Genomic DNA, 1,052,505 nt, shown 5'->3' with positions numbered 1-1,052,505 from the left:
CATCACATGATCACACTGACAGAACCACAGGCACATAGACACAGGCAACAGAGCATGCACAATGTCGGCACTAGTACAGTGTATATCCACCTTTCGCAGCAATGCAGGCTGCTATTCTCCCATGGAGACGATCGTAGAGATGCTGGATGTAGTCCTGTGGAACGGCTTGCCACGCCATTTCCACCTGGCGCCTCAGTTGGACCAGCGTTCGTGCTGGACGTGCGGACCGCGTGAGACGACGCTTCATCCAGTCCCAAACATGCTCAATGAGGGACAGATCCGGAGATCTTGCTGGCCAGGGTAGTTGACTTACACCTTCTAGAGCACGTTGAGTGGCACGGGATACATGCGGACGTGCATTGTCCTGTTGGAGCAGCAAGTTCCCTTGCCGGTCTAGGAATGGTAGAACGATGGGTTCGATGACGGTTTGGATGTACCGTGCACTATTCAGTGTCCCCTCGACGATCACCTGTGGTGTACGGCCAGTGTAGGAGATCGCTCCCCACACCATGATGCCGGGTGTTGGCCCTGTGTGCCTCGGTCGTATGCAGTCCTGATTGTGGCGCTCACCTGCACGGCGCCAAACACGCATACGACCATCATTGGCACCAAGGCAGAAGCGACTCTCATCGCTGAAGACGACACGTCTCCATTCGTCCCTCCATTCACGCCTGTCGCGACACCAGTGGAGGCGGGCTGCACGATGTTGGGGCGTGAGCGGAAGACGGCCTAACGGTGTGCGGGACCGTAGCCCAGCTTCATGGAGACGGTTGCGAATGGTCCTCGCCGATACCCCAGGAGCAACAGTGTCCCTAATTTGTTGGGAAGTGGCGGTGCGGTCCCCTACGGCACTGCGTAGGATCCTACGGTCTTGGCGTGCATCCGTGCGTCGCTGCGGTCCGGTCCCAGGTCGACGGGCACGTGCACCTTCCGCCGACCACTGGCGACAACATCGATGTACTGTGGAGACCTCACGCCCCACGTGTTGAGCAATTCGGCGGTACGTCCACCCGGCCTCCCGCATGCCCACTATACGCCCTCGCTCAAAGTCCGTCAACTGCACATACGGTTCACGTCCATGCTGTCGCGGCATGCTACCAGTGTTAAAGACTGCGATGGAGCTCCGTATGCCACGGCAAACTGGCTGACACTGACGGCGGCGGTGCACAAATGCTGCGCAGCTAGCGCCATTCGACGGCCAACACCGCGGTTCCTGGTGTGTCCGCTGTGCCGTGCGTGTGATCATTGCTTGTACAGCCCTCTCGCAGTGTCCGGAGCAAGTATGGTGGGTCTGACACACCGGTGTCAATGTGTTCTTTTTTCCATTTCCAGGAGTGTATTTCCTCAGTAAATCTTGTCCCACATAGATGTCCCTTTCTACGTAGTCTTTTAAGTTTAATCCAACAACGCATCTGTAACCCACAGTATACATGTCAGCCTGCATTATTTCAGCTCCTCACTGGCTACTCCCAACTACAGACCAGACCAGATCATGCATAAGAAAATGCAGCACTGTTGAAAGACACAGGCACCCACTAACGTTGTGTTGAAAGCAACTATGGAGGGAGTAAGATGGAAAAGAGAATACACTACATATAAAATTTATTATAAATGAAATTGTTTGCCCTTATAATATTCATTTATACATAATTTTTATGTACTTATATTCTTGATACATTTTTAACATTCACATTACATTTTCTCAAGTATTTGTATTGTCTAAATTTTTACAATCAAAGCCAATCAGGTATTTAGAATAAATAAAGTCTTCACACTTTCCAGGTATTTACATTATTTATGTTTTTCAGTTTTTACTATAAACACGTATCAAGCATTTACATTACACGCTATCATCATTTTTGAAGCAGTAATGTCCCTAAGCCAACGTATTTCCTAATCTGGAAAGATATGAAGTTCTTCATCCTATGCAGGTGAAGAGAGTTCAGGTTGTTCAATGGTGCTTTGAATGAATGACTATCCGCTCAGTGGTTTTCGTTTCTGAATCCAGGAAGTACTGATTGTAATTATCAATGAGTAGCCTACTTACATAATATGGTTTTACGCCCTTTTCTCTGCACATTATGGGTCCAGATTCAAGAGCATATATATTTGCACACAGGCACACATATTCTGCAATAGGCTCTCCATTCAGTTAATTTTTCATTAGACTCTGTTATCCAGCCGTGGAATGTAGTATATGCTATTCGCTTGAATCTCAGAGTCTTCAACCTTGTATCTACATCATTCCTGATATCTAAGCAGATATTTCGAGTTGAGATGGTGTATAAGACCATTAGTGTCTGTGTAGCAGTTTTGCACAGTTTGGTGGGAATTTTTTCGCTGTCACAGTTCGGTGGGTATTTGGTCAATGTATAGCCACAATGACAGTCGGAAAGGAGAGTTTCCGAAACATGTGAAACCGCCATTTGTTTATCGCGATGTGTTTATCGGAGCATTCTCATAAAAAATAACCTTCTCTGAAAGTTAGGTTTTGCAATTAACGCAGCTACCTTGGATCTGTCCCCCCTTAATGTTGCTAGAAAATTGCCCCATATCAATCGTACATTTTGCATGGTTTTACCAAGTACAGCACTATTTATAAGTTTGAAGAAACTGTTCTCATACTCATTATGTGTACTCACGTCGTTTTGTGCATTAATATCAATGCGTAGCTTCAGTCAGGGATTTTGCCTAAATGATAGAATTCAGTGATTCTTTATTATACCATCTTATTTTGTAGACATAGTTTCAAATTTCTGTAGTGAATGGCATGGTTTTACTTATCAATGAAGATAGAAAACAATTTCTTTACTTTTTTTGTATCTAACAGTGGCGCCATTTTGTATGGATATGGGGGTAAATTTAAAATTAAATCGTGAATACTTTCGGGCTTTTGAGGATCTACTTCCTGTGTGTACCCTGTGCTAGAATCGTGTGGTATGTTCTCCACCAAAAAAGTTTTGATGCGTTCTGAAGGAAGCCATTCAAAATTAGATTTGGGAAGACGTTGCATCCAGTGCTAAGGTAATTTGATGTGCAAGATCCATTTCATATGACTTAAGGTGAAGAAACTTTTCCAAACTACTGACAAGGAACAGCGCATCAATTTTTAAATACAAGTTTGATTACTCTGCTTGTATCTTACTACCGAATACGTTTCATACACTGCAGACTCGTTGGTGCTCAACCACAGTTATTATTTGACCTAATAACAAACTTTTAAACTTATAGATTTCAGGAAATTAATCATGCACAGGACTCAATTACGTATTCACATGGAAAACACGCTTCTGGCAAATTAACTCAAATTCATCATCAGTGGGAAAATATGACCTGACTACTTTGAGAGAATCAGATTTCGGGCAAGATGCACACTTTCAAAGGAACATGTTACTAACTTTAGCGGATCAATGAATTTGAAATCTGTATTGCAGTGCCACTCTTGGTGTATTATTAGAATACTCTTTGCAAATGAATTATACTTTTCATATTTGATGCTTAAATAGGAACTCGTCTTGGAATTACTTTAATTTTTTTGTCGCCACCTGATACATTTTTATCAAATGTTTGTGACCAAGATATGCCAATCGTAATTGTTGAAATTGTGGAATGCGAAGAACTATAAAGCACACTAAAACCATCAAGTGTTGCACCTTGGTATGCACCTCTGAAATGACAGTGATCTCCGTGCTCGGTCTTCCCTGGAATGAAAACAACACAGACAGCGTATCCACACTACAAATGAATGCAGAGGCTTGGTAATGCTGCTTCGACAAGTTTTTTATGTCATGGGAATGACTTATGTCTGCTTCATCAACAGCCTGCAGCATCAGTAGATTAAAATGTATCTCTATACAAAGGACGCAGCAACTTGGGTAGTGGGTGCTTGTGAAGTGCACTTGAAGGTTTCTTAGGCTAGGGGGTAGTTTGAGGTGCTCTGATGAACCTCGTCAGTTGATATGCAGCAAGGGAAGTCAAACGGTGTTCAGAATAAAGACACTTCGACCGTCAAAATTTTATCAGCAAACAGTCTAAATATTCGTAGTAAAGTTCCCGAATTTACTGTCCTGCAGGAAAGTTCCCCCGCTCAAATTATTGTTGGGACAGAGAGCTGGCCGAAACCCGAAGTGGAAAGCCCTGAGACATCTAGCGAATCGTGGAACGTACATCGGTAAGACAGATTAAAGGGAATAGGAGTGGGAGTGTTCATTAGAGTTGATAAAAATATTGTCCTTACTGCGGTCGAAGTTGAGTGTGACAGTGAAGTTATCTGGTCGGGTATAGCATGTTCAGGTGAAACAAGCTGAACTGTTGGATGTTTTTGCCGGTCACCAGATTCCGCTGTGACAGTTCAAGAGTCATTCAAAGAAAGTCTACGGTTAGTAGCGAATAATTACCCAGTTCATGCGATACTAGCTGGAGCTGACTTTAACCCACCTACAATCGACTGGGTTGTATACGGATTCATTGCCGGAGTTACAGAGAAACATCGTGCAAAATACTTTTGAACACGTTTTCTGAAAACTATCATGTACAGCTAGCTTGGAATGCAAATATTTTAGACCCTGTAGCTACAAACAGGCCGAACCTTACCAGTATAGAAACGGGTATTAGCTATCATGATGTCACTATAGAAGCTATGATTACGAAAGTTTCTAAATCAGGCAAGACAGCTAGGAAAGTGTTTCTGATAGATAAAGCTAATAAACTGTTATTAACATCTTTCTTAGATAGTAAGTTGGGTGTGGAGGAATTATGGACAAAGTTTAAGCAGGTTGTAAATCGTGTTCTGGATAGTTATGTGTATAGTAAGTGGATGAAGGGTGGAAGCGATCCACCATGGTTTAATAACGAAGTTCGGAGGATACTGAGGAAGCGGAATCTGTTGCGCTTTCTGTTAAAAAGGAACGCACAAATCACGACAAGCGAAGGTTAGTAGAGATTCGAGCTTCTGTGAAAAGATCTACGCGCGAAGCATACAACAACTACTATCCTCACACTTCAGCAAAAGACCTGGCAGAGAGCCCGAGAAAATTCTGGTCTTACGTAAAATGGCTAAGCGGGTCAGAGGCTTCCATACAGTTCCTCATCAAAGACTCCGGTATGGCAGCTGAAGGCAGCAAAAAGAAAACGTACGTTTTAAATCGCACGTTGAAGAAGTTGTTCACGCAGGAGAATCGTACAAATATACCGACGTTTGACCATCAGAAAGACTCCCGTTTGAATTTTGGAAAAAACGACATTTTGTCTATGGAGTGCTTGGTTGATTATTTTGCAAAAATTTTTTTTGTTTATTTATAAATACAATCACATGTTTATGACACAATCATAACCGGTTTCGGCCATACAATGACTATCTTCAAATGCTAAAGGCGGCATACACTGAACACAGGTTCATGCGTTGTCAAACTCTGTTTTCCCGAATGTACGACACAGTTACAAGCACAACTCATGTAGAGAAAGATATGAAACATTTGAAAGAAAATAAATGACCAGGTCCGGATGGAACCTCAATTCGGTTTTACTGAGAGTACTCTAGGACTTTGGCCCCTTACCTAGCCTGCATTTATCGCAGGTCTCTCGCCCAGAACGAAGTCTCAAACGACTGGAAAAAAGAAAAATGATTCCAGTATATAAGAAAGGTAAAATAACGGATCCGCAGACTTAAAGACCAATATCTCTAACTTCGGTTAACTGCAGCATCCTTGAACATATTCTCAGTTAGAATATAACAAACGTTCTTGATACCGAGAAATTTATGCCCAAGAATGAGGATGGTCTTAGAAAGCATCTTTCATACGAAACTCAGCTTTCACATGAAATGAAGCAAGCAATGGATGAAGGGCAAAAGGCACATTACATATTTCTAGATTTCCAGAAAGTATTTGACATAATGCCCCGTTACAGACTGTTAACGAAGATACTAGTAAAAGGAATAATTTTGCAGACATGTGAGTGGCTCGAAGATTTCTTAAGTAATTGAACCCAGTACGTTCTACTCGACGGGAAGTGTTCGTCAGAGACAAGGGTATCGTCAGGAATGCGCCAGGCAAGTGAGATAGGTTCAAAATGGTTCAAACGGCTCTGATCACTATGGTACTTAACATCTGAGGTCATAAGTCCCCTAGAAGTTAGAACTACTTAAACCCAACTAGCCTAAGGACATCACACACATCCATGCCCGAGGCAGGATTCGAACCTACGACCGTAGCAGTTTCGCAGTACCGGACTGAAGCGCCTAGAACCGCCCGGCCGCAGCAGCCGACAAGTGTGATAGGACCGCTGCTGTTCTCTATGTACAAAAATGACTTGGTGGACAGGGTGGGCAGCAATCTGCGGTTGTTTGCTGATGATGCCGTGGTGTACGGCAAAGCGTCAAACTTCAATGACCGTAGGAAGATACAAGATGACCTAGACAAAATTTTCCCTTGGTGTGACGAATGGCATCTAGCTCTAAACGTGGAAAAATGAGAGCTAATGCGGATGAGTAGGAAGAAAAAAACCCGTAATGTTCGCAGTCAGTTCTACAAGTGTCTAGGTTGACGCAGCAAAGCTGTTTAAATATCTGTGCGCAATGTTGTAAAGCAATATGAAATGGAACGAGCATGTGAGAACTGTGGCAGGGAAGTCGATTGGTCGACTTTCGTTTATTGGGAAAATTTTAGGAAAGAGTGGTTCACCTGTAAAGGAGATAGCATATAGGACGCTGGTGTGACCTGTTATTGAGCACTGCTCGAGTGTTTGGGATCCGTATCAGGTCGGTTTAAAGGAGGACATCGAAGAAATACCGAGGCGGACTCCTTGATTTGTTTCCTGTAGATTGGAGTAACACTTGTTACGGAGCTGCTTCGCAAACTCAAATGGAAATCACTGAAGGGAAGGCGACGTTCTTTTCAAGAAACACTATTGAGAAAATTTAGAGAAGCAACATTTGAAGCAGGCTACCTAACGATTATACTGCCGTCAACGTATATTGCACGTAACTACCGCGAAGATAAGATACGAGAAGTTTGGACTCATACAGAGGCATATAGATAGTCTTTTCTCCCTCGCTCTGTTTGCGAGTGGAAAAGGAAAGGTAATGATTAGTGGTGGTACAGGGTACCCTCCACCACGCGCCACACTATGGCGTGCTGAATATCTATGCAGATGTAAGAGACTGTGTTTTGTAGTCTTCTTTCTGTTTTTAGGAATTACGAAATGACAGAGCTCTGTATGGAACAGTATTTCGAGAAAGTATTCTTTCATTAACACTTCATTGACGTTAAAATTTTTTCATTAACATTTAAGTGCTATGGAATTGTTTCCTTCAATTCCCAGCCGGAAGCGCAGATTTGGAGTTTCCAGTTTTATATTTTTCGTTTTAATTTTCTTTTTACCATCGAATTCGCTCTATGACTCTGGTTAACAAAATTCACTGGCATACTGTGATAGAGGCACATTCTTTGTACTGAGGTACATTAATTTTTGTATGGCCTGACTTAAGAGGATGTTGCAGGCTACCGGAGAATTGTTCGTAATGGTATAGTTAATTCCATACACTTTCAACTGCAAAAAATGAAATCAGCCATTGAAGAAATGTCTAAAATGTCTAACTTCATGAAATCCAAGCCCATTATCTACTATACCATTGGATATTCACCATCCAAGAATTGACCTAGCATCAAACCATTTAAGATCATCTAATATAACGAGTTCTGCTGCTGTGTCATCCAACAGAATAATAATATATAATAATACTAGGGTAGCCGATGAAAACTTGGCCTACCGAGGTGATGGTCTTCTGCAGATTCTCCGTAACCATTTCTGTTGCATCTTCTTCTTGTAGATTTTAAATTAGAGAAAAACATGTTTTCGTAGATATAACCAAATTGTTTGAATGATAGGCTACATAAGAAGAAGAGGAATACCTGCTTATTTCCAGAATGTCTCACTCTCAACTGCTATTTTGTGCAGAAACTCCAATTCTCCCACAAGCAGATCTTTTTCTCTAGCAACTGAACCATAATACCAGAAGCTCAAAAGAAAACGTGTGCTCAGCTCCGACGTTAAGGCAGGAACGACTTGTGTGAGTTAATGCTCTGCTTTCTATACCCTCAATCTCCCTGCAAACTAGTTGGTGGGGACCACCTTGGAAATTTCGTTGTTGAATCAGAACTTGCGTACAGATGTTCCAGAGATTCTACACCACACTGAAGATTCTGTAACAATGAATGAAAAGGAAGCATGTACACACAAGAAAACACAAATAAAAACGGAATACTGAGTAAGCAGACGACGTTTCATGATGAAAAGAGAAGCTGACTTAAATTTTTGCTGTAGAGTTTTTACACTTATCAAAACTTCTGAATAAGCATAAAGAGTTGTCACACTGTGCGATATTTTCGACTCTACTTGGGAGATGTGTATAGGTCAGATAATGAAGCTCAAATGATGTGTGAACTGGATGCCGCCTTTTACATCCTCCGTCTCTCCTTGTCCCCGAAATACTTCTGAGCATTTCCTAAGGCTGCTGAAACAGTGATCTTACCTTTTCTGTACAATCATAAGTTTTGCAAGCATGTTTCCAGAGAAAACATCAATTATTTCTCTTCCTGACAGAATGGTGGCTGGGATTTGTTTTCTGATAAGAAAAAGTGACTTGAGACTCGTTCCCACAGGATTGTTAGGGCTTATTGCACTCTTCTTCTCCTTATCGCACGTCTCTGGAATCAGAGGTGTATTTTACGGTAAAATCTTCTCCTCAAAGTTTTCTACTGCATAACGCACTCAACTTCTCCAGCGTGCTAGTCAATCGAAGCAGAGGAGACACTCTACACTAGAAAACATTAGTGGCACACCAGTTTTAAAACAGAAATATTTATTTATATTATTGCAAGAAATCCCGAGAGAGGGTTCCAATTAATGCTTTCATAATGATTCCGTGGAGCAGATTCTATGTCTTATGAGTGACAGTAAGCTCGCCAGCATCCTTACGAAAAATAAGATCATGTATCTGCCTCGGTCGTTATCTAAAGACTGCCTCGATCGTGAACGACTCAGATAATGATGAAGGGCTCGCACAAATTTTGCGAGACGTACGCAGTTGAGCCATCGTAAACTTATTAGTCAATAACCTAAGCTCTTCTTCAATAGATTTTACTGCAACATTGTAATATATACAAAAAAAAAGAGCTTCATCTGACAAAACGTCTTAGAAGCATAATCAGTTTGGTAAGATTGCAGTGGTGACAGCTGCGTTAATCGCCAAACAGGGTTATCAAAGGAGTGATATTTGTAACTAAAGTCTAGTAGCCATCGAAATGAGTGGACTTAATGTAGTCTTCAATAAGACAATCAGAATGTTATCTCAATTTCGATTATTTCCAAGACGCTTCTTTTTGGCATCCAATCGGTCTACATGTTCCAGACATCACTATCGCAGTAAATCTGCGGAGATGCCGGGAACTGAACCTTTTCGCAATTTGATACAGACTTGAGAGGTAATTTGATACAGTTTTGGAGCAATCTGATACACTTTTAGGGAAAGCTGGTGCACTTTTAAGGTAAGTTAATACAGCTTGAGGAGTATTTCTATAAAATCAGTGTGTGTGTGAGGGAGACACACACACAGAGAGAGAGAGAGAGAGAGAGAGAGAGAGAGGCACACACACACACACACACACACACACACACACACACACACACACACACACACAAAGAGAGAGAGAGAGAGAGAGAGAGAGAGAGAGTGAGAAAGAGAGTGGGAGGAAGACGTGGAGGGAGGGAAAGAGAATAATTACTGTGAGATTGATCACAAGTGTGTGCAGAATTTTTTGACATATTAAGTAAACAGAGAAATGATTACTTTGAATGACAGAAGTGTTTAAGGAGTACAGTATTCTAAACATGAAACACAGGAAGAGATCACGTGATTATAAAGAATAGACACTTAGACGTATGAAATACAGAAGTGACATTTTAAATACTTGATTCATTTCTTTGTCTTTGGAATAATTTTTGATATCACCAGCCAGTATTGAAAACGTAACTGGGCTGAAATAAATGTTTGTTTGCTATATGCACCACGCTGATAACGAAAGCAACAATTAAGAAATCGAATTAGCCCTAGTTTCCAAAATACAGTGGATTGCAGTTAATTATAATTATATGTCATTGGTATTCATTGTCAGCTCCTTCCATAATGGCTTCGAAGCCCTGCTGATGGTATACACAGTGATGAAGCTTCAGGCAAAAATATTTGTGTATTTTGTCACTAGCTTTTAGCCCGGACTCGTAGCAATAATGGGAAAGGAAGGGAAGAGTGGAGCATGTTTCACTTAAACTGTAGTTTCAGTCAATTGCAATATGTGTTCTGTTCGTGTGCTGGAAGAATGTATTATTGAAGTGTAGTTAGCGTGTGGTGTGATCGTAATTCCTGTGAGTCAATATGCCTCGCAAATACGCAAACACTGCTGAAAATGTTTGCTGCACTTGTGGACAGGCTACACTGAAATCTCAAAGGAGGCCAATAATGTCATATGTTAGGAAGGCGTACAGGCTGTACTTTGCCTGTGAAATCGGGGAACAGGACAGGCCCTGAGCTTTCCATGTACGTTTCCTATGTTATGTCTCGAGTCTTCATTAGTGGTTGAATGGTAAAAACAACTCCCATGGGCTTTGCTATGCATAAAATCTGGCGAGAATGTTACCTTTATATGACAGCTCCGTTAACACAAGTTGTTTCCAAGAAGATAAAGTCTTCCTCAACATATCCTAGCATACAGTAGGCAATGCGGCGAGTGCCTCACGGAGAAGGACTGCCAGTTCCTATCCCACCTGACTGTGATAGTGACGAGGGTGGTACTGAAACTAGTGCTGCATCATCACCTTCAAAACCCAGATCTACGAAAGATTCTGATTTTGTGTGTAACGATAAGAGTACAGAATTCAGAAAATAACACAGGATGCACTTAATGACCTACTGCGAGATCTGAAGTTGCCGAAAATAACGCTGAACCATTGGTGTCAAGACTACAACTGTGGAATATGTGTTGATAAGACTGTAAATATGACTGAGTTCCTTAACAGTAATATCCCATTCCTTTCAGTTCTCGAAAGTGAAAATAACTTGGTATATTGTAGTGATCGGAACAGATGGTTCATTGACTCCTCCAAGTAACTCTAAAGCGTGTCATACTAGATATGAACCTTACATTAAAGAAACATACGATAAGATGAAACAATTGTTATTGCGACAGAAGTGTGACAAGTTCAAGTGACGGATTTCCACGGATCTCAAAGTCGTAGGTGTTGTGACTTGGCAAGACAGCCAAGCCACTATGAGGTAGCTGGAAGGCACGCGTTTAAGCTCACGCAGGCTGGCGTGAGGTCTGGAACACTTAAAGGAGTTGAGTGCAGTAAAAAAAGTACGTAGCTTCTGGAATACTTAACTTTAATCCATAATTGGTAAACATCGGTCTGACGGTACATGCATCACAAGATAAATAGCAAATGATAATGTCGCCTTGCTGAGTCGTAGCAAATGACGTAGCTGAAGGCTATGCTAACTATCGTCACGGCAAATGAGAGCGTAATTTGTCAGTGAACCATCGCTAGCAAAGTCGGCTGTACAACTGGTGCGAGTGCTAGGACGTCTCTCTAGACCTGCCGTGGAGCGGCGCTCGGTCTGCAATCACTGATAGTGGCGACACGCGGATCAGACATATACCACAGGACCGCGGCCGATTTAAAGGCTACCACCTAGCAAGTGTGGTGTCTGGCTGTGACACCACAGTAGGCACATTGATTGGACTGCAACAGCGCTAAACCTAATTCTGAAGCTTCCTTAGCCTCTGGGATTGCTGCGCCAAAGTACTTCATTATAAAATGAAAGATTGGGCTGAGCATCCATCATCTGAACCAGGATATCTGTTATGCACGAAGCACTTGTCGAATCCATGAACAATATATGTCAAGGCTTTTCATATAAAATTGGGCCTAATGAAAAACTTCGTTAAGGCGTTAGACAAAACTGGGGAAGCATTTCTCTATTTTCGTGAGAAATTTTCATTTCCTAGTGAAGCGAAAAAAAAAGCGAGGATTTTCGTGGATTCCCAGATACGCAAACTATACAAAGAAGGGCATTTCGACACCATCCTGACAGGTGATGAAAAGTTAGTTTGGGATGCCTTTGGTCAAGTGTCAACAAAATTTCTAGGAAACAAGAGGGTAGTAAACTAGAATGATCTGGTGGCAAATACTCTTCACTACTTCAGTACGCTGGAGTGCACCATGACCTTAAAGCTACATTTGTTAGACTCCCACTTGGACATCTTTCCAGAAAACTGTAGTGCTGTAACCGATAGACACGGAGAACGCTCCCAGCAGTAAATTTCGAATACGGAAATGAGATATCAGGGAAAATGGAGTGCTCCCATGCAATTTATGCTCGACACCAATCATCTGATCAACAGAAAACTACAGACGACAGGCAGAGCGGTTGGGACTTCAGTGGTCTTTCTCCTAGGGTTAACACCAAGTTAAATAAGTGCATAAGCTTATATAGGCAATAACGTAAAATTAACTTCAAAACTAAAGCTAATCCTATACTTTCATTAACGTTTTCGTTATCAGCGCACCTGAAAAATAACGTTCAGTTGTTCTCATGCTATTTTCAGAAAACAAGTAAAATTTTGTTGGCTAGTATACTACCGCAGGGATGTGTTCATGTACAATGTCATCTTTGCCTTTGGGGTGGAGGTAGTGTGGCTTGACACTACGTTAATCATCGTAATTATAACAATATTACGCTAGAGGTATAAAAACATCTTTTGGAAAAAAAGAATGTATTTCAAGGGAACAATTATTGTATTTCAATAAAATAATGTATGTCTTTGACTTTCAAACCGGACTGTGACAGAGGGACTTGAGGAGCAAAATGAGTGCTGCACACATTCGAATTCAGTTTATTAGCTATATAACCGATATTGTGTTTAACAGAAGATTTCTTGAATTGAAACATCCTCAAACAGTATAGACATCGTCTCCCAGACTCTGGTTGAAAAACATTCGCGTGGATGATGGTTTTAAATTTCAACAACTGACGTGGGTTAACAATGAAAACTACAGAAAAGCAGAAGAAGGAAAGTTTGAGGAAGGCAGTTTTTGTGAGCGAAAGATGGGCTATGAAGGGAGTATGCAAGAACAACAAAAAATTTTAAATTAAAAATAAAAGTTCATTCGGAAGTGGACTTCTACTCGAAAAGCGAGGGTGTCATATTCGAGTAACGGCCCAGTTGGCACACAGTTTTAATCTGTCAGAAAGTTTCAGATCATCTCCCACTCCTCTCTAGAGTTAAATTTCATTCTTGATCTTTGCTTTAGCTAAGGACACATTACTCATTGTACTGAGTCCAGATGAACTTGTACACGAACGAAAGAACTTAATAGAGTAAGTTCTGAAATGAGGCAGAAAATGTAATAAATCTAAAATAATGTCTTACCATCTGATCCACAAATGCGGTACAGATCACTACTTGGGGCTACTGAAGTCGAAGACTTAATAGACAATGTAAGGAATCAGAAGTACAAAAAAAAAAGCTTAGAATTTTCAAAACTAAGCTATGAGAAAACTGCGAAACGAAACTCGCAATCGGTGTGTGCCACCTAACTTATGGCAGCGAGACGCTGTGTTTCTGCTAGAATAACTCAGGGTCACCCAACGACCTATGAAGAGATTTCTAGGCACGACAGGAAAACAAGCAAAAGGGCTGAGAAACAGATGAAGTGAAAGATGTAAAACTACAGCTGTTGTGAATTAAAAGTGAATGGATAAATGGTATATGGAATGAGAAAATTCTTTTCTGCATTCCACTAAAGAAGGAAAAACCAAAATAATTACCCCACGTGAGGTGAGTAGATGACGTAATAAAACATACACGGAAAAACTCAGTCAGTAATGTGGAAGACTATGATGCGTGGAGAGATCTTCAGTACGTTTTTATTCAGCCAGCGTATATCATACACTACGGACCATTAAAATTGCTGCACCACGAAGATAACGTGCTATAGACGAGAAATTAAGCCATCACGAAGAAGATGATGTGATATGAAAATGATTAGCTTTTCAGAGGATTCACGCAAGGTTGGCGCCGGTGGCGACACCTACAACGTGCTGACATGAGGAAAGTTTCCAACCGATTTCTCATACACAAAATGCAGTTGACCGGCGTTGCCTGGTGAAACGTTATTGTGATGCCTCGTGTAAGGAGGAGAAATGCGTACCATCACGTTTCCGACTTTAATAAAGGTCGGATTGCAGCCTATCGCGATTGCAAATTGTAGTGTCGCGACATTGCTGCTCGCGTTGGTCAAGATCCAATGACTATTAGCAGAATATGCAATCGGTGGGTTTAGGAGGATAATACGGAACGTCGTGCTGGATTCCAACGGACTCGTATCTCTAGCAGTCGATGTGACAGGCATCTTATCCGCATGGCTGTAACGGATCGTGCAGCCACGTCTCGATCCCTGAGTCAACAGATAGGGACGTTTGCAAGACAACAACCATATGCACGAACAGTTCGACGACGTTTGGAGCGGCATGAACTGTCAGCTCGGAGACCATGGCTGCAGTTACCCTTGACGCTGCATCACAGACAGGAGCGCCTGCGATTGTGTACTCATCGACGAACCTGGGTGCACGAATGGCAAAACGTCATTTTTGCGAATGAATCCAGATTCTGTTTACAGCATCATGATGGTCGCATCCGTGTTTTGTGACATCGCGGTGAACGCACATTGGAAGAGTGTATTCGTCATCGCTGTACTGGCGTATCACCCAGCGTGATGGCATGGAGTGCCACTGGTTACACGCCACGGTCACCTCTTGTTCGGAGTGACGGCACTTTGAACTGTGGACGCTACATTTCAGATGTGTTATGGCCCGTGGCTCTATCCTTCATTTGATCCCTGCGAAACCCTACATTTCAGCAGGATTATGCACGATCGCATGTTGCAGGTCCTGTACGGGCCTTTCTGGATACAGAACATTTTCGACTGCTGCCCTGGCCAGCACACTCTTCAGATCTCTCACCAATTGAAAACATCAGTTCAATGGCGGCAGAGTAACTGGCTCGTCACAATACGCCAGTCACTACTCAATATATGTGTCCAATGAATACCCGTTTATCATCTGCATTTCTTCTAGGTGTAGCAATTTTAATGGCCAGTATTGTATTTCTGCTAATGTTCCTGATGGTGGTGATGATGAAAATACTGTTGAAGATGAGGCATATATATATGTATGTAGTCCGCTGAATTATAGTTGCGAAATAGCAGAGACGACGATCCAATAGACGGTAGATGTAATGAAGTAGGATGATACGCCGTGAGATGATGACCACTTCTATTTGATAATATTTTGATATTTCGTTTCGATTCCTAATATAGCGCAGGTTACAGGACGCGGCAAAATTTCCAGAGATGCGTGTCTCAACCCATTTATGGTACTCCTTGTATGACATCTTGGGCTGACGCGTGGCAGGACGTCAGTAATGTGTAGAGAAGTTCTTTTGGAACGGAAGCCAATCAGGGCTTGGCCAGCGCAAGTTTCAATGGTTGGAATTTGCTCTGATACTCTTATCGATTTCGGAGTTAGGCAGATGCAGATTTAGACGGAACGACTTACTGATTTAATTAGCTAAATCGTTGCATGATTTTACACGTAGGAAAAACATGTTGTTGCAGTTTGTTGAATTCACATCACTCTACCTGCGACATTTCGTTCGTATATCATAAATTCATTCATTCTATAGACGGCTCGCGTGAACTGGTAGTCTGTGTTTTTCGAGTGAGTGTGAGCTTCACACACTCGTGGGCTAGGATACCTATCCAATCTCTGATCATTCGTTACTGTATAAAGCTTACGTACCCTCTCTCAGGTGGAAGCAAGTAAATTAAATATATTAGTAACGTTTTACCAAGCTGTGTTAACGATACTGGATAAATCTCTTTCTTTCTGCATCTAAGGCCCACATTCCCAAACAGTAGGTTCAATTATTTCTATGCCCCATGCTCTAAAGTTTCGCAAGTAACCTTCACTACTTCCTCCTGACAACATCGTGGCTATTGGCCTTTCCCATTTTCTTGAAGGATGTTGGATTTTGTCAATTAGTGACAGTGAATGTGTCAGTTTTGTTTATGAAATATTAACAAATAATTATAGGGACTCAAAACAGGATTTTCCCAGAGACATATTCCTGTTTTCGAGATTTAGCGCCTACTCCCACTTCAAAACCCTACAAGAAGCAGTGCCATGCAGGATACTTTTTAGCGGTGCTTTTCTTGACAGATATCTTGTGCTTGTAGCTGAGAAGCTAAATCTCTGATCACTTGCAGTTTTTTGCCTTACAAAGTAAGTTGATGAGCACCGCGTACAACTATCAAATGCAGTAAATTTCTTTTAGCCACTGTCAAATAATACATCTTGGAATGCTGGAGTAATATGCTTCTAATGTTCTCTCAGTGGAGAATTCTTTTTTGTTTGCTTTTCAGTAATCTCATGTGTGTCTGCACATTAGACAAATTACACCCACACACTCAGTACATGGATGGTTCGTACCGAGGAGAATCCAATACCACTGAAGTTCTTATGTGCATGCTCCACGTTTTGAGGCCGAACCATTTAGGTATGTTGTAGGGAGTCATTTCGTTAACCACCACACGAGCAGGTCATTTAACTTACTTAAGTAAGATGATAATTCAGGGAAATGTGTGGGCTTGGTTTTTAATTAGTCATAGAAGTCACACTGCTGCTGCTACTTCTGATGGTATTGGTGATGATGAAGTAAAGAGAGCTTTATTCAGCAAAGAGAAATAAAATTCGTGCTCAGTTTCTCATGTACAGAGTATTAAAAAAATAAGGTATACACAATAGCAGCATTGCATGCACATCGAATTTTAATACACTGTAATTGTAGTGCCAATACCTTGAAAGCTTTCTTTTGTATTCTGTAACTTTACTTTCGAGTGACAAGTCTGAAAACATTTCTGCTCGGAAACGCTTGTATATCTTACAGGATAATATTGTAAATTTATCAGGCAACAGTTTTCATTGATTAATGGTTTGTTTCACTGAAAAATACTGTTCCTTTCAGAAGTTAGTACTTTAAAAAGTGCGTTCGTTATTAGAACAGATACCACCAACCAATTAAAATTATTCTGTTGAGCCGTAATGAATTCGGAGTACGTCCACGGTTTCCCAGTGGCATCAAGGCATAGTTTAAAAACAGGCTTGCACTAGTTACGAGTGATAATGTGGGAACGACGGGGATTGCGAGAGAACGTGATAAATCGGGTCACTTGTAACGAGGTACGAAGCTCGTTTAGAAGGCAAACTTAGCTCAAAGGCAAGGTTACTCGAGACTAGGCGCTTAAATTCACTGCTTTGCATCGCAGGCAGCAACGTTCTTAAGCGGGGGAGATGAGTTTTTGGATTCGAACGCAGAGGAAACTTTTCTCGGGATTTGGGTTAACCTGCGTGCCCGCAAAGAACGGCAGGGCGAGAAAATTTTCCAGCGCCGGTGTCTCACGTGCCGCTTGGCCTGTATAAGTGAGGCGTGTCGGGGCCGTGAAGGGAATTTTCCTGCCCTCCTACGAGAGCGCAGCGGACGGCTGAATTGGTGATGTGAGGGTGGGGAGAGGGTGCAGGGGGGTTGGTTCCTGGAGACGCTCGCCTTGGCAGTCAGTAGATGCCGCCGAGGGCAGTCCGACGGCGCGGGAGGTAATGGCTTGTCAGCCAGTGGGTTGGCATGGGAGGGGGAGGTGAATCTCGACTCGGGCTCTGCTGATGAAGAAGTAACAGCGTCGAAAGCGGGTCAGAGCTTCCAAAGAGGTGATTCACACCCACCAAAAGACTTTAATTTGTACAATTACTCCAGCAGGAGGGAAAACCTGCCATGGAAATCGGAGAAGTACAGTGTGCTGCTCAGATAAGGAACTCCCTTTCTTTTCGTTAGAGTTTCTCGTCTACATGGGCTCTACTGTACTCACTATTTGGCAAATTTGCTTTATCAATTGGTTAGAATGAAAGTGTGGCTATTCACGAATGTTAAGTGTGAGCATTAAGTATCTATAGGAGCGAAACTTGGTAGATATGGTAAAGAGTTAATACTGAACTTATTTACTCTGGAAAACAGTAACTCCAATTTTGGCCATCATGTGGAAATCTGGAGCTGTACATCCTTTGTATACTAGTATCCAAGAGAATCCTTAACGTTAGTCTATAATATGGGCATCGAGAGGAGAGACCGGGGGCTGTTAGGGAAACTGTTTTATGTGAATGGCATCATCTACAGCGCTGCGTTGAGGGAAGAGTTCTGACTAAAAGGTCTGAGGAGGGGCACGATTTCATTAAGTAGCTTAAGGAAGACAACAATGAAATTGGAAAACACGGTGAGCTTACTACGGCACCTAGAAGAGGAAAGCATCCTGTCCGGGCTGAACTTATGGACGAGGTGCCTGTTGCTCTGCCTCGCCATGCAGCGTATGTCCCGGGTAGTGCTAATGTTTCTAACCTCCACCTTCTTAAACGGCCTACATGACTGCGATATAACTGACTGCGATGGCGTATACGTAAAGAAATTTAACTGTGGGTGTGGTTCTAGTTATCGAAGGAAAATAATACCGGTTAGTAGGAAGGAAGTGTATAACAAGACCTTCTGGAGGAAGAATCTGTCCTAAACCTAATAAAAGTACTGACAATAAATACAAATTGGTGGAATATAGGGCAATCACTCACAAAGCACACAGGTGAAAAAGGGTACCACGTAATACTTAATACAAAAAGTACTCATAATATAAAAAATACTGATTAGCTAAAAAGGGGATAATTAAACGGTCACGAGCCCAACAGGCCAAAGAATCTCCAGAATCTTTATACGAGAAAATAAACGAATCAGAAAGCACTGAGTTTGCAGATACTTAATCAGAAATAATAATTCTGAAACTCAAGTTATATGACTGGCTTAACTTAAACGTCATTACGTAAAAAATGACCTTAGTGTAAAGTAATCCTAAATTTAGAAAAAGGCAAAGAGTAAATTTTTGATTATTGAAAGACTGATTAGAACTTACCTTAAGCAACTGAGCAACTGATTTTACTTTCAATATAACAACATTAAAATAGATACCCAGTCAGCTGAAGTTACTCGCTAAGCTAAATACGGAATAAATGAAAATGTGCACACTAAAAAAAAAAGATGGTTCAAATGGCTCAAAGTACTATGCGACTCAGCATCTAATTTCATCAGTGCCCTAGACTTAGAACTACTTAAACCTAACTAACCTAAGGACATCACACACACCCAAACCCAAGGCAAGATTCGAACCTGCGACCGTAGCAGCCCCGTGGTTCTGGACTGAGGCGCCTAGAACCGCTCGGCCACAACGGCCGGCTGCGCACTTTTAATTTGTGCATCTTTAATTATTATTTTGGCCTGTGAAATTTTATGTTAATTTATGTGAATGAAGTAATTCTCAAAATTGCAAATTAGTTAGGCCTCTGTTATGCAATTAAAGCAATAATAGTTGCTGAGGCAGAAAATTTAGACTGGAACTGGTCATTATCAAACAACCAAAACTGACAGTAAATAGTTAATCAATTTTCATATTCTTACAACATTCAGTGATTGCATGCAGAGGAAAGGGCCCCTGCTTGGTAATAATGTCTGAGGGCAGTCACAACGCAGGTGCCCTACATGCTTTAACTTTTGCGGGTTATTATTCAAGTTAGTCACTCTTTGTGAAGAAATTCCATTGGATAATGGCTCTTCAAGGTTATATAGTTTCACTTAAGAGTCTTGCGATGTTGTAGCTGTGCAGATGACGAAGAATGTAGCCGACGACAACGCTGAGTCGCCACTGTTGCAGCTTCTACTGGTTAAGAACCCCGAATTGTCTCCAGAGCCACGAATAATCATGGGACAGACAATAGTATGAATTGCTGTTTCCTCCTTATGTCCACTGCTACAGTGGTGTCGGTACTCGCGGATTAACTATTAGGCGCGCCTATACTAGCGCGAACATGGCGCTAGCATAGCTGTACTCTAGGCCTGCGGGATCGCCCAACAAACAGTTCGGCACTTTTTCATCACTCAAGCTGCTTTCTTTCCTCTCTGCTCACAGTGCGACGGAGACTCTCCACACGTAAAGATAAACAACGGCACAGCTACTGCTACTTTGTCGTTGCCATCGATACATTAAAATGAATTTCCCTTGGCTATTATCCATCAATTTATAATATTTACATTATAATAACAATCAATTATATACATCCATTACATATTAAGTATAGTTTCGGCACTAAAGCTCATAGGTTCAGAATTAGCAGTACAGTACAAGTTATCAACGGATATTAGACGGCGAAACATTTTGAATGGTGCAGAAATTTTCGGTATCACATTCTCGCGAAGTGCCATGCATATCGTGTGTCCCACGGTCAATCGTATACAGTGTTATGCAGTCTATTTTATACTTGTACCGGTATAAGACACAGATGGTGCAACAACTGAAATCTCGTGAACTGCAGCAACGTCCTGAATTTGCTCTTCGGCTTCTGTCACAGATCGAAACAGATGACATGGCTGCATAATATTCTGTCGAATGACAAGGCACGTTTCACACAACAGGGTGCAGTAATATACATAACTGAGTTACTGTTAAACCGCTTGTTGTGAACACTCAGTCCTTACACTCGCCATATGTGACTGTGTGATGTGGATTCACAAGCACTTTTGTTCTCAGTGCGTTCATCTTTGAAGAGAGTACACCCTGAGGGCTTGTCAGGTGTACCGTGATGGCTGCGTGTTATCCAGATGCAGCACCCCGTTGACCGCTTCAGCTTTGATATTGAACGGACTGTGTAAGCGTTTATTAGTAATAAAATTAACATTTAGCTCTTCTTACTTGTTTGACCTTTTCTGTCCACGTTTCGTTCGTAATCCATAAGATGCGGAAACATTTCTATATGCCTTTCATGCAATCACCGCCCCCAGATTTCCAGCTGGTGGCCACAACAGTAACTATTTTATTCTTTTCGGTAAAGATCGATTCTGCCTTACCGCATTAGATTACCTACAAAATTTCGTTGCCATACAATAATTACAGCCCACACTGGACCTATGTGAGCAGCTGAGTAGCTGCAGAGTTAATTATAACCACCCAGTATTTAACTTTGTGGTCATATGCCCTTCCTTTCGCTGCAACCATGATTTATGTAAGCGAGGGGAGTCGCATGTACCACTAGTCTGTAATGTAAGTAAATTTTGTTCTGTGTGTGATCGTAAATTAACCGTTCGTGTATCGTACTTTATGAAGCGAAAATTGGGGACCAGCCCAGCGTTTACCTACATGAGCGAGAGGAACAGCCTAGAAGCAACACTCAGTCTGGTTGGTGCACCAGCCACGATCCTTAATCCACCGTACACATTAGTTTCGAATTTAGCTCACCTTCCTGCTATGCAAGACAGAGCGCTGCGTGTTAAGTTAATAACCTATACCAGCAAGTTACTTAAATACTGATGCTTGAGTAAAAAACAAATAAGTCCATATACTGACTTCCAACAAAAAATAAAGAAGTTATGTGTTTTCCTTTATCTACTGCAAATAACTTGAGCAGCACGCATGGAAAACTAGTGTTCACATTTTTTTAAAACTAGAGTACACAGTATTAATCTTCCACTGTACTACCTCTCTATTTATCTATATCCGAGTACCGCTCCAGCTACTGCCCAGTCTGGGTGCTGACGGGCCCTCTACGTTTTGCTCATTCCTGCCACCACTTTTCTTCCTCTACCTGCTGCCATGTCACACCTCTCCTTTCCATAGATATTCTCAACCCCGTTTTCCGCCGTGATGGGCGCCCTCTGGTCCTTTTTCCATTCTTCTTTAGTTCTTCCATAATCAGTTTGGTAAGATTACAGTGGTGACAGCTGCGTTAATCGCCAAACAGGTTTATCAAAGGAGTGATATTTATAACTAAACTCTAGTAGCCATCGAAATTAGTGGACTTAATGTATTCTTCAATAAGACAATCAGAATGTAATCTCGATTTCGAATATTTCCAAGACGCTTCTTTTCGTCATCAAATCAGTCTATATGTTCCAGTCATCACTATCGCAGTAAATCTGCGGGGATGCCGGGAACTGAACCTTTTCGCAATTTGATACAGACTTGAGAAGTAATTTGATACAGTTTTGGAGCAATCTGATACACTTTTAGGGAAAGCTGTTAGTGCGTGTGTGAGGAAGACAGAGAGAGAGAGAGAGAGAGAGAGAGGCACACACAGAGAGAGAGAGACACAGAGAGAGAGTGGGAAAGAGAGTGGGAGGAAGACGTGGAGGGAGGGACAGAGAATAATTACTGTGAGATTGATCACAAGTGTGTGCAGAAGTTTTTGACATATTAAGTAAAGAGAGAAATGATTACTTTGACTGACAGAAGTGTTTAAGGAGTACAGCATTCTACACATGAAACACAGGAAGAGATCACGTGATTATAAAGAATAGACACTTAGACGTATGAAATACAGAAGTGACATTTTAAATACTTGATTCATTTCTTTGTCTTTGGAATAATTTTTGATATCACCAGCCTGTACTGAAAATGTAACTGGGCTGAAATAAATGTTTGTTTGCTATATGCACCACGCTGATAACGAAAGCAACAATTAAGAAATCCAATTAGCTCTAGTTTCCAAAATACAGTGGTTCGCGATTATTTATAATTATATGTCATTGGTATTCATTGTCAGCTCCTTCCCATAATGGCTTCGAAGCCCTGCTGATTGTATACACAGTGATGAAGCTTCAGGCAAAAATATTTGTGTATTTTGTCACTAGCTTTTAGCCCGGACTCGTAGCAATAATGGGAAAGGAAGGGAAGAGTGGAGCATGTTTCACTTAAACTGTAGTTTCAGTCAATTGCAATATGTGTTCTGTTCGTGTGCTGGAAGAATGTATTATTGAAGTGTAGTTAGCGTGTGGTGTGATTGTAATTCCTGTGAGTCAATATGCCTCGCAAATACGCAAACACTGCTGAAAATGTTTGCTGCATTTGTGGACAGGCTACAATGAAATCTCAAAGGAGGCCAATAATGTCATACGTTAGGAAGGCGTACAGACTGTACTTTGCCTGTGAAATCGGGGAACAGGACAGGCCCTGAGCTTTCCATGTACGTTTCCTATGTTATGTCTTCATTAGTGGTTGAATGGTAAAAACAACTCCCATGGGCTTTGCTATGCATAAAATCTGGCAAGAATGTTACCTTTATATGACAGCTCCGTTAACACATGTTGTTTCCAAGAAGATAAAGTCTTCCTCAACATACCCTAGCATACAGTAGGCAATGCGGCGAGTGCCTCACGGAGAAGGACTGCCAGTTCCTATCCCACCTGACTGTGATAGTGACGAGGGTGGTACTGAAACTAGTGCTGCATCATCACCTTCAAAACCCAGATCTACGAAAGATTCTGATTTTGTGTGTAACGATAAGAGTACAGAATTCAGAAAATAAACACAGGATGCACTTAATGACCTACTGCGAGATCTGAAGTTGCCGAAAATAACGCTGAACCATTGGTGTCAAGACTACAACTGTGGAATATGTTTTGATAAGCCTGTAAATGTGACTGAGTTCCTTAACAGTAATATCCCATTCCTTTCAGTTCTCGAAAGTGAAAATAACTTAGTATTTTGTAATGATCGGAACAGATTGTTCATTGACTCCCCCAAAGTAAGTCTCAAGCGTGTCATACTAGATAATGGCAACGTGTTGCCGTCGATACCGACTGGGTATGAACCTTACATTAAAGAAACATACGATAAGATGAAACAATTGTTATTACGACAAGAGGGCAGTAAACTAGAATGATCTGGTGGCAAATACTCTTCACTACTTCAGTACGCTGGAGTGCACCATGACCTTTAAGCTACATTTGCTAGATTCCCACTTGGACATATTTCCTGAAAACTGTAGTGCTGTAACCGATAGACACGGAGAACGCTCCCTGCAGTAAATTTCGAATATGGAAATGAGATATCAGGGAAAATGGAGTGCTCCAATGCAATTTATGCTCGACACTAATCATCTGATCACCAACAGAAAACTACAGACGACCGGCAGAGCGGTTCGGTCTTCAGTGATCTTTCTCCTAGGGTTAACACCAAGTTAAATACGTGCATAAGCTTATATAGGCAGTAACGTAAAATTAACTTCAAAACTAAAGCTAATCCTATACCTTCATTAACGTTTTCGTTATCAGCGCACCTGAAAAATAACGTTCAGTTGTTTTCATGCTATTTACAGAAAAAAAGTAAAATTTTGTTGGCTAGTGTAATACCGCAGGGATGTGTTCATGTACAATGTCAACTTTGCCTTTGGGGTGGAGGCAGTGTGGCTTGACACTACGTTAATCATCGTAATTATAATAATATTACGCTAGAGGTATAAAAACATCTTTTGGAAAAAAAGAATGTATTTCAAGGAAACAATTATTGTATTTCAATAAAATAATGTATATCTTTGACTTTGAAACCGGACGGTGACAGAGGGACTTGAGGAGCAAAATGAGTGCTGCGCACATTCGAATTCAGTTTATTAGCTATATAACTGATATTGTGTTAAATAGAAAATTTCTTTAACTGAAACATCCTCAAACGGTATAGACATCGGCTCCCAGACTCTGGTTGAAAAACATTCGCGTGGGTGATGGTTTTAAATTTCAACAACTGACGTGGGTTAACGATGAAAAGTACAGAAAAGCAGAAGAAGGAAAGTTTGAGGAAGGCAGTTTTTGTGAACGAATGAAGGGAGTATGCAAGAACAACAAAAAAATTTAAATTAAAAATAAACATTCATTCGGAACTGGACTTGCACTCGAAAAGCGAGGGTGTCAGATTCGAGAAACGGCCCAGTTGGCACACAGTTTTAATCTGTCAGAAAGTTTCAGATCAGCTCCCACTCCTCTCTAGAGTTAAATTTCATTCTTGATCTTTGCTTTAGCTAAGGACATATTACTCATTGTACTGAGTCCAGAGGAACTTGTACACGAACGAAAGTTCTTAATAGAGTAAGTTCTGAAATGAGGTAGAAAATGTAATAAATCTAAAATAATGTCTTGCTATCTGATCCACAAATGCGGTACAGATCACTACTTGGGGCTACTAAATTCGAAGACTTAATAGACAATGTAAGGAATCAGAAGTACAAAAAAAAAAAGCCTAGAATTTTCAAAACTAAGCTTTGAGGATAATGCGAAACGAAACTCACAATCGGTGTGTACCATATAACTTATGGCAGGGAGACGCTGTTTTTCTGCTAGAATAACTCAGGGTCACGCAACGACCTATGAAGAGATTTCTAGGCACGACAGGAAAACAAGCAAGAGGGCTGAGAAACAGATGAAGTGAAAGATGTAAAACTACAGCTGTTGTGAATGAAAAGTGAATGGATAAATGGCATATGGAATGAGAAAATTCTTTTCTGCAATCCACAAAAGAAGGAAAAACCAAAATAATTACCCTACGTGAGGTGAGTAGATGACGTAATAAAACATACACGGAAAAACTGTCAGTAATGTGGAAGACTATGATGCGTGGAGAGATCTTCAGTACGTTTTTATTCAGCCAGCGTATATCATACACTAGGGAGCATTAAAATTGCTGAACCACGAAGATAACGTGCTATAGACGTGAAATTAAACCCACACGAAGAAGATGATGTCATATGAAAATGATTAGCTTTTCAGAGCATTCACGCAAGGTTGGCGCCAGTGGCGACACCTACAACGTGCTGACATGAGGAAAGTTTCCAACCGATTCCTCATACACAAAATGCAGTTGACCGGCGTTGCCTGGTGAAACGTTATTGTGATGCCTCGTGTAAGGAGGAGAAATGCGTACCATCACGTTTCCGACTTTGATAAAGGTCGGATTGCAGCCTATCGTGATTGCGACTTGTAGTGTCGCGACATTGCTTCTCCCGTTGGTCGAGATCCAATGACTATTAGCAGAATATGCAATCGGTGGGTTCAGGAGGATAATAGGGAACGTCGTGCTGGTTCCAACGGACTCGTATCACTAGCAGTCAATATGACAGGCATCTTATCCGCATAGCTGTAACGGATCGTGCAGCCACGTCTCGAACCCTGAGTCAACAGATAGGGACGTTTGCAAGACAACAACCATATGCACGAACAGTTCGACGACGTTTGGAGCAGCATGGACTATCAGCTCGGAGACCATGGCTGCGGTTACCCTTGACGCTGCATCACAGACAGGAGCGCCAGCGATTGTGTACTCAACGACGAACCTGGGTGCACGAATGGCAAAACGTCATTTTTGCGAATGAATCCAGGTTCTGTTTACAGCATCATGATGGTTGCATCAGTGTTTGGTCACATCGCGGTGAACGCACATTGGAAGAGCGTATTCGTCATCGCTGTACTGGCGTATCACCCAGCGTGATGGTATGGAGTGCCAGTGGTTACACGCCTCGGTCACCTCTTGTTCGGAGTGACGGCACTTTGAACAGTGGACGCTACATGTCAGATGTGTTATGGCCCGTGGCTCTATCCTTCATTTGATCCCTGCGAAACCCTACATTTCAGCAGGATAATGCATGACCGCATGTTGCAGGTCCTGTACGGGCCTTTCTGGATACAGAACATTTTCGACTGCTGCCCTGGCCAGCACATTCTCCAGATCTCTCACCAATTGAAAACATCTGTTCAATGGTGGCAGAGCAACTGGCTCGTCACAATACGCCACTCACTGCTCTTGATCAACTGTGGTATCGTGTTTTAGCTGCATGGGCAGCTGTACCTGTACACGCAATCCAAGCTCTGCCTGACTCAATGCCCAGGCGCATCAAGGCTTTTATGACGGCCAGAGGTGGCTGCTCCGGATACTGATATCTCAGGATCTATGCACCCAAATTGCGTGAAAATGTAATCACACGTCAGTTCTAGTACAATATATGTGTCCTATGAATACCCGTTTATCATCTGCATTTCTTCTAGGTGTAGCAATTTTAATGGCCAGTATTGTATTTCTGCTAATGTTCCTGATGGTGGTGATGATGAAATTACTGTTGGAGTTGAAGATGAGTCATATATATATATATATATATATATATATATATATATATGTAGTTCGCTGAATTAGAGTTGCGAAATAGCAGAGACGACGATCCAATGGTCGGTGGATGTAATGATATAGGATGATATGCCGTGAGGTGATGACCACTTCTTTTTGATAATATTTTGATATTTCGTCTCGATTCCTTACATAGCGTAGGTTACAGGACGCGGCAAAATATCCAGAGATGCGTGCCTCAACCCATTTATGGTACTCCTTGTATGACATCTTGGGCTGACGCGTTGCAGGACGTCAGTAATGTGTAGTGAAGTTCTTTTGGAACGGAAGCCAATCAGGGCTTGGCCAGCGAAAGTTTCAATGGTTGGAATTTGCTCTGATACTCTTGGCGATTTCGGAGTTGGGCAGATGCAGAATTAGACGGAGCGACTTACTGATTTAATTAGCTAAATCGTCGCATGATTTTGCACGTAGGAAAAACATGTTGTTGCAGTTTGTTGAATTCACATCACTCTACCTGCGATATTTCGTTCGTATATCATAAATTCATTCATTCTATTGACGGCTCGCATGAACTGGTAGTCTGTGTTTTTCGAGTGAGTGTGAGCTTCACACACACGTGGGCTAGGATACCTATCCAATCTCTGATCATTCGTTACTGTATAAAGCTTACGTACCCTCTCTCAGGTGGAAGCAAGTAAATTAAATATATTAGTAACGTTTTACCAAGCTGTGTTAACGATACTGGATAAATCTCTTTCTTTCTGCATCTAAGGCCCACATTCACAAACAGTAGGTTCAATTATCTCTATGCCCCATGCTCTAAAGTTTCGTAAGTAACCTTCACTATTTACTCCTGACAACAGCATGGCTATTGGACTTTCCCATTTTCTTGAAGGATGTTGTATTTTGTCAATTAGTGACCCCGTCTTATGTGTCAGTTTTGTTTATGAAATATTAACAAATAATTATAGGGACTCAAAACAGGATGTGTCTACATATGACAGATTTTCACAGAGATATTCCTGTTTTCGAGATTTAGCGCCTACTCCCACTTCAAAACCCTACAAGAAGCAGTGCCATGCGGGATACTATTTAGCGGTACTTTTCTTTACAGATATCTTGTGCTTGTAGCTGAGAAGCTAAATCTCTGATCACTTGCAGTTTTTTGCCTTACAAAGTAAGTTGATGAGCACCGCGTACAACTATCAAATGCAGTAAATTTCTTTTAGTCACTGTCAAATAATACTTCTTGGAATCCTGGAGTAATATGCTTCTAATGTTCTCTCAGTGGAGAATTCTTTTTTGTTTGCTTTTCAGTAAACTCATGTGTGTCTGCACATTAGACAAATTACACCCACACACTCAATACATGGATGGTTCGTACCGAGGAGAATTCAATACCACTGAAGTTCTTACGTGCATGCTCCACGTTTTGAGGCCGAACCATTTAGGTATGTTGTAGAGAGTCATTTCGTTAACCACCACACGAGCGGGTCATTTAACTTACTTAAGTAAGATGATAATTCAAGGAAATGTGTGGGATTGGTTTTTAATTAGTCATAGAAGTCACACTGCTGCTGCTACTTCTGATGGTATTGGTGATGATGAAGTAAAGAGAGCTTCATTCAGCAAAGAAAAATAAAATTCGTGCTCAATTTCTCATGTACAGAGTATTAAAGAAATAAGGAATACACAATAGCAGCATTGCATGTACATCGAATTTTAATACACTGTAATTGTAGTGCCAATACCTTGAAAGTTTTCTTTAGTATTCTGTAACTTTACTTTCGAGTGACAAGTCTGAGAGCATTTCTGCTCTGAAACGCTTGTATATCTTACAGGATAATATTGTAAATTTATCAGGCAACAGTTTTCATTGATTAATGGTTTGTTTCACTGAAAAATACTGTTCCTTTCAGAAGTTAGTACTTTAAAAAGTGCGTTCGTTATTAGAACAGATACCACCAACCATTTAAAATTATTCTGTTGAGCCGTAATGAATTCGGAGTACGTCCACGGTTTCCCAGTGGCATCAAGGCATAGTTTAAAAACAGGCTTGCACTAGGTACGAGTGATAATGTGGGAACGGCGGGGATTGTGAGAGAACGTGATAAATCGGGTCACTTGTAACGAGGTACGAAGCTCGTTTAGAAGGTAAACTTAGCTCAAAGGCACGGTTACTCGAGGCTAGGCGCATTCCTGCCACCACTTCTCTTACTCTACCTGCTGCCATGTCACACCTCTCCTTTCCATAGATATTCTCAACCCCGTTTTCCGCCGTGTTGGGCGCCCTCTGGGACTTTTTCCATCCATCTTTAGTTCTTTCATAATTTTGGGTAGTCTCTTTCCACGCATCCTGTTAACATGCCCGTACCATCTTAATCTCTTTTTTTGGATTTCTTCTCCCATACTTTCTTGTTTAAGGTCCTTTCTGATATTTACATTCCTTACTCTGTCCATTCTTGTTTTTCTCTTAACTGCTCTGAGAAATTTCATTTCTCCTGCTTGCAGTCTGCTCCAGTCCCTTTCTGTCATTGCCCATGTTTCTCCTCCATAGGTGACAATAGGGAAGTAATAACTCGTATACATAAGGGAGTTTTGCTTTTTCTGAAACTTCCTTATACCAAATCAGATGTTTTAACGTTTGGTTGAAATTGCTTCCCTTCTGTAACTTCCTATTAATTTCGTTGGTAATTCTTCCGTCACCAGATATTTCACTCCCCATACTACTTGTTTAATAATTCATTATAAACCCGCTTTCGGCTTCCAAGGCCATCGTCAAATAATTTAATACTAAACAGTTATTCCACACAACTTCAGCGAGAGTTCATAGTTGGGCGAAGAGTTTTTCTTTGAAAAATATGTGCAATTTGTGACTACATCAATACAAAAACACAAGCGCATTGTAACACCTTAACAGACTCTGAAAAAATGACTCTTATATTACAGTATATTCAAAGATGAAACTTACATGAATGTATCACACAAATATGTGGTGCAAGTGAGTGTGGATGTGGATAATTTATTACAAGCATATTATCTATTGGTGACAGAAATATTAACTTACTGCTGACAGTTCAGTAAGGGTGAACAATGGAACTATGTTTCGTCATTAATGATTAGTTCAGGGTACTTTGAATGGTGTTTAATAATGGCCATAATTTCTAGTAATATTAGTTTTTTGTCTTGGTTCATCTATAACGAATATCTTATTTAATATCAAATAAATGTCATTCATTCACAGCATTTTCAGCAATCTTTCTTTTAGAGTCACCAACCCTTTTCAGGCTCAGTCAGTCGTTTAGTCACAGCTATTACTTATTTTAAAGACTATGGGTGCATTGCAAAAGACGTTTCCTATATATTAGATACGATTGGCGTTCGATAAATAACGAAACGGATTTTTTTTCTAAAAGGAGGTGGTATTTATTCAGAATTCCTATACACCATATTATTCCGCAGTTTAATGTCTTCAGAACCCTATTATTCATTACAACAACGTAATCTCTGTTCAGTGTGGCTGCCCTACGCAACCTGACTGGGAGGGCCTTTGTGCCCACATGCTATCACGCTACTGGTCGACGTTGGATCCCATCATCCATACACTGCTTCGTGTGGAAGGCATTCTTCATTGCGCCAAACAGATGGAAGTCGGAAGGTGCAAGATCTGGACTTTAGGGTGAGTGAGAAAGTGCATCACAATGTAGTTTTGTGAGCTCGTCTAGCAAACACAGACTTGTGTGAAGCCATGTGTCGTCATGAATCAGGAGAATTTTGTTTGCATTTTTGTGGCAACGAGAATGCTGAAGTCGTTTCTTCAAATCCTGAAGGTACCTCATACCTTTGAGCGCTCCAACTAGGGGTCGAGTTTATCAGCACTACTTACAGAGACGTCCAGCCGACAAGTGAGGTATTTGATTGTGATCCAAAGATTCCAACATTGCAGAAGTCACAGATTTGTGCTGCAGGCTGGCAAAGAGGTGATTGGACAGGTTTGTGCGACCTTGTTGTGATGATGACAACGGACGCCTCACCCAGTGAGTCACTTTCCTTTTTTTTACTGCCAGCTTACCCACTGACATTCTGCAAACGTGTTTTAATATCTGTGATGCTCTGGTTTGCCGAGAAAGGAAACTCAATGACAGCTCTCTGCTTGGAATGTACCTCCACTACAGATGCCATTTTGGTGACTACGTACAGCGCCGCCACCTATACGAACTTCATAAAACTGTAGAGCTGAAGATGAAATATTCCACGAATTCCCACAACAAATCCTTTTTTTTTTTTTCAACCGAAACTGTTCGAGACAAAAGATGCTCTGCGTTACTTATTGATCACCACTTGTACTCTTACTAGATATTTTTTAAAAGTAAAGTAAAATATTGATGCAAATAATTCACAAGGGAAAGCAAAACGGTAAAGTGGAGGAGTAATACACGGGACGTTAAGTGAGTAAAGAATGAATCTAACATTCCCATTTTAAATAAGGAAGGTGTAACTTCATACGGAATGGGTAATATCTCCAATAAGACTCTGAGAAGCCGTCGTTGCATTCATAAGTGCACCAAGGCCATGACATCATTATGTTACTGCCCTGTGAGCTCTACCCGCACCACATGCCCCTTGCCCGCATCCCCCACCACCCACCATCACGCAAATTCCATGCCCCCAAGCTTCAGTTATCAACGTCATGTTGCTTATGCCAATGGCATGCAAGATCAACCCCTCCTACCCCCCCCCCCCCCCCCCAACGTTCAAGCAATTTTAATTCTTGTATTTCGATCGTGACAGCATTGTCAATTGCTGTGTGTACTGCATCCAGTATAAAGCGACTGCAGCAGAAGCAGTTGGTCACCATTATGTCCTACACCTTTAATTATTATTATTATCATTATCGTTATGCATGCTCCTATTAACGTTAGCATCAGTTGTCGATATGCAGGGAGAGGCAGAGTTAAAATGTGAAGATGCAGTCATTCAAATTTAAATGCCTGTAGGTTGCTTTACTGATTGTGGCAGACAGAGTGATTACTGGTGCCCTTGTATTGGAGCTGCGTACTATGACTTTACTCTTTTTGTGTGGGTAGTGGAAACATAAAGCAATTGGAATAGTGCATAAATGGCCGTGTTCTTCAAACACCAAAATACGCATGTGAAAACACTATAAGGGTAAAATCTGTGAGATTGAATTTCTGGAAAGAATGTCTACATATGTAATTACAGCTATAGGCCCGAGTATAATTCAGGCCAAGAAAATGGGGTCCCTATGCTACTGGATACCTAGTTCTGGCTGCTTTTTAAAGTCACCCAACTACTCGCTTCCTAAATCTGAAATACATGCATATAGATCGTCGTAAATAGGCAACTTCTTAGGATCTATGTTTGACAGGCGAGCGAATGAGACAAGCAAATATTCTCTATAAATACTTCATTGATTCCTACATCTGCATTTACACACAGAAAGCAACCGTTTCTTTACATTCGTCTGTCGTAGTTACAGTAGCATCTGTCTTAATTTTTAACTTACAGTTCCAGTCTGTACTGAAATCTTCAAATTCTTTTCAGCCTAGTAATTTACACACAGGAAGCAACCGTTTCTTTACATTCGTCTGGCGTAGTTACAGTAGCATCCATCTTAATTTTTAACTTACAGTTCCAGTCTATACTGGAATCTTGAAATTCTTTTCAGTCTAGTAACTTCACAAATACAAAGACGGTACATTCTCAAATGCGAACATGTTATAACTATAATAACAGTAATAATGGTAATATTAATAAGAGTAAATAGAGACAGATGGACAAAATGCTTACTGATAGCTGTATTCTTCCCAGATGAATGCTGGCGCAGTTGCTGGACAAAGTACGGGCAGTCAATGGCGACGCCCTCGAAAGCTCGAAGAGGGAGGCCCAAGCTTGCAGGCCACTGGCCGACAGTATAATAACGTTGACGAGCTGGAGGGCAAATGCGGCAGTGCTGGACCATGTGGGTGTTTTGGGGTGGGGTGTAGAGGGTGGGAACTAGGGAGCTGGGGGTGGGAATGGGAGGTGTGAGGTGGTGGTAGCCTTCACAGGATAGTGACATTGTGATGTCAGAATTCCCAGGAGCGTTGACGTCATTGCCACGGTGCAACTGTCTGAATGCGATGATGTCAGAATACTGAGATCATTCACACTGATGCCAGCACATTACTTTCAGAACTCCCTGTGGCCCACTACTACCAGTGTCACTCCTTACATGTTTTTCTAAAGCTTTCGAGAACGTAACGTAATCCACTGTTGTTACCTATCAGTGTAGTCATAAAATACATAGCCATTCATAGTTTGGATGTCAAAAGGGTCATTCTAGTGAGTGAGCTGTTAGTTCATTTACGCAGCATAAAATGAAATCCTTAAATGACAAATTATCTCTGACTGAGATCCTCTGTGCCTTTTTCAAACGTTTTTGATTTTGTCAGTCATCGTAATTTAAGGGCTGTTTGCCACCTGTACAGAAATCAGACGGCAGTTGTAAGTGTTGAAGGGCATGATTGGGAAACAGTGGTTGAGAAGGGAGTGAGACAGGGTTGTAGCCTATCCCAAATGTTATTCATTATGTACACTGAACAAGCAGTAAAAGAAACCAAGGAACCATTTGGAGTAGGAATTAAAGTTCAAGGAGAGGAAATTAAATCTTTGATGTTTGCTGATGACAGCAGACACAGCAAAGTACTTAGATGAGCAAGTGAACAGAATGGACGGTGTCTGGAAATGAAAATAGAAGAAGAACATCAACAAAAGCAAAAAAATGATAATGGAATGTGGACGAATTAAACAGCGGTATGCTGAGGGAATTTATAAACGAGGCACGAGTTTTGATATTTGGGCAGAAAAATAACTGATGATGGCCGAAGTACATCTACATCTACATGGATACTCTGCAAATCAGACTTAAGTGCCTAGGAGATGGTAAGTAAAGAAAGTATGAACTGTAGACTGGCAATGGTAAGAGAAGCATTTCCGAAGGATAGAAATTTGTTAACATCGAATATAGATACATGTTAGGAAGTCTTTTCTAAAGCTATTTGTATTGGGTGTTGTCATGTATGGAAGTGGAACATGGATGATAAACAGTTTAGACAAGAACAGAATAGAACTTTTCGAAATGTGGTGTTGCAGAAAAATATTGATGATTGGTTGGGTTGAGCAGGTAACTAATGAGGTGGTACTGAATAGAACTGGGGAGACAACAAATTTGTGGCAAAACTTGACCAGATGAAGAGATCAGTTGATAGTAAACATTAACGGATCACCAATTTACTATTGGAGGGAATTGTGCGTGTATGTGTGTGTGAGGGGGGAGAGGGGTAGAAATAGTAGAGGAAGACCAAGAGATGGATACAGGTAGCAGATGCAGAAAGAAGTAGGTTGCAATAGTTATTTGGAGACGAAGAGCCTCGTACAGGATAAAGTAGCATGGAGTGCTGCTTAAAACTAGTCTTCGGACTGAAGACCACACTGACAACAACAAGTTTAAATGGAATGGGTAGTATAGCAAATGTCTGATTTACCTCTTATTTAGCAAACATAATGTGATAAGTTAGCGTAGTCTGTTGAAATAATAAATGGAAGGGCGCCACATTATATCCCCAGAGAGAAACTGGAGTGGGGGTTCCAAGGTATTCGATGACTAGCCCAGTACTGTTCTTGTCTGATGTTAATTATCTGCCATTTTATGTTAATCAAAAGGCATAAATAGTCCTGTTTGCAAATGATACAAGCACTGTTATGAAGCTGAGCGAAGAAGCATCAACAGAGAAAGTGGTATATGATGCTTTTGTGAATGTTACTGAATTGTTTTCCGCAAATGGGTTAGCTTTAAACTTTGACAAAACAAGGTTCATCCAGTTTTTTACCGTCAGAAATATGGCACCTGCTACCAAACTCGTTTAGCAAATAGAACTAATACAGAGGATATAGAATTATAAGTTCGTAAACGTGCATCCTGATGAAAACTTTAACTGCAAAATCCGTATAGGAAACGTGCAAAGTCGTGTAGGTTCGGGTACTTTCAACAGAGGAATAAATGGCAAATTTGGAGCTATAGATGTCAGTAAGTTAATATATTTTCTACACGTTCACTCATTGTCGATTTACAGGATAATATGGTCGGGGAACTCCTCATTTAGACTAAAAGTATTGAGAGCACAAAAGAAGGCAAACAGAATTACCTCTTTAAGCAGTTTCAAATATTTACCACAGTGTCACATACATTTATTCACGTATAACATTTGCTATCAGCTATAAGGAAAAGTAACCTGCAAACCCTTTAACGAATCCAGCTTTGTCGCAGAAAGGGGTGTAATATGCTGCTATAAACTTTTTTAATGATCTACCGACGGAAATAAAATGTCTGACAGAGAGAAATGTTTGTTTCCAATGTGGATTCAAGATGTTTCTCTATAACAACTACTTTTGCACCATAGAGGAGCTCTTGAGCTGAGATAGTAATTTTTAAAGAAAAACACTTGTAAATGAACTGCGTGCATCCATAAAAACATTGTTTCTGATTTTGTAGTCGTACATAAGTGTTCTACGTGTGTTCTGTCGTCACGTTTCACGCCATATCGTTTATCGACAATGTGTTTTACGAACACGTAACGAACTCATTAAAAACATTTAGCAGGCGGAAGAGAGTGAGGCTTTGCGACTCGGATTTCCTGGTCACTCTTAAAGCTGCGTCATTATTTACCAAAGTTCCACTTCCAGAGTCTTTTCTCTTGATTTAAAAACATTTTAACGAACAAACTATAACCTTCTTTCAGCATGTGCTCTGTTCAGCTTACTTATTTTAGTAATGAATTTTATAAAAAAAATAGCTGTGTTGGCACAAGACGATTCTTTTCTTCCATGGTGGCCATGTGTCTTACGGAAAGCTTTGAGAAAAAGGTGGTAGACTCTGTAAGGTTTAGGCCTGTTACCTTGTGGAGGTATGGGGACGAAACTTTTGTAGTGTTACGCATTGCCGAGGAGAAACTTTATAAATTCTTAAAGCAGCACAGTTGTATTCATTGTAAAATCGCGTTTACCAAGAAACTGGGAAAAGGTGGATGCCTCCCTTTGTTTGTTTATAGTACAACCGATGGCACCGTCCGACATGATACCTTTACCGATGATTTGATGACAGCTGCGAGCGGACAGCTATCATCATCCAGTACCCTGAATACCTTTGAACACCGGATATATACGATTGCTCACAAGGACCATCTATAGGAGGAACCTGAGCATGATACAAAATTCTTGAACGTAATGGCTGCCACCAATGGGAGATCTGCAACGCTTAGCAATTTAAACCGAAGTTTCGCCTTAATTAATCGTGATTACGGTTTTAACTTTAGCAAAACGCAGAACCTAGAAGTGGGAATAATTAAATCAGACATGCGATGGTTCTGGTACTAAGGCGAGCAGAATACGTGATTCAGTATCATTCTTGGGGAGCCCACGGAAGTATAAATATCTTTCAGACCTGTGGTCTCTCTCTTCCACCACGATTTGTCCTGCCACTCATACGCACTTGGCTCGCCCCAATCGTATACAACGATGAACGGGAGTGATTTACAGTCAATCTGTTTGATTCGCTCCGAAAATAGATAGTCGGTTAGGAGAAACTATTAGCAGGAGACCAAGTATGACAACTAATGAATACACGAGCTTTAATGGATCAGTCAATACCCGGTGAGTAAATGAAGGTTCATAGTTTCGTTCTTTCCCGTATCCATACAATGAAATGTCGTTCGCATATAAACCAGTGTACTGTCGACTTTAAAACCTGCATTGATAGCCCTATGGTGTTGTTGTGACACAGATTTTTTGTCTTTCCTCCATTATGTAGAACTTTCTGTACCTACACCATACTAGAAGAAGTTCACAACTATTTGAAGCATCTGATAACAAGCGTCGTACCAAACTGTCGACCAGTCGTGGAAAGGAAATTTGGTACATATTTACTAGCTGATAGTTATAAAAGTGTATCATCGATTTTTAAAATGCCTATCGAAGTGACTCGAGTTGGTATAACTGTTTTTTGGACAACATGGTTGTGAAGAGAAGCAGCGATTAGTATGATTAATGGATAATTGAAGAACAGTCTTAACCCCATTTATTATTATTATTGTACCGCCAAGCGGTTTCAACCCGACGTAGGGGTCATATTCTGGGCGTTTACACCATTGGTCGTCTGCTGGTGGTGTAACTCCTGTCTACATAACGGCAGGAAACTATCAATGTAGACAGGAGTAACACCACCAGCAGTCGACCAATGGTGTAAACGCCCAGAAGATGACCCCTACGTCGGGTTGAAACCGCTTGGCGGTATAAAAATAATAATAAATGCTATTAAGACTGTTCTTGAATTATCGATATAACTGTGACGAGAAGTAGGTGAGTTCAGATTGATCGGCGAGGTGGTAATCTGATGTTCCAAAATACGGAGAAAACGTTGTCTCTCAGTGTTTGTAGGCTACCAATGTCTTGAACGTGGTTTAAGGTCACGGCCTTGTGAAATACCTATGGATATTTGAGATCTAGTCCTCCTTGCTTATATAGAGTTTCCATTTTTGTAATGAAAAAGTCGAAGACATTGAGGTTTCAGATGCAGAACGATACGGTCGAGGAAACGTGAAGTGCGGCAGTCGTTTTCAAGGAGCGAAAGACATACGAAACCGTGAGAATCACGTGATTCCTGTCAGTGAGAAAAGGACCGGAGGCTGCAGGTTACCTGACGAGCTGTGGCCCATCTGCGCTTCTAATTGTCATTTGGTGAGGGAGCCGTGTGTGGGAGGAGATGTTGTCAGGTGGGTGGAGGCAGGGGAGCGGGTGTTGAGCAAGACGTGGTAGTCAAAGCGACCACTTCAAAGAAACCGGAGGGCCGCTAATTTTGGGGCTGAGAGGCTGCGTTGGGGGCGTGGCGTATGTACGTGGTGGCTGATGGAGGAGGGGAGAGGGGGGGGGCTACCTCCAATCTGTGCTGATTGCGTAGGCACACCACTGGCAAGGCGTCTGTCTCCAGATCCACGAGTGACTGGCCACAGCTACAAGAGCGCTCTATGACATGGCGTTCACAAGTGAATGAAGACCTTGTCCTCTCTATTTGGTGTACTTTCTTGAGTGTTACACCGCACTTAAGACTAGGTTGTTCATGCAGTGTTCAGTAAATGCAGCTAAATATGACATTCTTCCTCTCCTGATACGGATCAATGAAATTTGCAAATAGTATAACTGTATACTCCCGAGGATGCAAAACTGCTCTCTTTCGATGTTTGTCACTTAAGCTTGGAATGGTTCAAATGGCTCTGAGCACTATGGGACTTAACTGCTCAGGTCATCAGTCCCCTACAAATTAGAAGTACTTAAACCTAACTAACCTAAAGACATCACACACATCCATGCCCGAGGCAGGATTGCAGCGCCTAGAACCGCTCGGCCACACCGGCCGGCTAAGCTTGGAATATTCTCCACTGAAAGAATGACTCAAATGTGCTCTCACTAGTGTCGGACTACTTGATGTAGCTCCTTAGTCGGCGATTCTTCTACCTTGATGCTCTAGTGCGATGCTCAGTGACATGGATTTATTTAACATAACTCCAAGTTGGGACATGCTTTGGAAACAACAGGTATTTGTTGTTTTCACTACAAATTAATCATTGTATGTCACATGTTTATCAAAATATGGTGCTGAAGCGATACATTATAAACGATAACAAAGCTACTTACAAGATATCAGAGAGGTTCATCATACATCTGATTGGTCTAATGCTGTCAGCCACGAACTCCTCTCCTCTGCCTATCCCTCCATCTCAGCGTACCAGTCGCTCCCAATGCCCTCGTTTACTTGTTGAATGTCGCAGTTACGATATTTTGAGTTTTCATAAAATATTTAACTTCACATACCATAAACTGATGAAGCTCCGGTGACAGTGAATTAAAAGGGGCTTAATTGTGTTTATTCCGTTACAAAGTGCACCCTCAAAAGAGAAATTTAGATCATACAAGTACTACTATATGAGTTACTAGTATAATTTTCTGGAAACACTTATGTTTCATAATTCTTTAGTCTTCCTTCCCAATAGGTAGGCGAGCCGGCACACAACAGGGCATTTGAGAAGGAGTGCTGCTTCCAGGAACAAACGAAAAGCTTTGTGTGCTTTGTGCTGTATCGTATTGTTAGTGCTGTGGCTTGAGTGTCATTTTCTGATGATGCAGGATGGCATGTCATGGATAAATGAAAGATTATCCACTGTTTGGGCTGAACTATAATCGCTAATTAGCAGCACAAAGTCGAGGATATAAAGTCAGTACATGTTAAAATATTTCTATTATGATAAGTCAACTATATATGTACAGTACTCAACATTCAGTTTCTGAACATGGCTGGTGAATTACATAAGATTATAGTTTCTAAAGAGAATCATATAAGTCTCTAGAAAAATGGCTTCTTGAGACGGATATTTGAAATACTCCTCCACGACACTGACAAGGGGGAGATTGAGTCAATAATTAGATCACTGACGACTATGGATTCATCTGGATACCATGGATCATCAAGCAGGATACTAAAGTACTATACTGCACATGTGAGCCCTGTAGTTGTAGTTTGTCCTTCAGGAATGGTCAGTTTCTTGAACGATTAAAGTACTCAGTAGTAAAGGAGCTTTAGAAAAAGGGAGAAATGGACAATATAGACAATTTTACACCTGTTTCTATACCATCAGTGTTTGCTAAAGTTATCGAAAAGGTTGTGTATGTAACGATAATTGAACATTTCATTTCATATAATTTGCTGTAAAATATAAAATCTGGTTCTAAAAGTGGTTTAACAACTGAAAATTTTATATTCTCTTTTCTCTGTGAGGTGCTGAGTGGAATAACTAAGAGGTTTTGAATACTTGGGGTAATGTTTGATTTAACTAAGGCCTTTGGTAGTGTTGATTACAAAACATTGCTCCAGAAGCTGGAGCATTGTGGAATGAGGACAGTAGCTCACATTAAGTTATCCTCTTGCATTAAGAACAGAAAGAAAATTGTCATTTACTCCAATATTGAGCAGGTTATAATGCAGGGTCCAAATGGGCCACGGTTAAATGAAGGGATCCCTAGGTATCAGTGCTGGGCCGCTCCTCATCCTTAATTATATAAATGATATGCCTTCTAGTATTACAGGTGATTCTGAAATATTTCTGTTCGCTGATGTTACTACCATGGTAGTAAAGGAAGTTGTGTGCGACATTGTCACTATTTCAAATAACGCTGTTCAAGACATAAATTCAAGGCTTGCTGAAAATAAACTAACGCTAAATAAGAGAGAGTCTCGGTTTAACGGTTTCTAACGAACTCTTGAACAAAGCCTGACCCTATAATTACATAGAATGGGATTACGATTAGTGACACTGAACAGTTAAAATTTCCAGGTATTCAGATTGATAGTAAACACTCTCGGGAAACCCACGTTCAGGATCTTGTTCAGTCTTAATGCTGCCATTTTTACCACTAGATCAGTATGTGAGGTAAGTGAGAGTTCGACACCAAAAGCACAATTGCTTATATTCATTGCTTATGACTCATAGTGTCATATTTTGGGGAATCTTCCCATTCTCACAGGGTATTTTGGGTTCGGAAACAGGTGGCTCGGGCAATAACTGAAGTAATTTCGTGAACCTATTGTTAATCTGTTCATTACTCTGGGTACTCTGACATTTCCCCTCAATATTTATATTTTTTAATGTCTTTTATTGTTAACCGTATGACGTTACTCCGTAGAATCAACAGCTTTCTCTCAGTTAATACTAGGCAGAAATCCAACTAGTATTTTGGTCGCAACTCCTTGAATCTTGTGAGGAAAGGCATGCAGTAGTGTGTTGTATCAGTTTCCAGTAATCTAGTACAAGAAGTTAAAAATCTTACCAGTAATCCACGCTCTTCCATATCGAAATTAAGGAGTTTCCTGAGCCACGTGGGATTAGCCGAGCGGTCTAAGGCGCTGCAGTCATGAACTGTGCGGATGGTCCCGGCGGAGGTTCGAGTCCTCCCTCGGGCATGGGTGTTTGTGTTTGTCCTTAGGGTAATTTAGGTTAAGTAGTGTGTAAGCTTAGGGACTGATGACCTTAGCAGTTAAGTCGCATAAGATTTCACACACATTTGAACTTTTTTTTTTTTTTTTTGCGTTTCCTCAGGGGTCGCTCCTTATATGCTGTCGAGGAGTTCCTTGCAAAGCTAAGCTAATTCCTGTGCTGCATTGTTAATTGTGTTTATATCAACCTATAGCTTCTCGTCCCTTTAGGATTCACAAGTATTTCATTTTATCTATTATTACTTTTTGTTATAATTTCATGTACTGACACGTTCCGTGACCAAAGAGATTCGCTCCTCAACTTGGTCGTGTGGAACTATACACAAAAAAGAAGAAAAAAGATGAAAACTCTTCTATGATCAGTTTCAATAAGTTACATGACTGTCTGTAGAGGAATGACAGTCCCTCTTTCTTCAGACAGTGAAATCCAAGAAGGTAGGGATGTTGGACGCTGGCGTCTCGAACGAAGTCAGCGTTCTAACTCATGCGGAAGGTCACCCATTGGGTTCAGGTCGCAACGCTGGGCGCCCTAATCCACCTCAGCAATGTTGCATTGCCTCACCGATGCTGCTTTATGGGACTGGACATTGTAAGGCTGATAGAAATTGTCATCGTCTACTGTACGCAGTGCAGAATGCGGTAAAATGCATTCATTCCCCTCAGCATTTATCGCTTCCTTAATCGCTAGTAGTTCAAAAATGGTTCAAATGCCTCTGAGCACTATGGGACATAACTTCTGAGGTCATCAGTCCCCTAGAACTTAGAACTACTTTAACCTGAGGACATCACATACACCCATTCCCGAGGCAGGATTCGAACCTGCGACCGTAGCGGTCACGCGGTTCCACACTGCAGCGCCTAGAACCGCTCGGCCACCTCTGCCGGCAATCGCTAGTAGTATCACACGCTAAACACGAAAAACGCCCAATATCATAGCACCAGGTACTCCATGCTTCACTTTTGGCGCTACGTATGATGAGAGGTACCATCTCCAACCGTTACGAAAGCTAAACCCTTCCTTCGTATTTCCAAAGTTATAGCGTATTTAATCACTCCAAATCACCTGTTTCCAAACGTCTAGTGTCCACTCTTCACATAACCTCGAGCATCATTTAGCAATGGGTCAAGGAATGGGTGGCTTATGGGGAGTGGCTTGAGACTCCCTACACGCAGCCATTGTGGCAGCTGGAAGCACTTTGGAACTCACGAGCGAGTCCTTCCGTTGGTTTCGTACAATATTTCACAACTACTCTCAGCTACGCTGTCCTGTGCGTCAGTACATGAGTCTGTCCGGTATTCGTTCTGGTTGTTCCTTCACGTTTCCACATCAAAGTCACATCTTCAGCCTTCGATTTGGGCAGCTTCAGAAAGGTTTTAATATATCTCATGGATTTGTTACTCATGTTACATCCAATGACTTGTCTGTGTTTTAAATCACTGAGCTCTCCTCATCGATGAACTTGGTTTTTTCTGCGTCTCTACTCACAAAACAGCACTCCCCGCCTCCAGTTATACTGGCAGGTCCACATATTTAAAGGCTCCGGCAGCTACAGCTCTGTAGCTTCGTCGGATGACGTTTGTGTACATACACTTCTGTGTAAGACTTGATCTACTATGTCCCTTCTACAACCGGTCGAAGTGTGTAAAGTGTATTGTGAAACAGCTTGTATATTCTTCTGTAACACTAATATCATTTATCTTGTCTTTGCCGTCGCCTGTCGTAACGTGAGATGCATAATGTACTCGTAAGGTCTTTCTGCTGTCAGTCACAGACGCCTGTTCTTTAAACTTTATCAATAGTGTTTCGCGAAAAGGACATCTTCTTTCCTCCAGTGCATGGAGGCTTCCGAAGTACTTGTTGATCGTACCTAGCGGTAAAAAACCAGCAGCACACCTCCTATTTTTTCAATTCTTCCTTAAATGCGGGTTTGCATTGATCCTAAACAGTCAAGCGGTACTCTAGAAAGGGTCACGCAAGTACTAAGGTACGTGATCTCCTTCACAGATGAGTTACACTGTACTACAACTCTTCCCATCAACCTAATTCTACGTTTCTCCTCCCCTACAACCGCTGTTACGTGCTAGTTCCTTTTAATATTGTTTTGTAACTTTACACCTAGAAATTTAATGGACATGGTCAAACTGCGCACCTCTAACAGTGTGTTCGAACTTTGCAGGTATTTTCTCCTATTCACCTTTATTAATTTACATTTTTCCATTTTTAGAGCAGACTGATATCTATCACACAAAATATTCTTTCCGAGTCATCCTGTTTCTTCCTAGTGTCACCTGATGATTTCCTACACTACATCGTCATGAACAAACAGTTGCAGGCTGCTGACCCGTCTATCCTTCAGAACGTTTATGTGTGTAGAAACCCGGAACGGTGTCACGCTTCCCTGGGGCACTCTTGACGATACCTGTGATTCAGCTACATACCTGCCACCCACAGTAAACACTGGATTCGATTATTTAAAAAGTCCTGGTAACTTACCTGTTTTCAACTATTTGAGCCGCTTTTCAGTGCCACGGATGGCTATTTCTAAGCGATGGTCTAATGAAAGAGTGCCTGATGATCCTCCTGGAAGTTCAAAACCTCTACTTGTCTTTTGCCGTCTTTTACTGCCCTATCAAACCGGATTTCGGACTTAAGACTGACACACATTGGAGAAAACATTTGTATGTAACTGATGGTGGAGGTGGGAGAAACAATAGGATAGGGACCGAAGTTTTTAATGTCAGCTGCATTGGGACTTTGTATGAATCAATGGCGGCGATTGAAAATGTGTGCCGCACTGGAGTTCGAGCCCAGTATTTCTTGCTTATCAGGCAGATGCGTTAATGACTGCATCATCCAAACACAGTATTTATCGCAAATGCACCGATTATTTCAGCACTTCCCCCGACCGACTGTTCACAGCCTCCATCCACGTCCTCCGTGATCACTTATCTTAGATTTCAGCTGTAGGTCGAATGAAATGTGCATCCGCACCCAATTGGGGGGGGGGGGGGGGGGGGGGAGATTCATTGGCCATCGAAGCGAATCAATTATACGAGTGCGTGTTGTCTGTTCTTCTAGACTTGTCCGAAAGAGCAGACACCCGGTTAGTCGATTCGCTTCATAATGTAGGTAATCCATGTAGTAATTAAATTCAGTTACCAGTGGAATAATGTAGCTAAATTTTGCTTGTATAAATTTTGTCCGTTTTCGGCTTGGTTTTCGGTAGGGCGACTTGATTAAATTATCCACTTCCATTACGACTTCTCCACTGCGCTCTGCAGATTTTTTTGAGCAGAATGTATGGTCACAAGCGAGGTTTGACGGCAACTGCTCGCAGATGGCCTGAGGTTCGAATGCGTTCACAAGAGCAACTGTGTCCCATCATTCTAATGGCATGATCTTTTGCCGACAGAATACCGTAAATATAATGAGTTAAGAGATGAGCTCCCATAAGGAACCATAATGTTAAGAGGATTATTGCTTCGTCAGATGAACGCTAAATGATTTCAAAGCTTCGAGGAGAGAATACCTTGTGTGAACAAATGCCTTTTCTTCGTGGAATTTAGTTTGCTAGTATTTTCAGCTACGTGCATTCCACCACTCCCTTTCACGTTAATTAGTATAGCATTCCTGCTTGACAGATATTCCTTTTTTTTAATGGTCAGCGACATTCGTTCCCTGATCATTCTTCGTGCTGAGTCGCTTAGTCGGATTCCACAGCGCGCTTTAGATGAATCATGGTGTCAAATCTCGTTACATTCTCCTACTGACTTCAGACGACATGAAACATGTGTAATCTGCGAATGAAAATCACTGCCTGCTGTTGATAGGAAGCAGAGTAGCTTCACAAAGTCCATTAGGTATCGCAAAATATGTGTCCTATATATTCAAAGTATTAAGAATGAGAATTAAGCACAATCAGACGTTAGAGAGTATTAATGAATGAGGTTAAACATAAGTAAAGGAAGGGAACAAAGAGCATCTTTTAGTATATAACAGGAGAAGATGGAGAGCACCATCAAACCAATCGAAAGAAAATTGAATCGAAAATAAAATTATGCTTCAGATATCCGCGTTGTTGTGTGAAAATTTAATGAAAACCAAAAACCTGAATTCAGTGACAGCGACGAGATATCTGTATGGGAACAAGAGTGCCAGCTTTAAGACGTGGGAATGCTAATGTGCAGAAATGTGTCACGTTTTCAGAATGAAAGATCTGGTAACATTTAATTGGAAAATCTTTCTTCATGTTCTGTAAGGTACACACGTCAAAAAAAAGTTTTGCAACACCTCGGTTCCCATAACTCCTGAAGATAGACGTTGACTGTGGATATTGTATCACAGACACAGTCCCTTCGACTGTTCAGAGATGTCACTAAACCCGCCCAAAGATGTAAACAACCATGCATGAGCAGCGCCTATTACACGGAGGGGGTCTAACAGCCGTTCACTTCCAGTCGTTCCACCAGGAAGGAGGTACACGGCTTGTGTTGTCTGAAGTTCAACCACGCCTAGATGGTCAGTACTGCGGTTCGATCGCGTCCGCATTCTTACTTTGTGCCAGGAAGGGGTCTCAACAAGGGATAAATTCTGCCGAAATTTTTACAAAGGTACAGACGGTGTTTAGAAAGGATAGATTGCATGCAACCGGTGGTGGAGTGTTCGTCGCTATTAGTAGTAGTTTATCCTGTAGTGAAGTAGAAGTGGATAGTTCCTGTGAATTATTATGGGTGGAGGGCCGGCCGCGGTGGTCTAGCGGTTCTAGGCGCGCAGTCCGGAACCGCGCGACTGCTACGGTCGCAGGTTCGAATCCTGCCTCGGGCATGGATGTGTGTGATGTCCTTAGGTTAGTTAGGTTTAATTAGTTCTAAGTTCTAGGCGACTGATGACCACAGAAGTTTAGTCGCATAGTGCTCAGAGCCATTTTTTTATGGGTGGAGGTTACACTCAACAACCGAGCTAGGTTAATAATTGGCTCCTTTTACCGACCTCCCGACTCAGCAGCATTAGTGGCAGAACAACTGAGAGAAAATTTGGAATACATTTCACATAAATTTTCTCAGCGTGTTATAGTCTTAGGTGGAGATTTCAATTTACCAGATATAGACTGGGACACTCAGATGTTTAGGACGGGTGGTAGGGACAGAGCATCGAGTGACATTATACTGAGTGCACTATCCGAAAATTACCTCGAGCAATTAAACAGAGAACCGACTCGTGGAGATAACATCTAGGACCTACTGATAACAAACAGATCCGATCTTTTCGACTCTTTAAGTGCAGAACAGGGCATCAGTGATCATAAGGCCGTTGCAGCATCCCTGAATATGGAAGTTAATAGGAATATAAAAAAAGGGAGGAAGGTTTATCTGTTTAGCAAGAGCAATAGAAGGCAGATTTCAGACTACCTAACAGATCAAAACGAAAATTTCTGTTCCGACACTGACAATGTTGAGTGTTTATGGAAAAAGTTCAAGGCAATCGTAAAATGCGTTTTAGACAGGTACATGCCGAATAAAACTGTGAGGGACGGGAAAAACCCACCGTGGTACGACAACAAAGTTAGGAAACTACTGCGAAAGCAAAGAGACCTTCACTCCAAGTTTAACGCAGCCAAAACCTCTCAGACAAACAGAAGCTAAACGATGTCAAAGTTAACGTAAGGAGGGCTATGCGAGAAGCGTTCAGTGAATTCGAAAGTAAGATTCTATGTACTGACTTGACAGAAAATCCTAGGAAGTTCTGGTCTTACGTTAAATCAGTAAGTGGCTCGAAACAGCATATCCAGACACTCCGGGATGATGATGGCATTGAAACAGAGGATGACACACGTAAAGGTGAAATACTAAACACCTTTTTCCAAAGCTGTGTCACAGAGGAAGACCGCACTGCAGTTCCTTCTCTAAATCCTCGCACAAACGAAAAAAATGGCTGACATCGAAATAAGTGTCCAAGGAATAGAAAAGCAACTGGAATCACTCAATAGAGGAAAGTCCACTGGACGTGACGGGATACCAATTCGATTCTACACAGAGTACGCGAAAGAACTTGCCCCCCTTCTAACAGCCGTGTACCGCAAGTCTCTAGAGGAACGGAGGGTTCCAAATGATTGGAAAAGAGTACAGGTAGTCCCAGTCTTCAAGAAGGGTCGTCGAGCAGATGCGCAAAACTATAGACCTACATCTCTGACGTCGATCTGTTGTAGAATTTTAGAACATGTTTTTTGCTCGAGTATCATGTTTTTGGAAACCCAGAATCTACTATGTAGGAATCAACATGGATTCCGGAAACAGCGATCGTGTGAGACCCAACTCGCTTTATTTGTTCATGAGACCCAGAAAATATTAGATACAGGCTCCCAGGTAGATGCTATTTTTCTTGACTTCCGGAAGGCGTTCGATACATTTCCGCACTGTCGCCTGATAAACAAAGTAAGAACCAACGGAATATCAGACCAGCTGTGTGGCTGGATTGAAGAGTTTTTAGCAAACAGAACACAGCATGTTGTTATCAATGGAGAGACGTCTACAGACGTTAAAGTAACCTCTGGCGTGCCACAGGGGAGTGTTATGGGACCATTGCTTTTCACAATATATATAAATGACCTAGTAGATAGTGTCGGAAGTTCCATGCGGCTTTTCGCGGATGATGCTGTAGTATACAGAGAAGTTGCAGCATTAGAAAATTGTAGCGAAATGCAGGAAGATCTGCAGCGGATAGGCACTTGGTGCAGGGAGTGGCAACTGTCCCTTAACATAGACAAATGTAATGTATTGCGAATATATAGAAAGAAGGATCCTTTATTGTATGATTATATGATAGCGGAACAAACACTGGTAGCAGTTACTTCTGTAAAATATCTGGGAGTATGCGTGCGGAACGATTTGAAGTGGAATGATCATATAAAATTAATTGTTGGTAAGGCGGGTACCAGGTTGAGATTCATTGGGAGAGTGCTTAGAAAATGTAGTCCATCAACAAAGGAGGTGGCTTACAAAACACTCGTTCGACCTATACTTGAGTATTGCTCATCAGTGTGGGATCCGTACCAGATCGGTTTGACGGAGGAGATACAGAAGATCCAAAGAAGAACGGCGCGTTTCGTCACAGGGTTATTTGGTAACCGTGATAGCATTACGGAGATGTTTAATAAACTCAAGTGGCAGACTCTGCAAGAGAGGCGCTCTGCATCGCGGTGTAGATTGCTCGCCAGGTTTCGAGAGGGTGCGTTTCTGGATGAGGTATCGAATATATTGCTTCCCCCTACTTATACCTCCCGAGGAGATCACGAATGTAAAATTAGAGAGATTAGAGCGCGCACGGAGGATTTCAGACAGTCGTTCTTCCCGCGAACCATACGCGACTGGAACAGGAAAGGGAGGTAATGACAGTGGCACGTAAAGTGCCCTCCGCCACACACCGTTGGGTGGCTTGCGGAGTATAAATGTAGATGTAGATGTAGAAGTGTCCAGGCGTCTCGGAATGTATGAAAACGATGTTGTTCGGACATGGTGGAGATACAGGGGGGCAGGGACTGTCGATGACATGCTTCGCTCAGACCGCTACTACTGCAATGGGTGACCGCTACCTACGGATTATGGCTCGGGGGAACCCTGATAGCAACGCCACCATGTTGAATATTGCTTTTTGTGCAGCCACAGAACGTGGTGTTACGACTCAAAGTGTGCGCAATAGGTTGCACGATGCACAACTTCAGTCCCGACGTCCATGGCAAGGTCCATCTTTGCAACCACGACACCATGCTGCGCGGTACAGATGGGCCCAACAACATGCCGAATGGACCATTCAGGATTGGCAACACGTTCTCTTCACAGATGAGTGCCGCATACTCCTTCAAGCAGACAATAGTCAGATACCTGTTTGGAGGCAACCCGGTCAGGCTGAACGCCTTAGACACAATGTCCAATGAGTGCAGCGAGGTGGAGGCTTCCTGTTGTTTTGGTGTGCCATTAAGTGGGACCCACGTACGCCGCTGGTGGTCATGGAAGGCGCAGTAACGACTGTACGATACATGAATGACATCCTCCAACCGATAGTGCAACCATATTGGCAGCATATTGGCAAGGCATTCGTCTTCGTGGACGACAATTCGCGCCCCCACAGTGCACATCTTGTGAATGATTTCCTGCAGGATAACGACATCGCTCGTCTATAGTGGCCGGCAAGTTCTCCAGACATGAACACTATCGAACATGCGTGGGGTAGATTGTAAAGGGATGTTTATGGACGACGTGACCCACCAACTACTCCGAGGAATCTGCGCCGAATCGCCGTTGAAGAGTGGGACAATTTGGACCAACAGTGCCTTGATGAACTTGTGGATAGTGTGCCACGACGAATACAGGCATGTATCAATGCAAGAGGACGTGCTACTAAGTATCAGAGGTACCGGTGTGTACAGCAATCTGGACCACCACCTCTGAAGGTCTTGCTGTATAATGGTACAACAAGCAATGTGTGATCTTCACGAGGAATAAAAAGTGCGGAATTGATGTTTATGTTGATCTCTATTTAAGTTTTCTGTACAGGATCCGGAACTCTCGGAACCGAGGTGGTGCAATACTTTTTGATATGTGTACAATTTATGTGATAGACATGACTTTCGCTTTCCTAAGAAGTCATCAGGCAAAGAAAATTCGAAACCTAATTCGTGACCAAATATACAATACTTTCCAAAACACCATGCCATGGTTTCTGGTTTAATATTATAGTCACGTTTAGTGAAGCACCGACGGAAAATATCATAAATGAAGTGTTATTTTCTTGTGTCTGGTATCGCGTTTTACCAATACATTATCAGCGATAGTCGCTACTGGCTGCAGCGAAGGTACATTGGTTGTCGGCGGTCTTAGAAAGCTTCCTCAATAGTGCTGCTTCAGCAGCATTGCAGTAGAAGTTACGTGAAACGTTACTTCTCGGGAAGTGCACTTTTGTTCTCTCCAACCGATATCATGGCACCTTGCCAAACGCTGTATGTCATATCTATGGGCCAGCTGATGCCTCTAGTTCTATCAGTTAAATCAGTCAATTAATGGTGCACGCATAAGGTGTCTCATATTGAAACTTCCTGGCAGATTAAAACTGTGTGCCCGACCGAGACTCGAACTCGGGACCTTTGCCTTTCGCGGGCAAGTGCTCTACCATCTGAGCTACCGAAGCACGACTCACGTGCGGTACTCACAGCTTTACTTCTGCCAGTACCTCGTCTCCTACCTTCCAAGTGGTAGAGCACTTGCCCGCGAAAGGCAAAGGTCCCGAGTTCGAGTCTCGGTCGGGCACACAGTTTTAATCTGCCAGGAAGTTTCATATCAGCGCACACTCCGCTGCAGAGTGAAAATCTCATTCTGGTGTCTCATATTATTTCTGTGTCTTTCAGTGATATCCCATTAGGTAAACACAATGAGTTTTCTGCACAAGATGCAAGGTAGTTATCTTTACAGCTGGTTTTGCAAGAAAGAAAGAAAGACTCCACCTTGCCTGCCTCTGTGATTTCCACCAGATGCCATTATGTCACGTAGTCTCAGCTCTTGTCATGTCCGTCCTTTCTGCATGTACCCAACTGCCGGTTATCGACTGTTAGCCCATCATCAAGTACAAACCCAACTAATTATACACGGCTGTGAATTTTTTTGAGACCAGATTTTTAAATTTGGTTCATTCAAAAATTCTCTGAGCAGGCTGTCAAAATTGACAATTATTAATGTTTGATATTAGACTAAAATGAGGCGAATTATTTCAATAAACCTAAATAAAATCCATTTAGCTTGTATAAAATGTATAACACATAGAATTATTTAAGAACTTGAGAAATTAAAACAATTGTTAAGACAGAAAAAATAAATTTAAAAAATTGCAGTAAGGAAAGATAACATTTAAACAATATTGAGAGGATACTGTGTGACAATTCAGTTATAGTAACCACTGCACAGAAAAGGAATACTCATCTCTTAATAAACAAAGGTGAGTATTTAATGTAATGGGTGACTACAATTAAACTTTCCCTATTTAGCATGTTAAAACACAGAAACTATCTACCGTACTAGTAACAAATTGGGTAACATTAATGCCCGACCTATGATTTCCATGCGTCACAGCGCCACCGTCCAGTTCCAACCATGGCGACCAGCTGCCGTGGTCAGTCATCGTGATTCATAGTCACACACACATGACCAGTCCCAGTGCACTTGATGATATGCCAACATTAGCTTGGACAAAAGGAGGAGGGGATTATTGGTGAAGCTCTATTATCAAACCAACAGTAGTGTTGTAGCTGCATTTCGAGATTATCGCAGGCTGAAAGGCTTACGAAAGGTCCTCTTTCTCCACCTGCTGTGCAGAGCATGATGAAAAAGTTCGAATCAACTGGAGAACTGGGCGTCGCTCCAGGAAGAGGCCGACGATCGGTAGCACCACAGGTGGTTGATGAAATCACTGTTGCAATGGCAGACAACGCTGCGCGCAAATCCCGATCGTCAGGCAGTGCGCGTGCTGTGTCAAGACAGTTGAACATCCCGTGGTGCTTCGAAACATTCTCAAGTGGTAACCGTACAAGATCCGTATCGTACAGCGGCTTGCACCATAGGACACACATCGACGTGTTGACTTCGCTTTAAACTTTCACGCAAGGACTGAAGTTGAGGACGGCTGGACCTGGACCATCACATGGACACACGAAGTTCATTTTTCTATGAGGGGTGAGGTGAATACACAGAATTTCTGAGTATGGGGATCTTCATCTCCAGTCACTGGCAATGAAACTCCCTGTATGGTGAACGTGTTACCGTATTGTGTGGCTTCACAGCTACGTCCGTCGTTGGCCCATTCTCTTCTGAACAGACTGGCCCTCAAGGACCAAAGACGTGTAGCTACTGCGTCAGGAGAGAGATTCACTGAACTCAACAGTTTTCATGCAAGATGGAGCCCCACCGTAAATCGCTCTGAAGTTCACCTGATTCTCCGAAACACATTTGGAAACCATCGATCGTTTCCAAACGCTTAGCCGGCACGATAACCTGATCTCACTCCCTGTGATTTCCGGTTGTGGGGCTAACTAAAAGACAGAGGACATTCACACATGTGCTGATGTGAACTCCAGCATACCAACCGACTTTGTCAGCATACCTATCGACATGATTCATTCTGCTGTGCAAAATGCAATATCTTCTGGATACTGGTGGGTGCCGTATTCAGCCCCTTGAGTAGAAGTAATTGTACCGGCATGTAATGGTATGATGTTCCATAGTAGCACTTTAAAAGTGTTTCAATTGGATTGATTATGCATTATTTCTCTTCCACAGGCCCTTTTACATATATGACACCTAGTTTCGCCCTCGTACGGTAATTAGTTTCCGTGATATAACATGTTAAAGAGGGAAAGTTCAATTATAAAAAATTGGTTCAAATGGCTCTGAGCACTATAGGACTTAACTGCTGAGGTCATCAGTCCCCTAGAATTTAGAACTGCTTAAACCTAACTAACCTAAGGACATCACACACATCCATGTCCTAGGCAGAATTCGAAGCTGCGACCGTAACGGTCCCGCGGTTCCAGACTGAAGCGCCTAGAACCGCACGGCCACCCCGGCCGGCATTCAATTATAGCCGCCCGGTATATAATTTCCTAATCTCCTCCAGCTTCCAAAACATGGAAAGAGATGTATGACCATCTTAAAATGATATAATTAGAAGTGTTATTAAATTGTGTAAAGGCATAGTATCTGACCATGATACCTTCTCTCTCACCAACAATAATCCTATGGTTTCCTGACTTTATAAACAGACTAGGCTGCATAAAGATAACATCCAGTCCATAATGTAGTATCTGCATTTCACCCCATTACAATGTAACAGAATGATAAATGAACCAGTCAAAATTAAAACTTAATAAATTTCCTTTAATTTATGTCTATGGTCACAATCTTTTTTGTTTAACAGAGTACCGGTTTCAACAGATCTGTTTCATAAAAACAAAGTCCTAATGTACTGCAGCCATAGTGGCATCGTAAAATCTTAAATGCAGATGCCACTATGGCTGCAGTACATTAGGACTTTGTTTTTATGAAACAGATCTGATGATGGTCATTAAAGACCGAAACCGGTAATCTGTTAAACAAAAAAGATTGTGACCATAGACGTAAATTAAAGAAATCTTATTACATTTACGGGTCACTGTGTTCTTTGGCGACGATGTCACAGCTTGTGAAAAATTTAAACTATTTTTAAACTACTTTCGAGTCAGCGTAAGAAGATCGCTGACAGTTGCAGTGGCTTGTGCCCAGTGGGTTCGTGCGCCTACCTCAACTAATCACTTAAGGAGATACTGCAGATGTCTCTATCGCAAGGCTTCAGTATTATCGCAGCCCTACAGATGGCTATTCTCTCACCTTCGGCCTTTTGCACTTTGCACCTGAAGGCTGGTAACAGCGCTTGAAAGCATCAGGGATTTTCTTACACCGTTTGGACTGTAGTTATGGTATTCTGAATCAGATGGCTTAGTGAACGAGTTAAAGACGTCCAAATTACGCCAGTGTCAAGTCAGACTTTTCTTGACGACAGCAGTTTGTACATTTATGTACCAACTCTAGAGAGCAACAGGCTTAGTTTATAAATCTGTAGCTAACCCAGTTGTAAATAATGGCATAAATTCTGCAACACACATTTGCCTAGAGCATAATTATTAATTTTCCAATGTTAATGTATATAACCAATTATATGGTCTATTTAGGTTTCCCCCGTAATATGATCTTAACAAAAATGTTCCAGGACAGTATTTTAATACATCAGATGAATTCGTAACTGAGAATAAGGACTACCATCAGCTTTAGAATGGAATGAAGACAATGAAAATTTGATCTAGACTGGGACTCGAACCCGGATTTCCCACTTATCGCGAGTGATCGTCTTACCATTTTAGAATTTCGGTCCGGCACAGGTTTACACTGTCGTCATTCCATTCTACAGCTGATGGTAGTCCGTATTCTCAGTTACGAATTCATTTGCTGTGTTTCGTAACGGCTGTGGTAACCGCAGTGGCTTCAATCGTAATCAGAATAACACAGGCACTGTAATATCCCGAGCGGTTCTAGACGCTTCAGCCCGGAACCGCGCTACTCCAACGGCCGCAGGTTCGAACATGCCTCGTGCATGGTTGTGTGTGATGTCCTTAGATTAGTTAGGTTTAAGTAGTTCTAAGGCTAGAAGACTGATGGCCTCAGATGTTATGTTCCATAGTCTATAGAGCCATTTGAACCATTTTTTTGTAATTGAACTTTCCCTCTTTAACATGTTATAACACGCAAACTAATTACCGTACTAGGGCGAAACTAGGTGTAGTTTGGGGGTAGCTTCATAAATTATTTAGACCTAGCTACATACACCAATAATTTTATACATTCTTTTAAGATGACTCATAAATTATTTAGTACAAACGATGGATGTTTAAGACTTTAGTCATACTATTAAGGTTTACCGGAAGTCCACCAACACTGACATTGTAGTATAAGATATTCATCAACACATCCCCTAACGTTCATCCACATGAGTGATGATGAGTGATGACAGGTTCCCTGCAGAATGAAACACAATTAAAGAAATAGCTTTAAGCAGTGGTTTTAGTCTCGGTGGTCTCCATACTGCATAAAAAGTAAAAACATATCTTACCATTCTTTAACTTGTGCTCATGTCATCACATCAACATATCAGTGAATAGTGAACTGTTCCGTTAAAAAAAAAAAAAAAAAAAAAAAACTGTTCAAATGTGTGTGAATTCCTAAGGGTCCAAATTACTGAGGTCACCGGTCCCTAGATTTACACCCTACTTAAACTAACTTAAATTAACTTATGCTAAGAGCAACACACACACCTTTGCCCGAGGAGGACTCGAACCTCCGGTGGGAGGGTCTGTGCAGTCCGTGACATGGCGCCTCTAAGCGCGCGGCACTGTCCGTCCTTTGGAGGCGTTCCTCACAGTCTTATTAGAAGACATCAAAAATGTTCATATTTGTGTGTGAAATCATATGGGACTTAACTGCTAAGGTCATCAGTCCCTAAGCTTACGCACTATTTAACCTAAATTGTCCTAAGGACAAATACAAACACCGATGCCGGAGGGAGGACTCGAACAGCCGCACAGTCCATGAGTGCAGCGCCCAAGACCACTCGGCTAATCCCGCGCGGCAGAAGACTTAAATCTAGATTCTTTAGGACATCATTTTATGTACACCACATCATTGGACATATTTTGGCAACTGGTAAGTACAACTATTGTGTTTAGAAAAGATTGGAATACACACAATGAATTACAATTCTGACAAAATCCACGGAGACCAGTCTGATGGAGCAGTAATTTCCCATCTGAAGGAACACGAGATTTGCAAAAGGAGACCCTACCTTTGCATACCTGCTTAATGAAGGCTGCATTTACAGGTGCAACATGCAGCCCTGCACAGATGTCTGAAAAGGAAGATGATGAACCAACTTGAAATAATGGAAATTAACAAACGTATAGGAGTCTACCCAAAAAGGGTAATGACTGATTAGAAACAGATACCTTACTAACCTCTTCTAACTTCTGGGACTCCAAAGAAACCCATCCAGGCTGGTTTGGAAATTGACCCTCCTATTTATAAGCGTCGTATTTTACTTTATTTAGGTTATTATGGTTTCACTTTCACCATAATTTTATTGTGTATCATTATAGTTGTCGCTGTTTTCATTTTAGTCTTGTTGTATCCTACTAGTAGTCGTTTCCTATGCACACCAGGCATATTGTGGGGGCAGCGGCACCGCCACGAGGGCATGCGTAAACGGCTCTCATAAACAGCGGAGATATTTCCTCGTACGGTCTGGGCTGTTTACGACGGAGTTACACGTCGCCTCCACAACGACAGGGGGCGCCAATCTCGCCGGCTCGCTGCGTACCTGTCAAGACACTATTTCGCTACTCCAGGTCTCGTGCCCTGACAACTCGACGCGAACGTACACCTTCTCTCTACTATTTAGACCACCGCCGGACTGTGCGAAGTCATCTACGTCCGGTGCCACACGTCGGCCAGTACTGGCAGTTCCACCCAGCAGCAACGGCATTTCAGTCCTAGGGCTACAAGTTGCCACTACCTACGGTTTCGTCTCGGCGTTTTATGGCCGGCCGACTCCGGCCCATTTCACCCTGGTCTGCACCAGCAGCATGTCAGCCGCCAGCGCCGGAGGCATCGGACCAGTAACGTTCCAGGTCTTCACGCTGCCGCCTACCACAACTACGGGCTTCTCCTTGTAGCCACATAACAGACAATGTCGTAGGACAGGAATTTCTGTTATATGTAGTTTAATAAGTCACAGCTGCAAAATACTAACGCGAATTCTTTACAGACGAATGTAAAAACTGGTAGAAACCGACCTCGGTCAAGATCAGTTAGGATTCCGTAGAAATATTGGAGCACGTGAGGCAATACTGACCCTACGACTTATCTTAGAAACCAGATTGAGAAAAGAAAAACCTACGTTTCTAGCATTTGTAGACTTAGAGAAAGCTTTTGACAATGTTGGCTGGAATTCTCTCCTTCAAATTCTAAAGTTGGCAGCGGTAAAATATAGGGAGCGAAAGGCTATTTACAATTTGTACAGAAACCAGACGGCAGTTATAAGAGTCGTGGGGCACGAAAGGGAAGCAATGTTTGGGAAGTGAGTGAGACAGGGTTGTAGCCTCTCCCCGATGTTATTCACTCTGTATATTGAGCAAGCAGTAAAGGAAACAAAAGAAAAATTCGGAGTAGGTACTAAAATTCTTGGAGGAGAAATAAAAACTTTGAGGTTCGCCGATGACATTGTAATTCTGTCAGAGACAGCAAAGAAATTGGAAGAGCAGTTGAACGGAATGGGCAGTGTCGTGAAAGGAGCATATAAAATGAACATCAAGAACAGCAAAACGAGGATAATGGAATGTAGTCGAGTTAGCTCGGGTGATGCTGAAGGACTTAGATTAGGAAATGAGACACTTAAAGTAGTAAAGGAGTTTTGCTATTTGGGGAGCAGAATAACTGATGATGGTCGAAGTAGAGAGGATATAAAATGTAGACTGGCAATGGCAAGGAAAGCCTTTCTGAAGAAGAGAAATTTGTTAACATCGCGTATAGATTTAAGAGTCGGGAAGTAGTTTCTGAAAGTATTTGTATGGAGTGTAGCCATGTATGAAAGTGAAACATGGACGATAAGTAGTTTGGAGAAGAAGAGAATAGAAGCTTTCGAAATGTGGTGCTACAGAAAAATGCTGAAGATTAGATGGGTAGATCACATAACTAATGAGGAGGTATTGAATACAATTGGGGAGAAGAGGAGTTAGTGGCACAACTTGACTACAAGAAGGGATCGGTTGGTAGGACGTGTTCTGAGGCATCAAGGGATCACCAATTTTGTATTGGAGGGCAGCGTGGAGGGTAAAAATCGTAGAAGGAGACGAAGAGATGAATACACTAAGAAGATTCAGAAGGATGTAGGTTGCAGTAGTTACTGAGAGATGAGGAAGCTTGCACAGGATAGAGTTGCATGGAGAGCTGCATCAAACCTGTCTCTGGACTGAAGACCACAACAATAACAATATACACTCCTGGAAATTGAAATAAGAACACCGTGAATTCATTGTCCCAGGAAGGGGAAACTTTATTGACACATTCCTGGGGTCAGATACATCACATGATCACACTGACAGAACCACAGGCACATAGACACAGGCAACAGAGCATGCACAATGTCGGCACTAGTACAGTGTATATCCATCTTTCGCAGCAATGCAGGCTGCTATTCTCCCATGGGGACGATCGTAGAGATGCTGGATGTAGTCCTGTGGAACGGCTTGCCATGCCATTTCCACCTGGCGCCTCAGTTGGACCAGCGTTCGTGCTGGACGTGCAGACCGCGTGAGACGACGCTTCATCCAGTCCCAAACATGCTCAATGGGGGACAGATCCGGAGATCTTGCTGGCCAGGGTAGTTGACTTACACCTTCTAGAGCACGTTGGGTGGCACGGGATACATGCGGACGTGCATTGTCCTGTTGGAACAGCAAGTTCCCTTGCCGGTCTAGGAATGGTAGAACGATGGGTTCGATGACGGTTTGGATGTACCGTGCACTATTCAGTGTCCCCTCGACGATCACCAGTGGTGTACGGCCAGTGTAGGAGATCGCTCCCCACACCATGATGCCGGGTGTTGGACCTGTGTGCCTCGGTCGTATGCAGTCCTGATTGTGGCGCTCACCTGCACGGCGCGAAACACGCATACGACCATCATTGGCACCAAGGCAGAAGCGACTCTCATCGCTGAAGACGACACGTCTCCATTCGTCCCTCCATTCACGCCTGTCGCGACACCACTGGAGGCGGGCTGCACGATGTTGTTGTGTGAGCGGAAGACGGCCTAACGGTGTGCGGGACCGTAGCCCGGCTTCATGGAGACGGTTGCGAATGATCCTCGCCGATACCCCAGGAGCAACAGTGTCCCTAATTTGCTGGGAAGTGGCGGTGCGGTCCCCTACGGCACTGCGTAGGATCCTACGGTCTTGGCGTGCATCCGTGCGTCGCTGCGGTCCGGTCCCAGGTCGACGGGCACGTGCACCTTCCGCCGACCACTGGCGACAACATCGATGTACTGTGGAGACCTCACGCCCCACGTGTTGAGCAATTCGGCGGTACGTCCACCCGGCCTCCCACATGCCCACTATACGCCTTCGCTCAAAGTCCGTCAACTGCACATACGGTTCACGTCCACGCTGTCGCGGCATGCTACCAGTGTTAAAGACTGCGATGGAGCTCCGTATGCCACGGCAAACTGGCTGACACTGACGGCGGCGGTGCACAAATGCTGCGCAGCTAGCGCCATTCGACGGCCAACACCGCGGTTCCTGGTGTGTGCGCTGTGCCGTGCGTGTGATCATTGCTTGTACAGCCCTCTCGCAGTGTCCGGAGCAAGTATGGTGGGTCTGACACACCGGTGTCAATGTGTTCTTTTTTCCATTTCCAGGAGTGTAGTTGTACGGATGTTCATTCAAATACATTATATTTGATTTTTGGTTTCGTTGATGAACAGTTGCTCTTTTAACATGTGATCCATCACTCCTCAACACGAGGATTCATCAAGTCCGATTTGTAGCATTATACTTGTTTAAGACAGTGTTATCTAGCTCTCTCAGGACTTTGAAATACGTCGCTGAATTGAACTGCGCTGTTCTTCAATTTAGTTTCTTTCTCAAAACCTCTGTTGTAGTTGTATTACGTATTTCATCGAAACTAAATAGACTTTACTTCACATTTGTATAGCAATGTTCCTTTAACTTTAATTTTATATCGAAGAACAATGATTTTCGTCTTTGACAATCATCTGCGAGAGTCAAGTCTCAAGCCTTTGATATGAGGACATTAAAAGACACAAATCCTTATCTTCTTACCGCGCGATGCCCAAACAACCAACAATCGATTAGTTAAATAGTACATATTGAGGAATGTTACTCAAGAGTAGTATATTTTATGTTCGTAGTGTATAAAGTATTGTATCGAGAACCATTGGAACCACAAATTATAGCGTCTTTTGAATGTAGTAGCTAATAATCATACATTCTGTATTTACATCTGCATGAATGCTTTGCAATCAACACTTACGTCCCTGGCAGAAGGTTCATTGAACCATCTTCGGAATATTTCTCTTCCGTTCACATTTCGAACAGCGCGTGGGAAGAATGAACACTTCAGTCTCCCCGTATGAATTCTGGATTCTATTCTGGATTCTATTCTGGATGATATTACGATGATCATTACTCCCGAATGGCGTTGATAAAATAATTTGCATACAGAAGGGAAAATCATCGCTGCAATGGAAAACGTCTTTGTTTTAATGATTACTACCGCAGCTGGTTTTATCATATCTGTGACACTCTCATCCTTACTTCGTGGTAATGTGGTAATACAAAACGAGCTGTCGTTCTTTGGATTGTTTGACTTGGACTTGCTCTGTCAATCCCATATGGTAAGGATCCCATACCGCCCAGTAATACTCTTGCAAAGAGCAGACAAAGCGCAGCGTTGACCTGTTCGGAAAAAAAAGTCTTTGGCTAACATACCCATTGACATTATTTATGTGTTGCTTACAACTTAAGTTGTTCGTAATTGAAAATACTAGGTATTTAGTTGAACTGACAGTCTTTAGAATTGTGCAATTTGTCGTTTAACCGAAATTTTGTGGATTTCTGTTAGTACCCGTGTGGATTACCTCACTATTTTCCTTGATTGAACTACCACTTCTCCCACAATACAGATATTGTGTTAAAGTTTTTTTTCTTAGTAACTGATGATTGTACTAGACGGTAATTGACAGCCTCATCTGCAAATAATCCATGTTTTTTCTAATTAAATCTGAATTTGATCATCCGTAGACGCATTACATAAACAACATACTGCAATTGACCATATTTCACTTTGTTCGAGACTGTATAAATTGTAATGTTAACATGTTTTGATAAACTGGGAGAGTCCCTCATCGACGCATCCCTTAAGTTAATTACATGTTCCGTAGATCCTTTGAACGATCTTTTATCTAAACGATGTGGTACGAGTCAGTTTAAGTCACCTTTTCAGTACAAATAGCAAATGAAATAGCTGCGGGTGCCGACGAGAAAATATTTTACGTTAGATTTTAACACTTGGTTTGCTACATGTGAAACATATTATGTTACTGGGCCAATGATCAAACATTTTTGTCGCTGCACATTGAATTCCACTCTTATCCACTGACAGCTTTAATCATGCATCATAAATATCCTTTGCCTCTCTAGTGATGAGGTACAGGCTTCACTCTTTTACACAAATTGTGATGGATTGTTTATGATGAATTTCATCTGCGAATATATACACACATATATATATATATATATATATATATATATATATATATATATATATGTGTGTGTGTGTGTGTGTGTGTGTATATAGCAACGGTGCGATGTATAGCTCCTTGAAGAGGACGTTCATGACGTCCATTGGTGAACCCTACGTATTATTCCTTCTGCTCTCTTTTGTGCAATCAATACCTCGTTATAAATGATCATTTACCCAGAAAATTAATCTGTGGTGGTGGTGGTTGTGGTGGTTGTTGGGATGTTTAAGGGGGATAATCTGTAAAATACTAGTGAGTGGAAATATGCAAACTCAGTCAGAAGGTTGATTCGTTTGTTTCCAAGATTAGCAATTATTTGATGAACAAAAGTAGCAGAGCTTAAATGTATGCGCTCAGAAATATATTTCCTACAGGTTAAATATTCATCAGTTTGCACACCCAAAAGTTTGGAGCATTCTACCTAAGATGAAAACGATGATAATTTCTGTCAGATGCCAAAGCCTTGCCGATGGTGATAAGATAATTTCTCTAGATATTTCATGTGCGAACTAAATGATTTACTTAGGAATGCTGTTCAGCCTAGCCCACAGAACTATATCACGTTTTGTTCTACTTGCAAAAGTAACGTGACTCAAGAGTGCGAATACTCAGATTCAATAGAAAATATTGGTCAAAAGAACATTTACTTTCGAACAAATAAGTGTTGCTACATGACATAAGCAGTGTGCATTTTAAAGGACACCTGAACCTAATATTACAATGAGGACGCTCAAGCATCTGAGATGCATTTGTTATATTTTTAATGGTTGGATTTTCTGGTACTGAACATTAAGTTGTCGACGAAATTGTTAATTCTGGGTGAGAACATCAGTACAGTGAAACAGAGCCAAATGCATGATTCATCTCATCTGAGAATGTTTCTTTCATATTTTATGAAAACATGTACTTTGCTTGATTTACAAATGCAGGAATAATTATTATTAGTTGACTTTAATTCCCATCGCCGTGCTAAATGTTATTGCTACTTCTACCTTGCGTCAAAGTAGAGGGTCTTTATGAGCCATTATTTAATGTTGGTGAAAGGTGTGCGCTAGCCTCTTTCATATTTAACTAACTAAAGGTATCATATGTGCGTACTGAGTATGCTATGCTAATTTTGCATTGGGGAGACGGCACTAAATGCTTTCTGGAAGGACGAGACTTGTAAATGTTTTATTTCAGCTAATTTTCTGTATTTAGCCGAGATCACTTTAAAAAAAATGATATTGTAGATAACAGGTTTCGGTAAAAATTAGCTACCATCTTCAGATCTGTAATAAATAACAAGACGTCCTACGAACTGTTATGCAAATAATGCAACATTACCGCATAGAAGAACGAATTGACACCATACATTCATAAAGTTTATTACAAGTATCTTGTGCCATGTACACACAAAGTCTTTGCATTGAATTTCCAGGTACATAAATCATTAAATGAGCGATGCGTAGGTACATCAAAATTAAAATTACTATGTACATTACTATTCGTCAAAACGTCGTTCCCGCAACATAACACGTCATGTCTTCCAGGGTGCCACAAGATTGTCACTAGCCAGAGCATGAGATGAAAGGACCACAAGCACAACAGGTGTCGTAGCAGTACATAGATTCTGTAAGTAAAAGTCAAATATGTTTATCCAGGCCGGCCGGAGTGACCGAGCGGTTCTAGGTGCTACAGTCTGGAACCCCGCGACCGCTACTGTCGCAGGTTCGAATCCTGCCTCAGGCATGGATGTGTGTGATGTCCTTAGGTTAGTTAGGTTTAAGTAGTTCTCAGTTGTAGGGGACTGATGACCTCAGAAGTGAAGTCCCCGTTTCTTTGTTTTTGCAGTTTTGTAATTATGTAACGCAAGTATCGTAAATATGGTACAAGGGATTCCTTAGCAGTATTCAAAAATGTTCTATAAATATTTCAGAAATACTTTTAGTATTTCCATATTTGGAATCATGGTTGTATTTAAATTACATATTTGACTTTTACTTACAAATTCTATGCTCTGTAGTGACACCTGTTTCGCTTGTGGTCAGTTCGTCTCAGACATTGGCTATTGACAGTCTTTTGGCGCACTGGTAGGCATGACGTGTTATGATTTGGGACCTATGTTTTGGTGAATTGTGGTGTACATAAAATTTTGATTCAGACGTGCCAACGCATCGCCCATTTTATGTTTTATGCACCTGGAAATTCGTTGGAGAGTTTTGGTGTGTAAATGACACGAGATGTTTTCAATAACCTTTACGAAGGTATATTGTCATTTGGTTCTTCTATGTGTTAATGTTGCATTATATGTATAACAGAGTGTAGCACATCTTATAATTTTATTACAGTTCTGAAGATGGTGGCCTACTTTTACCGAAACGGGTTATCTAGAATAAAGTTTTGTATAGTGATCCCGGCTAAGAAGTTCTTCTTCTCCTGAATAATCACTACAGATAGCCAACATGAGTAAACTAATTTCCTTTATTCCTCACTCGGTGTGCGGCTGCAGTTGGCTGACTGTATTGGTGGCTATAATTTAACGCATCGTGGTGGCAAAGGACGGAAAGATACAATAAGGGCGAGAACAACGGTTCGGTTTTTCAAAACGTAACAAAAACTTCTCCCACCCCGAAACTTTAAGTTACTTTGCGCGTGGCGAAGACGCGCCTTGCGGGAGGAAGATGGTGGACTTCATTGAAAATCTCTCCACCCCACTTTAGCTACCTTGGATGCGAGAGAGATGCCTTTGAATGAGGGAAACGACAAAACGAGGGATTTACAAAGAGAAAATTACTGGCGTGTCTGCATTCTAACGAAAATTCCTCCCCTCCCCTAAGTAGATAGAGGCATTTCGACACGACACAGAAATACAGGACGGGAAAGAGATATATAAACGTCTGTGTAGGACGGCCATCGATTTGTGTATTTCAAACCTGCCAGTCGTCCCTTCGCCCTCTACCTGAGGCCGAGCATCATTCTGGAAAAGACGAATAAAGCGAAAGGTGATAGAGGAAGAGACCCAGAGCCGTAAGCTTTGTAATGATTGGACGTATCAAAATCTAACGAGGTTTATCCTCTCCCATTGGTTGGCGGACGAGAGATCTGGTTATAGAGTCAGCTGAGGATAGGAAAAATTACTGCTGGCCGGAGTGACCGAGCGGTTAAAGGCGCTACAGTCTGGAACCGCACGACCGCTCCGGTCGCAGGTTCTAATCCTGCCTCGGGCATGGATGTGTGTGATGTCCTTAGGTTAATTAGGTTTAAGTAGTTCTAAGTTCTAGGGGACTTATGACCACAGCAGTTGAGTCCCATAGTGCTCAGAGCCATTTTTTTTTTTAAATTACTTCACGTAAGATAGCTGTAATTGGTCTGTTTCAGATTTAACGAAGTTTGCTTTCCCCCACTCCTCAGTTCTTAAGTAAAGCGCGAGTGATTCTCAGAGAGACGGAGAGTGATCTTTTTGTTGATGCTGCCAAAACTACGGAGCGTTGACACATGGCCAAGACAGTACAATGGCTGATGGCTGTAATGAGTGTATCTTCAGGAGGGAATAAAATCTTCCATGGTTCAGAGGAAGTCGAATTTACGCGACGTTAGATGGTGTTCTGTCGCTTTCGTGTTTTGTTCACTTGTTTTGGTCAAATCTTTGCACGGTTGAGGTTTTCTTGCGTCTTAAATGAGGTGGTTTCTACAAAAACATAACTGGGCGTCCGTTCTCGCGATGTCATATTTTTGCTCACTCTTTCAACAGTGTTGGAAACAGTTGTCGGTAGCTATCAAAGAAACATGACCCTCGGGTGTGTCTGCAAGTTATGTAACAGAACCATCACCATTGCCCCATCCTATACTTAAGGATCTTCTCACTTCTCCCCACTTGTGTGTGGTCCCACACTTTTATAGAATTAATAAGTCAGGGGACCACAATTTGCTGTTGGACGTTTCTCTAATCATTCACTGTCCGTTATTTTATCTTAGTGTTGTTCATGATTTGTCTACAAATCAACCATGTCTTTCGAAATAAAGACCATTTGTTATACAAACGGAACGTAGCATTCTCCTCCAACCAGCATCTACATATACATATTGCCTAAGCCACGGTATGGTGTGTGGTTGATGGGTAGGGGGGGGGGGGGTACCTTACCACTACTAGCCACTTCAAATCCGCCATTTGCTCTCGAGAAGACGTTCCCGTTGCACGAGAATTCAATGATTACTACCTGGGCCGCGATTTAATCGCTCATCCTAATTTATAAAGTGTTAGGGAAGTAATCTTTGACGAAGGTGCGTACAGAAGAAATTTTCCATTTAGTTTGTGTCGTCAGAAGTTATTTTAAATCCAGCAGATAATCGACATAAGTACTTTCAGCTTAGTTTTCCAACTAGGCTGAATATTAAACGTGGAACAGTGGGCTGCCCATGGCAACCTTAATCAACACTTAAAATGTCTAAATTATGAGTAAAAAAACTAGAAATTTCTAATTTTTGCTTGGGAATAGAATCTAAAGCTTTTTGATCTCTACATTGTGCCCACGCAGATACATCGAAATAAACGTCTGCTGGACAGTCTTAACATGGGCGACAATAAATGAGTATCACTGGACGTTATATACATTGAAAAGTTGGTTTGTTTATACTTAGAAGCACTGGGAAATATCACTCACAACTATTACAAAAACGGTCCAGATACATTTGTTAAAATTGTCTAAATGATTGGACGATTAAAGTATAAATGTTTCTGAAACTGTTATTTCAATAGCAAAACAGTTATCATTTACTGATTGATTCGTTTCAAATTTACGGCACCGTTCGAGCAAAGTATCAAAAACGTTCGCAGTATTTGGCACTTTCTCAATGAACGGCACTATGCAGTTGTTCGCAATCACAGAAACAGACATTTTTTCCAGTTTCCTTTGTAGTTTTTTTTCTAATCCTTCCTTTAGCTCCGGTGTTACTGTAATGAGAAGCTAATCCGTGATGATCCACGCCTTTTATACTATTAGTATCGTCTATTCTCTGGTCAATGGAATGTTTCTTTATTTTTTCCAAAACTGTCCGATAGTCTCACCGAGAGTGGTGACTTGCCGCTCCCTCCTCGCAACATCGGTTTCCTGCCGTTATCGTTGGTATTAAAATTAAAAAAAGAATAAATATATTTCATTAATTAAATAAATAAAATAAAATAAAGAAAATAAATGAAAAGTAAAAAACAGAAAACCATTGGTGTGCATTGTACTTCCTCTCTATGTTCCCCACGCTTTGCTTTGTTACTAGGGTGAGGGAAGGGTACATGGTGGCTAGGCTTTAGGTTGTGACCCCTGTTCACTTTGCCCCACACTTCCCTTTTGGTGCCGGGAAACAAAAAAAAAAAAAAAAAAAAAAAAGCGCGAAACGAATAAATGTGGGTTCCACTGCTGGTACGGCACAAATTTTTCAACTTTCCACATTGAGTTAACTCAATGCCCACTAGCAGCTCATGTTATTATTCCTTTGATTACCTGTTACATAAAGGCTGCACGACCAAGTATGATGTCTCTTGTTTTGGACATGTCAGAATGAGCAGACGTCACATATATAAAACAAGGGCGAGGTGACGAGTGATGCTTTCAGTGCAGGTACATAAACAAGCCCGAATTCCTGCGGGAATGGGTGAGCTCTGGGAGTAATAATGGTAATGGACAGGAGCCTATGTGAATAGTGTGTGATGGACGAAGGTGTCAAGTCGACCGTTCCTGACAAAACGAAAAAACCAGGATTCGAGTCCTGGTCTGGAACATAGTTCCTACTTTCCCCATTGATTTTACTCAAGGTCCACTAGCAGCTATAGCCATTATTCCTTTGATGAACTGTCAATGAATGATTCTCTGCAAATGGTAAGAAGACGTTTTCGATGTAAAATTGAAAATAATTCTCTTACATTTTCCCATATTTTGCTATATCTGTTACAAGACTTTAGCAAGTATATAGTCATTATGTTTCACTTTCAGTCCCAATTTATGATGATGTTCCTGAAGATAAAGTTGTGGAAACAGTAATCGACTAATACCTATGACTGGCATTTTGTGACAGGTTCGTCGTAGCATTCACCGACTGCATAAGCGACTCTGTCGTTTCATCTCTCGATATGAAAAAGTGCGTTTACATGAAACCTGAGTGACTGGCTATGTATGTAGCGTTTGGAGGATAAAAAGGTACTTCGTCTTCACGCCAGTTACGAATTTTTCTGTAGTATTAACTATTATTGATGAAATCTGTTTTACATTGTTACTTGAGTTAAACCTTGTAATTTTGCGACTTCCTTTTCGTATAATTTCCTGAAATTGTTTGACCAGGGGATTGGAATTCAATAATACACATTTCACTTGAAATTCAGAGTTTCCAGTCTCAAACGTCGACCTTAGTCACGATGCATCGATTGTCACTAGCAGTTCTCGACCTTTCGAATTGCTTTCCTCTCTCACCATTGCGTGTTTTTTGGTATAGATTTCGTCCTTCGTGTAAATCTTCCATCCATTTATGCAGTTCATGTTCAGATTTTACGCAACGAAACCGGTTATGTCCACTGCTTAAGTTTAAGCGTTTTCACCCTGCTTCGATTAAACAATAAATTTGCAGCCTCTTCTTCGTGTCTAAAAGCTAATGCTGTACGTGTTTTCTTTATGCTTTGAAGGTTCTATAATTTTCTCTCCTTTGATTAGCAGAAGAGTTGTTCGAACCACAATTCACGGAACTGTTTGAGCTATTTCCTGTTCCTTCTACTGTTACCTCAATACCTAAGGAAAGGTCTACATTACTGAAATGAATGTCCAAGAAATTAGCTAGTAAATACCACGTATACAGGCCTTCAGAAGAAGTAGGTTATTTCAGTTGCGTACCACATTATTCATACTTTATATTTATAAGGCTGATAACGTTGACTGTATTTCACATTACTGTGAAACTCTCGAAACTGCCCAAAGACAGACACTATTAGCAAGGATATGCCAAAAAATCGCAAAGAAAATTAATTCAGTTTTAGCTACATTGTTAACACTTAGTGACATCCCAAAACCAAACGCTATTTGACGCGGATATTAAATGAGTTGTAAATTCGAACGATTAGTAAGTGTGACGAATTGTGTCAATGGACCTGTCAACAGAAACGGAAATTCGCTGTACAAATTACGATTACGTTAAGCTGTGTTTTCTGCTAACTGATTTTCCATCAGTCGAGGATATGTGCCCACTGTGTTGCGCATGTGCTGTCTGCTACAGCTACGAGAGAGGTGTGCATATCCCCAGTTCCCTGTCGAGTTAGATATTTGGCAAGTTTCAACAATTTTTTTTAAAATACTTGCTGAATGCCTTAGCAGCTAAGATTTTGTAACAGTTTTCCTCTCGGTGTATTCTTTGTGTACAAGAACATTCAGTGCAGGTTTAGACATGTCAGATGGGACAGTACCTTCGTCAGGTTAATCACTATGTAATGCCAGTAGCTTTGATACGAGGGTTGCAACTTTAAAAGTGGAAACCATTTATTTACAGCTCGTACAAAATAGATATGTGTTTCAAAGTTTTACTGTCCTTCAAAGTAGTCACCATCATTGCATATAACCCGTTTCCAGCGATGGTACCCGTAGGGTACTCCTAGCAGTGCCAGTTGTGTTGACAGTTCGAACGGCGCGGGCTATTACCCGACGAATTTGTAACAGTTCTGAAGCGAATGCCGTGAAATGTTTCCTTCAGTTTAGAAATCGAGTTGAACATACGAGGGACGTAAGTCAGGGGTTTGCAGTAAGTGGTAAAGCATTTAGCAGCTCCGTCAGACAAACAAATTTGTAACTGCTTGCACTGTACGTGCTTGATAATTGTCCTGCAAAATGATGGTCAGGTCCTGCAGAAAGTGTCATCACTTCAGCCTCTATGCTGTTGATTTTTGGAACACAGCCAACGACCAGCTTAGGGACAGAAGTTATGATACTTGCTGCAGGACCTGACCATAATTTGGCAGTACAATGCTCAAGCACATACAGTGCAAGCTGTTACTGATTTGTTTGACTGATGGGGCTTCTAAGTGCTATACCACCTACTGCACTCCCTTACTTATGCCCTCGTAAGTTCAGCTAGATTTCTAAACTGAAGGAAACACTTCACGGCATTCGATTCAGAACTGCTACAAATTCGTCGGGCAATAGACCGCGCCGTTCGAACTGTCAACACAACTAACAATGCTATGAGTATTCTACGACTTCCACATCGCTGGCAACGGGTTATACACAATGCTGGTGACTACTTTGAAGGTCAGTAAAACTTTGAAACACGTATCTATTTTGTATGAGCTGTACAAAAATAGTTGCCACTATGGATGTTCCCACCCTCGTAATGTAGACGAAGGGGTTATCTGACCGATACGCAGAAATAAGGGTGTTAGTTTTTATCATGAGAAGCTGTGTACCCTTTGTCAGAGGACACTGGAGCATTTTGAGGCTTTTGCAGATAACATTAGATCAATTCATGTCGTACAGTAGTTCTGGGATCAGAAAAATGGAGAGACGATGTAATCCTTTGAGAGGCAGTGGTGCAAGCTATCAAGGAGATAGATCCGTGAACTGGCGGAGAAGTAAATTTGTTCCAGCCTCATCTTTCCAAGAGATTGTGGATCTGGCACTGCTTGGAGAAGAAGCTGAGCGTTCTGTCTCGTCTTTGCTAGTCGGGATGATTGCTGTCTTGTATTCGCCATGGAATTAAATTGTAGACATCGTAAGCGCATGGGGCATACAGCCAGTAGGGGTCATGCCCATGCTGTTCCCATTGTAGATAAATCAATCACTTCAGTGCCAATAGTTACTCTCCGTGTGATTAATGAAACAATGTTCGTGGATAACTTCGCGGCTATAGAGGGAACGGAAGATACGGAATAGGAAATCGAGAACGAGACAGTGCAGATGCGGCTGAGCGCTCCTATTAAAATCGTTTAATTCTGTTAGCTTTCAGGATTTAACTGAGTTGGGAAATTTCATTGTAAAGAGCAACATAATGGGAAAATTGGCAAGACTTTCTATTTATGTGTGCGCTCAGGTGGACTTATTACTCTGTAGATAACGAGGTACTAAAACCACCATGTTGCTGCAATAACAGATCGTGTACAGAAATCATTAGTCTGTTCAGCAGCTGTCATGAAAATATAAATATGATACTTGGATGTCCAGGAAGAACGGAACAAAATTACGTTGTTGTTATTGAAAATGATGTCCTTCACCACTTTTGGGGAATGGTCCCACCAGGTGACTCAGGTGCGAGTAACCTGGGGAAAAGGCCTGTTCCCCTAGTTGCCACTGAAATATGTATCGCAATCTTGCAGTCACATACCTCCTAAATCATTAATGGTGGAGTGGGAACAGGTCTCTGAATAGTAACAGAAATCCAAACAGCTTGCAGGAAATATCTTTCTGGTCGGTACACTCACTAGAAACGGGATCCTACATAGCCTGGAAATATATGAAAGAAGAGGCATTTGTTTAGTCGAAAATATTAAAGGAGAAATATATGTCTCCGTGTTTTGGAACAGAAGAAGTAATAATTCAGTGTGGAACAATAACAAACAGAGTAATATAAAAAGAAGCAGTACATGTTGAACTGTTTCAGATGGAAGAAATAGGATCTCGGGAAACTTTAAGGACCTTTTATCTGCTCCCACATGTTGTGACATAATCTTGTTGTCTACTCACGCCTGATGTCTTTTGTTGTTTCTCATTGAAGGATACAACACTTACAATGAATAAAATTTGCGTCAATGCAAAGGTAATAAGTTTTTTCTTCGCCTCGGACCTCTGGTGTATAAGACCAATTCATTTAACACCTTTTTCATTTTACATTTTTCTCTAACACGTATATTTTATTTCTGTTTGCACCTGTTTTTCTTTGGGGTAGGCATCAATTCTTTCGGAACTAGACCATTAATTTCAGTAAAATATAGCATGAGCTTAAGTGTTTAGCCTCTAGCGAATATTCTTTGAATTTTGCTATGTGCAAGGCAAGGTACGTACGCATATCAGTTACAAAACTTCATTACATGTTCAGAGTGTCTGACAATCACAATAATGTCACTAGTTGTTAAAGGTGTATCGTAAACATCCTGCTGAGCGTAACTTTCATATTTTCTTGGAGAAACTATGACATCCTATGTGTTATGTATACTATGATTTTTGTTTATTCAACTGAGCTTCATGGTACGTTTTCGTCTGTTTTAATTCGTGCCTCACTTAGGTCAAGTCACAGTACTTATATTTCCTTTCAATTTGCAAACTCGCTGAAGCAATAATGATTCCTGATCTTCCTTCTAATGGATATCTATCAATATATATATATATATATATATATATATATATATATATATATATTAACACTGTCCACTTTATAGATCAGCAGCACGATCGATATACTTAATTTCGCTTTGAATCTTCACTTATTCACAGAACTATCTTCATATTCACGTGTATTTATATTCAGTAACGTGGTATCACTGTGATTACAGCAATATGAATTTTTCACTGTTTTCTGAAAGAATTTGTTAATTCGCACTTACTACTTGTAATTATTAGAAATCTTATCTTCTGCTCTTCAGAGACCTGTGTTAAAACTCTTAGCGTTTACTGGCATGAGTTACTTATATTCCATAATTTAATTTCAATTAACTTAACGAAAGCTTTAAATAGTGCTTAGTGATATTGTCGATCACATTAGGTTTCTGCTTGTGGGAAACTTATTTGCTTAGTTGTTATTTACTGTTCCAGATCGAACTGCTACGTAATAATCATCATTGAAATGGAATTGTTTCGTGATAATTGTGCTGTCTTGTGTAATCTCATATTAAGTATTGGGTTCTACTGTAATGGGTTCCAGAAATTTATCACAACTGATCACAGATTTCTGTTTTCTGTTAGTGCTTAGAGGATACAGCTTAAGTCAAATATTTTCATGGATTTTGTTGCTGTAATGTTTCTGTTAAGGAAACTACAATACTCAACAGGGTTATATGATGCTCTGTTAGTGTTTTTTTTTTTTTTTTTACTGTGAATTCCTGTTTTTATGCAGAAGTGTTGTGGATTTAATATTGGGCAGGTTATATTTAAAATTCATCCATTTTTTCACACAGTTATAAATTCTGGGTGTATTCATTCTGAATGTATTGATATTACCATGTTGATTCTGTTTTGTGTGGCCTTTAATAATTCGAATTTTGATTAACATTAACTGACTAAATTAAAACTAAGTATTGCTAATGTTTAGCACAGCAATCCCAAGATCATATTAATTTGTAACATTTTCCTGATGCCTCCTCGAATATTAGTCCTACCAGTGTTTTAGATGAGTAATTGTAACTGTTGCTCGGGTTACTCAACTGCTCTGGAAGGTGGCGGCCAATATCATCAGCTCTCGTGTCCAGCTACAGTCACAGCCCCATTCCGCCACTATTCAGCATAGTCGAAAAATACGTCGTTGTAAGAATTGTTTGTAAGCCCAACTAGCAAATTTAATTGATTTCACCTTTGTTACCCCTATTTATCAGCCTCCGAAAGTGTCACGCTACCCACCGCCCTCTATTCCTGGGTCTTACAAAAGAAGAAATATTTGTGCACGTCAGCTAGTTAGCCTAATGGTTTTCAAATATTAGTTTGAATTACAATTTTTCACTTAAATATTCTCATGCGATGTTCAAGTCCAATTTGGTGTATCCTACTCGCAGAGTAGAATGGTCACTTCATCAAAAGCTGGTTCTTCCTGAGGAACTCATATACTGACAACATGCTCACTGTTCATCTCTCCTCGGAAGCTAAGAGAAAGCTCTGGAGAAAGATCACGTGATGGCTGCCTACAAGTACTAGGTCAATCTAGCTTTGGCTTTAAGCCAAAAATAACGTGATCCTTTTCTTTTGAATTAACTTCTTCTGATGACCACCATGACTTGTTGAAAGCACTACAGCCAGACCCGATAGTACCTCGAAGAATGAATGCACTGAACTTTGAATTTGTAACCAACTCTTTCACTGTAGAAATTCCGTTCAGGTGCCCACATCCATCAGCAGCCTGACGAGGCCCCCTTCCGTGCTGGAACGGTACTAAACATCTACTAAAACTATGCGAGGTACCTTCTTACACGGAAAATGTCTACTGACATTCTCAGTCTCAAATGTGATTGACATGTCTTGTTTCTTTCCACATACTATGTAGTAGATTAGATAATGTTGGGATTATTATGGAGACAGCGATTTAACTGTTAAATGTGACTATTGTTGACTACTGAAGGGGCCGGTGGAAGAAAATACCACTTGCAAAAGCATTTGTTGAGGTATTAAGTGATATATCTTTGGTTAAATTCAGTGGCAAGGATATTAACACGGTACGACAGACCATTTGTTAAAGCAGAAAGCACATTACAGCATTTCATATAAAACAAAAGGATACTATCACATATTGTATGCGGAAAATAGAAACTAATGTCATGATTCTTATGTAAAGACACTGTGGGTTAGCAGTCCTCTTTCACCGACGCTTTCAGTAATACATTTCTTCTAGTATGTGCGTGAAACACCATGGAGGTGAATACACCAAGTTTTGTTTATAAGACGCGTGGGAAAGGTTATGAAAAGATCGTTTTCAGCAACAGGAGGGCTCACAGAACTAGTTAATAGCCAACTTGAGAAAAGTTTTCGTTGATCTAACGATCTAGGTCCTTTCCCTTTGCTATCGACCCACTGTGTAATAATTTCCAATAACTTCGATCCTGTTTACTCACCAAAACACACGCTGATTTGCACATAACTAAACTTTTAAACGGTTTTTGGTCATATTAAATGGTGAAAGGCAAGTATATTAGCTATAATTTCACAAATACACGTCTGTTATTATCCAGTTAAGGTTCATGAAGCAGAAAGTAAATCGTTAAATTGTGCCGACGACAATGTAATACTGCAAGCTGCAGCAAATGATTCTGAGCACAATTTGATCCAAACTGAAGACGTGTTTTAAGGAAGTTATAAGAGAGCTATCAACAAAACTAAAAGAACTTTGTTGGCCTGCGGCCAAATCGAGTCTGGTAATTTTGGGGGAACTACAGCAGGTAATGAAACAATAAGAGTGGTAGACGAGGTTTGCAATTTGAAAAGAAAATTTCGTATGGTGGCAGGAGTGAAGACAATGTAAAACGTAGGCTGGTAACAGCGAAAATCGATATATACAGGATGGGGCAAATAAAAGTGGCCCAAACGAGTCGTTACGATGAGACGCGAATTTGTGGCAGTATTGAGGGAGGAGGATAACTCCTACAGTTACTTCTAACAAGATGGAGCAACTGCCCATACAACCGGCCGAACCTTGGAGCACATTTACACAATCTTCACGTCTGGGAGTTCGTAACCGAGGTCATTCTGGTCGCAGTCCTAACCAAGCCACCTGAACTGTCAGAATGCGATTACTTTGTTTGGGGAACCCTTAAGTCTAAAATGTATCGCAACAATCCTCATAGTTTTCCAGAACTGCAGCAGCACAACATTTAGGATGGGACTGCATCACTTTCAGCAGTCTATCTTCGATCCCCCTTCAGAAACTTGCTGACCAGAGCCCGAAAGTGCCTAAAGATGAACTTCTATCCGATTTTTTGTTTGCTCTCTATTCACTTAGTGTCTTCACCCATCCTAAACAAAAAATCCACTAATTTTAATGAAATCTCTGTTCTTTTTGGATGTGTTGTTCAAATATTATTTTAATTAGTCCCGTAACTAACTCTAGTATTTGACGCATAAACCTTCCTTTTGTGAACGGATCTAACTTACCCAGATCATTTACTAAAACTAACCTAAAACGACAATTAATATTTATACTCTAACAGGACCTTACGTAATCCTCAGATATGTAATAATTCGCGTTGTCCTCAATTTTTATTTCAAAATCTAAAGTAATTTCGGAGACACAGATTTGACACACTTGTTGTGAATGGGTCGCTTGGAAACAGTCAGAAGTTGTCATTTGAAGTCTAACATATTTTTTTAATAAATGCAGTAGTAGTCGTATGGTTTAGCATGGTTCAGAGGTATTACTTATTGTTGTAAGAGCAGGTGCAATTATAACAACTACATCATTATGCTGATTTTGTTTGTCAAAAGGGCTAGACGTTTTCTAAGTGATGATTAGTTAGAGAGGCTTTTGAATGACTCGGATGATGACATGGTAGATGTTCCTGCCAATGATCCTGATTTTCTAGATTTTGTTGATGGCTCAGATGGTGATGATAATGTGTCAGCTGGAAGTGAGCAGAGTAATGAAATTGAAGAAGAGGAAGGAAGAGTATCGTTGTCTAAAGAAGTAGTGTAAAGAAGTCCAACCCTAAGTGATTGTTTTGTTGGGGAAGGCGTCGCTGGCACAAGCGTTCTGAGGGTTATCCCTTTACCTGCTCATTGTGATGATTGAATAGAAAGATGAAAACCTCTAGAGTCCATCACTCCTTGGATTTTGTACGCAGTATATCTTTACTTTTCAGCTATTGTCGGGTTTATGCTTTGTTGTATTTCTTTGCAATTTACTTTACTGCATTATATTTCATGCTGATTTAGCTTACTTTTCTCTATTTTAGCGTTTTATTTTAGGCTACAAATACCAACCGTCTTGCTCCAAGACCTACGCGGTTTGCTCTTCAAGGGATTCACGAAAGGGAATTATCCTCATTTCCACTATTCATAACTGAAGAGACGTTGATAGTGATTTTGAATGAAGCCAACAGAGTAATGACACGGCTATCACAAGTCAAAGATGTGACTTTCACTCCTATTACAAATCAGGAAGTGAAAGCTTATTTGGAACTTCTTACATAAGCTAGTATCTATAGATCTGCTGGCTAATCTGTTGAAGAGCTATGGGATGAAATGAATGGTCATCCAGTTTTTCGTGCCACGATGTAACGATGTCACTTTTGTACACTCAGCAGAGTTCTCAGATTTGACAACAAAGAAGATCGACCATCTAGGTGAGATCAAGTAATGTTGTTTTTAGGCATACTGTAACTATTGAGAGAACTGGAAAAATATTACCAATGATAATTTCGTTATGGACTATACCTGGCCAAAGAGCTTTTCAAGAAAAATGTAGCGTTAGTAGGAACTCTCAGAAAGAACAAAGCTAAGATTCCGAACGAACTGCTGCAGCCAAAAGAATAGCAAACCAGTACTTCCAACCATCTGTGGTTCTTGTATTGCACGTACACATCAGTCCTAAATACAGTCACAATAAATTGTACAGAAGGCCGCCATTTCTAAGAAAATTGGATATGAGCTTACAAAAGCAGCGCGAGAGGAAAAAATGACAAAAGCATTTCTAACTAGATCAAAGTTAGCTTGGAGATTATTACAGGAACGAGTTCATGAGCAAAAGAACAGAAGATGTGCCGGTACGGAGCCCGCGAACAGAAGAAAGACCGAAAGACAAACAAATGCGTAATAGATGTCAGCCATTATTCCGCCATGAGTATGCAAACTTCTACTGCTAGAATTGCGTATGTTAATGCGATAAGCGTAGTTATTGCGTTCAATATAGTTGTTCGAAGTCAATTTTTGTAATTCAGTTTAAATTTTGTAATAATCATTGCCTGTAAAAAATGTTGAAATGAATGCTCTAATGTGTGGTTTTCTGAAAAACATATTTTGAAATACCATGTAAGAATAATTAATTTTTCAATTAAAATTTAGTAATAAAATTTTTATTTTGTAATAATAATGTTCAGTAAATGTCGATAAGTTCCAATGTCTGTTTTTCTACGTAAAAAAGGCATCTACAAAACATATTTTGAAGTGTCATCTAAGAGTAAAACATTTATTTTAGTAGTGGGTCTAACTGACCCATTCTCAATATGTGTGTTTCTGTATGAAACACGATAGGAATGTTAAGACCTTCTATTCATTACTGAAGTTTATCTGTACTAGAGCAAAATAATAGAACACCACAGCAAACGACCGTAGTTAAGATACATTATATTATCCTTCTTATTTCCTCTAGTTAGTTATTTATAAATGGGTTCTAGGTCCACTGAGAATAAATTTGGTCGTACGATAGTTCTTTAGTTTGAGTTCCCTATCTGTTCTGAATGCCTTTCTGTCCTCATGAAGAATTAGACTAACATAGGTCGTTGTTAGGTGACCTTTTACAAAATCTGAGTCGAAAGCTTTCCGAAATTATTTGAATACAAGACGAAGGGAAATTTAAACTCATTGCTCGTTTATAAAGTTTCTTTCACGACTTGCAGATGTTTTGCCTCGGATACTGGTGTTCAATTTCATGTCATTAAAATGAAGTATATGTACTGAGTTGCTGATAATTTAGAGAATATTGTAGGTAGATAAGAGGCTGATACACATTTTTTTGTTGGGTCTACTCAGTTGTTGTGGTGGAGAATAAATACAGCGTATGTCTCCTGTTGTGGGTGACTCCAGGGATGTTTCGTAAACAATCTTGTAAGTTACTTCGTACAGATCTTCATTCAGTTCTAGTAGTCTTCTTCAAACACCATCGTGTCTAGACGTCTCATATTTTACCAGATCTCTAAGGGATTTATGCAAGGTGACACACTTTTAGGACTCTTATTATTTCAGCTGTCGTATATGAGTTAATTCGTGCTGCGAGCTAACAGGTTTCTATATGCTTGACATCACTCAAGGATGGGGTCGATCTAGAGTAAAATGAAATACGTTAGTAAGAACTTTAACAGCCAAGATCCCTTACATTCACAATTTTATTTATGTTTATCGGTTTAGACAAATTTAAGTTGCCATTATCGGATGTTATGCAAACACACCTCACTAAACCTGCAGCGTTTGTACTATATATCGCGTCAAACAGAACAACGTCATTTCAGGAACACATAAAGTATCATGTACGTTGCACCGACTCCACAAGCTCATGTTCGCACAACAGATGAAATAAGACACCCAACTGCTGTGTAAAACGATGTATCCTACATACAGTGGAGAATTATCAAGGCATATTTGCATTACATCCGAAGTAGCAGCTTAGATTTGCCGAAACAGTTCGTTGTAAATAAAATTGTAAATTAGCGATCTTGGCTGTTGAAGCTTTTGCTTCTTTATTTAATAAGTTTCTACAGAGAGAAAATGTTTCGTCTAAACTCTACTTACTGTTATTAAATTATTCTGTTGTTTGATGCACATATCAAATCTTAATGTGTGAGGAAGACCATATATCCTTCTGCAGAAAGTATCAGAACAGCCTTATGCGTCATCTGGTTGTAGAAAGACTTCTGGGAGGCATTGTGGCAGTGTACGACTTACAGTTTTTGCCTGATGCAGTCTGTGAATGATGGCGAGACTGATCAATTAATTCCCACAGAAGACATATCTTCCATTCGATCGGTGTATTTTAGGTTTGAAGCGTATCTGCTGAAAATATAGCACATCGCGAAATAAAAAACGTGAAAGAAAGCAATAAAAGCGGCGCATTGCAGTATGAGGAGCGAATAAATCACAAAAATGAAAGAAGAGAAAGAGATTTTTGACAGATGAAACTTCAATGGGTTTTTAGTTTTCACTACAATAATAGGGTTAAATCGCTTTTCGTCGAAGAATTAATGGTTTCAAAATGTTTAAGCTCACTCGCCAATATAATAAAAGTCTCCAGCACTAAATTATTGGAATGTGTGTGTGTGGGGGGGGGGGGGGGGGGGTTGAGGGGGGCGGTGATGGGGGAGGGGGGCACCTCAACAGTTACGATAGAGATCACGATGTGGTCTGAATGGCAGACGCCCTCAAAAAATTTGAAGAAAAAAATGAACCTAAAACCACTTTTTGGGCATTCTCGATGCCCTGGGCCATGTGTTTCTACGGCACTTAAATCTCCTACAGCGTTCAAATTTAAGTGTGGATTAAAACGATTTATGATCAGAGAGAATAAAAGATACACAAAAATACTTCTACGTATTTAAATATTCTATTTGTCTCATTATTAAAACATTTCGAAGAAAATTAAATTAATCCTCCAGAAGAATATAACGCATTTGTTAGTATAAAGTTGAGACTTATGCTTTTAAAACATGGAGAACGCTAGAATTCTATTACCTTACAAGAATACCCTCGAAAAATTCATATTGCACTTTTTTTCGTTTGGAGAATGACGAAGCCGTGAAGGGTACATTGCTAGTTTATTATTGATGCGAACCTCTTTGTGCGGAAGAATTTGGGAAAAATATTACGTACACATCACAAGATGCTATATACTGTAGTTATATCAGTTTCAAAACAGTTGATAAATTCCTATGAACAAGTTGTTCCACTACATTATAGTGGTGAATTGAGTAAACTGGAATGCATTTTGTAATAAATATTTACTTAAGATCATTCCTTTGTCTTTCAATAAAGACAATATTGATAAATTGCTTCGATTTCCCTTCTCAGCAATTCCTCTTGCCATGCGCTAGCGATAACTTTATTATTATAACAACACAGGACTCTAAGTGACTGACGTTTGGCGTTCGATTTTTATCCGTCTGCCTCTTGGTCACCCTTCCTCCAAATTTACAGCAAAACCAAGTAGATACATGTTTATCAACCCGGTACTTACTAGAAGTCGTACCAACACTGTTCATTAAAACTACGAATATAGTGAATAATGTACGTGGATATGGTTAACTGGCATACTAGTAAATCCTGTAGATCACTAATTCATACTGAATAAGAGCTTTTAGTACGTGTGACTGGTTAATCGAGTACGTGCAGGTACTGTAATCATTGGTACCTTCATATGATTGTATTTACTTCAATGTGTTACTTGTTTTTTCTCTGTGTCTAACAGTCTTCCCACAAAACACGTCACATAATTTACAACTTCATGTTTCCTGCACAGTCATGATGACCACTAAGTGGACTACACCAATCTGTATAGGTTTTCCATTTTGCACACTCGTGTCCACGTTTCAACATATGATCTGCTGCCCAGGGGAAATTAAATTTTAATGGCTTCATACTTGGAGGAAATATGCAACCTAAAAACATAGTACTTCAAACAGCTACAATTAGTAGTCAGCAAATAAAGTAAATACCGGTGTGATTCCAGTACACTCTCCTCAGTCACCAATAGAAATGTCAGTACTTATACCATACATATATATATATATATATATATATATATATATATATATATATATATGTGTGTGTGTGTGTGTGTGTGTGTGTGTGTGTGTGTGTGTGTGTGTGTGTGTGTGTGCATGTAAGTGAGAAAAAGAGAGAGAGAGAGAGAGTCGCTTGGCCTGAGTGGGAGACAAATTATGCATTAAGTGTTACATATCGATCCCTCAATGCATATGCTTTATACCTAAGAAATATTTCGCGAGCAGCTGAAAGAAGCGGCTCTTCCGATGGAAATAGGAAGGTTATCCTTCTCTGTGTCATCACGAAGCCCGCATCGCCTGCCACATTGCTGGAGTCGACCTGGATCTTGTAAAGCGGTGTATTGCCTACTGCTTCGTGTGTCGATGAGGTACATGCTCACAGAGCGTAGTAGGAAGACAGCCAGCGAATGACTGTCAGCGAGTGATCACACTTGAAGCCATTTTGGATGACAGAGTAGATCAGTGACGAGAGACTTTAGACAGATGACGAGCACATTCCTTGAGTACGTACTCCCTCTCAGTTGTTCACTCGCCCTTCTGCACCTTCCACAATAGTAGATTCCTCTGTTTTTCTGACAGATCAAAAACATTCACTGATGAAGTTATTATTTCTTCCTAGTTTATTCTTTATTTTCTTCTCGCCTCGTAGTTCGCTATAATTCACCAGGATGCCTGAAAACCAACACTAGGCAGTTTTCATTGATTATTTGGCGTAAAATACCGTCTCATACTTTGAAAATGGTCTGCTGTCAACACTGTTCATATTCGAGTGGGGTTTAGTTTCACTACTTGCACCCAGCAACGACCTGATATTTGCTCACACTGAAATCATTTTTAAGAGGACGGCATATAACATATGATTTAGGAAATTCCTTGCTTCAGAAAGTGAAGGCGATAGATAGGAACTGAATGAATGAGCGATGGTAGACGATGGCTGTACTGCAGTATTGTCCAAAAATGTATGTGGATGGATTTATCCTGCTGAAAGAGGGTGACACAAAATGTGCAGAAATTATAGTGTACTTAAATTTCACCTAACATTATTTTCTCTTGCGGTAGCCAATATTCGCACATTCCCGGTGCTTTTGCAAGCTGTCGTCTTTGTCACAAGAGATTTATTCCAAACAAATTTTTAATGATGGTGGACTAATTAGTTGTCAACTCGTTTCCCTATTTTTTCAGATGTTACGTTTTTTTTCTACCCATGTAGTTACTGTCGTCGTTTTCTAAAGAAGCAGATTCTTGCCTAGGAAATATCTCTGCATAGCTCGCTGTGTTTGACGAGCAAGCGCCGTCGTGAACTGTGCCTATCTCGTTGTGTGACTGGTATATGTGTCTGTTTTTAAGTGCGCATGCTTGTGTGTGTGTGTGTGTGTGTGTGTGTGTGTGCGTGTGTGTGTGTGTGTATGTGTGTGTGTGTGTGTGTGTGTGTGTTCGGGAGAGGGAATTGGTGAGTATGTATTACTTTATTACTAAGTAGTTTATTACTAAGCAGTTTACCCAAAATTCGTATATTTTATCAAACAAACAACTATGAATAATATAGTGTCCTCGGCCGTTACAGAGGTCTTGCTTACGTCAGTAGTACCTCGTAGCCCCAACGATATCTAACTCAATGGAAGCTAGCCTGGGTCGCATCTGGATAGCTGATTTAATAGGGCGAGGTTGCGGATTGAAATCCGGTCATGCTGACAGTTGTAATTTGTGTTACGTTTCAAGCCATTCACTCATTCACCGTATTCAGAAAAATAACATCAAGCAGGAGATGAACTAGAGATTAAAACTAAAGAAATTTCAGAAAGGTATGAAAATGAAAAAAATGGGAGCCTGATAAATTGAAGGAACCAGAGCTTGTTGCGAATTTCAAAAGGAGAATTCACATTGATTTTAATAAGCGAATAAAATATAACAGTAGTTGAGTGGGTAGCGTTGAGAAATCAAATCGAAAAGATAGGATAGGATCAAATAGGCCGGACTGACAAGGACTAATAGAAATCCGTGAATAACTAATGAGGTATTGAACATAATTGAAAAACTGAGAAAATAAATTATGTCAAATTAAGAAGGAAAAAAATTAAATTGAGAAACAGTGTGAAATATCAAAGCAAGAATTACTGGAGGAAAAATGTAAGTATATCTAAGAGCAAATGACTATGGCGAAGATAGATGCCACCAGGATGAAACCTAAAAAGAATCCTTAGGGAAAAGAGAAGTAGCTGCATAAATATGGCAAGATGGGCATGTCATGTTGCTTTTTGTAAGTTACCGATGTGCAGGTTACAGAGAGAACAAGTTAGGTTACTGTTAAAAAATCTTTGGTCATGTTGTGGCACAATCTTAGGATCTACGCAGTCTAGTACATTCTTAGTTGAAGAGTGGTTGGTGTTGGACGTAATAATTAGTGCTATGTTGACTTGTGACGGTTTCTGATAGATGAAAAAAGATTTAATGTAAAGGGCAGCGAAGATCAGCATGATGTATATACCGAAAAGGTGAAGGAATACAAATTTTTAATAACGGTATTTCTTAAGCGAAGAAGTCTGAGGTAAGCCTGCAGCACTGCACAGCTAGTTTGTCAGAACGATTACAATCAGCTAGCTACCTTCGTTCACTTGCTCAGAGCTGAGAGAAAGACCATCCCACTTCCCTGACTATGCATTAACGTACCAACTGATTAAGCCGTTAGGGTTTATAGAAATTGTGTGTTACGTTCACTTGCTAGTGACCCTGCTTCCAAAATTCAAATTTTTTGGCCGTGTTAAATCAATATTTAGAGTTTTGTGAAGATAATGGTAATGAAATGAATCGATTCGGACATCAGGAACATCTTTAAAAAGAAATTTGAATATATGTCGGTATGCGGCAACGACCGTGTTTCCGCTATGATCGGATGTCAAAAGGCGTCATTAATATTCTGTCACTTCGAAAACATACGCTGCATAATCGTTTTTGAGTTGGCAGCACTGTTAGCACACACCATTTCCGATACTCCTTTGTATATCTATGGCTTTCGAGAGTTGTTTGTGTTCAAACTTGTGGACGTAGTTGAGATGTTGGTGCTGTGTCATTCTCGGAAGTAGCTATGCCTCCAAGAAAAGTGTTTTGGGACGGGAAAACGTAAGTTTTATGTAACTGGTTTACTTAGTTGGAAAGTAGAGACTGTGTATTTACATCCACAAGCCAACTGGATGTTATGTCGACTCCGCCAAGTGCTTCAAGACAAAAGCTAAAATATTTGAGTAACCAGAGTGACATTTGTATAAAATATGATCAAAACACTGTAACGAAACGTGTTCCCATAATTGCTGAATTGAGTGCTTTATGTTCGCTTCTAAAGAATGCTGCCGTGTGTGCGATTTGTGGAAAAGATGGTATTAATATTGTCGAAGGTTTTGAAGGCAGGAAAGGTGTGGCTTGTAAGTTACAAGCGTCTTGTGATTTCTGTGGGGTAACTAAAACTGCGAATTCTTCGGGACTGTGTAAATGAAAAGTTTATAAGACAAATATCAGACTTGCATATGGAATGAGATGTATTGAGAAGAGTATAAAGGCTGCTCAAACAGTTTGTGCTGTCATGAATTTGCCCCCACCTACAAGATTTGAGAAGTACACACAGTTACTTCTTGAAAGTCTTGGTCAAGTGAGTGCTGTGTCAACGAAGAAAGCAGTAGAAGAAACTGTGTTTTGCAGTGATGGTAACACCGATATAGCTGCAGCCCTTGATGGGACATGGCATAAGCGTGGCACCTATCACTGAATGATGTTGTTACCGCACCATCCCTAGAAAATGGAAAGTTGATTGACATAGAATGTATGACAAAGTACTGCCATGGTTGCAAAGGAAGTAATCATGATCATGCTTGTGTTCAGAATTTTTCTGGGCACAGTGGTGGAATGGAATCAGTGGGAGTTCTCACAATATTTCAGAGGTCAGAAGAGAATTATGGCGTACAGTATGTGAAGTACCATGAGGACGGAGACTCCCAAGGGTGTGTAAATGTGTTGGAAAGTATGTCTTATGGAAAACCTGTAAAAATTGAAAAGTTAGAGTGTGTTGGTCATGTCCAAAAGAGGATTGTCACACGTTTACATAAGCTAATAAAAGATATGAAGTGGAAAAAGCTTAGTAATGGCCAACCAATTGATGGTCGGGGAAGTCTTACTAAGAAAGAAGTGTAAAAAGTGCAGCTCTGTTATGCTTTAGCCATAAGAAGGAATCGAGACAATATTGAGGCCATTAAGAAAACAGTATGGGCCACCTTTTTCCATAAAGCTTCTATGGATGACCATCCACAGCATGCTCTCTGCAACATTGGTGTAGACACGTGGTGTGGATACAAAAAAGCAATAGCAAATGATGAGACTTATGCACACCATTACTCCCTGCCATTTGAGGTATTGGAAGCTATTAATCTCATATACATGGACCTAAGTATTACTAAACTGTTATTACGGTGCTTACATGGAAAGACACAAAATGTTATTGAATGTTTCAAACATGTGATATGGGAACACCTGTCTAAAACTGTGTTTGTTGACTTCAGTACCATGAGATTAGGTGTATTAGATGCAGTTATTTGGTTTAATGATGGGGCAGTTATCAGATGTGATGTTTTAGAGTTGTTCGGACTAACTCCTTGTTTCAGTATGAGACAAGCACTGATGGCAATTGATTCCTTGAGAGTGGCCGTAGGTGACCAATGGGTTCTTGAGGCAACTAAAGAGACCAGAAAAGGAAAGAGGAGCAAGAAAAGGAAGACAGACGATGAGGAACGCACTAACCAAGAATATTATGCAACTGGAGGGTTTTAAGAACAACAGAGGAGAGTAACAGATGAAATGTACTTTTAAACTGAATTTCCCAAGAATCAAATTTTCTGACATGTTTATTTCACGCAAAAAATCTATTTCAGCTATAGGTCTGAAACTTTTTGTGATATTTCAGGCTACCATTTGGAGAAAAGTAGACTACCGACACCAATTTACTATCACCAGGAAGACAAATATACCCTTATTAATTATAAAAAATTACTTTAATTTGGATTGTTTATTTATGGATTTATAGTATAAAAATTCTGATTGAAATCATTTGATTTTAGTCTACTTCTAGATAACAGTGTCATAAATGTGTGCACAAAGTTTGAAGCACCTAAGACATGTAGTTAATAAGCCTATAGACATCAAATATAGAGAAGCAGAAAAATTTTAAAATACTTACTGACTTAAATGTTTATATAATTAAGTTTATAACAAAGCTATGATGATTATTCTTATACCAAAATCTTCATCCATTGGATCACTTTCATTGTCGTGATATTTCTTCGTATTCAGAGTTCACAGTATGTGGCTAGACCCTCGTAAACTTTACGAAAATTCTTCCTGTTTTTCCAGCCGTTCACTGGCAAGTTATTTAATAAAACACCCGTTTCAAATCATTGTTCACTTTGTTAAGCGTAGTACTGTTGAGATAAATGTTATGTGTGAAGATTACGCTAAGTTTTATTCTTTCTTTTTGAATACTTTCTAAAACCGTTCTCTTGGAATTTCATTTCATAGGAGTAGTTATTCTACTCATCCCATTGTTTAAAAATGTTTATAATTACGCATTTCCACATTGTACCACATGGTATACAACAGTTTGAATAATTTTTGAAATTTAATTTAAGAACAGAAATCTAGCTTAACGGCTGACTGCTTGCCGTTTGCTGTTGCGCTTTCGATAAATCTGCTACACTGCTGTCATGACGCAATCTAAGTGGTAATTTTCATTATTGTCAGTCACGAATTTAATATGAAGACGAGTTGTATTCAGATCAGTTACAGTTCAACTCAAATTAAGTTCTGTGTAATTAAAGGTTAAAATTCGATTTTAAGTTTGATAACAGTTTGCGGGAGCATTGGTTTAGTAATACGTATACTTTTTATCGAGTGGGAGGTAAATTTTGGGCTAAATTCCATACAGAAATATGTATAGGGGAACTTACAAAGTTAACATACAGAAGAAAAAAAAAATGGCTCTGAGCACTATGGGACTTAGCATCTGAGGTCATCACTCCCCTAGAACTTAGAACTACTTAAACCTAACTAACCTAAGGACATCACACACATCCACGCCCAATGCAGGATTCGAACCTGCGACCGTAACGGTCGCGCGATGCCAGACTGAAGCGCCTAGAACTACTCGGCCACAACGGCCGGCCATACATAAGACTTATACCAAGGAAAGAACTTGACCACAACACTATTAGAGGTTAGTGGAAATGAATGAATACGATATAGAAGACACGATACTGGCCAACAAAGAGATTCGAAAAGAAAATTTTTTTGGAAATTTGTGGTAAGGTCTTACGGGACCAAACTGCTGAGATCATCGGTGCCTAACCCTACACACTACTTAACCTAATTAACGCTAAGGATGACACACACACCCATGCCCGAGGGAGGACTCGAACCTCCGACAGGGGGAGCCGCGCGGACCGTGACAAGATGCTTCAGACTGCGCGGCTACCCCACGCGGCTCGAGCACAATAGTGTGCAGAACTGCATCAGGATAATCTTCGTACTGATGATCTTAAAAACATGCTAAGGTGATATTTTGTTGCCTGCCGACGGTCTTGTAGAAGGCACAATGAAAGTATTCACTTAGAAATTACTTTTGACGTGTTTCCAAACATGTTTTTCATGAAATATGTTTTGCTTTGGAATACTGAAATTATGCACAGGGACAGGCATAGTGAGTCTTTTTATTACGAGCGACTAGGCACTGTTGGGAACAGGTTGCACAGTGGGAGCTGTCTGCGCGGAAAATAACCATCGCACCGCCTTGTTCATTGATCTGCATTGGTCTCCGTGTTTGACACACTAGCAGCTGACAGCTTTATTGTACCGCCCACCATTGTCCTTGAGAGCAACAGTCATTACAATAAAAGGTCATCTACACGCAGCCAAGCCGAATGTACGCGGAAGAGCCAAATCATTATCACCACTACCCATTACGAACTTGAATGTCTCTTGATGGGGTTGGATGCGCTTGACACGGCACGGTGAGTGTATAAACAGTGCAGGGACTTATCGGGAAATATTCTAGCGACGATACGGCTGCAGATGTGGAAATCCAGTTATATAAGCGATCACAATGCAGATTGCTATGCATTGGCGCCTGTGAACGAGTATCTCGGAAACGCTGAAGCTATTTGGCTGTCTGTATGCTGCTATCGTGTCAATCGAATGTAGTTACAGAACGGTGAAGCCAGTAGTGGGCGACAAGATGTAGGACATTCACATCTCATCATAGAATGTGGAGATCAGAGGCTTACCTGATCGTTACAATGCGATAGGTTAATCTGTGTGGCGTATCGGACGACTGAGCATAATGTGGCTGCGGGCACAAACGTTTCAAAGCACAGGACCTAACGCTATCGTCACCTACGGTTTCAGTTAACACAGAATCGTCGAAACTGGACCGTAGATAAATTGAAACATGTCGCTTGGTAGGTTGAATCACGTTTCTTGTAACACCTTGTCGATGGCTGAATCGTATACGCACTGATCCAGCTGTACTCGGAATTTACGGAAATTAGGTGACCTATACGTAGACGCCAGATTAATTATACCTCGAAAACCTACAAAGGACTTATCTAATCCATTCCATGTAGAATCGCTGCTATATTGGTTAACCACGTGCACACAATGATTGGTCTCAACAGCCTAAGACGTCTTCCAGAGCTTCTGCACCAAAAATTGTGCTTTGTACCACACGTTGACGAAGAAAATCAGAGGATTGTATCGATGTCCAATACACTTATTATCATCCGACGAAACGTTTTCAGCTGCCACCTACTGTTTGAGAACTTCATTATAACGTTGTGCTTACTCCATTTGTGGGTTATGGTTCAAGCTCATGGGCCCCTATGAAACCTATCCTGGTCGTATGAAGTTACCAAAGAAATATTATTCTTTGTTGTGTTGCGGCACTTAATATTGTTACAACAAACGTAGTACTAGTTATACTAGAGTTACACACATTAGATTAAGTAATTCGCTAACTACCTGCAAACTGTTGCTTCATAAGGGAACTTGATACAGTTAGATACAGACAGGCAGTTAGTCAATCAAAGTTCATTAATAGGATGTCAAAAATACAGTATCACATAAATAGGAGAAACGATTGGAAAGCTCTTAAACAGGTTTCAGGACGTACATGCTTCTTCCTAGAGTCTGAAAGAAATTTAAACTACAATACCTTGCCCCTTTCCCATCAAATTTACGTCGTTGATGTATGGGTAAATCGCTATAGGTTGCGTGTTATTTAATTAATAGTACTGATCTCGCTCATCTACTGCGAGCAACCTTTAATATTCACTAACACTGTGAAAACAAGTTAGAGGTTTAAACCAACATTCAACACCATCCTCAGCACAAATACTTTGCGCTTAATAAAGCGAGACCTCGCCTGCGACGGATTAGCTATACACAGGCCACGTGATACTTGAGTCTCCTATATCCGATGGCAGTTCAGTTGAAGAAAAGTGGCAAACTTTAAAAAGGGTAGTCGCAGAAGTCGGACAGAGAAATATCGACACTGCGAAGAATCCTAGGTAACAGAAGGAGTACTGCAATTGATCGACGAAAGAAGCAAGTAAAAACTTTTGAGAAATAAAACAATCTAAGTCACTTAGGAATTAAATACACAGGACGTGCAATGAAGCCAAGTGATGTGGCAATAGGTAAAATCCGAAGACACGAAAAAAGGAAAGTTCGTCAATAGAAATGATTTAGCATGTAGATTAGTGAAAAGAACCTTCGTCTATTGAAATGATTTAGCATATAGATCAGTGAAAAGAACCTTCAGTGAAATTAAAAGTATATGCGTCATCATTAAGAGTACAAAATAATTTCCTGTCTTAAGGGGGGGGGGGGGGTAGGACGTCAAACGGGCCGTCTAGGAGCAGGAAAGACACCACAGGACATTTTAATTCCCACTGTCTATACTTTTACGAATAAATTCAAAAAACTTTGTCAGCATGACCAGGAAGGATTCAGGATTCACACGCATAGCAGTGGAAGTTCAAAAACATTAAAAAATATTTTTTTTTACATGCGAACTTACATTATTTTATTCACTTACTATTGGCTGCTTTTGTTGCTATGGGCACACGTTTCTTCATAAGTAAAAGAGATTCTTCGATGAATTTTGCACAGCATACAAACCATACTTAGAGGTGTATGAAACTCTCGAAATTACTTAATTTATGAAAAATGAATGTGCTGTTACATTTTAAACTTCGCGTTTGGAAAAAACTCAAATTTTATTGTTAATTATCTCAATTTTACCACAGTTTTCAATAGATTTGGAAAATTGTAGAGTTTCATTCACCTGTAAGTATGGTTGTATGCTGTGCAAATTTCATGGAAGAATCTCCCTTACTTATGAAGAAAAGTGTACCTATAGCAACAAATGCTGCCAATGGTAAGTGAAAAATGTCAACGTTTAAATGTAAAAAAAAAATATTATTTTCTTATATTTTTGACCTTCCACTGCTATGAGTGTAAATCCTGAATCCTTTCTGGCCATTCCGAGAAAGATTTATGAATTTATTCCTAAAAGTATAGACAGTGGAAATTAAAATGTCCTCTGGTACCTCTCCTGCTCCAAGTCGTCCCGTTTAACGTCCCACCCCCCTTACGTGCAGAAGACATCGGATAGGTGGAAAGAGTTCAGAAACGGGCTCCACGGTGGAGAGAGACTGTCTGATTAGGTTATATGTAACTAACAGAAGATTCAGCAACACAGTCAGAATTTAAGAATTTTGAAGTTGTTTATCAAATAGGACAGAAAGCATATCAATGGCGGTAAGAAATAGTCTGAAAAGCTGTTAAGGAAATTGAAGGTTAAATTGTGCTGAGAAATAATTATTAAAAAAGATCCATACGTTGTGCCGTTCCCGAGATAGTTAGCATTGAAGTTAGCCAATGAAGTCACTGTGATCTCAGATTCAATTGGCCCACTCGATGTAATAAGTGTTATCTGTTCTCATACCTTACGTGATACGCACAAGACTGCTTAGTTTTTGTCTAGGATTCGAGCCTTTTTGTCGCCCATGTTCAATTTAAGTATTGCCCTCTTGTTCGGTTTTATAAAATCAAATGATGCACACATTTGGCGACACCATCTCTTGCGGATCACTTGAATTTGTGCTGGCAATGGCGTGATTGGCCAACCTCAATGATAATTAATGCAGAAACGGCCTAAAGTACTGACTTCTTTCCTTTACAGTATTTCTCAGTACATCGTTTCCCGCACCCAGAACAACATTCCTTTGGAATCTGTAAAATCTTTTGGTGAAGTAGCCCCAGATGACTATTCAAGTTGGACTTCAGAATTTATGCACCTGGAGACATACCATCAGACATTCAGTACATTATTATCCACTGAATTCCGAAGATATCAAGGGGAGATAAGTGAGAGAGGTTTCGCAAAATCAGTTTAACAGCACATGCACCCAAGTTGCTAAATAGAAAACTTTGTTTAATAAAATGGAGTATTTACTATAATGTATGTTAAAATCAGGCCAACAGGTAAGAAAATTATTTCTCATTGCTCCATACAGGTATGTAGCTCCATGTGGACCGTTCTCCAAATATATAATTCGATATTTTAATGGCGAGGAAAATACTTGTAAGAGTTATAACGAATTACGTGGGGTGCATGCAGTAGATAACAGTTAGGACGTGAATCATTCACGCATGAATTACATATTGTATGTGCCTTCGTTTCCCGTTACAAATCGCTATTCATTTCCTCCTCCCCCTCTTTATGTCCATCTCCTCCACCCTCTTTCTCTGACCATCTCCTCCTAACTTCTCTGTCCATCCATCTCCTCCTCCCGTCTCTTTGTGGCTGTCAACTCCTTCCCCCTCTTTCTCCCCACCACATTCTACCACTTCTGTCTGTCCTTCCGCCTCTCCCCTCTCTACCTCGTTCACCCTCTGTCTGTATCCATTCCCTCCTCTCCCCTCTCTGTCTGTCCATTTCCTCCTTTCTCTATCTCTTTGTGCATCTCCTCCTCCCACATCTACCTGTCCATCTTATACTCCCACTTGTCTCTGTCCATCTCATCCTCCCCCACCTCACTATCCATTTCTTTCTCTGCTCTCTGTCCTCACATCTGCGCCAGTCCACGTATATACCCCCTGAAACTCAATCCAGTTCCACCTGTATAAAACTTCAGTCATGCAACGCAACCTGGATATCAGATCTTACCAAACTTTCTCATCCCCACCACTACCGGTTCTGAACAGACTGACAAGAATACGAGTTAATGTTGCCTTGTCATCCAGTTGTGAGCCACGTTTAAAACTTCAAATCTCTAAGTCATTTGCAGGTTAGTTTAAAATCAATTTCGAAATTAGTACTGATCAGACATGCAGACAAGGGAGTGACCTAATGAAAACATGTTAAAAATGTAAAAAAGCATCTCGTTGGCGACCATCGCTTTGGCGCTAAGAAAGGTAGAGGCACTGGCAGTTCTCATGGTGCATTTAATAATAGAAGCAAGGCAATGGAAACGAAGATATGTTCATAGGATTCTTGCTTTGGACATTCTATAATTGTACAAGGTGTTCAACATTATTAGTAAAATATGTATAAGTTACAGGAAAAAACGAATCGCATACAACATGTGCTGGAACCACGAGACGAAAATAAGACTGGAATGTGAAGAACGAAGTCCAAGAACAAGGAATGGATATGATTGCGGCGTAAGCTTTCGTCTCTAATGTTCAATCAACTCATCGAAGAAACGATAACAGAAATAAAAGAGTTCAGGAGTGGAGTTACCACTCGGAATGAAACAATATCAGTGATAAGATTCCCTGAAGGCATTGTTATGCTCAGTGAAAGTGAGGAAGGACTGCAATATCTGTTGAATGGTATGGACATTCTAAAGAACATGTTTTTTACTGAGATTAAACAGAAGAAAGACGAAAGTAATCATTAGTAGCAGAAATGTTATTTCTATGACCTTAACTAAAAAACTGGGGGCAACGAAGTACACAAAGTAAAGGGATTTTTTTATCTCCAATAGACGAAGCCAGGAGGACGTAAAAAATAAACCAACACAAGCAAAGTGGTCTTTCCTGGCTAAAATACCTCTGCTAGTATCAAACAATGGCTTTCATGTGATGTCAAAATTTTAGAGAATGTGTGTTCGGAGCACAGCATCGTATGGAAGTGAAAGATGGACTATGGAAAAGTCGGAAAACAGGAGGGCCGGAGCGTTTGACATGTGGTACTAGAGAAGTATCTGTATACTATCAGTACCGATCAAATAAAAGATAAGGAGATTCTCGACAGAATGAGCAAGTAAAAGAACGTGTGAAAAAGATTCTAACGGAAAGGAGATAGGGTGATAACACATGTGCGATGGCACCAAGTAATACTTTCCTCTGTACTCTTGGGATCTGTAGAGGATAAAACTATGTTAGAAGAAAGAGATGGAATATTTTCAAGGAGTCATTTGGCAAAGGAGAGAAATTCATGATTGACCGCAACCAATCACCAAGAAAAATGTGACATAAAAGAAAGAAAATGTACGTAGATTAAGTAGCCTCACCTCATAACATAGCAGAAATTGTACTTATCAAAAGTCAGGTGGCTGATTTTGCAAAGCAAAGAAACTGTTAGGCAGAAGTAGAAAAGTATGATGTCATCCAACGACGGTACTACATAAGCCAGTGGAAAGGGATTGAATTTCAGAATCTTTGACCAGCAGCCTGGTCGACCACGACCAGGAGAACGAACACTTACAATATCGCTAAAGAGACAGTTTATACCACGCTTGTCGATTTTTTCCTAGATAACTGCGTAGCAAATAATTGCTTACCAGATAGAAGGGTAGTAGACACTGCAAAAGCTCAAAAATAGGAGGCTGGTTATTAGTTATCAAGAAATGAGAGAGACAGTGTTATGGACATACGAAGATAAATGAAACAGCACCCATTAAAGCTAAGCCTCTTGACCTGGGAACATTTTTGTGTATCTTTCATATAAGATTTAGTAGTAGTCTGCTGATAAAAACCTTTCACAATTCGGACTAGCTGCACGAAAATTATTTACGCTAGACTTGTTGTCATTATTGTTTCAAAAAGCATCTTCAACGACCTGACGTCGTACTTATTAACTTATCTGTTAGTCATGATTTCACGTTGTTTTTGCATATATTACTTAGTAATTTGAAGCATGAACACTTCAAACTGCTTCAGTAACTTAATCCGTTTGTCTTTCAGGTACGAATGTGCTCGCCTGGCCGGGATATAAGTAGTTTCAGGCCTAAAACGCTGACTGAAATGTATTGTATATTACTTAACCAGAGATAAATGTTGTATGATAACAGAAGTAATGAGGCTTTTGGGGGATGAAAAGTGTAATGCATCAAGCTTAAGTATACATAACGTTTTTCCTAAGGTAAGTAACACTAAAAATTATATAACTAATTAGAATGTTGACCAAGTACTTGCTGTCTTATTGTGATAGGATTTATCCGACAATAGGCATCTCAGTACAATTTACATTGCCTATAAAAATATATGTTTGTGTAATGAAATTAAGCAGCGCTGTGTTTGAGCGGCTGTTTAGTTGTTATTTGTGTCTCTGTGAATGAGTATCATTTATATCTAATAACGAACCGTATGTCAGACAGACAGATGTGCATGAAAACGGAATTAATTGTCATAATATTGTAGGGTGTGTGGAGCAGGGTGTTTGTCATCTATTAAAAGTCTTAAAATTGGGGAACAGAAAACAAAGGTTCATGATGTATGAGTTAATGAAAGGTGAATCATATTTTGTTGTTGTTTCTCTGTTGAGTACTTGAGGATGTCAACTTATTTGACAACATCTGTAACCAGTTTCAGTAAAGTATAGGCTTATAAATAGGATGTTTACCTTAACTTCGTTATAACTTGTCTATCACACAATTCTTTGCGTAAATTAAGAATATCTCAATCATTACTCATTTATATATGTGACAGTGTTATATGTGAAATGGTTTTTGTATTTGTGAGAAACTTGTAACATATATCATATTGTTTATGTGAGAACATCTAGAAATACAAGGAAGGTATGTATCGATATACAGGTTGTTCTCTATGTTTAGTGTAAGAAGTATTCGTATATTTCAGAACATGGAAACTATTATGGTGAGGAAATTCGGTCCTTGCTGCATGTTGAATGCAAAGCTGATTGTTCATTTAGTTTTCTGCATAATATGAAACTTAAGTCAACATTGTGCATAACAGATTTATAGCAACCAACTGTACAGAACAGAAATTGATATTGGTACTTCCTTGTGTTTTGTAGTTGTAAGCTGTGAATCAGTTACACTTGCTTACATCTAAAAGTGCCAGTAAAACAAAATGATGAAGTGAAAAAGAAACTTTATAAAAATCTCTTGTATTTGTGAAACAGAGTGATTTGGCAAATGAAATAACAATGTTGAGTGCATTAATTTACAAAATATATGATGTTACAATACGAATATATAAATCAACATTTCTAGATAATAAATACTCTGTTACTCTTACCTACATCTCAGATATACAAATAGGTACATAGTTATTCCTAGGACTTCCAAAGTATCCTTTCACCTATGCAATTCCTCTTCGAGAAGACTTATTAAAATTTGTGAAAAATGTTTATAATTGTTATTAAAATTGGTCTGCGAAACATTCTGTACAACCAAACATTTCCACAAGTCTTATTCCTTTAACAACATCCTTTATTATGACTCTCCCATCCTTAAGTATTTGAACCCTGCATCACTGCCATCTGCACTACTTTCATTCATAGTGAGTGACATGTAAGCACTAGGCACAGAAAGAGAAATTATTATAAATTAAAATTCTTACACACTCTAAGTGTAACTCAAAAATTTGCCTTGCTTGTCGTTTCCAACACTGAATAAGTATTTTTGAAATTGATACGACACTGATAAAGAGCTGCTGTTGTTAGTTTCTTTGTTATTATTATTATTATTGCTTTAATCCTGCACTGCATGTAACTCCCACCTTAAAATTTCATATCTTTAACAGTCTTCCATCTTCCAGGTGAATCTCTCACTCCGTAATAGATAGGTTTGCAATAGTAGAACGCAACAGATGTGCAAATCAACTGGACAACGATTCTACAGCTAGTGAAACAAAATTTGCTGAAAATATGTACATTGTATATTTATTCATTTAGACAGTACAGTTATTGTATCCTCTCTCTGGGAGACTTTGGCTTTTTTCCGTTTCAGTGAGCTTGCACCTCCTCAGGGTCCGGCAGCCGAGCGATGCTCTCGCGTATGCGCGGCACGCTCTGGGTCTCGCGCATGCGCAGTCAACTCGCGCTCTCGTCGCACACGCGCAGGAAGGCCGCCGTTCAGCTGAGCCGGCGCGCCAGCAGCGCTGTCGCCGTGTACAGCGCCAACGGCAGAGACAGCGACAGCGACAGCGGGAGCTGCAGTGACGTCACCGCACTGCTCTTGTTGCCGTGCTGCATCGCCGCTGGGTGTTCCCCTACAAGCAGAGCCAAGAGACGTCCATAAAACGCAGACAAAAATGAAAAAGCAAAAATAAAAAATAAATATGTTCTGTTCCAATTTCTTTTAGTGCAAACTATATTTGATGAGACGTCAAAAACTATATAGACAATGAAACGAATTATTAACGCTGAAACTTCAGCATATGATACAAAGGATGTTCAAAAAATGATGCCATTTCAAGTAAGAAAACTTCCTTCTAATTGGATTTATTATTTCTGATTCATTGAAGAAAAAATAGGTAACACCTTGCTGCAGAGACTGTTTACTGTCACTCACATCACATCAATTAAGCTGGGACTCAAAACACTTTCAAAGAAAAGCATGGTAGGAATACGTATACAAGTCACTATCAAGCTGCTGTTGAAAAAGTCACAGACAGAAAATTTGACATATACAGCGAAATGTGGTCCACCAAAAGTGATAAAACGAGAAGTCTACATGCAAGCTGGGTATTCCTCCAGTTCTACGGATTTGTGCGATGCCATCTAATAACTTCCATCTATCCACCTGTGGTGCCCATATGCTATATTGCAAGTGCCTGAGTAACATCTTTACAGATGATGTAACGATCGAGACAGGACCTTTACGAGAGCATAAGGTCGTAGCGATGAGTGACACATTTGTGATTCAAGTGGACATAGTAAGCAAAGATAGGTAAACGTAAGGGCATGAGACAAGGCGAGGAGGGGCAAACGTCTTTTGAAGTGCCCATGGCCATACGATATTTCAAGTTGCTAGATTTGTTGTTGTTCAAGGGCGGGATGTACAAGGTGTCTACAAGCAGTCGTGTAACATACGTGACCACAAAACACGACGTCAGAACTATGGTTGGAAAAATATGTTGACAGAGTGACATACCAGAGGCCCGTTTCACGGCTTGGGTATCAAAATCGCTTCCAAACCCGACAAGAATTGCTGTAGGCATTAAATGAATGTCCAACCCCACGTTTCAGCGAGAGAACATTGCGAAGGGAACTGCATTTGGAATTGGTCACCTCGCAGGAGGCCATTGCTGAGACGGGCACATAAAGTTACAAGTCTTCAATGGGCTAGAAATAATCGAACATGGTCAGTAGCTGACTGGCGCAACGTAGTGAGGACTGACTACTCGCATTTTTGCCAGTCTTCAAATGACACACGACGTCGAGTGCACTGAAGGCAAAATGAAGCGTTTCATCCTGTGTGCAAGGTCAGGCTCAAGCCGTACAGGGACCTGTGATGATTTCGGGGTGTTTTTCTTACCTTGAAACCGAGCGAGGTGGTGCAGTGGTAAGCACACTGCACTCGCATTCGGAAGACGACGGCCATTCTGATTTAGGTTTTCCCTGATTTCCCTGAATGGCTTCAGGCAAATGACGCGATGGTTCCTTTGAAAGGCCACGGTCTATTTCATTGCCTACCCAGTGACCTTGTTTCGACGGGACGTTAAATACTAATTCCCTCTTTATATGAAATTTTACCTTCTCACTGGGGTGACTACTAACATGATCCAGCACGTTTATTTAATCATTCTGAATTATCAAGTGTTGCCTCTCAGTCAAAATTTGCATGATCAATAAGCAATGGATTGCCCTATTTTTCAATAAGACGTCCACAGACTTCATCGGGATGGAGGAATACGAACGCTGCCCATTCCTATTGCATCTCGATTGGCAAGCTAATAATGTGACTTGAACGCTATCAAAAATCTGTGGGAGATGTTGTAACAGGAGGGTAAAACACCGACCTCAACTTTCCCACAATTTGGTGGAATTGCGCTGTCAAATCCTCAGCGAGTGGCTTAACCTCGAAGCGACGTAACTGTATAACCTTGGGTACTCAGTTTATAACCGAATCTAGGCGATTATCAAGTCCAGGGGCGCAATTATGTGATATTGGAAGATGCTTGTAGTGCTTTCCCTAGGGGTGAAGAATTTTGTGTCCGATGATCTTATGCATCTGTACAGGATTCGCGCTATTCTTACATTGTCATCTCAAGACACTGAAGATGCATACTCTTATTTTACTAATTCGTGCATTTTTATCGCCTGTCAGAGACCAGCTCGAAGATCTGTCTCTTTCTAACAAGAGGTAGCTCCATCTTCACAGTGATGCGCGTGCACAGAAGTTATAAGTTTGGGATGCAGAAAATCCGCATCAGCTATACAAACACCCTAGAAAAAAATCAGTGTTAATGTTAAAGGATTCAATTCTTTTAGTCGAAATGTCATTACATATTTTCATGGCACGATGAACTGTGAACGCTGCATACGTATAGCGCAACGATTTGTTAACACTTTACCTTAAGACGAGCTACACTACACGTGGCTTTTGCAGGACCAAGCTACGTTCATGCTACGAACAATACCATATCTTTCTGGGCTTAGTGTTTTCTTCGACAAGTGATTTCCATGGGATACGCTTTGTGGCTCTCCATATTCCCGATTTATCCCTATTCTACTTCTTCTTGTCTTGTTATCTTAAAAGATAACGCTTCCTCATGTATTTGCGAATTACAAAATGAAATTGATAGATGCGTTACGATAACTGGTCAACAAGTATGCAAGTTATGTTTAAGAACATGTAAAAATGTGTGGAATTACATGAACTGCGTAAGGGAGGTTACTTTCGACAACTTTGACAACTAAGTCTTTCTGCTTTACATGGAGCACTTTTTGAGCACACTGTGCTGTAAACTATATCTGATAAGACATCGCAGTAATACACCAAATGACTGAAGGAGGCTATCTTCGTCAATACACAGTACACAGGAGCATTATAAAATATAGGGACGAGAGTGTTGTAATGTAGTTCGCTGATAATTATATGGTAATAGTACAGGGTTGGCACAACACTTTAATGCAAACAGACTAAGACAGCGGGGTTGTATGCCAAGAATCAGCTATCTCGCGGCGTTGCTACTCTCGTAACGTGGGCGTGGCCACTAGCTCGCCACACCAAATAACACCAACAATATTCTAACCACGTTTCCCATTAAAGCCCACAATACATTAAAATTACCATAAGGTCATACATGGTGTACTACTCTTCTCGGATTTGCTCCCAGATCATCAAGTCCACACGACAGTTCGACAGTACAACTGGGCACTATCTTCAGGTGAGGCCGCTGAACTGATGCCACGCCGAGCCGGCCGGTGTGGGCGTGCGGTTAAAGGCGCTTCAGTCTGGAACCGCGTGACCGCTACGGTCGCAGGTTCGAATCCTGCCTCGGGCTTGGATGTGTGTGATGTCCTTAGGTTAGTTAGGTTTAATTAGTTCTAAGTTCTAGGCGACTGATGACCTCAGAAGTTAAGTCGCATAGTGCTCAGAGCCATCTGAACCACTTTGCCACGCCGAAGCCGGCGACATTTTATAGCCCAGCTTATAGGACTCAGCGACTATGAAGCCCCGGGTCATATATGGCGATTATATCTATCAACCATTGTTTTAGTCAAAACAGCTCAGATCTCCGCAACCCCCAAGTTTTAGTATGGTACCCTTAAAATTCATACGTCTTCACCTCACCATCCAAACCCATCTTCACTTTCCCACACGCGTCCTATACCCACACCATTTCTCAAAGTCCTCGAATATACAAAAGTTACACATGTCATAGACCTGAGAACCAAACCCCGTTGTCTCTACATATCTCTTTCCCAATATCCTTCCCACACCATTATCCACCATAAATCCTCAATAGTCTGCTCCTCATTCCACGTATCGCTCAAACACAGATCCATCCCCCGCTCTCCTTTGCTAAACTTGTGACGTTTACTGGGATCTAAAGAAGCAGCGTCTTCATCTACACCATAACGCCAGCGACCCCGTCGCCACTTCATGATTATAACAATACAAAATGAAACAGCATTTTATTATTATTTCAGTACCAGTTTATCGGTATTGACCCATTGTCGAGCGCGGATTCCACCGCTAGAAGAACTGGCGCGATGGTTCGAAATGATCACACTGCTTATTCACTTGATTTTGTACTAAATTTATCTGAGTAAGTGTGTTATCAAGGCATGTATCTTTACAGATAGACAATGATGTCATACGAGCATAACAATAGTAATATTAATCAATTCATTGTCTGATCATCACTGTTGGTGTGAAATACCAAACAAGGAATATTGCCACAGTTAAAAGAAACTGTTTCATTGCACATCAAACAGATGGGTTTTTGACGTACTTTGCAAGAATATTTTATTTGCTGTGTCGGTGTTACATCTTTTCCTCTTAACGCCATTTCGATCTTCTTTATTTCTGCTTTCGTCATTTGCTTCTTCCTCACGCGGTGGCCTATAACGTTTGAACACCTACCGAAGATCCATATCAGCTCCTGCGACGTGCAGAATTCTTCAGATGCAACGAAGCAAAACTAACGCTTCGGATACTTCTTTCAGATTTGTTTTACTCCTAATATAATTTTACTTGTTGCCAAAATGAAATACTTGTGCACTGTTTATTGTGAAAAATATATCTAAGGCCAACGGCCTACATTTCTTGAGCACTATAACGGAACAATTTTCGTCATTTATTAGCATGTCCAGAACTCAAAATGCATAATCGTTCCTATCGCTGTATATTTAGCTTCAGGTCAATCCTACTTCTTCTTCTTCTTCGGCATATCTATCATTAGGCATTTGCCTGTTACGATGCCCATCTCTTCCTTGGCCTTAACAAATTTCTTTGGCCCATCAGATTGTAATTCCGGACTTGCTAAGATAGTTTACCACAATTCATTCTGTCGAGATGTTCACTACGTTTTCTTCCGTTGTCTTCAGTTTTGTTTGTTAAGTTAAATATGTTTACTCTTTCTTAAGTAGCTATATCTTAACTGTCTATTCTGGTAGCGCCATTCACAGTCCTAAGATATATCATTTCAGTTGACTGAAACTTACTTCCTTGTCGTTTTTTAACTACCCACGACTCACTTCCATTGATAAATGTGGCAAATCTTCTTTCATGCCTTTTTTCTTTTGTTTCTAAAGTACCTGTTTATTGTTGGATATATATACATCCAAATTTTGCTGATTCCTGGTCTATATCAATATCATACTAATGTGTGATATCACGTGGTAGAGACTTAGAATCACTGTCATGTCCTCTTGCTGTAAAGGTCACCATTATTTTTCTTCATGTGGGATTTCGACCTATAAAAGTCATTGTTTTACTTCTGTTTGTGAATACGGATATAACGTAATCTTCTGCCTTGTATCATAGAAAGCAAATTCGTTTTTGCACGCCATTTTATTTCATCAACACATAAAAGACACTTCAGAGTATTCCAATACATACACGAAAGTTAGATTCCCATCCACGCCGTAAACCGTCTGTATACGTCTCAAACAGCGTGAGAAAAATACTACACCTTCGTTTGAATACCCTGTTAGTGTCGACAGGATCAGTCGAGCTCTCGATTCACATCCAGCATAGATGTTGTACTTTCTTACAGGCTTCCTAAGGTGTCTATCAAATCATGTGTCTATCAAATGCAATGCGTATCCACATTTCTTCATTACGCTCCACAGTTTTTCTCTGCTAACATTGCAAAAGACCTTTTCTATATCAACAAATTCTAAGAGGGTCTCTCGATTAAAAGCGTGTGTTTCAATAATCTGTTTCATTACTAGTACTGCCTATGCTGTCAATTTCCTTCTATGGAAACCAATTTGTTCTTCACTTAAGAAACACCCTGACATTATTTTAATCTACTGTTCAGGACAAGAGCGTAAACCTTATGGGGTGCGTCTAGTAAGCTAATTCCTCCATAATTCTGTGAGTTAACTTCTGCCTCCGTTTTTAAACTTCTGTTCATGCAGCTCACGCCCGTTTCTTCAAGGTCATCGTACCGCCCGTCTCTATGCATAAATCATCCCTCATCATCATCATCATCAACACTGTCCTGCCAAAGGTAGTTCACCAGTCTGTCCGGTCTTCTGTCATGCTCTTCAGGTCTGCATAATTTCCTCTTCCCTTTATGTCTTCTATCATCTTGTATCTCCTTCTTCCTCTCAGTCTTTTCCCGCAAACCAATTGTTTCAAAGCATCTACTAGCAAGCACTCCCTTCTCAATGAATGTTATTCCAAATATTCCATTTCCCTGTATTGTATCAGCCCGTCTGCATGCCAAAGGGATTTGAAATGTTCTACCAGTCAAAGTTATTTATTAAGTTGTTTCTCTGTGTGCTTTGTCAAGTATTTTCACTCTTTTAAGGGTTAGTGTTTGCCTTACAGTGAATTTTTCTTCATTTATACTTAGAAACTGTTCCCATGTTTCATGGTGTGCTTTTTCTACCTCCTCTTAGCTGTGTTTCTCTTCTATTTGTAAAGGTTATGATGTACTTCTCTCGGAATCGTAAGATAATCGAGGTAAGCTTCATGTTGAAACCTTATGCTCGCCTCAAGTCCGGTGTCCCAATTTTGAGGTTTAGTTTTCGTCATATTCATCTTGCCAATTACTTCGTCAGCAGAATCTTAGTATTCTTCTTGTATTGTTCCATTCCTGATCAACATGTTCTACTGCTTTAGTCTGCTACAGACACTTGTTTACTCGTCTTTGACACAGATATCTGACACAGTCGCCGTTAAGCAAATATATTTATGAGCTTCCAAGTTTATTCTTTCTTTGTATTGCTTCCTATTCTTCTTTCCTCTGATTCTGTCGCTAAAAAAGCTGTATTATTAATTTTATTTTCGCAATATAAGTATTGATCTTTCACAGGCTCTCTGATGGAGCTGATTCGCTCTGAGGTAGCGTCAGAGCTTTAAAACATCGTGAAACAACACTGCGATCCCTAACAATTACTTCATCCTTTCATTCATAGCAGTACTGTCTGTTCCAAAGTTTCTCGACAAAATTTTGTAGCACTTTTTCTAATCCTGTGACTTAAAAGGGTATCCACTTTCAGCGTTCTTAAGATTCTTTTTATTACTTTTGCCCCCTATGCGTTCTGTCGAATTGAGAGTGTTGTCCGGGTACTTTCAGGGAGAATATATCTTCTGACTCAGTCACAGGCACCGTTCTGAGTGAGTCGGATTGGTTGGTGGGGGGGGTTGGGGGGTAGGGGGGGGGGAATGGAGGTGTGCTGGCCCCTTTCGGTCTCCAGACCTGCCTGTTTCTGTCATGGTTGACTCCCTTAACCGGACTGCCCCAATATTAAGGTGCCAGGGACTTGCTGTTCTCCGCCGTCCATTTGGCACAACATATTAGGTGCGTGTTGCCTGGGGGTCACGCGGCATCGGCCTTTCTGTATGGAGGCGACAGTTCGATTTTCTGGAAGAGCTGCCAAGAGATAGTATTGGTGTTTCCGGCAATTTTAACACTCTGTCTTCAGCCCCTTCCATGTTACTTCCGGTTTATACTGTGGACCCTTACGCGTACTCTCTGTGATGATAGAGCTTCGTTCCGTTTTGTCTCGTTGTCATTAAATACTTCGAAATCGCCTTCTGTGTCGTATTCCTCTCTTTCTCAATAATCCTCTCGAGATCGGCTTCGTTATGACAATCTGCATCCACTTCACCTACAGATCATTTTCAAAAACCATATTTTTGATTTCTTCTACGTGCTTTCGGTCGAGAAGATTAACGTGTTGCTGAAGACTGTCATGCTAAAGTACATCCCACCTAACACAATGAACGTCCTGTAAAATTATGTAATCAATCGTGGTGCATCAGTGTCACACTTGATATTCAGGGAGACGCAATACACAATTAGGTGATACAAAATAATGCATTTATCATGCTAAAGAAGCTCTGTAGTACTTCAGAACCTGTGTTTATGTCCAAATAAGTGACTGTTGAAACGAATCACAAACAGGGGCAATATGTCAAACTGAGCAATCAGCACATATCATGATAGCAGAACAGTCGCTCCGATAACGGAAACCGTTCGTAAAAGAGAGGCTAGTTTCGAGGAGGCATCATTGGTGTTGACTGTTGACAAATAACTGGCAAAAGATTTCAAAGTGTATCAGTTTGATGAGCCTTTGCAGCCGGTAGATTAACTGCAATAACACAATTTATATTTTTATTACTATTAAATTGAAGGGCAGCAGGATGGCTGCCGCCAGTTCGCTTACGGGGGAAAATAAATGAACAATAAAGCAGGAAAGGCTTCCTTTTAATGCACATAGGAGGCTGAGTTTTGAGAACTTTGTTTGTCGTACTAACACCACTCGATTCCAGCATTGCACGTCTGTTTAATTTCTTTTCTGCCCATCCAGTCGTCTTCAACTTCCCCGAACATAAGTACTAATCAACTTCTTCCAGGACGTTGTTATTAATTTGTCCTAATTGTCTTCGAGGTTTTGGATATGAAATTTTTTGTTTGATATAAATGATTTTATCTCATGTAAGCTTTCTCTAGTAAGTTCTTCTTTTCATTGTGTGAGATTATATACACAATAGATTAATAGAATAGTATCATTTGCAAAATGATATAGTATCGGTTTATCCCAGTAAGAAAGGTTTTCCTAGTAAACCCTCTCTTGTACAGCTGAGGTTCATTTTGCTGGTATGTCACCTCTTTGGCCGTTTATCTTTACATTCTAAATTTGCCTCTGTGCCTATATAGTCTAATGGAAAAGCAGCAGTCATTATAATTCTTCAGCGTACTTAAGTAGTTTGATTTAATGTCTCTTCCCCATAGAATGCCCTTTAGTACTAATGAAAAGTGAAAAAGGAACAACTAACTCTTACTGACGAAATAGCTAAGGTTTTATGTTGACAGGCAGCTGAATTTCCTTCCTGTGTAGTTCGTATTTATTGAGATTCTCTCTTGTTTATAACAATGTTAAAAGGACTCCGGGTAGCCGCGCGGTTTAGGGCGTCTTGTCACGGTCCGCGCGGCTCCCCCCGTCGGAGGTTCGAGTCCTCCCTCGGGCGTGGATGTGTGTGTTGTCCTTAGCGTAATTTAGTTTAAGTTATAATAAGTAATGTGTAAGCTTTGGGATCGATGACCTCAGCAGTTTGCTCCCATGAAACCTTACCACAAATTAACAAAAAAATAAAATAAAAGGCGAATGCGGGTTGATAACTACGACATGACTAAGGCGCTTGGGGCTACTTGATACGAAGCCACATTAAGCTAATTATACGGGTGAAGATTGCAAGTGATGAACGTTAGAGGTATGTTCATTATAGGTACTACATTCATTAAGGTATTATTGTAATGTAAAACAACTTTGTAGCTACTGCTCCTAGAAAAATATTAAATATAAGAAATGCATACAATTCAGTGTCTGTCATTTTCTTTCACCGAAGATTCAGTTCCACCATTTGGCTTCACTAATCACAATTCACGTTACTCTTAGCGTAATCTAAGATACTGCCATCAATTATTCAGGATCATCAACCTGCTCTGTGGCTTCATACTGAGTCAGGAACAAAAAATACCCACAATTCACCACAGATATATAAGGCAGCAAGCCTATGACGTCAGACAGTTTCTTATGCTGTATGAACAATGGACGACGATAATTTGCTGTTCAGGTCGTAATCTATGACGTCAGTGTAGGGCGGCTATGCTTCTTGACATTAATTTCGCGGAGTTGTCTGTGAACAGCGTGCTTCAGGAAAATTGAGTCAAGATTTGAGGCCAAGAATTTGAGCACTGTAGCTTCAGAAAAGTTAGTAGGATGTCCATCCGTTGCTCTGTATTGTTGTGTTAGAAGTTAAATCTCCCTCCTTACACACGAAAAAATGCAATACTTATAAATATCATGAACTTCTGGAACATTGAGAGACACAGAAATTTAGCAGTTATATAGTGGCAAGCCTCAATAACCCCTATAGGAGGCTCCTAGTGATGCCCATTACAAGTGTAATAATAGCTGATCAACTTCCTCTGTTGTTCTTGCAAGATGCCATCTTGCTGTGGCTATTCATGCCAAACCAAAAAATTGAGTACTCTAGCTTGGCGCAATGTGTAACAACAGAGTGTGTACTACTGTACAATTTTTTTGTATCTTCAAATACTATTCCACCAGTGGTTTGCCATCCTCCATGACATACAAAAAATGTACAAATTTAAATTGCTTTATGTGGGCCTTACTATTATCTGCCCCCAAGCACTTCAGTTTAATGTAGTATTTTCAGACATAGGCAAGTGGCACCATTAAATTTTTACCAATAGATATCAGTACGCTACACAATACCACAATACGGCAGACAGAAACAAAAGTAACTTCGGGGCAGCCCAACTAAATGCTCCAGGGTACGTAGTGTTGTGAATATACACTAACAATTTACCAAACAGCAGAAGCAGCGGCTGTATCAGGTCGTTCACTGACGATGCTGTCCTCTACAGGAAAGTTCGTCGCTGGATGATCGTAAGCAAATGTGGGAAACCTAGACAAAATATCCGCTTGGTGTAACGAATGTTAGCTCTTTTTAAATATGGGTAAATGTAACATAACGCCAGTAGCATAGTGGAAAAGTAAACCTTAGCATCCGATTAGGACATTAATGGCCAACAACTGAAGAATGTTGCTTCGTAAAGTGATTTGGGAGCAATACTAATAAGTGACAGAAAAGGGAGTAACATTTAAGTTAAGCAGTTAGAAAAGCATGTAGGTTTACTGGAAGGGTTCTCGGAAAATACAGTGCCTGCAAGAGAAATATCGAGTGCTGCTTCAGCGTTTGGCAAGCGTATCAAATAGGTACGATAACAGACAGTGAATAAATTCAGAGGCGTGCTGCTAGAACTGCAGAAGACAAGTACAGCCATTACGAAAATGGGACAGAAGTACTTGGGGAACACAACTGGGATCCCAGAAGGAAGACGACGTAGTCATACAATACATTCATTTGTGCTATTTGTGCTTATACCTCTTTTTTAGTTATAAGTAAATAAAGGTGGCGATGTTTCTAATCCTTCACTTACAATCTGTTTCATACCAGTTTACAATTACTGTAAGTTTTTTTCGTTATCTAAGATATACGTAGAAAGTTATTATCACCAAAACCACAATGAAACCAATGCGAGGGTCTCCAGTGAAAGCAATACCCTTTATCAGAATCTAACATTAGGAAAGATCTTCCGAAATAAAATTTCTAAAGACCAACTGATCTTGAATTAAGTTTCTCAGCACAAACACGAACGGCTGTCAATATATTTTGTCAACCAGTTGCGCTCTTTAATTATACAAGTTACATTGCCAGCGCCAGAGACTAAGCCACCTTAAGACGAGGCTTCACCCCATAACTTTACTTTTCTTCTACTTTTTCAGTTTCTATCGTACTTTAAAATCATAACTATCTCGTAAATATGTAGCAATAACAAAGCTTCGAAGTCTACAACTTCATTAGTTTCTGAATTTTGAAATTTTATATCATTTACTATAGTGCTGGTTTCAGAATTAGCTTTTCGTAGAAAGGCCACGCTTTTCACATTCCAGATATTTTAGATACTGTTAAACAATACCACGAATTCGTATTACGTGAAATGTTATTAATTTACTTTTGGTATTTTTTTAAAATTTCAGACTTAGATTTTCTTTAATTATCGGTACATAAATGTGATAATAAAAAATGTTGCAAACTACATTTTCAGTAATATAAACGCACAAAAGTATTCAAATACCCAAGACTACTTCTTGCAAAAATTTTATTGGGGTTGATTAATATTTAGGATAAGAAAGTTGGCACTGAACTTAAAAAAACGTTATGGAAAAACTGCTTTTTAAATTTTATCCAAAACGAATGCTAAGACACATATCCCATAAAATTCACCAGTACCTTACGTTTTCCTTTACTGATCATGTAACGCTTTTTGTTGTTGATGTTTCACGAACAGGGTAGCCTTTTTCTTGAACGTTTCCACCTTCAGGCAGCATCTCTTTTAGTTGCTTGATCGCCCGTTGATCCCTAGCTAAGCAGATCTTTTCTGGGCGATTCATAAAAGACAACTACTTTCTTCAGTCTTCAAACATCTCATATTGAACGGAGAAACAGGTTCTGCTAGACCCAAAAGTATGTATTTTTTCTTTTCTTTTTTTTTCTTTGGGACAGTTGGACAAAGTGATACTGTGCAAATTTTGGTCTTGCCGGAAGTGCATCAGACGCTAGTCTGTAATAGACAGGTACTGTCTTGATCACATTGGCAGGCGTCAGTGTGCCTTGGCAACTCGAACAATCCATATTTCAAATATTTCTTAGACATACTTTTAATTCGAACACAGTCGTATCGTTTTGGAATCTAAATGTAAACTCTCCAAAGATATGAAACAGCAATCAAATTTTTTTTGAAGGGTGTAGTGTTCCCTTAATCTTTGTCGCCGCCGCTAGAGTCTGATGATCCTCTAGTGAAACTGAAGAACGAAACCCATCAATAAAGCTTACTGACTACGACTTGTGACTCTCACGAAAAAATTTTAGTAGTCCCTGTTTCCCCTGCAGGCAATACCTGCTCTAGCCAAAATGATCGTCATCTAATATATCCTAAATTGTCTTTTCCATTCTCCTCTATGTTATTCTTGTCAGCAACTTGGATGTATGTGATATTATGTTGACAGTTTCCACACTTATCAGCTTTTGATATTTTCGGGAATATATAGACTATATCTCATCCACAAATGCCTAGGTATGTTTGCATAATACACTACTGGCCATTAAAATTGCTACACCACGACGATGACGTACCACAGACGCGAAATTTAACCGACAGGAAGAATATACTGTGATATGGAAATCAGAGCATTCAGAGCATTCACACAAGGTGGGCGCCGGTGGAGACACCTACAACGTGCTGACATGAGGAAAGTTTCCAACCAATTTCTCATACACAAACAGCAGTTGATCGACGTTGCCTGGTGAAACGTTGTTGTGATGCCTCGTGTAAGCATGAGAAATACGTACCATCACGTTTCTGACTTTGATAAAGGTCGGATTGTAGCCTATCGCGTTTGTGGTTTATCATATTGCGACATTGCTGCTCCCGTTGGTCGAGATACAATGACTCTTAGCAGAATATGGAATCGCCGGGTTCAGGAGGGTAATACGGAACGCCGTGCCGTATCCCAACGGCCTCGTATCACTAGCAGTCGAGATGACAGGCATCTTATCTGCTTGGCTGTAACTGATCGTGCAGCAACGTCTCGATCCCTGAGTCAAGAGATGGGGACGTTTGGAAGACAACAACCATCTGCACGAACAATTCGACGACGTTTGCAGCAGCATGGACTATCAGCTGGGAGACGATGGCTGCGGTTACCCTTGACGCTGCATCGCAGACAGGAGCACCTGCGATGGTGCACTCAGCGACTAACCTGGGTGCACGAATGGCAAAAGTCACTTTTTTCGGATGAATCCAGGTTCTGTTCACACCATCATGATGGTCGAATTCCTTTTTTTTTTTGGTGACATCATGGTGAACGCACATTGGAAGCGTGTATTCGTCATCGCCATACTGGCGTATCAGCCGGCATGATGGTGTGAGGCGACATTCGTTACACGTCTCGCTCACCTCTTGACTCATTGATGGCACTTTGAACAGTGGACTTTACATTTCAGTTGTGTTACGACCCGTGGCTCTACCCTTCATTCGATCCCTGCGAAACCCTACATTTCAGCAGGATAATGCACGACCGCATGTTGCATGTCCTGTACGGGCCTTTCTGGATACAGAAAATGTTCGACTGCAGTCTTGGCCAGCACATTCTCCAGATCTCTCACCAACTGAAAACGTGTGGTCAATGGTGGCCGAGCAACTACCTGGTCACAATACGCCAGTCACTACACTTGAAGAACTGTGGTATCGTGTTGAAGCTGCATGGGCAGCTGTACCTGCACACGCCATCCAAGCTCTGTTTGACTCAATGTCCAGGCGTATCATGGCCTTTATGACGGCCACAGGTCGTTGTTCTGGGTAGTGATTTCTCAGGATCTATGCACCAAAATGGCGCGAAAGTGTAATCACATGTCAGTTCTAGTATAATATATTTGTCCAATGAATACCCCTTAACTGTCTGCATTTTTTCTTGGTGTAGCAATTTTAATGGCCAGTAGTGTAGTAGATTTTGCGCTATATGAGGTTTAAAGTACAGAAAGCATTTAATTAAAAACAAGGAACAAACGGCAGCAATAACTTGTAATCGCAGTAAGGTAATTACTTAGTAATAAGACGGTGCACTGTGCGCATTTGTAATCTGCTTTGAAGGCAAGTCTTTAATGAGCTGTGCAGGTGGAAGGTGCCACGTTTCAGGCCCTCAGCTGAGACGTGGCGACCCTCCAGGAGAGTCTAGGCAGCTGCCGGCGGACAGGTGGAGGCGACGCGCCCGCAGCGCCCGTCGATCGGCGACTTCTGCTCGCAGGCTGCACTGTGGCTATGTCCTGTCCTCCCCCTCCTCCCTCCCACCACTCCGCCGCCGCCGCATCGCTCCGTGCGGCGCTTTTACAGCGCGCGCCCACCTTTTCTCTTTTTCTCCCTCCGTTATCCGTCGGACATTGTGAAAGAGGTTTCGGTGATTTCGCGGGCCATTGAACGCGCCTCGCTTCGTGACAGGGAAGAGCGGTGCGGTCGCGACCGTCTGGAAGCCGGCTCGGGGCGCGGGCCTTCTGGAAACCGCGCATCACGTAAAATGAAAATCATTTCCCTCGGAATTTGCCGAAGCGGTGTGGAGCCGTCTGAGGAGAAACCACCACCCGTCTCACCGTCTTTTGAAGCCTCCAACCACTGTGACAACACAGCCGCCCTCATTTCCTCGCTTCCATATTTCTCTGCACTTGTCGAGCTCTTTATTGCTCGACACATATCGGAATACATTTCGGTATGAAACGAAAAGCGCTGTAGACGGGGACACCTCCGGATGTATGGCGACACCATAGGGTTCGCACAAAGTGACGCCTGAAACAATTTAGTACGCTGTAGATGACATAAGATATTCACAGACCGTATGTTGCAGTCAGTGGATGCAGACGGATCGCTAGAATCAATCTTTCCGGCTGAACCGGTAGATTCCGTCTTCCTTGACTTCCGGAGGAGTTTCGAAACTGTACCAGCCCGAATAGGAAAGGATAGTATTTTGATCTTCAACCGTGTGATATGTTTAGTGCTTCTAAATATGTTTACAGAACTTGAAGTTAGGGGAGACTTTAATCTGCTGCTAGAGGATGGGTTCTACTGGGTTTTAGCACTTGAAAGGGTCTGGCGATTTCAGATCCTTTGCAGAAACGAGGAGCAATTGGACAAGCCTTTTACAGGAGTAGAGAACTGTGTAACGATTTAATCTCAATGTCATTATAGTAATTTCAACCTCTTATGGGCAACTTTTTAAGTGGGTAGTATTTCGGGGTGTCAGTTTGCATGCTTGGATTCGTACAGAATATCTAGAGTGTCAGTAAGATGGACGGGCTAGTTACACATAATGATATGCGGCTTTACGAGGAGAGCAGGACAAGAGATTTGATCAGTTAACTGAAGTACATGGATGGAGACAGGTGGATGGGGAGATCAGCTGCTTAGAGCATGTCTTACTGACAGACACAAGATGCTGGTTAACGACGGCAAAAGATTGACAGTGTCCCATTAAAAGTACTATGAAGTGGATATCTGTGACCGCAAGTCTACATGCTTGCAGCTGTACTTGATTAAAAGCGTTTTCGTAGAGGAACATTGTTCATTCGGTTGTGAAAAAAGGAGGTTATGAAGTCGAGAAACTTACAGTTTTGGAAATACTTTTGACGGAAAGCACTCAGGGTGTAAGGAAGAGGTAGGTACTGCACATGGTTATTATACACTCCTGGAAATTGAAATAAGAACACCGTGAATCCATTGTCCCAGGAAGGGGAAACTTTATTGACACATTCCTGGGGTCACATACATCACATGATCACACTGACAGAACCACAGGCACATAGACACAGGCAACAGAACATGCACAATGTCGGCACTAGTACAGTGTATATCCACCTTTCGCAGCAATGCAGGCTGCTATTCTCCCATGGAGACGATCGTAGAGATGCTGGATGTAGTCCTGTGGAACGGCTTGCCATGCCATTTCCACCTGGCGCCTCAGTTGGACCAGCGTTCGTGCTGGACATGCAGACCGCGTGAGACGACACTTCATCCAGTCCCAAACATGCTCAATGGGGGACAGATCCGGAGATCTTGCTGGCCAGGGTAGTTGACTTACACCTTCTAGAGCACGTTGGGTGGCACGGGATACATGCGGACGTGCATTGTCCTGTTGGAACAGCAAGTTCCCTTGCCGGTCTAGGAATGGTAGAACGATGGGTTCGATGACGGTTTGGATGTACCGTGCACTATTCAGTGTCCCCTCGACGATCACCAGTGGTGTACGGCCAGTGTAGGAGATCGCTCCCCACACCATGATGCCAGGTGTTGGCCCTGTGTGACTCGGTCGTATGCAGTCCTGATTGTGGCGCTCACCTGCACGGCGCCAAACACGCATACGACCATCATTGGCACCAAGGCAGAAGCGACTCTCATCGCTGAAGACGACACGTCTCCATTCGTCCCTCCATTCACGCCTGTTGCGACACCACTGGAGGCGGGCTGCACGATGTTGGGGCGTGAGCGGAAGACGGCCTAACGGTGTGCGGGACCGTAGCCCAGCTTCATGGAGACGGTTGTGAATGGTCCTCACCGATACCCCAGGAGCAACAGTGTCCCTAATTTGCTGGGAAGTGGCGGTGCGGTCCCCTACGGCACTGCGTAGGATCCTACGGTCTTGGCGTGCATCCGTGCGTCGCTGCGGTCCGGTCCCAGGTCGACGGGCACGTCCACCTTCCGCCGACCACTGGCGACAACATCGATGTACTGTGGAGACCTCACGCCCCACGTGTTGAGCAATTCGGCGGTACGTCCACCCGGCCTCCCGCATGCCCACTATACGCCCTCGCTCAAAGTCCGTCAACTGCACATACGGTTCACGTCCACGCTGTCGCGGCATGCTACCAGTGTTAAAGACTGCGATGGAGCTCCGTATGCCACGGCAAACTGGCTGACACTGACGGCGGCGGTGCACAAATGCTGCGCAGCTAGCGCCATTCGACGGCCAACACCGCGGTTCCTGGTGTGTCCGCTGTGCCGTACGTGTGGTCATTGCTTGTACAGCCCTCTCGCAGTGTCCGGAGCAAGTATGGTGGGTCTGACACACCGGTGTCAATGTGTTCTTTTTTCCATTTCCAGGATTGTAGAAGCACTGAGCTGCAACGAATTCAAATACCTTGCAGATGACGGAAATAGGGTATGTTGGGTTTAAGGATTAGTTGATTTCTGAAGACATTCCACGGCTCGGGATAAAAGCATGCCAGTAGAAAAATATTGAAAAGCCTGGCTATAGCTTTTCGAAAGAACAAAGGATTGATCAGAGTGGTGATAGGTAATGCCCTGACAACCAGGTTCTCTGTTGTACTGTTGCTTGAAAGATTCGTAAATGAAACAAAAATTAATGTCGCATTTATTTTTTTATTGATATGTTATTAGCTGTGAGGCAAAAATTTATGTCGCATTAATTATTTTATTGATATGTTATCAGCTGCGAGGCAAAAGATAATGAGTGGACGTTACGCAGCAGAGGAAAATGTGGAGACTCATTTGTGCTGTTGATGCTGTGGATAGCTCTGCAGCATTTTCTTAAGGTAATGCGGTGAGGTGTTGAGTTTTGAACGTGCCTATTCCTCAATACTACTGTTTCTCTGCCTGGGAAGTTTTGTATGGGTTGTTGTAAATGACGGTCTGAGAGTGTCATTGTTATTGCTATGTAGGAAGGAGTGGTTCAGTTGAAGGAATTCTCTCAGGAAGAGAGGAGAATGTGAGGGAGAGTGAGGTGTGAGAGATAAATATGGTGTATATGACTTGAGATAATATATATTGATGAAAGGATGTGATAATGGCTTTGTCATTAGAGATTTGAAGAGTAATTGGAATATTGGCAGACATTGTAACGGATGTGAGAGTTATAGTTTATGAAATTTGTGGTGGGAAGGGGCTGGGTGCTAAAGAGCAAGTTACGTCTGCTGCATGGGTCATGATGTATTGTGATGAGGACAGGGAGGTTACCACTTGTAGATGGATTGAGGACACGCGCAGTGATGCACACAGGTGCGTTAGGTGGGGAAAATATCGTGTGTAGTCGTTATGTGCGTTTGGGATGGGAATATGGTCACACTGTAGCGTGCTGGTATATAAAGAAACGTAGAAACACACTAACAAACGCCTAGGCAGAGTTCTAGCAGCATACTCTTTCTTCCACCTCTGAACCCCTACAGCTGTCAAGTCAACCAGGCAGCAAGTGAGCAAGGTTATGTGCAGTGTTCAACAAGAAAGGTTATATGTAGTGAAAAGCAAAATTATGACGTATTGTCTTTGGATACATGTACAGTTTGCATCTAGTGCCAACAGAATGTCAATGAATACATGAAGCGAACAGAAAAGGAAAGGAAATGATAATTTAAAACCCTGTTGTTATTGTTGTTGTCTTCAGTCCAAAGTCTGGTTTGATTCAGCTCTCCATGTTACTCTATCTCCATCTCCTAATAACAATTTCAATCTATATTCTTCCGAGTCTGCTTACTGTACTCATTTACTGGTGTCCATGTCTCTACGATTTTTACCTCTCCCGCTCACCCGCCTCCCTCCCCCGCAGTACTCTATTTGTGACCCCTTGATGTTTCAGAATGCGTTCTATTTACCGTTACGTTCCTTTATTCAAGCTGAACTACACATTTCTTGTCTCCCCATATCTATTCAGAACTTCCTCATTAGTTACGTGATCTACCAATCTATCCCTCATCAGTCCTCTGTAGTAATTTTTTACAACATTTTTCGTGGAGGATATGTGTTTTTTACTACTTTAAAATGAGCATAAACAGTATCGACTGCAACACAAAAATAAAGGTTCCTTGTGGTCGGGACTGTTTACGCTCATTTTAAAATTCTCTGTAGCACAACACTTCAAAGGCTTCTATTCTCTTTTTGTCTGAACTGCTTATGTTCCATGTTTCACTTCCATTCATGGCTACACTACAGAAAAATGCTTTCAGTAAACACTACACTTAATCCCATATTTAATGTTAACAAATTTCTCTTCTTGAGAAACGCTTTTCTTACCATTGTCAGTCTACATTTAATGTCCTATCTACTTCGGCCTTGCCGCATTAGCCACACCGGTTCCCGTCATATCACCGATGCTATGCGCTGTCGGGTGTGGCTGGCACTTGGATGGGTAACCATCCGTGCCGCCGTGCACTGTTGCCATTTTTCCGGGTGCACTCAGCCTCGTGGTGCTAATTGTGGAGCTAATCGACTGAATAGTAGTGGCTTCCGTCAAAGAAAACCATCACAACGACCGGGAGAACGGTGTGCTGACCACACGCACCTCCAACCCACATCCTCAACTCAGGATGACACGGCGGTCGGTTGGTCCCGATGGCCATTTGTGGACTGAAGACGGAATGCTACTTTGAAAATCATTTGTTACTTCACTGTCCAAATAGCACAATTCATCTACTACCTTTAGTGTCTCATTTCCTAATCGAATTCCGTCAGCGTTAAGTGACTTAATTCGACTATATTCAATAACCCATGCCAGTTTCTTGTTGTTCTTCTTTTTATAATCTCCTTTCAAGACATCCTCCATTCCTTTAAACTGCTCTCTGTAGTCCTTTGCTTTCTGTGACAGAAATACGCTGTCATCGGCTAATCGTGAGAGTTTTTGTTTCTTGCCCATGAACCTTAATGCCTACTCCAACTTTTTTATTTATTTTTATTTTTTATTTTTTCGTTTAGTGGTTGCTCAATGTAGAGAGTGAATAACATCGGGGATAACGTACAAGCCCGTGTCACTCCCTTCTCAACCACTGCTCCCCTTTCAAGCCGCTCGATTCTTACGACTAACGCCTGGACTCTATACAAGTTGTAAATAGCGTTTCGTTCCCTGTATTTTACCCCTACAAAATCCTGTAGATGTAAACATTCATGGTTTGATAATTTGAAAGTGCGGCAAGGACATAACAGAATGTGTATAATTTAATAATTAACTTTAGTACAGGCCGCTGATTATGATGTATGAAGACGTAATACACTACTGGCCATTAAAATTGCTATACCACGAAGATGACGTGCTACAGACGCGAAATTTAACCGACAGGAGGAAGATACTGGGATATGCAAATGATTAGCTTTTCAGAGCATTCACACAAAGTTGGTGCCGGTGATGACACTTTCAACGAGCTGACACGAGGAAAGTTTCCAACCGATTTCTCATACACAAACAGCAATTGACCGACGTTGCCTGGTGAAACGTAGTTGAGAAGTCTCGTGTAAGTAGGAGAAATGCATACCATCAAGTTTCCGGCTTTGATAATGGTTGGATTGTAGCCTATCGCGATTGCGATTTATCGTATCGCGGCACTGTTGCTCCCGTTGGTCGAGATCCAATGACTCTTAGCAGAATATGGAATCGTTGCGTTCAGGAGGGTAATACGGAACGCCGTGCTGGATCCCAACGGCCTCGTATCGCTAGTAGTCGAGAGGACAGGCATCTTATCCGCATGGCTGTAACGGATCGTGCAGCCACGTCCCGATCCCTGAGTCAAAGGATGGGGACGTTTGCAAGACAACAACCATCTGTACGAACAGTTCGTCGACGTTTGCAGCAGCATGGACTATCAGCTCGGAGACCATGGCTGCGGTTACTCTTGACGCTACATCACAGACAGGAGCGCCTGCGATGGCGTACTCAACGACGAACCTGGGTGCACGAATGGCAAAACGGCATTTGTTCGGATGAATCCAGGTTCTGTTTACAGCATCATGATGGTCGCATCCGTGTTTGGCGACATCGCGGTGAACGCACATTGGAAGCGTGTATTCGTCATCGCCATACTGGGGTGTCACCCCGCGTGATGGTATGGGGTGCCATTGGTTACACGTCGCGGTCGCCTCTTGTTCGCATTGACGGCTCTTTGAACAGTGGACGTTACATTTCAGATGTGTTACGACCCGTGGCTCTACCCTCCATTCGATCTCTGCGAAACCGTACATTTCAGCAGGATAATGCACGACCGCATGTTGCAGGTCCTGTACGGGCCTTTCTGGATAGAGGAAATGTTCGACTGCTGCCCTGGCCAGCACATTCTCCAGATCTCTCACCAATTGAAAATGTCTGGTCAATGGTGGCCGAGCAACTGGCCTGTCACAATGCGCCAGTCACTTCTCTTGATGAACTGTGGTATCGTGTTGAAGCTGCATGGGCAGCTGTACCTGTACACGCCATCCAAGCTCTGTTTGACTCAATGCCCAGGCGTATCAAGGCCGTTATTACGGCAAGAGGTGGTAGTTCTGGGTACCGATTTCTCAGGATCTATGCACCCAGATTGCATGAAGATATAATGACATGTCGGTTCTAGCATAACATATTTGTCCAATGAATACCCGCTCATCATCTGCATTTCTTTTGGTGTAGCAATTTTAATGGCCAGTAGTGTAGATATCGGATTCAATAGAGAATGAGCATCCAGTAGCCAAAGATGGTTTTTTTCATAACTACGTGACACACGTCCTTTTACAATTTCAGCAGGGAAACGACTATGGATGTTAAGAGCTGCAGTAAAAATCTTGTTTGGTCAACGCCGGTGTAGAAGTCATAAGGTGCAGGTTTAGGGCGATTGTAGTGGACATAGGGAACTAAACTGGTTATTGTTCGATTTTCGAAGTTTCGCCGACCTTGTGCCAGTATCTATTTGGCAAGCTGATCCGGTTTCATTCGCTTAGAGCATTCCAAGAGAGCTACTCTGGTGTAAAACATCGCTGATGTTCTGTCTGAGCCAGTACGCACCTCAGTAAGAGATACTGCCGACAGCGTATGGAAAATACCGAGAGACAATTTAGTGATCAGTCACATTCTACAGATCGACATCTGCATATCTACATTTATACTCCACAAGCCACCCAACTGTGTGTGGCGGAGGGCACTTTGCGTGCCACTGTCTTTACCTCCCTTTCCTGTTCCAGTCGCGTATGGTTCTCGGAAAGAACGACTGCCGGAAAGCCTCCGTGTGTGCTCGAATCTCTCTAATTTTACATTCGTGATCTCAAAAAAATGGCTCTGACCAGTATGGGACTTAATTCTGAGGTCATCAGTCCCCTACAACATAGAACTATTTAAACCTAACTAACCTAAGGACATCACACACATCCATGCTCGAGGCAGGATTCGAACCTGCGACCGTAGCAGTTGCGCGTTTCCGTACTGAAGCGCCTAGAGCCGCTCGGCCACATCGGCTGGCTTCGTGATCTCCTCGGGAGGTATAAGTAGGGTGAAGCAATATATTCGATACCTCTTTCGAGTAACGCACCGTCTCGAAACCAGGACAGCAAGCTACACCGCGATGCAGAGCGCGTCTCTTGCACAGTCTGCCATTTGAGTTTGCTAAACATCTCCGTAACGCTATCACGCTTTCCAAATACCCCTCTGACGACACGCGCCGCTTTTCTTTGGATCTTCTCTATCTCCTCTGTCAACCCCACCTGTTGAGGATCCCACACTGATGAGCAATACTCAAATAGAGGTCGAACGAGTGTTTGTAAGCCACTTCCTTTGTTGATGGACTACATTTTCTATGGACTCTCCCAATGAATGTCAACCTTGATAATATTCTTCTCGGGTATGCAGCCGGATCATAACGTCTTCATGACACAATATTTCCGCGGTCCATCTGGCCGCCATCTTCAGGTGAGAGTGGTGGTGCACGAACTCGCCGGAACTGACTTCCTAGTGCAAGCTGCGGCCCCTATATAGGCCGCAGAAGACCCACAACGCGTGCGCGAGAAGGTGCCGTAACTGCCCTCTAGCCCAGTAAACATACCGCGCTGCCAGTGGTGGAAATAGGCGAAACAACGGTCTGTGTTTCGATCGTCGGAATAAAAGATTTTTTAATTTTTGACAGCGATATCTCGATTTCGCCTATTTCCACCACTGGCGGCGCGGTATGTTTACTGCGCTAGAGGGCAGTTACGGCACCTTCTCGCGCACGCGTTGTGGGTCTTCTGCGGCCTATATAGGGGCCGCAGCTTGCACTAGGAAGTCTCCTCCCCCGGGCCTCCCCTCCCCTGTCCCACTCCTCCTGCCCCCGCCTCCTCCGCCCTTGGCATCCATTTTCTCCCCTCTCCCCCACCTCACCCCTGCTCGCCTCTTGGCAGGTCCCCGGACTCGAACACGCTAAGTGGACATTCGCGCGCCGGAGATCACCGCCATCAGTGTTTCGTGTGTGCCGTCGTGTTTAGTGTTCAGTGTTCACCGTCACACTCCATCGTTCACCAGTGCCATCGTCGTCTTCAGTGTTTGTGCGTCGTCTCATCAGTTAGCAGTGTGGATTATCGACGAGTGTGAACGGCTCCGTGTTTGTCTCTATGTGTCTCCTGTTTTATTGCCCACCGTTCTGTAACTTATGTGTCTTCTCACTGTTTTTGCTCCTTGTATATTCTCTGGCTGAAGAGCAGCGTAGTGTGCTGCTGACAGCCTGCCTGTTGTACAGGTTTTAAAATAACAATAAAGTAAAAAAAAAAAAAACACTAGGAAGTCAGTTCCGGCGAGTTCGTGCACCAGCACTCTCACCTGAAGATGGCGGCCAGATGGACCGCGGAAATATTGTGTCATGAAGACGTTATGATCCGGCTGCATACCCGAGAAGAATATTATCAATTATTAAGCCTTCGTAGCCATTCTCAACCTTACCAACAATTAATTTTATATGATAATTCCACTTCAAATCGTTCTGTAGGCATACTCCTAGATATTTTACAGAAGTAACTGCTACCAGTGTTTGTCCGCTTCCTTGGGTCTCATAACATTCGGCTCCGTAACTCTAGTGGTCTCAGAGACGGCCAGATGATGGAAATGAAGCACGAGGCCGGTCCCACTCACCGTTGATGACGTGCACGTTGACGCTGGCGGCGCTGGCCAGCGTGGGCACGCACGTGTAGTTGCCCGAGTCTGAGGGCCTGGCGTCGGCGATGTAGAGGCGCGACGTGAGCGCGTCCGTCCAGTCGGTGTCGATGCGCAGGCGCGCGCCGGCCGCGGGCGCCGGCGCCGGCTGCAGGATGGCGGCGCCGCGGTACCAGAACACGGTGCCCAGGTCGTGCGGGCCCTGGCTAATGGAGCACACCACGCTCAGCGCGCTGCCCTTCTTCACGTACAGGTCGCTCGGGCCCGCGATGCGCGCCTTCGCCTCTGCAACAGGTGGCCGGCAGGTGTCAGCGTCAGGGATCATGACAATCAGTTAGGCACCCAAATGAAAAATATGATGTAGTAACACTAACATCTTACAGGGAATGTTCATAACGTAATGCAATTTGTAATGGTTCTTTATTTGCGAAACCAATACCACCCGCCAATCCTATTTTTCGATACCATAAATAAGGGCTTCCGAACGTGTGATCCGCGGACCCCTTACGGGTCCACCGGCTCTTTCTAGGGGGTCCGTGGCCACCCTTCACCAAATCGTGTAAAATTATGAGTAAAATTGTTGAATAAAAATGTGAAAATCAAATTCATCACTATTTCTTTTTTCGTGTGAAAAAAAAGGGGAATTTTACTTCAGGTCGTATTCCCAAGCAGCCTTTGCGGTTCCTAAGTGAGAACGCATACACAGATTAGTGCCAGAGAATGCGGCTTCTCTGATCGACTGTTTCGCAACAATACGGGGGTCGTTTGTGCGCCGGCTCACGGCGGTAGATGCGCTGAAACATTTTACGCATGCGCGGAGCGCGCTTTGTCGACCAGTCACAGCACTGGCTGGCACGTGTGCGGCCCCAGGCATCATTAAATGTCAAACTTTCTTTGTCAGTGCACTACCGATTTCATACGTCGATTTTTTACCTTCAAGTTGTCTTCATTCACCTCTAAACCTAAGGCTATTGATACTTCGGGGGGGGGGGGGGGGGGGAGGGGGGAGGGTGGTCATTGGGAACAGACTAGGGGTCCGCCATGGATTTTCGACTGAAGAAGGGCTCCACCAGCTGAAAATGTTGGGAAGCCCTGCCATAGATTAATGAATATTTTTCTACGTAATGTCTCATATTTTTCACTCTATTGAAAATTGGTTTAATTTTTATATGTATGTATGCCTATACTTTCAGATGTTGATATCTATATATCTAGTGTGAATATCTTTGTACTTATTGTTATCTTTGATGCTGACTTGCCTCTTTTGACGCGGAACTGTACAGAGTAGTCAAGTTTTTATGTTGAATATGAAAAGTGTTGTGTTGGAAATGAAAAGATGAGTCTGAGTTGTGGACAATGAAAAATGCTGTCGGTTTTATTAAGGGCAGTAACGGCTGCGAAATTGTATGATGAAGTAATGTTTAGAACATGCGATGGTATAAAATGATTAATAAATGTGAATGTTTGTGAAAAGTGAGTGTCAAGAATTATTTTCAAGTGACCATTGTTTAAAAAACTATGAAGCACATTGCAATGAAAAACATAAATCAACAAATTAATTCTGAAAGATTGTCTTCGTAAGTTCTTCAAGTCGGCGTAATTAACATCCGATTGTCTTTCACACCAACAGCGACAGTCTTGCTACCTAGACAACATTTTTAATTACGAGCCAAAGCCAGAACGAGATCGTCGTTTGATTGCAAATACAAGATAAGTGAAATTATTGTTAATTTTTTTCCGCCACTGTAATCAATTGATGTAGCAATACCTACCACATTAAAGACTTTTAGTTGCGCAATAAAAAGATCATACTTTGAGTGCGCGACGTGATAATTTTTGAACTACTTAACTATTAGTGGAGGTATTGCTATAAAGTGAAGCGAGTGTACTTCACACCGCGTCCTGGGCTCAATTTTGGGTGGGTTGAGCGGGAAGAAGGGGGGGGGGGGGGGAGTGGTGTAGTGGGTGCATAAGTTCACAATGCGGCCGAGGTGGTGTTGTTGTGAGCAACGGTTGCGCCAATATCGTTCTGTGAAAATTGTCTCAAAGACTGTGACACAACACTCAGTGGTATAAACGATCTAACAGCGCTACGTGATCACGTTCTGCGACAAATTAGGGAAATTTGTAGCAAATCCAATGTTAATCCAGAAAGTCTATGGAGATACGACTTTATCGGCTTTACAAGTATTAAGTTGTTTGAAGATGTTGAAGGAGGATTGGGAAGACGTGACCATTAATTCGCACTGTGGACTGTGGTCACTCAGCAACATCCATGAAAACGAGACTCGTGTGTATTACTTGAGCGCTGGCCGGAGTGGCCGAGCGGTTCTAGGCGCTACAGTCTGGAACCGCGCGACCGCTGCGACCGCCGGTTCGAATCCTGCCTGGGGCATGGATGTGTGTGATGTCCTTAGGTTAGTGAGTTTTAAGTAGTTCTAAGTTCTAGGGGACTGATGACCTCAGAAGTTAAGTCCCATAGTGCTCAGAGCCATTTGAACCATTTTTGTATTACTTGTGAACTGCGTAGAGGCGGCTTGAGTGTTACGATGATTGGACAGACACTGAACCGTCAAAAATAGCCACTGTCAACATCATGTTGACAAACTTACTCATCATGCGAAAGTGTGCATCAAGCTGGTATCCAAAGCGTTGATAGTAGATAAATAGGCCAATCAAGTGGCCATCGCAAATTAACTTCTGGAACGTGTTCAGATTGAAAATGATAATTCAGACAATTTTATTACCGGGGAAGAATCATGGGTATTTAAGTACAACTTGGAACAAAACCACCAGAGTACTGAATGGCATACTTCCGGTTCTCTCCCTAATAAAAAAAAAATCTGTAATAAGCAAGCCAAATGTGAAAGCAATGCTGGTTGCCTTCTTCGAGACTAAGGGCGTGGACCACAAGGAGTTTGTGCCTCCAAAACAGTCAGTCAGTACGGCCCATTACACGGAAATTATCGAAATATTGAAGAAAAAAATTCTTTCGTTTGCGAAAGGAGATGGCTATTCAGATGGCGGTTCAGCTCGACAATCTACTCAGATAATCGGCACTGTACGTCGCTGAGTTCCCTCTGAAGCGCAACAAGGCAACGCTATCTCAGCCCGCTTGCAATTCTGAATTGCTCCGGCAGACTTCATTCTGTTTCTGAGGATTACGTCTACCCTCGAAGGACACCGTTTCGACACCACCGAGGCGGCACAAACCTTCGTGACGACCGCTGCGGGCGAGGTTCCCTATGAGGCCTCATCCGGAACATACTGCTCCTGGAAAATCACTGGAGAAAGTGTGTAAGTGCCCGAGGAGAGTGCTTCAAACGTTTCAGAACATTTGCAACCATATTTTCAATAAATGTTTTTACGACAAAATTTGCATTGCTTTATGAACGTACCCTGTGTCAGTTCGTTTAACGATTTCTGGACGACGGGCTGTTTGCAGATAGGACAAGCAGCTAATAAGTCAGTATACACATACAAATAAAAGCAACATTAATTTACATTTTTGTGGTAATCAGCTCATAACAAAAATTCAAAGGTCCCGAGATCGAGTCGCCCCCCAGCACACAATTTTAATCTCTCATGCAGTTTCAAATGGGCGCACACTCCACTGCTGTGTGAAAATATCATTTAAGATGACAGAAAACTGTAAATTAAACCTCAGAGCATTTATTCTGGGTGCAAGATTACGTAATATTTATCTTAATTATACCATGTTATATCATTACTGTACTTGTTGGTCGCAATGCATCACATAATATATTTGCCTGGGTTGGGACCTCAAGCCAACTCCACAGTATTTGTCGTTTTTAATTATTTGTAGATGACATACTGCTAAAGCTAAACTCTCAAAGAGCAACATTAGAAATTTACAGAAAACTCCTGAAATAAATTCTAGGGACGGATATTTTGAACGATGTTATCTTCCTTCTTCCAGTGATATAAAGTTTTATTTTTCTGTACATAGTCGTAAGTTCGTGGTTTAGACCATTGTTAAGCGCTTCTGCAACATTGAAACCGTACTATCAGGTACTATCAGTACATTTCATTTAAAAAATTCCCATAAAAGTAATATTAGAATGTCACTAGACTGATTGTCACAGTTCTCTGTGGCATAACAAAACTTTTCCATTATTATAATTGTCAAATATGGCACATAAATATGAGAATCAACTCATGTGAGTTTTATTGCATGTTTCGCACTACCGTAAGTGTGTGATTGCACGAAGTCTGGATGCGATGGGGTATAGAAAGATGAGGGACTAGCCAAAGATAGATACAGGGTAGTGAGCTTTATCAAACTGTAACCTGTGGGAAAACCAAGCAAAGAGATTGTCTATAGGATTCAGAAAAGATCAACACAGTCGGGAGAATAGAGCGTCAGGTGGCGACAACCAATAGGGGAGACTCATCTCCGGGCGGTTTGAATAAGGAGACAGTGTCTCCGGATGTCCGCCATGTTTGGGCACTGTGAAATGGTCTGCTGTTTCGGAACTCTTGGTGATGTTGGGAAAAAGTGCATAAATGGGTTATATTGCCGTGGACAGCATTCTTATTGCGTCGTTTCGAATGAGTGTAGTCAGAGAAGTGTCAGAAAATAATTTAATGATAATAATTTTCTTATCGTAAAGTAATTGGTAAATTCTGGTCTTGAACATTAAGTGTGAGTGTTGGTCATCAACAATGCACTCTGCGGAATAATTGTGAGTAAAATCTATACTCTTGTGAGAATATGTCGTGATTTCGCTTAATTACTAATGCTTTGTGTGATCGAAATATTGAGAAGAAGAAGGAGGAAGCAATCAAATCAAAAGTGGTACAATCGAAGGGACTAAAGTGGAGAGATGAAATATTGAACGTAACAGGCGATGAAAGAAATCAATGAAAGACTAACACGGAAAAGGCACAGTGCACTGGGTAATTTGTAACCCTCATCCAGGATTAATTACTTTGTCCGGAGAGGCATGATTTGAGGGAAAAAATAAATGAGCCACGGAATGATGAGGACACCTAAAACAGATTACAGAAGAGGATGGGGATAGCAGCGGCTTCGAGATGAGAATGCTGGCTCAAAGAAGTGTGATTGCGTTAAACCAATTGAAAGGCCCTTGACTTTAGAGAAGCACTTTGTTATGGGTCATACTGGGGAAACCTATTTGATGACTCTGCTGTCATACCAGCTACAGTTAATGGCAAACAATTTCCAGTCTGTAAACCATCAACAAACATATTGGAGACTGACGAATTAAATTTAGTGAGCTAAAAGAGAAACATATAAACAAAATTTTACAGTTCTAAAGAGGCTGGAAATAACACCCATTACATATTAGTCGCTTAGGCTTGGTGAAACGTTTTAGAGCACTGAGCGATAAGTCTAGTACATTATGGCGAGAGGATTGCTGCCTCATGCTGAAAGCAAGTAGCATTTGCCCAGTTGGAGAGCTTAATATTGTGACTCGCTAAGTTACAAATGTGTGAGACAAGCCCTGACCCAACTCAACATCCTGACATAGTGTGTGATCGCTATTTATGCCAGGATTCAGACAGCGAGCAGCTAAAGTTTATCAGGCCAAGGACGAAGATGGATAAAGACGTCTGAGATGATTACCTGACAGTGGATTAGGTTGTTCTGTGACAAGGAAAACTGGATACACTCAGTGTTCTTGTTATTTGCTCAGCCTTGCCTCTGTTGCATTTCTGAAAATACCAGAAATAATTCTATTCTGTGGCATTATTCAAAAGTGATCAGTTGTTTCCGCCAGGGGTCGATGGTGTTAGTGCCGGATAGGGTTCTTACTTTTTGCAAATTTATTGGGGATGCTCTTCCATCCACAAATTTAATTTGATTTCACACATATATCTACAAATGAACGGCCCCAGGTCATGTCTATCTGTTTCAGGCCTTGTATATCTTCCAATGTAAAAAACAGTACATTACTCAGTGATTCTGTAGTCCTAGCCTGTGTCTGAACGCCCTGGTGTGCCGCTGTGTCTACTGCGTGGTGTTTGATTACTGTAGAGTGCCGATTGAACGTACTAGAGTGCCAAGAAATCTGAAAGCAACATGCCTTTCTCGGGGAGGGATACCCAGTAATTTCGTTTTGAACATATCACCAAAAAGGAAGTCCAGTTAGCGCTCGAAAGCTGACAAATGTAGTAAATTAGCTTGATGAGGAAATGATAAGAACCAGTATGTGACCAAATAGCTAGAAACAATAATGCTAACGTAAAATTTAAGCCAATAATTGCTTTGCTGGCACAGTAGTTATGTTACATGCAGGTATGTGCTTGGAATCTGTGGTAGTGTCTAATTTCCTACAAAAAGTGTTGCTTACATGGGATAGCGTATGGTCATCTAGAATAAATGTAGCCTGAAAAGTTTTGACATATCAAACTATACTGTTACGGTTTCTGTTCGCTGTATCGATCAACTGAATTACGCAGCTAACAGAAAAGTTTCCTTATAAAACTAAGCAGTGGAAAGCATAGTATTTTCCGATTGTTTTTCGATTTCAACTTGGAGAAAAAAGATTTTAACATAGCATCTATGAAGAAATGATATTTTATTTTATTACTTTAAACATAGCTGCGCTACAGCAACGGTTCCACGCAATCAGATTAAGAGCAGCCGACCAGTTGCAAAGGATAAAGTAATCTTTACCTAGGTTTCCATAGATATAAATCTATCTTCTTCAGAAGACGGCAGTATTACATTAACATGAAGCGATATGTCCTTATCGTTTTTACAAACATCTGCATAGTTTCATTAGTCAAATAAAATATAGCCCTGAGAACAGGGTTTGTCAGACAAATAAAATAGGTACATGGAAGTTGGAGAGCGCTCTCCAACTTCCATGTACCTATTTTATTTGTCTGACAAACCCTGTTCTCAGGGCAATATTTTATTTGACTAATGAAACTACGCAGATGTTTGTAAAAACGATAAGGTCATATCGCTTCATGTTAATGTAATACTGCCGTCTTCTGAAGAAGATAGATTTATATGTATTGAAACCTAGGTAAAGATTACTTTATCCTATGCAACTGGTCGGCTGCTCTTAATCTGATTTTATTTTATTTTAAAATGAATTTGTAGTGTAACGAAGAAGAAGTAATAGGAGGACGTGGACCATAGGAAAGGAATGTAAGATTATGCCGCGAGGGAGATGTTTGCAGAGACCATAATTTAATCATCTCTAACGCTTGGTTTAAGAATCAAAAAAATAAAACTGCGTACGTGGAAGGGATCTAGAGACCGGAAACGATTCATAGTGATTATTTAATGGTATGATACAGATTTCCGAGGCATATTTTAAGCTGCATAACATTTCCAGTGGCAGACGTTGACACTGCTCACAATTTATTGGTTGTGAACTGCAAGCTGAAACTGAAGAAACTGCAAAAAGATAAGCCATTAGGATGGTGCCTCAATAAATCGGAAGGTGCAGGGGTTGTTGTGAGACTCAGAGGGAGCATTAGACAACAACTGACTGAAACAGGGAAACGAATGTTGTGCAGTATAAGCCCGGAGGGTTGCTTTGAAGGATGAAATAATGAAGGCAGGAGAGGATTAAATAGGTAGAAAGACAAGGCCTAACAGAAACGCTTGGATGTCACAACAGATATTGAATCAATCTGCTGAAAGGAGATAATATAAAAATAGACCAAATGAAGGAGGCAAATGGAAATAGAGATGTCTAAAAATGAGATTAACGAAAAGTCCAAAAGGGGTAAGCACGAATAACTAGAGAACAAATGCAAGGCTATAGATGCATATATAATTAGTGGACAGATAGATACCGCCTATAAGGAAACTGAAGCTGTATAAACATCAAGCCCTCAGATAGAAAACCAGGACTAAGGAAAATGCGCGAAAGATCATAGGTTTTATTTTTGTTTTTTTTTTAAAGCTAGGTGGGGTCGCTTCAGAGATACGAAGGTCAACTTTTTTTTTAAATGGGATACTATAGTTTGATACTTACAGCAGCTATCGAGACGAATCCAGTGATGTGTAATAGTAAGGTCTCTGAAGGTCAACGAAGGGCACAAAGGTGGCATGGACGTCCATTTACAGAAGGTGTTCGAAGTGATGACTGTTGTAACTGAGACCAGGACGGTCGCGGATAGCAAAGACGGAAGGCGCGGTGGGACCCGCGGAGAGGCCCGCGAACAACAACACAACGGGAGAGGAGGGACACGGCCAACATAGGATGGAACGAATACAACAAGACCAAACAACAGAGTCACAAGGAAGCAAACTCGTACACGAAGTAGTCTAGCCCAAAGCGAGGTGTAACCCGACGCAAGCGAGATTAGACTGACTGACTGAACTTTTTTTTTCTTTCCTTTATTGTATTTCGATTCCCCCCTAAGTGGGATGGCTGGCAGCAGCTTATAACACTGCTCTGCTGGCTGAACTTTTTTTTCTCTTTATCGTTATTATAATCACCTTTTACAAAGGTGGGCTGTCAGCAGCATAGTACACTGCTCTTCAGCCGCGAGTGGTACAATAAACATGACATAAAGGTGGTACAGATGATAAAATAAAAATGGCGGGCAAAAACTGTAGACTCGAAAAACAAGGAACATGAAGCCGTTCACGCTGGACGAGAAAAAACGCTAAACCCGTTGACATGGCGCACAAAACACGGACGACTGCGACGGCACAGGTGAACACTGTCGGCGTGAAGGCGAAAGAACACTAAACACTAGACGAAGGCACACACACGAGACACTGATGGCGATGATCTCCGGTGCGCGAATGTCCACTGAGCGTGTACAAATCCGGGGACCTGCCAAGAGAGGAGGAGGTGGGGTCGGAGAGGGAGAGGGGAGAGCAGAGATGCCACAGGCATGGGAGATAGCGGTGAGGGAGGAAGGGAGGAAGGGGGAGGGGAAGCCTGGCGGAAGAGGGGTGAAGGAACAGGGGATGGGGGGAAAAGGAGAGAGAAGGGAGGGAGGATGCCCAAAGGAAAATACACAGGAAGTGGGAGGGGAGGATCAAAGTTGATAGGAGGGGTAGATGGAGGGGAGGCCACCTTGGGAGAGGGTAAGGAGAGTGGAGAGATGGAGGCTGGTTGGGACGTGGGAATACAGGTGCGACAGCGGGAGGGGGTGGGAGAAGATGGGTGAGACAAGCGGGTGAGGAGGATCGAGTTTAAGGGAGGTGTACAGGATTCTTATCCTTTCAAGGGAAAGGAGGAGGTGGGGGAACGGAATGAGGTCATATAGGATACGCGTGGGGGAGGAGAGACGGGTGCGATAGGTGAGGCGGAGAGCATGGCGTTCAAGGATCTGAAGGGATTTATAAAAGGTAGGGGGGCCGAGATCCAGGCCGGATGGGCATAACAATGGATAGGGCGGATAAGGGATTTATAGGTGTGGAGTACGGTGGAGGTGTCCAGACGCCACGTACGGCCGGAAAGGAGATTGAGGAAACGGAGTCGGGAGTGTGCCTTGGCATGGATTGTCCGGAGATGGGGGGTCCAGGAGAGGTGACGGTCGAGGGTGACGCCAAGGAACTTAAGGGTGGGTGTGAGGGCGATAGGACGGCCATATATGGTGAGATAGAAATCGAGGAGGTGGAAGGAAGGGGTGCTTTTGCCTACAATGATCGCCTGGGTTTTGGACGGATTGACCTTGAGCAACCACTGGTTGCACCAAGCGGTCAACCGGTCAAGATGGGATTTGAGAAGGTGTTGGGACTGGCTGAACGCGAGACAGGCGCTTAAGTACGCTACCGGGGGCGCCGCTATTGGCCGCTGGGACCACGTGTTCCACTGTGGCGTCCTCACACTAAGATCGGGCCAGGAGGCGCACGCCGCCACAGCTTAAGGCGCGTTGGTGCAGAGACCTCTATGGGTCTTCGACGTCCATGACGTCTGGTGCGGATTCAAATTCCGAATGACTATTGGTATCAACGCAGTGCTGCAATCTTCGTATCATGGATTGAGTGGTATTCCTTATGACATCGGCACTTATCGAAGCACATGCTCTGACAATTCTGTCTAGCATATATTCAGGTGTAGTAGGAAAGTTTTTATAAACAATGTCCTTTTCGAATCCCCACAAGAAAAAATCCAGAGGTGTCAAGTCTGTCGAATGAGCCGACCACGACTCATCTCATTCGCGTCCGATGCAACTATTTGGGAAATGTCTCTGCATCTCATTTCTAGCCATCAGCGAAAAATGTGCCGGACTTCCATCGTGTCGATACCACATTCGGTTCCTTGTACCTAAAGGTATTTCTTCCATTTACAGACCTGATGTTCCTTGCAAGAATGTGGTGTACTTTATACCATTAAGATTTCCTTCGGTGAAATAGGGGCCTATAATTCTGTCCTCCAGAATCCCACCCTATGCATTCCCCAACCACGGTTTTGGTGTGTAACTTGCCGCATCCAACATGGATTTTCAGTTGCCCAATAATGCATGTTTTGCAAATAAACATTCCAAAATTCGTGAATGTAGCCTTGTCAGTACATAAAATTAAATAATTAAATGTGTCGTCCCTCTGAATCTGAGGTTGAGCCATCGGGTGAATCCAATGCGACGCATACAATCGCTACCAGTTAATTCTTGGTGGAGACTGATATGGTATGGATGATAATTATGGCGATGTAGAAGACGAACAACACTACTCTGGCTCATGCTAGATAACCTTGCGATTCGACGCGATCTATTACAAGGATCTGAAACCAAAGGGCAAGAGTACCAATTTCCGTTTCCCCGTTAGCAAACGTTCCTTTGCCGGATATTTTCCCGGTACGTTAAATATCTATTTGTTCTCAATTTATCGTACACATAGTTAAATTTACGACGAGTAGGGCGAGTGCGTTGAGGATATCTTCCAGTGTATAATTCTTTAGGTATCACTGAATTTCGTTTGCATTCTCCGTAAATGAGAAGCATACCAACTTGTTCTTCGAAGGAATACATCATTCACATTCGCTTGATTCGACGATACCGGTCTTACCGCTCCTATTGGTGTTGTATTGCGAAACCGTCGAATGGTGTTTACATGTCAATGGCACGTTAGATGGATACGCCGTACTAGACGAATACGTACTATTTGCACGACATAGGTGAGAGAATTGTCAGAGCATGTGCTCAGATAAGTGCCGATCTGATAAGAAATACCCTCAACTCATGATAAGAAGATTGCAGCACTGCATTGATACCAATGTTCATTACTTCGAACACTTCTTGTAAATGGACGTTCATACCACCTTTTCGACCTTCGTTGGCCTTCGAAGACCCTACTATTACACGTCATTGGATTTGTCTGGATAGCCGCTATCAGAAAATAAGTACCAAACTATTGAATCCCATAAAAAAAGGTTGACCTTCATACCTCTTACGCAACCCGACGTAGCAACAAAAAACGAACGTGATATTATGGCTCCCGTTGTCCCAAACAACATTTGTCCCATAAACGTTTCAGCTACTATCATGCATTCGGAGTTATTCTAGGTGGCAATAATTAGTATCTCACACTGTATAGGGCCTATACCATTGAGATGACCTTAAAGGCAAATTATAGGGAAGCAAGAGAACGTACATTAATACGAGATGGGGGATACGATACTGCGAGAAGAGTTCAACGCAGCACTGAAACACCTAGATCGAAACAAGGCCCTGAAGATAAGACATTCTCCGAGAATTATTTAGATCCTTGGGAGAACTAGCCGCGACAAAACTATTTCACCTGTTGTGCAGGATGTGTGGAAAAGCCGATCCGTCTTCGGACTTTAAGAAAAATGTAATAATTCCAGTTCAGAAAGGAGTGAATGTTACCAGACTATCAGTTTAATAAGTGAAGGTTGCAAAATACTGATACGATTTACTTACAGAAGAAGAAGAAACTTACAGATGCCGACCTTGGGGAGTTCCGGGGAAATGTATGTAAACTCGAGGCAATATTGACCTCACGACTTCTCTTAGAAGACAGCTTAAGGACAGACTAACCTCCGTTTACAGCAGTTGTAGACTTTAAAAAAATCTTTTGACGTTAACGACTGGAATACGTCCTTTGAAATTCTCAAAGTAGTAGACGAGAACGCCAGAAGCGAGTGGTTATTTACAATGTTTCAAAAAGCAGACGGCAATTATAAGAGTCGAGGGGTATGAAAGTGAACCTTTGGTGTAGAAGGGAGTGAGACAGCGTTGTTACCTATCGTCAATGTTATTCAATCTGCACGTTGAGCAAGCAGTAAAGGAAAGTAAAGCAAAATCTGGAGAAAGAATTGAAGTTCAAGGGGAAGAAATAAGAAACTTGAGGTTTGCCGATGACAGCTGAAGACAGGGTTGAACAGTTGAATGGAATGGACGGTGTCTTGAAAGGAGAATATGAGGTAAACATCAACAAAAGGAAACAGGAGAGATGGAATTTAGTCGAATCAAATCAGGCGATGCTGACGGAGTTAGATTACGAAATGAGACACTGAAGATAGTAAATAAGTTCTTCTATTTGGGCAGTGAAATAACACATGGTGGCTAAAGTACAGAGGAGATTAAATACAGACTGGCAATGCCAGGTAACGCGTTTCTGAAGAAGAGAAATTTATTAATATCAGATGGAGGGTTAAATACTATGAAGTATTTTCTGAAATTATTTGTTTGGTAATCTGCCTCGTATGGATGTGAAACGTGGATGATCAACTGTACTGACCAGAAGAAAATAGATGCCTTAGAAATGTGGTGCTGCAGAAGAATGCTGAAGATTATATGGGTAATTCAGATAACTAATAAGGATATGATGAATGGAATTAGGGAGGAAGTAAATCTGTGGCATATCTTGACTAAAACATGGGATTGGTTGATAGCTGTACATTCTGAGACACCAGGAGAACATTAATTTAGACCTGGAGTCAGGTTTGCGGGGTGAAAACAATAGAGGGAGACAATAAGGTGGAAACAATAAGCACCTTCAAATGGACGTTATTTGCAGCAGCTATTCGGAGGTGAAGAGGCTTGCACAGGTATAGCTGCATCAAATCAGTCTTCGGACTGAAGACCACGACAACCACAGCCAAAATAAGGAATTTAACTTTCATCTGAAAATGTAACATAAAATTAACCCCACGAAGATATTGTAATTTTCTTTTCTAATTTTTTAAAGTACACGGATAATTGATTTAAGAGTTCAAAAAGGGAAGGTACGAAGAATACTTACGGGAGAAACATTTGTAGGCACATGCAACAGAGCAAAGAACCTAGTCAACTGAAACGATAGGATCCCCCCATGTAGATATTAAGGTACATTATAGAAGCTAGGCACTTCGTCTCTGTGTGTTGGTTTTTGTATACTGGGCAGGACAAGGGCTGCAACGGCGCCCTGTGGAGGCAGTTGCACACCAAAGGCGCCGCAGATTCTCTGAAATTATCTCACTGAAATTGCTGAGAACTCACAAATGACGCCATAAGCATAGTGTCGTGTGTGTTTGCATAGAATACTTGAAGTAGGGTGGAACCTATGAAAAATCTCTAGGTTCCTATGTATCTTTATTATCTAAAACGTCTTATGTATCTATCAGGAAGAGATCATGCAGATAAAAGGAAGGGATACAGCAGCACACAGAATGCGTACAGGCTGCCATCCTCTTCGTGCTCCACCTGTCAATGGCACTGGAAGAAACCTCAATATACAATTTACAATAAAAAGTACACACTACGAAATACTTTGCCTTGATACCCTGAAATCTTTCGTAAGTATATCTAAACAAATACTTCACAATTGGTAGAAGTTATCAGTGAACGACGATAATTTGCTTCACGTAGTAATCTTGTAAACAGGAATCGCTTCACTGTGCTACAAGTCGTTGAGTATTGGTAATATGATCCACATTTACCTGTTCTTCTGAATATTTACATCCAACAGAAGAGTTTTAATGTCGAAACCAGACAACTCAATGAGCTGAAGGCTACCACGAAGTTAAATCTAAACACGTTGTTGCCCCCCCCCCCCCCCCAAAGTGGAACAAATGTGGACAGTAACGGGAAATAGTGCCGTATTAGATAGACAGAGTCAGCGTAATACGGAGCAGGACTAATGTAACTTTCTGGAAAAGAAATTCCACGCCAAAATATGCCACATATAATCGAAAGCATCATATACATCTTTGAGTCCCGAAATTACCGAAAACTGTGAGAAGTACGGGTAGTTATATATTGGAAAAACAGAGAGAGAACAAATTACTACGGATACTCGTGGCAAAATAGAAACAAACTCCGTAGTGAAGTGTATCGCTCGCCGGTGCCGCATGTGATTCCATGAAAACAATTACTCTCTACGTTTCACAGTTCTGAGAAGTGAATTTCCTTTGAAATGAACAAAGTGTAATTTAATCTGCTGTCGTAAACCTCGTTACGACGTACGTGCCTGTGAGCGAAATACGTTTTTTGATATCGCTGCTGGTTATTACGTATTTTATGAGGATTTGAAAAATTGCTGCAGTTTTTACAGTTCATAGACGGATGGTATACACTGCATCGTTAGTTTCTGCCCTTAAATCTTAGTGTAACATCAAGGGATGATACATGCGAGAAGCCTAGTGGACAAATTGTCTGTGCAAATTGCTTACCTGAATAATATGTGGGTTACTCACAAGGATGTTGAGGAACTAATAGGTAACGTTCAGTTAGGCTTTGCAAGAGATGGAGTTTTTACGCTGCACTTGGTAATGGGAGAATGACTTAAAAAATTCTAGACTTTTCATGGAATCTGTTGACGTGCAAATATTTTTTCTCAATATAAAATTTCAGAAAATTTTGGAAGTATTCATAAACACTGGTATATTCTACGGAAAAGACGGGTAACACGCAATTTGTGAATGAACCAAACGGGAACACCAGGACTGGAACACAAAGCTACAATTGCTTGGTGTTACAAGGGCACTCATGCTATCTTTCTCACTTTTCAAAATTTGTATCGAAGAGGCAATGAAGCAAATGAAAATAGTTCAGATATATGATGAAATTTCAGCGTGATAGGATATCAATGATACGATACAGTGATCAAACCGCGTTTTGATAATGGGGCTATTACGCGAAAATCCATGTGAATAAAGGAATGGTAATACATTGCACTACAATTTAATCGGTTGATTATGACAGAATTTGATTAGAAAATCACTAAATTCTTTTAATTTGAGCTGTAAAATAATTGCCAATGACCCAAGTAGATATGCTATATAATGCCCTTAGGGGTTGAGTTTCCGAAGATACTGCAACACCAACTGTTTTATTTCCAACCGAGAAACCAAATACCAATTTTCCCAGCTCTAGCTTCAAAATTGCCTTAGTAGCAGCTTATTTTCAAAAAACATTATTCCCCTTATCTAGCTCCATTAGTGGTGGAATTTCGAAAAATCTCTTCTGGAACAATGTCTGCAGTATAATACCAACACTCTCTTCTAATTTCAGGTTACGGCCGTTAGCAGTTTGCACTGGGCGATGAAGTGTCAATCAGTCAGTCAGCCAGGCCATTTACTTCTATATATAGAGTTCTCTTGAAAGTAAGAGCCAAACCGTGCGAAAAAAATTAGGTTAAGATTTTAACGTTGGGATATATGTACTGCTGATGAGAAAAAACCATGCAAATGAGAGATAAGCATGTTGGGAGTTACTAGGACAGATATAAAAATTTGAAGAATTAAGAGGTTGTGATGGAAAAAACAATTATGTCCGTAATGAGGTCGACGGAACATGGAATCAGGTGACTGGATTGTTAGCTGGAGCAAGAACGTTGTTTGCAAGATTTCAAGCAATAAGAAAGGATCAAGAGTACGACAATTCAAGATGGGTACTTGGCATTGCAAAACGGGTATAACTAATTTATATTCTTGAGTCTGAAAATCGTACTGCAAGAGCAAAGGAAGAATTAATTCGACGCTAAATGTCAGATGCTATATGCTACCTCTAATTATGTTCGTCATCGTAACTGTTTGAAACATTGTTTCCTTACGGTATAAGGCGTTTTAATTGTGTACAACAGCATAGTGCCTGTTTTAGAGTTATTGCTGTTCCACCCTCGTGTTGTCACATCTCCATTTTCGCACTGACAGTTACGTATCTGTCGTTTGCACTGTAAGAATTCCCGAGACCTGCGATAAATACTGCAGTTCTTTATGGTAATGAAAATATGTGAAATTATAGAAAGTTATAAAAAGTAACAGTAGACGTCGTATTCCATAATAATGACTAAGGACCAATAAAACAGAGGAACAGTCTGCAGTCGCGCTTGTGAAAACAGTGCCCGGAGGGGGACTATAATAGGACCGCCGATAGAATAACAACATCGACGGTGCTTTTCCACAAACAAACAGAAAAATAAGTCAGAAAGAGAACAGTATGCTGTAGCCAATACGAAAAATTCGTCCAGAACGGAATAAAAGCATACACTGATAGAGAGCTTTCAAGAAACGAGACCGGTTCTGGAAGGGCAGGCACCAGAGATCAAACTCGACCGTAATATGGATCATGAAAAAATCTACAGAATATTAACAAGACTTATTTATGGTTAAGTCATTCAAAAATGTGCGGACTGCTAGGCTTTATGGGAATACCAGAGCACATTATACAGCAAATCAGATACCCATACAAAAACGAAGAAGCAACAGTAAAAATACTGCTAAGGTATACAGTAACTTTCGGGACAGGAAAACAGTCAGACACGGATGTCTATTACTGCCATTCCTTTCCTATTTGTATGGTGTATATCTAATGAGAACTGCAGGACTAACGGCTATAGAAACTGGAATTAAAACTCTGGGAGAACTGCGTATGACCAGCAACTTAGGAAAGGCGGACTACACCAGTTTTTTGGAGGTAGTGACCAAGCCATTCGACGTATGCTGACAAAATATATAGACAATGAAAAAGTTGAGTTACGGTTAAATTTCAAGGTAAAAACGAAAAACAAATATCTGACAACAGAAGCTGAGACCTATGTGAAGACAGACGGAAAAATCATTGAGGAACTCGATAAATACATATTATTAAGCAGACTGTGAACTGAGAAAATGAGAACAAAAGCAAAACTAGGAAAAATCACTGCAATTAAGTTAAGGAATTTGGTGAAGGACGGAAACTGCCACAACAGACAAAAAAAAAAAAATTGCTGAAACTTTTTCCCGTAGTTTTTTACAGACATGACGCATAACCAAGGAAAAAAATGGATGCGAAGAAAATCGATTCTTTTTAAATGCGAATTTGACGGAATAACGTGACAATCTTGTGGATTAAAAAGTAAAAAAAAATTAGATTCCTGAAAAATATAAAGCCAAAAATATCTTTGAAGGCCCAATCCTCTACATCAAATTAAGATATTTTTGGCATAACCTCATAAACGAAGGTTCTCGGACGAACAGGTCACAGCCGTGGAAGAAAATCATCGAGAACGTGGATATAGGATATCCAAGAATGACCCGAAACGCCCCACAAGAACTGAAGACCAAAACAACGACCAGGAGTGCATTGAAGGACAACATTCATCTTGTCACCCTGAGTCAGGTAACTTCAAAGATCATAAGACCCAAACAGCAAAACATATACGCTTTACAGTGGGGAGACGAACAGACGAACTCGTGACAGGGAAGAGGTAATGCCAGTCGGCAGGATGTCGACAATGATGTTCATTTTGTTAGTCGAAGAAGCAGTAAAGTCAGTGAATGATAGTTTCAGAAGGGCAGTACAAGTGTAGATGGTACATAAAGCCAGTGTCATGTTACACTGACTATATAGCTAGACGTAAACAAGACTCAGAAAGCCGTTGACACAAGTGGAAACCATACACTGACAGAACATTAGGAGAAACAAGGCGATGGTGTAGGTGATTGAAAGCGGTAAAAAACAATAATGTGTCGCTTGACAGCAGATGTGGGAACGAAACACTAGTAGAAGACGTTAACAATTATTCTACAAAAAGATAAATATAAATGGCTGGAATAAACAAGATGGACACTGCCAGAGGAAGATATCTTCCAGATAAGAGCTCTACTCGAACCCAATCTTGATATGGAAATGTAAAAGAATTTTCTAGAAACGTACGTCTTGCGGAAAGCATTGTAGTGAAGTAAAAGGTATGCCGTGGGAAACATTGAGGATGTTGGGTATAGAAGCTACGTAGAGATAGAAAGAAAAGAAGGAAAGAAACTAAAACGTCAGACATCTGACAATATAAATCTAGCCACGCCCAACGCCGGAGGTGTACATGAGAGCTCTCGCTACATTAGGATTCAAAGGCAGACGCCCCAATTAATTGAAATTTGGTTTACGTTTCCAGGCAATACCGACACTCTTGTGAGTACTTACTCTCTGGCTTCCTTCGTTTTGCTAATAATAACTGTATTGTATGGGCTGTATAACCTTACTTGCAAATTTCCTTTTTAAGGGAAAAGCCTAGAGAATAGGAACAACCGCAACTAAATTCCTTAGATACCGAACAGCGCTATCTCGGTATCTGATCACTGATACGATCACCACGAGAGAACCTACCAGTCTCTCCGAAATCGGTCAAAAATGTAAATGGCTCCTCCTTCTTCAAAGACGCGCCCTGACACACAAATCGACCTTCCTTGCGTCAATCGGCACCAAGGCAGGAAGATAAATCTTTGCGGAAAGAAAACAAATTTTCGGTATTCTGTGTCCCACTAGCTACAACTTGGTCACTATCCATCTCAGCAGTTGGCTGGAGACATACATTTTGACGTCGGATGCTTACTTAGCAGCGGTGACTCCGGGGACATAAAATTCTGGTATTTTAACCACTCATTATCCTTGTTAGGACAGCGGTTGCTGCTAGATGTTTCACACGGAAGACGCGAACGGCTATGATATTCGTCTCCAGGCACTGGGTACGTAGAGACTTGTTACAGTTTTAGTGTTAATTACTATGCGCAGAGACGAGTAATGACACCCGCTATAACCTGCTGCTCTTCTGAGGGAAAGTGAGCATCTGTTTCAGGAGAAAGCGTTGGGATAGCCTGATGGATGCTGTAAGCCGCCTTCGACCTCATTGTGTGTCCAGAGGACATCGCTATCACCCCACTCTCTATCCTCTTATCGCATCGAATGAACTCTCATTAGTGCACTACTCCCTCAGACTTATATCGAAGTATTTCCCCAACAGAATCTTCAGCGCAGAGGTTGAATTTAGCTTCCAGAGAAATGGTAGTCAACCTTTTTCACCTATTGCCCTCTTTTGTATCTCTGCTGGTAGTAAAATTTTGTAACCGGTCACCGGTTCCACAGCAATGGCGACTGATAAATTATGGAGGTAACTTTACAAAATTTATAAAGCAAACCTACAAAAAATTAAGGCATTTAATGCCAGAATGAGACCTGTTCCTATCACAGCACAAAAAAGGCAATTGTGTCCTGGACAGAGATAAGGATGCTGAAGAAGGGAACTAGCATTTGGGCTTATCTAGTAGCTTGAAAAAATTTATATCAAAAGATATTGACATAATCGTCAATTTTTACTTGATAATACTAGTACCAACGTCATGTAATGTAATTAGTATCAATATCGTGTAACTGTATCAACCAAAATAACATGATACACGATACCATGTCATTAAACATGGCACATGTCATCAAGTCACCATAAAGGTCATTTGGAATGTCATGCAATATTACAGAAATTGTGATAAAAGTTAGTGATCCATGCATCTCCACTCTGGGATAACGCCTATTATAGATGCATCCCCACCATCGAATAATTGCTATCCATCAGCATACACATAAGACAGGGTTGGTTTAGGGAAGAAATGGTCCAACCGGAGAAAAGTCAACACCCCCTCACCATCCATCTAGGAATCAATAAAATGTTTTAGCGTCCCCCAAGTATCATATTCGCCCTTTGAAATTACCCTCCCCCCCCCCCCCCCCCCAGAAAAAAGAAATACCTTATTTAGCCACTAAGTGTATGCTCCTCAGCCGTATGATATTATACACTGAAGAGCCAAAGACACTGGTACTCCTTCCTAATGTCATGTAGGGTCCCAGCGAGCACGCAGAACTGCCGCAACACGACATGGCATAGACTGGACTAATGTCTGAAGTAGTTCTGGAGGAACTGACACCATGAATCCTGCAGGGCTGTCTATATATCGGTAGGATTACGAGGGGATGAAGACCTCTTCTGAACAGCACGTTGCAAGGCATTCCAGATAAGCTCAATAGTGTTCATATCTGGGGAGTGTGGTAGCTAGAGTAAGTGTTTCTGCTTAGAAGAGTGTTCCTGGAGCCAATCTGTAGCAAATCTGGACGTGTCTTGCTGGAATTGCTCAAGTCCAACCGTTGGAATGCACAGCGGACATGAATGAAGGCACGTGATCAGACAAAATGCTTACGCACGTGTCATCTGTCAGAGACGTATCTAGTCCTATCAGGGGTCCTATATCATTCCAACTGCACACGCCCCACACCATTTCAGAGCCTCCACCAACTTCAATATTCCCCTACTGAAATGCAGCGTCCATGGATTCATGAGGCTGTCTCCATACCCGTGCACGTCCATCCGCTCGATACAATTTGAAACGAGATTCGTCCAACCAAGCAACATGTTTCCACCCATGTAGGTGTTGACGCGTCCTGGCGAGGCGTAAAGATTTGTGTCCAGCAGTCATCAAGGGTACACGGGTGGGCCTCCGGCTCCGAACAGCCACATCGAAGATGTTTCGTTGAATGGCTTGCACGCTGACGCTTGTTGATGGACCAGTATTAAAATTTTGCAGCACTTTGCGGAAGAGTTGCACTTCTGCCACTTTGAAAGATTCTCCCCAGTCATAGGTCGTCCCGTTCTTAAAGGATCTTTTTCCGGTTACAACGATGTCGGAGATTTGATGTTTTACGGGATTGCTGATATTCACAGTACACTCGTGAAATGGTCGTACGGGAAAATCCCCACTTCATCGCTACCTCGGCGATGCTGTGCCCCATCACTCGTGCGATTACTATAGCACCACGTTCAAACCCACTTAAATTTGATAACGTGCCATTGTAGCAGCTGTGACTGATCTGACAACTGAGCCATACACTTGTTGCCTTATATAGGTGTTGCCGACCTCAGTTTCTTTTGGAGCTTCAGTGTATAATGTTTAATATGGCTGGCGAATCTTCTGGATTCTGGGCTCAGAATCTGGGACTTAAGGGTATAAATTGCACGATGCAAGCGTGCCATCACATTGTAGCTAAGAGAGCTCATTGCGCTGGGGAAGTAGTCTTAACTCGTAAAAGATGAGAATAAGTCAAGATGTTTTTCCTTAAACGTCTTTGAAGCTGTCAGACAAGTCGGAAAGGTACTTCCCTTCTTTTACATCCCTAACTCTACCGAGGAAATATTCGCCTTTTTTGTTGCTATGACAGGAGCATTTTTCATTCCGGTTCAAAACTTTTAGTCTACTATAATTTTTACATTAGACCACCATAGCTTGGCACCAGATTTTTGCTGACTCGGGCGATATAGGTTTTTTTCATTGTCTTTCGAACCAGGTTGGTTATATTGTGGCAAAGGATAAAGCTATCACGAACTAACACGACTACCATTAATTACTAATACATTTGTCTACCTTCTTACGAAATTTGAGCCGATTCCCAAAAGTTTGAAATATAGAAGCAGTGTGCGTGAAAAGCTCACAAAGAAACACTTTTCTCGCACCAAAAATCCGAATGTAGCTACATCGTTGACTGTGAGTTTCAAATTTATCATACAAATGCCTTTTTTATTGATTTGATTTAATGTAAACCATTTCCGCGCATTCAATTCAGGTAAGAACGAATTTTACATGCTACATTTAGTTCGAATTTAAACCATCTCTCACGACAAGATATAAAGATTATTGAATAAAAAATTTAGTTTTTACGTTATCCATTTGTCTATATTCGTGAAAAGTTTGAACCGATTCGTACAAGTGCAAAGTATATAAGAGGTGCCTTTCATAAACCTCTCAGGAAAAGGCGTTTCCTGCACGTTTTTTGCACGAAAAATGCGAGTGGTGCACATACAAATGGTGGCATTAGCTGAGCGTTGGTTTTAGCGCAATTAAAATCTTTTGCAAAAGAAATTAATCGATTTCCGCAATTTTCTTGGAAGCCAGCTTAATTGTAATATAGCCACTCGTACACCTAGATAGATGGCCTCTAGTCAGGGCTAAACCGTGCTGTATACTTACCAAATACTGTACGTCAAAATTTTGAGGAAGCTTAATTACCACCCACCACGAACCTTGAAGGACTAGTATAGGGCGTTAGAGACCAGTCTTGTTACCAATGTTCTAGATCAATGGTATGATGATCACCACTCTATTACCATTACATATGTAGTAATTGGTTAATAACGTTCATTTCCCTTTAAGTAACCAGCGTTTTGCCTATAGTTGTCTGCATTGAATTCTTGGTTGCAACTGTACTGTTGTAAAGCTGTTCACATGAGGATGTGATAAATCCTGGATGTCATACGTGAATATTTTATTCGTAACTTTTTTCTTTGTGTGTCGTAACACCCCGCTTACATTCTCACTGGCTTAATTAATCAGTTTGCAACCGCTGCAAATTGGGTCGGATTCGATTGCCTTCGCAATACTGAGACCGAAACTCAAAATTAATATCCCCAGGAAAATGGCACAAGGTGGAGATACTCCCCTCCTCTTATTTCAACAGAGTGACTCCCTACCAACGAAGAAGCAAAAAGTGGTTACAGAGGGCATCAAAGGAATTGAATGACTGAGTACATAAAGAAGACAGACATTTTTAAATTTAAAATTGGTAATGTTGCAATCCATCTCCTCATAACTAGATGCTTTTCAAGTTTCACGTCCCTTACTCGAAGGATAATTTCATTAGCGTGCTATTCGGAAGTCCCTGAGATTCTCGTAAATGGTGGCGCTGTGGCCGGTACGGCACGGGATATCGCCTTTAGCCCGTGTGCTTAATTCCCCGGGAGGTAGTTTCTCTGAGTTTAATTGCCCCATTAATGGGAGAGCCAGCTGGCCGTTCCGTTTCTCACACAGTTCCAAGTTTCGAGAGGTGTCTCGAAGATATCCAGACACTTTCCAGAGGTTTCTCGGAAACTAGCTCTTCGTACCGCCGTTAATGTTGGTACAGTTTGAGCAGCTTAGATAAGACATTTTGCTATTCCGGAATCGTTCTCTGAGTAATCCCAACCGTACCCCGAAAAGTACAAAGTCCTTCACATTGCTTACACTTATGTTATTCACGTCGCACTAGATTCAATGAAATAATAGAATAATGACTATTTTTGCTACGCATGTCTTTGCATTTAGCCCGAATTTGCAAGCGTCTTGCATAACCATAATAAGGTACATTAAGAAGTCAGATATTGGGAAAGTGCTGCAAATGCATGAGATAAACTAATTAACCAATAAATAAGTTAATTATCTTAGGAAAAGCACATGTTTTGAGAAAATAAAAGTAGAAGTTTAACTCTCCTATTAACTTTTCTTAAAAAAATTCGCTTTATAAATCAAATACAATCTTTAAACCAACAAAGAAAATAAAAAAAATTTTAAAGATAAAGGTAAAAAACTTTTTCAAGCCAAGTATATAATATGCTGCGATATTAACCTTTAACAACAGTGTGAAGGTTTACCATCCGTCAATAGTTCTGCAACAATGGTTGTACCCTTACAAACACATGTCCCATCGTCATCAACAGGAACAACTAAAATCATACAACATTCACTGCTAGATAAAGGCCCCATATAGGTTTCTCCACTCATTTCCTTCACCAACACGCATTCTTAAACGTTCTACATGTTTACCGATGCTGTCTAACCAGTTCTTGTATAAAGGTCGTTTCGATATTTTGTATTACATTACCTTAGTCGTATCAGGGGGACCTCATGAAGAGGTTTTTCAGGGATGTTCCAAAAGTCCTTGATGTATACTTCATTTGAGTAGAGTTAAATAAATTTCCTGAACATTAAGAAATTTTAATGCATTACTATAAAATAGCAAAATAATTTAATTTAGTATTTCTCTGAACGTGCTCCTCAATGGAGTCTAAGGAATTTCCAGCAGAAGATTTTTTAACGTAGTTTCAAATTCCCCAGTTTCGGAACAAGACATTTAATATACTTTGGCAAATAGTTCACGTATGCACAGCCTCCTAAATGACTCGTTTTTGTTGTAATGATGTCTCCGTGAAGTCATTGTGGGAGTATTATACGGAAAAGCGTTACAAATGTTTTCACTGTTCATGAATAAACATAGAAATATTGCTAGCGGCAAATGTGATTATACAATGAAATGACAAAACTCGTGGGACAACCAGTATCGTGTCGGACCTCGTTTTGCCGGTGTAGCACACCTGATCTACGTGGCATGGACTCAACAAGCCTTTGGAAATCCCTTGCAGAAATACTGAGCTACTCTGACCCTACAGCCATCCATAATTAAAAAAGTGTTGCCAGTGTACGATTTTGTGCAACAACTGACTCCTAGATTATGTTCCATATATGTTCGATGCGTGGCCAAATCATCCGCCCAAAATGTCCAGAATGGTCTTCAAACCAATTGCAAACAATTGTGGCCAGGTGACACGGAGCATTGTCATCCATAAAAATTACATCGTTGTTCGGGAATCATGAGGTTCCTGAATGGCTGAAAATTGTCTCCACGTTCAACTGGGCCAGTGGACCCAACTCATTCCATGTAAACACAGCCAACACCATTATGGAGCCACCACCAGCTGGCGCAAAGCTTTATTGACAACTTGGGTCCATGCTTCGTGGGGTCTATGCCACACAAGAACACTATCAGCTCTTACTAACTGAAATCGGAGGGCGGGGGGGGGGGGGGGGGGGAAGGGGGGGGGTCTCATCTGACATCGGGATTCATCCGACCACGGCGTACGTCCAACATTAATTTCTGTGGTTGGTTAGTAAAGTGTTGCTTGTCTGTTAGCACTGACAACGTAAGCGCAGCTGCTGTCTGTCGTTAAGTGAATGCATTGTTCGTGGTAAGAGGTAATGCCTGAAATTTGGTGGTCCGGTGCACTCTTGACATTGTAGATCTCGGAATATGGAGTTCCCTAGCGATTTCCGAAAAAAAATTTCCGATGCGTCCACCCACACCTAATTTTCCTCCTTCAAAGTCTGTTAATTCGCGTCGTGCGGCCATAATGACGTCGGAAAGCTCTTCACATGAATCGCATGAGTACAAGTGACAGCTCCACAAGTGTCCTGGCATTTCACACCTTGTGTAAGCGATGCTACTGCTATCTTGATATGTATACAGGTTGAGTCACCTAACGTTACCGCTGGATATATTTCGTAAACCACATCAAATACTGAAGAACCGATTCCTCAGACCGAACGTGAGGAGAGGGCCTAGTGTAATTGTTTAATACAAACCACACAAAAATGCACGGAAGTATGTTTTTTAACATAAACCTACGTTTTTTTAAATGGAACCACGTTAGTTTTGTTAGCACATCTGAACATGTAAACAAATACGTCATCAGTGCCGTTTGTTGCACTGTAAAATGTTAATTACATCCGGAGATATTGTAACCTAAAGTTGACGCTTGAGTACCACTCCTCCGCTGTTCGATCGTGAGTATCGGAAAGCACTGCAACATACATCGCGTTTCTACAGAATGATCTGCCAACGTTGCTCGAAAATGTCCCACTAGAAACGCGTCGACGTATGTGGTATCAGAATGATGGTGCACCTGCACATTCCGCAATTAACACTAGGCTGACCATTGACAGGATGTTCGACGGGCGTTTCATAGGACTTGGAGGACGCATAAATTGACCAGCCCGTTCTCCTGATCTTACACCTCTGGACTTCTTTCTGTGGGGTACGTTAAAGGAGAATGTGTACCGTGATTTGCCTACAACCCCAGAGGATATGAAACAACGTATTGTGGCAGCCTGCGGCGACATTCCACCAGATGTACTGCGTCGTGTACGACATTCATTACGCCAGAGATTGCAATTGTGTGCAGCAAATGATGGCCACCACATTGAACATCTATTGGCCTGACATGTCGGGACACACTCTATTCCACTCCGTAATTGAAAACGGAAACCACGTGTGTACGTGTACCTCACCCCTCATGGTAATGTACATGTGCGTCAGTGAAAAAGACCAATAAAAAGGTGTTAGCATGTGGACGTGATGTGTTGTTCCAGTCTCTTCTGTACCTAAGGTCCATCACCGTTCCCTTTGGATCCCTACGTAATTCGGTGCTCTCCGATACACACGATCGAACAGTGGAGGAGTGGTACTCAAGCGTCAACTTTAGGTTACAATATCTCCGGATGTAATAAACATTTTACAGTGAAACAAACGGCACTGATGACGTATTTGTTTATATGTTCAGATGTGCTAACAATACTAACGTAGTTCCATTTAAAAAAAACGTAGGTTTGTGTTAAAAAACATACTTCCGTGTATTTTTGTATGGTTTGTATTAAACCATTACACTAGCCCTTCTCCTCACGTTCGGTCTGTGGAATCGGTTCGTCAGTATTTGATGTGGCTTACGAAATATATCCAGCGGTAACGTTAGGTGACTCACCCTGTATATCGCTATCCCATGACTTTTTTCACTTAGAAAACAATACATACATTGTGAAGCAGTTTTGAAAACAAAGAGCATTTTGAAGAGATCTCGGCACTGTGGTCTGGTGTAAATACCAGATGTCGTAATTACATCACGCTTCTGATTCTATAAATACTATCACACTAAGTTTACTTTTCCCAACAAAACTATCCCCCAAAGCTTTGCAGAATGAAAATATATACAACAAACTACTTTCTTCATTGTTAAGTCAAATATAATCCCGTCGTATAGTCTGTAAACATTGTCGGTTCATTAATTACAGGCAGTATGTTTTCCAAGTAAAGTTGTAGTGCTTGTACAGTCTCGTTAATTGAAATCAAAACTTACTGTGAAGGAATCCACAATGTGATGAACCTATATTTATGAGGAACAAAACGAACTACAGTGTCCTTGAATGCAGCGTAGTACGATCTGCCCCAGTTTGAAGGCTCCGCAATTCAGGTTCAGCAAAAAGAAACACCACTACCGTCGAGGAGAGTCTTTATTGCCTTCATCGTAACTTTTTGCAGCTTTTAATGTCCTTACGAAATGGAAACTTTCCTATCCAATTCGGCGTAGGTAGGGCACAGTTTATGATCACTACGACTAGCGGCAATAAAGAGAACGGTGGGAGAAACAGGTCGAAGACGGTGCCGATCACATAGTGAACGTCCATCCACTCACGAAGTCCAGAGCGCAGCGAAATCATCGTATGCGTGCAAAAACAGTCCAGGGAGCAGTTCCAGTCGCAGACATCAGACAGGCAGGTCAATTACTTGGCAGTTATTTAAGGCTTCGTAGAATAACGAGAACCACCTTAGAATCGAAGGGCCACGGTATTTAAAGCAAGGCCTACGAGAAAGACAGGCCGTGGCGCTTACGTCACAGCACGTAACACTTCAAGTTTTACGAATGTCAGCATGCGTCTCCGGTGGGGAGGGAGTAACTATTTTTGACGAGTTAAATAATTCTTAACTGCGCGTTTAATTGCAGGCGAGCTCTTGATAGCACCTCAACATTCACTTATTGAGTTTCCGTGGACCCTGCACGGAGCTGAGGTTCGCGAATTATGCCTTCCAAGTGATTAGAGTGACGTCACAAATTAGTTGTGGGGTCCGTACTTGTCGTGAGCCTGATTTACAGGCGCTCTTGCAATTGTGGACGGCCCCACGGGAGATGCCAGTGGCTGCGCTCCCTCGTGTGAGCAATTGTAGCTGGTGTACGAAGCCTGAGTAACTTTAACCTGTCCTCCAAATTGATATTCGTACTCGGTGGGGAATCAGAATCACTGTCGGGTGCAAAAGAAACCTAAGGCGTTGTAGTAACTGAGGTGAGCATGAGGAACTTCATCTCCTTACAGTAAAGAATCGTCCCCCCCTGCAATACCTGAAAATGACTGAAAATCTTAGTTAGAATGAGAAAGGCGGTGTTTTAAGAAATTTTTCAAACAAAAGAATCGAAATAAATAACAAGACACGAAAACATTTGGAGACAGTATATGAATAAATAACACATAGAAAATTTATCAACAACTGCGAGGAATTCAAGTACAGAATAGCTCTGTGTCACAAGCAAACATTTCAACTTGAATTCAAATACGTGGCGTTTGTCACGCATTTTCTTTTATTTTTGATGTGCTGGAAGGCTACTGAACACGGAACCTTTAGAGTTTGACATACCTTCTTGTGCACATTTTTAGAAAGAGTTATGCCAGTGCATTCAATAAATATATGTTGCAGTTGATTTTAGAATGAGTCAGTAGCGTCAACAAGAAATATCAAGATGAATTATATGTGAAGGGGAGACAGAGCTAGAACTGCGAGAGACCTGAACAACGGTATACAGGAAGCTTCGCGAAATAACACCGCAGGTCCGTCTGACCGCCCTTTTCTGAGCTAACAGTTCTCTTATTGAATGCACAGACTTGACACAAAACAAAATACTGGACGATATAATAGGGTACCTAGGAGAGCACCTGAATGGTTCGCTTGTCATTAATTCGCCTGTGTGTCTATCCCGTTCAAATGGTTCAAATGGCTCTGATCACTATGGGACTTAACTTCTGAGGTCATCAATCCCCTAGAACTTAGAACTACTTTAACGTAAGTTAGCCCGAGGCATGATTCGTACCTGCGGCCGTAGCGGTCGCGTGGTTCCAGGCTGTAGCGCCTAGAACCGCTCGGCCATTCAGGCCGGCGTCTATCCCGTCAATCTCCATTTTCATTTAATTTGGGTCTTAATTACGCATTCCTCTTCATGTTATTCCTTATCCGTTTTGTATTTAACTGCCTCTTCTAATAACTTATAACGTGTATCTCTTAACTGGTCGTTCGGAAATCCTGTTTTCATTAGTATTCTCTTTGGAGAGGAATTCTGCCTTATGCAAAATACCATTTTTGTAGCTTTGTTTTCACCTAGTCATGTTTATTTATTTCCTCTCTCATATGAAGCTACTGGGTGTTTATGCTCTTAGCTTTGGGTATACCACACATTCTACATCTTGTCGTAATTTTTTATGTTGTGGCGTTTTTCTTCCTTTGTTTGTATCGAAGTATCACGGTTATTATTGCGCTGTTGTCATTACAGTTGCCTTTTCTAAGATCTTAGAAAAAGCAGGGGTAACAACAACAGAGAAAGAAATCAGCGTGTTACCTCGACATAAACACTACAACATAAAAAAGTTTGTCAAGTTTAAATAGTGTAGTTGATCTAAAGGTACCAGTATAAACAATCAATAGCTTCACGAGAGGCAGACAATAAACCAATAAATCCACTGAAGATAGTGGAAAAAGTGCTGAAACATGTCTGGTTGAAAAACAAGACTACAAAATGTTATCTTACGCAAGCTATAATGCCCCTCCAATTTTTACTACCAAGCACAGAAGTAAGAAGAACTGCAACATTCACAAGGTGAGAATTCTCAAGAAAGAAAACTTTGTTCAACTGACATATGAGGTGCGGCTAGAAAAAAACCGGACTGATGCTGGAAAAAACATTTATTTACAATTATTTACAATTTCATGTTATCTCCTTCAATGTACTCTCCTGCTCGGTCTCTACACCGCTCCATACGAATTTTCCACTGTTCATAGCAATGCTGCAGATCTTTTCGGTAAGTCCATACATTACTTCCGTCGCTTTTTCTTTTACTGGTTCAACAGTCTCAAATCTAGTTCCTTTCAAAGCTGACTTGACTTTTGGGAAAAGAAAAAAGTCACAGGGGGCCAAATCAGGTGAGTTGGGTGGATGATCTAAGATGGGAATGTTGTGTTTTGCCAAAAACGTCTTCACTGACAACGCACTGTGAGCTGGGGCATTGTCTTGGTGAAGGATCCATGACTTTTTTCTCCACAAATCGTTCCGTTTTCTCCGTTCTCGCTCACGTAGGGTAGCCAGGACGCTAATGTAGTAATGCTGATTCACTGTTTGTCCCTCTGGTACCCAATCAATGTGCACAATCCCTTTGATGTCAAAAAAAAACAATCATCATTGCCTTGAATTTCGATTTTGACATTCGTGCTTTTTTTTGTCGTGGAGAACCAGGAGTTTTCCATTGCATCGATTGGCGTTTAGTTTCGGGATCGTGAGTAAAAAACCACGCTTCATCGCAAGTAATAACATTTTGTAAGTAGGTGGGATCACTTTCAATGTTTTCCAGGATGTCAGAACAAATCATTCTTCGGCGTTCCTTCTGTTCAATTGTGAGACACTTTGGAACCATTTTTGAACACACTTTGTTCATGTTGAAACTTTCATGAAGAATCTGCCAAACACTTTCCTTGTCAACTCCTGTTAACTCAGACACTGCTCTGATTGTTAAACGGCGATCTTGTCGAACAAGTTTACCGATTTTTTAAATGTTTGCATCAGTTTTTGCTGACAATGGTCTGCCAGTGCGAGTGTCATCACTGGTGTCTTCGCGGCCATCTTTAAATCGTTTAAACCACTCAAACACTTTTGTTCGCGATAATCAATCATCGCCGTACACTTGTTGTAACATTACAAACGTTTCACTTGCAGATTTTCCTAGTTTGAAACAAAATTTGATGTTAACACGCTGTTCTTTCTGTACACTCAACATTTTCCGACGCACAGACAAAACGTCAACTACTTAAAACAGACGCCACGGGCAGACTGAGTGCAGGAGGCAGATGAAACTCGAGCAGTAGGCGGAGCGAGAGTCACGTGACAGGCCACGCGACTTTCAGCCTTATTGCATTCGTTTTATTGTTTCACCAGTACTAGTCCGGTTTTTTTCTAGCCACACCTCGTAAGCCGTAACTGGCAACTCGCATTGGCATTAAATAGTCCTTTTAGACCCTTCAGAAGCTCTGTTATGCTAAAACACAACTTAGTTCATCAAAAGTACTCCATGTAATTTTAATTCTTATGGTGATTTATTACACTGTCTCACAGGTTATTATGTGTTTCTTCCATTCATACGAAACATATATTTGTTCTAGTACTTCATTGTTATTTGAACTTCTTTTCTTTTGGATATTTGTGAGTATAAAACTAAGCTTCGTGCGAACAGGCCTCGGATTGCCTAAAGGTTCCGTCCGCCATTCTTGTCACTTTGAGCCCAAAGGTGTCTTTCGAGCGATATGGAAGGGCGTGGTATCAGCACGCCGCTCTCTCAGAATTCGCTATTTTATTCTTATTTTTCATTGATTTTCTGGTACACATACAAATTTATTCTATTAGATTCATCCATTCTTCGTACTACATCAGCACTAGAAGCAAACAATACAATGTGATCAACAAAAAAGTTGGTCAATAATAAAAATGTCTGTAACTAGAAAACGGTGAATTATTTTGTACAAATACTATATTTGGCGCTACGAGACGCACCATTTGAACAAGCCAAGTTTATATTTTCATATGTTTCAGCATGTATCCTTTATTACTTTTGTAAGTGTGAATCCGCGTGATACATGTTGAATTTTTTATTGTTTGCATTAAGAATTTTGCGTTTGGTTTCTACAGGATGGTCAGAAATAGTCGCACTTGCACGCGCTAAAATGCGGTACTGCACACTAATCTGCATGTCCGTGAGTTAGCACTTGTTGAAATGGTCATTCCCAGTTAAAATGTGAAGTGATAAATTTTTCCTAGTTGAGCAAAAGCTACGATATTTCGCTTCGAGGACACCGCAAGAAGAACACTTTCGCGCACACCGCCTGGAATTTGAGCGCTCGACGTATTAATTGGTTAATTTCGATGCTAAATACCTCGGAAACGGCACAATGTATCGAGCTTTTCTCTGAACAATTACTTCTCAGCGCAACCGTCCCTGCAAAATACTTACAAGCTTTTCAGGCTTTTTCTGAACACCTTCTATAGAACCAGGCGAAAACGATGTTTCATTTATGCCATATGTCTAATTTGTGGTGGTGGCGGTAACTTCCTATGGGACCAAACGTCTAATTAGTGACACTACTGTTAAGCAACTGATGGTTAATTTTCTATATATAGAAATGTTGTGGGTGCTATCCGTGGGGGAAGGCTAGTTCCTTACTGGTGCAGGTGGTGGCGCGTTCGGTATTTCTGATTCGTGGAGTGACTCTTGGTAGCAAGGAAGGATTCACGGGGAAGCTGAGTTGGGGACACTTTTTTGCAGCCAGCAGAAGATTCGGAAGTCATGGTTGGTTTTGGGAGTCTTGAGGTAATACATCTTGAAGTGTTGGTTACAGAGTCGCAAGTGACAGCGCGAATACTTTAATGACCGGTTGTACTTATAAGATTTGCGAGTCAAGTGGGACTTAGTCTACGAGAGCTGACTCGAACTCTAACATTTTGTGAGCATTAGATGACATACAGGATTGAACTGCAACCTACTTAGGTTCCTTCTTTGGACTTCAAACAGGACGAGTAAGAGAATCCTGTCGCGAATTCACATGTGTTAATATGTTGATTGCCATCAGTGAACTTTTAGTATTTATGAGTTGGCCCAAAAGTTTCATTTGGTTTACCGAGTGTAACTCTGTTTTCCACGTATCACTAATTTTTAAACTGCAGTTATGGCTCTGCTGCCACCCTAATTACGCAAAGATGCAAGCTTAACTGCCTTTCAAGACTTTTATTATTTTAATTGATTTTCAGTTATTTCTTGTAGGCGCCACAGGACCTGTCATTTTCTAAGTTCTGACTGGCTGAATAAATCTATTCATTCAGTCAATCCTTTTGGTGTCATTTACATCAATTATCTATTAGTATAACAGCAGATTTTTCATTTAATATTATTATAATTATTATTATTACTATTCTTACTATTCAATTTTCTGTTCTGTTTTTGGGACTTGTTTGACTTACTAATTCGGGTTACAAGCCGATGCTTCGATAATAACATTGCAGGATCGCGCTTACAACTAATTTTGCAGCGACTTTAGCGCTGCGTATGAAAGCAGATCTGTACGGCTCCCGTGCATTTCCCAGGTACCATAAATAAAGGATTATCGTATACAGTTTTCTCGTCCAGGATTTGAATTAGAATTGAATTCTTTAATATGAATGAAGCCTAATATGTCTCATTCTCTCGTGGTGATCACTTCACAATAAGTATGTGACAGGAAGTACGATGTGCTCCTAGGCTTCATGTGACGCACGCCCGCTGAATTTCATCGATACGCGTCTCTGTGATGCCCAACTTCTCTATTGTAACACCTACGACTCGTGATTGGTGAGCATCTCCGTAACGCTCTTACGGGGTATAAACGATCCCGTGACGAAACGAGCGGCTGTCCATTGGATCTTCTCTATCACTTTTGTTGACCCAACCAGTTAAGTATCACGGAATGATGAGGGATACCGTAGTCGGAAAAAAATATTTAGCGAGGTAGTTCTTTCGTAGGTGACTTTCGTTTTCTTAGGATTTCTACAATAAATCCTTACATGGCATCTGCTTTTCATTCAATTTGTTTTGTATGGTCACTTGAGATGGTTACTACCAGGCACTTTAAGGTAGTGTGCAGCAAATTGTCATCGTCCATTCAGAATAATATACTGACTGCTCTGAGGAGTGAGAGACTTGCAGTGTGTAATGGTACTTGAATTACATAACCATTACGGCAGCTCACCTGAACCTCTCGATACCAGTAATATTATTACATTAAGATTTGATTTCATTTGTGATACATCGATATGTTTATATTGCAATTATATTATTCTTATGTGTATTCTTTCTTTTGTCACTATGATCTTTGACGTACTTGTAACTCAGATTTCTGGGCGGGTAAGCGATAGTTAGTTAGTTGTTAAGTTGTTAGACAGTCGGACATTGAGAGGGTCAAGTCTTGGACGTCATGTTGGAAAGACGAATATTGTCGTCAGCTCATAAAATGTGAACTTTAACAGTGACTATCTCCAAGAATGGTTTGAGAAGCGCATCTACATAACTTTTGAATATAACAGAATAAAACCTAGGCCTCTTTGCATCCGAGCTTGGAATCATAACCACCTAGATTTTCAACGATTGAGCCATGATTTTACGACGACACCAGCGTGGGAAACACAAAAAGATGAGTGCCTAGTTTTTTCATTATTACATGAAATGACTATTAACTGTGCTCTAATGACACCTGCCACATAATATGACTGTTGTTACCCGAAAATGCAGTATTTAGCAGTGTGAGCAACACCACAATCGTTATTAAAGTTTGACCTTTGTTGTAGTAGGGTTGTTAGAAATGGCAACACTGAAACAGTGCACAATGTTAAATAACGCATGGAGGAATATGACGTAGTTGCGAAAAGTGACATCCATTACTAAGACTTAAATTTTTGGGTTAAGTTCTACTGAATAATTATAGCAACTGCGGAACGTGATAACAGAGATCATTAAAAATAATAACTATTTTTTGCAAATTTTGAATGGTTCAAATGGCTCTGAGCACTATGGAACCTAACATCTGAGGTCATCAGTCCCCTAGAACTTAGAACTAATTAAACCAAACTAACCTAAGAACATCACACACATCCATGCCCGAGGCAGGATTCGAACTTGCGACCGTAGCAGTCGCGCGGCTCCGGACTGAAGCGCCTAGAACCGCTCGACCACAACGGCTGGCGCAAATTTTGAAGTGCAAGGTACATGACCAGATAACAATAGTTTGAAAAGAATGGCATAAAGTACCCCCTCCCCTCCTTGTTACTGTGGGGGTTAATATAGGCGGCCGCCTACGGCTCAGCACGGCGTGAGTTTAAGCAATTTTGATGTTAAAGTGGACCCGCTGATTGGGGAGTCTATAGGCTCCTTGGGCAGGAGTGACTGGACAGGTGGCTGCTGCCCATCAGCAGTCATTTCAATTGACAATGGCGAAGAGGTACCTAGTCGACATCTCGAGACATTTTAACAACTTAACTCGGCTGGAAGCCCGAGAACATTTTATTCAGCACTACGTGATATCTAATGGGCTAGAACAGTTCAGGAAACTTGATATGATGCTTGTGTATGAAATGAGGAGAAATTGAGAGAGAGGTCGGAATTGTTTTCACTCACTGAGCAGCCGCCTCGTCACGAACTGCGCGTTGCGGCCCAGTAGCTACGAATCACCTGTGCGGACAGCGGCTCTGTGTGTGGGGTTGTCGGCCGCCCCTGTGCCTGTGTGTTTGTGCGGATGTGGCGCGCTTTGTGTGCCTGCGGTGGCGGTGGTAGCGGGGGCGGCGATTGGAGGCGGCTGGGCGCGGGGGTGGGATCGATCTGTTTGCGGTCGGCGGGCGCTCGCGGAAAGCGCGCCCCACCGTGGCGCCGAGCCAGGAACTACTACCTGCCACCTGTCCGCCAGAGCGGACGAGTGGATGACCGAGTCCCCGCGCTCTGTCCGTCACGTGCTGTCCACGGGGGGTGGCATTTGCCGGACAAATAGACCTCTGGTAAAAAGTACACTTACAGTAAGATGATCCACAAACAGTGCTGTGTTAAGCAATTTACTCTGATGAGTCCATAAAAATATTTCCCACGTCACATCTACATATCTATCTTGAAAGCCGACGAGTAATATGAAAGGGGAAGGGAGGGTGTTATCTTCCATAACCATTTGACCCCCTTTTTCTACCCGTATATCTAAAGGATTACTCTGCAGTGCACGACTGAATCACCTGCGGATTGAGGGTTCGAGTCTGATGGATCACAGTAATTACAGATATTTTTGCTAAAGGCGGACCCTATCCAAAAACATACATATTGTTAAAGCAAACATGGAAGAAAAGAGCTTCAACCCCAAGATGATTAGTATCAAAATACCTTTTTGCGTAAAAATACTGATAAGTCTTGAGAAGAATTTGGAGCTGAAAGAGTGTGGATCAATCTTGTGTTTGAGATAAGTAAAATGAATAAGGTTGTTACTGTAACCAAATCATTAGTTCTGATCCCTTAGCACCAGATAACGGTAATTATTTAATGCAGAATGCTTCTCTGTAATTTTAACAGTCGCAGGTTCACTCTAGGAAACTTTCATCTATTTATAAGGAATCGAAATGTCTTATCGAGCCACCTGTAAGATAAGAAGAAACAGCTAGCAGTTTCTGGAGATTAAATTTTGATTTCTTATGATCTATAGACAGGAAAAATAAACCTCAATCATTATTTGGGTGTTTTAATCTAATTTAAATCGTCAGGTTTTCGATTTGTGGGCAGCACGAGAGTACGAGACTGACTGATGTTTTTATAGACATAGCTAAAGGTGAAACAATTGTTAATGGAGTAACTGATTATGATGTACAATCAATGGGAATAAACAACATAGCCCTGAGACAGGTTCAAGTAAATGCTCTGAGGCTTGTTAATGAGAACAGGTTTTAAGAGTGAAGTAAAAGAGGTAGTGTGGTATGACGTATATATAGAAAGAGATTCTAACGTTAAATTCAATTTATTCAATACTAACTTTATTTCAGTATTTCAGATATGCTTTCGTATAAAATTATCCAAAAAATCCATTAAAAAACCAAGTAAGCCATTCATAACTCATAGTAATAAATACTGACGTAAGAGGAAGAGGGAGATTTTTGTAAATCCCAGTCATGATCTGGCATTTCTTGCGTTTTACAAAAGTTATGTAATATTTTGAGGAAACTTACAGTATTATAATATCAAGAAGTATTTATGTCCTCACAGAAATTAATAATGCAGGTAATAAGATTAGAAATAAGAGTACATAGGATACTTTAGAACGACGGACAGAACTGCTAGGCAATGTACAAGATACCATTATCCATTATACTAAATGACAATGTTTTGACTGATAATTCACGAGTTAGAAGTACATGTAACTACCACTATCTAAGTGTTGCAGCAAAAATCGGGATAAATGGTACAACTGAAGAAGGAACAGAATGTGTTAAAATGTAATTTCACAAAACTTTAAGGAGTCAGCATTTGCACCAATGTTCTTCTCTGGAATTAATAGAATATATTACAAAAAGTTTAAAAATTGAAACCTCGTATGATGTTAATGGAATTTCAAACAAAATTCCGAAAAGTTATTCTAACGTAAAGAGTAATGCCATTGGTGATATCTGTAAGGCAGCGACAGAACAGAGAATTATTCCAGACAGATTAAAATATTCAATTGTTAAACCTCTTCATAGAAAGGTAACAAGCAGGACGCAAATAATTACCATCCAGTTTTCTTACTTGTTGCCTTCTCCAAAATGTTTAAAAAACAAACGAACTCAGAGCAGTCTCACATTTAAGTAGAAACAAGTTAATCCATATGTCACAATCCGATTCCAGAAAGGTTGCGCGACCGAAATGCAGTTTTTGCATTCACTCGTAAAATATTACAAGCCTGGTTGTGTAGATCAAGTTCCACTCTCAGAAAATCTCAGCTTTATGGAACTGTTGGCTTTGCACACAAATGTTTTGCAACATCTGTAACGCACAGATAACAAAAGTTGTGCTGGATAATGGAAACTACGTTTGATGGGTAGACAATTTTAGTGACTAGGGACAGATAAAAACAAAGCGCATTACACATGGTTGAGTTTTGAGCCTACTCTAATTCTTTACATATGTGAATCATTGTGCGCTATCGAGCGAGGTGGTGCAGTGTTTAGCACACTGGACTCGCATTCGGTTGGACGACGGTTTTACATGACTTCCCTGAATTGCTTCAGGCGAATGCTGCAATAGTTCTTTGATGGGGCACGGCCGACTTCCTTCCCCAACCTTCCCTAGTACGATGGGACCGATGACGTCGCTGTTCGGTCCTATCCCCCATATCAACCTACCATTTTACACTTAACATTCAGCATTCATAATTCGTATTTTTTCTTTTTGCAGACGACGCTAGTGTTACAGTAAATCCCCATGAGATAAAAAGCCACAGAAGTGGCTGTTATTGATTTTTTTAAAGAATTAAAAAGAAGTTCTCTGAGAAAAGACTGTCCCCAAATCTGAGAGAACACACTGTATACAATTTTGTACAACGAACAGTGATATCGATAACTGATGTAGCACATAAATAGGTATCAGTAATTATGATCGAATGTCTCAAATTTTTGGGTGTGCTTATTGATGAAAACTTGAAATAGAAGAAGCTTATTACTGAGCTTCTCAAACATCGAAGTTCAGCTACTTTTACTCTTCACCGAACGAGATGGCAGTGATTAGCACACTGGACTGTCATTCGGAATGACGACGGTTCAAACCTGCATCCGGCCATCCAGGTTTAGGTTTTCCGTGATTTCCCTAAATCGTTCCGTTGAAAGGACATGACCAATTTTCTTCCACATCCTTGACACCATCCGAGCGTGTGCTCCGCCCCTAATGATCTAGATGTCGACGGGACGTTAAGCCTAATATTCCTTCCTTCTTTTCTACTTTTGCTCTTCGTGTAATGGCTAGTCTCTGGAACAAAAGAATCAAACTCTTGACATGTCTTGCATCTTTTCACTCAGAAATGTCTTATGGAATAATTTTCTGGTGTAACTCACGACTTAGACGGTAGTTAATGCTCTAAAGCGAACACTAAAAAGGCTGTGTGGCGTTCGCCTGCATTTATCTCGTAGGTGGCTGTTCAAGAAGTTACGCATTTTAACTTCACCATCGAAATACGTACACACTACAGAAAACAAAGTATACCTGGAAACACGACTTCGATTATGGTCCGACGACAGCATATGGCATCTGGGGGATAAGAGATGCATTGATAATGGTTTCAGCGTCATCCCCCAACAGATAGCGTGGTGGCATAGCTACCAAAGCGGCATCTTTATGTACCCTTTAATAGGGCATACTTGCAGCCAGGAGGCACAGTGTGGTAAAAGTGTATGAGGTAAGCAGGCAACCATGTCACAGAGACCCACTCGTACTTCCTAGAGCCAACTACCGGTGTCAGTGATCACGTGAACACTCTCACACCCATTGACGAGATTCTGGACGTCCACGCAGCACGGGCGCCTACTAGGATCGTCGTTTTGTAAGATCAGCCTTAACAGATCGTACAGCTACCGCAGCACAGATCAAAGAGATTTTGGTCCCAGACCTGTCTACAAGAACTGTTGCTAACCGGCTATTAGCAGTGCGACTAGCAGAACACACCAATGGCTAGTGTTCCACTCAACCTACAGCAGTGACGTGCACGGCTCGAATGGTGCAGTCAGGGGATCACTTGGAAGCTGGAACAGCGTTCCGTGGTCTCCAGCCATGAAAGCAGATTCTGCCTGCGTGCAAGTGATGGTCGTTTGAGCGTACGAGGTAGACCTTGTGAGTGCCATCCCGCAGAATGCATTCGTCCAAGGCACGCTGGCTCAATCTCGGACCTTGTAGTCTGGGCTGTGATAAGGCACAACTATCGTTTGCCTTTGGTGCTTCCGGAGGTGACACTAGGCAGCGCTCGGTACGTGCAGATTGTTTTTAGACCTGTTCCTTTTTTCATTCTTGCAAGAGGAAGGAGATGCATTATTCCTCTAGGATAATGCTCGTCCACACACTGCCTGTGAAACTCATTGTTCTCTGTAAGACTTGCAACAACTTCCCTGGACCGCACACTCCACGGACTGGTCTCCAATAGAGCAAGCGCGAGATATGATGGAGCGAGAAGTGACTCAGGTGACACGTCAACCAAGAACTCCTACAGAACTGCGTGAACAGGTCTAGCTGGTGTGTCATAAAGTGCCACTGCGCAGTATGCAGCATCTCTAAGGTCGATTGAAAGTCAGAGTTAGCGCCTGCATTGTGGCCCGTTGAGGCTAACCATGTACTTACATGGGTGTTTCAGCAAGATTCGGTGCCTGATACCTCAAAATCGCTTGTGTGATTGATCTGTATATGTAATTATTTCATGTACTCCACATGCACTGTTGCAACAATAAATATGGAGTGAATTGGAAGCAACTGAAAGGTTGTACTAATTTTTACTGGCAATGTATTCACTATTTAAATTCTTCATAAATAGTCCATCGCAGTTTGAGAAGAACAGTGATGTCCATGCCTACAAGACTAGAGGAGAATATGACTTCCATTACCTATTTTTAAAGCGGTCAGTGGCTCAGTAAGGAATTCAATAAGCAGAAGCAAAAGCTTTTAATCATTTTCCCAGTAACATAAAATAAGTATTAAATCTAGACTAAGATCACATCTTCTAGATAGCTCCCACTATATCACTGACTAATTTGTCATAAAAACGGTAACAAGTATAAACTTAAAACAAGCTGAAATTTAATGTAGTTTCATGAGTAGGACTAAAAATAAAAAATAATAATGTATTCATTAATACTAACACTAGTCACGTATACATATCCTGTAAATTGACTGGTTCCACGTCGTTTCTACAAAAGAATCATTCAAATTGTCTATGGAACATGTAACCAACTAATTAACTGACTGCTTACTAACTAACTGACTAACTCACTCACTAATATATGAATAATGGTTCTTTTTTAATTTAGTGGACCGATTTTCCCGATTCCATTTGCCCTTTCGCCCAGTGTTTTCCCGGCAGTATCTGCCGATTCACAAACCTTGCCTGAACTATTCCTGACGGCACATAGCATCACCCATCGAAAGTACTTCTGTATCTGACTGTAATGTTATCGTTGAGATCGCATAACAATACACCTTAGCGCCGGCCGAAGTGGCCGTGCGGTTAAAGGCGCTGCCGTCTGGAACCGCAAGGCCGCTACGGTCGCAGGTTCGAATCCTGCCTCGGGCATGGATGTTTGTGATGTCCTTAGATTAGTTAGGTTTAACTAGTTCTAAGTTCTAGGGGACTAATGACCTCAGCAGTTGAGTCCCATAGTGCTCAGAGCCATTTGAACCATTTTTGAATACACCTTAGCAGGCTCTGTGTTTTATGAAAATTGTAAGTTCTAAGACTCCTTCTCATTTTTGAGACATGTTACTTTTCATGCTATTTACTCTCAGAAAAATAGCTATAAAATTTGCAGTTTTATGTGTAAAACTATAAAACTACAAATTTTTGGGCCCAAGGCCGTGACACTTAACACACTTCCTCGACAGAAGGTTCATAGAACCACTTTCAGACTATTTGTCTACCGTTCCATTCTCAATTCGCACGTGTGAAAAATGAAAATTTGCATCTTTCTTTGAGTTTAAGACGACTGATGTATCTCCCTACGCATTAGGAATTCAACAAAATGTTCTGCGACTAGAGGTGAAAGACGGTGCCTGAAATCTCGTGGAAAGGTTTCACTATAGCTAAAACCGGCTTTCTTTTACTGATAGCCCCCCCCCCCTCCCCCCCACACTCGGTTACCATACCCGTCCTACTGTCTACCCTAAAGCGATGATAAAAAACGGGCTTAACTTCGTCGAACATTTTCCGTGTCCTTCTGATACCTGGTAAGCATCCTACAGAGTGCAGCAACACTACAAAAGACCACAGAGGAACCTAGTGTAGGCTGTCTCTTAAGTAGTAGTGTTGAACCTTCTAAGCCATTTCCCAATGAAACTCAGTCTTTGAAACGTCTTCAGAGCAATTTTATCTAAATGATGATTCCTATTAACACTGTTAGTAGCTATTATTCATAGATATTTATTTGAACAACCTCTAAATTTCTATTATTAAACGTTTAACTGAAATTTAATGGAATATTTTTAGTGGTGATACAGAAGACCTCATACCTTTCATTACCGACGTCAATTGCAGCTTTTCGCAACTTGCAGACATTTGTTCTGAATCACTCTGTAGTTGGTTTAGATCTTCTGATGAACTCTAGACGGTAAAAGAAAGCATGGTCTACAGGGAATTGAAGACCACTATTCATATTGTATCCCAGATCGTTTACGAGGATTAAGAACAGCAGGGACCAACAACGCTTCCTTCAAAGAGCTCAGACTGAACTTCAGTTTTACTAGATGATATCGTATCAGTTTCCTTCTATTCAATCTGCGGATAGTACGTAGGAATAAAGGTTGCCTCTAGCATTCTGTGTGAATCCGGTTATCTGTACTTGTTACGTGTAGGTCTGAACGTAATATGGATAATGCAGAAAATAATAATTATACAAAACTCTTCTCTACTGTTCTCCTGACTGAGCAGCACGAGATCTATAAGCAGATGCAGCAGCAGTAGTAGAGAACCAGCAGAAGAAGAAGAAGAGGATGACCACTTTGGTAGGCTGAACTTCGTTGACTAACCAACTAATATTAATGTAATGGCGGACCAGCAGCAAAATATTTTTAATAATGTGATCCTGATTGGGTTGCTTTCGAGTCCACTTTTAGAAGTTCAGACTCATTGTTGTAAAGATAACATGCTTGGATTTAAGTACGGTGTTTTCACATTTACCAGAGCAAGGATTGTCTAATGAACCAATCTCTTAAAACCTATGTCTCTCTAGTCATTAAGTTTCTCTTACCACAGTCAGGCACGGAATACCAGATGCATCTCAATTCACAGAAAGTGTGTTTAATGCCATCCAAAATTAATAATGATTGGTACTTGACTAGTGATATGAATAAGCTGTTAAGGAAGCTTGAGACTTTTCGAGAGAGAGATTCTAGCTGAGCATTGACGGAAACAGTTCAGTTGTTTGTTAAGCTTAGTGGAAATCAGGGATTTTACACAGAAGAAAAAAAATCTGACTAAGGTAATAGAAAATAACACTATGGTAATAAACGTTAAGTCAACTGATTATTCTTGTCTTAAGTGCGCAGTTGTTGCAGAACTAATCCTGTAACGAAGCATGCACAGCTTGAGTCTAAATATCGGTCACATAAAAACAAATTCCATGCAGAGCTCAAATATGTCCACATTTTCGAAATACATAATGAAGACGTGTCCGTAAATGTCTATGTCATCCAGTGTGCAACTTATGAACGGTCAGTTAGTTAGTTAGTTACATGCTCCATTGATCAATCTCACGGTAACCATTATGATGTGGAACGAGTCAAGTGCATAAGAAATACACAAATGAATTAAGGGTATTTTCGATTCTTAAAATTTTTTAATCTACCCCATGTCCTTAAATCGCACAAAATACATATATTATACCTACAGATTTATTTATTCCTATTCAAGAATTCGTCTATGGTATAGAGGGAGTTGTCAAGGAGACATGATGTTAATTTATTTTTGAAAATGTTGATGCTGTCTTTCAGACATTTTATTTCATTTGGTAATTCATCGAAAAGTTTTACAGCAGTTTATTTTACCCCTTTCTGTGCCAAAGGTAGGTTAATTAGAGGTTTGTGTAAGTATTTCTTATCGTATTATAATCACGAATGTCTGTTGTTTTAGAACTGGTGCATGTTGTTGAAAATAAATTTGATTAGTGAGTAAATGTACTGTGAGGCTGTTGTAAGAATTCCTAACATTTAAAGAGGTACCTACAAGATGTGCGATTATGAGCCCCACAAATTATTCTAACCATTTCCTTTAGAGCAGTGAATACTTTTTGCCTAAGTGTTGATGTACCCCAAAATATTGTTTCGTATGACATCAGAGAGTGAAATTATGCAAAGTACGATAGCTTGCTAATTTCTATATCCGCAAAATTAGCATCTATTCTGACTGCATAAGTTACTGAACCTAGTCGCTTTAGGAGATCCAAAATTTGAATTTTCCGTTTAAGATTCTCATCTACATATACACCCAAAAACTTAGCATCCTCTACCCTGGCTACTGACTTCTGCTGATGTGTTACATTTATTGAAGGAACTGTACTCCTTGCCGTAGAAACTAGGATGTACTTTGTTTTTTTTTTTTTTTTCAAAGTTCAGAGCAAGTCCATTCGCAGAAAACCAATCTATAACTTTTCCAAAGACATTATTTGCATCATTTTCTACTGGAGCTTCCTTTACTGCTTATATCATCGGCAAACAGTGTAAGTTTAGCTTCTTGTCTCAGATAAGAAGGAAGATCATTCACATGTATCAAGAGCAGAAGGGGACTCAAGATCGAATCCTGTGGAACATCTACTGTAATTTCCTCCCAGTTAGATGAAGTGGTAAACTTCCTTAAATCACTTAAACCATGTAAGTACCTTTTTGCTTCCTGTTCTGTAGATATGACATAAACGACTACTCATAGAAGAACGGAGAAATGACAAAATCCAAGTTGTACCATTGCATATCATAAAATACCATCACAAGAAACATAAATCTATCGATATAGCAGATATATGTCGTTTCTAGTACATAAAAACTCGTCGAGCTTAGCTCATTTTTCGAGATTAGCTCATTATATCATCACTGTCCATCTTTATATGTGATCGCTGCTTGTGCTATTTTCATTACCATTCATTACCATTACCATTAGTTGAGAATGAACAGCTTAAACCAGTCAACATTACACTTCGTAGTGGCAAGAATGTGTTTCTAAAATTTAGAAACTTCAGCTACAAACTAAAACCGACTTTTGTGTTTTGTGCTGGTATGGAAAGGGTGTTGAATCAAATTTCTCATTGTAGTCGTAGCGGTGAGTTTGGTTCGTACCCCAATCAAGTAGACTTGCATAGATCAATCAGTCTAGATATACAGCAGCTACGACCACGAATATTCCGAGTATAAACTATGCAGCATCAGCGTTCGCTTGGAATGCTTCACTGAATAGATGTAATTCGTGATACTTTGAATACATATTTGTTGCAAATAAAAAGGTGGTAATATACCCTGAGGAATCTCTGCAGAGATTTGCCATATTTGTTGGAATCTGCTTGACGAAGGCGATGTAAAACACAGAAACCACTGATGTTTCAGTTGCAATGTGCAAACAACAGATTCACAGGTAATTATGATGAAACATCTTGATGTGAGTTCTTTATAAAGATGTGTGGTGTTGTAATGTCTACCACTCTCCAATTCTGAGTAGGTTCCTCTAGACAGTGTCGAGAATTTTAATGGGGGAAAACATACCACACAATCCAACATATACCAAATGTTAGAAGAGAATGTTGAATACTCCAATAGTATTCACTATTTACATTTGAATTTGGTGAGGCGTAAATGTAGACTGCCTCCAAGTGGTACACCCCGGGCAATGCCGAAAGGTAGCTAAAATTCTAACGCTATCGTGGCGCTGCACTATGAATGTGAACTCATCTCGCAGCTTAAAAGTGCAAATGGAAGCAAACAATAAAATGAATGGGTCTTCTAAAAACCCAATGACATGAGACCTTGGCCCATCAGTCCGAGTAATGCAAATTAACATAGAAGGTATAAGTAAGACTAAATGTGAAATCCTCTCAAGACTAGCACGGGATAACAATACACATGTCATACTGGTCCATGAAACACGCGTAAACGATGAGGCAGATCTCATGAAAAGAGGTCTCATGAGTGGATACACCGTTGCTGGAGCTATTCGCCATGAGAACTGTGGATCTGCTACATACGTGCGTACTGACATTGATAACTGGGCTCCAATAAAAATGAGTTCTTCAGATAACATATTTTTAATAGAAACACTAGTAAGTAACCTCACAATAGTCAATGTATATAAGCCCCCTAACATCCAATGGCCAAAAGAAGCACTCCCTGAAACAAAATATCCTATCCTCTTAATGGGCGATTTCAATAGCCACCACAGTTTATGGGGCTATAGTGAAAACGATGATAATGGTCAAGCCCTACTTGAGTGGGCAGATATTGAAACTCTGCAACTAATATATGATGCTAAAGAGGGACACACCTTCTGATCATCTAGATGGTAACGCGGTTTCAACCCAGATCTGTGCTTTGTTAGTAGAGACCACAAGGGTAAAGGTTACCCATAAAGCAGGAAGGTATTAACTAACTTCCCAAACAGCCAGTATAGACCTGCCATTGTCCACATTGGAATACAAGTCCTTCTTATAAAATCAGCTCCAAAACCAAGATGGAATTTTGAAAATGCTGATGGGGAGTCATACGCAAAACGTGTCGATGCCACTGTACGGTGGATAAAGCCGATCATTAACAACTATGAACGGTTCAGTAAAGCTCTTATTGCATCAGCTAAGAAAACTATACCACGCGGATTCAGGAAAGAAGATACACCTGCCTGGAATGAAACAACTGAACGCCTCTATCACGAGTTCAAAGAATCGGGAGACAGGGAAGTGGCAGAGGAACTTATCGAGTCACTTGACAGCGCCCGAAGAGAAAAGTGGAAAAAAGCCGTGTAAGGTATAGACTTTAGAAAATCCAGTCGAAAAGCATGGGCCCTGCTCAGGAAACTAGGATCTGGTGCATACAATCCCTGTGAAAGAGCAAAAACCACTCCCAATGCAATTGCAGGCTGCATAGCCAATATGTCCAGGGCACCTCTTGACAAAGAAACCGCCAGAAACATTAAGAAACTAATTAAACCACGGTGGAGACAAGCTACTGAAAGATCACATCATGCAGCACCTGTCACAGTGGAAGAACTGAAAACGGCTACCTCGAACATCAATACTAGGAAGGCAGCTGGGCCAGATGAGTTATACCCAGAATTTATAAAGTATAGTGGGAAAAATGTTATCAACTGGCTCGTGAACTTCTATAATAACATCCTTGAAGAAGGCCGAGTGCGTAAGATATTCCAAAGATATAAAGTATTGCCAATATTAAAACCTGGGAAAACACCAGACAAGCCTGAACATTTTAGACCAATCTGAGCGCCTGCTTCAGACTCTTGGAGAGACTCTTGTATAATCATATTGGAACGACTTTGAATGAAAGAATCCCCATCGAGCAGGCTGGTTTTCGACCCCAACGTAACTATTGCGACCAAGTACTGGCTTTAACAACACATATCGAGAACGGTTATGAACGGAAACTGAAAACAGCTGTAACATTTGTAGATTTAACCGCTGCATACGATACTGTGTGGAGGCATGGTGTTCTTAGCAAGGTACTTGAGGTTATCCCTTGCCAGACCTCGTACAAATTACTAAGTGATATGCTCAGCAATAGAACCCTTGAAGTTCATCTAGAAGGAAAGAAGAGTCGAACCACTGTTTCATACAACGGCTTAACACAAGGTTCTGTATTGGCACCATTACTTTTCAATGTGTACATAAGCGACATACCAACAACAAATGCGCGGAAGTTCTGGTACGCAGATGACATGGCCCTGGCTGTACAACACGAAAGTTTTGAACAGTGTGAAATCTCCCTGAACCATGACTTCGGAGTAATGGGTAGATATTTCAGATCTTGGAGGTTAATTCCTAACCCAGTAAAGTCAGAAGTTACAGTGTATCATTTAAACAACCAACAGGCAACCCGATTCCTTGACGTAAAATATCTTGGTACTAAATTGGATATATCGCTTACATTCAAACCACACCTAATGGTTACTGCTGCTAACATACGTACAAGAAATAACATTATTCAAAAGCTCGCCAATACTAGCTGGGGAGCTGATGTACATACTCTGAAGATATCTTCTGTAGCGCTGGTATACCGTGTTGCGGAATATTGCAGCCCTGTTTGGCATAACAGCAGCCACACGTCTAAAGAGGATACTCAACTAAACAATACCATGAGAACCATAGCTGGGACCATTAAATCCACCCCACTACTTTGGCTTCCTGTTCTCTGCAGTATAGCTCCACCACATCTTAGGCGGCAAACCGCCTTAGTTAATGAACGGCGTAAAATCTTCTCCAATACCAACCTTCCAACCAATCAGGACATTGCCGCAAATCTTTCCCGACTAAGATCTTGAAGACCACCATGGAGAACAGTTCAAAACCTTATGCCTACATTTAACGATGCTATGGATTCATGGAAAAATGAATGGTCTCAGACTGGACTATCCAAAACTGCAATGAAATATCACTTGGTGGAAACCTACCTGGTACAGAACTGCCAAGAAGAACTTGGGTTATACTCAATATACTCAGAACTGGTCATGGCAGAAGTGGCGAGATGCTCTGTAGATGGGACATACGAGATTCACCACAGTGCGATTGTGGACATCCAGAGCAAACGATCCAGCACATCTTTCAGGAATGCCCTAAACGTGCGTTTAAAGGATCCATTCGAGAACTTTATGCAGCCTCCACTGCAGCCGTCGAGTGGATAAAAAACCTAGACACAGAACTTTAAAGAGACTGTATAGATTCCATGTATGTGATTGCTGAATGACCTTATAGTAACAATTTCCATATGATAATTTTATCTTATCTATGACAAGATACCTTATTGTAACAACCTGTGTATGCCTACTTTATCCTTAATTGAATGTCCAAAAGACGAGACATTATTTATGTGTTACAATGTATGTTGATTTTATCTTTATCTGTCTGTATGTATTTAAAAATGAAACCATTTGTACTTGAAAACCACATACGCTAAAGAATAATAATAATAATTTGAATTTGGTCTTGGCACCACTGCCTCATAGTGGAATACCGAAAAAATCAATTTCGACCTGGATAATAGTAAGTAACCGAAGAAATTAATTTCTACCTAATATGTTGTTCACTACAGAAATATGAAACGATGTTTACAACATGAACTGGTTTTTAAAAAGTATCAACAAGTTTTATTACTTAGGCACGTCCTCCATATGAAGACCTATATTGAGAATGATACTTTAAAAGATTTGTGTGAAACAAAGAGTTCCAGAAGAACTTTTTCATACTGATACATAACTGTGTGTTTGGAAAAACCATGAAAATGTGAGAGGTGTGTAGGTCCAGCGACATCCTGGAAAGGCCAATTTGGAGGAGGTGCATTAATTTTCAAACAAAATTTTCAAAGGTGCGCTATTTTTAACAAAAATTTTGTCATCATTGAACTCAGCAAGCTTAATGTGGCCTTTGATAGACCTGTTGCAGTAGATACAGCTGTACTAAATATTTCGAAAATGCTTCTTTTCGACTTTCACTATGGGCACATGTTACACAAGTTTCAGGCAAATCATGCAAAACTGCGCTACACTGACACTGATAGCTTAATCTATCACATTAAAAATCCAAATATCAAGAAGTGATATCAGACGTAATGTTCACACACGGTTCCTTACTTTGGGATTCCTAGCAAATGACAGATACAGTCTTCAGCTGGAAGAAAGAGAAAGAGGTGGAAAATTTCTATACTGGTGGTAAGTTCTGTGGGACCAAGCTGCTGAGATCATCAGTCCCTAGGCTTACATAATACTTAATCTAATTTAAACTAACTTGCGCTAAGGACGACATTCACACCCATGCCCAAGGGAGGACTCGAACCTCCGACGGGGAGAGCAGAAAGAGGTGAGGTTAATGAAAGTTGAACTTAATGGTAAACTTGTTACAGTGCTTGTTGGCACATGAGATAAAAATCTATTCTCTTGACATGTAGTCTTTGTGCATAATGTGCAGAGCAGCAGTTACAAGATTGTCTTTTGTTAATAGGTCGACCATAGACGACTATGAGCAATGTGTATCGGATTTGGAAGTAAAAACCACTATGTAGCTGTCATTCACAGAAGGCAACAAGGTATTTCAACAACATAAACTTCCTTTCAAGCGTAAATAGTATAAGTAACTGAAATGTAGATTGTAACTAAAGTGAATTTTTATACTTAAGTTCTCATAACCTTGATGAAAATATAGTGATCTATTGTTATGTCTCAGATAATGAAAAACACTGAATGAAGAAACATAGAACAGAAAAAATTATAATTAATATTATAGATTGGCATATTTCTTGTTTGAAGTCCTTTTGTGTTCTTTCCCGTTTTCTCTGTTTGTCCTTTTTAGAACATAATGTTACAGAATCTCTCTCTGTCTCTCTCCATCTCTCTATCTATCTATCTCTCTATGCAGACTTGGCCAGCTTATCTCATTAGGCCAGCTGAGGTGTGCAGAGATAACACCCTGTCTCCCTCTCTCTCTTGTAGCTGGTAGGTCTGCTGTGATGCTTGTAACATATGTACGCATTTCTTTGTATGTGTATGTGTGTGTTTGTGGGTGTGGATGTGTCTGCATGTATTTCGAGTATTTATACATCTTACGAACGTGGCACAAATTCTTGAGTCCACAGTTCAAACGGTGTCAGCTACTTTCTTTAATGCTGTGCGGCCACACACAAATGATGAGGCAGAGTTAGAAAGATACGAAATTAGTGTGGAGTATAAATCACAGAAACACGTTACGCACACACAGGTATTTGAGATGAAATTTAATGATGAGGTAAAGATGGAAACGGAGGTAGGACACAGGAAATTTCAATGAGTACAGAGTATGGAGTGTAATTTGTTACAGTATCATTGTGCAGTTTGTTATAATTTTTGGGCAATTTGTAACAATTTTGAGGGAGTATATTACAGCAACAGTAAAAGTTGTTATTGTTTTACGGTAATCTGTTACAGTTTAGGGGCAGTTTGTTGCAAATTTGGGCCAATTTGTTATATTTTTGGGGGTTTTTGTTACAGTTTTGGGATCAATGTTTCATTCTTTGGAACTTTTTTCAGTTTTGGGAAAACCTGTTATATGTTAATAGCAATGTGTTACAGCTTTGAGGTACTTTGTTACTTACACTTCTGGGGAAATTTATTACTTGTTTGGCGCATTGTGTCACAGGTTTACTTCTACACAGAGGGTAACTCACTCCATGTGGAGCCATTTATTGAAGTTTCATTGTAACAAAGGTCAACATATTACAGTTTTGTGGCAAGTTCTTATAGATTTTGAGAGCAGCTGATTTCAGTTTTTCTGTAACATGGACTGAAATTTTGGTGACCTGTTAAAGTTTCTTAAATGGTGATCGCTTCTGTTTTCTTCAAACCTAACATGTTACTTTTTGTAAATGGTTACCCACTCTGTTTTTAGTCAATGATCATTTCGATTTTCTTAAACACTGACCCATTCAGCTTTTGTAACTGTTTCTTTAAATGATGAACCATTTCTTTTTCTTGAATAATGGTCCATTTCCTTTTTTAAAATGGTGCTCTGGGCCTTATCACTACTACAGTGACGTTTTCCAATTTTTAAGCATTGAACCATTTCTTTTTTAAGGGTGACACTTTTTCTTTAAACATTGATCTGTGCCACTTTCTTAAACAGTGGCCCATTACATTTCCTTAAATGGCGGTCTCTTGTATCTATCTAGATGGTAGACAATGCGTTTTTTGTAAATGATGGTCCATTCCACTTTCTAGCCACCCAGAAGAATGGTGATCACCCTGTACAAGACCGCCACTGACCAGAGACATGATTAACCACTTACCATCATTTGTTACTGTCCATCAGTGATGACTGACTGTTATAGTTCACTGACCATTATAGCTCATTTGTCAATGACCATCGTTGACCCCTCAATAATATCCATTCAGTTCTTCACAACTGTCTCCATTTAATAACGAGCGCTCGCGTGTATGTGGTTGTGTGTATGTGTACGCCATTTTATGTAACTTTCATGAAAATAATATAGTTTGAGATAATTTCTATGCAGCATTTTAAGACTGCACTGATTGAAAACTGAGATATATCTGTGTACATAAATATCTTTGATTTCCAAGTTAAGTAGTACTACTCGACGTCATTTTTATGCACCATTTGAATAATAAGCCGATTAAATACAGAGGTACATATGTCTACACAATTATTTTCGACTTCAATGGAAAAAATTGAACTTGACACACTTTTTGGGTATCAGTTTATGGTCACACCGAGATATGTATGTGTATATAATTGTCCTTGACTTTCACAGAAATATTGCATATCCTTGACGTAGGTACCAACTTCGGACCTCATTCTAATACTTCGATCTTACTGGCTGGAAACAGAAGAGGGTTGTAAATTTCCCACCAGCAAATTTGAGTCATTTGCCCTGTCATGGGTTTGGATTTCTTGTTTCATTTTAATAGTAGGCTATGAGTGGCTGGATAGTGAGAGTAGAGGGGAAAAGGGGGTGAGGGACGGAAAGGGGTTCTAACTGCAACTGGCGTACTTCCACGATCTTGACTTTTCTGAGGGCTAATGGGCTAATTATTCCAACCGAGATTTTGCTGGATTTTAATTGGCAGTTTTATTTTAATAATAGGCCACGACTCGAGGGAAATGGGAGGAGGGGAAGGATATATGTGTGGTTTGAGGGCATTAATTATAAGGGTAATGATGTTACCAACAAAGGTGATGATGTCACTCATATGGAAAGTGGGGCTTATGACATAATCATTCCATGCATTCCAACGTGATCCCATGTTTACGTTTCATACAGTTCATGTATTCCATAGTGGATCAGAGTGGCTATAGTTATGTTATGGTTATGGTTGCAAACTATCAATGCAAAATGTTTATGGAAGAATGGAAATACCTGCAGAAGCTTACCTAGGGAAAGATAATTTTGGAACTCCAAGAAAAGTAGTAACATGAATCAATACTGACCTCTCGTCTTATCTTAGACGGTAGATCAAAGAAAGGCCAACCTACATAAATAGAATATGTATATTGAGGGATAGCTGGTGACAATCTTAACTGCACTACACTCTTTGAAAGTCCAAGAGTAGGTCGGACAAAAAACAATGAATGAAAGGTCATTTCTAACTTGGGCAGAGCACAGACTGCAGTTATAAGCATCAAAGAACACGAAAGGAAAACAATAATTACGAAGAGCGTGAGACAGGATTCTAACCTGTAGTTCATATTATTGACTCTGTGTATTGGACAAACAGTGAAGGAAACCAACGACGAATTTGGAAGGGAAAATATAGGCCAAGGACTACAAATAAAAAGTTGGGGTTTTGCAACTGCCTTTGTAGTTCTGTCTGACATGGCCAAAGACTTGATAGAGTGGTTTAAATGAATACATAGTGTTTTTAAGTGAGATTGTAAGGTGAAAGTCAACAGAAGTAAAACGAGGTTCATGGAATATAGTCGAAATAAATCAGGCAAAACTGAAGAGGTGACATTAGGAAATGAGACACTAAAACTAGCAGGTGAGTGCTGTTATTTGGGCAGAAAAATAACTGACAATTCATGAAGTAGGGAGCATGTAAAATGCCAGGCGACTATACAGCAAGAAAAGAGTTTTTGAGAACGAGAAATATGTTTGCATCTAGGAAGTATCTTATGAAGATTTGGAGTTTATCATAATATGGAATTGAAACGTGTAGGATAAGCAGTTCCAACAAAACATAGTTAAAATATTTTAACTGTGGTGCTACAGAGGAGAGCTGAAAATTATGTGAGTAGACCGAAAAACTGCTGAGAAGTTACTAACTAGAATTGGGGAGGAGGGGGGGAGGGGTGAGGATATCTGTCGTATAACTTGACTAAAAGGAGAGTTCGATTGATAGGACTCACCCTGAGGCTTCAAGAAATAATTACATTTTTAATGTTGCACAGTGTGGAGGGAGGGGCTAAAATGTGTAGAGAAAGACCTTGACATGAATACAATAAGCAGGTTCAAACAGTTACAGTAGGTATTTAGAAATGAAGAGGTCCAGGACAAACTAGCGGGGAGAAACATTACATTCCTACTCTACAATGACCAGACGGCCCTGCTTACGCCGCGAAGAAGAAGGCAGAGCTCATGCCCACAACACCGTCCTTCATGCCGAATCTGGCTCCTACAGATCTAGTATTCACATTTAAACGGACCAGGTGGCTACGCGACTTGTAGCGCATCCGAAGCGAGACGAAATCAGTCGTTCAAGTACAAACGAAACTAATGGGCTATGAAGCATAGCAATTCTAGGAAAGTCCCTAGCCACGATGGCATTCAAAACCGTGTCCTCCAGGAGTTCACGGATATAACCGTAGAATACCTTTTACTCATGAAGAAAGCCTTTCTGAAACACCAACATTTCCCTGGATTTTGGAAGGCGGCCAAGGTCCTGATGTTTAGGAACCCAGGAAAAAAACAACTGCCTCCCAAAAAAATACCGACCCATAAGATAGAAAATGCTTCCCTGTGTAAGATATCTACAGACAACAACATACATGAAGTTGCTGTCAAAATTGGCGAGACCACTATAGTTAACATCTATAAGCCTCCCGGCTGTCCGTGGCCTCCAGAAGTACTGCAAGAATATCCCCACCCTGCTATCTACGTAGGAGACTTGAATAGCCACCATGAGAACTGGAAGTACGCACGAAACGACCAGAACGGTGAATCCCTGATGAGCTGGAGTGAGGAGACTGACACCCACCTGATTTTCGACGCCAAGGACCGCGGAACATTTCGATCAGCAGCATGGAGACGAGATTATAACGCTGACTTATGTTTTGTCACTAAAAACAATAACAACCAACCGCTAGCCGCAACTCGTGAAGTCCTGTCTGATTTCCCACATAGCCAGCATCGCCCTGTTATCTTAAAAGTCAGAATTAACATCCCAATCATAAAATCCATTCCTCGCCCACGATGGAATTTCCAGAAGGCTGACTGGGCCACCTTTGCAGAAAACCTTGACAAGTGTCTAGGTTGGATACCCCCGACTAGGGACAACTATGACAGATTTGTGGGAGCAGTCATCGCCACGGCTAAGAGGAATGTACCCAGAGGCTACCGGAAAGAGTACATCCCTGGCTGGAATGAGAGATGCGAATACCTGTACCAGGAATTTACCGAAACCAACAGCCAAGAAATCGCGGATGAAGTGTTGCACAGCTTAGACGCAGCTCGACGGGAAAAATGGATGGACACCGTGGAGAATCTAGATTTCACTAAATCCAGTAGGCAAGCATGGTCCCTACTCCGTACCCTGGGAGGCAGTAAACGTAAAATAAAAGACACCTACCCGATAACCCCTAACAATGTGGCCGCACACATAGTTAGAACCTCAAGAGCACCAAGGGACAGAACACACACCACGACCGTCAAACGTGAATTAAGGTCCTTAAAACAAAGGGCATCGCCTATCTCCGAATTTTCCCAGCCTATCACAGCGGAAGAAGTTGCAGCAACCTTGTCAAAAATCAAAAGTGGCAAGGCTCCCGGCTTCGATGGCATCCACCCGGAATTCCCACTTCACTGTGGAAAATATACTAGAACATGGCTCGCAAACTTCTTAACAGATATTTTAGAATTGGGTAATATCCCACACCAGCTTAAACGAGCAAAGATTATAGCGATACTAAAGCCAGGCAAACCTAATGACATGCCCCAAAACTACCGCCCTATCGCTCTGCTGAACTGTGTCTATAAGCTGTTGAACGTATCATCTACAACAGAATAAGCGGAAAAATTCTTGAAGTGGTACCGATTGAACAGGCAGGTTTTCGACCCAACCGCAGTTGCGCCGACCAGATCCTCTCCCTAGCAACTCATATAGAGGCGAGCTTTCAGAAAAAACTCAAAACATCAGTAGCCTTTATAGACCTATCAGCCGCTTACGATACCGTTTGGCGACAAGGCCTGATATTTAAGTTGCTGCGGGTCATACCATGTAATAAGCTGGCCAACCTCATTGATAACATGCTGACAGATAGAAGTTTCAGAGTCATAATGGGCGACTTAAAAAGCGACCAAATGAAGCTCAACAATGGTTTATCACAAGGCTCCGTTCTGGCGCCATTGATGTTTAACCTCTACATATCTGACTTACCTGAAACCACTTCTCAAAAATTCGGATATGACGACGACTGGGCAATAGCTGCAAGAGGCAGATCAATGGAGGCAACGGAAAACACATTAACTGCGGATCTAACAAAGCTGGGAGATTACTTCCGAAGGTGGAGATTACGGCCAAACGCGACAAAAACGGAGGTGACATGCTTTCACCTCGACAATGCCCAAGCAAAAAGAAAGCTCAACGTTCATTTCGAAAACAGGCAGCTAAACCATGATAATTACCCCAGATATCTAGGCGTCACCTTTGACAGAACCCTAACATTCAAGGAGCACTTACGTAATACAGCCGCAAAACTTAAACTCGAAATAGTATCATACAGAAGCTATGTGGGACCACGTGGGGCTCTTCCGCGGCTGTACTGAGATCTTCGGCTCTGGGATTTGTCTACACAACAGCAGAATATGCCGCACCGGTATGGCTAAACAGTAAACACACAGGCTTGATCGATGCTCAACTAAACTACACAATGAGGATGATATCAGGAACAATAAAGCCAACGCCTTTACACTGGCTACCTATACTGAGCAACATTCCCCCACCGGACCTGCGCAGAGAGAACGCTCTCATACGCGAGTATGGAAAAGTGCTGAACAACGAGAAACTGCCAATCCATAAGGATGTTCTTGCCCTGGAGATGAACAGATTGCGCTCAAGACACCCCTCTTTAAAAAAGGCAAAAAATACGCACCCTCTCAACCCGGATTATGGCAACCTCTGGAAAATGCGTTCGAGAGAATCTGTGCCCCAAAATCTGCAGAATATGCCATGCATCAATGTCCAACCACCAGGATTCAATTTGCCAAGGAAAACTTGGACGACCCTGAATGGAATTCGGACAAATAACGGCAGATGTGCAGACAGCCTCCATAGGTGGGGTAAAATCACCACCCCGAGATGTGACTGCGGTGCGGACCGGCAGACGATTCGTCACATCGTGGAAGATTGCCCTCTGAGACGTTTTGCAGGAGACCCCAATGAGTTTCTGACCGCGACTGAAAGTGCAGTAGACTATGTCACAAATCTGGATGTTTGTTTGTAAACTTTTGTTTGTTATATACACTTTTTTTAAACACTTTTATATCTACAACTATATGTTACACACTGTGACTACTCTTTATTTCTGTGTCTTATGATTTTTATGACTTTTCTATATGATGTGTTATATGCCATAAGCTAAATAAATAAATAACCGACCCATCACTCTGCTGTGCTCGCTCAGCGAGGTTGTTGAGAAGGTAATACCAAAAAGCATCACTAGACACTGTGTCGTCAATGAAACCCTAATATCGCAGCAATTCGGCTTTAAGAATCAACAATCCTCCGTGTATTCGAACATATAACACACGGTTACAACGCGAACAGAGCTACAGGGGCCGTGTTCGAGGACATCGAAACAGTTTCCGATCGTCTCTGGCACAACGGCCTTATACACAAAATAAGCGATGCTGGTTTCCCCAATGGACTTGTATGTCTCATACATTCGTATCTCCCGAACACATGTTTCAACACTGACGTACAGAACAAAAAATCGACACAACACGGTATCCAAGCTGGCGTACCCCAGGGAAGCATCCTGGGGCCCATCTTGTATAGCCTCTACATTAATGATTTTCCAGCAACACAAAGCACGTTGTTAGCCATTTATGCGGATGACACAGCCTCCTTGCACAAGACTGGAAACCGTCGAACATGAATTCCCGGTCACAGACGGCACGCAGAACTGCCGAGCTTGGCTGGAACGACGGCAAATTAAAGTAAACGTCAACAATACTGAGGCAGCTCTGTTCACAAGCAGACCGAAGCTACAGCGCAAATATCAACCCTGTGGACAGGTAACACTACATGCACGCCCAATACGTTTCCGAGAGAAAGTAAGATACCTCGGTGTCTGGCTGGACTGTAAGCTTACAAGGGGGAGCCACTTAGAATACGTTGCCAATAGAGAGTACGTGAGACTCGAACAACTCTACCCATTGCCCAACAGGGAAGGTAAACTGCATAGGAGGGTGTCGAGGTCCATATACATGACTGTGATTATACCTCTGATGAAGTATGGTCTAGGGGTAGCGTCTTTGATTCATAATCAAAAACGTCTTCGGTCCCGGGTTCGATCCCCGCCGCTGCCTAAATTTTGATAAATAATCAGCATTGGCGGACGAAGACTTACGGCATAAGAAGTCAGCCTCATTCTGCCAACGGCCTTGTCAAAGAGGGCGGAGGAGCGGATAGAGGTTCAGGGCACTCTCTTGTCCTAGGGGTGGGAAATTGCCCCTAAAGGCGGAATAATCAGCAATGATCAACGACATGAGGATGCAGAAAGCAATGGAAACCACTGCATTAAAGACACGTAACGTGTATCCACAGGACATGTGGCCTGTAATAGAAGAAGTGTCATGATGATCTCTCCATTGGCAAAAGATTCCGGAATAGTCCCCCATTCGGATCTCCGGGAGGGGAATGCCAAGGGGGAGGTTACGATGATAAAAACACTGAATAATCAACGAAAGGATAACGTTCTACGAGTCGGGGCGTGGAATGTCAGAAACTTAAACGTGGTAGGGAAACTGGAAAATCTGAAAAGGGAAATGCAAAGGCTCAATCTAGATATAGTAGGGGTCAGTGAAATGAAGTGGAAAGAAGAATAGGATTTCTGGTCAGATGAGTATCGGGTAATATCAACAGCAGTTGAAAATGGTATAACAGGTGTAGGATTCGTTATGAATAGGAAGGTAGGGCAGAGGGTGTGTTACTGTGATCAGTTCAGTGACCGGGTTGTTCTAATCAGAATCGACAGCAGACCAACACCGACAACGATAGTTCAGGTATACATGCCGACGTCGCAAGCTGAAGATGAACAGATAGAGAAAGTGTATGAGGATATTGAAAGGGTAATGCAGTATGTAAAGGGGGACGAAAATCTAATAGTCATTGACGACTGGAATGCAGTTGTAGGGGAAGGAGTAGAAGAAAAGGTTACAGGAGAATATGGGCTTGGGACAAGGAATGAAAGAGGAGAAAGACTAATTGAGTTATGTAACAAGTTTCAGCTGGTAATAGCGAATACCCTGTTCAAGAATCACAAGAGGAGGAGGTATACTTGGAAAAGGCCGGGAGATACGGGATGATTTCAATTAGATTACATTATGGTCAGACAGAGATTCCGAAATCAGATACTGGTTTGTATGGCGTACCCAGGAGCAGATATAGACTCAGATCACAATATAGTAGTGATGAAGAGTAGGCTGAAGTTCAAGACATTAGTCAGGAAGAATCAGTACGCAAAGAAGTGGGATACGGAAGTACTACGGAATGACGAGAAACGTTTGAAGTTCTCTAACGCTATAGATACAGCAATAAGGAATAGCGCAGTAGGCAGTACAGTTGAAGAGGAATGGATATCTCTAAAAAGGGCCATCACAGAAGTTGGGAAGGAAAACATAGGTACAAAGAAGGTAGCTGCAAAGAAACCATGGGTAACAGAAGAAATACTTCAGTTGATTGATGAAAGGAGGAAGTACAAACATGTTCCGGGAAAATCAGGAATACAGGAATACAAGTCGCTGAGGAATGAAATAAATAGGAAGTGCAGGGAAGTTAAGACGAAATGGCTGCAGGAAAAATGAGAAGACATCGGAGAAGATATGATTGTCGGAAGGACAGACTCAACATACAGGAAAGTCAACACAAACTTTGGTGACATTAAAAGCAACGGTGGCAACGTTAAGACTGCAACGGGAATTCCACTGTTAAATGCAGAGGAGAGAGCAGATAGGTGGAAATACATTGAAAGCTTCTATGAGGGTGAAGATTTGTCTGATGTGATAGAAGAAGAAACAGGGGACGATTTAGAAGAGATAGGGTATCCAGTACTAGAATCGGAATTTAAAAGAGCTTTGGAGGATTTACGGTCAAATAAGACAGAAGGGATAGATAACATTCCATCAGAATTTCTAAAAACATTGGGGGAAGTAGCAACAAGACGACTATTCACGTTGGTGTGTAGAGTATATGAGTCTGGCGACATATCATCTGACTTTCGGAAAAGCATCATCCACACAATTCCGAAGACGGCAAGAGCTGACAAGTGCGAGAATTATCGCAGAATCAGCTTAACAGCTCATGCATCGAAGCTGCTTACAAGAATAATATACAGAAGAATGGAAATGAAAATTGAGAATGCACTAGGTGACGATCAGTTTGGCTTTAGGAAACGTAAAGGGACGAGAGAGGCAATTCTGACGATACGGCTAATAACGGAAGCAAGGCTAAAGAAAAATCAAGACACTTTCATAGGATTTGTCGACCTGGAAAATGCGTCCGACAATGTAAAATGGTGCAAGCTGTTCGAGATTCTGAAAAAAGTAGGGGTAAGCTATAGGGAGAGACGGGTCATATACAATATGTAGAACAACCAAGAGGGAATAATAAGAGTGGACGATCAAGAACGAAGTGCTCGTATTAAGAAGGGTGTAAGACAAGGCTGTAGCCTTTCACTCCTACTCTTCAATCCGTACATCGAGGAAGCAATGATGGAAATAAAAGAAAGGTTCAGGAGTGGAATTAAAATACAAGGTGAAAGGATATCAATGATACGTTTCGCTGATGACATTGCTATCCTGAGTGAAAGTGAAGAAGAATTAAATGATCTGCTGAACGGAATGAACAGTCTAATGAGTACACAGTATGGTTTGAGAGTAAATCGGAGAAAGATGAAGGTAATGAGAAGTAGTAGAAATGAGAACAGCGAGGAACTTAACATCAGGATTGATGGTCACGAAGTCAATGAAGTTAAGGAATTCTGCTACCTAGGCAGTAAAATAACCAATGACGGACGGAGCAAGGAGGACATCAAAAGCAGACTCGCTATGGCAAAAAATGCATTTCTGACCAAGAGAAGTCTACTAATATCAAATACCGGCCTTAATTTGAGGAAGAAATTTCTGAGGATGTACGTCTTGAGTACAGCATTGTATGGTAGTGAAACATGGAATGTGGGAAAACCGGAACAGAAGAGAATCGAAGCATTTGAGATGTGGTGCTATAGGCGAATGTTGAAATTTAGGTGGACTGATAAGGTAAGGAATAAGGAGGTTCTACGCAGAATCGGAGAGGAAAGGAATATGTGGAAAACACTGATAAGGAGAAGGGACAGGATGATAGGACATCCGCTAAGACATGAGGGAATGACTTCCATGGTACTAGAGGGAGCTGTAGGGGGCAAAAACTGTAGAGGAGGACAGAGATTCGAATACGTGAAGCAAATAATTGAGGACGTAGGTTGCAAGTGCAGCTCCCATCTGCGGATAAGTACACTCATGCGACGCCTGCAGATCATACAGGACAAAGTACTACGCCACATTAGCAACGCTTCATGCTACACTCGCATGGTTTATCTTCGCAATGATTACTGGTTTCAAACCCTCAAGGAACTATTCAAAAAACTCGGCACATGACTATACAGGAACTCGAGGCACTCGAACATTCCTTTCATCCTTACTCGGGAAAGCTATGACCACAACCACAGATAGAAGCATAAGCGGCCAAAGACACTAATAGCTAGGGCATAACCACTTTTGCCGAATTAAGATACATCCACAAAATACAATATCGGCAAGCCCCTGGAAATCACCAAAATTGATTGGAAATGCCAGCAGCTATTGAAGCCAACAGGCTACAGCAGGCAAGTCGATAAACTCGCACACTGAGGCATAAACAAACAGCCAAAACTACCGTAAACTGTGAATCCGATATTAGACTAACGGATACTAAACGATGATGCACCCAACTGTTACATCATGCTGATAGTGACCGAGAAGCCAACACCGGCATCCAGCTGCAACCGCCGAATAACACAGCTCCACAGTGTCAAAGGTATCAGGCCGCATGATACTCACTACTAATAAAACCTACTTGCATGACCTGTCGCAGGGAGCTATAAAACCTCTACTTCCCGTATAACCCGACCCAATTGTAGGAGACGTATTTTATTTCCATTTGCCCTTCCCTTGGCACCTTTTTACCTCTGCCCTTCAAACCGCCTTCGTAACTATCCGGCGGACTTTCCGGACACTTAGATGATGTCCAGGATACCGAGCAGCATACATAGCACAGGCCCGTTGGGCATTTTGATCACAATAGCCATACATCAACACGATATCGACCTTTTCCGCAATTGATAAACGATCCATTTTTACACTGGTAACGCATCACGAAGCAAATCCCGTCCGTACTGGCGGAACGTTACGTGATATCACGTACATATACGTGACTATTACAGCGCCATCTATCACAAAGCGAAAAAAGGTCCAACTAAAACATTCACATTTCTTTACGTACTACACGAATATGTAATCAAAAATGGGGGTTCCTATTTAAAAAAAAAAACGCAGTTGGTATCCGTTTGACCTATGACAGCGCCATCTAGTGGGCCAACCATAGCACCATCTGGTTTCCCCCTTCATGATAGACGAGTTTTGTTCTTTGTAGTTTTTTCGTTTGAAGCTTATTTCGCGAGATACTTGTTCCGGTCACAATCAATGGACCACCCTGTATATATACCCTATATATATATATATATATATATATATATATATATATATATATATACACTGTTCATATACTGCACTCTGAAATGCTTAAATACGAGCAGGACATGCATCTGTAAGAAAATTCTTCGTCGCTTTCAAATTCAGAGGCCAGAACAAACATTTTTCTTGAATTACTATATTGACGATCTAGTTCATTGTCGTCACACAAGTTGATCAATACACATGATGACGGAAATTCAAGTTTTATCACGTAATTCGTACATCTAGGCTTAACAGGACCTGACTTCTTCTTCGAAATACTTTTATTCCATCTTACATTGTTTCGTCCATCATTTTCAGCACTTCCTTGTGCAGCAAAGCCATCACTTGTGGAGTGTTTACTGTTCTATTTCCAAATATGTTATGACATCAAAAACCCAATAATTATAATAGAACATCATATATAATACTTTGGACTGTATGTGCACCCAGACATTTCCCGCCAAATTACACAAAGACCACAAGATTAATCAAATGCGTTACAAAGGTACACATCAAATACAGTCTGTTAAATATTTGACTGGCGCATAAAGAGATATGCAAAGATTACTTACTTTATACATGCTTTTAATAATTTATTATATAGTTTAATCAAAATTTGAAGTTGAAAAATTATAACCTATCTTGATAACCACGTGTTATTTCGCTGCACTAACACAGTGGCAACTGATGGCTGATTCATCCTACCATTTTACCAACTATCACGAGAGTGCAGCACCCTTCAGGGACTGGCTGTGTTACAAATTAACAACATACATTGTCTTGCTCATCGTATGAACTTCCTCTACCTCTCGCATCACAAATACTGGAATTGAAATCTACAGGAATGTATCTCCCTCTCTTTGGCTATAGTACGATAATTTTTAGGCTTACCAATTTGGCTGGCGACAGTATTTGTGGTGTGCTATTATCTTTGATATCTCAGTTGTCACGTAGTTGATCTGCTTTTGTGACATGACTGGCGAGAGAAGAGCCTCGGTACAAATATTCCATTGAAGCAGGACAAAATTATTCGCTTAAATCGGAAAAAGCCGATAGTTTTTATGTAAAATGACATTCATTTTGTGGGTGGAATCTAATTTTTTATACGGAAACGCTAGATGATTTTTGATCAACTACTGTGTAGGTTTTTTTTCATGTGCATTCTATACAAAATCCCTGTAGAAGTAGTTCATTGTTGAAATAATTATATTTTATTTATGTTGAATTGGTTTCTGAACTTTACGAGTAGTTTTGCATAATCTGTGAAAATGTGAAATTGAATTGTAGTCTTTCTACTCTTGTTACTGATGGCCAAGTAGAAGTTAGATTGTTTACTAAAACAGCTATCCTCGTTGCTCTGATCGTTTCTGTCGCTATCCTGAATGTTACTATGAATCTGTAGTTCTTATGATATGTATATACATGTGTAACCTCTGAACAATGAAACATCAATATGTTCTTGCAGGTGGATCCACAAATCACATTCATTCGCCTTAATCTTAAACTCTCTTGGTGGTTTTGTACGTCACATACAGTCACTGCACACAGCATCAATATGCGAATTATCTTACAGGACTGTAGCTTAATTGTACGGGCAACTGTTTCTGACACAGGTAGGCACGAAGCAAACATCAGTTACTAATTACTAAGTGTTCTTAGATATACTCGTACAAACTGTGAAGTAAGCTTGACTTACATAGTCAGATGGCATTAAATTTTATCGATTATTCAAATAAGACTGCATCCTGGAAGGAGATGTAAATATGTGCTCTGCACAAGTAATTGGTTCAAATGGCTCTGACCACTATGCGACTTAACTTCTGAGGTCATTAGTCGCCTAGAACTTAGAACTAATTAAACCCAAGTAACCTAAGAACAACAAACACATCCATGCCCGAGGCAGGATTCGAACCTGCGTCCGTAGCGGTCGCTCGGTTCCAGGCTGTAGCGCCTAGAACCGCACGGCCACTCCGGCCGACCAAAAGTTATTGTTGTATGTTATAACTTTATTACATTGTGTTTTCAGTCCCCTAATTACTACATTGAAGCTTGCACCGTTCACATCTCCTCGACACTGCGGAATGTGAAAAACGTAGTATGCTTCACTTGGTCGCACCATGTCGGAATATGTACAAAAGCGAGTGAAATTAGTTTCAACATGACCTGTTACTACACAACACTGTTTTGCAAGACTACACCTATTCACGTATGCCGGAGACCTTCACGCTATGATTTTCCTTCCTATTATATCACTGCCAGAAGCAGATTTATATTGCGTAGTAAGTCCCGGTACCCGAAACACCATAAGAGAAATCATCATCGTGGTGATTGACCATCTCCTACATAAATTGTAAAAACCGTAAGTTCATGTGAAAACCGGTCGGCAGTTGCCAGGGAGATAGGCAATCTGAAACGCTGTCCTGTCTCTGTTTCTCAGTGTATACGAATAATATCTCTGTTTCAGGGTACCTATATCAGCGGGAAAATCTAGGCGGTTACTGGTGTCATTTCCTTTTTCATTAATGAAAGTGAGTAGCCTTGTTAGCGGTGCATTGTGAATTAATACTGTTTTCAATTGTCATTGAACATGTTTCATGAAAAATGGTTCAGATGGCTCCAAGCATTATGCGACTTAACATCTGAGGTCTTCAGTCCCCTAGACTTAGAATTACTTAAGCCTAACTAACCTAAGGACGTCACACATATCCATACCCGAGGCAGGATTCGAACCTGCGACCGTAGAAACAGGGCGGTTCCGGACTGAAGCGCCTAGAACCACTGGACCACAGCGGCCTGCAACGTGTTTCATGACAACGTCTTTCAGGCATCCGTTTCCATACTAATCATATCAGGCACTATATTACAAACGCCCGCCGGTGAGACCGAGCGGTTCTAGGTGCTTCAGTCTGGAACCGCGAGATCCCTACGGTCACAGGTTCGAATCCTGCATCGGGCATGGATGTGTGTGATGTCCTTAGGTTAGTTAGGTTTAAGTAGTTCTAAGTTCTAGGGGACTGATGACCTCAGAGGTTAAGTCCCTTAGTGCTCAGATCCATATATTACAAACACGTCTAGTTACTAATTTGCCTCCAGAAAACTGCTGCACACATGGCTTCATCAAATAATAATGAAACACAGTGTGCTTTTGTGCAGTACTGAGGAACGTGTACTCCTATCAGGCCCATTCCTGACATATGAACCACTGGCGAGATTCTGGTGCCAGAGAATGGTGAACGGTGGAGGTTGACTGTCGCATCGATCTGCACAGCGCGGTGCGATCAGTGTGGGGGCGGCAGAGTAAGCGGCACATAAAATACAGGTGGGCCGGCCCCTAACGGTAGGCAGCCTGCAATGTACGGCCCGTGCCAGGAGAGGAAGTAGACCCGCAATGCAGAGACCGTCGCGTGGTGACCGATAGACTAAAACTTACCCTGCTGAGTTGCCTTCCTAGTACGTTCTGTCATAAAGCAATTATCAATTCACAAACGTTAATCATTTAAGTTTGTTTAGAGATAAATGCCTCTAGACCCGTTACACATAATATTTCCCTCGCAACAGTTCCTTTGCATCCCACTGAAGGAGCAAAAAGAAAAAGCGTAGCCCACCTCTACTTCATCAGTGTGGTGAGCCATTTTTTTGGATTTCTTTAATGGCATGCTATGATAATGTAGCTTGGGGCCTCCAGCGGCAACAATAATCTACACATGTACTTGTAAACAAAGGAAAATTTAACTATGCCTCTTTATATTTTTTGAAATGAAATTGGTGATTCACCTTCGTACATCACATTGTGTCCAAGTCATCAGCCGAGGTTCACCAAAAGGGATAGTTTCACAAGTCTGCTGGGATCATACGACAACCTTGAAGATAGGTATCACAAATTCGCATAATGGTTTTACATTTATACCGAGACTGCATATACAGTAACCATTTAACCTGCATATAAAGATGTCTTGGATCTCTACCTAATATTTAATTGTTGCATTGTTGTAGTCTTGTGTTCTCAAATTGGTCTGAGATAGTTTGACACACTCATCTTTACCGTGTTAGTATTATCGTAGTTACATAATCATTGCTCTGTGTACCCACTTAAGCAGCATTTTATACTCAAGCCATGTTATATGTCTATTAGTTTTGCCCAGCCACATCTCCTCCAATACCGAAATAACTGCTTATGATGTCTCAGGATGTAACGTACCAACGTACCAACGTACCACTTCCTTCACTCAATTTGACCAATAAACTTCTTTTCTCTCAAGTTCGCTTCAGTACCTCTTTACTAGTAACTCGATTTACCCTTGTAATCTTTAGCTTTCATCTGTAGCTTCATATTGATCTTCTGTCCCATCCTGTTTATCATTAATATTTCTTTTCCATGCTTGGGCTTTACATCGAGAAATTCTTTACGGAAATACTTCATGGATGTGACATTTATAGTAAGCGATGTAATATATATTTTCCTTCAAAAAAGATATTCTTGTTATCGCCGGTGTAAATCATGTCTCTTCTTCACGTCTGCCGTCATCTGTCGTATTGTTTCTCAAACAGCAAAAGTCGTTTGTCATCTCATTTCATTTCCTTTTCATCTTCTGATGTAATTTAGCCACAATCTTAAACATATGTTGTACTCTTATTCATGTTCGATATAACTGTTTTCAAGACTTAATGTAGTACATAAAACTGATGTTAAAAATCCTTTGCCATCTGAGACGAATTTAAAATTTTAATGACCATAAAGTTTTTCTTCTTCATTTCTCAACTTTCGCCCATTTTCACAATTCCTCCTCATTTTCGTTTTTTGCGAATTGTATGTGCAGATAGGATAATTTGTGGAACAGATTGAAAACCTATCATTGTGCCCTTCGTAATTAATGCCTCACTTCCATGTCCTTGGGCTCTCAAATCGATAGTGTGTATCCCGTACAACATGTTTATAACTTTTCTCTTGCTGTGAATAACGCCTGCCTCTTTAATTTCGCCTAATAATATGTCAATTTTTAAAGCACTTTGAATTTTATCCTCACCCTTCCAGTACAAATGCACTGTGCATCATAATTAAAGGGTCACTTTTTCGAAACCCTTGTAATCTTCGATCATTGCGACGGTAAAACTTGAAATCTGGCTCAGACGTGGGTACAATCGTCCTCTGTAATCGTGTGCACTGCGACGTCGACTCGACGACGCATCAAACAGCAAGCTGTTGACACTTGCGAGAAAAAAAGCCGCAGCTCAGAAGCTCACGTGACATGTTAGGTGGGTTACTTATGTCACATTACACCAGATTTCACCACAATTCTGCCCAACACCATCAGGGACATGCCAAACAATCGGAAGGTGTGCACACCCCCTCATACCAACATTTCGCCTTTCTTGTAACTCCTTTGCGATGAAGCTCAGAACCGCGACAACCGTCGTTGAAATCACACGGCTATCTTATCAGTAGCCGACGAAAACATTCCAGACATACCACCACTCACAAAGGAAACCCCCATCGCAAACCTCAGATGCAGTAGTAAGATGGCCCATTAGATTGCCCGTTAAAAAATAAACACCGATCACGCATGAAAACAGGAACAAGGGATACTTGACCATGGAAAAAGAAGAACAATAGAATCAGTGACTGAACCAAGCTGACGATGGGGAATATCGAGCCAACTGGAACTGCCACGGCGTCGTGGTTATGTAGTGACGGTATTGGACGAAGAAGGGCGAGATCCGTCTAAAAATCTCCCTCGTGTGGCAATTTCTTTCACAAAACTATAAACTGTCTGTCCGCTTATTGAACTTTCCGTTTGCTGTATTAATTCTGTGTCTGCATCGTGATGAAACGTCCGTTAGCAACAGCGAGGTGTAAGGAAGCGACCTCCAGACGTACGTACCATCTATTTGTTCTCCACAACTACCACATGTTGCGACTCTTACATTTCGTTTTGGAAATGTTGACTACTGAATTTCTTTATTGTAACATATTTTACCACCAGTTTGTTATTTTCACTCCTGTGAGTGATCTATGCGGCAAATCACCTGTTCTCACTTGCACGGTAATATATTCTTACCACATGGCTCGTATTCGGTAACAAACGGTATAGCATGACTATTTTCGAAACTGCAGAAGGAGAACAGAGACGTAAATGACCGGATGCAAGGTCCATAATTCTGTGAAAAAAAATGGTGTGCGAGAGATCTTCCACTTTACAGTCCAACACCGTGATCACTCAATTACGACGCCGTGGCTATTCCACTTCGCTCGATGTAGCACATCTTGAGCATGGACTATTCACTGTTTCTATTTTGCTTCTTTTTTCTAAGTTCATTAAAAGTTCCATCTGTTTTCATGCTTGATCAGTATTCACCTTTTGTCGGGCTAGCCACAGGAGCATTTTATCAAAAAATGGCTCCAAGCGCTATGGGACTTAACATCTGAGGTCATCAGTCCCCTAGACTTAGAACTACTTAAACCTAACTAACCTAAGGGCATCACACACATCCATGCCCGAGGCAGGATTCGAACCTGCGACCGTGTCAGCAGCGCGGTTCCGGACTGAAGCGCCTAGAACCGCTCGGCGACAGCATCCGGCGACCATTATATCACTAAATCTGATAGGGTGGAGTGGAGGAGTGGGGGGTGCGACGTCGAGTTTCCCTCGTAAGAATCGGCATTAAAAGTCTGCAGTGATGATATAAATTCGTGGTCGGAAATGACAGTTCACAGTAATGCGAAGGACCTACGGGTGCCTATGCTTTCTCCGCGCTTCTACTTTGTGTCGTTCTATCGCGTGATCACAAGGGGCAGCGACATTTAAATATGATTTAATAAAACGGCAAATGTTTGCTCTAAGAGTCCCAGATTCGGCAAAACTCTCGGCGGCCCCTGTTTAACTTTATCGAGAAATTTAGAAAACAAACCTGTGCAAGCAGAACTTGCGAAGACGTCCTACGAACTTGCTGACCGGCAAGAACCTTCACATCCTGATATTCGGGATGGCTTGCTGTCAGTAGAAAGAGCAGCACTGCAGCGGCGAAACAGGAGCAGTGTAGCCTGCCTGCGGGTGCCTTGTACTTCCGTCACGGGGTTCTGCCTATACATGTGCATTTTCAAAATTATCATACAGGTGGGCGGATACCATTGAGAGTTTTGACGAACTGGGCGGTCTTAGAGGAACTATTTGCCAGTTTATTCATGCTTGTTTCAGCGTTGCCGCCCCCCATGATTAGCGTCACAGAAGGTCGCAAGGAATGAGCACTGACACAGCGTAAACACTCTTTGATGCTTCGGATCACGTTGAAATTTCGTCACATAGTTTTGAACAGTCTCTAGTTGTTCCAATCTGTACGCGAGGGCAAGAACTTCGGTTCCGATGTGTTCCGAACAGGTGCGATCACGTCGGAATGGGATACAGGCCTACAGTGTCCTTAAAGACGGTTTGAAATGCCAGAGGGTGTCAACAGAGTCAAAGGTTGTGAAGAACGCCTACCTGTTGCTCTTCCCACTGCGAATTGTCGTTTTCGACTGGGAAAAGTGCTGAAATCAACGCCCCAGGGAAAGTGGATGTTTCATTGACGCTCTTTATGCTATTCATCGTGGCCTTTTGTGCCGATGCTGAGCGACGGGGTGTCTGAAATATTTTCCGCGGCCACTCATACGCCAAACGCTTGATTTCAACCCTGGGGGTTACGGTTCTGACCTCTATCACTGAGGTTTCAAAAAGATAGGTGAAGTGCTGGTAAGAGTTGTTGTGACTACCTTCTGATCGTATGACACGTCTACGGTGGCACTGGGCAGAATTGCGGTGATATTTGGTGCCAATGTGACATCATTGAGCAATTCCAAAAGCTTTGCTTCTCTTAGACTAGCTCATACCGTGAATGATCATTGGCCAGACAGAAATTTATTTAACTGGCTTTCAGAGGAAGGCAATTTATTCTCCTTTCGTTTATGATATGAATCACTAGCGAAATGGACTATGATTCTAATGGGTAATCTGGAAATAAGCTGGTTCTCTTCGTAAATTTTATTTTCTGATAGTTATATGATAATATGACTCTTAGTTTTTGTGTAGTATATGAGAAGTGCATCATTTACCATTTGTACAATTTTGGCATTAAGTATTGTGCAACACGCTCTATAGCTTTAACTGTTTTCCTTTTAGAAATACCTTGATCAAGCTGATAATGGCTAACCTTTCTTGCAACTATGACACATGACTGGAGAATTTTATTTTCTGCAGTGCAGGATCGTGAAGTACGGAGGGTTTCCCTTTGCATCCTTAGAAACGGCAAGTCTTAGATACTTGCTGTTGTTACTGTTTCATGAGACTGAGTAATTAATTTTTCCTCATTTAAGGAGCTAAAATATTTCAGTTCGGCGTTTTGAGGGTCAACTATCACTAAGACTTTCCTGTGTATGGGACTACCATCTGCTAACAGTCCTACATAGCTTCCGACGCAACGCATCAGATCATCCGTCTACGAATTTCTATTTATAAGGGAGAGTATTCGTTCGTTTGTTTGTTTATTTGTAACTCATACAAATCTACAGTTTTGCCCAACTCTTAATGAAATTTGGCACTTTTTAGCTTCAAGACAAGAGGAAGATCACTGTCTGCATAAGATTTCGTAATCCGACTCTAAACGAAATGTTGTTACCAAAAACCTCTACAACTTCTTGGCCGACTTACTTCAAATTTCTATACGATCTCCTAATGAACTTTGGGTTGACATAGGCTATACATTCCTTAAAATGCACAATATGTATAAACATACGTATAAAATGTATAAAGGAGAAATGTTGTCACATCGCGAAATGTACTTGACTGATTGTCTTCCAATATGCTCTTCGATTTAAAGTGATTGTAGTTTCCCACGCAGTTTGCATTTTCTATGTGTATCAACAAGACACAGGGCCATTCACTTTGACATTAAACATCCCGGATAATGTCACGCAGTGCAGCTAGTTTACATACGTGAACAGTGATATGCACTGGGAATATTGTGAAGTTATTTCTATAGTGTACGATTTCGCCCCATCAAGAAGGATTAGGCCTAGCTTCTAGATAATAATGAATCTAATCGCATAGCTGGTCTGGTATTTATCCTTTTTGAAAAACTTTTGTATTTGTGGTATGACCAGAAGCGTCGTAACTGCTCATGATGCAACACTGTCTCGCAGATACGGCACTCTACCAATAAGCATGAATGAAATGAAGTTTCGCTGTTATGCTACAGGGGAACATTTTGTGGACACCCATCCAACCCTCACTTATCATAATAACTCCTTAAACATGTCAGCACGTCAGTGGTTCTGTACTATGAGTGTCGCTGTGGAAATATTGTGATTTACAGATTTCCGAATTATACTTGGCATCATCAGACATGTTTCGGCTAAAGTAGTCTCGTTCTATGCTGGATGTCGTCATGCACACCTGGAAGTACATGAAAGCATCCAGTAAGAGCTGTGGCCACGTAAGGTGAGAATTGCAGTTGGGGCCATCTGATGCTGATCGCTTAAAGTCGAAACAGTATACAACCATGTTTTTGTCGCGAGTGAGTTCTACTGCTGAGATCAACATCAAGCAATGCACACCTGGAAGTACATGAAAGCATCCAGTAAGAGCTGTGGCCACGTAAGGTGAGAATTGCAGTTGGGGCCATCTGATGCTGATCGCTTAAAGTCGAAACAGTATACAACCATGTTTTTGTCGCGAGTGAGTTCTACTGCTGTATATCTGTGATGGACTGAGTCTGGGATGAGGCTTTTTCCCACCTGAAGCGAATATGAGGGTCATACAAAATCGATTTCACACACCATGCGAGATTCTACGCAAAATACGAGTACATCTACGTCTGTATTCCACAATCCACCTTACGTTGTATGACAGAAAGATCTGCTGGTATCTTCATTATTTCCCATCCCTGCACAGTATAAGAAAGAGCTACTGTCGGTAAGCTTGCGTATCAACACTATTTATTTTTCTTCTTCTCGTTGCAGTCTTTACGCGAAACATACAGTTATGAGCTGAGACCTTATGACTACCTACTTAGTAGGAAGTTCATCCTACTTAGAAACGCAGTACAGCAGCTGTTTTGCGTGGCATTGCCTCGATAAGTTTTTGGTTGGTTTCTGCATTGCCGTAGCTCGAGATATCCGCTAACAGGTCATGCAATTCTCGTAATTTACGAAGCGGTTGTTTGCGGGAGCAGAACTGACACACAATAGCGTCCCCTATTTGATCCACCGGGTTCAGATCAGGCCAATTTGCAGGCCAAGATGTCAACATGAGTTCACTATTATGCTCTTCAAACCACTATCCCACGAATCTAACCATGTGACAAAGATATATACCATATAGCAAGATAATGTGGCTGTAGAGGACGACATCTTGCGTGAACGAGTGCAGGTGGTATCCATTCATGTTAACATGGCCCATAGCTGTCATGGTGTCTACGATTACTGTAAGAGTCTCATGGATGCCCAGTTGAAAGGTACAAATATCATAATACAGCCCCCAGTTCCTTGAATTCCTGGCACTGAGCATGTTTCGAGCAGCTATTCACCTAGATGACGGCGCGTCAAGAAACGAAGATGGATCTGGTGTAACAATAGACGTCATATATATAGGACCAGACGACAAGTTTCCATTGATCCACGTCCCCATCGCAGTTGTAACTGACGATGCCGTTCGGTCAGTATGGGAAGATTTATGGGTCATCTGCTACATAACCCAACGTTCTACGAAGGGCGCAGAACTGTGTGCTGCGAAACACTTTTTTTTGTAACGTAGACTTACACCACTTTGTCATCCACAGGTGATTTCACCGTTCCTTAATCACTTTTTTCAGATATTCGTGACAGTAGCACCTAAAAAGACGACCAGTTTCATCACCTCGGAAATTTCCGTTCCCAGACGCCGGTGCATAATAGTCTGTTCTTTGTCAAAATCGTTTCTGACAGTGTATTTCCCAATATGCATCCTGCATCCTCTATAGAATAATGCCATAATTCGCCTCTGCTCCGCTTCTGTGCTTGTGACGGACCTGTCTTCATGCTGTTTACTAGATAAAATCCTCGAGACGAAATACAGCACTAGAGGAAGTGGGCGATGCACGACTCTTTTTACAATTGTAGCTCCTAAAGTCACGGGGTCATGCCGTACATGTCTTCTTGCATACCCATGTGTCAAACTCGCTACATAAAATAGTTACAATCTGTGACCCTTCAGTCTAATTATACAGTCACTGGCATATGATGCAAATTTTCAAATAAAACAGAGATTGTATTAAATTAGAATAATAATAAAAGTATTATATTCTACTTAATAAGTGATGTAGATAGCATCATAGAGTTTAAGGTGAATGCACTAATAATTTATTCCATCAGTCAAAATAGTGAAGTCGTTAATTCGATGAGTATACAACAATTCACTTAAACATGAAAACAAAATAATATCTCAAAATAATATCCCAAAAACTACACATCGGGTTAGAAAAACGAAGAAAGAGGTGTTTATTATTTTGAAATATGCCATCCGTCGATACCAATTTTGACCCTGCTACCCCATCTCCACAGGCAAGGGCAACTTCAATATCTTAAATAGAAACATCCCATTTTTATTGTATATTCAATTTCTACCGAGAAAAATACTTAACCACTGTATTTAACACAATCGTCGTTGCGTGACAGATGGCGCTGTAATCGACAAATAACGCAACTGAGTTTCAAAACAGCGTTATCTCCAGTAACTATGAATATAGCTTGTCTGAGATGTTTCGTTTCACTTCTCAACAAAGGCTGCTTGTTTGTTAGAATTATTTCACAATAAGTGCTGAAAAATGTGGCCGCCCACTTCGATACCTTGTTTATCCGCACATGGAACGGTTCTACAAAACTGATAAATGCTTTAGAAGTACTCTGCTGATATGCGATGGTGATACGCTGAGACATTTTATCACGCGTTTTCGTGCATTATTAACTTCACTCCTCATGTAAACCCACAAATAAAAGTCAAGCAAGTAGGATCTAAAGCTTCTCGTGCTGCTACAGAATAATTGCAGGATAACCACTGTGCTGAAACCACAATGTTTGTCCAATGAAAGTTCTGCAAACAATATTGAAAGATCGTCCTCCAAGAAAACTCGATGTATATCATCATTTAAGGTGCCAGCGATAAGGAATGGCACAATGCGTTTGCCACCAGTCAGTCCACATTAAAGATTCGCGCCGCCCGCTGTGGCTGAACGGTTCAAGGCGCTTCAGTCCGGAACCGCGCTGCTGCTACGGTCGCAGGCTCGTATCCTCGGGCATGCATGTGTGTGCTGTCCTTAGGTTAGTTACGTTTAAGCAGTTCTAAGTCCATGGGACTGATGGCCTCAGATGTTAAGTCTCCTAGTGCATAGAACCATTTGAACCGTCTCAAAGATTCGTAATCCACGGAAGCTGTTGTTAAGCTTGGTGTAAGCAATGTGGTTTTTTAATTTTCAAAAAAATCGTGTTGTGTCGATGAATCGTACTGTGGCTCGTTAAGGTCCACTCATGAGGGAGCAACACTAGAGAAAAGGAAGTGTGGTGCCTCTGCATTGCTGAAGAAACTGCTGGATAAATGTTACTCGGTTCTGGAAATCATTGCAACGTAGTTTCTGATGGGGTGAATTATGAAACGAATGAAATGATGCACGTTTCACGACTTAGCTACCGAATGTTAACGTGGGAGCGATCATACACTGCAGCTAACGTCATGCACCTGTGGTACAGGGACGCCGGTACGGTAGCTCAGCGTGTTCGGTCAGAGGGTTAGCTGCCCTCTGTTATAAAAAACTGAGTTAATGGTTCTACGATGAACTTGAACAAGCGTCATGGGACGTCCACTCCGAATGAATACAAGGAACAATAACGAGCAAAATGAGATAAAAATGAAAACGGGGGTAGCGTGTTTGATCACTAATCTAAACGTCATCGGTCCCGGATTCGACACCCCAGTGCTTAAATTTTGATTAATAATCAGTATTGGCCGCCGAAGACTTCCGGCATAGGAAGTCTCCCTCATTTTGCCAATGGCCTTGTCAAAGAGGGTGGACGAGTGGACAGAGGTTCAGGGTACTCTCTTATCCTTGGGATTGGAAACTGCCCGTAAGGGCGGGTGAATCGGCAGAGATTAACGGTATGAGGATGCAGAATGCAATGGAAACAACTGCAATAAACGTGTATCCACAGGGCATGTGGCCTGTAACTGGAAAAGTGTCATGATGATCTCTCTATTGACAAAAGATTCCGGAATAATCCCCCATTCCAATCTCTGGGAGGGGACTGTCAAGGGGTAGGTGAACGTGAGAAAAAGACTGAATAATCAACGAAAGGATAACGTTGTACTAGTCGCGGCGTGGAATGTCAGAAGCTTGACCGTGGTAGTGGAGCTAGAAAATCTGAAAGCGAAATGCAAAGGGAAAAATCTAGATATAGAAGGGTTCAGTGTCTTGAAATGGAAAAAAAGACGAGGGTTTTGGTCGGCTAAGTACAGGATAACACAAAATGGTACAGCGGGAGTAGGGTTCGTTGTAACTAGGAACGTAGGGCAGAGAGTGAATTACTGTGAACAGTTCAACGATGGAGTTCTTCTGATCAGAATCGACAGCAAACCAACACCGACAACAATAGTACGGATATACATGCCGACGTCGCAGGCAGAAGACGAAGAGATAGAGAAAGTATATGTGGATTCTGAATAGGTAATACAGCACGTAAATGGAGATGAAAATTTAATAGTAATGGGGGACTGGAATGCCGTTCTAGGGGAAGGAGTAGAAGAAAGGGTTACAGGCTAACACTAGCTTGGAACAAGGAATGAAAGAGGAGAAAGATTAACTCAGTTCTGTAACAAATTTCAGCTAGTAATGTCGAATACTCTATTCAAAAATTACAAGAGGAGACGGTATACTTGGAAAAGACCGGGTGATAAGGGAAGATTTGAGTCAGATTACATCATGGTCCTGCAGAGATTTCGAACTCGGATACTGGATTGTAAGGCTTGCCTGGGAGCGGATGTAGCCCCAAATCAAAATTTGGTAGTGATGAAGACTAGATTGAAGTTTAAGAGATTAGTCAGGAAGACGTGGGATACAGAAGTACTAAGGAATGATGAGACACACTTGAAGTTCTCTAGGGCTGTAGATACATAAGTGAGGAATAGCTAAGTAGGCAGCACAGTTGAACAGGAATGGACATCTCTAAAAAGGGTTTCAGAGATGTTGGAAGGAAAAACATATATAAAGAAGGTAACTGCGAAGAAACCATAAGTAACAAAATAAAGACTTCAGCTGATCGATGAAAGAAGGAAGTACAAAAATGTTAAAGGAAATTCAGAAATACAGAAATGCAAGTCACTGAGGGATGAAATAAATAGGAAGTGCAGAGAAGCTAAGATGAAATGGCTGCGTGAAGAATTTGAGGAAAACGAAAAGAAATGATTGTCGGAAGCACTTTATCGGCATACAGGAAAGTCTAAATAACCTTCGGCGGAATACAAAGCAAGAGTGATAACAGTAAGAAAGCAAACGAAAAGCAACTATCAAATGCAGAGGAGAGAGCGGATAGGTGGGCAGAATACATTGAAAGGTTCTATGAGAGGGAAGATTTGTCTGATGTGATAGAAGAAGAAACAGGAGTGGATTTCAAAGAAACAGGTGATCCAGTATTAGAATTTATGAGAGCTTTGGAGCACTTAAGATCAAATAAAGCAGAAGAGACAGAGAACATTCCATCAGTGGCAACAAAACAACTATTCACGTTGGTCGGTAGAATATTTCAGTCTGGCGACGTGCCATCTGACTTTCGGAAGTTTATCGTATACACAATTCCGAAGACTGCAAGAGCTGACAAGTGCGATAATTATCGCACAATCAGCTTAAAAGCTCATGTATCCGAGTTGCTGTCAATAATAATACACAGAAGAATGAACAAGAAAATTAAGAATGTGTTAGATGACGATTAGTTTGGCTTCGGGAAAGGTAAAGGCACCAGAGAGGCAATCCTGACGTTTCGGTTGATAATGGAAGCAAGACTAAAGGAAAATCAAGACACGTTAGTAGGCTTTGACGATCTGGAAAAACCGTTCGACAATATAAAATACTGCAAAATGTTCGAAATCCTGAGCAAAATAAGGGTAAGCTATACACAGAGACGTGTAACAAATAATAGGTACAATAGCCAAGACGGAATAATAAAGGTGGACGACCAAGATCGAAGGACTCGGATTAAAAAGAATGTTAGACAGGGATGCAGTCCTTCACCCCTGCTGTTCAATCTGTACATCGGAGAAGCAGTGACGGAAATGAAAGAAAGGTTCAGGAGTGGAAGTAAAATTCAAGGTGAAAGTAAATCAATGTTACGATTCGCTAATGACATTGCTATCCTGAGCGAAAGTGAAGATGAATTACATGATCACCTGAATGGAATGAACAGTCTAATGAGTACAGTATATGAACTGAGACTAAATCGAAGAAAGAAGAAAGCAATGAAAAGTAGCAGAAATGAGAACAGTGAGAAACTAAACAGAAGTATTGATGGTCACAAAGTACATGAAGTTATGGAATTCTACTACTCAGGCAGCAACGATGCAGGAAGGAGCATATCAAAAGCAGATTAGCAACCCCAAAAAGGACCAAGAGAAGTCTACAAGTATCTAATACAAGACTCAATTTGAGGAAGAAATTCCTGAAAATGAACGTTTGGAGCACAGTATTGTATGGCAGTGAATCATAGACTGTGGAAAAACCTGAAAGGAAGAGAATAAAAGATCAGCGATGTGGTGCTACAGACGAATGTTGAAAATCAGGTGGTTTGATAAGGTAAGAAACCAGGAGACTCTGCCCAGAATTGCAGAAGAAAAGAATACGTGGTAAACACTGACAAGGAGAAGGTAGAGGATAATAGGACATACGTTAAGACATCAGTGAATGACTTCCATGGTACAAGAGGGCAAAAACTGTAGAGGGGGACCGAGATTGGAATATATACAGCAAATAATTGAAGACGTTGGTTGCCAATGCTACTCTGAAATGAAGAGGTTGGCACTGGAGAGGTATTCGTGGCGGTTCACATCAAACTAGTCAGAAGACTGATGACTCGAAAAATACCCTGCAGCAACAGTTTTTTTTCTTTTTCTTTTTCATGGTTGTGCAGTTCCCTCGAAGGTGAGGTGTCGAATAACCCGACAAAGAGAAGCGCATGATCGCATTCTGTTTGGCAAACGTTGAGTATAAAAAGCTGTAGGATTATGGACATTTCTTCGAATTTGTTATTAAATGTAAACCATTTCAGTTTTCGTTTATGTCGCAATAGCATGCATTGTAACTAATATGAAAGTTATTATTTTCATGTATAAAACCGTACATGGGGGTTGTTAAAATCAATGTTTTACACAATAAAGATTCAGATAATTAACGTGTAAGAGGTTAATTTGTTGATTAACTAAAATATTGACACAGATGAATGGTAAGTGAGTGTTGCACACGAATATATACAACAGATGGACAATTGGGTAAGTTGAGTAAAAGGTTCTTATTTTGACTGAGTAAAGTAGATACATAGAGAACTGGTGTGACGACAGCCTACAGACTGCCAGGGATAAGTGCGTGGGAGGTTGTTGGTGTGGATGGTTGTTTTGAGGAGGGACTTGGAAAGTATGACGAGGAATGCAGTTCCAAGCCAAGATGCAGGAATTGGGTGGAAAGGATTGGAGGTGGAGGGAGCCCTGAGAAGGAGAGTTTGGTGATGATCTCTTAGATGTGGTAGGATGGGTATATATCAGGGGGGATTTCAAGGTCGAACAATGAAAGGCGATTAAAGTGTCGTAGAGAGCTAACATGTAGGGTGTAAAGGTGTAGTGTTTGGGGGAAAAGTTGTGGCAGAGGTGTGGCAGAGTACAAGTATCAGTCAGCAAGTGTGAAAATAGGGCCCCAGTCATGTTATTTTATTTTGTTGTTATTTCATGTCCTTCGCCAGATATGTTAGAGGGGGGGGGGGGGGGTTGACTCTCGGCGGTAAAATTAACCCGCTCTTCAATCAGCTGGACAAGAAAACCCAATTTCATGAAAATACACTAACGTAATTGTGAGATATGTATATGGATTTAAAAGATGTGGAATGGCTAAAAATTAATGGAAATGTTCATACTCGTATGTAAAGGACACAAGGTTTTCTTCATGCTTAAATAAAAAACATGAATAATGAAGTTGCAAAATACGAAACAAGGGTACTTTCAAAGCTTTTAAAATTCTGTAAGAAGACACAAACCTTAGAAGGAAGCACTTCATTGTCAGTACTCTGGAAGGACCTCTCCTATGATTGGGAGCCTATGTTTAAGGAGATAGAGCTTGGCGAGGAAGTGAGAACGGTGGAGTGATGTGTGGTATCGATGGGGTGGGAGTAGCTCTTGAGAAATGAGAAAATGAGAATGGGGGGGGGGGGAAGTAAAAAGAGGTGTCAGTGAGGCAAAAATTTGAAGGGGAAAAGAGAACTAGGGAAAGATGGGGGAAGGGGAAAAAGGGGCGGGAAAAAATAGAAAAGGAAGAGAGAGAGGGAGACTTGATGAGGTGGAGTGAGTAGGGTGGCTTTAAAGTTTCTAGGATGGGTAAATTTCAGGACAGAGTTTATGATTTACGAGAGGGAGATAGTGGAAATAGCTCTGGGGGATATGTGGAGGGTGTGAGGTACAGGGATGGTGGGGTGTGACAGAAGAGGCGTGGTAGCATACAATTATAAGTGTCAAGTTTTGCGAATGGTGTAGGTTGTTTGCAGGGATTTAGTGTGAGTGAGGAGAGGACGGAAGGTTATTAGTTCGTAAAGGATTCTTGTGGGGGAAAGAAAACGAATACAGAAAGCAAGGCGGAGTGCATGGCATCCCACGATCTGATCTGAAGGGCCGGCCGCGATGGCCGAGCGGTTCCAGGAGCTTTAGTCCGGAACCGCGCTGCTGCTACGGTCGCAGGTTCGAATCCTGCCTCGGGCATGGGTGTGTGCGATGTCCTTAGGTCAGTTGGGTTTAGGTAGTTCTAAGTTCTAGGGGACTGATGACCTGAGATGTTAAGTCCCATAGTGCGCAGAGCCATTTGAACCGTTTGATCTGAAATGAGCTAGAGAATTTAGATGGGGAGGCGGTCCATGCAACATTCGCAAAACAAAGGATCGGTCAGATCAAGATTTTGTAGGTACTGAGGACAGTGGAAGGGTGTAATCTCCAATTTCGACCAATTAGTAGTTTTAGACCTTTTAGTCAATTATGGGCTTTCTTTTGGATGGGTAGTAGGTGATTTTTCCGTGTTATTACCAAATATGCAGCAACCAGTCGCAAAATCATTTTTATCTTCTTAAGACAGTATTACTTCCAAGGGTACATACTGGTTGAAATCACCGATGATGGCTGTTAATCAGTTGAAATCGATTTTCAAAAGTGAATAAATAAAACATGATTGTGCGACTGGTTCCTGCATATTTGGTAATTTTATGGTTTACGGTCGTTGCACGCCTTGGGAACCACATGGAGCCCGCCATTCATGTTTTCCGTGTTAGTTGTGAGTCGATGTTAGTCCAAGATATTTTAGTGTATTAGTTAGCTGGATAGAGCGGTTATAAATGGTAAGATAGAAGTCTTGGAAGGTATGGGTAGTGCGTCCTAAAATGATTGCCTGGGTTTTCGATAGGTTGATCTTGAGAAGCCATTGGTTACGCCATGAGGTAAATTAATTGAGGTGAGTTTGGAGCGATCATACGGATTTCTGGAAGGTGGGATAAAGAGAGAGAAAATGTCATCATGAGCATACTGAAGACGATTAAGTGATGGTGGTTGTTTAGGCATATTGGCAATGTAAATGAGTAAAGAAGAGGGGAGAGGACGGAGTCTTGGTGTACACCTGCAGTCGGATGGAATGTGCCGGAATTGGTTTCGCCAATGGTGAGCAATGTTGGGTAAATAGAGTGGAAGGACGCAATAATAAAATGGTTCAAATGGCTCGGAGCACTATGGGACTTAACTGCTGTGGTCATCAGTCCCCTAGAACTTAGAACTACTTAAACCTAACTAACCTAAGGACATCACACACAACCATGCCCGAGGCAGGATTCGAACCTGCGACCATAGCGGTCGCGCGGTTCCAGACTGTAGCGCCTAGAACCGCTCGGCCACCCCAGCCGGCACGCAATAAGACTGGAATAATTAATAGGAAGTGCATAAGTCTGGAGTTTGAAAGGGAGAGAGGAATGCCATATACGGTTGTAGGCTTTATACAGGTCGAAGATGGCCGAGATAGCGAATGTACGGACGTTGAGATGATGGGAAAGGAGATGAGAAATGTGGAGGAGCTTGTCATCAGGAAAATGGGGTGGAAGTCATACTGGTTAAAGTCGAAGTAGGTACTGTTTCGTCAGGTGTGCAGTGACAGAGGGTGGATTCCAAGTCCTTGCTGAAGACTCGGGTAAGACATAGATGGCGGTAGGAGAAGGTACTAGTATGGGTTCTGAGCAGTTTGAGGAAGAGTAGGATTTTAAAGCCTTTCCACATTTAATGACAGTAACCTTTAGAGAGATAGTGGTATAAAGAGATACAAGGCTAACTAGGAAGGAGGCAGGGCATTCTCTAAGGTGTCGACAGGTAACATTGTCGTGATTAGGGCATACTTTGGGTTTACTTTAAGTACTTGTCTTACGTCATGTGATCATCAAAATGAGGATCATCGTCGATGGAGAATATGTTGCTGAGATAGCATGCTAAGCGTGCAGCTTTGTTTAGGTAGTCAGGTATGGGATGGTTGTTGTGGACGAGTGGGTAATGGGGGATGGGTCTATTGCCAGTGAATAGAAGGAACTCTTTCCAATACTTGGAAGAGGTAACAGGGAGTGTCGCGTTGAGTCTGGTGCCAGTCGCACCGTCCTTTGGCATTCAGTATATTCCTGACGTGTCTCTGTATTTGCGACGGCGTGTGACAATATGCCAGTCACCATTCCACAAGCGACGCGATTCTCAGAGAAGGAGGAAGAGGAGGATGAGAATGGAATGTTGGAGGGAGGGGGGAGGGGGTGAAACGTGGAGGAGGAGTAGGACGATGAGGATACAGCGCAGTCACGTTACGAAGCAAAGTACTTAGAAATGTAGATGACGTGCACGCAAAGAGATCAAATCAAATAATAAATTAATGAGTTTTTCAAAACAGCTGTACGAGGAAAATTGCTAATACAGAGTCATTTGGACAGACGTCTGTTTTTATGTTTTTCATCCAGTGCATTTTACTCGAGATATTACTGTTTTGGGAGTCTACAGTGTTATTTGCGGATTACAGAGCCATCTGTCGCACAACTATGGAAGTGCAACATAAAAAACTTCCCATTTTTCCGTAGAATCCGAATGTACAATAAAACAATAAAAATGGATTCTCCTATTTAAGATTTCGTATTCCCCCCACTCCCCACCCCCCCACCCCCACCCCCGTGCCCAGCCCGCCACATGGGGTGTCGGGCAGACGGAGGGTGGTTAATATTGGTATCGCAGAACAGTACGTTTAAAAATACTGAATACGAATTTTTCCGTTTTTGAATCCGATGCTTAGCTTCTGAGATATTTAGCTGTGTCAAGATGAAAAAAAAAAATGGCTTGTACACTCCTGGAAATGGAAAAAAGAACACATTGACACCGGTGTGTCAGGCCCACCATACTTGCTCCGGACACTGCGAGAGGGCTGTACAAGCAATGATCACACGCACGGCACAGCGGACACACCAGGAACCGCGGTGTTGGCCGTCGAATGGCGCTAGCTGCGCAGCATTTGTGCACCGCCGCCGTCAGTGTCAGCCAGTTTGCCGTGGCATACGGAGCTCCATCGCAGTCTTTAACACTGGTAGCATGCCGCGACAGCGTGGACGTGAACCGTATGTGCAGTTGACGGAATTTGAGCGAGGGCGTATAGGGGGCATGCGGGAGGCCGGGTGGACGTACCGCCGAATTTCTCAACACGTGGGGCGTGAGGTCTCCACAGTACATCGATGCTGTCGCCAGTGGTCGGCGGAAGGTGCACGTGCCCGTCGACCTGGGACCGGACCGCAGCGACGCACGGATGCACGCCAAGACCGTAGGATCCTACGCAGTGCCGTAGGGGACCGCACCGCCACTTCCCAGCAAATTAGGGACACTGTTGCTCCTGGGGTATCGGCGAGGACCATTCGCAACCGTCTCCATGAAGCTGGGCTACGGTCCCGCACACCGTTAGGCCGTCTTCCGCTCACGCCCCAACATCGTGCAGCCCGCCTCCAGTGGTGTCGCGACAGGCGTGAATGGAGGGACGAATGGAGACGTGTCGTCTTCAGCGATGAGAGTCGCTTCTGCCTTGGTGCCAGTGATGGTCGTATGCGTGTTTGGCGCCGTGCAGGTGAGCGCCACAATCTGGACTGCATACGACCGAGGCACACAGGGCCAACACCCGGCATCATGGTGTGGGGAGCGATCTCCTACACTGGCCGTACACCACTGGTGATCGTCGAGGGGACACTGAATAGTGCACGGTACATCCAAACCGTCATCGCACCCATCGTTCTACCATTCCTAGACCGGCAAGGGAACTTGCTGTTCCAACAGGACAATGCACGTCCGCATGTATCTTGTGCCACCCAACGTGCTCTAGAAGGTGTAAGTCAACTACCCTGGCCAGCAAGATCTCCGGATCTGTCCCCCATTGAGCATGTTTGGGACTGGATGAAGCGTCGTCTCACGCGGTCTGCACGTCCAGCACGAACGCTGGTCCAACTGAGGCGCCAGGTGGAAATGGCATGGCAAGCCGTTTCACAGGACTACATCCAGCATCTCTACGATCGTCTCCATGGGAGAATAGCAGCCTGCATTGCTGCGAAAGGTGGATATACACTGTACTAGTGCCGACATTGTGCATGCTCTGTTGCCTGTGTGTATGTGCCTTTGGTTCTGTCAGTGTGATCATGTGATGTATCTGACCCCAGGAATGTGTCAATAAAGTTTCCCCTTCCTGGGACAATGAATTCACGGTGTTCTTATTTCAATTTCCAGGAGTGTATATACTAAACAATATCGGTGGTATAACGCTCTCCTGGGTAGCGGCGAATTTACGTGATGTCATCTATTCGCTAGGAAATCATGAGTACAGTTACTAACCCGGGCCAATTTATCATATTCTCCTAAAATGTTCTGTAAATGACTGTGTACGGAAGGACTTCCTGGTGTCAAGGAATACCGCTATATACGTGGACTGCAGTCTGGCTTGCACTGCAGTCTGACTCTCAGGGAGGAACACATCAAAATACGGTTTCTATTAGCAGAGCCAATGTTGACGCGTGTAGGGAAAGACGCGTTACTTTTGTAACGCATGTAAAGGCTGACTAGTAGGTTAAAGGATCACTAATTATCAACCTACAATGTGTTGCAACCGTTAGTTCATGGGTGCCAATTTAGCGAATTCGGAAACTTTCACGCACAGTAGACAGAGCAGCTGCGATTTCATTGGAGCATCCTTTTAATTGGCAAGAAGGGTTTTTATTTATTGTTTTGTGAACAACAAACGACTGCGCATTTTGCAAGAGAAGAGCTACGTTTCAGTAGAGCAGTGTACAAAAGGGGCAGCGTGAGTATGATCAGAAACTCATTGGCAAAGCGAAGATAATGACTAACGTTCAGCACTGCTCTTCCACTGTTGGTGTGTTACAAGTCGTTCTCAACGTTCTGCTTTTGTTTATCACGTTTTCCTTTGATCCTGTTCCCGTCATCCGAATCTCTTAGTTGTGTTTACTGTTCCTTCATTGTACATTTCTTCCAAATCATCGTTACTTTCAGACAGAAAAGCGCTTTCGTTTGGAAATCTTCTTGCTTCTATCGGTTCCTCTAAACCTTTTATTAGTAGTAACATATGCTCTGTTACGTCTCTTGTATCTGCAATAAATGTTTAATTTACAACATACGCTTTTCGCTTCATATCAAAGCCTCTTTAGTGGTTACTATAACAATTTGGTTTTACCTAAAAATCTATTTTTCCAGATCGTATACAGTACTCACGCTTTCCTTTATTACTATTAAACAGTTTTGAATTACAATTATTACTCACGAATAGTTTGCTTCCTGTTTCATTCCAAACGTCCATTCACACATAGTTGACCGATTTTTAAATAGCTGCACTTCAGTAAGACTGGACATAATATGGTTTGATACTGTGTGGTGGTACACACACTTCGCGTAGCATGTTTTCACGTTGCGAGATGTGACCGTAATTTGTTCTGTTCTTTATGGCTTTGTGAAAGCGTATGCTCTTTCTCTCTGTCTCTCTCTCTCTCCCTCTCTCCCTCTCTGTCTCTCTGTCTCTCTCTCTCTCTCTCTCTCTCTCTCTCACTCTCTCTCTCTCTCTCTCTCTCTCTCTCTCTCTCTCTCTCTCTCTCTCTCTGTGTGTGTGTGTGTGTAGGTAAGATTTTATTTTACAACTTTTACTTTTTTAACATGCGGAATGAGTGTTTGTGTGCGGGGATATAAACATCCTAACCTCTGTATCGTATTATTACTTTATTAAAACTACTTTGCTGTAGTACTGTGGTGAGTGATCCATGGAGAGTATATTTGCTGTTTAGTATGATACTGTTTCTGTGGTGGATAGAGGGAGTGTTATTTATCTGCTATAGATTTTATTTCTTTATATAATGTTTGGATGCTGATGTCTGTCTTGTCGTTTGTTAGGTGTTTCCAATCTGTTCTTACGTTAAAAATTGGATTTCTTCCAGTGTTACAAGATGCCTTTTGTTGGTCAGACTGATTAGTTTCATAACCACTCCTTTCTCGGTTTTTTTGGGGGGGGGGGGGGGGGGGATGGTTTTCTTGTCGAAGGTGTTTTGCAAATGTTAATTTGCTGGTGCCATATTTCCAGGCTTCTTTACGTTCATTATATCTTGTTTCTAATAACCTACTGGTCTGTACTAAGTATACAATATCACAGCTGTTCACACAGTCACACACACACACACACACACACACACACACATACACACACACACACACACACACGTGTGTGTGTGTGTGTGTGTGTGTGTGTGTGTGTGTGTGTGTGTGTGTGTGTGTGTGTGTTCGAGTGCGCGTCAACTTCCTTCTTCAAATCTTTCTGAACTGAAATATTACTTTACTTTGCTTCAGTGTATATATTCTATGTTCCTTATTACTGTTTCAAAACGGTATCTGAAATTTTTTCTCATTTTGTCAACATAATAATTATAACTATTATTAATAGCATCGTTCTATGCTAATTATTAATCTGAGTCCCTGATAGATGCTGCAGCTTTTATTTGCTTTATCCTGGAAAGTTCGCGCAAGTGAAACATTTATGCTCTTATTTGTAATAAAGTGAGTAAGTGGGTATATTGATAATACAGTGTAACAGAGGTGTTACAGAAATAAGTTGTGAAACGCCCATGCTTGTACCCCCTGTCTGAATCTGTTTATATTTCAGTAAACAAGTAATTACAACGTGTGTGAAAAGTAATGAAACTGACGACACTCTGAGTAATCTGGGAACGTTGTGCTGTCCTACTTGTGCAGACCGGTGTGCTCATCGCTTCCAGATGTTCAGTCCGAGTTCCAGCTCCGTGATTTCTGAGAGCGCCAGCGTGAAGTTATGTTCTGTTTGTGTATTACGAAAATAAAATACCTCGATTTAGAGCAACATTACACCATCCGGTTTTTTGTTAAGCTTGGGGAATCCACGAGTGTGACTTTTCAGAAATTGAAACAGGCCTATGGGGATCATTCCTAAACAATAGCACAAAGTTTCCACCGGCGCAGATCAGTTTTGGACGGTCGAAAACACATTCAAGATTAACCTTGCCCAGGGAGACCTTAAAAGTGAAAAACAGCGAAAATGTCCATCGTTTCCGTACTCTTGCGGGATTATTCCACCAGACAAACTGTCAGTCAAGTGTTTTGCAAAGATTTCCTTGAAAGGCTCAGGAAAAGAGCGAATCGAATGAGTCCAGACGCTGCAGACACGTGGAAGCTCCATCATGACAACGTTCCGTGTCACATGGCCACATGTCTCACGGAATTTTGACCTCAAAAGGCATTCCGGTTCAGATGTGAAATATGTTGAAGGGCACAATACTGTTGTTTGAGAAAAAAATTGGCAGATAAAAAGTCTGTCTCATTACTTTCCTCATAAATCTCGTATAATGCTATTAGACCACGCAAGTGCAATTTCACTACACAACTTATATATCTAAGAACACTAAATAATTAGTGACCGACGTTTACCGCACACTCATCTGAGTGGATCGCAACTTCCCAAAAAGTCTAGCACAGTCCTGTAAGATAACACGCTTTATGATACCGTATTAGCGTATACAGTGACAGTATGTGTTGGTCAATATGATAGACGTACATTAAGACTTTGACGACTGAATGAGGTTTACAAAAGCTTCAAGTGGCTGTAGACTGGTTAAATTTCACGAACACAGACATTCTCGGCAGTTGATATATTACACATGAATATACGTTATGTTCTCCTGCTGCATGCTGCCATTCATGGGAGGGATGGACATAAATCAAAGCGAATTCGACGGCTCGATCAGTAGCTAGGTTGACCTCTACCCAGCCATCAACATCAAAAGAGAGAGGAAATAGACCGTTCATTCCATCTGTTTAGTCGTAAGTGGTAGACAGCAGTTAACAAGTTTATTCTGTGTATTTTATACAAAAGTGGCACTGGTGGTGCACACGACCCCGAACTCAATCACTGTAACACCTCAAACGCGGTTGTACATTGAGGACAACATTAAAATTCGACACTTTGTTGGCTCACACAAATGCAGCTTGTATCTTTCGGAAACCAAATCAACAAAGAGATGAGATAAAGATTTAAATGAAGGAATTATTCAATGGGATTTTAAAGTAATATCCGTGTGGCCAAAGCCTAGAAAGTGACAATCTAAATCTGGTCGAACTTCACCATCTCAGAACTTTGATTGTGTCCTGAAAAATATGGCTTGCAAAGGTTGCAGTTATCTCATACTTACCAGAAAAGGATTTTTTACGAAAGCTATCACAGTAATCCAGGACGGATGCGATCACGCATGTGCAGAAACTGATCAAGTCAGACTATGAAACTGGGATCCCATTATCATACACACTATCTCAATAAATATGAAGCACAGTCCTGTGTAATTACATCCATAAAAATTATCAGCATCCTTTACCAATGTCAACAAGTATCAATCTCAGCAATATGATACTATCCTATGCTCAGAGACAAAAAGGTATTTCATAAAGAAGCTGCAACCTACGCAGCCCTTAATATTCGTACCGAGGCCGTTTTCAACAAGCCGCACCACCCTACGACTTTCAGGATTTCATCTCGATGATATCACTGTCGATCACTTCCTTGGTGGCTCACACAAGACCGCACCTTAAGAGCCGACTCAATGACTCGAATTACTCTTCACCAGCCGACCTTCGTGTGTGACTAACGTTCGCGGTCTTGTGAAATGAGGCATTTGAAACATCTAGATGTCTTCAGCTTTGTAGCGCAGTTTACATTTTTTGTAGACAAAGTAGTAACAGTCGGCGCAAGACACTGTTACTCTTTCACTTATTACTGTGATATCAAATAACTGTGAGTACACAAATTGTGAATAACTTCTACATAATTTCACTATTGTAATTGTGACTGTTACTGTGTAATTAATAGAGTTTAGGGTCCACAATAATATCTAGACTGCGAGCCATGATGGTCGTTCCACAAATAAATAAATAAATAAATAAATAAATAAATATATATATATATATATATATATATATATATATATATATATATATATAAATAATCACAGTTGAATGCGGTATTCATGATCAGTTCTGGAAAGTTTCTAGACTCGTATTGGAGGAATGGTTGTGTGTACTCTGGTTGGCAATACATACTCTTATGCTCGATTGCACTGTCCTGGGCTATAACTCAGCAAGTCTCTTACTGCAAAATAATTTGTTTGTTGTAGGTCACCTCAGTAATGAAGAAAAAATCGTCTCATTACGAGCTTACTTTGTAAATCATACTTGTTAAAAACTCCGCATAGGTAACAACTTTACAACCAAAAATTCGCAAGAAAATTGCATCACGTATGTCTGGTTTGTAAGGGAACTCTTCACCGATCGCCACTTTCGTCTGAAAAGATTCTACTTTGAAATACCACCATATATGTCATCAGCGAAGAGTCTTTAGGTGTTTTAAATAACACTATCGCTGGCTAAAGACCAAATTTAAACATTAACAAAATACAATTTTTTATAGCTTACCTCGCAGAGCGGCAGAACCTTTAATGTATGATGAATGATTGTAATTATTTGTCTTCTTGAAGAAGAAGACATTGGTGACATATCAAAAAATGAGTATAATTACTTTTATCCTAACACTTACTATAGCAGAATTGTTAGTTGATGTAGGTTGTTTAGTCACATTTTCTGTGTAATGATTTATTGCAGCAGTAAACTCTACGCTTATTGTTAGTGAAGAAATTTACGGTTCAATATTGCTTTATTATTTAATTCAATCTGTTTTAAAATAGTCTACTAATTACATTCAGTTACCTATATCGAAGTAAACATCCTCTGTACTACGAAACCACTATGATAGCATGTGATGCAATCAAAACAACAGAATACAACGTATTAATATCAGCACATATCATATGAGATGGATTAACGGAACTAAGTAGTTCCCTGAGAATGCAGATATGTCTACCGGTCTATGACAGTACTAGCTGAGCGGGTATTCAATTCGCCAGTTTTCTTCTAGAAACGAAAACAGGAAATCAACTGTGTTTACAGTGTAACATCGGAAAAATTTCATCTCCGTATATTCGTGAAACCACCTTTGAACTTATGCAGCAGACTCGGTGTAAAATGATCTCTGACAGTTACCTAAGCTGGGCGCAGCTGCTAAAAGTGTCTACAACGCTATTTTGCTAACTTCTTTATGATAACGTCTCATCATAGCTCTATAACGGCTATCCTCGTCGCCTACAGCCGTTTCCGCTTCTCAGTTGAAAGCTGTCAAAAGTACTGCCGGGTTTCAGGGATTTGCTGATGTTGACTCAACTGCAGGTGTGTCTTAGTAGTATGGGAGTGAAAGCAAAGTCTTACGGCATGAATGGCTGGGAGACTCCAAGGGCAGGTTCAGAACCCTAATTGTAAAGGTTTTCCCTATCCTTAGCGCCCACACGGACATTTACTTCGTGAAATGTGAAAGCTGATGACTTCACTAGACGATAAAAGACAGAATCATATGCATGTAATCTAAGAGGACTTCTCATATTGTCACATAACTCATTTACATAGATCAATAACAGCAGAGGGGCTATAATAATCTTTTGGGAAACCACAGATAACCCTTCACTTTCAATAAGTGATAACCGATCAGTTATTATAAAACCTCACTTTTTGACAGAAAATAACGAATCCATTCACACAGCTGAGACGTTTCTCCACAAATATGCAGATTCATTGCAAAGCGCTTGGGCGAAACACTGTCAGGTATTCTGAAAATGCAGAGATATGGAATCAACTTGAGATCTTATGTAAATGGCACTCTGTACTTCGCGTGCTTAAAACGTCAATTACGTTTCACAAGAACTACGTTTCCTGAATCCGTGGTGGTTATGTGTTAAGAGGATCATTGCCTTCGAGGTGTTTCAGAATTTCTGAACACAGTAAATGTTTCAAAATCCTACTAGAAATCGATGATAATGATGTGGTAATGTAGCTGATTATCTCTATTTCCTTTTTTGTGTGTTGGTGACTTGTGCAGCTTTCCAGTTATTAGTTAAAGATATAACATCGACCGAGTGGTTGTGACTGCTAAAAATGGAGTTATTTCAACAGCATTCTCCCAAAGGAACCACGTAGGTATGGAGTTAAGTTACTTCGCTACACCTCTATATCTCGACCGGAGTATGTACTTCTTAAGTACTCATATTAGCGGCTTTTCACGATTAGGAATCAGGAATATTTACTACATCTTCCTTGGTGCAGTAATTTCGGAACACCGTATTTAGTAATTTTCATAAATATCCAAATGAGTAAACGCTTTAGGTGGGTCTGGTATCAAATGAACTGCAAAAGTAAAAGAAATATTAAAGCAACAGAATCTTATGAAGATTGCAAAAGAACTCGGAACGAGACAAAATCACTAGTGAATTGTTTTAAACAGGAACACTGGGAAACCTTCTCTAGAAATTTAGAACATGACTTCTATGGGTTACAGAAATAAATTTGGGGAATGGTACAAAGCAGAGGAAAGATTGAAACGAAATTTTGAAACTGAACGACGTAAGTGAGGAATCATAGGTTAAATATTTAACGGAGTTGTATAAAAGTAAAAAGTCACCAGAAAATGGAAAGAGATCAGAGAACAGCGTACAAGTATGTATCTGTATCACATGTAGAGGTAAAAGAAGCTGTGAGTCTGTTAATAATAGGAAGTCTCCAGGGAAAGAAAGGATCCCCAAACAATTACTGAATTATGGAGGATATGCACTAAATTGGCCAAGTTCGTTTACAATGTTACAACTGGTAATAAAATTCCAAACGAATGGAGAACTAGCATTACAATCCTTATGTACAAGAAAGGGGATATGAGAGGCCCTATCAACTACAGAGGGATAAATCTAGTGCGTTCTATTTTTAAATTCATAACAAAAATAACAGGAAGTAAAATAAAAAACAATTCAACCCTTGCCGAGGAACAGCATGGTTTTTGATCCGGTTGGATACGCACAGGCGTAGTGTTAACTCTTATGCAGGTTGCAGTGGAGTCTATTGAACAGAATAAACCAATTTATTTTTGTTTCACTGATTTACAGAAGGCTTTCGATAGGATTCAGTGAACAGATGCGATAAACATGCTCTGCGATCTGGGAATGAATTATAACTTAATAAAAACAGCTGAAAACATTGATTCCAACAGCTAAGGCAGGCGAAAATTGGTTCGCAGTTAACAGTGGTATTAGAAAAAGTGACTATTTGAGCCCCCTACTTATTAACATGCTCTTAGACGAGGTGGGAAAGAGGGTAGTGGTTATATAATGCGGGACGAAAAAGTAAGAACCATTTATAGCGCTGGCGATGCAGTTCTGCGGGCAAACAGTGGAGATAACATGCAAAATCCTTTACATATATTTATCGTAGCAGCAAAAATCCTAAGTGTGATCATACGCATACAAAAACACCAAATGTATGACCACATATGTGGAATCCATTATATGCAAACTGGAAGTTGGTGGAAAAATTATTCAACAGGTAATGACACTTAAATATCTTGCTAGTGAATGGTCCAGTAGTGGAAATGTCGAAAAGGAAGTTAGAGAACGAGCAACAAAAGCCAGTGAAGTGACAGAGTGTTTAAACAATACTATTTGGTAAAACAAGAATAGAGGGAAACAAGCAAAAGCAAGAATATAAACGACAATTGTGAAATCAGTTATGACATACACAGCTGAGACAAGACCGGGAACATCAAAAACAAAAAGACTTTTGGAAAATAAGGATTTGAAAATCCTGTAAAGACTTACAGGGAAAACAATTCGAGATAGAGAGAGAAGAGAAAGCATTAGAAAAGGATGTAAAGTGGACTCCATTAATCAGAGGTACATAAAAGAAAGCATGAGTGGAACGGTCACTTAGACAGAATGGATGAAATGAAGATCGTGAAAATCGTACGAAATAAATTTACGCCTGGTAAAAGAAATATTGATCATCCAAGTAAAAGACGAGGTGGCAACTTCAGAATGGACTAACGGATACCGAAGGAGACAGTCTTTAGCCTAGAAAGAAAGGAAAAAGAATAAGAGTATGAACGAAACAGTAGAATTATTTGGCACGCAACAGAAACCTAAGTTATTACGTAGATTCAGATTATGTGCAAATGTCTACAGAGGTCAGGACGTTATTGACCTTGAACTTGCACTTGACCTTCTAAGCATGAAAATTAGCGGATAACCGGAATTACGTGACGGCTTGTAACATTTGTTCTTCCACTTAATTTGTCGATACTTTGTAACGAAGTTAACCAGTGCTCTCTACAGGTCGTTGAGGGATTTTCCTGTCTCCACAACTTCGCGTTTTTATCGAACGATTTACTGTCTAGAACATTTATAATCCATTATGTTTTAGTAATATGAGTCAATAAAGCTAAAACGTTTTTGAGCAGTTAAAGCCCCACCTAAGTTATATAAAGTAATCGGTCTCTTGAACTTCAGTGCACCACCAGATTGGATGTATTGAAAAGGTGTCGTCGAATTGTAAAAGCTTTATAATTTATGAATTGCTACACACACATATATATATATATATATATATATATATATATATATATATATATATATATATATATACATATATAAATTTATCATTGCTATATATTATTTAAAATAGAAGGAACGATAGGCAGTTGCAAAATTAAGATTAGTAGCGGCAGAACGCAGTATATTGACCATCGAGGGAGCAACGGAAACAGCGGTGGTAATTGCTGGTAAAACGGGAAGCGCAAAGTGGGCGTATCTGCTCGCAGATAATGAGCTCATAAATGACGGAATCACTGAGCTCTGCAGTGCGGCTGTTTGCGTGAGCAACACGTGGATCAGCAGTTAAACATTCCATTTCCTCCTACCACGGGCGGACGACTTTCTATAGCGGAAAACTGCTACTGACATGTTAAACGCTTCTTTTGCAGCGGTCAGTCCGCATTGCTCAGCAGTTACGTGGGCGGCATATCTCCACCCGTCACATATTTACAATTTCCTCTTCATTTGTTCGTAGGAAGTAGAATCCATATCTTTTATAATGTTCTCTGCCTATCTTAGTCTTTGTCTTCCTGTCGATCTATTTACACAGTTATACTCCTCTGTTATTGTGTTCATAAATCCTAGATGTCTCATTAAATGGTCAGTTGGACTCCTCTTTTGTTAAGTAATTTACACATGCTTCTCTTCTTACTCGTTGTGTTTAGGATCTCTTCGTTTTTCGCTGTGTCAGTCCACTCCATTTTGGGTACCTCGAAAGAAGTGAGTCTTTTCTCTTCCTCAGTCCACAGAGGCCATGTTGAACGCCGCCATAGTATGTTTTTCTCTTTCCACAAAACAATTTCCTCAGCTGAATAAACGTAGTGGGTTGTGCTAGTACTGACGAAAACGGCTATCGAAACTCACGATTTACGGCCATCAGCTCGTCCGAAAATTTGTTTATTGCTACCATTTTCGACTGTCACTTATCATCATCAAGCAGAAACGAAACAGAGAGGAACAATAATTTTTTCCGTAGTAGCTAGCGGTACTGCAACTTGGTTTTTGATAAATTCTACAACACATGGCAGGGAGCATGAACTATCGAAAATATTACAGAATATGTCTATATTTTTACTCGTTTATTTTATTTTTAGTTTCCATCATACTCTTTCTGGCTTGCTTATGTGCTGGATAGGCAATGTGATGATGATACCAACTTTCAGAGATGACAGGGTAGGTTAAATCTATCTATCTGAGATGATGCACGCTAGTCCCTTAACGACAGAGTCCACAGTTATAAGCGAAAATCGTTCTGATACATCTGAAAGTGACCCACTTCTAGGGCGAGCTTTTTGCCTTCTATATTTTTGGAGGAGGTAGCATGGACGAAAACCAGAGAAAAATGTCGTAAACATCGACTCTAAAACGCAGATCTTAACAGCTATGAGTAATTTTCCTGTAGATGTGATGTGTTTGTCATTACCAAAGTTGAACAGGTGCTCTTAGTTCTTGACGTATACCCCTTAGAACTCATATTTATAGCAGCCTTTTCCTCATGTCGTCCATAGTACCTCCTCCCAAAATAAGGAAAGCAAAGAACTTGCAGTACAAGAGGTCGACTGTCAGAGGCATCAAAAAGATTTTCTCTTATAGCTTTCGACTCGGTCTTTTCCGAACCAGGCCCTCTTACGGAGACTTATAAATTTACTCTTGTCCTTCATCCATGAAAGGGTGTAATACCATTAAGGAATTACCACGCATGTACTTTCCTGCAAGCATTAAGGACAAGATAGATAAAGTACCATAAGGAATTAAGAAATCGGTGGAAATGTGTGAAGGTGAAGGAGCAAGTTGCCAGAGATCTCCCAGTCATGCACAGGAAGCTAGACGTTAGATGGCTATAATATCAAATTGGGCTGTTCCCACAAAAGAAGGCAATTGGAGGAACGGGGAAAGACTGTGTGTCAATCAACGAGCAGTTATAATGCGCTGCTGCGGTGTTCTTCATTACAACATGATCCAATACAACATCTGGACGACGTCACACGGAGAAGAACTACCAGAAAATAGAAAGAAGGACGAAGAGTGACGATTGTAGAAAAGGAGTTTCTAATTGCTCACAATATTATTTCGTATGCTTTGGGAGCATTCTGAGGACACAAGCACTGTTGTGCACCTTCGTATTTTCGCGGCACTATGACTGCTCCATTACATTTCGGGCGTCTCCACAAATTCCACTTCTTCTTCTGTCATTTCGGCTGTATATCGCCCAGCCATCTTCAGAGTGAGACGAATGACTAACGCTCCAGCACTTTTTCCATCCTTTTAAATTCGCGGACCGCAGCACTGAACGTGGCGACACAGATACACAAGCGCCAGATACGTTTCTCAGTGAGCTGTACGTTTCTGTAAGTTTATAAGAGAAAGTGCCGCATTCCATCCAATCTGAAGCCAATATCTCTTACTAATTAAATTCATTGGAAACCGAATTTCGATGGCTTCTTCCACTACCGAGTCCGAGAGAGATGAAGTCGAAGCTACGACTTCGGCGTTTTCATGCACCACAAAGTGCCCAGGGTCTATAAAGCATTCCACCACAGCCGATTTATTAGGTTGTAAGAGCCGATTGTTCCCCCAATACTCTGTGCATCTTTCACGGACTGTACGTGTCGTCAGCCACTCACAGGGCAAATTGTAAACTCCAGGCTATCGAAGCATCAGATCATGTTTAATGGAACCCAGAAGTGCTGCTGCCTGTGGTGAGGGGCGAAAAATTACTTTTACTTTGTGTTTGTTGAGAATCCGCCCTCCTTTTGACAACATAAGTTTCACATATCCCTTTAAAGCCATGGATTTCGAACTTCCCCAGTTTACTTCTGCATTCCTTACGCTTACTGCTGCTTTCATTCGTAGAACTCCAGACTGCACTCGTCAGCAACGACGCCTACTCGATGTACCATAGTCCTGAGGACACTCATCTTCTAGGAAGGATGGTGTCAGCTAATTACACTTAAATATAAACCTGTATGCGTCGGTTTGATATACTGCATGTACCAAAGCGCCGTCATCTTACCGTCGCACCAAAGCATGCAAAAATGGAAGGCATCCCTCTATTGTGATTTCCGTTGCAAACTGGATTTGACTATCATACCATGTAGGCTTTCACGGCCGGCGTCTTCATCAGTAAACACTTCCGGGCTAAGTTGCCGTGGTCGAACTGTAGAAATTCTTCTCCCTGACGTTTCGCTCTCAACTACGGAGAACATCTTCCGAGGTGAGTCGACGACTGGCTGCTAGGAGCTGGGACCGCCGCTCATATGGAGATCGTAGAGGGCGCCACCGCACGTCACGTGGCGTCGATGTGTAGCTATCTCTGGCTATCGTCTGTTCTCTCGATTGCAGGCAATCGATTGTCACGTGATTGACGCAACGTCGACCGCCATATCTTGGATTTGACTGTAGACGGAATTCAAGTGGTTTAAAAAGTCTTGTTATTTAGCTTCAGAATGGGCCTCACTGCAAAGGTGTCAGCAACGCACCTCCAAAATACTGTGAGATAGCATATCCCCTGTGAGTGTGGCTTTTCATACATCGGACAGATGACACATGTAGAGCAGGAAAGATGCACAGGATATCACAGGTCCACTCGGCTCTTACGACCTAAGAAATCGGCGGTATCCGAGCAATGCATTAGCACTGAGCCTCTGTGGTGCACGGAAAAATCGAAATTATACACTCCTGGAAATGGAAAAAAGAACACATTGACACCGGTGTGTCAGACCCACCATACTTGCTCCGGACACTGCGAGAGGGCTGTACAAGCAATGATCACACGCACGGCACAGCGGACACACCAGGAACCGCGGTGTTGGCCGTCGAATGGCGCTAGCTGCGCAGCATTTGTGCACCGCCGCCGTCAGTGTCAGCCAGTTTGCCGTGGCATACGGAGCTCCATCGCAGTCTTTAACTCTGGTAGCATGCCGCGACAGCGTGGACGTGAACCGTATGTGCAGTTGACGGACTTTGAGCGAGGGCGTATAGTCGGCATGCGGGAGGCCGGGTGGACGTACCGCCGAATTGCTCAACACGTGGGGCGTGAGGTCTCCACAGTACATCGATGTTGTCGCCAGTGGTCGGCGGAAGGTGCACGTGCCCGTCGACCTGGGACCGGACCGCAGCGACGCACGGATGCACGCCAAGACCGTAGGATCCTACGCAGTGCCGTAGGGGACCGCACCACCACTTCCCAGCAAATTAGGGACACTGTTGCTCCTGGGGTATCGGCGAGGACCATTCGCAACCGTCTCCATGAAGCTGGGCTACGGTCCCGCACACCGTTAGGCCGTCTTCCGCTCACGCCCCAACATCGTGCAGCCCACCTCCAGTGGTGTCGCGACAGGCGTGAATGGAGGGACGAATGGAGACGTGTCGTCTTCAGCGATGAGAGTCGCTTCTGCCTTGGTGCCAATGATGGTCGTATGCGTGTTTGGCGCCGTGCAGGTGAGCGCCACAATCAGGACTGCATACGACCGAGGCACACAGGGCCAACACCCGGCATCATGGTGTGGGGAGCGATCTCCTACACTGGCCGTACACCACTGGTGATCGTCGAGGGGACACTGAATAGTGCACGGTACATCCAAACCGTCATTGAACCCATCGTTCTACCATTCCTAGACTGGCAAGGGAACTTGCTGTTCCAACAGGACAATGCACGTCCGCGTGTATCCCGTGCCACCCAACGTTCTCTAGAAGGTGTAAGTCAACTACCCTGGCCAGCAAGGTCTCCGGATCTGTCCCCCATTGAGCATGTTTGGGACTGGATGAAGCGTCGTCTCACGCGGTCTGCACGTCCAGCACGAACGCTGGTCCAACTGAGGCGCCAGGTGGAAATGGCATGGCAAGCCGTTCCACAGGACTACATCCAGCATCTCTACGATCGTCTCCATGGGAGAATAGCAGCCTGCATTGCTGCGAAAGGTGGATATACACTGTACTAGTGCCGACATTGTGCATGCTCTGTTGCCTGTGTCTATGTGCCTGTGGTTCTGTCAGTGTGATCATGTGATGTATCTGACCCCAGGAATGTGTCAATAAAGTTTCCCCTTCCTGGGACAATGAATTCACGGTGTTCTTATTTCAATTTCCAGGAGTGTAGTTTTGACTTCACCTTTCTGGGACTCAGTAGTGAAAGAGGCAACCGAAATTCGGTTAGCGACGAATTTAGTTAATAGACACAGGGGCTTCAGCTTGGGTAAATCATGGAATCCAGCACATAATAAATTTACAAAGGTGGCGCCACAGTAGAGGTCGCAGTGACAGATGGACACGCCAGCGTGGTTCGACCTCGTAGCCAGAGATCTAATTCATGCATTTGTTGTACCTCTTTGCCGTCGATCAATGTCATTGGCACCTGTGTATCTGTGGCCGTAAGCACAGTGGTGCGATCCGCGAATTTAAAATGGTGGGACGAGTTTTGGAGCGTTATCATTCGTCTCACTCTCAATATGGCTGAACGATATACAACATAAATATCACAAGCAGAAATGGAATTTATGGGGTTGCAACCACGAAATTTAACGGAGCGGAAGCACTGTTGTCCGAAGCGGTCATTTGCTGCAGTGTGCAACAGACAAGAAAGGACCCCCGTCAAACAGCAGGTGCAGTTGCTATCTCGTTTAACAGGACTGCAACGCACGCATCTCACGTTCCAGTGTAGCACACCGATTACATGGTAGTGGACTCGTCCCACGACCGTTACATTGTGTTCCTTTGACACCTGCAAATTGGCGGCACCGTTAGCGATGCTGCCAACAGGATGCGGCTTGGACCGGCGAGGATTGGAGACGTGTACTCTTTTCGGATGAGAGCGGATTCACTCTCAGTAGTGATTCTGGACTTATGCTCATATGGAAAGAGGTGACAACACGTAGTGCACCAAGGAACAATGTTGAACATGGTCGTTTTGGTGGTCCAGGTCTTAAGATGTGGTGAGTTACAGTTCTGAGCTCCAAATACTTTTTACTTCGATACACTCAGCGATCAACCTTACGGTGACACTGTATATCTACCCTACGTGCGTCGTTTCTGAGGATCATTCAGCCCTGACTTTAGTTTTACTGATGATGTCGCATGACCAATTCTTTGTAAAAGATTTTAATCAGGCTGAATTTAATGCTTAGTTAATTTGTACGTCACCGTTCGTATTTTACGTACAAAAAGAGTTACTCTTAAATAACTCCGGACTAGAGCGAGCCTGATGTTTGAAATTTGGTCCACCCGTCTATCGGACTTGGATTTAATATATTTTTTAACCCTTTGAAAAAATCTGCCTTAGGTTGGATTTGACTTGCAAAACACGTCGTTCTGTGTGGCTTTGGAAGCCCCTCTTCAATACTTTAAACCTTTACTAATCGGTTCTAGCTGAACGAAAGTAGATAAATGCATAAATAGAAAACGAAATGAAATTTTGTGTCCAATAATCTTCATACGTTTTTGAAGTGCGCCACTTGTATACTTAAAATTTCTACCAATCGATTCAATCCTTGCAGTAATGTATTTAAAAAGATAAAACCAAACCATGACTTTTTTATCCAATGATCTTTATCCGCTGCCGAAATACGATTGTTCAAATTCGAGCTAAACGTAGCACCTAAAATTCATTCTTACCCGAATTTATGCGGGGAAACTGTTTAATGTGAATATAATCAATAAAAAAATTTCACTCTTCTGATAAAACTGCAAGCTGGCTTTCAAAATATCTAACCTAATTCGGATTTTACGTAGAAAAACATGTTTTTTGTTAGTTTTCTTTCGCGCGCCGCTTCTATATCTCAGACTTGTGCGAATCGGTCCACATTTTGTGAAAGTGTTAACAAATACATTTAATTAATCGTCGTCCTATTATTTCGTGAAAGAAAGAGAGTTCAGGCGACTGAAGTGGCCTGCTGAATGTGGTGCCTATATTGATTGTCCTCTCTTCACCGAAACTGCACGCACTAGTAACCAGGGTGTCAAGACGGTGTACGCAGTTGTTTCGATGAAAATATTCATACGATTGATCATTTTCTATGAGTTAATCCACCTATGCCTTAAACAGTTTCTGGACACACCAGTTAACGTGAACAGTTTAATGAAATACTTGTGTTAAGATGCGGACACCCGACGTTGCAGACCGAACATCGATCTTGAGAATATGCCACTGCTCTTGAGATTACTGCTGGCGATTTTTTGATGGATAATGGCATATGGTCCGTGAGCTCACATACCCTGATAGGCTGTGCCTGGTCTCATTTGAAGAAATGAAAACCTGAGGGCCCAAAATTTGTTCCATTTTTTTCAGAAACCACCGACAGATGTCAAAACGCTTTAACTCCTGCACAACAGAAAATTTTTAAGGACAGAGAAGCAGGCCCTTATCGATAATGTTTCCGCATGAAACTTACTGTTTTAACGTGGCAATTGTTTTGCGTTGCGTTCGTCTGGTGACTAAACATGTTTGCTTCTGCCACTCATTCGGACGTACAGACACAGCGAAGTACTCGGGACAGAGATTATGCGAGATGCGAATGTGACAACAATAGACTGGTGCATCGGAATTCCACTTTCAAGCATTTCTTGGGAGTTGTTTAGTTCATTAAAAAGGGTCAGATCTGTACCAATCTTGTAAATATTTTCTGCAATTACTTTATTTTGCTCAATCTATAAATGTTCGTTATGCACAAACTACGAGCATAAGCACCACAGGAAAAAAAAAGAGAATCATTTTGCAGCAAATGTAATGAAGTTAAATTTTTACTCGGATATGTTTTCGCTAGATGCCGTGTTTTTCGAGTTTAAAACTCGATTTTCTTCAATAACTTGAACCTCGTGTCCTCCAGCGAAGACGTACATTACATTTCCTGCAAAAAGGTTCCGTTCATTTTTCTGTAGGACTAATAGCTTATGCGTAGTGAGTGAGAGAATTTAAGATGTTAAGCGTGACTTTTAAGGTATTGAAGGTTCCATAGATCCTTAAAGCCCTTAGATATGGACGGCTGAATCATATATATAGTGTCAACTTGACCCCTTTTATACGATTTAGTCGGAGTATTGTGTGGAATATTCGCAGCTTTGCACAGGGCCTGTGGAAAACCGGCGCTCCAAGCGAGACGGGGTCGAGGAGAGAAGCTGCGAGGCGGAACTTTTAAGCCCCCTAATTTCAGGGCTGCCTGATACAGAAATTCATAGCCAGAGAGTAATTGGAATAACTCATTTCCAAGTTTTCCACTGCCTCCTCGGGTTTTTTATTCAATTACAGTCCTCGCCAAAGTACCAGCAATCTACACAGTAGCCTGCTGCTGGTTCTCACTGCCAAACGCTCTGATTTCTCTCTCCGTGGATGTATATATGGTATCAGCATAGCGTTACATCAAGGAACTGTAGATGAAGCATGTACAATGCATGAAATATCTAGAATTTTCTGACAGGGTGTTAAATATAATTTTATTTTCTACATTTCCTGGAAAATGCATGGGATACCGAGGTATTTTATAATATACGAAATGGGCACAGGAAAAGTATAAAATTACAATCAAATAACACGTTCATATCAGAAATTTAAATGTTTAATGAAAGGTAAACAAGAACATGAAAATTATCAGTATTGTGATTGGCTTATACTAAAGCAGACGTATCTTGCTAGTTTTTAACAGTTACTAATATTTAGTAAACACTAGAAGAAGCAATTTTAACAATTGTTACAACTTTATAACAGAGAAAAACTGATCTAAACTTTCATTTTTTGTATACTTCAAAACCTTTATGCTTTATTTATTGCAGCATGCATAACTGAATAACATACCGAAATGTAAATAACTTTTTAGTTTATAAGCAAGTGACACACCAACACAACTGAAATGCAGCTGATATGAACCAAAATTGTTGCAATATTGACGTCTGTGGAACCTGTAACTGTCAAAGTATTCAAATTACCTTTCTTTCATACGTTGCCTTAAACGTAACCGGCATTCTATTAAGTGGCTAGTAAAAGTATTAAATAAGATGAATTTCATACACTGCCTAGTGATTTTTGTGATTCTCTATACTACCTAGGCATGCCATTAAATCCCAGATTTCGCAGTTTTCTGGCAACATCTACAAGGGCTACTTTTTATCTACAAGGGCTACTTTTTAACGTTCATCTAAGCCTTTACACATACCCGCTATAATTAGTAATATTTATTATTCTATTTTCCTTTCAATGTACAACAGTAATTTTGTGCACATTTTTAGTTATGAAATGTTTGTTTTCGACTGAAAAACCTTATTACTAAACTTTCTCTGACAATGTAAATCAGAAATAAGTAATCTGTAAAGACGTGATTACTACAAGACAGACTGGAATTCATATGTTGAAAGTACACTACTCGTGAGTTGAAACTCTGCAAACATTTCTAACTTCGGTCAGTTTGTACTCCATGAGTTCTTGTCAGATTGCAATAGAGCTATATCACTGATTTTGTCTCATCGAGATCTGCTATTCTGATCGCAATAAACGCCTATTTCCATTTCAAAAACTAAGTTGATGCTAGTGTCTCGGTTATTAATGAACTTACGAGAAAGTACTGCTGTCAGTTTAATAAACTCTTGGTCACTGTTCGTTTAAAGAAAGAGAGCCGCGCGGAGTATCCGAGCGGTCTTAGGCGTCTTGTCACGGTCCGCGCAACTTTCCCCGTCGAGGTTCGAGCCCCTCCTTTGGCATGGGCGTATGTGTCCTTAGCATAAGTTAGTTTAAGTTAGATTAAATAGTGTGTAAGCTTAGGGGCCTCACCAGTTTGGTCTCATAAGACCATACCATAAAAAGAAGAAGAAGAAGAAGAAGAGAAAGCGAGAGAGAGAGGCAGAGAGAGATGATTGACGGAAGACCGAGGGAAACTTTAGACCCTAGCCTCTGATTCTTGAAGTATGGAAGATAAAGAACAAGACGATACAGAGATAAAGGACACCAATGTGCTGCCTTCACTCTTCGTTCGTTTGTCATTTTCGTCTTTTCAGACATCATTATACAGGGTGATTCAAAAAGAATATCACAACTTTAGGAATTTAAAACTCTGCAACGACAAAAGGCAGAGCTAAGCACTATCTGTCGGCGAATTAAGGGAGCTATAAAGTTTCATTTAGTTGTACATTTGTTCGCTTGAGGCGCTGTTGACTAGGCGTCAGCGTCAGTTGATGGTAAGATGGCGACCGCTCAACAGAAAGCTTTTTGTGTTATTGAGTACGGCAGAAGTGAATCGACAGCAGTTGTTCAGCGTATATGGGGCACTGAGAATCCGCGGGAAACAACTCAGTATGAACGTGACTCGCCTAAGGTGAACGTTTTCTGTGCCATTTCAGCCAATAAAGTTTCAGGTCCCATTTTCTTCGAAGGTGCTACTGTAACTGGACTACAGTATCTGGAGATGTTAGAGAATTGGCTGTTTCCTCAGCTCGCACAAGAAGCACAACAATTCATATTTCAGCAGGATGGAGCGCCACCACATTGGCACTTATCTGTCCGTAACTACCCGAACGTCAACTACCCGAGGCGATGGATCGGCCGCCAGGCAGCCCGTGACAGAGCACTTCATCACTGGCCTCCAAGAAGCCCTGATCTTACCCCCTGCGATTTTTTCTTATGGGGGTATGTTAAGGATATGGTGTTTCGGCCACCACTCCCAGCCACCATTGATGATTTGAAACGAGAAATAACAGCAGCTATCCAAACTGTTACGCCTGATATGCTACAAAGAGTGTGGAAAGAGTTGGAGTATCGGGTTGATATTGCTCCAGTGTCTGGAGGGGGCCATATTGAACATCTCTGAACTTGTTTTTGAGTGAAAAAAAACCTTTTTAAATACTCTTTGTAATGATGTGTAACAGAAGGTTATATTATGTTTCTTTCGTTAAATACACATTTTTAAAGTTGTAGTATTCTTTTTGAATCACCCTGTATAATTAATTTATCGTTTGTAGTCGTTATTTGTACCTACGATGAAAACGTAATTTTAATTTAACCACATGTAATTGACACATTTTCTTCTGTCTCGTATGTCGTTCGCTCAATTGCATCCCAGATCCTTTTGCGTGTACATCCGTACTTCGAGTGACTCCCTACTTAGTATGTGATACGGAGATCTCTGGTACCACTACCCCGCTTCCAACCTTTTCCATCGCCCTTGTCCATCCTGTAATGGTGCGTGGGCAGAGCGACAGTTGGTGAGCCTTCAACTGACGTGGGAAAATCTCTGAATTGTCCTTTCTTGTCGTTTCGCGAGATTTTTGTGGGAAGAAATAGCATACGCCCTTTCCATGATGTGGAACACATCTCTTGAATCGCATACCACTGTATCCTCTTGAGCATTTCCGTAACGATCACGCGCTTGCTAAGCCACCCCCTGGCGAAAAACGCCGTTTTCCTTTGGATATTCTTCATCTTCTCTGTCCATCGTTGTACGTAAAGGTCCCTGACAGACGAACAACACACAGTAATTGGTCGAGCGAGAGTTTGGCGACCCACTTCCTTCTCAGATAAATTCGTGTTCACTATGATGTGTCCGAGGACGGTAGCTGTTACTTTGATTCTGCGTATTTTTTACAAGAAGTCAAGGGCTGACACTTCGCGAAGCAGTGGTGACTATGCAAGACTATTTACAATATACTTCTGTTTTACTGCACTGCTGTTGTTAAAAAATTTCTCTTCCAAAGTGAACGAGCAATAAATTTCGTTCAGATATACCTCCGAGGTAGATCGTTATATGCTCTGTTCACCTTTTACAATGACGTTACGGTTGTATGACAACGTTTTGCATTGTGCTCTCATTACACTGACTTTTGCTTTCACAATAATAGGCAGTTTATTAATATCGAGCCGGATCGTTATTGGTTCCATATAAAAGCTGTATCCTAATTTAACGCCCTGGTAATAAACAATTTAACCCATTAAGTTTAATACCATATGTTGTTCAACGGCGCACAATAATTTGCATCCACGATGCGAACATTGTTACAGAGCTTGACAGCAGAGGATGCCTGTGCACTGATTGCTTTCTGTCTTTGTGCAAGTTTTAAGAGAAATAAGCAACACTGAGAGTTCCCTAGATTTCATTTCAGCAGCTTTTCTCTATTCTGCAGTAATTCTGCGAACAGTTACTCCATAAGTTGTCTACATTAATAGAATTGATAATTCGTAACATTTTTTACCTCTCCCCTGATAACCATCGTGTTGTTGTTGTTGTGGTCTTCAGTCCAGAGACTGGTTTGATGCAGCTCTCCCTGCTACTCTATCCTGTGCAAGCTTCTTCATCTCCCAGTACCTACTGCAACCTACATCCTTATGAATCTGCTTAGTGTAATCATTTCTTGGTCTCCCTCTATGATTTTTCCCTCCACGCTGCCCTCCAATGCTAAATTTGTGATCCCTTGATGCCTCAAAACATGTCCTACCAACCGATCCCTTCTTCTAGTCAAGTTGTGCCACAAACTTCTCTTCTCCCCAATCCTATTCAATGCCTCCTCATTAGTTACGTGATCTACCCACCTTATCTTCAGCATTCTTCTGTAGCACCACATTTCGAAAGCTTCTATTCTCTTCTTGTCCAAACTAGTTATCGTCCATGTTTCACTTCCATACATGGCTACACACCATACAAATACTTTCAGAAACGACTTCTCGACGCTTAAATCTATACTCGATGTTAACAAATTTCTCTTCTTCAGAAACGATTTCCTTGCAATTGCCAGTCTACTATTAAAAGTACTATTGAGACCTCTACCGCTGCCATTAGTCAGCTACGTAGTTGTGGAACATGTTCTGTACTCACATACTACAACGATCGTGGGGAACGAAACTTTCCTCCATAATAATCAGCATTATTTCCCCAAACAGAAATCGTACTAAACTTAGCTGCTCTGTTCGTCAGTGAGACACAGGACGCTGCGAACGTCGGCGCTAAGTCTACCGCTGACGTCCACGACATCGGGTAGTAAAAATAAGAGTTTTTCGAGTATTGGGCCAGATTTATGACTGGATTCAGCATTCCATAGCAGACAGAGCTCAACCTGTCAATCTTAAGCGAACAAAATCCACAGATTTAGCACCATTACTGTTTACAGTACCTACATATAGGTTGTATTATGTATAAATGAAGATTCTTTTATTCGTTTTTATATGTTGTACCTTAATATGGACACATGTTACTCTGTTCGTTGTCTTTTCTCTGCGTCGAACAGTCTTGCTACTAACACATAAGGTAATTTACATGCTGATGTTTTCTGCACGGTTATAACAGCACCCTTAGTGTGCTACGCCTGTGACTCTAAGCTAACCGTTTTGCATTCACACATCCACACTTCAACACCTGATCTGGTGGGTCTGGTTGTTGTGGGGGAGGAGACCAGACAGCGAGTTCAACGCTCTGATCGGATTAGGGAAGGACGGGGAAGGAAGTTGGTCGTGCCCTTTCAAAGGAACCATCCCGGCATTTGCCTGGAACGATTTAGGGAAATCACGGAAAAACTAAATCAGGATGGCAGGACGCGGGCTGATCTGGTGCCTAGGGAAAAATAAGCGTTAATGGGTTGCTCTTGCCACATATACTTGGATGTACTAACCAACCTAAAAACATACTGTATTAGTCCGCAAATGAAGTAACTACTGATTTAGTACAGTGCACTGTTCTTGGCCATCACATTATTGCAGGGGACTGTTGACTGACATAATGTTCCGAAATACGGGAACAGATCCACTACTTTACAACTACACTGCCGGTAACATATCTCCCGAAACATTAAATATTGTAAAATAAATAAGAATAACCATCTGGAATTATCTACAACAAACAAAGACAAATTGTAGGAAACTAGCACGTCAGACTAAGTTTCATAGGAAGAATTTTAAGGCTTCATGCACGAAGGTACCACTAACGAAACACTTGTTGAACTGATTCTTGAGTACTCTTCATCAGCCTCGGGCATTACAAATAGGATTAATACAACAAATGATGATGGCGTCCTCTTGGGTAAAATATTCCGGAGGTAAAATAGTCCCCCATTCGGATCTCCGGGCGGGGACTATTCAAGAGGGCGTCGTTATCAGGAGAAAGACAACTGGCATTCTTCGGATCGGAGCGTGGAATGTCAGATCCCTTAATCGAGCAGGTAGGTTAGAAAATTTAAAAAGGGAAATGGATAGGTTACAGTTAGATATAGTGGGAATTAGAGAAGTTCGGTGTCAGGAGGAACAAGACTTTTGGTCAGGTGATTACAGGGTTATAAATACAAAATCAAATAGGGGTAATGCAGGAGTAGGTTTAATAATGAATAAAAATATAGGAGTGCGGGTTAGCTACTACAAACAGCATAGTGAATGCATTATTGTGGCCAAGATAGACACAAAGCCCATGCCTACTACAGTAGCTCTGCAGATGATGAAGAAATTGATGAAATGTATGACGAGATAAAAGAAATTATTCAGGTAGTGAAGGGAGACGAAAATTTAATAGTCATGGGTGACTGGAATTCGTCAGTAGGAAAAGAGAGAGAAGGAAACATAGTAGGTGAATATGGACTTGGGGGGAAGAGATGAAAGAGGAAGCCGCCTTGTAGAATTTTGCACAGAGCATAACTTAATCATAGCTAACACTTGGTTCAAGAATCATGAAAGAAGGTTGTATACCTGGAAGAATCCTGGAGATACTAAAAGGTATCAGATAGATTACATAATGGTAAGACAGAGAATTAGGAACCAGGTTTTAAATTGTAAGACATTTCCAGGGGCAGATGTGAATTCTGACCACAATATATTGGTTATGAACTGCAGATTGAAACTGAAGAAACTGCAAAAAGGCGGGAATTTAAGGAGATGGGACCTGGATAAACTGAAAGAACCTTTGGAGAGAAGAGAACCATTTGTATGAATATCAAGAGCTCAGATGGCAACCAAGTTCTAAGCAAAGAAGGGAAGGCAGAAAGGTGGAAGGAGTATATAGAGGGTTTATACAAGGGCGATGCACTTGAGGACAATAATATGGAAATGGAAGAGGATGTAGATGAAGATGAAATGGGAGATAAGATACTGCGTGAAGAGTTTGACAGAGCACTGAAAGACCTGAGTCGAAACAAGGCCCAGGGAGTAGACAACATTCCATTAGAACAACTGATGGCCTTGGGAGAGCCAGTCATGACAAAACTCTACCATCTGGTGAGCAAGATGTATGAGACAGGCGAAATACCCACAGACTTCAAGAAGAATACAATAATTCCAATCCCAAACAAAGCAGGTGTTGACAGATGTGAAAATTACCGAACTATCAGTTTAATAACTCACAGCTGCAAAATACTAACGCGAATTCTTTACAGACGAATGGAAAAACTGGTAGAAGCGGACCTCGGGGAAGATCAGTTTGGATTCCGTAGAAATGTTGGAACACGTGAGGCAATACTAACCTTACGACTTATCTTGGAAGGAAGATTGAGGAAAGGCAAACCTACGTTTGTAGCATTTGTAGACTTAGAGAAAGCTTTTGACAACGTTAACTGGAATACTCTCTTTCAAATTCTGAAGGTGGCAGGGGTAAAATACAGGGAGCGAAAGGCTATTTACAATTTGTACAGAAACCAGATGGCAGTTATAAGAGTCGAGGGGCATGGAAGGGAAGCAGTGGTTGGGAAAGGAGTGAGACAGGGTTGTAGCCTCTCCCCGATGTTATTCAATCTGTATATTGAGCAAGCAGTAAAGAAAACAAAAGAAAAATTCGGAGTAGGTATTAAAATCCATGGAGAAGAAATAAAAACTTTGAGGTTTGCCGATGACATTGTAATTCTGTCAGAGACAGCAAAGGACATGGAAGAGCAGTTGAACGGAATGGACAGTGTCTTGAATGGGGGATATGAGATGAACATCAACAAAAGCAAAACGAGGATAATGGAATGTAGTCAAATTAAATCGGATGATGCTGAGGGGATTAGATTAGGAAATGAGACACTTAAAGTAGTAAAGGAGTTTTGCTATTTAGGGAGTAAAATAACTGATGATGGTCGAAGTAGAGAGGATATAAAATGTAGACGGGAAATGGCAAGGAAATCGTTTCTGAAGAAGAGAAATTTGTTAACATCGAGTATAGATTTAAGTGTCAGGAAGTCGTTTCTGAAAGTATTTGTATCGAGTGTAGCCATGTATGGAAGTGAAACATGGACGATAACCAGTTTGGACAGGAAGAGAATAGAAGCTTTCGAAATGTGGTGCTACAAAGGAATGCTGAAGATAAGGTGGGTAGATCACGTAACTAATGAGGAGGTATTGAATAGGATTGGGGAGAAGAGAAGTTTGTGGCACAACTTGACTAGAAGAAGGGATCGGTTGGTAGGACATGTTTTGAGGCATCAAGGGATCACAAATTTAGCATTGGAGGGCAGCGTGGAGGGTAAAAATCGTAGAGGGAGACCAAGAGATCAATACACTAAGCAGATTCATAAGGATGTGGGTTGCAGTAGGTACTGGGAGATGAAGAAGCTTGCACAGGATAGAGTAGCATGGAAAGCTGCATCAAACCAGTCTCAGGACTGAAGACCAAAGCAACAACAACCAGAGATCCAACGAAGAGCAGCGCGTATCGTCACGGAATAGCTTAGTCGGAGAGAGAGCAGTGCGAAAATGCTCAATGAACTCAATTTTCAAACTTTACAAGAAAGCGTTGTGCATCACAGAGCATTTTACTGTTACAATTTCCTGGTGTTACTATCCGTGAAGAATCGAGGTTTACATCACTGCTTCGCACACAATTTAGCGAAACCGACGCAACGAAAGAATCCGAGAAATTTGAGTTAGAACGGAGGCTTAACGGCTGTCATTCTTTCCATGCTCCATTCGCGGAGGAAAAAGGGAAGAGGGAACAGCTGTACCACAAGTATCTACGTAACTCACCATAAAGTGGATTGCGGAGTGCTGTGTAGATGTGGATGAAGACATCCCCAACATCACGAAGAGTGGAGTAGGTGGTCGTTGTATTGAGGTCGTAACACGTAAGTGTTAGTGAACAACCAACGATTAGTATACCGTATTGTACTTTTAAAGAGACGCAACTGAACTAAGTTAGTTTTACAGTATATTTACCTGGTAACAGATAATCAGATGAAGTGATATTACTACTAGTACGAACATAAAGAAGATATGGCATACGCACAACTTTAAGTAGTTTGCCAAACTCAGTGGCATCTAAAAGTGTGTAACTATATCTACAATGAAAGTTTATCTATGGTCTGAGATGGCAGCCGCTTACTGTGGCGTTTTAAGCATTCTCCTACATTCCTCCGGTGTAGCTAATAAATAGATGGCTGGAAGCTGCTACGGTTTACTAAATACTATTTTCGCTTTTCTTGCTCGTTTTGACGTGAAAGGGTGAGGTGTTGGCATTTTAATTTATCTTCCTGGGTACCGATCCTAAACTGCTTTCGGAATGAAACCGCACCTCATATCACAGCACAGGTAAACGCTGGGCCCATTCGATGGAGGCTACAACTACTCAAAAAACTCTGGGAAAACCTGCTTACGGTAGCAAATGGTCGATTCGAACTTATATCTAAACAGTTCGAACTTATTGCAAATTGAAAGCTAAAGTCCATTGCTGAAAGATACGATTCCACTACTGATGCAAACCATTCTGGAAAATAGACAGAGTGTTTCAGTAAAGTGTAATTGCGGTGGTGCTTCATCTAAACCTAACATTAATCGAAAAATGAATCTGCAGAAATGGTGACGTTTCTTGGCCACCTAGTTCCCCTGGCCGTACCCTGTTAAATTTTTGCCTCTGGGGATATTTGAAACGAGAAGTCTACAAGGAAAAATTAAACCCAAGAAATGACTGCACTGCCCTCATAACAGAATATCAAGACGACATGGGTTGTTTTCAAGAGAGTTCGAGATGGCACTTAAGTCGGAAGTAGAATTTATTAAAAGCTAGTTCTCTAACATCGTTATCTGCCTTCGGTTAACATCATCTGGGATTATTTCTTTGATTAAATTCTAATAGCTCTACATCTTTAACCTATAAAAGTTTGAAGGAGTGGCCGTGCGGTTGTAGGCGCTTCAATCTGAAACCGCGTGACCGCTACGGTCGCAGGTTCGTAACCTGCCTCGGGCATGGATGTATGTGATGTCCTTAGGTTAGTTAGGTTTAAGTAGTTCTAAGTTCTAGGGGACTGATGACCACAGATGTTAAGTCCCATAGTGCTCAGACCCATTTGAACCTATAAAAATTTCTCATATTATACGGAATATTTTATTCCGGTCAGTCTATACTACCGCGTCCTAAAATATTACTATCGCTTAAAAAAGGGACAGATCAGGACAGCATACATCACGTTGAACTTAATTTTCGAGAATAGCAGACTTCGGAAATATACCTTTGGAAGTGCGACAACAAAAGACCAGCCTAAAATCGATTATTGGAAGATAGACGATACCCATGAAGAGCTAGTGGTAACAATATTTGACGTCGTCACGAACATTCGCAGTACATAGTGAATTTTGGAGAGGGCGTGCTAATCATTTCTTCGAGGATGATAATTATGTAGCAATATTACATGCAGAAATATCGAGATTTTACTTTGGAAATCATACAGTAATTGAAGACTGTTCAAAGTTTAAATAAGTATTCGTGTCGTCAATATTTTTGTTCTAATTGGTCATTAATTTGTTGGAGTGACTTGACTTGACTTAATTCCTTTGGCCCCTATGGGGGCATAGGGCATCCAGGAGAACTCGCCATCCGTCTCTGTCTTCTGCCATTTGCCTCATTTGTTGGAGTAACGTTTCATTAATGCTCTCTGTAAACAATCCAAATACAAAAGAAGCTGTCCTTAGCTTCCACTATGAAAAACATTGTAGCTTCCAATAACCCATGACCACTACCTTACTGCAGTGTTGTTTCCACTAAGCATACGATTGTTTTTACAAATTAATAGACTGATGGGATCATCTAGCAAAGGTAATTTTGGAGTAACATTTTTATCTAATAAACATCACAGAAAAATCACTTCTACCGAAATTAGCAGTGGTCAGGATTTTAATATTTGTCCATCTTTCACTTAGTGCTTCTTCTCGGAATATTAAAGCTCTGTGCTGCATTGGGACTCTAACTATACGGTTAAATGCTCTATTTACTTATCTATCCAGCTTACTTTTGCCAGTACCTCTCCAAAATATACATACTTCAGTGAACTGGTCCTGCTCTTTAGAATAACAGGTTCTGGTGGGGACAAATTACTTCTGAAGCACACTCCTCCTCAAATTCGTAGTTGATTGAACGCCGTTTCATGGCCGTAATTCCACAATGTTGCATAATTTTACAAATTATGGAATAGCCGACATAACTTGACTGAATATCTGCGATTTATTTTTTCGGTGCCCAGTACGTTTCTGTCTTGAGATCTGGGAACATTTACGTTTTCTGGGGTGATTACATTAGACTAAATTTGATTGTGAACGTTGAAGACATTCATACATTGTTCCCAGCACAGACTACTGTTGGCACTCTTCACACACACACACACACACACACACACACACACAGAGAGAGAGAGAGAGAGAGAGAGAGAGAGAGAGAGAGAGAGAAGTGGGAGTGGTTTATTCTGCCACATTAACTGCGGACGCAAACAACACGTGTCGGATAGAACCACGCGACACGTGACTTGTAGCTGTCGATCCAATTTTCCGCCATTTCCGATCTCCGGCTGCCCACTCCGTACTTCCGTTGACACCATACGTCTCCCAGCACCCGCACCCACTTGTGGATTCCCTCCCACAGTTCCAATTTCCAGCCAACTGAAAGAACTACGACTGGACTATGGCGTGTCAACAGTCAACAAGTGGTGGCGTCAAATCAGTGACACTGTCCGGAGAACAATGATCGACATTTTAAAGTTTCACAGAAATTCGATTTCGAGATACATATACATCACAAGCAACCTAACATACTAGGAAAAGTTGTCACTAGCTCAGATCAATCATCTCTCACTTCAAAATATGCGAAAGCAACAAAAAACCTCATGCATCACCAAGTTACGAGAATGAACGTTGGATCCACACGAATGCCCTTGTTTAGTTGAGTTATGTTTTATGAACGCGTACAATATAACTGTAGTCGAATTTTGTAAACGCCATTTGTACGCCCTGTGTAGAATACCGCCCCTATCCCCAAACTTCTGGTGGCCTGCAATAGTGGCTGCCTCCTATAATTGAGGAGCCTCCGTCATTAAGTGGAATCTAAAGTTATTTCTAATCGGAACACTTAAGTACTAGGTCTGTTATAAACAACATATGTAATTAAATCAATGATAATCTCTTGTGTCTAATGATATTACTGCAAAAGTGCTTGCCTTAAGACACAAACCTACAGTAGGCCTTATGGGTATGCATGCGACAACGTGCGCTACCAATATGGTCCAAAACTACACGCATAAAAACAGTATTCTTCAGGGGGCTCATACCTAGGATTCCATTGGTGGTGTATTGGGTGGCCCTTGGGCTAGGGACCATTTTTATATCCAACAGAAGGATAGTCTTACTGTAACTGTCCGACTTTACAGTGTAAATTTTTTAATATTACGCATTTCCTCCAGCTTAGGGAAATGGAGCGAATCGGCTGGTTCTTATGGCATTAGATGTGGTCTACGGTGCACCTCAGCAGGCTTATTGAGACATAATTTGGTTCACGGGCGTTTCCTGAGGAAACATGAAAAAGTGTTTTCACCAACTTTTCGCCGTTTGCTACAGATACCTAAATAACTAAGTACAGAAAGTTGCTCAAATTTTAACGGTACATTCTCTAGACGTTTGTCTAGAAGTAGCACCTTTCCGTTTTCAAAAATCTTTATCCTTTATTGAGGAAGAGCCCACATATCTGGTTTTGGGGTACCAAACCCTAGACGCTTAAAGTACGGACGTAAAACTTGGTGTGAGGTGTAAACGTAGTTTTTAAAGTGACATAGCACGAAGAAATATATCATGTCCCTTTCATCTTGAGAAGGGATCTGGGAACCCCATGCTGTAGTACTGAAGTAGAAGCAAACGTATTGTATACATGAAATCCTGTCTGATATTTAAACCTAGTTTCGCGTTATTTCAGTTTCTCATAAGTAAACTATTAAAACTTTCTAACCCATAATGTTGTTTCCATATGAGTAACATGCCGTGCTCTAGCATGGAAGAAAACGGAACCAGTTGCAAAATTCACCTGTCGGAACACAAAATAGGCGAATATACTTCTGTTTAAAAACTCTGGCTTGGGTATCAACCTCATTCTACCTTCCTGAGCAACTTTAGAAACTTTTCGCTATGCGAGCATATTCCTGCTCTATCACACTGATCGTGAAGGACACAATGGCAGTGCGAAAGAGACGAAAAAGTAATAAATACCGGAAGATCGTAGATAGTGGTTGTGGTATAAAATGAGTGACGGAGACAATGCAGTGTGAGAGAAAGGGAGGAACACTGTGGCAGTGAAATGTAATAGACAGTGATAGAACACTGCTAGAAAACGAGTGACGGAGAGTGACAGTGGGCGAGCATAAAGAGAAAGAAACATTGGAAGTGGATGAGAGCCAGTCATCAAGAAAGACTGAATCTATGACAATGACAGCGAGAAAGAGCGATAGAATGACAGCGAGAAGAGAGAGCAGAGGTGGAAAGAAATGGATGAGATAGTAACAGTAAGAGAGAGCAAGAAGGAATAAGTGCCAAAAAGAGGAGACAGTAGTAGTAAGACAGAACAAAGGAGACTGGGCCTGTGAGGCAAGAGACATTCGCTGTTAGAGGAATAATGACAGTGCTTTGGGCTAAATGAATAAGATTCTGGAAGTGTGAGTGCATGAGTATGAGCGACCTAAAGCGATGGACTACAGGGTGTGGGCTAGTTACTGTTAAGGGAGCTTATCGTAGTGAGAGGTGAGCTGCGTGTTATAAAGAGTACGGATATATTCGCATACCAAAATTCTGAAATATTTTAAATGTGCTGAGGAAGGTACAGTGGGACTCGAGCCCGGAATCTCCGGCTTACATGACAGACGGTCTTACCATCAGAACCACCGAGGGTGCAGACGATAGTGCGACTGCATGGATTATCTCGCGCACGCCTCCCGCGAGACCTACATTCTTACCTTATTTGTCCACAAACTACATTCGTAGTGTCCCTAACCAACACACTCATTACTCGTGAAACACATTCTTACCAAGTCCCGTAAGAGTTTGGGTAATGTGTGTGCATACGCACAGAAGAAGAAGGTCATGGCCGGTATTGCAAGAACATATCCATATAAGTATAGAGCTTTTTCCGTTTGTATTCTTATACACTTTCCAGCCACATTAATACGACCTCCTGAAAAACCAACTTTTGCAGAGCGGACTGCTGCGACAAGTGCTGTATTAGACTCAAGGCAGTTCTGGAAGGTAGCGACAGTGGTGTAGAGCCATACCATTTCCAGTGTCGTGGTCAGCTGCCCTAGGTTACCCGATTAGGGATCCATGGCGTGAGCAGTCCGATTGAGGTTGTCCTACTGATTGTCGATTGTGTTTAAATCTGGGGTGTTTGATGGACAGGGGAGTACGGTAAACTCATCCTGATGCTTTTCAAATCACCTACTTACCCTTCGAGTTGCGTGAAACTTGTCATGGACCTGATGGCTAATGACATCGTGCCTACGAAAAACAAACTGCGTCGTGGACATGGGCCACAATTATAGACTCATACTTGTGCCTTCCCGAATGAAGAAGTCATCGAGGGAATGCTAGAGAAACATTCCCTAGACCATAACGCTGCCTCCGCCATCTGGACCCTTGCAAAGATTTTTGCAAGGTGTTTGCTTTCAGGCGTATCATTGCATACGCGAAAACTGACATCTGATAAGGTCACCTATCACCATCCAGTGGACATCCAGTTGAGGTACTGGCGTGCCAACTCCAGCCTTCGTCGACGATGAAGAGCTGCATGAACCAGGCGGCTACCGCGGAGGCTCATCCGCAGCAATGTTTGCTGAATGGTCTTTGAGAACGAACTGTTGGTAGCACTTTGGTTCATCTGGGAGGTTAGTTACTCGTTAGTTATACGTACGTACACATCTCCGCAGCCGTCGTTCACCCCTGTCTTCTATGGCCCATGGTGCACCACAATTGCCTCGGCACCTGCTGTTTTGGATAACGCCACTTTACCATGCCCGGTATACTTTAAACACGACGTCACGAGAACTGGTTTGAAGTTAGCAGTTTCGGAACTGCTTCCATTCTTCCCCTGGATGCTAATAATTATTCCCTTTTCGATGTCAGATAAATCACACGTTTTCTCGTTACAACAATCACTGCTCTGTTTTTCGTGTCTCTTCCCCTCCAGCCTCCCTCCCCCCCTCCCCCCCCATATGTTTCGTATACCCTCCATTGCTAGTGCTCCCATCTGTGAGTGTTTATTCAAATGATTCAAATGGCTCTGAGCACTATGGGACTCAACATCGGAGGTCGTCAGTCCCCTAGAACTTAGAACTACTTAAACTTAACTAACCTAAGGACACCGCACACATCCATGCCCGAGACACGATTCGAAACTGCGACCGTAGCGGTCACGCGGTTCCAGACTGAAGCGCCTAGAACCGCTCGGCCACACATGCAGGCGAGTGTTTACGGAGCACTGACGTCGAGCATTGACGGTGGTCACATTAATACCACTGCGTCTTATGCATGTCAGGTAACTGCTAGGAGTTTTATGGTAAAACTTTCGTTCACGAACTCTCATATCTCATTTACTTATGTGTAATGTTGATATTATATAGCGCTCTTAAGTTGATTTAGTGCCATGCTACTCTTTAATGTTCCTGTTTTCCTGGAATTCTTTAACATTATTTTTCTCATAACAGCAGCGCATTTTTATCGTATGATTCTTTGTAGTCCAGTCAAATAGCAGATATACCTTGCAAAAGGTGGAATAGATGAGTTTATTTTTTCAACTCGTTCATATGGTTAGAAAGATCAGAAAACCGAGTTTTTCTAACAAAATTTCGCTTGGGAAAACTTACTGCAGTGAAAAAACTTGGAAAATTTCGGCATTTTTTCAGTTTTTTTTCAAAATATCTCGGTTTTTTTGCTCCTATCGCTTTAACATCTATTTTCTTTTTTAAAGAGCACAAAATTGTCTACAAATTTGATTCTTGGCATTTTTTTCTACTATCAATATCTAAGACGCTACAGCGCCTCAAAAAATACCAATATTTCAAATTTTGAGCATAGTGGCAAGATACTTTATTTTTGAACACTATTTTTTCAGTTTCTGTTTGTGTAGTGTAAATACATTATACTTCATATTATACACTCCTGGAAATTGAAATAAGAACACCGTGAATTCATTGTCCCAGGAAGGGGAAACTTTATTGACACATTCCTGGGGTCAGATACATCACATGATCACACTGACAGAACCACAGGCACATAGACACAGGCAACAGAGCATGCACAATGTCGGCACCAGTACAGTGTATATCCACCTTTCGCAGCAATGCAGGGTGCTATTCTCCCATGGAGACGATCGTAGAGATGCTGGATGTAGTCCTGTGGAACGGCTTGCCATGCCATTTCCACCTGGCGCCTCAGTTGGACCAGCGTTCGTGCTGGACGTGCAGACCGCGTAAGACGACGCTTCATCCAGTCCCAAACATGCTCAATGGGGGACAGATCCGGAGATCTTGCTGGCCAGGGTAGTTGACTTACACCTTCTAGAGCACGTTGGGTGGCACGGGATACATGCGGACGTGCATTGTCCTGTTGGAACAGCAAGTTCCCTTGCCGGTCTAGGAATGGTAGAACGATGGGTTCGATGACGGTTTGGATGTACCGTGCACTATTCAGTGTCCCCTCGACGATCACCAGTGGTGTACGGCCAGTGTAGGAGATCGCTCCCCACACCATGATGCCGGGTGTTGGCCCTGTGTGCCTCGGTCGTATGCAGTCCTGATTGCGGCGCTCACCTGCACGGCGCCAAACACGCATACGACCATCATTGGCACCAAGGCAGAAGCGACTCTCATCGCTGAAGACGACACGTCTCCATTCGTCCCTCCATTCACGCCTGTCGCGACACCACTGGAGGTGGGCTGCACGATGTTGGGGCGTGAGCGGAAGACGGCCTAACGGTGTGCGGGACCGTAGCCCAGCTTCATGGAGACGGTTGCGACTGGTCCTCGCCGATACCCCAGGAGCAACAGTGTCCCTAATTTGCTGGGAAGTGGCGGTGCGGTCCTCTACGGCACTGCGTAAGATCCTACGGTCTTGGCGTGCATCCGTGCGTCGCTGCGGTCCGGTCCCAGGTCGACGGGCACGTGCACCTTCCGCCGACCACTGGCGACAACATCGATGTACTGTGGAGACCTCACGCCCCACGTGTTGAGCAATTCGGCGGTACGTCCACCCGGCCTCCCGCATGCCCACTATACGCCCTCGCTCAAAGTCCGTCAACTGCACATACGGTTCACGTCCACGCTGTCGCGGCGTGCTACCAGTGTTAAAGACTGCGATGGAGCTTCGTATGCCACGGCAAACTGGCTGACACTGACGGCGGCGGTGCACAAATGCTGCGCAGCTAGCGCCATTCGACGGCCAACACCGCGATTCCTGGTGTGTCCGCTGTGCCGTGCGTGTGATCATTGCTTGTACAGCCCTCTCGCAGTGTCCGGAGCAAGAATGGTGGGTCTGACGCACTGGTGTCAATGTGTTCTTCTTTCCATTTCCAGGAGTGTATGTTGGAATTCACCACCTCACTTTCAGGTATTCAATTTCTGTGTATGCAACATGAGGATTGCTAGGCACCCAACTATTGTGATTCTTACATCACTACCTCAAGTTCACTATGGGCCACCTCAGCCCTGGTATTTGTAAAACTATGTTACTAAAAAATGTTGACAGTTCTGGGTGTGTAATACTTGTAATAGCGCACTTTAGCGCACTTGAGACAGATACGAGCATCACTTCCAACGTTTTGATGGGCCAGGTTCCTCAGTGTCACCAGAAATACCTTGAGTTACGGATTCAGGGTCTGTACATAGAGTTGATCCAAGATTGATCTCTTCTTTAAACAGCTAGTCAGCCTCAGCAAGTTCGTTGATTTCGTCAGCGGTTTCCTCAACATCCTCCATAATGTCTTCTTCACTGCCTTCATATAAAAATTTTGGCACGTTTTCACAGTTGCCCCAATACATTTCTTGCAAATTGCAGAACATTTCAAACCCGCTTTACTGGAGGAGCACGCTCCGCTACAGTTCAGCTTGCATGAGCATGAAACAATGTGAAGAAGTGCTTCAGGTACTGGATCTTGGCTCATTATAACGGGTATTGGACCGTGGTCACTGTGATTCCAGCCCCATTTCTCAGGAGGTTTCCAGTTTCCCATCCAACTTTGGACTTGTTGGTAAGTCCGCAACGAATGATCTTGTGCAGCATCTTGTGTAGGTGGCAACCGTGAAAGATTCAGTTTGTTTTTTGTGGCAGACTTGGCGAATAGCTGGTACCGCCAATGGTCTAGTGTGTGGGAACTGCTGACACCTCCACTATACAATGGGATAGTAACCCGTTCTCCTGCTGTTATTATTTCTTCACGGGTAGCATGTGGTTTATTGAACGTGCAAAGCGCTGAGGTTAGGTGTTCATTTTTCGCAACAATATTGCAGCACTTAATTTTTCCTTGACCAAAAAAAGCGGATGTTGTATCACATCCGCTAAAGGCGTGGGTGAACAGAGTATATTCACTGTCAAACTTGTAAGATGCAGTGGAAAACCACTTGTCTTCAGCATTTCCTCTCCCTGGCTTTAAGAAAAAGTAAGTTTTCGATGCCTTGCCCCAAACCGGTCATGAGCACAAGCAGGTCAACATATTCTCCTACAATGACAACACTTCCAAAATCTTTGGTTCTTGAAATGGCAGATGTTACAATCATAACGTCAGCATCTTCTTGTGCCTGGTGCACTTCAATGCTATACTCCAGAAATTCCTTTTTAAGAAGTGTGATCAAACTCATCTTGTTTTGTTCATTGTACAAGAACTTGTCCTGAGGGACTTGGTTCACCATCTCTGATTCAACCACAACGTCAACCGAACAATGTTTTTTGGACCTACGAATCCTCTCAGCACTCTTTGTGCTACATTTGTCTCCCTCACATGGATACCCATCAAATACAATAGCAAATTGAGATCCAAAATAACGTTGCAGGTAAGAAACATAGCTTTGGGCTATTGACTTTAAGCAAACATTTCGAGTTCAAGTCAGTTTGTGGATAAGGTACCGTCCATCAATGACAAAAAATTTATTCGGTTCACCTAACTTCACAGCTTCCACTGGAACGAAGGCATTTTTTTTCTTTTCGCATGCCTTTTTCTGAGAATAGGGACATTTTGTAAGGAGCCAGTTCATGTTTCAGAAAGGCTTTTAACTCTTCTTCACTTTGTTTCATTAAACAAATCCTTTGGAAAAGAGTTAAATGATCAACAGGTGTATATTTAGTGCTCCCAGCTTTTAGAGAATTGAACGCAGAAAGGAGAGTCACAACTTTGTCTTTTCTACGGAACTTTACATCTTGGAAATTGTCACCAACTATTCTTTTCACGCCTTTTTCCCCCTCTTCGTGACACATATGAGAATTAACATCCTCCGCTCCGACAACACCATTGTTGATAGACATTATAAAATCACTTTCAGGGAAGGGAGGGTGCACCGAAAGCCAATCACCCAGCTTACGCAAGTCTTTGCCATCTCGTTCGATGCGACAACTTCTTGCATCTACATGCTGTTCTGATGTTACTGCGCTCAATTCGGAATACGACTCAATTTCTTCACAAATGTTCTGCATCTGAATCATACCCCATGTTCATCTGGTTAATACACTATCCGTAATTCCTCGGCCAGAAGTAAGTCCTCCAGAACTCTTCATGGTTATCATCAATGTTTTTTCTATAGTCATGTCAGAAGGAACCCCTGACCAAAATTTTTCTGATCGCCGGATTGTAAAATGTCCTTTCGTTGTGAACTTCTCATATTCTGATAAATCCATTTTCCCCTCGAGCCTCAACTTATCCTGTAAGTAGAGGTGGCCACTTTTAGCGTACATAAAATGTCCAGCTGAATGGAAGTAGGGAAGCATTTTTCACTCGCTTTCAAGATGTAGTTCCTAATTGCCTGATCGATCCACTTTAATAAATTGTTTCATGAGAACGACCATCTTGTAGTACTGAACCCATAATTTTCCTGTGGGTCCCTTACTTTCAATCGTTTTCACGGCTGTTACAAAAATTTTTATGACGTTTTCCCTGAGAACACTGGTATCCTGGCCAACTGACAGTTGTGACTCATCACAAGGAGAAGACAAGTCATTCAATGTCCCACGTTCATCTTCTGTTAGCTCAATGTGATCCAACACTTGACAGGCCAAAGCAAGGTGACACAATAAATGCGCACGCACAGCCCTGGAATATGCATCTCCTGACAAAATCTTTTCAACGCTGTTTTCAGCGAATATTACACCAAATAAGTCCTTTAATCCACTTCCACCCATGATCATACCGATACATCCCATGAACGACATAAGGAAATGGAAACACATTATGAAATTCAGGAAGGTCAATCTCCACAATATCCCTTGCCTTCCAATACAGAGGCTGATCAAATGTGACAAAGCATATAGTCTGATTATGTCTTTTACATGCATCTCTAGCTATCATTAGAGCAGTATATTTGGTGTCATAATGGGTTGGTGATGAATTAAGAAATGGAAGACACATTATTTTAGAACGTTCATATTCTTTGCCTGCCGTCAAGCGTTCCATGTAACCATTTCCCCCCCCCCCCCAGGGGCTCAGCATTCATTTGCTGAGTACGGGCTTGGCGACCCCGGGGTCCTGAGCTGGGGACTGGTCAGCGCCGCCAGTCTCCTGTCACCGTAAACCCCAGACATGCTTCAGCGACCACCGCATGGCGCTGCGGTGGAATGTTGTGTGCTGCGGGGAATGGTAATCTTGGCTTGACCGCCTGGATTGCGAGGAAGGCAAACCTCTATAAAAACCCCTCAATCTTACGGTGTGCTGCGCGCCTATAAGATGCATGGCTGTTGGGGTGGAACAGTCGCAAGCGGGCAACCTCCGGGGCACCTGCCGCGCCCCAGTTGTATAAGGCTTACCTAGGCACGCGGGGCTCTGTCTAGATGGACTTCTAGTTCCCTAGCTGCTCGTGGGACCGAGATGGAACCCTCGAACTTTTATTCTCTTCCTGCCAGCGGAAAAGGTGGACCGCTGGTGGGTTTTAACACCCAATCCAACAAGAGGGCTCGTGTAGCCAGTCCTCCTGATTCAGGTAGTAGTAACAGAAAGCATGCTGCTTCGCAGAATGTGTTTTTCATAATTAAAAGAAAAGATGGGAGTTTTGAAAAAGTTTCGCCGTTTTATATGCAGAAGGGCTTAGAAGGTATTGCTGGCACATGAAAATCTGTAAAGCGCTTGCAAAATGGCACCTTGTTGGTTGAAACATCTAGCTTCCAGCAAGTCCAGAATCTTCAGAAGGCACAATTTCTTGGGGAGTTTGCGATAGAGATTGAATTTCACAACACCTTCAACTACAGCAAGGGTGTTGTGACTTGCAGAGATCTCGTTGACATTCCACAAGACGAACTGAAGGCTGAATGGTCCCGGGAAGGAATTGTCGACGTGCAACACATTATGAAACGGGTGGATGGTGCTCTCATAAAGACTGACTCATTTATCCTTACATTTAACACCACCAAATTGCCAGAGCATGTGAAGGCAGGTTTCCTACGTCTCAGTGTACGGCCTTATTACCCCAACCCCATGCGGTGTTTTAAATGCCAACACTTTGGACACACTACTCTCGGCTGTAGAGGGGAAGCCACTTGCGGGAATTGTGGTAAAGCCGCCCATGAGGGAGTTGGTTGCTCCTCTCCTCCCAAGTGTGTCAACTGCTCTGGGGATCACCCTGTGTGGAGTAGGGGATGCAGAGTTTTCCTTGAGCAACGGAAGATCCAGGAACTAAAAACTACAAAACGCATCCCGTATGGTGAGGCGAAGAAAATCTACAAGTCCATGCAGCCGCCCACGTTCGCTGCTTCCTTTTCTTTCGTTCTCAAACAACCAGTCTTGAAAACCGATGCCGCTACACAAACGGAGGTTGCTACTGTCAGCACTAGCACCTGCGCTTGTCAATGTACGCGTGCTGCTGCCGTTCCTGTGAAGCCTGCTGCTCGCCCCCCCCCCCCCCCCCCAGCCTTCTGACCAGGCCGTGGCAGCTGACATCATGGAACTTCCTGCCCCTTCCCGGGTCCAGTCTTGTGCACTGCCCAGCGCTGCTACACCCCCTACTGCTTCTGAGGTTTTGGCTCCAAAGCCACCTCAGGCCAGAACATTGAAGCCAAAGACAAAGGTGAAGACTCGCCCACTATAGGAGACTGCAGTTATACAGTCTCCTGATGTGGATGTCATTCTCTCTGACGTCTCTCTCGACTCCTCTTCTGAGGCGATGGAGATTGGTGTCAGACTGGGGCAATCATCTCGCCCCAAAACTGAGCCTCCACCTGTTGTGGGCTCTCCTCCCCAACAGAAAGTGAGAATGAAGGTACTCCCACCCTGATAGATGGCTCCCATTATACAGTGGAACATGAATGGATTCTGGGCACATGTGGAGGAACTGAACCTCCTAGCACGGCAACGCCCCCTGTGCTTGTGTTTACAGGAAACGCATTTAAAACCATCTGATGCTCCTGTACTAAGGGTCTATACGTCATATCGCAAAGATGACCTGACTGGAGAAAGGGCCAAAGGCGGAGTAGCTGTGTTTGTCAATAATGACCACCACTCCTCTGCTCTCCCCCTGGATACTGACCTGCAAGCAGTTGCAGTTGAAATTCATTCACCTCGGAGGCTTACCGTTTGCTCCCTTTATTTACCCCCTCTGGATGCAATGACCTTAGACGCTCTCACAGATCTTATCGACCAACTCCCCCGCCCATTTCTCGTCCTGGGAGACTTCAATGCCAATCAGGTCCTGTGGGGCTCCACTTGTCTTTGCGCTCGAGGTCGAATTTTGGAGAGCCTCCTAACATCTCAAGTGTTGTGCATCCTCAACACAGGTACTCCGACTCATTTCTCTACTGCTACAGGGTCATTCTCAGCCATTGACCTATCTTTCTGCTCTTCAACCCTCGCCTACTCTGTTCACTGGGAGGTCATTGACGACATTCATTCCAGCGATCACTTCCCTATCCGCATTCATCTCCTGGATGTTGTATCGCTGGACCAGCGGCCACCATCGTGGATGATTGGTAGGGCTAACTGGCCACTGTTCACTCGGTTGGCTGTCTTTGACCGCCACAATAACGTACAGGAATGGGTGGATCACATCACGCTTGTGGTCCATCATGCTGCTGACCTGTCCATACCACAGTCTTCTGGCACTCTTAAGCGGCGCCTTGTGCCTTGGTGGACAGAAGAGTGCCGTTCAGCCATCCGGGACAGGCGTGCGGCTCTTCGCCGATTTAAATGCCGCCCAACAGCGTTCAATCTTACCGCCTTTCGAATCGCGAGAGCCAGGGCTCGCCGTGTCATTAAAGAGAGCAAGAAAAGGTCATGGCAGGAGTTCCTGGACTCCATCAACCGTCCCACGTGTTCCACAAGAGTATGGGAAGCCATCCGGAGGATTTCCGGTAAACATAGCCGTTTACCAATAGCTGCTGTCCTGAACCAGGGATGCCTCCAAACGACACCCAGAGCCATTGCTCAGGCGCTGGTAGAGCATTTTGCACAAAGTACTGCCACTGCAAATCAGGATCCAGCGTTTCGTCGCTACCGTGCGACTGTCGAAAGAGCGACCTTGGACTTTCGGTCGAACAGTTCTGAGGCCTACAATTCCCCTCTCTCCATGTGGGAACTTGAATCGGCTCTTACTGAGACTTCTGACACTGCACCAGGTTACGACCGCATCCGGTACTCCATGCTTCGACATCTGCCAGCGGCTCAAAGGAAATCCTCCTCGAATGTTTTAATCTCATATGGCAGACAGGAGTGTTCCCCACCACGTGGAGGGAGGCAATTCTCATCCCTCTCCTCAAACCAGGAAACGACCGCACATGTCCCGGTAGTTATCGTAGTATCGCCTTGACAAGCTGTGTCGGAAAGACCCTGGAACGGATGGTTAACCAGCGTCTGATCTGGCTGTTAGAGACCAGACAGCTCCTTAGCCGGTTTCAGTGTGGATTCCGAAAGTATCGGTCGACGGTCGACAACCTGATCCTCCTAGAGGCGGCTATTCAGCAGGCTTTTCTCCGTCAGTATCACTGTATCGGTATCTTCTTTGATATCAGTAAGGCATATGATACTACTTGGAGACACTGTATTCTTGCACAAATGCATCAATGGGGCTTTCGTGGCCGCCTCCCGATTTTCATTCGGTCTTTCCTGTCTCGGCGGTTTTTTCGGACCTGCGTTGGTAACACACTGTCTGATCGCTTTGAGCAAGAGAACGGTGTCCTCCAGGGCAGTGTTTTAAGCGTTACCCTCTTTGCCATAGCCATCAACAGTATAAAGTCTACAGTGAGGAGTCCAGTACAGTGCTCCTTATTTGTGGACGACTTTGCTGTTTTCTGTTCCGCCTCCAGTGTTGCAACCGTGAGCCGTCAGTTGCAGCTAACAGTGCGGCGGTTAGAGGAGTGGGCTGCAAAGACGGGTTTTCGGTTTTCTGTCGATAAGTGTGTTTGTGTTCATTTTAATCGTTCTCGTCATCTTTTTACTTTGCCTGTCTTGCATATGGGGGATACTGTCCTACATTTTAGAGACACAGTGCGGTTTCTGGGCCTAATTTTTGACTCCAGGTTGTCATGGCTGCCACACCTACGTGACTTGAAAGCCAGAACGCTGAAGGCACTGAACATCCTTAACTGCCTCAGCCACAGGTTTTGGGGCGCGGACAGGTCGCGTCTCTTTCAGTTTTATGGACCTTTTGTGCGTTCACGGCTGGACTATGGGTGCACAGTATATGGGTCAGCGAGGCCATCTTATTTGCGGATACTTGACGCTGTTCACCATGCTGGGATCCGACTAGCCACGGATGGTTATCGGACCAGTCCCGTACCCAGCCTCTGTTCTGAGTCTGGCGAACCGCCACTTACCATCCGGCGGCAGCTCCTGCTGGTGCGCCAGGCTTGTAAGTTTCTTGCAGCTCCCAGATCGCCTGCTCACCATCTTGTTGCCCATCCACCTCTGGACCGCCTTTTTTCCCGCCGTCCCCGGGCTACGTTGCCGTTTGGGATCCGTGTGCAACGTGTACTAAAGTCCCTCGGTGTGGAGTCTGTACAACCCCAAATCCAAGGTTTTAACCGCCTGCCACCCTGGTTACTAAAGAGGCCCGGAGTGATTTTAGATTTATTGCAGTACAAGAGAGATTGCACTCCTGCCACCGTCTTTAATGCAGCATTTTCTGCCATTTTATCTGAGCACCACGACTATGTAGCTGTTTTTACGGATGGGTCGAAACAAGGGGATTCTGTTGGTTGCTCAGTTGTTTTTCCATATCGTGTCCTCAAGGTCCGACTGCCTCAGACTTTTACTGTCTTTGATGCAGAATTGTTTGCGATCTTGCGGGCACTGGAGCACATGAAACATTCTTCCTCTCCTAAATTTCTTGTCTGTTCCGATTCACTCAGTGCCCTTCACTCATTGCAACGTTTCTATCCTGCAGACAAAATTGTCCAGACCATCCAGGATGCCCTCCTCCGACTACAGCGACTGGGGAAGGTTGTAGCTTTCTGCTGGGTTCCGGGGCATTTTGGCTTTGCTGGGAATGAAAGGGCAGATCTCGCAGCCAAGGAGGCGTGTCTCGCCCCACAAGTATCTCATTGTGCTATCCCCTTGCACGCACTCACCTCGGTGTTGAGCTCACGGGTCATGCGTCGGTGGGAGGATGAGTGGCTGGAAGTGACTGACAAAAAGCTCCGTATAGTCAAGCCCACAACGCGTGTGTGGTGTACTTCCTTTCAGCCCCGTCGACGGGACGAGGTTCTCCTCACTCGGCTTCGAATAGGCCACAGCCCTATGACGCATGGCTTGCTGCTCCGGCGAGAGGACCCTCCAATGTGTGGTGCTTGCGGCGTCCAGGTCACTGTGCGCCACGTTTGATTGGATTGCGTTTTATTTTCTGACCAGCGGGTCGCGGCTGACCAGCCAGCGGACCTGCCATCTCTTTTAGGCAACTCTCGGACGAATGTGGTTAAAGTTTTAAAGTTCTGTGCCCTGTCAAATGTTTTTACAAAGATTTTAGGGAGAGGATTTTAATTTTCTCACTTTGTGACAAGCTCGCCCATATTTTATGTAAGTGGCCAGCCAATAACAATTTCCTGTGACATTCTTGTTGCTATGTTTCCCCTTTCCTTAGGTTTTACTTTCTTATATAGCATTTTCCTTCTTTTCCTGCTTTCTTTGAGTGTGTGCTTTAGTTTTCTTAGGTCTGTCCACATTCGTTCCTTTTAATGTGTGTCAGGGCGCTGATGACCTCGATGTTGAGCGCCCATAAGCCCAAACACACCACACCACCACACCACTGTAACCATTCCATCCTGAAACAACTGCATTCTGAGACCATTTAGAATATAACCACGTAATTTCCGCTGTTGAGATGACGATCTCACCTCTTGCAGGAGCAACTATGTCCAATTCTTCAATTTTGGTAGCCTTCAGCCCTCCAACGTGTGTTCTGTGGAATGTCTGTATGTCATTCTTTCCGGCTTCACTAACAAGTTGAGCTGAGGTACGATGATTCAACTTTTTAATATTTTTCTGAGGAAGCAATGCATCACGAGGAGTAACACACATTATACTTCCCATTGCATGAAAAGTACCAGTTCCATCTAGAGTGTTTACATTGAAATCTGCATTATCGAACACAAATTGGCAAAATGTGTCACTTCGTTGTCTTTCGTTGTCAAACTGAAGGATTGAAGACACTTCCAATAGGGCAGCTTCCGTATAAGATGCTGCAAAGCCAAGGCAAAACAAAACCTGGATGTTTTGAGCCAAACTTCCGGTACAAGTATGCACTAATAGCAGTCAAACGTGATGAAATAAATGAACGTGGCCTCGCAGCATTTATGAATGCATGAGCAAGAGAAACACATATTTTCCCACATTTTCTGGGAGACCGCTTGTGTTTCAAATTTATAGTTTCAAAGAGCAATCTTACAGATTCTGGTGTGACAGACTCTACATCATATAAATATTTATCAGAGGGAGGGTACTGTTTTACATCGTACAGTACTGATCTTATATCGTCTAATATGATATTTGCAGTTGCTTTGACGATTCGTAGTCTTTCTTCCCGAGGATCTGAATTTCTTTTGGTGTACCAATTTTCACTGAGTAGTTGGTGCTCAACATTCTTGAAACATACGACTGCTGGCTTTGAAGCTGTTTCAGCTGTCACCACATCGTCAGCATATTTCTGGAAAAGGCGAGTCTTGACAGTTCGAATATCAGGACGAGGTGATGTGGGTATTTGCTCTAACAGATCGTCCACAGGAAACTGACATTCTTCCGTATTGGTTTCCAGGTAGGCAAATATAGCCCCCATGCCTTCATCTACTTGTGTAGCAGGTCGGTAACCTCGTTTCTGTCCAGTAGCTGAAACACGGTGAAAGAACTTTCTGTAGCAAAATCTGTGGTACCACCCATCTGCAGCAACCAAATCATTTACATTTTAATCAGCTCTATCACTTGTTGACCAAATTCATCACCACGTCGTTTAGCCTATTCTAATACTGTCGATTGCACTTCCAATTTCATTACTTTGTAAACAAACTTTCGTTCGGCATATAGCAATCTTAACCGCTTGGTTAAAAAGCCATCAGAATTCCATTTTGCACATAAGAAACATTTCTCTTTGATATTGAACTGACCTTTTTCCTGCGACTGACGTAGCACGCCTGTTGGTTCCTGAGGATGTCGAAGGCTAGCTGCTATCGTTCTCTCATTAATGTACATCTTGTAGCATGCTTCATGCACCATCACTTCACTGAGCGTTTCCAAAAAACGGGTGTGAGCAGACTCCCTGCGTTTAGCACTACAATCGATAAGTGTGCTCAGTCCTTTCTTTTTCACACTGCGTCCACCACTCACCACAGTTGTTTCGCAAATGAAACACAAATTCATGTCAGATATTACTCATTTTCAGCACCACAATATATACTGAATGGAAGCGACTCCAAACTGTAGGACCCTTATTGTTGTATGCTAATAGCTGTCAGCGCACTGTGAACAATCACCAGAGATAATCGTCTTCCACCGGCCAAAGAATAAATACGCTTTTGTCCGCTTAAGAACAACAATTCCTACATACTTTTTCTTATAACTGATCATTAACGTCAATCAGCTGTAGGAAATGTATGGCACCTGCATGCAATCGTATTACATATTGTAACACAAATGAACTTCACGCAATCCGACCTGAATGTGCTCGTAGTTACTGAATATGATGCTGTTGGTCCTGGCCCTGCAGCAGAGTGAGATGGTAAATTCAAGTGACTAACAGGATGAGTAATATGTTTATACTACACAAATAGAAACTGAAATAACAGTTAACTGCTCTTATAATTGATCATTAACGTCAATGAACTGTAGAAAATGTACGGCACCTGCATGCAATCGTATTACATATTGTAACACAAATGAACTTCACGCAATCCGACCTGTAAGTGTTCGTAGTTACTGAATATGATGCTGTTGGTCCTGGCCCTGCAGCAGAGTGAGATGGTAAGTTCCAGTGAATAACATGATGAGTAATATGTTTATACTACACAAGTACAAACTGAAATAACAGTGTTCAAATATTAGGTAATTTGCCACTTTGCTCGAAATTTAAAAAATTTGTGTTTTTTGACGCGCTGCTGCACCTTGGATATTGGGAGTAGAAAAAAATGGTAAGAATCAAATTTGTAGAGAACTTTGTGCTCTTTAAAAGAGAAAATAGATGTCAAAGCGATAGAAGCAAATGAAACTGAGATATTTTGAAAGAACTGAAAGAAGTCCGAAATTTTCGAATTTTTTTTACTGCAGAAAGTTTTCCCAAGAGAAATTTTGTTGACAAAACTTGGTTTTCTACCCTTTCCAACAATATGAACGAGTTAAAAAAATAAAGACTTCTACCCCACCTTTTGCAAGGTACAGGCTTTTTTTTGGACAGTTTCACTGACTATTGTGTGTTGCTTTCAGCTAGAACATTTGAGGATGCGTTCACAGTGTCAGAAATGTCATAGCCGATAATTTCAATAGTTACCTTGTATAAATTGTGAAGTCAGCACGCCTCTGAAGGGGTGGCGTAAGGCGTTTAGGAAAGTTTCATGTCACCAAAGTCTCTGTACTTCCTATTTGCTATTTCAATCGACTAGGTATTTTACAAAGATTTATATCAGTGCAACCGACATACATCAGCTATCATAACGTATTTACAAATTTAAAAAATCAAAGAAATAAGAAACGACTCACTTTTGCTTTTTCTCTGCTGCTGTGTGAACGCAAGAAGTATAGGCAAGAAGTATAGGCCAATTCCGTACTTGGAACAATTTTCACTAGCAGCAGGATTCTTGAGAACTTCAGTATTTTGTTGCTATTAAGGAGCGGTAAATCATTTTTATATTGGTTTGGAGTGGCTGGAATGTATGTTAAAACTCACATTCCATATACTGGAGAGTTTCGTATTACCAGCAAGTAAAGCGTATGTGCAAATGAGTTTTATTTACCCAATATAAAGGATGACATTTCAGCTGTAAACATTTTGAACTGAGTGTACGTATTCAGTTAGTTTGTAACTGCAGGTGAAATCTATGCAGCTGCTAATTACTACTTACAGTGGGGCCAGCCGCTGTGGTCGAGCGTTTCTAGGCGCTTCAATCCGGAATGACGCGGCTGGTACGGTCGCAGGTTCGAATCCTGTCTCGGGCAAGGATGTGTGTGATGTCCTTAGGTTAGTTAGGTTTAAGCAGTTCTAAGTCTATGGGGCTAATGACCTCAGATGTTAAGTCCCATAGTGCTTAGAGCCATTTTGACCATTTGAACTTACAGTGGAATTTTAGACTGCACAAAGTGTACTTAATTTTAAGGCTCACTTGTAAGTTCATAAGCATACCGTATGAAAGACGAGAGTTGTGATTATTACATGATCATTTTGAAATGCAGTGTACATGGCCAACAACGCAGGGAAAGAGATATTACATAATCTGCGAAGAGCAGACACGTTCAAAGCTTACCATTGTCTGTCTTTCATAGAATTTTTATCTGTAGTTGTTGACATACAATTCGAATAAGAATGCAGTTTGCAGTGCAGTTATGTCATCTGTCCATTATGCCTATAGTACTACGATACCGTTTAATACAATAATAACTACAACGTTTTGCTAATGGTGACTTTGGAATACAAACGTAAAATATTAATAAATCCCCACACTGAGCCGTGTCGTTATTAAAAAAACGATAGCACGCTTATAGCGAAGTACTAAATGTACACACTGAACGATGTACTGTATTGACTCTTTCAGCAGGTATTACGGGGGCGCGGCAATACATTTGAGAGCCCGAGCCAGTAACGCAGTGTATGCCAATAACACAGGGAAACAAGCAACGAGTCAGCACGTTTGACCACAATTAGCAGAGTAGAACTGCGACCAGTTCCACATCGTCTCCGCATCCGCAATGAGGAAATCTTGGAACTGCATTTAACTGCGATACGCGCTTCGCACTCTAGTGCAAACACATGCCACAAAATGTGGCGCAGAGATCAAACATTGCTGGGCATCCCGCTCTCATTAGCAAATGGTGAGGCCACGCGGCGGGCGGTAGCGAGTGACCGGTTGTTTACAGAACCTCTAGTGATGCAGAGGCCCTGCGTAGCAACCCATCTCCCGGGAAGCGAGCAAACCACGTCCGCTGCCAGAGAGCAGCAATAGAAGAGCAACGTGGGCGCCAGGCTGTTGACTATATTATCCCAAAGTTCTCACCCGGATGCAGCAGCTCACAAGTACGCAAGCTAGTATGTGGGGATACAGTAAGTAACGCAACACATTCTTTTTCTCAGCCAGTTTCTGAGACATCGGGAAATATTCCCGCTTCCGGCTCCTATAGTTTCATGAAGTCGCGATATGTGGCAGAGCTGTACGTAGCCTTGATAATGGCATTTCTGGCGGAGGTGCAGTCCAAGCAGAGAACTGACGCTGAGTTTATTTTGGAGGAAAACCAGAGCATGGCAGATATTCATAGGCGCTTGTAACATGGCTATTGAGACCTGGCAGTGAACAAACGAGGCCTCTATCCTTATCGCAACAAGATCACGCAAACCTGTCCTACCCCCCGCTTTCCGGCGGGCGGTGCTGGAAAATGATAACACTCTCATTCGAGGTGATCGATGGATCACTGTCAGACACCACGGGGGTCAAATGGACATCCCTGTTGGTAACGCTGACTTACTTTCCCACTAGTTGGGATACTCAAAGGTGTCTGCCACCTGGATTCCACGCCATTTAACAGAAGACCATAAAGAGCAGCGGAGGACAATCTCTGCGGATTTGCTTACGCATTGCGAGGCTGGTCGTGGTGTCGAGCTTCGTCACAGGGGATGAAACACGAGTTCATCACTTCGGAACGGAAATAAAACGGCAGTTCAGGGAGTGGCGCCACAGCACCTCTCATCCAAAGAAGAACTTGAAAGCCGCAACCATTGCCGGTAAAGTCATGGCGATGCTCTCCTGGGACCCTGAAACGGTTACTCTATTTTATGTTCTCCCTCACGACGTAACGATCAAAGAGCGTACTGTGCTACCCTCAAAAAGTTGAAGAGACGCCTCAATGTGTTCACGAACTTCTCCCACTCTACGACAACTCAGGAACTTCATTAGACTGTTCTTCCGCATCCACCCTACGCTCTGTATCTCACACATCCAGACTACCATCTATTTGACTCAAGGAAGGATACCCTCCACAGGAAGACGTACATGGACTGATGCAGTAAGACATTGGCTCCACGTCAACCAATATAACAGTATCATGTGGGTATTCAGACCCTACCAGTAAGGTGGCGTAAGGCCGTTGCTTTGAACATGTATTAAGCTCACAAATAGATTTTTGTAGTCAAAAGAGTGGAGAATAATGTGGTATTTTGGAATCCTGAATAAAACCACTCTGCTTGCATAAAAACATATTTTGAAGTACCTATTGAACACCCCTCGTACAATCCGTCATTGTACAGGAGGAAGCGCATAGAGATTCACATGCATATGGGATGCTAGCTGTGCACAGTGGACCAATGTCCACCCTTCTTGTAAGGGGTTGCTGGTGTTGTCACAAGTCTGCCAACGTAACCATGCTGGAGAATCACTTTGACAGAATTTTCTGTATATCTACCGAAAATGCAGCAGCAACCAAAGTTTCGTAAACTATGTGGTGAGCTACTTCGCAAACACGGTAGAGACAACAATGCCATTTCTACATTTAAGTCTACATCTATACTACTCAAGTCACATAACGATCTCCGGCGAAAGACACTAATTGTACCACTACCTTTCCCCTGTTTTTCCTGTTCCACTCAAGAATGGTTCGTGGGTGGAATGATTGTCAGTAAAGCTCGGTACAGTATCTAATTTCCCTCATTTTCTCATCGTGATCATTTCGCGAGATATGTGTGGGTAGAAACAAAGTCTTGGTCGACTCTTCGTGGAACGTATGCTACCGAAATTTCAACAGTAAATCGCTGCGTGAATCATGATGCCTACGTTGTACCGACTCCCACTGGAGGTTTTGGGGCTTTTCCGTAACGATATCACGCGGAGTAATCCACCCCGTGGCGAAACACGCCTCTTTCCGTTGCTTCTTTCTACAACGTCTGTTAATCCTACTTAGTAAGGATCCCAAACTAATGAACAAATACTTAAGAATCGATGGAAGTGCTCTGTAACCTGCTTCTCTTGTGAATGAATTACGTTTCTTTAAGATTCCGCAAACTAATCTCAGTTTGCCCTGTGCTTTTCTCCTATTTGTTTTATGCGGTCATTACATTTAGGTGACTCCAGATGATAACCCCTCTTTCTAGCGTTTTGTCGCCAACAGCTTAGTTGAACAGTAGTGAAGCTCTCCGCCTATTTAGGTCCAATATTTATTGGGTTGTTGCTGAGATCGTAGTGTTTTTCCATAAGTTTAACAAACGCAATGCACAAAGATAAAAGAATTTAGTCGTCAATAATATAGTCTCGTTCAGTGTTTGCAACACTTGGCAAACGCTGGGGTAACTTCTCGATTCCGCGACTGTAGAAATCAGGTGGTATTGAGGTGAAGAACTCGTTGAGCCATCATCAGAGCGCATTTCCATCCAGAAAGGAAGCTCCTTGAAGACTGTCCGGTAGAGAGCGGAAAAAGTGGAAATCCGAGGGCGCAAGATCAATTGAGTAAGGAGGGCGCAGAATGAATTTTCAACACAGTTTCTGCACTGTATTTTTTGGCAGTCTAACAGAATCAGGGTGGGCGTTATAGTGCAGTAGGATCGCTTCACACAGTCTTCCTCTTCGTTGTTGTTGGATAGCATCTGCAAGACTTTCATGACAGTAAATGTCAGCAGTGATGGTTGCATGTCGGGGAAGCAATTCGTTGTACACCAAAACGTCTTTTGTGGAATGCGCGCAAGTCCTTTTACGAGGAGCACTATGCGCCTTACCTTCTGAGGTCATCAGTCGCCTAGAACTTAGAACTAATTAAACCTAACTCACCTAAGGACATCACACACATCCATGCCCGAGGCAGGATTCGAACCTGCGACCGTAGCGGTCGCTCGGTTCCAGACTGTAGCGCCTAGAATCGCACGGCCACTCCGGCCGGCCTCAGCCATTCCTTTCTTTTCCTTATATTAGCAAGAAGACACCATCTCTCGTCACCAATGACGACGATACATGATACGAATGGTCAGTGTTATTCATGATCCAGTTGATGACGAGCATGTAGAGATGCACATATCCAATGGCTGATTTTCTGTGGTTTTCGCTTATAGCTTGTGGTACTCATACAGCCGATATTTTAACCTTCGGCTTTGCATGCAAATGTCGCACGATAGTGGAATAATCACAGTCCATTAGAATATCCAGTTTTCTTCCTGAGCGAGGAGAGTCAGTAAAGTCAAAACGATCCTCCTTAAAACGAGAAAACCAGTTTCTTGTTGTGCTCTATCGAACGCCATTATCCCCATATACTGAGCTACTGCTTCTGGCTGCCTCCCTTGTTGTCATTCCTCTACTGACCTCAAACAGAAGAACATGTCAGAAATAAACGATTTTTCCTCTTGGCGCTCTATTTTCTAGCATCCATGGCTCCAATCACTGTCTACAAATGACAAAATGACAATAGGTAAATTCAGATAGCAACAGTGAACTACAAATAAGGAATTACAATCGGTAAATATACCCATAGAACGGGATTACCAAAATGCAAAACAAAAATGCTACGAAATAATACACCAACTCAACGTTTACGTTCATGGTCAATTGCCACTCCAGCACAATTGTCTTTGTAAATTTTGCTAGTCTTCTGACGTTGCTACGTACCTATAACAACAGCATCATCTGAAACCACCTCTTGGATCCTCGATCATCGTCCACCGGATCATTGATATATACTGTAAACAGTAGCGGTCCTATAACAATCATCTGGAGTAGTAATGAAATTACATTACATCTGTCGTTGCTGTAGCGTTAAAACGACGCACTGATTTCCATCTGCACGAAACTCCTATATCCATTCACAAACCCGGTCGTATTCCCGGAAGACTCGTATTTTATTCGCTAAATGACAGTGCCAAACCGTATCGAATGCTTTCCGCAACTTGAGGAACACAGCATCAACCAAGGAACAAGCATCAACTTGAGCGGCTTTGTTTACGGTGCTCTGGATCTTATGGACGAACAGAGCGTGCTGAGGTTTGTAAGTACTCTGTTCGCAAATTCTATTACGTTTTCTGTACAAAATATTGTATTTCTCCATACGCCCCACAATATTTAAGCATAAAACATGTTCCGTAATTCAAAGAATGTAACAGATTGAAGGCAGCGATATAGCAATATGATCTTCAGGTCTGTCCAACGACCCTTCCAGAAAACGGGAATGACTTGCACTGCTTTCCAATGGCTAGATACCCTTCGTTGCACCATTGACCTATTGATAAATTACTACTGGAAGGATATCGAGTTCTTCCGCATAATCTCTATAGGACTACATAGGTATCTAATCTGGTACAACTACCTTTCTCACTGTTCTAGGTGATTCTCTATCCCATGAGTACTTGTGTCAATATCTGCTATTTCGAAATTTGCGCGACTCCTGAAAGGAGGAACCGTACAACCAACTACCTCGGTGAGACACTTTCAGAATACTGAATTCAGTATTCCAGCCCGCTCTCTATCATCCTTTGTTTTAGTGTCAGTGTGGTCAGTGGCCGACTGAATAGATGATTTCCATCTGTTTACGGACGTTATATAAGACCAAACGTTCTTCGAATCTTTAGTCAGATTATTTGACGTGCTTTTACTTCGAAATTAACTGACTACTACTCGCTCTGCTCTCGTTGCGCTCATGCTGGCTTAATTCAGCTTAGTTTATCTACCAGGCTTTGACTTCGCTTAAGGCGGAGAAATTTGTTACATATACTGATAGAGTTCTCTTCTCCCAAGAAAACTTTTCTTTGGAGCTTCTCGATCTCTCCTATTATTTCTACACGATAAGGATCCCATACTGATTAGCAATACTAAAAGGCATATTCCGTTTTATCTATGGACTGTACCATGTTGTTTTTCCTCTCGTAGTGGCAATGTTTGGTTGTGGGGCGCGGGTATTTTAGTTTGTACTAGGAGCGCAGCAATAAATCGGAGAAAAATATTACCTAATTTTAGTTTTTCGAGGTGATACTATCTTCCGATTACCCTCTTACTCTTCGAATAAGCGTTTCTGTGAGGCTCTCCCATTATTGATTTCCCCAGGCATCACAAGTAAATTGTTGCTACAGTTTTGCAGTGATTGATTACCGGCAGTATACTCACAAGTAGTGTGCCTTTTCCCCAGATTTAAACACGTCATATTTATTTACGTCAGCTTACAGTCCTTGCACCATGCGATAAACCTCTACAGGTCACCCTGGATTTTGCTACAGTTTTCTCGTGTTGGGTTTCTGCTCTAACATCATGGGCCACAATCAGCACCGTAAGTTATCAAACAAATTATTTAAACGTAGCGTGAACGATAATCGTCATATGACACTTCTACTACTTCTACTACTACTACTACTACTTCTACTACTGTTACAACTACATGGCATACATCTGAAGCCACTTTTACACAAAGTAATTTTGCCACATTGTGAATGGTCGATTGCTCAACTGTTTAAGCGTGTTTTCGTCCCCTTTTCCTTTTAAATATCTCCATAGATAAAAATCACGAACAGGCAAGTGCAGCGAACGAGGAGGCCACGAGCCTTAACTTACTGTGCCTTCTTCTGGGAAGGCCTCATGAACACCAGACAGCGGTTGACGAGACGTCTCATGTTGAGCACCAACTCGCAGCAAAAACCAGTACAGCCCTTCATGTTCCTTTAACTGAGGGTGGAAATCGTCGAAAATTTTCAGATAAAGGTCTGCGGTGACAGTGGTTTCAGAGAAATGAGATACGTGTGAGATTCTCCAGAGGTTAAGCGAAAGAACTTACACCTCTTCCAGCCATGGTTTGTTACTCTCGCTGGAGCAACAAAACGAACGCAGCAATAAAGGTTTTCCGGATTTCAAGAAGGGTCCTAGGAAAGATGCACAAAATTGTAGGCTTGCATCACTGACGTGAATCTGTTGTAGAATTATGGAAAACGTCATGTTATTTGATGTTTTTGGAGAGCAAAAATCACCGCTGTAAAAATCAGCATTGACTCCGAAAACGGAGAGCATGTGAAACTCGCTTTGTTCTCTTCGCCTTTACGATATAATCACCAGTAATTAGTTGTATGCCGTATTCCTTGACCTAAGGAATGCATCTGACCCAATTCCTCACTGTCGCTTAATGAAAAAAAAATTACAATCACAACGAGTATCGCACCACAATTGTCATCGAATTCAAAACTTCTTTGTAGACGCGACTCGGTATGTCGTCTTAAAGAAGAAAACTCGACGGATGTAACAGTGATTTCAGGAGTACTCCTACGAAGTTAACAGCACCGTTACAGGATACGTTCACAGAATATGTAAATGATTTAGTGGAGTAAGTCGGAAGCTCCATTAGGCTGTTTCCAGGTGACACTGTTGCCTATAAGAAAGTACCGACGCCAGAAAACGGTAGCGGCTCCAGGAAATTCGGCAAAGAATTCATAATTGATCCTGGCAGCTGAGCTTGAAACGCAAATAAATGTAAAGCGCCGACCGCTGTGGCCGATCGGTTCTAGGCGCTTCAGTCCGGTACCGCACTGCTGCTACGATCACAGGTTCGAATCCTGCCTCGGGCATGGATGTGTGTGATGTACTTTGGTTAGTGAGGTTTAAGTAGTTCTAGGTCTAGCGGACTGATGACCTCAGATGTTAAGTCACATAGTGCTTAGAGCCATTTGAACCATTTGAAATGTAACGCATTAGACGTAAGTAGGCGACGAAATCCACTACCGTACGTTAACAATATTGACGACTAATCACTGGAAATAGAAATCCTAGGAGGAACCATCCGGAGAGCCCTAAAGCGAAATGACCACACAAAACAAACAGCAGAAAAAGCTGATGCCAGAACTAACGTTTATTAGAAGAATGTTAAGGAAATGTGGCTCAGCAATGGAAGGAGCGGCTTAGAAAACACATCTACGGCCGATACCTGAGTATATGCCATCAGTCTAGGACCTTATAAGATTGAATTATTGTAAGACAGAGAGAAAATCCAGTGACGACAGGATCACTTAGTGAAAGGATTGTTTTGTCGACGTGGTAGTGGTGTGGAGATGTTCAACGAGCTCTAGTGGCAGACACTAGAAGAGAGGCGTCGAGCATCACAGATAAATTTCGATAAAGTACGTTCCGCGAAGAGTGGAGTAACATTGCACCCAGAAACTACTCGCGAAACGATCACAACGAGAAAATCTGCGAATTTGTTGTTAATACGGTCGTTTACATACCGTCATTCTTCCCATGCGCCTTTAGCGAATGGAAAAGGATATGGAATGTTCGAATGTGTGTGAAATCTTATGGGACTTAACTGCTAAGGTCACCAGTCCCTATGCTTACACACTACTTAACCTAAATTATCCTAAGGACAAACACACGCATCCATGCCCGGGGGAGGACTCGAACCTCCGCCGGGATCAGCCGCACAGTCTATCACTGCAGCGCCTTAGACGAAAACGAAATGGAAGGATAAGTAAGGTGACCTGGGGAGTTTAGATATTATAGTTGTAGATGTAGCACAACAGGCAAAACCTGTGCACAAAACTCCTATTCTTGCTATCGGCAAAGGGGTTCGATGTAATATCTGAGGGTTTCTGGTGCAGTACTGTATCAAATTCGTTATCCAAAATTTTTTAAAGGACCACTTCCTACACGTAAAGCTGTTTTTCTTGCTACTCAAGTACGAACCGTTAGTTTAATTTATTAATTTCCAGATGAGCCACGTATTGAAGCTATAATGAGTGAATCTATTGTGTGTAGCAGTCCTTCATTTTCCTTGTCCGTGTACTACTGTAATAAGTCATTTCCCGACTGAAGAAGTAAAATTGAGGGCCTCCTCAGAGAATTCTGCTTCAGATTTTCCATATATGCATGTAGATCATACCTACTTGTACAGTGCGACGCCTGTTGCTTAAAAATTGCAACGAAAAGCTCTTACCATGAGTGTGTTTATTGAGTGAACCTATGTTCTTGTTAGGTACATTTCCAGAAGAATGTGGAAAACTATATCACGGCGCAATAAATTTAACTACTAGTGCTAGTGTTTCACTTTTTACCCAAATCCTATCATAGAATTTTGGAAACAAAGGCTCAGCACTATTACTGTTGCGCTTAAGATCGAAATCATTATATTAGACCTTCCACCTGACCTCTTTACCTATGTCTCTAGCAGCATGTCCGTACAGTGTGTCCTATAAACTGAAGTACAATACGTTATTGAAGCAGTACCACTTAAAATACAACAGATACGCTAAAACGATAATATACATGAGTGGTTCATCTCACCCACGGGTCTATGGGTGAGATGGAACAGCGTAGTGGGAGAGATGCATTGCATAAAAGTGGCTATACATGTAGAAAAAGAGTCAATTAAATTTTCGTATTTTGTTTTTGAATATGTTGTTGTATTAAATATTTTAGTCCAAAACGATTTCATCAGTTTACTATAAATCTTGTATAAACAGTGGCTTTTATAATGAATTGTTGGTTCTGTTGAAGCATAAACCTACCTTTCTCTCACCATAGGAATTACTCCTACTTCGAAATGTTAGCCATCGTGAACAGGCGATACACTGAATCTAATCTTCATTTTAGTACTTTCCTAATAGATTTCGCCACAGCTAGCAGATTACTGTTCACCTCATTCACCAAAGTTTTTTTCGTAATCTTCCACAATGTCTGCATCTGGTGAATTTTTTCCATGAGTTTCTGCAGTCTGTTTATAATCTGACTTATATTTCCCTTCGACAATCTTTTTGTGCCGTTTTCCTGTTTCCTTTCTTTCCCAATGCCTCTTTTTCCTTACAGATTCCATATTTTCAACAGCGTTTAGCTCTTTGGATATAGTAGCTGTCTTCCACTTAAAATTCATGTTTCTATCAATGGAAGTAACAGGTGATAATTCTTTTAAAAAATTTGTCTGTGTTGGCTTAGGAGTAGTCAGTTTTGAGGTGGTAATCCTCAAAGTATTACATTTAGTAGCTGTGGACTCTGAAGTTGCGTCAGTGAAGTAATTTGTCTTGTGCAAATAACTCAGCTCTTTTGATGTGCTCGGGATTAATAAGTCTTTTGGTGAGCTTTGAAGTGGTTCGTTGTCCTTTGTATGAAATTCTGTCTGCTCTTCCATTTGTTTGCACATACATACTTTTCGAGAAATAATTGTAGTCTGAAACTGCGGCCATCTCCAGCGGAATCATGGCACCAGCCGTGAAGCTAAATTTAATTGTGCTCCACCTCTCTCGTATTAAAATAAGAGGACCATCTCTTCCCAATGACACTAGTACATCTCTCCCGACTGTCTAGGAGAGATGGACCACTCCAAATTCTATGTGTAGGCAACGAACTAGGTGTCATTTTAGGTCAGTTCTATGCCTACACAACTGTCAAGCTTGCAGTACCGGAGTTGTGCTGTAGGACGCACACGTATGGACCACTGCCTACTGAGAGACTGAGAGACACCTCGTGGCGTTGCCGCCGCTTAGGGCGCCTAGGTGAGAAAATTGCCAGGAGCTGTAATCGTGAGATATCTACACAATTGGTGGCGGCCACTTGGGGCGTCAAGCTGAAAGAGATGCCAAATGCTGCAAAGAATAAGATTTCTACACAGTGCGTGTCACAATTAGTAACGAAATCAGACACGGTTGGAAGTGTCTGAGTCAAGAGGGTAGTGGAGGGTGTTCTCGAATCGGCCGTGTAGTAAAGTAAAATGGGGAATTATTCCAGCGACGATACATCCCGTAAATGGGGAATTTCACCGAGGTGAGCGACTACGAGAAAGAGCAGGTTGTTACACAGGGTGTCGCAAACGTAAGACTTCACTATATTTAAATTTGTACTAGATGTTGAAAAATTTTTTTCTACATGTGACAAGATAAATCACAAGGATTTTATATAAAACGTGAATGCCACAGGAGAATGCTCAGTGTGTGGCCTGGTTCATACGGACAACGTCTGATAGCCAAGTTCGACGAAACTTTCGAAAACGGTATGGAAGGCACCCACCGTCCCGATCAAATATTCGAGCCTGGCACACTTTGTCAATGGAAGCAGGTAGCGTTCCACATAAAAAGGGGGCGGGTCGTTCATCTGTTTCAGACACCAACGTGGACAAGGTGCGGCAATCGTTTGCAATGAGTCCGACAAAATCGGTGTGTGCGGTGGCCAGAGTGTTGGAAATAAGTGCAGTGTCTTGCATGAGAGATCGCCGCTCTGTCTCTACTGGGTGCATCTGCTACAGGCATTACAGCCTACGGCCAAACTTCAGCGTGAACAGTTTGCAGCGGATATGCTAGGTAGTCCTGACCCAGAGAATGACTTTTTAGAAAAGATTTATTTCTGCAGTCAGGCAACGTTTCATGTATTTGCAAAACGAAATTATCACAACGTTCGTATATGGGTTTACAGCATTCTCCTGTTGCACGTGAAACGGAGAAAGACAGTCCCAAGGTCATTGTTTGGTCTATTCTTTTTAACCTAGTCTGCTGTCAACGGTGATGTCTAGCTGGAAATATTACAAGACTGTGCTACGTCACAACTGTAATACTTGCAACCAGGTGGCATATTCCAGCAGGATATAGCACTTCCCAGCAGACCCTAAATGTTAGTCAGTTTCTAGATGAGAAGTTTCCGGGTAGGTGGATTTGAGGAGATCGTCTGCTCGATGGCCGCCATGATCCCGATTTGAGGAGATCGTCTGCTCGATGGCCGCCATGATCCCTTGGAGTCACATCAATAAGACTTCTTTCTGTGAGGTCTTTTTAAAGTATCTGGTACCTGATGTACAGGAGAAAAGATTGCGCTGTGTAACTTAACATGTCACAATGGAAGTCTTGAATCGTACGTGGAGAGAAAGACTTCTTCCGTGAGGATTTTTTAAAGTATCTGATATCTGGAGTGTAGAAGACAGGAATGCGCAGAATATTTGAACGTGTCACCGTGGAGGTCTTGAATCGTACTTGGAGAGAAATGGAAATCAGACTAGACATTACACGTCACACCAAGGGTGGACACATTGATGTGTATGAATGAGGAAACATTGATGTGTATGAATGAGGAAACAAAAATTTCATGAGTAATATTATTATTATTCTATCGATTCGTGAAAACCATTTGTGAATATATACTACAGTTATAAAGTTGTTTTAAAGCCTCAAGTTTTAAAGACAATTTATGGACACCGAGTAATACTGGGAAGGCGATCACAATGTTTATGCCAATGAGTATCATAACTAAAAATAAAAATGGACACGGCTGAAAGTATACGTAAACGAAAAGTTCCAATAAATGTGGGACTGCAAGTGAGCTGTTTGTCATGTAACTGCATATTCGTACGTGTGGTTTTAGATTTGTCATCGACCTCAGTATGAGATACTTTCGTATTTAATACAAATGTAGTTGAAAAGTATAATTTCTATGAAGTTCGCGTCTGATTTGATTCTAATTTCACCCATATAATTCCTTAACAAATGACAGAACACTGCTTCTGCACGTTACGTATTACAGTTTAGTGCACATTCGCACTTGTTAAATTAGGTGATCAACGTATCACCTACGCCTTTCGATGCAGTATCACATTTGGCTCTACAGTGAGTTTTAAATTATTTCTAACCGTCCCCGGATCCCCAGGTAAAACTTGACAAGACTGTAATACTCGCTGCTTGAGTTCTTAGAGCATCGTAGAAGTACTATACACTTTACGTTTGAGAAGACACCGGATGTAAATTTTCGAAGGAATGCAGCAAGGTGATTATGGGGACTACGGTAAAGGCTCTGAGTGACCTGTACATCGTGAGCCATCCTAGCACGTTAAATGTCATCTTACACTTCTAGATCCTCCATTATGAATGTACCACAATCAAATGGTTCAAATGGGGACTTAACATCTGACGTCATTAGTCCCCTAAACTTAGAACTACTTAAACCTAACTAACCTAAGGACATCACACACATCCATGCCCGACGCAGGATTCGTACCGGCGACCGTTGCAGGCGAGCGGTTCCTGACTGAAGTGCCTAGAACCGCTCTGCCACAGCGACCGGAGTACCACAATCCCCATGCTTAATCGAGAAGTTAGTATATTGATTACATTTGTACTAACTAGGAAAATACTTCATACCGAAGTCCGTGGTGGCTCGTAACCACACATTTACCATTTTCGGACCATGTTCAGGGGAAAATATTTGCTTCTATTGTATATCAACGTTAAAAACAGCAGCCATTGTTAAGAGATGTCAGAAACATTCATGAAAGGAATCGAAAGTAAATTGCAGCTACAGGACAAAAGTAACTAAAAAATTGATAACTGTGGTGATATTAAAAATACGTATGACATTGAACAAGAGCGATCAGCTGTCATATTTTAAATTCAGCGACAGCATAACCGCAATAAACTTTCATTTCTGTCTTAACATTAAATAACTACATTTTTTATGCAATAAGACCCGATGTAACTGCTGTAAAACGAATAATAAGCCATATCACGCTGTTTAAAAATTATAAAATAAAAATAGTTCCAATGAGACCAGGAATCTGCTAGAGCACTAAGTGTGCAGAACGACTACAAAGCATTGAACGAAGTTACTGGATGGACATGTGTGTAGAGTTTCTAGACTGCCTTTCTTTGACGTCCATTTCCTAACCAAAAGTATACAATGGACGAAGTTTTTGTTGGTACTGACTTATTTGTATTGTCAGTATGCAATGAATGGCACTGTGGCGTAAGACTGAGCGAACATTGTTTCACACACACACACACACACAGACACACATACAGACATAGAGAGAGAGAGACAGACAACAGACAGACAGATAGACAGAGCGAGAGAGAGCGAGAATCCAGAGCTGTGGGCAGTTAAGCAGCGGTGCGCACCGGCTACTGTTGCACACAGGGGGCGCGCGGCAGGGCAGGTGGTCCTGGACTGGGGGTTGGTGTGGCGAGGGCGTGTGCGGTGCCTGAGCAGCGTGTCGCCGCTGGCGATCACAGCGAAGGCGAGCCGCCCTTAACAATGGCCGAGTTAAGCATTTAATCCCGAGGGACGGCGAAAAAAGTCGTCCGCGACGAGCGAGAGACAAAAGGGCCGGAACAATGAGGCGAGAATAATAGATGAGGCTGCGGGGCGGTAATTGTGCGTGGGAGGTGCCAGCGAGTCGATACTGGTCCGGCGAGATTGCCTATCAGGCCACGATTGTCCGCGTCTCAGCCAGGCCCGTCTCAGCGTCTCTGGCGGTGAGCGCGTCCCGCAGAGCGCAGTGCTAAGTCCGTTTCTATTAGCAAATTATTATTAGCACGTCAATCCAATATCGTATCTGAAGCTACGGGTTAGGCTTTGTTTTAATTCAGATGCCGTCTACATAAAACCCACATAAGTATTCATAGAGGAAGTAAATTTATCCATTACTTCCCTTTTTTGCTTTTTCTTTATCCAGTCAAGTGTATTTATTGCTTCCACTTTTACATGATATCGATGTCAAAGCCAACTGTACCCACGTTAATGCACCATCCAGGGGTTCAAGAATGGTAGTGTTTGTGAAAAGCGAGTCTTTACTGGTGGTATCGACAGCATGTAGAGTGAACTACAGGGGAAAGTGTAAAGAATCAGAAGAAAAAGACGGAACACACATACGTTCTTTCCTCTACGAAGGCCATATCAGCAACACAGCGTCTTCTGTCACTATGGAATCTAAAAAATGTCTCTGAGCACTATGCGACTTAACTTCTGAGGTCATCAGTCGCCTAGAACTTAGAACTAGTTAAACTTAACTAACCTAAGGACATCACATACATCCATGCCCGAGGCAGGATTCGAACCTGCGACCGTAGCGTTAGCTCGCCTCCAGACTCTAGCTCCTAGAACCGCACGGCCACTCCGGCCGGCTATGGAATATACCAAATTACTTTATTCTAAACAATGGAAACGTTGCGGACGTGTGTGTTTAAGCACATCCGTATAAGGATACGTCCTCCATTATTTGCCCCTAATGTCAGGAAATGTAAGCTTTGGACGTACCAAGCCGATTAATTTGTAAACTGATAACGTGCCAAGTCGGGAAGAAGAAGAAGGCAGTTCTGACACTGAGCTTGACAACAGAAACCAGAAAAATTAACACTTTCTTATTTTTTGTTGCCAGTCTAAACTGCTACAAACCAAGTGAAATTCTTTAAATACTAGGTACACCCTACTCGTAGAGGCGGGTATTGTACTCTGTCTACATCAGCCACGCGGGAACAACAAAAATGGAAGCACAAAAGAGAATTGAACGCATTACCAAAGCCGTAAGGCAGAAGTGCAGTCTCGCTCACCTGTAGTTCAGCTTCTAGATAGGAGAATGTATGAAGGAAATATAGAAAAGTTTCAGAATTGGGAATAAATTTCAGGTTGAACTAACAATATATACTGATGACAATTCTTTCTGCAGTGAACTGCAGAAGAATTGCACGATCTACGCAGTGGAGTGGGTGGTCTAATGAGCGCACTATATTGACCAAGTATAAACCAGAGTAAGGCGGAAGCAACGAGGAGTTTCGCAATTACTGTTCAACTGTGTGTGAAATCTTATGGGACTTAACTGTTAAGGTCATCAGTCCCTAAGATTACACACTACTTAACCTAAATTATTCTAATGACAAACACACACACCAATGCCCTAGGGAGGACTCGAACCTCCGCCGGGATCAGCCGCACAGTCCATGACTGCGGCGCCCTAGTCCGCTCGGCTAATCATGCGCGGCTTTCGCAATTAGGATTATCGACGTAGTTAATATCAAAACTGAGTGGCAGATGGTAACTGAAATCTAGAAATTATTCGATTTTGGAAACAAAATAAAGCATGAGGGTCCAAGCAAAGACGATATCAAAAGCAGACTTGTAGAAGTAAATTGGACTTTCTTAGCAGTAAAAGGTGTACTAGTAGGAACCATAGACCTTAATTTGAGGAAACAATTTCTGAGAGTGTACGGACTTTGACAGACGCCCAGGACACCAGTTGGCAGCCACAATGCGAGACATTCACTTATGGTGATATTAAAACTGACGGCCCCTCATCTGGTAACACAGCAGGGAAAGGAATATCTGGAGAAAGTGTTGTTTACTGCCCTAGCTACTATGGAGTTAGATACACACCTCATACAGTGGCAAATATCGCACGATGTAGATATAATGTTGCATGGCTGAGTCCACATCTTTCAAAATTTTTTAAGTCATATGTCTCCTTAGAGCATGAGTCCGATGGAACCACAAAGAGAATTTGCTTCATTTTCTAACCCACCAGAAAGAGTTGCAATTTCCAGAAATATTTCCGGGAGAGATCTAAAGGTTGTGTTGAGGTAAAAACAGTTTATGGTCGAGATCGAGTATAAATTGTCGGATACTCTATAAGGCTGTTCGCAGGTGATGAGGTTGTCTATAACAAAGTAGCAACGCCAGAAGGTAGTAACTATTTGCAGAATGACCTCCAGAGGACTGATGAAAGGTGTAGGCTCTGGCAATTGACCCTAAATATAAATAAATGTAACATATTGCGCATACGCCGGAAAGGAAATCCACTACGGTGTAATTCAAGGAAAGAAAAATCAAATAGCTGGAAAAAGTATTAACGTAAGATGTCTAAAAGTAAGAATCCAGAGTGACCTTAAGTGGTATTACCACATGAAAAAAATAGTGGGAAAAGCAAATGCCAGTATCAAATGACAAGGATCTCAAGGAAGTGGTTTATAAGGCGCTTAGTCGACCGATTCTTGAATATTATTCGTCTGTCTGGGATCCCTACCAGGTAGAACTTATAGAAGAGGCAGACAAGGTCCAACGAAGAGCGGCGCGTTTCATTACGGGATCGTTCAGCCGGCGGTAAAGAGTTACGGAGTTGCCCTGCTAACTCCATTGGCAGACGTTACAAGAGAGGCGTCGTGCATCACGGAAAGATTTACTATTGAAATTCGAGAGGGCACTTTTCGGGAAGAGGCGGACAATATATTATATCTCCCCACATACATGTCGCCTAATGACCACGAGTGGAAAATAAGAAAAATTAGAGTCAATACAAAGTTTTACCGGCAATCGTTCTTCCCACGCGCTATCCGCGTGTGGAACAGGGTTGAGGGCTCTGTTAGTGGTCCGAAAGTACTCTCCGCCACACACCATTAGGTGGCTTGCGGACTATGTTGCAGGGATTTCTCGCCATGAAGCGGCCACCGAACACTGGCCACCCGCCATCAGCCATCGACCGCCGGACACCACCCGGCGTCCTCTGTAGCGACGGTGACACACACATCGTGAGTACGTTTCTGCTCTACCATTAGCAAGTTCTAAATTTTCTGCACAAGACAACTTAGATAAACTGAGTGGTTACCATGCAGTAAAACAACGAATGTATCATTTTATTTATCAACTGACATTTTTTAAATTTGAATTTCTAGTATTTGCCTTGCTGTTAATTATTGGATTTTGTACACTGGAATTTTACTAATGTCGTTTAAGCGTTCCAAAATAGAGTCCCAAGTGGAAGAAGATCTACCATTTTCGTAATAATTTTTTTCTTTGGATTTAAAAAAAGGGGTGAATGCAGCAGAGGAATCTGAAAACATTTGTATCATGTGGGAGCGAGAGCTAACGGACAAATCACGTCAGAAAAGGGTTTCTTGTTTTGAGAAAGATCAGTCTGTGACTAACGACTTTCCACATACAAATCCCCGTAACTGACACACGTGATAAAATGTAATCATTTAATCTTCATCTGACATCTGGATTCAATTGGATATGTTCAGAAATCGGGTGTAGGAGTGCTACATGATCTAATTCAAAGAAAGAAAAATCGAAGGCTATTACTGAATTTTTGATTGAACGTTATCTGTTCAGTCATAGGGCATTCATATGTAACGCTGTTAGTGTGATCGGCGCTGCCTCTATATATAACGGGTAGTCAAATTCAGTATCCAGCAAGTTCAGATGTTTTCTTCGCGTCAGGGAATGGCATTTTTATCTCTTGTCCTAATCAGTTTATCTCATTTTGATCACAAATATAAGCAAGTCGTTAAAGAGGTACCAAAATGAAAGACATGTACCATTCAAGAAGACGGGGTCCCTGAGCCAATAACGCCATAAGATCAATTCATTTCACAATGGGTTTAAATTAACGGCGTAAGAAGAAGTTAATCGTTCAGCCCTAACAAAAGGCATCTTTTCGAGCAGAGATAGTGTGAACAATCTACTTCGCATCTGTTGGCACAAAAATGGTGTGCACTAAGAACTGCTCCTCTGGATTCTGTCCTAGAGTGTCTCCGAGAAGGTGGCATTTGTTTCTACAACTGAGACCCTTTAGGTCACAGAGTAAGAAACACGATCAACAAAACAAGCTTTCCTACCACACGAGCGCACTCATACGGACCTTGCTTATTTCACAGAATGCCATCCCTCATACACTTTTTCTGCTGATCTTGCAATCTCTAATGTTTACCCTTCGCACTACTTCCCGAACAACTGTACAAAAACCTGGATTCACGACATCTTCACCTCTGAACCATTAGGTTTCTAGAGCGTGGGGTCAACAAACTACCAGAACACTGAAAGACTGTTTCAGATAACGTGAGAGAAAATTTTGTGAACGTTTAACGTTTCTCTTATGTTTACTGTTGTGATGAATGAACAACGTAAAAAAAATGGTTCAAATAGAACTACTTAAACCTAACTAACCTAAGGACATCACACACACCCATGCGCGAGGCAGGATTCGAACCTGCGACCGTAGCAGTCAAGCGGTTCCGGACTGCAGCGCCAGAACCGCTAGACGACCGCGGCCGGCGAACAACGCAAAAACGCATTTAAAGTATAGACCACACTAATACGCCATACTGATAGTAAAGAATTGCATCTTATTACCAAATCTTTACGATTAAAGTCTCTTTTAACAACAAAAAAGGATCTGTAACATCAACGCGCATTAATCTACATGAAATAGTAAGACATTACACATTTTTAACTTAAGTGGTTTATGTTAACATACTGTCGTTGTCTCATTCTCAAGTAGTATGGAAACGTGGCTTATCGAGTAGATTAATGAAGCAACCAAGTTAATTAATTAACCAGTGACACAATTTCGCAAATAAAATTGTTTATTCACAAAAACCAATACTGATGACAGCAGAAGTAAAAGACAGCGAGAAAACTTGTGATGGAAAAGTTTCCTTGGGATTCCTTTATTGAATTTCGACCTAGATAAGGGCCGGCCACAGCATGCCAAACTTCACGTGTGCAGCGTGTGTAGACCAAGCATGGGCCGAGCCCCAGCCTCTCACTTGCCTTTGCTCGATGCTTCTCCGAAATACACTGAGCGCCATGACATTTCGTTTAGCAATATGGTGCGGCATTTTTCGGTCCGGTCGTCACAATTCTCTGACTTTGCGAGAATCGTGGTGTTAGTGCTGTTTACCTTTCCTCTATATTTTCGTGGTACGAAGAACGTTCACAGGTCCAGTGGCTGTTTGCAGAAAAAGAGGCAGTCTATCGATTTAGATTCACAATTCTTTAAAAGGAATTGGAATGTCAGAATACAGGGATAAGAATTCTCATTTCGCATAATCAACGGGTACTGCCTATTTGCTACGAAATGCCGTTCCAATACCATACAGAAAGAATTTAAATATTTAGTTGACAATGAAAGAGCCAAAAATTACAACGGTCCACGGACGGGATTCTTTGTTCTCTGCTTTAAGCAGCACTTTGTACTAAATTAGCAGGCCTAGAGCACGAGAGGAAATTGGTGGTACGAATTCTAAAATCTCTGAAGCTACATGTATTATTACATTGTCAGTTGCAACAGTTGTCATTGGAATGCAAAGAAGTTTATGGAGACTTCATATATTACTGCAACGTACGTTGGCCAAGTCGAGAGGCATACCTGGAAAGATTTTCCTATTTAAAACTCGCTGTTGCAAAATTTACGAAGGGGAAAGGAATTCGGGAACGAAAATTAGAATATCCGGAATGGATTAGAGACTTCGCATTTTACGTAATGTTGACTGAACACTACACACTGCCCACAGTAACTCATTCCTAGGTAAATTCTTGCTGATTTGATGAGACTGTAGTGGAAATCGCATTATGGAAGAGACAGCCCAGTTCCCTAAGATCGTTGAAATTAAAGGAAAGGCGAAGTTTGAAGAATCCATTGTGATATTGAAAGACCTACAAGGATAGTTTTATAGAGCTTCTGAAGATACTGTCAATACCACATCTACTTTCGGCGTGTCTTCGAGACCGTTCGCCGTTCCAGTTTAAAGTGGCCCCTTGTATGTACAGATGTTGCTGACTGGCATGCAGCGTAATTTCCGTTTTAATGACTCTTTTTTTACTTTAAAAACGGACTGCAAACAGCCTGACTCTGTTCATATGTCGGCTGTTTATACCAGATGAAAATTATATTAGGTCTTCAATGCGCCGAAAATGAGTAAATAATACTAAAAATTCCTTTTTATTTTGACCTATGTTGATGGGCCATCTGGAATAGAACGTCAAGTCGTAAGCAGTTCGGCTGCACTGACATTTAAATGTGGGGCGTTTGCAGTTTTTCCCCTCTTTCCCCTCCTCGTACTCTGATAGTGTGGCGTGGCGGTAGGGGAAATATGCAATCAGGCTGAGCACTATGGCACTTATGCCCAGATGCGGCCCGAGGGAAGAAATCTTGGCCGCCCCTGATGTAAATACTTACATCTTAGTCAGAGAAGAGATATAAACCTGCCATCTGCTTGTGATGAGACTGGAACCAACGACCTACACAGATTTCACTGTACAGAATTACCCATCATCTCAAACCTAGCGGAGAAATGTGCCGTTCTTCCCTCACTTTTTGCCCTTCTGGTATATGGTATGGATAAATCCATCGTAAAAGACAGTACAGTTCGCAGTTTCTGTGTGAAACGAACATTCCTTAATAACATGATGTCACACTCATTGAAAGAATATTCAGTGGAAATAATATCAAGAGAATTTAACAGTATAATTTATACCAACCAGGAAGTAATTCAACGATTACTGCCTAACATATTCTGAATTGTTGATAAGTTTCAGCTATGTTACCAGCAAGAAGAATAAATTTGCATGGCTGATGTGTTTCGTAAGTGGTCTCGGAAGCGAGTACAGTTTAAACCTCAACGGTGTGATCGCGGGGAGGGCCTGCGTACTGAAAATATAAACCAATCAGTTTTTTTCCAATTTTTATAACTAGGTTAATGGAGTACGACGTAGTTAATAATAATATTCAGATACACCGACGGTAAAATAATTGCTTAAATCAAAAGAGTCAAAATTATTTTTGTCTTTCTTTCTTACGTCCACTGAAAACTGAAAAGTTGCTATACTGCAAACATTATGAGTACCCAATACATATTTCGACCATCACTGACGTAGGGAAGGTTTTCTTAACAACACTTTCAATTGCACTCTCCCCCAAACAGAGGTACAAAGTATAAAAGACAGAACCATTGTACTGACTGCAAAAGGTAGACATCCAGGGAGAGATTATGTAAGCTACGAATAACAAAGTTCCAAATGAATAACGTTTACGTGCAAGGAAATCATGCGCAATGAGTGAAAAAGGGGACTCAAAACGCAATGAACAAAATGAAACAGCTAATGTGTGCAATGAAAGAATTATTCCAGCTTCTCCTAATATGAAAGAAGAAGCAGTTCTCATCAGACCATGGAAGAAGGAACACAGAACGCTGATGGAATGTTTAGAGTAAGTTACCGCTACGCAAAACTCATTAAGTCTATAAATGTAGAGAGAATGACAAATATCATATACGTATATTAATTTCAATACAACCAGTGCTGATGCTTTATCAATAAAAGTGAAAAGGGCATATGTTGAGGAGTTTTCCAACTTGCAGTATGTTTAAGACACAGCACACAAAAAATAAAAATAGATGGGGGCGCTTTTCTACGCATTGTATCACGGTAGGTGCAGTGTTATATTTAATTTAGTCCCTGATAGTTTCATATGAAAAATACCTCTAGGCAACTATAATACCGTGAGAATTATCGAGGTGCAGTGACACAGCTTGTCAGATGATTTTGGAATTTTCAGAGACTATCCTTACATTCGTGATTCAGGATGCTGAACTATAGGTAAGTTTTTTTAACAGTCGTTACTGTTATCTGCATTACAAACCAGACGTGATTTCCGGATGTGAAAGAATTGCTTAACCGTGTGTGAATAGAATGAACACCCTTGCACCCCACACACAATACAGATACATTACACGTATGTTAATCGAGCAAAATGGTCTATGCTTGCATGTTGCTGCCAACGACCTAATTTCTTTCGCAACAGATTGTTACTTCGTCTCGGAGACAACAAACAAGAGTTACAGTCTGTTACATCATCATCAATGCCATCTCGCTTGGTGCACCCCCCCCCCCCCCCCCGCCTCCTTTTACCCCCGCAGGACAAGTGATGGAATCTCATATACTAAGACACTTGATGCAGATTTACACTTACATTAACCGCTTCTTTTTGTCAGCATTTTTGATAGAATGTTGTGCTGTTGGTCCAATGATGAATACAATGTTCCATGTCGTGAATGTCTGATAGCTTTTGTTGCTGTTTTCATTCTTTGTAGCTTGTACTACTGTTGTGGTTTGTGGCTGCTCATAATTAACAGTGTTGCAGTTTATAGTGCCATCGTTTTCTGCGTTACTGTAGTGGTATTTCTGTTACCCATATTATTATCACTCCAACAAATTAAGAACTTTCAAGCACTTAGAGCGTAGCTGGCTTAGCAGTAGAACTTCAGCTGTACACGTATCAAGGAAAATCTTAACCAGACATAATAGAGATTAGAGACTTCTCTATGTTTGACTATACAATTACTTTGTACAAGTTCAAGCGGTAGCTGCGCTGCTGGGCATAACAATATTAGCTATGACAAGCTGTATTAAGTGCAAATATTTTAGCCACAGATTATCTGCCGTTTGATAGGTGTAGCTCCACACCAGTACATAAATAATGTACGAATATGGGACAAATATCGATCGACTCAATGTCCACCATATTGTTCTGACGTAGCTATCAGGGTTTTCGATCTCTATGTTGTGCGTATTTGTTTCTAAGGGCTTGTTACGCGTTAACACATTCTAAATTAATTGAGAAAGATGACATATCGGTGAGTGATATGTATTTCTGTTAATACCTTGAATTACTGTATTCACCCGTGGGGTATAGTTATTCTCGCTGAACTACGCATTTCAAGGGAACAATTCTCATATATACATTCAATGGAACGGAACTGCAGTATCAGTAGTTCGCATACTAAATCTGTCCTACATCATACCCTTGTCAACATCTACAAAACATTAAGATTCCCTTGCCAACACATTAAAGTATAGGACACCGCAATTCAACTAAATAATTAGTCTTCCTCCACCCAAACATATTCAGCACCATGTCTTTGTCAACTGCATCAGAAATATTAAAAGTCCTCCTGTCAACATGTTAAAATATACTCACACGGCGTTGTTTCCATACTTTAATGAGCGCCGGTTGATAACATACAGGTCGCGCAGGTCTCTTTCCGATTAAAAAATGGTTCAAATGGCTCTGACGACTATGGGACTTAACTTCTGAGGTCATCAGTCCTCTACAACTTAGAACTACTTAAACCTAACTAACCTAAGGACAGCACACACATCCATGCCCGAGGCAAGATTCGAACCTGCGATCGTAGCGGTCGCGCGGCTCCAGACTGTAGCGCCTAGAACTGCCCGGCCACTCCGGCCGGCTTTTCCGATTACCACTCACGGTGGCCGCGCAGCATGCCTCAACTGTCCGATACCTCGTTGTTCCGCCGACCGACACAACATTCGGGACCCCACACACAACATTTACCACTTCACCTAAGACGTGATGTTACACATGTTTCACAGAGGCAAGACTGTTAACTGAGTTCCCTTGCACTGTGTTATCCTTAATGTGTTGGCAGAACAACTATTAATACTTCGTAGACAGGCAAAATACATGATGTACTATATATTTTAGTGGCGGCTGTGAGGTAACGGGCGAGTTGCGGCGCCCTGGAAATATTCAAAGTTCAGAGTTGGCGGCCACCGCTTGGACCGCGCGGCAGGGCCGAGCTCATTAAGATCCACGTGGTACCTCACAATGGCCGGAGCACGTGGTCCCTCGAGCACCTGGCTGGGAATTCCTTGGTGACGCTGTGCGCCAGGAGGGTCAAAGACGGCGGACTTTATGAAACCTTAATGGCAGACATTTCACAGTTTGCATAGAAATTAATAGTAGCCAGATGAATCATGGTACCTCAAAAAGAAACATATACGTGACCATTGTTTTCACGACGATTCTGATGGTGTAATCATATTTTCACTATCTTTATTAGTTCAAAGTTTAGTATCTGACGGTAAATCATACAAGTGACACCCAGCAACGAATTTCCAAAATATAAACGCTTCATCCGATTTCGTCGATAGACGTGTCTTTAGAAAGCTATTAGTGTATACCTAAATTGGTATAAATTACAGGCATGTAACTTGAGTGATACATGAGTTATTGGAAGTCAAAGTGGCAGATTACTATCGATCGCGTCAGGCCACAAGTAATCCACAGTTACACGAAAAGAAAAAACGGTAGCAGCATGCTTATAAACATATTTATTCATCTATGTCTTTGTTTATATCTGATATATACTATTCATGAAGAAACTGGTTAAATATTTACTGTGTTTTAGAAAGCACTGAGACATTAGGCCACTGGCCTATCTTTTGTTGCTATTCCTTTGATATATGTTTATTTAATTTGTTTATGTTTTAATAATGTGTGTTAGAGCGTGTTTATGGTCCAGCCGTAGGAATATTTATTTAATTTGAAGTTATTTAAATGTAAATCCAGTACTTCGAATGTTTCATTAGGTTTGTGTGGATATTTTGGCTGGAAGACATGGAGGGAGCGCTCTAGCCAATCACAGCGGTCGTTACTAAGAGAGACGTATGGAGGTTGGGGAGGAGCATGCTTTCCAGAGAGGACACAAGGTAGTTCGGGAGAGTGCGGTGCGAGGGACAGTCGCAGAGGACACGGGAGGTGCTGGATGCGACGGACAAATGGTTCAAATGGTTCAAATGGCTCTGAGCACTATGGGACTCAACTGCTGTGGTCATTAGTCCCCTAGAACTTAGAACTACTTAAACCTAACTAACCTAAGGACATCACACACACCCATGCCCGAGGCAGGATTCGAACCTGCGACCGTAGCAGCAGCGCGGCTCCGGACTGGAACGCCTAGAACCGCACTGCCACCGCGGCCGGCTGCGACGGACACGGAGTCGCGGGAAGGACTTGGAGAGTGCAGCAGTTTGCGAGTGGTCGCGGAGGATAGAAGTATTTCGGAGTGCCGACCTGTGCTCTTGCGTGATTTCCGTGGTTTCAGCAGTGAAGTCGTAGTATGCGTTCAGAAGTGAACATCTCGCGACCTAAGTTGTTGTTCATAACTAATTACGCGAAGTAGGAATCTGTTGTTTCCCTGTCATTCAATTTATACTTTATTTAATTGCTGGACCATCGACAGAAATAAGTGTTTTGCAGAAATATACCACATTCTCAAAAGTACTTCTACTATCGTACTCATCATTCAAAGTAGTTAAGATAGTACCTGCAGATTTTATTTGACTGAAATCTTTCATTTATAAATTCATATGTTACTTTCATAATTCGTAATTGCTGAGTGACAGAAACCTTCGACCATACATTTCATGTGTGTATTCTTATCGTATACTGCAGACTCAGCAGTATTTGGCCTGTAACGCGGCAACTACGTATCGCAGCCCCTAAACAACGAAACCAGCCAAAAATTTTAATATTTCAACTCTGAGTCAGAGCGTACATAGTTGAGGGCCACCACCTTACATTATTTATTTTTTGAAAACCGACAAGACAATACTATTAATGTACTTCCGTTGCAATATAACATGATTATTATTGGTTGTTCTATCGAAACGCACAGTTCACAATAACTACAAGAGCGCGTCGTTGAATGCTATAGTTTAAGTGTAAGCTACGACTAAGAAACTCCACCTCACAGCTGTTAAAATAGATAGTTATACAAAGTATTTCAGAGGTCTTTCATCAAACGTCTACGGGTGATGGATCTTATAATAAGGGACAAGTTTTGTTAGATACAAATTGTTGGCACATACTTTGTGACACTAGGTGTCTTTTTCCGTTTGTGCCCCTGAGAGGCAGCAGGGTACAAGGATTTTACGGCATACGTGTGCCTGGTGCGTTGCCTGTAATCCAGCCATTTGCTCCATGTGAAAGTTGACACAACCAGAAAAATTCGATGATCCCCGCATGATTCTAAGACGTTTTCTCTGCTTAAAGGACCTCCTTCATTCGGTTTTCTTATTGACAGTCGATCTGTGAATTTACTGGAGTAGTATTTACTGGGGTAGTATGCGTAACACCCGATTAGTTGACACTGCTAGTTAGTTCAAACCTTTTCTGATGAGGCAAATAATGATTGCTTTTTCTGTTAGCTTGTTGATTCATATTTGGGGAATAATACAACAGCATAGCATGAAATGTAGATGTTCTCGGTAGATTTCCGGAAGTATGTGGCACGACATGATTACTCAGTTCCCATAAACTACGGGCCAGTGGTTCGAGCGTGTTGATACATGTGTTCCTTCGCGTTCAGATCAAGCTACTTTGGTGGCTCGGCGGTAATAGGTATAAATTTACTGAATATACACCGAAATGCGGGAAATTGGGCAAGTACTTGCGTATCTTCTCGTTCGCGCCGAACAATTTGTACATGGGAACAAGTGTGCGGCAGCAAGAGGAATCCGAGAAAACGTTGAGATCGAAAGGAAGGGAATCAGGGAGGCAGTCAGTTTTCTCCCGTCGAGGCAGCGTTATACTGTATGCCTATTGAAGTATCCGTGATACATGTGAGTTGACTACTGTATTTGATTCTTTTCAGGAGGACCTCTAAACTTACTTGCATCTGCATTAAAGGATAACCGAGAGTGGACAGGGTGATCGATTGAGATGGATCTGCAATGAGGTACGATTTAACGGTTGACTGATGCATTCTAGAGAAGGAGAAGTTGTGTAGGTCCATTTTTCCAGTGTTCTGTCCAGGTGCATCAATCGCGTGACATAGCCTGTGTTCTACTTGTGTACAGCCACGTGTTCTGTATGTGGTTTAAGGCACTGTCTACTTGTGACCGTTAGCGATAAACCTGTCGGTCAACATAGGACTTCCATCTCACGTGTGGTGAAACTTGACACAATCCCCTTAACGAACTTTGATTTATGCGATGCCCTCCCGCCCCTCCCCCCCCCCCCCCTCCCATCGCATCTTGGGTGTAAGATCTAGACTTCAGCGTCATAACTAAGTTAGCGATGGGTGCTTGTGAGGTGCTGCAATCCTCGTGTGCGCATTTGCCCGACGTCAGTTCCGTTTACTGAGTTAGTGGCGGACTGACTCTTCATTTTCGCATGTCGGACGCTGCTGCTATGCATTTATCTGTTTCCTTGTAAGACGTATTCGCCGTTACTAACGATAATTTTATGCAGGGCTGATGCATGTATAGTATAATTTGCGAACCGTGATCGGATGTGAACAGGGGATGCTATACATCTCCGGAAAGCTGTATTGTGCTCGTATCACACAGAGTCAATGTTTTAAGGAAGTAGTTTTTTTTCGTTTTACAGTTCGGTAAAATAGTTTATCGTAGAGACATCGGGAAGAAGGATGTATGTCCTGCGCTTGAAATATATTACTTACACTGAAATATAAACAGCGCTATATTCCATGCAGCTGATAGGTAGGAAACGCATGCGATATAACATTATAGCGTGTTTTAAGTGCAGAACGTTGTAGCCTTAGGAGTATGTGTGTTTATGTTCTCTCTTACCAATACCTTCCTGGTACCGATCCTTGACTATAGAACAATATTTTAGATATTTTAGAATTGATAGCTTGGTTGATTTAAGTAAAAATGCTTCGAACTTCATGCATCTGGAGATCCATCACGTATAAAAATTATTCGTTTCTCGTTCTTCTTAACCGTATGCTATTACATCACGACACTTTGAAATCTGTTACTATAGATCGATAAGGAGTGCTGGCTTCACGATATGGGCGCATATTGAGAAATGTCATGCACTTCGATGGGTGAGGGCTCGGAAAGCTCTATTCATTCATGAGACATAGAGTGTAGCGGTATACTTCTGATCGATTGGAGATAGGTTCGCTAACAGTGCTGCAGGGAGTGTTGGTCAGTGACAGCGTGGCTTCACGATATGGGCGCATATTGAGAAATGTCATGCACTTCGATGGGTGAGGGCTCGGAAAGCTCTATTCATTCATGAGACATAGAGTGTAGCGGTATACTTCTGATCGATTGGAGATAGGTTCGCTAACAGTGCTGCAGGGAGTGTTGGTCAGTGACAGTGTGAGGAGGGTTTTTCACTCTCTAATTTTACCCTACAACAGCGAGAATGCTCTGTGACTCACATATGCAGAGAGATAGATCGTAAATTAAAAACTCTGCTCGATGCAATATAAATATGTTGAGCACTGTGTGGTATACTTTGATGATTTATGTGTTCGAGAATTAACACTGAGTGGATGTACTGCATTGTCATCTATTCATGTTTGCACTGATACTAGCAGAGTGGAAAGGGGGTGGTTCAGCTATGATACTGAAATTGGGGGAAACATGCTGTCACATAATTGTCAGGTGTTGGAGTTACTGTAAAATTGCTAAAATTGTTCACGTTATCAACTGTGGAGCTTATTATTGGAGTACATTGGTGCTGTCTTTTCCATTCCATCCATGCACTGCCACGCTATTGGTCACCACATAATGATTGACTGGCATCGCTTGTTTGAGTTGGAGGGAGAGTTTAGGCGGCTTGGCTATACCTTCTGGCGTGGACTGCACCGAAACAGTGATCGCGTACATGGCTGCAATATGAGGAAGCAGTCGAAACGGAACGTAGAGTTATCAGCTATTCTGTCAATGTGAGTGACGAGTCTAAATTTGGAGCTCGTGAATCACGTTAGGACTGTAGTTTAGAGACTCTACTCAATGCGAGCAAACTCTTCCGGTTTCCTTGTGTTGTAAGTGTCTTTTATTTAAAATTAGACGATGCGTTGCATGTTATGGTATCCACGGTAAGAACATGATTTACACTGTGCAACATCTAGTTTCCTGTGAAAGGCTGTGGATCAGAACCTCTTAATGCCAGGTTAGAAGCTGGTACAGGCCATGAAGTCGTGGCAGAAAAACGAAGTGTTTGGCGTGTACAAAAGCGTGTTAGAAAACAGGCTTTCAAAGAACTAACCAGGACCAGAGGCAGCGTCTTTTGCAGCTTAGTACAGTCTGAGGGATACGATCATTTGTTCACAGTATAGGTGATCTAACTTTAAAGTGGTCTCTGCAGTACCTATATATTTAATAGGATCGAGCCACACAGGAGGCAGTAGCAGCAGCAGTTTGAGGTGTAAATTCGGTGAGGGACTGTGTGTACCTTTAGGATGCTTGGATGGATGCACGCTGCGGTATTCTGGGGAGCACTGCGAAATTTCTTCCTCTGCACTGGAGTCCCATCACAGTTTTGCATCATCGCGCCAGCATCGGTGACTGGGTGACTTCTATATCGGATGAAGTTAGTTGAGCTTTTATAGTTCGTAACTTTTCTTTGTTGGAGGTAGAGAATAACGATGATAGCACGTTGGGTTGACTGATTTGAATGGACACGGATCTGCTTTTGGCTGCACTATCTGCATATAGCTTGGAGACGTACCACAACGTGCGCATTTCCACCGAATGATCACAACACGGTACTGTTGCAGTAACTCTGGTCGTTCTGTATCTACATTTGTTGTAGAAGGTGGTACATACGTCTTCCTCCGACTTATGCACAATTCAGACTCAAATTGAAACGATCACATTCGAAAAGCTGTAGAAATGGGAGTAGTTGCAAAATGCGGAGGGGGTGACTAAAATCACGTTGGAATTTTACTGTAAGAGCTCGGTTCAGGAAAGGTGACTCATTTCGAGATATGATAGTGCCAGAAATATGACTGAGTAGCGTTTGTAATATTTAAAGGAATTGTCAATAGGATCCAATGCAGGTATATGCTTGAATGGAAAGACCCGATTCCAAAACATGGACATCATTTCTTGCGGATAGCGTAACACTAGAGATATGGGAAGCTAGAGTACAGTTTATTACTACCTCAATCGTCACATCATCTACAGCCGGCCGGTGTGGCCGTGCGGTTATAGGCGCTTCAGTCTGGAACCGCGTGGCCTCTACGGTCGCAGGTTCGAATCCTGCCTCGGGCATGGATGTGTCTGATGTACTCAGGTTAGTTAGCTTTAAGTAGTTCTAAGTTCTAGGGGACTGATGACCACAGATGTTAAGTCCCGTAGAGCTCAGAGCCATTTGAACCATTTTGAACATCATCTACTACTACTGTTCGTGTTCCTTCTCAACCAGTCATTGCGTATAACTCAGTGGATATATCGCAGAACCTCTGATATGGTTTCGAGACAGAATGTGCCACTAATACTATAGAATTATCTATGTGGGGCGGTGTGAGAGAGTCGCAAATACCGCTTAAATACCACATTCCTTAGGCGAATGACTTTCAAAATGTTGTAATTTTATCATGAGGTGGCATCATGGGCTGATAATACACATTCCAACGATCATCGTCACAGTATTTGTCTGAAAAAAAAACGCCTCATTCAGAGGTAATGTCCTACATATATTTATGCGCGGTCGACTCAGTTCTTGTTTTTTACATAGCCATGTGACATGAGTATAAGATTGAGAACAATGTTAGATGCGTTTGCAAACATCTGTAGCTACTCTGTCACCAATGGTAAAGAAAAGTGCTGTCCAGAGGTGTCTCGCAAATGGGGGTTGTGGCCTGGAGTTCTGTGACATCGGTATAACAGTGGCTGTATACCTGAAAATAGATGCAACTTTCATCTGCATCGTGCGGCAGCTCACGACAGTGACCGCACGCATGAACCTGGCCGGTTCCGCCAGCCTCAGTGTCTAGGTGAACACGTATTTGGATAGGAATTTCTCCGGTGTCAAGTATGAATGAGACGTCGCCGCCTCATACCTGAGGGCAACTGTGTGTAGTCTCACAGCTCATGGCTGCATCACTTCGCGGGTGTTGCTGCTAACCTTGTGTGCACGCTACTGGATGGGGGGTGGCAAACCGTGTGTACGTGCGTTGATTGTGTGTCCGTTGCATTATTTTGCGAGCAGCTCCATAAGCTGAGCTGTGCGTTATTTGGACAGTTTATGAGTACTGAGAGTGACTACAGATCAGTGTGCTGCATTATTTAGGAGGAGTCTGCACGTCTGTACTGAAATTATTTCGGTAAATTAGGAGTTGTTTGCGTGTTTGGAGAGCGTTAATTAGGATTAGTTCACAGATCAGTGGGCTGAGTGGCGTGACCCCAGGCATGTAGAACCATGTGTTTTGTATCAGTGTAATAAATATACTCCACCTCTAAATAAAATGTTTGAAAAGTAATAGAGTACACTCCTTCCTTACTCTACCCCATAGCCCTGTGCAGGCTGTGTCATTTTCGCACCATTTTCCCCCTCCAGACCATCATCTGGGATTAGGTCATAAGAGGGATGACAGCACCCTCTGGTGGCAGTAAAGTGTACTAGGTCAGTTGGGCTCTAGGTCTCGTGGTGCAGAGACTGCCTGCAAAATAAAGACTCATGTTCAGAGTCGCTTCCCACCATTTCCCCCCGCCATCTAGGATCACATAATGCACTGTGCGCATTAGTACACGTTAGTACTCGTCAGTGCATGTTAGTAAACTATAATAGTCGTTAGTGTACTTTAGCCCAACAACATGGGTTGGAAAGGGGGCGTGGCGGTCGGTTGAGGATCGTGCTGGAGACTAACTACTTCCTTCCAAGTCCAGATGGGAATGGCATTTGCGAATATTCATTCCAAGTCCATGGTAGCGCTCTCTGGTGGTGTCAATATGACTAGGTCTCATGGTGAACACAATGTAAGTTGCCATCTTGAATAACGGTAGTCACATCATCAGATGACGTCACAGATCTCAGTGCCCGCTGCTGGTGGTAGTGTGTACGAAGTCAGTTGGAATGCAGACCTCCTGGTAAACACATTGGATGGTGGTGCTGTCTCTAATTGCTTAAATAAAGACTGGTGCATGATTTCAATAGTTTATTATAACAAACATGTTAGCAGAGTCTATTAGATGGATTATTATTTTGACAGGTTAGGAGCTGTTTGGCTCTCTGGATGCAAATGTATTGCATTATTTATATGTGGTGCAATGCGTTATTTTAAGAGTTTACAATTACCAGGCACGTGTGTACAGCATTATACATGAGTTATTTAGGAGTAGTTTGCAGGTCTGTATGCTGTGTGGCATGTCAGAGCATGTGTTCTGCATCCTTGTGATAAATATACTCCACTCCTAAATAAATTGTTCCAAAATAAATAATGTGCACTCCTTCCTGTCTCCAGCAGCCCAGTGCAGGCTGATTCCATTTCCCACAAATCCCTAGGGAGAGGTGGTGGTCAGGTGACTTAGGTTAGTGGAGGTAGACCAATTGTCCTATCTTCCTGCGATTTTCTTAGGTTAGTATAGGTAACTGTGATGTGATGCACTGTCCTGTTGGAATTTCAACTTTCCGCCATTTTTCTGGGGGAGAGGGGCGTGGCATATTCCCGTAAAAAGCCGCCATCTTGGATAACGGTAATTGCGTCGTCAGCTCACGTCATGGCTGCCATATTGGATGATGACATACACTGTTGACAAGTCTACACGCCGCCATCACATATGGCATCATCGTCGCCACCTTCTATACATCTGTCAACAATGAAGAGTGTGCCAGAACATACTTTGTCCCAATACTGACGTTGACTTGCCACAGACAAGTAATTTTACTTCTGACATGGATGATGAAAGAATTGGGAGATGATGTGATGATTTTTAAATCAGTAAATGTAATTAATAAAGTGTTGGAAAGATGCTATTAACTGAATATAAAAGAATAAAACATTGTTAATGGATAGTTGCTTCATGCAATAGTGGGTGGTTTATGTTAGGGAATGAGGTCCTGATAGTAGTACACAAATTTTCCTGTTTGGGCAGAAAATAATTGATGTAAAGAGATTACAAAGTTCCTTCTGGCAATGGCAAGAAAATTTTCTTATGAAAACGAGAACTGTATTAACATCTAATGCCAGTATCTTTATCATCCGTTTTACGACATCAATTGGAAAAAAACACTGAAAGTCTTAGAAGGAGAAACCACAGCTTGCGATACATGGTTTCTGTCACTATGTTTCCATTTTAAGGGAAGGCATAGGTCAGGAGTCATGCCACAGGAGTCATGGTGGACCAGGTCGTGTAATTAGAACACTCGAAAGTATATATATGTTATTCATAGAATCAGGCACATAAAACACTAGTTCCTGAGAAATCGAATAATATTATTTTGAACTGCTATGTGAATCTGTCTTCCCCCCATGAACCATGGACCTTGCCGTTGGTGGGGAGGCTTGCGTGCCTCAGCGATACAGATAGCCGTATCGTAGGTGCAACCACAACGGAGGGGTATCTGTTGAGAGGCCAGACAAATGCGTGGTTCCTGAAGAGGGGTAGCAGCCTTTTCAGTAGTTGCAGGGGCAACAGTCTGGATGATTGACTGATCTGGCCTTGTAACACTAACCAAAACGGCCATGCTTGGTGGTACTGCAAACAGTTGAAAGCAAGGGGAAACTACAGCCGTGATTTTTCCCGAGGGCATGCAGCTTTATTGTATGGTTAATGATGATGGCGTCCTCTTGGGTAAAATATTCCGGAGGTAAAATAGTCCCCCATTCGGATCTCCGGGCAAGGACTACTCAAGAGGACATCGTTTTCAGGAGAAAGAAAACTGGCGTTCTACGGATCGGAGCGTGGAATGTCAGATCCCTTAATCGGGCAGGTAGGTTAGAAAATTTAAAAAGGGAAATGGATAGGTTAATGTTAGATATAGTGGGAATTAGTGAAGTTCGGTGGCAAGAGGAACAAGACTTTTGGTCAGGCGAATACAGGGTTATAAATACAAAGTCAAATATGGGTAATGCAGGAATAGGTATAATAACGAATAAAAAAATTGGAATGCGGGTAAGCTACTACAGACAGCATAGTGAACGCATTGTTGTGGCCAAGATAGACACGAAGCCCACGCCTGCTATAGTAGTACAAGTTTATATGCCAACTAGCTCTGCAGATGACGAAGAAATTGAAGAAATGTATGATGAAATAAAAGAAATTATTCAGATAGTGAAGGGAGACGAAAATTTAATAGTCATGGGTGACTCGAATTAGGTAGTAGGAAAAGGGAGAGAAGGAAACGTAGTAGGTGAATATGGACTGGGGGGGGGGGGAATAAATGAAAGAGGAAGCCACCTGGTAGAATTTTGCACAGAGCACAACTTAATCATGGCTAACACTTGGTTCAAGAATCATAAAAGAAGATTGTATTCATGGAACAATCCTGGAGATACTAGAAGGTATCAGATAGATTATATAATGGTAAGACAGAGATTTAGGAAACAGGTTTTAAATTGTAAGACATTTCCAGGGGAAGATGTGGACTCTGACCACAATCTATTGGTTATGAACTGTAGATTATAACTGAAGAAACTGCAAAAAGGTGGGAATTTAAGGAGATGAGACCTGGATAAACTGAAAGAACCAGAGGTTGTAGAGAGTTTCAGGGAGAGCGTAAGGGAACAAATGGCAGGAATGGGGGAAAGAAATACAGTAGATGAAGAATGGTTAGCTTTGAGGGATGAAGTAGTGAAGGCAGCCGAGGATCAAGTAGGTAAATAGACGAGGGCTAGTAGAAATCCTTGGGTAACAGAAGAAATATCAAATTTAATTGATGAAAGGACAAAATATAAAAATGCAGTATATGAAGCAGGCAAAAGGGAATACAAACGTCTCAAAAATGAGATCGACAGGAAGTGCAAAATAGCTAAGCAGGGATGGCTAGAGGATAAATGTAAGGATGTAGAGGCTTATCTCACTAGGGGTAAAATAGATACAGCCTACAGGAAAATTAAAAAGACCTTTGGAGAAAAGAGAACCACTTGTATGAATATCAAGAGCTCAGATGGAAACCCAGTTCTAAGCAAAGAAGGGAAAGCAGAAACGTGTAAGGAGTATATAGAGGGTCTATACAAGGGCAATGTACTTGGTTACAATATTATGGAAATGGAAGAGGATGTACATGAAGATGAAATGGGAGATATGATACTGCGTGAAAAGTTTGACAGAGCACTGAAAGACCTAAGTCGAAACAAGGCCCTGGGAGTAGACAACATTCCATTAGAACTACTGACGGCCTTGGGAGAGCCAGTCCTGACAAAACTCTACCATCTGGTGAGCAAGATGTATGAGACAGGCGAAATTCCCTCAGACTTCAAGAAGACTATAATAATTCCAATCCCAAACAAAGCAGGTGTTGACAGATGTGAAAATTACCGAACTATCAGTTTAATACGTCACGGCTGCAAAATACTAACACGAATTCTTTACAGACGAATGGAAAAACCAGTAGAAGCCGACCTTGGGGAAGATCAGTTTGGATTCCGTAGAAATATTGGAACACGTGAGGCAATTCTGACCCTACGGCTTATCTTAGAAGCTAGATTAAGGAAAGGCAAACCTACGTTTCTAGCATTTGTAGACTTAGAGAAAGCTTTTGACAATGTGGACTGGAATACTCTCTTTCAAATTCTGAAGGTGGCAGGGGTAAAATATAGGGAGGGAAAGGCTATTTACAAATTGTATAGAAACCACATGGCAGTTATAAGAGTTGAGGGGCAGGAAAGGGAAGCAGTGGTTGGGAAGGGAGTGAGGCAGGGTTGTAGCCTCTCCCCGATGTTATTCAATCTGTATATTGAGCAAGCAGTAAAAGAAACAAAAGAAAAAGGTATTAAAATCCATGGAGAAGAAATAAAAACTTTGAGATTCGCCGATGACATTGTAATTCTGTCAGAGACAGCAAAGTACTTGGAAGAGCAGTTGAACGGAATGGACAATGTCTTGAAATGAGGATATAAGATGAACATCAACAAAAGCAAAACGAAGATTATGGAATGTAGTCGAAATAAGTCGGGTGATGCGGAGGGAATTAGATTAGGAAATAAGACACTTAAAGTAGTAAAGAAGTTTTGCTATTTGGGAAGCAAAATAACTGATGATGGTCGAAGTAGAGAGGATATAAAATGTAGACTGGCAATGGCAAGGAAAGCGTTTCTGAGGAAGAGAAATTTTGTTAACATCGAGTACAGATTTAAGTGTCAGGAAGTCGTTTCTGAAAGTATTTGTATAGAGTGTAGCCATGTATGGAAGTGAAACATGGACGATAAATAGTTTGGACAAGAAGAGAATAGAAGCATTCGAAATGTGGCGCTACAGAAGAATGCTGAAGATTAGATGGGTAGATCACATAACTAATGAGGAGGTGTTGAATAGGATTGGGGAGAAGAGACGTTTGTGGCACAACTTGACTAGAAGAAGGGATCGGTTGGTAGGACATGTTCTGAGGCATCAAGGGATCACCAATTTAGTATTGGAGGGCAGCATGGAGGGTAAAAATCGTAGAGGGAGACCAAGAGATGAATACACCAAGCAGATTCAGAACGATGTACGTTGCAGTAGGTACTGGGAGATGAAGCAGCTTGCACAGGATAGAGTAGCATGGAGAGCTTCTTCAAACCAGTCTCACGACTGAAGCCCACAACAACAACAACAAGATGTGAATCTGTACAAATGTCGTATACAACAAAAAGAGTTGGTGTACATGCGAAATAGATATAAATGACATTTTGGCTGACACAGAGGCTTTGAAGCCCTAATCCAGTATTAATGCTGTTAAATTACTGAGATTATTCTGTAATTTACTGACATGTGTGTAAACTTTGAACGGTCATGCAGTAGGGCATGCCTTGGTACAAACCACGAACTGTGATTTACATGTGTCTCTCTCTCTCTCTCTCTCTCTCTCTCTCTCTCTCTCTCTCTCTCTTTCTCCCTCTCTTTGAGGAGTCACGTGTTAACTTTGTGATTCTGTAGCAAATCGCGTCATAAGATAAATTTTCGTCGTATAATATCAATTGCCATTTTGCATAATGTATATTAAGTGTCAAGTACATTGTTCACCCAATGAAGACCACAGCGTATCGTTATTGTTCTGTTACTTCCGTTACGCATCCTATTTGCTTAATAGTACAAAAATAATAAAAACTTAAGATAAATATATCTCACTCATGTTACTAAAAATTTGCAGTGACAGAATGGGCAGTGAAAGTGAATATGTTGTGTTTGACGGTGCCGATACGCGCAACGTAGTACGGAAGACACGTAATGTTCAGAACTTGCTCTACGTACCCAATAATAACACTGCAGATATATTGTAAACGTGCCTCACTCGCAATTACTATTTCCATTTCGTGTCGCTGATTCAGATTTCTCTATATCTTGTAGTTAAACTGTCACCCATTAATTTCAGTGTTTCAAACTGCGTGTTACAGTAATAACTATCAAACGATTTTTTAGACTATCTTTGAAACTGCTATAAATATGTGTTTGTCTTTCTTCTGTACAGCATGAGCTACCTATAGCTGTATATATTTCATTTCGTGATCGATTTAAGATATCAAAACGAGGTAACCAAAACGACATATCCTTATTGTGTCAGTATCACAACTCTTCTATGAATCTAGATGTTGAACAAGTATGTTACTTTAAGCAAAAAAAAGCTCGTGAAATGAGTACAGTGATATATAACATTCGTTAATGGTGGTGTTGAAGTTCTTCGGAAAGGAATCCGATAAATGTGCCAAAGATGACCAATGCGTTGCAAACCCCACTAAAAGAACATTCTACTAAATTATAACACAATTCCTGTAGGCCGTACTTTACACCACACAGATACTATGTCAGCTACGTCCAAATGAAACTACAGTATGTCATAACTTCTTGGGTATCAGAATGGGCTTACGAACGATATTTCAAATGTGTGTACTTACTTATGTTTGAATGAACATCTTTTATGGACACAGGTGAACAGAGGAAAGGCTTCATACAAGATAAATGTTTCTGTGAAAAGTTTCAAAGCCAGTAGTAACAAATGATGTGTCAATTTTCTCGCGTTTTCAAGAGCTTTCGAACGCTGTTAACAAATGAACTTCGTTCCACTTAAAAAGAAAAAAAATGTCATCAAAGTTAAAGAACATGTTCCACAAAACAGAATTTTGTCCGCCTCTAAATAATTCCATTTGCCGAATATCTCTTTTTCGTGTCTTGATCAAGTAATGTCATTCCTTAAAATCCCGTTACGACGCCTGAAATTATTGACGAAAAAAAAGGGGTGTAATATCTAGGTCATTCGTTTTCTACATCCCATGATGTTCTGTTCAGTTCTATTAAGTGAGATCCTGATCACGTTGGCTTATGGCAATGCAGCAGAACCTGCATGCTTCCTTGCATGTGCAGACGGAACACAGTATCAAACATCTATACTATTGACGGCCGACACAGCCTGTAGCTTGAAACAAAAAGAAAAAAAGAAAACAGATACAAATGCTGACTGACACAAGCGAAGTAGTAGAAAAAAGCAGCTAGTGTCCGATGAAAAATGTTGACTCGCTGCCAGCATCGAAATGAGCGCTTAGTTTCGGTCGCGGCGTCCGCACAGCCCTGGCAAAGCATCCTCGCCCACTCACTCACATCCCCGCCCCTCCTCCCCCGCCTCCCAATCTGCTGCGGTGATAAATGGCGTCACCAGGGGGATGTTTATCTGGTCTGGAAACTGCATTCCTTAATTTTTATTTTTCGCCCGCCTCGCACCGCAGGTGCGGCGATGGTGCGGCAAGATAAATAAAGGCCGAAATCCGCAGGGAAAATTGATGGCGCCCGCTGTTTATTAGGAATGACAGACGCGGAGTGGTCGCTTGCTCGGCGACTGTCGCCGTTGCGGCCGCGAAATTATTTTCCCCTGAGGAATGGCGTGGATCTGCCGCAGAAGCGTCTCCTGGCTCACCGCTCTCAGGGCTAAGACCCACTCAAAGTGAATGGCGCTGGCGTAATCACGTAACAGCGGCCCGCTGCCTCCACAAAATACATGTTTATCACTTGCTATGCGAGCTGTGTATTCTGAAGCATTAGCTCCATAGTTGCCATGACATAAGCCGTGTTAGTTAAAAGGTTTAAAATGCTGTTTCTCTATTGCGCTTGCATGTGTATTCCGTAACTTGCGGAAACTAAAGAATCGAGAATCGATTTGTGCTACTGAGACACATTTGACGACCACCTATACCTTCAACTCTGTGCCCTGTAGGCAGCACAAGGGATGCACTCCATGCACAGCATACATGTGCAACATCAGCAGGAACTAACTAGAACGATAAGAACGCTGCTGGCACAGAGCACAAAAATATCAGAAGTACAAGACCCGGAAAGAGAGCACAACAGCAGCGCTCCACGTGGCGTTTTAGCGAACTTTGAATACCAGATATATGGGTGCGCAAATCTGTGTTATTGATTTTCGAAATACTGGTTAGATGATCATACTTATCATTTATATCCTCTGAGTAGACTGCCATGAAAGTGCATGTACTTTTAAAACTCAATATTGCAGTTTCGATTGTGAACTGTTGTCAAATGGAACTTCTGTTTCAGATTACAACCATCTTGTGCGTATTGCACTCTTTGAATTACAACATAGGTACGTTGCTATCACTCTGCTTAATTTGCTATGATCCCTAATATTGGATAGGGTAAATAATTACATATTTGTTTTTGTTTCATATGGAATGGAAACAGGTTTTCGTCACATCGCATTTTGCAGACTCGTGTTTCTTTATTACTGCTTGCGAATCCGTGTGTGAACCACTTGATTTAAATACACTTTAAGTATATTTCTCGTATTCTACATCATCTTTGTTAACATCCGCTTTTTGCACTCTCGTGTTTACTGTAGGACACCGAAATTTTCATCGACTTCGGGTAAGAATGTACTGTTTGTAGTACCTGCTATAACGTATGGCTACATTTGTGTAACTACCATCGCATTTTTAGCATTTGCAAGGAAGAATTCCCCAGTCACCAAGACTACGAGCCACAGCGCCTACTCATCTACATCCACACCCACACTCCGCAAGACGCTGTTAAATGCATGGCAATCAGTGCCAAGGTGCAACACAATTCAGACCAAATTTACACATTCATTCCGTGTCAAAAAATAATGAAAGCTGAATTGCCAATACCGTCAAAACCTGCTAATACGTTCTCCATTAAATGCGAGAATTTACGGAGTACAGATGCAGACAAAAATAATGTAGAATACGGGCAATATACTCACAGTGCATTTAAATCGAGCAGTTCACATTCAGATTCTTAAACAATAACAGATATACACAACTCCGCAGAACACCATGTAACGTAAGCAATTTTTGCTTTATGCGAAACAAAAACAGATTTGGTATTATGTACACCACCCAGTGTTAAGGATGCGAGAAGAACGTAATCAGAATATGATTAATATATTTGCAGCGGAATTGAAAGAGTGCAATGCACACGAGCAGTTGTAATCAAACCCACAATGTGATGAAACCAACTTGTATTCACTATGAAACGTAAAAAGACAAGGAATACTAAAAGACAGCCAGTACAAGAGCACGACATTGCACTCATGTACTTACAGCACTCCAACTGGCGTAGCAGCAACATAAAAGTGAGTAATGCAACTACAATTACTCTGTATCAGGTTTCTTTTTTTTTTGTTTTTTTTTTTTTTTTTTACATGTTGTAAAGTGCCTATGACCCTTTAGCTGTGAGAGCGTAGCAGAATACCTATTACTCTTTTGCATCTCTGTCATCAGCAAAGAATCGACTAAAGGAATTTATGGAGTTTTATCGTATGCATTGTCATATTATTATCTTTCTGTATATATTGAAAGAGAACGGATTTATGTTTTCGGAGGCTCTTGCCTATTGTTAATGCCGACATTGATGTCGATATTAGTCTAACCGCACGAATACAGTCAATACAACTGACGATGTGAAAAAATAATGAATGAACTTCCTATTGACGACAAACTGACATCAATTAGACGAACGCTGGCTTAAGACTTCGTAAAATGAATATTGGATGTTTCCTGGCGGTCCTGCAAACACCGTCCGTTGTCGGGAAGAGCACGAGGGCGATTGTGAGTAATTACTTCATACCATTGGGACATCCACGCTTAACATCCACTCAAACAGTCCCCCAGAGATCTGACAGTGGAATTACACTACCTTTATAAGACTTCAGGCGGCCGTATATTCTTTCTACGTGCCCTGCAGCTGAACGACGAGATCGTCCAGACCATCGCTGCAGCCGTTATTCACTTTCAGAATTTATCTCACGTTACTAGACGAATTATTGCTAGTTAATATCGTCATATTAAATTTGTAATAATTAAACGCAAACTTAAATCAAAACCAAAAAAGAAAAATTCCATTATTAAATGAGATCTAATTCCTGTCACTAATAACTGCTTTTTGTGTCGCCTGACTTTCTAATGTTCCCAAAGAGTTGCTCATTTCCAACACAGAATACGTGAGTGTAAGTAGCGTATGACTGTTAAATGTCGCATCACAACAACAATACATTATAACTTTTCAGAAGCACTGTTTATACCTCACACCGTTTACTTGCACTAAAAGGGATAGGCCACCAACTGTTTCGGGACAACAGTGCCAACGGAGCAAGGTAAATGCTACAAAACATCTCATCTTTGTTCTTTAATACCACAGTGAAATGCATCTGATAGCTCGTGAGTGTTGAGGAACAAGCCTTGCATAGCTCTTCAATGTACAGGGCAAAGTACAGGGAGTCCATAAGTTATCTTTACAAATTAAGAGTTTGATAACTTCTTTAATAACATCAAAGCTGTACTGAATTACCTTCTAGCTGGCGCAGTTTTGACGTAAAATTGAGACTGAAAACCTGATTAATTGTGAAGGCGACAGGAGAATGCTCAGTGTGTGGCCCGCTTCGTACAGACGACGTCTGATACCCAGGTGCACCACTAGACTTTCCCCTGTGGGGTTCCGTAAGATATGTGGTGAAATGAAACAAGATTATAAACATACAGAACTTGAAGGCACTCATTCGCAATGCATTTGAACATGTCACCGTAGGGGTCTTGAATCGTGCGTTCCAGTTAGACATTTTCCGTGACACAAAGGCTGCACACTTTGATGTGTGTGAATGAGGAAACAAAACTTTGAGTTATTAACTGTTGAAAACCATTTGTTAATATCTAGTGCAGTTTTACAGGTACTAAAGTTTGAAGATAATTTATGGAAACCTTATACTTTTGCGACTGGTATCGTCTTGTGATCAGCTCACCACAAGACATGTTTGTCCCAGAGAATCGGGGGCCGGCACTTCCTTTCATACTAGTTTTTTAATGAAGTTTTGTTTTAATTCTGGCTCTGGAACAGCAAATAATCTATCCAGAAAATATGATGGCAACTCTCTTTCTCATACGTCTCGAATTAGGAGGCAGTTTTTGTATTAAATAGGATGTACATAATTTAAATGGCAACGGCCTTGCCGCAGTGGATAGGTCGGTTCCCGTGAGATCACCGAAGTTTAGCTCTGTCGGGCTTGGTGGTCACTTGGATGGGTGCCCATCCTGGCCGCCATGCTCTGTTGCCATTTTTCGGGGTGCACTCAGCCTCGTGATGCCAATTGAGGAGCTATTCTGCCGGCTAGTAGCGACTTCGGTCAAGAATACCATCAGAACGGCCGGGAGAGCAGTGTGTTGAACCCACGCCCCTCCTATCCGCATCCTCCTCTGAGGATGACACGGCGGTCGGATGGTCTCGATGGGCCACTTGTGGCCTGTAGACGGAGTGGTGGTACATAATTTAAATGCAGAGCTGCGATGTGGTGGCTCACAACCCAGGCCCCTCGCCGTTTTCCCTCTGGGAACGTACAAAGAGCTGCTCTGGCTTTCCAAATCTTTTGTTAGTGTTTCCGTACCTCCTCGCATCTTTCCACTTCTGCACCAACGCTCACAACATTTTTCAGTATAACCACAGTACCAAATAGTAAACCTGTTGAATCCTTAGATGTATGTTCCATTCCATTCCATATTTTTAACTGACATTTCACTTGTTGGGAATGGACTGAGGAGAGAAAGGTTACCAGTGTCTAGCATTTGCTAGAAAATAATTAAAAGAATACAAACACCTTTCGATGAAGATAAAAACTGATGATTATTTGCCGATTTTGTGTTGTTTGGTTTTGCAGTTTTCAGTCCAAACGGTCGTTTGACGCTGATGGCCACGCTAGACTGCATCCTACAATTTTCTTCGTTTGTCCAAAATTGCTGCAACGCACGTCTATTTTAGCAGGCATATTACTTTCTACAACTTTTAACCTCACTCCTGCACCCCATTCCTCTTCCCTCCATCACCAAAGGGAAAAGTTTAGGTTAGTTCATGATAAGGTGTAAGTCTATTAGAGACGGCAATGGACTTAAGCGAGCAGTTCAAAGGAATTAATAGTTTCCCGAAAGGATTTTCTAAGACGGACTTTAACAAAAGTGAAACAAGGTTGCTAAGGAAGTTTGGATTACAAATGAAACAGTAAAAATAGTAGATGGGTTTTCCGATTTGGGCAGCAAAGTAACGAATAATGACGTAAGTAGGGAGCATATGAGATGCATACTGACAACAACAAGAAAAGAATTCCTGGAGAAAAGGAATTTGTTAACCCCTTTTATGAGCTAGGAATTCTTTTCTGAAGGCAACTCTTTGGAGTGAAGCCTTGTACAGAAATGAAACGTGAACAATAAGCAATTCGGAGAAGAAGTGAACAGAAGCGCTTGAAATGTAATGTTACAGAAAGCTGCTGATTATTAGAGTGGTAGATCAAATAACTAATGAGGAGGACATGAATTTAATTGCGGAAAAAATAAATTTCGTCAATTATTAGTTAATTTGGTAAAGGCTGGAGGTATGGGGGATGGGGGGAGGGTAAAATTGTATAGGGAAACTAGTTATGAACACAGTAAATACGTTAGATGGATGTAGGTTTCAGTAATTATTCACAGATGAAAGTGCTTGCACAGGATAGCCGCATCATACCAGTGGTTAAAAGGTAGATCACAATAGCTATTGGTTGAGTACCGCTTCGTTCATTATGCAGTCTATCCACTAAATCATCGTGGCCGAGCGGTCCTAGGCGCTTCAGTCTGGATCCGCGCGACCGCTACGGTCGCAGGTTCGAATCCTGCCTCGGGCATGGACGTATGTGATGTCGTTAGTTTTAAGTCGTTCTAAGTTCTAGGGGACTGATGACCTCATATGTTAAGTCCGATAGTGCTCAGAGCCATTTGAACCATTATATCATCAACATAAACCCAATAGACATGTAGGCACACTTTTCTGTCTACAATGTAGCGCCGCCGGCAAAAGCCGTGGGCCGATTCCAGAGGCCACACGCCTGCCAACATCCTGCAGCTCCGTCCATGTCTGGGGCTATATCCGTATTTCGAGACACTTGGATTGCGCTAGGCGGCCCGCGAATTCCACCTCAACCGGAACAAGACTTGCCTGAGCGTCCACCCTCCGCAGCCGTAAGGCAGCCTACGTTCTTCCTGCTGCAAACTGCTACTGCTGAGGGTCCAACCGATGCGCTCGTAATCGGCGAACCATGGTGCCTGCCGACGCCCAGCATTCGCCTCAGCTCAGAAGGACACAGGCGCCCCACCAGAGGCCTAAAAATAACGTACAACTTCCGCGTCTGACACAGCACTATTGAGGTATGACCACCATACCGCCACTGTGGCCCCGCGATGGACGAATGAACACGCACATGGAATATGGATGCCTTGAGTCGACGCTGGGCCGTAACATTGGACGGGAGCACGAACCTGAAGAATCTGTAACTGCTGTAGCTTGCCGGAATAATAAAGATATTTACTATCAAAAACAGTCTTGATAACAATTTATTTATTACAGTGACCGGTTTCCAACACTACTGTGATCATCTTCAGACCAATGAGTAAGAACCTCCTTCTGCTGGATGTGATTCTCCAGCAGAAGGAGGTTCTTACTCATTGGTCTGATGATGATCACAGTAGTGGTCGAAACCGGTCACCGTAATAAATATATTGTTATCAAGACTGTTTTTGAAAGTAAATATTTGTAACGCATTGATCACTGTTCACTCCCATAATTTATCCCAAAGGAATAATAAAGAGTTAATTTGCACACCATCTGTCTTGCTACAGCTACCTTCAACCAGGACATCTGTTGTAGAATTGGCCCTTAGTGATCAAGTTTACTACAAGACACCCTTTGGTAAACAAGACGTTCGGATCATACAACACAAGAAATGATAATGCTGTACTAAAATTAAATTCCGCATAATCGGAACATTGTGCAGTGAATCAACGTAACTTAGTACATTATATAGGACAGCGGATCTTCAACAGAAATGAATACAACACCACACGTATCACGAATGAGCATTGTCGTATGTCCGGTGTTCGCAATATACATAAATACTTTTCAGGTACGGGTTTCAGGCCTATGAGGTTATTTGCTAACAATGCTGTTGTCTCCAAAGAAGTATCGTTGGACGATGCATGGAAATACAATAGACTGTGAATACCAATTGTAGCTTGATTTAATGAACAGAAGCTCTATTTAAAGGCCAATAAATTCAGTAAATTGTCTACAATAAGGAAAAAGAAACAAATTGTAACCTATTAAAAGATAACCCACTTAGATGTCACTTGTGTAAAATTATTACTATATTTAGTTTCAACACATACACTGTAGTGTGAGCAATCCTATCAGATCATCAGTTAACGATGTTGTTTGTAGGAAATTTAAATATCTGGAAGATCACGAAGAAAATCTAGACGTCCTATACGAAGATTTCATTTGGTGGAATGTGGGTAACTGTAATATTATGCTTGTAAGCTTATAAGGAAGAGAAAGAGCAAGTACATCACATAAACTATTTGTGGTAGCATTAACAATGAATATGAAATGGGAACATCATATAAATTATGAAGGCAGATGGAAGACCTAAATTTGTTGGAACACAGTATAATATTCTCAAAGAACCTAAATGTAACTTTTATTGCACCCAAGGGGGGTGTTCTAGTACCGTTTTCAACAAAACATACATACACCCAAACACACAGGGCTAGGGGATATTGGGTCTTTCTGTCTACTTCTCCGCAGTACGTTACATTTTGCTTATGATACAGTATGTGTCAGCTGCCGACTCCCAGAACAAGCGTCGATACCCTGCTAGTCTTCGTCCACTTCTTTACTATCTTCTGAAGTTGTGACTTCTCTATGTACAACAGCATCTTTCGCGAAAGGTCTCTCGGAAATTCTGGCGTTATCCATTACTGTAAATTATACAGTTGCTAAACAATAATTGGAAATAGTCAGTTTCATTAAATATGTGGAAGCGTGCGTAAGGCTAAAGTGTAACCACCAGATGAACCTAACTGGAGGTAAGATACATTGAAAGAACCCCCAGGCGGTGTAGTCAATCCACGAGGAAGCTAGTTCATAAGACCTACACCTCGTCAGTTTTTAAGTAATATTTGTCAGTCTTGGATCTGGACCAAACATGATTGTTGTCGGAAATAGAAGTGGCCGTGAGAGCAGCTCTTTTCGTCACAAGTTCATTTAGTATGAGCGAAAGTGTCACAGTTATGTTTATCTATCTCCAGTGACAGGTGTTACAAAAGGCGTGTTAAGCATCACATTTTAGAGTACTGTTCAAATTCTGAGATCGTGCATTCCTAGAAGAGTCAACCGTATTAACTCGCGAAAAGGCCACAAAGATAAAAATTTGAGAGATTAGAGCTCACACGGAAGTTTACCAACAATCATTGTACCCGTGGGTCGTTCGTGACTGGAAGAAGGAAAGGGCGAAGTGACGGTAATAAACGAAATCATCTCTGCCACACACTGTAAGGTGGTTCGCGAAGTATAGATGTAAATGTTGGATGGATTCTGAGAGGGTCCGATTCACTTGTAAAGGAAATCGCATAAGAGACGCTAGTGCGATCAGTTCTAACCTACTGTTTCAGTGTTCGGTACTCTTCTTAAATAGGTAAAGGCACCTGACGTCGAATGATTATAGAAACAACCTGCTAGGGTGGTAACAGGACCGAAAAGCCAATATGAAAGTGCAACAAAGTTGCTCGGGGAGTTTAAATGGTGAGCCTGGCAGAAGGAAGACGCACTGAGTGGTTATAATTAAAGTGTTACTACTAACGGAGGTCAAGTGTGCGCTGTAATTACCGTATGCCAGCGAAACGTGATAAATATATTCCAATACATTAAAACGGAATCGATTTACGCTGCAAAAAATAGTTACAATTATGACCACCAGGTGCAAGTCTGGCGCTGTACACTGTTTGTGTACGTGCAACTATCATTTGACAAGCCTTAACGTGAGTGAAGGGTATAGCTATCGAGGAGAGAGAGACTGTGCTCTGTTAATGAAACTGTTTTACGTGAACGGCAGAAATCACAGTGCTGCATTGAGAGAGTACCGCCGACTGAAAGGTCTGAAGAGAGGTACGATTTCATTAAATAAGATGATAACGAATTTCGGAAACGCCGATGAGCTTAGTGTGGTACTTGGAAGAGGGAGGCGTCCTATCCCGGTGAACGTTGTTGAAGACGTTGCTGTTGCTGTAACTGACCACGCAACACGTGCCACGAGTAGTGCAGTGTCACGAGAATTGTCCATCCCATGGTCAATAGTACGGAAAATTATGCTGTCTGTTTCACATCGGTTCCCGTGCAATATACAGACAGCGCAACAACTGAAACCTCGTGATCCGCAACAACATTGTGAATCTGCTCTTCAGTTTCTGGTACAGATTGAAGTTGATGTCATGTACTCGGGAAATATTCTGTGGAGTGACGAGGCACATTTGGCATTACAGGGTGCAGTGAATGAGAAGAACTGCTGAATTTGGAGTACTGTTAAATCACGTGTTGTGAACGAAGAACCAATGAACTCGCCACGTGTAACTGTGTAGTGTGAAGCTACGAACACCTTTATTCACCGTCCGTTATTCTTTGAGGAGAACACATCCAATTTGTCCGTCAGGATTACCGTGATATCTGCACGTTTTAGAGTTCTCGTACAGCATGTGATCTCTGGTTTGCAAGAGCGCAATTATGTGCTAACCTTTCAGCCAAGATGCGACTCACGTCGCGCTCCCCAGTGAAATATCTGCTTAATGCATCCTTCCATGACAGTGTTACCTCGAGAAGATTTCCACATGCATAGCCTGCAAATCAAGCGATCTGAATCAATGTGACTTATGGCTTGGGGATATCTAACTGACCGCGTTTACCAGGGACATCTCATCTACATCTCCGGTGTTCATACTGAACAAATTGTGTAAGCGGGGACTTATAATAAAATCTACACTTTGGCTTGCTCACTTGTTCGACCTTTTTTGCCTACATCCCGTTCCTAATCCATTACATATGGAAACATATCTATAAGTCTTTCATGAATTCATAGCACTAGTCACGCGCCTCTGGGCCACAAATAATCACAGACCACACTTCACGTCCACGAGTAGATGCATTTAAATTACAGCTGCCCATTAGATCTCGTGAAGCCATGTTGGATACATTTAGAGAATCGGTAATCGAGGAGGTGCTGGCGACAGCTTTGCTACCGCCATCGTGTATGTCACGTCGGAATTATGAAAATGAGAACTAGTTAAAGTGAGTTTAGAGTGCGGTCCGAGGCACGGCGACAGTCATTATCGTCTGTCCCAATACGGGAACGAATCAGGTCAAAATATCGGCATTATTGCTACGAAGTGTCCTTCAGCTACGCACTATAGCGTGGTTTCCACAGTGTGTGTATACTGTAGATACTGCTCGAGCCGTATTGAGAATTAAGCTCAGAGCTGCGGTTACCGGAATGGGTGCTGGCTGTTGTTCTAAAGCAAACACTGGCAAGCGAGACCGCAAAGAATTTAACCAACAATTAATTAGCCGCAAAAACCTTAATTCCTTTTCCCGGCGTTTTATTTGGAGGCCTATGCAGTTAGTTGCTGTCGGAAAAGCCGCATGTTATTCCAGTGTTTACTTACTCAGTGATGAATCATGGGAATTGTCTGCTCTTTGAAATAACCAGCCAGGCACTTAGCCACACAAGTCGGCCCAGCGCACCATTTGTTTAAAGAGCTATAAAAGTGTGATATATGACTTTCAAACAAGCGCTATTTGAATTTTATTTCCTTTCAGTATACTAATAATGCCACATTCAAAAATTTATGTTAGTATCCCACTCTTCACAATCTGAAAAACACATGGAACCTTAGAAACAGGTGGTAATATAGACTTCATTCGGCATTCAAAGTTTTTCAGTTTGGTATTAAAAGCAACGATACCGCACACTGGGAGGCGGAATGTCACATGTTAAAATGATTCAAATGGCTCTGAGCACTATGGGACTTAACAGCTATGGTCATCAGTCCCCTAGAACTTAGAACTACTAAAACCTAACTAATCTAAGGACAGCACACAACACCCAGGCATCACGAAGCAGAGAAAATCCCTGACCCCGCCGGGAATCGAACCCGGGAACCCGTGCGTGGGAAGCGAGAACGCTGCCGCACGACCACGAGATGCGGGCTGTCACATGTTATTTACTGGTCTGTGTTTCACAGCCAACACTAATTACCGACTGATTCGTTAATTTAACCACATGTTTATCATCAAGGAGAGCCTTCAGGGATATGAAGCGATTACAAAGAAGGTTCAAATGGCTCTGAGCACTATGGGACTTAATATCTGAGGTCATCACACACCTAAGGACATCACACACATCCATGCCCCAGGCAGGATTCGAACCTACGACCGTAGCAGTAGCGCGGTTCCGGACTGAAGCGCCTAGAACTGCTCGGCCACCGCGGCCGGCGAGCGATTACAGCTATACACTAAACGGCAGTAGCAGTCAAATAATAGCAAGAACACAGAGTAGAGATTACCTATAATAAGATAGCAGTTATGCAAAAATAATCCATTTACCTACATTTAGTTGCTGTTTTCAGTTACTGATTCAAAGCAACCATTTATGCAATTTTATATTTCATACAACTACACAGTTTTCACCGAAACTGGTAAACACGGACGGATATGACCAACAAGCAATATTTCTTCATTGGCCTGAACCAGTTTCCGTGCTCTTTCAGACTCACCTTCAGATAAGGCATCCTAGAGTTTGAATTCTCGAGTTGTAGTGTAATTCTGGATACTGGAAGTAGCTGTGCTGTGACAAGAATGCCTCAGCTATATGGCAAGATGTGTAAAAACTAATTTCTTTACTCGCCACTGTAGCAGTTTGGGCTCGTTTAGTGTTGACACACAACTGACAGCTTTCATTGTCACACACTGAGCGTCAAAACAAAGTAACCAGCATATAGCATGTGCTGTACAACTGATCACATCACATAATCTTCGCTTAAAGGTACAAAAAATTTCTGTTGTAAGCAGATCTTTGGTTCTTGTGAACGTTACACAATCAATGTATCGGAAAATATAGCATGGTTATAATTAAACTGAATGCTTCAGTGCGGGCTCTATGCATCGCCGACTGCTGAAACATCGTACGTATGTTCATTAATGACTGTGCTCGCGGAGTGTTATTAAAAAAGTAATAGTTCCACTTTGAGACACCAGATGCCAATATAGCGATGTAGGCGGTTAGAAAGTGGCGTCAGTGCAGGAAATCCATCATATGGCTTGGTCGATGGTAGCTCGCAGCATTTGTGGTGTAATAAGAGCGATGTATCACCCAATGGTATCCTTCGTAGTAGGAATAGATACGATCTTTCAGATATCCACAAAACAATATATTACGTGGATTTAGTTCGAGTGTTCTGGAAGGCCACACATCTTGAAACTGCGTAGATATGACCTGAATAAACAAGACCGCTGCGACTGTTGCAGTAAAAGGCTAAGGCCATCCCCAACCTCCACTGTAAACACATGGCTGTCTACAATGGATGTTTGGGAATGGCCTTAGCCCCCAATACATTCTATAGTAGACGCTTGCACATTCGCGAGTCAAAAGTTTTAAATACCTGGATATAAATGTTGTGAATGTCTTTATCGCATCCAAATACAACTTTTAATCTTCTGACTTGAAGCACCTGAAGACGCAAATTTAATTTGGGATATCTGTCGTGTTCTCCAATAAAGAATTCTAACAGTCGCAGTGGTCTTGTTTATTCAAATCATGGAAGATTTCGGCTGTGGCTGCCCATCATATAAAGTAGCGTTTGCATAGATATGATGCAGTCGTCACTGAAGGTTTCTCGAAGCAAATCTTTCACCAAGCAAGCGACAGGTGATGCCGCGCTACCTTGCAAGAAAGTAGTGATGCGGACACAGTTGGGTTCTTACAGAGCGGGAATCCCCTATTGCACGAAGGGGTCCTTCTCACGTGTGGATATAAAACAGAACGAGAATAAAGGAGCTTGTGGAACCACACCACGCATTCACGTAAGATGAGTGCAGTAGATATTCCTGCACCACTTGTAGTGGTGTAGAGCCCCATATGCGACAGTTCTGTGCATTCAAGGTACCGTGCGTAGTAAAATGTGCCTCGCCCGTCCAAAATATATTCTCTGGCCACGTCATCCAAGTCCATGCGTCCCAAAAACAAAATAAATAAATAAATGAGCAAATATAAAACCTAAGAGCGAAATCCAGTTTTGTAGCTTATTTTGGGGCTTCATTTGGTGCACATCCAAAACCTTGAAGGGATACCAGTATAAAATGCACCGCAAAATCTTCTTTAACTGTTGACGAGAATTGGATGCAAGTGCTGCGCGGTCGGCTATAGCTATAGCAACGTTCTCAGCAACTGCCGTGGGAAAAGTTCGCCTTCCTGTTGCATCGCCTAATTCACCCTTTTTCAGATTTCTTGATCATATTCTGTAGCTCATTTGTTGACATGGGGCTTCTTCGCAGCTGCGTCTGACTGACATATTTACGCAATGCAGCGCTACTATTTCTACCATTCTAATAAAGCAACTTCACCAACAGAGCACAGTCTCTCTTCTCAGTAGTCACTTCAAAAAAAAAAATCAACACGCGTTGCCAAGCGAGAAACAGCATATTGTTGTGATAAACAGGAAAATTTCCGATTCTGACTGTTTACAGCGCCCTATTTCCACCTGGTAGCAGAAAGTGGAAATATTATTTTTTCAGCACATTCAGTGAGCGCACCGACTAATGAACACAGCTACGATGTCCAAGCGTCCTGCGATGTATACACGCCATGCTCCAGAACTCGGAACACTGTCAGTTTAATATAATCACCTGGTACATTGAACTAGACTGGTGGTAACATAAATGTTGAAATGTAGCCTTACAGTCCACAGAGTAGGGATATTATATTTTATGTGAACTTCTGGTTTGAGTCTAGTGTTATTTTATCGTGATATGGTCTTATGGTAAACACCGATTCAGCTCGTACACTGGACAAATGTTTATGTAATCAATGAAAATAAAGCAATATTTAGTATGTGGCTGGTCTAAACGATCTATAGTATCTACACCGTCCATAGTGGGTAAGCTCAACACTATTGGCTACCTACAGCCAAGGAAAGTATTAAGGTTTTTCATGGTTAAGTTTCCTATAATATACCGACGTTTTGTTGAAGGAATGACGAGAAAAGTACTGTTAAACTATTTTAATATTGTGTAAAATGAATCTCCTGTCACATTTTGGTAGAACGCCTTCATAATTATAAATGAAATTCACTGCATTCTGTCTGTTCCACAGTATTATTTTCTTAACGAGTATTCGGATTTCCAAACCATCATGAGACCATAGCTTTTCTCGTCAAACAGGGTACAATTATCATGAAGATACTGAAAAAGATGTTGAATTTCGAGAGTGAGGTACGAATACGGTGTAAATGTGACGTATGACAGTGCAATGGTGATGTAATTAAAAGGATAAAGTAATTCGTACACTTAAATACCACGCAAGGTTTCGGCCTTAAGCTTGTTCTGGCTGCTTGACTGCTGTCCTACAAAGTAGTACGAGAAGCGATCTGTGATCTTTAGACATGCAATCAGCTTGTCGCCAGTTCCTCCAGCAGCAAATGAATCCTGATGATGCCGCCCTTTCTTTATTCAAGTAGCTCCTCATTTATCGTCACGTGGCTGAGTGAATCCGTTCCGAATCCCTGACCTCAGAAACAATCCGAAGTAGTACTGAGAATCTAACACGGGACCTCTGCGTCGAAGGCAGAGACGCAAGTCATTCGGTTAAGGAGGCGATCACGTGCAGTAAATAAATACAAAGGGATTTTAATTTTAATAACCAACAGCCTCAGTTGCACCGTTTACCTAGAATTTACCTTGGTTTCAGTCGGGATAACACAACCTTCTTCAGAATAACAGTAATTACCGCTTGTCCATAATGGACATCGTCAAGCTAAAACTACAAATCCATGAATTATCGTCAGACTGTAAAAACTTATCTGAAACTGCCTCTGCCCAACTTCACCACCGCGATGCGGCAGCCACTAGTGCAGTACTTGGAAGTCAGTGGAGTGTAGCCAACCGTCACGCAAGGCTTGTACGTCTAAATGCGCTAGCAGGTAGTAAATCTCGTTGTTAGTAGTGCCCATGTGATGGCCCCTGATCTCTGTCGTCTTGGCCGCTAGCCGAATGGGGCGACTGAGAACTTGAGAGGAGCTGAGAATAGCCTGCCTGTACCCATCGATTCCATGTTACTCTGAAAGTCGTGAGATTCCGAAAAACGCAAACACCAGCATCGAAAATGTTTAACCGTGGTGTGGGCGCGTGGGGAGCACCTGTCAGCAGCGGTTTTACATTGTGATTATTTCCGTTACGTTTAAAGTCGCAGTGTTCCCACGCTCGGTACCTTTCAAATGGGTGCATTGTTGAAGTTCTGTTTACAGCAAATGTCAGTTGGACAGCTAAACAGAGAGCAGCAGGACGTTGAATTGAGTTGGGGTACAACTGTCCATCATGTACGTACGTAATAAGGTGTTTTCATTTTTTAACATTTCTCGTACTAAATTCGTTGTAAGTACACTATTTAAAATTTTTATTAATCTAAATAAAATAACTATGTTAACTAAAATCATTACTTATACCGTCTTCAACATGTGCTATAATTTACAGAAACTGAGACTCATACACATGTTTTTATTTTAGTGATGTCAGATCCAAAGAAAAGAAGGGGGGATGTGTCTTCCGACCATGAAGTGTAGATGAGGTGGCTCGAAGGAGATGCAGAGAATGATGAAAATAATGTATTTGATTCTGAAGAATCTGATTCAAGTGAAAATGGTCAACTAATGGAAAGTGATCATGATACTGAAACTGAAAAATCTGCAGATGAATACGATAATGACAACTATGAGTCCAGTATTACCTATTTTCTTGGAACGGACAGTAAAAAAATTGGTCTAAGTATTGTTCTAAATGGAACGTGAGAACATGGTCAGAGAACAAAATAACTCATCTACCAGACTCCAAGATGCAAGCATCAGCAATAGTTCCTGAAGGTGAAGTATTAGATCTTTTCATAGAGAGTAGTGTTAACAAAATTATAGTTAACTGCGCAAATATTTATGCAAGAAATACGAAAATTAAATTTCAGAGACATGGAGATGTTAGACTCACTGATAAGACTGAAATAAGAGCACTTTTCGGCATACTCTACCTAATAGGAAGCCTAAGAAGTTGTAGAAAATACACTAGCTTGCTCTGCGGTAACTCTAGAGGAAACGGCTTAGAATCCTGTTACCTAACAACGAGTGAAAAAAAGATTTAAGTTTCTTCTAAGATGTTTACGTTTTGATGACGTAAGGGCCAGAAGCTTTCGAAAATAAATTGATAAATTAGCCCTAATTAGAGATATTTATGAGACTGTGTTTCATAATTTTTCAAAACACATTGCTCCAAGTGAATATTTGACTGTCGACGATCAGTTACTTTCTTGTCGAGGAAAATGTCAATTCATACATTATCTTCCTGAAAAGCCCCCCAAATACAAGAATAAGACATTAGCTTTGGTAGATGCTAAAACTGCCTATACGTTCAACTTAGAAACTTATGCTATCACTCAGCCGGAGGGTTGTTACAAGCACAGTAATTCTCCTACAGATGTTGTAATGAGATTATGGAACCTGTCAGCGTGACTCACCGTAACGTTACTGGTGGCAACTGGTTCAGTAGCATACCACTGGCTGAGAAGCTACTAGAAGACAAGGGACTGACATACGTTGGAATGCTCCAGAAAAACAAGAGATAAATCCCCAAGGAGCTTTTACCTAATAAGCAAAGACCTCAATATTCTACTGTGTTTGGATTCCAAGAGAATTGTACGCTAGTTTCATACTGTCCTAAAGTTAATCAAGCTGTCCTCTTGATATCTACATGACATCTTGATACCACAAGAGATTCACTGAAACCAGACATTGGAACTTTTTACAATATGGCAAAGAGGAGTCGATTCACTTGATCAAGTAATTCAAAAAAATGATGTCGCGAAAGACTCGTAGGTGGCCTATGGTTTTTTTCTATAATGTACTTAATGTTTCTGCCATGAACGCAATGTGCATATATCGAGAAAATTGTAGAACACCTAAATCATTGAAAAAAACGGAGCTTCTGCAGAGGTTGGTCTGGGAAATGATGAAACCTCAAATTGAGTACAGATCTTCTGTCCACCAAATTCCCATTTAATTACGGTGGCATGCACGTTCTCTACTGGACATAAATTCAACAGTTACACCAGAAGACAATCCTAGAGAAGGTTCCAAAGGACATCGCTACGAGTGTGGACGGCAAAGACAAGTCAACTAGAAAATAGTGCCATAAATACAAAAGATGGATGTGTCTGGCTCATTTGCATGCCGTATGTGTTAACTGTTTCTGAAATAAATTACTGAAGTATTGTTTTCGAAATTAGTGTTTTATTTCCATCAGTATACATATAAATACATATAAAAAGCAGCTAAAGAACATTTGATAATCATTTCAATGAGTAATTAAGAAATACAAATGGCGGACAGGAGTCCCACACGCACCTAGCCCCGTAACGATACAGCACACCCCTACTGCAGGGTTAAGTCTCGACTGGCCACGACCATGTTGGTAGACGTTTCATACTCTTAAAGTAGCCGTAAAATGATCTTCTCGGGAACAGCCAATAATCAAACGCGATTTCTTAAACAGTAAGCTGTTGCATGTTCTATCCTTATTCACCAGGAACTAGATGACGTTACTTCTCATTTTTTCGATTGCTCTGAAATGTTAATCATTTGTATATTCTAGCGTATAATTTTTACCTATGACACCAGTGTTTTTACAAACAGCCACACTCGAGTTTTCTACCCAAAATCAGCTTACAGAGGCACCTTCATAAAGATAGGCATTACAATCTCAACTTCACGCGATATGTATATTCACCTATGTCATTCGTCATAAAATTGCCTCACAGTTTCAGGGGCATATTAACTTCCACATACGACCTCTATTACTCCTTACTACAGCCGTCATCGTTGGAGAATGCAGTTAAAAGCAGCCACAATGTGCAGCGCAAGAGCATAAAATGTTTTACACCCACCTACGCAGATTTTTAAACTAGCCAAAAATCATTGCACCAGGACATCATCTTCTATTAGACATAGAAACTTTTGGTATGTGTGGCTAAAAAACAGTATTCCCAGTTGCAAGAGTACATTTAAGAAACAAAATGTTCTTTATTACCAAACTTAAGTAACCAGTAAACGCCCAGAATGCAGCCACAAGAATGAACGAACCGTATATATGTTTCCAGTAAACGGATTTGCTCCACTTGATGTTGACAAAAATCTGCAACGGAACATGTAAATAAGTAACTAAGTCGACCAACTACAGCCAGCTGCCTTGTTCTGATTTCCCATTTATTGACGTAGTCACAGTTCTCCTTTTGCATTTCGACGTTGAATGCTTCGCAGCTGAATCTTCTAGATACCCGTTTTGTTTATCTGCAATAGGTGACATCCTACGTTGAAAACAAAATATGTATATACAGAACTAGATTTTCACACAGACAAGTTGGAGTGTCCCTTCCCTGCCATTTACGAGAACTTCATGAACTTCAGTTTTAAGTTGTGTTTCAGGAAATGTGGAAGTGCACAAAATGATTTGTTATGTGTAGTTCAGTTTACCTATGGAAAGCAATTCGTGCAAGCCCTAAGGCAGTCTAAGATATGCGGGGTCGGGAAAGCCACTGCAGTACCACACACCACAACTGCAACACAATGATAAACGGTCGCCAGCAGTGGGTAGCCATAACTGAGTCTCAATAAGATTCAAGTAACTCATCAGTAACGTGCATTTACCCGTGATTAAACACGGACTTATAAACCACAGAAACCCTAACTAAATGAGTTCGCACAGTAAACGAATATCACTTCTCCCACAACAGAGGATGCCAATTACATATTGTACTTAGTGTAACCAAACCACTGGTGCAATTGATAATCAACACTAACAGATGCTACTGCTTGAACCATATCAATAGTTTAATAAATTTCGATCTCGTACTGACATTCACAACAACAATAAATCTACACACAGCAGAAATAGTAACATCTACAAATAGCCGAAAGTGTAACGTTCAGAAAAATTAGTGCCAATTGTACTACTGAGTCAGACAAAACTAACTCTTGCCACTTGAACCAGTAGCAACATGTCCTTGAAATATCACGTACGTAACAACTTGGAAAGAGAGAGTGAATTGTGTCTTCAGGTTAAATCACACTAAGATTCAGCCACTGCATCAAGTTTGATTCCATTTAAAGTTGAGTTTCTTGCAGACCAGACTTAACTGTACTCCAGTGTAGCAATGATTTGTGTACGTGCCTAGAATTCTCTGAGCTTTCTGTAGCCATTTCTTCTCAACACTTAATTAGTTTAGCTCTTTTAAATGCACAGATAAAGAGGAATAAGTCTGCATTAGTGCAAGGTCGGTACGGTAACTAAACATTTGCATAACAAATTCCATCACGCGGTTCTTGTCCTTTATTCCGAGAGAGAAGAGTTAATTGCATTAACTACTCTGAACAGTTTCATCACAATCCGAGAAAGTCCTACAGTAGTACAACCAGACAATAGTGCAGTTACGTCGGAGAAGCCGCATACCAGAACCACATCTCCTTTTTTATGTGAATCCTTACGTAATATGAATGACGTTTTAGGTCTACTAACTTGAAGTGTGGTATATCTAGGAGTGTACACAAGGAGAAGCCACTCTTTCAGTAAGATTCCGTTTTTTAAATGAACAATACACTCTTTTTCACTCCAGACATGGTTTAAATACTCACAGTAGTTTTTAAATAGGAACATCTCGTGAAGTATTCAATCCCAAGTTGGCCGCTGCAGTCTTCCATTACTCCGCATTGTGTCATGATATGCCGCACACACATTGTCTTGTAAGCTGTAGCCGCTTTCTACGTGCTAAAATCGTTTCAAACACATTTTACGCTAATTATTCTCGGCTGTCTTGTGAACCGAATATGAACAAACTACCGATAAATTTGTCAAAATAGGGTCCAGCATTAAACCCTCTCTCTCGTATTAAATATGGGTTGTAGACATTTTACACAATTAATATTGTTTTTGCAAACAGATTACATGTCAACATCAAAACAACGCACTAAATGCAATTAACACAAAATAGTGCATCCTATTTATACGCTACTGAACTGAATTGCAGTTCCTTGTTGTTGATGTTGATCTTAATACGTATAGCTGCCCAGTATTCTTTAGGGGAAAACAAACACGTAGTTGTATTGATTAAAATGTCTTGGTTGCAATTTTTTTATTTTTATTTTTCAAATACGCGTTTCGCCTTATTTAGCATCTTCAGGTTATCTACACAGGAAACAGAAAAACAAATACATCCATTTTAGAATCGCGAACGTGTTGTGCAGACTTGGATAATCTAAAAGCATGTATAAACAGATCAAATACTGAAAGACCAAATACCTTAATTTGGTATTTCTTAGAAGGATCCTTTAGTCAGTGTAGCCAAAGCACATCGTCGAATATATCAGGCCAACATCGCCTTCGCTAAACTCAGTAAAGACTAAAAATATAAAATAGTAAAATCAGATAAAAATTCACCAGTGAACGGACACTCAGAAACGCAATCATACTGCCGAAGCCTTATGATAAGGCCTTACCTTTTCTAGATGGACGCGAGTGACACCAAGATCTGCATAACGCGTTTCCGTTGACAGGAGCGAGTAACAGAACTCGTAGTTTTACTGATTCACTAACAAGTGATCTGAACTTGGGCATCCTGCAACTAGCGCAGCTGCTGCTGCAGTACTTCTTGCGCAGTATCGGGCACAGATTGCGTGGATGTTCATTAGTACTACTTAATGTGAAGAAGCTCACTGAGAAATTTCCATACGTACAAACAGTAAACTGTAGCGTTTCACTGTGAATTCTCCCCCTATAGTTATACGCAGGTCATCTGACAGTATGTGGCGAAGGGTCTTTCCCAGTTGCCTTCGTCATAGGTGCATGACGTGAGCGGCTATCAGTAATCCGCCGTACAAGCTCCACTTCCTCAGGCTTTACCCTCATGTTGTTTCCCGGAATGTATGTGGCGGATATTAATATGCTGCTCGACTGGTCTCGGAATGCCTGCTTTAGGAATTTCAGCAATAAATCTCACTGTTACGCACTTCGCCCCTATCCTGCCACTGGAGGATGGTGATCGTATTTGTAAGGTTTTCGCGCTTAATAAACGATCCCGCTACCAAACATGCCATTCTTCGTTTGACGTTCTCTATCTCTTTTGTTGGTACCACCTGGTAAGAATCCCATAACGATGAGCAACACTCAAGAACGAGGGTTCTGTGAGTCTGTGCATTGTTAAATGAATCACATTTCTTTAGGTTTCTTCCAAAGAATCTCATCCTGGAATCTAATGTTCCTACTACGAGAACGAGAGTTTCACGTTGCAGCGGAGTGTACGCTGATATGAAAGTTCCTGGTAGATTAAAACTGTGTGCGGGACCGAGACTCGAACTCAGGACATTTGCCTTTCGAGGGCAAACCCAAGCTTGGGTAGCTCAGATGATAGATCACTTGCCCGCGAAAGGCAAAGGTCCCGCATTAGAGTCTCCACCTTGTAAAAGGAAACAGATTTCGTTTTCAAGTTGTACTAAGAACAAGGAAATCACCTTTTGCAGTTAAACAATGTGGCTTATAACTCATCGTAGATCAGGACATAAGGTTGAAACTTCACATAAAACTAGTTGTAGGAAACTTTCTGGCAAATTAAAACTGTGTGCTGGACCGACACATGAACTCGGGACAGCCTTTCGTGGGCAAGTATTCTACCATCTGAGCTACCCAAGCTTGGGTTTTATGTGACGTTTCCACCTCATGTTTTGATCTACGATGAGTTAGAAGCCACGTTTTTTATTGTAAAAGGTGTTTCCTTTGTTTTTAATACAACTTACAAACGAAATTTATTTCCTTTAGTAAGGTGGTATTCCGTCTCGTTATGCAAAATATTAAATCATGTCATGCCAATGTTCTCGCCAAATTTAAGATTACACTAAGAGGTCGCATCCAATCCGACAATTTGTTTTACAAATCTGGCAGCTATTAGAGGAATAGAAAAGCGCAGGACGATAATTCGTTAGTTGTTACTCAGATAACTAAATCCACCTTATCATCTCATAACTAAATGCTGCGTATTTCTTCATCTTTTAGATAGTTTTTCCTGCAAGAATGTTGTTAGATTTGATACATGTTTGTTCTAGACACTTATAATGAGTATATAATAAAGATTATTCTTCAATTTCGGCACACGTTAATTTGAAAGTTTGCGACTAAACTTTAAATTTGTACAAAATAATTTCAAGACTGTTGTAGCCAAGGGTTGTTGAAGCTCAAATACTGCACGAGACTTATTCCATTAATGCATTAATGCTTACTTCTATTGCGTGTATTAATACGTTAATGTGCGTAAGATGGGCCAAACCCAGGTTTTAGGTACCACTGATGCAATATGACATAGTTAACAATGCATACATCCGTTGGTTCTGATAAGAATTTAGCCAAACAGAATAGAAGGCGTTGGTCACCAATAAATTCAGAGCTTCTTCGTAAACTGTTCCTTATTGGTAGTTCAACTTTTTGTCGTATTTAGTGAGATATTTAAATTGTGTGCTCTCTTAATAAGGGATACGTTTCTGACCAGGTCAAATCACTAAGTCTTTATAAATATTAATCTTATTCCATATGTTGATTCCGTAATCTGACATGCCAGTCTTAAAGAAGAATGCATTAGTTATGTTTATGTAGATATTTCCTTGCACAAGATTCTGCAAGATCTCCTCACAATTAATCCATCTGATATCGTTTTGAACCCAGAAACTTTACGCTGCTTTGATGAACTATCCCAAAATAAAATATGTATGTCTTTATCGAAGGACAGCAACCAAAATAGGATAATATTCTTCATTTTTGCACCATTCATGACCGGGAAAACACGAACTGCAAACAAAGATTGGTTTAGCAGATCTGTTGTGTGCTGTTCCAGCTGAACATATTAAGTTTTAATCAGGAACTGCAGCGAATAATTTGAGTGTAGTTAAGCAATTCCGTGTTATCTGCGTTAATTTGTCAACGCCAATTGGACCATGAATGTGTAATTAGTTTGCATTGTCAGTTAAAGTAATATTGATTGTGGTGACCTTTATTGTCAATCTACCCCGTAAATAAGTTGATTATAGCTTGTGTTCATTAGTAAATTTACTGTCAAAAGTAAATGAAACGTGTTTATTCATTTTATAAATTGAAATACGTTTTTCTTGTTGCAGTCTATATTTACTTATGTTCTAGATGCCTTTCATCATTCATCTTAAGGTAGGTTAGGCAGTTTAATTCGGAATAACACAGTTTCATATTTATAAGCGATACTTACAGATTAAAATCAATTCACATCATAAATTTTACATTAATAAGCTTTAAGTTATATTAACAACCTTAAAGCTATTCTGTTTTTCCCTAAATCAGCTTGTCCTCTCACCTGGACATAGGTGAGAGATCACGCTGTCACTTCATTAATCGAAGTTCAACACATTTTCACGTGACGATCACATTACAATCGAGTAAATAAAGAAGAATGCACATGATGGCACACAATACATACAGATCCAAACTCACACACAAAGTGAATAATATTCTAAAAAGGCAAGGCTTACAGAAGAGATAATTCCACCCAAAAATACTTTCCAAAACTGACAAGAGACAGATGTATACCAGATTACAATGTAACACATGAGGTGAGAGGTATGTGGGACAACGTATGAGAGCCCCAACGTACGGTAGAAATAATTTCACATTTTACAGCGCATGATTACATGATAATCTTTCGAGAAAAAGACTAGAATAAACAGAATAAACAATAAAAGACGACCTCGAAGCGCCTAAGATAACACAGTACCTATAAAACCAAAATCGACACAAAAACCCTTTTTAATGACCAAATGTACATCTCAAATAACTTATTACTCACATTAATAAATTACATAGTGTGACACTCCAATAAATGAGTTGTTAGGATGAGAGCATTTACGTCTATAGGTGGCAACACTCACATAAACAAATAAGATAAGAGAAACCAAATGAACATAATTACGACAGCACTTCCTTGCAAGAAAATACTGAAGTTGGTGGCACACCAGTACTGGCGTTCCACAGCAGATATCTCATGAAATACGAAAACTAGACAACCAAAAGATCGTGACGTGAAAATGTGTCGATGTATTGCGAGTGAAGTGACAGTGTGACCTATAATCTACGTCCCAATGAGTGAAAACCCAAATTTTGGCCAAAGAAACGAATCACTTAGAGTAATTATTTGTTAATATAAAAATTATGACATATACTGTTTTCTAATCTATGTGTATGCCATATAAAAGCAGCACTATATTATTCCAGATTGAATCCATTGTAGAGGCCTTAACACTAAAGCTGAAAAGCACTTATAACATACATAAATTAAGTTTGCAGTAAGAGAAAATTTTTTAACTTTATAAACCGAAGACAATAATGATCACTCCAAAAAGCCTGAAAAACCTTTAGTTAAATATATTTAGGAGTATTGGTCTTGTGTTAATTGTACGGGTATCTCCAAATTAATATGTCAAGATATGAAACAGGTTGAAACGTATTTATCCTGCAGTTTAACTCATTCGCATCCAGTTTTAGTATTTTACAAGATATAGGTCTATATTAAACTGAGTTACATTAAATTTGCTGTTACATTTCGAATTTTGCTACGGTAACGCTAAACATAGTGTAACTTTTAAATTACTGGGAATGTAGTGCAACAAGGTCGTATCGTATTCCAAATGTTATTCAATGCAGATACTGAGCAATTAGTAACGAGTACCCAGAAAATTTTGGAAAGGGAATTAAAGTTCGGGAAGAACAAATTCCTTGGGATTTCCCGCTGGAGTGCAATTATATCAGAGATGTCCAAGCATTTGAACAATCCGCTGAATGGATTGGATAGTGTCTTGATAGCAGGTTACATTATGTAAATCAAGAAAAGTATATCAAGGGCAATGGAATAAAGTCTAATTAATAAGATGGTGTTGAGGTTATTATATTAAGAAACTAGACACTATGAGCAGCAGATACGAGTTTCTATCTCGGTAGCAAAATAACGGATAATGGCCTAAGTTGAGAGAATACAATATGCAGAGTGGTAAAAGCAAGAAACATGTTTCTAGAAAAGAAAAATGTACTAACATATAACATAAAGGCATAAGTTGAGAACTGGGCCGGACAGGAGGCGTTCTGTGTTCGATTGGCGTTGTAGTCAACACTTCTGCGTGTAGACCTGAATATCTTTGCCTCAATACCTCATTTACGTACTAACACAATTACATTCCACTCGCAAACTACATTGTTTTGACACACTAATTTTGATGGAAATATATGCCCGCTGGCAGCTCTTGTCTATAATTCCTCTTTATCTTCGTAAATTTAAGTGTTATAAATAATCTGTAGATATCTGTCTGTAGTGTAGCCTCTTACAGAAGAGAAACGTGAATAGTAAATCCTTCAGACAAGAAGAGAATAGAAGCTTTGCAAAAGTAATGCTGATGAGTAATGTTTGTGATTAGATTGGTACATTGGATAACCGTTGAAGGGATACTAAATCGATTTCATAAAAATTCGCTAAATGAATGGATCGGTTGTTGGGATACGTCCCGAGACATCAGAGAACAATCTGCTCCTGGAAACAAGTCTAGGGCGAGTTGCATCAAACGAGTCTTAGGACTGATGGCTGGAACAGCAACAACAACGGTGAAGATGCTATGTTTTGCTTAGCAACTACATCACCCAACGATATGGAAGAGCGTCTAAAGACGGCAAAAACATTAACAGCGCGCCAAGCAATTCTGATATACACTACTGGCCATTAAAATTGCTACTCCACGAATATTAAGTGCTACAGACGCGAAATTTAACCGACAGGAAGAAGTAGCTATGATATTCAAATGAATAGCTTTTCACAGCATTCACACAAGGTTAGCGCCGATGGCGACACCTACAACGTGCTGACATGAGGAGAGTTTCCAACTGATTTCTCATACACAAACAGCAGTTGCCCGGCGTTGCCTGGTGAAACGTTGCTGTCATGCCTCGTGTAAGGAGGAGAAATGCGTACCATCACGTTTCCGACTTTGATAAAGGTCGTATTGTAGCCCATCGCGATTGCTGTTTATCGTATCGCGACATTGCTGCTCGTGTTGGTCGAGATCCAATGATTGTTAGCAGAATATGGAATCGTTGTCTTCAGAGGGGTAATACGGAACTTCGTGCTGGATCCCAACGGCCTCGTATCACTAGCAGTCGAGATGACAGGCATCTTATCCGCATGGCGTAACGGATCGAGGAGCCACGTCTCGATCCCTCAGTCAACAAATGGGGACGTTTTCAAGACAACACCCATCTGCACGAACAGTTCGACGACGTTTGCAGCAGCATGGACTATCAGCTCGCAGACCGTGGCTGTGGTTACCGTTGACGCTGCATCACAGACAGGGGAGCCGGCGATGCTGTAATCAACGACGAACCTGGCTGCACGAATGGTAAAACGTCATTTTCTCCGATGAATCCAGGTTCTGTTTACAGCATCATGATGGTCACATCCGTGTTTGGCGTCATCGCGGTAAATGCACAAACGTGTATTCGTCATCGCCATACTGACGTATCACCCAGCGTGATGGTATGGGGTGCCATTGGTTACACGTCTCGGTCACCTCTTGTTCGCATTGACGGCACTTTGAACAGTGGACGATACATATCAGATGTGTTATGACCTGTGGCTATACCCTTCATGCGATCCCTGCTAAACCCTACATTTCAAAACGATAATGCACGACCGCATGTTGAAGGTCCCTTTCTGGATACAGAATATGTTCGACTGCTGCCCGGGCCAGCACATTCTCCATATTTCACACCAATTGAAAATGTCTGGCCAATGGTGGCCGAGCAAATGGCTCGTCACAATACACCAGTCACTAGTCTTGATGACCTGTGGTATCGTGTTGAAGCTGCATGGGCAGCTGTACCTGTACACGCCATCCAATCTCTGCTTGACTCAATTCCCAGGCGTATCAGGGCCGTTATTATGGCCAGAGGTGGTTGTTCAGGGTACAGATTTCTGAGGATCTATGCACCCAAATTGCGTGAAAATGTAATCACATGTCAGTTCCAGTGTAATATGTGTGTCCAATGAATTCACGTGGATCTTCTGTATTTCTTCTTGGTGTAGTAGTTTTAATGGCCACTAATGTACTTCCTCAAAAGTATTTCATTTTTTGCTGTCTTTAACCTTAGACAACTAAAGGGGGGAAAAATTACAGTGCTACTAAGCCACTGTAAATTTCACTACTACGTATTTTTTTTTTTTTTTTTTTTTGAATGAAGGCGTGCTGTATAGTTTATACACTATCTAATTACAATTATAAGGTCTCCAGTGGTACACCTCACACAAAGTAAATGCAAAACGTCCCGTTGTATACATTGTGCTGACAATATCTGATTGATAGAAACCGCTAATTGGTAAACACTACAATCGTAAATTTTATGAGTGTTTAGTTACATATGGTTAATGCTTCATGAGAAGACTGCATGCCGGCCGAAGTGGCCGTGCGGTTAAAGGCGCTGCAGTCTGGAACCGCAAGACCGCTACGGTCGCAGGTTCGAATCCTGCCTCGGGCATGGATGTTTGTGATGTCCTTAGGTTAGTTAGGTTTAACTAGTTCTAAGTTCTAGGGGACTAATGACCTCAGCAGTTGAGTCCCATAGTGCTCAGAGCCATTTGAACCATTTTTTGAAGACTGCATGGACAAGACCGGTAATGAACTGACTCGTGTAGAGCTGAATATCTTTGCCCCAAATCAACATAGTATTGACAGACTATTTTTTCTGGCAATGTTCTGATTCATTTGATAAGACAAACGGAAGACATTTACTATTGTGCATATGTCTGAGTGGATCCCACACACAAGTTCTGCTCTGGGTTTTGTGTGATCACCAGCGAACACTAACATGCATCGGAAAAAATAAGTACGCGCACTTCATGGTTTATTAACTCTCCTACTATCAGGATAGCTTTTGTTTCGCTGAGTACTACTTGGGTACTGTAAAAAAGACCCCTAAGAAAAACTGGCTGTCTTTTAAGGAACTAACTTCAAAACGTACATGACAGTAATTCAGTTGAACAGTCATCACTCCATTTTCATAAATGTTACATTCAAGAAACAAAAAGGAATTTAGATTGTGGTCATATTGACTCCAGTGGTACTCAGTGCTAGTTCTTAGTGCTATAATCAAGAATAAACTTTAATGTATTGTAAATATAAAAGTAATCAAAACATCATTGGAATACTTGACTCACAAGGCGAAATTCATGTATTTTGAAAAGCATAGTATTGAAAACAAGGGAAATACATATTTCCAGTGTTCTTATGGGGTTGTATTTCCCCTTGTGATGTTAGGATTAAACTGATCGGGAACATCTTCGTAGGCTGTCCTGCTTTTTTCAGATTACATCACATATGCAGTTGTTGTGCTATTCCAGACAAGATGATGTTTCAAACTTTCTTGATACAGGCAATCAAAGCTACTAAAAGGCTATATCTGATTCTTAATTAATTAATTAAACTATTCGTTGTAAGATCTCAAACAAATAACACACCTTACATTGAATTCCTGAAACAATTCTGGTTAAATTGAAATGCCACGTGACATAGTTACCTGAAAATGTACGAATTTCATTGATAGGCAAATCGAATAAGCTAGCCAGAATTTCATGAGTATAAGCCACTAACACTCACACTAGTAATTGCACTCAATTGCAAAACCAAGCCACGAGACGCAGTTCTGAGGAGAGGAGAACTTTACGATAGCAATACCCGTCCCGCGTTTTGATGAAACCTCCACAGTGGGACATCCAGCAGACACAATGAGCCACTGCGCAGGCTGGTGGCTAAACCCGCCCTTGTCCCTGCTTTTAATGACGACCCTTCGGAAAGCCTTTTTATTGGAACACGGCTGGAGATAGCAGATAAATGTCCAGAGAAGTCCAACTCAAAACACTGCTGACTCACTGTAGCCACCTGTGTTAAAATCCACTTGGACAAATGCTTTTTATCTCAGTATTACGTGGCAAAAGTTAAACTCTGCCCTAAGAAATAAATGGCACCTGTGATAGGCCACAAAAACTCTAGTTGGTGGAGTTATAACAAGTACAAACGCTGTGATTGGCCAGAAAGAAAAAGCGTGACCACCAGCTTTGATATAGGTAAATGGCAGACAGACAAATTCGCTGCTCTCTTGCAGCAAATCACCGAGAGCTTTAGCAAAAAATTGGCTCTGAGCACTATGGGACTCAACTGCTGTGGTCATCAGTCCCCTAGAACTTAGAACTACTTAAACCTAACTAACCTAAGGACATCACACGCATCCATTCCCGAGGCAGGATTCGAACCTGAGACCGTAGCAGTCGCACGGTTCCGGACTGCGCGCCTAGAACCGCGAGTCCACCGCGGCCGGCGAGCTTTAGCAAGGCGACTCCCGCCACGCTGAGACGATTGCGAGAGTAATTATGTGAACACTTGTTCACAGGTTCGTCTTAACTCCTAAGGAGCTAAACTGCAAAGTCTCTTAGTGCAAACAGTTGCATTGAGCACTGACAGTTAACGCTTGCGAGCGATTTGACGGCAACGATATACGAGCTATTTCAGCCAAATAGCGGGTAGCATGCCAATTACCAAGGAACACCTAGGCGTCTCGGCTTCACCAAAGACCTTGGAAATGTATCAGACTTGTCTTTAACAGCCGAGAGAGGTTTAGAATAGATACTGAGGTTCACAGCTTGTGCTGACAGCAGCTACTGCCACCGCCGGCGAAAGGTAAACAGCCGGCCTAAGTGCCCGAGCGGTTCTAAGCGCTTCCGTCTGGAACCGTACGACTGCTACGCACGCAGGTTCAAATCCTGCCTCAGGCATGGATGTGTGTGATGTCCTTAGGTTAGTTAAGTTTGAGCCGTTCTAATTTCTAGGGGACTGATGACCTCTGCTGTTAAGTCCCATAGTGCTCAGAGCCATTTGAACCATTTTTGAAAGGTAAACATGCGCGCACGCACTACACCAGCAACTGACGCTGAGAACTGCGGTAGTCTCCGTCTCTCTTATTTCTTTTGGACGCTCAACCATGACCTGCAGTTAAACGTATTTACAGCTGTCGAGCTTAAGTGAATGGAAAATATGCGATGCTTCCGATCTAACAAAACGGATTGATTAAACAATGCAAAGTGCTTTATACTCTGAAGTTATTGAATTGTTTTAATTCAGTGCTTCTTTTTGAGTGCTCTTTACTGATCCCATTCATTTTGGGTATTTTCCTTGTGCATCTTTAGCTTAATTGATATCTCTGTCCCCAATTTTATTAAATTTGTTTGTATTTTATCGACCCCCAGACATGGTCATCAACCATATTACTATTAAAGTACCTTAAAATAGTTAGTAATTTCGCTTCACAGTTGTGAACATCGAATATCAATATTTTACTACCCTGTACGTATTACAATTATGATTGATACGTCATAAAGTAGAGAAAAAAACAAACCTTGATAACGAAAATGTAAGATTTTCATATTTTGCCAGCGTATAGTTCGGCCTGATGCAATAAATTAATTTCTGTTAGCGATAACGTTTCCTTTACAGGGAGTGTTGTGGAACCGGCATTGATACATTGCCTGACTGCATCACTGTCCATATTGCTGCAGTCTTCTGAACTCTGCATGGTGAGCTGGTGCCTTCGTACCTCGGAGGCCGTAGATTCAACACAAATTCCTAAACCACTCCTAGAGCGTCCTTGCACAACCGTGGTAGGAATGTAGATCATAACCAGTTTCACAAATGTTAGATCGTCAGTTACCTGAAGACAGTCAATGAAAAGAAAGGTTTTCATCCAGAAATCAAAATGCCTCGTGGCTAAAGACTGATAATGCAGACAGTGTTATCTCTACAGAGAGCTATTTGTGATACAAGAAACAATTCTTGTTGAGCTCTCACAAGAACCAGTTATGTGTCTGGTATCGCCATCTGTAAACTTTTCTGGGTAATTTTCGACTGGCAACATCATAGCTACGTTGGGATGTAGTGCAGAGTTGTATGAAACTAAAAAGAGCTTCTTTTCATTATTGATACAACATCCAATAACATCAATTCTGGTATGTCACACAATAGTAAGGAATTGAAAATTAATAAAAAAATTCATTAAAACTCATTCACCTTGCAACAAGCGGACCGTGGTCATGCCAGAGGCTGAGACAGAAATACGCAGTGTGACGCAAGTGGGTCACGCATCAGCATGTTACAACACCGTGCCAAGAGAGAGAGGACGATCTCAGCAAAAAACAGCATGGGACAGAAAACCAACGGCTATGTGACACACACATTCGTTAACTCGTAAGAGATGTCAAAAGAAACTGCACCTACTTCATAAGACTCAGTATCAGAGAACCTACACAGCAGTTGAGACCCTGTTAAGCGAATATAGCAAAATAAGGACACTTGCAGTCATCGCATCATAACCTCACGTTCATGCCATTTAAATATTTGAGCTCTACAGCTCTGAAATGTTAATCATTGGGATTGATGGCGTTGACAGTAATAGCACTGGATTACATGATTAAAATAGATACTCCCGTCTACGAACCAGCTGAAGATGTATCTGAGATGATGATCTTCATACCATTCGCCGCTTACCATTACTGATGAATTAACTGACTGACTTCCGACAACACCCCACCGCAGAGTGCTGACAGCATCTAACTTCAGCGCGGAAATGGACAGCAGGGAACTCATTGGGTCTACGTTCCTGTTCAACACTTAGGCGCCTGCGGGTGCTGAAACCTACCTGGTCAGTAGGAAGGAGATCTACTAATCACACGACTTCCGACAACACCACATCGCAGATGGGCCATCGAAAAGCCAATATGGAATATTGAGGGTGACCAAACACACTCTTGCAGCTAGTAATAGTTCATTCGTGGTGGACCATAGTGAAGCTGGCAGCGCGCCGCTGCGCGAGGTCACCAATTCCTCGCCTGGGCATGCAGACGAGGAGCTTACTCGGCAGCCATCAGCGGGGATCCAAGACGCAGCTGAATGAAGCATCGGCTACAAGGTCAGCGTGGAACAAGACGACTGTAAACATGGATGATAAATAACTAAACTTTGGGAATATTTTACTAGCGTCAGAGACGTTTCACAGCTTCGCAACTGCTATCTTGACTTCATACAGGGATGTCTCCGCCCGGCCCCTCTGTAATTCTACAGACAGCGAACCTGAACACATTCAACCCTGTTTAATACTACTTAACAGATGATAAGTATTCTCATTATTGTGCAATTGGATAGTATGCAGTTCTGTTAGCCACGTGTATTTCGACATACAAACGTGTCTCAAATGCCCAAGAACACCGCGGTTGGCAGTTTTTCAACAGAAAATTGCCTTTCCTTTCAACATTTATGAACATTCTGTATGCGAGCGGAGGCTCTAGAGACAAAACGATGGCTTTACCAAATTTATGTAGTGTGAATGGTACACCAATGTAACCTTCTCGTTGTGCATTGCGGGTATAGATTACGACGATTCATTGCAATTCCAAATATTTTATTTCTATAAAAGTCAGTTTTGTTTATTCGTTTATTGCGCAGATTAACAGGAAGCAGTTATAGAATACCTACTAAGATAATGAAGTATACCATATATTCACTTACAGAACCTGTGACGTAATTCATGTGATTATATTGTGACCTGCAATACTTTCGCAATTGATCTGTATTTCTAGAAATATTTTCCTACGAATGTTTAGTGGGACCACACATATTGCTTAAAGAAAGAATGGAATACTCGGAACCCACGTCGTAGTATCATGCTTACTGATAGTAACCCGCCTAGAAAACCATACCGTGCCGACTGGCCGTTATGTCATCCTCTGCCAAACGGATTTTATATGGGTGGATATGGGGTCAGCACACCGCTTTCCCCGTCGTTTTCGGAGTTAAAGACCATTCAGCAACTGCTTTTCATTAAAATAGTATGCCTGCTGGCCTCCGGTGGCCAAGTGTACTTCGGTCCTGTCCTCCAACGAAGGAAAACTTACCGAATCATGGTCCTCCGCTTAGCAGTAAGACACGCTGATCGTCTACCTATGCGGACTCCAATCACTCCAACAAAATAAAATGTCAGCAGCTCAGTTTTTGCCGGCCGGTTTGGCAGAGCGGTTCAAGGGGCTACAGTCTAGAACCGCGCGACCGCTACGGTCGCATGTTCGAATCCTGCCTCGGGCATGGATGTGTCTGATGTCCTTAGGTTAGTTAGGTTTAAGTAGTTCTAAGTTCTATGGGACTGATGACCTCAGAAGTTAAGTCCCAAAGTGCTCAGAGCCATTTGAGCCAACTCAGTTTTTTCTTGTGCTCTTTTCCCTAGATAACAGACGTCGACATCTGTCAGTCTGAAAACACTGTGATCTATTATCACAAAACGAGTAGTATCAACGTTCTGTTTAGTATAACACCAGTGCCCAGTGCAATGTGTCTTATGTCCAATTCAGAGTGTAGAGGTGTTAGTTTTTATTTTCGTAGGTGGTATCTGACTCCATCATTATAAATCCTCCACAATTATTCAGTCCTAATACATAAATGAGAGAATAACGCTGTTCATTATTTTACTTTTAATTTTTTTTTACCTGAAGCTTTCAATTCATGCCCTCTTCATGCAATACATTGCTCCATGGTTTCCAGTCAATATCAGCAGGATTTTCTCGTTCTTCAGTTACAGCAATCTCCTCAAAGTAAGTAATAATAATTAGTAAATTAACTGCGAAATCTATTTTTAGTTCTACTGGTAACATTAACCCGTAACTAAAGGTAATAAGCTGGAAGTTGTAAGAAATGATGTGAGACTTTAGTTACTACCGCCATACAGAATGTTCATCTAACTTACGGGAATGCAGCCGGATGAGGCTGTCGTCAACCGCCGATATTGGAACAGAAGTACACCCTGCCATTCTCAAGGCAAAACTGCAGCAGGTAAGCCCTGAGGAAGCGAATTTAAGACCTCGAAGTTTCCGCATAAATTCCGTAAGAGTAAAGAGTAACACACACACACACACACACACACACACACACACACACACATACACACACTGTGAACATTAGCACCATCGCAAACCAAAGATGAGCGACGTCAGAAATTATCGATGGTGAAATCAACGAGTGAGGTAGCAAAAACCCTATTCCTCTGGTTCTTTAAGAGTGAGAGAGCAGGTTCCCATGCAGAATTCCTACAAATACCACAGTGTTTTGGAAATGGCAGGGTACGCTCCTGTCTGAATATTGGCGGTTGTTGACGTCACCCGGCTGCTTTCGGGTACGTTATCTGCCAAAAATGATATTTGGTGCAAATCGATGGAATCAATTACTAAGTATAAAGGATGTTCGGATATTCCCGTTCAGATTTCTTGGAGCTGGAGAGGGGAGTAGTAGAAAATATTTTGATTTGGAACCCATGTTCGGAAAAGTACCCTTTCCGTGCTACAGCCGTTTGGAAACATGTTTGCCAGGCAGGTATCCAAACAGGGTAGTCATAGAGGGGGACTGTTTACATCGGATCGACTGATGACGTTTGCATCTGTCCTACCTCTCTGACCTGATTCGAACCTCATTCACACCTCTGTAAATGTTAGAGCAACATGGTTGAGTACACGTTTGCAGAGTACACCGACATGATCGTTCTGTATGGCGAAGTTCATTGTAATGGAAGACTGAGCCACGATTACGCAACGTGAAAGTGGCACCTTCACCGACACCGTGGGTGGCAAAGATGCTCCAGGGGGGCGCCGAACGTATAGAATGGAAAAGTGTTTGTGATGTTTGTGAAAAACGATTAAGTTTCCTTTCTGTTCACTTGATTATTAATGAGTGGAACTGTAAAACAAGTGATGTACGGAAACACGCCTTGTAAATTACCTGTAAAAGTGGTCGCAATACCAACGTGTTTTCAGATGGTTGTAGCGCGGAAACGGAACTTTTCCGGACATGGGTTCCTACACATAATACTATGTACTCACTGCTGTACAAGTCCTAGGAGTTTGTAACGGGAATATACAAACACCCTCAATACTAAGTATACGGTTACATTAAACAAATTTTGTTGTAGATAAAGATTAAAAATTACTTTATCTCGTGTGTTAGTCTTCCGAGATCGAAGATATTCACGCAAACATAAGGATACACCTAGTGCTTCCCTCATTACCAGTACAGTTCATGGAGGGGACGTTTACTGGGACAGTTAGGGTGTGTCGTAATTGTGATCACGGTCATCACATCTGTCGTCAAATTCATCTTCAAGACCCCACGTTATTAGGTTTGCCTTTGTAGCGTTACACCTGTTACGATGAGGTGAAGGCTCCTCTAAAACTTTCATTTGAAGTTCTTGTCGCTGAGCATTTCCTGTGGTCGAGGTTGTCGTCTGGAGTCTCGGCAAATGTTTTGCTAAAGAATATCTTACTGGATTTAGGTCCTTCCATGACCAGAGGAAGCGACAAATCAGGTCTTGCATTCATCGACGATATGTCTAAGGCTCCCATTGTGATGGTGACCTGCTTATCGGGAGTTGAGGTTCCTAACTTCAGGCACTTTGTGCTGTTTCTTGAGTGGCGAGAGGTTCAGGAGATCGGTTACTACTTCGCATGTTTCGTTTAAGCTTAAGTCGGCCTTTTTGGCCTGTTCAGATATGGACAACCCGTTGCAAGTACACTACTGGCCATTAAAATTGCTACACCAAGAAAAAAATGCAGATGATAAACGGGTATTCATTGGACAAATATATTATACCAGCACCGACATGTGATTACATTTTCACGCAATTTGGGTGCATCGATCCTGAGAAATCAGTACCCGGAACAACCACCTCAGGCCGTAATAAGGGAATTTATACGCCTGGGCATTGAGTCATACAGAGCTTGGATGGCGTGTACAGATACAGCTGCCCATGGAGCTTCAACACGATACCACAGTTCATCACGAGTAGTGACTGGCGTATTGTGACGAGCCAGTTGCTCGGGCATCATTGACTAGACGTTTTCAGTTGGTGAGAGATCTGGAGAATGTGCTGGCCAGGGTAGCAGTGGAACATTTTCTGTATCCAGAAAGGCCCGAACAGGACCTGCAAAATACGGTCGTGCATTATCCTGCTGAAAAGTAGGGTTTCGCAGGGATCGAATGAAGGGTTGAGCCACGGGTCGTAATACATCTGAAATGTAACGTCCACTGTTCAAAATGCCGTCAATGCGAACAAGAAGCCACCGAGACGTGTAACCAATGGCACCCCATGTCATCATGGCGGGTGATACGCCAGTATGGCGATGACGAATACACGTATCCAATGTGCGTTCACTGCGATGTCGCCAAATACGGATGCGACCATCATGATGCTGTAAACAGAACCTGGATTCATCCGAAGATATGACGTTTTGCCATTTGAGCACCCAGGTTCGTCGATGAGTATACCATCGCAGGCGCTACTGTCTGTGTTGCAGCGTCAAGGGTAACCGCAGCCATGGTCACCGGGCTGATAGTCCATGCTGCTGCAAACGTCGTCCAACTGTTCGTGCAGATGGGTGTTGTCTTGAAAACGTCCCCATTTGTTGACTGAGGGATCGAGACGTGGCTGCACGATCCGTTACGCCATGCGGTTAAGATGCCTGTCATCTCGACTGCTAGTGACACGAGGCCGTTGGGATCCAGCACGAAGCTCCGTATTACCCCTCTGAATACAACGATTCTATATTCTGCTAACAGTCATTGGATCTCGACCAGTGCGAGCAGCAATGTCACGATACGATAAACCGGAATCGCGATAGGCTACAATCCGACCTATCAAAGTCGGAAACGTGATGGTAAGCATATCTCCTCCTCACACGATGCATCACAACAACGTTTCACCAGGCAACGCCTGTCAACTGCTGTTTGTGTATGAGAAATCGGTTGGAAACTTTCCTCGTGTCAGCACGTTGTAGGTGACACCATCGGCACCAACCTTGTGTGAATGCTCTGAAAAGCTAATCATTGGCATTTCTCAGCATCTTATTCCTGTCGGTTAACTTTCGCGTCTGTAGCACGTCATCTTCGTGGTGTAGCAAATTTAATGGGCAGTAGTGTATATTCTCCAGCGCGGAAACACAGTACTTACAGTTCTCTGCACCTTCTCTATAGTTTCTCATTCGCCGTTAACTAATTTCCTCATTATGTTTTTTCTTAGTGCCACAAAATCTGTCTTATTTGTAAACCAACCAACATGTTCCACACCATGGCGAGTTGTTGTGAACACGTTCCACTGAACATTCAAAAAACTTATCTGCGTTCGAGATCAGCAGAATAAATGCTGTGATACACGTCACGTAAAAACTGTTTGTATGTGTTGCTTGTGGTTTAGGGAAACCTGCCTATGAGAAGTCTGAACTCAGTATATTAGGACAAGAGGAACAGTTGCAGAGGAGACAGAACATGGGTTGATTTTCTGTTTAATGCAGTTTAACTGTATTTTCTAATGTTGTGAAATCAAGAAGAATAATCTGCTTTACATGGTAAAAACTGAAGACGGCCGTGGTCGCACTGATATTTCTTAATTTACAAAAAGCGATTTGGAGAGACTTCACTGTTATGTTCAGGACTTCAAAAATTTTTCTTATGAAACGTGTTCATTTTCAGTTGGAACCTCACACCAAATTGCCATGTTAGTGGATAAAATGAAGCAAATTATACAAATGTTTGTCATAAATAAAACATTTAAAATGTAGAATCACCTAGTGCATATGTCCGTGTATGTAACGCTCACAGATGATTGTTACGTCATAAAAGTCACAATACACAATAAAATGCACAGCCACACATCTGTGTACGTGAAGTAAAACATGTCCAGCTTATGTATACAGATGTGCCACTGTGCATTTTATTGTGTACTGTGATTTTTAGGACGTAACTATCACATGTGAGCGATGCATAAACGGGCATAGCCATATGCACAAGAACGTTTTTACGTCAACTGTCTTATTTATGACAAACCTTTATGCGAGGTACTAATTTTTATCCGCTATTATGACAACTTGGTGTGAGGTTCCAACCGAAAATGAAAACGGATTAAAAAAATTTATTTGAAGACCTGAAAATGACAACAAAGTCTGTCAAAATGGTTCAAATGGCTCTGAGCACTATGCGACTTAACTTCTGAGGTCATCAGTCGCCTAGAACGTAGAACTAATTAAACCTAACTAACCTAAGGACATCACACACATCCATGCCCGAGGCAGGATTCGAACCTGCGACCGTAGCGACTGCAGCGCCTAGAACCGCACGGCCACTCCGGGCGGCTCAACAAAGTCTGTCGAAAACAGTTATTATACTTAAAGAAAAATTGATACAGTTTTGGTTTTAGAAAGTTTTTGAGCTGTTTACTAGAAACAATGAGCCATATAGTCTATGGTAAAAGAATAGAGTGAATGCTTAAATGCAAAGTACGTCTTTAAAAGGGGAGTAATAAAAATGGTCATACCCTCTTTCCTAGATTAGCCCTAAATAATTACACCTATTTTATGTAAAATCTACACGAATTACTGTTTAACTGTCAGTACATACCACACAGACCGAAAATATCAATTAAAGGGTTGGTTGGGTTGTTTGGGGGAAGAGACCAAACAGCGAGGTCATCGGTCTCATCGGATTAGGGAATGAAGCCGGCCGTGCCCTTTCCAAGGAAACATCCCGGTATTTGCCTGGATCGATTTAGGGAAATCACGGAAAACCTAAATCAGGATGGCCGGACGCGGGATTAAACAGTCGTCCTCCCGAATGCGAGCCCAATATGCTAACCACTGCGCCATCTCGCTCGGTATCAAATAAAGGAAATACTTCTAAATGTAGAATCAACTCAAACTTTCAACCACTTCATTTTCTTTTTTTATATCTTCATTTTGTTTTTAGAGAGTGTCCCACCTAACATTGCCACCACATATATTTCTGAAATGAAACGAAACGTGACGAGTGCAATTGACGAGGGATTCACCTATGTCAGGGACTCAACCAACTGGAGGGAATGCGTAATAACTACAAGTACACAAGTTAGTTTTTTTTTAAAAAATTGCACATATAAGTATTTTCTACCGAAATGGAAACTACAGTTAGTATTAGTGATGACGGACTTGGTCACTGCTCTAAATATTGTACCTTCTGGAATAGTTACACTGTGAATGACGGAAACGGTGCTTCAGGTTCTGCCGTAATGCGGGGTGCCTGCACGATCTTGAAGCCTGCTGAAAACAACCCTTGCTCTGCACATTACGGCAGAAATTTTTGCTCCGTTGCTGTCCTTTAAAGTGTGCGTATTTCAGAAGATATAATCTTTAGAAGAGTGATTAACTGTATCTATAGCTCTTATTTCCGCAGAAAAATCACACATGTTGCCAGTCATGAAATGTAACTTTCTGTTGAAATGATATTTGTATACATTCATGGACTGGATATTGCAAACCATTGTGTGAGCCCCTGACACAGGTGCATCTCTAGCCACCTTTAGTTTTCACATTTTATTTCGTTTAGGAAACACATGAGGTGGCAAAGGTAGGCGGGACACCATGGATATACAGTTTAATCCGTTCGTAGATCCGAGGGTTTAATGGTATCTGCCAATAACGTATGTTATCGGGTTGCTTTATGAGAGCCGTACAGGGCAGTTCTGTCCACTGCTCGCCACCCTGGTGCATATGAACGTGCTCGATTTTTAATCAGGGTTTCCTCCCCTAGGCTTCACAGCTCTTGGTACACTCTTCTTCCGCTTTCGAGACCGATGAACAGTTTTCAACTGTAACCATAGGCATAGGTCCTTAGTAGCTACTATCATCTAGAGCCAGATCGAGCTATGTTTTTCAATGAGTTTGTTACTCCTCCGACTCCAAATAAAGGAGTTAGACGAGGTTACTGGCTCTTCCTGATACTTTCTATTTCCTATGTGGACGAGGCTATAGTAAAGTGTAAACAAGTTTAAGTGTGGTACAATGTTCCCAGTACAACATAGGTTAAGTAGTATTTTATATCCAGATGATGGTGTTATTGCTCAACAGAAATAATTTTCAAGGGGGGGCCGTACATAGCAAGAAACATAGCAGAAGAATATGGACTGATAATATCTTCTCATAAATGAAAACTAATGACATTCCCAGAGAAAAGCACGATGAAACTCACTACTGACGTAAATGGCATATTACTGGAGCAGGTATCCACCTGTAACTGTTTTGGACGAAAAACACCAACAACAACATACAGTGACATGGAAATAAAAGTTTGAAAATTAATGCATATATATAAAAATTAAAAGAATTCTGAAATATAAAACCATAAATGAAACTAAACTGACTTTTTATGGAACAATGGCGGTAGTATTCTATGGAAGCGGGAAGTGGGTGACTTCGAAGAAAGACAGAAGGAACATTACGTCAGCTGAGATGAAAGTTTTCAGGGAAGACAAAAGGCTGCACACTGATGGACAAAATAAAAAACATAGAAAAAAGACAAGAGCCACAGTTTTTCCATTTGGAAAAAGAAATTGAGAAATGTAACGTCAAGTGATGTAAATGTATAGAAAGAATGCAGCGGGGTTGCCTACCTAGAATCGCCATAAATTACAAATCCAATGGACAGTGAAGAGGCAGACGTCCGGTGAGAAGATGGGAATATGGTTTCCGGAAAAAGCTGTGCACCCTGTCCTGAGTACGATGACGACGATGATGATGTTTATGGTGGTGGTGGGAAGTTCCTATGTGACTAAACTGCTGAGGTCATAGGCCCCTAGGCTTACACCCTAATTAATGTAACTTAAACTGACTTATGCTAAGGACAACACATACACCCATGCCCGAGGGACGACTCGAACCTCCGGCGGGGGAACAGCGCAAACCGTGTCAAGGCGCCCAGACAGCGCGGCTACACCGCGCAGCTATGATATTTATGTATAAGTACTCAATACACTCCTTCAGTTCAGCCTTCCACTCGTTTGTTTCACCATTTCTTCGTGCTATTAGCAACTCTAGAAATTTTCCTCATGAAACATTTTTTGCTCTTGAAACATATTTTCTTCTCCCGTGGTAATAGAACCGAAAAAACTGAAACCAATATATCTTTTAAGAACTCGAATCATTTAAAAAAATTACATGATGATCTCTTGAAGGAGGGTTGAATACAGTGTCACCAGGACGGTGTTGTTTGGCACGGTACTGAACGTAACCACAGCATATTATTTTCTTACGGACATTTATATTTGCTATTTTTCTTCACAATATACTTACCGAGCATGCTGAGCTTCAGTTAAGGACAGACTGCACAATATGTGAAACATAATGTCAGGAAAACTTTAGTGTAACTTTTCACTGGAATAGTTACGGCAGTAACTCAGGATCCGCTCAGAACTTGCAAAGCATTAAAATCGAGGACACTGTACGCATCCCAGAAGCCGCTTGTAGACGAGTTCGACTAACCGAGAGGTTTAATTAGAAACTAAACGTGCAGCGTCAGAAATTTTCCAGCTACAACATTATTAATTACCTATGCCGGAACAAGAGCATTTAATAATTCTTCATTAGTATTTCGGAGTCAGGGAAAGTTTTAATTAGACCAAAGGCTAATCTAAATGGAAACTGAATTATTTACGACACACTGAAAAGTGACTAAATTCAACCTGTTCTTCATTTTCCTCTCCTAAATTTTTCCGGGTCTGGCATCACAAATAAGTCCCATACATAATGCACAGACGTAAATGAAATAGAAAATTCAGAAAATATTGACATGCTGTTATGAGTGTACAGACATCCAGCCGGCCGCGGTGGTCTGGCGGTTCTAGGCGCGCAGTCCGGAACCGTGCGACTGCTACGGTCGCAGGTTCGAATCCTGCCTCGGGCATGGATGTTTGTGATGTCCTTAGGTTAGTTAGGTTTAAGTAGTTCTAAGTTCTAGGGGACTAATGACCACAGCAGTTGAGTCCCACAGTGCTCAGAGCCATTTTAACCATTTGAACAGACATCCATTTGACGATCTTATCACCATCGTAATTATCCTAATCACCTGCTGGGCTTATGCGTCTGCGCCTGCTTCTTCGTACACCTGCACACACATGTTTCCTAATGTTTTCCACCCACTTTACCCTATGTTGTCATACCGGTCTTCTACGATTTCTTGTGACACCTCGGCCCGGCTGCATGTTCCGTCTACTTCTATTTCATCTTCATTACTGTGGTAATCATGTCTTCCACTCAAGCTGTTCCCTTACCGATATGTTCGTTTCTTCGTTGATGATAGCAACTTGCATCATTCCATTCTGGCTGGGAAACTTTCAGTTATTGAATGTTTTCACCCTAAAACTCCACGTATTACTCTGTAAAACTAATAAAGCAAAAACTAATAAAAACACACTTTCATTATCAACTTTGTCTTATTAACGCATTGGGATGTTCGTCTTCAGACCACTATTCTGTTTACCAAAAAATCCACTCCATTTCCACTTTTCTGTTTGTTTATTTTGCTTCCTATCCATTCTCCGTTGTCAGCTACACTGAATACAAAAGCTCATCAATTGTTTCGACAACTTATCTGTTAATTTCTACGACTTTGTTTCAGTGATATTCATTACACATTACATTAGATTCATTGTAACTAATTTTCAGACCTCCTTCCAGAGTTGCTCAGCACATTATTGCAATTGTTGTGTGAGCCAATAGACATTCACTTTTAGCTTTTCGATCCATAAAGGCTCTATTTACAAACAATTCTCTGCCAATCTCAGTTGGGCTCACTTACTGTTAGCTGTTTCATATTCGCCGGCGAAGCCGCTAGTTTTATTCCGACCTGTCTTTGGTTTTATTGTAGCTCTGTAGAGTGTTTTGTTCGAATTTAGAATATATTTAGTTCGAGAGTGTAGTGATAACATGAACAGACGGATGCGGTAGGTGAGCAAAGCAATTCTCCTAATGCAGATTTTATGTTGGGATTTGGCATCATGCAGGTCCTGTTCATGTTTTTAGAGTGTACATGCTAACGACCTAGGTTAATTAACACGACAAAATGAAGGACATTTTTTCGTTTCCAGTTACAGGAATTTCAAAGAATAATTAGATTTTTTCGTCACAGATAATATCACAGCCCATTATACGGTTTTCTGTTTGCCCCTTGGAGAATGCTGAAGAGTTAAGAGGTGATGACGAAGCTGTACGTACTCGAGTAAGAGCTCATAACGAATGTCTGAAAACAAAGCATTCAAGGTGAAAATTATCCCACTCATTAACTCAAGGCTAAGGGCCTAACATTATTACAATGCCGGAAAAAAATAGAAAACCGTGAAAGATGATAATGTTTTCGATTTCTCCTGTCACCGAACTTCCCCAATCCCCACTGTAAATAACATTAACCTATCAATTTTCGCTTTTGAAGTTCCTAGCCTACCTGCCCGATTAAGGGATTTAACATTTCACGCTCCTATCGGTAGAACTCCAGTTTTGTTTCTCCTGATAACGACGTCGTCCTGGTTAGTGTATTTCCTGGAGAATAGGTTGGGTGACTATTTTATACCCGGGATATTTTACCGACTTGGATGCCATCATCATTTAACCATACAGTACAGGTACAAGCAGTCGGTAAAAATTACTGCTGTATTTTCCGCATGTGTTAAGCCGTTCGCAGAACCAGAACAGCAAGACTGCTTAACGCAGCGTCGTGCGCTCCTTGACAGGCCTGCCTAAATGTTGTTTGTGTCTTCGTGTGTGTAACATCGTGGTTTTGGTGCGTGGCGTCTGTGTGCATCTACTGCTAGCAGCTATGTCCGCTCCATCATTTCGACCATGATTCCCAACTGTGTTCTGTGGTATCAACGTTCGATACCACACTTGTTAGGGGTTGCAGTTGTCGACCGCGGTCCGTATTAGTATCGTTGGACCCGCGAGTCGCGAACAGCGCCGCTAGCGCCGCTCCGCGGCATTTATCAAGTTTCTGGCGAGCGCTCGTCTACTCTTGTTCGGGACTTCAAGTAGTAAAGTAGCAACCTCTAACAAGGCGCTTAGCAACGTATGGCCTAATTGAGGCCTCAAGAGTTATCTGTTTATAACTATATATATGTAGCCAAGAAGAATCCTGTACAACCACCTAAGTACAATATATATATCATGTTTTATCAACGACTTCTAATTATTTTAGTCGTTACAGATCCAGACCATGCAGCCAGCACCTTATCGACGTTACCGACAAACCTGCTGTGATTTATATGTTTCTATTTAGCATCGGCCACCAGTCAACATTAGTGACGACTCGTTCGTCATCATCACATGCTCGAGTAAAAGTACAATAAGCTTCAGTTTTGACAAATCATCTCCTTCCGAGTTACTCGGATGTTTGGAGATTCGTGACTCACTCGTCGACACCATTCAAGTGATGTCCGATCTGTTCCATACTGCCTATTTTGACTATGATAACTGAAAGCAGCTCTATAATTATTTTTTTCTATTATACACTGACCTACAGAATTTTCCCTGACAAAGACAATTCAGACTTAACCTATTCATTTATTACCCACAATATAAAAGCCCAGCGTGATCTGACTGCTACACATTGACAACATGACTTCCAATAATCAACACAAAAGAAAGCCCATGAATTGCAAGAAATCCTAACAACAATACAAATCCAAAAAATATGAAATTAAAGAAATATGAAACTACCTCCAACTCTGTTAATTTTCTGAACTCATTTCAACCAAGATGCCCCATAATGGGAAGCCCGTTCGTTTTCATAAGTCACTTACAGAAAATGTTCATAACAGCCGGCCGCGGAGGCCGACCGGTTCTAGGCGCTTCAGTCCGGAACCGCGAAACTGCTACGGTCGCAGGTTCGAATCCTGCCTGGGGCATGGGTGTGTGTGATGTCCTTAGGTTAGTTAGGTTTAAGTAGTTCTAAGTTCTAGGGGCCTTATGACCACAGATGTTGAGTCCCATAGTGCTCAGAGCCATTTGAACCATTTGAACAGCGCTGCCAACATACAAACAGGCTAGTTATATTTTTGCATATCTTACAGGTATATAGGTGGCCCTCCCGTCATGATTCGCAAGTTCCCTTTAAGCATCGCCACACTTCCATAATTATGGTACCTCTCGCTAACGCGAACCGGATTACACGAATGTTCGTGTGTTCAGCCTGACGCAGGAGGTTGAGGGCAATTTACTTAAGGAGGTTCAGCTCCCTTATTGTGATATGGGGAGTGTAAGATGCGAACGCTGGTCCACTCAACACCGATGGCATTGTTTTAGTGATATCTGTTCAGTTGAGGTGGTACTCAAACGTAATGATCCTTCCCGTATGCAAATCTGTGGCTACAGCATCCACGTAACTTACAGACGACAAGTAGGGACGTGCTTTCTCTGCTATGAAAGGGACTGCCTTAGCTTTAATTGCCCGCGACAGGTTTTTTTTTTTTTTTAATCGAAGTACTTACTAGAACAGCGTCGAAAATTTACGTTAGCTGATCTCGTTTCTCCAGCTCACGAGATTCGTGCCACTTCTTCCCCGGGTGAAATGGGAAAACAGGTGGACGCGCAACTTACTGTTCCTTTACTCTCGCAACACGGTCCTCAATTTGTTGCTGCCAAGCCGGCAGTGTCCGCGGCACAAGATAAGAGACGTCATACGCCGAATGCTGAAGAGTCAGGTGCATCTTCTTCCCAACTACCCCAACCTGAAAAACATTGATGCAATTTGTACTGATGAGTCCTGCATTCCTGCTGGGATCGGTCGTGCGGGAACAGCTACTTATGTATCTTAAGTTTTCTTATTTTTCCTTGTGTTCCCCCTGCGGTTGAGGTAATTTCCTTAACTCACTCAGGGGTGGGGAAGTCGATGGGCCTCATTGTGTATCAGTGATTCAACAATAGCAATCTGAGGGGCCCCTAAACCCACCTGGTTCCTTGCGTCACCCATTCAGTTGAGATCGGAACGCTCCGGTGTTGTTACTCCTGTGGAGTAGCCTGTCGACCCAGATGTTGTGTTTCCTGTCCCTTCTCTTATGTATCGATGTGAATTACAAGAATCCCACCTTACCAAGTGGGCCGCTGAGGCTGCTTGTTTGTCACTTACGTCCCCCACTGCAGATGGTGTATTTCCCCGTAGTCACTGTAAACAACGCGCCTAACCTGAGTGCACAGTAGCTTGTAAAAAGAAGAAACGAAGATTCCAATGGCAGGTGTGCAAGCGCCTCGCACTCGTGCTCTTTAATGGACTCGGCAATGGACCTTGGCGCACGTTGGTGAAGTAATTAAGTAGATCCGCGGCTCTAATTTGGTTACTCATTGTTAAAGTAATTAGGCCTACACACTTTTTTCTTTGAATGCAAATCATGTAAAATCAGAACTGCGGATCGCTTCGTTGCGTCACTTTACCTATAATTCCTGTGACATTATCTATGATTCCTTGTGCGGATGTTGTATTCTTTCAAGAAGATCAAATCACTCGTATTTAACTCCCTAGATTTTACATTGTGTTCAATATTCCTCCTGACTATTCTACGAGACTGTCTTGTTTTCTAGGCAGGACATTCTCACTGAAGGGGTTGAAGTTCTTTATAATGGTACAAGAAAATTATTTACTTTTCTTCACTTGACATCGATTCTCTTTTATGCAACGTCCGTTTCTGGGAGCACTTAGGACCGTTCCCGGTTCTATAAAAATTCATTCTTTGAAAGGGAAAGACCTTATGGTCTGTAAATATCCGACTCTTGTCAAGTTGGGGTTGCATGGCCTACATAAAGAGTTATATGAGATTTTTACCTTTCTTGGGTACTACTTTTACGTTTCTTTAGAAAAGGAGTGTTAAAATGTGGATTGGTGACCGACTGTTGTAAGATTCGCAAAATCATGTAAATTCCTAAAAGTTCGTATCGGACAATTACTGGCAAATTTCTCAACATTTCCTTTTTAAATTTTGTTTATAAGACTGTGGAGATGGCGATTACAGCCGGCTGTCTGCTTTGCTAGAGAAAGATGATCGTCAAAGTTGTATTTATGGTCGAACTATTATGACACCATTAGTGGTTTCGGACTGAAGCGTCTAGAAGCGCTCGACCACACATGTCGGCCTATTAACGTCCGTTGGGGCTTTCAAGGAAGGCCGCTTTCAGTGTCGTTCTTTGTTCTACTACTTGAGCCCATTCTTCGACGGATCGATGATCATTTACTCTGGGCGAGACGATCTCGGTTCGCGCATTCGCGGACGATGTGTTGGTATTACTCTGTTCCCCATCTGAGATTCCGATGCTCATGGCTACCGTGAATTCCTTTTGCCTCGTATCTGATGTCTGCATCACGAAGGCCAATGTGGGTCAATGGATTTACGAGGTTTTGAATATGCTCTCATTTCAAGGGCAACGGTGGTCGACCGGCGTGTCTTTGAGAGGGGTCATAATTGATCGTTCTCCAACTAAAACATCTACACTTAATTGTAAGTTCGTTACGGGGAAGATAGATGTTGCAGTCCTCGAACATGAACGGCGTTTCCTTAACATACTTGTGCAAAGCATACTACGTCGCTCAGGTCCTTTCCCTTTCAGCGATGATGGCTAGGAAACTGAAAGATCTTAGTCGTTTTCTTTCGAAGCATAACATTTTTCGATTACGATACAAGGTGACTGCGCTTGCGTGTCCTCTCAGGGTTTGGGACTTACCGATATTCAATGAAAGCCTCTCCATTATTTGTTCGGCGCTTCGTGTTGACTATGTTTCACGCAATCCACACATTCACGTCTCGATTGTTTTACTGCCTGAGGCGGGCAGTCTTCATTCTCATGTAGATGTCGGTCGACTGTGTGTTCAGTTAAAACATATCTGTGAATTTTATATTGCTGTAAGTTACTTGGTGGCTGATATTGTACAGAAGCCGCCTCTTCCTATCATACATTTTTTAATACGAAGAAGAGAAATTTACTATGCATCGCCGCAAACTTCTTACAAGACGATGTGGTTTCATCTTAGGCTTCTCGTTCTGCCGAGGGCCGTAGCGTCCTAGTGGCAGCAAATGTTTCGCAATTGTTTATCCCCCAATGAGCGTCTATTTCGTGTCGGACTTAGTATCACGGATCATTGGAGTCGCTGTCCCGCAATAGACACGCTACAATATAGATTAGCCCGTCATAGCCGCGAAGCAGCGAACTATCCTGGTTTCGGAGACGATTAGCGTTTCTGGCTCAGTTAGCTGAGACTGCCTTTTAATCTGGTGTCCTGTTGCACCCAGACTGTTCCTACTTTCCGACGACAAAGTCAGATACAGTTCCACGGCTGTTGATCTACCATGCTCATACCATTAGAAACGGAGGGGGCTGATATGGACCCACTAACCTTCCACCAATATATGACATTTGCATATTGGAAGTGTTTACGCCTGTCATGCTACCGTGACCTATTCGCCATTATTTTGAAACTTGTATTTCGTCATGAATGTATCTGTTGAGGTAGCCAATTCTTTGGGATTTCTAGTCCTTGTCCCTTTTTCAGATATATTTTTACCTATTTCGTTCCCTTGCCCCGGTGGTCATGTAAAAAGAAAGAGCGGTCCAGGCGTTAGACTACCAAACCACTGGTCCACATTCGATTGTGGTTTTTTTTCCTTTTTTTACCATTCGATATTTAGGAATAAGAAAAGAGTTCTTTCCTGGTGTGCCAGATGGGTGGTCAAGGTTCGATTCCTTGCTGTAGCAAATTTTGAAACAAAGCTGCATATTCAACGTGCATTTGGATGAAAAGTAAAGTACATAAAGATGAAAATAATGAAATTTTTATTGTCCTTTGTCAAAATTTAACAGTTATATTTGCAATGAAAACTGTATTTTCCTGTAGGAGATAAAATGAATAGTTGAATTGTGCGTGTCACCTAATCAAGAGAATGGGAAAAAAACAGTAAAGCGCGTCCTTCCAAATAGAGAGATTGCGGGATGGAATCTCTGTAAAACGAGGTATTTTTCAGTAGAGAACAGGTTGAAACGAACGCTTGTGATAAGTGAGAAATACGGGTTGGGGTGCTGGTCCACCACAAATTTTGATATGTTTGCAGTGAACTTTATAGCTATTGTGGTACTGTATTTGTAATTTGCGAATACATCATGATTTAATACGGCTATCGATCATCAGTAGTGTCTTCTCCTTTCGACATGCATGTGAATTAGACTGCATTCAGAAAAAAAGACCTTTCGATTATTAAAACTGCATTAGTAAACAGTCGAAGTGTTCGTAAGAACGCTCCCGAATTTACTGCCGTTCAGTAAATTTGTCACACTGAAATTATTCTCGGTATCGAGAGCTCGCTGAAGCCCGATAGAGGGTGCTCAGTATATCAGAAAGACAGAGGAGACACCGTAGGAGGAGGGCTGTTCATTACAGCTGACAAAAATATTTAACGTCGAATCTGAGTATGTCAGTGAAGTTATTTGGCCGCATGTATCAGATCTAGGTTAATTGTTAGATTTTTTACCGGACACTCGATTCTGCCATGATAGTTTTAAACATGGCTCTGAGCACTATGGGACTTAACTTCTGAGGTGATCAGTCCTCTAGAACTTAGAACTACTTAAACCTAACTAACCTAAGGACATCACACACATCCATGCCCGAGGCTGGATTCGATCCTGCGACCGTAGCGGTCACGCGGTTCCAGACTGTAGCGCCTAGAACCGCTCGGACACTCCGGCCGGCCATGATAGTTTTAGATTCAATCACAGGAAGTCTACGGTCAGTAGCGCGGACACACCCAGATCATGAGATACTTGTTGCAGGTGACTTTAAACTGCCGGGTATAGAATGTGACGTCTATGGATTCATTGCAGCGAATGCAGACAGACAACTTTGCAAGATACTTTCGAAAAAGTTTCCCGAAAATTGTCTTGAACAGCTTGTTCGTCATCCCACACACATTGGAAATGTATCAGATCTTGTACCAGCAAACAGGCCTGACGTTACCAACGGCGTCAGCATAGACTGAGCGATAGGTGATAATGATGTCATCATAGCGACTATAGTTTGTAAAATCAATAAATCAATCAAGAAGGCTAGGAGAGTTTTTCTCTAAAAAACTGCTAGAAAGAACTGGTAAGTTGCTAGCATTCTAATTGCACAGTAAATTTACTTCTTTCAGTCCCAGGACGATGGACGTTGAGCATTTACGGGTAAAATTTAAATGTATTATAAATCGCGCACTCAACAGGTGTATGCTGAGTAAGTGATTTAAGGACGGAAAAGACTCCTTATTGCCATTTAACGACGGAATTTGGAAAATGCTGAGGATGCAAAGGCAGCTGCACTCTCAGCTCCAAAGAGAATGAGCAAATGACGACAGGGAAAACGTTTGCAGAGATTCTTGCGTTTGAAACAGATCGATGCGCGAAGCAAACTGCAACAACCAGCGTAATTTCTTGTCAAAAGATTTGGCCGAGAGCGCGAAAGATTGCTGGTCCTATATAAAATCGCTAAACTGGTTCAATGATTGTATCTAGTCACTCGTTGACAAGTCTGATGTGGCAGCAGAAGATAACAGACCGATAGCTAAAGTTTTAAATATCGCATTAAGAAATCACCGACGTAGGAGGATTGTACAAACATACGCCCGCATGGAGTACATAGTAATAGGTATTCCTGACGTAGAGAAGGAACTGACATAATTGAAAACAAGTCGCCAGGTCAGGATGGAATTGCAGTAAGGTTTTACGAAGGACGCAGTACGGCACTGGCCCTGTACCTAGCTTGAATTTACTGCGAATCTCGATCACAGTGCAAAGTCCCGAGTGGCTAAAACAAAGCGCAGTGACTCCTGTATAATACAAGGGCAAAAGAACTGACCCGGAAAATTGTTGACCTATATCTTTAATATCGGTTTACTGCAGAGTTCTTGAATATGTTCTCAGTTCGAATATAATAAATTTACCTGACTTGGAAAAGCTCCTATACACGAATGAGCACGGTTTTAGAAAGCATCGCTCATGCGAAATTCAGGTTGCACTTCTCTCACGTTGCCGGCCGAGGTGGCCGAGCAGTTCTAGGCGCTACAGTTTGGAACCGCGCGACCGCTACGGACGCAGGTTCGAATCCTGCCTCGGGCATGGATGTGTGTGATGTCCTTAGGTTACTTAGGTTTAAGTAGTTCTAAGTTCTAGGGGTCTGATGACCACAGCAGTTAAGTCCCATAGTGCTCAGAGCCATTTGAACCATTTTTTCTCTCAAGTTATTTCCTGCTAACTATGGATCAAGGGCAACTGGTAGATTCCACATTTCTAGATTTCCGAAACGGATTTGACGCCGTGCTCCACTGCAGACTATTGACGAAAGTACAAGCATACGGAATAGGTTCCGAAATAAGTATGTGATTCGCAGTTTTTTTTTTAAGTAACAGAACCATACGTTGTCATCAACGGCGAGTGTTCATCAGAAACAAGGCTAGCGTCAGGTGTGACCCAGGGAGGTGTGATAGGACCGCTATTGTTTTCTATACACATAGAGGAACTGGCAGACAGGGTGACAGCGGTCTGCGGCTCTTTACTGATAACACTGTAGTGTACAGTAAGGTGACGTCGTTGAGTGACTGTAGATGGATACAAGACGACTTAGACAAAATGATTTCTAGTTGGTGGGATAAATGGCAGCTAACACTAGATGTAGGAAAAAGTAAGTTAAACCAGACGAGTAGAAAAAACAAACACGTGATGTTCGAATACAGTGTTAGTGATGTGCTGACATAGTGACATCGATTAAATATCTGGGCGTAGCGTTGCAAAGCAGTGTTAAATGAAATGAGTATACAAGGACGGTTGTAGGAAAGGCGAATGGTCGTCTTCGGTGTACTGGCGAATTTTAGGATGCACGAAACCCTCCGTCACACACCGTGGGAGTAAGTGTGTAAGAGTAAATATTGATGTCGAAAGAAACGTTGCATCGAACTATACGGTCACTGTCGAATACAGACACTGCACTAATGTATTTACTCTTTCGACTGTAATGTGAACAGGAGAGTGGCCAGAGAGGCTCGGTAAGTAAAGTGAAGCAGTTTTGAATCAATTGCAGATGTGACGAAGAGTGTTGTCGGGGACCGAGTGTCACGCTGGAACGTGTTGGCAAGTTGCACTAAAAGTATATGAAAATAAAAGAAGAAAAGGTGGACCAACGGATGTTTAGGAGTGTGGAAATCTCGCGTACAGACGTATGACACAAGTGACACCCAATCATCTGACCACGTTCGAAGTCCATGAGTGCCATGGGGCGCTCCATTATGCTTTCTCACGATGTCTTATGACTACTGAGGTCGCTGATGTGGAGTACCTGGCTGTAGGAGGCAGCACAATGCGCCTAATATGAAAAACGTCTGTTTTTGGGGGTATCCGGATACTTTTGATCACATAGTGTACTTCATGTTGAGACAGTTTTGTGCGACAAGTAATTGATGTAACAAAATATTAATTTTTTTAGATTGCTAAGTAAGTGGTGATTATTGACAAGTAATTTGGAAAAGCAGTATATTTAACAATTCTTCATGTTCAGACGATTTTCCGTGAGTTGTAATTTACACAACAATAAGTCAAAGTAGCGAACTCCGTAACCATTTTAAAAACCAGTTGTTATGAGAACAGTCGATTTCAGTTCTAAAATTAATCTTTTCGAAAAGTTTACTTTTAGCAAAAAAGTTTAACAGCAGGTAGAAATACAATGAGAACCGCAGTTCACTTGTTACGTAACTGGTAGTGTAAAGAACTGGTAATTAATTTCATGAAGTAGTTGCAAGTTTGCTTTTGTTCATCACTCAGATGCTTCTGCGTGATCATTGTGTTTTTATAACGAGTACGAGTCAGTGCCTTTGCGACTGCCCACGCCTCCCAACATGCTACTATCGTAACGTGATCTGATTTTAAAGTCAACAGCTGTAATTTATTTCGCTTGCACTAAGTAAGCTGGCGTCCGTTCATCTACAGTAATTTCCAAACAGAGTCAAAATTAATTTATCATTTCGGACAAAAATTACATTAGCTAATTTCCGTATTATTTGGTACGTATTTTATTTCTGCCGATAACAGTCGCGAATAATATAGTAATCAAGTTATGACAGCGCTTGACTCCTTCCGGGTAATACTTTCACTCGGGTTTCGATGCCTTATTCCGAATTAATATCAAACCATTAGCAACACGGTAATTCTTTAATTAGACTATCACTGGGAGAGGAAAAATGGTTCAAATGGCGCTGAGCACTGTGGGACTTAACATCTGTGGTCATCAGTCCCCTAGAGCTTAGAACTACTTAAACCTAACTAACCTAAGGACATCACACACATCCATGCCCGTGGCAGGGTTCGAATCTGCGACCGTAGCGGTCACGCGGTTCCAGACTGAAGCACCTAGAACCGCACTGCCACACCGGCAGGCACTCGGAGAGGCAGTGGGGTGTTAGATGGCAGCATTCGTATGTGGATAGTAAATATAACCATTTTATAGTAACTGTTAAACCTTACAGCAGGTGACAGAACTGTTAACATCATTAATTACAGAAATAAGCTGATTATTCCAGCGCACTTGGAGGCACATTAAGATATCGGCTCTAAGCTTCGCATAGCACGGATAGTGAGAAGACGAAGCGTCTTGTACGTCCTAGGTGCTACGAGTCGCCAGTAACAAGCCCGCTAGCGCCTAGCTACCAGCTGAGGTGGCCGCGAGAGGCTCTCAATTATTCAGCCGTTATTAGCGAACCCGTAATCCGGGGCCACTTCTTGTGCCGCCGTAATGAAGGGGCGGACACCCCCTCAATACCCCTCCTCACTCCCCCACCATACTTCCCACCGCCACCCCTTACTCTTCCCTCTTCTCAGCTCGATCCCTTTCTTTCTCGGTTTATAATTAATCCTCGACCGCCGCTGCAGACGTTACTCGTCTCCATTCCAGAGGCAAGCCTTCCGCGTTCGCTCGTTAACGTTTTTAATGCGCTTCTATGACGTCATTAACGGAGCTCAAACACGTGGCGAGCGGGGGAGGAGGTGTCGGTGAGAGGGTGCTCGCCTGTAAACAGAGATCCCGTTACGGGAACGCACGAAAGGACAGTGCTAGGGGACAGAATGGGTCTTGTTAATCCTATCCTCATCGTGACGTGGTCCAACGTGTGTTACCGATAGAACGGAGAACCAGAAATTGCCGAGAACGAGCTTTCGGCTCGTTACGTCTGTTCTTGTGCACAAAGAGTGGGTTACAGATGTGGGTGGCGCTGCGGCTCTAATCAGGAAGAGCAATAAGAACAGTTTCACGCCAATGCGTCTTGAGGGCTTCATTCTATTTTTTTAATTAAAAATGAAACTCCTCCAGCTGTACTTAAGATTTCATATTTATTTGACTACTAGTTTCGACGTTGCGTTAACGCCATCTTCAGGCCCGTACACTTTGATGATATGTGCGTGGCTGAGTACTAGAAGTCCGCGGTGAGACCAATACGTGCGCGTGGAGCACGTATTGGTCTCACCGAGGACTTGTAATACTCAGCCACACGCAATTGATATCATCGAGTGTACGGGCCTGAAGATGGCGTTGACGCAAAGTCGAAACTAGTAGCGAGATAAATATGAAATCTTAAGTACAGCTGCAGGAGTTTCATTTTTAATAATAATTATACCAGCTGATGTCCCACCATCATCCAATTTGAATATGGATGTACTAAGATTCATTCCATATCTTCGCCGTAACGTAGTTGAAAAATAGCCCAGTCTCCAATATCCGTTGCGGTACGCACAATTCACAGTAAATCACACGTATAGAGGTTGTGCCACGATAATCAGTCGATTTTAGAAGATACATGAGCACAGACATCTGGCATAGATCTTAACATATGAATAGCACACAGTTTTACTTTCGAAACAACCAAACGCCCACGAAAAACCTACCACCGCTTATGAGATTAGGTGAACTTGTAGGTCAATGGTGCAATGTGAAATCCGTATGCCTCTTATGGCCGATCCACTGTTGAAGGAGCTCATTGTTAAAGTAGTTGTTCGTTAATGCTCCGTCTAGATGAGAAATCACGGCATTAACAAGTTCCAGCAATTATGGAAAAAGCCAGATCTCCAATACACGAGTGGCGTTCAGTAAGTAATGCAACAAATTTTTCTCGGTCAGTTTCGACGGAGAAAAGGAGGAATTCGTTGTGTGACAAAAGTGCTGTATTCCCTCTTCAGCCCCTACAGTTTCATCTCCTTCCGACTGCTGGCGGCGCTACACGTAGGCTTCAAAATGTCGTCTGTAACATACGTGCGTTCCAAGCTGAGAACTGTCATATAGTTTCTTTTGGCGGAAAACCGGAGCATAGATTTTCTAATTCGATTGCAGATCGCCTGTGGAACCTACCAGTGAACGAAAGCACGGTGAGTTGTTGGTCGAGGCATCTGTCATCATCGCAGCAAGGTCGCGAAAACGAGTCGGATCTCCCACCTGCCGGCCGGTCACACACATCCATGACTTCTGAGATGTTGTAATTGCGGACACCCTCGATCGAGGTGACTGACGGATCACAATAAAACACATCGCTGATCAACTGGACGTCTCTGTTGGTAGTGCTGACAGACTCGTCCATCAATTGACGAACTCAAACGTGTGTGCCTGCTGGGCTGTGCCTAACAGAAAAACTGAAACAGCACCAAGGGACCATCTGTGCGTAACTGTTTGCGCGTTACGAGTCTGTTCGTGAATGATTATTTCGAACTTCGTTACATGCGATGACATATGGGGTCACCACTTCGAACCGGAAACGAAATTGCAATCCGTGAAGTGGCGCCAAACCACGTTTCCTACTAAGAAGATGTTCAATGCCGCACATTCAGCCGGTAAAGTCGTAGCGACGGTCTTCTGGGAGTCTGACGGGATTATTCTGTTTGATGTCCTCCACCTTGGTGAAACGGTCTACTCTGAATTGTAGTGTGATACTATCGGGAAATTGAAGAAACGACTTCAGTGTGTATATCACCTCAAATGTGCAAACGAACTTCGCCTTCGCCATAACAGCGCAAAGCGTGAAACAAGTGTGCGCACCGGCAAGGAGCTTAAAAAACTGCACTGTACTATTCTTCCTCAACCAACCTACAGTCAAAATCTCACACATTCCGAAGTGCACCTGTTTGGCCCAATGAAGGACGCACTCCGCGAGAAGGAGTATGTGGTCGAAGGGGGGGGGGGGGCATCGTTGCAGCAAGAAGTTGGTTCGGATGTCAACAAATAAAGTGGTACAATGCGGCTCTCCCAATAAGTTGGCATGAGGCCACCGCACTGAACGGAGATTACGTTTGAAAATAGGGCTCTTTAGCCAAAAGGAAGGGGAATAAAATGGTGTATTGAAATTCTGAATATACAAAAATGCTTTCAAACAAAGTGCTGCATTACTTAGTGACCGCCCCTCGTGTACATATATGTGATCCAGCTACCACATAATAGAACTAGCCCAAAATCTTTCCTTTGGAAATGACGCAAAACACGTGAAACTTTGAAGAGGCTCTGTCGAGCTCGTATAAGTATTAGTCTTTTGCCCATACTCTTATGTTGCGATGATTAACTTTCCCACTTACATGGAACGTAGCATCATCACTGAAGAATAAACTTGAAAGGAAATTGCTATCTTCCGTCTCCTCGTCCAGAATGAATTTATGGAAGGCCCGAATTTGTAGTTCACCACTCTATAAATGACTTAGTTAGGGTATGGATCCAGAATGGGTTAAAACACAAATTTCACAAAAAAATGCCAAACAGACACATGTGAGTGGCTTAGTCTCAACAGGTAGTACAAGTGGACTTCCGTGAACACTTTGTTGAAAGCGCTCTTGGTTTTGAAAGAGCCCACAGGGCTAGTCTGTGGAGTACCTCTTTATAGAGAACTAATGACTTGAAACTGCTGATATTGACGAATGCTTTGAGCTGGAGAGAGTGAAGAGCTGTTTTCCCGAAGGAAATAAAGCCGCACAGTTGTAACCGAATTGCACATATTGAAATGGAAATCACTAAATGCTATTCGTTGCTGTGCTGCCATCATCTCGTTTCGCCGAATGGGTAATTAGCGAGTAACTGCACCAGGACCCCTCAGAGGGAACAACATGACGAGGTAGCTTAGGTACATACCTGGCACCAAGGTAGACTGTTAGTTTCGATGGGTAAGTTACAATATACCCCAAGAGTCTATCTTCAATGCTGTTGTAACCCGAGCGCCATCTCGCGAACATATCTTGAGTGAAGGGCTGGGGAATTATCCCACCAGAATATCTTAGTAACAGCTTATTTGAATAACCAAATGAGCGGCCCGAAGCAACAAGGCATTTGGGTCACTAGGGCACACTCCGTGGATATGCAAGGCTGAAGAACATATATTTTTCACAGTCATGAGTCATCCACGCATTCCGATGTAAACATATTTCAACACACTTATAAGGGACACATTCGTAATCCGTGAAGTATAATCTCCGTGGAGTCCATCGCTTTCACAGAAATGGTGAATATCGGCAAGATCTTCCTTCAATTCACATGTGTCTTGCGAACCACCGACGTCAACCAGCAGCCTCGTTGATCAACTCAAAAATTGCTAGCCTCAGCTTCGCAGCAAATAAATCCGCATTATCACATAATTAAAAAAAATTGCAGCAGCATCAAACATGCCGACAGTTGCCTGGATAATCTCTGCAGCACTTAAAACCTGCACTCAGTCAATAACTACAACAACTCAAATGAACTCAACAGCTGCCCACCTGATCTGTGCAGCTCTTACAGCCGCTCGCAAATTTTAAACTTTAAACTGCTACAAAGCTAATGAACACAATGGTTATTCAGTTGATCTATAGAGCACTTAAACCACTCGAGAATTTAATCAGCAACTACGACAACTTAAACAATTCAACAGCTGCCCAAATCAGCTGTGTAGCAATTAAAATCACATGAAAATTTAATCACAACTGCAAAAACCTAAACGAATTCATTAACGGCCCAACTGATTCTTGCAACACTTAAAACGGCATTAACATTTGAACGCAAGTCCAAAGTCACGCAGGACAATCGTCAAAGATTTACGTTCAAGGAACGGAACAGACTGCACAACAAGCTCGATGTACCCAAATGTAGAGATATAGTCTTGTGAAGCCGGATGAATCTTTTTGAGAACTCACTGTAGGCTCTAAGTAAATGAAGATATCTAATAATTCTTGGTAGCCAACGGAGGACTGGGCACCTAAGTTATTTAGGCACGACTCCTAAGTAACATGTGAAGGAAGTAATTGTCTGAAACGGAACTGCACTTAAGATGACATTTGATTTTTTTGGGAATCACCGTTCAGCGCTCAGTAGTTTTCCACTCAAAACATTCATTACTGATTGATCAGTCGTGGCCAAGTTAACAGCGAACATTAAAGTCACAGTTTCTACACAGTCTGTGACATTTAGCCGAGTCCTAGAATCTGACATCGACAAGTAGCTGGCTAAGTAAATGGTTGGTTGCTTATGGAACGTCATTAAAACTAACATAGTGTCTCCAATATCAGAGAATAAGTATTGATTCCCTATAATAATAATAATTATTATTATTATTATCCTTATAATAGTAACAATAATTATTATTATGACATCCTCTAAAGAACGTTGGTAGTCCACAATGCCAGATATGATCCTGACAGTGCAGCGTCGAAGGCTTCTGATGTGCAATTCTGACATGCTCGAATGTCTTTCAGTCACAGGTTTCTCCGCCTTCCAGTGGACGGTATGCCATAAGTCTTCCATTCCATAATCTACATCTACACCTGTACCCCGCAAGAGATCTTACGGCGATGTGATCATGTCGCCCGGCGCTTCGTGGAACGTACGGTCTAGGAATATCTCTGTGATGCACAACGCTTCTCGTGTGGCTTCTGCCACTGGAGTTTGTTGAGCACCTCCGCAGCGCTCTTGCTCTTACTTAACGATCCCATGACTTTCTCTACCTGAGATATTAATCTAACCAGATAAGGTCCCAGAGCTATGAACAACATCAAGGAATCAGTGTTATGGGTGTATTGCAAGCTTTTTCTTTCGCGAACGATAGTAAACTGTAACGGTTTATTTCACTCACCCCTCGTTGTATCTTCCAAGTACTGCGTCTTTCTGTTTTTTCTGATGTGAAATAGTTCTTTTGGCATTTTCATCGGATAAAGTAACTCAAAATCTGATATTTTTAATAACCGGGGTATACGTCAGAGATTTACATCGACCTATTCGTCTGAATTATTACTCTCCATGAACCCGCTCTCGAACAGCGAGAGAGCAAAACGAACACTTAATTTTTTCCGTGCGAGCTCTGATTCATCTTCTTTTATTATGATCATCACTTCTCACTGTGTAGGTGGGAACTAACAAAATATTTCCACATTCTGAGGAGAAAGTTGGTGACTGAAATTTCATGAAAAGATGCTGCTGCAAAGAGTCTTCCATTTAATGATTGCCACCCCAAATCACGCATCATATCATAGGGAGTCTCTTCCCTATTTCATGATCATATAAAATAAATTGCCCTTCTTCGGATATTTTCGATGACCTCCGTCAATCTCCTCTGATGCGGATACCACACCGCGCAGCATTACTCCAGGAGAGGGAGGTCAATCGTAGTGTGAGCAGTCACTTTAGTAGACGTTTTGCATTTTCTAAGTGTTCTGCCAGTGAATTCCAGTCTCTAGTTCGCTTTCGCCACAACATTAATTATGTGAGCATTCCAATTTAAGTTACTCGTACCTGTAATCCCTCAGTATTTAGTTGAACTCACAGCCGTTAGATTAGTTTGATTTATCGTGCTACGGAACTTTAGGTGATTCCTTTTATAACTCATGTAGATGACTGGAGTCAATTGTTAGTTTTCGCAACATACAGATATCTTGTCTATATCGTCTTGGAATTTGTTTTCACAATATGGTGACTTTACAAGACGGCAAATGACATCAGCAAACAATCTAAGAGTGTTACTTAGATTGTCTCCTACCGTTTGTGTAGATCAGGGATAGCACAGGGTCTGTAACACAGAATGAACTATCAGCTCGGACACTAAGGCTGGGGTTACCTTTGACGTTGCATCACAGACAGGAGCGCCTGCGGTGGTGTAATGAACGACGAACCTGGGTGCACGAATGGCAAAACGTCATTGTTTCGGATGAATCCAGGTTCTGTTTACAGCATCATGATGGTCGCATCCGTATTTGGCGACATCGCGGTCAACGCACATTGGAAGCCTGTATTCGTCATCCCCATACCGGAGTATCACCCGGCGTGATGGTATGGGGTGCCATTGGTTACACGTCTACATCTACATGACTACTCTGCAATTCACATTTAAGTGCTTGGCAGAGGGTTCATCGAACCACAATCATACTATCTCTCTACCATTCCACTCCCGAACAGCGCGCGGGAAAAACGAGCACCTAAACCTTTCTGTTCGAGCTCTGATTTCTCTTATTTTATTTTGATGATCATTCCTACCTGTGTAGGTTGGGCTCAACAAAATATTTTCGCATTCGGAAGAGAAAGTTGGCGACTGAAATTTCATAAATAGATCTCGCCGCGACGAAAAACGTCTTTGCTTTAATGACTTCCATCCCAACTCGTGTATCATATCTGCCACACTCTCTCCCCTATTACGTGATAATACAAAACGAGCTGCACTTTTTTGCACCCTTTCGATATCCTCCGTCAGTCCCACCTGGTAAGGATCCCACACCGCGCAGCAATATTCTAACAGAGGACGAACGAGTGTAGTGTAAGCTGTCTCTTTAGTGGACTTGTTGCATCTTCTAAGTGTCCTGCCAATGAAACGCAACCTTTGGCTCGCCTTCCCCACAATATTATCTATGTGGTCTTTCCAACCGAAGTTGTTCGTAATTTTAACACCCAGATACGTAGTTGAATTGACAGCCTTCAGAACTGTACTATTTATCGAGTAATCGAATTCCAACGGATTTCTTTTGGAACTCTTGTGGATCACCTCACACTTTTCGTTATTTTCGTATTGACGCTAGTCAATTGCCACCTGCCACACCATACAGCAATCTTTTCTAAATCGCTTTGCAACTGATACTGATCTTCGGATGACCTTACTAGACGGTAAATTACAGCATCATCTGCGAACAACCTAAGAGAACTGCTCAGATCGTCGCCCAGGTCATTTATATACATCAGGAACAGCAGAGGTCCCAGGACGCTTCCCTGGGGAACACCTGATATCACTTCAGTTTTACTCGATGATTTGCCGCCTATTACTACGAACTGCGACCTTCGTGACAGGAAATCACGAATCCAGTCGGACAACTGAGACGATACCCCATAGGCCCGCAGCTTGATTAGAAGGCGCTTGTGAGGAACGGTGTCAAAAGCCTTCCGGAAATCTAGAAATACGGAATCAACTTGAGATCCCCTGTCGATAGCGGCCATTACTTCGTGCGAATAAAGAGCTAGCTGCGTTGCACAAGAACGATGTTTTCTGAAACCATGCTGATTACGTATCAATAGATCGTTCCCTTCGAGGTGATTCATAATGTTTGAATACAGTATATGCTCCAAAACCCTACTGCAAACCGACGTCAATGGTATAGGTCTGTAGTTCGATGGATTACTCCTAATACCCTTCTTAAACACTGGTGCGACCTGCGCAATTTTTCAATTTGTAGGTACAGATCTGTCGGTGAGCGAGTGGTTGTATATGATTGCTAAGTAGGGAGCTATTGTATCAGCGTAATCTGAAAGGAACCTAATCGGTATACAATCTGGACCTGACAACTTGCCCGTTTCAAGCGATTTGAGTTCCTTCGCAACCCATAAGGTATCTACTTCTAAGAAACCCAAGCTAGCAGCTGTTCGTGTTTCAAATTCTGGAGTATTCCATTCGTCTTCCCTGGTGAAGGAATTTCGGAAAACTGCGTTCAATAACTCCGCTTTAGTGGCACAGTCGTCGGTAACAGCACCATCGGCACTGTGCAGCGAAGGTATTGACTGCGTTTTGCCGCTTGTGTACTTTACATACGACCAGAATTTCTTCGGATTTTCTACCAAGTTTCGAGAAAATGTTTCGTTGTGGAACCTATTAAAGGCATCTCGCATTGAAGTCCGTGCCAAATTTCGCGTGTCTGTAAATTTTAGCCAATCTTAGGGATTTCGCGATCTTCTGACCTTCGATTGCTTTTTCCGTTGCCTCTGCAACAGCGTTCGGACCTGTTTTGTGTACCATGGGGGATCAGTTCCATCTCTTACCAACTTATGAGGTATGAATCTCTCAATTGCTGTTTCTACTATATCTTTGAATTTGAGCCACATCTCGTCTACATTTGCATAGTCAGATCGGAAGGAATGGAGATTGTCTCTTAGGAAGGCTTCTAGTGACACTTTATCCGCTTTTTTAAATAAAATTATTTTGCGTTTGTTTCTGGTGGATTTGGAAGAAACGGTATTGAGCCTAGCTACAACGACCTTGTGATCACTAATCCCAGTATCAGTCATGATGCTCTCTATCAGCTCTGGATTGTTTGTGGCTAAGAGGTCAAGTGTGTTTTCGCAACCATTTACAATTCGCGTGGGTTCGTGGACTAACTGCTCGAAATAATTTTGGGAGAAATCATTTAGGACAATCTCGGAAGATGTTTTCTGCCTACCACCGGTTTTAAACAAGTATTTTTGCCAACATATCGAGGGAAGGTTGAAGTCCCCACCAACTATAACCGTATGAGTGGGGTATTTATTTGTTACGAGACTCAAATTTTCTCTGAACTGTTCAGCAACTATATCATCGGAGTCTGGAGGTCGGTGGAAGGAGTCAATTATTAACGTAGTTCGGCTGTTAAGTATAACCTCCACCCATACCAATTCACACGGAGTATCTACCTCGACTTCACTACAAGATAAACCACTACTGACAGATACAAACACTCCACCACCAATTCTGCCTGATCTATCTTTCCTGAACACCGTCTGAGACTTCGTAAAAATTTCTGCAGAACTTATTTCAGGCTTTAGCCAGCTTTCTGTACCTATAACGATTTCAGCTTCTGTGCTTTCTATTAGCGCTTGAAGCACAGGGACTTTCTCATCACAACTACAACAATTTACAACTTTAATTCCGACTGTTCCTTAATCCAAGCACGTCCTGTATTTGCCATGCACCCTTTGAGATTGCAGCCCACCCCGTACTTTCCCGAGGGCTTCTAACCTAAAAAACCGCCCAGTCCACGCCACACAGCCTCCGCTACCCGTGTAGCCGCCAGCTGAGTGTAGTGAACTTCTGACCTATTCAGCGGAACCCGAAGCCCCACCACCCTATGGCGCAAGCCAAGGAATCTGCAGCCAATACGGTCGCAAAACCGTCTGAGCCTCTGATTCAGACCCTCCACCCGGCTCTGCACCAAAGGTCCGCAGTCGGTTCTGGCAACGATGCTGCAGATGGTGAGCTCTGCCTTCATCTCGTAAGCAAGACCGGCAGCCTTCACCAAATCAGATAGCCGCTGGAATCCAGAGAGTATTTCCTCAGATCCAAAGCGACACACGTCATTAGTGCCGACATGTGTCACCACCTGCAGCTGGCTGCACCCTGTGCTCTTCATGGCATCCGGAAGGACCCTTTCCACATCAGGAATGACTCCTCCCGGAATGCACACGGAGTGCACACTGGATTTCTTCCCCTCCTTAGCCGCCACATTCCTAAGGGGCCCCATTACGCGCCTAACATTGGAGCTCCCAACTACCAATAAGCCCATCCTCTGTGATTGCCCGGACCTAGAAGGCTGACAATCATCCTCTGAAACAGGGCAGGCAGCTGCATCTGACTCAGCCTGAGACAGTGCCTGAAACCTGTTTGTCAGACGCACCGGGGAGGCTTTCTGATCAGCCTCTGGGGACGTCTTTCGCTGCCTGCCACGCCTTGGAACGACCTCACAATCATCCACAGGCGAGGGCTCAGCCCCACTTTGGGCAGCAACCGGGGCAATCACAGCGGCAGACCGATCTGGGGACAGACGGGACGAAGTTGACATCCCCGTGATACTCATGTCCGGCTCCGCACAGTGGTGCCCATTGGCAACAGCCTCAAGCTGCGCGACCGAAGTCAGCGCCGCTTGCAGCTGTGAGCGAACGGATGTCAACTCAGCCCTCATCCGAACACAGCAATCTCAGTCCCTGTCCATTCTAATCGATGTTGAACAACAGTTACTGAAACACGAGTCCATGCCTAGATAACGCAAGGGAAACACACAAAGAATGTGTTAACAAACCTGTACAAATGCCTAACGACTGCGCTACAATCTGCCAGAATTTACGATTACAGTAACTAAAACTCAAAATTACACCTCCTATACGAAACTCACACGCAATTTAAGTAAGAATCTACGAAGTAAACACTAAAGCGCGATGCTACAACTCTCAAATACTATAATACGCCCGAAATTTATGAATTAAACAATGCAAGTACCCAAAAAAGAAATTAAGAATTAAACTATGTAAGAAATAAGTAAGCTAGGGGTATACGACTTGCTGCTGCAGCTGCTTATCCAACGGTGGCAGGGAGCACACTGGCTGTGATCAACCGACACTGGCCGTTGAAAACAAAAGCAGAAGACAGACGACTACGCGAATTTACACTATTCAGGTCAGCTCTTGTTCGCATTGACGGCATTTTGAACAGTAGACGTTACATTCCAAATATGTTACGACACGTGGCTCTACCCTTCATTCGATCCCTGCGACACCCTACATTTCAGAAAGATAATGCACGACCGCATGTTGCAGGTCCTTTACGGGCCATTCTGGATACAGAAAATGTTAGACTGCTGCCCTGGCCAGCACATTCTCCAGATGTCTCACCAAATGAAAACGCCTGGTCAATGGTGGCCGAGCAACTGGCTCGTCACAATACGCCAGTCACTACTCTTGATGAACTGTGGTATCGTGTTGAAGCTGCATGGGCAGCTGTACCTGTACACGGCATCCAAGCTCTGTTTGACTCAATGCCCAGCCGTATCAAGGCCGTTATTACGGCCAGAGGTGGTTGTTCTGGGTACTGATTTCTCAGGATATATGCATCCAAATTGCATGAAAATGTAATCACATGTCAGTTCTAGTATAATATATATGTCCAATGAATACCAGTTTATCATCTGCATTTCTTCTTGGAAGCAATTTTAATGGCCAGTAGTGTTTGTCAAACTAGTAATCCAGTATAATTGTGGTTACATAGAGATCTTGGCAAGTAAATTGATTTTCAAAGTAAGACTTGAATACATAAATTTATATCACTTCCTGTACTGACTGATAATTTCAGGTAACGGTAATTCATAATGTTTGAACACAAGACATGTTCCAAAATCCTACTGCAAATCGATGTTGGTGCTACGTGTCTGCAATTGAGAGGATTACTCCCATGTACTTTGTTGCGTACTGGTGTGACTTGAACACCTTTCCGGTTTACGCGTGGGTCTTTGGACAAGCCAGGGGTTGTGCACCCAGGTGACAAAAGTCATTGGGTACTTCCTAATACAATGTCGGACCGCCTTTAACCCGGAGTAGTGCAGCAACTCTACGTCGCATGGACTCAACACGTCGCTGGAAGTCCCCTGCAGAAATACTGAACTATGCTGCCTCTAAAGCCGTCCATAACTCCGAAAATGTTGCTCGTGCAGGAGCTTGTGCACGCTCTGATATCTCGATTATGCCCTATAAATGTGTTGTATTATTCATGTCGGGCAGTCTGAGTGGCCAAATCATTCGCTTAAATTGTATGGGCTGTTCTTCAGATCAATCTCGAACAATTGTTTCCAGTCAATGATCGGTTCACTTTTACCAGAGGACCCATTTCAATCCATGTAAACACAGGCCACACCGTTATGGAGCGACCACCAGTTTGCAGACTGTCTTGTTGACAACTTCGGTCCATGCCTTCATGGGGCCAGCGCCACACTCGAATCCTACCGTCAGCTCTCACGAACTAAAATTGGAACTTATTTAATCAATCCACTGCTTTCGAGTCACCAAGGGTCCAACCGACATGGTCACGTGCCCAGGAGAGGTGCTGCAAGCGATGTTGTGTTGTTAGCAAAGGCACTCTCGTCGGTCGTCTACTACCGTAGTCCACTGACGCCAGATTTTGCCGCATTTTCCTAACGGATACGTTCGTCGTACGTCATACATTGATTTCTGCGGTTGTTTCACGCAGTGTTTGCTTGTCTGTCAGCACTTACAATCGTATGCAAACGCCGCTGCTCTTGATCTTTAATTAAAAACTGGCGGCCGCTGCTTTGTCTGTGGTGAGAGGATACCTACTTCTAAGTTGCTCGTGTTGGCAGTTGTACTTGATTCGAAATCTGGAATATTTAAATCTTCTTCTTTGGTGGAGGATTTTCGAAAATAGTGTTTAGCAACTCTGATTTAGTTGATTTAATTTAGATGACTCTTACCTTCATCTAAAATTAGACAAATGAGGAGCTATAAATAGAGAATGATTCAATTAATCTTGGATTATATTGTCCGATACCTTTACAAAAAAATGGTTCAAATGGCTCTGAGCACTATGGGACTCAACTGCTGAGGTCATTAGTCCCCTAGAACTTAGAACTAGTTAAACCTAACTAACCTAAGGACATCACAATCATCCATGCCCGAGGCAGGATTCGAACCTGCGACCGTGGCGCTCTTGCGGTTCCAGACTGCAGCGCCTTTAACCGCACGGCCACTTCGGCCGGCTGATACCTTTACAACTTCCCTACAATTTATATAGGAAGTGTACCTCATTCTTGACTCCAGAACGCCAGTCAGTCACGTCCCGATATCTTAATCCCTAACTTGTAACGAAATAATGGAATATGTTAAATGAACTTTGCCATATGTGTCACTTGTGGCCTTTTATTTACAAATTAAGAACATGAATTTGCATTTTATTTATCTTGTGGGGCTAATTGGCTATGTAAGTTTCTCAAAAATGTAATTTGCTGCTGTGAGTACTCGAACCCTTAGCATTAAAACCATTTTACGCTTTTTCTGGCGATGGTTGGGGGGGGGGGGGCGAGGGGAGGGGGGGGGGTTGGAGGGATGATATGATATATGCATGTTAAAATAAAAAGTTTCCGATCTAACTTTATTCGCGTATTTAAAATTGCAGATACTGTGTAAAGATATATTCTGTATCGAGCAATCGATCTCTAAAAAAAGGCTGTCTTTGACTGAGCTCCGTAGGACGCTAGTAGGAAGCTGTTTAAGGTACCTTTTGCGAAAGACCAATGAAAGGCGAGCAGACCGCGTTGTTAGCAGGAGAACGTTCGCTTTGAATGGTCACAAAGGGTCGAGTTTTTGATGCGGACGAAGAGATGTGCTGGTATTGTGAGACACTGGATAGCTGGTATAATTAGAGGAGAACTGCAATCAGAAATTGTAGTTCAGTCGTAGATGTCGTGTTACAGACGCTTCTTATTCCTTGGTGCGCACTGCACAGCTTGGCGGAGTTGGAAGTTACAGTAATTTCAGGATTTTAGCGCGTCCGTATTCACTTAAAGTTGTTTCGTGCTTCGTTAGATGAGATTGTTAACAATCGAAGTACGGTGCAGTATCAAGTCAACATTAATCCATTCGAACAATAGGGCATTTGAATTCCTCTTATTCCTACTCAGTGAGCTTCTTCTGTATTTTCTGGTGCATATAAAGTTCCTTTCGTTGAAATGTTTCACATGCAGTGATGCATTGCACCACGTGTTTTAAACACAGATGATGTATGGCTCACGGTAATCTTCATTATGCTTCAAATGTAATTAATGTATTCGTGTTCACAAAACCTACAGGATATTCCTGAACGCTTACCATCAATCTAAAATGATGATCTCTTTAAGAATGAGCTGCATTTTGCAACTGGCGTTCAAGTATCAAGCTCAATAATTCCGACTGCCATCTGCAGAAACACAACCTCTTCTGTATTACTATTAGAGATAAAACCTATACCTAAAATCCATTGTCAGTGGCAAATTTAGTACATTTCTCTATGTATGCTCTTACAAAAATCAAGGTAACTTAGCCGCGGCAGTTGCGTAGAGAAGTAGCAGTTCATCACGTTATATAAAATGGGAGTGTTAAACGACTTTGCATTCTCGGATTTCTACATAGAAAGGCTATGCTAACGTATTGGGCTAAAGCGTGCTCAGTGCGCGTAACTGGCGCACAAGCTGGGTAGCACACATGTTAATCACGTGAATTCCTATGTTTGTCCCCACTTAGTATGTTCAAGCAATTCAGCCAATTACACACATCTAAAGAAGGTTTTGCATCACCTCGGTGTCGAGGGTTCCTAAACCTGTACAGAAAATTGGAACACAGATCAACATAAACATCATTTCCGCCCTTTTTATTGCTCATGAAAACCACACATGACATGTTGTACCACCATACAGCGAGAACCTCAGAGCAGATGGTCCAGACTGCTGCACGCACCGGTACCTCGAATACCCAGTCGCACGTCCTCTTACATTGATGCATGCCTGTAATGGACGTGGCATACTATCCACATGTTCATCAAGGCACTGTTGGTCGGGATTCTCCCACCCCTTACCTGCTATTCGGCGTAGATCCCTCAGAGTGGTTGGTGGGTCATGTCGTCTATAAACAGCCCTTTTCAATCTATCCCATGTATGTTAGATAGGGTTGATGTCTGGAGAGCATGCTAGCCACTCTAGTGGAGCGATGTCGTTATCGTGAAGGAAGTGATTCAGAGGTGTGCACGATGGGGGCGCGAATTGTTGTCCATGAAGACGAATGCCTCGGCAATATGCTGCCGATAAGATTGCACTATCGGTCGGAGGATGGCATTCACGTATCGTGCAGCCGCTACAGCGCCTTCCATGACCACCAGCGGTGGACGTCGTCCCCACATAATGCCATCCCAAAATATCAGGGTACCTCCACAGTGCTACACTCGCTAGACAGTGTGTCTAAGGCATTCAGCCGGCGAGGGTGGCCGAGCGGTTCTAGGCGCTACAGTCTGGAACCGCACGATCACTACAGTCGCTGGTTAGAATCCTGCCTCGGGCATGGATGTTTGCGATGTCCTTAGGTTAGTCAGGTTTAAGTAGTTCTAAGTTCTAGGGGACTGATGACCTCAGAAGTTAGGTCCCATAGTGCTGAGAGCCAATTGAACCATTAACGCGTTCAGCCTCCAAACATTGCTCCGACGATTGTCTGGTTGAAGGCATATGCGACACTCATAGGTAAAGAGAACGTGATGCCTATCCTGAACGGTCCATTCGGCATGTTGTTAGGCCCATCTGTACCTCACTGCATGGTGTCGTGGTTACAAATATGGACCTCGCCATGGACGTCGGGAGTGAAGTTGCACATCATGCAGCCTATTGCGCACAGTTTGACGCGTAACACGACGACCTGGGCTGCACGAAAAGCATTGTTCAATATGGTGGCGTCAGGGTTCCTTCGAACCATATCCGTAGGTAACGTTCATCCACTGCAATAGTAGCCCTTGGGCGGCCTGAGCGAGGCATGTCGACAGTTCCTGTCTCTCTGTATCTCCTCCATGTCCGAACAACATCGCTTTGGTTCACTCCGAGACGCCTGGACACTTCACTTTTTGAGAGCCCTTCCTGCCACAAAGTTACAATGCAGACGCGATCGAACCGTTGTATTGACCGTCTAGGAATGGTTGAACTATAGACAAAATGTTCCTTGTACCTCGTTCCTGGTGGAATGACTGGAATTGATCGGCTGTCAGTCCCCCTCCGTCTACGAGGCGCTACTCATGTATGGTTGTTTACATCTTTCGGCGGGTTTGGTGATATCTCTGAACAGTCAAAGGGACTGTTTTTGTGATACAGTACCCACGGCCAACGTTTATCTTCAGGAGTTCTGGGAACCGGGATGATGCAAAACTTTTTTTGATGTGTATTTGCTTATGCCCGTTACTGCTACGCTCGGCAAGGTAAGCGCTGCTCTTGTCCTTCTTTTCTTATATTTCTTTAAGAGTACAGCCAGACAGCATTATCATATGATATTATGGGTTTAAATTTCGTATGTAAGACGGCTTTTTATTGAGGGCACATTTCAGAATACTCATCTACTTGTAATCTGAATTAGAAGAAAGAGCAGGCAGCCTACACCGTAACAAAAACAAAAATCATTTCTGGCCCACGTAAAAAGTATGTACAGAAAGAAATGTAAACACTGTGTTTCAAACGTTGTCTATTATACTTTTATGTAGGCAGAGGTTAACACTAAATACGGGACTTTGATACTGGGAATATCGCAGGAGTTACGTCAATCGTAGTGGTACAAACGTAATTCTAACATAGTACGTTGCTCAGTTCTGGAAATCCGGAATGAAGCACTAAGTGAGAAAATGTCAGCTCAAGCTGGCACGCAGTGATATGGACACCGCATTACTGCATTCAGCATTCGACTTTTGTTGCAAAGCTGTGCACTGCAGAGACAGGGATATGTGCTGTCTATCTGTATGTGTGGTCTGACGACAACTGAGGTCAAAATAGACGCATTGACAGTGAGCAGTTGCGTTCTGGGTGGTCGTATTAAGCTTTGCAGCGATTAACAGACCTCTGCTCTTCACCGGGTGAGGGACTCTCTCTAGACGTCTAGAGAAGGCAGAGGGTCGTCATCCTTGTGTCTAGATGCCGCGACTCTGGTAGCGGCGTTTATTGCCGCGCTGTTGGCGTGGAGAGCTACAGGGAACGCGCAAAGTCTCAAAGGGACGCCGCGCTACTTGTTCTGAGTTCGGAATGGGAACTGACAGTCATTGATGAAGGCGCACACCGGCATGGCGGCTTTCATCTGTAACGGCCGCCATTGTCTGCTGACGTCCGCAGACGTTCCGCTCTTTGTGGGACCGCCGTATCCAAGCCAGCCCACATAAGAGCCGGGAGCAGAATTCTCTGCACCACACAACATTTCAGAGCGGCTGTAGTTGGGTTTTCGCAAACTGGATCCGTCAGTGAAAACGTTCTAAATTTCTGTGAGCTTCTTAACAGTTGCAATTCAAAGTCTTCGACTAGCAGGATCGATCGCTTGACTATTTGTTTGTTTTTCCATATGGATTCTATTATCACGTGAGTCGAAGCTATTTGGCCTTGGTTCGAGACAGTACATAATTCACATAAAGGTGACAAGAAATTGTCTTAAGTAATTCAGAGAGAGGTACTCTCAAGGCACCGGAAAATTTGTTCTGTCGAACTGGATAACGCACTGGAAGGAATACACAGAGGAAGCGAGATGTGCTGGTCATCTGGAGTCTGCAGTCGGCACTCTCTTTCGTAATCGTAATCGTGCAATTAGTGAGGGCAAGACTTGCTGATAGAGAGCGAAGGGATGTGCGAAACGTCAGGTTACATTCCAACAGCCTGAGAGATATGTCTCTGAGGACGAGACTGCTAGGGAAAGTAAAGTTGTGAATAATTAAATGAGTGAAAGTCGACGGGTGTAAGACGCTGAACAGTTGCCACGCAATGGACTGGGAAGTTATTCGAAATTACTTCAAATAATGACAGAAATCTTAAGTTCTACGAAGTAGTAACAGGAAGAGAGTTTAATGGAAACAATGGAAACTTCCTATTGGCCTCTTTATGCAGCTTTGCTTCGGAGACAGAGAAGGACAGTTTCGAGCAGCAGGAAAGTTCACTTGGCTGTCTCATCTGTAAGGATAGGGACGTGCTCCAGACTGAGGACGCAAATCTAAGGCACAGATTCGACTTAGTTATTTTGGCATACAGAGATACTGAGTTTGCAAATCTGATACGAGGTTTCATTGAGATATATATTCTAGTAATAGTTTTAGTGCAGTAATATCCATAAAAATCGAAACTACTTTAATTAGTCATAGATTATAACCAATAGTGGGACACATTTACAATTTTTGTAGATGGCAATACATAGCAATTAGATTACGTAAATGGATACAAGGTCTTCATGACAAATGTCGGAAGTACCCTCCATCAGCATCTATTTGCAACTGTACTCGTTTCACCATATCCCACGACTTCCTGAAGTGTATTAATTATTTCGTGTGTGAAGGCCTAACGGAGCTATGCAACAGTCCGTGGGTATTCTTGAACTCTCAGTTTCTAAGCTACTCCCACAAGAAGAAATTCGTGTGGGTATTTGGTCAGGCAATCGGTGGAGCCACACATCTTTTAGGATTATGCGGTTACCAAAGAAATTGGGTACGCGTTCCATGGAAGCGTCAGATGTGTGACACATTGCTCCATCTTATTGGTATGTATATATATGTCCATTTAAATTGCGGTGTCTATGATCGTATACAAGAAAATGGGACCTATAAGATGAGGTGTTATATCGAGGTAAACGGTGTACAGACGACTTCGTCAGAGTGGCCTTTATTGTTAGTGACCTGCTGTCTGTTTACCTCTGACGTGTCTTCACAGAAGTGAACGTCTAGAGTGGACTGGTCAACATGTCACTTGGACGGCCGATCAGAGGATCAATGTTCTTTTCACAGATGCGTCACGAATTGGCCTGGAGAGTGATTCTCTACGGAATTGCACTCGGAGGGAACTTGGTACACGATTTCGGGACCAACACTTTGTGGAAATAGACCTATATCGAGAAGCTCCCCTAATGGTGTGGACAGGGATTATTTGACCACCCGAACAGCTCTTCATGAAATTGTACGGGTGAATCGGCAAGGTTTAACTGCTGTCAGGTATCGTGACGAGGTATTGAGACCTCATATCCGGTTGTTGCTAGATGCTGTGGGCCCAGACTTCGTACTGGTGAACAATATTGCTCGACCTCATTGAGCACAGGTGGGTGATGTTTTCTTGGAAACGGAAAATATCGCATGGCATGGCCTAGCCCATCCGATCTCAATCCCATAGAGCAGGCATGGGATGCATTGCGGAGACGAGTAGCATCATGTCAGCATCCACCACCCACTCCCCAAGACTTGGGAGCAACTCTGCAGGAAGAACGGGCGTTATTGTCTCAACATGAGATTGATGACAGCTTTCACTGCATGTCCCGACATTGTCACTCTGTGTTGCTGCCAGAGGTGATCACACCCCATACTAATCACATTAACCAGTAGTTGGATTGTCTGTGCAAATCCGTTAACTTGAAAAAAAAGCTAGAACATTTTTGTCTATCTTTATGCATGTTGCCACTGAGTACATTCTGTATTCTTTACATTGGTTCCACTTTAGTATCACCTATTTATACTGGTATCTGGCAAAATAAACGCAACCTTGCAAAATTTCCGTTTGTTGCTTTAATTTTGGACACCAGCGTTTTACATAGCGGATTATTATATACAACAATTATGTAGTCAGAATGAAGGTAACGTACATCGAACATTAATCTGCAGTTCATTCTCAGATGTTTCGCGGTGGGTTCATCGGACCACTTTCTGCCGTTCCTTGCCCTCTCTCTCGGGAAACACGTGCGAAAAGTATTTTCATGCGAGCTCTGATTTATATTAGCTTATTACCATAGCCATTTCTCTCTGTTGCAGTGAGAGTCACGTATTTTGGCATTCGGAGGAAGAAGTCGGTGATTGAAACTTCGTGAAAAGAACTCGCTGCAAGAAAATTGCCTTTTTTAAAAAATGTTTGCCATCTTAATTCGCTAGTTACATCCGTTACGCTCTCCGCTGTTTCGCGATAATGCTAACTGCGCTACCCTGCTTTAAAAATTTTCTAGGCCATCCGTCAGTCCTACTTCTCACAGAGCAGTACTCCAGAAGAGGATAGACAAACGTTTGTGTAGGTTGTCTGCTTAGTAGACTTCTTACATCTTCAAAGTCTTCTTCAAATATAATGCAGTCTTTAGTTGTTCTTTCTCATAATATTTTCTGTGGTTGTTTCAAATTTAAGTTGTTGGTAAGTGCAGTTATTTACTTAGTTGAATCAACAACATGATTTTATGTGATATATCGTCTAACCGAAATTTTACAGTATGCGTTCAGTACTCATGTCGACGTACTCACACTTTTTATTGTTTAGGGTCATTAACACTTGTAGCAAAATGCAGGTGTGGTGTATTATTCATTTTGCGATTCTGTTTTCTTTTCTAATGACTTTAGAAGGCGCTAAAATTATTGGCTAACCAATTCAGAGGACTGCTCAGATTGTACATTATATTGTGTATATAGATCAAGAAAAGCAGCGGGCCTGTGGTAATTCCATAGGGAACCCCAGATAATACTTTAGTTTCACTGGGTTATATTCCGTCACTTACTATGCATTGTGACATTAACGACAGGAAGTCACGAATCTAGTCGCACAGCTGAGGCATAATTCGTAGGCACGCTATTTTCTTAGAAGCCTCTTGGTAAGTGCAGTTATCTACTTAGTTGAATCAACAACATGATTTTATGTGATATATCGTCTAATCGAAATTTTACAGTATGCGTTCAGTACTCATGTCGACGTACTCTCACTTTTTATTGTTTAGGGTCAGTAACACTTGTAGCAAAAAAACTCGCTGCGGCTGGTACAAGATCCTGCAAGAACGGGACCAATGGCAACTGAACAGAATCGTTCAACGTGACAGAAGTGCAACCCTTCCGCAAATTTCTGCAGCTTTCAATGCTGGGCAATCAACAAGTGTCTACGTGCGAACTATTCAACGAAACATCATGGATACGGGCTTTCGGAGATGAAGACCCACTTGTGTATGAATAAAGAACGAAATTCTCTGTATCCCTTCTGGTTATATGTCAATATATCGTTTTTTTTGAGGTATTTATGGGACTCAATGGTGAGGTAACAAAAAATAAATAAATAAATAAGTAAGTAAATAAATAAATAGATAAATTGTCGGAATTGATCCAACAGTTTTTCGCCCAATGGCACCACAAACCGGATTTCGTTGTAGCAGAAACTATCAGCAGTACACTGAACTATGGCGATGAGCTCATGTAGAGAATAAAAGATTCAAAATGGTTCAAATGGCTCTGAGCACTATGGGACTTAACTTCTGTGGTCATCAGTCCCCTAGAACTTAGAAGTACTTAAACCTAACTAACCTAAGGACACCACACACATCCATGCCCGAGGCAGGATTCGAACCTGCGACCGTAGCAGTCGCGCGGTTCCGGAATGAGCGCCTTAACCGCGAGACCACCGCGGCCGGCAGAGAATAAAAGACAAGCCTTACAAATTAGATTAAAACCTAAATATAATGAGATACATTTATCAGTTCGGAAGCGAAAGATACGGAAAACGAAACCTGCACCACAGTGTATTGCTTTGTTGACAGTGAAGGAAACAGTGCGAAACTCCACATCGCTAGACCGTTCTAGTGCGTCCTGCGATTAGCAGCCGCTGTCATGGTTCAGGATGTTACTACAGATTCCGACCTGCCAGGTCTCTTAAGAAAGAGTCCCTGCAATCAGGTTCCGTGAATAAGACTCTCCGCATTGAGAGACAGGAAAAAGAACAAAAAGGACTCGCACAAGTGCTGAGATTCCAGCGGGCACAGCATCGGAGTCATCGATGCGATGGGCAGTATTTTTACGACAGTCGCTTGTTCTTAATTAAAGTGATGGAGTGTATGGTCGGAAAGTGGAATTTTTATTATAATTAGAAACTGAAGGTGTCAAATTAAAAAGGTCAGCGCTGGCCGTAATACTGATGGTTTTGTTACGGTGCTCGCTTATTTCCAAGTCTGTATCGATCTTATTGCTGAGTTTTGACTCAGACGGCGCTTTGGCTGTAGGCGGTTGTTTCCGTGTGTGATCGCTGGCCGGAGCTTATCTGGAGGCGTGTGAGGAGGAAAGAGGTGGCTGCCTTGTCGTGGAGACAGTTCGGCTCGGCTGGGGTTGTTTGCGTCTGGACGCCGAGAGGTGCCCGATGGGAAGACCGGACCGTGATTTTACGGTTAATAGTGTGGACAGCGGCGTGGTGTGCCGTTTAACTTCATTCGCAAGGGGAGCAAAATCTCGCCTGTTGTAGTTTGTCGAGACTGAGTTTGAAATACCTTCTATGTGCAGCGGGATGCCATTTCGTCCTCCTGTCTCTCCGTCGCTGGGATTGCTATCCTCGTTTACCGTCCCATGGATATATATCGACGGGGTACGCTGCTCTCCGTACTCTACTAGACGCTGGTGATGGAAGTGCGTCGTTGAGAGGCACGTTAGTCTGTGTGCTTTATGTTTGATCCTCAAGTGCATAGTCTTCGAGTGGCACTCCTTAGAGTTTGCCTTGCGCAGTTAGATTGGAGTTTATTTTGTCTTGTGGTGCTTCCGCTTTCCGTTAGCGAAGGTTAAGCTTGATTCGGCATTCCGTACGACGCTTGGCACCTCAGCAGGCGGGTCGTAGCCACCTTCGCTACCAAACGAAAGCCTTTGGGCTGAGAGGTCTTGTATTTTGCATATTGTTCATAAATTGTTGATTCGGTATTAAGTTGGATGAGGTTTGTTATGGATTTCCCGGCATTTGGTCTGTTATCCGGCCCGGGCAAGGTCTCGTTATTTTAAAAGTCGGTCCTTGTTTTGGCTTAGTACGATTTTGTTTTACTGGCTAGTGGTCTGGTAGTACGCCGGGTCGCTGTGGTTGTGTTGCATTTTGTATGGGGCTGTGTGCTCGGAGCCGTGGAGTACCACTTGTGTGAACTATTTCTTGGGGAGTACTGATCGGGCCATTCTTGGTCCTCTGGTGTATGAAATGATTTTATTATTTTAAAGTAACATTATCACTTAACTGATTTAATTCTTGTTGCGTTAATTGCAACTTGGGTACTGAGAAATTTAGGGGTGTAATTACGGAAGATTTAATAGTGGCACATGATCCTTTATCTGTTTCGTCACCTGTTAATTACCTAAAGACCTTAAGCTCTTAGTAATAAGACGTTATTTTCTTAAATTATTGCATTTTTATGTCATTTTATTGTCTTCTTAATTTACTGATCACTGCTGTACTGTTCCAAGTATTAAAATGTTTCAGGTAGCTATTACTTGGGTGGAACGCGCGGAACCGCAACGCAGAGAGTAGTTGCGCGCCTTACGTGTACGTTGTTGGCGCGGCCTGGTGTCCGTTGTTTATTTTGGTGCACCTGAGTTAAGTACTGTGTTGCCTGCTCCCTTGAGGCCCCGTCGTGTTCTTCTCATAAACATTTCCTTCAACGGATTTTAGTTAATTTTATTCTAGTATTATTTTAATTTCTTACATTGGTAAAATTGTGCGGCCTTCATTATGCACACTGTTTGTCATAGCGGAGTTGATGTACCATTGTAATTTCTTAAACTCCATTGTGTGTGCCCCTCGTGATACATAATGTTTGTCATAATAGATTTGAGTATGGGAATTATAATGTCTCATATATCATGATGGTTCAAATGGCTCTGAGCACTATGGGACTTAACATCTGTGGTGATCAGTCCCCTAGAACTTAGAACTACTTAAACCTAACTAACCTAAGGACATCAAATACATCCATGCCCGAGGCAGGATTCGAACCTGCGACCGTAACAGTCGCGCGGTTCCGGACTGAGCGCCTAGAACCGCTAGGCCACCGCGGCCGGCCATATATCATGATGTGCGTGTGTAATGGTGCAATAAATGCATGATTGTTGCTTCTGGTTTTGGCGCCCTTCATGCCTCCTTTCTTGTCCCTATTGGCACGCTATCCTTGTACTTGTGTTGGTAAGCCACAACAGGTTTATTGATAGCAAGAACCTTCCTTTTAAGTTAACATATATGGTAATTGTGCACACAGCACTCCATGGAGTGGCCAATCAACTGAAAGTGTATCGAGAACATTTTATAGTAACAGACTGCGTTTTCTTGTAATAACGATTGTTGTCTGTTCACGACCGAACTGTGGTTTTACCGCCTAGTGTAGCGAGAATATTTTACAGTTGCTGACTGTGTTTTCTTCTAATATAGATTTTGCTGCGTTCTCGACAAAACTGTAGTCTCACAGTCAGTACAGAGAGCGGTTTATGAAGTAACTTCGCCCGACTGATTCAGGTTTTTTCGTTTCACTGTCGTAAAAAACGGAAGCTGGGGCACACAAGATAAACTACGGGATCGGACGCTGTTTGTTTAAGAGATGTAATTCAGGCGGCTGGCTGACAGATTGGATACTGCGTTTTGTGTATTATCCGGCGCTATTTACCCAGCCGGGTACGCCTGTTCTGTTCAGTGGACTGGTTGCAGAGAGTGAAGTTCCAAAAGCGGTGCCACGTCGGCCAACTTAACAGCAAGTCTCTTTCCGGGGTCGATATGCTAGAGAAGAATGGCCCGAGAACCGCCAGCCGCTTACAGAAGTTTGAGCGGCTCGCTGGCCACTGCGGCGGCGAGAAAAACGATCCCCGTCACCATCAGTTCCGAGGCAGTGTACAGCGCTAGCGACTCCTTCAGAAGTTAGCGACATCACCAGCTCCAAACACGAAACAGCGCTCGCCTTGTTTACTCACAACAGAACGACACAGTAACTCGGCAGACTCAATAATGAGCTTGTTTAATGTGTCATTATTATTATTATTATTATTATTATTAAGCATTACAATCCATGAAGGCTTTTTGCTGCAGAATGGACAATGTTGAACCACTTTGCTCTGTCTTTACAAGTAATTTGCCACTGTCTGTCATGTCCTAGTTTTCTGAGATCGTCTTGAATATTGTCCAAGTATCTCATGCGTGGGCGTCCAAGAGGTCGTCTTCCGGTGGGAATCTCTTCAGTCACTTTCTTGATGGTCCTGTTTGGTGGTGCTCTGATGACATGCCCTATCCATTTCAGTCTTTTGGCTTTAATTTTGGCCACTATATCGGAGTCTTTATATAATTTGTAAATTTCATTGTTATTTAGCAATGTGTCATTAGCGTTACGCAATTTTATTCTTTTGTTTTACGTGTTATATACACTACTGGCCATTAAAATTGCTACACCAAGAAGAAATACAGATGATAAACGGGTATTCATTGGACAAATATATTGTACTAGAACTGACATGTGATTACATTTTCACGCAATTTGGGTGCATATATCCTGAGAAATCAGTACCCACAACAACCACCTCTGGCCGTAATAATGGTCTTTATACGCCTGGGCATTGAGTCATGCAGAGCTTGGATGGCGTGTACAGGTACAGCTGCCCATGCAGCTTCAACGCGATACCACAGTTCATCAAGAGTAGTGACTGGCGTATTGTGACGAGCCAGTTGCTCGGCCACCATTGGCCAGGCGTTTTCAATTGGTGAGAGTTCTGGGGAATTTTCTGTATCAAGAAATCCCTGTACAGGACCTGCAACATGCGGTCGTGCATTATCCTGCTGAAATCAGGGTTTCGCATGGATCGAATGGAGGGTAGAGCCACGGGTCGTAATACATCTGAAATGTAACGTCACTGTTCAAAGTGCCGTCAATGGGAGCAAGACGTGACCCTATATCTTCACTACGGGTGATATGACAGTATGGCGATGACGAATACACGTTTCCAATGTGCGTTCACTGCGATGTCGCCAAACACGGATGCGACCCTCATGATGCTGTAAACAGAACTTGGATTCATCCGAAAAAATTACTTTTGCCATTCGTGCACCCAGGTTCGTCGTTGAGTACAACATCGCAGGCGCTCCTGTCTGTGATGCAGCGTCAAGGTTACCGTAGCCATAGTCTCCGAGCTGATAGTCAATGCTGCTGCAAACGTCGTCGAATTGTTGGTGCAGATGGTTGTTGTCTTACAAACGTCCCCATCTATTGACTCAGGGATCGACACGTTGCTGGACGATCCGTTATAGCCATGCAGATAAGATGCCTGTCATCTCGACTGCTAGTGTACGAGGCCGTTGGGATCCAGCACGGCGTTCCGTACTACCCTCCTGAACCCACCGATTCCATATTCTGCTAACAGTCATTGGATATCGACCAACGCGAACAGCAATGCCGCGATACGATAATCCACATTCGCGATAGGCTACAATCCGACCTTTGTCAAAGTCGGAAACGTGATGGTACGCACTTCTCCTCCTTACACGAGGCATCACAACAACGTTTCCCCAGGCAACGGCTGTCAACTGCTGTTTGTGTGTGAGAAATCGGTTGGAAACTTTCCACATGTCAGCATGTTGTAGGTGTCGCCACCGGCGCCAACCTTGTGTGAATGCTCTGAAAAATTAATTATTTGCATATCACAGCATCTTCTTCGTGTCGGTTAAATTTCGCGTCTGCATCACGTCATCTTTGTGGTGTAGCAATTTTAATGACCAGTAGTGTATGTATTAAGGTTTATACTTCGGCTAAGAACTGAATATAAAGATATAGTGTATTTAGGAAATTCTGAACCAAACATAAATTGCTGAAAAATGTCTTAAACCACTATAATTACGTTCACATTTCCTTTTTTCCCAGGAACCTCGTCCCCGAAACTGCCATATTTTTTCTTTGTTTTTTGTTCTTTTTTTTTTTTTTTTTTTTTAATTTGTGGTAAGATCTTATGGGACCACACTGCTTAGGGTATCGGTTGCTAAGCTTACACACTACTTAATCTAGTTTAATCTAACTTACGCTAAGGACAACACACACACCCATGCCCGAGGAAGGACTCGAACCGTCGACGGTGGGAGCCGGCGGACGGTGAAAAGACGCCTGAGGCCGTGAGGCAACTCTGCGGGGCGAAATTGTCTTGCCAGAGGAAATCGCCACATCTTTAATGGAGATGATACGAAACTTAAGTTCTCTGTGCTGTTCAGCAGGTACGCCAAGTTTTCAATCATGAGACGGAAGAAGTAGGCTGTGATCACTCTTCTGTGTTCATACCGTTAACGGTCGTTTCTGAGTCATACCAGGCTGTTGGTACGGTAAGTTGCACCACGAAATGGCTTACACCACAGCCATCCAACTCTAATATTCAACCACGAACGTAAGTCAGAAACATTTAAGGAATATCTCGTAGTAATTTCCTTAATGAACAAGGCCACTTCACTATCTACTAATTATAGCACACAGCTACACTAAAGAGTCAAAGTAACTGGTACATTCATGTGTATTCAAAAACAGAGACATACAAACAGGCAGAATACGGCGCTGCCGTCGTCAATACCTATATAAGACAACGAGTGGCCGGCGCAGTTGTTAGATTGGTTACTGCTGCTACAATGGGAGGCTATCAAGATTTAAGTGAGTCTGGAGTAGTGTTACAGTCGGCGCACGAGCGAAGGGACACACCACTTCCGAGGTAGCGATAAAGCTGCAATTTCCCCGTACGACCATTTCACGAGTGTACCGTGAACATCAGGAATCCGGTAAAACATCAAATCTCCGATCTCGCTGCGGCCGGTACAAGATCCTGCAAGAACGGGACCAATGGCCTCTGAATGGAATCGTTCAATGTGACAGAAGTGCAACCCTTCCGCAAATTTCTGCAGCTTTCAATACTGGGCAATCAACAAGTGCCTACGTGCGAACTATTCAACGAAACATCATAGATATGGGCTTTCGGAGATGACGACCCACTTGTGTATCCTTGATGGCTGCACTACACAAAGCTATACTTACGGCTCGCCTGGGACCGCAACTCCGACACTGGACTGTTGATGACTGGAAACGTACTTTGTGGTCGGACGAGTCTCGTTTCAAACTGTATGGAGCGGATGGAGGTGTTCGGGTAGGGAGGAAACCTCATGAATGCATAGAGCCTGCATGTCAGCAGGGGACTTTTCAAGCTGATGGAGGCTCTGCAATGGCGTATGCAGTTGGAGTGATATGGAAGTCCTGATATGTCTATACAGGTGACACGTGCGTAAGCATCCTGTCTGATCCCCTGCAACCGTTCATGTCCATTCTACATTCCGACGTACTGGGGAAATTCCAGAAGTACAATGCTACACCCCACACGTCCAGAAATGCTACAGAGTGGCCCTAGGAACAACACATCTTCTAAGTTTAAACACTTCCGCTTGCCACTAAACTCCGCAGATATGAACATTATTGAGAATATTCGGGATGCTTTGCAACGTACTGTTCAGAAGAGATCTCCTCCCCCTCGTACTCCTACGGATCTATGGACATCCCTGTAGGATCTATGGTGTTAATTCCCTCCTGCTCTACTTCAAACATTTGTCGAATCCATGCCACGTCGTATTGCGGCACTTCTGTGTGGTCGAGTGGGCCTTACAAGATAATAGGCAGGTACCAATTTCTTTCGCTTTTCAATGTACATCGAGGAAAATGCTACAAAACTACGCACTGCCTATGCGAAAAAAACTGCGAGGGCTGTGTGGACACAAAGAATATAAAGCTGTCACCACACAATCAATATTATTTCTAGGCACTCTTTACGAATAACAGCTGTGATGTATTCCTATCTGTTGATTATCAGAAAGTCTTCGATCACGGTGGGTCTCCATCCCTTCATAAACAAAAAATTGTAACTTTGTGTCAATAGATTTTATTAAGCTTTTTACAGGTATACTTTTCAATTAATTTTGTAATATTGAACTAAAATCTTGCATCAAGTAGATTTCAATACTTTCATCACCACATACTAGACTCTTTGCTTACAATGGCACTACCTCTGTTCTTTTCACTCGCGCATGTCGGGGAGGTATATGTGGAGTCGGTTTATTAGAATGGTTCAAATGGCTCTAAGTACTATGGGACTTAATATCTGAGGTCATCAGTCCCCTAGGCGTAGAACTACTTAAGCGTAACTAACCTAAGGACATCACAGACATCCATGCCCGAGGCAGGATTCGATCCTGCGACCGTAGCAGCAGCTCGGTTCCGGACTGAAGCACCAAAACCGCTCGGCCACAGAGACGTGTCTGTGCAGTTGCAGGGAAGTTACATTTGTGTGAAAGTTGGTTTATCATTGCGAATCAGTTTGCTTGTTTACTATGAAAAATAAAGAAGGCAACAGTTTGTTAACTCTCACTACAATGAGGCGACAAAAGTCATGGGATACCTCCAAATATCGTGTAAGACCTCCTTTTGGCCGACAGAGTGTAGCAGCTCGACGTAGCATGGACTCAACAAGTCGTTATAAGTCCCCTGCGGAATTACTGAGCTGTGTTGCCTCCGTAGCAGTCCGTAATTGCGAAAGTGTTGCCGCTGGAAGGTTATGCGCACAAAATGACCTCTCGAGTAGGTCCCATGTATGATAGGATTCTGTTGGGTTGTCTGGACGGCAATCATCCGCTCAACTTGCCAAGACCGTTCTTGAAACCAGATTAAAGCAATTCAGACCTGGCTATACGGTGCGTTGTTGTCCCCCGATGCAGCTGACATCAGTAATCCCTTACCTCTCCTTTCCTTTCTCCACCGCTGAACCTTCAGTATAAATATAATCTATCACAGCTGCGGATCCGAAAGAGTACAGACCATGCATTCATACAATCATAGAACCCGACCAGGCCACGGTTTCCCAGTCGTCTAGAGTCCAAGAGATATGGTCACAAGCCCAGGAGAGGCGCCGTGGGCGATGTCGTGCTGTTAACAAAGGCACTCGTGTCGGTCGTGTGTTGCCATGGCTCATCAACGCCAGATTTCGCCGCACTCTCCTAACGGATACTTTCGTCTTACATCCCACGGTTATTTCACGTAGTATTGCTTGTCTGTTAGCACTGACAAATCTATGCAAACGCCGCTCGTCTTGGTCGTTAAGTTAAGGCCGCCACCCACTGCATTATTCATGGTGAGAGGTAATGCCTGATATTTGATATTCTCTACACATTCTTAACATTGTGGATCTAGGAATACTGTATTACCTAACGATTTCCGAAATGGAACGTCACATACGTCTAGCTCCAACTACCGTTCCACGTTCAAAGTCTGTTACTTCCATAATCACGTCGGAAATATTTTCACATGAATCACCTGAGTACAAGCGACAGTTCCGCCAATGCACTGCCCTTTTATAACTTGTGTACGAGATACCACCGCCATTTGTGTGTGAACATCTCGCTTTCACATGAGTTTGTTACCTCTGATCAGGAGCCACCTTCAAAATCGAAATCGAATTTTGTTGGTAATTTCCTCGAATTGACAAAACATGTGCCTTGCTGCTGCACAGGCAACTGCATTGAACGCCGCCAACATGCCTTACAGGAGATATCGACGCCGCTCAACAGTTTATAAAAATATAGAAAACATTGAACTTACTACAACATCAGGAGACAAGAAAAACCGTATTCCAGTGAAGAGTGTTGCAGCCCACGACCTCATCGATGGACCTTCTGTATTTCTTGGATGTTCTCTTAATTTTAGCTTGGATGTTAACGACACATTCTCAACATGGAAATGTATGGTTTACTGTTGCCATAGTGAGAGGAGGTAGCGGAGTGTCTAGTGTACCTGGGCTTGAAAGTTTTAATGATAGAGATGTAATTGCCTATCGCACCTACAATATGTTGGAACTTGCTAATAATGACTTTGGTAAATCAGCTTATGATTCAACCTCTCCACTTGTATTGTATACACGAAGTAGACAACGAAGCCAACATAAAGCCAACTAAGTACCAGGTTTAAGAATTTGGCATTGTGCTCATGACTAATTTCAATTTTACGCAGAATAACAGATATCTCTAAAGGAGAAAGGAATGTGAAAAGGGTGTGTCACTCATTAAACTCCCAAAGATCATGTGGTGCTAAGATGGCGAGCAAGTGAAGCAAAATGACATTTGATAGATAGTGTGGTGTCACCGCCAGACACCACACTTGCCTTTAAATCGGCCGCGGTCCGTTAGTATACGTCGGACTCGCGTGTCGCCACTATCAGTGTTTGCATACCGAGCGCCGCCACAAGGCAGGTCTAGAGACACTTCCTAGCAAAAAAATGGTTCAAATGGCTCTGAGCACTATGGGACTCAACTGCTGTGGTCATAAGTCCCCTAGAACTTAGAACTAGTTAAACCTAACTAACCTAAGGACAGCACACAACACCCAGCCATCACGAGGCAGAGAAAATCTCTGACCCCGCCGGGAATCGAACCCGGGAACCCGGGCGTGGGAAGCGAGAACGCTACCGCACGACCACGAGATGCGGGCACACTTCCTAGCACTCGCCCAGTTGTACAGCCGACTTTGCTATCGATGGTTCACTGACAAAATACGCTCTCATTTGCCGAGACGATAGTTAGCATAGCCTTCAGCTACGTCATTTGCTACGACCTAGCAAGGCGCCATTATCAGTTGCTATTGATATTGTAAATAATGTACAGACAATGGATTAAAGTTAAGTATTCCACCATCTCCGTCCGTTTTTCTAACTTCTAATTTCCTTGTCCTGTTCCAGACCTCACGCCAGCCTGCGTGAGCTTAAACGCGTGCCTTTCGGCTTCCTCTAACATTAGTGGGTGGGCTCTCCTGCCAATCCACAACAGATAGGAGACTTGTCCTGTTCACCTTCTAATTCAAGATCTGTTTTACGCCTGATGAATGATATACAGGCTGTAAATTTTGAGTTGACAAACCATAATAACTAGAAAAATAAGCTTCACATGATGAAATGTGCGGAATCCATAGTTAATTATTTTCGATGGGGACATCTGCTGGTGCTAAAATTAGCCCGCCACCCCAGCCCCATGTGTTCGGGCGGGAGGCAACTTTAAAATTTCAAATGAAAACTCCCCATTTTTTATTGCAGAATCAAATTCTACATTAAAAATACGTACATATTGTCTCAAACGTTTGTTTTGATTCTTGGTAGTGAGCGCAGTAGTTCAAGAAAATCCATGTCCCCACTTTTCCGTGGAAAACGGTTACTGATAAATAAAAAATACTTATTCACTTCGTAAATTTTGATTCAGTAAAACTAAAACTCTCCTTGTCTACCCATAGGGTGGGGTTTGAGAGAGAGGAATTAGAGTTTTACAATTGTTGACCCAAATATTAAATTAACATGATTTTACAGTGAGAGGTCAGTATGTGTAGTCTATGGTAAACATGTCACCTGTAAATAAGGTTCTTTGTGATTGTGTGAGTTCTGTTGCTTCAGGATGACTCAGACAACAATAACGCAGTGTCAGAAGCACTGCACAGCCACTACAATGGAGCAGGGATTTAGGCTGGTGGGCGTCACAGCGTGATTCAAAGTGATGTCTTTCGACTCTGTACGAAGCCCTTAGAGACAGAACAGTTCACAATCGTTGCAGAAGTGACCGCGGAAAGGAAACAACAGGTGTCCAGGGCCGACATTTACGTATAAGAGCAAGCAGAATCCCTCAACAGAATGGTACTCGTCTGTAGTAACATTCCAGACAGCTTCAGGAGTGCAGGTGTCATCACAGACGATAGGAAATAGGCCCCGTGAACAGGAATTACGTGTCAGAAGACCTGTAAAGGCACCTTCTTTCAGTCGGGTTCGGTGTCGCAAGGTCACCAAACCACTCTTTATGGACTAGGCAGCAGTGGAACACAACGCTCTTTTGTGTTAAAACCAGTACAAGTTCCACACTCACCACGCTGGTATTTGTGTACAGAGTCAACGAGGCCAACATTCACACCCTGACTGTATCATACACTGCAACCATTATCAAGGCATTTCAGTCATGTTTAGGGGTGGAGCCCTCTTGTGCCAATACACTGAAGAATAACTGGTATGAAGTATCGTGGCGACATCGTTGCACGCATTATGGCTCCTATTGGTGAACTTAATGGAGCGGGATTCACGCTGATGGACGACAATGCACGCCCCTATCGTTACAATCTTGTTAACGACTTCCTAGCAGAGCACAGAATCAGTCGGATGTAATTGCCTCCACATTCTACAGATCTCAGCTGAATTGAGGATGCATGCGCCACGCTAAAACGAGCGGTATACAATCTTCCTGTCCCACCAGAGACCGTAGAGTTCATCACAGAGGTCGTGTTGGAGGCATGGGACAGTATCCCACAGGTTTATCTGGACAGTTGGGTAAGGAGTACGCGTAACCACATGGAGTAGTGTCTCCAATTTCGAGGAGGGACAAGTGGTTCAGAAACAACGTGTTGTGTAAGATGACAATTGAGAGAAACTATAATGTTTGGAGTGGAATATTTTGTAAGGTTTCGTTTCTCCTTTGATGTTGGTGTTCAATATGTAGAAATTAGTTTATCTTCTTTGTTTTTGTTTTCTCATCGCCGTTCCTGAGGGAAAAAATCACATTAGTTTCGTATTATGTCCAGTACAGACATAGACATAAAGGAACATGCAACATGTATTTCGAACACTGTAATTGTTTATTAATGTTCAATACTTCAGGGACGCTGTTTACGGGCCAAGGCACTAAACTCATATCAAAACTGATGAAACAACTATGCCGTTCGTTACGAATTCGTAAATAAAGAACAAGAACCTTGCACACATAAGCAAATGAAAGAACGGAATGGGTACACCGGACCATAGGGAAGCTTTTGAGTCACTATACCAAAAGTCATAGTAATATTGCCTGGGATGTGCTTCTACCTTATACTGATGCAGCTTCCAATTCGGAGATTAACGAGAGTACTGGGCTATGACCCTATGGGGTAAGCGTTATCATAAGATACTATCACCTTCAGCAATAACAGAGTGAGGGCACACAGGGAATCAGTGCAGAACCAAGCGAAGACTTTAAGCATGGTATGGCACGAAATTCAAAAAGCGAAAACTATGTCTTTGGAACCACAGGATTCATTGAGACAAATTTTCAGTTTACATAAATAACATGTAGGTCAGTGGGTAGTGCTGATGCTATCTCACACCCCAAACGGATGGATTCAAAAGTTTTACGCTCGTTATTGCGATCTGTACTGAAAGGTCGCTATGAACTCCCCTGTTAATATGAAACCACAGCTTTCTGCTGTAGCGACACTAGTCGACATTTGGCGTACTCGACGTATCCAGAGCGCTCAAACTCTTTACCATCATTACCATCATCGGTCCTACAAAGGAGGGAGTGGAGAGGGAGGGGGTAAGAAACGAAAAGTGGCCCAAAACTGTGAGCACGCCGTTCCTGCACAGTTTACATGTACTTTTCAATAGGCGTCCACATCAAGAGTTAAGAGAACGTAAAAGAAAGAGAAAAGATGTAATTTAAAAGAGTGAAAGAAGACTGAATGGACAGAACTAGGATAAGCATTCTGGTAGCACAATCTGTGGAAGACATATCAGTTACTGAGTTAGTAAGAGTAAGCTGACAGATTGTTCCTTAGTGTTATAGCTGTTCCATACTGCCATTGTAGCTAACTCTTGGAGAACTGCAGCACTGGTTTTTGCGTGTACGGTGACACAAACGTACTTAGTGAAGACGTGGTCAATACGAGGAATCTATTGTGGATGAAAAATGCTGTGTATGTGTTATTCCATGAAGTTGAAGGTAATTATGCATATGATTGATTTAAATAAAGCACAAAATAACTCACAATCTGCATGAATGGTAGCATTAGGGCGATTGTGATAGCTGATTGGTTTTGGAGTGCAGCAATTTCTGCAATATTCTATTCACAACGGGGTAGAAGAAAATCAGCGCTTTATAATGAAGTTATGGTACGCTACTCCGTGGCAGTTGAAACTGTCATGGGGGCATGTGAGATAACACGATTCCTCAGGGATGAAGGGAAACAAGTGTGAGAGGAACCCACAGGACATCCCTACAGCCCATCCATATTTTTGGAAAGTACGACTTCACTGGGTGGCTCAGTCTTTGAGCCAGTCACAGATACTACCATAAGCAATGACGTTTAAGAGGAGAACAGCATTTGGAATCATGGAACAGTGGGGTACTTGCAAACGGAACTCAGTGTGACATTTCGGAACCGACTTTTCGGCTTCCATCAATAATAATGGAATTACTGCTCTGAAAGTAATGTATCCAGTACCTTATCTAACTGACCATCCTTCCGAAATAATGCCAGCAAAAATTCCAACCTATCTGAGTAACACCCTCGACACCACAACGGTTACTTCTCTTGACAAGTTGTAGCTGCAGAGAATAATAGGTGCATCAGCACCGAACAGATATTCCACCGTATACAACAATAACGAAGCAGATACATGTTGTATTCTCAGTCCATTACCTGCAAACCCAATGGGTCGAAACAAGGTTGGAACAGAGAAATGGAACATTGTGGATATAGCAGTCACTGTACACCATGTAATGAGGTGTGCAGGGAGGAAGAATAGATAACGTAAAAATGTAAATCGGACAAGAGGGGGAAAGCACTGTGGGTGCATAGCAGAATGTAGACGAAGAAGTGCCTTTAGGTTTAGTAATTCAAAGATTAAGCAGCAGCCTGAAATTTAGGGGGACAAATTTTGCGAAGAGGAGAGGGAGTGTAGCGTTGTCAGCCTCAGGCAAGACTCTGAAACCAGCTGAGGTACATGCAGGTCCACCAGGTACGAATTCCTGCAGCTGAGTGCCAAAATTATGCTAGTGTTTCATTCTGCTATGCAGTGGGCTGTAGCATTGATGGGTTGGGTTATCACGTGCCATGGCGCCACGCCGCACTGCTGCAGCCAGCTAAGAAAAGAGAAGCAGGTGCCTGTCATAAAACACACTGAAAGCGAGTATAACCTTCCTGCTCAGCCATTAACAGCGTTTCTACTGTTACTTCCGATCTCCGCCAAAACTATGACAGTCATCAGCTGAATATGTGCCCAAGCAGTAGAGATCGTACCAAACATCGTCATCAGCTAGTGGGAGCTGCTAGTCTACCATCAGTCGGATAACCCTTATCCTTCCGGATGGCGAAATGGTACAGCTGAAGGGGAGCCACACCCTGAGTGTCATCACTTCACACTGCAGGAGTTCTACATTCAGCGCAGGGTTTCTGTACGCCCTTGCCGGCCACATGGCGCTGCTTGCACTGTAGGCAGGTCCATCCACAAGTCATAAGCTCCCAGGTTGACCCAAATCTTTCATCAGCAAGGTCTCACATGCTGCCTGTCGTTTTTATGTTCAGGTGGTACCCTGCTGCCTCAGTGTCCCCATCTGCCATCCTACTCATGGACGCAGTCATTGACAACTTGTATGAAAGTAGCAGTTAATAAGGAATGGCACTGTTGTGTAAGCGTTTTTGACCCTGCGCTCACTGTAGTACTAGAAGACACCACCCCACAGATTTTGCCATACTGGACAGAAGTGGCCATCCTTAAAACAGCTGGTGTGGGGTCAGAAGTCACAATACCATTACAACATATAACGAAACAGAACAATAGCCCTGAATCTAAGCTAATACTAAAGTAAACATTTCGTGTGTGGCCCTGAATACAGTTCTCTTAAAATATTAGAGAAACAACTGTGAAAAACTGTTCCGCTGCTCTGAGTTCAGTCAACTCGACTTAGGGCATAGAAAGGCTAGCATGGTGTGGTGTGATTGATAGCTATGTTGGAAGAAACTGGGTATCCACTCTTCTTCATCTTCTGGAACATCAAATTTCCTTTATTTATGATATAGTTCAAAAGCAACATAATATAACACCAATGATAGAAGAAATTGCTGCTCAATAAAACTCCTATCTTTTCCATTTATAAGCGACTCTCGTCCACCCATAGAGTTCCCAGAATTCCAGTTGGATGTCTACAGAACTAATATCCTTGACGGTTTGTATTGGTTACCAAGTGTCATATATCTTACTGTGCAGTGAATACTGCTGTATTCAATTCTCAGAACCCCATAACACCTGGTGCTGTTATATACAATAATTAAAAGCGGTACTATAAAGATTTTAGTAGATGTTTGTACCTATCCTCATATCCAGTAATCTACGATTTGCCAAAAGCCATGGAAGGAATGTGGCCAGAAAATATCTTTAAGGCTAAGTGGCTGAAAATGACAGACGCATATCAAGGAAAGTATCACTAAGCACCAAATGCGATAGCTGGATAAACGTGAGATGTAATGATACTCTTTAGGATTAGACCCTGTGACGTGAGAGGCGGTCGGCAATTCGACAGTTCCCGACGCGGTCGCCAGTTTTTGCGGCGGCGGCCGCCAGATAATCTGCCGAGCCGCTGGGGCGGGCGCCGATTGATTGGCTGTCGCGCCGCGGCCAAGGTAAACACCGGCGGCCGCCCCAGGGGCAAAGCTAGAGCCAGGCCGGGGATCAGCGGCCAACGGATGGCGCCCCCGGACTCATCTGTCCGTTCCTAAGCCAGAAATATTGTGCGCGGGACAGGCTGCGTCATCCGTCTCTCGCCCCTTAGTCAGTATCAGAGACAAAACTACACGACTGACCCACGGTAAAATGAAGGCATTCATTAAGCCGGCAGTACTGCTGGATAAACAGCAAACACTGCAAAATACTAAAATTGTGTAAGAAAATTTTACAATTTTTGAAAACATCTCAGTGGTTAAACGAATGGCAAGAAGAATCCAGCGACAGCTGCGGATTACATTGAAGAAAAGAGTCTTATCGCTTTCGTGTTGATGCGCTTGTCTGCTACCCTGATAATGTTATATTTAAAAATTTCCCAAGCCCACATATGTGCCGGCCGGTGTGGCCGAGTGGTTCTAGGCGCTTCAGTCTGGAACCGCGCGACCGCTACAGTCGCAGGTTCGAATCCTGCCTTGGGCATGGATGTGTGTGATGTCATAAGGTTAGTTAGGTTTAAGTAATTCTAAGTTCTAGAGGACTGATGACCTCAGATGCTAAGTCCCTTAGTGCTCAGAGACATTTGAACCATTTGAACCCACATATGTGATATGATGCACTCGTTTTTTATTCTCAGTCACAGAGTTAAAAGTGGATGCTTGTCTCTTTCTTTGGCTTTAGTACATGTTGTCCAGGATATAGGTACCGAGTTAATGTACAGTTAGGTTGCTTATTACAGTGGTGATGCGAATTTTTGTTCGATGAAAAATATTATTTTTTGTGTCATTCGGGTTTATATTAATAATCTTCCTGCCAACTTGAAAACTGCATTACTGTAAGTTTTCCCAAGTCAACATCAACATTTAAGTCCTCTCATTATCAATTAACCATCGTAAGAACAAATAAAACATGCGTATATTTTAACATTTTTATTTATCATTTTGCGTCGTAGTAAATGCACCATTCACACACGGCACCCTTCAACACATATTTGAACTGGAACTACCATTTTATTTTCCTAGTAAGACCAAGTATCTGTAGCGCTGTCATACATAATGACTGAGGTTTTTATGTCTTCTGTATCGTAACGACAGACGCCAACTGACGGCAGTGATAGCAACAGTCCTACACACGGCAGACTAACGCTACATAGTGCCTACACCCCTTCGCCTCTTTGTGCATAACCAATCTTAACCGACGCCTGACGTCACCGCGACACAACAGAAAACCTTTTGTCTTTTACAAAAGTTGTTCTCCATGACGTTATCTATCATGTCTAGACGCCTGTCGCAAAGACTGTGAAGCATCCTGTACATTCAGGGTGTTACAAAAGTATTCCGTCTTCTGAGAGGTGGTAGAACGGGCTAAAACGAGATTTCCATTAAGCATGGGCTCTAAAATTGATATCTTAAGAGCTATTGCACTTGTTCATATCTTTGCTATTACTATAAAATACACTCATCTACTTTAAGCTCTTTGCTGTTACAAACGACTTACAGAAAGCAACAAACAAGTAAGGACATATAATTCTGATACTGTCCATGTATACAGCATGCATTAAGTGCCTGTTCGTGTTGTTACTATGAACTGTATTCACTGTTCTGGGTAAGTGCAGCACATACACTATTTGTAAAGGAAACAGTTCTTATTATGGTAAGTTTGTGAAATGATTTTACACGGTAGCTTTATTTCTGCACTTACCATCACAATGGAAGCCTATTGTTCCACACGAGAACTGCCAGACATTACTTTTTGTTATGATGCGACCGTTACGCCCTGTAGCAACTGTTGAGACCGTGTCATGTATACTGCCTTGTATTCAGCAGTCTTCTTGAGAGACTAGCAGACTCTGCCTCCGTAGCTCCCACAACGGCGAACTATGTCAGACCTCGCACCACTCTTGCTTCTCTTGCGGAGTAGTAAGTATTTAAAGGAGTAAATGAAGACCCTGGAACTAGTGTACGGTGAACTTCAGCATTTTTTCCGTTTAGTCATCCCCTAGTTTGGGTGATGTTACATGAATAGTTGTGTTACCCATATGTACACAGTGACCAAGCACTTTGACCACAAGATCAGCCTGTCAAAATGAAGTTCTGCCTGTGGCTGTTGCAGAGACGCGGTAAAGATAAACTTGTCACAGAATTCTCCCAGATGAGGCTAGTTTTGCGCGAAATCGGACTGTCACTTTTCGTAACCTACGTATGTGGTATGATGCAAATTCGCAGGCAGTTGAAGATGCAAGACATCGGCGCCGATCTTCAATTAACGAACGGGCAGGCATTATTGGCAATAGAGCGATAAGGCCTTACACACGCGTTGTGTGGTGCATGATGTCGTCAGTTTCTATCTAACTTGCCTACTCAGCTACAGGGAGTAACATTCAAACAACGGCTGGAGATGTGCTTCATGCGTTTTCGAGCACCATCTTATTTTGTCCTAAATTTAATGTGTATGAGTTAGTAGGGGGGATCCAGTACGATGGCCCGCTAGTTCTTACGATCTTAATACCTTGGATTTTTAGTTGTGGAGACTCTCGAAGTCTTTGGCGTGCGCAAGCCCCTTTAATGATGTACAAACATTACCGGAACGTGTCAGCAATGCCTGCCACTGCATCCGTGACCAACCTAGCTTTTTTCGGAGAAGACGTGATTAACTAAGATGTCAGACAGAAGAATACCGTCCTATTAATGTACACCATGTTGAGTACCTGCTTCAACAATGACTCAAAAGTATAGCTAATATGAAATAGCACGACTACCACATTATAAGCTCTACGGTTTCACGCTAACAGAATACTGTAGTCTCATTTCTTTACTCATCTGTTTACTGCATTCTGTAGGTCGTACATCACTGCAAATAGATGTGTTCCATAGCGGCTCGTAACAATTAAGGTATGCATTTTAGAGCACATGTGTACTGGATATTTTTTCTAGTTTTTATGCTCACTCCCATCTCACAAAATATGGAATATTCGTTTCTATAAGTGTACACAACAAGTTATTGCACGCTATGTGCTTGAGGGTTCGTTGTCAAAATGTTCAAATGGCTCTGAGCACTATGGGACTTAACATCTATGGTCATCAGTCCCCTAGAACTTAGAACTACTTAAACCTAACTAACCTAAGGACAGCACACAACACCCAGTCATCACGAGGCAGAGAAAATCCCTTACCCCGCCGGGAATCGAACCCCGGAACCCGGGCGTGGGAAGCGAGAACGCTACCGCACGACCACGAGCTGCGGACGGTTCGTTGTCCATCAGGTAATATTTCTCCTTGTGTTATTCCGTTTACAGGGAAAGAAAATTGTCAGTACTGCTCAACATAATTTGTCTTATTTTAGTGTCGTGATCATTAAATGAAACGTATGCTCCAGGAAACATTATGAATTCTGACTTATTTTGGAACATGCAGTCTTCCATAGTTGGGAGTAAGGTTCTCCGCCATGAACAAAATCTTTCTTGTAACGTCCCGCCCTGCTATCTGTTGAACATCTTTGTGAAACTGTCCAGCTCGCTAAACAAACCCCTGGTGAAACGTATAGTTCTTGTCTCAGCCTTCCCCATATTGACCTTCAATTTAGCTAGGTGTGGTTCCCTGAAGGTCGAGGCAATGGTCAGGAACTGAATGAACGAATGTTCTGAAAGCAAACAATTCCGGGGGTGAACTAAACTCCCTTACGATTCATCCACTACATACGAGTCTGACGTCACCCTCCCCCCAAAGGCAAATTTATTCATCACTCCACCTTCAATGATTTCTACATATTTCTGCTGTGATTACATTGACTGTTCGCCGATTGCTTGGACAAACGTTATATATTTCCTTCTCTTCACGAGATCTACTTCAGATAGTCTGTAGAGCCAGCTGTCAATTATTACACAAGGCGTGGTCCATTACAAGCTTCTCTGCGTTTGGCAACACTTTTTTAACAATGTCCTGATGAAATATTCTATATACAACTTGACGAATAATCTTACTGATTAAAGGGTTCAAAAGCCAAGTCACTGTGCACAATAGCAAACTTCTATACTGCAGTAATCCAGTACATTTCCAGGCAACATCACGTTTCATCGATCAGTTTAAACGATGGCACTAGCTACGAGGGGCGTTTGAAAAGTCCGTACAAAGTCCGATAGATGGCACTACCGGCGCGTATCGAGGTCATATTTTGTTAGTAGCCATATTGGTCTATTTATTTGTGTTTGGTATTCGTGTGAATCAAGGAAATCGAGTGATCGTCAAAAAATGGACGAAAGAGAATTTCGTGTGGTGATGAAAGGCAAAACGCCTCAGAAGACTAAAGAGAAGCTTGATAAACATTACGGTGACTTTGCACCTTCGATTTGAACAGTTTATAAGTGGTTTCAAAATTTTCGGAGTGGCCATATGGCACAAGTCATGCTGAACGTTCTGGAAGCTCTGTGGAGTTTACGACTCCAAAAATCATCGATAAAATCCATGATATGGTGACGGATGACAGAAGAGTTAAGGTGCGTGAGATTGCTAGTGCCGTGGGCATCTCGAATGGAAGGGTAAATAATATTTTGCATAAACATTAGGACTTGAGAAAGATATCCGCAAGATGTGTTCCATGATCGCTCACTCTTGACCAAAAACGGAATCGTATGAAGTGTTGCAAGGATGGTTTTCAGCTGTTCAGAAAGAATCCGCAGGACTTTAAGCATCGTTTCGCTGCTGTGGATGAAACATGGATACATTATTATACCCCTGAGACCAAACAACAATCTGAACAATGGGTTGCCAAGGGAGAATCTGCACCAAAAATGGCAAAGATCATTCCTTCGGCCGGAAAGGTTATGGCGACTGTCTTTGGGATTCGCAAGGGATAATCCTCATTGACTATCTGGAAAAGGGTAAAACTATTGCAAGTGCATATTATTCATCGTGATTGGACTGTTTGAAAACCGAGCGGCAAGAAAAATGCCGGCGAATGGACCGAAAAAATCCTTTTCATCAAGGCAATGCACCAGCACACACCTCAGCAGTTGTGGTCGCAAAATTATTGGACATAATATTCGTTTCACATTCCGCTATTCTCCAGACTTGGCTAACTCCGACTACTATATGTTCCCAAATTTGAATAAATCACTGGCGAGACAAAGATTTTACTCAAACGAAGAGGTGATTGCAGTAACTAATAGCTGTTTTGCCGACTTAGACAATTCCTATTAAACGGAGGGGATCAACAAATTAGAACAGCAATGGACGAAGTGTACAAGTCTAAAAGGAGACGATGTCGAAAAATAAAGACGTTTACCCCAAACGCGTAAGTAGTTTTTATTTTTGCACGGACATTTCAAACGCCACTCGTACTTAATGATCCGCAGCGATGTGGCTAGGCCGACGCTGCACCCTTTTCATTTCCAATGCTCCGTAGTTATACGACCACTTGATGTGTTGCGAGCGCCTCACAGCGCGGCTCTTAACGATGCCAGCAATGCATGTCAGCGAGTGGCTACGAGCAGCATCGTAATGTATCCAATTCTGCATCTCCTTCAAATCATGCGGAGCCCAATGTGCTGTAATTTTTCCCTTGCCCGTGCGTTCCTTCGTTCGAGTACAGGAAGCACACTCGTATGCACCAGATATGTCTCTTGGGCCACGGTATGAATCGTTTGCCGTCGATCACTACCCTATGAAACAGTAATAAGAGACATTTCTTTTTCTTTGGCACTTGCACGACCTGGAGCTTTACTGTTTGTCGTATTCTTCAGTCGTTCATTGAAAGGCACTCGCCAACGTTCTGTAAGGATTTAGAATTTTCCCGCTTGTCTGTTGAAGGTTTTGATGATACTGCCTTCCTTTATAACTGCTTTATAATTCTTTTAGCGTTCCAGAATAACGAGGCCAAACGCCCAAAAAGATTTTACATTATTAGATACTTTATGCTGAAGAGCTCTAAGCAAAACCGATAGATATGATTCAGGTCTATCTTCATTTCATCTGGCTTCTGACTGTTTTCAGACTAAACGCAATGATTCCCTCGCATGTACCAGTCTCTTCACTTCACCGCAGCTCGTGCACACTAGTTCGTCAAGTAGGCCTACTCATGTTGTTTGGAACCTCTGATCTATGGTTTCATCAATAATTTTCATTCAGTATTACTCTGGTACCAAGGAATTTGTCATAGGGTGTCCAAGCACATGTCCTGTCATTAAGCCCCACATATTTATACCCTAACCGCTCACGCAGAAATCCTCCTCGTTTCTCGTGTTATCATTGGACATAACTGCCAGATTCCATCTATAATAGCACTTTTCTAGCTCTTTAATTTTGATCCATACAGTTCTGTGTTCCGAAGGTAGAGTCTCATAAATTTCTTTATAAAAATTGTTGTCCATATTTCCCAAAGGTAGATTTCTTGTAGTTATCAATACTCTTTTTGTCTGCACTAGTTTATGTCATCATTGATTTGCCCATCATGGGTTAGTTTTCTCGAAGGTAACACAATTCTTTCACTTCGTCTACCATGTAGTCACCAAATTTGCACAGGGACGTAGAAACGCAATGGGCTGAGGCAGCGGAAAGAGGTGGGTGTGAAATGGTGCAGATGCGCCCGGCCTCAGGAAACCGAGCACGTCCAGGGCGGGCGACCCCGCGGGAGAAGCAGAGGCGCCGCTCTTGTAATTACAGTTCCCTCCGTGGTCACCGGCGAACGTGAACGCGAACGTGGCGAACGTGCCGTGCCGGTGAGAGAGCTCCAGGCATCTTCGCAAGAAGTTGCGGACTCGCAGCGTCGCGTCCACGCTGCCTGTTGCCGGCCCAGCTGAAATTTTAAAATTACGTAAAAGAAAATTTAATATTCGTCGGGGAGGGGTTTTACTGCCCCCGAGGAATAAATTGGCTAACGAAGTTGGGGTGCTACGAGGCAGCGGATCCCATACCCCACACCCCATACCATGGCTGCCGATCCTCGACGGGTAATTCTTAAAGGTGATGCGTCACACGGTATGCGAAATAATACTGACGAAAACTGCTTCCACCAGTGCGGAATCAATGTGTTACACACATCTAACGAAGCTCGTAAAAACACTTCCCCTTCTCCATATTGAACTTGTTGTTAATCTCCTCTGACTTTTGCCTCCTTACGCAATGCTGGCGACATCCTTGGTGATTTTTGTTATATGTGCTTTCGACCGTGGTCTAACATAAGTTTCAGTGTCCAATATTCTTCTCCATTCTAAGGGCGTATCTCGGACGTCCTGCCACAGTAAGAGATTCTGCGAACACGAAACGTGGTGTATTCACCGAACAGATAAATGTTTTCCTTCTAGCTTTCTTGTACATGCGTCTACATTAATACTCCACAAGTCACTGTGGAGAGCACTGAGGAGGTACTTCATACCATTGCGAGGCATTCCCTTACATGTTTTAATCTCAAATGTAAAGAGGGATAAATGACACCGTTGTATACCTCTACACAATCCCTGTTCTCCATTATGAAGGAACTACCGTTGGGCATTGTTCAGTGGCAGCCCTGGATGAATAAATTTAGCTGCCTAATAGATGAAATAAAATACTAAAGGATTTCTTCCTCCTCGCAGAGTAGCCTGTTTCGTGGAAATACTACGCTTGTGTTGATGACGAGAAAAGGAAGAGGGTGAAACCTGGAGCTGCTACCCTGCCTACTCCTGCCGAATGCTACCGTGAAGACCTCCTGTTTGAATGTTCCCATCGACGGACTGTTCGTCACCGTCAACAGTGTCTCGCGTCTCACTGTATGAGAGAAGTCTCAAGTGTAATGAAGTACACTGACGTATGTTTGCTGATCAGGAGCTTTACGTTGGCACCTCTTTCTCACCTTCGTGCCAAATACTGGAAGTGAAGAGTCCCTGTGACATACATTCTTTGTAACAGCGATGGATATGCTGATGTCACTGCCTAGTGGACAACAAGTAAACTTAGATTTATGTCGCTTCAGTTAGCAGAAATAGTGAAACTATTCCTGATGTGTTAGATTTAAATGATGCTAGGTTGAATGGAGGTGCTGCGATCCAAATAAAGTTCTCCTGCAACAGGCTGAATGAAAATTAGTGATTAACGTGCACTGCATAGTTAAGCGAACTGAAATTATCTCGAGTCCTCAATATCGTGGTTGGGAAACACATATAGTCAACATAACAAATAAAAAGCAGCAAATGTTTACTGCTTAAACTGTACAAAGTCTAATCAGTGCTAACAAAATGAGATCCGCGACTGGCAAACCGAGCCGAACGGTTGAGCAGCGTTGAACCCAACAGTGTCCCACTAGCTAACGGAGTTATACTCACTGCAAATAATTCCAAGTCCGATCCGGCTTAACTTTCGACAAATACGAGTTTCACTGAAGTACTCGCGTAATAGAATTAGAGTTCTGAGCACTACGGATTTTTCTAAGTCCCACTAAACTATTGCTAAATATCGCTAAGTACTGAGACCGTCGTCTTGAAATATCTTAGTACCAAAAGTTGACGCAAATCTTCTGCCCGCTGTCAGGATGGCAGCTCATCTGTGGTCTGAGAAATAGTTTCCCCTTCTTACAAAATTTACGATATTTCTTGTGTGGGCCGTAGAAGTTACATAGAATAAACAATACGCACTGTGTAGGAACAGTACATCGAACACCAGAAACACATCTGTCTTCTACAGGCTAACAAATCTGCGGTGGCTGATTGCTGTTATCCTCGTGTGACTGAGATTCAATGGCCAAGAAGGCTTTGGAAGTGCTATTAGGAGAGAATATGCTCAGCCGCGTCTCGGCTTTCCAGCTATACAAATAATGGAAAGCACTAATTTCGCGTCTGCGCTCGCGGAGGAATGTTTTTATGAGTCTGTACTACCTGTCATTTCAACACATGACCTTCACTTAAATAACTGATAACATAGATCGTACGGATTTGATGACACGACGCTTGCTATATTTCATTCTGTTAGACGCTTAAGGGCTTATCCACGCCTAATGCTCTTGTGCCGACTGTTCTCTCTGTCTCTCTCTCTCTCTCTCTCTCTCTCTCTCTCTCTCTATCAATCTCTCTCTCTCTCTCTCTCTTTCTGTCTCTCTCTCACTCTGGTGCACGCACAATTACTGTTCAGTATATCACTGCGCTAAGTGATTTTAATTCAGTCGGCGATTCACCCTGAAGGTAGCTGTAAGGTTACCAGCATAAGTATCGGGGGAAGTAATTGTTGTGTCTAGGCAAGACAGCCTAGACACAATGAGAGGAAGCCGAAAGGCACGCGCTTAAACTCACGCAGGCTGGCGTGAGGTCTGAAACAGGATACGTAATGAATGCTATAAAGAAAAGTACGTAGCTTCTGGAATACTTAACTTTAATCCACATTTGTAGAACATCGCTCTTGATGATACATTAATAGAATCTCAATCTCAATTGAATACGGCGCCTTGCTAGGACGTAGCAAATGTAGCTGATGGCTATGCTAACTATCGTCTCGGCAAATGAGAGCGTATTTGTCAGTGTGGCTTCGCTAGCAATGTCTGCTGTACAACTGGGGCGAGTGCCAGAACGTCTCTCTAGACCTGCCGTATGGTGGCGCTCGGTCTGCTATCACTGACAGTGGCGACACGCGGGTCTGACGTATACTAATGGACCGCGGCCGATTTAAAGGCTATCACCTAGCAAGTGTGGTGTCTGGCGTTGACACCTCAGTAATATTGTTGTTCCAGATGTACGCCTGAAAGGTGATGGAATCTGAGAAAACTACTTGAAAAATCAAATCTAATACGTTATTAAGTCATTAGTCTTTTGGTTGCTCTCATACTTTCTCCGTCGTATCTCAGAGTATGTTAATCTTTCCCTATTTACGAAACCACTACACCCAACATCACCTCTATAGCGTACACTAGACTTTATGTTCCCTATCTATTTCTTCCATGTGTTGCATCTTCCAGCACCTAATTAACTTTTATGGATGCAGCAGCATATGTTCCACTAAAATCCCATTTCTTGTAGCCAGAATTTTCTTTGCCTGTGTCAGTCTACTATTGATACGTTTCTTTGTTTCTACCATCCCACATAACCTTCCTTCCTAGGAAGCAGAATTCTTCTACTTTTCCTAGGACTGTGTCGTTACCTATTTCCATATTAAGCAAGTAATTCTTCTTTGCACTACTATTCATGTTGCTACTGACTTTTTTCTAATTTTAAACTTTATGCTGAGCTGTCAACGCTGTCTAACATTTTGTCAGCTTTTCTAACTCTTCTTTACGCTCGATCTGAATGGCCTGCGAATCTTAGCATGAGTATATAGTAGGTGGTCAAAAACATGGAACCACAGAAACAGCAGCACATTACCATACATAGTACTGTGTAGAAAACCCGTTGGTATTCGAAACAACTTCCAATCTTCTCGAAATAGAGAACTGAAGGTCCTGTATGGTTTCCAAGGGAATCTTACGTCATTTTTTCTGCAAAATAGTGGCAAGTTCAGGTAACGCTGAGGAATTTGGGTAGTATCATGCACCCTTCTCCCCAAAACAAAACTGAAAGGAGATAATATTGAAGTCTGGTCACTACTGTGGCCAGGGGATATAGGGGAAGTTCATTCTAGTGCTCACAAAGCCATTCCAGGACTGCGTGAGCTGGTGCCCAGTCCTCTTGGAACACAGCATCACCATTGACAAACAAAAACTGTACACATGGGATGGCCCTGATCAGTTAAAATGGTCACATAATAGTCAGCAGTAACGTGAACTTCTAAAGTAGCCATGGGCCTCTTCTCTACAATACTACGTTATGGCTGCCCAGATCATCACTGAAGATCCGCCATGTGCCACTGTTCGGAAGCAAACTCGCCCAAGCTAGGGAACAGTGTGCAACGAGAGTCATCCGACCAAATTAAATTCCTCATTGCCCCATGCCCCGGATTTTATGGCCTCCGCATTGCGTTTTCCTATGACGAGTATTTGCATCCCTGATGAACGGTTTTCCAATTTCAGCTCGCCCTGCAATTCCTTAAATATGGAGCACCCTTAGTGTTCTTTTGGTGCTGACGTCTTTCGCGAGTGTGACGTTCATCTCTGCCGTAACTGTTGCAGCTGTTGTCCTCATATTTTGCGTCACAGATCTCTTCAACGAACGTCTGTCACAATCACTCAACAGACAATTTCACATGCGTTGGGACTTAGTGGATGATGTTCTTTCCTTGCGTGCCGTGTACATCCACGACATGGTGCCTTTTGGAACACCAAACACTTCGGCTTCCTTGGTAACTGAAGCACACAATATATGAGCACCACCAATTCTCCTACCTTCAGATTCACGCAACTGCGACATATCACACAACTACACAGGACATTTGTCTCGTTATGGTCAGACGAAACTAAAATCGTCTGGCCGTAACTTTGGTTTCTTTGAGTGCTCGGGGAGATGGCTCATTAGAGCGACACCTAAAATATTAGTCTGTTTTACTACATTAATGAATAAAAAGATTTACCTAACTTGACACAATCCTTTGCCAAAAGAGTACTTGATAGTACACAGTTGTCATTCACTATTACAGTAATACTTGATGCACTAATTAGCACACTGTTTCCTTGAAGTCCGATGTTAAGCATTTAGAAATTTGAATAACGCTTGCCCTACTCGATGACGCTGACTGCTTCAAACGTCACGAACTGAAATGAAGCTCTTCCATGCTGGCTCTATACTGACTTCCGTGCGAGAGCGCTTCTGTGCTGAGAGAAAGGGCATGTCTTCTTCAACCTCTCCCATTTGTCGTTTCTATCTGTATCGAGGCCTAAATAACATCTGTGGCTTCGATTTGTGTTACCGACTTCGATGTGGCACCGTCATCTCTAGAATTTACTATAGTTCTGACCACGACTGATAATTAAAACATATTGAGGACATTGCGCAGATACCGTTCGTAGTCAAATACAACAGTGGAAACTAAAAGCTTTGCTGGCATCTGCATTTATGTTGAAGCATGCATTTCTCGTGATGTTTATATACGTTTGTCCAACCCCTGTGTGTTCCCTTTGCACTTCTGTTCGTTTCCTTATTCTTTTTTCGTTGCTTCTTTGATGTACAAGTGGAATAGAACAGCTGATAAGCTGAATTCCTGTCTTACACCATCTTGAACAGTATCTTTTCTTCTTTAACAGTACGCTTTTATTATTTTCATTCACATGTCTAGGTATTTCAGAGCCTTCTTATAAGGACTAGCAACTCGTTATTCTAGTTTACATTATCTATGAATTTCTCTAGGTGCCAGGAAGGTGACCTGCCCCCCCCCCCCATTTTTTTTTCTTTTGTTCTAAATGCGCTTTCTATTGTGAACCAGAATGAAGGAATGCTTTTCCGGTACTTTCTTCTCTTTCTAAAATCACAATGATCGTTGGTCAATACTTCCTCAACTTTCCTTCTTTTCTACCGTACAGTATTCTGCTCAGTAGTTGATAAGCGTCACTTATCAGAATAACCGTACAACAAATTTCATAATTATAAGGTTTCACGAAAACGACTAACTAATACATTATATGTAGTTCTATTCAGTACTGGTAATGAAAAATTCTGTTTGTAGAGAGGATCCCCTTCATAATGCGACATCTACCGGACGGAAACAGGCAGATGTTCATTTAAGGCCGTAACAGCGTCCCTTACCCGAGAGATATACATAATGTGCATATATTAAGTGCATTAAACGTCACTAGTCTCTATCGCTCGCTTTCCGATCAAGCCAGATATTTGATGTTCATGTATTTTTGCTGATAATGTAAATTTGTAAATATTACACCAAAGTAGCGCTATAATGGTCGCTTTCGGTAAACGTTAATAACGCCGATTTTTCACAATTTTGCGGTATTCATCCCACGTTAACTCACAGGCAGAAAAGTAGGTAAAATTAAATTATGTGTGTGCAAACAATCTACCTCATTTCCTCCAACACGTAAAAATGTATTCAGAGAGTAAATTAACGAAATGAAGTAAATTATTTTCCACGAGTATGGTATTATTATGTTATAAATATGTTTTAATCATTTGAACAAAAGCTGTCTTCTTTTTGCCTTATTTGATCGTGGCGATGCACGCACTGCTTGAAGACGAGCTCCCAGCACTTTGAAACGTGTGTTGACTAAATAACTGGACAAAATTGTGTAATTGTCTGTTAAGTCACCTGCAACAGGAACGCAACTACTGCCAGAGTAGACAAAAAAGCGTTATTGTAATTGCTAACTGGGACATAAAAATGAGCATGTCTAACATAAACGAGACACAGTTGGGAGTAATAAAAAATGGCCTTTAGAAAAGACTAATTGGCATTATGAAGAGTGTGGGGCAGAGTTGCAACTAATCACTATTGTTATTCAACATACACAACGAAGAAGTGATAGGGAAAGTGGAAGAAAGTTTAGGAAGAGGAATAAAACTGCTAGAGTAACATGTAGCAGTGTTTGGACTGACACCTGACATTTTACTTTTGGGTGGATGGAACAAAGTTTTAGTAAGGGAAGAACTTAGCGCAGAATGTAGTTTAATGATTAACAAATTAGAAGCGAATAGGATGAGCCCTAGTGAGGAACTGTAAATACTGAGAATGTACATACTCAATTGTGAACCAGAAGATGTTTTTTCTTATAAACCAATATGCATATTGGCGCAATAAACAAGCGACTCACACAGAAACCTCTTATTTACCTCTAATTAGCAGTCGCAGACCTCATGATGCCAATCCTTATGAACGAAATAACTACATAATGCGAAATGACACTGGAGGTGTATAAGTAAAGACGCCAGCTCCGAATCCCAGTTCGGTTTTACAGAGAGTACTAATTACTTGAGAGTGGGCACACCACTCTCTCACTTTAACAACATTGTCAGTCTGATTAACTTTCATATTTTAGGTCATGATTTCGGTGTTCCCCAGTACTACATTTGGCATCTCTGGTTTATGACTTTTTACATGAAAAACCTGTGGGCAGAATATTCTTATAGCTGCATACGTAACCTAGGAGAACTTGTAGCTGCCGCCCGTGTGGCCGAGCGGTTCTAGGCGCTACATTCTGGAACCGCACGACCGCTACGGTCGCAGGTTCGAATCCTGCCTCGGGCTTGGATGTGTTTGATGTCCTTAGGTTAGTTAGGTTTAAGTAGTTCTAAGTTCTAGGGGACTGATGACCTCAGATGTTAAGTCCCATAGTGCTCAGAGCCATTTGAACCAGAACTTGTAGCTGAGGGGCTGTACTGGAGGCAATGGAGGACAGGGAGGTAGATGAATTGGGGGCCATAAATGCTCAGGGCAGCGATTTGGCTGTGTGAGTGATTCTAGTAGCAGTATTCAGTGGGTTGTACCCGAAGAGGGACTTCGGGCCGAAGCAGTTTCCTTATGTGACTTAGGGTCGGATACGAGGGCGCCAGTTCACACAATATTTTACATGGTCCCGGCGTCAGTCCATAGTGAAGACGGCCAGTTGGCGGAAAGGGTGTGGACAGAGCCATTTTTAGAAAGCCTGCTGTAGACTGAGCCTAAGTGCAAACAGTGGGACGGTCTCATGTTAGAAGCTGGGGCGATGCGGACAGTGCGGCTGTTGCACGTGGAGGCAAGACGGTAATCTCCCTGGCGTCAGGAAGTCGCCAGGTTATTCTAGCGAGCGGCAAAGATATATATTTCAGAGCCACGACGATCTGGGAAGCTTCTTTCAGAAACTGGATATGGTCAGTCCAGATAGATTGTATCTCTCTGTAAATGAGGGACTGTGGTCCCGTCGCGGTAGATATTTTTTCTCAAAGCATTGTTATGCTTAGCGTGAGGATGACGTATCCCTAGTTAAAAATCTTCTTTTTCCAGACAAGAGAGATTTGGAGTCGTGATTGACTCCTCTCAGGATACGAAAAGTGGAGGCTTGTTCCCCCTGAATGGGAACCACAGTGCTGTATCTGCATTGGCTACCATGTCAAAAGAACAGTCAGTAGGCGAGATTCAATATGTAGAAGATAGTTCTATTGGTCTGTGCAGTGAAGGGGCAGTTTCATTTTTACTATTTCGAGCTCGGTGGAAAGTGGTGATGATTCTTTTCCTCTTCGTCTTTTAATTCCTCCCTGGCGGAGAACTACACGTCTTTCCGTTGTGGGTGAGACTTGTGGTCTTTATCTTGTGGCAGACTTAAAAGCCAGTGGCAGTTTCGAACGGTACCGACAGTGGCACTGCATATCACCTCAGACACATCGTGTGTCACGAGGGTGAAATTATTCGTCCTGAGTCGGCCGACTGACGTTTGACAATTCCTGCACACACCGTCGGGCCTCTGAGTGAAACTGGTTTCGCCAGACCAGCGAACGGATGCACCTCACACTGAAATCAGCTGGGATTGCTGGTCGCTGGTAGAGAAGTTTCCCACGTTCTTATAATCAAAACGCCACACCGCGTAGTCTGCAAATTTTCGTGGACACGTCAGAACGTTACAGCTGCTGCAGCACACCGCTCCTCGTCCACAGTGCGCCCGTTTTCTGCTGCCGCCCGAATCAAGGTTAAGTGGTAACACACTGCGGCACTGGCGTAGGTTTGTTAACTGATATTCACAGCTCTCTGTCCTCAGGTGAACAATAGTTCGTGGTATATTTGATCGTAGTTGATTGTAATTGAAGAGAGTTGGGCCTCACAGTGGATTCATGTAAACCAAGTCCGATTACGTTGTAAAGGGGATTAATTCGGAGGAGAATTCGTATAGCTTCCACCCCAGTGCATGCTTGACCAATCAAACACCATTGTTTTTCTCATTTGTGTTTGTCATTTTTATGTAAGATTGGTCAGCTGGTTGTAGTCACAAAAGGATTAATAAAACTTGTCATAATATTGTAAACTGAAATATCCCCATGTTCTCATCCATACTCCCTAAGTTATTTACTGTTTTATTTATTTGTGGTTGTACATGGGTATAACAGTAATTTAAGGTTCAGTCTCATTAAATTACTTCATCTGAGTTCTGAATTTGACCACAGGCATAGGCAACAAAAGTGTCATGAGTAAATTCACTAATCCTTGGCCGGTCGGAGTGGCCGAGCGGTTCTGGGCGCTACAGCCTGGAACCGCGCGACCGCTACGGTCGCAGGCTCGAATCCTGCCTTGGGCATGGATGTGTGTGATGTCCTTAGGTTAGTTAGGTTTAAGTAGTTCTAAGTTCTAGGGGACTGATGACCTCAGAAGGAAAGTCCCATAGTGCTCAGAGCCATTTGAACCATTTTGAACTAATCCTTGTATAAAAATTGAGGATGTAGCTAACGATTTGAAGGTTGTTGAGAAGATAATACTTTTCCTTATGTAAAAATAATAACAATTGCATCATTCATGCATATCTTTGATTACAGCAAGCGACGGCTTGCATACTTAGCTTGCATTTATGGTAAATCTCTCGCCCACCGCAATACCCAAGCGGCAGCAAAAAACACAGGTTCAAATGGCTCTCAGCACTACGAGACTGAACATCTGAGGCCATCAGTCCCCTAGAACGTAGAACTACTTAAACCTAACTAACCTAAGGACGTCACACACATCCATGCCCGACGCAGAATTCGAACCTGCGACCGTAGCGGTCGCGAGGTTCCAGACTGAAGGGCCTAGAACTGCTCGGCCACACCGGTCGGCAAGAAACACAGGTGACTCTTGCTTATAAGAAGGAAAAAGAATGAACCACGTAAATTACGAGCAATACTCTTAAGATCGGTGCGGTACAGAATTCGTGAGCATGTTCTTCTTTCGCATACAATAAACTTCTTTGAGATAGAAAAACTGTTCACAAATCGGCACGGGTTTAGAAAGCGTCAGTCATGTGAAACTCAGCTCGCCTATTTATTCCATCATATGCTGCAAACCATAGATGAAGAGCAATAGACACAAGGCTTTTGACACGGTGCCCCACTGCAGATTGTTAAGAAGGTATGGGAATACGAAGCGAGTTCTTAGATATGTGAGAGTCTCGTGGACATCTTAAATATTGGATGACTAAAAAGAACGAAAAATTAGGAATGGAGGTAAATGAATGTACATTTACTTTATGTTGTGTCTAGACAAGACAGCCTAGACACAATGAGAGGAAGCCGAAAGGCACGCGCTAAGCTAAAGCAGCATGGCGTGAGGTCTGAAACAGGATACGTAATGAATGTTATAAAGAAAAGTACGTAGCTTCTGGAATACTTAACTTTAATCCATCCTTTTGGTACATCTGGAGATTGTGGCGAGACTCTTTAGATACATACAATGTTACTAATAGCGCCTTGCTAGGTCGTAGCCATTGACTTAGCTGAAGGCTATTCTAACTATCTGCTCGGCAAAGGAGCGAGGCTTCGTCAGTGTAGTCGCTAGCTACGTCGTCCGTACAACTGGGCGAGTGCTAGTCCGTATCTCGAGACCTGCCTTGTGGTGGCGCTCGGTCTGCGATCACACAGTGGCGACACGCGGGTCCGATATGTACTAATGGACCGCGGCCGATTTAAAACTACCACCTAGCAAGTGTGGTGTCTGGCGGTGACACCACACTTTACACACCTAAATTTATGTCACTGTATAGTACAGAGTATGTCATTATTGAACGTCATAAGCATTTTTATTTCCTGAATATCACATCCGACGGATGAGCTCCATCTCGCCGCACATATTCCTGCAGCCGGATAGGAACGTTATGCATGGCTCGACTTAAGATTTCAATAGTAATCCTGCAGATTTCCTGTGATACTCTTGCTTTAAATTCTCCGGTCTTAGCAGTTAGATATGGTAAACCGCACTCTTAAGGTGACCCCACAAGAAAAAAATATCAGACGGTGTCGGGTCAGGCGATTTTGGCGCCCATGAAATGTCACCGTGCATTGTAACGATGCGGTTAAGAAACTATCTTCGCACAGCTCCCACCGATATTCGTGCATTATGTGCCGCTGCTCCCTCTTCTTAAAACCAACTGCTGGCTGTAAAATGGAGCAGTTCGCGCGCAACAAAAATTTCCTTCATGGCAACATACCGAACAGACGTTACAGTGGTGGCATGTTCATAATATTAAAAAAAGTTGCCGTCAGTAACGTCCCTCGACGATCAGGCGAACGATACAACAACATTACTGCTGTACATTGGACGCTCGGCGTAGCTGACATGGATTTTGCCTAGGCCAGTAGCGAAAATTCTGTCCTTTGAGAAAGCCACTAACGTACAAATAAGTTTTATCCGACATCCATTGGTTGTCAATGAAGTTGTTGTCGTCGCTCCTTTCTGCCAACAAGCGATCAGCAAATTGTCTACGCATTGGCAGATCGCTAGGCTGAAGTTTCTGAACGATCCGTAGCTTGTATGTATGGACATTTAATTCCACTTTCAGTATTTGTTGAACACTAGAGCAATACAACTGTAGAGATCCAGAGTGACATCGAACAGAACAGCTGTGGTCTTCTTAAGAAAGCAGTTCGCACAGCCTTGATACTGTGTCCCATACGAGCGGTTCGGTGACTCCCTGCACACTGCTTCTTCAAATAAGAAGCCGCTGTTTCAATATTTCGTCAACGGGCGGTGATTGCACACGCTGAGGGAACACGACCGTGGCGTCTGATGTCGAAGTGACGCAAAAGTTCGCGACGTGCAGGTTCCATACTTCCATTCAGGTAATAGGATTTTACCGCAAAGACAAACCGCACACCGTTCCATTGCTCCACGTTTACTGCTCACTAAATGGCAAAACAGTGCATGTAGCATTCTGAATGTCATTCGGTGCCACTTACCTCGCAGCGCTTCCACAACATTTTCAAAAATTTCACATTCCTTTCAGTCACCCTGTAATAGAACCCAGTACGTTTTCCTCGGCGTCGAGTGTTTATCAGAGGCAAGAGTATCGTCAGGAGCGCCCCAAGAATGTGTGATAGGACCGCTCTCATTTTCTACACACTCGTACATTTCGGTATATGTGAGGTTACTATTTCATCATGATTTTCAACGATCTGACAATGTCACTTAAGGCTACCAATTTTAATTTCTTTCTGTGTTAACTTCACGCAGACAGGTATGTTCAGATCACTTTCCAGTCTACATACACACACATCAAAAAAGTTTTCGATTGCTTCGTTCCAGAGAGTTCCAGAACCTGCGCAGAAAATTAGAATAGAGATCAACATAAACATCAAATGGTTCAAATGGCTCTGAGCACTATGGGACTTAACATCTAAGGTCATCAGTCCCCTAGAACTTAGAACTACTTAAACCTAACTAACCTACGGACATCACACACACCCATGCCCGAGGCCGGATTCGAAGCTGTGACCGTAGCGGTCGCGCGGTTTCAAGCTGTAGCGTCTAGAACCGTTCACAACACCGGCCGGCCAATAAACATCATTTCGGCTCTGTTTATTGCAAATGAAAACCACACACTACATGTTGTATCACCATACAATGAGACCTTCAGAGGTGGTGGTCCAGATTGTTGTACACACCGGTACATCTAATAAATAGTAGCATGTAATCTTGCATTCATGCATGCCTGTATTCGTCGTGGCATACTATCCACCAGATCTTCAAGACACTGTTGGTCCAGATCGTCCCACTGCTCAACGATGATTCGGCGTAGATACCTCAGAGTGGTTGGTGGGTCACTCCGTCCATGAACAGCCCTTTTCAATGCATCCCAGGCATGTTCGAAATGTTTCATGTCTGGAGAACATGCTGGCAACTCTAGTCGAGCTATGTCGTTGTCCTGAAGGAAGTCATCCACAAGATGTGCACGATGAGGGCGTGAACTGTCATCTATGATGATGAATGCCTCGGCAATATGCTGTCGATGTGGTTGCAATGTCGGTCGGAGGATGGTAGTCATGTCTCGTACAGCTGTTACGGCGCTTCCCATGACCTTGTATTCAGATGGATATGAAGATGATCCAAGCGATCGAAACAGTTAACTGAAAGAAAAAAACGATAAATCACTGTTGTATTTATAAATATTTCACAACATTGGTTCATCTGTAAAGGAGACAGCAAATAGGATGGCTACAGCGAGCTATTCTTGAGTGCCACTCGAGTGTTAGGGACAAGCACAAGGAAGACATCGAAGTAACTCAGAGAAGGGCTGCAATTTTTTTTCACCGGTAGACTCGTACTGTGGTGTCACCGCCAGACACCACACTTGCTAGGTGGTAGCCTTTATATCGGCTGCGGTCCGTTAGTATACGTCGGACCCGCGTGTCGCCACTATCAGTGATTGCAGACCGAGCGCCGCCAAACGGCAGGTCTAGAAAGACTTCCTAGCACTCGCCCCAGTTGTACAGCCGACTTTGCTAGCGATGGTTCACTGACAACTTACGCTCTCATTTGCCGAGACGATAGTTAGCATAGCCTTCAGCTACATCATTTGCTACGACCTAGCAAGGCGCCATGTTCAGTTGCTATTGATATTGTAAAGAATGTAGAGACAAGAGCTACGTTCAACGTTAATGGATTAAAGTTAAGTATTCCACCAAGTACCACCTTTTTTCTAAAGTCTAAATTCCTTGTCCTGTTCCAGACCTCACGCCAGCCTGCGTGAGCTTAAACGCGTGCCTTTCGGCTTCCTCCAAACTCCGTGGGTTGGCTCCTGCCAATCCACAACACGAACAATACGCAAGTTTTACGTAGATGCTTTAGGAACTAAAGTGGGAGTCACTGGAGGAAAGGCCACGTTCTTTTCAAGGAACGTTATTGAGAAAATTTAGAGAATCGGCAACTCAGGCTAAGTGCAAAATGACTGTACTGCCACCAGCGTACATTTCGCTTAAGGACCACGAATGTAAGATTACAGGGATTAGTGCTCGTACGGAGGCATTTAGACTATCGTTTCTCGCCCGCCCTATTTGTGAGTGGAACAGGAAAGTGAATGACTAGTATTGGTACAGGGTACCCTTTGCCACAAACCGTTCGGTAGCTTGCGGAGTGTGTGTATAGATGTAGATGAGAACATTCATGTGGTTAATTTTTAATTACATATTGTATGGAACAAGAAATAGTGGAAAAACACACAAAGGTTTCCAGGACGGGGCCTTGGAAGGAAAGACAGACATAAGGAAACAGGGAGCAGCATATAAATCGCTCACATACGCAGAGATTCAGAACTAAGGATACAGACGAATAAGTGTTCTTCCGGACAAGTAACAGGAGCTATAATGTTGTATTTATTTGCTGACACCGAGCCAGCGATTTTCGATGAAATTTTTCCCCTTTTGCGGAAATATAGCTAATGAATATGCGAGTGTAGGTTGTAGACTCATGGTTGACGACATGTGGAAGTTTGCCCGTGGAGCACACTCGGAGAGTCGAATATTAAGGCGACTGGTCGCGATAACCAGGAAATCCGCGTTCATGTACCGGTCCGGCACAAATTTTCATTGTCATGATTCTATTATACAGCTAATGATTGTTAATATTCACAACTGCGAATGCTTTTCATCGGTCGATAGTTCATCTCATTCGGTCCATGCAAGAACGATAGTAGCAAGGCGCCGTACTGGCGACGAGCCGATTGTTGAGACAATTCTCTTTACTCAGCTTGTAAAATTTCAAAAAGTTTGTGCAGAGCTCTCTATGCATATTTTAGTGACACACCAGGTTAAGGTGCAATGGGTTTCTCGAATTTACTTCCACGCCAAGTTTCAGATAAAAACGATGCGCTACTTGCTGCAGTCCGAGAAACGAGTCGGAGCGCTTGCAGCGATCGAAACTCAGATGTGAAACGTACTGTATAAAATATCGCGGCTTTCGCAGAATCATCACGTGAGCTACGTGTTCATAATTTCTAGTATTTCTCGGTACTTATTTGCTATCCACTAACAAATGTGCCAGAACAGGACAGAAATGATGGTAGTGGGAGAAACACTCACCGCCACGGAAATCAAGACGGCTGTCTCCGGATAAAAGTAGATGAGGCAATTCCGAGGGCCGCAGTTTCAGACACAACGTTTGTAGTAATGAGACGTATGTAGTTACACTCTGTCCGGTAATTCCCACCTTCAAACCGCTACAACGTAGACAAGTTGCTCAACTGCTGCTTAAGGAGAGCAGAATGGTGAAGAACGCGCTTTGATCGTTACGGCGGGCGGCAGGGTGGAATTGTCGACTGCTCCAAAGCGGCTGCGGAACTTGGTTCTGTGCATTATTAAGGCCCGGTGACCGTAACTCCTCCCGTGAGCGTCGTTAATTAGTGCTAAACGCGCTGTCTTCAGCTAGGAGACGTTTCAGCTGAACAACTGCGGCTTGTTACTGTTGGTACCTTACACTAGCGCTTCTGTAAATGCGCTATTTTACCTGCTCGAGCTTTCTCCTACATTTGCTTAAATTATTTGCAAGAATGTCCGCTCACGAATGGAGTACCGTATATTTTAGAATACGGAAACGAAGATTAGTCATCAAACATGAAGAAAACCTCTCCTGAACAATTGTACGTGCAACGTTTGTGAAGTTGTTTCCGATATCTCCCGTGGCCTTTCCACGCCCATCTTCGAATTTAACGTTTTGTATATGGCATATGCTAATACATTAGATCGCTTAGTTTGCATTTTTGGGAGAATCTTAGGAAAGTGATTCATCTGTAAAGAAGACCGCATATAAGACGTTGGTGCGACCTATTCTTGAGTACTGCCCTGGTGTTTGAGATCCGTACCTGGTCGGATTGGAAGAAGGCATTGAAGCAGTTCCGAGGAGGGCTGCTAGTTATGTTACCGGTAGGTTCGAACTAAAGGTGAGTGTTATGGAGATGCTTCGGGAACTCAAACGGGAATCCGCGGAGGGAAGGTGGCGTTCTTTTCGGGAAACATTATAGAGAAAATTTCGAGAACCGTCATATGAAACTAACTGCAGAACGACTCTACTGCCACCAACATTCACTGTTCGTAAGGACCACGAAAACACGAGAATTTAGGGCTCATATGGAGGCATACAGACAGTCGTTTTTCCCACCCTCTGTTTGCGAGTAGAACACGAAAGGAAATAAGTAGTGCTGCAGAGTACCCTCCGCCACGCACCATACGCCGACTTATCGAGTATTTATGTAGATGCAGATGTAGATGTAGAGGATGCACACTTACTTGTACTTTCGTTTTTATTCTGCTTCTTCACAGTTACTGATGTGTGTCTGGGGCAATTTGTTTGTAGCGCTCTTCTTCATGGTATAGGCTAATGACTTAGTGAATAACATTAAATGCATTACAAAACTTTTCACAGAATATGCTGTACTATATAGGAAGTCTGCCGAGCAAATGTACCGGTAGTATTCAGCTATATCTCTTTAAAACATAAGATCCTCAACTCCTGGTCTAGTGGCTAGCGTTGTTGCTTCTGGACCACGGAGTCCAGGGTTCGATTCCTGGCCGTATTGGGGATTTTCTCTGCTCGGCGACTTGGTGTTTCTGTTGTCCTCATCATCTAATTATCTTTCGTAAACGTTTGCGAGATTGGTCTGTGAAAAGATTGGGACTTTGAACGGCCGCTGATAACCGCGCAGTAGAGCGCGCCACAAACCAAACGTCAACCAAAATATAAGCCAGATGCTAATTCTCCCAAATATAAGTACACTATGTGATCAAAAGTACCCGGACAAACCCCAAAAATACGTTTTTCATATTAGGTGCATTGTGCAGCCACCTACTGCCAGGTACTCCGTATCAGCGACCTCAGTAGTCATTAGGCATCGTGAGAGAGCACAATGAGGCGCTCCGCGGAACTCACGGATTTCGAACGTGGTCAGGTGATTGGGTGTCACTTGTGTCATACGTCTGCACGCGAGATTTCCACACTCCTAAACATCCCTAGGTCCACTGATTCCGTAGTGATAGTGAAGTGCAAACGTGAATGGACACGTACAGCACAAAAGCGTACAGGTCGACCTCGTCTGTAGACTGACAGAGACCGCCGACAGTCGAAGAGGGTCGTAATGTGTAGTAGGCAGACATCTAACCAGACAATCACACAGGAATTCCAAACTGCATCAGGAACCATTGCAAGTATTATGACAGTTAGGCGGGAGGTGAGAAAACTTTGATTTTATGGTCGAGCTGCTGTTCATAAGCCACGCACGCATCACGCTGGTAAATGCCAAACGACGCCTCGCTTGGTGTAAGGAGCGCAAACATTGACGACTGAACAGTGGAAAAACGTTATGTGGAGTGACGAATAACGGTACACAATGTGGCTATCCGATTGCAAGTTGTGGGTATGACGAATGCCCGGTGAGCGTCATCTCCTAGCGTGTGTTGTCAAACAGTAAAATTCGGAGGTGGTGGTGTTATGTGAGGTCGTGTTTTTCATGGAGGGAGCTTGCAAGGGTGTAATGGACTGTCCTGCACAGAGTCCTGACCTGAATCCTAAAGAACACCGTTGGTATGTTTTGGAAAAGCCGACTTCGTGGCAGGGCTCACCGACCAACATCGATACCTCTCCTCCTACTCCGATAAGAATTGGCTACCATTCCCCAACAAACTTTCCATCACCTCATTGAACGTATGCCTGCGAGAGTGAAAGCTGTTATCAAGGCTAAGGGTGGGCTATGGCCATACTGAATTCCAGAATTACCGACGGCGGGCGCCACGAACTTGTAAGTCATTAACAGCCGGGTGTCCGGATAATTTTGATCACATAGTGATTTCTAAGTGGAGAAAAATGCCGAACTATATAATTAATTAGTAAGTCGTAGGCTGAATCAACCACTTTTTCCAAATATTTGGAGGAATAATGAGCTGAAATACAGAGTGGAATGAAGACATTGGCTTCTGACGTAGTGATTTTGGGCTGTTGATATTTAATAGTAGGTGTGACTCGCATGACAGTTATGGAATTACTACCGAAGTGAGCTTATCTTATCATCGTGTCGAACGGGTGTCATCGCGCTTAATATCTTCTATAATTTGGACCATCCTTCGGCGTCGCTGCCGTTGTGTTTAATAGTGCACTCCACAACGTCGTGAGCGCAGAGTTCATCTCCCCCACGACTGTCTGCCTTGTTTACGTGCTATGGGCAAGCCTCCACAATGGCTGACTAACGTTATCTCGTCTCTTTGGATACTTTAAGGGGACCACGCGCTGCCTCTCTAACCCATCTTAATTTAGGCATGTATTTGACCCATTTCTGGGAAAACCATTTGATACAGGACCTTAATATTTTCATGATGCTATTAGTCAACTGTACTAAAATCTACTTTATCCATTTGATAGTTTTGAAGAAATACTTTTTTAAATTTATTAACAGAAAATATTAAGTTTTTTCTGCGGAAAATATCTTTTTGTGAACTTCCTGATGGGGAATATTAATGAATGTAGTACCAGAGGTGGCTTTTTATGTTACGCAGAGTGTCTGAAAATCTCATTAATTTATCTATGACAGTTTCTGATATAATCTGGCATATGTGCTGAAAATTTTAGTTTGAGGGAAATTGATTTTAAAGAAAAACTTGCGAAAATTGTTACTTACAGTTAATTAAAACTCTCCTACATATGATGGCCCTTCTTTGGTCTCTTGCTGGTCTTCCAGCTTCTTTTTCACCTTTCTGGATGTTTGTCTTGCTTTCTTGGCCATATTAGATGCAGACCTGTCTGCATCGACTATCCTCATTTTATCGCAAAGTTGCACCCCGGGAATCATATTTTCACCAGGATAACTTCCCAGCTTTTTCAGTACCCAACATTTTCCAATATTACCACAATTGAATGTAATAACAGCATCATGATCTCCTAGTTTCATTGTATGCATGACTACAAATACGGTTTTAGGAAGGCGGTTCCAAATTTTGCTGTTGAAGCATTCATTTGGATTCTGTGTCTGCCCATGAAGACGTTTACTTAGAAGGTCTTGATGAACCAAGTCTCTGAAAAGAGGTTTAGTTGCTGTAATAACTGCAGCAGGAAGAGAACGTTGGCGAAAATAAGGTTCTCGAGTTGCCTGAGCCCTGTTGTATATGCACCACGAATATTCTCCTGATGTACAAAATCCATGACATGGCTTATCATCAGTAGAGGACTTATGGAAGAATGTGGCCTAAACATCTCTCTTCATTGCCTCCAGATTTTCTTTATTCCTCCTAATTGCCTGCCCATAGTATACCTGCAAGTTTTCTATTTCAGTTTTAATTAACCGACCCTGTCTTGTCAACAATTTTCCATCTTGTAATTTTTTCTCTAATATGAAGTTCGTTTTCTCAGCCTTGTTCCCAAAGGTTTTTCAACATGGCCTACACATGCTATTTTGCTAATAATGGCATCTCCATATGGCTTACAGTTCACCACATTGTTGTATGCCTTACTGTCACTATCCCCCAAATATTTGGTGTACGTACGCCTCTTGTTTCTACGGAGCTATGCAATATTTGTTGCACTCCATGGACTTCCATGGACTACCTCTAAATTTAGCCACACAGTTGTGTTCTTTATGTTCATTGACTTTACAACATTTGCAATATTTAGAAATTATCTCCACATCTAACACTATACCGATGTCTACACTCGTGGCAGTCACTACTCCATTCAGAGAACTATGTCCTCTTTTCTGCGAACTTCCATCGAGGGCAACTGCAATATACGAACATCCGTAATTTTCTTCCACTGCTTCCCTAGCAGCCAGTTTCATACTTTCCTCATTGACCTCACATACAGCTTTCTTAATATTGCAGTCAGTTTTTTAAATTTATTTGGCGGCTGATGTAAGTTCATCACTGAACAAAAAATTCTGACTGCAGCCATGCCCTTGCCAATGGATCGTAAGGCATATACTAATCTAGTACTGGTTTCATAAGGGCCACTTGCATCTGGTTTTGAAGAACTCATAAATGAAATCACAACTGAGAATTTAGTGCAAATTAAATCCAAGCAATTGCTAGGTCTTTTCTCCCACTGGCACTCTCACAAATTTTCATACTCTGTGACTCACCACACTGTCTACATTGTACAAATTTAGAAATTACGTCTGATAATATTCTCAAATTTATAATAATGTTACTGCACCCCTTGTCACTTACACTAAATTTGCTGTAACTCTCTTGAAATGGTGAGAGCTTCTTTGATGATGCACTTGTTGAAGAATTACAATTAGAAACATTGTTGCCAGGCGACATAACCTCTTGTGCAGAAAGCTTTTTAAACTTGTTTCCTCTAAATTGTCGTTTCTTGAAAATGCTTTTATGCTTTTATGTTTCTTCATCTTCAATAAACACAAGCAAACGTGAGTATAGCAACTACTCACAATCACAGTTGAACAAAACTAACCGCGTGTTTGAAAGCGCGTTGTTTACAAACAGCAGAATCAAAAAAATACCAACTGTTGCATTCCAAGGGTAGCCAACACATTTGGGAGTAAAAAAAAATCTCTAACGTGCAATGTATGGATATAAAGATCTAAAATAAAAGCAGAAAATTGGGTGTCAGAAAATTGGGCGTGGCACATAAAGACACGTGGTAGGAAAATGCTCTTTAAATGCTCGAAAAAAATTTTTTTCAGCAAAATCTTTTTCAGAGTACTTAAAGAAAACCTTAATATATTGAAATATATGATGGAAACCGAAAAATCGATTTTTTCGACCAAAACCACGGTGTCGTTCCCTTAAATTTATATTTCAAGTTTCTATCGTGATAGAGCGCGGGGGTCTGACCTGTAATACGTTGAAAGTAGGGATAAATTAGCCTTGGACTAGGAAAATATTGTTTCATTTTATTGTCTCATGAAGCTCGGGTACACTTGGTACGTATTTATCTATCACGATACAATAAAAAGAAACTGAAGTTCATTTCTGCGGTCAGAGACAAATCTATTCCTAATGTGAACTTTAATATCAATTTGCAATCTCTGTATTGGTCAAGATATTTAGTATGTACACAGATTTATTAGGGAGTCATTACTATACATTTTACACAATGTTTCATTTTCGTATCTTTTTTTCGTTCCTTAAAATTGGTGAATCGCCATTTTGCTTCTTAAATTATATTATTTTCTCACCATTCAGTAGCCGCTTCATATTGTATGCAATAACGTCACCTCATTCCCACGTTGCACATTTTTTAGCATATAAGACAAATTTGTGACTAAGCGGAATTTTCCAATTCGCGACTGAGCGACACCAAAATTTAGCTACTTCATCATCTCCAACTTCCTGACGCTCTGCTCGTAGCATCTTTAAAAATAGTACATCTTTACCTAAATCAAATGACAGGTTATAATTCATTATTAATGTGAAGATCCTATATCCTCTCACTGGTGTACTTTCAGCCAAACTTGGCACACCTGTACCTTACTGTTAGGCAACAAACGCTGTGGGGTTAACAACTACCTGCTTGTCAAAGGGGTGGGTGTGAAAAAGAAGCCTAACTCGTGTTGCATAAATTCACAAACGTTATTCTCCCAGTATTTGAAAATGAGAGCGTTATCTACTTCCAAGTAACTTTGTACACAGTTTCAAACTTTTAGGAAATTTTTCTGTTACAACCGCTACAGAACGATGAAAGGATAACAGATTATCGCTTACTACTTTTAAGCTGTTCGTGCAATAAAAGTACAGCATGAGATGTTACGTTATAATTTATTATTACTTTACTACTAATGGTATTCGCGACAGACTTTACAGACAGAATGCATAAATAGCACCGACATGTAAGTGCAAAATTGTATCACAGTACGACTTCCAGTTTAGGAAGTATGACGTCATATTCAATGAGACTCGAAAAAAACTGTCGCGTCATTGACGACGTTTTTAATTTATTTTCTTTGTTACTACTACCTGTATTCGCAATTAATCCCGCGGACATTACCTGCACATGTTGCTGAATGTACCTACAGTGTTGTACCGTTTACGACACTTTAGGAAATACGATGTTTTACATATTAAGCACAAGACCAGACGCTTCGTAGTATGGGTGTTGACACACAGCTGTAAATAAGTACCTAGGCAACCCGGAGTTCGGCGCTACTTTCAGCAATAGATCGTAGAGTCTGTGATCCACCGTCGAACCCACCATCATCTGTTTCCTAAATTATCGACAACAGAAATCACGTAATTAGATATTTTGAGATGATGAGAAGAAGATTACAGCAACATCTATGAATATGACACAGCACACGGTCGCGCTACACATGGGGACCGGCGCCGGGAGCGTAGAAAGCTCCAACAATCTATCATTGAGAGCCCTAGCACTATTGTATGTGGCCCCTCGACGTCTCAAATAATGCTGAGCACGGAAAAAGATGGAGGCAGGGAACTATCATCTCGACTGTAAACTGCATATGCAGTGTACATATTTGAAGAAGAATGTGAGAATCGATACGTAACTAACGCGCAGGACAGTGTCGATCACGTTAGTTTTAACATGAATGTTCTTTATGAATTTGGATTAATGATCAAAAGTAATGCTGTAGAGGCAATTGAAAAGAAAGCTAAACTTTGAACGCAGGTACTGATTTGCGAGAGGCAGGAACCGACAACAATAGTGTTGATAACGTCGGTAGGGAACATACATGCATAGTACATACGTACAATTGATTCCAACTGCAGCTTCAAAGAGCACATACTGAAAGCAGCATAGGTAGCTAAGCATGCGATCCTGAGCAAATCTCGCTAAACAGTAGCAGGGCAACACGGAATTGCATCACGTCCGTCCGCAGTTCGCGACAGAGACAATAAAACCTCCGTAGCGTACTTTGGCTGAGCACGGAATAGTAAGAACCGATGTGGCATTACGTGGGGTAAAACATACAACATATATAACGTGTAATCTAAGTGTATTAGAGATATATGGTGATAGCTTATTCACACAGGAAATTTATAATGCCGTAGTTTCCTCCCCAACCTCCTCCCACCTCCCTTATTGAGCAATAAACCCATTGTCTTAGCCCCGTTTGGTTTTCAACAGTGAATTTGAATATATTGATATACATTCATATTCACTGTTGAAAACCAAACGGCTAAGTCAGTGGGTTCATTGCTCAGTAAGGGAGGTGGGAGGAGGTTCGGGAGAAAGCTACGGCATTATAAATTTCCTGTATGAATAAGCTTTATCCATATATCTCTAATACACTCAGATTACACGTTATATATGTTGTACGTTTTACCCCACGTAATGCCTCATCGTTTCATACCATTCCGTGCTCAGTCAAAGTACGCTACGGGAGTTTTATTGTCTCTATCGCGAACTGCTGACGGACGTGATGCAATTCCGGGTTGCCCTGCTACTGTTTAGCGAGATTTGCTCAGAATCGCATGCTTAGCTACCTATGCTGCTTTCAGTTTGTGTTCTTTGAAGCTGCAGTTGGAATCCATTGTACGTATATACACTCCTGGAAATTGAAATAAGAACACCGTGAATTCATTGTCCCAGGAAGGGGAAACTTTATTGACACATTCCTGGGGTCAGATACATCACATGATCACACTGACAGAACCACAGGCACATAGACACAGGCAACAGAGCATGCACAATGTCGGCACTAGTACAGCGTATATCCACCTTTCGCAGCAATGCAGGCTGCTATTCTCCCATGGAGACGATCGTAAAGATACCGAATGTAGTCCTGTGGAACAGGTTGCCATGCCATTTCCACCTGGCGCCTCAGTTGGACCAGCGTTCGTGCTGGACGTGCAGACCGCGTGAGACGACGCTTCATCCAGTCCCAAACATGCTCAATGTGGGACAGATCCGGAGATCTTGCTGGCCAGGGTAGTTGACTTACACCTTCTAGAGCACGTTGGGTGGCACGGGATACATGCGGACGTGCATTGTCCTGTTGGAACAGCAAGTTCCCTTGCCGGTCTAGGAATGGTAGAACGATGGGTTCGATGACGGTTTGGATGTACCGTGCACTATTCAGCGTCCCCTCGACGATCACCAGTGGTGTACGGCCAGTGTAGGAGATCGCTCCCCACACCATGATGCCGGGTGTTGGCCCTGTGTGCCTCGGTCGTATGCAGTCCTGATTGTGGCGCTCACCTGCACGGCGCCAAACACGCATACGACCATCATTGGCACCAAGGCAGAAGCGACTCTCATCGCTGAAGACGACACGTCTCCATTCGTCCCTCCATTCACGCCTGTCGCGACACCACTGGAGGCGGGCTGCACGATGTTGGGGCGTGAGCGGAAGACGGCCTAACGGTGTGCGGGACCGCAGCCCAGCTTCATGGAGACGGTTGCGAATGGTCCTCGCCGATACCCCAGGAGCAACAGTGTCCCTAATTTGCTGGGAAGTGGCGTTGCGGTCCCCTACGGCACTGCGTAGGATCCTACGGGCTTGGCGTGCATCCGTGCGTCGCTGCGGTCCGGTCCCAGGTCGACGGGCATGTGCACCTTCCGCCGACCACTGGCGACAACATCGATGTACTGTGGAGACCTCACGCCCCACGTGTTGAGCAATTCGGCGGTACGTCCACCCGGCCTCCCGCATGCCCACTATACGCCCTCGCTCAAAGTCCGTCAACTGCACATACGGTTCACGTCCACGCTGTCGCGGCATGCTACCAGTGTTAAAGACTGCGATGGAGCTCCGTATGCCACGGCAAACTGGCTGACACTGACGGCGGCGGTGCACAAATGCTGCGCAGCTAGCGCCATTCGATGGCCAACATGGCGGTTCCTGGTGTGTCCGCTGTGCCGTGCGTGTGATCATTGCTTGTACAGCCCTCTCGCAGTGTCCGGAGCAAGTATGGTGGGTCTGACACACCGGTGTCAATGTGTTCTTTTTTCCATTTCCAGGAGTGTACTATGTATGTATGTTCCCTACCGACGTTACCAACACAGTTGTTGTCGGTTCGTGCCTGTCGCGAATCAGTGCCTGTGTTCAAAGATTAACAATATTTGTAAGTATGGTTATTTTGTGTTTATAGTATTTTCTTACATTGACAGATGTAATTTCATTTGGATCACTACCGTGTTAGCTAACACAAGTCTGTTCCATAAAAGTTACTGTTGACATTATGGTGCATTTTTAGATGGTTGATGCTATATTATATATTTGCTGGATCAGGGTGCTTGATGACTGTGGAGCACCTAAACCGATTGACCCCAAATAAATAATATATAGAGACACACGGCTGACGGTCTCATTCATTGAATCACATATAGTTATCAGTTGCCGTCCAATTATTCGTTCGAAGATGGATGTCCGATAACAATGAAAGATACCGTACCGTAGCGTAAACTCACGTACAATGGAAATATAGTTGAACCAAGGCTCTGAATTAAGTGTAGGGTCTCTTTGTTGAGGATGGCGTCCATTTGCAGTGCCAAAAAGTAAACGGCTGTCATCTATATACATAGAAGCCCTGAGAAATGGAAGTGGACTAACGGAACGACATTCACGTGCAGCAAGAGTGGTAAAAGTCCTGCGAGGGAGACAGGACCTGGGACCCGCCTAATCCGACAGCTGAGGGCGTGTTTGCGCTGGCGTCTTGCACTCAGACTTTGTTTAAGCCAGGGCCTTAGAGGAATGGTGGGGTGGAGAGTGTAGACCGTAGGGTGTTAGGCAGGGAAACACGGGGTGAGGCCCAGTGACGGACCTTGCGGGTATTCAGCGCAGCGGCGGCGCGGGGAACTACTTTTCGGCTAATTCCGGCGAGCTAATCCCGCCTCTCTGTAAACTTGCACAGCTGGTGATAAGCTCGCGATGGCCTGGGAAGAGGAAGAAGGGGAGCCCGTAAAACAAGTGTTGCGTTTACGACTCTCGTTCCTCGCTCAGCCCGACCAAAGACTCCCATTGTTCTCGCCTCCCTGAGGCAAGACGACGCCTGTGCAGTTCTTCTCTCAGCCAAAGCCGAAGTGAAATGCCAACTAACGCTTGTGTGTTCCCGCCTCTACAGTTCTTCCATTACATTACGAGATAACTACGTTTCATTTCCTACTTGATAGACAGCTGTAGGAGGCAAAACGTGAGGGACGGATGTTCTGAACTCAATGCTCGCTCAAGGTCAACTACTCAGAGCTGTAACGCGGTGATTCTGCTCCCATGGCAGATCTTCCAAAGCTACTCCCCACACTTTGCCACGTCTAAAAGTATCTCCCAACAAATTTTATTTCTAAGTTGATTTACCAACGTTTATACACTCCTGGAAATTGAAATAAGAACACCGTGAATTCATTGTCCCAGGAAGGGGACACTTTATTGACACATTCCTGGGGTCAGATACATCACATGATCACACTGACAGAACCACAGGCACATAGACACAGGCAACAGAGCATGCACAATGTCGGCACTAGTACAGTGTATATCCACCTTTCGCAGCAATGCAGGCTGCTATTCTCCCATGGAGACGATCGTAGAGATGCTGGATGTAGTCCTGTGGAACGGCTTGCCATGCCATTTCCACCTGGCGCCTCAGTTGGACCAGCATTCGTGCTGGACGTGCAGACCGCGTGAGACGACGCTTCATCCAGTCCCAAACATGCTCAATGGGGGACAGATCCGGAGATCTTGCTGGCCAGGGTAGTTGACTTACACCTTCTAGAGCACGTTGGGTGGCACGGGATACATGCGGACGTGCATTGTCCTGTTGGAACAGCAAGTTTCCTTGCCGGTCTAGGAATGGTAGAACGATGGGTTCGATGACGGTTTGGATGTACCGTGCACTATTCAGTGTCCCCTCGACGATCACCAGTGGTGTACGGCCAGTGTAGGAGATCGCTCCCCACACCATGATGCCGGGTGTTGGCCCTGTGTGCCTCGGTCGTATGCAGTCCTGATTGTGGCGCTCACCTGCACGGCGCCAAACACGCATACGACCATCATTGGCACCAAGGCAGAAGCGACTCTCATCGCTGAAGACGACACGTCTCCATTCGTCCCTCCATTCACGCCTGTCGCGACACCACTGGAGGCGGGCTGCACGATGTTGGGGCGTGAGCGGAAGACGGCCTAACGGTGTGCGGGACCGTAGCCCAGCTTCATGGAGACGGTTGCGAATGGTCCTCGCCGATACCCCAGGAGCAACAGTGTCCCTAATTTGCTGGGAAGTGGCGGTGCGGTCCCCTACGGCACTGCGTAGGATCCTACGGTCTTGGCGTGCATCCGTGCGTCGCTGCGGTCCGGTCCCAGGTCGACGGGCACGTGCACCTTCCGCCGACCACTGGCGACAACATCGATGTACTGTGGAGACCTCACGCCCCACGTGTTGAGCAATTCGGCGGTACGTCCACCCGGCCTCCCGCATGCCCACTATACGCCCTCGCTCAAAGTCCGTCAACTGCACATACGGTTCACGTCCACGCTGTCGCGGCATGCTACCAGTGTTAAAGACTGCGATGGAGCTCCGTATGCCACGGCAAACTGGCTGACACTGACGGCGGCGGTGCACAAATGCTGCGCAGCTAGCGCCATTCGACGGCCAACACCGCGGTTCCTGGTGTGTCCGCTGTGCCGTGCGTGTGATCATTGCTTGTACAGCCCTCTCGCAGTGTCCGGAGCAAGTATGGTGGGTCTGACACACCGGCGTCAATGTGTTCTTTTTTCCATTTCCAGGAGTGTAGTTTTGGAAGTAAAAATAAAGCACAGTGAAAGAGATGGCCCCGTGATATTGGATACTACATGGGTTAAAAAATAGCACGTGACTAGAAAAGAAACTTAAGACTTCAACAAGTATCAGATTTCCCTTCGTGCTAGATTAAGAGCAAAATAACTAACATACAGACTGAAGCAATAGTCTGCCTATGTACTTCTACAGGTGGCAGTGTAGAACAAACAGGTAAAAAAGGTTTAGTAAACATGGGCTCTGAAATGCAAGATGTATGAGCACTTGTTCAGCAGAAAACATGTGTTTCACCGCAGCGTAGGGGAATAAGTGCTCTTGTCTCTTAAGGTATGCACTTCAGAGACGATGTGTATTATACACTTTTCTATTGATTTTGTCCATACTACTACCTCTCAAAAATGAAAATTGAGGTCTTTATATAGAAGTGTGCCCCAAAGCAGTGAAGATGAACATATGCTGATAGCTTTGAGGTATGTAGACTCTAAGAAAACGGAAACAATCGCACCACAGAAGAATTACACGAACGTGACGGAAATCGTTAGATCTTGCGTACATGTACAGACAAACGAATGATACCGATTTCAGAAAAGTTAGATGATTCATTCGAGACAAAGCGCTTCACAAATTGAGCAAGACACTAATTCATCGGTAGACTCCTGGCACCTGTGGAACCTTTACTCAGGCTTGGTATTGATTGAGAGATTTGTCGGATGTCGTCCTGAGAGATTTCGTGCCGAATTATGGCCAATGGGTGCGTTATGTCGTCAAAATCCTGAGATACGTGAAGCACTCTGCCCATAATGCTCCAATCGTTCTCGTCTGGGGAGCCACCCGGCGACATTGCTGGCCAAGGTAGGGTTTGATGAGCACGAAGACAAGCAGCAGAAACTTTCGCCGTGTGTGGTGGATATTATCTTGCTGAAATGTAACCTCATGATGGCTTCCTACGATGGGGAACAAAACGGGGCATAAAATATCGAGCGACTTATCTCTGTTCTACAAGGATGCCGTTGATGATGACGAGAGTGGTCCTCCTCTGAAAAGAAATGGCGCCCCAGATCATCACTCCTGATAATCGGAATATTTGCGGTATCTCAACGCTGTCTGGACTGTCTCAAGAGATGTCTTCGGCCTGGGATCTCATTGACTGGGGTAGAATTGTCTTCACTGATGAGTCCCGCGTCCAAGTGTGCCCCCAATGACCAACGAAGACGTGTATGGAGACACCCTGGACGCCGATGGGATACAGACCTGATTGCCGCCAATCATATGGCCTGACAACCAGGAGCGATGTTCTAGAGTTCATTTCTTATCGAAGCAGGGTCCCTCTGGCTCTCATCCGCGGCATCCTTACAGCACAGCGGTAACTCGACGATATTCCAGCCCCCTTTTGTTTCTCATCATGAAAAGCCATTCTGGGTTTACGTTTCGCCAAGATAATAGTTTCCCGCACATGAAGACAGCTACTACTGCTTGTCTTCATGGTTGATAAACCCTGCTTTGGCGATGAAGATTGCCAGTTCTCTACCCAGTTGAAAACGTTAGGAGAATTATGGGCAGGGCCCTCCAACCAGCTCTGGATTTTGATAATTAACTCATCAGTTCGACAAAATTTGGTACGATATACCTCACGAGTACATCCAACAACTCTACCAAGCATTGCCCAGAAGATAAACTGCTTGCGTAAGGGCAAGAGATGGACCAACGCTATACTGACTTGCTCAGTTCGTGAAGCTCTTAAATAAATCATCCATTTTTATGAAATTATGATCATTTTTTTATCTGTACATGTACATATCGGAGGGGTTCAGGTTCAACCTGTATATGTGAAGCCTACATCTGGCAGATGCTTATGCTATGCAGGCTGGTGACAATAGGCTGAGCTTATGTTTACATGAAGTTGCAGCTAACACAAGAAAAATATAGCTTACTATAGGCGCAACGACTAACATCTCCAGCTACATGATTGAACAACCACATTACTTTACTCTCGTACTAGCATGTCGTACCATCTGATCCTAGGGAGTAGCAAAAAGGGTGGCTGGAGGGGCAAGCAAACTACATATACCCTTCACCTTTTTTTCTTGTTTTCTCCACCGTCGTGTCTCGTTCCAGCCGTTAGTCAGCAGAAATCCACAAAAATCGGGAGCCTTCGGCCTAATTGGATAGTTTCTTCTGCGTTCGTTCGTCGACCTGAGAGATCCTACAACACTCTAACGAATTAGTAGCAAGACCTACAGGGTTCAGCATCAGAGAACTGTGTAGCCGGCAGCTTTGTGAACCGAGTGTACTGGTTCCACATAGGCCCGGTTAGCGATAGACATCTTTCGATAGTAGCCATTTATATTGTCTGCTTCTTGGACTAAACGATAGCGTGACAACAGCGTACCGGCACGTTCACATTCGCGGGCTGACGGAATGGCTCCTCCTCCTAGGCAGAGCATAGCAAAACGAGTGATAGGAGAACCCTTCTACTGCATTCGTAAACAGTCTTTCATTGTTCTTTTCTTTTGGTGACTTTTCGCTCCATCTATGTGCATGAGCAGGAGAACGGGATTTGTTGAGCCTCACCATGGGTACGCCTCTGTAACAGATTTCTAGGAATTATTTTCTATTTTTCAAGTGATTTATTTAAGGGGCTCCGGAACGCCCTATACTTGCAATGTCAAAATAACGTTTATAAATTATATCTTTCCTCACAAAGTATTTGAGGTAGGAAGTTGAACTTTTTACAGATTATTTATTGGAATATGGGCTACAACTTAACACAGGGATTTTACAAAATTTTAGTTCAGTTATTAAAGATGATTTTTTTTCAATTGTAATGAAAATTCACAACATTTTTTTGCAATTTTTTATTTATATATTGAAAAATATACAGTTTTTTGGAAAAAGGCTGTGTTAAATTATGCAGAAGGTACTGTGTAACATTTACTGAAAGTTTGAGACAAATATGTTTGGAAGATCCTTAGAAAACATGTAATTAGTATGAGAAAATAAAAGTTTTGGGAATCGAGCGACAAAGATTGGATTAACTTTTTAGTGCATTCCAGGTCCATAGGATGGATTATCTTCATCCTCTGCAAACTCCTCCAGCTTCCTCTTGTTCCTCCTCCTGTTTACTCTTGCTTGTATTTCTAGACTCTTTACAGCCCTGTCTGCAGCCCGAAGGCGTTCCTTGTCTAAAGCAAGCATCGCTCGTTGTTGTGTTCGTAGATTTTGCTACCATTTTCTTCAGTGGCAGTTACTGCAACACTGTTCCAAAAGCTGGTCATGTATGAACACTTATCACATTTCAGTTGTATTTCACTAGCAAGTCCTACGTGCTTTATTATGGAGAGTTCCAGACCAACTTGGCTCTGAGCACTATGGGACTTAACTACTGAGGTCATCAGTCCCCTAGAACTTAGAACTACTTAAACCTAACTAACCTAAGGACATCACACACATCCATGCCCGAGGCAGGATTCGAACCTGCGACCGTAGCGGTCACGCGGTTCCAAACTGACGCGCTTAGAACCGCACGGCCACACCGGTCGGCAGGCCAACTTCACTACAATGAATACATCTTACACAGTTTGAAAAAATTCCTTTGAGAACCGACATATCAAATATTTCATTCGCATCCGATTCGCCCATAAAACATTCATAGTTTTCACTCATTGAACCAAGCTTCTTCTGTGAAGTATTTTCTTTCCCACTTTGACTGCTATGGGCAGGTGTACTTGAGAGGTTAGGTTCACTCACTTGGTTATCGTCTTTATTGTTTACAGTAATAGCGCATACCTTTGGCTTTCCAACATTTCTCCTTTTCTTAAAAGCTTTCAGAGGATTTCTAATAACTTTACTTTTAATCATTATTACACTTCAACAAAACAGAGACTCAAGAAACAGAATTAATTACGAATATTTTCGAGATAACGACAGAGTAAATAAACATGAAACAATCGACAATCACACCAGCGATATATATTGAACCATCACAGGGTAGCTACAACACATACTTTATCTCACATCACTAAAATGTACCTGATGAATACGGACGTTAATAATAACACCATTTGACAGCAGTTTAACAGCGCCACAGTGGGTCACGCCCATGTAGAACACATTTCAAAAAAAATTTAAAAATAGTTGTAGTCTTCGGAATTGAATAAATTATATATCTATTAAAAGGTAATGTCTGCAGATTCAGAAAACACAAAAAAGTAAAAATTGAACTTTTCATGATTTAGAGCCTTTCTGGAGCCCCTTAACAGGATTTAGTTTTGCACATACTGTATCGTTAACAGTTCACCACTGAACAACAGTGAACATCCTATCATATTATACTGCGCTATATACAACTGTAATAAAGTAAGTGCAGGGACAATTACTTAGTTTCAAATCCGGAGATGATATTCATGTGGCTTGGTTGCCAAGTGTCAGACTATGGATCCAAAGGTCTCGGGTTCGATCCGCAATGAGTACATAACATGATTTTTATCTCCCACTGTTCACTACTTTGCCTTCTGGAGCGCTAGTGAAAAATGCGAAGTTACACGAGTGGTATGTGAACATGCAACATGTCAACCTCAGTTGCAAATAGAAATCAAGCTTTACCCAGGTTTCAGCAAAAATAATTTGGTCTTCTTCAAAAGCGAGAGACACTAAACCACTGCATGTCAAAGTTTGGCCATGTCAAGTATAAAACTGTAGCACCGTAGTAACTAGTCATAATCTACATTAGAATATGACTAGTTAATATTAGATTATGACTAGTTACTCCAGTGTATCTACATTAGATTATGATTAGTTAATATTAGATTATGACTAGTTGCTACGGTGCTACAATTTTATACTTGACACGGCCAAACTTTGGCATGCAGTAGTTTAGTGTCAGTCGCTTCTGAAGAAGGCCAAATTAATTTGGCTGAAACCTGGGTAAAGCTTGGTTTCTATTTTCAACTGAGGCTGACGTGTTTCATGCTCAGTTATCACAGGGCTACACAATGCTAAAAATTCTTACCGCGGTATGTCTCCTAATAGGTGACCGGGTTTGTCAGTTCGGAGGTTGGAGGAACACAACGGCATACCACTTCAAATACCCGTGCCTGACGATACTATGTTTCGTTCAAAGGTCGAAATGGCTCTGAGCACTATGGGACTTAATATCTGAGATCATCAGTCCCCTGCTGAAACCCAACTAACCTAAGAACATCACACACATCCATGCCCGAGGCCGGATTCGAACCTGCGACCGTAGCGGTCGCGCGCTCCAGACTGTAGCTCCTAGAACCGCTCGGTCACTATCGAGTTTCTTTTGGCGGAAAACCAGGGCATCTCAGATATTCATAGGCGCTTGCAGAATGTCTACGGTGATCTGGCAGTTGACAAAAGCACGGTGAGTCGTTGGGCAAAGCGTGTGTCATCATCGCCGCAAGGTCAAGCAAGACTGTCTGATCTCCCGCGTGCGGGCCGGCCGTGCACAGCTGTGACTCCTGCAATGGCGGAGCGTGCGAACACACTCGTTCGAGATGATCGACGGGTCACCATCAAACAACTCAATGCTCAACTTGACATCTCTGTTGGTAGTGCTGTCACAATTGTTCACCAGTTGGAATATTCAAAGGTTTGTTCCCGCTGGGTCCCTCGTTGTCTAACCGAACACCATAAAGAGCAAAGGAGAACCATCTGTGCGGAATTGCTTGCTCGTCATGAGGCTGAGGGTGACAATTTCTTGCCAAAGATTGTTACAGGCGATGAAACATGGGTTCATCACTTCGAACCTGAAACAAAACGGCAATCAATGGAGTGGCGCCACACCCACTCCCCTACCAAGAAAAAGTTTAAAGCCATACCCTCAGCCGGTAAAGTCATGGTTACAGTCTTCTGGGACGCTGAAGGGGTTATTCTGTTCGATGTCCTCCCCCATGGTCAAACGATCAACTCTGAAGTGTATTGTGCTACTCTTCAGAAATTGAAGAAACGACTTCAGTGTGTTCGTAGGCACAAAAATCAGAACGATCTTCTCCTTCTTCATGACAACGCAAGACCTCACACAAGTCTTCGCACCCGAGAGGAGCTCACAAAACTTCAGTGGACTGTTCTTCCTCATGCACCCTACAGCCTCGATCTCGCACCGTCGGATTTCCATATGTTTGGCCCAATGAAGGACGCAATCCGTGGGACGCAGTAAGTGGATGATGAAGAAATTATTGATGCAGTACGACGTTGGCTCCGACATCGACCAGTGGAATGGTACCGTGCAGGCATACAGGCCCTCATTTCAAGGTGGCGTAAGGCCGTAGCATTGAATGGAGATTACGTTGAAAAATAGTGTTGTGTAGCTAAAAGATTGGGGAATAACCTGGTGTATTTCAATGCTGAATAAAACAACCCCTGTTTCAGAAAAAAAATGTGTTGCATTACTTATTGAACTGCCCTCGTACATGTTTTCTTTTGATTACTTATTTCGTTGTTGCTGCTGTTGCTGTGGTCTGAAGTTTGAAGAGTGGTTCGGTGCAACTTTTACGCTAGTATATACTGTGATTCATGCCTCCTCATCAACACATAACTGCTGAAACCGACATCAGTTGGAACTTGTTTAGTGTATTAAACTAACCTTTGGCCTCGTTAAATAATTTAGCCTTCCTGCCCCGCCACTTCTCTTCATTAACCGAAGTTATTATTCCTTGGTGCTTCTGAATATGTCGTATTAACCGACCCCTTCATTTTGTCATCTTGTACCATAAGTCCCTTCTCTCCCCAACTGGAATCTGTATCTTTTCATTAAGCCTGTAAACCTCAGAACCCAGTTGGCAGCTAACATCCTCTTCGGCATTACTTTTATTACAATTCACACTGAGATTGTGACGTAATCTCTAAATTTGTTGAATGTGTTTTTTCCTTTTTTTTCTGTACAATCGTTGACTGGTAATGAACCTATCTTATGCTACTTTCTATCTGAATTACAGGTCATGATGAAGACTGTAACCGAAAAATGTAAATAATGTAAGAGACAAATCGGGCAGCCGTTCAGTGTTCGAGATGCCTTTATTCGAAGAAATAAACTAAGTGAACTGGGTTTCACATAATCTGTACTTGCGGGAATCCTACTGATTGCTATACAGTCGTTCCTTGGTCTCCAGAAGAGTATAATGCGCGAGAACCATGTATGTTCCATAACACCAACACGAAGAATGTTAGCTGTGATACAATAGCTCGTTGTGCTGTATTGAACCAGCCTTCGGAGTGGAAACCAGTCCCGGATCTACAATATTTCCGAACCGGGGCAAAAGCTTGATAGTGTCGTCTGCCCCCCCCCCCCCCCCACCTTCCCCCTCCACCCGCTCGGTTGGTTGGTTGGTTGGTTTGGGGAAGACCAGACAGCGTGGTCATCGGTCTCATCGGATTAGGGAAGGATGGGGAAGGAAGTCGGCCGTGCCCTTTCAGAGAAACCATCCCGGCATTTGCCTGGAGTGAGTTAGGGAAATCACGGAAAACCTAAATCAGGATGGCCGGACGCGGGATTGAACCGTCGTCCTTCCGAATGCTAGTCCACCCGCTCGAGCGTTGAGATAGGACGTCAAAAATAAAAATAAATAAAGATTTTTCAAAATTATGTTGATTTTGTAGCGCACTTTTCGAAGAGCTTAATATTTAACACATATGTTCGAGGAAACGTAAGACGTGTTATTTGGTCTTAAGTGAGCCAAAGTGTTGTGCCACATCTTTTTAAAATTTGCTGTGGTGCATCTCCGACTCCCAGTCGGCCGCTTTGATATCCTACATCCCTTAAGAAAATCTCACAATTAATGCTGGGTGGGATTATTTGTGACCTGGAGAGCAAGAATTCTTCAGAAATTTGCGCTCCTTAATGCCCATTAGCTAACAATTTTTTCCTTTCTGTGACATAAAATTAAATATAGGAAAAATAAAAAACTGTAAAGACAAGAGACAGCCAACACAATACACATTTCTTCAATCCTTAGCACCCAGCATTTCTTTTTCTGTCAGATCCTGCTACAGCTTTACACGGTGTGCTTTCCTTTCTGCGAAAGAGTCTATTATCTCATCAAAATTCGTCAAACGTTTTGATACATGAAAAATGAAAATGTCGCTGTCTGATACTGAAACAACTGTTAATACGTATAGTATCCGAGACTGGTGTAGTTTCTCGATCTGATTACGTCTATTTTGTCAGTGTCCGCTAGATAAAACGAAATAGGCCTTTCTCAACAATTGTAAAACACGCCAAATAAGAGACTTTTTTGTCACAAGTGGTCATTTTTATTTATCTCATTTACTTAAATAACATGACAGAATATAATTCACGAAGTATCAATGTCAAGTGCCTATTAGGCCTATTACAAGCAAAATTTTCATGTTAGGAAAAAGTTTCACATTGCGTTCATACGCTCCAGTTTCTCAAGCATGAGATCGAAAAGTGGTAGATATAAGAAATTTTTATAATTTGGAATCGTCATATTCTTCCATATGGTTTGTGTGATGTTCCTGTCTCTTCTCATTCTTCGCTCTAACAAACAATCTTGACATCACGAATTCTATAACTATTCTTAACACTCCGGTCAACTTCGCCAACCCTACCAGAATCACCGGTTTAGTTATCCCGCGTTTATTATCCAGTTAGGCGTTATTACGTGTTCTAACAACACGTTTTCCGCCCCCATTGCGAGAATAGATCTTGGGTGGCTGCTAACCGGGGACTGGATAGCTGGTCCTTAGTAGTGTAGCGATCTGGCAACAAATTTTCTAGCAAAATTTCATTTTCTTGGATTCACTGAGAGGATAATATGTAATCTTCCTTGTCTGTTATTCCTGTTAGTCGTTTATTTGCATACTGGTAATCTGAATCTATGTTTCTCTAATAATTGTAACAACACTTATCATTCGCAAACACAGTCAACCACATAAACAAACAGATATTGTTATTCAAGCGATCGGTTTTATTCGGCTCAGCTTTTATAGCCCCGTCCCCTTTCATCTGCAGGAAAGTTCTTTATTTCTTGATGCGACGGGGATTCCCCTGGAAAACACATCACGTACAATATGCACGCATTCAAAAATCCTTACGATTCGTTCAGAAATAAATTTAGAATGCGTTTAAAAATGTACAAAAACCAGCTGGGATGCGTTTAAAAATCATGAATAATCGATAAAACAACGTGAGCTGGATGCTAGGCGCTTTGTGAAACGAGTTTTTTCTTCAAGAATGTGTATTTGACACCACAGAAATTGCCGCCCGTAACAGATGCCCCTGTCTGGTCCCTCCCGCCCTACTGTAACCGAGGCTGGTGGAGACCACAATATCACCAACGGTACCGAATGAGTTTCCAAGCCAATAGGACGAAATAAAAGTAAATACAGCGCAACTCACTTTGTTAGACCTGATGGGACGTAACGCGTGAGCGTGAGCCGGGGGAACGTGCATCTGTTTCACCTTATACAGTTCCCGAACTCTGTACTGTCCTTGGTAGAGGATACATCGACCTAGTATTAGCTACTGTCTGTGCGCTTCAGGAGGTAAACTTGACCTGCACGTTGGATAAACGATTCTGGCGGAAAGTTTCTTGCATAATCTTCTTCAAATACCGGTTCCCTGAGAGGAATGTACTCCAGGCTTGTCACTTACTTGGGTAACAGTGTTATACTTAGGAAGGCACAATTTGAATTTCAAAATGGCTATTCTCCTGAGACAATTTCTATCCATTTACTGACTACATGAGCCGGCCGGAGTGGCCGAGCGGTTAAAGGCGCTACAGTCTGGAACCGCACGACCGCTACGGTCGCAGGTTCGAATCCTGCCTCGGGCATGGCTGTGTGTGATGTCCTTAGGTTAGTTAGGTTTAAGTAGTTCTAAGTTCTAGGGGACTTATGACCACAGCAGTTGAGTCCCATAGTGCTCAGAGCCAGCCACTGACTACATGAAAAAAATCTTTTAACGATCAGATATAATCAGTAGGAATCTTGTGTGCCTTAGGAAAGACATTTGATTGTATCGGTTGCATCAGCATATTCGATAAGTTAGATATTTATGGAATGTGTCGTTCAGCACATATGTAATTTAGTTATTATTAAAGAAACATAACACAAAGTTACCTTAGGGTGCACGGGTAACATACATCATTCGGATATGAAGAAAGGTGAGTCAGGCAAGTTTCGATCACTGGTCAACCTTATGTTGTTGAACTATGAAACAAGCATTGTTTGAAGCCGAAACACGAAATATTAAGAAAACAAAGAAGTAAACGAAGTTCTTCCTGTCGTTATTAAGTGATTTTGCACAAATGAGCAACCCATAAACTTTTGAAAAACAAATAATAGAACATATCCAATTTTGTACTGTGAAAGCTATCCCACTTCCTATTAACCTGGTATACGAACAAGAATTATCAGGTGCGCAAATTGATAGAAATTGAAACTGAAAAACTGTATAGTTTATCAGCTAAAACGTGTAAGATCGGCTAATTTTTGCATAAGAAAAATTAACAATTTTAGGGATACTGAACACAGTTACGTTACACGTTTTGCATATTTCCATTCACTGGTATTTTATGAAATAATATTCAGATGTAGCTTCTCATTTAGAACTTTAACGAAAAAAATTATTCATTGTCCAAAATAAAGTAACTTGATTGGTGTGTCGGGTTCACACACTCAGATTTGCATTATGAAATTTGCCATGAACAATCCATCAGAGTTTGAGAACAGCAGAGAAATCACCAGGTACGCCACTGAAAGGAAAAAAATATGTGCATTCCCCTCAAAGGAATCTAACTTTGGCATAGACAGTGGTGTTTTAGACAGCTATAAAACTCTTGGACACTCTACCCATGAAAATGAAATGTCTGACACATGACATCTGTCTTTTCCCAAATACAGATTCAAAATGTTTCTCCTAATCAGCTCCTTCTCAACAACAGAAGAATTCTTGAATAGAAATAATCAGTCATCTGCATAGAAAAAATCTGTGAATGATCTGCATGTAACCATGTGAAAATTGCTTACCCTAAAAATTTTTTTTATATTTTCATATGACCTGTAATGACCTTTTGCAACCCTAGAAGAATGTCTCTCAATTTTTTTCATGTCTGCAGCCATACCAGAAGCTGCAACAGTAATCTATAACTGACTGTTCTACTATCATGTATGCAATTTTACACGCAAACGTCATATATATCCCCCAAAAGCCTTCAAAAATGGTTCAAATGGCTCTGAGCACTATGGGGCTTAACATCTGCGGTCATCAGTCCCCTAGAACTTAGAACTACTTAAACCTAACTAGCCTAAGGACATCACACACATCCATGCCCGAGGCAGGATTCGAACCTGCGACCGTAGCGGTCACGCGGTTCCAGACTGAAGCGCCTAGAACCGCACGACCACATCGGCCTGCCCAAAAGCCTTCCAACGAGACAAATTCTAACATACATTTTCTTTTCCTCTTACTTAATATCTCTTCTTAATTTAACCTCTGTAAGGATAAGATATTCTCGGTTTTCAAGCCGCGTCAACTCCAATAAATAGCCATCTCCAGTTCGAGAATTTACTGCAATTGACGCGGCTTGAATACCGAGAAGATTTTATCCGGTCTTGCCGCCACGAAAGACTCCGATGACACGTAAGCTCTGTCTCTTTAAACCATTTGATGTGCTCTACATATTCACAAGGAGTTTCGCCCATTGCTGTAGGCACTACATTGTAGTCATCCACAATGAAAGATAGTTGCCTTTTATTACGCAAAGCCAAATTTTTACTGAAGCCTTTTTCTTCTCACGATCGTCTAATGACGATACTCATGTGTGGGGAACAATGTCGTAAGTCAACAAGAAGTAGTCTATCTGAATCAGAATAATCGAAGCCTCGTCGTATAATGGGAGCGCAAAACAGAATTTACTCGTCGTCTCTCCAGACTTCATGTCCTAGCTCGTATAAGGGACGTCATATATAGTGTACGCCGCGGGTGATGGATTGGAGCGGCATTGTCTGTGACAGGAGGTCCGAGGCGATTTGCAGGACCCCTTGCGGCAATCCAAAGGGATATCGAATGGAAAGGTTAGAGCCGTAGAGCAACGAGTGTAAAAGACAATGATGTAAGAGGGCTCTTGTAGAACTGTGATGTTCTCTGATAGTGAGAAGAGGCTCAAACGTATCCATACCAGACATAGCCAGACGAACGGTGGAAGTTTTACAGCTATATAACTGCAAACATCTTTGTCCTCAGCCTCACAAAATTAATATCAGGCCATTTTATGACTAATAAAAATGTGAAGATGGAATGTAAACTGAGGTGGCATGAGCATTTGTGTACATTAAGCAAAAAGCTCTTTTCTGTCTGCTTACAGCAGTAAATCTCTCTCTTTACACTGAATGTAAATGCTATTCCCAAATTATTACACATAATTTTCTATCTGCGATGTTACACCGCAATCTTCTAGCAGCTGAAGTCGGAAAAGTATTTATTCTGTAGAAGCATGTAGTAAGAACTTAATCGAAACTAGATATTCGATCATTTTTAACCGACTTGAGATTCTTATAGTTATGTGCATATACAGTGATTCCGTGATGATGTCACAAACTTTGAGAGACGATGGAGAAGGGAAACGTATAGATTTCAGTTAAGGGAGAATGGTCCGCAAACGACCATATCGAAAGTTATCGTTTTGATACTTCCGACAGTTGACTATATGTACCGCTACTGTTATAGCTGAGATTTTTCGTTAGCCAACCGTCAGAGTTGGTTGTATGGACTAAAACAATAAAAAATTTTGTACTAAACATCGGCTCCCAAATTCATACTTCCAAAGCTATGAGATCTTGTTAAGCAAAAGAGATGTGTTTCACATTGGCGAAGATAAAGAAGTGCTCACAGCTATGCATTTTAGAACCCACGTACACAAGATTTTATTTTCTTCTTTTGGTCCATACTGTCATCTGTGGAGCGAACCTATTTTGCAATCGCTCATATGACCGGAAGCGCTGGTCAGCCAGGCCGTGTGTCATTGAACGAGAAGTTGGTAGCCAAAGGGAGAAACGACTGGAAAATACGACGGAAGGGGCTGGATTTCTAAGTACAACGTTTACATGTATGTTTTGACCAGTTTTGTCACGCTACAAAATCACTTCCTCATGTCAATCGCTCTATAGAAGCTATTTGTCTTTCAGTGCTCAGCCCAAATGCATTACGTGCTATTGATAACTATCTCCTGTGATTAATTTCATCGGTTTCAATAGCATCGAAAACCTTTTCTTTTCCAACACAATGCCGGTACTCGAAGTCAAAATCACCGTTCTTGAAGCGTTGCAAAATTATCTGGACGTTGTTTCACCAATGGGTGCCTCACCATGCGTCTTATCCAGCATTTTATGAACCACAGCCGCAGATTTCTTCACGTTAATGTAGAAAATTACAACTTCTCGAAAACGACGAGAATTAGACTTGTAAGTTGACATATTCAATGGAGAATAACTTTGTAGTGCAACCACAAATCGATCAATATTTTGATGGCGTTATGTCGGCAGATACCTAAGCTTATTGTATGAAACTTACGACCTATCACGTGCACGATCACTTGTTGGTACTGCCATCTTCTGCAAAACGGCGGAAGCAGAGTTGTAGACCTAATAGAAGCGTGGGACAGATTTTAGTTTCATTAAACATTATTTGTCTTTACCTGAGAGACTGGGCTTGGAAACTATCGGTAACGGTAAGGACAGACTGGACTGACCACTGTTGTCGCTTTTGCATTCATAGGCAATCTCGTATATTCCAGAGACTCTTAAACCGAGTTTGTCCTCAACTGGGCGCCAAATCCACTTTAACATCTTGCGTGGTAGCACAAAGAGAGAAGCACAGACGTGATGGTTTAACATTCTGGCGTTTTATTTTCTGGGAGGGCACTATCTTTATATCACAAATCCCACGGCTTTTCTTTCGGAACATATACTTCAGATGGTTAACCTTGGAATCCAGGTGCTTCTTATCACCAACAGTTATAGATACGCAGGTTAATGAACTAAAAACGGCACCCTCTGTTCAAAAACGTTATCACGAGAAACTCCCATATCTATATCAGACGGTGATCTGTGTACTAGGTGGATCCCGACAACTGACCTACGAAATCTAGTGAATTACCCCAATATTCACTTATTTCATTACAGAAATTTATAGAGTTAATATCAACATTTATTTCATTATAGAAATTTTTCGAGTCAATATCAATTCCTTCCAGTGTTTTGAGTACACACTCAAACAACTATGCAGCTTCATTTCACTTTCCCATCAGACTATCACCAGATCACTAACTAAGCCTTTTCCCTCGCTGTGTTGTCATATTTGCTCAAGGGTTCCATAACCCATGTTGCAGCCGATTCGTAGATGCGAGACTGTAGTCTATTTGCGATCGTTAATCGGCAAGCTAATTGGCTTGAACTTTGCCACGATAAATTACACAAGATAAATATTTTGTGGGTTAGATAAATTAGTCATATGCAATATTTCATGATAAACGGAATTTCCATAAAGAAACTACTAGGTCCCCACTGGACACAAACTATTTAATATTCCAGGCAACCGTAGCTGTCGAAAGGCATGACATCACGAACAACTCCACATACAACTGATAAAACTTTTGTTTATTAAAACATGACTGATTTCGCGGCTTTAAGCCGCATCATCTGGAGAACAACGTTGAAAGATCATAGGCACATCCATCGCCCCCTAGTCAAAATTTACTATTCAGAAAATATCTCCATGGTACTGACAGTATTCTCTGAATAGTAAGTTTTGACTAGGGGCGATGAGTATGCCTTGATCTTTTAACGTTTTTCACCTCATGATGCAGCTTAAAGTCATGAAACAGGTAGTGTTTTAATGAAAAACAGTTTCAGCAGCTGCAAGTGGAGTTCTTCCTAACATCACGCCCTACTGGACACTCTCCACACTGCAAGGAAAAGTCAGTTTATTTCGTTGCGCAAGAAGGAATTATGCGAGAGGCAAGTAAAGACAAATTCATAACCAACAAGGGAAACGAGCTCAACTGTAGCTGGTATGACTGGATGACAAAGTACCAGACGACCATCTCTAACTAGGTGAATAGACAATCGCACTCTACCCAACAGAATAGTAAGGTAGCAGAGGAAGAGTGTGCTGAGTGACAAGATGTCTTGCTGTTTTCATTTTCAAGTTTCTTGTATAGCTTTCCTTACCTTTCCTTCCAAAACAGTAATAGAAGTTTTTCAACAACGACAGAAAATATGCAGCAACTACATTACTCGCCACAGTCATAGCGTCGTTCTATGAAGCTGAAAGATGTGAAATGTAAAACTCCGCTGGTCGAAAAGAGTGTTACATTAAATTTATAGCATTCTGCAGGATGTCAGTAATATGTTTCCGTGATACTTCCGAGCATAATTTTCTGGTAATCTTCAGGTATATACTGGCGAAAATATGCAGAGCTCCCCAGTATAACGGGTTACTGGTGATTTCATAGAGAACCCAGAAAATAAACAGCTGTAGATATCAATAATTTACGTAAGAATGAATATAGCCTGAGATTAAATTACAGATATGAAGCTATAATAAATAAATAAGTAGATGTACAAGTTGTCACTGCGCATGTGTGGCTTGTGCGTATACACTCCTGCTGTACTGTCAATGAATCAGTCAAAATATGACTCTATGAGGCCCTTATCAACCGAGACAGCCGCATGCAGTTCTGTATGGAATCCTGCTCTGTGCACCCAGCACCGTTCTATGATTTTACTGTGTGAAGACGATGAGGCGAGTTCGCACAACGGAAGCCGATCTCAGCAGCGTACCGATTGGAAGCGGAAAAGCATGCGCCCAAGCAACACATGTGCAGTGACAACTGGTTACACCACACATGCCTTGACTGGGGTCAGAATACTGTCCCAGAATGGCTCTTGGTTCAAATGGCTCTAAGCACTATGGGACTTAACATCTGAGGTCATCAGTCCCTTAGACTTAGAAACTACTTAAACCTAACTAACCTAAAGACATCACACACATCCATGCCCGAGGCAGGATTCGAACCTGGGACAGTAGCAGTCGTGCGGTTGCGGACTGAAGCGCCTAGAACCGCTCGGCCACAACGGCCGGCTGTCCCAGAATACAACTAAAAGACTGATCGCCGAAATATCGTGGAAGGAAGATACTGGCATCCGACAGTAGCCATGAAATTTCATGGATCTTGCTGATAGACGCTGCACGCATTCTGAACGATAGCCGGTACTATAGAGTTATTTCGCAGACTGCTTCCGACTGAATATTTTCTGTTTCTTAAGCCTACAGATCGACGTACTATCCTAGATCTGATGCACCAATACGTAAATTATGAAATAAAAAAATAATAATTAATTTTCCGACTCTTTTCATAGCAAGCATTGAAGATCTGTGAAAATAATGCAGAATAAAGCAGCTTAAACCAAACCCATCAAAGACAAAATGTGTGCTTTCAATCTGAGAAAAAGGGAAACCACGATCACGTTAAAGATAGAATCGTCAGAGGTTAAATACGAACACTGTGACACTCGAATATACCTACGAATTATACTTCACAGATCTCTGACATTCAAAAACGCTGCATGAATTTCAAATCAAAAGTCTTCACCAGGAACAACCTACTCAGAAAACTGGCCGGATCACAGTGGGACAATCAAGCTGAAACCATCCGAACTTCTGCAATCGCATTACGCTACTCCGCTGCTGAGAATGCCTGTCCTGATTGGTGTAAGTCAATACATGCCAACAAGGTGGATAGTGCCGTAAGCGATACATGCAGAACTGTAACAAAGTCAACCTCAATGGAGTGGCTCTACAACTTTGAAGAAATTGCACCACCTCCTGTTCGAAGAGAAATAGTAGCAAAACAGGCAAAGAACAAAACTGGAGCAGGAAAACACGCATCCCATGCATGGGCAACAACTCTACCCACAGTGACTAAGGTCAAGGAAAAGTTTCCTCAGAACATCAAAAAAACTAACAACCACTGATCAAGAAGCCAGGCTGCCACTGTGGTGGGCTGAGACATCCCACGTTCCTGGTTGGAAAAGAGCTTCAGAATTTTACCCATGCTCATGATGACAATTGGCCAATCTGGAAGAGGATGACAGCAGGAGTGGGCACATCACGGTTTAACCTGGTAAAATTGGAATACATTGAAGAAAACAAAATCCAGTGTGACTGCGCGGAAGAACAGACTGTTGAACACATGCTTCAGTGTCGGCTATGTCCAGTCACCTGAAAAGAAAATGACATTCACCAGGCGACGGAAAATGCACCGTACGTGGTCAAAATTTGGTCAAAGATCATATAAACTGTGCCGATTTGTCAACGATTGCATAAACTATGTTTTATGTATGTTTCTCAAAATAAAAGGAAATATAGCAAGCATTTTACATATATTTTCTGTAGAAGATGTCTTCAAGTGATTCAGTGGCACGCTTTTGTTTTTATTTTTTCAATTATGCTTTATGTTGCTAAAATTTATAGAAATCAGCTCACAGACATAATTAAACCGCCACCCCGCAGCGAGAGATACATGAAAGGAACTGCTTAGTGCGTCGAAATACGCCCAAGTCGATGTAATTTCCAAGTGGAGCAAGTCGCAGTCTCCAAGTGAATTGGTGCGAGATCTCCGGCTCCAGTACATCCACCCTTAGAGCAGCGGTGGATCGGACAGAGCTTGTGGTACTGGCGGAGCACCGCCAAGTTCTACAGAGACTATCCTGCGTACTCACCTACGACGTTGAGACGGAAGGCGAGGCTCATCTTGGGCTCGGTGTTGACCTGGCACTCGTAGATGCCCGAGTCGCGCTCCTGCGGGAACTTGATCTGCAGCGTCCAGTTGTCGGAGCGGTCGGGCCGGATGACGGTGAAGCGCTGGTCGCTCGTGTACGTCAGTATGCCCGCCGTCAGGATGTGCAGGTCCCGCTTCCTGATCCACGACACCTGCACAGCGGAAAGAAGGGACATTTGGTCCGACCGATCCCCTGTAACACGCTCTACCAGTCAGTGTTCGCGTACATTAAGATGTCTGCCGCGAGGATGTGCACGTCGTCCTCTCCCATCCACGATATCTCCACAGCACCATCAAATGGTATACAGGGTGGTCCACTGATCGGGACCGGGCCAAATGTCTCACGAAATAAGCGTCAAACGAAAAAATTACAAAGAACGAAACTTGTCTAGCTTGAAGGGGGAAACGAGATGGCGCTACGTTTGGCCCGTTAGATGGCACTGCCTTTGGTCAAAAGGATATCAACACCGTTTTTTAAAGTAGGAACCCCCATTTTTCATTACGTATTCGTGTAGTACGTAAAGAAATATGAATGTTTCAGTTGGACCACTTTTATCGCTTTGTGATGGATGGCGCTGTAATAGTCACAAACATATGGCTCACAATTTTACATGAACACTTGGTAACAGGTAGATTTTTTAAATTAAATTACATAACGTAGGTACGTTTGAACATTTTATTTCGGTTGTTCCAATCTGATACATGTATCTTTGTGAACTTATCATTTCTGAGAACGCATGCTGTTAGAGTGTGATTACCTGTAAATACCACATTAATGCAATAAATGCCGAAAATGATGTCCGTCAACCTCCATGCAATTGGCAATATGTGTAAAGACATTCCTCTCAACAGCGAGTAGTTCGCCTTCCGAAATATTCGCACATGCATTGACAATGCGCTGACGCATGTTGTCAGGCGCTGTCGGTGGATCACGATAGCAAATATCCTTCAACTCTCCCCACAGAAAGAAATCCGGGGACGTCAGATCCGGTGAACGTGCGGTGCTTCGACGACCAACCCACCTGTCATGATATATGCTGTTCAATACCGTTTCAACCACACGCGAGCTATGTGCCGGATATCCATCATGTTGGAAGTACATTGCCATTCTGTCATGCAGTGAAACATTTCGTAGTAACTTCGGCAGAACATTACGCAGGAAATCAGCATACACTGCACCATTTAGATTCCCATCGATAAAATGGGGGCCAATTGTCCTTTCTCCCATAATGACGCACCATACATTAAGCCGCCATGTCGCTGATGTTTCACTTGTCGCAGCCATCGTGGATTTTCCGTTGCCCAATAGCGCATATTATGCCGGTTTACGTTACCGCTGTTGGTGAATGACGCTTCGTCGCTAACTAGAACGCGTTCAAAAAATCTGTCATAGTCCCTTATTTTCTCTTGTGCCCAGTGGCAGAACGGTACACGACGTTCAAAGTCGTCGCCATGCAATTCCTGGTGCATAGAAATATGGTACGGGTGCAGTCGATGTTGATGTAGCATTCTCGACACCGACGTTTTTGAGATTCCCGATTCTCGCGCAATTTGCTACTGATATGCGGATTAGCCGCCACAGCAGCTAAAACACCTACTTGGCATCATCATTTTTTTCAGGTCATGGTTGACGTTTCACATGTTGCTGAACACTTCCTATTTCCTTAAATAACGTAACTATCCGGAGAACGGTCCGGATACTTGGATGATGTCGTCCAGGATACCAAGCAGCAAACAAAGCACACGCCCGTTTGGCATTTTGATCAAAATTGCCATACATCAACACAATATCGACATTTTCCGCTGTTGGTAAACGGTCCATTTTAACAAGGGTAATGTATCACGAAGCAAATACCGTCCGCAGTGGCAGAATGTTACGTGATACCACTTACTTATCCGTTTGTGACTATTACAGCGCCATCTATCACAAAGCGAAAAAGTGGTCCGACTAAAACATTCATATTTCTTTACGTACTACTGGAACATGTAATGAAAATGGGGGTTCCTACATAAAAAAACGCAGTTGATATCCGTTTGACCTATTGCAGCGCCATCCAGCGGGCCAACCATAGCGCCATCTGGTTTCCCCCTTGAAGCTAGACGAGTTTCGTTCTTTGTAGTTTCTTTGTTTTATGCTTATTTCGTGAGATATTTGGCCCGGTCACTATCAATGGACCGCCCTGTATAGTCATATCTGTTCATTCTATCATGGCTGGCCAGTCAGTGGTCGTGTATGTCAGGATGCCTAACACGAGAATGTGCATGTGGCGCTTCTTGCTCCAAGACAACTGAACAGCGCAAACAATGGTCTTAATCAGAGCGATCCCTTGTCTCATGGCTGGTCAGTCGGCACATGAGTGTATGAGAGTATCAGGTGGTATGACGTCAGGATATGCATGTCGCACATCCTCGTCACGGCACATATACAACAGAACAAAAGGAATTGTGCCCAAACCAATTCCTTGCATCATCCTAAGCTAGTCAGTGCTAGTGAACGTCATAATCTCTACCATGAGGATATAGAGATCGCGCTTATGATCAATGAATGATATCTGCATAGCACAAAATTTCATAAGTTAAACAAGGTTATTTGCTGTTTTGATTTGCGAAATTTAGGCTCCAAACGGCTCTTTACAGAATATTTCGTCACGATAGCTACCCCGCTTATCTTTGCGGCTGAACTGATAATGAGAATATTCCCACACCAATGCACCATGTGTGTGGAATCGGCTTCTCAAAAACACCTGCCTACACCTTTTCCCTGTCATCACCACATTTCGTAAGTCGTAAATATATTGCGCTTGTTTCATCAAGATACCTGTTCAGAAAGAGATTTATTTAATCTTTTGACACAGTGGGCTGTAGTATATCCCAAGTCCACCTACCTTTAATTTTAAGTATGTACTCGAGTCTACGGCATCATCTGTTGTGAGTTCTATAGTACCACTAGCCCTGTAAAGCCAGTGGCGTTACACTGCAAGCGTCAGTCTGTGTACGACAACCGACCACATTCGACTGGGGTTGCCTACAACGCAGAGTGTCAAGTAAGGTGGAGAGTGTGAAATTAAATGCATTCTGTTTCAAGCATATTTTGGCATCAAAGAGAAAGATAAAGTGTTTTACAATGTCTAATTTTTCTACACGATAGCTAACATATAGTCAAATAGTTAGACAGGGAATAATATGCAAACTCCAAGAACATGTGGGCAATTGCTTGAAGTGGACGAAAATCGTTATCTGCAACGAGTGCGCCATTTAAAGACATATAAATTTGTTTGAAATTCCTTCATTTTGTTACTATGAACATGTTTATTACATTTTCTAATCAAAATTATAAGAACATTGTGTTTAAGCATTAAAAAAGACTTATTCTGATAACAACAAGTTTCTCACTTTTTCACGATATTCCTTCATTTTGTTTTCCAGAACAAATATCTTTTTATGTTAGTTAGGTAATACTCTACTTTTATCTTGTGGCACTGTATTCCGAGAAACTTAATTAAAATTTTTGCCATTTACATGAAAACTTAAAAAGTTTTGATTTTTTATAAACAAACAATTACGTTTTTCAATTTTTTTTCAGTATTTAAATTTTTATTCCTACGTTTTAGTAGCATGACACATATCTTCAAAACGTAAGCTTTTGAAAAGACATAAAAAAATTTCAAGTAAAAATATTCAACAGATTATTGTCGCTGGATTACTATGCAGCCCAGTGTGTCAAGTAAGGCACTCAACAGAACTGTGTCAAGTAAGAGTTCAAAATAAAGAAAAGTGAATGAAAGCAGCAATATGCAGCGCAGTTTTCTCTCCAATATCAAAACATTTAACATCTACATTGTGATCCTTAAGTCCCAATGTCAAGATATTCTGAATATCGATGAAAATCGAATATCCCTTGTCAGACCGACCCTTTGTCTCAAGCCACGCAGATCAACACACAGAGCACACGGTGCAGCGGGAGTTAATGGCAGGAACGAAAAAGGACGATGTACCTGGACGCCGCTACAGCAAGGCATTCGCCATTTCAGGATCCAGGCGTCCGTTAAGAACAACAGAACAACCCCATCACCTACCTCAGCACCATGATGAACAAAGGGACATCGTGATGGAAACTGGATCTATGGTGTTAGGTTCTCTTTACCGATGAGAACAGGAGCTGTCTAACGCCAGGCGATCATCGAAGGAGGGTGTGGTGGCAGCCAGGTGTTACAATCCATGTCTCTGGCACGCAGTCCCATACGCTAATACAGCGAGCAGGAGCAATCACACTTTGTGCCATTTTCATATATAGATGTTAGACGCCTTTCTTCGCTGTTGTTGTTGTTGTGGTCTTCAGTCCTGAGACTGGTTTGATGCAGCTCTCCATGCTACTCTATCCTGTGCAAGCTTTTTCCTCTCCCAGTACCTACTGCAACCTACATCCTTCTGAATCTGCTTAGTGTATTCATCTCTTGGTCTCCCTCTACGATTTTTACCCTCCACGCTGCCCTCCAATACTAAATTGGTGATCCCTTGATGCCTCAGAACATGTCCTACCAACCGATCCCTTCTTCTAGTCAAGTTGTGCCACAAACTTCTCTTCTCCCCAATCCTATTCAATACTTCCTCATTAGTTATGTGATCTACCCATCTAATCTTCAGCATTCTTCTGTAGCACCACATTTCGAAAGCTTCTATTCTCTTCTTGTCCAAGCTATTTATTGTCCATGTTTCACTTCCATACATGGCTACACTCCATACGAATACTTTCAGAAATGACTTCCTGACACTTAAATCAATACTGGATGTTAACAAATTTCTCTTCTTCAGAAACGCTTTCCTTGCCATTGCCAGCCTACATTTTATATCCTCTCTACTTCGACCATCACAAGTTATTTTGCTCCCCAAATAGCAAAACTCCTTTACTACTTTAAGTGCCTCATTTCCTAATCTAATTCCCTCAGCATCACCCGACTTAATTAGACTACATTCCATTATCCTTGTTTTGCTTTTGTTGATGTTCATCTTATATCCTCCTTTCAAGACACTGTCCATTCCATTCAACTGCTCTTCGAAGTCCTTTGCTGCCTCTGACAGAATTACAATGTCATCAGCGAACCGCAAAGTTTTTATTTCTTCTCCATGAATTTTAATACCTACTCCGAATTTTTCTTTTGTTTCCTTTACTGCTTGCTCAATATACAGATTGAATAACATCGGGGAGAGGCTACAACACTGTCTCACTCCTTTCCGAACCACTGCTTCCCTTTCAGGTCCCTCGACTCTTATAACTGCCATCTGGCTTCTGTACAAATTGTAAATAGCCTTTCGCTCCCTGTATTTTACCCCTGCCACCTTTAGAATTTGAAAGAGAGTATTCCAGTCAACATTGTCAAAAGCTTTCTCTAAGTCTACAAATGCTAGAAACGTAGGTTTGCCTTTCCTTAATCTTTCTTCTACGATAAGTCGTAAGGTCAGTATTGCCTCACGTGTTCCAGTGTTTCTACGGAATCCAAACTGATCTTCCCCGAGGTTGGCTTCTACTAGTTTTTCCATTCGTCTGTAAAGAATTCGTGTTAGTATTTTGCAGCTGTGACTTATTAAGCTGATAGTTCGGTAATTTTCACATCTGTCAACACCTGCTTTCTTTGGGATTGGAATTATTATATTCTTCTTGAAGTCTGAGGGTATTTCGCCTGTTTCATACATCTTGCTCACCAGATGGTAGAGTTTTGTCAGGACTGGCTCTCCCAAGGCCATCAGTAGTTCCAATGGAATATTGTCTACTCCGGGGGCCTTGTTTCGACTCAGGTCTTTCAGTGCTCTGTCAAACTCTTCACGCAGTATCATATCTCCCATTTCATCTTCATCTACATCCTCTTCCATTTCCATAATATTGTCCTCAAGTACATCGCCCTTGTATAGACCCTCTATATACTCCTTCCACCTTTCTGCTTTCCCTTCTTTGCTTAGAACTGGGTTTCCATCTGAGCTCTTGATATTCATACAAGTCGTTCTCTTATCTCCAAAGGTCTCTTTAATTTTCCTGTAGGCGGTATCTATCTTACCCCTAGTGAGATAGGCCTCTACATCCTTACATTTGTCCTCTAGCCATCCCTGCTTAGGCATTTTGCACTTCCTGTCGATCTCATTTTTTAGACGTTTGTATTCCTTTTTGCCTGTTTCACTTACTGCATTTTTATATTTTCTCCTTTCATCAATTAAATTCAATATTTCTTCTGTTACCCAGGGATTTCTACTAGCCCTCGTCTTTTTACCTACTTGATCCTCTGCTGCCTTCACTACTTCATCCCTCAGAGCTACCCATTCTTCTTCTACTGTATTTCTTTCCCCCATTCCTGTCAATTGCTCCCTTATGCTCTCCCTGAATCTCTTTCTTCGCTATAAAACGTAATTTGAAGTCTTTAAGGTATCGAGACTTAGGCTCCAACCTATTGTCCAGCCCTGCAATCAACGTTTCTGCAATGAGTTCGTCTGCTGAGACAATAATCGACGATACCAGCGATCCCATCTAGTGAACACTATGTTTAAGAAGGCAAGAATGAACCAAACGGAATAGCGCGCTTTTTCTGCTTATAACAGTACTGACCATGCTTGAGAGTTGTTGAAACTTGTCGCTGGAAGCCCCCTAGCCCACTGGATGAAGGCCAATGCGCCGCCGTCAGAGAGTACAACAACCTCGAGCAGGAACATTACCGGCTCGTGGACGGCATGTTAAGAAATATCCAAGGATATTACGATGCATGGTGTAGTGCTGCACTGTATTACATGTTATGTAGCACCATATTCTGATTTTCAATGCTTGAAATTATATCCATTTCCCAACAGATTTGTTCTTATTTCACAGAAACATTATTTTTCAGTTTAATAAGACTGAGTCTTCGGTTTTCTCGTCCCCGTTGAATCAAAGGCAAACAAGCGTTAGCAGTTATGCAGGTGAGGCCAAATATTATAGAGTATATCATAGTATTTCTCGAGATCCTTTGTAACTTGTTAGATCCATTCCCTGTTACTCAATTTTTCCATATACGTCATAATATAGTGTGTAAGCCTTATTGTTGGAAGTCCTTGAACATCTTTATCTCTGTATAATGTCTTCCGTCAAGTTTGACAATTTCCCTTTTGCTTTACAATTACTCGGTTTCTCTTGAGTTTCTGTGATGGCAATCAAGAGCTTCTTTTCCAACACTCTTCATTCCATGATATCATTCAGATATCTGAAGTGTCAAACACTCTTTATGTATTCGTATTCCACAGTGTTTACTTTACAAATGATGAATTTAGTGTAGATGAATTAGGTTTCAAAAATGGCTCTGAGCACTATGGGACTTAACATCTATGGTCATCAGTCCCCTAGAACTTAGAACTACTTAAACCTAACTAACCTAAGGACATCACACAACACCCAGCCATCACGAGGCAGAGAAAATCCCTGACCCCGCCGGGAATCGAAGCCGGGAACCCGGGCGTGGGAAGCAAGAACGCTACCGCACGACCACGAGATGCGGGCAATTAGGTTTCCCCAAAACAGATTTGTGGGTCAGATTTTCACTGTGTTCATTGAGAATTTATATGCATTTGACTGTTGAGATTTCACTGTCCGCTACTATACTAAACCATCAGTGAAAGATGAGCCAAAAATCATAATGCCACATTTTCTTCCTCCACGGTGGGTAAACTTCCAGTGATTTTGGTTTCCTAATTATTTTCCCCGTTCCCTAATGACAATATCTATTATGAGATTGAAGAGGAATGGCAACATTATATCTCCTTGGCGAACACCGGTTTTAATTTGAAAAGGCTCCACTACTTCCATCATAAATTTTCCTGTGGACTTGGTGTCAGTGTTCCACTGATGAAGTTTACAGTCTCTGGGGCTGGTCCCTTCCCTGGGATTTCCAAAAGAGAATGTCAGTTAACCTTGTCTTATTCCTCCTTGCTGTTCTGTTGCGGGTTATCTTATAGCTCAATATTCCTTTAATGCAATGGTCAAAAGCCCGCATGATATTCGCTGGTATTATGTTCAATATGTACTTGTGTTCTTTGAAGTTAACTTGCTAGGGATATACCAGAAGGCCGGGTATACCTGTGTATATACGTATTTACGTCTGTCCTGTCACCCATCATTCGGTGTGAGTGGATGAGTGCGCCCTTCCAGTCTTCTGGATGGTTCAAATGGCTCTGAGCACTATGGGACTTAACATCTGTGGTCATCAGTCCCCTAGAACTTAGAACTACTTAAACCTAACTAACCTAAGGATATTACACACATCCATGCCCGAGGCAGGATTCGAATCTGCGACCGTAGCAGTCGCGCGGTTCCGGACTGAGCGCCTGGAGCCGCTAGACCACCGCGGCCGGCAGTCTTCTGGAGATTTTTTGTGTACCAAGTATCAGTACTGATTTGTTTAAGATCCTTCTGTGGGTTTTTCCATATGTGATTCAATAACGCCGCAATAATGCCGTCTTCCCTAGATGTCTTTTTGTTTGCTGGGCGCAGGATGTACACGTAGAAGTCATTGGTGGTGGGTGATTGAGATTATGGGTGTGTATGACTCTCTGGGAAATCTAAAAGTGATTCTGGACAACCGAGTAGCTCAAAAAAACATCTGAACTCTTTGCTTAAAATTCTCGTGACATGTCAAAATGTGTTTACAAAATGGTTGAAATGGCTCTGAGCACTATGGGACTTAACTTCTAAGGTCATCAGTCCCCTAGAACATAGAACTACTTAAACCTACCTAACCTAAGGACATCACACCCATCCATGCCCGAGTCAGGACTCGAACCTGCGACCGTAGCGGTCGTGCGGTTCCAGACTGAAGCGCCTCGAACCACTCGGCCGGCATAAAATGGTTCAAATGGCTCTAAGCAATATGGGACTTAACATCTGAGGTCATCAGTCCCCTAGACTTTGAACTACTTAATTCTAACGACATCACACACATCCATGCCCGAGGCGGGATTCGAACCTGCGACCGGAGCAGCAGCGATGTTCCGAACTGAAGCGGCTAGAACCGCTCGGCCACAGCAGCCGGCAGAATGTATTTACAGTTCAATTTTCTAGAGCACAGATACTTTTGTGTGTGTCAACGGATCTTTCTCTTAACTTACTACAAAATCCTTGTGCACTGAGTTCATTAAAGCTATTTCTAATAGAGTCCAATTCTTATTTCATGTGTTTCCTCTTCGTATGTTTACTTAATGTTCCCCTACTGAACCATACGATAAACAATGAGGTGTTAGAATGGTTTTATATCCTTTATTCGTGCCCATCTAATAGTCTCATTATGTGCCCTGTGCTTATCCTCAATAGAAATGGTTTGGGTCTTTTTGACGTTTCGTGTGTGGGAAATAGCCCAGTGGTAAATTTCTGGAAAACAGTTTTCTGCCTTGTAATTTCAGTTCCTGCTTGTATAGCGATCCATTTTACTGCCCCAGTTTTGGCTCAATTGCAAATTTCATGGAACTCAGCCTCTTGTCAAGTTAATATGGTCGGTCCATTCTTTATACATGCTCATATTATTGTAGTGTGCACCTTTTATAATCAAATAAATACTGATTATGGCAGTATCGCTACGTTTTCCATAAAAAACTACACACTTTTGATCACTTATCTCACAAAAATATCACCAGTTTCATTCTGTACTCGTGTTATTCTCTTATGTAATTGTTTCTACTTTGTAATGTAACTACTGTGTTCTTCTTACAAGACTCCTTACTCTAACCGGTGTATTACGGATGAGTGATGTGTAAGTTTGAACGAAGTGGCTAGTAATGTGATAGTGGAATGCGAGATCGATCTACACACAACGTAATCTGAGGAGAACCCACTCTAGCTGACACCTTAAAAGTTAACGCCACACGTAAAAGTAACAAATTGACTCTACGTCAGACGTGCGTACGAATTCTCGTTACACTCTTTGAATGTAATGATGTCAATGTTCGCGTTTCGAATATCGTTATGTTAACCATAGGGGTATTATGACTTTGTTACTAGAGCAGAAGGAAAATAGTGTTGATTACTACTGCTGGGAGCTCTCGTACTACTGGTCTCTTTTTTTTTACATTTTTATATTTTTTAATTGTTTGCATCGTGACCGGATGTAACATTCTGCTCCAAATGAGTTCCGCGTGAATAAACGTAATGAACTCGCTCGTACGATTTATACGGCTGTGGGCATCGTTATTTGCCTGTTTACCGCTTCGCTGCATCAAGTGCATTAATTTTTACTTGAATAATTTACGACTCGGACGCGTATCTGTGAAACGGCCTTCCTCCCTTTTACAGCAAGTGCCTTTGCTTTCGTGGTTGGCCTGTTGCAGCACGAAGGAAAGAAGCGGTCTGCAGAATAACGTCCATTCGACGACCGTGCGGTATTTGGCTGAGCGTATTTACGCACCTGTATTAATTCTCACAAGCTCCCTTCCCTCTCCCGTCCACGGAATGGGATAGCTTGTGCAAATACGTCTGCACACAAGTATAAGTTTCTGTAAATTTAGGGCAGTGCTCATCATGCGATACGTGTGTGAGAGGTAGCAATGTTTCTAGGCTCCTCCCAGGTATGCGATATTTACGTTGTAATGGATATCAAGCAAGGTATTTGAAGCGAATTGTCTGTTGATGGTTGGGAACTCGCACATAAATTGGATACACATGGGTTGTACAAGAACAGTATAGGTAATATCTACGTTTTTGTTAGAGACCGCACCGTGATGGCCTTCATACCTTATTAAATTCTCAAAACTAAAGGTAGTATAAAGTTTTCCAATTCCCTTTTACTCATGCCGTGGCAAAAAATTCATTTCAGTCAATCGTACCCTCTCCGTAGCAATTTCACAAAGAGAAATACGTTAGAAAGGAAGAAATCTCGTTATTCAATCTTGTATAGCACATCTAGCTGTCGATGACCTTCCCCTGTCCCGGTTTTTGAAAGAGTAAATCCAGTTCTTTTATTTTTCCGAACTTCTCTCCTGCAGGAAGCCTATTTCATTAATAATGTAAACACTTTGGACTAGTTGCTCTCTTTCATTTAAAAAAATGTTATTTTGTGTTATAAACTAGTACGAGGGCAGTTCAATAAGTAATGCAACACATTTTTTTTCTGAAACAGGGGTTGTTTTATTCAGCATTGAAATACACCAGGTTATTCCCCAATCTTTTAGCTACACAACACTATTTTTCAACGTAATCTCCATTCAATGCTACGGCCTTACGCAACCTTGAAATGAGGGCCTGTATGCCTGCACGGCACCATTCCACTGGTCGATGTCGGAGCCAACGTCGTACTGCATCAATAACTTCTTCATCATCCGCGTAGTGCCTCCCACGGATTGCGTCCTTCATTGGGTCAAACATATGGAAATCCGACGGTGCGAGATCGGGGCTGTAGGGTGCATGAGGAAGAACAGTCTACTTAAGTTCTGTGAGCTCCTCTCGGGTGCGAAGACTTGTGTGAGGTCTTGCGTTGTCATGATGAAGGAGAAGCTCGTTCAGATTTTTGTGCCTACGAACACGCTGAAGTCGTTTCTTCAATTTCTGAAGAGTAGCACAATACACTTCAGAGTGGATCGTTTGACCATGGGGAAGGACATCGAACAGAATAACCCCTTCAGCGCCCCAGAAGACTGTAACCATGACTTTACCGGCTGAGGGTATGGCTTTAAACTTTTTCTTGGTAGGGGAGTGGGTGTGGCGCCACTCCATTGATTGCCGTTTTGTTTCAGGTTCGAAGTGATGAACCCATGTTTCATCGCCTGTAACAATCTTTGACGAGAAATTGTCACCCTCGGCCACATGACGAGCAAGCAATTCCGCACAGATGGTTCTCCTTTGCTCTTTATGGTGTTCAGTTAGACAACGAGGGACCCAGCGGGAACAAACCTTTGAATATCCCAACTTGTGAACAATTGTGACAGCACTACCAACAGAGATGTCAAGTTGAGCACTGAGTTGTTTGATAGTGATCCGTCGATCATCTCGAACGAGTGTGTTCGCACGCTCCGCCATTGCAGGAGTCACAGCTGTGCAAGGCCGGCCCGCACGCGGGAGATCTGACAGTCTTGCTTGACCTTGCGGCGATGATGACACACGCTTTGCCCAACGACTCACCGTGCTTTTGTCCACTGCCAGATCACCGTAGACATTCTGCAAGCGCCAATGAATATCTGAGATGCCCTGGTTTTCCGCCAAAAGAAACTCGATCACTGCCCGTTGTTTGCAACGCACATCCGTTACAGACGCCATTTTAACAGCTCCGTACAGCGCTGCCACCTGTCGGAAGTCAATGAAACTATACGAGACGAAGCCGGAATGTTTGAAAATATTCCACAAGAAATTTCCGGTTTTTTCAACCAAAATTGGCCGAGAAAAAAAATGTGTTGCATTACTTATTGAACTGCCCTCGTACACTTTCTATCGTAGATAAAATAGAACTTCTACCGTCTCGCCAAGATAAAAATTTAACTATCGAATCTGTATACCTTCTTCTTCTTCTTTATCGTTTTCTTGTATCTATGTCCCCCATTGGCGAATGTTCGGCGTGGTTACCACCTTTGACACCGTTCCACACAAACGACTTTTAAATAAATTTCGTGTGGAGTATTGTCTCAGTTGTGTGACAGTATTCATGATTTCCTATCATAAAGGTCAGAAAGTCATCGAGCAAAACAGGAGTAGTACGTGGCATTCCCGAAGGAAGTGTTGTAGGCCCACCGTTGTTCCTAATCTACATAAGGGATTCAGGAGCCAGTTTGAGCTGCCCTCTTAGATTGTTTGCAGACGATGCTGTTATTTACAGTCATCCAAAGTCATCGAATGGCCAGAATGAATTGCAAAATGATTTAGACCAGATATTTGTATAATGGAAAAAGTGGCAATTGACTCTAAATAATGAAGCGTGTGAAGTCATCCATATGATAACTAAAAGGAATCCGCTAAGTATCAGATACACGATAAATAACACAAATCTAAAGGTTGTGAACTCAACTAAGTACCATGGGATTACAATTGCGAATAACTTAAATTGAAACGACCACATATATAATGTTGTGGGGAAAGGAAACCAAAGACTGCGATTCCCTGGCAGAAGAATTAGAAAATGTAACAGAGCTATTAAAGACGCTGCTTATACCGCACCTATCCGGCCATCTTCTGGAATACTGCTGTGCGGTGTAGGAACCTCGGATAGGATTAAAGGAAGACATCGAAAAATTCCATAGAAGGATATCTCACTTTTTATTATCGCGGAATAGGGGAGGTAGTTCCACGGATACGACACACGAATTGGGGCGGCAGTCATTAAAACAAAGGTGGCAGGACCTTTTCATTACATCTCAATCACCAAATTTCCCCACAGAGTGTGAAAATATTCTGTTGGCACCTATCTACATACGGAGAAATTATCATCATAGTAAAATGAGAGAAATCAGAAATCTCATGGGAAGATTCAAGTGTTAGGTTTTCCTGCGCTGCTTGAAAGTGTAACGGTAGAGAAGGAGCTTCAAAGTTGTTCGATGAACCCTCTACCAGGCATTAGCTCTGAATTGCAGAGTAATCATGAAGATGTACTTTTTACGTTAGTATTATCTTCATATCAGAGCAGCAACTGCAGTCAGCGTCTTCAGTAAATTGTTTTATATATTCCTATCTTTGTCTACCCCTACTAGTTTTAGCCCTTTGTCTCACATTAATTTTTTATATTCTTACGTAATAGCTCAACTCAAACGCATCGATTCTCTTCGTTTTCTGTTTGACTACAGTCTATGATTCGCTTTCATACAATCCAGTGCTGGATACACGTTCTTAGAAATTTCATCCTCAAATTAAAAACCGTATCATACACTAGCAGATTCCTTTTAGTAACCAGTGACCTCTGTGCTTGTGCATATATACTTCATATCTCCTTCCTTCGTCATTCATACATTATTTTGGTTCCAAGGCAGCAGAATTTCTTCATCTCATCTACTATTTCATCCCCATTTCTCATGGTATATTTGTCACTAATTTTACTTTTATTTCTGCTTCGTCTCGTTACTTCTATCTTTCTTTGATTTAGTCTCATTCCGTGTCATTTTTTGTTCAATAGGATGTTCACATCGTGTACAATGTTCTGTAATTATTCCTCACTTTCGCAAAGTATAGCAATGTCATCAGCGAATACTGCCATTGAGAGTCCTTCATCCTGAACTTTGATCAGAATTATGAACTTTTCTTTATGTTACTGTACTGCTTCTTCAGTATTCTGGTTGAATAATTGCTAGAAAATGCTGCATCACTGCTTTCTTTCTGCCTTTCTGGTCTTCCTTCCATATACCTTCCTCTTGCTTATTTAACATATCGTTAAGTACCTGCCTTTCTCTCTTGTATATATGGCCATGTGTTTCTGCGTTTATCTGAAAAATTTCTCACCACTGCACTACTTTTCTAGGATTCTATAAAAGTGTCTTTATTAATTCTTGTTTCCAAACGTAATCGTTACGAGTGAACTGCCTCTCTGGTGCCTTTACATTTCTTAAAGCGAAACTGACCGTCGTCTACTAGATCTTAACTTTTGATTTCCATTTTTTTCCCTACTATTCTTGTCAGCAATTTGGAAGCTTGAACTGCCATTCTCACAGTATCGCAGTTCTCAAATTTAATTCCTATCTTCGTGTTTGTGTTGTTGATATTCTTCCGAATGTCCGATGTTTCAGCCCAGTGGATTCTAGAATCAAGAACTGCTGCAAACGTGAATAATTTGGTGGCAGATAGAGAAGCAAGTCATCCACTAAAGGAAAGCTTTCCGGTAGAGACTGTATAGCCATTAGGTTCATTTTGGTGTACGCTGATGAAATAATTTTATTTTTATCAATCATAAACAACCGTTGGCTACTAGAGAGATCGTTACCTAACGACTGCAAACTTGCAAGATCCCATCAGCACACAAGAAAAGACTCAGCAGTAATTTGCTGTACTATAGAAGAGAAACTTCGACATAGATTTTTAGGAGGATTTTCGAACGAATATTGTGATCTAAAGGTCAGATATACCACGAAGGAAACGATCTGTTGACACATAACGAGCAAGGATTTAGGAAACATCGTCCTTGTTGAACACAACTGGCTCTTCATTCACACGAAGTAATGAGTGCTGTCGACAAAGGATATCAAGTTGATTCCATGGTTCCTGATTTCCAGAAGGCTTCTAATACCATTCGTGAAAAGTGCTGTCCACTCAAATGGAGTACCTAAAGAGTACCCTCTCAGTTGTGCAACTGGGTTCATGATTTACAGTCAGAAATATCACAGCTCATTGTAACTGACAGGAAACTGTTACAGAAACCGGAAAGGAGTCTATGGTTCCCCAAGAAAGTGTTACAACTCCTCTATTCTTCGTAGGAGAGAGTCTGAACAGACCTGTTATATTGCAAATGATGCTGTCATTTACTGGCTAGTAAAGTTGTCGAAAGTTTAAAAAGAATTGCAATACGATATAGGCAAGTTAAGTGCGAAAAGAGGTAATTGACCTTTAAATTCTGGCATCCTTCACACGAGTACTAAAAGAAATTTCGATAACACCAATCTGAACGTTGTACATTCAATTAAATAGCTAGGAATTACTATTAGAAACTACTTAAAGTGCAGTCACAGCGTAGAAAATGTGGAGAAGACGAACCAAATGCTTTGAAGATGGAACATATCTACTAAAGAGACTTCGTACAATACGCTTTTCTGTCCTCTTCTGGAGTACTGCTGCACGGTACGCGCCACAGAGGGCTGATGGATGACATCGAAAAAATGTTCAAAGATGGACAGTTCGCTTTATCTCATCGCGAAATGGGGGAGAGAATGTCACGGACATGATACGAGGTGGGATTTCAATCACCGTTTTCTGTTGTGGCGGGATTTTCGTAGAAATTTGAGTCACTGTCATTCTGCTCCGAGTTCCGTATATATTGAAACTTCCTGGCAGATTAAAACTGTGTGCCGGACCGAGACTCGAACTCGGGATCTTTGCCTTTCGCGAGCAAGCGCTCTACCGATTTTTTTTTTTTAACCCGAGCTCTTAGGATTGACATTTTTTTTTCATCTGGTTTATTTATTTATTTATTTATTTTATTAAAAAAAGAGGGTCAGTGGGCAGAGTGGGCGGGGGTCGTACTTGGAGGCCTGGCCACGGTGTCCCCGTCTCCTGACAGGATAAGGGAGAGGCAGCAGGAATGAAACATTGTACATTGTAATTTTTTTTCGTTAGTAACAATATATTTTATTTATTTATTTAATTTTAATGTCCCAAAAGAAAAATCATATATAAAAAAGAAGGGAAAGAAATATAGGGCCGAAGTGACATCCTCGTCACTTCACTGGGAGTAATATCCTATCCCTCGAAACAACGTAAACCTGGGACTCCCCACCGCTTCGGGGGGTTATGAAACATGCTGCCTACAAAGTTCGCAAAATGCATTTTATATTTAGAGTGGCGTCGGATGATTTCGTGTTGTTCTAATAGATAATGCCAATAGTCCATGCCCGATATCAAGGTCCGCGAGAGCACGTAGTGCGATGCGTGTCCTCCAATCCATCGGATTGCCGATGTTTTTTTGTGAGGGGAAAAAGACAGCGTCAGGGAAAAAGAAAGCGTCCCTCGTGATCGTGGATTCGTCGGTGCGTCGGAGGAGGGCCATGATGCGTTGCGTCAGCCGCCAAACATCCCTTGCCTCACCGCACTGCAGAGAATGTTCGTCGGTGTCCTGCATGCCACATATAAGGCAGAGCGGGGAATCTACCATGCGAATGTCGTACATTCGTTGGCGGTTGACTGTCTAGCGGTTGATTAATGTATACCATGACGAGCGCTGCTGTGGTGAGGAGAGGTGTATGGACAACTCGCCAAATCTGTCGCCCGTTTCGTGTTGGGTATTTAAGTTCGACAACATTGCTGCCATGATGACGCCGCAAGTATCGATATATCTCACGGTTAGTGGGGATTCTTGTAGAAGGTATCTATAACTGAACATAACTAAAATCAACAAAAAATCGCGCGACGTGAGAAAAAGAGGGCGAGATTGTGCCTACCACCACCGGTGGTTCAAAGGACGTGGGAAGAAGCACATCCAGGATGGTCGACGTGATGGCATGTTGCCGTTGGTTCCAAGTTCGTAGAGTCGCTCGCAGATATAGAGCTAGAGCCTCGTTCCGCACATCCGTGAGGTTAAGTCCTCCAGAATGGTGTGGGAGAGTTAAAGTCTTGTATCTGATCTTAAACAACATTCCTTGGCTGACATAGTATCCAAAGGCCGCCATTAATCTGTCAGTAATACCATGTGGCATTGGCAGTACCTGTGCCAGGTGCGACAGTCGCGAGGGCAGGTTAACATTAGCAGGTTAACATTAAGAGCAGGTCGTGCGTTCGGAGTGAATAGTTGCGTATTTGCAGTCGGACGTGCTGGAGGAGACGTCGATGGCTCGTCGCCGCTGATTGCCGTAGCGATCGGATGAATAATACACCTAAGCATCGCAAGATGTCCACCGTCGTAAACGGACTGTGCAGAGCGTCCAGCCCTCGACCGATGTGCATGATCTTGGTTTTATTCATGCTGACCCTGCTTCCCGCAGCTACTCCGTACGTAGTAAGAAGGGTAACCACCTTACTTACTTCGTTCTCCGACCGGACGAGTATCATCAAGTCGTCGGCATATGCACGACACGTGAAAGAGTTCGCACGGAGTCGCACCCCTGTTAGAGTCCGTCTAAGAGTTTGAATCAATGGTTCGAGCGCTATTGTAAACAGTACCATCAACAAGGGACATCCCTGCCTGACTGAGCTGCAAACAGGAATCGTTTCTACCTCCCTGCCAATTGACTCTCACCGTCGAAGAAGCGCCGCGAAGGAGGCGCATGAGGACTGTAATAAAATCCTGTGGTATCGCCATGCGTCGCATGGTCGGGTCAAGGAAATCATAGTTGATCCTGTCAAAGGCACGATCAAAATCCACCAATACGAACGCTGCTCGCATGCGACAAGCTTTCGTCAGGGAAATTACGTCACGGTATTCGCCGAGTATAGAATGTATGTTGCTCCGAACCCCGAGACAAGCCTGGTCTGATGGTATTGTCTTGGATATCACAATCTTGAGCCTTGCCGCCAAGATTCGCGCAAAGATCTTATAGTCAGTATTGAGCATCGAGAGCGGTCTAAATTGATGGGCGCTGACACTCGCTGTCGATTTTGGTGTTGGTATAAGTAGTCCCTCCATGAACTGCGACGGAACGTTCGTGTCAGGGCTCAATAACTCATTATACATCAATACCAACTGGGACATCATTAAATCCGCAAATGCGCGGTAAAATTCGAGTGTCAACCCATCTGGCCCAGGGGATTTATCCACCGCACCCTTCGCGAATGTGCCCCGGATGTCATGTTCCGTTAGGGGTTCCAATAGCGTCTCTGCATCCGGACCATCCACCTCTGTTTGCATCTGTCGCAAAATTTCTTCTCTTGTCCGATTGTCCGTCGGCGTCCCAGTGAAAAGGAGGCTGTAATGCTCCAGAGTCTCAGCAGCAATGTCCTGTTGTGACGTCAAGGGCCGACCATCGTCATCATAGAGCACTGTAATTAGGGATAGGCGATTACGCGCATGTCCCTTGGACACATGATGCATGCTAATACGTTCTCCATCGACGTTGTCCAAACACCGAGCACGGATCGAAAGTCCCTCCAGTCGACGTCTCGTGATCGATTAAATGCAGGCCTGAATGCGATGGACTTGCGCTTGACGCTCGGGCGATGGGGCCCTGGAGGACAGGTCGCGGAGCACCATGTAGTAATAATCAAGTGTATCTCGGAGCCATTTCGCTTTTTCCTTGCCATACGTTATGAGAGCTCTTCATATCGCCGGTTTTGGACACTGTAGCCACCATGAAAGAACCGTATGGTGCAGCGGCAGACGGCGAGTGCAAGTCTGTCATGTTTCTTTGATCCGCTGGCGACATTCGAGATCCATCAATAAGGATGAATTAAGTATCCAGGAACTACGACTCCGCCAGACCCGCTGCTGTGGGAGGGTTAACGTGCATAAATATGCAAGGTGATCCGTAAAAGCTGTGGGCCAACGTTCAGCAGCCAACACGTGATCTCTTAATCCGTCAGAAACGTAAATCCGATCCAGCCTGCTCGCCGAGTGCCTAGTAAAATACGTGTAGCCCTCTCGCTGCCCATTAATCTTTTCCCACGTGCCCATTAGGGCCATGTCCCGGCAGATCGTGTTCAATGCGTGGCAGGAGCTGAAATTAGGAGTTTGATCCTTCGGTGTGAATACACAGTTAAAACCCCCCCCTACCAAGATGTGGTCATACCTCCCATGGATTAGGGGGCAATCTCCTCCGAGTAGAATCGTGCACGCACCTGTCGATTGTCAGATCCGGAGGGTGCATAGATGTTGACGATACGAATGCCGTTCACGGTCATAGCCAAACCCCGAGCAAAAGGAAGGTAATCGAGGTCACACATCGGAATCCCTTCCCGGACTAGTATCGCTGTGCCACGTCCTCCATCTGGAGTCGGCGCAGATAAGGGTGGTATCCACGCACGTCGGGAAAAGCAGCATTGTCTTCGACTGGTTCCGCCCAGTCGCAGTGGTCATCTGTCCTCTGATGTATGTCGACGTGGCTGCCGGGACATTGGTGTCCCTGACTCCTTCGTCGGCAGCGCTGGGCCAGTCGGTGTCCATGAAGAAGGACCATCTGAAAGGCAGGACATCTGTTCACCATCTGACGGAATCCAGTCAGCGTCCTCTAAAGGCACATGTTCTGCGGCAGACAGTTCTTCGGCTAGGATACCTTCCGTGTAGGCTAAGGGGGGACGTGTGACCCGAACTATGGCGACGCTTTTTGCGACGCTTCGGTGATCGCTGTTTGCGTGCCCTGCCCTCTGCTGCCTCACTGTGTTCGTCGATCGTTTGTTGGTCTGTTGCCGACGCTACTGTCTCGACCTCTACTTCCACGCTGCGTGCTACATGTGAGTTCGGAAGGTTCCTCCCTCAACTGACGTGACGTGGGTGTAGGGACATTCTCCGAGTCACCTCCATGCTCCCGTAACTCGGTCTGCTCCTGCATAAACACGTCCTCGTCACGCTCCGAACTTGGCAACAACTCCCGGCGGGCCACTGACACGTACGTCATCGGCAGTTGCGTGGGAACTTCTCTCTGTGACGCTTCTCCATGTGGCAGCTGCACGACGCGGCGTTGTATGCACTCCGAGCGGATATGTCCTTCTCCACCACAGTCAGAACAGGTGCGTGGCTGGCCATCGTAGATCACAATAGCTCGACATCTTCCAATGTATAAATAAGAAGGGATATGTTTAGTAAGGACGATCCGCACCTGTCGGACGCCGTTTAGCACAGGATAGGTGCTAAAACTTGCCTAGCGTTCAGGCGGATGACTAAGTACCGTTCCATATGGTCGCAGCGATTCAGTAACCATCGATTCTGGTACCTCAAATGGAAATTCAAAGATCCGAATGACTCTTACACACAATCCTGAAGGAGCTACTGTTTCATCGCTGATATGGCCATCAGAGTGTCGAAATTTAAATCCTCTTTGAGCAGCGGAGAGAGTTCTTTCACACGCAGCTTCATCGGTCATCTCTACGTACATTGTACTGCTTACAATGGACAGGTGTATTCCAATTATGTCTGCAGCAGGTAAACGAACTTCTTCCCTCAAAAAACACTCTATTTCGAAAGCTTTGGGTCTGGCAAATTCGTTGTCGAACGTAAATTGGAGCGTGGTCTCTCGAAAATTGTGTGCCATGGCGATCGAGTCAGACAACAACACGCGCGAGTACCGTCGGTGTAAACACTTCCTCGTCCACGCGCGCCCGCGACCGGGACAGCAGGTCCGTGCCACGCCACCCCTAAAGGCCGGTTTCCACTAGGTCTGCCTCGCGTCAAAACCGTGCGTCAGCGGCGTGGTTGCCATGGAAAGGGCGTCAGCGGCACGGCGCGGCGGGCTCTGTGTCGCGGTTTGACCATGTCGAACCGCTTCCGCTGCCGCGTGCCGGGCTCCAGGTGCGCGCCGCCAATCACAGAACGTGCTGAGCGTGACGTCAGGTACGGAACCCCGGGCCACGCGAACTTTCGCCGAACTGCTGGCGCGGACGCGGCGGCAGCTATGAAATACTTAACATCCGATTCCAAGGAAACTATTCGGTAGAAAAATTTGATTCTTGGGCATGTTACAGCCTGATATCTTCTCTCGATAAAGAACCGAATTTCTTTTCGTTATTCGTGGTGGTTACTTGCTGTATCGCATTTACGTAAACCTTTACACGAAATTTTAATGAGTGTGCAGAGGTAAAAACGCATTGCGTGGACTTTGCGTACAGTTCATTTTAGGTAATACATTATTGCGTATGAAATTTAGTCAACATATCGAAATTCTTTTTAAAGCTGAGAGCAGATCGATAGCTATCACCGTTCTCGAGATATTGACTGATATGTCGGCGGACGGGCTGTGCCGTGACCGCGCGCGGGTTGCTCACGATGCGACCGGTACTTCGTCCTGCTCATCGTAAACCATGTGGTTGTATCAACCGCAAATTTCGTAAACGGTTAAGAGAAATCGAAATGTATTTTTTTTTTTTTTTTTTTTTTTTTTTTTTTTTTTTTTTTTTGCAAACGATAACTTGTGAAAAGTCATGTAATTCGTCGCATGATAAATATCCTAAATCTGTTTATCTACTGAGATATGAAAGTAACTACAGTTTTACAGAAGGGATAGATGAATTTTTTTAAATGGCATTAATAGCATGTCGAATGAGAAGTTAAACCGAAACTAATTTGCTGGTATGTCATAAGATGTAATTTACTAAATATGTAGAGCTATTGATTATTTCCTTTCTTTTTTCTTTATCCAGTGTACTTAACTGATTCAAGACGCGTTTCGCCTTTTACTTTAAGGCATCTGCAGAGGAATCTAGAATGACTCAGTTTTGTTTTGATCTGTGATATTTGCAGATTATAAAACAGTTCACATCTTTTTTTACGTGAATGACTGATTACTTACAGTGAATTGAGTTTTTGGCAGACATATACGTTTCCCCTCACCTGGTCACATGCTGGAGGTTGAACTAAAACTTAGATTATGGAACATAAGCACATTTTCATGTTTGCTCTTTTTTCTTCTGTCACTAGCAGCAGACGTTTTACCGAAAACTCTGATTTAAAGTCGTAACTACAGTGTGTTCGCCTCATGTCCCTTCCTGTCTGGTTTGTTTATGTACATGTTGCCAACCTGCAGAATTATATGCTGAAAACTAATGTTTGTTCATTTTTGTTCTCCTTATATCTGTATGTGTGTGCGGCTATCCAGTGATAGTTATAGAAAGTTGAAAGTGAATCCAGTAGTTGTCAGACATTGGTTGAAAGATTTGGTGTTCAGCTGATTTCAGTTTTGGTTTAAACGTTTTAAGGAGTGCATGGCAGAGTAAATTCACTGCTTACATTAATAGATAAAATAGTAGAATAGTATTTCAACAGATGATTATTATCAGAATACTATCACCCAACCCCTTTGTCCTCACTCTTTGACGCCCCATAATACGTCCTGTCAACTAACCCCTGTTGTTGTCAAAGTTGTGCCGTAATTTCCTCTTCATCCTCTATTTAATTCCGTATCTCTTCTTTAGTCACATCGTATCTAATGTTCAGCATTCTTATGAATCACCACGTTTTGAAAGCGTCCATTGTCTTCTTGACAGGACTGTTCATCGTCATCGTTTCACTTACATACAAGGCTGCACTCCACACAAATACCTTTTTAAAATAGTATCTAACCATTAGCATTTATATTCGGTGTGAACAAATTTTCTTTTTCAGAACGCTTTTCTTGCCATTGACAGTCTTCAGTCAGGTTTGCGTCTCCACCAGGAAATGCCTTACAATTTAAAATCTGGTTTCGAAAACTGCTCCAAGTATATACGTATTATTCTTTCGTGATTCTTAAGCAAGGTGCTGGCGATGATTACATTATGCTCTGTGGGAAATTCTATCAGGTGGCTTCCACTTTCATCCCTTCCACCTAGCCTTTGTGTTCTTACTGTTTTCGTGTACCTGCTACCGTACCACATTTTAAATATTTGTCTCGCTTAACTATCTGAACAATCTCTCTTGTTGTACATTGTTTCAATGTGTTTGGAGATAGTGAACAATCGTGAACGGTAGTCATGAAATCTGTTTATGGTGAAATGAGAAAACATGAATAATGAAATATGTGAAAGAGTACATTGTTCAGAAAATGAAAAATTGTTATGTCTTCACCCAACTTCGTCTTTCCTTCATGTAGGTGTAAGATATAGTTAATCAAACGCACCGCGCGTTTCAGTGGGTCCTGCCCCGTACCTCAGTGGCTGTCCGTCATAGGCTACCGCTATCGTCTGCCGCTTCCAGATGGGAACGCCAATTCCACGAGCCGCCGTGTCAACGCGGAAAATGCTTGCCGCTGCCGTTGCCGCACGCCACGCTGCCGTGCTCTAGTGGAAACTGGCTGGATCCCACTAGAGCGCGGCAGCGCAGCATGCGGCAATGGCAGCGGCAAGCGTTTTCCGCTTTGGCGCAGCGGCTCGCAGAATTGGCATTCCCATCTGGAAGCAGCAGACGTTAGCGGTAGCCAATGACAGAGAGCCACTGAGGTACGGGGTGGGACCCACCGAAACGAACGGTGTGTTTGAACAACTATATCTTACACCTACATGAAGGAAAGACGAAGTTGGGTGAAGACATAACAATTTTTCATTTTCTGAACAATGTACTCTTTCACATATTTCATTATTCATGTTTTCTCATTTCAACATAAACAGATTTCATGACTACCATTCGTGATTGTTCACTATCTCCTAACACATGGAAACAATGTACGATAAAAGAGATTATTCAGATAGTTAAGCGAGACAAAAATTTAAAATGTGATACGGTAGCAGGTACACGAAAACAGTAAGAACACAGAGGCTAGGTGGAAGGGATGAAACTGGAAGCCACCTGATAGAATTTCCCACAGAGCATAATGTAATCATCTTTCTCTGCCTCGTGATGACTGGGTGTTGTGTGCTGTCTTTAGGTTAGTTAGGTTTAAGTAGTTCTAAGTTATAGGGGACTGATGACCATAGCTGTCAAGTCCCATAGTGCTCAGAACCATAATGTAATCATCGCCAGCACCTTGCTTAAGAATCATGAAAGAATAATATATTTTTGGAACAAAGTTTTCGAAACCAGATTTTAAATTATAAGACATTTCCTGGTGCAGACGCAAACCTACAATAATTTATTGGTTTCGAGCTGTGGTTTACAACTAAAGAGACATTAAACGGTAGCGAAACTTAGGAAATGGAATTTGAATAAGTCAAGACCCACAGTTTCTCGTTAACCTTATAGTTACCGTAATGCAACGACTGACAGAAACAAAGGAAGGTATCCACTAGAATACGAATGGATATCTTTGAGTGAATGCAGCAGAGTATGTGAACAGGAAGAAGGTGCAGTAGAAATCGTTAGATAAAATGTGATATATTAAATTTGCCACGAGAGAAAAATATAAAAATGTAGCAAATAAAGTAGGCCATCGGAAATTAAAAAGTCTAAACATGACGCTAGCAGAAAGTCCAAAATTGCTATGCGATTTTGCTCTAGGAAAACATAGGGGAATGAAAATGAGAAAGAAAAACGAAAACTTTGCTCAAAGGAGAAGCAACTGTCAAGAACTCATTTGGGAAAGCCAGAACTAAGCAAATGAGAGAAGACTAGAAGATGGAAGGAATATGTAGAGAGGAGAGGGGGAGGGGTTGTTCAAATTAACGTAAGCACAATGTTAGATTCCTGTGAAATGTCTGAACATGCAAGGCAATACTGATCCTCCCACTTAGCTAAGCAGACACTGAAGAACTGCGAAACTGTGTTTATAGCATTTGCATGTTTAGAGAAAGGTTTTGACAATCTTAATTAAAACATTCTTTGAAACTCTGGAGATGTCATCGTTAAAACACAGGGCCACAAGATTATCTACAACTTGTACAGAAACCAAACTCCATTTCTAAGACTTCAATGACTTGAAAGGGAAGCAGTAATTGAGAAGGCAGAAGTAGAGAGGATATAAAATGAAGACTGTGAATAGCAACAAAAGCGTTCTGAAAAAGAAAATTTGTTCACATCGAATATAAATTCTAATGACTGGGTACTATTTTATAAAGGTATTTGTGTGGAGTGCGGTATTTGTGTGGAGTGCAGCCTTGTATGTAAGTGAAACGTGGGCGATGAACAGTTCTGTCAAGAAGACAATGGACGCTTTTAAAACGTGGTGATCAAAAAGAATGCTGAAGATTAGATATGAGGATCGTGTAACTAAAGAAGAGGTACAGAATTAAATAGAGGAGGAAGAGGAATTTATGCACATCTTTGACTACAAGAGGGGTAAGGTGGACAGGACATATTACGAGGCGTCAAAGAGTGAGGACAAAGGGGTTGGGTGATAGTATTCTGATAAAAATTATCTGTTGAAATGCTATTCTACTATTTTATCTATTAATGTAAGCAGTGAATTTACTCTTCCATGCACTCCTCCACAAAACATTGAAACCAAAACTGAAATCAGATGAACATCAAATCTCTCAACCACTGTCACTTTCAACTTTCTACAACTATCACTGGACAGCCACACACACATACAGATATAAGGAGAACAGAAATAAACAAACATTCGTTTTCAACATATAATTATTTATGTTGGCAACATGTCCATAAACAAACCATACAGCAGGGGTCATGAGGTGAACACACCATAGTTACGACTTCAAATCAGTGTTTTCGGTACAATGTCTACAGCTAGTGACAGAAGAAAAAAGAGCGAACATGAAAATGTGCTTATGTTCCATAATCTAATTTTTAGTTCAACCTCCAGCATGTGACCAGGTGAGGGGAAACACAGATGTCAGCCAAAAACTCAATTCAGTGTAAGTAATCAGTTATTCACGTAAAAAAAGATGTGAACTGTTTTATAATCAGCATGTATCACATATCAAAACAAAACTGAGTCATTCTAGATTCCACTGATAATGCCTTAAAGTAAAAGGCGAAGTGCATCTTGAACCAATAAAGTACACTGGATTAAGAAAAAAACGTTTGATACTTACGAAAGGAAATAATCAATAGCTGTAGATACTTAGCAAATTACATCTTATGACATACCAGCAAATTAGTTTCGGTTTCATTTCTCATTCCACATGCTATTAAATGCCGTTTAAAAAAAATCATCTATCCCTTCTGAAAAACTGTAGTTTCTTTCAAATCTCGGTAGATAAATATATTTTAGATATTTATCATGCGATGAAAAATGAGTTTTTAAGGGTTATCGTTTCCAAAAAAAAACACGTTCAGATATCTTGAACCGTTTACGAAATTTGCGGTTGATACAACCAAATGGTTTACGATGAGCAGGACGAAGTATAGGTCGCGTCGGGAGCGATCCGCGCGCGGTCACCGCACAGCCCGTCCGCCGACATATCATTCAATATCTCGAGAACGGTGATAGCTATCGTTCTGGTCTCAGCTTTAAAAACAATTTCGATATGTTGACTAAATTTCATATGCAATAATGTATTACCTAAAATGAACTGTACGCAAAGTCCACGCATTGCGTTTTTACCTCTGCACACTCATTAAAATTTCGTGTAAAGGTTTACGTAAATGCGATACAGCAAGTAACCACGACGAATAATGAAAAGAAATTCGGTCCTACATCGAGAGAAGATATCAGGCTGTAACATGCCCAAGAATCATTTTTCTACCGAATAGTTTCCTTGGAATCGGATGATAAGTATTTCGTACCTGCCGCCGCGTTCGAGCCAGCGGTTCGGCGAAAGTTCGTGTGGCCAAGGGTTCCGTTCCTGACGTCACGCTCAGCGCGTTCTGTGATTGGCGGCGCGCACCTGGAGCACGGCACGTGGCAGCGGAAGCGGTTCGACATGGTCAACCGCGACGCAGAGCCCGCCGCGGCGTGCAGCTGACGCCGTTTCCATGGCAACCACGCCGCTGACGCACAGTTTTGACGTGCGGCAGCCCCTGTGGGAACCGGCCTTAACGCAGAATGCTGACTGAGCTACCCAAGCACGACTCACGCCCCGTCCTCACAGCTTTAATTCCGCCAGTACCTCGTTTCCTACCTTCCAAACTTCACAGAAGCTCTCCTGCGAACCTTGCAGAACCAGCACTCCTAGAAGAAAGGATATTGCGGAGACATGGCTTAGCCACAGCCTGGGGGATGTTTATAGAGTGAAATTTTCACTCTACAGCAGAATGTGCGCTGATATGAAACTTCCAGGCAGATTAAAAGTGTGTGCCGGACCGAAACTCGAACTCGGGACCTTTGCCTTTCGCAGGCACCTATATAGGAAGGAATGATCATTGTAACAATCTCGGGGAATTATAATTTCAAGCAGAGCTATAGATGTTCATACAAGAGTGGAATTTCGAGAAATAATTCGATAGGTGTCCTGTAAACCCTCTGCTAAACACCTGTGTGTATGTGTGTGTGTGTGTGTGTGTGTGTGTGTGTGTGTGTGTGTGTGTGAAATTTTATGGGACTTAACTGCTAAGGTCATCAGTACCTAAGCTTACACACTATTTAAGCTAAATTATTCTACTGACAAACACACACATCCATGCCCGAGGGAGGACTCGAACCTCCGCCGGGACCAGCCACACAGCCCATGACTGCAGCTAAACACATGAACTGAGAGCTAATCACGTTGATGTAGATGCACAGAGTTGAGAGGTCCTTTGTCTAGCAGATGTCCACAGAGCAGCCTTATAACCTACCCATTCATTTGTCTATGTTCAGCGAATGAATTCGTTTTATTGGCTCAATTTAGATGCTTTTTATTCTAACTCTTATTTTATCTTGTCTCTTTGTTGAATTTGTTCCTCTGACAACCATTTTCTTTTCGCTTTCTTCGCAGTTTTGCTGCTGCTATTTCAATTTAGGATCCCTTCGCTTCCTTTTACGTCTTTCCTAAGTACATCCTACCATTGTATTCCCTGACATTTCTGTATCTCCTTCATTCATCAATCAATTGACGTATATCTTATGTTCAGAACAGTGTTTTTTTGCTTACACTTCTAACACCTACATTCTGTTAAGGGAGATCATGCTCTGGTTGATCAGTAAAAAAATTACTTGACAACATTCTAATACATTGCATACTTCATACATGAACAAAAGAAAAATACAAATCAAATTAATAATACGTCCAATCACTCTCGGCGTCGACAATTTCTTGACATCTCCGAGACATGCTTGAAAGCAAGTTTTCCGGGTATCCAAGGGGACTGGCATCCGAACGTGTCAAATTTTTGTTGACAGCTGTTTCAAAGTGGAGATAGTGTTTTTCTTGTACTTATTTTCTATGTAAGATTATACATTTTCAATGGGATGCGCGTCGCGCGACTGTAGGGTCTAATAAACTAAGTTGACACCATTCGCGCCCGGCCGGAGTGGCCGAGCGGTTCTAGGCGCTACAGTCTGGAACCGCGCTACCGCAACGGTCGCAGGTTCGAATCCTGCCTCAGGCAAGGATGTGTGTGATGTCCTTTGGTTAGTTAGGTTTAAGTAGTTTTAAGTTCTAGGGGACGGATGACCACAGCAGTTAAGTCCCATAGTGCTCAGATCCATTTGAACCACACCTTTCTTCCTTTTCCAGTTGCTGCAAATCCTGCTGCGGTGCCTCTGTCACTGTGTTCCTGCAGTGTCCACTCATCATTTCTGTCGATGAAACAACGGTTGGTTATCGGTATCTAGCATCTTTGATAAACGCGAAGCGCAAGCTGCACTCGTGTGTCTCCTTGTATATCTCAGTCAAGGATTCAAAGTAAAATAATGCATAAAGGACAAAGATACCCTCTGTTGGATGGTGAAAGTACTAAGAAAATGTCTTTTACCGTCTATGTGTAATGTCGACCATGCTCTTATTTATCAGACTGTATATTGGGCTTTCCCTCTACTAGTAGATGTCTCCACAGTTGAAACACCCATCGTTGTTTCAGTGTTGTCGACATCTGTGATCTCTGTAATTTTATGCCTAAGGAAACTAGACGCTGTTCGCACACGCCGTGTGCAGTTGTCCGCGCAGCAGTTGGCAGCGGAGCTCTTTGTTTGTGTCGCGGTAAATGGCGAGGAAAGGCAACGCGTTCCACGTGTGGGGGACTGCGGCCGGTGCGGCAGTCGCTAACGCGCTACGGCAATTAATGCGGCCTCATCGGCCGGCAGCTGGAGCTGGCCTCCTGCAGCTTCCAGTTCCAGCCGTGTGACCCCGGTTTCCTGGCGGCCCGTGGCGCGATAATTAGCGATGCGCCACGCACCACACGAACTGGCCGGCACCGGCGTCGCTGCGGCTTAATTGCTCTCACAATTAGCGAGACGCGCGTGGGGGCGGCGGCGGCGGCGGCGGCGGCTGCTGTGTGCTCGCCCTCTGCCGCCCCCGCCGCCTCCACAGCCGCCACCGTCGCGGCCAGATTCCGGCTCCTAATCCGTGCCGTGTAATTGGCCGATCGCGTCGCATCTGCGTCTCGCCCGGCGTAATCCAACTACAAAGTCCCCACTCGGCGCCGGCGCCGCGTCCACTCGCCACCGTGCGACAGAGGCCGCAGTAGATTGGCTGGGTCGCCTCAGCGGTTGACCAATCGGCCACCGCGGCTTTAGCGCAGCTCGCGTTACGCCCCACATCAGCATCGGTTCTCGCTAGCTGAGGGAAGCCTACACCGATGTAGTACCACCAAATCTGGGTTACTTTCCGTAGCATGACAAGCAGCTCCTACGCACTGTGCTTGGAAGGAATGTTCAGATAACTTTAGTTATCAACTAAATTAATCAAACTGCGATTTATTAATGGTTTAAGCCCTCCTCTGACATCGCTCGGGCAGCCATCTATGACAAAACTATACCACCTGGTGTGCAAGATATACAACTCAGACAAAATCCCATCAGACTTCAATTGGAATATAGTACGAAGGTGTGCGGTAAAGTAATACCTTCGCTTTAATAACATTCTACATCTTTCTTTGTCATGTCTACATATTTATTTCTCAACGTAGTGTCCCTGGAAACAAAGACATTAGCCGGCCGTAGTGGCCGAGTGGTTCTACGCGCTACAGTCTGGAACCGCTTGACCGCCTCGGTCGCAGGTTCGAATCCTGTCTCGGGCATGGATATGTGTGATGTTCTTAGGTTAGTTAGGTTCAAGTAGTTCTAAGTTCTGGGGGACTGATGACCTCAGAAGTTAAATCCCATAGTGCTCAGAGCCATTTGATCCATTTTGAACAATGACATTACTGAAACCTCCTGGCAGATTAAAACTGTGTGCCCGACCGAGACTCGAACTCGGGACCTTTGCCTTTCGCGGGCAAGTGCTCTACCAACTGAGCTACCGAAGCACGACTCACGCCCGGTACTCACAGCTTTACTTCTGCCAGTACCTCGTCTCCTACCTTCCAAACTTTACAGAAGCTCTCCTGCGAACCTAGCAGTTTTAATCTGCCAGGAGGTTTCATATCAGCGCACACTCCGCTGCAGAGTGAAAATCTCATTCTGGAAATGACATTACTCCCAACAAGACACAAGTTTGTTGATACACTTACTGCAGAACGGTTGACACTGTCGACAAAGCCACAGCCTCACCTCTGCTTGCACCACTTCATCACTGTCAAAGTGAAGTCCTGGTGAAGACCTCGAAGGAAGTTTTGGAAACAGATGAAGATCGGATGGGGCCAAATCGGGAATGTATGGAAGATGATGGATGACAGTGAACTCAAGGCGTTTGATTGCTGCAAAAGTTATGCTGAAGGAAAGGGTACTCCATGTACAGATGAACTCTTCGAATTCGAAGCTTAATTACAGCGAATTGTTTCTCATGCTCCGCAATGTTACACACTACAGTTCAGAGCTATCTAGCTGCAGACGGCTGCAAATATGTAAACGTGAGGAATAGGGATGTAGAATGTTAATAATATTTGATTCCTTTAAAAAGCTTCAGGAGTTTTCATATGTGAAAATCGTAATTAAAATTCCAAAGAAGGAATGTTCTGACTGTTAAGTGCACTACCAAATTAGGTTAATTAGTCATGGCCGCAAAATAATGAAACGAATTATTTACGGAAAACTGGGAAAGAAAAAGTACAAGGCATCCTTGACGAAGGTCATTTTGTAACATTAGGAACATTCCAGGCAAAACTGACCCTATGGATTCTTCAAAAGCCAGTTAAAAAAATAGTAAACCTACATTCATAACACCTGTTAAGCTACAGAAAGGTTTTGACAATGGACACCGCAACGTATTCCATGAAATTTCCAATGGACCGGAAAAAAAATACAAGGAACGATGGTTATTCTAAAACTTGAACAGGAACCAGATTGAAGTTACAAGAGTCGAAGCATATGAAAGAGAAGCCATAGTTGAGAAAGGGGTGAGGCAGGGTTGACGCCTATCCTGAATAATATTCTGTGCACAGAGCAAGACCTGAAGGAAACCAAGGCAATATTCTGAAATAGGGTTAAAGTTTATGGAGAAGAAGTTCTGTTACAGACAACAGAGAACTTGTAAGTGTACTGAACGGAGTGGTTAGTGTCTTGAAATGAACTTATAGGATGAGCATCGGCAAAAGTGAAACAACGCTAATGAAATTTTGGTGAACTAAATCGGGGGCTGCCGAGGGAATTACATGAGAAAATGAGGCACTGGAAGTAGTACATGCCTTTTGTTATTTGTACAGTTAAACAACTTACGTGCACCGTAGCAGAGAAGATATAAAATGCAGACTTGTCGTAGCAAAGAAGTCATTTCTGAAAAAGAGGAATTTGTTAATATCTAACGTAAGTGAAAGAAAGTATTTGTCTAGAGCAGGGGTCACAAGTAATCTTATATGGGTTCCTCATACTTCTTAAAATTTTCATCTAGGTCTAGAAGAAAAACCTCATATTCCTTACTAACCTTTTATTTTAATTTTCACTCACAAAATAATATGAAATACAATAGACAGGAGTATTCGTATTCAAAAATCCAGAAATAATCCCATTATCGTTACCAGTTTTTTATTTTAACTTTCGGTCTCAAGCTGATATGAAGTAGGCATATTTGTACTATTAAATCCAGAAGAAAACTTATATTCTTCACTAAATATATTTTTAATTTCGCTCACAGAAAATATGAAATACAGTAGATAGGTATATTTGTAATGAGGAATACAGAAAACGAACGTTTATTCAGAACTATTCTTTATTTTAATTTGCACTCACAAAATATGAAATGCAGCAGACAGGCTTATTTGTATTTAAAATCAATGAGGAAAATTACATTTGCGTTCCTGAGCTAGTTTCTTAATGTTAGATACACGTTGGGAGGCAGCTGATGCAAAAAGTGTCTTCAAGCTGGGCTGCTGTTAAACTTCAGCAGTAGTTGTTCTTCAAAAAATTTATTTTGGAAAAGAAATTTCACAAGTGCAAGTGGTGCCAAACATAGTAGCAGATATAAGGCTAATTTTTAGCTATTTTTGTATTTTTCTGGGACATGCTTTATACTAAATTCTTCAGCAGATGCAGTTTATACGTTTGCAAGGAATTGTCTTCCTGCACGTCTGTCACACTTTCGAAAGGTAGAACAACTTCGCAGCCATAACCATCCAATCTGCTGCTGTAGAAATTTAAAATGTGATTTTTAAGAATCGCGACAGCTTCTTAACTCTGGAAAGTCTTGGGATCTTGTTACAAATTCATTCTTAGATCTGACATAAAATTTGAGAAAACTGGAATGTCTCCTTAAGAATTATTTGTATATCCTAAAATTGTCGGAAAGTGAAAAAAAATCTTCATTTACAATGTCTTTTCCGGCTTGTGACGGAAAGAAGACACATTTTGTATCAGATCATATATTAATTCCCTATTTCCTTGTATCTCGGTATTGAGCGCATTTAAATGTTTCAAAATGTCTTTCAAGAAAGCTACAGCTAGTTTACTGCTTTGGTTTTCCAGGAACTCCAAATGGTTTCTTGCTTATTGTGATTCCAAGTTTTCTAAGAAATTTATTACCTCTTTTTTTATTAGTCAAAAACGTTCAGTCACCTGACCATTACTTAGCCAACGAACATTGTCGTACTGCAATAACGCAGAATGTGGCGAATCACACTCAGAAAGAAACTCTTTGAACTGTCTATGCTAAAGTGCAGGACGAGACCTCACAAAATTAATCAACTTGATCAACCTGTTCATTACTTCTTTCAGCTCACATTAAGTTTTCCACAAAGGGTTGCCTGGTGAATTATGTGCAGATCAGTAGTAGCTCAGTATCCTTATCTTTGATTCTCGTTACTAGCGCTTTTTCTCTGAAGGTCATTGTTGGGTCTCCGTCAGTTGAACGAGACACCATTCTATTATAACTAATGTAGGATTTTGACATTAAGTCATGAAAAGTCTTGAATAAATCTTCTCTGTGAGTCTTGCGTTTCAATGGCAATATTGTTAGAAAATCCTTCCTTTATTCTTTACTTTCAATATAAAATATCGCACTGACATGGACTTTTCTCCTTGATCAACACCTAGTGCTTTGGCGTAACAAGCCGCCTTCTGCATAACTTCGAACAAATTGCTTTTTTTGTCAACAGAAAAAAATTCGGTTCTGCTTGTATTACGTCTTGGCGACAATTGAATACCTGGAATTGCGACCACAGCATCCATTTTCTCTTCAAAAAGTGGCGCGACCAGTTCCAATACACATTATTTTTACTATTTCTGTTTATGAAAATGGCTTCTGGTGCTTACTAAGCTCATAGAGTGATTTAGGAAGGCAGTGCTTGTTTTGTAAGAAGCTAAACAGGCCTGAATTTTTTCTTGATGAGCGTCAGTACCTAAGAAAAATTTTGAAGGAGCTGCTAGTGAGTTGTTTCGTAGTGTCGCTTTTAATTGACCCTTTTAATAAGAGCGTCAGATATATTTCATTCGAGCGCTGCAGTCATCGACTGTGCGGCTGATCCAGGCGGAGCCTCGAGTCCTCCCTCGGGCATGTGTGTGTGTTTGCGCTTAGGATAATTTAGGTTAAGCGGTTCAAAAAATGGTTCAAATGGCTCTGAGCATTATGTGACTTAACTTCTGAGGTCATCAGTCGCCTAGAACTTAGAACTAATTAAACCTAACTAACCTAAGGACATCACACACATCCATGTCCGAGGCAGGATTCGAACCTGCGACCGTAGGGTTAAGCAGTGTCTAAGCTTAGGGACTGATGACCTTAGCACTTAAGTCTCATAAAATTTCACACACATTTGAACGTTTTTATATTTCATATGAGGCAGAGTGGAACAGCTCCAGGCCTATCACGCAGCGTAATACAATACTGGGTAGTCCACTCAATGAAATACTTCCTGACTTCACTATGAACCTCACTCATTTTAGGATCGTTATCGATGCAAAAGAAACAGTATAAGCGTCGACAATAACGAAACGCTCCGTAGGAGAACGCACCAACTGCTGACGCAGTGGCGATAAAATTTGTATACTTTGTATTGATTCTTTCCTTGTAAAAATACCGGCACCCGCACACAGCATCTGCTGATGGACAGCATAGGATTTACTTCCATGTGAAAGTGTATGCTGCCACACACTAAAGTATCCGCACTGCAAAGGACGCCCTCCGTTGTCGCCACCGAGTGAACGCACCCTAAGTTTTATATCGTTCGAGTTACGAGCACAAAAAATGTTTCAGTGAGTATGTCTTCTTTGATTCAACTGAAGTTTCAGAGGCTGCCAGAGTCTAAAATCGATATGTGAAATTTCCTTTTCATTAAACAAAATTCTTATGTTGCATTCGTGTGCGGATGAAAATAACATGCTGCGCCGGCAGGCCAGCTCTTTCCTTCCCGTCTCCCGCTCTTCAACGCCCTCTCCAGCGCTCCACAGCATAGCAACTATATATTTAATGTTACTATGCCAACGGCCTTGCCACAGTGGTAACACCGGTTCGTGTCAGATTACCGAAGTTAAGCGCTGCCTGGCTGGGCTAGCGCTTCGATGGGTGATCATCCAGTCAGTCGAGCGCTATTGGCACGCAGGATGTACTCAGCCCTTATGAGGCAATCTGAGGAGCTCCTTGATTGAGAAGTAGCGGCTCCGGTCTCGTAAACTGACAGACGACAGGGAGATCGATGTGCTCATCACACGCCTCTCCATATCCGCATCTGGTGATGCGTGTGAGCTGATGACGACATGGCGACCGGTAGGTACCGTTGAACCTTCATGGCCTGTTCGGGCGGCGTATAGTTTAGATTTTAATGTACCTGAACTAACCATTAAGAATTCTAATTATTCAGAAGTTAATTGTACACTACTAGATAAAAATTAAGAGTGGCGCTGAGTAAGTGATTTTGACTTCCAAATATTTTTGGCGGGCAAATTTTTGACCTTCCTCGGTCCGAACCTGAACTGCGATCCCCCTATTGTCTACCGCTGGTCTAGAGAGTTGTGTCGTGTGAAAGTCAAACATGGACGACAAACAGTTCAGACAAGAAAAGAGTAGAAGGTTTTGAAATGTGGTGCTATAGAAGAATGCTAAACCTTAGATAGGTAGTTGGAATGGCTAATGAAGAGGAGGAAAAATAAATCTGAGCAGTGCATGGCTCGTGTTTATTCACTTTATTGTTTGTCATCTCTTACGGTACTATCGCCTCGTTTTCTTATTAGATTTACTGGCGTCACTAACTTTCTGCCTTTCCTGCACGTGATTGGCAGCAGCAGCGCTTCTCGATAGGTGCTCTGTCGTACTATCTCTGGAGCGACCGATAGTGTTTCCGGGTCGTCCTATATCGGGGAGAGTCAGTCAGTTGGGAGATCAGTCGTGACGCAACAGCAGTGAGTCGGCGACGGAGCGCCAGTGAGGTGCGGACAGCCACTGCTCGCCGACCGCTGACGACATGTGTGAACTGTCCGACAGGAGGAGATTGTAGAAGGACGATCGTCGGTTGGTCGTTTGGTTGGTCGTCTCATCGGGCGATGTGTATTTGATCTTTTGACCGTTTCTGGGCCTCGTCAGTTGGTCATCTTGCCAGACGTGGGTCGGTTCCTTCCTTGTGCAAAGATGTCTTGGTCAATGGGCAAGAGTTACTTGTGCATGGTGTAAGAGGCCCGAGCATATGTAATTTCGATGTATTACTCACGCGCTGCCTGCGATATGCAAGGTATAAGAGAATCTCAGACCAGAGAGCAGTGTTGACTGCAGTAGGAACTGTGTAGCTGTCGCAGTAAGTTAATGCTAGTCTGCAGTCTGCTCTGGTCTGGTCTGGTGTATCGGTGTATCGTGTTGGCTGCCCGGTCGTGGTGCAGCGATGTCGGAGCCTGAGTATTATTGTATAAGGTAAAAAGCAGCCTCGCGCATATGTAGTAATGTCATTTCAAGTCCCATGTAAATATTTTAGAAATCTCGTAATAATAATCTTTCTCATAAAAAGTAACTTTTAACAACCATTCATTTCAATTTAAAGAATTTACTAATTTCTCCCATCCATGATCATCCCGATTGTTGCAAAAGAAAAATCAGTTGCTTCCTTTCATAAATGACAAATCTATCGGCCAGCATTGCACAGGGCTGTGCCAGAAAAATTTATTTTTTAGAGCAGATATATATGCGTCATCCGGCGACTTCATTGAGGTAACAATTTTTCTTTTTTTTATTCAGAATGATCTTTCAGGGCCATGACGCAGCACTGCTGACGTCCATAATTTACCAGGTTAAATTAACAGTCAATTATTGAAAAGTCATAAATGAGCGACAATTTAATTGAGAGGTTTGTTACATTGTATTATTACCAGGTTACTGAACTTATTTTTTGTTGGGACGTTACAGTGAATGTGAACGAAATAATTACAATTTTTTACTGTTGACAAGTTTAGGAATTTTTCTGTTGAGGTTACACTAAACGTGAATATTATGAATGTTAATATTTTCTGTCGGGGGGTAACGGAATTAAAATTTTGTGGGGAGGTTACACTTGGCGACAACTGGCCAGGATCGTATTTTCTTTGTGAATTTCTGAAAAGTAGTCATATGCCCGCTCTTATTTACTTAAATGTAGTTTGCATCTGGCGCCACGCATTTACTAATTTGTCACTCTTTCTTTCACAGATCATCGGCAATTTATTGCTCTTTGTTGTAATTTTGTTTGTTTCATTTTGTGCTTAATTTTGATTTGTGAGAAAATGCCGCGAAAAACTGTTAACAGTACATCGCGATGTGCAATGAGTGAAATAGCCGACTCGAATAATTTGACCGATAATACTTGCGACACTCATTGTAATAATGATAATCCCCTAATTACAGATAATCAGTGTGTGCCGATCATTAGTATTGATTTTAATTCTAATGATGAGCAAACAAATGCAATTATGTCCAGAGTAAATGTAACAATTGATGACGCGGCACGTTCCGATACAATGAACGCTGCCCAGTTTGACACACCCGCTTTGCAAAATTTGAATTGTGAGCAGATAAATTTTTCTCACGAAGATGAACAATGTAGTCAAAATACGTCAGATTTATTTGATTCTGAGGTAGTGACTAACAGTGCACATCCAATTGGCGAACCTGTTCAAGAATCAGAGAATGACCAAATGGTTATACAAAACGCGACAAATGCAGATACACCAACAAAAAGCATAGAAAATAGAGTCGCTAATTTTGGCTGGGATCAAGTTATGGCAGTATTGCTACAACTTAATGAAAAAATAGACAACAATTCCAAACAGTCGAAGAAAAAACAAGACGACAATTACAAACGACTCAATGAATCGAACAAACAACTTAATGAAAATCTCAAACAACAAATTAATGAAAAACAAGACAACAATTTCAAACAACTTAGTTAACAGATTACAGCCGTTGCCGCGCAATGTCGTGATACTAAAGAACAATTACGTGAGGAAACTAAGGCTTGTGCTAGGAACAGTAGTGAAGAAATTAGATCTGTGGCTCAGGAATTAAGCAATACACATGCAGCCACAACTAAATTACTTAGAGATGAAATTAGTGCTGTCACTAAACAATGCTCTGAAAACGCAACACAGTTACGCGACGAGTTTAAATTAATATCAGCAGAACTTTCACGCACACTGGATGCAAAGGTAGACGCGAAATTTGACCAACAGAACAGCCAAATTGACGAACGTTTTAATCACTACCTACAAAACAGTGAAACGCGTTACCGTAAATTTATACAGGAACACAATAAAGTAAAGCAACAAGTCGTGGAAACAATTACTGCACAGAGACAGGAAGATAAGCGTAAATTGTTTACGAAATCAAAAACATACGTAGACAACAATATTGCTACAGTATCAGACGAAATCAAACAGTTGAACACCGAATTGCATGATGAAATCTCCGATATTAAAACAAAAACAGACACACACACATTAGACTTTCAGGCAATGACCAACAGACTTGAAAAGTTGGAACTAATACAGGATCCCGATGCCATCAAAGCAGACGTTAAAAAATTGAACAGAACCACACGTAAAATACAAAAACAAATTAATGCTTGTGATACTACAAACAATAATCAGGTAAAAGCACTGACCGAAAAATATGATGAATTGGCCAGTCGTGTTGATGTTATCGAAAATAATAATGACACCAAATCAGACGATACGTCACCAGTTTCGCTTAATCAAACACCCGAATTCCAAAATTTACAGCAGACAATCAGTGAGATAGGTTCGTCCAATAATACATTACGTAGAAAATTGTCATCTTTACAGCAAGAAGTGACGGAGATGAAAAATTTTTCAGCCTTTAACACATCACAGCATACGCCACTTTCCGAACATTTGTCAGACTCACACTGCCAGTATAATTTAGGCAATTTACAGAGAGTACGTGAGTTAGATTCCGAACAGTCACAGAAAAATAGATTATCATACCATCCTGAACCTGTTCAGACATACAGAGACGATAATTTTGATTACAAGCACTTTCTATCCGTGAGAAAATTTGTTGTTGTTGTTGTTGTGGTCTTCAGTCCTGAGACTGGTTTGATGCAGCTCTACATGCTACTCTACCCTGTGCAAGCTTCTTCATCTCCCAGTACCTACTGCAACCCACATCCTTCTGAATCTGTATAGTGTATTCATCTCTTGGTCTCCCTCTATGATTTTTACCCACCACGCTGCCCTCCAATACTAAATGCCTCAGAACATGTCCTACCAACCGATCCCTTCTTCTGGTCAAATTGTGCCACAAACTTCTCTTCTCCCCAATCCTATTCAATACTTCCTCATTTATTATGTGATCTACCCATCTGATCTTCAGCATTCTTCTGTAGCACCATATTTCAAAAGCTTCTATTCTCTTCTTGTCCAAACTATTTATCGTCCATGTTTTACTTCCATACATGGCTACACTCCATACAAATACTTTCAGAAATGACTTCCTGACACTTAAATCTATACTCGATGTTCGCAAGTTTCTCTTCTACAGAAACGCTTTCCTTGCCATTGCCAGTCTACATTTTATATCTTCTCTACTTCGACCATCATCAGTTGTTTTGCTCCCCAAATAGCAGAACTCCTTTACTACTTTAAGTGTCTCATATCCGAATCTAATTCCCTCAGCATCACCCGACTTAATTCGACTACGTTCCATTATCCTCGTTTTGCTTTTGTTGATGTTCATCTTATATCCTCCTTTCAAGACCCTATCCATTCCGTTCAACTGCTCTTCCAAGTCCTTTGCTGTCTCTGACACAATTACAATGTCATCGGCGAACCTCAAAGATTTTATTTCTTCTCCATGGATTTTAAAACCTACTCCGAATTATTCTTTTGTTTCCTTTATTGCTTGCTCAATATACAGATTGAATAACATCGGGGAGAGACTACAACCCTGTCTCACTCCCTTCCCAACCACTGCTTCCCTTTCATGCCCCTCGACTCTTATAACTGCCATCTGCTTTCTGTACAAATTGTAAATAGCCTTTCGCCCCCTGTATTTTACCCCTGCCACCTTCAGAATTTGAAAGAGAGTATTCCAGTCAACATCGTCAAAAGATTTCTCTAATTCTACAAATGCTAGAAACGTAGGTTTGCCCTTACTTAATCTAGCTTCTAAGATAAGTTGTAGGGTCAGTATTGCCTCACGTGTTATAACATTTCTACGGAATCCAAACTGATCTACCCCAAGGTCGGCTTCTACTAGGTTTTCCATTCGCCTGTAAAGAATTCGCGTTAGTATTTGGCAGCTGTGACTTATTAAACTGATAGTTCGGTAATTTTCACATCTGTCAACACCTCTTTTCTTTGGGATTGGAATTATTATATTCTTCTTGAAGTCTGAGGGTATTTCGCCTGTTTCATATATCTTGCTCACCAGATGGTAGAGTTTTGTCAGGACTGGCTCTCCCAATGGAATGTTGTCTACTCCGGGGGCCTTGTTTCGACTCAGGTCTTTCAGTGCTCTGTCAAACTCTTCACGCAGTATCGTATCTCCCATTCCATCTTCATCTACATCCTCTTCCATTTCCATAATATTGTCCTCAAGTACATTGCCCTTGTATAGACCCTCTATATACTCCTTCCACCTTTCTGCTTTCCCTTCTTTGCTTAGAACTGGGTTTCCATCTGAGCTCTTGATGTTCATGCAAGTGGTTCTCTTATCTCCAAAGGTCTCTTTAATTTTCCTGTAGGCAGTATCTATCTTACCCCTAGTGAGGTAAGCCTCTACATCCTTACATTTGTCCTCTAGCCATCCCTGCTTAGCCATTTTGCACTTCCTGTCGATCTCATTTTTGAGACGTTTGTATTCCTTTTTGCCTGCTTCATTTACTGCATTTTTATATTTTCTCCTTTCATCAATTAAATTTAATATTTCTTCTGTTACCCAAGGATTTCTACTAGCCCTTGTCTATTTACCTACTTGATTCTCGGCTGTCTTCACTACTTCATCCCTCAAAGCTAACCATTCTTCATCCACTGTATTTCTTTCCCACATTCCTGCCATTTGTTCCCTTACGCTCTCCCTGAAACTCTCTACAACCTCTGGTTCTTTCAGTTTATCCGGGTCTCATCTCCTTAAATTCCCACCTTTTTGCAGTTTCTTCAGTTTTAATCTATAGTTCATAACCAATAGATTGTGATCAGAGTCCACATCTGCCCCTGGAAATGTCTTACAATTTAAAACCTGGTTCCTAAATCTCTGTCTTACCATTATATAGTCTATCTGAAACCTGTCGGTATCTCCAAACTTCTTCCATGTATACAGCCTTCTTTTATGATTCTTGAACCAAGTGTTAGCTATGATTAAGTTGTGCTCTGTGCAAAATTCTACCAGGCGGCTTCCTCTTTCATTTCTTAGCCCCAATCCATATTCACCTACTACGTTTCCTTCTCTCCCTTTTCCTACTATCGAATTCCAGTCACCCATGGCTATTAAATTTTCGTCACCCTTCACTACCTCAATAATTTCTTTTATTTCATCATACGTTTCTTCAATTTCTTCGTCATTTGCATAGCTAGTTGGCATATAAACTTGTACTACTGTAGTAGGTGTGGGCTTCGTAACTATCTTGCCCACAATAATGCGTTCACTATGCTGTTTGTAGTAGCTTACCCGCATTCCTATTATCCTATTCATTATTAAACCTACTCCTGCATTACCCTTATTTGATTTTGTGATTATAACCCTGTAGTCACCTGACCACAAGTCTTGTTCCTCCTGCCACCGAACTTCACAAATTCCCACTATATCTAACTTTAACCTATCCATTTCCCTTTTTAAATTTTCTAACCTACCTGCCCGATTAAAGGATCTGACATTCCACGCTCCGATCCGTAAAACACCAGTTTTCTTTCTCCTGATAATGACATCCTGTTGAGTAGTCCCCGCCCGGAGATCCAAATGGGGGACTATTTTACCTCCGTAATATTTTACCCAAGAGGACGCCATCATCATTTGCTCATACAGTAAAGCTGCATCCCCCTGGGAAAAATTACGGCCGTAGTTTCCCCTTGCTTTCAGCCGTTCAGAGTACCAGCACAGCCAGGCCGTTTTGGTTATTGTTACAAGGCCAGATCAGTCCATCATACAGACTGCTCCCCTTGCAACTACTGAAAAGGCTGCTGCTCCTCTTCAGGAACCACACGTTTGTCTGGCCTCTCAACAGATACCCCTCCATAGTGGTTGCACCTACGGTACGGCTATCTGTATCGCTGCGGCACGCAAGCTTCCCCACCAACGGCAAGGTCCATGGTTCATGGGGGGGTAGAAAATTTAAGGTATTTAAAAATGACAGAACACAAATACATCCTTTGGACTGAATACGACAATTTGTCCTTGTACTTTCACCAGCTTGGCCTGTAATGCAGAAACTAGAATTGAATTGGATACAACAACTTGCTTTTGAATTTTCCCCGGCATTGCCTGTAACGAAGAAGCTAAAATTTATTTGCAGCGCGTAATCGACCTCAGGGGATTCATTACGCTTCGATGAATATGTGACGTAGTGTGCACAGGGCCCGAGCCGTAGTAGTGCTATTTCATCTTTAGTTTTCTGCACTGCTGCCTTCTCTTTTACTATCCTTTATATCTGTCAAAACAGCTCTTCAACTATCGATCTATCTAGAATTAAGAATGAGTAAAGAAAACCTGATATGACAAGTTTTACCGAAAGTGACAATTTTCATTAGACACTCGCGAAATAAAAAGAAATACCAGCATAATATTAATAACAGACAAAATTTTTATCATCAGCATGTACAAAATTTTCAGCTATCGCAGACGCATTTTGGCAACAATAGAGGGGTTTCCCCCACAACAGCAACAAAACCAGCCGGTTAGCATACCTAACCGACAATGTAGTCTGCAAGGTCAACCAAGCTTTAATGTTTCGCCGCCTACACGAATAACGTCGGCCACACCAAATAGTAACGCACAGCAACAAGGAAATCAGAAAACACATCATTTCAACTCCTATCGCAACGCGCCGTATAGAGATTACTATCATGACAGACCTAAAAGTAATGAGCACAATTTTCAGCGTACGTTTAATAACAGTCGGTCTTACCAGAAACAGAATCATCCTCAACAACAGATTATCATGAATGAACCAGACAGTAGATATCATACCGAACGTAATACGTTAGGAAGAAATAACAGAACAGTACAAATAGTTGAAATGCCACAGCATCCTCCCGCAAATAACAGCACGTCAGAAAGAATTTGACTAGATACAGTGCAGAATGAATCTTCCAGCAACGCAAGCAATACTTTTGACACACAGAACCTTGTTCACGAAAATGTTATTACTTTTGATGACATCCGAGACACTCTTCTGCATAAAAAACCTGTTATTCAAAAAACCATTTCCCACCCTGTCATTGAAGTGAAGATTGGATCATCCAAATTTTCAGCAGTAATCGATTCTGGATCACCTATGTCAGTCATAAATGAGGAAACTTTCAACGAATGTAACAAAGAGAATACCTATCCTACGTTACCATAAGGCAAAACTAAAGTAAAAGGAGCAGTATCTGGTAATGGAGTAGATGTAAAGTTACAGACACACTTACCATTTTGTATTGCAGGTCATACGTTTCACTCAAATTTTTGGATTGTTCCCTTATTGACAAGGGACGTTATTTTAGGTACGAATTTTCTCGTACAACACGACGCAATTATTGACTTTCAAAATTCCTTTTTAACGTTAAAGGATGATAATGTACAACTGGCACTAGAATTTCAGCACACTCTATCTGTACACGAACAAACAATTAATCGAACAGAGGTCATTTCTACATCGCGTTACATAGACTGTCATTTGACATTGTTCACAGATGCGTACGTACACAACTACACTCCTGGAAATTGAAATAAGAACACCGTGAATTCATTGTCCCAGGAAGGGGAAACTTTATTGACACATTCCTGGGGTCAGATACATCACATGATCACACTGACAGAACCACAGGCACATTGACACAGGCAACAGAGCATGCACAATGTCGGCACTAGTACAGTGTATATCCACCTTTCGCAGCAATGCAGGCTGCTATTCTCCCATGGAGACGATCGTAGAGATGCTGGATGTAGTCCTGTGGAACGGCTTGCCATGCCATTTCCACCTGGCGCCTCAGTTGGACCAGCGTTCGTGCTGGACGTGCAGACCGCGTGAGACGACGCTTCATCCAGTCCCAAACATGCTCAATGGGGGACAGATCCGGAGATCTTGCTGGCCAGGGTAGTTGACTTACACCTTCTAGAGCACGTTGGGTGGCACGTGATACATGCGGACGTGCATTGTCCTGTTGGAACAGCAAGTTCCCTTGCCGGTCTAGGAATGGTAGAACGATGGGTTCGATGACGGTTTGGATGTACCGTGCACTATTCAGTGTCCCCTCGACGATCACCAGTGGTGTACGGCCAGTGTAGGAGATCGCTCCCCACACCATGATGCCGGGTGTTGGCCCTGTGTGCCTCGGTCGTATGCAGTCCTGATTGTGGCGCTCACCTGCACGGCGCCAAACGCGCATACGACCATCATTGGCACCAAGGCAGAAGCGACTCTCATCGCTGAAGACGACACGTCTCCATTTGTCCCTCCATTCATGCCTGTCGCGACACCACTGGAGGTGGGCTGCACGATGTTGGGGCGTGAGCGGAAGACGGCCTAACGGTGTGCGGGACCGTAGCCCAGCTTCATGGAGACGGTTGCGAATGGTCCTCGCCGATACCCCAGGAGCAACAGTGTCCCTAATTTGCTGGGAAGTGGCGGTGCGGTCCCCTACGGCACTGCGTAGGATCCTACGGTCTTGGCGTGCATCCGTGCGTCGCTGCGGTCCGGTCCCAGGTCGACGGGCACGTGCACCTTCCGCCGACCACTGGCGACAACATCGATGTACTGTGGAGACCTCACGCCCCACGTGTTGAGCAATTCGGCGGTACGTCCACCCGGCCTCCCGCATGCCCACTATACGCCCTCGCTCAAAGTCCGTCAACTGCACATACGGTTCACGTCCACGCTGTCGCGGCATGCTACCAGTGTTAAAGACTGCGATGGAGCTCCGTATGCCACGGCAAACTGGCTGACACTGACGGCGGCGGTGCACAAATGCTGCGCAGCTAGCGCCATTCGACGGCCAACACCGCGGTTCCTGGTGTGTCCGCTGTGCCGTGCGTGTGATCATTGCTTGTACAGCCCTCTCGCAGTGTCCGGAGCAAGTATGGTGGGTCTGACACACCGGTGTCAATGTGTTCTTTTTTCCATTTCCAGGAGTGTATAATACTCCAGACGAAGCTGACTATGAAGTTATGCAAATGATTTCTGATAAAGTTAAACAGAGCAGTGCAAATACAGACGACGAACGTACTCAACTACGCAGTATTCTTTTACAGCAAGCTCCAGTTTTTGACAACGTCCCTGGTACTATGTCCGGTTTTATGTATGAATTTCAAGTTAAACAGCACGACACATTTAAAGCCAAACATTATCCCATTCCTTATATTCACAGAGATCAAGTTAAGAAAGAATTGCAAGCTGTGCTTGACCAAGGTATTATTGAACCGGCAGTTAGTCCGTACATAAACGCGCTCCATATTGCTAAGAAAAAGGGTGGTTCACTTCGCCTCGTACTTGATTCGCGCCACATCAATGACATTATTATTAATGAAACAGATCACCCACAGACACTAGAAGAACTTCTACAGAAATTTCATGGTACTGCTATTTATTCCACGTTAGATTTGAAATCGGGATTTTGACAAATTCAGTTCCATCCGAACTGCAGAAAGTACACAGCATTTCTCTGTTTTGGTGACTGTTACCAGTTTTGCAATTTACCGTTCGGATTAACTATTTCTTCAGCAGCATTTATTCGCGGTTTGAATACTATACTTCCGACAGAACTAAAAGACAGAATCACAACGTATGTAGACGACATTCTTATTGCAGAAGCTAACTGGACTGAACACAATTTGATTCTTGAACAACTGTTGCAAACTTTTCGTGCAGAAGGACTCACAGTTAATCTTATCAAATCACACTTTGGCAAAACTTCCATAAAATTTCTTGGACATGTAATTTCAGCAGAAGGCATTGCGCCTGACCCGGAAAAACTTCAAGCTTTACGTGACATTACTGTACCTACGACGAAGAAACAACTACGCAGCGTTTTGGGTATAATTAACTTTTTTCGTAAATTTATTCTTTACTCCGCTTTAGACATCCCTAGATTATGTCAATTGACGATTAAAAACACTATTTGGTCCTGGGATAGCCAAGCGCAGTCTGAATTTGTCAATCTGAAACAAGCTTTGTTGAATGCACCACTTTTATCAGATCCAGATCTTACTAGAAATTTTTCCATGCCACCGAAAGTTCTAACACCGCATTAGGCGTACACATTTTTCAGGAAATTGAAGAAGACTTCTACAGTAATTAAAAACATCGCCTTTGCAAGTCGCATTCTGTCACCTGCTGAGCGCAATTATTCTGTTACAGAACTTGAAAAGTTATGTGTTGTATGGGCATTTACCAGATTTGGGCATTCTCTTTATGGAAGACATACGACCGTTTACACAGGTCATAGAGCGATACAGTTTTTACTTTCAGCAAAATTTACACATGACAGGTTAAGCAGATGGAAACTTTATTTACAGGAATTTAATTTTACAATTGTTCACATTCCCGGTACACAAAATATTGTAACAGACGCACTATCCCGTTCTCTCAGCAACAATCAGCAAGACATCGCAACCAACTTCTGCCAAGCAAATTCTAGCGGCATGTATATTCAACAAGTTGCATTCGAAAATTTTATTTCGGCATCATTACGAGACTTAGCACAAGACCAGAGTAAAGACAATGTATGGAAAGAAATTAGACACCTTTGGCAAGATAGGAATAATGTTACCATCAGAAACCATTACACTGTACGTAATAACATTCTGTTTCGCTGCTCTCACTCTGACAGCAACAACTGGTTACTATGCATTCCTGACGAACTTGTTAACAAATTAATCTGGTATACTCATTTAAGTTACGCACATTACGGAGCCAGAAAATGTTTTCTTATACTGAGACAGAACTGTTATTTTGCCAACATGGAGAAACGTATTCGACGAGTTTTAGCGTCATGTAAAATCTGCCAGAAAGCTAAGTCAGACACGACTTCACATATTACTCCGTTACATCCCATTGTACCCGTTTAATTGAGACACATGGCCGCTGTAGACATTTTTGGTCCGATTCCCAGAACTAATAGAGGTGTTTGTTACATCTTTGTCGCTGTTGAAGTCACTTCAAAATTTGTAACCTCCACTCCGTCACGCAAAGCTACTGATAAATCTGTTTCGAAAGCATTTGTTAAACATTTTCTATTTCATGTAGGGCATGTATTGAAAGTAATTTCCGACAATGGACCACAGTTTCGATCAGCGATATGGACACGTGTGTTACGAGCAAGAAACATTTCTCTGGTTTATATATCCAAGTATCACGATTCTCCGAACCCTTGTGAACGACTAATGAAAGAAATTGGTACACTATGTAGAATATACTGCCATAAAAAACATATTGATTGGGACACACACATACTCTCATTCCAGGATGTAATTAACTCAATACCAAATGAATCTACTCTGCTGTTATACTGAAACATGTTGAACCACCTAACAGAATTAAAGAATTAGTATCCTTTCCTACATCTCGTCGACTACGACACCATGAAATAATGGACATTGCGCTGAACAACATCAAACGTGCCGCAGAGCGCCGGAGAAGGCAGCAAAAACAGGTTTGTACACGCCGTGACTTTCACGTTGGACAGAAGATATTAGTAGGCACACATTATTTATCCAACACAGGAAAGAGTAGATGCAGTAAATTTGAACTTCTATACGCAGGTCCATACAGAATTCACAGCATTCCTCACCCCAATGTAGTACACTTCGAAACTTTGAGAACCAAAAAAAGCAAAGGCAATCACCATGTCTCCAATATTAAACCCTTTATTGAATGAACATACTTTATGATTATCACACTGTCATGCCATTTGCAGTTATATTTATATGAACACTTACTGATGATTATCATATTTTTTCTTGGCATGTGCCCGGCAAGGTAAGGTTAGCAGGTCGCTTTTCTTGTCGTTACACATCAGACCATGCGCATTTTCCAGATAAACTTACATATTTTATGACCAATTATGCAATTCTATCTATGTGACTCCTTACTGATGATTATCATATTTTTTCTTGGCAAGTGCCCGGCAAGGTAAGGTTAGCAGGTCGCTTTTCTTGTCGTTATATATAAGACCGTGCACATTTTCCATTTTTCGTGTATGTATGATTGTTTTCCTGTTTTGTTTGTATGCACTATGAAATCTTCAAGATGTAACAAACACCAGTTGACTTTGACATTTTTTCTTGTGATATATCAATATCTTGACTATTCTACACTTTTTGCCACTACATTATGATACTGTGTGTACATTTTTTGCACTTGAAAACATGTCTATGTTTTTGACCTAATACGTTTTCTGTCATGCTATGCTGTATGCTTAGTTCTATCACTAGAAACAAGTTTTTATCTAATGGGTATATGATTTAAATGCATGATATTAATCCTTATTCATCATTTTCAGAAAGCAATAACGTGTACAAGAAATAAATTAAACAAACCACAGTGGTTTACTATGAAATAGAAATTTTACCATCGGAATGAACGAAAGAAAATGTAACATCTTGTCATGAAGAGTAAATTGATCAGAATTAACAAGCATTAACCAGAATATACTATACACATCGTATGATAGCAGTCTTGACTAATTATTTTTCATTCAGAATACAAGGTGATTGAGCAAGCTGTCAGACAGAACTACACATGTTAATTTTAGTGAGGAAATATGCTAGAAATAAGAAACTCTATACTATGAATAGTTGTATGAAGTAAATGGTAATGTGAATGTGAATAATGAAGTGCCTATTTTTTGCAGATGATAACAAATGATGATGAATAATTATATGAAGAATATGCTAATATGAATAATGAGGTTTTTCTTTGCAGATGATGATAATGATGAAGTTATTATAATATTAATAATGAAGTTTTTCCTTGCAGATGAGAATAATGATGAAGTTTATATATTTACTATTAGTTAAGAGATGCTATGTAGTTATTTAAGTATTTGTTGCAGTTCGTTTTGACAGTGTGTCTTATGTCGCATGGTATAATGACTGAATGTTTTGGAAAGGACAGCTAGAGTACGTACATATTGAGTACACGTTTCATTACCTGTTAATCCGAAGTTCACTACTTTCCAGCATAATACGCGTTTCTTCTTTCAGCTCAATAATCCATTTTGTATTTTTTCCAGGAGAAGCTATTCGTGAAATTAATGTGCTATAAGCAGTTAGTCATTAAACCTGTTCTAGTACTTGCATTTTTTTTACCCATTTGTGTGTATCATTCATGAATGTGATCGCATGTACTCTACTTGTTTCATAACCTTGCTACAGCTGACTCATGATGAATGACGTTATTAATCCTTATATCCAGCAATAAGTCAAAAGCAAATATTTTCATGCCCCAGCAATTAATTATCGATCCCAACACAATGCGTTGCTAGCAAAAAAAAAAAAAAATTATTACCAGTCCCAACTATTACCAGTATACAACCAAATAATGCTACCAGTTTAAGATATATTTGTAGTTCTAAATATAATGCAAATTTCTCAGATGTATTGAATCCATTATATCTATGTATTACTGGACGACAGACCTTGAGTAATAGTTACAGTGTGTTACATTTTAAATATGTCCTATGTCACTTGAATGATGAGTTCTGAGTAATACTGAATGATGTTTTGTAATAATGCATAAATGCTATGCCAATAATTTCTATGAATAATATTTTTGTTATACTCTATAAGTGCTATGCCAATAATTAACTCTTGTTTTGATTGATGACTTGTGAATATTACTGAATAATGTTTCATAAGACAGTGCTTTGTAACTGGCCAATGAGTGCCAATAATTACTATATTGCGATGATTTATGAATAATGTTCTGTAATACTCCATATATAGTACAGAAATGTTTAGTAACTAGGCAATGAGTGCCAACAATTACTCAAATCGGTTGATAAATGACTAGCATAAGACTTAATGTCCTTCATCTTCTGACCTAATTACCAGAAATTACTGCAATATCCGTTTGTCCTGTCCATCCTCACGATCATGCAGCACTATATTTGGTTTTTGCACTAATTCTACGTTGGTGAAAGAGTATGGATTCTACAAGAATGTGGTGTTGACACATCATGCTGTCCACCACCTTGAACGATGGAGATGTTATTATGGTCCTACTTTTTGGTGTACCTAATGTACTACCAAAATGATAACATTGAATATTAATACAACATTTCAGTGTCTTGGCTACACTGATAAATACTTCAGGGAAGAGAACTTCAGATTGTCTCACTTGGTGTTGTGTTTCTGTAGAAAGATATGGACTTTCGGTGCAACTACGTACAACCTACTGTGCTACAACCATGATGCAATCCTTCCCATTCCTTTCCTAGTTCTTGAAATATGCTAAAGACTTTTACAGTGCGTGTGCACTTCATTTCATTTGTTAATATTATCAGTCGTCCTAAATATGCTAAATACTTCTACACTGCGTGTGCACTTTATTTTACTCCATGATATGTTGTAAATATGCTAAAGACTTCTACAGTGCGTGTGCACTTTATTTCATTTTTAGGGTAACCAGTTCTTGTAAAATGGTAAAGACATACACAGTGCGTGTGCACTTCATTTCATTTGTTAATAAGATCAGTTGTCCTAAATATGCTAAAGACATATACAGTGCGTGTGCACTTCATTTCATTTGTTAATAAGATCAGTTGTCCTAAATATGCTAAAGACTTCTACAGTGCGTGTGCACTTTATTTCACTCCATGATATGTTATGTAAAAATGCTAAAGACTTCTACAGTGCGTGTGCATTTTATTTCACTCCATGATATGTTATGTAAATGTGCTAAAGACTTCTACAGTGCGTGTGCACTTTATTTCACTTCATGATATGTTATGTAAAAATGCTAAAGATTTATATAGTGCGTGTGCACTTTGTCATTTGTTAATATCTTTTTTACTCATTGCGCATACATTTTGTCAGTACTTAACATGTTCTGCACTTATCAATAATGTATATACTCTGTGACTGTAGACTTAGTTAATTAAGTAGATTATAGAAAAATTTGTTGCTCATGGCAAGTCCAATTGACTCACCATCGCTGCCAAATTTTTGCCCCCCCCCCCCAGTGGAGGGTTATGTAAGAGGTCCGAGCAGATGTAATTTCGATGTATTGCTCACGCGCTGCCAGCGATATGCAAGGTGTAAGAGAACCTCAGACCAGAGAGCAGTGTTGACTGCAGTAGGAACTGTGTAGCTGTAACAGTAAGTTGTTGCTAGTCAGCAGTCTGCTCTGGTCTGGTCTGGTGTATCGTGTTGGCTGGCCAGTCGCGGTGCAGCGATGTCGGAGCCTGAGTATTAACTTATAAGGTAAAAAGCAGCCTCGCGCATATGTAGTAATGTCATCTCAAGTCCCATGTAAATGTTTTAAAAATCTCGTAATAATAATCTTTCTCATAAAAAGTAACTTTTAACAATCATTCATTTCAATTTAAAGAATTTACTAATTTCTCCCATCCATGATCATCCCGATTCTTGCAAAAGAAAAATCAGTTGCTTCGTTTCATAAATGACAAATCTATCGGCCAGCATTGCACAGGGCTGTGCCAGAAAAAATTATTTTTTAAAGCAGAAATATATGCGTTATCCGGCGACTTCATTGAGGTAACAATTTTTCTTTTTTATTCAGAATGATCTTTCAGGGCCATGACGCAGCACTGCTGACGTCCAAAATTTACCAGGTTAAATTCACAGTCAATTATTGAAAAAGTCATAAATGAGCGACAATTTAAAAAAAATGGCTCGGAGCACTAGGGGACTTAACATCTGAGGTCATCAGTCCCCTAGAACTTAGCGACAATTTAATTGAGAGGTTAATTACATTGTATTATTACCGGGTTACTGAACTTATTTTTTTTGTTGGGACGTTACACTGAATGTGAACGAAATAATTATAATATTTTAATGTTGACAAGTTTAGGAATTTTTCTGTTTTTGAGCTTAGATTAAATGTGAATGAATTTTGTGTCGAGGTTAAATGTGAATGAATTTTGTGGGGAGGTTAAATGTCAATGAATTTTCTGTTTTGATGTTACACTAAATTAGAATCATTCGTATTATTTATTAAATTTTGTGCGGAGGTTACACTTGGCGAAATTTTGTGGGGTGGTTACAATGGGTGGGTCCGAGCCGGTGTGCCCGGGTCGCCGAGTCTCCGAGTTCCGAACGGACATGGAGTTGAGTGGGTTGGAGCTGGAGTCAGTTTCGGACGGCCAAGACTCGCCCGACCGTTGCCGAAACGCATAACTTGAGTGGGAACGGCCTGGGTTGGTCGTTCGGTCGGTCGCCTCATCAGACGCCGTGTATTTGTTTGCCGCCCTGTGTGTCGCACTGATTCGTCCTCGTTGTTCCACAGTCATTGCTTTTACGATTGTTCGAGCTCTTGTGCGAGTGTGTTTACGTGGAACTGTGTGTAGCCTCTGTGATTTCCGCTGAGCAGATGAATGCTGTCTGAGTACTGGAGTAGGTAGTTGGTCGGTTGCGACAGAAGGAGTTGGTTAGGTTGTTGGTTGGTTCTTCAACCGTCCCTAGGTCGTGCTGCCACCCGATTATTTAGTGTTAAGCTTGGCTGCCTGTCTCACCTAAACTGTGCTTCCAAGGGAACCTCCCCATCGCACCCCCCTCAGATTTAGTTATAAGTTGGCTCAGTGGATGGGCCTTGAAAAACTGAACACAGATCAATCGAGAAAACAGGAAGAAGTTGTGTGGAACTATGAAAAAAATAAGCAAAATATGCAAACTGAGTAGTCCATACGCAAGATAGGCAACATCAAGGATAATCTGTGCTCAGGAGCGCCGTGGTCCCATGGTTAGCGTGAGTAACTGCGGACCTAGAAGTCCTTGATTCAAGTCTTCCCTCGAGTGAAAAGTTAGATTTTTTTATTTTCAGACAATTATCAAAGTTCAGGCACTCACACATAATCAACTTCGCTCTCCAAAATTCCAGGACGTGTTCAGATTTGCTTGGACATATGCAGGATTTGACGGTCTACAGACGGAAAAATTTGAAAACGTTAAAGACATGTTATGGCACAGGGAAAACTGTGCGACTGTGAAATGTTGCATTCATTTGTTGCAGTTTATGTGACAAACTCTTATGTTTTCATCACTTTTTTTGGAGTGATTATCACACCCACAAGAAAACCTAAATCGGGCAAGGTAGAAATATCTTTTTACCCATTCGCCAAGTGTACAGATTAGGTGGGTCGACAACATATTCCTGTCATGTGACGCACATTCCGTCACCAGTGTCGTATAGAATATATCAGACATGTTTTCCTGTGGAGGAATCAGTTGACCTATGACCTTGTGATCAAATGTTTTCGGTTCCCATTGGAGAGGCACGTCCTTTCGTCTACTAATCGCACGGTTTTGCGGTGCGGTGGTAACACACAGACACTAAACTTATTACACTGAACAGAGACGCCAATGAACGAACGGACAGATCATAACTTTGCAAAAATAAAGTAGGTAAACTTTTCGCTCGAGGGAAGACTTGAACCAAAGACTTCTCGCTCCGCACCTGCTCACGCTAACCACGGGACCACGGCGCTCCTGTGCTCACATCCTCCTTGATGTTGCTTATCTTGCGCATGGACTACTCAGTTTGCATATTTTGCTTATTTTTTCATAGTTCCACACAACTTCTTCCTGTTTTCTCGATTGATCTGTGTTCAGGTTTTCAAGGCCTATCCACTGTGCTAACTTATAACTAAATGTGAGGAGGGTGCGATGGGGAGGTTCCCTTGTTAGAATTTCCTCCCCAGGCCGACACTTGCAATACTTCTGAGCACCACTGTTTGTTGTTTGTGATTATCTTTTTTTGGTCGCAGGTACTATGCCAGGCCTTCAGCCGTGTATTAATATTGTCGATTTTATGTTTAGTATATGGCCTTCAGCCGAACTTCATAACAACTTTAACATTTTTTTTTTTCGATCGTTCTGTTTGGTCGTTGCGGACGTTACATGACATCCGTTCAAGTTCTTTTGTTGATCCTTCAACTCAGTTTTTTATTACAGAGGCCAACCGGCTCTCTGACCGAACACGCTGAGCTACCGTGCCGGCAAACATTAGGCCTTCAGCCGTGTTTCATTTAAAATTTTTGTTGCTCTGTATTTAGGCCTTCAGCCGAGTTTGTTTTAGAATCTGTGGCTTTAATATGTAAATCCCTGCCGTAAGGTTTCTCTTCATTACCTTGAATTCTTGGAACGGCCTTAAGCCGTGTTCTGTAAATGATTATCTTAACATCGTCTTTAATTATTCTTGAGTAATTGCTTGGGCCTTCAACCGACAAAATACTTCAAGTTTTCTTAAGACGTTTTTCTGTTGTACTGTGTAAAGGATTACCTATAAAGAAATTTTTTTTTAAATTGGGCTTTCAGCCGAAGAATTAACTTGTGTTTTCCTTAATATGGCCTCTAGCCAGAATTTGTAAATGCTCTGCTTTTAAAGAATTTCCTTAGCTGATCTGAAATATTATTTCGGCCTTTAGCCGCGAAGATATTCTAATTTTACTTAAGTAAGGCTTACAGCCGTTACGCTAAATCCTGGTGTTTTAAAAGCAACCATTTAAATTTATTCTGGAGAAGTTACTTGAGCCCTCAGCCGTTAATTGATCTTTGTTGCTTGAAAAGAGGAGACTGTGCATTCGTTTGAGGAATAAAGTTGTGTGTGTTCTTCTATAACTAACAGTAATTGACCTTGGTCCCTTTCCACAACCTGATTCTCTCTGTCCTGCGAAGCCAGATTTCAAAATCTGTCACACAACTTGACTGGAAGAAGGGACTGACTGTATAAGGAATACTGATACCGATAGCAGTATTACATATACAAAGCTGCTTCTTTCATCCTGGACTGTGTTGCCTTTTTGAACTTATTAAACTGCCTCATGCCACAATTTTTAAATTAAAGATATTGCTATAGGCCCTATGTAGAAATGTTTTTCTTTTTTTTTCTTACTTGTGTAAGTTCCTGGAAAATTCAAAGAGAGCTTATTCCTGTTTCTATAACAATGGTTATGTGAGCTTCTGTCATGTTCATACCGCTTGAACTTGGTTTGGATAAGGGTGCGACAAACGTATAGGCCCTGGACGAATCACAAAAGCATTAGATGGCTTTTTTCTGCAAAGGAAAAATTCTTCTGGCGCCAGCAGAGATATCACAAGTCATTATATAATTGTTTACGTGAGTGTGGGAATAGGCATGGTAGGTAAGCAGTTGCTGTTTCACACTAGCACTTTTTTTTCTGATAAGATAAAATACAATGGAGATTTCGTTGCGTAAGTTATCCAATTGAGTATGCCAATTCAGTTACATGTCAGTGTGTGCACAGCAATGCGTCAGAACCCTCGCTACGACAGTAGCTAAATGCATGTTATAGGGAGAACACCCTACTATGTTTTACTATTATTTAATGTTAGCTTCTTTCTCAAACGTACAAAGTTTTATTGAACTGCTTGAGATTTTTTTTTATTATTTTATGACGCACTATTCACATATAGCAGTAGCAGAATAATCATGAGATTTCCACTTTATATATGTTCATTTTTCGTTGCCTATTTTAAAAGATAATAGAAATTTTGTCTTTCTGCTCGACAATACGCAGAAATATTAAATTACTTTACTGACATTTTGTAAAAGTTAAGTACGGATCTTTCTTTGTGTTTGCTACTCGTTTTTGTCTCTAAGATGAATCGAGATGCACCTCTAGATTTAGTGTGAGTTTATGTAAGGGTTTTGTGTAAACATTTTTAAATTTTAATGGTCCTACACTGGCGGAAAAGAACCATAACAACAGGGAGATGTGCGACATAAAGAGAAGTTGGGAAGCATCTTTCTACATCTGAAAGAAGATGTCTTCTCAGATTTCACGCATATAGCAAAAGAGGGCGCTATTGACGCCAAAATGAGTATGCAAATCAGGTTTGCTTTAAATACACGCTGGAACGATCGTGAGCGTTATATACCTTTGATATTGGACGTGGTGAATTGATATTGTTCAAAACTGCCTTGAAGATGACAAAGACACCATTATTAGTAACTTATCAGTTTTGGACAAGGTCGTATAATAGGGCTACGGGAAGCTGGATGTTCCTTCTGCGGTATTGAAGAAAGACTTAGCAGGAAAGTATCCGCTATCCAAGATTGCCGGCAGCAGTGATGACGAAAATCTACGGTCGGAAGAATTCGGGGCCCCGGACGGCCACGTGGCACTACCGACAGTGCAGACCATCGTGTTCGTCATGTGCCTCTGGCGCTGGCTCCAAACCATCATTTGCGACAACAGTGGCGTCAAGCGGGAGCTCAGACGAGGGCATGGTGGAAGTCTGTTGTGTTTCCAGATGAAAGCTGGTTCTGCCTCGATGGCAGTGATGGCCGTGTGTTGGTTAGGAGGAGGGCAACGAAGGTTTGCAATCATCCTGCAACAACTTGAGTTATCGTCTAGAGTACAATTTCGTATGACAGCGGGAGCACTCGCATACCCTGACTGCAATTTGTAAGTCAGTCTGGTAATTCGAACTGTTCTACTGGCATTCATTAACAGCGTTCCATGGAATATTTTCATTGGGATAATGCTCACCCACATACCCCACTTGTAAGCCAATATGCTCTACAGATGGTTGACATGTTGCCTTGGTCTGCTCGATCACCAGATCTGTCTCCAAGCGAGGACAAAAAAATTGTTCAAATGGTTCTGAGCAGTATGGGACTTAACTTCTGAGGTCATCAGTCCCCTATAACTTAGAACTACTTAATCCTAACTAACCTAAGGACATCACACACATCCATGCCCGAGACAGGATTTGAAACTGGGACGATAGCGGTCGCGCGGTTCCGGATTGTAGCGCCTAAAACCGCTCGGCCACCCCATGCCGGTCAACCAAGGAAATATGGGACATACAACGCATGCACGTTTGCATGCTTGCATTCAACATTCTGACTGTTTCATGGGGTATTAATGTACCAGCATCTCAAATTTGTAACGGCTTACCACGCGCTTACATTAACCATTAACTTGGCAGTGTTGACTACTTACATACGTTAACTAGAGAACTACATTCCTGAAATTTTATTACTGTAGATTAATTATTTTTTGGAATTGCGACTTTTTTCCAGTGTATATTTACTATGATGCGTAATGGCCAGATAACGTGTTGATGTTATTGCTACAGTGAACATCGTTTCCTGTCTTTAATTTCATGCCTTAAATGACTTTTCACTTAAGCAATTGTGTATTATTTTGCCTCAAATGATTTTTGGCAATCAAGGTTGAGGATACATCTATTAAATTACTTTAGTTCATTACAGCAATGAAGTGCTAGATACGGATATACGTTAAATGCAACAAAGGTTTGCTCACTTTTCATTTACTAGGGTGATGTAAGATATATGTGCCTTCCACAAATCCCAGTACTAAATTTATTACATTATGTAGCTATAAATCTGGGATCTGTTCACTTTTTTTAAGTTAGATAATGCTGTGTTCTTTGCTTAAGTACATCACTGTTTGTTTGCGACCTCCAAAAAATGTTCAAATCCGTGTGAAATCTTACGGGACTTAACTGCTAAGGTCATCAGTCCCTAAGCTTACACACTACTTATCCTAAATTATCCTAAGGACAAACACACACACCCATGCCCGAGGCAAGACTCGAACCTCCGCCGGGACTAGCCGCACAGACCATGACTGTAGCGAATTAGACCGCTCGGCTAATCCCGCGCGGCTGCGACCTTAACAGTCAGCCTTAGAATAGGACGTAAATTGTCTACAATGATTTGTAAGGATGAAATAATAATGGAATCCAGAGCTTCAGCTGCTTACTGGCGTTGATAAATACCAACGGGGACTATTGAAAAATTTGTAAGGAAGTCAGTATATTAGTGGCACACAGCCTTCAAGGATATTGATAACTGTCACGAAGGATATTTAGTAGGAATGAGAAGAACGATCGTTGTTGGCAGCATACTGTTAACAGTTTACAACTCTGATCCCAAGCTCTGGTCCTATTGTCCTTTGGGCTGAGCACTGTTACGGTCGCCAGTCTGTTAGCTCCTCGTCTGTTAAGTACTTGCTGGATGATATTCTGATATTCCTCCTATCACAATAGCAGTATATGGAGCGAACTCATAAACTTTAATAGACGATCGCATGAAATCAGGAAGAAGTCTTCTCCATGCAATGTGATAAGTACACAGTTCTTCGCAACACGTCCTGCAAATGACGTTGCACCTTATCCCTGAGATACGGAGTCTATCCCAGTGTGAAACGATTTCCGGTTAACGGTAAGGCATTCTCCATTCTCCCGCCACGATCCAATGTAGCCCTGGTGTGCATTAGAGAGGATCCCAGTTTCGGCTAGTTGGTGGTACTATGTACTTACACGGCTCTCTTCATGGCGCTGGACTAGCCGCGAAACTCTCGTCCCTATCTGCGCTGCAGGCCATTGTCTTCGTCTGCAATTACGGAGCAGGAAGACGGCGAAGGGGTCTTATCTAGAGGTGGAGTGCTCTCCGTGTATCTAGACGAACCAAGTTACATCATTTTCCAGTGACGCTACATTGTTCATTGTTCGAGGGATTTTCAGATGTTAGCACTGTACATGTCCAAAATTATCATATATTACAAGACTACAAAGACGTACAGTCAACTGACGAATAACTCCACCCTAAGTTCATTGATGGATCCATGGCTTGTACTAAACCATTACAAATTCAGCCAAGTTACGCGTATTGATAAATGAGCCACAACTTCACCAGTTCTTCCACGGCAGCGTAACTCAGGCTCTTTTAGGTGAAATTAATTAAGCAGCACCTCCGTATACGTCGACAGGTTGTCTCATTCTTCTAAGGCGTCAGCTTATCATCTTATTTTAACCATTGCAGTAACCTGTTCATTCCTGTACACAGCATATCCAATACTCTAGATATATTCTTCGCTCATCGAAGACGACAATATGTAATGTGGACATCTACATACACAACTACGTCATTACTACGCAAGGAAAGAACAGTTGTTGTTAAGCCTTCGTGTAAGGTGAAATCTTACGAACACCTTCACAGCCACACCGAGCGAGGTGGCGCAGTGATTAGACACTGGACTCGCATTCGGGAGGACGACGGTGCAATCCCGCGTCCGGCCATCCTGATTTAGGTTTTCCGTGATTTCCCTAAATCACTCCAGGCAAATGCCGGGATGGTTCCTCTGAAAGGGCACGGCCGACTTCCTTCCCCATCCTTCCCTAATCCGATGAGACCGATGACCACGCTGTCTGGTCTCCTTCCCCAAACCAACCAACCAACCAACCAACCTTCACAGGCTCTACGTGAGATATACGCAGGAGAATCCAGTTGATTCTTCTAGGAACGTACGCCCTCGGAATTTTAACAGTATTTTACGCCGTGATGTATAACGCCACCCTTAGACCGTCTGCCATTGGAGTGCGATGAGCATCTCTCTGAACTTCTTTTTGCGCCTGCTACGTGAATTTGTGACGAGATGCGCTGCTCCTTTTTTTCGTGGACTACACTTCCTAAGAATTCTTCCAGTGAATCTGATAAATGAATTACATGCGAGTAATTTTACAAGGTCGCTGCACATTAAATCACACCGTACGCGTACTACAAGATGTTTTTTGGGTGTGACCGCTATCAGTCGTATTTGTGCAATCGTGTGCCAATACAATAACGGGGCTTTCTATTTACGCACAGTAGGTTACATTTGTTCACTTGACTCTCAACTACCAGTCCCTACACTACGTGTCGATTGTCTGTAAGTCGTCATGTACACACATCCAAAAAGTTTGCTTCACCCCAGTTCCCAGAACTCCTGAAGATAGATATTGACTGTGGTTATTGTATCACAGGCACAGTTCCTTTGACTGTTCAGAGGTGTCATTAAACTCACCATAGCTGGCCGAAGTGGCCGTGAGGTTAAAGGCGCTGCAGTCTGGAACCGCAAGACCGCTACGGTCGCAGGTTCGAATCCTGCCTCGGGCATGGATATTTGTGATCTCCTTAGGTTAGTTAGGTTTAACTAGTTCTAAGTTCTAGGGGACTAATGACCTCAGCAGTTGAGTCCCATAGTGCTCAGAACCATTTGAACCATTTGAAACTCACCATAAGATGCAAACAACCATGCATAAGCAGCGCCTATTCGAGAGAGGGGTTCCGACAGCCTATCAGTTCCAGTCATTCCACCAGGAACAAGGTACACGGCTCGTGTTGTCTGTAGTTCAACCATGCTTGACGGTCAATACCGCGGTTCGATCGCGTCAGCATTGTCACCTTGTGCCAGGAAGGGATCTCAACAAGGGAAATGTCCAGGCGGCTCGGAGTAAACATAAGGGATGTTGTTCGGAAATGGAGGAGATACAGAGAGACAGAAACTATCAATGACATGTCTTGCTCAGGCCGCCCAAGGGCTACTACTGCAGTGCATGACGGCAAACTACAGATTATGGCTTGGAGGAACCCTAAAAGCAATGCCAACATGTTGAATAATGCTTTTAGTGCAGCCACAGGACGTCGTGTTATGACTCAGTGTGCGCAGTAGGCTGCATGACGCGCAACTTCACTCTCGACTTCGATGGCGAGGTCCATCTTTGCAATCACGACAACACGTAACGCGTTACAGATAGGCCCAACAATATGCCAAATGTACCGATCAGGATTGGCATCACGTTCTCTTCACCGATGAGTGTCGCATATGCCATAAACCAGACAATCGTCAGAGACGTGTTAGGAGGCAACCCAGTCAGGCTGAACGTCTTAGACACGCTGTCCACCGAGTGCAGCAAGATCGAGGTTCCCTGGTGATTTGAGGTGGCATTATGTGAGACTGACATACGCCGCTGGTGATCATGGAAGGCACCGTAACATCTGTACGATACGTGAATGCTATTCTCCGACCGATAGTGCAACCATATCGACAGCATATTGGCGAGGCGTTCGTCTTCACGGACGACAATTCATGCCCACTTTGTGTACATCGTGGGAATGTCTTCCTTCAGGATAACGACATCGCTCGACTAGAGGCCAGCATGTTCTCTAGACATGGACCCTATCGAACATACCTGGAATAGATTGAAAAGGGCTGTTTATGGACGATGTGACCGAACAACCATTCTGATGGATCTACGGCCGTTGAGGAGTGGGACACTCTAGAACAACAGTGCCTTGATGAACTTGTTGATAATATGCCATGGCGAATACAGGCATGCATAAATGCAGGAGGACATGCTACTTTCTATTAGAGGTGCCAGTGTGTACAGAGGGTCTCGCTGTATGATCGTACAACAAGTAATTTGTGGTTTTCATGAGCAATATAAAGGGCGGAAAAGATGTTCATGTTTATCACTATTCCAATTTTCTCTTCTGGTTCCGGAACTCTTGGAACCGAGGTGATGCAAAACTTTTTTGATGTGTGTATTTCGCTACAATTTTCTAGCAGTGCGAATTTCCTGAATATGGCAAACCAGAAAACGCAAGCGGTCAAGACTGACTTCCCAAACTACTTTGGAGGGAATGGTGTTGGTGACTTACACCTAGATAGCACACAGAGACCTAGATGTAAATCAGGCAAAAATAAGTCTGGCAGACAATATCAAGTGCTTAGTAAAGTGGACGACATCAACCATGCCTCGGAAAGAATTATAAACTTCTAGAATCACCATCATTGACGTAGTACATCTCCTGGAGAAAGGAGCTACAACGAACGGTCCGTCTCGCTTAATGCCAAGATCAGACACATCTATACAGTCGTTCAGCCATTAGCTCCGCACGCAGCAGAATACCTTTCTATCAATACGAAGTCCGCCCCGGTAGCTGAGTGGTCAGCGTGACAGACTGTCAATCCTAAGGGACCGGGTTCGATTCCCGGTTGGGTCGGAAATTTTCTCCGCTCAGGGACTGGGTGTTGTGTTGTCCTAATCATCATTTCATCCCCATCGACACGCAAGTCGCCGAAGTGGCGTCAAATCGAAAGACCTGCACCAGGCGAACGGTCTACCCGACGGGAGGCCCTAGCCACACGACATTTCCATTTCATCAATACGAAGGTCTAAAATAGGTGTTACAAGGCAGAGGAAGATATAAGGCCCGATAAATGCGACTGATGGGTAGGGAAGATGAAATAGCACGGAACTGAACTTCCAAGTTGAAAGCGTGTCAGACACCATGCGAAGGAGACGATTTCTATGGCCACACTACTCGAAGTAAAGGCATCGAGTAGATTTTTATATACATACTTTCTGTAGCAAGTAACGTAGTGCTTCTGTTTCACTGAGGTTGAAAGGGCTCTTAAGGGCTCGATCATTTCAAAAGAAACTAGCAACCTAACAGACTTTCCAAGAAACGTGAAGGTTGACAACTGACAAAGCACAGACTGGAGAAAGAAAGAGAAAAAGTAGGCCTTCAGAAAATAATTTCAGAAATAGTGGGTTTAGGTTAAACCGCTATGAAATAAACAGTAGAAACAAAGCTGTAGGAATCGAAATAGCAACTGACAATCACTATCTAATATCAACAAAGAAACACCTACGTGATGTTCTGCAACCGATTCGTGATTAAATTAATAAAAGTTGCAGTGAGTATTTCCTTTTTTACATTATTGCCATTTTCTGTACTTCACCGACAGAGAATTCAGTTAACAGGTGCAACTTGTTTACACTGCGTAAATATTTGCATTACTAAATTCATATTCTGATTTTAATCTTTAAATTCTTCCCTTTTAGTATCTGCTAAGGTCCAGAAAACATTTCTACAGACAAGCGAAGAATTATTTTAATTGTATTATAACTGCGTACATTTCATGTGAAAATCAGCTCCTTCTGAAGTTTGTAACAGCGCATCGCTAATAGGGATACTTAGATTCTAACACTGTCACATACAGTTTTTTTATGTTTAACTTCCTTGTAATGTGGTGCATTCGAGTAACACTTGAATCTTCAGGTCACTTCGAAACAGACCACAGGCTATTTAAAGAAAAATGGTTCAAATGGCTCTGAGCACTATGGGACTTAACTTCTCAGGTCATCAGTCCCCTATAACTTAGAACTACTTAAACTTAACTAACCTAAGGACATCACACACATCCATGTCCGAGGCAGGATTCAAAACTGCGACCGTAGTGGTTGCGCGGTTCCAGACTGTAGCGCCTAGAACCGCATGGCCACTCCGGCCGGCCAGGCTATTTAAAATAGGGTTCCAAAAGCGGCTGTTTATATCATAAGCGGCCGAGGCGAAGCGTTACATCATTACTGAATGAGTTGTACACCTTATTTTTGGTCTGATATCTGATGCATGATGTAACTGTATGAACATTCTTTGACGCAGTAATTATGTGGGAAGAGACGTACGTATATCACGGCTGTTAATTTATTGTTGTTATCATAATTAATTTCCTCTGTGTAGTAACATTATTTGTATATAATGTATATAAATTGGTCAGAAGAACATCGACATGAATATCACGCAAATTATTCGATATTACTAGCAATAATTGCGAAATTAAAGTTTCTATACTTTCAAATTTTTTTAGCCATTTGTACAAGCAGAGCAATATTTGTCATTTGCCTATTTTTAATTATCTATCAATTCGTTCGACTGTTATCGTTTAAAATCTAACGAGAAACCACATAGATGGTGAAAAAATTTCGTGCCTTAAAAATATACATCGTCAGAGTGTGAAATACTAAATTTGAATCTTGGTTGTAGATTAGTTATTGCAGTTTTCGAAGGAAGGAAAATGAAGCACACTCAATCAACAACGAAGCGAAAGATGGTTTTAATTCCTTCCAGAATTATTTCTTAGATTTCTCATATTTGATACGTTAGATTATAACGATTATACTTAATTTCAGCCGGGCGGGATGGCCGAGCGATTCTAGGCGCTTCAGTCTGGAAGCAAGCGACTGCTACGGCCGCAGGTTCGCATCCTGCCTCGGGCATGGATGTGTGTGATGTTCTTAGGTTAGTTAAGTTTAAGTAGTTGTAAGTTCTGGGGGACTGATGGCCTCAGATGTTAAGTCCCATAGTGCTCAGAGCCATTTGAACTTAATATCACAGGCATTACTTTCACTATCATCACCTGCTGGTCAAATGGTTTTTCTCGCACAATGGTAAAATGCCTTATTCATGTGGACGCTGTGAGGCTATGGTGAAGTTAGTGAGTAAATACTCTGTATTTATTTCACTAGGTATATTTTCCGCTGTTACAAGGTTGTTACTTCCAGTTTTTAAAATATCTTTTCTTATGCTCTATATTTTATGCCACAGATTTAATTATGGTGTTCTCCCCAAACCCGTCATGGAATGACATATCAGATTATTTACGATCAAGTCAAGTACTTTACCATTTGAAGTTAATATCACCGCAAATCTCCTTACAAGCTCTTTGTGTAAAGTGACAAGCCTAGGAGACAAAGATCTTTTACAAATTAGCCGATAATGGTGTTGCAAGTCACCTTCCGCTACCTGTTCACTTGAAACATTGAGTGTTATTGACAGAAAATACCACTTTAACTCCATGTTTCAAGTTTTTCAGGACTTTGTCTTTGTTGCTCACAAGCGTCATCTATCCGAATCGTGTGGCTGAAGGATATCGCTTCAGCTACGAAACTTGCATCGCGGTTTCCTGTCAGAAAGTTCACATTACACAGTAACTGACGACATTTCGTACAGTGCATATGAATTAATATCTGATGTTCCCCAAGGAAGCTTGTAGATCCTTTGCTGTTCGCGGTCTATATCAACAGTCTGTGACAATCTCACCTACCATCTTCAATAGTTCGCGATGATTTCATTCTCTATCGTCTAGTGGATTCAACAGGCTAAAATGAACGCGAAAATTATTAAAGTACTTGAATGGTTCAAAATGGGACAACTGACGCTGAACAATAAAAATTAGGAAATCCACATGAACACTAAAATAATTTCATTGAATTTCTGTTAGACGATGAACGATAGAAATTTAAAGACTGTCGAGTTATTGAATTGCAGGGTCGTTAGTGATGAGTAGGTTTAAGTTCGAACCATACCGTAGATTGTTTGCAGGGAACCAAATAAAACACAGCAATTTGTTAGTGATAGACTTAATGGTGCAACAAATTCATTAAGGAAACAGATAATACTAAGCTTGTCCCGACTGTTCTGCCCTGTTACTGCGCAGTATGGGACTCTTGCCACAGATTATCAGCAAAAAGCATTTAAAAGATGGGTTTCATGTTATCACGAAGTTAAAGCGAGTGTGTAACGAATATAGGTGAGGTGTTGTGGCTACAAATAAATTGTAGAATATTTTTCATTGTGGCGAAATGTTTCCACGCAATTCCAATCGATACCTCTCCACTATGAATATCAAAATATTTACTGTATCCCAAACACCTAAAGTTAAATGAACATCACGATCAAGTACGAGAAATTATAGCTCGCTCCGAGTGATTTCAACACGCTATTCGAGTGATGTAATTTGGAAGTGGTACCTCCAACCCTGTGCTTCCAATTATGTGTAGGCGACGTGTAATCTCGTAAATTCAGATGCAGAAGTAGATGAGGAAGTGGATTTAGAACTACTGAGCTCGGTGTATGGTGGAGTTTTCAGATATCATATACAAATCCGTGGCGTCTGTTCATTTGGAGATGTCCGAAAGAACAGACACCACCCATTCATGTAATTGTTTCGCATTGATTCGATGGGCGATGATTCCTCGACCTTCATAGCGGACGCAAATTTCGTTCGGCCTCCAGCGTGAATATAAAAACTATGAAGCATTGAGGCCCCATGATTCGACACGAAGTCCATATGCTCCCCCAACTTCAACTACAAAGTAGGTAACACGTCAGTTTCAAAGTCGCTTGCAGGTTATAGATTAATGTTAGTTCTTGAATATTGGCTTCTTTAGTTTTTCTGTAATATTGGTCTGGCATAGGACTCTCGATCTTGAGAGCACTGACGGGTAGCCTGCATTCCTCCCCGGTACACCTATGACGCTAAGGAAGTTCCTAACTGTGTGTGTAACTGCTCTCATTGCAGCTCATAACTAACTCAGTAACACATAAAAACTGATGAGATCTGTTGATATCAGAACAGTTTCTACTAGACACGTATGTATCATATTTAACGTGCATAGAAAACATGCGTACGACGTGTTAAGTTCATAGACAGGGCATTAGCATTCACACGGTTCCACAACATCGCTCGATTTGGTAATTGTTTTTCTCATTCAGACCTGTCGCCATAAAGTATTACAGTAGTCTTATTTCACACAAAAATAACGCGAATCAACGAATAGTAATGTTCGCGTCTACATTCCATCCTCCACTGCGCGACTGTACTCTGCATCACACGGCGTCAAATCGCATCTGTACTAGGATTGTGGGATATTCCCACACCACGTGTGGGGTCATTGTCTGGCAGAGATCGCTAGCGGCAAGATTACATATTTAGGAATGAAAGTAAATCTGTATCCTTACAACTATTAGAAAAAAAAGTGGACATAAGGAGTTCCAGATTGTGCGCTAGTGCCTACTTCACTGTCGTCATCCCCGTATTAACCAATTTTCTGCAGTTACTTTTCTGTTTCAGCGAGCTTGCCGTAGGGCCGTCGCTCGCTTGCACTGGAGGACTCCTCTTAAATCAAATTCCGCGCTCCATCTGAGGTACTACGGAACTTTACGAGTAAAATTAACTGATTAACTTGAAATTTAAGTCAACGGGAAATGCGAAGGTCAGATTCAGGTTTACTGCCGGTAGTTTTTCTCCTTTGAGATGTCTTAGTCAACTTCACAAGTTATGGCGGGGACACTCATATGGTACTGTTGCAATAAAATACAATAGTTAGAAAATTTTCACGGTAAGGATTTGTGTTTAATTACTTGTTTCCGTAACTTCCACATTCTTCAAGGCTACGGCTTCCAATATTACTGTCCTACTGCGATCAGACGGTAAAATAAAATATAATACTCAAACTGCACACAGTTATCATTAGATTAACAAAGCTGTCAGTGTACACCATCCAGAAACATTTTTCTGTCAATGGAAAATTGCTCTAATATTCATACGGAAACAAGGCTATAATTTTTCTTTCCACTAATGTAAAAATTTATTACATAGGCAATATGTCCTGATGGAAACATTTAATAGAAGATAGTCAACTGTGTAGATACTGGCAGCTTTCTCTAAAAGTGAAAAATGTAAATTAATAAAGATCAATAGGATGAAAAATTCCTGTAATGTTCTAATACGGTATTAGTGGTCTGCTGCTCGACACAGTCAGATTGTATAGAACTCTAGGAGTAACGGTGCAAAGCAACGAGTACGTGAAGTCTGTTGCAGGCATGGCGAATGTTAGGCTTCGGTTTATTGGGAGAATTACAGGGAAGTGTAGCTCATCTGTGTAGAAGACCGTGTAGAGAACACTTGTACGACTTATTCATTACTATTGCTCGAATTTTTTGAAACCTCACTCGGTAGCATTAAAGGAACATGTCAAAGTAGTAACACAGACATGTTTTTCTATGTTCGTTAGCTGTAGATTCGATAGACATGCGAGTATACCGGAAGTGATCCCATTAGGGAATAATACGTTGTTTCCGCGAATCACTGCTGATAACGGTGAGAGAACCGGCATTTTAGACAGGCCGCAGGTTGATCCTACTGCCACCAGCATAAATTGCCCGTAAGGACTGTGAAGACAAGAAAAGAGAGATCAGCGATAGCAGGAAGCGTTTGGACAGCCTTTTCTCGCTCGCTCCGTTTTCCAGTGAAACAGGAAAGGGAATGAGTAACATTGATACAAAGTACCCTCCACCATACGCCGAGTGGCGGCTTGCGGAATGTGTATGTAGATGTAGATGCCAAATGTGCTATACCTCCAAAGTATTCTTTGGTCAGTCACTTTTTGCAGGTTGTAACAGCCCATTTGATCCGACACAGGGCGGGCTTCGATGAACAGTGGAAAGGAATGGACAGCACTTAACACAGAATATGGGCTAAGGACAGCCAAAGAAAAGATTACGGCGATGAAGAGCAATACGAAGCAGAATAATGAGTTGCTTAACAGACAAATTAGGAACGACGCTGTAGCCTGAGAAGTGCAAGTAGGAATACACTGAATGGTCAAGATAAGGAAGTTCTCTGCTGCGGGCTGGCATAGATGAAATCTGCTATGGAATTCAACAAGAAGATAATCTGTCGCTGGATGGAAAAATTGCAAGGGAATAAATAGTAGGTACAAACAGATACTGGAACACGCTACACATTTTATAGAGGTTATTGGGCGTAGAGGTAGGGTGTGTGAAACGATGAATTTTAGGTGGTGAAAAACGCTTGAGTTAAAAGGAGAATGGCTCTGGTACGCAAAACAGTAACAGAGCAAGAAATAACAGATTACTGATGTAATTAGTTTTTTACTAGAATATGGAAATAGGATATTTTTTTATATCTTCATATAAGGAAAAGTAAAAACGGAAGTAATGTACTTAGCTACACTATGTGATCAAATGTATCCGGGCATCCCCAAAAACAAACATAAGCTTTTCACATTAGGTGCATTGTGCTGCCACCTACTGCCAGGTACTCCATACCAGCGACCTCAGTAGTCATTAGACATCATGAGAGTGCAGAATGGGGCGCTCCGCGGAACTCACGGACTTCGACCGTGGTCAGGTGACTGGGTGTCACTTGTGTCATTTGTCCGTAAGCGAGATTTCTACACTCCTAAACATCCCTAGGTCCACTGTTTCCGATGTGATAGTCAAGTGGAAACTTGAAGGGACACATACAGCACAGGAGCGCACAGGTCGCCCTCGACTGTTAACTGACAGAGACCGCCAACAGTTGAAGAGGGTCCTAATGTGTAATAGGCAGACATCTAACCAGATCATCACACATAAATTCAAAACTGCATCAAGATCCACTGCAAGTACTATGACAGTTGGGTGGGAAGTGAGAAAACTTGGATTTCATGGTCGAGCAGCTGCTCATAAGCCACACATCACGCCGGTAAATGCCAAACGACGCCTCGCTTCGTGTAAGGAGCGTAAAGATTGGACGATAGAACAGTGAAGAAACGTTGTGTGGCGTGAGAAATCACAGTATACAATGTATCGATCCTATGGCAGGGTGTGGGTATGGCGAATTCCAGGCGAACTTCAGCTGCCAGTGTGTGTAGCGCCAACAGTAAACTTCGGGGGCGGTGGTGTTACAGTACGGTCGTGTTTTCCATGGAGGGGCTTGCACCCCTAGTTGTTTTGCGTGGCACTATCACAGCACAGGCGTACATTGACGTTTTATGCACCTTCTTGCTTTCCACTGTTGAAGAGCAATTCGGTGATGGCGACTGCATCTTTCAAAACGATGGAGAACCTACTCATAATGCACGGCCGGTGGTGGCGTGGGTACACAACAACATTCCTGTACTGGACTGGCCTGCACAGAGTCCTGACTTGAATCCTGATTGAACGCATGCCTGCGAGATTGGAAGCTGCCGTCAAGGCTAAGGATGCGTCAACACCATATTGAAACCAGCATTGCCGATGGAGGGCGCCACGAACTTGTAAGCCCTTTTCAGCCAGATGTCCGGATACTTTTGAATATATGGGATATCATGACGTAGACTAAAAATCTATATTTACTCCCAACAGCTTTCCTTCTTAGATGCGCTGTGGTCGACATTATTGGCTATGGTGGGACACCGATATAAGGCTTTATCTTCATATCATTTATCGTAGTATGAACCTGTGTAAATTTTCTCATAAAAAGACCGTGAAGGTAAAATAAGAGAAATTCAAGTTCGTGAAAAGGATAACCAGCGCATCACCCGAGAATGGGAAAAGTAAAGGAAGAGGCGGCAGTGGCACACGAAGCACCCGCCACTATTCATGTAGTGCTGACCTTCGGAATTCATGTGCAAATATAGGTCTATCTTAATGGTATAAGGAATTAAACTACCACCTTAAAATCGACATAAAACTTCCTATGTAATATTCATTTCTTAATAGCTTTTATGCAGTCGATGCTCGAATTACACCACACATTGTCGAAATCTGTGAAGTAGTAAAGTCACTTTTAAAATTGTAGTTTTTTTGGACTGAATCTTTACAGTCGCTAAAGAAAAGAAAACCTCTAAAATTAATTAAAATTATCTGTGGGGAACTAATGTGAAGGTAAGCGGAAGGCATTTATAGAGGGCATACAACCTAAATTATCTTCGTTGCTGGGACCTTGAAAAGAGTTTTTGCGTGAGTGTTGATAATTAAAAATACACGGAAGAATGATAGGACACTTTTTTTTCACTAGCCGCTTATTTTTTATGACCCACCGTCTAATTTCTTATGGTGGGTCGTATGTTGCCAATTAGCCGCTGTGACTGGGTCCGGGGTCCGGAGTGACTGAAAGTAACACCACCCCGGCTCCCGTCCACACTCACACCGTTGCCCGGGGCCCACCACGTGGAGGCGGGCTCTATTTGTTTACATCCATACAAAATCAATGAAAGGACAATATTAGATAGCCTATTATTAAGAAATTGTTGTTATTAGTGTTCTTGCAATGATATAAAATCTAATTATTACATTTCTATGGAACACCAACTGATCTTTTCAGATATTGGGTTCTACAAGTTTTACTATTATTCTGTAGGTAATTCGTGTCAGTTTTTTGTATCTATATCTTATTACTCCAATGGTTTGATAAGATTCGCACCAGTCACGACTGTCTTCTTTGAACTAGTATTATTACATCAATTTTTTAGACTGAGGATTATGTGGGATAGTTTGTCGTGGTTGGCTCTTCCAAGGATCTCAGTAATTCTTAGGGAACGTTATTGTCTCCAGCAGCCTTATTTAGATTTATGTCTTTCAGTGGATTGTCAAATTCTTGTCCCGGTTTCGCATCCTCTGTTTTATTTCAATCCATTTTTGTGTTTTCTCTTTTATAGCCATTCTATATATTTCTTCCACTTTACAGCCTTTTCTTGTCTGCTTAACACGGCTTGCCATCTGAGCTCTTGATGTTCATACAGATGCTTCTTTTTTCTCCAAAGGACCTCCCATAGTCATTAATACTTCTACAACCTTGTATTTCACCTGCACTCATTCGTGCTTTGCCATGTTGCACTTCCTGTCAACTGTCTTCTTTGACGTCTGAATTATCTTTTGTATCTTTTGCCTCTTTCATTTGCTGCAGTTTTATATTTTCTCTTTTCTTCAATTCAGTTAGATATCTGATGTGTTATCGAAGGATTTTTTATTGGTAATCGTCTTTTTGCCTCTCCGAATCTCTGCTGAAACCTGTATTTCATCTCTCAAAGCTATCCACTCGTCTTCTGCTGTATTGATTTGCCAGATCCAGTAAGTCGTTACCTTAATGCCCCCTTTGAAACGTCCAGCAACATATAGTTCTTTCAATTTATCCGCGTCTCATCTCACTATCATACCGTTCTGCGTTTCATTCAGATATTAGTCTACAGTTCAAAAACGATAAATTATAGTGATTGTAATGTAGAAACCATGTATCAGTCCGCTCATAAGGAATCCCAATCTGAGGCCCTGAGCTGACGTGGCCTATTTTTTTAACCGACAGGACCAGCACAGCACTGAGGATATCTTATCCCTAACTTGGTCCTCGCCCCTTTTCCGAGAGCAGACGTGCTGCTCCGACGCGAGACCGGATTATACCGCCGTGGCCGGCACCGGAAATTTAAGCCACAGCTGTGCTATGTTGGCCCTCAATCCGATAGCCTGCTTCTCAAGCCGCTCGTGTTCTGCTGCCCGATTAGCCGCAAGAATTTTTTCTTTGAATGGGTCTGCCAAAAGTGCTGCCTGATTTACTCTGCCGAGGGGATTGGTTTCCCAGAGTGATATATTCTTATATGAAATAGATACAATAAAACAGCTTACTCCTACGTGGAACTGAATGAACTCTATAAAAACACAGAAGCCGACACAGTGCCTTGAAATTCACCAGCAAGTAGCCAGCATTGCGCCAACATACACACTAACAAGAGGTCGCAATACGCTTATTCTGACTGTAATTACAACTTGCCCAAGAGTATTATATCAAAGAGGAAACAAAGTTGGCAATATATCTGCAATGTTTTCTTAAGTACATAAGACCCCATATACATTTCACAATCTGCTTGGTAACGAAAGGCAGATTAAAAGAAATTGTGAGGATACATTCGTAACATGTCCAAAAATGCTTCAAATGGCTCTGAACACTATGGGACTTAACTTATGAGGTCATCAGTCCCATAGAACGTAGAACTACTTAAACCTAGCTAACCTAAGGACATCACAAACATCCGTGCCCGAGGCAGGATTCGAACCTGCGACCGTAGCGTTCGCACGGTTCCAGACTGTAGCGCCTAGAACCGCTCGGCCACCCCGGCTGGCGAACCATGTTCGCACCCATAGAAAACAATACACTGAGTAAGACGGAGTCATATGTTCACAACATTTAGAAGATTGTTTGTAAAGTTTAGATACAAACTAATATCTGCAACACCTTGAAAAACTGAGTGGAAGTAACGAAAGGAGGATATAAAGGTAAAAAGAACTTTGATGCTACCATCTTCATCTACACCCGGCTGGGGAGGGAGATTCTCTCCCCTCAGGCACTGGGTGTTGTGCTATCCTCATCATCATTTCATTCCCATCGTCGACGCGCAGGTCGCCCAATGTGGCGCCGCACTTAACAAGACCTGCCCTTGGCGGCCAATCTTCCCGACTGGCGCCATACGCTCATTTCCATTTCCATCTTCATCTACACCTATGTCTCGTAGGCTACCTTACGGATGTGGTGGATGTTACTTTTTATTGCCAACTCTGCTCTCCCCTACCCTGATCCAGTCACGAATGGCACGTGGGATAAATGGTTGTAGGTAAAACTCAGTATTAGCTAAAAGTTCTCCAATTTTCTAGTTTTAGTCAGCTTGCGTGATGTACGTTGACGGATATAAAATATTTCCTCACTCTTCCTTAAACGTAATCTCTTTCAGCTTCACCTTTCAAACATTTCGTGATGCACAAAGCCTCTCTTACAGCGTCTGCCAATTTCTTGTTAATGGTTCCAGCATCCTGAACAGTAGTCAAGAATCGGTCGATCAAGTATTGTATAAGCTACTTATGTCGTGGTATGAATTATCTTGCCATAAGATTCTCTCAATGAATCTCAGTATGGCATCTGCTTCTCCGAAAGTTGTTTTATGTTATCATTTCACTTCAGGTCGCTCCAGATGAGATGGTTATTCTTGACGCACTTTATTACAATCACTGTTTACAGTGACATATTGCTACAGTGTAATCGAATAGTAGTGAATGTCTTCGCCTGTTTATGCGCAATACAGAACATTCACTTACGTTCAGGTTCAATTGCTAATACCTGCGCCAGTTGTAGAACTTCTTGTATTTCGCTACAGTTTTCTGTCGTTGAAACTTTTCTTTTGCTCTAGCAACAGCATCAATTGAGAATAGCCTCACGCAGCTTGCAACGGTATTCACTAGACAATTAATATTAATTATCAATAGACGCGGTTTCATAACACTTTCTTGGGGTACTCCAAAATTAACCTTCACACTTTTCCCCTCTGTTTCGTTAAGAGCGGCGTATTGAGTTTCATCTGCAAGGAAGTCCGGTATCCAGTCACAAAACAGCTCCGACATTCGATAAGCTCGTCTGTCCAACTTCAGCGCAGAAGAAGTAATAAAGAACTCCAGTGGGAAAATGCTCCTATGGAAGCACAAAATAATGCGAATATCTTCCGTTTATTTAAAAGACTGAATACTTTGTGGGGTATCACAACCTTATTCAACCTTCAACGGCACCTTTAAAAACTTCCCCAAAATATTTTGACATGCGAAGATATTCGCGATATTCTTAACATGCATCTCACCTCAATCTACCACGGTTCTCCTAAGTATAACTCACTCACACCCACTAGTCCATCGCAATAGGTCGCTCCTATACATCCACTCCTCGTTGACCTTTCTCACTCACTCATTCAGGTCATTATCTTTTTGTTTCTCTCTGTAACTGCCTTCTGTGTCACAAATACAATCCCAGTATTCTGTCGTTGTACTACTTCTCCTTCTACAAACGCGCTGTATCATTTGAAAGATATGGAGGCGAGCGAGTGTGCCGGGATTTACCCCAGTTCGCTACTACTAGAGTCACATCATAACAACCCGCCTGTGCATAGCATGCAAATATTGCTCCATAATTTAAGAAAGTAATGAAAAATTAAAGAAGCCTTGCGTGTATTTGTGTGCGTTCGTGTGTGTGCATGGGCGTGCGCCAACTGTATGCTTCTCTTAATAAAACGCTGGAACGCCTGCAACGGTATCTACCAGAAATGGCACATACTCGACTTACTGTTGGTAAAGGTAATTTTGAAAAAGAAAGCCGTACGGCCGTGTGTTTAGAGTAGTTGTAGATCTAGAAAAAAAGGAAGAACGACAGTGATGTTTGGAGTACACTCTTGTAAATATGAATGCAGTGTTGGTTAAATGAAGGGGAACGAATGGTTTATTGTAGCTCGTCCAGAAACCTCACTCCATTTGCTAGAGTAGAAGGACATGAAATGGAAGCAGTAACTGATAAGGGAGTGACATACAGTTGTAGCGTATCTTCGATTTGATACGAGTACAATGTGTACAATACGAGTACAATATGTACACAGAGCAAGCAGAAAAAGAAACCAACTAGAAATTTAGAACGCCAATTAAAGTTCAAGGAGAATAAAGAAAAAAGCTTTTTGGTTTACCGATTACATAATAATTCTTCCAGAGAAAGCAAGAAACAAAAAGATCTTCAAAACAACAAATAAGATTAAGACCAACAAAAGTAAAACAAGAATAATGGAATGCAGCCGTATAAAATCAGGGGAGACTGAGAGAATTAGATAAGGAAATGATGCACTAAAAGCAGTAGATGAACTCTGATACTTGGGCCGTAAAATAACCTTCTGTGGCCATAGTAGGAGGATATAAAAGACACTCTGGCAACAGTAAGAAAATCGGTTCAGAAAAGGAGAAATTTGTCAATGTAACGGTAGGGTGCTATGTCGGTGAGTGGTAAGCAGTTGTATCAAATAAATTTGGACAATTTCAATTAGTTTATTTAACAAGAAGATCAAATATCAGAAACAAGTAGTTTAAGCTCCCTTAGAGGAGGCCACTTTATAAAACCAATTTACTCCAATTACTTTTCCGTCCTAATAAACACTCAGAATAATAAGGGCACAAGCAATAAAAAATAAGAAACAATTGCAACCACTAGCCGCCTTAGAAGGCAATAGAATAAAGAACCACAGTCATTAATGAAGCACCTTTACGGAGACCGATGGGTTCACACACAATTTCAAAAGTTATTATTAGCAGCTCATCTTAGTCGGAAAAGCAAATAAAATAAAAATAAAAAGTTTTATCTGGGAACTAGTCGTGACAGTAGGCAAATTAATGTGCCAGACCAGCGAATATCAGAATTCAACTATCAGCCTCAGACCCCCAACTACGTATGAAATGACGTACCAAAACTTAGCCGGCCACTGCAGATGAGCGCTTCTGGGCCCTTCAGTCGGGAACCGCGCGACCGCTACGGTCGCAGGTTCGAATCCTGTCTCGGGCATGGATGTGTATGATTTCCTTAAGGGGACTGATGACCTCAGATGTTAAGACCGATAGTGCTCAGAGCCATTTGAACCAAAACTTAGAAAGCAGCTGTTGCACAGAAACTGTATGGGTAAGGACGCTCTCTACTAGGATGTCTTTTAAGATTTTAAATTCCTTACAATGTGGTGACCTATAAATAGGTAAGACTGCCTCAAACAAACCTGACGTCTTTAAACTTTTAAATACTACTACGGTAAGCACACAGAAATAAAACTGGATTTAAAGTACACGCCTCACCTCAGATATTTAAGCCTTCAGTCACTGAAACAAAAAACAAATTAAAAAGGAAGCAATCACCAAAAGCGATCACCGAAAGATGACGCAAGTATCAAAATGAAAATACCAGTAAACAAATGATTCAAATGGCTCTGAGAACTATGGGACTTAACATCTGAGGAGATCAGTCCCCTAGAACTTAGGACTACTTAAACCTCACTGACCTAAGGACGTCACACACCTCCATGCCCGAGACAGGATTCGAACCTGCGACCGTAGTAGTTGCGCGGTTCCGGACTGAAACGCCTAGAACCGCTCGGCCACCGCTGCTGGGTACCAGTAAACGTCGAAGTGGCACAGAATAAGTCGAAAGCCAAGCAAAGAGAACTATGAGCAGTTCGTCTGTCAGTGCGGTAATGCAGCTTTGTATGCCACGTAATAAATTAGATTATATACGGACAATGTCCGTTCGTCAACCTGCTGCATGTACCCTCCGCCAAATGTGAGGCAAAAGCGTGTAAAAATTTAACAAGAAGTAACCCATCTGTTTATTACAAGAGCAGAGCATACAGGCCCGCACGGTAGAATATTACAGCACAGTGTGTGTCTATTGGCATGATGGCAGGAACTTACGGTATAACACTAGAATATCCCCAAATTCCTCTGCCCGGCAGCCAACGTCAGTAAAGTAGATGCTCACCACTATTTCCACGTTGTTGGTGAATGAAATTACAACTGCCACAGGCCCCCTGACCACCAGGCAAAGCGGCATGTGTTCTGCGACTCGCGTTCCAACCAGCGACTCGCCACTGCCCAACCAGGAAACAATCATCCACTTCCGACAGCGTGGCCGCCCCATTAACGGTTAACATGTCCGCCTCAATACTCCAGGCCAGTCACTCAGATGGTACACGAGCCGTCAACAAAACGTCGCCACAGGTCTCAGTACTGCAACGCACGCTCAACAAACCTCATTGACTTAGCTCATGAGCGTGCTTCTGTCCTTGCAGAGCATTACATCGTTACGTCCTTCGATGGCGCCGAGTCGCAGTTACCGGACAAATGGCCAAAGACGTTACGTAGTAGTGCTTTCATCACAGGAATAAACCCGATGTAAACTTTACTCTATGTATTCTTCCGCGTCCACAAGAACCAAATTTGATTTTGTTTCACGAGGAGCGGAAGCCAATCTGTCTCGAATACAGTCAAGTACGATACTAAGGATACGCTTTATGCTACGCGTTACGCGCACATCGACTCAACGAAAATAGGGGACAACAGCTTTAACGGCGCATATAACTTGGACAGCACTGGTCAGTCAATTAGTACAACTAACCTGCAGTGACCTGAACAGCTTCAGTTAAGACCTAAAAATACACCACCTCAAAAATAATACAGCTTTGAATGCCATTCTCTTTTGAAACTGAATTAAATTGTATACTGTAAAGTTCGGGCAATATGATTCTTAGACGATGAGACGAAAAACGTAACATACTCTCGTTCTCAGCTAACCTACTATTGTAATTAAAAAGAAGAATCCAGAAAATTCCTAATTGAAACACAGGGTAAATTTTGTGCGTAATCTATGTGCAACGTAAGAGAGTACTTTGGGGATTTCACAGTGTAGGTTAAATATTTAACTCACTGAATATATTACTTGCAGTCTGTCGTCCGATAATCTCTGAACTTCTTCTGAGCAATATACAAGGTGATTTTTTCCACCGTTTACAAACTCTAGGGACTCATCGATCAAGGGATACGGAACAAAAAAGTTCTAATGAACATACATCCGGAAATGCATGGTTTCCATGCTAGAGACTATTTATTCAGTCACACTTTGTTCCAGAAACTGTGGTCAAATACGTGCTTTACCGAGCATCCACAGTTACAGTATGTACGGTTTCCTCCTAGAGGGTGGTATGTTCCTCATACGTCATGCCCTAACGCTCTCTCCTGCCATGATAATTTGTAATGTTGTTCAAAAATGGATGAAATGGCTCTGAGCAGTATGGGACTTAACTTCTGAGGTCATCAGTCCCCTAGAACTTAGAACTACTTAAATCTAACTAACCTAAGGACGGCACACACATCCATGCCCGATGCAGAATTCGAACCTGCGACCATAGCGGTCGCGCGATTCCAGACTGTAGCGGCTAGAACCGCTCGGCCGCACCGGCCGGCTGTAATGTTGTGCCCGATTCACTTCTCCTGCTAACTCGCCTCGTAGTGGATGTAATACACAATGGTTCCGTATTCGAATCGAGAGCTAACCGACACAATGTCTACTTACGAAAAGACAAATGGCAACGGGCGGCTGGCAGCAAGGTTGTATCAAGACTCCTCCCCCGCCGACAACAATCACAGCATTCAAGGTTAACAATAGTTTTTCTCCGTTTGTCTTTGACAGGGTCGTTTCAGGAAGCAGGAAATCATGAAGGACGTACCAGAAATGTTCGGGCACCAGACTTGGCAGAAAATGTGATAAACACTGTGGAAGGCGACCGCCGTCTTAGTACTAGGCAGTTGGCCCGCCAGTACAGGGTAAACAGACGATCGTGTGGATCATTCTCTACGATAACTGTAACTACCCTTATCACTAACAGCATGTGCAGGGCTCACTAGCGACAGACTTTCCACGTCTGGATTGCGGAATTTGTGTCATCCATTCTATTCACAGATGAGACCACTTTCACGCGGAGTGATATCTTCCACTTCAATATGAGTCATCTGTGGGATACTATGCAGAACTCCCATGGCATGGTGACAGCAAATCATCTGCATCGGTGCAGCCGGAATGAGCGGGTTGGAGTAATTGGGTACCTTGTTTTGGGACCAGTCTTCCATCCACGTCGCCTAACAGGCCGGAACTATCGCCGTTACTTGTGAATGACTTTACCTCCTGGGCTGGAAAAAGTGCCATTGATGATTTGATGGCTGCTACGTGATGGTGCTCCAGCCCACTTTGCCGTTAAAGTATGGACACCTCTCAATGGTGTCTTCCCTGGTCGATGGATCAGACAAGGGGATCCAGTTGCATGACCTGCTCGTTTGCCGGATCTCAACCTGTGTGATTTCTGGTTATGGGGACATCTCAAAAGCTTCGTGTACGCAAAGCGCATTGCAGATGTGGAGACACTGGAGCCGCGTATTCGTGCTGCCTTTGACACTGTTCGGAGGCAGCCTGGCCGATGTGAACGTATGAGACAGAACATGCTACGGCACGTACACGCATGCGTTGAGGCACATGGAAACCATTTTCAACACATACTGTAACTGTGACTCCATGGTACAGCGCGTATTAGACCGCAGTCTCTGTACAATGTATGACTAAATAAATGGTCTCTAGCATGGAAACCATGCATTTCTGGACTTAAGTTCGTTAGTCACTTTTTGTTCCGTATCATCCCTGTTCTGAAGCAACCGCAAGAGCCAAGAACCGAAGATGAAGAATGCAAGAGAAGGCAGTGAGCCAACGTCGGCCAATAGCGCGCTGACCAGGGCGTCACCACGATAGGAGCGGCATGTAGCCGAAGTGAATATAAGCGCCGCTTCTGCCAGATTCGGCTGGACATTAGTGGACAGTATTCGCAAAATTGTCGACCAGCACTCGCAACACAGTTATTAGTGATATATATCCACTGTTTATTTGGACATTGTCTATAACGAAGAACGTTTATGTTGCATGTCGCCCTTCGCTTGCGACACCATTGTATATTCCAACTTAAGTATTAGCATTCTTCTTATTTGAAATAAAAATACTAATGTTATTTGCTTGAACTGTAGTACAGCATTCCCAGAACGTCGTATTCATTAGGCACCTATTACGTGACGAGTGGGCAGGTCCCCACACTCTCACAGTTCAATCCCTAGAGTCAGTACATGGTGGAAAAAAGCACACTGTATTTCAATATTAAAACTATCATCTGCTTGTTGATAAGGAAGCGATCAACAATAGAACGCACGAAACTATATAAGGTTAACATTGTCTCCTCTTCTTCCACGAGGTCTTCAGCAGTGATGTGTGACCAAGCTTCGTGCATTAGTTCAGTACGTCTGTCAGTTTAAATGTCTTATTATTTCTCGCAAAAATTTAATTAACCTGGCTCCATACAAGTTCTGTTGGGTTGAAATTGCAGTGATAAGTTGGTAATCTAATGACAATGTGACCTGTAGACTTAGCAACTTCATCCCTAATCTACAGTATAACATTCAACCCATTGCAGCAATTCAACCTTAACTGCGGTAGGATCGATATTCGCTCCCTTTTCTTCCAGGCAGTTTATGATGTCTTGCTTTTTACAACAATTTTGCGTCCTACGCTCAACTTTCACGCTGTGATACGTTGCATTGTCCTTTACAATAATGCTGGTGTGCTCCAACTTGGGCAAAACATCTCTAAACCGCTTAAGAAACACTTCACCATTCATTTCTTCGCGATAATCTCCGGTTTTATTAGACTCAAAAATTGTATCACCACAAAACCACAGTTGCTACCTGTACGCATCGTGAGTAATCTCTTTAGTTTTCACGTAGGGTTTTTATCCGCTATGATAGATGTGCAACAAAAGCGTGTCTCTCAGCACTAATTGTTGTGTCAGTCCATACGTTTGTGTACATGACTTGTACTACCGCAAGTTTTATCAACGAAGTAAATATTACGTTTCTAATTCGTAAATTCGCGCTGGCTATTACTATATTATTTTGTTTCCTATTTTGAATCTGGACATCAGTGTTTCTCATTAGTTTGTAAAATGATACCCCTTTTAAAATTGGACAAGTTTTCATCTTCATTTACTACTCCACATACCTTATTTATTGTGGGTGCCTCGTTTCTGAAGAAAAACAGTCCGTCTTTGGCCGCACAGCATTTCTCACAAAATCATCACACTTTCGTAAGGCACACGAATGACATTCGAGCGACTTCATTGGAGAGGAAAATTCGCCGGTATTATTTTTTCCTTTCCGCGTACTCAGTGTATCCCACACAGAAATACTAATAAATTTTGATATCATTTATGCAATTTTCCGTATCGCTAACGATGGATATTTTTATGCAAACTTACTGAAAACATTAAGAACATTCTGTTTCTCGCTATTTTCAACGGTATTCCAATCGCGTGTTTCACAACGGAGCAAGAAATAGCGTCAGCCATTTTCGCAGTACGTATTACAAGCGCGACAGTAAGGACAAATGTAGCGTTTATATTGACTGAGACTGTACACAATTTGTAAAATAAAAACTGTATAGCTAATGCATGACTAAGAAACATGTCGGTGGCAATTACTATCTTAGAATACCTTGTATCATCATTTACAGTAATATGGAAATAACATATCTGACATATAATTTGGCTTCGAGGAGCATAACAGCATCAATGTACGTGCGCTACGGCTGTTGACCAATTATCACTTTTATATCAGATATATCTTATAATGAACGAAGAGTAGGGTGGCAGATATCGATAAAGGCTCTCGGATGGCTTAACATCGAATACAAATTTAATTATTAGGAAGCCTCTTATGAAGATATTTGTTTGGAGAGTAGCATTCCTTAGAAGAAATAAACATACGATTAACATTTAGAATAAAAAGACAGAATTTTTGGAAATGTGGTGCCAAAGGAGAACGCAGAAGATACATGAGTATATCGGATAACTGATTGGTAGGTATTCTAGCGAATTTCGGGAAAAGGATATTTACAGCACACCTTGACCAAAAGAAAGAATCGATTAACAGAATAAATCCCTAGATGTAACGGTTCAAAAATGGCTCTGAGCACTATGGTACTTAACTTCTGAGGTCATCAGTCCCCTAGAACTTAGAACTACTTCAACCTAACTAACCTAAGGACATCACACACATCCATGCCCGAGGTAGGATTCGAACCTGCGACCGTAGCGGTCGCGCGGTTCCAGACTGTAGCGCCTAGAACCGCTCGGCCACTCCGGCCTGCAGATGTAAGGGAATCGCCACTTTTGTAATGGATGGAGGTCTTGAGGGGATAAAAATTGTAGAGGGATGCCAAGATGAACTAAAATAATCAGGTTAAAATTGAGGCATATTTCAGTAATTCTGCAGTTACGAGGGATGTAGAGAGCAGAGAAGCATCGAACCCGTCTTCAGACTGAAGATCAGGACGACGACAAGGCCTTAACGGTTTTTGTGCTTTACGAAGAGATTGTGTAAAACGATCGAAAAGGGATGAAATTCGAGTCCAAACCATAGTATTAGGAATCCAAATGCTGACTGGTGACTACACTCGTGTGGCCTGTGTAGTGTGTGACTGTTTTGATTAGCTTTGCTTAATAACATGGGAGAAGCAGTATTTATAAAATATTAAACACCCCAAGACCTCATCCCGTTCTGTACGAGTGAAACAAGGATAAATTTCAGTTACGAACTATCCGCCTGACGTGGAAGAATTTGGTTTCCTGCCAATATTCCTCTGCGTCTTGTTTCATTCTTTACCACAGATTTTACTCAATAGCTTACGAAATAGAGAATTTGGATGAAAATTTACACCTGTGTACCTGTAACTTCCTGTGTGCCTTAGTATGCATACATGCGTGTTGTTGTAGGGGAGCGCGTTGACCGGGGCAAAGTCAGACACGAATCCAATTTTTCATAGGCATCAGAGTCTGCCAATTCACCTGACACCAACTTCTAAATGAAAAACCACTGCAGACTCCTCGTGCTCGCTACTGCCGGTATTGTCGGAGCAACATGACGGTGTTTCAGCAGTCACAAATGACATTTGACAACAGAAAATCCTGAAAGGTTAAAAGCTCCCCGGATAGCACATATTAAGGCAAAGATCACTAATGTTACAGACACTCTTGTCTTACTCCTACAGTTCGCCTTCCCATCGCCGATATTGAGAGATCGTCCTGTTTGATACTCATTCTTAACATTAGATCTAAATACTTATTTGAATATGGACGTAGCTACGATATTCACCACTAATTTTGTAATCGCATGCTTTTAGTTTCTCTTAGTTAGAGGCTTTACTTCACCTTTATCCAAATTTAAAGAGATCTGCCGTTGGTTACAACGGGTGGAAACTTCATTCAAACTTTTCTGAAATTCCTTAAGATTTCCCAACGATGATATGTGCTGAGCACAACAGTATCTGAAGCGAGCGAGTTTATAGTGCTGCTGATTCTATCTCATAAATCGTTTATGTGTAATGAGAAAACTATGCGCCCTATAACACTTTCTTGGTGCACAATTGATGTTCATTTCGTTTCCTGTGGTGAATTCGGTGTCTAGAGCACCGTATTGAGTTCTGTTTGTCAAGTGTTTCTCGATAGTCACACTTTTTGACATTCACCCGTATGCTTGTATCTTGGTTAGTAGTCGGCAATGTGTATAGTGCTGAACGACTTACGCAAATGTAGGAAGACGGAATGTAGCAGCTGCAGGAGTATCTATGGTTTGCAATACATCACATGTGAATAAATCAAGCTGTGTGTCACATGGGGGGTTTTCAAAAAAAATGGCTCTGAGCACTATGGGACTTAACTTCTAAGGTCATCAGTCCCCTAGAACTTAGAACTACTTAAACCTAACTAACCTAAGGTCATCACACACATCCATGCCCGAGGCAGGATTCGAACCTGCGACCGTAGCGGTCACGCGGTTCCAGACTGTAGCGCCTTTAACCGCTTGGCCACACCGGCCGGCGGGGGGGGGGGGGGTTTCGTTAATCAGTATGGCCAGAGGGAGGTTTGATCAAAGGTCATCCAAATTCTCGACTCTAATTTTCCTACCGCCTTGACTTGATTGGTAAAGCTGAGAACGAGAACTTACTCAGGCGGGATCTCGGTAACCACAACTGCAAGTAGTCTCCCTCATGAGGATCTTCCTGCAGCGATTCAACAGACAGACCGAAAGACCCGCAGTACTCTCGTAATATGCCTGTTGCGCTGCAGCTGATGAACCAGTTTCCCTCATACGCGCAGGATCCCAACGGACTTCCAAGTCTGTCCCTAGACGGCGAACTTGGTAGCGCGCTTGCTTGCGGAAGTTTTGCCATTAATATGCAAACGCAATAAATGCCGTAGTTCTCCCTGCAGCCAGGCCTGGCGATATTGTTTCCCACTTCACAAATTGTCGGCGTAATATTCAGCCAAGAACACGACTGCAGCATACACCGAATCCATACCGACATCTATCCTCCGCAGGCGGCCGTACGGAAGACGCCCCACTGCATTCCTGTTAGATGTTTCCTTCCTGTACGATCCACTAACACTTCAAAGACATAAAGCACAAGGTAGACAGGGCCAAAACCACTGTGGGACTAAGGGACTGTCCGTTGGCGATATTGCAGTCTGCAGGAGGGTATGCACAGAGTATCCGCTTGGTGCAGTCCTCTTCAGAATGACATGAATGCAAGGTAATTTTTACGCCAGAGGACAATGCCCAGCACAACCAATTGTATGACTAGCGGTGAACATTTCAGGAACGTCATAGTGCTGACACGAGTCGAGTTTTTAAAAAAAGAATCGTTTTAAAATGTGGTAAAAAATAGGAACAACGTTTCAACAGCTTTAATTGTACATGAAAGCCTGGACCTTAATTTCTTTTTCAAAATAATTTCTACCTGTATTAAGGGAGTTTTCGTATTGTATGAGCGGCTTCTAAAATCCACCTTTGTCTTTTAAACAGTCCCGTCCTGACGCCTGCACATCGTCATTTTCTCGTAGTAATGGCTTCTTTAAATAGAAGAACGCATGATAGTCACTTGGTCGTAGGTCAAGTCCAATCATGAAACTGTTCTCAGACATGCGACGCGATGAGATCTCGAATGTCCATCAGCCACACGATCTCTGTACCGAGCATAACACGTCTTTCGTTTCGGATTTCAAGACGCAGTTTGCTCTAAGATTTGGCAATAACTGTGTGCTTGCCCGAGGCAAAAAATGGACAAGCAAAATATCCTGAACAGTCAAAACACTGTGTTCGTGATTTTTCGGGCTGTAGTTGTTTGCTGTAACTTCATATTCTTGGTAGATGTTGAACGCTAGCATTTCAAGATCCTTTGTTTCTTTCCGGTGTAATCTCAGACCCGCTTGCTTCGTCACTGGTGACAGTTTGTCTTAAAACTCATTTCCTTGGACTCACTAACAACAGAGGAAAGTGTTAGCACTGGCTAAAGGATTGTTTTTGAAGAACTCAGCATCTTTGAAACTCAGCGTGCGACAACTTCCGATACGGTAAGGCTTGTGTCCAAATTGAAACGTGTAGAAGGCGTAAGATGGAAATGAAATCGTCTAACGTCTCTCTTCAGGTATTGTTATACCGAATATCTGCTCCTGGTAATCAGTAATGAGGCACAACCGCCCACTTCGTTTTTCATTGTGTACGTATGCGTGTCAATCTTCAAATACGCTGTCTCATTTTCTAATCATTTCAGCGAATGTAGCATTTTATCCATAGAGTTCAGTAGATTTCAGCAGTTATCAGATGTCTTGTATTTACTATACGAATAAGAGGGTATTTCAGAATCGGCACATGATCAGTGAATAAATGAAGAGCTTCGAACTCACATACACTGAGGTGACAGAAGTCAGAGACAGCGATTTGCAGATATACAGAAATCGATAGTATCGCATACACAAGGTATAATAAAACGGCAGTGCCTTGGCGGAACTGTCATTTGTATTTAGACGATTAATGTGAAAAAGTGTCCGACGCCATTATGGCTGCACCGTGGGAATTAACAGATGTTTAACGTGGAATGGTAGTTGCAGTTATACCTGTGGGACATTCCATTTCGGAAATCGTTAGGAAATTCAATATTCCGAGAGCTACCAAGTAAAGAGCTTGCAGAGAATACGAAATTTCAGATATTATCTCTCACCATGGACAATGCTGTGCCCGGCGGCCTTCATTTAACGACCGGGAGCAGCGGCGTTTGTGCAGAGTAGTCAGTGCTAACAGACAAGCAACATTACTGAAATAACTGCAGAAATCAAGATGAACGTATCCGTTAGGAGAGTGCAGCGACATTTGGCGTTAATGGGCTATGTCAGCAGTCGAACGAAGCGAGTGCCTTTACTAACAGCAAGATATGGCGTGCGGCTCTCTTTCTGGTTTTGTAACAAGATCAACTGAGCCCTAGAAGACTGGAGAAATAGTGGCCTTGTCAGATGAGTCCCAATTTTAGTTTCTAAGACTTGATGATAGTAGGGTTCGGCGATGGCACATTCCCCGCGAAATCGCGAAACAAAGTTGGCAACAAGGCACTGGGCATGCTGATGGGGGCTCTATGATAGTCTGGACTGTGTCTACGTGGAATGGACGAGGTCCTATGGTCCCAGTGAATCGACAGTGAACTTCAAATGCTTATGTTCGGCTGCTTGGAAATCAATTGTAGCCATTCATGGACTTCATGTTCTCAAGCAACAAGGGAATTTTTACGGATAACAATGCGCCATGTAACTCGGTCACATTGTTCGCGATTGGTTTGAAGAATATTCTGGACAGTTCTAGCAAATGATCCCCTACCCACATGGCCAGACATGAATTCCATCGAAGATTTATGGGACGTAATCGAGAGGTCACTTCATGCACAAAATCTTACACCGGCAACACTTTCGCAGTTACGGACGTCAGCAGAGGTAGCAAGGCTCAATATTTCTGTAGGGGGCTTCCAACGACTTGTTGAGACCCTGCCATGTCGATACGCAGCACGACGACGGGCAAAAGGAGGTCCGATACGATAACAAGAAGTATCCGACGAGTTTTCAAACTCAGTGTAAGCGTCCTCCAGTCTGAGGTGGCAAGAAAACTCAGAAACATTTAACAAATTACAGTAAGAATTATACACTTCATGTCGGATCAAGGAGCTTCTTGGACGTTCTACTAAGCAAGGGCGTCAATCGTAGAAGGCATATCGCCAGTTTCAGATCCTGCAGAGTGCAGTGTACACTTAGATTTTTGTGCGAAAGTGCGAAATCACTTTACTGCAAACTGCTGGTACAATTACACTACTGGCCATTAAAATTGCTCCACCAAGAAGGAATGCAGATTATAAAAGCGTATTCACTGGACAAATATATTATACTAGAACTGACATGTGATTAAATTTTCACGCAATTTGGGCGCATAGGTCCCGAGAAATCAGTACCCAGAACAACCATTTCCGGCCGTAATAACGGCCTTCAAACGCCTGGGCATTGAGCCAAACAGAGCTTGGATGGCGTGTACAGGTACAGCTGCCCATGCAGCTTCAACACGATACCACAGTTCATTGACAGTAGTGACTGGCGTATTGTGACGAGCCAGGTGCTCAGCCAGACGTCTTCAGTTGGTGAGAGATCTGGAGAATGTACTGGCCAGGGCAGCAGTCGAACATTTGATGTTCCAGAAAGGGCCGTACAGGACCTGCAACACGCGGTTGTGCATTATCCAGCTCAAATGTAGGGTTTCGCAGGGATCGAATGACGGGTAGAGCCATGGGTCGTAACACATCTAAAATGTAACGTCAACTGTTCAAAGTGCCGTCAATGCGAACAAGAGGTGGTTCAAATGGCTCTGAGCACTATGGGACTTAACATCTGAGGTCATCAGTTCCCTAGAACTTAGAACTACTTAAACCTAACTAGCCTAAGGACGACACACACATCCATGCCCGAGGCAGGCTTCGAACCTCCGACCGTAGCTGTCGCGCGGTTCCAGACTGAAGCGCCTAGAACCTCTCGGCCACTCCAGCCGGCAAACAAGAGGTGACCCGCGACGTGTCACCAATGGCCCCCCATACCGTCACGCCGGGTGATACGCCAGTATGGCGATGACGAATACACGCTTCCGAAGTGCGTTCACCGCGATGTCGCCCAACACGGATACGACCATCATGATGCTGTAAACACAACCTGGATTCATCCGAAAAAACGACGTATTGCCATTCGTGCACCCAGGTTCGTCGTTAAGTACACCATCGCAGGCGCTCCTGCCTTTGATGTAGCGTCAAGGGTAACCACAGCCATCATCTCCAAGCTGATAGTCCAAGCTGCTGCAAACGTCGTCGAACTGTTCATGCAGATGGTTGTCGTCTTGCAAACGTCCCCATTTGTTGACTCAGGGATCGAAACGTGGCTGCACGATCCGTTACAGCCATGCGGATAAGATACATGTCATCTCGACTGCTAGTGATACGACGCCGTTGGGATCCAGCACGGAGTTCCGTATTATCCTCCTGAACCGAGCGATTCCATACTCTGCTAACAGTCATTGGATCTCGACCAACGCGAGCGGCAATGTCGCGATACGATAAACCGTAATCGCGATAGGCTACATTCCGATCTTTATCCAAGTCGGAAACGTGATGGTACGCATTTCTCCTCCTTACACGAGGCATCACAACAACGTTTCACCAGGCTGTTTGTGTATGAGAAATCGGTTGGAAACTTTCCTCCTGTCAGTACGTTGTAGGTGTCACCACCGGCGCCAACCTTGTGTGAATGCTCTGAAAAGCTAATCATTCGTATGTCACAGCATCTTCTTCCTGTCGGTTAAATTTGTCGTCTGTAGGACGTCATCATCGTGTTGTAGCAATTTTAATGGCCAGTAGTGTAGTTTTTTCGATGCTAGTGCTAGAGCGCCTCGAGCAGCTGCGTTCATTGTCGATGTCCATCGCAATGCAGAGTGCGCTGGTGGCAGCCAGGTGGGACGGCGACGTTGAAGCAATTACTGCGGAGGCGTCATGGCCGGCGGCCGCTCGTGGTGTGGCCGCGTAATTGACGCTGATGGCCGCCCTGGGCAATGACGGGGGGCCAGCGATGCGTGGCATGGCGGCTCATCCCAGCAGCAGAGCTCACTGCGCGCTAGAATGCGTACGTAGGCCAGTCCTGGAGAGAAATGATAACTGTTTACTTTTACGTATCTCGTTGTGTTTCATCTGGACACACTCACAGGACACGTTTTCTCTCGCGACCAGTTACGGACATACACTGGCCTCTGTAACCACAATTCTCAGAGAACATTAATGAACTTGTGCCGTACAACGCTGGCCATTCCAATTGCAACACCTCGAAGATAGCGTGCTACATTCGTCCAATTGACATGTGCTACATGCTTGGGTATGATTATGACCAGCGGGTAAAGGCTCCTAGTGGAGCAGAAAAATGCAAATATGTTCCTGCTGCTTTAAAAAGACTGACTGAAAAGTGGCGTACCTGATGCCTCATTCTCCCTTCGTCAGCACCTTTAAAAATGTTTCCAAGAATTTTGACATGCGAATGTATTGGCGCTTGTTGAACATGTAACATAGCTCAGACCCAAACAAGCAGCCCTAACTGTAACTCAATCCCACCCAATAGCTCATACCCATCTACTCCCGGTTACCCTTTGTCACTCACTCATTCAACCCATCTCATTGTGCCTCTCTGTCATGTCTCCTGTTTCACAGCCGTAGTTCCCTTCCTCATGTCCTACTACTACACTCCCCTCCCATTATCACTTCTGCTTCATGCTCTCTCGTATTGCTAATACTCATTCCTCCCTTCCCATTGATGTTGCCTCTTCTCACTGTCACTATCTCATTCTTCCTCGTCATCATCGTCATATACTGTCTCTCATTAAATGGTTCAAATGGCTCTGAGCACTATGGGACTTAACATATAAGGTCATTAGTCCCCTAAACCTTAGAACTACTTAAACCTAACTAACCTAAGGACATCACACACACCCATGCCCGAGGCAGGATTCTAGCCTGCGACCGTAGTGGTCGCGCGGTTCCAGACCGAAGCGCCTAGAACCGCTCTGCCAACCCGGCCGGCTGCCTCTCGTCAACACTGGCTGTCGCCTTCATCCACTTTCTCTTCCTTTTTATTCCTCGTCTCCCCCTGGCACTTCTCCTTCAGTCTTTTCCTGGTATTTTTCTGCCACTGTCAACTACGCTCCACTGCCACTATAGCCCTATATTTCTCTCACACCGCCGTTGACTCTTTCGCTACTCCTAGAACACCACAACTATCTTCTGTTTCCGGTACTAATTACTTTTTCCATCTCTGTGCCAATGCCACTGTCTTCTTATATCTCAGCATCAAAAAGCGCGAATATGTCCGCATGCGAAGATTTTTAGGAAAAATTTTGAAGGTGCTGATAGAGACAGAATGGGGCAGCGGGTTTAACACTTTTCAGTGATTGACTTTTAAATCAAAAAGAACACATTCGTATATTTTGTGCTCCCATAAGAGCGTTTTCATCCTGGTTCCCTTCTATTCGAACCCGCTGCAGGACATGTAACTCATATGAAGGGAAATGTATTGCTCAGTAAAGGTTAGATAATTTACCTACGTGAAATTGAAATAAATCAAAATTAATTTTACATCGTAGACCGGATTTTACGTGGAAAAAAATTCTGCAGGTGCTTCAGTGCTAGAACATAAACTTCCCAGGTCATTACGGAGACACTTTACAGCATATTTCTCTGTGGTTAGTCACTTTACAAACTGGGTTTATCCTCACACCGAATTTTACGTGCATATTTTGCGTGTACGAGTAGAGTAACTTTCAACCTCTCTATCTTGGTAAGGGGGAAGGATATGCAGAATATTTTCAAGGCTTTTGGAGATTATGATCTTATAAATACATCATCGTAAAAATGACAGCCATTTGCTGTGAAAAGCCGTTGTGAAACCCTCGGAGGGGTTTTGGTTACCTGGCGACGGCGAAAATATAGTTCTAAGAAACCATTTTTAGAGTTTTACGAGGGACCGCCAATGAACTAATTTCTCTTCCGTTAGTTTCACCAAGCCCTCCGCAGACCATATCAAATACACAATAAACTAACTGATTTGTTCCATTTGCCGCACAAGAAGGAAGTGTGTAATATTCATATTTGTGCCTGTACTGTTGGATAGTGACACTAAGACGACTCCGCTGTTGGATACAGAAATGAGAGCTCTTAGATGCGAATTACTTGTAGGCATATAAAAGCTCTTATTGTCTGCACACACTGTGTACTATATGTAGACACATAAGAGTTCTTAACGTATTGTTGTATTACTTACTACTGCATGTTTTTTAGGACAATGGAATTTTGCTGTATGCACTTTATTGTTGACACTTGATTGCGATAGGCATATCTTTTCTGAAGAAGGGCACTAATTCCAGAAACTGGTAAAGAAATTTAATTCGTATCATGCAACTGGCTGCTTATTATTTAATTACATACGACTGTCGTTGCTGAAGATGGTTAAAGTAATAGCATTCTTGAAATTACAGCTAGGTGAGAAAGCTGGAACTCTAACAGCTAATGACGTAAAATTAAACACTTGATGCCTGAGGTGGAAACATGATCAAAATCTGACATTGCTGCGGTAAGAAAGTAAAAAATGAACGGAAATCTATAGTTCAAAACGACAATGTGTCAAAATACTATCAACTAAAATCTGAGCTTCCAACATTAGAGTTAAATTATGGAATAATTTAGTATCAGTCATTGGCACTATACTGGTCCAAATAAGTAATGAACAGGGTGGTATGAAGCGAGACGGGGCATTGGTTAGCACGCTGGACTCGAATTCGGGAGAACGTCGATTGAAACCTTCGTCCAGCCATCGAGATTTAGATTTTCCGTGATTTCCCTAACGCCGGGATGCTTCCTTTGAAAGGGCATGGTTGATTTCCTTCCCCATCTTTGACACAATTCCAGCAAGTGCTCCGTCTCTAATGACCTCGATGTCGTTGGGACGTTATAACCAAATCTTCCTTCCTTTCTTCCTACAGGGTGGTTATAATTCAACTTATGCTGCTTGAGAGGGCCCCAATGGAAAGCGAGTGATTGTAGGGCAATGAAACAATATGTAAACATCTGCAGGAACTTGCTGAGGAGAAATAACGAATGTGTTGTGGTCTTCAAGCCACAGACTGGTTTGATGCGGCTCTCCATGCTGTTCTATCCCGTGCAAGCTTCTTCATCTCCCAGTACCTACTGCAACCTACATCCTTCTGAATCTGCTTAGTGTATTCATCTCTTTGTCGCCCTCAAAGATTTTTACCCTCCACGCTGCCCTCCAATACTAAATTGGTGATCCCTTGATGCCTCAATATGTCCTACCAAGCGATCCCTTCTTCTAGCCAAGTTGTGCCACAAACTTCTCTTCTTCCAAATTCTGTTCAATACCTCCTCATTAGTTATGTGACCTACCCATCTAATCTTCAGAATTCTTCTGTGGCACCACATTTCTAAAGCTTCTGTTCACTTCTTGTCCAAACTATTTATCGTCCACGTTTCACTTCCATACATGGCTACACTCCATACAAATACTTGCAGAAACGATTTCCTGACACTTGAAACTATACTCGAAGTTAACAAATTTCTCTTCTTCAGAAACACTTTCCTTTCCCTTGCAGTCTACATATTATATCCTCTCTACTTCGACCATCATCAGTTATTTTTCTCTCCAAATAGCAAAATTCATTTACTACTTTAAGCGCCTCATTTCCTAATCTAATTTCCTCAGAATCATGCGATTTAATTCGACGACATTCCATTATCCTCGTTTTGTTTTTGTTGATGTTTATCTCATATCCTCCTTTCAAGACGCTGTCCTTTCCGTTCAACTGCTCTTTTAGGTCTTTGCTGTCTCTGACGGAATTACAATATCATCGACGAACCACAACTATTTATTTCTTCTCCGCGGATTTTAATTCCTACTCTGAATTTTTCTTTTGTTTCCTTTACTGCTTGCTCAATATACAGATTGAATAACATCGGGGAGAGGCTACAACCCTATCTCACACCCTTCCCATCCACTGCTTCCCTTTCATGCTCCTCGACTCCTGTAACTGCCATCTCGTTTCTGTGCAAATTGTAAATAGCCTTCAGAGCCCTGTATTTTACTCCTGCCACCTTCAGAATTCGAATGAGAGTATTCCAGTCAACATTGTCAAACGCTTTCTCCAAGTCTACAAATGCTAGAAACGTAGGTTTGCCTTTCCTTAATCTTTCTTCTGAGATAAGTTGTAGTTTTGTATTGCCTCACGTGTTCCAACAATTCTACGGAATCCAAACTGATGTTCCTCGAGTTCGGCTTCTACCAGTTTTTCCATTCGTATGTAGAGAATTCGTGTTAGTATTTTGCGGCCGTGGCTTATTAAGCTGATAGTTCTGTAATTTCCACATCTGTCAACACCTGCTTTCTTTGGGATTGGAATTACTATATTTTTCTTGAAGGCTGAGGGTATTTCGCCTGTCACATTCATCTTGCTCACCAAATGGTAGAGTTTCGTCAGGGCTGGCTCCCCCAAGGTTATCAGTAGTTCTAATGGAATGCTGCTACTCCCTTTTTCGCCTTTTTTCGACTTAGGTCTTTCAGTGCACTGTCACACTCTTCACACAGTAACATATCTACCATTTCATCTTCATCTACGTCCTCACCCATTTCCATAATATAGTCCTCAAGAACATCGCCCTTGTATAGACCCTCTATGTACTCCTTCCACCTTTCTGCTTTCCCTCCTTTGCTTAGGACTGGGTTTCCATCTGAGCTCTTGATATTCACGCAAGTGGTTCCCTTTTCTCCAAAAGTTTCTTTAATTTTCCTGTAGGCAGTATCTATCTTACCCCTAGTGACATACCCCTCTACATCCTTAGATTTGTCCTCTAGCAATGCTTGCTTAGCCATTTTGCGCTTCCTATAGATCGCATTTTGAGACATTTGTATTCCTTTTTGACTGCTTCATTTACTGCATTTTTGTATTTTCTTCTTTCATCAACTAAATTCTGTATCTCTTCTGTTACCCAAGGATTTCTATTAGCCCTCGTCGTTTTACCTACTTGATCCTCTGCCGCCTTCACTATTTCAAATCTCAAAGCTACCTATTCTTCTTCTACTGTATTTCTTTCCCCCATTCTTGTCAATCGTTCGCTAATGCTCTCCCTGAAACTCTCTACAACCTCTGGTTCTGTCAGTTTACCCATCTCCTTAAATTCCCACAGTTCATAATAACCAATAGATTGTGGTCAGAATCCACATCGGCCCCTGGAAATATCTTACAATTTAAAACCTGGTTTCTGAATCTCTGTCTTACCATTATATAATCTATCTGAAACCTTCCAGTTCTCCAGGCTTCTTCCATGTAATAAAGAATAAACCATTGAAAGAATCACACTTTAATTTCCACATGACAAGTAACATTTTTTTTACTGCATACCACATTTACGTTGCTCAATGTGACGACCATCTGCATCCAAGACAATCACAGCACTTTTAGAACGGTGGAGCAAGGAATGTTCAGCTATCGTGACACAGCAAGTGCATTGCTTGAGGATCGAGTATTGCGTCCAGCATTGTCAGCCATAGTAACAATTTCTCGCGCAGTTGACCTTCGGCCTCTTCCATAAGCAATTTCCAAATCGCTACTTAATTCGAAGTTTCGAATTATGTTCTTCAACTTAGATGCGGAAAGAGGAATTCTTCGTATTTCTTCAATGTGTCGTTACTTGCGAAGAGCAACATCACTATTGCTATTGTTTTGACACAACAGTTTTACGAGTAAAGGCCTGTTCACATTGTTCAAGCTCATGTCTGCAATTCTAGCGCACACTGATGCATTTGTCTGAACCCTACGCCGCCGTACCAGTAACGGCGCTTAACGTCAAGTTATGACACTAACACCGATAACAACGCAAATCCTGCACCGCACAGTCTGAACATCGTTCCTATGAAGTTGGGTACGCATACGGTAAGTAGTTTCCTGTCTACACAGGCTTAAGTAGGGAAAGTCTAAATATAACTGCCCTGTACATAATAAAGCTTAGTTCGCGAGAGATTCTATGCTTCAAAAGAAAAGTAAACTAAACAGTTCAGAAACTGAAACCGAAGAGCAACTGCCAGATGTTCATATCAAATAACAGAAAGTACAGGAATTTGGTTTTTCGATCTATTTTCACAATAATGTAACTTAGGTCAGAGTACCAGTCATACCTTTTTCGAGGGAATGAAAATACCTCCCAGTGGAAGAAAAAAGAGTTCTGTCAACAATCTACTGTTTATGTTCATATATTAATTGATGTTGATGGTGGGTAGAAATATCCGTTTCCGCGTAATTCGCTGGTCGTTATTGGTCAAAACGTTTTCGCCGTATTCTCATCAACTTCGCAGGTCGTCTTTTCTAATTACGCTGTAGCTTAGGACAACGTGTTTAGTCAACGTGCTTTAATTAACATTTTATGTTTCATACAGCAAACTCTTTCCGCTCGGCCTTCCTAATTGCACTTCCATTATCCATTTTTGCAATTAGTGTTATGCTGTGTACGCATTTACATAGGATGTTCATTTGATTTTTACTCTTTACTAAATCGACAGTTTTCAAAAATAAATCTCCTTCATTACTTTAATACCGTTGTTCACGTTTCGTGCGTAATGATACACTTCATAGCATCCATTTTCGCTGTGTTATTTTTGAAAGCAAAAATTACATATTTATTTCACCGTATCATCACCGTTCGCAAACCATCCAAGGCTAATTTAATGAACACCTCATTAGATTTTCATCTCATCAAAATCGACTCACCAATTGTGACTAAAATAACTATCTTCCTTCTTTTTTAATTTTTTAATTACTTCACTTCCAGAACTAATTAGTTTTTCTTTGCAAAAAAGCCAATTGATTTAGATCGCTTTCTGGAAGCTAGACTCAAGGCATCTTCAGAAATGCATTTTCTGCGAGATTACGACTAACCTGGTTATAAAGACTTACTCCATGACGCGTACATCACATCTCTCATACGTTATACCTTTCGGATATGGGTTCACCAAAATGCTGCCTTCTTTGGCGACCATTGCCAGTTATTTTCCCACAAAATAGAAACTTCATCCCTTTAAGACAGTTAATGTTTCCACTCAATATACTTGTCTATAAATCCGCCAACTAAATGGCAAGTCATATGTAGGGAAAAGCAACTATATTGTTAACTCCGACAGTATCTCGATTACATTAACTTTGGTAAACGACGCTGCGTATTCATTACCATCCGAATGTTGGAAATATTGTTCTGTTAATAAAAGTATACACGACAGCTCTTCATAAGCCTGTATAGCAACAGAAACATCTACATCTGTACTCCACAATACGCCAGTGTGGTGGAGGGTACATAGTGTCTCAGTATCATCTTCCATCATTCCTATTTCTTTCGCAGATAACATGCTGTCTGTACCCATATGTATCGGCCCTAATACCTAATATCTCTCTTGTCAGCGTCATATATTTCATACGGCTTGTACACTAGAGGAAGTAGCATGCTTCGTCACTCGTTTTTCGTCTACCACTGCAGACTGTGACATTGGAAACGTGGCTGTATATGAGGGAATAAACATACACTTCTCTCCTTCTATTCCATCAGCAGACGATACGTCTGTTTAAGCAAGGATATCCCAACAGTATTAATACACCAAAAGTAAGGAAGTATTTCTGCCCGCACCATGTATGAGTCGCCTTCGTTTTCTCTGGTGAGGTTGATCAGAGTATGTGGCGTAGCCCTAACGGCAGGTAAACGCCTTGTGTGAGCAATAGGTTGCTTGACCTCAGCGAAGAAAACTACCTCCCAGAGAGCGTCAAATGGACAGCGCAATAAACTGTGGAGTTGGAAACGAAAACTATCAGCATTACTGTACCTACGTGGAGAGGCCTTCCGCCTACCTCTCATTAGGAGGAGAGAGCATAGATTGAGATTTCTAACGATAAAAGCATGCTATCGCTATTAACTTGTAAAGGCTCTTTGCAAAATTTGGGAACTAGTGTACATTTTTGGGACCCAGTATCTTCTGTAATCATCCCTAAGATTTGCGTTAGTTATCAGTCAAGTTTAAAGGCTCAAATAGGCCGTATTGTGGTGGCGTATGATGGCATGCAACATAAATAGAAACTATTTTTCGTCCAGCTTATCGTAAAATTGGCAACCCTATAAGGGGTAGCTGCAAATAGAGTGATATGTTTTGTAGACACAGAAAAAAACAAAAATCCAGAGGCTGAATTTGTCAAGTGGTTCCAGGTGGTACGAACTACACTACTGGCCATTAAAATTGCTACACCACGAAGATGGCGCCCTACAGACGCCAGACCGACAGGAACAAGATGCTATGATATACAAATAATTAGCATTTCAGAGCATTCACACTAGATTGGCGCTGGTGGCGACACCTACAACGTGCTGACATGAGGAAAGTTTCCAACCGATTTCTTACACACAAACAGCTGTTGACCGGCGTTGCCTGGTCAAACGTTGTTGTGATGCTTCATGTAAGGAGGAGAAATGCGTTTCCTACTTTGATAAAGCCTATCGCGATTGCGGTTTATCGTATCGCGACATTGCTGCTCGCGTTGGTCGAGATCCAATGACTGTTAGCAGAATATGGAATCGGTGGGTTCAGGAGGGTAATACGGAACACCGTGCTGGATACAAGCGGCCCCGTATCACTAGCAGTCGAGATGACAGGCATCTTATCGGCATGGTGTAACGGATCGTGCAGACACGTCTCGATCCCTGAGTCAACAGATGGGGACGTTTGCAAGACAACAACCATCTGCACGAACAGTTCGACGACGTTTGCAGCAGCATGGACTATCAGCTCGGAGACCATGGATGCGGTTACCCTTGACGCTGCATCACAGACACGAGCGCCTGCGATGGTGTACTCAACGACGAACCTGGGTGCACGAATGGCAAAATGTCATTTTACGGATGAATTCAGGTTCTATTTACAGGATCATGATGGTCGCATGCGTGTTTCGCGACATCGCGGTGAACGCACATTGGAGGAGTGTATTCGTCATCGCCATACTGGCGTATCACCCGGCGTGATGGTATGGGTTGCCACGGGTTACACGTCTCGGTCACCTCTTGTTCGCATTGACAGCACTTTGAACAGTGGATGTTACATTTCAGATGCCTTACGACCCGTGTATCTACCCTTCATTTATTTCCTGCGAAACCATACATTTCAGCAGTATAATGCATGACCGCATGTTGCAGGTCCTGTACGGCCCTTTCTGGTTACAGAAAATGTTCGACTGCTGCCCTGGCCAGCACATTTCCCAGATCTCTCACTAATTGAAAACGTCTAGTCAATGGTGGGCGAGCAACTGGCTCGTCACAATACGCCAGTCACTACTCTTGATGAACTGTGGTATCGTGTTGAAGCTGCATGGGCAGCTGTACCTGTCCACGCCATTCAAGCTCTGTTTTACTCAATGCCCAGGCGTATCAAGGCCGTTATTACGGCCAAAGGTAGTTGTTCTGGGTGCTGATTTCTCAGGATCTATGCATCCAAATTGCGTGAAAATGTAATCACATGTCAGCTCTAGTATAATATATTGGTCCAATGAATACCCGTTTACCATCTGCATTTCCTCTTGGTGTAGCAAATTTACTGGCCAGTCGTGTACTATGTCACACACGCTTCAGGAGTGATAGTTTGCCCTAAGGGACTGAGATTTTTACACGCAGACCAGGAATCAAAAAAAATCAAGTACTTTAACGAGCTATTGTCCAAAAGCAATGGTCACATGGAAGTTTTAGTAGTCTTACGCCCATTGCACCACTCCTGCTTGCTATTACGTAAATATTCCCTATTGCCTCTGCAAGATAACGGACATGAGAAAGGGGCAGAGCTACTCCAACTTCTCGCAGCACATTAAATAACGTTCCAGCAGACTCACCACCTAGATTTACAATAACTATAATTGTATTTTAATGCACTAAGGCAGTGATGTTAGTTAATCTTCATACAACTGTCTTTGTGGCTTTAATTCCGAAGGTTTCATTGATATGCATTTCATCTTCTTGCCGGAGTTGAAAACAAAGTTATCTCTTAACGACGGAATAAGTTTTTTTTATCTCGTATACAAATTTTTTGGCCGATTCCGCAGTTTACTGTGGAAAGCCAAGCTGGCACTTTGTTTGAAACTTCCTTATATTATGTCTTCCAATTGTGTGGCACTGTTTGAAGTTATGCTCCCCTTGAAACCACGGCGATCTATGTGGCGCGCAATTCGATGTGCAGAACGTAGTGGGTCAGTATCAAGCATATCCTGTAAATTGTATCGAGCAACTGGAAACGCGAAAACACCACATTTTGTAACAAGTGCGCCGTGTCCTCCCTCATATATCCGTAGATTATCTTAATCACTACACGGCCACATTGCTGCGGACTTATTTGAAATCTGTTCATAATCGTGTTTTTCTTATGCTGCGAATGATAATCCATATACGTAGTAATTATGTTTAGTACCCGCTCTTTGGACAACAGTTACCTTTACTGCGTTTCACTGGAGGTGAGATTTGTGGATCCATATCCGAGAAACATGGTGAACTACACTCCCCGACATGTGTTTCAGTATCACTTTCACTTGTTAAGTACATATCTCATCATTGTACTCCTCATAGTCTAGCGTGTACGACACCACATACTGACTCATCTTGCAGGAAAGCTAATACACTCCTGAAAATGGAAAAAAGAACACATTGACACCGGTGTGTAAGACCCACCATACTTGCTCCGGACACTGCGAGAGGGCTGTACAAGCAATGATCACACGCACGGCACAGCGGACTCACCAGGAACCGCGGTGTTGGCCGTCGGATGGCGCTAGCTGCGCAGCATTTGTGCACCGCCGCCGTCAGTGTCAGCCAGTTTGCCGTGGCATACGGAGCTCCATCGCAGTCTTTAACACTGGTAGCATGCCGCGACAGCGTGGACGTGAACCGTATGTGCAGTTGACGGACTTTGAGCGAGGGCGTATAGTGGGCACGCGGGAGGCCGGGTGGACGTACCGCCGAATTGCTCAACACGTGGGGCGTGAGGTCTCCACAGTACATCGATGTTGTCGCCAGCTGTCGGCGGAAGGTGCACGTGCCCGTCGACCTGGGACCGGACCGCAGCGACGCACGGATGCACGCCAAGACCGTAGGATCGTACGCAGTGCCGTAGGGGACCGCACCGCCACTTCCCAGCAAATTAGGGACACTGTTGCTCCTGGGGTATCGGCGAGGACCATTCGCAACCGTCTCCATGAAGCTGGGCTACGGTCCCGCACACCGTTAGGCCGTCTTCCGCTCACGCCCCAACATCGTGTAGCCCGCCTCCAGTGGTGTCGCGACAGGCGTGAATGGAGGGACGAATGGAGACGTGTCGTCTTCAGCGATGAGAGTCGCTTCTGCCTTGGTGCCAATGATGGTCGTATGCATGTTTGGCGCCGTGCAGGTGAACGCCACAATCAGGACTGCATACGACCGAGGCACACAGGGCCAACACCCGGCATCATGGTGTGGGGAGCGATCTCCTACACTGGCCGTACACCACTGGTGATCGTCGAGGGGACACTGAATAGTGCACGGTACATCCAAACCGTCATCGAACCCATCGTTCTACCATTCCTAGACCGGCAAGGGAACTTGCTGTTCCAATAGGACAATGCACGTCCGCATGTATCCCGTGCCACCCAACGTGCTCTAGAAGGTGTAGGTCAACTACCCTGGCCAGCAAGATCTCCGGATCTGTCTCCCATTGAGCATGTTTGGGACTGGATTAAGCGTCGTCTCACGCGGTCTGCACGTCCAGCACGAACGCTGGTCCAATTGAGGCGCCAGGTGGAAATGGCATGGCAAGCCGTTCCACAGGACTACATCCAGCATCTCTACGATCGTCTCCATGGGAGAATAGCAGCCTGCATTGCTGCGAAAGGTGGATATACACTGTACTAGTGCCGACATTGTGCATGCTCTGTTGCCTGTGTCTATGTGCCTGTGGTTCTGTCATTGTGATCATGTGATGTATCTGACCCCAGGAATGTGTCAATAAAGTTTCCCCTTCCTGGGACAATGAATTCACGGTGTTCTTATTTCCATTTCCAGGAGTGTATTATAGCTGCCACATCTTTCTCACTCTGCGAAATTCCTTGGGCATCTTCCTGACGAAACGTCAGCTTATACAACTGTTTTTATAGATATGCTGCAATGTCTGCTTTGTTTATCGTTTCCATTACTCTGCTTTGTGTCAACACCACTAGCCCTATAGCAGTGCAGCAGTGTACCTGCTACCAGATAACGGAGTACTTGATATCCAACAAGAAGTTTCACCACACGTCGTCAAGATTCCAAAGAATTTTTGGATTGAAGAAGACAAAATAGTAGAGAAAGTATTTCCAGCCAATGCAGTTAATGCCGAAAATGTGCAGGAATTGATCAACACATTAGCAGTGTTAGAAAAAAATGAAAAATTCACAAAAATGAATGAAGAAATTCTGAAGAACATTGCAGATGGTAATGCAAAGCATTACTACAGTTATGGCTTCGTACAGTCCGACGAGAATAATTGTGTAGAATTCTTAGTCATTACATCCGTCAGGGTTACCGCTACATAAACTGATACTAAATAAAAACACTATTGTAATGTTAACAAGAAACCTGAAGGCTTAATAGGGTTTAGTCAATGGAATACACGTGGTATTCTCAATGAATTTACAATTAATTCTCTGACGATCGTCACCAGTAAAACCTACGGATAAACTTAACACCTTTTCAATTGAGAATAAGATAGTTGCTTATTAAAATTGCATTTGTTGTCACAATAAACAAGTAGTAGGAACAAAGGAGCAGGATAGTTATTACCAAATCCCGTACTTACTCATGGAGAATTGTTTGTAACCTTCTCAAGCGTAACTAAATACACTAACATTTTTGTATACCTTAAAGAAAAGGAGAAACAAAGAGTACACGAAGATTACCTTCTTACGTCACATATCGTTAACACCGAGATACTGTAATGATCTGTGAAGAATTTCGTCCAAGATTATGTGCATGGATACGCATATACAACAATATATCATACACTGAGTTGACAGAAGTCATGGGCTAGCGATATACATATACTGGATGTTACAAAAAGGTACGGCCAAACTTTCGGGAAACTCTCCTCACACACAAAGAAAGAAAATATGCTATGTGGACATGTGTCCGGAAACGCTTACTTTCCATGTTAGAGCTCATTTTATTACTTCTCATCAAATCACATTAGTCATGGAATGGAAACACACAGCAACAGAACGTACCAGCGTGACTTCAAACACTTTGTTACAGGAAATGTTCAAAATGTCCTCCGTTAGCGAGGATACATGCATCCACCCTCCGTCGCATGGAATCTCTGATGCGCTGATGCAGCCCTGGAGAATGGCGTATTGTATCACAGCCGTCCACAATATGAGCACGAAGAGTCTCTACATTTGGTACCGGGGTTTCGTAGACAAGAGCTTTCAAATGCCCCCATAAATGAAAGTCAAGAGGGTTGAGGTCAGGAAAGCGTGGGGGCCATGGAATCGGGCCGTCTCTACCAATCCATCGGTCACCGAATCTGTTGCTGAGAAGCGTACGAACACTTCGACTGAAATGTGCTGGAGCTCCATCGTGCATGAACCACATGTTGTGTCGTACAGCACAGGTAGAGTATCCCGTTTGAAATCACGATAACGTGCTCCATTGAGCGTAGGTGGAAGAACGAAACTAAAATGAGCTCTAACATGGAAATTAAGCGTTTCCGGACACATGTCCACAAAACATCTCTTCTTTATTTGTGTGTGAGGAATGTTTCCTGAAAGTGTGGCCGTACCGTTTGTAACACCCTGTATACAGATGGCGGTAGGGTCCCGTACACAAGGTATAAAAGAGCAGTGTATTGATGGAGCTGTCACTGCCTCTCAGGTGGTTCATGTGAAGATTATGGCCGCACGACGAGAATTAATAGACATCTAACGCGGAATGGTAGTTGGAGCTAGATGCATGTAATGTTCCATTTGGGAAATCGTCAGGGAATTCAATATTCCAATATCCAGAGTGTCAAGAATGTGTCAAGAATGAGACGAGAATACCAAATTTCAGCCATTACCTCACACATCGGACAGGGCGGTGGCCGTCGGCCGTCACTAAACGACCTAGAACAGCGGCGTCTGCGTAGAGCTGCCAGTGCTAAGAGACAAGCAGCACTGGGTGAAATAATCGCAGAAACGAACGTATCTGTTAGGACAGTGCGGCGAAATTTGGCGTTAACACGCTCTGGCAGCAGACGCCCAATACGAGTACCTTTGCTAGCAGCACGACGTCGCCTGAAACGCCTCTCCTTGGCTCGTGATCAAATCGGTTGGACCCCAGACGACTGGAATACCGTGGCCTGGTCAGACGGGTGCTGATTTCAGTTGGTAAGAAGTGTTGGTAGTGTTCAGCTGTGGCGCATACCCCACGAAGTCATAGAGCAAAGTTAGCCACAAGGCACTGTGCAAGCTGGCGGTGACTCCGTAATGGTGTCGGTTGTGGTAATATAGAATGAACTGGCTCCTCTGGTCCCATGAACCGAACAGTGAATGGAAATGGTTGCGTTCGGCTACTTGATGTCTATCTGCAGCCATTCATAATCTTCAAGCTCTCAAACAATAATGGAAATATTAGGATGGAAATGCTATGTGTCACCCAGCCACAATTATTCGTGATTGCTTTGAAGAGCACTCCGTACAAATCAGACGACTGATTTGTCAACCTAGATCGCCCGTCATAAATGAAATGGGACATTTGTGAGATGTAATCGAGATGTCAGCTAGTGCACAGAATCGTTCATGGAAATAGTTTGGCAGTTATGGACGGCTGTAGAAGCAACATGGTTCAGTATTTCTGCAGGAGACTTCCAACGACTTGCTAAGTCGATGTCACCTCCACTTGTTGCAATACACCGGGCGAAAGGAGATTCGACGTGATTTCGGGAGGTATCCCATAGCTTTTGTTACCTCAGTGTAAATGCATGATTATTATTTCATGTTGTTCGATTCATTTTTAAAGCTGTTTCCTCTCTATTTACACAGCTACCCTTATCTCAGCGACTACACTTCTTCGAAATATTCTCATTATTTAAAACTAGAAGAGTGCGGAAGCTTAGCCCAGGTACACTGGTATAGATTTACTTGGAATTGTACACTCCTGGAAATTGAAATAAGAACACCGTGAATTCATTGTCCCAGGAAGGGGAAACTTTATTGACACATTCCTGGGGTCAGATACATTCCACCTGGCGCCTCAATTGGACCAGCGTTCGTGCTGGACGTGCAGACCGCGTGAGACGACGCTTAATCCAGTCCCAAACATGCTCAATGGGAGACAGATCCGGAGATCTTGCTGGCCAGGGTAGTTGACCTACACCTTCTAGAGCACGTTGGGTGGCACGGGATACATGCGGACGTGCATTGTCCTATTGGAACAGCAAGTTCCCTTACCGGTCTAGGAATGGTAGAACGATGGGTTCGATGACGGTTTGGATGTACCGTGCACTATTCAGTGTCCCCTCGACGATCACCAGTGGTGTACGGCCAGTGTAGGAGATCGCTCCCCACACCATGATGCCGGGTGTTGGCCCTGTGTGCCTCGGTCGTATGCAGTCCTGATTGTGGCGCTCACCTGCACGGCGCCAAACATGCATACGACCATCATTGGCACCAAGGCAGAAGCGACTCTCATCGCTGAAGACGACACGTCTCCATTCGTCCCTCCATTCACGCCTGTCGCGACACCACTGGAGGCGGGCTGCACGATGTTGGGGCGTGAGCGGAAGACGGCCTAACGGTGTGCGGGACCGTAGCCCAGCTTCATGGAGACGGTTGCGAATGGTCCTCGCCGATACCCCAGGAGCAACAGTGTCCCTAATTTGCTGGGAAGTGGCGGTGCGGTCCCCTACGGCACTGCGTACGATCCTACGGTCTTGGCGTGCATCCGTGCGTCGCTGCAGTCCGGTCCCAGGTCGACGGGCACGTGCACCTTCCGCCGACCACTGGCGACAACATCGATCTACTGTGGAGACCTCACGCCCCACGTGTTGAGCAATTCGGCGGTACGTCCACTCGGCCTCCCGCATGCCCACTATACGCCCTCGCTCAAAGTCCGTCAACTGCACATACGGTTCACGTCCACGCTGTCGCGGCATGCTACCAGTGTTAAAGACTGCGATGGAGCTCCGTATGCCACGGCAAACTGGCTGACACTGACGGCGGCGGTGCACAAATGCTGCGCAGCTAGCGCCATTCGACGGCCAACACCGCGGTTCCTGGTGTGTCCGCTGTCCCGTGCGTGTGATCGTTGCTTGTACAGCCCTCTCGCAGTGTCCGGAGCAAGTATGGTGGGTCTGACACACCGGTGTCAATGTGTTCTTTTTTCCATTTCCAGGAGTGTATATGCTGATTTCAGTTGTCCTCTGCACGTCCCCCCGTAGTATTCGGTCTCTCTCTCCAGTGTTAAAAAATTCGTCTTTTTGAAACATACTGAGCTGCATACAATGCATACGCAGGTCTATGAAGGTTTTTTTCTTGTCGCGAATTAGTTGAGTTCATTACCGTAGTAGATGCAGGAGTGGAAATGTCTGTCACTCATGATTACAAGTGTTACAAAGACGTTTTCAGTTTTAGCGTCTCCATCTGTCAATATATTTACATTAAGTCGCGTCCGCACTGGACGCGCCCAGGCCCACAGCTTTGCGCTCAATCTCGCGGTGCAAGGCAGTACAAAATGGCGCAGAATGGAGCGGTTCGTATGTGCGCAGCATGATTTCAGTGTGTGAGCGAACGCTTCATTAAAATTGCAAGTATTGCATCCGTAGTTGTTTATCATCAGCTGAAAGTGGAAAAGCGTAGATGATGTTGTCAGTGGCACTGGCACCAGCGCTGCAGAGTTGAAAGGTATGTGGCGAAAATAATCGTATGTGATATACGTATTAGTAGTGATCAGTAGCAAATCAGCAATTAGACTCTCTGCTCGTACTGCTATCCTCAGTGAAAGTGAGGAAGACCTACAGTACATAAAAAATGAAATGAACGGTTTATAGAGCACAGTTTATGCATTGAAAGTAAAGCGAAAAAAGACGAAAGTAATGGAGAATAGAAATGAGGTTAGTGAGAAACTTATCAGATTTGGGTAATGACTACATCAAAATATTACGTATGAAGCTATGACAATAATTTCTGCGTGCTCCTCATGGTTGACGTCACCACATAATACTTTTCTAGGAATTAGAACGTAATGGCGTGCTATATGCTGTCATTCGGAACCTAGAACCCGTTTGCTTTACAGGTTGCCTATTAAACGTTTTCAAGGTCCAACAGAACCTTGGTTTGCAATGTTTCGTGTAATTATTGACAGAATTTAAAAATTTTTAATGCTGTCATAATCTGCTTATTACGAGGTGTAATCTCACGTTAGAAGTTTCACACATTCAGAGAAGTATTACAGTTAGAAACCGTTTGTTTATCTGGAGGCAATGTTACGTGACGGCGGGCAAAGCACGGAATTATTTCATCCAGTATTTGAGAATGACAGCACCTAGCAACTTCCAATGAACTTTACACACAATTTCTAATATTTACAAAATTTCTTCCCGCGGACACGCCACAAAATGATGAAATAAGAAAAGTGTATTGTTTACTAGACTTTCGCTGTTCGCCGGATGCTGTGGCCGAGCGGTTCTAGGGGATTCAGTCCGGAATCGCGCTGTTGCTACGGTCGCAGGTTCGAATCCTGCCTCGGGCATGGATGTGTGTTATGTCATTAAGTTAGTTAAGTTTAAGTAGTTCTAAGTTGTAGGAGCCTGATGACCTCATATGTTAAGTCCCATAGTGCTCAGAGCCATTTGAACCATTTTTTTCGCTGTTCACGCAGTAAAATTTCAGCCACTGACACGAATTTTAAATTTAATCCTTTTATCTGCTCATTCTATTCGCAACACACTTTTGAGACAATATGTCATTACTACTATACGGCAAGCAGTTTAGGAGATACGTCATAAACATCGAGACGTGTGGAAAACAAGCTTTTACTTATAACAGAGCGAAAATATTTCTCCAGTGATTCATAATTTGGGCACTTAACTACTTCCAACCAACTTTAAGCATACTCTCAACCTTTTTTTTCTGTGCCTGTTGTTGCTTGCACCCGCATCGATGATGAAGATGTCCGCATACCTCTTAACTTACGTAGAAGACAGGCGTTTTATTTGTGCACCAGCCAAATCTGAAGTTAGTTTTTAATAAACACCGTAGATAATTGCCGATATTAAAGTTATAATTTACGGCAAGGGAACGTACAGTAAGTGAAATTTGGAAAAAAAAAGTTTTAGAGACGGGAAAAGACTTGGAAGTGAAGTTTAACAGAATAGATTCGATCTAGAAAATTGATGCTGACCCTGCTTTCCCAGAAGAGCCAACGGAACAGCACTAAGATTTTATTAGTGAAATGTCGGAACTACTGTCTCGCGCACGCAGTGCAGTGTGTATTTGTGTGTCGTACAGACAGTGACCAGTGATGTGACAAACGGATGAAGCGAAATTCTGTCTTAGTTATTTGTAAACTAGCCAGTAAATGTGTACAAAAGCACAGCACACAACATATAAAAATTTATAATAAAACATGTTAATGTATACCTACATGGCATAATATTACTGCATACTTAATTAGCTGTTTTTTAAAAAATAGTTTAAATTTTAGTTAAGATGATATACATTCATGCTCATTAAAAAAACAAAAGATCTTTAACGAGCTGAGATAGAACGTTTGTACTCACAGTACATGTTCAATGGTGCATTCTGCAGAAACGATTAGCATTTGAACCATGTGGGCCTGCGCATTCAAGTCAACATGGATACGTAGCACAACACAACCTACCTGTAAAATGTGCTTACGGCTCTCGTTGTCGCTGTAAGACGAAGGTAATGGATTAGTGTGACTTGAGCAGACGTGCAGGATGACTGCATACGTGAACCGTACCGTTAAATGAAGGAGTTTTAAAGAGTGCGCATAACTGGCATTAGATACGTCCACCCAGGAAACTGCTGCTCATTTGGACGACGTTTTTCGGCTGTGCAACAGGTGTGTGCAGAGTGGTTCATGGAAGGCCATAGAACACGCACCAACAAGATCACCCCCCAAGAAAATCGACACCTCATCCGAATGGCATTTAAAGAGGACAGTTCTGCATTCTCCTCGGCTATGGCGCAATAGTGTAACAATGTAACACATCGTCCACTATCAGGGTGACAATCGATCGCCGTTTATTATGACGAAGGCTACGTGCGCGTCGTTCACTTATCTGCCTACCTATGATGAATCTGCAGAAACATGCTAGACGACAATGATGTATGTAATGATGTCACTGGGAGTAGTGGGCTTAGCCCCAACCCTGATGTAGGCTATCCGCACTAACAAAATGCACCAGCTCTCTCCTAGCCTCACTACTACTGTGGACAAGAATGCCATCAGATAATGTTTTGGGACGAATCCAGGTTCTGTTTATTGGAAAATGATGGCCGCATTTTCGCTCCCCGCAAACAGGGGAAGCGGCATCACAGTGACACAAATCACAGTTGGCGCGTGTCCAGGATACTGTGATCAGTGTGACATACGTGACTGACATCCTGCTGCCCGTTGCCATACCCTTTCTGCTCAACAGTCCAGACGCCGTTTTTGTGCAAGACAATGCACGACCACATGTTGCTGCACGAACTTGTGCCTTCTTGATGTCACAGTATGTCAGCCTTTGCCTTGGCCCGCCAGATCATCAGATTTGTCGCCAATCGAAAGAGTGTGGGGCATGGTGGAAGGACGTTGCTACCCAATGGCAACGACCACAAATGAACTTCGGAACTAGATGGATGGCTATACCACAGGAAGTCATGCGTCGATGCCATCACTCATGTAAAAAGTTAACAATGTCCATGGCGGACCCTTTGCTTACTAGGCAACAGAACACATGCTGAACCGAGGCGACTGCAATGTTAATCACTTCTGCAGAGCATACTAATGTACATGTCCTGTGGATAAGAGCGTCCTATCCCTACTCGTTGAAGGTGTTCCTTTTTTTTCTGAGCATGACTGTATATGATATGTTTATTTAAGTGACATATGGATAAATAATCAACTAAGCCGGCCGGAGTGGCCGAGCGGTTCTAGGCACTACAGTCTGGAACCGCGCGACCGATACGGTCGCAGGTTCGAATCCTGCCTCGGGCATGGATTTGTGTGATGTCCTTAGGTTAGCTAGGCTTAAGCAGTTCTAAGTTCTAGGGGACTGATGACCTCAGAAGTTAAGTCCCACAGTGCTCAGAGCCATTTGAACCATTTAATCAACTACCTTACTAGCCAAGTTATAAGATAAACGTCAACAGAAGCAAAACAAGAGTAACGGATAATAAATAAGGCGATTCAGAGGGAATTAGATTAGGAAATGAGAAGCCAAATGCAGTAGATGAATTCAGATATTTACGCAACAAAATAATTGACGTCGGCCAAAGTAGAAAGGACATAAAGTTCAGGCCGGCAACAGTAAGAAAAACTGTCCTCAAAAATATAATTTTCGAAGCACTGAAAGTACATTTAAATGTTACAATGTTCTTTTCAGAAGGAATTTGTTTGGAGTGTTGTCTTTTAAGTGTGTTAAATGCAAGCAACACACTACAAATTTATTGAAATATTGTGCTATATAAGAAAGTTGAATATTATATGGGTACATTGAATAAATAATCAATTTAGCAATGGATAAAAAGAAAATTATAGGCATAATTTGACTACAAGAAAGGATTGAATGATAGGATATATCACAAGACATGAGGCTAATGTCATATTGGTAGGGGAGACAAGGGTAGGATATAAAAAAGGTGGACGGAAGGCAATGCTTGTGTAAAGTAAGCAGGTAAAAATATATGAAACAAAATATAAAACGTTATGTTGCTCTCGAGCTACCCATGCTTTAGAAGAATGTTGAAGATTGGGTGGGTTCAGTGAATAGTTAACGGAGATGTAATGAATCTAACAGCAGAAAAAGAATTTTTTTGGCACAATTTGCCTACAAGCAAGGATGAAACGATAGGATATATCGTAAAGCATGAGGCCATTATCATATTCGTAATGGAGACAAGGGTGGGATATAAAAAATGTGGAGGGAAGTCAACTCCTGTATAAAGTAAGCAGGTACAAATATATCAAACATAAAATAAAACATTATGTCGCTCTCGAATTACCTGAAAACTAAGGTGATAACAAGGCATCAGTGCATGTCAGAAGCTTTGGTAACTGCTTGCAGATTCTGCACCACTGGCATTTGCTCTCAAACACCTTTAACCTTCCATTTCCTAGAGTCGCTTTGATATTATATGAATTCGCGACACTCGGCACTCAGTGGTTAATGTAAGGCACATGCGTGCAGCGACTGACCAACACTAGTCTGCGCTCTGACCATTAGGACGCATTATCGCAGCTGTTCTATGCGCTATTTCCCGATTCTGTAGTACCGGTTTTTGCATCTGAGAAGTACTTTCCTGTCACAACTCTCCGACAGATGTCATACATGAGCCTCTGATCGCTTTCGTTTTTTAAAACATTCCTGTTTTGCACTGGGTTCATAAATACAGACATGCTTGTTAACATCGACAGTAAAAGCAGACATGTAAATGTCGGACGTGCCCGCTCAGTGACAAGAAAAAAGGCGCTGGTGTCCCTTGTTCATATTGTCACAGCAGAAGTGAGGCCTGTCGATAATAATAATACAGGGAAGCGATGACTACATTTCCGGGCGGCATTCCATCGAAACATTGGTCATTCGTTCGCTCATTTTTAATACAGAATCACATAGTTCACTGCTTACTGCTCTCATTGATAGTTTCAAATGAAAAGGAATATATATAAAATACTCCATTTCTCTGACGAGATTTAAATTTAGTTTTTGTATATCATTTCAAAAAGCCGTTTTAAAGGACCTAGTAAACCCTCGATGCTGTAAAGAATTCATCTTCTGTGTATGAAATAGTTTCAAAAATCTGATTGTTTTAGAAATGATTTAATGTGTTAATTATTTTACTTTATGTATGTAAGCGAAATGAACTTTGGAAAATATTGAAACTATGTTTAATGTGTGTTGGAGCTCGCAAAATGTTCTTATTATCAAACAGTGGACAAGTGCAGTCTGATAACTTGAGCTCCATTTCAAGCAAAAACTAGTTCATCAAGCATTCCACTGTTTATGATGCCGTATATCCTGTACTATGCGTCATACAATGATGTACATTTGCAGGTACATTCAGTTTGTGGGCACTGTCTGCAAAATTTGATGCGAACTGAGTTAGTAGTAAAGGATTAATAAATTAAAACGTCATGCGTGATGCGGCAGTTTTACAGAGTGAACCGTGAAAACATAGTAAGCGACAAACATTCTTTTCTTTCATTATTTTCTGTGACGTACCGGCAAGAAAAGTATTCGTAAGGGTCTTACATTATGTGAAATGTTTGTTGCAAGTCACTAAGTGCTCTGATTCATAAATGCTGGACGAATATAGTCTAGTGATTTGAGTGCCACGAGTTACATTGTCTCAAAACACATACATGTTGTCTAACTGTAATATTTGCCGTGCTGTTACAAACCTTATCTTACATGTTATTGTTGTAGCTTCCATTTTTCGCTTTGTTGTCCTTTAGCGGCTACAAGAGCGAGAAACAGATGCGGTTGGTGGACAAGGAATGCCCATATTAACTTATCCCACATCCAATCTCAAACAGTGGAGGTAACACACAATTTTGTTTGCTGCGGTTGCAGCGTAAGTTACTAATAGTACATTTGAACGGCTGAAATATATATAGGTTTACAATTCAGTCAATGTTTAGTACGACGACTATTCCGTAGATGAAGAGCCCTGACCGCTATAAAGGTCAGTAAATGTTATGAAATAGCAAACATACAAGTGGGATCTGTGTGTCGGTGTTTGAACTTAATTATACCTGCCGCTGAAGCTCCGAAGACGGAATGCTTGCATATCATTGGCACCGGCGTAAAGTTCATGGCAGCGCACTTGTACCGCGGTGGCAGTTTCAGGAAACGCAGCGGCGTGGCTGGAGGTGCGCCTATTTGAAAGTGCGGCTGACCTGACGGCACCTACTGCAGTTACCGAAACCATTTCACCAGTACTTTAATACGCCAATGGTACGACACTGGACGAAGCACTAGTAGGACATTAAGAGTGGAAGATCAACAAGGAACAGTTGTGTTAAGAAGAATGGAAACGTATTACAACTGTTGTTCAACTTGAATACAGAAAAAGAAACGACGTGAAAAAAATTTCCAAACATCTACAATAGTGCTGGAGGAACAGATTGAAAAGTGTTAGACATCTCGGAAGGAATGGACAACACACTGAGTGCCTTAAGGATAAACCAAACATAGAAAAGACAATGAAGAGTAGTGGGTAGGAAATTAAAAATTTACTTAACGTCAATCTTGACGACAACGTAGAAGTGAAGACATGAAATAACTTCTAGAAAGCCAGATTACACTGGATACCCGAAACAAAATAAGATATCTGCATCAGTCTACATTACATAGGCGAAGAAAACATTCTTAACCGACAGAGCCACGCCGTATGTCGAGGCAAGTGTGACTGTAGTGCTCTGTTTGTATGATGGTTCACATTACACCAAGAGAGATCCGGGATGTGTACCCTACCGCTTGTTGGAGCCAGCGTGAGAATAAGGCGGAAGCTTGGCTATTGACTAACTACTACGCCGTATCACGTCCTTAAAATGATTGTTGATTAAACTATACAACAACGTTGTATACTATGGTCAGGTGTACACCAAATTACAGCGACTATTCCGAGGTTGAATACAGTAAAGCTTAATGATAAATCCAGACCTTAAGCTGTCAACAAGCGTTTATATACATCAACGGGGACAGTTGAAAATGTGTGCCCCGGTCGGGACTCGAACCCGGGATCTCCTACTTACATGGCAAACGCTCTATCCACCTGAGCCACCGAGGGCACAGCGACTGCAGGGACTTATCCCTTGCACGCTCCCCGTGAGACCCACATTCTCAACTTAGTGTCCACACACTACATTCGTAGTGCCCCTGCCCATTACACTCATTACTCGCGGCAGGCTATCTCACCGAGTCCCGTAAGGGTTTGGACAATGCGTGTGCATCCGCACAGAAGAAGAAGATCAATGACTGGTTAGCCTTAACTATATGAAGATGGCATCTGGCATCTTCATATAGAAAATTTTAAAGTTTACTGCCTCGTAGATTCCAGCACAGACACACACACACCAATCTGGGAACCTTGTTTCATCACTTTGTCATTAAGTGAAGTGCAGATTTGTAATAAAGGAGCCTTAAAATGCTGTAGGTTATCAACACTTTTGGCTTTCCTGATAGATTAGATATTTCAGCTCCATTTTTATTACATAATACAAAAAGTATTGTATCAGTTTTAATGTTAGCAATTACAATAATTAGTGATACGTAGAGATTTAAATCGGTACTTTGGAAAGTTGTAAGGAGTGTGTCAGATTCTACTTTGAAAACAATATATCCTACTTAATGCTATTCTTTGCATTGTGTAAGTACTCAGATATCGATAGTAACAGCCTCTGGGCGAAACATGGGAGATCAATTCTAAGCACTGTTGTGAGACGAGCTCTGTCTTAGAGAGTGGAATTGAAGCGTCGGTCGAGAGCTCGGAGACAGAATACGTGTCACGCTGCCCTCACGTCGGTGATGGCAGATCTTACCAAACTCAACGCCTGTTTTCGGGAGAGATTTAGATGGCTTAACTATGCTTGCAGATGGAATTCAAGGTAAAATTCCCAAGCATAGCGCAAAAGCAATTGCAGGGTTAGGCACGTGATTTTTAATCCGAGTTTGCAATAATCCCATGTTTTGCTTGCCAGTTGTAGAAGCCTTCTTATCCTCCAAATAATAATAATTATGCTCCACATGTAATTCATAAATATGCTGTGGTTATTAAAAGTAAATGTAACTTTCAAATTTAAATAATTCGTCAATCTGGCACTCAGCCATTACTGATGCTTATGTCATTGTAATTGGCATTGTCTATTATTGGTTATGGGTTATGATGATTCTGAAGTTTTTAAATAGGCTTAAGCTATGAATTCCCTTCCCGCAGGTTACTTAGTATGTAAAAGGACCCAAGCGAACTTCCTTTTATTAAATTAATTATTAGTAACAATAAATTTTAGCTGCGTATTGCTGTAAAGCACATGGAAAAAGCAGTCGTCTAAAGAGGTGAGTGCAAAACTTAGGGTCTAAACAGAGAGACCTACACACCACATGTCTCGTACACCAGTCCAGTAAATTCCGGAGCATAAGCCAGATCCTGCCTCACTTGTAAATTCTTGTTCAAAAACGCAGTCAGATAGCTTAGGTATTCATTGTTACAGGTTCATTTGTTCCTGTAGTTTTTCATATTCAAAAACACGGTCAGATAGCTCATCAAAATATTAGTTTTAAGTTTTTCATGTAACAATCTGTTGGTGGCTATGCAGGTTAGATTCCGTTTACTGATATCTCAGGTTGCTTATCGAGTCCATTTTCACAGACGAACAAAGGCAATACTTGTTGTACCTACGTCACAAATTCAAAGTCTTCCACAGTTTCACTTGAAAGAGGAACTACAGCTTTCGTGTTTACGAACGTGGAGGATTATATTTAACGTTAGCATATCACGGAAACCTTTCTCTACTGTGAGAAAATTTAGAATTAACTTCCCAATTGAGAAAGATATTTAGATTTTTGTTTGAAGTGAAGGACATTTTTCCTCTGTTAGAGGGCTCGATTCAATTTCTTCTAGAGCAGTTTTATACATCGGGGCAGAAGTGTGAGAAAATATTAATCGCCAGTCTGGGCAACTGGACTCATTGGCGACCGACCACGCGGCGGCAGGACCAAATGCGCGTTTGACTACATGCAATAAGAAAAACTGTGTAAGTTTTCTTGACACTATACATGACAAACCTATCTGAGAGGAACAAATAGCTACTAAACAGAGTATTAAGTAGGTTAAGAGTGACTATACTACGAAGAAATTGGACTAAAATAGTCTTGAGATGCCAAATGAATGAGCAGTCGCCCAGCCATCGCAAATCCTTCCGTGTGACCGCTCCAAGCCGAACATCCTTTGTTGTCAGTCCGTACTAATTAGTGCTAATTTGTCCACTCTGTACTAATTACTGCCAAGTTGTCGGTGTAGAAGTTCTAACCGCATGTCTTGCAAGACTGTATTAGATTAATGTCGTACTGCGGTAAAGACAATCCTAATATCTTATAGGAGTTTACGAAATTGACTGTTTCAAATGATAATTTTATAACTACGCTGACAGTGAACTGCAGATTAAAGTGTCTCAGATTTGGCGGTAAGCTTTTGGACACCACCTGCATGAGATAAAGCACAGTAAGTGAGATATTAAGTCTTTCCACTATTAGGGCGAGCAAATTTACTGCTGAATTAAACCGTCAATAATTGTTTCCGTTAGTGGACTTTAAATTTCAAACATTAGTAGACTTTCAACTCGTGCGTCTGCCAGGTGCTGCCTCTTAGTGTGTTGTAGAACGGTTCATTTCGCGAAGTGAACTTTTCAAGATCTAAGGTACATCAGTTTCTAACAGATTCAATTTTATCTTATTTCTCGAAACGCATACCTTACTATATATTGGCATATGTCAGGTAGTGGTTTTTAGGGAACAGAACTGAAATGACAAGTGCACTGACCTTTACAAGCAATGCTGCTAGACTATTTTACAGGTAGCCTTTTCGAGTGATACGGAGACAGTTTTTGTGTGGCTTGCAAATATAAAAATGAGGTTAGTGGATAATTACCATAAAGCAAAATTACGTATTTTACAAGAAATTGGCCATGGTTAGGTGGTGCAACTACTGGACTGTATTGGACTTTCCAGCTCCCATAACAAATAGGCGATGTACAGACGGGGATCTCTGCCCCATATATATTGTAGGCTACGCCTGGAGTACAGCATTCTATGGCAGTGAAACATGTACCATTAGCAATGCGGAGAAGGAAGACATGGAAACATTTAATATCTGCTGCTATCGACGAACATTACAGATCAAGTGGTGAGACAATATATTAAAAGAAGTACTGAAGACGACTGTGATAAAAGAAGAGTATGGCAGGTCCACACCGGAAGAAGGGTCTGGTTAGTGGGGCACCCACTACGGCTTGGCCCAGGAAGGAGCAGTAGAAGGGAGAACTGTTAAGGGAGACTAAGACTAGAATACGCAAAAAATACTATTAAGAATGGTGGTGGTGGTGGTGGTGGTTGTTGGGATGTTTAACGGGGACTAAACAGCGAAGGTCATCAGTCCCCCATTCCAAAATCAGGCGAGCCCAAAAGCGACGGAGCAGGTAAAAACCAAAGGGGGAGGAGACGTCCCCCCAGGCGCTAAAAGAACACAAATGCAGCAACAAACACTACAAACAAGAACAGGACAGAGGCACACCAGACAGAAAGAAACAGAAGAAAGGAAGATGGCCGGAGACGGGTTGACTGACCACGAGAACAAAAATGGGAAAGAGTCAACCATCTCACGGCATACCAGAACAGCAACAGACACAAGGACAAAAGACACAGAAAGGGAAAGGTGCAGGACCTCCCTAAATCGAACCATAAAACGGACTACCACGGATAAAATTTAAAACATCATCAGCCCTGGAGGTATCGTCAGATAAAACCAAAGCCAAAGTGCCCGGGAGATTAAAAGATTGCCGGAGTGTGCGCAGTCGAGGACACTCCAGCAAAATGTGGCCGACCGTCAGCCGGGACCCACACTGACACAGGGGGGGGGGATCCTCCTGACGCAAGAGATGGCCGTGCGTCAGGTACGTATGGCCGATGCGCAGCCGACACAGGACTACCGAGTCCCTGCGAGAAGCCCGCAGGGAGGAACGCCACACGGCGGTCGTCTCCTCGACAGCCCACAGTTTATTCGGGGCTGTCATGCCACACCACTCAGCAGCCCACATCCCAATCAGCTTACGGCGCAACACCATCTGCTGGTCGCGAGCCGTAAGGCCGATCTCCAAAGCCGGGGCGTCGATCGCCCCTTTGGCCAGCCTGTCTACACGTTCGTTCCCTGGGATGCCAACATGACCGGGCGTCCAAACCAGGACCACCGAACGACCAGAACGGGCAATGGCGGAAACAGTCTCCTGAATGGAGGACACCAGAGGAGAGGAGGGATAGCAGCGGTCGATGGCCTGAAGGCTGCTCAGGGAGTCACTGCAGATCACGACGGACCTACCTGAGCAGAAACGCATATGGTCAAGAGCGCGCAATATGGCCACCAGCTCTGCAGTAAAAATACTGCAGCCAGCCGGCAAGGAGCGCTGCTCAACATGAGCAGCATGAGCAAAAGAGTAGGCAGTGCGACCATCAACCAGGGAACCATCAGTGTAGACAGTCTCACAGTCCGAAAATGAGGCGAGGAGAGCAAGAAAACGGCGACGGAGGGCCACAGGCGGAACCAAGTCCTTGGGTCCCTGTGCCAAGTCCAGACGGACGGACGGCCGGGACAAACACCAGGGAGGTGTAGGTGTATGGACCCGGAAGGGAGGCAGAAGAGGGAATGACCCCAGTTCTGACAGCAGGGACTGGACACGGACAGCTATGGAAAGCCCAGACCTAGGGCGCCGTTCGGGCAGATGGAGGACCATAGCAGGGAAAAGCAGGCGACGATAGGGATGATCTGGCGAGCAATGAACGTGGACAGCATAGTCGACAAGCAGACGATGGCGGCGAATCCGCAGTGGGGGAACCCCGGCCTCCACCAGTAGACTATCCACAGGGCTGGTGCGAAAAGCGCCAGTGGCAAGCCTAACCCCACAGTGGTGTATGGGGTCTAACAACTTCAACACTGAGGGGGACGCAGACCTATAGGTCAGGCTCCCATAATCAAGCCGGGACTGCACAAGGGCTCTGTACAACCGCAGCAGCGTGCAGCGATCTGCACCCCAAGACGAGTGGCTAAGGCAGCGGAGGGCGTTGAGGTGCCGCCAGCATTTTTGCTTCAGCTAAGTAACATGAGGAACCCATGTGAGCCGGGCATCAAACACGAGTCCCAAGAAGCCGCAAGTGTCCACCACTTCAAGCAGGTGGCCGTCGAGGTAAAGTGCAGGATGAGGGTGGACCGTCCGACGCCTGCAGAAGTGCATTACTCGAGTCTTGGCAGCAGAGAACTGAAAGCCATGAGTCAGTGCCCATGATGCTGCCTTGCGAACAGCGACATGCAACCCGCGTTCGGCGACTCCCGTAGTCGTGGAGCTAAATGAGATGCAGAAGTCGTCGGCATACAAAGGAGACACCGACGACCCCACTGCTGCTGCCAGACCATTAATGGCCACTAAAAATAAGGAGACGCTCAACACCGAGCCCTGCGGGACCCCATTTTCCTGTATATAAGAGGAACTAGAGGTGGCACCGACTTGCACCCGGAAAGAGCGGCGCAATAAAAAGTTGTGAAGAAAAGCCGGGAGCCGACCACGAAGACCCCACCCATGCAACGTGGCGAGGATGTGATGCCTCCATGTGGTGTCATACGCCTTCCGCAGATCTAAAAATACAGCAACAAGATGCTGACGTCGGGCAAAAGCCGTACGGACAGCAGATTCCAGCCGCACCAAATTGTCCACTGCAGACCGGCCCCGACGGAAGCCACCCTGGGATGGAGCGAGGAGACCGCGCGACTCAAGGACCCAACACAAACGCCGCCCCACCATACGTTCGAGCAATTTGCACAAAACGTTGGTGAGGGTAATGGGACGATAGCTGTCCACCGCCAGTGGGTCCGCACCGGGTTTCAAGATGGGGACAATAACGCCCTCCCGCCATTGCGACGGGAACACGCCTTCGCTCCAAATGCGATTAAATATCGCGAGAATGTGTCTCTGGCAGTCCCTGGAGAGATGCTTCAGCATCTGCGCGTGGATGCAGTCTGGGCCTGGTGCTGTATCAGGGCAATCGGCGAGGGCGGCGAGGAATTCCCTCTCGCTGAAAGGTGCATTGTATGTTTCAGAACGACGCGTGTGGAATGAGAACTGCGTCTGCTCGGCTCGCTCCTTTAGAGAGCGAAAGGCGGGGGGATAGGATGCAGTCGCAGAGCTCTGAGCAAAGTGCGCGGCTAGCCGTTCAGCAATGGCGGCAGCGTCCGTGCAGACAGCGCCGTCCAAGGAGAGCCCAGGGACACCCATAGGGGTCTGGGAGCCATAAATCCGCCGGATCCGGGACCACACGTGCGAGGACGAGACACGGGAGCCCAGGGAGGAGACGTACCTCTCCCAGCACTCCTGCTTACGCCGTGCAATAAGTCGACGGGCGAAGGCACGGAGCCTCTTAAAGGCGATGAGGGTCTCCAGAGACGGGTGCCGCCTATGACGCTGGAGAGCCCGCCTACGGTCGCGAATAGCCTCAGCAATCTCCGGCGACCACCAGGGGACAGCCTTCCGCCGAGGGAGGCCAGAGGAACGGGGGATAGCAGCCTCGGCCGCCGAAATGATGGACGTGGTGAAAACACGGACCACCTCGTCAATGGCACCCTGTGGGGGAGACGCAATGGTTACAGCGGAAGTAAAAGCTGGCCAGTCAGCCCTGTGGAGAGCCCAGCGGGGCAAGCGCCCAGAAGAATGACACTGTGGCAGTGACAAATAGATGGGAAAATGGTCACTGCCACACAGGTCAGGATGCACCCTCCAGTGGAGGGATGGGACAAGTCCAGGGCTGCAAATAGAGAGATCGATGGCCGAGAACGAGCCATGGGCCACACTGAAATGCGTGGGAGCACCGGTGTTCAAGAGGCTAAGGTCGAGCTGAGCCAACACACGCTCCACGGCCCGACCACGATCATCGGAGACAGTCCCACCCCATAGAGGATTGTGGGCGTTGAAATCGCCCAGAAGCAGCAATGGTGGCGGGAGTTGAGCCAGCAGCGCAGCCAAGACATGGCGGGGGAGCTCCCCATCCGGAGGAATGTAAACAGAGCAAACAGTAATAGCCGGCGAGAGCTCAACCCTGGCAGCAACTGCCTCTAAAGGCGTCTGAAGGGGGTACTGGCGAGCTACAGACAGAGTGGTGAACAAAAAGGCAAACCCCACCTGACGCTCGTTGACAGGCAGCACGGTTCTTATAGTATCCCCAATAACCGCGAAGGGCGGGGGTCCGCAGTGCAGGAAACCAAGTTTCCTGCAGAGCAATGCAGAGAACAGGGGAATCACTCAGAAGCATCCGGAGCTCGGGCAGGTGGCGGAAATAACCGCCGCAGTTCCATTGGAGAATGGAAGCAGGAAGGGACTGGGAGGGCGTGAATGCGACTAAGAGGCAGACAGCGCTTCAGAGCCAACCGTCGCCACTGGGGGAGAGTCAGCGGAGTCCATAGGAGAGGCCCCCAAGGGTTCCGTGAGGGCGAGATCCGCGGCAGAGGCGAGGATCTCCACCTCATCCCCGGAGCCAGGACTATGTACAGCAGGCGGTGCTGAAACCGCCGGAACGTCCTTCTTCTTGGACACATTCCGTTCCTTCTTCTCGCGTCTGCCCTTAGGGTGAGAGGGCTGGGAGAGCTTCTCTGAAGGAGCGTCAGAGGCTGACGACGACGCAGAAGCCCTACGACCAGCAGGTGGCGGAACCTTCAGCCACTGGCTGACATCTGGCTGGGAAGGAGAAGAAACGGAGGAAGGGAGAGCCCCGAGGGACCCCTTCCGCGAGAGAGGAACCGGCGGAGGCAACGCCGCCGGAGAAGGAGGGGGAGGAATCGAGCCTCCCGGTTGTGGAGCAGATGTCACTCCCGAAGTAAGCTTGGGGGGAGCGACAGAAGAGGGTTTGCCCCCAACTGCTAAGGGGGCAAGAGAGGAAGGCTTGCCCCCAGGCACGAGGGGGGCAGACAGAGATACATGGCCCCGAGGGCCCACTGAAGGCGGCACAGATGAAGCGACAACCGTCGCTCGTGCGGGCGACGATAACGTGGCTGCAGCATAAGATGTTCGAAGGGAAGCAGGATACAACCTTTCATATTTCTGTTTAGCCTCTCGATAAGTAAGCCGGTCCAGGGTCTTAAATTCCATGATCTTCCGCTCCTTATGAAGAACGGGGCAATCCGGCGAGCATGGAGAGTGGTGCTCCCCACAGTTAACACATACAGGCGGAGGTGCACATGGAGAATCAGGATGAGAGGGGCGTCCGCAATCTCGACATGTAGCGCTGGATGGGCAACGGGAGGACATATGCCCAAACTTCCAGCACTGGAAGCACCGCATCGGGGGAGGCACGTATGGCTTGACATCGCAACGGTAAACCATCACCTTGACCTTCTCGGGCAAGACATCACCCTCAAAGGCCAAGATAAAGGCACCGGTGGCCACCCTGTTTGTCTTGGGTCCTCGATGGACACGATGGACAAAATGCACACCACGTCGTTCCAAGTCGGCTCTCAGCTCGTCATCGGATTGCAACAAGAGGTCACGATGGTAAATAATCCCCTGGACCATATTTAAGCTACTGTGGGGAGTGACGGTAACAGGGACGTCACCCAGCTTATCACACAAGAGCAACGCTCGTGACTGGGCTGGGGAGGACGTCTTGAGGAGGATGGACCCATTCCTCATTTTTGACAACCCCGCCACTTCCCCAAACTTATCCTCCAGGTGTTCCACAAAAAACATAGGCTTCGTCGGAAGAAAGGAGTCACCATCAGTCCTGCTGCAGACAAGGTATTGCGGTACGTAAGGCTCCCGCTTGGCACTAGATCGGCGTCCCTCCCATGGCACAGCCAACGAGGGGAACGTCTGAGGGTCATACTGCGCAGCATCGAAGTCGACTCTACCTCGCTTAGAGACGCTGGTGGCCGTGCGACCACCAGCTTGATGTGATTTATTGCGCGTCATTGCGCCACATCCGCCCAGATGCCACCTACTCCGAACGAGGGCTCTCCCCAAGGGCGCCACCCAGCCAAAGCAACGGGTACCTGGCCGATATCCCGTTGCCCGGAGTCCCCGTGCCCCAGACAAGATGGGCACATACTCCTTGGCATGCATGGGGAGGAAACAGCTCAGGCATCTGTAGTGCGATCCCTGCGTGGTCAGGGGGCTACCACCAAGAGGGTACATGACGACCCCACCACAACGGACTGGCTACCGTGCTGGATTTTAGGTGTTTAAAGGGTCCACAGTTGTCGTAGGCGCTAAGAAGAAGAGTGCGCACAAGGCGAGAAGGAGACCACCCAGAAGATGTTGGGCGTAGTCCCCCCCACACGACAATAGGTAACATGCAAGATGGTGGAGCATGATGGACCAATACAAAAACACCACGTAAGGTGTCCTTCCCCAAATGGCACGCACTGACGACGGAAATTTGGAAGAAAAAAGGAGGTCAAACCCAAGAGGGGACCATCACAGAAGGCCGAAACCTTTGAGACTCCTTTTAGTCGCCTCTTACGACAGGCAGGAATACCGCGGGCCTATTCTTACACCCGAACCCGCAGGGGGATAAGAATGGTGGATGCTGCCACTACGTAGAGACAGAAACGTTAGCGTGAGATAGATGATGTTACAAAGCCGATCCAAAGACGTTTTAAAATAAGTAAGTAAATAAATAAATAAATAAATAAATAAAAGGTAAACAGATTTTAGGGGGACTGTACTTTCATTTTAAACAAAAAATTGTTTCAGTTTATTTCGGCATTGTAGCGTTGTCGCGTTTTCTGACATCTAATGAAAAAAGCAAACAGAAAATCAATAATAACTTAACGACGTGCATTAATTCTCATGAATGTACCACTTTCAACAATTAGTTATCGACAGTAAGCATTTGACGAATGTAAATCCAGTTATTCTGCTTTCGTTGAATACAAATATTCACATATTAAATGTCGTATGTGATGCAACATAATATATATATTCGCCTGCACTATGAGATTTCTTGAAACTGACTGTATATTTTTATACTTTTTACTTTACATACAGTAACGGAATAGTGTCAATATATAGTTAATGTTAGGGCATTTGGTTGCTGACATTTACTGACAGTGAGAGCTGTCTTGTATTTGCAGTAACATGTTTTGTGGGAGTTAATTCCAAAAAATCGAAAGCTCTGCAGTGCATAGACATACATTATTTCAAACAAGGTCTTACAAAATAATTGGGCTATCTTAATCAATACCATCTAGAGAGAGAGAGAGAGAGAGAGAGAGAGAGAGAGAGAGAGAGAGAGAGAGAGAGAGAGAGAGAGAGATTTTATTTAGTGTGAATGAGAAGAAACGTTGACACAAAACATAGATTTGTTTGTAGATAATTTGTCCCGATGAAATTTATTTGTTTAACTCCAGCCAATCATTACAAACAAATTGGTGACTGACTACAGGTTTCTGTTCCCAGTGAACATTTTCAACATTGAATGAAACGGAAGGAGCCTTATATTATGCTAATATGACGAAGGCAAAGTGGCATCGTCACTAGAGGTAAACAAATTTGGCTTTTGGCTATTCATATCACAATAATATAAAGCTTTTTATCTTTTATTCAGATCTGAAGATGGTCTCTTTAGGGCGAAACCGATAACCTGTCGAAAATGTGTTTGTGATCATTGACTTCAATTAAAGAAATTCCATAGCACCTGTTTCACTGTCGTTATCTGCGTCTACATCGTATCACATAAAACAAGATTAATTTAAATGCAGAATCACAATCCCTAAGTCAAATTTTATCGTTTACCACATACGACGCAGGCTTTTTACTCCATTTTTATTTTGTCATTAATACAGTTTCTTGTGGTGCAAATGGCTCTAAGCGCTATGGTCATCATCTGAGGTCATCAGACCCCTAGACATAGAACTAATTAAACCTAAGGACATCACACACATCCATGCCCAAGGCAGGATTCAAACCTGCGACCATAGCAGCAGCGCAGTTCCGGACTGAAGCGCCTAGAATCCCTCAGCCACAGCGGCCGGCCAAGTTTTTCCATGTTTAAAGCATTACATCCCTCTAGTCAACTCAGTTCAATGAGTGTCACGTAAACATGACTTGCGCGTACATAGAGGAGATCCACATCCAGGAGTTCAGTGGTTTCTCTAAATCATTCAAAACAAACGCTGAGTTGGCTCCTTTGAAGAGTATACGGTTGAGTTTACTTACCGCCCTACGTCAATACTAGTTCGAGCCCTTTGACGTTACATCAATGTGCAGCAGATGGGCTCAAACGCTAAATTTAGTTTAGTGGTCAGAGGAGATATGGCTGACATAATCAAACGGAATTCCCTACTAGATGCAGTGGTACTGTGATTACATGTGGAATGTCTCTGGGACGCTAACTTGAAATATGCCGTCCGTTAACTCCTGCGATGGTTTGAGTGGACTGTATACGGATTTCATTGTTTCTGGATGAGGCTGCAAAAAAATGCTGATATTATAGCTCTGCCTCTCCATAGACTTATGGTCTTTCGTGGTCCCGCAATTACAATTAACCATAAATGGTTCAGAGTATTCACATTTCATTTTCCAGTACTAGGATAAGGACAGCTACAGTGGCCAGGAAGGGTAAAGTGACCCCTTTGTTTTATTCTTTTGAAGATTGCTGCAGTCTAGTGGCGAACTCTTAAAGTTGTAGAAAGGGACTTCTTAGGTTCTGTCATCGAGTTTTGTGACTATTATTGTGCGCTCCTTTGCAGTGAAGTGTTAGACCTTTCTCTGCGTCTGGCGAAATGCTTGTTACAGATTATTTCCATGTACTAAAAAATACATATATTGTGACATTTACCTGATACAGTGCTAATAAAGCATTAAATTTCAGTGTTCGAACGAACGTATTTATGTGTCGCCTCGGTTATGTAATTTCGTATTCAGACAACATTTAAAGTAATGTCGTCCTGTCGGTCATAGCAGCAAGTCGCCTGTGGGCCGAAGTGTCCAATTGGCCACATACTTTGTAATGTATTTACTTTGTATCAAGACAAAGGCATTGATAATACGACAGTTTTATTCCATAGAATAAGTCTTCATAAGCCGCTATTGCATTACTAACTTCGTGAAAAAATATATTGTCTTATTACAGGCGTATATTAAGCTGCCATCAAATAATTTACGAAAGTCACTACAACAATCATGGGATTCCTAAGCAATGTAACAAACATTGGATGCTGTAAGAACAGGAAAGATAATTCTCCCTATAGCATCTGAACTATTCATTGTTTCTAAAAACAGCCTCAGAATAAGAGTTCTTAGAGAAGCCGGGATGCTGCTGAAGTTAAGAAAAATCTTTTTAATTTCAGATGTGTACTCAACCAAGATTAAGAGAAAGAACTCCTTAATCATATTTTTGAGGTGGAATTAATATTTTACGGCATATCAGTAACTGATCTACGCTTTTCATTTAAGCTTGCAGAGCGGAATAATCTACCACGTAAATTCAAGAAGGAGAGAAAGCGGATAGACAAGGATTGCGTGACAGTGTTTAGGAAAAGACACCCAAATATAAGGCTTAGAAAACCAGACTTCATGTCATCTGAATTTTTCCAGTTCTTTGTCTCTGACCACTTCGTCCAACCTACCGGGCAAAGTGGCCGATTTGCGGACTTCCACTTAAGATCACATTCTTTTCTTTTTTTTTAAAAAAAAAAAAAGTGAGTTGATACATATATGATTCTTACGCTTATATGTGATATAGTGTAAGGCAGCAGAGGATCAAGTAGGTAAAAAGACGAGGGCTAGTAGAAATCAAAAATCCAGTAAATGAAGCTGGCAAAAAGAAATACAAACGTCTCAAAAATGACATCGACAGGAAGTGCAAAATGGCTAAGCAGGGATGGCTAGAGGACAAATGTAAGGACGTAGAGGCCTATCTCACTAGGGGTAAGATAGATACTGCCTACAGGAAAATTAACGAGACCTTTGGAGATAAGAGAACGACTTGTATGAATATCAAGAGCTCAGATTGAAACCCAGTTCTAAGCAAAGAAGGGAAAGCAGAAAGGTGGAAGGAGTATATAGAGGGTCTATACAAGGGCGATATACTTGAGAACAATATTATGGAAATGGAAGAGGATGTAGATGAAGATGAAATGGGAGATACGATACTGCGTGAAGAGTTTGACAGAGCCCTGAAAGACCTGAGTCGAAACAAGGCCCCCGGAGTAGACATTATTCCATTGGAACTACTGACGGCCTTGGGAGAGCCAGCCGTGACAAAACTCTACCATCTGGTGAGCAAGATGTACGAAACAAGCGAAATACCCTCAGACTTCAAGAAGAATATAATAATTCCAACCCAAAGAAAGCAGGTGTTGACAGATGTGAAAATTACCGAACTATCAGTTTAATAAGTCACAGCTGCAAAACACTAACACGAATTCTTTACAGACGAATGGAAAAACTAGTAGAAGCCAACCTCGGGGAAGATCAGTTTGGATTCCGTAGAAACACTGGAACACGTGAGGCAGTACTGACCTTACGACTTATCTTAGAAGAAAGATTAAGCAAAGGCAAAACTACGTTTCTAGCATTTGTAGACTTAGAGAAAGCTTTTGACAATGTTGACTGGAATACACTCTTTCAAATTCTGAAGGTGGCAGGGGTTAAAATACAGGGAGCGAAAGGCTATTTACAATTTGTACACAAACCAGATGGCAGTTGTAAGAGTCGAGGGACATGAAAGGGAAATAGTGGTTGGGAAGGGAGTAAGACAGGGTTGTAGCCTCTCCCCGATGTTGTTCAATCTGTATATTGAGCAAGCAGTAAGGGAAACAAAAGAAAAATTCGGAGTAGGTATTAAAATTCATGGAGAAGAAATAAAAACTTTGAGGTTCGCCGATGACATTGTAATTCTGTCAGAGACAGCAAAGGACTTGGAAGAGCAGTTGAACGGAATGGACAGTGTCTTGAAAGGAGGATATAAGATGAACATCAACAAAAGCAAAACAAGGATAATGGAATGTAGTCTAATTAAGTCGGGTGATGCTGAGGGAATTGGATTAGGAAATGAGGCACTTAAAGTAGTAAAGGAGTTTTGCTATTTGGGGAGCAAAATAACTGATGATGGTCGAAGTAGAGAGGATATAAAATGTAGGCTGGCAATGGCAAGGAAAGCGTTTCTGAAGAAGAGAAATTTGTTAACATCCAGTATTGATTTAAGTGTCAGGAAGTCATTTCTGAAAGTATTCGTATGGAGTGTAGCCATGTATGAAAGTGAAACATGGACGATAAATAGTTTGTACAAGAAGAGAATAGGAGCTTTCGAAATGTGGTGCTACAGAAGAATGCTGAAGATAAGGTGGGTAGATCACGTAACTAATGAGGAAGTATTGAATAGGATTGGGGAGAAGAGAAGTTTGTGGCACAACTTGACCAGAAGGGATCGGTTGGTAGGACATGTTCTGAGGCATCAAGGGATCACCAATTTAGTATTGGAGGGCAGCGTCGATTGTAAAAATCGTAGAGGGAGACCAAGAGATCAATACACTAAGCAGATTCAGAAGGATGTTGGTTGCAGTAGGTACTGGGAGATGAGAAGGCTTGCACAGGATAGAGTAGCATGGAGAGCTGCATCAAACCAGTCTCAGGACTGAAGACCACAACAACAACAGTGTATGATAAAATCGCCATTTTCTGTGGGGTGGTCACTTTACCCTCTCCTCCTGCAAAAGCACTGTGGGAAAACCAGAAAAGAAGAAGATCGAGGCATTTGAATTGTAGTGTTATACAAGAGTGCCAAAAATACTGTTGCCCGGTAAGAAATTAAATCATAAAATTCTCCATCGAATAGTCGAAATCACCAAAATAGTAGCACGACAGAAAGCACGATAGGAACGGAGAGAATAGCTTCGTTATACTGGAGGGGAAACCATTTAGAGAAACACAGAGATTGCAATGCATCAATCAAATAATGAAGGATGTTTTGTATAAATGACTGTGAGGAAGAGATTAACACACTGGATAATATCGTGCCGAGTAAAATAAAACTAGTCACAAGAGTGTTGACACTGAGAATGTGTCGCTGAGGTACAGGTAGTAACAAAATAGTTTGCGCAGACATCGAAAGCTACAGGGGGAGTTTAGAGAAACAAATCGAGGACAGCGATTTCTGGAAATGTCATCTAGTGTTATTACAGAGTGTACAAATTAAAGTGCAAACAGCCTGCAGCTAGGCCTGTCTTAGACAGAAAACGTGGAATCGTACACTCTACAGCGATGTTATGAAAGGCGTGTATCCGGTCGACAATATTTAGCATCATTAATGCGGTGAGTATCATTGTGTGAGTCTCCAGTTGCGGTCCGTAAGCGAACAAACGCACGTTTGATGCCACGGGATGGCTTAGGGCAGCTATTTCCCTGCTGTGTAGCGTCGTTGGATGACGTTTCCAAACGTGAGTTCCTCTCCTTAGTTTTTTCAGTCTCCTACTACAGTCCCTCTAAGTTCGGTACAATTTAAGATAAATTTCAAGAGCGAAATTTCGGAACATTTTGAAATTAGAAGTGGAGTGAAAAAAGGTGATAGTCTGTCACCACTATTTTTCAACTGAATCTGTGGAAAAGTAATCCAAGAGTGGTGAAGACAGAAATCGGAGTTTAGATTTGATCAAACAATTGATCAAGAAGCACCACTATTAGGACAGACTACTTGTCTTTAGGAGTTGACCTGGTGATCCTGCAAACATTCAAGTAGTGCGAACAATTACAAAATTTTAAAGACGCAGCAGAAGGTACTGATCTACAAATATGAACTAACGATGTGTAGCAAAAATGTGCGACCCAAAGTTTTAAAACTAAGTATGGGAAAATATAGAATATCTGAGTTCAAATATTTAGGTGAAACAATTGAAGAATTAAAGAGAATGGCTCGGAAAATATTGTTAACGAAGTTCCTTCCCACAGCATGAGACAGGATTTAGAATTGAAAGATGTCCATTTCAAAATACACAAATTTGAGGCACAATAACTGCGTCATCAAACTAGTGTCTTTATGGGGCTGAAACACTCATTTTAAGCGGCAAGAGAGACACTGAAGATATCCAAAAGAGAAAACTAAAAGTAATGGGAAATATTCTATGTCCAATTTGTACTGAAGTAGGAACATACAGAGAGAGAGAGCAAATAAAAAAATTAATAGTAAACTAACATTTGTTAGTATATGAAAAAACTGCGGGCTGAGATTACATGGGCACTTAAAAAAAAATGAAACCATCTGTATTAGGTTGTGAAAATGTACGAAAGTCACAGTGACACTGAAATTGAAAGAACAAAACTGATTGGCGCAGTTCAAGAAGCAGGAACCACACAACTTGAAGTACCACGCAGAAGAGGTTTAAGGAGAAAGTTGCCGACTAGCAGTTGGTCCGGCAGAAAAGCCCAAGACGCCCAGAGCAACTTGGTCCGAAGAGCTGGGAAGATGCCGGAAACGTTAGCTTTTGTATATCTAACCCTATTAACTCTAATGTCCACCGAGATATTGAAGTAAGTAACTTTTTTTAATGGAATGATAAATTTTTAATGGTATTCTAAAGAGCTTTAAAACAAGTACAGTGATACAACGTTAACACTGAAGTGGAAACTTTTTGTAACAGTATAAGAGAAGTGAGCAAAAATGGAAAGGTAAGGCAGCCGGCATCGGTTATTGCTGTGTAGACACAGACGCGCGGGCTCTCATGCAAGGCTCAGTCCCTATGTTCAGCACAAAGATAGGCTTAGGCTAGTAGAGGGACCAGCCACTTTTACGTGACCACCGCTTTATGTTCGACGTCAACGTAAAATAATCAAAGGCGGCATTGTCAGCATTAGCCGTAGAGGATATATAAAGCTTGGCCGCGGGGGGGGGGGGGGGAGAAGAAAGGACGATGAGATTTTTCACTCTGCAGCGGAGTGTGCGCTGATATGAAACTTTCTGGCGGATTAAAACTGTGTGCCGCACCGAGACTCGAAGTCGGGACCTTTGCCTTCCGCGGGCAAGTGCTCTACCAACTGAGTCTGCCAAGAAGTTTCATAATAGCGCACACTCCGCTGCAGAGTGAAAATTTCATTCTGGAAACATCCTCCAGGCTGTGGCTAAGCCATGTCTCCGCAATATCCTTTCTTTCAGGAGTGCTAGTTCTGCAAGGTTCGCAGGAGCGCTTCTGTTAAGTTTGGAAAGTAGGAGACGAGGTGCTGGCAGAAGTAAAGCTGTGAGGACGGAGCGTGAGTCATGCTTGGGTATTTCAGTTGGTAGAGCACTTGGCCGCAAAAGGCAAAGGTCAAGAGTTCGAGTCTCGGTCCGGCACACAGTTTTAATCTGCCAGGAAGTTTCAGTGCAGTCGTTATTGTAATGTGGAAGCGGAGCGATTTACCGGATGTCCGAATGGAGAATTATCACAGGGTTTCGGGATAAAGGTGGAAGTATTTCTGAAACTGCTAAGTTAGTAAACTGCTAGAGTGCCTTCGTGATTAAAGTATACCGGGCATGGGAAACTGGCCCTCACCAAGACCGGCGCCAAGGCAACTGTGCTCTACGACGGGCCGTAGGTGACAGGGGTGAACAACAGCTGCGGAGATTTCCACGGGCGAACAGACGTGCAACTGTTGAGCAACTGAGCGCCCGTATTAACCTAGGGGCAACAAAGTGTGCCTCCTCGACGACCATAGTCCGTACGTTGCTGCGTTTCGGCCTCCACAGGAGGCGCCGGGTTCAAGCATCTCCGCTGACCCCTGTTCATCGACGAAGAAGGCTGGAAATGGCAAGCCAGTACCACAACTTGATGTCCACTGTGATATGTCTGCGTAAGCAGAAGAAACTAATGATCAAAGTCCGAAAACAATTTATCGGATTGTTCAATTAACCAAAACAAATTCTCCAAGTATAACACTAACACAGTGAATCGTCTTCGAATCAAATAGTTCAAATGGCTCTGAGCACTATGGGACTTAACAGCTATGGTCATCAGTCCCCTAGAACTACTTAAACCTAACTAACCTAAGGACGTCACACAACACCCAGTCATCTCGAGGCAGAGAAACGTCTTCGAATCACAACTCCATACAAGAATAAGATAGAAAACAACTGAAATAATTTCCTCCTAGTCTCCGCCAGAGACTTCTCCGATACACGAACCCTAATTCAAAGATCAGAGAGACAAGCCAAGCCGGGATGCCCGGGCGGCAGCTATTCAAGTCTGCTGGTGGTCTATGAACTGACGATGTGTGGCCGGGCGCCGGCCTTTATAGCGCTTCGGCGGATGAGTACCTCGGAACTATTTTCCATCACGTGGTTTGACGTGTGAAAATAGTTCCGGGATCTGCAGCGACCTCTTCCTTATGTTTAGGTGGGCCGGTAGTGACCCCTGGTGCCGCTGGTGTCTTTGATGTGGTGATGTTGTTGTGGTTGTTGCTGTGGCCGTTCATCAATATTGCCTGCGGTTGTGTAGTGCTTCGGTGTGCCTGCGAGGCGTGCAACCCGTGGCTGCATGCTGTCAGTTTGGTTGCTGATACTCTAGGCGCCGAGATGGCTGGTGGAGAAGGCCACAGCACATCGAATGGCGATAAGCAAACCTTTCAGATAAATTATGTTTAATGCTGCATCGGAGATGTGGCCGTTGGCGTGTACTGCGTGGAACATCTGACAGTAAAGGTTCTACGCCCGAGGAGGTAGCGTTATTGTATGGGTACTGTTTCCGTGGCATTTCGTGTGTGATCTCGTCATACTGGAGGGCACAGTGAATCAACAAAGGTATACAGATAGATCCACCCCACGTGCAATGGGTTATTCCTCGACAGGATGGCATCTACCAACAGGACACGGCAACGTGTCACACAGCCGCAGAGTACATGGGTGTTTCGAACAGCTCCAGCACGGGATTACCGTACTCGACTGGCTACCAAACTCCCCGGATTTAAGCCCAGTAAAGAATCTGTGAGACTATTCCGATCGGGCTGCTCGCGCCATAGATCATCAACCGAGAAAACCAGCGCAGCTGGCCGCTGCATTGGTACCGGCATAATTCACATCCATGTCGGTACCTTCCAGCTCTCCGTCTTCAGGCCACGAGTGACCTACAAGGCCCATCCGACAGCCGTGTCATCCTCAGAGAAGGATGCGGATAGGAGGGGCGTGGGGTCAGCACACCGCTCTCCCGGGCGTTATGATGGTATTCTTGACCGGAGCCTCTACTATTCAGTCGAGTAGCTCCTCAATTGGCGTCACGAGTCTGAGTGCAACAGCGCATGGCGGCCGGATGGTCACCCACCAAGTGCCGGCCACGCCCAACAGCGCTTTACTTCGGTGATCTCACGGTAACCGGTGTATCCATCTCTCTCTGCTAGTCTCGTAGCGGTTTGCGCAGCAATATGTGGCTATTCAGGCTTTTGACAGGTTAATGTGGCGTGGACAGTGTAAGTGCAAAGGTGTTTCCTCTTGCGCGCACTTTAACGCACATAGTCACGCGGTCAGCTACGATTGTTGTAAATGAAATTATGTGCAAACTTCTAGCGTACCCGAAGGGGCCTACAAAATCAATTTCAAATACGCGTACATACTCTTGTTTAAGTGAACAACCCTTGAGGAGACAAGAAACGGTGGACGGGCTTGCTGCAACAGTGTAGCCACCATGAGAACCCCACTTGACGGTATTTAAACACGAGTAACGAATCCTGGTGTTTGGGTGTTAGCACAATTCTTGGATATTTTCGCGAAAAGATCAACGTAAAAATTAACCGGCGTTATTAGACTGAACTCGTCTCTTCAAGAGTTTTAGCTTCCCACTGAAAAAAAATTTTAATATGTCGATTGATACAAGAGCTAACAGTATTAATTTTCAACGTAATTATATATTATACTATCATTCATCGTAAACTTCGTTTTTGTGCAGTTTTGTGCATTTGTATGTTCTCACCTTGTATTAGAATTATGTTTTTATTTCTCCTACGCCTAGGAGTTCATGAAGTGTCCCCGAATTTTGTTGTTGTTATTTTCCGTTTTTTATGTAACTGGCTGATTGCAAGAGCGTTGTATCTTTTGGAACACACAAAATGCACTTGTTTAAATTTTAGTTCTTCCTTTCTATTTTAGTTGTATTACGGACGCCACGTTGTTAAGTGTGATCATTAAAAAGAAAATTTTGCGAATAAGGGCAATAATCACAATTTAGCCAGTAATCGATTCCCTCCAGTTTATTATTTGACCTATGATTCAGTGCCCGACTTGACTCTGCAACACTTTCAACTTTGGGGGAATGGGATTTTGGGGGAAGGGGACCAAACAGTGAGGTCATCGGTCCCATCGGATTAGGGAAGGATGGGGAAAGAAGTCGGCCGAGTTCTTTCAAAGGAACCATCAGGGCATTTGCCTGTAGTCGATTAGGGAAATCACGAAAAACCTAATTCGGGATGGCCGGACGCGGGTTTGAGCCATCGTCCTCCCGTCCAGTGTGCTAGCCATTCCGCCATCTCGTTCAGTCGTTTCATTATGGAAAAGCGGTGTAGGTTAATTTACTACAAATGACATTGGTGTATATTGGGAAAAGATGTGTTACTGAAATTGAAGACAATAGGCGGGAAGAGGAATTTTAAAATTTTTCACAGGTATTCGATTGGTTCTATCCATTTTTGATTAACAGAACCTATGTTATACCGGAAGACAAATCTTCAACATTAACGAGAAACACATCAGAAGAGCCTCAAGGAACCATACTGCCACCTCTAACTTTCTCAAAATACATAAATAATTTATCAGGATAAATCATATATTCCTAAACTATTTATACAGCGTGCACGATTGGATGCTGAACAATGCGGAATGCCTCTCTTGTAAAGTCTGTCAATTTGTCGAGGCGAGTTTACTGACCATCTCTGTACTGCTCACGTGCCGGCAAACGAGCACGTGACGAAAAGTGCCGATCTCCGTTAGATCTTCTCAATGGCTCCTATGAGGATTAATCGGACCGGGTAAGCATCCCATGCTGGATTAACACTATTCCATAATGGAAGAATATTTGGAGGAACTTCTTTCGAACCCATTCCTTTCGTGGACGAATGACGGTTCTTGCACTCTCACAAGAAATTTCAGTCAACCATTCGCTTTTCCTATGATTTGTTTTTTGCGATCTTTCCACTTTAGATAGTTCCAGGTGGTTACTCTTCGGTGTTTTAAGGTAGCTAATGTTTACAGTGACTTCTTGTCAGTAGTGTAACTGAACAGTATACGATCTCTTCATCTTTTATGCGCCTTACTTTATATTTACTTAGTTTCAGGGACATCCGTCAGTCCTTTCATTCTTAAATAAATGCATAGAGCTTCATTGTATTCCCACCATAACAATATGACACAAACAAAATACAAATGAAAGTGTTAGCTATGTTATGATCGAGTAGATAGTGAAGTTAAATTACAAAGTGAACACTATACAACGCAAACACCTCTACTAAGGTACCCTTTCAAATATTCTATTCGTCCATTAGCGTTTTTCTCGCTCGCTGTTGTCACGTGACGTTTTGGGAGAGGCATCGATCAGTGTCAGACGAGACACGTCGACATGGCGAATAATTTATCACTCGTTGTCGCAGCGAGAACTTGAAGTACATTTCGCCGTCATGTAAATGGACTCCGCTGTCTCGCAGACTACCCCAGTTCCTCCTTTATCGTTTGCCGATCACTGACTACACCGAGACATATCGAGGTCTGTAGACTGCGAGATCGTGGGGAAGAGGGTTAAAATTAATGTCATCAGTAAATCACGTATCCATGTTGTCATAATGAAACTGTGCCATGAGATCATAAAGTTAAAGCTGAAAAGCTGATTCATCAATCACCTTCTGATGGCAAGAAATTACAAAAACTACAAGGGGATCGTAACATGTTACCTCGCCTCGTCTCCTCACGTAACAACACTATGACACGCACACAGATACCACATTTATATATTTCCTTACAAGAGTCATTCACGTAAATGAACGTGTAATAGAATTTCTTTGAAAACAACTGAAATGGTTCCATCCTTACTGTGTAGCTTCGTCACTTTCGAAAGTATAAATACAAAAACATCTAAATTGTATTTCACAAATCACTGTAAACTTTCTGATCACAGCCTGGATAGGTAACTATTGTGGAAATGTTGAACATTGTCCCTGATGGATCTCCATGTTATTACGGTGGACTATCAACAGGTATCAGTTGTCGACTGGCAATGCCAGTGAGCGCACACATCGGACCAGCAGTTGCTTATGAGGCAAGAGCCTGTGTGTGAGCAATTCAGTGGACTGTCAGCCTTGCTCACTTTAAGTAACTGTGGATTTGAGTGAACGTAAAATTAGATTTACAGGTTTCGAATAAACTCACTTGAAGTATAGTCAGCCAGAGCCAAGAAGAATGTAAGAGCGAGACCTCTGAAAACGAGGTTGGCTCCAATGAGCATTAAATAATAACTTGCGTTGTCTTCCATATGCCAACAATAAATCTGTTCTTTGGTTTATCTGAAATTGTAATAGTGTGCTGAGAAACTTAATTTGCGAAACGGTTAGTTCAAATACAATGTCGTATTAACCTACCCTGTCTTTCAATTATTTATTGATTCCGTTCCAGTCTGTATCAGTTAAATTAACTTGTGAGGAGTGAAATATTAATGCAGTATTAATGCAGAAAACAATGTATAAACAGAAAAGTAAAGTAACATTTATTTGATGCTACGTCGTAACTTCGACAAAATCTTCTTCATAAGGTAAAAGTTTTTGATAAATTTCTCGTAACTTCAAACAGCTTAAGAGATTCTCCCATCTACACTAATTGGAAATGCTTAAAGCTGATTTTAAAGTATAGCTTTATATCAGGGAACTTATTAAACGCTTGAAAAAGTAATATATGTGCATTTGCTGAGCTGCTTCGTCAAAATCATAAAATTATGCCACTCTCAGTAAAGTCAGATACAATTTTTTTCTTTCGCTTGCGCCTTTTCCCGCAGGTTTCACAGAGTCGGCATGGTTAGAACGGATTTGGCATGGTTAATGGAAAGGGTGGGCCGGATGCCCTTCCTGCAGCCACCCCATACCCCCCCCCCCCCCCCCTCCAGGATGTAATCAGTGTATCCCAGCCGTCTGCGTCTAGTGTAAGTGAGGAAAGAGTGCGAACGTTTTCAAATGTCTGTGAGTCGTGTAACTGGGGAGGAACGTGGGGACCTGCCCGCTATTTACCTGGTGGGATGTGGAAAACCGCCTAAAAACCACATCCAGGCTGGACGGCATACCAGCCCTCGTCGTTAATCCTCCGGGCGCATTCGATCCGGGGCCGGCGCCCCAACCCGAGTGCAGGGAGCAGCGACTTAGCGCTCTCGGCTACCCTGGCGGGTTAAAGTTAGATACAATTCTTATCCAAAATAACAGAGTGCATTACAATTAACTTTTTGCAAAAAGAGTAGCCGACAACAATCAATGCTGATGGAAATTCGAAAGTCAGATCCTAACTCTGGTCTTACAGCAAGGGTTCTGCACTACAGTGATTCTACGTTATGTGAAAAGCAATTAGCAGGCAGATAAGAAAAGAAATATAGTGAAGTGTTCGGACTGAACGACTATATAGTCAATGTGCAGAAAAACTTCGGATGATGGTAACCTTTTAATGAATGTTTGTTGGTTTGGCTTAGGCCATGGTTTAAAGAAGCATTGACGTCTCTTAAGAGGGAGCACGAAATTGTTTTCTTAATGTAGATGTGTCAGACAACACCAAATATAACAAACCTAGATGACGTGTCGGGTCACATCAGACAACATAACATGTAGAATTTCTGTGATTACTGCCCTCAAGATAGTTAATGGAAATAGACTTCTGCCGTTTTTCTACAGCTATTGAGGTCACAAATAATTTCTTAAATGAACATAGTAACAACGAATTACGTTCAGTCATTATCAGGGCCACGTACGTATGTACTCTCCATATTTTAGGGCCCAAAATTTAAAAAAAAATCTCTTTAGTGTTGCCTAATATTGAGTGAATGAAACTCAATAACTCACTTCAGATACATGTGACGTTAACATTACAGAAAAGGCAAATAAAGTAATACAGATCGTCTTTAAAGTCTGTTAAAGTGGCTTCTGATAAATGTAAGCCAACGGAACTGGCACTGGGTTACGACCGTATTCTTCTACGAGTATTTTGGAAGTTTAAACCTTATTTCGTGCTTGACAATTCACTCCACTTGTTCATAGAAAAATATAATTTCTATGTTTAAATTAGTGACTGCGTGAACGAAGAGTTTACATTACAACGAGACAAATAAGGGGAAAAACAATAAGGATAACTACATGTGGTGGCCCACCTGCAGAAGGCGACCGTCATTTGGTTCTCAGTGCCCCAGTCTCAAACGTGCCTGTTCTCCAGAAGAGGAGACATTTAACTCGGTACCAGTTAAGTCACCGACCGCGGAGAGGCACCGTCTGAAGGGAGCCAGAGGCGTTTGTGAACAACTTGCCGTCGCCAAGAAACAAGGTAACTCGAATACCCCAACCCTTCATTAAGGTGTCGCCGCTTGCACTCTAATGAAATATAAAGGTCATTAAGAGAATGCTGTCTACTTCGAATTTATGTGTCTCCCTTTTCGCAATCTGACCGTCACTTTGTACACATCTTGTATGTGTCTTAAAACACCATTTTTTGAACGTTTTAAGGTCTTAGATGCTTCATTAGGCTGTACTAGGTAATTTAGCGTTTTAGGGTGGACCTCAACATATTTGTAGAGCTTCCAAACACTGCTGTATCTGTTTAGTGTAGGGTATTCCCCTCCCTCCCCATATCCCGGTTGAAACATTTGGATATTTGACTCTACATAATAAGGCCCCGGGAGTAGGCAACATTCCATTAGAACTACTGACAGCATTGGGAGAGCCAGTCTTGACAAAACTCTACCATCTGGTGAGCAAGATATATAAGACAGGCAAAATAACCTCAGACTTCAAGAAAAATATGATAATTCCAATCCCAAAGAAAGCAAGTGCTGACAGATGTGAAAATTACCGAACTATCAATTTAAAGTCACGGATGCAAAATACTAACACGAATTATTTACAGACGAATGGAAAAACTAGTAGAAGCCGACCTCGGGGAAGATCAGTTCGGATTCCGTAGAAATATTGGAACACGTGAGACAATACTGACCCAACGACTTATCTTAGAAGTTAGATTAAGGAAAGGCAAACCTACTTTTCTAGCATTTGTAGACTTACAGAAAGCTTTGGACAATGTTGACTGGAATACTCTCTTTCAAATTTTGATGGTGGTAGGGGTAAAATACAGGGAGCGAAAGACTATTTACAATTTGTACAGAAACCAGAGGCAGTTGTAAGAGTCGAGGGACACGAAAGGGAAGCAGTGGTTGGGAAGGGAGTGAGTCAGGGTGGTAGCGTCTCCCCGATGTTATTCATCCTGTAAAGGAAACAAGAGAAAAATTCGGAGTAGGTATTAAAATCCATGGAGAAGAAATAAAAACTTTGAGGTTTGCCGATGACATTGTAATTCTGTCAGAGATAGAAAATGACTTGGAAGAGCAGTTGAACGGAATGGATAGTGTCTTGAGGATGTAAGATGAACATCAACAAAAGCAAAACGAGGATAATGGAATGTAGTCGAATTAAGTCGAGTGATGCTGAGGGAATTAGATTACGATATGAGACATCTGAAGTAGTAAAGGAGTTTTGCTATTTGGGGAGCAAAATAACTGATGATGGTCGAAGTAGAGAGGATGTAAAATGTATACTGGCAAGGGAAAGGAAAGTGTTTCTGAAGAAGAGAAATTTGTTAACATCGAGTATAGATTTAAGTGTCAGGAAGTCTTTTCTGAAAGTATTTGTATGGAGTGTAGCCATGTATGGAAATGAAATATGGACCATAAATAGTTTGGACAAAAAGAGAATAGAAGCTTTTGAAATGTGGTTCTACAGAAGAATGCTCAAGATTAGATAATTAGATCACATAGCTAATGAGGAGGTATTGAATAGGATTGGGAAGAAGAGAAATTTTTGCCACAACTTGACTAGAAGAAGGGATCGGTTGGTAGGACATGTTCTGAGGCATCAAGGGATCACCAATTTAGTATTGGAGGGCAGCGTGGAGGGTAAAAATCATAGAGGGAGAGCAAGAGATGAATACACTAAGCAGATACAGAAGGATGTAGGTTGCAGTAGTTACAGGGAGATGAAGCTTGCACAGGATAGAGTAGCAGGGAGAGCTGCATCAAACCAGTCTCAGGACTGAAGACCACAACAACAACAACAATTCATTAAAATTACTAAACCACGAAGATGACATGCTACAGACGCGAAATTTTACCGACAAGAAGAAGATGCTCTGATTTGCAAATGATCAGTTTTTCAGAGCATTCACACAAGGTTGGCTCCGGTGGCGACATGAGGAAACTTTCCAACCGATTTCTCATACATAAACAGCCGTTGACCGACTTTGCCTGGTGAAAGGTTGTTGTTATGCCTCCTGTAAGGAGTAGGAATGCGTACCACCACGTTTCCGACTTTGATAAGTGTCTGATTGCAGCCTATCGCGATTGCGGCTTATCGTATCGCAACATTGCTGCTCGCGTTGGTCGAGATCCAATGACTGTTAGCAGAATATGGAATCTGTCGATTCAGGAGGGTAATACGGAACGTCTTGCTGGATCCCAACGGCCTCGTATCACTAGCAGTCGAGATGACAGGCATCTTATCCGCATGGCTGTAACGGATCGTGCAGCCACGTCGCGATCCCTGAGTCAACAGATGGGGACGTTTGCAAGACAACAACCATCTGCACGAACGGTTCGACGACGTTTGCAGCAGCATGGACTATCAGCTCGGAGACCGTGACTGCGGTCACCCTTGACGCTGCATCACAGACAGGAGCGCCTTAGATTGTGTACTCAGCAACGAACCTGGGTGTACGAATGGCAAAACGTAATTTTTTCGGATCAATCCAGGTTCTGTTTACAGCATCATGATGGTCGCATCCGTGTTTGGCGACATCGCGGTGAACGCACATTGGAAGCGTGTATTCGTCATCGCCGTACTGGCGTATCAGCCGGCGTGATGGTATGGGGTGCCATTGGTTAGACGTCTCGGTCACCTCTTGTTCGCATTGACGACACTTGGAACAGTGGACGTTACATTTCAGATGTGTTACGACTCGTGGCCCTACTCTTCATTCGATCCCTGCGAAACCCTACATTTCTACAGGATAATGCACGACCGTATGTTGCAGGTCCTCTACGGGCCTCTTTGGATACAGAAAAGGTTCGACTGCTGCCCTGGCCAGCACATTCTCGAGATCTCTTACCAATTGGAAACGTTCGGTCAATGGTGGCCGAGCGACTGGCTCGTCACAATACGCCAGTCAATACTCTTGATGAACTGTGGTATCGTGTTGAAGCTGCATGGGCAGCATCCACTCCATCCAAGCTCTGCATGACTCAAAACCCAGGCGTATCGAGGCCGTTATTACGGCCAGGGGTGGTTGTTGTGAGTACTTATTTCTCAGGATCTATGCACCCGAATTGCGTGAAAATGTAATCAAAATGGTTCAAATGGCTCTGAGCACTATGGGACCTAACTTCTAAGGTCATCAGTCCCCTAGAACTTAGAACTACATAAACCTATCTAACCTTAGGATATCACACCCACATCCACACCCGAGGCGGGATTCGAACCTGCAACCGTAGCGGGAAAATGTAATCACATGTCAGTTCTAGTATAATATATTTGTCCAATGAATACCCGTTTATCATCTGCATTTCTTCTTGGTGTAGCAATATTAATGGCCAGTAGTGTATTAAATGAACGATAACACACGCCGCTCTGCGACCATCTCTTGAACTATTTGAGAAGCTGAATCTTTGGAGTTCTGGAAACCGCTGGACACATTTATTTCAGCAGTAAGAATTCATTAATACCCATCTTAAAAATTAACTTATGAACTTTTAAAAGAGTAGTACATGATACAGGCAGGATGAACGTTCAAGCCGGCCGAAGTGGCCGTGCGGTTAAAGGCGCTGCAGTCTGGAACCGCAAGACCGCTACGGTCGCAGGTTCGAATCCTGCCTCGGGCATGGATGTTTGTGATGTCCTTAGGTTAGTTAGGTTTAACTAGTTCTAAGTTCTAGGGGACTAATGACCTCAGCAGTTGAGTCCCATAGTGCTCAGAACCATTTTTTTGAACGTTCAATAAATAATTTCTCCGTGGCAATTTCTGTTCAAAAATGCGGAATTTGTTGTTGAACATTGTGGAATATTCGCGCTTCAGCTCCTATAGTTTCATAAATTTCGTTAGGTGACGGCGCCATACGTAGTTTTCAGAACGTCGTCTGCAACGACCTGCATTTCAAGAATTGAGCTGTTATTGAGTCTGTTTTGGCGCAAAGGCAGAGCATCGCAGATATTCATAGTCGCTTTCAGAATGTCTGCGGGGAACTGGCAGTAAACAAAATAAGCTGAGTCACTGGACGAGGCGTTGTCATCATGGCAACAAGGTCGCGCTAAACTATCCGGTCTCCCACGTGTCTGCCAGCCACACACGGTGTGTGAATATATGTGTGAATGAATGTGTGTGATGCAATGAAGGATCTCCTCGGCGTGAAGTACTACATGTATGAAGGGGACATTATTGACGCAGCAAGAAGTAGACTCCGATGTCGACCAGTAGAGTGGTACCATACTGGCATACAGACTCCTTCAGTAAGATGGCGTAAGGCCGTTGCATTGAACAGAGATCGTTTTGTAAGATAGGGTTCTGTTACCGAATGTGTGGGGAATAATGTGGTATACTGGAACTCTGAATAAAAGCAATCTACTTTCGGAAACAAAATGTTTTGCATTACTTATCGAATACACTAGTAATTGTGAGGTACATCCGCTAACACATTACCGTGATAGAAATTGTTACAAAATTTTGTGACCGTATTCTTTTAAAGTTTATGTTTCAATCAGTACAGACATTCGCAGGAAAACTGTTGTTTCGTAGGTCATGAATCCTGCAGCACTTTATTTAATGAAGAGGAATGTAGTCAATTTTGAGGAAGTATGATCACATGGAGACTGTAGCGGTAGTTATACGTCCTCCAGTCTTACTGATGATGACGGCTATGTGCCAACAAATAAAGCTGCTATATCAGATAGTTCAGAAAATGGTAGGCTTTAGTTTTCATCTCTGGTTTGTACTGCAGTGTTATTTAGAGCTGGTGCCATATTATTAGTTTTCAAAAGACACCCGTATTTCGGCTTTCACAGTAACGTTTTTCCAGCTTCCATGGTTTAAGTTTCACACATCTGTTGCGAGCAGTCATGAGCTGTAGTGTCTGCAACCACTAACCGATTATCTGTATAGTCACTACTGTTCAGCTACACTTGACTGTCTTAACTAAGGCGCTAAGGCAAGCGGTGCTTAGCCAACGCAATTTAAAGACTGCTGTCTAGACAGCGCGGCTTCCAAGTTTGAAGGACACAATTCTGCCTTTTATTTTTCTTTCTAGATGTTCCTGTTCTGTGGCCCGATAAGAAAGGAGGCTACCATGAAACGAACTGAGAAAGAAACAAAGTGCTGTGTAAGTGCAGCCAGGGTTTGTTCCAGTGATACTAATAAGAGAATGGCGAACCATGTTTTCTCTACAGACGAGTGATTTGAACCAGGTAATACTGCAGACATCTGCGAGCTTGGTGAGCCACGTTTGGAAGTTCTCGTTCGTCAAGCATTTACCTGTTTTTAGTGTCCGACAGAACAGATACCACTGGTGGCACAGCGTCTGTAAAGGAATTATATTACGAGAAATCAGGGCTTCAGCCGAGTACAGGCATTAAAACAAATCATTGGTCGCGTCATGGTATGGCAGCAGTGAGGCCTTGGCAGGTCAATGGAAGGAGGTCACACCACATCTGCACTCACAAGTTACCTAATTCCCGTAAATTCCGCGGAGGGGTCGATGAGCTACGACGCCACGTTCAATCGCATCTCAAATGTGTCGGACTGGGTTCAGATCTGGTGTGTTGGGGGTCAGTTCATAAATTGGAACATGCCACTGTGTTCCTCGAACCACTCCATGAATCTCCTGGGCTTGCGACATGGTGCATCATCTTGTTGAGAAATGCCACTGCCGGCAGGAAACATGATCCTCATAAAGGGTTGTACGTGGTCTGAAAAGCAGTGTACAATACTCCTTGGCCACCATGGTGCCTCGCACGAGCTCCACTGGACCCATTTATACACACGTGAAGGTTCCCCAGAGCATAATGGAGTCGCGCCAGCCGGTCCCCGTCGCGTAATATAAGTGTTAAGGAGCTGTTCCCCTCGAAGGCGACGGATCCGCGCCCTCTCACCGCCATGATGGATTAAGTATCGGGGTTCATCACACACTGCAACTCTCTGCCACTTGACCAACGCCCAGTGCCGATAGACACCTGCCCATTTCAGACGTAGTTGAGATTTTGTGATGTATGTATGAGTGGTCGGCTGCGGAAGCTCATTCGTGGGAGTGTCCGGTGCATTGTGTGTTCACACATACTTGTACAGCATTCAAGTCTCATATTACTTCTGCCCAATTTCGCTCCTGTCCTGTTTTCCCAGTCTGCCCGGGTCTACAACGTCCGGCATCTGTAATGATGTGTGGCCGCCCAAAACCACGACGTCTGGACGTGGTTTCAGCTTGGTTTCGCAACGTGCTGAAGACATTTGCCGTTGCACTCCTCCAACACCAGACAAATCGTGCAGTTTTCGAAATGCTCTTGCCGAGCCTCCAAGCCATTACAATCTGCCCTCGGTCAGACTGAGGTAGATCGTGCGCCTTCCCCATTCTACACAGAGACTTCGCGCTCAATGATATGCATGCATCAAACGCTTACCTGACTAGCAGTCGGTACTAGCCAGGTGACAATGCTATCGCCTGGACGGGTTTATATCGATAGTAGGTGAGTGGCCATATTATTCTGACCGATCGGTGTAACTGCGTGAGTTTTTGAGACCCAGAAATGTTTCCGATTGCTGAACAGTTTTTCCCCAAATGGCAAATGTTGCATACGTATTATTCGGGTGAATATGGCCTATAAATAATTTCTTTTTACTTTACCGTCTGACGTTAGTATCTTTTGCAGGATCCATTGCCATATGATAGTGTTATTAAACATTTCATTCTGATTTGTTTTGCATTACCCCACTTGAAATTCCACTGGTAGAGAGCTCTGTAGATTGAACAACTGCTCTAGTTCGTAACTAAGTTCGTGAATATTCAACACAGCTAACAAAAGTTTCTGAATTTGATAGTCGATTGATTAACGGTTATGGCTTCTAATGTCAAAGTTTTGTCAGCGATGTGCGAACTATTTCCTCAAGAAATGATGCAACAGAATAGCAGCCGCGTCAGCCACCCAATCACAGCCATCTTCCTGCAGACATCATCACATAATACACACCTGGGATTTCAAGGTACGCAGCTACCGGAATAACTGACATAAAAATTTGGTTTGAGGCAATATTTGATATAAAACAAAATTAATATATTGCAGTGCCAAATACTGAAGGTTAATAATGATTTTGCTTGAGCCGCCCCCTTCCCATTTTGTGAGACAAGGGGTCGAAATGACAACGTTTTTTACATATCGAGTGGTTTGGTGCAGCAGATTCTAATAAATGATGTATCAACCATATGAATTCCAGTGTAAAACAAGTCATAAATTCCGCACCAAATAACGAATAAGACAGTTCATAGTCCCTCATTTTACTTCACGAATAGCACCACGATGATAAATTACATCAAAGGCGAAACCAGACACGTCATACTTATTAGTACCATGCTTCACAATGGTCAGAACGAGCACAAAGATGACGAAAACTATGAATGATCTTTAGTAAAAGATAGCTAAAGAATTTATTGACATACTCGATTAACCAACACATACTTACATATGTACATGTTAGACCAATTGCAAGGTAATTGTAGTATTGTACAACGTTCTAGACTTTTCTCCGTACAACCCTTTGGTTGTGCAGACTTCAGTTGATTCCAGTTGTACACAGATAAATTGACAGGAACAAGAGTTTTCTTAGAAGTCTATAAAGATCGCCAATAAAGTAACACATTGCATCAATAACACACCACAGGACAGTGCAGGACTGGTAGCGCCGGTGTCACTGTTTCAATTACATAATGGTTACACATTATAATATACAACTGCATTTCCACCCTATGGTCTGAGAAAACACTTAAACATTCTAGCTTAATGTTGAGGACAATCATGTTATAACCTCCAGAAAAAATACCATTTTTGCTAAAATTTAGAAGAGAGCCGTGCTGAACAGTATTGTGGTCATTTCCCAACATTTTCTATTTTGTTTTTCTTTACTGTTTTAAGAATGCAAAGACGCAATTTTTGGGATATTTATAATCGAAGACTGCAGGATAGGTCGAGATCTGACGGTGCGCTTCGGGATTTGGACGTTGTTAATTTCATAACAAAAAAATGGCTCTAAGCACTATGGGACTTAACATCTGAGGTCATCAGTCCCCTATATTTAGAACTAATTAAACCTAGCTAACCTAAGGACATCACACACATCCACGCCCGAGGCAGGATTCGAACCAGTGACCGTACCAGCGCCGCGGTTCCGGACTGAAGCGTCTAGAACCGCTCGGTCACAGCGGCCGGCTTAATTTCATAACAGAAGAGAAAACTTCGCATATATATGTCGAACAGAACACACATAATAGCAATGCAGCAGGTGCATACAACTTCGTAAATTTCGTTTGGGGAACACTCTTGTTGAAATCAGCTACATTTTTTGGTTAAATTTGTCCTTCACCAAATCGTCACATTGTAAATTTAGCGTTTGCATTTCATACCTGGTAGAAACAAAGATCGCAGTCACTGAATACGGGGTTACAAGGAGATGAACGGTAATAGACAAAGTTTCCACGTTTTAAACTGGTCTAAAACTGATTACGAAGATTTTGTAGTATGTACACATATTCTTCAGAGAGACTAGTATCTGGTGTATGTGCTTGCGATGACTTTGTAAATTGTATAGGGTTTACAGTCAGCAGTTGATTCGTCCACAGATACAATGCCATTTTGCAGACTTTTATTCTGTAATATATATCTAGTATGTTGAGTACCTTGCCTTGGACTGACTTATTTAAATAGTTCAAATGACCTGTTAAATCAGGAAGGAAAGTTAAGTCAGAAATCCAGGTTTTTTTTTTCTCGCAACAGAGGAACAGGCTGATTTTCATTAGTCATGAATAATACTATTTCGCCTGTTAACTCAAAGAATCGATTCAATGCCTTTCCACTGCTCAGTCAGCGCACAATACGGTGATAAGAGGGATTATAATACTTATAGCAACGTTTTTCAAATGTTGAAACTCTCTATGTCTGATTGGACAGATTTTGTAACTTGTACCACGGTATCCGTAACAGCTTAATCTTTAATGTACTTGGCGCAAAGATTCTCTGGATGACGGAATGCATAGGACTGCAGTGACATCATGTGTTGCACCAGGAACATGTTCCAGATTTTCTTTTATCCGTGTTATTAATCCAACATTGGCTGCTATGATAGACAGGGTCCGATCTGTTGCGACATAAACAAGCTTATTTCAACTCAGGTCAGAGTTTTCAACAGCTCTTACAACGTCGTGGTTGTAGCCTTAAGGGGAGCTGCGAAGATACAATAATTCCTCTTTGATATTCAACTTCTCATCGACACCCCCAAATGAAAACAGCTGATTGCATGCTATATGATATCTCACCACTCTCATCAACAGCTAAGGAATAATGTACAAACTTACGTGCCATAACATCTAGTTCATCTTGGGTATCTGCACCGTTTCCTGAATACATCACGTAATAGTCTTCGGAGACAAACTTACTCTTTCAAAGTCTTCTACCAAATGTTGACACATTTATTCGGCGGCGATCGCAAAGTCGCCTTCAGTGAATGGACTTACTTTTTGGCTGTTTGAAACGCTTCCCTATTTTGATAGCCTTCCACAACAGCATGCTCCTGTAATTCTGATATTAATGCGGCACGTTCTCCTCCTTAAAATTTCTCATATTCATTTAAGTGGCAGTCAGAGTAATGACGTCGTAAACTACACTTCTTTACATTCCATACTTCTTTGTTACATACTAAACACTTTGCAATTTCCATGCATCGCACAAACCGATAAATAATACAGAGAGAAAAACTTGCTGCTCGGTTTTACTTGTGCTCACCATGTTATTGACATCGACAGCGCTGCTGCTTCATGAAACCTCCAGTTCCGTGCCGACACTGTGCCGTTTCTCTAGGCAACACCGCATTACACGGCTCTCACCTGACGTCACTCGATCTGAGAGGCGTCTCTTCGTTCCGACACTCACGTCGCCTCAAGCTACGTCGCCTCACGCTATCGTCCTTTGGCACAGGACAAGGGAACGCATCACTAATGATTTACCGGAATATCGAGAAACCGGAAAACACTGACCAAGTCAATGAGTGTCTTTAAAAGATGCACACAGCAAATTCTGGAAACTGTGACAGAGACGTTCGTGTAGTGCAGTCCCCTACTAGTGTCCTAACTGCAAGAAAATACTAGCGATATTATGTTCGAACTGTATGCACAAATATATCTTTGTAGTTGTCCTGTGATAGGAGTGCAATATATAAAAAAACACTGTAATGACATTAGTACTAATTGCATTATTTGCAGTTCCGTATAGGGATTACTAACAATTTTTTCTATAATTTTGTTTTTAGCAATTTATTTCTTAGGTTATGTATAATTTTAACAGATCGGGTGATAGTTGCTCGAACAGTACAGTTGGAAAATAAATTAGAAGAGAGCAGGAGGGCTAACTCTGGCGAAATTTCTTCACAAAATATCGTAGAATAATAAATGCATTTCTGTGTGACTTCTACGTGTACTGTACATTCCAAATGACAGAGCAGAGTAGCCAACATGTACCAGCCAGAGAACTGTAAGGTAGAGAATGAAAAGGGCAAAATTCGCAGAAGAAGAATTTTGCCTGAGAGCTGGAAGAATGCGTGGCGAACTGGAACCGGTATGCCTGTTTGTCGACGTCTGCCCGGGCGACATTTGCACGCGGTCCTGTCTTTTGCGCCTGAAAAAAACTCGCTACTTCAGACTACAAAGGCACGGCAACGAGCTGTAGTCGCCTGCGTGCCTACGGCAGTCCTCGTGTCTCGTGTGTAACACTGCCTTTCATACTGCCGAGCTACGCTGTTCCAGCCGTGAAATGGTCTAAACGCACGCAGTTTGCTAGTGCTGAGTTTTTTGCGGGCTCAGGGACGAGTGTTTGCGAGTTTCTAGCATTTATAAGCTCTTTCGGCGGTTATTTAGAAACTCGCTACCGTAGCGGTTCAGAGCGAACTATACACTACTGGCCATCAAAATTGATACACAAAGAAGAAACGCAGATGATAAACGGGTATTCATTGGAGAAATATAATATACTAGAATTGACATGCGATTACATTTTCACATAATTTGGGTGCATAGATCCTGAGAAATCAGTAACCAGAACAACCATCTCTGGCTGTAATAACGGCATTGATACGCCTGGGTATTGAGTCAAACAGAGCTTGGATGGGGTGTACAGGTACAGCTGCCCATGCAGCTTCAACACGATAACACAGTTGTTCGGTCACCATTGACTAGACATTTTCAGTTGGTGAGAGATCTGGAGAATGTGCTCGCCAGGGCAGCAGTCGAACATTTTCTGTATCCAAAGAGGCCCGTACAGGACCTGCAACATGCGGTCGGACATTATCCTGCTGAAATGTAGGGTTTCGCAGGGATCGAATGAAGGGTAGAGCCACGGGTCGTAACACATCTGAAATGTAACGTCCACTGTTCAAAGTGCCGTCAATGCGAACAAGAGGTGACCGAGGCATGTAACCAATGGCACCCCATACCATCACGCCAGGTGATGACGAATACACGTTTCCAATGTGCGTTCACCGCGATGTCGCCAAACACGGATCCGACCGTATTGATGCTGTAAGCAGAACGTGGACTCATCTAAAAAAATGACGTTTTGCCATTCGTGCACCCAGGTTCGTCGTTGAGTACACCATGGCAGGCGCTCGTGTCTGTGATGCAGTGTCAAGGGTAACCGCAGCCATGGTCTCCGAGCTGATAGTCCATGCTGCTACAAACGTCGTCGGGGACCGTTGGGATCCAGCACGGCGTTCCGTATTACCCTCCTGAACCCACCGATTCCATATTCTGCTAACAGTTATTGGATCTCGACCAACGCGAGCAGCAATGTCGCGATACGATAAACCGCAATCGCGATAGGGTACAATCCAACCTTCATCAAAGTCAGAAACGTGATGGTACCCATTTCTCCTCCTTACACGAAGCATCACAACAACGTTTCACCAGGAAACACTAGTCAACTGCTGTTTGTGTATGAGAAATCGGTTAGAAACTTTCCTCATGTCAGCAGTTTGTAGGTGTCGGCACCGGCGCCAACCTTGTGTGAATGCTCTGATAAGCTAATCATTTTCATATCATAGCATCTTCTTCCTGTCGGATAACTTTCGCGTCCGTAGCACGTCATCATCGTGTTGTAGCAATTTTAATGGCCAGTAGTGTAGTTGCCTGCTTGAGGAGGGGGGGAGGGGGGAGTAAATTACTTTCAGAATTTTTGGTTAGCTTGCATTCTACACGGATGCTGATATGTTGATGTACGTCAATTCTGTTTGCAGTCTAGAAGGAATTATCGAATTCAGTTGTCACCATATCTTAGTATCATACGAAGCAGTGTGAAAGACGTACACCTGCAGGATAAGCATTAAAGTGCTGGTTTAGCACTGATAGCGGAAATACAAGAAAGTTCATTGCGTATCGGAGCGTATTACATCACTCGTTTGGCTGATATTTAAGTGCCCCGTGCTTGTTGTCGTTCAGACGAAATTAGAGCTCCTTGCTGTTCAAATAGTTCAAATGGCTCTGAGCACTATGGGACTTAACATCTATAGTCATCAGTCCCATAGAACTTAGAACTACTTAAACCTAACTAACCTAACGACAGCCATCACGAGGCAGGGAAAATCCCTGACCCCGCCGGGAATCGAACCCGGGAACCCGAGCGTGGGAAGCGAGAACGCTACCGCACGACCACGAGATGCCGGCGCTCCCTGCTGTACGCAAATTATTTTCAACATATCTATCTTTCAGTTGTACGGTTACATCTATAACTATGATCCGCAACGTATCATACGGTGTTGCGGAGGGTCTATTACGCCCTTCCCTCATCCATTAGTGAATGGCGCATGGGACGAATGTGTGACTGTGAACTTTCTTTTTTACTCTAAATTCTCGTATTTTCTTGCGCGGTCATTTGACGAGAAGTATGTGGAAAAGTAACATGTTGCCCGACTCTTCCCAGAGCGTTCTCTCTCGGAATTTCAGTATTCAACTCTTCTGTGATGCACGAAGCCTCTCTTTCAGCGACTTCCTCTATAGTTTGTTGAGCAACCCGCTAACGTTTACGTGTTTACTAAACGATACGGTGGTGATAGTTGCTGCACATTCTTGGATCTTACTGATCTCTTGTATTAATCCATCCAAGAATGAGTCCAAGAAATCGGTCTTACAATTGTTTTGTAAGCCACTTCTTAGACTCTAAACGGCAGTTCATTACATTTCTGCCAACTAGTCTCAGCCCAACGTCTGCTGTTTACAGTATGTTTTATGTGGGCATTCCCCTTTAAGTCGGCCAGGGAGGTAACCCCAAGGTGTTTTACGCTTATTACTATTTCCAATGAATTATTACCATTAAATCAATAGAACAGTAAAGGTTCTCACCGCTCATTTATACGCATAATGATAGATTTATTTATGTTCAGCGTGAACTGCCAGGCACTGTAGTAATCATCGACGCTCTGCAGAGCTTCCTGCAGTTCGCTACTGTTTCCTAGCTTCTATATCTTTTTGTGGACAACCACATTGTCTGCAGACAGGCTCATGGATGAACATTCCGAAGATATTCACTTTCACTGATGCCATGTCCCGCGCTGACGCAGGGTCGGCATTGTTAGGAACGGATTTGGCAAGGTTAGTGGAAAGGGGTTGCCGGATGCCCTTCCTGCCGCCACCCCGTACCCTCCCCGGGACGAAATTAGTGCACCCCGGCTGTCCACGCCGAGTGTAATGGAATAGTGCGAGCTTGCTCACATGTCTGCGAGTCGTGTAACTCAGGCGGAACGTGGGGACCAGCTCGGTATTCACCTAGCGGGATGTGGCAAACCGCCTAAAAACCACATCCAGGCTGGCCTATTCGTTAATCCGCCGGGCGGATTCGATCCAGGGCCGGCGCGCCTACCCGAGTCCAGGAAGCACCGCGTTAGCTCTCTCGGCTACCCTGGCGGATATATATATGTGTAATATAGTTCAGAACACATATACTTAGGGTATACCTGAAAGTACCTTTTCAACAGTCGATTTTGCTACTTTAAATGCGATGTGTTAAGTTTTACCCGCTAGGCAAGTGTTGAATCTGCGCCATTATTCGATAAGCTCTCTTTTTTTTTTCAGGATACTACTGTCACATAACTGCACTGAATGCGTTCATAAAGTGTAGGAACACCTCGTTAACTGACCTGCTGATGTCAATGGTGCTCTAAATCACACAGACAAACAGATCGAGCAGAATTTCGCAAGACGTCTGTTTTACAAATCGATGTTGATTGCTATAGAGGGGATTTTCATTCTCCAACTGCACTATAATGCATGAGCAATTTCCTACGTGGCTGTTGGTGCGTTCGTGTTTACCTAATCGGTTTGTAACCGCGCCATACGCTCTAAGTAGTTGTATCATACGCTTATCTCCAAATCGTAATGGAATACGAAACAGTTTGACGATTACAGAGATGGAGAATATGCATTCACTTGTAATGGAAAAAGCATTGATTCCATTACTTAAATATTAAAAATTACTAGTAAGCATGTTAGCTGCATAGAAGTTTACATCTTATGTACTCATCCAATAGTTGTCAATGTTTGCAGACTTTTTCTGTAGTTTCGCGTTAAAAACTTTTTCTTTTCAGGATTTAATTTACTTTAAATCGTTTTTAAATGTAATTTATGGAAAAAAGAAAAGCAAAACAAGCCTTTCTTTCGTTGATGGCATACTCTTACCTCTAGTGCTGAATAACTTCAACAAAGTGTGGTAGAAAAGCAAATCTGAGAATTTATTGCAACAAGTCTATAATAATTTATAGCTATGTCGTCAAAAAATTTAACATCGGAGTCATAGAACTAGGCGATAAGTTCTTACTCTTAGTGTAGCTGAAGAGGTTGACTGATGGACAGCAAGAAAAACAAGCTAAAGTGTAAATATTGCAGGGAGCGTCGCTGGAAAACTAACTAGCGCTCTGAAAACGAAGTTCATTATTTGTCTGAACAAGTCATGTAGCGCATGACAATAACCCACGAATTCTCCAGTTCTAAGAATGACGGTCGCTTTACGAGGTCATGAGAGATGCACGTTGAAAATCAGTTACGGAGACTGTAAAGCAAATTAATCGATCAAGGAACACATTGGAATGGCAAGCACAATAGCAATTGTAATTAAAATCGAATTAGACGGGAGGGGAGGGTGGGGGGGGGGGGGGTAAAGTATTCGGGAAAGAATGTCCACGAAATTTCTCTTCTGGTTCAAAATGGTTCAAATGGCTCTGAGCACTATGGGACTTAACCTCTGAGGTCATCAGTCCCCTAGAATTTAGAACTAGTTGAACCTAACTAACCTAAGGACATCACACACATCCACGCCCGAGGCAGGTTTCGAACCTGCGACCGTAGCGGTCGCGCGGTTCCACACTGTAGCACCTAGAACCCACTCGGCCATCTCGGTCGGCCCTTTCTCTTCTGGGTTTGAAGAGATAAGGAAAGACTTATTAGAAAAAATGGAAAATGGATCGATGATTTTATAACATGTTCACCATCGCCGTGGATGTTTGTGACCCAAAACCTTCTTACCTACTGTAGGCTAGCAATTTGGTTCCCCTTTGTAACACGTTAGAGATACGATTTTTTTCGTTTGGTTTCGACAAAGCATTAGAGATGGTATTTTTTTCGCATTGTTTCGACAAGTCCTTTGCAGGTTTCCGCAGGTATGCTAAACCGAACATCAAGGCACAGGTCGCGCAATGTCCGTAAATGATGAAACAGTGGATTGTGGGCGTGGAGCAGGCGCCGATAGTGCCCCAGATGTGTTGATCGTCAAGCCACTAAAGCACCATTCCACCCATGTGACTTGGACAGATATCCTGCTTCCGAATGTCAAAAAAATGAGACAGGAAGGTTAAAGTCTATCGTCCCATTGACAGCGATGTCATTAGAGATGGAGTACAAACTCGAATTAGCACAACATGGGAAAGTGAATCGGCCGTGACCTTTTCAAAGGAAACGTCTCGGCATTTGCTTGGAGCGATTTGTTGAAATCTCTTCAAAATTTAATCAGGAAGCGCAAACGGGGATTTGAACCTGCGTTTTCCTTAATGAGAGTCCAATGCTAACCACTGCATCCCTCGCTCGGGGAATGACATCCCTGTCGGGGAGGGCATCAAGCTTGAAGGGATACAGGTGGAACGCAATACTGTTTAAGCAGCGTCATGAATGCCCTCGATTACTATCACAGTACGTATGGAAACACAGGTGAATGTATCCTTTGGCATAATACTGTCACCACCGGCTTGCGTCCGTAGCGCTGTGAATGCTTTGGCTACCGCTCGCCTGGACATATGCGATGCAGTCTCGATGACCTCCACTGATATGATAATTAACGATGTCACTGGGTCAACATGGCATCACCGTCTCTTGTGTCGCCTCATTTTCAACAGTTTCCTCTGAACAGTGTGCTGAGAGATGGACGTCCGATACCTAATCGCCTAAAAGTGGGTTTACCGTCCTTAGACAAATTTCCATAGACGCTCAAGAAAGCAGAACGCCAACAGCCGAACAACTTCGCCGTTTGCTACCAGGCGCCGAGCCATGACAATCTATACTTCGTCAAAAGCTCTTATATAAATGGATTTTCCCATTTTCGGTCCTTATCGTCGCTATAGTGATCTCCATTCGTCTCTGCTCCCCTTATAAATTTACCTTACCACGCAACGCGTCTGCTGTGTTGGCAGGCAGTATTCAATCACGTGGTGGGCAGTAGTAATAATTTCACGGGACATCAGTGTAGCAATCTACGCAATATTTATGATGTCTTCGATGATGATGATGATGATGATGACGACAGTTGTTTATGAATGTCTTGTCTAATTTGTACAGTAAAAAAATGGAAATGCGCGTTTGGCGTCATTGGCCGTGAGGCCCCTTCGGGGCAGGTCCGGCCGCCTGGGTGCAGGTCTTATTATATTCGACGCCACATTGGGCGACCTGCGCGCCGGATAGGGATGAAATGATGAACACAGCACAACACCCTGTCCCTGGGCTTATAAAATCCCCGACCCAGCCGGAAATCGAACCCAGGCCCCTAGGACGGCTATCCATCACGCTGACCACTCAGCTATCGGGGCGGACATTTATATAGGAATAATTTGTTCTCCATAAAATCCAAGATGCTTACAATTATTCTGTTGCAACAATTACATTAGTTTATTTCAATATGGAGTAAGCAGTAGCAGTAATTGGATACTTAACTGTAGAAAGGTGCTAAGTGCCAAATTCATGAAAAATTTGATAGGCAGCGCAATAACCATGGAGGATTACATATGAAAAGTGCTATGTTCACCGAGAATTCCAAGTGGCTACACTTGCCACCACTAGATGGCAATGGTACCAAGTTGCCCGCTGATTTCATAAGAATGGTGCAGTGTGCCATTAAGTTGTGTTTGTCTCACTTTGCTGCAGTGAGAGGTGCATCCGTAGACTTCTGTTCTGTCCTTTTTCGTGAATCATTGCTCTTCAATCATGAAGTATGTGTATAAACATCCCATAACATTACGGTCACATCAGTCGTATAACACTGTCTTACAAATGAAACATCATATACTTAAATGTCATCTTTAAATGATTTTGTACACATTTGATGTCCATATGTTAGGTTATGGGGGATGAAAGTCACATGGGTAGGAGACGGAAAAAGAATGGTAGTGAGTCATTCAGAGATGAACAGAAGAAATTAAAGATGAAAAGTTTAGAGTACGAAACTCACAAAAACAGTTATGTGAACTAAGAACCGTCCCTCACCGCGCATACGATTGTAAGCCCTTCACTGGCTGTGAAATCTACGTAAGAAACGATAGCTGTTGAATGTGTAAATATTTCCAGTGTCCTCTGTAGGAAACATAATGTCTTGTTGTTCTTTCCCTGTGAGTACTACGCAAATGTAGATTAAGCTGCAGTGAGCTGACGGCTGCATTGGAAATAGATTTGTTCTCTAAGTTCAATAAGCAAGATTATTCAACACAACCAGCCTATGATAATCCCGCTGAAAGTCGCCGGCAGTTTGGTATTCTATTCCAAATAGTACAGGGGATCTTGTTGCAGTTTGCAAAACCACTTTTATGAATATTTTTGGTGTTGGAAAGAAAAGGCTGGAAATACTTATCATGAAGAAAAATCTTGCAGAGACAATATTCACCGACCGCCGAACAAGACACGCTCAATCACAATACAACGACGAAGGCAAAATGTGTATGAAACACCACATAAATGACTTAGCCATTACAGCTGAGCAAGATCAAGCAAGGAATACCTCAGTCCTGATCTGCATATTTCAAGAATATACTTCCACTTTAATAAGGTGTTTCCTGAAAGCACCATAAAGTCCAGTTTATACTGTAGAGTCTTTCTGAAAGAATTTCCCAATCTTTCCTTCCAAAGAGAAAGATACCTGCAATACATGTGGCCAACTGAAATTTGAAGCAAAAGCATGTTCACCGCAGTCACAGGTGCGTTTAGAGATTCACCATGCAAAGGCAGAGATGGCATGGAGCCTTGTGAAGACTGACATCAGTTCTTCTCAGTTCCCTGACACTGGCATTTGCTGCTCATCGATTGACATGTAGCAGGTTATGTTTGCTCCCACAGTAACGCACGCTGAGATGTTTTATTGCCGCCAGTTATCTTTTTACAACTTGGCAGTATCCGTGGATAACACCCTTCAGTCTCACATGTGGATGTGGGATGAAAGTATCGCTGCTAGGGGTGGAAATGAAATCACGTCACGCATTCCGGAAGCTTTAAACACCGGAATAACAACGAAGAAAAACCTCATTGTTTGGAGTGACAGTCGTGCAGCACAAAGCAAGAATCGAATAATTGTACTTCTTTTTCTTTTTCTGGTGGAAAAAAGGGTTTTTCCCACGAATAGAATAACGGTTTCTGGTTAATGGGCACAGCTTTCTCCGCTGTGACTCTGAGTCTACCTTGATAGAGAGGAGGAAGTCGGTGACTGGCATTTGCACCCAGCGACCTATGCAAAACGGTCGAGGAAGTAAAGGTTCTTAGAACTTTCAATGTAATGTCTACCAACTCTTCCGATATTTTTAATAGTCAAGCTGTGGCAGACGAGATACTCTCTATAAATAAGCTCAAAATTTCAAAAGCTGTCGGCATCACATATGATTCAACAGATGTAGCACGTGTAGCAATAAAAGAACGTTACACTGACATGGAAAGCATGCGGAAGGTGAATGTGCTCAAAAAAGGGAAACATGCAAGAAACATTCAATCTGAAACCTTGAATCTATTTCCTGAATCCATTTAATTGCAGATGAAAAGAAGAAATATTTAAAGGCTAGGATACCTTACCCGGAAAAGAATGAGATAAAGAATATTATATGGCAGATCTGTGGAGAGTGACTAAGAACAAAGTATCTAGAATAATTTTATGGGAATTAGCACCTTTCATAAATGTTTCTGTTTGAATTGCCTTCAGCGCTAAAGAAATCCAACTCTGTAATGAAACAACCACTAATATACAATAAGATACTCTTAACTGTAACATGGATAAGTTTGAGGAATAAATAATTAAAACACTGCACTAGTGACAGTTTGTTTGTAATAACTTCAGTTCATAGATTTGGCACTTTGCACCTTTCTACAGTTAAGTCCCCAAATTTTAAGACAAGCCTGATCTGTAAATACGAAAAGCACAAGGGTTTGTTACTTAATTCTATATCAATTAACTTCTACATGTGTCCATTTCCTTTTAGGCCTACTAAACGATGACTTCACAACTCAATAGAATTTAGTACAAGCATTGTGTCGTAGGAAGATGTGACCACTAAGCAGAAGCAGCGGAATTAATTGCAAATACAGTTTTACTTATTATTTTATGAAAACATAGTCGATATTGAAATATATATCTTTTTAATCCCATGTTTATTTCGTAATAACTATTACTGCTAAACCGGTAATAAATGTCCAATCAAATATTTATTATTGTTGTTCTGGTCTTCAGTCCTAAGACTGGTGTGATGCAGCTCTGCATGCTACTCTATCCTGTGCAAGCTGCTTCATCTCCTAGTACGTACTGCAGCCTACATCCTTCTGAATCTGCTTAGTGTATTCATCTCTTGGTCCCGCTCTACGATTTTTACCCTCCACGCTACCCTCCAGTACTAAATTGGAGATCGCTTGATGCCTCAGAACATGTCCTACGAACCGATCCCCTCTTCTAGCCAAGCTGTGCCACAAACTCCTCTTCTCTCCAATTCTGTTCAATACCTCCTTATTAGTTATGTGATCTACCCACCTAATCTTCAGCATTCTTCTGTAGCACCACATTTCGAACGCTTCTATTCTCTCTTCTTGTCCAAACTATTTATCGTCCACGTTTCACTTCCATACATGGCTACACTCCATACAAATACATTCAGAAACGACTTCCCCACACTTAAATCTATATTCGATGTTAACAGATTTCTCTTCTTCAGAAACGCTTTCCTTGCCATTGCCAGTCTATATTTTATATCCTCTCTACTTCGACCATCATCAGTTACTATGCTCCCCAAAGAGCAAAACTCCTATACTACTTTAAGTGTCTCATTTCGTAATCTAATTCCCTCAGCATCACCCGTGTTAACTCGACTACATACCATTATACTCGTATTGCTTTTGTTGATGTTCATCTTATATCCTCCTTTCAAGACACTGTCCATTGCGTTCAACAGCTCTTCCAAGTCCTTTGCTGTCTCTGATAGAAATACAATGTCATCGGCGAACCTTAAAGTTTTTTATTTCTTCTACATGGATTTTAATACCTACTCCGAATTTTTCTCTTGTTTCCTTTACAGCTTGAATAACATCGGAGAGAGGCTACAACCCTGTCTCACTCCTTTCCCAACCACTGGTTCCCTTTCATGTCCTTCGACTCTTATAACTGCCGACTGGTTTCTGTACAACTTGTAAATAGCCTTTCGCTCCCTGTATATTACCACTACCACCTTCAGAATTCGAAAGAGAGTATTCCAGTCAACCCTGTCAAAAGCTTTCTCTAAGTCTACAAATGCTAGAAACGTAGGTTTTCCTGTTGATAATCTACCTTCTAAGGTAAGTCGTAGGGTCAGTACTGCCTCACGTTTTCCAATATTTCTACGAAATCCAAACTGATCTTCCCCGAGGTCGGTTTCTACCAGATTTTCCATTCGTGTAAAGAATTCGCTTTAGTATTTTGCAGCTGTGACTTAATAAACTGATAGTTCGGTAATTTTCACATCTGTTAACACCTGCTTTCTTTGTGATTTGAAATATTATATTTGTTTTGAAGTCTGAGGGTATATCGCCTGTCCCATACATTTTGCTCATCAGATGGTAGAGTTTCGTCAGGACTGGCTCTTCCAAGGCTGTCAGTAGTTTTAAAGGAATGTTGTCTACTGCCGCGGCTTTGTTTCGACTTAGGTCTTTCAGTGTTCTGTCAAACTCTTCACGCAGTATCGTATCTCCCATTTCATCTTCATCTACATCCTCTTCCACTTCCATAATATTGCCTCAAGAACATCGCCCTTGTGTAGACCCTGTATATACTCCTTCCATCTTTCTTTTTTCCCTTCTTTGATTATTATTATTTTAAGTAAACTTATAATATATTTAATTCAGAAGTAGTTTTCACTGAAACTCGAGTTCTACGGTAAATTTAAATTCGTATCTTCGTGCAGAAAACCATTTAGTGGCGAAAGTTGATAATTTCAGTAATTAATTTACCGACAAGTTTTCATTACCCAGTACGGCCAGGTAAGTAGAGGATGCAAAGGGCCAAAAGTGGTGACTTTAACGTCGTGGAACCTTTTTCTGAAGGTCCGAGGGGGAGGCATAGTATTAGAAAGAACCAGATCTGACAGGTTATCTGCCTGGACACCCTCTTCGAGGGTCGAGGCCACCTTGTGCCTCGAAATTCTGGCATCTGTTTATTCCTATCACTGTATGTGCTGTAACCAGCGACTCAGAGGAAGCGGGACAGTCTACTCGTCCCCAATACCAAGGACACCTCGGGCAAGCAGCAGGCAGGGCAAAGACCCGCCATCCGATGCCACGTCACGTCACACAGTGTGCTGTCGTCTTCGGAGCGGGATGAAGCAGTTCTGTCATGACCAGAAACTAGTGTCGAATTCAGTCTGCATGCGCTGGCTGCTCTCTTGTCGATGACTTCTGCTGCAGGCTTGGAATATATTTGGTGACTGGAATGCTCATAACAATGCAACGACTAGTTTCAGAAGTATTTCACAATGTTCATTCTTTGAATAATGGCAGCCAGCCTGAAGTTCATACTGCATGCGGAAATAACCAACTGTACTGAATTTGTAACTATTATTTTCGTTCTAGTAATGGGAATGGGAGCACTGTTCCAGCAGTATGACAGTCATGCAAACCAAAATAATTGCTTAGACTGCAAAAGAACTTTGCCGTTCGCAAAACCCTTTCCTCGTAGTAATGAGTGTTCAAGGACACAAAGTGAAGTTTACAAAGACAAGGGATGTTGTAATAGTCCCCATCTTGGGCAATAGAATGTAGGACGAAGCAGGAGAAAGGGGAAAGAGGTTGCCCGTATCATGTCTCTTCTAAGCACGGTACCCGGCCTTCCACCTATAGATGTGACGAGCACAGCAAACAGCTATAGATCTGTTGCAGTTATGGATTTCACTACTAAGAGGATGAGAAACAGCTTTTGCTCTCATTTTCCGTAGTGATCAAGTTTTGTGCGACGTCTTGATGGCCGAGTGGCTTAGGCCGAGGGCCAAAAAATGCCTCCGTCAGTGAGTGGTACCCCGGAAAAGTTTTTTCTGTTAAAATTAGATAAATACGCTTGGCAGGAAGTCTGCTCACGGTGGAGGCAGTTCTTATTTCGATAGCTGTTACAATAATATCTGACAGCCCGCAACTCTCTGTGACGGTCCTCACCAAAGTGAGATATTTTAAAAGCCAAAGTTCGTCGTAGTAACGTGTATTTATTGGGGATCTTTGTAATTATATTAAATGAATTCGACATATTAAATGAACTCCTGCAACATTTATCCCCTATTTTGAACTACACTGTCTGACAACAAAGGTGAAGCAGCCAGCTGAGGACAAAAGGAAATGGAACTCCACGAGTTGAGAATGTATGTGATGTTGTTTTAGTTATTACTAAATCGACCACATTTACAATAGACTCGGCTGTATGAGCCCGCATTTCAGTATCACACTGCGCCGCCTCTGACCTTGACGCATGAACTGATTCGGCAGGGAAGGATGTCATAGAGCAGTGTATATCCTGAGGCAAGCTGGCCAATACCTGTTGTAACTGGTTCTTGACGTCCTGGATACCGGCAGTGGGATGGAGTTGACAGCCGAGCTGGTTCCACACACGTGCTGTATTGGAGGTGGCTACGGGAGTACCTCGCCATCACGCAGACAGGTCATAGAAACACGTGCCAGGAACATTTACATCTTCATCTACGTGATTATTCTGCTTTTCACAATAAAGTGCCTGGCAGAGGGTTCAGAGGGTTCAATGAACCACCTTCAAGCTGTATCTCTACCGTTCGACTCTCGAACGGCGCGCGGGAAACACGAGCACTTAAATTTTTCTGTGCGAGCTCTGATTTCTCTTATTTTCTCGTGATGATCGTTTCTCCCTACGTAGGTGGGTGCCAACATAAAGTTTTCGCAATCGGAGAAGAAAACCGGTGATTGGAATGTCATGAGAAGATCCCGTCACAACGAACAACGCCTTTGTTTCAATGATTACCACTCCAAATCACGTATCATATCTGTGGCAATATCTCCCCTATTTTGCGATAGTACAATGTAGTAGACAGTGCAACGTATGTCCGTGCTGTACCGTCGAAAAATGGCACCAAAATATTGTCGCTCGAGAGTCAACACATGACGACTCAGGATGTCCGTGACGTGCCGTCGTGTCTTCAGTACTCCCTCAATATTTACTTGACGTCACCTGAAGTCATACTCGATGGATCCCCAGACTATGACGACAGGAGTACTAATGCCGTGCTTCTTCAGAATATTGGAAGAATGCAACGCCTCCCCAAATCGCCACCATGATAGTCGTCCTGGGTAGTACGGAATGGCGATTCATCCTTGAGCACAATGGGACGCCACTCACCTGCGGTCCTAACTTCCCAGACGCGGCAGAACTCCAAACGCAGCCGTGTGTGTTGTAGTGTTAACGGTGACTCTGACCAATTTTGTGGGATGACACAGAATATTGCAGACAGTCTATTATATGATCTTGGATGCCAAGCGCAGATGTGAGGCGGTTACTATTTCTTCAGGGCATAATACGGCGATCATCCCTTGTAGTGATCAGACATGGTGAACCGGAAACTTGCTGACGAGTATGCCCCCTCAGGTTTTCGTGCTCGCCGTCATTGGACCACAGTCACAACAGAATGCCCATAAATCTGAATACTGCATGATTCGACAGGCGACGAAATGGAGACCCACAATGAGGTCCTTTTGAAACTTTTCCATGCACTGGGAACGCTGTCTCACAAAAGAACGCGCCATCCTCACCGTCTTTCTCAGAGATCACTTTACATCTGACATACCCCACCAGGCATGGTAACAACTCTAAACACGAAGAACCCTAACGCACTCTCGTGACCGTTCCATCTGTCACAGAGGATAGCATCTCCAACCATTTACGTACCCTGCGGATACTGTGTAAGTATTCGGGGTGTTTAATTTTTTTTTCCTCGTGCATGTAGATCTCCACTGGCTAGTTTTAAGTGTCAGTAGAAGCGACCGCCACTACTATCTTCCGCTGGCACCTGGTTACTCAGAGGCGTAAGCTGAGACTAACGTCTATTTGCAGCGTAGTCAATAGTACATTTCTTCCAGCAACTGACGAACGCAAAACTAGTTTCGTAGATAACCTAGGCCGACGTCGGTTAGCGGACGAATAAGTCGTAGCTTGACGGAGAGGGCGATGCACATTAGCTTCATCGAATTACTTTGCTATGTATATGAAGGCAGAATGAAACTGGAATCTATTGCTCAATTTATCAAATGCCTCACCCTGATGCAAGTGAAATCTGCTGATGATACGGAATCCAGTTTGTAACGATATGACATATTTTGACATTCCATAATAGTTATATTATTATTATAATACACGGTGTATCAAAACGAGTCATCCAATTTGGCACGTCTACATTTTATGAACGGGAAACTCAAAAAGCCTTTTTTTCCTACCTTTCCATAGGTGTTCAATATGCCTCTCTTGAGATCCACGGCATATGTCAGTGCAGTACTCACATTGTTCCCAAGCAGCAGCGAGCATGTCTCGAGTTACAGCTTCCACAGCTGCTGCTTTGCGATGTCTCAGTTCATTCATTGTTGTTGGTAACTGAGGCACATAAATGGTGTTTTATAACCCGCACAAGAAAGAATCACATACAGTCACGACTAGTGATCTTGGAGGCCAGTACTGTAAGGATGAATCATTTGGTACAGTGCGACCGATCCATCGTACAATAATCCTTTGAAAAACTCCCACACTTCCAGATGCCAGTGTGGCAGTGCCCAATCGCGTTGGTCAATGAAGTTGTTCGAATCATGTTGAGCTGTCGAGCTGCACGGCGAACGGATTTCTGGAGACTCCTTGTGAAACTACGGCGGATGCGTTCGAAGTCTGTCAGACATTTTGGGAAGGACCGGCGATTTACCTTTACATAACCTGTTTCTCAGAATTGTTCATGCCATCGTCTAATGCTCTGCGCTGTAGGAGGATCCACACCATACCTAGTATGAAAGTCACGCTGAACAGTTATTACTGACCCGCACTGCGTAAAACGTAGAGCACAGAACGCTCTCTGTTTCCGGACACAATTTTTGCTAGAACTAAAGTGGGCTCATACTGCTGCTACCTAGTGGGGACCACGTAAAACTCGAGAGTTAGCTTTTTCCAACAGTACGTTACTCACGCACATATCTCAAATAACATAACAGTTACGATTTTTTTAAAAATCGGATTATTCTTTTTATGTAAAGTGTAAAGAACAGTTGCATTCTGAGTGAAAAGAGCACACACGCACATACTTACTCAAAATAATAATCAAGTGCAGGAGGAAAAATTCTCTACCTAGCGGAACATAGATGAAGCTGTTCGAGTTTAGGGTGAACGCAAAGTGGGCTGAGGAATGAATGGGAATTGAGACTGAAGAGGGAGACGTACCAGAATAGTCCGAGCAGTTGTGTAAAGTCACTGGGCTAATGTGGAGTAGTGGTTAGTGCATCTGCCTAGAGTGGACACCTGGGTTCGAATCCCAGCGTTGGCACAAACTTTCATTCGTTGCTTCATTCTGCATATACTGCGTGAAAATTATTCAGGGGAACTCTGAGACGTTGCACAGGACAATGAAACAAATATTTTTCTCTAATGGAATAATTACCTGTGAGTATTCTTTTAACTGGTAGAGGTGGTCTTTGGATGAAAATTAAAGTAAGAGACTATGGGTGGTAGCATGGGTAATGAAAACATTTTAATTCCTTTTTAATAAGAGACAACAACATTAGCAGAAAAAAATCACTTCAGTTACAGTAGAGGTTCACAAATGCTTCCATTGACTTTTAACCAGAATGCACCGATCGGTCATATTATGCCTAATGCTGTCGAAGACTTCACGAGTGTCCTCAATTCTTACTGCTTCCGCTACAATCCGGGGAACCAGATTCTCATATGATTCAGTAATGGTTTTGTAAACAAGGTTGCATATCCCGCCTCACACGAAGTTGAGAGGGGTGAAATTACGGGATCGAGTAGGCCAAGGTACAAGACCAGCACTGCCAATCCACTTTCAGCGAACTGTCCGTTCAAGAACCGACGCACATAGCGACTGAAGTGTGCTAGTGGCACGTCATGCTGGAGCCGCATGCGATGTCTTGTATCGAGTGGCACGTCACCCAACAATTCTGGCAATGCTCTGGTAAAGGAATTGTAATAATAATTTTAATAATACCTGTCCTTTAATGACACATGTAGGAGATATTGCCCAGTTAAACATTCACCAACAACATCTGCTCTTACATTCACGTCGAACCGCAGTTTTGAAGAGTGCGAGTAAACGTGGCATGTGGAATTAGCGAACTGGGGATGTTGAAGACCCCATTACGTCCGAATGTTTCTTTACCTGTAAACATCACAGAGGACGGAAGTGTGGAATGCATGTGAGACTGTTCACAGTACCACTGCGAAAGCTGTGCTCCGAGTAGCTGGTCATCTGGGTCCAGTGTGTGCACATGCTATAAGTGAGATGGACTTTATCTAACTGACAGCGCTGCTAGAAGGCCGACCTGAGACCAGACTCTTATCTTCATCGTTGGACCCTCTGCTAAATACAACCTGCATCCCAAAGAAGAAATCACACAAGGGCAGCAACTACATTATCGGACATGGATAGCACTGAATAGATAAAGAACAGGAGTCGCAAAATACAAAGTAAACATGGTTAAGTGGGCTTACTGTGAAGATGCCCAATGAACAAGTGGAGAAACACAAACGATTGAACATTTGCTCATGTGCTCATGGATGGAGTTTGTTTCCACAAAGGATGATCTATTTTTGTGCAATGACAAGGACATGAAAGCTGCAGAGTTTTGGTGAAAGGTAGTTTAGGTGTTCTTGACCGGACACGGAAAGTAAGTAAAGGAAAGTAAAGTAAGAAGTAGACTTGGTCAGCAGTGCTCTCACTTCCTGTACTGGGCTGTCCTTTATGTCCTCATCCCTGCGTCCGTCGTGTGTTATTTCGCTTCAAAGGTAGCGGAATTCCTTCCTTTCTCAATTTCGTCATCACCAGTTTTTATGTTGAGTTTATCACTAACCTCTATTCTGCTGGCCCTCATTACTTTAATGTTTCTTTGCTTTACTCTTACTTCAAAACGTGTGCTCGCTAGGCTCTTCGTTCCACTCGACAGGTCTTGCAGAACTTCTTTGTTTTCGCTGAAGATAGCAGTGACATCACCGAATCTCATCATTGATATCAATTCGCCCTCAATTTCAGGCCCTCTCCTGAACCTATGTTTTCCGTAGTTGATCCTTTAACGTATAGAATGAAGAGTAGGGACCGAAACATTACATCCATGTCTTACACTTATTCTGATCCGGGCACTTTATTCTCCAATTCCATTTTTAATTTTCTCTCATGCTCCTCGCACATATTATGTATTTACGAGAAAATAAATGTAACGTGCGAGTCTATGATATTTAACGAATTTCACCAATTTTCTCCTGAATATCTGGGATACCCAGAGTTTCTGTAATCCTGATGAGGTACGGTCTGACGTAGTCCTCCTATCACAAATATGTTTATGTCGTCAGCACCTTTACGGGCCATTCAGTTGACAACTTACTATGAAACGTATTCAAGTACGTACATACGTTTAGTTGTTTAAACAAGTTATTCTGATTTGGTACTCAGTTTTCTATCATTTCCCCTCCCCCTTTTCCTTTTTCTCTAAACATATAATCTGATGATGACTTGGCTGAGTTGAAACCATTTGTGTGGCCTGAGGCTGAAATACAAATTAACGAAAATTTTCTGACATTTTGTAAAATAATTTGTTTACAAGTAAGAAATGAAAAAGATTAAAGAAACATCTGACGCGTCTTTGATGGTACTCGAAATCATGTCCTGAAAATGAAACTGCAAGGCCTATGTAATCCACCAGACAAATATCCTCTAGCACCCTTTAAAAATTTAAGATTCTAAGCTCAACATTGAACTTTATGTTTACAAAAGGCGCCTTATTTGCAGTACATGATTTCCAAGATCATTCAAAGGTGTGTCAAATGTTTTTCTAATCTATTCCTCACTTCCAGACAAATCGCAATGCAAAAATGTCACCGTTTTCTCATTTCTTTATTTAGAAGTTCTTCGGTGGCAGTTAAACATCGTGTCAATGTAACTCTTTATGTGTAACGTAGCTACGCCTTGATGAGATGAAGTTCTTGACTTCATTTACATAGCTAGCAGCAGCTAGCTTTTCGTGAAATATTTCTAATCACTTATCAACTTTTCTTAAGTGCACTGATTACTTTGAAGCAATTGCTTGAATTTTTGCTGAAATTAGACTTCATGCTGGTTAATTTGGTACCCATTTATCCATTTCACACTCTACGTTTCGTTATGAAAATGAGGACACAAGTCCACTGCGTAATTTCTATGAAATCTTTATTCGCGCCGCTCAAACAATGGGCCAAGAAATGTCTAGTTGGCAAGTGTATTCCCTTAAGGCTGTATGCCTTGTGCGCATGTGATATATCCGTTTCCCAACTCTTTCTAGCCCATAGAAAGGCACTGTGAAAATGTAACGTTAAGGTGTGAATGTGAGAGCGGCGTGGGCGTAAGAAATATTACACATAGCATATATCAGTAGAAAAAAAGTAAAGAATGTAGGTCAACATTAACATAAATTGTAGTCATTTAAATAGTCTCCAAGCTACCTCGTATTTCAGTAAGAATATGTATTACAATTATTGTAAACTGAATGGCTTGTTCCACATCATAGTGGGAAATCGCAATATTGAGCTGCAAAACAGCAAATAAGTAAGTAAATAAGAACGCTTGATCTACACACATTTTTCATGACGCTGCAATTTTTTACAGGAGTTAGGTTATGTGTTTCTACGCTATTAAACGAAAAATATGCGCTGATCATGGTTGCTGCTGTCGTGCGTGGAAGTGTAGCCACTGGGGGCAGCCGCAATCTGGCGTTGTTTTAAAGTGTCCCAGTAGTGATGTCGGGGAATTCGGTATTTTACGCGCACCGCCATTTTACGTGTTAACTGACAATTCCGTCTGAGCGCGCTGTACGTGACAACAAGGCCAAAAGAACGAATCTAGCAGGAGAACCAGCGTTTGCAGTCCCTGGTATGCACTGTATTTTATTTAAAATCCGTGGCCAACTATAGGAGACGCTCAATAAATAGGAGAGATAAAAATAAAAGCTCCCGGGTAATATATTTTGTGGCCAGCTATCGTTTTGAACAACTAATGGACCGCAAGCAATTCGCAGTAAAACTGAGCGCTTGTGTTTCACTGTAATGGCCGGCACTGTCAACGTAGTGCCCGCCCTTCATTAACACGTGCGTTGCTGACGCAGCCCAGCGTTTATGACACGATCGACGCGTGCGGGTGCGAACGGGGACACAGTGTGCAAAGATACACGCATTCTGTCGTCATCGCACGGAAAACGCTTACAGTAGGGTGGAATGAGGAATTGTATCGATTGAGAGTGCCAGGATATGTGGGACAGAACAGAAAAGGGAGGAGTTCATACACGTTTCTCCCCAGTCTGTTGGGAAAGCTCCTAAATGTCGCACTTCCCGCCAACCAAGTGAGAAGTAGACAAGCTTGCGCAGTGTGGGTCATATCCCGAATATTTACTGTAAAACCCGACAACCTGGGAAGCTTCTCTAAGTGATTCAATTGTGACTCAGAATAAACCAGAAGTTATGATGCGAGCCCTCGGTAACTACAGGGTGGTGCACGAAATTTGTTACCAATTTTTTCTTTCACAGTTTACGACGCACATTAGATATCCCGCTGGGATCTTTACAGCAGTACCAGCAGAGCTTGGAAAAACAAATGAGTTACGAAATGACGTGTAATTCACGATACTGACGCTAGGAGACTAGTAAGCAGCAATGGCTGACAATGGAAGACTGACGACACAGCAACGATCGGCAATTGTGTTACTTTTTCATGAAACGAAAAGCCTTGTTGTGACTCAGAGGCGTTTTCGACAACAGTTTAACACACGATGGGTCCCTTGCAAGAAGACCATCTACAGGTTGTACGATAAATATGTACAGGAAGGAACAGTATTGGAAGCGAAGCGACCTCGGCCTAAGCCTGTTTGTTCACCGGAGAATATTGAAGCGGTACGAGTTGCTGTACACAGAAGTCCCGGGAAATGGTGTACAAAGGCAGCACTGCAACTGGGAATATCCAGACGCTCCGTTCAACGCGTTCTTAAAAGTGACCTGTGGACAGAAGCTCACTGAAAAGAGCACAAGCGGCAGAGACTACTGTTTGCACAGTGGGCGGAGGATAGGGTTAGAGACTCTCAACAATGTTTGGTTTTCAGACGAGGTTTATTTTCAATTAAACGGTGTGGTTAACAAACAAAATTTACGCTTTTGGGGCACTGAAAACCCACAAGTGCTCCGAGGATAACAGCATGGGCAGCAATTTCCAGTCACGGACTTATTGGACCCTTTTTCTTTGAAGAAACTGTGAACAGCATGCTTCGCAATCGCTTCATTCCACAGCTTCTTGCTACTGCCTTGCCCTTCAACACGAAGTGGTTCATGAAAGATGGAACAAGGCCACATACTGCAAACACTGTGTTGGAGTTTTTACACGAGCATTTCGACATGCGGATCATTGCACTCTGGTTTCCAGGTCGCTTCAATGACGGACAAAATTGGTCCCCCAATAGTCCAGACCTCAATCCATGTGACTTTTTTCTTTGGGGGTGCCTAAAGGAAAATTTTTTTCCGAAACGTCCACGGGATTCAATGGAGCTCAGAAGACTTATTCTTCAAGCTTGCAGTGAAATTACGGAAGACATGTGCCGCAGGGTAATCACTAACTTCAGTGTTCGTTTGAAGGAAATTAGGAAACGAAATGGTGGACATATTGAGCATGTGCTGAGTTAGAACAAATCTCCATGGACGGCTCTTCATTGTAGTATATGTTCCTTTCACATTGTATTGACAATAAAGTTTATATTCAAAAACAAAATGGTAACACATTTCGTGCGCCACCTTTTATAATCTTCTGAGAAGCCAAATGTCGTGTCCTTGTTGCTAATGACAAATGTGTCGAAGTGGCCGGAAGGATCAGTCGCCGTAGCAAATTAGACAGCCAAGGGTAATATTAGTTGTCACAAGTGCACTTTAAATAATTATATTTTTCTCAGTTTGTTGCTGAAGAGCTGGTACACTGTTGATAACTTGTCGCTGTCGTGGCTAGCTACAACCAGAGACCTGACACAGGAGTGCGTCTATGTACACTGAATGTTTGTTGGTTGAGTTATCAACAGCTGAGTGTAATGCTCGGCACCAAGTAGCAACACGGAACTAATCACGAATTATAAGACTGGTGCACAGGTGCCAGTCACTTATAATACCGTCCTTGCGGTCTTCATCGCTCGTTGGACTGGCGGTTCTTCACATCCATGTCAAACTATAGGTGGCGATGTTGAAAGCCCCGTTCGTGGCGCCCGTAAGACCCTTCATCGATGCGCCGGCTCTGGTAGTATCGAAAAGCTATGATACTACACCAAACGTGCTTTATTCTTACAACACATGCAGCAGACATCAGACGCAGGTCAGCCAGTAGATTTCGGGTTGGTAGATTCCTGTAGAGCATCCAAGATTGTAACAGCAGGCTAAAACAAAAGATAGGGTCGTACGAAGTATCTACGCACATAGTTACTGATAAAACGCAGTACGAGGTGTAGTCATGAAGTTTGGACAGTTAATAGCAAAAAAAGCAAGTAGTAGCCCTAAGCTTTAGCGATGGTGTTTGTTCTGGTATATATTTTCACAATTCAGTGCTACTAATTTTTTCTACATATGAATGAATTGGAGAAAGGCATTATTGAAGTCTGCATTTCGGCTGTTTAGGATACTGTTCAAGCCTAAAACCACGTCATTCGTCATTCTGGAATCGCGTTCCACACAGTGATAGGACAGAGGAAGTTTTCACTGGCTGTCATATCACCAGAATTAATGGGTGAGGTAAAATTTGATACCTCGAAGCAGCAGCAGCGCCATTGTGTTCCTCGCAGAATGACCTGTGGCGTTATCATGGAGGAGAAACACCCTCTTGGACAGCTTCATGCGACTCTACATCTGGAAATGCGCCCTTAACTTCGCCAGGAGATTCCTGTAGCACACTTCTGTAACACTTTGCCCGCTATGAGCGCAATCTGTTGGCATCACACTACGTCAGTGTCAAAAGCACTTAGCGCGACTCTATACCGTGTTTATTAGATGACTAAGGAAGCTACCTAGAATGACCGTAAACAGCTGCTACAATTCCATTGCTGCCGAAGTCTGGTGGGCTTTTTGAATGGATGTTAGCAGTCGTGGAATCCAGCGGGCGTCGACTTCAGACCTTTCAGAAGGTGTGGCATGTTCTGCATTACGTGCTTAGCGAAGGTTCGAAAGAGATTCCAAGATACGTAAGTGTCTCGAAGACTTCTTAAGTAATAGAAATCAGTACGATATCTTCGATCGCAAGTGTTCGTCAGAGACAGGAATATCGTCAGGAGTGCCCCAGGAAAGTGTGATAGAGCCCATAATATTTTTTATATACGACAACGGTCAGGCGGACAGGGTGGGTAGCAATCTAAGGGTGTTTGGTGTTCGGAAGATGTCGATTTAGGTGACTTCAGGAGTATACAGTATAACATAGTTACTTTTATGAACGACAGCGAGCTATAGATTTAGAGAAATATAAATTATTGTTGATGAGTAGGAAAAACAGACCAATAACGTTTGAATACTGCATTAGAAGTATCCTGCTTGACAGTGTCACGTCTATTAAATGTCTGGGCGTAACGTTGCAAGCTGATATCAAATGGAACGAGCGTGTGAGGATCGTGGTAGGGAAGGCAATGGTCGACATGGTTCAGCAGGAGAATTTTAGGAAAGTGTGATGCATTACTAAAGGAGACCGCATACAGACGCTAGTGCTACCCATTATTGAATACTGGGAGAGTGTTTGGGTCCGCCCCTGCCCGAATTATGGGAAGACACCGAAGCAGTTCACACAAGGGCTGCTATATATGTTTCCGCCTGCCGGCCGAAGTGGCCGTGCGGTTAAAGGCGCTGCAGTCTGGAACCGCAAGACCGCTACGGTCGCAGGTTCGAATCCTGCCTCGGGCATGGATGTTTGTGATGTCCTTAGGTTAGTTAGGTTTAACTAGTTCTAAGTTCTAGGGGACTAATGACCTCAGCAGTTGAGTCCCATAGTGCTCAGAGCCATTTGAACCATTTGAACCATATGTTTCCGCTAGTTTCTAACAACAGACACGTATTATACAGATGCTTCGGGAGTTCAAATAGGAATCTCTGGAGGGAAGTCGACGTTATTTTCGACGAACGCTACTGAGCAAATTTAGAGAACCGGCACTGAAGATGACTGCTGAACGATTTTACTGCCGTCAATATACATTCCGTGTCAGGATCATGAAAATAGAGAAATGAAGGCTCATAGGAGACATGTGGACAGTCGTTTTCTTCTCGATTTGTTTGCGAGTGGAACACGAAAACGAGTGTCTAGTAGTTGTACTACGAAAATGGTTCAAATGGCTCTGAGCACTATGGGACTCAACTGCTGAGGTCATTAGTCCCCTAGAACTTAGAACTAGTTAAACCTAACTAACCTAAGGACATCACAAACATCCATGCCCGAGGCAGGATTCGAACATGCGACCGTAGCGGTCTTGCGGTTCCAGACTGCAGCGCCTTTAACCGCACGGCCACTTCGGCCGGCTAGTTGTACTACGCGCCGTACTATGGCTTGCAGAGTATATATGCGGATGTACTACCTTCGCACTCGGTTCTGGAAGTTCCGTCTGCGATCCATTCCCACTAGAAATGTCCTGAGACGTTCCGTCTTGGGTCCCGTGCACCCTGGCCTCCATTTTAGGTCCGGTGCGCCACAGCGATATGACGACCCGTGATTGATTTCCACGTTTTGGATGTTTTCCTTTAATTATATAAGCCAGTCTTCGGGCATCAGGCACTCTACTTGTGTTTCGATTCCCGGTTCTTCACAGAGAGGTTGCCTGCCACATCTTTCTTATTCATTCAGACTTGTTTGACCACAGTAAAAGCGTGTACCCCAACTCACTGCTTGTCATATGGTTGTGCGTTGTTGCCGTACACATCCACCTACTCAGCACAGCTTCTATTCTTCTGCTTTAAACAAAGAAAATGAATGACGTCTTGACACTTAACTCTATCAGAGGGTTGCTTCATTTTATTTTGGTATGCCACAGTACAGAGGCTAGAGGAATGCAGCGTGTACGTAGAATGCAGACATGTGAACAAATATTTAGTTACGTAACATTATTTGTTTAAGTTAACAATGCTTTTTCACAACCACAGAGTTGTATACTGTGCTACAGTGATAGGCAGTGTATTGTGATGGAGTGCAGAATACTAAAATTACTGTCGGCTAGCCGTGGCGGACTGTACTGATGCACAGTAGCATGTAGAATGAATTCTGATTTGGGATAGGCACACGTCTGTATGCCAAAGAGTCAAGCAGAAGTCACACTCTGTCTCCTCCACTATCTTTCTAAAACAGCAAATGTTGAAAGACACTAATAAATGATAAATTTTATAGAAATATATGGGATGTGCACAAAATGACTTCAGACTTTTAAAAACGGAGTAACTTATATGCCTCAAACCTTAACCTGTTAATAGAGTACCTTTATAATTTTATTTTACACATTGGCGCAATTCTTTTGTTGCACGCTGCTGCCAGCAGATAGCGCTAATGTAGAAAATGGCAACTACACCACAACAGAAGAGGTAGTGTGTCCCTTACTTAACAAAACAGGCAACTACTGCTCCGCGACTATTTTGCACACACATTCACCAGGAGCAATCATGCATAGTATCCACTTAATATTTTTGATATTTTGAAATTTGGAGCAGTTACACGAGCATCGAGGGTCGACAGAAGTCATCTAGCAGTGCCCATCCACCGCTCCGGAGTCTGAAGATGACTCTTTCATAGAGTCGAAATCGGTAACTCACTCCAATAAAAAAAAATATTTTAACATGATTGCGATCAACACTGTTTTACATTTTAATTTGATTCCACTTACGCTCGGTATGAACAAATTGAAGAGATGGGCTGGATGTGCAGAGGCAAAACTGCTGGTAGTCCTCATGTGTTGAAGCAAAAGAGTAGCGTTCTAACAGAATTCCAGTGAAGCTCACAGACTTCTGGACAACATGTTCGCAGGGATGGACAGTGACAACGACATGTCAGAGACGTTTATTTTAAGCGACGGATCAATATTTCACACTAATCGACACAATATTCGTTTGTGACGTAACTGATTAACGTTATGTTGCTATGCAACGATAAATAACTTTGTTGCCGTTGAATTATCTTACATTTTCTGGAAGGAGGTACAGGGCTTGGGAAGTCTGCTGTATGAGCTTGCTAAGTTCCCTGACATTGGAGCGTGGTGAGAAATGCCATCTTCAAGCTTTAGGCGTTGCGTGCTCGTGGACCGGATTTTTGAAAGGTTGTCCCGAATTTCGCCAAGGACGGTAGAGCCGTGTGAGAAGGTCGCCGGAGGTAACGGTGCTCCAAGGCCCGCGTACTGCTAAGTATCTATTCAGAGCTGGGCCAACTACGTGCACCCCTTAAGGGCAGCCAGAAAAGACCACGGACTTCACCAGAAGCAGATGCAGATAATGAGCCTAGGCCATTTAGCTATTCATTGCCTGGAAAACGAGCTGCATGATTGGCCGTCCATTGCCAACTTTTAGTCTGTTTATGCAAATACAACAAGCGCTTGTGGAGAAAATTCTGTGGGATTCCGCTGCATTTTAGAAGATATGGTTTAATTATATGTTGTCATGCTGGCAAAACTCGCAAGCGGTGGTGTTTAGAAGTGGGGTGGAAAGTAGACAGGAGACACACATGGTGTTCACTGTTTTGCACTGTAGGGGCGACGATTAGTCGCGAAGATAACGAGAGGTGTCATGCCAAGTTTGGCGCTACTTTCGCTACTTACTGAGTAAGTGCCGCGTTTAGTATTGGTGCTACCTTTCTTCTGGGCAGCAAGACTCTGAGAGTTTATTCCGTAACTATGAGTCTGCTTTTTGTAGTAAGTTTTTGTACAGGGATATTGAGTCGATCGTCTTCAGTATTATTGCAGTTCCCAATGGCTCAGACTTTCAAAAGACATTGGCTTGTTGGGTAGCCGTCTTTCACATAGTATTAAGGTGCCTTCAGCAATCATACTCTGCTTTCAAAGTAGACATGAATTTCGAAATTTCCTGGTGGATTAAAACTGTGTGTCGGACAGAGACTCAGACTCGGGAGAGATCGTGAGTCGTGCTTGGGTAGCTCAGATGGTAGAGCACTTGTTCGCAAAAGGCAACAGGTCCCCAGTTAGAGTCTCGGTCCGGCACACAGTTTTAATCCGCCAGGAAGTTTCATATCAGCCAGCACTGCAGAGTGAAAATCTCATTCTAGATATGAGTTTCGTTTCTCTACAGATTAATGTACTCGTAATTCTGTTTGTAATTCCATGTTGAGTAATTTTTATCCTTAATTCAGTGAACTGTCACTGTAGTTTATCATGATCTGCAAATCAGTTTTGTGGGGGTGATTAAGTTAATGGTTAATTGTAATGGCCATTATCATTTTTTATGCTAAAACTATCTGATGAGGCGACCCTCTTTTCTCTTTCTAAATATCATCGGTCGGCTCTACATGAGTGAACTGTGCACTCGGTGTGTCGGCGTTCCGGTATAAAATAGATGTCAATACTAGGAACAGTTTGATTAATCAGGAAATTTAATTTATTAATTTCTTTCTTAAGAATTCTTTTGAGTTTATTTTTTGGTAATTAAACTTCATCTGCATCTGCAGCGAACAGCGTGGTTGATTATCGGTGCCAATGTCATTCTGTGGTAGGGTAAACCTACAACGCATAAAACAGCTTGTACAGTTAGTCGTGTTCTGAGTTCACGTATATGGCAGGCAACATGCATTCACTACTGCCGAAACACAGTCAGGACGCACGGACGTCTGCGAACCATACTCCTATGTGACACAGTACACGTTTTTGGGAACAGAAAACACCTTTTTTTTATGGAACGTAAACGAGGATTGCCAATGTCGCTATATCGCGGGAGAAAATATACGCCCCCTCCTTTTTCTCGGAGAAAACCTTCACAGGCATTTGCTATCTCGACATGTTTTCATTATACTTTCTGCCTCAAGTGCAGGAAGATTTCAACAACTTCATCTTGCAAGTAGGTCATGAGCCTACTCATTTGTACCTGCCTGTACGGGATCTCCTGAACACACGTCTGCCTGGAAAACGGCCAGGCCTTGCAGATGCAGTGATAAGGTACGTAGCTTACAGCCAGTATGATCACTAGACTTAGCCCCTTGAGGTATTTTTATAGCGGTATGTGAAAGATAAAATGTTTGTCTCATCCGTGCTATTGTCCTCGCCACAGCTATGGCAACGATGTTTGGAAACAGTATGAATGTAGGGTGATGTGTCTGTGTGCCTCGAGGAGCGCATATCAATCTCCTCGAACTTGTAAATGAAACGTGTAGGGATACTCTATTAACATGATGAGGTTTGAAACGTACCGTTTCGTTAGTGTGAATTTTTGAAAATGTTAAGTTCTTTCGTGCTCATCTCATATTATATATAATACACAACTGGCCATTAGAATTGCTACACCAAGAAGAAATGCAGATGATAGACAGGTATCCATTGGACAAATATGTTATACTAGAACTGACATGTCATTGCATTTTCACGCAATTTGAGTGCATAGATCCTGAGAAATCAGTACCCAAAACAACCACCTCAGGCCGTAACAACGGCCTTGATACGCCTAGGTATTGAGTCAGAGCTTGGATGGTATGTACAGGTACAGCTGCCCATGCAGCTTCAACACGATACACAGTTCATCAAGAGTAGTGACTGGCGTATTGTGACGAGCCAGTTGCTCAGCCACCATTGACTAGACATTTTAAATTGTTGAGAGATCTAGAGAATGTGCTGGCCAGGGCAGCTGTTGAATTTTATTTAGAAAGGCCCGTGCAGGACCTGCAACATGCGGGGTAGGGTTTCGCAGGGATCGAATGAAGAGTAGAGCCATGGGTCGTAACACATCTGAAGTGTAACGTCCACTGTTCAAAGTGCCGTCAATGCGAACAAGAGGTGACCGAGACGTGTAACCAATGGCACCCCATACCATCACGCCGGGTGATACGCCAGTATGGCGATGACGAATACACGCTTCGAATGTACATTCACCGAGATGTCGCCAACACGGATCCGACCATCATGATGCTGTAAACAGAATCTGGATTCATCCGAAAAATGACTTATTCCATTCGTGCACCCAGGTTCGTCATTGAGCACACAATCGCTGGCGCTCCTGTCTGTGATGCAGCGTCAAGGTTCCAAAGCTGTTTCACAGAGGAAGACTGCACTGTAGATCCTTCTCTAGATTGTCGCACAGATGACAAAATGGAAGATAGCGAAATAGACAGAGGGATAGAGAAACAATTGAAATCGCTCAAAAGAGGAAAGGCCGCTGGACCTGATGGGATACCAGTTCGATTTTACACAGAGTACGCGAAGGAACTTGCCCCCTTCTTGCAGCGGTGTACCGTAGGTCTCTAGAAGAGCGTAGCGTTCCAAAGGATTGGAAAAGGGCACAGGTCATCCCCGTTTTCAAGGAGGGACGTCTAACAGATGTGCAGAACTATAGACCTATACCTCTAACGTCGATCAGTTGTAGAATTTTGGAACACGTATTATGTTCGAGTATAATGACTTCTCTGGAGACTAGAAATCTACTCTGTAGGAATCAGCATGGGTTTCGAAAAAGACGGTCGTGTGAAACCCAGCTCGGGCTATTCGTCCACGAGACTCAGAGGGCCATAGACACGGGTTCACAGGTAGAAGCTGTGTTTCTTGACCTCCGCAAGGTGTTCGATGCAGTTCCCCACAGTCGTGTAATGAACAAAGAGCATATGGACTATCAGAACAATTGTGTGATTGGATTGAAGAGTTCCTAGATAACAGAACGCAGCATGTCGTTCTCAATGGAGAGAAGTCTTCCGAAGTAAGAGTGATTTCAGGTGTGCCACAGGGGAGTGTCATAGGACAGTTGCTATTCACAATATACATAAATGACCTCGTGGATGACATCGGAAGTTCACTGAGGCTTTTTGCAGATGATGCTGTGTGTATCGAGAGGTTGTAACAATGGAAAATTGTACTGAAATGCAGGAGGATCTGCAGCGAATTGACGTATGGTGCAGGAAATGGTAATTGAATCTCAATGTAGACAAGTGTAATGTGCTGCGAATACATAGAAAGATAGATCCCTTATCATTTAGCTACAAAATAGCAGGTCAGCAACAGGAAGCAGTTAATTCCATAAATTATCTGGGAGTAAGCATTAGGAGTGATTTAAAATGGAATGATCATATAAAGTTGATCGTCGGTAAAGCAGATGCCAGACTGAGATTCATTGGAAGAATCCTAAGGAAATGCAATCCGAAAACAAAGGAAGTAGGTTACAGTACGCTTGTTCGCCCACTGCTTGAATTCTGCTCAGCAGTGTGGGATCCGTACCAGATAGGGTTGATGGAAGACGTAGGGAAGATCCAACGGAGAGCAGCGCGCTTCGTTAGAGGATCATTTAGTAATCGCGAAAGCGTTGCGGAGATGATAGATAAACTCGAGTGGAAGACTCTGCAGGAGAGACGCTCAGTAGCTCGGTACGGGCTACTATGTTTCGAGAACATACCTTCACCGAAGGGTCAAGCAGTATATTGCTCCCTCCTACGTATATCTCGCGAAGAGACCATGAGGATAAACACAGCCCACACAGAAGCATACCGACAATCCTTCCTTCCACGAACAATACGAGATTGGAATAGAAGGGAGAACCGATAGAGGTACTCAGGGTACCCTCCGCCACACACCGTCAGGTGGCTTGCGGAGTATGAATGTAGATGTAGATGGGTAACCGCAACCATGGTCTCCGAGCTGATAGTCCATGCTGCTCCAAACGTCGTCGAACTGTTCGTTAAGATGGTTACTGTCTTGCTAACGTCCCCGTCTGTTGACTCAGGGGTCGAGACGTGGCTGCACGATCCGTTACAGCCATGCGGATGAGATGCCTGTCATCTCGACTGCTAGTGATACGAGGCCGTTGGAATCCAGCACAGCGTTCCGTATTACCCTCCTGAACTCACTGATTCCATATTTTGCTAACAGTTATTGGATTTCGACCAACGCGAGCAGCAATGTTGCGATACCATAAACCACAATCGCGGTAGGCTACAATCCGACCTTTATCCAAGTCGGAAACGTGATGGTACGCATTTCTCCTCCTTACACGAGGCATCACAACAACGTTTCAGCAGGCGACGCCGGTCAACTGCTGTTTGTGTATGAGAAATCGGTTGGAAACTTTCCTCATGTCAGCACGCTGTAGGTGCCGCCACCGGCGCCAACCTTGTGTGAATGCTCTGAAAAACTAATCATCTGCATATCACAGCATCTTCTTCCCGTCGGTTAAATTTCGCGTCTTTAGCACGTCATCTTCGTGGGGTAGAAATTTCAATGGCCAGTATTCTATGTATACTGTTATGTGCAGAATGATCTGTGTGAGAATCTCGACAACAGAATGAGCGTAAACAAAAAGTAATTGAATGTGTATCACTTTATAAGATTGTAGCCTCTTCTTTCTTCACACGGAAGTGTCATCTTAGAGAAAAAATTCAAGGATTTCCGAGGTTAGGCATTCGTCCGCCTCCTGCAGTTGTTCGCGTGGCTGAAAGAGACATTTTCTTGAAATCGCGGCCGAAAAGCTTTGTGGAAACATCGAAGCCCGTGGTTACGGACCGGAAGATCGATGTAACAGCCGCGGAAGCGAGCGCTGTAAAAGCGTCCATCGCCCGCGAGATGAGGTCGTTCTCTTTTTGATGTGCTTGTTCCAGCTTGAGGCAAAGGCTTCCGCCATTCTACTGGAGTGTCAACAACAAACATGTGTGAAACAGTATCCCATACCCAGGCAATAGGGCATAGATGGTTTCAACAACAAACTGTATTCGTTTGGTATTTCCTTGCTTTTTTCGGGCATTTGTTTAGAACGCGACATTCTTTTAGAAAAGTTTGAGTTCTATGGAGCTAATGGAGTTATTAACAACTGCTTTCTATCGCGTTTAAGAAAAAGAATGGGAAATAAGCGCCGTGTAGTTTTTGTAACAGAGAAAATTTTACCGAAAAGAATCTCAAATGAACTCGCACAAGTCGCTCATATTTATCATAAATAATGATTCAAGAAGTCTGTGCACCTTAAAAATTTCCAAAAACGCATAATATGTCCTAATTCAAATGGCTCTGAGTCCTAATTCATTTTTCATTCAGATAAGTTGCGAGATAGACGTTTTCCTATTTAAAATGACTACCACTAAATACATATTAACTAAGTAGACTGAATGAAAAGCAAAACTTACCTCATGCCCCCTTCATCGTGTTAAAGCGGCATGACGTGTTTTTTTATTTGCGTATGAAATTTGGTTCAAATATGGTTCAAATGGCTCTGAGCACTGTGGGACTTAACTGCTGAGGTCATCAGTCCCCTAGAACTTAGAACTACTTCAACCTACCTAACCTAAGGACATCACACACATCCATGCCAGAGGCAGGATTCGAACCTGAGACCGTAGCGGTCGCCCGGTTCCAGTCTGTAGCGCCTAGAACCGCTCGGCCACTCCGGCCAGCATGAAATTAGGAATTTCCACGTAAGATACTTGACGGTTTAATGTTCAGAGCTACTTGATGGACGTCGGAGTGCGAAACGACGTTGAACTTATCTCTGTTACAGAGACGATACCATCGGCAGAAATAGCTATAGTTCCATTTAAAGAGCGAAGGTTATATCGATGTCTCTGTAACTTACATAGTTACAAGAGACCATTCCTCATTAAGTGATTACTTTATCACTTTATTGCAATTAGAATTCCCTACAGGTGACAAATATCGTGTAATTAATCTTCATAGGAAGAAATAAATGATAAGGTTAATAATATTTTTAAGATAATGGACTGTTTGCAGACAATCACCTTTAAAGAAAGCGATATATTCAGTTCTCCAGAAGCAATAGAGAAACACGAACTATCTCCTTAGACTCGCCGCAGGCAGAGAGAGACCACAAGATATATTAAAACTGGTGACTTTTGCTTGGTTGGCGCCCACAGTCATAACACACATTTTGAATGAGATAATTGGCACTATTTGACAGTAAGCTTCTATTATCTATTGATTTAACCATCGGGATTTTGGTTTCAGAGCCATTCCGAAGTGCAATGGCGAGAAAAAGTCAGTTAGTACCAGGCATGCCTATTATGTCATTCATACATATGTGATACTTACTGGTCTTTCTCAACAATTGCATTTGAAAATGGCTGTCAAAAGGCGGCAATGATTTCGTTACAATTGTATGTATCAAAGTAGGTTCTTCAGTTCTGTATAACATAATCAAAATTATGACGTAGCATATAAAACACTTTGCGTACTGAAATAAGTAATAGTGGTGATATTTTTTAGAATTGTTGACATCGAACGATGTTTTGAATCACTTAATGGCTGCGCTTTGAGATGCCACTTAGGTCCTAGTAGCAGAGGATTGGGGCGGCTCGTCTATGCAGTACAGCTCTTAGGGATTCCTAGGAGCGTCAGTTACCTCTGAATGAGGGAGCCGTACTATCCTCCACACGACTTTCCATTCCGTTGCATACAACGAAATGGCTATATCTTCAGTCTCGCTACTTCTCTGTAACGCTTTGTCTCGTCATTAATTGACGTCTAAAGTTACTGTTTTGATATTGTTAAACATACTTTTTGTTTCTTGGATTGTCAATTCTGTACACTGTAGTAAAGGCAAATTAGGTTTGTAAATGCCTCGCTAGAGTGTAGTACAATTCTGTAACTTAAGTTTCACCACGTGACGGTAGTTGAACGAACGTTCTGGAGAAATGAGGGCGCGAAAAACGTGTCCTAACTCTCAGTTGCTAAGAATGTCCTTGCTTGCAAACGATGTTACCCTTATGAAGTGGGGAGTTAAGGACAATTTTAGTGTGGTTAATTTTTTTTTTTTTTTTTTTTTTTTTTTTTTGCAGTTTTCGCAACGTGCGCGTTACGTAAAACTTTCAAAACTACCGAGTTGAGTACACACATTTGGAGAGGACGAAAATATCTGTAAGACTTTCGGGTATTTGAGAACTTCATCACAGTGATTACATACTGGGAGCCTGCCCAACTACAGTACCACAAGCCGCGTCTGCCAACAATTTGAGTAGCACATAAACAAACGATAGAGAACAGCACAGAAGATTCCTCATATATGTATGAAAATGAGAGGCATACAACACAGTCGAGCTTCCCACACAACGTAGATGACAAACGTTTGCTCTTCGCATAATTTCTGGTTTTAGAAACAAAGTAACATGTGAACATATTGCGCTCAGTTACACTCATCAATGGCCTATGCAAAAAGTCAGCCAGTGTGCAGTTGTCCTTGCAGTGTAGACAAAGCGTAAAATGTTTGCACAGACCTCAGAAAATGACACAGCTTCAGCCAGATTTCAGTGTCGCCCACTGCGCTATCAGTCACCCAGGCACCTGTGCACGTTAAAAGAGGACTCTTAATATATGGAAAAGAGTAAGCTCCACAAGTCAGTATCAGTGTGGAGTCCTTTGGTCAGTTGAAGTGAATGATATATATAGAGATTACGCACTATATATCCCATGTCTCTGTGGAACGTTATATGGGAGGTTGACGCTAGTTACAGTGTGTGTGGGGGGGGGGGGGGGGGGGAGGGGAGGGGCAAGGTGGGGAGGGGGGATGAAGAAGGGAGAGAGGGATAATGAAACACTGACACTCTGCCCCTCTAGAATCAAATACTGGGTCCGAGTCTGCATTTCGGTCCCCGTATTTTACCGCTTTAACGATCAGAACTTCAACGAATGTATTCCAAACAACACTGTAAAAAATTTATCGGTCTTACGTACATAACAATGATCAATGGCAACAAAATTATCAACTAATTATCCGAGTGTATTAATCAAATAATTTTTATTTTGTAGAGTCTTCCTCTTTCTTTACATTACATTTTTAACTTCTTACTTAAGTGTATGTTTCGTTTTGATTTAGTATTTGTCGGTCGGTTTCGAACTACTGTTAAGCAGTGTAATTCTTCAGGAGAGAGACGGGACACTTGTGGTCGTCATCTTCAATATCTGCCACGGCATTAAAACGGGCCGGTGTGGTATAAACTACTTACGTCAATTTAAACCCGAAGATTCACTTCTTACTATGAGTTCCTTATCCCAATGAGCTGCGTTTGGGTCCTATACTAGATGCGTAATTTTAATAGACTACTTTGTAATTGTAATGCCTAGGATCACACCTGTTTTTGGATCCTGTACATAAAACAAATTGCAGATGTACACCCATATTGCAACATCTACACATAGATACATGTTGCGTGGAAGCTTTATTAGACGTTGCGGTAATGTATTGCATTTATAACGAAAATCTTGTCTTGACAACAAATTATTCATTTCTGTCCTGCGCATTTCAGCGTTATGCCATCATCCAAGCAACTGAATGTAAAAAGAGAAGGGGCCATGAGATACGTGTCTATATCAGTAGTACAGACAGATAACTTGGGTTTACCAGAACAGTGGTGATACAAAGTATCCCTTACTACTTACTCTTAGTAAGCATAAGTGGAAACGCGATAATTTTTATCAACAGTGCTCTGTTAGGTGCAACATCTGCTGTCTATATTATTATATTCAGTTTATGATGTAGATACGTCTCTCATAGAGGGTTTTCTTTCTAGAATGGCACACTGTGGAACCAGGTAAGGAGGAAATAAAATAAATATTCATTGGACAAGAGAGAGTTACAAATACACTAATTAGGGGCCCATCGAAAGGGTTCCGTTCGGAGGCCTTACAGAAAAACTCTACATGCCAATCAGGCAAAATCTCCGTCAGTATTGAGGCAATCATCCCACATATGAACCAGGTGAAATATATCCGTTTGGCAAAACGCCGGGCCTGGATGCTCGAAGATGCTCGTAATTGCCTGATGCACATCCTCGTTCCACAGGAATCGCCGACTCTTCCCGTCCTCTCTTAAAAGACCGAGGGCGTGGTAATCGCTTGGAAAATGATCAGGACTACAGGGCGGGTGCTCGGGTGTCTGCCTCTTGAGCTCGCCTAATTTCTTCTTTACGAAATTTGCGATATAGGGACGTGCGTTATCACAAAGCGGCAGCATTCCTCGCCCACAGCGGTGGATTTCGACGGATACGCTGCCCCATACACTTCCGTCATTCTGCGGTGAATATCTGCTGGTATTTGTTCTTCCTTAGTCAAGAAAAGAATAAGAGCACGTTGGTCCTGTTTGGACACGTTTGGTAATAACATCTCGATTGTTCACTTGTCAGCATTTACCTCATGTAGGTCAGAAAGACAACAGTGCCACTCTAATGCCTTGCCTACATGTTGGTGCTTTAGTCACACTTTGTAGCATATACGCAACAGCGGCACCCTTACCGGAAACTTTTTGATCACTCCTTACAATCTCCGCAAGCCGTTGTACAGAACGTAGCGGGTGGTACTTAGCATCAATATTTTCGATTTCCTTTCAGGTCGCGTACTGACAGAGGGGAAAATGTCTGTCTACAAGCTGTTGTATACGTCCCAATATTTCTTATCTTATTTTCATGGTCTTTTCGGATCCAGAATGAGATTTTCACTCTGCAGCGGAATGTGCTCTGATATGAAACATTCTGGCAAAATAAAACTGTGTGCCGGACCGAGCCTCGAACTCAGTACCTTTGCTTTTCGCCAGCAAGTGTTCTACCATCTGAGCTACTCAAGCACGACTCACGACCCGTCCTCACAGCTTCAATTCTGCCAGTACCCCGTCTCCTTACTGGCAGGCTGTGGTTAAGCAATGTCTCCGCAATATCCTTTCTTCTAAGAGTGCTAATTCTGCAAGGTTCGCAGAAGAGCTACTGTGAAGTTTGGAATGGAGGAGACACGGTACTGGCAGAATTGAAGCTGTGAGGACAGGTCGTGAGTCGCGCTTGGGTAGCTTAGTGGTAGAGCACTTGTCCGCAAAAGGCAAAGTACCGAGTTCGAGTCTCGGTCAGTCACAAAGACTTTTTCGCATGTTATACTGTGGTAACAGCATGAAGGTCGTAGAATCTTCTTCGGAAACAGGTTCTCTGAATCTACTCAGCAGGATTTCTCGAGAACTATGTTGGCTTTCTTCCAAGGTTTCCCAGCACGCGTCTCTGAATTCGGTCGACGCATATTCTCATGCCTACTTGATACAGTACAATATTCACAAAATTAGTCACACTAGCATCTTATACTCGATTTTTCAGAACGATTCCAACTAGTTTAAGGTGTGACGATGCAGTAACACCGTATCGACATACCCTTGTTCGTCAGCGGTTCACTAGCACGCTATTGCATGTAGCAGACACTAGGCGGACATGAGGTCAACAGCCTGCACTAGCGGAGGTCAGTGCGGAGTGGGTGGCGGAGCAAGCACCTCTCGAGCCGAGGCGTTGGGCCGACACGTGGCATCGCGTGTTCAAAGTCGATGGCCGCATGCACTCTACGCCGCCCGATAGCAGGGTTAGACGTTCCGTGACAGCTGGAGCGGTTTTCCACCACCCTATCCCATAGCAACGTTGTCACCGCGCTTGGACATGAGCACCATCTTCATCCGTCCATCGGATGGTCAGGTACGGTGACAACTTCAATGCTGTTCAGTGGAGTAGTCTATATAGTGTAATCAGATTTTACATGCTCCCTTCCTGGCTAGACAATGGACTAGTATTCAGAAGGACAGCCGCTCAAATCTCTGTCTGGCCATCTGGATTTATATTTCCTACTGCGACGGATTTTTTATTCGTGTGTGCGATGCACCAATTGCAGCGGATTATACGTTGCAGCTGCAATACCATTTCTTTTATAATTTTTGTTCACCTACCTCTTTACAGTGGTAGATCTTCGCACGTAAACTCCTGACTGCAGCTACTTACGAGATCACCGAAAAGCAGTGTTGAGGAAACTGTAACCTCATAGCTACACGCCGGAGGCCGGTATAAGTAAAATTTGCTGGAAATTGTCTATGTACTTTAAAGAAATGATTCGGAAAGGGGATGTCACTCGTACTTTAAACATGAAGTTCAAATTTAAACCTTCAATAGATCTTTATTGCCGTTAAGCAAGATCATCAGCCCACATTTACGAAAATTACTAAAGTTTTTGCTCACAGTTATCATTATACGTAAAACAACCAGATCATTTACCTTCCCAAATTCCGAAACCAATTACTTGTAACACAGTCAATGATCGGCCAATTACTTCTGCACACGATATTCAGTGGTTGTCTTTAGTAAAAGTTTATGCTCGCCATAAAATACTCAGTAAGAATATACTCAGTACCGCCATGCTATATAATTGAAAGTTCACTCGCGATTTTCGTCGGAACGAATTATCACAACACTCTAAAGTTTTCATAAACAGTTTCTGGTCACTACCTCATACCATTAACACTGGACCATAACACGGAAGTCTTCCCAAGACTTCGTCTTACACATAATGCGAAAAGTCACATCCAGCATAACCGCCTCCAATCAAAGGTAGCTCGCGACTCCCCTCTCACACTCCCACACTATGTCTCCTCTCTAGGCGGCCAACCGTCTCGCTTCTCACTGGCTGTCAGCACTTACGACCAATGAGAACTCACTTCTAGGGCGCGGCTCGCGCCAAAATCTAGCAAGCACCAACCACTTCTCTAGGCTCATTGACGTCATCAAATTAAGTAACACAAAACCCTCTAATTAAATAAACAAAACAAAATGAACTATAAGCTTTACTCTATATCTGGAGATTTATTATGTAGTCGCAAATGTTCTGGCTGTCTTATACATAACCATACATACTTGGACATCCGACATTCACTAGTAGCGGAACCACTAATGGTTTCGTTCCCACGTTACAGAGTTGGAACACTTGCCAGTTCCTGCAGAGAATTACATGAATGATCTTTAATAATGCCGAACGTCCCACATACTCTCACGCACGCATTCTCATTCACACGCACCCTAACACACAATACACATATTTACTTAGAATTCTTGAAATTATTATTATAGAAAAGTTATAGAGGTTTTCTGAACCTAAAAACTTTCCAAATTTATATGTGAACACTGACAGTGTTATCAGATCATCGTACATAGTCACTGAAGGTGAACTATTACATGACTGTATTTATTTAAATTCTTGACTGTCGGAAAATTACGTTTTTTTATGGAATTTTACTAACTTCCAAAATACAACTATTTTTGATCTCAGACTTTGACATATTGTTTATTTTCACAATAGAAGGTTGTAAATCAAATATGACGTTTCTCAGGTAATTCCTTTATTAGTTATTCTGAAGCAAAGCTTTTCATAGTCAAAATAGGCGATCGCGCACTAGTTGCGATGCCACACTACGATTTCCATGAATCGCATAGTTCCAATACTAGGGTGGTTCCTTTGACCCGATTAACGAATCTTAGGCAAAGATAATTCACACACACTGTTCCATATAGTTGACGACTTGCAAACTGTCCGTTCTACTATATCCACACCCAAATCCAACTTGATGGTTCGCCTGGGTAAAAGTCGTATGAGGTTATCCATGCGATCGGTGATAGTTTTATGGTATGTTTGTACGTTAATGAGAGAAGACTGACAGATCAATATTTTTATATGCCTTTTTTGCTTCTTTTATTGTGAAGTAAAACAGAGAATGAATCCAGTTTCAGAGGTCTGTCTTCCTTCCCTGCCACTTTATAAATAATTTTAAAAAATGTATGTTTTATTTTTCTTCCAAATTTTGATCATTTCTATTCAAACACCATAATTCTTCTCAGTACCTGCGAAATGTCGGGTATTTCGTTATTTGTTACTCAACTTCAAAGCTACAGAAACACTTAACAAGTTATGGAATCCTTGTATAGTTAGCTGTGTGATGATGATAATTATTGCTTCATCTGCCATCTTAAGTAGGGAACAATGATTCCTACCCAACGTCACTTGCTGTTGTTCTTTTTGCATACAGTACGCTTGTTCGCCCACTGCTTGAATGCTGCTCACCGGTGTGGGATCAGTGCCAGATAGGGTTGATAGAAGGGATACAGAAGATCCAACGGAGAGCAGCGCGTTTCGTTACAGGATCATTTAGTAATCGCGAAAGCGTTACGGAGACGATAAATGAACTCCAGTGGAAGACTCTGCAGAAGAGACGCTCAGTAGCTCGGTACGGGCTTTTGTTGAAGTTTCGAGAACATACCTTCACCGAGGAGTCAAGCAGTCTATTGCTCCCTCCTACGTATATCTCACGAGGAGGCCATGAGGATAAAATCAGAGATTAGAGCCCACACGGAGGCATATCGACAATCCTTCTTTCCACGGACAATACGAGACTGGAATAGAAGGGGGAACTGATAGAGGTACTTAAGGTACCCTCCGCCACATACCGTCAGGTGGCTTGAGGAGTGTGGATGTAGATGTAGATGTAGATGCCTAACGCATATTGTTTTCAGCTGTTTCTCTTTACAGATTTTGATTACAATTACTGACACCTACTCGTAGATATTTCTGAAACGTAATTATCAATGTAGTACATCAAGTATGATTTTTCTGCTTTACCTTTCCTCTTGTGTTCGAGATGTCTGACTCCTGACTCTTAGTATTAAGTCATGGATCTGATGTATGAAGAAACAGACAACCTCACTTCTCTCTTCTTGTTGAGAGAATACTTCTCTAGTGTGAGCTCTGAGGGCGATGTGGACACGTGAATAAATTGCCTTAGGAAAAAAACGAGACTCATTAGTGGGACTTAGAAAATCGACAACAGTCATGTAACTAAAGTGCAGGTATTAACGTCTCCATCTAAGTATTTTGCGTCCTGTCAAGTGACTGTGCGTGACTGTGAACCTGTTACGGGAAATTCAGAGCTGAATGTGGACTGCTGTGTGAGGTAATCAGATATGGAGCACAAAACTGGAATTGGAATGGATTCATGAATCTATTGGTGAAGACATGGTTAAAACATAAGTTCGTGAAACATGTGTTGAGGGTTAAGTAAATTATTGGTTTGGAGTACATTATACTTTGTAGTATACATCTCTGGCTAGTAACGTAAATAAAGCTGTAAGAACTATACGTTTCGTCCTGTCATTATACGATACGTAAAACGGTGCCGAAACCCCGGACGCTCCGATTGGTGGTGAACGAACTAGCTACTGGACGGAAAACTAAACAAGGAAACGACGTCATCTTGTCTCACATCCTTGAAACGAGGTAGGAGCAGATACAGCTAAAGCAGGGCAGTTTGTAATCACGTTATTTCATCGCCCGCATTTGAGTAGTACGTGTTTCCTGGCAGGCGCATATTAATGGCTACGCATGTTAACTCCTATTCAGTATCATAAACTGAATTTTGCGGGCAAGAATACTGAGTTCTGATAGTTTTAACATTACATAGCAAACTGCTCCGTCGACCTTTCGTTGAACTACTATCTCTCACTGCTACTCCGCAACCTTAATCTGAGACACCGCAATGTTCACAGTTTCTTGTATACATTCTTTGATTGTTTGTGTGTGGTATCAGTTCAAAGTACGATAACGGAGACAGATATATAAATACGTTTACGAAACTTGAAAAGGAAAGGAAAGACTGAAAGACCACTAGTAACACGGATCAGTACGACAATTGAAGAAGGAGATACACGGGAAGATACAGGGTCTGAGTACTTTCGGAGGCACCTGCAAGAGACTTCTTTCCGTCAAACTTGGCAACTCGTTACGAAAATGCTATACGTTGCTATTTACATGTGCTGCTACAAAATATCTCCACTCTAACTGGCATCAGGTATGAGCACAGATAAGTTTTTGATTGTCTTCAGAAGATTTACTGCATGAAGAGGACTGTCAAATACTACTTATTCACAGAACTCAAAAACGTTTCAAGCCGCAGACAGAGAACTGAAAGACATCGCTCACTTTTGCGCAGATAAGATCATCAAGGGGTCTCTTGGAAGTGTACTTTTCAACGGACGGCTTGGTTTAATGGATGGTGGGAACACATGATGGGAACTACAAAACGTTGCCTCCGGAAGGTTCTGAGAAATGCACTAGCAGACGAAGAAACACTTAGGACTTTCTTAGTAGAAATAGAAGCAGTCATTAAATCACGACCAATCGGTCGTGGAGAATCGGATGCACAGACACCAAGCCGTTTCTTAATGGGAGAACGATTAACTACAATACCCACAGGTGCTGAACCGAGTATGCAGAAAGATCTGCAAATAGAAGGAAAGCTACTAGAAAAATTGCAAAATGATGTTATGAAAAGATGGAAAAAGCATATTTGTTAGAATTAAGAAACTTTCATGAAGTACAGCGTCCTAACTAGAAACTGGTTAAATGTAAAGCGGGAGACATTGTTCTCTTGCACGAGGATAAGCAGCCAAGTCATATGTGGAAGAGAGCTCACATTAGGGAAACAAGAGCAGGGAGAGATGGAAAGATGCGGACCTTAATTATTCGAACCCCGGATGGAAGAAATGTCATTCGGCCGGTGCATCTGGTCGTCCTACTGGAAATCGACCACGGTGGGGAGGATGTTGAGAGCTAAATAAATACTCTTTTCGTAGTGCATTAATCTTTGTATTAAATATCTCTGACTAGTAATATAAATAAAGTTGTCCTGTTAATCATTATACGATACGTAAAAAGATTGAACTTTCCATCACCTCCAGAATATTCGTGTATAATGGTCTTACTTACTAAGCTATCCACGCTTGATCCGCGACGCCGTCAAGTCTTTACCTCCATAGTACATCTCTCCTACATTCCAAACTTCGGAGAAGTTCACCAGAACACCCTACGGGACTGGCACTCCTGGGAGAAAGTATAATGTATAAAAATGACCACGGCCTAGGAGATTAATCACAGTGCAGAGCATGTGAACAGTTTCGAATCTTATCGTCAGACGGAAACTGTTTTTGTGGGCCAGTAACGTAGGCGAGAGGTACCGGCCAGATGTCAGGCTGTAACTGCAGGTCGTGTGTCCGGTCTGCAGGGCACGAGAAAGATGTTTCAATACATGTCACCCACAAACCTGGACCCGTACCCATCAGTTTATTATTTGGATGTGAGTCACGTTGATTCAAACATCCTGAAACAGCCAACAGTCCGTCTATATCATTTTTTGTTTCAGGATGCCCAAAAGCATCTCTCGTTTCTCAAATGCCCAGCAGCAAATTTCAGCCAAGTTAGGAGCAGCCTCATATCAGGTTTCCGTTCCCTACCGTGAGGAGTCCGTGGTTAGATTTAGTCACAGAAAATTATTCGTCTTTGGAAAAGAAGCGTAGGATAAAACTAATCTCAGGTTCTATAAGCGATGAATGCAAATTGATTGAAGACACGTCAGTTCACTTTTATGGAAGAATACCATCACAACTTACAGCGGTACCTGAAGAAAGCTGAGTCTTAACGCGTGGACCGCATCCCAGGAGATCAGCACCAAAATCTTGTGGACAGACTGGACAAATTGCACAGCCGACAAGCGTAATGATTACTTTCGACTCGCGGGGAACACGCGGAATTGCTTTCAGCAGAGAAACTGGAGTAGAGTACGTACAAAATTTGCGATTCCAGCATTGAATCTTCAGGAAGCAAACCAGAGATAACTACAAAAATCTTTCTCGTACTTATTTAAATAGAATTCTTGATGATGGCATTGAGCTAGAACAAGGAGCAGGGACTTCTGCAGTCCTTTGTTTCATAACGCCCTAACGATAGTAAAAATTAGAAAAGAATAAAATAAACTTGATACTGAAACGAGGAGGGCGCAAGCTGAAAGCATCACAAAGGATAGTCTTAAGACTAATCTAAATACGATGCTATCCAAGATGACAACTACAAGTATTTCACTTGTCTGTTTATTTATTAGTAAACGAGAAGGGTGTATATGTTACTCATTTCGCTATTTCCCTCATCACTAAGGACTTTTATATCTACATTTCCTTCGTCTCCATAGTGGATAGAAGTGTATTTTTTCAAATATTTTGTTGTAAATGGAATTTCATGTGTTTTACCACTAAATAGTCAGGCGTTGTGGTCTAGAGGTAAAGACATGCCTAGGAAAGGGGAGGATATTGGTCTGAATTCCGATACGACCAGACAAATTTTCCAGTCTCTTGTTCATCTAGTCTTCATAACATCTTGTCAGGAGCGACCAGTGGCTGGAATTTCACGTTCAACAGTGGAGTGCCTTTCCCCGTTTGGATAACTGGAATAGATTAGGGGCATGCAAGTCACCGAAGTGGAGTCCAGTTAAGAGACTTGCACCCGGCAACCGAGCCACACGGAGTTATCATTACTCATCCGGGGTGAGTCATCCCTCATTGAGAGACACAGGAAACACAGTTCGTTACACAAACGAAATGAAGACATCAGCTGTCATTTGGCATTGACCTACATGGTGACGCCCAGAAAAATTGGAGAATTTCATTGTAAAAATCAGAAAACTGTACTTAGTCTCAATTTCCTACGTCAGCTTCTTAGTAGTCATCTCAAGTGTGTATGCAACTACCTTAGAGGTGTTCCCACTTTTGGAAGCAATTCTAGAAGTCCGTAGGCTAAAGGATGTTCAGGACCCATTGCGATTCCACTTGGATGTCTCTTCAGTTGAGTCAAAACGTCGCCCTTTCAATGCGATTTTCATCTTCTGGAGCAAGCAAAACTCGTACAGGGCTCGGTCTAGCGAGTAAGGAAGGTGTGGCACTGTAGCAATGTTGGTTTTTGCCAGGAATTCCTTCACAACGAATGAGGTGTGCGCAGATGTGTTTCCCCAAGATTCATCACCTGTTATGACTCAGGATAAGAATTTTGGACACTTTCGAACTCTGTCGCCTCCTGGTGTGCGTCTGAAGCCTGGGGTTTCGTTGGTCGCTGCTGAGAAGTCGAGGGACAAACTTTGCAGTAATTCGTCTCATATTCAGTTCATCGGCTATAATTCGATGACACATACCATTACAAACATCGTGGATTGTCTGTCTTCGGTCTTCGTGAATCACATGACGAACGTTCAATATCATTGCCGGTGTTGTTCATGTTGACGGTCAACGATAATGTTTGTCATCTTACACGCATCCTCAGCCTTTATTGAAGCGCTTGAACCAATCAAAGGTTTTTGCCTGGCGCAGTCCGCTCTCGCCAAATGCCTCTGTCAGCATGCGGTGGTTTCAGTTGCAATTGTCTTCAACTTTAAACAGAATCTGATGTAAATCTGTTGCCCCTTCACGTTATCCATTTCTCAGTTCACAGAAGCGCTGAAACACGTCATGACGTGCACCATTACGACAGACAACCGCATGCTCCAAAGATGACGCAACTTTGTGCCACAGTAGCTGCACGTGTTTCTCGGGACTTCTAGCGGCAGAAAGTCGTTCTACTACTGGTTTCATTGATGCAATGAAAGTGACGGATATTTTTGATGGTGTCTCGTACATGAGTGGTGTGAAGTTAAAAATTATCAGCAGACGAGACTTTAAACTGGATTCTTCAGTTCCTCGCGTCGCCTTGATCACCTCGGCCATTTGATACTGTCCCTGCCGAATCATATTCACAAAGTACTAAGGCGCAACTAACGTACTTTCCCTGCCCATTACCCTTATTATCCGCAGCGTACCATTGATTCTCGTAAAAGATCGAGCCTGTTGTACATCCACACTGAAGTGATCATTGGGCTGCCTCACCCGAGTTACGTGTATGCGGTGTCTGTGCTTTTGTGAACAGGGAGATTTGAAAGTGGTTCGATTTTCAGACCTATTGTACATACAAACGGTACATTTTCGTTTATGGCGTCACTGTCAAAGCTTTATGTACTGAGACCAGTGTATAATGCCATCACATGTGTAATACGATTTGTGAAACACTCTGTACATTTATCCGAAAGAACAGACACCGAAAATTGGCAGGATGTTTCACAATTCATATTACAGACGTCTGGGGACTATAGAGGGGACTCAGTAGAAGAAGTGAACCCATATCCGGAAATGTACCGCTTGGATGCAGAATAAGTCAGCACATTGAACCACTTTCAAATTTACCATTACACAATACGCGCACAAACTGACAAGAGGGCACTACCGTCACTTCCAGAGGTCCCGTACTCTCGACTTTGAAGTGAACGTGCTCCGTCACGAAGAGGGGAACCCAACGATGAGTACTCGCAACATTGCCCAAGCCATCGGCCCTTGTGGAGAGCATACATGTCATGCTCTCCACTGTGTGCGTACCGTGAAGCTGGCGAATTGAAAGTGATCCTGTTTTCAAAATTATTTTACATCTAACAGTGGATTTTCGGTTATGGGTTTCTTGTCGAAATTTTATCTACTGTATCCCTTCTACAAACCCTAGAAGACTGTAACAGTAACTGTAAAGAACTCTGTGTAAAAGACAGCTCAGATGGTACGAAAATCGTCCGTAGTAGGAAAGTTTCGGGATTCAAGTCCCAGTCTGGCATGCAGCTTGAATATTCCAGAACGAAACTAAGAAAAGATCATTTGTGAATCACTTACGCTGTGCTGATAACGTGTCGTTTTTTGCAGCAAAATTAGTAATGGTAGCTCAGCAACAGAGTGAACACGACTATAGACATTGTGAACTTTACGAAGACCTAATCGTAGTAGCAGGAAGGCGGGTGGTTACTTGAGATGAACCTGTGTTCCTCGCGTGGAAGCCTCATTTCGGCACCACGGCGTCGTTGCAGCTGGCTGCTCCAATTCCCCGGAATAAGGCGCCGGCGCCGGTGGTGGCGGTGGCGGCGACGCGCGTGTTTACCGCTGTGAGCGCGGCTCAAAGTGTCGGCGCTGTGAGAGCACGGCGCCCTCCCCCACCCCCCACCCTAATCCCGTGTGTCGCCGCTCCTCTGCCGCTCTCGTCGCCTTCCCTCCCGGCATCGGCAGGCCGTGTCGCCAGCCGATGGGCCCCGCTATCGATTGGCGGCGGCCGTAATTACAAATCCTGTTGGCTGTAATCACAGGAGGGCCGTAGGCTCGGGGCACTCCTCGTCACAGCGCGGCTTCGTCACCACCAGGGGGCGCTCTTGACCTCTGTGACCTCAGAGGTTGCTCACCCCGTCCTGTAACAGGTCTACATCTAAACTCTGTAATCCACCGCACCGCATGTATCACAACCGTTTCCACAATCAATACTACAATGTCGGAAAGTACTCGGGATAACAAACTGTCCCAATTTACATCTAAGAGGTGCGCTCAATAAGCAATGTAATTCAGTTTTTGTCTCAAGTAGGTTGATTTTATTCAACATTACGATACACCATATCATTCTCCACTCTTGTCGCTATAAAACAGTATTTCCTAACAAAATCTCCGTTCAGCATGACGGCCCTATGCCACCTTATGGGGAGGGCTCGTATGGCTGCATGATACAGCTCTACTGATCGACACTGGAGCCAATGTCTTGCTGCATCAATAACCTATCATTCACGTACTCCTTCCTGCGGAGTGCATCCTTCATTGGGTCGAAATTTTGTTTGCTCCAAACGGGTATGCAAACCTTGCGTTGTCATGGAAAAGGAGAAGTTTGTTTGCATTTTTGTGGCTGTGAACACGCTGAGGGTAGTACAGTACACTTCAGAGCTGATAACTGCGTCATGACGAACGACATCAAACGGAATAACCCTTCAGCGTCGTGGTCTAAGGCGCTGCAGTCATGGACTGTGCGGCTGATCCCGGCGGAGGTTCGAGTCCTCCCTCGGACATGAATGTGTGTGTTTGTCATTAGGATAATTTGGTTAAGCAGTGTCTAAGCTTAGGGACTAATGACCTTAGCAGTTAAGTCCCATAAGATTTCACACACACTTCAACATTTGAACATTCAGTGTCCCAGAAGATCTTATCCATGACTTTACCGACTGAGAGTGGTGCTTTGAACTTTTTCTTTTGTGGAAAAGTGATGTTGCTCCACTCCATGAACCGGCGTTTTGTTGCCATGTCGGAGTGGTGGACATATGATTCATCGCCTGTGACGATTTTCGACAAAAAATGGCACGATCAGCTTCGTAATGCTCAAGCTTCCCCGCCAAGTCAGTCCTTCGTTGCTATTAATAGTGTTCTGCTAGGCAGCGACGAGCCCGCACATCTTTGACTAACTCAACAAGTTGACGAATGTGTACCACCAGAGACTTTCAGCTGTCCAGCGAGGTGTTTGATTGCCATCACCTCAAATGAGAGTGACAGCACGTACCGTGACAGCAGGAGTAACAGCTGCGTACAGCCTGCCGGCACACGGGAGATCAGATATGTTTGCGTGAACTCGTAACGATGACTACAGACGCTTCGCCCAAGAACCCACCGTGCTTTTGTTCACTGCCAAGTCTCCGTAGACATTCTGCAAGCGCCTGTTAGTACTGTGAGTATCTGTAGTGTAATGGTTTTTCCTCGAAAAAGACACTATGACAATTCTCCGTTGGTATTCACCTCCATTACAAATTCCACTTGGTAAGGGTCCAAAGTAATCAAGAGTACTCAAGAGTGGGTTGAGAAATTCTTTTGTAAGCTTCTGCATTCGCGGACGAATCACATTTCAGTAAGTATCTACGGTGCATCGCCTTTCCTACAGTTAATTTCGTGTGGTCGGTCATACCTCTTAGTGTCGCCGCGGATGGCTACTACTAGGTATTTCACTACAGTTACTGTGCCCATTATTGCAGTGGACCAGTTGAAGGATATCTCGTATATCTAAGCTCAGCCATCAATGTTAATGAATTTGACGAGAATCGTACCTAAGATCCATTACACAACGGTTTTATGTTACAGTATACTACCAATGCTCTATGCCATTACAATGCCTAAAGTTTTTATCTTTACAACTCTGTTTAGGCAATCGGAAGAATGAAGTCCAGCCTTTTAAAATTCAGCTACATTGAATATAGTGTGGAGCTTTCTAATGTAAGCCGATCCCTGTGATTATAATAACGATATGTGTGGCACTGAACCACGTCTTATGTGGAAGCATTCAGTGCATTTACTCGCGTAGGTAGGGGAGCCAGAGTTTTGACGTATAAGCGTAACTCTCGAACACCTGAAGAAATTCCATGAAAACATATGAGACTTACTATGTATAAAAATGTACCTTTGGGATGAGCTGCGTCTACATTGCTAGCTGTAAGTTGGAACGTGAAGACCATGACACATAAAATAACGCCAAAAGAGGTACAGTAGTTTCATACTCACAGATTTTGAGGTAGCTAGACTGAGTTGTTGAGAGTCTTCGTGACATACTCGTGTCATCTGACTTTTAGGGTTGGCGTGGTAGTAGGTATAGATGACAAGTATAGGATAACTCACGAAAACATTGAAAAATATCTTTCAAGCTTGGTACACATAATGTAAGGTTGTGACAACTAAGTAACGTGGCTTTACTGGTTACGCAGTTAATGAGTTAGTATCGAGTTGTATGGATCCAGTAGTTCCGAGATCGAGGAGGGGGGCATGTGTCCCTCCTCCTTACCTCTGAGGGGAGGGAAAAAACTATATTGTCGTCATGAGTTTTTTCAACAAAAAGTTTTAAAGGTCTGCATTAAGCAGGTTCGTGATAGGGTCGAAATAGAAATTTTTTTGTCTACTTACAAGTCGCTGTTCGCCTTCAGAATATTTAAAATACTCCGTACCCCAAGGTCAAGCCCTCTCCCCTCTACAAATTATCGCATGGCTGCCCTTGGTGTTTACTTAATGCAGCGTATGAAAAGCTTGTGCTTCGTCAGTATCTTCGTGCATGTGTGTTGTTTTTGGCGTGGTTTATCACGTGCGCTAAATTACGAAATAAAAGGACTATAGTCAAGATTCATATATCCAGACACAAAAAAAGCATAAAGATGGACAACGTTCTGGAACTCAAGTGACCAATTGTGGCAGTTTGTCTACGGCGAACGGTTCGAGCGCGACTTCACCGTTCTGATTCGAGAAAATCAGCTAAAACGCATGAATTGTCAACTATCAAGCAGTTTTCATCGGAACAGAGTGCCAAGTGGTCATGTGACCCTCCACTGATGACGAAAGACATGACATCAAAGTGGCACGTACATTGAGGTGACAAAAGCCACGTAGCACGGATATGCACATACACAGATCGCCTATATAAGGTCTAACAGGGAAATCATTAGCGGAGCTGTCACTTGTACACGTGCGACTCATGTGAAAAGGTTTCCGACGTGACTATGTCCATACGACGGGAATTAATACACTTTGACCGCGGAATGGTCGTTAGAGGTAGAAGCATGGGACATACCATTTCGGAAATCGTTAGGGAACTCAGTATCCCAAGATCAAAAGTGTCAAGAGTGTGCTGAGAATTCCTCTCACCACGGACAAGCCAGTAGACGACAGCATTCACTTAATGACCGAGAGGAGAAGGATTTTCGTGTTAGTGCTGATAGACAAACGACACTACCTAAAATAGCCGCAGGAATCAATATGAGACGTTCGACGAACGTATCAGTTAGGATCAAGCAGGGAAATTTGGCTTTAATAGGCTCTGGCAGCAGACAACCGAAGCGAGTACCTTTGCTAACAGCACGACATCGACTGCAGCGCCTCTCCTAGGCTCGTGACCGTATCGGTTGGACTCCAGACTGGAAAACAGTTTTCTGGTCAGAAGAGTCCCGATTTTAGTTGGTAAGAGCTGATGGTAGGATTCGGAAATCGAGTGTGGCGCCGATCCCACGAAGCCACGGACACATGTTGTCACTGAGGAGACCTGCAAGCTGGTGGTTGCTCCATAATGGTGTGGGCTGTGTTTACGCGGATTGAACTGATCCTCTACTCGAACTGAGCCGACCATTTGACTGGAAATGGTAGTGTTTGATAATTCGAGCGAATGGTGTGGCCACTCAGATCGCCCGACGTTAATTCCATCGAACAATTATGGGACATAATCGAGAGGTCGGGTCGTGCACAAAATCCTGCACCGGCAACACTTTCATAATTATGGACGGCCATAGAGACAGCTTGTTTGGATACTTCTGCAGGGGATTAGCAACAAATTGTTGAGTCCATGACACGTCGATATGCTGCAGTACGTTGGGAGAAAGGAGGTCCGACAAGCTATTAGTTTGAAGTTTTGAACATGGCTACATGATCAGCGATCGTTTACAAAGTAAAATTAAAGCAATAACAGCCCTCGGTAGCAAAAAAGATCTCTTTTGACTTAGGTTTCGGCATTACTATGAGTGACCTCATCAGAAGTAAAACACTAAATCTGGCCAACAACATGAATACAAAATTATAGGAAAAAAGATTTTTTTTAAGTGTAAGTACTGACTAACAGTACAAGAAAGAAACAGTACTTACATGTCATTTATAAAGTAAATACCAAGAGATAGAGCTTTAGTTACCAAATTTCAAAAATAGAATACAGGGAAGGCAAACCACTATGCGCTGCTCATACATGTCGAGCAACATGTAGCATCGGACTGAGGCGCCCGCGTTAGCGATTGTGGGCAGGTGAACATTACACTAAAGTGCCATCTGGTAGCCGTAGATACAAACAGGCTACATCTACATCTACTTCTACATCTATATGCACACTCCGCAAGCCACCTGACGGTGTGTGGCGGAGGGTATGTAATGTCCCCACAGAAAATACCCTCTACCACGCACGAATTAATCATTGTCAATCAAACCATCCACATTCATTCACTTTGGAAAAGTATCTGATCTGATTTTTCTCGTAACATAGGCGGCGACAGCTAGACGACGCAAAAGTATTTTCTAGCGCGTTTATTCTTTGAAATAACAGAGATGCAGATATGCATTCTCCATGGTTGTTAGAGTGGTAACTAGGACAGCTTCTAGAGTAGGGATTGAGGGATTGACGTATTTCTGAGAATTACATATTCTGATTTTCTTCTCGCTAAATCGAGAGAATTAACTTTTGTGCCACTAGCGGTTTGTTTGAATAGAAAGAGAGTGTAAACGGAAAATAATTAAGACATGGAATCACCGGAGATCTGGACATGTAACGGAGATGGATTTAATACACAATTTCCTTCATAAATAAGGTTTGTGACTTTTTGTTCCGGAGTGAATGAACGAATGAGTTTTTTCTGAACCATTTGATGATCACGTTGGCCCTGTAATTAGTGGGGAAGTTTCAGCTGTGTCGAAGAGAACTGCAATCACTGAGTCTGTGTTAAATCGTCCAAAAAGTCTTCGTACACATCTGGAATTCGCAATCTTTCGTAAAAGGAACAAATTGTCCACACGATTGATTCTCCCGACTGAATACAGTGTTTAACAGTAATAATAAATGTAAAGATCTCTTACAGCAAGCCGGCCGCTGATTACCAAGACGAAGGACTCCACCAAAGATCCTATATGGCTGATTTCACGTAATGAAATATTATATTAAAAACTGTACATAGGTAAAGGAGAGAAAAAGAGAGAGAGCGAATGAAATTAGAGATAATACTAATAATCCTCCATTAGTCTAACCTTTCGCCTGTCTTATCACGGATCAGCCAGGACACGGGAGGCCCTTACATTACTGTATAGATTTATGTGTGAAGGTGAAAGGGTCTTAAAGGCAACAGATACACGTCTATACAGACAAGACAGTACACAAAGTTAGCGGCTAGCTGCATTCATCATCTATTCATAGAGAAAGAGACGACAACTTATTATTATCTTGAGTACCTCTATCGGTTCTCCCTTCTATTCCAGTCCCGTATTGTTCGTGGAAAGAAGGAGTGTAGGTATGCTTCTGTGTGGGCTCTAATCTCTCTGATTTTATCCTCATGGTCTCTTCGCGAGATATACGTAGGAGGGAGCAAATACTGCTTGACTCCTCGGTGAACGTATGTTCTCGAAACTTCAACAAAATCCCGTACTGAGCGTCTCTATTGCAGAGTCTTCCACTGGGGCTTATCTATCATCTCCGTCACGCTTTCGCGATTACTAAATGATCCTGTAACGAAGCGCGCTGCTCTCCGTAGGATCTTCTCTATCTCTTCTATCAACCCTATCTGGTACGGATCCCACACTGCTGAGCAGTATTCAAGCAGTGGGCGAACAATCGTACTGTAACCTACTTCCTTTGTTTTCGGATTGCATTTCCTTAGGATTCTTCCAATAAATCTCAGTCTGGCATCTGCTTTACCGACGGTCAACTTTATATGATCATTCCATTTTAAATCACAACTAATGCATACTCCCAGATAATTTATGGAATTAACTGCTTCCAGTTGCTGACCTGCTATTTTGTAGCTAAATGGTAAGGGATCTATCTTTCTGTGTATTGGCAGCACATTACACTTGTCTACATTGAGATTCAATTGCCATTCCCTGCACCACGCGTCAATTCCTTGCAGATCCTCCTGCATTTCAGTACAATTTTCCATTGTTACAACCTCTCGATACACCACAGCATTACCTGCAAAAAGCCTCAGTGAACTTCCGATGTCATCCACAAGGTCATTTATGTATATAGTGAATAGCAACGGTCCTATGACACTCCCCTGCGCACATCTGAAATCACTCTTACTTCGGAAGACTTCTCTCCATTGAGAATGACATGCTGCGATATGTTATCTAGGAACTCTTCAATCCAATCACACAACTGGTCTGATAGTCCATATGCTCTTACTTTGTTCATTAAACGACTGTGGGGAACTGTCTCGAACGCCTTGCGGAAGTCAAGAAACGCGGCATCTACCTGTGAACCCTTGTCTATGGCCCTCTGCATCTCGTGGACGAATAGCGCGAGCTGGGTTTCACACGACTGTCTTTTTAGAAACCCATGCTGTTCCTACAGAGTAGATTTCTAGTCTCCAGAAAAGTCATTATATCGAACATAATACGTGTTCCAAAATTCTACAACTGATCGACGTTAGAGATATAGGTCTATAGTTCTGAACATCTGTTCGACGTCCCTTCTTGAAAACGGGGATGACTTGTGCCTTTTTCCAATCCTTTGGAACGCTACGCTCTTCTAGAGACCTACGGTACACCGCTGCACGAAGGGGGGCAAGTTCCCTCGCGTACTCTGTGTAAAATCAAACTGGTATCCCATCAGGTCCAGCGGCCTTTCCTCTTTTGAGCCATTTTAATTGTTCCTCTATCCCTCTGACGTTTATTTCGATATCTACAATTTTTTCATCTGTACGACAATCTAGAGAAGGAACTACAGTGCAGTCTTCCTCCGTGAAACAGCTTTGGAAAAAGACATTTAGTATTTCGACCTTTAGTCTGTCATCCTCTGTTTCAGCACCATTTTGGTCACAGAGTGTCTGGACATTTTGTTTTATCCACCTACCGCTTTGACATAAGACCAAAATTTCTTAGGAATTTCTGCCAAGTCAGTACATAGAACTTTACTTTCGAATTCATTTAACGCCTGTCGCATAGCCCTCCTCACACTACATTTCGCTTCGCGTAATTTTTGTTTGTCTGCACGGCTTTGGCTATGTTTATGTTTGCTGTGAAGTTGCCTTTGCTTCCGCAGCAGTTTTCTAACTCGGTTGTTGTACCACAGTGGCTCTTTTCCATCTCTTACGATCTTGCTTGGCACATACTCATTTGACGCATATTGTACGGGGGTTTTGAACTTTGTCCACTGATCCTCAACACTATCTGTACTTAAGACAAAACTTTTGTGTTGAGCCGTCAGTTATTCTGTAATCTGCTTTTTGTCACTTTTGCTAAACAGAAAAATCTTCTTACCTTTTTTAATATTTCTATTTACGGCTGAAATCATCGATGCAGTAACCGCTTTATGATCGCTGATTCCCTGTTCTGCGTTAACTGTTTCAAATAGTTCGGGTCTGTTTGTCACCAGAAGGTCTAATATGTTACCGCCACGAGTCGGTTCTCTGTTTAACTGCTCACGTAGTTTTCAGATAAAGCACTTAAAAATTTTTCGCTGGATTCTTTGTCCCTGCCACCCGTTATGAACGTTTGAGTCTCCCAGTCTATATCCGGCAAATTAAAATCTCCACCCAGAACTACAACATGGTGGGGAAAGGTACTCGAAATATTCTCCAAGTTATCCTTCAGGTGCTCAGCCACAACAGTGCTGAGCCAGGGGGCCTATAGAGACATCCAATTACCATGTCTGAGCCTGCTTTAACCGTGACCTTCACCCAAATCATTTCACATTTCGGATCTCCGTCTATTTCCTTCGATGCTATTGCACTTCTTATCGCTATAAACACGCCTCCCCCTTCACTGTCCAGCCTGTCTCTGCGGTATACATTCCAATCTGAGTTTAGGATTTCATTACTGTTTACGCCTGGTTTCAGCCAACTTTCTGTCCCTAGTACTACATGGGCGTTGTGACCGTTTATTAATGAGAGCAGTTCTGGGACCTTTCTATAGACGCTCCTGCAGTTTACTGTTAGCACATTAATATTGTTATTCCCTGTTGCATTTTGCCTACTCCTACCTTCCCGCGTCTCAGGAGGCGTCTTGTCGGGCCTAGGGAGGGAATTCTCTAACCTAAAAAACCCCCATGTGCACTCCACACGTACTCCGCTACCCTTGTAGCCGCTTCCGGTGTGTAGTGCACGCCTGACCTATTCAGGGGGACCCTACATTTCTCCACCCGATATCGGAGGTCGAGAAATTTGCGCCTCCAGATCTCCGCAGGATCGTCTGAGCCTCTGGTTTAAGCCTTCCACTCGGCTCCAAACCAGAGGACCGCGATCGGTTCTGGGAACGATACTACAAATAGTTAGCTCTGATTCCACCCCGCGAGCGAGGCTTTCCGCCTTCACCAATTCCGCCAACCACCTGTACGAACTGAGGATGACCTCCGAACCCAGACGGCAAGAGTCATCGGTGCCGACATGAGCAACAATTTGCAGTTGGGTGCACCCAGTGCTCTCTATCGCCGCCGGCAGGGCCTCCTCCACATCTCGGACGAGACCCCCCGGCAAGCAGACAGAGTGAACACTGGCCTTCTTCCCCGACCTTTCCGCTATTTCCCTAAGGGACTCCATCACCCGCCTAACGTTGGTGCTCCCAATAAGTAATAAACCCCTCCCCCCGTGTGCCTGCTCGGACCTTGCTGAAGGAGCGGCCACATGTCCACTCATAGGCAGAGCGGGCGATGCCACACGGCCAGCCTCCACATTTACCCTCCACCTCGTGCGCCGCGAACGCCACTGAACCCGCCACTCCCTTGGGGAGAGGGTGGCCCAACCGCACCCGGGACCCGCGAAGATGTCTCGACAGCAGGGATAGTGAGATGGATGGGGTGTACCATGCGACGCACCAGACTCCCCACTGCCGCTACACTCCGAGGCAGCAGCCTGAAGACGGCTGACCGCGGCCATCAACACGTTCAGATGTTCGCGAACAGTGGCCAGCTCCTCCTGCGTCCGTACACAGCAGTCACACATCATATCCATCCTAAGAAATCAATTTACTGTAGAGAGATAATCAACTTGCCGGGATGGTTCCTTTCAAAGGGCACGGCCGACTTCCTTCCCCGTCCTTCCCTAACCCGATGAGACCGATGACCTCGCTGTCTGGTCTCCTTCCTCAAAACCAACCAACCAAACTTAACATTTGAGGTCATCAGTCCCCTAGACTAAGAACTACTTAACTAACCTAAGGACATTACACAGATCCACGCCCAGGCAAGATTCGAACCTGCGTCCGTAGCAGCAGCGCAGTTCCGGGCTGAGAGCCTAGAACCACTCGGCCACAGAGCCCGGCCGTGCACAAAACACCAGGAAGTAAATTAATTAACAGGTTTGCAGAAAGACAATTCGACGGAGAGTAAATACAACCATCATACTGTTTTTCTTGTACAAGTTAAGGTATCACATACAAAAATGTCTATATATATGCAAAATTTTAATGACTAGATTTACTAGAATTGACTGGCTCACCCTGCTGCTCGCGATTAATTAATATCAGTAAATGAAGATTACGTTTGCTGTGTGATCTGCACGTCCACACAGGACAGTCCACGAGCTGCTGGCCCTCCATTGACGGGCAGCATCGCCCCAAACGGAAACTACCTCTGGCACGAATGCAGCAGAAGACACAACGGTGCCGGCTACTGTACAACGCACTCCCGTAATGCGTTACGCACACGCACTGCGAAATCTGTGTGGGTCTGTAATTATTGGCCACTCTCTGCGGGATTTTGCTCATTACGGTGCATTTGCGGGCCGTAAAGCACTGTTTTGACGCAGTCAGGATACCGCATACCCGTAAACACTGAAGGCACTCGCTGCTTCCTAAGTGCGCATTATCATCACATAGGACTCCCTCATGCAATAATCCCCACAGAAATAGCAGCACGCCATTAGGACACATAGGAGGGACTCCATCTGTGCCCAAAGAATATATTGGATTCAGAATTTATGACCGACTTGCATCACGACATTCCTCGTGGAAACCAGCGCGGGTTATGGAAACGCCGATAATACGGAACCTCATTCGCTTTCCTCACCCATACTCTGTGTCCACCCCTGGTAGATGTGTGGTCAGCGCAAGGGAATGTCATACCCAACGGCCCAGGCTCGATTACCGGCTGGGTCGGAGATTTTCTTTGCTCAAGGACTGGGTGTTGTGTTGTCCTTATCATCATCTTTCCATCCCCATCGACACGCAAGTCGCCGAAGTGGCGTCAACTCGAAAGACTTGCACCAGGCGAACGGTCTACCCGACGGGGGCCCCTAGCCACACGGCATTTCCGTTTTTACCCATCCCCTGTGTCATCAATAGAGGAAACCTGTTTCATTCTTTGTCCTTGTTGTTACTGATGTGGTCTTCAGACCAAAGACTGCCTTGATGCAGCTCTCCATTCCACTCTAGCCTGTTTACACCTCATCATCTCACAGTACCTACTGCAACCTACATCCTTCTGAATCTGCTTAGTGTATTCATCTCTTGGCCTCCCTCTACGACTTTTACCCTCCACGCTTCCCTCCAATATTAAATTAGTGCTCCCTTGATGCCTCAGAACGTGTTTTATCAACCGACCTCTTCGTCTAGTCAAGTTGTGCCACAAATTTCTCTACTCACCAGTTTGATTCCGGACCTCTTCATTCCTTACGTGATCTACCCATCTAATTTTCAACATTCTTCTTTAGCACCACATTTCAAAAGCTTCTATTCACTTCTCGTCTAAACTGTTTATAATCCACGTTTCACTTCAATGCATGGCTACACTCCATACAAATACTTTCAGAAAAGACTTCTTGACAATTAAATCAATATTCCATGTCAATAAATTTCTTTCCTTCAGAAACGCTTTCCTTGCCATTGCCAGTCTACATTTATTATCCTCTCTACCTCGATTATCATCAGTTACTTTGCTGGCCAAATAGTAAAACTCATCTACTACTTTGAGAGTCTCATTTCCTAATCTAATTCCATCAGCATCACCTGATTTATTTAGACTACATTCCATTATCCTTATTTTGCTTCTGTTGATGTTCATATTAAATCCTCCTTTCAAGACACTGTCCATGCCGCCCAATTGCGCTTCCAAGTCCTTCTCTGTCCATGATACAATCACAACGTCATCGACAGGCCTCAAGGTTGTTATTTCTTCTCCCTAGACTTTAATTCCTACTCCAAATTTTTCTTCTGTATCCTTTACTGCTTGATCAGTGTGCTGATGGAATAACATAGAGGATAGGCTACAACACTGTCTCACTCCCTTCCCCACTACTGCTTCCTTTTCATGTCCTTCGACTTTTATAACAGCCATCTGGTTTCTGCACAAACTGTAAATAGCCTTTCGTTCCATGTATTTTACCCCTTTCACCTTCGTATTTTGAAAGAGAGTGTTCCAGTCCTACAGTTACTTATTTACTCTACGTGTCCAGGACATAAAATACCGTAATACGACCAGAGTTTTACCAAAATAGAGAGATTAATTACCTCCGTCAGTTAGACAGAAGACCGAAAGCAATATACAACAAGAATTTATGAAATACAAACAAGATGATAAAAAAGCAAGATAATTTTCTTCATATTTTCCGGAGAGTCCACTATTCGGTGGTTTTAACTGCTGCTATTTTAGGGGCAACAAGAACATCGCGATTATGAGCGTCCGGCAGATTCCTGCTGACTATTACATCCTGTTGGTCATGCATTTCACCACAATGGAAAATTTCATCATCACTGATAAAACCCATATTTCCTCAGGTTCAATTTACATCGTGGCACCCCAATTAGTCTTTTCAGCCTCTTCCGTGTCACACAAGGCATATGCGTGCCTCTAGGTGCTTCCTCTTTGATATTCATTTGGTGTGCTGCGGGCGAAGAATCTCGCCAAAATTCCAACCGGAGAATAACGGGAGACGAAGAGATTGCTGTAATTGGCTGCATGAATACTTTTCTTGACCTACATCTTGGTCGTTGAGGCTCGTGTTCAAACAAAAGATGTCTGCCATCAGTTTCTCGCTCCTTCTTCTCCACTTCTGAAGCTGATTTCCTGACAACACTTGGTAGCGCTGTATCCATACTTTGGTACTGTTTACTGTCATGAGTTGGTCGTAGTGAGCCTGTCACAGTGCGTCCAGTATCGTTCGTAGCTGCATCAACCTGTCTTGCTTGTACAGAGTACTGGCAGAGTGGTGCAGAATATTCTGGTGCGGAAAAGTGAGAGAGAAGACGATCGAAGCGTTTTCGGCTCAGCGTCCCTGTAAGTTTACGGACGATGTCGTTACGTGCTTAGGTAATGACTCAGTCTAACAGCGATGACATTTCTAAAGAAAGAAAATTAACATGGACTGTCTGACCAGATTTGCCAATGGATTGAAAATTATCTGACAGGCAGGACGCAGCGTCTTAAGCCAGGTGGAGAGTCATTGTCATGTGAGAGGCGGTTAAACTAAAATCGAACATACGCGGCAAGGCGACTGTGGAATGGTTGCATTAAAAAATAATCACTCCACGCGTTACACCATTTATCCAAAAAGAAAAGGAGACCGTCAGTTCCTGATTCATAGAACGCGGTCGGTCGCTGACGGATCTACAACGGAACCCACTCTTGCATTTTCTCGTGCGACTGATATCAACGTCCACGCAAGTCTTACTTCAGGTCACCAGAGGAGTGAAGATCACACTGTGGAAGATCCGGGCTGTGCAGAGGATCCGGTAGTGTTTTCCAGTCAGATTGCTGAAGCGTAAACCTACATCCTACTGGCAATGGGGGGATGGGAGTTATCGTGACACCTTCTTCTTCGGCTGCAGAGACCCTCTGCTCGTCTGGTACCTCGAACGTGGAACCATAATCAACGCGCAGCGCTATGACGACGCTTTGCAGAAACTGCCACGCGTCACAAAGTCTAGAACCTCAGGGATGCTGTCGGACGGAATCATCTTGTTGCACGAAAACACCCGCCCCCCACAATGCCAATCGGACGAAGGCTACGATCCAGTCATCTGGCGCTGAGGTGTTAGTAGTTGCACTGTGTGTAAGCTGATTGAAAGGTAGATAGTGCAATCATATCGGCAGCTTATTGGCGAGGCATTCGTCTTCATGGACGACAATTCGCCGCAGCATAGCGCACATCTTGTGAATGACTTCCTTCAGGATAACGACATCGCTCGCCTAAACTGACCAGCATGTTCTCCAGACATGAACTCTATCGAACGTGCCTGGGATGGATTGAAAAGGGCTGTTTATGGACGACCTGACCCACCAACCACTCTGAGGGATCTGCTCCTAATCGCCGTTGAGGAGTGGCACAATCTGGACCAACAGTGCCTTGGTGAACTACGAATACATGCATGCATCAACACGAGAGGACGTGCTACTGGGTATTAGACGTACCGATACAGCAATCTGCACCACCACCCCTAAAAGTCCCGCTGTATGGTAGTAGATCAAGCAATGTGTTGTTTTCATGAGCAATGAAGAGGGCGAAAATGATGTTTTTGTTAGTCTGTATTCCACTTTTCTGTACAGGTTCCGGAACTCTCGGAGACGAGGTGATGCAAAACATTTTTGATGTGTGTATTAAGGCCTTTGTTTCTTGCTCAAAGAGAATTCAGAGCCTCGTGTTTAGCTGTGTTGCTACTTATTGTCCCTTGGCTATACACGGCTGTTACTTCAGAAAGTAAATTTTACCTGATATTTCCTGCACCGTTTAATTGGCAGTTTGTCCCTGCCGTTGTTGCCCAAAAGATTCTCTCGTCTTAATTCTCTTACAATGTGTGTGTCTGTCATTATCTTAACAGAGCCGGTTGACTTGAGACGTTTAATTTACTTAGCTGTTTGACAGTAACGGCAGCTTTCACAATACTAAATTATACTTCCTTTTATATATGTAATTTAACTATTTTAATTGGTCAGTAACGGCCGTCCTTGTTTGCTAAAAATTTTCATATTCATTCACGGATACTGCCAGTTAGTTACAGGAGGTCTGCCCGCAAATTACGCTTTGTATTGTTTTATTTACTTAGTTGTTGGACAGTAACGGCCACCTTGTTAGTTCTGCGTCGTATTTATTTTTAATACTTAAGTTAAATGCTTCACGGGTAAGCCACGACCGTTCTCTCAGGAAAGTTACACCTTCTATTCTGATGAAATTGCTGGACAGTTTGATGTTTTAAGTCTCGCCCAATTTCTGAAGAAACTAAACAGTTACGGTTCCCACTGTTGCTCTCATTAGGTTGAATGATATCTTTATGTTTTGCCACTAACTGAATTTTTTCAGCTGGGTTTGATTCTGCAGTGGCCATCATGCCTATTAATACCTTAGATTTGTCTCTTTCATTACACTCTTGATTAGCCATAGCAGTTTGTAGACAAAGAAAAATTTTAGCAAGAATAGTTTGGTATGTCTATGTGGAGATATAACTGAGACTGCTATTTAGAATTAGTGGACGTAAATCCTTTCTAAGAAGAGACCAGCTGTTCTGAATTTTCTTGAGACAAAATTTATGCAAGTACAGATTTAAGTGAAACAGTTTGTGTTTTCTAGCACAAGAGCTTTAATTGTAACTGTTTTATCGCATTAATAGCGTTTATATTTTGTTTTTTATCAAGAAGGAAATTATTTTTGTCCTTCTTTTTCTGTATTACTCAAATTCCAATGTATCTACTGTTTGCTTTGAAATTAAAATTAATTTTGAGAGGACCTGATTGTGCCGTCCACTTCTATGTTTCGTGGTGCTCGTATGAAGACATAAGGGTTAATATTTTGTTCACTGAGACTAAATTGATTTTGAAATAAGGCTTACCTTATGAAATTAGTTTTTTTGCTGGTCGCATCGTAGAAGGGAAAACCAGCGACAAGCTAGAACAGAATAGTTATGTACTTAAGTCAAGTGACAAAGCACGTAGTACACCACGTAATATCGTATGGGACCTCCTTTTGCCCGCGTACTACAGAAGTTCGACGTGTCATGGACTCAACAAGTCGTTGGAAGTCCCCTGCAGAAATACTGAGCGATGTTGTTTCTACATCCGTCCATAACTGCGAAAATGTTGCCGGTGCAGGATTTCGTGCATGAACTTACGTCTCGTTTATTACCCATTAACGATCTATGGGATTCTTCTCGCCGATCTGTATGTCGTAAAGTTCCATCATTGTTTGGAAACGTGAAGTCCATAAATTGCTGCAAGTTGTCTACTCGAGTTAATGATCGGTTTAGGTAGACCAGAGGACCCATTCCATCCCTTGTAGACACAGCCCAAACCATTATGGAGCCACCACAAACTTGCACAGTGTCTACTTGATAACCTGGGTCCGTTTCCTCGTGGAGTCTGCGCCAAACGGCTCTGAGCACTATGGGACTTAACATCTGTGCTCATCAGTCAACTAGAACTTAGAACTACTTTAACCTAACCATCCTAAGGACATCACACACATCCATGCCCGAGGCAGGATTCGAGCCTGCGACCGTAGCGGTCACGCGGATCTAGACTGAAGCGCCTGGAACCGCACGGCCACACCGGCCGGCAGTCTGTGCCACTTTCTAACCATAGTATCAGCTCTTACCAATTGAAATATCTATTCATCTGAGCAGGCGACGGTTGTTCAGTCGTTTAGGGCCAAGTCGACATGGTCACGAGCTCATGAGAGGCGCTTGAGGCGACGTCGTGCTGTTGACAAAGGCACTCGCCTTTGTCGTCTGCTGCCACAGCCCATCAACACCAAATTTTGCCGCACTGTCCTAATGTATACATTCGTCGTAGGCCTCACATTGATTTCTGCCATTAATTCTTGCAGTGTTGCTTTTGTGTTAGCACTGGCAACTCTGTGCAAGCGCCACTGGCCTCAGTCGTTAAGTGAAGGCAGTCGGCCACTGCGTTGTCCGTGGTGAAAGGTAATGAATGAAATTTGGTATTCCTGGCATACTTTTGACACTGTGGATCTCGTAATATTGAATTCCCTAACTATTTCCAAAATGGAGTGTCCCATGCGTCTAGCTCAACGACCATTCCGTGTTGAAAGTATGTTAACTCCCGTCGTGTGACCACAATGAGGTCGTAAATCTTTTCTCATGTATCACCCAAGTATAAATGACAGCTCCGCGATTACACTACTCTTTTATACCTGGTCTAAGCAATACTACCGCCACCTTTATAAGTGCTTATCACAGTTGTCACCTCAGTGTAATGGCGTGTTGGTCGACCTTTGGAACGCAATGGAGCAGTTATTCTTCATCGCGTTATTTCGACAACTCCTTTCCGTGGATCATGGTTCCAAATGTCTACTACACAGTTCCTGTATATTACAGGCCAGGATTATGGACATGAAGATGGTGCTTCAGTGTCCCCAGACGTGTTACATCGGACTCGCATCAGACTAATTTAATGGCGGGACATCAACTTGATATCGCTAAAATGCTCGCGAAACCACTATACCATACCTTCAGAGACGAAATGAAGCATGATGGGATCCGCGTGGTCCACAATGACGTTCACATTGTCTAGAGCTGCCATGGAAGCTTCAATTATTACCGCAGATCCAAAAGGAGACCAGATGGATGCCCTCACAGCATAACACCGTCCTAAGGCCTACGACTATGGAGCGGAGCATCTCTTCACCCTGGACACGAGCATCGACCAGGTGAAAGATACAAAGTGATTCGTCCGACCTGCAAACAGAATTTCACTGATCCATGGTTCAGCCTTGAATCAACATAGGAACATGTAGCAGTCTTCTGCTATGGAGCTCTATGTTCAACAGTAAGCACTGCACATTGTGCTCCGAAAAGCTCGTGTACACACCAGCACTGCACTCTGTCGGCTCTGCCACATGTCACCCCTTCTCCTGCTTTACATAGCAAGCAAGCCCCTCGACCTTCAACTTCTGCGATGAGGCTAGACATTCAACACCTCGTCACCAACACGTGATTTCGGCGTCCTTCAACATCAGTCAACAGATGCTCAGGACTAGTGCACGCAGTTAAATATTCTACTGGAATATGTTTTCGCTAAAGACTGCAGTTTTGGAGTTATTCAAGGAAAACACACAAAAGTGACCTTCAAACGAACCCCCATTCCCAGACTCAGCTCCAACCGGTAACACAGTACTAAAATTGACGATTTTAAGAATTATTTTCCATATTCGACCTTTTCTTAGTTTTCATTGACTCATTTTGTTATGTCATTGGCCTACTAGGGCACTTTTTTTTCATTACTCTGACTGGTTTAATGCGGGTCGCCACGAATTCGTATCCTGTGCCAATCTCTTCATCTCGGAGTAGCACTTGCAATCCACATCCTCAATTACTTGCTTGATATATTCCAGTCCGTGTCTTCCCCTACAGTTTTTACCGTCTGCATCTTCCTCTAACACCATGGAAGTTATTACCTGATGTCGTAATGGGTGCCCTACTATCCTCCTCCTTCTTCTTGTCAGTGTTTTCCATATATTCCTATCTCGCCGATTCTCCGGAGAACCTCCTTATACCTTACCCTATCAGGCAACCTAATTTTCAATATTCTTCTGTAGCATCGCATCTCAAAGACTTTGGTTCTGTTCTGTTCCGGTTTTCCCATAGCCCACGTTTCACTACCATATAATGCATTGTACCAAACGTATATTCTCAGAAATTTCTTTCTCGAATTAAGGCCTATGTTTGATATTAGTAGACTTCTCTTGGGCAAGAATGCCCTTTTTGCCAGTGCTAGTCTCCTTTTTATGTGTTCCGTGCTCCGTCCATCATGGAGTATTTTGATGTCTAGTTAGCACATTTCCTTCACTTCATCTACTTCGTAATCATTAGTTCTGAAGTCAGGTTTCACGCTGTTCTCATTCCTAATACTTCTCGTTACCTTCGTCTTTATCCAATTCACTTTCAATCACATTGTGTACTCGTTAGACTGTTCAATCTATTCAACAGATCCTGTAATTAATCTTCACTTTCACCGAGAATAACTTTCTCATCAACGAATGTTATCGTTGATACCCTTGAATTTTAATTCCACTCTTGGCCCTTGCATTGTGTAAATTTAAGAGTAATGTCGAACGACTACATTCCTGTCCTACACACTTTGTAATCCGAGCACTTTGATCTTGGTCTTCCACTCGTCTTGTTCCGTATTGGCTCTTTTACACATTCTCTATTACCAGTCTTTCCCTATATTTTTCTTATAATTTGGAACACCTTGCACAATTTAATACTGTCGAACGCTTTTTCCAGGTCAACAAATCTATTGAACGTATTTTGATTTTTCTCGCACTTGTTGGCTCTTGCAGACTTCGAACTTGCATGAAAACTTAAAGAAATCTAAAAACCAAAGCAAAGTATTTCGGAAGGAATGACTCAGCATACAGAAAGTCAAAATAACCTTCGGTGAAAATAAAAACAAGGATGGTAACATTAAGAGTGCAATGGGAAGCCACTGTTACATGAAGCCCTCTATGAGCGAGATGACTTATCTGATGCAACAATTTCGCCTTAGCTTCTGATGACGTGATAAAAGGGAAACAGGATTGATATGGGTGAGATGGTGGATTCAGTATTAGAATTTAAAGGAGCTTTGGAAGGTTTAAGATCAAACAAGGCAGAAGGGATATATAAAATTCCATCATACTGTCTATACTCATAGGCGGATGTAGCAAGAGAACAGCTCTCCGCGTTGGTGTGTAGTATAAGCGAATATAATGATATACCATTTGACATTTATCCACTAAGCCTCCGTCTAAACATCGTGTTAGTCAGTGCAGTGAAATGAAAAAAAGACAAGGAGATCTGGTCAGATGAGTGCAGGGTAATATTAACAGCAACAGAAAGTGGTATAACGTGAGAAGGATTCCTTATCAATAGGAAGTAAGGGTAGAGAGTGAATTCTGTGAACTATTCAGTGATATGGTTGTGCTCATTAGAATCACCAATCAACAGAGACCAAAACAGGTCAAATATCAGGAACAGTTGATGTAGCCGGAAATGTTTCTACAGTGGTGGGATCGAGTGCCACGATCAACGTACTAGAAATTCTGGCTGGTGAGGTATACAAGCGCGAGTGAAGGTGCATTGAAGGTTACTTTTCTATGGTTATCTTCAATAAGTCGCAATCCACGGCCTCCACCGAAAACGAATCCCACTAAAAAAATTAACTGCATTAAATTTCCTATAAGAATATTTTTCCCGTAGGACTAACAGTTTGCGAATAGCGAGCGAGAGTATATGAAAATCTCGCACGTGGTTTTTGAAGGGCAAATGTAGCATCGCGGATTGCATTTAACGACATCGGTAGGGGCAGCTTAATCACCGTGCATATTTTCCTTACCGCGTTAGGTTCTCACAAGGCCACTAGATGGCATTACATCTCGCGGTACGCAGCTGTCATAATGCTTTGGGTAATCAGCGTACGATTTGGTCTTACATATAAATGCTGTACGATGATTCTGAACCTTGCGTCTACTTAGTTGACGAATGATGGTTAAACCATGTAATAGTTTAGTGTTTATTTAATTCAAGATTGGTAGTTAAGCTATATACTAATTTAATTGTTGAAATTTCGAAGCTGTTTGTGGTTTTGGTTATCTGACTTGCATGTGACACTGTGCACCACCGAGATAAAACCACGCTCCGTAACAGTGTGGCTTGATGTCATGCCTAAGATTAAGCTTAAAGTCGGTCTCCTACGTACGAAATAGTTGTAAGTAGAAACAGTTTCTCTTTGCTGTATTGTTGTAAGTACAAGAAGTATTGCACGTGATGCTAGAATACACGAAGATAATTACAGAAGAAATGCTTCGTATTAATTTACAGGAAGCAAAAATTTTGTTGAAGTCTATTCGATTCCAGAAAATGCACAGCTGTGTTGGAGACGAGGACCGTCATTGATGCACCAGCACGGTCTGAAGAGAATCTGGTTTTCAGTTGCAGATGGTCAGACCGAAGATAAGACAAAAAATATTTAGGAGATATCTGCAAGTTTTCCTCACTGTCGCACACACTTTCCTGATTCTTGGTTACCCTTACTTTGACCAAGCAATTATTTGAAGATATCGTTACTGTCTTCTAGTTAGGTGACTCCCAAAACGGTGTGGGGCTACTGTTTCTAATCAAGACTACTGCTAAGCCGACAATCTCAGTGCAATTTATTGTCAACTTGAACTTCCTCAGCACTTCACCACCAACAGAATGTCAAAAAGAGCACACTTCCCTTTAGTGTAGTACACTAGATTTATAATAAAGAAAATTCTAAGCTTCATGTTCATAACTGTGAAAGTTGGTCACAGCGTAAACAGGAAAGACGTCAAAACAGCCGAATGTAACGCTTTGGTTCAGCAACGTATGTCAGAGTAATCAGCAAATTTGTGGACACGGCATTAATTAGTTAAAATGTTTGGTATGCTTCCATTCACTGATGTCCTCCAATAATGCTTCGTATTAATTTACAGGAAGCAAAAATTTTGTGTTTCATCACGTGGCCGGAAAGTTTTCTTTATAAAATAATAAGAAATTGTGCGCGGGTATCACTCCAACATGCAGTGAGAATCTTTTTAAGGAATCGGGAAGTACATGTATTAACCACAGATCCGTTGTCCAATTCTTCTTTGATAAAAATATGTTTTAAGAATCGTGATATTTACAAATAAAATACTCAGAGAAAAAATAATCTACACCTCCCTGCACTTAATCTAACGTCCAAAGAAAGAATATTAAGACAAACAGCGGTAAAACTCGTTGACAATCTTCCCGTGGAAACAGAACTTAGGACAGACAGTGGCAATGTTTTGAAATTTACCTTTAAGTTCTTTGACAATAATATTCTTCCCATACTGTCCCTGAAACTTTTTATTCAACTGAAACGTTCTACGTCATAACGTGTGCATTGAACGTGGGCAGAGGAACTTGGAAGTAACGAACAAACACGTAAAAAAATGTCAAAAAACGTTAAGGTTTACAATTTAAGAGATATTTGTAGAAAACTCATTTAATTTCACAATTCAGATAATTAAAGAGTTAATTATTTAATTCATCTCACTTTAAACAAATTTATTAGCATGCAGGATCAAGTGAAAGACAGTGATGGACATAAGTGTCACTGTAATAAAAATGATATGAAGAGCGTCGGAACAAGTAACCAGATGACTGGCTGTTAGATTAACCAAGAAAGAATCTTCGCTGCCTTGAAGGAGATACGTTACTGCCGGTCGATGACCTAATGGTAGCTGTCATTAGGAAACGGAATAAGCATGCAATATCGATCAGTTTTACCACTACTTTGAGAACTCACAAGTACATGTTTTGAGTGATTGTTCAGTAGGCATGTGAGCTGTGAGTCGTTGGCAAAACGAATTACTGGCAAAAGTGTTACCTGTCGTAAAATGTTATATTATGCTTGTGAGTTTCTGTAAATATCTTTTCTTCTTAAAAGCCAAACCAATTAATGAACAATGAATCTATTCATCAAATGTTTCTAAAGTTTATGACTTCTTTTATTGTATACCCTAAGACAACGTACATATTGCAGGTTGCATTGAGCAATAGAATAAGTATATGAGAAACGGAAGTGACTCTCAGTTTGTGATGGACATGGCGCAATACCTACAGATTGCTGTCTGGGCACCGACTTCCCTACTTGCAGATGTGTGTGTGCGTCTGTGCCTGGATGAAAATTTAACTATGGAGGAACCAAATTACGTCGGTAGTTGCTATGCAATAAGGCAGTGAAACTGACCAGTTGTAACCGTTATCCACTCATATAAAATCCGGGAGTATGATGGATGCTTTTTGACGATCATATTGAACGGGTAAGTTCAAAATGGTTCAAATGGCTTTAAGCATCATGGGATTTAACATTTGGGGTCATCAGTCCCCTAGACTTAGAACTACGTGAACCTACTAACCTAAGGACATAACACACACATGCATGACCGAGGCAGGATTCGAACCTGCTACCGTAGCAGCCGCCTGGTTCCGGACTGAAGCGCCTAGAACCGCTCGGTCACAGCGGCCGGCTGAACGGGTAAGTCTCGAGGAGTTTTCTGTCCAGTAACTGATGCCAGACGGCTGATGTTTAAGATCTTATCGTTAATGATTTACATACAGAAATTACTACATATAGTCACATACTCTTATGCAAGGTGGCAGGCGGTACTACACTAGAGATATGAGAACCAAAAGACCTCGGTTATTACGTAAATCAGAGACTGAAATATTTTTATACAAAGGTTCTGATGTAATACTTCTAAGTTCATCCGTGTCTTTCGATTTTATTCAGAAATCACATCCCGGGTGAACTTCTCATTTTACTGTTGAAATACGAAGGATAGAATTTTGAGTTCACAATAGTGAGTGTAAAATCACTTGAGCTGAGTTACGGAAGAACGTAGGCTTGGTAGAAGGAAAGCGAGAGGAGGCAGTCTGCTTGAGTTCTGCAATAAATTTCAATTAGTAGCAGCAAATAAACTTTTTATAAATCACAAAAGGAGTAGTACGTCTATTTGGCAAAGGAGTGGACATATGGAAGGAATCCAGCTGTATTACATAACGGACAGACAAAGATTTCGAAACTAGATATTGGTGTACCTAGGAGCGGATACTGAATCTGATCTCAGTTTAATGATCACAAAGAATGGGCTGAAGAAGTATTATCCGGAAGAATCAATGCGGAAAGAAGTGAGATACACAAGTTCTGAGGAATGATGCGATGCGTTTGAGACCCTTTGTGCTGAATGCCACAGCAGAAGGTTCAGTTGAAGAGAAGAGGACATGTCCAAAAAGGGCATTAATCGAAGTTGGAACGAGAATCTTAGATAGAAGAAAGGTACCCGCGAAGAAATCTTGTGTAAAACAACGAATATTGCAATAGATCGATGAAACAAGGAAGTACAAAAATGTTCACGGGAGTTCAGGAATACAGCAGCATAAGGCAATTTGAAATGAAATAAATAGGAACTTTGGGCAAACGTAGGTGAAATGGCTGCAGAATAAATGCGAAGAAACCGAGTAAGAATCATCTCAGAAGGACTGACTCAGCATACATGAAGGTCATAACAATCTTCGGTGAAATTAAGAGCCAAAGCTCCAACATTCAATGTGCAATAGGAATATTAAGCACGGGGGAGAGAGCAGGTAGGTGGAAAGAGTACGTAGAAGGCCTCTACAAGATAGAGGATTTTATCTGTGACAAACTGAGGAAGAATGGTAGCCGATATGGGAGACATACGGGATCCAGTATTAGTCAGAGTTTAAAAGAGCTCTGGAAGATTTGATATCAGATAAGGCAGAAGGGATACTTACCATTCCATCTGAATTTATAAAATTCTTGGAGGAAGTGGCAACCTAGCAACTATTTAAGTTAGTGTGTAGAATTTATGAGCCTGGAGTCACATACTTAGATATTCGGAAAAATTTCATCCACACAATTGCGGAGATAGCAAAGGAGAATAATTGCGAGAACTGTCGCACAATCAGGTTAATGGGTCATGCACCCAAGCTGCTGACAAGAATAACATGCAGAAGAATGGAAAAGGAAAGTGAGGATCAGTTAGGTGATCAGTTTGGATTTAGAAAAGGTAATGGCACCAGAGGAACAGTTCTGACTTTGTGATTGATAGTGGGAGCAAGTATTAAAAACATCACGACACGCTGACAGCATTTGTTGATCTGGGAAAAGCATTCGACAAAGTGAGAAGGGTGTTCAATAGGAATGATAACAAACAAAACCGTATTCATTCAAGAGAAATCACCAGAGGCTTGAGCACAACTATCTTACTGTTTCAGGAGCCGAGGTACGTTCCCAGAATTTCATCGGCTGTGACAGGAGCCAGTCCCCTAGCTATGTCCTACAGTTCGTACTATTACCTTAAGTACTTCCTTTGAGTCGTATTTTTAACTGAGCAAACACATGGAAATCCCAGGGCGACATTCCTGGGCAGTACAGCGGGCGCTCAAGCTGCTTCCACCTGAACTTTCCCATTTTACTTTGTGTGACGTTGGGGACGTATGGACCCGAGTTATTGTCAAGCAGAATCACTCCTTCCGTGAGCAGGCCAGGCCGTTTGCTGTTTATGGACCTGAGTAGGCTACACAATGTCGCATAGCACACGTCACTGTTAACTGTTTGTTCGTGCTCGAGTAATTCGATTAGCATAGGACCTCGGACGTCGAAAAAGATGGCGGGCATGATTTTGGCTGTTGACAGCTCAGATATGAATATTTCATGGGGAGATGGCGACGCCATATTCGCGTTCCTAGATATCTCACTAAGTTATCCCATAGCGGCATATGCAAATTTCAAACAGTTTAGTTGTTACGACGTGTCGTAACTTTTCATTAGAACGTTCATTACAAAATGGTACAAGATGTTCTAAATTGTGAGAAAAATAAGAGTGAACTATGGGGAAAGAAAGGTATTATGCAGTAAGTAAAAGAATAAGCGTCGAAACCGAAAAACGAAGCTTTCGTATTAAAAATCTTGTAAGATACAGCTACAATCTTGCGCCCTACTGTTCGTTCTGTACTTCGAAGGAGCAATGTCGGAAATAAAAGAAACTTTGAAGAATGGGAGCAAAATTCGGGGTGAATGATTGCTATTCTGTACGAAATTCAAGAAAAATTACTGGATCTGTTTAATAGAAAGAAAAGGCTAATTAGTGCGGAATATGGACTGAGAGTAAACCGACGAATGTACCAAGGAGTAGCGGAAATGAGATTAGTTATAAACTAAACAACAAAATAGAGAATCTCCAAGTAGACAAAGTTGAGGAGTTCTACTGCGTCGGAAGTATGATTGGACATGATGGATGACTGAAGGATTTTCAAAGCACATTAGCACCGGACAGATGTTTAAATGTGTGTGAAATCTTATGGGACTTAACTGCTAAGGTCATCAGTCCCTAAGCTTACACACTACTTAACCTTGATTACCCTAAGGACAATCACACACACACCCATGCCCGAGGGAGGACTGGAACCTCCGCCGGGACCAGCCGCACAGTCCATGACTGCAGCGCCTAAGACCGTTCGGCTAATCCCGCGCGGCTGCACCGGGCAAAAAGCATTCTTGAGAAAGAAAATGTGCTGGCATCAAACATCAGCCTAGATCTGAGGACAAAATTTATGAGAATGTGTGTTTAGAGGCCGGCCGAAGTGGCCGTGCGGTTAAAGGCGCTGCAGTCTGGAACCGCAAGACCGCTACGGTCGCAGGTTCGAATCCTGCCTCGGGCATGGATGTTTGTGATGTCCTTAGGTTAGTTAGGTTTAACTAGTTCTAAGTTCTAGGGGACTAATGACCTCAGCAGTTGAGTCCCATAGTGCTCAGAGCCATTTGAACCATTTTTTTGTGTTTAGAGCACATCGTTATCAGATAGTAAATAATGGTCAGTGATAAAACCGAATAAGAAGAGAACCGAAGCGTTTGAAATGTGGTGTAATGCGGCGATGATGATTTTTTTTGTTTTTGTCGAATGTTATGGTACGGAGTAGAAAGGTTCACCGAAGAACTGGCGAAGAAAGAAAAATATAAAAAACACTGACAAAAAAGGGATAGGATGAAAGGCATCTGTTAAGACATCATAGAACAACGTCTATTACAGTAGTGGGAGCTACAGAGGTTAAAAACCGTAGATGATATTAGAAAAAGGAATATTTCCCACAAATAATTGATAATGTAGGCTGCAATTACTATTCTGACACTTCCCACAAGAGAATAATTCGTGACAGGCTGCATCGAACTAGTCACAAGGCCGATGACACAAAATAAACAACAGGGTCCTTTCGTGTTTTGGTGATCGCATATTACAGGCTTTTGCACAACTGTGAAGTGTCTTCCCGGAAAGAAAGAAATTCTGTTAACAAAGCCAAATAAATAGTAAATTATTTCTATATTTTATGTGGGCTTTTCATTTACACTGTTAGAGTAGTGGGATAGTTTGTGTCTAAGTGACGATAAAGCCTATCGAAATGATGAAGTCTCGTTCCTCGCTTATTCAGCTAATTATTCGTGGTGTAAGTGCAGATATTTCTATTGGTGACTGAGAAAGGTATATTGAACAACATTGCATCAGTATTTACTTCATTTTCAGACTAATAAATATAGTTATTAGGAGTAACATGTTTTTAGGCTGCTTAGTACATCCACGTACATGTGGCAAGATCAAACCACTAATGATTAAGCAGTTGTTGAAATGTGGATGTGTTGGTGTAAAACGGTTATTCTATATTGTCAGGCATAGTTCATTTAGTGGTACTGTTACTACCGTTGAGAAAACATCAGGTAGTCAATTATGCGATCTGTTTTCAGGGAAACTGTTCGACGCAGAGAAATACAACCATCACACTGAAGCGTGCACATATTAAGGTACCACACGTAAAAATATCTCCGCTACATCCTGTATTTACGGAACTGCATGTTCTTGACAATTTCTCCAAAGATTATTTTGACTAACTTGCAACACAATTATTTACGTATCTTTTCATCAGTCATCAGGTATTAAAGAAAATTCTTATCCTACATGATACGTCGTGCACTTTGAGGAGGAAATACAACACACTGGGTGTCCAACCACCGTGAAATGGCACTGGATGTGATGTAAGTCGTCGGGTGCTGAAGACTATGCGGTGCATTTTTCTCCATATATTCGTGACAGAAATGGGGTACTGACGACTCACGTTCTAATCAGCAGCGGTCTGACGTCCGTTAATTGTCTTTTGTCTTCCGAATTTCAATTGTAAATCTTTCGAAATGATTTAGGAGTAATGTGTGATAGAAAAAGGAAATTTAAAAGCGTCTATGAAAACACCTCTCATATAATTTTTATGGTCTTACCTTAACAAGTACGATACAGTATCTTTCCTCTGCTTGCTTTTTGTCGTATTTTACTTGCTCATAGTTTTCATTCCTGGGAGGAAGTTCACGCTGCTCTTTGAAAATAAAGCAGTTTGGGGTTGATCAATGTGTCTTCGTCAATTTTTATTTGAACCAGATTTTGTGTGTCTCCGTTCTCACCTTAATAATAACTGACAGTCAGCTCAACACGACCCATTCAGCACCTGTCCCAAACATGGATGATCCCTTATTTTTGTATCAACGTCGGTGTAATAACAAAGGCATGCGACTAAACAATTTTAGGTGGTATCTTTGCAGCATGAGCTTTTATTGGCTGCTTAACGTTATTTTCGAAGTCAGCTTAGGTGGAGTTCGGGCGGCCTGACACTGTGTCGCCATACTCGGCCGCGCGTCCCAGGCATGGAGCCTCGAGGTTGGCTGTTCTCGAATCAGAGTGTTGGGACGCAGACTTCAAAATTCCAGACGATCAAGGGAATGCAAAATTTTAGAACGAGAGGAGCGTGCGTGTCCCATCCTGCCTTCTGATTGGAGGAAATGACTGCTCTTTGAAAATAAGGCAGTTTGGGGTTGGTCAACGCGTCCTCACCAATTCCTATTTCTCTCTCTTTCCTAATGCTGGTTAGTTTAAGTTTCAGAGAGGACTTGCCAGACTGCAGCAATGAGTCACTGTTCCGTGGTCGAGTAAGAAGTAATTTTATGGATGGGCTTTAGATTAATTTCGATTTAGGTTTCTCCGTGATGATGAAACTCCGTCGTTAGCAACAGTGACGAGTTCTTGCGAGTGATATCAGGATCGCTTTACGTAAATTCAGATGCAACAAAATTCGGTGTTTGATTGGTCATGAAGCACTTCATGTAACGAATGCCCACTGAGTCGCGTGCTGGCTTTTATGATTCATTTACTATTGGTACACAGTGAACTTGGCTTTCGAATCTTTGTCAGTGAGTAACTGCGCATCCATGCTGCGTTTGACTGATTCACCCAAACCCCTGCTGACAAACGACTGGTAAATTAATATCGTTCCCTCGTATGAAACCGCATAATTAGTGGTTTTTGCGTGTTCCAAGTAAATGCTGTCTCAGGAGTATAATCCATCTTTGAAATAAACATTAAAAATCCCACCACTTAGTTCATTAAAATTAGCCCCAAAGTGTACCCCAGCATGTCTTCCTGCATCCTGTAATCTTTGATTCCCTTTAGTCTGTGAGTGAAAATTATTTAACATGTTTAACAAAGCAAGATCCAAGATCGGTCTTTCTGGAGTTAACTAATTTTCAGTTTACGATAGAGGCTAGAGATAATAACCAATTAAAATTCAACGAAATTCAGATAATTTGACACTCAAGGCTGAACAAATATTGTTGACAATCTTGCTTGTGTACATTTAGCGCTCAGCTACCCAAAGTCCTTACTTTAAGTGGAATTCAGCTTCGTTATAAAACCCTAAGTTCACTTTCATCTGGCGACGCCTGGAAGGATTCTTTTCGACCGAGTAGACATTTTGGAAAGCGTTAGTTAGGAAATATTTAATCTGTAATTTTCTGTTACTGGAATACTGAAACTTCCATGCTGCAGAGAGTGTTCAGTGCTGCACTTCCTCCATGTATATGCGTAGTATCATTGAAATTTTTAATATTTTTCGGGCTGCTACTATAACTTTAATAGTGTATAATATATTCATTTGTGTAACACGGCGAGTGTTTTCAGTCGGTTATGAGGGGTATTACTTTATTTTCTGCTTCATAATTCGTCTAAGATTTTTCATTTCTTGCTCTAGTTGACACATCAAACGAGGTAATAGGACATATGTCAAACTGTGCCAACTAACCATGGCAGTGGAGGGAAACAAGAGGACTTGCGTGCGCTTCAGTCTGATATGAACTAAGAACAATCCATAGGAAGTAGTAATGGTGAAAACAATGTGGTAGGCCACACAAGGCGAAAGTGAACGATGGATGAGGAGGAGTAAATTTGGAATTAGCGATGTTGCTGTGTTGGCTCCGAGGAGAGCCAGCACATGATGAAATGCATAATGAGGCTGCCTCATTCGGCTTTAATGAGAACGAGGTGCGGTGCACTTTGTGTTGATGCTAGAATTCTCCTTCTTTCCTGACCCGAACAGTGAGACACATCTAGTCATGTGGCTTGCACAACTCGATAGTGCATTGACAATGTCGTGGAATAGTCTGATAAAGATGAATTTTGTGCCCAGGCACTTGTGTGATAGGCTCGGTGCAAGGAATTGTGTCGTGATGAATGAATGTCGGACAAATCTGAAAATTAAACACGCATTTTTGTCCGAGTTCTGGTTGCCTAATATGCAACAGTAAATGAAAATGAGTGTCTTCATTGTGTCGCCATATAACGAATCCAGTTTCCCTAGACCAATAATCTATGTCATGGAAATCGTTAAGAAGAATCTACTCTTCGATATGCCATATGATCTGGCTGAAGTTATTACAATCTATTTCATCAAGTTTCCTCAGCATCTTCAGCATGAGATACTGATCACCAGACGGTGTTTGAACGATGTGCATGCAACTCAGTTCTTACTACAAAAACTAGGTTGCAACGACTGGTATGCGGGAAGGGCGCCCACGGCACTATAAAAGTATTGTAGGATATTCATTCGGATGAACGAAGTGGATGAGAACCTAGTCACTGACCACAAACAGATGGGAACAGATGGAAACACAGTAACGAGAGAGGAAGTTGGTCCCGTCGTAATAGGAACAATGGGAGATAGGAATCACCCGATTACAAGAAAACAGAGCCATACAGTGCATCCGTAGAGATTGTGGAAGTGTGTATTGTGGTCTCGAGGATTAAGAGTCTGAGTACGAGTGAAAATAGAGACTGTCTAGGGTGTAACCGGTTGGTTAGCGTTTTGCGTAGTAAGGCATCTTGTATACGAATATTGAAGAGATAAGAGAAAGGCATTTGAGAGAGGAGGATGCCCTGGAAGTACCAGGCTATGAATGACGACTGAAGGTAGATAAGTATATTGCATTCTCAACATGCCAGCCCTGTGAAAGCCATGAATGAATGTTTTTATGAACAGGGGGCGCGCGGAGAGGGAGAGAGAGAGAGAGAGAGAGAGAGAGAGAGAGAGAGAGAGACAGAGAGAGAGAGAGCATTGCCAGAGTTTCACATGCAGAAAACTTAACTTAAGAGAGCAGTTACCAATACGACAGTAGAAATAAAGTGACAGTCGAGGGCAGATTTCTTGGGTGAGTCGCACGAAATGCTGGAAAATTTCGTTATTGTACATTCCTTCGCAGTGAATGTCATTCTTGTTCTTGGTGTTACTAAACATTATAAGATGTTTATTAATTTTGAATTAAGGCTAATAGTGGCTAAGAAAAATGAATCTTTCCACTTAGAACTTAGAGACTGGATTGAAAACGCCCTGTCGAAGGACTGCTCCATACGATTTGTAGATGTGTTAAATATGGTGTATGTGAAACACCAATTAGAGCATCCAGCAAAAGATTTAAAGCAATAAAATAATTAGAACCTAGGGCAGCTGGAGCCGACAAATGAGACAGAACTGCTGCGTGAAATTGTAATGTAACATCGAGAGGTATTTTATGAAGCACTTTTTACTATTAAAAATTTTGTGTCTGCTTCGAAATTAAATCATACGAAAAGATTTTCGTGCGACCATATTCAATCCCACTAAAATACAAGAAGACAGTGGAGGAGTTACGTTCTGTGGTCACAGAAGGAATTATTGAAACTGAATGCAGCTCTCATAACAAACTCCTTACTGCGTGTCGCTGACAACGATGGTTCCAATCGCCTGCTGCTAGACTTACGCCAAATTAATATGATTTTCGAGTCTCAGACCAACGTTTCTCACATGCTGGAAACGTTACTGCAATGTTTCCACAGCGTAGAAATGCTCACATCTGTCTGTGTGTCGGCTAGTTGCTGCCAGGTGGCCTTGCATCCTTAGTGCAGTCAACATACTGCCTTCCTATGTTCCGGCCGCTGTTCCCAATGCAGGAAGCTGCCATTGGGGCTTAACGTCCCGGTGGCTGCATTTATTAGAGGCTTCTACTCCGTCATGCCAGTGGACCTGCATAAAGAGTAATGCTGTATGTTTCCAACGTAGTTAACTGCTCAGATATCGTGGGACAGATAGAATAGAGGGTTGGGAGCAAAGCGAGGCGTAACAATAAACATCATAAAATCTAACTTCAGTCACAAACATGTTACCTTCCTGAGTCATGCAATTTCTCTTTAGTCCTCCTCATTTAGTGTGTGAGTGACTTCAGGAGGTATTTTCCAACACCTCTTTGATATTTCTCAGTCATGTCAGGAAGTCGGTCTTTACACAAGCGCTACTAATGGGAGCATGAAATGGCCAATGAAAACGCGTGCATTCTGATCATGACTGTGACTAGTTGAAAGATTCTAAATGTTAATTTTGTAGATGGGTGTGCAGCTCGCGGAATCGGCATATTTGACCAGAAGTCCTCTTGGGATTGAGCTGGAAAGTTGTTGGCTCTGCAAGGTGGAGTGTGCGTTTTAAAGTGATTGCACTAAGTCCCTTTTAAAATATTGAAAAGCTGCAAAAACTGGGAGTGGGATCCCACGTGAGGATGTGGAATTCTCTTTAGTTCTTCTGCAGTTTTTTAGTCCTTTGTATCCTTTTAGTAAGGCAGCAAGTGCTCGATAGGAGGTTTATATAAGAGCGAGGAGCCATTTGCCGTCTGTATGAAGCGGTCACTAAGAGAAGTTAATTTGGCATATTTAAGTGGTTGAACGTCGGGACATTTCTGAAAGTGCTGTGCTACAAACATTACATCTACATCCATACTCCATAACCCGCTGTCAAGTGTGTGTCAGAGGATACTTCTCATTGTGAATGTTGTTAGGGCTTCTAACCCATTCCATTCATATATGCATCGCGTGGAAACCGGTGGCTCAAACGCCGCTGTGTGCATTGTAGTTAGTATAATTTTGTTCCCATCATCGCCACGGTCTCATCTATTCCCAGATTCATGTCTTAAACTTCGTAAGTAGGCTTCAGCCAGATAGCGCTTATATTCAACCGTCTACCCGTTTAGGTTTTTCAGCATCCAATGAGGCAGTCCTTCAGCATCTCTGTGACGGTCTTCCACAGAAAAAACATATTTGTGGCCTTTCTTACAGACATTCTTTGTATGTGTTCAACATCCCCCGTTAATCCTGCTTTGTTAGTCCTGTTTCATGCACATCGGATAAATTTGTGTAATATTGCAAGATGGGTCCCTGGGGGTGTTTTTAATCATTCTTCTTTGCAGACTTATTGCAGTTTCATAGATGACTGACGTCAACTGTGCCTCACCGATACTGTAACCATATTTTTATTTTTTTAAATACAGTATTTTAAATCGGTGCTCATTTAACCATTTCCAGCCCAGTGGGCATTGGTACTGATTACAGGTTCTATGTATTTATACAATATCCAAAAAGCGCACTGCCTTGCAGTATATAACTTACATCACTAGATGGTAGCAAGAACAGCATAATGAATATTGAGTCAACATGAACCAGTTAGAAAAAATTGCACTAGTTAAAAATTTTGAAATCATATTTAATGTATTTTCGTCTTTGTACATATTACAGTCTGATATCTTCGATTCATAAAGGGCTGAATTTCTTTTTGTTACACACCCTAGTTACTGTGCTGAATCTGAGTAAAACATTACGCGAAATTTGAAAGATTTTGCAAAGGTAAAAACCCTTTGCGTAAACATTGCGTATGACTCATTTTAGCTTATGCACTGCGGTGAATGAAATGTAGCTAAGATATGGAAATTTGATTTAAAACTGAAAGTAGAGGGACGGTCGCGCTCTACGCGCCCGTTTATGTCCTTGCGCATTGCGAATCATATGCTCACAACAATTGTCATATCTTATAAACGATTCAAGTTATTGGAACTATATTTTCTGCAAATTATAGCACACAGTGAGACACATGTGCTGTATGATAAATACTTTAAGGTACCTCATCCACAGCAGAGAGAAGTCGGCGTCCCAGGACGCAATGAGACGTCCGTGGCAGTGCTAGAAAATCCAAATGTTGCTCGTATTCGCAATCAGACGTCCGTAGCATGCTAGAAAATCCAAGTGTTGGTCGTATTCACGTCCGCAGCACCTGGAGTACGGCGCAGAAGGACGTATATAAAGGCCAACGGCAGCGAAGGTATTGGCGGCAACTTTCAGGATACAGACGACCAGTTTACAACAGTTGTAAGCTGGCTTGTGCGAGGAGAGAATAGAACGACTTTGTGGCACACTTCCCAACTGAATGAATGACAGAGAAGTTGAAACGTCGTAGTGGTACGTTAACTCATACTATCAACCACTTAACAAATTTGAGTCTCTATTCCAAACACTGACATATCACAATCCATCTGAAATTGTGAAGTTTCATTTCCCATTCTGGGTGCTTCACTATTATTTCTGGTTGAACACTTCTCCGACTAAATCTGCGGTGTCGCGTAATTTGTGTCGCACGTGGCCAGGGGTGTGTCGATTCATGCCGTAGACGAGAGCGTGCGGCGCTACGCAAACCCAGAAGATGAACGAAGGGTTGATTTTAGTAGTTAATCATCACCGATGCGAATGAGTGCTGAATGACGGAAGAAACTCTAAACTTTTCGTGTCTGTTTTTTGACGACATTCCGTGAAAAGGGTTTAATTCCGTCCCCTTGGAAAGTGAAACGCATCCGGTTAGACAGACAGGGCAGTGCCACCGGCCAGAAGGCGCGCGGGGGGCGTCCTCATTAAAAGTTGCGGCGCCGGTCGCTGGCGGCCAGCTCCTTAGTTTTGTTGCCGGCAGCTCCTTGATTCCGGGACACGGCGCCAGACTGCGCCGCCCCGGCGTGCCCAGTTAGCTTCCGCCGGATGTTGCGTCCCTTCCGTAACGAGGGCGGCGGCCGTGTTCCGGGAGGCGGGTCGTGACCCGAATGGAGACGGCCGCGGCCTGCGTCGCATGCTGGCACGGGAGCGCGCACGCGGGCAGCGAGGTGGGGCGTGGCGTGGCACAGGTTGACCTACAGAGATGACAGAACGTGGCAACCGGGAAATCGTTAGAGATTCTTCAGCATCATCGAGTGGACGTCCATCTTGGTGCTGGCGTGTCCACAAGGACCATTATCAGGCGGCTCACAAAAAGGGACCTGAGCCCTCGGCGCCCCTTGCACCGACTATCATTGGCCTCCGTACACCAACAAGCCCAATTCCAGTGATGTAGGGTGTATTCGGCTTGGAGTATTATTGAAAGGAGCGGAACTCTCTTCAGTAATGAGTACCACTTCGAACTGATCTCCGATGACCAACAGAGACGTGTCCGGACTCACCTCTGAGAGCGGCAGAATACCGACCTCAATGTTGCCCTCCATACCGCCGGACAACCGGGAGTGATGTTTTGGGATGCCATTTCATAGCAGGACCCCTTTGGTTGTCATCAGCAGGAACCTTACAGCGAAGCTGCTCATCGACGGTATCCCACATCCCATTTTGTCGCCCTTAGTGGCACTCCGTCCTGGGCTTTCATTTCAGCAAGATAATGCCGGCCCCCATATGGCGAGTATTTCTACTGATTGTATTCGTGCTGGTCAAACCCTGCCTTGGCCAGCGAAGTCGCCAGCTGTCACGCCCAAATGAGAACGTTTGGAGCGTTATGGGCAGGACCCTCAACTACCTCGAGATTTTGACTATTTACTTCTCCAATTGGACACAACTTGGCGCGACATGCCTCAGGAGGGCCTCCAGACCTTATGTATAAAATTCTCGTGTCACAGTGTTAGTTGCCATACTCCTCCGAAACGGTTCAATCGATTCTGATGAAATTTTACATGTTTATTCGATACGTCTGAGAATTGGTCGTAATCTATTTTTCGTACCCCTAAGTGATAAGGGTGGTTCACCCCAAAAATTTATTTCTTATTTTTTGGACAGAGCATTTTAGTTTTATTTTTTTATGATGTGGCATTACAAAACACACGCGAACCTAAATTTTCACCCTTCTAGCACCAACCCCTGGTTTTTAATAGCGATTTTAGTAAATTAAAATTTTTCAACGCCGGTCTGTAACTGATCAATTACCACTTGATCTGATATCCTCGCCAGGTGTCTACCGGTGATAGTCTTTCACTATTCGATAGACAGGAAATTGAAGAAAACGTACCAAATGTAGGAACTCGAATCGACGTAACTAGACCGAGAAGTTTAACTAGGTAGCCCGCGTCATTCGCCAAACCGACATTTAGGCCTAGCGCACACAAATCTATTTTTATTGTATGGAAATTTATAATACGGTCAAATTCTTTTGGTGGACCAAAAATGTTCCTACGCTCTCCTTTGTTCCTCTAAAATAATTTAATGGTACAATGTTTCTACGTACGATAAAACTCGATGCGTGTGCGCTTGGCCTTATTCAATGATGGCGAACACGTTTCGACACGAAATTCCAATATGTTTGTATGCTCATGGACGAGCCGTGTATCGGCTGCAATTGTTAAATCTGCGCGATCTACCGCAGAAACGCTAGAACTAATAGTGGTAGATACTGCCGGACTTCCCCCTAAGCCTTTTCTCACTCCCTACACAGTTTTCGGCCATTATTATTGTTTTTGTCACGAGCTCCCGCCAACAACGGCTATTGTGTTACACGTATACATTGTGTTACACGTATACATTATTCTTATAAACTAGAGATAATTTATATGGCGAAACAACGTTTGCCGGGTCAGCTATAACATATAAACATTTTCAGAGGCGGAACGAAGTTCGCCGGGTACAGCTAATAACCCTATAAAACTGCTTGCATAAGGATCACAGGTGGACCAACGCGTTATTTCCTTGCTCAATTTGCGAAGTTTTCTCCTAACTGAATCAAACATTTTTTGTGAAATTATAATCATTTTTTTGTCTGTAGATGTAAATCACATCTACCAGTTTGCGCGTCCGTTGTCCGGAGTTTATTAATTACACAAATTCAAATAAGCTCAGCGGACAAAAGATTTGACGTTCTAGTACACACATACAGATATATCGTTAAATCTTTACAGATGGCGCTGCAATCAAGTTACGTGCTCAACAGTGCGCGCACTGCCTGTAGGGTAACATACGACGTAGGGATGAGTGGGACAGTAAAGTTTGAAGTTCACACTGTACATAAACGTTGATATACGTAACGAGGTGACGGAGTGACAAAAAGGTGCAATGGTGTTCAGCCGCTCATGGGCATGCAATGTGCGAAATTGCTGGATTTGCAAATATTCCGTGGCAGACTGTTCGGCTTGTCTCCAAGGAGTGGTGTAACTCGTGGCCACGAGTTACACCACGTCGGAATCTTGGTCTAAGAAATGCCCTGAGATCGACTGAAGACACGTTTCACAGCTAAAGACACAAAATCGCTTCAAACCCCGTCAGAAATTACACCAGGCAGTGAATGAAGGTCCGTACCCATGAGCTAGCGAGAAGACATTGCGACGGGATCTGCATGCATTGCACATTTGGAGAGTCGGTCACCTCTCAAGAGACCACTGCATGCAATGGCAGATAAAGACGACATCATCAAAGTTCACTGGGCTAGAAGAGTGTATCTCTGGTTTTCTGAACAATCCCTCGGCATAATACATCTGCACTGGCCTGCAAAATCATTTGACTTGAACCCCATAGAAAGGCTGTCGGACATGTTGCAACAGTGGGTAAAATGTCGAGATCAGCGGAACTGCGCGACCAGATCTTTAGTGAGTGGCTTAACGCAGATGAGATGCACCTGTTCAACCTTGTGGACTCACTTCCTAATCGAATCCCGGCGGTTATCAAGTCCAGGGGCGGAATGATTCTAGTAAGGATTTCTCTAGCGACGACAAAGGTTTTCACTGGTGAAATTTCTTATAACGTAATTCAAAAAATTATCTGTATAAAACGTAAAAAAAAAAAATATTATTAACCTTCAAAATTGATTTTCATAAACTTCACATTCACATCACACCATACATTTACACAGGGGGTACTTGCTTTCGTCACACCACCGATGTGAGTTACGACTGTTGTTGACACCACCGTGAGTGAACGTCGCGTCATCAACAAACAGTATTAATGGGATTGTACGGAGTTTTGCAACTAGCGAATGAAAAATTCCAGTCGTCTACTTTTATCTCCTTCTTAAAGGTATTGCATCCGCTGTAAATGATAAAGATTGAGACTGTTCATACATAATGTCAGCCATACTGTTGCATGCGAAACACCGATACCTGCAGAAATTCTGCGGGTGTTTGTTGATGGACCACGTATACTAACTGAATAATGTCTTCTACCTACTTCACCCACACTCCGGTCATTTCCCCGATCAGATGTGACTCTTGTAGACGGAAAGAGTCTCACACAGTTTACTGAAACCATGAACACATATTGGGCAATCTGGTGCTGTGAAATTAGAGAATCGTCCACCGTATTCTCTGCAAGTAGCAGCGTTTCCATTACAAAATTCACACACTATTAATAATTCGACATACTTAGCATTTTTAAATAGGTAATGTTCACTTAAACGACACAGCAGATTGATTAGAGTATCACGAACATAATCGCAGTTGTAAAATTCGATTATACAAGCTCACACACATCTTCACATTTGCGCATGAAAACAGGAATGACGGTCGATACATAAACCAATAGCAAAACGTGTGACATCGTAATACCAGTACACGAAATGATAACTTACCTCGGTAACCGGCTGTACCTGTGTAATAAAGCCGGCCGGGATGGCCGAGCGGTTCTAGGCGTTACAGTCTGGAACCGCGCGACCGCTACGGTGGAAGGTTCGAATCTTGCCTCGGGCATGGATGTGTGTGATGTCCTTAGGTTACTTACGTTTAAGTAGTTCAAAGTTCTAGTTGACTGATGACCTCAAAAGTTAAGTCCCATAGTGCTCAGAGCCATTTGAACCATTTTTGTGTAATAAATAAAAATTTGACACATGCTATATGAAATGTTGTACTCGGATTGGTCTACACAACCACCTCCTAAGAAACTTATTGTTCCTCCGGAAACACCCTGAATATGCAGAAGGTGTATACATGCAGAGATGCGTTTTATGGCAGATTTGTTGTGGACAATGTGACGAATTTTCTGAACCACGCAAGTAATGTTTAAAGTTTATAGCTGCCGAATTATCACAGTGATGCGGTTTTATTTTAATTCGAATCATTTATTTGTAAGGACTATATCTAAAATATAGCAACCAACCAGAAATGTGGCATAATAAATATAGTCACATTTAACCAGTAGATTTTTAAAAATCCGTCATCAGATGGCCGAACAAGCTTCTTGCTGGGGTCTCATTTTGCGCTTGGCAACTATTCGGTACTCTAAGAAATACGGTTCTTTTGTTTAAAAGCTATAAAATAATTTGGGAGTTTTTCGAATTTTGTGAAATGGCGCAGAAAATAGTCTTGTAGCTGATGAATGTATAATTTGGCAAAAGCAGACTCTCATGAATGACATGGTATCAGGAGAAACTTAAACACAATAACATTGATATAAAAGGAACAGAATCATGAGAAAGAGGTTGTAGTGTGATGCAGTGAGTGGTATAGATTGACAGTTCAATTGTGAAAGTTCAGTGATAGTTGTCCGAATTGGTGTTTTTTGTTAAGCCAGTCAGAGATTAATTAACGATTTTCTGAGCAGAGGGAAAGAGACATGCATCCATTACGTGCCGAGGTATTTTTGAATGCTCTTAAGTGTGAGATAACCAGTTTCTGCTCATAATTATTAATATTCACCAAGATGGCGACGACATGTTCCTTTATCTCAAGCAATCCAACGCGTCGGCAGAATTATCGCGGAACTGCATGGCCAAAATTTTATTTATGAGCGTCCACTTAGGGTAGCAGTAGAAAATACTCACGCTCGACAGTCCGCAGTATTCTTGCTAAGATAGAGTCTTTAACTACGAGGATCAGATTTACTTACGCTCAGTTTTAATATTCTCTCATGGGACAAACAAACCTGTGACAAATCATGCAACCATTTTTTTGAACACGCTTAATATCTCTTGTATTTTTTACTAGTACCACACACTCGACCAATATATTAGGATAGGTGGCAGCAGTGTCTTGTAAAAATGGATTTAAAATGTCTTTTTTCTAAATCGATATTATTTCCACAGTATTCTAGCAATGATCCGAAGTCAGACACCTGCTTTTCCAACAACTAAGCCTACGAAAATGTTCCATTTCATATCCCAACAAACGATTACCTCAGATAGTTCTATAATTTGAAAGATTATAGCTGTGAGTCACTGATACTATAGCCATACTATAATACTGTTTCTTTTTTCGTTTTGTGAAATGCCAAATTTTGCATTTCTGGACATTTGAAACAAGTAGCTAATGATTGCTGGACATTGAAATCTTATCAAGATTTTACTAATTTCTCTACAACATTTTTCTGACAATACTTCATTATAGGTAGCTCACCATATGTAAATTTCCTGAGGTCACAATTCATAATGTCTGCAAGGTCGTTATAAAACAAAACGAACAGCATGGATCGCAACACACTTTCCTACAGTACGCTTGAAGCTATCTAAGTTATCGATGACTTTCCAGACGACGTAATGCGCTGCTTCCCTTCCTATCAATAAATCTTTAATCCAGTAAGAAATTTAGTTTGATACTCCATACAATCGTACTTTCGATAATAAGCCTCCATGTGGTACTGAGTCACACTCTTTTCCTAAGTCAAGAAATACTGTATTTAACTGACTGTCTTGATCCAAGGCTTTCCGAATGTTACATGAGAGAACTGTGGGTTCGATTTACATCTACATTTACAGGGTTACTCTGCAATTAAAACTTAAGTGCCCGGCTGAGGGTTTATCGAAGCATTTTAATACTATGTATCCCAAAACATTTCAGTTGAGAATACGTTCTAAGATTTCACAATAAATGTAGATCAGGGAAATTGGACGGTAGTTTTGTGGATCACTTCTGCTACCTTTCTTGTGCATAGGAATGGCCAGTGCTTTCTTCCACCCACAGTGATTCTCGTGCAAGAGGCCATCTTGGCGAGATTCTTCCATCGGGAGACTGTAACAAACCAAGATGTTACGGTGTATCCCTAGTTTAGCGGAAGTTTACCATACCAGGTTATTTTTCTATTTTTTTGTTCTGTTTTTGGGCTGCGGTGTATGAGGTTCATGTTTCTCAAATACACTGCAGCGCCAAAGAAATTTGTATCGGCATACATATCCAGGTACAGAGATATGTAAACAGGCCGAATATGACGCTGCGGTCGGTAACGCCTATGTAAGACAACAAGGGTCTGGCGCAGTTGTTAGATCGGTTACTGCTGATACAATGGCAGGTAGTCAAGAGTTAAGTGAGTTTGAAAGTAGTGTTATAGATGACGCCCCTACGATGGACACAGCATCTTCGAGGTAGCGATGAAGTGGAGATTTTCCCGTATGACCATTTCGTGAGTGTACCATGAGTATCACGAATCCGGTAAAACATAACATCTACTACATCGCTGCGGCCGGAAAAAGATCCTGCAAGAACGGGACCAACGACGACAGAACAGACTCGTTCAACGTGGCAGAAGTGCGACACTTTCACAAATTGCTGCAGATATAAACGATGGGCCATCAAAAAGGGTCAGCGTGCGTACCATTCAACGAAACATCATCGATTTGGGCTTTCGGAGCCAAAGGCCCAATCGTGTACCTTTGATGACTGCACGACACAAGGCTTTACGCCTCGCCTTGGACCCTCAACACTGACACTCGACTGTAATGACTGGAAACACATTGCTCGTTGCAAATTGTATCGAGTGGATGGACGTGTACGGGTATGGAAAAAATCTCATCAATCCAACGGCCCTGCATGTCAGCAGGTGACTGGAGACTCTGTAATGGTAGGGGGCTTGTGAAATGGGAGTGATTTTAGACCCCTAATACCTCTACATATGACTGACAGATGGCACGTACGTAAGCATCCTTTCTAATCACCTGCTTCAATTCATGTACATTGTGCATTCGGACGGACTTGGGCAATTCCAACACGAAAATTTGACACCCCACACTCCAGAACGCTACATATTGGCTCCAGAAACACTGTTCTGAGTTTAAACACTTCCGCTGGCCTCCAAACCCCCCAAACATGAACATTACTGAGCATTTATGGGACGCCTAGCAACGTGCTGTGCCGTAGAGATCTCCACCCCGTCGTACTCTTACGGATTTATGGACAGCCCTGCAGGATTCATTGCGTCAGTTTCCTCCAGGAATACTTCAGACATTAGTTGAGTCTATGCCCCGCCGTGTTGTGGCACTTTCGTGTGCTCACGAGGGCCGTACACGACCTTAAGCAGGTGTACCAGTTTCTTTGGGTCTTAGTGTAGTTACGCTGTACAACGGTGCGCTTTTGAAATAAACTGTCTGTCCAAATCGGTCCCTAAAATAGTAATGATTTTGAATATATCTGTGAGATAATGTTATGCGACGAAAATTGTTATCATACAGATTCCATTCTACATGAATTACAAAAAATGTTATGTATTTATGATATTTTCGAAAATATTCATTACATATTTGTTCAAGAAGTGTATTTATTCACTAAATAGAAAATTAATGTTATATTTTTTATATAACAGTTAAATTTTCGTTAATACATTCTCATTGTAGAAAAATTTTGATATTTACCTCTTATACACTAACACATTTCAGAGTTTCAATAGTTGCATGTCATAATTATTTAAAACAAAATATCTACGTCTTCACAATGTAATCAGTAGTATCCGGACACCCCCAAAAGTGTACGTCTTTCATATTAGGTGCGTTTTACCGCCACCTACAGCCAGGTACTCCTTATCAGCGACCTCAATAGTCACTAGACATCGTGAGAGAGCAGAATGGAGCACTCCGCGGGAATCATGGACATCGAACGTTGTCAGGTGATTGGGTGTCACTTGTGTCATACATCTGTACGCGAGATATCCACACTCCCAAACATCCCTAGTTCCACTGTCTTCGATGTAATACTAAGGTGGAAGCGTGAAGGGACGCGTACAGCACGAAAGCGTACAGGCCGATCTAGTCTGTTGACTGACAGAGACCGCCGACAGTTGAAGAGCGTCGTAATGTGTAATAGGCAGACATATATTCAGATCATCGCATTGGAATTCCACACTGCATCAGGATCCACAGCAAGTACTATGACAGTTAGGAGGGAGGTGAGAAAACTTGGCCGGCTGGAGTGGCCGAGCGGTTCTAGAGTCTACAGTCTGGAAGCGAGCGACCACTCTGGTCACAGGTTCGAATCCTGCCTCGGGCATGGATGTGTGTGATGTCCTTAGGTTAGTTAGGTTTAAGTACTTCTAAGTTCCAGGGGACTGATAACCTCAGAAGTTAAGTCCCATAGTGCTCAGAGCCATTTGAACCATTTTGAGAAAACTTGGATTTCATGGTCGAGCGGCTGCTCATAAGCCACACATCAGACCGATAAATGAACGAAGACGCCTCGTTTGGTGTAAGGAGCGGAAACATTGGACGATTGAACAGTGGAAAAACGTTGTGTGGAGTGACGATACACAATTTGGCGATCCGATGTCAGGGTGTCGATATGGCGAATGCCCAGTGAACGTCATCTGCCAACGTGTGTAGTGCCAACAGTAGAATTCGGAGGCGGTGGTGTTATGGTGTTGTGTTGTTGTGTTTTTCATGGAGAGGGCTTGCACCTCTTGTTGATTTCCGTGGTACTATCACAGTACAGGCCTAAATTGATGTTTTAAGCACCTTCTTGCTTCCCACTGTTGGAGAGCAATTCGGGGAAGGCGGTTTGCATCTTTCAACACAATCTAGCACCTATTCATAATGCACGGTCTGTGGCGGAGTGGTTACACAACTATAACATCCCTCTACTGGACTGGCCTGCACCGGGTTCTGACCTGAATCCTATAGAACACCTTTGGGATGTTTTGGAACGCCGAATTCATGCCAGGCCTCACCGACCGACGTCGATACCTCTCCTCTGTGCAGCACTCCATGAAGAATGCACTGCCATTAATCAAGAAACCTTCCAGCAACTGACTGAACTTATGCCTGCAAGAGTGGAAGCTGTCATCAACGCTAAGGGTGGGCCAACACCATATTCAATTCCAGCATTACCGATTTGAGTGCTCCACGAACTTGTAAGTCATTTTAAGCTAGGTGTCCGGGTACGTTTGATGACATCGTGTACATAGACATTCCAGAAATCACCGTACGGTGTGTGGTGGAGTGTAGCCCATAACACAACTTGTTGTTTCCTTTCCTGTTCCTCTCGCAAGTAGAGCGTGGGAAAAACGACTGCCTATAGGCCTCCGTATGAGCCCTAATACCTCATACCTGATCTTCGTCGTCACTAAGCGCAATGTATGTTGGCGGCAGTAGAATCGTTCGGCAGTCAGCTTCAGATTTTGATTCTCTAAATTTTCTCGGTAGTGTTTCTCGAAAAGAACGTCTCCTTCTCTCCAGGAATTCCCGTTTGTGTTCCCGAAGCACCTCTGTAACACTTCAATCCACCTGGTGTTATTAATTTTATCCTTACATTTTTGTAACCTCGAAAGATGCAAAGTTGTTCAAATTTTAGTCAATGTGATTAACAACAGCAGCGTTTCACCCGAAGTTGACGGCGAGTTGATCCATCGCAATATTCCGTCAACTTGACTTGAAAATCCGGCTACAAATCTGAGAACAGTATCATCAAAACGTATTCATTTTGCAAACTTTTTAAACTGACGATTTTTTTAACAAGTGAAATGAAATGATCCATGCTAAATTAAAGGGAAAGTCAGCGTTTGCCGTAATATTGATGGTTTCTTGATAGCAAAATCGATTTTCATAGTGATCGTCTTCAGTGCTGTGGTGTAAAAATTAAACTCACAGGCACTGGTGTCAAGCAGCACTGAAGACAATCACTATGTGATTGAAAATCGATTTTGCTATCAATAAACCATCAACATTACGACAACGCTGACCTTCCTTTTAATTTCACATACATGATCGTTGTGCACACAGCACTCCATTGAGTCGCCAATCCATGTTACTTTTCTATATTTTCTTGACCTCGGAGCAAAATAACTTTTCTTCTGAAATAAAATTAAACCTCGGTGCGCAAGATATTTAGAACATTCTCTTAAGCTCCTTGATTATTTAATATTATCGATGACTGTTCGATTCACCAGTGCAAGTGCGTTATGTCTAGGATACTGACGTGGCTACATGGAACGGAATCTTCTTCTCTTAGCTCCGTTTGTTTTAGACAAGTTGCCCTGTGTAACATCAGGAGGAATACAGCTGGATATGAAAACATAACAGCATATTCGAATCAAGGTGGCTTCTTTCCTATATTGACAAATAAACGAAATGATGTCCTAATATTCTTTAGTATTACATTAAAATGACTAATTAATGAAGAAGATTCTAGAACATTCAATGTACCCTACAATTCTACATAAGATCTAATAATTATATATATATATGAAAACTAAACAATGAAGTTATGGAAGAAAACACGGAAATGGAAATCTGCGTAAACCACCTCTTACAAAAACAAGGAAGCATTTGGAATAAACGTAGTGTCATACGAGAAGCGATTGTTCAATTGTGGAAGATCAGACGGAGGTAACATTTCCACTCCACTCTACTGCAGATCCAAAGTCTTGTATTTTATTAAGGATGAAGATACAGGTTGACAATTATTAAACTATATGAAGAAACGCAAACTACGACGTGCACACATTTTATTCAACACGTAACGTCACTACAGATATCCGGATTTAGGTTATGACATGTTCGATATGCATGCCGTCATCGGCGACGATGTGGCGCAGACGACTAGCGGAGTTCAGCATGTCCCGCTGAAGTCTCGGAACATCGATGATGTCGATTACCGCCTGAATTGCTGTTTTCAGCTCAGTAATTGTTTTGGGGTTATTGCTGTACACCTTGTCCTTAGTATAGCATACAAGAAGGAGTCGTAAGTTTCAGACCAGGGGAATATGACGGCCAATCAAGACCTATGCCAGTGGCCTCTGGGTACACCAGAGCCAGACTCCGATCCCCACAGAGCTACTCCAGGGCATCAAACACTTTCCAGCTTCGATGGGATCGAGCTCCGTCTTGCTTGAATCACGTTTTGTTGAAATCAGGATCACTATGGATAATGGAGACGAAAGCATCTTCCAAAACTTTCATTTGCAGCTCGGTAGTCACCGTGCTGTCAAGGAATATCGCACTAATTATTCCGTGACTGAACATTGCACGAGTCACAGTCACCAGTTGAGGGTGAAGAGACATCCCGATCGCGAAATGCGGATTCTCAGTTCCCAAAATGAGCCAGTTATGTTCAATGACGAACCCCATCCAAATGAAACTTGGCGTCGTCGCGAAACCACGAATACTATTTCCCATCATGCCCCGTGGTCAACCGTCTAGTTTGAACGAACAAACGCAAACCGTTGAGAAGTTATGACGATTTTTAATAATTGTCGCCCTATAGGTTCAGACAGAATACAGGAATCTGCACTGAAATCAATCGATAGACAGATTAAAGAGTGCTAGGTTTAATTAAAGAAGCCACAAGACTGACTGGATGTTTGAAATCGTTTCCGGTGGCTGAGAGGAACGGAACGACACCGATCCCGACGTACTTCCCGCTCCCCCTGCTGGCGGCCGAGATTACCTCTCTGTGTGGCTGTTCCATCTCCACACGGTCGGTCCACAGGGACCCAGTCTGTCTCTCGTAATTAGACGCTACGGCAGTCCCACTTGCTTCCGCTGTGCCGCCGTAATCCGCAAAATTCCATGAATATGAAACGAATGTGCGCGGACAAGCCGGCGAACGATTCGCAGCGCCTGTCGTTGTACGGCCCGCTACTACGACAAGGCGGAAGAGTTGCCTAGCGTCAGGCGCGCTACTGACAAGCGCTAATGAACTCGTATGCTGCTTGGAGTTGTGGTCCGTCACTGTCGACAAGTGAAAATTGATCCTGAGACCTTGTCTGGAACAGGAAACATGGAGAAGGGGTTTACACTTTTCACACATTTTTGTGATCTTATAAGCATAAAATGCTGTTACTGTGAATCACAATTCGAACTCACTCTGCGCAAAGTTGTGAATGTCGTCTACAGGGGTTTTTAAGAGAATTCTGTATTCCCAGATTTCCAAAAAGCTTTTCATGACAGTTCTCGTACGTGGCTTTTAATAAAATTCCATGGCTATAAAATATCGTTTCAGTTATGCTACTGTATTCGTAGTTAACTGTCGGAAATTAATTTGAAGAAACAGATGTTACATCACTAGCTGTCCAACGACGTGTATTAGGCTACTTCCTCTCTTGGTCACTTTAAATAATTTAGGAAATAGAAAGAGGCTATTTGCAGACGATTGCGTCGTTAACTGTCTACTAAAGTCAGCATTAGATCCAAACGATAACGTAATGATTTAGAGAAGACTATCTGAATGACGAGAAATGTGACAATGTGGTACAGTGAAAAGTATGATGTCATCATATGGGTATTATGAAACTTCAGTTGCATTTCTGCTGCATTTGACACAATCTTAGAGGTTGTCGTTGTAACAAAGTGTGGTGGACTGCAGTTGGGAAGAACTTTGATTGAACCGATCAAAGAGAAAAAGTTGTAAGGAAATCGAACAAAAGACTGCCGGTAATTGGCGGAATATTTACAAGATACAACAAATCCACTGAATTAACCTACATTGCACCTGTCCGTCATTTGTTGAGTTTTTCTAGGCAGCATTGGAGCCTTATTAGACAGCAGTCACATAATAAATCGAAATAGTTCCAAGAAGGGTGGTATGTTTTGAAAAAGGTATCTTCAGATATCAGCTGCGTACTGACGTTGCTTTAAATACAAACTCATGAGAAAATATTTGCCATACCGGGACTCGATCCCGGATGCTCCGTTTCCTAGAACGATTGCCTTAACCACCGTTTTTAGTCTAATTCTTATTTTTTATTTACTTATATTCCGTTCTTTAACTACGGATTTTTGCGTATAATTTTAATACAAATTGTTTCTGTTTGTGGAAAGGCACTGTAAACAAAATAAACAACATAAATGATTTCAAAATGAAATAACTTGTTTTCCACGTTTAATTTGTGTGTCCATTTTCCAGCACACGGGTGAACTCAAAACATCTAAGAACAAGTGATGGATATCTGTAATAGTTATATTGCTTAAATGATGGCTATACGGCCACAGCAATTCAAAATAGTCATAAAAAACAAATCCTGCACTCATACCACTCGCGCTTTTCATCTGCGGATAATGTTCATTGGTAACAACTCTACAACCATTTCGCCTCCAGTCAGGGTCCATTACCCGGCCTTGTGTCAAGGTCCTCTGCCCGGTATTCCACAACTATCACAGGTGCTTACAAAGATACTACACATGTAATTTGCAAACAGTCGTTCATAGAGAGGACTGTACTCAAGTGCGCTATGATTATCATGGGGAATACTGCCAACAAGCAAGAGTCATCTTCTCATCATCGCGCAATAAGTAGTAAATGTACGTGCCTTTAAACCATGTGAGAGCTTGATTCTTCACTGTCGGGAAGTAAGTATACTCTGGGACTGAAAGGAACAGGGGATCAATCGTGTAAAGCGGGGCACGAAGGTAACAGGCGAAGATCTGTACCAGCATCTCGGTGGCACTGTGGACATAGGGGAGAATCTGCCAGCCCAGTAGCGTGCATCCCTTGTCTCATACTTATTTCCAGTTCACCACATGGTATAGTGTGACCGGGCTTTTATTCTCAATAATTTTACGTGGGATGGATCTCAGCAGCAAACGATAGATGCCTCTCGCCTTAGGAACTCGAGTGGTGGGCAGATCAAGGTGGACATAACTGTATTTCAGTATGAAAGCCGAGATGTGGAAAAGAAAGTGACCGATTGCGCAATCGTGACATCTGGTAGGATGGGTTCCGGCGTTAGTTCGTATAACAGACTACCTTAAGAGAAATATGGTGACGTGTCTATGGTGTCCCCATTGTGTCCATACATAAAACAGCAGCCCTCGCTCGTACATTTTTAAGTCCCAGTCCGCTCTCACGCGGAGGGAGGTTGAGGGTGTCGTAGCGGTCTTTAAATATCAATAAAGCTGTCAGGCAATATCCAAATGCTGCCTGCAGTCTGCCTGCCACCGCTGTCGGTAGTGGCAGAACCTGAGTCATGTGTATCAACTCGGTCACCACGTGAAGTTAAGATCCTGGACATGCTGTAGAGTGTCCATGCGTCGAGGTAGGTTTTGGTGGACTTCCGTGCATATCGCCTGCAGTAGCCGTCTATAGCTCGTGGTAGAACATCTCGTGTAAATGTGATGCCCAAATACCTCATCTCTTCTGCACGTGGCTTCTCACTGCCAATTCATATCCCTTGATCCATGCAAGCACGGAGCGCACCTCGTCACGTCATCAGACCACAAGTCGAAGGTCATCAGCATTCACTCTACAGTGGAAGGTGTAACCCCTCAACGTAAACCCCGAAAGTCTGCGTTTCCGACCTCCTATGAGAGGTTCCAGTGCAATCGCGTAAAGGATCTTAGAGAGCGGGCATTCTTGCGAACCGAACGCTAGATTGGCAAGGGACCCACCGTACGTCCATTTACAGTACATGGGATGCTGTTCCACGTAAGAGGAGACAGATTACTTCGAGGAAGAGAGATGGAAAGCCCATGCTAGAACTGATGTAAGACAACTGAGGCGCCATCTGTCGATAGCGCGATAATAGACCATTGAAATTACAATGCCTAGAAGGCGCCAGCATGTGGCAATAGTTATCAAATCCCTGCATTCGCCACTGGCCTTTTGCATATTGGTCTCTCCGCCTTGTGTCATTTCCTGCACTGAAATGGTTAGTGACACAACCTTCTCTACGCTGGCCGCCAAGATCCGGGCAGTGATCTTACAGTCCGAATTCAACATTATAATCAGCCAAAAGTCCTTGATCAACCGATGGTCCTCGATCGATCGGCTCCTTGATGGCTTGTGTATCAGGATGAGTAATCCATCGACAAAGGTAGGTGGCACGCAAACATCAGCTCTCGGTACATGACGGTCCAATGTGGCAGCATCGGCGTGCGGAAATACTGACAAGATTCGAGCAGCACTCCGCCTGACCCGGGCGACTTGTTCAGTGCAGCCATATCTAGTGCGTCTTCACTGTCGTCCTGCTTAATCTCCGCCAAAATCGACGATGTGCTGTGTTACCGACGTTGCGCGACAAGTGCTGCGAAATGTCGTTATTGCTCCCTTCCTCTATATTCTCCTCCAGGAAAAATATTTGTTAGTGGTTTGCAAAGGCTTCCATAATGGCTGCCTGAGCGGTTAAGTATTGACCGCCGTCATAGTGGAGTGCCTGATTAGTTGTCGTCGGCGGCTATCGAGCGCGATATAGTGTACACATAGGATTTCGCCGTTCTCTCGGTCCTGACACCGCGACCCCTTCTAATTTTCTCCAGAAGAGAGACTATTTTGAGTGTAATTCGGTGGCTTGACATTTGTCGCTCTGGTGACGGCAGTTGGGATGAGAGTTCACGCAGCATCGTCTAATAAAAGTGAGCCGTGCGTGGCTCACGATTGTGACCTGTCCTTCCTCCAATTCTGATATGGCAAGAATATTTTTTAAAATTTTCTTTAATGTCTTCTGGCGCCACTATCCTTGGTCACCTTTGCTGTCCGTGAGTGGCAGCACCAGCGTTATCGATAGTAGGTTCGTATTACTTTCTGTAGAGCGACCGCGAGTATTTCAGGGTTCTGCTCTGACAGGAATTGAGTGAGTTGGTGCAGTGAGTCGGTAGGGTCAGCTGGAAGCGGACTGTCGCATGTTAGTCAGTCGGCTCTGAGTCTCAGTCGATTTGGGTTGTGGACTGAATCGGGTTCGTCGTTACTCGGTGGTTGAACGTGTTGATAGTCAGTAGCAGGCAAGTTCGCACGGTGCAAGTACGCCCCGGGACCTTGGTCGACGCAGACGGAAGGCCGTTGGTCGGTCGGTCGGCTGGTCGTCGGATGGCGACATATGGTCTGCTGGGCACTGACACCAGTATTAGTCGGGATAGACTTGGCAGCCAGCAACAGTCGGGTCCGTATGTTGTTCGTATTCGCTGGGATCACTGTCGGCGAAAGTGGGCTGCCGTTGGTCGTTTGCTCGGCCGGTCATCTCAGTCGACGACGTATTGGCTCCTCGGGATGAACACCATTTTCCGAGTCTGGATGTGGTTGGACCTTGTTGGTTCGTTGGAACTGAGCAGCGACGCAGTCTCCACAGAGCGAGGCGAGGCCGGGGTTTTGCCGGCGGGCACGCGCTGTTGCATTTGGAGACGCTAGCTGTGTGAGCGACTTATCGCTTTTTTCCGGAGCAGGATCCTCAAGTTGAGTAATTAATTACCTGTTCTTAAAACTCGACTGTTAAGATTTGTTCGTTATTGATGTTTCCTCAGTCGTTGACACGTGTGATACCAAATCGTGTGTTTTGTTGTCTAGAAGGTGCAGCCTCCAGTACTGACTTGAGAGTTGTGACATGTGTTTTCGGTACTCTATTAAACTTGTCTTGAGTGGTGTTTGATGCTTTGATCTTTGTGAGGCCGAGTTTGAAGTTATTGCTGTCTTGGTTTACTATTCATCGGCCGATGTTTTCTATTATCTGTGCAGTTGGATCTGACCGTTGGAAATCGGTTAGGTTGTCGGTCGCTCGTGAACCGTCGCTTGGTTGTGTTGCCTTCCGATGAAGAGATTACCAGTCTCGCTGTCTCACCTAAACGTGCGTTAGTATTACCTTCCCAGGCCGACCCTTGGGCCATTCTGAGCGTCGCTCCTTGTGTTTTACATAGTGATTCCTTTTTAGTATTGAGTACTCTGTGTGGCCTTGAGCCGAGTTTTATCTTATTAAAATTGCAAGGCTTTCTTCTTATACCTTAAGCCGTAAAAAAAATTGTTTCTTGTTTGGTAAATGGCCTTCCGCCGAGTTTCAGCCTTTCAAAATTAAAATTTAAAAATCCTTGTGTCTAGGCCTTAAGCCGTAAATTTGTTTTAAGTTGGTATGTGGCCTTCAGCCGAGTTTTCAGCCTTTTCAAATCAAAAGTAGAAATATTTTCTCTAGGCCTGAAGCGCTAAGAAATATTTTCTAGTTTGCTTGTGGCCTTCAGTCGAGTTTTCCAGATTAAATTAAAAATTGAGAATTTCTTGGTGTGGGCTTTAAGCCTTGAGAGTGTTTGGGTTTCGTATGTGGCCTTCAGCCGAGTTTTAACCTCTCTCAAATTAAAAATTAAAAATCCTTGACTTGCACTTAAGTCATGAGATTGTTATTCTTTAGCCGAGTTTTACGAGACATATTTTAAGATAAGGCCTTCAGCCTATTCAAATTGAAAACTCTTCTTCCTCGGCCTTAACCCGTTAAATTGTTTTGTTGATATGCGGCCTTCAGCCGAGGTTACAGCCTATTTAGCTTAAACACTGAAAATCTTTGTCTCGGCCTTAAGCCGTGACTCCGTTCATGATTAATGTGTGGCCTTTAGCAGAGTTATATGGGAAAAATTTAAGCTAAGGCCTTCAGCCTATTCGTATTGAAGATAATTTTTTTTTTCTAAAGAAGTGAAACCTCCAGAAGAACTCCTGTACCTCAATTCCTTGCTTAGGCATTGTGCCTTGGATTTTTAATGTGGTCTTCAGCTGATCTAAATTAAATCAAAGGAGATCTTTCGTTAAAACCTTGAGAGTTTTTGATGCTTGCTTGTGTGATTGTGTGTTTTAACAAGTAAATTTTATAAGTTGAGTGCAACCGACAGTAACTTATTTTGGTCCATTTCCACAATTATAACCCTATCCGCTCTGTCCTGCTAGCCTAGGTATTTCAAAAATTCCAAAGTATGACGATTCCATGTGGCGATGTCATTCCCATAGTACATTAGCACCCGCTAGAACGAGGATTTTGCCCATTCCATCGACCATACCAATGTCGATGGGTATAGTGAAGTACGTGTTTCGCAGTCCGCCAAAGCGGTGGAGGTAATTTGACAGAATTCCGGATTCCGGAGGTGTGCCACATTCATCGTCCACATCTTACGGCTGCACCATACACGTTAATACTGGAGAGGGACCGTGAATCTGAAGACACTACAGGAAAGCGGCTACAGTTCTTCGTCCTTAAGTCCCGGCACAAGTTCATGTGAGGATAGAAGCGATCAAGACGACTGCCCGCGTGGCTAGTAAGACGTGAGCGTCTGGGGTGGCCCCCTTGCACTTTCTCCCAAGTATAAATGAAATGCAGATCTCGCGCCAATATCCGAAGTTCTTTACAAATCTTAAAGCTGGAGCCTAGTCCTTCGGTTGGAGAACACAGTTAAAATCGCCGCCGAAGATATATTGATCGCAGCGACTAAGAAAGAGGTGGTGCTTTCCTCTGAGTGGAACTGCGATCTCTCGCGGCGTTTGTTGGTTCCTGATGGAGCATTCAAGTTAATAATAAATGTACCCAGCGCAGTGATCGTCAGCCCCCTCGCTGAGGGGAAGTAAGTCACATCTTTGATGTAAATACTATCACGCACTACTACCGCTGTACCGAGGCCAGTCTGATTACCCGTCGCCGTTTACATCGCATAACCATAGAAGTCAGGGAAGGACGCGAAGCGCACTTTTTGCAATAAAGCAAAGTCAGTTTTTGACATACGAAGCATTTCTCGCAACAAATGGATCTGCACCGCTATTACAATAGTACTGATGATAATTATGACCATACTAAAAGCGCGTCGACCAAGTGCTGGTGCCAAATTATTCATTAGGACGGAAATGTCTACTGAGTGTCAAGCTGCATCGTCACCTCTCCCCTAAAACCTCGGCCGGAACCGTTCCTAAACTGCTGGCGTCACCGGTGCGGGCCTCGTCGGTCTAGCTTGTGTGGCGTGATCGACCGCCTCCCACGCCGCTGAATGCAGAGCAAGACCATCTTTCATAGTGTCATTAGGGCACGGGAGTGGTGGCAGCACTTTGGCATGAGGAAAAGGGGGGAGGGGGGGGGGTTGGGGAGGCAGCGTCCGTCTCGTATATCGATGTCTGATCGCCAAGCTGTGAGTACGTATGAAACTTCCTCAGTCGCATTCTGTGTCCCCACGTTGCAGCCGACGGCGGTTGCTTCGGTGGGAGCATCGTCTTGGCAGTTAGGAGTCCTCGTCCTCCTTCAGGTGTTTCTCAACCTGTCCTGAAGCTGTCCTGCGACTCCGCTTATGGCGCGTTGGAGATCGTTGCTTTCTGGTGTGTCCTTCTGCGTCAGACAAAGGCAGCGACTCACAACGCCTCGCCGCAAAGGCTGTAGTTAGCACGACCAACTAGTCTATCACCATTATATTGTCAAGGACAACGTCATCTGTCGACGGGGGCGGCGCTGTCGGAGTGGAGTCCGCGATATAAGGAACGGAAGTTTCATCTTTCCGCCGCGACGGAGAATGAGAATGCTGCCCTGGGTCATCAGGAAGTGTCGGATGCCTTGGTGAAATAGCAGCAGTCGTGAAGGCGAAAACGTAGTTACAGGAAGCAGTATCGGCTGCGAGGCGACGCCATGTACGCAGGAGGTAGTTGCGTGATCCGGCGTTGGATGCATTAGGTTCGGAGATGCCCCTCCTTCCCACATACGGATCAAGTCTTTGGTTGTCCCTCATAACTGGCGGTGACACGGCAGCCGCCGATGTAAGTATATGAGGGGATATGCCTTTTAAGTTGAATCCGGGCAGGCCAAACTCCGTTCAGGACAGGATATGTTCGGAATTGCGTCCCTTTTTCGGCAATTTGGCTGTACACAATGCCGTAGGGGCGAATAGGCGACTCAAATTTGCTGGGAGTTCAAATGGAAGATCGACTATACTGATCGTGCCGAGTCCCAAACCACGTTCACAGTGCCCACACTTCCGTCAGAGTCACGAAAGCAGAAGCTCTGTTTTGTTTCCCGAAAGAATCATTCACATGTTGCGTCACTGAGGATCTTTATATTTACCATACTGCTCACAGTGGAAAAATGTATGCCAATGATATCGGCCGACGAGGCTTTCACCTCGTCTCGTAAAAACTGTACGACTTCTAGTGTTGCTGGCCGCGCATGTTTGTGCTGAAACGTAAATTTGAGGGTCGATTTTCTGTATTGTTTCGCCATGCTGAAATGCAGGGTGACTATTATTGAACTGTAAAGAATACGTAAATTAGTTACAAACTACGGCGTGCACATACTTCATTCAACATGTAAACGTCACTATAGATATCGGATATAGGTTATGACATGTTCTATATGCCTGCCATCATCGGCGATAATGTGGCGCAGACGGCAAGCGAATATCTGAACTGTGCGGCTGGTCCCAGCGGAGGTTCGAGTCCTCCCTCGGGCATGGGTGTGTGTATGTTTGTCCTTAGGTTAATTTTGGTTAAGTAGTGTGTAAGCTTAGGGACTGATGACCTTAGCAGTGAAGTCCCATAAGATTTCGCACACTTTTAAATATTTGAATTTCTGCATGACCCGCTAAAGTATCATAACATCGATGTTGCCGATTACCTCCTATGTGGATGTTTACTGCGCAGCAATGGTTTTGGGGTTATTGCTGTACAGCTTGTCTTTAATACAGCCCCACAAAAAGGAGTCGCATATGTTCAAATCCGGAGAATATGGCGAACAATCGAGGCGCATACCGCCTCTGGGAACACCAGGAACAGAATGCGGTCGCCATATTCTCTTCCAGGATATCGAAAACTCTCCTGCGTCGATGGGGTAGAACTCCGTCTTGCATGAACCACATCTTATCGAAATCAGGTTCATTTTGGATGATGGGGATGAAATCATCTCCAAAACGTTCATGTACCGTCCGGTAGTCACCGGGCCAGCAAGGAATATAGCATCGATTATTCCGTGACTGGACATTGCACTCCACACAGTCACCTGTTGAGGATTGAGAGACTTCTTCATCGTGAAATGCGGATTCTCAATTCCCCAAACGCATCAATTTTGCTTGCTGACGAACCCCTCCAAATGAAAGCGGGCTTCGTCGCTAAACCGAACCATACTGCTCATACAAATTCCCATCATGTCCCGAGGCCAAGCGTGCAGTTTGAACGTCCTAACGCAAACCGATCAGAATTTACGACGATTTTATTTCATTTAGTTCAGTAATTTTCGCCCTGTATGTGTTTAGCCGGCGCGCACGAAACGGTGAAGTAGTGTGCAAACACACACGAGCGCTCACTCCGCTGCGAGGACGCAAACAGTACGTCCGCACTTATGGCCGTGCCAAAGTCAAACTGCCTCCGCCTCGGTCATCTGAGCATGCCTCCCCTCTAGAAGAAATTTCAACACACCGTACACTACAGACGCAGTGTCCTACGTCCATTATCCCCTGTTTGCTCGCAGCTGTTCGTCTGAGTCCCGCAGGGGTTCAGACGAGTGAATGCATCCGCACAGAAGATATCATTGTGATGTCAATTTCCTTTTAGGTACATATTTGTATGTGAGGTGTTCCAAAGAACAGATACCACACATACAAATATGTACGGAATATTTGGCGTTATCATGAAATATACGAAACACTACCACGGGAGAAAATGTGGATAATTGAAGCCCTGTATAGTTAACTACAATTCCCTGTAGAATTATGAAACACTTTTTATGTTCGAGCATTACGACCATTTAGAAGAACTGAAAGATCCTTTAGATTTGCGTAAACAGAGATCTATATGTACAGCTTGCTAACCTCAACTCAGTTTGACGTTGTGTTAGATCCAGAGTACTGTAGACATTCAAACTGAAGCCGCTTCCCTCGACTTCCGGGAATCTTTCAGTGCAATTTGGTTTGCTGAGTAAAATATGAGCTTACCGAGTATCGTACAAGAATCGCGATTAGATTATCGACTTCGAAGGTCACAGAACTCTAAAAGGCACGAAATCGTCACATGTAAGAGTAACCTCCGGAGTACCCTAAGGGTCTGTTTGATTGTTATATGTGAGTGAGCCAATGGATATGGTAAAAATCCCCGTGAAACTGTTTGGTGTAATGCTAAGATGCATACGAAAGTTTCAAGGGCTGAAAACTGTAATGGAATGCAGGCTGCGCATCTCGTGGTCGTGCGGTAGCGTTCTCGCTTCCCACGCCCGGGTTCGATTCCCGGCGGGGTCAGGGATTTTCTCTGCCTCGTGATGGCTGGGTGTTGTGTGCTGTCCTTAGGTTAGTTAGGTTTAAGTAGTTCTAAGTTCTAGGGGACTGATGACCATAGATGTTAAGTCCCATAGTGCTCAGAGCCATTTGAACCATTTTTGAATGCAGGCTGACCTACGGAGACGAGACATTCGCTGAAATTTTTGAGAGCTGATCTTCAACTTAAATCAGTACAACGTACTGATCATTTCCTTCGGGTCTCAGTCTTTTGACTGGTTTGATGCGGCCCACCCAGAATTCCTCTCCTGTACCAACCTCTTAACCTCCAAGTAGCATTTGAACTCAACTTATTCAGTTATCTGTTTGCCATATCCCAATCTCTATCTCGATCTCTGCCTTCTCTACAGTTTTAACCCTGTGCAGCTTCCTCAGGTACCATGGAGGTTATTCTTTCTTGTCTTAATTGAAGTCATACCACTCTGTCCCTTGTTTTTGTTAGTGTTTTCAATCTAAGCCAATCCTCTCTAATACTACGGAGAACTTCCTTATGTTTTATCGGTGCACCTAATTTTCAACATCCTTTCATAGACCGTATCTCAAATGACTCGAGTCTCTTCTTATTCGTTTTTACCACAATCCATGGCTCAATTTCATACAATGCAGTGTTCCAAAGACATATTCTCATGCTAAGTAAGGGTGATGTTTGATACTAGTGGACTTTCTCCACGTCTGACACATACATAGTTACACTCGGTATTCTTCATATGAGCGCCTCGGTCTACAAAGGGACTAACTGCTTCCTTGCGGAGGTTGGGCAAATGCACGACCCTGACAAATGCTCCCTCATAATCTGTAATAAGGGTGGGTCGTACGTCATCACACTTAGCCCCGTAGCTAACGTGGTTGAAAATGAACAGGCTTCACAAGTGATCTTGCAGCAGAAACTGTAAGAGTGGCAAGCTTGTGAACTAAACATAAATAACACTGATTCATCATAAATAATTGTGAGATATCGCTTAGAATAGGTAACAGTAGGCTACACCAACGATTTGGACGGTCTGGTTATTCATTCACCCATAAAAAAACACAACAAATAGAAAGGCGACCGTGAATGAGTTATGCAAATATACAGGGGGATTCTAATGCCCCTACCGACGTCATTTTATGCAACCCGTGATGTTATATCTGGACTTCAAAATCCATGCGTGGGATTTTCTCATTCTATCGCCTGCTACGAGTAGACTATTAGTCTTACAGAAGAATAAACAAGGAGCAGACTATTAGTCTTACAGAAAAAATAAACAAGGATTTTTTCTATGAAATTCAATGTAGTAAAATTTTTTTGCTGGTATCCATTTCCGCTGGTGGCAATGGTTTTCGAGTTATCAAAGAAAAATGTACAAAAATGACCTTCAAAAGCAACTTCACCCCTACGCTGATCACTCGCCAGTAAGGATTTCAATTATTATATTCGTGGCACTTGCGCCTACGACTTTATAAAAATTTGCGACTACATGAACTCACTAGCATTTCCCGGTAATCGATCTTTATTGGTCTCTGTCGTTTGGGATGTTACGCAACCATCATAGTAGGCTATTTCGTTAACATTATTGATTTAAACTTCACGCTAAAACTAATTAGGTTGATAATTCTATCCAAACCTAACTCTTAGAAGCACAGTAATCCCGTAATCAGAAGTTCTGAACACTACAACGATGAAACTGTTTATATCACACAGTTTAAATTCACAAAATTGTCATGTAAATTTTAAACAGACGTAAATTTTACCATTTTCTAGTGCTCGGCTAGGCCGGTGGCGCAATTAGGCCAGTCAATGAAGACCAAAAACGGGCAACTAATGAATGTAATGCAAGCAGTCGTAATTTTTGTACAGTGGTGGGAAAATGAAAGTAATGCATGCAGTCGTGAAGGAGACCCGTGAACAACGTACTGGAAATCTTGACAGGTGGTGGCTGAGTGTGGAAGTACGGGTGCGTTTGAAGGTCACTTTTGTCCTTTTTTCTTGAATAACTCAAAAATTACGGCCTCTAGCGGAAACGAGTCCCAGTACAAAATATAACTAAATTAAATTTCCTAGAAAAAGCCTGTTCATTTTTCTCTTTTTTAGGACGAATAGTTTGAGCGTAGATAGCGAAAGAACATGAAAATTTCACGAGTGGTTTTTGAAGGCCAGGTATAACATTATGGGTTACACAAAACAACATAGGCAGGGGCAGCTGTATCACCACATAAGATTAAATAGTGACAATGACAGTATGTCTGCTGCAACGTTTGCGTGTTTGCTATTCAAATGGGGGAAAATTCCCTCTGTCAAATATTCATTGCAAATGCGCGTATTATAAAGACCAATAGCGCATGAAGTATACGTAAACCAACACCCAGTCCACACAATTTCCTTTCAGTAGCACGTTACACAAATTATAAATTTTCTTAAGCATTTATAAAATCTATTAGGCTTACCAGTAATAAATATCAAATTCTTTCAGGCTTACAAGTCGCAAATATCAAATTCTGAGTCCTGCGCTGCTCAGCTGAGATCAAAGACACAGCAATTTTTACTAAGCGCAAACAAAACTTAACGTATGACCGGCTACTCGCCGCCCATTTTCCATCACTTTACTACCCAAGCACACATAGAAGATACCGAATCGCCGTCGCGGAACAGAATGACCACCAACATGCCTAAATGTGGCTATGTCATCATGAACGCATCAAAATACAGCAAAACTAATAAACAAGTCCACCAAGCAAGTCAGTAATTTATACTGTTAAATACACATTGAAATTAGTGCTCACTTCACTGCCGATTTCCGATCACACAAGGAACATAAGACTAATGGTTATTCATAAACAATGTAATCACATAGTATGCTAAAACGTATTTAATACGACGAAGGAAGCATATTAATCCTGGAACGACACTGTGGGTTTGTGGGAGGCTCAGTTTCGTGCTTAGCGCTCTCTGTTCATGTGCAGTTTCAGCGCAGGCAGTTGTCGTTCTGTGAGAGCAGTTGTGTTGACAAGTTATTTACCGCGCTTAGGTGCGTCCTTCATGAGTATCGTTAGTCGAATGCCATACCACAGTGTGATTAATGCTTCGGGCTCTTATCGGGATTGTTTCTTGCTCTAGTGTAAAGAATGAGGCACAGACTTTGAAGGGGTTACACTTGAAGAATTGGCAGCTAGTGATACATGTTCATCTGATACAGAGTTCAGTGAACTGGAAAGTACTGAATAAGGTAATATTGTCAGTGGCCAAGAAGAGATGATGATTTTGCAACAGGATCAGCAGATAAAGACGAAACAATGTCTCAAAGAAAGTTATTTATAGAAGAAATTTATATGAGTCGTACAGACCACCATTCCACTTAAAGAAAACCAGATGGGAATGTGTCTAGACAGTAAAGAAGATAAAGAGCAAATTTAGCCGGAAGTGCAACTTGAAATACATAAATACGTAAATGGATTAATATGCATTATACAGGGTGAGTCACTAACTATTCCCACCAAGAAAAGCTCCGAAAGTATGATAGGAGCTGAAAAACGTGTGCGACAAATGTTGCATGGGACAACGGAGGCCACAATATGACGGTTCTTTGTTGCTAGGTGGGATCCCTTCAGAGATATGAAGGTCAACTTTGATTTTTAAATGAGATGCTACAGTTTCGTAATTATTTTCTGATAGTGGCTATCGTGACGAATCCAATTATGTGTTACAGTAAGGTCTTTGAAGGACAACAAAGGGCACAAATGTGGCATGAACGTCCGTTCGAAGTTATTACCACTGATATCAGTGCAGTACTGCAATAATCTTATGAGGGGTAGACTGGTATTCCTTATCACTTCTACTCTTATCGAAGCACATGATCTGACAATTCTCTCTCGCATATCTTCAGGTGTAAATGGAATGTCCTTATAAACAATGTCTTTTACGAATCCCCACGATAAAAAATCCAGAGGCGTCAAGTCTGGCCGGCCACGACACATCTCCCCCTCGTCCAATCCTGCGATCTGGGAATTGTCTCTGCAGCTCATTTCTAGCCAACAGCGAAAAATGTGCCGGAGACTCATCGTATTGATACCACATTATGTTCCTTGTTCCTAAAGATATTTCTTCCAATAACAGACCTAATGTTTCTTGCAGAAATGTGGTGTACTTCTTACCATTAAGATTTCCTTCGACGAAGTAGGGCCTATAATGCTGTCCTCCAGCATTCCATACCATACATTCACCGACCACAGTTTTTGGTGCGCAACTTCCCGCACCAAACAAGGATTTTCAGTTGCCCACTAATGCATGTTATGCAAATTAACATTTCCATGGTTCGTGAATGTAGCCTTGTCAGCAAATAAAATCAAATTAATAATAATATGTCATCCCTCTGAATCTGAAATTGAGCCCATTGGAAGAATTCAGTGCGACGCATACAATCCGTACCAGTTAATTTTTGGTGGAGATCGATATGTCAAGGAGGTTATTTATGGCTATGCAGAACACGAACAACACTATTCTGGCTCATGTCAGATTCCCTTTTGATTTGACGCGAACTAACACAAGGATCTCGAACCACAGTGGCAAGAGTACCAATTTCCGTTTCCTCGTTAGTAACTTTCCTTTGCCAGATATGTTTCCGATGCGTTAAAGATCCAGTTGTTCTCAATTTACCACACACATGTTTAAATGTACGACGTGTAGAGTGAGTACATTGAGGATACCTTTAAGTGTATAAGTCTGTAGCTGTCACTGAAATTTGTTGGCATTCTCCGTAAATGAGAAGCATATAGACTTGTTCTTCGAAGGAATACATCATTCACATTCGCTTCATTGGACGATACTAGTCTTGCCGTCCCTATTAGAGTTGTATTGCGAAACCCGTCGAATGGTGTTAACATGTCTATGGCACGTTAGATGGGTACGCTGTATTCGGCGAATATTTACTATTTGCACGATATGCGGGAGATAATTGTCAGAGCATGGTCTTCGATAAGTGCCGAAGTGATAAGGAATACCACTCAATCATTGATAAGAAGATTGCAGCACTGCATTGATACCAATGATCTTGACTTTCAAAGACATTACTGTTACACGTCATATTGTGGCCCCCGTTATCCCATGCAACATCTGTCGCACATGCTTTTCAGCAACTATCATACTTTCGAAGTTATTCTGGGTGGAAATAGTTAGTGACTCACCCTGTATATCCACATACAGTGAAGAAGATTTTTTTTCCAGCAATAGATGATAAAAATATTGTTTTAACGTATTAAGCTAAATAAAGCTTGGCTTTTTAGTGTTTTAGTCTGGCTATGAATAAACCCTTTAGTTTCTGCTTTATATCAATCATACTCTTGTAACTATAAAAACAGATGATAAATGCTCGCCTTCATGAGTGAAATAGTTTTAAAAGTAATTTGAAGAGTATATACGGTGTTTAATTTTTGGGATCGCGAGCAGTCCCACATTGGGGAACGTGTTCCGAAAAATTCAGTTTGGTGCCAGGGTTAAATGTAGGAATAGAAATTGACAAGCGTTATTCGTACGGAGCGCATTTTCCTGTTTTTTTTTATGGTGGTTACAGAATATGCGTAAGCTTAACCTCATCCAGCTGACGCGTTGTTATTAGTAGCAAAAAGTTGAAGTCTGTGGCACTCAACACGTGAACTGATTTCTGGTGTGACTATCGTTCGCCAAGGCACAAGGAGCGGGAGGGTGGCGAAGCCATATCTTTGATCCCCAGACGAAATCCCCACCACTCACTTTGAAAGCACGTTGGGGGGACCTGTGACTATGCAGGGCGGACTAGAACGATGAGAAATGAATACTTAATTAATTAATCAGCCTAAGAACTATAAATGTTGGGAAAAGAGCAATGTTATGCGTAATACATGCTGTACTCATTGTAAGTGTGTGTGTGGAGGAATCGTCGTTATGACACATCTGCGTAATTATCTGTGATTAAAACACACTATAATTTGCCTGTGTATTAGTTAGTAACTAGATAGTAACTGTCAGTGACCTGTCAGTGGTTGTAGCTAACCCGTCAGCTATTGTCTGAGGCTTGACTGTAATTTTTGCTCAGTGCACTGACTAGTTATTAAATTTTGAGGCGTTATGTAATAATGACCATGTAGTTGTGCCAGTGTAGCTTCAGTAATAATTATGTTTGCAGTGGCGATGCACTCACCTCACTGTCGTGATCACTACTGTGTATTTATACTTCTTGTAGGACATTCTTACGATTTATTGGTTAATTTCGGAATTAGCGGCCGTAGCCATTTGTCCCAGAAGCTACAGCCATAGCCATTTGTTCTCCAATCTGCGAAGTACTACATCTTTACCGTATTCAGCTCCTGGTGACACTCAACCGTATCCCTGTTTTACCGTTTTAGGCAGAAGCCCAAGCGACCGCTCATTCATCTACCTGTTCGTCGCCGGTCGGTGGTAGCCGCACTTCCTGATAGGGCCATTTCGGTTTAAAAAATACGATCTCTGACAAACTGACAATAGATGTTATCTTTCACGGAATGCCCCCCTATTTCAGTGGTAATCCGCCTTTTATGTTCTCTTTGCTTTGTCCATTGTGCTTTACTTCGCTTCCAAAGTAGCAGAATGCAAGAGGGTTGGATCTTTAATGGTGGCAACTATTTATTTACAGTTCGAGTTTCAAAGTTTTACTGACCTTCAAAATAATCAACAGCATTGTGTCTAACCCGTTGCCAGTGATATGGAAATCGTAGGATACTCTTAGCGCTGCCAGTTGTGTTGACAGTTCGAGTCGCGCGGTCTATTGCCTAAAGAATTTGTAGCAGTTCTGAAGCGAATGCCGTGAAGTGTTTCGTTCAGTTTAGAAGTCGAATTGAACATACAAGAGCTTAAGTCAGGGGAGGGTAGTAGGTTGTATAGCACTTAGCAGCCTCATCAGTCAAACAAATCAGTAACAGCTTGCACTGTACGTGCCTGAGCATTGTCCTGTAAAATGATGGTCAGGCCCCGCAGAAAGTGTCACTACTTCTGTGTCTAAGCTGGCCGTAGGCTGCGTTCCTAAAATGAACAGCATAGAGAGAGAAGTGATGACACTTTTGCAGGACCTGACCATCATTTTGCGGGACAGTGCTCAAGCACATACAGTGCAAGCTGTTACTGATTTGTTTGACTGATGAGGCTGCTAAGTGCTATACCACCTACTACCCTCCCCTGACTTAAGCCCTCGTGAGTTCAACTCGATTTCCAAACTGAAGGAAACACTTCACGGCATTCGCTTCAGAACTGCTACAAATTCGTCGGGCAATAGACCACCCCACTCGAACTATCAACACAACTGGCACTGCTAAGTGTATCCTACGAGTCCACATCGCTAGCAACGAGCTATACACAATGCTGGTGACTACTATGAACGTCAGTAAAACTTTGAAACACGTATATATTTTGTACGAGCTGTAAATAAATAGTTGCCACTATTAAGGTTCCAACCCTCGTATTAAATTTATCTAATTCGCGGCCCTCGTCCTCAGTATTCTCATCTATCTTCGGTTTACTGCCAGTGCAAAGAGTATGATTATTAGACTTTCCGTTCCATTCAGCACGTCTCGTAGCTTTTACTCACTTGCACTGAGTATGTTAATGTCATCAGCAAATCTTATCATTGGTATCCTGTCACCCTGAGTTTCAATCTCTGCTTCTTTTATTTCCGTCCTTGCTTCTTCGATGTACAAATTGGGATGAGGGACGACATACTCCATCCCCGTCTTATAAGCACCATAATCCAAACACTTCTTACTATGACCCCTCGGTTGTTGTATACATTGAGCATAAAACCGGCGACCGCATAAAACAAGTTGTAGCAAAAAGGAAAATGCCACAGTGAGGCATTGTGGAAGTCTCTAACGAAATGTAATTCATTCCCAAAGGAGTGCTTTATGAAACATTCGCGGGGACAATTCTTAACTGCTGCTCTCAGTCTGGGATCCTTGTCAGTTAGAAAAAAGGCAGTTATTTACCAGTTGCTTCACCAATTATTTAATTTTGCGACGTGCGTTTCGGGTTATTAATCCACTGTCAAGCGTTACAGCGAAACACTTTACTGTGCATGATCTCACAAAACTAAATAGCTAAGAATTTGCAAACGTTAGAAAAATTCACTGTTATTAGTAAGCATACAAAATTTTAGATTCACAGTCGTTCTGTGCTACAGTAATCTATAAGTAGGTGGCACAATGATTTACAGTTGGGTGGAATGTAACAAAATTTTTATGGGCAAGAAGTGAAATTTGACAGCGTTAAGATCTTGATTAACTCGTGTGCTTGTTCATTTAGCAGCTGTACAGTATCAATCTGTTAGTATCTCTTGATCAGCAATATCTCAAGCAGTGTTAGCGTCTTTGGATTGTGTCCTGAGTGCTCTACGAGAGCCATCGTGAAAACAAGCTGAAAGAGCAAACAGTGTTCAGTTACACTCTACTGTTTGATACTGCCATATTTGACTGATTACACATAAATGTTTTCTTAAATTCTATTCAGCTCTATATCAATGTACTACTGATTTCTTTGTATACTCGTATTTTAGTGTCCTGGTGCCAATAAATATATTACTTTGTATATTAAGTTTTAGTAGTTTCTGTAATGATTGTTAATTCTTTGCTATGTAGCTTTACGGCTTTAGGAACAGTAACTCTGCCACTGTTGCTGGAAACTGAGTAATTAATAATCTGAAATGTAAGTCATAAAAATAAATAATTAGAGAAACAAGTGAAAATAAGTAAATAAAGCAAAAATAATGTATCATGTAGGATTAGTCAACGAAATAAAGAAGATAGAAAAAGGAGCAGCACTTCTAGTCACAGGTTCATTCTCTAAGTTGTAAAGGAGACCAGCGGTTCGTGCTACAGGGGAGTGGTTAAGTATGATACAGTGGTGTGCTGTTCAAATTCTGAGTGCATGTATGACAAAAATTATCAGGCAAAATGTTTACTCCCCACACATACATCTCATGAACACAGAATTTATACTCTTAGACTGACGGTGATAGTGTTTCTCTATGAACATCTGTTTCAGACACTAACCGTAAAGATGATAGACTGATTTGGAAACAGACACAATGAAATGACTATTACACATTAGCTTTCGGCCAGAGCCTAGTCCAGGGAAAAATATGCACAAATTCACACAAGCAAGCACGCAAGCAAGTACGCCTCACGCGGTCATACGTGTGAGAGTGGGTGTATATGAGTGTTCTCTTTTCTGGAGAATTTTTTGGCAGAAAGCTAAATGTGTAGTAGTCTTTCCGTTCGGCCTGCCTGCAATTCAACATGTCATCTTTATGGTGAGTATCAATCAGTCCTTTTCATAATATCGATGGTATTCCTACCGGGGATTTCCATTGTACTTCAGACATGTCATTGATTAAAAAGCTATAATACAGTTTACTGGTTCCTATTCAATTAAGAAGCCTGGCTGTATTTCTGTGAACGATTTCGTTTCATCTCTTACGATTTTATTTGAAGTGTCTGTTTTACGGTATACCAAATAAAACGTTTATTGTAAAATGTCTATCGGGCGGCCTGTTCCTGCTTAGTGAATAGTTGTCAGGGCACCCAATTTCCACACACCATTCACGAATGCAAAAACAAAAAATGGATGATAGTGGTAATGTAGCGTCACGAAATTTGCGCTGCGGCACTCATATTTCTCCCGTCCAACCAACACTCGGCAAAGAAAACAAAGAATATGTAATCTACATTTTTATAAATTTCTGTGAATTGTAAAAACTGATCACTCGCTTTCTGTTCTTGTTTCCTGTCCTCCTAACGAGACTGTGGTGGAACGGAGTCCATCCCGCGCAAATCACAGACGGTCCGTAAAGCCGTTCGTTATACGCTCGCGGGATGCGAGATTACGATGGCAAAAGAGCCAACTTTGTCCTAGCGGGGATTCAGTGGACATTATTATCTTCTTGCAATGAGATTGTAATGAATATATTCGTACATTGTAATCATTTGAGGCTAAGTTGCTGCTGTAATCAGACACTGCTTAGTTACTGTAACACCTTTTGTACTTAACAGTACACAACTATTGTAACTAAAAGTAATTAGATACGTATTTAACATCATGTAACGGCGTTTCGGGGAGAATAGTAAATATTTTAGGAGATGGTAGCATGGGCAGATTCGAATAAGACCATTCATGTGTCCTATTTTTAATGTTTGCGAACTACAGCTGGCTAAAGAAAGAACTTTTGCCCTCGCGTGTTGCTTCTCCATTTTCTGTGGTTCTATGCAGCCAATTTGAAAGTTTCCCAGAGCACCACCAGATGTCAGCGCAACAGAATTACTGTGTAGTAATAAGTCATCCTTTTTCTGTATACATAAGGTGCGTCAGAGCACTGGGTAGAGCTCTGTGATACAGACGACTCTCCGTTGTTGTTCCCGTGTAGTGATTTGTCAAGATGAAGGAAATCGAGATTCTAGCAGTCACTATGTACTTTACAAAGAAACACAGAAAAGCATATGAAATTCACGCCGATCTTCGGAACTCCGGAGGACACTGATACTTCATTTATAGTTGTTGTCAAGTAGAAAAAACAAGTTTTAATTTGAATGGGAGGGCTTAGATGGTGATCTACATAACGCTTAGTCAAGATGTGGCACAGATTCACACGTTACTGCAATGTGCATAAAATGGTCACGGAGAATAGTCGACTCAAAGCGTGAGAAATTGCTGAAGCCGTGTGGATCTCATTTGAATGAGCAAATCACGTTTGAGCAGTGGAATTGGATAGCAGAAAATTATCTGCCAGATGGATGCCCCGACTCTTAATACAGTATCACTAACGCTTCTGAATGGATATGTCCAAAGAATGTTTGACCCGTTTTGAGAGCAACCGACAAGATTCTTTGCTCCAGATTGTGGCTACAGATGAAACTTGGGTCTCACTGCCATACTACAAAGCAACCGTCAAAGCATAGAAAACATATTTATTCACCAATGCCATATTAAAGGAAAGGCAATACTGTCAGCGTGAAAGGTAAGGAGTCAGTTTCCTGAGATGTGATACCTTGTGGGACTTAACTACTAAGGTCATCAGTCCCTAAGCTTACACACTACTTAACCTAAATTATCCTAAGGACAAACACACACACCCATGCCCGAGGGAGGACTCCAACCACCGCCGAGACCAGCCGCACAGTACATGACTGCAGCGCCCCTGACCGATCGGCTAATCCCGCGCGGCTGCTTGTCAGAAAACTATGTAATAAAACAGCATTAACCTCCTGGACCAACTACAGCAAAAGATATGAAAAGAAGGCAGGCTAGGTTTTGCAAGAAGAAAAGTCATCCTTCACCAAGATAAAGCGCGCCCCACACAAGTGTCTTTTTTTTTATGTCAGTAATACATCTGGCGTGGTTCCTGGGTCTCCTGCAACGCTAACAACCCGCAACGTAACACCGCTATGCGGGTCACCGCTCCAGCTCTGCAGGCGCATCGGCCAAAATCAAGCGAACATCACCTTGCCTGCAGCAAGCGCACTAGTTCCGGGGGTACCCTCAAGAACAGTAGAGGCCGTCACACGTACGGACCTTTCGGGGCATCCGCCGCTCCATTTTCCTCTGCCAATCCGGACTAATAACTGTCTAGTATTCACCCGCCACACTGATAGAACTGCCCTTTCCCGGCGAGCAACAAGTTGTTACGTCTCCAACAGAAGTAGAAGGTTGCCAGCACACAGCCGCTGCGCAGACTGAACGTCGCCCTTGCCACCCGGGAACACTGTGCATGGCGACCCGCTGCTCTGGCAGTGGACTCTGATGCTGGAACTCCATGTACTGCTTGTTAGATGGGACTTCCATTTTTTGCCTACTTTTGATGTCGAAGAACATTGTCGTTTTCGTTTGTAAGAGGACTTTTCACAAACTGTCTCACAGAAAGGTTACTTATTGTTTCCCAAGAACTTTAAGTTGCCAAAGTAGTTATTCCCTTATTTTCGAGAAGGACTTTTCTTATTCATTTCGAACTGCTATGGTATTACAGAACTTACATTTGCGGACGTAAACTGATTGTGTCAGTAAATTGATTTGTGAGTGCAATTACTGACTTCCTGTAAAAGTGCCCCAGTCCGGGACACTTCAGCATCAACTACAAAATGAGTTGTTGCCACACACGCGTTATTCGCCTAAATTAGCTCCAATAGAGTTCTATCTACTCCCCGGGCTCAAAAAATTTCTCGGTTGGCAGAGATTCTCTTCAGAGGAAGAACTAACAGCCGAAGTTGACAGGTACTTTTCAGGCCTGGAGGAATATAATTTTCGAGAAGGGCTCAGGGCACTGGAACATCGCTGGACGAAGTGCATTAGTGTACAGAGAGAGTACATTGTGCCGGCCGAAGTGGCCGTGCGGTTAAAGGCGCTGCAGTCTGGAACCGCAAGACCGCTACGGTCGCAGGTTCGAATCCTGCCTTCGGCATGGATGTTTGTGATGTCCTTAGGTTAGTTAGGTTTAACTAGTTCTCAGTTCTAGGGGACTCATGACCTCAGCAGTTGAGTCCCATAGTGCTCAGAGCCATTTGAACCAGAGTACATTGAAAAACAAAAGAGCTTTATTGATATAATTTATTATTTTATTATTAGTTATTTAATTAAAATTTTCTTTAATTATTTATCACTATAAATAAATAATCTTTGTGTGATTTTATTTTAATTACTGGTTTAGTTATTGGGATCAGTTGTTTTAGCTCAGTACCTTATTTCCTTTTTTCCTTACTCTCCTCGAAATTTGGAAAATATAAATATTTCGTTTTAAACACCACAGGAGAGAAGGAGATGTATTCCGCAGCGGCGATCTCGCGGAAATTCCTTGTCGGTTAGTGCTCCACCTGAAATCTCTATAACCTTTACTCGCTACGCAGATCATTCGGCACAACTGTCTGCTATGTTTTTTGATGAGTCTAGATGATAGACCCAACAATTTAGCAAGTTAGAGTTTATTAATTCGGAGATAATCTCTCGAAGAATTCTGACCGTGAAAAATGCAGGTTCGCACTATTGTTCTAAACTTCACATCCGAGCGATCTAAGTGTCGTAATATCTGTACAGTGATAATTAACTAATTTCAGTATGGAGATATATACATATACCTTCAATTCTTGATGTTAGTTATTGTATTTTGTTTTGGGCAAAAAAATGTTCGAACATTTACTATGTACCGTAATGGCATCTCACAACAATACAATATCTCTCCTCCTCTCACACGTTCGGTCTCTCAGTTTCCTTCACAAAGAGTTCCACAAACAAGTGTTTGGTTCGATTCTCGCAATTGGTATATGTCGTTCACCACAATATCAATTTTTCGCACCCAAATTATTTTGCATAGATTGCTACACCATATTATTTATGTTTATAGTAATGCAAACGCATCTGCTGCTCTTGGAGAATACGATATCCCAACAGCAGAGTCAGTAGTGTTTATTCGTGTTTTTATTAAACTGTTGAGACTGGTGCAGTGCAAATGGGTCGTATTTTATCTGTAATCTAAAATGAAAAGAGTATGAATCAATTATAAAACATTACTCCCTTAGGAGAACATAGTCCTTTAATTATTAAGCAAGGAATCACTGCACGTATCGGGGCTCCATATACAAGAATAAGGCGGACAAAAAGTACTCACGACCACCTATGTCTTCACCATTTAACAGCAGAATCTTGGTGATTCCGCACCTGCGAGGAGAAGATGAAGGCAGACAACAGGAAATCTGTCATTTCCTAGCTTCATATCACCGAGTAATCCCACTAATTCTGTTAACTATTGAAGCTATTGCCACTTATGACGATGTCGATAACACTCGTAACTCACACCGATGGTCCGGCGAATACCCTTCACTTCTTTGTGGAGACTTTCAAAAACTCTTCTGTTTGATTGTGTGCTGTGGTATGAAAGACATTCAGATGACTGGGCCTCTTGTGTTACCGAATCGTCTTCCAGCGCCCGTTATCTCGAGTTCCTTGAAAAATGAGCATCCATCATAAGGGAAAAGGCTCTTCCAGCATTACGGGGCACCTGCACGTTGTAGTCGTCAGGTTACACATCATCTAAACTCATATTCTTCAGAAGGTGCGTTGGTAGAAGTCGTCACCTTTTCGGCCGCCATGGTGCCCTGGCCTTTGGAGATCGCTGAAAGACAAAGTCTACAAAAGGAAAGCTAACGTAGGAGACTAATTAATAGTTCGTATTGTGAGTAGTGCTGCCTCCACAAACGAACGCCAGCATTACATCATAAGAGCTATATTTGTTATTGACAAGAGAATTCAGAAATTCGTTTAAGTAGGAATGTTATTTATGGAAATTAACTTTTAAATAAACTATTTTTCGCAACAATTCATGGGTTTTCGACCACGATAACGGACATAATCACACATGGTTCCTTGTTCGCGAATTTTTGGCTGAAGTCAGTACTATAATGGTGCCACAACTTGCGTATTTGTCAGACTTAACCTCAAGTGTCATTTGTTTAAAAAAATGTAGGAAATTATGAAGGGTTGTCGCTCTAGAATCGTAAATGAGTCTAAAAGAGCCTCGCTGAGATACCTAAAAATCGAGTTACAGAGGTATTTTGGGGATTAAGAAAAGCGCTGGCATGAGTGTAAAGCACATAGTGGGGACTATTCTTAAGGGCATAAAATTAGTCTAGACGTAATAATTTTTTTTCCGAAAAACACAAATTCCCGTTGGTTTTAGAATACATTTTGTATGCTTCTCCTGTAAGATGAGCTCACAGGAGCCAAAGTAATTTCACACGCAATGGAGGAGACCAAATAATGAGGGTGCACCTTTATCAAAAGCAGCAGCGGCAGAATACGTTTCACGTAGAACAGTTACGCCCTGGGCAGCGATTGTTTCCCTGGAAGGTCACACGGGAGATCACAGCACGCAGCAGGAGACGCAGGCGGTTAGTGCGCGCTGTTAACACAGGCGAGAGTCAACTCGGCCTCCTGTGTTTGCGTGTTTAGTGTTCACTGTTTACCCCCTGCGCGCGAGAGTCTACTCACGCTAAGTCACTCGGGCAAACTATGTTCTATCCCCCGTGCTGGTGCGCAGGCGGGGTTGCAAGGTGAGGTCTCGCGAGTGACTTAGCCGGCACTTGCTGTGTGGGCTGTGCGAGTCTAGAATACATTGCGTACTACCTCAGTCTGCGGGCGTTCGACAGAGGCAGACGTAGCTCGTAGCTGAAGGCTCTAAGGTGGAGCAAACGCAACACATACACTCCTATTAAAGGAAGTTTTTAAAATAGTATCACAGAATTTAAATTGTCTGGAAGAATTTCGGATATTTTTCACAAGTCTTTAAATAAGGACAATAAACTTTTTTAGAACTGTTGATTCGGAGAGATGATTTTTAAACAGTTAGTAGCTAGACGTAGCGATATGCTGGTTATCTCTACGTAGCAGAGGCTTCGGGGCATGGATTCTACCGAGTACAGTTCTTACGGACATCGAGAAAGTTCAGCTAGCTGAGCCTAAGAGAGTCGCATCAACGAAGGGGAATGCAATGGTTCTCGAAACACAGTGGCTGTACACCTACTTTCGAATCCCTGTGGCTGTACCTATTTTATAATTCGATGAGCCTTTAAATGACGTTTATTAGTAATGGTTTGATTGACTTAAAGATACCATTTTGTTTCTGGCATGGCCACTCTGTCCACTGCCAAAAGAACATGTCATGTTTTTAAGTGTTTCGCTAGTGTGCCGTAAAATACGATAAAATATTTGTCACCATCTAATGTTTGTCTAGGCAACGGCCTTGCCGCAGTGGATACACAGGTTCCTGTCGGATCACCGAAGTTAAGCGCTGTCGGGCATAGTCGGTAATTGGATGGGTGGCCATCCGGGCCGCCATGTGCTATTGCCATTTTTCGGGGTGCACTCAGCCTCGTGATTCCAATTGAGGAGTTTCTCGACCAAATAGTAGCAGCTCCGGTCAAAGAAAACCATCCTCACGACAGGGAGAGTGGTGTGCTGACCACACGCCCCTTCTATCTGCATCCTCATCTGCGGACACGGCGGTCGGATGATCCCGATGGGCCACTTGTCGCCTGAATACGGGGCGCTTTATTGTTTATCTGATGAAATGTGTTATTTGCAATGTTTTTTCTTTTGTCTCTTGAGGTGCTGTGGCATATGTGTCTAATTTTAGCCAACGTTTTATCATGTTTTATAGCACAGTATATGATAGCTCACGCATCAGCAAAGTAGCAAACAGTCAAGATTGGTAGGCCTACCCAGACCACAAAGCGGCAGACGTTTTTGAAGTGTGAGAAAGGTGTTGTGTGTGGATGTAGTATGGCGCTGGATCTTGTAGAGAGCGGTGATTCGCCTATCTGGTTTGGCGCCAAATGTATTGCTTTAATTAGTTATATTCAGCGACGTCTCGTGAATACTCAGTGTGGGTGTCCAGAAATTTTTAGAATCATGTGAAATTAATAGCATCTGCTTGATAACAGCCATACTTATCAACATGTTTAAACAGCTACAGCCGCTGCAAATAACAATAACAATAACAATAATAATAATAATAATAACAAGCATTAGCTGCCTAATAAAAGAAGAAATTATTTTTGTCGAATTTTATTATTTTCTATGTAATGAAGTACAGTTTAGGGCAGGAACGAAATAACATATAACCTTTTGCCACTCTCCGTCTCAAATTTATTTTTAAGTGAGAGATTTCGTGCTTTTTTATTTTGTCGGACTGATGTACAAGATCCCTAACACATGTGTTGGTCCACGAATTAACTTCCGGGCTGAAAATCAGACATTTCTACCTTGCATCACCACATTGCTCGCCTCTTAGTTAAATGTTTACTTCTTTTTTTTTTTTTTTTTTTTTGGTCATCAGTCTACTTCATCTCAGAGTAGCACTTGCAACCTAAGTCCTCAATTATTTGCTTGACGTATTCCAATCTCTGTCTTCCTCTACAGTTTTTGCCCTCTATAGCTCCCTCTAGTACCATAGCAGATGTCTTATCATCCTGTCCCTTCTCCTTATCAGTGTTTTCCACATATTCCTATCCTCTCCGATTCTGCGTAGAACCTCCCCATTCCTTACTTATCAGTCCACCTAATTTTCAACATTCGTCTATAGTACCACATCTCAAATGCTTCGATTCTCTTCTGTTCCGGTTTTCCCACAGTCCATGTTTCACAACCATACAATGCTGTACTCCAGACGTACATCCTCAGAAATTTCTTCCTCAAATTAAGGCCGGTATTTGATATTAGTGCCCGCATCTCGTGGTAGTGGGGTAGCGTTCTCGCTTCCCACGCCCGGGTTCCCGGGTTCGATTCCCGGCGGGGTCAGGGATTTTCACTGCCTCGTGATGGCTGGGTGTTGTGTGGTGTCCTTAGGTTAGTTTGGTTTAAGTAGTTCTAAGTTCTAGGGGACTGATGACCATAGATGTTAAGTCCCATAGTGCTCAGAGCCATTTGATATTAGTAGACTTCTCTTGGCCATAGCGAGTCTGCTTTTGATGTCCTCCTTGCTCCGTCCGTCATTGGTTATTTTACTGCCTAGGTAGCAGAATTCCTTAACTTCATTGACTTCGTGACCATCAATCCTGATGTTAAGTTTCTCGCTGTTCTCATTTCTACTACTTCTCATTACCTTCGTCTTTCTCCGATTTACTCTCAAACCATACTGTGTACTCATTAGACTGTTCATTCCGTTCAGCAGATCATTTAATTCTTCTTCACTTTCACTCAGGATAGCAATGTCATCAGCGAATCATATCATTGATATCCTTTCACGTTGTATTTTAATTCCACTGCTGAACCTTTCTTTTATTTCCATCATTGCTTCCTCGATGTACAGATTGAAGAGTAGGGGCGAAAGGCTACAGCCTTGTCTTACACACTTCTTAATACGAGCACTTCGTTCTTGATCGTCCACTCTTATTATTCCCTCTTGGTTGTTGTACATATTGTACATGACCCGTCTCTCCCTATTGCTTACCCCTACTTTTTTCAGAATCTCGAACAGCTTGCACCATTTTATATTGTCGAACGCTTTTTCCAGGTCGACAAACCCTATGAGTGTGTCTTGATTTTTCTTTAGCCTTGCTTCCATTATTAGCCGTAACGTCAGAATTGCCTCTCTCGTCCATTTACTTTTCCTAAAGCCAAACTGATCGTCACCTAGCGCATTCTCACTTTTCTTTTGCATTGTTCTGTATATTATTCTTGTAAGCAGCTTCGATGCATGAGCTGTTAAGCTGATTGTGCGATAATTCTCGCACTTGTCAGCTCTTGCCGTCTTCGGAATTGTGTGGATGATGCTTTTCCGAAAGTCAGATGGTATGTTGCCAGATTCATATATTCTACACATCAACGTGAATAGTCGTTTTGTTGCCACTTCCGTCAATGATTTTAGAAATTCTGTTGGAATGTTATCTATCCCTTCTGCCTTATTTGACCGTAAGTCCTCCAAAGCTCTTTTAAATTCCGATTCTAATACTGGATCCCCTATCTCTTCTAAATCGACTCCTGTTACTTCTTCTATCACATTAGACAAATCTTCACCCTCGTAGAGGCTTTCAATGTATTCTTTCCACCTATCTGCTCTCTCCTCTGCATTTAACAGTGGAATTCCCGTTGCACTCTTAATGTTACCACCGTTGCTTTTAATGTCACCAAAGGTTGTTTTGACTTTCCTGTATGCTGAGTCTGTCCTTCCGACAATCATCTCTCTTTCGATGTCTTCATATTTTTCCTGCAGCCATTTCGTCTTAGCTTCCCTGCACTTCCTATTTATTTCATTCCTCAGCGACTTGTATTTCTGTATTCCTGATTTTCCCGGAACATGTTTGTACTTCCTCCATTCATCAATCAACTGAAGTATTTCTTCCGTTACCCATGGTTTCATCGCAGCTACCTTCTTTGTACCTATGTTTTCCTTCCCAACTTCTGTGATGGCCCTTTTTAGAGATGTCCATTCCTCATCAACTGTACTGCCTACTGCGCTGTTCCTTATTGCTGTATCAATAGCGTTAGAGAACTTCAAACGTATCTCGTCATTCCTTAGTACTTCCGTATCCCACTTCTTTGCGTATTGATTCTTCCTGACTAATGTCTTGAACTTCAGCCTACTCTTCATCACTACTATATTGTGATCTGAGTCTATATCTGCTCCTGGGTACGCCTTACAATCCAGTATCTGATTTCGGAATCTCTGTCTGACCATGATGTAATCTAATTGAAATCTTCCCGTATCTCCCGGCCTTTTCCAAGTATACCTCCTCCTCTTGTGATTCTTGAACAGGGTATTCGCTATTACTAGCTGAAACTTGTTACAGAACTCAATTAGTCTTTCTCCTCTTTCATCCCTCGTCCCAAGCCCATATTCTCCTGTAACCTTTTCTTCTACTCCTTCCCCTACAACTGCATTCCAGTCGCCCATGACTATTAGATTTTCGTCCCCCTTTACATACTGCATTACCCTTTCAATATCCTCATACACTTTCTCTATCTGTTCATCTTCAGCTTGCGACGTCGGCATGTATACCTGAACTATCGTTGTCGGTGTTGGTCTGCTGTCAATTCTGATTAGAACAACCCGGTCACTGAACTGTTCACAGTAACACACCCTTTGCCCTACCTTCCTATTCATAACGAATCCTACACCTGTTATACCATTTTTTGCAGCTGTTGATACTACCCGATACTCATCTGACCAGAAATCCTTCTCTTCCTTCCACTTCACTTCACTGACCCCTACTATATCTAGATTGAACCTTTGCATTTCCCTTTTCAGATTTTCTAGTTTCCCTACCACGGTCAAGCTTCCGACATTCCACGCCCCGACTCGTAGAATGTTATCCTTTCGCTGATTATTCAATCTTTTTCTCATGGTAACCTCCCACTTGGCAGTCCCCTTCCGGAGATCCGAATGAGGGACTATTCCGGAATCTTTTGCCAATGGAGAGATCATCATGACACTTCTTCAATTACAGGCCACATGCCCTGTGGATACACGTTACGTGTTTACTTTTACTGACGCTTAATTGATTTCGTCACTTTCTCAATCAACTGATCTGGTCTGGAAGGCCCTAGTTCCTTTGTGGCTAACTTTGTATATTGTCACTTAAAAATAGTTTCAACAGCGTTCATGTTGACACTGCACACGAAATCCTTTTCCCGCACAGTGAAGAAACAACTCGGAACACAAACTGCCGTTTGTGGAAATTATTAAATCCAAATAGTAATGTCTACGAACACGCTCACTTGACGAGAATACAAATGAGGCACTGAGAACCATAAGTGCCTAAAGCACACCGTCGTCGATTCCATATTTAAGTGAGTAATAAGGGAAATCAGTGAGACAGCTTTGCGTGACAATATACAATGTGGGCCCACAGCCCAGATAAACTTGACCAACCATAAGATCAACAGATGCCAGAAGCATGAATAAATACCTCAATCTCACAATAGACGCTTCCCATCGCCTCAAGTGGATTTCTGAATGATGACATCAAAACTTAACATACTGTAGCTAAATTACACATCCACAAAATTGTTCAAATGGCTCTGAGCACTATGGGAATTAACATGTGTGGTTATCAGTCCCCTAGAACTTAGAACTACTTAAACCTAACTAACCTAAGAACATCACACACATCCATGCCCGAGGCAGGATTCGAACCTGCGACCGTAGCGGTTGCGCGTTTCCAGACTGAAGCGCCTAGAACCGCTCGGCCACACCGGCCGGCCACAAAATTGTACTTTTTATCAGTACAACTATGACTTATACTGTCGTATGACGTAATTTTGTTATTCAGTGAGTGAATTGGCATATCTGAGGAGTGTGCTACCGTCTAGCGCGATTTGTGCCAAACAGACTAGGGTAAAATGGTTCAAATGGTTCTAAGCACTATAGGACAACAGCTGAGGTTATCAGTCCCGCAGACTTAGAGCTACTTAAACCTAACTAACCTAGAGACATCACAAACGTCCATGCCCGAGTCAGGATTGGAACCTGCGACCGTAGCAGCAGCGTGGTTTCGGTCTGAAGCACCTAGAACCGCTCGGCCACAGCGGCCGGCCCGGACGAGGATGAAAGGATGCTGCAGTGTGTTACTACCTATCGGCATTGACGTAAACCGGTAGTTGATTGGTAAGAGCCCGTTTTGCACGTCGTGAAGGGTGGACGTCATTTATCAAATCCGTACGTATTTGACCCGTAAGGCAATGACGTCACGCCAGTTGCGCATACGAGAAAGCTCCTTAAAACGTGCACAAGTGAAGATGTGCTTGTGACCCTGATGACAAGTTTCACAGAGTCTAGAGGAGTAGTAATATATAGCGTGGTAGATTTAGCAGCTTGTATTTCAGATTACCGCATCTGTGTTATGTTTAACAGCACCATCACATGAAATGCCGACAACATTCTTCACTGGAATGGACTTTGCAATTCATGGTTCTTTAAAAGGCATAGGAAGTTTATCTGCAAAGTAATCTCTGGCGTCTAAACTAATGAGTTCTAGAAGTTGCGTTCTGATCCTACCTGAATCTGGAGAAACATACCCAACCAGAGCACAAAGGGATTTATGCAAGATAATGTTTTCTACAAAAAAAAAAAAAAAAAAAAAAATGGTTCAAATGGCTCTGAGCACTATGGGACTTAACTTCTAAGGTCATCAGTCCCCTAGAACTTAGAACTACTTAAACCTATCTAACCTAAGGACATCACACACATCCATGCCCGAGGCAGGATTCGAACCTGCGACCTTAGCGGTCGCGCGGTTCCAGACTGTAACGCCTTTAACCGCTTGGCCACCCCGGCCGGCAATGTTTTTTACAATTTCACCTATTTCTACTTTGGCAACACTTTATTTTATGATGTTGCTGCATTTATATATTTCATTCTAATGTTCTGGGCAATTTTAAAATCACAAAATACATCTATCACCAAGGGGATTAAATGTTTAACAACCTGGAATGTAAAATTATGTTCTGCACAACAAGTTCCCCGTTCAATCTCTGCTTCTTTGACTGCTCTGTTACCTGCACTTTCACTTCTGTTCTAGATACGTTTACAGTTACGTACAGAATGGCCACGAAAGTTTTCACGAACTTGATATGGTTTCGAAGTTGAACACGTTTATGTAGTTTGCACTTTCCACATAGTATTTCCACGTTACGCGCAACGCATCTACATTTGACGTCATTACTTGAAGTTAAGGTCACTTATCCACTGGTCTTGAAATTTATTACTTCCGGAAACTTTTGTAAATTTTGTGGTAAGATCTTGTGGGACCAAACTGCTGAGATCATCGGTCGCTAAGCTTAGACACTGCTTAATCTAGCTTAAACTAACTTATGCTAAGGACAACACACACACCCGTGCCCTAGGGAGGACTCGAACCTCTCATGGGGGGAGCCGCGCGGACTGTGACAAGGAACCCAGACCGTACGGCTGCCCCGCGCGGCTCTCGAAACTTTCTCACGGCCTTCTTCTGGCATTAATTCACCACGAACTCTCCTTTTCTTTAGGAGTACTTTGTTTGCCTTTCATTTTACACACTAATCATACGTAATACTAAAACGCTAATATGGCCAGTTCTTACTATGTAGGTATACTTCCACTGAGACGGGGAAAACACAGCTGTATGGGAAAGTAACGCGCTAAAGCTGCACTTTCGCAGGGTAGGTTCTACAAACAGGGGAATCTCTGTCAGTGAGCTCGACAGAAGCAGGGGATATCGGGTTCAATAAAGGGGGAATCTTTGTCAGTGAGCTCGATAGAAGCATGCTATATCAGGTTCTATAAAGGGGGAATCCTTGGCAGTGAGCTCGCTGGTAGCAGGAGACATAGGATTCTACAAACGGAGGAATCCCGGGCAGTGAGGTCACTGATAGCAGGAGGTTTCGAGAACCATTGCATTTCTTTGCAATATAGCTACATGTCTGAAAACTTTTTCTTAGTTTACCTATTCAGTTAATCGTTTCAAAATTCCCACGTTTTCTGAAATTATTCCTCAATTTTCCTTTTTGCCCACAAGACCAAATTTTTCCCTCGTTCAAGGGAAATTTCCCTCAATCTGTCATCCATGCTGCGTACTAAAGAGGCAGCTGCTGAGCCTTGTCCATTCTGCTCGTTGCGCCTGTGCGTTGCTACATCTACATCTATATTTACATTTATACTCCGCAAGCGACCCAACGGTGTGTGACGGAGGGCACTTTACGTGCCACTGTAGTACCTCCTTTTTCCGTTCCAGTCACGTTTGGTTCGCGGGAAGAACGACTGCCGGAAAGCCTCAGTGCGCACTCGAATCTCTCTAATTTTACATTCGTGATCCCCTCGGGAGGTGTAAGTAGGGGGAAGCAATACATTCGATACCTAATCCAGAAACGCACCCTCTCGAAACCTGGACAGCAAGCTACACTGCGATGCAGAGTACCTCTCTTGCAGAGTCTGCCACTTGAGTTTGCTAAACATCTCCGTAATGCTATCACGCTTACCAAATAACCCTGTGACGAAAGGCGGCGCACTTCTTTGGATCTTCTCTATCTCCTGTGTCAATCCGACTTGGCACAGATCCCACACTGATGAGCAATACCCTCAAGTATAGGTCTAAAGAGTGTTTTGTAAGCCACCTCCTTTGTTGATGGACTACATTTTCTAAGGTCTCTCCCAATGAATCTCAACCTGGCACCCGACTTACCAACAATTAATTTTATATGATCATTCCACGTCAAATCGTTCCGTATGCATACTCCCAGATATTTTACAGAGGTAACTGCTACGAGTGTTTCTTACGATATCATATAATCACACAAAAAAGGATCCTTCCTTCTATGTATTCGCAATAATTACATTTGTCTATTTAAGGGTCAGTTGCCACTCCGTGGACCAATTGCCTATCCACTACAGGTCTTCCTGCATTTCGCTGCAATTTTCTAATGCTGCAACTTCTCTGTATACTACAGCATCATCCGCGAAAAGCCGCATGGAACTTCCGACACTATCTACTAGGTCATTTATATATATTGTGAAAAGCAATGGTCCCATAACACTCCCCTGTGGCACGCCAGAGGATACTTTAACGTCTGTAGACGTCTCTCCATTGAGAACTACATGCTGTGTTCTGTTTGCTAAAAACTCTTCAATCCAGCTACACAGGTGGTCTTATATTCCGTAGGCTCTTACTTTGTTTATCAGGCAACAGTGAGGAACTGAATCGAACGCCTTCCGGAAGTCAAGGAAAATGGCATCTACCTAAGAGCCTGTATCTAATATTTTCTGGGCCTCATGAACAAATAAAGCGAGTTGTGTCTCACACGATCGCTGTTTCCGGAATCCATGTTGATTCCTACAGAGTAGATTCTGGGTTTCCAGAAATGACGTGATACGCGAGAAAAAACATTTTCTAAAATTCTGCAACAGATCGCTGTCAGAGATGTAGGCCTATAGTTTTGCGCATCTGCTCGACGACCCTTCTTGAAGGCTGGAACTACCTGTGCTGTTTCCCAATCATTTGGAACCTTCCGTTCCTATAGAGACTTGCGGTACTCGGTTGTTAGAAGGAGGGCAAGTTCTTTAGCGTACACTGTGTAGAATCGAATTGGTATTCCGTGAGGTCCAGTGGACTTCCCTCTGTTGAGTGATTTCAGTTGCTTTTCTATTCCTTGGACACTTATTTCGATGTCAGCCATTTTTTCGTTCATCCGAGGATTTAGAGAAGGAACTGCAGTGCGGTCTTCCTCTGTGAAACAGCCTTTGGTAAAAGGTGTTTAGTATTTCAGCTTTACTCACCCCTTTGTCCCCCAGCTGCTCAACACGGCAGTGCAGGAAGGCGGTCTGCCCCACGGCCGTTGTCACGTTACGTGGCACGTTGAAGTCGAAGTACGGCGTCGACGTGGCGTTGTCGCCGTCCAGCACCTCGTTATCGTCCAGGCCCCCTGCCACAACGCAAACACAAAAAAGTTATGTAAACTTTGTGCAAAAGTCATAACTTTAACTGTATCACATCATACAATACATCATGCAGTCAACGTCTATCCTCATGAGTACTGGGAACTGGGTTGATTCAAAACGTTTTTTGATGTGTGTACAAGACATTAATGCACGGCAAGGCTTATAACAAAATGGTGGCTTATTCAGAATTTACCGCCCTGATTGTAAAACTAGTGGCATCAAAAAAACGACAAGGAACGTGTTAGAAGGGACATGTTTCAAGGAACACGCAGAAATAACGAAACACATATCTATTCACAGTTCACAACACACAAGGGAGACGCAGTATCGAAAATAACCGCGTGACAGTACCTTCACGTGGTGGAAAAAATAGTGTGAACAATAAAACAGTGTGAGCACTATGCAGTATAGTACATCTTGCAGCAAGCTGTCACCAAGGTTACGAGTAAATACAGTGGTGCGGCTGTAGTGCACACCTGACGTGAAGATTCTTAGAGGATATCTTTCACTGTATTATACGCTTTGTTCAGCGATGGTTAACAGAAGCGATCGGTGAAATATGAAACATAAAAAAAGAGCATCTCGTCGGTGCGCGATTAGCGGGAGCATCTGTGATGAAAACGGCTGAACTGTTTCACGTATCACGATCGACAGTTTCCAATCTAATGACAGTACACACAAAACCTGCTCGGCGAAGAGAAATAGTGGGTAAAAGCCAACGTTAACTGAGAGAGACCGACGAGCTTAAAAATGGATTGTGACCAGAAAACATTAAAGTACCGCGTCAAAAGTGCCTGCACTTGAGTAATAAAATGTCGACAAAAACATTGCCGCGGGAGTTTCAAAAGGCTAACATTCCTGGAAGGGCTACAATTGTGAAATACCTAGTAAAAGAAGCACGCGCAAAGCGGGGAGTGCTGCTTTCCGCGATCATAAAACCTGGTCGCTTGATTACTGGAGGAATATCGTATGGTCCGATAAATCAACGTTTACATAGTTTTCTACAGACGGCACCGTCTATCTATGGAGAACTTGAAAAGAAGCGTGTGATCAAACGTGTCTGTTCCCTACGTTAAAGCATAGGAGAGGTTCCGTTATCATTTGGGCTGGTCTTATCATTATCGTCACTGTCCGGACTACTGTGAGTGAATATCTCAACATACTAGACAATGAAGTGTTTATTACGACTAGCATAATCCTGTCGAACACTGCCATATTTCATGCGCCTCATACACACAGCAAAAAAGGCTCAGGCTGATTTGTAGGGCATCAGAATATCATTCGACGTCCTCCATGGTCAGCACAATCGGCAGACCTCGACATCATTGAACCTTCGTGGGGAGATTTTCAAGAAAGGACGAGGAGCAGATTTCCCCATTCAACGTCGTTGAAATGGTTGGCCGATGTTTGGGAACAAGAATGTGAAAATTTTCCATTGGTAATTATTCAGACACTTTACGAATCTATTCCTCAAAGAACTGCAGCTGTTATCGAAGGGAATGATGACCCAACTCCTTATTAATAAAAAAATGTTATCTATATGTCTTATGTTCATATTATCTTACATAAAGATGAAGAGATACTGTACGGAGGTAAATGAAGAGAGAGAAATTACGTCCATCTGAAAAAAAATAATCCAGGGAAAAGACGCTCAACGTCAGCGCACACTACAAAGCAATAGTTTCCAGGACGTACGTCATCCTCTTAATATTTATTTCCATTGAAGGTACTCTGTTGCTCCTGCTGCCGACTAACATATTCAGAAATGCTTAACCTTTTGGTGTGAGCGGAGACGAAGCCCGTCGGGCTGTTCCTCGATTCGTAATTACAATCGCCGAACAGAAGGTATAACGGATGTTGTGGACATTAATTTTCAGGCGTCATATCACTCCCTGCAAGTAGCGCAGTAACGCTCTCCGTGCGCAGAAGGTCGGGCAATTTCCTTGACTTGCGCAGACTGATTTTTTCATCTGGAACACGAATTTTTACATTGTAGGCGTGTAAAGTTTTTCATAGAACTTAGCGTAGAATATTCGAAGTACTCGCGGAGTAGATTCGTCCCAGTCATTTTGTGAATCACTTTAATACGGTAGCATAAAAGAAGTTTCAGTGCAAGTTTTAATGCTTAGTTTCGTATTGTCTGCAGCTTTTGTACCTTCCCTTATGTTCTGTTGTCCCATCCAACAGCTTTTCCAATATTGGTAACACCGTAGCTTTTTATACGGTGAGCCCTAAGTGACAAGGAAGAGAAGACATGTTGTTTAAGGAGGAGTATAGTTCCCTCAGCCTTCCGAATGCCTTTCCTCTGAGCCCTAAGTGACAAGGAAGAGAAGACATGTTGTTTAAGGAGGAGTGTAGTTCCCTCAGCCTTCCGAATGTCTTTCCTCTGACCTGGAGATTGTGTTGGCGCGACGTCAGTCTCCTCTGCAAAGTGACGCCTAGAAGATACTCAGCAAGTTTGTAGCTGCTCCGACATGTTAGTAAACTTGCTGTAATATTCAGACTACATTTCGTCCAAGAAATGGTACCCCATCAACCGTTCCTATGTTGTCACTTTTTCCAGCTCACTGTACAGTACGTAACTTAACATTCGAACTGGACGCACTGTCCATCGGAACGAGTTGAAAATGTTGCCAAATCTAAAATACTATTTTAGTTTTTCATTAGTAGAGCATGTAATTAACAAAAACATCCAGAACACGAAAAGTAAAATTCCTTACAAAGCTAAAGCAAGTCAGTACATTCAATGTTACCCTACGTTTCAAAGTAATTTCCACAAGTAACAATACACATATAAAAACATAATTTCTTTAGTTAACAGAACACTAGCTGTGAGACCTTAACTTTTCCCGGTGAATTGAATCTTCAGATAATTTACGGGTTTGCTGCCGGGTGACATCGTCGACCACCGCCGATATTTCGGCAGGAGCACACCCTGCCATTCTCAAGGCACAACTGCAAGGAGGAAGCAATGTGCAAGGGAATTTAATACCTCGGTTCACAGAGGAGAAACAAGGAACATACCACACACAGAACAAATAACCGCATAGTCAACACACAACTAAAGATAACCAATATCACAAATATTTCTTGTTCCCAAACATCAGAAATATTTCTGATGTTGGTTATCTTTGGTTGTGTGTTGACTTTGCGGTTACTTGTTCTCGTGTGTGGTATCTTCCTTGTTTCTCCTCCGTGAACCGAGGTATTAAATTCACTTGCACATTGCTTCCTCCTTGCAGTAGTGCCTGGACAATGGCAGGGTGTGCTCCTGCTGAAATATCGGCGGTGGTCGACGACGTCACCCGGCAGCAAACCCGTAAATTATTTGAACAGAACCCTAGCTTATCCAGTTTCAGATTGTCAGATTAGATTTATGAATGGATTCAGGACTTCCATGTGAATAGAACACAACACTTCGTTCTTAGTGTGAAAACACAGGTACATGATAAAGTAAGTTTGGGACTGCACCAAAGGAGATTTTAGCACATATATATGCAAACCGCAATGCCTTCAAAGACCACGGACAGCATTTTCATATTCTCTTACTGACTATGCACAGACTGTTACTCCCAAAGAAGAAATGAGCCGGAACTTTCTGTAGGAAAATTAATTTAGTTTAATTTTGTAGCAGGCCACGTTTTCGCTGGAGGTCGTAGTTTCCGAATTATTCATGATAAACATACTAAATTCACATGAAATCATGTTTTTCTTGAATATATCGAAAACCGTTGCCTCCAGTGAAAATGTATACAAATACAAAATTTATCCACACTATATTTCCTACAAAAAGATCCTTTTCATTTTTTTCTGCAGCACTAACAATTTGCACGTAGTGAGCGAGAGAATATGAAATCTTGCTTATGGTATTTTATAGCATTAAGCATTGCACAGGTTACATAAACCCATCGGTAAAGGCAACTGAATCACCATATATATACAGAGGCTGAATAGAAAAGAGGCCTTATAAGGATATTTATATATATTGTAGAGCATAGCGTCGGAAGCTTCATGAGGCCACCGCTATTCAGCCTCTTTTTCCTGCAGTCACTGTAGTATAATTTGTATAGGTAAAGTACCTTGTTTTCCGACTGTAATGAAGTAGCATTACGACCAAACTCATTTCGCTTTATTCTAAATGACTGTAACAATATAGTTTTCCTTACAGCTTTGGTTTTCTGGGATCATGCTGTTCAAAATGGCTCTGAGCACTATGGGACTCAACTGCTGAGGTCATTAGTCCCCTAGAACTTAGAACTAGTTAAATCTAACTAACCTAAGGACATCACAAACATCCATGCCCGAGGCAGGATTCGAACCTGCGACCGTAGCAGTCTTGCGGTTCCAGACTGCAGCGCCTTTAACCGCACGGCCACTTCGGCCGGCGATCATGCTGTAAATTACCTCTAAAACAGTATTAACTATTATCGTTACTAACGGTTTTTGGCTCTTAAGCCATTCTTAGCGTTCTTCTACACATAAGTGATAGATTTTAGTGTATAGCACTTTCACCAACTGAAAATATTTTTGTCTTGTCTGGCTCCCGCAATTTTTTGCCCACACACACACACACACACAAAGCAAAGTGCACAAAATGGCGACTTGGCAGCGGTTATCACAATACAGAAATATCAATGTATTTAGTGTAGTATCTGCCTTAATCGACAACATATGTGTAGAACGTGAATAACAGTCTAAGAAACTAAAAACCGTGAGGAATGACAATAATTCATACTTTTGATAGTGGTAAGTTACAGTATGAGAACTGTTCCTGATCTCAGCGAACCAAAATTGTGAGAATATCCATATTGTCACATTAAACACTGAAAAGATTAGAATAAAGTGGTACGCATTTGGTCTTGGGCTCCATTACAGGCCCTAAAGACAGTATTTTAACTACGTAATCTTGAGGCTTTCCAGAACGATACGACGATAAGAAGCTTGCAACACCAGAAGACTATTGCAAATTGCTGGCGGATCATTGATTGGTGTAAAGACTGACAGTTGAAGCTGCACATAAATAAATGTATTGTATTGCGCTCACACATACGAACAGAAACATGACTCTACACTTACACTATTGGCAGAAAAGTAATGGAAATAGTAACTATCTAAAACAAGTGGGTCAGTCGTACAGAGAGATGGAATGACCACTTAAAACAAACAGTACGAAAAGCACATGCCGGGCACAGACTGATTATGTGTTGTTACTGAAATGTAATTCATCAACGTCAGAATTTGATTGTAAAATACAAGCTTCACCTGTTCTTCAGTACTTGACGTAGGTCACGGACTCTTTTCAGGTTGGATTAACAGAAGAGAGGAGGAAGAGCGTGCGAAGAGTGGTACGTTTCGCTACGCGATCGTTTAGTAATCGCGAAAGCGCTATGGAGATTTCCTCTAACTCCTTTGGCATTCGCTTTATTTGTCAAAGGTTTATTGTTCGTATCCCTAAATCATGCTTTCCAAGAAAGGTGGACAACATTTTTCTTCCTCCTCGTCACATCACTTGGAGCCATTATCGGAGAGCCATTTTTACCACAAATCTTTTGCGAATGGTAAAGGGAAAGACGTAGAAAACAGCACTGTAACGAGTAGCCTTCTCTACACACCACGAGAAGGCTGGAGTATAGCTGCAGGTGTAAATGTAGTACAATCAACTTCTCAGTTCCACTGAAATTAGAACTGACCGCTTGATGTGCCACCGAAATGCGATAGTTTAAACATTGTGGAAGGACTTCATAAAAACACGTCTTTTAAGCAGATGACATTCATTGAATAACAACAAGATCTGAAAGTGTCTGCTCTCATGAACTGTCGCACCAAAATACAGCGTCGTGTATTCAGTGACGACAGATGCATTCCATCATAAACGCAGCCATTAAACGCTGTAACGCATTTTCTAAGCATCCCGTAGCCCATATCCCAAGGAAATTTAGTAATTACAGTTGCATTTCGCAATCGGCCGTATTTTCAGTTATGTGAAGCTTTTGAAATAGCCAAAACTGAAAGCAGACACGGACGAAAGCTTACGTCATGGAGTGTGTAGGTAACGTCAGTTACAGATACTCGGTGCGCATGCGCTGAATGGCTACGGCGGCGCAGTGGAGTAGAAATTTAAACACGGTGCTTGGCTTTAGAGAAAAAATCCTGTCACATGTATCAGCTTTTATGGAAATACATATTTAGACTGCCAAATAGTTTCATTTTTACTTTATAGTTTGCTGAATAGTATGTGGAGTGTTAGAGATGTAGAGTAGTTTAGCAGAAGACAAGAACTGAGAGGTCAATGTAACACTTGACGATCATTCCGAGGCAACACAAAATGAACAGTTCACGCTAAATGAATACTTGCTTCCGTTGATCGTTGTTGTAGGGTTCTTACGCTATTCTTCGATTCCTTTTGGTTTGGTTTTTCATGCGTTACTTTCTAATTTGTAGTTTGTCCTTGGATTATATATTTGTTTCTTTGGCTACAACTTATTTCTAAAGTAAGTTTGGCTACATGACTCTACTGTCACAATTTTGTAATCACCACCGTTTACAGCATATCATGAGAGCGAACTAATAGTTAAGGAATAAATGCAATGACATAAGGAATTAAATTTCTTGTCAGCATACACAATGACCACTATGAATTAAAGTAAACAGAAACAACCACAGGTCCGGTATAATCCAGCTTCCGTCGTGAATGCGAAAAAGTTGATCGATGACCTTTAATTACGAATTGTGATAGGACAGACTTTGTAGCTGCAACTGTACTGTTCCGAACTCTGTTGTTCGTCTGCCTTAAACTATGTGAGTGTTTAATTAATAAACAATTAGATCACATGCAACTGCTCTTTGTTGAGTGGAAGTCAATTAACAGTACTCTAACTGTAATTTGACAGTTTTTTGCCATCAACATTTCACAGTAATGGCTATGGTGATCTAGCGGATACTGCACTGGACTCTGACGCTGTCGATCCCATGTTTGATTCTCGGTAGAAGTGGAAAGTTTCCCTCATTCAAATGCCTCAATGACCGCCCTGTGTCCACTCAACCTGCTGCCAGAATGAGTACCGTTGCTCTTTCCCAGGGTTAAAAGACGGCCAGGGCTCGCCACCACTCCTCTCTTCATGACGCAACGAACTAAATGCTGCACTATATCTGCACTGTATCTGCACTCAGGCCAGAAGCCCTTTCCTTTTCTTAAATATGATACAGTGCACTTCATAAACTATAAGTTGTATTTGACCTATTTTGTAGGGTAGTGAAATTTTCTTGGCGTGCTAATAAAATGGCCCCAGTGGGCACAAAACATGTTTCAGAACAGTGAATAAGGAAATGACATGGCTCATACTTGGCACAAAAAGTTTGATACAGTGAGTACGAAAGCAAAATGCAAATGGAATAATACACACGTTCCAGTCACACTGATGTGACCACCGCCTATGTTCGAGGTAAATGTGCAACAACCACTCACAGATTGCTAGGTGGCAGCACTAGCACTGTAGGGTATCTCATCTGTGTAGGGAGATACAGCAAACACTGGACTTTATGTCGTAGTGCGGTAACGGTGCGGTTTGTTTCACGTCCAAAATGTCGTGACCACTGGCTTTCGGACACTGGCTTTCGGACTAAGGGTGGGAACACTGCCGAAACGCTTAATTTGTACAATTTTCGCATATCGCCGTGGTTTAAGTGCACGGTGCATAGCAAAATGGCGTTAACCAAAACGGTCGCCGAGGCAACTGTGGTCCACCATGGGCCATAGGTGACAGGGGTAAAAACAATATGTCTTTCTTACAGCACCCTATATTTTTTTACCTGGTTCTCCACTACCGCATCTTCCTCCGCACGATGGCATCTACCAGCAGAACAATGCAACGTGTCGCGAATCTCGGATTATACTTGAGAACTTCGAAGAGCACTGGGACGAGTTAACCGCACTGCCCCGGCCTCTAAACTCCCAGAACTTAAACCCAGTCGAGAATCTGTGAGAACACCTCCATTAAACCGTTCGTGCCATGGATTCTCCGCCGAGAAACCTAGCGTACTGACCACGGCACTGGAGTCGGCGTGTCTCCACATTACTCTGGTACCCTTCAGAACCTCACTGACTCCCTTCTTGCACGTCTTGCAGCAGTCTGCGCTGCAAACGGTTGTTATTTAGGTGATCAGTTTAATGTGACTGGACAGTGCTAATTAATAACGAGGGAAAATTCATATTTACTTTAAGTGTGCACAAATTATCAATACAAAATTCTCAGAGCCAATTTGCCTAGATATACAAACGATAGAGTAAGTTGACATATATGGGGGTAACCTCTTTACCTCAGCACATGGCCGAACTTGTGGTATGTGCAGTGTCTCGTGTTGTCATATGGGCGTTGACTGATTGCTGCCAGATTTTGTTTTCGTGTATCGTAGTTTCGGGGCGTGGCCCCGATTGGCTTATTCACTTCTGCTTCCGGGGATCCGAGTGCAGAAGTAGTGTTCATTATATGTTTGGAAACTGAGGTCAAAGAAGGGTAACACAGTTGGCTGCATCAGACCACAAGGAAGGAGGGCATCTGACACGGTATGGAAAATTAGGATGTTACAGTGGACTTCACGTGTCGTCTCCCACTGTAGTATGTACCTTTGCCCGCGGATAGTTACCTAGCTTTGTACGTCTCGGTTTATCTTGAGAAATCAGTGGAGAATGCCTATATCTGTTTCTCTGTGTCCTTGCGACGCTAAGATGGTGGTAGCCCAACAGCCTGCCCATTTTTTCGTAAAGGAGGAAACTCTATGGGGCAAGTCAAGTGTTTTAGGTCCTTTGAACTTGGCGGTATCCCTCAGCTTAAAATATTTAGATGTGTCACGTCTGTGCACATTTTGGGATAGTCTCAAGATATCCAGGCGCAGCTTAACTGGAACCCTTGTGTCCAGGCTGCGAAGTATTACAGCGCCTTTGTAGAACTGTACCTTGGCTGATAAACTGAGATTCCAAAGATTAATAAAAACCGGTTTTGTATTCAATTCCACACCGTCAAGTTCGCATGCAAGCAATGGTTTAACATCCATCATCACTAATCAAAATAATATTTATATCAACTGTTTGGTGTTTAGCTACCAGGTAGACATTAACCAACATCATTGTCATTCTTGTGGCTTTATTCGTCACAAAGATATGGGCAGCAATGTGTCTCTCTTATAGCACCCTACAGTTTTTACGCGGTACTCCACTTTCCATCTTCAGACCTGTTGAAAACCGGAACATACACTCACGTAAACATAAAATTAAAGGTAAGAGGAATCAAAAAAAGTCTTTAACACTATTTTGTATCAGGGCAATACTTTGTTGGCACAAGACGGCATAGAACATTCAAAGATCCTCAAAGTGCGTTCCAAGGACGGGGACACACTGGTGCACGCATTAGATGTACGAATTCATCGTTGACTCCAGTATTGCCCGCTGAAGTGAATTCCATGTAAGCACGATACATTCTTCCATGATCCCTTGACGTGTTGGAATATCGCGATAGACAAAGTCTTCTACGCATTTCGAAAGAAGAAAAGTCTAGAGCAGTTAAATCAAGAGAATGAACCGGCAAATCTACTGTTCTTCCGTGTCTGAACCATTTGGCATTACACTTTTGGTTAAAAAACACGACATGCGCACAAGACTTTATCCGCTGGACAGTCATCGTGTTGGTGCACACAAGCCCTCTGGTTCTTAGCTACACGTCCTCCAGACGACGTGGGAGAACTCTTGTGAGAAAGATGGCGTATCTACTGCTGTTTTTGTTACCGTTGATGAAATAAGGGCCACTAACAGTAATTCACTTCGAGACCTCAATATGTATAGGTACATAGATTTCTTACTTCCAAGAAGCAGTGCATGAACTGCAAGACTAAATTTTCCACGAGGAATAGTCTTCTAGGAAAACTATCACGATCACAAGGGGTCTACATCTAAGTCTCCATCACATTCCATAAGCAGCCGTACGGTGCGTGGCGGAGGGTATCCTTTACCACAACTAGCCGTTTCCTTTCTTGTTCCACTCGCAGGAAGAGCAAGCCAAAAACGACGGTCTATGTGCCTCAGTACGAGCCCTAATTTCACGTATATTATCTTCGTTGTCCCTAGGCGTATTGTATACTGGCCGCATAGGATCGTTTAGCAGTCAGCTTCAAATGCCGGTTCTCTAAACTTTCTCAGTTGCTAAAATAACTTACGGGTTTGCTGCCGGGTGACGTCGTCGAACACCGTCGATATTTCGACAGGCGCACATCCTGCCATTCTCAAGGCACAAATGCAAGGAAGAAGAAATGTGCAAGGAAATTTAATACCTCGGTTCACAGAGGAGAAACAAGGAAAATACCACACACAGACTAAGAATCAACACAAGCAAAGATAATCAACATCAGAATTATCGATAGTTACTATTAATCAACAGTTGAGGTAGCACTAATTCTTTCCCTCTGTTTTTGATGAGAGACTGAGCCGGATTCCAAGCAGCATTTAAACAAAATCACCCATCTCTGTTAATAAGGTTGCTTGATAGTTTGATTTCAACAGCTTCCTTAATAACACTATCCCAATAGCTGGACGTGCAAGCCAGAATCTCCGTGTTGTTGTATTTCATAGGATGACCGGTGTCAAGGCAGTGTTCAGCAGTAGCGGATTTGCTCGGCTGTTGTAAGCGTTTGTGATGCTGTGATGCTTATGTTCAGTACACTGGTCTTCCACAGTTCTGATTGTCTCACTTTGAGGAACGTGCATTGGAGTCAGCGACCTTGAAACCTGCGTGTTTTTTTGAGATATGCAGACGATACTTTTGTTGTTTGGCCTCATGGTAGTGAGAATTTAAACCGGTCTCTGGAACACCTGAATTCAATCCACCAGAATATTCTGTTCACTATGGAGGTAGAAAAGAATGGATGCCTTCTCTTCCTTGATGTGTTGGTCAAAAGGAAGACTGATGGTACGTTGGGACATTCTGTTTATAGGAAGCCTACCCACACTGACATGCATCTGCGAGCTGATAGTTATCACCATCCAGCTCAGCGTACATTAGTTCACAGGGCCCACGTTATCTCAGACTCTGAAAGTTTGGCAACTGAGCTATCACATCTCGAAGTCACGTTTCGTCACAATGGTTATAGTGAGAGACAGCAAACGTGTGTTGCGCAATCAGCCTTCTGTGTAACGGGTGAGTGACGATAGCAAAGAAGTGGCACCTAAATCTACGGCCTTTTGTTTTACGCAGGAAGCATTTCCTACTGTATTGGTCGTATTTTGCAGAAATATGATGTGAAATATGTTTTTCGACCACCTTCTAAGATTAAGGCCCTGTTGGCGTCCGTAAAAGATGATCTTGGTTTGCGTAAGGTTGGGGTCTATCGTATTCTTTGCAGTTGTGGCATGTAATATATTGGTCAGACAATCAGGACTGTGCAAGACCGGTGTATTGAACATAAGCGTCACACTCGCTTACAACAGCCGAGCAAATCCGCTATTGCAGACCATTACCTTGACACCGGTCATCCTATGGAATACAACAACGCCGGCCACTGTGGCCAAGTGGTTCTAGGCGCTATAGTCTGGAACTGCGCGACCGCAACGGTCGCAGGTTCGAATCATGCCTCGGGCATGGATGTGTGTGTTGTCCTTAGGTTAGTTAGGTTTAAATAGTTCTAAGTTCTAGGGGACTGATGACCGCAGAAGTTAAGTCCCATAGTGCTCAGAGCCATTTGAACCATTTCTGAATACAACACGGAGATTCTGGCTTGCACGTCCAGCTACTGGGATAGTGTTATTAAGGAAGCTGTTGAAATCAAACTATCAAGCAACCTTATTAACAGAGATGGTGGATTTTGTTTAAATGCTGCTTGGAATCCGACTCTGTTTCTCATCAAAAAGCAGAGGGACAGTATCAGTGCTACCTCACCTGTTGATTAATAGTAACTATCGATAATTCTGATGTTGGTTATCTTTGTTTGTGTTAACATTTATTCTGTGTGTGGTATCTCCCTAGTTTCTCCTCTGTGAATGGCGGTATTAAATTTCATTGCACATTTCTTCTTCCTTCCATTTGTGCCTTGAGAATGGCAGGGTGTGCTCCTGTCGAAATATCGGCGGTGATCGACGACGTCACCCGGCAGCAAACCCGTAAGTTATTTGAACATTCAATTCGCCGGGAAAAGTTAGTCTCACTTTCTCAGTTGTATTCTTCGATAAGAATGCCTTCTTCGGTCCAGGGATTCCCATTTGAGCTCCTGAAGGATATCCGTAACACTTGCATGCTGATCGAACCTGCCGGTAACTATTCTAGCAGCCCGCCTCTGAATTGCTTCGATGACTTGTTTTCATCCAATCTGGTGCGAATTCCAAACACTCAACCAGTATTCAAGAATAGGCTGCACTAGCGTCCTTTATGAAGTTTCCTTTACAGATGAAACACAGTTCCCTATAATTTTCGCGATAAACTGAAGCCGACAATTCACCTTCCCTACCATAATTCTCTCATGCTCGTTCCATTTCATACCGCTTCGCAGCATTATGCCCAGATATTTAAACGACGTGACTGCAGTGAGACTGTGCTATTATGCGGGAGAGTGTGAATGTCGTGTTTGGTAAAATCCAGCACTTTCCAAACAGGTGGACATGCATCTTAATGACACCTAGAGAATCATAGCAGGTTGCTACAAACCCACTCTAGTAGAGTAGCTTTACCATCTGTTCAAAATAAATAGTTGCTAATTTGGAAAAAAATGATAGTGGAGGAGAAAGGAATCCATCCACTGTGTGGGCACGAATCGCGCCGGCAAGATCTGAAGTCAAGTAAGTTTCCTCAGAACATCTAAGGCACTTAAAACCACTGCCGAAAATGCTAGGTTGCTACTACGGAGGACTAAGACCTACATTCCCCCTGGTTTGAAGTGAGTTTCTGATTATGTACCTCCTGACTCTGGAGATGATAAGAAATGGGCGACTTGGAAGTTTCTGGTTTGATTGAGATCTGGAGTTGGCAGATCAAAGGTTAAATTGGCTACATGGGGTACACTGATCAAGAAGATACTCAGTGTGACTGTGGAGAAGCCAAAACTGTTCATTAGATGCTCCAATACCCACTGTGTCAAGGCCCCATCAAGAGGTTGAACATCATCAAGGGACAGAAAATACACTGGAACTGGTCAAGTTTAGGGCTAAGATAATATTGTTATAATTCTGAATAGTATATATGCTCCGAATACGAAATAAATAGAAAATAGTATCACCAGGTATTCCACATCAGACACTAACTCTTCATTGACGCTGATGTTCCACCTGTCTAAGCCATTGCGATATTTCCCTAGACCAACAATTCAACTTCATTGTATTTACCTTCCGTAAAATTAAGGTCAGAGAAGAAGTTCTGGTTGCCAAGGAAATGCTGCTGTACTGACTGACAGAACGGTTCAATATTCATGAAATCATTCCCACGTAGGTATTTGTATAAGTGCACATAATAATGATGGAACCGGTAGCGTGTTAGAATATGATGTACGGTGTTTTCCGGGAATTCAAACTTCCTCTCAAAGCTGTTACGAGCTCATGTGCTGATTCCTTCTAATAGAAAGGAGAACAGCAAGTTTGACTTCTTTGTTTACGCAACTGCTTCGACGATTGGGTTGTTTTGGTTTGAAATGTCCCGTTTCTTGAAACGTCACAATGCGAGACGTCATAATCGGGAAGGTGGTTCTTGTAGAATATCGCTCTCTGAAGAATTCTTCTAGCTTTATACTTGCCTTCAACGACATGAAAAGTAATGGTGATGCTCTTTTAACCAGAGTGCGTTTACTGTGCACAACATATCGTTTCAAGACACTAAACTATTCTGTTACATGTACATAAATAAGAAAACATTACTTCAGTTACTACTGTGCCAACGTAAGTTCTGCATAGATGAGTAGCATTTCTACCTTGTCTTCGTTAGTGTATCTCAAAGTCCCAAAAATTTCGACTAAGGACTGTTGGCTGTACGGACAGTGTGTCTTTTTCTTTACTAACGACATGTTTAAGCGAATGGTAGACAGTGATACATTTTTTAACAGCTCTTGAGGAGAGGAAGTGCATTATCGAATAGAGAATGCGGGATTCTAGTTATAGAAGACATACTTCTATTCCTATATACGTACTGAACATAAAAGGAATGCAATCATGCGGGTTGATGTCCATCTGGTGTGCAGATACTATCTTGATGCATTAAATATTTTCATTTAGCCGCTGGGCAAATGGTTCAAATGGCTCTAAGCACTATGGGACTTAACATCTGAGGTCATCACTCGCCTACACTTAAAACTACTTAAACCTACCCTAAGGAGGCAGGATTCGAACCAGCGACCATAACAACCGCGTGGCTTAGGACTGAAGCTCAAATGGCTCTGAGCACTATGCGACTTAACTTCTGAGGTCATCAGTCGCCTAGAACGTAGAACTAATTAAACCTAACTAACCTAAGGACATCACACACATCCATGCCCGAGGCAGGATTCGAACCTGCGACCGTAGCGGTCACGCGGTTCCAGGCTGAAGCGCCTTTAACCGCACGGCCACACCGGCCGGCTAGGACTGAAGCGCTTGACAAATAGCTATTTGTATCAGTCAGGACACATGGGACATCCGTACTCTCCTAGGTACGAAACTCCCCGGATTTAAAACCAATCGAGAATCTGTGATACCACCTCGATCGGGCTGTTTGCGCCTTAGCTCCGTAACGGAGTAAACTTTGCGCAGTTGACCACGGCACTCGAGTCAGCATGACTCTACACCCCTGTCGGTACATTCCAGAACATCACTGACTCTATTCCTGCACGTCACGCAGTGGGGCGTGCTGCAAAAGGAGTTTATTCAGTCTTTTGACAGGTTATCTGACACACGCAATCACACGCACGCACGCACGCACGCACTCTCTCTCTGCCTCTCTGTCTGTCTGTCTGTCTCTCTCTCTCTCTCTCTCTCTCTCTCTCTCTCTCTCTCTCTCTCTCTCTTTGTGACGCGCACGCACGTGGTGTGTGTGACGTGCAGGAAGAAAGTAAGGGATGTTCTCTAAGGTACCGAAAGGGATGTGGAGTCATGCTGACTCGAAGGCTGTGGCCAGTTTGGTCCGTTAAGGAGCTAAGGCGTGAACGGCCCGATCGATGTGGTACCACAGATTATCGATGGGTACTAAGTACGGAGAGTTTGGTGGGCAGTTGAGTATGTGAGTAGCCCGAAGACTTCCTAAGTAATAGAACCCAGTACGTTGTCCTCGATGGTGAGTGTTCATCGGAGGTGAGGGTATCATCTGGAGTGCCCCAGGGAAGTGTGGTAGGTCCGCTGTTGTTTTCTATCTACATAAATGATCTTTTGAATAGGGTGGGTAGCAATGTGCTGCTGTTTGCTGATGATACTGTGGTGTACGGGAAGGTGTCGTCGTTGAGTGACTGTAGAAGGATACAAGATGACTTGGACAGGATTTGTGATTGGTGTAAAGAATGGCAGCTAACTCTAAATATAGATAAATGTAAATTAATGCAAATGAATAGGAAAAAGGATCCTGTAATGTCTGAATACTCCATTAGTAGTGTAGCGCTTGACACAGTCACGTCGATTAAATATTCGGGCGTAACATTGCAGAGCGATATGAAGTGGGACAAGCATGTAATGGCAGTTGTGGGAAAGGCGGATTTGTCGTCTTCGGTTCATTGGTAGAATTTTGGGGAGATGTGGTTCATCTGTAAAGGAGACCGCTTATAAAACACTAATACGACCTAAACTTCAGTACTGCTCGAGCGTTTGGGGTCCCTAACAGGTCGGATTGAGGGAGGACATAGAAGCAATTCAGAGGCGGGCTGCTGGATTTGTTACTGGTAGGTTTGATCATCACGCGAGTGTTACGGAAATGCTTCAGGAACTCGGGTGGGAGTCTCTAGAGTAAAGGGGCCTTCTTTTCGTGAATCGCTACTGAGGAAATTTAGAGAACTAGCATCTGAGGCCGACTGCAGTACAATTTTACTGCCGCCAACTTATATTTCGCGGAAAGAGCACAAAGATAAGATAAGAGAGATTAGGGCTCGCACAGAGGCATATAGGCAGTCATTTACCCATCGTTCTGTTTGGGAGTGGAACAGGGAGAGAAGATGCTTGTTGTGGTACGAGGTACCCTCCGCCACACACCGTAGGGTGGATTGCGGAGTATGTATGTAGATGTAGATGTAGGTTAGCTCCCCTGGTTCTCTTCAAAACACGCATGTACACTGCGAGCTGTATGACACGTTGCATTCTTCTCCTGGTAGACGCCATTGTGCTGAGGAGAAGCATACTGCATGCAGGGCTGGTCATGGTCCCCAAGAATAGATGCATACTTCTATTTGTGAGGTTACGGGCGAAATGTGGCAGCCTGAAAGTATTCTACGCTCGGAGTTGGCGTGGGCGCACAGGCCGCTCGGCGGGCGCGGGCCGCTCGACAGGCCGACGCCGTGGTGCTGGGCATTGGCAGAAGCAAGAGGGTCCCAGCCCCATCTCGTGACTGGGAATTCCATGTTGACGCTGTGACGAGGACGGCGCTTTGTGTCGATGAAGGAGATGTCTATGCCAGGAGTGCCAAAGGTGGCGGACTTCGTGAAACCATAGTAGCAGACATTTCACAGTTCGTACAGAAATTAATAGTACCCAGATGAATGATGATACCTCAAAAATAAACATGTACATTACCATTATATGCACGACAACACTGATGGTGTAATCAGATTTTCAATATCTTCATTAGTTTAAAGTTTAGTATCTGACTTTAAATGAAACAAGTAACACCCAGCAACGAATTTCCAAAATCTAAACGTTTCATTCGATTTTATCGATCGACATGCCTTTAGAAAGCTATTAGTGTAAGACTAAACTGGTATAAATTAAAGGCATTCAACTTGAATAGTACACGAGTCATTGGGGGCCAAAGTGGCCATTTACTATCGATCGCGTCAGGCCATAAGTGCTCCACAGCTACACGAAAAAACGCAAGCAGCATGCTTATAAATATGTTTATTTGTCTATGTCTTTCTTTATATCTGATATATGCTATTCATGAAGAAATTGGTAAAATATTTACTGTGTTTTAGAAAGCACAGAGACATTAGACTACTGCCCTACTTTGGCTTGCTATTCCTTTGATATACGTTTATTTAATTTGTTTATGTATTTAATAATGTATGTTAGATCCTGTTTATGGTCCATCTGTAGGAATATTTATTTAATTTCCAGTACTTTAAACGTAAATTCAGTATTTCGAAAGTGTTTTATGTTTGTGAGTGTGCATTCGCTTGAAGACATGGCGGGAGCGCTGTCGCCAGTCACAACGCTCGTTACTAAGAGAGGCGACTACCGAAGTGATCCATATGGACGGGCTACCTGTCGATACTCAGTGGACATCCAACTGCGGTAACGGCGTGCTAATCCCAGCCTTTGTTGCTTGTAAATAACAGTCGTCATAAGTGCGTGAACCAGGAGCTGCTTTGGAACTCCATACGCAGCAACGTGTGCTGAACAGTCGTTGGGGAGACACTGTCGGTAGCCCCTCCGATAATTTGTGTGGTCAGTTGCTCCGCAGTGGCCCGTCTATTCGCCCTTACGCATCTCCACAACTTCCGTTCGTCCCTGACATCTATGGCACGTTGTGTATCACAGTTCCCCCGCACCAGGTTTAGATTGCGCCATTTTGTCATTCACTGTGCAATTTAACTACCGTGGCACCAGAGCAATTTGCAGACTTAGCCGTTTCGGTAATGCCTCTACCCCTGGCCCGAAAGCATGTGCGTCAAATAAATCGCTCAGTTTCTGCACTACGACAAAGATTGCACCTCTTTCCACGTCCTGACATCTGACACCTGCCGTCTTTCAGTGGTTATTGCACGATGACGTCGAGCTTAGGCGGTGATCACATTAATATGACTGAAGAGTGTACACACAAACCCTACAAGAGATAACCTTATCATTAAGAAATGGGACTGGAACTTACTGTCAGACTAAAACTGTGTGCCAGTTCGAGGCTCGAGTTCAGGACCTTTACCTTTCGTAGGAAACTGCTTTAACCCGGTCTCGAGTTCGAGTCTCCATCCGGCACACAGTTTGAGTCTGTCAGGTAATTTCATATCAGCGCATACTCAGCTTCACAGTAACAGTTTCATTCTAGATTAATTTTGACCAATTTTTCACTATAGATACGAGGGTAGACCCAAAAGTAAGGTCTCGTATTTTCTTATAAGTACATAGACCTATTTACTTCTACAATGGTTTACATCAGTTTACAGCTAGAACATTTAGCTATTTTTCTACATAATCACCATTTCTCTCGATGCATTTTTGTAGACTCTGTGGCAGTTTTTGTATGCCCATGTCATACCAGCTCACCTCCATGCTGTTCAGAAAGTTATGACCCCTTCTTTCATCTCGTCGTCCGAGCTTAATCGCTTTCCGGCCAAATGTTCTTTTAACCTATTAAACATGTGACAGTCAGTGGGCGCCAAGTCAGGACTGTAGGTTGGGTGGGTGATTGTGTTCCACTGTACTGTTGCAGGAAAGCAACGGTTTGCCCAGCGATGTGTGGGCGAGCGTTGTCGTGGAGAAAGTGTACAATCAACGCTGACAGGTACTGTGAGACTCTGAAAAAACTCAAACGGGCAATTCAGAACCGGAGAAGAGGAATGTTGAGGAAGATCGTACACATTCTCCACGACAACGCTCGCCGACGCATCGCTCGGCAAACCGTTGCTCTCCTGCAGCAGTTTCAGTGGAACATAATCACCCACCCACCCTATGGTCCTAACTTGGCGCCCAGTGACTATCACCTGTTCTCTAGGTTAAAAGAACGTTTGGCCGGAAAGCGATTCAGCTCCGACGACGAGATGAAAGAAGAGGTTCATAACTTTCTGAACAGTATGGCGTCGAGCTGGTAAGGCATGGGCATACAAAAACTGCCACAGCGTCTACAAAAATGCATCGATTATGTCGAAAAATAGCTAAATGTTCAAGCTGTAAACTGATATAAACCATTGTAGAAATAAACAAGTCCATGCACTTACAAAAAAAATAGGAGACCCTACTTTTGGGATTACCCTCGTAAATCTGAATTCCGTTCCTATCTTCCGTAAAGGTGAGAAAAATATGCAAATGGGGAACATCGGCTAATCATCCAGACCTTAAATGGAATTTCATCCGTGAGGAAACATTTCTTCTGATGTTCAGTTATTGTTTTAATTTGTGGATGTCATCAGGATTCGTTGCGTTGGTGTGTCATCGATCCCATCCAGCACTAGATAATGTGATTCGCTGACTTGATACGATGTAAAATGCGGAATTTTGTAACTTTCAAGACGCAGTAGTGTAATGTGTTCTACCCACAGAATGAAAATACTTAGCCCATTACAAAATGAAAATACTTAGCCCATTATAAGTATGAGCAATGCAATGTTAAATGTCGGAGAAAAGTCGGACACAATCTGTCTATTTTAAAGCTTGAGAATACAATATCCTTGCAACTTTCTTCAGAAGCACAAGCTGGTGCCACCAATTGTTCCGCCATGGTCATTTCTTGCAAGATGGATACACTTTTAAGTTTGTGGTGCTAGTGTGGCGTAATGATATACCGGCAAGTTTTGGCGATATTAGCTACGGCCGTGTCGCCTTCTCGTGTCAGCGGGTGCGGCAAGACGTGGATAAAGCTTTAGAAGCAACTTTTCCATTAAGTGCACCAAACTTTGCAGTCTGTGGTGCTTCTTTCGACCGTGAACCTTCTAGGGCCAACATTTTTGCTCTCTAGCGAGACATATCTTGAGTCATAAGTTGCCGGAGGTAAAATTCTGAGAGCAAACAACGCCACACGCGGCTCTTGCGTTCATATTTTAGTTGGCTTGTGATCTCTCAGTGTGTGGTCTTCTCGGCAAAATACGACATGTTTTTAGGCACATGTCCCAATTTATCTGGAAAAACAAGAATTCCCGGAATGTTCATTTGCAGAATAGTTGACAACATCTACCTTTCAACCGTAGTCGAGGCTTGAAAGTCCACACATTCACTGTTTTTAAAATTATATGTTACTTTCATCTAAACCCATTTATTAAACGTAAAATTGACCTCATATTACGCGTTTTTATTAACGATCAATCAAATATAACACTTGCGGTAAACGGGGAAACGGATAATACGCTACAGACATAAAATTCCTGTAAAATTCATGAAGCAGACAGTGGTAGCAGACACTCGTATGGTTCGTGTGAGTGATAAGGAATTACCTCTTTTTCTCTCTATAGCGGTAGCATACAAAAGTACCAAAAATTAAGAAATATCACTGATGATATCATCATAAGTCAAAAGGAATTTTAAACAATATTTTGTCCGCTGGAGTTCATTCGGAAAGAAACTAATGTAGTACAGTTTAAGTAGTGACCTTCCTCAAATACCACATGTTTAGCCTGTAGATTACTCTTCATAATTGTTTGACCAAACTACGTCTGAAAAGATGTAGGCAATAAGAGCCATTGTTAAATATAAGACTTATCTACGATTCCCCTACTATAAAAAAATTGCAGAAGTAATTTTCTGTTGCTCGTAATTTGGGTGCAGGTGTTCTTTCTGACATCAAAACTTTCCGGTGATAAATCGTGATGATGTAATTAATGATGTATATGCAGTCAACTCATTATTACTTTAAACATGGTCCTACACTTGATTTCATTTGTCGGTACCGAGGTATTTTGGCACCTTGAGGCATATGAAATAACATAATTAATCTCATTACTAATGCAACACAAGTTATGCCAAAGTAGCTTTGCAGCTCACCACATATCATATGTGATGCATGACTTAGGTGAAGTGGGCCCTTACAAAACCCAATACGCCTCTATGAACTGCGTAGATTCCTCTCTTCCATTACATTTTGCTATAATTGGTATGCACGCAGAAACAATGGGTAAAAGATTTTCAACTGCATAAATGAATTCAGTATATTCGAATGACTTCTTCTGACCGAAGACCTGTTTGTTGCCCCTCACTTCTGTGGAAACCTCTTCACCTCTCTGCAATTGCTACATCCTACGCCCTGCAATCAAGCCTTACCAACATACTGCAGTGAAGCCTCCGTCTGCTTCTAAAATGTGTACCCCTCCCCTCTCAACCCCCCACCCATCCCACACTTACAGCGAACGTCACTTCGTTAATAAATTATAGATACATTCATGTTTCATAATGTGTCATGTGAATGCATTTCTTCGGTTAGTCAAGTTGAACCACAAAGTTCTTTTCACCCCGATTCGATTCAGCCCTTCTTTTGTAGTTTCCCAATCTTTCGATCTACTCCTCAGCATTATTCTGTAGAGCCACAATTAGAATGTTGCTATTCTCTTCTTTTTTCAACTTTTTATCATCCACGTTTCACTTCAGTTAAAGATTACACTACAGACAACCACCTTCAGAAAATTTCTCCTAATACTTACATTTATATTAGATGTAAACAAATTTCTCTTTTTCAGAAATGTTTCTGTTGGTGTTCTTAGTATATATTTTGTATCGTCTTTACTGCTGGCATTTGTAATAAATTAATCTGCGTGGTTGTTCCCTTTCACCTTTCTTCTCCGGACGTGTTACATGAAAGGCCGCATTTCTTTGTCGCATATAATTTTACGAATAATAACTATTATATTTATGTTCATTTCTACTTTTCTTTCATAGTAATCCAGTAGAAATCCTTTCACTAATGTGTGTTCAGAATTTGTGTCCGCTGCGGTTTCTTAATAACGTTGGGAAGCGATTGGTTTCATGATATGTCGATTGCGCGCCATTCGCAGCCATTAAGCGCACATTTGATTTTTTCGTAAGTCGAACTTCGCAAACTACATTTCTTGTCACGAAATCCGATTACTGGTTTTCTTTTTGTTAGGCAATCCGTTGTATCATTCAACATATTATCACAGTCCGCCGTCACCAAGTTTTTCTGCTCCCCAACAACAACTCTAGATTTCTAGATTTAAATACAAAAAAAAGAAAAAAAACAAGTAACGCAGGAATTTTATTTTGACCAAGCGGCAAGTTTGAGCTTAATCAAAACTTAATTTGCAATGATATATCTTTCATTATAATGCTCCTGCTGAAGGCACTGTGATGTACCCCGCTTCGGAAGAATTAAGTACAACCATTACCAACTCTTTACCTTTCTCTCATTATTTTTTATATGTAGTACATTACACATCGTCAGTTACTTAGCTGCTACAGTCGAAAGGGGTGGCGCAGTGGTAACAGCATAGGAGTCACATTCGGGAGAACGACGATTCTAATGCGCGTCCGGCCATTCTGTTTTAGGTTTACCGTGAGTTCCGTAACTCGCTCCTGATAAATTCTTTGATGGTTCCTCTGAAAGGGCACTCTCGATCTCCTTCTCCAGCCGTGAAACATTCCGAGCTTGTGCTCCGTCCCCAATGATCACGATGCCGACGGGATGGTAAAGCCCAACATTGCTTCTATTTGCTACCCAAGCACTAAAACTCGTCTACTACTTTCCGTGTCTCTTTTTCTGATGTGATACCCTTTGCGTCATCTGAATTCTTTCGACCACATTCCATTACTGTTGTTTTACTTTTGTTTATGCTCAGCTTATAACCCATTTTCAATACTGTATCCATTCATTTCAAACGATTGTCCAAGTCCTTTTGTTATCTCTGGCAGAATTACCTTCTCGACAAACTTTAACGTTATTACTTAATTTCGCTATAGTTGATTAGTTCTCCGAATTTCTAGATGTTTTCTTTATTGTTTATTCTATATAAAGTTCGAAAGAATTGTTCGATGTGCTAGAATCCTGTCCTATTCATTTCGCAGCTTAAATGGCTTTCGACTCCGCAATATGGACTCTGAAAAATGTTTAAATAACTTTGCACATCTTTATTTTATCGATGTCAGTTTCAGAATTTCAGATAGTCCTATAACCAAGAGCCATTAAAGTGATTGTTAGCAAATGCTCACTCCTGTCTGCATTTAACTTCTTACCGGTGTTTACTGTTGGTTGGTTGGTTTGGGGAAGGAGACCAGACAGCGTGGTCATCGGTTTCATCGGATTAGGGAAGGATTGGGAAGGAAGTCGGTCGTGCCCTTTCAGAGGAACCATCCAGGCATTTGCCTGGAGTGATTTAGGGAAATCACGGAAAACCTAAATCAGGATGGCCGGACGCGGGATTGAACCGTCGTCCTCCCGAATGCGAGTCCAGTGTCTAACCACTGCGCCACCCCGCTCGGTGTATTTACTGTGTCTAGTATCAAATCAACTAGAAAATGGAAAACAAGGTTATGGTGTTTTCATAACTATATGAACACGAAATTTATCTGATACATTGTTTACATATGAATTACGAACCAGCGACATCCCACTCTACAAGAGTCAGTCGTTCAGACAAGAAACGTGTATCAGCCTTTGAAATGTGGCGTTACTAGGAATGCTGAAGATAAGATGAGTACATCGGATGTGGTCGAACTGAGGGGAAAAGAAATTTATGGTACAAATTAACTAAAGGAAAGGATGGGCTGAGGGTGGCAAGAATTGTCAGCTAGGTGTTGGAAAGAAGTACGGAGTTGTAAAAGGAGAATGAGTCAATTGCAGTTACTCCAAGTCTTGACTTCAGGTTCTGTTTATTTATTTATTTATTTTTGAGTCGTTAGTCTCCCGACTAGTTTAATGCGACCCGCCACGAATTCCTCCGCTGTGCCAAACTGTTCATTTCAGAGTAGCAATTGCAAGCTATGACCTCATAATTTGCTGGGTGTATACCAATACGTTTCTTCCACCACAGTTTTTACCCTCTGCAGCTATAGTCAGCAGGTTCGAATAGCTGTAGGTTCCTGTAACTATCAACACATGGAGAGCCTTGGCCATAACTTAACAGTGTGGAGAGCTGAATCAAACCAGTCTTCGCACTGAAGACCATAATAAAAACAACATTATCGCAAATAATTTGTCGATGACCTAACAGTCGACAGTTGAAACTTGTATAAGTAGTGTTGAGATGTGAATCAAACCAGTCTTCGGACTGAAGACCACAACAGAAACAACAACAGCATCAGAAATAATATGTATAAGTAGCGTTGAGATCGAAATCAAACCTGTCTACGGAATGAAGACCGCAACAGAAACAACAACAGCACCACAAATAATACGTCGAGGACCTTACAACCGATTGTTGACGCTTCTATATGCAACGTGGAGGGATGAATGAATCCAGTCTTTGCACTGAAGACCAAAACAGAAACAAGAGCAGCATAAATAGTACTTCGATAACCTCACAATCGACAGTTGAAACTTTTGTACACAGGTTACAGAGAAACCCCCCTCCCCCGAGTGGGGAAATTTTTAACGTTACAGCGGATTGAATGTCAACACGATAGGAAGTTAATATTACATACTGAGATGCACCTGTTTTGTTTAGAAGTGCTAGTCAGCTGCGATTACTTTTATGTTCCGCTGGATGTTAGTTGTCAGTAGTTCTTCTGAGTTCCTTTTCAAACCACGTTACCGATTTCAACATCGAAAATGTTCATCTGAATACTATTGTTTGTCCCAGAATTCATTGAAGAATAACCACTCCTAAAAAAATTTCAAGTAGTTCGGATTTTACGTGTTGAATACTGAAAGCTGAAACCGAAATGGTCAAGCTAATCACATAATTTTGCTTAGTTTTCACTTCACTATGCTGTAACGGTGTACGCTAGGTACTAGTAAAGTCCTCTTTAAGCACTCATTAGATGGAAGTCCCAGGTACTCACGTGGTCGGTGCTAGGGTAGTGCCAATTACTGAAGGAGCTAGCTGAGATTACGGTTATAGGCAATGTGCGTTAATTCCAAGTGAATTGATTTACGAGCTGAGCTTATGCGACTAGTAGCAAGCAGTAATTTCGTGAATTAGTTCATAGCCTTACGCACAGTACATCGTGTGATTTCTGCTGAGAGTATTGATCGGTGTACCGTTAGAAATCAAATGTCATTGCCAAATAATGAACTGTGTTATTTTATGGCTGAAAACAGATTAACGAAATAGATTTTCTTGAACATAGCAGGGTTGGGACTAAGGACCAAAATCGGTATAGGAGAAGTTGGTAGCACTGCAGGATCAGTATACAATAGAAATGAGTGTAACAACTGTATCGGAAACATTGAAATGTTAAGGAGGAATTACCTACAACTGCATTCAAAATTTTAATTTTAACCGCGCGACCGCTATGGTCGCAGGTTCGAATCCTGCCTCGGGCATGGATGTGTGTGATGTCCTTAGGTTAGTTAGGTTTAAGTAGTTCTAAGTTCTAGGGGACTGATGACCTAAGAAGTTAAGCCCCATAGTGTTCAGAGCCATTTGAACCATTTTTAATTTTAAAAACTAGAGACCGAAACGTGAAGAGCTAAAGAAGTTCTATGAGGAAAATAAGAGATTGATAATAAAGCCACAAATTCTGGGTAGTCCATAGTTGTTAAAAACTACACAAAGCAGAAGAAAGGTTCCACTTGCCGTTAGTAATACAGGCACTTATATAGAGGACATTCAAGGAGATGTACGATTATGGAGTTGTACTTGTTCACTATAACATGCTAGTAACTGACTACAACAATTACTTCACAAGCAGAGAGGGAAAACATTTTTCTCCATTTATGACACACAGTGATGCAAAAGCATGGCCCTACATAGAATTATGTGTGAGAGTACTATATTCCCAAAGCTTGTATTTGACGCCGAAATACTGGTACTTGAAGTTACCGGCAAAACATTAATCCTTCCTGGCTGACATCATGCCAAATATTTGTAACATCGTCTCTAATATCAGAAACGAACTGAATTCGACGAGGAACACAGTCCACAAGTTTAATCAAGTATGTAAATACTGCACATCCCTCTCAGGCTAATCTGTGATGATTCGGTCCCATAGGACCTAGAGGTACCGAACTGCGCGGATGGTGAGTGCTACGTTTTACCCAGTAAACCAGTAGGTCGAGACATTTTGCGTGGGAGTAACAGCGGACGATTTAACTAGCTACTTAGCGCATGACATGGTGTTAACCAGTTCAAACCAGGACCAAGCGTGCTCAGTCCTGTGAACAGATCTGTTGTCATCTATGAAGACGTCAGTGCGCACAGCGTGCTTATCATGAAGATGTAGAAGATAAGGCAACTCTTGGTAACCGAGAACGTTGACTCAAACATTGTGGTTCAAGTTCACGCTAACGCGCTAACCTGAATGCCCGAGGCAGGATTCGAACCTCTGACCGTAACAGCAGCTCGGTTCCGGATTGAAGCTCCTAGAACCGCTCGGCCACCTCGGTCGGCGTCACGTTTCTGTCGAATGTGAGATGGCCGATGACCAGCGGAGTTTGCGCAGCAGCCGTCAGCCCTTCGACAGATCAACGACCGAGCAGTCGCGCAATGCTTCCTAGGAGTACAACGACGAGCGCTGTTTACACATCAGTGGTCAATGCTCCAGGAACTGTCAGCGTACTGAACACACGGGTGCGACATACCTGGCGATGGGCACGAGGACGACTGGGCAAAATAATGGAAAACCGGAATGTGTGTAGACATGGGTCACGTCTCTGCCCAACGTGACAAGTGTAGATCAACGGTCGAAGAGTCAGTCGCCACCCTAGAAACTTCGCGACCTTGGCAAAACACCGAATAAATACCTCCGACAAACAGGTGTGAAGGGGTCCCTTGAGGAGGTCCTTGGAGCGGAGAAAGAAGACACGAAGAAACTTCCCCTGGACGGATGGATCGATTGTTAGTCAGCGAACGTCATACTTTGCTATAAGGACATAGTCGCTACGCTGATCGACGGAAGAAGATGTCGGTATCGCGCCAATAGGTGAATGCAGAAGACGCCATCCCATATGTTACCAGTTGAAGTTCGTGTGGTACTTACGCATGTGGTCGGTGAGGACGAAGGGACTGTGACCTCACCAAATGGGTCGCCTGTGAACCTAGACGTTGATGAACTCTACCAAAAGACGCCAAACTTGAGGGTCGCTGATTCGATTCCGGGACGGGGCAGTCCTCGCCACGCCGTAGCTGCTTGTTTTAATTACGCAAAGAGCGAATTCACAAGGAGAAGGTCGCGCTGCCACCCAGAGTGTCGTGGGCACTGTACTGAGGGAAGAAGATGACGTCGGCGTGCCGCTGCAACATGAACCGTCGCCGCGTCAGCTGTCACCAGAGTCTGCACGCTGCGACACCGCCGCTCCGCAGCCGCGAGTGATTGAACTTGTTAAAACTGTTTTAGTCTGTTTACTTAAAGGGTCTTATGTCTCAGGAAACGACTGTTAGCGGAACCACCAACGTTTCACTCACATCTCACCCTCTTAGCCAAGAAAAGATCTCATTTCACAGCCCAAGAAGTGCTGTTTTCCCTCCCACCATCTCTGACAAAATAATGACCTTTGCTCCGCTTTCTGGTGCCGTTAAACCCTGACCCACTACACATTCAGTTTGTGGCTGCATTGCGTATTACTCCAAGTACGGCACAAAGAGCGAATTATGGATGATCATATGAATTGCTCAACTCGTAAGTTCTCCAGGTAAACAATGTGTCTTTGTATTTGTATGTGTGCTTTCATGAAGGCGCCCGATCATATGTTTGTGTGTGTGTGTGTGTGTGTGTGTGTGTGTGTGTGTGTGTGTTGAATTACTCCAATTTATGCAATTCATATGAAGATTCTTACACAATTATTTTGAACATACTCTTAACACAAGTGAAGGTTATGTAATTTTTTAAGTGGTCTAGTGGTGACAATATTTTTTAAACAATTCAAAAAAGCTAACTTTTCTTAAACATGGAGCCTTTTTAAGCAATTTAACTGAGGGTAACTTATATTTTACTTATGGAGATACTCCTTATCTTTAACATGGTGCCATTTTATGCCTTTCTGGTTAGGTTTACATAATTTGACATAGTATTGTGATTGGCTGCTTCATTTTAATACCCACTAAATGCTAACCTATAATTTGCTGGTTACGGGAAGGGAAAGAGGGGCAGGCCGAGGTTTGAAGGAAGGAGAGTGGGAAGTCATCAATGACACCTTCAGTTCAAGGGGAAAAGGTCGTTGACTACGTCGCGCATTTGCATCTCTCCCTGCACGTAGGCAACCGAATGAAATCAGTTTGCATACAGAATCGTCACTGCATTCCCACGTAGAGGCTCTCACTACCCCTCTGCTAGTTCAGGTCACGGACTACACAACGGGGACGTTGGTCCAGCAAACTGAGAAACGTTACGAAGAGTCTGCTGCATCCTGTGTAGGGTGTCGGTTTCAGTGAAAAAAGGGCGTATTGTTGTGGCCCGTACGATAACCCTTTCATGACATAGATGGACATTCCTCAAAAAATGGAGGTCACCTTTACAAGCTCGTTCCTGACGCGACTCTACAGATCTGTTGGGTTGGTCCTAAGCGTCAACTACCTCCCAAGAAAGGCCTCTTTCCACTTGTGGTGCCCTTCTTCTTACAAAGGAACTTAACTATCATTAATTGTCACCGTGATTTTAGTGAAAATTAGTAATTTTCGGCTGAAAGTGCTTACATGAGAACTGACATGATCTAAAGATACATCTGTACCTAACGTGTAATATCTTGCCTCCACAGTGAGGGACTATGGTATTGTAAGTGGATTTAGGGTTGACTGAAGAAACATGAATTTGAGAGGCGACTGCCTCGCCCCAGCAGATGACCTCGCAAGTTCTTGTGATCCAATAGGCAGAGCTGTAGAACAAGTCAATGAAACGAAGACACAAGAATCAAAGGCGGATATCCAGATTATCTTCGATAAAACTATATTAATTACAAATGTCGAGTCACAACACAGAATACTAGATGACAGACGATAGCGCCAGACATATCTGAGAAAGAAGTCTTTGCATCATATATCAGAAAAATCTAAATAGCATATCAGCTGGCCAAAAGTGTATTCAACAAGAAATCAGTATCAATTAATACCAGTAATACGACGTGGGGCCTTATACACAAGAGATGTTGAGGAAAATCCTATGTTCAGTCACAGTAAATGATAAATTGAAAAGACGAATCAACCATGTACGCTATAGCATGTGGCCTACAAGGCTGAGCAATCAAATCTTATGTTACTTTCTCGACACGAAAATCAAGGAGGCGTAGTTCACCAGGTAAGAAAGAATGTGGACTGAAGTGACGAAAGAACAGCGAAGATAGTGAATGCGGGAAGTGTCAGCTAAAGTTAGTGCCCGGGCGCAAGAGTAGGGAAAGTGTAGTTGAAGTAGCTTCGTTCGGAGATGGCCAATACGAAAATAAGAAAAAATTTATACTCGAAGCAAAATACCACAGCACAGTTTAATTATGTATCCTTTGCTTTGTGCCACACAAAATCTCCACCTCGTTGAGTGAAACGCTACAAAGAGTTCCTGAGAAACTACTTCGTTGAAAGCACCTTTGTCCAGTTTTACAGACTAATGGGAAAAAGTCACGAGCCATTCAGCAGCTGCCAGAATTGACGAGCTGTGCATGGAAGAATTCTAAAGGAGAATTAGCAGGTGAATGAGGTTCCAGTAATGGCCAGCCTACAGCAGCCTTACCCTGCAATTTTCGCTACCTGTGAACGAGAATTACTATTGGGAACCAGTTCCATGACTGAAGTGAATGAAAAGATCCAGTTTAAGATATACAGCTTCCTGAATATAGTACTTCAACTTCTTAAAATCTTCACTTACTTGTAAGTAACAGAATGCACACAAAATACAGGCGATTCACTATGTTAGATAAGTATATTATATGAAAGAAACTACGCTTTGCAACTATCGTGGCTATTTACAGGATCTTATACTAAAATCTGCACAACTTACTTACAGCTTTCAGACACCTCCGTACTGTATCAGTTAACGCAAAAACTAAGTGATTGACAGATAAGAAGTACTTTGTTTTTCATTACGTGCAGTAAATGAAACTGTCGGAGATAAAAGATAAATTTAGAAGAACAAGTGAGTGGGTGTGATTTGACACTAAAAATACACCTAAAATGAGAGTAAATTACAGACGAAAACTTTTCATCCTATTGTTTGTGCATTGGGTTACATGCTTCGGGAAACATACTGAATATTCATTGCTTCTCGTTTTCGACCGCAGGCATCACTGAATATGAATGTTGGCAGACAAATAAACGTATTCTGGAAAGCCGAGGAAGTAAAATTCATGTTTCACCGGGGAGGTGTTTGTGAGTTCGCTACTGCGTAACTCAACTGTATTGTGCAAATAATAAATTTCGTTGCTGTGGCCTGCGAATTAACGTTTCGGTCTCAAATGATATGACGGAGAGGATGACACAATATAGTTTTATAAATCGTAATAAAAGTAGTTGAACTATAAAGACTGCATAAAACAGCGTAAAGTATTGAGAAAATTGTGTGTGAATATTACACACAAAGACTGAGACACGGAATGAAACACAAACTCCACCGCTGGAGTTATTCCCAAATACAAACGAAATTTGTAAACTAAGGTAGGTATGCATCCTGCGTATGTTTCATGTCTATAACTGTGAGTAGTGGTGAGTTACTGTGTACTAAACGTAGTGAAAGACGTGAAAAACTCTCACACGCGGTCCCTTACGTGTCCTCATATAGTCGAATACTATGTTTTACCGTGTTGTTATTTTGGAATTCAGTCCAAACACTAGTGTGATGCAGGTGTCCGCACTAGTCTATTCCATGCAAGTCTCTTCATCTTTGCATAGCACCTGCAATATACATTCTTTTGGTCTTCTTTGCTATATTCTAACTTAGTCTCCTCTGTAACTCTTGCTCCCCCGCACTTCATTCCATTACCAAAATCGCGATACTGTTTAGCATCCACGATTCACATCCATACGAGGCCATACTCCAGACAAAACAGTTCTCTGGTTTCCAAAAACAGTTTTCTTCATGTGCATGTTTATCGTTTTTGCTTCGGCTTTCGACGGTTAGTTTTCCGCAGAAATTGTAAGACACAGCTCCTAGTTTCAGTATCTCATCTCTTATATAATTCACTCTGACTCGTTTGATTATATTTAGACTACATTGCATTAACCTGTTCTCACTTCTGTTGACTTTTCTTTTGCTCCCTTTTCTAGCCGATATCAATTTCTTTCAACTGATCTTTCAAGATCTTTGACATCTTTTCCACAATTACAAGTGATCGGCAAACCTCAAAGTTTTTATTCCACCTCCATTAACTTTAATTTATTTTTCGAATTTCTCCTTGGTTTCTTTACCGCTTTCTCGGTGCAGTGACTGAATAAGATTGGGGTGAGTATGCAGCCTTTTTGGTCAAAAACAGAATAAAGACATTGTAAAGTTGGCAACAACAGAGAAAACTAAACACAATAACATGGAAGACTGTGTGATGTGCTGAGAAGTGTTTCTGGAGCTGGCAGTGGAATGACAGTTTGACTAGTAGGACAGTGAGAACACATTTATTCTAAAACCAACGCACACTGTAATAAGTAACTCACAACCACCGGTTTATTACTCTGTAGGAGACTACGCGATGGTTCAAAGTTTCTTAATAGATTAAAACAGTGTGCCGGACCTGGATTATAACTCAGTACCTAATCAATTTTCACGAAAGGCAAGCTTCCGGTTTTGAATCTCAGTTAGCGCATAGTTTAAATCTGTTAGAAAGTTTAGTTAAGACACATAATGACCTAGAAATTTTCACGGCCAGAACTGTCTGTAACTTGTAAGTACAATGGTAGAGATAATTTAAAAGTGCTATGTATAATAAAACGTCCTTGTTAAAGAGAATCTAAATCCTGCCAACGTAAATAGCATATGCCTATCTAGTCATGCTGCTACGTGGGATGGACATAAATTCATTTACACAGAAAGGGGATCGGAACCCTATATACACTGATGACACAAGTGAATTTAACTATAGACTAGCAACAATGACTTTTCAACATCTCATAACAACCAGTGGTATTCCTACGATCATAGTTTCTTTACCTGTGGTCATGACCAACCAGTATTCACGGAGCAAATATCTAATACAGACAACAAATGATGTTTCAGATTAACAAATTTGAGTGTGTATCTAGTACGGGTTCGTAAAATAGTAGTTGGAGGTTGCTATTAATATTTACACAGGAGTTATTGAACAGTGAAGGAGCAGATCTCATTATGCATAAAATACATACATGTTACTAGGGTGTTGGTTCTCACATAAAAGAAAATAAATAATTTAGCTTTTATACGGAGGATAGCCGATCCTTGAATATGTGCAATCGTAAGAGAGTTGTCTGCAGCAAGGATCTGAGGATGAACCCGTGGTAGAGGTACGCAAGGAGGACAACATTCGTATGAGCGAGCATCTGAACTGAAAGTGACCGCTTAGCTTCAAAGCAAACCATTCTCACGCAAATCACAATAACTCACCTAAAGGCAATATCACACTCATTTCAACGACGAATAGAACCTCCAATAACTTCCTAGCACTGAGTGAAAAAGTGTTAGTATACTAACTTGCCTAATTAATAGTCTAATTCCTTTTTTGTTTCGACTGCAAAGTGAGGTGCAACCCCGTCTGCCTTACCCAAGGTCCACGCGAAGCAGTGATGGGGAGGGGAATAGTACTCCACAGAGGCTCCTCCTCCATCACCATCATAGCGAAACTACCCTGACCAAGGCACCTTTTGTGTCGTTGCAGTTAATCTCCCTGTGCAAACGCTATTACCCCAAATGTCGGCAAAGCTAAGTTAGCAGACTACGAACTCCATCACCTACAAAAAATATTTTCAACTCAATTTACCAATCATTCTGATTCAGAGACAGGATTTTGATAAAAGGTATAATGATACTCTCTATACAGATATCAAAATAAAGAAACAAATCTATCTTCCTTCCTCGAGGAGAGCTACCGTCACAAACATGTACCGAAGACGTAGAGAAACCAGCCTGCAAAATTTACTATTATGGACCACATTTAATAAATCCTCATAAAAAAATGTCTAAATGTTTTACTCCACTGACGACGATTAAACAATTTGGGGCAAAACCTCTATGACAAAATACATTTATTCAATTGCCCAGAGACTTGAACGAAAGATATTATAATTTTTTCAAATTCCATATAATAATTCCAATAAAAAAGCGGATGATTAGATATTTGACTACTTAAAAAGAATGGATAACGAGAGACTGACAAAAGAAACTATTCAACGTCTTTGACAAAACTCCCAAAACCCAAATTTCAGGGCTTGTAGAGTCGGGAATTACAGGCAAAGACATAAAAAGCAGAAATGAATTCAGGGAAACGTTACAAAAGGTCAAGTGTTTCCAGAAGACATCACAAAATAAGAGAGAAGGAATGTGAACAGAGGAAAGAAGGGAAGAACTGAGAACAAGAATGAAGAAGTACTGGAAAGCCACGAGAGAGGAAAAGAATATGATGTCATAAATAAGTTGTTTTACGTGGTCCTGTGTAGCCGAACACTAATAATAACTATTATCTTTCTGTGCTACGTAAATTATTTGTCTTCCCATAAGCGTGCATTTATAAATAAATACGCTTGTGTATGTAAAACTGGATGCCTTGGAGCAGAGGTCAGACATTCGAGATGACAGTGGTCCGATTCACCGCCTGGTCATGCAAATGTGCTTTTACTAAATCACTGAAACCGAATGCCGGGATGGTTACTTTTAAAATGAAGTGGCCTGTTTCCTTCTACAATCTTCTTGTATCTGAAGTAGTCCCCTCTCCCCAATGACCTTTTAGTTGACGGGGCATTAAGCTCAAATCTATATTCCCTCTGTGCACGTAACGTTGAATAGGTTGTTACAAGATAGGCACTACAATCAGACTGCTTAGTAAAATATCTCATGTGTCACAGAACTATGCTGCAACATTCTCTCTCTCTGTCATGCACGCGCGCGCACATACACAAAACACACACACTTGCTCCTGGTGAGGAAATTAAAAATGTGATTTTGAATCAAGCTCTGAGGCAAATTTTCTATTTGTGATTTTACCGTATTATTTGTGCCCTGTTCATTAGACACATGTGCATGAAGTAAAGTCGATTTTAGTCTGTAAGTGCATTCCAATACTTTTGCTGTCTAGCAGAAAAGTTTGATCAGTTAGTAGCACCATCTAATCAACAAATGAGTGTAAAAATTTGACACGATACGCAATAGACGCTACAGTAAATGATTAAGTTACTCTCATTTCTTGGATTTTAATTAGAAAACCACTAATAAATGATTATGATGCCTGTGTTCATAGAAAATTTTCAGTATTGGCCACGTACGTACTTTAATTTTCAAAAAATAGCGCCAAGCACTATGGGACTTAACATCTGAGATCTTCAGTCCCCTAGACTTAAAAATACTTAAACCTAACTAACCTAAGGACATCACACACATCCATGCCCGAGGCAGGATTGGAACACGCGACCTTAGCAGCAGCGCGGTTCCGGAGTATAACGCAGATATCGCTTCAAAAACCTTTAGCAAATAAACGCAATGAAGTGATGTACGTAGTTGTTTGCTCCTCTTACTGTTCTACTGCACGCAAAACAAACTAAACCACTATCTTGATCTACCCCTTAAACACTTTCGGAACTGTATGTCAGATACAGACAAAGCGAAATACAAAAACTGGATCCGAAAGGCTATTAAAAGAATGTAGATTCCAGAAACACATGAAAACGTACCAGCCTTATGAGAAATTATTATAATATCTGGATTTAGCGGTAAAAAGTTTCAAAACTGTATGTCGACTGATAACTCATTTCATTTTATTTGTTTATATATTCATTTGCGTTAACTGCATTAAAGTTATACGAATCTCTCTCACAAGGAGAGAACCAATTCTACGCTGCAATGATTTCGCTGAGCTTCGGTATACTAGTGATATACTAATTAGCCAAAGCATAATGACCACCTGTTTTATAGTGCGTTGGGCCGCCTTTAAAGCGCCATAAAGTAGCAGTCCTGCGTGGAATGGATTCAGTAAATACTTAAAACGTTCCTGTACGTGCGTGTCACCTGATGTGTATGCAGTTACGGTAAATTACGGGCTGTTGGTATGTGGGTGCCGAGCTGATGTGTTCAGTCGCGTGCAGATCAGTCGAGTTCAGTGGCAAAGACGTAAACATCAGTTCACTATCCTGTTCGCGTAGTCCGCAGCTGTAACGGTGCCTTTGATTTTACCGCCGCAAGTCACATGGCGACCCAGGCGAATAGCCCTCATTGCGTATCACAGCCTCAACGGCCTGTGCGCGATGCAGTGCATGTTTCGAGCAGCTGACAGAATGGATGATGGTATATCTGAACACGGCCACCGACCTGGTATAACATGAAACGTGTTTCCTCAAACAAACTCACATGTTTCCATTGATGCACAGTCCAATCTCTATGACCCCAAGTACATTGGAATCATACCTAACAATACACACTTAACAACATTAACGATGTCGTTGGGTCAAGTTGAGTACACGTAGAAGTCATCTGCTGCACGCTCCCTGCACACCCATGCGCGCTGAACCGTTTGCTTCAAAAGACTTGTGCCTGCATCAGGAACAGTGTCTGCACAGTGAACTCGCCCTTCAGCCAATTGACAAAGAAAATCCAAACGAGATGAAAGAATAATAAAGGTGAAAATGAAATGGAATAAAGAGGCTCGACTCCCTTTGCTTTTGGCTAAAAACGGTTGTAATAAATGGTTAAAATCAGAAACACAGCAAGGTTACATTTATAAACAGTGACTGTTGAGATACAAGAGGGGTTGGAGTACAGTGAGTAAGGCTAAAATTTGATGGGAGAATGGGGCTAGAGAAAGGAGGGTAATAGGGGAAAAGGAGGATAGGGAAAATGTGGGGAAGGGGGATGGAAAGAGCCCTGAGGAATTGAAACAGGTGGGGTGGGTTTCAGTTTGTAGGAGAGGTGAATATCAGCACGGTGTTTATGATTTGTGAGGGAGAGACTGTTGAAACTCATTTGGGAGAGTATACGCAGGGTGTGTGGGTGTAGGGTTGGTGGTATGTGTTGGTAGAGGCGTAGCAGCTTGCTAGAGTAGGAAAGCGAACGGGAAACTATAGAATTATATTATAGGATTATTGGTACCTAGTTTGCTGATGGTGTTGTTCAGAGTTGTTCATTGGGAGTGCAGAGAGGTTGAAATTTGATGGTAAAGCAACCATATGGGGAAAGACAATGGAGAGTGAAAGGCGTTCGAAAAAATACTAGCAGGGAAACTAGGAGGGAACAATCCGAAGCAATCAGATGGGAAACATAGGTAACAAAGAAATCACTGATCCTCAGTAATATGAAATTAACCAACACCTTGCCGACGGAAAAACAAAATTCAACATTTTGCGAAGAGTCCTCGATATCGAGGCATTGGCAAGCATGGCCAATAGGCCGTGATCGTGTACTGCACGAAGTTCATTTGATCCTCCCGCTCGCCTTCTACAACATAATAATCGAAGTGTCCCACTAACAACATAAAGGTATGTGTTTTCAACCGTGGAAAGAAGGAAGAATCTGGTCACAATATATTGTCCGTAGTGTATAAAGTCTCAGAAGACCGAGTAAGGAAGACCAACAGCGTCCTAATGCAAGACAAATTTGCCGTATGACCTCCTCAAGTAAAGCGATGTGGAATCGTATCTATAGACGTACAACGAGTACATAAATCCGTGTCGCTAAGACCAATACGGAAAAGTCGCTCGTTCGTTAGAATAAAGTTATTGACTATCTTATACCAAGAGGATGCGAAACGGATTGGCAAAATCGGAAGACGAATATTGCACCAAACTGTCGTCCACGTTGTTTGCGGCGATCCTCTTTCAACGAGGTTCAGACAAGACACTGCTTTCCAACGAGTCTGTAGGAATTTCACGGTGAGGACGCGTCTCCATCAAATGTCAGCAACTAAATAGCCCACCGCAAGACAGAAGTCACGAATGTGTTTTAACTTATAATTTAGGCGACCAACATCAATAGGGGGTTCAAGACTACAAGACTAGTAGAACGGACAGAGAGAAATAAATGAGATTTGAATGTGTGACTTTCTTGAATTATCAAAACAGTACGTCGCACGTACAGCATCTGTGTCTTCCTTCGTATGTCAGCCAAGACCAACCTCCTAAAGAAGCGAGGCTTCGAGACCACCTCATACCATAAGAAATGACCAGACGCTGTAGTTTTTTGCCATCATCGAGAGATGCGGATAAACTTGGGCTTTGCATAAGATATATTTATCCAGTATTCGGACTTCCTGGAGCAGAGTAAGAAATGGTTCAGATGGCTCCAAGCACTATGGGACTTAAAATCGGAGGTCATCAGTCTCCTAGATTTAAAACTACTTAAACCTAACTAACCAAAGGACATCACACACATCCATGCCCGAGGCAGGATTCGAACCTGCAACCGTAGCAGCAGCGTGGTCCCTCACTGAAGCGCCTAGAACCGCTCGGCCACAGCGGCCGGCGCAGAGTAAGAGAACGCCTTTCGTGTTCTAGTATCACTCCCCGAATTTTTCCGTAACAAACTTCCTGTTGAGCGTCGCCATTTAGAGTGGACAACGATCAATGATGATACCGAGATACGTATGCCGACCCACCACAGTAGCCCATGGAACAACAGCGTCATCAAAACCTCGCTAAGTAAGAATCCTGCATTTACCCTCATTAAGTAGAGCACTGGAACTCCAACAATAATCATCGATTACAGCCTTCAGTCTAGGTATCTCCACAGAATTGCGGAGTAGAACCATCACGTCATCCGCGTATGCGCGAACAGCTTTAGTCCCTCCGGAAAGCGTCCAGTATTTCAACTGGGATTTTAGCATCCGAAGTATGGGCTCCAGAGACAACACAAACAAAGTCATTGAAAGCGGGCTTCCTTGAGGCACTGCCCGACGTATATTTATCGGGGGCACCAGTTGGCCATTAACAACCACCGACGCTGAAATACCCGTAAATAGATTTGAGAGCTCTCGCCGTGTGTCAGCAGTAAAACCAATTGCCTCCGGAATACGAAGAAGGAAGTCGTGGTTAACACAATCAAATGGCTTATCAAAGTCTAGGAAAACAAAGGCACAAGGGACGAGCAACCGAAACCACGTCACAATACTCGACTACAGGAGTGAGATTGGTACGACTAGATTTGCAGCTTTGATGTTGCGCAACAATCATCTCCATCAAAACCGACATCCTACTATTTACTGCCTTAGCCACAGTCATATAATTAAAGCTTAGGAAAGTAACTGGGTAAAACTATCAGGAGAAGCTGGCCCAGAGCGTTTAGGGATCAAAACATTTTTTTTCCACTTTGAACGAGGTCGACAGCACTTTACCCTGTAACACTTCGTTCAAAAGAGACATAAAGATAGCACCCAACAGCGGTCAAAAACGCAGGTAAAATTCCTTGGGAAGTCCATCCAGACCCGGAAACTTTTGAGAAGGCGATCATACAATAAGATAGTAAACTTCCTCAGGCTGAAATGCAGATAATAGCGTTTCATTATGTTCAAGTGCAATTGTCGTAGCCAAGATGTTAGCTGGTGAGTGGCAAGGGGTTGCTCTGAACTCATCGACGTCGTAGATGGTTCAAATGGCTCTGGGCCTTAACTTCTGAGGTCATCAGCCACTAGAAGTTAGAACTACTTAAACCTAACTAACCTAAGGACATCACACGCATCCATGCCCGAGGCATGATTCGAACCTGCGACTGTATCGATCGCGCGGTTCCAGACTGTAGCACCTAGAACCGCTCGGTCGCCCCGGCCGGCCGTCGTAGATGTCAACATAGTACTGGTGAAGACACGCACTGTATCAGCCTGTTGCTCCGATACGATACGTCCATTATTTGTCGTGAGAGAATTGATACAAATGCGTTGGCGATGGGTCTGATGCCGAAGCAAATGATTTAAGGAAGTCCGTTCTCCCGTCACCAGTGATCGTGATTTGGATAGCATTTCCAACCCTTCTAATTGTATTCTTTACATGCATAACATCCCCTATTCGCAGAAGGGTGTGAGCCGCGGCATCATAAAGTTTCTCGCAGGATGGAATATTAATATTCGAAAGTTCCATGAAAGTCTCGCTCTTTGGCAGCACAGAGAAGAATCAAAGTTTGCTTGAGCCTCGGTTTTTCCAGCTGTGTCCACTAATCAAGGATGGAAAAAACTGGAATGTGTGTGAATATCCAATGGACCGAACTACTGAGGTCACCGGTCCCTAGACTTACACTCTAATTAAACTAACTTATGCTAAGAACAGCACACACGTACATGCCGGAGAGAGGACTCAACCTCCGGCGGGAGTGGCCGCGCATTCCATGACATGGCGCCCCTAACCGCGCGGCAACTCCGCGCGTTTCAAGGCTGGAAAAGTCCTTCCCAGTGGACCGTAGAGCACGCCCCCACACGGCACGGAACACGTCATCGTGAGAGGGGTCAGGTAGGTAAGCGACGTTTAACCACCACGGAGTGCGGAAAAATTTAACTGGTTGCCGTTCTAGATTGAGGGTTGTTGTAACAGCACTGTGATCCGTAAAGGAAGGTGGGATGACTTCGGTATTAAGAATGCAATCGCGCAGGCAGTCTGATAAGTAAAATCTATCTAACCGGCTACTAGAAGTCGCAGTAAAGTGAGTAAATTTAACTAACGTTGGGTATTTACATATCCAGACGTCTTTCAGCCGTAAGGAGCGGACCAATTCATGTAATTCACGACAGAAATTATGCTGGGAGATTGATCTGCAGGACGCAACACACAGTTAAAATCACCACCTAACAGAATAAATGGAGAACTCTTACCCAACAGATAAACAATATCCTCTGTATAAAACACGAACGATCCACTGCGCGACTAGTGGCAGAAGGAGCATATAAGAAAACCAAGGTAACATTAAAAAGTCGACAACTTATGCCCCTGCCAGAACCCAACATTTCCACCCCAGCGATAGGAATGCCTTCGCGAAAATATAAGGCTGTTCCCGTAGAATGTTAGGATGCTACACTAAGGATCGAGCGAAAACCAAGTAAGGAGAAATGCCTAAATAACACCCACTGCAAGACGACTATGTCCAAACATGAATCATAAATGAACTGACGCAGCGAAACCAATCACAATACTGATTCCATACGATTAACATTTAAGGAAAGAATGTGAAGGCTTCAGTCATTGATCACATCTATACAGGCTTGTACAGGAAGTGGCCGAGCAGAATTAGGTAGACAGTTGGATGTCGAGGTCCATGGCAGAATCTGCAGAAGAATCAGACATCAGGGAACCTGAACCCCAGTCATCACAGCCTTTTTTCTGTGATTTCTTACGTGGCACTGCACGGTAGGTTGTATACCCTGTTTCTATCAGCTACGTGGCATGGCGGTCTCTGCAGACGGAGGTGTGGGAGGGATTATAGACACAGCTTCCTGCTCCTCAGATTTACGGTCATGTAATGCAGTTCCAGTCACTAAGGCAGAAGCATCCTGATACCTAGTGATACCTGGTAGCTAATTTTATTTTCCTCGGGAGTTGGTGTAGTCGACAAATTCAGGAAATCGTCGGAGGTTGAAGACGCAGAATTTGTTGGTTGGTTTAAAAGAGATGGGGTGGGGGGAACGGACGAACCTGCGAGGTCATTGGTGCCTTGTTCCAGGTAAAATTATTACCCAAGGGAAAGAAGAAAAGAAAGTAGACGTACAGCACAATAACAGGAGAATGGAAGATGAAAGGGACAGAAGAACAACAAAAGGACAACCAACACTACTATGGACAAAACAGGAAAAGAAAACCACAGAGAGAAGCAAGAAACAGGTAGAAGGGATAAAAACAAGAGATTATATGAACGTGGCTGGCCGACCACGAGAATAAAAAGGAAAAGCCAGACACTCTGCGATGCATTAAAACATCCAACCTAAAAGGACTAGAGTGGAGAACACAAAGGGACAAAGGACATGTGCGAAAACTTATATAGAATGATAAATCCCACTATCACGTATAAAACGTAAAACTAAATTAGCCGATGAGGCTTTGATAGCTAAAATTAATGGCAACGACTCCGGTAAGTGAAGAGTTCGTTGCAGGGCACACAAAGACAGACTGCTCAACAAGATATGGGCCACTGTCAGCCGGGCTCCGCACCGACACTGAAGTGGGTCATCACGGCGCAGAACGCAGCCGTCTGTCACCCAAGCGTGGCCAATGCGGAGCCGACAGAGAACCACACAGTCCCTGCGATAAGCCCACGTGGAGGTCTTCCACACATTCGTAGTCTCCTTAATGGCACGCAGTTTGTTGTGTGTCCTGAGATTATGCCATTCCGTCTCCCAAAGCCGCAAACCCCTGCGGCGTAGTACTGAACGCAGGTCAGTTGCAGAGAAGCCGATCTCCATAAGCGGTTTCCGCGTATCCTGTTTGGCCAGCCTGTCGGCAAGTTCATTGCCTGAGATTCCGACGTGACCCGGGGTCCAGAAAAACACCAATGAATGACTGGACGTTCAAGAGCATAGATGGACTCCTGGATGGTGGCTACCAAAGGATGACGAGGGTATCACTGGTAGATAGCCTGTAGGCTGCTCGGGGAGTCAGTGCACAGGAGAAACGACTCCTCTGTGCATGAACGGATGTGCTCAAGAACACGAGATGTAGCGACAAGCTCGACAGTGAAAACACTGCAGCCATCAGGGAGGGAATGCTGTTCAGTATGTCCTCCATGGACATACATGAAGCCGACGTGATCATCAGCCATTGAGCCGTGGGTGTAAATCACTTCATGGCCTTGGTACATGTCAAGAATCAAGAGGAAGTGGCAGTGGAGAGCCGTGGGGTTAATTGAGTCTTTAGAGAAATGCGAAATTTCCAGGCGAAGCCGTGGCCTAGGTGTACACCATGGAGGTGTACGTGAATGTGCCTCAAGTATAGGGGGAAAAGGAAAGGACTCCAGTTCTGAATGAAGAGATCAGACACGAACTCCAATTGGAAGCCCTGACCTGGCCGCCGTTGCGAGAGATGAACCGCCGTGGGTGGGAAAAGGACACAGTAATTCGGATGCGCAGGAGAACTACGAACGTGCGCAACGTAACTGGCCAGCAGTTGAACTGGCCTTACCTGCAATGGAGGGACTTGGGCTTCCACCAGGACGCTGGTCACCAGACACGTCCAAAAAGCTCCTGTCGCTAAGCGAACACCACAGAGGTGCACTGGGACGAGTAAACTCAGCGCTGAGGGCGACGCTAACCAGTAAACCAGACTCCCATAGTCAAGGCAAGATTGAACAAGGGCTCTATAGAGGTGCAGCAGCGTAGAGCGATCTGCACCCCAGTTGGTGTTGCTCCGGTAGCGGAGGGCATTGGGGTGCTGCCAGCTCTTCCGATTAAGCTGCCGAAGGTAAGGAAGCCAAGTCAATCGGGCGTCGAAAACCAATTCTAGGAATCGATATTTCTCCACTACAGGGAGTGGATCATCATTAAGGTAAATTTCTGGTTCCGGATGAACGGTACTACACCGACAGAAGTGCATAACACACAACTTTGAGGCGGAAAACTGGAAACCATGGGCTAGAGCCCATGACTGCGCTTGTGGATGGCTCCCTGTAGGCGCCGCTCAGCTTCACCAGTACTGGTGGAGCAGTACGAAATGCAGTAATCATCTGTATACAGAGAAGGTTAGACGGACGGACCTACAGCTGCTGCTAGACCATTAATGGCCACTAAAAATATACACTTAATACAGAGACCTGCGGGCCCCATTATTCGGGATATGGGGTCTTTATGGGAGGCACCAACTTGGACACGGAAAGTACGAAGCGACAGGAAATTTTTGATAAAAATCGGGAGCGGGGCTCAGAGACCCCACTCGTATAATGTGCAAGGATATAATTTCGCCAGGTCGTGTCATACGCTTTTCATAGATCAAGAAAGATGGTAACTGGTTGTTGGCGTCTGGAAAAGGCTGTTCGGATGACAGACTCGAGGGACACAAGAATATCAGGGGTAGAGAGACCCTGGCGGAAGCCACACTGACATTGAGCCAGTAGGCCAAATGACTTCAGGACCCAACCCAACTGCCGAAACACCATACGTTCCAGCAGCTCATAAAGAACGTTGGTGAGGCTGGTGGACCGATAGCTATCCACATCAAGAGGGTTTTTGCCGGGTCTGAGCACCGGAATGATAGTGTTCTACTACCATTGTGATGGAAAAACGACATCGCACGAGGTCTGGTTGAAGATGACGAGAAGATGTCGCTTGCAATCAGATTAGAGATGTTTAATCATATGACTGTGGATCCGATCTGGCCCAGGAGCAGTGTCGGGGCAATGTGCAAGGACCCTGACGAACTCCCATTCTGTAAATGATGCGTTATAGGATTCACTGGGTTGTGCAGTGAACGAGAAGACTTTCCCTTCCAGCTGCCGTTTGGGAGTGGGAAAGGCTGGTGAGTAATTCTCTGACGCAGACGTTCGATCATAATGCTCAGCAAAGCGCTCGGCAATCGTAATTGCGTCGGTAGATAACACGCCACTTATGTTAACACCGGGAACACCTGTTGGGGTCTGGTACCCAAAGGCGTGTTTGATCCTCGCCCAAAGTTGGGAAGGTGACGTATGGCACCTAATGATAGAGACGTATGTTTCCCAACACTCTTGCTTCCATCGTTTGATAAGTTGGCGAATGCGGGCACGGAGCCGTTTAAAGACACGAGGTGCTCCAGGGAAGCAAAAGAATGTCCCTGTGAAATGTAATGCCATGGACCATATTTAAGCTCTTACGGGGCGTGATGGTTACAGCGACATTCCCCAGCTTGTCAAAAGCAAGTAACGCCTATGAATGGGAAGAGGATGCTATTTTGATCAAGACTGACCCAGATCTCACTTTGGACAAGCCCTCCAACTCCCCAAACATTTCCTCTAAATGCTTAGCAAAAAACTGAGGCTTCATCGTCATAAAAGATTCCCCATCAGCTCTCGAACGTACAAGATACTGGGGAGAATAAGAGCTGTTGCCATCCTTAGCCTGACGTTCCTCCCATGGTGTGGCCATGGAAGGGAACAATTTGTATTCATACTTCTGTGCATTGAATTGAGCCCCTGAATGCTTAGAGAGTGCTGGTGTTTGACCACCAGCAAGAAATGATGTCATACGCCCTGATGCCACCCACTCAGACCAGGGGGCCTCCCCAAGGGCGCCACCCAGCTGCAGCAAAGGCCACCTGGCAAGATGGCCATTGCTGGGTGTCCCGATGCCCCAGGGTGACATTCATCTACTCCTCAGCATACGTGGGGAGTTGGCGCAGGCATCAGCAGAGCGATCTCTGTGTGGTCAGGGGGCTACAACCAGCAGGGTACATGGTAGCCCCACCACAACGGGCTGGTTACCGTGCTGGATATCAGGTGCAACCAAGAAGTCCATTGTCATCGTCAGCGTAGAAAATGATACTGCACAGTTGGTGGAAAAATACGCACCCAGGAGTGTGACCTCGCCGAAAAGTTGGAGAATGACTAGAAGTGCAGATCCACGTCGACGAAGGATGCGATACCTCTCTGCGCATGATGGACACGATGCAACATGTAAGGCGCTCTTCCCCAATTGGCTCACTCCTCGGGAAAATTTTGAAAAATGGAGGTCAAACCCTGCAGAGAAACATCACATTAAGGCCGAAACGTGTGGGAGTCCTTCTAGTCGCCTCTTACGACAGGCAGGAATACTTTGGGCCTATTCCAACCCCCCAGGCCCTTAGTGGGAGAAGACGAAGGAACAGGAGGACATTGCATCGGCGCAGACTGTAACGGAGGACACAAACACGAAAAGAGGGACTCCGCTCCCTCCCCACACACAGGCAACTCAGACAGAGCCACTTCGCGAGAAGAAGGCATGCTGGAGATAACCTCTTCACCACTCACCGTACCACGGAAGGCAGATATTGTAGCCTCAAGAGGAGCAGGGGACACAATCGATGTGGAGGAGGTTGGGGCAGAAGGCACAGCCAAATCATCATCACTATTATGAGTGCGACGTCTCTTGTTTGTCATTGTTACAGGTTCTATCCTGGGGGCAATAGGATTGTGAACCTGTCGCGGAAGTAAAGATGGAAAGTCATTGACCCGATTATCAGAACTGATTGTTTGTTCATTGTGATCCGAAGCAAAAGTAGATCCGACGGCGGGAGGGGAAGGAACAAGATCAGCAACCGTCAATTTGCGACGCTGCACTAATGACGGCTTTAATAAAAAAACACTCATCGGGCAATTAGACCGAACGTGTCCACTTTCATTACATACGAAGCAAGTTCCATTTTGACAAGTATACAACACGAACGCGGTAACCTCACACTTCTAAATGCGATGGAATATTGCCTTTGATATGCATTTCCACGGAACGAACTCCACAATAACACTGTAATCTGTGTTGAGTATACCAGCGTTCACGACAGACGCTTTTCACGTTACCATACATATTTAATATGTCGTTCAGAAATTTGCTATCAACTTCTGGCGGGAAGTCGAACACTCGAACATTGGTTTATTCGATTTCAGCATCTGCGAGGGGCACCATACTAACGGAATTATCGCGATGCTTGAACGCGAGAACCATTTCGCGACAGTAATCTTTCAGCGTGAAGGGGATCCATAAATTTCGCGTAAAACGCGCACTCGTCTGCATCAAAATAAGCGGTGTGGACATGATCAGAGTTCACATGGATTGTACTGACAAGCCATTCGTGGAGTTTTAGAGACCCAGGCTGCACGTGTCACGTTGTTTTATCGAAGGTAAAGCTCACGGTACCTTTTCTTCGAATACACGTGGAAACCATCGTAGCGATAGTGGAGCGGCCGACGTCGCTGCAAGTAGAGAAACACAAACAGACAGTAAGGCGGAGCGGAGGCGCTATGACTCACTCGGCAGACAGAACAAACACTAACGAGGAGAACTACACACAAGGGATGCAACGGCAAATGTAATAAGCAACAACATTGCCGCTCGGTGCTCGAAGCTGAACTGACAATGAATCGAAGTCTTTGGTTTGCTCTACCCATAGCATTATCTTTAGGTTATTTGTAATTGTAATCCCTTAGTATTTGGGTGGATCTACAGCTTTCAGATATCTGTGACTTATGGCGTAATCGAAATTTAGCGGATTTCTTTCAGCAGTTATGTGAATAACTATACACTTTTCTTTATCCAGCGTCATTTTCCACTTTTCGTACCATACAGATATTTTATGTAAATCATTTTGCAATTCGTTTTGGTCATCTGATGACTTTACAAGAAGGTAAATGACAGCATCATCTGCAAACAATGTAAGACGGCTACTCAGATTGTCTCCAATGCCGAAGCCGGCCGTGGTGGCCGAGCGGTTCTAGGCGCTTCATTCCGGAACCACGTGGCTGCTACGGTCGCAGGATCGAATCCTGCCTCGGGCATGAATGTGTGTGACGTTCTTAGGTTAGATAGGTTTACGTAGTTCTAAGTCTAGGGGACTGATGACCTCAGATATTAAGTCCCATAGTTCTTGGAGCCATTTAAACCATCCTATGCACTTAATATACATCAGTAACAATAGAGGGACTATAACACTTCCTTGGTGAACTCCGGATATTACTTATGATTTACTCGATGATTTTACGTCTGTTACTACGAACTTTGACCTTTCTGACAGGAAATCACGAATGCAGTCACGCAACAGAGGCGATATTCCATAGGCACGCAGTTTGGTTAGAAATCTCTTGTGAGGAACGGTGTCTAAAGCCTTCAGGAAATCTAAAAATATGAAATCAATTTGACATCCCCTGTCGATAGCACTCATTACTTCATGAGTATAAAGAACTAGTTGTGTTTCGCAAGAATGACATTTTCTGAATCCGTGCTGACTATGTGTCGATAACTCGTTTTCTTCGATGATCTTCATAATGTTCGAATACAGTACGTGTTCCAAAACCATACTACAAATCGCCGTTAGTGATATGGGCTTGTAATTCAGTGGATTACTCGCACTTCCCTTTCTGGGTATTGGTGTGACTAGAGCGTTTTTCCAGTCTTTAGGTACGGATCTTTATGGGAGCGAGCGGTTGTATGTAACTGCTAAATATGGAGCTACTGTATCAGCATAGTCTGAGAGGAACCTGACTGATATGCAACCTGAACCGAGGGCCTTGGCTTTATTAAGTGATTTAAACTGCTTTGTTACACCGAGGATATTTACTTCTGTGTTTCTCATGTTGGCAGTTTTTCTTAATAGAAATTCAGGAATATTTATTCGTCTTCTTTGGTGAAGGAGTTTCGGAAAACCATGTTTAATAACTCTGCTTTAGAGGCTGTCATCAGTAACTTCACTGTTGTTATCGCGCAGTGAAGATATTGATTGCGTCTTGCCACTGGTGTGCTTTACGTATGGCCAGATTTTCTTTGGATTTCCTGCCACATTTCAAGACATAATTTCGTTGTGAAAATTATTAAAAACGTCTCTCATTAAAGTACGCGGTATATTTCGAACTTCTGCTAAACTTCGCCAGTCTTGGGGATTTTGCGCTCTTTTAAATTTGGCATGCTTTTTCCGCTGCTTCTGCAACAGCGATCTGACCCGTTTTGTGTACCATGGGAGATCAGTACCATCACTTTTTGATTTATGTGGTATATATCTCTCAATTTCTGTCGATACTATCCCTTTGAAATCATTCCACAACTTTTCTACGCTTACGTCATCAGATCGGCAGGAGTGAAGTCTGTTTCTTAAAAAGGCGTTAAGAGCAATTTTATCAGCTTTTTTAAATAGATATACACTACTAGCCATTAAAATTGCTACACCACGAGGATGACATGCTACAGACGCGAAATTTAACAGACAGGAAGAAGATGCTGTGATATGCAAATGATCAGCTTTTCAGAGCATTCACACAAGTCTGGCGCCAGTGCCAACACCTACAACGCGCTGACATGAGGAAAGCTTCCAACCGATTTCTCATACTTAAACAGCAGTTGACCCACGTTGCCTGGTGAAACGTTGTTGTGATGCCTCGTGTAAGGAGAAGAAATGCGTACCATCACGTTTCCGAAATTGATAAAGGTCGGATTGTAGCCTATCGCGATTGCGGTTTATCGTATCGCGACATTGCTGCTCGCATTGGTCGAGATCCAATGACTGTTAGCAGAATATGGAATCAAAGGGTTCAGGAGGGTAATACGGAACGCCGATTGGATCCCAACGGCCTCGTATCACTAACAGTCGAGATGACAGGCATCTTATCCGCATGGCTGAGCCGGATCATGCAGCCACGTCTCTATCCCTGAGTCAATAGATGGGGAAGTTTGCAAGACAACAACCGCCTGCACGAACAGTTCGACGACGTTTGCAGCAGCATGGACTATCAGCTCGGAGACCTTGGCTGCGGTTACCCTTGACGCTACGTCACAGACAGGAGCGCCTGCGATCGTGTACTCAACGACGATCCTGGGTGCACGAATGGCAAAACGTCATTTTTTCAGATGAATCCAGTTTCTGTTTACAGCACCATTAATGTCGCATCCGTGTTTGGCGACATCGCGGTGGACGCACATTAGAAGCGTGTATTCGTCATCGCCATACTGGCTTATCACCCGGCGTGATGGTATGGGGTGCCATTGGTTATACGTCTCGGCCACCTCTTGTTCGCACTGACGGCAGTTTGAAACTGGACGTTACATTTGAGATGTGTTACGACCCGTGGATCCACACTTCTTTCGATCCCTGCGAAACCCTATATTTCGGCAGGATAATGCACGACCGCAATTTGCAAGTCCTGTACGGGCCTTTCTGGATACAGAAAATGTTTGACTGCTTCCCTGGCCAACACATTCTCCAGATCTCTCACCAACTGAAAACGTCTGGTCAATGGTGGGCGAGCAACTGGTTCGTCACAATACGCCAGTCACTACTCCTGGTGAACTGTAGTATGGTGTTGAAGCTGCATGGGCAGCTGTATCTATACACGCCATCCAAGCTCTGTTTGACTCAATGCCCAGGCGAATCAAGGCCATTATTGTGGTTGTTCTGCGTACTGATTTCTCAGGATCAGTGCACCCAAATTGCGTGAAAATGTAATCACATGTCAGTTCTAGTATAATACATTTGTCTAAGGAATACCAGTTTATCATCTGCATTTCCTCTTGGTGTAGCAATTTTAGTTGCCAGTAGTGTACTTTGCGTTTCTTTTTGATGGGTGTAGGTGTTACGGTATTGAGCATAGCAGCAACTGCCTTGTAGTCGCTAATCCCTGTATTCGTAACGATACTCACTATTTGTCCAGGATGTGTACAGTAAGACACTCGAGCTCGTTTAAAAGTTTTGATGGAAGGATCTGGAACACCCTCTTTAGAGCTCCTTTGTCTTCCCATGTGACTCGCATATCATGGGCCACTTACCACAGTCTCTGATAGATCAGAGGTTCATCAGTGACAAGGAAGTGCAGAATACCGTCGAAAACTAGATCCGTCAGTAACCCAGGAGTAAGTGCGCTGAGGTCATCTACTCACTTTCTACTTGATGGGATGAGTATCAGACTGAATAGTAGTCATGTATAGTTGTACCGTTCTATATAAACTGCAACTCTGATATCGTTATTAACCATTCTTTATATATAACTGTCGTCTCCTTTTTTTATTTTACCATACTTTATACATACTCCGCAAGTGCTGCGTGGTCAGCGGGACGGCCTGCCATGCCAAGCGGTCCGGGTTCGATTCACGGCTGGATCGGAGATTTTATCGGCCCAGGGACTGGGTGTTATGTCGTCTTCATCATCATTTCATCCCCATCGATGCGTATGTCGCCGTAGTGTGGTCAACTCGGAAGATTTCCACCAGGTGACCGGTCTACCCGACAGGTGGCCCTCGCCCCACGACATTTCCATTGTAATATGTATCACATTACTTATTTTCTATCGTATTCCATTTGCGTATTTACGGAAGGAAATATCTATAAGCCTCTGTACGCGTCTACGTGTCTCTCATTTTATTCTACTTATACCAATAACAAAGCAAGAATAGAAAAATTACAAAGCGCGCAGATGCAATCAAGCAGTCGGTCTTCACTCGCTCCTTACGCAAATACAGCGGAATTAAACCGTAATACGCGGTACAGTGCATTTCACTGCGGTTTTCAGAGCATGGATGTAGTGGTAGATGTAGATGTCGATGCAGATGTAGTGTAAATTCCATTCGGGAAAACGGTCGGAAGGGTAGTACTATTTGTTGAGCAGTACCTTTGTATATACACGGAAGCACAAAAGAAATTAGTATAGGTATGAGTATTCAAATACAGAGATTTGTAAACAGACTAAATACGGCGCTGCGGTTGGCAACGCCTGTAAAAGGCAACAAGTGTCTGGAGCAGTACTGATATCGGTTACTGCTGCTACAGTGGCAAGTTATCAAGAGTTTAGTGAGTTTTAGCGTTGTGTTATGGTCGACGGCCTGTACGACCATTTCACGACTGTACAGTGAATATAAGGAATCCGGTAAAACACAAAATCTCCGACATCACTGCGGCCGGAAAAAGATCATGCAAGGATGGGACGAACGACGACTGAGGGGAATCGTTCAACATGACGGAGTGCTACTCTTCCGCAAATTGCTGCAGATTTCAGTACTGGGCCATCAATAAGTGCCAGCGTACGAATCATTCAACGGAACATCATCGATATGGGATTTCGGAGCCGAAGGTCCCTCATGTGCCCTTGATGACTGCACAGCACAGAGCTTTACGCCTCGCTTGGGCCCGTCAAAAGTGACACCGAACCGTTGATGACTGGAAACGTGTTGCCTGGTCTGACGAGTCTCGTTTCAAATTATATTGAGCGGATGGATGTGTACGGGCCTGGAGACAACCTCATGAATCCATGGACCCTGCAAGTCAGCAGAGGACTGTTCAAGCTGGTGGAAGCTCTGTAATGGTGCCGGACGTGTGCAGTTGGAGTGATATGGGACCCCTGTTAACCCCTGTTACGTCTAGATACGACTCTGGCAGGTGGCACATACATAAGGATCCTGTCTGATCACCTGCATCCATTAATGTCCATGGCGCATTCCGACGGACTTGGGAAATTACGGCGGGACAATGTTACGCCTCACACGTTCATTATTACGGCAGACTGGCTTCAGGACGCTCTTCTGGATTTAAACACTTCCGCTGGCCACTAAACGCCCCAGACATGAACGTTACTGGGCATATCTGGAAAGTCTTGTAACTTGCTGTACAGAAGAGATCTTCAATCCCTCGTACTCTTATTGGTTTATGGACAGCCCTGCACGGTTCGTGGTGTCAATTGCCTCAGGCACTACTTCAGACATTTGTCAGGGGGGGGGGGGGAGGGAGCTGCACGATATTAGGCAGGTGTACAAGTTTCTTTGACTCTTCAGTGGCGGAAACACCGGGGTACATTTACCCCGATTTCATTTCAGGATTTATTAAATTTTTTTGTTTACATGTGTCGTGTATTAAACACTTTGGACTTATAATATGGTTATTAAAGTATAGCTTCGTGTAGATAATTCTAACTCAGCATTGCATTTAAGAGGATAAAATAATTTTACGTAGGCTCAAGTCGTGAGCGTAAAAGTGCCACAGGAATGGTCCAAGTTTACGCCCTATGGGAATACGCTTACATGTACATAGAATCTCACCGCTAAACTTAAAAATATGTTTTGTTGGCAGTAAACGAAACTACGGTCTTACTTACACCCCTTAACATAGCAAAACATAACAATTTTACGGGCGGTAGACAAATTTTTTGGCGAACTGCTACCTTTTACCACTTTTTGGTGTACGTGTTGTAATGTTAATTAAAAGCATGTTCATTATTATTCAGTAAGTCTATCTTTGTACAAGGCGTTTGAAGGACATCGGCTGTTGAGTACAAAATGTAAAATAAAATAAACGGCTGAGGGTATTTTTGATTTTTCATTTCGTATTCACAATCATTATCCAGATGATAATTTATGCACAAAAAATTTCTTCCCTGTATCACATTCGTCGTGAGCCCATTGTTTACACCTAAGGCACGGAACCCATTCCTCATTTCTCTTATAGCTCTTCAGGCAGCAAATTCAAAGGCAATTTTCGTCCACCTCCTCAGACAGATGAGCGTTACAAGAGAAAGGAAGAAGAACTAAATGGGACACTCTTTGAGACGGGAGTGCTTGCTGACAGTTGCTTTTGGATGACTAGTTGGTGAGAGGAGACTGAGAGGACGAGGACATGCAAGACCACACACGACATAAAGGGCAGAGGAAACTATGCAGGCCTGAAGAGGGTAGTAGAAGAGAGGAGAGCGTGTAGAGTGTTGGCAGAACACTAATGATGAGATCAGAGACAGGACAATCCACATTTTTCCTTGTTCTTGCTTTTACCAATTTCGTCCCTTTTTCAATACCTATTCTCACAGACTTAATTCTTTCTGCTTGACATGATGCATCATGGTTAAATAAATGTTTCAGTAATTTTTATGTTTTATTGATTTTTGATTCCAGCTTCTGTTGTCTTACAGTTTCCTTTACTCTGTATCTGTTGGGAGGCAGTTCAAAGTAGTGCGTACATGTGCACCAGCGGAACAACGTTCACATGCCCCATCTTCATGTTTGAATTAGTTTCGAAACTACAGCAGTATCTTTAAGGCTCTCAGATGATACACAAGTACCTTCTAAAGCAGAATAATGTAATGTAAACGAACATGCATTTGCCAATTCTCAATTCTAAAGCTATGCTGCCCAGGAGCTATGATATTTGAGTAACAAAATTTACTCAACTTGTACAATAACACAAACATGTTCTTCGCCCCAAGACGTACACTCATCTGATACCCAGAAGTTTATGAGAGCTCTCTGCAGATGGCACTAGTATTATCCCACTGTTGGTAGCGCTCTAGCAACAATGGTACCGAGGAATCTGCTCATCTAAACATGACCCGCGCCCAAACGTGTTTAAATGCAGCAGATGGTGAAGATATAGTCCTCCAAAAAATTCAACAAGTGTGATCGTTCAAGCCATTTGTGTATTTCAATTGCTAACGAGAGACCACTTTAAGAAGGTGCCCATGTAGGGAAGCTGGAGCATGTCTAAGCTACTAGTATCACCGAGTCTGTATCTGATAACAGGCCGAAAACAGAAATCGCTATCGCAGTATGACAAACGCTAGGTACTCGGCTCCACAGATCGCCATCTATGCACCCACGAGACATATACACTGAAGCGACAAAGCAACTGGTATAAGCATGCGTATTCAAATACGGTATTGGAGACAACGTCATGATTCCATGGGCCCTGCATCACACCAGGGGACTGTTCAAGGCGGTGGGGGCTCTGTAATGGTGTGGGACGTGTTCAATTGGAGTGATGTGGGACCCCTAATACGTCTAGATACGACTCTCACAGGTGACACGTATGTAAGCATCCTGTCTGATCACCTACATCCATTATTGTTCATTGTGCACTCCGATGGACTTTGGAAATACTAGTAGGACAATGCAACGCCCCACACATCCAGAATTGCTATAGAGTGGCTCCAGGAACACTCTTCTGAGTTTAAACACTTCCGCTGGCCACCAAACTCCCCAGAAAAGAACATTATTGCGCATACGTGCGATGCCTTGCAATGTGCTGTGTAGAAGAGATCTCCACCCCCTCGTACTCTTACGTACTTATGGACAGCCTTCCGGGATTTATGGTGTCAGTTCCCTCCGGTGCTACGTCAGACATTAGTCGAGACCATGCCACGCCGTGTTGCGGCACTTCTGCGTGCTCGGGGGGCCGAACACTATATTAGGCAGGTGAACCAGTTTCTTGGGCTCTTCAATGTATTTTTAAGTAACCATTCTTCCGATTGTCATCATTCTGTCCTTTATCTCTCCCTATCTTGTGCTAATTTTATCATCTCCACTTAGCAGCTACACCGAACATCCGGTTTAATCCGTTTTGAGTATATCATCTTTCTCCCTGATTCCAGCACCAAGTTCAGTACTCCTGGATGCCAAACCAATGGCAGTACTCTGACTACTCGGTTAATTCTTATCTGTTTTCGATGTCATCACGTTTCAAATGCTGGTAGTTTCTTCTGCTCAGGATTTCCGAATATCCACGTCTCATACTCAAGGAGTGGTGTGCTCTCGAAGTATGCTTTCAACAACTTCTTCCTTATTTCCTGTCTCAAAATCTCACTCAAGTATAGTTCTTTTGCTGAGGTAGTTTTCTTCCCCCGTACAGTCCTGTAATGATATTTTCCTTGCTTTGGTCCTTCTGTGTAATCTTTCTTCCAAGATAGTAGATTTCTTTACTATTGTGTCGATTCCAGTTTAATGTTAAGCAAATTGTTAACATCCTAACTACAACCCATCAGTATCTTCGTTTTTCCATTGTTTACTACGTTCTCTAATTCTTTCTTAGCTTGGATTGGAAAATATTGTCGTCTGCAAAAATTCTTTGTTAATCACTCTACTGATTTGTTTGTTACGCCCCGCCATGAATTCCTCTACTTTGCCAACCTCTTCATTTCAGAGTGGCATTTATATGAAACATACTCAAAACTGAAATACCGTAAAATTCATATATGTTTCTTTTTTGACTGGTTTTTCATTTCTATCGTTGCTTGTTCGAGGTACAGATTGTTGTCCTGCTTATGTTATTCATTTCATCATAATATTTCGTATTTTTAAGTGAAACGTTCTTCTGTTTTCATATGTGCCTGGAACATATTGCAGCAAATAATAATTTAAGGCATGATGACGAGTTTATATTGAGATACGCTTCGAAGAAATAATTTAATTTGGATGACAAACTTTAGGGACTGGTTGATCCGTCGAGTAACAAGAAATCCATCACAAATTATTTTTGTTTGTCTTTTGTGTTCCTTACATTACTAACAATCTAACATTCTGCGTGGTTTCTGTTTGTTCTTAGTCGTGTCTCCCTACCACTTTCGCGCAACGACGCTCTGAGCGTGTTTTTTAGGGAATTGACTAGATTGAACCTGGGACCTGTTGCTGGTAAGGAGACGCCAGGCCACACATGACATGTAGAGTTAAGAAGAGTTCAGTGAGACTAGCGATGATATAACCAAATACTTAATGATTTCAGCGTCAGCTCCACTGCACTTCCTGTAAAAGAATCTTAATACTAACTAAATTTAGTGGAAGGGGTTCAAGGCTTTCCTATTTTTAGTTAGCTGGTAAAAACACGTCGAAAAAGCAGTTAAGTTACCGTTGGAAATTTTATTCTACTCACAAAACATTGTTTATAAATTGCACTATTGATAAAAGGAAATGTTTTAATACAGGATGATAGAAACCAACTGCGTTCAACAAATATGTGAACGTATATTCCCTGAATGGGTTTCCAAGTTTTACAATGGATCGAAGGATGACCTATGCCATATCACATCTATAATCTAGGTTTAAATTAAGGTTCACAAAAGAGAAAACTATCAAAATGGTCTACAGTGACCCTCAATTATCTTTAATTACTTATCTAACTTGTCGTAAATTACAGTGGCTGATGTGGCTTCAGAAAAATCATCGCGTTTCAGATTTCAACTTACATAGCAAATGTGAATACCATGAGCTTCAATTGACGATCGACACTAGTATTACGTAAAAAGGGGATGTAACAGATGAGACTTCTGCAGTTCTGAGTGAAGCCTTATGAGCTCAAAAATGCGGCATCACGTGCATTCATTACCTTGTCGGTGTTCGTCAGGGGGCGGCGGCCGGCGCAGCTCCATGCATCTCGCCTCTCGGAAGCAAATCCTTCCTAACTTCTCCTTACTACAGTTTACCGAAGTTGGTTTAAAAAAAACTATCTGGCTGTGTTTTCATCTGACCAATCAGGGTCTCAATGTTAACCTTAAGCTCTGCATACAAAAATTCTGTCTATCCAATGAGAAACGTTATACTTTTCGTGGTAGGGCAATGTTTTTAATGTTTGCAACGTAACAGAGACACGAAAAAGTCTCACGCTAATACTTGCGGCTGGTGTGGCCCTTTTAGTGTTATCATAAGATCTATACTGTTCTTCTGGAGGGCTCTAGCTTTGAACATGGGCTGGGGGGTGGTCCTAGCGGTTACTTTTCGTGGTTGGGCAATGTTTTTTTTAGGTTTGCAACGTAACAGAGACGTGAAAAAGTCTCACGCTAAAACTTGCGGCTGGTGTGGCCCTTTTAGTGTTATCGTAAGATCTATACTGTTCTTCTGGAGGGCTCTAGCTTTTAACATGGACTGGGGGGGGGGGGGTGGCCCTAGTGGTTAGCTGGCGACGTGGGTGTCCGCCCCTTATCGTAGGGCCTTCTAGCTTAACACGGTTCTGCTCTCGGCTTCTGTTCTCGTTTCTCCCCTCGGAACTGCGTCTGTCTCACGGTGGGAAGGTATGACATGCATTTAGGCATTCTTGTGTTAGTCTGTGGTATTCCATTTGCTCACTCATTACTCGTATTACTTTGGTTAATTTAATGGCACGATTTATTCGGAGCTATGTGACATACTTCTGGATTTGCTTATCATGTCAGGGTTTTCATGGAAGGTGTTGGATTTGCCTGACACCTTACAACAAGTATTACTTTTCTTCGTCCTTTCTCTATTTAAACTGATCTCCATACAAATTTCATATCATCGATTAAGTGTGTAGTGAAATTGCGTGCTTATGGAATATCGTCTAAGTTATATGAGTGGATTTGTGATTTTCTGACAGAGAGGTCAAAGTTCGTAGCAATTGACGGAAAGGCATGGAGTACAAAAGAAGTGATTTCTGTTGTTCCCCAGGGTAGTGCTATACGCCCGTTGCTGTTCCTTATCTAAAACGATTTGGGAGACAATCTGAGAATCCGTCTACGGTTGTTTGCAGATGATTCTGTCGTTAGTCGACTAATAAAGTCACGAGAAGATCAAAACAAATAGCAAAGCGATTTAGAAAAGATATCTGAATGGTGCGAAGATTGGCAGCTGACCCTAAATAACGAAAATTGTGAGGTCATCCACATGAGTGCTAAAAGAAATTAGTTAAACTTCGGTTACACGATAAATCAGCCAAATCTAAAGGCCGTAAATTCAATTAAATGCCTAGGAATTACAATTATGAAGTACTTAAATTGGAAGGAACACACAGAAAATGTTGTGGCTGAGGCTAACCAAAGACTGCCTTGTATTGGCAGGACACTTGGAAATGTAACAGATCTACTAAGGAGGCTGCCTACACTACTCTTGTCCGTCCTCTTTTAGAATACTGCTGCGTGGTGTGGGATCCTTATCAGATTGGATTGACGGAGTACATCGAAAACGTTCAACGAAGAGCAGCACGTTTTGTATTATAGCGAAATATGGGGGAGAGTGCTACTGAAATGGTATAGGATTTGAGCTGGACACCATTAAAAGGAAGAGGCATTTTTCGTTTGCGACGGAATCTTGTCACGGAATTCCAATCACCAACTTTCTCCTTCGAATGCGAAAATATGTTGTTGACACCGACCTACATAGGGAGAAACGATCACCACGATAAAATAAGGGGACTCAGAGCTCGTACGGAAAGATGTAGGTTTTCGTTCTTTCCGCGCGCTATACGACATTGGAATAATAAAGAATTGTGTAGGTGGTTCGATGAACGCTCTGCTAGGCACTTAAATGTGATTTGCAGAGTATCGATGTAGATGTATATGTAGAAAAAGTATTGATATGAGTATCTCCCTAACAGCTTACCTTTCTCTTACAATTTTCATACCTTTTTTATTGCTGTTACTCTGCTCCACATATGCTAAAACTTGGACTGATTCAAATTATTTTCTTCTGTTGCTGTTGAATATTTTCATGTGACTTCTCTAAACTGCAACAGGCCAACTCAAGGTTGAAACGTCGTATACAGTAAGGCGTATCTAAAGGCGGAGGGAATGCTTCATAACTGTCGCCACATGCTACGAGAAAAGGACTGAAGTGAATACAAATAAGCAACTTAAGCCTCCTGTTTCTCATTCATGGATTAGGACAGACACCCATAACTATAGCCAAAACTAATTTCTGGGACTGGGTAGGAAACACGGTGTGAATTGCAGCAATGTATACCTGTTTGAAGCGAAGCCATGCTGTGGATCGCCAAGGCAGGCAGGCGCGAACGAAAATTATAGCCGTGGCGAACGCGAGATTCGGAATTTAGGCGGGCGTCCTCAGCCGAGCTAAGCCTTGCCCGTCTCCGGTAAATGTTTGAGAAAGGCGGCGAGTAATAAAGGAAAACCCGGCACCAAGCTTTATTGAAAGTATAATGGAGTCGCGTATATCCCTCCTCCCCCTCGCCTGCACCCCACCCTCACACTGTGGAGTTATGCGTCGTCGAGGAGAGTCGGTCGCATACTTAAGGAGCGGCTACACGGGCGCGGAATAAAAATCAGTATTAATGGTGCCTCCGTGAGGCTTAGAAGCCTTGCGCTGGCGGGTACTCCGTTCCGCTCCTCTGTTACTTCCTCTTGGTTTCCGATGGAGCTGTTTTTGCCCGTGTTTAAAAGTGGTATTTGTGGTCTCGAGTGACAATAATGCAGACGTGGTTACTCTTTCTGTACAAACCATTATAAACATAGAAATGGTAGTGGAGGTTGGGGAAGATGATGAGAGAGGTAACAGCCGCACCGGTAATCAGTTTAGGTCCTTACTTCTCGACAGCACTATCATGTGGATACCAATAATTTTTCACAGGACGGGTTGTAACACCATTATTAATTCAGTAATTTTTTTTCTGGTTAGCTCTATTTAAAGTCAAATATGTATATTTTTTACTGTTTAATGTCTTTGACCTATTGTAATGAAGTGAAAAATTGTGTAAAATGTTCTCTCTTTACCATTTAAATTCTTTGTATTAATAGGAGAAAAGTAGTATTTAATTATCTTTACTTTATTTTTTACTTATTAATTTGTTTAAATGTTGGGATTTTATTAAAGATGTTTGTTTACAACTATGTACAAGCTCATTCATACCTAGAGACTTCGTATAAAATGAAAAGCGCTCGCCAAAATATGGTTGACGCGGCCTAAATGGTGGATGTTGCGCTCAGTCTGGGCGCCAAGTGAGAAAGCACTTTCAGTCGGCAGCTAGCTACTGGAAAGTCTGGGCTGAGCAGCAAGTGACTGATCAGTGGAAGTGCCGAGGGTAGCATCCAGTATCTGGATTAACATGGAAAGACCTCGGATGTGTGTACGGCTATAAAATGGTGCTCTACTAACGAAAAAGGCTCTCATGTGGGAAGTATCGTCGCCAAGAAGAAGATAATAGAACAAATTACATCCGGAGGAAATACCAGGTAGCCACTATGTACTTGCCACCATTATCGCGCCATCACTTCAGCAAATCTAAAGGTCAGATTTATATCAAAAGTATGGTTCAAATGGTTCTGAGCAATATGGGACTTAACATCTATGGTCATCAGTTCAAAAAATGGCTCTGAGCACTATGGGACTCAACTGCTGAGGTCATTAGTCCCCTAGAACTTAGAACTAGTTAAACCTAACTAACCGAAGGACGTCACAAACATCCATGCCCGAGGCAGAATTCGAACCTGCGACCGTAGCGGTCTTGCGGTTCCAGACTGCAGCGCCTTTAACCACACGGCCACTTCGGCCGGCTATGGTCATCAGTCCCCTAGAACTTAGAACTACTTAAACCTAATTAACTTAAGGACATCACACAACACCCAGTCATCACGAGGCAGAGAAATATCAAAAGTATGTACCAGTACATTTACGTGTTCTTTAATTTGGAATAATAAGGCAAACTATGTTAAACGGTGTGTCTGACCCTTGAATTGGTTCCTCTCATCATATCTCTTAGGATCCATTCCCCATAATTACTAACATCCGAGTATCCTGTATGTGAAAAACAATTGAAAATAAGTGATTGTTGGTGTTGCTTGATTCTGAATGCAACAAGATTATCGAAATACTGTGTGTTTCATTGAAATCAAGGGAGGAAGTATTTCATTTATGAAAACCTCCATAACGTTAGATTTGTTTCTAATTCAAAGTATTTGTGCTTCAAAGACGAACTGTTTTTAATTCTGTCAGTGAAGATTCTGGTTGTGCTAATCACAAATGAAAGCACGTTATTGTGAGGTTATTTAGCGTAAAATTCATTTAAAGTCGTATTGGAGAACCTGTATAAAAGATCACTGACATTAACTGTTTTAAAAGTCCTACAAGATGAGTGAAATTAGTGAAAGAATAATAACAAAATTTGCATCTCACAATTTGTCTCAGAAAAGTGTGTTTAGTTTGCTTTATGGTAATGGACAGTTTAAGGGTCCTCACTTTTGTGTTGCTTAATATGAGAAAACGTTCTTGAACAATAAGTTTACTAATTGCATTCTAAAGAAATTCTATAGTTTTGTATGCTTTGTCCAGTTAAATTTGGAAGGAGAGTTTGAAGGCCCCCACCTAAGACTTTGCCTATGAAAGATAAAGTGATTGCCCTATCCATAAATATAGAAACAATATTACTTCTTAATGGGCATAAAAATTGTATTGCAAGTGAATTTTAATTATATTTGTACTATTTGGAAAGTAACTGTTGAAATAGGACCAAGTCTATATCTAATTTCTGGCTTAGTACTGACTTTCATAAATTTTGGTGATCACATAATTCATATATAATAAAGTAATTACTATTGAGAAGAAATAAGCCGTTAACGTTTTCTGTGAGAACTTGCATATACTATTTATAGCTGCTATCATCACTGTACCACTTGTCAGGTTATGGTAGAGTTCATTGCACTTCTCTGGGGAAGAAGCAATGGTAGCTTTCCTTTACCAAAATTTAAATCAGATTCTTAAAGGTAATGTTTCATATTATTATGCCTAATTAGGCTGGCGACAGTATTTTATTTCATTTAAGTAATCTTGGTTACTTAAGCAATTTTCCAAATTTCTATGTTTAGCTTTCTGGTTTCTATTGTTATATTAATTTCAGGTTCGATAATCCAGATCAATTAGGCAACTCACTATCAATTTACTTCAATCCACCCAGAGGGTAACATTTACTGCAACGTAATACCATATCTGGTAATACACGTTGTGCCAGTACTTGGCTTTTCCCCCTGCAGTACTATCTGTTGGGCAGTAAGTACTACAGGGTCACTAAAAATTCGCACAGTAAAGTCTCTGCCGCCGTTTCAGTGTGCATAACAAAACTATCGTGCACAATGCTCGACGTATTATAATCTGCAAGACGTCCTGCATAAGCTTTTGTGGGACAACTGGGAAGATACGCAAGTGTGCAAAACTTAAGGACGGAAGCGACTTTCGCACGATGCATCACTGCTAAGTAACGTATCTGGATGAAACTTGGACCATACGTAGAAATAAATACGTAGAAACAAATTCTGTAGTTTAGATTAGAAGGCAACTGAAAGAACTAGGCAATGAGACGAAAAGAAACGACAATCTTATTCAAAAACAATAATTAACTGAAGCCGCCGTGATTCATGACGCTTCTTTGGACATCATAAAAGGCGGGACATGGTTCTCGTGGGGTTTGTGGTCGCGACGGAGCTCAGTGCATACTCTGCAACGTTCTCCCATGCTGCGCGCAAGGTTGGTAAGGAGTTACCGTGGTAAGCTGTTCCATTCATCACGAGTGCGGTTGACAACGTCTGGATAGTCGTTGGTGAATGTGGAGGTGCTGCAGGACGTCTCCCCGGAGCGTCCCACTCGCTCTCGATCGCATTTAACTCGGGTGAACTGGCAGGTCAGTCCATATTGAATAGCCTCTCGTTCTAAGTGTAGCGTCGCAAGTTGTTCCGAGCGAACGTTTGTTTTAGGATAGCTTGCTGTATGTAACTTCGGGGGCTGACATCTAGCGGGGGACAGATGTGCATCTATCTGTCACTGCCTGCCGTGGAAAACTGTTCAATGTCTCTTATTGAAAGAGTACATTCACCACCTATAAGAATCTAAATAAAGGATAATAGTTTTTGTGTAATCGCTTTCAAAATTTGTATACTGCACATTGTTATTAATAGAAAGGTGGTGTGAAATTCTCTGCTTTCCAGTGGGCATATTTTCTTTACTTTAAAGTTTGAAAAACTACACATAAGACAGGAAATTCTCCTGGGAACATTTATGACTTGTTTTTGGTGGTCAATTGAAATACTCACCTGAAGTATCAGGATATAGAACTATTAATTTGAAATTTAATTTAAAAATTTCAAATGCCTTACAATTTTCGTAGTATTAAATCTAGAATAACTTCAGAAATAATTTTTTTCGTTATCAATTGAAATACTCACCTGAAAGTTCAGGATGTAGGATTATTTAACTGAAATTTAATTTAAAATTTTCAAATACCCTACAATTTTCGTAGTATGAAATATAGAATAACTTCAGATTCGAACTATTAAAATCAATATTTATTTTATTATGTGTTACGTGAGCCTGTGATTAAATGAGAGTGGGTGTGTGGGACATTCGTCAAATTTCAATATAGCGTTATATACCGTCTTAAGTAATGTGCAAGAGTTACACAAGCCTGTCGTGGGAAAATGATCCTAGGGGATTTGCCCACTTTGCTGATGACGTATGTCTAGGTGTGATTGGTATTGTAACAGAGCAGCCAGAGAGTCAGCTGGAGTAAAATCTGTATCTAAAGAATATTTCCAGAATTACTGTCGTTTCGTTTTCGTTTATTGAACATCACTATAATATTTGTAAGTCAGATCGACGCGAATGCGTCTTTGTATAAGGATTGGTGCAGACAAGTTTCGGCACGAGTATGATCACGAGAGAGTGTTCTGATTGGCAGTCAGTATGGTCAGCCAATCAGAATTGAGACGGTTCCCGCTCGTTACCTAATAGATATACTAGCAGTGAGGCTGGAAGAAGGAAGTCGCTCGCTAGCTTTGAATGCGGACGGTCGTGTTACTAGTGCCAGTAGAAATAATGTGTAAGATGAAGAATTACTTAGTGTTTGACTTATTGGTGAGCTAAGTCGATAGCAGTTGTTGTTGTGGACTGCTTAGTGAAATTTCAGAGGTTTTGACAAAATCTGTTGCACCGATATTCGCATATGAAATATTGGCCTTCATAGAATCCGCGTGGCATGTTTCAGTATTCAACAACTGAGCATTTTTGGCGAGCTGTTTCGTTTTTGGAAAGCCACAAGAAGGACCGAATATAATAACTCATTAGTGATGAAATTAATGACTGTGAAAACGTTGTTTAATTTGGGTCGGCTTTGGACAGATTTCTGGCTGCTGTGCGTGTGAAATGTGTGTATGAATCGTGAACTGGAAGGAAATAGCCAATATTTTAGATGTGGACTGAATAGTACATTTTCTTTGGTTATCAAGGACAAAATAAACATTATTGTGTGGAAATTTCGGACATTATTTTTCAGAAGCCAATCCGTTTTCTTACTACCTGATAAAATAAGATGACAGTATTCCTACAGAACTTTCTTTCGTAACTAAAGTTGTGCGGCCTCAGTAATTGTAGATATTGGGTGGTGTTTTTTATCAACTCTGCTTTTACATCTTGTATCTACGTTCCGAGTGAAGGGACATAGAGCGAACGCCGTTCTGAGGTAGGTGAATTTTAATTTTCAGCCTGTACAGTGACAACGACGAATAGACATGAAAAATAAAACCACGACACGCCGCACAAGGACTTCTCCAACTGCGCAGTTCGATGCACTTACGCATTGTCATCCGAAAAAATGGAGTCAGGGACAGATGCACTATTGTAAAAACAGTCAGGGGGAAGGCAGCAGTGTCACAATAACGTTGACGAGTCAGTGTACCATCTTCAAAGGTTCGCAGGTCAGTATGCCAATGCAAAGTTATGCATCCCCACACCATTTGGACCACCAAAACGGCCATGTTCGGCCATTTTACTCGGTACATTATGTGTTCCCACCTCTCGCCAATCTACACATAGGTGGTTCTGTCGTAGTAGTTTCAACAGTCACCCGAAATTTATAACACAAAGAGATGGCGTTGGCAAAAGGGGTAAAAGAGAGTGAATCTGCACCGTCTTCGCCGCTTGCTCCCTCTCCATGCACTATTCTTCTGCACGTCTTTCAGTGATACACATGTGCTAAGACGAGCCAAATACGGATCGTGAACACTTTTTTACTCGGTTCTACACAACTTCGAGGAAATTTGTACTCCCTGTCGAGCGTTTGTCGACTGAAAACATTGCAGTCTTTTGCAGCTGCAATCAGTACGAGCAGATATTTGTTCACCTACATGCGTTCATGTCAAGAATGGCACATGGAGAAATTTACTGATTGAGATAAGGAAGGAACGGAAGCTGTGTTTACTTCCAGTCACCTCAAAACCGTCTGAGGTAACACCTCTGCCAAAATGGTTACCATGTTCTTGACAGACAATTCCATGGGCTCATTAAACTTGATTGTAAGATGATATCAGTAATAAATCTGTATTTTTTTCAGGAATCTAGCCTCGTCATCAAATGTACATGTTCACATTAAAGAATTACATATCGCAGCACCACAAAAAATTTCTTTCCTGTGGCCACTGGGAATGAAGTATGTCATTAAAGTGTTAATTATAGCTACAAATAGGTTGAAAGTTCACCACCCAGCATACAACTAACACTTAAGCTTGGGCACACTCTGAAGACTGGTGTCTGTGCCTATACCTTCGTACGAGTACTTGCCTGCCACGGATTAAATATCGCCCTACCGCAGTCGCCTCGTAATGTAACGTCAGAACAACGTAACACAAAGTGGACACACCCAACCACCCACCCACCCACACACACACACACACACACACACACACACACACACACACAAAATGACTGACCAGAGCAGCAGCGGCAGTGGAAGAGAAAGCCTTTCCGCTGCCTGGCAGCGACGGCAGCGGTCATGCGTCAGCGGAGGGCGAAACAAGTTTCCTCGCCGGTGCAGTCGACTGGACGGCATTTGCTTGACGTGCGTGAAGAACAAACTGCAGGCTGCCTCCTGCAGTCTGGGAACGGGGCGTGAAAAGCGAAAGGAAACGAGCAGCCGCCCACGCGCCCTTCCGCCTTCACATTTTTAACTGTCAGCGAAGGCAAACAGGTGCTGTCTGGAGGGCGAATAAAATTATATTCCACTTTCTTAAATTTTCATCCCGTTGCCTCGCTGGGCTCAGAGCATACCTTGATGTCAAGGGAAGAAATTGGAATGTTAGAGGTGCTGCAAAAGAGTTTCTCATATATTAAGGTTTTCCTCTTTCATTGCGCTCCTTTTATTCCAGGGCAGATAATTCAATGGACCACATTTGTGGTCGTGAGACTGGAAAATGAAGGCAAAAAAGCTTAAGCGTTACAATTTTATTACTACATGAATAAGAAACAGCGCTTCTTCACTAGAGGTCTGAATGAACAGCAAGCCCACCCCAGTATTGAATGAAGTTTAACGAATATCATTTTGCAGCTCTCAATTACACTTCTAAAGCACAATGTCTCTTCTTCGTCAGGATGCTAGAAAGTCAACTTACACCCCGATACAGAGTGAAAATTCATTCTGTAAACAATCCGGCAGTTGCGGCTCAGTCATGCCTCCACAGTATCATTTCCTTCAGCAGTACTAGGTGTGCAAATTATGCAGAAGAACTTCTAGGAAGTTTGGGTTGTAGCAGGTGACGTTCGGGTGGTTGCAAGGCTGAAGGAGGGAGGGGGGGGGCGGGGGTTATGAGTCGTGTTTCAATAGTTCAGGCGGTAGGCGGCTTGTCCGTAGAAGCCAAAGGTGTCAGCTTCCAGTCCAAGTTTGGGCCAACACAAATAAAAGCAAGTCTTCCGTTCCAGACTGTATACCATTTAGGTTCCTTTCACAATATGGTGATAAAATAGCACCATACTTAACAATCATATACAAATGCTAGTTCGACGAAAGATCCGTACCTAAAGACTGGAAAGTTGGACAGGTCACACCAGTATTCAAGAAAGGTAGTAGCAGTAATCAAGTAACTTACAGGCCCCTATTATTAACGTCGATATCCAGCAGGATTTTGGAACATGTATTGTGTTCAAAGACTATGATTTACCTCGAAAAAACGCTCTATTGACAGACAGATAACATGGATTTAGAAAACATCGCTCTTGTGAGACACAACTAGCTATTTTGTTAGTGCTATTGGCAATCGATTTCAAATTGATTCCGTATTTATAGGTGTGGTGTGCGTACTGTAAGACATTCAGTACACACACCATCAGATTATTTGACTTGTCGGTCTAACGAAACAGGCGAGTGTCAGCAATATGTCTCATGGTCTTATCGTGGCGTGTTTATCTTCTGCCGTTAGGTCAGATGATAGAAATACCACTTGCACGCTTAGAGTAGGAGATTGACAGTGACCAACTTTAAACAGAATTTGATTAATTTTCACACACATTTATTAAAATAATAACAAGCATAAAAATTACTTAACTAGGTTCTGGATGGTATTTACAATTGACAATCTGAAGTTCCTTTGGTATTGGGACACTAATCTTATTCTCACATATATCTCTGATACTTGACAAAAGTGTCTATACATTTATCTTCATGGCTATGTACAGGAATATGGTAATATAGTTAGGTGCAGACTGAAACTTGACTATAGACTGGTACAGGCAAATGTAGAACTGGTACAAACTGGTGCTGACAAATGCAGACTGACTAATCAGAGGTCTCTACACTCGTTTATAATACCTCGCGCATTCATGTATCACTGCGCGAGTGTGATCCACGAGGAGAAAAGCTTCTACATTTACAGCAATCTCATTGGCTGCGTTACCTATTAATGCGCGGATCGGCGGAGGCAGAATTTGGTCCATCCCTATGGCAGCGCCATCTCGTAGTGCGGAGACGGACGAGCGCTGCGCCTGCGCTGTTGTGCTTAGTGGGGTGCGCTCTAGTGAGAAAGTTGTGTAAGTGCTGACTACGCGGAACTACGTACACAACACTCGGTTTCCAGAAGGCTTTTGACACTGTACCACACAAGTGACTTGTAGAGACATTGTGTGCTCATGTAATATCGTCTCAGCTATGTGACTGTATTTGTGATTTCGTGTCAGAGAGGTCACAGTTCGTAGTAATTAACAGGAAGTTATTGAGTAAAATAGAAGAGATTTCTGGCGTTTCCCAGAGCAGTTTTATAGGCCCTTCGCTGTTCCTCCTATATATAAACGATTTACAAGCAGCCATCTTATGCTGTATGAAGATGATGCTGTCGTTTATCGACTAAGAAGTCATTAGCACATCAAAACAAATTGAAAAACAATTTAGAAAAGATATCTGAATGGTGTGAAATTTGGCAGTTGACCCTAAATAACAAAAAGTGTGTGGTCATCCACATGATACCTAAAAGGAATCCGTTGAACTTCGGTTATACGACAAAATCTGCTAAATCTAAGGGCCATACATTCGAATACATACCTAGGAATTACAATTACGAACAACTTAAATTGGAAGGAAGATATACAAAATATTGTGGAGAAGGCTAATCAAAGACTACGTTTTACTGTCAGGGTATTAGAAAAAGTAACAGATGTATTAAGGAGACTGCCTACACTACGCTTGTCCATCCTCTTTTAGAAAACTGTTGAAAGGTGTGGGATCTTAACCAGATAGGATTGACAGAGTACTTCGAAAAAGTTCAAAGAGGGCAGCACTTTAGTATTGGGGCGAAATATGGGTAAGAGTGTCATTGAAATGAGAGAAACAATCACTATAATAAAATAAGGGAAATCATAACTCGTACCGAAAAATATAGGTTTTCGTTTTTTTCCGGGCGCCGCACGACATTGGAATAGAGAATTACTGTGAAGGTCGTTCCTTGGAACCTCTGCTGGGCGCTTAAATGTGATTTTAAGAGTATTTATGTAGATGTAGATGTAGAACTATGTTTCACACCAGTGGGTTTTACAGAAACCGTGTCGATAGTGTGAGATAACTTTCGATCCTTCAGGGGTTTCCTACATCACATACTCTTGCTGTCAGTGACTAAAGATTCATATCTGTAAATAAGTAAATAGTCCTTAATCACGTACATGTTGATCAAGACTTTCATTCTAAATATGGCAAACCATGCAGGCACCATGATTTTACGGTTGTTCTAAACACCATGATCAGAGATATGCATGCCAATATTGTAGAGATGAGTATTGTACTCTGTCAACACGAAACCTGTGCTTAAAAAGTCAGTCACGTACTGGCGCGCGGCTCGTGCGTTCACTGTTGCGTCAAGACCAGACAGACCACAAGTCCGTCCCGTGATACGGAATATCGTCGCACACCCCTCCACACAGGCGGTTTGCCCGGTCTCAGGAAGGAGCCCGTCCTGTGCTCGTATCGGCGCGCCTGCCGTAATATTTGCTGATGCCGCGGCAGCTGTGTCCATACTCGGCTCACAATGCGGGGATTCCCCGTCCGCTGCTCTCAACAGCAGCTGTCAGATCGCCGGAAAGCTTTCTCCCCGGGTGGGGAGAAGGAAAACTAACAGAGGACAATGCACTGTGCGGGTGCGCACACGTGCGTCGCAGCTTTCTCGCCAACAGTGGGACCACACGTACAAAACACTTCACACGTATACCTAAGAGCATACTCTCAGTGTGCTCCAGCTTTTATTCTAAATAAAATTACTAGTGAACTCAGCAATTCCTCGCAATTGCTAAATATGAATGGGTATTAGATCTACAAGTTAAACTCCTTCCCCCCTTCTCTGCCCATCTTTTCGCCCCACTCTCTGTGCTCATTTTCTTGCCACCCCTTTTTATCCTTTTACCCCTATCCCTGTCCCTCAGCATTCTTAAATGTTGGGGCATTCTTTAATGTTGGGGCCACTGCTAAGCTCTGGTATGAGACACGTCTCTCCAGTTGCAGTACCCGTGAGGACAGTAGCTTCAATGACATTATTTCGCTTTGTTTTAAGCTGAGAGAGGATATCATAGTTGAACTGACTCTCAGAAAGATTTCTAACTGACTGGGATAAAGATTCCGAAACTGCACATTTTCATAAGACAGCATTTCCCTTCTCGTTGTCGGTTTTAAAAGAAAAGCTATACATCGTCGTTTAAAATATATAGATTTCCTATGTCCAACTGAACGTTCATTGGAATGTTGTGTGAAAATCTGAAGTAAAACAGTTAAGAACTTTTCTAGATTTATGGTAATAACTTTTCCTCTTCATATACACGATATATATCACTATATTATATGTTCATTAGATTATTGTGAAAAAATTTCAAGTTATTCGGTCAAGCACTTTTCGATAACACTTCCCATTTATTTACTTCATATGTATTTAAAAATTATATATTTTAAAAATATACACCTCTTCGAATGTTCATTAGAGTGTCATGTAATAATTTGACGTAAATTGGTCAAGAACTTTCCGAGATTCTTTCTGACAATGATTATATTTATACTCGTGTATTACATATTTGTTTATATATTTTATATATTAAAATGTACATCCTATATCCGTGCAAATGTTCATTAGAGTATAATCTTGAAAAATTAAAAGTAAATCTATCAAGTGCTTTCAGAGATTTTTTGTAAAAACTTGTTTTGACACAGGGCGATTCAAGTGAGATATACGCCCGTTTTAATTCGTGAACGGTTACACATACTGAAACGCGGTTTTCGGCAAATGTTAGAGCGTCGAAGGACACATATTGTTTTGTTTGTTTAATGATTATAGCGTTGGTCTCAACGGAGACGTTGAAGCAAGTATGTTTGTTAAATAGAACCGCATACTTTTTATAAATACATCAGGTAGCTATGGAGAAGACAATTACAGTGCTACACGGTTTGTAAATGTTGACGTTGAGACTTGTCGTAAAAAAAAACAAAAAAATCGGAAAGCGTCATAGAATTTGAGAGCAGAATGGCTAGAATCGACATTAGCGGGGCAAACACTGATAAGCAGAGCTCTCGTGTTATGCTGTATCAGAACGTCAACACATTTGCCTGTTCACATACCTGCACTGTAGCTACTCTTTTCTGCTTCAGCATTCGTTGCTTTGTACACCGATGAGAAGTAGGATGTATTACTTTATAGGGTGAATGTAAAAGAAATGCCGTAAAAACAATACAGTGGTAAAGAGCTATCTACCCGGATCGCCAATGTCCGTCACGCCAGGCAGTTGCACGAAGTATTAAGACGCTAGTGCGGACAGACTGCTTGAAGTAAAAAAAAGAGGACAAGAAAAAAGAATGCAATGGCTCTGAGCGCTATGGGACTCAACTTCTGAGGTCATGAGTCCCCTAGAACTTAGAACTACTTAAAATCTAACTAACCTAAGGACAACGCACACATCCATGCCCGAGGCAGGATTCGAACCTGCGACCGTAGCGGTCACGCGGTTCCAGACTGTAGCGCCTAGAACCGCTCGTCCAAAAAAAGAATGCAACTGACAGAGAACACGAAGAAGCTGTGCTGGCTACGACGCTAATGAATCCCCACAGTGCCCGCATCTCGTGGTCGTGCGGTAGCGTTCTCGCTTCCCACGCCCGGGTTCCCGGGTTCGATTCCCGGCGGGGTCAGGGATTTTCTCTGCCTCGTGATGGCTGGGTGTTGTGTGCTGTCCTTAGGTTAGTTAGGTTTAAGTAGTTCTAAGTTATAGGGGACTGATGACCGTAGATGTTAAGTCCCATAGTGCTCAGAGCCATTTGAACCATTTTGAATCCCCACAGTGATACGAAACATATTACCAAGGAATGTGGAATCAGCCATTCGAGTGTCATTCGCATCCTGCATCGGTATGCAGGGCCTCGGTATGCCCTTCAGGAGCCGAGGGACTACGTTTCTCTAGCGTGTGCTCTTTACGATTGGAACAACTCTTACTACCGACGCTAATGTAAAGTTGAATTACATGCAATGCTGGGTAGCCGAAAATGCTCACTGACCCCGTCAGGTGCAACACCAACGGCCGTGGAGCGTAGATGTATAGTGCGGCACCATAGGAAATTACATTGTGGGATCTTACTTCATCTCAGGTGTTCTAAATGGACATTTGTACGCTCACTTTCTGATGAACTTTCACCCGGTTCTTCTAGATGAAGTACGACTGGATATTCGGTATTGTATTTGGTTGCAACACGACGGTTTTCCAGTCACTCGTCCCGTGTTACAACGTAAATACTGAATGAGAACTTTCCTGGAGGTTGCATAGGACGAAATTCTGTTGTCAAATGGCCTGCGAGGGCCCCCGATTTGACTCCTCCCGATTATTTCTTTTGGGAGAGCTCAAAGACACAGTCTGTGACGAAGACCCAATTACACCAGACGAACTGCCAATACACGATCTACCATATCATCCACTGTAATTACATCTGTTCATCGTTCTTTCGAATGGCGATTGCAAACATGCCTTTCAGTCATCGGTCAACAGTTTGAGCACATGCTTAAATAAAGGAAAAAGTGATTTTGTAAGACAAAATTTATATTACTCGTATGTGATGTTGATGGTTACCAAATCATTGTTAATAAACGGTTGATTTTATTTACTTGTGTACGAAATTGCACCGCATTCTCAACAGCGTGTATTCCTCGTAGCTGGTAGCACTGTCATTATGCGCTCACGTTCATCTTGAAACGACTTTTCGTTAAGAAGAATACTTATTTTGCGGTGTACGGGTGATCAAGAAAGTATTTGTAACGAAATTGTTCGTTCAACGAATGTGTCCCATATGATATAATTTAGAGCAGTGTAGGTAGAGATTGTTGTCCGACAGCACGTATTTTACCTCTAAGAAGCATACAGCCAAGTCCAAGAAAAGAGAGGTCAAATATTCCTTCTATCATTTAGATATTTAATACACAAGTTGCTTTTTGCAACGTATAAGACCTCATTATTTTTCAAGAAAGAACGCTTGATGCCCCTGTTCCAGCTTACGTAAATCTGGGAGGATACACAAGTGTGAAATAGTTTTGCTGTCTTCTGTGATACGTTATATTCTAGCCTATGTCGTATTTCCATACACAATATTTGTAGGTTAACCAGCCCCTAGGTCGTAAGTTGGTTTGAGGGAAAATTAAGATTTATTCTCCCCTCGCATGCCTTTATTACGGTATGCAACCACGCACACTGTTCCGAGACACCTGCTTGGCAGTAATTGCACCGCAAATTCCGTTTCCACCCACTGTCTTCTCACATTCTAGGGCATCTCTCGAATTTTTTTTTCGACGCCCTGGCATTTTCTGAGAACCACATTTCGATATGTGAACCGTTCGCGAAATTAAAGGGCTGTTACGTAGTACGTAACTCACCGTGTATGGCAGTAGAGATTGAATTTTTCTTTGCATTTTTTTCCATTGTTATTCCTGGATGCCAAAATTCACCTACACACTTTGTAATAACGCACAAATAAAATACGTCCCAAACAGGCCTGTGCGAAGTTGCGATTCCTGAGGTAGTCACGTCTCCGGTCCTATTTATCACAGAGATAAATGGTTAATATTGTTGGGTAACCTGGCGTTGCCTTCATTAGTTTCTCTATCGGGAACGAGCATACTGCCGTCATTCTACAGTACACGGTCAATATTTTGACATTATACACATCCTCCAGCATTGAGCAAATCGGTTGGTTCTTTTTAATTATATGTGGTCTACGGTGGACCTTAGACAGCTTATAAAAGCACCATTTGTTCAAGGGAAATTCCTGAGAAAACCCCGAAAAACCATGATTTTTTAGTACTAGAAGTGCCAATTTTAGGGATGACCACTTCTGTAACTTCACTTTAAGGTAGATAGTCGAATTTTTAACATATTTTTTTAAGGTAGCATTTCTGGGGAACTCGACATTTTTTTTACATCATTATGCGTTACCGAGATACAGAGGTTCAAATTTACCGTATCTGTCCCGAAAATGGCATCACCCAGTTTTTGCCACTTTTCACTGTCAGCCGAAATCATCTAAATAACTAAAACACAATAAATGGCCCAGATTTTAGCTAAACAATCTTTAGACATTCATCTAGAAACTCAATTTTCTCGTTTTCGAAAGTCTGTATCCGTTATCAAGATACACCCTTATTTATATTTTTGTATATCAAATGTCCAGTTGTAGGGATGGCCACTTGTATAATTTCTGTCCTGCAAAATCGTCCAAATGTTTACTATACTTTATTAAGATGGTGTTCACGACGAGCTTGGAAACTTTTTCTTGGCCATTATCGGTTACCGACATCCGGACGTTCAAAGATACAATATTTAAGCACGTGATTTTTTACGCAGTATCCGGTCTGATGTGTAAATATACACACATAAAAAATAGTTTGGCATCGCCCCATTTCCCAGCCGCGCGGGGTAGCCGTGCGATCTTAGGCACCTTGCCACGGTTCGCTTGCCTCCCCCCGTCGAAGGTTCGAGTCCTCCCTTGGACATGGGGTGTGTTGTCCTTAGCGTAAGTTAAGGTTATACTAAGTAGTGTGTCAGCCTAGGGACCGATGACCTCAGCTGTTTGGTCCCACAGAACTTAATTTAGACGTTGACTGTGGATATTGAATAACAGACACAGTCCCTTTGATTGTTCAGAGATGTCACTAAACTCTCCCAAAGATGTAAACAACCATGCATGAGCAGCGCCTGTTAGATAGAGGGGGACCGACAGACGGTCAGTTCCAGTCATTCCATCACGAAGGGGGTACACGACTCGTGTTGTCTGTAGTTGAACCGTGCCTAGACGGTCAATATCGCGGCTCGATCGCGGCCGAATAGGTACTTTGCGCCAGGAAGGGCGGAATGAACCACGAGCGAAGTTGTTTTGACATGGATGAGATACAGAGAGACAGGGACTGTCGATGACATGCCTCGCTCAGGCCGCCCAATGGCTACTACTGCAGTGGATGACCGCTACCTGCGGATTGTGACTCGGAATAACCGTGGCAGCAACGCCACCATGTTGAATAATGCTTTTCGTGTAGCCACAGGACGTCGTGTTATGACTCAAGCTCTGTACAATAGGCTGCATGATGCGCAACTTCACTCTCGACGTTCATGGCGAGGTCCATTTTCAACCACGACATCATGTAGTGGGGTAAAGATGGGCCCAACAACATTCCGAATGGACCGCTCAGGATTGGCATCACGTTCTCTTCACCGATGAGTGTCGCATATGTCTTCTACCAGACAATCGTCGGTGACGTGTTGGAGGTAACCCGGTCAGGCTGTACGCCTTAGACATACTGTCCAGCGAGTGCAGCAAGGTGAAGGTTCCCTGCTGTTTCGGGATGGTATTATGTGGGGCCGCTGTACGCCGCTGGTGGTCATGGAAGGCGCCGTAACGGCTGTACGATACGTGAATGCTATCCTCCTACCAAGAGGGCAGCAATATCGGCTGTATATTTTCGAGGCATTCGTCTTCATGGATGACAATACGATCCCCCATCGTGCACATCTTGTGAATGACTTCCTTCAGGATAACGACATCGCTCGACTACAGTGGCCAGCATGTTCTCCAGACATGAAACCTATACAATATGCCATGGATGGATTGAAAAGGGCTGTTTAAGGTCGACGTTACCCACCAACCACTCTGAGGCATCTACGCCGAATTGCCGTTGAGGAGTGGGACAATCTGGACCCACAGTGCCTTGATGAATTTGAGGATAGTATGCCACGACGAATAAAGGGCTGCATCAATGCAAGAGGACGTGCTACTGGGAATTAAAGATACCGGTGTGTACAGCAATGTGGACCACCACCTCTGAATTCTCGCTGTAGATGGTACAACAAGCAATGTGTGGTTTTCATGAGCAATAAAAAGGGCGGAAAATATTTTTATGTTGATCACTTGTTCCAATTTTCTGTACAGGTTCCATAACTCTCGGAACCGTGCTGATGCAGAACTTTTTGTTGTTGTGTGTGATTTTAGCTGACATAGTAAACAAAGGCAAGGATTTTAGGACCACCACAAGGACTCTGAGGTCACCAGAATTTTTTTTGTCAATAAAACTTTATGAACTACTGTCTCTACGTAATAGGCATTAACGCCTTTAGGTATATGCCCAAAGCTGTACTGCAGTGACAAGAAATGTGCAAAAGAGGATCTTAACAAGTCTGGAAAGAATATAAAATGACTGCCAAAATTTCGTAAAAGTGTAAATAACACAAACTTTGTGAATTATTTCTAATGACATTTTTTACATTTATAAGTACAAATCACACCTATTCGATGAATTGCTATCAATGAGGAAAGTACATGAAGAAGTGCAAGGCAAACAGCTTTATGTTAACTGTTATGAGGCTTACTTAATCGTTGTTTATATGTGTCAACTACATAAACGTATCGAAGCATATAAATAAACTGTCCTAAATTTACTTTCCTATAGAATTCATTTCATAAAAGCAGTAGAACATGTTGTAGCAAAGAAAAGAAGGAAACCCCCAAAAGTGGCAGTTCAAAAATGGCTCTCAGCACTATGGGACTTAACAGCTGTGGTCATCAGTCCCCTAGAACTTAGAACTACTTAAACCTAACTAACCTAAGGACATCACACACATCCATGCCCGAGGCAGGATTCGAACCTGCGACCGTAGCAGTCGCGCGGTTCCGGACTGCGCGCCTAGAACCGCGAGACCACCGCGGCCGGCAAAAGTGGCAGTAAAAGGGAAGTGTATGCAGATAGGTGACTGGATGCAAATATGAACAGTGCAAGCATGTATGTATGTGTACATGATTAGTTTGTTTGTGTAGCTACATGCTGCACATTTACAAGTTCCTTAATGGCCACGGGACTAAATTTAACATCAATTAACATATTTTTCAGTCCTACTCATGCAGCTTCGTTACAGACTATTAGATTATGAATAAGAATTTGTCTATGGAGTAGAAGGAGATTTAGATGACATGAGTTTGTAGATTTCAAATCTTTTTAGTACCTGTCAGATATTTTATTTTATTGGGCAAATGATCAGACAATTTTCTTCATGTATGTGGTACTCCTTTCTGAGACAAGGATAGCTTTAGTAACGAGTATTGAACGTCGACTTTTCTTCTGATGTTGTAGATATAAACATTGCTATTCTTCTCAAATTATGAAGGATTGTGAATGACAGATTTCCTGAGCGAATACGTTGATAATTGTATGATACTGAAGCAAAAGTATAATGCCTAAATCGAAAGAAGTACCTACAAGATTAGCGCGGATGAGCACCACCTATTAATCTTAATGCTCGTTTTTGTGCAGTCAGTGATGGGTAAACCCATAGAACTACTCCATAAGACGTTATCGGGAAAAAATATGCAAAAATGTATGAGGAGATGGATTTTTTTCTTTCAAAAACTAGCAATTACACGAAAGACAAATATGTCTGAACGTAATGGTTGAAGTTGCACACGTTTCTCCCAGTTCAAGTTTTCATCAAAACGTTCGCCCAGAAACTCTGAGCGTTCTACTGTGTTTGGTTCAAATGGCTCTGAGTACTATGGGACTCAACTGCTGAGGTCATTAGTCCCCTAGAACTTAGAACTAGTTAAGCCTAACTAACCTAAGGACATCACAAACATCCATGCCCGAGGCAGGATTCGAACCTGCGACCGTAGCAGTCTTGCCGTTCCAGACTGCAGCGCCTTTAACCGCACGGCCACTTCGGCCGGCACTGTGTTTGGTGACTGCTGTTTACGTCTTGCATCAATTGTTGGTGTACCTTTAATTCTTGTAGGTAACTGAACGTGGCCTGTTTTCTCAAAATGAATGAGGACTCAATTTTCACTGAATGACTTAATAATATTTTCAAGAATGTAACTGACAATGTCTTCTGTTGCTTTCTCTACAGTTGAATTCATTATGAGACTATTTTTTTCTGTAAATGTACAGATTCTGTTTGACGAATGAGGTGGAAGGTTATTCGCATATAACAAGTGTAGGATTGGACCCTGAATTGTACGCCTTCTGATTTCTTTCGTGATTTCTCCTCATTAAATAAGACTTTCTCTCCTTGTATTATTCAGAACAAGTTCTTACAATCTGTTTGTTAAGTAAGTTACAGTCTACTTGTTTCTAAAGCAATCTGTTACACAATTTTATTTTCCTAAGAAGGTCACATCTCCTTTCTTTTTCAACTGGAAGATGGGCCACGTCTCTTTCCACTCCTTTAAGATCTTATTATTCAAGATAAAGTCAGAGTCAGTGCGAAATAATGGATTATAATGACGTATATTCTTCAAGAAGAATATAATAATTCCAATCCCAAAGAAAGCAGGTATTGACAGATATGAAAATCACCGAACAGTCAGTTTAATAAGTCACAGCTGCAAAATACTAACACGAATTCCTTAGAGACGAATGGAAGGACTGGTAGAAGCCGACCTCGGGGAAGATCAGTTTGGATTCCGTAGGAACATTGGAACACGTGAGGCAATACTAACCTTACGACTTATCATCGAAGAAAGATTAAGGAAAGGCAAACCTACGTTTCTAGCGTTTTTAAACTTAGAGAAAGCTTTTTACGATGTTGACTGGAATACTCTCTTTCAAATTCTAAACGTGGCAGGGCTAAAATACAGGGAGCGAAAGGCTATTTAAAATTTGTACAGAAACCAGATGGCAGTTATAAGAGTCGAAGGGCATGAAAGGGAAGCCGTGGTTGGGAAGGGAGTGAGAAAGGGTTGTAGCCTCTCCCCGACGTTATTCAATCTGTATATTGAGCAAGCAGTAAAGGAAACAAAAGAAAAATTCGGAGTAGGAATTAAAATCCATGGAGCAGAAATAAAAACTTTGAGGTTCGCCGATGACATTGTAATTCTGTCAGGGACAACAAGGAACTTGGCAGAGCAGCTGAACGGAATGGACAGTGTCTTGAAAGGAGGATAGAAGATGAACATCAACAAAAGCAAAACGACGATAATGGAATGTACTCTAATTAAGTCTGGTGATGCTGAGGGAATTAGATTAGGAACTGAGACACTTAAAGTAGTAGAGGAGTTTTGCTGTTTGGGGAGCAAAATAAGTGTTGATTGTTGAAGTAGAGAGGATATAAAATGGAGTCTGCCAATGGCAAGGAAAGCGTTTCTGAAGAAAAGAAATTTCTTAACATCGAGTGCAGATTTAAGTGTCAGGAAGTCGTTTCTGAAAGTATTTGTATGGAGTGTACCCATGTATGGAAGCGAAACGTAGACGATAAATAGTTTGGACAAGAAGAGAATAGAAGCTTTGGAAATGTGGTGCTACAGAAGAATTCTGAAGTTTAGATAGGTAGATCACATAACTAGTGAGGAGGTATTGAATACAATTGGGGAGAAGAGGAGTAAGAGGCACAACTTAACAAAAAGAAGGGACCGGTTAGTAGGGCATGTTCTGAGGCATCAAGGGATGACAAATTTTGCATTGGAGGGCAGCGTGGAAGGTATAAATCGTAGTGGGAGACCAAGAGATGAATACACTAAGCAGATTCAGAAGGATGTGGGTTGCAGTAAGTACTGGGAGATGAAGAAGCTTGCACAGGATAGGGTAGCATGGAGAGCTGCATCAAACCAGTCTCAGGACTGAAGACCGCAACAACAACAACAATGGCGTACATTTCTTTGCAGATCGACCTGTCATCTCATTTTGATACCTAATGAAAATGTTTGTATTGCTAAATAAAATTACATAACAAAAACAGACATAACAGAAAGAGACATAACAGAAGGAGATAAATGTAATTTATTTGAAAATAAGGCAAGGTTTTTGAACGAATCCATCAACTAGGAACACAAAAGAAATGCAACTCTACTTGAGAAGAATTAAACGTTGTAGGCTACACTGAAGTATTATTCGAACAATAGTAGTTGTAGCGCCTCTTTCAAAGCTAGCTGGTACTCGATACTTTTTCTTCTCGGTGGATGTTTTCAGAAGAAATCAGCGAAAACAGAAGAACACGGGTATATGTTTGCTCTTTTACACTACCATTTCCATGTTTTATGAACTATGTCCTTGCTGACAATAGCTGAGTCAAATGTCTGCCTTAGGTTTCATGGTGATAGTTCGGGTGTGAGGAAGCGAAGCTGTAGTCAATAATATCGTGGGAACATGCTGTACAACAGTTAGTAATTGGACAAAATAGTGGTTCATACGACTCTACGTGTTAAATGCTACGTTTATGTCAAGTGACTATGGATTACATCTTAGGATCTGTCATGTGGAACAGAATTGTTTGTTATTGTTGCAAATACCTTCCAGACCTCCACGCATTAATCTTGTTTTGTTATAGCACTAACTTGACGAAGTATTCCACAGCTTAAGCACTGTCAACTAACTTGACTGATGGATTTATCCTTAAATGTCGAGCATCGAGAGCGTGCTGGGCTTGAAAATTCCTACTCTACAAGGTGCAACATCTAAGAAATTGTTTTCTTCATTTATTTTCTCGTAGTATAAATAAAAGGAAAACATAACATATACCTTCAATAATTAATTACTCTTCATTTATTTACTAAGGTTTCATCGGCGACATTAACTATCTATGCAATGACAGACTTTTCGCTGAGAAAAACACAGACGGCCATGGAATGTGGACCACGAGGATTTAATGCAGTAGAACATTGTCTCATAGAAAGATGTTAAAATCTTAGTCATCTATTAAAGTAGAAATGAAAGCTACGAGACGACCGATAAAGAATGTACTCACGCGCTGGAACATATAGAAATACTAAATCGGAGAGTTTTGTAGAGGACAAAGGTAGCCAATCTCATCTGTCGATAGTGACTAGCATAATGTACTGACAAGACGGTATGCTAAAGCATCTCTGCCTCGGTTTCATTAAACACCATACAGAAAAACGATTTTCGAAGTATACCACGCCAGTATTCATTGTTCGGAAATAATTGCACTATCTAGCAACCCGACTTTTCAACAGGCTGACAGCAGGAATTAAAACACACAGAAAAGAAGAACCTCATATTTTAAACGGATATAGCCCTTAATTATCACTATCGAAGTTCTCTGTAAATGATTAGAGTTTTTGGGATATTGTGTTACTTATCTGCGTTATATGTAACAAATTGATTGAGAGTTTTTTTATTTGTTATTTTTTCTGTCGAAATTCTGTGATTCATCTGTGTAGTTACCTGTCAAATTATAGTGGAACAGAGAGAAGCACTATGTAACCGAAAAGGGAATAGTAGTTTACGCACTTATGAGAAACTGCTACGAAAAAAGTTTGAGAATGGCCGCAGTATTTTCCTCTCGTGCAACTTCTGCTGATAAAACTGACATCCACTGTAGGTTAGCACTGGGAGCAGATTTCACTGTGTAATCACACGTGTATGGTAATCCAACGTTAGCTCGCTGGCGTGTGTGAGTTTGTGTGTGTGTGTGTGTGTGTGTGTGTGTGTGTGTGTGTGTGTGTGTGTGTGTGTGTGTGTCTGATTGCCAGAGAGAGAGAGAGAGAGAAGTTGGCTGGCCGTGTGTGAATACGAACACATGTGCGATTGCACCTAGTAGTTGGACAGAGAGAGGTAGTACGGTCTGATGGAAAACACACCCCAGATTACAATATCGACGGTTGAACAGCACCCTGTGGGACCCCGTCGATTTGAAAATTGGCGCTGAATCGGCTTACAGCAGTGGTTCGTATTTAAACCGGTGATTCATAATGTATGGGCTCACCCTAGTCGTTGTTGGCAATGAATGCACCCATCTGCTGGGATACGGACATCAGATAGAACGTTTAACAGCCAATGAATCGCGTACTGCAACCTCAGTTCCCAGATATGTCAGCGGAAGACCTCAGCCATTAACTACTTCCACCTCGAAACACATTACTGGTTTGGATTCGAGAGCAATAAAGGCGATTCTTTCATTTCATATTAACTGTGGAAATAGGTACAGAACAATTTCAGAGAAGATCAGTTTGGTTCCTGAAAAATATAGGCCGAGTCAAGGCAATACTGACCCTACGACTTTTCTTAGAAGAGAAACTGAAGAAACCCAAACCTACGTTCACAGCATCTGTAAATATAAAAAACGCTCTTGACAGTAGTGACTGGAACACAGTCTTCGAAATTCAGTAGATAACAGTGATAAAATATAGGTATCAAAAGGCTGTCTGAACAGAGCAAGGAAAGAGGTATTGAGAAAGGAGTCAAACAGGGTTTTAGCCTATCACCAGTATAATTTAATCTGTAGACTGAAAGCAGTAGAGCAAACCATGTGTGAAAAGGAATTAAAGTTCTCGCAGGAGATATAAAAACTTTGACTTTTACCGATGGCATTGCTGCTTTAACAGGTTGGCAAAGGGCTTGGAAGATCACATGAACGGACTGGACAGCGCCTTGGGAAGAGACTACGAGATGAATTTTGACAAAACAAGGGTAATGGAATGCCGCTGAATTAAATCAGCAGATGCTAATAGTACTGGTTTAGTAAATGAGAGCTATGTTCATAAAAGAGCCCATGCCGCATGCAAGTCCTAATTTTCAGTTTATTTTCGCATTACTGCTCAATTTCAGGTTTAGGCTATTTTTAGGCACCATTCCTTCACTGTTTCGTCATGAAAGGCCTACGATGCAAATAATGGAACACTGTTCCATTGCATATGTTAAATTTGAAGCTTGGCAGGTAGGCCAAATGCAGGTGTTACCTTGTGACATTTCAGGCTTTGGTGGCATAAGATTCCATTCGCAGCTTCACTCCTTAGTTTGATCGACATTGCAGTAGCTGAGGAGTGACGTAAGAAATGAGGTGTGAGGCAAACAACAGAGGGTACAGTGAGTAACAGTCCCCCAATAAAATGGGGTAGTTTAGTAGGAAGATAACCTGATTGGCTGCCACCACAGGAGCAGCGCACCAAACTTCTAAATGCACTCCGTCTTCAGGCCACGAGTGGCCTACCGGGACCATCCGACCGCCGGTCACCCACAGGGGAGGATGCGGATAGGAGGGGCGTGAGGTCACCATATCGCTCTCCCAATCGGCATGATGGCATTCTTGACCAAAGCCGCTATTATTCGGTCGAGTAGCTCCTCAATTGGCATCACGAGGCTGAGTGCACCCCGAAAAATGGCAACAGCGCATGGCGGCTGGATGGTCACCCACCGCACGACCACGAGCTGCGGACTCAAACGAAGTGATTCAGAGTGTCTAGACAGTCAGGAATGAGGAATTGTAGGTCTACAGTACGGTTTGAGTTACAGACCACACAATTAAGCTACCAGACATGAGTCGTATAAAATTGGATTCAAAACCACGACTCTCCGTGCAAAGTAGAGTATATATTATTTTTGTGAACATATTTTCTACAACATATTTAATGTAGTAGAGTTGTCATTACTTCTGAGATGAAATGTGAATCGTGTAACATTGCAAATCCATATATGCAAAGCGCATTATTGGCAGTTTATGGCTTTTTCTGCTTCGTGTGTTATGAGTCAACGAATAGGTATTGGCATCCCAAGTTTGAAACTTATAAGATTATTTAGTACAGTTGAGAGTCTTAGGCGTCTCTCCAGTTATTTTGCGGCCACGCCTTAAGAACAATGGACTCATGACCGGAGCAGTACTGCTGCACAGGGGCAGGGCAACTATAGAACATCCCAGGTTAGTGGAGACTACATAATCTCTTTTTATTCTAACTTAGAGCGACCGAATACACCCAGGTCCTTGAATGGCCTGCTTTTTACTTGTCATTCGTGGTAACACGGAGGAGGGAAAGCGAAGGAGGAATTAAAGGGGAGAATGAGTGTTGATTCGGGAACTTACTTAACTCGCCACATTCGATAGTTAACCCAATTAAAGCTCGACTTGGTGGAAATTACGCACAACCCCTCATTTCGATCACGTATGATGATTATCCCTCATTCCTTGGTACCGCCATAATATGCATAGTTCAGACATAACACCTAACAACACTTGTAGCAAGACACAAGGTTAAAACCACATGTAATAGAGAATCGCATAATCACCCCCGAGGAACAGACATAGTCTGTTGCACGTTTAGAAAACGGAAGTTACTATAATAACGTAATTGAAGAGGAATATTTTGTATAAATAAAGACAGTTAGTAGCATGTTGTAATAATTGGAATATCAATAATGTCAAAGTGGATGTATGTTTCTTATGATCAGTTCTAAACGTAGCTGGCAGTGTGAAATTAATGTAACAATTCAGAATTGAGGTGAACTGTCCAGGTCTTAATGGTTAAGAATTAGTGAGAATTAGGTTCTGACTTGAGCCTCCTGACGATAACTCCCAAGTTTTCATAAACGAGTGTGGACGGTTTACTGTGGTGTTTAAGCGTCCGCAAAGTCTGAGTCCTAATTTTGAAACAGAAACAGCAAACGTGGTACAAATCTTCGTTCCACAAGCAGTATAACTACATGAAGTGTGATGCAGTTATTGTACAAAAGGTCGATCGTGTCTCTGTACTGTTTGCCGAAAGATTTCAAGTACGACGTGAACTGTGTCAAAGAAACATTTGTTGCATATTGTATACCTACTGGTGAGAATACGTCGCTGCTGCTAGTTCACCCCAAAGGAATCTTTGACGATAAGTAATGAAAGACTATGTGGTAGTACCGTGGAAACATATTGCTATGTTCAACAATGACCCTCTTTTACCAGCAAGGTCCGAACAGCTTAAATATGAAATCTCGAACAACGTTTTCTATTGATCTGTCATCATTTAGTGTAATCACAGAAAAAGTTTGATTCAATGTGCATGTGAAGTATTGCACTTAATAGTTGAAGAGGAGCAGACGTCAGAAGTACCATGACGAGCGACCGTATGCAAGTTACCAGTGATTTGCAGGCTCGTCCACATAAAAGTAATCAGTTACAAGATATCGATTTCAGCTGGAACAAAGTTCTGAGACGGAGCAAAAGCTTTGTTTTCAACACTTTACGAAAAAGATTTAGCCGTGCGGAGCGGCCGCGCGGCTTCAGGCGGAATGTCACGGACTGGGCGGTCCATCCCCCGCCGGAGGTTCGAGTCCTCCCTCGGGCATGGGTGTGTGCGTTGTTCTTAGCATAAGTTACGCTACTGTCCATTAAAACTGCTACACCACGAAGATGACGTGCTACAGACGCGAAATTTAACCGACCGGTAGAAGATGGTGTGATATGCAAATCATTAGCTTTTAAGGGCATTCACACAAGGTTGGCGCCGACGGCGACACCTACAACGTGCTGACATGAGGATAGTTTCCAACCGATTTCTCATACCCAAACAGTAGATGACCGGCGTTGCCTGGTGAAACATTTTTGTAATGCCTCGTGTAAGGAGGAGAAATGCGTACCACCACGGTTCAGACTTTGATAAAGGTCACATTGTAGCCTATCGTGATTGCGGTTTATCGTATCGCGACATTGCTGATCGCGTTGGTCGAGATCCAATGACTGTTAGCAGAATCTGTGGGTTCAGGAGGGTAATGCGGAACGCCGTGCTGGATCCCAACGGGCTGGTATCACTAGCAGTCGAGATGACAGGCATCTTAACCGCATGGCTGTAACGGATCATGCATCTACATCTCGATCTCTGAGTCAACAGATGGGGACGTTTGTAATATAACAACCATCTGCACGAACAGTTCGACGATGTTTGCAGCAGCATGAACTATCAGCTGGGAGACCATGGCTGCGGTTACCCTTGACGCTGCATCACAGACAGGAGCGCCTGCGATGATGTACTGAACGACGAACCTGGGTCCACGAATGGGAAAACGACATTTTTTCGGATGAATCCAGCTTCTGTTTACAGCATCATGATGGTCGCATCAGTGTTAGGCTACATCGCGGTGAACGCACATTTGAAGCGTGTATTCGTCATCGCCATACTGGCCTATCACCAGGAATTGTGGTATGGGGTGCCATTGGTTACACGTCTCGGTCACCTCTTGTTCGCATTGACGGCACTTTCAAAATGGACGTTACATTTCAGATGTGTCACGACCCACGACTCTACCCTTCATTTGATCCCTGCGAAACCCTACATTTCAGCAGGATAATGCACGACCGCATGTTGCAGGTCCTGTACGAGCCTTTCTGGATACTGAAAATGTTCGACTGCTGCCCTGGACAGCACATTCTCCAGATCTATCACCAACTGGAAACGTCTGGTCAATGGTGGCCGAGCAAATGGCTCGTCACAATACGCCAGTCACTACTGTTGATGAGCTGTGGTATGGTGTTGAAGCTGCATGGGCAGCTGTACCTACACACGCCATCCAACCTCTGTTTGACTTAATGCCCAGGCGTATGAAGGCCGTTATTACGGTCAGAGGTGGTTGTTATGGGTACTGATTTGTCAGGATCTATGCACCCAAATTGCGTGAAAATGTAATCACATGTCAGTTCTAGCATAATATATTTGTCCAATGAATATCCGTTTATTATCTACATTTACTATTGGTGTAGCAATTTTAATGGCCAATAGCGTAGTTTAAGTAGTGTGTAAGTCTAGAGACCGATGACCTATGCAGTTTGGATCTTTAGGATCTCACACGCATTTGAACATTTGAAGTAGATTTAAAGTAATGTAAAATAAATGCCACATTATCTTCAGCCAAATGATATTACAAATACATGAGATCTAGCTATACAATACTGTTGCTGGTTACTAAGTAGATGTGTTTCCTTATTCTACAAACCATACTTAACATTTAAATAGTTAGACGAAAAGAAATACCTTAACACATAAAGTTGGTTTTTCTTAGTAGTATGAAGTGTAACGTCACTCATATTTAATGTGCATATTAAAGTGTTGTTATACTTTGTTATGGTTTTAGGGCGAAAAACTGTTACGGTCATAAGCGCCCATTTTGTGGCTTGGTAAAAAACAGAATTTCAGATGAGCAGTAATGGGAGCGAAGCTCAAGAAACAGGGAAACTAAAAACGGAAGGAAATCTTAGAAAATTGGTATTGAAGATGTGTTGATTTCCTCGAAAAAGAGCTTCAAATGACCCATGTCATCTGACTGACCCTGATAAACTCAATGACGCGATGAGCAGAGCCCGTGTCATCTGCTAAATTGGAAGATATGTAAGGCCACAGCTGTAAACGGGCACGTTGCGGCTTAAAAAATGGTTCAAATGGCTCTGAGCAGTATGGGACTTAACATGTGGGGTCATCAGTCCTTTAGAACTTAGAACTACTTAAACCTAACTAACCTAAGGACATCACACACATTCACGCCCGAGGCAGGGTTCGAACCTCCGTCCGTAGCGGTCGCGCGGTTCCAGACTGAAGCGCCTAGAATCGCTCGGCCACACCGGCCGGCCGTAGCGGATTAAAATAAGGACACCGAAGTAATAGATGTCTCACCGTCTACGGTTGTGAGCAGTGGGAACAAAGAGCAGGAGGATCGCCATTTAAAAGTTTTCGATAGCTAGAAAGACAGTTCCCTATCCGGAGTCTAGTTAAAATTACCTCCTTCCGACGACCAGGCCGAGAGGAAGAGGTTTGTCGTCCCGTAATTCGTTATCAGGAAGTGCAGACCAAGGTGTGCGTGCCATAAAAGAGCAACACGACGACATAAAACGCTCTGTAGATCGGCAAAGGGAACCATGCGAACAGTGATTCATGGGAGAGGAACTGCAGTCTTTGCCGCTATATTGGCTGCCTCGTTTCTGCGGATACCAACGTGCTCTGGGAGGCAGAGGAATGCCACAGAGACGGTTCCCAAGTGGAGCATGTGGATGTAGTCCTTAATCCGGTGGACCAGAGGATGGACGCGATAAAGAACTTACAGGTTGAGAAGAGAGCTGAACGAATCCGAGCATATAATATACTATATCCCCTTATGGCGACTGATATATTAGACAGCCTGGAGAACAGCGTAAAGCTCCGCAGTAAAGACAGAACACTGGTCGGGAAGCTGAAATCTAATAGCGGTGACGCCAACAATATAGGCACTCACCAAATGTGGTCTTTGAGCCGCCAGCGTAAATAAATGTGGCATCCTCCATTTGTGCGCAGAGAGCAGACTATAAACTATGGGGGGGGGGGGAGGTACTATCCTTGGGAAGGTGGCAAAGGTCATGGAGAAGGCAAGTCCGGGGTCGAAGCCAAGGTGGCGCCGTACCCCCATTTATCACGAAAGTATTTGGAAATTGGAAGGAAAGGGAATGTAGCAGTTGACAGAAGAGGACTCTCGGTGGTGGTAGAGAGGAAGGGCGGCCTGCATACCCTAAATTCAAGGAGGCGTCGTAAAAGAAAAAAAAAAAAAAAAAAAGATGAAGAAGGGTGGCCGAGCGGTTCCAGACGCTTCAGTCTGGAACCGTGCGACCTCTACGGTCGCAGGTTCGAATCCTGTCTCGATCATGAATGTGTGTGATGTCCTTAGGTTAGTTAGGTTCAAGTAGTTCTAAGTTCTAGGCGACTGATGACCCCAGATGTTAAGTCCCGTAGTGCTCAGGGCATTTTTTTTTCTTTCGAAAGAAAGGGGACTGGAAGCAGATGACTAGCGTAACGACTGAGAAGGACAACTCGCCGATTGTACAGCGGAGGTTCAGCAGTCTCAGAGCAAAGGCTCTCCACTGGCTGGTGTAAAAATCTCCAGACGCTAAACGCAATCCACGGTGGTGGACAGAGTCGAGACGCTGAAGAATAGACGGCCGTGCAGCGGAGCAAACTGTGCTTCCATAGTCCAATTTTGAGCGCACTAAGGCGCGATATGTGCTGAGGAGGACCACTCGGTCCGCTCCCCGGGAGGGAACACTCAGAACGTGGAGGGTGTTGAGGAATCGCAGACAGCGAGCTGAAAGGTTTGAAACGTGGGAAGACCAACACAGTTTCTTGTCAAACATATGTCCCAAGAATTTGGCGATGTCCGCGAACGGAAGGTTGACAGGGCAGAGATGTAGGGAAGAGGGCCGTGCGGGGTAGCGGAGTAGGTCTTATCACACATTTACAACATTTTTTTTGGGGAGGTGGATAAAACTCCGTACGACGCCAAAAATGTGCACAGACGGTCTTACTGGGAGAAAATCGGAAGCCGGTTTCCATGCTCCATGAGTAAAGGTGATAGAGAAATCCTTGAAGACGCTGTTCAAGAAGGTTGGTCCCTTGAGAGCTGTAGTAGATTGTAAAATCGTCGACAAAGAGGGAGCCCGAGACTTCGGAAAGGAAACAGTCTATAACTGGATTTATGGCGATGGCAAACAGTACAACACTTATCACGGAGCCCTGGGGCACCCCGTTGTCTTGGGAGAAAGTACGCGAGAGAGTGGTGTTCACCCGCTAGTTAAATGCGCGCTCTGTCATAAATTAACGAATGAAAAGGGGTAGCCGACCTAAAAAGCCTAAAGAGAACAGAGTGCGGGTGATTCCTGTCCTCCAACAGGTATCGTATTTCCGCTCCAAATCAAAAAATATAGCTACCGTTAGACGTTTCCTGAGAAAATTGTTCATGATATAAGTGGAGAGAGCAACAGGAAGGTCAACTGCGGAACGATGCTTTCGGAAAAGAACATACACGACTCGTGAGAGCTAGGGGAAAGATGTTCGTCCTTTCCAGGTTGCGGAACAGGAATGACGATAGCTTCCCGCCATCTTCTGGGACAGGTACTGTCAGTCAAAATTCTATTATAAAGGAGAAGGAGGCAACACAGTCTACGGTATGATAAATGCAGCAACATTTGGATGTGGACGCCATCTGAGACGAAGAGATTGCGTGTTAGAATTCCCACATAGAAAAAACAGTATTATAGCGTTAGCGATTTTGAGAGGAGAAAGCAAGAGGTCGCACTTCAGCTGCTCGTTTCTTCGGGAGAAAGGCTGGCGTGTAATTTGAAGAGCTCGAAATCTCAGCAAAATCTTGACCCAATAAGTTAGAACTTGCGATTGTGTCCACTAAGGTACCTTGCGCGATAGTTATTCCAGAGATCGGGGAGAAACTAGACGCGCCGGATAACCGTCGAATTCGACTCCAGACTACAGATGAAGGAGAGAAGGTGTTAAAGGAGCTGGTAAAGAAGTTCCAGCTTGCCTCCTTAAAGTGTTGTGTCAACAGTGTTGTTAGCATTACTCCGCTGTAGGAACATTTTCGCTCTCAGTATTAGCGTGAACCACTGACTAATGAAGAGACCTATACCCTAAGAACTGATTCAGCTTATATCTGTTATAATAAGTTATTTATTTGAAAATATGAAGGGTACTTTCTGTGTTCATTGGAAGGGCATATAAAACTTAGTTGTTTTTACCTTCGCACCTATGATAGAATGGGTTAGAAGGAGTGTCGGATGTGCTTCATCTTCCCTCAGCCTCTTATTAAGTACGGAAGTAGCAAAAATGCCATTTGCCCCGACTCTAACAATTTGGTCGTCGACGGGACGTTAAACCGTGGTCTTCTTTTCTTCCTTCTTCCATACATGGCAATGTTCCTCATTTTGCATTTTGCGATATGCATCATTTTGTTCCTGGTCCTTTTTTTTTTTTTTTTTTTTTTTTTTGAGAATTAATGTCTGATATACTTCACTACTGAACCTACAGTTAAGAGCGCCATCAGAAAGGGCTCTCTGGTGTCCTGCTTTTCTTAGTTCTGTTTATAAGTAACACTTGCTAACCCGCTGATCTATATACAAGGTGGACTATAAATCAGTTGTAAAAGATGTGTTTGCAGCAACAATAATACACAAATGAAAATATAAATTAATGATCAACGCAGAAATACATGTAGAGTACAATGAACCTACAAAAGTTGCACAAAGATGTTTTCAATCTATTATAAGCAAACATATCGTATTTCCACCACTGACTTATAAATTTTGTCGCAAATCATCTGAGACTGTACGTTTTCAAGTTCTGAGTGGATTCATGCCTACAAATGCTTAACGTTACGAGTCTTCAGCGAATAAACCCCAGTTCTAATACTCGTGGGTGTGATATCTGGGGGTCGTGGCAGACAATCACTAGTAAACCGTCTGCCAACCCATTGATCAAAGTATTTATGCAGGAAATCTCTCATAGTAATTCTGTCTTCGTCCAGGTACTGCATCAACTTTTCGCTAACCGTCTGCAGATGTTCCAAAAGTAGGCTATTTTCTAGATCCAACAACGGCTCTTGAAGCTTATGTAGGTAATTTACAGAACTGACAATACCGCTGAAAGTCCCTACACATACACTCGTGCCAGAAGAGTTTGAATCTGTTTCCATCGCCACATGTAGATTCGTGGAATCCCAGTAAACACAGTTTTGTCTTCTCACTCTGCAATTTACATTTAAAGTCGCTTCGTCGCTCCAAAGAACCATTTCGTAAAACTTGAGATCGTCTTTTAGTCACATTTATTGTAGATTACTGAGACAAAAAGGTAAATCAACCCAACACATCTGGATTAACAAACAGTGTTTGCAACGCAAAACTACACCAAAATACGTCTCCATAAAGTCAAGAGGAACATCCGCCGCAGCAATCAAAGCCGTTGACGTCGCAAGATACACGTGGATAAAGGAAGAAATGAAGAAATGGTATCATGTTCGTGACAACGTGTGTACACATCTAAAAGTGGTACATATGGCAATCACATCTAAGTTACACCCATGTGAGTTCGATGTTTTCGATCGAGAAGTTCGTCAAAGTGTAAGTGATCTTATTCACGACGTATTTTTGCTGCAGAACAAGAAATTATCTATGATAAGGTAGGTTGAGTGAACCTCTAACCTCAAACTGTAAACAAAATTTTTCACAACGTGTAATTAACTTATCGAACTTGGTTCTGTCTCCAAAGGAACAAAAAGTGCTTGAGAAAGGTTTTAAATATGCTCCTCCCCACCCTCCATCAAAAAACAACTGGATGTTATGAAAGTTGATATTGAATATGCCTTAACGAAAGACACCGCTGCAAAATATATAGTTGCCAATGCACTAAAGAACGAAACCAAATTCGTGTGTAACATCCCACGGTCTATTGACTTTCACACCCTCAAGTCCTTAAAACCGAAAGTACAACACCAAGGTATCGTTGCCACAAAATCTGATAAAGGCAACAGTATTGTGCTTTTGAACAAATGTGATTATGTGGATAAAGTTAATGATTTTCTGAATACCACAGACTTCCAAGTCCTTTCTAAAGACCCTACTAAATTGTTCAAAGAGGATGTTAAATATGCAATCATTTCATGCAATAGCATATTTTCGGAATTTGAAGCAAAACTGTTAACTAATATGAACCCAGTGCCTCCTAGAATGTACGGTCTTCCTAAACTGCATAAACAAGATGTTCCTATTCGTCCAGTTGTATCATCATTCACTGCTCCATCTTACAAACTAGCCAGTAAACTTGATGTTCTAACTAACAGCAAGACTAAATTGAAACCAAAGCATGGTATTTCAAACTCTGTGGACCTAGTAAACAAGTTAAAAGGTATATCTGTCTCACACAGTGATAAATTAGTATCCTTTGATGTCAGCAGTTTGTTTTCTATCATACCAGTAGTAGAATGTATTGATATTCTGACAGAGCTGATGCACAAGTCTAATGTAAATCCTGTGGAATTGAATGACTTGAGACTGGCCACACAGACATGCCTTGCACAGAACTATTTCCAGTTCCAAGTCACTCTTTATAAATAATTAGATGGCTTTGCTATGGGTTCCCCTCTTAGTCCACTGTTGGCTGAAATATTTATGGACCACTTTGAACAAAATTTTCTAAAAACAGAACCTTTGAGTGCAAACATCAAATACTGGTTTAGATATGTAGATGATGTCCTGTGTATGTGGACAAATCAACACATTCTTGAAAAACCTAAACAGTCAACATAAAAATATCCAGTTCACTATGGAAATTGGCAACAAATCCATAAACTTCTTAGATCTCACCATTGACATCAGTACACACACACATTGTTTCAAAATTTACAGAAAAACAACAACTACAGACACAGTAATAGCTTCTTGCTCACAACACCCCATAGCTCACAAACATGCAGCTTTCCACTCAATGGTACACCGTCTCATATCTATCCCCATGTCCAGAGATGATTTAAAAGCAGAGTTAGATACAATAAAATTTATTGCCACAGCCAATGGCTACAATCAAGTTCTTATTGACCCCATCTTGCACAGGAAACAAAAACGGAAAATTATACCCATCCTCTATGCCCCACCTGCTTCCCCATCCACTGTCTTCAAGAAACGGTGTACACTACCATTTCTAGGTCAGGTATCACAGACTGTAGCCAAAGCACTGAAATCCTGCAAGTATAGGGTTTCCTACTATGTCAGGAACACTAGAGCCCAGTGTGTTTTTAATAGCAAAGACAAGATCCAGTTATTAGCCAACAGTGGGGTATACAAACTCACCTGTTCTGATTGTGACAAAAATTTTGCATTGGTCAGTCAGGCAGAGACATATCAACTAGGCTGGCTGGACATGAACGCAGCTGGAGGTTGCAGAATTCAGACTCTGCATTTGCTGAGCATGTGCTGAGTGAGGGTCACAACTACCAGCCAGTGTCCCATGTACTTCACTTAGCAAACAAAGGCCATAAACTCAATCTGCTGGAAGCCCTGGAAATTAACAAACATCTTGCTCACAGTCCAGATCTGATCCTAAATGACCAGACACAACTCAACACTTCCCCTCTCCTAAACTTCATATAATCATTTTTGTTGTTCATCACTTCCCACACTCTCTCTTCTACATATTCCCATTTTCCTGTAGCCATTAAGTTGTTTTATTTGTTGCAGTTGTCTTTGTATTCCACATAGGCCGTAGTTTCAACAGTTAAGGGTTTCCTTTTAACTTGTACTTGTATTACTGTACATGTTTAACTCCCCTTGTAGTTGTCTCATCAAATACTGTTCATATTTTACTTTGCTCATTTATTTAATGAAAACTGGTAGACAGCCACTGCTTTGATTATAATGTTAATGTTAAAATGCAGTACCACCACACTCTCAAACTGTAGGTTCCCTCAAACACCTCAATTTTCCTGCATTTATTATTCCTGTTTATCTTATTGACATTGCTTAAGTTCCTTGTGTATTCTGTATTTACATTGACAACTGTCTGTTTTTTTTTTAATTGTTTTTGTATCGCTCTCCATGTTTCATACCTCTTGATGCAGCCTTGTCTAGTACTAATTTTATCTTATTTTATTAGTTTTGTTTATTAATAGAAACTGTTATGGCTCAGAGAACTATGGGACTTAACTTCTGAGGTCATCAGTCCCCTAGAACTTAGAACTACTTAAACCTAACTAACCTAAGGACATCACACACATCCATGCCCGAGGCAGGATTCGAACCTGCGAATGTAGCAGTCACGCGGTTCCAAACTGAAGCGCTTAGAAACGCACGACCACACCGGCCGGCAGAAACTGTTATGTAGGCATGCTATTCCCATTTTATGCTAAAGGTTTTCCTGTCAACTTCATTGTTATTTATGTACTGTTCAGTTTTTACTAGTTCATTGCAAAGATGTTACTTACTGTATGTTTCTACTTCATTCTAGATGTGTTACTTCTCTTCCAACGTTGTCTGCTAACATTCAACTTCTTTGGTGATAATGTCTGAAGATGGCCTTGTAAACCGAAAACCGGTTAGCAATAAAAGTAATATTGTAGAACAAAAGCAAACTGGTGTTTTCCATTTATTACATTGTGTGGAATTCTATACGCCTTTCCTGATTAATTTTATTTAGGTCTTGAAGTAAACTAGGGTTATGTGGACTCAGTTTCAGCTTTTCATCAATTCTTTCTTAGGATTTTTCTTACCATTCCTTCCTCCTTGAACGCTTTTATTTGTAAATTTAGTCGGTAACTGAACAAAACATTGTGCGGTAACATTATGATTCGTTTTGGTAGTAACAGGCCTGGGCCTACCTTAACGAGGAAGTTCCCCTATTGAACTAGTCTCTTCAGTTCCTTATCGAGATGTGGTTGGATGACTGTAACACGTTCCACATAGATAAACCACAAACATCAGCGCAATTACGGTCAGGTTTCCTCCATGTCTCCAAACCAAATACACGTCGTACTGTAGTGAACTTTCTGTTAATCGTTTCAGTGTGTCAGACTGCTAGTTTCAGCTGACTTCCAGCATTCAACATTACGCTAGTTCAAAACTGACTACTGCTACGCTAATAAAAACAAAGTGTAAGGATTGCCAGTGATAACTGACTTATCACCCAACCCGCATACAAGACGCGACAATCTGGCAACCGCAAACAACGTTCTTGGCGTTGTCATGGTAAAAGAAAGATAGCTATTTTTGTTTCAAAGCAGGATTTTCGTCGATTGTCAGGAAGGCATCTAGTGCAACCGAAGCTGTACCTGCTGTTTCTCAAGTGCTATACGTCATATGCTATTTTTAATCCACACAAACGATTTAGACCACGATCTTAGCAGTCCTTTAAGTCTCTGTCGTTAACCGTCTAGCAAGTCATCAGAAGGTCACATCGAACTACAAAATGATTTAGACATATCCTCAGGGGCCACAATGTAGCAACTGACTCAGAACAACAAAAGGTGTGTGATCCTCCAAATGAATACTAAAAACTTTCTGTAAATGTTGGTTATGCGATAAACCACATGAATTTAAAAGTTTCCGAATCTACCAAATACCGAGGATTACGTTTACGAATAACTTAAACTGGAACTATCACATATAAAATGTTGTTTGGAGGCGCACATAAGACTAAGTTTTATTGGCAAAATACTCAGAATGTGTAACAACCCCACTAAGAAATTACCAACACTAAACTTGACCGTCCTCTTCTAGACTGTTCCGTCTCTATTGACCTCTACTTCGGCGGGACGTTAAACCCTAATCTTCCTTTCTACTGGAGTACAGCTGTGCGGTGTGGGATCATTAGGATCGATGGGGGTTATCGAACATTTTCAAAGAAGGGTAACTCGCTTGTTATAACAACAAAATACAGGACAGTGTGTCATCGATATGATAAGAGAGTTGGGGGGTGACAATCGTGGAAACGAAGGTGTTATTCATTGTAGCGTGAGGTTCTAAAAAAATTACTATCACCAAATGTCTCCCCCGAAAGCCAGTTATCTCACATCAATACGTTCCCTGGTGTCGGATCCTGAGAAAGAATGGATTGCCATCCCTCCACAGACATTACGGCACCAAACTGAAAGCATCTTCAGCAGAGTTCAAGAAGTCATAATGGCGAAGGGTACTCACGGCTAATATCAGTGACCACTAATAGATGTCAGGATACTGTGGATCAGTTAGTGTAATTGCATGCGCTCTCTGATTCGAATTGTGACTGTGTAATATTTAAATACATGATTCCACAGTTCAGTGTTTTACGAAGTGCACAATTTACGTCTATGAGCATTCTGAGCACCACTTTGAAGTCTTACCTAGATCTGACTGAATATTTGTCCAGCTTTTCTTTTCAGACAGTAGCTACCGGGCGAGATGGTGCAGTGGTTAGACACTGGACTCGCATTCTGGAGGACGACGGTTCAATCCCGCCATCCTGATTTAGGTTTTCCGTGATTTCCCTAAATCGCTCCAGGCAAATGCTGGGATGGTTCCTTTCAAAGGGCACGGCCGACTTCCTTCCCCGTCCTTCCCTAATGCGATGAGACCGATGACCTCGCTGTCTGGTATCCTTCCCCGAAACAACCAGACAGTAGTTCATTATGCATAACCGCATCATCTGCGAAAAGCTGAAAGTTACAATTAATATTTTCTGCTGGGCCTTTAAATTTGAACATTGACAGCAACCGTCTCAACCGTAGATAATTCCCCATCCGTGATAATATTCAGGGTCTTTGTTACCAAGAAATCTTCCATGCATTGACCAATTTCGTTTGATAACCCATATGGTCACTCTTCCGCTAATACGCTTTGTGTGGGACTGACAATGAGTCAAATTTGCTATCAGAAGCCAAGAAATACTTCACTTAATCTGATCGCCTTTTAGAGAAACACATGTTGATTTTCTCATGAACGACGTTTGAGATTAGGATGCTGGTTTGCGTGAGGGATGGCATTCTGTTCCGAATACCTCACTGCATTTGAGCTCATAATATGGTTTAAAAAGGAATTTGAGTTATGTCATTATTATAAAATATGTTGTAAGAAAGGCGCGTTAGGTAGAATGATTGTGTAAGTCGATACGAGGGAGGTAGGAGTGAGTGAGTGTGTTTCATTTTGTATGATTACTCCTAACTGTGTGATAACATTTTTAGCCAGTTCATCCCCATTCGTTTCTTTTAATATTTGTAAGGACGGTGATAATCTTGGTGGTGAGCGCCCGATAACACCAAATACCACAACAATAACAATATATTTTAAGATTAAAGAAACAGATGGGTGTCAAAGATACTGAACGATGTTTAGTGGATCACTTATGCTACCCTTGATATAGTCTTGTGTGACGTGTGCTTCCTTCCAGGTACATGGTAAAGCTATTTAATCGAGGGATTAATGGCATATTATGGTTAGAAAGGGTAACTTCAGAAGAAATTTGTGTATGGAACGTTCAGTTTGAGTGATTTATCTGTTTCTCTACACCACTGACACTGATATCAACATTTACACTCCTGACTTAATCTCAGCCTCACTCACAATCTCGAGCGTCCTCCAAAGTCCGGAAGACATCTGCTAGCTACCCACGCTTCATAGTGACAGCTAACTTGACAACTCTCGCGCTCTCTCTGTGACTCTCTTTCTCTTTCTCTTTCTCTCTCTCTCTCCCTCCAGGTCGTTAACCAGAGATCTTGGCTCTTTTCAACTTTTGTGTTTTACTCATCTGTTTAACTGCGGTGTGACTGTCTGACTGTTCATCAATGTCACCTGCAACTACGGCTGAGTGCAGAAATCGATGTCCACCTTGGACTTACTTCGCTTTCAAAGAAGACGAATCCGGTCTCTACCATTCGCTTGACTTTCCTGGAGAGTCTTACACACCTTTTGGAGCGCACTCTCATTTACACTGTTGTTCTAAGGATACCCCAAGTACAGGTTATTTCCCTTTAGGGAAGTCCTCTATTTTTACTGCAGAGCTGTTTTCCCTGTATCAAACCACCTTGTACTTCCAAAGACATGCAGACTTTATATTTGTAGTGTGCTCTGATACCCTCAGTGCTCTCCAGTCTCGGTGCAGCGTACACTTACCACAGTTTAATAGAACGCAACCCAGAATTCGTCCATTCGCTCATTGACGCTGGCTCCAATGTAAAAACTTTCTAAAGCGAAGATCCCATAAATATTTCTTTACTTACAAACAATCGGTTTCGACGGACTTCGCTGTCATCTTCAGGTCTTCAAAAATTTATGTTATAAAATGTATTCATTTGTACCTTGTACACTATCTACAGAGGATCTTCAGTGTCCAACTAATTTTAGCAGATGTGATGCTTTTAATTTTATTGAATATTGTGTTTTTTATGACTCAACAATCACCTATGATCGCTACGTATATGGACATGGCCATGTACAAAAGGTGCTCCTTGATTTTAAATGTGTTATTTGTGACGAGCATTTATACGAGCAAATTCAGGAAGTAAGCTCCGATCGGTCGCAAAATGGAAACCACTGTGAAAATAAAAAAAATCTTTTATTTGCAAGAGTTAGCTACACCTTCCAGGTACTTCTCAACATAGTCACAGCTCCGATTTAGACATTTATCGTAGCACTGTACCAACTTTCCAATACCCTCGTCATAGAAGGCAGCTGTCTGTGCATCCAACCAATTCTCTTCACTGGTCTACAGCTTGTTGTGTGTACCAGAACATTGCCTTCATAACCAGCGGTTCATATGAGCAGAGATGAAACTCAGGGAGAGTCAATTACGGACTCTATTGTGGGTGATAAAACATTTTCCATCGAAAACGCTGTAGGAGCATCTTTATTTCCCCTGGAGAGTACGGCTGAAAATTGTCATGCAGAGGGAAACGAATGGCAGCTATGTTATGTGGGCTGCATGACATCAGGCGAAATCTCAAACCAGGCCCTCACACTTGGCGGGAGATACTATTGTTCTAAGCATCTTTATGTGCTCACTGTGTGCTCAGAACTTAAAAGAGCGACGTGACGCGGTCGTCAGGCATACTAGAGGCACTTCCCAACGCATCTGTGCCAAGCTTCATCGGATTTTCTCTGTAGTTTCCATTTTACATCCCATCGGACCTTACTTTCCGAATATACCTCGTATTACTTGCTTCATCGGATTTTCACTGTGGTTTCCATTTTACATCCCATAGGACCTTACTTTCCGAATATACCACGTATTACGAGCTACACTTTATGTACAAGACAACTTGACGTGAGTTCGACTAAAATCAACACGTTTGATCATCAATATTTTGTAAGACCTGAAGATGACAGCAAAGTCCGTCTAAATCAGATGTTTGTATATCAAGAGATATATATGCTATCTTGGCTTTAGAAATTATTCATCATGTAAACCAGATCGCCCCTTCTAACTTCTCACGATGAGGGAACTGAATGTTGACCATAAAGGTTCCTGGACACGTCGGCATGTAGGAGAGTGAGGCTGCTAATGCTTTAACATCGTTGCAACTCTACTATCCAGACTTTTCTAGGTATTCTGAACCCTTCTGCTGCTCGGGGTACGTGAGGACGGGCGGTTGGCCAATCGTCCAAATTCTCTGTATCAAAATTGAATCACCCGCGTCGTTGGAAACTGGAAAGCACAGCACTTTTAATACAGGTTTCACCTGTGAGGTGGCCGTGACGCTGTAAAATACGTTGTCACAACCGAGATAGGGAGCAGGTGGTACTGGTTACAGCGTGCCACAAATGTGCGCTACCTTTTTGTTGTACCCTTTTCAAACAGGCATAATTATTTTACGCGCAGAGCGCTGGATAAACAGCAATTTGCAGTTGCCCGGTTAATTCCTGCGGTCAAGCGCATACGGTTGCGGAAATAGCATACAGCAGGGTAGTTTGGAAGCAGGGGACGGGTGGATGCGCGGGGTGGTACGCGTTACGAAGGCAGATGAGAGCGTCTCTCTCTCTCTCTCTCTCTCTTTCTCTCTCTCTCTCTCTCTCCTGCTCTAGTGGAGTATCATGTGTGAGCAAAGGTTAATAAGTACTGTTTTAGTAGCTTCGTCGCGTTTACTCGAGATAACCGGGAAAAGTGGCACTGTACCTAAAAAGTCTCTCAGTACACAGCCCATTCATCAATGATACCATTAAACTTTACTTAGGCCTCTTGCATACCAAGGTCAGCACGTCTATTTAGGCTATAAACGAAAGTGATTGAGAGAGAAATGCGTTTAGTTCAAATGGTTCAAATGGCTCTGAGCACTATGCGACTTAACGTCTCAGGTCATCAGTCGCCTAGAACTTAGAACTATTTAAACCTAACTAACCTAAGGACATCACACACATCCATGCCCGAGGCTGGATTCGAACCTGCGACCGTAGCGGTCGCTCGGCTCCAGACTGTAGCGCCCAGAACCCCACGGCCACTCCGGCCGGCAAAACGCGTTTAGTAATTTTGTTTGTATCTACATCGATCCTGAATGTAACGCTCAACGCGTAACCAGAGGAAGCTAGCTCAAAATAAGACAGTTACGACAAACTTTGTCTTATCACCGAGTCGCCAGGAATGTGAGCACTCCAATAAATCATGTGATCACATCCATTACCGTTCATTGCATCTGCATAACGAACGCTTTTAGAAAAGCCTAAGCATAGCATTGTCAATGTCAGCATGCCTAACATGCCGCGTGTTTTAATATAGGAGTTATGATAAATCTATCCACAAAAATTTCACATTTGTAACATAAACATGAATGTGTCTTATATTTAGGGATCAGAAGCTGCCAGCTACCAAGACGACATATCACTCTAAGTTCTTCAGTCCACCAAGCCTACATGAGAAGTCGGAGTCACCAAGTCCACCAAGTAGGAGAGAATATCCTGCGTAGATGGCACGTACTGTTATGCCAGCACTTCTTAAGAAGCAAAAGCCGACCCCTAGGCACCCATCACCCCACTGCACTTTTCCTTATGCTAAATCCTGGTTTCCATGTCTCAAACTTGTCTATGTAGTAACCTACTACTTCTCTCTTCTGAACGTTAGTTTTAATTTTAGATGTATTACTCTAATTATGTCAGTTGTGCGATTTGTCATGTCAGTATATCGTGCCAAGGCTTTGCTAGGTGTCCCTGTTGATCACGGAAACCGACCTGCGCCATTGTTCTGGCATTCATTTTGGGCATTAAAGAGGTTTTACTGTGACTCTGACGTGCAAATAGAACAGCTAACGTCCGCCTGCGGCACTGGTCCTCCCAGCATAGAAAACCCAAGGCAGAGGTACAACGTGCGTTGATTCTTTAATGCATTTTAGTAGCTGGAGGGGAGGATTTCTTGGATAAAACGTAAAAAATCAATACATCAAACATGTCAAACCGATGCTGGATGACGCTCAGAGGCTTTGTAAAGCTGGCGTCAAAGAAGTCACGGAGCTCAGAACTTCGCAGACAGCAGAAATCCACAGCAGCATTGGTCAGGCGATTATCAGCTCCAGCCCATTAAAGTGAGGCATTTTAAGAAAAAAGAACTTGTCAGTGTGGGAAAGACATCGTACAGTACCTACCAAAATACTGAGCCTAGAAAGGAAAGAAATTGAGTTTGTGATGTATACTGAAGGTTGTAACAATAACCAAAACGGCCTATCTGTGCTGGTACTGCGAACGGCTGAAAGCAAGGGGAAACTACAGCCGTAATTTTTCCCGAGGGCATGCAGCTTTACTGTATGATTACATGATGATGGCGTCCTCTTGGGTAAAATATTCCGGAGGTAAAATAGTCCCCCATTCGGATCTCCGGGCGGGGACCACTCAAGAGGATGTCGTTATCAGGAGAAAGAAAACTGGCGTTCTACGGATCGGAGCGTGGAATGTCAGATCCCTTAATCGGGCAGGTAGGTTAGAAAATTTAAAAAGGGAAATGGATAGGTTGAAGTTAGATATAGTGGGAATTAGTGAAGTACGGTGGCAGGAGGAACAAGACTTCTGGTCAGGTGAATACAGGGTTATAAACACAAAATCAAATAGGGGCAATGCAGGAGTAGGTTTAATAATGAGTAGGAAAATAAGAATGCGGGTAAGCTACTACAAACAGCATAGTGAACGCATTATTGTGGCCAAGATAGATACGAAGCCCACACCTACTACAGTAGTACAAGTTTATATGCCAACTAGCTCTGCAGATGACGAAGAAATTGAAGAAATGTATGATGAAATAAAAGAAATTATTCAGATTGTGAAGGGAGACGAAAATTCAATAGTCATGGGTGACTGGAATTCGAGTGTAGGAAAAGGGAGAGAAGGAAACATAGTTGGTGAATATGGATTGGGGGACAGAAATGAAAGAGGAAGCCGACTGGCAGAATTTTGCACAGAGCACAACATAATCATAACTAACACTTGGTTTAAGAATCATGAAAGAAGGTTGTATACATGGAAGAAGCCTGGAGATACTAAAAGGTATCAGATAGATTATATAATGGTAAGACAGAGATTTAGGAACCAGGTTTTAAATTGTAAGATTTCCAGGGGCAGATGTGGACTCTGACCACAATCTATTGGTTATGACCTGTAGATTAAAACTGAAGAAACTGCAAAAAGGTGGGAATTTAAGGAGATGGGACCTGGATAAACTAAAAGAACCAGAGGTTGTACAGAGATTCAGGGAGAGCGTAAGGGAGCAATTGACAGGAATGGGGGAAATAAATACAGTAGAAGAAGAATGGGTAGCTTTGAGGGATGAAGTAGTGAAGGCAGCAGAGGATCAAGTAGGTAAAAAGACGAGGGCTAGTAGAAATCCTTGGGTAACAGAAGAAATATTGAATTTAATTGATGAAAGGAGAAAATATAAAAATGCAGTAAGTGAAACAGGCAAAAAGGAATACAAACGTCTCAAAAATGAGATCGACAGGAAGTGCAAAATGGCTAAGCAGGGATGGCTAGAGGACAAATGTAAGGATGTAGAGGCCTATCTCACTAGGGGTAAGATAGATACCGCCTACAGGAAAATTAAAGAGACTTTTGGAGATAAGAGAACGACTTGTATGAATATCAAGAGCTCAGATGGAAACCCAGTTCTAAGCAAAGAAGGGAAAGCAGAAAGGTGGAAGGAGTATTTAGAGGGTCTATACAAGGGCGATGTACTTGAGGACAATATTATGGAAATGGAAGAGGATGTAGATGAGGATGAAATGGGAGATATGATACTGCGTGAAGAGTTTGACAGAGCACTGAAAGACCTGAGTCGAAACAAGGCCCCCGGAGTAGACAATATTCCATTGGAACTACTGACGGCCGTGGGAGAGCCAGTCCTGACAAAACTCTACCATCTGGTGAGCAAGATGTATGAAACAGGCGAAATACCCTCAGACTTCAAGAAGATTTTAATAATTCCAATCCCAAAGAAAGCAGGTGTTGACAGATGTGAAAATTACCGAACTATCAGCTTAATAAGTCACAGCTGCAAAATACTAACACGAATTCTTTATAGACGAATGGAAAAACTAGTAGAAGCCAACCTCGGGGAAGATCGGTTTGGATTCCGTAGAAACACTGGAACACGTGAGGCAATACTGACCTTACGACTTATCTTAGAAGAAAGATTAAGGAAAGGCAGACCTACGTTTTCAGCATTTGTAGACATAGAGAAAGCTTTTGACAACGTTGACTGGAATACTCTCTTTCAAATTCTAAAGGTGGCAGGGGTAAAATACAGGGAGCGAAAGGCTATTTACATTTTGTACAGAAAGCAGATGGCAGTTATAAGAGTCGAGGGACATGAAAGGGAAGCAGTGGTTGGGAAGGGAGTAAGACAGGGTTGTAGCCTCTCCCCGATGTTGTTCAATCTGTATATTGAGCAAGCAGTAAAGGAAACAAAAGAAAAATTCGGAGTAGGTATTAAAATCCATGGAGAAGAAATAAAAACTTTGAGGTTCGCCGATGACATTGTAATTCTGTCAGAGACAGAAAAGGACTTGGAAGAGCAGTTGAATGGAATGGACAGTGTCTTGAAAGGAGGATATAAGATGAACATCAACAAAAGCAAAACAAGGATAATGGAATGTAGTCTAATTAAGTCGGGTGATGCTGAGGGAATTAGATTGGGAAATGAGGCACTTAAAGTAGTAAAGGAGTTTTGCTATTTGGGGAGCAAAATAACTGATGATGGTCGAAGTAGAGAGGACATAAAATGTAGGCTGGCAATGGCAAGGAAAGCGTTTCTGAAGAAGAGAAATTTGTTAACATCCAGTATTGATTTAAGTGTCAGGAAGTCATTTCTGAAAGTATTCGTATGGAGTGTAGCCATGTATGGAAGTGAAACATGGACGATAAATAGTTTGGACAAGAAGAGAATAGAAGCTTTCGAAATGTGGTGCTACAGAAGAATGCTGAAGATTAGATGGGTAGATCACATAACTAATGAGGAAGTATTGAATAGGATTGGGGAGAAGAGAAGTTTGTGGCACAACTTGACCAGAAGAAGGGATCGGTTGGTAGGACATGTTCTGAGGCATCAAGGGATCACCAATTTAGTATTGGAGGGCAGCGTGGAGGGTAAAAATCGTAGAGGGAGACCAAGAGATGAATACACTAAGCAGATTCAGAAGGATGTAGGTTGCAGTAGGTACTGGGAGATGAAAAAGCTTGCACAGGATAGAGTAGCATGGAGAGCTGCATCAAACCAGTCTCAGGACTGAAGACCACAACAACAACAACTGAAGGTTGTCTGCGTTTAAAAAGATTTCAGAGACACTAAACATACAATAAAGCTGTTTATTACATTCCAGAATGTGTATGTCGTGCCGGCAGCTGCGGCCGAGCGGGTCTAGGTGCTTCAGTCCGGAAACGCGCTGCTGCTACGGTCGCAGGTTCGAATCCTGCCTCGGGCATTGATGTGTGTGATGTCCTTAGGTTAGTTAGGTCTAAGTAGTTCAAACTCTAGGGGACTGATGACCTCAGATGTTTAGACCCATAGAGCTCAGAACAATTTGAACCATTTTTTGTGTATGTGGTGCTTTCTACTCCAGTTATCTATCTCTCCAATTATCTATCCGTATAGGACGCAAAAATTGTGAGAGTATCATAAGACGCTTCCCATCATTGGTATTTGATTCTAGATATATCGTGGAAGTGATGAGACTGTTAAGTAGTACGAAGTTTTAATTCGCTACACATGGTCATACGAAAAAAAAGGCGGAAGGTGTAAGAGTTTAGTTGTCATGTTACATGAGGTGTTTGTTCAATCACTGCGTCCAGGAAAGAGCCGAAAGTTCACGAATTACCAGCAACTTTACTATCCAGTTGCAAGTCAGCAAGAATAAACAATCAACCGAGTTATCGTAGAACCCCACTAGGTTAAAGCTACTAGTTTCTTCATTAGGATTTTTGGTAAAAATTCAACGTTGCAGTTACCTTCACGAGGTGCGTCCAGATAGGAAAGTTACAACAAACCCCGTTGCCATTTTACATGTTGTTGTTGTTATAGTCTTCAGTCCTGAGACTGGTTTGATGCAGCCCTACTACCCTATCCTGTGCAAGCTACTTCATCTCCCTACATCTTTCTGATTCTGCTTAGTGTATTCATCTCTTGGTCTCCCACTACGATTTATACCTTCCACACTGCCCTCCAATGCTAAATTTGTGATCCCTTGATGCCTCAGAACATGTCCTGCCAACCGGTCCCTTCATCTTCTCAAGTTGTACCACATACTCCTCTTCTCCCCAATTCTATTCAATACCTCCTCATTAGTTATGTGATCTACCCATCTAATCTTCGGCATTCTTCTGTAGCACCACATTTCGAAAGCTTCTATTCTCTTCTTGTCCAAACTATTTATCGTCTACGCTTCGCTTCCATACATGGGTACACTCCATACAAATACTTTCCGAAACGACTTCCTGACACTTAAATCAACACTCGATGTTAACAAATGTCTCTTCTTCAGAAGCGCTTTCCTTGCCATTGGCAGACTAAATATTATATCCTCTCTACTTCGACCATCATCACTTATTTTGCTCCCCAAATAGCAAAACTCCTTTACTACTTTAAGTGTCTCATTTCCTAATCTAACTCCCTCAGCATCACTCGACTTAATTAGAGTACATTTCATTATCCTCGTTTTGCTTTTGTTTATATTCATTTTATATTCTCCTTTCAAGACACTGTCCATTCCGTTCAACTGCTCTTCCAAGTCCTTTGCTATCCCTGACAGAATTATAATGTCATCGGCGAACCTCAAAGTTTTTATTTCTTCTCCATGGATTTTAATACCTACTCCGAATTTTTCTTTTGTTTCCTTTACTGCTTGCTCAATGTACAGATTGAATAACATCGGGGAGAGGCTACAACCCTGTCTCACTCCTTTCCCAACCACGGCTTCCTATTCATGCCCCTCGACTCTTATAACTGCCATCTGGTTTCTGTACAAATTTTAAATAGCCTTTCGCTCCCTGTATTTTAGCCCTGCCACGTTTAGGGTTTGAAAGAGAGTATTCCAGTCAACATCGTGAAAAGCTTTCTCTAAGTCTACAAATGCTAGAAACGTAGGTTTGCCTTTCCTTAATCTTTCTTCGAAGATAAGTCGTACGGTCAGTATTGCCTCACGTGTTCCAGTATTTCTATGGAATCCAAACTGATCTTCCCCGAGTTCGGCTAGTTTTTCCATTCGTCTATAAAGAATTCGTGTTAGTATTTTTCAGCTGTGACTTATTAAAGTGACTGTTCTGTGATTTTCACATCTGTCAACACCTGCTTTCTTTGGGATTGGAATTATTATATTCTTCTCAGAGTCTGAGGGTATTTCGCCTGTCTCATACATCTTGCTCACCAGATGGTAGAGTTTTGTCAGGACTGGCTCTCCCAAGGCCGTCAGTAGTTCTAATGGAATGTTGTCTACTCCCGGGGCCTTGTTTCGACTCAGGTCTTTCAGTGCTCTGTCAAACTCTTCACGCAGTATCGTATCTACCATTTCATCTTCATCCACATTCTCTTCCATTTCCATAATATTGTCCTCAAATACATCGCCCTTGTATAGACCCTCTATATACTCCTTCCACCTTTCTGCTTTCTTTGCTTAGAACTGGGTTTCTATCTGAGCTCTTGATATACATACAAGTGGTTCTCTTTTCTCCAAAGTTCTCTTTAATTTTCCTGTAGGCAGTATTCTATCTTACCCCTAGTGTGATAAGTCTCTGCATCCTTACATTTGTCCTCTAGATATTCCTGCTTAGCCATTTTGCACTTCCTGTCATAAACCATATTAAGTTCCCAGACTTATTAATCTGGATTAGTGCCCTTGTGTTCCTACCGCATTCATCGCTGTTTAGAGTAACTTGACCCTTAACACAAGGGATCCTACACATCCTACGTGTTTCTGCTCAGAAAGGTACGAGGGTGTCCTGAAAAGAAATTGATCTGAATTATTTATTACCTTCTCAATATCCGCTAGGATATTACACGTCATGCATATTACTCGGTCGACTTTCTTGCTTCATTGCGTCAAGTTGCAACCCTCCACCGCTAGAGGGCTCCGAATTGTAGCCCGTAACATGGCGGTGTGTAACGTAACCACGTTGGAGAGTGAGAAGCAGAATGCTGTAATCGAGTTTCGAATTAGAAGAGTTTGTCCACACATGGAACACCCTCTTCCTCAGCTTGACAACGTCAGACCACACACAATCGCAGCCATCTGCAGCCTTAGGTTCACTGTCATCAATAATCCTCCATACAGTCCCCATTTCATTTTCATTTGTTTCCAAAATTCAGATAACACTTTAGAAGACTTCACTTTGATAGAGATGGAGCTATGAAAGCAGAGGTGAGGTTGTGGCTCCGTCGACGAAGTCAAACTTTCTACAGTGTCGGAATCACAAAACCTCTTGTTGGGAGAAATGTGTTTGTGGCCAGAGTGACTATGTTTATAAATAAATACGTGGATATGAAAAATAAATATGTACAATATTAATAAAGTTAGTTTCATTTAAAATGTTTTAAGAGTTTCAATACAGAGAATTAGGGGGCATTACTTTTCAGCGCATCCTTAAAAATATCAGGAGTCACTTGTATATACTGCAAGTCGAATGAAAAAATTAGGGTCGCTCGACCGTTTCTGTGTTCCGGTCTCCTTAAGGAGATGTAAGCCCAGCTGCTGCATTCTTTGTTTGTTTGCGATTTATAGTTAAATATAGCTCTATTCATAAGAGCGCAAATCGTGACTTTAAGTGGACCGATTCTAGGAGACCACTCCGTGGTTCTCGAAGTTAGCTGTAACTTGGGAGTGTGCGCGGAATTGCAAGATAAGTAAAACTATGATTAATAATGATCGGAAACCTTGAACGCTAGCCAAAACACTTCAAATGTAGTAAAAAGGTAAAATGAAAAATTACAGAAACCGTCCTTTTTTAACTGGGATTTGGGTGAGAGTCTGTAGGAAAATCGGTGCCCACGGTGGAAAATCTTCTTCACCATGTGGATATGGCGAGTAAAAGTAGATCGCGTTGTACTGCCTGTGCTGTATCTGCTAGTTCCTTAGATAACATGGAACATATATTTAAAACATGAGGGTTTCATATACTGGAGTGGTTTAAAAAGTGGCGCACAATCAGTTCTTCACTACAGTCAAAACAAATTCAAGAGCGGTCGCTATTTAACAAATGATGACGGCTGGAAAGATAGTGTCCTATATATAATCTAGTTATAATTATCTCCACAAGGACGAGAGGAGGAGGCCAAAGATGTAATGAGAGTTTACTCTTCCTGACCTCGTTCCCATTAAAGGACGTTTGTGCCTGCGTGATAAAATGTTCCCACTTATAGTAACGCTGAGAGCTGAGAGAGTAGATACATAGGAGAACATTGAGGGTCTCTGTGAGGACTCATCTGAAGACATGGTAGAAGAAGGAACAGGAGAAGTCAGGGAAGAGATAGGGAATGCAGAATTAGAATCTGAATTTAGAAGCGCTTTGGAAGAAATCAGATAAAGCAGAAGGGATAGATATCGTTCCACTGGAATTTTTGAAACCATTGGGGAAAATGGCAACAGAACGACCGTTCACATTCATGCGTAGAATATATGAGACTAGCAATAAACCGTCAAACTTTCGGATTAAACATCATCCACACAATTCCCAAGATAAGATGAGGGGACAAGTGCGAGAGGTATCGCACAATCAGCTTAATAGTTCATGCATCGAAGTTGCTTAAAAGAATAATATACAGGAGAACGGAAAAGAAAATTGAGGATATGTTACATGACAATCAGTTTGGCTTTAGGAAAGGTAAAGGCACCAGAGAGGCCATTCTGACATTTCCCTTGATAATAAAAGCAAGACTGAAGAAAAATTAAAACACGTTCATAGGATATGTCGACCTCGAAAAGGTGTTCAACAAGGTAGAATGGTGCACCGTGTTCGAAATCCTGAGAAAACAGGTCTAAGTTAAAGGGAGGGACAAGACCCAAGAGCGAACAGTAGGAGTGGAAGGCACGGAACGAAGTGCACGCATTAAAAAGGGTGTAAGAGAGAGATGTAGTCTTTCGCCCAGCTGTTCAATCTATACATCGTAAAAGCAGTGACGGAAATAAAAAGAAAGTTTCAAAAGTCGGATAAAAATTTGAAAGGATACCAAAATAAGATTAGCTGATGACTTTGCTATCTTCACTTAAAGTGCAGAAGAATTACATGATCTGTTGGATAAAAAGAACAGTATAATGATACGGAATATGGACGAAGAGAAAATCGGAGAAATACGAAAACAAAAGAAGTGTCAAAACGCTAGAAACTTAACATCGTAATTGGTGATCACGAAGTACATGAAGTTACTGATTTCTGATACCTAGACAGCAAAATAACCCATGATGAACAAAAGTAGGAGGTCATGAAAAGCAGACTAGTACTCGCAAAAAGCGCATTGCTGACCAAAAGAAATCCACTAGTATACAACACAGATTTTAATTTGAGGAAGAAATTTCCTAGGATGTGATTTTTTAGCACGGCATTGTATGTTACTGAGACATGGACGCTGTGAAAACTGCAACAAAAGAGAATCGAAGCATTTGAGATCTGGTACTAGTGACGAATATTGAAACTTAGTAGGAGTGATAAGGTAACGAATGAAGAGATTCTCCGCAGAATCGGCAAGAAGAAGACTATATGATGGAAAACACTGAGATGAAGAAGAGACAGGATGATGGGAGATCTGTTGAGACATTAGGGAATAACTTCCATGGTGCTAGAGGGAGCTGTAGAGGGTAAGAACTGTACAGAAACACAGAAATAGGGACACATCCAGCAAATAATTAAGAAAGTAGGTCGCTATTGCTACTCTGAGATGAAAATGTTGGTACAAGAGAGGAGGAATTCGAAGCGAGCCGTATCAAACCGACCTGAAGACAGATGAGTGAAAAAGAGAGACAGACTGAGTGACGAAACGCTGCCGAAGGCTTCAGTGTGGACGGAACTACTCGAAAAGACGAAGAATAAACTGACAGATCACCTCCCTGTGAAGAAGTCGTATTGTTAGTAAGGGGAAAGCCGTCATAGTGAAACGAACCGAGACACGGAAATCTCATGACGAGGCTACAAGGTGAAGTGTCTTAGGAAACTGCCCAGGTTAGTGTTTTTACTCCATCCAGGTTAGAGATTTTACTCCACGACAGGGGCTCAGTTCATGCCCCATATTTGATACATCACGGTCAGCATCGTTTACCATATTCTTCCAACATGATACTCAGAGAGCCTTTCCTACATCCGTGAATAAAAAAAATCATTGCATGACAAACATCTACAGAAGAACCATTCTTTCCAGCAAAAGCACAGAATTGTACAACAAAGGTCTCCACCAAGTCATTTTAAAATTGTCCCATGTTCAGAGAGGATTTGTAAAGAAAATTGAAATTCTGGCTGTGCGTATAAATTTGTAGAGTTATTGCTTGGCATGGACGGCAGAGAGTCTGATCTGGCTATAGCCGTTTGTCACAATTGGTATCTGAAGCACACAGAGAGTGCTATGATGCAGAAAGCAGAGCATCGCTTATACACTACTGGCCATTAAAATTGCTACACCACGAAGATGACGTGAGGCTGCTGTGATATGCAAATGAATAGGTTTTTAGGGGATTCACACAAGGTTGGCGCCGGTGGCGACACCTACAACGTGGTGACATGAGGAGTTTCCAACCGATTTCTCATACACAAACAGCAGGTCGGATTGTAACCTATCGCGATTACGGTTTGTCGTATCACGACATTGCTGGTCGCGTTGGTCGAGATCCAATGACTGTTAGCAGAATATGGAAACTGTGAGTTCAGGAGGGTAACACGGAACGCCGTGCTAGATCCCAACGGCCTCTTATCACTAGCAGTCGAGATGACAGGCATCTTCTCCGCATGGCTGTAACGGATCGTGCTGCCCCGTCTCGATCCCTGAGTCAACAGATGGGGACGTTTGCAAGACAACAACCATCTGCACCAACAGTTTGACGAAGTTTGCAGCAGCATGGACTATCAGCTCGGAGACCATGGCTGCGGTTACCCTTGACGCTGCATCGCAGACAGGAGCGCCTGCGATGGTGTACTCAACGACGAACCTGGGTGCACGAATGGCAAAACGTCATTTTTTCGGATGAATCCAGGTTCTGTTTATAGCACCATGATGGTCGCATCCGTGTTTGGCGACATCGTAGTGAACGCACATTGGAAGCGTGTATTCGTCTTTGCCATACTGGCGTATCACCCCGCGTGATGGTATGGGGTGCCATTGGTTACACGTCTCGGTCACCTCTTGTTCACATTGACACCGCTTTGAACAGTGGACGTTACATTTCAGATACGACCCGTGGCTCTACCCTTCATTCGAACCCTGCGAAACCCTACATTTCAGCAGGATAATGCACGACCGCATTTGCAGGTCCTGTACGGGCCTTTCTGGATAGAGAAAATGTTCTACTGCTGCCCTGGCCAGCACATTCTCCAGATCTCGCACCAACTGGAAACGTCTGGTCAATGGTGGCCGAGCAACTGGCTCGTCACAATGCGCCAGTCACTACTCTTGATGAACTGTGGTATCGTGTTAAAGCTGCTTGGACAGCTGTACGTGTACACGCCATCCAAGCTCTGTTTGACTCAATGCCCAGGTGTATCAGGGCCATTATTACGGGCAGAGGTGGTGGACCTGGGTACTGATTTCTCAGGATCTATTCACCCAAATTGCGTGAAAATGCAAACCCATGTCAGTTCTAGTATAACATATTTGCCCAATGAATATCCGTTTATCATCTGCATTTCTTCTTGGTATAGCAATTTTTATGGCCGGTAGTGTAATATATTCTCACATCAAGCTGAGCCGTAATCTAGATGCGCACCAATATGATGGCACCTAATGTGTCACTCTTCGAATCTTTCACCACGGTGCCATAATATGTAAATTCGGAGGTCAACCGTTCCGTGGTATCGTGTCACTGAAGAAAAGTGCAAAGGCAAGGGGAACTGACAATAACTAAGACACCACAGTTAGCACAAGTCCGCTGACACCTGCAGATAATGTCGGCAAAAGACCGCATCGTCGGGCACGCTGACTCTGTGCTCAGCTTAAATACGACTGTTTCTGAAGGTCCTGTCTGTCTGGTCATCCCGTGTGCATTCTGATTCTGATGGAATGACATTCTCCCTAGTTGCAGGATATCTTGATTGTTGAATCGTGATGTGGTGCTGCAGCCAAGACAAGTCGCTTTGTTACGAACACTGCCAGTAGGCTGTAGGAGGACTTAGCCACTGCAGGCTGCTACTTCTCTTCGGTCGCTGCCACAATTGAAGATGATGTCGGCGAGCCTGGATCTTTTCCTGGAGAAGGTCCGAACCGAGTGACTGTTAACTGTTTGGCTAAACATCTAAGTACCACATCCCTGGGTGTATGTATGACCGCCTCCCTGGTTGTACGCTTTGTAGCTGATGGGAGTCCTGAGCTCCTGTCCTTAAGAGATCCACCATCCGTGATATGTCATCGGCCGCCTCCTAAACGCAAGTGACTCTTCGAGAGCAATGGTCGAGTGGCACTAGATGCCTTTGAGCCGTGCTTGTCGTGCGCCTATCAACTCCGGTTCCGGCCATCTGCTCAACATCACTGCTGGATCTTCACCAGCGCCCTCGAATGTGTCAGTTAGCAAACCTACTCTCTCTCTCGGTCTCTTTCAGCTATAGCGTCACCTTCTCACCTACTCAACTACCTCGCTCACTAAGAATCCTGACCCGAGGAGTGACCGCTACAGAGCCATTAACAGCATCACAAAAATTCGCGGCAGAGGCATTATTAGTTTCAAGAAGACAAATAGAATTTCTTGAAAATGTCTACACCGCTGGAACGCCATAGGAAACAAAATACACTCCTGGAAATGGAAAAAATAACACATTGACACCGGTGTGTCAGACCCACCATACTTGCTCCGGACACTGCGAGAGTGCTGTACAAGCAATGATCACACGCACGGCACAGCGGACACATCAGGAACCGCGGTGTTGGCCGTCGATTGGCGCTAGCTGCGCAGCATTTGTGCACCGCCGCCGTCAGTGTCAGCCAGTTTGCCGTGGCATACGGAGCTCCATCGCAGTCTTTAACACTGGTAGCATGCCGCGACAGCGTGGACGTGAACCGTATGTGCAGTTGACGGACTTTGAGCGAGGTCGTATAGTGGGCATGCGGGAGGCCGGGTGGACGTACCGCCGAATTGCTCAACACGTGGGGCGTGAGGTCTCCACAGTACATCGATGTTGTCGCCAGTGGTCGGCGGAAGGTGCACATGCCCGTCGATCTGGGACCGGACCGCAGCGACGCACGGATGCACGCCAAGACCGTAGGATCCTACGCAGTGCCGTAGGGGACCGCACCGCCACTTCCCAGCAATTTAGGGACACTGTTGCTCCTGGGGTATCGGCGAGGACCATTCGCAACCGTCTCCATGAAGCTGGGCTACGGTCCCGCACACCGTTAGGCCGTATTCCGCTCACGCCCCAACATCGTGCAGCCCGCCTCCAGTGGTGTCGCGACAGGCGTGAATGGAGGGACGAATGGAGACGTGTCGTCTTCAGCGATGAGAGTCGCTTCTGCCTTGGTGCCATTGATGGTCGTATGCACGTTTGGCGCCGTGCAGGTGAGCGCCACAATCAGGACTGCATACGACCGAGGCACACGGGGCCAACACCGGGCATCATAGTGTGGGGAGCGATCTCCTACACTGGCCGTACACCACTGGTGATCGTCGAGGGGACACTGAATAGTGCACGGTACATCCAAACCGTCATCGAACCCATCGCTCTACCATTCCTAGACCGGCAAGGGAACTTGCTGTTCCAACAGGACAATGCACGTCCGCTTGTATCCCGTGCCACCCAACGTGCTCTAGAAGGTGTAAGTCAACTACCCTGGCCAGCAAGATCTCCGGATCTGTCCCCCATTGAGCATGTTTGGGACTGGATGAAGCGTCGTCTCACGAGGTCTGCACGTCCAGCACGAACGCTGGTCCAACTGAGGCGCCAGGTGGAAATGGCATGGCAAGCCGTTCCACAGGACTACATCCAGCATCTCTACGATCGTCTCCATGGGAGAATAGCAGCCTGCATTGCTGCGAAAGGTGGATATACACTGTACTAGTGCCGACATTGTGCATGCTCTGTTGCCTGTGTCTATGTGCCTGTGATTCTATCAGTGTGATCATGTGATGTATCTGACCCCAGGAATGTGTCAATAAAGTTTCCCCTTCCTGGGACAATGAATTCACGGTGTTCTTATTTCAATTTCCAGGAGTGTATGAATAAAACGGAAATGAGAAAACAGTGAACACAGCAAACTAATTATTTTGAAAAGTCTTCCGTGGTTGAGGATCCCGTTGCAGCTAAAATATTGATAAATAAAACTTTATGGCTACCGTTTGTATAGTTTTACCCGACAAGCGAAGGAATGAGGAGTGCGCCTACGAGATATCCGGTCTTCTACACGAACAAGACTTTTTCTCTGGTGATTGACGAAGTCTCTTCTCCATCGACGCCTGAAGATAGCGCCGCTTCATGGTGGAGCAGATTCTGTGAGGAAACGGGTCGTCAAAGACTACTTGCCGATGGAAGCCTCGCCCGTGAATTTTATCCTCGTGCATTTCGCATACACAAGAAACATTGACGCCTGATGAGAGCGTGCTCCGTCGTCTGTCAGACAGGCTACCGTTGCGCTCGAATGTGTCAAGTTAACTTAACACTAGAAGTCGGAAGTCTCGGTCTTGGGAAGCTCTCGCCGAAGGAGATGCGGCCGACATATTAAATTTTTAATGAATACAAATACTGTCTACACCACCTGGCTTACAGAGATGCACAGAATGTCATTTAAAGATCGCGACGCACTGATCACATCAATACTTCGTTCATATATGCTGATGAGGCAAAACATGATTTCTATGCACAGATTACGCTATTCGCTTGAAATGGGGGCCAGTGTTTTATTGGTGGTGAGGTAGCCAAGAAATGAACGTGAGTTCCCTTTCAAGTTCCTCAAACCACTGTAGCACGATCCTGCCTACGTGACGTTAACGTTTTGCCTTTCTGGTATAAGCCATCGGTGCCAGGGAAGACATTAATATGAAGGGATCCGGATAGTCCACACCATTGTTCACGTGGTCCATGGCTGTCATGACCCATCTGTAATTACAACATGCAGTATGGAAACACAGCTGAATGTCTCATATATCATAAAAGTGGTCCCATATGCCTGCATCTGCGGCGCGGTGCATGTCTGGAGCAGCGGTTCGCCTCGGTGACGAAGTATTCGGACACAACCATTGACCTGATGTACTCATAACTGAAAAGTGGCTTATCCGTCCAAGTGACATGTCTCTATCAATGCAAAAGGTCGAATCTCGATGACCCCGCACCCACTGCTATCGCAACTGACGACGATGTTGGATCAGCATGGAAGCACTAATGGGTCGTCTGCTGTGGTACGCCATGTTCAATAATATGCACTGAACAGTTTATCCCGCACGGGGAGTTAAAGACGGGGGCCCGTTTCCCACAACCCACTAACTGGAAACCGAGCTATACCCAAATCGCACCTCAAATACACATCACGTGAATGTTTCTCACATTGATGCGTAGACTTTATTCTAGACACAGACAGATAGAGTTCAGGTTCTGGCGAGTGAATAGGAGGCTGATGACCTTAGATGTTTAGTCTCCGTAACCCCATATTGAGCAGCAGCCCTTGTGCATGCACCAACGTAGCTCTTTGGCACCACTTCTGCTACAGAAGGACGCCCATCCTGTTTTACAGAGCGGGAAAGCCCCAATGCAAAGGTCATGTCGTGGTCCGTAGATATCCAAAATTTTGTAGCTAAAAGTTAAAATCTTCTGGGTTGTTAAGCCGTGTCATATTTCCTTCTGAAATAATCGACTTTTCGACCCTTAGGCTGAGATCTTCTTCAGGATTATTTTAGATGGACATATGACGCGGCCTAACAACCTAGAAGATCTTAACTTTAGTGACAATGGCCACGAAACCCTGCAAACTTACATAAAACGCTTGTATGGGCAAGAGGCTTCTACCACCATGAGACGACTGGAGAACCTCCGAAAACGTTATTTCAATTCGCTAGAATTAGCCACCACGTGCAGACAGTGAAAGCCAGGAGGATCTACCAAAGGGCGAGCGAAGCACTTCCTCGTGAAAGAATCCAAATACGTAGAGACTTGAATTATGTTTTAATCGATCGCCATGTTTCACTCGCGATAACTCTCTCATTCCAGGACTGGAATAAGGTGGACAGAATAAAGTCTTCGGATTCCACTGCTATGAAACAAAAAGAAAAGTTCGAGAAGCTAGCAGTTAAAGTGCGCAAGGAAGAAGTCACTGTGGATCCGAAAAGAGTAGTGGTACACCTCTCGTCAGAAGTAGTCGATGAAGCAGCTGTTTCAGTTCTGGCCAAAGGTCTGAATTTTGCAACTATACCGAAGAGAATGCCAGTTGAAGAAATCATAAGCACCGTCGAAGTATCCTTGTTCCGTCTTCCGAAGGTGCAGGCCGAAGAAGTAAGACAAGATGCGTCGAGAGTTCTTCGGAAAGCGAAACCTCCCAAAAGCAACATACTGGCGCAGAAAAGAAAATCTCTTAATGAACTCATGAGAAGCGAAAGCATTGTTGTATCGAAATTGGATAAGGGAAATGCTACCGTTGTTTTGGACGCTGTGGATTATTACAGGAATATGGAACAGCTACTATCTGATGCTGTGTATCGCAAGTCAAAAAACGATCCGACGAACAGAATCGTTAAGAAAGTGAAAAATCTGGTTCAGACTCCAGTTTGGACAGCTCTATTGCAAGAAATCTGCGATCAGTGGGATTAACTCGCCAAATTATTTTTTAGCACGTTGTTTTTGTGTTAAACTGAGACATCTAGTTGGCAAAACAAATATTTTTGTCAACGATTCAAAACATTTTTTTAGAAATTACACGCACTTTGAAGATATCTCCAGGTGCCATTCTTGTTAGCTTCGATGCGATATCGTTCTTTACTGACGTCCCAGTATTAGATTCAGTGAAGATCCTAAGGGAGAAAGTTGCTCCAGAAGTTTGTGACTTGAATTACGTCTTCGTTCGTCCTATTTCAAATACAATGGTGAATTCCATGAACAGGTTGACGGCGTTGCTATGGGCTCACCCATATCGCCAACTGCAGCTGACAGTTATGTGGAACATTTTGAGCAACTTGCTTTAAATAGTGCCCCTTTCAAACCTTCCTGTTGGCTCCGCTATGTTGACGATACATTTGTTATATGGCCACACAGCGAAGAAGAGCTTCATGTATTCCACAATTTCTGAAATGGAATTCACTCCGAAACCGAATTTACCTTGGAGGTTGGGAGTGAGGTCGGTCTACCGTTCCTAAATGTGTTGGTATACAGAAGATTTGTTTGCACTCTAGGTTACAGAGTGTATAAAAAGCCGACCAACACAAACACTTAACAGCTGTGGTCATCAGTCCCCTAGAACTTAGAACTACTTAAACCTAACTAACCTAAGGACATCACACACATCCATGCCCGAGGCAGGATTCGAACCTGCGACCGTAGCAGTCGCACGGTTCCGGACTGCGCGCCTAGAACCGCGAGACCACCGCGGCCGGCGGTATTCAATTGACAAGGCCTTTAGGCGAAATATGAATCACGCTAATAAGAATGACAAGGCACCGCCTTCTCACTCCGTTGGGTTACCGTTCGTTTCTGGGGTCACTTACAGCATAAGCAGAATTCTAAAGAAAAATGGTATCCCGACATCTTTCTTAAGTCAAAACAAAATAAAAGATTTTTTTCCGAAAAAGTGGATGCACCTGATTGCCTCACCAATACGGGCGTCTATCAAGTGACATGTGTCTGCGGCAAAGTGTATACGGGAGAAACGGAAAGAACTATAAAAGAACGCGTTAAGGAACACGAACGGTACACGTGGCCAAAACTAAGTGCAAAATCGACAGTAGCGGAAAATCATGAGAACTGTGGCTCTGACAGTACGTGTACTGGCCAAGGAACCAACATTTGTAGAAGAAAGGTCCGAGAATGCATGTAATTTCAATAGAGAGATAGGTTTCCGGCATCGTAGCTCCCCGACATCAAGGAAGTAAATAAGAATGAGATTTTCACTCTGCAGCGGAGTGTGCGCTGATATGAAACTTCCTGGCAGATTAAAACTGTGTGCCCGACCGAGACTCGAACTCGGGACCTTTGCCTTTCGCGGGCAAGTGCTCTACCAACTGAGCTACCGAAGCACGACTCACGCCCGGTACTCACAGCTTTACTTCTGCCAGTACCCCGTCTCCTACCTTCCAAACTTTACAGAAGTTCTCCTGCGAACCTTGCAGAACTAGCACTCCTGAAAGAAAGGATACTGCGGAGACATGGCTTAGCCACAGCCTGGGGGATATTTCCAGAATGAGATTTTCACTCTGCAGCGGAGTGTGCGCTGATATGAAACTTCCTGGCGGATTAAAACTGTGTGCCCGACCGAGACTCGAACTCGGGACCTTTGCCTTTCGCGGGCAAGTGCTCTACCAACTGAGCTACCGAAGCACGACTCACGGCCGGTACTCACAGCTTTACTTCTGCCAGTACCTCGTCTCCTACCTTCCAAACTTTACAGAAGTTCTCCTGCGAACCTTGCAGAACTAGCACTCCTGAAAGAAAGGATACTGCGGAGACATGGCTTAGCCACAGCCTGGGGGATATTTCCAGAACGAGATTTTCACTCTGCAGCGGAGTGTGCGCTGATATGAAACTTCCTGGCAGATTGAAACTGTGTGCCCGACCGAGACTCGAACTCGGGACCTTTGCCTTTCGCGGGCAAGTGCTCTACCAACTGAGCTACCGAAGCACGACTCACGCCCGGTACTCACAGCTTTACTTCTGCCACTACCTCGTCTCCTACCTTCCAAACTTTACAGAAGTTCTCCTGCGAACCTTGCAGAACTAGCACTCCTGAAAGAAAGGATACTGCGGAGACATGGCTTAGCCACAGCCTGGGGGATATTTCCAGAATGAGATTTTCACTCTGCAGCGGAGTGTGCGCTGATATGAAACTTCCTGGCAGATTAAAACTGTGTGCCCGACCGAGACTCGAACTCGGGACCTTTGCCTTTCGCGGGCAAGTGCTCTACCAACTGAGCTACCGAAGCACGACTCACGCCCGGTACTCACAGCTTTACTTCTGCCAGTACCTCGTCTCCTACCTTCCAAACTTTACAGAAGTTCTCCTGCGAACCTTGCAGAACTAGCACTCCTGAAAGAAAGGATACTGCGGAGACATGGCTTAGCCACAGCCTGGGGGATATTTCCAGAATGAGATTTTCACTCTGCAGCGAAGTGTGCGCTGATATGAAACTTCCTGGCAGATTAAAACTGTGTGCCCGACCGATACTCGAACTCGGGACCTATGCCTTTCGCGGGCAAGTGCTCTACCAACTGAGCTACCGAAGCACGACTCACGCCCGGTACTCACAGCTTTACTTCTGCCAGTACCTCGTCTCTTACCTTCCAAACTTTACAGAAGTTCTCCTGCGAACCTTGCAGAACTAGCACTCCCGAAAGAAAGGATACTGCGGAGACATGGCTTAGCCACAGCCTGGGGGATATTCCCAGAATGAGATTTTCACTCTGCAGCGGAGTGTGCGCTGATATGAAACTTCCTGGCAGATTGAAACTGTGTGCCCGACCGAGACTCGAACTCGGGACCTGTGTCCCGAGTTCGAGTCTCGGTCGGGCACACAGTTTTAATCTGCCAGGAAGTTTCAAGGCAGTAAATACACGGCGGCGGTGTGCGAGCCATTGAAACAACGTGCTGCAAGTCACCTCGCGGATAATAATATTTTGGGTAAACATTCCTCCTCTCTTGCTCTGTCGGTTTTGCGTCAAGCCAATAATGATGGCCAGCCAATAGCAGCAGCAGGAATTTCAATCAATAACCCTTCTCCAGCGTAAGTGTGGAATAATTCCTTTCTATCCAATGACGAAGGGCCATGGGTAGTATCCACAAGACTTTGGGCAATACGCTCCTTCTTCTGCATCAGCGCGGGAATATTAGCCTATGACGATGGCCCACCAGTGGCAGCCACAAGAATTTTAACCATTACTCCCACTTCCCCAGCGCAAAAGCGGAAACTCCTCTCTAAGGGAACGCGACACTAATCTCTGACAGTGTCCTAGTAATAGTGAGCACCGAAACATCCTGAAGAATATCCCAGCAGAGGGGTCGGAACGTCGATTATTTTAGAAGGAAATACAGGGTGTTTCAAAAATGACCGGTATATTTGGAACGGCAATAAAAACTAAACGAGCAGCGATAGAAATACACCGTTTGTTGCAATAGGCTTGGGACAACAGTACATTTTCAGGCGGACAAACTTTCGAAATTACAGTAGTTACAATTTTCAACAACAGATGGGGCTGCAAGTGATGTGAAAGATATAGAAGACAACGCAGTCTGTGGGTGCGCCATTCTGTACGTCGTCTTTCTGCTGTAAGCGTGTGCTGTTCACAACGTGCAAGTGTGCTGTAGACAACATGGTTTATTCCTTAGAACAGAGGATTTTTCTGGTGTTGGTGGTGGTGGTGGTTAGTGTTTAACGTCCCGTCGACAACGAGGTCATTAGAGACGGAGCGCAAGCTCGGGTTAGGGAAGGATAGGGAAGGAAATCGGCCGTGCCCTTTCAAAGGAACCATCCCGGCATTTGCCTGAAACGATTTAGGGAAATCACGGAAAACCTAAATCAGGATGGCCGGAGACGGGATTGAACCGTCGTCCTCCCGAATGCGAGTCCAGTGTTCTGGTGTTGGAATTCCACTGCCTAGAACACAGTGTTGTTGCAACAAGACGAAGTTTTCAACGGAGGTTTAATGTAACCAAAGGACCGAAAAGCGATACAATAAAGGATCTGTTTGAAAAATTTCAACGGATGAACGTGCTGGAAAGGTAGGGCGACCGCATATGGCAACCACAGAAGGCAACGCGCAGCTAGTGCAGCAGGTGATCCAACAGCGGCCTCGGGTTTCCGTTCGCCGTGTTGCAGGTGCGGTCCAAATGACGCCAACGTCCACGTATCGTCTCATGCGCCAGAGTTTACACCTCCATCCATACAAAATTCAAACGCGGCAACCCCTCAGCGCCGCTACCATTGCTGCACGAGAGACATTCGCTAACGATATAGTGCACAGGATTGATGACGGCGATATGCATGTGGGCAGCATTTGGTTTACTGACGAAGCTTACTTTTACCTGGACGGCTTCGTCAATAAACAGAACTGGCGCATATGGGGAACCGAAAAGCCCCATGTTGCAGTACCATCGTCCCTGCATCCTCAAAAATTACTGGTCTGGGCCGCCATTTCTTCCAAAGGAATCATTGGCCCATTTTTCAGATCCGAAACGATTACTGCATCACGCTATCTGGACATTCTTCGTGAATTTGTGGCGGTACAAACTGCCTTAGACGACGCTGCGAACACCTCGTGGTTTATGCAAGATGGTGCCCGGCCACATCTCACGGCCGACGTCTTTAATTTCCTGAATGAATATTTCGATGATCGTGTGATTGCTTTGGGCTATCCGAAACATACAGGATGCGGCGTGGATTGGCCTCCCTATTCGCCAGACATGAACCCCTGTGACTTCTTTCTGTGGGGACACTTGAAAGACCAGGTGTACCGCCAGAATCCAGAAACAATTGAACAGCTGAAGCAGTACATCTCATCTGCATGTGAAGCCATTCCGCCAGACACGTTGTCAAAGGTTTCGGGTAATTTCATTCAGAGACTACGCCATATTATTGCTACGCATGGTGGATATGTGGAAAATATCGTACTATAGAGTTTCCCAGACCGCAGCGCCATCTGTTGTTGAAAATTGTAACTACTGTAATTTCGAAAGTTTGTCTGCCTGAAAATGTACTGTTGTCCCAAGCATATTGCAACAAACGGTGTATTTCTATCGCTGCTCGTTTAGTTTTTATTGCCGTTTCAAATATACCGGTCATTTTTGAAACACCCTGTATGAGGCTGCCTAACAACCAAGAATATTTTAACTTTAGTGACAGAGGCCACGAAAACCTGCAGGCCTACATTTTGTCGCTTGCTTGTGCTTTCATCGTGCTTCAACAACTTTCCATAAAAGCTCACGACGGGTAGAATGTGACTAGGTTCGCCGTGTCCTAATTGCTCAAACCCCATCTTCGGGCCATAACATTCCACCCTATGACAAAGCAGTTTATTTCACTGGATTTCCCCGTTTGCGGCCTTTATCGGCGCTAGAATGATTCCCAGTAAATTCCTGTCCCGCATATGAAACATCCTTACAGCGTCCAGTGGCTGCAAGTCACAGAGTGTTTTTCATTCTCGCTGTGGCAGTGATCATATAGTTTTTACTCACCTACTAATTGCATTATCAGTAGCCATTTTGCATTTGGGATGTGATATATCAGTCATTACGTATTCTAGTGTGTAGCACCCTTTCAAAATATTCAGGCACGTGAGATTTTTGAGTTTTCAAAGACTGTTATTATTTATGATAAAGAAACAGTAGATAAAATAAGAGCATTGTTGTTAAATTTTTCGATTACCAACAATCATTAAAGTTATAAGAACGTAGGCTTTAGCGGACCATGTCATAGTGATTAAAATTCTTCTGGGTATTGCGGCCCGCAGCTCGTGGTCGTGCGGTAGCGTTCTCGCTTCCCACGCCCGGGTTCCCGGGTTCGATTCCCGGCGGGGTCAGGGATTTCTCTGCCTCGTGATGGCTGGATGTTGTGTGATGTCCTTAGGTTAGTTAAGTTTAAGTAGTTCTAAGTTCTAGGGGACAGATGATCATAGATGTTAACTCCCATAGTGCTCAGAGCCATTTGGGTATTGCGCCGCGTCATTGCTAAAAACTAACAACAATAATAAACTAAAACCTACGTTTCAACCGAATTGCAACGGCCTTCCTCAGGGCATGATTGGTTTTGCATGGGGCTAGGTGTTTCTATTTATTACAGACTATCGATGTCTGACGTCACTGTTGTAAACTTTTAATTGGCTAACATGATTGGCTAGTCGTGACGTAAGGGAAGATGGAAGGAAAGAGCGTGGATGTCCATGTCGTCAACGATTGGTAGCTGCCCGCCAATCAGCGTTCGGCTTCTGGTCGCCAATTTTTCCTCCTGGTGTGCGCGGAATTGGACTGACAGTTGCTCTATAGCTGTTTGTGCAGATACGTCCGTGTCCCGTGTAGCTTCTGCCCCGCGACCGCTCGCGGCCCGTTGGACTGTGATGGCTGGCAGCCAGGATGTAGGGAGTTTGCAGCTATCTTCTCTGTTGAAGTTGTCAGGCTGCTTAATAATTTCGATCGCCTCCCGTATTTTGCGTTCTCGCATCCACGATTCTTTCGCCAGTACTCGGGCTTCCTGGAACCAGATAGGTTGTCCACAGTCACGGTGGTGTTCCGCTATCGCCGATTTATTATGTTGTTGTAATCGTACATAGCGTTCGTGTTGTGCTACTTGTAAACTGACTGGTCTCCCTGTTTTTCCTATGTAAGTAGCTCCGCACTCACACCGTGGTTCGTAAACACCTGCAGTGTTAAGATTGTTGACTACATCCTTGGTGGAACCTATCATTTCCTGGGTCCTGTGCCTGCTTAGAAAAATCTGTTTGAAACCACGTCGGCGGAGGACGTTGCCTAGCCATTCACGGACGCCTTTTACTTGTGGTAAGTGTACCAGTGGAAGTTTTTCTCCTTTCCTTCTTCTCGTGTTCTGCTCCCTTTGGTTTTAGTTAAAGTTAAAAATATGTTGTGAACTTAGACATTTGGCTGACATCATGTCCATGTGTGTCTATCAAACAGTATTGAGCTCTAAATCTCTGAATAGGTTCTTCCTGTCTATTTTAATTCTGCCAATACTCGTCAGTACTGTTCTTGATTCCTCTCTGTTTCAAGGAAATGTGTCGCGGTAGGTAGAAGCTGATTAACCAGTGAATTCAGCGCCTCAAAACTACGGAAATTCACCCATATAAGAACCAGATACAGACAAAAACCTTAAATATTTCGAATTCTGACCTTAAATGTACATTAAGTTGAAGCACAAGTTAATGCACCGTCATAAATTAGTAATAATTTCATAAAAATGGTACAGCAATAGTCAAGATGTCCTATTAAGGAGTTCGTGGAAAAACAATTCGTCTGTGAACAATTAAATAATTCACAGAGAAATGACAATTATTTTGAGATACAGTATAAAACAACGTTAAACCATAAACGTTGGCTACCGTCACTTAACAACAGTTCGATGCGTGCCAACAAACTTTCGGACACACCAGTTACAATATTTATAACACATATGTTTGCCACTTACTATTTTCATTTCATTTGGTTAATATTTTCATTATTAGAATCGGCGCAACTAAAATTACATTGATGATGTAATAAAACCGGTCGCACGAGCGGAGAGAGTCGTTAATTTTATATATTTACTGCTTATTACGAAATTGTGCCATTATAGCGATTGTGTCGTCGTTAATTCTGAGCGAAGTATTGTTCGTACGTCATCCTACGACAGCTCATTCTCTTCAGCTCAAAAGTGTACACCTGTATCTGTAATTCGTTTCGTTCTAACTTTAAGCGTATAGACTACGGAAAATTGTAATGGCCTTACGTTGAGCCAAACGAGAGGTCGTAATGGAAAAGCCAGAATAAGCGGCTGTATCCTCGAGCTTGACGCCACGAATCTTGATGCGCGTTTCAGTTTCAACGTGGAGTTCTACGTGTATGTGCTATTAGCGTGCTGTCGGTGCTGAATCCTAGTTGGAACTCCGAAAATATTTCGTGGATGACATATTTAATGTCGTTGTTCAGTTAATATTCCGTTGTAATTAATATTATAGTAATGTTCATTAGGTTAGGATCGGCTGTTTGCAACTGAAAACAGGCAATACTGGTTTTCCTAGAAGCATTTTCACTCAGTTAAGACTGGCAACATCAGTGGCTACTAAGTTAACACGTTGGAAAAGCGTGTCTGCAGTTTGAGTTCGGTGCTGAAAGTTCTTTTCAGGGCTCCCAGCTAGAACAAGAGATTATTGTTATTTTCGTGTCAGAAACATACAGGTATATGTATATACATTTTACACAGTTGTGATTAAGTTAGTTTTGACCAAAACGTGGCCACTTCTAGAGCATTTTCTATTGTTTGTTGAAGGTCATCTTCTGTATAGGAGACTGGGAACACTCGACACCGAAGCGTGTGCCCAACTGTCTGTTCTTCTCCAGAGTCACACCAAATATAATTTGGGCCATCCCCATCTCACAAAGTTAAATTTTGTTCTTCCAAATCCGGATCTTAGTCCATTCAACGCCCGCATCTCGTGGTCGTGCGGTAGCGTTCTCGCTTCCCACGCCCGGGTTCCCGGGTTCGATTCCCGGCGGGGTCAGGGATTTTCTCTGCCTCGTGATGGCTGGGTGTTGTGTGCTGTCCTTAGGTTAGTTAGGTTTAAGTAGTTCTAAGTTCTAGGGGACTTATGACCACAGTAGTTGAGTCCCATAGTGCTCAGAGCCATTTGAACCATTCCATTCAACGACTCCAAGTTGTCCATTCCACGTCATGGACTGGAGGTAAAGCTTCAACAACTCTTTTCTAACCAGGTGGAAGGCAGGTCATAGCTCTCAACAGTTGTAACCTGGCTTCTTCGGCAGTGGCTCTAAGTTTCTTTGATGTCCTAAGGAAACTCTTCCTTGACCTCAGTCGTTGCGAATGCGTTTCATGCCCACACTGTCTTTCTTTCCTTGTTCGCAGCTATCTCTCTTTGAACGTGTGGTGGTGCTATACCTGCGAGGTGGTAAAGCCATGTGACTAGAGTGTATTTCAAGCAACCTGTTATAATTATGTAGGTTTTGTTGAGAGATACATCCACCTGTTTGGCATGAGGTGAATTGTACCAAACAGGACAGGCATACTCTATGCAGAGTAGCGTAGTGTCATTGCAGATGTTCGAATTGTTTCAGGTTGACTACCCCACTGTGATCCTTCCAGTTTCCGTGGGAGATACTTCCTGGTGGAAACTTTCGACTTGCATTTCATCCAGTGCTTTTTGCAAGTGAGAGATCTGTGAAGTATCACTCCTAGGTATTATGTAGTCTCGAAGTCTTCCAATTCCACCCCCGACCATACAGTTTTCAACTTGCGAATGGCTTCCTTGTTTTTCAAACAAAAAGCACACACTTGGGTCTTCGAAGGGTTTGGTTTAAGCTGGTTTGTGTTGTAGTATCTGGATAGATCTTCAAGGGCATTCGTCAGGTTGTTCCCACTGAGTCAGAAACTGCACTCTGGGTAGCTAGAGCGAGGACGTCAGCATACACCAAGATCCTGGGGTTTGTGGCTACAGGCTGGTAGTTCTAGTATATATTAAACAGATTTGGAGCCAAAACACTTACTTGCGGGAGGCCATTGTTCTGTAGTCTCCATCGACTACGCTGTCCTTGAAAGTCGATGAAGAACCCATGATTCTGCAGAAGGGAGGCGATGGGTGTCGTTAGTCAGATTATAGACCTTGACTGGTAGTAGCTGGTGACTGGCCGTGTCATACGCCGCTGATAAGTCGACAAATGCCACTACTGTCACCTTCCGAGCTTCAAAGCCATCTTCTGTAAACTGTGTGAGATTTAAAAATTGTCCAGTACAGTTTTTACCTGGACGAAATCCAGATTGCTGAGGTATAACTGAGGGGTCAGTTGCAGGTGATAAGCGATTTAAAATGTCTTTCCAGTATTTTGTAAAGATGACAAATTAGTGCAACTGCTCTAAAATTCTTTGTATCATATCCTTCTTTGCCAGATTTCAGCAAAGCAATCACTCGACTCTTCCGCCATATCTTTGGAATTTGGAAAAGTTGCAGAATCCATTTCTTTGTATTTAAGCCGAAGTGCTTAATTTACTCGGTTCGTATATCATCCAAGCCACCTGATTTGCCAATTTTACTTTGCCTGATAGCCAGACACAGACACGGAAGGAGCCTCCGAAAAGATTGCTATGGTCTGCGATCAGGATGATAGAAGCAATCGGGCGTACCCTGGGCAACGTTATAATATGATTCTAAATAATCTGATGGCTGATACTTTCACACCAGAAAGATATATACAGGAGCCCCTTTCAGGACCTCAGTTAACGATAATATCTATTAACGTAGAAGGCATAACGCCAGTCAAAGAAGAACTACTTTGACAGCACCAGTGCCATGTACTCTGCATACAGGAGACACATGGAAGTTGTGACATGAGCAGACCAAGAACAGACGGAATGCGTCTGGCCATCGAAAGGCAACATGATAAATATGGAAGTGCTATTTTTGTTCATCCAGATATCCAGATCTTATCCACAGCGTTCACGGAGGAAAACAACATTGAAATTCTCACTATAGAACAAGAGATTCGCCAGCGGTACAGCAACAGTACGTGTAGAGCACTGTCGATGCACACAGCCACTGATGGAGCATTAACAAATGGAAGCACAATGCGCCTGGGAACACAAATATTGCCTTGTTTCAGTTGTATACAGGAGGTCCAAACCTAAATACCATTAATAAAATGCTTTGTGAGTGCTTTTTACCAGACTGTCGACCGACTTTCACTTTTATTAAACACAGTGAGTGCGAATGTTAGTAACAGGGCCCAAATAATGACAGTTTAGGCTAGCGTTACACACAAGGAATGTATAGTAACGCTTAAACATTTTTCTATATTGTCATGTATTGACCACTTACTGTGGTTGTTGGGAGCCATCAAGAGCACTCCATGATAGAAAATCAGACACAGTGCAGAGAACAGACGGAAGTTGTAGCATTTAGGTTTCCGGAGCTGAGTAAAACTAGAACCCAGGAATTGCAGTTGCTCTGGGAAGCTGTCGCAGGGTAGAAGTTTCACTTCAGCCAATTAACTGGTAACTCCATCCACTGCCGAGACGCCTTTGTAAGTCGTCACAGTAGAAGACGGCCACGAAAAGTCACGTCATAGCAGAGGCAGCAAGCTTGATACTTGCTCCTGAGAACTGCAATGTCAGTGGATTTACACCCTTATAATGCTACTACAGCAACCCCCACTCACAAAAGGACGGAGAGCGGGGCCAAGTGCCGTCAAACACTGTTGTTACCGGCCATAATAAGAGTGGCAGTGACGTTTAGCTTTCAGCTGAACGTTGTTGATACTGAACTTGGAATTTGTTAGTGAAAAATTCAGAAGTATCACTGCCTACCGAATAGGTGTAGAGGAGGAATCTAAATGTGGTTGGCTGGAAGCCCCTAGAGGTCCAGAGCGGCTCGTCAGATTGGCCAACACTTGTTAAGTGCCGGTGGACTGGTAGGTCGACTTCAGGAAGGAAGAAACAGTGCGTCTCCACGATTCTTTAAAAACCCCATGTTACTGCATCCAGAGGGAGTTCTCAAACAGATCGCTGGGGCGCCGACTCCATGTCCCTCGTGGCCAGCCTGGGTAAGCTCCGACGTGTCTCTTTTTCTCACTTGGAGTACCGCTCTGAAGTTTGTACTTAACATGCTGCTAGTTTTCGCTGTTTCTGTTAATAACCAACCCCCTGGCTTCAGACACTGACTTCCGTTGGGCAAACAATTGCCTCCTTTACTTTTGCAATGTTTAGAATTAGCCTTCAGTGTAGTCGTTAGTCTGATCGCTAATAAATAGTGTTAATCAGACCCCTGAACCCCATGAGTCTCCTGCTGCACGCGTCTTGTCCACTTAAAGAATCCGCGCATCTCCTAGGTACCCTGTGACAGTATCTGGCGCTGATCGAAGTCATCAACCTGCATTCACTGCGAATTAGAATTTCTACAACTGCTCCTCACCCCTCGGAATTTGCAGACTGACCTCAAACCCCTTGTCTTCCCTCTATCCTGTGTCAGGACATGTCAATGTTATCAGAAATAATTTCGACGTGGCTAAAGTGATTTGTAGCACTTTTCCCATTGCCGCTTAACGTTATGTCAAACTGTTACAGATAGCTAGGTGCACCTTATTTCTGAAATTTAAATAACATCTACTACTGCAGATACCCCCTACACAACGAAGTTAAGTGTTTACATACGTAGTTCAGCCCTCGACAGAACATCGATTTTCTTTATTAGATTGATGCTTAGGGTAGAAGCGTTTTTGCTATTCATGGTAATATTCCGGCTGGTATGGCTTCATTTATCGATTGCAACTCTTATTTGCAGTACAATATAGCTATCTCAGTTTACGTATTGTCACTTTTGTCATTTGAGAGCGCTGAGCTGTGGACGCTAGAAAGTAGAGTGCCACGTGAAGAAATTGGAACGTTTCCGACATATTCTTCGTTGAAGTTCACTAGAGGGATGATAGCATCGGAGACAGCCTGAAATATTAGCGCCGTGTGTGGGGATACTGCCATTGTTCAAAGTACGAGAAGAAAATAGTTTTACTCGTTTTAAGGAGAATCGTTTTGACATTAGTGACTCTCCACGTTCAGAAAACTATCGGGGTTCAAAGAAGATTGTTTAAACGCATTAATCGACAATCATCAACGCCAGTGTACTTAAGAACTGGCATATGTGATGAACTGTGATCATTCCACCATCGTGCGAGATTTGCATGAAATCTACATCTACATCTACATTTATATTCCGAAAGCCACCCAATGGCAAGTTCTACAATTCTACAACAGATCGATGTCAGAGATATGGGACTATAGTTTTGAGCATCTGCTCGACGACCCTTCTTGAAAACTGGAGCTACCTGTGCTCTTTTCCAATCATTTGAATCCTTCCGTTCCTCTAGAGATTTGCGGTACACGGCTGTTAGAAGGGGGGGGGGGGCGGGGGGGGAAGGCAAGTTCTTTCGCGTACTCTGTGTAGAATCGAATTGGTATCCCGTCAGGTCCAGTGGACTTTCCTCTCTTGAGTGATTTCAGTTGCTTTTCTATTCCTTGGACACTTATTTCGATGTCAGCCATTTTTTCGTTCGTGCGAGGATTTAGAGAAGGAGCTGCAGTGCGGAGTTCCTCTGTGAAACAGCTTTGGAAAAAGGTGTTAAGTATTTCAGCTTTACGCGTGTGATCCTCTGTTTCAATGGCATTATCATCGCAGAGTGCTGGATATGCTGTTTCGAAGGTTCAAAACTAGGATGTATGGTTACCGCATGCTCTTAAAGCGAAAATCACAATAATCAGCGGTTGGCCACATGTGCATCTCTGCTTGCTCGCCATCAGCTGGCTGGTGAACAACGTCAGCCACTTATATACTGTACCGTTACTGGTGACGATAAGTTTTATGTTTATGCTAACATAAGGAAAGGGAAGGGGTCGTTGACTCCAAACAAAGTAGCAACTACCGTACAAAATCCTGCGCGCATACACAAAAGTTAACAGCGACGGTATGGTGTAGCACGAAGTCCTTCGCCGAGGTGCAAAAATCACTGCTGGCATTTACTGTCAACAATTGAAACGTCATGCGAGCTCAGTCCAAGAACAACGACAACGAAGACTGCGTGTTGTGATACTTCTCCACGATAACGCCCACCCGGGTTCTCCTAACGTAACAAACAACACTATACAGGAGGTGGGTTGGGAAGTCTTTCTGCACCCACCTTATTCACCCTACCTTGCATGTCAGATTTTCATCATTTCCGCTCTCTACCGAATGATCGTCAAGGAACTTCCTTTCCGGATGAACTTGGGTTCCAAACACTGATCGAATAGTTCTTCGCTACAAAAATAAGAGATTTATAGTATCGCAGAATCGAAAAGTTAACCGAGCGTTGTAGATTGTTGTTAATAGTGAACGAGACTATTTTACTGATCATTGAAGTCTCTGCTATATGTATCTATTGGTTTATTAAACTTACGGAAAAACGCTACGAACTTACGCATCAACCCTATATTTTAATTTTTGAATACCTGTATTTTAACAGTTTTTCGACACAGCACTGGAATATTACGTCGTGTTTAGCACCCAGTGGATGAAGACCACTATGAAAAATATTGCTAAGTCTGTGGTGACTGAAAGACGTACTTTAGGCGATAGACTGACGAAAGGGTAACATATTTACAGCATTTTTATAGTTGAGGAAGCTTTTGACAATGTTGACGCGAATGCACTAGCTGAATGTCTTAAGGTAGAGGGGTCACAATACAGGGAACGAAAGGTGACCAGCGATTTATATAAGGACATGAAAGGAGAACAGTAGTTGAGAAAGGAGTGACAGAGGATTGTAAGCTATCCGCGACATAATTTAATCTGCAGGGAGAGCAGACAGACATTAAGAATGAGGGTAAGTTGGTCCAAATGGTTGCAGGTGGCAGTGTTAATGGGAGAGATGAAGAAACTTGCACAGAACTGTCTAGGGTGTCATCGCAATGGAGAACCACAACAAACAATCTCCAAATTTCTATGTACTTCAGTTACTTTACAACTCTTCTCGTGCAGCTATTTTAATCCTTTCCCGATCGAGAGATTGAATAACATCGAGGATACGTGTCAACCCTGTCTAAATCGTTTCCCACTATAGCCTCCGTTTTCGTATCGGTGGACTCATAATTGCGATGTTTCCTGTACAAGTTGCACATATCTTTTCTCTCGTTTTTTTTTTTATCCCCCGTAACTATACAATCTCGAGGTTTGTGTTCCAGTCCTCGTTGTCAAATTCACACGAAGCAGTTCAGATAAGAACTGAATAGAAGCTATTGAAAGACGTCGCTACACAGGAATATTGACATTTGCATTGGTATATCGTGTAGCTAATGAGGACACACTGACCTAAATTGGTGTTGCTCAAGTTGACTAAACGAAGGAATCGGTTAACGAGACACATCCTGAGGCATGAATAGATCGTCATTTTTGTTTTGGAAGGAAGTGAAGGGGAAAGAAATTATAGAGAGAGGGGAAGGAACGAAAACAATAAGCAGATTCGAATTGATGTGGGTTGTAGTACTTACTCGGAGATGAAGAGGCTGCCACAAGACAGAGTAACGTAGAGACCTGCATCAAACCAGTCTTCGGACTGATGAGCACAACAACAACAACAACAACAACAACAACAAGACTTGAGTATACAAGCGGAAAGTAGACTTAGCTGATTGAGGAAGTAGGAACCACAGTATCACTAGCGAAGTCGATGTTTAATACCTGAAAAAAAGTGCATTGTGAACCGCTCCCGTTCAAGGTGAGGAGAGATGGATGCAGCAGACTACGGCTGTAGTGGTGGGAGGGAGGTCTCGACGTGGCAGTGTTGCGTGCCCCTGCCGGTCACATCAAAGCGATCGCGCTGCGTCGCTAGCAACTCGCTGGGTTGGCGTGAAAGCCGATCTCACAGTCGCCGCCTCACCACGGACACGTGGCGGCACCTGGGCACCGTCACCCCACACCACACCCCGCGTTTCTTATAAGCTGCACCCTGCGTCCAGACGGCCCTAGACGCACCGCTGTCCAACGCACGCAGACGCCAAGTTAACAATAGACTTCACAGCGAACAGTGCGAACAAATATAAAACGAAGTATTACTATACAGCACTGTCCTAACTTGGCGTAGCCGGCCGCTGTGGCCGAGTGGTTCTATGGGCTTCAGTCCGGAGCTGCGCTGCTGCTACCGTCGCAGTTTCGAATCCTGCCTCGGACATGGATGTGTGTGATGTCCTTAGGTTAGTTAGGTTTAAGTAGTTCTAAGTCTGGGGGACTGATGACAATCAGAGTTAAGTCCCATAGTGCTTAGAGCCATTTGAAACATCCCTTGGCGACCTCTTCCTCCGGTTCTTCTGCATGTCCTGCATTACATAGAGAACCAAAGCCTAAATAATTGCCAAAAGTGTATATCGTTGTGAAGCAGACGAAAACATGAAATAGGTCGCATTCATGATCTTATCAGCACATTTGGTCCCCAGTATCCACCTGTAGAACCACACATCAAAATATTTCATCCATTATTAATACTCAGTATTTTTCCCTTTTTATCTTGAGTGCACTATTATTTAGTTTATCTACTCACATATTTCACTTGCCTTTTGCACTTTTTGTAGTTCTGCCATTTTACAGTAACAGATTTTCAATGAATTTTGTTTCTTGCTTTTACCCACTTTTCCCTTCAATTGTATGCTTAGCTTATTCGAAGATTTTCCGACACTTGCACCCTCTCTAGTCGTTCCTCTCCACTGTCGCAACTCATATATGTTTACTTTGCACTCTAGTTGCAAAGTGGCAGCCTTGTGTTTACTTAGGTGATTTTCAGGTTCAGCGGTCTTCACGATTTGATTGCTTCAATCATCTTCGAAAGACCTTACCTTTATACATTTACCCCCAGTTTATTTCAATTACCTACATATAGTCCTTTGTCAGTGGATACAGTAAGACACAAAAGTCTTTTAGATGGTTTAATCATATCACCCTCATCTCCTGGTTGCTCCTCTCCAACCCCCGCCCTCTGCAATGCCTGTTGTGTCCCCCCCTACCCTCCAACTCTACACCCTTAATCTCCTTTCCCAAGGCAGCTTCCGTCAACTCCCCCTCCCGGATGATGCCCTTTCTCCCTCCATTTATCCCTCCTATCAACTCCGATTCTCATCTCCCCCTCCTTTCTTCTGTCCTCTCCCCAGGCTCCCTCTCCCCCCTTCCATTCTGTTTTTTCCCCGCCTAACCTCTCTCTGCCACCCTTCTCCCCCCACCCCTCCGAGTCCTTTTGCATTCCCCTCCTCTGCATTTCCCCACTCCCTCTCGCGTCTGCCCAGCCCCCCACCCCCTCATATGGGTCCTCATCCTCCGTCAGCTCCTTCCCCCCTCCCCCGTTCGTATTTCCTTCCTTCCCCCGCCCCCCCTTTTTCTTTCCCATGATCTGTCCAGGTTAACTCCGTCTGGCCTCAGCTGTGCTATGTCATATATGGGCGAACTTATTAGTGCAGTGTTCAAGTGAGTGTTCAGTGTTGTGCGTCTTTCCAAAGTGTTGCAAACAGAAATAATGCTGTTGCTGGGTGTGATTTTTATATCTCTTGCGAACAGAAACCAGACTGTCGCCGTGTTTTTGAATGGTCTGTCTATTACTTTACCTGTCTGCTTCCTGTGTAATTTATTAGCATCATCAACCCTTTGTTTTACGTTTAAGTTCCATAATTTTCCGCAATTTTACCATTTAAGACACCGAATTTATCGCCTGCTTTTATTATTTACTATCTTCATATTTTTAAAACAAATTCTGTAGGCTGAAGAGCGGCGTACTAAGCTACTGCCAGCCCGCCCCCTTCGGGGGAATCGAAACTCAATAAAGTCAAAAAAAAAAATCACTCATACTCAGTTCTGACTAACCCCCACACCAGACTGTAATATGAAATACCCTTGATAGCATTTCTTTTTCAATTGATTCCTCGTTTCCCAAAAAGGATTTTAAATAATTTTTGGCGCAGTTTAGAACCAAGCTCCAATATTATATTTCCGTATGATTATACGCTCCTTTTATTTTATTTTTGGATATAATATGGTAAAGCATTCACCAGGTGAAAAGCGATATTTGGGCGAGTGGTGTTAAGTAGCTAATGAAACAAATTGTTTTCTCCGCCTACATGGGTTGAAAAAATCCGGAATTTGTTGTGGGAGATCGCCGAATATTCCGCGTCACCTCCTAAAGTTTCATGCGATGCTATACACAACGTTCAAAATGTTGTCTGGAACAGAGGTGTGTTCCAAGCTGAGAGCTGTCACTCAGTTTATTTTGGTGGAAACTCCAGAGCATCGCACATATACGTAGCCACTTGCTGAACGTCTACGGAGAACTGGCAGTGAACAAAACTATGGTAAGCCGTTGAGCGGGGCATCATCGTCGCAAGAAGGTCTCGCAAACTTGTCCATTCTCCCGCGTAACGGTAATACGCACACAGCTGTGACTACTGCAGAGTTGGGATAAGTGTACTGCAGTGTTGGAAAATGTGGACAATCTCATTCCAGGTGATCGACGAATCACAATAGTGCACCTCGCTGCTCAACTGGGTGTATCTCTTGTTAGTGCTGACAAACTCACCCATCAGGTGGGGTACTCAAAGATTCCCATGAAGAACAATGAAGAACCATGTCTCTGGCTCATGAAGGATGCACCCCGCGGGAAGCAGTACGAGGATGATGGGGAGGTTATTAATGCAGCAAGACGTTGGCTTCGACGTCGACCAATAGAGTGGTAATATGTGGGCATATACACTACAGGCCATTAAAATTGCTACACCACGAAGATGACGTGCTACAGACGCGAAATTTAACCAACAGGAAGAAGGTGCTGTGATATGCAAATGATTAGCTTTTCAGACCATTCACACAAAGTTGGTGCCCGTGGCGACGCCTACAACGTGCTGACATGAGGAAAGTTTCCATCCGATTTCTCATACACAAACAGCAGTTGACCGGCGTTGCCTGGTGAAACGTTGTTGTGATGCCTCGAGTAACGAGGAGAAATGCGTGCCATCACGTTTCCGACTTTGATAAAGGCCGGATTGTAGGCTATCGCGATTGCAGTTTATCGTATCGCGACATTGCTGCTCGCGTTGCTCAAGATCCAATGACTATTAGCACAATATGGAATCGGTGGGTTCAGGAGGGTACTACGGAACGCCGTGCTGGATCCCAACGGCCTCGTATCACTAGCAGTCGAGATGACAGGCATCTTAGCCGCATGGCTGTAACGGATCGTGCAGCCACGTCTCGATCCCTGAGTCAACAGATGGGGACGTTTGCAAGACAGCCATCTGCACCAACAGTTCGAAGACGTTTGCAGCAGCATGGACTATCGGAGACCATGGCAGCGGTTATCCTTGACGCTGCATCACAGATAGGAGCGGCTTCGATGGTGTACTCAACGACGAACCTGGCTGCAAGAATGATAAAACGTCATTTTTTCGGATGAATCCAGGTTCTGTTTACAGCATCATGATGGTCGCATCCGTGTTTGGCGACATCGCGGTGAACGCACATTGGAAGCGTGTATTCTTCATCGCTATACTGGCGTATCACTCGGCGTGATGGTATGGGGTACCATTGGTTACAGTCACCTCTTCTTCGCATTGACTGCACATTGAACAGTGGACGTTACGTTTCACATGTGTTACGACCCGTGGTTCAACCCTTCATTCGATCCCTACGAAACCCTACATATCAGCAGGTTAATGCACGACCGCATGTTCAGGTCCTGTACGGGCCTTTCTGGATACAGAAAATGTTCAACTGCTCACCTGGCCAGAAAGTTCTCCAGATCTCTCACCAGTTTTAAACGTCTGGTCAATGGTGGCCGAGCAATTGGCTCGTCACAATACGGCAGTCGCTACTTTTGATGAACTGTGGTATCGTGTTGAAGCTGCATGTGCAGCTGTACGTGTACACGCCACCCAAGCTCCGTTTGACTCAATGCCCAGGCGTATCAAGGTCGTTACTATGGCCAGAGGTAGTTGTTCTGGGTACTGATTCCTCAGGATCTATGCACCCAAATTGCGTGAAAATGTAATCGCATGTCAGTTCTAGTATAATATATTTGTCCAATGAATACCCGTTTATCATCCGTATTTCTTCTTGGTGTAGCAATTTTAATGGCCAGCAGTGTAGGTCCTCCGAGCAAAATGGCGTGACGTCATTGCACTGAAATGAGATTATATTGAAAAACAGCATTTAGTAGGCAAAAGAGTGGGGTAAAATACTGCGTACTGGAATCCGAATAATAACAGCCGGCTTCCACAAAAAAAAAAAAAAAAAAAAGTGTTGCATCAAGAATTGAACACCTCTCATTATCAAAATAACTTTGCAACGGACTCTGTTTCTCTACATGTGTATTTGTTTGATCTCCTCCTCAGTTACCAGACTAGAGATATCAGAGCCACAAAATACCACACTCTAAATACCTGCTTTCAGGAAACGTCCCACAATAACGTGATAAGACCGCTGCTTTCCACGGCGTGTGCGCTCGTATAAGACCTGGTGGACGATTACTGCAGCTACATCTGCATCCATAGTCCGCAAACCAACTTAATGGTGTGTGATTGAGGTTATTTGATGTATCACAGTCACTTTCCCCTTTTCTGTCCAGTAGCGAATGATGCGCCGAGAGGAGAGTCGTTTGTAAGAGTGTATGTGAGCTCCATTCTGTTTAATTTTGCCTTCGTGATCTTTTTGTGGGACACACGAAGAGGGAAGAAAAGTCTGGTCCTTGTCTTCTAGGAACGTACGGTCCCAGAATCTTAACAGTATACTAAACCGTTATGTCCAACGCTTCTCTCTTAGCGTCTGTATCGTTATTACGCTATCCGTAGAGTACACAGTTGAGTGCAGCGAGCTGACGTCGTTACTAACTTGTTACGAAGTACAAAGAGCTTTGCGGATGATCAGAACTGGGAGAAAATTTTTCTTAACATAAGGACATGTTATGTAGGAAAAATCTGATAATAGTTTGACTACGGCGATTAGTCACAATCTTCAATATTCTAAGAGCTTTTGAGGAGGAATTTCAGGTAGAAATTATACGTAATTCGAGCAGGGCGAAAGCTATATGCTAAATTGAGATTGATGGAAAGGATCGTAAGGAAATGTAACTCACTCCCTAACGTGGTCACTCTCTCGTGACTTACGATAACAGCTGCCAGGTTTCAGGTGAGTAAAACCAAGAGGCGAATTCGGAAATGAGAAATGATCAGATGAATAAAAGTAGAAACAAAAAAACACTCCTTCCGAATGCATCCGACTGACCAGCCTGACCAGAGTGGCCGAAGACAGCTATTAGCTTACATACTTAACAGGCCTTGGTAGGTGAAAGTGCAGTTTTCCGTGATGCGGATACGAGGGGCGTTCAGTAGCACATTTCTTTTTCCCTCGGCCAATTTGGATTGTAAATAATACAGAATTTGTTGGACGTGATGCAACGACCCGGATTTGCCCGGTTACTATAATTTAGTGACTTACCTCGATCAGTTTCCTCAACCCCAGAACCTGTCATAAGCGACGTATAATGTACACTACTGGCCATTAAAATTGCTACACCAAGAAGAAATGCCGATGATAAACGGGTATTCATTGGACAAATATATTATAATAGAAGCGACATGTGGTTACATTTTCACGTGATTCGGGTACATAGATCCTGAGAAACCAGTGCCCAGAACAACTAATAACGGCCTTGATACGCCTGGGCATTGACTCGGACAGAGCTTGGATGTCGTGTACGGGTACAGCTGCCCATGCAGCTTCAACACGATACTACATTTCAAGAGTAGTGACTGGCGTATCGTAACGAGCCAGTTTCTCGGCCAGACGTTTTCAGTTAGTGATAGATCTAGAGAATGTGCTGGCCAGGTCAGCAGTCGAACCTTTTCTGTATCCAGAAAGGACCATACAAGACCTGAAACTTACGGTCGTGCATCATCCTGCTGAAATGTATGGTTTCACAGGGATCGAATGAACGGTAGAGCCACGGGTCGTAACACATCTGAAATGAAACGTCCACTGTTCAAAGTGCCGTCAATGCGAACAAGAGGTGAGCGAGACGTGTAACCAATAACATCCCATACCATCACGCCGGTTGATACGCCAGTATGGTGATGACGAATACACGCTTCCAATGTGCATTCACCGCGATATCGCCAAACACGGATGCGACCATCATGATGCTGTAAACAGAACCTTGATTCATCTGAAAATATGATGTTTAGCCATTCGTGCACCCAGGTTCGTCGTTGATTACACCATCGCAGGCGCTCCTGTCTGTGATGCAGCATCAAGGGTAACCGCAGCCTTGGCCTCCGAGCTGATAGTCCATGCTGCTGCAAACGTCGTAGAACTGTTCGTGCAGATGGTTGTCGTCTTGCAAACGTCCCCATCTGTTGACTCAGGGATCGAGACGTGGCTGCACGATCCGTTACAGCCATGCGGATAAGGTGACTGTCATCTCGACTGCTAGTGATACGAGGCTGTTGGGATCCAGCATGGCGTTCCGTATTACCCTCCTGAACGCACCGCTTCCATATTCTGCTAACAGCCATTGGGTCTCGAGCAACGCGAGCAGAATTGTCGCGATACGATAAACTGCAATCGCGATAGCCTACAATCCGGCCTTTATCAAAGTCGGAAACGTGATGGTACGCATTTCTTCTCCTTACACTAGGCATCACAACAACGTTTCACCAGCCAACGCCGGTCAACTGCTGTTTGTGTATGAGAAATCGGATGGAAACTTTCCTCATGTGAGCACGTTATAGGTGTCGCCACGGGTGCCAACCTTGTGTGAATGCTCTGTAAAGCTATTCATTTGCAAATCACAGCATCTTCTTCCTGTCGGTTGAATTTCGCGTCTGTAGCACGTCATCTTCGTGGTGTAGCAATTTTAATGGGCAGTAGTGTATTTCAAGCTGGAAAAGCTATTTAAAAGACAGGCTGCACTATTCCTGTAAACATTGTGCATCAACTATCTTTTTCCTGCTACAAACAGAGTCCCTTATCGTACGTTCAACTAAAGCTGGTGAATGAAACACGTTCTGATCTAAACTCTTTATGCTATATTCCCCGCCCTGATTCAGCCCCTATAGTTTCATGAAGTTCTGACAAATGGCGGCGCTATACATAGCCTCAGACATGGAATCTTTAACAGAGGTGCATTCCAAGCAGTGAGCTGTCACTGAGTCTCTTTTGGAGCAAAACCAGAACATCGCAGATATTCATAGGTGCTTGCAATACGTCTACGGAGACGTGGCAGTGAACAAAATCTCGGTTAGCCGTTGGCCGAGGCAAATGTCATCATTGTGGCTAACACAATGTTGGAACGTGCGGGCACCCTCATTCTTGGTGATAACAATCAGATACCTCGCTGCTCAGCTGGACGTCTCCGTTGGTATTAAGAACACACTCGTCCACCAGCTGTGATACTCAAAGATGCGAGTCCAGTGTTTTCTTCGCCTCCTAACAGCAGTCAATAAATAGCAACGGAGGACCATCTGTGCAGAGGTAATCGCGCGTTAAGGGGCTGACCAGGATAATATTTTGTTAGTCACCGTCACAAGCGATGAAACATGGCTTCATCACTTCGAACCGTAAGCAAAACGGTAATCCATGTTGTGCCACCACATTACCTCTTCCCGGAAGCAATAGTTGAATGCCGCATCCACACCCAGTAAAGTCATGGCGACTCTGAGGGAGTTATTCTGTTTGATGTCCCCTCTTGGTGAAACGATCAGCTATGAAGTGCGTTGTGCTATCCCCACTGAAGACGCGGCTTATGCTTGGTCGTCATGACCATGCGAACGAATTACTTCTTCTCCATGACAACGCAAGGCTTCATTCAAGTCTGTACACCCAGAAGAAGCTCACTAAACTTCGGTGAACTGTTGTTCCTCATTCATTGTACAACTCGGATCTAGCACCCTCCACTTCCATCTGCTTCGCCGAATGAAGGATGCACTCTGATGGAAGCACAGCGTGGATGATGGGGAGGTTATTGGTGAAGCAGGACGTTGGTTCCGACGTCGTCCTCCAGAGGGGTACCATGCGGGCATAGAAGTCCTCCCAGTAAGGTGGCGTAGGGTCATCGCACTGAACGGAGATTATGTTGAAAGTAGAGAAAATAATTTTATTTAACCCAAATAACGGAACTCCCCTCGTATTTCAGGTCTGCTGAAAACATGTGGCAGGTAGCATCCATTCGTGCGATTTTATAACCCAGTAAGCCTTGTAGATTTGGGAGCGCTGAGTCAATGAGCAACACGTTTGGAAAAGGAGATGTAACAACAGTCAGACCCTCCCCACCTTACACCATACATCTGTACTGATAATCTTACTGATAAAAAAAAGGCAAGGTGCCTTCGCTCGTGGTGACACACGACAGAAGACGAGCATACTTCGGGTAGCTCTGTGATGCTCTCGGCAATCCGTCATGTGGGACAGGCCGCATTTCTCCACTGCATGAGAACGCGCAGAGGATAGATCCTTGCTTATAATAACCTATGATTTTCCAAGAAATGCGTCGAGCCCGAGACGATCAGTTTCCGGCCAATGACGTAGAATTTTACATTTTCGTCTCGTGCCTCTCCACAATACTATACAACACGTAGGTTCGAAACCTTTGTGCAGTCCCTCTGCGCCACTACAACGGTCCTCGTTTATCTCGCTTCTCTAATTTAGTCACTTACATCCATGAATTTCCTTAATACGACGGTCTATCATGAAGCGACGTATACTGTAATTCAAAAGCCAATAAAGAGACGGGTTGCACTATAACTGGTAAACGATCTGTTTCCTGCTGCAAAGAATGTTCTTTCTCGTACGTTCAACTGAAGCTACTGAATGAAACAATTTCTGATATGAGGCGTTTAAACTATTCTCCCGTTTGAAAGATGCATTTGCTGCATCTGAGTCCGTCCTAACGCACAGTTTTACATGCCAAAACACAGTTCAGCTCACAGTTTCCGCTATCACGCTCACACGCTGTGCATTCTGAATAACAGCATAGACCCCACTACCGTCTGTCTAAAGAACCGCAACTTATAACGGTCAATAAATGCTTTAAAGATTCAAAGATTATTGTCAGTTTCGGAGTGCCGGCTGACTTTCGGATTTACGACTGTATAGCACACGTAACTATCAGTCCCCATGAGAACAGAATCTCAGATTTCTCTAAAATTTTCAAGACTTCTCGAAACGCTTTTTACGCCCTCCTATACTTTTTAAAGAAAGTAAATTACATCATTTTTACTAGCTCACACAGGTATTGTTCCACATAGCATGATATTTCATTTCCGATTCCCGAGACAGGAGCGCGATAATTTCTGCCCTTCAGAACACGGGAACGTTCTACCTTCTGATTGGCTGGAACATGCTGTAGCCAATCACCTTCATACATTTTCGCGAACAGCACGGTAATGTCCCTCCTTGACCAACCCCCGTTCCGAGTTTAATTACGTCATTTCCTACAGTCTGTATTTCCAGAAAAGCAAGGTAGCTGAAATTATGCTGGTGTTCACTTTTCTTGAGAACAAAAATAAAAATTTTGTTTCTACGATCCTTACTCTTCGTGCTTGACATTAAGCGCATAATACCACGTATTTAACACTTTGCTAGTTTGTGCAGCATGATTTGCACTCACATTCATCACAAATTGTGTGATTCTTTTATCACCCACAGCCTGCATTCCAACGTTCTCACTCACTCTCACAGCACAATAGATTAAGTCAATAATGCCAACGCACACCGATAAAAAATTACTTTTTGCAAGCTGAGAATATTCCGCAACTTACACAAACAAAAATTGGTTTCAGTAACTATATTGATGACTGAATATTGAGTTTAAGACATAATCGGATGCATTTACAGAAAAAATAAATAAACAGAGAAACATTTTGAAGTGTCTGAATGTTAACTGAAGTGAGGCGTTATACATTTATTCTTGTTAAGTAATTTTGAATTTTTCTAAAATAACTTCAGATGCGAAATAGAGTCTCGTACATAGTTCGCTATTGTTATTCGGAAAGGCTCTATTAAATTTCGTATCCATTAGTGTATGACAAATGACTAATTAATTCACAGATTGGTGTGTAATTTAGACGACATGCAAAGCGTAGGAGCGACCGAAGGGGTGGAACAATATTGAAGCACAGGTACCAAATAATAGATAGTGTCATTGAAAGAGGTTATAAGATGAAAATCAACAAAATATAACTAGAGTAATGGGATGATGTAGAATTACTACATAACTAAGGTTGCTAGAATTATACTAGCAAGTGAAACACTAAAAGTATTTGATGCATACAGCTGTCTGGACAGCAGAATAACACATGATGACCAAAGCAAAGAGGATATAAAATGCAGACGGGCAACGGAAAGGAAAGTATTTCCGAAAAAGAGGAAATGATTGTAACTAATAAATTTACTTTCTGAAGGTTTTTTCTGGAATGCAGCCTTCTGTGGAAGTAACGTAAACGATAAGCAGTTCAGACAAGAGACGAATAGAACCTTTTGAAATTCTGTCGATTGGATGAGTAGGTGGAGTTACTAATGGAGAGATACTGATCAAATTGGCGAAAAATAAATTTTTATCACAACTTGACTAAAATAGTGTATCAGGTGATGAGGTATATCTTGATTCATGAACCTGTTTGGTGGCGGACGGAGGTGTTGAGGTGAAAAATTGTAGGAGGAGAGCTAGGGAGGAACATAGTAAGCAGATGCAAATGGATTTGGGTGTCAGGAGTAATGTTAGTGGAGAACAAGAGGCTTGCGCAAGAGAGGTTCATTAAACTAATTTTCGGAATGAAGATCAAATGGTTCAAATGGCTCTGAGCACTATGGGACTCAACTGCTGAGGTCATTAGTCCCCTAGAACTTAGAACTAGATAAACCTAACTAACCTAAGGACATCACAAACATCTATGCCCGAGGCAGGATTCGAACCTGCGACCGTAGCGGCCTTGCGGTTCCAGACTGCAGCGTCTTTAACCGCACGGCCACTTCGGCCGGCTAATGAAGATCACTACAACAGCGAAATTTCTTCTCTGAGATTTCTTGGGTCCGAAGTACACCAGCAGACTGTTATCTTCCTAGTGCTGGTGACATTGGTCGATATTTTTCATCGTTGTACAATTTGTTATTGTTTTGAAAAAGCAGAGTGTTTCAACTTGATTTTTACAGTCACGTGTCCAAGCTATGCCAGCAGCTACATGATACTTAATGGAGCGCTACGTAGGGACTAAGAAATATCTGTAGATTCTTTACTTGGCATTCACACATCACATTTTGTAGTTAGGCTTTCGTGGGACACTTTTACAACTATTTGCAAAATTCTGCCGATTCAACTGTTTCAACATATCTGTGAACATCGCCCGTAAGTCAAAAAACCTGCAATTTTTTTTTTTTTCGTGCAACCATTCCTAGTATACGCTCAGTATCCCGTGTTAGTCATACGTGGAAAGGTCTCCACACATTTCAGCAATACTGTAAGATGTGTCGCACCACTATTATGTAAGCAGTCACCGTCAAAAATGTTTTGCGTGCACAGTATAATTGTGAGAATTGATGTTCGACCCTATAGACGAATCGTTCATGAGTTAGAAATGGAGAACGCACCTCTCTGTTATGCAAACATTGGAAACTGTTTAGTTAGAGGAAACAGGTACGGCATAGAGCACGTATGGTAAACAACCTCGGGTGTAGCCCCTGTAACGCAGCAATCCAAACTGCAGCCTAGCGGTGCTGGTAACGGCACATGCATTTTTCAGGCTGTCGGCTTTCCGCGCGGCTATCGAGCCACGTGCCGATCCGTCCATTTGTGGCGCCGCCGGCAGCCGCGCCGACCAATCAATAGCCGATCCTCAAGCGGGAGAGCCGCTTTAAGGGCGCCCGATGTGGCCGACCTGAAACACTTCGTTACCGGCGGTCTCTCCTCTCTGTTAAGCGTGGCCTCTCAGAAAACCTGTCACTAGCTCGACACCGCCAATAAAACAGCAGAAGAGGGAAAACCAGAGAGCGGGCTATAAATTACACCGACCAAAACTGTCAGTTGCTGAATTTCTTTCTCCGGTTTATTTACCTTCCTAAACATGTGGGAGTATTGTTTCTGCGGAATTCTATCGAATAACACACGGACTTAAATTTAGCTTTTCTAATGGTCTTAAAAGACAATTCCATTTCCCATCTTGGCTGTGTTATAGTAAGAGATACGAGGGCTATTCGGAAAGTAAGGTCCGATAGGTCGGGAAATGGAAACCACGGTAAAAATCTAAAATGTTTTATTTGCAACAGTTAGATACACCTTGCAGCTACTTATCTCCATAGTCGCCGATCCGACTTAGACGTGTATCGTAGCGTTGTACCAACTTTCCAATACCCTCGCTATAGAAGGCAGCCGCCAGTGCTTTCCGCCAATTCTCTACGCTGGCCTACGGCTCGTTGTCTTGTGCCAAAATGTTGTCTTCATAGCCAGCGGTTCATGTGAGCAGAGATGAAACTCAGAGGAAGACAATTACGGGCTGTATTGTGGGTAGTCAAACATTTCCAATTGAAAACGATGCAGGAGCATCTTCATTGCCCCTGCAGAATGCGGCGGAGAATGGTCTTGAAGAAGAAACAGCACGACAGTTATGTAATGTTAGCTGCATAGCTTCAGGCGAAATTTCTCACCAGGCCCTCGTACTTGGCGGCGGACACTATTTTCTAGACATCTTTACGCACTCACTGCGAGCTCAGAAATGGGAAGAGCGACGTGATGGTAACTGGGGTTATACTAGAGACACCACCCAACACATTTGTGCAAAGCTTTATCGGATTGTCATAGTCGTTTCCATTTCGCGACCGATCGGACCTTACTTTCCGAATAGCCCTCGTATTTATTTCACGCGATCACCTGATGTATGTAATGTGCCATGTGTTGTTACTCGTAACTTTATAGTTTTACAAGCACTATGTGAGTGTGTATGGAGTGTACGTCTGCCACAAAAACATACAGAATGAATCACCTAAAACTTCCAGCGTAAATGTTGCGGGTATTGAAAGTGCTATCGATGCACAGTTTTCACAGAATGGATTGGTAGTCAGGGGTCTATTGTTAGCCAATAAAGTGACTATAATGATACTTAGAAAGTGTATTTTTTGTACAGAAATACACTTTTTAAAATAGAGTAATAGGCGTTAACAAACCAAAAGTAAATTGGCTTTTGTTCCAGGATTCTACTGAGAGTCGTTTACGAGACACCACAGTTTGAAAAGATTTATACCGACTCTTGTTTGTGCCATTCAATCTGCGTATCTGCTAGGTACGATGTTGTTACGTTTACTTACGGTGTGCTTGTGAGCTCGTCGAATGCACTGTGACTTTCTAGTCAATTAGTGTGTGATAGTCACGGCAGCAGGTCGTGAGTGGACTATGGGATTTGCCAATACAGAAAAAGCAGACATGCTCATAGTGCACGGAGAGTTTAGGAAGAAAGCACTTCGTTCTTGTACATTGCATGCAGCAAATATCCCAATTATTTATCAACATCTTCAGCCAGTTATTTTAAAGTGGTGGAGGTGTAACACGTCGTCAGCATAACAGTAGGAAACCAGTGACGACAGAAAAACCGGAAGTGGAATTTCTTGCTGCTGCTGCAGTTGATCCTTACGTTAGCTCTCACGCAATCGCATGAGAAAGTGGTATGTGTCAGGCAAATGTCCTACGCATTTTTCATCGACATTGGCTCTATCCCTACCACATCTCTCTCCGGCAGGAGCTGCATGGAAACGATTATGAGAATCGTGTTAACTTTTACACGTGGGCACTAAGACATAATACTCCAGATGTAGCATGTATACTGTTTAGTGATGAAGCCACACTTACCAATCACGGCCACGTAAACCGCTGAAACATACACTGTTGTGCTGTTTGCCGGCACCAAATAAAACGTTAGCGTTGGTGGAGTATTAACGTGTGATGTGTGATGCCGAACCATCATCTCATAGATTGAAAACAGAACGCTTACGACTATGGCAGCCTCCTAAAAGATGATCTTCTTCGGATGCTGGAGGACGTCCTTCTGCAGACTAGGAGAAACATATGGTATCAAAATTATGGTTGCCCAGCCCATACTGCACCAAGTACAGCAGCATGTCTTCACGAATTATTTCCAAATCATTGGACTGGACGCCGAGGACCTGTACCTTGGCCAGCTTGTACCCATGATTTGGCATCTGTAGACTATATTCGGTGGGGAAGGCTGAAAGAGGCTGTCTACAACCACATACCAACTACAACCGATGATATGCAACGACGTATTACTGCAGCCTGCTCGGACATCTCCGCTCAAATGCTAGCGCGTGTGCAACAGGCGTTCCATACCAGACTGGAAGCGCTCTAGTAAACGACTCGCACTAGAATAGTGCAACAAATGTCACTGTCTTTCTTATTTACTCTAATTTTAGCTTTTCGTGTCAATAGGAATTGTCCCTTATAAAATAAGTGCATGTTTGCATAAAAAAATTTCTTTCTAAGTATTATTACAATCTGTCGATTGGCTAGCTATACGAGCCCCTGACTACCAATTCATTCTGTAAGACCTGCACATCAAGAACACTTTCTATTTCCACAATATTTACGGTACAAGTTGCGTAACAACTTAGTCTACCTAAGTACAGTAGAAATGAAAGAGAATAACGTTCAATACTTGTTAACCATTCAAATAACGCTTCTGCTGTAATGGCACATGTGCACAAACATAAAAACTGATAATGTATTGCACTGAAAATTGTTGTACAGGGGTTGATTTGATACTGTTTATTTTAGTTACTCGTGTGAGACGTATTGCTGTTTTATAGCCTGTGCCATGTAAGCCCTGTGTTTACACGTATTTCGATGCGTTCGCATTTAATAGCACTGTTTCACTGTTCGTCCCTCTGAACAAGTCCCAATGCGTTTATTGAACCGCGAATATCAACAGACACGAGCGTTATATAGGATGTGCCACAATAAGGCGTAATAAAGTTTCTAATACTCTTAATATATGTGTATAGCGTCTATATTATTTCTGAGATAACCCACCTTCTCTATAAGTTTGTTAACGGAAGGCGTTGTCTGTAGGTAAGATTCGACGTTGCGCTATGGTAAAGAAATAAAGAATTACCTGTACAACCTTCGCACTTATGGAATGAATGACAGTTCTGTTGAAATGAGGATTACTGTAAGTGCACTGCCAGAAAGAAAAGCAACATCGTCAAGAACAATGCCATTTTGTTGAAATGGTTCAAATGGCTCTGAGCACTAAGGGACTTAACATCTGTGGTTATCAGTCCCCTAGAACTTAGAACTACTTAAACCTAACTAACCTAAGGAAATCACACACATCCATGCCCGAAGCAGGATTCGAACCTGCGACCGTAGCGGTCACGTGGTTCCAGACTGAAGCGCCTAGAACCGCACGGCCACACCGGCCGGCCCATTTTATTGAAAAATCATGTGACAGGTATATCGTCATTATTGGAGTATATGCTATCAAATTCATACCATATGAAACACAAATGTCATAGTAAAACGAGCTCACACACTCGCACCTATAGAGTATACCTCCCTCTAGGGGAAACGTAGGCGTGGATTCTCGCATGCATACTATCGGAAAGGTGCTAATTCCTGCGATAGAGTGTCCTAAGCCCTTTGCACCTTTTGTTGCAGTTCGACAATGGTTCCTGCAGGCTCGGAAGAAGAATTAGCTTGCCACTCTGCCACGTCCCATACGTTTTCAGTTGTTGAGAAATCTGGTGATAATACTGGCTGCGTCGCAGCAGCCAAATATAGACGTCCGCCGTCTTGCTGAGAAAGCGTATCACCTACCTGTTGCAGAAATGGCAGTAGCACGTGGATAACAACAACATAGCCAATATAGCGGTAAATGTAAATGTCGTGTGACTAGGGCCTCCCGGGCGGGTAGACCAATCGCCGGGTGCAAGTCTTTCGATCTGACGCCATTTCGGCGACTTGCGCGTACGTAGGGATCAAATGATGATGATTAAGACAACACAACACCCAGTCCCCGAGCAAAGAAAATCTCCGACCGAGCCGGTAATCGAACCCGGGCCCTTAGGATTGACATTCTGTCGCGCTGACCACTCAGCTACCAGGGGTGGACGGCAACGTGGCAGTTATTCGTTATCTTACTGTGAGGTGGCAAAAGTTGGGTTTGTGGTATATACATATGGCGGTAGTATGCGTACACAAGGAATTAAAGGGCAGTGAATTGGTGGAGCTGTCGTTTAGACTCAATTAATCCGCTTGAAAAGCTTTCCACTGTGCTAAGGCAGCACGAAGGGCATTACCAAACTCTAAATGCGAAATGGTAGTTGGAGCTAGACACATGAGCCATTCCGTTTCGTGAGTCGTTACGGAATTCAATATTCTGACACCCACTGTGTCATGAGTGGTTCGAGAGTATCAAATATCAAGCATTACCTCTCACCACGGACAACGCAATCGCCGGCGGTCATCACTTAACGACCGAGAGCAGCGGCGCTTACGTAGAGTTGTCAGTGCGTGCTAACCGACATGCAGCACTAACGGATAAAACCGCAGGAATCAACGTGAGACGTCGACGAACATATCCGTTCGGACAGTGCAGCGACATTTGGCGTTAACGGCTATGGCAGCAGACGATCCACGTCAGAGCATTTGCTAACAGCACACACCGTCTGCAGCACCTCTCCTTGGCGACTGATCGTATTGGTTGAACCATAAACTACTGGAACACCTTCACCTTTTCGAATGCGTCCAGATTTCAGTTGGTAAGAGCTGATGGTAGCGTTAGCTCGGAAGCCATGGACGCAAGGCACTGTGCAATATGGAGCTGGCTGCATAATGGTGTGGGCTGTATTTACGTGGCGTGGAGTGGGTCCTCCGGATCAGCTGACACTATCATTGACTGGAAACGGTTATGTTCAGCTACTTGGAGTCCTTTTGCGGCCGTTCATGGACTTCATGTTGTGGGTGAGAATGCACCATGTCACCGGGCGACAACTGTTCACAATTGGTCTTGAGCGAGTGATTCGGCCATCCAGGTCACCTGTTGTGTAAAAGAAAGAACCCGACAGCATCCACTTACAAAATTATTATTGGTAAATGAAAAATCTATAAAAATCTAATGATAGTTCAAGTTTCAATGTGTCGAGATCTTATTCAAATACACTCCTGGAAATGGAAAAAAGAACACATTGACACCGGTGTGTCAGACCCACCATACTTGCTCCGGACACTGCGAGAGGGCTGTACAAGCAATGTTCACACGCACGGCACAGCGGACACACCAGGAACCGCGGTGTTGGCCGTCGAATGGCGCTAGCTGCGCAGCATTTGTGCACCGCCGCCGTCAGTGTCAGCCAGTTTGCCATGGCATACGGAGCTCCATCGCAGTCTTTAACACTGGTAGCATGCCGCGACAGCGTGGACGTGAACCGTATGTGCAGTTGACGGACTTTGAGCGAGGGCGTATAGTGGGCATGCGGGTGGCCGGGTGGACGTACCGCCGAATTGCTCAACACGTGGGGCGTGAGGTCTCCACAGTACATCGATGTTGTCGCCAGTGGTCGGCGGAAGGTGCACGTGCCCGTCGACCTGGGACTGGACCGCAGCGACGCACGGATGCACGCCAAGACCGTAGGATCCTACGCAGTGCCGTAGGGGACCGCACCGCCACTTCCCAGCAAATTAGGGACACTGTTGCTCCTGGGGTATCGGCGAGGACCATTCGCAACCGTCTCCATGAAGCTGGGCTACGGTCCCGCACACCGTTAGGCCGTCTTCCGCTCACGCCCCAACATCGTGCAGCCCGCCTCCAGTGGTGTCGCGACAGGCGTGAATGGAGGGACGAATGGAGACATGTCGTCTTCAGCGATGAGAGTCGCTTCTGCCTTGGTGCCAATGATGGTCGTAGTCGTGTTTGGCGCCGCGCAGGTTAGCGCCACAATCAGGACTGCATACGACCGAGGCACACAGGGCCAACACCCGGCATCATGGTGTGGGGAGCGATCTCCTACACTAGCCGTACACCACTGGTGATCGTCGAGGGGACACTGAATAGTGCACGGTACATCCAAACCGTCATCGAACCCATCGTTCTACCATTCCTAGACCGGCAAGGGAACTTGCTGTTCCAACAGGACAATGCACGTCCGCATGTATCCCGTGCCACCCAACGTGCTCTAGAAGGTGTAAGTCAACTACCCTGGCCAGCAAGATCTCCGGATCTGTCCCCCATTGAGCATGTTTGGGACTGGATGAAGCGTCGTCTCACGCGGTCTGCACGTCTAGCACGAACGCTGGTCCAACTGAGGCGCCAGGTGGAAATGGCATGGCAAGCCGTTCCACAGGACTACATCCAGCATCTCTACGATCGTCTTCATGGGAGAATAGCAGCCTGCATTGCTGCGAAAGGTGGATATACACTGTACTAGTGCCGACATTGTGCATGCTCTGTTGCCTGTGTCTATGTGTCTGTGGTTCTGTCAGTGTGATCATGTGATGTATCTGACCCCAGGAATGTGTCAATAAAGTTTCCCCTTCCTGGGACAATGAATTCACGGTGTTCTTATTTCAATTTCCAGGAGTGTATGTAGTGAAACGGAAGCATTAGAGTACTCGAACTCACCACTGTTGTTTAAGGTCTTGTCCCAAATGATGATGTTTTGTAATTTTTGTGAGCGCGCGGGAGCAAGCTAGCGCGCATGCGAGTAAGTGTGTGTGGGCGTGTAAGAGAGACAGAGAGAGATGGAGGGGGGAGGGGGGGGGAGTGAATAAAGAGTACCTGTGAGTCGTTTCTCCTTCGTTCAATAGTGAAAAGCAATAGGACTGAAATTCGCAAAAATTTTCAGTATACGTGGCTCTGTTTACGACGTTACTGCAAAAGTGAAGTTACAAGCCATGATAGGCTTTTGTATCAAAATTTGTCGTAAGTTGCTAGCCACTATAGACTTGTGTTTGAGAATTTGTCGTAATTACTAAAAACGTTTGTGAAGTGTTGACATCATAATCAAGTTTCCTTCTAAATGGTTCAAACGGCTCTGAGCACTATGGGCCTTAACATCTGAGGTTATCAGTCCCCTAGAACTTAGAACTACTTAAACCTAACTAACCTAAGGACATCACACATATCAATGCCCGAGACAGGATTCGGACCTGCGATTGTAGCAGTCGCGCGTTTCCTGACTGAAGCGCCTAGAACCGATCAGCCACCGCGGCCGGCCTAAGTTTCCTTCTAACGGGTACTACTTTTACAAGTGCTCCAAGGTTAGGATATGTGGCAGAAGCAATTTCGGACACTGGCTCTTTTGCTGCTTGTGTAAGACGTCATCAAACGCACCAATATCGTCCAAATATATAGGTAGAGCAGGACCAGCACCTCGACTCCAAGCTCACCTGACCTCAGACCTTTGGAATTTTCTGTCTGGGATTATCCATAAAGTGAAGTGTACAGCACCCCCAGTAAAAACGTTGAAGTCCTAGACCAGAAAACTGTGCAGTCCTCTTAAAATTTATGGAGACGTCTTGCAGTAGGTACGAATGTACGATAAATTGTGACATATAAAATGTTGAAGTAGTTTAGGGTTTCTAGTTAAGGTAGGCCGATGGTGGTATTTGAGCTCTATTGGGTGAGTACTTATTCGAAGTGTGTACACTTCAAATGCATTTGTAGTAACAAGGACAATAGCACATCGTGAAGTCAGTGGTAGCTAGTGAACACACGTTCATTCGTTTGGGTACCTACGATTATTGTGAAGATTTTGCTCTGTTATCGCATATTTCACTCGCGTCAGTTTTCGCTATTAATGATAAACGCCTTGTATGTACCTGTGTTGACGTAAATTATTAACACAGTTTCCGCGATTCACTCGTACTAACCCGAAATGCTCTCACATTTTTCCTCGTAGTCACGGAGTGGTATGTTTTTTGTCGGTAGTGCTATTTCTCTAGATATAACTCTGTCCTAGTTTCCCGAGAGCAGTTGAAACTTTGCTCCTCTCGTTACTCTCTGCCCGCCTCTTCCCGTTTTTAAATTACGCAACTCGTTATGCAGTAGCATTCGAGTGAAACGCCGCTGTGTGTATGCCGAAGTGTGAGCGCCGTTCGTTAGCACCTGAAAGGATTCGCTTATTATTCCCTGTGTCGATCGGGATTCCATTAGCTCTCTCTTCTCCGGTTTTACGGGCCAAACCGAACAGTCATGAATTTTAATGCGTGGCACAGACGGCTAATTCAGTTGCGCTCCAAACCTCACGGGCAGTTTCCTGTCATAATGCCGGCCCATCTCGAAAGCTCCAAACCCCACTGCTCCACGTCCTGCATTGAGATGAGGATTGCAGCCGGAAATTTCGTAATTTTAACACGTGAGAGGGGAAGCTACCAGCACACCAGCATTTTAGTGGTTTACCTTCAAACGGTGAAATTTTTTAATGCCTTTTGAATAAGTACTATCACTCGCACTGCATCGCTTCAGATTACTGTCTTCTTAAATTTGGCCAATGCTGTTTTGTGAAAGTGTAGTTCCGTGGCTCAAGTCAATTACAGATCCTTAGGTCTCGGGTTCGATTCCGATCAGATTTACTATTTTCATCTATCGCCACTGACTTCTTTCACCCGCCACTTTTTTGGTCAGTGTAAAATTCCAACGGTCCGTGGTTCATTGCCCGCATGAAACTGTAATTCACACTAATACTGGCTATGCAAGCCACTTCCAAGATCAAGGAAGGCAGCAGCGTAGCAACTGCAGTAGTACCACGCTTAATATACCACCTTCCCACCTATTTTTAATTTTCTCTCATTTTGCCCTTCGAAGTTGTGAAACATTTATTATTCTTGCTTTCACGGAAGAAAATTCCTTTCATTACACTCTTTTCACATTATAGCCCGGTTTACCACGATTTTCAACGAGTAATAGCAATCTACGAGGTTGCTGCAAGAGACTGCGTGCAGGAAGTTTCTGTTTCATCTGACAGCCATTGAAAGGTTTTGCAGGTATATATATCCAACCGAATTTCACAATTCTTATTACAGGCTTCTAGGGCTTGTAGATAAAGTTTGGATACGGAATCCGTGCTTGGAAATGTAACGTCTGGATGTAAAATAAGTTTGGAGAACGGATCACTTTCAAATCTCCCGCTTCACAGTAGGAACAAAGCGGAGACAGTGAGCTCTGACCTGCGTGTTCTGTAGAAGCTGCTCCATGAGGCGACCCCACTTTTCGTTGCACCAGGTGTACATGTGACACACGTTTTTATGCACATGGTCCACAAAGCCTGGTATGTTCTAAGTAATTGCTGCTTTTAATCTACCCTCCCTTTCCTAGTTGCAGCTTTTGTCCACTTTAGTCCTTTATCAAGATTGTAGAGGACCAAAGATGGCAATAAACTTTCTATTTTACTTACCTTTTCACATAGAGTCGGCTCCAGTTCTAGGGGTCTCATTCTATAAACACAAATTCTCATAATTTTTGTCCTCGTGTTTGAAGTGATCTAAATAAATTTGAAGATTGTTTTTGCAGTTTTTTTGATGTTACGTTAATATATTTTGTCACATTTCAGTACATCATACAGTCTTTTGAGTTTTTACGTTAACAAAGCCGAAAATACCTTTTTTCGCACAAAATACAAAAATGGTCCGGTCACATCAAAGGCATGCTCATTTAGCGGAAATATCAATATTCCAAAGGGTTTACAATTACTGGTAGAGCACTTGCCCGGGAAAGGCAAAGGTCCCGATTTGTAGTCGCGGTCCGGCACACAGTTTTAGTCTTCCAGGAAGTTTCAAATTAATTTCTATTATTTTCGATTATTATTTCATAAATGAATCCAGAAATAAACATATTAAATGGTACTACATTGCGTGATTAACATCAGAAATTTTAAGTGTGTCAAATAATTCGTAATTTCAAATGTTTCTAAAAAAATAATTTTAACAATACATTCAGAACTAGTACTTATCGATTATAACTCCAAAGTAAAGTAGTTCCTTTTCACAAATTTTAGCTTGAAAGATAACATACTGTGCATAAAATTATATAATAGTTTTCAGAAAAGGAGCTGAGATAATACTGACGTGTCCAAAATTCGAAGAATAATACTGGTACCGACAACTTCTGTTGAGGAAAATTAATGCCAGAGATGTTACATGCTGTTGCCAAAACTCGAGCAAGAAGATTTTCTTCCAGCTGTACAGGGATCTCATACCCAAGACTCTCCACAAGAAAAAAATTCCAGAAGAATTAAATCTGGCGTCCGTGGTAGCCAAGGATTAGGTCCAGATTAGGTCCACCTTGACCGCTCCATTTTTGACTGTGTGTTTGACTGAGATGTTCATGTTCGTCATCTGTAAAATGCGCGAGTATGCCATCATGTTGGAACCATGCGTGGTGACGAGTAAAAGTTGCAACTCTTCCTGTAACTCCATCAGCATCTCTTACTGGAATTTCAAGCGTCTGCGAATCGTTGCGCGATACGATAAAAACGTAGGGCCCAACTAAATTGCCATCAATGATAACAAGCGAAGGATTGATACCGAGAAGTTATTGAAATCCACGTTTATGTGTGATATGAGGATTTTCGTCATTCGTAATGTGGCTATTTTGATAGATGAAAATAGCCTACCTCTTGAATGGAGCCTCATCTGTAAAAAGGACGCGGCGAGTAAACTCGAGCATGTTGACACAATGATGTCGGAGTCATGTGCAGAAACTGAAATGTACATCAATATCTGTTGGAGTAAATCAATGCACTTTCGATCAGCGGTACGGGTGGTACTGGTGGTCATGCAGAATCCGCCAGATCGGGGGCACTTGCATGGCATGGGCAATGTTTCGAGAACTCGTCGTCCAGTTCTTTTCTACGTGAGGAAAGACATCCTTGTCAAAGTACAGTGTGTGACGTGTCCATAGGAAACCATAATCAACCCTCCAGTTTCTCGAAGCCGCTGTTGTAGTCACATGAAAATGGTGTGTAATGAAAGGCTGTGTCCCGGAAAACATTCCGGATTCATGCGTCTTGGGCCACTGCCGTCCCGTCAAGCTTCAGAGTAAATTATGAACAACTCTGCGCCTTTTCAAACGTGCATTCCGCCATCCCGTTCTGTCTCTGTCGTCATTTCTACTCACTGACGAATTAACGGGTGAGCCGAACTGTGAGGCAATGGTTGGAGACATAGGGCAAATTATGTTAGGGGACGAACAACTGCGTCCACTTCTCAGGTTCTGTGCGTACCCTGAGGTGAGGGATTTGAGTGTGATAAGATCTGGAAACTTATTTTACAATCAAACGGTACGTTTTCGAACATGGTCTCCTTATCAAAATTTTATCTACTTATTCCCCTTTACGATCCCCCGAAACCTGTGATGGAAACACTACATGAGGTGAACCAGAACTCCAGAGATTAAATTTCGAGGTGATCGTATAGACCAAAATAGGAAAACAGTGTCTAGTAAACATTGGCTCTAAAATGCATACATCCAAAGCTATGAGAATTTGTTCACCTCTGCTAATGTGAAACACATCTCTTCTTGGAACAAAATTTAATAGTCCTTAAGGTAGACATTTTAGGACTCATGCTCACTCGAGATTTATTTCTTGTTTTGGTCCATATTATCTCAACCCATAATTAGCTGTTATTGCTTTTTGTATTGTTTTAGTCCGTATTGCCACCTCTGTCTAACAGTCTGTCGGTCGAATTCCCTCCTAAGAGTCGTGGAGAATATTTTCTCTGGTGGTTCGGCATTGTGTAGATGGCTTCAGCCCCAGCCCCTTCCTCCCCCAGAAAAGAAATTGCTGCTGATCACAGCTTTAATACTATGTGTATTGCCCACGGAAAGCGTCAGTTTATTTCCAGTAGCAAACAATTTTTAAGCGGTATTTTACATGCCCATTCGATGGAATGGTGGCAAGTTAGTCTATCGAAATATTTATCTTATCGATATGTATATGTGGACTGCACTGTCCTGTTCCGCTTCGACTGCTACCGCCATGCAACAGCGCTGTTCGGTCGCTGCTGCAGTACTGCTTCTTCGTGTGTCGCTGTCCATGTTAATACATATCGATAAATACAGCACTAGACAAATTTGAATCTGCTCTACAGAATAGGCACATAAAATTACGCTTTAAAAACCATTTTTTACATAACGCTGAACAATTCGAAGCTTTCCATCGACTCTGGGCGTTGCTTGAGACACGTGTTGAGCTGTATGTGTTTGGGCTGATTCCAGATGTACATTACAGATTAGAAGTTGCTACTATCTACAAAAGCATCAGAGAACATGCGCTCGACGACACCCTGTACACACAACTGCCGCGAGTGTAGAAGTCGTGACAATGAAACATTACATAATTTCAACCAAACTTGATACCTATACGTGAGGTACATTACCGGAAAATGCGCACAGCATTTGAAAAAGATCCATCAGATTTCGCATTACATTGTTTTATACCTCATATTATAGCCTATGCACCGAAGCTCTAAATTTAATTTGTGTCAGTTAGAAATTGACGATTCACGTGGCTGTCGGCTGGAGTCTCCCTGATGCAGCTGGGTCGCTAACTCGCTTGTGGACTTCATAGTAGCGAGAACATGTCGCGTATTTAATTTTCCGGCATGGTGGAGCCCCAGTGCACCGTCACCTGCATGCTAGGGGATTTATCAACAATGAGCTACCTCAATGATAGATAAGTCGCAAGCGGCATTTCTACCTGATATCGCACCAATAGCCTCACAATGAGTTTGACTATCATCTGGATACCCATCACGCATAAGGTGGAGGGCGTACTGAATATCTGTTAAACTTAACCGAAAACCGTGATCCTAAACGTAACTATAAAAACATTACCAGAAGGTTGCATGTGAATCATGTGTATGCATGTAAAAGATTTGCAACTGTAAAAATTGCTTTATAATCGCATCTGCAAGTTAAAATTTATCGCAGTTTATATACTTCTTTCACGTGTAAGATATAATCTCGTGAAGACGAACGAATGTCTCCTGTTTACTTTTTCTTGGTCTATCTCCATAGCTGAGTAGTCAGCGCTTCTAACTGTGATGCGGAGAACCTGGCTTTAATTACTGTTACTCAGTGGCATTTTTCTCTTGTTTGAGAACTGAAACAGGGTCCACTCAGCCTCGTAACATCAGTAGACAAACTATCTGAGGGAGAAATGGCTGCTACAGGGTTTGGAAAGCAGTGTGCTGGCCACATACCGCATAGAAATGTCGCTATACGACAAAGGACGGCATGGCGGCCTGTCATATTCGAGAGGTTCTCTGGACACGACCGCAGAGGTTGGTTTTAGTTACTGGTTTACTCTTCCCGAGTGGTCGAAAATTAAACACATAAAGCACAGTCAAAGACAGTTTCGACGTCGGTGTTCCCGGAATTTATGAAATTTCTGGTCAATGCCGTAGAAGTTTCAGTGATCTTTTTACAGGGTACAGTTTCATCGTTACACACAGTGAACGCTACACTAAAATCGCGATTTTGTCTGCTGTCTTGTGCCAGATGCAGCCTCACACCCACACGTACGATTTTGAGTCCTGAAACCACAATGTATCCCAGGGATATAACTAAAGGAATTTTGTCACCAAAGAATCTGTTGACATTAGCATGTGCTACAACGTGTTTGTTTGGGACACCCGACATTACCTTAGTGGTGATAATGATGATGACGTTTCGTTTGTGGCTCGCACAACTGCACGGTCATCAGTGCCCGTACAAAGTCCCAAATTTTCACAGTCCAGGTTTTTACACAGTCCAATGTAGCCACTGTCACGAATGATGGTGATGATGATGAAATCATGAGGGCAACAGAAACACCCAGCCCCGAGCGGAGAAAAATCCACAACCTGCCCGGGAATCGAACCCGGAACCCTGTGATCCAAATGTAGCTACGTAATCCCCTAGACCACATGCTGCAGACTACCTTAGTCGTGGTTACAAACCGGCGCATAGTACGGAAAGGCTATACAGAAATATGCAGACCTAACTGTTTGGCAATAATACCGTACCTAAAAATAAATTTGTACTCTTCATCTTCCACTTCTTTCCAAAGTAGTGAAGCCTTGGGAAGTACTTGTACCTATGTCTCCACCACCCACTATCCCTCTTTATTCTCCTTACTTCGAATAGCTAGAGGTTGCTGCAACAGTTTAAAACCAATGTTTTTCTTCTCGTTTTGCCTTTTTCAGTAAAAATCTGATGGCCTTTTTCAGTAAAAATTTGATGGCATTGGATTTAATAAAGCGTAGCTGGTTATGATGAACTTTCCCTGGAGCTGTAGTGCGCAAGGACTGCGATACCACTTTATTTAGTAAAAACAATACCAACGACAACGATGGAAATGTGCAGGTTGTCAAGTGACAGTCAACTGAGCCAGCCCCCCACCCACTTCGAAACGAAGGGATGGAACCGCTCTGCGCTCATGACGCATTTTCTGCGCTGGTGTTACGTTACTATGCGAAAACTCTACTGAGGTGGCGACTGGAGGACAATAGTTGCTATTAAAAATCATGATGTAGCGATCGTGCCTGTGGTTAACAAGGTAGTCGAACGTGGTAGGCACTTTCGCAAGCAAACCACAATGAATCGTCAAGTGAAATACACAGCTAGATCTCCAAAGATAATTCTCATATATTGTTCCGTTTCAGTTGCACACTTCTTTAATCGATTACATGTTACGATCATTCTGGATTATCTTCAAATCTAAGTAATATCTTCAGCAACCTGTCTTGTTTACTCAGAACAACATATCAGGATACTCTGATATGTTGTTTCGAGTACGAAAGACATGTTAGCGATTCAGCGACTTAGGTCTCAAGATGACCCAGAATGGTCGAAATACGTAATCGATTTAAAAATTTGTGCAACTGAGACAGAACAATCAATAAGAAATATCTGAAATAACTACTGGTACACAGCTGCTGAAGTCTCTCAAGACGATTATGTAGACTGTAGTAAAAAAATGCATTCTTGACTCCTTATAATAATTCCAATAATTGCAATCCCAAAGAAAGCAGGTGTTGACAGATGTGAAAATTACCGAACTATCAGTTTAATAAGTCACAGCTTCAAAATAGTAACGCGAATTCTTTACAGACGTATGGAAAATCTGGTAGAAGCCGACCTCGGGGAAGATCAGTTTGATTCCGCAGAACTGTTGGAACACGTGAGGCGATACTGACCCAACGACATACCTTAGAAGAAAGATTAAGGAAAGGCAAACCTACGTTTCTAGCATTTGTAGACTTAGAGAAAACTTTTGACAATGTTAACTGGAATACGCTCTTTCAAATTCTGAAGGTGGAAGGGGTAAAATACAGGGAGCGAAAGGCTATTTACAATTTGTACAGAAAGCAGATGGCAGTTATAAGAGTCGAGGGACATGAAAGGGGAGCAGCGGTTGGGAAGGGAGTGAGACAAGGTTTTAGCCTCTCCCTGATGCTATTCAATCTGTATATTGAGCAAGCAGTAAAGGAAACGAAAGAAAAGTTCGGAGTAGGCATTAAAATCCATGGAGAAGAAATAAAAACTTTGAGTTTCGCTGATGACATTGTAATTCTGTCAGAGACAGCATAGGACTTGGAAGAGCAGTTGAACGGAATGGACAGTGTCTTGAAAGGAGGTAAGAAGATGAACATCAACAAATGCAAAACGAGGATAATGGAATGTAGTCGAATTAAGTCGGGCGATGCTGCGGAAAAGTAGTAAAGGAGTTTTGCTATTTCGGGAGCAAAATAACTGATGATGGTCGAAGTAGAGAAGATATAAAATGTAGACTGGCAATGGCAAGGAAAGCGTTTCTGAAGGAGAGAAATTTGTTAACATCGAGTATAGATTTAAATGTCAGGAAGTAGTTTCTGAAAGTATTTGTAAGGAGTGTAGCCATGTACGGAAGTGAAACATGGACGATAAATACTTTAGACAAGAAGAGAATAGAAGCTTTCGAAATGTGGTGCTACAGAAGAATGCTGAAGATTAGATAGGTAGATCACATAACTAATGAGGAGGTATTGAATAGAATTGGGGAGAAGAGGAGTTTGTGGCACAACTTGACTAGAAGAAGGGATCGGTTGGTAGGACATGTTCTGAGGCATCAAGGGATCGCCAATTTAGTACTGGTGGGCAGCGGGGAGGGTAAAAATCGTGGAGGGAGACCAAGAGATGAATACACTAAGCAGATTCAGAAGGATGTGGGTTGCAGTAAGTACTGGGAGATGAAGAAGCTTGCACAGGATAGGGTAGCATGGACAGCTGCATCAAACCAGTCTCTGGACTGCAGACAACAACAACAACAAGAACAACGACTCCTTACCATATCTTAGAGAGCCTTCTCAGCTGAACCCAGATTGTAACGAAATGTAGCAATTAGCTACGTAAGTAATTGTTTCCGGGCAGGGGTAAGGGATAGCTATGGTACGTGTACCAATCACAGTCTCGTGCCATTGTGAAGCACTTCGATTTTACGCTTCGGTCAAAATCCGTTGCTTTAGCCGGCGATGTTACACAGACTTGCCATGTAGGAGTGTGTGGGCTGCGGCAGCAGAGACGCGACGGAACCCGCCGCCACCCGCACCCCCGACGTTGGCCGCGGCATCGGCAGAGCTGTCCGTCCGTTTTATGGGGCGGCAGGCCGCCGGTCTGCGGTCTGGACAGCGGGGTTGGAGTCGGGTAGGGTGGGAGGGAGGGCGGGTGGGAGGGAGGGAGGGACCAGGCTAGGGCTGCGACCTCATTAGCGACGGCGCCGCCTGTGGCGGGCCAACACTTGTTACTGGGGGCGGCGTGGGCGGAAGGAAGAGGCGGCAGCAGCGTCACTGGGCTCCAGGACGCTTGCACGGCTGCGGAGAACGTCTGTAGGACGGAGCGGCGTGCGTGGGCGGCAGGGAGCCTTCAGAAAGAAAAGGCACCAAAACGTGCGGAGTATTTGCCGAGTTTCTTTACTTACTTTTGTATCGGAATCTCATGACGGAGATATTAATAAATTTAATGTTGTAGGTCTGAATATAGGGACATGCCTGGAAATTCTGTAGTATATCTGGAAGAGGCAGCGTGCTGTTGGCCACCTGCATTAACACAATGTGCTAGCCAGAGGGCTACACGAATCGCGACATAACAGGACTGTGGGTTCCTTTACGTAAATGCATCTAACACAGAAATTTCTGGGCAAGTGTTTTTTTCTCTTTTTTTACGGTGCAAAAACAAGGCATATGCAACAGCAGCAAAGTTAGTAACAAGTACAGCAAATTCCCAAGGCTATATGTGGTCTGAAAGTGTGCTGATACTAGTTGTAGGTAATGGTTTTGGAATGCGCACTGTTAAATTTTTCTTTATTTTTGGTGATCAGTCTACTGACTGGTTTGATGCGGCCCGCCACGAATTACGTTCCTGTGCTAACCTCTTCATCTCAGAGTAGCACTTGCAACCTACGTCCTCAATTATTTGCTTGACGTATTCCAATCTCTGTCTTCCTCTACAGTTTTTGCCCTCTATAGCTCCCTATAGAGAATAGAAGCTTTTGAAATGTGGTGCTACAGAAGAATGCTGAAGATTAGATGGGTAGATCACATAACTAATGAGGAAGTATTGAATAGGATTGGGGAGAAGAGAAGTTTGTGGCACAACTTGACCAGAAGAAGGGATCGGTTGGTAGGACATGTTCTGAGGCATCAAGGGATCACCAATTTAGTATTGGAGGGCAGCGTGGAGAGTAAAAATCATAGGGGGAGACCAAGAGATGAATACACTAAGCAGATTCAGAAGGATGTAGGTTGCAGTAGGTACTGGGAGATGAAGAAGCTTGCACAGGATAGAGTAGCATGGAGAGCTGCATCAAACCAGTCTCATGACTGAAGACCACAACAACAACAACAACAACAACATAGCTCCCTCTAGTACCATAGAAGTCATTCCCTCATGTCTTAGCGGATGTCCTATCATCCTGTCCCTTCTCCTTATGAGTGTTTTCCACATTTACTTTCCTCTCCGATTTTGCCTAGAACCTCCTCATTCCTTACCTTATCAGTCCACCTAATTTTCAACATTCGTCTATAGCACCACATCTCAAATGCTTCGATTCTCTTCCGTTCCGGTTTTCCCACAGTCCATGTTTCACTACCATACAATGCCGTACTCAAGACGAACATCATCAGAAATTTCTTCCTCAAATTAACGTTCAAATGGCTCTGAGCACTATGGGAATCAACTGATGTGGTCATAAGTCCCCTAGAACTTAGAACTACTTAAACCTAACTAACCTAAGGACATCACACACATCCATGCCCGAGGCAGGATTGGAACCTGCGAACGTAGCGGTCGTGCGGTTCCAGACTGTAGCGCCTTTAACCGTTCGGCCTGCTTTTGATGTCCTCCTTGCTCCGTCCGTCATTGGTTATTTTACTGCCTAGGTAGCAGAATTCATTAACTTCATTGACTTCGTGACCATCAATCCTGATGTTAAGTTTCTCGCTATTCTCATTTCTACTACTTCTCATTGCCTTCGTATTTCTCCGATTTACTCTCAAACCATACTGTGTATTCATTAGACTGTTCATTCCGTTCAGCAGATCATTTAATTCTTCTTCACTTTCACTCAGGATAGCAATGTCATCAGCGAATCGTATCATTGATATCCTTTCACCTTGTATTTTAAATCCACTCCTGAACCTTCCTTTTATTTCCATCATTGCTTCCTCGATGTACAGATTGAAGAGTAGAGGCGAAAGGCTACAGCCTTGTCTTACACCCTTCTTAATACGAGCACTTCGTTCTTAATCGTTCACTCTTATTATTCCCTCTTGGTTGTTGTACATATTGTATATGACCCGTCTCTCCCTATAGCTTACCCCTACTTTTTTCAGAATCTCGAACAGCTTGCACCATTTTATATTGTCGAACGCTTTTTCCAGGTCGACAAATCCTATGAAAGTGTCTTGATTTTTCTTTAGCCTTGCTTCCATTATTAGCCGTAACGTCAGAATTGCCTCTCTCGTCCCTTTACTTTTCCTAAAGCCAAACTGATCGTCACCTAGCGCATTCTCAATTTTCTTTTCCGTTCTTCAGTATATTATTCTTGTAAGCAGCTTCGATGCATGAGCTGCTAAGCTAATTGTGCGATAATTCTCGGACTTGTCAGCTCTTACCGTCTTCGGAATTGTGTGGAAGATGCTTTTCCGAAAGTCAGATGGTATGTCGCCAGACTCATATATTCTATACACCAACGTGAATAGTCGTTTTGTTGCCACTTCCCCCAATGATTTTAGAAACTCTGATGGAATGTTATCTATCCCTTCTGCCTTATTTGACCGTAAGTCCTCCAAAGCTCTTTTAAATTCCGATTCTAATACTGGGTCCCCTATCTCTTCTAAATCGACTCCTGTTTCTCCTGTATTTCTGTATTGCTGATTTTCCCGGAACATGTTTGTACTTCCTCCTTTCATCAATCAACTGAAGTATTTCTTCTGTTACCCATGGTTTCTTCGCAGCTACCTTCTTTGTACCTATGTTTTCCTTCCCAACTTCTGTGATGGCCCTTTTTAGAGATGTCCATTCCTCTACAACTGTACTGGCAACTGCGCTAGTCCTTATTGCTGTATCTATATCGTTAGAGAACTTCAAACGTATCTCGTCATTCCTTAGTACTTCCGTATCCCACTTCTTTGCGTATTGATTCTTCCTGACTAATGTCTTGAACTTCAGCCTACTCTTCATCACTACTATATTGTGATCTGAGTCTATATCTGCTCCTGGGTACGCCTTACAGTCCAGTATCTGGAATCTCTGTCTGACTGTGATGTAACCTAATTGAAATCTTCCCGTATCTCCCGGCCTTTCCCAAGTATACCTCCTCCTCCGCTTGTGAGTCTTGAACAGGGTATTCGCTATTACTAGCTGAAACGTGTTACAGAACTCTATTAGTCTTTCTCCTCTTTCATTACTTGTCCCAACCCCATATTCTCCTGTAACCTTTTCTTCTACTCCTTCCCCTACAACTACATTCCAGTCGCCCATGACTATTAGATTTTCGTCCCCCTTTACATGCTGCATTACCCTTTCAATATCCTCATAGACTTTCTCTATCTGTTCACCTTCAGCTTGCGACGTCGTCATGTATACCTGAACTATCGTAGTCGGTGTTGGGCTGCTGTCGATTCTGATTAGAACAACCCGGTCACTGAACTGTTCACAGTAACACACCCTCTGCCCTACCTTCCTATTCATAACGAATCCTACACCTGTTATACCATTTTCTGCTGCTGTTGATATTACCCGATACTCATCTGACCAGAAATCCTTGTCTTCCTTCCACTTCACTTCACTGACCCCTACTATATCTAGATTGAGCCTTTGCATTTCCCTTTTCAGATTTTCTAGTTTCCCTACCACGTTCAAGCTTCTGACATTCCACGCCCCGATTCGTAGAACGTTAACGTTTCGTTGATTATCCCATCTTTTTCTCATGGTAACCTCCCCCTTGGCAGTCCCCTCCCGGAGTTCCGATCCGGAATCTTTTGCCAATAGAGACATCATCATGACACTTCTTCAAATACAGGCCACATGTCCTGTGGATACCCGTTACGTGTTTTTAATGCAGTGGTTTCCATTGCCTTCTGCATCCTCATGTCGTTGATCATTGCTTATTCTTCCGCCTTTAGGGGCAATTTCCCACCCCTAGGACAAGAGAGTGCCCTGAACCTCTATCCGCTCCTCCGCCCTCTTTGACAAGGCCGTTGGCAGAATGAGGCTGACTTCTTATTCCGGAAGTCTTCGGCCGCCAATGCTGATTATTTATCAAAATTTAGGCAGTGGCGGGGATCGAACCCGGGACCAAAAACGCCTTGATTACGAATCAAAGTCGCTACCCCTAGACCACGGGTTATATATTAGTCTGTAAATGTCCTACCGATCTCATGGATCCCTAACTGAATACCTTTCCTGTGCGTTACCTCCTCCTACATCTTGACAATGTCATTACCCCTGGATCGTTTTCCAATATTTATCTGCTTGATACCTGAAGTTCTCTCTAAATATCGCCTTGATCTAACGGTAGCTTCAAGAGTCTGAGTATCAAAGACATGAAGAAAGCATGGTCGTATTTTCTGTGTTGACATAACACTGCAATTATCATTACGTCAATGTTTCTTGCATTCCTGTGAGTATCTACACTAATGGACATTAAAATTGCTACACCACGAAGATGATGTGCAACGGACGCGAAATTTAACCGACGGGAAGGAGATGCTGTGATATGCAAATGATTAGCTTTTCAGAGCATTCACACCAGGTTGGCGCCGGTGGCGACACGTAAACGTGCTGACGTTAGGAATGCTTCAAACCGATTTCTCATACACAAACAGCACATGACCGGTGTTTCCTGGAGAAACGTTGGTGTGATGCCACGTGTAAGGAGGACAAATGCGTAACATCACGTTTCCGACTATGATAAAGGCCGCATTGTAGCCTAATGCGATTGCGGTTCATCGTATCGCGACATTGCTGCTTGTGTTGGTCGAATTCCAATGACTGTTAGCAGAATATTGAATCGGTGGGTTCGGGAGGGTAATAATGAAAGCCGTCCTGGATCCCAACGGCCTCGTATAACTAGCAGTCGAGATGACAGGCATCGTATCAGCAAGGCTGTAACGGATCGTGCAGCCACGTCTCGATCCCTGAGTCAACAGATGGGGACGTTTGCAAGACAACAACCATCTCCACGAACAGTTCGATGACGTTTGCAGCAGCATGGACTATCAGTTAGGAGACCATGGCTGCGGATACCCTCAACGCTGAATCACAGACAGGAGTGCCTGCGATGGTGTACTCAGCGACGAACCTCGGTGCACGAATGGCAAACCGTCATTTTTTCTGATGAATCCAGTTTCTGTTTACACCATCATGATGGTCGCATCCGTGTTTGACGACATCGCGGTGAACGCACATTGGAAGCGTGTATTCGTCATCGCTATACTGGCGTATCACCCGACGTGATGGTATGGGGTGCCACTGGTTACACGTCTCGGTCACCTCTTGATCGCATTGACGGCACTTTGAACATTGGACGTTACATTTCAGATGTGTTATGACCCGTGGCTCTACCGTTCATTCGATTACTGCGAAACCCTACCTTTCAGCTGGATGATGCACGACCGCATGTTGCAGGTCCTGTACGATCCTTTCTGGATACAGAAAATGTTCGACTGCTGCCCCGGCGAGCACATTCTCCAGATCTCTCACCACTTGAAAACTTCTGATCAATGGTGGCCGAGCAACAGGCTCGTCACAATACGCCAGTCACCACTCTCTGCGAACTGTGGTATCGTGTTGAAGCTGCATGGGTAGCTGTACTTGTACACGCCATCCAAGCTCTTTTTGACTCAATGCCCAGGAGTATCATGGCCGGTATTACGGCCAGAGGTGGTTGTGCTTGGTACTGAGTTCTCAGGATCTATGCACCCAAATTGCGTGAAAATGTAATCACATGTCAGTTCCAGTATAATATATTTGTCCAATAAATACCATTTTATCATCTGCATTTTAATGGCCAGTAGTGTAACTGGTGGATGAATTTTTAGTTTTTTCACTAGTAATGTGCTTAAGAAATTTCTCTTTCCTACGTTAACCCCGTATCACATTAAATATTCTACATGGTATTTTGTTCAAAAAGATTTCGGGCTTGCAGCCAGTCATCGTAAACTTCATTGCATTATATTTCGACTGGACAACTGCCAGCCAACTTCAAGTGAGCCGAACGAGGTCTGACTTAGACGTTCTCCGCCCCATCTTATATGGTGTGCTAATAGTACTGCCGCGCATGCGTTCCAGTTGCGGAGACAGAAGGGTCACACCGCCCTGCGACAGCACCTTCGCTGGTGGAACTGCAATACTCAGCTACCGTCGATATTGTCGCTGGCCGCAGCTATCGAAGTCTTCTGGCGTCTTCGCCTCGAGCAAATATCGGAGATGACGGGATTCCATGCGTTATTCAAGTGGTAACCACTGTCACGGTTCATTAGATTTCCCGCAATGCGTATTTCAACAGAATCTTTGATAATGGAATCCCAAAAAGTTGTTTCTGTGGGCAACATCGAATTTTTGTCATACTCCATTCAATGTCCGTTAGAAATACAATGTTCCGCAACTGCAGATTTACTGGGTTGCAGTAGGCGAGTGCAACGTTGATGTTCTGTACAACGCTCTTCCACTGTACGCGTTGCCTGTCCTATATAGGCCATGCCACGTTGACACGGTGGTACTGTCAGCACGCTATATAAGACGGAGCGGAGAACGTCTTCGTCAGTACTCGTTCGGCTCACCTGAAGATGGCTGGAAGTTGTCCAGACACAATATCATGCAATGAAGTTTACGACGACCGGCTGCAAGCCCTAAATCTTTTTGAACAGTTCATTTCCCGGGAAATTTCAGTTTTTACATCTGCATGGTCTTACAAAAATGAATGAAATTAATTGTAAAGCGTTTATGGCAAGGTGACCGTTTCCGATCACCACATCATCGTATGTACACCTTCAGAACTGTAATGTATTACAGGGTACTAACCAGAGGGACACATAAAAAGAACAAGAACTAGAAAAACAATTATAAAACCAAGAGGTACCCACATTGATGGTCAATGGCTGCACACGGAGTAGGAATTGCTAAATGACGATAGTCAAGTGCTGCAGGGAGCAGAGCAGCTGTTTCTTAAATAATAGGGCGTCAGGTACACATGGCAGCATAATTTCAGGGAATTGCAAATAAGACGTACTTATTGATCAATAGAATGTCCAAACTACGTAGAACAATTTTATGTTGAAGAAGGAATAGCTTGTTAATGAAACTGATTTCAAATTAATGTACTAAAAACTTTGGGAATGGAACAAATAAAAATCGCATTCCTTGTGTACGAGTATACGTTGCCGTGTACGTGCATGCTGGAAAATATTTACGATGTCGATGGTTCTGTGGAGATGGTCAACGCCGTTCCCAAGATGTATCAGCAGGATGATTTTCAGAAAGATTGCGGTGATTACCGATAGGTGATATCCAGCAGACAACATTCCATAGATGTACGAAGTAGTTACATTACTGCGGACGTCGTCCACTAGCATTCTCCCAGCTTCCCCACTCGGAAAAAAAGCACGAACACGGGAAGTACTTACATTCTCTATCACAGCGCTGCAAACGTGCAGTATTCCGCCCAATTGGCACTTCATGCACTTAATCACATCTGTTGCAGTCCGTTCACTATCCTGTTGATCGCTTTCTTATTTAAATATTTCACTCTTTGAGAATGTGCAGTTGCTTCGTCTCCAGTAATTTTTTAAGACGACTGGTGCAATATTTTTGCAGAATACTTGGCTTAATTTCTCAGCATTATCAGAAGTCTCACTTGAGTCGTACTGTAAAACCTTTGCAATGTTCGAAACATTGATCAGTGACGTAGCTGAAATTGTGCAAGCTTACGTACTGACATATGTGACAGCTTCACACAGGAAACCGTATACAATGTTTACTATCCGTACCAACAATTCTAAAGGATAGAAGAAAACGTTATGCTTGAGTTGTTTAAAGATAATTTCCATTAGTGGAGAACTACATTTTTCTTGTTGAATTAGGCTACGACACGAATCCTGGTAACTCCTTTTCTAATTTTCTTCACCGTGAAACCACAGAGAAAAGCAAAGGATCAAACGATACAAGTTTAATAGATTCTCTCTCCAGACTTCTAACAGAATAATTCCTTTGTAATGATAAGATGTTTTCTATAACACTATCATCAAGCAACTATCAGTAAAGAATTTGAAGAGACTGTGTATTTCTTGGGGCCCATTAATTTTCTGTAGGATTTTGTCATTATTTCCGTGATTTTAGGCATCACTTCTGAAGAAACTGGCTCAGATGATTTGTCGCAGCTAGTAACATTTATGTCGTGAGCTTGATGATTTCGTTGTCGCAAAGGAATTCTTATCTTCAAGAGTCTGTTGAGGACATGTACTACAGCTCTTGAATCCAGCATGTCATTGTTGCCTGAGGTTCTCCTCAAAGTTCTGAAAAACTTTTCGATGGAACCTTTGTTAAAATACTCTTGTAAGCACGAAATGAAAGCCTAAAGACAAGAAGTATCGAACACACACAGGCTATAGAACACGTAGTCAACCGAAATGCCTCGTAAATATCATTGCTGAGGAAAACTACTCCTTGATCGTGGCATGATTTTTCGACGTCCTCGAGATACATCAAGAACTCGTGTTTCAGACAATGAAGTCTGCCGTCATCTGTGTTGAAGAAAAATGGGTCTTGTCAGGGCAAAACTTAGCGTTGTGATAACTGCTAACATCATGGGTGCTGAACCACTTCTGAATGACTGTAATGAAATATACGGTCGCTGTGCAGTCTTGGAACAAATGGGCTCTTGGATGCCCACAACGTATTTTGAGATATTCCTGTGCTTTGTAGAATATGTATCCTCCACTCGCTTCAAATGAATTTTTTCTGTGTCGTTATGGGTTACGTGTTTTCAGGTGAAAAGTGGACACGTTTGGAGACCAGATTTGTGTTCTGTTCACAGATGTTTTTTACTTGAGAGCCATTTATTTCATATTCTCCATCAACATGGTCTTCTCCAAAAATATGTTTCCTATATTTTCTTAAAATGTCTCATTAATGAAATGCAAGAAATAGTGGTCGGCTATGACCATTTTGGTGAGTTTACTTGTAGATTCAAAATCTTGCCATTGGAACGGCGTCTCAAGTGACAGGTTATGTAGTTCCTCGCCTGAGATTCGTTTGGTGAAGAAATACGCAGCAGGCACCCTGTACTCGGTGCATAAAACCACTATCATGAAACACAATGAGTTATTGGTTGTTGAGCACCCATAAACCCCAACACACACACACACACACACAGTTATTGGTGATAATTTCACATTCTCACACATTCTTGTAATTCTTAACTTCTAATGCATTATCGCTAGTGTTCTGACAGCTTTTATTAAAAGGAAGTCGTTTTATGACCAAAGAAAGTATTCTGTTCTGTATCATATTGCAATTGTTATTTTATTGCCATTTCAACTACTATCAGGGAACAAAACCCTTCAGCCTCATTCAGACTTCCAACTTCTAATGTTAATTTCTCATTCACAAGCCTCGTAACTCCTGTATGGCATGAATGTCACTCAAACAGCGGAATAATGTGTTCATAGAAGGCAACTACAAGCAATTTTTGGGTGATATTGATTCCCACACTGTATTATGTTTTATAGTATCTTCAGTCCATGTAGGAGAGGATTTCTTGAAATTTGCTATCTGCTCAAAAAGAAAGGAAGATTTTGCATTTAATGGGTCTTGCTCTGATGTTTTAATTATATGTGACAAAGCGTTGTGGTTAATGTTTTATAGCACTTCATCTCATGCGCGATTTCATTGAGATTCTTTTCAAGACGTAGACGTTTAACTCGAGCCCTCCACAGTCTCAGTCGCAATTAGTTTTGCTCTGTTTAGATCAAATTTTCATATAAAATGTCACACTGGATGTAAATGGAAGAACGGCAATTATTATTTCCGTGATATTCGTGCAGAGACACACACTAAGCAATGCTTTGGTCACTGGTTTGCCCTGTGCTTTCATATTTTCGTATTTTGTATGTCACATTCAGTGAATGGTTGGTAATAGGCCTCCGTTATTGTTGGACTTGTCCGACTTTATAAGCTGATGAAAAGGAAAAACCGAGGGAACAAACAGCGTCCTTAAATTACTCAATTTTTAATCCTGGTCGATAGCCAGAGTCTCGGAAATGAAGGAAACATACCACATAAGATATAGAGTTCAAATTAGGTATGAAATCTGCTCTTGATATTGCTTTAAGCCATTGTTCTCTGAGGCCATTTCGACTGTGAAATTTGTGAAATGGAACCCCTTTCACGTTATCACTTTGATTCATGCAAAAAGGCACACAGCAATACATCACTGCTGCCGGTAAGTGAAACCTGTAACGAGACATTATTGTTGTATTGTAATGTATCATAAGAAATAACTAAATGAGAAGATGTGCCGATGGAGTGGCCAATTTTATAGAGGGCATGTGAAACACGAAATGTACAACGGATTTATGCAAGCTCTGTAATCGTCCCTTGTTAGAAATTACTACGGTTACATACGTCCTTATAATGAACTTAATCCACCGTAATTCCTATACAACAGTCGGCCGTTGTGGCCGAGCGGTTCTAGGCGCTTCAGTCTGGAGCCGCGCGACCGCTACGATGTCAGGTTCTAATCCTGCCTCGGGCATGGATATGTGTGATGCCCTAAGGTTAGTTAGGTTTAAGTAGTTCGGAGTTCTAGGGAGCTGATGACCTCAGATGTTAAGTCCCATAGTGCTCAGAGCCATTTCAACATTTACGACACCTCAACAACATAGTCTCGCAAATCTAGACAGATAAACGACAAAGCACAATGTTTACTCCGTTTGCACAGTTGTTTCTGCTATTTGTCCAGCGCGGGTTTACTGCAGGCTACTGGTGCCACAGCGGCCAAGATGGTAACTCCGAGATGTTAGATGAATTGTGAGCATACAGAACGAAGTGGAGAGGCTGTGAGAGCAAAAGCGGGCGTCGCTGTGGGTACGGTGGACTCTGATCTCGGGCGTTTTTCATTGAAGTGGCCACAAGCTTCGATAAATGAACTTATTTGAGAATGCTCCGTCGATGCAATACCAGGATATAAATAAGCGGTATATATTAATGTACGTACAGATATATAGTCCATCCTAATATTCTAGCAGACAATAGCAGAAGTGGTATGGGAGGGTAGCAAATGTAAAGAAAAATTCGGCTCATGTTTCAAAATACATAGAGTAATACCAAGTGAAACTATAGTTAACGTCGAAAAGTAACATATTAAGATAATTCTATGAATTAAAAGTGCGGAGCTATGACTGATTTAACGATACGATCATTTATGCAATATAATTATATTAAAAACTATGTCAGAAAATAATACGAAATTAAAGAAAGATATCATAGGTGTTTGGCGAGGGGCGATATGGTGCTCGAGCGTTCGTAAAACTAGGAATATACAATATGTTAGCAGCTTTTCGAAGCTGTACAAGAAACGCCATCCACCGATCACCGAAAACGTTGAAATTATCATCCTGGTTAATCTCAAGCTAAAATGAATGAGTGGAAGAAGTAATGCTACGAAGAACACCCTCAAAACACCCAGAACCACTTACGGCTTTAACTACAACTTTCCACGCATTGGAGGTTCAAAGTCTCTTTGGGCCACCACTGCACTCGTCACCCTACATCACTTGAAAAGAGGCAGACTCGCAGCTTGTTGGACCACACTTCCTAACTACCGACCAGATTCTGTTCCGTTCCATCCACCAAACCTGTGCAGCATTGTGACGCTGTGAGCATTTCTATACGAGCTCTAATTTCTTTTATTATATGGTGATGATCATTTGCCGTCCTTGGTGGCCGAGCGGTTCTAGGCGCTACAGTCTGGAACCGCGCGACCGCTATGTCGCAGTTTCGAATCCTGCCTGAGGCATGGATGTGAAATTGAAATTGGTTCAAATGGCTCTGAGCACCACGGGACTTAACATCTGAGGTCATCAGTCCCCTAGAACTCAGAACTACTTAAACCTAACTAACCTAAGGACCGCACACACATCCATGCTCGAGGTAGGATTCGAACCAGCGACCGTAGCGGTCGCGCGGTTCCAGACTGTAGCGCCTAGAACCGCTCGGCCACTCCGGCCGGCTCGTGGATGTGTGTGATGTCCTTAGGTTAGTTAGGTTTAAGTAGTTCTAAGTTCTAGAGGACTGATGACCTCAGAAGTTAAGTCCCATAGGGATCAGAGCCAACTGAAAAATTTGATCATTTGTTCCTATGTAGGTTGGAGATAATTCATGAACGCTTCTCGCTGCAGTTAAAAACGCCTTTGCTTTAATGATCGCTCATCCAACTCGGTTATCATATACGAAGCATTCACTTCCCTATTTCGCGGCAGTACAGAACTAGTGGCCCTCCATTCAACTTTGTCGATGTTCTCCTTCAGTCCTATCTGGTAAGAATCCCATACAGCACAGCAAAATCTAACAAAAAACAAATAAAAATACTGCAGTTAGTCTCATTAGTAGATCTGTTACATGTGCTGAGTGTTCCGCATTCTTTGGTTTCCGTTACCCACAACATTATCTATGAGATCTCTCGAACTTAATATGTTTATAAGTGTAATCTAGGTATTTAGTCGAATTGGCGACCGTTAAATTTGTGTGATATAACGTGTAATTCAAATAAAACTCTTTAATTTTGTACTCATGTGGATAGCTTGGCATTTTTCCTTATTGAAAGACAATGGCCAAATTTCGCACCATATATGAGGGTAGGAACTTTAATAGTGGCAACTGTTAATTTACAGCTCGTACAAAATAGATACGTGTTCCAAAGTTTTACTGGCCTTGAACGTAGTCCCCAGCATTGTGTATAACCCGTTGCCAGCGATGTGGAAGTCGTAGGATACTCTTAGCAGTGCCAGTTATGTTGGCAGTTCGATCGGCGTGGTCTGTCGCCCGACGAATTTTTGGCAGTTCTGAAGCGAATATCGTGAAGTGTTTCCTTCAGTTTAGAAGTCGAGTTGAACATACGAGGGCTTAAGTCAGGGGAGTGCAGTAGGTGGTATAGCACTTAGCACGCCCATCAGTCAAACAAATCAGTAACAGCTTACAATGTACGTGCTTGAGCACTGTCCTGCAAAATGAACGTCAGGTTCTAACAATACCACCACTTGCAAAGTAGATTAGAAATCAGATTAATAATGTTGCTCACGCAGCATATGTTGGCTTTATCGGGCAACAACAAAAGTATTGACTTTGGATGGTATCGTCAGAATCGAAATAATGAGGTCACTGTAAAGAAGTCATTAATTTGGCACTTATCTTGATTGGATTCCCACGTAGATTTCGTCGAAGTCGTTATGTCTCATTTTGTTGATTCTAGGGTGATTCCACTTTGACTGCTAGGAGGTCCAGGTCTGTATTTTAGCAATATTTGAAGACCTAACAAATGTGTTTTTCAGGAAATTCTTAATGACCAAACAATCCCAGATCGGAACAATGGCATGATAGAAATAATTTTTGACTTGGTGTTCACGATCCACATTTTTAATAAACTTCTTATAAATTCACATATACTTCTTCTTAATTGTCGCATCATCAAGAAAACAGTTTTGTATCAATCTTCACATATTTAATTTCCACTTTAACCAAACACAAGACTTGACTGTTCTTTTACAAAGCGAAAAAACAACATAACTTCTGCAAAGTCAAACAAAAACTGCTCTGTGCCCATTCACGACAGAACGTTACAAGTAAGTCAAAGGTTATGACAGTCTCACAGAAATGAGTACACACAAGAACCATATCATTATAATATATTGATACATCGGAGTACCTATACATTAATAAAACCAAATGTGAATATTGTCACAAAAATACGTTACTTCGCAGAAAAGTAGTTCGATATTACTGGTATCGAGAACTGGGGTTAAGTGCCGTAATGGTCACGTAAATAAAGAACCATTACAAGGAGCTGCAGAAAGTGTCATCACTTCTGTCTCTAAGCTAGTCGTAGGTTGTGTTCGAAAGATGAACAGCAAGGTGCTGTGTTCGATTTCTGGTCAGTCGCATAGTGTTTGATATTCCATGCAGTTGAGAAATAGCGCACATTGCTTCAGAATGCAAGATTCATTCAGGAAACAGGTTAGGAGCTTATTGTCAACTACGATGTCTACGTCAGAAGCAGAAGGTTTCCTTTTTTGTTTCCTCATTCAGCACCCTCAGCAACAACCTCGGAGAGAAGCTGCAGTAACGAGATTCTGTAGCCAACCCCGTGCGCGCTTAAGTCGGACGCGGATGATGGCGGAAGCGTTGTGGCGGAGGAAGACAGCCGTAACGCGGCATGGCCGGCGCTATCTCGGCCCGCGGAGGCACACGGCGGAGGCACACTGTGCCTCAAACGAGCAGCAGCGCTGGCGTAACGAGGGCCGCCATTTCCTAGCTGTGTACCCTCCAGACGCCCTGATAAGTGCCGCGCTTAACGAACGCCTGACGAGCGAGCGTCCAGCTCTGACGACGCTCTCGCAGACTGTCTGCGGCAGTGGTTGTCCTACCTCATTTGGTAGTGCTGGTACCAGCAGCCGACCCATCTTCACAGTCTAGACGTCCCGTTCATACATAATCGGGAAGAGAGAAGTTTATAAGGCAACCGTCACAATGTACTTCAGGCGCGGCACCTACACAAGCTGCGAGATGTAGAAGAGACTTGTAGGAGACAGTCTCGGAGAAAATAAGTTTTTCTCTTGAACATTCAGTTAATTCTGTGTTCGCCATATTATTCGAGGATATCGTCTGTGCCTATTTCCGCAGCAGAGCGATCAATGCGTTCCTCTCCTGTACTTTTACTAGATGTATTTCAACCTCTGTGATTATCTATAGCTTTCACCCTCTACAGCTCTCTCTAGCGGTCCCATGAAAGTAATTCCCTGATGTCTTAACTATCCTGTCCCTTCCTCTTATCAGCTTCTTCCATATACACTACTGGCCATTAAAATTGCAACACCAAGAAATTTAGATGATAAACTGTTATTCATTGGACACACTAACACGTGATTACATTTTCACGCAATTTGGGTGCACAGATCCTGAGAAATCAGTACCCAGAACAACCACCTCTGGCCGTAATAACGGCCTTGATACGCCTGCGCATTGAGTCAAACAGAGCTTGGATGGCGTGTACAGGTACAGCTACCCATGCAGCTTCAACACGATGCCACAGTTCATCAAGACTAGTCACTGGCGTATTGTGACGAGACAAATGCTCTGCCACCATTGGCCAGACGTTTTCAATTGGTGAGAGATCTGGAGAATGTGCTGGCCAGGGCAGCAGTCGACAATTTTCTGTATCCATAAAGGCCCGTACAGGAACTGCAACATGCGGTCGTGCGTTATCCTGCTGAACTGTAAGGTTTCGCAGGGATCTAATGAAGGGTAGAGCCAAGGGTCGTAACACAACGTTCACTGTTCAAAGTTCCGTCAATGCGAACAAGAGGTGACCGAGACGTGTAACCAATGGTACCCCATACCATCATGCCGGGTGATAAGCCAGTATGGCATTGACGAATACACGCTTCCAACGTGCGTTCACCGCGATGTCGCCAAACACGGATGCGACAATCATGATGCTGTAAACAGAACCTTGATTTATCCGAAAAAATGACGTTTTGCCATTCGTGCACCCAGGTTCGTCGTTTAGTACACCATTGCAGGCGCTCCAGTCTGTGATGCAGCGTCAAGGGTAACCGCATCCATGGTCTCCGAGCTGATAGACCATGCTGGTGCAAACGTCGACAAACTGTTCGTGCAGATGGTTGTTGTCTTGCAAACGTCCCCATCTGTTCATTCAGGGATCGAGACATGGCTCAACGATGAGTTTGAGCCATGCGGATAAGATGCCTGTCATCTCGACTGCTAGTGATACGAGGCCGTTGGGATCCAGCACGGCGTTCCTTATTAGCCTGCTGGACCCACCGATTCCATATTCTGCTAACAGCCATTGGATCTCAACCAACGCGAGCAGCAATGTCGCGATGCGATAAACCGCAATCGCTATAGGCTACAATCCGATCTTTACCGAAGTCGGAAACGTGATGGTTCGCATTTCTCCTCCTTACACGATGCATCACAACAACGTTTCACCAGGCAACGCCGGTTAACTGCTGTTTGTGTATGAGAAATCGGTTGGAAACTTTCCTCATGTCAGCACGTTGTAGGTGTCGTCACCGGCGCCAACCTTGTGTGAATGCTCTGAAATGCTAATCATTTGCATATCACAGCATGTTCTTCCTGTCGGTTAAATTACGCTTCTGTAGCACGTCATCTTCGTGGTGTAGCAATTTTAATGGCCAGTAGTGTATTCCTTTCCTCGCTGATTCTGCAAAAGTCCGCCTCGTTCCTCACGTCATCACTCCACTTAATTTTCAACATTCTCCTGCAGCACCTCATCTCTAATCCTTCGATTCTCTTCTGTTCCGTCTTTGCCGCAATCTACATCTCGCTACCATTAAATGCTGTACTTCAGACATACATTATCAGAAATTTCTTCCTCAAATTAAGGCCTATGTTTTGATGCTATCAGCTCAGTCCGGAACCGCGCGACTACTACGGTCGCAGGTTCGAATCCTGCCTCGGGCATGGATGTGTGTCATGTCCTTAGGTTAGTTAGGTTTAAGTAGTTCTAAGTTCTAGGGGACTGATGACCACAGATGTTAAGTCCCATACTGCTCAGAGCCATTTGAACCATTTTTTTTTTTTTTTTTGATGCTATCAGACTTCTCATGGGCAGGAAAGCACTTTTTGCCAGTGATTTTCTGCTTTTTGTTTCCTCCTTGCTGCCTAGGTTGATATCCTTTCACACATTTTAACCACAGTATTGAGACTTTGTGTTATTGCCGTCAATACGTCTTCGAAAGACACATTGAACAGTAGGAGCGAAAGACTACATCTTAGCATCCCTCTCTTGCACCTTTGATCTTGGAGCTCCACTCTTACTGTTCCCTCTTGGCTCTAGTACATACGAATATTGTATATTACCCATCTTTCGTTGTAGCTGATCCCAATTTTCCTCAGAATTTCGAACATCTCGTAGCATCTTACATTATCAACTCTTTTCCCAGGTCGATAAATGCTATGAATGTATCTTGATTCTTCTCCACTCGTGCTTCCATTATCAACTTCATCGTGAGAACTGCCCCTCTGGTGCCTTTACCTTTTCTGAAGCCAAATAGATCCTCATCTAAAAAATGTCTCTGAGCACTGTGGGACTTAACTTCTGAGGTCATCAGTCCCTTAGAGCTTAGAACTACTTAAACCTAACTGACCTAAGGACATCACACACATCCATGCTATTCTGTTCCATTCTTCTGTACATTATTCTTGTCAGCAACTTTGATACTAAAGAAATATTTCAGCAGAATAACTGTTCGTGACGTAAAACCAGAATCGTGCTCCAGTGGACTGAGTCGTATGTAGTGACCTCAAGGTCACAAATTTCGCCTGATCTGAGCCCGGTGCTGCGGACCTCTAAGGCAATCAGAGGCAACCTCCTCATCAATAGACCAATGGCACGAAAATTAAAGGAATTTCATGAACTGTGCACGAACATTGGGAGCCGTCTCCGTAATTATGCCAACAAATTGCCGAATTCATCCACTGCTGAATCGCTACACTACTTTAGAAGGCGAACTTTCAGTTTTTTAGCTGTAGTCCGATTCGCGAACTATGGCAGTCAGTGCATGTGGGGTAAGGGCGGGTATTGTCGTGCTGCAGGTTCCAAGCGACCACTACGCTACGAGTGTAGATGGACTTTGCGCTTGGTTAATGCGTGCATCCTGAAAATTATGTCTCTCGCCTGCTTATGTAGAAATTTTCGCTCACCACCATAATCAGTAATGACGACTCGTAACAAATGGAAAAAAAAAATTGCAAAAATTCACTAAATAACTCACTACCACCAAATTTTAATTTTCTCACTGGCTATGACGTTCACGGCACCCCGCACTCAAAACATTACTGAACACTCATTGGCTGTCAGAGAATGAGTAACGTCAGATGCGCGGAACGAGCCTAAACTCGTACGACGCCATTAGTGGCTCGAACTTTTAGCTGTTAGTTGTCATAATGTTTGGCTCATCAGTGTGTGTGTGAGTGTGTGTGTGTGTATGTGTGTGTATAACCATTAAATTCCACTGCTGCACTCGCAAAGAAGAAACGTGCGTGCGCCGGTATAATAATGCCGTTCATTACGCAAAGAAAATCGGGATTGCCGTTAGCCCATTCCACATGTCGGCGCCTGATTTGAACTGTAGTCAGTTCTTCCACACCCTGTGAATCACAAGCGACCGCTCGACACACGTCACGCATCACGAAAGTACACATATTCGGAGGAACTCGCGCTGAAAGGGATCAGCGTCTGTGCGGCTGCCTAAAACTTTTATTTTTTTCCCTTTCAGTTCCGATGCGTCCCGCAGCGTTGACCATCGGGTATTCCAGCAGCTTCTACCTCAAAAGAAGAGAGCAGGGGAGAAGAAGTAGCAACTTTAGCTGAAGAAATCACTCGTCAGTTGGCGGTGAAGTAAACCGGATTCCGCGGGATCATCCTGAATGTTAAGCGCGGTCCGCGCCAGCAGATAAGGAGGCGAGCAGAACTCCACCCGCCGTGCATTGCATACTCATGAGCGGCGACTGCAAGAAAAGCCCAGTTGAAACAGGCGCCGAGTTAGCGCCAAGTTTTCCAGGAGGAGTGCGTTCCGGAACTAAAGTCGTTAGGTCGCTTTGCGTGGCGTCCCTTGTAATCTCCCTCCGATTTGTCACCTTCCTGGACAGTCAAATGATCACTGAACTGAGTATTACTGATCCAGTACTATTATGGTACACCATAAGTTGCATCCACAGAAAACAGGCCATAAACCTGCTGATTCATGATCTGACAGACTATATTAAAAGTGACATCAGACTTTCGTGGATGGTCCAGCTGTCTATAATTAGCTACCGTTTGAAAAAAAAAAGGCTGCACAAAAATCGTCTGATTTTTATGCTATTTCGAAGTGGTGAAACACTGATAACTAACAGTGTATGTTCAGAAATGTAAATTAGATATTTAAAATAAAAAAAAGAATGTTGTACCTTGTGACTACAATATCAGTGATTCACAACTAGAATAAGTCAATTCATACAAATGCCTGGAGGTGGGGTATACAATGGACGATCACATAAGTAGATGACAGAATTACTCATTGGCAAGGCAGTACGAAAACGCAGTCAGCCTATAAAGGAGAGTAGCTAAAGCATACAAGTGCGAACCACCAAGGAGTATTGCTCAGACTCTTGGTAGCTATACCACGTAAAAATTATCAAGAGGTATTGGAGATACTGAACGTATACAAGGAAGTGTAGCACAAATGCTCCCAGATTAATTGGACACATGGGAGAGAATCAAGGAGATGCTCGCAAGCGTAATTATATTTGTTCATGAGCCATTACTAAGTGAACGGTCTAGGAATATACTGCATTCTTCTTCGTACGTCTCCCGTAGGAACCGCAAGGGAAAAATTAGACTAATTATAAAGCTATGTGAAAAGACATTCTTCCGCGATCCAGACGACAATGGCACCGGAAATACAGCAATAACTGGTAAATAGAAGTAACCTACTCCATGCCTTTGGCAGTGGTATTTAAAGTATAGGTGTAGATGTAAACTGAAATGTGCTCGGCTGCCGGAAGGTCAATTTGTGAACAATTCGGTGATCACCGTAGTGGAATATTATTACTGGACGTACCATAGAACACGAAACAGTGTAGTTCTCGCAAACGCGTAAGACAATAGAGGTAGTCACAGTGGTAACTAACTTTCTGTAAAATTTACATAAGAATTTCTAAAACAGCCCACTCTTTAACCAAGCACGAAATGTAATTTGCCGGCCGTTGTGGTCTCGCGGTTCTAGGCGCGCAGTCCGGAACCGTGCGACTGCTACGGTCGCAGGTTCGAATCCTGCCTCGGGCATGGATGTGTGTGATGTCCTTAGGTTAGTTAGGTTTAAGTAGTTCTAAGTTCTAGGGGACTGATGACCTAAGAAGTTAAGTCCCATAGTGCTCAGAGCCATTTTTTTTTAAATGTAATTTCATTTTGAGGAATACAAAATACTGATATAACATAAACAAATGCTCAAAATAGATAGGAAATACAAAATTTGTAGAATCATTTGCAATAAATTAACGGAGTACGAAAAATGTTAAGCATTTGTGTGGCCCACATAGTATTTGGAACCGCCAAAAACCAGAAATTGTTAGCAATCCGGTCTCTACTTCAAACATAAATGTTTACCGAACATGTGGGCTCTTTGGAATAGGAGGTCGTGTATTTGTAGGATTATGAGGAATCTGAAATCAAGAGGGAAAAAATGATTCTGTATACGAAATGAACGGGAAACAAACGATAAAACGGGAAATAAACTATATAAGTCGTAGCTGGATCCTTCTGCTGACCACCAGACGTATTTGCTGAAGTGACAAAACTGTAAAGAGCGCCTCCGTTCTATATCTCTTATGTTTCCAAGTCATGTCAGATTAGTTGAGAATGGCCTGTTCATATGACACTTCCATCCCTTCTGTTTTGCTTTTAGTCGATCGACATCTTTGTAATACACGACGCCAGTCGCTATAATGTTTCAGTAAACCGGTATGATCACTGAATTTTACGTTCTAAGGGAGTGAGTTTACTTTCGGCCATTTTATATTCTTCAGGAGTCAGTTTACTTTCAGCCATTGGAAATGGTTGCGCATCTTTCTTAGTTCTTCTTGTGTGAAAGATTATTCGCATTGTAGTCTGGTTCTGTTGCATGCTAGTTCCAGGAGTTTTGTTTGGACAGAAGACTGCCTTTGTCAGCTGGAGGTTCATGCTGTTGCGAAGATTCTACGATGAATAAGGAAGTTGGAGAAATCATTTCAGTTTACTTGCCGTTGTGAAGCTTAGTTAAAATCCTGTAGTGATATTTGAACATCTTGGTTGCGATAACTCCATGAGCAGGAATGGAGCCGTGTGCGTGTGCGTAGTACAATGGAAGCTAATAGGTTACTCACAATTGTTGATTGAAAGCTGATTATAGTGTCGCATATTATCTTTTCACTTCGTCATGCTGTAAATTCAATCATTTTGTCTTTCTCCTGAAGAATAAAACCGTTTTTGTTGCCCAAAAAGCATGAGATGTTTCACCGACATTAGCGCCTGAATCTTGTACAATGAAAAAAAAAATCGCAATACCAAGAAGCAGTTGTATGAGATGTAACAAATTATACGAATGTATGGTATCTGTTCTTTCGGATATGGCTGAAAGAACAGACACCACGCAGAATCCGGAGTTGTAATGCATTATACGTAAATTGAAGCTATAGAAGAAAGGAAAGGAAAGGACAGGAATCAGTGCTGTCATTTTCATTGGGACATTAAGTGGCATCGGCTGCGACGAGTGAAAATGTGCATACACACACGTCACACCGAGTAAGAGACTCTACTGTTCTACGCATTTTTAGATGCTCACTGTAAGCACAGAATGGGAAAGTGATGTAAATGAGGGGCATGCTAAAGACGTACCTGCTGAAAGTATTATAGAATATTCTCTGCGGTTTTAGTTTCCCAATTTACTTCACCTTGGGGGAGAAGAAAAGGGGAAAGAAACAGAAAAATGGTCCATGTATAATTCACGAAAAACACCACTATATTCATGGTTTGACTTACTCTTGAATGTTTTCGTTAGTTTGTTACTCTTACCGACCACATTTGAGGGATGAAACAAAAGACTGAAAGATGGTTACGCGTCTCGTCTCGGGTTTGTTTAATCAACATGCGGGTGCCGCCCATATGCACAGCGAACTGCAGTGAGAAACGCTAAGCGTCTTCCATAAATACTATACATCTGAAACTAGAGGTATTGTGGTCCACAGCGAGTCGGTATTACTGACAATCTTTCTACGCAGCATACATCAGTGGAATTGAATGTTGGGAAATAATAAATCTATATTATTTACAAAGACCAGAAAGCGAAATTTAGAGAAAATTGGAGTAACCAGGATTAATAGGTACCTATTGTCTTTCTTCCAGCATATCATCTCTGTATGGAATAGGAACGGACAGAATTTTACACACTATTGCACTCTCACTTACACCGTATAATAGCTTTCGTAGTATAAATGTATGTGTGGAGTATTTTTAATGTCCAGACGTAATATACATAAAAATCAGACAGTTTCTGATGTCTGTATCTGTGTCAGGTGTTAAGTTATGAGCTGAACTGGCTATGAGTTGGGAACTAATGTTAAATTGGCATCCCATTTTGTGATGTTGGTGTGGTGAAGCTGCATGTGTAGATCTTACATATAATCTTCTTCAGATAGGCCTATGTTATTGCTTACGAAGATTTTAATTACCATAGGATAACGCTGGATCTTTTAAAAATAGCTAATAGCAGGAATTTCACTACCGTCTGACAGAATACTTTTTTAAAAATGATTTTTTCCAATACAATCAAATATAGAGTCACCAGGATATTGCTGATTTCGGCTGTCATAATGTGGTTTCCTCAATGCTTTTACGAGTGAACTGTTGCTTCGGTACTACGATTTGAAGTTGGCAAGTTAGCTCGAAACTGGTTTTTTGTCTTTAGAATTCTCTCGGAAAATCAAGTAGTGTTGCTAACATCTTAATAATCGCTTACACGTACATCAGACTCTACAACTGCATCTGCCTTATTCTCCGGAAGCCACCTAAGTGTGTGACGGATGGTACTTCTGGTAAGATTAACTGATCCGCCGTAGCTCGCTCTAGTCGAGAATGGCGCGTGGAAAGAATGGCTGTCGGTAAGCCTCTGTATTAGCACTGATTTCTCGTATTTGGTCATTTGCTAGAATTACGTGAGAGGAAATAATACATTCTGAGATCCCCCCCCCCCTAAAAAAAAAAAAAGGAAGACGAGCCACGAAGGAATTATCAGAGTGCTATGGTAATCGTGAGAGGTGATGTACATGTACAGGCAAACAAATGATTAGAATTTCAGAAAAAATGAATGATTTAGTCAAGAGAAAGAGCTTCTTAAATTGAGCAAGTCAATAACGCGTCGGTCCACCTGCGGTCTTTATGGAAATGGTTATCCGGTTTGGCACTGATTGATGGAGTTGTAGGATGCCTCCTAAAGAACATTGTGAGAAATTCTCTCCAATGGTGCGTAATATCGTCGAAATTCCGCGATGGTTGTATGGGCCTGCCTATAATCTCCAAACATTGTCAGTGGGGTAGAGATCCGGCGGCCTAGCTGGCAAGCACGAAGAGATGCAGTAGAAACCGTGGCCGTGCGCGATCGGGAATTACCCAGCTGAAATGTAAGCGCATGATGGGTTGAACTGAAGGGCAACAGAGGGTCGAAGAATATCGTCGACGTACCGCTGTGCTGTAGGGATGCAAAGTATGACAACCAAAAGGGTACTGCGATGAAAATAAATCACAACCCGGACCATCACTTCTGGTTGCCGGGCTGTATTGGGTACAGCACCGCTTTCCGGGCCGTCTTCAGCCACGTCTTCGCCTTGGAATCCGACTGACTGCAGTAGAATTGTCTTGAGTGATGAATACCGCTTCGAATTGACACCCGGTAACCAGCGATGTTGACCGACTCTTCCCGGAAAGTGCTCTCTACACATTCCAATGTTAAATATCTCTGTGATGCACAGCACATCTCTTGCAACGTCTGCTACTGCAGTTTGATCATCATCTCTGTAACACTCACACGCCAGCTAAACGATCCCATGACGAAACGCGCCTCTCTTATTTGGATCTTCTCTATCAGTCCTATCTGGTAAGGGTCCCATTTTGATGACCAGTACTCAAGAATCGGCCAAACGAGCGTCTTAACAGCAGCTACTTTGCAGCTGAGTTGTTTTCCTTGATTCTTCCTAAGAATCTCAGTCTAGCATTTGCTTTTCCACTTAAGGTCGCTCTGGATACTTACTCCTAGACATTTTACCGTAGATACTGTTTCCAGATCATCAGTAGTACTGTTGTGCAGTAGTGGTTTTCCTTTACTATGTATATGTAATATGTTACATTGACATTCAGGGTCATTTGCAGAGCCTGCACCATTGATCAGTCCTCTGTTGGTCATTCTTCACATCAATGCTGTCCTCTGGAGTGGCTCTCTTCTTACAAACAACTGGATCAGCTATGAACTATCTGAAAGAGTTCCGATGTTTTTTTATTATATCAATTACATACGCTGTAAACAGTAACGGTCGTATCACAAATCCTTGGGGCACTACGGTAATTGACTTCACGTCTGTGGATTTTCTGTTGAGTTCAATCTGCAAGGACGCCTTGAAATCTGTCGCAAATTTTGTTCGATACTCGATAAGTTCGTATTTTTTTCACTAATCGACAGTGCGAAAACGTTGCCAAATGCCTTCTGAACACGGCACTAACCTGAACGCCCTTGTCTACAGTGCTATGGATCTCGTGGAGGAACAGAGCTACCTGTGTTTCGCAACATCTCTTCTCTTTCGGAGTAGATAATATAGTAGTGAAATGGCGAAAGGTGTAATTTAGACGGTCCTACATTACTGTGGCGCACAGAGTAGGGAAACTGTCAATCTTTTGTGATGGTACTGGACAAATGCGGTATGTGGACGAAACAGCTTTCCTCGGAGAGTTCCTCGACATGGCGGTCAGATGAGGGGAGGCAAGAAGAATAAAGATGCACTTGCGGTCGGCTTTTCAGGAGCCAGCGGCGGTCCTTCATGCGCCGCTGGCCACGGAGCCATACAGGCATGTAAATACCACAGCCAGAGCCCTCTGGTGGTGTCTGCTTTAATTAATCCGGACTCCCCGGGCAGCGCCAGAAGCAATCGCAGAGGTCCTCCCAGAGCTGCGCGGTCCTAGCCGTAACAGCCCGCTGGCCGAAAACAGCGTGCGTGGTGGGGTCGACCGCACAGTGGCAGGGGTGTGGGGGCAGCGCGACCGGCCGCGTCGACACTCTGTCTGGGTCGATAGTCGCTGGGGTCGATCCCGCGTGCCCCCCTCACCTCGTTACCGTTCACCGCTGAGGCGAGCAGGGCACGGAATCCGGTTAGTGGTGCGAGCCCTGAAACAGAACACTGTGCCGCGAAGGAATCTGGGAGTACGACGACACAGTAGTCACGTCTTTTTACTTGGTTCACGCGGCAAGCATTATGATCTAGGACTGGGATTAGTGAGGGTCACACAATTTCTTACTTTCTTTCTCCATCCCTCGTCAGGCACCCACCCCAAACCAAATATGCTGTCAGCCCCATTTTAACGTGCCACAGTTGCCTAGGACATATCACAGTAAAATGTTTTAATGCAAATGTGATAATTTTTATATATTTGTACTTATTAACAGATGGCTATAATGAAAGAGAGAGTATTCCGAGTGCCGCAGTTCCAGATGTATATATGTCAGAAAGAACGCTGAAATAACATGGATATATACGAAGACAGTAACTTGTTCTCGCAAGAACAGTTACTGTTGATGACCGTGCAGCTTTTCCCTGGAATAAATGATGACTAACTGAAAACCTCAGCTGCCGACAGGTGTTGTTGATAAACCTCGATGTGGACAGTTGAAAATGTGTACCACGACCGGGACTCGAACCCGAGATCTCCTGCTTACATGGCAGACGCTCTATCCATCTGAGCCACCGAGAACACAGATGAATAGCGCGACTGCAGGGACTTATCCCTTGCACGCTTCCCGTGAGGCTCACATTCCCAACTGTCCACACTTCTACATATGTATTGTACCATATAGACATTTGCCCACCCACTCATTACTCGCGCACGCTTTGGCGATTCCCGTAAGAGTTCGAGTCCCGGTCGGGACACACATTTTCAGCTGTCCACATCGAGGTATATCAACAACACCTGTCGGCAGCTGAGGTTTTCAGTTAGTCATCATTTATTCCAGGGCCGGCCGGGGTGGCCAAGCGGTTAAAGGCGCTACAGTCTGGAACCGCGCGACCGCTACGGTCGCAGGTTCGAATCCCGCCTCGGGCATGGATGTGTGTGATGTCCTTAGGTTAGTTAGGTTTAAGTAGTTCTAAGTTCTTGGGGACTGTTGACCTTAGAAGTTAAGTTCCATAGTGCTCAGAGCCATTTCAACCATTTATTCCAGGGAAAAGCTGCACGGTCATCAACAGTAACTGTTCTTTCGAGAACAAGTTACTGTCTTCGTATATATAGTTAAAGGCTACCCAGCCATTGACCTTCGACTGTGCGAATGCGCACAGATTGCCCAAACTCTTCCGGGAATCGCCAAAGCGTGCGCGAGTAATGAGTGGGTGGGCAGATGTCTACAAGGTACAATACATATGTAGAATTGTGGACAGTTGGGAATGTGAGTCTCACGGGAAGCGTGCAAGGGATAAGTCCCTGCAGTCGCGCTATTCATCTGTGTCCTCGGTGGCTCAGATGGATAGAGCGTCTGCCATGTAAGCAGGAGATCCCGGGTTCGAGTCCCGGTCGTAGCACACATTTTCAACTGTCCACATCGAGGTATACCAACAACAACTTTCGGCAGCTGAGGTTTTCAGTTAGTCATCATTTAGCATGGATATGTTCATTAATCTGTGCGTTCGCGGTGTGGAAAAAAATAGTAGTTCCACTTTCTGCTACCACGTGAAAATATGGCACTGTAAGTTGTCAGAATGTGATGTGGATGAGACAAAAGATACGAACGATCAAACACATATCAATGGTGGTTCTGGTCTGATGTTTCAGATACACAACAAGAAGCCATAAGGACGTAGGTCGAGAAGATCTGGACGGCCGCACGTATTAGAACTGCCTAGAGATGATGCAGTCGTTATCGAAGGTTTCTCAAAGGAAATCTACCACCTGGCAAGTGACATGCTGTGTCACCCAATATTGCATGAAAAAAAGTGGTGTTGATTCGAATGTCTTCTTGCAAAGCTGGAGTCACAAGTTGCACAAACAGGTCCTTGTAATGTGTAGAGGTCACTGTGCACCTAACAGGCCAGTGAGATGTCATCTCCTCGAAGAAAAACAGACAGAAAATGAAGGGGCTTGTGAAACCACACCGCACAGTAATAGAAGCTGACTACAGTGGATGTTCCTGCACAGCATTTGGAGGAGTACACCCCCATATGCACCGTACATAGTCAAACGTGCCTTGTCAATCCAACGAATGTTCCTCAGCCACATGTCATCTATTTCCATGCGTGCCAAAGTCGAAGGGCAAGGGCATGGTCAAGGTGTTGTAGCCTATCTTGGTGCTTCGTTTGGTGCACATTCTGATTATTGTTAGGATACGAGTGTAAAATGCGCCGCAAAATCTTTTGAACTGTTGACAAGGGAAGAGACAATTCCCACGACACAGCTCGAGCACTAGCTGAATAATTTGAGACGTGTCATGCACGCACCGCTATAGCTAGGGAAACATACTACTGCCGTGGGAATGGGCCGCCTCCCTCACCCCGCTGTACCATCTCTATCACCTGCTTATTCAAATTTATTGATAATATTTTTTTATCTCATTTATTGACATGGGATCTCTTTGCAGCTGTTTCTGTCGGCGATATTCGCAGAATGAAGCACAGCTGCCTTTATGATAAAACAACATTATCAGCAGTAATTTCTTTCTTCTCCAAAGCCATAGCCTTTCGTACGGGAAACTTAAACCTTCCTAAGCCTATACACCAAACGTCCCTTCACAACAGAAATCAGAAAGTATCAGCAAGCGACAAATAGCATATTGAAGCCAAAACGGGAAACATTTCACATTCTGGCTGCTTACAGCGCCATATTTTCACGTGATGATAGAAAGTTCTTTGTGGTTTTCTGGTTCTATCTGTGGTTTGAAGAACCGTATCAGATTAGTCGTTAGCAGCAGGTATGCTCAGCCTGTAAATTTGCGCTTTTTCTTTACGCGAATCTTCTCTGCAGGCTCTGAAACAAGCTACTAAAAAGTGGCATGTGTTAAACGTAGTTCGTAATTTTCTACATCCCCTTGTATTTTTAAGCTGGTTTCAAGCAGCTCTGTGTTTGAATTCTTATCTAAAACCTCGGAAACCGATATACTTAAAAATATAAATGCTCTTATTAAAACGTGCTTGGGGGTAGGGGTGGATCCGCGCCTGTGTATTTACCCATAACTTGCGAAAGAAAATCATTCGTGTAATCCCGAAGGTAGGGAGAATAGATAAATGCGAGAACTTGCACACAATTAGCTGATGTGTCTAAGTTGCTAATCAAAATAATATATTTTGAAACTTTTTAAAAATTGTTAGCAGACCTTTTAACCGTCTTGATCGCACAAAAATATTAGTTGCCATTTGATTACTAGTTTCGGTTGCTAAACAACCATGTTCAGACGTGAAATAACAATCGCAAACGGAAATATTTCAAAACAGTGAACGTTAAATAGTAATGATACATAACTCACGGTAAAGACGTTGTATACTGGAGACTAGAATGCCATCGTCTGATATTACATCTCGAAGTATGTAAAGAGATGGAAAATACCTGTCAGATCAACGTAAACAACAAGCAATAGATATTTTTTTTTAAAAAAGGCAAATAGAAATAATGATAACATACCACGTTTATTAACAATCAAGTTTCAAAGATGGAAAATACCTATCAGATCAACGTAAACAACAAGCAATAGATATTTTGAAAAAAAGGCAAATAGAAATAATGAAAACATACCACGTTTATTAACAATCAAGTTTCAAATTACTGATGGCTACATCAACCAAATCGCAGTGTAATACTGAAGCTATGGGGATGAAGCACGACGTCAATGGAAGCATAATTATTGTGTTGTGGTAGCAAAGTAGCCACTTTACTGGCTGGAGGTCGAAGGCTAGGCAAAGTACAAAGTAACGGAAATTCGGCGGGGGGGGGGGGGGGGGGGGGGGGGGGAGTGGCCGTGCGGCTCTAGGCGCTGCAGTCTGGAACCGCGCGACCTCTACGGTCGCAGGTTCGAATCCTGCCTCGGGTATGGACGCGTGTGATGTCCTTAGGTTGGTTAGGTTTAAGTAGTTCTAAGTTCTAGGGGACTGATGACCTCAGAAGTTAAGTCCCATAGTGCTCAGAGCCGTCTGACAAGTGCCTACTAAAACAGTGGCGAGTGAATGCGTGGCAGCGGGAGCGGGCAAGCAGTGGTAAAGGTTGCTGGGCCTACTCGTTTTATCCCCGACATCCGTGAGTGTCTGAAAATACGCTATGCAGACGCCAGTAACAGCATGATACATCGTTTAACTGGACACAGGCCCTATCCAGTGTACATTGAGCGGATTTATTCAGGGGACCAAGTGTTCCAGTGAGGATAGGATGTGGGCAAATAAAAGTGGCTAAGGCCACGAGAAAAGGGTTCCAGGGTACAAGGAAGCACAGCAGAGGAAAGGAAATACAGTACTAATCTGACTAGATGTTGAAAGTGACCACCATCCATCTCTTGATACATTTCGGCCCCAGTCAGGAAGTAGCTGAAGGCGGATAGAAGCTAGAGTGATGGAGTTGCTGCACTCTCATCCGAAATATTCTGTTGCTGTTCTTGAAGACTATGAGGGTTGTTGCGATACACCTTAGACTTGTGGGCTCCCCACATAAAGTAATCGCAAACTGACAGACCATGTGACCCGGGTGAGTAGTTAGGGCCGCGATCAGATTGACCTCTGCTAACAACTATGTCAGGAGTGAAGATTGTGTAAAGGTCCTGCACGATTCGGCCGGCCGTAGGGGCAGTTGCCCCGTCATGCTGGAAGTAACTGCAGGTCTTTTCCTCCTCCGTTAATGCTGCCACAAGTGGCTCCGGAGTCAGCGCATGATGAAAGATGGGACCATTAATGCGGCGTGCAGACACCGCACACCAAACCCCAACCTTCTGGTCATGCAATGATGTTTCGTGAAAATTATGCGGATTCTCCACTGCCCTGAAACTGTGATTCTGCGAACTGACACAACAACTCAGTCCAAACCAGGATTCATCAGACATAAAGAACAGATCAATGTCCAAGTCATTCTCTGTTCTTTCAGTGAATAGCCACTCATAAAACTGGAGTCAATGTGGAGCATCTGTTGGTTTTAATGAATGAACGACAGATACTAGACGGGGATGCATGTGCGGGACCAGGTAGAGCATTCGGCCCGTGATCTACGTGATATGCTAGTCTTTTGCGATAGGTGTCGCGTTGGTTTAGTAGGACTCTGAAGTATTTTCTGCTCAACTGCAACTATATTTCCTGTAGTGCGGGAACGTTTCGGAATGTTTTTTGACTCGTTCAAAACAGACCCTACCTGACGCCGTTCTCGGACCAAGCCTTGCATGACACTCTTTGCTGGTACTTTGACACCATTTTACTTCTCAGCAAACAACTGATCACACCGTTTCTACGACCTTTTACTAATATAACTTTCCACAACGAACACCCGCTGGTCCCCCTGTGAGTACCACCATCTCCATGGCAACGTTCTACTCACACTGACACAGCCCGCACTATGCTCTAAACCGGTGTGGATCACATGACAGGCGTACGTGTGGTGTGCGCGTCACTCGGTGAGGTTACACGCATACGTTCACGTCCAATCGTATCCACTCGTCCGGGCCATTTTTATTTGCCCCACCCTCTACTTCCGCGTTGCACACTATACATACGGACCCGACAAAAAAATTTTACACATAATGATATAATGAATCCATAAGAGAAACAAACAAATGGCAACACTTGAAGAGAGCCGTAGACACTACGCCGAATACGTAGAAACAAGGACATACAGAGACTCAGTCGTCCGAGATCAACCTGATCCATGGGCAGTATCAGGCACAGTTAATAACAAAAATACAGACTCGGACAGTTCTAATTCATAATCAATGACTGGCGGAGTGGTAGAGATATGGGCACACGAAACCACGTTAATAACTGACAGACTGACGGCTTATAGCACCCTAATGAGGAAACACCAGGAAATAACGTCTAAATAGTACAACTAGTTGTAACTGTGTCAGGTTGTGCCCTATACAAGTGCGGTAACCTGTAATAGCTGTTGTGTATAAGTAGCGGCACTAGATCACTAGATTGTATATAAATGGAAATACACTAACCATACACATAAAACAATACAAGGAAATTTTGGAAATTTTTGATAAGTTCCTATTGGACCAAACTGCGGAGTTCATCGGTCCCTAGGCTTAGACACTACTTAAGTGGTTCAAATGGCTCTGAGCACTATGGGACTGAACTTCTAAGGTCGTCAGTTCCCTAGAACTTAGAACTACTGAAACCTAACTAGCCTAAGGACATCACATACATCCATGCCCGAGGCAGGATTCGAACCTGTGACCGTAGCGGTCTTGCAGTTCCAGACTATAGCACCTAGAACCGCTCGGACACTTCGGCCAGCAGACACTACTTAATCTAACTTAAACTAACTTACACTAAGGACAACACACACATCCAAGCCCGAGGGAGGACTCGAACCTCCGAGGGGGGGAGCCGCGCGTTTCGTGGCAAGGCGCCTTAGACCGCACGCAACAATACAAGGACTTAGGTTACAGTGCAACAGCAGAGAACACAAACTTAAGACAATGACATTAGGTTCATTTTAGGATGCATAGCCACCGTCAGGCAATCACTAACATTATAAATCAGTAAGCCAGGCAGAGGCGAATGGCTCGATTTGTACTTCCGATGCGCATGCATCCGGAATAGCACCGGTAGTGCGATGTTACTCATTGTACCCTATATTCTTTCTCTTTTTGCATCGTAATCAAATAATGTCAAATTAAATTCTTGAAAATTCTGAATATAACGCCATACTAAAGTTTTATTTATTTGTTGAGATTATAATTGTAAACTAGAATACAACAACAATCTATTTTGTACAACTTATAATAAAGCATAATGCAAAAAATTACTCATTCAGTTAGAACCAATAAAAGTACACTCCTGGAAATTGATATAAGGACACCGTGAATTCATTGTCCCAGGAAGGGGAAACTTTATTGACACATTCCTGGGGTCAGATACATCACATGATCACACTGACAGAACCACAGGCACATAGACACAGGCAACAGAGCATGTACAATGTCGGCACTTGTACAGTGTATATCCACCTTTCGCAGCAATGCAGGCTGCTATTCTCCCATGGAGACGATCGTAGAGATGCTGGATGTAGTCCTGTGGAACGGCTTGCCATGCCATTTCCACCTGGCGCCTCAGTTGGACCAGCGTTCGTGCTGGACGTGCAGACCGCGTGAGACGACGCTTCATCCAGTCCCAAACATGCTCAATGGGGGACAGATCCGGAGATCTTGCTGGCCAGGGTAGTTGACTTACACCTTCTACAGCACGTTGGGTGGCACGGGATACATGCGGACGTGCATTGTCCTGTTGGAACAGCAAGTTCCCTTGCCGGTCTAGGAATGGTAGAACGATGGGTTCGATGACGGTTTGGATGTACCGTGCACTATTCAGTGTCCCCTCGACGATCACCAGCGGTGTACGGCCAGTGTAGGAGATCGCTCCCCACACCATGATGCCGGGTGTTGGCCCTGTGTGCCTCGGTCGTATGCAGTCCTGATTGTGGCGCTCACCTTGACGGCGCCAAACACGCATACGACCATCACTGGCACCAAGGCAGAAGCGACTCTCATCGCTGAAGACGACACGTCTCCATTCGTCCCTCCATTCACGCCTGTTGCGACACCACTGGAGGCGGGCTGCACGATGTTGGGGCGTGAGCGGAAGACGGCCTAATGGTGTGCGGGACCGTAGCCCAGCTTCATGGAGACGGTTGCGAATGGTCCTCGCCGATAGCCCAGGAGCAACAGTGTCCCTAATTTGCTGGGAAGTGGCGGTGCGGTCCCCCACGGCACTGCGTAGGATCCTACGGTCTTGGCGTGCATCCGTGCGTCGCTGCGGTCCGGTCCCAGGTCGACGGGCACGTGCACCTTCCGCTGACCACTGGCGACAACATCGATGTACTGTGGAGACCTCACGCCCCACGTGTTGAGCAATTCGGCGGTACGTCCACCCGGCCTCCCGCATGCCCACTATACGCCCTCGCTCAAAGTCCGTCAACTGCACATACGGTTCACGTCCACGCTGTCGCGGCATGCTACCAGTGTTAAAGACTGCGATGGAGCTCCGTATGCCACGGCAAACTGGCTGACACTGACGGCGGCGGTGCACAAATGCTGTGCAGCTAGCGCCATTCGACGGCCAACAACGCGGTTCCTGGTGTGTCCGCTCTGCCGTGCGTGTGATCATTGCTTGTACAGCCCTCTCGCAGTGTCCGGAGCAAGTATGGTGGGTCTGACACACCGGTGTCAATGTGTTCTTTTTTCCATTTCCAGGAGTGTAAATGTAAATGCCTGATATCTGTAGTAGGCATTCGTAGGAGATCGATGACAAACTCATTACTGCCTATGATGTAATTAATTGAATTAGAAGACAGACCTAGTGTCTTTGCACATTATACAAGAATTATTGTTTATCCGAGAAATGAATGATCAGCAGGTAAAACAGAAAGTTATATATTTGTAAAGTATATGCTCTTATATGTCACAAATATGAAGAAAAACTTTTCATGTAGATTTGTACTGGCAAAGGTGCCGTACACGATTATTAATCGACAAAAACTGATTGTGAATATTTATAAAATGTTACTGGAAAAACCACATAACAGACCTCATAACATGTTTCAATTACCTTAGACGTAAGAAAAATTGCTAATTTTAGAGACACAGACATCATCAAGGTAACTTAATGGAATGTATTCAGTCACTGTCGGCCTAAGGATAATGTTTTGGAATAAATCTTCACTTAGTCAAAAATAATTCATTGTACAAACGAAAGTACCATAATTAAAATTATGTTCGAGATTCATAAACCTGTATCCATAGTGCATATGTTAACCAACTTCGAAAACATTAATTACAGACCCACGGAACATTTATTCACTGACACGGTTTTTTGTGAAGGATCTCTGGTAGACCGAAAGGTAAGGAGATTTGACCATGAAAGATTCTGGAAGGAAAAAGGGCTTACTCTTTCCTCAAGCGAATCTCACTTAAACACAATAATGGAGTGATATACAGCGCCATAAATTTACTTTGGAAATAAATCGTGTGACAGAAAGCAGAAATTTTTCTAATGCATCCTACGGTTTACTCTTCTTTAGAAGTACTTCAGTACCGTAGAAATAGTTGAAAGTCCAGGAAGTAGGCAACGCTCCCTTTTTAAATTTCCTATGTTATTCTTTCAGTTGACATCTACTAAATATAGGACTAACAAACTATTCAACTAAGTCGCAGATTTTAGAAGTATTTAACTGTTCGGTTTCTCCTCAAATACAGCAGCATTGGAAAGACGGAAAGCAAGAAATTAGGTGATTCAAAACGATGTGAGAAACTTCGACTTCGGGCACGTCTGCTTTACGTCCGGATGGCGTGCTACAGTCGGACACGGTCGGTGAATAACAAATGAAGTCGAATTCTCTCGAATGGATCGATGTAGAACTCGCTGATCTGTTCTAGGAAAACACAGGCTGCTAAGTAAAGACCGCTTTTCGAGGAAACGTTACGTAACGATGTTTCCAACATAGAATTGCCTTAGATTAAACTCTCCGAATATCTTGTACCACTGCTAGTTACTCCTTTTATTATTCCACTCCCAATGGTGGGAGGAAAAAACGACTATACATATTCAAATTGGCAAATGGTTGAAATGGCTCTGAGCACTATGGGACTTACCATCTGAGGTCATCAGTCCCCTAGAACTTAGAACTACGTAAACCTAATCAACCTAAGGACATCACACACATCCATGCCCGAGGCAGGATTCGAACCTGCGACCGTAGCAGTCGCACGGTTTCGGACTGAAGCGTCTAGAACCGCTCGGCTACCGCGGCCGGCTCTATCTATATTCCTCACTATCTATTTTCCTCCCTATGAGCCCTAATTTCTTTTGCCTTCGGGGTTCTTACTCAGTACGTAATTTGAAGACACTAGATATATTTTGCACTCAATAACAAATGCCGGATCTGGTAACCTTCTGAATAGCGTTTCGCGAAAGGAACGTATTGTCAGCTCTAGGGTTTCCTCTTTGAGTTCACGGAGCATTTTTGTAACACTCACATGTTGATCGGACTTAACGATGACAAAACTACCAGAACACCTCTGATTTGCTTCGATGTCGTTCTATAATCTGACCTCGTTGGGACCCCACTCATTCGAGCAGTATTCAAGAAAGGGTCGCACAAGTGTGCAATAAGAGAATTGCTTTATAAGGCATAGGGGGTGAACAAAATAATAGAAACACCAGAAACACAAAACTTGACAGAAACATCAGCAATTATTTAGTAAACAAAGACTAGATTAGTATGTAGAATACGGTGTGGGAAAACTAGTGGCATTCAAAGCAGCTTCTAGTTCTCTCGGAATGGATGAATACATGTCGTTACAGTTTTCAAGGGAATCTTATACCACTCCTTTTGCAAAACAGTGGCACATTACAGTGCCTATGATGGACGTGGATGGCAATTATGAAATCTTCTCGCCAAAGTACACCACAAACACTCCATGATACTGAGATCTGGTGAGTTTGGTCGCCAGGGGAGACGCGGTAATTCGTCCTCGTACTAACAAAACCAGTCCTGGATGGTGCGAGCTGTGTGAACGTGGTCCCCCTCGTCTTGGAACGTAGCATCACCATTGCGGAACAGACACTGTGACTTGGGATGGGCCTTATCAGCCAAAATGGTTACATGATCCTCCACCGTAATGAAACCTTGCAGAGTACCCATGGGAACTACGACGTGGTTTCCCAAATCATTACGGAACATCTGTCGTTTTACTCCTGGGACTTAAACTCGATCAGAAATTAAAAACATTGTGAAACAACTCTCGTCCGACCAAACGGCGACCATCCATTGCTCTATAGTCCTGGTTCTATGATTTCGGCAGCATGTTTTCCTGTTAAGGCATTTGCATCAGTGATGAGTGGTGTTGGAATCCCAGTTTGCCCAGTAATTCCCTGCTTCTACTTATGGAGCTCTGTTTGGTGCTGACAGGTTTCGTGAGTGCAACATTTGGTTCAGGAGTGATTTGTAAGGGTGACACCGTCGCAATACTCTTCAATAGCGGTACTTTGCTATCACTCAACACAACCTTTTATCTGCATTGTGACTTAGCGGGCAATGTTTACCAGCTTTCGCAGTACTCGGTGATAATCTGTGTTAGGGTGCCCCTTAAAACATGAAACGCGGAGACTACCTGGGTTATGGAAGGCTTTCACCATAGAGCATCAAAGATTTGCCCATGTCTGATGTCATTTAACCACAAATAACGACACAGAACACGATTTTGAGCACGAGTGACACTTGCAATCTATTGTGGCTTTTGTGTTGGTATTGTAGTGGTGAAATACGAGAGCACATCAAGCAGGATTGGATAGCATTTGCATTTATACTGAAGATGCATTTCTCAGTTGTTTTAATATTTTTATCCAATCCATGTAGGCCACTTCCCTAGATTTCTCCCAGTAAATCCTAGTTACCTTCTTTACAACCGACCTTACGTGTTTTCTGTATTTCATATAGATATGCCTTAATATCGACTGTCTCATCATTAATACTGTACTTTAATATTACTGTATTACTTTCCCTATTGATTTTGATAACATCACGGACCGTATTGGGAAATGTTTTGGCCAAGTTTCAAGTGGAGACAATCTTTCGACCCACCAAGAAAATTAGTGAAAGTTTAAGATCGGTGAATGACGCACGACACCTGTTACCTACTCCAGGTGTGTATAAAATTTCGTGTAGCTGTGACATGGTTTACATTGGAACAACTAAAAGGAGTGTTAATACCCACCTAACGGAACACAAAAGGAACTGTGGATTAGGACAAATTGACAAATCAGCTATAGCGGAACATTTTCAAAGACGGTGATCACGAAATAAAATATAGTGAGACAAACGTGATAGCTAGGACCTCACAACCTCACATTATTATACCCGCATGTATAGAGAAGCTATAGAAATCTACACGAAAATAATTTTAATAAAAAAGAAGAATGATTAAAACTAGACAAGATATGGCGGTCGAATTTGCACCAACGAATTGACAATCGATTATTTGTAATCGAGAGAGATGGCGCTAGCCAGACATAGTTTTAAAGTCGAAAACACATGATGAATGGTGGCACCATCTGAGTGCTCTATATAAGCGGTACCTCGAGCGCCAAGCAGCCAGTCCCCGACTCACCTCGGAAGATGTTGCCTGCAGTAGGCAACGAAACGCCAGGAAGGAGAAGAAGTTTTATATATGGGCCACGGCAATTCAGCCCGGAAATTTTAACTAATGAAGATACCGCCCGTGAAATCTTACATGTTATGATTTTCCTTAGCTTATATTTTCGACATTTAGAGTAGGCCGTCATGGAAATACTGTGTAATTCATTGAGTATCCTCCCCAGCCAATGAACGACGACACTTCCCCCTTCCCTAAAGCGTGATATCTAAAATAGCTACGAATGGAGACCCTATCGGTCAGTTTGTGCATGCAGAGAACAAGTGCAGCCTTATTAAACTTCTCTGAAGGCACTCCAGACGGTAGCGTTGTCCCGCATGAGTATACGCCGTCCAGGATAACGTAGTGCGTTCTGTGACTTAAAATGTATGGGGTGATCAAGAAGTATCCGCTGGAAAGCCATACAGTCCAGAATCGGTATGCCAATCAGGCAAAATCGCCGTAAGCATTCAAGCAATCATATCACCAATGCACCAGCTTGAAAATACTCGTCTGGTAGAAAACCGCATCCTGCTGTGTGACGAAGTCCGTAACTGCCTGCTGGACATCCTCGTCCGACAGGAATCATTGACCCTTCAAGGCCTTATTTAAGGGGGGCCGACTTGGAGCAGGAGAGGCACCGCAGGACATTTTAATTTGCACTGTCTATACTTTTACAAATAAATTCATAAGACTTTGTCAGCATGACCAGGAAGGATTCAGGATTCACACTCATAGCAGTGGAAGTTCGAAAACGTAACGAAGTAATTTTTTTTACACGTGAAATTTCATCATTTTTTCACTTACTAATGGCAGCATTTGTTGCTATAGGTACACTTTTCTTCATAAGTAAGAGAGATGGTCCGATGAATTTAGCACAGCATACAAACCATACTTAAAGGTGTATGAAACTCTAGAATTTTCATAATCTATTAAAAACTGTGGTAAAAAGTGAGGTAATTAAATACAAAATTTCTGTTGTTTTTTTAAACATGAACTTTAAAATACAACAGATCTTTCGTTTTTTCATAAATTAAATGAATTGTAGAGTTTCATACACCTGTAAGTACGGTATGTATGCTGCGCAAAATTCATGGAAGAATGTCTCTAACTTATGAAGAAAAGTGTACCAATAGCAACAAATGCAGCCATTAGCACGTGAAAAAATGATGAAATTTCACACGTAAATAAAAATTATTTTGTTATGTTTTCGAACTTCCACTGCAATGAGTGTGAATCCTACATCCTTCCTGGTGATGCTGACAAAGTTTTATGAATTTATTTGTAAAAGTATAGACACTGGAAATTAAAATGTCCTGTGATGTCTCTCGTGCTCCAAGTCGGCCCGTTTCACGTCCTACCCCCTTAAAGGACCGAAGCCGTGATAGTCGCATGGGAAGAGCTCAGGACTACATGGCGGGTGCTCGACTGCCTCCCACTTGAGACGGCTGCTTTCCCGGATCTTCTGGCGTCTTGTGTTGAATCACTACCAGTGCGGAATTTGACGCAACAGTCTACAGCGATGGTTTTCGACGGAAATGCTTCCCCGTACACATTTTTCATTCTCATTGGACGCCTACCAATGTTTGTCCTTCGGCAGCCAAAAAGCACTTTTGTCCCGATTGGTCGCATTTGGTAATAATGTTGCCGTAGTTCACTTTTCGCCATTTACCACACCTAGACTCGAACGCCACACCAATGCTTAGCTTACATGATGCATATGTAACCGGATCGGGGTGGCGTTACGTTGGTTATATGTTACAGCAACCCCGTCAAACGGCACCGTTTCGATCGCTCCATCTATCCTCGAGCTACTCATGTATCTGTAAATTGATTCCACATGCTTGGATCTTCGTTAAAAGTCGGCAGTGGCGAACACTATTAAACTCGTTCCAGAAATCTAGGAATATGGAATGTCTGTTGTCCTTCATCAATGGTTCATAGGGTATTTTGTCATAAAAGAACTACCTGAGTTTCATTTCATCAATGTTTTCTAAACTCACGATAATTCGTGAACAGAAGTTTTCTAACTAAATATAATTTCTCACGTTCAACCTTAAAATATGTGTTACGATACATAAACGTAAGGAAAGTTACTCTTTCTGCCTAGTTATGAACATAGTTTATTTGCTTGTAAATAATAGATTTCAGCTATCGGTCGTCCTTTTTAAATTTTATTGGTGGACCTAGATTTCAGCTAGAAACTAGCCATTCTCAATGCACTATCATTTTTGATCAATGCATGTAATGCCTGTTGGTCGGGCTTCATCCACAGTTCATTGAATACTGAAACATCATTTTTCTTGCATCATTAATCTGATTTATTTAAGATAAACAAATAATTTAACGTCAAATTTCTATCTATCTGTATTATTCCTTGTGTCCGAAGGAATATTGTATTGTATTTCGAAATAAGATAGGCACTGCAGTATAGTATTTATCCGCCGACACCGTGAAAGCGAATTCCAAGTAAAATGCCTCCCTTGTACGGGAATATACATAATGGATGTAAGAGCACGGGTTATAGACACATGATTGACGACTTATGGAAGTTTGACCTTGAAATCCGGGTTCGAGTACCGATCCGGCACAAATCTTCATTGTCGTCATTCCGTTATACAGATGATAGTTGTCCATATTCGCAACACATCTCTTGTATTTGTTAACGGCTGTAGTCACCGCATAGCAATTCGGAATACCACAGGCACTGCAATGCGTGCAACAAAAAATTATTGCTTCTACCAAACATTTCTATTACAAAATTTGTTTTCTTGTTTCTCTAATGCAGTAGTATTTAACTAACTAAATGGGGGAAACTTAATGAGAATACTGATCACATGATTCATAGTTCTCCCTGATTAACGACATTAGATATTATTGAACAGAATGAAATCCTTGCGTAGCAAGCAATAATTCCTGAACTCAAAACACGTTATCTTTTTTTTTTCAAGAGTTTTCTCTTTATACAAACATCTTAAAATTCATTCTTAGGTTACACATCATGGAACATCCCAAACAGAAATCACTCCGCGCGCCGGTCGTTGTGGCCGAGCGGTTCTAGGCGCTTCAGTCTGGAACCACGCGACCGCTACGGTCGCAGGTTCGAATCCTGCCTCAGGCATGGATGTGTGTGATGTCCTTAGGTTAGTTAGGTTTAAGTAGTTCTAAGTTCTAGGGGACTGATGACCTCAGCAGTTGAGTCCCATAGTGCTCAGAGCCATTTTGAACCACTCCGCGGCACATCAGCTATCCAAGCTGCTCATCCCGCTATGACACAACATCCTCTCTCCAACACCCAACATCTACTGCTCAAGCCTGCAACTCGTCTGATACCCACCTGCTTGCCCGCACTCTAGTCAATAATGAAACCTCTAGAAACGAGAGGCGGTATATCGCTGAATGTTTCCAGCATTCAAAGATGTGTAAAGTGAAAACATTTAGAACCACGTGATAATCTTCTAGGATTTCCTTTCGAAGAAGCACACTTTGGTAACATACGAAACAAACTGTGGTTTGCTACATTACACAGGCATTTTTGCTTAGCGTTTGGGAAGAATCTGTGTGTTCCTATGTGGGTAAGAAACAACTTTTAGATAAGGTGGTGCTGGGTGAGAGAGAAGTTGGACATGGCATATAAAAATAATTAGAGAAATGGTACTAGTGTAGAATACGTAGTTTTCGGTGTTATTGGCTGAGTGGTAACAGTACTGACGAAACAGATTCAAATATCCACTAGCTGAGACCCTGGCATGGCCCAGATATCTATTTATTCCCGTCTCCTGCTAGTCCATCTCCTCCTTGTCCCAGTCTCTGCCCATCACCTCCTCTTTGCTGTTTCTATCCATCTGCTCCTGCCCCTCTGTAATCTGCACATTTCCCCTACGTTCATGCCGTCCTCCCTTTCTAAATCCACTTTCGCCTCCCCCCTCCTTATGTTCATCCCATATTCCGACTTTCTCTGACCATCTCTTCCTCCTCCTCACACTATCTATCCCCTCGTCATTTGTTTGTCCATTTCCCTTTGTTCCGTCGTTATGTCCATCTCATCCTCTTCCATTTCCCTATTTCCTCTTCGCCTCACTCTGTTCACCTTATCCCCCCAAATTCTCCTTCTCCCTCTCTGTTCATCTCCACCTACCTCCTTCACACGCCACAGTACCACCCACATTCCAATATGAGGCTGCTGGTTCTCATATCCCCCCCCCCCCCCCCGATATTAATTTCCAGATAGCAGGTATAACTATACCAAGTTTGGCTAAATTCGATCCTAGGGTTTACGAGGATTTTTCACCCGTGGCTATGCCCGCGTATGCACGTGTCGTATGTTTCACATATATTAAGTGGTGCATGTGTACACTGTCTCAAATATGTGTCGCGAATAGTTACCGAAAGAGGCAAGAAATTAATACGTAATGCCTGATGCGGCAGGTTTATCGCATGAACAGCAAAAATGTCGCAAGCGATAAACTATTTTCCTTTCGTCATTTTATGGGGTTTGTCAGCGAGGAAATGTTTCCTAAACGTTTGAAATTATGTGTTAAGTTTGCTCCTAGTCACCGATTGCACTCATTCTCAAATACTGGTTCATTAAAACCTGGGTACTCGTGCGCCGTGGGCTACAGTTCTATTTCACCCCCACCCACACCCCTCCGATGTAAAGGTGGTTCTCTCCTTTACAGCAATTCTTTCCAGACAGTAAGTGATATGTTTACAGAGTTTGGTTGACGTCGGTCCAGTGGTTTAGGGATAGATGCGGAACATAAGTACGTGCATACATACGTACATGCATTCATACGCAAATGCATAAACATTTAAATAGACTAAATTTGGTATAACACGATAGATTCCTTTCCTTTATAAGTCTGATGCACTATTTTGATCATATGAGTTACCAGACCACATCGGGTAACTATATTTCCCAACAATAAATCCCATGTGTTTTAAATGTGAGACCGAAGACGGAGAAAATTCAAATTAATTGTAGCGTACGCTTATCTTAAATTCTCAGAAAAAAATCTATAATTATCTCCATGTAAGCACGGTGTGCTGCAATCGTTTTATACTGTAGTTCCTCCTACTTTGTTGTTGTTAATTTATATTAATAACCGGCGTGGCCTATGAAGTATACTTTGAACTATATCTGTGTAATTATATAAGCCAATGATCTTTACCCATTTGTTTACTCCCTGTACAAGAAATAGTCATAAAGTTTCTGCAATTCTACCTACATATATTATTATGTTTGCTATATTTGTATCTGTCATTTGTCCAATTTATTCCTGTCAATTCCTGCTGCAAATTCCCCGCCCACTCCATATCTTCAGCATCCCAAAGCTACATGTCCTGACTTATGTACGATTGTATGTTTACTTCATGTCATTACTGTTGTGTTATGTAAGTCTTATCATCCGATGATGTCATTTTACAATAACAGCAACTGCAACAGTCATCATTAACGTATACTAACAACATTATAGCACAGATTACAATAGCAAAGACATAAAGGGAACAAGGGCCATCCAGATAAGATGTGCTGAGGTTCGAGAGTTGAGAGAGGAAGGGGGAGGGGAACGGGGGGATGGTGGTATCTGTGGAAGAGAGCCCAAACGTGGGTGCGCAACTCAATTGTTGTTAAATGCACCACAGTCGTAACGAGAACTAAGTTACTTAGGGACCTCTGAACTCCCATACAGATAACCAGCGTTTTCGTAGAAGCACATACCAATTTATTTCTTTATAAAAATTAGGATGGTCTAGCAATAATCTCTATGTTTAAAAATATAACAAACAAAAAATGTAAAAGAAAAAGTAGGTATCAAATAGCGCTATTGTTTATTAAGTCTCCATTTAAAACGACAGAAAAATTATGTAACATTTTAAACAAAAAGAATTCATCCTGAGATAGACCAATGGTTACATATTCATTTATAGAATTACTCTGGTGTTCTTCCTGCCTTCTCATTTCGTGTTTTTTTGGTGTCCTTAGATCGATGCACATGAATTTCAAGTTCTTGCAAAATATAGAGACTACATTCCTTCTGTGCCAGGTGCAAAATTTTTAAACCTTTAGAAATGTCAGAAATGACTTGATTCTCATTTTTAAGGTACAAACAAAAGGAATTATTATTTTTGTATTTATGTTCCCTAAATCGGGTTTCAAAGTTCCTCCCTGTCTGACCCATGTACGCACACTCACAAGACCGACATGTGATTTTATAGATACCTGGTTTCTAAATTGGATTTTCTTCCCTTCGAGTCCACGACAAATAAATGAACCCTGTTTACTGCTCGTTTGATAACCAGTACTTACATTTCCTGTTTGAAGGTGTTTGTATTTTTCCGAGATCGGAGCTTAGTAGGGTCACGATGTTTTTGTTACTTTCGATGAAAAGATGGCACTTTTATCCTACAACTTTTAAGAGTTTTTTTTCCCTCCTGCCCGTAGAGCGTTTTCTGGATAATAATTTGCCAGCGCCACTGGCACAATGATATCAGTTTCTCCGTTAACGGCAGCATCGGGAAGTTGTAATTTAGCGAGTCTATTAAACTTTGCTCGAAAGTGTGCCCTCTAATGCGCCTGTGGGTGATTCGAGTCGGCACATGATTAAATCCCACCACCACCCGCACCCCCACCCCTCTTTAGTGTCAAAAAACAGAAAGCTTAGAGACAAGTTTTCCCCTATCTCTACCGTGAATTATATATTTTTCATGCATGTGACTGAATATCCGCGCAAAGCTCTTAACACCGTTTGCATCCCTTTGGTATATTTAACAATGTCATCTACATACAAACTGTATAGAACAGGATTATCACTGACTGGGGTTCAAAGCAAAAATCTGCTTTCCAAAGTATTGACAAAAGTGTCTGCAAGAACGGCAGAGAGAGAAATACACATGGTTAGCCCTCCCTTTTGATGAAACATCTTGCCATTAAAGGAAAAATAATTCAAAAATTTCTCTTCTGCTCACTTCACTAAAATTAATAAAATTTCTCCTAATCAATTTCGAATTTTCCTCAATGAAGATGGTAATGCATAAATTTTTAATGTCTAATAATGCTCGTGACGCGTTCTGTGTGATAATAAACTCATTAATAATATCAATAAACTCATGAATGTCTTTCAGGGATTAAGACCATATAAAAGTAAGGACCTCCTTTAATTTTCTCTTATGAAATCCACTGAGATTTTTATTCTGAGCTTGACGGGAGTCAAAGACCGACCGCATCTAATTGTTGTTTTGCATTCAGAACAACAATACGTTTTAGTTTTTTTTTAAATTAAAAAAAAACTGGATTGGAGGAGGAAATTAGAGGAGTTACATGCTCTTTAGACTTCACTTAAAATTGAAGGGGATGATCCATCTTAAACTATGCCATCTTTCTTTAAAGAAGTTTAGTGTTTTAAAAATGTAATTGTTGTCTGATATCACAATCACATAGTTCCCATTATCTACCATCGTGACCGGGACATTGTTATTATGAAGTTTAGCACTAAGTTTTCTAGCAATAGACCTAAACTCGTTCTTCGAGTCAGTCTTACCATCAGCGTCTTCAACAACTCTACTCTTTGAACAGAAATTTCTGATTATATCGCGTGAGAAGATTTAGTTAGTTCACACGCCGTTTTGACACGCGCAATGCTTTTCTAGATAACACCATCATTCATCGTAATCGGTATGTTATAGATTAAAACTTTACCAAGTAACCTATGTGCCTCGTTAGACAAACCGATATCAGTGAGGAGGCTAACCACCCTGCTTCTGAAAACGTTTACGAGCCTACTGTGCGGTGAGAAAACTATGCTTACGTCAATGTCTGGGTCTAATACGTGATTTTTCCCCCCCCCCCCCCCCCCCCCCGAGCAAGAAGTCATTCATTAAAGCAAAAATGTTTTTAAATTGGAAAAAAAGTCAAAAACTGTAGCAAATAAACCTGTATTTCCATCACAATCCCATTGGAAAAGTTTTTGGGTTTACAAGCCCCTTAATTTTATTTTTGACCCACATCACTTCTAATTTATTCCTAATGCACTGTTCATTTGTAGATTTGTTGCGGATTTTTATAGAAGAATATTTGGGCATTACCTTGTAGTACAGTCATTCCTCGTTGATCTAATTTTCATGTAGTTGACCGTAATCGTTGACCATAATCTTCCTTATACATATCTGTGTGGGTCCTACACTGCACAGTAATATTCCAAAAGGGGGCGCACAACGATAGTGTAAGCCATCTTTTTAGCAGAACTGTTGCAGTTTCTAAGAGTTTTGACAATAAATCGCAGTCTTTGGTTTGCTTTCCCCACAAAGTTTTCAATGTGAATGTTTCATTTTGTTATTTGTAACTGTAGTCCCCAAGTATTTAGTTGAATTTACAGCTTTTAGATTTGCATGATTTATCGTGTAACCGAACTTTAGTCGATTCTGTTTATTACTCATATGTATGACTGTACAAGACATTAACTGACAGCATATCCATAAACAATCTAGAGACCTGCTCAGATTGACTCTTAAATCCTTTATGTAGATCAGAAACAGCAGAACGCCAACAACATTTCTCTGGCGAACGCCAGATATTACCTTACACAACATTCTCACTGCACTCTTCTGTAGATTATATTCTTCTTCCTGATGACTGAACTTCCATTGACGCAGATTATGCAAAATACGTTGTCAGACCGACCTGCAGTTGAACACAATGTGACAAATTTCTAAATTGAATCAGGCAGAGCACAAGCACATGCATGTACCACCGCAGTTTATTATTTATTACAATGCCAAGGAATATGCTTAGCAACTTTACACATGGAGCTTCATCCGGTGTGTGTCCACTGCTGCATACTTCAAGTAATTAATCACAGCACCCCTAGCAGTGAAACAATTCCCTGCGTTTAATTTTGTGATTTTAAGTAAGTGTTTGCGTCTTTGTTTTTCGCGTGAAGTGCCCTTTATAGATTAAGCGCTCACTTGAGCAATTTTATCTCTGCCATCTCTCGTTTTCATTTGTTTTGAAATAAATGAAAACAATGACAGACATGTTATTTGTTTTCTCCTGGTAGTTGTGAGGCCGAGCATAAACAGAAAGATGGAGAAACAAATAACAAATGGATCATGCACAACAAAGCAAGGAATGTTTTTTATTTGTTTGAAGTTGAATAATATGAGTTTTCTTAAGACTGACGGTTACACTATTTGCTGTGCGCCTGTAGTAAGCCTGTTTCACTATTCTGCTGGTTGAGTCTGCTACGGATAAATTTAGGAACTATATCAGTATTATGTCGTCATCAACAACCATCAAAATTATTGAGGAATTCCAGGTGAATCATAAATTTAGGTGCAAAACAGGAGTAGGGAAAACACCACGTTTAATGTTTCATTTTTCGTATTTAGGTTTATTCCTGCTATTTCCTGTTACGACTTTATCCAGGCAACGGGGATTCCTGACGAAGACCTTGCAGAATAACGTATTTGCTATTAAATACTTGTCGTTTGTGTAGGATTATTTCTTTTACTGTATAAAGCTAAATAGTGTTCTGTACTTTACGTACGTGTTAGTAACGCTAAATTACATCTAATAAGTGAGTTTCAGGTGCCGAAATTGTATGTTTCCTGGACTGTAACTGTAAATATAATTTGACGGACTCCAACAGATTCGCTGAAGTTAACAATCTAACGTCGATTTTAGAAAGGATCCAGCAGCTGATTAAATATATCAATATTTATTGTACTCAATGACCTCGCAAGTATGAAACGTTATTATCAGTCTTCAGATACTTTGGAGAGTTGTCAATCAATTTTTAGCTGTTTGAGTGTCACAGGCCATACACACATCTCATACAACGCACTTCTTTTAGTTCGAAGAGCAGACGATTCAAATGACATGATTCCCCATCATAATATCAATTATATCTCAACGTCCCGTGTCATTTCGAAGTTCAAAATAAGTCGAGAAAAATAAAGGAGTCAGACTGCAACTAAACATCCTTCATTTTTAATACCGTGGACAATTCGAGGCTCCTAGCACCAGATGATAAAACTAGAGGCCTCGAAATATATCACGGTATAATATAGTGGAGAGCAATTAATTGTAGTCTTAATCAATTTCTGTTTTCCGAATTAGTCGTACGATTGCGTTCCCCGTAATTCAACAACGATGAAATTTTAATTTCAGAAATGAGTTCATTATGTTGCTGGGAAGCATGAGTGGACCAAACACTGAGCCTTGTAGGACACATGTAATCGCCAGGCGGTTTCTAACGCTGCATTTGTTCTATATTTGACTTATAAACATCACCAAGTGACTGTACATGCAGAAAATAACACGTCTGGATTGGTAGTTACGTTTGGCGTAGAACGCACGCGGGTACTTGCTCAGGGCAACAAGTTAGCGGTCGCATCTGGGACTCGGAGCTACAGACAGCTTAACGGCCGCATAACTCGGTGGCAGAATGGCTGAATCACGCTTCATTTGCATAATCCTTAATTACCGCTGCGGCTGTAACGAGGGGAGCGACAAGACGCTAATGAGGCAGCCGCCATAACCAGCACACGTGGGCAGCGCGAGGGCGCAAGGGCGCAGGCCGCGTTCATACATCTGCATCTCAACGCTGAGATTACGGCATTTCAAATGGTACTTTTTAATGTAAAATATACACTGCTGGAAAAACTAATTAGTGTAGCCTTTTAGAGGTTACCACTTCACTCAAGATTTTTTGTTGCAACAGTACGTATGGAGTATAGGAAACGATTATATTTACAAATAAATGGCACAAGGGGTTCTGAGGTACCAGGTATCAACCGACGCTGAAAAATGGTTCAAATGGCTCTGAGCACTATGAGACTCAACTGCTGAGGTCATTAGTCCCCTAGAACTTAGAACTAGTTAAACCTAACTAAGGACATCACAAACATCCATGCCCGAGGCAGGATTCGAACCTGCGACCGTAGCGGTCTTGCGGTTCCAGACTGCAGCGCCTTTAACCGCACGGCCACTTCGGCCGGCAACCGATGCTGAAACACCCAAATTAGTAAGTGGCTTAACCTCCAAGGAATGGTCTAATGAGTACCGAAGCTGGGTTGATGGTAAATCAAAGAAAGAAGAGTAATGAGAAGTATCAGTAATGGGAACAGCGAGAAACTTAACATCACGACTGATGATCACGAAGTATAGGAATTTAGGAATTATGCTACCAAGGCAGCAAATTAGCTCATGATGGGTGGAGCAACGAGAACACAAGAAGCAGACTAGCACTGGTGAATGGGCATTCTTTGCGAATGGATATCTACTAGTATCAAATACAGGCCTTGATTTGAGGAAATGTACGTCTCGAGCACAGCACTGTGTGGCAGTGAAACAAGAATTGTGGAAAAACCGGAAAAGAAGAGTTTCAAAGCATTTGAGATGTGGTGCTTCAAAAGAATTTTAAAAAATGTATAGATTGACAAGGTAAGGAATGGGGAAGTTCTACGCAGTTTCGCCGATGAAAGGACTACGTATGGAAAGCAGTGACAAGAAGAAGGGCCAGGTTAGTAGCACTTCTATTAAGACATCACACAAAAACTTCCATGGTGAGAGAGGCAGCTGCAGAGGGTAAAAACTGCAGAAGAAACAGAGATTGGAATACATCCAGCAAAATATCGGGCAGTACAGATGGTCAGAGGTTTGTTTCACAGGCGAGAATAAGCGAAATCTTGAGAAACCTTCACTGGCAGAAAGGTAATGAAATCCCTCTTAGGCCAAACACTACGAATATTTATCTGGTGTTTATGGAGCTAACCCCCGGACATCGCCCTGACGGAATCAACTAAACAAAAGCTCACTCGGCGTCGGAGAAACTGTCATTCTTTCCATGCTGCGTCCTTGAGTGGACGCGTAAGGAAGCTTACCATGCGGCACAACGAGAAGCACCATCTGCAGCGCACATCACCGTTACTCGCAGAGTGTAGACATGGATGTGAGCGTAGACTAGCGAAATGAGAACAGCGGAATTCATCAGCGTTATTACTTTAGTACTTCACATTTTTATTTTATTTTTTTTTTTTTTTTGCTAGGAAAACTCAAGCTGTTCATTTACTCTTTTCGTTTTTAATCAAAATTAACTTTCTCTCGTGAGAGAGAGAGGACACGAGTCAACTTTTATTGCACCATATAACATTAGGAACCCTCTCGTAAGCGTACATGCACACGCTCTCATTTCCGCACGTTTAGCGCAAGCCACAAAGAGCAGTTTTAGGGCGTAGCTTAGTAACCTTTAATTAAATACCATAGTTGTTCACACACAGCGCCGGTGCTCTCCTCCGCCGGCAGAGAACAACTTCAAAAGAATATACTAATTACTTGCTAAAAAACATTCAGCCTAGACCGCATAACATATTTCTCTATTTGAGACAATTGTTTCGACAGACTTTGTAATGTCTGTCGAAACCTGTTGTCTTAAAGAAATATTTTGTGCAAAATAGGTTGTTGAATGTTTCTTTAGCAAATAAAATAGATCGCGTCTTCAGTACCCTCAAAATGAGAAAATTCAATCAAATACTCAGTACTGTAAGAGCCATCAATAACACTGCGTCTGAGTCTTGTGCTGATTGTTTAAAAAATATCATCAGCAATAATCTTGTCCGTCTTAGTTACGTAGGTGATGGACTGTTTGTAAATACAAAATAATAAAAAAAACAAATCTGTGGAATTTACTCGTAATGTCTCTGGCTTTAGCCGCAGAGGATTATGTGGCACCTTCTGTATGATTTTGTCTTCGATGGTGCGACTGATGTACCCAATGTCCCAATGCCCGATCATAAACTGTGTCGTCTGTCATCTGGGCATCTCTCTTAGTGACGGCGTCTACAATTCTCCAGCCAAGCTACACACATTTGTCTGATCTTACTCATGAAGAGTGCAGTTCTTCTTTGTGCCTATTTTATGTCATAGTGTTACACAAAGTTGGCGTCTAAGAGGGGCGTTCAGTAAGTACTGGAACTTACTTTTTTCTGAATACAGGTCAGTTTTATTCAAGTTTGCAGCACACCGTATTATTCTCCTCTCTTTTGGCTACAAAATTCTACTTTTGTGCGTAATTTCTCTTCATTGCGACGGCCTTACTCCACCTTACTACGATGGCCTCTATGCCTGCATGGTACAACTGTAGTGGTCGACATCGGATCCAAAGTCTTGCAGCATCAGTAGCCTCCCCATCATCCGCGTACTGCTTCCTGTGGAGTGCATTCTTCATTGCGCCAAACAGATGAAAGTCAGAAAGTGCCACAACCGGAATGTAGGATAAATGAGGAAGAACTGTTGGGTGAAGTTCTGTGAGGTCCTCACTAGTGCGCAGACTCGAGTGAGACGTTGCGTTGTCACAGAGAAGGGGCGTTTCCGTTTTTGTGGAGACGAACATGCTAATGTCGTTACTTCAGTTTCCTGAGGGTAGCACAGTACACTTCCGAGTTGATCGTTGCACCATAAGAGAGGACATCAGACAGAATAACCACTTCAGAGTCCAGAAGACAGTCCCTGTGAATTTACCGGCTGGCTGAGCGGCTCTGAACTTTTCAGCGGTGGTGTAGCGTCACTCCATGGCTCGCCCAGTGATGAACGCATGTGTCATCGCCTGTGATGATGCTCGATAAAAAATTATCACGATCAGCGTCGTAACGCGCACGCAGTTCCTCATAGATAATCCTTCGTTGCGCTTTAAGGTGTGTTAGGCGACGAGGAACCCATCGTGCACACGCCTTTGAATTCGCCAACGGGTGGACGAGTGTGTCAGCACTACCAATAGAGACATCCAGCTGAGCAGCGAGCAGTCTCACTGTGATTCGTCGATCACTTCGAATGAGAGTGTCCGCACGTTCCAACCCTGTGTGCGGTCGGCCGGCACGCGGGAGGTAGAACAAATTTGCGCGACTTTGTTGCGATGATGCCGGACTCCTCGCCCAGCGACTCACTGTATATTTGTTCACTGCCAGGTCTCCGAAAACATTCTGCAAGTGCCAATTAATATCAGCGATCCGATGGTTTTCGGTCAAAAATGATACAATGATAGCTCTCAGCTTGGAACACACTTTGTTATAGACGTCATTTTAAGGCTAACTACAAAGTCGCCACCTATCGGAACTTCATGAAACTATAGCGACTGTACCAGGAGTATTCCCCGATGTCCAGCAACAAAATTCACATATGTCAACCTAAATTTGCCGAGAAAAAAAATGTTTTCTATCTCTTACTGAACGCCCCTCGCAATCAATGTGAACCGCGTAACGCGAGGATAGCAATATCAACGCTAATTCCACACCCGTCAATGTCATGGGGACAGAACGCTACTGCTGAAACTAACGTGTGAAGTACACTGCTTGACAGTTACAAAGGAACAGAGATTTTGCTGAACAAGAGTAATCACAGGTAACGATGGTCGACATGAAACAAAGTACATACGTAACAGAGTCGGAGTAGTATATTTATAACGAAACACTGTACAGATTGCAACACATGCAGAGCAGGATAACAAACATAAATAACTTTCATATTTGACATAGCTCAGACTCTGAATATAAAGATCGATATCGGAATCTCAGTAAGGAACGTGACCTCCACGAGCGCTGTTGCACATTTTGCATCTGTTACTCAGACCAGGTACTAAACGGTTGAGGGTTCTCCGACTCCTCTGTCAAAGTGGTTTTCAGTTTTTGCGCGATTCGGAAAGGGAGTGTTCTTTGAGGAACACATTTCCGAAGAGCAACCCAGGCCTGCTCTATAGCAGGGGTGTCCAACCTTTTAGCTTACCAGGGCCACACTGGAAGAAGAGTATTTTTGGGACGTACTTAATGTACTACTTATCACCAAGAGTAGCCGCTCAGCAAAAAATGGAGGGAGCTGGGGACGGTCGGAGACATATATTTAGCAGACACAGGTATACAGGTTATTCCAAAAATGCAACATAGATTAGGTCTCACACTTTATGTATGAGATTCCATTATTAATTTTTGACGCAAGTAATTACAAAGAATAGAATTATTGGGTCATTTTACTTTGAATTTGGGAAACCAGTGTATCTGTATTAGGTTCGATTGAAGTGCTTGGAATTCTCAGGGTGTACTCACGATGTTCATCTAAGACTTTTGTCTCTATTTTTAACATTTGTGTGAATTACTCATGAAACTGACTGTTCATCATCGCACACTCTTCCGAAGACTAGATGTACAGGGTGGTCCATTTATCGTGACCGGGCCAAATATCTTACGAAATAAGCGTCAAACGATAAACTACAAACACCGAAACTTGTCTAGCTTGAAGGAGGAAACCAGACGGCGCTATGGTTGGCCCGCTAGATGGACCTACCCTAGGCCAAACGGATATCAACTGCGTTTTTTTTTTTTTTAAGTAGAAACCCCCATTTTTATTACATATTCATGTAGTACGTAAAGAAATATGAATGTTTCAGCTGGACCACTTTTTTCGCTTTGTGAGAGATGGCGTCGTAATAGTCACAAACATATGACTCACAGTTTTAGACGAACAGATGGTAACAGGTAGGTTTTTTAAATTAAAATACAGAACGTAGGTACGTTTGAACATTTTATTTCGGTTGTTCCAATGTGATACATGTACGTTTGTGAACTTTTCATTTCTTAGAACGCATGCTGTTACAGCGTGATTAGCTGAAAATACCACATTAATGCAATAAATGCTCAAAATTATATCCGTCAACCCGAATGCATTTGGAAATACGTGTAACGACATTCCTCTCAACACCGAGTAGTTCGCCTACCGTAATGTTCGCACACGCTATTCAATACCGCTTCAACAGCACGTGAGCCATGTGCCGTACATCCATCATGTTGGAAGTACATCGCCATTCTGTCATTCAGTGAAACATCTTGTAGTAACATCGGTAGAACATTACGTAGGAAATCAGCATACATTGTAACATTTAGATTGCCATCGATAAAATGTGGGCCAATTATCCTTCCTTCTATAATACCGCACCATATATTAACCGGCCAAGGTCGCTGATGTTCCACTTGTAGCAGCCATCGTGAATTTTCCGTTGCCCAATAGTGCATATTATGCCGGTTTATGTTACCGCTGTTGGTGACTGACGCTTCATCGCTAAATAGAACGCGTGCAAAAAATCTGTCATCGTCACGTAATTTCGCTTGTGCCCAGTGGCACAGCACAACTGTACGTGACGTTCAAAGTCGTCTCCATGCAACTCTTGGTGAATAGAAATATGGTACGGGTGCAATCGATGTTGATGTAGCATTCTCAACACCGACGTTTTTGAGATTCCCGATTCTCGCACAGTTTGTCTGCTACTGATGTGCGGATTAGCCGCGACAGCAGCTAAATCACCTACTTGGGCATCATCGTTTGTTGCAGGTCGTGGTTGACGTTTTACATGTGGCTGAACACTTCCTGTTTCTTTAAATAACGTAACTATCCAGCGAATGGTCCAGCCACTTGGATTATGTCTTTCAGGATACCGATCAGTATACAAAGCACACACCCGTTAGGCATCTTGATCACAATAGCCATACATCAACACGATATCGACCTTTTGCGTAGTTGGTAAACGGTCCATTTTAACGCGGGTAATGTATCACGAAGCAAATACCGTACGTACTGGCGGAATGTTACGTGATACCATGTACTTATACGTTTGTGACTATTACAGCGCCATCTGTCACAAAGTGAAAACAGCAGTCCAACTAAAACAGTCGTATTTCAATACGTACTACACAAATATGTAAAAGAAATGGGAGTTTCAGTTTTAAAAAACGAAGTTGATATCCGTTTGACCTATGGCAGCGGCATCTAGCGGGGCAACCATAGCGCAATCTAGTTTTCCCCTTCAAACTAGACAAATTTCGTTCGTTGTAGATTTTCGTTTGACGCTTAATTCGTGATATATTTGGCCCGGTCAGTGTCAATGGACAACCCTGAATAATGCATGACTGTACAGCGTGGGGAGGTATGATTTGTAAAAGTACAACAAAGTACTTTTAACTGCCATCGGCTGACTGTAATTCCCACGCGATGACTCCCGACATGTGGGGATACATACAGGCCAGATACAGGGATCAAGCAGGCGATCATTGTAGGCAAGACCAACCCTTCCTTCCGCCTCCTTGATTTCTGTCTCACCATTTATGGCCATCCTATCGCCCTCACTCCCACCCTTAAGTACCTTGGCGTCACCCTCGACTGTCGCCTCTCCTGGACTCCCCATCTCCGGACAATCCAAGCCAAGGCACGCTCCCGACTCCGTCTCCTCAAGCTCCTTTCCGGCCGTACGTGGGGTCTGGACCCCTCCACCATCCTCCACACCTATAAATCCCTCCTCTGCCCTATCCTTTGTTATGCCCATCCGGCCTGGATCTCCGCCCCCCCTACCTTTTATAAATCCCTCCAAATCCTTGAACGCCATGCTCACCGCCTCGCCTATCGCATCCGTCTCCCCTCCCCCATGCGGATCCTGTACGATTTCATCCCCTTCCCCCACCTCCTCCTTTTCCTTGAAAGGATACGGATCCTGTACACCTCCCACAAACTCGATCCTCCTCACCTGCTTGTCTCACCCATCCTCTCCCACCCCCGCCCACTGCCGCGCCTGTATTCCCACGTCCTACCCGGTCTCCATCTCTCCACCCTCCTTACCCTCTCCCAAGGTGGCTTCCGCCAGCTCCCCCTCCCTGATGATGTCCTCCTCCCCTCCATCTACCCCTCCTGTCAACTTTGATCCTCCCCCCCCCCCCCCGCTTGCAGCCTCCCTCCCTTCTCTTTCCTTTTCACCCGTCCCCTCTCTCCACCCCTCTTCCCCTGGGCTTCCCCTCCCCCTTCCTCCCTTCCCCCTATCTCCCTGCCCATGGCATCTGCTCTCCCCTCTCCCACCCCCCCCCCCTCTCCTCCTCTGTTGGCAGGTCCCCGGACTCGTACACGGTTAGCGAAAATTCGGGCGCCGGAGATCAATGCCTCGTGTTCTGTGTGTGCCGTCGTTTTCTGCTTAAGTGGTTCAGTGTCCTTCGTTTTGTGCACCTACATTCACGTGTGACAATTTCGTCTCTCTATGTGTCCAAGTGTCTGAACAATTTTATCTTGGACTCTACACCTGTGAACGGCACCTCGTATTTTAAAAAGTGTTTGTCTCCGTTTCTATGTCCACCATCTTTTTTTCTGTAATTGTCTTCATTTGTATCTTTGTGTTTCTCTGCGGCCAAAGAGCGGCGTAGTATGATGCTGCAGGCCTGCCTGTAAACAGGTTTCAAAATAACAATAAAGAAAAAAAAAACAAGGGATCAAGTTGTTGTGGCCAGACAGTACAGTACAACTACGTTATAAATAATTTTCTTGACTGCGGTTTGGATGTGAGATGCGAAGAGCAAGAGACATTTTAATTTGTAACGAGCATCTGAAATGGTAGAAATTGTAAGGTAAAAAGATTTTCTGAATGCCTATTAGAGGGCATTCGTGCTCAAAACTGATTATTATTTGTAGCAAGAAATACGATATCAAATGAAATCTGTTGCAACAGGAATCTGGTATTGCTAGAGAGCAACATTGGCAGTAATTATAATCAACATAGATATTTCTAAATTATACCAGGGTGTGACGATGAGAACTACGGTGAAACTCGCTCTTTATCACAACTGTACAGAAATAACAAACAGTTTCTTTGTATTTCCGTTGTTGTTGTTGTTGTTGTTGTTGTTGTTGTTGTGATCTTCAGTCCAGAGACTGGTTTGATGCAGCTCTCCACGCTAGTCTAGCCTGTGTAAGCTTCTTCATCTCCCAGTACCTACTCGAACCTACATCCTTCTAAATCTTCTTAGTGTATTCATCTCTTGGTCTCCCTCTACGATTTTTGCCCTCCACCCTTCCCTCGAGTACTAAATTGATGATCCCTTGATGCCTCAGAACACGTCCTACCAACCGATCCGTTCTTCTAGTAAAGTTGTGCCACAAATATCTCTTCTCTCCAATTCTGTTCCGTACCTCCTCATTAGTTATGTGTTTTACCTATCTAGTCCTCAGCATTCTTTTGTAGCACCACATTTCGAAATCTTCTACTGTCTTCTTGTCTAAACTATATATCGTCCATGTTTCACTTCCATACATAGCTACACTCCACTCAAATACTTTCAAAAACGATTTCCTGACATGAAACATGGACTGTGGGAAAAGCGGAACAGAAGAGAATCGAAGCATTTGTGATGTGGTGCTACAGACGAATGTTGAAAATTAGGTGGACTGATAAGGTAATGAATGAGGAGGTTCTACGCAGAATCGGAGAGGAAAGAAATATGTGTAAAACACTGATAAGGAGACGGGACAGGATGATAGGACATCAGCTAAGACATGAGGGAATGACTTCCATGATACTAGAGGGAGCGGTAGAGGGCAAAAACTGTAAAGGAAGACAGAGATTGGAATACGTCAAGCAAATAATTGAGGACGTAGGTTGCAAGTGCTACACTGAGATGAAGAGGTTAGCACAGGAAAGGAATTCGTGGCGGGCCGCATCAAACCAGTCAGTAGACCGATGACCAAAAAAAAAAAAAAAAAAAAAAAAAAATAATAATAAAAATAATAATAATAATAATAATAATAATAATAATAATAATTGGCCGTGTGTTCCGTAACAACTGTCGGTTGTTCAGTAATGACTGGCAAGTGTTCCTTAGCAAGTGTCAGCTCTTCTTTAACAATTGTCAAGCAGTCTAACATGACCTAAAATCGCAGTATAGTACTAGTACATCAAATCATCAAATTTCACCGAAGGATTTTAGATGCTCTGTAAAAGTCCTTGGCGCCTAAGCGACGTCAGAGTGCCAAATTTAATGCAGAAACGCCTCTGCTACTGCACGGTTTTGTTCTTTCTAGGTACCATTCTCTGGTCTGTAGGCGAACGCGAACTCCGACGTGCCTGCAAGTACAGTGATATGTTGGCAGTTAGGACCCAACTAAGCACGCTACAGACCCCTTCTCACACCTTCCGTGATCGTCTGTATGTTAGGAATGATACTATCAATATTCTCTATCAAGGCAGACACGGTTCTTCATCTACTCTACAGTCTCGGTGTAAGTAACTATTAAGACCCTTTGTCTTCTTTAAGTAAACTTGAACACTTTGTCGTCAGAGTTCCGTTACTTGCTCTCTTTTACTGACTCGAATTTTAATCTTGTTATATTAGCTCCCAACGTGAAAGTTGATATCTACCAAATTAAATTATAGACGTTTCATTGTTCTCATTTCCTTGAAAATCCGTGTACGTATTTGAGATATTAAACTAAACTTCAAAGAAAAATGAAGTAGCTTTTCTTTACGAAGCGACTAGGGACCATTCATTTATGAACTTATATAAGAGAAAGAGAATTCAGCAGCAAGGTCGTGAGGAATATCTGGAAACGTGATGAAATCCACGGTGAAGAGTATGGCGATAGAAGTAACTACTACATTTTTTACCGTTACTAGCTACTTTCGTTACTAAATGTCATCGTATATAAACGCTATTTCGAAATTTCTTGTGGACTCTCCTCTAAATGTGTGTGATTACCAGTCCCTTTCTTGCTTCCCCTGATTTCCTGACTCTCCGAAAAAAAGAGGGAAAGAGAGAAAAGGAAGAAACAATTCCACTATACAGTGAGAAAACGTACGGCATTATCTTTAACGTGAGTTTATATGAATAGTATAACGAGTCGTTCTAAAACATAGGCAGTCTCTTCATTCGGCTCAGACCTAAATTTAATTTGATACCCAACTGAACAATCAGTAAAAAACGTACGCAAGTCGTACAGTTCCCGCACAAGCCACTCACGTGATATACTGCTCGTGCACAGGTTTTGGATTAACAGGTTTAACGAACCGTGACTGGGAGTAACGAAGTGCAGTTTCATTTTCAGAAACATTTCATTCACTGTCTTATCAGCAAGAGTGCTAGTTGTAATTTTATTCCTATATTTTTGTCATATCGAAGAGACACACACGGTCCAGTAGCAGTAATGTGATTACTGCCTATCGCCGACGTCAACGTGCAATGAGCACTCGCACACAACAGAGGAGAGTACATAAACTACATTGGAGTGGCGCAGATAACAGACAGGTGGTCGTAATGGGGAAACGGAGCAGTTTCTTTTCACGACCCGAAGAGCATGATCATTAGCTTTCGGGCCAAAAATGGAAGCATTTCCGAAACACCTGACTTCGTAAGCTGTTCGCATGCCACTATGGCTATTGTATGCCGTGCATGGCAAAATGACTCTATCCAAAGCCGGTGCCGGACTAACTGTAGTACAGCACGGCAGCACGGGCGATAGATGACATGGTTAACGACAGCTGCGGAGATGTGTAGGGGCGAACAGACATGGAACTGCTGAGCAGCTGACCAACCAGATGAACCAAGGTCTACCAACAGTGTCTCCTCAACGGTGATCAATCAGCGAAAGTTGCTGCGTATGGGTCTCCTCAGCAGGCGCCTGAGTGCTGTTTATGGCGACGAAAGGTGGAATTTGCACGTCAGTATCACAACTGGATGTCTCTAGAGTGGGGTCAGGTGGACTTTTGAGATGAATCACGTTTTGTGCTCCATTGTACGAGTAACTGTTTGCGTGCACAGTGTGAAATGTCTGAAAAGTAACAATCTGTAACAATCGTCGAAGGGGATAGTTTTCGTGGCATTTCCCGGGTTATCTCGTCATTCTGGCAGGCACAGTGGATTGACACCAGTGGGCATTTATCCTCGGGGACCATGTTCATCGCTACAAGCCGTCTGTATTTCCTTGCCACGAAGGCATATACCAACAGGACAATGCAACGTGTCACACAGCTCGCGCTGTACGTGCATGGTTTGAAGAGCACCAGAATGAACTTACCGTTCTCCGTTGGGCGCCACATCCCCAGGATTTGAACCCAGTCGAGAATCTAAGGGACAACCTCGATTGGGCTATTAAGGCCATTGACCCTCAACCGAGAAACGTAGACTAGCTGCCCGTGGCACTGATGCTAGCATGGCTCCACATGTCGGTACCTTCCAGAAACTCACTTACTCACTTCCTACGCGTCTCGCAGCGGTCCGCGCTGCAGTAGGTGGTTATTCAGGTTTTTGTCGGGTAAACAATACGACTGAACAGTGTAATTCACACATAGTGTCAGCGCCCATCATAATACACTCCTGTGCATCAAAATTTCGAAACCAGGAGGGATAGCTAGTGTAGAATTGTACTTACTGATTGTACGAAGTAGTAGGAATCATCGACGTAGTTCAGGACAGCATGGAAAATATGCGGTCTTATTATCTTGATGAGAGACGTCAAGACCTCATAGACAGGTCACTATCTGCTGTCCAAATTACCAGCTCTGCCAACCAGAGGTGATCGTGTTGTGTACTCAGTGGCATCCATACATCAGGCTTAGTACTAGGTCGGTAAGACGATGACGACTACAATATGGCAATGTTCCTTCTCTCCGTTGCCTCAACACGTGAATACCTTCATTCTAATGATGTACTACGCAGAACTGATACTAGTCATTGAAAGGCGCCTTGATGCCTCTTATGTGCCCGGCGTTGCCCTTGGGCGCACCACTGTCTGCACGCCCCTGTCACGGGGGTCGCAAAAATGGCTACCATGCCGACAGGTCGTTGTGTTCCAGACATTATCGGATTGCCGTTGAGGATACCGCGCCCATAAGCCCGTTTCCAGATTACAGGCTCTTGACCCGGCTGTGCATCCTGCACAATCGGCAAAGCAATATGTATTTCCTCTAAGGCGCTGGTCGTGGGGACCGCTGATCTCATGCATAGGTTTAAGTATGGCCCTGATTAATGCACGGAAACCTTATTGGAATGACGTTTGTTGAATTTCGGCCATTTCGATCAGCAGTATCAAGGTATAACAAACTACAGTCTCGATATTCCACGATTGAGTGACTGTGGTATTTCGACACGCGCTGGAGTACGTTGCTCCTTCTTGTAAGGGACATACGATAATCTTATCACAAACAACTGTGACTGAAATGTGATTACTGAATGACAAATCTCCTGCATAATCATTCCACATATACAGAATTTAAATGTCGTTACATTAACCTGCTTTGCACAGCTGTGCTCAGGAGCTAATCATTTACATATCATGCATGTAGATTATTCGGCGTCAGTTTGACGTTTGTTTCATATCATTTTCATGGTGTCACAATTTTAATGGAGAACAGTGCATTGTCGTGCAAACAAGAGTACCAGAACCATCTTTGTACTTACATTTTTATCATACTCAGGAGCGTCAATCGTCCATGTAGCAGCATTGTACGTCGATAATGAGTAATATACAGTGTGTCCCGAAAAACATCAACAACGTTTGTTATGTTGTGCGGTTTTCAAGCAGGTACCCACATCTGGTTCAAATGGCTCTGAGCACTATGGGACTTAACATCTATGGTCATCAGTCCCCTAGAACTTAGAACTACTTAAACCTAACTAACCTAAGGACATCACACAACACCCAGCCATCACGAGGCAGAGAAAATCCCTGACCCCGCCGGGAATCGAACCCGGGAACCCGGGCGTGGGAAACGAGAACGCTACCGCACGACCACGAGATGCGGGCCCACATCTGGAAACGCACCGCATGAGCACTGGAGAGTGTCATTTCCGGGGACGATTCGTTTTGCTATATGAAGATGGTATCCCTTCTTTCGGACATGCCCGAAAGAACAGATGCCATCTACATATAGTGAAGGCTAACCGGCCATTGACCTCCTTCTGTGCTGATACACACGCATTGCCCGAACTCTTACGAGACTCGGTCAGATTGTCTGCCGCGAGTAATGAGTGTAATGGGCACTACCAATGTAGTGTGTTGACATTCAGTTGGGAATGAGGGTCTCACGGGGAGCGTGCTAGGGATAAATCCATAGCGACCGGACCTCCTGTCTTCGATATTTCACACCACATTATATCATCTTCCCAATGCTGTCTTCTCAACTGCTCTAAGAAGAGCTTCTCGTAGCTGAACATGATGGCTGTAAAGCCAGAAATACCACCACCTTACTCGCTTAGGTGCACCCTACCAGAAAATTAGTCTGCTGCTCTAATCACAGATTAAACAGGGTATTGCAATTGACACTCATATGAAAGGGGGCTGAAATAGGCCACTTTCAGATTATATGATGCCGACATTGTCGTGTAGAGGAGAGTACCCCTTGGGCGATCGTAAGGTAATGAAGAAAGATGAAACTTCTAATCGGCGTAATGAAGGGCAGATCTCTTTAAATATGGCTGAACGTAAGTTAAAGCCTGTAACAAAGAGAAAGAACCGTTTCGTATCTTATTACAAGATTAGCCTTGAACGGCTTAAGCACGGGAAATCGTTTAAGTATTTACGGGTAATTCTAAGAAGCAATATGAAAAGGGCCAATCACGTAAAATCAATATTAGGAAAAGCGAGTGGAAGATTTAAAAATGTTTCAAATGGCTCTGAACAATATGGGACTTCACTTCTGAGGTCATCAGTCCCCTAGAACATAGAACAACTTAAACATAACTAACCTAAGGACATCACAGGATTCAAACCTGCGACCGTAGCGGTCGCACGGTTCAAGATTGTAGCGCCTAGAACCGCTCGGCCACTCCGGCCGGCTGGAAGATTTAGATTTGTTGGAAGGTTTCTGGGAAAATCCAACGCATCTGTAAAGGAAATCGTACACAAGACCCTAGCCCACCGAATCCTACCGTTCCAGTTTTTGGAGCCTCCCTGCAGTTGTACTGTGCTCTCGGTGGCTCAAGTGGATAGAGCGTCTGCCATATAAGGTGGAGATCGCGGGTTCGAATCCCTTTCGCGGCACATATTTTCAACTGTCCCCATTGATGTATATCAACGCCTGTCGGCAGCTTAGGGTCTTGATTTAATTATCATTTCATTCGTTTTGGTGTCTGAATACGGAAGGTATGTAATCCTGTAGCGAGCTGCGTGCTGCGGATTAACTACTGAGCCAAATAACATTTCCGCGTGTAGGCTATATTCCTCCACACAGTCCTTGTGCGCATCCTACTGCGCGCCTTGTGTGGCCTGCCAGAGCAGTAAAGACGTGGACCGCAGTGCAACAAGAACCAGGACACAGCTGAGGAAATGATCGACATGGTGCACGTACACGGCAAAGCAGACTGTAATTAGAGAGCTGCTGCAAGATTGTACGCGGAACGTTTCCCAAACAGACGTACCCACATCATTCCAAGTTCGCGGCCATAGAGAGACGAGTCAGAGGAGCAGGAAAGTTGTAATCCAGCCAAAATTCTCGAGCTTGATACTACTCACGAATGAATGTACGTTTACTAAGAGACGGCATATTAAGCATGCACAACAAGCAAGTTTGGAGCATCAAAATCCTCGTCCTCCGATGATTTAAAATCTCCATCAATGGGTCGGTATTAAAATCTGGGCTGGCAAATTGTTCACCATACCATTTGACAATATCTACCGCGAAAGAGACTAGCAGGAACGATCAACCTCATATTTATTAGAGATCTTTTACCAACCCTAATGGATATAGTGCCACTAAATGTTGGAATGGACTCTTGTCTGCAACACGTCTGGGCTCCAGAAAAATTTGATGTCGATGAGGAATCAGCTCAGTGTCGTATATCCCAGTCGATGGATTGGTGGAGGTTGGCCTAGTTCCATGGCAAACGCAGTCGCCAAATCTGACAAATCTCGACTGTTTTCTGTAGGGTAGCATGAAGGGTATGGTGTATGACATACCTGCAACGTCAGAAAAGGTCTTTCTTTCTTTCTTTCTTTCTTGAGTCCACGGAACGATTGAAATACTTAAAAGACAACCATACTTATGGGCTCATGTGTGTGTGTCTGATGCTCAGCAAAGCCCTTTAGAAATGTGGCTGCGTGATGTGTTACTCATGTTGGGTTTATTTGCGTAATGGGGAAGGCACACTCATGTCAGACTTCGACGGTCTCCAGCGCCCAAGCCATGCGTTTCCGCGTAGGTGTTGAGAGGTTCCTTCTCGAAGGACGATCGTATGCCTTTCCGCTCAACATACGAAGTGTTGTCGGTGTTTCCTTTTTGACACTCTGTATGCTGTAAGCAACACCGGAACGTAGCTTGAACGCAATGGAACATCATTGATTTTAACATAGAAAGCCTGTGACAAACTGACACTTACTGTGCCATGTGTGATGCAAATAATAAATTTATTGTGTCGACTGTGCCGTAAACGTTTTACCATTTTTATGTTTATATCATGACCCGCGCAATCACAAGTCGTAAGCGTCTCAAAATATTGCCATTGCTAATAATTTCAACCAGAGTGGTGAAGAATTACATATACAGGAAAACAGCTTCGAAAGATGGATCATAAGAGACAGAATATGTGCTCTGTTACGAAGTGTAAGATCACTCATGATAGTGAATTCCATGGTAGCGATAGTGGCGATGGTGATGAGAAGAAATTGAGCTTGCTTTAATAAGCTTCTCAGTTGTGCAAACTATTATCATGCCTTACTTAATATGGCAGGATTTTACCTACATCGTATACCTTTCGTTGTGTAACATGGACGACACGTGTACATTCCACTCCATTCTCTCTCGTTGTCCCAACAGACGATTCCGTCGATAATATCCAACGGCAAAAGCGCTGCGGTACCACACGGGGAAACCTCAATTATCCTTTATTGTGAGTGGAAATATACTGTCTCTGTCATTACGCTGTTTGTTTGAGCTCTTTCGCCCTCTCTGTGATACAAGGGAACCGGCGCCACTCAGTAGTAATTGAAACAGCCACAAATTTCAGTTGCGAAAAGCGCTCTATATTGTTTAGGGCAGTCGCAAAACATCAACGCAGGCGGTATTTTGGATACCCGCAGTTCGGCCGCAAACGGTGCAACACAGTGGTTCGTAAAGGCCGCGGATATGAGCCATTTACGGGAATTGCATGTAATTATCTCAGTTTTACAGACCGTAGGGTTTAATGGCGCTCTTGGGCTTACCCACCCTTAAATTGTAAAACACATAACTGCAGATGGTAGCGTTGTGTGCCAAAAGTCGGTGATGGCTTTGTGAGATTATGCTAATCAGTACTTTGATAAAGATTTGAGATGGCTTAAACGAATGAATATACCTACGCAGGGCTGTTGATTTCCAAGTGTTGCAGCAAGCTGTCCCTACCTGGCGTCTCACAATAGTTACTGGTTAGCTTCGCAAAAGATAGTGCTGCTATGTGGATGTATGCCGAGATCTGTGCTGATGGATATATTTCAATCAGTTTTACTGTTGAACAAAAATCCATTAGCGAAAGGAGGGGGAGGGGGGTGGGAATGGCCGGCCGCGGTGGTCGTGCGATTCTAGGCGCTGCAGTCCGAAACCGCAGGACTGCTACGGTCGCAGGTTCGAATCCTGCCTCGGGCATCGATGTGTGTGATGTCCTTAGGTTAGTTAGTTTTAAGTAGTTCTAAGTTCTAGGGGACTGATGACCTAAAATGTTAAGTCCCATAGTTCTCAGAGCCATTTGAACCATTTTTTTTTTTTGGGGAGGGGGGGGGGGGGTGTGAGAGAGAAGGAGAATGGCAAAAGATCTATAGCCCACTGAGGTATAATAACAAAAGAAATCAGAGGTAATGTGCAGGGTGTTTATAGCTAAAATTTCGCAACATGAGAGAGCCCCCATGAAAAATGAATGATCCTAGGACAAAGAAACTTAGTGAAACCTTTCGTAAGGACATACGGAATATAAATAACGAATAAAATTCTGAAGGAAACACATTTTAATTTACACTTAAGATGGTAACGTTCGTTAAGAACATTCCATGTCTACGTTGCAGGTTACAAAACTGCTCACTGTAACGACCTGCTGCATCCAGGACACCCTGGAACCGCACTAGAGATTCCATTCCACAATTGACAGGAGCACTTTTCGAACAGTGGACCATGGAGTGTTCAGCTGTGACACAGCACAAGCACTACTTGAAGATCGCACATTGCATTCTCAACCGTGGCAACAGTAACTTAACAATTTGTGGGGCAATTGCCCGTCGGCCACACCCAGCAGCAGTTTCAAATCGCCAATTAATTTCAACTTCCTAATTATGTTCTTCAAGCCCAGAGCTGAAAAAGGGCCTCTCCATATTCCTTTATTGCGACGATATAAAAAAAATGGCTTCACCAGTACAGAGCTGCTCACCTTGTGCGGATCCATGATGACTGACTGCAACTGTAATGCACAATGACGCTCGTGTTTCAACAACTACTTTGCTGTACCAGTACTGGCCCCCAACAAGTCATGACACTAGCACTACTAAAAACGCAAATCTTGCAGCCCATGGTCTGAACGTTATTCGTACGAAGTTTGGTACCATTGAACACCACCCCCTAGACTGGCTCATGTATGGAAAGTTTAATTATAACCACTCTGTATTTTACATACTACACTCTGATCATTAAAATAGCTACACCAAGAAGAAATGCAAATGATAAACGGGTATTCATTGTACAAATATAATATACTAGAACTGTGACGTGCGTACTGTAACACCTTCGGTACACATACCATCAGATTATTTGACTTGTCGCTCTAACGAAGTAGGCGAGTGTCAGCAATATGCCTCGTGTTCTTATCGTGGCGTGTTTATCTTCCACCGTTAGGTCAGACGATAGAAATGCAACTTGCACGCTTAGAGTAGCAGATTGACGGTGACCAACTTTAAACATAACTTGATTAATTTTCACACACATTTATTAAAATAATAAAAATCATAGATATTACGTAACTTGATTCTCGATGCTGTTTGCAATTGGCAATCTGAAGTTCCTTTGGTCCTGGTACGTTAATCTTATTCTCACATATCTCTGGTACTTGACAAAGTGTCTATTCACATATCTTCATGGCTATGTACAGGAATATGGTAATCTTATTAGGCGCAGACTGAAACTTGACTGCAGACTAATGCAGACTGATACAGACTGATGCAGACTGACTAATCGGAGGTCTCTACTCTCGTTATAATACCTCGAGCGTTCAGGTATCACTGCGCGAGTGTGATCTGCGAAGACAAAAGGTTCTATGTTAGCAGCAATCTCATTGGCAGCGTTACATATTAATACGCCGATCGGCGGAAGCAGAATTTGGTTCGTCTCTAAGACAGCGCCATCTCGTAGTGCGGAGACGGACGAGCCCTGCGCCTGCGCTGTTGTGCTTAGCGGGGCGCGCTCTAGTGGGAAAGTTGGGTACGCGCTGACTACGCGGAACTATGTACACAACAAGAACTGACATGTCATTACATTTTCACGCAATTTGGGTGCATGGATCCTGAGAAATCAGTACCCCGAACAACCACCTCTGGCCGTAATAACGGCCTTGATACGCCTGGGCATTGAGTCAAACAGACCGTGGATGGTGTGTACAGGTACAGCTGCCCATGCAGCTTCAACACGATACCACAGTTCATCAAGAGTAGTGACGGGCGTATGGTGATGAGCCAGTTGCTCAGCCATCATTGACCAGACGTTTTCAATTGTTGAGAGATCTGGAGAATGTGCTGGCCAGGGCAGCAGTCGAACATTTTCTGTATCCACAAAGGTCCGTACAGGTTTGGCAGGGATCGAATGAAGGGTAGAGCCACGGGTCGTAACACATCTGAAATGAAACGTCCACTGTTCAAAGTGCCGTCAATGCGAACAAGAGGTGAGCGAGACGTGTAACCAATAACATCCCATACCATCACGCCGGTTGATACGCCAGTATGGTGATGACGAATACACGCTTCCAATGTGCATTCACCGCGATGTCGCCAAACACGGATGCGACCCTCATGATGCTGTAAACAATCCGAAAAAATCACGTTTTGCCATTCGTGCACCCAGGTTCGCGTTGAGTACACCATCGCAGCCACTCCTGTCTGTGATGCAACGTCAGGGGTAACAGCAGACATGGTCTCCGACCTGATAGAACATGCTGCAGCAAACGTCGTCGAACTGTTGGTGCAGATGGTTGTTGTCTTGCAATCGTTCCCATCTGTAGACACAGGGATCGAGACTTGGCTGCACGATCCGTTACACCCGTGCGGATAAGATGCCTGTCATCTCAACTGCTATTGATACGAGACCGTTGGGATCCAGCACGGCGTTCCGTATTACCTACCTGAACCCACCGATTCCATATTCTGCTAACAGTCTTTGGATCTCGACCAACGCGAGCAGCAATGTCGCGATACGAAAAACCACAATCGCGATAGGCTACAATCCGACGTTTATCAAAGTCGGAAACGTGATGGTACGCGTTTGTCCTCCTTACCGAGGCATCACAGCAACGTTTCACCAGGCAACGCCGGTCAACTGCTGTTTGTGTCTGTGAAATCGGTTGGAAACTTTGTAGGTGTCGCCACCGGTGCCAACCATGTGTGAATGCTCTGAAAAGATAATCATTTGCATATCACAGCATCTTCTTCCTGTCATTTAAATTTCGCGTCTGTAGCACGTCATCTTCATGGTGTAGAAATTTAGCGGCCAGTAGTGTAATTTGACGGTACAATTTATGCTCAGGCCCAATAGTAGGCACTTCAGCCGTAGACTGTGCGGCTGGTCCCGGTGGAGGTTCGGGTCCTCCCTCTGGCATGGGTGTGTGTGTTTGTCCTTAGGATAATTTAGATTAAGTAGTGTGTAAGCTTAGGGACTGATGACCTTAGCAGTTAAGTCTCATAAGATTTCACACACATTTTGAACAAATAGTAGGAAATTGTGTACGACCTTCTGTTAGTTTCCTTTGTGTGGGTAATTAACTGCTCATTACCCTCGTATGACTGGACTGGTGCATAAGCTCGTAGCGTTTCTCCTTAGGTTTAAGAAACACAACAAGTAAACATGACTGAGACTTAAGTCATTAACAATACATTGCCCTTCACTATTTACAACAATCTCTCAGCTCTAACTTTCCGATTACGCTGTTGTAGAAATCACGTGGTTTTGAGGCGAATAACTCGTCGAGCCATGGTCGGAGTGCATTTTCATCCGGAAAGAAAGTTCCTTGAAGGTTGTTCGATAGAGAGAGGGAAAGATGAAAATCTGATCGTGCATGATAAGGTGAATAAGGTGAATAAGGTGGGTGCTGAAAGACTTTGCAACCAGCTCCCATACAGCGATTTTGTTTGACTACCAGGATGTGAGCGGGTGTTACCGCGGAGTAATATCACTTCACGTAGTCTTCTTGGTCTTGACTGTGGACAGTGTCTCCATGACGTCTCAGTTGTTGACTGGTCACACTTCGGCGAAGCAATTCGTAGTGTACCTCTCCGTCTCTCTTCTACATCTACATCTACATTGATACTCTGCAAATCACATTTAAGTGCATGGGAGAGGGTTCATCGAACAACCTTCACAATTCTCTATTACTCCAGTCTTGTACAGCGCGCGGAAACAACGAACACCTATGTCTTATTTCGCTTATTTTATCGTGGTGATCGTTTCTCTCTATTTAGGTCGGTGTCAACAAAATATTTCCGCTTTCGGAGGAGAAAGTTGGTGATTGGAATTTCGTGAGAAGATTCCGTTGCAACGGAAATCGCCTTTCTTTTAATGAAGTCCAGCACAAAACTTGTATCATTTCCGTGACACACTCTCCCATATTTCTCGATAATACAAAACGTACTACCCTTCTTTGAACTTTTTCGATGTACACCGTCAGTCCTATCTGGTAAAAATCCCACACCGCGCAGCAGTATTCTAAAAGAGGACGGGCAAACGTAATATAGGCAGTCTCCTTAGTAGATCTGTTACATTTTCTACGCGTCCTGGCAATAATACGGACTCTTTGATTAGCCTTCCCCAAAACATTTTCTACGAGTTCCTTCCAGTTTAAGTACTTCGTAATTGGAATTCCTAGGTATTCAGTTGAATTTACGGCCTTTGGGTTGGACTGATTTATCGTGTAACCGAACCTTAAAGAATTCCTTTTAGCTCTCACGTGGATGACCTCACATTTTTATTTATTTATGGTCAAGTGCCAATTTTTCTACCCTGGAGATATCTTTTCTAAATCGTTTTGCAATATGTTTTGATATTCTGATGAGTTTATTAGTCGACAAACGATAGCGTCATTTGCAAACAACCTAAGACGGCAGCTCAGATTGTCTCCCAAATAGTTTATATCGATCAGGGTCAGCGAAGTGCCTGTAACACTACCTTGAGAAACGCCAGAAATCACTTCTGTTTTATTCGATGCCTCTCCGTCAGTTACTTCGAACTGTGGCCTCTGACAGGAAATCACAAATCCTGTCATATAACTGACACGATATTTCACATGCACGTAGTTCCACTACAAGCCGCTTGTATGGTACAGTGTCAAAAGCCTTCCGGAAATCAAGAAATACGGAATCGATATGCAATTCCTTGACATTAGCACTCAACACTTCATGCGAATAAAGAGCTAGTTGTGTTTCACAAGAACGATGTTTTCTAAACACATGTTGACTGTTTGTCAATAGACCGTTTTCTTCGAGGTTGTTCATAATGTTTGAACACAATATATGTTCAAAATCCTGCTGCATATCGACGTTAATGATATAGGCCTGTAATTAAGTGGATTACTCTTACTACCTTTCTTGAATATTGGTGTGACCTGTGCAATCTTCCAGTCAATGGGTACGGATCTTTCGACGAGCGAACGGTTTTATGTGATTGTTAAGTACGTAGCTAATGCATCACCATACTCTGAAAGGAACCTAATTGGCATACAGTCTGGACCAGAAGACTTCCTTTTATTAAGTGATTTAAGTTGCTTCACTACTCCGAGGATATTTACTTCTACGTTACTCATGTTGGCAGCTGTTCTCGATTCGAATTCTGGAATATTTACTTCGTCTTCTTTTGTGAAGGCATATCGGAAGACTGAGTTCAGTAACCCTGCTTTGGCAGCACTGTCTTCGGCCGTCTCTCTATTGCTATCGTGCAGAGAAGGCATTGATTGTTTCTTGCCGCTAACATACTTCACACATGACCAGAATCTCTTTTGATTTTCTGCCCGGCTTTGAGACAAAGTTTCGTTGTGGAAATTGTTATAAGCATCTCGCATTGAAGTCAGAGCTAAATTTCGAGCTTCTTAAAACATCGCCAATCTTGGGGATTTTGCGTCTGTTTAAATTTGGCATGATTGTTTCGTTCTTTCTGCAATAGTGTTCTGATCCGTTTTGTGTACCAAGGTGGAACTGCTCTGTCGTTTGTTAATTTATTTGGTATAAATCTCGGAATTGCTGCCTATACTATTTCTTTGAATTCAAGCTATATCTGGTCTACACTTATATTATTAATTTGGAAGGAGTGAAGACTGTCTCTCAGGAAGGCGTCGTGAGAATTTTTGTTTGTTTTTGGATGATTTGGGGGTTACAATATTCAGTCTCGCTACGACAACCCTGTGTTCACTAATAGCTGTATCTGTTTTGATGCTCGTTATTAGCTCAGGATTATTTGTTGCTAAGAGGTCAAGTGTGTTTTCAAAACCGTTTACTATTCGCGTGGACTCATGAACCAACTGCTCGAAATAATTGTCAGAAAATGCGTTTAGCACAATTTCGGATGATGTTTTAAGCGTACCTCCGGAATTAAACCTGTATTTTCGCCAACACATCGAGGGTAGATCACATAGCTAATGAGGAGGTATTGAATAGAATTGGGGAGAAGAGGAGATTGTGGCACAACTTGACTAGAAGAAGGGACCGGTTGGTAGGACATGTTCTGAGGCATCAAGGGATCACAACTTTAGCATTGGAGGGCAGCGTGGAGGGTAAAAATCGTAGAGGGTGACCAAGAGATGAATACACTAAGCAGATTCAGAAGGATGTAGGTTGCAGTAGGTACTGGGAGATGAAGAAACTTGCACAGGATAGGGTAGCATGGAGAGCTTCATCAAACCACTCTCAGGACTGAAGACCACAACAACAACAACAACAGCGAGGGTAAATTAAGGTCACCAACTATAAACATGTGACTCAGGTACGTGTTTGAAAGCAAACTCAAGTTTTCTTTGAACCTTTCACCAATTGTATTATCTGAATTGGGAGGTCGGCAAAAGGATCATATTATTATTTTACTCCGGTTGCCAACAATAACCTCTGCCCATACTAACTCACAGGAACTATCCACTACAATTTCGCGTCAAGTTAAACTACTTCTGACAGCATCAATCACGCCCGCCGCCAACCGTGTTTAGCGACCCTTTCGGAACACCGTTAGGTTCTTCGCAAAAATTTCCGCTGATCTTATCTCGGGCTCTAGCGAGCTTTGAGTGCGTATAACGATTTGAGCATCAGTTCTTTATATTAGCGCTTGCAGCTCTAGTACTTTCCCAACACAGCTACAACAATTTACAACTGTTATACCGATGGTCGATGGTTCCTTTATCAACGTTCATCCTGTGTTCGGCCTGCACCTTTTGTGACTGAAGCCGTTCTCCTTGTTTCCCGAGACCCCCCCAAAAAAAAAAAAAAAAAAAAAAGCCCAGTCCACGCCGCCAGCCCCTATTACCCGTGTACCCGTGTAGCCGCCTCTTGCGTATAGTGGACACCTGACGTATTCAGCGGAACACCCAAACACCCTTTGCCGCATGTTGAGAAATCTGCTGCCTACACTGTCGCAGAACGGTCTGAACCTCAGATTCAGACCCTCCTCTCGGTTCTGTACCAGAGATCCACAATCGGTCCTATACGGGGGGCTCCGTACCACATCTGGAATGACTCCGCCCGGTATGCACACGGAGTGCACATTGGTTTTCTTTCCCTTATTGGCAGCGATGTCCCTAAGGGGCCCCATAACGCGCCTAACTTTGGCTCCCTGCTAGATGCATATTTGTGGTAATTCCCTATGGGACCAAACTGATGAGGGTATCGGCCCCTAGGCTTACGCACTACTTAATATAACTTAAACTAACGCACACTAAGGGCAACACACACACACGCACACACACACACACACACACACACATGCCTGAGGGAGGACTCGAACCTCCGACGGGGATGCCCCGCGAACCGTGGAAAGACGCCAAAAATCGCGCGGCTACCCGCGCAACTCCAGATGCATAACATTACATTTTGTGGATACGTGTAGGTCTTTCTACGGCGAGTTGCTGGTTTGTTTTGGCTCAACCATTTCTTTGTTTTCCTGATGTTAGCATAAAGACAATTTCTTGTCACTAATAACGATACGAATTTGGAATGGCTGGTGTTACAAGCCAACTGATGACGAGCAAGCATAGATCTACATATGGCCACCCGCTGATTTTCGTGATTAGGTTTAGAACATGCTGTAACCATACACCCGAATCATGAAAATTTTGCACAATCAGGGACGATCATATTTCATCAAATTTGCCAGTTATCGAGTGCACTGACATGGATCATTGTGCATTAATGGTTTTAAACGATCTTCATCAATTCCCGAAGGCCTTCCCGAATGCGGAGCGTCACCAATATCAAAACGATCCTTCTTAAAACGAGTAAACGATTTTCTTGCCGTGCTCTGTGCACTAGGATTATCACTAATATTGCAAATGGTTCTGGCTGCCTCCATTGCTTTCATCCTATTCAACTGAAGAACATATCTCCTCGCGGAGTGTTGCGCGGTCTAAGGCGCCATGTCACGGATTGGGCGACCCCTCCCACCGGAGGTTAGAGTCCTCCCGCAGGCATGGGTATGTGTTGCTCTTAGCATGAGTTAAAAGCTACTTTAAGTAACGGGTAATTCTATGACCGATGACCTCAGTAGTTTGGTCCCTTAGGAATTCACACACACTTGAACATTTGAAGAACATGTCCGATTTGTTCTCTCGGCGCTCTATTTTCTAGCACCCGCAGCTCCAGTCACCATCACTAAACGACAAAATCACAATTTGTAAACTCAGATATCAACAGTGAACTACAGATAAATATGGCAATCGTCAAATAAATCCATAGCAAGCGGAATACCCAAACGCAAAGCAAAAACTATTTGAACTTCTGCACCAACTATAATACTTCGACGGAGTGCACTAGGTTGGCGGGTTGTAGTGATTTAATGACATATAGTTGGCACATTACTGTTACCTAACGATTTCTCTGAAGGATTAACCGCTCACAGTAAACCAGGTACAGATAGTGTAGATCAAAGGGCATCGGTTCGACCCTACCTGCGGATTCGAAAGCAGTAGTTTGTCTGTGGATCTTCCAGAGCTGCAAGCTGAGTGAGTGTAGCAACACAACTTACAAGCATAAACACATGACTCCTGATAAAACTGCACACTTCGTTAATGTTTTTCAGAGCACAGAAACCCGATGAGTCCGATGTGAAACAGAGGAATTATTAGGCCATACATTTTAACGTACTGTGAGTTTTTCTGCGTACTGTAACGTAATTTGCTGTCGCGGCAGTGACTTCCATGGCACACGAGTCCGACAGAGGCACATACTTCACGAAGGCAGTCGCTCGACCACCTCTAATCTCTAACACTGTCCGTCTGCAGGTAAGCTATTGTTCCACCACGAAAACCGTTGACCTTAATTCAGCGTTTGTCTTCAGAGACTGTTGTATTGACAACTCTCAGGTGTCCAACGCAAATTCGTGCCGTAAGAACGCTACTGCCAAAGGTACAACAGAAGTATTTGTCTCTGTTACGTTTGCTAGTCAGCACGAAGTCAGACCGACAAACCACTCTGAGACTGACGAATTCTGTCTCCTGTGACGTGTTGGAACTTAAAGGTTTGCTCTCCTTTATTGTCCCAAGAAGCGGCTATTGTACAGACATAACGTCATTTGACCGTCCCACAGACACTCGTATGGCGTTCCTGGCGGTCAGAAAGAACAAAACGAATTGTAAATAAACAGATCGCTACTTCTGGATGGAATCCCATTTTTGTTTTACAGACAGTTCTCTTCAACATTGGCCCCTTAATTGCCTTTCATTTATCGCGAGGTTCCAAACTACTGGAAGAACGTGAAGGTGACGCCTGTATACAAGGTGGTAAGAAACGGTCCGGAAAACTTGAAAGGTTCTTGCAGGGTCGGTGGTTCTGAGAAGTAATTGTTAAAAAAAATCGTTACGCTACTCCTTTTCCGAGTTAATCAGCATTGAAGTTCGCCTGTCAGACCACTGCTTGCGCAAATTCAATTGCCCGCCAGAGACAGGGTCACCAAACGTGTCCTCCGTTTGATTTCCTAAAACCGAACAAGAGAGCGATACAAAAATTATGATCAACAAAATATGCAGCTGTTAACGAAGTTCCGAACATAGATTCCAGGATATATGATTGGCTCGAAGACTTCGCAAGCAATAGAATCCAGTACGCTGTCCTGGACGGCGAGTATTCATTAGAGAGAAGGGTATCGTCATGAGTGCCCCAGGGCAGCAAGGCAGGACCATCCACGTTCTCCGTACACATAAATGATCCTACAGACAAGGGGAGCAACAATCTGCGGCTGTTTGCTGCTAACGCTATAGTGAACTGGGATATGTTGTCGATTTTATGCGATGGATAACTGCTTTGAATGGAGAGGAAGGAAAGCAGTCCCATAATGATATGCTGCTGACACGGCCATGTCGATTAAATGTCTGGGTGTAACGTTACAAAGGTACATGAAATCGATCGAGCACATAAGGTAGATTTGATGGGAGAATTCTAGGAAAGAAGACCGCTTACTGAAGAGTTGCCCGAGTGTTTATGTTCCCCACCAGATAGGATGAAAGGAAAACGTCGAAGCACAGCAGAGTCGTGCTGCTAGGTTTGTTACCGTTAGATTGATTAAACAAGCGGGTATTACAGAGGTAGTTTGTGAACGCAAATTGGAAACCTTGGAGGAGATAAGACGTTCCTTTCGCGAATAAAATTGACGAAATTTGGAGGGGCTGACTACACGACTATTCCACCGCCGAAAACGTACAGTGGATGGGCAAAAATATGGAGAGAACCGCAAGAAATACATGCTTCAACATAAATGCAGAAGCTAGCGAATTATGAAGTGTCCTTTTATTTCAGTTTAGTGGCATCTCGATAGTTTAATGTCAGTTATGACGATATGCTCGTGAGGACAACAAAACATAACAGCCAGTCGCCGTCAGAGCAATTGTGGATCCATTATATCGGAGGTACGTGAATTCGAACGGGCAAATTGTTGTTGCTCGTATGGTGGGTGCTTCGGTAACCAAGTAGCAGAAGTATTTGTTGTCTCAAGAGAGAATCTCTCAACGATTTGTAACGCATACTGCGGAAGCAGAAATGATTCGTGTGCTAACTCAGAAACAGGACGAAATTGTGGGCTGAAAGATCGTAACAGACACTCATTGAAGAGGACTGAAAAGAAAAGAGAAGACATTAGCTGCAAATGCGCTGCATTACTGAATGTCGAATCCTGTCAGCAGCACCAAAAAAACTGTACAGGAGCTCTCCATAGGCAGGTTATCGCATGGCGAATTGAAATGCCACAACCACACATTACTGTCGCAAGTTCATTTAACAGAAAAACGTGCTACTGAAGCTATTAAACCTGTAATATAGAGCAATGGAGAAAAGTCATTTGGCACTTGTTTTGTTGATACTTTTCACACTGTTTCCAGCTTATGGCCGAGTTTACGTCTGGCGAAAGCCGCCCCAAGCGTACGATGCTGATTGCTTCCTGCCAAGAGTGAAACATGGCTAGGGTTCAGTGATGTTTTGGGCTAACATATCGTGATATTCCTTGAGCCCCATGGTTACTCTGCGACGTACGATTATGCGACCATTTTGGCTGATCATTTTGATATGATGCTACGTTCCAAGACGACATGGTCTTGTTCCCTCAACTCACATCGTCCACGATTGGTTTTGTGCGTACGAGGATCGATTGTGGCAACTCCCCTTGACATTACGGTAACAAGATCTCAGTATTATTGTACCTTTATTGTCTGATTTGGAGAGAATGGTGCGCGATGTCTATCCACGTTCGTCATCGTTACCTGAACTTTCCGCCGTTTTGCAAGGAAAATGGTATAATATGCCTTTGAAAACTTTACAGGGCCTGCATTTATCCATTCCCAGATGACTGGAAGCTGCATTGACTACCAACCGTTTTAAACATGGTAATTTGTTATGTTTCCGTTGTATCCATTTCTTGTACTCCCTCTTGTATATTTCGCGTAAGAACACGAAGAAACGAAAAACTAAGGCTCGCACAGGGGTCTATAGATAGCCGTTTTTCCTTCGCTTCATTTTCGAGTGGAACAGGAAATGACAAGTAGTCGTGCAAGTTACCTTCCGCATTGCACCGTAAGGTGGTTTCCGGTACGTGTATGCACATGTGGATGAAATCCTTCCCAAAACGGGACCAAGAACCTTTTCGTTCCTCTGTCATCTTTCTCTCTGTCGTCAATGATAGTTTTAAGAACTACACATGACGTTGCCCCAGCTTGTCAGTCTAACGTCATGCTTACAAATCGAAATATTCGTATCACTACAAAACATCAGACGGCTTCTGATACAAAGATCATCATTTATTCTATAGTATATCAGACGATGTGGCTGCCGGAGGTTACAGCCCTGGATTCATTAAAACCAGCCCTATTTTACTGTTTTCGCGGATACATGCATGAAGAACGTTTTTGCGCGTGCAGCGGTACGAGGTAGACATCTTAAGAGAAAGCGTGACATCATTTTCGATTCAGCGACTTTTCCAACGAAGAACGTTTCGTGGACCCCCTTAGCAGGCTGGCAACGAGACGTGGTGCTTCTTCCGCGTCGTGAACCCTCAAGTCTATTTCAAACTGAACATCAGCGCCCCAGCATCACTTGGCGCCCGGCACTTCGGAGAAGCGACATGTAATTAGATGCCAATTAGGGACGAACGCGCCGCAAAGTCAGATGACTGAACGCCGCGACGATGTAACCTGATGCAATGCTGTCACACGTGACGTAGGCGACAGAACTTGTAACACGCGGAAAAGCGAGTTGCGTACCCGGCAGTAGCGAGAACTAAGGTGGTCGCGTCACCCGGTACAGACATCCCTAGTTAAAGTAGTGAGTCTTGCTACCAGAGAGCGAAAACCCGCTGTCAATAACACTACATTTATTGGCAATGAGGAGAACGCAGCGAGAGTGGAGACGGAAATGGTGATGAACTTGTAAGCATAATGTTGAAGCTCGGCAAATGAGCGGTGTGCTAATTACGGCAGGAGAGACGCGATGCTGAAGTTGGTGGCGCAGAGTGTATATACCCCAAAGAAGAAGCAACAGCGAAGTGCACACGACAAATATGGTTTGACAGTTTGGATGATTGTGTTCATTTCTGCGATATTATGAACACTAAGTGCCAACTCCGCTAGTACACCTCTGCTTATGCTGTACAAAAATGGAAGCGAGCAAAGAAATTTTGATAAGAGTAGGTCACAGGGCGGGGATGGGGGGATCAGAGAGCAGTCTAAAATTATGACCCTAACACCATTCATCCCAGTGGGTTTTCATTTAAAATAAGTCGATGAGATGAATATACTTGTTATGTTTCATTAAAATACCTGCACCCTGCTAAATAGGCAGATAGTGTAAAGAGTAAAGATGTATACTCATACACTGGGGTTATGGGTTCGATCTTACCATAAAATCACTATTTTTTCATCTTTTCTTTTGCCCTTCACTTTGGATGACCGCTTACAACCGCCTTCATAGCGTTGGTTACAAAATGGATAACTAAGACATAGAATACAACTAATTTTATATCAGCTTCCAGCACACACATGAAAATATATTTATTGTGTTACAATTTATAATTGTTAGAGCGACATTTGTCATTGAAACGTGCGTAAAGTAAATTGTTTCAGCCACCAATTTTGTCTGAGGAACATCCTGCCATGGCAGCATTTAATTTTCAATAACTTTAAGGGAAATGAAGTCATAAACATTCTGCAGTACTGGTTTATGGTATTGTTACGCCAAAGAGCAGAAAGGGGACGAAACTATATTTTTCTTAAATTCTCACTAGGGCAGCTACATGGGCTGCCAGGCAGAGGTGGTGCCATAGTTATGCAGAAGAAATAAATCATGAACGAATGCGAGCACACATTGATACATCGGCCCAAATCGCCAACCACAATTTCCACATTTAACAAAATGTCAGCTGAAGGAGAGGGATAGAGATGTGTTTATTTGCTCTTGTGAAGTGCTGCAACAAGCATTATCTCAGATGCATTAACACATTTAGGAGACCTGATATTGCAGATAAGAACCTCTAATAAATTTTTAAGAGAATGCAGCAGAATGAGGACCCTTGACAACTGGTAAAGAAACAGATCACATTCAGTTATAATGAACAGAACCTCACATCTTTAGTTCACTCCAGTCTCCATAAATTCACCACTTCTCCAGCTCTGAACTCAGTTGGTCATCAGGACTGATGGCATTCGTATTGATACCACTCGATTTGTTGATTATTGTTATGGTGTAGTGACATCTGTTTGTTAGATGTTTCAGCACTTTTCATGAAACATTTGCCCTTCCTCAGGTGGCAACATCCAAGTAATCACAAGATGCCACTCATTGCACTTCAAATTGCTCTCAACCTACCACGTAACTGGTAGGGTGACTGAAGGTCTTCCCAAACCATTACATCTCACATTGTTTGCCAAGCTAACACGATCTTCACTGACTGGTGAGAGAGCCATAATGTGGCTCTGTTCTTGATCATTGCTGTAGGACTTCCAGATGCCAGGGCCATGATGGGTAATTGCAAGTCATTTTCATCTTCCTCGGTAGGACACACTGTGGACACACTCTCATGCTATGGCTTTTCCTGCCAGATGGCCAGGCAAATCTACAAGATTTGAGTCATACTGCTGAAGAAGCAGCTTTGGCGACCACCCAAGTCAAACTGACAATGTGAGTCATAGAAATAGCACCATATCACTAGCACAAGTTGTGAGCTGCGAATGACGAGAAGACACTGAACTGTAAACTTGAACCAATAAACATAGCCGCAGGGTCCGAGGTGCTTCGTCACAACCCGCACAGCTCCTCCAGTCGGAGGTTCGAGTGCTCCCTGGGGTATGGGTGGGTGTGCGTCCTTACCGTAAGGTAGTTTAAGTTACATTAAGTAGTGCGTAAGCTTAGGGACCAATGACCTCAGCAGTTTCGTCCCATATGATCTTACCACTAATTTCCAAATTTCCGATAAACATAAGCACACTAACCATGTGTTATTTGCCTCAAAAGATGTTCTACAAATCCACATTACTGTCCTTAAAATGTGGAGATGTCTGCGGTAGTGTTCTAATTTTGAACCATAAACAGCATCTGACCAAAACACAGTGGTCTTCACCCTCATTTCCATATATATACACGACTCATTTCTGCACCTGTGCCGCTGAAGTAACTCCTACTGCAGCAAACCATGATAGTGTGCAGAAAACTAACCTCCACCTGAATAGGCCATGAAGACCCAATGGTACCGACTGGCAGCCGTATCGTCCTCAGCCCACAGGCGTCTCTGGATCCGGACAAGGAGGGGCATGTGGTCAGCACACCGCTCTCTTGGGCGTATGTCAGTTTACGAGACCGGAGATGCTACTTCTCAAAAAAAGTAGCTGTTCAGTTTGCTAGTATGCAGGCTTACATAAAAATAAAAATTATATGTGGCTACCTTCGACGGTATGATTTACAAAACTGCTATCTGACGCTACACACACCAAAATATCTCACAGTTGTTAATACAGTTACTATTATAGCTGATCTGATGTCGTCTAGTTACTGAGGACGAAGCTTTTGGTAAGCGCCCACCAATGAAAAAGTCTTTAGTGTGAGACAGTTGTCACCATGAGATTTTTGACGATATACAGTATATCGAAGTCTTCTTAATATGGATGGTTTCTTCCATGAACATTTTGTGCTTTGTAACTTAACTGCTTCTCATACTTGTCATCTCCCTGACAGATTATGAAGGTGGATTAAGACTGACAAAAGTTAAATTGTAAGATCCTCATCCTGACTTGTGTCTCCTACCTGTGAGAAAAATGGTTCTTTCTTTGAAATCTGATATTAAATTGTGCCTGAAGAAATGAGTTATTATGTACAAAAGAAATCTGAAATGAAATTATATTTATACAAAAATGTGAATCATAAGAATTAAAGTGGCCATTGGTTTATTTAGTCGAAAATGTTGATTATACATTATTAATCTGTGAGTAAATTTAGGTAAAATGATATCGTTGGCTTATTACCGTGAAAAGAAAAGTGACCATCTATTTTCATTGGTAGTGGTAAGCATGGCATTGGCGTACACACGTGTTGTGTGACAGCTCTACACTTTTACAAAATGATCACAGTTACGAAGCCTCATCCCTAAGTCTCAGCATAAACGCAACAGTGCTGCCATCAGGCGAAGTATTCAGTTCGCTTTGTAGGGATATAATTAACTATCGGCACGAAATTCTCCCTCCTCGAGAGAGTTATACAGAATATGGAAGATATATGTGCCTATTTATTAATCTAATAATGGTATCGTTCTTTTGTTTGTGACAAAATGGCTCTGAGCACTATGGGACTTAACATCTATGGTCATCAGTCCCCTAGAACGTAGAACTAATTAAACCTAACTAACCTAAGGACAGCACACAACACCCAGTCATCACGAGGCAGAGAAAATCCCTGACCGCGCCGGGAATCCAATCCGGGAACCCGGGCGCGGGAAGCGAGAACGCTACCACACGACCACGAGCTGCGGACTTGTTTGTGACATTACTGGTGTTCATTGTCTTTAAGGGTTAAATTACGTATCTGGAATTGCCGTACCAGCAGGTACGAGATACGAAGAACGTTCAATTACTAATGCAACGTTTGTTTTTTTTTTTTTTCTCGACAAATTTCGATAGAAGAATGCGGAAAGTTTTGTGGGACATCGTGGAATATTTCGGCATCTGCCACTATAGTTTCATTAAGTTCCAACCTGTGGCAATGCTACAAGTAGCCTTCAAAATGGCCTCTGGAACGGTGGTGCATTCCAACCTGTCATTGAGTTTTGGAGGAAAATAAAAGCATCGTGGATTTTGATAGGCTCTTGCAGAATGTGTACAGAGACCTGGCAGTGAACAAAAGTACGGTGAGTCTGTCATCATCGCAACAAGCTCGCACAAACCTATCCGATCTCCCGTGTGCTCGCCGGCTGCACACAGTTGTGACTCCTGGGGTGTTGGAAAGTGGGGACACTCTCACCCGAGGTGATCGGCGGATCACGATCAGATACGTCGCTGCACAACTGGATTCCTCTGTTGGTAGCGCTGACACACTCACACATCAGTTGTGGTACTGCCCCGTTCCTCGCCGCCTAACCGCCGATCATAAAGAGCAGCGAAGAACCATCTGCATGGAATTGATTGCAAGTTAGGACATTGATAGCGACAGTATTTGTTGGATATGTTCACAGGTGATGAACCATGGGTTCATCACCTCGAATTGGAAACAAAACAGCAGTCCAAGGAGTGGCACCACACGACGGCTCTTCGAAAGAAGGCCGCACCCTCAACTGTTAAAGATATGGCGACGGCTTTCTGGAATTTTGGATGTGTCATTCTATTTGATGTCCTCCCTCGTGGTGCAACGATAAGTACTGACGTATATTGTGCCACCATCAAGAAAGTGAAGAAACGACATGAGCCTGTTTGTCGGCACAGAAATACAATCGAACTTCTTCTTCTCCATGACAACGCCAGGACTCATACAGGACCGCGCACCCAAGAGGAGCTCGCCAAACTTCATCGGATTGTTATTCCTCATCCACCCTACGATTCGAATCCCGCACCTTTCGACTTCCATGCGAGGGATGCACTCCACGGGAAGCAGGACGTGAGTGATGGGGAGGTTACTAATGAAGCAAGATCTTTGCTCCGAGATCGGACAGTAGATTGGTATCATGGAGGCCCTCCAGTAAGGTGGCGTGATGCCGTCATACTGAACAGAGATCACGTTGAAAAATAGTCTTTTGTAGCTAGAATAGTGGAGAACAATATGATGTACTGGAAACCTGAATAATGCTAAAAAGCTTTGAGAGAAAAAAATGTGTTGCGTTACTTATCGCAACCTCCTCCTACATTACAATTCTTTATCTGTTAGAAATTCGGGGTCTTTACTAATTTTTGAAGGAACTGGCACACGATCATTAGTGAAATATCATCATACTAAATTTCATCAAACAGTTCCATATTAAAACTGGAATAGCCCACACACCAAACCAACATTACTATACGATGGCCAGCGGGTCCCGGAATATTTAGTAATTTGCGCTAAATTTTATTTCAAACTTCATTTTCCATTGAGCCTCTCGTGTAACTTCCTAGTGCTAATTCACCAGCGGCTACATGCTAAACCTGCCTGCCTTTTAGGACTAAAGCAGTTCGTTCCTCTAAAAGTCGCTGGTAAGCGAAGCCTTCAGAGCTCTGCTGATTGAACTGGCGTACCCACACAACCTCGTTAGTCTTTGGGAGGTGTGAGAAGGTCACGTGTGAGGCTGCTGTAGGTTCTTGGTGGGAAGTGTGCACTGGCTTCGCCCTCTTGGCTTCCAGCTTTGAGGTAGAGCAGATACTCTCCCGTGATCTAACCTTCACCCCTACTCATCAGGACCAGGCAGCAACCACACAAACGTGAACCGTCACCTGTTCACCTCCTTTCATTTCTTTGTTCAGGCTTCTAGACCGACAGTCGACCTCTACCTCAGCCTCCAGGGCGAGCCGTTAACTTATTCCGTCATCGGCAATACATCCTAAGATCTCCTTACTTAAGATTTTTATTTAGTAGTCTCCATTCCAACACTTCTACTGCACTGCATCCTGTAGAGTTACACAATTCAGTTCTTTCATACGGAGGCTCGTTCCACATTTCAGCGCTGTATTCCGTCCACTGCTGGGTGGCTACGCCTACCGTAGCTTCACTACAGCACCGTTTATCTCAATTTTCAGATCCCTGTAGGCCTAAATGTTGACCGTCACTGTTTCAGCACGTGCAAAAACCCAAAGAACTGCACACAAGCAGACTGAAAGTTATCTATTTGAAGCGTACACTGCCTCAGTCGCACAAAACACTAAAATTATAATAGTTTACTTGCTTTAACAAAGGTTCTTTATGTACGGCAATAGCCTGTTTCAATGTAAGTTAAGTATGAATGTCCATTTCATACCCTGTTTGTCTAGTGTATAGTCTCTCACTTTGTTGTTTAGCATGTCTCCGATTTTCTTTCCTTTTGTGTAGTCTGCGAGATGAATATACTGGAATCCTTGATGCCCGAAAAACCTAGAACATCAGAGCGTCAGTGACTGTCCAGTCACATTGTTTGTAATCTGAGTCGGCTCGAGTACCTACTGGCGCCAGCACATTTTCGTAAAGTTACGTGGGCTCTCCGTGGGAGCGGATTAGGCATTTGGTTCCAGCTACTAGAGGATTGCAGACGTATTTATGCTGAGTTACACTTGGGACCTGAGTTTTGTCGGGCATAGGCAGAATCCATTAGCTTTTCCAGAAAACGGCCTACTAATGATTCCTCTTTGTTTTGAATTATTTAAAGGTTTTCTTCATATTATCACATTCACGAAGGAATACTGGACGCATATATTTGGGATCAATATTAGAGGCATGTCCTCACAGATATCTATTGTACTAAAGATACTCTAAATTTACTTTCAGGTGATAGAGTGCCTTTACGTAAATGAATATTCTTAAAATAGTTACACTGATACCTTCAATGTTTAAGTTAATTGCTGAATATTATATACACTGAAGAGCCAAAGAAACTGGTACACATGTCTAATATCGTGTAGGGCTCCCCCGAGGACGCAGATGAGCCGCAACACAGCGTGGCACAGACTCCAATAATGTCTGGAGTAGTGCTGGAGGGAATTGACACCACGAATCGTGCAGGGCTGTCCATAAATCTGTAAGAGTACGAGGGGGTGAACACCTCTTCTGAACAGGACGTGGCAATGCATCCCAGATGTGCTCCATAATGTTCAAGTCCGGGGATGGTGGTGGACAGAGGAAGCTTTTAAACTTATAAGAGTGTTCCTGGAAGCACTCTGTAGCAATTCTGGAAGAGTGGGATGTCGCATTGTCCTGCTAGGATTGCCCAAGTCCGTCGGAATGCACAATGGACCGGACTGGACGCTTGTGATCCGACAGGATGCTTGCGTATGTGTCACCTAACAAAGTCGTATCTAAACGTATCAAGGGTCCCATATCACTCCAACTGCACACGCTCCACACCATTACAGAGCCTCCACCAGCTTGAACAGTCCCCTGCTGACATGCAGGGTCTATGCATTCATGACGCTGTCTCCATACCCGTAAACGTCCATCTGCTCGATACAATCTGAAAGGAGACTAGTCCGACCAGGCAACTTGTTTCCAGTCATCAACAGTCCGATGTCGGTGTTGACAGGCCCAAGTGAGGCGTAAAGCTTTGGGGCGTGCATTCATCAGGGCTACATGAGTGGATCCTCGGCTCCGAAAACACATAAGGATGATGACTCGTTGAATGATTCGCAGGCTGACATTTGTCGATGGTCCAGCATTGAAATTTGCAGCAACTTGATAGAAGGGTTGCATTTCTGTTACGTTGAGCGAATCTTTTCAGTCGTCGTTAGTCCCGTTCTTGCAATGGCATTTTCGGTCACAGCGATGTCGTATATTTTATGTTTTATCGATTTCTTGATATTCACGGTACACTTTTGAAATGTTCGTACGGGAAAATCCCCACTTCGCCACCACCTCGCAGAGGCTGCGTCTTACCGTTCATGGGCCGACAATAACACCACACGCAAACTCACTTCAATCTTGATAACCTGCCATTGTAGCAGCAGTAACCGATCTAACAACTGGGATACGCACTTGTCGTCTAATATAGGCGTTGCCACCCACGGCAAGAAGCTGATATGTAGCACCTAAGTGTACAAATAATTTGGCATCTTGTAGCACTTCTTTCTTAAGCTTTTGAGAAAAGCCGGCAGGTGTTGCCGAGCGGTTCTAGGCGCTTAAGTCTGGAACCACGCGACCGCTACGGTCGCAGGTTCGAATCCTGCCTCGGGCATGTATGTATGTGATATCCTGGGGTTAGTTAGGTTTAAGTAGTTCTAAGGGACTGATGACAGATGCTAAGTCCCATAGTGCTCAGAGCCTATTTTGAGAAAATCCCGGGCATGGATGTGTGTGATGTCCTTAGGTTAGTTAGGTTTAAGTAGTTCTAAGTTCTGGGGGACTGATTACCACAGCAGTTAAGTCCCATAGTGCTCAGAGCCATTTTTTTTTAGAAAATCCCTCTGTTTGCTGCTATTCTCATTTATCTCACCTTGCTCTGTCACGCTGGAAATGAAGAAAAGGAATAAAAACTCGTTAGAGGCAGGTGAAATGAAGTTCACGATGAGTAAAATTGGGGTCATACAACTAGTTAGGTATTAAAATGAAACACTGAAACAGCTACTAGTATAAGAGCCTCTGCAGCGCAGAACAGAAAGAATAACATCGGAATTGTAAAGACACACGAGAAGGAAGGATACCGAATATGATGTTCCGAGGCGGATTGCCAGAAACTGAAACAGACCCAAAGCACTTTTCTACAATGTATGAAAAATATTCATTCCATTTCAGTTTTGAGATAAGATTACCGTAATTAAGTATTCTGAAATCACCTAGTGGTCAGTTAGCAGAACATGTTTGTTCATTTCGCTGCTTTGCAGTTTGACTCTGGAGTTTTCTGGGTCGGACTTCTTAAATGACTTTTTCCATTTTATCACAAAACCCTACCAAAGTTAGCTTCTTAACTCGAGACAAAGTTGTTACCTATTGTGCACGTAAACATAGATTCGAAGTAAAATCTTATGCAGGAAAAAATTAATTATGTGGATGCTTCTATCATTCACGAAAAATTTTAGCAAAACTTTGTTCAGAGTTCGGAATAGTAAGTCCTTACATGAAGTAAATTTCGCAAAGACAAACTGTAAGAATTTGTAAAGCTCTCTCCCAATGTCAGCGGCAGCTAACTTTTGTTTTGTACTGAAATTCTGTTGACAGTATTGTGCCCATAAGCTCTCAAACTATGTACAACAGTCCCATACAGCCACGGAAGATCCTGGGACCAACACACACTTTCAGAACCTAGAGAACCTCAGAGTAACTACTTTCGATACGTAACCACAGTATGAAATTCTGTGCCTTGTTTTTGCAATGTCTTCTTTTTTAGCTAGCTAGCAAGACGCCCACCAAATGACAGAATACCGACAAGTTTTCACTATTGGGGCTGACATTTTCCTGATAGACAGTTACACTTGTTACGACGCGCAGCTCCTATGGAAATTCTATAGCTTCTTCGCCTTTCACACAATATATAGTGCTGCCCTTCGAATAAAGCTGAGTTCGCAGGCAACGTAGAAGACGCTACGACCCCACGGGCGGTGAAGACATTGACGGCACAGCGCAGCCTCCCTTCAGCCCTTTATCCGTCCCTTTCCCTCTCCCTCGCCCTTGCCGTTACGTAGGGCCACCCTGCTAGAATATTGCCGGGGCCCAGCGCCGTCGGTTCTGAGGTTATGCATAGCATTAGCCCCGTTCTGCTGGGAAGCTGTCGCTTGTGGGGCAGAGGGTGGGTGCGTAGGGATGGGAGCAGACGAGCGGGGGTGGGTCAGGGGCCGCACGGTGTAGACGCCGACACAGCAGCTTAAGAAACGTGTTAGCTGCACCACGACGACGTGCTACGCCTCCCAACGTGAGGCGAACAGTTTATGGCGCACAGTTTACGTTCCAGGAAGGAAGAAAGCTGCAGTTTATGGCTGTAAACGACCTCTGAACAACAGCTCACTCCCAGCGGAAACTACAAATGGGACAGGTCAGACAGCTTAAAGAAATGAGAATCTTCGTATTTTCATACTGCTTATTCTGTGAGATTTCGGGAATACAAATGCAGCCAATAAAATGCTTGTGCTGTTATTTTGGGTGAGAACAAAGTAACCATTCGATCCAGGAAACGCTGGTGGCCCAGGCCTTCTGCCTGCCTTATGCAGTAAATCCGTCGAAAGAGAAATTGCATCAGGTCAATAGAAATGTCACACTGGTGCCATCCATGAAAACGAAGAATTCACCATGTACATGGATAAAGTCGGGATGGTCCATACTTTGGACTTCTTGTCCTTTTTTTCGGGTGTTCAGTCTTCGACGTCCTTTGGTTTGACCCGCCATGAATTCATCTCGTCTACTACCCAGTCTCTAACATCTACAGCAAACGTCCTCGACTTTCTGTTGGAAGTACTGCAGTGTCTCCATTTACCTACAGTGTTTACACTCTACAGCTCCCCTCCCCCCCCCCCCCCCCCCCCCCAGAATGATCGAAGCTATTTCTTCATGTCGTAACACATCTTTTATCATACTGTTCCTTCTTCATGTCAGTGTATTCCTTATGGTTATCTCCTCACAGATTCTGCAGAAAACCTTCTCGTTTTTATGGTTCTGTACCATAATCGGTAAAAATGGAATCCTTATAGCATCATGTTGTTTTCCGTCCGTTTGTTTGTCTGTCCAACTGCCATTTCCTTCATGAACGAATAGAAGTGTCATGTTGACATTTGTCGCATACTAAAGCCTACTGATCCTTGTTGATGTAAAAAATTGAAGCTTCGAAATGAATTTACCCAAAATATACTGCATGTTACGTCACATATTTTGACACTCGAAAAGTCACTCGTCAAAATAAAGAGGGTATTTCTCGTTGACCTATACTCTTGAAATTCGGCCATAAACAAAGTTTAACAGCAAATATAAAGTAAAAATACGGAATGTATTAATTTGCAATGATATCACACCAAAAAGTATTTCTTTTCTCTTTCCTGTCCGACTGTGTATCAGTCTGTCCGAGTGTCTGTTAAGACGTCTTTTTCTCTGGAATCAAGTTGAAATTCATATCACATGGTCACTTGATGGTGTCAAACAGTTAACCTTCCAAATCAACGTAATCAAAAGCTACGACCATTTACGTCACATATTTTGATGCTCGGAAACTCATTCATTTCAACCTACAGGGTATTTCTCTATGACCTACAATTATGAAATTTGGCAGGAAGCAGGGACTGATGTGCAAACAGGGGGAAAAAATCCAAAATTTTTCGTTTGTAATTGCGTCACATTAAAAATAATTCTTTTATCCTTTGTTATCCAACTTCAAATTTAAAATAAAAAATTATCGAAAGTCTCGGAATTATCAAGATCGATATCTTGCCAGTATCGATAGTAACTGTCAAAAAATCGTCGAGACCCTCGATTCCTAGAGTGGATACACGGTCCATATATTTATTTAAGTTTGTACGTAACCCTCAGAACGCGAGACCGCCTAGCAACTGGCCAATTTTTTGTCTTAACAGCCCACCAATTTTCAACATCATATCTCATATCCTTTAATTCGTTACTTTTCCAGTTTTTCTACGTCCATAGATGACTTAGTTTATCACAGAACCGATGAAATCTTGGAACGCTGTTCGTCCCGACAATGCACGTATATGTTTGACCATGAAAAGTGGGGCAACTGCAGTTGTTACGCCTGAGACCTTGCGAAACTGTACCTGTACAAGCAGGGCGCTGTCACACGTTAGGTTTCTAGCACAACCAGCACAGACCTACATTTTCCATTGATAATATTCATCTAATGCTATCACTTTTCCAGCATCTAATCATGGTTTAATATGTATAGTATGTATGAATGCACGTTTCCTCTAAATAAATTGTCGTGCGCTCTATTTTTTTTTTTTTTCGTAATAATCTGACGCTGTTTGATTTCTGCGAATATATTTCGTCTCACTTTCATATCGTAAGTCTCTTATTCTAAAACATGTTAAAGCCAAATTTCTAAAACAGACCCATTTACCTCAGAGTATTGTTGGTTACATGGAAGTCCAGTTTCTGCAACACAAATTGTAATTTCTCGGAAAGTTGACTTCTACTCCAGTTGTTCTCTAACCGAATCTGTTGTCTAGTAATTTATTTATTCGTAATTTTTTATTTTTATTTGTCGGACACTCAAAACGATTCTGAAACTTGTCCATGGAAAACAAATCCACCATAGTTGTAAAATTCTTCTATTGACTGAAGTCCTAGAAGACAGAAGTCGCTATACACTATCACGGTGTTAGCCCCATCATCAGGTGTGTATTAAATCTAAAGTAAAACTGTAGCGATCTCCTTCTTCAAACAATTGAATAATTTTAAAAATAAAATTTTTTATTGTATTGAGTGTCCGCAATGTGACTGCCGCTGCGTTGGACAAACTGACAGATGTATTCAGACTAGGTCTAATTACAAACTAGGGGATATTAAGGAGGATCTTTCTACACCTCACGTCAATTGCAAAATATTTAGGAAGAGATCGAGGTTTTCAAATGTACACTGAACAATCCTGACACTGCACCTAACGAGTAAGTTTCTGACGAAGTCCTTCCCTCGGGTACATCGCTCACCTGGTGCCAATCTTTTAGTTGACGCTGTTTTGGCGACTTGCGTGTCCATGAGTATAATATGATGATTCAGACAACACAACACTCAATCCCCGAGCGGAGGAAATCTCAGGCGCAGCATGGAATCGAACCTGGGCACCTCGCATAGCATTCTGCCACGCCGAGCACTCAGCCATGGACGCGGACAACGAGTATACTGAGCTCAAGCATAAAAATCTCTTCAATAACTTTGTACAACGCTTCCAATAGTCCGTTTCGGACGTAGCTTACTGTCTTGTCTGCCGCGGCACTTTATATTGCATACTGTTTTCTTTTTTACGATTTTCTGCTGTTGGATGCCAATTTTGGCGTTTTTATCCATTACGACCTTTGGCTTATGCTGTTAGTTATGCATTCCGTGTCGTGTTTTTGCTTCGTTGCACTTTTTCTGGTGTTAGTCATTCTGCTTTTTCCTACTTTCCCTTACGGGGTTAACAATCGTCGTACTGGACTGCCGTTACTTTCTGTTATTACTGTGTATCTTCTGTGTTGTTGTTTTTTCGTCATTAGTACGTACTTGTTGTCTAGTTCCTCTTCATGTCGTGTTATGCGTCCCCTTCACGGGGTTTACCACGAATACTGCCCCAAGTGTTACTGCTCAGTCCTCTTACCCTATTCACACTGGTCACTTATGTGGCCTATATCAGCGGTCAGGTAATGTTGGCCTCAAATGTTAATGCTGTTTTCTCCTGATTGGGCATATCAGGTTTATAGGTAAGCTGCTTTATGCAGCGCAGGGTCGTTATTTAGTTTAACTTTGGTTTAGGGTGTAACTTCAACCTAATGTCCTGTTGTGGCTTTATTTTTATAGACAGCGTGCATTGCCAGTGGTAGTCTTGGAGGCATCTTCCCAGGCCGTGCGTGAAAGTTGCGGTTCTTCGCAGCCACAATTTGGAATGCTGTGATGGTCCGCTTACGCGATGTTTGCCTGCTAGTTGTTTTGACATAGACATGACATCTTACTACTGCTAGGTGGAATATTTTTTAATCATTTCATCTGATTTTTTAGTTTATAAATTTCAGTGTTTTTTAATTTTTCAATTGCTTAAAGCGGGAGATTATAATTATTGTTTTACGTTAGATTTCAGATACATCTCGTGATGTGGCTAAAACCTATAAACCGTGCAAGTGTATAGCGATTTAGGTTGATAAAAAATTTTACACCTGTGTCGGGTTTGTTTACCATCGTCAACGGGATATTTACCGTGCGCTGTTTGCTTTACTTCTTCTTGTTTAGGATAGATCCTCCATTTCCACTCATCTCAGGGCCACGTCACTTCCACCGTAATTTTCACACTACCGACATACTCAAGTTTAGCATTTTGCCAGCACGTTGCTCACCTTTCGTGTATGCTCAGACACTTCTTCCTACTTCTTATCGGTAGTACGTTTGATGACGTTAATAGCAGACAACCGCGGCAAGGAGAGAACGAATTTTCCGCGACCACCTTCCATGCTTGTTCTGGGACGTAACGACGTGCACTTTTCTGAACAGGAACGTCGTTGTACCATATCATGTGGCCAAGTCAGTTAGCATCACTGACGGGTCTACGCAATGACGAATACTATATTTAAGCATAATAGCGGTCGTCATCCATCAGGAAAAGTCGTTTCCTCAGTACTCGTGGCCAGAAAGTACGTAAACTGCTTAAAGAAGAACACCTCAAGAAAGCGTCTGAAGATAATGGCTACCCGCCAAGAAAAAATTCAAGCCTCAGCAGTTTCAACCGAAAGTGATTTTCTTGGGACAAGGGGCTGAAGAGCAAAGCTTCAAATCCAAATCGCTTCTGTGGAATCCTTCTTCTAAAATAGTTCGAACCCTCTCCAGCCATAACAAAGAATCAAAGATATTTATTTCCGTCAGATTTGTGGATTCCTAATGGTACGTAAAGCAGGTGAAACTAGGAGACCCTGTTAGTGTGGACATCCATACGTCGCACAAGCAACACAAATACTTTCAAGAACGTTACGTGAAACATTGACGGTGCACCAGTCTGCTGCAGTCTTACAGATGAGCTGTGGCCGAGCTATGTAATGTGAGACAAGCCGCTCCTTGTAGTATGAAAAGCTCAAGAGTCTAATGTCTACATCGTCCTTCTCGTTGTCTGTGGTTAAGGAAGTCACAGAAAGCCGTAGAACGAACGGTTCCCTTAATCGAGATGGCGGTGTTAACTTGAGTAAAATTCAAAATGCAGTGCTTCAAATAGCTCATCAAGACAATGGTAAATTTCCTCCATTGTAAACACTTAATGCTCGTAAAATAGTGTATAGCAGGTGACAGGATGTCCTTTATACTCCTGGAAGACGTGCCAGTTAGCACAAATTTTTGCAGGTCAAGTGACATTTTTAGCAACGCTGACGTTATAGCCACTGTCGCGGTCAAGTTTGTAGTGCACATTCTGAACTCTGCAGTCTCCGAACACGAAGACACGTCGCAAAACGTATTTGTTCCAAACATTATTTTGTGATTATTTGCGGAACTGTTATCAGCAGCTATCGATTTGTCTAAACCACAACTTTTAAATATGTCAATAGTGTTGCGTGCAATGCTAGCATACTGTATGGATTAGTTGCTGGAGTACGATTCGATTTGTATGGACGTAGGACAAAGGAAACTTTGGTTATTGATGTTTCGCCCAGGTCTGCGTTTGACATCTTAACAGGCCTTCCTGATTCCGCTGAGTGTTGCCGACCCACGGTTTGGACGTTGGTGAGTGACATGTGTACCGTGTGAAGGAGGCGTTATAGTAAAAGTTTACTTGTGGCCAACAGAGGTGATCCTTGACAAAGAAATCACTTATCTTTCGATTTTTTAAGTCAGTGTCCATATGTCATTAAGTTTCATGGATTTTTCTTTTCCTTCAATCTTCATGTTATTGCTTCGACGGTGGAACCAATAGCCCATTGAAGGTGCCCAACGCAATTGTGAATGAAACGCCATGAATAAGAAAGTTCCATACAGCACGATTTTGCAACAACGAAGGTTCGCTAGAAACTAGGACATCCGGTCGTGAAATACTTCATTATACTGACTGACTGACCAATATAAATGCTTTGGCATTTCCAAGTGATTTAGGAAGCACAGAGAACATGTAGCCAAGAGTGACCTTCACCGGCCGCTGAATGTCGTTTTCCTCTCAGATGGTCAGAAAATAGGTCTCACGCTTTGCTTGCCCAGGACCTTAACTCTTCTCCTACCTGGAGCCCCACGAAACGTAGAACATTGTCATGTTGTTTAACATCTTTGTGTTTGAGTTTCGTAGGCAGTCAGTTGTTCCTCAAGAAGAATATGGAAGTTAAGCAAGTAACTAGAATTTTCATTCCAATTCGACGCGACACGAACACTAAAGAGAAAATTTTAATAAAGCTAAACTGTTTATTTGTCCTTCATCTGTCATTCCATCTTCATATAGGCTTTCAGCTGCAAGACTGCAGAAGCCCAGCTTTCACATTCTTTCTAGTTTTGAAACTGAGTTGAAAACAAGCAATGAAGAAATTTTAAAAAATCTTTGGTGCAGATGAAGATGATAGCAACGAAGCTATTTTACATAGCGCGGACGGTCGAAGGTCCGCTTAATTACATCCTTGGAACAGTTAGTTCTTATATAACATGCTTGATATATTGTCAGATTCTTTGAAGCGCCTGTTTCTCTTTAGTCGACAATTTATACATTTGTACTCGTTTATAAGCGAAGTACAGACATTTTCAGAAAGCAATTTGTGTATATTCTTGTTCGTCCACAGTAATAAAAAACAATAATAATAATAATTCTATACAGTGGTTACGAATGAATGCAGTCACTGGAATCTGCTTTCGACGATATACTTCTTTCCCTACGACAGCAACGTGAAAGAATCAAGCAGTTGATAATGAATTCTACTGTGTTCTGGCGTCACTCGTTATTAGCTCGCACAGATGGCACCATTGTGCGCTGTGTCATTCGTCTGGGTAGCTTATGGTATCGGTTCTGTTCCATAACATAAGCTGTATAAGTTGCTGGAGCTAAGTTGAATAAATATCAATTGTGGGCATGCACAACTGGAACGCTCTGTTCATTTAATGAAGCTTTTTGTGCACCTACTGATCGTGTGCATCACACATTTTATTGCTGATTTGGGGATCGTTCATCGTGTTGCATTTTTCATTAGTAAGAATTTACTCATTCAGCTGAGCACATAACTCAGCAGGAAATGGAGGGGTAATGTTTACCTGCAGCACACCTGCTTCACTACTACCGCTTTCTCGCGAAATACGCGTCACGATGGGTGCTTTCAAGCCGAAGCGTTCCGAGAAACCATACCTCGCACCGTACGTATCTGCAAACATGCCAGAGGTACTTTTTTCTCCTAACGAGAATATAGCTACCAGGAAGAGAACATTATCGCTAAGCTCGCACTAATGCATAGAAAACATATACTCAAGTTTAAAGACTATCCTTTAATTTTCATTCAGAGATTCAGCGTTAACACACATATACATTGTATGAGACTGATGTGAACCGATCGCAGTGAAATGCTTCAAACAGCGAGAAGCTATTTTACATCCATGTATGTACTCGGCAAACCGTCGTGTGGTGTGTGACGGACGGTACGTAGTGTCGCAAACTCATTTCTTCGGTTCTACTCCATTCGTGTATAATACGCGAGAAGAAATACTGTGGGTACTCCTCCGTAAGGACCAGAATGTGTCAAATTTTTGCGTCGTCGTGATCATTACGATAGATTCATGTTGCGGAAAGTAGATCGTTTCCTGACTCGTTTTGGAATTTCTACTTGTCACTTCCAGTCCCGTCAACGAAGGGAAATCAGGGGAAAGAAGTTCGTGTAGTCGAAAATTTTTGTGCAGTAGTAGGGGGGAGGGTCATGAACAACATACAAAAAAATTTTTAATGGTGGGCTCGCAAAATGCGACTGGTTGCTGCTTATTTGGTAATAATAATACAAAAAATTTTCCCCCTTCCGCGCCGCCCCACTGTGGAGTGTGAGTGTTGGGTGGTGGAGCGTTTGAAGGTCACTTTACCCCGTTCTCGAATCCATCGAAAACTGCGGCATCCAGCGAAAATTTTGTCCAATACAAAATTAATCTGCATTAAATTTCCTACAAGGAAAATCCTATTCATTTTTTCTCTAGAACTAATGGGTTCCGCTTTGCAGGGGGTGGAAAAATCACAAATTATTAAAAATAGTGTTTTAATGGTACAAAATTGGTGTTTAATGGCCACTGCGCGCAGAAAGAACAGGAAACACATGAATTGTTATGAAATAAAATCTTATATTAGCTGTGCACATTTCAAAAATCAGCAATTACATCATCATCGTCACCAAAACGCAGCTCGAGTAACGGTACAGTATTCTTATATGTACCATGGCACATGCCACAAACCTTGGAACATGTAATGCCAGTTTTTCGGATCGCTCTTGAAATGATTTAAAGCTGATGTCAAACAAGAATCTTCCTTAATTTTTAGCACAGTACTGCCTTCTATATCGCTCAAAATGTTGATTACACACCCCATTCTTCTTCTGAGACACGGGCGTTTTCCAGAACCAAAACGAACAAGTATGTGCTCTCGAAAACCTCTGCTTTAAGCATGTCCATTTAACACCTTGTCCTGTGAATTTTCACAATAAACTCAACATACCACTTCCTTCAGCCCAGACCCTGCCACTGTGTGACCAATGCACCCCATATAGGACAAGCGTATGTGAAATCCTCCTAATCTCATGGAAATAATCCAAGGCTGGATTTCTCCAGCCTTTAGGTACGACGGTTGGTCGAAAGTAACAAAACACATTAATACACCTTGGTGCTGCCTATCGTCAGCGGCCTACTGTGATGCTATGTACACTGTATTGAGTCACTTGGTGCTGAATTAGAGAAAGGTAGAAAATTTCTTTCACCATTACTTGTGCTACTAACAAACTTCATAATCCCTTCCATTCAGGAACTATGGCATTTCCTGAGTGGTCTGTATGGAATAGTCGCTTACCTCACATCCACAGCGTCGTTCCTGCTAAAGAGGGTGTTAACATGTAAGACGAAATTGGACTAAACATTTTCAACGTCAGTAATCTGCCGTAACGTATTGTTTGTCTGATGTTCAAATACCTGAAGTTCCGTAACACCCAGGTGGCGTACTTGTGTGGCTGTGGGAGTCAGTTTAAGCTTCTGAATCTCTTCAGATGGTGGGGGAAGTGAAGCGGGTGACGTAATTGATGCCCCCATGCTGTAAAGTGTATTCCAGCCATCCACAGTGCAGATGTTGCAATCGACGTACTCGAATATAAAATGTATTATCGCAGAAGGATCGAAATCTGTAAAATTTTCGCCGCCCTTTTCGGGTTTTTTTTTCTTTTATTCGTCACGAAATTCATCATCAACAGCTTCCGCAAGAACCGGCGGCGAATTTTAAAATCAAAATCGCTTTGGCTGAAAGCAAACGTGGGACTCCAATTTACGTACAAGCCTGTTCCTCTGAAACACCCTCTCTTGGAAATCTTTTGATTGACTTAACTCTGGTGTGCTCTTTTCTGCAAGATGCATGAACAATGGTGCGTTTGTTGTTCCTTAAACTATCAGTTTTCCAACATTTTCTCAAGTAATTGGCGTTTACTGATACACATAATCCGTTCTCACCAACATTGCATAGGTCACTCACAATACTACTCTCACGGATTAAATACTTCTCAATCGTTGTTTATGGGAACACATATATAAACTCTCTTAATTACGACACGAAAGATGTTGTTGTTGTTGTGGTCTTCAGTCCTGAGACTGGTTTGATGCAGCTCTCCATGCTACTCTATCCTATGCAAGCCTCTTCATCACCCAGTACCTACTGCAACCTACATCCCTCTGAATCTGCTTGGTGTATTCATCTCTTGGTCTCCCTCTACGATTTTTACCCTCCGCTCTGCCCTCCAATACTTAATTTGTGATCCCTTGATGCCTCAGAACATGTCCTACCAACCGATCCCTTCTTCTAGTCAAGTTGTGCCACAAACTTCTCTTCTCCCCAATCCTACTCAATACCTCCTCATTAGTTACGTGATCTACCCACCTAATCTTCAACATTCTTCTGTAGCACCACATTTCGAAAGCTTCTATTCTCTTCTTGTCCAAACTATTTATTGTCCACGTTTCACTTCCATGCATTGTTACACTCCATACAAATACTTACAGAAACGAAAGTACTCACTTAATAAACTGAAAGTCACTGCACTATTAAAACAAAAGCGCATGCAGTTAATTTGTCTACTCGCATAAGAGAACTGGACCGGAAATGCTTGGGAAGGTATAGTCAATTATTCTGCGTTCCATGAACCATGGACCTTGCCATTGGTGGGGAGGCTTGCGTGCCCCAGCGATACAGATACCCGTACCGTAGGTGCAACCACAACGGAGGGGTATCTGTTGAGAGGCCAGACAAACGTGTGGTTCCTGAAGAGGGGCAGCAGCCTTTTCAGTAGTTGCAAGGGCAACAGTCTAGATGATTGACTGATCTGGCCTTGTAACAATAACCAAAACGGCCTTGCTGTGCTGGTACTGCGAACGGCTGAAAGCAAGGGGAAAGTACAGCCGTAATTTTTCCCGAGGGCATGCAGCTTTACTGTATGATTAAATGATGATGGCGTCCTCTTGGGTAAAATATTCCGGAGGTAAAATAGTCCCCCATTCGCATCTCCGGGCAGGGACTACTCAAGAGGATGTCGTTATCAGGAGAAAGAAAACTGGCGTTCGGATCGGAGCGTGGAATGTCAGATCCCTTAATCGGGCAGGTAGGTTAGAAAATTTAAAAAGGGAAATGGATAGGTTGAAGTTAGATATAGTGGGAATTAGTGAAGTTCGGTGGCAGGAGGAACAAGATTTCTGGTCAGGTGACTACAGGATTATAAACACAAAATCAAATAGGGATAATGCAGGAGTAGGTTTAATAATGAATAGGAAAATAGGAATGCGGGTAAGCTACTACAAACAGCATAGTGAACGCATTATTGTGGCCAAGATAGATACGAAGCCCACACCTACTACAGTAGTACAAGTTTATATGCCAATTGGCTCTGCAGATGACGAAGAAATTGAAGAAATGTATGATGAAATAAAAGAAATTATTCAGATTGTGAAGGAAGACGAAAATTTAATAGTCATGGGTGACTGGAATTCGAGTGTAGGAAAAGGGAGAGAAGGAAACATAGTAGGTGAATATGGATTGGGGCTAAGAAATGAAAGAGGAAGCCGCCTGGTAGAATTTTGCACAGAGCACAACATAATCATAACTAACACTTGGTTTAAGAATCATGAAAGAAGGTTGTATACATGGAAGAACCCTGGAGATATTAAAAGGTATCAGATAGATTATATAATGGTAAGACAGAGATTTAGGAACCAGGTTTTAAATTGTAAGACATTTCCAGGGGCAGATGTGGACTCTGACCACAATCTATTGGTTATGACCTTTAGATTAAAACTGAAGAAACTGTAAAAAGGTGGGAATTTAAGGAGATGGAACCTAGATAAACTGAAAGAACCAGAGGTTGTACAGAGTTTCAGGGAGAGCATAAGGGAGCAATTGACAGGAATGGGGGAAAGAAATACAGTAGAAGAAGAATGGGTAGCTTTGAGGGATGAAGTAGCGAAGGCAGCAGAAGATCAAGTAGGTAAAAAGACGAGGGATGGTAGAAATCCTTGGGAAACAGAAGAAATATTGAATTTAATTGATGAAAGGAGAAAATATAAAAATGCAGTAAATGAAGCAGGCAAAAAGGAATACCAACGTCTCAAAAATGAGATCGACGGGAAGTGCAAAATGGCTAAGCAGGGAAGGCTGGAGGACAAATGTAAGGATGTAGAGGCCTATCTCACTAGGGGTAAGATAGATACTGCCCACAGGAAAATTAAAGAGACCTTTGGAGATAAGAGAACGACTTGTATGAACATCAAGAGCTCAGATGGAAACCCAGTTCTAAGCAAAGAAGGGAAAGCAGAAAGGTGGAAGGAGTATATAGAGGGTCTATACAAGGGCGATGTACTTGAGGACAATATTATGGAAATGGAAGAGGATGTAGATGAAGATGAAATGGGAGATATGATACTGCGTGAAGAGTTTGACAGAACACTGAAAGACCTGAGTCGAAACAAGGCCCCCGGAGTAGACAACATTCCATTGGAACTACTGACGGCCTTGAGAGAGCCAGTCCTGACAAAACTCTACCATCTGGTGAGCAAGATGTATGAAACAGGCGAAATACCCTCAGACTTCAAGAAGAATATAATAATTCCAATCCCAAAGAAAGCAGGTGTTGACAGATGTGAAAATTACCGAACTATCAGTCTAATAAGTCACAGCTGCAAAATACTAACACTAAATCTTTACAGACGAATGGAAAAGCTAGTAGAAGCCAACCTCGGGGAAGATCAGTTTGGATTCCGTAGAAACACTGGAACACGTGAGGCAATACTGACCTTACGACTTATCTTAGAAGAAAGATTAAGGAAAGGCAAACCTACGTTTCTAGCATTTGTAGACTTAGAGAAAGCTTTTGACAATGTTGACTGGAATACTCTCTTTCAAATTCTAAAGGTGGCAGCGGTAAAATACAGGGAGCGAAAGGCTATTTAAAATTTGTACAGAAACCAGATGGCAGTTATAAGAGTCGAGGGACATGAAAGGGAAGCCGTGGTTGGGAAGGGAGTAAGACAGGGTTGTAGCCTCTCCCCGATGTTGTTCAATCTGTATATTGAGCAAGCAGTAAAGGAAACAAAAGAAAAATACCGAGTAGGTATTAAAATTCATGAAGAAGAAATAAAAACTTTGAGGTTCGCCGATGACATTGTAATTCTGTCAGAGACAGCAAAGGACTTGGAAGTGCAGTTGAATGGAATGGACAGTGTCTTGAAAGGAGGATGTAAGATGAACATCAACAAAAGCAAAACAAGGATAATGGAATGTAGACTAATTAAGTTGGGTGATGCTGAGGGAATTAGATTAGGAAATGAGGCACTTAAAGTAGTAAAGGAGTTTTGCTATTTGGGGAGCAAAATAACTGATGATGGTCGAAGTAGAGAGGATATAAAATGTAGGCTGGCAATGGCAAGGAAATCGTTTCTGAAGAAGAGAAATTTGTTAACGTCCAGTATTGATTTAAGTGTCAGGAAGTCATTTCTGAAAGTATTCGTATGGAGTGTAGCCATGTATGGAAGTGAAACATGGACGATAAATAGTTTGGACAAGAAGAGAATAGAAGCTTTCGAAATGTGGTGCTACAGAAGAATGCTGAAGATTAGATGGCTAGATCACATAACTAATGAGGAAGTATTGAATAGGATTGGGGAGAAGTTCGTGGCACAACTTGACCAGAAGAAGGGATCGGTTGGTAGCACATGTTCTGAGGCATCAAGGGATCACCAATTTAGTACTGGAGGGCAGCGTGGAGTGTAAAAATCGTAGAGGGAGACCAAGAGATGAATACACTAAGCAGATTCAGAAGGATGTAGGTTGCAGTAGGTACTGGGAGATGAAAAAGCTTGCACAGGATAGAGTAGCATGGAGAGCTGCATCAAACCAGTCTCAGGACTGAAGACCACAACAACAACAACATAAGCTGAAGAGCGAGCAGCCCAGCCGTTGGTGTAATTGACGTTTCCCGAAAGTGAGCCTAAACAGTTGTACAGGATAACACAGAATTTCCCTACTAGCAGTGCAAGGCATTGTGTGAAGATTTGAGCACTCTTCGTATGAGTACTTTTATAATCTTCTTATATCTGCATTTCACTTAGTGTTAGTGCATGTTTGTCGAAAATAAACATTCTCCAGGTGTGTCTTCGCACAGAGTTATCAGCGTCATCCCCCTACAGAGACTGGGGACTCACTTCGTCGCTCTTCGTTTTGCAGACGCACAAATGAGGGTAGTAAGTGACCTCATTCTGGCGACCTGCCTCACTCACACTTCTACCCTCCACCCCCGCTCCCTCCCACTGTCAACAATCGCGTCACCAAAACACAATTTATTCTCCGATATGGCTCTAGTGTACTTAAAATGGTACTGTAATTTAACTTCAGGTCTTTACCCACTACATTTAACGATAAACATTTATAACATAATTAATATACAATTTTAAATAATTAGCGATTTTTCCATCCCCTGCAATGGAATACCTATTGGTTCTAGAGAAAAAATGAGCAGGACTTTCTCCGCAAAAAATTTAATGTGGTTTAATTTTTAGCTGGAAAACATTTTAGTTAAGGTCTCGGTTTTCGAGTTATTCAAGAGAAACGTAAAAATACGGCCTTAAAAAGAACTTATCCCCCCCCCCCCCCCCCCCACCGACTCCTCGGCTCAGGCCACACAGGTGGAGATTTTGGGTTGTTGTCAGTATGTTGTTCATGACACTCTTCCCCACCAATGAATAAAAATTTGAGATTACACGAACTTCTTTCTCCATTCACCTTTTTTTGGTCTATGTTCACTGAGCTATTATCTAACAGTTCTTCTCGAGGAATAGAAACCAAAATAGATTTGTAAAGTGTCACTGGAAACTAAGAATGGCAGTGACTATATTTTATCAATTGGCTATCAAAACGTTGTGGATGTGATGTTCTGAACCCACCTTAGAGCTTTATACTGTACTTGTAGGTAGAGCCCTAATTATTAACAAGAGCCATATTAAACTTACATTTACCACCAAAATGTAAACAGAGTACACAGTTATCTAACGGGAAGAAGAGAGTGTAATATGTTGCTCTTGATAATCAAAGATACAGCGTAATTCCAAACATTATAAAAGTCCGTTAAGCTGATGTCTTGAATAATACATACTTCACCATCAAGGATTACTTAGCGAACAAAGACGGGGGACGAGTAACAAAATTGCATAAATTAGTAATTAAAACTTCTGTCACTCTACAAGATCCATTCTCAATAGGGGTGGTAGGGAAATATTTGCAAAGCCGCGATGGAAAGGTATACTAACAGCAAACGTTATTAAACGCTTATTTCAACGCAACAGTCCTAAATTATCTCCAAACAAATTAGTCTGCTTATAGGTATAGCGTTCTCCGTTACAACATTTTGTACAAGGTGTACACGTAAATTTACTTAGCGAGTATAACCTGCCTTTTTTATGTTGCTGTCTTTCCCTCGATATAACTTCGGATGCCCTCTGCGTCTGACGCATGCGTGCAGTGAGCAACTGATAACACGTATATTTTACAGCACTGTGAACTGTAATCTGCGAGTGTTGTCTACCGATCAACAAAGCTTACGTTATACCAGTCTGCAGTGGTTCGTGGCAAGATATTTTGTTGAGCCCAACGTACATAGGTAGGAATGATCATCAAAATAAAATAAGAGAAATCAGAGCTCGAACAGAAAGTGTTTGTTTTTCCAGCGCGCTGTTCGGGAGTGGAATGGTAGAGAGATAGTATGATTGTCGTTCGATGAACCCTCTGCCAAGCACTTAAATGTGAATTGCAGAGTAATCATGTAGATGTAGATGTACAAGATGAACTTACCTGCAGAATATTTCCAACGGTTCATTTAACGACACAGTACTTCAAATACGTGAGACTCTGTGCTGACACAAGTATTTTTCCAAGGTCCTTCAGAGCAACTCTGAACTATTAGACATTGCATTCAATGTATTACTTACATGGAACTCTTGCTAAGAACACATTCCTTTTGCAGTGCATTTTTACGATAGAGGTCAGTTCACGTTATTTTATAGAAATGTATTTTTATTATTTCTTCTGACGACTACATTAGTATTCTGTAGTATGGCAATTGAACGTATATTTATATCGATTGAAATTTTTTTCGTGTTACTTTTTCAGATAAACGAAAAGTAGCCAATGTTGTATGTGATTTGATATATCTCACAACAAAAAAGCATTACAACGGGCCTTACCTATATTTCGAAAATTGCAGACATAAGATATCGTTGACTGAATCGCCATAAAAATTTTAAAAAATGAATGTGAACAGACACTTCATCCATCACTTCAGAAAATATTTCATTTGATATGCATTCAGTTATTTTTCTCATGGTTCCTTTAAAGCTGCTAAAATTTCTGCTCTTGATACCATCGTTTGTTCTCATAAAGACGTATTTTGAAGTATAGCTTGTTTAGATGGTACTTCGGGAAGCGTTGTGCTGAAGGCAGATACATTACTTTCATAGCTGAATAATACCTAGGAAAAAATCCATTATTACTAATAAGTATTTCGTACTCCAACATTCTGTCTTGTTTCACTAAATTTCGTAAATAGTTATTGTCATATATACTTGTAGGGCAAAAGAAAACAGCAGAAAAATATAGTTCACGCATGTCGTAGGCTACAAGTGCACATAGATTCCGTACAATATTTTTGTAAATGTTTTCGCCAGAGGCGAGCTACAACACAGGATAAAAGTAAAAAACACATACGGAAAATACTGTCTTCAATTAATCTGCAAAGTTGTTTTCGTGGTAGCGTCTGTGATCGTAAACTTTAATTATGTAACAAATAAAAACCTATTTATATTTGCGTAGTTAAATTACAATAATTTATTTCATACCTTGACTACTTGTGCTGGAGTGGCTAACGCAAGTTTATTTTGCTTTTTATTTTTACAGTTAAAGTCATGTTGGAACAAAGAAAAACTGTAGACAGTACAATGTCGAATATCTGAAGTACGGCTTTATTCAGTCACCCACAAACAAAACATTACCAATGTGTCTCACATCCCACAGAGAATTCCCAAATGAGACCTTTCATGTTACAAGAACATCTGACAAAAATAAAAGAAATTCCTACTGTGAAAGCTTCAAAGAACAACATTTGTTACTAATATGTTTCGGTGGAGGGGGGGGGGGGTGTCAACGAATGAAGTTTCCTCGTAAAAAATGTCTTTACTTATTGGCAAATCGGGAAAATCCTATACTGTGGGAGACGGATTGAAACTGCCAGCTGTTAGTGAGGTTTTGCGAACTGTGCTGTCGATATCATCATCAGATAACACTGATAAAGGCCCATTGAGCAATAGCACACGACAGAGACGAATCAGTGAAACGTCCAAGTAAATCGAGAACCTTCTGCAGAGGTCACCCACAGCCGTGTTGGAGACCCCTAATGTTTGGTCAGTATGCAGACCAAGGTCCTGCGTGGCGTCGTTAAGCGCAGTGAAACAGTATTCAAGATTATTCTGTTTATTACTCAGAATAGCAGTCATTGCCATATCTACTGCGATGGCTGGCGTCTACGCAGAGGAATCCGCTGAACCCATCATCGGACTCACAGCTGCCGAGGACGTTGTATCAGCACAGAGGCGTAGTATACAACACCCTGGTGCGGTTATTTGCGTCACAGTCGCCAGGTAGGCCCTCTCCATCGGTAGCCCGGCTTGGAAATGGCGGTGACCGCGGTCCGTGTGTTTGATTCACACACCGTTTCCGGGAGTACTCAAACCCTGCCAGTTCGCTGCCCACGTTGGCCCTGAGGTAGACGGCGAAGTCAGATGCGTTGATGCCGCGCTGAATACTGAACCTGGTCCGTCCACACGGGCAGTTTGTGCCCTGGATTGCAGTCGTACTGCTAGACCTCTGCACTATCAATCAGTGCTGGCCGCTGTGCTTTATTATAACTACGGATCGCTGATCTCCTCTTAAGGCAGCAAGTGTACGGATAAGATCAACAGTCGAGATCGCAACAATATTTATTTGTTTACCGATTTCGGCTTATGTTAAAGTTATCTTGAGAATTTTTGGCACTGCAAGGGTGGGAACAGCAAAGTTACAAACAGTACCATGGAGTTAAAAGAAGGTAGAGAATAGCTGTAGTAAATCACAACCAGTACTATTGTAGATGGCGTTAAAAGAAAGTAGAGGAAGGTTGCGTCGTTTACCCCTATGGCTGGTGCTGGATGCTCCTCGGTTTTCTCGTGATGCCACGAATATACACTGTGACTCTATGGCTGTGGAGCCACATGTTAAACAGTGCACAATTCGTGTGCCGACTATGGATTACGTCATCACCAGCCAATGGCAAAAGCTTCACAAGAACTGAAATGTCTTTTCGATATTAAATTTGTACACTACGTTCTCGTAAGCCACGAACGAGTACATAAGAAGTTAAAACATTATAATCCCTCAAAGCAAGTAGTCATTTACGTTAAAATAATATAAACAAACGTACAAAACAACATACGAAGTAGTGTAATCTATGACACTGGTGTGAAAGACAAACACATCGTTCTTATTAATACATTATCGATAAACGAATAGAGTGGTCATTACACGTAGATACTAACATTACCTAAAGACGTAATAACAGGCAAAGTTACATTGCAAGATAGAACCAATAAAATATGTACACGTAGTTCTATTTTTAGTGTGAAGTCTTCTCTGATAAGAATTGAAAAAGATGCCGTTGGCTAGGCGACGTGATGGTTAAGATGGCCGCCATGATGTTACAGATGTGTGTACTGAAAAGGATGTTGTCACGGTAGTGTAATGGCCGATGTGGCAGTTGAAAAACCGAAGAAGTATACCTGGGCACGCCAACTGTGATCAAGGTATCATTTCAGGTGTTATCTTCTAAGATATTTGTGCCGACGACCGTAGGAAAGTTCTTAGTGTCCTCCAGCACCATTACTGAGACCAAATGTGGTGACAGATTAACCGCTAGAGCAGATGCTGTTGTCAAGGTTTTCATGGCATGGGTTCCTAGAGACTTGAATAAGTATACGACATCGTGTCGTCAGTAATGTGATGATAAATTGCTACACAGGTCTTAATAGCATTACGATACATTAAAGTTATCATGTAAATTTACAGGAATGGAAATATAACACGTTGAAACGATAGATGTGTGCGAGTACATATTAACTTACGTCCTCCCAAAGTACTCAATAAAATGAAAACTATGTGAGATAAAAATCTTGTTCATGACAATATGACGCTAACATACATGTGAGAAGTGAATAAATAGTGGTATAACAGTTAATTTTCATGAAACCTATATAAGAGAGGAGATAAGACATGAGTCCTTAATTAAAAGAGGTAAAGCAGCATCCTTGGGTTCAAATGATATTCTGAAAAATTCAGAATATGCTTCATCTTGAAATTCTATGTGTTTGTTAAGGAGAAGGGAAGGGTCGTTTCTTTGGTGGACAAAAATCTCAAGTTCTTTCAAGGTGTCTAGCAGGAAGGCTTTACAGTACGTAGGATTTGCATATCGTGTTCTGTATCACATTGTGAATGCTTAGCACTCGCCAGATTTTGTCCAAATGCAGATTTTCTGCGGGCTGTACCCTCCATATGCTCTTTGAAACTTGTTTGAGAACTCCTGTAGTCTGTCCAATATACAGGGTGTCACAAAAAGGTACGGCCAAACTTTCAGGAAACATTCCTCACACACAAATAAAGAAAAGATGTTATGTGGACATGTGTCCGGAAAAGCTTAATTTCCGTGTTAGAGCTCATTTTAGTTTCATTCTTCCACCTACGCTCGAGAAGCAAGTTATCATAATTTCATACGGGATACTCTACCTGTGCTGCTAGAACATGTGCTTTACACGTACGACACAACATGTGGTTCATGCACGATGGAGCTCCTGCACATTTCAGTCGAAGTGTTCGTACGCTTCTCAACAACAGATTCGGTGACCGATGGATTGGTAGAGGCGGACCAATTCCATGGCCTCCACGCTCTCCTGACCTCAACCCTCTTGACTTTCATTTATGGGGGCATTTGAAAGCTCTTGTCTACGCAACCCCGGTACCAAATATAGAGACTCTTCGTGCTCGTATTGTTGACGGCTGTGATACAATACGCCATTCTCCAGGGCTGCATCAGCGCATCACGATTTCCATGCGACGGGGGGTGGATGCATGTATCCTCGCTAACGGAGGACATTTTGAACATTTCCTGTAACAAAATGTTTTAAGTCACGCTGTTACGTTCTGTTGCTGTGTTTTTACATTCCATGATTAATGTGATTTGAAGAGAAATAATAAAATGAGCTCTAACATGGAAAGTAAGCGTTTCCGGACACATGTCCACATAACATATTCTCTTTCTTTGTGTGTGAGGAATGGTTCCTGAAAGTTTGGCCGTACCTTTTTGTAGCACCCTGTATATCTTACAGCAATCCCTACATGTTAACTTATATACTCCAATCTTGAGAATAGATATTTTGAATTTCCGACAGCGTGTGGTAGAAAAAGCTAATGTTATGACAGTATTTTTGGATACCAGGATTATCCTATCAGACGCAGTTCCCAAGTAGACCACTTGCGAGAAACACTTTTCTATGTATCTGCCTGCGGTTGTTGTAGCTCTATCTTATGAAAAAGAACGTCAACCGTTTTAGTGTCGTAACCATTAGCTGCTGCAATTTGTCTTACAATAGAAATTTCTCTCTATTTTTGATCTGACACTGCGTAGATGTTGTCTAAATTTATGAGCAAGTGTAAGACCGACACTAGGACAATTTCACGCACAAGATGTTGCCACACCATAATCAGAGAAACGATTGCGAACAACATTAACGCCATTGATCCTAATGACCGAGTGCTTCAAGCTACAGGGGTTGGAGTATTTACGTCGACCGTTGGGTCTCTATCCTACGACGCTATTCTTAGTGATTGAATTGGTTCTGCTCTTCTCGTGTTGTCAGTAGTCTCCAGGTCATTACAACTGATGAGCTAATTTCTTCCAGTGTCTTTACTGCCAAACCAGACTCCTGCTACGCGATGTTGCTCCTATCTACAGGGTCGTACATAACGCCATGGGAATAACAAAGGCAATTCAGCCTGTAATCTTCTAACCATCTTCGGCTGAGGTCGCTCGCAGTCAGAGAAACTGGTAACCAGAATTCAAACTTGCAACTGGAAAGTCCATGTTAATATACATCATAGCTCGATCTTTGTAAACGTTAACTGTAGAAACATGAGAGCAAATGCTACATTACGTTTCATTAGCGGTGTAACGAGTCGTATCATATTCCTGTTGGAAATTCTTTTCCCGCTTGCTGCAGTACCAATAGAAACTACAGTAACCTATCCTGAAGTTCCTCGTAGGAGAACTTCAATTCCTGGTATTCATTCTGTACATCTGCTAGCATTTCCCCTTTCCTGCTTTCGTGCCCACTTTTATGAAAATACTCCACAAACTTCGAATTTCGTTTCTTGCCTCTCAGATGTCAAATGTGAGATTTAACGACCTCTTGTGGTAAGTGAGAAGTACGTCTGGTTGTCGTGAGAACTAGATTCCACTTTCCAACGGCCTGATTTTAATCACCTCTGCTTCGCATACATGCAAGATCAATTACAGTCATGGTAATATATTGCAATTTTATCTCTGACACGCCTAAGAGAAAGGAATTACAATGAATCCTCTCCCTCCTTAAGGAAAAAGCATGTCTCACTGAAAAACTACTATAGCAGACTAAAAAAATAATGTTAATCTAGATAATGCTACACAAAATTCAACAGAATTCACTGCTATTTTATCACTTACCCCTAAATCTAAGCTCATGAGGTACAATCTTTTCTACTCTTGTTGGATGCGGCAATTTTCTTTCTGCCAACATTCTAGGTATTTACAGCAACGGACCATCTATACCCTTAAAACTTTTAACCTGATTAATATGTACAACGGATGTTTTCGTCGGTCTATACGACTTGAGATTCACCAATGAAGTCATTTCCATTATCTGGTACCGTCCTTGCAACTTCGTCAAGAATTTCGTGGTTTTATCCTTTGGGGTACATGGATTTGCTAGCAGAACCCATTGTCCTACTCGGTACTGTGGTGATTTACTTGTACAGTATCCAGTTTCCCCTTGATCATCCAATACCTTTCTATACCTCCAGGTCCTGATAATACGTGGTCATATGTTTTTCATAGCACTTCGGTTCCTTGAGCTGCTGGAACAACGATGCAGACCGAGCGAGGTGGCGCAGTGGTTAGACACTGGACTCGCATTCGGGAGGACGACGGTTCAATCCCGCTTCCGGCCATCCTGATTTAGGTTTTCCGTGATTTCCCTAAATCGCTCCAGGCAAATGCCGGGATGGTTCCTTTCAAAGGGCACGGCCGACTTCCTTCCCCATCCTTCCCTAATCTGATGAGACCGATGACCTCGTTGTCTGGTCTCCTTCCCCCAACAAACCAACCAACCAACAACGATGCCTGTGTCTCGTTCAGTTGGTTTACACAGAACAACTTCCTGGCAAATTGTAATATATCCGCTGCCTGTGCCATTTCCAAATCTACTAAATTTAATTGTGACACTTGCTACACTGCAACTTTCCTGCAGGTGTATCCACATTCGTGTGCTTGATACCAAGTTTGTGAACTACGTCGCGCTGAAACCCACACAATTTCAGAGCCCATCTTGCTAATCGAGTTGAAGGGCGTTTAAGTCCTAATAACCACCTCATGGATGCATGATCCGTAACGAATTTGAATTTGCATCCTTATAGGTAGCAATGAAAATGAAAAGTACCGTATATCAAAGCTAAGACTTCTTTTCTGTAGCAGAATATTTGCACTCAGTTTCATTCATGGGGTGAGATGCATCAGCTACCGGAGTTTAATATGCAATTTGACTTAAAATTATGACCAGAGCTGTACTATTTGCTTCAAATGATAATATAAATAGTAAAATCAAGAAAAATTAGTACAGGATCATAAGTTGGTAGCTCCTTCAAATTCGTAAAAGCTGATTGGCACTCTGATGTCCACTGAAACGTAACCCCTTTTTTCAAATCTGTATTGGCCACTGCCCAATCCAATTTGTAAAATTTTTTGTGGGGAGCATGGGGGCTATGTAAGTAGGCTGTTTAGGTTTTTTTATTGGTAACGCCACCTCTGTATGAAAATCACTTGCTGTGCTGTGTGCAGTCTGTGGCTGCTTTGCATTGTTGTAATACTCGCCATTGTAGTGTTAGGCAGCTGGATGTGAACAGCGCGTAGCGTTGCGCAGTTGGAGGTGAGCCGCCAGCAGTGGTGGATGTGGGGAGAGAGATGGCGGAGTTTTGAAATTTGTCATGAACTGCTATATTTATATATGATGATATCAAGGTAAATACATTGTTTGTTCTCTATTAATATCTTTCATTTGCTAACTATCCTTATCAGTAGTTAGTGCCTTCCATAGTTTGAATCTTTTATTTAGCTGGCAGTAGTGGCGCTAGCTGTATTGCAGTAACTTGAGCAGCGAAGATTTTTGTGAGGTAAGTGATTTGTGAAAGGTATAGTTTAATGTTAGTCAGGGCCATTCTTTTGTAGGGAATTTTGAAAGTCAGATTGCGTTGCGCTAACAAAATATTGTGTGTCAGTTTAAGCACAGTCATGTGTAATTGTTCAAAGGGGACGTTTCACCCTTACTTCATAGTCTAATTAATGGTTGCACAGTGTCTGAAGAGATATTGATTACTTTTCGATACTTACTTGACATTTCAAGTAGTGATTTTATTTGCTTAACTGTTTGTGAAACTACAAAATCACATACAGGTGAAGTGAAATAAGGATCCATTCCCATTCCACCCTTGAGAGCAACACGCTCCCACTACGCAATTTGTGACTGGGCAAAATGTCACATCAGAGCTTAATATTAGATAAGCTGTTTTCAATCTGTAAAATAGTCGACCTGCATGTTCATCCAGATATACTGAAAAATCTACGCTGTCAGCCATATAGATCATTTTGGTTTTAACTCTCGAAGGACTGCATCTTACAAGTGTTTTTTAACCCCCAAGGCATTCTGCGGTTATGGTGACCAGATGATATTGTAAAAGTGTTTTTGACCTATCTCCAGGACAGACTTCAATCTGTTGTTAACTACTCCTTAAATCAATTGTAGAAAAGAATTTACATTGACCTGGGTTATTCAAAGTTTTGGGTAGATTTGTTACTGGACATGGACCTGGTTATCGTATGTTCATTTAAAAACGTACAGTGATAAATGAGTCTATACTTTTTCGTTCCGTTAGGTGACTTTCTCGGGATGATTACCATACTTGTTGACCAAGGACTTTCCCTGTGCTATGTCTTCTTTACGCTGTTGACCCATGAACTTTTCTATTAATGGCTGGAGATGTTTGCATAACCTATATTGCTTGTAGTATACTGCTGCGCGACTACACATTGGCATACGATGCTGTGTTAGGAATGTGGCTGGCAAAGGAGCGTCAGAATTAAATAAATCTCTGTAGAGAAATCACAATGGCTCCATTACCTTAAAGTGACTAACCTTGTTACATAATGGATATGTGCAGATGGTTTGCATCATATTGTACTCTGTCCCTGACCCATCGACAACTTCTTCACTGAGTACCTACTACCAATCCTTTTGGAAGACTTACTTCACTCATTTCGAAATTATCGAAATTATGTCATACTGTTCCAATAACTAGGTCATCTATTTCCGTAGCACGTGCTAAATGTCCTCGAATAAAATAATACTATTCATCCAATGCGTCATTATTCAACGGAGTTTCTATTAAAAATAATGCTTCCTGTGGAGCATTGACATATATCATAATCCAAATTAACGTTCCGGACCTGTTGCTACTCTGCCATACGAAAACTTGAGCTTTGGTGTCTCCTCTGAATCTATTTCGTCATTCCCTACTGCAAAAAATCTATCAAGCAACAGTACGTATCTTTGTACGTTTTTACAGCTCTACGGTTTACTGGGAACGCTTCCTGACGGAAGGAACATCTCCGTTGGAGTTTAAGTGCTTCGTTTTCGCATTGTTCTGGCGCTGTTCTCTTAATTCATAAACCAGAGCCTAATGCCCCCTAAATGTTAGCAATTATAGCATCGTGGTTGGAGACACTGAGTCTTTAAGTGCCCCTGCTGACCACAATGTTAACATTCTTTACCACATCTGAATATCTTCGGTTGCGTGTGCACCCTAGTTACACTATCCTATTCTTGGCAATGTGCAGTGACACCAAGTGGTGCGACTAAATTCTCAGGGTTTTCCATTCACACCCGGAATGAAAAATCTGTGTGGATCCATCTGAGAAATACGTCCAACGATTTTCCGCTCCTTTGAGCAAGAGTCTGTCCGCACCAGGTTTGTGTTAGCTCGTAAGCCTGTGCATTAACTTTGTGAAATCTGTAAGAAAATGATTCCACTGTTTCATTCGCCTCCTGCGTTAAACTATTTATTAAGTTCCTGAAAACCTGTGTACTGTTCTTTTTTGTATACCACTGGCGCAAATCTCCGCTAATTCACTGAATGTGGGTACCTTATTAAGCACCTGAAAATAAGAGATACAGGTTTTTGTTACACTCCTCATACACAACATGGCTGTCTGCAAAACTGATTTACCTGACCAAATACTTAACGTCGCTGTCGTTAGTACAGCGTCATTATACACAGCATTGTCCTCTGTTGTTTCCACGGAGGAGGGAAATTTAAGGTTGGCACCTGAAGGATCGACAGATAAACGGGGAACGCTTACTACAGTTTTAACTTGATTCAACCGTGATTGTTGCTGCTGTTCTGTTATTAAAGATTCTAACTACTGACTTAGCTGTTCGCTAAGTGTTTTCTGTTGTTCATTATCCTCTAGCATTTTGGGAACTTGGTCAATAAGAGGGCCTACCGCCTCGTTAGCACTAGCTGACGTTGTCAGTGTCATTTCTGTGCAGTTGACCTCTCTCTCTTTTTTAGACTATTGTTACTCCCGACAATAACTTAATAACCATAGTTGCAAAAACAAGACAATTCCTAAGCCTAATCATCAATGAACAACAATCTGAACAATCGTTTGCTATGTGACAGTATTTCCTACACGTAATAGATGTTTCTGGTACAAGTATATCACATGGTGCAGTACGTCCAGTAAAATTACAGGTTTTAGAAAGTGTAAGAACAAGATACTCTTGCGAAACTGGAAATAGAAAAGATTATCGTTCTTTTTCTTTTTGAGAACCAATAACAATGTCTCTCTTTGTCCCATCCTCTGTGACGACTGCTGTCGTTAGTTTGGCGGATCGTTGTCGTCCAGCTCTTTTGAACTGGAGCACTTCTGACCGTCTATTTGTAGTTGTCGCCACTACCGAAGTGGGAACGCCTAATGTTTTGTCAGAATTCCGAACGACGACATGCGTGGCGTCGTTAGACGTATTAAAACGGTACTCAAGATTATTCAGATTATTATTCAGAACGCATGTCGTTGCCATGTTCACTGCGACGGCTGGTATCTACGTGATCCGGAGAGGAATCTGCCAAATCCAACAGCAGACTCACGGCTGCGAGGGCGCTGCGTCAGCTGGGAGTGAAAGTCCATGACACAACGGTGCGGCTGTTGGCCGACCGCTGGCAAGGTAGGCCCACCCCCATCGGTAACCCTGCTTGGAAATTGCGGGCACGACGCGTGTGTTCGATTCACATGTCGTTTCGGGAAGTACTGAGTCCCTTCCAGATCACTGCTCATGTTGTCCCTTCAGATAAACCGCGATGTCACATGCCTTGACATCGTGCTGAATTTGCTTAGCGAATTCGATACGATGTCTTCACTGCTTAGTCAAACTCCTATTGGGCTCTTCCAAAAGTTACCAGAGTAACCAGAGCAGTTCAGTCTGCACTCTTTTAATTATTTTCTACTGATTTCCCTCACAGTCGCACACAAGAGACTTGAGACAGCCTCTCCCTGAGCGAGAAACGTTATTAACATGTATGCCCGTCCAGGCTGGCGCCAGTTGATACTTACACGCTACTGAGTAATGTTATGCTCCCCTTTTCCTACTAATTTGTTACAGAATACCTCTAGCAAAATTGTTCAATACTAGCGAGTTTTCTTTGTAGGTGGGTGAGTCGATATTACCAGACAACGATCGTTCATTTCTTGTTCAACTTCATTTGATAAAAGAAGAAAAAAAATTGTCAAGAGCCATTATTTGCCAGAAAATCATAATCCGGTTCTGAAGGAGAAATATTTATTTGTTGTACTAGAACACTATTTTAAAGGGAAAGGTATCACTCACCAGAATATTGTGTCAGATGCATCAGATGGTGCTCCAGCAATGGCAGGACGATACTGTGGTCCACTTTCACATTTAAAAAAGGAGGTAGCAATTTAGTTTGTTATTCAAAAACAACATTTGATAGAAAAAACTTTTTAGATCGCCTTAATAGCTCTCTACATTACGTAATTAGTGCTGTTGACTATATCAGAAGCAGTACACTCAGCGACAGATTTTTTTAAAAAGTTATGTGATGGAAACGAAGATTTCATTCGTCTGCTCCTTCTCACACAGGTTTATTGGCTTACAAAGGATAGCCGTCTAAAAAACATTTATAATTTCTTTGACAAAACAGATTTTTTTCTTGAAAACAAAGATCATTCGTTGTATAATTTACTGAAGTTTAAGAGTGATGCAGCTTATCTGACCGATTTATACAGCAAATTTAACGAAATGAATCTACAGCTGTAAGGAAGCGAGGTAACTATTTTTCATTTTGCGTCAAAACTCGTCCTGTGCTACTGTAATTAGAGACGAAAACAATTTCATCAGTACCCAAATCTTCCTTCCGTGGAAACAAATGACGATTACATTTTAGTGTTCTGTTAACACTTAGGACACACTTAAAAATATTTTACTAACAGATTTCAGTATCCCCTTCGGATAACTATTCCATATTGGTTACTGGAATCTTTCTCTGATTCACAGACAATAGAATTATCCTCACTGTGAGAGCTAATTGAACTTTCAACAAATGAAGAGTTAAAATTAAAATTCGAAGATGAATGTGAAGAATTCTAGCTTAAAAAGCAAGTTCCTATAGTGCATCCAGCTTTATGGGAAAAGGTATTTCATTGTTTTCGTATCTTCGTATTTACGGGAAAGATGCTTCAGCGTGTTTAGGAAGTTACTTACCAAGAACAGAAACAGACTGCCGATCGCAGAGGGCAGTGGTTTTAGATTGCTGATGATTAATATGACACCAAATATTGTGAAACTGATATCACTACACAAAATTCAGACCTCTCACTAAAAATATTGTATAATTCTTAAATATATATTTGTTACTCAACCGTTGAGAATGATACCAATACTGTTAATACATTTCAGTAAAGTAATTTTAAAAATATATCCTTTCTTCAATTCTCATTAAGAATTAAACATTAACTGTAAAATGAAAATTGTGAACCAACTGGAATTTAAACACGGATTGCTCCAAATTAGTTTTCCGTGGCCTCTCTGTAAATTTTTCCTAACTTGTGTAAAACGGGATTCTTGGATTCGGACTGTAGCCATCGAATTATTATTCGCGAAACGTGTTATGATCAAAGTTAGTTGCAAAATATTGTGTAATTTATTTATAGATGGGGATTGTCTCTGATATTTTTCCTCTGAAGAAAGATGTGAGGGCGTTAAGTAGTTTTTTCTTCGAAAAGGGGGCAGAGGGCCGGAAAAGGTTGAGAAACTTTGTTCTAAAGTTCACCATCAAAACAAAGTGCAGGTTAGTCTAAAACTTTATCCCCAACACCTGTGATACGTAATAAACTAATCTACTTCCATTTTCCTCAAAATGTTCAAATGTGTGTGAATTGCTAAGGGACCAAACTGCTGAAGTCATCGATTACTTAAACTAACTTACGCTAAGGACAAAATACACACACACACACACACACTCACACACACACACACACACACACACACACACACACACACACGCACACACACGCACACATGCCCGAGGGTGGACTCGAAACTTTTCTTTATTTATTTTATTTAATTTCATTTATTTAATCACTTTTTTTTATATGTAAAGTCGTCGTGCGACTTGTAGTTAATGACCAGTTCTTACAGGAGCGCCTGAAGTGTCTCCGCCTACAGCAGGCCAGCTCGTCCAAACGTGTCTTCTCATTGCGTAAGCGTTGGTTCTGGGTAGCAGATCTCTTCAGTTCGGTTCGGTTAATACAGTTTTCAGCTTCTCAGGGCTTGGACGTTCCAGCTACGAGGTGGGTAATCGAAGGTGCTCCTTAAGAAATTGGAAAAATATTGAATATAGCGTGGGTTGCGTATCAGGACGCAGTGTCGTTCGTTGAGATAAGTCCAATATCCTAGCGTAGACTTGTCGCCAGAAGTAAAAAGATAGCGGATCGTGTGGCCACAGATCCAATTCACAGAGTGAGTTTCGGCAGAGGGGTAGAAAGTCTTATCGGGGTACAAAAGCATGTGGACGTCGATCTGAACTGTTGTCTGTCGAGTAAGAAACGCCAAAATTCGCCGCGCAAGTGTCCAGACATCGAACGCTGTGCCACAGTGGAACCGGTGGACATCCGTGTCATCCACTCCACAGTGGGTGCAGAGGGATGAATCGGCGAGATGGATGCGGTGTAGACGATCTCGGTTAACTTGTTTGCCATTCACGGAGATGTACCACGCTGATTGAACGTCTGATTCGAGAAAACGCCCATGAATTGCCTTCCATATGTGTCGCCACACGTACTGTGGATACTTACGTTCGATGGGGTTGGACGGGCGGCATTGTTGTAACAATTCGGATACTGTTTTCGTAAAATACAAACGTGTAAGTGGTAAGGATCGGTAGACATGGCTGAACTCCAGAAAAAATCGTTGGATGTAATAAAACGGGGTTGGAATGGTCGATACCAGTACTGTGGCGGACAGGGAGGCCGGCGCAAAGTTGTGAAGCAGGAGGCTAATAAGGCTCTGCGGCCAACGATGCCAAAGTTTTAGTTGGGAGATGACGAAAAGTGCCTTGACACGAGTCGGCACGTGGATGAGTCCCACCCCGCCACGATCTCGTGGCAGTGCAAGGGATTATTATTGCACCTTGAATAACATCCCCGAGCTGACGAAGGAGCCGAAAGCCATCAACAGTCGTCGGGCCAGGAGATCTGGGACTGGTAGTACTTGAGCCACGTGTGGTATACGGGAAGCATGATACATGTTCACGTATTGCGCGCGTTGGATAACGTCGAGAGCTCGTAGCCGGTGATCTGCGAGATTTGCTCTGATTGTCTGTAGCAAGCGTCTACCATTGATAGTCACTGAGCGGCGCATATCTACTGCGAAATCAAGTCCAACACATCTTATGGTGGCGGCGACACTAAGGGGGGCAGCGCATCTCTCCAGCAAGCCCTCACCAATGAGCAGGACCTTGGATTTTGACACGTTGATGCAGCTCCCCGAAGCTTCGCCGTAAGTCGCCACCCATGTCAGTGCTGCTCGTACTTCATCTTCACTGCGCAGATGTAGTACTATGTAGTCTGCGTAGGCTGTACAACAAAAACGGTGGCCATGCACAGCCATACCTTCCAAACGTTGGCGCATGCCCTAGAGCAGGGATTCCAAGGCGAAAGCGTACAAAATCGTGGAAAGAGGGCAGCCTTGTCGTACAGATCGTGCGATGACCAGGGACGGTGTGAGGCGACCATTGTACATGATTTTAGAGGTTGCACTACTCAACAGGCGCATAACCACTGTGACAATACCGCCAGAAAATCCCATATGCTGAAGAACTGTCCGTAAATAGAAGTGGTCAACACGATCGAAAGCCTGGCTAAAGTCCAGTGAAGCCAAGGCGCCAGAGAGACGTTGATAATGCGCCAATGCTATCATGTCTCTGTAACGGCAAAGGGCCGTACGGATGTTGTTGTCGCTTCCTAGGGAAGTCTGGTCGCAGAAAGTGACGTAACGTGCGACCTTCTTGAGTCGCGATGCCAATAGCCGTGTGAATATTTTCATGTCGCTGTTGAGCAAAGTAATTGGTCGATAGTCCTTGACCCTCGATAACCCGTGCGGTTTATGTACGGGGATAATAATGACATGTAGAAAGGCGCTCGGGACCACTGTCATCGGTGACATCAGCTCTTGTGCGATTGCCGTCCACGTGGAAGCCAACAAATAGCGAAAACTTTTATAAAATTCGATGGGTATACCGTCAGGTCCAGGAGATCTATTATAGGTACCCGCCTTGATAGCATCTACCACTTAACCTGTGGTTACGTCGTCTTGGAGGTCATGCACTGCATCCTCCGGAAGAGTGTTCGTAGTAAGCTGAGCGACTTCTGTAATCAGTGCTGCAGAATGCGATACGGCTGCGTATAGCCCGGCAAAATGAGCATGGAGAGCACGACCGATGCTTTGTTGGGTGTCGTGCCGGCGCCCTTCCACATCAGTGAGTACTTGGATCAGAGCTCGTCGTCGTCGTTGTCGTTCCTGAAGTAGGTAGTACATCGACGGACGTTCTTGAGGGATACGATTAGAAGCACGAGAACGGACTACAGTTCCTTTTAAGTAGCGCCGCTTGATCAAGGAGATCTGCGCCTTCGTGCGATGGACCATCGACTGCCGGGCTGGCGAGAAAGGCACCGTCGCACAGTCACGTAGTATGGTGTAGTAGAGGTGTAGGGTATTAGTTTTCCACGCCTTAAATTCCTTCCCATAACTCATCAGTGTCTTCCTGAGGGTCGGCTTTGCACAGGAGAGCCACCAGGATAAGGTGGAGTCATAGGCTTCTCGACAAAGGCGACAGCGTGCCCACGCTTCTTCGATCATACGGCGATAGTCTGAGGAGGTCAGGTGAGCGACATTGAGTTTCCACAGACCACGACTATGCCACACACCCTGTCGGGCGAGAGTGACGTCACAGAGGTACGCGTCATGGTCTGAAAACGCCAAAGGCCAGACCTCCGCATGACGTGTGCCATCAGCAAGGAAGCGAGCGACGTAGATGCGATCGATGCGGCTGGACGAGTGAGAGGTGTAGAGTGTATAGCCCGGTTGAATTCCGTGGAGCTTCTTCCAAGTGTCAACAAGTCGTAGACGGTCGATGACCACTGAGAGAGACGCACAAGGTGAATGTCGCGGGAGTTGGTCAGCGGGCTTTTGTGTCGAGTTAAAATCACCACCGAGTACCAAATCGTCCTGCGGACCTGTGAAGAGGGGTGTGATGCTTTCGGCAAAAAAAGTTTGCCGGTCATGACGGCGGCTATTTCCGGACGGAGCGTAGGTATTAATAATACTCACGCCGAACAGTGTGAGGGCCATACCTCGCGCAGTGGGGAGGTAGATGACGTCCTCTGCAAGGAGTCCGTCGCGTAACAGGATGGCGACGCCGCTACCGGTGTCGGATGCGGGGGAAACATGGACGTTGTATCCGGTAGGAACTAGGAAGTCAGCCACAAACACCTCTTGTAAGAGTGCTATATCAACACCCGCATAGTAAATAGTGTCTCGGAACATGGCCAGTTTATGGGGAGGAACGAATGGTGGCAAGATTCATCGTAGCGATACAATATTGCTGTGTACGGCCATCCTCAGTATTTGCCGAACGTGCGGTAGAAGTAGCCGGCAGGTGGAGACCCGCCGATGGTGCCGCAGTGGTGATAATTACTGGCGGGGCGCCAGCCCAAGTGTCACCGTGGTGGACTCCTGTGCAGACACGCTGGCAGTCTGTTCCACTTCTTCTTCAACGTCATCGGCCCAGGAAGCTGACGACGTGGACATGTGACGGTCACGTACTTCGGGAACGGGTGTTGTGGATTCCGCATCATGAGTGGCAGGATAACCGCCGTCAACATCCGTTGACAACGGCGAGGACACGTCCTTGGCTGGACGAGGAGGCGTCACAGGAGGAGCGCCTGTTGCTGCCACATCGCGTGACTGGACGCAATGTGGGAGATCACCGTCAGACATCAGGTCGACATCTCGCGGGGTCATCTGAGAAAGGGCGTCATCGGAAGGCGTTCGTCGTCGTTTCCTGTGTTTGCGAGGCGACCGCTGTTTTCTGATGTGGCCTTCTGAATCAGAATGTGGTCGCCCGTCATCTGACGCCGAACCTGTCTGGACAAAGGCAGACCTCGGCACGACACCGAGGTCGACGTCCATGGTTCCAACAGGAACATCGGTTTCGGTCTGCAAACCGGACGGTCCGGAAGCGATCACTGGAGGCGACGCCGTGCTTGTGTCGTCGGCGCGTTGTGCTGCGGCGGGTGACGTTGACGGTGCTGCTGGCGCAATCGGGAGTGGCACGACGGGGTCCTGTGCAACCTTGGCGTAGGTGATGCGTAAGGATGTGACCGTCGAAGCCTGGGTCTCTTCACGTAACGGCGTCTGTATTAAACGGCAGTGTAACCATTCGGAACGTACATGTCCCTCCTGGCCACATCCTGCGCGCGTTCGTGGCTGTCCATCATACCGCCAATCAGCAGGTACGATGGGACATGTTTCGTCAGCACAATTTTTATTTGCCGGACACCATTTAGTACGGGGCAGGTGGTAAATGTTTGCCACTTCTCCGCGACGTGACCCAAGACGGTGCCATATGGATGGAAAGCGGCAATGACAACATCCTGAGGCACCTCTAACGGGAGCTCAAACACCCGCAATGTCCGGAGACCGAATCTAGCATGGGCGACTGTCACAGCACCCATATGTCCATCAGAGTGCCTAAATTTTAGTCCGGTGGCATGACGGTGAATTATGTCAGTGCAAATTTCCTCCGTCGACATCTTGATGTAGACAACACTTCCAGTGATGGAAAAGTGTATGCCGATTACCTCCTGAGGGTTCAACGTAGATCCTCCCGGATGAACTGTTCGACTTCGAAAGCTCTAGGTCGTGGATGTTCGGGCTGAAACGTTACTTTGATCGTTGCACGGCGGTACGAGTGCGCCATGGAGAACGTTTGTGCTGGACTCGATAGACACAAACACCGCGACGCGGAAGTAAACACCGCCGACAGCGGAGCGTCGGACGGCGCGCGGAGCAGCTCCGCACGCTAACACGGCTGTGAGCCGACTGAACCTTCGGCGGGAGGGGCCGCCCGAATCTTGACATGGCGCCTCTAACCGCGCGTCCACTGCATGCGACCATTTTTCTCAACTCAGAATCTCTCTCATACGTTGAGTGAAGCTGAGTCAGTGATTTAGACAGACAGATGGGAAACGCGAATAACAAAACAGTATTCTGCTCAGCGTCAGGGTCGAACAGTCAACACCGAAAGAGGGGAGAGAGAGAGAGAGAGAGAGAGAAGTATGTAAAGGCGGCGTCTGACATGCGACAATGGCGAGCGCCTCGAAGCAGTTGTGCCCACAGCGCCGTATCCGTCTAGGAACACCGAATTTCTGCTGCTTAGTAACCCCACCAAATGGAAAGCAGATCGGAGCTCAATTTGTGCAGGTGCTTTTGTATTGCTGTGGTGTGTCAGGATGTTAAGAAAGAAGGAGAATAGGAGAAGATGGTAGATGGTGTCACTTAACCAAAGCGGAGAAACGAAAGTGTTAATTGATAGAAATTAATTTTCTGTTCATAAACTGCGTTTCATTTATTTTTATATGTATTTGAGAATCCTCTTGAAATTTATTGTAGTAGTAGTAGTTATTATTGTTGTTGTTGTTGACATGGTCGTAGAAGTTTACTGAGACACCAGCTAACAGGATACAGTGGAGATCTACAATAATGTCTGCAGAATGTGTAACGAGTATTTTATCTACCTTTCTTCTAAAGTGTAGTTAATGATCTGTAAGAGAAATACGTAGTGGAAGGAAGGAAGGAAGGAAGCAAGACTAGAGTTTAAAGTCCCGGCGACAGCGCGGTCATTACGGACGGAGCACAAGCTCGGATTACGAAATAATGGGAAAGGAAATCGGCTAGCCATTTTCAAGGGTACCATCTCGGCATTTGCCTCGAACGATTTAGAGAAATCTCGCAAACTCTAAATCCGGATGGCACAAGCTCGGATTACGAAGTAATGGGGAAGTAAATCGGCTAGCCCTTTTCAAGGGGACCATCTCGGCATTTGCCTAGAACGATTTAGAGAAATCTCGCAAACTCTAAATCCGGATGGCCGGACGGGGATTTGAACCGTCGTTCTCCCGAATGCGAGTGCAGTGTGCTAACCAGTACGGCCCCCTCGTTCGGAAATTACAGTGTGAAAAGTTTGTGTGCAAACCCGTTGTTCAAATGGCTCTGAGCACTATGTGACTCAACTGCTGAGGTCATAAGTCCCCTAGAACTTAGAACTACATAAACTTAACTAACCTAAGGACAGCACACACATCCAGGCCCGAGGCGGGATTCCAACCTGCGACCGTAGCGGTCGCGCGGTTCCAGACTGTAGCGCCTAGAACCGCTCGGCCACTCTGGCCGGAAAACCTGTAGCACAAGCCAGGCACTTAGACTGAGCCCGACTGATCTTCGGCAAATAAAAATCCATGGTAATAAAATCAGATTTTATTGAATACATTGCTTTGGAACACTAGGAATCCTCAACAGCCACATGATTTACGTGGTCCGAGCAAATTCGTAGAAAATATGGACGCTCGGTGTAAGAGTTCACTGATCATGTAAATTGGGAGTTTTTTATTTTTACTTTATTTTCATTTTTAGTTTAAGTTATGGCATGGAGCGACGTAGACAGTGCTTCTTCCGTTGTTCTCTCCCTGAGTGGCATAGAACAGGGATCACCCTACGCCACTCTCTGTTCACTGGCTTGCTTAGTGCGTATTGTGGCGTTGTGCAGGCAAGAGTTAGAAATGAATCGCTGAAGTCATAGAAGTGGACGATAATAATATCCTGTGCAATACAAGTAATGATAATTTTGATGACACAAACTGTTGCATTAATACACTGATTATACACTCGCAATACTGAACAGAATGACGGGGCGTCTCTAGACACGTCTTTGGCCTGGAATTTTATTGGATGGAATGGAATACTGATGAGTCCCGCTTTGAATTGAGTCCACATGACCAGCGAAGACGTGTCTGGAGATACTCCGGACAGCAGTGATATTGCAACCTGACTATCGCCAGCAGTGCGGACCGACAACGGCGAGTGATGGTCAGGGGGACCATTGCCTTTCCCAGCAGGACCTGCTTGTAGTTTTATGTGCTTGCCAAACATTGCCTTGGTCAGCAAGGTCGACGTATGTCTTCCGAGTGGAGAGCGTTTGCGGCAGTATGAGAAGAATCCTACAACCAGCTCGTGATTTTGACGATCTAAGGAGCCAATTGGTTAGAATACGATACGATATCTCTAACTAGCACATCATACAACTCTATCAATCAATGACGAGCCGGATAACTGCTTGGCGTAAAGGGAAGAGGTGGACCACCGCATTATTTACTTGCTCAATTTGTGAAGCTCTTTCTCTTGAGAAAATCATCAAGTTTGTCTGACGTAGTCAATTGTTTGTCTGTACATGTACATCACGTCTACAGACTTCTGCTCCATTCGGGTAATTCCTTCGTGGTGCGCTGTATTTTATTTTGTCTTATAGTGCATGTTACGATATCCCGACAATGTCCTGTCTCGCAAACACCACAGCCGCGTCTGATAATTGATACGATATAGTTATTATAATTCTTTGTTCCTTTCAGGTTATAAGTTTTAACCCTGGGCTCGACTGGACTTTCACGTCGGAGTCTACGCTGTAACCATAAGTTTACCCGACATCTGTTTTGAAATAAAGAATGTATTGAACCGCACGTCCTTAATATCTTGTGCACCTGTAGGTTCATCTCATTTGTTGAACAATAAGATATAGAAAGATCTATTCTCTTCTATGCCCCATTTCTTAAATCGCTGTAAAATTCAGTTACTGAGCCGGCCGGAGTTGCCGATCGGTTCTAGGCGCTTCATTCTGGAACCGCGAGACCGCTACGGTTGCAGGTTCGAAACCTGCCTCGGGCATGGATGTGTGTGATGTCTTTAGATTAGTTACGTTTAAGTAGTTCTAAGTTCTAGGGGACTGATGACCTCAGATGTTAAGTCCCATACTGCTCAGAGCCATTTCAACCATTTTTAAGTTACTGATTCTCTCCGTAGCCCAGACAAACGGCGGTTCTGATTAATCAAACACTCAATAATGTAGGTGAATCATTGCCTTCTGCCCTAGCATTTACACTTCAATGTAATAGTTTGCCACATTAATACTGAATATGATCTGTTCCCAAATAACTGGACTGCGTACTTTCTCTTAACATATAGTTTGATGCTTTTCCCTATCCCTAAAACACCAATGTACTCGTTCATAAACTTACATCGACAAATTATTATCGAACACAAGATACACTTCTGACACTTAGCACACCTCCAAATTAATAATCTCTTTACTTATATGTAATCAGTTCATTGAAATTTCATAATAAGGATAACTGAAATTATTTTTGTCCCTGGTAAATAGGTTTGCAGTATCCAAGTTGCATGGGTTAAATATCGTCTTTTGCAACTGTAATGGAAGTCTTATTACGATCAAATGCATTTCACTTTATTCTGAAGCAGGGGCCTCCAAACATTTTAGTCCGCAGGCCACATTGACTCCTCCACGAACTTATAAGGGCCAAGATCTACCTAGTGGAATTAAAGCACCCTAGCACTCCATGATCACCGTAATGTAAGGCTAAAGGAAATATGAAATCGCAAAAATCTAAGGTTGTGGGAATACCTAGCACTGAAACGAACTACGATTTTTATTTAATTACATAATTTTGATTGGTGGACGTACCTGACCGTAATTTTGGCGTATTTTATTCTGGCGCATTTCACCGATAAAAAAGTATGACACTGCACATTCTTCACGAAAGCGTCCTGCAAAGTTAACGAAATCTCAAAATCATTGTTAGCAACACTATTACTGCAAGACTTAACAGGGGTAGTGTATGTCAACGGATTGTTATTTCAAGCGGCGCAAGAATAAGTTTACTTATGTAGTTTTGTAGCAAGTAGCAGAGCCAGAGCATATATTTGATAGTTCTGTTGCGTGATTGTGTCTATAATGCGAGTGTCTCACGAGATTTTTAGTGTTTTATGCGCTGTACTAGTTGGTGAGACGACGATGTGTGGAACAATTCAAAGTTTGACTTTGAAGAGATAAGGAAAATCTGTAAATCGAAATACGTATAGCACGACTTGAGTATTTTTTCACTATATTTTTTAGTGGAACTACCGTGTAATTGTATTTAATTTAGTAATTAAAGTACTTTAAAAAAATTAGTTGCAGTTTGTTTAGGCAGACTACTCCCTAGTTTTATTAGTATTAAATAGCACAATTTTGTTTTCAGGTTACAATCTTTTGTGAAGTTCTATGCAAATATGGAAAAGAAACGAAAGGTTGACAGTGAATGAAGAATTTTTAAGGAGCAGTGGGGATGTCAATATTTCGTGGTGGAGTCAAGCAACAAACCAATGTGTATTATTTGGATAGCCACAAGTTTAACCATGACTTTCCACTTTGTAAAGTAGAGCTCCGACAATCTTGCGGTGTATTGGTCGCGATAGGCCTCGAAACTCAATTGTTGGCAGTATAGGCACCACCTCAAATACACTCCTGGAAATTGAAATAAGAACACCGTGAATTCATTGTCCCAGGAAGGGGAAACTTTATTGACACATTCCTGGGGTCAGATACATCACATGATCACACTGACAGACCCACAGGCACATAGACACAGGCAACAGAGCATGCACAATGTCGGCACTAACACAGTGTATATCCACCTTTCGCAGCAATGCAGGCTGCTATTCTCCCATGGAGACGATCGTAGAGATGCTGGATGTAGTCCTGTGGAACGGCTTGCCATGCCATTTCCACCTGGCGCTTCAGTTGGACCAGCGTTCGTGGTGGACGTGCAGACCGCGTGAGACGACGGTTCATCCAGTCCCAAACATGCTCAATGGGGGACAGATCCGGAGATCTTGCTGGCCAGGGTAGTTGATATCTTCTGGTAAACCTTCCGGGATGTAAGGTCGTGGTCCATGAAACTCTTCAGCTCCTAACGTTTCGTCCAGAGCTGCACTGGACATCTTCAGAGGGGTGTTTCTCCTCCGGTGAGTCTTGCCGACTGACGGGTCGGACGTCTGAGAGCGACTTATGTATCGTAGAAAGTGGGCGTGACCAGAGTTACACGTAATATGCAGAGATAACCTTTGTCAGAGATAAAACTTAACTATCGATCGTAATCTCGTCACGGATAAAACTGTCTAGCAATTCTGTAGTGCTACTGTCCAAATATCACTAAGTTTCATGGTCTCTTCTTTCCGATTAAAGATTATCCCTATGTTTATATATTTCAATTGCTTCTCTACAAAGCCGTGGGTAATAGTTCGTCGTCGTAGATAAAATTTTTGTTTCGGAAAACTTCACTTGATGATTTCCTGGCTGAAAAGCGTGTTCTGCTACAGCCGATTTATCTGTTTTTCCTAATCGGCAAAGACTTCTGTGTTCTTTTAACCGTGTATTTACGCTTCTTTTTGTTGTTCCAACATAAACTTTACCACATGTACACGGAATTTTATATACGCCACTGGCTGATAGAGGAGCGCGTTTATCTTTTACAGACCGAAGAACATGACAAAATTTCTTCGTTGGTCTAAAAACAGGTCTAATATCATGTTTACTTAAAATCTTTCCAATCTGATCCGTTACTTTCTTTATAAAAGGGAGAGAGACTGTATTCTTCCATCGTTTTTCGGACTTGTCCTTAAGCTTTTTGTTGTTTGGGTGCAGAATTCTGCTTACTTCTTTCTTTGAGTAGCCATTTCTCTCAAAAGCGTGCTTCAGATGTTTTAATTCGTCGTCTAGATACTCCGGCGTGCAAATCCGTCTGGCTCTGTCAACGAGACTTGTAATCACACCTCTTTTTTGTTTTGGATGGTGGTTAGAGTTTTTGTGTAAGTATCTGTCTGTATGCGTTATTTTTCTAAAAATCTGTTGTTTCAAGCTTCCATCCGTCTGTCTCATAACTAAAACGTCCAAAAACGGTATTTTGTTATCATTTTCTCTCTCCATGGTAAACTGGATTCTTGGATTTATATTATTAAGGTAATCAAAAAATTCGCCTAAGGCTTTTCTACCATGTGGCCAGACCACAAATGTATCGTCTACATACCGATACCAGCGAGATTGCTAGTAAGATACAGATAGACCTATGGAATAAAATAGATTGCCTTACATCCAATCTACGGAAACCATGATGGAAACGACTACTAGAAGGCATAAGAAGAAGTTCGAAAAGTTGCAAACTTATGCAGAATCTACAAATAATATAGTGATGTCCGAAACTGTTATTAATAAGTCAGACAGAGTTTTATCTCAAGACGAAATCTCAGTTCTTGCAAAAGGAGGAAACTACTCTATAACACCTCCGAAAGTTCCTGTTGAGGATATTATTGCAAATGTAGAAGCAGGTATACGTACTCTCCCCAAAGAAACTGCAAATGCAATCCGGATCGAAACCACCAGAGTATTATGCCGCAGTAAACTTCTGGAAAGTAATTTAACCAATGGCGAAAGAAAGGCTCTGAGAGATTTAAATGCAGATGAAGATATAGTGATTGTTCCTGCTGATAAAGGGAATGCTACGGTCGTTTTAAATACAGAAGATTATCAAAGCAAAATTTTGAATCTTTTAACGGCAGGGCAATACAAAAAACTTAAGAAAGATCCTACAGCCAGCGTACTACGGAAAACAAATAATTTGATAAAATCGGCCACTTCTATTCAAAAAGATGAAAAAAGAGCTTTATTGAAGACTGAAGCTATGTGTCCTAGACTCTATGGCCTACCCAAGGTACATAAGAAGGACCTACCTCTGAGACCGATTGTTAGTACTATCAATTCTCCTACGTACGAAATAGCAAGATATCTAACAACTCGCTTACAACCATATTTTGGAAAAACGGAATCATATATAAAGGACTCACGTCATTTTATAGAGAAAATTGAAGGTTTAATTCTGACTCCTGAAGATATTTTAGTAAGTTTCGATGTAGTATCTTTATTTACTATGATTCCAGTTAATGAAGTTATGGATTTTATTACGGATATTTTTCCAGAAGATCTGACTGCTCTTTTCAGACACTGTCTTACTTCCAGTCATTTCCAGTGGAATAATGAGTTTTACGAACAACTTAATGGCATAGCAATGGGTAACCCATTGGGTCCTGCAGTAGCTAATTTCTACATGGAGAAATTCGAACAGTCAGCCTTGGAAAAAGCAGATAAGAAACCATCTCGCTGGTATCGGTATGTAGACGATACATTTGTGGTCTGGCCACATGGTAGAAAAGCCTTAGGCGAATTTTTTGATTACCTTAATAATATAAATCCAAGAATCCAGTTTACCATGGAGAGAGAAAATGATAACAAAATACCGTTTTTGGACGTTTTAGTTATGAGACAGACGGATGGAAGCTTGAAACAACAGATTTTTAGAAAAATAACGCATACAGACAGATACTTACACAAAAACTCTAACCGCCATCCAAAACAAAAAAGAGGTGTGATTACAAGTCTCGTTGACAGAGCCAGACGGATTTGCACGCCGGAGTATCTAGACGACGAATTAAAACATCTGAAGCACGCTTTTGAGAGAAATGGCTACTCAAAGAAAGAAGTAAGCAGAATTCTGCACCCAAACAACAAAAAGCTTAAGGACAAGTCCGAAAAACGATGGAAGAATACAGTCTCTCTCCCTTTTATAAAGAAAGTAACGGATCAGATTGGAAAGATTTTAAGTAAACATGATATTAGACCTGTTTTTAGACCAACGAAGAAATTTTGTCATGTTCTTCGGTCTGTAAAAGATAAACGCGCTCCTCTATCAGCCAGTGGCGTATATAAAATTCCGTGTACATGTGGTAAAGTTTATGTTGGAACAACAAAAAGGAGCGTAAATACACGGTTAAAAGAACACAGAAGTCTTTGCCGATTAGGAAAAACAGATAAATCGGCTGTAGCAGAACACGCTTTTCAGCCAGGAAATCATCAAGTGAAGTTTTCCGAAACAAAAATTTATCTACGACGACGAACTATTACCCACGGCTTTGTAGAGAAGCAATTGAAATATATAAACATAGGGATAATCTTTAATCGGAAAGAAGAGACCATGAAACTTAGTGATATTTGGACAGTAGCACTACAGAATTGCTAGACAGTTTTATCCGTGACGAGATTACGATCGATAGTTAAGTTTTATCTCTGACAAAGGTTATCTCTGCATATTACGTGTAACTCTGGTCACGCCCACTTTCTACGATACATAAGTCGCTCTCAGACGTCCGACCCGTCAGTCGGCAAGACTCACCGGAGGAGAAACACCCCTCTAAAGATGTCCAGCGCAGCTCTGGACGAAACGTTAGGAGCTGAAGAGTTTCATGGACCACGACCTTACATCCCGGAAGGTTTACCAGAAGATATGTCATCCGGTCGTGAAAGCCTTCATACTATGATCAAGGTAGTTGACTTACATCTTCTAGAGCACGTTGGGTGGCACGGGATACATGCGGACGTGCATTGTCCTGTTGGAACAGCAAGTTCCCTTGCCGGTCTAGGAATGGTAGAACGATGGGTTCGATGACGGTTTGGATGTACCGTGCACTATTCAGTGTCCCCTCGACGATCACCAGTGGTGTACGGCCAGTGTAGGAGATCGCTCCCCACACCATGGTGCCGGGTGTTGGCCCTGCAGTCCTGATTGTGGCGCTCACCTGCACGGCGCCAAACACGCATACGACCATCATTGGCACCAAGGCAGAAGCGACTCTCATCGCTGAAGACGACACGTCTCCATTCGTCCCTCCATTCACGCCTGTCGCGACACCACTGGAGGCGGGCTGCACGATGTTGGGGCGTGAGCGGAAGACGGCCTAACGGTGTGCGGGACCGTAGCCCAGCTTCATGGAGACGGTTGCGAATGGTCCTCGCCGATACCCCAGGAGCAACAGTGTCCCTAATTTGCTGGGAAGTGGCGGTGCGGTCCCCTACGGCACTGCGTGGGATCCTACAGTCTTGGCGTGCATCCGTGGGTCGCTGCGGTCCGGTCCCAGGTCGACGGGCACGTGCACCTTCCGCCGACCACTGGCGACAACATCGATGTACTGTGGAGACCTCACGCCCCACGCGTTGAGCAATTCGGCGGTACGTCCACCCGGCCTCCCGCATGCCCACTATACGCCCTCGCTTGAAGTCCGTCAACTGCACATACGGTTCACGTCCACGCTGTCGCGGCATGCTACCAGTGTTAAAGACTGCGATGGAGCTCCGTATGCCACGGCAAACTGGCTGACACTGACGGCGGCGGTGCACAAATGCTGCGCAGCTAGCGCCATTCGACGGCCAACACCGCGGTTCCTGGTGTGTCCGCTGTGCCGTGCGTGTGATCATTGCTTGTACAGCCCTCCGGAGCAAGTATGGTGGGTCTGACACACCGGTGTCAATGTGTTCTTTTTTCCATTTCCAGGAGTGTATTTGCCGGGCCGGATACCAGGGGATGTCCCGCCAGCTAACGCGGGTCGGTTTGCCGGCCCTCGCGCGCCGGTTTCGGCCCGTGGGCCGTAGCTTGGAGACCCCTGTTCTAAAGCATATTCAATGGTCATGTTTTCTGTTGTTTGCGTCATTCCTCCTGTTCTTTCACATATATGTGCTAGACTTCAGCACACGACATTTTTACTAATACTAAACATATTCTCGTGTTCGTGTTGTGAAGAACCGCGGTCATATCGCCATTTGGCTTCTTTTGTTTTGTTGAGTTGAAAGACGCAACACACAAAATGGAAAGATGACAGTGGTTCTTCATAACCCAAAAATATGAGTGCTAAATTCTAACACACATACGGGTACGTGGAAGAACAGGAGTTGCGTAACCAACAAATAGCCTGCTCGATGAAGATACTTTATTCTAAAGTGAAACGCGTTTGGTCTTAATAGGTTGCCAAAAATGGTATTTCACGTATACTACTTGTCAATCTAGACCTGATCAATAGTTAGCACAGTGGACTCGCATTCGGGAGGATGACGGTTCAATCCCACGTCCGGACGTCCTGGTTTAGGTTTTCCATGATTTCCCTAAATCGGTTCAGGCAAATTCCGGGATGGTTCGTTGGCAGGGCACGGTCGACTTCCTTCTCCATCCTTCCCTAATCCGGTGGGACCGAGGACCCCGCTGTTTGGTGTCTTCCCCCAGATCAACTCAACAATTTAACACCGTTGAAAAAAGAGGCCGCCGCGCGGGATTAGCCGAGCGGTCTCAGGTGCTGCAGTCATGGACTGTACGGCTGGTCCCGACGGACAGCTACGGTCGCAGGTTCGAGTCTTTCCTCGGGCATGGATGTGTGTGATGTCCTTAGGTCAGTTAGGTTTAAGTATTTCTAAGTTCTAGGTGACTGATGACCTCAGCAGGTAAGTCCCATAGTGCTCAGAGCTATTTGAACCGTTTTGTTATTGATGTGTGCGGCTGATCCCGCCGAAGGTTCGAGTCCTCCCTCGGGCATGGGTGTGTGTGTTTGTCCTTAGGATAATTTAGGTTAAGTAGTGTATAAGCTTAGGGTCTCATGACCTTAGCAGTTAAGTCCCGTAAGATTTCACACACATTTGAAAATTTGAAAAAAGAGGCCGAATCACCCTAGAAGACTACAATTGAGTAACATCTTTCAATGAACGTTCATTATTCTCCATAAAACATTTTAGCTCGATTTGTTCATAATAATGATATACAGAGGATGCCAGCGTAATGAAATATTTTAACTCGTACGACAGAAGTGAACGTCACTCAAAACTGGCCAAGAAGTGTCAGCCTACATGTTAAAAGCATACTTTCCATTCATTATTCATCCAATCATAGTCGCCGCGGGACATGTTGTGTAGTTTCAAGCGTTCTGGTGAAATAGAATGGCATCGATCACCTGGGTATTAAATAAGCGCCGCGTGTAACTCAGGCATCAGCGTCCGTCACAGTTCCGCGACGTAAATGTAAGAAGTATATACAAACAAAACACTTCGCAGTTTACAGTAAATAAAGACGTTATTGTAATAATCTCATTATATTAATTACACGCATTGCCATATATCGAGTACGCGGCGAAGTTCTCTGCGGCACTGCGCAATTCACCTATCACTACAAGATACGATAGACACTATGTTTTCTCACGTTTACCTTCTTTAGACCACTGTCAGTGTGCTGCGTCATTAAATGTACGATTACACTGGAACGTGAGATTTCATTCATAATTCTCGTCCGAAACGTCATACATTATTCAGTTGCTAACATGAGACTTTGCCCTTTTCTCACTGTGACGTACTGATGAAGAACAAAAAGCGCTATTCCAAGCTTCCATTAACGGTCAGGTCTGTTGTTTGCTGACAGAAAATATGGACATTTTTCTCTGGTGATCGTTAATAAATTATGGTTAGCTCCTAATAATGCTTATTAAATAAAGTGATATTAATGGTGTTTTTTCTGACGAACTCTTTTAAGCTTTAAAACAAAATATAAATATTTTAAAACGGAGCAATATAAAATTAACCATAATGCAAAGCTACTAAAATACAGTGAGGTAGAAACAATATTTCTATTTTTTTTTTCAAGATTAAAATGTAGAGACACAGGCATAGAGGAAGAAGGAAAAACGGTTCAGAGAATCCATGTGTCCTCTACCACACTTCTGTACCGTGGATACATAATTCATACTCGTGTATAAGATTAAGTTTGCGCAGACAGAATACATAGGTCGACAAGCTGGGTTGCTCCACTCAGGCGTACGTTTCATACCTGGCCCTGAACGCGGTTTTAAATCTTCTATCTTTTGACATGATAATGATGAGGATGGCGGTGATAGATGATGAGAGTAACCGAAACGATGTCAGAAATAGAGAATTATATTAAGCAATCTAGACGGTTTTATTCATTAAAAAATTCCTTTTTTCACCCTTTTGTTTTATCCTACAATGATTCAAGTTACTCCCTGATATCTTAACATATGATATCTTAACATATGAGCCATCATCCTGCCATGAACAGTGAGGTTATACTACTTTGTTTTGTCCTGTTGGAGGTCCTGTCCACTTCCCTCGCTCCTACCTTTTAATTCACCCATCCAGTTGTAGGAGGACCTACAATTCAACGTGAATTACGAGCGAAGGTACAATTTGGCTCTTTCCTCATTAAGTAATAAGGTGCACACGTAAAGGAACGGTAAGTAACATAAAAAAATTCGGACGGTCTGATACTGTACACCAGAATTTTAAACAGAGTGATCGGAAATTCCCGTTACAAACTTCTTGGACTTTTAGAGAAACTGAGTAAGTAATATTTTGAATAGGGACGCATGTCCGGAATAGTACCGTTTTAGTTCTAAGAAGATTTCAGTTCACATCTTTAATTCATCCACTTCTGCTTCAGAATTGGATTATTCGTGACGCAGTACAATTATTAAGTAACAGTTGGAAGGGAAACATAACGAAACACCAATTTATCACTTAAGCATATTTGTTTGTTTTAACACTTAAACATTGCGTGTCCACATTATTCCAAAGCAAAAAAGAACGCGGCACACTGCACGTACAGAAGAGTGCTGATTCATTACAATAGCGGCTCGATGTTATGAACGCCAACGTTGTTACAGACATTGTACCTACGAAGCATGTTCTGGTACACACTCTCCATCCCACCTGATATCTTTTTAGTGTCTAGTGCAGCGGCCAGAACTCACGTCAGCAGATCTTCCCTCTGTTTCTAGAGGAGTCCCATAAGCTAAACTATGCGTACAACCCCACATACAGTAGTCCATAGTAGTTAAATCCGGTAATCACGTTTGGGCCACCCGAACCTATCCATCTTTCACTATATTGTCTGTTCAGGTGTCTCCGAACCGTGAGAAGTGAAGAGGTGCATCATAATGCTGAAACCACATATCCTGACAGACATTCAATGGCGCAGCTTCAAAGAACGGATCCAATACGTTTTGTAGGAAGATTAAATAAGCAGCACCAGTTAGCTTGAATATCTGAACTGAAACCGTCACAATAGGGAAATTGTTCGTTTTCGGACATGGGTTCTTATTCAAAATATCATGCACATACTTCCCTCTACGAGTCCTAAAGTCTGTAACGGGATTTTCCGATCACCCTGTATTTCTATACCAGATGTTATTTACTGAGTCAGCATGCCACAAATTCATTGATAAAGTGAAAAAAAAATATTTCCTAACTTGTCTTTGTATGTGTGAACGTTTAGTGGAGTCGGTGTTTTCCATGGCTATAGTTTCATGGTTTCCCTACACTAATGAAGGGTATCCTCCGTAATTATGTTACACTGTACAAGAACCTCGATTAATGGGTGACCGAAACCAGCTTTGGGTGTGACGGTAGTGAGGAAACGCGAACCCTGTGTGACGACACAGACCACAAGCGTCCATCCCGGTGATCGGTGGTTGGCTAAACCGTCCGCTGCTGGACGGAGGCCGTTGACCAGCAGTAAGCCGGATTACACAGCAAGGCAGGGATAGGGGGGTGGCTTCTGTCGGCTCCGCACGTTCGATCGGCAGGAACCTCTCAGACGGACCGGTGGAGACGGTCACAGAGGCAGTGGCGCGAATTTGGTTCTCCACTGTGCCCATCTGACTTCACACGGAAACATCGCAGCTTTCTAAACAGCTAACCAACTAATTAGAGCAGAGTGGGACAGGGAAATCGTATATAAACTGAAGCTAAACGATGTGCTAAAAATAATGATATAATAAAGTAATAATTAATAATGGTAATGATAATCCGCAGCATCAGAGAAAATAACTTCCATGTGCCGCCCCCCCCCCCCCCCCCCCATTCATTACTTACAGGAACGATGCGGAGAATAACGTGGATCTCTTTTCACTTAATAATCTACAACAGTTATTGAAAAAGGTCAGGGTAATAGCTAGACCCATAGGCGATTGGTTACTAAGGAAGGTTCAGGAAGGGACGTTCATGTTCCGAGCAGATCATGAATCTTTTAAGTGTTCTCCTTTACTTCAGTCGTAGGAGTATGAAATTCCTAAAGACTTTATTAGATTTCAAATAGTCGTATGATTCGATTGGTTCGAAAACACTTCTCAGAATACTGAAAGAAGTTCGCTTGTATTATAATGATGACACCAATATCTGAAACACTCTTACTGACGTCGTGTTCAAAGTTAAGTTAATGGTAAAGATTTCACGTGCTTCTGAAATCTCATCAATATTTAACTGTATACTGTGTATCCACGACTGGTTAAAACGAATGATTGACAAAGGTGCTGAGAACGGAGTCACGCTTGGGTCGAAATATATAATTTGATAATTGACTGCCATACGTTTGCCTACGACTTCACACTTTTTTATTATTCACTAGACACTGTTGCAGAACAAATCAGTCAACTGACACAGTCAGAACAAATCAGTGAAATGACACAATCAGCAAAAGCAAACCTCGCCATCAATTTCGAGAAAGCTGAATTTATTACGAATAGCAGGTCACCAACCATATTGCTAAATTTGACGAATGGATAATCAAACTAATGTAAAATTTAAGTATCTAGGAGAAACGATAGAGACTAACACCTCTAATGAAGAAACCCTCTCATCACGGATCAGGAATAAGGGAACCGAGTATCGACTAATGAGAGGCGTCCGCATCCACTTTGCAGTCGACTTTATAAATACATTGTAGATACTCAAAATGGTCTACATTACTCTGACCAGCCCATTCATCCTCGTTAACGTTTACTGTTTTGAGGCGATTCAACGGTACTGAAAGCTATATTAAGATATTCGCTGCCAGTGTCCTCTTACATACGAGGGCTGTTCAATAAGGAATGATCATAATATCTTTTGACACGATACCTTTACTCAACCTCATAATTTTGATGGTCCTTCTCAAAGCAGTCTCGCATGAATGAGATGCAATTGTCCCAACGTTTCTGCCAGTCTTCAAATACATGCTGGAAACCATTTTTTTCAGAGGTGCTTCAAAATCGCCTCCGCGGCCTTCACCACTGCTTCTGACGATTGATAATGCCTCCCACTAAGGCGTTTCTTCGTGTTAGGGAATAGAAAAAAGTCACATGTTGTTAAATCCGGATTATGGGGAGGATGAGGGATGATTTTCTCCTTGATTTTTGCAAGATATTCAGCAACAAAGTTGGCAATATGCGGCCGCGCATTGACATGGTGTAGCATCCAGCCTGCTTCACGAAAATGTGGTCTTTAGCGCCTGATATGGACTTTCAATGTTTTCAGGATATCCCTGTATTATTGTTCAGTTACAGATGTGTGTGCAGGAACAACATGCTGATAAATCATTCCAAGAACATTAAAGAATGAGATGCCCGTAACTTTCTCAGCAGAAGCAACCATTTTTGTTTTTTTGGGGGCTGTTGATGAAGGAGATTTCCACACTGAGCTTCGCTGTTTGCTCTCAGGATGAAAATAAGGTAGCCAAGTTTCATCAGCAGTGATTACATTTGAAAGAAACTCCGGATCCTCCTCTAACATCAACTTTAACTGGATGCAGACCTGCACGCGAATGTCCTTTTGTTCGGGAATCAACAGTCTTGGATCTCATCGCGCACGAACATGTGCATGTGTAATGTGTGAGTGGCACCCCAATGAAATATTCTGCATTTCAGAAAGTGATCTTAAGGGGACCACGCCCTGCCTATCTAACCCATGTTAATTTATGCAAGTATTTGACCCATTTCTGAAAAAAACTATTTGATGCAGGACCTTAACATTTTTACTGTATGTTAGATGATGCTAATAGAGTCAACTGTACTAAAATCTACTTCATCCATTTTATACATTTTTAAATTTCTCAACAAAAAGTATTAATTTTTTTCTGCAGAAAATATTTTTTGTGAACATCCCAATGCGGGAATATTAATGAATGTAGTACCAGAGGTGGCTTTTTATGTTACGCAGCGTCTATGAAAATTTCATTCATTTATCTATGATAGTTACTGAAATAATGGGGGATATATACTGAAAATTTTAGTTTGCGGGAAACTGACTTTAAAGAAAAAACTTTTGAAATTTGTTACTTGCAGTTAATTAAAAGTGTCCTGCAGCATATTATGGCCCTTCTTTGGCCTCTAGCACGTCTTCCAGCTTCTTTTTCACTTCCTCGATGCTTGTCTTGCTTTCTTGGCCATATTAGATGCAGACCTGTCTGCATCGGCTATTCTCGTTTTATCGCAATGTTGCAGCCCAGTGATCATATTTTCACCAGGACTAATTCCCAGCTTTTTCAGTACCCAACACTTTCCAATATTACCACAATTGAATGTGATAACGGCATCATGAACTCCTAGTTTATTGTATGCATGCCTACAAATACAGTTTTAGGAAGGCGGTTCCAAATTACGCTGTTGAAACATTCATTTGGGTTCTGTGTCTGCCCATGGAGACATTTCCTTAGAAGGTCAGAATGAGCCAAGTCTCTGAAAATAGGTTTAATTGCTGTAATAACAGCAGCAGGAAGAGAATGCTGCTCAGAACAAGATTCTCCAGTTGCCTGAGCTCTATTGTATTTGCACCACGAATTTTCTCCTGATGTACACAATCCATGACATGGCTTATCATGGAAGAATATGGTCCAAACATCTCTCTTCATTGCCTCCAGATTTTCTTTATTTCTCCTAATTGCCTGCCCGTAATATACCCGTACGTTTTCTATAACAACTACTCGCAACCACACTTGAACAAAACTAACCGAGTGTTTGAAAGTGTGTTGTTTATAAACAGCAGAAACAAAAGAATACCGACCGTTGCATTCCAAGGAAAGCCAACACACTCGGGAGTAAAAAAAAAAAAACCCTAACGTGCAATGTAGGGGATATAAATATCTAAAATACCGGGTGATTAAAAAGTCAGTATAAGTTTGAAAACTTAATGAACCACGGAATAATGTAGACAGAGAGGTAAAAATTGACACACATGCTTGGAATGACGTGGGGTTTCATTAGAACCAAAAAAAAAAACATCCCATGTTGCTAAACGCGTGATAGATCTCTGGCGCGCGTCGTTTGGTGACGATCGTGTGCTCAGCCGCCACTTTCGTCATGTTTGGCCTCCCAGGTCCCCAGACCTCAGTCCGTGCGATTATTGGCTTTGGGGTTACCTGAAGTCGTAAGTGTATCGTGATCGACCGACATCTCTAGGGATGCTGAAAGACAACATCCGACGCTAGTGCCTCACCATAACTCCGGACATGCTTTACAGTGCTGTTCACAACATTATTCCTCGACTACAGCTATTGTTGAGGAATGATGGTGGACATATTGAGCATTTCCTGTAAAGAACATCATCTTTGCTTTGTCTTACTTTGTTTTGATAATTATTGCTATTCATATCAGATGAAGCGCCATCTGTCGACATTTTTTGAACGTTTGTATTTTTTTGGTTCTAATAAAACCCGATGTCATTCCAAGCATGTGTGTCAATTTGTACCTCTCTATCTACATTGTTCCGTGATTTATTCAGTTTTCAAATTTATACAGGCTTTTTGATGACCCGGTATATGCAGAAAAGTGGGTGACAGAAAAGTGGGCGTGGCCCATAAACACACGTGGTAGGAAAATGCTCTTTAAATGGTCGAAAAAAATTTTTCAGCAAAATCCTTTTCTGACTACTTAAATTAAACCTTAATCTACCGAAATATGATGAAAACCGAAAATCGATTTTTTTCGACATGAACCGCAGTGTGGTCCCCTTAAGGTAATTCGTCGATCTCAGTGACAGCATCAGTGCTGATGTTTTCTTCCGTATGACCAGTAACTGGAGCCCTGGGGCCACCTTCCTTTGAAATTGATTGTCTTCCATCTTTAAACATCTTAAACAACCTTCTAGCTGTTTTGTAGAGAAGAACAGACTCTCCATAGGCCTCCTGTAACATTGTATGGGCCTTAGCTGAAGACTTGTTGAGACGAAAGCAGAGTTTGAAAGCCGCATACTGTTCCTCGCGTGTTACCTCCAATGCAGCGATAGGCGGTACTGAACATGTCTGACCTTGCCTGCTGCCTCTCACAGATGGGAACGAGGAGTCCCAACAATTAAACTACTACGGCGTGTTTGTTGCACATTAAGCTAAAAGAATATCATAAAGTTAAATTTTAGCGAGAGAAATTATGACCCAAAAAATTACGATGATTCTTTATTGAACAGCTCTTGTATATTCATGGTATCCCGTCACGCCTCGTTGTTACTCGTGACTAACACTTTCCTGAATATAACACCACTATTAGTAAACAATCTAACAGTGGACAAACACACACAGACACGTATGAACATGTCTATTCAGGACATCTGGTGTCCTAATTACGTATCTGACCACGGCAGAGAGCTAGCCATGTCTTCCTCCGCCTCTCGCCTGCCCATCTCGGCCGGCTGCAGCCCTCTTCATTAAGGGCCGCGTCCGGGGCTGCTGGCGGCCGGCCCTTTGAAGGGCCTCTGACCGGCCCTACTGGAGCCCAAAGTGCTGCCCAGCAGCGCGGGCCGTCGCTAATGCAGCGTGAACGCAGCGCAGCGCAGCCGCTATCTGCCGCTTGCCGCCTCCGGTAGAGGCGAGTCACTCCAAGCGGGTTATCGCCGCCCCATGACCAGCACACACTCACACTCCCACCCCGGAGCACCCTGCTAACATTCCTGTCTTCCTAGTCCAAGTGAAAGAAACTGTAATGTGGTAATCAGTCGCACACAAATCTAAAGCGGTGCTAGACGTAAGACACCCTTTTATAATATTTCGTGGCGGATTCAAGAGATCGAAAAGAGCTTTCAAAAAAATGAAACTGAAACGTTTCTTACTGTCTAGAAGCTTCCGTAGAGTCGGGTGAAGAGCTAATCAGGACTGTGGCTTGAATCTTTGCACTTCTAGCGCCATGCGGTGCCTGAGACAAATTACACGATGTATTGCTGCTTGGTTTTCCTCGGACACGTTTACTTACAGACTCAGATTATTTTTATAAACTTCTGCATATATGGTATCATGCTAAATAAGTCACCATCCTCGATTCGACGCTCGAGTCCAGACTAAAGCTGTCACTTCTTCTATGACTCTAAACAACGCCCTGCCGCAGTCCAACTATTTTCAAAACGGCTTCAGATCTTGTTGTAGAATTGATAAACAAGCACTTCCAATAGTGACTACACTTAAATGACACATGAATTCCAACAAAACACCAAAGTTTCTACTGGAACAAGTGGAACGTATTGTCCTCCATATCTCGACAAGTCCGCCATGCTGTTATTAATCACTTTATGATATCAGGCCTCTATTCACCTGCCAAACATTCGCTAATTAAATCTTTCCCTTTCGTATGAAAACCGACTTCATACACATATTGAAAACAGCATTTCCTTCCCTGCACGACGCACGACTCTGATTCTAGCCTCGTTAGGGTTGCCGCCTTCTTCCCGACTTCGCGAGATACCAATACAGCTCCACTAAATTATTTTAACATGCAGACGTTTCAGTCAATGAGCCTCCAGGTCAGAAAGCAGGTACTTCAAGCGATTATTTCCCGTTGGCTCCCGTAGTACCTGGCACAAGGTGCTGACTCCCACCGCCCCCTCCCCGACCCAAACAGATATAGCGGCCATCTTGTGAAAATCATACATCTGTGAAAAGAGTACAGGCGGTCCAGACCACCGCTCATGTACTAGCTTTAAGGGAAGACCCGACTATTCTCCTATTCTCTCGAGGCTGAAGAAAAGCCACTGCCCCCGGGAATCATAGATGGCGGTATAATAGCGACCGGCACTAGTGGACGGGCGTAGCCCAGAAATTATACACTGAGGTGACAAAAGTCACGGGGTAGCTATATGCACAAACACATCAGGCTGTTGTATCGCGTACACAAAGTGTGAAATGGTAGTGCATTGTCGGAGCTGATACTTGTACTCAGGTGATGCATGTGGAAATGTATCCGACGTGATCATAGCCGCACGACGGGAACTAACAGACTTTGAACGCAGAATGGCAGTTGGAGTTTGGCGCTCGGAATATTTCATTTCAGAAATCGTTAGGGTATTCAGTATTCCGAGCTACAGAGTATCAACACTGTGCGGGAACACCAAATTTGAGGCTTTACCTCTCACCACAGACAACGTTGTGGCCGACGGCCTTCACTTAATGACCGAGAGCAGCGGCGTTTGCATACAGTTTTCGGCGCTAACAGATAAGCAACACTGCTCGAAATAACGGCAACAATCAATGGGGGACGTATGACGAACAAATCCGTTAGGACAGTGCGGCGGAGTATGGCGTTAATCGGACATGGCAGCAGCCGAGCAACGCGAGTGCCTGTGCCAATAACACGACATCGCCTGCTGCGCCTCTCCTGCGCTGGTGATCGTAAGGTTGCATCCTAGACGACTGGAAAACCGTGGCCTGGTCAGATGAGTCGCGGTTGCAGATGGTAAGAGTTGATAGTAGGATTCGCATGTGGCGCAGACCCCACGAAGCATTAGACGCAAGTTGACAACAAGACTTGGCGTGGCTCTGTAATGGTGCGGGCTTTGTTTACATGGAATGGACTGGGTCCTCAGGATCCTCCGCTACTCTCAGACCGTTTTCAGCCGTTTATGGACGTCATATTCCCCAACAACGATGGAATTTTTATGGATGACAATGCGCCATGTCACCGCGCCACAATAGTTCGCTGTTGGTTTGAAGAATATTCCGGACGGTTCGAGGGAATGGTCAGGCAATCCAGATCGCCTGACAAGAATCCTATGGAATATTCACGGGACATAACAGAGATGTCAGTTCGTGCACAAAATCCTGCACGGGCAGCACTATTCTGGACGGCTATGGAGAAAAGCAGGCCGTTGTGGCCGAGCGGTTCTAGGCGCTTCAGTCTGGAACCGCACGACCGCTACGGTCGCAGGTTCGAAACCTGCCCCGGACATGGATGTGTGTGCTGTCCTTAGGTTAGTTAGGTTTAAGTAGTTCTCAGTTCTAGGGGACTGATGACCTCAGATGTTAGGTTCCATAGTGCTCAGAGCCATTTGAACCATTTTGAACGGCTCGGCTAATCCCGCGCGGTGAAACCCTTGTCAAAGATGTGACAGATCTAACGATAGAGTACAATGCTGCTGCTAGGGCAAGTATTTCTCAATGTATCGCTTAACATACATTTCGGAATATGGGGTTCAACAGCTGACTAATGGTAAATGCTCCCATGTTGGCCCTACGACATCGTCAGTTGCGAATACAGTGAGTACGGGTCAGAGGCGAACAACTAGTGGGGGGAGCGGGGAGAATAAAGCTGCTCCACCACTCATCATAACTGCAGCTGTTTGTCCTTAATCTCAAAAATGTGATTAAACCCTTTGCAATAAGAGTTTCAGACTTAACTGTCTCGAAAAGCTGTAGCTGGTACGTAATAAAGAAAACACTTTAGTTTATTGTATTGTAGCGAATCGGGATTGCTCACTCCGTCCGCCACCCCTGCCTGCCATCCGTACCAAAATCCTAGATTATGCTATGGTACTGGATTATCCAGATTAGACACATATTGGACCCTATATCAGTGGAAAACGATAGTTTGATAACATTAATGACGTTTATTTGTACAGAAAGTTGCTACTCACGTCAGATACGCCAGCATCCAGGTGAACGTCGCGACGTCTCTAAACACACACCATACCGAAATGGTTCCATTTGTATAAATTGACTAAATTTCCAGATAACGACTGTTATAAAGTTTCAAACAAGGGGATACACTCCAAAGGCGACAAAAAGGGCGAACTGCAACTATTCTCTTTGTTACTGACTTTGTTGTAAACGCTGACTATTTTTTCTTTAAATGAAGTTGTGCTGATTGACTTCAATATCATGGATAAAAATTAGTTTCAGGCCAAATAGTCATTGTTGGTTAACGGAGCGCTTCGTGATAAATAGTGATGTACGTAGTTAATGTTCAGACAAATAAATTTTGTAAAAAGTTCGATTCATGAAGCAGGTTTGACTATTTAATAATACAATAACTAACGACCAAGCGCTTATGAAGCTCGCTCGTTGCATCACCAAGCAAGTCGCTCCCAACTTACTTCAAATGACCAGAACTGCATTACGTACTCAAAACAGGAGAACTGAGAAATTCGTCGTTTTACGAAATAAAAATTAGTTTGAAGTATAATGATCCAACAATGATTGCCAACATGGTACATTGAGTACATGTAACATACTTATCGTACCGATGCCAAAACAAGAAGAATGATACTGTCTCGTGTAATATTTTTTACAGACAGAACCATTACAATTATATAAGAACAAAGATTGGTATAATATCAGTGGGTAACGGATACTAATTTTTCTATGACACTGCTTTTATACAGTGTGTTCAGAAATTCCCGCTACTAACTTCTAGGACTTGCAGAGGGGACTAAGTAGATGCCCGGAAACGTACCGTGGCCGTGCTACAACGATTTCAAAAATGTTGATGACGCCACCAAACCAAAGAAACTGCTCGTGTGTTCGTTGACGGGTTCGCTTCAACGTGATGCAGTAGGGCCTCTTCCAATTCGGATGTGCAGCATGTTCTAGGAGCACCAGAGTCACGCCTGCTGAAGGTACCTTTTCTGCCCGCATCTCGTGGTCGTGCGGTAGCGTTCTCGCTTCGCACGCTCGGGTTCCCGGGTTCGATTCCCGGCGGGGTCAGGGATTTTCTCTGCCTCGTGATGGCTGGGTGTTGTGTGCTGTCCTTAGGTTAGTTAGGTTTAAGTAGTTCTAAGTTCTAGGGGACTTATAACCACAGCAGTTGAGTCCCATAGTGCTCAGAGCCATTTGAACCATTTTTGTACCTTTTCTCAAAGTCTTGCGTAATCGTGGTGAAATGACTATGCGATGGAGTCAGACGTTGATAAAGGCGACGAACAGCTCTTCCATAACCGTAAGCTTTGCCATTCAGAAATTCGTTTCAGTGTATTCTCAAACTCAGCGGTGTTGCTGTAGCACTCACCGACACGTGAGTGAGGCTCGAACCAGGTCGAAGATATAGGATGGACGTCAAATGACATCAGCCGATCCGATGTAACTGCTCCCCACCATGAGTATTCCGTTACGTACCTACCTAGCAAACATGTTTTCAAATGGTACGTTTCAGGGCGTGGGTTCCTGTTCAAAATACATACTCGCTCCTCTCTACAAGACCTAAAAGTTTGTAACTGGAATTTCCGAACATACGGCATAAGTACAATCAAAAGAAATACTTTCTCTGTTAGTTCAATGTAACTGGCATGATCTCAAAAGCATTTGAAATGAAATAATAAGTAGTTATGTGGCACTCGGTAAGCAGGAATATTATTTGACATTATTGTCATGTCCTTTAAAGACAATTCAATTAGGTACGAAGGTTCACCCTTGCGTCTTTATCAAGAGACATGTTACAGCGCCATGGAGAGTGCTGGTGGGATCATTCGGTTGTTATTCTACAGTACCAATGGTAGCAGTTGGAGGCACCATGGCAGACATGAACTACGCGAACATTCTTGTTGTGTACCTGTATGCCTCTCGCTTGATGTCCTCCCTGACGGCGATGGCAACTTCCAACAGGGTAACTACCCCTTTGTCCGCCCCGATAACTGGATGGTCAGCGTGACGGACTGCCGTCCTAAAGGGCCCGGGTTTGATTCCCTACTGGTTCTGGGATTATCTCAGCTCAGGGACTGGTTGTTGTGTTGTCTTAATCATCATTTCATCCCCATCCGGCACGCAGGTCGCCCAATGTCGCGTCGGATGTAATAAGACCTGCCCAAGGCGGCCAGACCTGCCGTAAAGGGCCTCCCGACCAATAACGCCAAACGCTCATTTCCATTTACTATCCCTATCACTGGAACTGCGCGGTCTGTGGGGTAGACAACTTGCGCCGTATACCTCCAAAAACGTCCTCTAACCATGGGAAAGTGGTGTGACAATGTGGAATCTAAGTCAAGACTGAGATTAAATAATATTTGTTTGCTTAAATAACTAATAAAAATGACAATAAAAACTGACAGGGAACGAAGTTCGCCAAAATGAAATTCAAAAACGCCTCTAATTCTGTTTAGAGGTTGCAAAAATTGTAAAAGGCTTTATGGAGAAAGCGCAACAAGATTTGCTGGTTTCTGCAGCTCGTGAAATCTAAGTTAATAGTACTACGAGGTAGTACAAATGATAAACGAATTAAGCGACACGACTTGCATGGTATTATAAGCAAGTAAGGAACTTCTTAGAATATGAATTTCAGTATCTCGATTATGACAAAATTTCATAAATAAGCCAACAATGTGCCAATCAGCACCAAATTGCAGCCTGGAGACCAAAGGGCCAATGTTACAAACGAGTGTAGAGCTTATTTCACAGGGGAAAGCCGCAGAATCTTTGCACTCTTCGCTCACAAAACTCATGCTGGCCGGTGTGGCCGAGTGGTTCTAGACGCTTCAGCCTGGAACCGGCCCACTGCTACGGTCGCAGGTTCGAATCCTGCCTCGGGTATGGATGTGTGTTGTTATTAGATTAGTTAGGTTTAAGTAGTTCTCAGTTCTAGGGGACTGATGACCTCAGATGTTAAGTCCCATAGTGCTCAGAGCCATTTGAGCAAACCTCATCTTAACAAATAGTAACCTGGTACTGGGAAGGAAGTGTCCCATCAGTCGGTCGTCTTCTTCGCGCGAAGCACGGTAGCGGGGAGACTCAGTTCGATTGGGTATACCAAATTTTGGAGCGAAAACAACTGATCAGCCATAGTCTGACTTCTGTGTGAACTGCTCAACTTTCAGGGGACATTCCTCGTTCCTAATGAGATTCACTTATTGCCTCCTACCAAAACAAGCGCATCCATAGACCAAACCAGGAGAATAATTTTCCACTGAGGAAAACTCATGCGTGCCCCGTACACTCTAAGCAAAAGTAACCACGAAATGGTGAAAAAAAAACGAATCATTGTACTATTGTTGTGATGGGAACGGTTATACTACGCAGGGGATGGTAACTAACTAGTCCCGCTGCTGCTAGTCTCCAACCAATGGTACGGGATGATACAGAATATTGCAGACATTCCATTAATTTTCCTCACATGAGAGGCGCAAATTAAAAAGTTCACAATGCGGCGATTCGCCCTTGTCGTTGACAGATGTGGTCGACTAGAACCTTGAGTCGACGGGTATGGCTATCCTCACGTTCCCATGCAGTCCGACATCCGCTTCGAATTCTCCAAAAATGCTCTCTTTTTTTTTTTTTTTTTTTTTTTTTGTCATCAGTCTACTGACTGACTGGTTTCATGCGGCCCGCCACGAATTCCTTTCCTGTGCTAACCTCTTCATCTCAGAGCAGCACTTGCAACCTACGTCCTCAATTATTTGCTTGACGTATTCCAATCTCTGTTTTCCTCTACAGCTTTTGCCCTCTACAGCTCCCTCTAGTACCATGGAAGTCATTCCCTCATGTCTTAGCAGATGTCCTATCTTCCTGTCGCTTCTCCTTATCAGTGTTTCCACATATTTCTTTCCTCTCCGATTCTGCGTTGAACCTCCTCATTCCTTACCTTATCAGTCCACCTAATTTTCAACATTCGTCTATAACACCACATCTCAAATGCTTCGATTCTCTTCTGTTCCGGTTTTCACACAGTCCATGTTTCGCTACCATACAATGCTGTACTCCAGACGTACATCCTCAGAAATTTCTTCCTCAAATTAAGGCCGGTATTTGATATTAGTAGACTTCTCTTGGCCAGAAATGCCTTTTTTGCCATAGCGAGTCTGCTTTTGATGTCCTCCTTGCTCCGTCCGTCATTGGTTATTTTACTGCCTAGGTAGCAGAATTCCTTAACTTCACCGACTTCGTGACCATCAATCCTGATGTTAAGTTTCTCGCTGTTCTCATTTCTACTGCTTCTCATTACCTTCGTCTTTATCCGATTTACTCTCAAACCATACTGTGTACTCATTAGACTGTTTATTCCGTTCAGCAGATCATTTAATTCTTCTTCACTTTCACTCAGGATAGCAATGTCATCAGCGAATCGTATCATTGATATCCTTTCACCTTGTATTTTCATTCCACTCCTGAACCTTTCTTTTATTTCCATCATTGCTTCCTCGATGTACAGATTGAAGAGTAGGGGCGAAAGGCTGCAGCCTTGTCTTACACCCTTCTTAATACGAGCACTTCGTTCTTGATCGTCCACTCTTATTATTCCGTCTTGGTTGTTGTACATATTGTATATGACCCGTCTCTCCCTATAGCTTACCCTACTTTTTTCAGAATCTCGAACTGCTTGCTCCATTTTATATTGTCGAACGCTTTTTCCAGGTCGACAAATCATATGAAAGTGTCTTGATTTTTCTTTAGCCTTGCTTCCATTATTAGCCGTAACGTCAGAATTGCCTCTCTCGTCCCTTTACTTTTCCTAAAGCCAAACTGATCGTCACCTAGCGCATTCTCAATTTTCTTTTCCATTCTTCTATATTATTCTTGTAAGCAGCTTCGATGCATGAGCTGTTAAGCTGATTGTGCGATAATTCTCGCACTTGTGAGCTCTTGCCGTCTTCGGAGTTGTGTGGATGATGCTTTTCCGAAAGTCAGATGGTATATCGCCAGACTCATATATTCTACATACCAACGTGAATAGTCGTTTTGTTGCCACTTCCCCTAGTGATTTTAGAAATTCTGATGGAATGTTGTCTATCCCTTCTGCCTTATTTGACCGTAAGTCCTCCAAAGCTCTTTTAAATTCCGATTCTAATACTGGATCCCCTATCTCTTCTAAATCGACTCCTGTTTCTTCTTCTATCACATCAGACAAATCTTCACCCTCATAGAGGCTTTCAATGTATTCTTTCTACCTATCTGCTCTCTCCTCTGCATTTAACAGTGGAATTCCCGTTGTACTCTTAATGTTACCACCGTTGCTTTTAATGTCACCAAAGATTGTTTTGACTTTCCTGTATGCTGAGTCTGTCCTTCCGACAATCATATCTTTTTCGATGTCTTCACATTTTTCATGCAGCCATTTCGTCTTAGCTTCCCTGCACTTCCTATTTATTTCATTCCTCAGTGACTTGTATTTCTGTATTCCTGATTTTCCCGGAACGTGTTTGTACTTCCTCCTTTCATCAATCAACTGAAGTATTTCTTCTGTTACCCATGGTTTCTTCGCAGTTACCTTCTTTGTGCCCATGTATTCCTTCCCAACTTCTGTGATGGCCCTTTTTAGAGATGTCCATTCCTGTTCAACTGTACTGCCTACTGCGCTATTCCTTATTGCTGTATCTATAGCGTTAGAGAACTTCAAACGTATCTCGTCATTCCTTAGTACTTCCGTATCCCACTTCTTTGTGTATTGATTCTTCCTGACTAATGTCTTGAACTTCAGCCTACTCTTCATCACTACTATATTGTGATCTGAGTCTATATCTGCTCCTGGGTACGCCTTACAATCCAGTATCTGATTTCGGAATCTCTGTCTGATCATGATGTAATCTAATTGAAATCTTCCCGTATCTCCCGGCCTTTTCCAAGTATACCTCCTCCTCTTGTGATTCTTGAAAAGGGTATTCGCTATTACTAGCTGAAACTTGTTACAGAACTCAATTAGTCTTTCTCCTCTTTCATTCCTTGTCCCAAGCCCAAATTCTCCTGTAACCTTTTCTTCTACTCCTTCCCCTACAACTGCATTCCAGTTGCCCATGACTATTAGATTTTCGTCCCCCTTTACATACTGCATTACCCTTTCAATATCCTCATACACTTCATCAATCTGTTCATCTTCAGCTTGCGACGTCGGCATGTATACCTGAACTATCGGTGTCGGTGTTGGTCTGCTGTCTATTCTGATTAGATCAACCCGGTCACTGAACTGTTCACAGTAACACACCCTCTGCCCTACCTTCCTATTCATAACGAATCCTACACCAATTATACCATTTTCTGCTGCTGTTGATATTACCCGATACTCATCTGACCAGAAATCCTTGTCTTCTTTCCACTTCACTTCACTGACCCCTACTATATCTAGATTGAGCCTTTGTATTTCCCTTTTCAGATTTTCTAGTTTCCCTACCACGTTCAAGCTTCTGACATTCCACGCCCCGATTCGTAGAACGTTATCCTTTCGTTGATTATTCAATCTTTTTCTCATGGTAACCTCCCCTTGGCAGTCCCCTCCCGGAGATCCGAATGCTCTAGTGCTCCTATTAAGGAAAAATTCCTAGTAGTACCGGAAATAGCACCCACGCTCTTCGCTTAACAGTAAGACGCGTTGATCATTCACCAGCCGACGTCGGCAGGTTTTCAATAATATTTTTACTTCGTTTATGTACACTTGGGTGCCACATCTTCTTCGTCAGAGTTTCAGCTACTATGTAACGACGTTGTCTTCACTGTGAAGGTTCTTACGAAACAAGTCAAGTCATGACGAAGAAGACGTGACTTCGGAATTTACATTTGCGAAATAACAACACTAAGTCTTCCAGAAAATATAAAGATTTAATCAAAATACAAAGATCCACTACTTTTTAACGGATTGTTCGAAGTGTTTCGGAGGCTTTCTTCCATCATCAAGCGACACTTACATATATACCCCTGAAGGTACTATGCAGAACATGGTGCACGGTACATCGTCTCAGTCACATCGATTTCCATTCCAATTCCATTCGTGTGTTGAGAAAGAAATTACTCCATGCTCGTGATCCCTACTTGAGATACAGCCGCAACATAATTGTCGGCCAGTGTACTTTGAGTATAGGCTCCTGAAGTTGAACCAACAACGTTTCGCATGAACGACCCTCCACGGATGCCCATAAATGATCTTCGAGTATTTGTGGCACACTTTCTTATGGGCTGTTACGTTCCTAGCAGTATTTCGCTGAATTCGTTCGATGATTTATTCTGCCAACTGTATAAAGACTTCAAACCCTGCAACAATATTCTAGAATCGGTAGTGCTTCCTTTGCAGATGCATCGCATTTCTCCAGAATACTCCAACAGTCGTAGTTAATCCGATATTGATTTCATTCCATATACTACTACTCCTAAATACTTATACGATGTGACGTTGTCGAGATCTACGTCACTGATCTTGTAATCAGAAACTGTCTGGTTATTTCTGTTTGTTATAAGTGTTATATATCATTTATCTACATTTGAAACTAGCGGATATTCTTAACACCAAGCGGATTCTTTTTCAAAATTTTTCTACTGTCCCTTACGATCATTCAACGAAGATAGCTCCCTGTACAAAACAGTACAGTTAATGAAACGTGGAACAGAGCTGGTGGTCTTATCTGAGAAATCGTCTCCGTATGCTGAAAATGTTAGAGGTCTTATAGATCTTCCATGGGACATAGCCGATATTACTCCTCGAACCCTTTGCATATTTTCCAAGATGTACCATGTGATCGAATCTTCGTCTGGAGTCGACGCTTTTGTAAAGTGTGGAACGCTTTTCGCGAAACATGCAAGCGGTTACTGTGTTTATCAGAACTACCATCTATGATGAAATTAAGTCCCCCAAAACGTTTTATAAATAAATAATTTGTAGTTTGGTTATTAACGTAGCATGTTTTTTTATCAATACTTGAGTCAGACAATCACGAGGACAGTCTACCAGACAATCGAACCTTTTATCTCTGTGCACTCAATATTCTGACTAGTCTGACTGGGCCAGGTATTCCTGTGCTATCCTCTTCGTCTCAGAATAGCACTTACATCGAACGCCTTTACTTATTTGTGGGCTGTACTCCAACCTGTGTCTTCCTCTACAGTTTTATTCTCTACAATGCCATGACAGCTATCCGTTGATGCCGTAACACATCCCTTATCATCCTATTTCCTTCTTCTGATCATAGTTTCCCAAAATGTTTCTCTCTTCATCGATTCTTTTAAGTCCTAATTATCAAAATTCTTTTTCAGCACCACATCTCGAACGATTCGATTCTCTTCTGCTCGGGTTTCCCCGCAATCTGTGATTCACTCCTATTCAGCGCTGTGCTCTAACAGGCGTTCTCAGAATTTTTTTCTTGAAATTAAGGTTGGTAGTGGTAGAATTCTTTTGGCCGGCAGTAACGTCTGTCGCGGCACTCGTCTGCTTTTTGTGTCCCCCTTGCTTCGTCCGTTATATGTTATATTGCTTCCAGGATAACGTAACACTTCACTCTGACTACTTTGTGACTCCCCGTTTTGATGTTAAGTACATATTTAACGTCATTTTTGCTACTACTCCTTAGTTTCATCTTTCTTCGGTTTACTCTCCATCCATAGTGTGCACGTGTAAGTGTAGAAATACAGAGTGTCTCTCCTGTGAGTCGTCGAGGGCATTTTCTCTAGCGTTTCGGTAGATATTTGCAATTTTTGTTTTGAATTGTGTAACTGGAGTCACCCCAAACAAACAATATTCATAACGCTTTTCATGCGATGACTAGCGTCGAGGGAAAGCGTTGATTTGAATTCCGTTACAAAGAAAATGATTTTTAAAGCGCAGTTTTACGTGCCCACTCTTTAGAGCGGTCCTAGACTAGTCTTTTGCGACATTTGCTTCATGGATACGTATTAACAAGCACAGTAAAACTCGAAGAATAACCACTGTCCTTGCCTGCGCTGACTGCTACCCCCAGGCATACAGCGTTACTTGACTCGCTGCTGGATTATTATTTATTGTTCGTGTTTTATTGTCCCCCTTAATACACATCTGTAAAACGAATATCGGACTAGACTAATGTGGGAGCGCTTTACAGAACGGGAACGTAAAACTTCCCATTTAAAAATAATTTTCATCGTAGTGGGAGACAAACCGACGCTTGAGAGAAGCGTTCAATAACGTTGAAAATAAAAATTTGTCAACTGATCTGAGTAAAAACCGAAAGAGGTTTCGGTCGTCTGTAAAATCAGTAAGAGTGTCAAAATCATGTTCATTTACTCGGTGACCAAATTGGCACCGAAACGGAAGATTACAGAGATAAGGCCGAAATACTAAATTCGGTCGTCCGAAATTGTTTCTCCGCGGAAGATCGTAATACGATCCCTCCTATCAATCGTCGAAATGGCAGATATTGAGGTGACCGATCATGGAATAGAAAACAACTACATTACCTTACTAGTGGAAACGCGTCAGGACCAGATGTGATACCTATAAGATTCTACAAAGATTATGCGATAGAACTTGCTCCCCTTCTAGAAGTAATTTATCGCAGATCGCTTGAGCAACGAAGAGTACCTAGTAACTGGAAGAAAGCGCAAGATTTCCTGTTCTTAATAAGGGTCGTAGGACCGATGCACGTAATTATAGATTCATAATTTAGACGTCAATCTGCTGTAGAATTATGGAACATGTTTTATGCTCAATAGTTATGAGGTTCTTGGGGAAGGAAAATCTCCGGTATAAAAATAAATATGGATTCCACGAACGTAGATACTGCGAAAAACCTCGCTCTGTTCCTCCGATGAGATCCACAGCGCTGTAGACAATGGCACTCAGGTTACTGCCATGTTCCTTGACTTCAGGAAGGCATTATACACCGTCCCGCATTGCCGTGTCGTAGAAAAAGAGAGCCTATCGAGTGTCGGACCAGATTTGCGACTGGATTCAAGACTTCGTTGCAGACGGAACTCAACACGTCGCTCTTAACGAAACAAAACTGCCACATGTAAAGGTAGTTCCAGAGTACCCTAAGGAAGTGTAATAGTACCGTTATTGTGTACAATGTACATAAATGACGTAGCAGAAGTCGTCGGATGGTATCCAAGGCTGTTAGCAAATGATGCTGTTGTCCACAAGAAAAAAACGACGCCAGAAGATAGAAACGATTATTAGAATTATCTCCACAGAACTGGTGAATGGGGTAGGCTCTGGCAGTTAACCCTGAACGTAGATAAATGAAACATGCTGCGCATTCGTAGGAGAAGAAATCCAGTACTGTACATTTACACTAATGATGACAGACCGCTGGAAACATTATCTGCTATAAAATATCTAGCAGTAACATTACAGAGCGACCTTAAGTGGAATGACCACATAAAGCAAATAGTGGGAAAAGCAAATGCTAGACGCAGATTCATAGAAATAATGTTCAGGAAATGTAACTCATCCACGACGAGAGATTTACTACTGAAATTTTGAGAGAACATCGACAATATATTACTTCTTCCGCCATATGTCTCACGTAATCACTACGAGGAGAAAGCAGAGCCAATACAGAGGCTTACCGACAATCATTCGTTCCACTCGCTATTTGCGAGTGAAATAGGGTTGGAGTAATTAGTTAGTGGTACAAAAGTACCCTCCACGACACACTATTAGGTGGATTGCGGGGTGTGATGTAGACGTAGATGTAGATGTGCTTTCTGTTGGAAATGGCTGTCGCATGAAAGCCGCGAGAAGCAGTAACTGTTCGGGCTAACTGTAGCTACACAATGCAAAAACGAAATAGCAAATATCTGCCGAAACAGCAGAGAAAATGGCACTAACGACGCTGAGTAGAGAAACCGGAAAATAGATCGTTTCACGAGCACTCGATCACGCTGAAGAAGTGAAGCCTTCAAAGCGCAGCACTGCGTTCCTTCGAAGGAGGGACGTGCGTCGCAGTAGACAGCGCACTGGTGACCTGATGGCTGCGTTTCCCGTTTTATAGGCCTCCGGGGCTGAAGACTGAAGACGTCGAGTGTCGATTGTTTCGCCTCGGCACGGCGCGTGTCCCGCGAACAGCTCGCGTTCCTCCACTACACGGAGGCAACAGCTACTTGGCGCAGACGTCGCCGCCGGGAATTTATCGCTCCAGTGGGAGGTTGGCGGTTGGGGGCAGATGGGGAGGACATTCTCGCGAGTTAGCGCGCCGTGCGAGCCACGCCGTGCGTCTTCTGCGACAGGAATTCGCGCTGGCAAGGACCTCCCCTGCGTCTTCCGTCACGTCCTGGGGGCGACGTTTCGCCAGAGGATTATGACACGCCTTTCCAGGCAGGCGGTGCGGCCTCAGCTTGTATCGATCTCGAAGCCGACGCGCCGTAAAATAACACGGCGGTGCCGGAGTCCCGCGGCCTCTGATTCCGTTCAACCGGCCGAGAAATTGCTTTTGCCGGCAGACCGGACAGGCCAGCGCTGTGCAGCGCCGGCGCCACCGGCGTGCGCTGCTGCGCCGCTGTGGCCGCGACCTCCATTGTTCGCAGTCCGGCGGACGAGGCGCGGCCTAACTGCGGCACAGTGCACGTGAAAGGGTCGCCGGAAGCGGTGCGTCTCCCCGCTTTATTCTGCCACAGCCTGCGCTGCCGGTCATCAGCTCCACAGTGCTGTACTCTCAGGTCCGCCGGCGCGCTGCAACTCACTTCGGCAACGACATCTACTGCAGTGCTTTACAAACAACTGGTTTCAGTTACATTTGGCGAACAGAATACAAATGTTTTTTAATAATTCGGTGTTAGAAACTCTGATTGACTGCAGAAAAGTCACACTAGGAGCCCCACGCGGTTGAGTTTTGGCTCCTCTTCAATTCCTCATTTATATGAATCAAGTTGCACTTAACATTCATCAAGCAGAATTGGTAGTTTTGGTAGACGGCTATAATATCTGTGTGACCATCTTTTCAGAAATGGTTGCGGAGCTCGGCTGTTCAGTACACAATGTCAAATAAAAAAACTTTCAGCCAGCTAATTTTCTAACTTGTTTTACTGGGCTTCAATTTTCAGCAATTAATTTCTAATACTGTATCATGCAGAAATCTACAGATACCCGTCTTTGAAATCCGGCCCCTATGTTGACCGGATCCGAGGTTGGAATCTTCATACACATCGGTCAGGGGACCTGAAGACGTCATAATCAATCGCTAACCCAATAAAATCAGTTTAGAAATGAAACGCTGGAAAGGTGTTCGATATGATATTCTATAGTGTTACAACAATTTACATTAATCAGAAGGCAAGAAAGGATGTTTTCAACAATTATTAACTGGATCTGTGAAAATAAAGTATCCCTTAACAATGGGAAAACCCACTATAATAAGTTCTGTACAACAAAATCATACCAACGATTGATGTAGGACATGAACTGAAGTCAGAAAAACGGGCAAAATGTTAAAATTTTTCTGTGTACGTATTAATGTATTTGAACCACAGTCCATGCTTGTGCCCCTCAACACAGATGAGGGCCATACTGTACAAGCAACCATAACGGAGTAGTGTGTGTCCAGAGGCCAGACTCGATTGTTGTTCCAAAGATGGGCAGCACATTTGCTACTAGTTGCAGGTGCAACAGTTTCTATGATTGACTCATCTGGTCTTGATGGACTTCGGGTCCTGGTACTGCAAACGGACAAAAGCTAGGAGCTATTATACCCGTTACTTCTTCGAATGGCATCTAGCTCTGCTGTATGGTATAGTGGTGGGATTGGTTAAAATATTCTGGACGTAAGACTACCACCCATTGGGACCTTCGGATGAAGGCTACTTAGGAGGATGTAGTCATCAGGAAAAAAAGAAACTGTCATTCCACTGGTTGGAGCACAGAAAAATACATCCATCAGTAGGGCAGATAAGTTAGAGAATTTAAAAAGGAATTTGGATAGGTTAATGTTAGATAATGTAGAAATGTGTGAGGTGTGGTGGCAAGAAGAACAGGACTACCTATCAGGTGAGTTCAGGACTATGAATTTATAATGAATAAGAAAACAGGAATATGGGTGAGCTACCATGAGCAGTACAGTGAAAGTATTATCGTAACCAAGACAGAAGTGAAGCTAACATTCACCACTGCAGTATGGTTTATATGTCAACTAGCTCCACAGATGAAGAAGAAATTGTAAGAATGGCTCATGAAATAGAAGGAACTGTTCAGATGCTAAAGAGAGGAGAAAATTTAACTATGATGGGGGACTTCCTTTCCAATTATGAAACCAAAACACATTCTGTGTGTCCACTGGCTTAAAAAAGAAATCCTGTTTGTGGTAAAGTTTCATAATCAATCTGCAGAATGTAGTTTCCCCGTGCTGCGCACATGTACCCATGGTAGGTTGAGCTGCCACTACAAGTCATTGTGGCCAGTGTGGGCAAAGTAGAAGGTGCTGTGCGTGGTTGTTCTGCCTTACTCACCAGTGTGCTGGAAGGCATCAAGATTTTAGAGTCTAGTATCCCCTCTTGAGACCAAATGTACTGGGTTCAATTGCAGATTATCACTTGTGTAACCTAGCCCAGGACTTAAAGTCAGTAAATAAAGATCTGAAACAAATTCCAGAAAGTGATGAATTTCAAAATAAGGTTATGCAGTTGCACGCCAGACTTAATGTATTAAAGTGGTAAGTCATATCATTCGATATTAAGGGTGAATCTTTCCTGAGTGGTGATGTAAGCCCAGTGTGTGATGACAGGTTGTTCAATGGTGGTGGTATAGAGGTAATAATCGAACCCGGGACCCCGTGCGAGGGAAGCGAGAACGCTACCACAAGACCACGAGCTGCGGACGGTATAGAGATGTTTACACAATTTAATAAATTATCTAACACTATTTCGTCCACGATTCAGCAAGTTGGTAGTTCATCTATTGAAACAGGCATAGAAATAGTTGGATTTTGTGGAACTTTATTTGATCATAATACTTTTCGTAATTTCTCATTACTACACTTCTAAGTTCTCATTATCTTATTCTTCAATTAATACCGGTATATTTACTAATTCAAGTTAGTCTAACTAGTGGGTTTAGCTTTTAGATAATGGTGGCATATTGAAAGATTTACCTAAAAATATTGTTAAGAATTTATCCTAAATAGTATTCTTTCCTTGTACGGGCTTGGATGAGAATCTTGTCCAGTATTTCGAAAAAATTAGAGCAACTACCTCATACCTCAGCGCTGTGCTTTAAGGTCACTGAAGCAGAAGCGGTCAATAACATTGTGGAGGGCATGCGATCCAAAGATTATTCCCCTAAATTGTTTACTGATATACCTGGTACCATCGCTGATCTCTGGAAAATTGTCACAAGTATAGAAAATATTTGCTTTAGTAATGTATACCATGAAAACACTGATCAAATTCATAAGTCTGCTCGCAAAACTCATTTTGTTCATAAACAGGAGTAAGTATAGTTTATCCATTCAATTCATGACGATATACCCATAAAAAAGACTTTTGTGGTTATTAGGGTCCCCCGTATCAAATATAGTAACAGATAAATATCTAAAGGATAACTGAAAGAAAGAACTTAATATTAAAATGATAACAAATCTATTCTCAACATTTGAGCCATCAACCCTGTTGCAGTTACACTCTCCCGTTTTGTGTGAATTATACCCAGTAAAGGGATGACAGCTGGAATAATTTTTCGGCTAATGCTTTTTCCTATTCTTGGACCTCTTAGGGACTTAACAATATCACCCCCCTTTCTGTGTCTTGAAGAGTTCAGAAAGTTCTGCTTTCGGAATGACATCTCATATTACCACCATTCCTTATTATCTGGAGCCTTTCTATGCCAAAGATGTTCTTTCAGCTTTCCAAAAAGGTCTACATTGTATGGTGCAACATCTGAACTGTATGGTGTATCAGCATGAGCCACGTCTGTGTTGCCTTGAACAAACTGTTGCACTATTCATCTACGCCTGGATGTGACTTTACGTTTGTTCCATACAGCTCCAGAATATCACAGTGAAGTTGTACGTAATTTAGACGTTTTACCCACAGGTATAGTAATGTCCTGCGTTCTTCAGCTTTGGACTACGCATCCAGTTGTTGTACCACTTCACCAGCACATTGTGAACAATCTCTTACTGGTACCGCAGCAGAACTATGTCTGATCGACATCCAGAACTTCTACTCTCCTCCCAGAGTGTGACACTATTGTTGCTTGATGGTATTAACATGGGACGACACGTGTAACTTACAATCAGAAATCAGCACTTATTTATCGATCATGTGCATTTCGCAGATACAGTGTACATTATTAATAACAAGTATGACTTGAAGTTGAAACGCCAACGTCGATATTTGTAGATCTGCAGCGAGGTAAACTAATGCAATTGATAGCTTCCAGTTTGAAGAGAACACGAACGGCACAGACTGCAGTTGGTTCGTCAAGCACCACGTAATACAGTGCAAGACATGTTTCACAGCAACATATATGTGTGTAATGATAACAATACTAATGGAAGGTAATGATATAGTAAAAGTTTGCAAGAAAACCGCTATCCGAGGCTGCTCTGTGAATGAACGATGCATGCCACAGCGGCCGGAGGAGACTGTCCTATCAGCAAACGCATTGCAACAACTATGAAGTGCTTCTTTTTATTACCCTGAAGCTTTGGAAGAGTCGTTATTGTTTGGGCACGACTCTCTCTCTCTCAGACTGTCAGTGGAGGCACTGTTTTCTGTTGCCAACATAAACAGTTGTTCCTACAAAAGGTGTGTCCATCTTACAGTCGATTTCTGAGAGAAATCTCCATATCTACATGTAGCTCTACAGTGTGAGTCAGAAGGAAAGGTACGGGATTTTAGTGATACAATGCAATAAATTTTAAAATATACAATAGAATAAATTTTTACAAAAAGTTGAGTACAATTAATTAAACTAGTTTAAAAGTCATTTCTAGGGAACAGTGGGCTATGTTATAGAACACATTACATTGTTCAATGATTCCAGGTATTCGTACTTCATTTCAGTCTGTATTTCGCTATTATATCTTAAAATCCTAAATTCCTTTTACATCTACTTTTATTTGTCTTGAAAATTGAGCTGCAAATGTTTACACAGTAGTTTTGCAGTCTTTATGTGTCTATATAGATGTTTTCAGTGCCAGCGCTGTTAGTCCCTACTACTCTTCTTGTAAATTTTATGAAGGAGGGCTACCGTGTATGTAATGCCAAGGAACCTAACCTTAATTGTAAGACTGGTACACTCTAAATATTTGCAGTTAAACGTTAACTTAAATATTACCTAATACTGGTTAGAAGTTAAAAAATTTAATACTGGTTCTAGTTGTTTCATAAATAACTCAAAATCGCCAACTGTTCCCCAATATGATATGGCTATCGCTAAAAACTTCCCAAGAATTTCTACTTCTATGCGCAAGCTTCAAAGGGGTAATCACTGAAAATTCTGAGGGAGTCAGTGCTTGTACACTTGTATTCATATGTAATGTAAATGTAGTGAACGACTTCACTTTAATTTTTCAGATTACTCTGTGCTCCCTGAATAACCATAAATTCCAGTTTAAGTTTTACACTGCACCTGAACATAGTGTGTGAGGCTGGTCCCGGCGGAGGTTCGAGTCCTCCCTCGGGCATTGGTGCGTGTGTTTGTCCCTAGGATAATTTAGGTTAACTAGTGTGTACGCTTAGGGACTGACGACCTTAGCACTTAAGTCCCATAAGATTTCACACACATTTGAACATTTTTTTAACATAGTGAACCGAAACAAATCTGCTGAACGTGCTTATTAGCTAGACAAACGAGTCGCAGCCCGGCAGCAGTACTGACACTTGCAGGCGATTGGCCTCGTGTTGTTCATCAAAGCGCATGAGAGTGATCGATCGCTATGATCTGCGATTTTCCCACACTAGTGCGATCAGCGAACACATGGCGCGACCTGACAACAGATTGAATCCATCCGTCACTAATGTGGGTGTGGCATTTGCAAATTGATAAACACCACATGAGATGAAACTTCCTGGCAGATTAAAACTGTGTGCCCGACTCGAGTTCGAGTCTCGGTCGGGCACACAGTTTTAATCTGCCAGGAAGTTTCATATCAGCGCAAACTCCGCTGCAGAGTGAAACTCTCATTCTGGACCACATGAGATGTCTGCCGTGTTATACTGTTTCCCTAATAGCCATAACTGTAGTATAGATGTTACGTAATCTGGTTCTTATTGCTTCAACGTCGCTCCGTATTTAGAAGTGTGCATACAACCGCTCTTTGCCTAACACGAACGAAATGAACTAGACTAGCGCGATAGTATCTTCGGCGTGCTATAATGAGGGTGTGAGTGTTTTGTAAAGTTGTCAGCAACCGCGACCGCGCGTAACTCGGCAGTGAACGTGACGCGGAGACCACCATGCCTGCGGAAGCCTCTGGCACAGTTAGCGGGTCGGAAACCCAGGGCCCTGCAGCGTAGGCAACCCGCAGCGCGCGAGCGGTCTGTGGCGAAGGGACGAGCGGTGTCGCAGACCGCAGTGCGCGGCCGAGGGTGCTTGGCACGGCGCCCGCTGCGGCAGTACACGCGCCGCTGTGCGTCTGCATTATTCAGCGGGACACGGCCTCCAGCACAGGGGAGGGGGGAGGGCGATCACTGCCGTGCTCTCTGCGCCGGTAAGGCCCCCCTGGGGAGTATACGCCGACAGCCAGGTGGAGCAGTCGTGGTCTGATAAAGAGCATCTCTGCGAGCTGCTGAGGGATGTCAACCTTCAGGCTGACTTTAGACTCTAAGAAACGTAAAATGTGCGAGTCTGACACAAGAGGTGACACAGAGGCTGCTTCTTTAAAAAGCTGCCCGATTTATACGACGTAAGATAAATTGCTTTGATCATGTATTCGACTTTGACCGTGAAAATATTCATCTCGGACAGACGTGATTTTTGTGTTTCACGCTCTTGAAGCCGTCGTTACACTGTTATCAATCAAAGCGTCCGACGTACTGTAGCACGCCACTGATGTTATTAGATAGTGTTAAACGCTGAGGCTGGCTGTATGGGTGACATCCAAAAGCCATTAATGTTGTTAAAGAGAAAGCCCAGGTCGGTACCTGTGAACAAGGAACGTAACACATGTGGTTTGCACACGTCACCACAGTTTGGTTTCGGCCTTCATTCAGGCAATTTGGCAACTGCAGAGCGATCCAACGCTTTCATTGGCTGCTGAAGTGCTGCATGCACGCCAGAACGTATAACTTTGTTACTTATTATTTCTTAAAGGAAACTTCAAATAAGAATTTATATATGTATTAATTGTCTCTCATCAATATAGTCATTATGAAGTACTAGTACAAGTATTCCGACTGAAACATTTAAATGTAAGGGAATCACGTGATGCATTGTCGTGTTGTGATGCAGTTTTAGCAGTGAATAAAATCTTACCATCTGCGAGTAATGATGAGTTATATTTCAGATATTGTTGGCAGTCCACAGAAATGTAGTCCGTGCCGTAAATGTAGTGCGAATACAGACCAACTACATACTAGGATGGCTTTGATGCGTTGTTCATTGGTGTATCGAAAGCATTTTTATAAGATGTGTGGATTCTTTTACGATCACCTATACATGCAAGCACACCACGTTATAATGACTGTACTTAGGTAATTTTAACCAACATTAACTTCGTCAAGAAAATTACTGACATTACTTCTGAAATTTCGTCCACGTCACTTAACTGACGGACGGAAATAAAAAATGCAGTACCCTCGAGGACAAATGGTTCAAATGGCTCTGAGCACTATGGGACTCAACTGCTGTGGTCATAAGTCCCCTAGAACTTAGAACTACTTAAACCTAACTAACCTAAGGACAGCACACAACACCCAGCCATCACGAGAAAGAGAAAACCCCTGACCCCGCCGGGAATCGAACCCGGGAACCCGGGCGTGGGAAGCGAGAGCGCTACCGCACGACCACGAGATGCGGGCCTCGAGGACAAGGTCCATCTTTTGACAAGTAATGTGACAGGTAGGTCATCACTGTAGGACCACAAGAAATACACACGTCATAGTAAAGGGTGCCCAAACATTCACATCATTACACTGTGTACCCCACTTTGGCGGAAACGCAGGCGTATACTCTCGAATGCAAACGATCATAAACGTGCCGAATGGAATCCTGCGATAGACTGTCCCAAGACGTTTATTAGAATTCGACGAGGTTTTTTGGCAGCTCTTGAGAACGAGTAAGTTCTCGCTTCACCACCCATCATACATGGTCACTTGGCCACGAATATGGTGTTCTTGTTGGCATCGTCAATTGTTGTAGACTACGAAGAGAATGTTGCGTCGCAGCAGCCACATAGGCACGTGCACAGTCTTGTTGAAGACGCGCTTCACCTTCATGTCGAAGTAAGGGCAATAGGTCGGGGATAACAACCTGTGCAATGTAGTGGCCAGTGGTTACTTTATCCTGCAGAACCACCGAATGTGAAGGCGAACTATAACTGAAGACCTACCACACCATGAGGTCTGGGACTGGACCTGTGTGTCATGGACGGATGCAATCTGGAGTAGGCCGCTCACCAGTTATATACTGTACACTTATTCTTCCCTCTGTTGTTTACCGACAGAACCTACTAACATCGCTGAAGACAACAGAACACCATTTCACTGTCCAGTCGATTCTTTCACCACACCAGAGTAGACCTGTTTGGCAGTGTCGTGGTTTCAGTGGTAGCCTGGCCAGAGCCAACCATGAACTTAGTCCTGCAGCAAGCAGGCTTTTTCCAATGCTTATCAGTGACACAGCAGGTGCAACGTGTAGCCAGATTCCTTCCCTGGATCATAGACGGTAAGCCACGGCTGACGCCCATTTTGGCGTTCATCTGTACTACGAAAACATCCAGAACCTCGTCTACGTGCCCAGGGCCGCTCCGCCGCAGACTACTGCCGAAAGCAGAGACACGCCACTGACACATTGCGTCTGACACGGGCAGCGGTCCGTTATTATGTTCATCCTGCTTCCCGCAGGCCCACATTGCGACGCCGTTCAGTGGGCTGAGTTGTTCGGTAGGAGTACATACTCGTCTGCGAGGCATTGTTGTATGCTAGAATGACAAGCATTGTTAATTTCTGAACCCAGCACAGTTCATACCTGCTGAGTTGAAACTGAAGGCCCACAGACAGGCTTCTTGAGCGTCATCTGATCAGCGCTGACCATGACAAATGAATCACTAACACTGCAACACCTCAGTATCCACATATTATAAACTGGTATCACTTGGCGTAGTTGATGATGGTGTTGTTTTATTCTCCAGTACTGTTGTTACCCTGAACCTAAATATCCTAGTCACACAGGAGATCTCCATTTCTTTCAGTGTACGTGATGATGATTCGTTGTCTCACTGTTCTCTGCGCTTTAATAACTCCTTGAAGACAACAGGTCAGTACAGTTTACCGAACTTTCCGATATACTCCAGTCCGTAAGATCCAGCTACGACCCACGTCAACTATAGTTTCAGTAAAACTGAGATGAATACCATGAACACAGGTTTGCAGGGCGAAGGCTATACATAAATATTAATTAAAACACTCATATCTGATAAAAAGCGATAAATAGTTCCGGAGTCTAATTGGTAGCTGCATTCTGTATCCTCCTCTACTGCTAGCAGTTTGACAGTCGTACTGAATTTTCAACGAAGCCCCCATGACAAAATCTTGCCACTTGTGGATTGGAAAAGACTGCAAGGCACCACTTTCAAATTTACACGAGTATCTATCCTACCATTTTGGAATATACTGTGAGAAAATGTAACACCTAAAGTTTTTCGGTTGAGCTTTGAATTCTCTTTTTTTCTTATGCACCTTTCTCATTGTATAAGTGGGAGATGGAGAACATTATACATTAGTAGGAAGAGCTTGTAGAATAGAATTTTGTGAAAATGTTTGCTCGTAAAGACAACACCTTTTCATTTGTGACTGACCTCTCAATACGCTTACTTCTGTGACTCGTAGTGAAGTATTTCGTGATTGCACAACATGAGCAGCACTTCTTCAGACTTTTCTGATGCCTTCCGACAATCCTGCACAGTAGGTTTCATGCATCGCAGCAGTATTGTAGAAGAGGCCCGACAAATGTAGTGGATTTATAGACCACGCTGTTTGTCAATAAAACGTAAATTCGGACCGCAGTCCGTACAATATTTTGTACATGACTGGTCCTATTTAAATCAACAGATACCCCTAAACTAGTGAAACTAATGATGCAACAACAATTCCACACATATATCCTATTATTAACAATTTTCGTTCAAGGTCAACTGTCATTCCTCACACCATTCCGACAATTTCACTGAATCAGTACTTTAAACCGCTTAGCTCTTCTGTTGCTTGACCAGAAGATAAATGACGGCATCACCTACAAACAATTTTATATCAATCCGGAACAACAATGGGCCAGACGCACTTCCTTGGGAAACGATAAATTCGGTTTCATTATATAATTCCCTGGTAGTGACCACCTAATGTGAGATTTATGAGAGGAAATAAATAATCCAATAACATATCTCACTCACAGAATGCTTCAGACAGACTCTTATCCTGTTGGATAAATTCAGAGAACTTGTGCTCGAGGAATGTTCCACTACGGTGGAGATCTTCAGAATAACATTAGAGAGATTAGGACGCCTACGGATGCATGTAGAATGCACAGAGCATGACAGGATATATTCACTGATCAGTAAAACATTTTGACCACCTGCTTAACAGCGTAATAGTCCAATTTCGGAACGTATTACAGAAGCTATTCTCCGTGCCATGGGTTCAATACGTCCTCGGTAGCTTCAGGAAGTAACATGCTCCAAATGCCGACGCACAGGTCAAACAACAGTAAATTGCAGGTAGGTGTCTTTTGCGAGTGAACTGACGCCTGATAGCATCTCACGTTTTTTCTATTGGTTCCAGATCAGGTTAATGTGCTGACCAAGAAAAGTTCGCTATAGTGCTTCTCAAGCCACTGTATCAGCATTCTTGCCTTGTAATATGGGCAGATATCGTTCTGGAAGTGCCGTCGTCGTCAGGGAACGCATCATTGAAAGGATGCAGGTGGTCTGCCATAATGTTCGCTTAGTGCACAGCTTTAATGGTGCCTTCGATTATTACCACAGATCCCATGGAAGAGCAGGTGAATGTTCCTCACAGCGTAATACACTGCAGAAAAGAATTAGAACATGACTTTGGGCGTCTGCTATACTCCTTTGAGCAGTAGTTGAGAATTGTGTTTGTTACCAAATCAGACCGTTATTTTTCACAAATTAAGTACAAAGCAAAACACCATCACATCCTCGATCGCTTACATAAAAAGAAGTGAAATGTCAGGACAGGTGTCGAAAACAAAGTGGAAACAACCACTCATCCCCTCGTCCTGGATGCTTTTCATTTGATGTCTACGGATGTCACTTTGTGGTGTCCGTCCCAATTATTCAACGACAGTCGATGTGAATTCTTGGAGAGTCTGTGGTAACAAGGACGACACGAACACGTCTTTGAAGCATGCTCCACATACGCACGATGGCGTCGCACAACAATCCTGCTGACGCCGGCCGAATGGGCTCTGCCATTAGAAGAAATTCAGGGCCACCACCATATGGAGCAGCGATCGGATGGTCCAACCGGATCTGTTCGATGTACAGACTGGCGGTAAGGAGACCATGGACAACGACAAGATCCGTTTGGCTGTCAACACTCAAGCATCCCAACAACATCACAAGAATCTTGGATATCTGTCGATTTCCCGGACAACATTTGTCAGATACCGATCACCGCTGGTCCCCGCACACGAACACGGCCTTCACCTAGCGTCATAGTATGTCGTATATTTGTACTCGTCTGTGAATGACACCTTTTGCCAGTCACGAAGTTTCCCGTTGGAATAGTAGCGGCAGAAGAAGTCGAGCTGCAGGATGCTGTGTCAGGCGGAGAACTCGAACAGGACGTCTGGCTCAAAATGTCCGTTCTCGTAACCTGATAATTCCAGTCTGATCGGACACAGCAGCTCTAGTGGCCCTTCTGAGATCGTCCTGCTGTACTCTGGCGACATCCGTAAGAAGCCGCCACGCAGAAATGGCGATATATCGGTCTTCACGTGGTGATGTATTGCTTCGGCGATCTTGTCCATCCCGCTTTGTGTACTAACTTATCTCTCTGTAGTGTGTCCACAGCCAATGGGTGACACGCGGAGAGGCACTAACGGCTGCAGCAAAACGACCGAAAGACCATCATTTTCAATCAGTTAACTTTGCAACCTGCACTGTACTAAGAAGTCGCACGTGCTCAATTGAATGAGATTGGCCACAAAGGACAACTTGCAGCTGTGTACCTCACTAGGAAACATTTGGACACCGCTACTCGCTTCCGTCTGAGAGGTCACCTGACAGTGTAATGCATAACACAGTCAGTGTAATGCATATCACAGACAATCGGCAGTGAATGGTTTTAAATGTTGCCTACTTTCAAAGCAAAGATGTCAAGCGATGCAATAAGACCACAGGTACCGCCTGCATCGACATACCGCAAGTTGATACACGTGTTCCATTATTTTGAACAGTGCAGTACCCAAATCGGCCTGCGTCCGTGTTTTATGTTGGCATTCGCCTGGATGACGCCATGTCAGAAAAAGACCTGCAATCTGGTCCTCCGACCAGGCGAAGTTGACAATGTCTTTGGGTCATCAGTTGTTCTTTCCCATGTTAAAAATATGTGCTATGAAGGATGTGCTCCGAAACACTTATGCCTGCTCCAGAATTGGACTCATTACACCTGCCGCACATCGCTGTTCAAACTGCTATATAGGGCGAATAAGCCTCGTATCTCTACGTGCTGCAATAATGCGTGGATTTCCAGCACCCTGTCACCTACTCGTGGGTTTACAGTTCTTCGACAATTTAACATAGGTGCCATCGACAGTAGCTGTACAGCCGGCCAGTTACGCCGATACAGAGATGTGCGTTCCCAGGTGTGTGGCAATAACAATTTGCCAGTTTTTAGTCACTTATGTCAATGGAATTTCCCATTCACGACATTTATTGTCGTTAGAATGATTCCACAATCGTCTCTGATGCACTTAGATACCTTCCTTACCACGTCAAGTACCCCCGATGCCACCACGCGGCATTCGGTCTCACGGTTGACAGCGGTCATACAGTTCTAGCCCATCAGTGTACGTAAAATAACAAGTAATATGAAGAAGCTTAGAACCTGCAATCTGGAACCCATTCCAAGAAAATGAGTTTTCTAGCTTGACCACTTAAGATTTTGGGAATCTGTAGTCGGTTATGAACAGAGGTGATGGTGAAGACCAGCCTAGTAGCATTGGACCTGAAAGATGTGAACATGATCTTTCGGCAATGAGGTCACATCCCAGAAGTGGAGCAACCTTTGGTGGACCCTAAATCTCGATTCCCAATAACACTTGAAGATCTGTGGGATTCACATAAGTGAACCTAAGTCTTGGTCAAGACTGGGTCAAAAACTATGAAAACGTAATGATTTCCCGACATGAAAAGAAACAGAAAAGACAGTCAGAGGCGCAATTCACATTTTATCCGAGTTTGATATTTACGTTAAAATAAGCTACGGATATTTTTGGTCACCATGTCTGATGATGTCTAACTGACTGTGGATTGGCTACGCATTGTTTTCCTTTACTATTATTATCTTCGTATGCTATTGTGTTGGTTTCTATCTTTCTCTCTCTCTCTCTCTCTCTCTCTCTCTCTCTCTCCATCCCTCCACCGTATCCTTTTTTTTTAATCAGAAGGCTAAAGCTGTTTACGTTATTCGGTGGTGTGGAGTATTTGACAAGGGAGTGCGGTCTTCACTTCACCGCGATCATCTTTTCAAACCCCGATCTCCGAACGCGCTATCTCTATACTTTGTCTCCCCCCCCCCCCCCCCCCACCTTCCCCCCACCACTGCCCCGCCAGCACTTACAAGCTCTTCCACGCAGAATGTGTCAATATTACTCACCAAATGCGTCACCCACTCACCAGAAGAAGCGATCTCCACTCTTCAGCGTATTTCCCGCACGCTAGGAGAGATGAAAACATTTCACACCAGATAACGCGGCCGTTACAGAACGTCAGTCAGGCACAGGGCTTGTTTGAAGTCAACCCGTCGCATTTGATTGAGCTATCAATTAAACCGGGAAAAAATATAAAACACTGATAGCGGTTTTGATTCCACATGCTCACTTTCAGTTAACGAGCGATGTAAACGAGCTCACTCAGAGGGGAAGTTCGCTTGATTTTTTTTTCCTTTAACAGCTCACTGGAAAGAGATTTACAGGTAACACGCATTGAACTTTTGAATAGTGCAAATCGCAACATATTCTGGAAGACAGTCTGTACTTTTTTCTTCACATGCATCACTATAGCCAAGAATTTAATACAGGGTAAACCAATAGACCACCTTACCGTATATCAAGGATTTGAGCAAAGTACGATTGTAATGGGTATCAAGTAAAATTTATGACGCAGCTGAGAATTTCTTATTATAAATGACGCAGTATGTTATCTTGGATGGTGACTAACAGACAGAAGTTGAAGCAATTTAACGCCTGCCCCAGGGAAATGTGTTGCAACCTTTCTTTAAGTTACTTGGCAGACAAGCAACCTCAGAATTATCGCAGATGATGTTAAGTACGGCAGTTGTGAAGATAGCATTGATGTTTCTGAGTACATTTCAGCAAGGAAGGGGCTTTCAAATCGGTTAGTGACTGCCTGTAACTCGTGTAAGATGCAGAGTGATACTATGACATCGCCAGTAACTGATAATCGACATCACAAATGGTTCAAATGGCTCTGAGCACTATGGGACTTAACATCTAAGGTCATCAGTCCCCTAGAACTTAGAACTACTTAAACCTAACTAACCTAAGGACATCACACACATCCATGCACGAGGCAGGATTCGAACCTGTGACCGTAGCGGTCACGCAGTTCCAGACTGTAGCACCTAGAACCGCTTGGCCCCACAGGCCGGCTCGACATTATGCAATTCGATGTATTGGAACGGGAAGGAGTGCTGCCCAGACATTTTGTGCGGTCTTGGTTTTGCCTCTACCGCCACTCATGTTTGACAGATACAATAAATTAATACATAATGCTTTATGTGGTGTAAGTGAACATTCAATGAAAAGAGCAGCAGAAGAAGCAGTAGCCATGTCTGGGAATACAGACATTCTAGCAGCATTTGATGAATCTTGGCAGAAGGAAAGTCATACTTTCCTGAATGGTGTTGGAACTACCACATTTATCGAAACTGGCAGAACACTAGATTATGAATGTCTAGCGAAGCACTGCCAGGGTTGTTCAAGTAAATTTATTGGCACTCATGTTCGTGTAGAGAACTCTGACGGCCCAAGGGGAAACACGGGGAGTTGTAAACATTTTTAGAAGATCAGAGGGGGGCAAGAGGAAGTTAAGTCCGAGCAGGAAAGCCATGTGTAATCATATAGTGGCGTCACATGGCACACCCCTTCCCTTCGTGTGTCTTACTATTAATCATGAGCCGGTTTGCACGCTGCTTGATTCTGGCAGCGCAGTTTCCCTCATTGATCACGCCTGGTATCGGGAGTTTAGAACCGATTGTGGGTTTTCGCGGCTTCTTTCTCCTTCTCAGAGATGTCGTACGGCTGGTGGCCAAGAGTTGCCTCTAGTGGGAGAGTGCCGGGTGCGGTTAGGTATCTGTGGATTTACTTGGCCAATTACCTTTTTAATCGCGAGTTCCTTGTCTGTTCCTGTAATTCTGGGTGCTGATTTTATGCATCATACCGGGTTTATTATGGATTTCGGGATGAACACATTTTATTTTAAGTTCGCCACTCAGGAAAAGACTGCATTTTGTTCTTGCAAAAAGGCAGCTCGGGTCAATTATGTTGTCTTACAAGGACAAGGTTACCGACATGATCACCTTGATAACTCCTAACGTTCTCAGCTGATTGATGTTTTGGATCAGTTTCCGGATGTTTTGACGGATAGACTTGGTGTCACTCACTTAATTGAGTATAAGATCCGTTTGGCGGATGATATTCCAGTGAGACAGAGCCCTTATCGCCTTTCGCCACCTAAGATGGCTTTTCTACGCAAGAAAATTTATCAAATCTTGCGCGATAAAGTAATGAGACCATCCAACTCACCATATGTTTCACCGATGTTTCTTGTCCCGAAACCTGAAAAGGGTGATCATAGACCGGGAGTGGATTATAGAGCTCTAAATACGAAGGTGGTACTTGAGTCAGTCCCCTTGCCTGACCTGCATAATGCGATTACATGGTTTTCTGGTGCTCAGTATTTTTCTGTTTTGGATCTTAACCAAGCCTACCATCAGATACTCTTGACTGAAGATTCCAAACCAGCCACTGCCTTTTGCACTGACTGGAATTTATATGAATTTAATCGGGTTCCGTTCGGTTTGTCTACTGGGGCTGCTGTGTTATCTCTCCTTTTGGATAGGGTTCTTGGCGATCTCGTTTGTGTTTACAACTACCTTGATGACGTTGTTGTTTATATCCATTCCTTTGCCGAACATCTGAAACACCTTCGCCAAGTTTTGTTAAGGCTAAGGGAGGCTGGATTAACTGTGAAATCCGCCAAGGTCACGTTGGTTTGCCGTCAGGTTTCCTTTCTTAGTAACATAGTTTCGGGTGATGGTATTCGCGTATACCCAGAGCGTACGCATAGCCTTAGGAAACTTCCCCCTCCGCTAAATCGTAAGGGTGTAGCTCAATTTATTGGAATGGTGAATTATTTTCGGCTGTTTGTCCCAGACTTCGCCCAGCTTGCAGCACCGTTTAATGATCTTCGCAAGAAGGGCTGCAAGTTTGTATGGGGGAAAGCCAACAAGCTGCCATTGAAGTATTAGAACGGCTTTGACCAACCCCCCGGTTCTGTCCATTCCAGACTTTACAAAAAGGTTCATCGTACAAACGGTCGCTTCAAATGCTGGTATCGCTTCAGTTTTACTGCAAGAAGAGGATCGAGATAGACACTCCCTTGCTTACATACTGCGACGACTTGCAGGGCCGGAATGTAGGTATTCCGTGTATGAATGTGAAGCTTTAGCCGTTCTGTTTGCACTAGAGAAATTTTGCTTTTATTTGGAGCACCAGAAATTCGATTTACAAACTGATAAGCAGGCCTTAACTTGGATCCTGGCTCGCCCTCGCAAAACGGGTCGGATAGCCAGACGGGCCATTCCAATTTCCGCATTTCGTTTTCGAGTACGTCATATTCGGAGTTCCGATAGCGGAATAGCTGATGGCTTCAGTCGCATGTTTGATGAAAACCAAGGTGATTCTGTGGTTGATAATGAGGACGGACCCCTTTGGTGGCCAGCGTTCTTGCCAAGGTTCCGCAATTGTTTTGTAATTTACAGCATTAAAAAGAGCTTGATCCTCAGTTAGGCCCCATCTGTAGCCGGCTGAAGGGTGATGAAAGAATCATGGGCTATGTCTTAAATAATCGCTTCATATGCCGGGAAATAGGGAATGATAAACGATTTCGGATTTGTATACCCAGGGAATTAGTTCATCCGGTATTTTACTATTTCCATAGTTAATTGGCAGGTGGTCACCTTGGTGTGCATAAAACCATTGACAGAATTAAGGAACATGTTACTTGGCCGAACCTTGTAGGGGACGTTCGCAGGTTTGTGAGGGAGTGTCATTAGTGCATAATGGCTAAGCCTGCTTCTGGAGCCAGGAAGGGCCTGTTGTGTTCGGAACGTGAGCAGGCGCCTATGGATAAGATATTTATCGATCATGTGGGACCGTTACCTCGCACCAGGGCGGGCAATCGGTATATTTTGCTGGTGGTCGACGCCTTTTCGCATTTTACTTGGCTCATTCCTGTTCGCACCACGACCGCTCTTAATACCATAAGTCATCATACCCGGATTTTCTCCCTCTTTGGTCCTCCTAGATCACTGGTTAGTGACAATGCCCCTGCCTTTCTTTCTAGGAAGTTTAAAAAGTATTCCTTTGGCAGTGGGATTAAGCATATTACCAGTTCTATTGTCCCCAGCCATCATTCGTGGAGCGAGTGAATAAGAATTTGAAGGCAGCACTTATAATTTATCATGCCAAATCATGTACTAAATGGGATCATTCTAAACCCTGGTTGAATCTAGCCTTTAATTCAGCCCAGCATAAGGCATTGAAGGCAACTCCTGCTAGTCTCGGCCTATCCCTTAAATTCCCCATTTCTAACTTGTGGGATATTAAGGACTTGCTGCCTGAGAAAGTGGATCCCCAGATTATTCAACAAAACTGGGCTAGAGCTCGTAGTAACATCGAACAGGCTCATAGACACCTGAGGATCCGTTGTAACCGAGGCAGGAAACCCTTTGTGGATAAGGTGGGAGACCAGGTCTTCGTCCGTAATTTCATTCCGCAAGGTCAGTCACCGGTAAATTTTCCCATCGTTTTCTAGGGCCATATGTTGTACGTAACGTGCTTGGACCAGTTAGTCTTCTTGTACAGGAACCTCAGGGGAACAAGACCTTACGAGTTCATGTGTCACAGGTTAAAGGTGCGCCTCGTTCTACTTTCGATGGGTCCCAGTGTGGTCGTTAAAAGGGGAGATGTTTTAGCTTTGGTGGGGGTGGTTGAGCCGTGTCACGGCTCAGCATTTTTGATTTACCCGCGAGATTATTTCACTAGTTTTCGCCGCAGCGATAGGGGGCGTGGTCGCTGAGCGCTGTGGGCGCTGGTGCGCGAGGCAACAGTTTTGGGAGGACGGCTCGGTCGGTAGATGGCGACAGGACGGAGGCGGCGGGGAGTCAACTGGTGCCTGCCGATTAATGACTGCGATGACTGTGGCTGTTTGCAAGCATGTGGGGAGGACGGAATGCTCGCTTGCTTAGCGTGGTTCTCCATGACCAGCTGTTGTTTGTTGGGCCTAGCACTCGAGTGCAACAGGAAACTGCATTGGTTTGGTTCTCGTCACCTGGCTAGGGCCGAAATTTTCACATACTTGAAACGTCCCCTTTGAACAATTATACATGACTGTGCTTAAACTGACACACAATATTTTGTTAGCGCAACGCAATCTGACTTTCAAAATTCCCTACAAAAGAATGGCCCTGACTAACGGCCCTGACTAACATTAAACTATACCTTTCACAAATCACTTACCTCACAAAAATCTTCGCTGCTCAAGCTACTGCAATACAGCGAGCGCCACTACTGCCAGCTAAATAAAAGATTCAAACTATGGAAGGCACTAACTACTGATAGGGATAGTTAGCAAATGAAAGATATTAATAGAGAACAAACAATGTATTTACCTTGATATCATCATATATAAATATAGCAGTTCATGACAAATTTCAAAACTCCGCCATCTCTCTCCCCACATCCACCACTGCTGGCGGCTCACCTCCAACTGCGCAACGCTACGCGCTGTTCACATTCAGCTGCCGCTGCCCAACACTACAATGGCGAGTATTACAACAATGCAAAGCAGCCACAGACTGCACACAGCACAGCCAGTGATTTTCATACAGAGGTGGCGTTACCAATAAAAAAACCTAAACAGCCTACTTACATACTTTTACTATATTTCATGATCATTACCTTATTATGTGGTTGGTACGTGTAGAAAACATTTTGTGATTTGAATTACTTCCGAGAATATCATCATGTGCCAGGTGTCTACTGTGAATAATTCTTAATTTGTTTCATAGTGTATGGCACGGTATCCACTATCATCGATCATTTTATGAAAGTTCTGTCCAAATTATTATTACATTAGACTTTGTTAAAATTGGTGCGCTTAAATTGCAAATTTCCTAATTCTACTAATATTGCTAGGGATAAACCCATCTATTTCTTGATATTGCCATATTTTTGTATTAAGTTGTGTTTCTTCTCGAGACTGACTGAATTGATTTTGGAACACGTGGGGGGGGGGGGAGTATTTAAATGAAAATTTGCTAGATAACACAACCGTCGTGAAATTGAAAACTTGACAATGTTTACTGATGTCACCAGTCGTTAATGTTATTTCTGTCTTGTAGCTTACTTAACTGATATAAAATAATTCAGAAATTTTGTGTATTTGTCACGAAAGGTGAACTGATGTCACATGACATTGACATTTGTGTAGGGATTACGTAAGTTTAAGTGAAATCAGAAGGTAAAAAAAAAAAAAAATATTTTTCCGCAGTAATTGTTAATATTTGTACATGTTGCACAATTGTACGATATAACTTTTACTAACATTACCTTTATGTAATGTTTCAGAGTGGGGCTGCATGTTCTACTAGAGAAAGTCCTACAAAAAAATTTTAGTGCTAAAATTTCCTTTTAAACTGTAATTTGTATTAACTTGGATGTATAACTAATTATTGTTAAATAATAAATTTGTGTGAACAAGGCTTGGACCAAATAAATGTGCCTACACCTTCCCCATGCTGGCTCTGCTACCGTCTGTACGTCACACGCACCTTGACATAGTACATAGAAAGTGGTCACATTAATGTGACTGGACCGTGTAGTCGGATGTTGACAATAAGGGCACTGATAACGTATGAGGAGTTGCTCTGCAAATTCATCAATGCGAGAAATATGTGGTGAACATTAAGAAGAAGAAGGGACAGGATGTATGGACATGTGTTAAGACATCATGTAGTAACTCCACTGTACTCGAGAGAGTTGTAAAGGCAAAAACTATAAGAGAAGACAGAATGTCTGTTACGTGTAGCAGGATCAGAATTTTACCAGCAGCTTTTATATAGAAAACGCATTTTACGAGAAGTTGACAGGTATATTTCCTAAGTGTAGATCACTTTCCATGTATTCTTTAGGCCCTAGGTGAAGAGATCATAATCGTGCTTTCCGGTATTGGTCTCTTCTATTTCCAACTTTTTCAGTTATATTGTTTCGTAATTGTAGAGTTTACATCAATTAACTATGATTAAACAGAAATTTCTCTCTTAAAGAAACCTAAGAAAATCATTTCGAACTAACCGATTTGTCATAAAATCAAAATACACGCGAGTGCAGGCATAGTTTAATAAGGAAAAAAGTTGATAAGAGTTATCACCAATGAAATGGTTAGTCCAAATGAATTAATAAATTATAGAGACTAGACGACATTTACTCCAAGATTTAACGTAGGCGTTACCTGCTACAGCAGCCGTTCCACTCATCCCTGCGGTATGATCAGATCCACTGGAACCGTACTCACCTGGAAAAATAAGAGACTGATTTAAAATTGGGAAATGGAACAAAAATGTATCACATCAAGTGTGGAATCAAACAAATGAGATGGTAATCGAACTGGTTACATATCCTTCTGTTATCTACTTAAGCGATAAAGCGAGTGACTACGTAGTGGTTTCCTTCTTTCGTAAAGCACATCATTAAAAAGGACCTGTGATGTTCAAAAATGGCTCTAAGCACTATGAGACTTAACATCTCAGGTCATCAGTCCCCTAGAACTTAGAACTACTTAAACCTAACTAACCTAAGGACATCACACACATCCATGCCCGAGGCAGCATTCGAAACTGCGACCGAAGTAGCAGCGCGGTTCCGAACTGAAGCACATAGAACCACTCGGCCACAACGGCCAGCTACCTGTGATGTAACACAGTAATATTAAAACTAACTTATGTAAACTACTACTCAACTAAAAATTAAACTCCGTCCGAACAGGCCTTGGAAGGCCGAACGGCACCGACCGGCCGCCGTGTCATCCTCATTCCACAGGCGTCTCTGTATGCGGATATGGAGGGGCATGTGGTCAGCACACCGCTCTCCCGGCCGTATGTCACTTCACGAGACAGGAACCACTACTTCTTAATCAAGTAACTGCTGAGTTTGCCTCACAAGGCCTGAATGCACCCTGCTTGCCAACTGCGCTTGGCAGACCGGATGGTCACCCATCCAAGTGCTAGATCGTCCCGACAACGCTAAACTTTGGTGATCTGATGGGAACCGGTGTATCTACTGCGGCAAGACCGTTGTCACCATTCAACAATATGGCATTAAAAAAATCGTAAATCGTCTTTTACTAGCCGTTCATCTCTCTACTATGTATCTTTTTAAACACGTGTATAAAGTCCAACGCATCGGTCTGAGAATTTGGGAACATCAGTGATTTTGATACGATTTTCTCTAATAAGATTTCTTTATACAGTTCATAAATATTTTGTGCAAATTGGCTGCACAATGATGAATCAAAGTCCCCATCTCTGTAAGAATGACGCCATTGCCATGCAGCGGTGAATGATAGAAATCTTTAGAATGTCGGAAGCTCGCAACTGCCTGACGCTGCCGATGGACAGCCTGACACCTACCTGACGTGCGTGCTAGGCCCCTGCCACTGTTGGCATATTTTCCTTCTCGGAACAAATGGTTCAAATGGCTCTGAGCACTACGGGACTTAACATCTGTGGTCATCAGTCCCCTAGAACTTAGAACTACTTAAACTTAATTAACCTGAGGACATCAGACACATCTATGCCCGAGGCAGGATTCGAACCTGCGACCGTAGCAGTCGCGCGGTTCCGGACTGAGCGCCTAGAACCGCTAGACCACCGCGGCCGGCTTCTCGGAACACAGCTCGCAAACAGGCTGTAGAGCACTGCTGTCGTAACATGTCGTTCCATTCACCACCTGCATTTGCGACTTCTTCAGTGTTTATAATTCACCTGGTGACTCGTTGTCGCCTTGTGTCCCTCCTAAACAAAAAGCACATACATTGGGCGCCTATAACGTCGAAACAGCGTTCTGCAACTGAATATTAACGCCATAATCTGGTAATAGCTGTAATTGCATAGACAGTGGTCTGGCCGTAGTTACTTAGTGCTAAAACAGTGCAGTAGTCTCCCTTTAAACCTATCATTCACCTCTCATGATTCTGAAATTCACCAGAAACGAAACGAGGTTCAGATTCTGTGTTAAATTGTTTGTCCGCTTTTCCCAAATTTGTAGATGGGATAGGTTGGGGCCACGCTAGTTGACACATGGCGTCGAATTGAAAGACTTGTGCCAAGACATTGAGCTACACGAAACTATTATTATCAGAACCTCTACATATTTTCTTCTTCCATACAAATTATAATTTAAGATCCGCAGCCACATTTTTCTGGTAATGTGTGAAGGGATTCTGACACGATGTTCACTTACAGACAGACTGATTCACGAAGATGATTTGAAATACATTTTTAATGTATTGTCACCTTACCAACAATAAACATGGGCTTTAAAATAAAATAAAAATAAAAAAAAACAGAAATTCGTTCTCTAATCTTCATTGATAAACAAGATATAAGTTTCAATTATTTTTAATGGAATTGTGTTGTTAAATAATGATGACATAAATTCAGTAGTAAAACTCTTGTGTATTTCTAACAGAAAATAACGGGGTAATAACACATTCCACGTAATGACTTTTATGCAATTGTGGCTGCTGAATGGCTTTCCATCTGGAATTTTACACGGCTCTTCAAGGATATGTGTGCCGCCGGGCTAAGGCGCAGTCCCATCCTTGTCCGTTACACTTTGCAAGTGTTTAAACGAGTTTCGTACCAAAGAAAATATTATTTCGCTGGAAAGTCATTCAACCGGAATTAACATTAATTTTTTTTCACTTCCAATAATGTGCAACAAACGCCGAGGCATCCCCTAGAATATCCAAAATTCGTGTAGGAAGAGACTATTCGAATTTTCGTGAGAAATGCATTACTTTAATTAAAAATTGCATCGTTTTCTCCGTTTGTTTTACGTTTGATGTGTCATTGGTAAAACATCATACGTTATAATAAAACATGAACTGGACGAAACCAGTAGCGTGAACGAAAACCTATGTGGGTATTACTATGTGCCGCCACATGCCTGTTGGTGAATTTATTAAACAACATATTCAAAGTCAGAACCGTTTGGATCACGACACTTCCCAACGCGTTCCGTAATTTATGAACTGACTGCTGCCAACATACATTAACGGTAAAAAAAGAAAAAAAACGCAATACAGGTAAGGATTTGTGCGACATTAACTTATCGTATTTATCTGCCGATACCGGGCATGCGACTTTTAAGCACAACGTCTGATCTGTACGGGAATACACAGAATGGATGTGCGAATACAGATCGTAGACGTATGGTTGACGACATTCGGAATTTTGGGTGTGTCTGTGAGTCGTGCACGGATAGCCAAATGGTAAGGTGATCGCTCGAGATAAGCGGAAAATCCGGGTTCGAATTCCTGTCCAGCATAAATTTTCATTGTCGTCATTCCATTCCACAGTGGATGGTAGTCGTTATTCGCAATTGCGAATTCATTTAATGTGTAAACGAAAGTTGGCAGACGTGTTTCTAAACGGGGAAGATGGTAGGTGTCTAAATTTCGCATCAGTCGCATAAATTAGCACTGGTATTGGTTCTACGAAGATGACAATCACCTTTTCTTTAAACACGCATTGTAACGGTCGTTTGACTTAGTTACGTTTGATGTGGTGAGCTGATGGTTCTCAAGAATTCCTTTAAGGTGACAAAGACGACATTATCAACACCTCACAGAGTATGAATGTGGTTGTTTAACAGGGCAGCGAGAAGTTGGATGTTCTTTATGGGAGACTGTAGAAAGACTTGGCAGGAATGTAGCCAGGCCCGACGAGAGGGCAGGGGTGGGGAGCGGGGGCAGGGCCAAGCCTCATGGGAAGAGGCCACACCTGTCAAGGGGTCAGAAACCCCATGGTGCTAAGTTGATAAATATCGGACTGCTATTGTAAAATAAATTTAGAATCATATTATTAATAAAAGAACATTAACACAGCACCACCATAACAAATCTACCTCTTACTTTTCACATCAGTTTCACGAGCCGTACAGGCTAATTGCATACCATTTAATTTCGTTCCTAATCTCGAATGTACAATATTTTCCTTATACATCGTCAACTAAACTCACCTTGTGATAGAGTAGAAAATACACTCCTGGAAATTGAAATAAGAACACCGTGAATTCATTGTCCCAGGAAGGGGAAACTTTATTGACACATTCCTGGGGTCAGATACATCACATGATCACACTGACAGAACCACAGGCACATAGACACAGGCAACAGAGCCTGCACAATGTCGGCACTAGTACAGTGTATATCCACCTTTCGCAGCAATGCAGGCTGCTATTCTCCCATGGAGACGATCGTAGAGATGCTGGATGTAGTCCTGTGGAACGGCTTGCCATGCCATTTCCACCTGGCGCCTCAGTTGGACCAGCGTTCGTGCTGGACGTGCAGACCGCGTGAGACGACGCTTCATCCAGTCCCAAACATGCTCAATGGGGGACAGATCCGGAGATCTTGCTGGCCAGGGTAGTTGACTTACACCTTCTAGAGCACGTTGGGTGGCACGGGATACATGCGAACGTGCATTGTCCTGTTGGAACAGCAAGTTCCCTTGCCGGTCTAGGAATGGTAGAACGATGGGTTCGATGACGGTTTGGATGTACCGTGCACTATTCAGTGTCCCCTCGACGATCACCAGTGGTGTACGGCCAGTGTAGGAGATCGCTCCCCACACCATGATGCCGGGTGTTGGCCCTGTGTGCCTCGGTCGTATGCAGTCCTGATTGTGGCGCTCACCTGCACGGCGCCAAACACGCATCCGACCATCATTGGCACCAAGGCAGAAGCGACTCTCATCGCTGAAGACGACACGTCTCCATTCGTCCCTCCATTCACGCCTGTCGCGACACCACTGGAGGCGGGCTGCACGATGTTGGGGCGTGAGCGGAAGACGGCCTAACGGTGTGCGGGACCGTAGCCCAGCTTCATGGAGACGGCTGCGAATGGTCCTCGCCGATACCCCAGGAGCAACAGTGTCCCTAATTTGCTGGGAAGTGGCGGTGCGGTCCCGTACGGCACTGCGTAGGATCCTACGGTCTTGGCGTGCATCCGTGCGTCGCTGCGGTCCGGTCCCAGGTCGACGGGCACGTGCACCTTCCGTCGACCACTGGCGACAACATCGATGTACTGTGGAGCCCTCACGCCCCACGTGTTGAGCAATTCGGCGATACGTCCACCCGGCCTCCCGCATGCCCACTATACGCCCTCGCTCAAAGTCCTTCAACTGCACATACGGTTCACGTCCACGCTGTCGCGGCATGCTACCAGTGTTAAAGACTGCGATGGAGCTCCGTATGCCACGGCAAACTGGCTGACACTGACGGCGGCGGTGCACAAATGCTGCGCAGCTAGCGCCATTCGACGGCCATCACCGCGGGTCCTGGTGTGTCCGCTGTGCCGTGCGTGTGATCATTGCTTGTACAGCCCTCTCGCAGTGTCCGGAGCAAGTATGGTGGGTCTGACACACCAGTGTCAATGTGTTCTTTTTTCCATTTCCAGGAGTGTATGATATCTTTAAACGTTGTTTGAAATCTTACCAGAGCTTTTCTCCAACAGCTGTGCACGGAAGCAGCTGTGAAACTCTGTTATAATTTAATTGCTTTTGGATACATTGTGGGAGCAGACAGTGATCAATGCTATCACTAATAGTCACTATTAAAATCAGTCTTGATCGCAAATTCATTTATTCTGGTACCCGGTTTCGACCACGCCTGTGGTCATCTTCAGACCAAAATATTGAAATTCAATGAGCAGTGATTTACCACCAGAAGGAGGTTCCTGCTCATACAGTATTTTTGTCTGAAGATGACCACAGGCGTGGTCGAAACCGGTAACCATAATTAATAAATTTTAGATCAACACTGATTTTAATAGTATCTGTTATAATTTGGTGCTTACACAAGAACTCTCACGTTATTTGATTTGACATTATTTCTTGGCTTCAGAGGTTCAGCTCAGGAAACTGCGGATCCAAATAACGGAAATTTCCTCGGAATGTTACAAGTCTGGCGTCGTTATGATCGAGTTCTTACAAAACATATTAGAAAGGTACGAGACCGACAAGCAGCAGGGAAATATTTACAGGTGCATTATCCATCAAGTCGTACTCACAATGAATGTATCTGTAGATGCACCCATTATGTCAGAGGTGCCATCCTGGAACCGAGAGAAAATGACAGGCATTATTGAATTATTGTTGATGAAACTCCTGATTCAAATCATATTCAACAAAGAGCATTCATCTTCCCCTACATTTACTTCAAGAAGGAACTTGATAAATACGAAAAAAATGAACTGTTTTTGGAATTCGTAGATTTTAATCAAAAAACAAGAGTTGCTATAGACACACAATTCGATCAGCACTTGTGAAATACTCACTCACTATCAGTGAACGCCACCGACAAGTTTACGATAAATGATGTAACAGTAGAGAGTATTATAAAAGATCTCAGACACATTTTCTTTTGTGAAAGACTGTTGCAAAATTTTCTCTCTCTGCTTATCATAACCTCATGTTGAGTATATACAGCTGAGAGTCGCCATGGAGCAGGTGTTCTCATCGAAATTATTCAGCCTCTTTAGATTCTGTTCAGTAGCAGCCGACAACAATGTGGCACTCCATGAAAGCGTCGTGGTGCCAGTATTCCTTCTCGATATGTTTAACCATTGCACAGACATTCATGATTCTTCTGACTGGTGTGTTAATTCTTTTACAGCCACGGTGGCAAATTGGAGACGTCGTTTATGCATTTTCTTGTTTTCTTCATTACAAATAATTCTGATTGTAATAGAAAATTATAGAAAAGTGCATCATAATAGTTACTTCTAGTTTCCCAAAATAACAGAGGGCATGATAATGAGCATTTTTCTTGATAAAACAATGTCCAGTAATACACAGCTTTGAATTTGCACTTTGATGAAGGATGCAATAAAAGTGCTTGAAGGACTTCATTGCAAAATGAGTGTTGCTAAACGAGTGTGAAATTTAAAGCATGATCTTAGCAAGACCACATCACGCACGTGTGATACTAGCGGTTTTCTTTTTAGGAAATTATTATAATTACATACAATTAACACAGCTTAAATATTTACAGATGTTAGTTAAATTTGTAGTAACCGCAATCTAATTCTGATTAAAATGTGTGTGGAAATCAGAAACGTGGATGCATAAAATGAGCTCGGAAAAAATTAATTACTGGAGGAAGCACATTTAACATGCAGTGTAAGTTCTGTAACTATGAAGCCTGTCTGCCTCCGCTTTTTACGGAAAATAATATTACGTATTTCCATACCCGAAATTTTGGCTCGATGATACGCGTTTGTACATTACCACACGCTCTGATTAATTTTGTGCGTCATGGACAACTGTCAATTCCTTCGAATTCCTCTGGAAATACCTCGCGTAACCTATAGAATCGTAGTACAATGCAGCTGACAAGTGCACCTGTTGGAACACAAAAAAAATCGAGTATGTTCCTCTTTAAAAGCCTGACAGATAAAGGGGGAACCAGTTGCCTCAGTCATTCAGTCCTCCTCACCAAAAAATCTGAAGCGCGAACATATTAGCTCTCCTTTAACTCAGAACACTGTAAACCTTTTTATTCAGTCTCCCTTTATAGTAACAAATTTCATAGAAGGTATTCTGCGACCAATAATAACAAACTAACTTTAGCTGTTCGTTGTTTCTATGGTAAGAATACAGCGGTAACAAAGGCATCTAAACTTGGAGTGATGAACAGTGTCTTCTGCACAGAAAATGAAGCATCTGCAGATCCTGTTTATTGATAAGTAATTTTCACATTCTTATCAAAGACATAAGGAAATTAGAAAGAATTTCTCTGATAGATCTGTTTCTAAACTCCCTGTGGGAACAATTCGCGCTGTTTCTTCGGGAAATCCGTTTCCTAAATATCTCATACAATGCAGTGATATGCTAAGTCTGTATTACTTCTTCGAATGTTCACATGTTCTGTATTACAGAATAATACTGCATTGAACATGCTACTGAAGTTAGCACTTTATTTTGGCTCGATGATACGCGTTTGTATACTACCACATGCTCTGATTAACTTACTGCGTCATGAACAACTGTTAATTCGCTCGAATTCCTCCGGAAATACCTCGCGTAACCTATAGAATCGTAGTACAATTCAGCTGACAAATGCACCTGTTGGGACACAAAAAGATCGGGTATGTTCCTCTTTAAAAGACTGACAGATAAATGGGGAACCACCTTCCTCAGTCATTCAGTCTTCCTCACCAAAAAATCTGAAGTGCGAACATATTAGCTCTCCTTTAACTCAGAACACTGTAAACCTTTTTATTCAGTCTCCCTTTATAGTAAAGCCTTGATACCCAACATTTCCCTCTCGCTGTCAATGTCTACAATTTCCGCCACTTTCTCAACTTTCTGCCACTGATTTACAGGGTATCCGACTGCCATTGTCTCCACTTACACCATCTCCTTTTGTCTTTCCTTGCACTGCCACTTTCTCCATCATACCTTGGCAGCTCAAAAATTCTGTGTGTGTGTGTGTGGGGAGGGGGGGGGGGGGGGTAAGGGCAGGGAAGCGGTATGGGTAAGGGGAGGCCCAACTTATCTGCTCTCCTACAGCCACGTGTTTCAAATTTCGGTCGAAAATACTGACTCCCCTATTTCCCCTTCTTAACGTTCGCCGGGCTGCGACGGTAGAGCACTCCTCCCAAGCCAAGCATACTTATTGTATCCACTCGTCATTCTTTTTCGTTTCTCTCTCTCCCTC

The 1,052,505-nt window shown here is 42.7% G+C and overlaps 2 protein-coding genes across 2 annotated transcripts; one reads left to right on the top strand and one right to left on the bottom strand.

The window, feature by feature from the left end:
* Positions 1–94,720: 94,720 nt before the first annotated feature.
* On the bottom strand, positions 94,721–709,148 carry LOC124613061. The gene is made up of 4 exons (XM_047141643.1): positions 709,008–709,148; positions 433,261–433,471; positions 119,756–120,061; positions 94,721–95,859 (listed from the first exon to the last, which is right to left on the bottom strand). Exons 2-4 carry the CDS (start codon positions 433,289–433,291, stop codon positions 95,723–95,725), a joined length of 474 nt encoding a protein of 157 aa, XP_046997599.1. The 5' UTR covers positions 433,292–433,471; positions 709,008–709,148; the 3' UTR covers positions 94,721–95,722.
* Positions 709,149–824,875: 115,727 nt separating this feature from the next.
* Positions 824,876–825,427, top strand: LOC124613666. The gene has a single exon (XM_047142383.1). The coding sequence runs from the start codon at positions 824,876–824,878 to the stop codon at positions 825,425–825,427; it is 552 nt and encodes a 183-aa protein (XP_046998339.1).
* The last annotated feature ends 227,078 nt before the right edge of the window (positions 825,428–1,052,505 follow it).

The sequence above is a fragment of the Schistocerca americana genome, chromosome 4, assembly GCF_021461395.2.
Source record: "Schistocerca americana isolate TAMUIC-IGC-003095 chromosome 4, iqSchAmer2.1, whole genome shotgun sequence".
In the NCBI taxonomy this organism is placed as follows: Eukaryota; Metazoa; Arthropoda; class Insecta; order Orthoptera; family Acrididae; genus Schistocerca; species Schistocerca americana.
This window is presented reverse-complemented; position numbering and strand designations above follow the sequence as displayed.

What these genes read in the sequence shown, in the direction of transcription:
- LOC124613666 (XM_047142383.1), top strand. Translation starts at nt 824,876, where the DNA reads ATGAAACAAAAAGAAAAGTTCGAGAAGCTAGCAGTTAAAGTGCGCAAG.
- LOC124613061 (XM_047141643.1), bottom strand. Translation starts at nt 433,291, where the DNA reads ATGAGCCTCGCCTTCCGTCTCAACGTCGTAG. An exon ending in CTTCCGTCTCAACGTCGTAG is followed by an intron (nt 120,062 to 433,260) that starts GTGAGTACGCAG and finishes CACCTGTTGCAG; the next exon opens with AGGCGAAGGCGCGCATCGCG. An exon ending in CAACGTGCACGTCATCAACG is followed by an intron (nt 95,860 to 119,755) that starts GTGAGTGGGACC and finishes CTCTGCTTGTAG; the next exon opens with GGGAACACCCAGCGGCGATG.